At 34.8% G+C, this 1,153,433-nt stretch overlaps 20 protein-coding genes and 1 long non-coding RNA gene across 41 annotated transcripts; 11 read left to right on the forward strand and 10 right to left on the reverse strand.

Annotated features, from left to right (window-relative positions):
* Positions 1-3,318: 3,318 nt before the first annotated feature.
* On the reverse strand, positions 3,319-44,811 carry LOC124353192 (mothers against decapentaplegic homolog 4). Of its 4 annotated transcripts, none has more exons than XM_046803068.1 (13): positions 44,606-44,811; positions 37,644-38,321; positions 36,408-36,512; positions 32,402-32,576; positions 31,505-31,717; positions 30,377-30,466; positions 24,829-24,984; positions 20,113-20,262; positions 15,662-15,902; positions 14,175-14,343; positions 11,988-12,126; positions 10,192-10,322; positions 3,319-7,731 (listed from the first exon to the last, which is right to left on the reverse strand). In XM_046803068.1, exons 2-13 carry the CDS (start codon positions 38,184-38,186, stop codon positions 7,651-7,653), a joined length of 2,193 nt encoding a protein of 730 aa, XP_046659024.1. In that variant the 5' UTR covers positions 38,187-38,321; positions 44,606-44,811; the 3' UTR covers positions 3,319-7,650. The 4 variants fall into 4 exon arrangements, with proteins under 4 accessions (XP_046659024.1, XP_046659023.1, XP_046659022.1 ...); XM_046803067.1 differs by having other exon boundaries at positions 20,086-20,262; positions 31,505-31,702; positions 44,606-44,810; XM_046803066.1 differs by having other exon boundaries at positions 20,086-20,262; positions 44,606-44,810.
* A 1,906-nt stretch (positions 44,812-46,717) lies between these two features.
* Positions 46,718-87,085, forward strand: LOC124355294 (protein O-mannosyl-transferase 2-like). Its single transcript, XM_046806370.1, has 14 exons — positions 46,718-46,868; positions 49,668-49,830; positions 49,874-49,961; positions 52,020-52,126; positions 52,268-52,350; positions 60,922-61,031; positions 64,367-64,573; positions 66,335-66,486; positions 67,529-67,617; positions 68,654-68,802; positions 70,094-70,250; positions 73,880-74,020; positions 81,992-82,103; positions 82,668-87,085. Exons 1-14 carry the CDS (start codon positions 46,718-46,720, stop codon positions 82,771-82,773), a joined length of 1,815 nt encoding a protein of 604 aa, XP_046662326.1. The 3' UTR covers positions 82,774-87,085.
* Positions 87,086-88,357: 1,272 nt separating this feature from the next.
* LOC124353194 (acylphosphatase-1-like) lies at positions 88,358-97,497 on the reverse strand. Of its 3 annotated transcripts, none has more exons than XM_046803073.1 (5): positions 97,155-97,492; positions 93,108-93,124; positions 92,402-92,511; positions 90,873-90,975; positions 88,358-88,500 (listed from the first exon to the last, which is right to left on the reverse strand). In XM_046803073.1, exons 1-5 carry the CDS (start codon positions 97,207-97,209, stop codon positions 88,489-88,491), a joined length of 297 nt encoding a protein of 98 aa, XP_046659029.1. In that variant the 5' UTR covers positions 97,210-97,492; the 3' UTR covers positions 88,358-88,488. The 3 variants fall into 3 exon arrangements, with proteins under 3 accessions (XP_046659029.1, XP_046659028.1, XP_046659030.1); XM_046803072.1 differs by having other exon boundaries at positions 90,869-90,975; positions 97,155-97,483; XM_046803074.1 differs by lacking the exon at positions 93,108-93,124 and having other exon boundaries at positions 90,869-90,975; positions 97,155-97,497.
* Positions 89,305-212,219, forward strand: LOC124353193 (cell growth regulator with RING finger domain protein 1-like). 2 transcript variants are annotated; one of them, XM_046803071.1, is made up of 6 exons: positions 89,305-89,401; positions 108,648-108,799; positions 191,003-191,174; positions 201,257-201,398; positions 203,688-203,795; positions 209,888-212,219. In XM_046803071.1, exons 1-6 carry the CDS (start codon positions 89,388-89,390, stop codon positions 210,245-210,247), a joined length of 948 nt encoding a protein of 315 aa, XP_046659027.1. In that variant the 5' UTR covers positions 89,305-89,387; the 3' UTR covers positions 210,248-212,219. The 2 variants fall into 2 exon arrangements, with proteins under 2 accessions (XP_046659027.1, XP_046659026.1); XM_046803070.1 differs by lacking the exon at positions 89,305-89,401 and adding an exon at positions 103,756-104,080.
* Positions 212,220-236,144: 23,925 nt separating this feature from the next.
* On the reverse strand, positions 236,145-593,506 carry LOC124353198 (ETS-like protein pointed). 8 transcript variants are annotated; one of them, XM_046803086.1, is made up of 12 exons: positions 593,355-593,506; positions 580,259-580,344; positions 376,861-376,987; positions 309,032-309,148; positions 297,359-297,559; positions 287,577-287,759; positions 255,616-255,663; positions 247,525-247,647; positions 246,583-246,852; positions 241,929-242,159; positions 240,750-241,047; positions 236,145-239,871 (listed from the first exon to the last, which is right to left on the reverse strand). In XM_046803086.1, the coding sequence occupies exons 2-12, from the start codon at positions 580,340-580,342 to the stop codon at positions 239,808-239,810; spliced, it is 1,746 nt and encodes a 581-aa protein (XP_046659042.1). In that variant the 5' UTR covers positions 580,343-580,344; positions 593,355-593,506; the 3' UTR covers positions 236,145-239,807. The 8 variants fall into 8 exon arrangements, with proteins under 8 accessions (XP_046659042.1, XP_046659039.1, XP_046659038.1 ...); XM_046803083.1 differs by lacking the exon at positions 593,355-593,506 and adding an exon at positions 581,359-581,500 and having other exon boundaries at positions 246,592-246,852; XM_046803082.1 differs by lacking the exon at positions 593,355-593,506 and adding an exon at positions 581,359-581,500 and having other exon boundaries at positions 236,145-239,865.
* On the forward strand, positions 446,051-455,123 carry LOC124353202 (ATP synthase-coupling factor 6, mitochondrial-like). Of its 2 annotated transcripts, none has more exons than XM_046803092.1 (4): positions 446,051-446,156; positions 450,017-450,174; positions 454,417-454,547; positions 455,024-455,123. In XM_046803092.1, exons 2-4 carry the CDS (start codon positions 450,020-450,022, stop codon positions 455,044-455,046), a joined length of 309 nt encoding a protein of 102 aa, XP_046659048.1. In that variant the 5' UTR covers positions 446,051-446,156; positions 450,017-450,019; the 3' UTR covers positions 455,047-455,123. The 2 variants fall into 2 exon arrangements, with proteins under 2 accessions (XP_046659048.1, XP_046659049.1); XM_046803093.1 differs by having other exon boundaries at positions 446,068-446,192.
* On the reverse strand, positions 475,208-544,051 carry LOC124353195 (DNA polymerase epsilon catalytic subunit 1-like). The gene is given in 40 exon segments (XM_046803075.1): positions 475,208-476,400; positions 477,477-477,609; positions 480,135-480,346; positions 482,433-482,553; positions 483,193-483,248; positions 483,250-483,447; positions 485,900-486,064; positions 490,574-490,777; positions 491,139-491,223; positions 491,452-491,662; positions 492,563-492,702; positions 495,396-495,664; positions 496,919-496,986; positions 499,504-499,670; positions 499,824-500,002; positions 501,797-502,013; positions 503,078-503,310; positions 506,286-506,483; positions 511,816-512,025; positions 513,683-513,823; positions 515,793-515,976; positions 517,614-517,828; positions 520,239-520,389; positions 521,777-521,979; positions 523,650-523,887; positions 525,003-525,151; positions 525,569-525,861; positions 526,968-527,111; positions 528,116-528,311; positions 528,908-529,120; positions 530,589-530,724; positions 532,124-532,234; positions 532,328-532,494; positions 534,358-534,507; positions 534,594-534,837; positions 535,746-535,975; positions 537,620-537,838; positions 539,615-539,738; positions 541,187-541,294; positions 543,793-544,051. Coding segments are annotated over 39 exon segments (6,840 nt in total). The 5' UTR covers positions 541,258-541,294; positions 543,793-544,051; the 3' UTR covers positions 475,208-476,205.
* On the reverse strand, positions 550,440-569,009 carry LOC124353197 (zinc finger protein 431-like). Of its 3 annotated transcripts, XM_046803076.1 has the most exons (10): positions 568,878-569,009; positions 565,452-565,618; positions 563,492-563,635; positions 559,688-559,789; positions 559,252-559,466; positions 557,124-557,291; positions 555,804-555,859; positions 552,423-553,954; positions 551,047-551,154; positions 550,440-550,690 (listed from the first exon to the last, which is right to left on the reverse strand). In XM_046803076.1, exons 3-10 carry the CDS (start codon positions 563,604-563,606, stop codon positions 550,533-550,535), a joined length of 2,454 nt encoding a protein of 817 aa, XP_046659032.1. In that variant the 5' UTR covers positions 563,607-563,635; positions 565,452-565,618; positions 568,878-569,009; the 3' UTR covers positions 550,440-550,532. The 3 variants fall into 3 exon arrangements, with proteins under 3 accessions (XP_046659032.1, XP_046659033.1, XP_046659034.1); XM_046803077.1 differs by lacking the exon at positions 565,452-565,618; XM_046803078.1 differs by lacking the exon at positions 551,047-551,154.
* Positions 571,492-700,644, forward strand: LOC124353199 (thymidylate kinase). The gene is made up of 7 exons (XM_046803089.1): positions 571,492-571,567; positions 572,688-572,755; positions 674,863-675,018; positions 691,370-691,478; positions 693,291-693,381; positions 698,657-698,845; positions 700,346-700,644. The coding sequence occupies exons 3-7, from the start codon at positions 674,889-674,891 to the stop codon at positions 700,451-700,453; spliced, it is 627 nt and encodes a 208-aa protein (XP_046659045.1). The 5' UTR covers positions 571,492-571,567; positions 572,688-572,755; positions 674,863-674,888; the 3' UTR covers positions 700,454-700,644.
* LOC124353200 (ATP synthase-coupling factor 6, mitochondrial-like) lies at positions 593,757-606,632 on the forward strand. Of its 2 annotated transcripts, none has more exons than XM_046803091.1 (4): positions 593,757-593,902; positions 600,098-600,255; positions 605,807-605,937; positions 606,533-606,632. In XM_046803091.1, the coding sequence occupies exons 2-4, from the start codon at positions 600,101-600,103 to the stop codon at positions 606,553-606,555; spliced, it is 309 nt and encodes a 102-aa protein (XP_046659047.1). In that variant the 5' UTR covers positions 593,757-593,902; positions 600,098-600,100; the 3' UTR covers positions 606,556-606,632. The 2 variants fall into 2 exon arrangements, with proteins under 2 accessions (XP_046659047.1, XP_046659046.1); XM_046803090.1 differs by having other exon boundaries at positions 593,785-593,937.
* On the reverse strand, positions 612,041-673,271 carry LOC124355301 (DNA polymerase epsilon catalytic subunit A-like). Its single transcript, XM_046806383.1, is given in 35 exon segments — positions 612,041-613,329; positions 614,458-614,590; positions 616,772-616,983; positions 619,021-619,141; positions 619,820-620,073; positions 622,118-622,282; positions 623,693-623,896; positions 626,463-626,547; positions 626,778-626,988; positions 628,470-628,609; positions 631,438-631,706; positions 633,193-633,260; positions 634,429-634,595; positions 634,749-634,927; positions 635,629-635,845; positions 636,919-637,151; positions 639,797-639,994; positions 644,930-645,139; positions 646,755-646,895; positions 651,742-651,925; positions 653,482-653,696; positions 655,704-655,854; positions 657,257-657,459; positions 659,129-659,366; positions 661,216-661,364; positions 661,754-662,046; positions 664,831-664,974; positions 666,021-666,045; positions 666,047-666,217; positions 666,973-667,185; positions 668,686-668,821; positions 671,780-671,890; positions 671,984-672,024; positions 672,026-672,151; positions 673,236-673,271. Coding segments are annotated over 35 exon segments (5,838 nt in total). The 3' UTR covers positions 612,041-613,134.
* Positions 700,645-702,914: 2,270 nt separating the features above from the next.
* LOC124353203 (zinc finger C2HC domain-containing protein 1B-like) lies at positions 702,915-733,127 on the reverse strand. Of its 2 annotated transcripts, XM_046803094.1 has the most exons (8): positions 732,965-733,127; positions 720,704-720,811; positions 719,252-719,439; positions 716,438-716,663; positions 713,638-713,715; positions 708,064-708,216; positions 705,955-706,266; positions 702,915-704,798 (listed from the first exon to the last, which is right to left on the reverse strand). In XM_046803094.1, exons 4-8 carry the CDS (start codon positions 716,459-716,461, stop codon positions 704,523-704,525), a joined length of 843 nt encoding a protein of 280 aa, XP_046659050.1. In that variant the 5' UTR covers positions 716,462-716,663; positions 719,252-719,439; positions 720,704-720,811; positions 732,965-733,127; the 3' UTR covers positions 702,915-704,522. The 2 variants fall into 2 exon arrangements, with proteins under 2 accessions (XP_046659050.1, XP_046659052.1); XM_046803096.1 differs by lacking the exons at positions 713,638-713,715; positions 716,438-716,663; positions 719,252-719,439; positions 720,704-720,811; positions 732,965-733,127 and adding an exon at positions 710,880-710,992.
* A 31,606-nt stretch (positions 733,128-764,733) lies between these two features.
* LOC124356323 lies at positions 764,734-765,984 on the reverse strand. Its single transcript, XR_006921850.1, has 3 exons — positions 765,849-765,984; positions 765,538-765,610; positions 764,734-764,890 (listed from the first exon to the last, which is right to left on the reverse strand). It is a non-coding gene; the product is annotated as an uncharacterized LOC124356323 (long non-coding RNA).
* A 1,066-nt stretch (positions 765,985-767,050) lies between these two features.
* On the forward strand, positions 767,051-777,921 carry LOC124353204. 3 transcript variants are annotated; one of them, XM_046803098.1, is made up of 4 exons: positions 767,051-767,276; positions 771,658-771,726; positions 774,424-774,484; positions 776,827-777,921. In XM_046803098.1, the coding sequence occupies exons 1-4, from the start codon at positions 767,118-767,120 to the stop codon at positions 776,883-776,885; spliced, it is 348 nt and encodes a 115-aa protein (XP_046659054.1). In that variant the 5' UTR covers positions 767,051-767,117; the 3' UTR covers positions 776,886-777,921. The 3 variants fall into 3 exon arrangements, with proteins under 3 accessions (XP_046659054.1, XP_046659053.1, XP_046659055.1); XM_046803097.1 differs by lacking the exons at positions 767,051-767,276; positions 771,658-771,726 and adding exons at positions 771,869-772,069; positions 773,313-773,417; XM_046803099.1 differs by lacking the exons at positions 767,051-767,276; positions 771,658-771,726 and adding an exon at positions 771,869-772,069.
* A 13,444-nt stretch (positions 777,922-791,365) lies between these two features.
* LOC124356330 (molybdopterin synthase catalytic subunit 1-like) lies at positions 791,366-791,738 on the forward strand. The gene has a single exon (XM_046807515.1). It carries the CDS (start codon positions 791,451-791,453, stop codon positions 791,637-791,639), a length of 189 nt encoding a protein of 62 aa, XP_046663471.1. The 5' UTR covers positions 791,366-791,450; the 3' UTR covers positions 791,640-791,738.
* Positions 791,739-830,525: 38,787 nt separating this feature from the next.
* On the forward strand, positions 830,526-906,375 carry LOC124353205 (homeobox protein Nkx-2.1-like). Its single transcript, XM_046803100.1, has 5 exons — positions 830,526-830,994; positions 883,316-883,461; positions 888,132-888,227; positions 902,199-902,285; positions 905,299-906,375. The coding sequence occupies exons 1-5, from the start codon at positions 830,589-830,591 to the stop codon at positions 905,548-905,550; spliced, it is 987 nt and encodes a 328-aa protein (XP_046659056.1). The 5' UTR covers positions 830,526-830,588; the 3' UTR covers positions 905,551-906,375.
* Positions 906,376-979,886: 73,511 nt separating this feature from the next.
* LOC124353206 (5'-3' exoribonuclease 2 homolog) lies at positions 979,887-1,050,043 on the reverse strand. Its single transcript, XM_046803101.1, has 22 exons — positions 1,049,682-1,050,043; positions 1,048,558-1,048,685; positions 1,045,742-1,045,853; positions 1,043,454-1,043,627; positions 1,042,435-1,042,597; positions 1,040,481-1,040,639; positions 1,038,673-1,038,980; positions 1,032,385-1,032,582; positions 1,030,790-1,030,906; positions 1,026,195-1,026,410; positions 1,025,177-1,025,284; positions 1,025,007-1,025,096; positions 1,024,699-1,024,855; positions 1,020,854-1,021,028; positions 1,018,552-1,018,608; positions 1,016,228-1,016,296; positions 1,009,410-1,009,538; positions 1,007,757-1,007,854; positions 982,426-982,456; positions 980,910-980,967; positions 980,509-980,713; positions 979,887-980,303 (listed from the first exon to the last, which is right to left on the reverse strand). Exons 1-22 carry the CDS (start codon positions 1,049,754-1,049,756, stop codon positions 979,975-979,977), a joined length of 3,156 nt encoding a protein of 1,051 aa, XP_046659057.1. The 5' UTR covers positions 1,049,757-1,050,043; the 3' UTR covers positions 979,887-979,974.
* Positions 1,050,044-1,053,278: 3,235 nt separating this feature from the next.
* Positions 1,053,279-1,095,927, forward strand: LOC124353207 (histone H4 transcription factor-like). The gene is made up of 13 exons (XM_046803102.1): positions 1,053,279-1,053,488; positions 1,057,591-1,057,692; positions 1,059,507-1,059,605; positions 1,061,079-1,061,153; positions 1,072,780-1,072,947; positions 1,073,475-1,073,614; positions 1,075,227-1,075,416; positions 1,079,542-1,079,700; positions 1,080,759-1,080,954; positions 1,082,350-1,082,479; positions 1,085,939-1,086,075; positions 1,094,179-1,094,308; positions 1,095,715-1,095,927. The coding sequence occupies exons 2-13, from the start codon at positions 1,057,596-1,057,598 to the stop codon at positions 1,095,919-1,095,921; spliced, it is 1,728 nt and encodes a 575-aa protein (XP_046659058.1). The 5' UTR covers positions 1,053,279-1,053,488; positions 1,057,591-1,057,595; the 3' UTR covers positions 1,095,922-1,095,927.
* A 4,764-nt stretch (positions 1,095,928-1,100,691) lies between these two features.
* Positions 1,100,692-1,111,348, reverse strand: LOC124353208 (39S ribosomal protein L37, mitochondrial-like). The gene is made up of 6 exons (XM_046803103.1): positions 1,111,041-1,111,348; positions 1,109,211-1,109,444; positions 1,107,494-1,107,613; positions 1,105,269-1,105,555; positions 1,102,821-1,102,990; positions 1,100,692-1,100,981 (listed from the first exon to the last, which is right to left on the reverse strand). The coding sequence occupies exons 1-6, from the start codon at positions 1,111,214-1,111,216 to the stop codon at positions 1,100,736-1,100,738; spliced, it is 1,233 nt and encodes a 410-aa protein (XP_046659059.1). The 5' UTR covers positions 1,111,217-1,111,348; the 3' UTR covers positions 1,100,692-1,100,735.
* Positions 1,111,349-1,116,580: 5,232 nt separating this feature from the next.
* LOC124356338 lies at positions 1,116,581-1,119,980 on the forward strand. Its single transcript, XM_046807526.1, has 2 exons — positions 1,116,581-1,116,873; positions 1,119,461-1,119,980. The coding sequence occupies exons 1-2, from the start codon at positions 1,116,652-1,116,654 to the stop codon at positions 1,119,941-1,119,943; spliced, it is 705 nt and encodes a 234-aa protein (XP_046663482.1). The 5' UTR covers positions 1,116,581-1,116,651; the 3' UTR covers positions 1,119,944-1,119,980.
* A 2,471-nt stretch (positions 1,119,981-1,122,451) lies between these two features.
* On the forward strand, positions 1,122,452-1,149,443 carry LOC124356347 (adenylate kinase 7-like). Its single transcript, XM_046807534.1, has 15 exons — positions 1,122,452-1,122,486; positions 1,123,525-1,123,643; positions 1,127,213-1,127,323; positions 1,130,509-1,130,675; positions 1,131,552-1,131,648; positions 1,133,189-1,133,266; positions 1,134,581-1,134,733; positions 1,136,230-1,136,358; positions 1,136,918-1,137,147; positions 1,138,761-1,138,918; positions 1,139,087-1,139,300; positions 1,141,431-1,141,585; positions 1,141,818-1,141,984; positions 1,144,163-1,144,321; positions 1,149,265-1,149,443. The coding sequence occupies exons 2-15, from the start codon at positions 1,123,539-1,123,541 to the stop codon at positions 1,149,391-1,149,393; spliced, it is 2,052 nt and encodes a 683-aa protein (XP_046663490.1). The 5' UTR covers positions 1,122,452-1,122,486; positions 1,123,525-1,123,538; the 3' UTR covers positions 1,149,394-1,149,443.
* Positions 1,149,444-1,153,433: the final 3,990 nt, after the last annotated feature.

A 1,153,433-nucleotide genomic window follows, 5' to 3' on the forward strand; every position in this document is an offset into this window, starting at 1 on the left:
ATATTTTGCATAAGATTTCTGGAATAAACCCCGGGCAATACGTTTTGTTTGGGGTTCCAAATCCCCTGGGATGTTGGCCCGCCTGGCCATAAAGGGTTTACAATGTGACCCTTGGGTAAAAACGGTTGGGCACCTCTGGACTACACTATCACGATTGGTGGTGATATTAATATAAACTTTGATGTAACAACAAATAAACAGTTAAAGATTTTCTTAATCGTTTAAGACAGCATAATTCTTATTGCCTACATTTTAAAATCTACTAGCGGTGAAAATTGCCTTGATAATGTTTTCACCCACAATCAACTGAATCCAGTCATCAAGTCAGGTAGCATATTTCAGTTTCCTTACTCAGATCATCATAACCTAATTGTAGACATAAATATAAGCCTAAAAGCCAATGAAATCATTACGAAAAGTTTTCTTTAGTAAACATATTATAGTAAATATTAGTTCCTTATTTACTGTTGTTAAATTAATGAAGGCTAATGGGAAAAAGGCCAAGCTTTCATTTTATACTGATGACTTAGCTATTTAAGTACTTTAATAACGATTATTCCTTCCAACAACTGTCTTACCTCAAAAAAGAGTACAAAAAAGATATTGTTTAGGCTAAACTATCTCACAATATGAATATAACTGAAAGTAGTCGCAGCCATTATAGAATGTGAACGTGAGAGTCTGCGTTATAGGGGTAACACAATCAATATTTTCACGGATAGTCAGGCAGCACTGATGGCGCTGGACTCTTGTGTGTTCAAATCCAAACTTGTCTGGGATTGCTATCAAGTCGTTTTTTCCCTTGTCAAAATCAACAATGTGACTGTTTGACTTTCAGTGGACAGTACCTTAATTATAATTCAAGTCATCCTCAACATGTAAAAATTGGATTAGTACAAAGTTTGTTCCAGAAGATTAATAATTTGGTAACTGATAACAAAGATAAAATTTTTAAAGGAAAATTATACAACAGAACTTTTGATTAAAAACAAATGTTGCAAGCAAATTAACAAAAAAGACAATCCTAATTATATCACTACTAGAACTATTCCTTATGTAAAAGGAACATCAGAAAAAAATCGTTGGGTTCTTGGTCATAAGGGGGTCCCTGGGAATGAAAAAGCTGATGCCCTGGCCAACCGGGGCTCAGTGTCGACTATGACAGGCCCTCAACCGTTCTGCGGTATTCCAAGGTGTGAATCCTTTGGGGCTGTCTCGAAATGGGTTCACGCTGAACATGAGAGAAGGTGGAGGTTGCATCCAGGTATGAGAATGAGCAGAATGGTACTACAGTCACCTTTTCCAGTGACCTTCTCTCACTAAGTAGTTTGATGTCTTCTTGGGTTATAGGTCTGATCATGGGACATAGTCACTTGAGGAACCATCTTCACACAATCGCCATCCTTCGGGAGGATCCGCTCTGTAGAATGTGTGATGAGCAGGATGAAACTGCTGAACACCTGCTCTTTGGCTGACCTGCAATAGTAAGGGAGCGGTATGCCATCTTTGGTAGTTTGGACAAGGGTGGTGAATTTCAGCAGGAGGACCTGATAGGTTGTTTTTGGCGGTTTGTGGAACTACTGAAATCATAAGCCTTATGGTGTGCTTCCGGGGTGCGCAAAAGGCCTTTAAGGCTTAAGTGCATGGCACACAATAGGCCACCCCATAGAAGAGGAACAAGTCAAAAGTTAAAGCAGCTTAGAACATTATTAAAAGTAATAAGTTATCAGATGATTACAAGAACAGTTTGATATCTCCTGAGATATACAATCAATACTCTAAAAGATCAATTGGTAGTCCTAGTGTAACCTCTTTTGATCTAATTAAGAAAACTAGACTCAACCCAGTGACTTCTCTTTTAGTTTTGTTACACCTGAGATTCTCAATGCAGCTCAGACTGAACATCTTATAGCTATGACATAAATTATTTATCAAATAACACTATAACACAAATTATACCTAGTTTTATAAATACTCTAAAAATTTGTATAAACATGCTTGCAGGAGGTACATTTCCAAGACAACTCAAAATATCACGAGTATGTCCCACTTATAAAAAAAGACCTAAAAATAAGCTGGATAGTTATCAACCTATTTCATTGATCCTGGTTCGGTCAAAATTACTTGAAGTTCTTGTCTACAACAAAATCTCCCAATTTCTTGAAAGAAATTAATTTCTCAATCTATCACAATTTGGGTTTAGGAAAGAGAAATGTACCACTGATGCTATGGACAGATGCTATTGTTCGTTTAATTCTTACATTTGAAAATAAGGCTCAGGCCACCCTCTGTGATTTGAGAAAAGCCTTTTACTATGTGGACTTTAATGACATCCTCTTTAAAGTTAAGACTTTTATGGCTTTCATGGAATTTCTCTTCTCTTTTTAAAATCTTACCCCACTGGTCTGTCAGAGGTTCTGTATTAATGGTCACAAGAAATTAAAACCACATGTGGAGTCCCTCAAGGGTCTGTACTTGGAACTTTGCTTTCCTTGATGTGTATTAATGATCTTCCTAGCTCAGTTACTTCCGCTAGTATTCTATATGCAGATGACACTACCGTTTTTAAAATTAGCGAGAACTTAGATGATCTTAAACTGAAGTCCAAGAATACATTACAATGAAAGAAGCTTCTCTTTGGTTTAAATTTAATGGTTTTTTTCCTTAATGAGTCAAAAACTCAAAAAATAGTTTTTAGCTTAAAATTATATTACAATAATTACCTCGACAATGACTTATCGCACTCTGTAAAAATCGTAGGAATTTATATATTCAGCATCATCTAACACGCATCATGTAACATATTGATTACATTTCGACAAAATTATCCAGATTTGTTTATTTGTTACAGCGTCTCACTTTCTGTCTTCCCAAAATGTATGCTTGAACTGCCTATTCCGCATACTTTCAGTCAATCATGACATATGGCCTGGTCCTATGAAGAAACTACAGTAAAATAGACAGTATTGTATTTTACTGTATACAAGTTGTTCTGTCAAGGCTGGTATACAAGACCATTGTTAATACAATGTTGCTGAAAAGCTGCTTTCTAAGTCTTACGGCAAAAAACATGATTTGATTTGCTATCATACTCAAAGTATTACTTATAGAAATTGTTTGTACTTAACTCATTTCTCCTACACATGGTTCTAATAGGTTATTTTGAGATATAATTGGATTAACCAAAAAAACTGGTTATCCAAAATGGCTGCTCCCATGTATTTCGGTTAACCGGGGTTTTGTTGTATTCTTAATAACAATAAATTAATTCTTATTTTATTATACACACAGTAAAAAAGGAAAATGATACACACGTTATTACATACTAAAACACGTGTAATACAATTTGAGTTTAAAAATCTGTACAAACGCTTTAGAATAACTGAATATATACTACAACACAAGTATAAACAGAGTGTAAATAAACAAAGATCTAAAAATAAACAATAGCATTTAACACAAAATAACATTAATTGTGATTAGAAAAAACATAACTTCAACAACAGTAAAAGTTATCCAGCTATTTACGAATCAGTTGTAAAAGTTATGTTTTTTCTAATTTTACTAACAATAATAAATAACTTTAATTTTTTTATCACAATTTGCGTTATTTATTAAAAATTTCAAACAGCATGAAAATACAATACTTTGCTTCATTTCAAAAAACTTACAAAAGGTATTCTCTAAAAAAAAGAGGTGATACCGATAAGGTACGAATTGTTCATTTTAATACTTCTACTAGCTTATACGACATACATAGCTAAATTATTTACATAGAAAACATACAATCTTATTACACAAACACTAGTACACAATATTATTAAACTTACAAAGTTAAATATCAAAAAGAAGTCTGTTAGGCATTTCGTTACGTTTATTATAATTGAAACATTTTTAAAAGTTCGGAAAAAGGAAGAATCAGGTAGGCGTCTTGTAAATATCTGCATGAAGTATGTTGCTCTTATAAATTTATAAATAGAGAATGCTTTATAACGAATAGCAGACCTCTCACAATTATTATTATTCGATTCATAATTATTGTCGGAAAAATGTGCAATGACATTTTGCCGACAATAATTGTGAATGCATTGTTTCATAAAAAATTATTCACCACTTCCAATGACGGTGCAATGACATTGTGGCGACAATAATTGTGAACGCATAGAACAAAACGGCAACAATGTTTTGTTCTACTACCTTAGAGGTCTGCTATTCGTTATAAAGCATTCTCTATTTATACGAGCAACATACTAAAATACATACAACATACTAAAGTTCGGAAAAAGAAAGAATCAGGTAGGCGTCTTGTAAATATCTGCATGAAGTATGTTGCTCTTAAAAATAGAGAATGCTTTATAACGAATAGCAGACCTCTCACAATTATTATTATTCGATTCATAATTATTGGCGGAAAAATGTCCAATGACATTTTGCCGACAATAATTGTGAATGCATTGTTTCATAAAAAATTATTCACCACTTCCAATGACGGTGCAATGACATTGTGGCGACAATAATTGTGAACGCATAGAAATGGCATAGAACAAAACGGCAACAATGTTTTGTTCTACTACCTTAGAGGTCTGCTATTCGTTATAAAGCATTCTCTATTTATACGAGCAACATACTAAAATACATACAACATACTAAAGTTCGGAAAAAGAAAGAATCAGGTAGGCGTCTTGTAAATATCTGCATGAAGTATGTTGCTCTTATAAATAGAGAATGCTTTATAACGAATAGCAGACCTCTCACAAATTATTATTATTCGATTCATAATTATTGGCGGAAAAATGTCCAATGACATTTTGCCGACAATAATTGTGAATGCATTGTTTCATAAAAAATTATTCACCACTTCCAATGACGGTGCAATGACATTGTGCCGACAATAATTGTGAACGCATAGAAATGGCATAGAACAAAACGGCAACAATGTTTTGTTCTACTACCTTAGAGGTCTGCTATTCGTTATAAAGCATTCTCTATTTATACGAGCAACATACTAAAATACATACAACATACTAAAGTTCGGAAAAAGAAAGAATCAGGTAGGCGTCTTGTAAATATCTGCATGAAGTATGTTGCTCTTATAAATAAAGAATGCTTTATAACGAATAGCAGACCTCTCACAATTATTATTATCATAATTATTGTCGGAAAAATGTGCAATGACATTTTGCCAACAATAATTGTGAATGCATTGTTTCATAAAAAATTATTCACCACTTCCAATGACGGTGCAATGACATTGTGGCGACAATAATTGTGAACGCATAGAAACGGCAACAACGTTTTGTTCTACTACCTTAGAGGTCTGCTATTCGTTATAAAGCATTCTCTATTTATACGAGCAACATACTAAAATACATACAACATATTAAAGTTCGGAAAAAGAAAGAATCAGGTAGGCGTCTTGTAAATATCTGCATGAAGTATGTTGCTCTTAAAAATAGTGAATGCTTTATAACGAATAGCAGACCTCTCACAATTATTATTATTCGATTCATAATTATTGGCGGAAAAATGTCCAATGACATTTTGCCGACAATAATTGTGAATGCATTGTTTCATAAAAAATTATTCACCACTTCCAATGACGGTGCAATGACATTGTGGCGACAACAATTGTAAACGCATAGAACAAAACGGCAACAATGTTTTGTTCTACTACCTCAGAGGTCTGCTATTCGTTATAAAGCATTCTCTATTTTTAAGAGCAACATACTTCATGCAGATATTTACAAGACGCCTACCTGATTCTTCCTTTTTCCGAACTTTTAAAAATGTTTCAATTATAATCAACGTAATGAAATGCCTAAATTTGACTTTGACAGTAAACACAGATTTTATGCTTTTAATGTAACATAATTCATGACAACAAAATAGTTTCACTGAATATTGTCACTGCTATTGTTGTGTTGAAAATAATTCGTGTGTGAATTATGTGCCAAATATATAAAATTAATATTTATTTCTTTGCTGATTACTTGAACAGATATTTTAATAGAAGCAGGCACAATTTTATTTAATTGTATGTAAACTCAATGACACATAAAAACAATCTGTGTTCAATGTCAAATTTCTTAAGACGTCTTGTTAGGTCGGTTCTCATTAAAACAATTCATTGCACGCAAATTTAACGATGAACAAAACTTTTACCCTACTCAGTGTATTCAGGACTCCATTTTGACAGCACAAACTGAGGACTTACGTTCTTAAGAAACCTATACCATTATTTATTTAAAAGACCTAAAGAGTTGGGAAGAAGATGGGCTTGGGTAAAACTTCGTGCTCAACAAAACCTTTTGCGTCCATTATTACATTTGCAAACTCTAACAGAACATTTAAATTAGAATCAAACTCAAAAATTGGCTTATGAACTTAAAAGTGAACACAGACAGCTACTTCTGTTGCTTTTGTATATTATAAAGGTGGCTTGCGATAAATTAATTAGTTTTACATTTATAAATGTACTTTTATACATACAATGGAATAAGATTAATTTTCAAAAGATAAAATGAAAATAATGTGCCTGTTCCTCTACTAAAATATTTCTTCAAGTTATATCATATAATTTGTATCAAAATAAATATAAATTTTATATTTTTGGCACGTAAAACACACACAAAGTATTTTCAACACAAGTAGTGTACGTCTAATTATGTAAAAAGCAACAAAAGTAGCTATTTGTGTTCACTTGCAAATTTATGAACCATTTTGTGACGTTCATTCAAATTTAAACATTCTTTGAATAATTTTTGTTACTTACATTAATTTGTTTGAGTCCATTTCAACATCAGGTTTCCTGCTAAGTAACCCATTACAGTCCTTGTACTCCAGATGATTTTGTCGGACACAAAATTTTGCCCAACCCCATTACCAGGAATATTCTAAAATATAAAACGTTATCCCTTTTGTATCAATTACAAAATAGTTAGGATTTTAAGGAGTAAGTGCTTTAGTTTGTGACCGTCACCAAACAATTTATGAACAAATATGTTTAAGAGTCAATAGATCAATTACCAGATAACTTGTTTCACAGCTGATATTTTGTTTTTCCAGATTAACCTTCACAGATGCCAGATTGCTTCGTAGTTTTTCTCCTTACACGGGTCACTCACAACAATATTCAGTTATTGAAGCATAATGTAATCGTAAATTATGGCTTCAGTACCAAAATAGTACCTATTACGGACAATGGTAACTGATGGGATACAGTTTTATTATCATTTGCGGTACGTTAAAACCATAAAACATCTCTTATCAAAAATGTCTTGATTCAAAAAAGCTAGATTTTCAATTCGCCCATTTCACTGTCGAATTCATAAAACCGGATGTCTACCTAAAACATATGCTTCATACACATGTTATGTACTAAACACGAGGAGGGATTTTCGTTTAAATATTTATTTCGCCACGCCCTTAAAACTAGGCAAGTGACGGAAAATGGTATGCCCGAACCTTCTTGCTTTCAAGACCGACTTAGCATGTCATAGTTGTTGCGGAAAATCTTAACCTTTATACTGTCAAGAAAATATGTATAAAATAAAATTTGTTGAAATTTTGTTGCGAGAATTGCATCTTTTATGTGGAAATATTAAGCTATCTTAATGGCCTAATCAGATGCCCACGACTGTAAGTGGAGAGTTACTCCATGGCCCTTGGTCCATCAATGGGCATGGTGTGTAGCACTTCGTCCAGCAACTGGAGAGCTCTGTGCAAGTGTACCTGTAACAACAGAGTATAAACACTTCACTTCATACTTACAGAATTTTTACAATTTTTACGATTATATCTCATTAACCCTATAAGTGGCGGTCATTTGTGGTCTCAGTGGCAGGCCGTTTTTTGGGTAAATTGCTGTGATCGTTAAACTTATTTTTAGAAAATATTATCTAAGTGATAACCTAGCAACATTATATATTTTTGTTTTCCTTATGAACTATAGAGTAAGAATAAATATAATATTTGGTGCCTTACCATTATTTTCAGATTAATATCATTGTAGATGTGTAAAAAAATGTTTTTAGAAAAAATAATTTTTAAGTTCTACTGTCCGTCACTTTGAAACTACTGGAGCTACAAAATAATGTCGAATTCACAGAATATACACAATTTTATTCTAAAAAAATTACTTCTTATACATTTTTTTCTATTTACAAGAACAAAAAAGTTAGATGGGAAAAACTAAATCTATGTATAAACTGGTTTTTTTACTCCCGAGTCACTAGAAGGGGCTTGTCTTTTCCTCCCAGTAGTGTAGGGCCTATAATAGTATAATAGTGGCTTAGTTTGTCATAGCACAGTATATTTCGTAAATATAAAACAGGAATTGTCTTATCGCAAACCCCTCCCCATCCTCAGACAGAGGTCAAAGTCGAGCGATCTAGTAGATAACGTGACTACAGAATCTCGCCGCCCGTTCAGCTGGTGCGCCGCATTCTTGTACTTTTCGTGCCGAAGTGTCTGTCGAGTGTGTGATAGATTAGTGATAGGTGACACAATGAGAATTTGGGATTTACCCAGGAGCGAAGAGGGGACCATTCGTTTTTTACAAGATTATGACTAGTTGCCTACATCTAAAATATGCGTTGCGGTCGGCAGTTGCTGCTGAAGGCGGAAATCCATTACACTCACTCATCCTTGATATTGCTGCTTTCTGGGCGTCACAGGAAACCCATTAACAATTAATAATCATTGTAAGTTTGTAATTGGAGTTGCTTTTTCGTTCTATAATTTTTTTTTCTATAAATTTATATGTTTGTGTTCCTCATACTGGTGTGCTCGGTATAATCCCAAAGTACCCCAACATTTTCCATGACGAACGAATAACCTAAACATTTACCGGTAACACAAACAACGAGATAAACAATAATATACTGACAATAACAGTACGCAAAGTCGCCAAACAAAACAGTGACGAGACGAGTAGACAGCTGTTCTCTCGTCTGCCGCCAGGTCAAACAAAAACTGTCGGAATCATTTAAGCCAGCAAACATATGAATACACACTATACTATATGATATGTATAGGAAATTTCATGGAAAATACGATAGTTCAAACTAGGCCTAAAAATAATGGGACGGTTGCGGAGCAACGGCCTTAAATGTGAAGCGATGGCTGTGACGGCGCTTACCACTTCGCGGTGGCGTGAATCATACGTCTCAGACGGCGCTTGCCACTTAGAGGGTTAAGTTATGGCTAAGGATGGAAAAAGCTGGCTTTATTTCATAATTATAATATCTGAAATTAAAAATAAAACTAATATTAAATAGGCTGACTTCTTAGTCCACAATACTAAATTTTGAAAATAGTTATTAACTGTTTTTTATTTTAAAAAATTACTAAAAATAATTTGTTTGAATATATTTCTTTATATACAAAACTTTCAATAACAAATTATAAAAAACCTTTTTATTTCTTTCTTTGTATATGTGATTAGAAAGATATATGGTGTCTATCTAAAGCTATTTATATTAATCTGTATTTATTTGTTATTCCAGAACCAAATTTGTAAGTCTACCTTCTTGGTAGTAATACAAGAAACAAATACACGTTTAATTTTTCTGGAAAAACACAGATTTGCACAATTTTGCCATATCTCTGTGACACTTTTACTGAACATGCAGCAAAATGAACTCAAGATCTGATCACAGCATTTTGCTAGGAACAATTTGATATTTCCACAATAGCCGCAACTACAAGAATAGCGTCAAAATTATATGTTGCAGTCACTCTTAAATTAAGTAAAACTTTTATGACAACGGTATACTTAGAGTTGTTTTTAATTATAAGTGCCTTAATATTGATAGAAATTATGTAGAAAAGTACATAAAAAAATGTGGGCTTTTATATAAACTCATTACAAAAACTAAATTTTGTTATATGTCAAAACAATACTTACTTAGAAAACATACCCCGTATTTGGTGCCTCAAATTATCGTTCAGTTTATATTGAATTGAATAAATTATTAGAAATAAGTAGAATCAGAGGAATCAACGTCTAAGACAGGTCTAAGGTCCAAACATGCATAACTTGAACAGTCTTATTTAATTTTGGAATGCAAGAGAATCGGTTACTCAGTCACAGCTTATGTGTCATTTTCACGTCCCTTGAACTTATTATATAAATTTATATTGATAAGTTGATCTAGTATCTGACTAGTTATTATCAGAATGAGCTCGTACCTCAATCCAACAGGGTGTTTCCTTGATAGACTGACGGGGGTAGTCGGGACCCCATCCCTTGACGAAGCTCAGCCTTAGAATACAGAGACGTCTGAGGTCGTCCACACCGATACCTGCGGCTGCACTCAAACCTGCAAATATTACATGTTTTTAGTAATCTTTTATATTAAGAGGGATTGGCCAATCAAAGAGGGTTCTTTATTTTTGTGTGTATTCATACCTCCCACAGTATCAGAAGGTGGTATCAGGTGTTCCCCAAGGCTCTGTACTTGGTCCTTTTTGGTTTTTTAGTCTTTATAACTGATTTTAATGTTAATGTTTCATCTATGTCTGTACTTTATACAGACGATACAACTCTTCTTTGTTCTAATGTGGATGTGTGGCAACTTAATGTACAATTAATTAATGCTCTTCAACAAGCTAAAGATAGGTATTCAGCCAACAACCTTATTATAAATGAAAATAAGACTCAAAACATAATTTTTTACATACAATAATAATTTAAATTTAGACGATAACTACATTAAACCTGTTAAGCTCTTGGGGATTGTTCTTGACAGTAAACTTAGCTGGAGGCCACATGTGGAAGGTATCTGTAAAAAACTTTCTAGAGCAATCTTTCTCTTACGTAAACTTAATTACTGTGTTAATTTTGAAGCATTGTTAATGACCTCCTTTGGACTGTTTCATATACACCTTTGTTATGGTACCCGTCTATGGGGCAACTCTGGTGCCTCCAAAAAAGTTTTCTTGTGGCAAAAAAAAGGCAATCAGGTTAATGGCGGATCTTTTTAATCAAGAGTCCTGCAGTCTTTTTGTAATTTTAAAATAATGACTTGCTTGTATTTATATATATATCAGAATTTAGTGTTTGTTAGAGAAAATATCAACACCTTTATCTCTCATGAGTTAGTACATGATTACAACACTAGGTTTCGATATAATCTTGTAGTTCCTCAAGTAAGACTAACTCGGACTTATAATAGTTACAATTCCAAACAAACTAGATTATTCAATAAACTACCATTAGCTATAAGAGAACTACCGATTAATAAGTTTAAATTAAGGATTTCAACTTGGCGATAAAAGCTTTTTTATTCTGTTGACGAGTACATGAAGTGCAACATGTTTGATCTGTTACAAAATACATCTGGTCAATGTAACTAAATTAGTAGTAAGTAAATTAGTTTTTATGTGAAATGGTTTTTTCATGACGAAGCCTATTGTAACTGAAAATGTTATTTAATGGCCAATAAAGATCTTGAATCTTGAATCCCCCACCTGACGAAGAGGATAGATTCCAATCCTTGAAACTTTGTATTATACCTTATATAACATATAACGATGGCAAATGTTTGAAATCCTGTTATCCATTTAAACCTTCCATCGCCAATAACAAACTTTAAACAAAGAAGTATCAGTAACAGTTTAATATCTAGTGGTCAGTTATGTGAGAATCTCGCTTGTGTGTAATTACTTACTGATACCAGCCAAATACACACTTGGGTTTGATCATCACAATGGTCGTTTATGCTTGTGCACTCGTGAATAGGTTAAGTTATACATCATAAATTTTTATATAATCTGTATATTTCAAGATTCCATTGAGATTGGAAGTGGAGATATGAAATGTTAAATTGAAAGCAGTAACTTGTGTTTAAAGGCTAACAATCAAAAGATTTAACAAAATAAAAATCAAGAAGCAGAGCAAGACTTTAACAAGAGATGTACAAAATTTCTGCTTTCATAGTATTTTTTTAATATTAACGATAAAACTACCAGATCATGTGACTCACTAATGGCCGGAGCAATGCCTCCCACGCTGTGTGGTCCAGGAATGTGCCCTGCGACTGCGGCTGCCTGCGCTGCGGCCGCAGCCTGCGCGGTGGCAGCTTGCTGCTGCATTTGACGGTGACACTGACGCAGGTCAAACACCTGTAAAATTACACTCTTGATAGGATCTCATCCACACTCACTTATGCTATAATAAAACACGATCTTTTAAGTTTATAAACCAATATTCAGTTTTCAATCAGTTTCAAAATAAACTGAATCACAGAATCTAAAAAAAACTGTAGTAACTTAAACAGTTTGCGCACTCAGAAACTTGACTCTATTATTTAATTGATTTTATTCTACATTCTTACATTTTTATTTTACATTTATTCTAAATACTTTTTTTATTTCTTTATAAAATGGACCATGACTCATGGATTGCCAGTTTTGTTTTTCTTCTTGTTAACTTTTTAAAGTAGTTCTTGATGTTTTTGACAAAACTTTTATACACATATTAATACTTATTTTATTTTACTTTTGATTATACATATCTTGTATTAAGCTTTATTCAGCTGATAATTATTTTAAATTGTAAAATATTTATACTATTTTAAATCGTTGATTCACACCTGACGATGGCATCTTAGATGTCGAAAGGCCTTGTGTGAAAATTAAAATTATTGAATAATTTGAGTTTTCTTTTATAGAAAATAGCTTTCCAATAAGAGCTTCTCCTTCAACGGTGGAGAATTATTTGTAATTGTATGTTAACAAGTTTGTTGTATTAACCCTTTGAGTGCCACAGCGTCGCTAATTTTGACGGTACGAAAAGTGCATAAAGTGCCAGCGTCGCCAGTTTTGACGTTTCGTATTTCGATAATATTTTATATAGTACAAGATTATTTTGGCCAAATAATCAGGCAGCTGTATTCAATAGGTTCCAAACTATCAATAAATACGAGTTTTATGTTGTTTCTCTACTATTTTATCTGTGAAACTTATGTTGTTTGGGTACTTATCAAGAAGCCACTATTTTTGGACGAGTTTTCCTTATCGGGGACAAAATAAATTACAGTATTAAAAACAACTGACTTTATTTAACCTATTTTGGAATTTACAAGTTATTACGACAATCAATTAAATAAAAAACTATAAGAACAACGTTTCATTATTCGAAAATGTCAGGCCATTCGTGTGTATATTTGGAGACGATTTAGAGATAGGAAGTATGACTCATCGAGTATTTTTCGATTCATTATGGAAGAAGGAACGTATAATGAAGTTTATTTTGATCTCTGATAAGGAAAACTCGTCCAAAAATAGTGGGCTGTGATAATACCGAAGTACCTGTGCGATGATTCTGTCTTCCAGTCACGCGGACGAGTACCGTGTTGTGTTGCGTAACGGCCTTTCTTGTTGTTTATGTGCCGATAACCAAGCATTTGAGTAAATACAAAATAAAATAGTAACTTATACAGTATTTTACTGTATTTCTTTACAAAAGTAATGTATGATTTGAGTTGTGTTCAAGCGAAAAACGTGAATTTTCAGTGTAAATATTATTAGGGTTATTATTTAGTATATGTAAACTTTTATGTAAATATGTTAGCAAGTATTTGTTTCTAAATTTACTAATCATATTTATTTGTGTTGTATTAATGTTTTATTAGATTTATTGGGAAAACTACATCATTACTAAGTAATTTCTAAACTCTGACAAATGAAGTACAGTTTATAAAATGTCGGTACCGGGCAGCATTTTGTTAATACATATAATGCCATGTTTTTAAAATTCTAGAATAAGATATTACACATGGATTTTATTTAGAATCATATGGCCTTTATCATGGTATAAATAAAAAAAAATCTTAAAAATACCGTATAAACACAAATTAGGTCAAAACTTAACTCTTTATACAAAAGTAAAAAACTTTTTTATAAATACTGAAAGTTTTATATTTTTATAAATCAAATTTTATTTGTAACGATATGTATCATATTCTGCATTTAATAAGAAAAAAAAACAACAACAAAATGATGGAAATCTGTTTGGTAGTTATTTTACAACAGCTTTTTTCCCAAAAGCTTACAAATATGCGAAAAACAGTGTGGCACTTTATGCATATGCCTTCGGAAAATACCCGTGGCACTCAAAGGGTTAATGGTTTACTTTGTAACATAATATTTCTCATGGATTCCGTACTAACCTTGATGTAAGCACTAGGGTATATCTTATGTACTGCATCACCAGGGGCACGCCCAGCTTCACGGTCCAAGTAGAACGACTGAACAAAAACCGAGTGGTCACTAAGACACTTGAGCCAGACATCCCCCTCACCCCTCAGGTCCATCTGCACTCCCTTCCCTATGTGTAACCTGGAAAGAGTGCCATAACAGGGTTAACAGGAGCAGTAATTATTGCGGGGAGGTTCACTACGTATCTTAGAAAAACTTTCAAAACAAATGCTGCTCAAAATTGAAGAATTGAATCTCATTACAATCAACAATTTTACTAACCCAACAAAGTAGAGAGTGGAAAGGAACGAAATGTAATCCAAAATCTGCATTTTAATGTTCAAGTAGAAGTACGAATCTAATGACATTGATTACAAACCTAAGAATATTTTTGAGCCGTGTTTGCATAAATTTATCAAGCAATTTCCAGAATAAAAAAACATGGAACTGAGATAGCATGCTACAAAGTCTAGCAAAAAAATTGGATTGTACTAAGACTTGAGTGAACAAGTTTTATTTGTAATCTGATTAATACTATAATCAAGACTAATAATTAATAATACTTAACTGCAACTTTTGTTTTCACATCAATAGTTTTAAAAATAGAAAACAAAAAACAAACATAACTTTAATGTTGACATTAAAATTACATTAAGCAGGTGATATGGTGTATTGAAAACATTAATTTGGTCCTTTTTAATAATTTTTTTATCACATGTCATTTAAAAATAATTGTAAATGTAACAACAGAATACGCATTTGAATAATTATATTAAAATCATTGTAATTTTAGTTACGGCTGTTGTAATTCATTTTAATACTCACCTTCTTCTTTAGAACTAAATTATCTATAAATAGAGAACCAATCTTTTTATACTTATACACATTTCTTGCAAACTAAAAAACGCACATATAAGTATATAAAAAAAGGTTTCTTCAAACTACTTGGTTGTAGAAACCTTGTGAAAAAAATAATTATGCAGGAATTAGGTATTTTAATTTCTTACTAAAATTATAGACGATATTTAAGAATTATACAAATAAAGTGCATTTTTTTATGAATAAACCCTTTGAATTCCGTGGGGGAGTTTTATACAGATAACAACCTACTTTTCAAATAAATATAGTAATTTGTCTACTACAAGTTTTTTTTTTAATGTAGAATTTCTTATCGAAATTTTTTTCAAGTTTTGATGCCATTTTCTACTTATGTACTTGTCTAATAAAAATCAAGTGAATGATTGAACGGTGGGAAAAAATCTATTGTGCTTCAAACAGTCTTTGTGATGATGAAGTAATATAAATTCTTACGGTTTTTCGTTTACAAGTAATATTTATCAAAGGAAGGGGAAATAATAGCGACTGATTACTAATGATTTGAACTGCTTGACTGAAGTATGTCTTGTTAATAAATGAATATTAATAATAAAATACTTATAATAATTATGAGACTCCTCACCTAGCCCGCTCGCTTTGCTCAGTTCGGTGGACATTGCTGAGGGCGCCCAGACAGAACCTGTTTCCACCCGACGGGTCCACGTAGCCGTCGATAGTGACATTGGGACACGTCGACGACACCTTGAATGTCTCGCCCACCTGCGTGTCCAGCTCAAAATACGCCACGGAACACCAGTACTCAGGCGCAGGCTGAGTGGACAATAGCCCACTTAACGTGGCCTCGGAACTAACGCCGTGACCCCCTGCAATCCAACAATAATTGTTACTGACAGTTCAAATTTCAATACAATTTTAAATGCTCTAATGAAAAATCTATACTGATTAAAGAAAATCAATTGGCACACCTGATTAAAATATTTTTAAAGGAGTTCCAAACAAATTTGTAAATGCTAGAGCTTATTAGAAACGTAACACAAATGACAAGTCATAAGTCAGACTATTGAAGTAATTTTGTATAAACATTAACTATTCACATTTGAAAACAGTAAAGTTATTAATATTTATTGAGTATTAAGAGTCATCAATCACATGATAATTAAGTAATTAAAGCACATGAGGCAGAAACATCCAAATACAAAATAACTGATTCACAAAGAGTGAGCTAGTGATTCTGTATTGTAGAGGTATCAACACAACTTATGTATTACATTTTTGTACACCTTCCAGTAGTGAATTTTCAAATCCGATTTTGAATCTTAAAAAATATATATTTCCGATTCTTGAGTTTCGAATCCTAAATGCTTATATTAGCTAAGTTTGATTTCAAAAAAATCATTACTAAACCAATTCCTACCATTCTTAATCATTTGCAGACCACCCAATAACACAAAAAGAAATCTAAGATTACTACTATTTCAAAGGGATTTGCAGCTATAATGAAATATAGATATTTTTTTTGAAATGGGTATATTTATATTAACTATGTCATATTTTATACCCTCTACTTTCATTTGAATTTTGAAAATGGACTTCAAGAAAATATGCAATTTATCTACAATAATGATGGGCATATATGACATTAAATGGATTTAAAACTGAATGTTTCAAACCATCTCATAGCGATGATTACGAATATTAAGATGCATACAAAAGATTGTTTTAAAAGATCATTGTTTGTTTAACTCCGAGCAGCATGGCAATGTACAAACATGGACATAAAGAAATACAAACTGCTAGCTAAAGATAATTTACAAAACTACAACAGTTTGTTAATTTTATTTTCTACATACGGTTTTTCTTACACAAAGTACAACAAAACTATGTTTTAGTGATTGGTAATTTGCAAACAACCATTCTATCGTCATTTGTGAATAGACACAACAGATTCCCGGCGTTGCACAGACATACATAAATATAGAAAATACCAACTGCTATCTTCATATGACCTAAAACAACTACGTAAACTGTTAATTAGGTTATTTAGCTTTACTTTTTCATGTACAAAATAAGTAAAAAATATGTTTTAGCGATCAGAAATTTACATACTGCTGTGGGGAGTAGACGTATTCCAATGCTACTTCTTCTATGGAGCGGGCCTATTGCCATGCACTGAAGCCTCAAGGGCCTTTTGCGCACCCCATGAGGCCTACCAGTCTATGATTTCAACAGTTCTACAAATCGCTGAAAACAACCGATCATTTCCTCCTGGGGAAATTCACTACCCTTGTCCAAACTACCAAAGATGGCATACCGCTCCCTTGCTATTGCAGGACAATCAAAGAGCAAGTGTTCAGCAGTTTCCTCCTGCTCATCACACATTCTACAGAGCGGATCCTTAAGTTGAGAAAGATACAGAATCTGTGACGATGCTTCCTCAAGTGACCATGTCCCGTAATCAGATCCATAACCCGAGAAGACAATGAATGATCTACTTAGTGAGAGAAGGTCAGACCCTAGGGGAAGGCAACTGTAGAACCATTCTGCTCATTCTCATACCCAGATGCAGCTTCCATCTTCTCTCATGTTCAGCACAAACCCATTTCGAGACAGCCCCAAAGGATTCACACCTAGAAATGCCACAGAACGGTTGAAGTCCCATCATATTGGACGCTGAGCCCAAGTTGGCCAGGGCTTCTTTCGTTCCCAGTGATCCCCTCATACCCAGGAACCCAAAAAAGTCACATTGTTGATTCTGGCAAGGGAAGAAACGACTTGACAGCAATCCTAGACAAGTTTGGAGTTGAACACTCAGGAGTCCAGACGCCTTCAATGTTGCCTGACTATCTATGGCAATGCTAATTGTTTCACTCCTATACTGCAGACGAAGGTTCTCACGAGTGCACTCCATAATGGCTGTGACTTCTGCCTCAAAGACTGTGGGATAAGGACTTCGATGCTTGAACATAAACATAGATATACGAGAATTTCAAGTCAAATATTGTACATCAAATAATGATATTTCATTACTTTCGTTGACCGCGACTAGCCAAACGGAAACAATGAACACTTCTATTTCTGTCACGGCCATTATCTGTCGACGTCACAACAGACATAAGACTACTTTCCAATAATTAGTGCATTAGTGACACAGTAAATCTCAGCAGATTCAAGATTTGGCTTGGCTTTGACACATCACTACTCTCCAGTGACTAAACAAAGACTTTAAAATACCTAAAATAGTGATTTGAAGGACAAAACACAACGAAAAACCAGAGTGTGCCTATGAAGTTTTCCACTTACAACGTCCATACCAACAGGAAAATGTTATAACAGGTTTCACTGTAGTTACTTTTCAGTTACAAATTGAACATTTGCATGTTAATCTTCATTGATATCTTAATTCTATCCTTATTTTAGCTGAAAGGTCACTTTAAAAGAAGAATGCATTAATGCTAATTGAATAAATTTTGTTTCCCTATTCAAGATACTTCTGATAATCATCTTGTACTTCCACCATTCTACTTTGCACGAGCACTCGAGAATTTGTATCATCATGTATGAGAAAACCCAACCAATATTATGTGTTTATACTATTCTTAGGCAAGATAAACAGGATTATCAACTGAAGGTGACCATAATTGGGATCTCAGAAAGTATTTATTTTACAACAGACTTTAAATTATGAACTTTACCTTATTTTATATTCTCATGTACTTTTTTGACAGATTTGGTTTCAACCAGCAATTCTAAGACTGTTTCACCAGTTACCCGTTAGAGGCACTCTTTAACAGTTATTAAAGAGGTATTACCATTTGCAATGACAAAAATTAACTTAGACTCCACCCTTTTTTATTTTTTACAAGTGGAATTTATAATTTTGACTTATAAAAATTTTAATATTTATTTTATGATTCGTATTATATATCACATTGTTCTCTAGTTCATTGTGGACAAAATGATACCAAATTAATACTTTCTGAGATCATAATGTGACAACCTCAAGTTGATTTGCCTGTGTAGACTATATATTGAAAATATACTACCAAATTTTGTAATAAAGAATACAAAAGAATGGATAAAAGTATTGCATGCACGAAATGCTTTGATTATTACTTCATACAATTCTAGTTTTTACCCAAAAATGTCAAATACTTTACTAGACCTAGAACTTAAAACAGCAAATATAGACTGTTAATAGAAATAGAAAGTTTGAGTTAGACGAGGACCAGATTTTATGCCATTAGGCTGATATATCCGTTAGCTCAAGAGAGAACAGATTTCATGCCGAAGAGGCTAGGATGAAATCTGCCATCTGAAGAGAGAACAGATTTCATGCCAAAGAGGCTAGGATGAAATCTGCCATCTCAAGAGAGAACAGGTTTCATGCCAAAGAGGCTAGGATGATATCTGCCATCTCAAGAGAAAACAGATTTCATGCCAAAGAGGCTAGGATGATATCAGCCATCTCAAGAGAAAACAAATTTCATGCCAAATAGGCTAGGATGATATCAGCCATCTCAAGAGAAAACAGATTTCATGCCAAACGAGGCTAGGATGAAATCTGCCATCTCAAGAGAGAACAGATTTCATGCCAAAGAAACTGGTATGAAATCTGCTATCAAGAGAGAACAGATTTCATGCCAAAGAGGCTAGGATGATATCAGCCATCTCAAGAGAAAACAGATTTCATGCCAAAGAGGCTAGGATGAAATCTGCCATCTCAAGAGAGAACAGATTTCATGCCAAAGAAACTGGTATGAAATCTGCTATCAAGAGAGAACAGATTTCATGCCAAATAGGCTAGGATGATATCTGCCATCTCAAGAGAAAACAGATTTCATGCCAAAGAGGCTGGTATGAAATCTGCTATCAAGAGAGAACAGATTTCATGCCAAAGAGGCTAGGATGATATCAGCCATCTCAAGAGAAAACAGATTTCATGCCAAAGATGCTGGTATGAAATCTGCTATCAAGAGAGAACAGATTTCATGCCGTGAGACTGGAGAGAGAAGAGAGAAAGAGAAAGTGAGCGGTGGAGATGCTCACAGTAGGTGTTGTGTGGGGGCTGCATACTCTGAGTGTAGGTGAGGGTGTTGGAGCCTGTCCATGTAGCTTGAGCAGTGAACTGCGTGGGCTGGCCGCTGCTGCTCGGCTGTGTCACTGCCACCGCTGCACTGAACCCGTTCTGGCTGTGGCTGTGTAGACTGGACTCAGTGGAGTTCACTAGACAGTAGACACATCAACTCATAACTAACAGCCTACGATATTTAGATTTTAAACAGTGTTAGTATTAAGGATTGGTTCTAGATTCTACTAAAACGATTCTATAAAAATTACACTAGCTACCTGCGGGTTTTCGTACACATAGTGCAATAAAAACACGTTTTAGTGATCGGTAATTTTTGCCGATAAATTGTCTTCTATGAATAAATACAGTATACTCGCATTGATATAGGAATGTAAGTATAAAAAAAACTAATTGAAGAATTATTCACAAAAATCACAAGATCACGACTGGTAATTTGTATAATGCCAATAAAGTGTCATCCACGAATAAACAAAACCTTGCGGTGATGCAGGAACGTAAATACAGAAAATACTAACGGCAAGCAAAATATTATTTACAAAAGTTTGATAATTTGTCAATTAGGCTATCTATTTGTGGTTTTTTTAAACACAAAGTACAACAAAATGATGTTTTGGAGATCAGTAATTTGTTTACTGCTGATCAGCTCATGATTAATTACATGACAGATATCCACAGATTCAACTGTTGAGTCATGTCAATACATCTCAATCTGAGTTCTGGTTTAAGATTTGGTTTTAAACAATTATCTGGTGTTTCATAGTCTAATAATTTCTTTCATAAGGAAATGTGAAATTATTGTATAATTAATTTTGGTGTTACAATCAGCTGTTTGTGCAAAGGACTGTCAAAACAAAATAAAGGAATCCCACTGGAATTTCAATCGTTTATACAGGGAAAGAATTGTTTACGTACGGAAAAGTAATGTTTGTGACAAGTAAAATCAGCTGACGGCTACCAGACAGACAATGAGTTTCACAGATCTCAGCTGTATTAGATAGTAGCTCATTTACCAAACTTGATTTATTCTGACAATGTCCTGAATTATATCTGCATATTACCAAGAAACTTTGTACAATGATCTCAAATGGTTACAAATGAAGGAAAATCATTGATTCCGATAAGCCATAATAAGATTTTGTTTAAGTACGTACCCTTTACTTTTTTAACCCAATGCGGATCAACGACATGAGAGTGACGCGGAGCGAGGCGTGGACCGAAAGCAACAATGACGTGACCCTCACGCGGATGACGTGGTACGGATGACTCATTTGTTTTGAAACGCTTATCGCTGTTATAAGCCTCGGAGATATTTATAGTCTGTTTTCCTGGACTGGCTTCCTATCTTATCTCTGGTACTCGTCCACAAATACTCCCCTCGTTATCGGTCAATAACGTTATTATTTGCGACAAATTGTTTGTCTGAGACGTACAGTCGTGGCTTTCGATTTTCCTTTGCCTCGTGTGCGTGTACATAAATAAAATGGGTGACAATTTACGATCATCTGAATTAGATAGACTATTATTAGAAAGTGGAAGTGATGAAAGTGATATCGATAGTGTTATTGAGGATGGAGACGGGTTCTATCACGCGTATTAAGTTTTCATAATTATGCAGATACTAATGTTGACAGTGACGAGCGGGCTAGCTTATTGTGTAAAACATTTGATCCGTCCTATACATCAGCAGCTAAAACACGCAAAAAAACGTAAGTAAAAATGTTATTGTACAGTAGAACCTCGATAGTTAGTTTGTGGACTAACGGGGTGTCGAACTATCAAGATGTTCGAACTATAGGGAGTATATAGATTTTAACACAAGGAATATTAAAAAAGGCGAGTTTATGTTAAGATGGACTGTAATTTAATTAACAATGTACAACTAAACAAATATTAAACTGATGAAACAAAATGTATCAACTTACATTGTTTTTACAGTGCTGTACTTCTTCCTCTTAAAATAGTTAATGATTAAATGAATAAATGTAAAAATAAACAAACTCAATTCATAATATAGGCTAGATAAAAAACAAAATGTATATACAAAAATAAATTAATATGGGACAACTATAACTTGTTAACATGGTTACATCATGTTTTACTTTTTACAACGCAAAATAGTTGTGATTTTTAATTTGTTTTTTCACTTTGGTTTCTTCGCCGAGCCGCCTCGTCACGTAATCGTCGAAGAAACAAAATGTCCATTCCAGTCGTCCCTTGTTCCTGTAAATACTGGATCGCTCCCTCGAAGAATTTTAACACCTTCGCTGTGTGTCAGTTTTGATTTTTGAGTGGTATCTTCGTCGTCTTCTGACTCTTCTTTCACTATCCTCTCTTGATTTTAAAGCATCAACTATTTCTTCCTCTGAAGTTGGTCCGCTTTCTTCATCTTGTTCCATCCACTCGAAAACATCTGTAGGTGAAGCTTCTTCACAACCTGGGATTTTTTCCATTAAAGTGGCTAGCTCGTCATCTTTAATTTCTTCGTTGAACTCATTTCCCTGGTGGTCCAAGAGCTTCCTCCAAGAACGCACGAGCGTTAGGGGATTGAGTTCATCCCATGCCTGGGAAATCCAGCCAACAACATCCAGCATATCAATTTTTTTTAACTTATCCACTAATTCGACTCCTTCATCTAGGGCTTGAAATGAGACATGAAAGGAGTTTCTTCCTATACAACTTCTTAAAGCGTTACCAAAAAACTCCTTGGTCCCATAGGCTGGCAAAAGGGAGGTTACGTTAGGGGGCAAGAACATAGCTTTAATTTCTCCGTCTTGAATGACATCTACAGCCGGGTGCGTTGTTGCGTTGTCGAGGATCAAGAGTGCTTTCATTGGAAGGTTTCTGGGACTTTAGATGCTTCTTAATTTCGGGCACAAACTGTTTGTGAAACCATTCGTTAAAAATGCTCTCTGACATCCAAGCATTTGATTGGTGTCTGTAAAAAACGGGGAGGTCAAAATGGTCACCATTCATTTAATATTTTTGAAGGCTCTAGGTTTTCCTGGCCTTTCCTATCAGAGCCAATTTTAATTTATGAGTTCCTGTTGCGTTACTGCAAGCCAACACAGTAACTCTGTCCTTACTTTTTTTATATCCTGCTGCAGCTTTCTCTTGTTTGAGAGCCAAACTTTTTGTTGGGAGCATTCTAAAATTCAGACCAGTTTCATCACAGTTATAGATTTGCTCTCCACTAAGGCCTAATTCTTCAATCAAAGCTTGAAATTTCATTTTAAAATCATGTGAACTATCGAGATTTGCTGACAGTTTTTTCTCCACAAATGCTCAATTGTTTAATACCATACCTCTCTTTCCATCTGTCCAGCCATCCAGAGCTTGCTGTGAATTCAGGCTCTCCCTCTTCTTTAAAGTTTTGATAAAATTTCAAGGCCTTTTCCTGTAAAATCGGTCCTGAGATCGGTGTCCCTTTCTCCCTCTGAATCCTAAACCACTGGAAAAGAGCTTCACTTACTTGTTCATACTCAGACCTCTTCATACTCCTCCTCTTGTCTAACGATTCTGAACACACTCTTTTCACACACCAAGACTCAATTTCATTTCTAGACTTCCTCCATCCAATCACTGTTGACCGACCAACGTTCAAATCACTCGCCACTTTCTGTACACTTTCACCTTTGTCAATCCTTTTTTAGAGCATCTAATTTCATTTCCATCGTAACAAAGCACCTTTTACGTTTTTTATCTGACATTTTAAAAAACAAACAAATTACAAAGCAGTTCAGTAACACCAACTACGTATGTCTAACGATCGTAAAACAGTAACGTATCACGAAAGGAACAAACTCCCGCAGCGTCACGAGCGAACTGAGGTTGACGACTAAGAATAGCGGGTGAGTGAGTCAGAGGGGGAGGGGAGGAGGATGCGCTATACAAAGGGCAGTGGCGCGCGTTCACGGCAACAATGGCGGGCCCGTCAAGGACACCACTTGTCCCTGCTGTCACGTTATGTTGGTCACGGGCTGGTGTCGAATGATACGGACTGTCGAACTATCGAGTGTCGAATTAACGAGGTTCTACTGTACCTGTATTTTTACATTTTTTTTTTTGTATAATATACTTGTCTAATAGATCTGTATAATGTTTTATATAACATAAATAACAACATAAAGAAACAAAACATGTATAATTAGCAAGCGCGCTAAGTAGGCAGGTAGGGCGTGCAAACATTGCGGGTGCTGCGTTGTAATACGGATTAATTCGTACTCTAAGGCCCGTGCGCGCCCCGTTTTCACGATCCGTAATGGGTTAAACTTATGAATGACTAGAACTTTATTTCCAATGAAACTACATCAGAAAATAAACCATAAGGTTTAAAATATAATAAGAGAAACATATACAATGCAATGTTTACATATTAAAAGAACTAGAAACAGAACAATCTTTTAAAAAAAAAATCAATTCCTGATCTATAGATATTGTTACATTTAAGCCGAGAGATTTTATCGGGTTCCTAGATGCGTGAGAAGGGAACCACTGCTGGCAAGGAGGGGGAGCAGCGGCGGAGGGGAAACCGGCTCACAGACTGAGCTCGCGATTTCCCCCTCCACTCCACATGACCAGTAGGCTACTGTGCATCGTTGCCGAGGACCACATAGTGTCTCTCGGCCTCTAACACAAGGTACATTCCTTCCATCGTTAAAAACAAACTTTCAACAAAACAACAGCCGATAGGTAATACTTACACAAAGTGGTCTCCGGCTGTGACAGTGAGTCCTGAGGGGGGCTGAAGAACGGGGCGGAGGAAGAAGCGGTTGACGACTGGGTGGGTGAGACCAGGGGAGTGGCAGGGTTGGTCTGTGATGAGCTCACACTCCCGGGCGAACCCAGCGTGGATAACCCTGCAACATCGCAGAACACGTTAATCTGAGTTTTACACGAGAATATTGTTTAAACGTATTAAACACGTTCAGAGAATTGTCAAATGATGAGAATTGATCTATTGAGTGCCTAACAGTGTGTAAACTGTGGAGTATTTGTGTTTTTTATCTTCTGAAATAAAATGCAAACTTCGTGGTTAGAATAACATTCAGTCAACAGACAGTTTAACAAAATTAAGTTTCTTAAAATTGTGAAATGATGAAAAAATATTTCTTGTTATTAAAATATTTACGTTGTACACTAGCGCTGTTTGAATCGTGCCTGTCCTCTCAAATAATTTTTATTTTGGTAAGTTTTTAACTAAAAAGTTTTGTATTTCAAAATTATATGGTAGAAGAACCACAGTTTGTGATTGGGTCATATAAATTTAATATATGATAAATTCTCTAATGATGCTAACTTCACTATTACTTTGTATACTTTTCCCATTACTAAATTCATCATTATTTAAATTGTCCTGTAAATGCGACTATAATTCTGGAACTGAAGGAAAAAAGTAACCAGTACAGATATACTCTGTCATTAAGAAAACATAAATATGAGAAAAAAATCAAACAACAGTTGAAGTACAGCTATCAACTACCAAGTTCTAAGATTGCATTATGATCACAACACATACCGGAACATTGGAATATGTATAGAAATAAGTTATAACTTACTTCATTACCATAACTGATGTTGTCGAACATACAAATACAATTTGAATGGAAGTTGATTAATAAATCCATATTTTTTTAAAGCGTACATTTTTGTTTAACTGTTTTATAATATTCCATAGAGAAAATTCACTCCCTTTTGATTTCTTTCTTTTAAACAATTAACAAGAAAGGAGATACACATTACCCGAAATACTTGTATGTACTACACTGACAATATTTTTGTATCTAAGAAAACCAAAATATTATTCATACATTTATTATTCAGTTTTAAGATGATCAGATAATTTAAAGAAATTTATACGAACCCCTTCTTTTTAAAGATGGAAACGGGGATTTTTACAATGATGGCTGCAAGTGTAAAATACTAAGTAATTCCGATTTCTAGAATTAAATAAGTTTAGTTAAAAATTATAAAACATGTTATAAATAAGTAGTAAGTGTTTGCTCAAACAAGCATTCATTAAAAAACGTATAATCAGTAAATTATTACTACTTACTTAATTAATCATCAGAAGTACATGATTGGTCAAGTACATAAAGAGAAATTTGAAATTGTAAAATTCACTAAAAGGGACATTTTAGTAAGAATGTAACATTTCCACCACATACAAATAACATGTAATAAATATAAGGCAAATATTTAAAATATAAATACTTTAACAGTTGATATAACTAAACTATTTCTTAACTAAAATTTAAACGAGTGACTAACTGCAGGAACAACCTGGCATGTTTCTCCAGCTTGCACGTTCCTGCACATTCACATCCACAATTAATTGTCCAGTGGATCAGCTGTTATCTTATCAATCCCAGTACAGACACTGCTTTTGTATCCTGATATAATATGATCACTCTGATAGGCAAAAACCAGTGCCACTGACTGGCTAGGTCAGGTTTAAATTTATAATGTTAATAACCATTCAGGGAACATATGTATTGTGAAGATAAATCTAATGGACTTTGCATCAAAGCAGAAAAGACTTTTATGGATTTATATAATATTTCACTTTAGCATCTGTTTGCCTATTTGTGTTTTTTATAAATTATATTTTTATTTTGTTAAAAATTCATAAATCATAAAGTTACAGTAAATTTATTTTTAATTGCCTAAATGAACATAAGACAAATGTTTTCCAAAATGGGGATAACAAAAGATGTTTTATAAATAAATTTAACCAAAACTGTATAAAATAAAAATGTCTCTAGTACAACATTTTTGGGATCTTATTTTTAAATAACAAGTAATAATACGCTTAAGCATGTGTTTTTACTGTTCTTATACAAGTCATTTTAAAGGAATTTACAGAGGTTCTGTGTTTATTCCTGCATTATAGGTAAAATTTGGTTTTTTGGGAGGAAACTTTTACCTTATGAAATTTTATGTGTACCATTGAATTTGGTATTTTTTGGAGATGGTCGAATAGATTTAAATTCCTATATTGTTTGTAACTACAAATATAACATGCTAGATGGTTTTGTTTTGTTTCATTAAAGCAAATCTGGCAAATAGAAGTGACCAGCAAAAAATTTCAAACCACTCTTAACCATGATAAAACATGTCTTACCCCAGATATGAGTATACACATATTCTTATTCGTGAACACATTTATACAACAACTACACATATATAAACAGAAATTATCGAACACCTGTTTGTTTAAAGCCGAGCAGCCCACATCCACACATAGACTCAACAGATGAACGAATAGATAGATATAGAAAATTGTAACTGAAAGCTAAATATTGTTTACAAGACTATGATAACTTTGTTGTTTGTATCCATCTACATGTTTCGATACACAAAGTAAAAGAAAATTAAAGCCTCTAAATGAACATTACATTTAGAAAGGAATTTTATACCTTTATTCTGTAACAAATAAAGTACTTAGTACAACACACGGAATACCCTGACAATGAAGAACAATTGTTAAATGAATCCATTTTCCAACCAAGTACTATATTATATTACCAATCGTATGACATAGTTGTTTTTACACTCAGTTCCATTCAGGTCTCCAACACAACCAAAAAGAATGACCAATGATGGTGTGAGGTGACCGTGCCAATAACTATCCACAAGCTATCTGAGTTTGATGGAAAAATGTTCCGAGTTTTAATATCGTCATTGGGCTGACCTTGAAATTGCAACTCTTCATGATGCTCGCATTCCCTCCTTGATGGATTGGTAGAGGTAATCCTGTTGCATGGCTACCACAGAACTCTGACTTAACTCCTTTTCAGGTTATATAAAAAACATGGTCTATGCTACAAAGACCATGGACCTGCGACACTTGAGGGAACGAACCACAACACTGCGATTGCAACTGTGATCCTGACGTGATTGTGCAGACCTGGACGGAGGTCAATTATCACTTAGATGTCTGTCATGGTCACATAGGCGGATCTCACATAGAAACCTCTTGAAGTATGTAAAACACTTTAAGATTCCTATATCTTTTGGTAAAAAATATAAATATTTTTATTACAGCCTTATTTATTGGTGTTTTAAAATTGGGTCCACCTTTTTTGATGACCCTGTATATTACAATGCTACAGTATGAAATGAATGCAAACTCTAAATCAAACACATTTGCCAATGTCAAGGATATTGCTACTAATGTAACCAAATAGGATACAATTTTTCATACCTGGGATTGAGCTACACATAACAAAAATTGAAAAAGTAGAGTGCTTTCTGGTCATAAATACCAGTTAATTTCAGTTTCAACTGGTGATATATGACCTTTACAATGATTGGACTGATCACAAAAATAATTTTAAGGTTTCGAATGAAGGGTTTATCCTGACAATTCAAATAAGGGCAATGTACTCAAATGGTACTTCCTACATATTAAAAACTGTAGCAATATTAAGTACTATAGCAGTATTACTATCTTTATAAAAATGTTGTATACCATCAGCGATCACAAATTTGTCTGTAGGCTCAAAGAAAATCTGTACGTCATAAGCTCTGAAGGCGGAGACTATTGACGAAACTTTAATTGCCATGACAATAAACATCGAGTAAACTAAAATAATTATGAACCCTTCGCATGTCACTAATAAATCAATTAACTTTCATATAACGTGAAGACAAGTAAAAAATGTTTGTTTCTTTCAGTTCATATACATCTTTGTTATGGTACCCGTCTATGGGGCAACTCTGGTGCCTCCAAAAAGTTTTCTTATGGTAAAAAAAGGCAATCAGGTTAATGGCGGATCTTTTTAATCAAGAGTCCTGCAGACAGTCTTTTTGTACTTTTAAAATAATCACTCTTGCTTGTATTTATATATATCAGAATTTAGTGTTTGTTAGAGAAAATATCAACACCTTTATCTCTCATGAGTTAGTACATGATTACAACACTAGGTTTCGATATAATCTTGTAGTTCCTCAAGTAAGACTAACTCGGACTTATAATAGTTACAATTCCCAACAAACTAGATTATTCAATAAACTACCATTAGCTATAAGAGAACTACCGATTAATAAGTTTAAATTAAGGATTTCAACTTGGCTTAAGACAAAAGCTTTTTATTCTGTTGACGAGTACATGAACTGCAACATGTTTGATCTGTTACAAAATACATCTGGTTAATGTAACTAAATTAGTAGTAAGTAAATTAGTTTTTATGTGAAATATTTTTTCATGACGAAGCCTATTGTAACTGAAAATGTTATTTAATGGCCAATAAAGATTTTGAATCTTGAATTCAAAGCTAATTTTTGTTACAGCCAAATTATAAAAGGTAAAAGCAAAAATGTATAAAACATTTTATTTAAAATTATTGATAAAAATAAAAAAAGAACTATTTACAAAACTGTTTATTTAAAATAAATTTGAATTTCATTGTAAAATGTAATTGAACTGAAAAGTGTGATTACATTTTACTATAAATCAAGATAAATATTTCAAAGTAATCACAACACTAACTACCACACGAAGAATAATAACAAGATACACAGTAGAAGAGCACTCGTGACAACCGAGAAAGCAGTAATACACACCACGGATATGTTTCGTTATGGCTCTGTAGTAGACACAGAACTGACGAGCAGGTGATCGGAGTTAGAAAAAGGGCGCTTCCCTCCCCCTGCCTCAGAGTGAAGGTCATTTATAAACACTTCCTTGGCAACCGCGATAAGCACGGAGTGTGCACCAGGCATTTCGAAGGCTTTTTGTGAACTAAAAAAATTCTCCATGAAATTTTTGTTCTTAATTTTTTTAGGAGAGGCTGATCTCATTCTAAGCCTTATTTGGTCCGTCCTAATGGGCCACTGGCCTGTGCGAGGATCTTATCAAACAGAATAAGGGGTAGAGTCGATACAGTACAAGGTCGATGGTACTGATAAAAAGTACTTCGGTCACAGACAGGATTCGAACCTGTGCTATCTCTAACTCAGACTCAAAGTCCAGCGACTTAGACCGCTCGGCCATCGGCACTCCCATGGCCGATCCAATTTATAATATTGGATATAACTCTATTTGGCATTTTGGTCAAAGTGTGACATTCTAATATATCCGTCCACGGCGCGGGAAGGATTAATAATGATTAGTATTCACACAAAATAACTGTATTCATCTCACTGACAAAATAAATAAATCGTATTAGAGTGTTTAAAAAATATGTTCTTAAGTTGAAATTCATTTAAGTCAATCTTTAAAGACTGAAACCCTTGCGCTGTACTTACTGTGATGTGGAGGTACATGAGAGGACATCCAGAGGGGGAGGTGCCTCTCGCTGGGGGTTGGGGGTGTAGGTTGTGGGTGACTCTCTCCAGCTGTAAGCCATGCCACATCAACACAACATCCACACAGAGTAAACGTGCAAAATAATAACCATAACCAAATAAATATAACTAACATACAGAAATTAAAATCTGCCATGTTTATTTTTTAAAGAAAATTAAAAATAAATTATAAGAAGCCAATAAAATAAATGTCATGCAATCAAATAAAAAGAATTAAATTCTCCATGGCAGCAAACGAAACAAACAGAGACAGTTTTGTTGCGTCAAAAATCCGAAAGTAATAAATATTTGTAAGCAAATATTGTTTCAGACTGAAAGTACCAGAAAGTTTACAACAAAAATGTATGGTTTACATTAATACTCTGACTAATAATTATTATTAAGCACAAGGAAATATTTATGCAAGAATTTTAATATTTAGGTAAACAAATTATGATTTGTTTGACAAACAAAACAATATAAACATTATTATAGTTATTGCCAAAGACTTACGTTTTAGGTGAACAAACAGGACAAATCGTGAAAAAATAAACTAAATATTTTTTATTAGATACCAAAAATGTAGGCCTACTGAAGAAAAATTGAGTTATCAATAAGTATCACTGTACATAGTAAGTTTTGTAATACTGTCCTGTACCAATTACTCCAAAGAGAACATTAATACTATTTAACTTTTATGTATACTTTCCGACTATTCTCGAAACATGGGACGAGTCGGATTAAAAAATTTAGTTTACTTTTTTATTTTTTAAAATTTTCCTGTACAATATTTTCTGGCAAACCTAGCATTGATAAGGGTGCTTTGTTATACAAGGTAATAATGCCATTGCAAAGTTCGTGTGAGAGTAGTTTCAATCTATGGTGGTATTTGCACAACCAGAAAACATATTTATACCGCTATCTATAAGCAACCGTGAATCTGTATTACCCAGGTGCACTGGCAGCATGTGGTAGCCAATGATGGGAATATAGCATTTACTCTAAATACAATTAAATGATAACCCTTTTCACAAATGAAGTGACAACAAAAATGTTGTGTACACATATTGTCATAAACACAGTGCATACCTGGTTGTGGGGAGAACACATATTGATGTGTAGAAGGGGGTGGGGGTGGTGGGTGATGTTGCACTGTGCCCGCCTCAGTGTCCACGTCCATGTCGGCAGCAGGAGGGGGAGGCGGAGGTACGACCCCGGCACTGTACTCATCCTTGATCAGCCGACTGGGCTGCAGGCTGAGGCCCGACAGATCAGCACAGGGCAGGGCTTCAACACACATCCCTAATCAACTGTATTGTCTCTTCTGCTCAAATGTGATCGCAGTATACAAGCCTACTGGCATTAGTTTATATACCGGATATTCATGTACCTACTAGTTTAAAAAGTTAATTTTTTCATACAAATTTTAAAAACTGATTTAGGTTAGAAATATGTTAAATGATAACTCTGTTAGCCGTGGACAACTAGTAGTAAAACCTATTGTACCATCTGTTAACAGTGGTTTTGCACACTGGGACTATTAGCCGTGGAAGATCGGTTGCTGAACTAAAAATAATTGTACAACTAGTAGACAACGGTGTGTCCGGACCCTGCAAAAGCTCCATCACTTTTTTGTCTCAGCTGGGTCGGGGAGCATCGCTGTATATGCAGCCTATTAACCAAACACGCACCACTAGTGGTGGAACTGCTGTACAACAATGTTGGTACGCACATGTGCTGTAGTGTAGGCTAGAGCACTCAAATTAAACATTTTTCAGCTCAGCTATTTTTGTTCTAACTGAGATGATTTCAAGCTATGCTGTTATATAACTGGCTGACTGGGCTAAAGTTTGCAGGTTAACTAGTTTCAACACTGGTGCAACAAGTTGTCCAAGGGTAACAGCAGCCTAAGTCAAACCATTCAGTTTTAAACCTAATTTACAATCTGGACTATTCCAAATGTACGTAATACCTAATAGTACTCACCTATCCCAGGAGAGACAACCCTTTCGTAATGATAAGGGTTGACACACACAGAGTCGCACTTGAGATCAAAGGCAAACTGACAGTATTTAACATGTTTCAGCTCATTCTTATGCAGATCTGGCCAACGCCAGATGCGAGCGTAGATCACATGAGGGAAACCTTTCCGGCCAGCCACCTACACAAGCCAATTCTTTATGAAAAGTTGAACAATACTATCACATCTATATATATATATATATATATATATATATATATATATATATATATATATATATATATATATATATATATATATATATATATATATATATATATATATATATATATATATATATATCTATATTCTTATATCTATATATATAAAAATGAATGTTTGTATGTTTGTCCTTTATGGAATCGTGAACTATTGGACCGATCATGATGAAAAATTGTACGTATATGTATTTTTCCACGGAGAAGGTTTATAAGCTATGCCCATCCCTTTCCCGATTCAGGATTCCGCCCCACTGGTTACAGAAATACCCATAAGAAATGCATTGCAGCAAACATATGTTAACGTCTTTTCAAATTTTTAATCAGCTGTTCTTTGTAAACATATATTACACTTATAGTTTTAAAGCATAGAGTAAGCTTAAGAGAAACGACAAATTTTGTTTAAACTGTTTTTGCAATCACTGTTAAACATAGACTTTACTATCCAGATAATACAATTCAAATTTGACGTAAAAATTCACCTTTAACTGCAATATTTATTTAATATAAACCATGCTCATGCTTGATCAGAAGAGTAATGCAGATATCATAATTACTATCTTACGTTGGCTACAAATATAAAGAATGTTATAAAATCAACCTTAGTTGTTTTTTTTGACAGAAGTATGGTTCTCAAAACTCCGTGTGTACATATTCTCTCGATCGAGACAACAAAGCAAGCTCAATCGTGGCATCGGAGATATAACTAATTTAATCTAAAATTTATTATAGTAAAAAAAAAAAATTTACTAAGTAATATAAGGACTTCGGTTCTTAAGATTTGTGTGCGAAGCCGTGGGTAACAGCTAGATAGAGGCAGGAATATGGTACATACCTTCATAATACGCCCAAGAGGCTCACGATGGAACGACTATCAATTATCTCAGCAATGTTTAGAATGTGATAGAAAAAGAATAAGTGAATATAGTGTACTGTTTTTCAACGGGAAATTGCGTGCGAAGCCGCGGGCAACTTTTGCAAAAAAATTATTGAAATGCGCAGCATAGCGCGCCGGGCCCGCTAGTATATATATATAAATGAATGTTTGTGTTTTTGTCCTTTATGGAATCGTGAACTATGTGGCCGATCATTATGAAAATTTGTATGTATATGTATTTTTCCGCTGAGAAGGTTTATATGCTACGCCCATTGATGTAACTCGCCACCAGACGGCGCTGCAAAAGATAAAAGTTTTCAAATCGCCTGCACATTATTAACTGCAATTGCAAGGCAGTTACGTATATTTAACTGCCAAATACTATTTGAAGGCGCTAAGATATGATGTATATTTGTCTTTAAAATAAGTTTCTAGTTGAACTTAAAGGTTGAGTGTTAGACCACTTTATAATAAAGGACATGAACGTGTACAATTCACTTTTGATAGATTTTCATGATCGTGACATCAAGGCAAACTCTACATTGGCGATGGAAATATAATTTACTTGAACCAGAAGTGCTCTTACACGGGTAAAGATTACGAAAAGCATGCGAAGCCCGCGGGAAACAGCTGGTATTCTATAATTGTTATCTATACATTTTTACACTTTTTATATTAAGAAAACCTAATAAATATAAAAAGTGCTTATTATCATTTGAGTACAAAAATAAAACATTAAGTTCATACTATACTTAAATTCATATTTTATGGTTTACAAATGTGGAGAGAAAATCGTTATCATTGGAGCTATGGTCTCAGAGTATCCGTAATACTCCTACCAATCAAAGTGTATATTATCTTTTTTCAAAACTTACCAGTATGATTCTAGGATTCAGCTTAGTTGAGCGAGCTCTAATTACTTAAATGTGAACTAGGTATGATATGTATATGTTTTCTAAATGTAGTGTGTTCAAAAATCAGTACCGGTATTTTAGAAGTAATATCTGCTTGTGTTAGTTATAATTCACTGGAATGAATATTCTAACACATTCATGATGACGTGTACCCCATCGGTACACACGATCATTCACAACTGTCGTCATCTATCCGATCGGGTACACACCGGGCTTTTGTAAAGTGCGTTGTGCGCCCCAATGGCATACACATTGATATTAATTTCATTATTGCATTTTTATTGTTTGCATAACTTGGTGGTTTGTTAAATTTGTTTCCACACTTAAATAAATGTCTCAGGCTATCGTGTACCCTGTCAGGTGCACGATTACTTAATTTTTTTATGTACCCCTTTGGGTACATGGAGAAAAATTTAAAAAATATAATGAAATAATTTTTTTGTGCAAAATTGCAAAGCCTACATACATTTTTCATTATACTTAGTTTGGCATAAAAAACCGATTGCTGTTTTTTGAATTATCATTTAAAAATTCAACAAGAAATAAAAAATTCCGGAAAAATGCTTACATTGTGGACGTGTTAAAAGAATGAGACTTCCAGAACCCAAAATACCAAACATTTTAATTGATGGTTGAGATACATAATGTATGCTCTAGAAGAATAAACATGATTGTTCAATGACCCATAACTTATATTGAAGGAGGGGCTTGCTGAAGGTAAAACTCTCCCTTCAATTGGCAGCACTGCTAGAGAAAGTACTGACTGAGTTGTCCTCTTTACTATTGTCTCAAAGCTACAAGTGGTGTCTGACTGAGGTCTACTAGGATTACCACTCTAAAAAAATATCTCAGATGAAAATATCTCAACCGGATCCCCAAGTCTATTTTAAACCATACATAAGCAACTGGAATCCTACAGAGAGGAAATTCTGTCACCAGCTATATATGCAGGGAATGGCACTCATGTATGGAGACTGCCTACTTCCAACCTCAGTTGAGCAGCCAAATTGCAGTGTACAAAAAAAATATGAGATTTAAACTTTTTGTATTCAGGTCTTTTCCACTAACAAAAATCGCTTCATCAAATAAACAATACATTTCTCAAAGTAGGAGTCTTATGTTTTGTTGTAGTTAAGAACAATTTTGTTACTAATGATTCAATTAAAATGAAAAGCAAAATAAGCTTTATACAATACTTATCATTATGCCAATATACTATGTACACAAGTATATTTTACAATTTTTACAATTAATTTTAACTATGTTTTACAGTAGTACTAATAGAATGTGAATTCAAATTGAGCATGAGTTTTAGACATTGGTTCAACAAAATCATCAATAAGAGGGCGTGGTTCAGTTTCAGCTTCTGTACTAGCCGTTTTATGAGAATGCCGTTTCTTTGGTCTGTGTTCTGCATGCATCATGTTTGTCTCCACACGGCTAAAAAATTGCTATAAACTAAGAAAGAGAGGCAACAGTAAAAACATCCAGGGACAAAACTGACATGATTGAGATAGAAAACATCTTAAGAAAAAGTTGAGACAGTGATGAGACACAATGCTTTCTTTTGATCCTCAGTTAATTTGAATCATAGAAAAAACACAACTGGCACAATGTCTCACACTGTGATCTTATGGCCAAGCCTAGTACTACCATTGACAGAACCAACCGCAAAACCAACTAATTTTGCTGATAGGTCTTAGTTATCAACCTTAGTGAGATGTCATGTTTGGATCGTCTATGATCTGACAACATTCAATCAAACAGAATCCAAACAAGGAACAAAATTTCTGATGAATAAATTACAGACCTTCATCAGAATAACTCGCAGCTTTCAATGGCAGTAACGGAAAGAATGTCAGTCAGCTTAGTGCTTTCACCAGCAGTGCTACCAACTACAGGTAGAGAAATCCTAACTGACTTTTACTTGTATATGAGGAACTCAATGAGAGGTGTAGCCTACCTGTAATCTACCATCTAGGGTTCGCTGGATGGTGACACACTTGCTGGGATGAGATCCATTAGTAGTTATAGCAGTGATCAAGCTGTCCAACTCATCACGTTTCTCCTGAAAAATGTACACAATGCTGAAAATATATTCAAAAGAACGGAGCAAGTTTTTCAACCATTTATATCTTTACACAGTAATATCAATCGTGTCATGTGTTAACCCACTAACTGATAACTGACACATACGAGGCAGAAAGCAGATCTTCGGATAATTTTTTTTTTCTGCATATTTTCTGTGATTGGGTTTAAGAAAAAAACTTTATCTACAGGACGAGTTTTTGTTTCACTTGAAACTTTGTACCGATTTATATGACTATAAGGAACATCTCTGAGCAAACAAATGTGACCATTTAATTAGTAGACTAGACCTATCATTCTACACTTGAACCCCAGAATCTCGACATTTGTGGTTAATGATAACAGGACATAAGGTTGCCCAGATTTAAGTGACACATCGGTTTTTACTGTGCCCAGTGGTAGATTCAACTGGAAGGTATAAACCAGTCAGAAGTGATCCTGCTGGGTATTGTTGCATTGCTTACATATGATTAAAATCTTAAAAAAGGTAAGACTTTATCTCAATTTATTCGCAATGTCTCGGTTTTTTTTGCAGCATTTGTGAGTCAACCGGGCGTGGTCGGTGTGACTTTCGGTATTACTGTAAAGCTTGCTAGACAAATTATTATTTAGGAGTGTTACAAATGAGGGTAAGGCGTTCTAGATATGAAACCAAATCACTAACAATTATACAGATAACTTAGCCTAAAGGTCCTGAAGAAGAGATCAGATTGCTGATCTCGAAACGTAGTGTTACTGATTTTTTGTTTCACTGAACGATGGCAAATGTCCGGAAAAATCCTGTTTCCTTAATCAACTTGATAATAACTTGAACTGAATATATGAAGTCAAAGACTTTCTATGACTTGATTTTTATAAAATACTAGAAACATGACAAACAGCTACAAAACTGTTTTAAATTACTGTACAGCAAAATTTTGTCCAGTATGTGGGTTTACAACATATATGGTTATATGTTCAATTACTGATTTACATTTCATTTTTATTAATTAACGTAACTGACAAACTACCATCATTCTACAATGTCAATCTAAATCAAAGTTCAATTAACATAGTAGTAAAATTTGTTCTAGCTTAAGTTTTAGAACATTTTTGTTACGCAAAAACTAACCTTCAATTTCTTGACAAGGCTTTCTATGGCTCTCTTGGCGAAACCCTCTGACTCACCGCCCTGCCTGTGGCACATGAGGCTGTGAACAATACTGAGGCATGCATCAGCCGAAGTTGGAGCATTTGTGTTGATTGTGGTGGTTGTGTTGGAGTTTGCCGTGCTTGTTGGCATATAGCTTGTCGTCCGGTTGACGATGCCACCGAGGCAGGCATCGGCCGTAGCTGCAGCTCCAGTGTTCATTGTCGACGTAGAAGAACTTGCCGGCATGTAACTGGTATTTCTGTTGATGATGCCAGTGAGACAGGCATCGGTTGATGTCGACGATTCACCGTCCATCGTGGAGGTCGCAGTACTTGTTGCCATGTACGTCGTACTTCTGTTGATCCCCAGACAAGCGTCTGCTGAGGTCGCAGCAGTGTTCATTGTGGAGGCCGGTGAGCTTGTCGGCATGTAATTGCTACTCCTGTTGACCATCCCACTGAGACAAGAGTCAGCTGAAGTCACGGCTCCACTATTCATCGTTGATGTTGAACTTGTCGGCATGTAATTAGTACTCCTGTTGACGATACCAGGTAGACAAGCTTCAAACCGAAGCTGGGGTTCCACTCATTGTAGAGGCCGCAGTAGTGGTTGATGTTCCAGTGCTTGATGACATGTAAGTCGTGCTCATTTCTCGTGCTGCAACCAACCGAAAGAGTGGTTCAAATATTAATTAAATGTAAATAACACTGAAATAATAGCGAGACTTCCATTAACCATGAGAATGAATTTTTATTTGAAACTATAAAACTCATCATCAACAGTTCAAATAGTTTTTTATAAAATCTATATTGTTCTTATTAAACACAAAATATATACAAACACTATCAAAAATTTAAATAGTACCAAATTTAAAATTTAATTTAATCAACTTAATAATAACTTGAATTGAAGGATCAATCTATATATATAAAAATGAATGTTTCTGTGTTTGTCCTTTATAGACTCAGAAACTATTTGACCGATCATTATGAAAATTTGTATGTATATATATTTTTCCACGTAGAAGGTTTATATGCTATGCCCATTGATGTAACTAGCCACCAGGTGGCACTGCAAAATATACAAGTTATCAAAGCGCCTGCACATTGTAAACTACAATTACGAGATAGTTGTGTATAATAACCACACACTATGTGAAGGCACTAAGTTTTTATGGATATTTGTCTTTTAAATAAATTTCTGTTTGGCCTTATAGCTTGAATGTTAGACCACTTCATAATTGAGTACATGTACGTGTACAATGGCTATAAACATACACTTTTGGCAGATTTTCTTGATAGTGTCAACAAGGTAAACTCTACATCGGCGTTGACAATATAATTCACTTGAACCAGAAATGCTCATACACGAGCAAAGCTTACGAAAAGCGTGCGAAGCCGCGGGGAACAGCTAGTTAAATCATAAAGATATATTATGACTTGACTTTTACAAAATGCTGGAAATATGAGAAACAGTTTGAAGATCTTAAATAACAACAGGCCTGAGTTAAGTATTTCAAAAGCGATTAAAAGTATCTAAATTTATTATTAAATTATTAACTATAATATGTTGCAGGATCATAGAATATGCATTAAGAAATTCATACTCCAGCGAGTGATATAGAGCATAAGTTATTTCATGTGATTAAACAGATTTATCTTTCAGATATAATGATTTAGATCTTAGTGGATATAAGAGATTCGAGACTATATTTCAATATGTTTTATGTCTCTACAGATAAAATTACAGGAAAAAAAAAAAAAAATTTTTGCGTAATCAAATTTTATTAGTGCAAAATGGTGGTGGCACAATTACATCAGAGACACAACTATTTAGAGAAACAATTATTCAGTGCTCCCACTGAATTTTAATTATCAAATTCACACCTCTTTCAAGGTTTTTACAGTAAAACAAATGGTAATTTCAAGGTCAAATGTTTTAATAAACAACATTACGAATAACAATACAAAAAATATGGTGTTGGGAGTACAAATTTAAGACATCGACATGGCTCCAACATGGCGGAATGGTAAAATTACTTAAACTTTTCCATATTTCACTAATGATGTCAACAATTAATGCAGGAATGAATGTATGCCTCTAAAAAATACAAATTCATTTTAGGCCACAGCTACAACACAAGCACAGGTTGGTATGCGTCCAACGGTGTGGTTTGCTACACATGGGCTTCAAAACTCTGACGGATCGGCTCAAACACTACTGTTTTAACCCTTGATCTAGCATTCAACATTATAATGTTGATCTGAATCAATTCATGAGTCACAATCGACATTATGTCGATCATACATGCACTTGTTTTGACAGTTCGTATAGTACTTATATCAACACAACTACCACTATTTTTATATACCATTTCAAACAGAAAAAAATTGCTGATTTCAATGGTGAAATTTGTTTTGCTTTTTTGGTAACACTGATGTCACAGTGACTTCATAAACTTTCCAGAATGATTGTCTTTCATCTAACCATTTCAAAGCAGGTGTCTGTATGATTTGGTTTTTAGATTTCGTCACAAAAGAGATAATGTTAATTACTTAAAAACAAATTTTTATTAGTAATTTTATGGTTTTTTTGTGTGATATTGTAATTTTAAGCCTAGGTATTCTAGACTACTGTGTGCAGTGCAGTGAGTGTTTTGGAGATACGATATTAGTGATATATCATGGGTACAGTTTGTTATGTTAGTTATAGCTTGGTTAAAGGCTCTTACTTCAATAATGTTCCAAACTTTTACTGATTTTTTTACGTTAGAGAACTTGTTGATCTGTCAGACTCAGAAAATCTAGGCCTTGACACCTAGGTTTCCTTTGATGCTTTCTGGAACCCCAAACTAAGCCAATATTTGAGCAAAAGTTCAAAATTAATATTTATAAATTTAAAAATTAATATAATCAGCTAATATTTCCATATCAAAATTTACTTTTTTAACTTTAATTTTTGAAAATAATTGTACCCATAGTAACAAATTTGTGTGTCCCCCTTTTTTTCCACTACTTTTCAAAAATAAAAAATTTTAGAAATTGGTTAATTATTTTATTTATTGGTTTTTAGTGCATATCATTCTCTAAATTTCTGTATATTTTGGTTAAGATTTAGTGTAAGAATTATATTTTTGTACATTTTTGAAAATAATCGTACCCATAGTAACAACTTTAGCTTTTTGTGTACCATTTGTTGTTTTTACAATATATTTAATTTTTCTCTAAGAAAACCTGGTACCATTATATATTTTCTGAAACTAGATAAAAATAAGAATAAATTGGCTACATCAGATTCTAATATTTATTATACTATCAAACTTTGGTGCAGTCCCCACTTTAAAACAAATTTTGTTTAGTGTAGTCACATTGTTTTAATAGTTTATGCAAAATGTTTTTATACCATAATTATCCCCACATTCTCCTAAAAAAAAAAAAACACACACACAGATTTACAGTAAAACTGTATGTTTTACCAAATTTTTAAAGTACGGGTACAAAATACCCAAAAATGGCAGCCATATGAGACAAGTGACTGCCAGTTTGATGTTTAAACTACTGTGCCAAAGGGTATTTTTGTTCGTCAGAATGACATTTACATGAGTCTACTGGAAAAAAAATCAGTTCCTTCTGGATACACTGTTCTTTTATCATAAGTTTAGAAACTTATTTTACTGGTAGAAAAATTGTTTGCCTAGCAACTGCATATAGATGTTTCTTTCAGACTCATAGCATGGTTTGTTCTTTTCGGCAGGTACAAACCATGTCCTTGGTATTCTTTCAAAGCTAATATATTTTTAAAGTAGAAGAGATGACATAGATTTAGCAAGCTGTGCATGTTTGATAAGTTGTGTAACTGAAGACAATTTTCAAATGCGAGTATTTCTCCTAGTTACTATGATCAACAGCCATATTTGCACCTGATAAATTCATTGAATAAAGACTGGCCAAAATTGCGCAATGACTTAATTTTAATGGCACAAATTTTATTATACTATTATAAACATTTTACATAATTATGTGTTGTCCACATTTCACACAAGTACTGCTTAACCCTTTCAGGGCCAGGACCAAATATGAGATGTTGCAAAATTTTTTCACACATATATCCCCTTGTGACTAGTCAAAAGTGCCAGGCTAAAATTGGCGATTTTGCAGTCTGAGATTAAAATTTATAACTTTTCATAAAAATTAGAGAATGACCCAAAAGTTGCACCAAATTACTCGTATAGATATATACTATCAAAAAAAATATATATATAGATGTAGTTTTAAGTAATTTAAAATTTAAAAAAAATAATGTTTTAATGGATTACATAAAAAAAAATTTATTTTTTTATTTTTTTTGTAAATAACTAAAAAAGGAAAAATAATTTTACAGTGGGAAGCTATGTTATTATATTGTACATTTAGAAAGGAACAACCATACAAAATTTTGTGTTATTTCTCTCATAAATAAATTTTTTATGACACATTTTGTATAAATACGCATAATTGTACTTCGCAACAAGTGATAAAGCAACTGACTCTTACACTGCAAGAAACTTAAAATAAATATTCACATTATGGATGTACCGGTAAACAGATGATTGTAGGATCCATAAACAGTTTCAATACAGTTAAAAACACTATTTACCAAGAAATATTTACACAATTGTATTTGAAATTTATTTCCACTTTTTCTATTTACAAATATGCTACTTACAATTTCACTCCCGTGAGATCGCAAATTGTCAGTCATTGTAACTACTACACACAATAGCTAAGCACGTAACTACTAACACTACTAATATTTACAACCACAAAATAAAATAATGAAGAAGAATCCAGCATACAATAGTACGATTACACTAAAGCATAAAGAATTAACAACAATAGATCGAGTCAGCTGATAATGTCACGTGACAATTACGAAATAAAAATGCATAGACCTCCAAAATAAAAATGATATTCATATTAATTATCTACAAATATACCAGGGAATAAAAAAACATAAAACTTTAATCATTTGACGTCGTATTTATTTAAGAAAACGGTGAATATCAAGGCGGCAATATATTGCCGCCTGGCGCTTTTCGTGTATATCACCGACGACAATATATTGCCGCCTGGCACTTTTCAGACGCGATCTATGGCGGCAATATATTGCCGCCTGGCCCGGAAAGGGTTAACCAAGTTATTTTATGTAGAGGGATATATTTTGGGTTTTATATTCCCATTCTACATTTCTTTGGTGGAAATAAGTATGTATAAGTTTAGGTTTAACATGTTGAAATTACGACAGACACCTTACGACGCAGAATAAGATAAAGAGTTGCCAGACTCAGTGAATGTATTAAATAAAGAATGAGTAGGCCCTACTTTAGAATTTTTTTTTTAATCCATACAGATCGGCCAAAATGCGCTTAGCAGTGTAGAAGTTGCTATATGGACACGATATCAGAAGAGACACTAACTACCAATTTACAGCCACTTTGTGAAATAAAACAAAGAAATAAATTTAACCTTGCTTACTTTAATTTTGAATATTTGTAAACAAAAAGTCCAGAATACACAATTTTACTCTGTTGAAAAATATAAAACAAGTGAATCAAAATAAAATTTTATATTATATATATGTTATATATTATATATATGTTTGTTATTTAGAAGCAGTTACAATTATATTTTATTGCCTCATTGAAGATTTCAAACACTACATTTATTTTTTATAATTTTTTACACGATTATGTATAACTTGCATAACGATATATAACACTCTCTAGTATTTTAAAACTACATGTCATACTAAGAAGATTGATATGCAACTATATATAATTATTATATTATACAGTTTTAATATTTTTTACACATTATTATGGTAATAAAGAACTTGCAACGTACAAGAAAATTGGACCACTGGATTAATACATTTTTGAAAGCCTAGCTTCTTAAACTGTCACTGGATAGCATTATTCAAATTAAGACTTAAGTTCAAAAAATTACATTGGTTGAATTTTTAACACTATACATGATATTTCATACAAAATTTAAATGTAAATAGTGTAGAAGACATTTTTATATAGTCAAAAATAACACTAGAAAGTGAAACATTTGTGAGATTGTACATTATTTATTTGTATAATTTTTGTTACACTTTACACATCTTGATATCACTCCCCTTTGGACTGTTTCTTCAAACAGTGAAATTGAATTACAACTCCTTATCAGCAATCCCCAAACAATCACAATGTTTACTCTGACCATGAATAATGACCAGCCTTGATATTATCATTTGGCTCTGGGCTAAAATAATCGTCAACTTTATTTTACTAAAAACTATAACAAGTAACAAATCAATTTACCAGATAAATTGTGTTGTACACAGTCTCAAAAATAAAACAAATTACAACTCCTTATCAGCAATCCCCAAACAATCACAATGTTTACTCTGACCATGAATAATGACCAGCCTTGATATTATCATTTGGCTCTGGGCTAAAATAATCGTCAACTTTATTTTACTAAAACTATAACAAGTAACAAAATAAATTTACCAGATAAATTGTGTTGTACACAGTCTCAAAAATAAAACAAATTACAACTCCTTATCAGCAATCCCCAAACAATCACAATGTTTACTCTGACCATGAATAATGACCAGCCTTGATATTATCATTTGGCTCTGGGCTAAAATAATCGTCAACTTTATTTTACTAAAACTATAACACGTAACAAATAAATTTACCAGATAAATTGTGTTGTACACAGTCTCAAAAATAAAACAGTAAAATAACCTTATTATGTTATCATAACACAAAATACTGTTTAGTAGCAAAGAATGAAGTCACAGCAGTTAATTATATGACGATATACAGAAGACAGTATAAATTCATTACATACGGTGACTAAATAGTGGTCAATCTTGGAATGAAATGGTATATAAAATAAAAGATTACTTACACTTTCCTACAGGGTGGGCCATAAGGAGTTCACTACTACAAGGAACATAAATTTAGATACTGGTAATGTGGAAATGTTTATATATCCTCACCAACAGCATGACTCATTGCAAACACGACTAAAACTGATTACATTACACTACAAAATATAACCTTAATCTCAATATTGAGAACATTCAGTTTTAAAGAAACCCATTACAAAGACATTATTTCAGACCTGTAGCTACTCAACTGCTTATCACATGTGTACAGACTTGTTGGCTGGCTGGTCAAGGTCATTGACTGATACATCCTGACTAATAGTGAAACAGAAGACCCTGTCCAAACAACAATATGGAGGTTAGGTAACTAAAACTGAAAGAAGATTTTCTTAATAAGATCTTTATATATTTTAATTTTGATAGTTATATATTAATTGTAGGAATATCTACTTTATTCAACAAATAAACAATAAAACAATTATACAACTATAATTACAAGAAAAGTAGTCTAGTAACTTAAATAAAAATAATCATATCTTTAATTGGTTCAACAATATTTGCAAGAGTTGGAGGCTATCAAAATTGGTCACTTTTATTCTTCATGTTTTCTTTTTCTACAGAAGAAACTGCTGTTTGTGAGAAGAGATCATACAATTTGGTAAATCCCACAAAATAAGGGAATTTCTGTCCCTTCTACATAAATTTCATTCAAATAAACATACTATTATAAGTAAAAGTGAACAGGTTTTATTTATTAACGTAGTCAAAGAGCATAGTTATAATATATTGAGCAATCACATTTTGAGACAAACCAAAAATTTATTTATCTGTGTTGAATTTTTTCTGTATATGGAGACAAAAATTGTTAGGTTGACTTAAACAATAATTCACTTACAAAAAAGAACAATCCAAACTTACTAACTTAGTAAATTATCTGATTTGTAGAAGGTCTGGGAGTATTTGTTATTAGAATGTTTACTACTGATAATTATTATATACTATTTCAACTCTGCATATTAATTGTACCACTCACAATTGTCCGCATTGATTATATGATTTAATTGTGCATATTGATTACACGATTCAATGATGCATATCAATTATATGATTCAATTGTGCATATTGTTTATGTTATGTTTATTGATTATACAATTAAAATGTCCATAGGAATGTAAAATGCCCAGGTATTTATAAATCAGGGTAAATACCCAATATTCAAAAATACCTAGGCATTTTGAATTTTAATTCAAATTCCGTTCTCTAAGTAAATTGAGCCTTGGAAAAAAATGAAAACATACTTTTTAAGTTATTAAATTATAAAAAATATATATATATATATATATATATATATATTAATTAGAACAAGGACTTAGCACTTATGTTAAAAGATTAGGAAATAGAATTAAATAGGAATAATTCCCTATAACCTGGAGTTCAGAAAAATGCTTTAGAAAAGAAACAATGCTCTTTTATTATTTAAAAGAAGATTCATAAACTTCATCTACTCTGTAATAAAATGCAAAAACTGAAACATTTCCCATTAATTTAAATAATTATTATTAGTTTTATTCTTTCTATGAAATTTGCAAGCAACCTCTGTTCCCATACATTAGTTCCTATTTTCCACTATTAATAAACTTTTGTTCAAGTATTTGAAATGTTTTGTTATAAACAAAAGCAAACTGTAGTAACCTATTTGACAGAGCGTTAGCAAAGCCTCTCACTCGAGGGGTTGGAAAATTTCATTTTTGTCCATTTGTCCACCTATATGTCCCTTTGATGGAAGCTCTTGCTCCCTTTGACATGATTCGACTAGATCTCCCACCTACCAGAATTACTCTTCAACTACACCTCTTCAACTTCTATTGACATGGTTTGTACAAAATTCGATTTTAACTCTATTTCTGTTGATGTTGTGCACACAGGACTTTCAGACCATACAGGGCAATTTACGTTTGTGGACATACCTTCGAAACAGCTGAAAGGAACATCATTGACAAAAAGGTTTTTTAATAATATATAACCTTACATGCCTCAAGGGATTACTATCTATCCAGAGCTGGGAAAAGGTATATGAGTCCAGCAGTGCAGAAGAAGCCTATTGCAACTTCCTTTCCATTTTAATATCGGCTATGGACATTGCCTGTCCTGTGACCAAAACAAGAGTCAAGCCTAGTCGACAGAATAATCTTGAACTACTAAATCCTGATATTGACCTGCTAAGGAAACAATTCCTGAAAGCTCAGGATCGTTATTTGTCAACCAACAGCCAAGAAGGACAAAGTAAGGGCCTCAGCAAAGAAGAAGACATATGACCTTAAGTTGAAAGAAGTAAAAAAACAAACAAATGAAGCACATATTAACCAAGCCTCTAATAAAAGCAAAGCAATCTGGGAAACAATAAATAAAGTAAGACCTTCGAAAGAATCACCTCAAGAGGAGGAATGGCAGATTAACACTGGCTTGGAAACAGTCTCCGTACATTGGTGAGGTGGCAAATATTTTCAATGAATATTTCGCTACCAATAGCAGAGAAAACTTTAAAGAAAAATAACAGTTACCAACAAAGGACAACACTTAATAGCCTACCTGACCTTACAGCTAACACTATTTCATCCTTTCAACCTGCAAATGTTGACGAAGTACTTAACACAATTAACAAATTGAAATCTTCTACGTCTTCCGGAATAGATGAAGTTTCAGCTAAATCTCCTAAAATCTTGCAGACTGGAACTCTGCCATCCTCTTTCCGATGTTATCAATAAATCAATGAGCCAAGGGGTATTTCCTTCTAAATTGAGACTCTCAAAGGTGTTTCCTCTACACAAACAAGGAAGCAAATATGAGATTCAAAACTACAGGCCAATTTCTTTAGTTCCAACAGTTTCAAAGGTTTTGGAGAAAATAGTTTTGAGCAGATTAATGGATCATCTTAACACAAACCACTTAATTCCTGATCAGACAACACGGCTTTCTAGTGGGGAAATCAACCATTACAGCATTGACAGACCTAATCGAACACATAATTGACAATATTGGACGCAGGCAACACAGTCACAAGCACCTTTCTTGATCTCAGTAAAGCTTTTGATTGTTCTAGATCACGGCCTACTTTTAAGCAAGTGAGCTCATTGGGCATAAAGCACTCTGTTTTGAATTGGTTTGGCAGCTACTTAACAGGACGAAAACAAATAGTATCCATCAAGCATACTCTAAATGGAAAAACAGAAACTGGAATATCTTCCCCTCTACCCATAACCAGAGGAGTGCCCCAAGGATCTGTAATGGGCCCAGTACTGTTTCTTTTATTTATATCAGATCTTTCCATCCCATATAAACCACTTTAGTTATCCTGTCATATATGGCTGATGACACAGTTCTTGTATCTAGCAACAAATTAATAGAGCACTTGAAATAAGCACCTTCATATCTGTTAATATGGCTCAACAGTACTGTCTGAACAATGATCTAGTTTTCAAACGAGTGCAAAACAAAACAGTTAATTCTAGGAAGACATGACGATGCAGTTTGCGAAAACTCAGGGTTGGAACGTGTCTTATCAACTAAACACCTTGGTGTCACTCTAGATGAAAAAACTGTCTTGGAGCCACCACATTGACGAGATTGTGCCACCAACTTAGCTCGGCTATTTTTGCCATAAAAAGAGTGAAAGCTACAAGTACATTTGAGGCAACAAGGATCACTTATTTTGCACTCTTTGAATCAAAGATCAGATATGGCATAATCTTATGGGGAAACAGTTTCATGCAGTAATTTAAATAGGATTTTGGTCCTTCAAAAAAGAGCCCTATAGAACAATGGCTAGCCTTCAACCCCTTGACAGCTGTCGTGAAGTCTTTAAGAACTTTAATATTTTAACTGTGACATCCCTGTATATTTTAGAAGTTGTTTTATTTGCCTGCAGACTCAAGTTACCAAAAAACAAAGACATACATGGGCGACAAACTCGCCATGCCGACGATTTCATCTTCAATCCCACCGGACTGCCTTGTTTGAAAAAAAGCCTTCATATGCAGGGGCAAAACTATTTAATATTCTACCTGTCGAGTTGAAGACTCAAGATTCAGCTACCAATGAGAAGACAAACTTCGAGAATGGCTAATCAATAAATCAATTACACAATGGACGAGTTCATGACACCATGCTTCAGGGACTCCTCAGCATTGACTACAAAATACTGGAAGAAGAAACACTTTGTAAACCATCTTATTCTGGTTTTTCTATTCTACCTGTCTTTCTTACTGTAACTTGACCGCTTATATCTGTTCTTTATGATTATGATTAAAGTATTATTGATTGATTGATTGATTAACGAATTGATCTATAGACTTGAAACTGTGCACAAAGCATTCATCTCTATACTGGATGTCCCACCCCCTATTGACTTTCTTATGACTAGAGATGGAGTGATTTACTTTTGGGGATGTTTATATGTCCAACCGAGTTTTCTGATGGTACGAAATATTTATAACCCCCTCCCCTCCACAAATGGGGCATTTTGGGGGCAATTCAAAATACTTAAATAGGAACCCCTAGCAAGTGAAACCACATTTTAAAGATACTATAAAAAGAAGAAGAATGGTTGCAAATTAGAGGGTGTCTAATGTTACTCTATCAAATTTAGTGGTCAATTAAAGTTTGAATTGTTTTATAAAACCCCCACAGTTTATGTTAAATTTAAAGTTATTGTAAGGCAGATTAAAACATTCACTCACTAGTTATTTTGAGAACTTACAACACCAAATCATAGATCAAGGTTTTACAAGAATCAACAAATATCAACAACGATTAGAATAGCATTTAATAGGTTTTGTTTGTCTGACCTAAGCCCATTAGGAAGTCCTGGGAATACCGGTTTTGCCATGTTATTTTCTTATTGTCCCCCACCCCCCCCCCCCCCCACCCCCCCCCCCCCCCACCCCCCCCCCCCCCCACCCCCCCCCCCCCCCACCCCCCCCCCCCCCCACCCCCCCCCCCCCATTGTGATTATTTTAAGTGAATAAACTTTTTTTGGAGGACCTAGAACAAAGATTTATTTCTAATTTCTTGTAATTTTTCCAGACCTTTTTCTGTCCAGTGGTGGATATGGCTCGTATTTCACTGGAGTCATGATCGCCTGTGCCTTCAGTGTGAAGTTTGTGGGATTATTTTGTGGTGTTGCTGGTTGGGCTTTGTACACTTGCAGAGCTCTGGGATATTTTGGGCGACATCTCTCGGGCCTGTTGTAAGTCTGTTAATATCAAATTGCCTGTGCCTTCAGTGTGAAGTTTGTGGGATTATTTGTGGTGTTTGCTGGTTGGGCTTTGTACTCTTGCAGAGCTCTGGGATATTTTGGGCGACATCTCTCGGCCTGTTGTAAGTCTGTTAATATTCAAATTGCCTGTGCCTCCAGTGTGAAGTTTGTGGGATTATTTGTGGTGTTGCTGGTTGGGCTTTGTACACTTGCAGAGCTCTGGGATATTTTTGGGCGACATCTCTCGGCCTGTTGTAAGTCTGTTAATATCTAATTGCCTGTGCCTTCAGTGTGAAGTTTTGTGGGATTATTTGTGGTATTGCTGGTTGGGCTTTGTACTCTTGCAGAGCTCTGGGATATTTTGGGCGACATCTCTCGGCCTGTTGTAAGTCTGTTTAATATCAAATTGCCTGTGCCTTCAGTGTGAAGTTTGTGAGATTATTTTGTGGTGTTGCTGGTTGGGCTTTGTACACTTGCAGAGCTCTGGGATATTTTTGGGCGACATCTCTCGGCCTGTTGTAAGTCTGTTAATATCAAATTGCCTGTGCCTTCAGTGTGAAGTTTGTGGGATTATTTGTGGTGTTGCTGGTTGGGCTTTGTACTCTTGCAGAGCTCTGGGATATTTTGGGTGACATCTCTCGGCCTGTTGTAAGTCTAAATACTTATCTGTTAATATCAAATAGCCTGTGCCTTCAGTGTAAAATTTGTGGGATTATTTGTGGTGTTGCTGGTTGGGCTTTGTACACTTACAGAGCTCTGGGATATTTTGGGTGACATCTCTCGGCCTGTTGTAAGTCTTAATACGTATCTGTTAATATCAAATAGCCTGTGCCTTCAGTGTAAAATTTGTGGGATTATTTGTGGTGTTGCTGGTTGGGCTTTGAGTACTTGTAGAGCTCTGGGATATTTTGGGTGACATCTCTCGGCCTGTTGTAAGTCTAAATACTTATCTGTTAATATCAAATAGCCTGTGCCTTCAGTGTAAAATTTGTGGGATTATTTGTGGTGTTGCTGGTTGGGCTTTGAGTACTTGTAGAGCTCTGGGATATTTTGGGTGACATCTCTCGGCCTGTTGTAAGTCTAAATACTTATCTGTTAATATCAAATAGCCTGTGCCTTCAGTGTAAAATTTGTGGAATTATTTGTGGTGTTGCTGGTAGGGCTTTGAGTACTTGTAGAGCTCTGGGATATTTTGGGTGACATCTCTCGGCCTGTTGTAAGTCTAAATACTTATCTGTTAATATCAAATAGCCTGTGCCTTCAGTGTAAAATTTGTGGGATTATTTGTGGTGTTGCTGGTTGGGCTTTGAGTACTTGTAGAGCTCTGGGATATTTTGGGTGACATCTCTCGGCCTGTTGTAAGTCTAAATACTTATCTGTTAATATCAAATAGCCTGTGCCTTCAGTGTAAAATTTGTGGGATTATTTGTGGTGTTGCTGATTGGGCTTTGTACACTTACAGAGCTCTGGGATATTTTGGGTGACCTCTCTCGGGCCGTAGTAAATCTGTTTATATCAAATTGCCTGTGCCTTCCAATATATTCTTTTATAATATAATTTTCCTGCAATTCCCCTTTGTGTAGTACTTTCTTAGTCAATTTTGGGCTAAGTAGGTAACTAAATAATCAAAATAGTTAGCGCAATCTTTGTCTTTACAAAATCTAACTTTTGTGAATGTAATTTTAAAAATTAACGTTAAAAAATAAAAACTATTTATGCAGTGTTATCACATGATTGATTCAATCAAAGTTGGCTCATTTGATTTTTTATTGCATTACAACAAATTGATAATTAAGTATTGAAATATTGAAAAAATCACTGATTTTACTTCTTAAGTGTGTTTAAATTCGTTTAGTGTTTTCCTCAAACGTAGACTCTAAGCACGGGTATGTTTATTAAACGTCCTTGTACTTTATATTTAGTATATCAATAAATGGATGTTTTTTCAAGAATTTCTTTTTAATTTCTATCTTCTACTATTAATTTCTTCTTTCTTTCAGTTTTAAAAATCAGAGATTTGATAATTTTTTTAATTATAAAAAATATTCTCAACTTTGTTTGGAGTATGCGGATTTTTGGAATAGCGGGTCTCTAATGTTTATATATATTTCTAAAGTAGCTTAGTAATAAGTTATAAACAATATCCTGAATAATACATTTATATAATGTATTGTTTTCAGACTTATACCATAAAACACTTCATAGCAAGAGTATTCTGTCTCATCATTCTTCCAGTTTGCCTCTACGTCTCATTTTTTTACATTCACTTGACAGTACTCAACAAAAGGTAACTTGATTGGTTTATTTCTTAAAAATAATGTAATTAGTTGTAGGCAGTGTTTTAAATTGAAATTGTAATGTTTTACAATTAAATGTTGCTTAATTATTTCAGTATGATCTGACATCAACAATTTAAATGTTGTTCTAGTGGCAACGGAGATGGTTTCTACAGTTCAGCATTCCAGTCACAGCTACAAGGCAACACTCTGCACAATGCCAGCATGCCAAGAGGTAAAATTCCAACATACTTTATTTAGACTGTTGATTTTTCAAATTCTGAAATATAGAATTGTGTTGTGTCCATAAATTCTGAAATATAGAATTGTGTTGTGTCCGTAAATTCTGAAATATAGAATTGTGTTGTGTCCGTAAATTCTGAAATATAGAATTGTGTTGTGTCCATAAATTCTGAAATATAGAATTGTGTTGTGTCCATAAATTCTGAAATATAGAATTGTGTTGTGCCCATAAATTCTGAAATATAGAATTGTGTTGTGTCCATAAATTCTGAAATATAGAATTGTGTTGTGCCCATAAATTCTGAAATATAGAATTGTGTTGTGTCCATAAATTCTGAAATATAGAATTGTGTTGTGTCCATAAATTCTGAAATATAGAATTGTGTTGTGTCCATAAATTCTGAAATATAGAATTGTGTTGTGTCCAAGATGTTGTTCTGCAATATAGCTTTGTATTCACTTTTAGTGGAAACATAAACAATTTTTAGTGTAGTAAATATAATACAAAATGTTTGAGCTCTGGATTGGTCATATTAACCCTTCCCACGCTATAGATGGATATATTAGAATGGTAGACTTTGACCAAAACACCAAATACAATTATATCCGGTATTATAGATTATGTCTCTTGGAGAGTTTTTTATTCACAAAAGTGTTTACCTTCGAAATGTCCAGTGCACGCTCCATGCTTATCGCGGTTGCCAAGGAAGTATTTATAAACGACCTTCACTCTGCGGCAGGGGGAGGGGAGCGCCCTTTGTCTAACTCCGAACACTTGCTCGTCAGTTCTGCATCTCCCACAGAGCCATAACCAAACATATCCATAGAGAGAGAGAATTTTCTTTATTCCAAAACATACATTGAGCTACATTAAATGTAAACATCAACTGTACATGAATAGCAAGCGTCAATAACTGTAAAAATCTAAAACTAATAGTAAAACTTATTTAAAAACTATCACTAATATTTACAATTATTTTTTAAGCAGTTTTCTGCTAATTGTTTGATAATAATTCTACAATTGAGTATAAAGCTTTATTTGTGAAATATTTCTTTACTTCACTATCAAACTTTTTGCCATTCATAATTACATTTATCAAACTCTCTACATACTGTTTTAGTGTTATTTCTATGACTACTGTGAATGTCCATTATCTTAAGATATTGACCATCGTGATCCGCAATTTCGGTTAATAAACCACCTGCTAATAACTTATTAATTTTAATATTTGTAACAAAATTATCTATGGCTGACTTTGAATTGTGAGTTACTCTAGTTGGAAAATCTATTTTGTAATCCATATTGTACATTTTAAGAATATTGCAAAACTTATGGTAAATATTATCTTTTTTTTAACACATTTATGTTTAGATCTCCGGTAATTATGACATTGATGTATTTATTGCGAAGAGTATCAATGAGGGTTTCCAATTTGTTCAGAAAAGAGTTTACATAACAATAGTCAGGGGACCGATATATACAAGCCAAAACAAAAAAATAATTCCCAATTTTAAATTCTGTTACACAACATTCAAACTCTTTTTCTGTTACCATTTCCTGCACCTCAGAGGATCAAGACAATAATTTTGCTAGTAATATTTTTTGAGCCAAAATTATAACCCCACCACCAAGAGCACCTTTACGAGAAAAAAAACGACCTCACTGTGTAATTTTCTATGTTGAGATATACTAAGTCTGCTTCGGTCATTTTATGTTCTGATAATGCCAATATGTCAGGTTTAATTTCCTCTAAATTGATTTGTAACTGATCTAGGCGAGATGGTAAGTGTTGAATATTATGGTGTAAAATTAAAATATTTTATAATTTTTAAATTTGTTCTTACTATTTATGTAATAATACTGTATTTTGTTGCCCACTTTTGTTTTTACATGTGATCTCTGATCTTGTGATCCTGCAGTGCAAGAAATAATATCAGGTCTTTTAACAATAGTTTTTTTTACATCTAATCCTCCCTAGGAATTCTTTACTCTGCTGAGCTAATTGGCTAAAAAAGATTATTAGACTTATGGCTATTACAATCTTTCTTAACAGACACAGGACAAGAGTGAGGTAGTGAGATCATATCCAAACCGTTCACTTTTTGACACTTCACTTGACACCCACGCATGGTAGGATCTGTGTAGAACTGGTGTCCTTGGCTGTTGTAATCAGATGATGAAGTGTCTGAGATGTAAGACTCTAGATCAGCTTGTTTCACCTCTTCCACAGTTTGGAGTATGACAGAATTTGGGATGGTGGTGTCATCAGAAGTTGAAGGTAATGGTGGGAACTCTTTAAGAGATAATAGTTCAAGTGGAAAATCTGTTGATTTTACAATGTTGGTTTTTGTCAGGTCCTTGGTTTCATCAGTTTGATAATGTTTCTGGTTAATCTGTCCACTGTAAGAAGACTTCAATTCGTTGTACTGATTAAGCACCTCCACTTGTGCAGTTTGGGAAGAAAAATTATGCTTGTTTACAACGTTAGGATAAATTTTGTCACACAAGGAAGCAAACATGTGCTAGCACCCTATCCAACATTTTTGTGCCCCTTCGATTAAGGTAGACACCATCTCTTGCAATATATCAATTTGTAATATACTTGTCCAGGTCAAGAAATACCACTCCTGAGGTTTTACAAAGCCACCGGATATTTTGGTTTGTACGATACAGGATTGTAGATCAAATATCTCTTCTTGGAGTAATGCTACTTATAATAATTTTGGATTTTGGGAACTTATTTTTTGTACATTTTATTAAGTTACTCATGGCTCCCATAACCTCGTCCGGACATTTGCTGTTACTCAAATCATTCGTTCCAGCATGTATAAATACAGTTTTTGGAGCTTTAATCATATTCTTAATTATATCACAGAGTTCATTGGCTGTTGATCCTCGATAAACACAGTACATTGGCATTTGTTACAGAAACATATCTTATAATAGAATCGCCTATTATTAGAATAGGCTTATTTTGTTGTATATGTTTTTCCTGTGCTCTTTTAATAATTTCTGTTTCTTTACCGTGATATTTTTTGTTAGAGCAAGATGTTACATGTTTGTTTTGTTGACTTCTCAGTTGTACCTCACCATTTCCAATTTTGTCTGTTTGATTCTCATTTTTCAGGGTGTTGTTTTCAGATGTTATAGTGTCCAAATCAATAGTCAGAATGTGTACAACTGTTTCATATTCCATCATATCTTTGTAGTATTTTTCTTCAAGATTGGTAAGTTTTTTTCCAAATATTTTATTTCATTTAACAATTCTCCATCTGGAAGTGGATAGGGTTGAATTGTTTCCACAAGATGGAGATTTTCTTTTTTTAGAGTATTTATTTTATGCTCTAGTTTTGTAATTTTGTTCCCACTTTGTTACATTTCTTACAGATTACAGGAAACTCTACATTATTTTTCAACAATAATTGTACACTGTTTTCTTAGACTACTGATTTCTTCATTATTCTTCTTTATTGATTTATTTATTGATTTATTGATAGAACTTAATACAAGATCATCAAGATCTGAATTGGTGTCAAACAGTATAAGCATTTTACAATTTGTCAATAATAGTTTCCAGGTTAGGCAGTTGTGGTTAATGTTCTCTCCAATTCAGGAACTCCTCCAGGCTGTAGAATGATTGGTCCAGCAACCAGGTTGTCAGTCTCTTCTTAAGCAGATTGCGGCTGATACTCTTCAGTGCTTCTGGGAGGTTGTTAAAAAATTTTGCTCCAGCGTATGTAGGCTTTGATTCATAGAGTGCTGACCTGTGTAGAGGTAATGTATAGTTTGTGGCATTTCTAGTTTGGTAAGCATGCCTATCATAGTGTCTTGGAAGGTTTCGAGAAGAGGCATGAAGTATTGTCTCTAGGATATAAAGGGAGGGTGCTGTGAGGGTGCTTTTATTTCCCTCTTTAACCCTTTGTCCGCCGTGAGCCACTATAGTGGCTCGAGATGTACGGTACCTTGACCGCCATGGGCCAGTATAGTGGCTCGCCGTATGCGGTACCTTGAGCGCCGCGGGCCACTATAGTGGCTCTGTTAACTTTATGCCTTTGTCCTTATAGTTCAAACATAATATATATATAAAATATATTTATATCAACTTTGAATTGTATTGCTCTGCTTCATTTCAAATATAAAATATTGATAGTTACTTGTTTCTATAGTAACAAGTGTATCTTCATCCTACAGCGGAATTTTTGAATTTTACTTAAATTACATTATTTTATGCAATTTCTGTGGAATATATTTGTAACTTTTAATATATGCTCAAAACAATACGTACTTTTAAGTTAAAAAACGTTATTTGAGCCCAAGTTACTTATTCAGTGTGTTTTTGGACCTCAAACTTATTATTTTTTTTTTTTTTAATTACGACAGGCATACATACTACTAAACAAATGTAAAAAAAAAAAAAAACTGTAATTTATTACATCAACTAAAAGTACATCTCTTCCCCTCAAAAACAAAACCAAAACTAAAAAGCTAGCTCAAAATTTACGAAAGTTATGTAATTTAATATGTGACCATGCAAAAACGGGTGATTTTGCCGTGGCGGTATTGGATCCGTGCGGTGCTCAAACGTTTGGCGGTCTAGCGAACGACGGCATGCGGGAGCGGCGCACTAAGGGTTAAGACCAAATTCTCTGCCTTCAGTAGTTCTATTTCCCTCTCATATTCCATGACTGATTCATGTGCTTCCTTTTCAAGATTTTGAAGAGAAGTTTCGACTCTTTTCTTATCATATTTAATCTGACGAAGATATTCCGAAAATTCTTGTAGATTTTGGCTTTCTTCAAAGTCAAACGAGGTTTCAGTAGGTTCTGAGATGAACACTTCTCCATTAGAAATAGATGAATGTTTTATGGAATTATCACAGAGTTTTGTAGTTTAGTCTAATATTGGGTTTTCACCTGAGCACGGAACAGAACTATTTATTGTTTCTATAGAGTTATTTTTCCGTTGATGGCTGTCTATTAGCTCTAAAGCTGAAATCATCAATGTTGTACGGTAGCTCATTTTCCTCAAAATATTTCAAGAGATCCTTCCTTGATCTAAAAATTCTTCCTTTTGGATAATAAATATAAACATCCACTTTCCCTGCGCTTCTACCTTTTTTCCTAATTATTTCCTTTCTTTTCCACACTTCAGGAAGTAATTTTACAGTTTTCGATGACATTTTATTTACAAGACGTTTAAAAATATTTACAGAATATTATTTAAATTTATTCACAGAGATCATTTAAAGTTATTTACAGAATAATTCAATACAAAAAATAAATAAATACATCTCTACAGTCAGGCTTAACCCTTTTAGTGCTATAGCGTCTACATCGTAGACGCTGCATTTATGTCAAAAAGTGCTATCGTCTACGTCATAGACGCAGCGTATTTTTTATATATATTGGTTCAGATTATGCAAGTTACTGGCTGCAAACGATGACAGTTCATCCAAAAGCCATAGAGTAACGATATTTGTATATTTATTTGCCGACAACCCGCTGTTTTTCGTCATTATAGTGAAATAAAAAGGTCAGTTCGGATGTTTACGTTGCGAGCGAGCGAACTGACACTGTGCTTTGTTTACTCTGTTTTATCTTATTTTATCCATTAAATTGTGTTATAATTGTGAAATACTACTTCATTAGTATTCCAAATCATTGCATTACTTCATTTTTCATTTGTGTTTTCCGTGTGTATTATATTTTACTAAGTTACAAACTATGTCTAATAAGAACATTGCAGGTTATGATGAGTTACTTCACCTTTTTTTATAGTTTTATTACTGAATAAAACAATTATTTAGGTAAAAAAAGTGTTAACTGTGCTTGAATTTCTTCTTTTATAAATAATAATAAAGTTAGTAAAGCATTTAAGCTAATAATAGTAAGTGTATTACTTTTTCTCTTGAGCGTTTCAAACATTAGGCCTATTATATGTAGGGAAAAATTTGGCGCGGACAACATACTATATTATTTTTTCATCCACACTTCTTATTTTTTGTGTAAAAATAAAATCAAATATATGGAATTTGTTTAGTTTTAGTTGCTCTTTCCGATGGTAGCATCAGAAAAATAATATAAAATTGTTTGCATACTAAAATTGTATGCCAAAGTGAAAAAAAATTATAAAAAAATTTACATTATAAAGAAAAGTTTTTTTATAACATTCCAAATATGTACAAATGTATGTTTTTTGTATTTTTTTCTGTTTATTGATTATTTATCTTCAATACAAAAAAATATTAATAAGATATGACCTCAAATAAGGAAATAGTAAGGAATTTACTTAAAACTCTGCATTTATGCACTAAAATGCTTAGCACTCTTGGGTATGGCAATGCGCCAGACCCCTTAGCACTAAAAGGGTTAAATATGTGAAATAAGGAGTTAATATTGTCTGCAATGTTTACAAGCACTAGCAGGCTATGACCAGTCAACTGGCGTGATGTCAGCAATCATCTGTAGTCCACTATATGAATGGCCAGATTGTATTCAGATGATTCAATTATTGGTGATAAGAGCTGTTCCAATTCCTCGTACAGTATTTTTCATGATTAATCAGGTTCACCAGTATTTTTCATGACGAATCAGGCTCACTTATACTACATCTGATATTGTATCAGGAAGGCACTAAATAGTCAATGTCAGACCTTTCACTTCCTGTCATACATTAGTTTTATCGAAAATTTGAAATAAAATATTTTTCATTCTTACATTGAGATTTAAATTACAACTGTATATATAGTGAAAATAATACTTTATAATTGTTCCTTTACTGTTAAAAGTTTGTGTTTATTGAGTATTTACTAAATATTATAACCATGTAATACCATGTGATTTTGGTCTCCAAATAAGTAAGTAGACTTTTTTATAAATAATACATTGGTTAAAAATAGTAATTAAGAACTTACATATATTTTGAAAATTGATACTCATCTGAAATGTTTTAACACTGTTTCCACTTTTAGGTTTGGAACTTGTAAAAACTAAGAAATTAAGCACTAGTCACATTAGTCACTAGTGTATTAAGCTATGATAGGAACATGCCTTTCCGTGACGTGACGTGTATTACTGTTTTCTCAGTTGTCACGAGTGTGCGTCTACTACGTATCTCATTATTATTCCTCATCGTGTGGTAGTGTTGTGATTAGTTTGAAGTATTTATCTTGTTTTGTAGTAAAATTTAATTAAACCTTTCAGTTTAGTTACATTTTACAATGAAATTGAAATTTATTTAAAATAAACAGTTTTTTAAATAGTTTTCTTTTTATTTGTATCAATAAATACACTAATTTTAAGAAAAATTCCTTATTTTATACTTTTATGCTTTTACCTTTTATAATTTAACTGTAATAAAAATTAGCTTTGAACTTAAAGAAACGTAATTTTTTACTTGTCTTGGTGTTATAGGAAAGTGAATACATTTATTAGTTATGTGCAAAGGGTTAACACAACTGATGATGAACACTCTTAATGATGACTTTGAATGAAGAACAAAGGTTATAAAGAATATAAGGAAACTGGATTTTTCCGGAAATTTACCAGTGTTCAGTAATTGAAGAAATGTACCATATATATATATATATATATGTAATTTCAATAAACATTGAATCGCAAAAAGTACTTGCTCTGCCAGGAGTCGAACCCGGATCTCTCACTTGCCGGGTGAATGTGCTACCATTACAATTACACCACAGAGCGCTTACTTTTTCCGATTCAATTATTTTGTATTTGGCCGTATCTGTCACATATGTGTTTAAATAAGCAAACTAACATATGATCGGAAGACCAAATACCTGTCAAACAACTTTTATTTACATCAAATTGTATAAATGGCAATAGCCTTATTTAATTTCAATAAACATTGAATCGCAAAAAGTACTTGCTCCGCCGGGAGTCGAACCCGGATCTCTCCCGAGTGTATATATATACATTTTGGATCTTCAATCTCTTTGTTTAAAATTTGTTATTGAAGATGGTTGATTTGATAGTATAGTAGGGTTTCAGACATTTGCCACCATTATTTGAGGATTGAAATTTATCCTATTCTTGGGCACAGCAAACACCGATGTGTCACTTAAATCTGAGCAACCTTGTGGATGTCCAGGAGCGGCACATCACTAACCGCAAATGTCGAGATTCTGAGGTACAAGGGTAGTTCAGTTGGTCTAGTCTACTGTGGGAGATGACTGTTGGAGTTGGTGGGGTTCGTTCCCTAAGAGTCAAAGGTTTCAGCTAGTTAAGGCATAAAGCATGCCATTCCCTGCCTGCTTTGACTGGAGAGGTTGGTTCAGAACTGGCCTCTCCTTCTTCCGAAGGGACATGACTGAGATTAGTGCCCTAAATGTTTCCTCATGGATCTCGACAGAAGGCGGTCCCTACCCCTAACCTTACCCATCCAGAATATTCTGTCACTCCATAAGCAGCGCAAAGGTCCTTTTAAAACTAGGTGCACTTTGTAAGAAAGAAAATGGCTAACCATAACCAAACAGCAATATAGGTAGTTTTAAGGTTAAAATACCATTGACTGTTGATGTTACCATGGATCGTTGTGATGCAGATGTGGCGTACGGAGCAGTGGTAACACTCAAAATACACAGGACAGGTGGTGGTTACTTACACTCGCACTGGCATCTGTACCCTGAGGGTGTGGGAGCTAGACAACAGCAGGTTAGTTCATCACTCACTGTAGGCATGTCACTCATTCGGGTGAGGACCGCAAAATAACCGTAATGCTTTATCAATAAACTGAAAATTGTGTTTGACAAGCGTGTTTGGATTTTAGTGAAAAGACTTTGAGTTTTACTCCTTAAGAATAAAGTCAAACCCATAACATTTTTACACACCGTTTTTTATTACAAAATTATTGAAGTACAGTAGAACCCCTCATATCCGGCCACCACGGGACCGAGCCCCTGGCCGGATAACGATTCGGCCGGATAAACCAACCTACAGTACACAGCACTTGACGAAACAAAACAATTGTACTGTACTGTACTAACCGCACTGGAAATAATCAACGAACTGTTTACAGGTTAAACCTATTAGCTCAACTGAGGACAACACAGGAAAATGTAAACAAATAGATACACCAAAATAACGCAAGAGTCGTGGGAGACTAGTGCGTGCAACTGCACGTCTGCAAGCCGTGGTAAATAAATTTCGATATTGGCTTCCGGGAAGTGGCCGGATAAACCGAGGTGCGGTAAAACCGAGGCCGGATATGAGGGGTTCTACTGTATCTCCTTTTTTTATACATGGTTATTTATTGTTTTTATATACATTTTTATAGTTTTGAGTGTTCTTATAACACATTCACTAAGTTCACGCGTATTACTAAAATAAAAGTAAAAGTATGTACTTTTTCAATTATATATAAATGATGAAATAAAGAAAGTTTACAGGATTTCAAAAAATTCTGAAGTTATTATTTTCCTGTGGAGCAAAAACAAAATAATAAAATAAAACAGCTTTTAATTATAAACATGATAAATTAAGTGGAAAACAAAATGTATATTGTAATGTAAAAATCTCAAAATGACTCTAAATTATATACTGTAGCTAAATAAAAACTGTATGATTATCCATGAAACATTGCAAGATAATCAGTGTATATCTTCTTTCAACACTGCATTAGCAACAAAATTGTAAAACTGAACATTCAGAAGTTAAAATCAGTTCAAACCATAAGGAATTGTAGTATTACATTTGAAATGCTAATTCATAGCTATATCATGAAAACGTGTGTAATCAAGTTGTTTCTACTACGTTTAGTTTCAGGAGCTGCAATTAATAAAAATTTGAAAGTTAACATAAAAAGACAAAGTTTACATAAATGCGTTAATAAAGACTATGCATTTATAAAATTGCATTCACAAGAAATATCAAATAGTTTGTGTGCAAATATTATATATATATATATATATATATATACAGGGTGCGGCAGCATAACTTCCTTTTTTAAAATGCGCGCCATTCAGTTAGTTGATGTCATAGCGGAGCACTAGTGGTCTCATTCAAGAGGGGGTACTGTAAAGTTTTGTCCCGACACGGTTCAGTCGCCATCATGCGTTGGAATAGTGAGGAGCGTGCCTTTGCCGTTGAGGCCTACTTTTCAAGCGGATGTTCGGTTATTGCAACACAGCGTGCATTTCGGAATCGCTTTAATTTAGCCCCGTTGGCTCCCGTCCCAGACCGCAAATCAATTGTTACATGGGTCACTACATTCAGACAAACTGCAAGTGCGACAAAATGAAGAACTGGAGTCCCTCGGCCCATTAGATCACCTGAGAACATTGAAGCAGTGAGAGCGTCAATGTTGCGATCACCACGGCGTTCTGCGCGCAAAACACGCATCTGCCCTTGGGACTATCCGATCGTTCTGTGAGAAGAATTCTTCGTGATGATCTTCATTTTCATCCCTATAAGATGGCGATAGTGCAGGAAACTTTCAGAACGTGACTTCAATTCTCGGATGAACGCGTGTGTGAGCTTCTTCTTGATGTTGTTCCCGAGGGTGCTATTGTTTTTTTTTAGCGATGAAGCCCATTTTCATTTGTGTGGGTCGGTAAACAAACAAAACATGCGCTGCTGGGCTGACACCAACCCTCGAGAATTGCATCAAAGGCCTTTGCATTCACCGAAAGTCACAGTTTGGTGTTCAATTTCCTCAGGTGGAATTATTGGTCCCTGGTTTTTTGAGGAAAATGAGGTTACAGTGACAGTGACTTCGGACCGGTATGTAAACATGCTACAGAATTTTTTTTTCCCACGGCTAGAAGATTTGGATTTGGGGGACACTTGGTTCCAACAAGACGGTGCAACAGCACACACTTCGAGAGCATCGATGGCTGTTTTTAAGGGAAAACTTTCCAGAGCGCCTTATCTCAATTAGAGGCGATTTGGAATGGCCTCACAATTGACACGCTCTCCCGATCTGTCACCTTGTGATTTTTTTCTATGGGGTTTTTTGAAATCCTGTGTTTATGTGAACCGTCTAAGAACCCTACAAGATTTGAAGACCAACATCCGAGAAGAAATTGCCAACATAACACCTGCTACGCTAACAAACAGTCATGAAAAACACCAGAAATCGGCTTACGCAATGTATGGAGAATGGGGGGACGTCACCTAACCTAACAGATTTGATCTTCAAAACAATGTAAATAAAAAACTTTAGACATGTACCTACATTATAAAAAGTAAATAAATATTTTCTGATGCATACAATAGTTTTTATTGAGTTTTGAAAAAAAAAGGAAGTTATGCTGCCGCACCCTGTATATATATATATAAGTTTTTAAATTATAATAAACACAAAAACATCAATAATAAGTCAAACTTATTACTATTTGGAGTAGGTCTTAAAGTCGCAATGTGTGCTAGCCACTGATTTTAGCACCTCATCAATTAATAAAAATAATAACTCCTGCTCACAAAGATTAACAGGTAACAAACCAAAACTCTTGATCTTTCTCCTGGTATAAACAAAATGAAACCAGAAATATAATAATATATCATTTATAGTTAAAATTTTAACCCAATGTTTTCTCTTGGCTAAAAACGTTCTGAATAAAAAGCTAACTTTTAAAATTTAAAAAACTTGAAAACCTTAATTTATAAAAAAAAATAATCAGTTGGCTATTTCACGTAAAAAGGCTATAATTGTGTTTGCCACTATTGAGGTTTAAAGTGAAATTATTTTGAGTTTTATGAGAAATTAAATTATTTTTAATTGTTGTACTTGATTTACTAATGCTAAATATATTTCAGTTGGAAAATAGTTATTATAGTTTTGCATTATAAATACATGAAATATTCATTTCAAATAGTTTTTTATGTGATTTGAAACAAGTGCTGAAACCTCTAAAAGCAAGTAACCTCTAATACAGTCAAGTTTTGTCATTTGGACTGTTTATTGATGTATACCTATCACACCTTTGAATATTATCCTTGACTTTCAGAACACTCTGTTTACTTATTTAAACAATGATTTGATTTCAAAGGTTACAACGTACACACACAAGGATGACAATAACCGCTGGGTGGTGAAGAAGTACAACAAGGAGGTGGACAAGGAAGATGAGGTGGAGCTGGTCCGGCACGGGGACTTGATCAGGCTCGAACACGTTGTGACACGTCGAAACCTGCACTCTCACCGGGAACCTGCTCCTGTCACCAAGAAACACTACCAGGTCACTGGATACGGTGAGGTGAGCGTAACTCTTGACTAACATTATTTGTTTTTATTTTATAATTTTTTTAGGAAAATATATAATTTGATATCAGATTTAAAACTTGTATCGAATGGAAGAAACACATGGGGTGGAAATATCTGAGGTTGTAGTTATAAATACTTAGGATTGTAAAGTTTAACTGTGGCAAGGAAACTTACAAGCACCACTTCTAGGTCAGACTGCCACCTTGCTTCCAAAAATAGAATAAGTAAGAATAAACGTAAACGTTATCAAGGAGTTGGCCTAGTGGTTCCAATGTTGTTTAGAATATTACCTACGAAGAATAATAATTAATATAACATAACAATTTACTTCCCTTAAATGTGGACATCGACTTATAGCCTACCAAGTATGCATAGTTGGTTCAAAATTTTAGTTGTAATCTCAAGAAGTAAGAAGAAAGAGAACTTAAAGTAGAATTCTCTGAGAGAAAGAAGAATTCTGGGACATGCTTGAAACAAAATTGCGACGGAATTAGCCATTTATCGAGACAACTATATAATTATGACAACATGGTCTCGTTAGAAAAATATCACCACAACTTATGTCCATTCCAATCTGACAAATAAAACATCACCACAGGTAATTTACTTTACTATGTACAAATTTAGTTTATAATATATTTAAAGTATATGTCTTGCATGAAAGGGCTAATTTATAATACGAGAAATGTTAATTTTACTTACGGACAAATTGTGCGAGTTGCATGGCAGCAAGATCTTCAACTACAATACCTGTCAATTAGGTTATCAATCTGCCAAGAATTTTGTTCCAAAGACATCGGAAAAATAATAATAATAACCAGTAACAAGTATTTTTATCCCGATGCTTGTTTTGTATCACCCACCGTAATTACTGCAATGTTTTACAATTCCTTTCTGCAATGATTGTTGAGCTTCGTTCAAGGAAATCAATGAGAATAAACATCCTTATTGTCCCAGAAACAGTTACCATAACCTTTCTGGCGGTCTGAGTTTGGAAACTTTTTTTATTTAGTCTGAGAATGAATGTGCCCATGTTCCATAGACAACCTTTTCATCTCACAATTACCACACTTCAACACCAGATATGATACGATTGAGAATATCGTCAATGTTTACTGTTAGTCTTCAAGGAAATTCAGCAATGCAGCAAGCATTTGTTCTTTTGTAGTGTTAAGTACGAATTTTTGGAACTCACAAGTGCCGGGGTTTCCAGTCAAAGTGAGAAAAGTGGCAGAGATAAAACCTAAACCGCCCGATATTACTTCATGATTTGTTGTGAGTGTAGAAATCATTTTACTCCAAGAGGACAGCTCTAGTTCCTCCAGGCTTATGCCAAGCTAGTTGCTAACATCTGTTACTTTCTGGACAACCCGTGTATAATACCAGAAATAAAGATAACCGTCATAAATATTCTTTGTTTAAAGTTTGTTACTGACGATGGAAGGTTTTAAAGGATAACAGGATTTTCGGATGTTTGCCATCGTTATAGGTTATAAAAGGTATAACACGTTTCGAGGATTGGAATTCCAATAACAATGACAAATGTCCGAAATCCTGTCATAAATAACTGTATTAACCCTTTGAGTGCCAAGTATATTTGAGTGGGTGTACTGAAAAGTCCTTTTGAAGGTATTTTGCAAGGTTTCATAGAAATATATTAATTTTTTACTATATTTATATTTTTAACTTACTAAGTTTAGATGCCTTTCTGTACTAGACGTACCTATTTAACTCTGTTCCTTGTTTGCGACAGAACGGGACAGGAGACGCAAACGACGTGTGGATGGTGCAAGTCGTAGGGGGAGTGGAGGGGGACATTGTTTCCACGGTAACAAGCAAGCTGAGACTTGTACACTTTCTGCAACATTGCATTCTCACATCCAGTGGCAAACAACTGCCTAAATGGTAATGGCAGAAATTGTTTTCTATTAACAGTGTGAATAATAATCCTTTTATTTTACAGCTGCATTTACAATACAAGTTACTATTTCATAACTTTTTTATCAAACTTAGTTTAAAAGTTTTCAGCCTTATTTGGCGTAACTCTTAATGCCAGTGTCTAGATAACCAGATGTTTTAAGGACACACATAAATTGCCGATTAAAGTAACTGGAGGTCTTAAAAACGTACATAAAATCCAACATGTGGCTTCCCAAATATTACAAAAATATACTAAATATATGCATTTCACATAAATTCAAATACAAAATATACGTTCTTTCTGTTAATCAAGTTATATGCTGCACAATCACAGCTGATCAATCAATAACAGTAATGATAATCAGCAATCTACATGGACAGTCGTTAACTTTAAAAAACTGTATTTTTATTTTAAGAGATAAATTGATAAAAATTGGTAGATGTGTTGAAAATAAAGTCTAATTTTAACAATTTTAGTAAGTGTGAGATTTTGTTTAACATTGTTGTATAAAATACATCATTTTATAATACTTCTTCTGTGTGCTTTTATTATTTAAATATTATTATAATGGCATGAGACTCAATTTAATGAACAAAAATGTAAATGTGTCATGTGGCAAAATATTTGAGAAAGATTTCATGTGATGTTTGATTTAAAAGATTATTATTACAAAATATACTGTACGAAATTGTATTATGTTGTAATTGTACTAAATTGCAACATAATGCTCGTTTGGAAAACAGAATCGATACCTTCCACCAGGTGGGTTATCTAAAAGAAGTTTACTTGTACAATTTAATTAAATTTTCTGTTTCTTAACATTAAAAAATTTTTTCAAAATATATCAATATCAAATCATCTTTATTCAAGAATTTTCATTATGTACAGAATGGCAAAAAATATATATATATATATATTTATTTATTTATTATATAAGAACAACATTATTAAAATGGTTTTTTAACTAATAAAATTCATATATAAGTTTGTAATCTAGTTTTTACAGATAATTTTGATTATTTACAGGGCTTATGAACAACAAGAAGTTTCTTGCAATCCAAACCTGAGAGACAAGAACGCTATCTGGAACGTTGAGGATAATATATTTGCTAAATGTAAGCTATTGCTAGTTTTAAGTTGTTTAAATAACTTTTTAATCAACCATCAAAATTCATTTTCAAATACAGTGGGCATTGCAACATTTATTGTTTTATATAAAAACAACAAACAATAAAACTTGTATTTAATCCTTAGGCGTGATTTCATGTGATTGTCTTGGTCAGTATTCTCTTCGCGCTGCAGCAGTTTCACACGAACGCCACATTTTAATGTAGATGGGCTTCTTATGCGATCTATCGCTGGTATTTAAAACTAGTTCAAGCGGTTATTTGCCTCACTAGATAAAGGACAATCCATTGTTTCTAAAATAGTTTTTCCAGTTATAAATTCCAACTGTATTTAATTTATACTTGTTTTAACTGATTATATGTGTCTAAGTATCAAAATAGTTAGAAATTTAGTCATGATTATCATTTGATGTTCATCATATCCACTCGATCTTTTATTTATGAGTGAATCTATTATTTTTCCACCTCTCTTTGTTGATCTATTGGTCTTAAATTAAATTTTGACTTTATAAACATTACATTACCAAAATTACAATCCATATCAGGATTTACAGGCAGTCATTGAATACATACATCCGGATCTTTCACTCTGTTCACAAAATAATCGTTAAAAATATTTGCAATGAACTTTGGATCTGAGACTGTGTTATCTCTATCCACCTAAGAAATGTTACTGACTGCTTCCGTGTCCTTTACTCCCACATAGGAATTTATCAATTTCCATAGTTCTTTTTATATTAGTTGATTTGATAATTTTCGTTTTAGAACGTTCAAATTCATGTTTATAATCTGTCTTTGCTTGATTTAGTTTGAATTTTAACTTCAAGATTTTACAATATTATTTATTTTAATGAATTATATTTACTCGCATAAATTTTAATTCTTTTGAAAATGATTTCTTGAAAAATTCAATCAATCATTCATAATTTACTTCTCTTTAACTTGAAATCAAACCTATGAATTTCAACAGTGAATGTTTGATAAATACAAGGCATATAAAGATAATTTCTTGAATACGTTTCAGTGCCAAATGTGAGTTTTGAGGTCTATGCTCCGGGGTTCCTAGAGAGGCTGATAGAGTCTCATGCTGTCATGCTGCAGGGTAATGCTGGTCTCAAGCCTAAGGAAGGGGAAGTCACGTCCAGACCGTGGCAGTGGCCTATAAACTACAGGGTATGGTCACATAGTACTATAGTATTTTGTGCTATTTTATATTTCTTAATTAGACTTGATAGATTACATTTGGTTTAGATTAGATAATTTTGATGAAATGTGTGTTTATTTACATTGCAGAAATTTGCATTCTGTTTTACATTCTGTTCTGAATTATATAGTTTTTTAAGTAAAAATTGCTGTTGTTCTCATATTTACAGTAAATTTAAGAGGTTCTTTTCTTCTTAATAAGGCACTTCTTAATTTTCTCAGATTAATAAAAAAACATAGATTAGGCGTTTTAATTTAATTTGATATATTATCTGATTGCTGTTTTATTTTTTGTAAGAAATTTATGTAATTTGGAACCTCTTATCAGTTGTTGCCTTAGAGGCCCTAAATCTTTCTTCTCAGAGTCTAAATCATTAGTTTTTGAGATGCACTAACTAAAACTAAAAATTGTTTATCTTTTGTTAAAATTTTATGTGATTTTGTGTAATCTTCTATTGTCATAAATTTATTAGAGAAATCGTGCAATTAAGTTGTAGTTTAGTTACCTTAAGCTATTTCTAGGTTAGTTTGTCAGCCTAAAAATGAAAATAAACATGATTTTGTTATAATTTTTTGTAATATTTTGATAAATAGTACACCTAATTTTTGTTTGTAACAAAGGAGAAAAATAAATATTTCTTTATTTTCTTTACAACAAAATATTTAATTGTTAAAACATATGACACACACACACACACACCACAACACTTGTATCATACTATTTTGCACTCATTGAACATTAATGTAATCAATAATGGTTTGATTTATAGATCCAAGATCCTAAAATTGTTTTGATCTGGTCAACATCAGATGTTACCAATACTAGAGTATAGAATTATTTATTTTTAATATTCTTTAAAACATAGCATTGACGAATAAAATCTATACATTAAAAAATTATCCTTTGCAGTTTTGTGAGTTCAAAATGTACTGAAATATTAATGTAAATTGTCACGTACATAACATTTTTCCATAAATATAAATTAATACATGTGAAGAAAAACATTTATTTAGGTTGGATCTGACGCATAAGTTCAAATGTTACAATTAACAAATTGCCTTCAAACATGGTTTTTTTTTACTGGGGCTAAAAATTAATTTTTTTAAGGAAACCAAAAATTGGGTTATCCCAATTAGAAATTTGAATTTTATCAAGTAGATAACCATTGGAATTATAGATATTGTCACAATTTCGGGCATTCTCTCTGCAGGAATATTGAATTGTAGGAAACTGACTGACTAAATTGAATTGGTGTTCTAGGGTCAATTCTTCTCCGGCAGCTCGCACCGCATCTACCTCCTGGGCAACCCAGTCATCTGGTGGTCTAACCTGGTCTTCCTAGTGTTGTTCCTGTTTGTGTTCCTCTGTAACGTGATCAAGCACCAGCGAGGTTACCCTAGTCCTCCACACATTGCAGGTCAGTCATCTGGTGGTCTAACCTGGTCTTCCTAGTGTTGTTCCTGTTTGTGTTCCTCTGTAACGTGATCAAGCACCAGCGAGGTTACCCTAGTCCTCCACACATTGCAGGTCAGTCATCTGGTGGTCTAACCTGGTCTTCCTAGTGTTGTTCCTGTTTGTGTTCCTCTGTAACGTGATCAAGCACCAGCGAGGTTACCCTAGTCCTCCACACATTGCAGGTCAGTCATCTGGTGGTCTAACCTGGTCTTCCTAGTGTTGTTCCTGTTTGTGTTCCTCTGTAACGTGATCAAGCACCAGCGAGGTTACCCTAGTCCTCCACACATTGCAGGTCAGTCATCTGGTGGTCTAACCTGGTCTTCCTAGTGTTGTTCCTGTTTGTGTTCCTCTGTAACGTGATCAAGCACCAGCGAGGTTACCCTAGTCCTCCACACATTGCAGGTCAGTCATCTGGTGGTCTAACCTGGTCTTCCTAGTGTTGTTCCTGTTTGTGTTCCTCTGTAACGTGATCAAGCACCAGCGAGGTTACCCTAGTCCTCCACACATTGCAGGTCAGTCATCTGGTGGTCTAACCTGGTCTTCCTAGTGTTGTTCCTGTTTGTGTTCCTCTGTAACGTGATCAAGCACCAGCGAGGTTACCCTAGTCCACCCCACATTGCAGGTCAGTCATCTGGTGGTCTAACCTGGTCTTCCTAGTGTTGTTCCTGTTTGTGTTCCTCTGTAACGTGATCAAGCACCAGCGAGGTTACCCTAGTCCACCACACATTGCAGGTCAGTCATCTGGTGGTCTAACCTGGTCTTCCTAGTGTTGTTCCTGTTTGTGTTCCTCTGTAACGTGATCAAGCACCAGCGAGGTTACCCTAGTCCACCACACATTGCAGGTCAGTCATCTAGTGGTCTAACCTGGTCTTCCTAGTGTTTGTTCCTGTTTGTGTTCCTCTGTAACGTGATCAAGCACCAGCGAGGTTACCCTAGTCCTCCACACATTGCAGGTCAGTCATCTGGTGGTCTAACCTGGTCTTCCTAGTGTTGTTCCTGTTTGTGTTCCTCTGTAACGTGATCAAGCACCAGCGAGGTTACCCTAGTCCACCCCACATTGCAGGTCAGTCATCTGGTGGTCTAACCTGGTCTTCCTAGTGTTGTTCCTGTTTGTGTTCCTCTGTAACGTGATCAAGCACCAGCGAGGTTACCCTAGTCCACCCCACATTGCAGGTCAGTCATCTGGTGGTCTAACCTTGGTCTTCCTAGTGTTGTTCCTGTTTGTGTTCCTCTGTAACGTGATCAAGCACCAGCGAGGTTACCCTAGTCCACCCCACATTGCAGGTCAGCCTGTATAGTATCTCGTATATATGAAAAATCTCAATAACTTAAGTACCCAAAAAATAAAAGTTACTTTCATTTAAGCTAGTTTTTGTTTTGGTTGTAATTTTTAATTGTTTTATATTCTAAATTTGTACACTTACATAATACAATTTAGAACTTGTCAAGTTAATGGTGCTAAAATGTTTCCCCATGTACTCAACAAACTACTTAAGATGCTCTTATTACATTTAGGTACACTTATATTTTAAACTCTTAGACAAATTTCATGTTTCAGAAGCCATGTAATAATTCAATTCTGAATCCTAAAAATTACAGAAATGAATATTGTATTTTACTGAATATTTTTTCCAATGCATTGAGATACGAAAAAATAGTGTTTTCAACCCAAAATAATTCAAGAGTGTTTTCAACTCAAAATAATTCAAGAGTGTTTTTAACTCAAAATAATTCAAGAGTGTTTTCAACTCAAAATAATTCAAGTGTTTTTAACTCAAAATAATTCAAGAGTGTTTTCAACTCAAAATAATTCAAGTGTTTTTAACTCAAAATAATTCAAGAGTGTTTTCTACTCAAAATAATTCAAGAGTGTTTTCAACTCAAAATAATTCAAGTGTTTTCAACCCAAAATAATTCAAGAGTGTTTTCAACTCAAAATAATTTAAGTGTTTTTAACTCAAAATAATTCAAGAGTGTTTTCAACTCAAAATAATTCAAGTGTTTTTAACTCAAAATAATTCAAGAGTGTTTTCAACCCAAAATAATTCAAGAGTGTTTTCAGTTTTCAACTCAAAATAATTCAAGAGTGTTTTCAACTCAAAATAATTCAAGAGTGTTTTTAACTCAAAATAATAAATTGTGTCACATAAACAAATTTATTTTTAAATCGTTAAACTTAAATCCAATATTCAAGATTAATTAAACTGAAAATGACTTATTTTATGGACACATACTAAAATTAATTAATAATGTTGTTACTTTATTCAAAACTTTTAAATTCTATTCTATACTTTAAGAGCACACTGTATAATAAGTTATACTGAAACGACCTTGCCTGGGTTACTGTGTATAACTGCTTGTTTCTCATTATTTGTCCATGCACCACTTCCATTGTTTGTTCATGTCCATATTTGGTTTATTTTACCAAAAGTTGTTCAAATTCACATTGAGACTCATTGTGTGGACTCATTGAAAACAAATGTTACGAATTACTAATTAAAAAAACATCTGGAGGATGATTAGCATTTGTGAATTTCTGGAAAACTAGGAATTAGATGGGAATTTGTTTGATTGGCAATCGGACTATGATTTAAAAAAGGGTGAATTAAAATAATCTTCTGAAAGAATTTTAATTTTTTTTTCGGTAGTGCAGCTAGCTGGTCACTAAAACCTGACAGGCATTATTCAACATCAATAAATTAATCTTTTCAACAGTATGTTATGTTATGTTACGAGTAAACTCTTCTTTCGATTGCTTTCAAAATTAATTCTTTTTCCACTTGGTAAATTGAGGTTACCATACATTTTGTACAAGATGGGTACCGAAAATCTTAAAAATACAATAAAAATCAGCGTATTACTGCTTCATTGACATTTTTAGGTACTTACGAAAAAGATGGTGACTCGCAGCTCGATCGAATCGTTACAGGAGACGAGACTTGGGTAAAAAACGTGAATTGCGAAACCAAATTACAGTCTACGGAGTGGGGGCACACACATTCCTCCAAAAAAAACAAGGAAATAAATGCATGCAAACATTTTCAGCACAGAAGATTATGGCAACTGGTTTTTGGGACGGGAAAGGAGTTCTTCTTGTTGATTCTTAGATCATGGTACAACCATAAATTCTGTGAAGTATTGTAAAACCTTGTATTTTTGAGGGTAAACAAATTATATAAGCAAAATAAATTTACATTGTAATCGGAAAAAAATACATCAGTGTTTGCTAGAAGCAAGTTACGCTAATCTTAGCAAATATAATTGTAAAGAAAACCGAGTGCTTGTTGAATATGAACATACTTACGATGGTCTGTTGAATATTATGGAAGTTTTATAGTGTAAAGTTAATAATTGATTTATACATATACTATGTTATTTAATAAATATGCTCTCACATTTTACCAGATAGTATTACGACTATTTTTAGGTAAATTTAAAAACTAATCTACTTCAAGCCGACCAATGTCAGAGTCCCTCAGTATGTTAATAACAACAATTTAATTTATATTGGTTTTTGTATGAGCATAAAATATATATCTGTTCTATTTCTAATTTTTTAAGTAATTAATAAACTATTTATTGCTGTCATAGCTATTGAAGACAAAATGGTCTCGAGCTGTGGTTGGCTATTCCTAGGCTGGTGTCTACATTACGTTCCGTTCTGGGCCATGGGTCGTGTTTTGTACTTCCATCACTACTTTCCTGCTTTGCTCTACAGCTCCATGCTTTCAGGTAATGTAAGCATATTCAATAACAAAGAATTATTCTGACTAAATTATTGGTATTTTTATTTTGTCTATATTAGAATTATTTTGTTTTTTTTTATCATAATCTATTAGACTGGGTTCAGCCAATTTTTTGTTGCTAGGTTTTTAAAAGCTGTACAAGTGATGCAATAGAACAAATATTTTCAAATGAATTCAATTCCAAAAATATTTTATTTGTTAAATATATAACTGTATAGATGAATGGTGTCAATTTTTACTTAAAACTACAAAGAAAACAAGAAAGTATACAAAATTATGATTTATTTTTAACCAGTATTCATTAAAATTGTACAAAGGCAACCTCAACAAGAAATGCTTTTAAAAATTTTTTGAACTTTTTTATATTTATTGAATTTTTTATCAATATTGGGAGGTAGTTAAATAACTGTATTCCTATATAAGTTGGATCTTCTCTTAAAAATCTCTTTATTATGTTTCATTATTTAAATAATAATAATTTTTTCTGTTTGTCAAAATTTTTAGGTAATGTGCCAGTAATATTTTTCTCATACAAAACCGTTTTTATATGTAAACCGTCACTATTCCCATTTCAGTGAAGTGATTTTTACAGTGTGCATCATGATTAAGATTTAGCATAATTCTTATGGCGTTTTTTTAAGAGATACAATTCTGTTCATATAACAGAGAGATTGCTGGCTCATACACTTCCACTCTGTATGAGATGTGTGAGTGGATCAAAGCAAAATAAATAGATTTAACTCTCATCTTTTGTGTTCTTAACCAAATACATTGTTTTTATTTTCTGTTTGTAAAACTCAATAGTATAACTAAAAAATAATTAACATAGATACATTTTGAACAAAGGAAGATATCTGTGTTAAAGGAATAGATATGTCTGAAAAACAAATCAAGATTTGGGAAAACTAAAGTTAAATATATAGACTTCATTAACGCTTTCAAAGAAGTAGCTGAAACATCACCTCCTTCTAAAAACAGTGTCATTACCTTATTGAACAAATCTGAGATTTAAATAACACAAATAACTTGTTTGTTATTTATCAATTTAACTGGTGTCTTTGGGAACTGGAAATTACCAATGCTTCCAGCAGTACGCAGGAGAAAGAAATGGACATTTCACTTTTGTCCAATAAGACTTGATAAATAAATGTTTGAGGAATAATCACCATTAAAAGGAGAAAATATTCCATTGTCATTACTGGAATTTTAATGGATTACAGATGAAACAGTTTGAATTTTATTTGATAGTTATAACACTAATATTGAACCTAATATGTTTTTTCTCGACCCAGTTGTAACATTGGCCATTAATGATTTTAACCCATTGAAGAAGCAATTAACATAGCCTGTCTAGAACTGAATGTTTGAATTGATTTTGAAAAAAATGAATGCATGTGTTAAAATATTAATAAAATGAGTTTGGTTACAGATAAATTAATCAATTTTTCTGGACATTTTAGTCTATTTGGTTGCTCTACAATAGTGCTTGCTGCTTTCTTCAAATATTTTTTATTAAATTTTTGTTGTATAAATTTACAAATTCTTTTAGTAAAAAACAAAAAATCAAAAGCAACTGTTAGTATTTTATTACTTTTTTGTTTACCTGTTTCAATAATAAAAAAATATTAAAACAGCACTATGATTTTTACTCGTACATGGAAACCCAGTTTTTATTGGATTACTTAATTATAAAGCATAATAACAAAACAATCAAAATTCACTTATATTTTTTCACTTTTTGATGATTTTATGACAAGCTCCTGAATTAGCTGAATTAGTTGTCTGGGAGATGAGATAAAACTGTTACAGTCGATTGTTATTATTAAAATGATAATTAAAATAAACTACATTACATACAATGACCATTCAATTATATTTTATAATTCACTTTTGTGTCAGTCTTTGAGTATTTTTGATATCTCAATATCTCTGTCCAAGTATCTGTCTACCTCTGAAGTACACAAATTGTCTTGTTCCATGAGGTAGGGGAATAACTATAAACTCATTCAAAAACTTTAACCCTCCAGGTGCTGACATCGCGTAGCGCGATGTTAGCGTACCTGTTTCCAGTGCTGACCTCGCGGAGCGCGATGTCAGAAACGCGATCTCTTTAAACCACGCTAGTGGCTATATATTACGGAATATCACGAACTATTTTATATAGTATTAAACTAGAAGAAATGCGGAACTCGTTATACTCTATGGAGCACGTCTTTGCTCAAAGACCGGCGCTATACGACAGCTGTTTCTAAGCGTATGTTTATTTCCAAGTCATACGGTTCGGTCGTTCTGTTTATTGCTGTTCCGTCGTTGTTTGCATCATACCTTTGGTGTTGTAGTTGACTATTACTGTTTTATATTGTGTTTTATTGTAAAAATGAGTGAATTAAGTAGGTCTAGTGCAATAAGGAATGTGAAAGGTGTTACAATGTAGTACACAATGTTTCAAATATCACTGATTTTTTACGTGTTACAATTTATCGTTTTTTGCTCTGAGTGAATTCTGTCAATATGTAAACCCATAAGATGTATATACTTTTGGGTTCATTATTAAATTACCTACAACTTGTATATCTTGGATTTTTATTTTCATAACTTTGGTGAAATGATATCTAAGCTCAAAGTGAAAAAAAATAAAAACTTTTTTTTTTTTTTTGTCAAGATTTACATTCAGCAATATTTTACCATGTAAAGGTAAGTCATATAAGTATTATTATCATATTCTGTGATCTTTCCTGAAAATAATGATATATAATATGTAGTATTTACATTAAGGTAACAGTATATAAAAAAAAACTTTCTAAACGCTTGCAAACATACTGAAAAAATGCCCAGCACTTAAGGCAGTTCTAACCAGCACTTGGAGGGTTAAACATTGAGAACACAATACATTGATTGTAAGCAGAATATTGAAGTGACAAAAATTGAGCATATGGAAAAATGTAAACAATAACAAAACATTAGTTGTGTTTCCAGTGTGCAAACATAACACTAATCAGAATGGAATGATTGCTTATAAGGATGCAGGAGGGCACAAAACTGTGATATAGTGGAAAAACAAACAAATTCGTGATTGTTAGCATCTAGATAGAGCACAACGAGTACTGCTCGGGCAAGATTATTTAGTCCCGCTCGGCTGCAAAAGTGACGCTCAAGCAAGTTTCCAAATGGGTTGATAATACTATCCAGCCTCTTCAACCTAAAAATACCAAATATTTTTACCAGTGAACGACTCTTCAAGTATAGAAGGAATTGGTAGCTCTGGTGTTCACTGGAGTTTACTTTGGGACAGGATGTCAAACATATTTTATCATTTAGACTCTCAGGATACCTATAACTACCACCATGCGGAGCTAATCTCCCGAAAGCTAAATAATTTCACTGCCCCCAGTAAACTTGCGTTTCCATGGTACTTTATTTTCTTTTTTGCCTTCAAAAATTATATCTTTATTGCTATGGTTACATATATTGTTATTTTCTAATAGGGTATTATTTTCATAATATACCAATAATTTCTTTGGATTATTCCTATAATAATTTTACGATTATTCTTAGGCATACAAAAAATACTTCCTCTTACTTTTGTAATTTTTGTAACTTATGTGTTGTTTTACCAAACGTATTACAAAAATTTCAATTTTAATTCTACTGAAACCAGCACAGATTCTTTTTCTTCATATTTCTTAACCCTAGAAGTGTGTCCATGTTACCAAAGATAAAACGTCAGTCCATTTTTGACGTGTTGCAAGGGTTTTTTAAAAAATTTGTAAAAAATACTTAATAAAAAGAAAACATATATTGTTATATATCGTTTTTCTTCTCAGAAGTTGTACTATTTGAAATAGGAATAAAAGTTTTGATATTGTTTGGTTTAGTATATATTTTCATGAAAATAATGAGAAATTGCAAAGTTTTATATGAAAATTTCAAGTTTGGACCTCTGTAAGGTATTGAAATATTACAGTAAGGTCAAAATGTTAAATGTATAAAATGTAGAGAATTTTATGCCAAATTAGAAAATATATTAAAAATTTCTATTAAACAAAAATTGTAATTTTGCCATTTTTTTTACAAAAGCGAAAATGTACAAAAATGTACAAGGGTTTGGGTTTTTAATTTTTTTTACCTCCAAATGTGACTATATATTTATATGAAAAACAGTTTTCTATTGTAAATTATACATGCTATTTGAAAACACTAAAAGTAAACAACAACAAAATAAACTGTTATATTATTACAAGCTTACAAAAAAAAATCTTTTGAAAAATGAAAATATTTTGTAACAAAATTCATAAACAAGCTACAAATTTTCACTTATACTTTATGTTTGTGTAATTTTTGAATATACCATTAGTAAGTATGTTTGTTTGGCTAAAATAAAATATAAGATATGTTCAAATACTTTGAGAAGGAACTGAGTTATGACATTTTTTGTTAACAGTCCCACGTTGAAGAATTTACTCATAAAAAATAATCTGGTTTGCAATCTAAGAAAAATATGAAAATATTTTTTTAATTTTTTTACTTGTTATATGATATTAGCACATAATGTTTGAAAGAAATACACTCAATAATTATTTAAATTGAGTAAAAAATAAATGTTGTGCGTCAAATATTGTAAAACCTTGCATTGTAAAATTTTTGACAATATATAAACAATAGATATTATAGTTCAAAATAACAATGTTTTTTGTCATTTCATATGCAGTAGAGTATTTGAACCTGAAAAAATAGAGACCTAAATTATGAAAATCGGTAAAAAAATAAGTTCGTGGTGAAATAAAATGGTCAACAATGGCCAACAGGGATGGGTTGGGTTGGTCTTGATGCGACGCCGTGATTCATCTCTTTTGTTTCGCACTGCCGGAAACCTACTGAACTAAATTTACCGCTGAAAGATTGTAGCGGTAGATCGTTTCTTTCACTTTACACTGTTTTTTTTATTTTCTTTATTGACAATAAATAACTGTGTGAATGTTATTATACTAACCAGCATAAAATATGCTGGTTTACAACTTTAGAATTGTCCCTTTTTAGAATATTCATAGTAAATCAACTATTGATTCTAATGACTTTCTGTTTGCACTAGAAGAAAGAATATTTAATTCCGCGTCTATTGACATATGACAGCACTGTTTGCAGGCAATACGTAACTTGCTGTGATTGGTTGAAAATGACGTATTTCTTTGACCCGGCCACCCGTGAAATTCAACTCAAATGATGACTTCTTCAGAAAACATTTCACCACGACCGTAATATTGATGTTAGAAAAAAAAACGTTTATATGAAAATTGTAGAGTGGAATCTCACAATTTTAATGATACCAAAAACATGGTGATTGTTTAAAGATAAATAATTATTTTTAATGAAAAACTGAACCGACATACAATATGCTGGTTCCGCACAACACACATAAATTGCAACCGACATAAAATATGCTGGTTCCACACTTCTAGGGTTAATACAAACTTTGACTTCTTGGAATTTTGGTACAAAACTTTTTTCCCAGTTCTCATTCTCTTCATGATAACATATACTAAAATATAACATTTATAAATTATAGCAACCATTTTTACAACTGCATTTCATGAGAAAAAAATAATGTTACAATGTATTTATTAAAACGTTTATTTTTTTACGGATTATTTAACTCTAGAAGTGTGTCCATGTTACCAAAGATAAAACGTCAGTCCATTTTTGACGTGTTGCAAGGGTTTTGTAAAAAATACTTAATATCAAGAAAACATATATTGTTATACATCGTTTTTCTTATCAGAAGTTGTACTATTTGAAATAGGAATAAATGTTTTGATATTCTTTGGTTTAGTATATATTTTCATGAAAATAATGAGAAATTGTAAAAAGTTTTATATGAAAATTTCAAGTTTGCACCTCTGTAGGGTATTGAAATATTACAGTAAGGTCAAAATGTTAAATGTATAAAATGTAGAGAATTTTTGCCAAATTAGAAAACATATTAAAAATTTCTATTAAACAAAAATTGTAATTTTGCCATTTTTTTTTACAAAATAGCGAAAATGTACAAAAATGTACAAGGGTTTGGTTTTTTCATTTTTTTACCTCCAAATGTGACTATATATTTATATAAAAAATAGTTTTTCTATTGTAAATTATACATGTTATTTGAAAACACTAAAAGTAAACAACAACAAAATAAACTGTTATTTTATTATAAGCTTACAAAAAAAAATCTTTTGAAAAATGAAAATATTTTGTAACAAAGTTCAGAAACAAGCTAAAAATTTTCACTTATACTTTATGTTTATGTAATTTTTTAATATACCCTTAGTAAGTATGTTTATTTGGCTAAAATAAAATATAAGATATGTTCAAATACTTTGAGAAGGAACTGAGTTGTGACATTTTTTGTTAACAGTCGCACGTTGAAGAATTTACTCATAAAAAATAATCTGGTTTGCAATGTAAAAAAAAATTATGAAAACTTTTTAAATTTTTTACTTGTTATATTATGTTAGCACATAATATTTAAAAGAAATACACTCAATAGTTTTTTAAATTGAGTAAAAAATAAATGTTGTGCATCAAATATTGTAAAACCTTGCATTGTAAAATTTTTGACAATATATATAAAAAATAGATATTATAGTTCAAAATAACATTGCTTTATAATGTTTTTGTCATTTCATATGCATTTATGCAGTAGAGTATTTCAAACTAAATAAATGGAACGCAATGGAACGAACACAAGCGTAATGTAGGCCTACTGTGGTGCAACAAGTTACAAGACAATGGCTGACAGGGATGGGTTGGGTTGGTCTTGATGCGACGCCGTGATTCATCTCTTTCGTTTCGCACTGCCCGAAACCTACTGAACTAAATTTATCGCTGAAAGATCGTACCGGTAGATCGTTTCTTTCACTTTACACTGTTTTTTTATATTTTCTTTATTGACAATAAATAACTGTGTGAATGTTATTATACTAACCAGCATAAAATATGCTGGTTTACAACTTTAGAATTGTCCCTTTTTAGAATATTCATAGTAAATCAACTATTCATTCTAATGACTTTCTGTTTGCACTGGAAGAAATAATATTTCATTCCGCGTCTATTGACATATGGCAGCACTGTTTGCAGGTAATACGTAACTTGCTGTGATTGGTTGAAAATGACGTATTTCTTTGACCCGGCCACCCGCGAAATTCAACTCAAATGATGACTTCTTCAGAAAACATTTCACCACGACCGTAATATTGAAGTTAGAATAAAAAAGGTTATATGAAAATTGTAGAGTGGTAACTCACAATTTCAATGATACCAAAAACATGGTGATTGTTTGATGATAAATAATTATTTTTAATGAAAACCTGAACCGACATACAATATGCTGGTTCCGCACAACACACATAAATTACAACCGACATAAAATATGCTGGTTCCACACTTCTAGGGTTAAAAAAGGCTTACAACATGCAAAACCAGCACCCATCTAAGAGATTTATCATGGTTGCATTATTATGGTTAAAAAATAGTCCTTCCAGTCCCAGCTTCGCTTGAATACCATCAATCACCACATTTTCTCAAACAAAACGTTTTTTTTACAATCGCTGTTTGTCCAATATTGAAAACGTTTTGATTGATAATCTAGGGGGTAAGAAAAGTTAAAAGAAGTTAAATTGGAAGTCCAAGTTTAAAACTCTATTTACAGTTAGAAATTTTAAAAATTAGAGTTGAATAGTATAAAAAATATAACGATATATTAATAAATATGTTTTAAAAAATTTAATGTACATTATTATGACTTTTAAGACTAGTGAAATATTCTTTTATTAAAGTTCTAAAAGATTATAGTCTAATAGTTGTTAAAATACCACTGTATTTTAAAAGACAATACTTTGTAAAAAATGTTTCGTAACGTAGTTGACTAACAGTTATAATTTCAACAACAAAAAATAAAGTCAGTGTCTTTTTTCAGGTGTACTGATAGGATATGTTTTAGAAGTTTTACCACTCCTTCTTCCCGAACGTGTTGCAATATCAGTTTATCATTGGCTAATAGGTGTGATCATTTCTGCAGTAGGCTACAGGTACGTTTTGTCAAATTTTCATTTATATCTAATTTCATATCCTTGTATTGTGTAGTATTAGTATGTTAATTGTCTACTGAATCTTCAAGCTCATATACAATTGTTTTTAAACAGCCTTACATACTATTGTTCACGATTTTTAACTCATTATTTAAAATTTTAAAAGATATTTTTATTTTTATCCTTTGAGTGCTACGGCCATTACAGTCATTTGCATAGTGTCAGGCCACACCCTGTAAATTCATATGCATTTGAAAAAATGTACTGTAAATCTGTTCAACAGATTTTTTTATATTTTTACAATTAAATGAAGATTATTATTGTAGAAACAAGAGAGCTCTAAATGGTTTTAATTTCATCTCTTTATTTCGTGAACATATAAAAAAAATTATTGAAACCCTTGATGTAGTTATTATCTTTTTAATGATTTTTAACTATATGTTTCTGTAAATATCATTTATTAATGAATGAATGTGCATTTAATTGTTTCTTGCCTTCTTAATTTCAATGTTAATCCAAATTATTTAGTATATTTTATGACTTAGTCTATCTTGTGTTCCTCAGCTTCTATCTGTTTGCTCCCTTGGCTTATGGGATGTCAGGACCATCAGCTTCTGACCCAAACAGCACAATGTACGGTCTGCGATGGATGGAGTCGTGGGAATTCTAATGAAGGAGAATAGTTGTTTTTGTTTGTAAAAGATTTATAGAATTGTTAAATAGTTCTATGTTCAGTAAGTAATTTTATAAGAAAGAAATAGCGCATAGCAAATTGGAGATTGGTAGACAGTGAAACTGCACATTGATGATTCAAATATCCTCCATCACCTTACGTACATTTTGTGATACCTCTTCATGCTCAGTTCAGTTGTGAGGGATGTTTCTTTTAAACTTCCTTGATTTTCTTCATCGCCAACTGTGTCCTCTTAATTCTTGTTTGTTGGAACATTTCCTGTTTTCTCACTATCCTAGCACTTTGAACACGATTGTAAGAATTTGACGCTGTCTATTGCACCATTGTTGCCCAATTACAATAACAAATCTCAATCTGCTTGCATTTGAAGCCACATTTTTTTGCTGCTGTTGTATCTCCTGGGTGGCTCTAAAGGCTGCATCATTGACACCTTCTGTTTCTCATTCTACACGCTCTCTATATCCTTTTATAGTTCCTCTAAGATCTTGTCCTGTTGTGGTAATTTTGACGTATGAACACATCGCTGATCAGTTTTGGAAGGTGATTCTTCAAAACTTTCATCATTACCTTAATTATTGTCCCATAACCCCCTATTTGAAATGGAGGGTAATTGTGACCTAAGTCTGGTGGCAGAATTAGTAAAACAGGACAAGATCTATGAAAGGCGATGTAGAAGGAGAAACATCAGACGTTAATGATGTAAGTCAGACTTTGTCTAAATATGAAATTTTACTTTGAAAGGTTTTCATCCAGTGTATATGTAATATTTCTGTAGCCAATTTAATAACTGTAGCCAATATCTTAAGAGTTAAGAGAATAAACATTAGAATAAGTCCATCCTTTGTCCTGTTTCACATTAAGGGTTTAACTGATTAACATTAACGAGGATTACACTAGAATGAGAGCTACACATTTAAAATGAAGATCTCATTAACAAATAAATAAAAGTAACAACTCAACAACAAAGAAAGAGAAAACATATTGATTATGAATGCACTTTGCATAAAAATATAATGAGGTATTATGTTTCTTTTCGTGTACTTTTTAAAGAGAAATAATTATCTTGACCCAGAGTAGCCTGGGACAAGCAGAAGTAGAACATCTTGACTCTGTAGAGCCACCCAGGAGATACTCACAACAGCGGTCAAAAATGCGGATTTCACATGCAAGAAGTGCTAGGATAGTACAATAACCGGAAATGTGCCACCAAACACAAGTCAGAACCAGGTACCTCAATCTACTGTGCATGAACCGCTTGAGAACAACATAGAAATCAGAGATTCTTTATTGATAATCTTTAAGATTACAAGTAGGGTCGATGAAAATAAGATGTACATAGTTGATGACGAGGAAATTCAAGGAAGTTTAGAAAACCATCTCTCACCCTCTTAAAAAGATCTTACACGTCACATAACAGTCCTTTATCAGAATGTAAAATGAATCACCAATAAAAGTGGCCATTTAAACAATTTTCTTCAAAAGATCACATGAGTGGCACTCATCTCGAAGATTTCTGTTCAGGAACAAATCGAACAAATGAAACAGGAGAATATAGTCGGCAAAATAACCTAAAGGTAGACGATGCATTGTAAAGATTCTATAAAAGGTCAAGTAGAATCGGTAAAAATGCAGAATCTAAGCATAGAAGATTTTATCACAATTCTAATGACACCAAAATTATTTAAATCAAATAATAAATAACTGATTTAGAGCAGATTTACTGTGACAAGGCATGGCCCACATTGAGAGCTGCCATTTATTCAGTTTTTGTATTGTTTTTGTAATGGTTTTGCATAAAAATATAATGAGGTATTATGTTTCTTTTCGTGTACTTTTTAAAGAGAAATAATTATCTTGATCCAGAGTAGCCTGGGAAAAGCAGAAGTAGAACATCTTGACTCTGTAGAGCCAGTAGTTCTCCACATTCGCGAGAACCTCAATGTGGACCATGTCTTGTCACAGTAAATATGCTCTAAATCAGTTATTTATTATTCGATTTAAATAATTTTGGTGTCATTAGATTTTTAATAATATTCTCTAAAAACTGTTAATTCTCGTAAAAAAACTGCTGGTTTTAAGATATCCAAAGCTGAAAAGTTTTATTAGCCGCCATTTTGAAAATATTAAAAATAAATTCATGATTTTTTTCAGTAACTGGCCTTGTTATCATAAACATTTGAACCAAATTTTGTATAATTTAACTATTAGTTTTTAAGATATTAATTTTTTATAAAAAAAATACAGACAGACAGATGGGAAACTAAGCATTGGACACACATGTCCATACGGCGAAATATGTTTATCTTGACTTGAGCAATAACGTGGTATACCTTTGTCCAGAGAGTTACAGGACACCCTGTATACTGGGCATCTATTGATCCTCCTCAGATATCATCAACTGAGACCATAAATATGTTTACAATTAGATCGTTATGAGTGTTAAATCCTAATGGGCTCATTATAATACAAGTAGGTGGCTGGTACTAAAAAAATTATGGCTTAAAGATAAAAGAACTAAAATTTCAATCAATATTTTTGTTTCAAAATAGCTTACAGAGTTCTTATGCAACAAACCTTAATAAACATAAATTTATATTGATGGTTCGGAACCTATCAAATATGACAATGCAGTTAAATGACAGGAATAACGTAGTACAATATTAAGTATTGAAATAGGAATCATCAATGTGCATCATTAACACTTTTTATGTCAGTGGCATAGCCAACGCTATTGCACTCAAAGGGTTAAAAAAACCGTGCTTGGTAGAGTCGACATGAAAATTTCTTATGGACATTCTGCAGATTTGTCATTTCTGCCAAATAAATCGTAATATGCTCTGAGACTTTTCACGATTTTTACAATATTTTATGTATTTATACCAGGGTTGAAGAGTTTAGCCTGTTCGAATTTCAGAATCATATATGCTTATAAAATTAAAATTAAATAGATTCTATTGCAGTCTGAGCAAATAATTTGTTTTATATGTTTTAAAATTAATCAATGTTATCATTGTTAAGCATTTGCACTCAAGATTTTTATTATAAAATTACTGTCATGAAAAATAAAATCACTCTTGTATTTAAATTTTATTTGTACTTAAACTGTACTCAATATGGATCTTACTTTTTTAGATAGAATTTTACTAATTAGGGTACTTGTTAGGATGGTTGTAATTAAGTGTTAATCAATTTTACAAAATATAAATTTTATTAATTAAAAGAGAAATTGTTTTGTCTTTTAAATTTTAAAATTTATTATTGAATCATAATTTTTGTGACCACCTTCATGTGTATAGTTATAATGTATTGTACTGACTCTAGTTCCATTGCAATATTTGTGTATTTTGTATAAAATGTACAAGGTTGTTCGGAAAGTACGTTGCCGAGACACGTAATGCTACGTTCAGTGTGGCAGTGTCATTATGAAGGTCATTATGCCATTCTCTAAATAAGTCTTCAAAAATGGCCACCGCAACCAAATCTTCAGCTAACTGACTGTGAAATACATAGCGTTATTAGATTTCTTTTCGTGAAAAAAATGCAATTGGTGGAAATTCATTGTGAATTTTGTTTTGTGTATGGAGAAGACATTATAAGCTATACTAAAGTTAAAATGGTGCTAATTGTTCATGACAAAAAGCGAAATAGCTGACTGCCTTTTGTTACCATTCATCATCGTCAGACAAAGTAATCATTAGGTTTGTGAAATCGGAAGGTTCACGATCACAGACAGACCTTTCAGATATTTTCCTTGTCTATAAAAACAATCTAGAGTATGGAATTGTGTCTAAGAAAATTGATAAGGTTAAATTTTGTGCCAGATGGGTACCTAAACTCTTGACAGCAGAAACTGCTGTGTACGGTTACGTGAATAAGTGGCATAATTTTATTAAATGTTAATTAAAAAGCTTGTATCGAGACACAATAGTTTACAAGTTGCTCTTTCAATATAACACAAAAGCTGTAAAAGTTATGTGTATGTTTTGTAACTTTTGTTTTTTAAGTTTATTATTGACGAAGGAAGGTTAGAAAGGAAGACGGTAGGACCTGACGAAGAGGATAGAATCCAATCCTCGAAACTTTGTGTTGTGCGTTTTATAACCCATAACGATGTCAAATGTCGAAAATCCAGTTAAATGTAATTATGTATTTACCAAAACAACTTACTTTCCGAACGATCCTCATATATTTAGATGTTATCTTATTTAGTATTTATTCAGAGAGTTATATTATAATTATTATGTTTGCTTATATTTTTATACTTTTATAATAAAATTGTTTCAAAAGCTTCTGACCAATCTTTTTTAACCTAGATACAACTTTGTCTTATGTTTTGAATTGAGAAAAATATCTATATTGATGTAAATTTGTTTGTCTTGGTTTTTATTAAAATGTGATTTTCTAAAAACACCATCAAAAACTATTAAAGTAAAAATTTTAGAAAAATTACAGTGTAATCCTACATTGAATAAAGTTCTGTAATTTAAGACGTTATAAGAGATTTTTTTTTTGTATTAAATTATTAATGCTCGACCTGGTTGTGGCTCTCCTGCAAGGGCACATCTTTTTCCAGCCATAGTAAGGTTTACATAAAACTGTTATATACAGCACTGAAAATATTTTAAGACCAATAATATTTTATACATTTATTAATCATTTTTATCACGAAAACTTAGAGGATAATATTTGTTTATTATGATTAAACCTAGAAGTGTCTATAAAATATTCTAAAGTGTGCACTGTTTTAATATAGTTTACAGGCTCTAAAATTCATAAAAATATTAAAATGTACATATGTATAAACAGTAATTTATATATATATATATTTATTTTTTTTAATCCTGGGGGGCCATATGGAGATTTTGGGGGTAAAAATATATTGATAGTCGAGTCGAATCTTCTCTTTTTAAATCTTTTTTTACAAAATTGCATTATGTATCAGAAATTTAGGGTTGAAATCATATTTGAGAATAATATAGCATACTACCACGTGTTCATAACTTTATTTCATGGCGTAATTGTTTAAAGCTAAATCCACTCTCCCTTTAAACAAAAGTCTGTGTCAGGTGGCAGATGACGTGTTGTGGTCTGTTCATAACTGCACGCTTTTGTGGATACACCCTGACGAATACTACTTTCGATATTTTATAGAATATTTATAATAAAAATTAGCTTGGAACTGAAAGGAAAATATATTTTTTAGATGACTTGGCATTATAGGAAAAAATCAATGGTTTCATTAGCGGCGTGCAAAGGGTTAAAAAGTATTTTTCAATGATTAGTTTTCAAAATATTTCTTGTGACAAATGGTACTATTTTTTAAACCAAAACATCTTAAAAAATACGCACAAAACAGCCAATTTCCCAAACGTCTGCTTTCCGCAATAATATTGGCAGTTGCCACTATAGGTTTAATATAAAAATATGAACAGTAGGACGTAAATTTGTTACTCTACAAGTTGACACTAATTACATTATTAAATTGTGTAAATAATCAACATTTATACATTGTTTCGTTTTTTAACCACATAATGAGCAATTGAATAAATAAGCAAACAAATTATGTTTCTAGAAAAATGTATTTACAATTTATAATCTAAAATAAATAAATAAATATTTATTACATTAATAAATAATACAACATGGAAGTATTTTGGAAATTGGCTTGACTTTATGGTGTAGTTGTGTACTTCACTCAACGACCTGAAACAAAACAGCTTTATTATCTTTCAAGCATTACATTAATAATTTAAAGTGATAATGGATAATATTCTATTTTACAAAGAATTATTTGAATAATTGAGGAAAAAGAACCAATTTTAATTGTAAATACATTTGATTTTGGTTGTCTTCTACACTTTAACATTATGAATGCATTATCAATATAAGTTCATCTCTAAGGTAAGTTTCAGAACTCAGGTTATGATCATCTTTTAAATTCAATTTCATAAAATATTTCAGAATCCACAAAAAAAAGAAAAAAAAAACAGAATACCATATAGAATATCAGTATAAATGTTTAAGTTTTCAATGGTACACTTGGTTTTTTTTTTAGTAAGTTAGAACTCCATGTTGTTTTTGGGTAAGAAGAAACCAACACACATTAAAAAGAACACTCAAATTGTCACAGATGTAATGAAAACTTATATCTTAGAATTATTAATAATTTAACCAAACTGGGCGAGGGAAAACTTATTTGGAAGTTATAAATAAAAATCAATCCTTTTCATAAAAATAAATGAATAAAGTAATTTTATTTTATTATAATTATTTTCCTTCAAATATAGCTAACTATTCACTAAACAAAATTTAAATTAAATGTAGATTTGCCATTAAACAAACATGGAATTCCTACAGCAATACCATTGTTACATAATATTGTTATAGTACTATCACTTCTTTAGGTCAGGACAGAATGATAATAATTATTGTTCATAACTTATCAGATAACTGTAAAATACAGAGACTGTTACTGATAAAAACAATCTGTGTGTTGTGATGACAATTGTTTGGTTTTTTAACTTCTTCTGTGTTCTATAATCAAAAACTACTTAAATTCTTGACTCCTCAAATACAAAACCGTGTACCTAATGGATACACAAAGGTAAGTGAATAATTAGAATTACATAATTTTTCCACGTAAATTCAATTCATGAAAAGAATCACTTATTTTTGTTGTTGTTTCTCATAGAGCATACCACAGCTAATGTACACCGAGGTCAATATGATAAAGAATAGTAAGGTATTAACATATGCAATAACATGAAAACAAGTAAAATTACCATAAGTGTTACACTAATAAAATTGTCAACACTTTCAGGACAAAGAAATACACTGACATTGCATGGTAGCTGTCAATTGTCATGTGGAGGGGGTATGTGTTCTTTTATTGACACTGAATTATTATTATAATTTCAAGTATATGGGTGTGCATGTGCTGACATGCATTAACGTGTTTGTTTGATCTCAGCAACTACAAAAATACATTACAAAACTCTTGTTTTTTCACATTTGCACTGCTTTAAAATAAATGCAGATCAATTTTACACAGTGCATAAAAGAATTGTTAGAACAAAATTTGTTGTAAATTACCTCAGAACTTTAAAACCATTTTCTATTTTGCTCTGTGATGCCTAATGAGATAATATAATTCTTTTTCAAAACATGTGGTCACCATCCTGAAATCTTAAGAAATAAAAAAATATACAAGTATAAATATTATTTGAAATACCTGAGATTTCTTTCAAAAATACTGTGTGTTTGTATAAAACTTTTGCTGAACAGCCACCATGTTAAAACATTTCATTGAAACAGACTCACTAGCTTAAGTTGAATCAATTAAAAATTACGACAGTCGTTTTCACAAGTTCGTTTTATATCACCCATATAAATTTTAACAAAAATGCAAAATAAATCAGAAATTCAATCAAGAGGGTGACTACAATAAAATTAAATCTACCAAACACCAGGTTAACATCTAATTATTAACCATTTTCTCATTATTTTTGCACAAACTGCTATGAATACTTCATTGAAAGGATGATAGGATTTCACATATTTTCTATTCCTATAAAAAAATAAAATACTGCATTTCAAGTATTGAAATATATCCCATTCATCAGGAGTCAAAAAAATCTTTAAGCATAATGCAAAGCATGCACAAAAATCTAGTACAGTGTTATATGATGATGAACTCATCGAAATTATGGATAACTACTGAAACCACTGTACATAAAAAAATAATTCAAAACATAAACCTGAGGATTCAAGATGACTGAAGCAAGCACCAACATTTCACTACAAAGAATATCATATATGTAAAATAAAACTTACCACAGTAAAAGACATGTCTATTTTGATGTTATATATTGGATTATTTTTGTAACATATAACAATGGCAATTGTTAAAAATCCTATTATCCTTTCAAATCATCCACCATCAATAACAAACAACACTTATTCCATCTGACAGACAGAAAAATAATTTCAATCTTTGTTTTATACACTCATATTCCAACTTTTTTAATTAGATATAAATAATAATGAAATGAATAATACAATAATAACTTACGAACACTAAAATCTTTGTAGGTGTAGTTGTCTAATTTCTTCTCGTTCTTAAACACAGCCTTATCAATTTTACTCATCGGACTGCCTGTTTCTTGGAGCCACTTTTTCCTGCAATTCAACAAAATTATTTCTAAATACGTCACTTTTTACAAATTAAGTTGTTTACACAATATGCTACATTTGCTTTTGGTACCAATTGACAAAATGTTGGCTTACCATTGCAATCTCAAACCCTTACCTATATGGTATGAGACATATCAATGCAAACCTGGGTTGTGGCACATTGTTTTCAGCTGTAACGGAAGAATAACTAGTGATTGGATAATCAAATGAATTCAACAATCGAGTCCCAGAAATCATTAAAGATGTGATTGAATGGTGTAAGGGAAGAGTCTGTGTAAGGTGGACTATAACCACATGAGAAAAAAAATTAACTACAGGCCAGTGACTCATTTTTGAGTTCCTCTAGTAGGTTCACCCTGCACTGGCAAGCGACTCATTTACTGTGTCATTGGCATATATTTAGGTTGTGGCAATTTCTTCCAGATACTTAGGGACATTGTTAGTAAAAAATGTGAAAAGAACAGGCCCTAGGACAGATCCCTGTGGAACAACCCCTAGAACTGATAAAGGGCACAATCTAATTTGCTGGAATTTATTATGTTGAGTATGTTTAATTTCAACTACCTGCTTAATGAAAAGAAACATAAATGTTGTAATAGCTAAGGATATTATGATCAAAGTTTAACAACGTAATGTTTTTAATCAGCTGATTAGAACAGCTAAAATTAAAACAGCTGACTGTTGTCACAAACAGTGCTGTCACATAATGACAGTGAATCTTGTTTAGTACTCAGTTAAACACAAACGCAATATCTCCTTTATTTATCAACCAATTTTATTTAACTTGAAATTTTTGGATTTTTAATTGAATTTTCTGATTAAAATGTAATACATGTGACTTTTTATCATGTTATTTTTTAAATATTTAAGAAGCCGCCATTTTGAAAATAAAGCTTCTAAAACTTTTTTCTCTAATTAGATCTTTAAGTTATAAAGGTATATACTGAATTTCAACTCATTAAAACAACCTATTCTCAAATTAAAAATTGTTAAGTGAAAAAACAAAATGGTGGTTATTTGACTAAAATTATTGAGTTTTCTAAAGTTTTAATATAATATTTTGGTTTTTATTTTCTCCAGGAATAATAGCTGAAAATATTGGTAGAAAGTTCCGAGACACCCTTTATTTTGTATAGCATATAATACATATACCTTTCTATATGGCGTGAACATTTTATGAGAAAAATCCTTGAAAATTGGCCAAACTGGGGTTGCCAGTATAAAAGTTACTCTTTAACCATTGGAGGATTAAACGAAAGAAACAACTTGGTTAATAGGGAAATTTCAAAGGACAAAAATTACTAAAACTAATGAAATTGTAAATTCAAGTTATAAAAAATACACAGTATATACAAAATGAGAAGCTCTATTGTACAATGTAGATGAGTAAACTAAGACTAAAAACACTCACATGGCTTCAACCTGTCTCTGTTCACCCTCCATAACTCCAGTGACAGTTCCAGCCTCAGTGTTCATGCACCAACCTTTTAGTCCTAATTTCTTGCCCTGTTCCTGGGTGAACTGCAATGCATACAACTTGTTAGTCATAAATTACTCACCTTCCATCACATTATAGCATTTGTAAAAACAGAATTAGATTTGTTTTGGAAACAATAATTTCTGTTTTGGACCTTAAATTTCTAAATCACTGCCTTTGTTTTCAGCTGCACAATTAATACTTACATTTTTTACTTAGCTGTACAGGAGATTCTGTACAAATCAATTTCTGCAATGTATGCTATCATTCATATTGAGACAAATGGTGCAACATTTTCACAGTGAAACAGCTGTTGATGAAGAATAATAATTACTTAAGAACTTGCACAAAAAGATATTTACTGATATTGAAGAAAATTTATTATCAGCATATGATTCTATTACTGTACAGAAGAGAAGAAAATTTCATTATGAACACTTGGTACCATAAACGTTCACAGGACAAATTATCATATTAACACTATTAAATAAAAAGAGAATTCAATCAAATTTGTTCAAATAGATAGAATTGTTCAAATCTATCTATCTTAGGTTTTAAATTGTAGATTATAGCTATGCGTTTTATTTAACAAGGCGTAATATTTTTAAAATAATGTACGGTATCTATTTAACTTACTCACCTTTCTGAAGAAAACACCTGTAACAGTAAAATAAATCAGATTTCCATATCTACTAAATCAGCAAAGAAATTTGGTAACACAAACTAGCATTGCTATATTATTCAAATATAACAACAGTTCAACCCACATTATCCTACAGGTAAACAGGACACCTCAGTATGGTATGTAAACTGTCTTTAGTCATAATTGTAACGATATTCTACAGGCAGGCATGAGTTAATTATTAGTAGATCATTTCCAAAGAAGTAAACGAATATAGATCGCTATAGTAGACACAAAATCTGTTTTCATTACTTTTTCTGGGATTTGCCAGTTAAGTTGCTGGTTAAGAAAATTTACAATAGTTGAAAAAAGTGGACAATCCTTGAAATTAAGTTTGTTTAACATTTCAAAATAATCGTTTATAATAAGTTTTGGGTGATAGAAGGCTTGCTGTTTTTTTATATCTGAAGACTGGGAAAATGGCTCCTTGAGGCATGTTTATGTCCATCTTCGTTTTTCCTTAAATCACATTAACAATTGTGATACACAATCTCAAGGGAACCAACCCGTTTTGGGTACCTTATGTACAAACATTCACAGCTTTGTTCATTTAAGGTGTGTTTTATAACAGAATTTAAATAGTATTTCCTAATGCACTAGATGGTTTTAAAATGATCACATGTGCAATCTGTAATAAAAATAGCAGACTATAGTAATTTCCAACTTTACAATCTGTATTACACAACTGATCGAGCTCTAGCCTATATTAATAGCCTATTTTCTAAAATTTAGGTGTAAACAAATGTTTTTGCCTTTGTGACGAACTTCAGCGCTAAAAATATCAACAGCTGTTTACTATCAGTTACATTTGGTTTATGTTATGTTAAATATTAGCCTATCATTATTTTTCCTAATTCTAAAATATTTCAAGAAACTTTTCCAACTTTACTTATTATAAACATCTTCCTCTGTCTTTAACGAATATTTTTTTAAAAGATTTAGGCGAATCGGTCCAGCTATTCACGAGATTAGCACTTAACAACAGATTTAGCGCATTTATTTTTATTTATGAGATTTTAAATACATTGTTATGGATTGATAGTTATATAATTTGATATATGAAGTATTATTGTACTAAGAATTATAAAAACCGAATCCTGTTATGGTACTCTACCCTTCACTTTGTCCATTATTCTGACGTTGAACAGTCAAAAACATAGAACCTGCAACATGCTATTTTATAATATACTGGTAAATTTTTTGTTTGTAACAGGAATTTTTTCCAATTTAGTTTTGAATCATAGGCTATGTAAGAAATATACCTTAATTATAATTACAAAACTATTAACAACAGAATTTTATGTACCACAGGAAAGCTACATGTACCGCAGATTGATTGAATTATTGTCTATAGGGATAAGGTACGATAAGCGTGACCTGGTTTTTATATATCGAAATATGAAGTATCGATAATTACTAGTAAGCATTATAAAAACCAAATCTGGTTATGGTAAGTCTAGCCTTCACTTTGCCCATTATTCTGGTGTTTAACAATTCAGACCTACAGAACCTATATCAACAGCTGTTTTCATTCTAAAATAATGGTAGATTTCTTGTTTATATTAATAACTGGATTCTTCCAATTTAGTTTTGAATCATACTCTATGTAAGAAATATACCTCAACATTTATTACAAAATTATTATGAACTAGCCACGATATCAACTACAGAATTTTATGTACCTCCAACAGGAAAGCTACATGTACCGCAGATTGAGAATTATTGCTCTATAGGCTACCATTACTATCAGATCAATAATTGTGGGAAAGAAACATGTATCTTGGATTGATTATTATAGTTTGGATTTTATAACCTAGTATTATATTTGTTCTTTCAAGATTAACTTGGATCTAGTCACTTTGATACTACCTGTGATGAGAAGAGCATGATCATCGGACTTTTTTTATATCAAGATTATCAAACGATATTTAATTATATATATTCATTTAAATTAATTAATTTAAACAATAACTAAATCAACTGTCCACACCTTTGAGATGCGAATATTAGCGTATGCTTACTATATCGAAGAATGTAATCATCGATACCTAATATACGCATCTCAAATCCTAGACTATCAATCGATATAAAAGCTATATACTAGTCCTCAATAGCAATCATATGTTTTAAATTAGAATATGAATTTAATATTTACAGTGATCGAACAAATTATTATAACCAAAGTTTGGAAAACTGAAGACGACCATATTTGCTCCTCTCACAGTTACAGTTGTTTCTTTCCCACAAATTTCACATAATGGGATCAGTACGAGTCACATGTTGATACTACCTCTTATCTTTCAAAGCAACTTCGTGTATAATTGACTGTCATTTTTAATAATCAAAAATGTCACTTATCTAAAATTGATTTAATATTACTTTACGTATTATTGGAAAGTGTTTACAGCTGTTGATATAGATTATTTAAGTTAATTGTTCAAAATAACTGAATCAGTATCGATTGATTATATCGATGGTTATGATTAAGTAATATCTAATATCGGTTGTCAATTTAGATATAAAAAACCAGATCCGCTTATCGTACCCTACCCACACCTTTTTATATCCAAAACACAATTTGATCAATAAGTAACTTCTTTTAAATAAAATAAGATAGTTAAATTTAGAACATTATACAAAATAACACTAAAAGATGATTTACTGTGTCTTTCTCAGTTTCAAGATGTATGTTTTGTAGTTACATTTTCTTTATTATTTAAATAACATTTTCTTTATTATTTAAATAACATTTTCCAGATCAGCCGTCTTAATTTTTTTGTTTGGTTAATGGTTATGGGTGTTTTTGATTATTCATGACATTACGTAATTGTTTAAACTATTTCCATTAATTTGAACAATGTGAGTTTAATTTACTTTTTATAGACGTTGATATCGATTGATAGTTCTATTATTCAATATATAAAGTATTGATGATATACTTAAATATAAAAACCAGGTCCACTTATCGTCTCTGCACCCTCTGACTAATAAAATTCCTTGTCCATTACAAATAGATTTAAACATCCTACAGCAAATGCTACATGGCATGTTAGAAACCAACTTGCCCCATCAAAATGGAACTAAAAGTGAGCCATTGATAATTCCTATCCTGTAGATTGACCTACGGGTAGGGTACGATAAGCGGACCCGGTTTTTTATATCGAAATTGGCAAACGATATTACTTAATCATAACCATCGATATTATCAATTGATACTGATTAATTATTTTTAACGATTAATTAAATAATCTATATCAATAGCTGTAAACACTCTCAAATAATACTCTTAATTTAATATTTCAATTTTATATAAGTAACATTTGATTTTTTTAAATGACAGTCAATTTTAGAAAACAACGCGACATTGCTTTGGAAGATGATAAGACGTGTTTTTCATGACTTCAACATGTTGGACTTGTACGGAAAACCCCATTATGTGAAATTTGTGGGAAAGAAACAACTGTAACTGTGAGAGGAGCAAATATGGTTGTCTTCAGTTTTCCTAATTTTGGTTATAATAATTTGTTTGATCACAGTGAATATTAGATTCATATTTTAATTTAAAACATATGATTGTTATTGAGAACTATACATACTTTATATCGATTGATTGTCTAGGATTTGAGATGCGTATATTAGGTATCGATGATTACATTCTTCGATATAAAAAACCGAGTCCGCTTATCGTACCCTACCCTGACCTACTGTAAATATTAGTTTAAGACAAAACCACTTGCCTAGGCCTACTGAGTTATAAGAACAATCAAAAGTAGAGCCAAGAAAAAATTAACAACCCCCTCCAGTATGTTTATAGTAAAAACTATGTAAAATGATATTATCTAAGAAATAATAAAATCACAGACCTAATGGAAGCTCATGGACTGGTTACTCTTTAAGTTTTTGAAACCTCAATGTCTGTTATATCTAGTTTTAAAATTATACCTCATTTTAATCTATACTACAAAATTGGTACCTGAAAAGGACAAAAAATATGGTGAATCTTACCTTGCACTCTTCCATAAACTTCAAAATCAACACTGATAATAACTTTCGTTGACATTGCTATTTGAAGTAAAATCAAATGTATACAAAGGAGTAAATATTTATTAGGAGCCAGGCTATGCTCTGCCTTATCAAAGAAGATTCTTTTATCTAAACGTATTTTCACAAAGCAATGATGATAATTAAATAAGAATTAAATTTATCACGTATACTACAATGTTTATAGGTTAATATGTTCAACCTTGGATCCCAATAAATTCAATTCCCAGCTCCATGAAAAGAAACAAATTGTTTACGTTTCTATAGCAACAGATATTTGTAATCAAATTGCACAAATAACAGCTGTGTTTTTTTTATTAACATTTAGTTCACACATTGATACTTAATTTATAAACAAACGCTCCAATAATTGAACCGTTTATTTCAGAAACCCGTCAACAGACATTTTTAACAAAAGCCATTTTATTACAGATTCTCATTTCCATTCTGTAAACACACATTTTAGTGCAGAAACACGTCAAGCGATATGCCCCTTACTGTGTTTGATTTCAAAATTAATATTGCGTTTAGTGCAGAAACCCGTCAAGCGTGGTCACTTGACAGGTTTCTGCAGTAAATTTCATTTTCATGGTGTGGCAGCACTGGGACACGTCACTCCTCTCACCCTCTGTTATTGTTTACTTCTACAAACAGTGGCATTCAGTCTTCAGTGGTTGTTCAACTTGATGTTTTGTTAGAGTTAATGTTTTGTTTTATTAGTTTTTAAAAGATTTTGTGAGTTTTATTTCGTACTGTGTTTTGTAGGCTATTAATAGGGTCTTATTAAATAGTGGGACTTTAAAAATGCAAAGTGAAAGTTCTGATGATGAACCTGTGGTTTAAAAGGAAACGTGGTGTTGTCAATGAAGACAAGTATAAACGTAATGTTATACGGAAAGCAAGAACAAAAAGGCGATTGTTACACAAATTACAAAGGTAACGTTGTACCAGACAAATCTATTCCTGTAGAACTTATTTGCAAATGCCCACGAAAGTGTATTTCTTTTATTGATGCTGAAATAAAAAGTCAGGTTTGGGAATGTTTTTATTCTCTGAGTACTAAAAATGAACAAGACGTGTACTTACAAACACTAATAGAAGCTAAGGAAGTAAAGCGTAGAGTAAAAAAAACAAACTAATCCAAATTGTTCCAATGCTGATTTAGAAGGAACTCCAGACTCACACACTAAAAATAAATCTTTTGTATATAATATCAAAATCAATGGTATTATAACACCAGTTTGTAAAAATATTTTTTTACAAATACACGGAGTTTCTCGTGATCGAGTAGCAAGGCTAACTAACCTGTTAGTTAAAAATGAAATACCAATCGATTTGAGAGGCAAAAATCGTAGTGGAAACGCAATCGATGGCAAATTGTGTGTTGCTATCCATGAACACATTTCTCTATTTGAGGTCAGGGAAACTCACTATGGAACCAAGAAAAAGCAATATTTGGATGCAACGTTAAATGTGTCTAAAATGTATGAAATGTTTCAGACCACTCATCCAGATCTTAAGGATTCAGTTAAATATAGTTTTTATTACAAATATTTTAAAGAAAACTTTAACTTGTCATTTGGGCGGCCACAGGTCGATGTCTGTAGCCAGTGTGAAAACTACAAAGCAAAACTTCGAGATCAAGAGCTGAGCGACAATGTCAAGCGCAGCGTGATTGCAGAACAAATTGTTCATAAGCGCAGGGCAAAAAAGTTTTTCTTAAAACAACAGGAAATGTCGCAAAATAAGGACGATGATTACAGTTGTCATTTGCATAGATTACATGCAGAACCTTCCTCTCCCTCATTTACCAGTTTCAAGAGGTTTTCTATATGCGACAGCTGTGGGTTAATGTTTTCTGCGTTCACGACATGAAAACAAATAGAGCAAAAATGTATATGTACCATGAGGGGGAGGCTAATAAGTCGCCTGATGAGGTGTGTTCAATGTTACTCACACTACCTTCAAATGGAAGTATTTCCACTTGGAAAGAAAAAATATTGTCCTTTTTAGCGATGGCCCCTCAGGTCAAAATAAAAACCACTGTGTGGTGCGGTTTTTAATGAACCTGTGTGATCAGGGACTGGTTGAGACGATTTCACACTATTTTCCTGTGAGAGGCCACTCATTTTTAGCCTGTGATCGGGACTTTGGTAACATAAAACGGGTTTGTGCGTAGAGCTGACCGAGTATACCACGCCCGACCAATATGCTGAGATGATCCTTAAAGCAAGCAAAACTGGCCGTTTTGATGTTATCCAAGTAAGAAGTGACATGATCTTTTCTTTTAGCAGTTGGTGGCCAAAACATTACAAAAAGACTGTTAGCTCTGACGAAACAAGTGGAAGAGGTGTTCCAAGAAATGAAAAAATACCTTTTTAAGGTGTCTACATACAAAGAATTCAACTACAACAAGGCGGAACGAGAAAGGTTGTGGTCAAGGAGTTCATTGATGGCTTTACCTCCTCAACATTTACCTTCAAGAAGTACAACACTGTTCCCGAACTCCCAAACGGAGCAAGCATATCCATTTGGAAAGGTACCCATTAACATAAAAAAAAATCAATGACATTGTTAAACTGAGAAAGTACACATCTGGGTACGAAGCCTTTTTACAACAGTATCGTACAGTGGCCTACATCAGAAGCTGAATGCAACGTAGATAGAGAGTATGACGATTAGATTAAATACATGTACTTTACACTAAGTAAATAAATGTAGTTGATTGATGTGATTTATCTTCTTTCTATTACCATTCTGACCTAAAAACCCCTTTTTAAAATAAAAAAAACAAAACTTTATTGCAGAAACCCGTCAAGTGAAAAAATTTTATAATTTTTTAAAAATGTTATTACAAAATTTAAAACTTTACTAAAAACTGTATTTGTTTTAGAAAGGTATGAAGTATTATTTAAAAAATGTGAAGCATATATCTATGATATTAGGCGAGATAAAAAGTTTTTTCTTCGTTTACCCGAAAATCCTGAAAACTGCACTTGACGGGTTTCTGAAATAAACGGTTCAATTATGAAATTTCATAATTTTATTATTGGAGCATTTGTTTATAAATTAAGTATTTGATTCCAATAAGAAGAAGCCGGTAGAAGCTGTAGAATGAATACAGTAATTAGTTTTCCATTGCCTACTAAAAGTGATCTGAAAACCAGCTGAAGCACAATTCAAGTTTTTTCAGTGCTCAACCTTAAGTTCACACCATACGAACCTTAAAGTTTGTAATGGTTTTAGTAGAAATAAATGCACAATACATAACTTTTTTATATGTAAACTTGACAGTGTAGCTATGTTGATATATTAAGAAATAAAAATTAAATAAAACGTGTAGGTTTTAATTCTGCTTTCCTGTATGATAAAAATAAAACCCGTTGTTCAAGACACGGAGTAAAATTGTCTTTACTCATTAGGCACTTAATCGTATCTCCGATCTGTCCCCAGATTTGCATAGCTGGTTGATCGTAGACGAACAATCCACGACGACTGTTCACACGACCTTGGTCACATTCCGTAAGACTTCTTTTGGTAGGGTGTTATGAATCTGAATTAAGGTACAGTAGCCATATTAATTCCAAGGGCATGTGGCAATTCAAAACAACAGTCATATAATGTGAAACAATTTACAACAAAAATTAGGAGTGATCAGTATTTAATAAAGGAGGGTCAGCATATGACTCCTGAAGGGGCTTCTTTTTTCATGGAAGAGTCCTCGTAGATAGCGTTCGCCCACTCCTGCATTCTTAGCAGAGGACTGTTCTTAGCGTTGTTTGTTGAGGTGATTGGTGTTGCAGAGACATCACATGTTCCGGCAGGCAATCTGAATGTGACTTTCTGGAGAAGGTTAGGACAACCCATCTCGTAGTTGACTTAAGAACAAGATGGCCTGAACAGTGCACATTTCTTCGAGAGATAACAGATTGAGGAGACTAGCAGTATCAAGCAAGGATGTGCCGGCGTGTATGAACCCAAGATGGGTACCCACCAGGCGGAGAAAACTATTTTGAACCTTTCGAGAACAATTGTTGGTAGGCCTTATGAGGAGCGCAGACGGACACTACAGTACTGCAGATGAGGTCTGACGAACGAACAGAAGAGCAGCTTAAGAGAACTAATGCCGTTGCTGAAGTTATAACTATGGAGTGGTATTTCTTCATGTCATTAACTGGATCAATTTTTTGAATAGTAACAATAAAACTTTTTTAAGTACATTATGAAATATACCACCTGATAATGGCTTGTTGGATAGCTTATTGAGAGTATCTTATCCACTAAATTGTGTGCATGGTGTAATTCATCAAACCCACTGATGACTGTACAGTTTGTGGCCGGTGATGTCCATTGAAAGGGAAAACATTTAATCTTGAAATTCGTCAACAATACCGTTACAAAATGAAATGAAACAATGATTTATTGTATACTTTATTACAACATTATTAAGGATCAAATGCATGGAATGTCACTATCCACCATCTTCCGGTACCAATGGCTAGGTAATACTTTACTTATAAACTAAGTCAGTCTACCTTATATTTATTTGTTTCAATTGAATACTTCGGACATGTGGCAATACACAAAATTAAAATAAAAAGCATGAGAGATTAACGATATGAATTACCAGCAATTAATATTAATAATAAGTCATTGCACCAATAACAATTTTTAAATAGAAATAAACAAAAAACAAAATAAAAACACTAACAACAATTAAAGTATTCATATAAGAAAATGGCCCATTTTTGCCATGCTTATCTTAATCTAGTCACTCACTTTTGCTCTAATTATTAAATAAACCTCAGGAGTGTAGTTCCTTAAAGAGGCTATCAATGTCCTGTCACTGTCCTTGCTCAGCGTATGTGGGTATGTAATGCAGTTCAGAGTAGTAACCGTGCAATGTGTATGGTTTCTAATATCTTGGACACGTTTGAGGTAAATGGTTAAATGGTCGTAATACTAGCTTATATCAATAAGGCCTTTTGTTGTGTTCTAAACGACATTGTTATTTTGTTTAACTTGAAAATGAAATAAAATGCAAGTTCTAGAGCAATTTTCCGTTGCCACTTTTATAATAGAAAGCAGGTTATGTAAATTACCTTATGGGTTACCCTTTTGAGATTCATTCTGGACAAGAAACTTACCTGTAAGTCGTATCAGCAACTTCAGCTGAAGAATAGAAAATGTAAAATTCCTGCTACATAGGCTTAAGTTGATGCTGTATGGGCAGTAGTTATACACTTTTCCGCAGCTATATCATGTAGGCGTGTAACTCTGATAAGTCTTGATTCTTCACAAAATGTCCCTGCTCGTTATTAAATCAGCAGGACCACTGGACCATGGTAGGTCTTTATTTGTGGAACTAGGGATCCTGACAATATACAGCCAGCACATCCTTATCAGCTTACTTTGTGTTAAAGGGAACCTGGACTCATTTTCCATAAGACGAGAGAAATACTCCTATAATATTCGCGAGTGTCTGAGACTCAATATACTCTCATTTAATTTCGAAAAGCTTGATAGAAAAGAAACGTTGCAGAGTGATTGTGCAGTTCAGTTTAGTTCTCAGTGAATAATTATTAAGAATATGAATTTTATTCCAGATTGTAATTATATGAGTATACTAAGTTAATGATCAATTGAGGAAGAGATCAAATTAAAGTTTTTTCTCGAAACAAGTGTTACTGATTTCTTCCATCGTTAAATGATAGCAAGAGATCGTTATTTAAAGCTCTTAGTATAAAATTGAGTAATCTGAGAGGTTTGCTATAGATTTTGGTACAGGACGATTTTGACCTTTGTGAGTACTAGGACTGAGGACAACTTCAAGATCGTGGACTGTTACAATTCAAGTAAGATTAATCCTATTGAACACATAGTCAAATTTCAATTTATATTGAGAAGAGCATGTAAATCTGACCAAAGAGCATTTCGTGGAATTTATGAATATACATTGTCAAGGCAGGCGTATACATAATGACCTACAATCAGTTTAGTCAATTATTGCATGAAACTCCTTGACGGCATTAGCAAATATCAAACAGTTAACATTTACAGAGTCAGCCAAATCAGTTAGAATACTGTAAGTGTAAGAGAAGTGGATCAAAGTCGTGATCTTAGAGGAATCTTGATGTGTCAGTAAACGCCTTGGATCTACTCCTAGCGAATTAAAATACGTTATACTAACATTCAAACCAATTACAAACTAATCGGTTTAATATCAGTTTAACACAAATTTTTGGTTTAACATTTGTTAACTGAATACCCCTCTCAAAAGAGAGGTTGAAATGTTTCAAGTATTTAATTTTTGTATTAAGTGAACAGGAAAACCCCTATACATTTGTTTCCAATTATCTCAAAATCACTAACCAATACATTTTTGAAGTGTATAGTCTATGGACTAATAGGTTTATGTAATAAATACTGAACATGAGTTCTCATTATATTTCAATTTGATATAGTATTGTATTCTTCATGAGGGCATTGAAATCAAACATTCTGTTTGTCGTCAATAAAAACGAGCCTTTTTTACGTACTTACGTCAGCTGGTTACAGACGACGGAAAGGAAGATAAAACAAAATGGCAAAAACAGTGTTAGATCAGTGCTGTGGTAATGGTAGGTTGGTGTCGGTAGTATAATAAGAATTTATATCGAGTTCTTCCCTTCAGTTGTCGGGATGGCTTGAAATCGCTAGTGATTGTGCGGATTCTTAGTTTAATACGAGTTCTGTGAATTAAATCAATTATATGTCATATACTGTTGACTGTTTTCCAGAATGCTAGTAGCGATGACAGCTATGTTAGTGTCTGTTGCTGAATTATCTAACATTTTATCGGTGTTGGCAGTTCTTATCTGCTTTTGTGGAATGGTTCTCTTTATAATGAGGTAATTGTTTTTGTTTTAACTTTTAATTTCTGTATTTTTATATTGGGAACATTGGTGTATACAATGGGTTTAGGCATTGGATATTTTACAGATATAAACTGTATTTGGTATTTGAATATCTGAAACTGTCAGGCCTATTTTTAATTTTACATATTCAACTATTTAAAAAAGTTATAAATTAGAGAATGCCATTTGCCAGCAAAGCTTTTCTTCTTTATGGCATTGTCAATTCATTTTTGTGGTGACTTAGGCCCATTTGAAAAGCTTTAATTATTTACATTACTAGGCCTAGGTTTATCATTACTTGTGGGCTATTATTTTTTATAATTTATCACTTTCAATATAAAATTATCCTAATGATAAAAACCCCATTGCAGCAATTAAGGCTAGTGTAATTAGTAGCATCCCAATCTTCATATTAAAATATGATAAGCTACTTGATACTCTGTCATTCAGTATGCTAAGTCGGTCATGATATATCAAGTATACTATTTTCATGTATAGTTCTTATGAGTACTGATAATTGAATGGGCATTATGTAATGTCACAAACCATTTAGTGTAAATTATTCTAAAAGTTTAAAAAGTTTGACACAGTCTATATGACTTTACAGTTATTGACATTTATTAACATTTACTTGATTATAATTGTAGGTACTATGCCTATGGTATAATATGCCTGTCCCTAATAGTCTATCAATATAGGGAATTGTCAAAAGCATCAGACCTTACAGAAACTGTTATAGCTATTTTAGTGTTAGGTACTATCTTATGGTTAGGTGTAAGAGAGGACTTAATAGTCTTAACCTCGCCAATTGAATATGTTTTTCTTTGTGTTCAATAAACGTTTCATTTATCATGGGTGCTGCCATATCCTACGCTGATGGCTGGAGGCATTAGTCCCTGCTTGTTCAACTACTACGTTCCCTTTTCAAAGAATGTTTAATTTTTCAGGGTACCACACCTTAGATCAATTGTTATGTGTTTTTTAATATTCATTTTATAAGCATTTTCATGTTGAACAAAATACAACAAAAACTAATGTGAAGTAGGTAAGAGTAAATGTGTACCAACAATTAAAATACGGACTATTAGACTATCAACAAATAAATTGTGAAAAAGCATTAAAGGTTCAAAGAAATTAAATTGGAGCAAAAATCAATATTAATAATAACTTACGTACTTTAAATCTATTTTTCCCTATCTTTCACAACCATATTGACTTTCAAGTAAACTTATAATTTATTTCACATAAAAACTTTTAGGCTTATATTTTTATGAACTCCCCAGATATTAAAATTAAAAGTCTTAGTTAAAGCACTTATTAGGTTGTTAAGAAGGAGAATATTATAAATTAACTTGGCTATTAATGAACAAGAATGGTAACCATGCAAACTAATCAGAAATAAATTTTATTGTAAATTTTACTGAGATAAAATATAAATAAAGCAGCCAAGGCCTATTTACATTTATGGTTAACTTGCTGTAATTATAATACAAATTACAGTACTACTGTTTATTCATGCTCAGTTCATCTGTTTTGCATATTTTACATGTTGTATTCAAGTATGAAAGTGAATCCATGCACAAAGAATATTAAATATAAAATAAATAAACTGAATAATTTAAATATTCAATCTTGAAAAATAGCTTTCAAACAAAAATGATTTAGTAAGCTTTCTGTAAATATTGCAAATCGTAAAAGTGACTAGAAACAATATAAAATAAACAAAAATACTGTACTGTTTGGTGCAGTATTGTTTAATTTTGTTGTACATATTATTTTCTCCAGAAATATTTGAGACGACCAAAAGTGCAGTGATGTTATGCACATAATCACCCGTTGGAGTGAGCCGTGTAGACTTTGTAACAAAAAAATAAAACCTACAGTTTCTGTAAAGTAATTTGGTTTGAAATTTTCTAACTGAAATCCAAGGGTAATTATATGCCCTGATCAGGAGCTTTAGATCGAATAACTATTTACACCATAATAAAATCCTAAATTCTAGTGGTAAATTAAATATCATAAAGACAGATAAGCAGGTTCAATTTAACCCCAGTTAGGGAGTAGGTTACAGGAGGGTAAATAAACAGAACCGTGGACAGTACATCTGGCCCTCAGTCGAAACATAATTTGTCACACTTGCCAAAAGCAAATTTTCCGGTGATTTTTTTTCTTAAACATTCTGTAAGTCTTTTCATCAACTTCACGGCATTTAAGTTTGAACCAATACCTTACTGTAGAGTAAAAGGATATGCTGATTGTATCTGTTTTAATGTGTAAACAGATACAAATAAGAACATTCGCCCGTGAGACGAAATAAGAACATTTTTGGCAAAACAAAATTGCAGAAAGTTTTCCCAGGATTGGCATATTGGTTCATTGTATTTTAAAGCATTTTCTCCAGTGTATAGTTTGGATTATGATGTGTAATGATTGCATTTAAACAGAATATTCGTGAACTATTAGGGTTTTATCAAAGGTAGAGGTACCATATACTTGGCTAAACCAGCAGGTCTTATATGCCCATGCCATATACCACTTAGCCAACAGTAAGTTTAGATGTTATTAATGTTTGCCAGCTCTAGTAAACAAGTCAGGGCTACAGTGAAGTAGAATAGGTCTTGAGATAGTAAACAAGAGAAGTATTGATCAAAGCCACCCTTTTCTAATTTTTGTGATAGACAGTTCTCGGTAAACATCCCACGCTGCTATAGTGTGACACAAATCATTGCAAGCCAAGGTTGTGGTGTGGTGTTGCCAGCTGTAACTGAAGAATAACTAGTGATTAGATAATCGATCGAATTCAACAATTGAGTGATCATTACTACTCATCTTTACTTCTATCTATCTACCTTAAGCCTTTACTTTCATGATTTAAATTAACACATGTTTACACTATGAAACAGAATGTGAGCAAAGTAATAATAAAATTAAAATATTCAGTATAATCCAACACAAAACAGATGTAAACAACCAGGACAAATCGGGACTTCATGTTGCCTCATACTAAGAATCAGCTGATATGACAATGTGGCACTGCCGCTAGGTGAGGAAGAAAGTGGGATGCGGTAACTGCCTATACGGCTAGGCATGCAATGATATGTCTCTTACTATAGAGCTTGGTAAGACAAAGCTTTCAGTAAAACCGGTACACAATCATCTGCGTACTAAATGGGTTAGACCACATTCTGTCATAGGTAATGCGAAAAACCAATTTAAAAATGTGTGGTCTTAGATGTAGTTTTCTTTACGATATTTTTTTATTAATAAATAAATACCAACAAATTACTGGCTTTAATGATTAAAATTATATTTAAACAAAGTTGGTGTATTTAAAGTAGTGGTATTTAGAACTTTGTGTTTACTTTTATTATAACTAGGACCAGCCAAAGAAAACAGGCCATAAATAAGAAAAGAAATGACTACACTGTCAATTACAATGCAAAACAAAAAGTGCAGCTTGATTTAGAAAATGTGCCAAGTATTTGTGCACAACAAGAGGACATTGGCTTAAATTTTACATTTTGAAACAGTGCCAGCGTTATTAACTGGTTCTCTAGATATTTGACTACATTCACAACCTCCAAACCACTCTTGTCCATCATCAGTACTACACAACCGCTCCTGTGTTATTGTTTAACATTTTATTGCATACAGCATCATTGATGTGACCATAATGAGTTTTACAGCATTTACGGAATATGTGAGTCAGCATATTTGCTGACTCAGAGCAAATTGGCACTGGACATCAAGTTTCATGTTAATTCTTGTTAGAAGGTTGTTGATTTAAAGATTTTAATGCATCTGAGGTACCCATGCCGTGGTATTTAGACTTTTCTTACTTCAAAATTGTTCTTCGAACTGTGACAAGCTCTAGCCCATCTTTTTTTCAGTAGTAACTTTGAAAATGTTCATGTAGTTCAGGGTCAAAATCATATATTTTGTTGCCATGATACATAAATACATATGTTTGTTTACGTCAAATTAACCATTCAAACATAATATTTAATTTATTACATAGTCTTTTACAGAATAAAAACATTTATCGAGTAAAAACACCTAAAACTTCTTTTTAACACTATCTAGATCCTAACTGTATGTTTATATAGTAAGTAGAGCGTTGAATAATACTACGGCAGTATAATAAGTGTGATTTAAAAAAGAAGATTTAGTGTGGAAAAAGATATGTAATATCTTTTTTTTCTAAGGCTTTATTTAGATTGTAGCATAAGAGACAAAAAATACTATGGTTCTGTTAAAAAAATTAATGTATAAAATATATAAATGCAAGAAGGGAATGGTAGGATTTTAGGTCAGAAGTTTTTATTTTAGATCAGATAAGGAGATTCCACAAATCAAGATGAGTGTCATTCCTATTTCATAATACTTCCAAGTCTTACTTTTCTGACCCAGATACTTGCTGATTATATCGTAGAACACAACAATTTTTTAATAGGATTTCCATAGATAAAGATGATGAACTTCACTTCTCCTTCATATTGTTTTAAGACTTTCAAATCCTAACTGATCATCATTGATCACTTACAGGTTATGTCTGTTACAGAAATATGACAGTTTTCTGGTTACATGGGGAGGAACTCATGTTTGGAAGTTCAGTCCACCACGTTCAGCCTAGGATCCCACAGATGAAGATGATGAAAGTTCACATCCCATTCACATTCAAGCTACAGGAAACTTCCAAGTCCACATATAAAGGTAGTGTACATTTCACAGTATGGTTAATTATGTGGTGTCGGTTTCATATATTCATGTATTCATGTATGTAATTAATTTCTGTTGTGAGCTTTTAAAATCCTTTCATATTATCAATATTATTAAAAGAATTTCTTAATTTTTGTATGGTGATTCTGTATCCAAAACTGTTATTTTATATACATATTTTGTGTTGATTGAAACCTCAAGATAGACTGCGTTTGTGGATTTAAAATACATTATCCTATAGGACTCCGTCCTACAGGCTTTCAGTTCCAATTTTGATCCTGAGTGTATATTTGTTTAATTGAAAACAACTGATTACTAAATCACGTACATGTTGCTGAGGCAGTTATGCTCTATCCACCAATGAATTAACAAATTAAAGTACTGGGAATTTGATGCATTCGTTGATAGTTTCGTTAAATTTGAAAAGTTTTTTCTTTCCAGTTGTTTTGCTCTGATGAGAAACATATTACAAAGTAGATCTTCTCTTTGTCTAAAAATGTCACAAAGCTATTGTATGAGAGTTTGTGTTCATTCACCCTTTTAAAAATATCCTTCGCTGTTTCTGAGGTTAATTTCAAGGAGCATTTTGTTTTTTCTACGTCAAAGAACCCAATCTCACACAATTTAGGTCAATTACTGGGTATAATAATTTAAATACCATGAAAAATTCTATTAATAGTGAGTGGTTAATTGGTGAGAATTGTTTGTGATTGACTTTTTATTATGTCAGACCGTTCTTTTGGTTTAGTTTATTCTGAGTATTATTTAACCAAACAATGTTGTAAAATTCAATGTAATGTATGAAACTGTGTAAGTGTACACGTAAAGTACTCCAAAATTAGCTTTCTTTGACATTGTACAGGATATTTAAATTAGCTAACGGAATAATTGTGATTGGTACCAATATGACTCAGTGAACTATTTGTTTTGTGTACAATTTGGGATAACAAATGCAGCAAGCCTATGGACATTCCAAATGGAAACACAAATCAATGCACAAGGCAAAAAATTTAATTTTTTTAATGTTGAGAAAACTGTCAGTGAGCAGTATTAAGTTTTGTGACAGCACTGACTGTAATTTATTTATTTATTTACCGTATTGTACCTGTCACCATACGCAAGATATGTGCAAGAGTTTTATGAAATAGGGTTAGGAGGAGAGTCGATACAAATTGCCTTTGCTCGTACTATGTAACCACTTGCTCTCCCAAGGTCATCTTGTACCGGCCGGCTTGTTATAGTAGCCATCTTGATTTTTTTCCTGTAAGATTAATGTTCAACTTTAAACCGTTTATCTCCGTAATTTTTTTTTAAATTTTTGAGAAATTTACAATTTTTAATGTATACTTTACAAGCATGAATATGCCTTTGTTTCCTCTTTATTAACAATTTTCATCTTTTTAAAAACCCCTTTTAATTTTGTCATTGTTACAAAGTGCAGTGTAGGCTATAGGTGGACAATAATACAATAGTAGTATTGTTTGTAAACAAGCACTGAATAGATGTACAAATAAACAATGCTATAGACGTAAACAAGAAAACAAATCTTCTGTCCAATCATCTGTCTTGACTGTCAAAGCCTCTAAGCAAGCTGCCAACTTATGCAAACAAAATATTTACTTACTATAGTGTGTACTACAATGAATTTTCCCAGACTGGCCTCAGAGCCAATATTGTGCTTTTTTGTATGACATTATATTTGAAAAAAAAACATTAAAATACTTCCGATGACATTTTAGCATAAACATTATATAAAATTAAAGCTAAGAATAATTTCCAATACAAAAATTACAATTTGATTTTTTAAATATTTTTGCCGACCAACCTCCCTTAACTAGTTTTATTGAAATATTGTGTGTATGTGAATATTTTGAATTTATGAGAATGTGCATTGGTATTTACTCTAAAATAATTCTGATTAGAAGGCAAAATAGAGAAAAATAGTGTTTTACATTTTTTAAATTGCCATTTGAAAAAGCATTTAGATTTATGTGGTCCTAATATAAAGTTGCGTACCGCGTCTCAACTTCCAGTCATATATAAGTCTCTCACATTTTGTAAGCAAGTCATATTGCAGATATAAAAATTATCAATTACAGTAAATAATAATTTTTATTACTAATTGTTTAACACATTTTGAAATTAAATTTTGTACTATTAAAGTGACTCCTGAACACAGATTTAGCAAAATGCTGAAGTACTACAACGATATCTTGTTGGTTTGCTCGATAATATGTATTCGTAAGGCGAGATGAGTTTGACGTTATATAAGTGTCATTGACTGATACCACCCATAGTTTACATCATGCTGTACTTGTATACGTACACGTATGTAACCTGACACATCACATACTAGACCGAAGGCTATCTAGTAGTTAGTTCATCCATGCTACTAGGAAGTTACTTTCCAGCAAGAAACTATTAAAAAAATGCTCTAGGCGCATAGAAATAATTTTTTTTTTTATCCTTCTGTATTAAGTGAAATATTTTGTTTCAAGTACTCAAATGCAAGTGTAGTATACAAGTGTAGTAAAATGCTTCTTTCTCTTCTGATTATTTTAAGTACATATTTTAGTACTCTTTTTTATCCTTCTTTTAAAGATGAGTATCTATTGTAAATTAAATAAATCAAATTTTCTATAAATTTTTTTGAGTTCTATAAATAATCAATATTGTAATAATCAATCTTCCATTGTGTCAGTATGATATCGACCCGTGATATTAATTAATTTCTTATCACTTCAATATGTGAGATAGCGCGAATACTTTAAAATTTACAACGTTAAACTTTTCATTTAGTACTATGACTCACTCATTGCTCAATACGCAAGAATTCAGGTCCATACAACACAACAGTCTTGGATGTAATAGTAATAAATACCTACCAGTTATACATTTCCAAGAAACGCAATCGTTTTATTACAAGTACAGTAAATTGCCAGTGACTCAGAGAGAGAGTACACAATGAAATGACTAATTCAGCTTACTTGATGACTCAAGGCACTGTTTACCTCCAATAAGAACCAAATGAGTAAGAGGAACAGTGAGTCTTATCATCACAGATGACTGCCAGATTGTCTTAATGTGTTGGGAGTTGTTTGTTAGACAACAATGGACGCTTGCCTTTATGGCCACCAACACTGCTAACCAATTGGAAACCAAAATGTTTATTTCGAAAATACGAATGGTTGTTGGAATGAATCAGTTGAAAGCATATTAAAATCAAAAGTACTAGTTGTGAATTCATGAAACAAGTTATATAACTATTTAAAGTGACAAGTGACTTATAATTCTTAAATAATTCTGTTTGTAAACGTTTTAAACATAATACCAGATAGGTGGTCTGAATTCTGCCATCAAAAAAGTATCATTACCAACACGTATTTAAATTAGTAAATAGGTAGTATGCTTTGTGTTTCTAACATGTGGATCGAAACTTTGGAAGTGATAAGGAGCTAAAGTATGTTTTAAGTGTCACTGATATAAAATCCTTTAATGCTTCATTTGGCGTCAAGATTCTGTCTATTGTACCAAAAATTGTATTGTCAATACCGAGTATGTACCAGTATATTTTAATGTATATTACGTTTTGTAACATACTTGCTAAAATTTATTGAACATTTTTGTTTTTGTCTTCCTGTGTTTCTTGTTGTTAGACGTTTTTATGCTCTTCAATTGATTTTCAGTCAATTTGACATTTAAAAAATTATTGTTTCAAAACACATTGTTTTATGAGCAAGATTCTAATAAAATAAGCACTCAGACTAACAATGTAACTTAAAACCGTTTTCGTTTTTGTAATAAAAATATAAACATTAAACTTATTATGAAAAATGTATAATCTTTAATAACCCTGAATTAACTTTTGTTGAAATTTAGATTTGAAGTAGTAGGGCTGAAAGCTAGGGATTGTTACTTGTTGATAGAAAAATCAGCAGACTTACCTCGAAAACCATCTTCTAGTGTTTACTTATTGAAAGAACACATAAAAGTACACACATTTTACACATAATTAGACATTTTCAATTAATTGTGCTATAATCTTTATCAACCTGTAGAAATCATTTCTAGTTCCAAAATTTAGAATTAATTTCAAATTATTAAATTTACAATTTTTATCCAAAATTCTGTCTCAAGTTTATTATACGACAAAGTAAAATCTTTATAACACAAGTTAAAGGAGCTTGAAAATGTTGTGTTCATGTTGAGATGACAGAAAGTTTAGTATCAAAGTCATGTGTATTACAATTGTGCAGATCTGTATTGTAGTTATTCGTTAGCTAAATTCAGCTTGTTTAGATTATTATGTCATTAAATGTACTTCATAGATGTAAAGTTAGTTTAATTGCACAGAGATGATAAAACATTTAATTTATTTAAATAACACATTATGTCACAAAGAAACATACGTACTAAATTCAGTTTTACAAGAATTGGATGAAATAGTTTTTTATTATTTTACAGTAAATAGTAACTTGACATGAATTTTTTTACCTGAATACATTAAGTACGTAGACTGAATTCTCTACACACCCAAGAATTGGTTAAAGAGCCTTTGCTATTTCTACGCATGAATAATGCTACTTTTCATGTACCTATGGTGAAAGAAGGTTATTTATTTATCGATAATACTTCTCTAACACGTACATCTGATACTTGACCAAAACTAGAGTTCATTATAAATCAAAAGTTTTGCGTCAATATTTTACACAAAATTATTAACAATAAAAAGTAATTCAGTAGAGTTTCATGTTGGCAATACAAATACGGAATATTTTTGTTTGTTTCTCATGAAGGCTTTTGGAACCCACATCAACATATACCTATGGTTTACCGATCATATTGAATTAATTTATAAAAGGTTAAGATATATTGATTTTGATCGAAAAATATCTTTCTTCACCTATGTGATTATGGATTTATGGAACCCTATCCTATCAAATTGAAATCTGGGTTTCATGGTCTCGGAATATTTCTGGTTTTGACTCCAGAAAGGAAAACACCCATTCTGAGTCCTCACATTATTAACAACAAATACAATCTCCGCATCAGTAACAACATTAAAAAACAATCAATAGAACCAGTTTCTAGTAGACTATTGGTGTGCAGTGGTTCTAGATTCGTTAAACCACAGCAGTATTCATGAAAGAATTAGCTTGGTCTGCTAGGTATGAAAAGTTGCAAAATTGCTGTTACAAGTTTTTCACTGCAGTGTCAAAGAATTTTCATTGTAGATTATTTTCTATTTTGTTTCATTATTCAAATTTCAATTAATACTAGATTAACTGACAATGCACATGATCTTTTAAAATACATGATTGACAAACATTTGCTGAATCCTCTACTGTACCTTTATACATGGTCTACAAAAATTCTGGGAACGTTATTTTATTTTTTGAACTATTGCAGATAAAGCAACAAAATATTATGCGTAAGTACTTTAGCTAAAAATCAACTTTTTAAGCAAATATGAATTTTTACCATCACACTGTGGATAGTCCACAAGAGTCAGAAGAAAATCTTAAATAAGTTGATATGGTAGAGTACAATGCCATAAATTTGACCTAAAACGGACAACCTAGCCAGAAATGGCAGCCATTTAAAGATGGCTTTAATTAAAAATAATACTGGTATATAAGTCCCTGGGCAGTTAAATATTTTTTAAAAGATTTATGATAGAGCCAAAAACCTTGGTACAAAGTAACTGGACATAAAAATCTAACTAAGCACATATTCATGACCCGCTACTTTCCTTGGGGAGGGGGGGTGGCAGCCCACAAGGAGTCAGAAGGTAATCTTAAATGTAAACATAGGGTGATATGCACATCAAGTTAAAGGTTTTTGTTAGTAGATGATCGCAAAAAAAATAACACAAACTCGTTCTAAAACAGACAATTTACTTAATAATTGTAAATTCAAACCATCTTTGAATGGCTACCATTTCCAGTTCAATGACATTTGTTTAAAAGAATAGATTGTTAGGTATAGTACTTATGTGTAAAGTTTCGTTGCTTTATCTTCAATTCTGAAAAAATAAAATTCTGTTCCTGGACATTTTTTAGACTATGTATAAAAGGGTTCTCCAAGGATCTGTGGATGAGCATCTGGTGTATCTATCGATTAATGATCCTTTTATTCATACAGCTGATGAAAGAAGTAAGGTATAATTATTGTTTGATGATGCCTTAATAGCCCACCAGATTGCTAAATACAGTATTTGCAAGTAACGATGATAGATTAAATAAATTGATCAAGAACAATTGCTTATTTATGTAACGTTGTTCCAATTGCCACCATGCTTAATGGCCTATGGAAGATTGACAAAGAGTTTGACCTCAATTGAGCTTATAATGGATGCCAAATAGTTGTGGAATGAAAGGCAAGCTACAATTATCGTGTTTTGTTGAGGTCATCATCATCAACATCTATCCAGCACTACCTCGTGTGGGAAATTCAGCTCTTTTTCACCTAAGTGGAAACGAGGTGGTGACATAATATTCTATGTACACGATTACCATTATTGCCTAGATCGTCACAGTTCCACCTTTTTAAAAACATTAATCTGTACATCACGTTATTAAAATATCACTCTTTCGTTTTGAAATCAGTAAACTGTTATGAAGTTAATAGTGATGCAAGAAATTGAGCATATACCCTAATAAAAAAAAAACAAAAACAAAAAAACAGATATAGAGATTTTTACATGAACAATACATTGTTTTATTGCTAGTCCAGGTTCCCTAATTCTCATTGAGTTTGTACAGTTAATACCTCTGTGGGTTTATAACATAAAAAAAAATTCGTAATATCATACAAACAAAAGCTCTATTAATGGGACATTAAAATGCTTTCTTATGAAGAGCTCTTAACAAACAAGAGCTAATTTAAATTGTAAAATTTAAAAATGATTACCCTTTCATTTACTTAACTAAAAAATCTAATACAATTCAAAACAAGCTAAGTAAAAAGGAAATTAATGTGTTAATGTTTGAGATTAGAGTTTTGCACCATCTTGTGTCTGAAGTAATTGTGTTGATTTTAGAAGTGTAAGCTTGTATTTATACATGATAAACATATTACTATTGTTATAAAAATTAAATTGTCTATTTATTGTTAACTCAGTTGTGGATAGTTTTGTTGTTTTTTCTCTTTTTTTGCATATTTATTGTTGTAGACACTACATTTGTTGTAAATACTTTTTGATTGTTTTTTTTTTTTGTTGGATTTTCTGTCTTACTTCTGTTATTAAATTTTTTATATTGTTAGCATGTTGTTCTAAATATTAGTTCTTGATATTATTACTTTATTCAATGTTTGCTCTATTATTCTTTGATTATTATTTGGTAACATTGCAGATGGTTATTGTTGTTGCTATTTTCATTTTACTTTTGTTGTAATAACTAAATTATCTATTTATTGTTAAATCAGCTGTTGATAGTTCTCTTGCATATTGTTGTCATAGATGTCACTCTTTGATCTTTTTGTTTAATTTTCCTGTTCACTTCTGTTATTGAATTATAGTTTACTGGTTATTAATATTGTTAGCATGTTGTTCTAAACATTGTTTCATGACGTTATTACTTTATTTACTTGTTACACATAATATATAATGTCCTTAAAATGTATTAAATTATTGTTGTGGTCACAATTTTGCTGTCTACTTAAATATGACATTGTAAAATGGATTTACCGTTGAGAATAGCTAAATAAATGGGTTATAAACTATCATCAAAAGCGACTTCAGGTTTAACACAATTTACTACTTTGAAGAATGAATTGATATTGTCCATTCATTGATTGCGTGTAGAGTAGATTTAGTAGTGAGAGGATGGACTGTCAGTCAGCTGTTGCAAGAGTTAGCCGTGTATGGAGCTAGGGAGGTGGGGGCCTGACATTTACACATCTGGGTCACTCCCACCTCTTTCTCTTTCTTTTCAGGAGCCCGCTTAGCTTTGTCCACATAAATATCCTTTTATTCTGTAGCTGTAAACAATGTTTAAATATCCTTTGAAGTTTTATAGTAACACAAAGTGGCCTCAAGTAATACTTTAAATTCGCTAGCATTATTGTTGTAAAGTGGTCAGTTAGAATTATAAATATGTTGTTCATCTAGTTTCATAATGTATCTAATTGCTTGTCCTTTGTTTAAAGTTTGTTATTGATGATGGAAAGGTTGAAAGGAGAACAGGATTTCGAACATTGCCATCGTTATAGGTTATAAAAGGTATAACACAACAACGTTTCGAGGATTGGAATCTATCCTCTTCGTCAGGTTGGGGAAGTATTAGTACATACAAAGATAACGAACAGAAAGAAGGGAAAGAAAAGGGTTCAAACATACCCAAAAGGTGCTTGGAGTCCAGTCCAGGCGTTGTCACTGCACAGGATGCAAGTCCCGAGCACAAGTCACAATTAATTATGAGGGTAACAACACACATCACACAAGCACTGGCTATAAATTCCAATCCTCGAAACGTTTTATTATACCTTTTATAACCTATAACGATGGCAATGTCCGAAATCCTGTTATCCTAATTGCTTGTCTTGCATGAAAACAATCAATTAAACGATTTATATCAAATCTTTCTGTATAGTTTTATGATCCATCGTCACTGTTAATTTTGGATTCATCACAATTTATGTTAATTTCACCGTGATTAGTCGTTCTGTATTTCCACACCAGAACTGCTTGTACTGGAAGAAACAAATTAAGAATCCTTTTGTGGATTTAATGAATTCTTTGATTCAAAAATTTTTATAGTAATGTCTTGTGGTAAACTAGCCTAAGTGGCCTATCGGCAATGTAGAATGTTGAAATGTACAAGCAAGTAAATAATAATAATACAGTATATGCATTATGGTTTTAATTACATAATAACGCATTGCGATAGTTGTACTCAATTTACGTAGCTTGTTTATTTCTACAGGTTTTTTAGTAAAATAACCTGTAATATACGGAATGTTTGGAGAGAAGCCAATCAAGTAAGGGGTGTTGGCTGGGAGCAGGAAGTAAACTCTCCTGGGAGCCGGGGCGAAAGTGGATGGGAGGTACCGATCCTGTAATTGGCGGACAGGAGAAGAAAACGGATGAAAGTGAATTTGAGCTGGTTTTAGAAAGCAGGCGCGGTCACTCGTTGTCAAGGGCAACTTTCTTGGAAAGAAACAAAAAACAAAAGTAGGACCTTTCATCGCTCGCAGTCGAATCAATGTATCCCTCGTACATCTTAAAGTATTATTTGACTTCAGATGCCTTAATTGTTTCGTGTAAAGAGGAGGTGTAATGACTCCTTAATGTACACATTCACTGAATGTAACAAAATAAGATCAGTGGAGCTGAGAAACATCGATCTCATGTTGAACAAATATAGTATTTAACCTCAGAGTATACTCTTTGTTTGAAGTTTATTTTAGACGATGGAAGGATTGTGAAGGAAACAGGATTTTTTTCGGACATTTGCCATCGTTCATTGATACAAAAAATCGTAACACACTACGTTTCGAGGTCTGAAATTTACCTGAAGAAGAGATCAGATTGCAGATTTTTTGTATCACTGAACGGTGGCAAATGTCCGAAAAAATCTCAAGAGTGTACATAGTTTGTTATCCTTCTATAGCAACTGGGGCTGTCAAATTTTATCTAGAAGTAAAAGGCAAGAATTGGCGTCTGACGAAATCCCAGAATTGTGTAAAGGAAATCCGATGGTTTGGGACTAAATTAATGTCAAGGAAAATTCGCGTACGAGCATCTTGCCATTTTAGGTTTTAATGGGTTTTTATACTAATTTGTAATGAACACTAAGATGCACTAGTGTTGACACAGGGTCTATTCGCAGCCAGCGTAAATATCAAGGACAGCCGTGTCCCGGGTGATGCAATGCTGAGACAGAGAGAGGTATGATACCTCTATGGAATCGATGGTGCAATCCGTAAATCGGGTCGGCTCTGGCGAATCAAAAATGGCTGAATATATCACACTGACCAGTTTCAACGCGCATATATCGGTTTCCCCGCTTTTCTTCCAAAATCTTGGAAATTTCGCTTGAATTTGTTTTGGAGCTACTTCAGGAATTTCGTAACTATGCAAGCTTTGACAAGCTGAGAAGGTGGCTGAGTTTGGACTCATCTATGTACACATTTAGCTTTTATGGGCTAGCTTTGTGAACTTTTTGAAAGAGTAGTCTACAAAAAAGAAAAAGTAATTTATTGAAATATTACATCTCACAACACTAGTACAGGAATTACGAGAGGCTATTCTATAATTACGATAGAGTAAGAAGCTAAACTATAAATTCGATAAAAATAATGCAAGTATCTTTCATTTTATAATAATAGCACAACGTTAAGAACAAATTATTACAAATGTTTTGACAAATATAGGAATCTAGACACCCATTCAAGAAGCTAGGATTGCTATCTAAATCTTACACAGAACAATATTACTTTTACAAGTTATTGAACACAAGAATGAGGGGGTTGTTAAGATTGAAATTTTAAACGAATTTGTTGACTCAGGGTAATTTGCAGTGATCGTTTTCTCTACAGATGGTAACACTGAGCAGATGTTGAGTATCGAGTTACGGCACACCCTTTGTTGTAAAACTACATGCGGATAGTTTGTATTTTTTGAAACCTTTCAAACACTGGAAGACAAGTAAAAATGCTGTCACAAACTTCTGTGGCCGATAGTACTCAAAAGTTTAAAACAAAAAATGCCATATACACCTAGCTCTAGAAATGTCTCTTTTAGCCGCTAACCGCCATTCTGTATATTTTTAAAAACTAGTTCTGCTAAAGAAACCAAATTTGGCAAATAGAAATTGGTTTAAATAGACAAAAGAAAAATTACCAAAAAAATAATTGTGTTATTTTCTTTGATATTAACAAAATGGCGTCTCTTGAAAATGTTTTAAAACTAGTATTGTTCTAAAATACTTACTAGACACCAAATATTTGAACAATTTTATTACAATTCCAACAGTATACTTGTTTCAACGAAATCCGTCAATGCATAAGCGAGGACGGCCACTTTAAATGAAGGCTTGCACAAGCCGGGAGCAGCAAACGTTTTGTCTCTTGATAGGCATCAGCTGTTTTACATAATTTATGCAAATCTTTCAAAATACTAACTATTTTGCAATATTGTAATTCCAACGCTCCAAAGAAATTATATCTTGAATAAATCTAAGCAAAAACAAAATTTAAAAACAATTGCCTTTTGATTTGGTACGTAACAGATCTAATTATACTACCTTTAATAATATTGCCTTAATTCTTCACATTTAAAGGAGAAATAATAAAAATGTATCGTTCTCGAAACCCTAGTTTTGATTTATCATTGACCAGTTTATAAGCATTGTTGTGTTAATCACGGTTTCAATCTGTTTTATTTCTCCTATATTTTGATTAGAAGTGATCAGGCTTTCGGAAATTTGCCGTCGCTATAGGCAAGAAAAGGTATAAAACATCGTTTCAAGGAATGGAATCTATCCCCTTCGTCAGTTGGGGGAGTAATAATATAGATTGATATGTCAATACAAACTCGGTTGATTATAATGAAGGACGATTGCCTGTCTTAGTGGATCGCTAACCTGATAATCTAACGTGTTTACTCATTTAGTCATGTTTCTGCAGCAAGGCTATCACAGGCACGATGGATGGATGATTGGCACTGTTATGGATGATGATATACTCGTGTTATCTAAGGCTGGATGATGTTTAGAGACTCCGCACGTTCGCGGTCGGTCTACGTGACTCCTGGACGTGTCATTGCCGTCGTCCTTCAGAGGTTTCCGCTCGCCTACCGTGTCCCCAGTCCGTCCCGGCGACAGGCGACGGACGTGAAGGACGGTGAAGGGGGATCAGCTGTTTACTCGACGCGTGAGAACTTTCGTGTTCTCTTAGATCCAGAGATTGGGCTCGTACATAGCCTTGTAAACGGTCACAATAACGATAACATCGTAACATGGTTCAGCCTACAATCAATTGTGACAAATTGTTTATGCCTCAAGAATTGAAGAAGTGAAGGGTTGCACAATTTGGCGTGTTCGAAAACATCACTAAATGATCCAATTCTGGAGGAATTAGCAACCGATTATAAACTAATTATTGTGTGAAATCTGCAATGCCAATCAATCAGAATTACAATTACTGCTAAGAAATACGACGTCTAGGTGTCTCACGTGGAAACAACGTAAAGGGTTCATTTTGAGCTTCTTCGTCGCTGACCTTTTTGGACCTCTTCAGACGAAAATGAAATCAGATTCCAGAAGTCAAGTCTGTAACAGAGTCAGATTCTAGACACTGCACTAAGAGGAAAGTGAACTGGAACTAAATTCGACATTGACATTGAATAATCAACCCCTCCCATCATACACATACTTGTAAGATGTTAATTATGGTTCTATGGACAATTCTTTTTAACCGAGGGTTGCGCCTCTTGGCGGCTCCAAAAGCACCATACAAAATAGTCCTTGATGCATTAAAAATTCATGCATATAATAAATGCATATGTGTGGGAACAATGCTTGATCTCCGCCCTCTTTGGCTCAAAAGGGACTAGATCGTTCGTTATTCTGGGTTACCAATAAGTAGAAGAATGCACATGCCAACGGTTAAAATCCACGGGTCCGTAGGAAATTGCGGTTGTTATGAAAAGGTGTAGACATTGGAGCTTTGTCGCCCCTTAGCTCTATAGGGGCTGACGAGCAAGCAAACTATCTAGGTTAACTATTGTTCAACAAAACTTTCAAGTTTAGTTTAAATCATTGCATCAATATTTATGTAGGGTAGTTACTAAATGGGCGCTGAAGAAGTAACCCCAGTAATGCCATGCAAAGTTTTTTTTAAGGTCCATCGATAATTTACATAACATCAATATTGTTGAGTATAAAATAGTTTTTGTGCTAGGATTTGCTCGAAAACTATTTACAAATGAAACACCCCAGTCAACGTTTGTTCCAGAGAATGTTCACTCAAATTTCTGCTAAAACCCATCCTCCAACAAGGCGTTGTAGACGCCTGTATTGTCTCGGTCTGATATGCTCCAGCACCCAACATGAACTTGACTTTAACTTGTAGAATACTGCTTAATTTATGGACAAACACTCCAATAATTGAAGAAATTTTATTTTTGTGAGGCCTTTCGTGTTCAAGGAACACATCATCAGACTCACATAACTGAAATAAAAGTAAAGTAATAATACAAACAATTTAGACTTTAATAAAAACACATGTCATAATAAATACAAAGAGATGAAATTTTAAAGACCAAGAAGTATACCAACTGTATATGTAAAAATTGATATTCAATTAAATTAAAGGCAGTAACGGTGAATTTTGGAAAGGTCCAGGCCCATTATTTACTAAATCATTTTGGTTCTTCTGCATAAAAATTGTTTCGTAAGAATCGAGGAATTTTTTATTTCTTTTAATAATTTGACTTGTGAAAAGCAGTGTCTAGTATGACGTGCATGTTTTGCCTTGGCCGATCCTTTCCTCTTGTTGATATTTCAAAAATGCCTTTATGTTCCTTGACTCTCTTTGTTTCTTCCTTTTTGTTTGGCCAATTGTAGAATACTAATTAATTGTTACTAGTTAATTGATTACGTATAATCGCGATGATGATGTGTAGAGATTTGTCTACTCAAACGTATCATGACAGGTAGCTAAGTTATTCGAATATACCCGGTTGTTACTCAGGCGGATGGCTACTCCGTAACGCTATGGAAGGACCAAGTCCAAGCCCAAGGCCGTAGGGGTGATAATGACCTCCTGGTTTAACTTGTTTCATAAATAGACCTCGAAATCATTGTAAACCCCACCTATGCGGAGGAAGCCGTGGCAGTCGTCGAATCGGAGATTGATGAAGATTATCGACCCGTGTTTTTCTCGCGGGTCCGGTTCCAGCAGCAGCGTGTGCGTAATCCGAGCGTAATCACCGCCTTACGCACCTTCAGCACTAATTGGTCCGCTCTACGCAGTCCCCGCGTTCACATTAACTTACCCCTATAATAACGGCTAGATCTGCTAAACAACATGCAAATGCGCGGTTTTTTGGCCGCAAACGACACTTTTTTGCAGGATGTTTTCGTGCAAAAACGTGTCGGCCTTGGTTCTTTGTCCGGCGTACCGTCAGGGCCACCCGAGTGGCTTCCGTGGCCGCCGCCTGCCCGTGCTGCTGCTGCGGCCACTGGTGGTCCGGCGCTCGCCACTCGGCAGCCACTCACTCACACACTGTCACAGTGGCCGTACCCGTCATTGCAATAATCATCGACACTTTGTATCTGTATGCAATGAAACATATGTAATACTGACTAACGTTCCCTGATGTTGGTGTTTTTCGAGAAGACCCCGTTCCTAGATATGAACCCGAGGGCTATAGCAAAATACAGACTTGCCCAAAAACGGAATTAAAGTCCGTGAGCCACTGCACAAGTGGGTTTAAGCGTTTTAAACTTTCACGAAGAGATGAAATCGATCCCCAATCCGAAAACATTTACATTGTATGGTACAAACCTATGTAATATCAAAGGCATTGTATTCTTTTGGTGAGGTGTTGAATCGTACATGTTGATTCTGAGATCATTATTTTTTTATGTATACACTACAAACCTTTCTATTTTATTTTATGTATGGCCATGGTTTACAACTTTATATTGGTATGATTGTACAGAAAATTCGACCTCGATTTTGCACTATTGTTCAATAATCTAAGCTCTCAGTGATTCGAATCTCGGAGACTATTCAGGCACACACCCAATATTCGCTACATGTTGTGACCATGGCTTTTATATTTTCTCGTTTTGTCTCGATAAAGGGCAATTTCTTATCAAATCAACACGAAGTATAAACATGGCCACCTCAGAATTTGATGAAATTAGGTGTGAAGATAGTCCTCATATAGATGAGGAAAATTGCCGATTTCCCCCTCCAAATTTTTCAAACGGTTTCAACGCTACGGCTATATAAAGTTTCTCAAAATCCACGAAAAAACTCTGAAGTAATATATTTTGAAACCACCATTGCTTTTCTCCTAATCGAGCTAGATACATAGGAGTGGTGTCATTTTTCTCAGTTTTACCTGTAAATGCTTTTTCTTTTGATGTACAACACAACATACTTTGTCATTCAAAGTTTTTTTTTTTTTTTTTTTTTTTTTTTTTTTTTTGAAAATTTTGATACCTCTCCCAGATGTGCCAAGGTCGATTAGGACAAAAGTGATTTTAAAATATGTTGGTTCCGAGTTTTTTTATGGATTTGAGAAACTTCATATAGCCGTAACTTTGAACCGTTTGAAATTTTGTTGTGGGGGGGGGAATTGATACTTTTCCTAATCTATATGAGGACTAACTTCATACCAAATTCCTAGGTGGTATAGGAAATGTTTTTACTTTAAAGTGTTGATTTCATACGGAGTGACCCTAAAGTCCTATTGCGTATTCTGTGATGCAGACAAACACACCACTCCACGAGTTATTCTTACACAGGTGATTATGACTCTTGCGTCACGATTTGCTTACTACTTACAACATTCAAACACAGCATTCTGTAATAATTGTACCTGTCCAGGTTATTTATACGTACGGGTTGTACCAACAATCGCATGTTATGTGGTGTAATTGCTAGGCATGTACGTACATAGGTAATTGTTAGGCCTGCACCATGGGTAATAGTCTGGACTGGGATTGCTATGTGGATTGCGTTTGTAGAAGACAGCAGTCGATACTGCACTATCTGCATGTCTGCATCTTGGATATGCCTGGAACCTCACGCAGAATTTACTTGTAGCGATGGTGTAATCTTGTGAAGATTCTCATCGAAGGCGAATTTGTAGTCTTTAAATTTTGAAAAAAGTACGCTAGTAGACGCGGCTAACTCGTATCGGGATTGAGTAAAAACTGACTTATTTTACCAGGCTAAAAAGTCCTCTCTAACGCTTAACCTGGAGACCAACGGCTTAAGGTGACTTCTGAACTGCCCAACGGCCGGGCAGGAGGGCTGCTTGCAAGGACAGGATCGCTCAGCGGTCACCCATCCAAGCAGCAGCCACGATCGACATTGCTATCGTGATTACCGCCGTACCAACTAAACTGCTATTGGCAAGAAATTGTACCTAAAGGCTATTCCGTAATGATTTACTTTTATGTAAATATATAAATGTATATTCATCCTTACATTAGATAAGTTTTCGCTTGTTCTCATGAGAGATCCTGTTCGCGTGTTCCTGTTGGACAGGTTCTCTTTATCACCTCCTAAATCCTAAATCACGTGCCCGTGGCTATTATTTCTGTCCTGTCCTCATGACGGGAGTTCATTTAAAGTAATGAACCACACCCAACTTCAAATTTGCAATCAAATTTGGCTCAGTTTCCTTCTACGGGAGGGGAGGACCCCCCTGTCGCTGTGGCAGCCTTCAGAGTCGACCCCTCTGTACACAGTGGACAATTAATGACTAGGAAATGAATTTTGTTCACCGTTAAGTGCCTTTCCATTAGTCCGCTTAGTCATAATCACTCCCGAATCAGTAGGAGTGACCAAGTCATGCATAGTTTGAAAATTACATTTTAGATCTGTATCGGTTGAAATGTTTTAAGAGAATTCACAGTTTAAGATCGATTATGTCGGTGTTTGCTGTCATTGATGGTAAAAAAACTGATTTAAGCCATAAATTTGAATATTTATCGTTTCGACTGCCACAACCGGGGACCGAGAGATGACGCAAGGTAATGACGGGAAAGGCGCGGCCTTGGGTAAAAGCCAGCATCTCTCATTGTCAGTGTCAAGGGAAAGTATTGACCGACCACTTTCGTTTTTTACAATTCCCGTAAAGCAGGTTTGTCCTCCGGGGCCGCCGCTTGTTATTCCGGTGGCGTCAGCGGCAGCGGTTCTTGCGTCTCTTGACTGCCGCTCCGGTCTGATTTCACCCGCTCTCCGGTTTGTTGGCTTGCGGTCTGTTTTGCGACAAACAAGACCTTTTAATCCAATAGGATTTCAGGACGATTTCCTCCCGACGACCACGAGTAAACCACAGTTTCGTCTCTTCTAAGAATTATGAATCAAGAATTTTACTGACCAAAGGCAAATACAATCTGCATTAGTCTCCTCAGGCAAAAAATAATATATCAACGATTACATCAATAAATTAGCAGACATTAGATTAAAATATATTTAAATAATATTACAGTTTAACCTACAACTGTAGGTAAACCGCTTACAAAAAGACATTGAGTGATTTTAGTTAAGTTTTAAAGTTTTAGTTAGTTTAGCGTGGGGTAAATACCCCTCGGCCGCTGTGATGCAGCCCTTCTCCCAGTATCCCCACCACTGCTCGGCACTCGCCCGCTTGCTCTATCCCCTGACCTGACCACTGCCACTTAGCGGCTAACTTCAAACTAAAAACGCAAGCTCCCTGGATACGTTATGGCTACATTAGTCTGTTTAGTTAATATTTTACGCTTGTATAGGCCTACAAACAAAAATACAATACATTTTATAGAATAGGTAAGTAGCTGCAGTGTAAACAAAATGACGCGAGCGAGACACGGTCCACCCAGCTGATAACACAGACAAGATGCTTGTCCCACTCCTCACCACTTGAGGGGAGCCCTCCTGCGCGTGGCTGCTCAGATATTTGCTTCTGCGCAGGTTTCTTTGCGAGTGGTTTATGTATAACATCAAGCTAGCAACTAACATAAATGTCCATACAGAGCTCCAGAGTACCCTATTGATAATACTTGCAAAATCTAATTCAAATAATTCAGTTGTTTCATGCAACGGATTATTTACCAGGAAATATTTTCTTTTTCTATTGAAAATCTCAATGGGAAGAATTCTAAAGCTAACATGCAAAACATTTTAAGGCTAATAACTATAAAGCTTTTCATGGTTCTGGAGTATTTGTGATGACGCGTGTAGAGGTTACTTTTTTACCTTGTCTCATAACTGTGTGCAGTTTTACACGCAACAAAGTTATTTATATAGTATAATAAACAATCTAGAACAAACAATGCATGCAGGGTTAAGGTTCCTAGAAAAGCTAAGAGAGGTTTACAATGAGACCTAGGAGAAGCACCGCAGATAAGTCGCACAGCTTTTTCTGCAGCAAGAGCAGTTGTATGGCCGAGGAATGATTCTCTCATAGCACAGTTCCATAGGCCAGGTTGCTGTTCACGTGGGCAAAATACACAGCCAACAAAGCTTGTTGAGAGACCAGTTTTCGTATGTGGACGTGAGTATTGAATTTTGAGTTTAGCTCCAGTTCACCTTCATTTTATTGCAGCGTCTGGTATCTGACGCTGTCTCATACTTGACTCCTACAATCTGGAGTCATGTTCGTCTGAAGAGATCCAAAGAAATTCGATGACGAAGAAGCTCAAAAGGAAGCATTTACATAGTTTCAACACCAGAGACACCTATAAACAGGTGAAGTGATAGTCTCATTGTCTCATCAGGTACACAATTGCATGCACTCGATGTGTTGGACACGATCTGTAAGCACGGTGGAGCAACCGAGTTTTCTACACATAATGTAACTATGGTAGGAAAGGTTGGTTCGATTCAATTTTGAGTTTTTATAGTTCAATTCAATTTTTCACTGTTCTGGGTATAGTATAAAACAAATTGTAATTCTGGTTTCCAAGTGGTGCCATGTTTATCGTTGGTACGAGCAGCTCACTGAACTCGATTAAGTCTGAGTCTGTCAGATACCGGACGCTGCAATAAAATGAAGGTGAACTGGAGCTAAACTGTAAATCCAATTGAAGCAATCCGTCCTACCATAGCTGCGTTATGTGTACTTGAGTATGTATACATTAGTATGTATTGAATGATGTCATGATATATAATTGGTGGTGAATAATTAAATTATATCGCGGTGTAAGGAAAGAAATCATAATTATTCAAATTAATTCATTCCTAGAGAAGAAGTGGTGCACTTATTATAACATTTCTCAATGTCACCAGGCGGTTTTTTATGTGAGAAAATTGTTGTATCTGTAAAATAAGAAACGAAACTGTACTTAAAGGGTTTTAAAGACATTTTTATTTTGAGTGAGGGATATTTTAGTTACAAATTCGAGAAGTCTTATTTATATTTCAAAGCTTTTAAAAAGGATTTACCCCCCCCCCTTTCCAAGGACGTAGCCAGGAAGGAGATTCAAGGGGTCCGGACTCCCCCCAATTTTTTCTATTACTTTTTTAGTTAACGATTATTATTATTTACATAATTCAGTATTGCTAACAGGTATAGCTGAAATATCGTTCTAAAAAAAAAAAAAAAATGTTGTCTGGGCTCCCCTCCCCCAATTTTTCTATAGCAACGTTCTTGCCCCTTTCTTGCTAATTTTACTGCGTTGTGTTACCTGACGTCGAACTCGAGATACGGGTTGAAATGTTACGCCTCCTGCGACGAAATACCCAGCGGTGGCGGTCTTTGGTGCAAGAAGACAGCCTTCCCGGCTTGACTTTGAAATACCCCCCCCCCCTCCGCTACCGCTCATTCGGATGAAGTGGGTAGATTTTGTGACAACTTAATTGTTGTTAATTTATGCTCATGAATTTTGCATGTACTTAATACATCTTGGAATACTTAATGTATCTTGGAAACTGTTCGATATAAAAAAGTGTAGGAAATGTTATTTATTAAGCATGACAGACCTGTTTTAATCTTTCTCTAGGTTCATAGATGACAGAGATTTGAGTTTTGTTTAGTTTAAACAGCCGCTATAATTGAAAGAATTGCGTACCAAGCTGGCCAACGAACTTAGTCGAGGTATTCCAAAGATCGATGTTTGTACCAGTTTAAACTTGTTTCACCATCACTCCTGTTACCAGTTCTCGGTGATCTCGAAGACCGAAATGTCGCATATTACATTATTGTATTAAATCTTGTAAGTATTCAAGACCACTTTTGATTTTTGTATGCGGTCATAAACAAAGGAGTTGTGACTTTTTCAAGTTTAAACGGCCGCCATATTGAACCAGAAGTGCTTATACACTTGCAAAGCCTAAGAATTGCGAGCGGAGCCGCGGGTAACAGCTAGTTGTCAATGAAAATGACAACCGGCACTGTCACGGGCGTGTATTAAATGACCAGTTAGCTCTATTTCTAAATGTCCCAATCGGCGCACGATAAAGTGTACAACATTCCAGAGAACTTGTTTGGAACTGTAATCACTTGTACAAACACAATTTCTGTGATCTGTTTGGAAATCGTGATTACTCTAGAAACGATAAGCCGGCTCGAGTAATCTTGTTACTTACCTCCGAGGCGTGGGGTTTAACAGGACAAACCTTGTATTCCCGAGTGAGTGAGTGTAAAAAACAACAGGAGCGACCTTGTAGGTAGGACACAAACAATAATAACTATGACTCCTCAACTCATTGGTCGCCTTGACTCGGTGTGATGGCTGTCAGTTCGCTTTCAGTAAGCCCGGACTCCCGTCTGTCTACGTGGTTGTCGTTACACGGTACCCTAAAAATTCATTGTGTCATGGTTCACGTTACGTAATTGGCACCACTTCCTGTTTTCTTTCCTTCCTTCTGAATTTTTTGTTTCAATATGGGCTCCGGGTAAAGCTACGCTGGCAACGTTACAAAGGTTATTGCTGAAGAAGAGTGTTTGGATGTTGAGGTTAGCTCCAGTTCACCTTCATTTTATCGCAGCGTCTCCTGGAATCTCTGGAGTCATGTTCGTCTGAAGAGATCCAAAGAAGGTCGGCAACCAATTGTGCGCCCGATGAGACAATGAGACTGCCACTTCACCTACTTATAGGTGTCTCTGATGTCGAAACGGTGTAAATGTTTCTTCGTCGCCGGCTTTCCGTGGATCTCTTCAGACGAACATGACTCCAGATTTATATTGGATCAACCCTTCCTACCACAGCTACGTTATGTGAAGAGAGTGTTGTTATCAACCCTGTTGAGGAACGCTACATCCCGAGTAGGATAAAATTTAGGTTTATATTTATCCAGAATTGTAGTACTGGAAGAAATAGACACCCACAGCCAGATTTCTATTTAACTTTAACTTTAGGCTTTAACTTTAACATTGAATTTAGAAGATTTCCTTCCCGTGGTTATGGGAGAATCCGGGTATCCTCCACCCAAAAAAAGTTTAAAATTTAAAAATTATTTAACTGGTCGTTTAAGAAATAAAAAGCTATTTCGTTAAGAATTTCAATATTATGTTTTGATAATAACAACTCTGATACTGTGATTAATCCACAAGATTGGAAGCAAAGGGATGAAAGAAGAAAGTCATTGAGCATATATTGCGATGGTGAGTGACATTATAGTCACTCTAAACATAGTGTTCTACACATTTTTTATTTTGTTGTTTAGCGTTTAGTTTTTTCTAACAGGGGTTCATATTTAGGCAACAAATAAGCTTTTAATGGAAAAGACATTTTTTATACTTCCACATTAAATTTATTAAACATTTTTTTTTAATAAATTTAATGTGGAAGTATGAAAAAATGTCTTTTCCATTCAAACCTACTCACTTCCACCAAGAATACAAAGCAGAAAACAAATAAGCCACCAAACTCCTAGGCTCCTCAACGCAAGAACGTTCTCAGTTGCCAAATAAGTGTGCCATGTCTGGGCTGCCTTCCACTTTTATTCATATTTAATGAAACATTTGCCGAACGTATATACTTTGTAAGATTGCCGCAATGGCACCTTAAAATAAGTTTACGTAAAACAGTGAAGCCAATAATAAAGATTTTTACGTTGTTAATCGCGATGCCCGAAGTTGTGGAACAGTTTCTCGCCTGATACCCTCTTGGGAGGTTCTTGAGTGCCAAGTCATACCCTCTTGGGAGGTTCTTGAGTGCCAAGTCATGCCCTCTTGGGAGGTTCTTGAGTGCCAAGTCATACCTTCTTAGGAGGTTCTTGAATGTCAAGTCATACCCTCTTGGGAGGTTCTTGAGTGCCAAATCATACCCTGTTGGGAGGTTCTTGAATGTCAAGTAATACCCTGTTGGGAGGTTCTTGAATGTCAAGTAATACCCTCTTGGGATGTTCTTGAATTCCATGTCATACCTCTTGGGAGGTTCTTGAGTGCCAAGTCCTTCAATCAGTTCTCAATGTTTAGAAAGCGATAACTTAGAAACAATCCCTCAGAGGAACTATTTCGATCAGTTGTTTACGCACCTTTCACTCTGACATTCACTCCAGTTCCCTGTGCTATGCCTCTCTCCGAGAATTGTTTGGTATATTTAGTTGAAGTACACTGATAGAAGAATTAAAAAAAAATGTTGTAATTTAAAACATCACCTGAAATAGTAATTCCAACCGCCTAAGAATTGGATAGCAATAACACTAAAGAGGTTATTTTGAGTGAAATTTACCACCGAATATCCCTTCCCATCTAAATAAATTTTGGCCGGAGATAAATGAAAATAGAAACAAGGAAATTTCAAATTTAATTTTATGTTTTATTCCTGGATTTTTATCAGCCTTGAATGTGTTGTGGCGGAATTAGTGAGAAATGGAATGTACATGTGGACAATGTATGTAAAAAGGTCTCATCAGGCATTTATGCTCTGAGATACCTGTCAAAATTTTGTTCAAGGCAGATCATGAGAACGGCTTACTATATGGTTGTATTTCCTTATCTGTCCTATGGCATTGCATTATGGGGCAGTTGTGGGAATGCAGCTTTTCTGAGACTTTTCAGACTACAAAAGAGAGCGCTCAGAGCGATTCTGAAATTGAAAATTAGGGATTCGTGCAGGAATAAATTTAGGGAACTTGAGTTTTTGTCACTGCCCTGCTTATACATATTTGAGACAATAATATATTGCCGTTCGAAGTGTGTGCTGACGCAGGGTAGGGACGTTCATAATTACAATACTAGAGGCCGGGAAAATTTCAGAGTTGCCCAACATAGACTAAAATCTTACGAGAGCCTACCATCTGAAGTTGGTGTAAAATTTTTGAACAAACTTCCTGATAATATAAAGAACCAGACGAACCCTTTGCATTTTAAACGATTACTTAAGCGTTATTTGATATTAAATGAGTTTTATAGCGTGAGCGAGTTTGTGGAACATACAACTTGATCGGACATCTCTCACTGGGTGTTGATATGTATATTCTTATGTTGACATTGTTAATTTTAGGAGTAGATCTTGTTTTTTATTAGGTAAAATTGTTTAAATAAAATAATTTTAAACATTAACATAATTTATTGATAAATCTATAGAATTACACGATAGTTATAGAGTTATGACGATTGCTATACAAATTTTGTATTTGTCTTCTGGCAATAAAGAATTGTGATTGTGATTGTGATGAATGTGAATTCTCTTTCACTCTTATAAGTACCCCATATGTTATTCAGCTTTTAGTAATTTTGATTCTTGTCCAGTCTTTCAAATAATTCCACATCGAATAGGCCTGTATTCACTAGTCTCGTCAGGAATACAAAACTGTAAGGTTTCATTCAGCACCGAACAGAAATAATTACAAACATTGGATCACATGAAGGAAACGGGATTTTCCGGACATTTGCCACCGTTTAGTGATACAAACAATCACTACGTTTCGAGAACTGCAATATGATCTCTTCTTCAGGTAAAAAATAATCTAACACATAATTACAAACTAGGTTTAAATAAATAAATCTTACCAGAGCGTTGTGACACGCGTAAGTCAGGAATCACAACCACCATGTTGTGTGTCAACTTCACTAACTCTAAAACTCTGATGATAAGTCGTAGGTGGTTGGTCGACGAATGCAGACCTATTGTGAACTGTATTCTGTAGTTTAGTTTTAATAATTAGTGTTGTGTTTCGTATTTTATTAAGTGCATGTTTTAGAGTCCGGATATTTCCTGTTTCCTTCACAATTCTTCCATCGTCAAAAACAAACTTCAAACAAAGGATTGGATCATGTGTGTAGAGAGATATTAGAATTGTTCATAAGTGAGAGCAGGAAAAGGCAAGGGAAGTAAAATATAGGGAGAATATAACAAGGAAGAGAAATTAAACGGTTCTCTTTGTAGTATACAAGGACAATGCGTGGGAGAAGATGGTTGGTCTATGATTATTTCACTCAGACCATATTAACGTAGTAGATCTCAATCTAGTGATGGGTCTATTAACTACTTTTTAACCGACTAGTGACTAGTCGACTACATTCAAACACCGACTAGACTAATCGTGAGAACTAGTCGACTAGTTTTTCTTGTCTTGACGTGAAAAGAAGTCTAATTATAGTCGTCAGCCTTAATTGCTCTTATAGTTAAACACTATTTAGCACTACCTTTAGCTATTAGATTTAAAAAATCCACTACCTTACTGTGAAAAATAAAAAATATGTAATTTCAGATACTTATTACTTGCAAAAAGGTATGTGTTTCCTAGAAACGTCAGTCCTTTCTAATCGACTTTGTCAATTTCCGAGCAAGTAGGAAATGACAGGGGGAGTATAATTGTCCCAAGAAATGTTAATTAAATATTGTCTTTATATTCTAATACGAAATAAAAATAATCGTACATTGGTATAGCCCACTATAAAGTGAGTACAAAGGAATTCTGTAATTTAATATTGACAAATACAAGTGCCTTGTTACAAAACTGAAGCACTTTCTTTAAAATACCTAATATATACTTTTAATTGTGAGGGTTTTAATCTTTGGTAGGTAGAAAAACTAACGACTAAATGTATACTGAATTAAACTGGTCGATTGATTTACGGTCTACTGTTGTGATATCTGAAGGGTATCATTACTAGCAAATGGACAAGTTTACATCTTTACTTTAATGTATAAATAACTAGTCGTCAGTTGACTAAATTTACTAGTCGTCAATGTTTCAAGTATAAGCTCTAGCAAACCGTTACAGTAAATTGAAAACGCAATGTGACTCATATTTAGTGGTTCTAATACGATTGTTAAACCAACCGACTAGTCGACTACTTTGGGAACTAGTCGAATAAAAAGGTAATCGACTAGTCGTTTAACCCAACACTACCTCAATCTTAATAACTAATCGTCAGTCGACTAAATTTACCAGTCGTCGATGTTTCAAGTATAAGGCCTAGTAAACCGCTACAGTACATTGAAAACGCAATGTAACTCATATTTAGTGTTTCAACTACGACTAGTCAAATCAATCGAATAGTCGACTACTTTGTGCACTAATGGAATAAATAGGTAGTCGACTAGTCGTTTATCCCAACACTACCTCAATCTTCGTTTCATATATATATATGTTTAAGTATTCTGTACTCAAGCTGAGAAAGGTGTCAGTTGAAGTCCTGTACGTGTCCAGCTCCAGCTCCAGTGGACTGGGTCTGCCCAGAGCGACGAGAGGTCACCGATTACACAATCCGATAACCGGCCGCTTTTCGCAACCGTTTCACACATAACGGGCTCCGTAGTCGCGGCCAGTCCTGTTCCAGAAGTCTGCCTTGTTTGGAAACCGTACACGGGACTTGCTGTTTAGTCTCCGTAACGATTACTGCACTCTAGGCCTACAAGTATGTGGGATAAAATAATAACTAAAATTATAGTCAATATGCAAAAAGAACGCTACCTCGCGATTGGGTTGCAGTATAATAAGAGGCCACCACCACAATAGAATCATATTTATGATTATATAAACTATTAAAAAAATGTTGACACGAATTACGTTATATAAAAACTATCTACTGTATGTTGTGCATCTATAAAATGTAACAAACAAAATAGTTTAACATTTAGTTACTTTTTACTGTTTTTAAAGATATACCATGAGTCTATTGTGATGGTGGCCTCTTATTATACTGCGGCCCGAGATTGTACAATGGAACTGCAGGACCATTGATTCGGTACATCCCTTTCTTGGCTATCTATGTTAGTATGATACACCGGGTGTCCCACGAAGAGGTTTAAACGTTTGATTTTATATTACTTGCCCCATTTTGGCACCGAACATGTTCAAACTCTACCCAATTGTATTAAATAGATTTTAAAAATATTCTGTAAAAATGTCAGCTCTGTAGCAATTGTTGAAACAAAATGGAGGCATTTTGAAAAAAATATACACTAAAAAAATAAAACACTGTATTTTTGTTTTGTAAAATTATTTATTGTCACATTCTATAGAAATGAAACATTTCAGTTAGAAAATTAGAACATAGTCTATTAAAAAAGCCTACAATTACAGTCCACAATTATTCGAACTGTAATCCATCCACAGCGACACACTGATAACAGCGCTTAACAAATAAATCGTAAGGTCTTACAAAGAAATTCTGCGGTATCCGGAGAAGTTCCTCTTCAATTGATTGTTTTAATTCCTCATCATTATTGAAGCTACGAGTATAAACTTGCTCCTTTAAGTAACCCCACAGAAAGAAACCACACACTGTTAAACCTGGGGATCGAAGTGGCCAATCTAAAAAATCACTTCCACGACCAATCCAACGGCCATGAATTCCATTAAGGATTCATTGTTAAGCGCTGTTATCAGTGTGTCGCTGTGGATGGATTACAGTTAGAATAAAAGTGGACAGTAATTGTAGGTTTTTCAATAGGCTATGTTCTAATGTTTTGATTGAAATGCTTTATTTCTGTAGAATATGAGAATAAATAATTTTACAAAAACAAAAATACTGTTTTTAATGTGTAGTTTTTCAAAATGCCACCATTTTGTTTTAAAAATTCCTTGAGAGCTGGAATTTTCACAGAATATTTTAAAAACTATTTAATGAATTGTATAGAGTTTGAACATGTTCAGTACATAAATGGGCAAGTAATATAAAATCAAACGTTTAAACCTCTTCGTGGGACACCCTGTATAAATAGTGCTAGACAAGACCAATCGTGGAGTCAAAGTTCTGTGATCTTATTCTTCCTGCAAACAAAAACAGAGGTTGTCTAATATAATCAGGGTTAGGCCTATAGTTCGTTACGCTATACAAGCATTTCATCTGGAATACATCCAGGAGCAAACTTAAGTTAAACTAATGTGAATACATCGTCCTGTAGTGATTCAATTTTAATGTTGAATGTGGTAGTTCACCTTCCTTTTATTGCAGCGTCTGGTATCTGACGCTGTTTCAGACTTGATTCCTGGAATCTCATGTTGGGGAAAAAACTGTACGCTAAACAAGAAAATAAAAATGCGTAGAACACTATTTTTAGACTGACTATAATGTCAATCATTGTGGTAAAAGATGCCCAATGGCTTTCTTCCTTCATCCTTTTGCTTCCAATCCTCTGGAATCACCACAGTATCAGAGTTATTATTATCAATCCATAATATTTAAATTCTTAACCGAATAGCTTTTCATTTCTAAAATAACCAGTTAAATAATCTTTTAATTTAAAAGTTTTTTGAGGGAGGATACCAGAATTTTCCCATAACAACGGGAAGGAAATCTTCTAAATTCTAAGTTAAACTTCCCCTCAATAAGAATCTAGTTATGGGTTTCTATTTCTTCCGGTACTACAATCCTGGATAAATATAAACCTAAATCTTTTCATACTCGGATTGTAGCACTGCTCAACAGGGTTTGTAAAAACACTCTCTTCACATAACGTAGCTATGGTAGGAAGCGTTGATTCAATACGAGTGTAGCTTCACTTCGCCTTCCTTTTATTGTAGCGTCTGGTATCTGAAGCTGTCTCAGATTTGACTCCTGGAATCTGGAGTCATGTTTGTCTGAAGATCCAATGAAAGTCGGCAACGAAGATGCTTAAAACGAACCTTTACATCGTTTCGAAATCAGAAACACCTATAAAAAAGTGAAGTGACAGTCTCGTTGTCTCATCAGGATTTCAGGAGTCGAGTCTGAAACAGCGCAAATTGTCCTGCAGTTCAGATACTCGGAAGATTTGTCGCTGGGATGTATAACCAATAAGTTTAAGAATGAAAATAGATTTATGGAAAAAAATAATTATAAGGTAAACCATGAGGTTCTCAGCGGATAACCAACAATACAAATACCGATTAAACGTCAGCTCTGAATGTGGGATGATCGAGGATTTTGAGTATAATATGAATCCTTTATAATATAATTACTAATCACCAGTCGCAAAGGCACCAGCCATGATATAAACACGCTGTAATTATCCGTGTCCGTTCCAACAAATATTTGCTGGTACAAATAACGGCAAGAATAATAATAATAATAATACTTTATTTCCACCATTTACAAGACAAAACAATTTACATTCTTTGGAAATACACTGACCAAAAACCAGTAGCTGGTCAGCGTAACAAAAACAAAACAATTTAGAAAATAAAATAAAAAGATTGCTTTCCTAGTACAAAACAATATTCCAGCCAACGAGCTGCTCTCCATGACGTCTGCATCTGGCTAAAACGTCCAGAGGCATATAATGATAAACAGTACATATATATACATGCATACATATAGTATACATAAATATACAATACAATAGACAAAGTTACCATTCACTAACCTATAATCACAATAAATCTGATATATTGATTATAAGTTTGGCTAATACTAATTACAAGGAAATAACAAAAAGTTGTAATAGTGGTAAAATAAAATAAATTAAGAATCCTGTGTACTATTTGAAAAAATTAAAAATCGAAGCCCATTTCAAAATCAAAGTACTTAAGGATGCAACGAAGAAATCGCACCTTTATTAACCTGGATCATTGAATGTATCCACTTTTTTGCTAAAGTATAAAAAAATAATGTTATTGTAAATTTCATTACTCGTTAGGTAATTTTTGAATAAATCTACAGTTCTGTCAAATTATTCAAAATAGGTTTTTGATGCTATTAAGAGTTTATACACGCCTGTGAAATGTCATGGTAATAAAATAATGTTATACAATATTTGACAGTGCTGCGTATTTTATTTTAATTTCCTAAGGCTTACGTATGCGCAACCAATTAACGCACGGACAACCAATTAAAATTCATCCACATTTGCATAATTTATGCTACACAAATATGTAAGCCGAAACACGTTTGGACACCAATTTATAACAATATTTATTTAATACAAGGAAGCATTTTAAATTATAACTTTTGTATGAAGTTATGGAAATAAGCACTGTTATTTTTTTAATACGTTTTTGTTTATTAATTTTAGAATACCGTATCAGAACAGATAAATGTTTGTAAAATAATGTGAAGTGTCTGTTCAGATAAAACGTCCAACTTGAAAAAAACGGAGATAAGCATGAAACTCACGTTGAATATTGAAGAAACGATAATGCAGTATTAAATGAGTGTGTGGCAAGGATTTGGTAGGGTCAATCTCGTTATGGGATGTATGCTTTAGGTAATGGACGTAAGGAAAATCAAACCTATGTCGAGTAGATTCATTAATTTTCAATGTTTCTGCCAAGAAAACTGGGGGTTTTGCCTCACGGCGGTATGAGGATCGACCTAGGGCATGAATTGAGTTTGAAAACTGGAAGTCAGTATTCCTCTATGTTTTATCACCTACTACTGTATGTCACTGGTCAATGGGGTTTATACTTCAATTTCTCTATGTTTTATCCCCTACTACTGTTCGTCACTGGTCAATGGGGTTTATACTTCAATTACTCTGTATTATCCCCTACTACTGTTCGTCACTGGCCAATGGGGTTTATACTTCAATTACTCTGTTTTATCCCCTACTACTGTTCGTCACTGGCCAATGGGGTTTATACTTCAATTACTCTGTTTTATCCCCTACTACTGTTCGTCAGTGGTCAATGGGGTTTTTACTTCAATTACTCTATGTTTTATCACCTACTACTGTTCGTCACTGGTCAATGGGGTTTTTACTTCAATTACTCTATGTTTTATCACCTACTACTGTTCGTCACTGGTCAATGGGGTTTATACTTCAATTACTCTATGTTTTATCCCCTACTACTGTTCGTCACTGGCCAATGGGGTTTATACTTGAATTACTCTGTTTTATCCCCTACTACTGTCTGTCACTGGTCAATGGGGTTTATACTTCAATTACTCTGTATTATCCCCTACTACTGTTCGTCACTGGCCAATGGGGTTTATACTTCAATTACTCTGTTTTATCCCCTACTACTGTTCGTCACTGGCCAATGGGGTTTATACTTCAATTACTCTGTTTTATCCCCTACTACTGTTCGTCAGTGGTCAATGGGGTTTTTACTTCAATTACTCTATGTTTTATCACCTACTACTGTTCGTCACTGGTCAATGGGGTTTTTACTTCAATTACTCTATGTTTTATCACCTACTACTGTTCGTCACTGGTCAATGGGGTTTATACTTCAATTACTCTATGTTTTATCCCCTACTACTGTTCGTCACTGGCCAATGGGGTTTATACTTGAATTACTCTGTTTTATCCCCTACTACTGTCTGTCACTGGTCAATGGGGTTTATACTTCAATTACTCTGTATTATCCCCTACTACTGTTCGTCACTGGCCAATGGGGTTTATACTTCAATTACTCTGTTTTATCCCCTACTACTGTTCGTCACTGGCCAATGGGGTTTATACTTCAATTACTCTGTATTATCCCCTACTACTGTTCGTCACTGGCCAATGGGGTTTATACTTCAATTACTCTGTTTTATCCCCTACTACTGTTCGTCACTGGCCAATGGGGTTTATACTTCAATTACTCTGTTTTTATCCCCTACTACTGTTCGTCAGTGGTCAATGGGGTTTTTACTTCAATTACTCTATGTTTTATCACCTACTACTGTTCGTCACTGGTCAATGGGGTTTTTACTTCAATTACTCTATGTTTTATCACCTACTACTGTTCGTCACTGGTCAATGGGGTTTATACTTCAATTACTCTATGTTTTATCCCCTACTACTGTTCGTCACTGGCCAATGGGGTTTATACTTGAATTACTCTCTGTTTTATCCCCTACTACTGTCTGTCACTGGTCAATGGGGTTTATACTTCAATTACTCTGTATTATCCCCTACTACTGTTCGTCACTGGCCAATGGGGTTTATACTTCAATTACTCTGTTTTATCCCCTACTACTGTTCGTCACTGGTCAATGGGGTTTATACTTCAATTACTCTATGTTTTATCCCCTACTACTGTTCGTCACTGGTCAATGGGGTTTATACTTCAATTACTCTATGTTTTATCCCCTACTACTGTTCGTCACTTGTCAATGGGTTTTATACTTCAATTACTCTATGTTTTATCCCCTACTACTGTTCGTCACTGGTCAATGGGGTTTATACTTCAATTACTCTATGTTTTATCCCCTACTACTGTTCGTCACTGGCCAATGGGGTTTATACTTGAATTACTCTGTTTTATCCCCTACTACTGTCTGTCACTGGTCAATGGGGTTTATACTTCAATTACTCTGTATTATCCCCTACTACTGTTCGTCACTGGCCAATGGGGTTTATACTTCAATTACTCTGTTTTATCCCCTACTACTGTTCGTCACTGGCCAATGGGGTTTATACTTCAATTACTCTGTTTTATCCCCTACTACTGTTCGTCAGTGGTCAATGGGGTTTTTACTTCAATTACTCTATGTTTTATCCCCTACTACTGTTCGTCACTGGTCAATGGGGTTTATACTTCAATTACTCTATGTTTTATCCCCTACTACTGTTCGTCACTTGTCAATGGGTTTTATACTTCAATTACTCTATGTTTTATCCCCTACTACTGTTCGTCACTGGTCAATGGGGTTTATACTTCAATTACTCTATGTTTTATCCCCTACTACTGTTCGTCACTTGTCAATGGGTTTTATACTTCAATTACTCTGTTTTATCCCCTACTACTGTTCGTCACTGGTCAATGGTGTTTATACTTCAATCCCTTAATACGGTGATAAAACAAAATCCAACCAAAATCCGTGAACAGCCTTGTTTGCAGATTAGATGACCCTAACCGGAAGACAAGAAAATTATTCTTACAAAAAACCAGCAAGTGAAAAGGCTCTAAGTCATTCATCTGTTGTGTGAGTGATAAGAATATTGTGGTCATAACAGAAATCGCCTTGAAGGTGTTCTTATAGCCGATACTTTAACCATATAAACCCTTACTTGAATTTTGATCAGCTGTAGGTACAGGATTGCAAAAATGCGGGTGGATGAGCACTTATGTAAGGTGACGAAGGACATAATATGTAATACTCGTATTCCCCACGACGACCTGTCCGGTTTGAAATTCCTGCCACCCACCGCCGACTTTAATGAGGCACTTAAATGTGTCTGTGTTATGTATTTATTTTGTACACTAGCTACAGGAATATTGTCCTAAAACAGCTATATTTGACAATACAAATTAATAATATTAATTAACAACATAATATATAAGTACGTAAACAAAAATACTTAATTACAAAATCAATATTAGGCTGAGTAAAATTAACTTTTTCTATTACAGCACGAGAAAAAATACAAATATACAATACATTACAATAACTAAAAATATTTAACAAAACTCGGTTACTATCTTAAGTAAAAAAATATTTAGCTTATTTACGAATTAGTTAAAATTATTATTGAATATATCCTGTTAATTTTTATACATGTTTCACAACCTAATACCTTTAAAAAATGAAAAGTTATAAGACTGCAATGTATGACAACGTGGTGTAAAAAAACCAAGGAGGGTCTCAGATTACTTCTTGGAACATTCAGAAAAACCTTTCCAACTAAACAAAAGAACTATCAACTAAGTTATGTAACATTTAAAAAAAGTATAAAATAATAGATCGGTCTCTTCTTGTTTACAAAGTTTCAAAAGAAAAAATACTTCTTAAGACAGTTTTCGTTCACAAGAAACATTAAATCTTTTAAAATATAAATACCTTAAAAACTTGTTTTGAATCCAGAGAAGCAATGTTATGTGGTTCCAAAGTATTGCACAATATTCCAGCCTACTTCTTACATATGCATTATATAGTGTAATGATAGAATTAATTGAATGGAAACACTTTGTGTTTCTAATTACAAAACCCAACATCCTACGGCATCCATTTGTGATAAAATTAAGGTGATTGTCAAACGTGAAAGACGAGTTAAATGTTACGCCATCATCTTTAATATGAGTCACTAATTGTAGTTTGGTGCCATTGATAGAGTATTCTGGTAGAGTTAACATTTTTTCCTAGTATGTCCTACCATCACAAAACACTTCTTTACATTTAAAAATAAGTTAGTTACAAAGGATATATATATATATATATATATATATATATATATATATATATATCAATGTGTATGTCACTGAACTCCTCCTAAATGACAGGACCGATTTTGGCGAAATTTTGTTTGTATATTGAATGGGATTCGAGTATGGTTTAGGTTTACAACTCTGTCCAATTTAAATTGTTTTTTTTTTTTAATATTTAATTAATATTTTATTTATAAACTGTTATTGATTTTGGGAATGTTTTCCCTTCGATCCGGTAGACTGCGCTACGACACGAAATACAGAGTGAACTGATACTATTAACAGCTGTTAATACTTTCAGCTGAAATTCATCAAAGAGGCAGAAACATTTGTGTACATTTAAAATTTTAATTATTATTGTAAAGTATCAGTAGTGTAATGCAGATTGCATAGAAGAAATTATTGCCTAATTTTAAATTTAGATTGCAATAATGATCAATAAAGTATCTAATACAATGAAAATACTATTAAACGCTGTTATAAAATCCACCTCATTGTACAAAGCCGTGAATGTTTGCACATAAGATATTCGAATCTGGTTAGGTCGAAGGTAAATGAAAAGAGCCGAAAGAAGTCGCTTTATGATCGAAATTGGTTTTTGTTGATACATTTTCTTGATCGGAGCAAAAGGTAAACTCCACAATAATACTGGAAATCTCTAAGGCAGAAAATTAATTTTTACAGGCCGAATTTGATTCGTTAAAACATAATTAGTTTATTGAGATTCATCCATATAAATTAATTGTACTGAATAACTTATCAACACCTAGCAACAACCACGAAAGGTAGAGGCAGGGTATATGGTACATACACCTTCATAATGCGCCCAAGAGGCTCACGAAGGAACGAATATCAATTATCTCAGGAATGTTTAGAACGTGATAGAAAAATAATACGTGAATATAGTGTACTGTTTTTCAACAGGAAATTTGCGTGCGAAGGCGCGGGCAACTGCTAGTTTCTCTATATAGTTTAAAATCACACCTCTTGTTAGATGTACTATGGTAGGAGCTATGAACTTTGGCGAAGGACAATATACGTCAGTTTATTTTGAAACTCGTGTAATTCAACACATTTACCTCAACAAGAGAAAGCCCTGGGGTTTTTGCCGGGAGTTTCCTGGTCCAACTGGACATGATTCACCGACTCGGCGATGACATTGCCCCAGGTCGACTGGACTAGTGAAACTGATGACTTGTTAATTGTGTCAGATTATATGAGGTGGACATAATTATACGATCAACTTCAACCGGTTTTGTTAAATAAAAAGACTACTAAACGTCGAGCTATAATTGCGTTACGTGTGAACTCAATCTCGCAAAACTACTGCTGCAAGCATCTTCCGTCATATGTTGATGTCAATTATTCAATAAACTCCCCGAGTGCTTTGAAGAATTGGCAAGTATGAATCATTTAAGGCTCGATTAAGAGATCTACTAGTGACCTTTATTCTGTTGATGAGTTCTTGGAAAACGGATGGGATCAATAAATTGAATTCTAACTCCGTTGCTTAGGAGTTTTGATATGGGTTGAGTTCAATAAACTCCACGAGTGCATTAAAGAGTAGGCGGGAATGAATAATTGGAAGGCTCGATTAAGAGATCTACTAGTATCGAGTGCCTTTTATTCTGTTGTTGAGGTTTTAGCAATCGGCTAGGATCAGTAAATTTAATTCTAACTCTGTTGCTGAGGAATTGTGATATTATTTTGAGTACGTCGTAGTTGTATGGCCAAATCCCTATTGAATGGTTTATAGTTCGGAATTTATTTTATTATTAATTGTATTTATCTTGACGCCTGCAATATGATAGTGAAAATTTTCAAACAGCAATAAAGAACTATAATTTGCTGTAAAGTCTTTGAGCACTCTTCCCTCCTGTAGCAATCCTACGTATTTGTATAATTAACGTTAGTTCCGCCACTTCGAATATAGAGCTTGATAACATTATCACCCACTGAACTTAACTACTGAAAGTCGGGATAATTGAAGTGGTTGATGGTTAGTGATAGAAATGCGTCCTCGTGGTTACTGATTTTTCCGTAAGATGAGTCATCCTATTCTACCCATGACTAATGCTTAATGCTTGTAATGAGGTCGCAGTGATAACCGACAGAACTATAACGATAATATCGCCTACGAGACTCGAGTGTGACCCAGTGCCCAGTGTCCCCGTAGCGCTACAGCTGCGACTGAATCACGTAAGGCCCTGCGTCGGGCGTCACTCCCATGTTGGGCAACCTCTCTGGCTCTGCAGACTTTCACATCATAACGGCTCCGTCTTCCTTCTCCGGGTACGCTGTGCTTCCGATGCCGAGGTGTGCAGACAGTTGTGTACACAGCGGAATGGAAGTAAAAAAAAATACTCATTCAATGACAAAAGTCCATTTCCCCCAATACCTAACCGGCGGTGGTAAGATATAAATCAAGAAGACGCATCGCACCTGTGTTTTAAGAATAATCGTTCCAATTAGAATGTTCATAGTTGGTGCTACTATGTGATTTTTCATCAAATTCTATATGAATGATTTTTTTGGTTGGTGTGGTCAGGTCTGACCATATCTTTAGTGATCTTTTTTGCAACATGGCATATGAATGAATGAATTCTTTTTATTCGCCACAATACTTACTATGCAAAATATGAGAATTCTCAAATAAAACAATGGTACATGTTCACTGATAAGATTGCAAAAAACATTGTAAGATTGTTTACCTTTTACAAAAAAAAACAATAAATGCACTTACGAGTTGCTGTGGGAATAATACTAGATGCTAAAAAGCATATGCTTCCTATGTGCATGAGGAGTTAGCATTTGTCCCTACACTACATTATAAATACTTCCATTTATTTGAAAATGTAGTGTGTTTGTTGGTATTGTTGACAACTAATAATTCCGGTCTTAATCTTTTTCCCAGATATGTACATCCTGCATTTCAGTCCGGTGTTTCTAGCACAGTAAAAAAGCATTTAATGAGCAAACAGGAGGGCAGACACACTAATTACGCGAGGTAAATTGCAGGAAACAAATGCACGCTTCGAGGTCGTATCGCTCATAAACTATTAAGTATAAATGAATTAACCTCACTATAAAACACAGGAGCAGGGTGACCAGACGTCCGGCTCTAGGAGGACATGTCCTCCTGTCCTCCCGGGTTTTGAAAATTGTGTAAAATGTCCGGCTTTTTGGCAAACACTTAAATTTTCTAAAATAGCGTCACGTAAAAAATTCTTCCGATTTCCGAAGATATGCCATGACAAGTTATAGCAGCGCACACGTAATGACATGGCATGTGAACTGCTGTTAGATTCAGTTGCATGTTGAGTGTTGTCTATAGTGACACTGACTCACTGTTGTTTCTATCCGCTCAGCTGCACTGGCGCTACAACCCCTTGATTTTCTATTTATGTATTGTGAATGATTGGTTAATTTTGTTATAATAAGTACGTTATATATTTTTCTGTTATAGTCATAATATCTGTCTGTTAGTACAGCTTACTAATAATGTAATAAATAACGCAATGAATTCCTATTATTTCACAATTTCTTTTAAATATCTTTCTAAAAATGTGGGTTCAAATCAGTTTACAAGAGGAAAATTGTAACAATAGTTAATTAAACCTTATGCCACGTACAAAATAATAGCCTCAAATAATACTTTTATCCGTCAGTATATTCTTTAATAATATTTAATTTTTCGATTTACTGTATATGTAAAAACAAATCCAGTACTAATTTTTATTTTGCTTTTATTAAAACTAATATACGAGAAATAAATGTTTTTTTGCTATAAATAAAGTTTATAAGAATATTTATAACTGTCTTTGCTTGAATGTCCTTTTCGACCTCAAAGTCCTCTTTTTAGGAATTTGCGTCTGGTCACTCTGGACGGGAGAGCCTCACCAAAATTTTGTAACAAAAAAATTAAATCAAATAGTAAAACTTTCAAAGTCAAATACAACTTCCATAATGGACTAAATTAAATGAGTGAAGAACAGGATCTTACAGCTTATCTACACTTTTAACGCTTGTTGTAAATTGCATGAGGTGAAGATGAAATTGATCTTCATAGTTGAAGCTTTCCTAGAACAGTCACTGGTAAAATTCCATTTATATTGAATTTTACATCGATCAGGCATGGTATTGGCTATACAAGCATTCATCCTCAAGATGGACGATAAGAAGCTTGATTTTGATCGCCACCACTGTCAGGTCTAGTATTTCTTCCCACCCGGATTTTTGCATTTACGAAAATGTTGGACACACTCGAAGCCGTGATGATAAAACTACCTCTTTACCCATTAGGATAGTTCTAACTATAGCAGTAAGAACTAACTAATATCTAACTATAGATTGTACCTACTAGTTTGTTCTCTTAGGACAAGTAGCATATAAATTGCACTTAGTCGTGTAAGAACCTTAGCGCTGCTTCCAGAATATTCAGGATGGGTAAGGTTAGTGGGTAGGGGTCACCTCCTATCGAGGTCCATGAGGAAGAATTTATGACACTAATCTCAAAGTCATGTCCCCCCGGAAGAGGGGGAGGCCAGCTCTGAACCAGCCTCTTCAGTCAAAGCAGGCTGGGGGTGGCACACCCTTGTTGAGGCTAGCAAGAACCTCTTATATTTAGGGCACGAATCCCACCAACTCCAACAGTCATCTCCCGCAGTAGACTAGACCTACCGAATTACCCTTGCCCCTAAGAATCTCGACATTTGCGGTTAGCGATGTGCCGCTCCTTGACATCCATAAGGTTGTTCAGATTTAAGTGACACATCGGGTTTTGCTGTGCCCAGTGTTCCAGGTTCAACTGGAAACCATATGTGGTCCCTGCTGGGTTGGTTGGTCATGAGTTTGTAACATTCTTGTGGGTTCTAAAATAGTTCAATTTTTTCGGTTTCGAGTGTGTGCAACGTATACATCTGTATGAGTTGTAGGAACTTCAAATAGCGAATAGAACAAAGACGATAATTCTCAACTGCATCCATACTGTAGTAGCCTTCGCCTTGCTCCTTTGTTCTCTCTTATGAGATCCTGGTAGACAAATTAGACCCGGTCTTCCCCCCAAAATATGGCCTTCACGGCTCCGCACGCCGGTTTCCCCCACGATGCTCCAATGCTCCAGTACAGAGACACACCCGGTGCTCCAGTGCTGTGTTTGACACAACACACCGCCGCGCGGCGAAGGTCGGCACGGCCCGGCTCCGGCGTGTCGGAGCGGTTCGTCACGGCGCGGCGGCGGTTGCTGGCACGCGGTGCGGTACCCGCGGTTCGACAATGGGCTGGATCGACCTTGCCGCGAACACGTTGTAAGCTATTGATTGACTACGCTACTTACCGCTCTATTGTCGTGGAACCGTGTTGTGGAAATTTGGCAACTCGGCAACTCGCCACGACACCCAATTTAGAGTGACCAGACGGGAATATCTTAAAGGAGGACTTTTGGGGTTGAAAAGGAGGATATTAAAACAAAAATGGAGAATAGTATTATAGAGTTGTATATCCTTATAAACTGTGCGAAAAACATTCATTTGTAGATTATTTAAAAAAGTACATATTAATAAATTAGTACTATATTTCAGAATATGTTTTGCGGACAGTATATTTTCACGTTGAATCAATTTTGAGGTACGGGTTGATGTTTTGGGGACCATCCAGCGTGGCAAAATTCAATAGAGTATTTGCCCTCCAGAAGTGGTGTCTGCGAATCATCTCAGGACGTAGGAGGTTCGAGGTTTGTAAACCTCTTTTCGGTGAATTAAAAATTCTTACTCTGTAGGGCCTGGTGAGGTACGAGCTATGCTCTTTCGTTAAGGTTAATCCAAAGCTTTGTGTAAGCAATGGATACTACCATCAGTATCCGACCAGATCAAGAGAGCTGATATCTGTGGCTGCACATAGTACGAGCGCATTTGAGAGGGGTCCATACCACTTGGGTGCAAAAGCTTTCAATACATTACCATTAGACATTAAAAATGAGCACAATTTACGTTTATTTAAACAAAAACTAAAAACACATTCTTGATAAACGCTATTACTTTTTAAAGATATTTGTTAGGTTAGATTTGGTTCTTAGTATTTGACGTGTAATATAAATATGTATGTTGCATTTTGAATAAAGATCTTGACCCTTGAATCTTGAATATTACAATGCAAATAAAATCTGAAACTGGATTTGTTTTGATATATAAATAAAAAAATAAATACTATTAAAGAATATATATTTATGGATAAGAGTATTATTTGAGACTATTATTTTCATGTGTCATAAGATTGAATTACTTTTCGTTGGAATTTTTCTCTTTAATTTTTAGAACTATATTAGCTATAAGTGTTGTGAAATATTTGGAATTAGTTCATTGAATTCATTAATTATATTTTTAGTAAGCTACACTAACAGATATTTATAAGAAATTATCACTGTAACAGACAAATATATAACGTATTATATCAAAATTAACTCATAATACATAATTAGGAAATCAGCGTACATAAAAAGGGGTAGTAGCGCCAGTGCAGCTGAGCGGACAGAAACAACAGTGAGTCAGTGACACTATAGACAACACTCAACATACAACTGAATCTAACAGCAGTTCACATGTCATGGCATTACTAGTGCGCTGCTATAACTTGTCATGGCCTATCTTCGGGAATCTGAACAATTTTGATTGCGATGCTACTTTTTTAGAACAAAAAAGCGTCCGCCAAAAAGCCGGACATTTTATATTAATATTCAAAAGCCAGGAGGTTAGGAGGATAAACGTTAAAAAAGAAGGACATGTTCTCCTAAAGCCGGACGTCTGGTTACCCTGAGCACATTTAGCTAATTTATCTGTAAATCTACAATATGCATTGCTAACTTTCTTAATTAAATTCGCATTATTGTTTTGAACGATTGATAAAGTTAAGGTTTTAGTGATACTAAATAACGAGTGCTTTATATTTATACTTTGATAGAGTTTCGTGGTCTTTATATATATTGTATATTGCTTCTTATCATTGTTATTGGTGTTTATTGATATGTATTACTATTGATTGTTAATTATATTTGTGTATGTATTTGTGGTGTATACTTTATTTGTTTTGTGTATTTGTTTATTGTATATAATTTATTTTCTGAATTGTAATATTGCATAAATATTTTTAGTAGATACCCAAATGGCGGCTCAAAGTAATCTAAGATGCTAGACTCTCCTAAATGTGTATTTATTGTTTTGTTTTCAATTTAATAACTGCCAACACTACTTGTAAAAGTGGTCTGTCAATTTCGAAAAAATGATATTGTTTACAATTGTATTTATATTGATTGGAAATAAATTCATTTATTAATTTACTTTATAGACAATATGATAAAAATATATTTTTTACTGAGTACTTACGGATTCCTGTGTATTACAACGTTACAATATTGTATTGCATAAATTATAGGCTAATATGAATCTATAAATCAGATAAAATTGAAAATGTAATAAGATAATGGTTTTAGATTCGGAAGATTGGTCGTTTAAAAACCGGTTTCTGGTTTGGGGAAAAATTACAAATTGCTTGTACATAAATCCATTCAGAAATATGAATTAACATTTAAATAGCCGCCAATTGCTGGTAACTGACAACTCATCAAGCAGCGATAAGAATGTTGCCAAACCCCGGGTAACGTAACGTAACGTTGCGTCGTCGAGTACGCTGGTCAAGGCGAGCGGGGCGTGCGGTGCGGGTATGGTGCGGGTACGGTCCGGGTGCGGTACGGGTGCGGTCCGGTGCGGAGATGGACGTTGAACAATTGTAATTTGCAGCTAAACTGCGGCACGGCCGGCCGGTGCTGCAAGAGACATGATTGACACAGACTATAATTCCCGCCGTTTCACAATCGCCGTTCCAAAAATAGCCGCACTAGACGAGTTATGCTAATCGAGTGACCACTGCCAGTCTGTCGCGGGTTTTGTTTTGTTTTGTTTTGTACCCACACCTGGCATTCCGTTACACCTGTCATTGCTGAATAAATCCACCGTTTTTAGCGGTCAGGTGCGAAATAATCATTAATTATTAGTATGCAGCACTTGAATGTCTTTTCTTAAACCCATGTATGTCTGTTCCAGGTTGGTGGGGTTCAGTCAAACTGAGAGCCGTAAGTTACAGATTTAATGTTACTAGCAGTTACCCGCTGCTCCGCACGCAGTTTAGTAGGCTCTTTCATGTGTATGTCCACTGCTGATGCTAGTGAATTGTATTTCTGACGCCAATGTTTAATTTGCCTTGTTGAAACGATCAAGAATGTTTGTTAGAAAGTAAATATTTTTGATAAATTTGATATACTCCAGTTTTAGTATTCTTTGTTCCAAAGCTGATTTTGCCTCTCTCCGGACCAAGAAAATATATATACATACGTAGCTTTGAGAAGTCTATTTTTGTCAAAAGACAAGTTAGATGGGTTTAATAACAGTCTTTAATGTATTGTAAAAGTTAGACTACATTGTCTCTTATATCTGCACTGCTAGCAGTTACCCGCTGATTTGCATGCATGCAATTTAGTAGGTACTTGGCACGTGTATCACCTTTGCTCATTCCAGTGAATTATATTTCCGAAGCCAATGTTGACTTTGCCTTGTTGCTAAGCTCAAGAAAATTCGCTAAAGTTGTACATTTATGGCCATTGTAATTTACTCATGTCGTGATATATTTTGTGCCATCTGTGATTTTGCCTTGTTTCCCGATCAAGAAATCACAGATCAGGGGACTTAGATGGGTCATAATTTTCGATTTTAACTTTGTCTTTTAGATCTAATATTTAATATTTCCTAAAAGTGGACAGTTAAAAATACATTAACAATGACACTATTTACGTGTTTGTTTCTTTATAAACTGAAAAATATCTTAGAACATTTACAGCTGGAATTTGTACGTTTCTTAAAGCACAGTCCAGTGAACTTTCATCTAGCAGAGTTCTTGCCGACCGCTTCACAGGCAGTCTTCGGAGTCATTCTGACCATCTTATGTTTTAGTGCATTTTATATGATAGATGAGTACTTACCTAATCGCTGAAATCTAAAAACGGCGAGAAAACAAACGGTTACTACTTAGAGAATTTACACACTATAAATGTGAACAAATTTATAATAGTGGTTAAATTAGTTAATCATACGGTTGTGTTGTCATAATCAATATTTAAACAGAGTAGTTGATTACATTTGATAGGCTCTTTTATATTTCGCAACTTTAGAAACAAATATAAAAATCAGGATTTTCGAAATAAAATAAGAAATAAAATTTCAGCGCAATCGGTCGAATGAAAACAATACAAAGGCGCTTTCGTATTTATAATATTATTAGGATTTGGATTGGGATAGTAGCTTATTGTGTCACGTTAAGCGTAATATACCCTCCCGTGTGATTTTAATTTTCCGTGATGTTACGAATAGACGTCACGGGCTTTCGTACAGTACATGCCCTGCTGTGGGAGCTTACTTTTTATTTATATTTGACTATAGAATGACGCTTGTATTGCTGCAAAATTTGATATTTTAAATTTGTGCATAATAATTTATTATCGCCTTCAATATGCAATTCACTATCCCTACAACACTCGTAACGAATGTTTCATTATTTGAAAAGTGCTCTTAGTCTTCTTCTGTGAGCTACTTTATGACCTGTGCCAATTTTTCTTTCAAAGTTTCAGTGGAGGGGAAATCTTGTTCCTTTTACTGCTGATTCGACCTTGGGCAGTAGATTAGTCGGTGCAAGGTCAGGCTAGTACGGTAGCTGGAAACCTCTGGAAGCAGAATGACAGACGACATGACATGTTCTTCCGCAATGTTCGGATCGGTTTCTCTTACTCTTCCACAGAATTGGAGAGGAATTTCAGGGTAGAATGATCAATAGTTTGGCCTACCTCGGATCTATTGGATGTACACAATTCTGAGAACAACGAAAACCAGTAGAAACCGACCAAATAATCGAATCTTTTGGATGTACACAATTCTAAGAACAACGAAAAACAGTCGAAACCAACGAAATAATCGAATCTAGTGGATGTACACAATTCCAAGAACAACAAAAAACAGTCGAAACCAACGAAATAATCGAATCTATTGGATGTACACAATTCTAAGAACAACGAAAAACAGTCGAAACCAACCAAATAATCGAATCTAGTGGATGTACACAATTCTAAGAACAACGAAAAACAATCGAAAGCAACCAAATCATCTTCAACGTCTTCTCGGCTTTCTCGGAAATGCGTAACCCCTCCCCCCCCCCCCAAAAAAAATGACACACTTGATATAAAGTTCGTTGAAATAAAGTTCTTTAAATAAAATTAAGTATTACAAAAGAGTTTTCCAAGTTTCATTAGAAACTTCGCAACAGGTTTTTGCTTTTGTACTTTCTGTTTTCTGGCAAAACATAAAACATAAAAGCCACGGCGAGGCCGATATTGTTCGTTTGTCTTTGGCGTATGTGTAATATTGGAAGGACATCAATTTCGTTATTTTATAGCCGTCCATCGCAGCGTCTCTCATTTTTAGTCCACACCAAAACCTGTCAAATTGTTAGTCCCGGTGGATGCTCAAAAGGAGATTTTTACTGAAATTAAAATTAGTTTCTTTAAAACGTTCTCTTGTTTGCTAAAATATCTGTATCGTCTGCTAGATCTTTCCACTGCAAGCCGAAGAACAATAATGTTTAACATAAGACATGATTTAAAAGTTAAATTGGCCACGCCCAATGAGTTAACTGTCTTTAATTTTGTTTTGTTGAAGATTACGACCCACTCGTTAGACTCGTTACATGATAATAATAATTCACACAGAAGATCCCTTACTCTTCCGTCGCCTTGCACCTTCTATCAGTTGTTGATTTTCGGACAGGTCTGTTGAACAGAACTTCGGACATTTGCCATCGTTATAGGTTATAAAACAACGTTTCGGGGGTTAGAATCTACCCTCTTCGTCAGGTGGGGGAGGTATTAATATAAACAAAATAAACAACAGAAACAAGTAAAAAAAAGAAAACAATAAGAACAGAACGTTTCGAGGATTGGGATCTATCCTCTTCGTCAGGTGGGGGAGGTATTAATAAATACAAAAGTAAAAAACAGAAATAAGTAAAAATAAGAAAACAATAAGCATATCATTGTATATTGATGAAGCTTCATTTAGTTTTTTAACAAATTAGTATTATTAGTGATTCTGACAAAACGTAAAAATGGAAGCATTTTTTAATTGAGTCATCTAGAAAGTAATAGCTTGTTTGGTTTAAAATATATTTTAATCTTTATATTGCACAGTTGTTGTTCATAGCTCACCACGACTTTGCAGCTTTTTATATTTATTCGGTGGTACAGGAATGGTTTGGTTTTTCGTTATAAATCCTGGATATTTTTCAGATCGTTTTGAAAGTAACACAGTACCCTAACTGACTTTTATGTTGTAAAATCAATACTTGTTCCTTAAATTTTGACGAATCTTGAAAAAAAAAACGCTACATAATCTTAAACCTTTAATGGTCCTCTATCCCATTTATCTCGTGCACGTCATTTTTACGAGATCTTCTACCATATGAAGTAGTGCTTATGATTGTGGTTTCTGAATGAACGAAAACTATATTCAACTCTCACAATCCATAATTATGGACTCCCATAATAAAGAGCGAAATGTACTCTATTGTCAGCATATAAAATTAACGTCCCCAAATGTTTGTTCCACTTTCATCAGTATCAATTTAGTGGTTCTTAAATGTTTTATATTTAAGCGCTCAATAAAATATACGTTGCACAAGCAATGCTATTTCAAAAGCACAACGACATGCGTCGTTCAACTAAGTTATCGACCGTAACGATACACTGTAATTGGTTTGAAACCAGCTCTTATCTTGTTCTCAAAATAATAAATCATTTAGAGGTCTGTTTCTGCGAAATTTTCAGTTAAGGTCGGTACCCTAGCTTATCGCTGCACCCATGTAAAATTAATGCATGAACGTTACTATTTTTAGGGTTCGTGTAACCCAGAATTCCACTGCACAGTTGTTAACGATGAAATACAACCTTATTTGTCTCGAGAAAGAGACCGCTATGCAAACAACAGTGTTATCGTTAAGTCAAAGTAAAAACTGACAGCTCAACAACAACTGTCTGGCGATGTTTTATGAGCAGATAACACCTTTGGCTACAATCAGCCTTCTTCATAAACAACATTATTTCTACAAGGTGTTGCCTTTTGGATCACAGAGCTGGTAGCGTCAATTCATTTACTTTCCAGAAAACAATAATTTGTAAAAATATTGTAAAATTTATATAAATCGATACTTTTTTGCCTTGTGTGTATATAACAATAGTGACGTAAAGTCAATCAAGGACGTGGCCAGGAAAAATTGGGGGGGGATTGTACAGACGAAATTAGGGGGCCTGCCCCGGTAATTTACGTTTAAGAAACTTTCAAATTTAAGAAGCAAAATGTTGTATTTGCACCAAGCTTTTACGCCTTTGAATAGGTTGTATTGACGATTGATATTCATAATGGTGGAGGCGGCAGTGCTTTAGTAGGCTGTGGAAGATTAATAATTGATTAGACTTATCTAGTAATGTAATTATAAAACAAAATGCTTTTTATGTCTGCAAAACACAATATATATAGTATACAAATCCACATTGAAAAATGATACTATGCAAAAAAAATTTACGACTTCTGAGTCACTGTATCTAGTACTTGCTCTGGGGAAACTGGTATTTTCTTGTATTCGACAGAAAGTAAGGCAAGTGCAGTTAACCACTTATTCCCCATTTTGTCCCTTGAAAAGTTCTTGGCTCGTTTCAATGTTGAGATCAATCTTTCAGCAGTACATGTCAAAGACTGAATTAATTTAAATAATAATAATAGTTTTGGTAACAAAAATTAATTGAACATTGGGGGGAGGGGTTCGGACCCCTTGGACCCCCTCGCTAGCTACGCCCTTGAAGCGAAGTAGGAAAAGTTCTCTCTGAGTGCACTGAGGGGCGTTTTTTTTTTTGGCTTATCAAAGGAATTTAGAAATTAAGAACACATATCGAATAATATGATAATATCTGTGAAGGATATTAATCATTTCAAGGACAACAGTGTGCAATTCATTAGATTTATATCGAAAATCCAATTGACCGTATTAGATTTGAGGTCTGATATACCCGGTTTTGTAAACAGATTTCATAGCAATCCAAGTTCAACAAATAACAACAATACATTTCCTCGAATCTTCTTGGAATTGAATTTATTTGTAAATATTTATCTATGTAGTTTTTATATGTAAATGTCTATTTTCGGAATAATTTATATGATAAGAACTGTGATTTCCGATTACTAAAAGCTTGTATCTTACAAGACCAATTTACTGTTACGGTTGCTACTTCATTGGCCCGAACAAGATGATATGCTCGTAGAGATTCAAATAGAACCCAGATTAGATAGTGGTCTACTGTAATCTCTATTACACCAATTTATTTGGTTGTAACAGAGTAGAAGCCAGATTTCACTCTGTCATCATATTTGTTATTAGATCTGTTACATAATTGATTTTTATTCGACTGTCACGCTCTTTCTCCAAGTAACACATTATTGGGGAGGAACGTACAAATCGGTATCTGTCAAGCACGAATATATATATATATATATATATATATATATATATATATATATATATATATATATACTAGCAGTTTCCCGCGGCTTCGCACGCAATTTCCCGTTGAAAACAGTACACTATATTCACTTATTCTTTTTCTACTACATTCTAAACATTGCTGAGATAATTGACAGTCGTTCCTTCGTGAGCCTCTTGGGCGCATTATGAAGGTATGTACCACATTCCTGCCTCTATCTTTCGTGGTTTTTGCTAGGTGTTGATAAGTTATTCAGAACAGTTACTGTATACGGATGAATCTCGGTAAACTAATTAGGTTATAAAGAATCACAATCGGTCTGTTAAAATTAATTTTCTGTCTAAGATATTTCCAGTATTATTTTAGGAGTGTGCCTTCAAGAAAATGTATCAAAAAAACCAAGTATCGATCATAAAGTGTCTTCTTTCGGCTCTTTTCATTTACCTTCGATGTAACCAAATTCGATTACCTTATGTGCAAACATTCACGGATTTGTATAATGAGGTTGTTTTCATAATAGCGTTTAATAGTATTTTCTTTGAATTAAATAGTTTATTGATCATTGATGCAATCTGAATTTAAAAACACTACTGATCAAGCACTTTACAATAAAAATGTTATAAATTATAAATATAAACAAATGTTTCTGCCTCTTTGATGAACTTCAGCTGAAAGTATTATCAGCTGTTAAGTATCAGTTCGCTTTGTATTACGTGTCGTAGCGCAGTCTGTTGGATCCAATATAAAACACACCAACATCAACAACAATTTATAATTAAAAAATTAATGAAATAAACGATTAAAATTGGACCAAATACCTCTCTAAAAGTATGCCTATGTTACTTCCAGGAACGTGTAGAATCACTGTACAAAATTTCACGATGTTTCGTGCATTGGTTCCAGAGTTATAACGGAACATACAAACAAACATTCGCATATATATATATATATATATATATATAATATATATATATATAGAATATATATATATATATATATATATATATATATATATATATATATTCTACTCTTGAACGAATAAAACTCTTGAATATTTATTTGAATACTATTAGTTTTAACAATTGAATACTGTAGGTTTGAATTCGATTCCTCCAGAGAAATTGTATTCATTTCAAAAGTATTCGAATGAACTTTGAGGTATTCGAATATTATTCGATTGTGTATTCGATTCTCCCATCACTACATCTAACTCGTACAAGATCCTGGGTGATTTTTTGACGTTTTATGGACATTTCAAAATGTATTATAGTGGTAAACATTTAGGCCTACACCGAACGAAAACTGATTAAATACAGAAAAGGCATAAATATTTGAAACATATACGATTGTGCTGACAGTGTATTTAGGAGTTAAAAGAATTACTTACTAGTTAGACAGTTGATCGATATATATATAAAATGTGAAAATTCTAATTTGTAACCATGAACTATTCCACGGTTAGATAACATCTTTATGTCTGTAGACTAGTTACAACTTAAAATGTTGCTCTTATTGGTAGTATTATATGAAGTGTTGCATTATTTATTTTATTGTTTACGTGTTGTACCGGCTCTGACCCTATAGCCATTATTATTTTTGATATACAGTGTGACCACAAAGTCATCCTCACACCTTTAAATAACTTTATTTATAAATTATAAACAGCACATGAATGAGATTAACATAGGATTAAAGAGTCCTTTAAACAGTTTTACACTAGTGTATCTTAGCTCGACATAAGCACCATGAATCGTTATTTATAAATTATAAACAGCACATGAATGAGATTAACATAGGATTAAAGAGTCCTTTAAATAGTTTTACACTAGTGTATATGAGGTCGACATAAGCACCATGAATCGTCATTTATAAATTATAAACAGCACATGAATGAGATTAACATAGGATTAAAGAGTCCTTTAAATAGTTTTACACTAGTGTATATGAGCTCGACATAAGCACCATGAATCGTCATTTATAAATTATAAACAGCACATGAATGAGATTAACATAGGATTAAAGAGTCCTTTAAATAGTTTTACACTAGTGTATATGAGGTCGACATAAGCACCATGAATCGTCATTTATAAATTATAAACAGCACATGAATGAGATTAACATAGGATTAAAGAGTCCTTTAAATAGTTTTACACTAGTGTATATGAGCTCGACATAAGCACCATGAATCGTCATTTATAAATTATAAACAGCACATGAATGAGATTAACATAGGATTAAAGAGTCCTTTAAATAGTTTTACACTAGTGTATCTGAGCTCGACATAAGCACCATGAATCGTCATTTATAAATTATAAACAGCACATGAATGAGATTAACATAGGATTAAAGAGTCCTTTAAACAGTTTTACACTAGTGTATCTTAGCTCGACATAAGCACCATGAATCGTCATTTATAAATTATAAACAGCACATGAATGAGATTAACATAGGATTAAAGAGTCCTTTAATCAGTTTTACACTAGTGTATCTGAGCTCGACATAAGCACCATGAATCGTCATTTATAAATTATAAACAGCACATGAATGAGATTAACATAGGATTAAAGAGTCCTTTAAATAGTTTTACACTAGTGTATCTGAGCTCGACATAAGCACCATGAATCGTCATTTATAAATTATAAACAGCACATGAATGAGATTAACATAGGATTAAAGAGTCCTTTAAACAGTTTTACACTAGTGTATCTGAGCTCGACATAAGCACCATGAATCGTCATTTATAAATTATAAACAGCACATGAATGAGATTAACATAGGATTAAAGAGTCCTTTAAACAGTTTTACACTAGTGTATCTGAGCTCGACATAAGCACCATGAATCGTCATTTATAAATTATAAACAGCACATGAATGAGATTAACATAGGATTTTAGTCCTTTAAATAGTTTTACACTAGTGTATCTGAGCTCGACATGAGCACCATGAATCGTCATTTATAAATTTTAAACAGCACATGAATGAGATTAACATAGGATTAAAGAGTCCTTTAAATAGTTTTACACTATTGTATCTGAGCTCCACATGAGCACCATGAATCGTCATATATAAATTATAAACAGCACATGAATGAGATTAACATAGGATTAAAGAGTCCTTTAAACAGTTTTACACTAGTGTATCTGAGCTCGACATAAGCACCATGAATCGTCATTTATAAATTATAAACAGCACATGAATGAGATTAACATAGGATTAAAGAGTCCTTTAAATAGTTTTACACTAGTGTATCTGAGCTCGACATGAGCACCATGAATCGTCCTGTAGACGTCCCAGGAAAATTTGATCCTCCCATATTTTTATCAGGACTTACTGATTACTGAGGAGTAACTGATTCAATTGCAGCTCTCATCCGTTGCCTTAAGTGTTCCGTATACAAACATGACAATGCACATTTCCTCCAGAAAAAAAATTGAAAGTCAGGCTCAAAACTAGAAACGGTTAATCAACACTTCAGTTTATAAATTATTGATCCAGACAGAAAGTTATACCTCCAACAGAAAAGTTATACCTCTTTAATCTGTCATCCGGTTTCAAAGCTTGCAGTAGTTGAGGCTTGTAACTATTAAATTTAAGTGTTTTCTTAACGATCTTGTGAACTTTGTACTTAGGGACGGACATTAAAGTCACGTATATGTTGCCGTTCAGACTTTTCTGACTTCTTACAACACGACGTTTTGAATGTTTAATCTCCTGTTTCTATCCCATCTGTCAGCGTTTTATCCAATAAGCTGTCTGTTTCTGGAATCGTCTTATCCCATCAATAAATGCTGCGCCTGTCGGAGGGATTTTCATGAAACATTCGACAATACTCGCGCTGCACTGAAATCACAATTTAAAACTTTGCTGGCCACAAAATATACTGAATTCTGATCTGTTTCATAGACCTGCTATCAACAATAGAGTAGCTATACGCATGACGTGACTTTGTAGACAAACTGTATTTTACCGAACTAATTGTCCAATGTAATATGAGTATATTATGTCTTACGTTTGGAAATTCTGAATGTCAAAGACATTCCTCAAGACTTGGAGGTGCACGATCTTCAAGATCCTGCAGTACACGTGCTGTAACACGTGGTTTGATATTGATCTCATATATCGTTCTTAATAATCGTAACATAAACAAACTGCTCAATTTGCAGTAAACTTTTTTGCTCAGTGACGCGCTGGAGTTATGGTGATTCGCCCCTACGTACTTCCTGACCCGGCAGGACGTAATATTATTAATTCAGATTCAAATTGCATACGTGAGAACCAGTTGCCCAATTACTATCGACGCGCGGGTAATCGATAACGATTTCTGGACGGATATTCACCACAGGCGTATGACCTTGACAAGTGCGCGCTTTGAAACTTCCAGGAAGAACCTTTCGGTTACATATTTTTTCTGTTACGTAATGAGTGCTATACGCTGTCAGGCCTAATTGTACGGTAATGCTGCTACCGCGATGTGCTTGTTGTACGTCAATTGTTCTAGGGCAATAACTTCGAACGCGGATGTCTGAACTCCTGATTTAGGCCTTGTAACGTTCATTGTGTTGTGGTCCTTGCAATGTTGATCGTGAGTGGTCCTTGCAATATTAATGTGATGTAGTCCTTGCAATGTTGATTGTGACATGGTCCTTGCAATATTAATGTGATGTAGTCCTTGCAATGTTGATTTTGATGTGTTTCTTGCAATGTTGATTGTGATGTGGTGCTCGCAATGTTGATCGTGATGTGGTCCTTGTAATATTGATTGTGATGTGGTCCTTGTAATATTGATTGTGATGTGGTCCTTGCAATGTTGATTGTGACGTGGTCCTTGCAATATTAATGTGATGTAGTCCTTGCAATGTTGATTTTTATGTGTTTCTTGCAATGTTGATTGTGATGTGGTCCTTGCAATGTTGATCGTGATGTGGTCTTTGCAATGTTGATTGTGGTGTGATCCTATCAATGTTGATTGTGATGTGGTCCTTGCCTTCTTGATTGTGTTTTAGTCCTCGCAATGTTGATCGTGATGTGGTCCTTGCAATATTAATGTGATGTAGTCCTTGCAATATTTATTGTGATGTAGTCCTTTCGATGTTGATTGTCATGTGGTTCTTGCAATGTTAATTATGATATGGCCCGCGAAATTTTGATCGTGATGTGGTCCTTACAATGTTGATTGTGATGTGGTCCTCGCAATGTTCATTGTGGTGTGATCCTATGAATGTTGATTGTGATGTGGTCCTTGCAATTTTGAATATGATGTGGCTACTTGTTCGTGACTTCAATCAACATTAGTGTAATTACTGTGTAATTACTTGTATACTTATATAATTCCCGGAGTATTCGATCTTCTCTTGTTATTTTGGGGGTTTCTACTGTTATAGTTATCAGACATTCTCTGTCGTTATTTTAGGACATGAAATCCCATCTATTTAAATATTCATGGCGAGTAATTGAACATCTTGTATAGTAGTAATGTTATACATGTAATTATTGTAATAACAGGCACGTGTATATTACTATTTTGTATAAGTTCAGTGTGTATGACCCATGGTTCAGTTTTCTATGTTCAGTACTCATGTAAGTCAAATCTCTGTTAGAGCCGCACGTCTGTTAGAGATAAGTAAATACTTGGAAATTAGGAGAATAGTGTACAAGGTCAACGAAACCCACTTATACGGGTGTGTTGTACCTGGCCAATCGTACATCCAGGACGATAGTATGTACTTTGTCAGCACTTACGTCATCCTAAACTTCTTAGCGTTAACGCAGTTTTTTATGCAAATCAAAACGATAAATTATTAATATTATGGTGGTTTTAACTACACGTCTCAACCTTGGCAGCGATAGTTTTAACTTGTCTTTTTTTACAGCTTTGAATTAGTTCCACATGTTGACAGTTTTGTTTTCTTGGTAACAACGTAAATTTGTTTATCAGTCATAAAGAAAATTTTCTTGATTGTAACACAATTTTTATGTGATAAATGTACGTGATTAGTGTGCGGAGTTGCCACCATCATTCCCGTTCCGAGATAATGACCGTTAACATTTTCACAATACTTCATATTATTTTCAATTTTGAAGTAACAGCTCTGCTTATTTGTATCTATTTCATAATACAGATTCAGTGCCGTTCATATAGATATCGAATGAAGAAGGTTCAAGGTTTGGTAGTAGAATGACTCATTGTCTCATCAGGTACACAATTGACTGAACTACGATTTTTTAGGCACGATCCAAAGTACGGCGGAGCCACCGAAGTTTCTTCACATAACGTCAGAGCGTCGTCTGAAACCTGTCACTGTCACAGGACACCTCTTCACGGAACTCAGACATACTTCTTGTCTAGTCTAGGAGTCTCTGATGTCTAAACTATGCAAAGAGTCGGTTTCGAACGTCATCGTCGCCAACTTTTTATAAGGACCTCTTCAGGCGGACGTGGACTCCAGATTCCAGAAGTCAAGTCCGTGACAGTGTCAGATTTCAGACGCTGCACTGAGCGGAATGTGAAATGGAGCTAAACTTAACATTCACACTCACAATAGTTACGTCACAGTCAGACAACTAGACAAGGAGATTCCACTCTAAGGATCTGTATATGATTAGCTGACGTTGATTGTAACATGTATTTACTTGGCTGACGGTTGAATTTGAGTTTATTTTTCAAATTTTAACCAATTGTATACACTCTCCCATTTCACCTCTCCCAAAACTAACCCAGCTGACGATCGATTTTTTTCTTAGAGAAAATTCGGGGAGGCTTTAATAAGCGGCCTACACTCGTTATTCGATTGCTATCATCGAACAATTCGATATATTATCGATGTATGTATAATCGTTTACAATAAGAGTTGTAATAAACTACCGTAACAAGAAGAATCTCGTACAATACATTTTTCTTTACGATAACATTACAAGACAATAAAACCAACTATGGCCTACACTTAGATATCAAAGACACCTTACAATATTTATAACTTGCCCAGCGGTTTATATCAATAAGTAACCGCTTTTGAGAATGGATGAAAGAATTCTCCCCATGTGTTATAAGCAGCAAAACCTACATGTTGAAGCAACTTAGACAAATCTCGTCACTTGTGAGAAATATTTCACATATTTTCCTCATACTCAAGCCATTTTTAAAGTCTCAAAATATTATTTACTTCTTGTTGTTTATTGTTTACATAAAAAATACTATAACTAATAAGTTAAAATCATATGCTAAGTGAAATAAATTGTAATATCAAATTATCCTGGGGATAAAAACAATCGAACCATTCGATAACACCAATCGAATAACAAGTGTAGGCCGCTTATTAAAGCCTACCAGGAAATTCCACCATCGATTTCAAGAAGAATCAGGCTACGTGATTAGACAATGAAAATTTACCCTGGGCTCCAAGAATATAATGTTGAATACATATGTCATCAGCGAGTAATTCGTACTTTTTGTCGGTAAGAATCCATCCACCGTGTGGTAAAACATCGGTTAAAGGTCAGTCAGAACATACAACTTTTTTTATTATATTATATTTAGTTTGTATCTAAATATTAAACACTTCCCTTTCGTAATAGACCCGTTTCTAAAATATGCTCAATTTGTTCTGGTATTTCGTTTCTGATTGCAATTGAGGTATGTCTGTAATAACTTTAATATATAAGGCTGTGTTTGACACGAATAACAGTCACAAAATGGACCCTGAAATAGCCAGACAAACTCAATAATACGGTGACAAAACGTCTACCAGTCCTACCAGTTCCTACCAGTCTCTGTGTCAACATCTTCAATGTCGGTGACAGTAGATGGTTACTTACATAATTCAAGTATTAAAACTAATAACAGCAAAAAAAGTCAGCGTTATTGTGACAGCATTAGATAAAAATAAAAAAAAAAAAACAATTAAGTGAAGCCAATCAACATAACTATGATTACTTTAAGGTAGATAGGTTTAATAAGGTAATGGAGTTTAATAACTTATACTCGGGTTTTTCAAGGTATGTGATGGAGTCCTTGCGAATTATATTTACACATATAACTACGTATACATGTTCAAACATTTCAGCGAAACAACAATTCTCATAGCAGTCAAGTACTGTAGAGTACACAATATAAATGTACACAGTGGAGATGCGTGTCCAGCGCCGCTGATTAGATATAGGCCGCTAACTCACCTTACTCGCTCATTATGATGCAGTTAAGGCCGAGAGATTCCTCGTACATCAACTATCATCACTTGTGCCTTGTAGAACATTTCCGCGAATACGGTCATTCTCATAGCAGTCAAGTACTGTAGAGTACACAATGTAAATGTACACAGTGGAGATGAGTGTCCAGTGCCGCTGATTAGATATAGGCCGCTAACTCACCTTACTCGCTCATTATGATGCAGTTAAGGCCGAGAGATTCCTCGTACATCAACTATCATCACTTGTGCCTTGTAGAACATTTCCGCGAATACGGTCATTCTCATAGCAGTCAAGTACTGTAGAGTACACAATGTAAATGTACACAGTGGAGATGCGTGTCCAGCGCCGCTGATTAGATATAGGCCGCTAACTCACCTTACTCGCTCATTATGATGCAGTTTAAGGCCGAGAGATTCCTCGTACATCAACTATCATCACTTGTGCCTTGTAGAACATTTCCGCGAATACGGTCATTCTCATAGCAGTCAAGTACTGTAGAGTACACTATGTAAATGTACACAGTGGAGATGAGTGTCCAGTGCCGCTGATTAGATATAGGCCGCTAACTCACCTTACTCGCTCATTATGATGCAGTTAAGGCCGAGAGATTCCTCGTACATCAACTATCATCATTTGTGCCTTGTAGAACATTTCCGCGAATACGGTCATTCTCATAGCAGTCAAGTACTGTAGAGTACACAATGTAAATGTACACAGTGGAGATGAGTGTCCAATGCCGCTGATTAGATATAGACCGCTAACTCACCTTACTCGCTCATTATGATGCAGTTAAGGCCGAGAGATTCCTCGTACATCAACTATCATCACTTGTGCCTTGTAGAAACATTTCCGCGAATACGGTCATTCTCATAGCAGTCAAGTACTGTAGAGTACACAATGTAAATGTACACAGTGGAGATGAGTGTCCAGTGCCGCTGATTAGATATAGACCGCTAACTCACCTTACTCGCTCATTATGATGCAGTTAAGGCCGAGAGATTCCTCGTACATCAACTATCATCACTTGTGCCTTGTAGAACATTTTCGCGAATACGGTCATTCTCATAGCAGTCTAGTACTGTAGAGTACACAATGTAAATGTACACAGTGGAGATGAGTGTCCAGTGCCGCTGAATAGATATAGACCGCTAACTCACCTTACTCGCTCATTAAGATGCAGTTAAGGCCGAGAGATTCCTCGTATGTCCACATTTATCGTAGCCTCAGTCATTTTGGTTGTGTGTACTAGGAACTTTACTTATTTTAAGAGTAATATTTTTAGGGTTCAAAGTACTACATTACTCTTTAAGAGGTCTTATTTATATTTTATCTTTCACTAATGACGTTCTCGTTGAGATGCAGGGTTGATGCAAAGCACCTATTAAAAACACATTAACTAACTGTTGGCGATTGGTCAATGTCACTTCAATTATTGCGGAAGGATCTTCAGTGTAAACTGTTCACCTCCTCCCACTGTTCGGATTGTACTTGCAAATATTCTCACGTAGGCCTCGGGGAAGGGTAGAATACTACTAAACACTAGTTAGTGACTCTTCACATCCAATGGAGAATGGTCTACAAGGAGTTCGGCAAAAAATTTAACGAAAGCATAGCTCAAGATGTACATTGTTTTAAAGATAAAACGTACATCAAGTGAAGTCCAAAGCCCAAGCTAAAATAAGAATTTGGATTATAATAACTGATACCAGGGTTTTCCCTTTAGCATTCTTCTCTGCTAAACAACCCCTTTATAATGATGTACATCTTGAGCTAAGCTTAAGGTAAAAACTCCTTGTAGACCATCCTCATTTGGATGTCTACTTCAAAAACTGTTTCTTAAGTCCAGTATTCATCTACTAAGTTTAACTTTCACAACTTGAGCAAAGACAGAAATATTAAACCACCTAGAAAAGGACCTATATTGGAAGTGTTTCAAACTTTAAACCAGTTTAATTTTTATAGAGTGAACCCTTTGAGGTCGTATTTGCGGCATTGTATTCCATCAATGAAGAAAGACCTTTAATTTGATGTACTAATTGACCTATGCTCTCATTTAAGATTTTCTTCTGACTCCTTGCGGGCCGTCCCCTTGACATGACAAAAATATGGTAGTTACTTCAAAAAGTAGATATTTAGGTGCGGTAATGATGGACTAAGTTTTATTGCTTTACCTGTAATTGTTCGGGAGTTACCAAGCTAGTGCGTGACTTTTTTACACCCAGTATAATGTACGAGTACAACTTGTATTGTTTAGTAAAACATAGGTTTTAAACTTTTTTTAAGGGATAATCTTTCTAAGGCAAACTGAAATTCCTTTCCGAACACAAATCTTTATCTATCTGCAGTATTCAAATTAATTTAAGACAGGTAAAAAACAAAAATGTTTTAATACCAGAGCTTTTAACGTTATAAGATAGTGACTTATCAATTGGTTAGCTTCATGTGGAACCTAAAAATCATGGTGCCATCCACTCTAAAATCACCCCGAAATAAAATTAACTTTGAAACTTCCGACATTTTACTTTGGTGGCTGTTGCGTTGACGTCGTGGGTAGCTAAGATCGTAGAAGAAAAGCGTAGCACTATTTAATGCCACATAATCCACCACGAAAAAATTTGTATTCGTCTGTAAACGTGTTGTATAATGCAACGTCACTCCACTTTACACACTGTTTAATAACTTTGGACAGATGTATTGATAATTTAAATAATTTAATCAAACGTAATTTCGCTCCAAGCGAAAGTGAGACTGTATTTACAGTGGAAAAACAAGTTTTGTAGGATTTGTATGAATTAATTCAACGTACCAGACAGGTCATGAGTACCGTATTAGGAACAGACTATACACTGGTACTTTTCACTTGGGTTATGCATACTTTGGCTCTACGCAGCGAGCTCGTTGTATTATCCCGCCAGCCACACGTATTTGGTCTAATCATGACCTAAAAGTTGGGAGTGCCGATGGCCGAGCGGTCTAAGACGTTGGAATTTGAGTCTGAGTTAGAGATAGCGCAGGTTCGAATCCTGTCTGTGGCCGTTGCACTTTTTATCAGTACCATCGACCTTGTACTGTATCGATCCTTCAACATTAGATTTAATTAACATATAAAAGCACTGAAGACAAAAGGTTAACGCAATGTTTCAAGGGTTGGAATCTATCCTCTTCGTCCAGTAGGAGGGGGGGGGGTTATTAATATATACAAAATAAAGAACAAAAAGAAGTAAAGAAGGGAAAGAAGAGGGTTCAAACATACCCAAAAGCTGCCTGGAGTCCTGTCCAGGCGTTGTCACTACACAGGATGCAAGTCCCGAGCAAAAATCACAAGTACGAAGATCACAATCACAGATCTCTCTCCTTTTTCTGTTTGATATGATCCTCACACAGGCCAGTGGCCCATGAGGACGGGCAGAATAAGGTATAAAATGGGATCGGCTAGGGTGTTAATAAAAAATTTACGTTTTCTTCAAAAAACAATTAAAATTGAGGTAAAAATATAAAGATTAAAGAGGATATTCTCATGATTATGAGTTTAAAAGATACTTTTGATGGGACTAGTAACGTGAAAAATGTAGCTTTTTTGTTACAGTTGAAGTTAGCAAAACAGTGCTTAAAATGGCCCAAATCAAATTATTATTACGTATTTAGTATAGATTAAGCAAGCTGTGTTAATTATGATATGTTTAATAAGCATACAAAATTTTCGCAAAAGTAAAATTAAACTTGTGATTTAAAGAAGGCGTGGATCTGCGAATCCATGACAAAGCGGAAGGAATCGCGCAACTGCACTAGTGTTCACAACTGAGTTGCCAACTTAGGAGAAAGACAGAATGACCCGTTCTGTAAATCACGTGATATCGTCACGTGAGTGAAATACTACAGTTGTGAGCTGTTAATGGCAATATTGGGGACACCCTGGAGGACCGGTACAGAGTTTAATGTATTCAAGAGGTAACTGGATACAAGATTTTTTTTATCGTGTCACTTTTTGTGTAAACTCTGACAATTAGACCTGTAAACAAAAACTTCCACTTTTGGCATTGATTTTGGTTAAACTGCTTTTTCATACCGAGTGCAATGTCCTCGCTGGAATGTTGATGTTCTTCTGCAGAATTAGTATAATTACAGGTGTTTTTTTAATCTATTTTTTGTCTCGCTTTCTTGCAACTTTTCTCTTTAGTATAAATAATCTGTTGACAACGCCTGTGTTACCTATAAAGGTTTTTATGGAATGAATAGTATCAAGAAACATCCAATCTAAAATTGCACCTACTGGATATTCTTTGTTTAGAGTTTGTTACTATCCCGTTCATTCTTCTTAGTATACCACTGTAACCTGTGCTGGTGTGGTGTGTGATTGTGATTCTCGTACTTGTGATTTTTGCTTGGGACTTGCATCCTGTGCAATGACAACGCCCGGACTGGACTCCAAGCAGCTTTTGGGTGTGTTTGAACCCTTTTCTTTCCCTTCTTTACTTCTTTTTGTTCTTTATTTTTTTGTTTGGATTAATACCTCCCCCACCCACCTGACGAAGAGGGTAGTTTATAATCCTCGAAACGTTGTGTTATACCTTTTGTCTTCAATGCTTTTATATGGTACTTAAATCTAATGTTGAAGAATCGGCCGGTTTTCCCCATATAGTGGTTTTGAATATAGTTGCGTTTTAATTTGTGTACTCCACTATTGTTAAATTTTGAACTTCGGTTTTGGTTTTTTTCAATTACTAAAAGTGGTTACGTCACACGATACGTGTGATATTTTACACACGTTATTTCTGCATACGTTATAACACACGTTAATTTCATTGCTAAAGTTTATTCCTCTGATCAGGCCCATTCACTGTATCGCCAACACGTATGAAAATCACAGAACCACAAGATTTTATGAAGATCGGGTTACGTTTAGCTTCGACCTTACTCCATTGGAATCCTAATCCGTAAATATTTACGGACGGCCCTGTGCCAATAGGACGGGTTACGCAAAAAAGGGAGCACTAAGGCTGCAATGGTGATTACAGACAGGACCAGTTTCTTTTATTGCCGGTCCACAACGCCGGATTTAAACTGGTCTAAAGCAGGTGATTACGGGTTTAGCAGTTTCTTTGGTCGCGATGACACGTCACAACGATGACGGGTTTTGTACATCAGGAACGATGTCGTGAATGTGGAGTATTCTCACATAGCGTAGTAATTTGCAGTCGAGGTAATACACGATAATAACAACAGCGAGTGACTATGGCATGCAAAGAATGTTCTTAACGTATGCTGTCTACGTGGAAACATGCGGTACAAGTGAGATAAACTGTTTTTTTTTTGTTTTTTTTTATTTTATGCCGCATTTCCATTATATTACAAGGTAGTGTACAAAAACAATTTTGAATTTGTTTTGAATTACTGTGTATAATGACAGATAACAGTTCAATTAAATTCAATAATTCTTTATCGTCATTATTTGACAATTATACAAAATTGTGTGACATGCGCCACTAATACTATTTTTCAGTCGATAAGCTTCGTCATGTATAAAATATTTCGAATTAAAATTTTCAAAAAATTAAACAAAAATTAAAAATGAAATGTTAGAAATTTTTATAAATTTCACAACTATATATATACGGTATCAACTGAGTCTCACACCCTTCAGCTCCCCCACGTCTTTCAGCTCTGACAACGTTGGTTGCTTAGTTCCAGGAACTCGCCCACGGAATAAAATGGGCTATTGAATATTCTTTCAACGCCTTTTTGAATTTTGATTGATTTATGATAGATTTGATTTTTTTTCTGGTAAACAATTAATAAATCTGACACCCATCTGAGCTGGGAGTTGGCTATGAAGCTGTAGCCTGTGTTTAGCAACTCTGTAGTTTTCTACAGTTCTTGTATTTCCTGCCTTGCACCAACGTTCACCTGAAGCGAAAGGACAGTTATTTATTTTGCGAACAAATTTGTTCTGTGTTATAAATAATCTTTAAAAAAATACGAATTTGGACAAGTACTCCACAGTATGATTCCATAAGATATGTGTGGAAAAATAAGTCCATAGTAGGCAATTCTCAATAAGGGCTTAGGAAAATTATTTGATAAATTTCGTAGCAAATATATATATATAGCTACTGGAGGAAATTCTTTTATAAATACTTTCAATATGCATACTCCAGGACAGACAACAATCTATGTTGATACCAATGAATTTAGTGGTTTCGATCAATGATTTTTCATCAATCATCACCGATGATGAGGATGTATTTAAAATTTTCTGGCAATTAAATACCATGTAGGTTGATTTGGATTCGTTGGATTCAAGCAAACCTCTTTTTTCAAAATTAAACATACTACCGCTCCCATGCATCTATATCTATCAAACACCGCAATTTGTAAAACAGAACCATCTCAGTTTCCCCCAAAGATTTTACACTCAATCATCCTACCTTACAAGACATAGAAATAATATGATCCTTCCACTTCATAACACATCTTTCGAAATAACACCTGGCTATATGGGAAGAAAAATTTACAATGGACTCCCAATACACCTGAAAAACAAACCATCAATAACAATCTTCAGGGAGAGGCTCCTTGAGCTCCTCATGGATGGCATGTTCTACTCAGTAGACGAATTTCTTCGATGAATGACGCTGATGGGGCTTTCCGGTCCATCAAATGTCGTGTCTGAAGTTTGACAAAATCCGGAAAATATGTATAATTTGTTAAGTTTATTGTTAAATTAGTTATTATTGTTAAGTTTATCTGAATTTTATATTTATTATTTAATACCATAGTATTCCATTATTCTTATTTGTTGCATATTTATTCAGTATCACTAATAATAACCTAATTTTTATACTAGCAATTAAATTGAATAATGTTATATCGGCGAATACTACTTGTATACAGTAGTTTACAATAGTGAACAATATCACCTGTTACTATAGAACTACCGTAATATGTAACGTTTTGTGACAAATAGAGATTTGAATTTGGTCACCAAATTTATTTCTTGAAGGCACTGAATACAATTGTTTTATTTAGATGTAGTTTTAGTCCATTAAATTGAACCGTTAGTTCATATAAGTGCTGTCGTTGGCACAACGTTATGGCCCTAGTTGTGGCCAACTGTGTGTTAAGTCCCGTCGATGGAATGTTTTTTCTCTTTGTTTGCTACACATAGTGCAGTCATTGAAGCATTGTTGGTCCGAATTTTTTTACTGTGTACCGAATTGCATAAAATTTTGGAATTAGGTTCATCTTACCCTTAACTTCAAAAGTGAAAATGATTTGAACTCCGCAATCACCCTGGGGGTGGTTGCCACCCCTTCTCGGGAGTGAATTTATTTTTTTTCAAAATAACCTCGGATATCGATAGAAGGCCTAATTTTAAGCAAAAAATAATCTATAACGTTTTTTTCGAAAAATCAAATACTTTTCAAGTTATTGGCAATTGAAAATTCGCAATTGTTTCACGTTTTTCATCGGTTTTTTGCAAATATCTCCAAAAATATACGTTTTATCGAAAATATTATAAAGAACACAATTGTAGCAGGTAAAACAATGAACAATTGTATTTTTTATAAAGTATTCTAAGTGCAATATTAAGCTAGATATTAAAAATCAAAGCCGTTTTTTATTTTTTCTGAAATTTAATCGATGTTGTCAATGCCATCTAGCGGCGAGCAGATGCATTTTAGGCATTCTAATAAAAAAGAGTTTTATAGTGCTTGAAATAAGCTTTAAAATGAGCACTATTAAAAGTCTTTTGCACGTAAAATAAGTGAGCTGTATTGCAAATAAGAGGAGCATCTAATGTTTTTTCTTTTAAATCAATGGGTTTCATAAGTGCCATTTCCACCAAAATTAAAATTAATCGTATTCCGCCTAGAATCAACTTTATTATGAAGAGTTTAATAGATTGTATCAGTTTGGCTGCTTCAGGACACATATTTTTCAAAAAATTCACGATTAAAAAAAATTTCAAATTTTTAAAAAACCACCATTTTTCATGATATCTCAAAAATGACGACATATACGAATAAAAGTGTAGGTATGAAAAATGTAGATATATTTCTGACAAACAATTTGGATTTTTTTATTTTTCTGTAAAACAAAAATTGACGGAAATATGATTGTTTAAAGAGCGCGTGGCAGCGCAATCACAGCCTCTCTTAAGCCCTTTAACCCTTCACCGTTTGAGAAAAAGGTTTTTTTACTATATATTGCAATGAAGGATGTTGTAGCTCTCTTAATTACCTTTACAATGGTTTTTTATAAATTGTGATAGCATGAAAATTGAAGGAGTTATGGTCAAAAAACTTATCATATTTTTTTCTACTTAATAACTGAAAATTTCGGAGTGTGAATATTTGGAGCAATGTGAAAGTACGCAGTATAATAGAGACCCAAAACTATTGTAATGTGTATATATATATACATAATATGGCTCATATATTTTGGAAACGTAGGCATGAATACATACCAACTTTCTTATATGTATATATATAACACATGTGAATGAATTTTGTATGATTCGTAAATATTTTATCCAATAAATGGCAATTTTTTACTCTAAATTAAATTATTTTTAAATAATATGTAATCATATATATTTACTGTTTTAATTTAGGGGTAGTTTTAAGGGTAGAAAAGCTTAAGAATATGATAATCATTTTCGAGAGTGTGGAATAATATTTAAATCCTTTTCATTTTATCAAAAAAAATATTTAACAATTTTTTTATCAAGGGGTAGTTTTCAAGGGTTGAAAGGGGGTTAAAAATTTGATAATTATTATAGAAAATATAAAATATTACTAACTCTATACTTACATCTTTTTATATCATACCAAAGTATTTTTTTGCGATTTTTTCAATTTAGGGGTTGTTTGCAAGGGTTGTAAGATGTTCAAGGGGTTGAAAATGATTATAATATGAGGTAATTGTGTTATAAAACACTTTAAAATTTCACCACTTACTATTAAACATGTTTTCTAGCGATAAAATGGCTCAATATCGATTTTTCCATTAAGGGGTTGTTTACACCCCTTAAAAATAATAGGCGGAGTTCAGATCATTTTCACTTTTGAAGTTAAGGGTAAGATGAGCCTAATTCCAAAATTTCATGCAAATCGGTTCACAGTAAAAAAATTCGGAGGTAAGACCGTATTTTTCGCTTCAATGACTGCACTAACAGTATGTGTTGAGGTACTTTCCAGATGGTACAGCCGCCAGGCACTTAGCGCTAACTTAGTCGTTCTGTTGGAAGTTATCCCAATCGAGGCAGGAGTCGAGCCAGTGGTAAGGATAAGGATTAAACCTGAACAGGATAATTTTACGCCAGTCGCCTCGAGTATCGGCAGTTGCGCAAGGTCGACACCGAGGTTATCCTACTCAGGAGTCGCACACCGCACACCACTAATCTGCGATTATCCCGGTGTTTCGTCACGTTTGCGTTGCACATCCCAGCCAAGATTAGACAAACCCAGAGTCGTGAGCGCGGCCTCGTTGGGCGAATAATTAGATCCCAGTTACTGCAGGGTTGGGTAACTCTTGAGGACCTGCGGGTCCTGTAGGCTGCTACTCACTCACTACTGGCAGACAACTTCCTTTCAGTATTCTAGCGCAAACGCAGTGGTAACGGTCCGATCGGGCTCGGTTTCGTGATGCGTCTAGTTTTGTTTCACATCATATCAATTTATTTCAATGGGCACATCTATGATATGTCCAAAAAGTAAGTAACGTTTCGTTCCACTGCAATCTGTGTTCCGCGCATGCGCACTAGTCGTCCTTGTTCACTGGCTATCGACTCGCTCCATTTTAACTGTTCTACGTTATGTTTTCAGTTTTCTCTGGAAGTTAAAACTGTGTTTAATTGATCCCGCCCATTCAACGAATCTCACAAAATTCGTTCTGTAATAAGTTTTTTTTAACGCAAGGAATGTCGTGATGAGTGAAGGAATGGTGAGAAAGTGGGTTAGAATGTTCATTGATGAGAATCGGAGCGGTCGGCCTTCTCCGGTAAGGGCAGTTGATGAAAAACCCAAGACAACATACGTTTCAATGTTACAGCGCTATCTGACGATTTCCAACTAATTTCACGAACTCTTTTGTACGAAATTGTTACGGACCGCTTAGGTTATAGCAAGCTGTGTTCCCGATGGGTTCCAAAAATGCTCACTGACTTGCACAAAACCAAAAGACTCGGAAGTGCATTGACTTTTCAGACACATTATAGTGATGATGGTGAGGATTTTTTAAACAAAATTTTGACAGGTGAAACTTGGGTCTGTCATGTCACACCGGAATCCAAACTCGTATTCCAAACTCTTTTCGGCTACATTTTGTATGGTGTTTACACAATTGAACATCCACATCCAGTTATGTGTTGTCTGTCTTTAGCTCATTGCGGTGTGCAATTTCTGCAAGTACAGTTATGACATTGCAATTGTATCACTGTATCTGTTTATTTTTTACTCTTTACCACTAGATGCGACGTGACCAGACAGGTCAGGCCGCACTGGTCCTCACATGCACGCAACCTGTGGCACGCCCATAGCGGCGCAACCGAGGCAATTGTGGGCTATAATTAATTAATTACACGGTTGCCTCGATTTCTGCGCTCGCCTGTGATTACCGTTATACAAATTACTTCCTACGGCGAAACTAATTACCATTACATTACATTTACACGGGCGTTTTTCTCTTGTTTATAACAGGATCCACTTTTACCGTATTGTAGATAGTGACGGTTGGAGTTGGAGAATCCTCGTGTACCGTATCGTAGATAGTGACGGTTGGAGTTGGAGAATCCTCGTGTACCGTGTCGTAGATAATGACTGTTGGAGTTGGAGGGTCCTCGTGTACCGTGTGGTAGATAGTGACTGTTGTGGAGGTTGGAGAATCCTCGTTTACCGTGTCGTAGATAATGATTGTTGGAGTTGGAGGGTCCTCGTGTACCGTGTGGTAGATAGTGGTTGTGGAGGTTGGAGAATCCTCGTGTACCGTGTGGTAGATAATGATTGTTGGAGTTGGAGGGTCCTCGTGTACAGTGTGGTAGATAGTGACTGTTGGGGTTGGAGAATCCTCGTGTACCGTGTGGTAGATAGTGATTGTTGGAGTTGGAGGGTCCTCGTGTACCGTGTGGTAGATAGTGACTGTTGGAGTTGGAGGGTCCTCGTGTACCGTGTGGTAGATAGTGACTGTTGGAGTTGGAGGGTCCTTGTGTACCGTGTGGTAGATAGTGGTTGTGGAGTTGGAGGAATCCTCGTGTACCGTGTGGTAGATAATGATTGTTGGAGTTGGAGGGTCCTCGTGTACCGTGTGGTAGATAGTGACTGTTGGAGTTGGAGAATCCTCGTGTACCGTGTGGTAGATAATGACTGTTGGAGTTGGAGGGTCCTCGTGTACCGTGTGGTAGATAGTGACTGTTGGAGTTGGAGAATCCTCGTGTACCGTGTGGTAGATAGTGACTGTGTGGAGGTGAAGAATCCTCGTGTACCGTGTGGTAAATAATGACTGTTGGAGTTGGAGGGTCCTCGTGTACTGAGTTGTAGTTAGTGACTGCTTTAATTCCTTTGCACAACTTCAGCCGATAAAATGTTTTCCCACATTTACTGATAAATTCATTAGATTTTTCAATTCCTGTTTTCCATTGTAAAAAAACAACCAACAAGTCTCGTCGTCCTAAGTGGTTAACAAATGAAGTCACTGCAAACCGTAGACAGTTGCAAGATGCTTAACGACTCGCAACTAAAGACCCCTCATTACCACAAATGTTTGAGAGGACGTCGTCGGATACGAAGACCACGCATGTAAAACAACGCAGTCGTCTGTGCTTTTGGGAAGTCTTTAACAACTTTAGGCCTGCAAATAAGTATTCTAGTAATGTAATAAGTCAACTTGTGTTTGTTTGGCGAATGCAATTTCTTCTCTGAAATCAAGCATATTTAGGGATTTCTATCATCTACAGTAAGTACATAAAGTACAGTTCATTAAAGAATGTTCTACCATGATTGACTGTCAATCATGGTAGAAAATTCATGGTTATTCTGCGAGATAACCAGATCAAGCAACGTCGAGCGTGGCTGCTGCTTGGATGGGTGACCGCTGAGCGATCCTGTCCTTGCAAGCAGCCCGCCTGCCCGCCAATGGTGGTGGTTCGGAAGTCACCTTTAAGCCGTTGGTCCGCAGGTTAAGTGTTAGAGAGGGCTTCTTAGCCCTAACTTCGCCTGGTGAAATAAAACATTCTTTACTTTTTACTGTCCTTTTTAATGCTTGCATTTCTGACGCTTTTGGAAGTAAATCAAACCTTCACCTAAAACACCTACTATGAATTCAGATTTAAACTATCAGACCTACTTATATTGCATCAGTTTACTCTAAAGTGCTTGAAATTATAACTTCCAATAGGCTTGTTCGGTTTTTGTACGAAAAATGTACTGTCTCCATTTCAATTTGGTTTTCAATCGGATGCTAATGTGTTTGCTTTCAGGAGAAACATTACATCTCTTGACGCCTGAACTCACACAGTTGATCTTTTTGCGATTTCAGCAAAGCTTTCGACGTTGCTGACATAGACAAAATTTAGTTATCAAAATTTTTACGCCGGACATTTTTATAAATTCAATTTCCTACTGATCCAAACTGTTTAATAGCCTTCGTGCAAACGTGGAAATAATTCAAAATGTTAAATCTTTAATGTAAAATTAAAATGACACTTGATCGAAGGGGCTTTTTACCCTCTTCAAGAGACACAGTGAAGCCTCTCTGTGACCAATTTTAATTTGTTATTTCTGTATTTTTAATATATTTTTATTGCATGTATTTTTTTAATTTATCTGCATTTTAATGTGTTTTTGAGCAATTAAGCTTATTACAAATATTGTATTATATGTATTGTATGTTGTTATGTGATTGGACAGAAACATGTATAATTTTCCATTATATGCAATAAAACCTTGTTATTATGATACTTTTGTTAAAATAATAGTTGTGTGAGTTTTTACGAGAACATTTTTCATTATAATTCCCGTATACCAAAACCACATTGGGGCATATACAAAGATATGTATGTATATATATATATATACAACGTCATTATGAAGCGAATTATATACCGTACATTAAATCTACTAAGTAGAGAATCCAATTAAACACTAATTGGGGGAGTGAAGTCATTTTGTTCAAGCCGGACCAGTATGGGAACCGTTATAGGTAATTCTTTAACATTTCCGTGTGTTATGTATGATATGTTCGTACAACTAGTTTAACCGATACTGGTGAGAACTTGGCGGTTTTTAAATGAAAAGTATTTTTTAGATTTTCATAAATATACAATTGTGCGCAATTTGTTGTGTAGTTAAATTAGAACTATGTAAAAGAACAATACTCTGATTTTTCTATAATTACTGGATATGTTTAAGGTCTTACGTAGTGATGATGGCCGGGAATATTCCCAGTGGGGGGAACTTATGCAATGGGAATATCTTTTCGGCCTGGGAAGATTCCCGGTAAAATTGGGACTTGTTTGGACTTTTTGGGACATTTCTAGATTTTGAATGTTTTAACACTTAACTAACAGTTAAAGTACCGTAAAACTATGTTAACTAAGTAAATTCAAATATTTATATCCAAGAATTACCATTCCATGCAATAATTTCTTGTATAAACAATGTTCTGGGAATTGGGTAAATAAAAAATATTATTATTATTGAGATTTCAGATACTGAACTATTATTAAAAACTCTACCATTTAAAAACCAAGTATTTTTTATCAATTAATTTTTCATTATAACTAATGTTGAACCATTCTAGGTCTAAAATATTCCAAAATTACCTATTTTCATAAATTCACCGTTACTTTGTTTTTCAGCTGTACAATTTGTAATTGTTTAACCAATAATTGGCATTACTTGTTGCATTAATGGTTTAATAAACAATAGGGGAGTTAAAACTTACTATAATATTTACTTAATTGTTTGATTATTGAAACATTTATAACAAAAAAATTATTTTTTATTTTTAAAAATAGAAAGTAAGAGTGATCAAATAAAAATAGTATTCATATTTAATTAAGTTAATTAAGTTGATCATCCAAGATTTAGCTCTTAAATGTAATTGAACTACAATGAGCTTAAGTAAGGAAATTATAAATTCCCATGACTTTTATAATTTAATTATAATTTTATTTTTAAATATATTTCAGTTTTGAGTTTGATTTAACTTTATTAATTTACATTTTTTGAGGTATTTTGCTAATGAATCATAAATTCCCAGGAATTTATGAATTTTGAAAATATTGCTGGCAACATTCCGTGGGAACATTTCCTCGATTTTAAATTCTCGGGAATTTTACGTCACTAGTCTTACGTAAAGTAATACAAGTAAACTTGGGCTTAACACCCAGTATTTAGGAAGGTTGCAGTGCAAAATAACAAATACACGTTTACATTCACATAATATCAGGATGCATAACTATTTAGTTGTACACAACGAGGCAGTAATGTTGCTGTAACAGACCCAATTTGCCGTGTCAGTTAATTCTTCCCATGGAAATTCAAATATATCTCTGGAGAGATAACAGATTAACCCTTGTCTGTGCCAACAACGTAGACTAAAACACGTCCTGCTATTATAGGAATAAGGAAATATGACAAACACAATCAATAGTTTACAGGGTGCGGTCATAGACGCATTGTCATTGTCTGGCTGGACACCGAAGGCCGGACGAGAAGGTGGTAATAGATAATGTCTCACTTGAGACGAAGGTAAAATAAAAAGAAGTTAACGCCTGGCCTCAACGCGGGTTCCTGTTTATTAATGAACTATCTGTGCGGTGGCCGGGTGCAGTCGGGTTAGATGTGTTGACGCAACTGTTGACAAAGCCTCTCCACCTCCTCCTCCGCGCCTTCTCGGGCACCGGGCGCTCTGGCAGCGTGCTTTCTCCATCCTGCAGAGGCTTTCTCTTGCGTAACAACACTGCACCGCAAGTCACCGCGGCCGTACCTCGAGCTCTGGGTCATTGTGTTAGTGATCGGAGTCGGTGATTGTCTGCACTCTCTGGGTCACTAGAGATCAAGATGAACGAACTCACGTCGCCAAGAGTCAGAAAAACAGAATGGTGGTAGATTTGCGTTTATGTCAATCCCGTATGTGCCGGGATTATCGGAGAAAATTAGAAGATTAGGTAGAAAGTACAGCGTTAGGACCGCGTTTTTTTATCAAGTGCATGTTTTAGAGTTAGTGAAGTTGACAGGTTGTGATTCCTGACTTAGGCGTGTTACAACGCTCTGGTATGATTGGCTTATTTTAACCTAGTTTGTAATTATGTGTTTGGTTAGTTATTTACCTGAAGAAGAGATCATATTGCAGATCTCGAAACGTAAATGGGCAAATGTCCGGAAAAATCCTGTTTCCTTCACAATCCTTCCATCGTCAAAAATAAACTTCAAACAAAGAACTCACATGTTTGAATAGATGATTTCCTGTGACGGAGAAGACGTATAAGGTCCAGGAAATCACAGAAACGGAGACGGTGTTGACTTAAAGAAACCCTCTCATTCAGGGGTAGCATTAGAGGACAGGAAGACCAAACGTCCGGCTTTAGGAGGACATGTCCTCCTTTTTAATGTTTGTCCTCCTGTCCTCCCGGCTTTTGAAAATGGTGGTAAAATTTTTAGCGACAATTAAAATGTTCAAAAATAGTTGCATTACGTTAAGGTATTCTCCGATTTCCGAAGTCCCGAAGATAGGCCATGACAAGTTATAGCAGCGCACTAGTAATGCCATGACATGTGAACTGCTGTTAGATTCAGTTGTATGTTGAGTGTTGTCTATAGTGTCACTGACTCACCGTTGTTTCTTTACGCTCAGCTGCACTGGCACTACTGCTCCTTGATTTTCTATTTATGTATTATGAATGATAGGTTAATTTTGTAATAATTCACTATATATTTTTTTGTTATAATGATAATTTCTTATATATGTCTGGGAGTATTGCTTTCTAATAATGTAATGAATCAATGAAATGAATTAATTTGAATTATTTTACAAATATTATTCTTAATATAATTGTTAACATTTTGGTTCAAATCAGTTATATTATTAAAGAGAAAAATTCTAATAATAATTCATTTTATACCACATACAATATAATAGCCTAAACATATACTTTTATCCATCAATATACACTTTAATAACACTAACTCCTGTTATTTTTCAATCTATAAGTAAAAACAAATCTAATTTAGGTTTTTTATTCGCATTACAAGCAATATAGTACTAATTTATAATGTGCGTTTTTATAATAGTGTATAACAACTCAATGTTTTTCGTAAAGTTTATAAGATAATTTAATACTGTCCTCCTTTTTGCTTTAATGTCCTCCTTTTCACCCCCATAAGTCCTCCTTTTAGGCATTTGCGTCTGGTCACCCTGCCAGTGGAGGTTGCCAGTTAGGTTGGATGCGAAAATGAATTGATGAGATGGGGCATTTTTAAGAATCCAGAAAATGGTTATGAAGATTTTCGACCTTGGTAAAAGGACACTCGTGTCTGCATTTAAGCCATTAAAGATTATTGACGATTTTGAATCTTAATAAATTGGCGTGAAACAGTGGAGATTGCGTCTTAGCTGTAGTTATAAACTTGACAATATCTCGGCGATCATCAAATGATTATCTAAGGCCTTGATGCGTATGAGGTCGGTTTATATAACGTATTCTGAGTGATGGCGAGGTCCTGTAACCATTGAAGGCCGGATTTCCAGGATGTTGTGAGGGTAGGCTCTTGTTTACTTCTGAATCGCTTCTATGGCGTGGATGTTGACGTCACCAGAGGTGTGATGAAGGGATGGAATCAGGAATAAGTGTTTCTGTAGCCCACCAGTGTCTATAGCCAAGACCGGTGTTCGCTTGGTTCAGACTCTGCGTAAAACTAAAGGATTCCTCAGTTACCAAGGGTTATTATTACCCAGCATGGATCACTTCTGGCTGGTTTATACCTTCCAGTTGAACCTACCACTGGGCACAGCAAAAACCGATGTGTCAGTTCAATCTGGGTAACCTTATGGATGTCCAGGAGCGGCACATCACTAACCGCAAATTTCGAGATTCTGGAGTGCAAGGGCAGTTCGATAGGTCTAGTCTACTGCGGGAGATGACTGTTGGAGTTTGTTCCCTAATTATCAGAGGTTCTTGTTAGCCTCAACAAGGGTGTGCCATCCCCTGCCTGCTTTGACTGGAGAGGTGGTTCAGAGCTGGCCTCCCCTTCTTCCGGAAGGAGTGACTTTGAGATTAGTGCCCTAATTCTTCCTCATGGATCTCGATAGGAGGCGGTCCCTACCCCCAACCTTACCCATCCTGAGTATCCTGTCACCCCGGAAACAGCGCTAAGGCTCTTGTAGGACTAAGTACAATTTAAAGGTTCTTGTCCTAAGAGAACAAAACAAGGGTTACTAGGCTTTTTATCAATACAACACGCCAAAGAACCGGTCGATCTTAGGTAGGAACTCTTCATTCACATATCACACTCGCCATCTATCAAATTTATCTCAATATTAGTAGGAATGTCGGTATCAAAATTTTAATGTGGTGTACACTACAAGTGTAGACAAGTTGGAGACATAGGAACCAACTTTGAGTCTTTCACTAACCAGTTAATTTAAATTCCTACCAAGTCATTCAATCAAACATCATGCGTGGACACTGTTGCACCGCCGATACTTACAATCGTGACGTCAGATCGAATTTAATTATACCTCGAGCGTCAACTTTGTCTGCGAAACCAGGGCGTACTCTGAGAGCCGGCGTCAGCATGATTTTTGCACAATTGTTTTGATTATGCTCAAGCACAATTGAATTCATCTGATACTCCGGATAGATGTAGCGTTACTATTCATGGTCTGTTCGTTGCGCATCTAGGAACTTAAGAGACAGTCTGTTACAGAACAACGATCAGACGAGGTACAGAATGGGCGGCATCTGAGTGGGCTGTGACCTCGAATTGTACAATACTCGCAATAAACTGCAGATATCCATATGTCACAGGTATCCAGGAGAGCAACCCAACCGAGAATATTGCAGACGAGTGTCCAAGGAACGAGTTGAGTCATGCAGACTTGTTACCAACTAAGGCCATTAGAAAGGGATGTTTATTACTGTAATAAAATAATGTAGTTAAAGTCGGTTTCACGCCCAATATGCTAGAAACCTGCATGGGACTGGTCTGTATCGGACCAGGAATTTAGATTATTATTTTAAAGTCTAATTTTTGTCGATGTTTTCTCTCACTCGTACCGGAGGAAGTAGATCCTTCCACATTTCTCCAAGACATGTACAGGGTGTTAAGTAAAAGTGTTCCAACACGTTGGGGTTTTGTTCTACACATAAAATATAAGCAAAATAGTTTATATGAAGGTATGTCCTAAAACCTTTACTTTTGCGTGTATCTGTCTGTGTGTATTCTTTATAAAAAATTATATCTCTTGAACTAGTTAAGGTAAAGTTATGAAACTTGAGGATCGTGTTAACCTTTGATACACCTCTTTGAGAATAAAATATCAACAAAATCCTTTTACCCATTTAAAAATGGCGTCTGTTTAAAGTTTTTCAGTCAAATTAGCACGATTTATTTATAGGTATGCTTGCACAAACCGGGAGCAACTAAGATTTTGTCTTTTGATAGGAATCGAGTGTTTTAAATTGGTTATACAAATTTTACGATACCAAATATTTTAAAATTTTTATGACAATTCCAGCGGTACCTTTTTTGAAGAACTCCGTCAACGCTTAAGCGAGCACGATCACTTTAAAGATACGCACAAACTCGGGAGCTTCAAACATGTCACAGTTGAGAGGTATCAGTTGTTTGTTGCTCCTGGCTTCTACAAGAGTATCTTTAAAGTTTGTTCAAAAGATATAATTTTTATAAAAAACACATTCAGACAGAGATAGATGAAAAACTAAAGATTTTAGGATATACCTTCATATGAACTTTTTGCCAATTTTTGAAGAACAAAATTCTAAAATATACACTTACACTTTTACTGAACACCCTGTAATTGAAGATTCTTAAACGCTACTATTGCGAATACAAGTTTATGGCACATCATGTTCTCATTAAAGCAAAAACAGTCAGCTCAACTTTAAAATTACTTTAAGTAAAACTTTAATTGGCATTCAGTCATCTAGGGTTCATGCTAAATTGAAAATGTTTTCTACATGGAAAGTTGGAGTAAATCTATATCTTTTGAGGTTCAATTTTAGTATCAGGCAAAACAGTAGCTTTTTCAGTTGTAAAATGGACAATTTGTAATTGTTTTATACAAACTCATAATACAACAGTTTTAATGAGATATTTAAATTTATTGATTCACCACGACAACCCCTTCTAATTTACTCTGAGAAAGATTTTAATCGAACCATGAAGTTGATACGTGTATCAAAATCATTCATAAACGACCAACGAATGAAGGTCTTCTTTTGAACAAGTGATTTCTGGTAACAACAATAGGTAGGTAAACGATCAGTTTTTTTTTAGGAGAGACCAATGCCTTTTTGAGCCTTATTCTGCCCGTCCTCATGGGCCACTGGCCTGTGCGAGGATCTTATCAAACAGAATAAGGGGGAGAGTCGACACAGTACAAGGTCGACGGTACTGATAAAAAGTGCAACAGTCACGGACAGGATTTGAACCTTTGGTATCTCTAACTCAGACTCAAACGTCTTAGACCACTCGGCCATCGGCACTCCCAAATGTGAATGCAGTTCTCCAGGTGTCTGTGCCACTTACCGAGATTCCCAGTAGAAGTGGACACAAAGGGTCTGAAGTAACTCTGCTGTGGGTGCGGGTGGGCCAGCTCTCCCGCAGCAACAATTGAGTAACAATGGCTCTCGATAACATCTGCATGCTAACTCTGATGTAATCCCCGGCAGCCCGGCACTGTGCTGATTGCATCCTTGAACATCACAGGTCCGGGTGATACAATTCGGCCACATGCTCATTGAAGTATGTGGGACCTTTACGATGATGAATGTGTTTGTTTTGCGCCCGGACATCGAGAGAGTTATGCCCTTATTTTTTATTCGGCCGTTGCCGTTTTTGTTCTGGACCACAACGGCGCGTCACCTTGGCATTTGGACCAGTTAAGGCCGGGTCACTTTTGTAGAGATGAATCAGCTTGAATTGTGACGTCACCTTGACAATTGTGTTCTTTTTTTGTCTCGAGTGTTGCTATAATTAAAGCTATGTATAATGCAGGAAAACGTTGAGAATAATCATTAGATGTACTTCCTGGTTTTATGCGGTAATTTGGTACAGTCAAAGTTGAACCTTTTGTTGCCGTGGGTAGTGTAACAATTTGTGTGGCGAAAGCCACACCGGATGAGTCTATGATTTTTACATTCATTCACAATACTACACTCAGACATACAATATTTCCATCGTGGAAAATTCATTCGCCAAATCTCTCCAACGCCAACGCCAGTTAAAACAATATATATGTCAGAAGTTTTTATTTTTAAGGGAGTTTATTGATGCTAAATTAATAAGAACACTTTATTTTGCACTATAATTCATTCTAAATTGAATTATGGTATAGAAAATTGGGGAGCTGCTGACAATATAATAACCATGCAACCTTTGAACGTAACACAAAACCACTTCATAAGAATAATTGCAAACAGGAAAAGATATGAATCTGCATTGCCCATTTATAAGTATCTAAGAATATTACCACTAAAATATTTATTTTTATTTAAAGTATTAACAATTTTCTATGAGAAAAGTGGAAACAGGAACAACACAGTTTACCAAAGAAGAAGAGGTGACATACTGGGGCTGTTCATGAGACAGAAGATGAATAAATCAATTTTCAAATTCTTTTCTTTTCTTGTTTGGGTCCAATACTTTTTTATCTTTTACCCTTTCAAATAAAAAATTGTAATAATAGACAAAAATTGAGAACAAATTGAAAAATTGGCTTTTCAATTTTGTTAATAATGATAACTTTTTTTAAAATTTTAGTATAGGAATTTATACAGTTTTCTATGAACAGTTTTTAATTTGTAAATTTATAACTAAAAAATGTTATGTTTTAAATAACTATTAATTGTGGGGTGTGCACACTGCGGATTAACCGCACGATTTACTTGTTAAGATTCCACTGAACACTATACAATTAAGTTCAACTTTCAGTTGAGCTAGCCGTGCGCTTACTGGATACTGTGGCTAGTAATTCCTATTACTTGTAGTACTGATATCACTTTTTGTTACTCTATACTTTCTGAAATACAGTATTTTCTATTCTGTTCCATTCAGTGTCGGTCCTGTTGATTGGAGGTCTCCCAACTGTTCGACACTATGACATGGTTTAGACGCTAAAATGCGTTTCAGGCGATTTTTTAACGCCTTATGCATTTGTTCATTTTCAGTGGAATTGGGCAGTCCGTTGAAACTTGAAACATTCGCCTGCAAGCAAGAGTAGGTGTTCATAAACCACCGTTCTTTGTCGCCTAGTACAGTAGTTGTCTCTGCCTCTCGTTTCATTTATCTATGTACGTCTCGACCCCTAGTTAGGGCACATTTTGACTGCGTCCAAGATGTAGAAACATGGCAGATTCAACGGCTGCATTTTTTTAAGTCTTAAATTTCAATTTCAGGTTTATTTGAAGTCCTGAGAGGGCCTGGTGCAGGATTTGATTCTTGGGACAGTATCGCGTATGGACGGTGTAGCACTAATGTTAATTGGCTGTACGCGTAGCACTAATTGTAAATGGTATAGCACAATAATAGTAAAGCTGTAAATCCGCTTGTGCCCGGAAGAATCGTTGGGTAACAAACAGTTCCTTATTGTACAAGGAATCGATGAAACTATTTTATCGAGTTACAGCAATCGTGTACAGTTTATTGCGTACACTTCTCTCGTTAGTAGATACAGATTATACAGCGTATTCGTAAATAGCTGGAAATCGAATGGTGTCGTGTAACAATAAATTGTTACTGGTCGTGTCATAAAATGTTGGCGAAAATTTTATTTTAGTAGGCTCAAAAAATCTACAATAATAAAATGTATTTATGTTTTAAGGTACTAGCCGAATACTGCCCTAATGAAGTACTAATGACGGCGTATCATGGCCTGATTTACGGTTTGGTTTTGTGGGAGACGTGCACAAACAATCAATTTGAGGAGCGTTCAAATTGCAAAAGACAGCGATTCGAATAATTGCAAAAGTGAAATTCGGAGAATCCTGTAAACAAGCTTTCAAACAATCGCAACTGTTGACTCTACTGAGTCTCTACAATTTGCAAACAATTCTGTTCTGTAAGTCAAGATGTGCCCTTATAAGGGACCGAGACATACATGAGTATGAGACAAGAGGCAGAGACAGCTACCGAATTGAAAGACACAGAACGGTAGCTTATGAGCATTTGCCTTCACAGGTATTCATTTAATTAAAAGATTGCCAAATTCCATCAAAGCGTTAAAAATTCTTCTCAAACTCTTTATAGCGTCAAAGGCGTTTTATGATGTCGGCGGATTTATGGCACACAACTGGGAGACCGATCATTTACAAGACTGACCCCGACGGTGGAAGTTGATAGAATTTGGCGTACGAATAAGACTGAATGAATGCATATACTGTATGTAAGAATGGATATTGTGGGATAGATGACGAAATTATATTAATTTCAATTCCTAGACGTTTGATGTATATGTCAACATGTTTTCGTAATATAGGGCTTTAACTTTGATAAAATGCCGTCTTGGTTCGAAATGTGAGTATGGTTATGAAGAACTGATAAAACAGTACAAAATACAGGATATTGATAGTGACTTGTGATAACACCTGTATGACAGTCCAATAAATTATTTATTGCGTAAAACATAAAACAATGTTATAGCAATCGTCAAGTTGTTTAGTAAAATTTTCAATTCATTCTAACACAGAAGTCCCTTGCAAACGTACGATTTTTGCGTTCACTCTCTCTCACTCATTCGAATTTGTCTACCACTTCCCCGCTCAGTCAACCAATCGAGAGGTCTCCCAATTGTGTGCAATAAACTCGTCTATACTGTAGAACGCGTGTGTATTAAATGTTGTTTTTGGTCGGGTTTTGAATGCCTTCAGCATGGGGACACTTTTGATCGAGTTCGGCAAGTTGTTGACAATTCGAACTCCTGTCTGAGAACGCAAAATCTCGTGAGGTACCCTCCTGTATCTCCCAGTTCGGTAGTCGTCCCTGCCTCTAGTCGTAAAGAGTGTAAATCACTACCTGTTATGTGTTCGCATTTGGATTTGAAAAATACACGTTTCCAAGATGTAGAGGCAAGGTAATGTCAAGAGTTTCAGATTTTTGAAATCTGGCCTGCACGACTCTCTCCATTGCAGTTTTGCAATTGCTCGAACTGCTCTTTTTTAAGGATGAAAATTCTGGAAAAATTTGCGCTTGTGCGACCTCCCCACAGTGCCAATCCGTAAGAAAGGTGTGGGTAGACCAGTCCATAATATGCCGTCATCAGTACCTGCGTTGGGCAGTATTCGGACAGCTTCCTCAAGACATAAACGCCTGAGGATAACTTTGAACAAACATGGTCCTCATGACAATCCCAAGTCAAACCGCGACCTAGGTGTATTCCAAGGAATTTCGTTGAGTAGACTTCAGAGATTTCAGTTTAGTCTAACATGACTGTTGGATTACAATCTGACAGTAGTCAGATAATAGTAATAATAGGAACCATCGACTGCGCAGTGGCATATGCAGGGTAGGATATTTACGTGGTAGGTTGAAAGTGAGTAAATGTAGTGAGATTGTTAGCCACAGGAAGGTAACGTTGCGAGACAAGCGCAGGTGAGTGTCCGGGGTCAGTGAGCTGCGCACGAGGCTGGAGAAAGTTGTTAGAATGCTGGAGAACAGAGGAGCTGGAGTGGAGACCTGGACAGACTCCTCAGCACTCCTTGTAGTCGATTTTGTCTGTCGTGCACTCTCAATTTCTCGTCAACGCAGAGCGATATGGTGTACGGAACTAATTTTTTGTGGATAATATTAACAGAACACAATTGAGATCTGATAATAGCCCCAGAAAATACAAAGGAGAAAGAACTTTTCTGAACCTCCAAGGAATTTACTCTATAAAAATGTAAATAAATCTCGTGAACTACACAAATTGAGTTAAAAAATAAAAAATATGAACACTTTTCTTCAAATCCAATACTTGAATTACAACATTGCAGTAAAATTACATGTGGAAGAAATTATGGATGTAGAGACACCGTGTTCTCAGTTTTTGTTAAACTTGATATTACTCTATGCGTGGCCTAGTGTAATTTTACACCTACATAGATTCGTTTCCTTTTACTGTTGTTAGACGTCAGCATTGTGTAACAGAAACAGTCACACAAGCTGTAAGTTTATATGTGGAAGAAGTTATGTCTGTACAGGCATCGTATTGTCAGTTTTTGTTCAATGTGATATTACTCTATGCGTGGCCTAGTGTAATGTTACACCTACATAGATTCGTTTCCTTTTACTGTTGTTAGACGTCAGCATTGTGTAACAGAAACAGTCACACAAGATGTAAGTTTATATGTGGAAGAAGTTATGTCTGTACAGACATCGTATTGTCAGTTTTTGTTCAATGTGATATTACTCTATGCGTGGCCTAGTGTAATGTTACACCTACATAGATTCGTTTCCTTTTACTGTTGTTAGACGTCAGCATTGTGTAACAGAAACAGTCACACAAGATGTAAGATTATATGTGGAAGAAGTTATGTCTGTACAGACATCGTATTGTCAGTTTTTGTTCAATGTGATATTACTCTATGCGTGGCCTAGTGTAATTTTACACCTACATAGATTCGTTTCCTTTTACTGTTGTTAGACGTCAGCATTGTGTAACAGAAACAGTCACACAAGCTGTAAGTTTATATGTGGAAGAAGTTATGTCTGTACAGACATCGTATTGTCAGTTTTTGTTCAATGTGATATTACTCTATGCGTGGCCTAGTGTAATGTTACACCTACATAGATTCGGTTCCTTTTACTGTAGTTAGACGTCAGCATTGTGTAACAAAAACAGTCACACAAGCTGTAAGTTTATATGTGGAAGAAGTTATATCTGTACAGACATCGTATTGTCAGTTTTTGTTCAATGTGATATTACTCTATGCGTGGCCTAGTGTAATGTTACACCTACATAGATTCGGTTCCTTTTACTGTTGTTAGACGTCAGCATTGTGTAACAGAAACAGTCACACAAGCTGTAAGTTTATATGTGGAAGAAGTTATATCTGTACAGACATCGTATTGTCAGTTTTTGTTCAATGTGATATTACTCTATGCGTGGCCTAGTGTAATATTACACCTACATAGATTCGTTTCCTTTTACTGTTGTTAGACGTCAGCATTGTGTGACTGTTTCTGTTCTGTAAGTTTATATGTGGAAGAAGTTATATCTGTACAGACATCGTATTGTCAGTTTTTGTTCAATGTGATATTACTCTATGCGTGGCCTAGTGTAATATTACACCTACATAGATTCGGTTCCTTTTACTGTTGTTACTGTTTACTGTTTTTCGTCAGCATTGTGTAACAGAAACAGTCACACAAGATGTAAGAACAACACCTTGAAACTGTCTTATACCTTGGAGTCAGTTGTATACTAAATAGTAACGAGTTTTAAAATTTATTTTGTTGATTGTTCTATGGATCGTATTTTTTCGATTATTATGTTATAACGGTAAACAAGTAACTATAACTAGATGAGGTTCTCTGATCACGTAATGCTCTCGCTTCGCAAGACTGCCCACATGCCCACCAACGGTCGCTCTCCCTATTGTTTGCTAGAGGCAGACCTCTCAGTTGGTCTCACCTATTGCTCATGGTTCTCTACTCTTCTGTGAAGAACATACTGCTGCCATCTTAACTGTCGTGTTCAAGGGTAGACCGACAAAATTTCGTAATTTTGAAAAAAAAAATAATAATAAATATTTTAGGCAGGATATATTGTATTTACTACTAGCTGTTTCCCGCGGCTTCGCACGCTTTGCCCGTGCATGAGCACTTCTGGTTCAAGTGAATTATATTTCCAATGCCGATGTAGAGTTTGCTTTGTTGCCACGATCAAGAAAATCTGTCAAAAGTGTACGTTTATAGACATTGTGCACGTACATGTACTTTATTATAAAATGATCAACACTCAAGCTTTAAGTTCAACCAGAAATTTAGTTTAAAGACAAATATACATCATAACTTAACGCCTTCAAATAGTGCTTGGCTATGCAATATATGTAACTGTCTTGTAATTGCAGTTTATAATATGCAGGCGCTTTGAAAACTTTTATTTTTTTCAGCACCACCTTGTGGCTAGTTACATTAATGGGCTTAGGTATATAAACCTTCTCTGTAAAAAAATACATGTATCTACAAATTTGCATCATGATCGGTCAAATAGTTTGATTCTATAATGGACATGCAGACAAACATTCATTTATATATATATATATATATATATATATAATTTTTTTACATGTGAAAAAATATATTATAAACATTATATATATTCAAAATAGTCAGATTTTAGGACATTAAATTGTAACACACAAAAATATATAGTGTTATATAGTTCAGAAAATAACGGTAATTGAGAGCTGCTGTTTATTTAATTTTTGTATTGTTGGCTATTTGCTGAAAACCTCATTGTGGGCCATGTCTTGTCACAGTAAATCTGCTCTAAACCAATGATTTATTTATTATTCAATAAAAATAATTTTTGTGTCATTAGATTTGTGATAATATCCTCTAAACACTTGTAGTTCTTGTAGTCCATTCTTGGAGTTCTTGAGAAAAAAATGCTGGTTTTTAAGATATTCAAACTTTAAAAGTTTTAATGACCACAATTTTGAAAATACTAAAGATAATTTCATGAGATATTTTCAATAACTGGCCTCGTTATCATAAACATTTGAGCCAAATTGGGTTGTAATTTAATTTTTTGGTTTTTGAGGTATTAATTTTTTTATAAAAACACATACAGACAGACAGATGGAAAACTATGCATCGGAGGCCCGTGTTCATATGGTGAAATGTGTTTGTCTTGACCTGAACAATAATGTGGTATACCTTTGTCCAGAGAGTTATGGGACACCCTGTATACAGTGGTTAAGTAGCAAGCAGATGGTTACAACTGTACAAATTACAGTCCAGATTTTTGTAGTGCTGTAACTTATTAGAAGATTATTGTATTGACACGTTGTCTGTAATGTGACCAATCTGTTACAGATGTCCAGTACACAGTAAGCAGCCAAGTGCCGTACACCCTGCAGGCATTTTGGGGCGTCAGTATACGGGAGCTGCATCTGTTCCTGTGGCGTCCCTGGAGCGTCATAGACTCTGCTGCCCGACAGAACCGTCTCCTGCACGGACACTACCAGCGGATTGGCCCTTGCATTCGGTATCCACATACAGTCAGTTCATACAATCTGTCGTAGTCTGTGCCCGCTGTCTTTATATCAACTTTTATTTCGTAAATAAAGTCGCTGGGGAACATTTTTCAAAACGATTTTGAGATCGGTGTTTAGTTCTATAGGTTTGAGTAGATTCTGTTCCACAAATTGATTCATAATTCAAGAACCTGATTGCTCTAGATCAAATGTGAGATTTTGTTAGTGATTTCTGTATAGTATAAATTTATGTAGAACAATCATGAAAGTATGTGGAACTAAATAATTGGAGTTTGTGGATGAAACTTATAGGTCTGTAGAATATATAATTTAATTCGCTTTATCTTGTTTTATGAGGATTTTTAGTACAGCCTCTCTTTGGTAGAATTGCAATCTTCAGGATCTGTTTATGGAAATGTAAGCATAAACTACAAAGCAAGAAATTCTTAAACATTGTTAGTTATTGTAACTGACACACTTCTCATCTCGATGAATAAAGATGTTTGTATTGCTGATAATACAGGAAGATAAATTAACAGGTGAATCCAAAGGGTTCAATAAAGGTTACATGTAATTTTATACAGAGACCACCCACTTTATTTCGGTAGAGTTTTCTTGTTTTTGTTGAATGGCTTAGGAACGCAGTGCTTCGGTTCCAAACTTAGAAGCCAGTGATTTCCAAATACATGTTGAGCCTGTACTTTCCAAATATAAGCATTGAATTTTACAATAAAAATAAATATCATAAAAGTACCATACATTTTTCACAATATTTAATTAAAAACCTTTCAGTAGATGTCGGTATGGTTACTTAAAAATAAACAAAGTAGACAAGAAGACTAATAAATATTTGGTAGCATTGATAATATTTGCACATTATGAATAGATTTTTAAGGGCTACTAGTCAATATTCATTAAGAACAGAAATAGCATCTGTACATTATAATAAGTAACAGTTAAAACATTCATAGAAACTTCTATTGACAAATGTATTTGCTATGGTGTTAAATTCATCAAGTGTTGATTTAGGTATTGAACTCTTTAAAGATGAAAACGGTTTTACCAACAGTCATTTTATTTTAATTTTTAAAACCTCTTCAGGTAGCATGCTGTTAAGCCTGGCACCTGCACAAGATGTCTTGTTTGACATTCTTGGATGTCACTGTTTCTCAAAAGATTTCCTTAAAAGACTTCTTGTATTAAATCAGTGATGTAAATAGACACCAGTGAGAATAACCAAGCTCTTTAAGCCTCTCTGCCTTGATGGCAAGAAGTAGCCAGTAAAAAGATTTTTTTTTTTTGGGGGGGGGGGAGGGTTTTAGACAACTGATATTTTCCCAAAGTGGACAGAAAGTAAGGCCTCATTTTGTTCCTTAAAAAGTTCTTGACCCCTATCTATGTTGAGAACGTTCTTTCAGCAGTACATGTCAGTATTACTGAATTTATTTCAATAATAAAAAAGTAATTGAAACAATTGAAAACTTTGGGGGGGTCCGGACCCCTTCGCCCTGCTCACTGGCTACGTCCTTACTTGAGAGCTTAAGTAAGCCATGATTCCCACTGCACGCTTTTGAATTTGCAAAATTAGCAATCGTTGGAGATTGGTGGTGGAATACTCCACCTCCCACACCAAATGGACTATTCCATAGAGAACATGAGTCTCAAATTGCAGAAAGTAAACTATCCTGCCAGTACCTAGGGTGGTAATTAGCTTAAACTTTCTTTGAAAAAAATTACAGTATTGCGTTTTGAACACAAAACATCTAAACATTGATTACATGAGAGACAGTTATCAATTGTAACACAAAAATGTTTCATAAAGTATACTCATTCCAGATCTAATGGCAAAATATACGTCATCTTTATTTCTTTCCCACATGATTAATTTCGCTTTGGACGCATTGAAAACCAAATTGTTGTTCAGGCAATATTGCTGAGCTCTAGTTATTGATGTGTTTGTGTTTCTAATCCTTGAACTGATTTATTGTTTATTATAAGTACAGCCTCATCAGCATATAATACTGGATAGTAACTCTCCTCCATGTTCTCTTGGAGGTCTCCAATAAATTAATACTGGCCCCAACACATATCGTTGAGGAACACCTCGTTTTAATCACCTCGGCTTAGATCTTCCAACTTTAATACCTCTTTCAAAAACTTACTTGATCTCTACTGGTTTTTGCCCCTTGCATGTATCTTTCAAACCACTTAAGTGCTGTGACCTTGATGCTCAAAGAGCTAAAACTTCACAACATTAATCAAGGCAATCAAAGGCTTTGATCAGATCAAGGAAAACATTACAAACAGTTGTTCCTTCCTCAAGATTGTTTATGAGGTGTTTGACCAAAAGGGTACTAATATTGATTTTTCATATATGAAACCGTGTTGTTTTCCTGTGAGATTGTGATTTATTTCCAGATTATTTGTGAGATAAGGCATTCTAACTTTTTTCTACCATTTTTGACACTAGGAATCAAAGACATAGACCTGAATTTCTGTATTTTCTTATGGTTACCTTGTTCTTGCAGTGTGTAAACTGTACAGGTTTTTAGTTCTTCAGGAAAAATATCTTAAGGTAGTAATAATACTAACAATTGGTTTACTACGTTCATGTCTGAAGAACTTTAATATGTAAAAATTTGTTCTGTCCACTCCAATTGATATTTTGGGTTCCATTAAGAAATTAGTTTCAATATCTCTTCTGATTTTACTAATTGGAACTCATTGAGTGCTGTGTCATAACAATCTCTTGCTCCTCAATCACTGAAGTTCTATGAGAATTCAGAGTATCTTCCCCTGTAAATGTTGAGTTTAGCTCAAGTTCTCTTTCCTCTTTGTTTCCTCACAGTTTTTGGTATCTGGCACTGTCACAAACTTGAACATGACTTCAGATTCCAGGAGTCAAGTCTGTGACAGGATCAAATTTCAGACGCTGCACTAAGAATAATGTGGACTGGAGCTAAACTCACATTCATATTGAATCAACTCTTCCCACCCACCTTCCGCTATTGTCACAAAGAAATATTCTGTAGTAACTTTGATTTCCTCTCATTCTTAATAGTCTTCCAGACAGCCTTACTTTTTCGTTACCTGTCATACATATACTTTGTTCATGCTTTGTCTTCTTCTTTTTATGCTGAGAATATATTTAACATCAGCTTTTACGAAGCCCGTTCACAATTTATCTACAAGTGCTGAGTAGCTTTTGATTTTTCTGTTATTGCTTCATTTTTTAAGAGGAATGTGATGTATAGTGCTGTTGTAAGTGTATTGATAAAAATTGAGTATATCTCTTCAACTGTACGTGCTAAGTGAAATCTTTCTTGGGAATTCACGACAAGCAAGGTTAATAGGTTCTAGATAAGCTCAAGGTTAAAATGTCTTTTAGTCATGTAAGTAGGATTTTTCACTTTAAATTTTATTTTAACCTTGCAGAGTTGTCCTAGAAGCTTTGTGATATACATTTTTTTAGGGTAAATTTGAACTAAAATATTAACAACTGTTACATTTTGAGTTAGATTCCATGTTTAAAAAAAACAAACACATATTTAATGTAGAATGTTTGAAAGTTTGACTAAAATCTTAATTGATATACTAATCTTAAATGGTCTTTTACCAAACGTTTATACATCAGGTAAATAAGATCAAATCATCGCAAGTCAATCATTTTCTTCTATCGTGTTCTTAAAAGAATAAATATATGATACATCACTTAGATAAGGCCTCAATATTTATTTTGATAATGTTTTAGCAGTACTTGCTGTAAATTTTCAGAATGTTACAAAGATCCGAGAAGTGGATATAAGTTTCCTTTGAAGAACAATAACTAATCATCGTTATCAAGTGTTAGGCCTGTGCAAGATAAGTGGGTGGGTAATGTGATGCTGCCTTATGTCGTCGTTTACAAAACATGGAATCAGTTTATGATATTCAGACTTCCAAAGCTCAGTTCCATTAAGGTTACCACCATCGTAAACCGCACAATGTACTTGCATAGTTTAATCCAAGACGAAATATGACCCTGACTGCCAAGGTCAAGGTTCACAATCACCAAAGGTGTTCAAGTTGAATTATTCAAATGATATCCGTCCACATCGACACCACACCTTGCCTCGTGGTACAATGATAGTTTACATTGTCACATCGCTAATTGAGTGTCACTTGTGATTAGGTGTGATTGATGGTTCTGTGATCAATTACATTATGGTATCACATTGTGTGACATTGTCCTGATTTAACAATATTAATACGTACGAGTATACTATAAGTATTGTACGCGTTAGGTCTTTTTTAAATAATTTATTTTAATACTTGTGTAATAAAAAGGTATTGAATGAAAGCCATTAAGTAATTTTTTTTACATAAGTAAAGAACAAATTCAGAAGTTGTATATTCGTACACATTGTAAAGGTATCTGTTTGGTAAATACAGGGTGGCCCATAAGTCAGTTGTCAGAAATGAAAATACAAAGTTACCAGAAAAGTACAAATACTTTATTTGTACAAAGTATTGTATTATTAATGTAATTATTATTATTTATTTTTAATTATTAATTTAAAGAGTATCTAACCTACAATAGGTGCTCAAAGTGGCTTCCACGTTGTTCTATACAAACATTGTCTTAAAAAATTGCAAGTGACAACTGACTTATGGGCCACCCTGTATCTCAAACAGTAATTAACGGATTAAAAAATTGTTTAAAGCTTTTTCTATTCTTTTAGGGATTTTATTAAAAAATCTATTACACCGTGTATTTATAATTTGCTATAATGGGTAAAAAATATGTAAGCCCTGTTCTAATTTTTTTCAGTAGCAAAGCTTTAGGGGATGTCCATTTGACTAATTAAAGTTTGTTTAAATTTTTTCTTAAAACTCTTTGTACTAAAATTTATTTTCTTTATATAAAAATTGGGGGAGACTAATTCTAAATATTTAAATGCCATCCCTATCTGTTGATCCAACAAAATGTAACAGCATTCTTTCAAATTCTTTTTATCATTCCTGTACCAAATGGTGATTGTTTAACGTTTGGAATTTCTTTTTTATTTCAAATAATAAATAGCACACTTCGAAATACTGTAGCAGTTCTTTGAATTACTACTGGTAATTATGTCTTAACGGCTAATAAATCTCATACTTCTCAAAATGATTACTTTTTATTACTTGAATACAAAATATGCTTGTAATATTTTTAATTGGAACAATATAAACCATTTTTGTAAATGGCTTTTAATTTTTAATACACGAGTTGTGGTTTTCTTAATTTGGGATAGGGATTACTAAGACAATTTTTGAAGTATGCTTCCTATTCTTCCTTTATTTTAGGGAGAGAGGCAAATTCAAAAAGTACTTTCAAGCATTAATATTTTCAAGCCATAAAATGGAGTTATCCCTAGTTTTTTTTCTAACATCAAAAGTTAGTACAAATAAACACACACACACACACACACACATATAATTATTTATTTATTTTTATTTACAAATTGCTAAAAATATTTCATTTCATTTAGCCAACATTTTGTATGATCGAAATAAAAACTATGTAAACAGCTCTAACTTTAGATTTTTTTTTAACCAAACTTAAACGTTGGTCCCCAGTATTTTATTGGGAGTATCGATGATGCTCTAGTATTATTCCCATTGAAAATAAATTTGGTATCATTTACACAATGTGTCCAAATTTACATTTCACAAAATTGTTGATAGTATAAAAGCTTTAAGTCTTAATGTATATCCTTGGGGTACAACTTGGCTAATATTTCTGCATGTGATAATTCTTGAAAAAATTCTTAAAAGTAATTAGAAAAGAATACGTAAATATTTTTGTAAGATTTGATACATTTGTTTGGCTTAGCACATAAAGCATTACAATTTTTTGGGAGCTTTACATAGTCTGATTGGAGCATATCTTATTATTTTCTTGTTTTCTTTCCAACAAACAAAGATGTAATTATCAGTTTTAGTCTCTGGTATTATGTAAGCAGAAAACTTAGAAAACTGTGGGAACAGAACTGATAAAAAGTAGTAAGTAGCAAATTATTAGCTAAGTATATCTTTATTTCGATTTGCATTATGCTCTCTCAGTCCTCTAGATTACTGGTTTTGTGCTTGTTTAGTATTTCTAGGAGCTGTTAATCATTTCTATTTCTGATCTAAAGGCGCTCCAGTGCTATAAAATGTATTTAATTATCCCACTACGTGCAATTCCCTTATTTTAAGTTCTAGGTTCATTTCACAATAAAACAGATCAAATTTTAGACCACAGAACATTATTTTTTCAGCCATTTGTTACAGAAAATGTCTTTAATGGTCAGGTATCAATCAAAATCTATAAACAATTGTCAACAATGAACAAAACGAAAGGAAACGGAAGTTATCCTAAATAAATGTCTGCAACTAACAGCTGACCGCCAAACAGCAGTCAAAGCTGCTTCAGCCGTGGGTGCTGTGTGTACAGCCCAGGGATTATTGGAGTGAGAATGAATGAGTGTAAAGTGGCCTTGCCGATACCAGAAGGTCAGTGTACAGCACGAGACTCCTGGCTCTGTTTGCCAAACAACCAGTGGGCAAACAGACAATTAGAGTCTCGGACAGCTCACCTAGAGCACAAGGCAACATCAACATCACCCACCCACTAACTCCAGTTGAGGCTGCTTCAGCCGTGGGTGCTGCGTCAGAGTCTGGCATAGCTACAACACATGGAAAGTCATAGAGATGCTTTCATTAATGTAAAAATTATGACAGTTGTTTCCCTGAACATTTTAGAAGTCAAAGGAAACTGAAAACTATTATCTTTTTTTTGTACTAAAGTATTGATTTTGAGATGAAAATCATTCAGAAGTCACTGGTACAAATAGAAGTAAGACGTATCCAGAAGAGTTTTCGCATTCTCTCCTCGTTAAGTTGGAAGTTGATAATCTCCTTTCTGAAGCTTTGTATTTTGTTGTAACTAAATTTCTAATATTTTTAAGGTTTAGTCTAAAATATTGGAAGGACTACTTAAAAAAACGTTATAGAAATTTTGCTAATTAATATGTCTACCATGAAGTTATTTTAGCTGCAACATTTTAGCTTATTCTAATAATATCTTTTGCAATCAATGGCAATTAAGTTTTGAGTTATATCATGAAAAACAAAAGACATTAGCTAATGGCTTCGCCAGAATCATCACATCATTCAGATGGTTCTTAATTGCCTCTAAATCTGAGTAATTCTACTCTTGATTTCCTGTCTTGATACATCTGTTTAGTTTTTAATTTTCCATTAAAATTCCCTTAAGTTTACACTGCCAGTAGAGAAACTGGTTTCCTAGGTCACTTCGGACATTACATTAAACGATGTAATGTTCTTATGCTTTTATCGTCCAGTACGGTATCATTAGTTACATTGCTCATGACAAGGAATTTTTACTTTGTTAACCCTTGGCCGTTACATTCAATATAATATTGATGATATAATACATTTATATCAAGCAGTTGTTAATTTTGATTAATTCTATTGTAAATATGTTAAAATGCTTGTAAAGAGTGTCATCCACAAAAGCCAGTATGTAAACCTGTAATATTTGTGCACTATCTCTTTTGAAATTAAATCATGTAATTCAAACTGATACAAATGTAATTTATATTTTCTCTATTGTGATCAATTTCTGCAGCTCTTTGAAAAATTAAAATAACAATACATCTGTTACATGTAAGCTTTGTTGACATTAAATATGTATAATATTTTCATTATTCAATTTGCTTTTCAGTGGAAATAGAAAAACACAATTGAGCTTAAGTAAGTAATGTCAAGTTATGTAATAAAAATTAATTATTTTACACTTATTAGCCTATGTACGTTGATTAAAACTAGTAGACCTTCCTAACAATGAAAAAGTTATTTTTATAGTCTATTAATTGTTAACAACTTTACTGATTGTTAAATTATTATTAATTGAACAATCTCAATTAAAACTTTAACTAAACTGAGAGGTTTAGGGGAAAACATATTACTGTAATTAATTGTTACAAAATGGGCTCTTGTTTTTAGAGAGCTATTTTTACTCTACTTACGGTATTTAACTAACGATTGATCTCAGAACCAAGTATGTAAAGCGTAGTATTGCCCGTGTATTTTCTCTGAAACTTCAAATTAACAATTGAAATGCTGTTAACTGAGATGGTTAGGACCTTTGTACATTGTGTCTGTGTTAGTCAAAGCACAGGTTCAATTCCACTGTTCTGATTCATTTATTCAGTTCAGTATGATCGTTGCTTAAACCACTGTCTAATACAAATAAGTATTAACAGTAAGTATTAACATAAGTATAAACACTGTCTAATTGAAATAAGTAGATCTTCATAGAAAGCTATCTTTAGCACCTTCAATGTCATCTCTATTGCTTAGCTTTAAGAAGGAATGGATTGGCAAAGTGTTTTATCACTGGTCAGGACAAATATTCAGAAAGTGAACACTCTAATAAAATAGATCTACCTAATACACGACACTGAGTTGTTTAGATTCCTAACACTAATGCAGTGTGTCATAGTGGGTATATTGGTTCTTGTTTAAATTCCACTACTCTGTTTCTTTCCAATTCAAATTGTTAGATTTAATCAGATTAACCATTAATGATGAACCATAGCTTGACAAGATGAACCACAAATACTCTTAATTAACATGATTATCCGTAAGCTGATTGGTCTGTCGAGTGATGACTTAGATGAGCTTGGAATCACATTGAACGGAACTTAATGTTGACCAGGATCATAGCACATTCATATTCTTCTCTTTCTGACTAGAAACGACGGAAAGTACTGAAATACTGACGAGGAAGTAGTGGTAGTATACTGATTAGTTATTATTAATTTCTTGATAAAAACCCATCTTAACTTTCCTTTATTCATGATTGCCATGATCTCAACAGTTATGAGTTGGCAGTAGTGAAGCATCCTTGAGTTTTACCTTATAAGAGAAGTGTTCATAAACTTGTACACTCTTATTTTTGGTTGTAGAATTATGTGAGATATCTCATTTTTTTATATCTTATTAAAATGCATCCAAACATTTTTTTTTTATTTCTTTACATTTTATACTTTTTAAATAATTAAGTAAAGTAGTAAAGATGTCCTATTTTACCAGGCGAAGTTAGGGCTAAGAAAAACCCTCTTACACTTAATGGCTTAAAGGTGACTTCTGAACCATCACCAACGGCCGGGCAGGCGGGCTGCTTGCAAGCACAGGATCGCTCAGTAGTCACCCATCCAAGCAGCAGCGTTCGACAGTGCTTGATCCGGTTATCTTACGATAATCGTTGTACCCACTACACTATGGCATTGGCAATAAATACTCAATTCTATATACTCAAAAAATAAAAAAGTTTGAGATTTCTCCTGAATTAACAATAAAAATATCATAAAACTGTATTTTTTGCTTAAAATCTTGTCAGTACGAGGTATTATATGATTAAATAAGCGTGTAAACGTTTTAGAGTCTTAACATTGTTCTTATGGGGTTAATCTCAAGATGTTCCCTAGTACAGCTGGCTATTAACTCAAACATATAAAAGAATACAGTCCAATCCCTTTATCTCCCATCATAACTACACAACACGTAATAGTTATTCTCTACCTGTTCCTATACACAGAACAACCCATTTTAAAACATCTTTCTCTTACAATAGTCAGCATTTTTTTAACAAATTACCTTTAGCATGGAGAGAGATTCCTACATTAAAGGCTTTCAAAAAAACTATTAAAGAATACATGCTTCAAACTGAAATTTATACTTTTGACGATTTTCGTCCGAATTCACCAGAAAATAATTAAGATGTGAAATATCATACCACCTAGTATTAGCTATATGTTACTTGTGTTGTAGTTAGTATTTTTTTAAATTGTTATTTAGTATTTAGTGTTATTATTTCTTGACGAGCCTTATAACATTGTAATGTTCTATTGGGCTAATAAATCATTTCAATCATTTCAATCATATTAAGTATTGAATTCACAGTATAGTACTTAAATAAACTACTGTTAAATCTAATTTGTACAAGCCAATCCTCGAACAACCACAAATTGTGACATATTGTGATGAAGGTTTTGTGATTCAGGGATGGAGCCCACAGTGAATGGCAACAGACGATGACTCTGCCCACCCCCTCACTGGATCTCGGAACCCCCCCTCGGCTCTGCTATCCTCTCGTCATCTTCCTTATCCGAGACAATCCTGGAACTCTCCACCCTGATGAGACTGTAAGTATCGCATGCTTTGAAGGTGCTGTGTCAGTTATTCCAATACTCTAAGCAATTTCACTTCTTTTCCAAAAGCTGTAGAATCTGAGACTCTGTTTTACTGTCTTTTTCAATCAACGAGTGACAAAATTACACACACACACACACACACACACACATATATATATATATATATATATATATATAGGAAAAGTGTCTCAATATACCAAATAAAGAATTGAAAGTGTAAAATTAATAGAAACAAAGTTATATAAACCTTGTAATTAACATTTGATGCAAATGAAACAGTTCGATTGAAATTTAATTTGTAAATGTTTTGAACATAATGATTAGTAATAGTAATATTTAATAGTACTTTTAGTTACACTTTGTGGAGAATGTTAAAATTGTTAATATAGATTAGTTAAATAATATTTGTATAACAATATGATATCTTAACGTGAGGTCTTTGTATAAGAACTTGACAAGGATAGTATTTTTGGTAGGGAGTGGTTGTATGAGGGGGTACCCAAAAGAAACCGGAATTATTTTTTTTTAACTATATATTTTTTATAAAAAAAAAATCTTACTCCCTTCAAAATACTCTCCATTACAACTAATAAATTTGCCTCACCGGTGTTTCCGCTGTTCATTTTTTTTTTGCTCATCTTTAGAAATGGCTGACAGCTCCTCTCTTGTTTTTTTTTTCTTGACCTCTTTGATGTTGTCAGATCGATGTCCTTTCACACTCCCTTTCATGCGTGGAAATAAGAAAAAGTTGCACAGTGCCAGATCAGGTGAGTAAAGTAGGTGGGGCAGCGGAACCATGCCAATTTTAGCCAAAACTGTCCAATAGAGATGGCCGTGTGTTGTTGTGGTGGAAGAACCAGTCTCCTGTCTGCCACAAATCAGGTCTTTTTTGACAAACACTGTTGCGCAGTCTTTTTAAAACTTCAAAATAAAAGGTTTAAGTGACGGTCTGATGTGGGAGAACAACCTCTGAATGTTTTCCCTTGGTATCAAAAAAGCAAATCAGCATTATTTTGATGTTAGATTTGACAAAAATTTTTTGTATGGGGTGACGATGACGTCTTCCATTGATTTGACTGATGCTTTGTTTCTGGGTCATAACAATAGCACCATGACTGATCACCAGTAATGAGATTTGACTGATAATGTGGATCAGTTTCAAGCTGTTGTTTCAAAACACAACATGTTTCAACTCGATGTTCCATTTGATTGCCAGTTAGAATCCGAGGAACAGTATTTTAGTCGATTCGTGCAGTTGATGGACGTCCAGAACAAGCTTTGTCATCAATCGACATGTCACCATTTTTAAATCCAAGCAAACCACTTGTACAACCATCAGGGATCACTTCTGGCTGGTTTATACCTACCAGTTGAACCCACCACTGGGCACAGCAAAAACCGATGTGCCACTTCAATCTGGGCAACCTTATGGATGTCCAGGAGCGGCACATCACTAACCGCAAGTGTTGAGATTCTGGGGTTCATGGGCAATTCGATAGGTCTAGTCTACTGTGGAAGATGACTGTTAGAGTTGGTGGGGTTTGTTCCCTTACCTCAGAGGTTCTTGTTAACCTCAACAAGAGTGTGCCACCCCCTGCCTACTTTGACTGGAGATGCTGGTTCAGAGCTGGCCTCCCCTTCTTCCAGGATGACTTTGAGATGTAGGGCCCTAATTCTTCCTCATGGATCTCGATAGGAGGCGGCCCCTACTCCCTAACCTTACCCATCCTGAATATCCTATCACTCCGGAAGCAGAGCAAAGGTTCTTACAGGACTAAGTGCAATTTATAAGCTTCTTGTCCTAAGAGAACAAAAAAATAAATAAATAAAAAAACCTCTCGTACACTTGTGTTTTTCCCATAGGGTCATCTTGGTTAGTTGTTTTTAACATTAAAACAGTTTCAGTAGCATTTTTACAAAGTAGAAAATAAAATGCAGGCTGTCACTTGAACTTGCCATTATAAAAAACGAAACATGAACAAAACAGCTCTAGCAAAAACAATCACTGCAGAAGAACAGAACAAGCTAGATTGACAATACAGGCAGCACTGAACTGGCTATGAGTTGCGCTATACACGTCTAGCGGCAGAAATGCGTACTACAATAAGCTCCATCCACGGGAATGCTATTCTGGTTTTGTTTTGGGTACCCCCTCGTATAGTATTTGTAACACATGCATTACAATTTTACATACGTTTATATTGAATAAGTAAGGTTGAAAAGAAATGTTTCCCGTAATAGATAAAATATAGTTTGTAACCATAGACTGATGGTGTGCAGGTTGCTCTGATCAATGTAGTGCACATCAAGGACTCAGTGTGCACCCTTCCAACCTCAATTCTTGCCCAGTATCTAAAGCAAGCCAATGGTCAACTCTCCTGTCTCAAGGTAATGCATCTCCTTCAGTCAGCGATATGTACATGTTTTAATCCGATGGTCTTTAACGCTTTCTTAACCTTTTCAGGGCCTAGGAGCAAATATGAGATGTTGCAAAATTTTTCACATCTCATATCCCCTTGTGACTATTCAAAAGTGCCAGGCTAAAATTGGAGATTTTGCTGTCTCTTCGATTAAAATTTATGTTTTCATAAAAATTAGAGAATAACCTAAAAGTTGCACCAAATTACTCGTACAGATATATATTATCAACAAAAAAATATAGATGTAGTTTTAAGTAATTTAAAATCAAAAATGTTTTAATAGATTACATAAAAAAAATTATTGTTTAATTTTTTTGCATATAACTAAAAAAGGAAAAATAATTTACTGTGGGAAGCTATTTTATTATATTATACATTTAGAAAGGAACGACCATACAAAAATTTTGTGTTATTTCTCTCATAAATAAAATTTTTATGACACATTTTGTATAAATACGCATAATTGTACTTTGCAACATTTTATAAGTGTTAAAGCAACTGACTCTTACATTGCAAGAAACTTAAAATAAATATTCACATTATGGATGGTACCGGTAAACAGATGATTGTAGGATCCATAAACAGTTTCAACTACAGTTAAAAAACACTATTTACCAAGAAATATTTACACAATTTTTATTTGAACTTTATTTACACTTTTTCTATTTACAAATGTGCTATTTACAATTTCACTCCCGTGAGATCGCAAATTGTCAGTCATTGTAACTACTACACACAATAGCTAAGCAGGTAACTACTAACACTACTAATATTTACAGCCACTAAATAAAATAATGAAGAAGAATCCAGCATACAATAATACGATTACACTAAAGCATAAAGAATTAACAACGAAAGATCGAGACAATTACGAAATAAAAATGCATAGACCTCCAAAATAAAAATGATATTCATATTAATTATTTACAAATACATATACCAGGGAATAAAAAAACATAAAACTTTAATCATTTGACGTTGTATTTATTTAAAAAAACGACGAATACCAAGGAGACTATATATGCCACCTGGCGCTTTTCGCATATGTCACCGACGGCAATATTTTGCCGCCTGGCACTTTTCAGACATGATCTATGGCGGCGATATATATTGCCTCCTGGCCCGGAAAGGGTTAAAGTAGAGAAAATCAATCAATTACTAAAGAATAAGTACAGTACAGGATGTGGTATTACACTGTACAAACATAGACTGCAGTTTTATGAGAAAAACACTAATTACATGAGAAAAAATTGTTAACTAAAATTCCATTCACAATAACTGCAGAGTAAAGTAATACAATATTTACAAAAAAATTGAAGTCATACTTAATTTCTTTATCTCTATATTCATTTGGTGAGTTTTATAATTCTGGGTTTTTTATACAACAGCAATATAATATCAATTTGTGTTTTTGTGTTTAAGCATTTATTTGGATTGTTTTGTTTATTTATTTAAATTATTGTTGCTTACTTATTGTTGATTACTGAAATATATTGTTATTGTTGTAGTTCCATACTTTTAAAATGTTTCTTTTTAATTATTTATAAATATTTATAAATTTTTAGGAATCTACATTGATAATAAGTTGGCAGGCTCATATAGATTATATATCCTCAAAATTATCAAGAGTTATATATCTTTTAAAACAATTAACAAGTTGTGTACCAAGTCACTATCTGAAAACAGCTTATTATGCTTATTTTCAATCAGTTTTTCGATATGGTTTAATTTTATTTGGCAACTGTTCTAGGATCGATGAAATTTTAATTCTTCAAAAAAAAAAGCAATTAGAGTAATAACAAAATCAGATACAAAAGCTCACTGTAGACCTTTGTTCACTAAATTAGAAGTGCAAACAATCATAAACTTATATATATTTGATTTGATTACTTTCATTTTGAAGAATCATGACTTGTTAAAATTTACAAATGAAATTCATGACCACAATACTCGTAACAAGAATAAGGCAGTAATTGAGTATCACAGACTAAGCAAATCTTTATCTAGTCATATTGTATTGTCTATTAAAGTGTACAATAAGGTTATTCACCTTATAAATGAAAATTCAGTGAAGATATTTAAACACAAATTTTATAAGTGGTTACTCAACAATCCCTTTTATTCTTTAAATGAATTTTTTTTACTGTCCGTGATCAATTTTTAAACTAAGAATTTATTTTTATACTGTGCAACTGTACTTAATTATTTATTAACGTTTTATAATAAGTGTTTGTCTAATTTTATTAATAAATAAATTTATGTTTTGTTTATGTATGTATAACTTATATTGTTTCTATTGTTATTTTGATCTCTAGTTTTCATAGAGATTAAGTTGTTAAGATTTTATTAAGTAATACATTTTTAACTGTTTTTTATTTATTGACTTATTTGTTGTAACTTTAAATATCCTTATATTATTTATTTAAGTAGGTTAGTGACGTGGCAATACTGCTCAATATAAATAACTTTGTCAATGCTTTTGTAAGCCTGAACGACAATAAAACATATTCATATTCATATTCATATAATATTGTTAACTATTTCTGTATTTAAAAAAAAATTAATCTGTGTTATGGCTAAAGCTGCAATTATTGGGGCATTTGTGATTAGATTGACTATAGGATTAGAGTATTTTAACACACTATAACCTCTTAGTTTATAAGTATAGTAGTTAAGTAATTTGTTGATGCTATTTGATGTATACAAAATGTGTATTCAATGAATAAAGAGATTTTCAATTCAATTCAATTCAAGAGTAACTGCGCAAGGCATATATCTAAAGGAGTGTTGTTGACATATACAATGATTGTCCGGAAAGTAACAGATGGTTGGGACTAGCTAAACAGGGGGCGGACCTTGAGCCACCATCTTCGGGTAAAGATTCCTACGCTCGTACAGATCTAGCTGGTAGCAGGCAATTTGTATCTCTCCTACTTTTTAATGGTGCCACTTAATAAGAGTGTTCAGTAATACTTTTTTGTCGGCAAAGAACTGCAAACCACTTGAATTCCATCACCAACTTTGTGAAGTTTATGGAAATAGATTAATGAGTGAGTCAGCGGTTAGTTTAGCTTGGTTTCTGAAGACTTGTGGATGAAAAGCTATGAAAATATTTGTGAAAATCTCTTTTCTATGGTCATTAAACTTTCAGAACATTTGCCACAAATTTCACAACGTTTTTAGTTCATCACATTTTTGTGAAGAAACCGGCTACAACAAATTTGTATTCACATTGATTGTTTGAACAGCTGGTAATGTCAATGTCAGAGATATACGACAAATCAAAGCAGATACAACTGTTCAAATGAGTCACAGATCAATTGAATAGTCAAATTCTAGTTAGTACAAAAAATTTGTATGTAATTGTGTTACATGCATCGAGTGTTTTGGCCAAAATGGCTGATGTCTGTATAGAAGATATGTTGATGTGCAAAGAGTTCTGAGGTATATGTGAGCTATGGGTTATAAAAACAAAAGAATTCAAGGTTACGAACTTTCGGTTTAGAGACAATTTTGGACTTAGGTACAAAGTATTATTGCTTCCTTGGATATCTGTGTCAAGGCTAGTTAATACCCAGAAACAACCAACATCATGATTTGTAGATTTCTTTTTTCTTTTTGTTCCAATTTATCTATAAATCCAAATCATTCATTACAATTAGTACTTGAAAAAATGACAAATGTGGCAATGAAATGTCCACTATCAAGGAGAGTTGTCCAGATACAGTCATGTGCATCAAGGCTAGTATTTATAATGATTCAGATCAAATCATTTAATGCCAAACAACTTTTCAGTACAGATATCCATCACATTTTCATTTCACTTCATTTTTTTTAATTTCATTTCATTTTATATTACATCTAGTTGCAATTTTTATATAAAACTATTCTCTACATACTAAGTCTCAATAAAATTTACTTCAGTTTTAATATTAAAATCGTATGTTCTATAATATGCATTATAACAATACCATATTACAGTAACATTATTTATAGAAAAAACAAACAATAACTAAAAATGAAAAAGTTTCCTATAGAGTATAAATAAATTTCCCTTACTTTATTTTTCATGTATCTTTTAAATTTTTGAAAATAGATTTTAATATACTCTTTACTGTCTACTCTATGTGCAATAAATCAGATTTTTATCATCACACAAATATTTTTTTAAATGTAATTATGCTACTATTAATTTCCCTAAATTTTGGATTCAATTCCAAAACAAAATTAATTTTTACTCACATTACACCTGAAATTGAATTAGAACTCAAAGTTTCATTGAATTATACTCAAGTAGGAGAAATGAAAGTAAACAGAATTATAAAATTTTCTGTAAGATAAGGGCAAAATATTGCCAAAACAAATTAAAAATGTATGTATGTAAAAGATTTATATTTATATCACAATAATTAATTTTAAAATATTCCTCTTAAAAGTATAGTTTAAAATTTTGGTTTTGTGTAAAGTGTTTACAGCATCTAATGGTTTTACGTAAATAGTGACTCTTTTTAATTTTTTTAGTAAGTTAAAAAAAAAACTAATAATCGTTGTCTCCACTCAGCTCTTCATTCATGCTATATCAAACTAAAACATCATTAATATACATGATTAAAATGTATCTAATCAACATGTATGTGATGTTCTATGTAGTTTCTATAACTTTGTAAACCCATGCATTACAATTGTTCTGATAGTATAATCTTATCTGTATTTGAACAAAATATTTTATGAACATCTTAAAAATAGAATGTTGGGATCATAACACAGTCAAAGTCAAAGTCGTCTTTTATTGCCGTTGATAATAATACAATTATGTGGCAAAAGTCATACCGAATAAATCTATAATTTTTACATTCGTTCACAATACCACATTTAGACATACAATCGTTACATTCATCCATACCACTCACTCGCCAATTCTCTCCACCGCCAACGCCAGTGTCAGTCTTCTAGATTGGAGGTCTCCCAACTATAATTCAAAAACTTGTCGCCGCTATAGAATGCTTTAGATGCTAAAAAGCGCTTCAGACAAATTTTTAACGACTTGGACGTTTGTACGTTTTTCATGGAATTGGGCAAACTGATGAAACGGACACCTGCCTGCGAGGGCAGGTGTTCATAAACCACTGTTCTGTGTCGCCCAGTACGTTAGTTGTCTCTGCTTCTCGTTTCATATTCATGCACGTCACGGCCCCTAGTCAGGGCACATTTTGACTTACAGAATAAAACTGCCTCCAAGATATAGAGACATGGCAGAGTCAACAGCTGCAATTTTTTGAAAGCTGGTCTGCACGACTCTCTGAAGTTCATGTTGGCGATTGTTCTGATCGCTTTCTTTTGAAGCCTGAAAACTCTCAAAATTTGATTGTTTGAACAATGGGGATGGTATGAACAGTGATGGTATACTAAATAATATTACGAACCCGCTTAAAATAACTAATACCATTTAATATTGTACTTGCACTTTACTTCATACAGTTAACAGTTGAAAAGTTTTTGACGATTAAGAGCTTATAAAACTCCTTAGGTGGTATAAAACCCAAGGCAGATTGATGTGACATTTTCACTGTTTCCCGGAATGATCCAATTGCCATTCAAGGAAATAAAATAATGTTTTTGTTATCAATCAATTATTAAAATAATCCTGATAAGGGGAACCGGCTTCGATTAATTAAGCTCTACAAACCAATAGATTGTTTTCCATTTTAATAGGCTGATCCTGTGTACAAATTCTACCTAAAATGGACACAGTATTGAACAGTTGTATGCAAGAACGTAGCCAGGAAAAATTTTTGGGGGGAAAAGACAACCTGATTTTTTACCAAATAACTGAACGTATTGAATTAAACATCGGGGCTCAAGTATAGGTCGGGTTCCGTATACAACGGTGTGCGTGCCAGTCCGATCTATACTCAAGCTCTGTATTCAATGTGTTAATGTTTTTAAGAGACAATTTTAAGTAGAATTTGTTGCGAATCTCCGGAGAATTAATTCTATAAATCAAGTTTTGTGTGTGTTTTGTAACGTTGCCTGAAATAATCAAAAGGCACGATGTTACAGCAACTATACCTGGCGACAGGCAATCCGTTGTCTTACGAAGAGGACGATCGTCCAGTGCCAGTGGACGACCCGTGCTCGGCGTCTATGTGGAGCTCGGCCGGCCAGCAGCTCTGCGTGGTCTGTCAGTACTTCCCTCTGTCACGCGCACTGCTTCCCTGCCGTCACACCTGTGTCTGCGCGAGCTGCTTCGCCAAACTAGAATCCTGTCCTATGTGTCGGTCGCCCATCACGTCTTACTTCTGCATCCGGTCGGAGGAGTACCTCCCCGAGACCGATCTTCACGCCAGCCCCAGCAAGCCCGAGCCCATCACCCAGTGGATACAGGATCGGCTCACTGACTTCCTCGGCTTCCACCGATAATCCATCCTCATCTTCCGCACTTGAAATATCTCGTTAATTTATTGATTACATTGATTTAAATTTAATCAGATAGTAAAATAAATGTCGACTTTATTTTTTTACAGTGTTGTACTTATTTTAAAAGAATATGACTATATTACAAATTTCGGTAGAATCATAAAAACCTGGAAGTTTAAGGGTAAAATATTCTCTCCTATAAGTAGTAATGACACCAATATTGTTTAGAATAATTGTCCTCCTCTCAATAAATAATTTATAACATCTACATGTATTCGTATTTATATAGGAATTGATTTTGTTAAGGTTCATAAACGTTCCCGTAGTGTTTTAACACCTCAGTGATGTTTTCCTAGAATTAATGTACCTTAGATGATAAAGTTATAGAAAAGGGCACTCATTTATTCATTATACATATCATTCATTTCATGTTTGAGCGTAATGAAGTTATGAAATTAGAGTCAAAATATAACATTAATTTTCGCTTTTGAAATTGTGAAGGCACATAGGCGTGAACTCTTAACTCGATTTTCCTTTTTCTTTTCTCTCACAGATCTCAAAAACATTAAATTTTCCTCAATTTTGCTTCTCTATTATGTTTGTTATTGCCGTGAACAGTTTTGTGTATAATTTTGGATCTAAAACATGGAATCCAAATGAAAACTACTACATTATGTATTTAATACTTAAATAAGGTAAAGTGTGTATTCCCTTTTGAACCCTTTGAGCTTCTATTGTAGTAATCCTTTGTTTTCACATGGTCAGGTTTAATTTAAACCCTGAAAAGTAATGTTGCAACTTTACAATAAACATAACTAGCACATAGATTGTTATTATAGTTATTTTCAATGATTAGGTTATGTATTATTTAGTATGAGTGTAAATTACTTTTCATTTATACTTGACAAGATTAAATTTGGGTTGACCCAAATTAATACAGGTTATAACAATCTAACTATAACAAACCTTCAAATGTTATCTAGTAGGGAGTAATTGTCATGCCCAACTTTATGAAAATAAACTTTTTCTCTATTAAAAAAAAACTCTTATTGAGGAGGCATTGTCGCAAAAAATAAGTTACATTTCTGCTTGTTAATTTTTTGTTGTGTTTTACATACTTGAATATTTTTATACTTAAATGATGAAACATAAAAAATTACATTAGTAATCTGTTCCCAATTTTTTTACTGGTCAGTAAGTCTTCCAAATTGCTACATTCAGATTTTCTTAATACAGCAAAATTTTGCAGAATTTTTTATTTGTAAGGTCTGGTGTAAAAAATTCTAATTCATAGTTAAGAATATAACGTTAATAAGTAAATTAATTTCTTTAGATAAAAAAGAAGAAATAAATTCATAAAGCATCGTGTATTTTTATAGTTTAAATTAATTCGGAATGGTGATAGTCAGAAATAAAAAAATATTGTTCAATAACAATATGATAATACAAACTTAACATATTGGTCAAGTAACAATTATTTATAAAATATGTTTTTACGATAAGAAAGTAAAATATTGTTTACTGTTTGTACAAACATGGTATAATAATTAGTTACTCAAAATTTTAGTCTAAGAATGAAAGTGCTATTTATTAGAGGTCAAACTTTTCAGACAATTATACTTAATGAAAAAATTTAAAATGCTTAAATTTGTTTGTTATTTATCTAGTAATGAAAGTGTAAGGTAAACCAAAGAAACGCAAAGTAACAGATCTGAACGACTTTCTAAGGTTAAATATTTTTAATTCACTCTTTAAATATGGCTTGTTTAGAAGCCTGTACTATAAATGAAATGTATTATGTAGATTTGTATAGACGTTGTTTGATTGTAAATATTGTAAATTTAAAGAACCCTTTTTATTGAATGTAAATATTATAAATATTAAGTGTGACTATTTTGTTTTTAAACTAGTTCTCTTTGTCCACAGTGTTTAATTCTTTGTTCGCAATAAAGAAATAGATATGGTTAGAAAAGTGGCTAATTTGATCAATTAATCCCTTGACAGAAGTTATATTTAAGCGAGTATAAATAGATTTGGCTTTAAATTCACACAATAAAATAAGTGTAACAGTACACTTAAAATTGAATTAAATATTTACAACATGTAACAATTATTCATAATATTTTTGCTATGGAACATAATTGCTGTAGTGTGTATATAATATTTCTGTACAGGATTGAGGAATTATTTTTGTTCGATTGTAATAAGTAAGTATTAATGTAGGCATTAAAAGGTGTTTTTATTTGTGATATAGAATTGTTTTGAATTGTTTAGCTTTATTTTACATGTTTTTCAGCAATACAAATGAAGAATGAACGTAATTGACTCAATGCCATTACAATTAAGGTTTATTTTAGTGTAAAAAATGCAAAACTAATATAATTATAGTAAATCTTAAGGGACTCATTTTGGTTTGAAATAAAAGAAAAAAAGAGTTTAAAAAGAACAATAAAATATTTTATATAATAAATAATTCAGTAGTTTTCATTCTCCTCAAACAAATAAATGAACTCTAGTTTGTATGTAAACACTTATTTTTATTCTGAGTAAATTTCGGTGTCGTTAAGTGTGCCCAGATTGTTGCCTGTCCCAAGCGTTTTAGCCTCGCATCAAAAAGTACCTGAGTTTTAGAGTTTTAGCATTTCCCACAAACTTACAAGTATAGCTACAATAACAGGAGTTACATCAAAATACAGATTGTTGAATATGGAGCTTGTATTGGCTACTATTAACTTAAACACTACATTTAGAACATACAAACCAATAATGAAAACTTTGACTTCATTTCAAATATTTTCATGAGTCACTTCGAAATTTTAGTTAAAGAATCTCTACCATACTTTCCTAGGATTTGGATTCATTATGTTGACAATATAAATTGCTGTGTTCACGAAAAATGAAAAAACTTTATAAATCAACTAAATTTATTTTACTCCAGCATTAAATTTACTCATGAAATTGAATCCAACCACTCACTTCCCTTTTTAGATGTATTACTTACTTACTCTTACTCCTGTGGCCACTCGAAACCCAGATGATTTTTGACCTCGCCAACAATGTCTCTCCAACTTCCTCTATCTTGAGCCACTTCCAGTGTAGCGCCAATCGTTCTTAAATCCTTCTCCACCTGATCTCTCCATCGCATCCTAGGTCTGCCCAATGGCCTCACTCCCTCTGGTTCCCCTCGCCACACCTTCTTTATCATTTTATCTTCTCCCCTACGGGCAACATGGCCCATCCATCTCATTCTTTTACTCCTGATCAGTGCAATCACATCAGGATCTTGGTATATTTCTCTTAATTCTCTGTTCTTCCTGATCCGCCATATGTCTCCTTCTTGAACTGGTCCAAAAATTCTTCTTAGTATTTTGTTTTCAAAGGTTATTAACTTTTTTGGGGATTTCTTTGTGAGTGCCCATACTTCCGACCCGTACATCAAAACTGGCAAGATCATGGTTTTGTAAATTCTTAATTTAACTTCCCTCATTAATAGTTTGCTTTTGAGAAATTTTGCAAGGCTCCAGTATGTTCTATCTGCTGCTGCTAATCTACATTGGACTTTAACTTCTTCTCTATTGTCATGTGTTATCGTCACTCCTAAATACTTAAATTCCTTTGTAGCCTTGAAATCATGGTTGAGTACTTCTAGCTTTTCTCCTTCCTGTTCCATTCTTCTGCTTATTTTCATGTAGTGCGTCTTGTCTTTCGTTTACTTGTAATCCTACTTTTGCAGCCTCAACTAAAAAGGCTTCTACTAGTCTGTTTAAGTCCCTCTTTCTCTCAGCTAGAATACAATTTAGATGTATTAGTAATCAAAAACACAATTTCAAAGCGATTGGAATTCAATATATATTGCAAACCAAACCACACTGATCTTTTTAAAACAAATGAATCAAATCATCCACCAGCACAAAAACGAGCAGTCTTCCATTCCTCGATTTATAGATTATTAAACACTCCTCAATCACAAGAGGTTTAAAAAATAACTTCATTATATAAAAATGTTGCTTTTTAATGGATATAAAATGGATTTAGTTTGAATATATATTTAAAAAAGCTAAAAAAAACGACAAAAAGTCAAAGACAACACTCGTCTATTAAAGACACAAACACAAATTGGATTAGCACTACATGGACAAATCTATCAAAAGATGCACAAAAATCGTTCAAAAAACATACAAACAAAAACGTCACTTATAAAACAACAAGTAACTTGAAGAATAAATTGAAAAATCCAAAATATGATGAAGAAATTACTAATGAATCAGGTATATATCAAATAAAATGTGATGACTGCAACAAAAAATACATTGGACAGACAAGAAGAAAAGTTCATACAAGATAAAGAGAACATTGCCTCCACATTAAATTCAACAGAGAAGAAAATTCGGCCATCGCACATCACTGTATCAATACTGGACACACTGTATCAAAAGATAACCTTAAACTATTCAAACACGTTAACACACCTATATATTTAAATGCATGGGATTCCTATTACATAAATCAAGCAAATACAAAAGATTTATTAAATCAAGAAGAAGGACCAGTACAAAAATCAATATTACTTTCACGAAGCTTACAAAAATAACATTCAAAATTTATATAGTGTAATTCCAGTAATGATTTAATTTTATTGTACACACTACGCCACACAGAACAAATTAATATTAAAATAACATATGTCTAATTATTATTAAAAACAAATTTACTTTTGTGATGTGTCTGACGAAGATAGCCTTGCTATCGAAAGGCCTCACAAAAATAAGAGTTTTAAGTATTAGTTGTATGTTCTAAATGTCGTGATTAAGTTAAAAATACAGATTGTTTATTTCTTTATTAAGCCATTTAACGAATTTAATTTATAAACAATAATTTCCATTGTCTGTGAAAACAAAGAAAGGTAACGATTTTGGCGTTTTTCAACCGAACTGCAATTTTGGAAATTCATACTTGGAAACTTGTGATTTGATTGAATCCACATTTTTTTACGAGATTGGTACCAGTTTACTGTATTGGAATATGTAATTTTAAATTATATAAATATCCACTTTAACACTTTCGCTATGGGCCAACTGTCCGGATAGTGGCGCTACAAACAATGCAGCAATCTTTCGTTTCGCGTGTCACATTCTGCAAGCTTGTGGGAAATGTCTGAAACTTTAGAAGCTTGTTTTATATAAAGTACACTTAGAATAATAAATCGTAAACTAAAACCCTTTTAAAATTCTTTTATTTTAGACACGTGTTTCGGTATAAACCATCTTCAGTGTGAACATACCGAAACACGTGTCTGAAATTTTAAAAGGGTTTTAGTTTACGATTTATTATTTTAATGTAAAGATAACCCTATTATGTGGAGTTCATAACATAAAAGTACACTTACTTTATGACATGTCAGTTTTTCATGGATATGCAGCATTCTTTGGCTTCACCAGTCATGTGCTGCGGTCTTGTGGAAAATGTCTGAAACTTTAAAAGCTTTATCTAGATGAAGTACACTTACAGAATACAGAACACAGAATGCTTTTATTCGTGATCATTGAGAACAGAATGGTGTCAAAAAAATACATTTTGTTATTTTACAATAAAGTCAATTTCATTCTTCTCTAAGAACGCGAGCTCGTTCAAGAAATCCTCCATACTGTAGACTGGATCTTCCAGCAACCAATTCCGCAGCCATTTCTTAAAGGTTCTTGCTGGAACATCCGTGGTACTTGCCGGAAGAAGATTGAGAAGCTTGGCGCCGGCGTAGGATGGTTTCTTAGTGTAAAGTACAGTGCGGTGGGCAGGGATATTGAAGTTCCTGGCAGATCTTGTTTTTAACTTTATGATGTCAGTTTGTCAGGGAAATGTGGACCTACTGTCCCGACAGTGCCAGTGAAAAAGACGAATTTTCACACGTTTATTTCTGCAACCAACAGGAAAATCCTAATTTCTCATTCTTTGTGTTATTGTTGTCATGAGTAGACAAATTAGAAGGTAGGTTTTGTTCGCGAGCGTATTAGTTATTACTAATAAATTAAAAGTACAGCAATCTTTTGCCAGTTTGTGATTTTATTTTTCTGCATGTGTGGTATTATTACTTTGTACAATATGAGATCATCCAGGATCAAGTGGTTTAGGAGAAACATTGAATGACAATGAGTCGGAGGTCACGTTCGCTACAGATGATTAGGAGTTTGAATCATCCAGCGACTTTGATGAAGTCTGGCCTGAGTGGTCTTCCACCATCAGTAGACCAAGGTCAATTGATAACAGAAGAGAGAAATGCCTATTCGTTAATGTCCCTGGTAAGGATAAGCAAATAGATTTTTCGATTTACTTTTGGATTTTTTTAACATTGTAAGTAACGTTCACAAACCAAAATACATTTCTGCACTTTTTCATCTGTCCTCAGCCGGATTTACAAAATGGAAAGACTTGGCAATAAATGAACTACTGGAAACACACTGGCTGTTTTGAGTTTAATATTTCTCTCAGTACATGAATCGAGACAGGTTTTAGGTTTCTTACACTGTATATATTTCTATTCCGCTAACCAATTCAATGAACGAGATCTCCTACTAAAGTCTTGACTACTTATTGAATACATCAATAAAAAATGAAAGACATGTACTATTTGCAAAAGGAATTGTCATTAGGTGAATGTTTGGTGTTGTGGGAAAGAATACCTACTGATATGAAAAATGCACAATTGAACAAAGGTGAAACAACCAAAATGTACTCAAACAAAATCAGGTTAGGGAAGTGGAAGGATAAACGGCAGGTCTTGTATATTTCAAACTGAGTTTAAAAACAACATGAGAACTTACTTACATAAATGCCAAAGGTGAAGAGAGACAGAACCCACTCCCAATCATAAAATATAATGGTTTGATAAAAGGTGTTGACTGCTCCGACTAAATGATTTTTGTTTTATTCTCTTAGGACAAGAAGCTTATACATTGCACCTAGTTCTATAAAGACCTATGCACTGCTTCCGGAGTGACAGGATATTCAGGATGGGTAAGGTTGGGAGTAGGGGTCACCTCCTATCGAGATCCACGAGGAAGAATTAGGGCACTAATCTCAAAGTCATGTCCCCCCAGAAGAAGGGGAAGGCCAACCTCTGAACCAGCCTTCTGTCAAAGCAGGCAGGGGGTGGCACATCCTTGTTGAGGCTAGCAAGAACCTCTGATACTTAGGGAACGAACCCACCAACTCCAACAGTCATCTCCCGCAGTAGACTAGACCTATCGAATTACCCTTGCACCCCAGAATCTCGAAATTTGCGGTTAGTGATGTGCCTCTCCTGAACATCCATAAGGTTACCTAGATTTAAGTGACACATCGGTTTTTGCTGCGCCCAGTGGTAGGTTCAACTGGAAGCTATAAACCAGCCAGAAGTGATTCCCACTGGGTAAAGTGATTGCTTACTACCCAGTCAGGGCATAAAAACCTACGCTGGTACAAAACATTTTGTGTACTTTCTATAAACGCTCACCAGTTACACAATATTTACATGCCAAACTTACAAAACCAAAAAATTTAGATGTATGATTTGCGGCTTCAAATTCTGGAAGCATTCCTGCCCAAGGAAGGAGAAATAGATGCAGTACTACTACAGACTGCACACATGTACAAAACTGTAGCTTTGAATTAACAATAATAGAACCAAAATGAAAACACAAGTGGTGGTTGGTGTTTTAATCTTTATATGTGACAGTAGTGTTGCTTAGCTGTGAAACCTGGTGCAAATCAAGTTTGAACGAAATTTTCCTGGTTCTTTTGGAGATCACACAACACATTTGGTAAGTTATAATTAAATTTTATATAGTTTTAAAAATTATGCCAAGCTAAAAATGCGGGTTTACTGTCCAGACAGTACTATTGATTACACACATGTAAGAATATGATATGATTATTTTATAGACAATTGTACCAAAATCAAAATACCGACCAAAAGTTTGTAAGTTTATGTTATTCCGCATATTGGGTACATCATTGGCTGCTTTTTCTGCAACATATGTGTTATCTTTTATTTTTGAGCTGGTCAAAAAATCCTAGTCTCATTAAGTCATTATCTTGTAGGAAATCATTATCAATTTTTGTAAACCACTATATTTAAACGTTGAATTCTCAACTTAGATTTAAGTGAACAAGTAGTTCATTTATACAGCCCGCACCTGCTGGTTTGAACATGCAAACTGCCCAGGCGGTGTTGCATCGGAAATTACGGAGTTGCCTAAAATTCTAAAATTACATACCCACAATAGTACACTTGTACATCTTGGTCTAAATCGGATCACAAGTTTTTCGATTTAATGACTTTTTAAGTTTGGAATTTGAACAAAAAACACAAAAATTGGTCATTGTTAATGACATAACAATGGGAAATTATTGTTCTAAAATATTTACTTACTAGAAGTTACCCGTGGCTTCGCACCGCATTTTCCTGTTTGAAAAACTCGGACAATATATTCATGTATTCTTTATCTATGACATAATAAACACTCCTGAGATAAATCGATAGTCACTCAAAGCTATTCCAATCTCCTGATCCATGTTAGATTTAAGTTTAAAGAACAGTGTATTTTGGGGTCCTGAAGTCGTAAAGGTGAAACAGTATTTTATAAGATTTGTATTCTCTCCAAGATTCCATGATAATTTAATTGAAGTGCTCCGACGATTTCAGTAACAATAAGAGCCTTTTTATCCCATTGACGTGTAATCGTTCAACTAAAAAGTTGCTGCAGTCAATATGAGTCTGTTCTGGTTGTTTTACAAATTCACCCCCGTGTTTAAATCTATTTACAGTTCCACAGTTTGATTTTATGCTATTGCATTTATGCTATTGCACTAACCAAAAAAATGGTCTCATATGTTGGTTTCGGAGCGTATAAATAGCATTGCCATGGGATTAGATGGATTATTGATCATTGGTGCAATCAAAATTTAAAATTAGATAATAACTTCGTCTCTGCAATCTGCATTACAGTAATTCAGTAGTTACTAAAATTTCAATGTAAACAAATGTTTATGCCTCTTTGATGAACTTTAGCTGAAAGTGTTAACCGCTGAAAGTATCAGTTCACTTTGTATTAATACAACACTTAAGTGTTGTAGCGCAATCTGCCGATCCAATTTAAAAACACTCTAACATCAGCAACAATTTATAAATAAAAAATTAATTAATTACATGAATCTAAACCATTCTCGAATCCCCTTCAACACACACACAAAATTTCATCAAAAATCGGTCCAGTCGTTTAGGAGGAGTTCAGTCACATAACACACGAACACAATAAATATATATATATAAAGATGTCTAAATACAAAAAATTAACAAGCTAAAGTTTAATGTAACTCATTTTATTGTAGTTCTACTAGTTACTTTTTTGTTAACTTTTCAGAATGGTATCTATACTTTTTGATTTGCTGTATTGTCAGAATTTTGCTCTCACAACCTTCATAGAGTTCACAAAGTATAGTGATAAAACATGAAGAATAAATGGAGAAAGCATGCATGGCTAGCATTATACAAAAGATAAACAACTCAAACAGTTTAATTTAGTGTTGAATGTAAAAAACGTAGTGTGTTCCACATACACTACATCAAAGATAAACAAGGCAGTTTTTTGGGATTTTGGGAGCAAAAGCACACAGCCATTAGTGGTCTGTTGTCAGGCCCATCGTAAATCTAGAGATATCAGTTGCAATGATGGATATGGACGTTAAACATTCTGGTGATAGGGTTGCTTTATATTTAAGAAACAAGAGGATAAGAAATAAATGGTCTTGAACTCGCACAATGGTGGCTGAAATGTGAAAGAAAAAAATTTTTACACCTGGTCACAGCTGAAAGATATGATGAAAATGTCTAAAAAATTTTATTTGTTCCGTAAAATATTTTGTTTAGAGTTGACCAAAAGAAATGCCATGGTCCTTTTTTGTGTTTGGAGTATACTTTACTAACTTTTATGGCGAACCTGAATTTTCCTTCTTTAAATGATTTATTTATGACTAACTACAGGTCAGATAAGTTCTTGATAGCTGCTTATCATCTAAAGAAAACTCATGTACTTTACTTAATGTTTTAGTTTTGAGGGAGTTTATTGTTGTTTTTAATGTCTTTTAAGAATGTTGAAGTTAAGGTGAAAGATGTTAGACAGAAGGGTTCCTCTCTGCTCAGCGTCGTACCTGGGGTTTATTGCGATCAAGGGTATTTTCGGCTATCTTTGAGAAGATTGTGTTGAAATGCTCAGACATTTCTTTTGTGTTATTACTTAGTTTAAAATTTATTTTTAGTTCCCGTGAGGGAGTTATTCTTCTCATTTTCCCTTCCTTTCTTTGTTTATGACGTGCCAAAGCGCCTTTGAATTTCTTATCAGCTTGTTCTATGAAATTTTGCTGTGGAGGACAAATTGTTAAGTATCATGTCATTCAGAGAGAGGAGAAACTAAAGATTATAAATAAATAGATTATAACACTAATTTGTAGTTTATAGTTTCAATTAAGTAAGAAAACATATGAGTAAATTATATAGCGTTTGTTGGAAAAAATAAACTAAATGTCAAACTAAAGGTGCTGGAATTGTGGGGGTGAGACCTTGCAGGGAGCTGGTGGTCCCTATGGGTCCTTATCCTACAGTTTTCAGGAGGAGGTTGTAGCCATTATGGAATGTGCTCTTAGAATCTTTGTCTGCGATATAGGAGTAAGATGATCAATATTTTCACGGGACAGTCAGGCAGCACTGATGGCGTCCAGACTCTTGTGAGTTCCAAACTGTCTGGGATTGCTATCAAGTCATTTCTTCCCTTGCCAGAATCAACAATGTGACTGTCTGTTGGGTTCCTGGTTATAAAGGGGATCCCTGGGAATGAAAGAGCCGATGCCCTGGCCAACCGGGGCTCACAGTGTCAATTATGACAGGTCCTCAACCGTTCTGTTGTGCAGTATTTCAAGGTGTGAATCCTTTGGGGCTGTCTTGAAATTGGTTTGTACTGAACATGAGAGAAGGTGGAGGTTTACATCCAGCATGAGAATGAGCAGAATGGTACTACAGTCACCTTCCTCCAGAGTGATGTCTGATCTTTTCTCACTAAGTAGATCAATGTCTTCTCGTGTTGTAGGTCTGATCACGGGACACATGGTCCACTTGAGGAAGAATCTTCACAGAGTCGGCATCCTTCAGGAGGATCTGTTCTGTAGAATGTGTGATGAGCAGGATGAAACTGCCGAATACTTGCTCTTTGATTGTCCTACAATAGCAAAGGAGCGGTATACCATCTTGGGGTATTTTTGGACAAGGGTGGTGAATTTTCACCAAGAGGACCTGATAGGTTTTTTTTTCAGCGGTAGGCCTCATGGTGTGCTTCTGAGGGTGTGCAAAAGGCCCTTGAGGCTTAAGCGCATGGCAATAGGCCGCCCATAGAAGAAGAAGACACCATTGGGTTGTCCAGATGTGGCATATCTGTTTTTTTTGGGCCGTAGCCAGTCTAGGTTCAGTAGGGGTAGGTTGCTGTATCTGGCAGGAACAGATTGAGATTCTGATTCCTTTATTTATAACACATTATAACTTTTAACTCAAGTGTAAAGCACTAACAGGTATAAACAATCATTGACTGGAAGTCGGTTTTCTTAAAAACTTGTAAACACAAACAATTAAATTTAGCAGCATTAACTTAATTCTATTTTCTTGAGGAGTAAGGTAGTCTGTTGATAATTTTTATACCCTGATTAGAAAAACGATTTTTTGTAAGAATTAAGTCACCCCTTTCTCTTACTACATTTAATTTGTATCTAATTTTATGTTCATGTATGATCCTACAAAGTAGATCAATTCTTTTTTATATGCGAAGTATAACCAACCAGAAGTAAACCATACTTGTGAATATGCTTTAGGTTTAAATAGAAATAAATAACTAGTTTTTTGACATCTAGAGGTCATAAGTGAAATTATTGTTAAATTTTTGAATCTTATTTTGCTTCTTTACATCAACATGTGCAATTTGGGGAAATCCTTCTTTACTTTCTTGAAAATGAATACATTTCTTCTAATTTGAGTACAAAATAGTTGACGTAGGTCTTTTAATTATATATATATAAATGTATCAATTTAAATGAAAATAAATTGGCTATTTTTGTAAAATATTTTTTGAAGTGTAGAAGGGATTTTTATGGAGAGAAAAATCTGAAAAGATTCCCCAAATATTTCACAGTTCAAAAAAAATAGTGATAATATTTACGAAACATAATCCAAATTTAACTGAAATTAAACAGATGTTAACACTTTCAACTGAAGTTCTTCAAAGGGACAGAAATATTTCTCTACATTTAAATTTTTGTTAATACATACAGGGTGTAACAAAAAGGTTGGACTGGCTGTGTAATTTCAAATTATGCGTGGGATTCTAAGCTAAAAATGAAGAATAACTTTTTTCCAATTTCCACTTTGTTTAGCCGCTTGCCGCCATTTTGTATTTTTTTTATTAACAAATTATTATCTCTTAAACTAGTAAAGCTAAAGAAACCAAATTTAGCACAAAGGTTTGAATAGGTAAGAGAAAATATTAAAAATGGTGTTATTTTCTTTAATATTAACAAAATGGTGTCCATTGAAAATTGTTAAAGTCAAATAAAAAAAAACAATATAGTTATCGAAATATGCTCGATACAAACTATTTGGATAATTTTATCGAAGTTCTGACGGTATCTGTTTTAACAAAATCCGTCAAGGAATAAGTGAGCACGACCACTCTAAAAGTACGCTTGCACAAGCCGGGAGCAGCAACCATTTTGTCTTCTGACAGGCATAAGCTATATTACATCAGTTATAAAAAATTTACAACGTACGAACTACTTGGAGAATGAAATGTTATTATAATTCCAACGGTACTTATTTCAATAAAATCTGTCAATGCATAAGCGAGTTTGACCATTTTAAAGATACTCTTGTAGAAGCCAGGAGCAACAAACTGTAATGGGCCGGACCAAATTTCACTAGTCTACATCGATAGATTATTGACACAACACGTCTAAACACGTGGCAAAACCAGTCCCAGTGTGTGTACCCAGAGGTGGAACTTGGTGAGGGAACAGCCAGCCATTTTTGATGCACTACATTAATTAAAGACACTTAAACCAACTACCAAAGAAATACAAACTTATCCCCCACGAACCCTAGCATTGCCAAACAGTCAAACACTACATTTTTAGAAATTTACCCCCTAGCGTAGCCCCTCATACACCTTCCCCTGACCTACCCGACCAGCTCATCATTATTACTTGCTCATACCCACAATAATTATAACTAACACTAAACACAATACCAACAACTTATAATAAAAATATACTCATCCCTGGCGACAACCCCACAGGTAGCTGTCACGGTCACCGAACACTGCCCTGCTCTGCTCTCCTCCTGATGTCTTCCTGACGACTGTCCCTGCAAGACAGACCTTATCATTCTGCTGCCCTTTGCCAGACTCCTTTCTCTCTCTCTCTCTTTCTGTCTCATGGAACAACTAATCACCTACCCCCTGTTCACTGAGTTACCCCGCCATTAGAAATGACATGGGGTGAAAATCACCACAAAACAACTGATAACTCTCTGACATGTATGACCGACATTGACCAACACTGCTTCCTGTCACTGAGGCTCTATACAGCTGAAATAGCAGCGTACACAGCTACTACTTCAAAGTACTTGGGCGTAATAATTGATAACTGTCTTGCTGGGACTAGCCGCATAGATTCCCTTTGTAACAAGCTCAGCCTTTGTATGTAATCTGCAGAATAAAAAGTATTAGTGACACAGCAACCGCAAAGATAGCTTACTAGTAAGCCCTCTATGAATCTAACCTCTGGTTTGGGGGGGAACTACAGTAGGAACTTACAGCAGCTCCTCATCCACCAAAAAAAAGGGCCATCAGGGTTCTAAGGAGCAGCCTAGAGAATCCTGACATCAACCCTTTACGGAGTTGAAAATACTCACTGCCATGAATCTTTACATCCTGGAAGTCACCCAAAGCAGCAAGAACCGGTGCCCAAAATCACAGCTACAACACCAGCCATGCCTCTAGCTACCAACTCCCTGTATACAGACTGACAGCCACAGAAAGGAAACTGACCTACGCAGGGGCTAAATTATGGAATGCTCTTCCAGAGGTCCTGAAGAAGACCAACAAGCTGGAGTTTGGACGACGTCTGAAGTGCTGACTACAAGAACATCTTTTTACCAATTTAATGAATTTTATCAATGGGCTGACAATCCTAGATACTGAATTTTAACAATGTATTTCTATAGCCTTTGTTACTATCTCTATGATAATATACAAAAGAATGTCACTAAACAATAATACAGTAAATAAATACAAATTTTCCAATATTTATTTCTTTATCGCAAGGCCTTTCGAAATCAATGAATCCATCATCAGGCAATTTCAAAAATGAATAAATATTTACATTTTTCTAAATAATAATATATATTAAAATAACATATGGTAAAGGATTTGGAAATATGATTAGCCAGTATAAAATATCTTAACAGAATTTTCTTATAAATTGAGATGAGAGTAGAATTGAATTTTGAACAGGTCCGTCTTCATTATTAACAAGCATTTAAGTGTATTGTGTTAGTAACTTCTTTCAATAATCGCAAATTTGTGTAAGAGATGGTGTTTACAAATTCAATACAGTGATTCACAATGGCAGATTCTTCAGTTCTTCCATATTTTATATGTGCAAAGTGTTCTTTGAATTGTGTCTTGATGTTCCTTTTAGTTTGGCCAATGTACAATTTATCACAGTCGTTGCATTTAATTTCATAAATTCCAGATTTGTTTTCGAATGAGGTTTGCCCTTGGAATTCCCTAATATTTGTAATAATTTGTTGTTTGTTTTGTAAGTGATAAGACTTTTGAATACACCACTCTCTATCGACAACTACAACAAAAAATTAAACTACATAAAAGTTATTGCAATTTTTAACGGTTACACCACACAACTTATTGACGATACACTTCACAAATCAATCAAAAGCAAAGCAAGAATAACATTACTACCCCCTCAAGATAACAAACAAGAATATTCATTTGTGCAACATACAGTACCATACATTCTTGAAGCTCTTTTCTTATTGGAAATTATATATTAATTTAAAACAAACTCTCCAATAATATATGTTTTTTATTTTTGTGTGCCTTTTGTACTCAATGAGAACATCTTCGGACCCACAAAATTGTTTAAGTCAAATAACAAAAAACCAGTATAGTTATAAAAAATGCAATTATATTATTTGAATTTAAAAATGTTTAAACACACACCAAAACAGGTAAAAGGGTTTTGTTAATATTTTCTGTTTAAAAAGGTCTACCAAAGGTTAATACAATTCTCAAGTTCCATAACTTTATCTTAAATTGTTTAAAAGATATAATTTTTTAAACACATACAAACAGATAGATGGAAAACTTAAGGTTTTAGGACATACTTTCATATGAACTTTTTAGCTCATTTTTATAAAAAGTAAAAGTAAAAGTAAAGAATGTCTTATTTTACCAGGCGAAGTTAGGGCTAAGAAGCCCTCTCTAACACTTAACCTGGGGACCAACGGCTTAAAGGTGACTTCCGAACCACCACCAATGGCCGGGCAGGCGGGACTGCTTGCAAGGACAGGATCGCTCAGCGGTCACCTATCCAAGCAGCAGCCACGCTCGATGTTGCCTGATCTGGTTATCTTGCGATAACCGCCGTACCCGCTACACTGCGCCATTGGCACACTGCCAATGTAGAACAAAATCCCAAAGTATTGGAACACTTTTACTGAACACCCTGTATATCCATCTACAAATCTGTATTTCACATGTTTTGTATATACTTAAAACAGCTGTCAACTTTTCCCTTACATCTGCAGTGTTGACAATCCGAAAACTGATCAAAGTTTAAACTGCGTGCTATTTATTACCTGATGTGAAATTGAAATTGAAATTGAAATGAAATTGAAAATGAAATGATTTTATTAGCCCAATAGAAACATTACAATGTTTATATAGACTCGTCAAGGAAATACTAACACTAAATACTAAATAACAATAAAAAAACAGTAGCAGGTCGTGGGAACTCGCCGATAGAATGAAAACGGAACCTATATAATATTTGAGAGTAATTAACAATACGTTATAGTTAGCAGTACAATCTGTAATTGTAAACGTGACGCGTTTTAAATTTTCCAATTTTAAATCCACGAAAAAATAAATAATCAACTCAACTAAAATCTATTTTACCACGCTAGTAAGATAAATCTTAATACCGTAATAACTCATTTCATGATGAAAGGATAAATATTTAAAAACATAATAAAATGAATAATGCTAAATTTTAAATACAAATATTCGTACAAATATTAATAAATACAAATATTCGTACAAATATAAAAATGTTATAAAAAATATATTCGTTGTTTTCATTATCATTTAACATATACAAATAAGGTTTGTAATTGCTCAATTATTAATAGTTAGTTATAACATAGAATAGAATACAAGTGAGTATACAACAACCGAGTGAACAACATTGATTTGAACACCGTTGTAAAATAATACAGTTATTGCTACGGATAAAGTATATAATTGCAATAAAACATAAACCCACAATATTTTTTAAAACTAATAAATTAGTTAAATTAACTTGTTCTTTCGTAAAGGTATTTTTATTGCACAATAAACTTAATTTATAGAGTTTAATAACGGTATCAGTGAGCCAAATGCGCGCAACTAAAGTTCCGGCAGAAACGTTCACCTCATCCACTTCATACGCTAACTACAGTCTATACTAAAACATCCAATAAAAGAATTAGTTAATTAACAAAAATAGTATTCCATCATTTTCACACACATGTTTCCTCGCTGACAAATTTGTCTGACCAAAAATTAAAAAAAAATCCTCGCTTTACCTACTTTTTTCTTTGTCATTGTAAACGCTCTATGTAAAATGTAAACAATAATCTAAATTATTTTCGAATTATTTTAATACTTAAAAATGTAACCAAATTAGATTGCCAATATTAAGAGCCTTTAATTTGGACGCTTCTCCAGAATTGTACGACATTGGCTATCACTTTTAAAGTCTGCGAGAGAGGAAGCCGAAAGGTCAACTGGAATTTTTCGCAGTCTGTTTTTCATACTCCGCCGGGACAGTTTTAACCACAGCGAGACTGAACTTTTTCATGCAGGTTAGTAGTACCGCAGGCCAATCTAAAAAAAACGGTTTAAAAAACACAGCTAGACTGACTTATAACATGCATGTTAGTATCATTACCATGTCGGTGACGCGAAACTGAGATATTTTACCCTCTACCAAAACGCGTCAACGCGCCTAAAGAAGTTTTCACATCAAAAAAATAACAAACTACAACACAAGTAACATATAGCTAATACTAGGTGTTATTGATATTTCACATCTTAATTATTTTATTCTGTGAATTCGTAACGAAAATCGTCAAAAGTATAAATTTCAGTTGAAGCGATGTATTCTTTAATAGTTTTTTGAAAGCCTTTTAATTGTAGGAATCTCGCTCCATGCTAAAAAGGTAATTTAGTTTAAAAAAAAGTTTTGCTGATAACTATGTAAGAGAAAAGAAATGTTTTAAAATGGTTTTGTCTGTGTATAGGAACAGGTTAGAGAATAACAATTATTGTATGTGTAGTTTAAGATGGAAGATAAAGGGAATGACTGTAATCTTTTATTATGTTTGAGTTAAAACTTCAAAAATGTAAATACTTCTTACTGTTGTAGAATTTGAAGATTTAAAAAAATTCCATCTACATGATAGATTAAATTGTCAAATTTCCTATAATTCGGATTGCTCATCTTTTGAGTTTGAAAACCTGTTCAATAAATGTGTGAAACTTCCCCAGGAAAACAATTCCATATCTCAACACAGATTTCCGAAATAGCCAAAATAAATAGTTTTTGCTGTTCTTAAAGTCCAGTCCAAGTCTCTAATTTACGAATAGCATAACATGCTGAATTTAGTTTCCCATTTAACCTGACTGATGTGATTTTCCCATCTAAGATTGTCACTAAAGTAACACCAAGAATTTTACAATTTATAGTAGAAGTAAGTTGTACTTTGGTAAAATAGTTATTTCAAGTGTTCTCTACAGTTTTTAAATACAGTAAACATTTAAGTACTGGAATGTTCTTTGGAAATATTTAAGGATATTTAGTTAGCTTTAAGCCAGTTAAAAAATCAAACTAAATGTTATCATATAATTTTTGAGATAGGTTGCAGTTTTATTGTATCAGATTAATCAAACATTGTGTCAATGCCAGCAAATAGAAATAATTGTGTCACATAAATTGAACTGGCGTGCTCGTCCAAATAGCGGGCAGGAGATACAGATATTTTATTGACAGAACCATGCACTGTATTGAGAACTATCTGCTACTGACCTATGCCTGCGATCCCCTCAGAAAAGCTACTAAACCAATTGAGAGCAACACCTCATGATGCCATAATAACTCCAATTTGATTTAACAGAAATTTCATGGTCTACCACAATCAAAAGCTTCTGGAGGGTCACAGAACAGGCCCACAGGTCGACTGTCCCTGGTCCAAGGCAGTTAGCACATAATCAGTTAAACTTATTGATAGCATCCTGAAGTTGACAAATTAGAGTGAAAAACAAAATGATTTTTATTTATTATTGAGATGATTTTTAAACAAATTTTCAAGCCGTAATTTTTTACAATAGTTTCATAAAAAATTTTGAAAAAACTGAAAAGAACTGAAATAAGGTCTGTAATTTTCTGCCAAGATTTGAATATTGTTTTAAATATTGGAGTTACTCTGGCTACCTTGAACTCATACAGGAAGACTCCGTGGAGTCAGGGAGCTATTCACCAAAGAGCAAAGAGGTTTTGACACGGATGTGGGAAATAAAGAGTGTTCCTGTCATATCCTTGGAGGTATTCCCATCCAGGCCTGTTGACTACTTGATTTAAATTTACTGATAACTTCAATTATCTCTATTTCACACGAACAGGATAGAGATAAAATGAGAAACATTAACAAATGGATTTGGCAAAAAATTTTTGATGGATTCGTAATGCCTTGAATTCAGCAAGTCATGTTGGTTTGAGATAATATGAGGGAACACTTGTGAAGTGCCTGTTAAATCTAGTTGCACATCCATTGGCTCAGTAATAACTTGTCCATTAACACTTAGATTAATGTGTATTTATACAGTAAGCGAATGATTTTAGGAGTCTCTGAATTAATGGATAATCCAGGTTGTTCTTTTGGAATATTTTTAGAGGATTGTATTTTATTTACTATGGTTTCTCTTTTTGCATAAAGGACTATTTCTTATGAGTTTAAGGTAATTTTATATTCTTTTCAGCTTATTATCGTTTTATTGACCTTGGCTCTGGCAACCCAAGCACCCTTTGACAAGACAGCACCTTTTTGCCAAACCACATCAGTTACCCAGGAATATTGACTTGACTAATTTTGTTATTGTTTTTAATGGGAATGCTATTCATATATAATACTCACTAAACAACAAATTTTTGAGAAATATGCATCAACCTATTCACCAGAAATCACATCAAACCAGTTCCTCCCTTATTGCAGAAAGTCATGAAAACATTCCTATGACCCTCCTGCACAAAATATCCAATGTGTAATTATATTTTTACTATTTTCATTTTTAGTAATAAATTATTGACATTATTTTCAAAATTTGAGAAAAAGTATGATCTAAAAGCCAGAGTGAAGTTAAGACTTGATACAAATTCTAGTAATTTACGAACAATATTATCTAAACAAAGAATCAACATTTTTGGTAACTCTAGTAGGTTCATTTATAAAATATCTAAAAATATAACATTTTAAAATATTCCTTAAAAGCTAAAGATCCTTACATGTTATACGGATCACCCAGGTATCATGTTAAAAAATCGATACCATTCTAAGACAACAAAGACTTTTTCTCTTTCAAAGCTAATTCAAATAACAATTTGCAACTTGGAAATGAATAAAGAATAGTCGGAGTCTAGTAATTCTTTAACAACAACAGTAACAAATAATTTAAATTTATTAGAATTAGTTGAAATTAACTCTATAGAGGAACATTCAAAAACAAAGTCTTCACTAAATTTAACAAATACATTACGTTTCAATAATTGTATACGATTTTTTACAAGAAGACAAGAACCTCCCCGTGTCAAAACTAATACTGACAATAAATTGAGGCTACAAAAGTATTTTTAATCTGAAAATAATTTAAGTGTTTTGCTGAACACCATTTCACTTATATGCAATTATATCTACATTTTCAACATGCGTCCAGATTACCTCCAGCTTTTATAACTTTATTTAGGATACTTTGGAGCATTGGTGTAATAAGTTAAGGTTTTTTATATTATTATATTGTTTTTTGTGAAACTAATACGTTTTCTTACAGGTTTAAAGAAGTATTGTTTTTGTGATGTGATATACCAGGCTAGGTTACGTCATATTTCTGCCTGGATGTTTTTTGGTTTTATTTATAGCATTTTGCAGAGTACTCATTAGGTGTTGATGCATGGATGTTATGTTGAAAATGTCAGCAGAGGGATCGTTAGATGCCACATGAAGTGTGAGGGTTTATTGATTAAAAAAGTGGAGTTGTTTTTCCCCGGTGAAGGAGCTTTGCTTTTACTACATGTATGTCCTGGGTGTAATGAGATATCTTTTTGTACAATCTGTGGTTTTTTCACGCTTTAAAGACTGATTGAATTAGTTCGGCTAAGAAATGTTTACCTGATTTGTTTTAAGTGTAGTCCAAATGTTAGTAATAATGTTGTAAAGATGTAGTGAACTCGTGTCAATAAAATTACATGAATTTTACAATTACCTACGAAAACAGCCGCCTCCCAATCTTACATTTACTTTGACTTTACTCCATTGAGAGCAGGCCTGATCTAATCTATGAGGGATACTGATTATTGACATGATAGTGTTGAGAGTTATATTAAAAAAAGTATTAAAATTAAAATTAACTACACTAGCACTGAGTGGAGTCCAGTGGATGTCCCGTTTGTCCAGCCTAGTAAGATAGCATAGTCATTAAAGGTAAAAACTCCTAGTCAAGTCCTGCAGGGTTGTTGGCTATACGTAGTTAAAAGGGGCTCCGAACTGCAGACTAACTACCGTTACCAACCTCGTAACCGCTGCCTAGTTTGGCTTCGAGAATCGGGCGTGCAAGTCCCGCCATGACTGTCCCCGCAGCAAGCAAAATTTCCTCTATGTTATTTTTTTCTTGGCTGGATACTCTTCTGTGTTTTATCTAGAGTCGGTGTGATCTTTTTTTTTGTTTAGATCTACTGGAGTTTAAAGGTAAATTTCCCGATCACACTACAAACATCCCTTGAACATCAGAATGCTACCCTCAACACCTTGAAAAGAGTTTTTCTCAATGGCAGTGTAAATGTTTTAAGTTTTTTTGTCTTTATCAAAGTTTTCCTTTTTCATTTTTTCAGCAAACATGTTGGAGCTTGGTGATTAGAGAAACTGCTGGTATTTTATTTAATAAATTTCATTATTTCTTCTTCTTTTGAAGAACTAACATTTTTCAAGGGTTATTGTTATGAATCTTGAGTTGTTTTAATTTCTCATTGGCTGCTAACCCAAGTCTTTATTTAAGGTGTCTAACAACAAAGTTAAGAGTTCAAGTGTTTCGCTCCTAGTAGTTTTTATATTAAAATTCACTATCTACGCATCATTACAAAAAAAAAAAATAAAATTAACTTAAAAAACATAAAAAAAAAACTCATCCAGATAAAACAAAAAAAGAGAAAAAGATAAAAAAAATAAAATAAATTCAATTAAGAGAAAAATAAAAAAAATCTATAAAATAAAAATTTTACCAAAAAAAAAGAATAAAATAAATTAAAAAAAACATTAAAAAAAAAAACAAAAACAAAAAAAAAGAAAAAAAAATAAATATTAAAAAAAATATAAATAATAAAAAATTTAATTAAACATAATAATAAACAAATCAACAAAAATATAAGAAAAAACAAAAAAATAAATATAAAAATAGCAAAAAATAAATGATAAAAAAAAAAAAAATAATTTAGATAAAAAAATGTAAAATAAAAAATCATAAAAAAAAAAAAAAAAAAACCCCTCCTACCCTAGCTCCCCCCGCCAACACCACCCCCCCATCCCCCCCACCCACCAACCCCCCCACCCACCCTCTCCCCCCCCCCCCCCCACCCCCCCATCCCCCTCCTCACACAGTCCCCCCCCCTCGACCCTCCCACCCACTACACCCCCCCCCCCAACCCGCCCCCCCCCCCACCTCTGGAGGGAGGGCCCCCCCCCCCCCCCCCCACCAAAACCCTCCCCCGCCCCCGCCCTAACCCACCCCCCGCCCCCCCACATCCCCCCAACCCACACACGCCCCCCACCCCTCACTCCGACCCCCCCCTCCCCCCCCCAACCCACCCCATCACCTTCCACTACCGCACCCCCCCAAACCGCCCCACCACACCCCCCCCTCAAGCCCCCACACCCCTAACACCGGCCCCCCCACTCCACCCATCCCGCACCCCCCCGCACCACCACCCACTCCCACCCCACACTTTTACCCCCACCACCCCGCCCACCCCATATCGGACTGCCCCAACCCCCCCACCCCCCCCACCCCCCCCCCCGCCCTCCCCCCCACCGACCCACACTTTGAACTAATCCCCCCACGCCGCAACCCCCCCCTCCCCGTACCCCCTCCCCCACCCCTCCCACCCACCACCCACTCGCACAAGACTGCCCCCCCCCCCCCCCCCCTAACCCTACCAACTTGCCCCCCCCCCCCACCCATCACCCCCCCACGCCCCACCACTCCGACCACCCCCCCTCCCGCCCTCCCCACCCCCCACCCACCAGCCCCCCCCCCCCCCCCAACCCCGCCGCCGCGCACGCCACCCCACCCCCCCCCCCCCCCCCACTCCCCGCCACCCCTATAACCGCCACCAACCTCCCTATCCCCAACCACACCCCCCCCCGCCCCCCACCGCTATAGAACACCACCAACCCCCCCAACCTAAACATAACCACCCACACCACCCCGTCCGCCCAACCCGACTTCCTACCCCCACCCCCCCGCCCCCCACCCCCCCCCCACCCCAACCCACCCCCCACCCCACTCACCCCCACAACCCTACCCCACCCTCCTACTCCCTTCACTGCATCCCAAACCCCCCCCCCAGCAAACCCCACCCACCCCCCTCCCCCCCCCTCCCCTCCCCCACCGCTCCCCCACACCCCCCCCCCAACCCACACCCCCCCCCCCCCCCCCCAAGACACCCCACAACTACCGCGCCCCCCCTCCTCCCTACAGCCCCCCACTCCCCACCCCCACCCCCCCCCCCCACCCCCCTCACCCACACCCTCCCGCACCCTCTCCATACCCCACCCCAGCTCCCACCCAGCCCCCCCCCCCCACCTCCCACCCGACTCCCCGCCACCCCCCACCCGCCCATCCGCCCCCCACCCACCCACCTCACGCCCCACCCCCCCCCCACCAACCCCCCACCTACTCCCACAAACCCCTTCCGACCCTCCCACCCACCCCCACCCCCTCACCGCACGCGCAAACCCACCCCCCCCCCTACCCCTACCTAGCCGCCCCCACCCCCGCCCCCCCCACCCCCCCCCCCCCCCCCCCCCCGCCCCCTCACACACCCACCCCCCCCACACCCCCCGCACACCCTCTACGCCAGACCCCAAGCCCCCCTAACCCCCATTACAACCAAACCAAAACACCAAAAAAATAACTTAAAAAAAAAAAAATCATAAATAATACCAACAAAAACCCAACACCACTAACACACACCACAATAAAGTAAAAAAACTGCCAAAACCACAAATAAATAATAACAGAACACAACAAAACACCACCCCTACCAAATACCCCCACCTATCCGCACTCACCAGGCCCCCACCCCTCCCACAACGCCCCCCCCACCACCCCCCCTCCCCCCAACCACAACCACCCCCCTCCACACTAACACCCGCCCACCCCCCCCCTCCCCCACCTACCAACTCCGACCCCCCCCCCGCCCCCCCAACCCCCCGAATCCCCCCCCCTCCCCCAATCCACAACAACCCCCCCAACCCCCCACCCCCCCCCCCCCCTCTCAACACAACCCCCACCAACCTCACCCCCACCCCTCCCCCATACCCCCACCCAACCCCCCCCCCCAACTCACCTCATACCCTACCCAATTACACCAACACACCCACAACCCCCCAACCCCCCTCCCCTCCCCTCCACCCCTCCGCGCACCCCCGGCCCCCACCCCACCCCCCACCCATCCCCGTCCACAAACCCTCCACCACCCCCCCCCCACACCCCCCCCCCCCACCCACGACCCCCCAAAACCTCCACCCCCCTCCACAACCTTCTGCCACACCTACACACCCACACTATCCCCCCCCTCCCCCCACCACCGCCATCTACCCCTCCCCCCCCACCCACCACCCCCCCGATCACCCCACCCCCCACACCGCCCCCCACCGCCTCCACCCCCGTCCACACCCCCCTCCCCCCCTCCCCCCCCACCCCACCCACCACCCGCCCACTCCCCCCCCTCCAACACCACCTAACCACCAACCCCCAAACCATCCCCCTCCCACCCCCCCCCCACCCCCCCACCCACCCGATCACACCGACTCCACCATACCCGCCCTCCCACCCCTCCCCCCCGTAAATTAACCCACCCTCAAAACCATCCCCACCCCTCACCTCACCCCCCTCACCCCCTCCCCCTCTAACGCCCCCACCCCCACACTCGCACCTCCCCACCCCCCCCCCCCAACCCCCCCCCATCAACCCCCCCCCCCCCCGCAACCCACTCTCCCCACCCCGCACCCCAACCCGCCCAAGACAATATCATTAATTTTGCCAAATCATTCCTACAGAAAAAGTTATCCCAAAACAAAGTGCTCAACCACAGATATCAGCTAGAATGAAATATTATAATATCTATAATTGTGGTGCCCATATACACAGCTCCAGTATGAATTGGATACTGCAATAATTATAAAATTGAGCAGTAATTTCTTTCTGTACAATGCAAGTGTAAACCACTGTAGCCACTGACCAGAACATTGAATAGAAGTGTTTAGAAAAAATACATAGTTATATTTTTGAACACAATTATAATTATAAGACTTCTGCTTACCTTTACATTTTTTTAATTATTTTTATTTTTTATTTATAAAAACAGGCCTAAGAATGAAAAAATAGTATAGAATATGGAAGGAATTTGTAAAAGAGAATGAAAATATATTAATATTTTACCATTAAAGAGAGGAAAATATAACAAAAATTGATGACATAAAAAGTATAAAGTTACATTTAGTTTTGAACCGGGAACCTTCAGATTCAAAAACTGTCACAGCAACCCATTGAGCCATCCAACAGATATGAAAATATAAGTCCAAACTTAGACAATGATAGTTTTATGTAGATGAAGGTAGATTAGGTTGTCATAGATAAGTCAAGTTCACCGTCCAAAGGACAGCTTATCCTTGATAAGAAGAAGACCTCCTTAACTAAGCATAATTTAATTAGGCCGAGATCCAACAAAGTTATTAAAATTTTTGGAAATTTGCAACAACTAATAATAAAATAGAGGATAGAACTTACTACGCATTTATCTATAGCACTTAAAAAACTACACATTTATATAAAAATTTTTTTAAAAATCACTTTGAAACCACTTAAATAGAGAAACTTTGTGGAGCTAAATAACTGGTGTCCTGCCTCCATCTCAATATCCTCATCTCAATCAATAGAAAAGGTGACAAGATCTCATCACAGAGTCGTAAAGCTAGCGGGTGAAAACGGCTAATAAAATGACACAATTTTTAAAAATTAATATTTTATTGACACAGTTGTAAGTTATAAGAAAATTGTTGTACAAAGAACTGATTGCTATTCACTATACAAATATCACTTGATGGGCGACGTCTCGTCGCAACCATCAATCATTATATTAATTAAAATTACTCCAACAATTTTATACTTTGGTCTAAATAGTCACAATTAACTCGGCAATCAGCCTTCACAAATAAATATACATGGATCAAAAGGTAAAAGACTGAAAAGAATTTAAAAAATCTACAAAAAAAAAAGGCAAACTTGTGCCGAGGAAAGCATTATAAAACACATTTTTATCTGTCCATTAAAATGGAAATAAAGTTGTATGATTATGATTTTATAGGAAGACATCGGTCATAGGCTACTTAAACTTTAAAACTCAAAATCTGTACAGAAACAAAATATCCAACTAATCAACTGTATATTATGCTGGATAAAGCTTTATTTTTAACACATAAACTAAGTTTTTATAAACTTAAACAAATAAATAATAGTCACAGGTAAAATTGAAACACAATAGAAGTTGTACAAATTGTGTTGAAACGATGTAAAATACAATAAAATATGCTAACATTTTGTAAAAGTAAGAGTCATACAAGGAGTCTTAAGACAATTTTGAAAATGTACTTTTTTTACGTCTTGGCTAAATAGTTTTAGAGACAAATTCAAGATAAAATATTCTACCATACAGAAAAAAACCACAAACAGCAAGTTCTAATAATAAAAAAAAATGCAAATAAAAATTGTAACAGATTGCAGAAAGACACTTTCATATGACCCAAACTTCATAATAGAAACAAATGCTTGAAATGTTGAACCAGCAAAATATAATAAATAAAGTTGTTGCAGAAATATAGAATTTAACAATGAAATCTTCGTTACACATAACAATTTGTAGAAAATCCTTTGGGATTTAAGTCCTTGTCATACTTTAACGTAAAAACTTCTAAATATTAAAACTTTGACATAAATGCAAAACATCTCCATCACAACACACATTTAGTCTTAACAATGTGCGTTTTTTGTAACTCCCTCCAAATATACAGTGGAAATAACATATGTTTGTCTTATTATTATAATAATATATCACACTTTGTAATTTGCACCCAGTTTCAGATTAACTTGTGAATATTATCACAACCATTTAAAAATAATTCTTAACAAAAAGAAATTTATATGTACGCGTACGTTTTATACACACGTGGGCTGAACAATTAATTAATCTGTTTCATAGATTGGTGTATTTAACCCTTTGAATGCTGCGCATTGCTATTTTTTATGGGAACAAAATTTGATTTTTTAGTTATAACTATCGATATATACAAGGTTTTTTTGTATTTTCTACCTCTTTGGTCAGTGAATCACCTTTTTTCCGACACCTAAAGTAGGTTTTACAGTTGCATAAATAGTTGTGTACTTGAGAGAAAACAAGTAAAAGAACTTTTAAAATGGTTAATTTTACAGTTTTCCGAATGGTTTAACCCCTTTACAGTTTTTGATGTAATATTACGTTCATAGCGATTGCGTAAAAGTGTCCTACTGATGTAATAATACACTGTAATATATTTCCTGTTTTACTCTGTTGTAATATTGTGCAAAAGATATTCCTATGACAACTGCACACCGCGCAGTAGTTCTGGCGTTTTCTACTAGATGTCAGCACTTCCTTGATCATGTATCGTGAGTATTTACGCCTTAGTGAGTCGCACATTGCAGCTACCCTGTGTTATTGTTGTATGTCGCACGTCCTTGAGTATTTTATGGCTTTATTTGTAATGTTGGAAATACCGTGGAACCATCCGATGCACAAAAAGCCAAAACGACAATGGACAATATAATATAAAAATACAAAAATTTGAAAAAAGACATTAAAAACAACATAATTGTAAGCGACAAAAATAAAAACGGTTGGGGTTAATCTAAGAATTTAAAATATGTTAAATATAAACTTGATTAAATTAACAAAAAGACTAAAATTTATTATATTCCTCATTTTTTTTTTATTTAACATATATCATATTCTTGTCCCTTTATTGCAGAAAAAGAATTTTGAAAATCTTATTGATAGTAATTGTACAAAAGCTTTATCCATAAACTAAAAAACAGCATAGAAAATTCTGCAGCACTCAAAGGGTTAATTTATGAGTAGTTTGTATTCATTTAAGAAAACAATCTAAAACGCAAAGTAATCAATTGTTGAGACATGTAATGTAAACTATTTGACTTACTAACTGTAGGATACTATAATGAAGGATACCTGGGGCTTATCAGGATTAAAATTATATTTAAAAAAGTATAAATATTTGATTTTAGTCATATATTTTCACATCGTCTTTGAAATCATGGGTGAGATATTTAGTAAAGGAAAGAAATGTAATTTGTTTAATTTACTAATTATTGTTGCTGGGAGTTCTCCATTACTTTTTTTTATCTTTCATGCTTTGGCCTGGAGACCGTTGTGGTCACTACATTTCTAGAGCAAGTTAAAAGTAAAATCAAAGTAAGTTATTTATACTGTAAACTTGGAGGACTGATTTCACATAACCATTCAAATAATTATGTTTTACATAAAATTCAACGGACATTAATAAAAAAATTCATGTATAAAATACAACAAGTGGATTCCTCATATAGTCTAAGAAATATTGTCGGTTTAACTTCACATTTCGGTCTCTAATCGTAATGTTAGGGGTAAGTTACCACAAGCACTTTTACTATATAGACTTAAGGAACATCTTAAAATTCAAACGAATAAGGATTTTAAAATAAAGCTCTACAGTAATGATTCACGATATTGCATGACTTATTGTATAATTAATACAATTGCTTCATCGTAATTGACTGAAAAATACGTAAAAAATGAGTAAAATGTTTCGTCTCTCACTCATCACGAACGGAGAGTGTGAAAATCAACACTTCCACAGTCTTAAAATACTAGACAACTGCACCAAAACTAGTTTAAACGAAGCAAAAATCTTTGTTATATAAGGCTTAGTGGACTACAATATATTTTTCCGATGGAGGACCCTGTATCGTAAATATTTTCTTAAAAAGTTTGAAAATATCATCAACACGAAGTTATAGCCAACGTGAGAACGTGGATCCAGTTCTGGAATATTATCACAGATATATTTAAGCTCTTTAGATAGAGAAACAGGGAAAATGATAATGAGCTATGATATAAAATTCCATAACTGCATCGATGCAGCGACTGTGACAAAACCTGGTCAAACAGTACAAGACTAACTGATGGAGAGGCTAAAAATAATTATCTATTATGTATACGCCATTCCTTCTGAAATAATTTACAGGATTGTTGAACAATTAACGAGTCCTAACGATAAAACTTAATCACTGATAACTATGTAAATTACATAATATAGCAATATAAAATCACAAAATATCTGTCGTTTCGCTTTTTTAAGTTACAAGTCTCTATATTGTATTTACAAGGCACTGGAGGAGTCAATGTACACTATTTGGTAGTAGAGTGACGCTAACACAAACACAAATGCATCTCATCGGCGGTTAGGCTGTCCGGACCCACGGCGGAGCAGTTTTATACACAAGAGAGCGGCAACAATATGTACAGAGATCGTAACAAGGCGTGCACAGGGCGGCGCGGTGCGCGGCGTGTTTTGATTTGCTCAGTCGTCATCCTTCTTCTCGGGCTTCAGTTCCACGATGTCGTGAAGTTGCTCCGGGCTGCACCTGTGCAATACAAGCCTCTGTCATTGAGACAACAACAGCTCACACCTCGCATCGTTAAGTGTGAAAAACTCTCGCCAACATTTTAATTCCACTAGCACTTATCTATACAGGGTGTAAACCGTACGGGCTTGATAATTCCCGAACAATTACAGGTAAAGCAATAAAACTTGGTCCATCATTACTGCACCTATAAATCTACTTTTTGAAGTAACTACCATATTTTTGTCATTTCAGTGGGATGGCCCGCAAGGAGTCAGAAGGAAATCTTAAATAAGAGCATAGGTCGAGTAGTACAGCAAATTAAAGGTCTTTACTAGTAGAGTACAGTGCTGCAAATCTGACCTCAAAGGGTTCACTCTGTAAAAAGTTATGCTGGTTTAAAGTTTGAAACATATACAATGTAGGCCTTGTTTTAGGTGGGTTAATATGTTTATCTTAGCTCAAGTTGTGAAAGTTAAATTTAGTAAATGAATACTGGACTTATGAAATAGTTTTTAAGGTAGTAGACATCCAATGGAGAATGGTCTACAAGGAGTTCGGCAAAAAGTAGTCCTAGCGGCTACACAGTGAAATATAATCTACTTTCTGGATAATCCTTGTATTATCAGGTCAATTTATACTTAGAAGAGATAAATTATTAATAAACTATGGACCGAGGAATCTACTGTACTTTAATACTAGGTTATTTAGTATCCTCAACTTTAGTTATAGGTAGAGGCCAAAGTTATTATCAACACATCCTAGTTGTAATTGTTCTAGACTCATATACACTGTTAGTATATATTTCCTTCCTTCTAGCTTTTTCAAAATTAGATTTAACTGTTGCATTATTCCATTTATGGTTTCTAGCAATATAACAGAATTGATAGAGAACTTACCCCAGCATGCCTTGCAGGTCGCAGACGAAACGGTAGACGTACCGCTTGCCGGCCGTCTTGTGGATAATATTCTTGTCGTAGTAGTAGCGCAGACCACGGCTCAGTTTCTCGTAGTTCATCTTGGGCTTGTTCTTGCGCACGCCCCAGCGCCGCGCCACTTCGTCCGGGTCGGTCAGCTTGAACTCCCATCCGTCTCCTGTCCACGAGATGAAAGCCTGACAAGTCTTGTCCGTGAGCAGCTCCAGGAGGAACTGCCACAACTGTATCGGTCCCGAGCCCGTGAAGCAGGGTCCTCCACCTGCAACAGCACCAACAGATGAAATACTTAACACTTCCGGGCTTATGAATGCTAGAACCCTAACCTCTTCACTGCCATCGCTTGTACAATGAGAGAGGCAAGACCACACAGATCTCCATCACAAAGTATGAAAAAGGACCTTATCGTGAAACTTTATAATGTATTGTCCACAAGATGCAAATTCAGACCTTTTCTGAAGATCAGTTATTTCTAGAATATGAAAAATACATCACAGACCAAATTTCATTTTTGTGACATCTATCTTAAATATTTTTAAAATAAATTCTTCAGGGAATAAATTAATATATTTTAGAAAGTTTACTCCAAAAATTAATTATTACATACAGATTAGTACTGATTTTAAGTGGAATATTAAAACTAAAGGTAAAAGATCAAACTGACTGTTTTCCAATATCTCCAAATGATTGAACAATTTTAATCTTAAAAGTTTAAAAAAGAACATATTCTATTTCATAACATAAAAGACCTTTGTTTAAATTTTGTTATTGACGATGGAAGGTTTGACAGTATAACAGGATTGCGGACATTTGCCATTCTCGTTAGTATCCCACTTTCATCCGTGCTTGTGTGACGTGTGATTGTGTTTCTCGTACTCGTGACTTGTGCTCGGGACTCTGCAGTGACAATGCCTGGACTAGACTCCAAGCAGCTTTTTTGTACGCTTTGAACCCTTTTCTTTCCATTCTTTTCTTCTCCCTGTTCCTTATTTTTGTATGTACTAATACCTCCCCCACCTGACGAAGAGGATAGATTCCAATCCTCGAAACGTTGTGTTATACCTTTTATTACCTACGACAATGGCAAATGTCCGAGATTCTGTTATCCTGTCATAGAAGACCTCGTACGTGAATGACACTTACCTAGTGGGTCCTGCCCCGAGTAGCCCGCAGCCTGCAGGAGAGCCTTGCTGTCAGACGATGGTGGGGGCAGTGGCTCGCGCGAGTGGGGATGCAGGAAGGGATGATGCAGAGAGCCACCGCCACCCATCTCGCCCCACGCTCCTTCTCCCATGCTGCCAGGCACGGTCTGAAACGGTGAGCCGTCGTATGGCGTGTAGTTGTCCCCATAGCTGTCGAACGGAGGGTACCTCCCTGCAACACGGAGCAGTGAATCAGTTGAAATACACTACTAGGTGTCTGTGATTGTAAAAATAATAATTACAACACATACGAATGAAAGAGTAAATATGAAGATAATTATTGTAAACTTGGATCATTGATCAAATGGAAATTTTACAAAATACTCCATAATCAGCATTTAGTATTACTAATTAGTTCATTTCCAAACAATTTATAAAAACTAAAATTAACTTGATTGCAAGGATGTAGCCAGCGAGGGAGTTAAAGGGGTCCGACACTCCCCAAATTTTAATTACTTTTTTAGTAAACGATTATCATTATTTAAATAACTCAGTATTACTGACACATACTGCTGAAAGATCGTTCTCAACAAAGAAACAGGTCAAGAAATTTTGAAGGAACAAAATGCGACCGTACTCTCTGTCCATTATGGGAAAATATTTGTTGTCTGGACCCCCCAAAATTTGTTCCTGGCTATGTTCTTGCTTGATTACATATAACTGTTCAACTTGTTTGTTCAGATCTTTAAGAAAAGAAATTCAATTTTATTAAATTATTTTCTAAACATAAATCAAAGTGGTTCATTTTTAAAAGATATTTAAACTGTTACTCATCCACATAAATAAAGATATCTACAATAAAAACTAATGCTGGCATAAAAAAATCATTAAAAATTTCAGTTATAACCACAAAGCTTAAAATATTATAATCAGTATTTAGACATATATTTATTGTATACAAACATCCGATTGCTGTATTATATCAGATTGCAGGAAAATCAGATTTAAAGTTAGGTTTGTAAAAATTAAATTATAACTGAGAACTCTAGTTATAATTTTTTTATAAATAAAACTGAGCATGGTGTAATAAATACAGTGACGTAACAACAATTATATAAAATTAAACATACTTTAAGTAGCTAATTACAATACATATAAACATAATTACATATAAGGGTGAATACAATTACACAAGGACTGATAAATTAATTATTAGAAACAAATACAAAACCATAAATGAATAAAGAGATACAAGAGTTGAGTCAAATAGAAGGCGAAAAGAAACGACCTGAATACATTTGAACAAAAGTTATGCAGCTGCTGATGAATATGTATCAAGGCATTGTTTGACAACCATTGTGGATATAGTACAACAATCCGACATCGACTGTGGCCTCACGATAAAGTCTTGACTCAAGGCGACCATGAGCCTCAGAGGAGAAATGCTTTACCGTCACTACATCTACCACACACCTCTACAACTGGTTCTGGTTCTTCCTAAGTCTTGACTCAAGGCGACCATGAGCCTCAGAGGAGAAATGCTTTACCGTCACTACATCTACCACACACCTCTACAACTGGTTCTGGTTCTTCCTAAGTCTTGACTCAAGGCGACCATGAGCTCTTAGAGGAGAAATGCTTTACCCTCACTACATCTACCACACACCTCTACAACTGGTTCTGGTTCTTCCTAAGTCTTGACTCAAGGCGATCATGAGCCTCAGAGGAGAAATGCTTTACCCTCACTACATCTACCACACACCTCTACAACTGGTTCTGGTTCTTCCTAAGTCTTGACTCAAGGCGACCATGAGGCTCAGAGGAGAAATGCTTTACCCTCACTACATCTACCACACACCTCTACAACTGGTTCTGGTTCTTCCTAAGTCTTGACTGAAGGCGACCATGAGCCTTAGAGGAGAAATGCTTTACCGTCACTACATCTACCACACACCTCTACAACTGGTTCTGGTTCTTCCTAACCCTTGACTCAAGGCGACCATGAGCCTCAGAGGAGAAATGCTTTACCGTCACTACATCTACCACACACCTCTACAACTGGTTCTGGTTCTTCCTAAGTCTTGACTCAAGGCGACCATGAGCCTCAGAGGAGAAATGCTTTACCCTCACTACATCTACCACACACCTCTACAACTGGTTCTGGTTCTTCCTAACCCTTGATCAAGGCGACCATGAGCCTCAGAAGAGAAATGCTTTACCCGTCACTACATCTACCACACACCTCTACAACTGGTTCTGGTTCTTCCTAACCCTTGATCAAGGCGACCATGAGCCTCAGAAGGAGAAATGCTTTACCGTTACTACATCTACCACACACCTCTACAACTGGTTCTGGTTCTTCCTAACCCTTGATCAAGGCGACCATGAGCCTCAGAGAGAAATGCTTTAGTCACTACATCTACCACACACCTCTACAACTGGTTCTGGTTCTTCCTAACCCTTGATCAAGGCGACCATGAGCCTATGCACCGTTACTACATCTACCACACATACAATAGTATAGCACTCAGTTAGAAATAAATATACAAAAGTAGTATAATGAAATTCATCTAAGATAAATTTTCCCAATATATGCAATAAATGTTAGCGTTTGTAAACATTGAATTTGGAAGAAGTACTGGGGGGCCCTAAAATAAATAAACTAAGAGGTATGTGGACATTTTGGAAGGCAAGGAAATTATACTGAAAAACCACATATGCAGAGAAAAAATCGAACTGGAAGTTATAAACAATGAGTAGTCTATTACTACCTGCTGTGGAAACACTACCAGTAATCTATTACCACCTGCAGTTGAAACACTACCAGTAATCTATTACCACCTGCAGTGGAAACACTACCAGTAATCTATTGCCACCTGCAGTTGAAACACTACCAGTAATCTATTGCCACCTGCAGTTGAAACACTACCAGTAATCTATTACCACCTGCAGTGAAACACTACCAGTAATCTATTGCCACCTGCAGTTGAAACACTACCAGTAATCTATTACCACCTGCAGTGGAAACACTACCAGTAATCTATTGCCACCTGCAGTTGAAACACTACCAGTAATCTATTACCACCTGCAGTTGAAACACTACCAGTAATCTATTACTACCTGCAGTTGAAACGCTAGAATCTATGCTTCACTGATTGTCACTATCCATAAAGCTTCCGAAGCAAGACGTTTCTATACACTTTGAGTAAAAGACTATTTCTTTAAAATTAATACTTTTGTCTTAATCATTGAGTATAAGAAATCATCATTAATGGAAATGAATAAAAATTTACTTCAAATTGATTTTTTTCATAGCCATTCATAGAACTAAATGTGTATTACTCTCACACTCTATGCATATTAGATATTACCTGTGATAACTATTTGGATTTTATTCAATATTGGACATGGATAGGAACTTTTTCCCAATATCTAACCTAAAATTAAAAATTAGGTTAGATTTATTTTACGTAGTTTTTTAATTAAAATTTAAAATTCAATACATTCAATGAAAAGTGTAAATGAGTGAATTTACTTTTTCCACTATCAAAATGATATAATCAGTATTGTATCGCAGAGCTACTTTCAATACTGCATTTGCTACTTGTATTAGAACAGAAAGGGTATCACACCAGGTTATAAAAATGCACTTTAAACTCTTTGTAATAGATACAATTGATGGTGGTGCTATAAACAAGATGACAAGAGTGAAGTGGGGGAAGACAACATAACACACTCCCGCTAGATTGTGTGAAGTGTACTGTGGTGTCCTGATAGTGGTGTAGGCTACTGCAGTAGCCTACTTTAATTTGCATGTATCCACTCTAGACATGGGTTGCTACTTCTACACTGCACTGGGCTCTACATTGTCCACTCAAGGATTGTTTAAGCTTATGTTTGGTTTCAATACTTCTTACGAGTGTACATCATTTTTATTTTTACTGCATTCGTACCCACCTGTCAATGTATATTACTGAGACCTCATCACATTCACACATAGCTTTATTATTTTGAAAACTACACTTTTGCAGGGATGGATGTAAAAATAAACAACTTTAAGTAATCTCACAGACCAGTAACTCCAGATTGGAAAAGTTGTAATTTTGTCCTATACAGTATACATCATTGTAAGTTGTATATCCATTTTGTGTTCAACCAAATTCAGAACAATTATTATATAGTGATAATGAAGGAAACAGAATTTTTTCTAGACATTTGCCATTGTTCAGTGATAAAAAAAAATCAGTAACACTACGTTTTGAGATCTGCAATCTAATCTCAACTTCAGGTAAGAAACTAACCTAACACATACCGGTAGTTACAAACTAAGTAAAATTAGGTGTTAGGATTGCAGATCTCGAAACGTAGTGTTACTAATTATTGTATCACTGAACGATGGCAAATGTCTGAAAAAATCTTGTTTCCTTCACAATCCTTACACCGTCAAAAGAAAACTTCAAAGATAGTGATAATGTTTTATACAGTTTAAAGGTATATATAACTTGAAATAATGATGAGGTAAGGGAATGCGTTCCTTTTATTGTATAAAATTATTGCATACATTTCTGACAAATGTATAATGCACAACTTTTACAGCTGAACTACCAAATACTCTACAGTTAAAAAGAAAGAGAGATATGAGTGCTTGTACTGACTTGTGTTACCTGGGCGGGCGTGAGCGTGCGGGTGAGGATAGGTCTTGGCGTACTGGCCCAGGTGGTACTTGTGTTCGAACAGCGGGGGTGGCGGGGGGTGTCCACTGTACAGCTCGGGGCTGTTGTCCATGTAGGGACTCTGGTGGTCTAACGTGTGGTATTCGGAACTGTCGGCCTCATACTGTGGCGGGGCGACACTGTAGGGCGGGGCCTCATCGCTTGGACCGCCATCGTTCCCGTCTCGTGCCAGGAACGGCTGTGAGTAGCCACCTGCGCACACATCGTCATAAGTAGAGAGGGGCTGAATTTGAGCGTAAAGAAACTGAAGCAGTTTGAAATAATATGTAAAATACGATAACAGTTAACCACAATATGTCACAAATTATAACACTATAGAAGGCGACTTAAAAATAGTGACAAAATTTATCTTTTCACACAGTTTAAAGATTGGTAAGTGGGAAACAGGGATGTAGAAAGAGAGGGACTCTAAGGGGTCAGTACCCTCCCCCAAATTTTCGATTACTTTTTAAGTTAACGATTATTATGTAAATAATCCAGTGTTACTGACATGTACTGTTGAATAATCGTTCTCAATAAAGAAACGAGTCAAGAACTTTTAAGGAACAAAATGGGGCCTTACTCTCTGTCCACTACGTAAAAATATCAGTTGTCTGGACCCCCTCTCATTCTTAGACCCGGATGCAGCCTCCACCTTCTCTCATGTTCAGTGTGAACCCATTCTGAGACAGCCCCAAAGGATTCACACATAGAAATCCCACAGAATGGTTGAGGACCCCATCATATTGGACGCTGAGCTCAAGTTAGCCAGGACATCAGCTCTTTCATTCCCAGAGATCCCCTTATGACCAGGAACCCAACTTACTTAAGTAACTTAACTTATATACAGTCACATGATGTGGATATGAATTGTTGCATACTCACTCTCTTTGTGTTGGTAGGGGTTGCGCAGGTAGAGAGGAGGTGGGACAGTGTGCGTACTGTGGGGGGGTGGCGAGCCGTCATCTCTGTCGTCACACGTCGGACTCCGCAACTGGTTGTAGTTTCCTGCAACAAAAAGACAGAAGATGTTATGGCAGTAGCAACAGTGAAGTGACTTTCTCCCTTATAGTGACTATGTTACTACGATGTTACCAGAGAAGCAACTTTCTCTCTTATAGTGACTATATTACTCCGATGTTACGAATTACACGATGATAGAATTTTCATTTATCATTTCATCTTAGTTTGTTTTACACTTCCAACTATGTAAAGTAAAGAGTTTGAAGATAACAGAAAGGATTTTTTTTGCAGTTCACTAAAGATGGACATAGTCTGATTCTACATTGTCAATTCCTTTGAATTATACTGATTTCGATTTCAATTATAAAAGGAAATTGCTTAACACAAGCAGCACTTATAGCTCTGGAGGTAATGACATTTTTTGACCACTAATAACTTCTAAGTGGTTAACTTATAGTATCCTACACCTACTACCTAACCACCTAATAAAAATCATTTTTATCAGTGATGATATTAATACCACACCATACGATTGTGCACAGAAAATGGCATTTTTATTGTATTTTATTGAGTTGCTTTTATGATCTCCGATGTAAACAATTGAAACACAAACACTTAAGCCATGTCCCTGTTTACAGCTAACATTTGTTATTAGTTCATTGATTGCATACAAAATACTTTAGATTACCAGGAGTTTGTGTGGTGATTTAAATTGCTTTAAGGGCACCATCCAACATTTAGACCCTATTTGAGTGATGAGTATCTCCAAGAGCAGTTGTGGACTGATAGAGCTTCAATGCAAAGCTTCAATATTTGTGAAGCTTCACCCTAGATGCTGAAATGTGATAATTCCAGATCAGCTTAAGGTCCAAAATGAAGCCCACAAGTTTGACACTGGTGTCCGAAGATGGTGAAGAATGACTAATAAGTTAGTGGGATATCTCAATCCTTTATAACATTATGATTCTAGAGGACGAGGTGAGGACCTATTGCTTTAAGGAGAAGACTGGAAAGAATATGTTCCCTCTAATAGAAATAAGAGAGTGACAAAGGATACTGACTTCAAGATTTACAACTTGGAGTTAGCTCAAAAAAATGTGGTCTATCTGAGATCTAGCAATACAACCTGAAAGGTCAGCTTTTACAACTACAGATGATGACTAATACGAAATATGATGGTAGCAGCCATTCTAGTGTGGAAACAGTCTATCTTCAATGTTACAGCCATCTACGCTGAAGGATCAAATTATCTACTCATCCTCAAAGATAGTTCTATAAAAGCACAAAGAATGAACACTAGAAGAAAATAAAGCTCTAGTTTTATAAAAATTAAATTGCAGGACAAAGGTTCAAAAGATATATCATTAATCCAATCAAAACACAATAAAGAATTCTTGAATAACATCTTCAGTCCTAGTCCATCTTCAAAACCAACACAAAACCGAAAACGATTTCTACATACAAAAGGCCCATTTCTCAGGGTGTAGGTATGAGGTTTGACCATATTAATGAAGATCCTAATAGTTACACAACATGGGATTAAACCACTTCCCCAATTCAAAAGTAAATGCTGATGTTAATGGGTAGCTCTGTACTAAATACAATATGTGGGTGCCTAATATGCATTGTTACAGATAACCAAGAACATGGCTACGAAAAAAATGTTGGGAGGGAGGTCAAGATGATTGAAATGTTTAGTAGCAAGGCAAGTGCAGTCAACCACTCAATTCCCCATTTAGTTCCTTAAAAAGTTCTTGACCTATTCCAATGTTGAGAACGACCTTTCAGCAGTACATGTCAGTAATACTGAAGTATTTGAAGAATAATAATGGTTTGCTAAAAAAAGCAATTGAAAAATTCAAAACTGAGGGGGCCCGGACCCCTTTAGACCCCCCTCATTGGCTACGTCCCTGCAGAAAACCACAGGTAATAGGGACAAGTAATAAAACTATGTGGGAATTGCAGTAATATAGATATCTGTTTCAGTAATACCAACATAAGAGTGATTAATCCATACAAGAATCCTTGAAAACATGATGTTATAAATCCATAACTTAAGTACAACTGTTTCCGATTTATTGTAATCAATAGTCCAAATTTTGACAGTATATCCAGTATTTTAAATTTCAGATACTGTGTAAAATTGTCAAAAGTTGGTAAATCAGAAAAGCGTTTGTAAGTAATAGTTTGCAAAACTTTATTGCTGAACTGTATCAGAGAAAAATGTGAACCCTCTTGTCAATTTTTATAACAGTAGTCTCTTTTCATCGTAATAAGTACAGAATTTAAAACAATGAGATGGAGTAACTGCTAAGACAAAACTAAGACGATAATCAGTATGGTTCACTTACTTGAGGTAAAAAACGATAAGTTAAAAAAAATACACCGAATTGTGATTTTTGCAAGTACTTTTCTTGAAATATTTCAATTTAACTGTGAAGACTGTTTGATTTTGAAGAGAAACACTCACCATTGGGCAGCATTTCAGAAACATCGTTGACAGAAACCCGTTATTGGAACGTCTAGTAATTCACGAAAACGTTATAACTACTTGCACAAAACCGTTACGCAATGATTTGGACACCGCCAAACACTTCAGAAATAGTACTTCAGTATGTACTTTTAGTAACAAATTAACATTCCCCTTAGATCATCATTTACATTATTAACTCTACGTCGATTGGTGCGATATCCCATGTTGGGAACCAGCTAGTCACTAGCACATAGAGTAAAGAACATAGCGGACATAACCTAAAACTAGTAACGTCAGGTTCTTAGAATAGTCGGCGCGGCGCGGCGGTCCCAGATGCTGGTGACCGTACCGCTGTTATCAGCGCGATATCGCTTCGCGGTTTCCGGCGATAAGGTCGTAGCCCGCAGCCTTGGTCTACATGCGGCCTGAGAGGATTGTCCAGCATCGATGCTTCCATAAACTGACAAGGTGCTACTGGTATAAAAAAAAATTTGCGGCCTCAGCCTATTTTAGAGAGTGCTTTCTTATCACTTTTTTTTGTTACACAATTTATAGACCTACATGTTAACAGTGGAACGCTTTGATTCTATACAATAAGAAATATTGAAAACGCTAGTGGACTATTAATTGCAGTAAATACTATGAACACATTTGTTTGTTTTTGACGATGGAAGGATTGTGAAGGGTAAAGGATTTGCCATAGTTCAGTGATACAAACCATCAATAAAACTACGTTTCGAGATCTGCAATCTGATCTCTTCTTCAGGTAAATAACTAGCCTAACGCACACTAGGTTAAAATGACCAAATCATACCAGAGCGTATAAATATAAATAAATAAAAAAAATCATTTATTTTAAAGTTTTCCAGAGGCAGTTCTTGTACGGTAATGTAAATTATTCAAACTCTTTAAATTGGTGACTTCATTTTCATCATGCTATTATTGGAGAAGCTACGGAAGCTAATACAACTAATGGATTGTGTTAAGACTATTGAAAGTTGTTTATGTATTAAAATCTTTGCAAAATCTGTGTTAAAGGTGGACTGTTGAATATGGCAACCCTTTATTTCAGAACGTTTAAGAGAATCCACGCAATGTGTTGACTACTCAAATTTGGTGGGACCCATGTTGCCATCTAAATTTTTATTTTGGCCAACACGTTTTTTTTCAATTTTTTTTTTAATGAGCACATATTTAGAATATAAAATAACACACCACGAAAATTGGTAAACATTGTCAAGTAATGAAGAGACAAGATGGGTTATGTAATTAATTACAAACTCTTACATAAGTGGAGTACGTAAGGTACATTTCGGAATTGACAAGAGCCTTAAAGATTTTGGGCGCTACCTTATCACACAAATCAGAATGCATCTCACAGTCAACTAACTTATTACAAAAGTCAAGCACTCTACATTTATTGTACAGCGGCGGTCATAAACGATTGCGACTTATCGATTGTAGAACACGAGAACACCGATTTAACTGTGTTCTAGTAAAACGATAAACGTGTAATAGTGAAGATTACTGCGGAATCTGAAGCACCGTTGAGAGATGTCCAAGTTTTGCAATCCAAGTGTGAGCCAAATGGGTTTTCCTAGTTTCCATCGTCGAAACTGGAACTGAAGGCGCGTTGCTGACTCAGACCGACATTGGCACGGCACAGAAAAGTAAACAACTTTAGCGATAACGGACTTGGCCAAGCCGCGGCACGAGATGGAAGTTATCTGGGAGGTGTTGTCGACATGGCCCACCCGCTAGGCGCGTCCATCGGTACATCATCACAGCAACAACATTATGTGTGGATCATTACTATTGCTACATCATTGCGGCAACAAAATACTATGTAGACCATTACTATTGCTACATCATCACAGCAACAAAATACTATGTAGACCATTACTATTGCTACATCATCACAGCAACAACATTCTGTGTGGATCATTACTATTGCTACATCATTGCGGCAACAAAATACTATGTAGACCATTACTATTGCTACATCATTGCGGCAACAAAATACTATGTAGACCATTACTATTGCTACATCATCACAGCAACAACATTCTGTGTGGATCATTACTATTGCTACATCATTGCGGCAACAAAATACCATGTAGACCATTACTATTGCTACATCATCACAGCAACAACATTCTGTGTGGATCATTACTATTGCTACATCATCGCGGCAACAACATTTTATGTCGACCATAGCTATCGTGCGGTAAACTAATACATGATCAAAAAGCACTTTCAACAGTTTTATATGGGCTTGAACAAGAAATAGTCCTCAAGAACGTAGCCATAAAAAATTTTGCGGGAGGTCCAGACAACTGATATTTTCCCGTAGTGGACAGAGACTAAGGTCACATTTTGTTCCTTAAAAGTTCTTGGCCCGTTTCTTTGTTGAGAACGATCTTTCAGCAGTACATGTCAGTAATACTGAATTATTAAAATAGTGATAATGGTTTACTACAAAAGTAATTGAAAATTTGGGAGTCCGGACCCTTGGATCCCCTTGCTGGCTACGTCCTTGATGTCCTGCGGAATTCCAAGCGAACTTTTGGATCTCCTCCATACTTTTATCAGGATTTCTGGAGTCACTCATTTAAATCGCTGTTTGGAATACTTGCTTTAGGCGTCAATATTTCGAATAAGTTACTACTATATATATATATATAAACGTTACTTTTAAGGCAGCTCCATGAATTGAAATCTAAAAAACTACCTATTTTACCATAGTGGGAAGGTGTTCCACCGCGTTAAAAATCTAATTTCCACTTGATGAGGAGATAGTGCTCTAGCATACAAAAATAGATACGTCTATTAATAGTGTTTTCAGCAAAGAAAATAGACCGATAACATGGTCTAGGGACAAAGGACACAAAACGTTTATTGTAGGTGAATCGCGCTGATGGTACAAAAACATTAACCAGGCATTACTAGATAACAACTGTTGACTAAGTCAGTAAAAACAAAACTTAAAAAATGTCAGTTGAAATTGACACCTCTTTCAAGGACCTGCGATAAATATTAAAGTAGTTATAAACAATTATAAGTGTGACACGACTTTATGGACGTAAAAATGTATTTTAAAAACATTAAACGAGGGTAAGAGGATTGTAAGTGTACTGTACACGCTAATAAATGAGAAAATACGGAATTCTTTTATAAATATGAATTTAAAATACTAGAGCGTATACAACATTTTAATTACATATAAATATACAAATTCAATATTTTTGGCGGTGCCACTTGCCTATAGGCTATAGCCTAAAAGACAATTAAGCGATTATAATTCGCAAGTATATCACAATAATACACCATCTACGTGTATTCTACAAGAATAAAATTGTAACTAATAATATAATTTATAAAATCTAAATCGATCATAGTTCAATTCAATACGTAATTCGTCATTTGAATAGCCAACTTGTACCTATAATAAAATTTCTTTTAAATTTTTACTGGTAGAATTTAATTTGAAAACACAGTTTAAAGTTTTCTAAACATGACTGAATCAGAGCGCACTGACCAAACTTTATGTGTTTAGCGATGTCATTTTGAACGAAGGCTCGTTAGTTTATTTACCTATCTGTTGTAAAAAGACATCAATGAGAAATCACATAAAACAAATAAGATAGATGAATATGTTACCAAAAATGATATTGGATATAAAACTTGCATTTTCGTGAAACCGTAGTTTTTCTAGATTGATAAATATGATCTCACAAAAAGTCCTTTTTTACGACAAAGATATATTTTTATAAAACGTAATGATAAAGTATCGTTACCAACTAAACGATAAGAAAAGCTTAATCTTTTCCGAGTATTAACAGCGACGATTAGAATATTTCTAGGAAGACCGCGTTGGCCACAGACAGGAGTGCGCGACAATCGAAAGAGTTTCCCAGCCCTTGCGGCCATTGTAGCGGGGCCGGGCTGTGATTGGGTTGTGCAGTGGACCAATGGCGACACGCCCTGCCGCCTCTCCACCAATCACAGCCAGGGTCAACCGCGAGAGCCGCACCGAGCTTCGCCGAGCTGCGTTCCCACATCTGGGCATCCTAGCTAGCTAACTCTTTAGGAATTTTACTTAGTTTAAATTGACGCCTAATCCTATTATTTCCTATTACCTAACACCGAAATAATAAAAATTTAATATAACTTAGGAAACTACAAACAAATGCTAACTTAATATTTCGAAATTTCTATGAACACGAGTAATGCAAAGGAACGAGTTTAATATCTCACAATGTGTTTGGGGAAGACTTTAATAAGAGGCCTACACTCGTTATTCGGTTGTTTTTATTGAACAATTCGATATACTATGCAACTTAAGGGATATAAAAATCTAATAAAATAAGAGTTTTAATAAATTACCGTAAAAGAAGAAGGGTAGGGTACGATAAGCGGTTTTTATATCGAAATTGGCAAACAATATTACTTTATCATAACCATCGATATAATCAATCGATACTGATTTAATTATTTTTAACGATTAATTAAATAATCTATATCAAATAGCTGTAAACAATTTCAAATAATACTCTTAGCCTAATGTAATATTTCAGTTTTATATAAGTAACATTTAATTATTAAAAATGACAGTCAATTTTAGAAAACTACACACACGACATTGCTTTGAAAGATGATAAGACATAAATAAAATATATTGTTTTTGTGGCTTAAACATGTTGGACTCGTACCGAAAACCCCATTACGTGAAATTTGTGGGAAAGAAACAACTGTAACTGTGAGAGGAGCAAATATGGTCGTCTTCAGTTTTCCTAATTTTTGTTATAATACCTAACTTGTTTGATCACTGTAAATATTAAATTCTTATTTTAATTTAAAACATGATTGTTATTGAGGACTATAGATACTTTTATATCGATTGATAGTCTAGGATTTGAGAAGCGAATATTAGATATCGAAGACTACATTCTTCGATATAAAAAACCGGGTCCGCTTATCGTACCCTACCCAAGTTGAATCATAGGATGCTAATTGTAATATCGAATTATTCCTTCGGATAAAAACATCGAACCGTTCGATAAAAACAACCGAATAACTCGTTATAAAACAACCTAAATCGCTCCAAACGTGTCTTAATCCTCAAAGTGTTAAAGTAAGCCGTCATATAGCTTAGTAAAGCACATAATGTGTTGTAATGGCAACGGCGTTGAAACTAAAAACGGCCTGTAATTAAGTATGAAAATAATTAGAGCGGTGTCGTAATGAGGTTTTATGGAAAGCAATGAGCCTTTAAAGGTGAGCAACACCGTCGACCGCCTCCTGGTGGTTAACGTTCCACTGAGAGATTCCTTGAAAAGTGAAACGTATGGTGGAGTGGTTGTTGCATGCAAGTAATAGACGTGGACACGCGCACGCGCGCGCGCACACACACCAGCAAGGCACAGGACCTTGGGATCCTTACACCTGGCTCTGCGGCGGCCGGAGTTTAACGTGTACAAAAGTAACCAACGTTATTCCATGCAACTGTCTACACACTCAACAACAGAAATGCCACTCACTGATGCTGATTCTATTTTTTTCATCGTTGCTGCACGCTAACGGGTCATCTGGAAAAGCAAAAGGCAAGCGTTAAGGGGGTGGAAACACAGGCAGTACTCTCATACACAGCACAAATACACCATATTGTTTTACACATAGGCTACAAGCAATAAAACAGAAAAAGAAGTGCCTCGCCAAACCCTATTGATGATAGAATGAGTTTGAAAGTGGTAGTTTATTGTCAACAGGAAAGAACTAATTGTGATAGGCTACAAGCCTTATCCTAACCTTTTTATTGTAATGCCTGAAGGCGATTTACCCTATTTGGCGGATGGAGTAAAAAAGTTTTTAGATTCTCAAAGGATGATACCGCATTTATCGGCCGTTAGGTTTATTTTTAATATAAAATACATTTTCATTTCTTCCACAATGTAATTCATTATTAAAAGCGCTTTCGCCATTTTAAGGCATCATCAGTTATTGCGAACAGAAAACGTGTAAAATTGGAAAAAAATATATGATAAAATAGTTGGAATAAAATTGAAAACTAACTGTAAAGACCTAAAACTAAAATAGTTTTTAAAGAACTTTCCTGGTATAAAAGAAAGAAAATTGCAAGTGCATGTATGACGGTTTTGAAAGATAAATTTCTTCCCCAACATTCTGTACATTTCAGTGACATTTGTCTACCATTAGTAAAAGAAGAAATCCATTCAAAAACTATGAATTGCAAACCATATTTTTCTACATAATACTTTTATAATTTATTAGTTTTTGGTCTTTACAATTAGTTTTAAATTTCATTCCAACTATTTTATCAATTTTTGTTCTATTTTATACAAATGTTTTTTTCTGTTAACAATAATTGATGATGCCTTAACCGGCGAAAACGCTTTTAATATTAGTTTAAATTGTGGAAGAAATGAAAATGTCTTTTATATTGAACCCTGGTGACTTCCATCAAGCATACAAAGCAGGTTCAATTTTGCCTGAATCGGCAGAAACACGTATCTGTCCTTTAGAGAGAAAGTCGGTTTGGCCTCAATGGAAGACGTATGCAGGGTCCTGACAAACTGCATGACTCACAAAGTCCTATATAGATAGTCCCATAAGATATCACTTGAGGGAGCATTCCGTTTATACCTCAAAACCTCATTTTCCTCAAGTGCGGCTTGAGGTCGGGAGGAGAACCTTCAGCTACTTTGGCCCAACCTTGTATAATGACCTCCCTGACTCCATACTGACTAATGCTGTTAGCATGTTGAAAAGAAAATGAAAATTTCTACAACAGCAACAAAGATATAACTAAGGGAGTTGTATATTAAGTAGGGGTAGGTTTTAGAACCTTTATACATTTTACTTACAAAATTTTTATTTCTGTTTCTATACTTGAACTGCCTTAAAATGTTTAAGTCACATCGTTTTAGCTGTTTTTGTAATCTGTTTTATAGTTTGTGTTTGTTGTTGTTGTTATTTAGTTGTGAAGTAGTTATTAGCCACATACCGTATGACGCAAGTTATTCTGAAAAAAAAAAGTTAATATTTATTTATTATAAATCGTGAAGAATTAGCTGTACCTTACACGTTAATATTGATTTAGGACAAGCCAAAAGAGTGTAAGGAATTTCGTCACCGTAATGTATGCTCACGATATTATTACTCAACAATCACTTATTATTATTACTATTGGCTTGCACTCGTATTGCATATGAAAATGAAAAATGTGCTTAATAGAGGTAATGGGGATAATTTTGAAATTGAGGCAATATAGGTGAGAAAGAAATTGAGGCTCAATTCGTGATTAAACCCCCTTTAAACCTATATTAATCATATTATCAGGCTGGAAGGAATTCAGAGAAGATTGTGTGTTGGAACCAAGATGGGTTTTCGGTACCTAGACGTCCCTGTCAGCGATATAATGAAGTTAATCTTGGGCCTTTGGAACAATGGTTTGATCTGGCTGATGAGCTATTTTTACATCGACTTGTTAACGGATTCTTTGACTGTCGAGCTCTACTAGCCAACACTTCCATTCCATAGTCCACCACCAGATCCACTGAATTAATTGCTCACAACCACCACAGGACAAATTACCAGAAGGCTGGACCCACCGCTGGATTACATACGCTCGGCAATTGTGTTCTAGGTGAAGCGGACTTCTTCCAGGATTAATTGCAAATATTTAAGATGAATGACATGGCTTGCCTCTCTTATATAACAGTGACGCAGTTTAGCGGGTACAACGGTTATCGCAACATAACCAGAATCAAGCAACGTCGAGCGTGGCTGCTGCTTGGATGGGTGACCGCTGAGCGATCCTGTCCTTGCAAGCAGCCCGCCTGCCCGGCCATTGGTGGTGGTTCGGAAGTCACCTTTAATAAGCATTGGTCCCCAGGTTAAGTGTTAGAGAGGGCTTCTTAGCCCTAACTTCACCTGGTTAAAAAAGACATCTTTATTTTACTTTACGTCTTTTGCGTGCTTGTATAGGCCTTGCTATCTGTATCCATTTAAATTAAATGTCTATGTAATTATCGATTGTATATTACTGTTATCATATTTGTATTTGTTAGCGTTATAAGTCAAATTATTATTTTTGTCTTAATTAATTATGATCGTTATACCTGTTGAACTACTAATATAAAATAAGATCTGCAGCTTGAATGTCACTATACCACAAGGATTACGCGTAAGGGTTTATACTCAGCTCGTAGCTTTTACGTTGTAATAATACAGCTCTTACGAACTCGGGCGATAAACGCTCACTTTAAGAATTCCCAGCGGCCGCGATAAGCCCTGATGACGTGTCCTGATCCTTCACCACATCCTGTCGCTATCCTGCGTGTGGCTTGGGCACGAGATAATGGGGCACGGACAGTCTACAACATCGCAATGGTGGCAAACCGAGGCAACTACAATAATAGAACCCCAGGAGTGGTTAAAACGCTGTCTTAGACTTCCTTACAGATCGGAAAACTAACTGAGTTTTTAGAACGCCAACCAACGATTAGTTTAGCGATATTTCAATTATACTGGTCGTATTACTTCGCATGTCCTCTAATTCCAATACTAACTCAATAGGTTTTTGGAAGTATTGCAGAAAAGGAAAGGGAGGAATATACACATTCCCGGTTAAAATTACACTCTAGCCGTATTACTTTTTATGTAGTCTAACTTGTATACTGATTCAATTGACAAATCTTTAAAAAAAACATTTGGCTAACTTGTATACTGATTCAATTGACAAATCTTTAAAAAAACATTTGTATGTTTTAAAACGCTTTAATATAAACCCTAATTACATTTTTTTTTCAAAGCGTTTTGAGCACTTTAATTGAATCTCTAGAACCTGAAATATAACCCATAATTTAGGAACTATATGCATCTGGCTTTAATTGTAACAATACGTACAGTTAAGTAGTTCGACTTACTCAAAAATAACTAAAAATTTAGAATATTACTACACTAGGAATGATGTATATTACAGCCACGTTCGTAAGAGTTACAAGTTGGCAATTTATCGCAATTAAAATTAAGGGCACGTTACCATTAAGTGTGATTAATGGCCTTAAATTAAATTAAACGCGGACTGATATGACTAAAAATGGAGAAACAGCCTTTATCGATAACGTGACAGTGTAGTTTAGCACCTGCAGATCGTACACGGTACACTGATAAACGTACGTAATGCCGTCGTACGACAACAACAACCATCTCGTACATAGCCACCACCCTTGGTATGTGAGCCAGACGAGAGCTACCCTGAGATTGCTGCTCACCACTTCGAGGGTGTCTGGGAGACGGTTGGCGGGCGGCTGCTGCTAGCAGCCCTACACCTGCTGCTGCTGCTGGGCAGACCACCTGTTACCTCCGCCTGTGCCGTGTCGCGTGCTACTGTCCACTGATACTCTACACCGCCTACATTATTGTGCCTGGCAACACGGCAACGACACCAGGATACTAGCCGGAACATAGAGTCGCTCTTCTAAATCGTCATAAAAACGCCCTACAGTACAACCGATTACGTGTTGTTGTCGTATTTAACTTTCGTATTTTTTTATTCCTTAAAAATTTCACGAACATACCGATTAGTTAGATCGGATTCGACGTGAACGTTCATCAGTGCAATAATGTACCATTCCATTTTCACTTGTGAACATTACACTCTAATGGGAAAACCACAGAATATGCCTTGTACTCAAACCACCTTGAATTTTTTCTTTCAGGGTTTCTCGCGTTTGCTCTTAAGAGCATTAAACATTTTTACTAAGTGTTGTACGTACAACTAAACATATCTGACCTTGAAGGTTTGACAAACAGCGTATCTTTTTTAACACCAGAGGTAAGAAGAGTACCCAAGGAATTTCCTAGGTTCTCAACAACAGTCTACATTTGATCGACTTATTCGGGTTTTTGAACTGATCTGAAATCTTTACATTGTTTTAATTATCGCGTAGAACACGGCAACAGCCTGCAATAATCCATGGATAATTTACAAATTATACCAGAACCTGGCATTCAAGTGAAATCATTTTGAAATTCACGTGAAATAATTAGTTTTTGAATTCACATGAAATCATCAATTTTGGAATTCACGTGAAATCGTCAATTTTGATATCGCCAGGGCTATGTGCAGGTTGCTTGGCACACCTTAAGGTCAGATCAATTTCTCTCTCATCATCACATTCACCTACAACTAAAACCAGCCCCGTTGCAAGAGCGGTAAACAATACTGAAGAAGCGAGCGGAAGACTCGACCAACGCCGCATGTACCTACCAGAAGCACCTGCCCAACTACCACCTGTTGGGCCGGGTGTCCGGACTGGGCTGGTAGGTGACTTACCGCTTTTTGCATAACGGAGAAAGCCCTGTGTGTCGGACCGGAGCATACACACATACAACAGGGGTTATGTAAACAGTTTGTGCAACAGTAACATCGTGTATCACGCACATCTCTCTCTGTTACACGCGGCGCCCATCTGGGTCGTCACAGATAACACTACGGTGGTGGAGTTGCGTGCCCGCCGACCTCAGGATATATAGCCTTGGGTCGATCGTAAGTCGAGAATAGAAATTATATGTTGAGGACAAATTTTCTTGGGAGACCGAATTTGATCCGAAAATTCAGAGGAATACCAACCCATAGGCCTATTGCATTGTTTTTCAGAAGGGGAAATTGTGTGCACATACCGATTATTAATCTAGGTAAAAACAAATTAATCATGACAATCCAAGATAAGAAATCAATGATTGCGCGGATATCTACTGCATGTACGTAAATAATTCCAACCACTCCAATGGAAGTTACACATCCTTGGATAAGCACATTGTTGCGTGCACGCGTTATAATAATAATAATAATAATAATAAACCTTTATTGCATTAACAATTTAAGAAAAATTGTCATACAACCGTCAATATAACACACGTTATTTTACTTATTCAGCTATGCTGATTACCATTTAGAACAGAACTAAAGGATTGAACTAATTAATTTCAAATTTAATCCCAGCGGCTCATCATAAACTCTTCTACAGAGTAGTTAGTAGTGTACCATCGACACCAATAGGTTTTTCAATCGAGCTTTGAATTTTTTTGGATCATTTAAATTTTTCATCTCCTCAAGGAGCTTATTTATCAACTTAACTCCAACCTCGAATGGTAAACGTTCGGACGTGGCAGTTCTGAGCTGTTGAATACGGAAGTTGTCCCGGCCTCTAGTCCGATATTGGTAACCGTCCCTGGCTTGGACCAACTCACACTTGAATCGGCAGTACAGAGCAACCTCAGGGATATAGAGAAGGGCAAAGTTGACAATTCAAGCTTCCTGAAGGAATTTTTACACGAATCTCTGAATTTCAATTTAGAAATTATTCGGATTGCTGTCTATAGAAACCGAAATACTCTTTCAAATTTGTATTTACAACAGCTGCCCCACAGTCTCAGCCCGTATGTTACATGAGGATATACAAGGCCAAAATAGGTCTTTCTTAGGAGCAAATCCAAGGAGCAAAACTTTGAGAGGTTTCGTAAAGCATAAATGCCCGAAGAAACCGTTTGAACAGGTGCCTTCTATGTGGTCGTCCCATGTCAGGCCTCGATCAAGGCACATTCCTAGGAACTTGGCAGAAACATTTTCCTCCAGGAGGACTTCATCCACCATCACAGCAGCGCAATAAATACACCGTGTTTAGTACATCCAAGGAGCAAAACTTTAGACAGGTTTCGTAAAGCATAAATGTCCAAACAAACCTTTGAACAGATGCCTTCTAAGTGATCGTCCCATGCCAGACTTTGACGAAGACACATCCTACGGAACTTGGTAGAGTCATTTTCCTCTAGGAGGAAATCATCCACCATCAAAATCCTCGTGCGAGAAAAAAACAAATTGATTTAACATTAAATATAATTAAAAACCTATTTAATGAAATGTGTGGATAATAATCTTGAATTCTAATTTTAATAAAAATTTAGGTAAAAATTGGCATAATCGATATTGGCCGATAGTTACTGACAATGATTTTGACTTTGATGTACAACAATCTCACCTAATTTTGGAATGACTAGACCAGACGCTCCAGTGCGAGGCCATACTCCAAGTGTTGTAACACTGTAGAGACGGTAGATACGCTATACTGGACGTGTTATATGAAGGGTAAAGAGAGAGAAGAGACGCAGGGCAGGTGGAGACGCTAGTGACCGTTGCAACAACAGGTGTCCGCGACAGACGAGCTGCGCACGTGCCGACAGCTGCTTGTGCTCAGACTGTCTGCCAGCCCAGACCGGCACGAATTTACTGGATCAAGCACACTAAATTGTGCTTTTATGAATTGTATAGAGCATTCCCTCAGGCCAACCACTCTTTTACATTTAATACAGTAACAAGATATATACAAGTACATTCTTGAATAAAAAGTTTTTTACTGCAAAACTACTCTTCGCAACTATTGCAGTTCCTCCGTAAAATAAACCGATGTAAATAAATTTATACGAGATCTAATTGTGATGTTGTTTACACCCAAGATACAAAATGTTCTCATCTACGAACAATTTTTCCTGAACTTTTAGTTGTCTAACTCTATAGTTAATACAAAAGTTTGTTTTCCTTTCAACAATGTCACCTACTTTTGTATATAATATCTCACCTAACACCTATATAATATTCCTTAGCTTGTTAAAACTTATTTTTTTAATGATACATTTAAATTGATAAAAATCAAATTTATTTAAAATTAAATAATAAAACCCCTATATATATATATATATATATATATATATATATATGTGTGTGTGTGTGTGTGTGTGGTCAATATCTTTGAACTCGTTTTTTTTTTTTATTTAGGTAAAATTTAGCATAATCGATATTGGCATATAGTTACTGACAATGATTTTGACTTTGTTGTTCGACATTAAGTACAACAATCTCACTTACTTATGTACATAATACGTCACTTACCATACCTATATAATATTCCTTTAGTTAAAACTTATTTTTTTTAATTATACATTTAAAATTGAAAAAATTAAATTTATTTAAAATTAAATAATAAAACCCCTATTTATATAGATATATGTGGACAATATCTTTGAACTCTAGTTTTTTTTTTTTTTTTTTTTTTTTATTTTTTTTTTTAACTTTGGGTAAAATTCGGCATAATCGATATTGGCCGATAGTTACTGACAATGATTTTGACTTTGTTGTTCAACATTGAGTACAATAACCCCACCTAATTGTGTATATATCTTTCACCTAACAGAGCTATATAATATTTCTTAGCTTATTAAACTTTTTTTACTATATAGTTAAAATTTATAAAAAAAACTAATTGATTTAAAATTAAATAATAAAATTCCTATTTAATGAAATATGTGGATTATAATCTTGAATTCTAATTTTACTAAAAATTGGCATAATTGATATTTTCCGATAGTTAACTGACAATGATTTTGAATTTTGTTCGACATTAAGTACAACAATGTCACCTACTTGTGTATATAATAACTGTGTATATAATAACAGAGCTTTATAATATCCCTTAGCTAGTTAAAACTTAAATTTCTTATTATATATTAACATTGATAAAAAAATAATCACATCGATTTAAAATTAAATAATTAAAAACCTATTTAATGAAATATTTGAATAATAAATCTTTAATTCTATTTGTATTACAATTTTTGTAAAAATTGGCATAATCGATATTGGCCGACAGTTACTGACAATGATTTTGACTTTGTTGTTCGACATTAAGTACAACAATCTCACGTAATTTTGGAATTACTTATTAGACCAGATCTTGGCCAGAGTTTCGGCTCCACAGAGAGTGTACTACGCTCTACAGTTTCGGCCAGCCGATGCTAACTCAAGTCAGAGTCGGGCAACTACAGCAGAAGTGTCGACATCTCGACCTTGCGACGTCCCCGTTTTCTCTCAGTCAGTCACATAATTGTTTCTGTCACCCCGCCTTCCTCAATTGGGCCGCTTCTCCGACCATTCATCAAGTTTAGTGGCTCTGATCCACAACCAAACTGGGTTTTGATTCACAGAATTAAAAATTCTCAAATGAACTAGCGCACCGATATTGAATGTTTATTCGACAATAATTTCAGGTGGCAAGCCGACCGTTATTCTGTCGGACCGTGATCCTGGGGGGCGAAGGAGGCCAGGGCCGCACGAACACATGACGGGCGGTCGACGGCAGATGTGGCCATCTCGCACCTGTCTCGCGCTTTGCGCCTCACACCTCCACAGTACACCGAGGTGGGCTGGAGGGAACAAGTTCACAACACCCCAATATTGAACCTTTCCTCCAACTTCCGAGTAGAAGACAAACGCGTAGAGTCCAAGATCTTACAAGGCTGCATACATGAGCGAGAACATTCCCAGAGGAACAGTGCCGAACTGATCTGATTCTTCAGTAAAGTTCATGTAAGAGATAACGATACTACCAATAGGATGAATTGGATTTAATATGTCTAACAATACAATAAACGACATAATTTATCTCCATACGAAAGTTGGAGAGAAACACCCAATAATACATCTTATCTTTAAAAAAAAAAAAAAAAAAAAAAAAAAACAACACGCAAATTATAGCAATTCAGGATCGTCTCTGGATTGCCTTCCTGCCTTTATTCTCCAGCCCACACCGTATCCCTAACGTTCTCTGAACCGTACAGCGGTATCGTTCACTTAGATCTTCTCAGCCTTGTTGCCGAGAGCCTTTTACTTCAGAATTACTTCTACTCAAGTTTATTTGTGACGATAGAAGTACGGTGAAGGAAACAGGATTTTCCGGACATTCGCATCGTTCAGTGATACAAAAAAAAATCAGTAACACCCCTGAAGAATCCTGTTTACCTGAAGAAGAGATCAGATTGCAGATCTCGAAACGTAGTGTTACCGATTTTTTTGTTTCACTGAACGATGGAAAATTTCCGGAAATATCCTGTTTGTATACCATCGGTTTAATGGTTACAAGCTATTTTCAGAAACTAACTGAAGAAGAGACTCTTTAAAGAGAAGCAAGCAAAAGACCTGATAGTGGTTCATGCGGCTTCAAGGAACAAATGAACACATTGAACAAGATAGGCAATGGATGAGCCACCGGTGGTATTTAAATGAGCGAAAAGCCCGCGGGGAAAGGCGGCGAGCAGGTGAGCGAGTGCGGGCTGTATTAGCGAGGCCCGCGGCGGATATCCTGAGGAAACAATCACGGCGACAGCGAGCGGCGAGCGAGTTTATCGATGATAATTGAGACTATCGGAGTAGCGCGTGGCGGACCGTGCATCCGACACACGACCTACCGCCAGGTACTGTTACTTTACAGGGTTTACTACCGCGACAGGACAACAATCGTACTCATGGGAGAACCAAATACAGTATTAGACTAGTCTCAATGTCTTACTTCCTTCCCGTAACCCGCTGTTTCTTGGGTATTTGCAATTGCCCTGCCAAAAAGGTGGGAAAACCCTTCGTCTTTTTGTGCCTCCTACAAAAATGTCATACCCATGATTTTTGAACTCCAGAAAAAAATACATTTATTGACCTGCTACTTCGATCCCTCCTGAAAGATTCTTTTCTACTGCAGGTCTTGTCAACAGTTATCGTAGAAATTGATTGAAGCCAAAAACTTAAATCATATTTTGTTTTTACCCAAAATAACATTCATTTTTGTCTTAATTGTTTAAAAATGTTTTTTTTTTTATTGAATATTCGTACAACTATACATATTGTCATTTTTGTAAATTTTAATACCTTGTTCCAAATTATAAATCTTCCCTTAATTACTCTTTTCATAGTCCAGATATATATTCATCTAAAACTTTCCAGTGAATACATGTATATGAATACGAATACAGCTCTTGAATACTTTATTTGAATACTGTTAGTCCTAACGAATGAATACTGTAGGTTTGAATTCGATTATTCCAAAGAAATTGTATTCATTTTAAAAGAATTCGAATTCATTTGGAGGTATTGGAATATGTGAATACCCGGGCTGTATTCGAATTCTATTCGATTCTCCCATTACTAGGACAGTGTTGGAACATATCGGTTACAAACATCTCCAGTCCATGAATGGGAGTTTTAACTTCCTTAGTCGTGTCGTACAGGTATGTCTTGTTAGAATTCAGTGGGGTACTAGGGGTAGAGCTAAAATATTGGTACAGGCTTAATCAAAGTTCTTGAAATGACTATACTTGAACACAGGTAATATTGTCGTTCCATAAACGGTTATTTTATATGATAGCGTAATAAATAATAAAACAACAGTTTTCCATTATAGTTTAGTTTTTGGACGAGGCCTTTTGAAGCCAATGGTTACATCGTCAGGCAACGACACATATAATTTTTTTTGTGGAGTCGCCTGAGGATGAAACCATTTATTTCGAAACCTCGTCCAAAAATAAACTACAATGGAAAAGTGTTGTTTTAATAATATTTACTACAATTTAAAAATTTGTCCTACTGTTCCCAGAGTCTTCAAACAAAGCGTTCTTGCATTATTCGTTTTTAACATAAAATCACACTATTATGACTCCTTACAATCCATTTTACTACTGATCACTTCGCGGTTTCCCTGCGACAGCGGATAACATGAGTTCGAAGGATTTTGAAATTGCGATGTCACCCCCCTGACCATAAAGCGAATGTAAACACACACAAAATTATGCCCGTGATTAATTTTCCACGTTTTACAATTAGAAAAATTGAAATCCTTCCGTTTCCTACCCAATTTACTAATGATCATGGTTCTAACATTCTAACATCTAGCTACTCTATACTACAAATTGGACGTTGGTCTATAACAAGTATTGCTAATCTTGTTATTGCTTTAGGAAAATACAAATCCACTGGAATACACGATTGCTTGGAACTGGAATGATTTGAAAATACTTGGCTGAACGTTATCAGAGCAATCCAGTCGGGAAACGGTCCGATGTACGATTCCCACGAACCATCTCCCAGTTTCCCAGCAGAGCACACGTCAGTTTTAAATCCGGAGACCAAAGCCACACTTCCTGTTTACACTATCAAGTACGCACTTGTAAACATCCTGTCCATTACATTCTTATTATCTCATTTTTATATTGATGCACCTTCAAAAACAATGTATGACATAATGTGTAAACCGTATTAGATAACAGAAAATTATAATCTATATTATAGGCCTGTATTATTTACAACAACCTACCTAAATAATACACACAGCCTGTGTGTGGCCTGTGTTGTTATTATTATTATATACAGCTGTACAATTGAGTACAAAATATTATCACTATTATTAATATGGCACGTTCTGTAGTTGAACATTTAAATTTACAACCTTTAAAAATTGATTTTTAAATCAAACAATTAATCAATCCTACGTAAAGTTCTATAGTTATGAATGTCTACATGTGCCAAAAGGTATGACATATTATAAATTACAAATTTACTTTATAACTACAAAGTTAAATTATTCGAATTGTTTTGTATTCCAATATTATTTACCAAATACATATTTCTTTAATCTCTTACTTTATATCGATAATGGATAAAAATCACAATTTTATTTTTTTAATGCGAAAATGATATTTTCTTTAAGAAACATTGTTGACAATCCTATATACCTGTATCGGAAGACTTAAATGAAGTGATTTTATATTGATATTTTCGTTACTACTATAGAATGCGAAATGAGAGTATTTTTACATTGTGAATAAAACAAGGAATGTGGCTAAGTTTATTTAAAAGTTTTGGTAAATTCATGTTATTTATCAAAAATATTGTAATTTTGTATTAATACATAGGTTGTATACCTGTACTCTAGGTAACAACAACCTATCCAGAATATAAAAAAGTTATCATTTTATTTCAGTGAACTAACCTGCCAGTAAAAAACCGTGAATTATGCTTATAACTCGCACATTACATATATGTGTTCAACACTGAAAAATACACATTCTTGTAAGACGATCTCAAACCTACATATTTGTTTTATTTGTAATTATAAAAAATACAGCTGATTTCATAAAGAAAAGCACACAATAGACGAATTTATATCTATTTGAGGAGTTAACAAGAAATTACTCTTTCCAGGTAAGAGAACGGGTGACGACTTCAGTATCACCGACCGTTCAAGTCTCCAGAGTACATATTGCTTATGGACAAACTTCACGGCGGTATTCCCACGAATCTTTAGGACAATCATATTCGCGATGGATAAGTCAATTTTCCAGTGTGTATTATTAAAAAAGATAATCTACACTTTATTAATCGACGAGCCTTCTAGTTAATACCATTCTCCTTTAACGAACTATAAAAAACCAGAGATTTACTGAATGTTTTAAAACTACCCCAGTTTATCTTCAGTGTTTGATCTTCGCGTACTGCGTATTAATGTTAATTGAATTTTTTCCGCGTTCTACCATTGTGCACAGTTCTATTAGCAGACACACCAGCGGTATCATTGTACAGAGGAAACTGTAATACTACAATTACGAACTAGCACTTGATTTGATTTCGACTTTTCTACTATACTGTCAAGTTTACAATTAGTGGTAAAGTCGTAGCCGATAAATCTCGATTTGTAATCATCGCCTCAATTGTCCGTAAAACCAAAATCTGGACAAAAATGTCAACACTTTTACAAACCGTTTAATTAACCTATTTCAATTTCTTACGTAATCAACAAATAAAACGTAGAGAATCATATCGACACACACTGTATACACATAAATGAGTCACAAAAACACATATGTGTCCGATATCTATCTATAAGTGTTCGGCGTGTACCTGGAACGTATGTGGTGGCGTTGTCATGGTCCGGCAGTAAGAACGAGGTGGGGCTATCTGCGTAGAACGCCTCATGTGCAGAGTTGACCAGGTCTACTCCTTGCAGCACCATAGCGATACGGTCCTGCTTACACGATCACTAACACTCGACTGTCGGGTCTGGCGGCAGGCTAGTGGGGGGGAGGGGGGACCGCCCAACACTCCCCCCCCTCCACGAGCGTACAGGCCGCGGACAAAGGTGTGCGACCAACACGGTATCGTTTTCGACTTAAATAGTATTCAGAGTAACTGTCATAAAACGTCCCTTCCGCAGCGTTGGGAGCGAAGCTGGTGAATTGTTCAATTCTTGTAAAAGTGAAAAAATGTCAATGGCAGTCAAAATGTGACAGAACCAAGAAACGTATTCAGTTCAACAAAATACTGGCTGTTTATGCATATATGCATTCTTATGGAACCCACCTTAAAAAATTGTTATAAGAGCGAAATATATCTTCCCTCTTTCTAAATGGTCTTGACTTGGCTTAAACGAACACAGTCAAAGTAAGTAATTAATTACTTTGCAATTAAGTGTTAATTAAGTATTGCCTCCGTAATACCATAATTGTCTCTTGAAAGAGGTAATTTGTGTATGCTTCAGAAGTACCATACTAAAACCTCCATTTTCTATTTTTATACAAAGTAGAAGTAAAACAACATTACTCTCTTAACTTAATTTTAATTACAATTAAAAGGCATTTGCAGTTTGGGATCACTACACGACTAATTGAAAATTAAGACATATCTTCTCCCGTGCCAAAATGATTGTAGCGTATTATTAAACAAAAAATGAAAACCTTTTATTTTTAGCCATCAAATCTTTTCGAAAAATGGTTTATATAATTTGAATTTGGTTTTATAGTTCTTGCATTTTAAGCGTCACAGGGTGGGCGAGGGTTACTATTTCCAAAATTCAATTTAATAATTTAGTCTATTTTTTAATGGGACCAATTAAAGCGTACTAGGGAGAACTTCCAAAGGAGTAGACTTAATAAAACTTCAGTTTCCAATCAATTCACATGTAATGCAAAACAACATGGCACATTTTTGCATGTTATTTTTTGGATCACGATGGAGTTGTTACATTCCAATTTTGGATGAAGAGGGGAAGAATACTTAAAGACAACCTTCCGAGTACTTCAAGGAACAATCTCATTATATTTTAATTTTAATATCATTATTATTAAGGAGGATGGAGTTATCCTTTACTTATACGTGTTGTACAAAATTGTTAGTAGAAATCTTTAACACCTTCTCTGCTGAAGATAAGATAAGAAAAATTGCTCAAAACCCATTTTCAGTTGAGACTTTTTTGCACTACCTGTTTATTGTGTCCCTCGCTCCAGAGTGGGTTTAAACAAGCACTCAAAAAGCCCTTTCATACGAGTACGGAATGGCGGGGGTGGGGAATCATAAAACACAAAATTGTGGGAATATTCGTGGACAAACGCCCAGTTCATCGTAAGAACAAATGAATTCCCAAGGTATTGAGCCTTCTTCATCAGAACTGTTGACAATGAATGAATGAATGAATGAGCGAGCGGCACTCGGGCCCGTGCGGAGATGTGAGCTGAATGAATGAGAGGAGAGAGGAGCGCGCGGCGACGCGACAGGAAACAAGACAAAGGGCCGAGCCACACTCCCGGCGGCTTCCGGTCAAAACGGAAACCAGATCGCAGCTCCGCGTCTAGCGAAGAGTGGAGTGGAGGGCTCCCTCATTATGGCTGTCAATGAATTAGCGGAGATTGTTTCGGCACACGACCGATCGTCTCAGCTGTTCTGCATCCTTCCCCGCCCATTCACGCCTTCCCTTCCAGCCACAGACTCGACTGCTGGAGGAGGTCATCCACATACCGGCTGTTTGTGAATTACAGGATATCATCTAGGCATACACTCGCTGAACTGATCCTCTTCCGCCGAGCCGCACCTTATCTTCCCTAGATCCTCGGCGATCTCATACGTTATCTTCCTTGGGTCCTCGGAGATTTCACATCTTATTTTCCATGTGTCGTCAGGGATCTCACACCTTATCCTCCCTGGGTCTTCAGGGATCTCACACGTTATATTCCTTGTGTCGTCAGGGATCTCACACCTTATCCTCCCTGGGTCTTCAGGGATCTCACACGTTATATTCCCTTGTGTCGTCAGGGATCTCACACCTTATCCTCCCTGGGTCTTCAGGGACCTCACACGTTATATTCCTTGTGTCGTCAGGGATCTCACACGTTATATTCCCTGTGTCGTCAGGGATCTCACACCTTATCCTCCCTGGGTCTTCAGGGATCTCACACGTTATATTCCTTGTGTCTTCAGGGATCTCACACCGTTATATTCCTTGTGTCGTCAGGGATCTCACACCTTATCCTCCCTGGGTCTTCAGGGATCTCACACCTTATCCTCCCTGGGTCTTCAGGGATCTCACACGTTATATTCCTTGTGTCGTCAGGGATCTCACACCTTATCCTCCCTGGGTCTTCAGGGATCTCACACCACGTCTTCAGGGATCTCACACCTTATCCTCCCTGGGTCTTCAGGGATCTCACACGTCGTCAGGGATCTCACACCTTATCCTCCCTGGGTCTTCAGGGATCTCACACGTTATATTCCTTGTGTTGTCAGGGATGCCACATGTTATTTTCCCTGGGTCGTCAGGGATCTCACACCTTATCCTCCCTGGGTCTTCAGGGATCTCACACGTTATATTCCTTGTGTTGTCAGGGATGCCACACGTTATTTTCCCTGGGTCGGCAGTGATCTCACACATTATCCTCCTTGGGTCCTAGGGTCCTATACACACTACTAATCTCACAAACCAGCAGTTTATGAATTACTAGATATCATCTAGGCACACAATCATTGAACTGCTCATCTTCCGTCTTGGTAGAGACAGAAAGTTTCTAAGAAGAGTGGAAGAAAACCTTGTTTACGAAATCTACAACATTTGTAGCTTAACTCTTGTAACTTGTTCATACTCTTTTCACGTGGATGTAATAAGTTCCGACTTTCGAAACCGACGAACATGACAGACTGTAAGTTGAATTGGTTGAAAGACTCAAGGGTTAGCGAAAATATTATACATTTTAATTTTGGATGTACATAAGTGATGTATGAGGTGCGGGCGTGGCAGTGTTATTCCGTGAGAAATACATCACACATAATGAGACCTTCAAAGACATGAAAACGCGCCTAGGGACATACAACAACAATACAAAGAGGACACTCTTCCAAGCCGTACTGAGAAAATAAAACAATTAGAATCCGTCCCGGCCGAACCGATTACTTAAAGGAGGGGGAGCAATAAAATTATTTATTCTAGCCACTGCATCGGCCGAGCCGACCGTAAACCATAAAACAATAAGTCAAAACAAGGAAACAAAGGAGGCGAGCAGCAGAACCCCATTCGTCACGGACGCTGATGCGGGCAGTAAAGATATCAGCGAGGATAACACGGGTAGTAGACGTGCGGAGATTATCAGCTAGAGGCCCCGCTAGGGTGGTAGCCACCAGGGCTTCCCGCCAGGACCTGTCGAACACGCCGATATCTGCCGGGTAACTGACCTATGCTCTGATCTGCACAACACACAGCACCACGGACTGTGACGTATTTTAAAGCCTCAATGTTGTTGTGGTCCTAATAGCGGTCGTGAAGTACAAGAAATGTATTGGATTTCAAACGTCTGAACCGACAAACCAACAAAGGCCGGTTCAGGAATAGGTTGCAAGAACGTGATTGACAGTTACGACGATAATAATTATAACCAAACATTTATTGGCATCACAATCAAAAATATTTGGGCATAGTTTCGTAATAGGTAATAGTAAACACAACATAGAAATATTTTTTAATGTCCGATAAAATTCTCTTTTCTGCTATTATTGCAGTAAAAGTCAATTATTACTACTAGCCGTGTAGGGCTACTATGATAAATTGACTAAGAAAATAAGCAACATAGTCCCCTCGTATTAATTTTTTATTCCACGATCAATAACATGATAACCTAAAAAAAAACTATAAACAAATTAAATAAAAACACTTACTTTCTTAATTTGGATATGTCTTCGAATATTGGATTTTGTGTGTTGATATGCATTGTATTTGACAAGTTGATTGAATCTTTTTTATTATTTAAATAAATGTGTGATTATTCTTTGAAAAATGACTTTTCTCCCTTTTTTGAAACTCAATAATTTCCATGTCTTCTTCAATACTTTTGTAATTGTGTTGTCTACGTTGATTATTTTCTTTATTATATACTCGTATACTTTAAAAAATCGCAGGTTTTGAGTTTTTATTCTTTATGCCGGTACGGCTTAGGCTAAATAACGTTCCGCAAAATTTAGGAAACGCTCGCAGGACCGGGGAAACCAAATAGCGATCGTCCGCCAGATCTGCTGAGACGGAGGACGTAAAGTGGCGCGCGATGACGTGGGTTGTGTCAGCAGCGCCGCGGGGGTCTCCCCTAACTCATGCGCTGAGGTAAGGAGAAGATGCGGTCCAGAGATGGGACCGTCTCCAGACCCTCGTAACGACCCGTCAACAAACAAACAATATTAGCACGTGGGACGAGTGAGCTGCCGCTACAGGCTACACCTGAAAGGGGGCATTCCGATAAATTGAATTTGGATTTGTTTTCCCACTCGTCAGAGAGAAGGGACTACTTGCCGATGGCGAGTTACTTATGGGTAGTTACCCCGTTGTTACTACTACTTGTGATTGTCGTTTGTTATCTTAAACCCACAGCATGGATTGCTGTAGATGATGAAGATTTTTTTAGTTAGACAATTCCAATTTTAGGAGAACAGGAGCGTTATTGGCCTGCAATCTACCAAAAAATCCACAATCACGAACTTGAATAAAACTTTAAGAGATGGACAAACAAAAACTAGTGAGGTAAGAAGATACACTCCTTTTGTTATATTTCTTATCGTATCGATGTAAATGTCGATGAGAAAAACGAGCCTTGCTGTGTTGCAATGACACCAAATTCTTACAGGTTGAATGTGCCCCGAATACGATCTTTAGAAATCACTTAGAACGCCGCGTCGTTACGAAATTGTACACAAAATGAGCGAGAGAAACCCTTACGATGCTTACTTTCAACGGAACTTCTTCAAGCTCAGGAAATCTTTTACTTTATTTGCCAATGGCGTAGTGTAGCGGGTACAACGGTTATCGCAAGATAACCAGATCAAGCAACGTAATGCGTGGCTGCTGCTTGGATGGGTGACCGCTGAGAGATCCTGTCCTTGCAAGCAGTCCGCCTGCCCGGTCATTGGTGGTGGTTCGGAAGTCACCTTTAAGCCGTTGGTTCCCAGGTTAAGTGTTACAGAGGGCTTCTTAATCCTAACTTACTCTGGTAAAATAAGACATCTTTACTTTCCTTTAGGATGAGACGGAACTGGCCACAGATAGGAAGTGGTTTTCGCTGAGTTCTTTACAAGATGATCAGTTTCCAATTTCTGAACTGGTGTGGGGGGTTCGCAGTAAGAACGACCCTGGCCGCTTTGAAGGAGCAGAGCGGTACAGATGTACCCGAGGGGCTAAGGAACAGGAGGGCACAAGCGTACAAGGCGTGGGGCGGGGCGTAGGGCCTGCTTAGAAAACCCAATCAAACCCTAAAAATTGTAGAGTGGAGTGTCGCACAAGAAAACAGGAAGCCGGAACAAAAGCAGTGCCACGTGTGCGATTGAGGGGGCACTTTGCAGATGCTCCCCGACCAGAGACGACCGGAAACTGGCGGTACGGGGTCGCGTTTCACCCCCCCCCCCCACCCTCCGGCGGCGCGGTGGTGGAGGTATGCAGAACTGTGCCGAGATGCTTCCTGGAGTCGCGACATTTTAAGTGCAATTGAATTTCGACACATATACATAATTATCTACTGGAATATGGAAAAACTTATAAAGAATAGTTCACACGTTCCCTTACGGTGACAACCAAGAGTACAAAAGAAGATATTGACGTGGTTGAGGAAATCTATTTAAATCATCGTTTTACACGAAACTGCATTTAATGGTTCTCATATGTAAATGACATAACGAGTCGATAAGGAAGTATGTATACCGAGACACGAACAAAAATGCTTAGAATTTTTTGCTGTAGCCTACAAACACTAACTGTGTCAACTTAATATAGACGATCGTTGCATTAAAAATATTTATCTGAGAATTAAATGTGGCTGATTTCAAGAGTGGGTAATATCTGTATCTATCTCTTTTGGTTGTTTGTCCGTAAAAAATGCGGTTGCGAGCATTGAATCGCCCAGGCTAATCCTGCAGGAATAGTGCCATCGAGTAGATGAAGTTAACGCATTTTAGAAGCTTAATTAGTAGAAAATTATGTTTAAATTTTAGACGCAATCTAATAAAAGTGCAGGCGGTCTTTTAATTTTAATAATGATATGCTGATGATCATATACAAAATGTTCAGTAAGTGTTTTGATATTTTAGGATTTTTTCTGCATATAAATATGAGCAAAAAAGTTCATATGAATATATGTCCTAAACCCTTTAGTTTTCTTTCTCTGTGACTTTATGTTTTTTTTATAAAAGAAATTATTGATAATTGTAATAAACTTTGGTAGATCTTTTTGAAAATAAAATGTTATCAAAATTCTTTTACCCGTTTTAAAATGGCGGACGTTAATCAGTTTTAAGTTTTTTTTAATGGAATACTTTAATCGTCCATTTTGAAACGGGTTGAAGGTTTGTACAAATTCTCAAGTTTCATAACTTTATCATTACTGGTTCAAAAGATATAATTTTTTACCACATACAGACAGTTAGACGGAAAACTAAAGGTTTTAGGACATACCTTCATACGAACTTTTTTGTTCATTTTTATGAGTAGAACAAATTCCCAAAATATTGGAACACTTTTACTGAACACCCTGTATTTACGTGAAGATTATTTAGTTACTCAACACCATCGAAATAAAATTAAAATCTGCATCAATACAGCCAATGAAAAGCTACGTAGTTTATTAAAGAAGCATAGTATACGGAAGGAGTAGCTGCAGAACTATGCTTCACGATAGAGCTATCAGTGCAGTCAGGAAATAAATATGGACATGTTCAGGATAATAAAGAGAAAAGGAAGCGTCCTAAAATGTGCCAATCAGCTGAAGTACACTCTATTACTTAGATCAAAACAAATTTTTATTTAAGGGAATTCGCTTACAAAGTACGACAAGCTTGTGCTTCTCACTAAGTTTTAAGGGAATTCAAAAGGGTAGTTAAAAGGCATCATTTGCTATCGTATTACAAATTCTAATATGTATAGGCGGTATATATTGAGTGTTTTCTCTACTGATGCTGACGTCATTCTTCGCGTCATCTTCAGACTACTTGTTGGACCTATCCATTTCTTCTGCTAAAAAGATCAACACTAATGATGAAGACCTAGCGATGGAAGTATCCCTTTTGAACAATTTAGTAGAATCAAGCGACTACTGCAGCAGCATCAGTGGTGCCCAATGGGAGCCGCAGAGACAGAGACAAGCGGCAGGCGTGTCCAGAGAACTCCTCTCTGACAATGGCTATGTCACGGTACAAGATGGCGGCGGCTCTGCATTAGCATACCTGGTGGTATAACGGCGCGACAACACATCTGCCTGCCCAGCACCAACTGTTGAGCGCTCACCACCCCTCATCATCATCTCACCCCAATCGTGCAGTAGAGACGATCACTCAATAAACCCAGTAGCTTCACACTAGCCGACATTAACACCTTCAGATTAGGCGTCATCTCATATTTCATCATCACGATCTCCAAACACCATTCTGACCATGAGAATGTGTACCGCCTTACATTCCTAAATGACCATTCAAAACCAAGTAATTGTGTTCACCGTAGATTGCAACTCTCAGACCGAGAAGTAGCGGTTTCGATTTCCATGGATTTAGACGCTTTTCTACCTTGAAAACGTTTATAAAATAACAATGACGTCATCCCTAACAGTGTCTAAAATAACAATGACGTTATCCCTAACGGTGTCACAATTAATTCACAACTATGTAAAAATGCAGATGATGCGTACAATATTCCGTCAACTTTGGTTTAAAATGAAATTTCTTCTGCGCCAAACACATCACTAAACGTAAACAAGTAACTAAAGTTATTATGTTACTGTTATTATGTTGCGCATCTTTTATTATGTTAGTTTAATCTGATGTGCGTTCTTCATCGGGCTTTTGCTAATTGGATGTTCCATTTTAATTTCACAATTACTGAGTTTTGTTTTTATTGTAAGTTCTTTTTTATTATTGAGTTTACATTTAGTTTGTTTGAAGATTATATTATTATTTTTTAAGTTTGTAAATATTTCATGATCGATGGTTTTATATTGTTTGATGTTTTTGTTTTGTATTAACCTCTTGTAAATTTTGTTAATACGGTGAAATAAAATCTGTTTGAAATGAAATTAACTAAAGGTGATGAGAACTTTGTGTACGGTTACCTTCCTGTGCAAATCACTCTTAATTTTACAACAAACACAATTGAACTACAAAGATGTGTACAGATTGTGTTCGTCGTATCACTGCATTGCCGAACCACGAGTACACCAATACCCTGAATGCCAATTTGTTTTGTTTAAAAACGATGTCTTTGCGTCATTATGAATTGGATAAAAGTTTTTGTGATTTGTATACATGAAACACGAAGGAAGATAGGACACAAAGTCCAGACACCCAGTCCGGAGCTTGCCACCGCGCTGTCCGCGGCTGGCAGCCCAGGCCGCGGCCATTGTAATCGCCCGTTCCGCAGACTGACTCTGCCGCTTTGTATTGTAATCATGCGAAACTTGGTACCATCCACAGTCCCGTTCCCTCCCCCCCCCCTCTTCTACTGCCTGTACATTCTACAACACTCTATGGTCTTTGTCCGGAGCGACCTATGGCAGATCTCTTTCACCGAGGTCATCTGCAGATCACTTCATAACTTTAGTAGCGCGGAGACCGAGTCTGTCACCTTAAATTCTGGAAGAATTCACCACTTGACGAAAAGATTTTCACTAGAAGACGCAACTAGAGCTGCCAAGACAAAAATGTTTTTGTCCCTTCAGATTATGGTGGCACCACTGGCACCTTCTTGTTCAAGAAAGTTTTCAAAAAGTTTTCGTAGCTAGAAGACCTTTTAAGTTTATTGAAACCTAAATGAGATTATAGATCTGTACGCCCTTGAAGATCTGTACGTGATTATTCGTGGACGAATTTCCTTTGACCTGGAGTGCTTCCTCATAAAAACCTCTTGCGCCGGTTATCCAAAACAAAGGTATTATTAAAAACATCCGGAGACATAATATTGCGCTTAGCACTAAGGTCTGGTCCACGACGCGAAATCTCACGGAAGGAAATCTTATAATTTCACACCTTGATGGCAAACGAGACGGCAGGAACCTATTATTGAGGTTTTCACCGGATACACGTCATGTTCCGATCGATTCCCTTTCTAAGCGCCACCGCTTGTACAGACGGGTAGGCCTAGCTCGAAATACTTGGACGACACTGAGATCTCTCCGTGTATACAACTGGTGACGTCAGACATGGAATGATGACGTGTCGCGCGCCCAGCTGACCGCGGCAAGGGTGAACCGGAAGTCAACCCCCTGAGTGGGACAGCGCGCCGGAAGGACAGGTTGGGCCGGATGTTAGCTCACAACTGGTCCGGTATCCGGTCTCGCGACGCACACACCTCTCCGTGTATTAGTAGAGGCTCGCGGGCCTGTACATGTAGCTGAGATTGTAGCTGATATCGTTGGTCCTCTCCCGCAGTGAATTACTTGAGTCTTGAAGCAAATACTTGCGATTAATTTACTTCAGGACGACGTTTGTTGCGAAAAGACATATTCATTTCAATTATATGATGGTTTGAAATCTGGTATGGTCATTTTATAATTTTCAAGAGAAATCTGCCACATTTTTCAAAAGAACACAGGGGCAGTAATAAAATTACGAAAACGGAATACGTCATAATGTACAAAATAGACTACTTTCAACAGACTTTTGGTTGTGCAGATTAAAATTGTTACAAAGAACAAACAATCCAAGCACTCGTACACACAGTAATGAACCCTAGCAATGACGCTAGTACATTACAAGCTAACAGATGATAGATCATCCAATCCCAAAGTTTATTACCACTTAAAATGTTCTAGTAATGCGCTATTTAGCAGAAATTTAAAGAAAAAATAAATTTTTAATTTTATGAGTAACCTCTGGTATTGACAAAAATATTGAAAATTAATATTTAATTCATCACAATGAATATATCACTATACGATTTAAATACATTATAAGCCTAAGAAATGCCTGCCATTGAATCCTCAAATAATTATTCTCTCGTAAAACAAAAACAAAAATTGTGAGTGGAGAAAGCGAATTAAATTTGGCAGATTACGAAATTATCAAAGAAATAAATTGAAAGCCGATGGACGATTCCTGTATAAACGGTCGAGGGGTGGAGAGGGTTGGTGAAGTGGGGTGTCAGTGATGATTATTGGACCCCTGCGGCCCTTTCAGTGGACCCTTCTTGAGGTGACGGCAGAAGAATAACTAAAACGCTTGTAATGCGATGGGTTCAGATCATGTAGGCTCTACCACATATCACAACTTCCCCCCCTCTCCCCTTCACCACCAACAACCTCCCATTGTGATATTGAGCACGTGCTTGCAGAAAAACATCTGAGCCATTCAATAACCATAGAGTGAACATCAACTATTCTTGTCCTGTTGCACTCAAATTCACATGCAGTGGCACTCACTACTACCTACATTCCTTTTATCGCTAACAAATTTAGCCAATGCACAGAGTATCTTATCGATGGAATTTAATTGACTTGAGATAGGAACATGGAGAGCCGAGATATCCCAATGCACAGAGTATCTTATCGATGGAAATTTAATTGACTTGAGATAAGAACATGGAGAGCCGAGATATCCCAATGCACAGAGTATCTTATCGATGGAAATTTAATTGACTTGAGATAGGAACATGGAGAGCCGAGATATCCCAATGCACAGAGTATCTTATCGATGGAAATTTAATTGAATTGAGATAGGAACATGGAGAGCCGAGACATCCCAATGCAGAGTATCTTATCGATGGAAATTTAATTGACTTGAGATAGGAACATGGAGAGCCGAGATACCCCAATGCACAGAGTATCTTATCTATGGAAATTTAATTGAAGGAGATAGAAACATGGGGAGCCGAGACATCCAAACATTTCACCGTCACGTATAGGTTGGATAAAAGCGTAAAATGTCTCCTATACATAACTGATTTGGTAGGAAGGGTTGTGTAATTCACTGCGATTAATTACCCCCATGGGTTAGGCGTTCCTTCTTGCAGCCAACAAAATAAATATATACGTACAGTACTGACATAAGTTGATTATTTTGAGAGCTGGCCTTTTTCCACAATTTTGACATATTTTATTTAATTTTCATTGTAGCACAATTATGCCAATTGGGCATTGCAAAATTTATTACTTGAAATTTAGCATCAACCCATGCATTAGTTAGAAACTGGAACATTAATCGGGACACAGTCTGAAAGGCCGAGGCTATCCTTATTTTATAGGGATGTAAGGTTCCCGCAGCACTAGGATCACATCTAAGGATGGAACCGTTATTAGCTCTATAAACTAAACAACTGATAGAGAAGAAAGTTAAAAAGCAAAAGCAAACTCACTTACTGGGGTGGGTGGATTAAATATTATACAACGCCACACCGAGCGTATCGGAAGGATAACGAGAACTGTCCAGTCTAAGAACAGGTTTGTGTGTATGTATATATAGCGCCGATATCGCTGAGTGCTCCGCTAATTAACTGATAATTATGCACTCGCTGATGAGGCCTCCGAGGCTTATTACTACTTGTGTAACCGAAATAAGCTTAATTACTCGAGCGGACTTGTGTTCCAACAGTCACGGCGTAATCACTGTAATTTACTTGATGAAGATTTTTATGTATTGCTATCATCCCCTGAATCGATTTTAGTTTTCACAATAATGCGTGCTTTTATTACAGTGTTGACGGTGTCAGACCAAGTGTGTGTTGTTGAGGTCAAGCGACACAACATCGCTCTGCGGTCACAATGTCACTGACAAGACCGATAACTTATCAGCTGATAACAGCATCTGGACCAGACCGGTCGCCTCTGCCATACCCTTGTCACTGACTTGACGTCGAAACAAAAGAAACGCCAGGGTTTGTCATAGACGAACATGACTTATCGGGATGGCCATATCAATGAACTTAACTTGTCGTCGGAAAAAATCGTTCAGTCTCTACAAGATATCACCGCTCAAACCTCTCAAGAGAGTGCTAGTTGGGAAACTTAAATTTAAATTTAATTTAAACCTAATGTTACTGACAGGATAACATGATTTCGGACATTTGCCATCGCTATACGTTACAAAAGGTATAACACAACGTTTCGAGGATTGGAATCCATCCTCTTCGTCAGGTTAACTAATATCTCCCCCACCTGACGAAGAGGATAGATTCCAATCCTCGAAACGTTGTGTTATACCTTTTGTAACGTATAACTATGGCAAATGTCCGAAATCCTGGTTTCCTGTCAAACTTTCCACCGCCAATAACACACTTTAAACAAAGAACTAGTGTCACTATTTAGGAATGTTTTAAATCTTTGGAGGAGTCCGAAGGAACACGTGAAACGTGAACAAAAGTCAAACAAGCCACACGTGTGTAATTTTAAACTTGTTGCTGACAAAAAGTTGATAGAAACAAAACAACTTAAATTTAGAAGAACCCAGTAAACATTGTATCCGCACTTTTGAACGATGTATCTGTTCAAGAAAAGGTGCAACATAAATATGACAAGCAGTATATTCTTTATAAATGCACACCCTTGAATAAGGTAAACATATTTTGAATGATTATTCAAAATAATCATGTGCATGTGATGGTACTACAAACACAGACATCATTTGTCGTCTGTGTTCATTTTATACCTATAAGAAGTCGTGAAAGGAAATTCAATTAACAACTATTATAATATAATAGACTATATTGCACAGAATTGTATTCACTTCGAGTATCCAATGAAAAATACTATACAAATGCGTAATTCTCGAATTCCCGTAATTTTTGGGAGGAAATGAGTGCAAGTACACATGTTTATACTGAAAAATAAAATAAGAAGTTCACTACATATTTATGATGAAAACAATAATTGTACTATAAATCGATATTTACAATCTTAATATTTATTATGAATCCGCCAGACACTCTTACTTCATTTTGGCCTAAATTCTCCCAACACCATTTGTTTCAGCGCTTACCAGTCGCGAGTGTCCTCCAAAACGTAATCACAAAATTAACAACGTGAATTATTGAAGATAATTCAGGAGATTAACACAATATATGTTATATACCACCTGATTCCTGCGGAACACTCATATTGTAGAACTTCGACCCATGATGGAATTCTGACAATCCGAACCGTAAAGTCACTTGCAGAATGAACGAACGTTTACGTACCTTTCCAGATCATCTCGGCAGGGCGAGGGTGGGCAAACACATCGGCGGAGAAGACGCGGGGGCGGGCATGTATCGGAGGTAATGCCGAGGGTGTCTCGGGCAGTAAGACGCGGCGAGTCCGTAGGAAACACTCCGCAACACAGTTAGGAGAAAACAACACCTAACACAAATTATGGTAAGGTGTCGGCAGGGGGGGTGAGGAGGGGGGCCAAATGCACCAACAGGGGCCGCCTACTTTCTAGTGGTTAGTTCTGGTAGAGTGGTCGCCGCCGGCCGCCATCTTGTCTCCAGTTCGGTTTCTTCACTCCGCGTTTCCTCTTCGATTCGATCGGATCAATGACTTGTTGATTTTTTAATTGCGCTGGCAAAAAAATGTGAAATCGGCTCGTTTCGTTCGCGTCGATTCGCCGCATCCGCGGTCGGGGCACGCGCGAGCGCGCGCGGCGGTAATCCGGCACCGATCGCGAGGGCGAGGGCGCAGGAAGCACCGTGCACGCCTTGAGCTGAGGCGGAGCGATCGGTGGAGTCGAAACTGAACCTAGAGAAACACTCGGGCCTTGGAGCGTACTCGTGGAGGATGAAGCAATCCTGAGATGGTGACAAGAACAACGAAACAGATTTAACGTCTGCAAAGCGGTGTTTTCTAGACTTAGGAAACCTTCTAAAATTTGCAACTGTTGACGCTGCCCGGTCTCTACATCTTGGAAACAAGTCTGTCTTGTATATCTAAATGTGCCATGACGAATGGCCGAGACATACATTCGTATGAGTCTAGAGGCAGAGATAACTACCGAACTGGTAGACACAGAACTGTGGTTCATGAACGCTTGCTTGCCTTCACAGGCAGGTGTTCATTTCGTCAATAAATTACCGGATTCAATTAAAAACACTCCAACGCTCAAGGTGTTAAAAACTCGTTTGCAACGCTTTTTAGTGTCACAAACATTTTATAATGTTGTCGAGTTTTTGGCATATGATTGGGAGACCACCAATTAAAAAGACTGACGGGATTCGTCGCCGAAAGTGGGGATAATTGGTGAATGAATGGATTTAGGCAAGTTTGTAAATTGTATGTTTGAATGAGATTTCTTGTGGTGTGTATGACAAAAGTGTTAGCAAATAAAAAGCAAAAATTTGACTTTTGCCATGCGTTATATGATGTTCCGGCAATAAAAATCTGATTTGATTAGGCTGCGTCAAGACATTTGCAATAGCTATACTATGGAAGCTGAGGAAAAATTAAGCCCAAAAGCATATTTATGAAAAAAATGCATTACTATTGCACTGAATGAGTATGAATGTGAATAATTTAAAAAAATTGCACCTGTTGACTCTGCCATGTCTCTATATCTTGGAAGCAGTTCCATTCTGTGAGTCAAAATGTGCCCTGACTAGAGGGGCCGAGACAAATATGGATATGAAACGAGAGGCAGAGAGAACTACCGTACTGGGCGACACAGAACGGTGGTTAATGAACACCTACCCTCGCAGGCTGGTGTCCGTTTCCATGAACAATGAACAAACGCCCAAGGCGTTAAAAACTCGTCTGAAGCGTCTAAAGCATTCTAGTGTCGCCGAGTTTTTGGATTACAGTTGGTAGACCTCCAATCTAGAAGACTGACACTGGCGTTGACGAAAGAGAGAATTGTATCCGGTATGACTTTTGCCACACAACTGTTACATTGTCCACGGCAATACAAGGGTTGACTTTGACTGCACCGGCACCTGAAGGAAGACATCATACGGTCGCAGAGTGCTGCAGAGTTGCGCAAGACACGGTCGCGCCGCACGATACCGATCTGCTCATCTGCTCCTTGCACAATCCGGCGCCACTTTCCCTCTCGCAACAGCCGCGGTACAACAATTGTTCATTAATTCTGTTTCAGCGCGTCCATAACCAGAGCGCGCGCCAAAACCGTGCCAGTAAGAGTGAGATGGCGTCCAGATAGCGCCGGCACATCCCGACGTGTTGGCGTAATACCGCGGACAATTATCGCTGGTGGGCAGAGCCATAGCGCACGCTGGCCTTGCGTAATGCGGCAGCGGCGGCCATCACAGATACTGTGGCGCTCATTGCTACATCTCCCTCTCTCTGGTGTAATGTTCATGATCAAGGGTTGAAACACCATTAACAACAGGGTCTTATATGCATCGACTTTTTCCACCTAGGGCGAACTCCTCCATGGATTTTGCACCCCCTCTTCTTCTTGTTGGAAAAGAAGACTTATATATTTCCTACTTAGAGCATGCAAGAACATCACCTATCGATTTAGGAAATTCCACTTGGATCATCCACCAGAAAAAAAAGAGATTCTTTGCATTCTTTGTTTGAAGATTGTTTTTGACAATGGGAGGATTGTGAAGGAAACAGGATTATTCCGCGGACATTTGCATCGTTCGGTGATACAAAAGTTCAGTAACACTACGTTTCGAGATCTGTATTCCGATTTCTTCTTCAGGTAAATAACTAAGCTGACACATAATTACAAACTAGGTTAAAATAAAGATCTCAAAACGTTACTGTTTTTTTTTTTTATCATTGAATGATTGCAAATGTCCGGAAAAATCCTGTTTCCTTAATTCTCGGCATCTAGGCTCGTTTCAGTTGAAAAGCGGGGAGTTAAGAACTATTTACAAGCTATTTTATATTTGCAGTATTTAAATGATCGTCAGTATTCATAACATTCGGAGGCTCCTTCTGGTTAGATACAAGAAAATTCCCTCTTTCTGCAAATACACAATTGTCCTTATCGTATTCATCTCCAAGAAGTCATAATTTACACCAAAGTCGTCGAGAATCATCAGATTTCCACCGAGTGCAACATATTTACTTGACAACAGCGGTAAAAGAAAGACCCTGGAAACAGTTTTCAATATAGTTTACAGGTTTTCTTCCAAGACTCGAAATATTCACCCAAAACCGTCGTAATGAAACTGTCCCGACATTGATGTTACGTTGAGAGGATTATTATCCTGAAACACGTCTTAATCGCGTTTTTATAAATTGCGTAGATTAAAGTTTACGTAATCTATTTTCCACAACCATAGTCGACGATTGTGGAGTAGACGGAAGAACTTTTCGGGTTCATGACTTCATCACAGTGCTTGCACTTAAGGTGGAGTTAATTGTTGGTCAATATGATCTGTTCAAGGGATCATCAAGAACTACTTAAACAATTTCATCTGACCATTCAGCGTCCTTTTCAACCTAGGATAATCGCCAATTTATTATCCTAAATACGTTCACATTCCATATTTTCTCCAAGAACGCCGGAACTCACAGGTGTCGCCACGATAAAGAATGTTGCAAAATCAAAAACACTTTGTCACGTAATAATGAGTGAGCTTGGTACATTGTTACTTTCCTTATAGTTCCTTGAAGATAAGTGCAAATCTGTCTGTGTGGGTAGTTCTTATCAGAGAACCTCTGTTATCCATTCCTTAGAGAAAAAGATTCAACTTCTAACTAAATCAAACATTTGTGAACACATTCAAACCGTACACTACCTATACAAGGTAGCTTCCTCACCCATAATCACGTCAAGACCGGTCTTAGTGGTCCTTCCAAGATTTTGCCAAGGAAACGGAAATCCGAAAGCGGAAGTGAAGACATTAACGGAAGCCGACTAAAGGGCAACGGTCAGTAACATTAGTCAGGTAGGGCAAAAAACAATGAGTCCAAACGGAAGCGGGCAATAAAACTCAACAAACATTCCCGATCATCGAGAACTGGGAAAAACCATGAAGATGATTTCTTCTATGTTGTGAGCCAAGTGTACGTACATCTCAAATTCCTCTACAGTGATAAAGCCATTACAGTTACGTTACAAACTAAAAAGATAAATTAACATCTAACATAGAAATAGTGTTTAAATGCATTGCAATAAACTACTCTAGTTTATATCTACGTAAAATTACTTTTTGTTAAATAGATATTTCAGTAAATTTTGTAATTATACGTAAACATGTAATTTGCGTTACACATTAAACGAGACGACTATGTTATAAAACGAAAACATATATTACATAAAAACACAATATTATATGAATGGTCTTTGTTTTGACGACTCTGTGACTACTAAAACAAATCTTTAAAACAACTGTATAACACTTAATTTATAAACAAACACTCCAATAATTATAAAATTTTATGTGAGTGCCAAATCAAATCCTAGTGTATTAATAAATGACAAAGATTTTCTAACAAAAAATGTATTATTCGATAGACTTTTAGACGATATAACTTGATCACATATAAAATTAAATACAAAAATTTAACCACCAAGGTAGTTGTTAAAAACATATGAAAATTTGGTTTCAATTACTTATTTACATCATTGACCATAACCTACAAGTACCTGACGATGAATTCATTGAATTCGAAATGTACATTGTACAAAAATAAAATCCATCGAGTGTTTAAAGGTGTGAAATGAAATGAAAATAGTTTATTTTCCCCAAAAATATTACAATAAAATACATATACATATACCTAAACACGTATTGCAACAAAAGTATGCACATACATACAATATCTGAAACCATGTATCAGAGCACAACAATACGGTAGCCTACTTATACATAGTTATTTATTATTATATTAACCATGTAGTAATTATATTTAATTCTACCAAAATTTGAAAAAAGAATAGTGATAAAATTGGGAAAAGCCTACATGGGCCTAGGGCCTGTGCGTAGGCTCTGGTCTGGTCGAGAATATTGGAACTCAAAATTTATGATAGGACAAATGTTGTTATAAGTAAAAGAAAAAAAAGTAGTTTTGTAATTTTTGAGATTATTAAAGGTTTTATTAATCCGACTGGATGACAATGGCGACGGCACCTTACAGGTAATTGACGAGTACACAACCGAGTATAAATCCAGTTCTTCTCCACAGTGTATCAAGTATTAATAATTATGGTAATTATACAGAAGAAGCAGACCGAACAACAATAAAAGTTAGGAAGGGTTAGACGTTCAGCGATAACAAGGGACAATAAGTCTATCAACCTCTTCGCCATCTAAAGATAGTAACCAATCCTTCACGCGTTTTTTTAAACCAGGTAAGATTAGGATTAGGCTACATCTCTAATATCTCCAAAATCACTTGACACCGAGTGTTGTGTGGCAAAGTGTAACTGTATCCAAGGACTCACCCTCGTGTAAGTAGGTAGCGGCGGGGGCGGGGGTGCCGGGGGCGGGCGAGGGCTTCAGGTCCTGGGAGGCGGCGTTCTGGCTGTTGTAGTTCCCCAGGAAGTCGCTGAGGTCCGGCACACACACGGAGTCGTACAGAGTGGACGGGGTGTTCTCCAGCGACATCGACCTCTCCTTCTCCACCTCTGCAACATCCAAGGAGAACGGAACTTGAGGTGCAGTTCGGGCCCAGAAGGATTATGCAGATAAAGGGATGAATTCGGAATACAATAGAGGGCTTTGGTCCATCAATGGAAAATGATAACAGGATATATTGGAAAGTTCAGGTTAGGAGAAGGAGCCGCTTCCTGTCGAGAATCATGAGGAGGAATTTATGCACTAAGTCATGCCCCCCCGGAAGAAGGGGAGGCCATCTCTAAACCAACCTCTCCAGTCAAAGCAGGCAGGGGGTGGCACACCCTTAACAAGAACCTCTTCGGTTAGGGAACGACCCCCACCAACTCCAACAGTCATCTCCCGTAGTAGACTAAACCTATCGAATTATCCTTGCACCCCAGAATCTCGACATTTGCAGTTAGTGATGTGCCGCTCCTGGACATCCATAAGGTTGCCCGGATTTAATTGACACATCGGTTTTTGCTGTGCCAAGTTGTAGGTTCAACTGGAAGGTATAAACTAGCCAGAAGTGATTCTTGCTCGGTAAAACAAGATTGTTTAGGAAATTACTCTTGCATAATTTGTCAATATAATCTTGAAAAAGTACAATTAGTAAATTTGTGAAACTAAACATATACATTATATGTGTGGTTGGATTTTTAAGACGGGTTAAGATTTTCATGTGATTATGGATATGAAAAAATCAAGTAACTTAATATAATATTGTTCCAAAGAATGCCTTCGGTTCGACAGGACATTTGTAAGGTCTAAAACCAGTTTTAGAATACAATTGTAAATTTTAGACAACAAAATATTTAACAAAGCTTTCATTCGTGTTCGCCCCCTGGTAAGGACATAGCTGACGAAGGGGTCAAAGGGGTCCGAACCCCCCCCCCCACTAAATTTTCATTTGTTTCAATTACTTTTTTAAGTAAACGATTATTATTATTATTATTTAAATAAAATTAATTTAGTATTACTAACATGTACTGCTAAAAGATCGTTCTTAACATGGATACTCTCTGTCCACTTTGGGAAATTATCAGTTGTCTTGACCCCCTCCCCACAAATTTGTTCCTGGCTACGCTCTTTCTTGCTCCCTGAAGGATCTTTGTGGTGAAAACATTTTATTGAACTCCTCATAAAAAATAGTTCGGTTAAATATTTCACATTTTCTTATCTTGCAGAGTTTGAAAAGCGACAAATTCAGCTGGGGAAGGACTTTTGAATTCGAGTTCGAAAAAGCACTTATAAACTTGTCAGAAGGCGAATCGATTTCGAGAACCGCCAAAACGTATTACAAGACTCCCGAGGTGGACGCGACAACGGCCGCACAATCCTTGGATGAACCGTTGCACAATTCCAGCCAAGGTTGACATACAGTCATGCCATGTGAACAGCAATCACACAGCAACACCGTACCTGCTTGTGTGACTCAGAGGCAGTGTTCGCGGTGGCATCGTTCCGAAACACATTGGTCCTAATTACGTTTCCAGTTTGTTTGGAAAATACCACATCGATAGTGTGTCCGAAAACAACATAACTTCGATAGGGTATCGTTCTCTCTGTTGGGCCAGTAAGACGATAACAATGTCACGGTTACGCAACAAAGGATGTCAGATTCCCAGTCCGACAATCTGCACTAGAATGGCGTGCAGTCTGTCATAATTAATGCGCCAGAAGTAGGCCTTGGGCAAATTCCTCCGAGGCTATGTCTTCCAGTTGAGAGGAATCTTTCAATTGTCCACAACCAAACAAGGAAGGATAAAATATAAACTCTCAGGTAACAAATAAAAATGTACATGAGAAATTTTTATCCTACTGCGAGTTCTATAAAATTCTGTATTTATTATAGGGATATATTCACATCAAGAAAATAAGCATTATCGTTCCTTGATTAAGGGATATTGATTTTTACTTTATAAACAATGTTTAGTCATTTCCCTTAAAGAAAGTTAATTATATATTAGGTGACGATTGTTATTTATTAGGTGACCTTTGTAAATTATTTAATCCTACCAAACTGACACGCAAAGAACGCTTTCGCCACATAATTTATTTTACAAAAAATCGAGAAACTTGTACATGTACCCCATGTGTAAGTAGTGTGTAGTACCCCATTATAAATTTGTCATACATTGACTGCAAAGATGAAATATAAATGAATCGATATTGAAAGGAATATACAACAGAAACTAGTTAAAACTTCACTAAATCATCGGGTTACTTAATTTTGTAAGTTCTTCATTAAGTTGGATTTCTTACAAATAATTAAAAAATATACCGGAAACACCTATTGCGACTGCACGAACTCTGTGATTATTAGCCAATTATAAGCGTTGCAAATGGTAACCGTACAATTGAGATCTTTTACGATAAACAATATTTAGGTCCCGGTTTGGTTGCCGCTCGCCTTGAAATGCAACGAAGTAAGTATCAACCTGACTACTCAATAAACGTACCATGGCATATAAAACCTGCTTAATCTTTCAAGTGATCATATAAATGTGCAAAGACTCATATGGATCCAGAAAAAGTGAGTTTTTTTATAGTAAACAGAAGTTACAGGCTTGCCTGTATTGAAATAATAACAGTATTTCGGACATTTGACATCGTCATAGGTTATAAAACATCGTACTGTAGCCTGTGCTGGTGTGATGTGTGATTGTTATCCTCGAACTTGTGATTTGTGCTCGGGATTTGCATCCTGTGCAGTGACAACACATGGACTGGACTCCAGACAGCTTTTGGGTATGTTTGAACACTTTTCTTTCCCTTCTTTACTTTTTCTGTTCGTTATTTTTGTACGTATTAATACCTCCCTCACTTGACGAAGAGGATAGATTCCAATCCTCGAAACGTTGTATTGTACCTTTTATAACCTTATTGGAATCTATCCCCTTCGTCAGATGGGGGAGGTATTAATACATACAAAAAAGAGCAGAAAAAAGGAAAGAAGGGAATGAAAAGGGTTCAAACATACCCAAAAGCTGCTTGGAGTCCAGTCCAGGCGTTGTCACTGCACAGGATGCAAGTCCCGAACACAAATCACAAGTACAAGGATAAAAACTACACATCACACTAGCACAGGCTACAGTGGTATATTAAGTCCTTCTTTAATTCCTTATTTTATAACCTTTAACGATGGCAAATGTCCGAAATCCTGTCAACCTTTCAAACCTTCCATCGTTTACAACAAACTGTTAACAAAGAATTGCCAGTGTTGTTCTTAGCTGAGGAAAATACAGTGTAGATCCTCTGCAGCTCCTTGTGGACTTGTTAGTACAGGTGTGAAGTAAGATAAATTGTAACTTGTACTGTTAGTTGTTTTTACCGTTAGGAGTAAAACCTAACCACATTTCCATTCTGTTAGTCAAGGGTTGGGTGACTAGATTATTTGATCATTGGAGAACCGCACACTTAACTTTTCATTGTGAATTAGTATTTTCGCACCTCAGTAACAAGAAACGACGCTTAAGTATGGCTTAGGTATTAGGATCGCTATTGAGAAAATCTAAGTAGAGCATAATTAAAGTATCGAGTACTACAGGTTGACAAATACAGCAAATCACAGTTTCCACATTTTGCGCAGAAACCCTGCCATTGTGCGGTACGCTGTTGCATGTAAACAGAAAGGCGACACAACGGTGTATTGTGGTGTTGTTGTAAAGGGAGGATATCCTGGTGAAGCGGACGTCCAGCGGTACTCACAGTCTGGCTGTGGCAGTAGCCGGTGTCCAGGGGTGCGGACTCCAGCACCCTACAGCCTCCAGGATCACTGGAACCCTCGTCTCCAGCGCGCGCCCCTTACGGACCTACGCACCGGCGCCTTTCCCAACCACGCAGTAAGTACAAGTGTTAGTGTTATTTTGGGCGTAATAGAATTCATTCATAGTTGTTTTTATCAACGGCAAAACCCATCTTTATGATAAAGTCTTCTAATGCAATATGGACACATATGTACCTAATTTTGGGTGTAATAGAATTCATTCATAGTTGTTTTTATCAACGGCAAAACTCATCTTTATGATAAAGTCTTCTAATGCAATATGGACACATATGTACCTAATTTTGGGTGTAATAAAATTCATTCATAGTTGTTTTTATCAACGGAAAAACTCGTACTTATGATAAAGTCGTCAAATGCAATATGTACACATATGTACCTAATTTTGGGTGTAATAAAATTCATTCATAGTTGTTTTTATCAACGGTAAAACTCATATTTATGATAAAGTCGTCAAATGCAATATGGACACATATGTACCTAATTTTGGGTGTAATAAAATTCATTCATAGTTGTTTTTATCAACGGTAAAACTCATATTTATGATAAAGTCGTCAAATGCAATATGTACACATATGTACCTAATTTTGGGTGTAATAAAATTCATTCATAGTTGTTTTTATCAACGGTAAAACTCATATTTATGATAAAGTCTTCTTATGCAATATGGACACATATGTACCTAATTTTGGGTGTAATAAAATTCATTCATAGTTGTTTTTATCAACGGTAAAACTCATCTTTATGATAAAGTCGTCAAATGCAATATGTACACATATGTACCTAATTTTGGGTGTAATAAAATTCATTCATAGTTGTTTTTATCAACGGTAAAACTCATATTTATGATAAAGTCGTCAAATGCAATATGTACACATAAGTGCAATTGTCTATGCATGTATCAAAGTTTCTAATTTTAATTTTTTAATTAATTTTTATTATGTATTACTGTGAGTATTTATCTTACTTTTTTATTTCTGCAGTCGATACAATGAACCTTTCGTTGCTACTTGTAGCCTTATTAGTGAATAAACAGATGTACGTTTCATTTGTGAGAAACTATTAACGATGGCAAACGTGCAAAACAATCACACCATCTGTTAAACTGTCACCGTCAAACTCAACTACATTCAAACAACACGTGAAGAGACCGTGCCCATACTTTCGTATTTCTTTAATATATAAAGCAACTGCAATCTTTGCAGTATGGAACGATCGTACAAGTGGAATAAAACAAGTACACAAATAACTAATTAATTAGAATCGTTCCTTAATTTCACTGTTATTTCCCTTTGACAAGTTTGCACTTTAATACACATGAAAAAAGTAAACGCTTCCCTCAGTGATACACATAGCTCAGGTTATTAAACCGCTCGGCCATCGACTCTCCCAACCCCCGGAGTTATGTAACATTGCGACTCGCACTCGTACCATTGCTACATATCGAGTAAAACACGTGTGAAAATTGATCTCCGTTCTATTAAAGGTATTATTACAGCAACATTATTTGTGCTGAGGGAACGTTTATAAGAGCACCTGTGGCAGGTCGTGACGTAAGAGCTAGCAGTGTAAAACCGCGAGCGCACCAATTAAGTCCACACAATACATGTACGATTATGTCGAGCCGGGGAACAATGGCTTGTACAGGCCTCGGCGACGTAGACAAAAGCTTGTCGTAGTGTTGGAGCCTCACCAGTGTCCATACCGCTCTGTCAGCACTCGTATTATATCCCGGTACTGGCCAAACATTTATAATTTTGAAATTGTTACATTACAAATTATTCAAAATGTTGTTTAAGTCAGTTACTTGAATCAAAATAGAGCCATAGTCACCCAAAAATTACAATTTTATTACTGTAGTGTGAAGGAATAGTGACAAAATCGTCATACATGCGAAAGAAAAATACGGCAATTTCAACCGCAAATTCCAAAATAAATTTCAAAAGCTCAAACAATTACAAAAACAATCACAGATAGAGATCAGCCAATATTTATTCATCCCCCACATTTAGAACTATTGTTAAGTGTTTTCTAAATTGACTAAAAATTAATACTATGGAAAATATTACCGCAGTGCGTTGCATTTTTAATATCGAAATTTTCCAACCATATCACAAAGGTGATGAGAATTTAGATGACACGGGGTATTTTCAACAATGTACGAATCGAACCTAGAGGATACTGAGTGTATACTTCACAAGCGTGAGCTTTTTATTTTTTCATTTCTTTTGCTTTTTACGAAATTTAGAAACATTTTGAAAAAAGAAATTAAAATTCGAATCCTATTGGTCTATAATTGGACATTAGGCGTTGCTAATTATTTAACTCGGACACTAATATTGGCTCTTAAGTTATGTAGCCTTGTGGTTGAGACAAATTAAAATTCGACTCCTATTGGTCTATAATTGTACATTAGGCGTTACTAATTATTTAACTCGGACGCTAATACAGACTCCAGGTTATCTAGCCGCCGCATCATTACAGTACCGGAGTGAATGATTTAGGCCGTGACCGGGTCCTCACGCTATGTACGTCATTACCAATGTAAATAGCCTTCGACAATGGAGAGCGGCGCAGCATCAGCAGATCAAATCAATGGCAACAATAGCACTTCCGGTCTGACCGGATATGGGCACAGAGCACCGGAAACTACAGGATTGGCACCCATGTAGGTGACGCCGCTCAGCCAGGTGTTTTTCCACTGTATATGTTAAAATTTACAGTCGGTGGGTATTGACTTGAAAATAGCGTATTTAAGGACTGGGTGAAGCTATAGCTAGTTTCAATTTACCTAATTAGGTATCTCTAAGATCATTAATAACAAAATTTGCTACTCAAACGCGAGTATTAATTAATTACACAAAATGAAATTGAATTGAATTAAAACTATTCAAAGAATATTAACTTTTTATAGTATATTAAATATATAAACGCCCACCAACTACTAAATAATATTAAACCTAAAATTCTGTAGGTACATTTTTTTAAATATCTGATTTTAACACAACATTGTGACTGATAGGAAATCGTATACCGTCGTTTTAATAGATTACATTAAAAAAGACTCTAATTAAATAATCAGCTGAATTATTAAGTTTTGAGCCATGAGAAATTTTTTAATACAAACGCTGACCTGCTAAACGGTAAAATGCGTAAGTAATGTAAATAAATGTATTCAAAAATAACTACTACAAGTCAAAAAATATATAATTATGAATAAAAAAGTACAGAGATAACACACGCAATATACAACATGAGTTTATTAAGCAAATAAAGTGTTTAGATGGATGAAAAATATTAAAAATGAAATTATCCCATTAGTAAATTGACTTTTACGGTAAAGCACTACGTTTACCAAATTTCCTAGCCACAGACCGAGCAACTATGGCAGAATCAGTCGGCAGGCGCTGAACGCAATACACGCAGTACACCTATGTAGCTGTATTGCGGTTTGCGCCTGAACAACTTCCCCTGAATACGGGAATTATTTAATAAAAATACTGCATTATTGATTTAGTATCTTTAACATTTTAAGTACATGTTTAAATTTGTAAAACAATTAGTTTAGTGCTTTTAATTCTCTCATTGAAACGTTTACACAATGAACTGTTGAATACCAAAGTCAAATTTACTAAAACTTTAGTAAAGGGGCGAAGTTGAATTAATATGTGATTCTAATTGGTATACCTTTATTGCTATTTTTATATATTTAGAATCACGGTCTATTTTAGAAATGATATAAAATTTCCATATTTGTATCGCATTATTGGTGAACAAATTAAGTCGTTTCATTGATAAGATATACGAAAACATTAACAGCCCATCTAAAATTACAAAATACTCTCTAAAACCAAAAACATCAATTTTACCGAAAAAAGTCTTATATATTACGGAAATTGTATATTACCAATAGTATACTCGTAGAATATAGTTATGTGAAAATGTGCGCTTTGTCGTACACAAAGAAGCCCCGTTAATTATGATACATAACTTATATTAATATACAATGTATTGTACAAACTCTGTTAACGTTCAGTCCTTACAATTATCAATCAATTAAATGATCCTTTAACGTTCATGAAAACATTAAGGACAAAGTGATATTGATAGATTTCTAAGATAAACGATAAAACATCGCTTTTTAACATGTACTTTATCGCAAACTAACAACTTAAATGTAAGAAATTGTCACGGTCATTCTTTTGTTGTGAATTATGTATTACAGGTCGTTTATCAGCACTTTAATGTTTTGATAATTCCCAAATTATCACAAACGGGTCTTTTTGGAGACAAATAACAATTTAGAGATTTACTTGAGTAGATTATTAGTACGGCACCTACATTATTTTTGTAGAAAATTAAATTCATTTGTTCAACAATTTTGCCTCTCTCCCATCGCTTCAACCATGTAAAAAGCCATGTCAAACCATGGTTATATAGCTGAATATAAGTCTATTTTTGATATTACCTTTACAGATAAAGACAGCGCTACCAAGAATAGTTTTTCTTAGGATTTTAAATCCTGTTTTAATTTCCAAAGATTTTGTAATTTATATTAATTTGTTTGAAAAATTATGAAATTTTACTTCTCATCACTGCAAGAACTTGAACATTACACAGTATTGTGTTTTGCTACTGTCCAATGTACTAACAGTTGCTGTTGGCCGCTAATTTTTCAGAGCGTCTACGGATTTTACCATCGGATGACACATTTCCTCACAGAACCTTACATGAGCAAACATGTCCGCATTCAGTTACCGAAATGTTATCCCCGCACCGACGGACCGCGACGCGAGGTGAGAACACAATCGACTTGAGACAGAAAAAGGCAAATGCGACAAGTGGCGGCAGATTATTGACAACTCAGTTAACAGTGTTTCTTGCCGGTAGAAAGTGAGTGACGGGCCTCGTTGTTCAAGCCGCCACAAAACCAGCGCCGGACTATTATCGGTAATCGGGCGATTGCTGCCCGGTCCACCGCCGCCGAGACGCGGGTGAAACCTTCCCCGATAACACGGAAACGAGTGAACCATTGCGGGCCATTAGAGAGTTCAATGGTTTCCCCGCGACCGCGCGAACATCGGCCGCGAGTTTGTTTTGGATAATGCATTTACGTAACATAGGATTATATGGTTTAATCGAGCTTCCCAATCGTTCACCGTGCAGTTTAAGTTTGTAAGTTACATTGTGTATTACAGTAGGTTACATTGTGTATTACAGTAGGTTATATCGTGTATTACAGTAGGTTGCATTGTATATATGTACGTTACATAGTCTATTACATAACTGATACATTATGGATGACACAGTAACAACATGTTGAATTCATTAACAGACAGACTGACAAATTTACCTAAAAATTAATTTATTACTGACAAAAATCCCTAACGCCCACGGAGTTCGAAACGCGCCTTAATCGACTTATCACGTCAAAGCATTTTGTAATTCAGGCGAGTTTTGGCATTTAACTGGGAGGCCGCCTAATCAGACGACTGATTCCGCCGTTTAAAGTGGGTTACATTGGCGAAGAATTAATTAAGAATTTTGTGGTATGAAGTAAGAAAGTTTATATAAAAATCATTTACGTTTGCTACACAATGTACAATTGTCGCTGCGATAAAACTGATTTGAACCTAATGATTGGTTATAAACACAAGTTTATTGCTAGACAGATTGCCAGTATCCAGACAACGTCGGACATCTGACAATCATCGATTTAACTATTTTGACACGTAAACCCAAGAAAACGTACACAACTATTTAACCAGTACAATGTGTAATATTAAAAAAAAACTTTAAAAGTATATTTAGACTATTTAGAATTAATCGAGTGAAACTGACCTTTTTGCAGCATCTCCAAGTGTTCCCACAGAATGTCTCCGGTGAAGGCGGGTGCTTTAGCAAGAAACACGTCTTTGCCCATTGCCAAGATGTCCTTCCCCCGCATGAAAAACTGGTGCAGTTGGACTCCTTCCAGAGAGAACTCTCTAATGGCCCAGCTGAGCCAATGGGCCACGTGGTTCTCCGTCCACTGTCTAGGATCTGCAACACAGACGGTAGCATCAGTTGGTTTTCTTAACGAGGACACGTCACCAGGGGTACTTTCCCCGCATTTACAATCTATGTTCTATTTACTTTAGAGAAAACTGTCTGAGGTTCTAAATTTACAGTGAAACGTGTCAATAATTTGATTGGTGAAGAATTGTTCTTCTTCAGGACGCTGTTTCAATCAGTTGATCAATCGTGAGGTTAACTTCAAACATGTTTTTAATTACTACGTTGTAATTGGTTGATCATTGAATTTTGAGTTTAGCTCCAGTTTACCTTCCTTTTATTGCAGCGCCTGGCATCTGTCTCAGACTTGACTCCAGGAATCTGGAATCATGTTCGGTCTGAAGAGACCCAAAGAAATTTGACGACGAAGAAGCTCAAAACGAAACATTTACATAGTTTTGACATATCAGAGTCACCTATAAATAGGTGAAGTGGTAGTCTCATTGTCTTCATCAGGTACACAATTGAGTGCACTACGATGTGATAGACACGATCTCTAAGCACGCTGGAGCAACAGAGTTTTCTACGCTTAACGTAGCTACGGTAGGAAGGGTTTATCAATTGAATTTTGAGTTTTATGTGCCTATTTTAGGTGTATAAATCTTCCGTTTTGAGCGTTTTCGTCGTCGGCATTCTTTGGGTCTCTGAACATGACTCCAGATTCCAGGAGTCAAAGTCTGAGACATCGTCAGGTGACAGACGCTGCAATAAAAAGCAGGTAAATTGGAGCTAAACTCACAATCCAACTGATCAATCCTTATTACCATTACGTTATGGGGTTGATCAAGAAAGGCGACAATTTAGTTTACAGTAATGGAAATTGTGAATTACAAAACCACCATAAAACAGTGTCATAATATCCACTAATATCAAAACAATATACAAGCACCTCAGGCTATGAAGTAATCTAAGTGTTCTTTTCCTCAACCCAATCTGTGCATTTTAATTATACAATAAGTTTGATGTAAAATCTTTGAACGCGTTTAAGATGGCCGTAAAAGAGTTTCAGTAATGTCTTCCGAGAATGCGCGCACAGAACGGCACAACCACCGCCCGGATTTTCCGTGCGCGAGTGGTATATGGAGGAAGCGTTGATGGCTTCCTGCCGTAATTGAAAACTAATCAGCCGAAGAACACATGTGCTGCTAATATACCACCGGTGCTTACACCAACATACAGGAATTCCTGGATTAACGGCAGGTTCCGCCGGAACATCGTACACTGGGTGCCGCGGCCCCAGTCGTGTGCCACGGCACGTTGTTTCCTGCACTCACTAACGGCACACTGAGTGGATATCCTGGTGTAGTTCTCATCCGGCTAAACTCCAAAACTATGCTAAACTCAATTGTATGAATCTAATGCCGTCCTCATAACTAAGAATGGGTGAATACCTTAGTCCATCCTGGACCAAACGCTCTTGAAGGCACAAACGGTTGGTTAGGCTGCACTGTATTTATCGGTTTCATACCTTCTTATTACATACCATCTAAATTTCTAAAAATAGATAAAATCATCATTTTAACACCATGGTGGTGGTGCTTTTGAGGTAAGAGTGAATAATCCTTCAGGAACCACGGTTCCCAAAACCGTGGTCAATAAACTATTGAAATTGCGACAAAAAAAAATAATTTGTAGGTTTTTTTTAGAGCAGAAAGAAAATTTGATGTCTACTTGAACACTTAAACAGAAAAGAAATGTACGATTTACAACCACTATAAAGATGCAACTCGTACAGTATTAACGCATGATTAATATTATAACATACAGGACACAATGTTATATGTGCAATCATCCTAGCCATCTCGCTCAACATTATTTTTGTTTTTTTCTTGTTTTTTTTTAAGGAGAAGCCGGACCCCCTTTAAGCCTTACTCTGCTCGTCCTCTGCCACTGGCCTGTGCGAGGATCTTATCAAACAGAATAAGGGGGAGAGTCGATACAGTACAAGGTCGATGGTACTGATAAAAAGTGCAACGGTCACAGACAGGATTCGAACCTGCGCTATCTCTAACTTAGACCCAAAGTCCAACGTCTTAGACCGCTCGGACATCGGTACTTCTTTCAAAGCTACTTTAATTGTACCTTTGAACCAATTAAAATCAAATCCACTTGAAAATTATCAAAATCTATTAGATCCTTTGTATTTCTAATAACCGTAGTTCCTTCTAATTCTGAAATACAATTATAAATCACAGAATTAAGAATTTCAGGCCTAACGTTTGGAACCTACTAACAAATAACTGTATACCACTCGGCATCAGAAACTCCCAAAAGACTCAACGAGCATAACTAGCCACCTAGCTAACAGCCTTTCTCAAAGCTATTTATATTGCACCTTTGAACCAATTAAAATCAAATTTCGCTTGAAAATAATATAAGTCTATTACATCTGTCGCCTTTCTAATATCCGTAGCTCCTTCTAATTTTGAAATACATTTATAAATCAAAGAAGTAAGAATTTCAGCCCAACGTTTGGAACCTGACGAATAACAGTAAACCACTCGGCATCAGAAACTCCCAAAAGAGTCAATGAGCATAACTGTAACTGTAACGCCACCAAGGGTGTCGGTGTCACCGGTCTACCAATTGACCGCTTCCTCTTCGGAACACCCGAGCCTTAAGAGTGACAGACAGCCGTGATAACAGCGGTATTGTCGTTGTTCACCCAGTCATCCCGGTCACCTGTCATAACTGAAGGCGCACAACACCGTCTCGCACTGGATACCGTGGTTTCGCTATTTTTCACACCCGATCTCAATTACTTGTCCAACACTTTCAACATAATGACAGCATCGTTATTAATTATGAACCCCGTTTAATTTATACAATGTTAATGATTTCATCGCAGACCAACCGTATATTAATGATACATTATGTAGAAGTGATTATTAATGTCTTATTAAACCGTAATCACGCCTTCCTGTATGTCTTGTATCTCCTGTATGTATATCGGGAGTTTCTAAACCGATAAAGAGTCTCTCTCCGAAGGATATTCCAAGGTTTGACTTTTACTTTTGATGAACACCAAATGGGTCGCAAGCAAATGTTTCTTATCTACGGAACAAAGTCACTCTACAAAAATATTTACTTTACCGTTACTACTAAATTAATTATACAACTAAACAAACTTAGTCATACTCAGCATTCCGCCAAGAAAGCAAATGTTTTATTTTATTCAACTATTTTTATAATTAAGTTAGAACACACATTCATATTTCCAGTTGTAGCATACATTTTATCACAAAATAATTTATAAAATTAATAATAATAAAATTAAACAAAAACAATTAAAGTAAAATAAATTAAAATAAAATTAATAAAATTTATTAATTATTATTTAATTTAATTATTTTTTTATTTTTTTTTGTTTTTTTAATAGTTTTTTGTTTTTTTAATTTTTTTTCCCCCCAGGAAAACCTTAAACCACCCTCTACAGGTGATCCACCCATTGTTTTTGAGCAAATTCTGGTTTTGAACACAGAGAAACCGCAGGTACCAAACTCGGTTACTTTATACCGCAACCAAATACTGCTTTTTAAGGATATTTAGTTGTAGCCTCTTTGTCTCATTTTAAGGAGATGAAAAACATTATTTCAAACCTACAATACATTCCCGAGAGGTTTTATATTGGTTTTAAAACATCTAGTGCAATATAAATCATCAGGAATCATGTACGCGTTTTTATAAGCGTTGGGGAAACATTCATTAATGATTTACGCAATTTACATCAGCTGAAATGTAGTAAACTCCACATTAACGCTGAATTTACTAAACATCAAATCGTGTTTTATAACATACTGTTGGTTAATGCATTAAACTAATAGCAGTGAGCAATTTGTAAAATGTTGACACGTTGAGATTTGAAACATATGTTTAATTTTACTGCAATATAACCGCCATAAATGTAAATAAAACAAATAACTCTTCCTTTTATTAATTCCTAAAAACTGATGTCCAACAAATAGAAACTAATTCGCAAACGTTTTACATCCATACACGTGGATAACCATCAGTTAAAAAAAATCAAAAGAACGGGTGGACTAAGTAAGGACTAGACAGAAATTTTTGTCAGTGAAAACCGTTATATAAATTATATCCACTCACACTGAAAATATATTCAAGGGGTATTCCAAAGGGTTATAGATTAATTTATTGGTTGATAACAGAAGATATATAAATTGACAATTGATTTCCACACACCACAACTACATACACATGAGTATATGCATATGCATGTGTATGTGTACATATGTATAGCTGTTATTTATTTGTTTTGGTTCCTCAAACGGATGTTATAGCATTGTTATTTTATGAATAAATCTGTTTGTTGCTTGTTATGTAATGTTGTAGAATTTTATTGTTGTTATATATTTAATTTATTTGTTAGCTGTTGGTATTTGTTGAGTATTGGCTTGTTTCTTAAATTATGTATATAAATATCTATTAAATGTTATGTAGTTGAATTTATTCTTAATGAAATTGAAGTTTATATGAAAATATTTAGCATCTTGAAGTCCATACTTATTATGCATGAAGTATAAAATGATAATAGTAATGATTATTATATTACTTATATCTGCATTGACAATCGGAATGTAAAATCTTAGCCAACACTCAGACAAAGAGAGAAAGATAGACTAAAAAAATAAAATAAGATAAATGCTTTTCTCATTTTTCACGTGCTTTGTGAAGCACATAAATTGTATATATGCATGTAATACACATATTGAATGAAGACTTTTGTACTTGAACAACATATTCGCTGACGATGGACCTGGTCCAGATTGTCTAGTTGACACAAGTGCAATCAATACTGTTGGGTTATCGGTGTGAATATATTCGCTGACGATGGACCTGGTCCAGATTGTCTAGTTGACACAAGTGCAATCAATACTGTTGGGTTATCGGTGTGAATGGAGATATCGCTTGTACACAATCAGACGTCGAGTGTGACGACAATCTCGGGCTGGGGGAGGGTGTCGGCGGCCGCATAGGTGAGGTGTGGACACTGTTGACTCGGGACAAATAGCAAACAATCAAACATCAAATACCAAACAAACAAGGCACAAAGAGGCCGATCCTATACCTGGCATTGGCAATACCCTGCCATCGGCATCGCTCTGATCGTTCATTCATTCATTCTGACGTCACCCCGGCCAGGCGTCACTCCCAAAACTGACATTTACGTGTCAAATTGTTACAGACAGGGAGTAGATTTTATATTATGTAAAAATTGTTACAAACAGGAAAAACGATTGTATATCGTGTCAAATTGTTACAGACAGGAAATAGATGTTATATCGTGTCAAATTGTTACAGACAGGGAATCGATTTTATATCGTGTCAAATTGATACAGACAGTAAATCGCTTTTACATTGTGTCAAATTGTGACAAACATGGAATCGCTTTTATGTTTTGTCATATTGTTACACGCAGGAAATCGATTGTATATTCTGTCAAATTGTTACAAACAGGGAATCGCTTTTATATTTTGTCATATTGATACACGCAGGAAATCGATTGTATATTGTGTCAAATTGTTACAAACAGGGAATCGCTTTTATATTTTGTCATATTGATACACGCAGGAAATCGATTGTATATTGTGTCAAATTGTTACAAACAGGGAATCGCTTTTATGTTTTGTCATATTGTTACACGCAGGAAATCGATTGTATATTCTGTCAAATTGTTACAAACAGGGAATCGCTTTTATATTTTGTCATATTGATACACGCAGGAAATCGATTGTATATTGCGTCAAATTGTTACAAACAGGGAATCGCTTTTATATTTTGTCATATTGATACACGCAGGAAATCGATTGTATATTGTGTCAAATTGTTACAAACAGGGAATCGCTTTTATATTTTGTCATATTGTTACACGCAGGAAATCGATTGTATATTGTGTCAAATTGTTACAAACAGGGAATCGCTTTTATGTTTTGTCATATTGTTACACGCAGGAAATCGATTGTATATTGTGTCAAATTGTTACAAACAGGGAATCGCTTTTATGTTTTGTCATATTGTTACACGCAGGAAATCGATTGTATATTGTGTCAAATTGTTACAAACATGGAATCAATTTTATATTGTGCCAAATTGTATCACACAGGAAATCGATTCCATTTTATATTGTGAAATTGTCTCACGCAGGAAAACGATTCGATTTTATACCGTGTCAAATTGTTGCAGAGAGGGAACGATTTTATATAAAACTGATTCCATTGAGACACTTCAATTTGTTACTGTTTCGTAAGTTATTTACCTTTCGAAAGTAAACATGTTTTGAACTCGATAATCGATTATTTCCTACTCCACTTATTACGTATCCCTAACACTGTAAACACGGTACTTTAGCCGGTAAATACACAAAAGTATAACTATAGCTAGTACTAACACATCGGTAACTTGCAGAACTGATACTGACAACAATATATAACATACAGTGAATACATCACACCATGTTAAATCTTCAAACTCGACCCATTCGATATGGTTTTTAAATACGCCGCGGACATCCTGATGCCTCTGCTTTAGGGCAACCCGTAATTTGTAGTACAAAAAGACGAATACAATTACTAGAATGGATCCCATCTGGTATTTGACTACAGTAAAGGGCATCTTCACATATTAGATTGTTTTGCGTCACTCGAAAACACGAGAACTTCGGGGAAGGCAGCTGGCCGGTGGGCGGTGGACGGAGGGAAGGGACACATTCACACATTAGCCTCGCAAATGAGAAGTCAAGTCAGAGGTCTCACTCATTAGCACCCGTGACGAGGCTACTTTTCACTCCCCGGGCGATCGCGATAAACAATCAAATACCAGGTCCGAATAACAGTGCCCACCGATGGCTGTGTATTGTCCACACTGACTGACACAGCTGGACTCGGTGATGTATTGCGTACTCTTGCGGCTATACAATACTGTGTGTATAACACGAATAACAGTGCCCACCGATGGCTGTGTATTGTCCACACTGACTGACACAGCTGGACTCGGTGATGTATTGCGTACTCTTGCGGCTATACAATACTGTGTGTATAACACGAATAACAGTGCCCACCGATGGCTGTGTATTGTCCACACTGACTGACACAGCTGGACTCGGTGATGTATTGCGTACTCTTGCGGCTATACAATACTGTGTGTATAACACGAATAACAGTGCCCACCGATGGCTGTGTATTGTCCACACTGACTGACACAGCTGGACTCGGTGATGTATTGCGTACTCTTGCGGCTATACAATACTGTGTGTATAACACGAATAACAGTGCCCACCGATGGCTGTGTATTGTCCACACTGACTGACACAGCTGGACTCGGTGATGTATTGCGTACTCTTGCGGCTATACAATACTGTGTGTATAACACGAATAACAGTGCACACCGATGGCTGTGTATTGTCCACACTGACACAGCTGGACTCGGTGGTGTATTGCGTACTCTTGCGGCTATACAGTAATGTGTGTATAACACGAATGACCAGTGCCCACCGATGGCTGTGTATTGTCCACACTGACACAGCTGGACTCGGTGATGTATTGCGTACTCTTGCGGCTATACAGTAATGTGTGTATAACACGAATAACAGTGCCCACCGATGGCTGTGTATTGTCCACACTGGACACAGCTGGACTCGGTGATGTATTGCGTAACTCTTGCGGCTATACAGTAATGTGTGTATAAACACGAATAACAGTGCCCACCGATGGCTGTGTATTGTCCACACGGACACAGCTGGACTCGGTGGTGTATTGCGTACTCTTGCGGCTATACAGTAATGTGTGTATAACACGAATAACAGTGCCCACCGATGGCTGTGTATTGTCCACACTGACACAGCTGGACTCGGTGATGTATTGCGTACTCTTGCGGCTATACAGTAATGTGTGTATAACACGAATAACAGTGCCCACCGATGGGCTGTGTATTGTCCACACTGACACAGTTGGACTCGGTGGTGTATTGCGTACTCTTGCGGCTATACAGTAATGTGTGTATAACACGAATAACAGTGCCCCACCGATGGCTGTGTATTTAACCACACTGACACAGCTGGACTCGGTGATGTATTGCGTACTCTTGCGGCTATACAGTAATGTGTGTATAACACGAATAACAGTGCCCACCGATGGCTGGGTATTGTCCACACTGACACAGCTGGACTCGGTGGGTGTATTGCGTACTCTTGCGGCTATACAGTAATGTGTGTATAACACGAATAACAGTGCCCACGATGGCTGTGTATTGTCCACACGGACACAGCTGGACTCGGTGATGTATTGCGTACTCTTGCGGCTATACAGTAATGTGTGTATAACACGAATAACAGTGCCCACCGATGGTCTGTGTATTGTCCACACTGACACAGCTGGGACGCGGTGGTGTATTGGCGTACTCTTGCGGGCTATACAGTAATGTGTGTATAACACGAATAAACAGTGCCCACCGATGGCTGTGTATTGTCCACACTGACACAGCTGGACGCGGTGGTGTATTGCGTACTCTTGCGGCTATACAGTAATGTGTGTATAACACGAATAACAGTGCCCACCGATGGCTGTGTATTGTCCACACTGACACAGCTGGACGCGGTGGTGTATTGCGTACTCTTGCGGCTATACAGTAATGTGTGTATAACACGAATAACAGTGCCCACCGATGGCTGTGTATTGTCCACACTGACACAGCTGGACTCGGTGATGTATTGCGTACTCTTGCGGCTATACAATACTGTGTGTATAACACGAATAACAGTGCCCACCGATGGCTGTGTACTGTCCACACTGACTAGCTGGACTCGGTGGTGTATTGCGTACTCTTGCGGCTATACAATACTGTGTGTATAACACGAATGACAGTGCCCACCGATGGCTGTGTATTGTGTAACCTTGCGGCTATACAATACTGTGTGTATAACACGAATGACAGTGCCACCGATGGCTGTGTATTGCGTAACCTTGTGGCTATACAATACTGTGTGTTTAACAACAATAACAGTGCCCACCGATGGCTGTGTATTGTCCACACTGACACAGCTGGACTCGGTGGTGTATTGCGTACTCTTGCGGCTATACAATATTGTGTGTATAACACGAATGACAGTGCCCACCGATGGCTGTGTATTGCGTAACCTTGTGGCTATACAATTACTGTGGGTTTAACACCAATAACAGTGCCCAACGATGGCTGTGCATTGCGTAGCCTTGTGGCTATACAATACTGTGTGTATAACACAAATGACAGTGCCCACGATGGCTGTTTATTGTGTAACCTTGTGGCTATACAATACTGTGTGTATAACACGAATGACAGTGCCCACCGATGGCTGTGTATTGTGTAACCTTGTGGCTATACAATACTGTGTGTATAACACGAATGACAGTGCCCACCGATGGCTGTGTATTGTGTAACCTTGTGGCTATACAATACTGTGTGTATAAACACGAATAACAGTGCCCACCGATGGCTTTGTATTGTCCACAATGACACAGCGGTAATCGGTGGTGTATTGCGTACCCTTGCGGCTATACAGTACTGTATACCTTCCTGTGTGTATAAAACGAATAACAGCGTCCGAAAAAAAAAACAATTTTAAGAACGTGCCGTTTTTTTTTCTACTGTAGTCCTGTGCTTCACGGATTGTGCGAGGTTCTAATCAAACAGTATAATGGGGAGGAGGAGGGGACACAGTACAGTATCAACAGTACTGCTAAAAGATGCGTTCACGGAAAGGAATTGAACTAACATCACATTTACACATATTGAAAGTCCGACGCCTTAGACGTGCGGTCACCGCTTCTTTCATATAAACAATTTTGTTTCTCACTTGCAAAACATCAGTATGTACGTGAATAAGACATAGATCTGATCGTTTATTACCAGCCACAGAGTATCTGTGACAGTTCTGTTGGCGGATGACTGGCCTTGACGATCTGGAACGATATAAATCGCTGGACAAGGAGAACTCAACAGTTGTAATCTATACACTTCAGATGCCTGTGCACATTGGCGCATCACCTTCTCTCAGATTGACCTTAGAGTGACAATATGGGTCGGCGAACCAGATCGAAGCCGAAGACCAAAACGCTCGTGTGCGAGTCTGTGAGTGACGCGGGGGAGGCGCTAGCTGTCTCGGGCGTATCCCAGATCCGCGGCCACCGAAGCGAGCGAACACCTAATTAATGTACGGTTACGTCACAGCTCGTATTGTTGTGCCATCGCGCCATTTACATCTGCGCAAGCGCTTCGGTCCGGTCAGTGTGAGCGACGACCGGCTCCGAGCACCGTGTACTGGTCTCCAGGAGGCGTCAACTCTACCATCAAAGTGACATTTAGGCCAAAAATTATTTTAAATCGTCCAGGGAAAGATACACCCTGTTAACTAGACAACACAAGAAGAGATGAATTGCTGTTATGTTTTCCCTTAAGTCAGTTCTTGTGAACCAACTTTGGTAAATCGGTCTTTAATGATGAAAACACTCTAGAATCCTGTTGGCATGAAGAAATCACTTCCACTATATACTTCCAAGCGTACCGCAGTACCACTTCCATTATGTACTTGCCAACATACTTTAGTACCACTTCCACTATATACTTGCTAGCCTACTGCAGGACCACTTCCACTATATAAGTTACTTGCCAACATACTTCAGTACCACTTCCATTATATACTTCCAAGCGTACCGCAGTACCACTTCCATTATATATTTGCCAACATACTTTAGTACCACTTCCACTATATACTTCCAAGCGTACCGCAGTACCACTTCCATTATGTACTTGCCAACATACTTTAGTACCACTTCCACTATATACTTCCAAGCGTACCGCAGTACCACTTCCATTATGTACTTGAAACATACTTTAGTACCACTTCCACTATATACTTCCTAGCCTACTGCAGAACCACTTCCACTATATAAGTTACTTCATAGCCTACTTCAGTACCACTTGCATTATATACTTCCTAGCCTATATGAGTACCACTTCCACTATATAAGTTACTTCATAGCCTACTTCAGTACCACTTCCACTATATAGTTGCTAGCCTACTTCAGTACCACTTCCACTATATAGTTGCTAGCCTACTTCAGTACCACTTCCACTATGTTTAGGCGCCAAGGTCCAAACAATTCACCAATTAATTGCAAGGATAATGGTGGAAGATGTTAGACATCACCTACAATTAGGACGAAAGGTTATCTACTATTTTCAAATGAAAAATAATTTAACATACAAGTTCGAAGCAATAGCATGATACAAATTTTAATCCTGTACGTGTGTGGAGTTGTTATTCTGATTTAGTTTGTGTTTACTCCACGTGACCACAGTTCTCAAGATGATGAGTTTCTGGAGTTTAACAGAATCATGGGGGATTATCTTGTGTCCAACAATCAACACTAACCCACTAATACTAGTCAGGAAAGTCGGTGACCTACTCACCTTTGACGATGTTGAGTTTGATCTGTTCTTTCTCCCAAGAGGCGAAGGAGGCCTTCAGGGCCTCGGTCATCTTCTTGTTGGTGCCGGGGGTGAGTGGCGGCACCTGGGTCGGGATATCTGCAACAGAAACACAGTTGTAGCGACTGACTCAGGGCAGACAGAGAGTATCCAGGGTTTCAGATGATCAATACAGGAATATAATAAGATATAGGTTCCGGGGGAAGGTGTACAGTAAAGTTATGGTATACACTAAGGTATGGATGCCGAAATAGTTCCAGAATTTTTGTTACATGATTAAAATCCCGAGAAGGGTACGGACACAGCTTCGGAGGTTGGTATTACACCATGAGTCTTAGAAGAATTTTTCATTTGATACACTTACATCCAGAAGGAACAACTCCGGTACTACGTTTATTTACAAAATTATTCATGACGCAATAGACAGTTACGTTGTTTTCAATAAGATCCAGTTGTTTGTTCCTAGAAGCAACTTGCGTCCATCAATAGTTTTTTTTGTCCCCAGATTTAACACAGTCCAACACTATAATTTTTAATGTTTTCAAGCCTTAAAACTTTTTAATTTATTTAAGCAGGAGGTAGATGTGTTCAATAACATAGTTGGTGAGTTCAAATCCCCAAATTGACAAAGTTTGTTGAGTTATTATAAAGCAAACCATTCAATTTTGTATTGTTATAAAAATTATTCTTTTGTTTAGTTAGGTATACCAAGTGTCTGATACTTGTACAGAGCATTTTGTATATTTATTAATTTTTGTTTAGCCTAATATTCTTGTTTAAAGCTTTTTAACTTTGTACTTAAATTTATTGTATTTTGTTTAGTTTTATAAAATTTCAAAATAGCTATAAGGATATTGCATATGTGGCTATAATTGAAATGAATAAATAAATGAGATGCGTGAGTAGTTTTGAAAGGAGTGTAGAGAATACAACCATGATACAGAGGATCCCAGACGTCTACATAAACTCCGTAAAATTGTTACAAAAAACCTATTTTGTAGCACGACTAGTCTATCATACCTATAGCAAAAACCAAGTATTTAAAAAGGCAAAATTGAGGTCTAAGTCCAATTAAACCTATTCATTTTTAAAGAAACCAACAACGTGGAGAGAAGTGTACAATCATATACAATCTCAAATAATCTCACTGAAAAGTCCTGATATAGTTATATCACTTACGTGATCTTACACCCAACTAGTAGTGAGTGATCTAAGAGCAAATGGTATAAAAGCTCAATTTACTTATGGACAAGTAAACTATAATTTAAGAACTGTTTATAATGTTCAATTTAATGCTGGTACGAAGACTGCAGAATTCATATTTCCAGGTTTTAAGAAATAGACTAAGCTAAGCAACGTTGGCATCTGACATATAGTTTCAATTCTAAATTTAGGGTCTTAACGCAATCAAGGCAGACAAACCGAACCCTCAGACCATTTCAAGGGGGTGGGGGGAGGGGGATCACAACCAGCGTAGAAATTAACTAAACCAGAACACGGGGGTACGCGGAGGACCGCGTGCGTACATACCGTTACGCTCGCCTAAGGAGAGCCTAGGGTCACGCATCGGGTCACATCGATTGTATTGTAATGGGGCTACCAGACCGTGGAACACTGGTTACATTCTAAGGAACCCTTTCGACTGAATCGGTACTGATGTTATCTGAGCGAACTCAAAATGTTCTTCAGTACAGACCAAAATTAAGACGAAGAACTGATGGTAACTTTCAGTTGTGAACAATAATCCTTGATAGCCCGACGGTACTTCAACTATCGTTCTTCAGTACAAATCAAAATTAAGACGAAGAACTCATTGGTAACTTTCAGTTGTGAACAATAATCCTTGATAACCCGATGGTAGTTCACTATCGTTCTTCAGTACAAATCAAAATTAAGACGAAGAACAATAATCCTTGATAACCCGATGGTAGTCCACTATCGTTCTTCAGTGCAAATCAAAATTAAGACGAAGAACAATAATCCTTGATAACCCGATGGTAGTTCACTATCGTTCTTCAGTAAAAATCAAAATTAAGTTAAGAACAATAAACCTTGAAAACCCGATGGTAGTCCACTATCGTTCTTCAGTGCAAATCAAAATTAAGACGAAGAACAATAATCCTTGATAACCCGATGGTAGTCCACTATCGTTCTTCAGTGCAAATCAAAATTAAGACGAAGAACAATAATCCTTGATAACCCGATGGTAGTCCACTATCGATCGTTCTTCAGTACAAATCAAAATTAAGACGAAGAACAAAACAAGAATCCTCGATAACCCGATGGTAGTCCACTATCGTTCTTCAGTGCAAATCAAAATTAAGACGAAGAACAATAATCCTTGATAACCCGATGGTAGTCCACTATCGTTCTTCAGTGCAAATCAAAATTAAGACGAAGAACAAGAATCCTTGATAACCCGATGGTAGTCCACTATCGTTCCTTATGACTCTCGCTCCACTTCAAGATAAGGATCTTGCCTGAGAGCTAGGTAATTCCGAGATCTCCATCAGTGTGTGCCACCTGGAAGGTACGACTATCAAGGAGGACAGTAGCGCTGGCCTTTGCCCTTTGTTCCAGCGGTTATCAGGCCACCGCTCGGCCCGGCTACCACATTATCCAATGAAGGGACGGCCGGGAGGGGGCCTCCACTCTGATTGGTTACTTCCGCCGAGCTGCAGTGTCGTGTGTTGGTGTGGAGTGGGTTCTGTCTCGGTGTCAATCTTGTACGCGAGCAAACCTACAGAAGTTCACCTGAAGAAAATGTCTTTTCAAAAGACACCACCGCTTTTATCGACTTTGATCCTGATCAATGCTCATGAGTTTTGATCTTCGAGTAAATACACCGAAGAGCCTCCACAAAACCTGCAGTCCCGAGATGTGTAACCTGAGTGATCATACACCATAAGAAGTCATTGACCTTCAAAACAATTCTCTTGCAAAAAATGATTGATCTATATTGCGCACGCACGCACGCACGCACGCACGCACGCACGCACGCACGCACGCACGCACGCACGCACACACACACACACACACACACACACACACACACACACACACACACACACACACACACACACACACACACACTTCCTCTTAAATCTTGGGAAGAAACCCAACCGTCCCCAAACAGAACCCAATAAATGGCCTGCTTTTGTACTGACTAGCTGTAAAAGACGGATCTTGTAAAAAAGGATGATCTAGAAGACATTCTAAATCTCAACCATGGAAGAGTACACAATCCTTAAGGTTTGAGACAATCAATTTCTTAGTTAGGAATTAGAAAAACTAATTCACCGAGTTTTGTATATTGTACGGGGTTGTTTTAAGTGCAGGAGATGTTTGAATAGGTCTGACACTGTAAGAACACCACAAAAAGAATCTATTAGCCAATTCCCAACAATATGGAACTCTTGGATCAGCATCTTTAAGAGCTGAAACAAGTGCTCAAGTTAATAATTATAACGCCAAATTCTTATTCTTATACTAGATATGCTCAATTAGCATTGGTTTCTAATCCTATGAGCACCAAAACGAAGACATTAAATTGCCTTTGGATTCAAACACCCATTAACAAAGAACCTAGTTAGAAATCTAAAACATACTTTGGTGGAGGAATAAAAATTGACTGTTTCATTACCTGTATTAAGCTATAGTATGTCAATTGACACAATAAACTTCAACAACATCCTAATCACCTTTATATCAGATTGTCTTTCTCCAAGTGTAGAAAGTGATCGAGATGGAAACTGCTCGTCAAGTCACGATTGTTTGTATCGTTAATCGTGCACCATCGACGACGTTACACCGAGTGCGTTTTCAATCAAAACCGTTATTGGTCTATAAACACAAAGATCGAGTGACGGCTAATATCGATATTACGAGTGAAAGCCTCCGCTACTGTTGGATGTGTTAACGAGATTAACAACCCTGACGAGTGATATTTGTACACCGGTGGCTGACAACTCAACAGCTGTCACTTTCGCCGTTTCTGCTCGAAAGTGTATCCGTCGCACGCTTCGTAAGCATTATATCGTTAGTCGTATACTGTTTTATAGGGCAAGCATCGATTAAAAATTATTCCATACGGAGGAGAAATTTCTTGCCTCCATTTTTGAGGAGGTAGGTTGGTAGAATTGGCAGGCCCTGCAGAAGTGTTAATCATCCCTGCCTTGTTGGGCATGTATAAGAGTTTTTGTTTCTTTTTTAAGTTGGAGCCGGTCCCCTTTTAAGCCTTATTCTGCCCGTCCTCATGAGCCACTGGCCTGTGCGAGGATCTTATCAAACAGAATAAGGGAGAGAGTCGATCGATACAGTACAAGGTCGGTGGTACTGATAGAAAGTGCTAGGGTCACAGACAGGATTTGAACCTGGGCTATCTCTAACTCAGACTCCAAGTCCAACGTCTTAGACCGCTCGGCCATCGGCACTCCCAAAATCTGGAAGGGGGAGTTTTGGGTAAAGCTGAACCAACTACACAGGTAGGCTATTGCACTAACAAGGAACAACTAACATCACAACTAGAAGAGGTTATGACCCTATCTATCAATGTACATGAAATTCTATCTTCATATGATCCAACAAGTAAAACAATTAAGTGTTTACAATTAAAGCGGCAATTCGCATGTTTTTCGCTATACCCCAGGTATTATTTACCCTAGAGAATTTCGTCTAAGATTGTATTGTGGCTTTTAATATAATAATTAGACTTGTCAAAGAACTGTTTATATAAAAATCCAACAAGTTTTTGATTAAATTTGTAAACTAAGTGACCATACTATCCATATGTTAGGCAGTTCCAGATGTTATATGTCAGTTTGATCGAGTTCCCTCTATACCTCTACAAACCCAACGTTTCTGAATGGTATATTCAAATAAATGTATGTATATCCTATGAACATGTTCTTCAAGATCCTCACTTGATTGGCCCAGTCATACTGGAAGAGTTTAAGACGGAAAGGGTGTTACAATTATTGATGTTTTGATTCTGGACTGACAAGCTCTGTTATGACAACGTTTTACTGTAGCCTATGTGTTTGTCATTCTTTAAAAAAGATGGAACTTTAAAAGAGATGCACATTTGGGGGTATAGCAGACCGTAGTAGATACTCCAAGAAAAAATATCAAGCGTAAACAAACACAATGAGTTCTTATATAAGTGTCGTTCACAAATGAAACTGTGTGATTATTAATAGTGCAAAAGATTTTCAACGCTCAAAATCGTTAATAAATGTTTGTAGATATATTTTGGAAATTTCAACAGCGTACGATTTTATATGAAATTAGATGGCGGACGTTCGTTCAATTAGAATTGTTCTGTGAATTAATTAATACAATTAACTTAATTTGTCGTAACAGGTTTGGTCAAAAATCAAGTGTTTAAAAGTACAAAACAAATTGGATATATGTGAGATGTTTTACTATTACACTAAACATGCCTTTAGTTCAATTAATTTGCCTTTATTGAGGTGTAATATACTCTGTACATACAATAGCCACAGATGCAATATCCTTATAGCTATTTTGACATTTTATAAAACTAAACAAAATACAATAAATTTCAGTACAAAGGAAAAAAACTTTAGACAAGAACATTAGGCTAAGCAAAAATTAATAAATTAAAGTAATGCTCTGTACAAGTTCAGACACTTGGTATACCTAACTAAACGAAAGAATAACTTTTATAACAATACAAAATTGAATGGTTTGTTTTATAATAACCCAACAAACTTTGTCAATTTGGGATTTGAACTCACACACTATGTAATTGAACACATCTACCTCCTGCTTGAATAAATTTAAAAGTCTCAAAGGTTTGAACAAATTAAAAATCATAGTGTTGGACTGTGTTACATTTGGTGACAAAAACAAAACTATTGACGGACGCAAGTTGCTCCTAGGAACAAACAACTGGAGCTTATTTAAAAGAACGTAACTGTCTATTGCGTCATGAATAATTTTGTAAATAAACGTAAGACCAGATTTGTTCCTTCTAGATGTAAGTGTATCAAATGAAAAAAATGTCTAAGAATCGCCATCGGAAGTGTTTCGGTCGCAAGGAAAGTTAAATTGTTTGTAATATAAATATCGAAGGACTTGTCAGAGGTACGCTACACTTATTTTGTCGCCTAATCGACTCCACGAAGAGGTCACGGATTGGCGGTGCTGGCGTCAGGAAGAACACGGACGGCTTGTGCTGCACGAGAAGAGAGAAAACTGGAGGGAAATCTGTGTTGTCCCGGGGTCGGGTCGGACAGGGGTCAGAGGCGATGACGTCACTGTCACCGTACAAAGATTCAATCAGGACAATTAGGTCACAATGAGGGCAACAAAGGGCCCATCTGAGTCATGTGGGTGGCCGTAGCCCTTCGCCCTGCCATAGCCTTCTTCTCCTAGACACCGAGAAATCGCCAGATCGGTCGTATAGAGTTTACTGCAGTCTTCCGCCAATCTCACCGCAAACCGTGACGTCATTGATATCCATTGAGTGTCACAATTATTACAAACCTACATAAACACCTTACGATATAATTTCAGTTTATATCATAGATTTAATGTAAACTACTTTATGAATTCATTTTCTTTTACCATCTTACGTATATTACAGTTTCTGAATACTCATAAACAACTTAAAGTAAAAACAGACGGAAACAATAATTAAGAGGTGCTTTTACGAGCAGAGGCCCACGTTAAGTCATTGTCCAAACAGAATATATTCTATTAACATTGCGTTGAATTAATTACAAAATACGATACTTCATTTTACAATTTGTTGCTATTTTGGTAATACTAGTTTGGAGATACTTATTAAAATTGTTTTAGTCTCACTATTGCAACATAGTTGTATTAATTGTAAATTATGTACACCGAAAAAGAAAGCGTGGGATATTATTGATAAACCATGGAAATAGTCAACCTATTTTGAACCATTTTTTAAAATTAAATTAACAGTTTCTAAAATGTTAATAGCAATCAGAATAAATATGCTGTCATAACATATATACGAAACTAAGAGGGAGAACTAGTCAAGCCAGTGAGGGAGTCCAAAATTCCGGGCCCCCCAAATTTTCAACATTTTTCCAATTACTTCTTTTTAAGGAACAAAATGGAACCTTACTCTCTGTCCACTACGAAAAATATCAGTTGTCTGTGTCCCCCCAAATTTTTTTCCTCGCAAAGTTCGTTGAACTAGTCGTATTCAATACCGTAAAGACCGTGAGAACAACTTAGAAATCAAATATCAAACAAAACAGAAAATATTCAATTATAGTGTCTTGCGCGACACGAAAATGGGTAAGTAACTGGGAAAACATTATAGAGTCAGTCTCTGTTATATAAGTACGGAATTACATAACAATTAAATTCTGTTGACTACGACAATTGGCAGGAAACTGAGCCGCTTAGAAGTTCTTGGCATGAAGTCTTGACAGTTAAGAGAAATAAATCACCAAAAGAATTCTCCGATACAGACACAGCTGTTACGAACTTTTTACTGATACGATGTGACCACCAGAGCTGCATGTGCTGCAGAGGTGTCAGGCAATTCGTCTACCAATCCCACGTCTCTAAGTGGACTACTCGTTTGTTTCCATTATGCGTTGTAGACAGCATCAATCATAAATTTACAATCCAGAAAATAATCTGGTTCACGGATTAACGAAATAATCCGGATTAACAAATATTAGGGTATTTACTATCTCTTGCTATCTGATTACTACGAATTGCTGCTGCTTTAAAAAGAAGGAAGGAAGTATTTCAGAGATAAATCAGAGCAACATTATTGTATACATTACTAGCGGTTTTGCTTCCTTCCTCTGAATCCTGATGGGAGCCTCATCTGCGTCTATATGTTCCTTATCGCTAGGCTTATACAAGATTTCCTGGAACACTTCAATGGCTTATCCATCTATCATACCACAACAACATTGGAGATCTAAGACAAATTTGAAGGCTTGAGCCACTTTCAACCATTTGTGGAGAACAGTTCGAGTCCTCTCTATAGTATTCATTATTGTTTAGTAATACCCTGTGTTATGAAATTCAGTCACATTCTTTGTTTGAAGTTTGTTTTTGACAATGGAATGAGTGTGAAGGAAACAGGATGTTTTCTGGACATTTGCCATCGTTCAGTGATACGAAAAAAAATCAGTAACACTACGTTTCAAACACTGCAATCTGATCTCTTCTTCAGGTGATAACTGAACATAATTATGTGTTAGGTTAGTTATTAACCTGAAGAAGGGATCAGATTGCAGATCTCGAAACGTCACTGAATGATGGAAAATGTTCCGAAAAATCATATTTCATTCTCGGTGATATTTTGACATTTTTAACAGCAGTCACAACTTGAGCAAGTTACATCGAATGTGGAAACTTCGAAGCCAGTCGACGAACCCGTGGGTCTGAAATCGGTGAGTCAAATTGTACAGCGTTGGTTCTTCGGGCGATAAAAAAGTAATGGGAGTTTGTACAGCGCACGCTTACCGAACGGCACGAGCTGCCAAGATGGCGGCGTCTGCGCGTAGCTCTGACATTGTCATGCGCCGGGCGCGCGCATGCGTGACACCAATACAAACTACATTGTCAAGTTCACCAAACGACACTGGTAGCTGACTATCTGGAGAGCGACAAATACGGTGTTGTCGTGCGGTTCTATAACGTGGATGTGCAGACGACACAATACTTTGTTTGAAGTTTGTTTTTGACGCTGGAAGGATTGTGGAGGAAACAGGATTGTTTTGGACATTTGCAATCGTTCAGTGATGCAAGAACACTAAAAAAACAGGGGGTACCCACCCTGCATAATTTAAAGGGGTCATTTACCTGAAGAAGAAATCAGATTGCAGATCTCTCAACGTAGTGTTACTGATTTTTTGTATCACTGAACGATGGAAAATGCCCGGAAAAATTCTGTTTTCTTTATGACACAATAGGCACACAACACATGTTGTCGAGAATTACGATAGAGACAGGAACAGTGCATTATAGCAAGTGGAAAATTTACAAAATACACGTTTTGGAAAGAAACAGCAATTTACAAGTTATTTTTGTTCAATTTTTTTTTAAAGCCACATAATTTAGAACCTATTAGTGTGTACCTTGCTCCCCATAACTCGTTAGCGATAGCAACTATATCGCCCTTCTTTGTTTGAAGTTTCATTTTGACGATGGAAGAATTGTGAAGGAAGCCGGATTTTTCTGGATATTGTCCATCGTTCTGCGATGTAAAAAGTTAGTAACACTACGTTTCGAGATCTGCAATCTGATCTCTTCTGCAGGTAAATAACTAACACATACTTACAAACTAAATTAAATAAACAAATCGTACCAGAGCGTTGTGACACATTGTGATATCATGTTGTTTGTCAACTCTAAAACATGCACTTAATAAAAAAAACACTAAACACGACATTAATTATTAAAACTGAACTACAGAATACAGGCCACAATAGATCTGCATTCGTAGACCAACCGCCTAGACCGAAAATAAGGAAACATCCTCACATGGGCAAACGTAGTTTTGATTGTGAACGAGTCATTTCATTCTTCTCCATATTTGGCACATTCTAGTATGACGTATATTTTACTGTATGTTGCTGAACAGTGGGACACACAATACCGTTGTGACAATATTCCAAGGCATGTCGTGGCCAAGAAGAATGTGAAACCGGGGACTCGGGGGACACGCGACTACTCAGTACTGCACGATCGCTGGACAGTCGACACTCTTCACTGCCAGACCTACTTCACACAGCTTGGATCTTCTGCAAGAATGTTGTGTACTGATCTACACGGCGTTGGCCATGCACAGTAGAAGGCGTTAGGGACAACAGATAAGTGGAATCGAAGAACATTTGAATGATTCAACATCATTTATTGCGTTATTTTCAGCCGTGCCCTGGTGCTTTTATTTATTAAAAAAATGTTTTAGAGCCTGAATTAGTTGGGTACATTCAACAACGGAATTAATAATGAAGGCAAAAACAAGTAAACTGTGCAGTTCCCCTGCACAGCGGAGGGAGGTAATATAAATTGGCCTATGTATTTGAACGACTGTACCCCTTAAACCATTTAATACCCACAAAGTAATTTTAATTTGATATTATCTATTACTTTTTCTTATAATTAAATTGTGTTAGTTATTAGATTAGTACTGTTATTGTTATATGACGCTTGCAATAGAATTATTGTTAATTGTTTCCTGCAATTAAGAATATTATTATTATTATACACTACCACTAAAACTCACTCAGTGCTTGTTTGATTTTGTAAAATTTTATTATTTTTTAAAATTGTTTATAGTCGACAATGGTTAAGCAACAAAAAACCTACTGTGCTGACAAAATAATTTTAAAAAATTTAAGAAGGCCATTGCGAGAATCATATGGCCAGTTATTGAAAATAAAAAAATGCACATTGCAAAATAATTTCCCCCTCTCAAGGTTTTTCAAATCAGTTTATTTGTAAACTTAAGGAGGTTTTGTTTACAAACAATGGCAAATGTCCGGAAAAAATTCCTATTTCTTTCACAATCCTTCCATCGTCAAAAATAAACTTCAAACAAAGAATCATTGTTATACAAAATAAAGAATTCTTTATGTATATTTATATTATTGCTTTTTCACGCATTGAAGACGTTATATTTACTATCCCTTACAACATGGTACGATACTGTATTGAATTATGACGACTGCGGAGCGGGTTTGGCACGAAGACCGTTGGTCAGGAAAGATGGCGACCCGCTGGTGATGGGTGCGAAGGGTAAGTAAGTGAGCAACGGTTCGGTAGGCGTAGCCCTGAGCCCATCTGCCGGCTAGAGTTACATGTCATTAGCTCTAACGTGGCAGACCATCACACTTGTAGGGTAACGTCCCTGCATGTTAAGTCGGTACACCAGCGGTACAATCCATATCCTTAAATGTTTTTCTTCATTTTATAGCGGTGATTTTAGCTATCTAAAACTAATAGTTCCCGTGCATATTTGATATGAGACAAAAGTTCTCATGCTCTCCTGATGTGCCTTTTGTTGATTTAAAATACATCCTACAACAGCGCTTTCAAAGCTCTCATGTTAATCTTGAGGTGCTCAGAAAACAGCTATTTTCATTCCACTAACGAACTTAATCTCAGATGATTGGTTACCACGTAACAATTTTCATAACATTGAAAAGCTTGGCAAGTGACCTGGACCTGCCCCCAATGGGGCCTGCTCTTGTATTCTTCGCAAGTACGGTTAAATTGTTGACGGTTATCAATGCTAAAGTAAGCAATACGATGGAATAATGTACAAATGGTTTAAAATGAAAAATACAAAATACAAACATAATAAATTTAACAATTTATCATCTAATATTAAGAAACCATAACAAGAAAGAGTTTAGTGATTTTGACATGATTTTGGCAGACTCAAACTTTGAAACCTAGCAAGTACATCCAAAACTATAAATAGAATACCACACACACAAACACTGCAGAATACATTACCGTTGTGAAAATACTTAAAGGTGCCGTAAAACTTGGAATAATTATGTTTTCACTTCTTTTAGTAATGACTCTATTAATCAAAACACGAAATTTCAGTATTACATCGCGTTTATTCACACGAGTATTAAACGAAAGACATAAACAACTTTGTCGTAAAAGAAGGAATAATTGTAATGCCTAGAACCACCTTCTCCTCGTAAAATACTTCAGAAAATCTTTCAACTTAGTAATTTATCCCTGAAATGGGTTGCAAGGGGAGCAAGAAGAACCTTTTAACAATTTGGAAGTTTTTTTTCTACGATGTACCTTAACCTACCGTACCTGAAGATGGATTCTTTGAATCCGAAATATACAGCGTAAAAATAAAAACGTCAAAAGTGTTGAAAAGTGGATTCTTCTTACTTCTCTTACTACCTTTATATGATACGTTTTGCAGAGCGTGTGTGAAGGAAGAGACGAGCTGGGGATGTAACGTGCAGCTCACGAGGGTGTCTGCTAGTTTAATCGCAATACGAGCAACCCACCATCGACAAGTTGGTCAGACCCGTGCACTTGTCGCAGACAGACAGACAGACAAGATCACACATTCTTAGCCTCGCCCTAATCGCCCGAATATATGTATTCCGTGTGTACAACTGCTTCATATTTCTGGACCGTGGCCAGCTTATTGGTCATGTTTCATTGTCTTCACCACTGTCGAATTCCTGTCTGACTCGCTCATTATTACCATACAATCCTCAATAGGTGTTACCTTTCAAAATTCCGTTTTAGGCCGTAACAGAACTATTGACCACTTGAATTTGATTTGTTCCTAAAATAGCTCTGTTTATTTCAGATAACGCATCACAACAAACCATGCTAAATGCTAAACCAAGTGTAGGTCTTCTTCACGGGATTGCTTATTTACCAGACTTTGTGCAGTGTGTGTACACACCAAAAAAGGGGGTAAAAGTCACTTCTGGTGCCCAACTTGTAATTTTAGGGTTCATAGGGAGTGTTTCCCTTACCTGGAACATTATTGGAGGCCTCTCAAACCAGGAAGAATGATGAGGAATGAGGTTGGCTCTGATACTGACTAAAATGCAGTAAAAAACGTGTACATAAAAGTTTCGATCAGCAAATAGTGCGTTGTTTTTAGGAATAATACATATAACAGATAAATATTTTTGTTCAGAATTAAATTTAAAACAAAATGGCTATTTTGGATTTGTGTTAAAAAATTAAGTTTAGGTACATTTACTCAGCCTAATATAAAACAAAAAAGATTTGAATTTTTATTTTTGGAATTCAACCCATTGGTTTTTTACACCAATCCAAGGTAAGTGTTTCATATTATTACCATTCTACTCTGTGTGTTATGAAGTTTAAATCGATGTATGATATGTCATACTTATATAATATACAGGATTTTATATAAATTTTCTTTTGCGAACATACACAAAATCAGTAAAAATGTCCCGCCACTTGGAGAAAAAAGTACCGCCACTCGGAGGGTTAAGGAAATGTAAACGAATGCCTCTGATAAAGTTTACGCAATAGCGTTGGACTTTTCCATCAGTAAATAATATAATTATGGTCTATTAAGAAAAAAAAAGAATTTGGATAATGGGATTAGTAACGATGACGGATTTTAAGTCCTTGTGTATTTTTGCAACTTTAAACATAACTTATCCAAACAATCACTAATCATAACGTCTTAAACGAAGACACTTTTGCATCAACCTTTAAGTATGAATATAACGTGACACTCGCAAAACAAAACGAAAATATCGATTTTACACATTATCACGTGATCGGTTTAACCGTAACAATATGTGTGCTCACTTCGCGGTTGTTACAATATGTGTGACACAACACATCCGTGTGTATTGTTGGACACGAGTCTAGACCTAGTCACATTTTCTAGTGTTTCACAATGAATATACTGACTTAAATTACCTCCTCAAACCTATTTTAAACTTAAGTAAACATTACGCATCGATCAATACGTCTTGAAAAGTGCGTTACGGTTCAGACAGATTATTTTTATCGTTAGTTGTCCAATCATTGTAACATGCACAATGTCAAAATACTAAATTTGACGATACAGATTTTTAAAGTAAGAACCATCCAAGATGGTGCGGTAAGTAACAAGTGGCCAATATGTCTTGTTATTTTCAAAATGTCACGAGTAGGGAGGGGGTAATGTTATGTTATTGAATAGCCTACTTTTAAAATGTACATGTACAAAAACTGTTATATAACAGTTGCTTGAAAGTTGGTGGCAAAACTGACCATAAAGGGTTAGAATTTCCACTATAAAGAGTTTAGAAAATATGTACTTTCTATTCATTAGTTGAGAAACAAAACAATAATGGAAGGTAACGATAAAGCAAAACAATAGTCCAACACATTCAATGCTGTCTAGAGAGTAGATTCGATTAAAGTACTTTTTTTTTAAATAAGAAACATCCAAGATGGTAAGCTCTATTTATTCATTTTCAAGGTGGTAATATTACGTTATTGAATAGCCTACTTTTAAAATGTCGGGCACAAAAACGGTTACAAAAGTTGCTTGAAAGTTGGTGGTAGAACTGACCATAAAGGGTTAGGATTTCCACTTCAAAGTGTTTAGAAAATATGCAGTTTCTTTGAAACCCTTTAACCAAACAATATAGGCTATCAAATACAGGCTTCCTTAACCCGGTATGCATTAATTAAGAAACAGATCAACGATGAAATGTAGCTAGAAAGCACATAAGTCCAGCACATTATACACACGGTTCTAATGTAAGTATATTACTGAGCGGTGCCACCTGTATGTAGACTTACCAGATCTGAGTCTACCAAATGCCTTCATGGCTTTAATTCCCATAACTGCGGAGTCTGCGGCGGGCGAGTCCAGGCACATGGTCACAACCACAACCACATCACTGGCACTGTCACTGTCACAGCTTCACACATAGTAACACATAGGTGCACACACATACATGCACTGTGCGGGTGCGGGTACGCGGAGGGTGGACGTCTAGCGGCGAGTGAGACCGCGGCGGGACAGAGAGGGAAGACTCCCCCCACCACCGCCGTCCACCGCTCGCAGTTATGAATGAGTAGTCTCGAGCGGGGCCCCACTAGCTCCATTCACAAACTCGTTCCGGGACCGGTCAGCCCGGCCGGCGCTGAGCCAGTTCACTTCGCATCATTTCATCTTCGACAGGGTGCCGTTACATCCGGGCACCGCTTCCTCTGCTAATCGCGCGGACAGGATGAGTCCACTTTCTGGGTCAGTGACTTCGCGGCGGCGGCGCCTCGGCCGGCAGCATCCTTCCAGGCGTCAGCAAGGGAGAAACCCTCAATACGAGCATCAGTATCGCAAACTCTGACCGCTTTATCACTAACCCACTCCGAGTACCGAGAATTACTTATCTGTCCCATCTGTTTATCTCTCTCTCTCCTTCAATCTTCCTGAACCATAGATTTGGCTGACGCTGTCTGAAAATAATCGTTACTAAAACTGCCAGATATATGGTTCAGGAAGATTGAAGGAGAGAGAGATAAACAGATGGGACAGATAAGTAATTCCCAGTACTTGGAGTGGGCCAGCAGGCTGCTTATCGTAGATAACGATATTGGTCGTGCGATAAAGCGGTCAGAGTTTGCGATACTGATGCTCGGTGAGGGTTTCTTCCTTGCTGACGCCTGGAAGGATGCTGCTTTGTTAGTCCTCGCAGGTCCGGTGGCCGAGGAGCAGTAAATTGTGAAATATCTTCGCCAACCAAGGAAGGTAATTGCTAAAAACCAATGGAAGCAATGACACCAAGATGGGAAGGAGGTCTCCCCATTTTTACAAATCCCCAAGCAATCCTTTGAACCTACAATGGCAAAGTCGCTATTTCCAGAATCGCCGGCAAATTTATGAATATCTTTTAACGCTACGGTCTAAGAAACTATTGCCTACTTGTGCTGTATAGTTCCATCGATCGCCGTGGGAAGCAAACGTGTTTGCTTAACAAATGCAAAAAATTACTTTGGTTACTGGCCCATTCCATCTCCACATCAAGTACTGGGAATCAGTTATCTGTCCCATCTTTTTATCTCACTCTCCTTCAATCTTCCTGAACCATGGATGTGGCAGTTTCAGGAACGATTCTTTTTAACACGAGTTTGCTTAAAAAATGCAAAATAATACTTTGGCCTGCATACTTGGATATTGAAAAAGACTTTCTTAATGATCTGTGACAACAAATATGCAAATCAGTGTTCAGCAATTAAGAACGTAATTGCATTCTAAAGAATAAAATAGAGCTTCGTGAACAATATTATACTTTACCGTGAAATCTTTACGTCAGGCGCAACGAGTGCTTATTTGGACTCTGTCGGTGTTTGATTGGCGTCGCGACGCTGCTATAAACCCGAGAACTGCCAACAACAAACACGTAGCGTAGCCACAGTAGCGTCGCGTAGCTCGGTGGACGCGCCACGGGGAAAGTCACGTCGGTCGCGTCCCCGGTAAACGTCCGGTGGCTGCGCTTAATTTCAGTGAAAGTCGGTTTGATGCCCTTCCTGCCGCGATTGGCAAATAAAGTTATTCTAGCGAGACTGCTCTGCTCTTACTGCCGGCGCGCGACGCTCTGTCGAACACTGAACAGCCGTGTGACTTCCAATGTTCCTTGTGTTCAGGTTAGAAACACTCGGAACACACCACGGTTATCTCAAATTCCAGTCCAATTTGGCTTTGCTTAGGCGATAATAAGGTGCGATAAGGCAATGTTTGGGGGATCAGTTCATTTATCTCCACAATCGTTATCTTCATGAATAATATATTTGGCTAACCGAAGCACGATAACAATGTTTTGAGGGGTTTCAATACGTTTATCTCAACAACCGTTATCTTCATGAATACTATACATTATTAAGGCTATATATTTGGTTAACTGAGGTACAATAATAACTATGTTTGGATGTTTCAGTTCCTTTATCTAAACAATCGTTATCTTCATGAATACTGTATTTGATTAAGGATATATGTACTTGGGCTAACTGAGGTACAATAAAGGTTTTGGGGTTTCAGTTCCTTTATCTCAATAATCTTTATCTTCATACCGTATAAGATAAAGGCAACCGAAGCACAATAACCAATGTTTTGGGATTTCAGTTCCTTTATTTGAACAAACGTTATATTCAGTTTACTTTATAAAGGAAAAATTAATTAATTTTGAACCTTTTAAATCTTTTTATACACTGAAGTGTAACGCTTCGAAAATGAAAATTGTACGGAATTATCTGGAAGTAAACTAATTTTGCGCACCGTACTAAAGAAGAGCCTCCATGTGGGAGTGTGTGAACGTAATTTGATGCCCGGGGTTGGTAGGGGTGGTCCGGGTTGGGGGGGAGGTGGAGGGCGGCAGATGTAGAGCCACCTGGCGGTCGAGCGACCACACTTGACTACCTTCCTGCTTCCTTCCGGTGTCCGGGTCCGGTCGGCCTACGCGGTAACCTTCTGACCTCGTCTCGACCACAAAACAACACGGGCAGTGGACGATTATGCGGGGCAACTTTGGCGGTACAGGTGTTACACTAAGTATGCAAGAAACAGGATTTTCCGGACATTTACGATCGTCCAGTGATACAAAAAAATCAGTAAAACTACGTTTCGAGATCTGCAATCTGCTCACTTCTTCAAGTGAATAAATAGCCTAACATATAATTACAAACTAGGTTAAAATAAACAAATCGTACCAGATCGTTGTGACACACGTAAGTCAGGAATCACAACCACCATGTTGTGTGTCAAATTCACCAACTCCAAAACATACAGTTAATAAAAAACTAACACAACACTAATTATTAAAACTGAACTACAGAATACAGGTCTGCGACCAACCAGCTACGACACTCGTATGACTTTTTATTTTAACCTAGTTTGTAATTATGTGTTAGGTTAGTTAATCACCTGAAGAAGAGATCAGATTGCAGATCTCGAAACGTAGTGTGACTGATGTCATGTATGACTGAACGATGGCAAATGTCCGAAACACTCTGTTTCCTTCACAATCCTTCCATCGCCAAAAACAAACTTCAAACAAAGAACACCAAGTATGTCTGTCCTTAAAACTGGCGGTGAAGAAAAATGCTTTCTTACTAAGCAAAGCAGGTGATTCCGGATTCACATATATTTCAAATGCTTAAACCAAATCTAGACAGAATATAGGTTGGAATCCACACATCTTTAGTCACCAAATCAAAACACTAAAGATAAAATACAATTTACCGGGTTGAATAATATCAAAGTTTTTAACGCGAAATTTTAATTTTCCTAGCTGCAGTTGCAACAAACCAGTGGCTAGAAATTGTTCCAGTACTGGACGTGGAAAATTATAAGAGAAGCGAGATAGGATCAAAGGCAGTAAAGATCAAAGATAATGAAGGAAAGTCGGGACAATGTAGGCGTCCATGGAGAAGGCCAGACCTCCCCAAGGACACATAATGAAGTAAATTTGTAATGATGGCAGGAAATGGACTAACAGAGACCACACAAGGCTAACTAACGTTGAATTACTGCATCGATAAGTGATGTTCCAGCTACCGTCACGTTCTTTATCATTAATTAATGATAATTAACTGAGGTAACTATGGAGTGCTTAAGTTGTCTGTCTGTATTCGCCGTTATTTTCTGATAACAAGCATAATCATACTTTTTACTTACAAGAAATATAGGATCCGTTTAATTGATATTTTGTTAATTGTTACGTGTACTGGACTACAGTGAAATAACTACGAGCGTATCACATTCATTAATGAACTAGATATTGATGACCTAATGTACAATTAGAATTTAGTTTCATTCTTTTACTAATTTGACTTTCAGCCATTAGTAGTCATTTTGTTTATAAACTAAACCAATATTCTTAGATTTGTAACATTCGGATATTGATTAGGAAAACTTAGTTTACTTCGACTTTGTCTGGGGCAATTTAAGACAAAATCGGAGTGACTCTCTTTATGATAACTTTCCTGAAGAGAACAAAATTATAATTTTTTATCGTTCTAGGATTTTTAGGCATTTAAAGCAGAATAGGTCTGCATTCGCCAAACAAACCAAGACTGACTATTGTGACCTGTATTATGTAGTTCAGTTTTAATAATTAGTGTCGTATTTAGTTTTTTATTAAGTGCATGTTTAAGAGTTAGTGAGGTTGACACACAACATGGTGGTTGTGATTCCTGAATTAAGAGTGTCACAACGCTCTGGTATGATTTGTTTATATTGACCAGTTTGCAATTACGTGTTAGGTTAGTTATTTTATTTACCTAAAGAAGAGATCAGACTGCAGATCTCGAAACGTAGTGCAACTATTTTTTTAATCACTGAACGATGGCAAATTGCACGAAAAACCCTGTTTCCTTAATTCCTTCACAATCCTTCCATCGTCAAAAACAATTTCAAACCTTATAATATGATTTAAGTCTTCAGGGAAGTAGCAGGTAAACAAACAATTATTTGTGGCGGAAATACCATTTTAGATTAAATGTAATTGAGGACAATTCCACGTTTGTAAATAAAAATTACTCAAGTAAATCTCATCCCTAAAAAGTAATGTAAACAAGCTACTCCCTTGAGGTACTCCATACATAAAAAATGTTCCATTTTTGTATATCACTATTTTCAGCCAATATTCAGTTGAACTGATTATAGCGTATCCCAAACCGAATGGTACTTGAAAATAGCTTACAACCCCTTGTTGAATGTTATCACAAAAGGGCTGCGACTACAAATTTTGAAAAAATGGAAAAAATAAATTGACCCAACTAAAAATGTATAATCTCAAGGACAATTCCTCGACGATTCCGGCCACACCACTCTGTGGGGCAACTGACAGAAACAATCATCGCCGTGTGGGAAGCTGGGATCTCTTGACCCGTGTTTGGCGAGCGAGGGCAAGGTGTTCCAAGGGAGGGGAGCTAGCCTCGCGCGGGTTTCCGGTGAGCCGTTTCCTGTCCCGGTCTGCTCCGGTAGAGAAAGTGAAATCCCGGCCCCCGTTACTACTCTACTCGCTCAATGAAATGTTCGTAGATCCCAGGAGGTCACCGGCTACCTGCGGCCTATCACGACTCTTGCTCTGCTCTGGTTTGTTGCTGCTCCGACAGAGGTTCATTGATATTTCCTGCAACGCACGAGCGCACACTGGACACGATTATATCGTTAACAACAAACACAGAGCTGTTGGTGAGTGGTTTACACTTCACTCCAGCAAATCTCTTTTCATACCACAATCTGAATTTGCAGTATTTAGAACGGTGGATGCTCAGAATTTGGAAAGCGTATACTGGGCCCTATGATAAACTAAGTACATATGGGCGATATATAACGTATTAGTGTCGGTAACATCGTTCTTCAGTGGTAACCTATTACTAGGATAACGCGTTACTAGTAACACCCTGTTATCTCAGTAACCTGGTTACTTAGTAACAGCCGAGACTATTACCGTGCAAGCAATGAGGCTAGGAACGGAGTTTTCTGGTATTACGTTACTGAAAAACCAATAACGTAGTGGAGTGAGCTGGATGGTAGGGGGGGGAGGGCAGAGAATAAAATATCAAATTGAAATAAATAATGATAAATAAATCAAATATATTTATGAAAATAGAAACGTAGACTTGTTACTGGAATAAATTAATAGAAACCTAACTTATTTTAATTCAACTGTTCGCTCTCATTTACAATCAACTAATTATAAATATTCTATTTAAAGTAGTATACTAATCTAAATATTAAATTTAGTGAGTTAGTTAAGTTTGTGTATAGCCTACTAAACAATAATTGTTTTGTGCAGTGAACATTTGAAATAACCGGTTTATAATTAGTATTTTTTATTATACATGAATTTTACTGCTAGGCAACTTTTATTGTCACGTAACTACGAAATTTGAAAAATAAAATCGTTATCATAAGACATTTTATTAATATTCTAATGACCATAAAATTATTATTATGTGACGAATGCTATGCAATGTTAACATTGTTTCTGGCGATAAAGGTACATTGTATTGTATCAACAGTTGGATTCGCATTGAAGCCTTTAAAGACTATTCGAGTGCGGAATGGTTCAGCTGAGAACACTACATCAAGTACACTAAACTAATATAAAAACCTCACTACTCCACAGACCTGTCAACTAATGTCTTCACTACCGCGTTACAAGTTGTTATAAAGATTGATACAAAAGTTATTACACATAGAGGTGTGAATTGCATCTGGATACGGTTCGTGGAAGTATTGCGGCCTGTTTGAAGTCCAGTGCCGTACAGCACACCGGCTGCGGGGGGGGGGGGGTAAACGCAAACCAAAACGCCGCGCACGAGACCTGTGGTTACCGTCCATCGTTAAGTGCACAACAATGTCCGTGCCGCCACGACATCCACAATTGTCCGGTAACGGACGGACTGTGACACGGACGAACGTAGCCCAGTTTACGGAAGGAGCCGGACAGTAAAACGCGACAATTACACGACAATTTCCTTTTTGTACGACCGCGATCTTACTTCTTCTTCCCCACAACTGATGATTTCGCCCGCTTGTGCAGCGCGGTCCCGTCTGGGATCTCTCCGACCCCAAGACATCAACGGTACCTTCACTAGTATAGGCTGCATCACGTTAAAAACAGTTCAGATCCCTTTCAAATATTGTGATTCGAAAAGGCCTACAATTACTGGTTTCTGGAATTCAATCATCGTTTTTGCAAAATCCAAGCAAGTAATCTTCCTATATGAATAGCAGGAGAGATGTGCACCACGTTGGGAATCTTGTCTTTTTCAATTTTCCAACTAGAGGAACCAGTACGATTTTTGTGAAAGCCTGGAAGTTGTTCTAGCAAATCTTGATTCAATCATTCTTAATAAATAAAGTTTCCATGATACACACCTCCAGTGTAATTATTTGAACATTCCGAAAAATTGTTTTGTTATTCGGAAAAATTGGCTTTTGCCAACCAAAGCTTGTTTTTATTTCCAATACATTCTACCACCTCCTTCTTATTGGAATATAATACTTACTTTATTATGACAAACACTCCAATAATTATTTAATTTAATTTTTGTAACGGCTTTCGTGTTGAAGGAACATATCATTAGATCCACATGACTGAAATGAAAGTAGTTAAAGTAATGATGGAAACAATTTAGTACTTAGGCAAAACATGCACTTCATACTGAACACTACTTTCCAAAAGTAAAATTATTAAAAGAAATCTAAAATAAAAAAATTCCTTGATGCTTACGAAACGATTTTCATACAGAAGAACCAAAATGATGTGGTAAACAATGAACTTGGACCTGTCCAAAATTCACCGTTACTGCCTTTAATGTAATTTAAATATTAATTGTTACATATGGAGTAGACAGACTTCCTGGTCTTTAAAATTACATCTCCTTGTATTTGTATTTAAGTAATAAATTGTTTGTAAGTAATAAATCAGTTATGTGGGTCTGATGATGTGTTCTTGAACACGAAAGGCCTCACAAAAATAAAATTCAATAATTATTGGAGTGTTTGTTTATAAATTAAGTGTTACTTTCAATGTCTATTCTCTTGAGTGGTCCACCAAAATATACACAATATTTTTTAAAGTAGCATTGTATTACAGCTAATGATTTTTTTTATTAAACTGCTAACGAGTCACATTTCAGGATTGTTGTACGAAGTTTTGATCAGTAAGACGCTTCGCTGTCAATCACATAAGTTTAAATGTGGTATTTTAAGAAGTGAACATACTGTGCTGATTACTACAATTGTACATTCCAGCTCTGAAGGTCATCTACAACTCGAGGTGACTGTGGAGCATCAAAGCGATCAGCGAGAACAACACGAAGAGGCTTTTACTGTCTCATGTGGTGTGTCAGCATTTAATTAACAGGTTAAGTAATCTCCCAGGCTAACTTTGCCTATTGCTCACCACCAACCTTTCCAGGCAAAACACAACATGTGAAAGCCATCTGAACCAAATAAAGTAACCAATCAACTATACTTTCACACTTACCAAAAACAAAAAAAGATGCTTCGGTGACTGTGCCGTGGAGTGAAAGCAATTCAAGCTTTATTTTTAAAAATCAGTTAGAATATTTAATAAAGTGACAAAGCGCTTAGTGAAAACTACATAGGGTGTCCATATTGTATTAACAGTATTATTCAGGTTAAGAAGTTTTTAGATTAAAGTTCACTTATTTATAAGTTGCCGTCATTACAGAACACCTGCGTAGAGATCACAGTGTTGAAAGCAGGCGTAGTGAGGCATAAGAAATTCAATAACTACTCGTATGGACACAGTGAACAAGAGTGAAGAGTGTTTTAACAAACTGCAACCAGAACATAACTCTTGAAAAAGGTAAATATTCCAAGGAATATGTGAAACACTGTGAAATGGAAAATGTGTTTTTTGGCCTTGCTTTGTTTAAGGTTCATCATATGCTATGGATTATATCAAAGGAAAATTTGATTTGTGAATGTGTTGCAACAACTGAAACGGTACATTTCAAGAACTGGAATCTGTCCATTCTTCAGGTGACAAAAGTCTTGAGTTCAAGATAAATCATGCACCTAAATTAACTACTTGCTCTGCACCCCACAACAAACCAAAGTTGACCAGAGCAAAGACAAGGAGGTCAGAGGGCAACAATTGTTTGTACGCGACGGTGGCTGGCGTGATGGCGGGGGGGGGGGGAGAATGAGAGGAGATTGTTTCAAATTAAGCGGTACCGAGTAACGAGCCCGGCAATAGGCACATCCGCCCGGGACAAAGCAGCATACTCGACCTCTTCATTCATATGATCGCTGCATATGCAACAGCAACAGCATTACTACTGCACATGCTCATGCTCATGCTCGCTGTTTACCCAGAACTGTGCAAGACACGGTTCCAACACAACGTCACGTCTTCAGCAAATCCTCAAAGAACTGTTGCGGCCGCTGTTAAGAAACAATCAAGCGTGAACATATGAAGAATCCACCGATCCCAGTACCCAGAACATTCCGTGAATGCCTTTCAACCACATATAAATGAGTGAGCAACAAAATTGAACACTCTACGAATCCTCTTTGGTAAAACTCTTACCATGTAAATTATTAAGAATGGCTTCGTAAATTGACTAAATCACACTTGAGAAAGGAGGTTTGGAGATTTTTATTTACAAATACTGTATTTTTTACTGTGTTTCTATTTCAACAGATCAACGAGGATGATCGCGTTCGAAGTAGGGTTCCAAAATGTCACAATGGAGGTGATGCATCCAGGAGATCTTCAGCGACTTCAAATTGATTTGACTTCCATGGACGCTTATCTGTGGTCTAATGGGATATTTTTCTGTGGTTTTTCAGTCTGGATCAAAGTGAACCCTCACTTCTAACACTGTAGACTACTCCATTAGTTAAAGGCTTCTTTTCGTGTAGAAACTGAGTTATACGACAGTGATGATAAGTATACCTTTCCAAATCAGATTTTAAAAATGATAAAAGAAATTTCTCGGAATATATCCTCTTATAGAATCCATCAGTATCAACTACGAGTTCCTTCAAAAATGGTACTATCCCTTTCAACCTTTTTTTTATTTACCCCGTTCTATTTTTACATAATGCCAGCAACCCTTTATTTGGTTGCTGTTGACTCTATTTTCTCCAGAGTCACACACAATTACAACAACATTGATGGCAATATTACCCCAAAATATATACACTCCCTGTAATGTTACTGTAGAATGTATACTGTTACATAGGAACTTTAATTTAGAAAATTAGATAACGTCTCTTTAATGAGTTTGGATAGAAGTTTTTCAGAAGACCTGAAATTCCTTTTCACTCTAAGTGGCATATTAACTGTCGAGGAAGTAAGATAATTGTTGAATGATTGATCTATGGCACAAGGTTATGCCAATACCGTATTGTTCCATTTTAACGTATGCATGTGCCTTGTCCAATTCGGGATTCAAAATAAAACCACTACCGTGATGACCAGGAACGCTTTACCACTCATCTTGAGGAATTTTCAAACTCTCGAACATAACCATGTAGGCCTACTGTAGTGTAGAACAAATGCGGAGAGCTATGTTCCAAGCAAAGTCAAAACCAGTCCCTAACATTCAAGTCAATCTATGCTGGAATTATTTCCTCAGCCGATTCCTTTCTCTCATTTCTTTTATCCTCGAATAAAAAGTCTATTCTGCTCCTGGTCAAAAAGGAATCCGAGCGTATTTCGGCTTTCACACAATGCACTAGTACTGTACCCTTGTATCTTGTACCCTACATCCACTTCAATACAACAACAGTGATACCAACACAACATGTTTCACTCCTAAATAGGAGGGGAAGGCCGCGTGGCGCAGCACAAGTGTGGCGGAAGCCTCCTCCTGATACCATTATCTCCGAGATACTGTACACTATCACATCTCGGTTCTGGGAAGTGGAGTCTCACAATTAGACAGTGCGTGGGTCTGATAAGATACATTATCTCGTCAGCTCTGCATTGGCTCTTTGCCCATCGGCGACTTCATATACATTATCAGCAGGGGTGACCTCGAGATGGGGTCGAGTTATCGGGAGTACTTTTTGAATCGGGAATTCAGTCATCACTGATGATCCGGTGATGATAATTTATAACCTGCAATAGTGTTTTCGTGACAACTGACAGGAAGAGAATGTCCGCTAAAGGTCCGTCCACTTGGCGGAAGGTGGAATGGAGCTGAACCCGACATTCGTATTGAATCAGCCCTTCCCACCAAAGCTACGTTGTGTAGAAAACTCGGTTGCTCCACCGTGATTAGAGATCGTGTCTAACACATCGTAGTGCACTCAATTGTGTTCCTGATGAGACAATGAGACTACCACTTCACCTATTTATAGGTGTCTCTGATGTCGAAACGGTGTAAATATTTCGTTTTGAGCTATTTCCAAGAGTCAATTCTAAAACAGCGTAAGATACCAGACGCTGCAATAAAAGGAAGGTGAACTGGAGCTGAACTCAACATTCAATTGAATCAGCCTTTCCTACCATAGCTCCACCGTGATTAGGGGTTGTGTCTAAAACAACGTAATGCACCCAATTGAACACCTCATGATACAATGAGAACACCCGTTGATTTTGTACTGTAGATATCTCTGATTGCGCCCTGAACTTCTCCATCGCCGACATTTCTGGATGCTTCCGACGGACGTTGACGTTGACTCCACGTTCTAGGAGTCAAGTCAATGACACAGCAGATTTCAAGCGCTTTACTAGGCGCAAAGTGAAGTGGACTTGAACTCAACATTCACATAGCCATGTATTTATGATAAAACAAGACCAAAAGTTCACATTGAAGTATTCAGTAATTTGTTTGGAAGCGTACAGTTTACAGAGATTTATTTGTTAAAGAATTCACTGAAATTACGAATATACTCCGAAATGAGTGACCTGGTATTTCTAACTGAGCTTATATAAACAGACACTTGCTTGCGACACAATGTGCTGGATTAATTATTGTGGTGAACACACGAGAGCGGAATGAGAGTGAGAGAGAGGGAGATAGATCCCCTTCCATACGACAACACCGGTGTAGAAAGAACAGCCGCTATCACCCCCAGACCGGAAACCCCACCCCACCCCCGCAACCACCTAGCACACTTACTGCACTGTGGGAACCCTGACCCACCACATTGACACGGCACCGAAATGGTCAAATATTTCCAAATTACGTAATTGCTGCCTAGGGAGCTGTCCCTTTACAATGATGTCCACACCCACAGGCTCTTAAAAATGTTGGTTTACCGTAAAACATGACGTATACAAAATACAAAAACTGTAGCATAACAGACATATGAGTGTTTTTTATTACACACATTATATATATATATATATATATATATATATATATATATATATATATATATATAATTTCAAGCCATTTTCTGTTTGCAGACTCATACTTGTGGAAACCAAAAGAAACGGAATGACATATTTCAGTCGCTATCAGTTTTTTTTTTTTTTGCAAAATTTAAAGGTTTGTAAATTTACTCGTAAGTATTACATAAGTTATTATTTTCCCCATACTTTCTTACTAAATATTTATGATTTTAAATTATTTTATTTGATTTAAAACGGTTGTTATTATATATGTTTGTATGTATGTATGTATGTATGTAGCCTACGTATTTTTTCTTTTCTTTTATTACTGTAGCATACCTTTGACTATTATATTTTGTTTTTTTCTAATATTAATATAAATAGTGCTATTTAGAATTTAAGAATAAAGAGTCCATTAAAAAAGTACAATAATAAAACCGATATACATACAATATTCGTTTTAAATTCAAGGATGGGGACCTCATTACAAGCTCTGCGTTGGAGGCCCTGTATTTTTCTTATGTTATTAGTATGAATGCTATTATTGTTTATATTTTGTTACAGTATAACATGTTATATTTTAAATATTATTATGTTTGTTTTGTCTTAAGGTCAGACTGAGCACGAGAAAGGTTGTGTTATATTCTATTTTGTTTTTAATATCTTTGGTTTCGTACTTTGTTCAAATTTGAAGAGAATATTTCCAAGAGGATTATTTTTGGTTTGGCTGTCAAACAAGAAAAAAATCAGATTACTTTCTTTAGGGAATAAATTTCTTACTTTCTGTCCTAATCATAGCCTGATAACTTATACACTAAATACACTTAACAAAACTTAGGAAACCTTTTTCGCTCCAAAAGGAATCAAAGCTATCAAAATATGAATTCCGAATAATTTTGTATCAGGCCTAAAGTAAAACGGGCGAAGAAAAACAGTATCCATTATTTTATATTACATATATGTACAACGGCATCAGGTTAAAATGCCTTTTAATAATAGGTTGTATCGGTAATATGTTATAGATATTAATGAAATTCCAATACATTGTGGCTTATTAACACAAGAAATAATGTTTATACAGTGTTTGCGCAAACTGTTACACATAGTAACAACCGAGTTCTCAGGCGTTGTGATGATAAACCGCTTATATAACTATAACAACCGTATAACGAGCCCGCTATCTTACCGTTCGTTTAAGTCTCCGGAAACTATAACCGTTTCTTTCATCATTACAAAAATCTCTTATGTTGTTGTCCACAAGCACTCTGACTCTTTGGCATAGCGTACTTCACTATTTGCAGCATTAACTTAAGGTTTTATAAGGAAGACAATGAAGTTTCAGTTAAGTGGACACACTAGCTCGCTTCCGATTGCGCATCTGAAGCTCTGATTTTACCTATGGCTGTGTCCACAGGAGGGTTCACTTCTGGCCGGTTTATACCTTCCAGTTGAACCCACACTGGGCACAGCAAAAACCGATGTCACTTAAATCTGGGCAACCTTATGGATGTCCAGGAGCGGCACATCACTAACCGCAAATGTTGGGATTCTGGGGCGCAAGAGTAATTCGATAGGTCTAGTCTACCGCGGGAGATGACTGTTGGAGTTGGTGGATTTATCCCCTAAGAGTAAAAGGTTCTTGCCAGCCTTGACACAAGGGTGTACCACCCTCTGCCTGCTTTGACTGGAGAGACTGGTTCAGAGCTGGCTTTTCCTTCTTCCGAGGGGACATGACTTGAGAGTAATGTACTAAACATTTCCTCGTGAACCTCGACAGGAGGCTGTCCCTACTCCCATCCTAACCCATCCAGAGTACCCTGTCACTCCGGAAGTAGCGCAAAGGTCCTTACAGGACTAGATACAATTTTCTAAGCTTCTTGCCCCAAGAAAACAAAAAAAGCTGAATTTATTTTTATAAATAATTCCTATCAAAATCCAAAAATTTTCAATTTGCAAACCTAGATTTCAGTGTGTCCCGTGATAATGAACAGTAAAGAAAACGTGTGTACGTTAATAAAACTATAAGTTATTTTTATTTATTCAATACAGATTTTACCACAAACAACTATTTTGAATAAATATTACCTATTATTAATAAACAGTATTAGATAAAAACTTTAAAGCAAAAAAATGCGATATTTTAGAACATGACGAGCGTGGTTTTAAACTTTAAACTACTACCAGTACTGGAGTCGCAATACAAAGTGAACGCCAACATTCGACAACGCATAATAACTGTGTTACAGCAGATACGGCTCTCGGTCCTGCATTCTGCAGTACAGACACGATTTATTAGCTGCAGTTAAGCGCGCAAATGAGTAAGCAGAAAACACTTAGCTGCTCGAGTGGTTGACCGGAAAACCGTCTGACTCATTCACTCACTGCGCAATTTGGCAGGATTCCAGACTTCGAGGCCAAGGTAAGAAAAATTCCATTACAACAGAGGCCCTTTACTTTACTTTAACGGCACCCACCGTGGCTTACATTAATTATAGCTCCAAATTACGATCGCACTTTTTAGTGTTTCACTTAGGGCCGTTACGAGTTTATTTTTAGTTTCACTTTTATACTTCCGGGCTACAGGCGGACTGTGTTGTAAATCTAATGAATACAAATACGTTTGAATTATTGTACTACGCCTTCACTCACATTAGGCAATTTCTACTCTACGCTCAATAAAAGCAATTTCAATATTATTCTGCTCCATACATTTTCAAGGAACAAAATAAAGTGATGCCTCAATTTAATTAGTTTAGAAATACAGAATAATAAATATGTATTCCACGAGTAATCCAACCTGTCACATTAAAAACGAAATTTAAAAATTGGATACTAAGGTAATCAAAAAATTTATAAAAAGCAAATGATGTTGCTGCAAAAAATAAAAGAAATTTTGATGGTGTTCTCGTACCATAGCGTTAATAGGATGAAGATTGTTGGAAAAACAAAACATAAACAATATACTAAATTCGTCTCAAGCTACAAATTCCATCACCCATTTTCTCTGGTAGTTCTCAGATGTAATTAAAGTCTTCGTAATGTTATAGGGATATAAGACAGCCATTTAGATAAACTACAAACTAGGAATAGTTTCTTTGGCTGTTTTTGCACACCTATTGGTTCGGCCTATTTATTCCACTAGCTCTTGAAAAATTATTCAGTTTTGGGCAACACAGACAGTGGCTTTCCTATATTTGTTCAAGCGCATCCGGAAAGATCAGGAATCGACAGAACGCACCTTGTCGGGGGTGAGGGGGAGGAGAGTTCCACCAACTTTGGCTGTTTCTGCACACCTATTGGTTCGGCCTATTTCTTCCACTAGCTCTTGAAGAATTCGTTCAGTTTTGAGCAAGACACACAGTGGAATTCCTATATTTGTTGTAATGACTCCAGAACGATGAGGAATTCACTGAAAGCACCAGTTCTAGGATGGGAGGGGGGAGTTCCACTAACTTTTGGCTGTTTTTTGCACACCTATCGGTTCGGCCTTTTTCTTCTACCAGCTCTTGAAGAATTTATCCAGCTTTGGGCAACACACACAGTGGAATATCTGTACTTGTTCAAACGACTCCGGAACAGGATCAGGAATCGACTGAACGCACCATGTCGTGGAGGAGGAGGGTTGGGGAGGAGAGGAGTTCCACTAACTTTTCGCAGGACAAAGGTTCAGTGCGGTTCGGCTGAGTGGAGCGACGCAATGGTAAGTAGAGTCTTAAATAAATGTGTGTGATGACGATGAAGGGGGGGGGCACCAGAGCGCGGTTCCGGCGTGGCGGACGGGCGGGGTCCGACTTCGAAGCTTCTGGGGCTTCGGCGGCCTTGGCGTCCCGAACCCGTACATTGTATTGGCGATATCAGGGTGTACCAACGTGACGGCAAAAACACGCAGAACTGCGAAGGAAAAAGAAAGAGACTGGACGATACAAGAAAACACTACAATTTGAGTTTTTAAACAGAGAATGTCCAATGCTAGTTAGTTGTGTTACGACCACAACACATACCTTCCAAACAACTCCAAGTTTGACAATAGATTAGAAGGGGAGGTACCACAAATATATGTGTACAATATGGTAAAGGCAATATCGATAGGGATGATTAGCAAACTAGAAGAAACAGCCATTAGGCAGAACCAAATACGGGGCACAGTATTCTTTCTCTCAAGTTGTTCAGGACAGCCGATCGCCATTAGAAGACACTAATGGTAGCCTAACTGTAACATTAGTAAAGGCTTAATGTTTGACTTAAGTGATTGATTGAAGTGGTAAACGAGCCAAGTAAACAATAATTTGTAGTTAAAATATAGATCATTTAACCTCATTTCTGTATTTACAGGATGTGATCTTCAGTCTACGATTTCTAGGAAAAGGCCTTCATGGAATTCGGAAACAGACCACTGTCGAAGACTTACAAGGTTACAAATCTTTCTTGTGATCTTACTACAAGCAAGTGCTGGTGAACACCGCCAACAAAGAGGAAAGGTGCCCGGACAAAGTGACGCAAGGCCACCATGGAATTCGGAAACAGACCACTGTGAAAGACTTACAAGGTTACGAGTCCTTCTTGTGATCTTACTACAAGCAAGTGCTGGTGAACGCCACCAACAAAGAGTAAAGGTGCCCGGACAAAGTGACGCAAGGCCACCATGGAATTCGGAAACAGACCACTGTGGAAGACTTACAAGGTTACGAGTCCTTCTTGTGATCTTACTACAAGCAAGTGCTGGTGAACGCCACCAACAAAGAGTAAAGGTGGCCAGACAAAGCGACGCAAGGCCTCCATGGAATTCGGAAACAGACCACTGTGGAAGACTTACAAGGTTACAAGTCCTTCTTGTGATCTTACTACAAGCAAGTGCTTGGTGAACACCGCCAACAAAGAGGATAGGTGCCCGGACAAAGTGACGCAGAAGTGGCCGAGCAGCGCCAACCGTAATGACTATGACTGCCCTTGAACGAACAGGTTGACACAAAAAGTCAATTACAGTCCAGGCCGGGCCGGGGGAGGTGGGGGGGGGGGTAATACATGCAGAGCCGTGTGTCCGTGTGCGACTCGCAGGTGTCTATCTCACATCAACATTGCGATAGCTACAGGTGGGCAGGAAGTTCCCGGTGTTTCCCATCATCTAACACTCCCCCCCCACCCCCGCTAACCCCTACACGTCACAACCAATGGGAACACATTATCAGTATGGACATGGGAATAAGTCATTGCCACGGTCACAACGTTCGTAAACACGTGCGATTCCCCCCTCCCCTCCACTCCCCGCTTCACCTCACAGCGTCGATCCCATCGCGGGAATTAGGCTACTTTATTATATTATAACAAATACGAAACTGAATGTATAGATAGAGAAACACTGTAGAGCCAACCCCTCGCATACTTGAAGATGGTCTCGAATAGTCAGTACAAAGCCAAAAAAGTGTATATTCTTATATTTTACGTCTTTATAATTGTACTGAAAATTTAACTGGTTAACCCTTTTGGTGCCAACGATCAATATAGCGACCGTTCTTTATATTTTATCTCAAAGCTCGTTTCCATAGGCATTTTTGACATATCTAGTGCATAATATAATAGAATACTTTGTTGTTCATAGACATATTACAAAGTTTCGAACAATAGCGTATAATAAACACTATTTCTTTAACTACTGTTAAAAATTATAAGAGACTATGAACAAGAGTTAGTAAATTCAGATAAGTAGTAAAATTCACGATTTATAAGAAAGGATTCCATCATGGCTCTAAAAATACGAATGTCAGGGCAGTTCTTTATGGTGTCAGCCAAGAAATTAAATATTTTTGGCCCCAAATATAATAACGATTTTTGAAAGAGTTTCAATCCATGTTTAGGCATTATGCAACTGTATTTGTATCTTGTACACTGATGGGAATATTGAGGAAATAGGCATTTTATCATTGAAAACAAAAACATAAATAGATCTGACAAAAAAGGAAGTAAAAGTTTAAGATTCCCTCTCAACGAACATATTCCTTACAACTTCCTCTTTTTCTGAGGCTGCAGATAATCCTAAGCGCACCTTTTTGAAGCACGAAAACTCTCGCCAGATGATTCAGAAGCCGCCCCCTCCCACAACGTGACTCTCTAGCTAAGAACAGGGTACATTTGTAAACTAGATTGATGACGAAGGCAATATAGCGGCCTGGGAGGTCAAATTGAGAGTTGCACTTTAGGTCAGAATAAATTTTAATACCCAAGAACGAGACATGATCTGAAAGTACGGAATCCCCTTTGACATTAAATCTCTCGTAAACTCTATTCGCCAGACCAGGCATGGCCTGGTTTTATCCACACAAAAAAAAGCTCTGGCACTAAAAGGGTTAAATTTTTTGTAACTAATAATGCCAGGCTGTGCCTGGTCTGGCGAATAGAGTTTACGAGACAATTAATTACAAATGAATTCTACAAAAAAACTGCCTGGCGTAATTAAAAAAGCAACAAAAAAGCTCTGGCACTAACAGGATTAACTGATTAAAAATTCTTAAATTTCATCACTAACTCATAACTTTACCATGAACACTAAATGTTGAAACGGAAACAGAATATTATTTAAAACAAATTAAAAAACGCTCAGGCACTAAAAGGGTTAACTGATTAAAAATTCATAAATTTTAACACCAACGCAACTTTACGTTGAACACAACATTTTTAAATGGAAACAGTGTTACTAAAAAAAAATACTCTGGAACTAAAAGGGTTAACAGATTAAAAATTCTTAAATTTTTATCACTAACACATGACTATGCGTTGAAAAAAAATTAGTGAAAAGGAAACAGAGCATCATTTAACTTTTTTTTAAACACGCTCTGGCACTAAAAGGGTTAACTGATTAAAAATTCTTAAATTTCATCACAAACACATAAATATGCGTTGGAAATGGGAACAGGGCGATGTTAAGTCCAGATAACGCAAAATATTCACGAAATCCCTCCTCCTCTCAGGATCGTACCTGCGGCTCCGGGCTTTGTCACCTGTTGCCGGCACGGGAGACCGAGCTAATACGCTTGACGACAAAGGAGACATCGGGAGAACCGAGGTCTGAGAGCAATCAATCGCATCAGGAGAGGTTCAGGCGCGTGGCCCGGTATTGGTGTCCCGCGGCGCCTGGCTTCGGGCGTGTCTTAATGCGCACTTAATTGTGTCGATCCCGCAGTAACCCGGGGCACCGCTCTCTGCTGGCGGCGGCGATATTGAATCACCTCTTTGTCACTCTGGGGGTGGATTAGTGAGCAGACCTCTCAGAGCGAGCAATCAATTACGGTGAGATTAGCGCGATAGGATTAGAGAGCACACTGGAGACAACATTAATAACGCCGTTACAAAATGCTTTCATTTATCTCACAAGGTGTAAACAAATAATGACGATAATGCTATTACTGCACGTATGTACACCAGTACTGACACAATTGTTAAGGGAATGTTCACAAATATAGCTTATTTTATTTTTATTTCTTTGAATACGTAATAATACCAACCATTGACGTAGCTAGAGAGGAGGCTCCAGGGATCCGAACCCCCCCCTCACAACTTTTTTCAGTAAATAATTCAGTACTCATTCGTGTTCAACAAAGCAACTGTTCAAGAACATTTTAAGGAACAATATGTTGCCTTACTCTTTTCAACAAATAAAGATCAGTTCATTACTGCTAGTAGTCTACAATATTTTTTTACATTATGTAAATTTCTATAGTTAGGTCTTGCTCTGTGACCTTCAACAATTTAACAGCTTTCTCGCCATCGTGTACCCCGTACCTTAAGATTCTCTGCGCTAAGACAGGATCATTAAGGTTTCTTAGAGGTAGAGTAAATGATCGTACTTGTCGCAAAATCGTTGTTTGGGGAAACCGCTAAAGGAAATCCAAAATCCCGGAACGATTCTTGAGAATTGGCATTGTTAACTATACGCTACATTCGCTATATTCAGTGAGTATCCCACTGTAGCCTGTGTTGGTTGATGCGTGATTGTGATCCTCGTACTTGTGATTTGTGCTCGGGACTTGCACAACACTTGGACTGGATTCCAAGCAGTTTTTTTGGTATGTTTGAACCCCTTTTCTCCCTGCTTTACTTCTTTCTGTCCTTTACTTCTGTATGCATTAATAGCTCCCCCACCTGATGAAGAGCATAGATACCAATCCTCGAAACGTTGTGTTACACCTATAACGATGGTAAATGTCCGAAATCCTGTTATCATTTCAAACGTTCCATCATCAATAACAAGCCTTAAAAAAGAATACAAGGCGCGATAAATCATAACCCTTTCACAGACCCAAGTGTTTAAAGACGTGTTGATAAAGACAAGTGGCAGTGCTTGGGCAGCGAGTGGGCGGAGAGCCGTCAATTACTTGACCTGTGACCTCGAGTTGTGGCGCGAGGGCACCGCAGAGCACTCGGGAGGCCAAAGGTCCTCACACGCACCACAACAACTGGCTGACCTCTCACCTTACTCGTCACAATAACGCGACAGTATCCCCTGGTATCGCTTTATCAACGGAACTGTGAAGGGGCAGGTCGAAACCGATGTCACAGTCACACATCTTTACGGCCACTTACATCACAGTAATATTAGCCTGACAAACCGAGTTTGTATTGGAGTACAATCCCAAGAACTGGCAACTAAAACCTCCTTTGGCAGGCCACTTTTCCAAGTTTGTTGAAAGAATGTTTCATAAAAAATATAAGAAATACTAAAAATTATTTTATTACGCATTGTCATGATAATGTTTTCATTAAAATCTGTATTTTTACCATGCCTACTTTTATAAGTAAAAATTATTGTCTTTTTTGAAAATTTGAAACTTTTTTATAATTTGTTTTTGTTCTGGAGGAGTGGAACCATACCTACAGAGATGGTTTATTTGAACTAAATCAAAATTCCAAAATATAAAAATTATTTATACGTTTCTGTTGTTTTAGAAGATATATATATAGTTTGAAAGACTTATGTAATACATTTTTATTTTTATATTGACAAAACTTGCAACAGAGCACTTTTTGTGAAAATTGACATTACCATGGTAACACACTATATTACAACAATAATAGTTATTCCTTACATGACACAGTATTATATCACATGAAGAGTAAGCAATTACATACAATTTATCAAGTACAAGTACAAAATTACGTAGCATAACTCATCAAACTTATGAATCCAGAAAGCATAAGTTTTCTTAAATGTAAAACTTTATATCTTCAAAGTTACGAAGCAAAGTTTAAATTTTTTTCTCATTTGAAAAAATTAAATTTTATTCATCCACTAAACACATTTTGTGTTTTGAACAAATATCCCTATTGTTATAAAAATGTATTTTCGAAAATGTAAAATCATAAATACAGTTTCGGTTGGAGCACTGAGATCTTACACTGAGCCTAATCAGGTAAACCACCGCTGTCATGGTATACCGGTTCACGTTCTAACGTTCATACCACTTATATACCTCTTTCATGCCTCTTATACCACTAGATTTATCTAGGATTTTACATAGACTGAATGGATAATATGGTGTAATAATTAATAATTGCATTGGGTTGGAATTTTGAAATTGATTAGTTATTGATTGAAAATATTACAGCATATCTTTTACACTGTAAAAAAAGTTTTTTCTATGATGAGGTTTTTAATATTATTTTTAAGCTCTTTTGGTGATACATTTGAACAATTACATAAGCGAATTCCCATATATAGTGGACTTTTTTTTCAAATAAAGAAGTTTGATGAATTGGAAAGGCAAGAGGATTTTTAAGGACTAAGTTCAACAATTCAAAAATATATAAACCTGGCAGGGTGAGTATTTTAGATTTTTTAAATAGCGGTCGGCAGCTCTCTCTAAAGTTTGCACCAACCATTGCTCTCGGAATGCCAACTGCCATTGTCATGCCAACTATTGTGTGGATTAGAAAACTGGCTGCGAAGCCACACTAGAAATATTGACAAGGCCAAGAAGAAGAGGGTGTCCCCGAAAACACTTGCCGAACACAAGTACAGTACTCACTGAACCCGTAAACATTGTCACTTTATTAGCCCCCAAAGCGCACAACAAACAAAAAGCGAAGCCCGCGATGAATACTCAATTACGAGCCGGTGGGGGGAGGGGGAGGGGGGGTGTGCGACCGCAACAAATAATGACCAGAGGGACAATAATTGGGAGCAGAGCCGTACGCTCTGCTGGTTCGGACCCCTGTTGGCGGTTGCGACAAATTGAAATATAGCGGCGGCCTCCGCGTATTGTTAGCGTCGCGGCGCGGGGGCGGCAGTGGGGGCGGGGGTGGGAACCAAACTCACCTGGCGGGATAATGGTGGCGGATTAATTGGTACAACCCCACTCATCCCTGTCGTGCCGTGAAGCGGCGGGGGGGGGGGGCAGGCGAGGGGGGCGGAGAAATGTCGATAAAGTCACACTGGCGGGACAACTTTCACGGCTGGTAAAGGTGGAGTACGAGCGGCTACAGAAGGACATGTACGTGGTGTACGATGATAAATGGTTTCCTGATTACAAGGTTGTGCCGTACAGCAGCGCACTGCCCTTCCATTATCCGCACACTGGAACCGTGTACTCTCGCCGGAGCCTTGGGTACACACATAACCACTTGCGAGGCTTTCGTAACGTTTAGCCGCTTTCAGAGATGGGATTAAAACAAACATATCCACGACCTGTCCACTAATAGAGAGGATAGCAAGGACAGGAGCTTCCCACCGATTTATCGTAAAACAATCAGAGACGATATATCGTTTTTTATAAAACAGGGTGACCAGAAGCCCGGCTTTAGGTGGACATGACCACCCGGCTTTTGAAAATTATGTCAAATGTCCGGCTTTTAGGCGAACGCTAAATGTTCAAAAATAGTAGCGTCACGTTAAAAAACACACTTCTGATTTCCTAAGTCCCGAAGATGGACCATTGAAAATTATAGCAGCGCACAAGTAATGCCATGGCATGTGAACTGCTGTTAGATTCAGTTGTATGTTGAGTGTTGTCTACAGTGTCACTGACTCACTGTTGTTTCTATCCGCTCAACTGCACTGGCGCTACTACCCCTTGATTTTCTATTTATGTATCATGAATTTCAATTATATCGCAAATTTTATTTAAATGTCATTTTTAAAAGTCTGGTTCAAATCAGTTAAGGGAAAAAAATTTGAATAGTAAGTAATTAATCCAATCTAATGCCACATACAATATAATAGCTTCAAACTACGCTATTAACCATGTATATACACTTCAATAATATGAATTCCTTTTATTTTTGATTTACATACAAAGGAGAAATCCAATTTGATTTCTTTTTTATTTTCATTTCAAGCACTAATTTATAATGTGTTTTACTAACAAATGTTTTTCGCAAATTTTATAAGGAATACTTAATACTGTCCTCCTTTTCACCTCCAAAAGTCCTCCTTTTACGGATTCGCGTCTGGTCACCCTGTGCAGACTGAGTATAGCAGACTAGTGTGGTATGTATGCACATGAGGTGTCAAGGTCAAGAGCTCCCGGACTGAACACAAAGCCAAGTGCAAGTGGTATTACAGAGGCCCGCCAGTCCGGTGTCTGACGACTGACAATGTACAATTAGCTCGGTTCCCACCGCGTGACGTCACCGGCCGGCGTGGGAACCGAGGGCAGGTGCGAGGCGGGCAGCAGACACCCCTGGTGATAACACTATCACATACCGGCAGACCGGGTCACAGGAACCGTGCATTCGGTTGTGTTTGGCTGTGTCCACTTGCAACCTTTAACACTGGCTGTTTCCCGCGGCTTCGCAAACTTCTCGTTAAAGTGAATTATATTTACAACGCCGATGCAAGAGTTTGTTTACCTTGTTGCAACGAAGAAGAAACTCTGTCAAAAGTGTATCTTTACAGGCATGGTACTCGTACAGGTACTTTATACAAAGCGGTCCAACATTGAAAACGTAGCGCCTTCAAATAGTGTTTGGCTATGTAATACACGTAACTGTCTCGGAATTGCAGTATGTAATGTGGAGGCGCTTTGATAACTTTTATATTTTGCAGCGCCGCGCCGCCTGGTGGTGAGTTACATCAATGGGCATAGCATATAAATCTTCTACGTGAAAAAATACATATACATCCGTGAAAATAATGATCGCTCAAATTGTTTCTGAGCCTTTAAAGGAACAGTTCATAGCATAGAACCATTCATATACATATTCTTAATTTGTTATGATACCCCTTAACCTATACAACTGAACGCAATGCATGTTCTCAACTTGGAATTGTATAGGGTCGACCGAACTAAAGTGGAAAATATTGGAAAAAAGTGGAAAATACTAACTCAAAACCTTTTTGGCACAATGACTACAAGACGAAGGCAATTCGTCTAGAAATCCTCAACCTATATTGTCCACTATCCTTATCCATACATCGTTTCCGACTCACTACCTCGGCTTCGTCAAAAGGAGGTGAAGAAATGTTATCTTCTACGTGAAGTCTATAATAAACCTTGAAGCGATAAACAATTCTTGAATCTGCATTGAAGAAATCCAATAATCTTGGATATAAATTATTTCTATTTGAGCCAGATAACATAATACTGTCTCCTAATGCATTTTCTATCAAGATCGCAAAGTATAAACGATTCTTAAATAGTTGACCACTCAATAGGATACAACTACTAATTTATCGATTGGAAATGAAAAACCGCCGTAGCGAGTACAGAAAGCGACCACCAACAAACCGTTCTACGTAGTCGACACCAGGAAACGCGCTCAGACGATGACAAGACTGTAAGTGGTCGAGGTCGAGATCTGGAGGTGTCAGCTCCAACAACGAGCGAGTGACAGGTCACTCAGTCACGCCACAAACTCCACATGCAACCTTTCCTCGAGGAGCGTCACTCTTGTTAACCTTTGCCGTGTCCTTTCTTCGCCATCGCTAGCCTAGAGAGTACCAGTTCTCACCAACAGCACTGCAAGAATTTCTGAAGGAATCAGAAGTCAATTTGAAAGAAAGCACCTTTTAGGTTTTAGTAACGGTCTTTGGCTCAAAGTTTACTGCTCACCTAATTGAGGTTGTTTGACTACTGGAATTTATCAGAAAAGTCTAAAAAATCCGAACCTCGGATAAAACTCCTTGATATTCCCTCATTAGGGCAATTTCTTTTTGAAAAACATCTCCGACAATTATGGCATCCTGCCCGATTCCCACACTAGCGCACCATTAGTCCTCGAGCCAAATTCGGCAGAGATGTAGACGGAACCTGTCCGTCTGGTCACATTTCCGGTGTCCCATATATGTTCTTTATAGGACTTGCTCGGAGAAGTTCACCGGTCACTGGTTACCGGTCACCGGTTACGCAACAACTAGTGTCACGGTGAGACGAGTCGGCCAACCTCAACAAGACTGCAGTATGTCAACGGTTACAGCAAACAATATATGCAAGTTATAACGAAGTTGTTGTTGTAGAAAGGTCAGTTAACTAATAAAGAGGACACAAACAAAAAATTTCAGGAACTATCCCACAATACTCCAGAGAATAACGAACTCGTTCAACTTCACAGTTTATTGTTCATTACTAAGGGTACAAATACACTGATCGGAGTCCCCTTCTGTGTGTCTTAATCCATATATTTGATGTTTCCATGTCGAATCGCATCTCGTCGCTTTTATGTATCCATATTCCCAGACACAATATATCAATAAAGCCTAATTGTTAAATATTACCACGGATCAAGGCGTAATTAAACCAACAGTCGATTTTACAGTCAATTTTATGGATTACGCGATTCAATTTGTTCCAGCTCAATTTCTCTTCTGTAAGACACTTGAAATATAAAAGCGCGTCTTATCTATAGGGTGCAAAAATTTGCGAGTATTACTCGTCTACTTAAATTAGATATCAAACACAGCGGATACCTTGGACAAAATTTGAAATTATGTTAAAAATATGAAGGACAAGCAGATTTGGTTTTAACGCGATTTATCAATGATAACAAAATATTAATTCGTAGTATAGTTGTTTAGAGATGTAAGGGTGTCACCTTATTATGCCTCATTCAGGAATCGATAAAACCATTAAAACATCCCAAGAATTGACAAGAAAGGTAAATAGGGATAGAGGGGTTGAATGTTACATTTAGCTCCATACCTTCTTCTTATTGCAGCGTCTGGTATGTGGTCGGCTACGAAGAGAACATTTTTGGATCTCTATAGACGAACATGACTCCAGACTCTAGGAGTCAAGTCTGAGACAGCGTCAGACAACAGACGCTGCAATAAGAGGAAGTTGAACTGGAGCTAAACTCAACATTCAAATTGAATCAACCCTTCCTACCATAGCTACGTTATGTGTAGAAAACTCGGTTACTCCACCGTGCTTAGAGATCGTGTCTATCACATCGTAGTGCACTCAATTGTGTACTTGATGAGACAATGAGACTACCACTTCACCTACTCACAGTTGTCTCTGATGCCGACGTTCCGATGTTCGCCGACTTTTTTATCTCTAGACGATCTCTTGACTCCAGATTCCAGGAGTCAAGTCTGAGACAGCGTCAGACACCAGACGCTGCAATAACATCAAGATGAACTGGAGCCGAACTAAATTGAATCACCCCTTTCTATCATAGCTACGTTCTGTGGAGAGGGGTTGATTTAGTGTTACCAACGTTTCAACTAATGCATCAGTTCTTTGTCTGAAGTTCGTTTTTCACGATGGAAGGATTCTAAAGGAAACAGGATTTTTCCGGACATTTCCCATAGTTCAGTGATAAAAAAATAGTAAAAATGTGTTACCAATTTTTTGTACCACTTCATCTTGATGACACTTTGTACTTTGTAGTCTAGGTGTCTCTGATGTCAAAACGATGTATACGTTCGTTTCGAGCGTCTTCTTCGCAGACATTTTTGGACCTCTTCGGACGAACATGACTCCAGATTCCAGGAGTCAAGTCCGAGAAAGCGTCCGACACCAGACTCTGCAATAAGAGGAAGGCGAACTGGAGCATAAAAAGGAATATTCCTCAAAGGGTTCCATGATCGATGAGTTCACCTCGCGTCCACCGTATCCATCACCACCTTGGAGATCACTCACTGATCACCTCATCCTCGTCAGCTCAAGGAGAACCACTCCGAGAGCTACTCCAGAAGCCATCTCCCCGGAGCTCTGTGCTCCGTCCGGCATATTAAGACATTATTGTAAGGGGGCACTAAAAAAGCATATTCTACTTTCCGGTAGAGCGGGCCGAAGAGAAACGAAAGGGGGCCGGGGAGGGGCAGGGGGCTACTGTAATGGCCGGATACAGCTTTCGTCACACCGGCCCCGCGCAGCGCACTCTCCGCTGCCCCGTAATTAGAGCACTTAGTCGGTAAACAGCGGTGATTATCGCCGATCGGAAACGGAGAGTGATACCAATAGCCTCATTAAAGACTGCGGCCACGTCGTCATTGTTGATGGAACATGTACCCGGCCCGGCTCTGCCGTGAGAAGGCGGCAACATGCAGATGGGATTATGAGATTCTAATCGGGAACGAGATAGGCCAAACGAGCGGAAAAAGAGGCTTACTTGAATTTTACGATTGTCACATTTTGATTAAAGAGTTCATTCAATCATGGACATCTGCAGGAGAGGCACTTTGGTAGCGAGTTGCTAATTGTATTTCGGGACGATAATCTGACGTTCATGAAAGGACTTGTTGTTCATGACCAGAGATTCACACGGATATCCTTCAAGAGACAATGGGAATAGCTCTTCACCTGGATTGCAAAGGTTCTGGGTTCTTCGTCGTCGACTTGTTTTTGGATTCCTTCAGACGCACACGACTTCAGATTTCAGGAGTCAAGTCTGCAACAGCATCAGATTTCAGATGCTATAGCTCTTCACCTAGATTGCAAAGGTTCTGGGTTCTTCGTCGTCGACTGTTTTTGGGTTCCTTCAGACGAACACGACTTCAGATTTCAGTAGTCAAGTCTACAACAGCATCAGATTTCAGATGCTATAGCTCTTCACCTAGATTGCAAAGGTTCTGGGTTCTTCGTCGTCGACTGTTTTTGGATTCCATCAGACGAACACGAGTCAAGTCTGCAACAGCATCAGATTTCAGGAGTCAAGTCTGCAACAGCATCAGATTTCAGATGCTATAGCTCTTCACCTAGATTGCAAAGGTTCTGGGTTCTTCGTCGTCGACTGTTTTTGGGTTCCTTCAGACGAACACGACGAGTCAAGTCTGCAACAGCATCAGATTTCAGATGCTATAGCTCTTCACCTAGATTGCAAAGGTTCTGGGTTCTTCGTCGTCGACTGTTTTTGGGTTCCTTCAGACGAACACGACGAGTCAAGTCTGCAACAGCATCAGATTTCAGATGCTGCACGTAAGAGGAAGGTGAACTGGAGCTAAACTCAGCATTCGCAAGAGTGATGCTGTTTCAATACAGGCTTCCACTGTCTTCTCAACGTTTAAGAGCACAAAAACGATCCAGTTATATGAAGATACGGTTAAGAACATCCTTGCACTAGGTTAGCCAACTCTGTTGGTATGATTAGCAGCTCGATCATATTTTGTAATTTCCTTTATCCCCTGAAGTCAGATGTCCATGCACAGATGCACCAATGAATTCTTCTTCTTCCCATATATTTAGAACAGCAGGCCATTCAAAATCTTAAATGTCAAAATATACGAACAGCCGACAGTAAATTATATCAGAGTAAATATACCCTAAGATGTGGTTTATCTCTGACAAATTAGAGGAGAAGAGATAACTGCTCAACGCGTGCACGAATAGTAGCGGGATACTCTTTTAATAAGTGTTTCTTCTTATGGCAAACCTAGAAGAGACGGATTCATGTGGGATCAATGGGAAGGAATTCTCAGACTTTCACGATGTTGTAGTGGTCTCCAGTTTAAAAAAATCTTTAATCGAAACATTTACAACCTGTCCCACCGCCTCTGTAGGAAACATCAGCTGTTTCTAAGACTCCCGGTACGACCAGGAGACAGCTCTCCGGGAGAGGCGAGAGCGGACGGAGGGAGAGGGGAAGGAAGCAGGAGAGCCGGCAGCGACACATGAATGGGAAATTGGTCCAGCGCCAGCACAGCCACCGTCAGCGTGACTTGCACCATCAATGGAACGGGTTTCATTCATACTCCGGCTCCTCGGGGCTACTGGCGTACACTTGCCGGCGTCACTCGCTCACACGCGCTCGCGGCGATCTGGCCCGACCTGCCCACCATTGAGTATTGGGGAACTCTTACACCACAAGCAGATCTCACAGTTCCTCCACAGGTTAAGTTACCAGCTTCAAACACCATACCTGACAACTCCATAAAAAATGAGTGCGATAAACCTTTACATGTGTACTTAAGTACTTAATTCAGGCAGTTTAACAGCACATAATGCCAACTACTCGACAGAAATATAAATCGCAAGTTTGTGCGTCGTACCGAGCACACAACAGGCAGAAGAGTTTCAGAAACAGCTGATGTTTCCTCCAGAGTTGGTGCATCCGCCTACGATAGGGGAATTCTTGATATAAATTATTTCTCGAAATGTTGGACGAATTCTGCAGTTGTTTTATTTCAAATTTGGTCAAAATAATGTAAATGTGAACCACTCATTGCAAGCTTGTGATGGAGAATGCATTGCAAGTTTGTGATGGAGAATGCATTGCAAGTTTGCGATGGAGAACGCGTTGCAAATTTGTGATGGAGAATGCACTGCAAGTTTGTGATGGAGAACGCATTGCAAGTTTGTGACGGAGAACGCATTGAATGCTTGTGACGGAAAAGGCATTGCAAGTTTGTGATGGAGAACGCATTGCAAGTTTGTTATGGAGAATGTATTGCAAGTTTGTGATGGAGAACGCATTGCAAGTTTGTTATGGAGAATGTATTGCAAGTTTGTGATGGAGAACGCATTGCAAGTTTGTGATGGAGAACGCATTGCAAGTTTGTTATGGAGAATGCATTGCAAGTTTGTGATGGAGAACGCATTGCAAGTTTGTTATGGAGAATGCATTGCAAGTTTGTGATGGAGAACGCATTGCAAGTTTGTTATGGAGAATGCATTGCATGTTTGTGATAAAGAAAGCATTGCAAGCTTGTGTTAGAGAACGCATTGCAAGTTTGTGATGGAGAACGCATTGCAAGTTTGTTATGGAGAATGCATTGCAAGTTTGTGATGGAGAACGCATTGCAAGTTTGTTATGGAGAATGCATTGCAAGTTTGTGATGGAGAACGCATTGCAAGTTTGTTATGGAGAATGCATTGCAAGTTTGTGATGGAGAACGCATTGCAAGTTTGTTATGGAGAATGCATTGCAAGTTTGTGATGGAGAACGCATTGCAAGTTTGTGTTGGAGAATGCATTGCAAGTTTGTGATGGAGAACGCATTGCATGCTTGTGGCGGAGAACGAAAAGAAAGCTCTCACATTCTGAGAACTGATACACAAGAACACTTAAGATCCTAAGCGATGACAATTTTCGTGAATTTACAGGTACCAAAATTATTATGATAAATAATAACAGAATTTGTTTCACAAGCAAAAGTAAACAACATAGTTTTCTAAGATTGACAAGAACGCTCATATTATACACACAAATATTCGCGAGCACGCACGACAGAAAAGAGGTTAAATTCATTTCGTTAGTAAAGTTTTCAACGAATGAAAAGCTGTAGAGCACAAAATTTACGTAATATAAATACTCAATATTAAGAAAATTATTGTAGTAATAAAAAAAATGAATTACATTAGATGTACTCCAAATAATCAATCCATGGAATCACTATCTTCATACCAAACAACTCTTCAAAGCAACTGAAATGGTCAAGGCAATTGCCATCTACCATATTTAGGATCTTCCAGTTTCTACGTTTCACCAGGGAAATACAACTAATTAATTAAATCACAATTTTTTACACATTTAATTAAACATTTCCTTTTGGGTCAGTCCCAAAAAATGAAAAGATAACCGGAAAGAAAGGGGAAAGACATGCGGCCAGGAGAGGCGCCGCGACATCTGGGTCGCCGAGAGAGCCGCGGGCCCGGAAATACAGACAGGAAAAGCTGTAGATCTTGTCTGAGACGTGTACTCTTGTACTAGGAGCTAACAAACGGCGCTTGCCAGGAGAGGGTTTAATTACTGTACCGCACCAGCAGCGGACTGACAGTAGACTCAAATATTGTCACTGAGCAAGTGCCAACCCCAATACCACAGTGGTTGTAGACTCCGGTAGATCTTGTCTGAGACTTGTACTCTTGTACTAGCAGCTAACAAACGGCGCTTGCCAGGAGAGGGTTTAATTACTGTACCGCACCAGCAGCGGACTGACAGTAGACTCAAATATTGTCACTGAGCAAGTGCCAACCCCAATACCACAGTGGTTGTAGACTCCGGTAGATCTTGTCTGAGACTTGTACTCTTGTACTAGCAGCTAACAAACGGCGCTTGCCAGGAGAGGGTTTAATTACTGTACCGCACCAGCAGCGGACTGACAGTGGAGTCAAATATTGTTACTGAGCAAGTGCCAACCCCAATACCACAGTGGTTGTAGACTCCGGTAGATCTTGTCTGAGACTTGTACTCTTGTACTAGCAGCTAACAAACGGCGCTTGCCAGGAGAGGGTTTAATTACTGTACCGCACCAGCAGCGGACTGACAGTGGAGTCAAATATTGTCACTGAGCAAGTGCCAACCCCAATACCACAGTGGTTGTAGACTCCGGTAGATCTTGTCTGAGACTTGTACTCTTGTACTAGCAGCTAACAAACGGCGCTTGCCAGGAGAGGGTTTAATTACTGTACCGCACCAGCAGCGGACTGACAGTAGACTCAAATATTGTCACTGAGCAAGTGCCAACCCCAATACCACAGTGGTTGTAGACTCCGTAGATCTTGTCTGAGACTTGTACTCTTGTACTAGCAGCTAACAAACGGCGCTTGCCAGGAGAGGGTTTAATTACTGTACCGCACCAGCAGCGGACTGACAGTAGAGTCAAATATTGTCACTGAGCAAGTGCCAACCCCAATACCACAGTGGTTGTAGACTCCGGTAGATCTTGTCTGAGACTTGTACTCTTGTACTAGCAGCTAACAAACGGCGCTTGCCAGGAGAGGGTTTAATTACTGTACCGCACCAGCAGCGGACTGACAGTAGACTCAAATATTGTCACTGAGCAAGTGCCAACCCCAATACCACAGTGGTTGTAGACTCCGGTAGATCCTGTCTGAGACTTGTACTCTTGTACTAGCAGCTAACAAACGGCGCTTGCCAGGAGAGGGTTTAATTACTGTACCGCACCAGCAGCGGACTGACAGTGGAGTCAAATATTGTCACTGAGCAAGTGCCAACCCCAATACCACAGTGGTTGTAGACTCCGGTAGATCTTGTCTGAGACTTGTACTCTTGTACTAGCAGCTAACAAACGGCGCTTGCCAGGAGAGGGTTTAATTACTGTACCGCACCAGCAGCGGACTGACAGTAGACTCAAATATTGTCACTGAGCAAGTGCCAACCCTAATACCACAGTGGTAGACTACTATTTTATTTAAAATTTAATTTTCTCACAATAGATTTTATTAACAAATTTCTCGTTAATCATAAAACGTCATTTTCTGAAGTTATAAATCACATATCTATACACGAGAAAACAACATATATAAAACTCTACGAAGGAAGTGACCTAACAAAACACCCAAACTTCTCATCTGGTTAGCAGAAGTAGAATTGATTGTAGTTCATAAGATTGAGATCTACAACTTTAAATGGGGAAATAGAGAGATCATATTTCCCCATAGAATACATTAAAAGAAACACATTCACGAACCATAATTAAATTCTTAACCATTCACTAGCTAATCTTAAACATGTAGTTAGTTCAAGTATTCTTGAACTAGCTCCAAATTTATATGATTACTGATATAAAAAATGAAGACGTTATAATAAACACCCAATTATTTTAAATGTTTTCAAAAAGTAGTCGAAATATATGCTTCTGATCAACTATTAAACGTAAAAAGTTCTTTATTATGTCTCAAGTTTTATGAAATGTAGAAAACATACTGAACTCAGAGGTTATTACTACGATTACACTTTTACTACATCGCAAGTACGTTAAGACTAAAAAAAAGCCGTAGAATAACAACTTTATTCACAAACCATAAAGTAATTTTCGTTTGACGATGGTATATAATTTAAAATTTTGATATAATGTTGATGAATATAATTTTCATGGAAATGCGACTTCCTTCCCGACGCAGAGTCAAATGGTGGCTTCGACAATACAGTTTTACTATCCTATATTCTGGGATAAGAACAATACAAGTTATCGCATTGTTATACGCCATATTCCCACCAATTATGTTACTTTTTTGTAATCCTTCCACAGCAAACAAGATCTTAACTTAAGTGCCTTAAAATAATCAACAAAAAATATTAACCATTTATATGTTTTAAAGTTTTAAAACGAATTTAAGACGTTTACCAAACGTATAAGTTATAAAAAAATACCGACACTGAAAAGAAAAGTAATACTATTAGAAGTTTACATCTTCCGATGCCGCGGACAATTAAGGGCAGACGTTCACGTGCCTAAAAGGGCTGTTTAGGGAGGAGGTAACTCGGTTAGAAGTTACAAAGAGGCGATAAAAGTGATTCGCTCCGAGCTAACAACAACAGTGAAGAGCAAAACTCCGTGCCGCGCCGTGGCCTAACAAGGTTTGTGAGGGAAGGTGGACGATTGGGCGCATTGTTCAGATGACTCGATTGTAACATGAAAGGGCCCTGACGAGTAACACAGTTGCCGGAGCTGTAACAACATCAGCGACACGCTCACTTAGTACTAAGACACGGGGTTAAAAGCTCCCGTCGCTGAAAAACTGCTTTCAGAACAATTCAGTTAGGTGATTGCATCAGGGGTGAGGCACTTAAGCGAACACCGCAGCAAAACAAACATATTACACTCTCAAGTGATCTAACAAACAACATACGCGGAAACATATCGGAATGGTGTAAACTGCAATGTACTTGTAAAAGAGTGAACCAACCCAATTACGGTTCTTAAGTAAAAATCCGTTGACCATCGATTTGAAATTTAAATTCGTACACTTAACAGTTTCAGTGAATTACCTTAGGAAGAACGACATCGTCGCCTTGGAGAACGTAAAATCTGCAACGATCCTAGGACCTAGATCGCGGTTGGAGTAGTCTCTATGTAGATATAGAGTGTTTCAAATCGATCACAAAAGAATGGATTGTCCTACAATAGTGAGTTTACTTATAAAACCAACCCTTAAGAACAGTTACGAATATTTCAATAAATGTGTACAGTATGTGCCATCTGTTTGACTCAAGAGCTTCACCCGTGCTGGCATATGTAATGCTGCATACCATTTTAATGTCTCCGCCAGACAACTCTTGGTGAATAAGAATTCGTTTATAAAATTGTGTCTGAAAAAATACCTGTGAAATGTAGTAATATTTGTGTACACCAAGTTCATTAAGCTGTCAAAACGTTTTTGTTCGCTATTTACTTCCACAATAAACTTGGAATTATTTGGACATATAGCATTTTTTTCGAAGAAATATCCTTACGGTCTTAAGCCCGAACTTTCAAAACATTAAAATATCTTAGTTAAGATTTTCAAATGCTCAAGACACCGAACATATGTTACAAACCAAACAATCATATTGTTTGAACTCTTTCTCTAACTCCAATCATATCCATATTACAATAAAAACACGTCTTTTCACTATAATTTCAAGAAGATTTTAATTGAAAAATTATGCATTAAGACAGTAAAATTTTAGTGAATTAAAACCAAACTGATTAAATACGGGACGGTGATTTAAAATAAGTATATTTTTCTATGATTGCCACATTCCAGTATCAATGTAATAGTATGAAAATATACCATTGTGAACAAATAGAACATTAGTTTACTTCGTAGTTATACCTAGTTAGCCTACTTTGTAGTTATACCGAATTACATTAGATCGTAGTTATAACTAATTGACCTAGTTCGTAGTTATACATAATTAGTCTAGTTCGTAGCTATACATAATTGGCCTACTTCGTAGTTATAACTAATTAGCCTTTTTGTACCTAATTAGTCTAGTTCGTAGCTATACATAATTGGCCTACTTCGTAGTTATAACTAATTACCTTTTTGTACCTAATTAGTCTAGTTCGTAGCTATACATAATTGGCCTACTTCGTAGTTATAACTAATTACCTTTTTGTACCTAATTAGTCTAGTTCGTAGCTATACATAATTGGCCTACTTCGTAGTTATAACTAATTACCTTTTTGTACCTAATTAGTCTAGTTCGTAGCTATACATAATTGGCCTACTTCGTAGTTATAACTAATTAGCCTTTTTGTACCTAATTAGTCTAGTTCGTAGCTATACATAATTGGCCTACTTCGTAGTTATACCTAGTTGGCCTACTTCGTAGTTATAACTAATTAGCCTTTTTGTACCTAATTAGTCTAGTTCGTAGCTATACATAATTGGCCTACTTCGTAGTTATAACTAATTACCTTTTTGTACCTAATTAGTCTAGTTCGTAGCTATACATAATTGGCCTACTTCGTAGTTATAACTAATTAGCCTTTTTGTACCTAATTAGTCTAGTTCGTAGCTATACATAATTGGCCTACTTCGTAGTTATAACTAATTACCTTTTTGTACCTAATTAGTCTAGTTCGTAGCTATACATAATTGGCCCTACTTCGTAGTTATAACTAATTAGCCTTTTTGTACCTAATTAGTCTAGTTCGTAGCTATACATAATTGGCCTACTTCATAGTTATAACTAATTAGCCTTTTTATACCTAATTAGTCTAGTTCGTAGCTATACATAATTGGCCTACTTCGTAGTTATACCTAGTTAGCCTACTTCGTAGTTATAACTAATTAGCCTTTTTTGTACCTAATTAGTCTAGTTCGTAGCTATACATAATTGGCCTACTTCGTAGTTATACCTAGTTGGCCTACTTCGTAGTTATGTTTAATTACCCTAGTTATGTTTAATTTAATAGTGTAGGATCTAAATGTTTAAAATTGTTCATAAATACACAATAACAATAAACTAAAATAGAAGGGATTAACAATGGAACTGACAAATTTCGTTAAAATACTACAAGCGCTGACAAGTACAGTATTAAATTACTTGTAAAACAGTAATAATGAAACAAACGTAACTGCGTATAAATGTCACCGTGGGTGTAATGGTAAAAACTCTTACCAGAAATAATCCATGAGGGGAAATCAACCAGCAGTCGACCAGAGTAAATCAGAAAACATATGGCATACATAGCATTAGGTTATAATTATCTAGAGCGGAAACTGGTATCTACCACAATACTTGGGGCCTAACCGCTGGATTACACGCGGTGGTATCTGTCGTTCGCGCTTACTCTGACTTCTAGCCTTACTTACTCACAATGTGATACTAGAGTAATCGGGGGTGAGGAGGGGGTGTAAGGCAAGCACCTCAATAGCTAAAATACGAATATTCAGTCTAAGAATTTAACAGTCAAGCTATTTATGGTTTATTAGTGAACAATCTAAAGGTCTAGCTGAACTGTTCATATCATTACTGTTGGATTTAGCATAATTTTTGCGTCATTAGATTTGTGATAATATCCTCTAAACATTGTTATTCTTGTAACTCATGAAATAAATGTTAGGTTGAAACGAAGATATTAAAAGTAAAGAATTTCAATGGTTGCCATTTTGAAAATACGAAAGATAATTTATTTATTTGTCCTTAAATACGAATATTTATTTTAGTAATTGTCCTTGTTATTATAAACATTTGAGCCCAATTTAATTTAATTTATTAATTTTTAAGATATTAATTCTTTTATAAAAGACACATACAGACAGATGGGTAACTAAGCCTAGGAGACCCGTGTTCAAATGGTGAAATATGTTTGTTTTGACGTGAGCAATAACGTGGTATACCTTTGTCCAAAGAGTTACGGGACACCCTGTATAGTATTAGTGTTGAAAGTGTAAATTTGGTGAAACGAGCATGTATTGACTCATATCGGAGATTCCCGACTGTAGGGTGTAACCTGCACTGAAGTGTTCTCGCCCAACAACAGATACCGGGTTGTGCAACTTCCCGGCTTCCTGAGAAAACCAATTTGCCGATCCGAAGATCGTTTTGCCGGCTTCCCAGCGGCGTATTTACGGTGGAGTTCCGCTCCGATCAGTTTCCCACGGAGAAAATCCGAATCGTAAAGCCTAGCGTCATGTCCTCCCGGCCTTACTGTGGTCAGCCGATGTCCTTGGTCACACCTCAGGATGGCAAAGTTCCGTAGAGTTCTTCATTAAACAGTTTCTTGTTATAATAGTTGAGGTTGTGAAGGTGACATTACTTTTTAGGCACGGTTTAGTTCACATAATGTACAGTAACACCACGAGATCTCTTCAATCTAGGTAAAATGAACGAAGCATGAACATGAGCAGAAGCCACAGCGAATAATTAACAAGACTTAACACTAATTATTGCAAACAATACTAAGTACAGCGTCACAATACGTCTACGCAACAACTACCCCCGTATCACCATCCGGATCACACTTGTTTTTGTTGTCTAGTAGTACCTGATTCTTTGTTTGATGGAAGGATTGTGAAGGAAACAGGGATTTTCCGGACATCTGCCATCGTTCAGTGATAGAAAAAAAATCATCAACACTACGTGACAGGCAGACAGATGGGAAACTACACAACTGAGACGTATATTCATATGGTGAAATATGGTTGTTTTGGCGTGAGCAATAACGTGGTATACCTTTCTTTGTCCAGGTAGTTATGGGATACCCTGTATATTTTTGAGAGGTCCTTGTTCAGATCTTGTTGTCCTCTTGTCAGTCTATGCGATAACTCTTGATATACATGCCCTATAGATTTGAAACTTGGTTCATAAGTTTGTTTTGGTCGAGGGACACCAAGGATGCAAGTTACTCGGCAAAGAAACGCTGTAAAAACTTAAAATGCCTCACTCATCACGTGATGTCGGGGTTGTCAATATTTCGTTGTATCAGTTTATGTTTTATACATTTAAGTTGAGTAAGACTGTGAAAATGTTACAATCAATAATAAAAAGCCAAATGCACGTATGGTTCGGAATCCATGGTAAAATTACAGACTCTCCCGAGTTTTGTCATTGGACTGCTAATAAAGCAACGTTTTTAAGCACCCGTCTTTTTGTATTTGGGTACACCACTGTCATTATAAACGCATCTGGACTAAACTTCGCCGATTTCTTGGCGACTAACTAACGTCTTATTCACTAATCGTTATAACAATTTTTAAAAACTTCCTACTTCAACAATACGAATGTTACTCAAACGTATTCGATAAAAAAAATCGCGGAACGTATATAGAACCTTTAGTTCTTTGCGTTTTTTCAAAATTAAAAGTTCCAGTAAAACGATCTAGAAATGACCAACTCATGAAGTACCAAGACATTCACTATTGGTCTCTTGTCAGTCGTCGGTGGTTGGTCGACGAATGCAGTTCTGTTGTGACCTGTATTCTGTAGTTCAGTTTTAATGATTAGTGTTGTGTTCAGTTTTTTATTAAGTGCATGTTTTAGAGTTAGTGAAGTTGACAAACGACATGGTGGTTGTGATTCCTGACTTACGCGTGTTACAACGCTCTGGTATGATTTGTTTTTTTAGCCTAGTTTGTAATTATGTGTTAGGTTAGTTATTTACCTGAAAAAGAGATCAGATTGCAGATCTCGAAACATATTGTTACCGATTTTTTTGTATCACTGAACGATGGAAAATCTCTGGAAAAATCTTATTTCCTTCACAACAAGACTTAAAAATAATACTGACCTTTCAACGCGATTAGACAGATAAAATTTTAATATTATACTAGTATAATGAACGTTTACGGTATTACTATACATAAGCAGGTCTACCAACAACAGGCAGTAAACAGCGAAGAGACAGCTGACCGCGACGACAGGTGGGTTCTGCTGAGAACCTCACCACCACCGCCACCGCCACCGCCACCGGGTCTGGCCCAATCAACCACATGTTACCCGCCATTACGCATGATTACAGCGCCAAAAATACAACGCCTGAAATTAAACCGTCCGCAAGTAGCTAGCTGCCAATTATATCGGCGTAACCGAATAATTATTTCGGCGAATATTACATTTTAAATGGATAATTGGTGGATGTGAAGCAAACAGGTTTTACTATCGTTAGAAGAAAACGTTGTTGCACTGCAAACAAACGAAACGTTGTAAAACTGCCGAAGAAAATCCGGCCAATGGAAGTTACACACGCCGGGGGTTAAGTTACGGTATGTGAGAATGGATAATTGCGGTATGGAGTATACGAGGTTTAATTACATTTTTCTCAAACATTAACGTTGTAAATAAACATATTAACATATTACCACAGAAACAATCTTTTTCTTTTTTGATGTGCACTTCACATTTTCAGTTACTTTGTATTATTTGAGTAACATTACTACGTTATCATATAATGAATAACACATTTTGTTCCGTTAGGACTGTTAAAGTAGTGTATTAATTAATTATCAACTTTGTATAAGTAATTCCATTTTGTGCGCTGATATTTTTAACCTAATAATTAATTTGAGGTTCCTGTAAATAATTACAGGAACCTCAAATTAGGTCAGACATTAATGGCCCAAATTTCCTCATGACACTGTAAAAAATATGTGAAATATAGTGATAATATTTTGGTTTTATTATAAAGAAATATTTATGTTAATCATTTATAAACAGACGATTTGGGACATTTAGTCTAGCCAAGTAATGTAGAATATATTATTATGTGTGATATATTTAGACTTTTATCTCTGTATTGTGTTGGAGTGCCAAAATAAATTCTTTCTTCCTTTCTTGTTGTTTTATTATACCGTCAAGACTACACAATATTGAACTGATGTTACAAATGTGAGACAGCTTCGGATCCCTGATGAGACAATGAGACTACCATTTCACCTATGTATAGGTGTCTCTGATGTCGAAATGACAATGTTTCCTTCTGAGTGAACTTTCTTTGGAACTCTTCAGACAAACATGACTCCAGTTTCCAGGAGTCAATTCTGAGACAGCGTCAGTCAGATACCAGACGCTGCAATAAAAGTAAGATGAACTGGAGCTAAACTCAAAATTTAATCTTAGTTCATCGTTCTCGTTATAAACTATCCAACTTACCATATGTATTCGAGTATTGTTGAATACGAATATTGGATAGGAACCAAACCAATTTGGAAATTAACCTTTGTTTAAACCTTCCTGCTAGCAGTACAGTATAATCACGCATGTAACACAACAATATATGGCCTCTGTAACTATGTTCCACATATTGATTCAAAGAGCCCCCTCTAAGACAATTAATACGTCTACTTGTAACCTGTTGCTAGCCGTAATAGTGCCTTACGTTCCAAAATAGCATTCATGAAAATATGTACGTTTATTAAATAGCCGTAATATCCCTAGCGTGAACAGTACGCATGTCGCCATACACATATAGCATCAATTCATTGTTTCACTATGCATTCTTTATTTCCAACTGCACAAACCACTACAATTTCGAATTCATTTGCGAATCTCACAAATTCACAACTACTGCTAAATAAGTAACAACAGAAAATTGATAAGTCAGCAACACGTTAATTTTGAACACACTGTTAATTCATAAATACAGGCATAACAAATAACACATTATAATAAACCGAAATAGTAACACTACGTTCGAGATCTGCAATCTGATCTCTTCTTCAAGTATCAGATCTAGAAACGTAGGGTTACTGATTTTTTTTCTCTCACTGAACGATGGCAAATGTCGGGAAAATTCTGTTTCCTTCACAAACCTTTCATCGACAAAAACAAACTTCAAACAAAGAAGAAATAAAATACATATAATGTTGGTGTTGACTGTGAAAACGATAAATAATAAAATGCCGTAATATTAGTTATATTTGTATGTAACACTTAGGTGACAATGATGTAATGGTGGAACAGGTAAAGAAATATTTTCCATAAACAAATATACACTGTTAAGGTAGTTTAATTCTTTTTTATTACAAGAAGTAGTTCCATTGGGAAGTTCCTGGATAGGCATTACATCTGTAGGATAACTTTAGTTTATGATCCCTGGTATTGTGGGCGGGGGGAGGGGGAGAGAGAATGTGTAAGAGGAATGTGCAAGAGACTCGTATTCTTCCACTACTGCTGTATAATGTGCTGTGTCCTCAACAATATTCACTACTGTCACTGGAGAAACTCTGAGAAGCATACATAACAACGATTGGTCTGTAATTGACAACTGAGTACTGAACATACATAACAACGATTGGTCTGTAATTGACAACTGAGTACTGAACATACATAACAACGATTGGTCTGTAATTGACAACTGAGTACTGAACATACATAACAACGATTGGTCTGTAATTGACAACTGAGTACTGAACATACATAACAACGATCGGTCTGTAATTGACAACTGAGTACTGAACATACATAACAACCATCGGTCTGTAATTGACAACTGAGTACTGAACATACATAACAAAGATTGGTCTGTAATTGGCAACTGAGTACTGAACATACATAACAACGATTGGTCTGTAATTGACAACTGAGTACTGAACATACATAACAACGATTGGTCTGTAATTGACAACTGCGTACTGAACACCGGCAGTCGCACAAGCGAGAGACGCGAAGACGGGGAGAATAAACGCCGCAGTAAAGATACGGGGCGGGCGCGGTGGCGGTGGTCTGTACAACAAATACACAACTGTGGGAATGTAATGCGGCAGTGAGTTAACTGTGAGAAAAATCAGCGGAGCATCACGGTGACCAGGGGTCGGCCCACCTGCTGTACGTACGTACTGTACGTGTACGTGTTGGTATACGATCAGGGTGGTTGGGTCGGTGTGTACCGCATCGGTAACTTGGTTATCGCAGCCTTAAATATAAGCACAGTGAACACTCTCGTTTTTTGTGTGTGTGTTTTTTTTCTTCACAAAATGAATAAATATTTATATTCTTTAAAAACAATAAGTACAAAAATAACATAAGTTACCTACCATATTTGGGATTTTTAAAAATGGTTAGCCAACGACTGTGAGAAATTGTACATCGCCCAAACAGAAAAAGAACATCAAGACATGATTCAAAGAACACTTTTCGCACATAAAATATGGAAATATGGAACTGAAAAATCTGCTACGAAACACTGTACTGAATCTTGATACACCATCCCTGATAAAAATTTCGTATTATCAAAAGAAGCTACAAACACAACACACTTGAAAGCTTGGAAAATATTGTACGGAAAAAAAATTAAGATAAACTTATTAATAATGAAGGCGGACCTATTGAACATTCAATTCTACTCTCATCACAATTCATAAGACGATTAAATAGTAATTATATTTAAATATTTTGTATTGGCTAACCATGTTTCCAAATCCTTTACCATATGTTATTTTTGTGCTTATTGCTTAGGACAATGTAAATATTTATTCATTTGTGAAGTTGCCTGACGATGGAATCCTCGATTCTGAATGGCCTCGCAAAATGTAGTGACAACTTAAGTTTGTATTGTGTGCACACCCCTTCCTATACTAATCACCGTGTTTTACGCTGTCATTCATAATTTTGCCAAGATTACTGAACTAGGCTAAATGTTTTCGGACGTTTGCCATTGATCAGTGATACAAACAAAATCAGTAACACTACGTTTCGAGATTTGCAATCTGATCTTTTCTTCACGTTATTAATTATCTGAAGAAGGGATCAGATTGCAGATCTCGAAACGTAGTGTTACTGATTTTTTGTATTACTAAAAGATGGCAAATATCCGGCAAAAATTCCTGTTTAGGCTATTACACAATCCTTTCATCGTTAAAAAAAAACTTCAAACAAAGAATAGGCTACATTGTTCTAAGTTTGTATTTGAAGCTCAGTAAACAACTGTGCTCGAAAGGTGTGTTTTTATAACACGAACTGTGACAAATCATTTCTTTTAGCGTTAGTGGCGATTCATTCAATATAGACGTAGCTGCATAACATTTAACAATGATTGTACCATATATTTTACATTAAAACATGTTGATAAGTCTCAAATTCATATTTACAGAAAATAAGAAATGTTTTTTAAGCGTACGGCAATTCAAATAGATAATGTGCTGATGGAACCATCACAGCTGTTACACAATAATACTTGTAACAGGTTGAAAACTTCAAAATACACTTGATTGGCGGATCAAAATAAATACTGTACAACGAATGTTTTTCAACGAAATCCGAAGATGAACACTGGTCCTGGTCCTACCAAGGCAGGCCGTGCCGTGATAACGGATTGACTGATTAATATTCTTGATTAACTTCTGTTATTCAGCCGGAAACCGAGATCGTGAGGAGTTTGCTAATAGTTCTACACGAGGCTGCAGCAGCGCTACTGTCTGGAGTTACTGTTGCCACCACGGCTCTAGTTCCATCATTCGCCGCTAGGTCGCAGCACCTCCCGGTCTCAAACTGTGTCGCGACTTCCGCCGTTCGATGCCGCCAATTTTAAATGTATTCACTTTGGAGACCAGACTTAAATGATGACTTACGTGTATTGCATATATATGTATATTTGCCTTTATAAATATGGGTGTAATTTTATATAGCACATTAAAAAAAATTAAACAGAAAATGTATTTTAACTGCAACATAATAAATTTACATGAACTACGTTGCACATTCTACTTGACGCAAGTAAGGTTACAATTATGGAACAACTTTCATTACAGGATTATATTCATTTCACTTTCAAATTCCTTTACAGGGCTAAATGAATTACAGTTATTAAACGTTTATAGTCTTATTAAACATGATAAACTGTTACGCCAAACCGGTCATTATTATTTCAAGGTGATAAACTGTGAACGTAACATCCGCGATTATCGGTGATATACAGTAGATAATATGTTAAGGGTGTTCCTATAGTCAACCATGGACAAACAACTGCCTGCCTTGGTTTAAATTACATAATTACTGAGCATACTTCTTCGGCTTGTACATGACGAATTCTCTTTCTCCCAAAACCATACATATAAAATTCACTAACACGATGATAAAAACATTAAGTATTAACATATATTGTTGACTTGATCGGTCAGCAGAGTACTTTAATAAAATTAATTTGGAACAAAACACTGTTGTATTTAAGTACGGAAATTGCAATAGCCGTTACACCCTGAATATTGCGTACTTAAGGAACCCCATTTAAAAACCTCCTTATGCTGATTTATACAAGGTGTAAAAAAGTCCCGCACGGGCTTGATAATTCCCGGGCGATTACAGGTAAAGCAATAAAACCTGGTACATTATTACTGCACCTTTTAAATTTACTTTTTGAAGAAACTACCATATTTTTATCATGTCAGGGATATGACCCGCAAGGAGTCAGAAGAAAATCTTAATTGAGAGAATAGCTCGAGTAGTACATCAAATTAAAGGTCTCTATTAGTAGAGTACAATGCCGCAAATCCGACATGAAAAAGTTCTCTTTAAAAAATTTCGCTAGTTAAAAGTTTGAAACATTTACAATGTAGGTCCTGTTTTAGATGGTTAATATTCTTGTCTTGGCTCAATTTGTGAAAGTTGAACTTAGTAAATGGATACTGGACTTAAGAAATAGTTTTAAGGTAGTTATTGACTCTTCACATCCAATGGAGAATGGTCTAACAATTTTAAAATAATGTACATATTGAGATATGCTTACGTTAAATAAAATCGTATTTGCATTCTGCCTAATACTCCATAACCACAAAAACCATGCTATTATTTTTAATAAATAAAATAAATCGAAGTTACAAGCATGAAAAATAATTATCATTCACAACAAGTACTACATTACAAAACATATACAAGTAGAACATACCTCAAAACCATAACAAAGTTCAGCATTTCCTTCGAATACACTTACTTATACAGGGTGTTCATTTGAAAACTTCAAACTCGTATTAAAATACTTATAGCCCAAGTATCAAAATTGTGTATAGTACTAATTGGGGGGAACAAAAAGAAATTATTTTGAAAATGGGGGTGCTCACCCCATGCCCCCCCCCCGTACCCAAAGCGAAACTTTTGAAATGGCAACTAATACCTTGCGGACACCTCAAATTGAAGCTCACAAATAGGCTATATTTTCGTAAAGAAAAATTGAAATCGGCCAAGCCGTTTGGTATCAGCAGCCAATAATGTAATTTCTTACACAACAATTATTAGTCTACAAACTACTGAAGTTTTGAAATGAACACCCTGTATTTATATCTCAAAGTAAGAGTCAGCCACTTTTATATATGCCAAAAACATACAAAAGTAGACATTTTCTTAAAAATAAAAAACTTGCAGAACCCAGAAATTCTTTTGACAAACTTGAGTAGAGAATAACTTCCCCTATGTGATCCCAAAGTTGTTTCCACTGTCTCCTTCCTCTATCTCCTCCCATTCACCTTATCCTCCTTCGGCCAGCATGTTACACAAGCGGCGAAGTGGTGGGCGGCTGGGCGGCGAGGGAGAGGAAGTACCGCAGTGTAATGCGGCAGTTTGGATGGCTGGCTCTGCTCACAACCACAATTGATGACTCAGGCGACAGTACCACGTGACTCGCATGTCAAGTCCGACTGTCTACCGCCATCTCGCCATATACAGGGTGTTCAGTACAGGTAAGTACCCAGCCGATACACGTTTACGGACAACTTACGGCCAATATCACTATTGCGTGATTTCCGACGAACAACTTTCGACCAATATCATTATTGCGTGATTTCCGACGAACAACTTTCAACCAATATCATTATTGCGTGATTTCCGAAAGAAATTTCTCTGTGCGAAACGTTAAAGTAATTTATATTTTTACCCGAATGTATATAACACTGTATGATCAGAACCGTAATTTTCAGGTGTGAGCGTGGTCTGAAGAGTTTCCGACCTAACCGTGAAGATGGCAGCACTCGAAAATTAAAACCTACTGAATTTCGTTGTTCATCCTCCGTTGAAAGTTGCTCACTGAAGTTTCAGCCATTTTTGAAGCGCAGTTTTTATGTAACAGTCGTTTGAGTGAGTGATGTCCTTCTGAAATCCTATTCCACCAGCGTGAACTGGCCAGATCTAACCCCAAGCTTTTGTACCCTAATCTAAAAATTCCGCTTCCGAGCGGACGAAGACTTTCGTCAAATTTAGAGGCACTCACCTTCGTGAACAATTATTTTGCAGAGAAAAATGCCGAATGACATTTGGACGCATTACAGAGATGAAAGCATCAGAAGTGTGTATAGCCTCATATTAATGTAGATTCAGTAAAAGAGTGAATTTTACCAGGTGTTGTCAAGAACGTAGCCAGAAATGTGTTTTTTATTTTTTTTTTTTGGGGGGGGGGGAAGTCCAGATAACTGGTATTTTTCCGTAGTAAGGTCCCATTGTGTTCTTTAAAATAGTTCTTGACCCGTTTCTTCGTTGAGAACAATCTTTCAGCAGTACATATCAGTAATACTGAATTATTTAAATAATAATAATGGTTTACTAATAAGGTAGTTGAAAAAAATTGGGGAGGAGAGGTTGCGGACACCTTGGACCCTCTCGCTGGCTACGTCCTTGCAACCGAAGTGCTTAGAAACGCGCAGCCTTAAATACAACTTTCCGTCACCCTCACCACTTATTCATTTCAAAATTGCAGCACCCTTGTAAAAATAAGTGATTACCCTAAAACTGTCATAAGCCGAGGGCACAGGAAAGACGGCCAAAGACCTGCATAAAAAATAGGTCGTCCACCCAAAGCGGGAGAAATTATTTTTAGAAATTTAGCATAGATTCGTTATCAAACGAGAACGATTTCCTCTGCGGAGCTAAGAATAGCCAACCACTTCAGCACCAAGTACCCCTCGAGGCGCTGACGTCCAATTACAACTTGCGGTGGCAAGGGGGTAGGGGGGGGGACGGACGCAAACGCAATCACCTAGCCTGCGCCAATTACCGCCTCAACACAACCGGTTTCACGGTTGACTTTCCCACCGGGTCCACCGTCCCTGGGCTAGCTCTCGTAGTGACCTCCGTTCATTCATAGAGGATGACTGACCGTTCATTCAAGTCTTCATCAGTCGGGACACAACTCACCATCTACTACGTTCCGACGACATCAGGTTTGTACTACCGAGAAATCACGAAGAAACCGAAGTGAAAAAAATAGAGGGGACGAATATGAGAATGGAACTAATCCAAGACAGACAGACAGGAAGAGAGTTCTGACACACCCTGTACAGTTTTCACGTCACGTGGAACGCACTGGGCTACTAGGCATATCCAGCCAGTAAACATCACAGAGACCGTGTCCGAAGTGGAAACGTATTAAACCCAGTGCAACAGATTTCTAGGTTATCATACCCCGATGGCAAAACACGAACCGTTTGTGGTTTTCTTAATAATCGCATTACTGTTGTTATTAATAAATTGCCAAAATCGGCCACAAAATACATTTATTTTATATTTACATAGTGTTGATTGAGGCATCACCTTGTTGGTTGAAGCATCCGAAATGTCATTTTGTACTTAAGTCATAATCCTTAAAAATGTAACAATAGGATCACTACAGCGAATTGAACACTTATTTTCATTTTAATCGGTAAATTAGTAGTTTATAACTTTTAACTGTACTTTTTGGTTGAAGGGTAGTTTTTCAGTTTTCGGATGGTACCAATAGTTTGCGTTTGAAATTGGAAGTTCAAATTCAGCAACTCAAAAAAATGTATTTTATGAGGCATACCGAACTCCTTCCACACTATCAGTTATGAGTAAAGGATAAGGTCTATTACTCATTTAAGGTGCATTCATTAAACAGACTAAATCACTATTTAGGATTGTAAGCTCAGTAATAGTAGATATATTTTTTGAGGGTATTTTTAACCCTTTTCTTTCCCTTTCTTTACTTCTTTCTGTTCTTTATCTTTGTATGTATGAATACCTCCCCCACCTGACGAAGAGGATAGATTCAAATCCACGAACGCTGTGTTAAACCTTTTAAAACCCGTAACGATGGCAAATGTCCGAAATCATATTATATTTTCAACAGTATATACTTGAAAAATCTTGATATTTTATACTTATGCGGTATGTTGTATAGATTTTCCTGAATGTTCTAATACCTACATTGAATGCTAAAACTAAATTAAGGATTTTAAAATATTCAATACTTTACATGAGGTAAACCAATGCTAGCACGTTTGCAAATAGCAAAAGAAAAGAAACCATTCTTCATTAGTGTTGATAATTTCAAACAACTAACACTTGCGTGTTTTTAAAAATGCCTTGTGAAATACACAAACTAAACTAGGATAATTGAGAAATCAAAACAAACGTGATAAATGTGAAAGAAACAACATAAGTCATCATTGTTGATGAACTTTTATTTGCAGTTCACATCGGAGTGTAACAAATAAAACGTGTGCTGCCATCCTGCGGAGAGAAGTGAAAGTTCAACTACATCGATCTCGTACTGTGCTGCTCCTAGCGGAGAATGCTAGTACCGTTACTGCTTACAAGATTACAACACTGTTTGTTTTTCTGAATTATTAACTTGAATTAGTTATTAAATTATTCATATACATATTAAAATATATAATTAAATTTAATACATACGAAATTACTACATATCTCTACATCTCAACCGATATCATAACGCCTACAAACAGTAGCGCTGCAATTCAAACACATGTATGTACAGATATTGCCGTCATCCATAATTACGGGCGCTACTTGAACACAACACGCAATATACTAAACAAAGAACTATTTGAATTGCAGCCTACAAGAACTATTGATATAATTTATGACGATGAAAATTAACATTTTCTAAATTGAAATAAATATGATATTAACTAAAATAATTATAATACAAAATTACGATTTGGTTTCTCATAAAAACACAATTTCTTGCCAACTTGAAAATTTAAGAATAAGATTACATTACACGTAAACATTATTTATACTCAATTTATGTTATAACGACCAAAACAGTAGCGATACTTGGAATATGTGGATAAATATGTGGAAAATAATATTTATTAATAGGTTTATAACTATTGATATGCTATATAAGGCTTGAGATAGAATTTACTGGTTTTAACTGACAAGAAAATGCTAAATGTGTTAGCTGTCGACCTTTTCAAAAGTGGCGTGTCTCTCGTAAAGCCAAAGTGTGTTGTTATTGATGGAGGCGGCTTTGTAAAGAGCATCCTGTCAGTTACCGAAGGAATAACAACGCCTCATTTAACTTCTATGAATGACGCGCTGCAGAGAGGATACAATAACGGGCGAGCCGAAATCGTTCATGTCGTGGAGGGTAGAGAGGGGGTGTGGGGAACGGGGAGGGAGGGGGCAACTAATCAGTCTCGTCAAGTGCCGTGGAGAACACGTAAATATCCTGTTTTTTTTCTAATTAGAAGTTCGAACCAGAGGAGGAAGAAAGAATGTGGCGAAACGAACGGATTCTTTAAAACAAATCTATAAATAATATCCGGAAATGCTCGGTCGGTACAGCCGGTTGTATCTCCGGTGCATCCGCTGCGGGGCGGTGGTGTGTGGGGGGGGGGAGATCGGGGTCCGCTATATATAGAGACAATGTATCACAACAGTACCTGTGGCTGGCAAGCCGTGCCAACATCACACACTGGCTGTGATACCTCTCCTCACACACTGATATGTCTAACTAACTAACAATACTAACTAAGCGTATTGAATCTTGAATCCCCACATAATACTGAGGAAAATACTGAGTTTGCCACTCACCAAGAGAACTCTCTGGGTCTGAGAGATATGATAGGGATGGTGTTGCAATGTAAGTTCAAACTAAGCGTAGTGAATCTTGAATCTCCACACAATACTGAGTTTGCCTCTCACCAAGAGAATTCTCTGGGTCTGAGAGATATGATAGGGATGGTGTTGCAATGTAAGTTCAAACTAAGCGTAGTGAATCTTGAATCTCCACACAATACTGAGTTTGCCTCTCACCAAGAGAACTCTCTGGGTCTGAGAGATATGATAGGGATGGTGTTGCAATGTAAGTTCAAACTAAGCGTAGTGAATCTTGAATCTCCACACAATACTGAGTTTGCCTCTCACCAAGAGAATTCTCTGGGTCTGAGAGATATGATAGGGATGGTGTTGCAATGTAAGTTCAAACTAAGCGTAGTGAATCTTGAATCTCCACACAATACTGAGTTTGCCTCTCACCAAGAGAACTCTCTGGGTCTGAGAGATATGATAGGGATGGTGTTGCAATGTAAGTTCAAACTAAGCGTAGTGAATCTTGAATCTCCACACAATACTGAGTTTGCCTCTCACCAAGAGAATTCTCTGGGTCTGAGAGATATGATAGGGATGGTGTTGCAATGTAAGTTCAAACTAAGCGTACTGAATCTTGAATCTCCACACAATACTGAGTTTGCCTCTCACCAAGAGAACTCTCTGGGTCTGAGAGATATGATAGGGATGGTGTTGCAATGTAAGTTCAAACTAAGCGTACTGAATCTTGAATGCCCACACAATACTGAGTTTGCCACTCACCAAGACAACTCTCCGGGTGAGAGGTCTGCCAGAGAAAGCATTGCAATCTAAGTTCAAACTAAGCGTATTGAATCTTGAATCTCCACACAATACTGAGTTTGCCTCTCACCAAGAGAATTCTCTGGGTCTGAGAGATATGATAGGGATGGTGTTGCAATGTAAGTTCAAACTAAGTGTACTGAATCTTGAATCCCCACACAATAATGAGTTTGCCACTCACCAAGAGAACTCTCTGGGTGAGAGGTCTGACAGAGAAAGCATTGCAATCTAAGTTCAAACTAAGCGTACTGAATCTTTAATCTCCACACAATACTGAATTTGCCTCTCACCAAGAGAACTCTCTGGGTCTGAGAGATATGATAGGGATGGTGTTGCAATCTAAGTTCAAACTAAGCGTACTGAATCTTGAATCTCCACACAATACTGAGTTTGCCACTCACCAAGAGAATTCTCTGGGTCTGAGAGATATGATAGGGATGGTGTTGCAATGTAAGTTCAAACTAAGTGTACTGAATCTTGAATCCCCACACAATAATGAGTTTGCCACTCACCAAGAGAACTCCCTGGGTCTGAGAGATATGATGGGGATGGTGTTGCAATGTAATTTCAAACTAAGCGTACTGAATCTTGAATCTCCACACAATACTGAGTTTGCCTCTCACCAAGAGAACTCTCTGGGTCTGAGAGATATGATAGGGATGGTGTTGCAATGTAAGTTCAAACTAAGTGTACTGAATCTTGAATCACCACACAATACTGAGTTTGCCACTCACCAAGAGAACTCTCCGGGTGAGAGGTCTGACAGAGAAAGCATTGCAATCTAAGTTCAAACTAAGCGTACTGAATCTTTAATCCTCACACAATACTGAATTTGCCTCTCACCAAGAGAACTCTCTGGGTCTGAGAGATATGATAGGGATGGTGTTGCAATCTAAGTTCAAACTAAGCGTACTGAATCTTGAATCTCCACACAATACTGAGTTTGCCACTCACCAAGAGAACTCTCTGGGTCTGAGAGATATGATAGGGATGGTGTTGCAATGTAAGCTCAAACTAAGTGTACTGAATCTTGAATCCCCACACAATAATGAGTTTGCCACTCACCAAGAGAACTCCCTGGGTCTGAGAGATATGATAGGGATGGTGTTGCAATGTAAGTTCAAACTAAGCGTACTGAATCTTGAATCCCCACACAATAATGAGTTTGCCACTCACCAAGAGAACTCCCTGGGTCTGAGAGATATGATAGGGATGGTGTTGCAATGTAAGTTCAAACTAAGTGTACTGAATCTTGAATCACCACACAATACTGAGTTTGCCACTCACCAAGAGAACTCTCCGGGTGAGAGGTCTGACAGAGAAAGCATTGCAATCTAAGTTCAAACTAAGCGTACTGATTCTTTAATCTCCACACAATACTGAATTTGCCTCTCACCAAGAGAACTCTCTGGGTCTGAGAGATATGATAGGGATGGTGTTGCAATCTAAGTTCAAACTAAGCGTACTGAATCTTTAATCTCCACACAATACTGAATTTGCCTCTCACCAAGAGAACTCTCTGGGTCCGAGAGATATGATAGGGATGGTGTTGCAATCTAAGTTCAAACTAAGTGTACTGAATCTTGAATCCCCACACAATAATGAGTTTGCCACTCACCAAGAGAACTCCCTGGGTCTGAGAGATATGATAGGGATGGTGTTGCAATGTAAGTGCAAACTAAGCCTACTGAATCTTGAATCCCCACACAATAATGAGTTTGCCACTCACCAAGAGAACTCCCTGGGTCTGAGAGATATGATAGGGATGGTGTTGCAATGTAAGTTCAAACTAAGCGTACTGAATCTTGAATCCCCACACAATACTGAGTTTGCCACTCACCAAGACAACTCTCCGGGTGAGAGGTCTGCCAGAGAAAGCATTGCAATCTAAGTTCAAACTAAGCGTACTGAATCTTGAATCTCCACACAATACTGAGTTTGCCTCTCACCAAGAGAACTCTCTGGGTCTGAGAGATATGATAGGGATGGTGTTGCAATCTAAGTTCAAACTAAGCGTACTGAATCTTGAATCTCCACAAAATACAGAGTTTGCCTCTCACCAAGAGAACTCTCTGGGCCTGAGAGATATGATGGGGATGGTGTTGCAATGTAAGTTCAAACTAAGCGTACTGAATCTTGAATCTCCACAAAATACTGAGTTTGCCTCTCACCAAGAGAACTCTCTGGGTCTGAGAGATATGATGGGGATGATGTTGCAATGTAAGTTCAAACTAAGCGTACTGAATCTTGAATCACCACACAATACTGAGTTTGCCACTCACCAAGACAACTCTCCGGGTGAGAGGTCTGACAGAGAAAGCATTGCAATCTAAGTTCAAACTAAGCGTACTGAATCTTTAATCTCCACACAATACTGAATTTGCCTCTCACCAAGAGAACTCTCTGGGTCTGAGAGATATGATAGGGATGGTGTTGCAATCTAAGTTCAAACTAAGCGTACTGAATCTTGAATCTCCACACAATACTGAGTTTGCCACTCACCAAAGAGAACTCTCTGGGTCTGAGAGATATGATAGGGATGGTGTTGCAATGTAAGTTCAAACTAAGCGTAGTGAATCTTGAATCTCCACACAATACTGAGTTTGCCACTCACCAAGAGAACTCTCCGGGTCTGAGAAATATGATAGGGATGGTGTTGCAATCTAAGTTCAAACTAAGTGTACTGAATCTTGAATCTCCACAAAATACTGAGTTTGCCACTCACCAAGAGAACTCTCTGGGTCTGAGAGATATGTTAGGGATGGTGTTGCAATCTAAGTTCAAACTAAGTGTACTGAATCTTGAATCTCCACAAAATATTGAGTTTGCCACTCACCAAGAGAACTCTCCGGGTCCGAGAGGTCTGACAGAGAAGGCACTTTTTGCATAGAGCCGCCACAACACTCCGTGTCGTCCAGCCTCTCTTGCTTGATACATGGCATCTCATCTTCCACATAGAATTTCTGTAAAATCATACACTATGTGTTAGTAAGAAGCACATGTAATTCTAAATAAAAATTGCACATTATTCAAATAATTAACAGCGTTGTTGGTTATTGAAGTATAACCAAATTAACTAAAAACGTTAACACTGAGTTAAGGAGTACTGTGTTGGAATTAGTTACATTAACAACGCCTTAAGAATGGGACGAGATCTTAACTTTTTCAGCCATTGATTGCGCTCTCTATTGTGATATTTGAAAACTATACCACGTGTAGACGTTTGGGTATATGGAACTATTCGGTTAGACCTCTCTTTTATGCTATATAAGTTAGGAAATATTACTAATCTTTAGGAGTAAAATTATACATCAATATAAATTTGGCATAATTAAGTTTGGTTAAAAACCTTTAGCTTTATTACACCTTCCACCCAAATCGGAGGTATTCGCTGAGAGAACTTTCACTCATGTAAGACTAGGGATAATAATTATGATAGTTATTCCACATTTCCATTACATCATGTAACAAGGATAAGTTAGAAAAACAATTTGTTTCATAAACTCCCCTAGTGTTGGTTCACACTTTTAAACACTTTTTCAGTACCTTGAATACAACATTTTCATTAAAGCCGGAGTCGATCTTCCTCTTTCTCCCCATGAAATATGAATTGATGAGTTTGACCATTCATTCATAATATAGGGTCAACAGTTAGAACTGTCACTGTAGATGAGACGGACTTCAACATTTCATAAATTCAGGCGATTTTATATCGTAACAGATCATTCAGACCCTCTTAAATGCCATATCGGTGTACTTCGGCTCCTTTGCCCACGGCCTGAACATCCATAGTCCCGCAGTCTGGATGCCCTGGATGTACTAGAAGTGTGGTGATTTGGAAGAATGCGTGAGCAGAATTTCACAGCCATTTTAAAATTGACTTCCTAGAAGAACACTCTTGGACAAGCATATAAGAATAGATATAAAGGAATTTGAAAATGTTCCTGGTCAGAGCATTTTTCAAGACAACGCCCTTTTGGGTCTCGCTTAGTCGTGGAAATACCATCTTCCTCCATCATCACCACAGATGTTTTCCTAATTGGTACAATGTTCACTACCTACTCTTTCCCAATACATGAATGGACATGACTGGACTCCAGTTATGAATGAAAGTAGGTACGGCAACTGCGGTCAGCTTGAATGGTGTGGCGCGGCGGTGAGCGCGCGTGCGCGTCCGTGTGCGTGTGTGTCCAGGTAGGTGGTGTGTGGGTATCCGACCAGACGTCGCGAGGTCAGACCCACCCTGTATTTTTCTACCGGTGGACTCCCGTATCAGACCGAACGGCCTTTGCGGGTCTGCAAGGTAATATCACATTTTCCAGTTACGTTTCGTAACAGGTCTGAAATAATGGAGGAAGATAACCGTCTTACAATATTTATTGCACAAACACGTGTTATCCCTTTCGGAATGAGATACATCAGATAGCAATTTTCTGTTTGCACCAGCTGACTGTGACGAAAAACCACACCGATAATGGATTCTTATCCACCCTACATTCTCAAAGATCCAAAACAATTATTGTGTCAGATTAAAAACAATACTAAAGATGTTTTCCTTGTTTGTTATTAAATTCAGTTTTCCATTACTCTAGCGAATCAGATCTTTCTTCTTGTTTGCCGAATTCTTTTCTTTGGCACATCACGGTCATAAAAATTCAGCATTATAACGTTCTTAAATTCTTTGAAGTGATGTCTTAAAGTTGTACAAATTACTCGATTTATTTTTTTTTTCTTTGAAGGAGAGGCCGATACGCTTTAAAGCCTTATTCTGCTCGTCCTCATAGGCCACTGGCCTGTACGAGGATCTTAACCAAACACGATAAGGTGGAGAGTCGATACAGTACAAGGTCGATGGTACTGATAAAAAGTGCAACGGTTACAGACAGGATTCGAACCTGCGCTGTCTCTAACTCAGACTTAAAGTCCAACGTCTTAGACCACTCGGGCATCGGCACTCCCAGTCATGTAGGGGGCGTTCCAAGAATCAACTTTTTCAACTAATTACGATAATCGATAGTCGATATTGTCGTATAAAGATAACTTGGTGCATGCCTCTCCCCCTGGTACCCACGGAGAGGTCACAGTCCAGAGGCTGGCCGGCTGCAGAGGACAATCGTATGACAAGATATGCGAGCGAGCGACTGTTGCACAACGCCCAGTCAAGCTTCGCTAGTCCCAGTCCGCGAGCGAGTCGCCCGGCTGGAACCGAAATCCGCCAAGTATAACACCGGAACGTTCGCCGCGACAAGTCGAACGTAATCTCTCGATGTTGTTGTAACCGACAGAGGACAACGATATTAATCATGTGATGTCGATATGGACGCTTAGTTTAGTCCTTCGAATTTGCTTTTTTTCCGGAGAATCTCGTAGCTTAATAAATTAATCACAACACCCAGTGACGTAGCCAGCGAGAGGATCCGAGGGGTCCGAACCCCCCTCCAATTTTCAATTACTTTTTTAATAAACGATTAGTGTTATTTTAATTCCCGACAAAGAAACGGGTCGAGAACTTCTTAAGAAACAAAATGGGGCCTATTCTATGTCCATTGCGGGAACATATAAGTTGTCTGGACACACTCCAAAAAATGTTTTTTCCTGACTACGTTCTTGACCTGGAAAAGTCCACACTTGCCGATGCTAAATAGCATAAAAATTTTGTTTTATTGCAGTAATTATTAAATTTCAATTGTAACGAAATGATCTGATTTAACTATGGTATTAATATTTAAGAAAGTTTAAGGAATTGTATTGTTTCATTTAGTTTTACCATAGCATACATACACAATCTACAATTATTCAAATATTACATTACTGTGTAGAAATAGTTGGAATTGTGACAGGTATGTTGTTGTGTTCCATTTGACATTTCAGTAGTTGCGGTCAAATGGAACCGCAAAAACATCGACAAGTATGTTTGTGTAGGAAGGAAACTATAGGAGGAGGAATATTCCAATCTGCGACATTTCAGTAGCTGAGGTCAAATGTAACCGCAAAACCATCGACAAGAGCGTTTGTGTAGGAAGGAAACCACAGGTGGAGGAACGTTCCGATCTGCGACATTTCAGTAGCTGCGGTCAAATGGAACAGCAAAAACATCGACAAGTGCGTTTGTGTTGGAAGGAAACCATAGGAGGAGGAACGTTCCGATCTGCGACATTTCAGTAGCTGCGGTCAAAGATCACCAATACGGCGCTTACTCATTGATTAGCCGATGTGGTGCGTTATATTTATTTAATGATGGTTGTGCGGACGAGAACACACACTGAGAGGTCTAACTCTGGACTTATCTCTGCTGAAATTTCTCACTTTCTCCAAGGAAGACGTGTAGAATCGATAATAATATAATACGAGGTATATGAGAAATCAAGTTATTATGAACTATCCCGGTTTTATGAGAACCCATGCATTACCATGCATCCAATTATATCAAAATTAACTATATTCAGTCACGTTGATTATTTTTAAGAATAAGACGCAATTAAGTTTTTTAAAGTTTGCATTAGAAAGTTACCAGGAACCGTTCTATTAAAATTCGATTTAGAAATGACCGAACCCGCACAAAGTTCTACTGAAAACCAATAAATACTTCCAAAAAGGGAGCAGCGCAGCCCCTACAGACGATCCTAACGAGGGGAGAACTCATTAACGAAATGATCGTTTAACGACACTCGCCGAGCCGCGCGCCACCACCATGGGACAGGGAGGGAGAGGATATTTACACGGGCTTATTGTTGTAATGGGTTTGGGACGATGTAGTCCTGCCTGCCTGACTGTCTACTGTTGGACCTTCATACATGAATAAATGGGCCTGCACTATTTGTGTTTAGTGTATTAGTTATTCCCGGAACGATCGGTACACACTTCCTGTTCTCACGCGCACAGGTGGCGCTGACAAGTATTTGCGGGAATTCGGACTTTGAAACTGTGATGAGAATTAAAGCAAAACGTACGTTATGTTTTGATTTTTGAGGTTATTTATTCGAATAGAAGTGTAAACTAGGCACTTATTGATTATAAAATTGAAATCACAATAGTCTATGTCCTCCATATGAAATTTAGCGCACAATCTGAACTCGGGAGTAACGATAGCCAAAGCTGTACCTGAAGCACAGAAATAAAAATCTAGGTTAAACAACAAAGTAATAACGTATTCAATAGTAACGGTCAGTTCGGACATAGACGAGCACAAACATAGTTCCCACACAGCACGATGAATAAGCACAGAAATAAAACACAGTTAACAACAAAGCAGTAACATCGTACGAGTTATTATTTCCCATATCGTATACAATAGTAACGGACAGTTCGGACATAGACGAGCACGAACAAAGTTCCCACACAGCACGATGAATAAGCACAGAAATAAAACACAGGTTAACAACAAAGCAGTAACATCGTACGAGTTATTATTTCCCATATCGTATACAATAGTAACGGACAGTTCGGACATAGACGAGCAAGACTAAAGTTCCCACACAGCACGATGAATAAGCACAGAAATAAAACACAGGTTAACAACAAAGCAGTAACGTCGTACGAGTTATTATTTCCCATATCGTATACAATAGTAACGGACAGTTCGGACATAGACGAGCAAGACTAAAGTTCCCACACAGCACGATGAATAAGCACAGAAATAAAACACAGGTTAACAACAAAGCAGTAACGCCGTACGAGTTATTATTTCCCATATCGTATACAATAGTAACGGACAGTTCGGACATAGACGAGCAAGACTAAAGTTCCCACACAGCACGATGAATAAGCACAGAAATAAAACACAGGTTAACAACAAAGCAGTAACGTCGTACGAGTTCTATTTTCCCATATCGTATTCAATAGTAACGGTCAGTTCGGACATAGACGAGCACGAACAAAGTTCCCACACAGCACGATGAATAAGCACAGAAATAAAACACAGTTAACAACAAAGCAGTAACGTCGTACGAGTTATTATTTCCCATATCGTATACAATAGTAACGGACAGTTCGGACATAGACGAGCAAGACCAAAGTTCCCACACAGCACGATGAATAAGCACAGAAATAAAACACAGGTTAACAACAAAGCAGTAACGTCGTACGAGTTTATTATTTCCCATATCGTATTCAATAGTAACGGACAGTTCGGACATAGACGAGCACGAACAAGTTCCCACACAGCACGATGAATAAGCACAGAAATATGAACGGACAGTTCGACATAGACGAGCAAGACCAAAGTTCCCACACAGCACGATGAATAAGCACAGAAATAAAACACAGGTTAACAACAAAGCAGTAACGTCGTACGAGTTATTATTTCCCATATCGTATTCAATAGTAACGGTCAGTTCGGACATAGACGAGCACGAACAAAGTTCCCACACAGCACGATGAATAAGCACAGAAATAAAACACAGTTAACAACAAAGCAGTAACGCCGTACGAGTTATTATTTCCCATATCGTATTCTATATTAACGGTCAGTTCGGACATAGACGAGCACGAACAAAGTTCCCACACAGCACGATGAATAATCAAATCACGCACACTTATAATTAGTACAACGAGCTGCGACAGCCACATTGAATGATTGATCGATTCCATTGATCCTCATCTAACGTTGTGATGGACTGAAACCATTGTACTCATTTGTAGCACTTAATAGAGAGAGTGGGCCACCTACTTGTAATATCACAAAACTAAATACCCAATTATCAAAGTAGGAGTAAAGTTTTAAAATATGTCACTCCAAATAAGCAATAACTGAACTTTAAGCACATATTATCCCAATAAGCACAATCAATACCCCGGTACAGTGCCCTTTATTTCACTTTGTTATTCAATTTCAACTATAGATCACAAAAGTACCCCATACCTTCTACACTGTGTATGCGTATACAGTAACAGCCTTTGAGGCAGCCTTCACTGCTAGGGACTAAATACAGTAACCTTCCAGTTCTGATCCTTCAACAACTTTCACTGAATGATTCAGATTACAATAGTGTCCTCTGGCAGCCTTCACTGGTAGGGACTAAATACAGTAACCTTCCAGTTCTGATCTTTTGACAACGTTCACTGCTTGGTCACATTACAGTAGTGTCCTCTAGCAGCCTTCACTGGTAGGGACTAAATACAGTAACCTTCCAGTTCTGATCTTTTGACAACATTCACTGCTTGGTCACATTACAGTAGTGTCCTCTAGCAGCCTTCACTGGTAGGGACTAAATACAGTAACCTTCCAGTTCTGATCTTTTGACAACATTCACTGCTTGGTCACATTACAGTAGTGTCCTCTAGCAGCCTTCACTGGTAGGGACTAAATACAGTAACCTTCCAGTTCTGATCTTTTGACAACTTTCACTGCTTGGTCACATTACAGTAGTGTCCTCTAGCAGCCTTCACTGGTAGGGACTAAATACAGTACCTTCCAGTTGTGATCCTTCAGCAACCTTCACTGCTAGGGATATAGTCGGTGTATAGTACTTTTGCGGTCTTAATACTATAGCGATTTCCAATGGTAGATGCAGAGTGTAAATCTTGATACCATGAAGAAATTTAAATAATAGTTTAAATAAATTTTTGGGCAGATTATTTATCTTCAACTGGTCAGATGGAATATTGACAGAAAGAAGCCCACACCTTTACTGACCAGTGAAATACCTGTATGACGATTTATTAAACGCTAATGAATGTATGTAACTTGAGATTCATAGATAGATAACAAATTTAACCTCTTGTATGTTATCTAAGTTCCTTAGTTTTCTTCGGGGTCGCGACGTATTCGACTGCTTTCAAAATGAATTATTGTAGTTTTCCAGCTTTACAGCTCGACAAGCCTTCATGAAATAGAGAAATGATCACGTTGTTCGTTCTTCCTACCAAGCTAGGCTTCTTAACGGTGGACTATTAACCTTCTTCTCCATTCAGTTGCTTTACCCAATAGTTTTATGAACTTGAATAGCAACGAACGAGTATGGATCGATGACAGAGTGATGAAGCTGTGTTAATTCACGACGAAAGGTCATGGCGCGAGGGATCGAGTGCTCCACGAATCGCGAGCGACTAGAATGGCCAGCGAGTGTTGTGATATTGTGGTGCGGCTGAAGCGATGAGCCGGCGAGCGTGTTTAGAAACAATCGAAACTGTGGCGTGGGCGTCACCAGAGCGGCCGGCTCGCTTAGTCATTGTTGCTGTGGTCCACAGACGTATTGCGGGAGCTCTGAGGTTCCTTCTTGTTTCCGAGTATTGTGATTGTTGTTTGGCGTGAAATGACTGTTCCAATCAAGTTCATTCAACACATAACTTATTGTTCTAATTACTGCGGAACATATGTGAACATACAGGACGTGACAAAAGGTTGGGCTGGCTGTGTGTTTTCAGATTTTGTGTGCGATTCTAAGCATTGAAGAATAACTTTTTTCTAATTTCCACTTAGTTGAGCCGCTAGCCGTCTTTTTGTAATCTTTTCTAACAAATTTTTATCTCTAAAACTAGTAAAGCTAAAAAAAAACCAAAATTGGCACATATGTTTGAACGTGTAAGTGGAAAATAAAAAAATTGTTTGGTTATATTCTTTAATATTAACAAAAAAAAACCATTACAATGATAAAACATGTACTGGACACCAACTATTTGGAGAATTTTATTGCAAAAAAACCAGTAAAACTAAAGAAACAAAAATTTGCCAATACAGTAGGTTTGAATATTTAAGAGGAAAATAAAAAAATAACTGCAATTTTTTCTACTCAACAAAATGAAGTCTGTTGAAAATTGTGTAAAGTAAAATAACAAAACAAAAGCCAGTATAGTTAATGTACCTAAAAATGTACTAGGCACCAACTGTTGAGAATTTTTTTGCAATACCAATGGTACTAGATTCATCGGAATCCGTTAAGACATAAGTGAACACGGACACTTTAAAGGTACGCTTGCACAAGCTGGGAGCGCCAAACATGTCATAGTTGAGAGTTGTCAGTTGTTTGTTGCTCCTGGCTTCTACAAGAGTATCTTTAAATTGGTCAAGCTCGCTTATGCATTGACGGATTTCGTCGAAATAAGTAGGCCTAACTTACCGTTAGAATTGTAATAACATTGTCTAAATAGTTGGTTGGTTGTAATTTTTGTATAACTGATGCAATACAGCTGATGCCTATCAAAAGACAAAAGAGGAAATTTGGAAACAGTTATTCTTTATTTTTAGCTTAGAATCAGAAATAAAATCTGAAAACGCTTAGCCAGCCCAACCTTTTTCGTTACACCCTGCATATTCCCTCGGAAACAACTACAATACCGTTACAATAACATGCAGTATACCCACGGTAAATATGATAAATCTAAAGTTATATAGAGAAAAATTAAACACGATGTCACCGACAACTTTTAGGTTAAAATTCAGTAAAAATGCAGTCTTATCTATCTTACATGTTAACATAATAGTTTTCTCATAATGTACCCTCTTGAATTATGAATTATAGTCATGTTATGTCGTAATGTGTGTATTAATACCTCCCCCACCTGACGAAGCAGGTAGATTCCATTCCTCGAAACGTTGTGTTATACCTTTTATAATATAACGATGGCAAATGTCCAAAATACTGTTAACCTTTCAACAGTAAGTAATTACACTGTTGATTTAAAAAGTTAAAACAGTTTTCGTCAACTTTTATTTTATTTAAAGCCCAACAGAGTCTTTTTGAAAGTTCCGAGCATGTTTGAACAGTTTCCTTTCCCTCCTTCACTTCTTTCTGTTCGTTATTTTCGTACTATGTATTAAACCTCCCCCACATGACGAAGAGGATAGATTCCAATCCTCGAAACGTTCTGTTAACCTTTTAAAACGATGACAAATGTCCGAAAAGCTGTTATCCTTTCAAACCTGAATAACAAACTTTAAACACAGAAGTACGTACAAACAGCTGCAACAAATTGAACGGTAATATTATTTATGTACATCAAGACAATTCATACAATATTATTATTAAATTATAATTAACCAATTGCTCCACGACAAGGAGACTCACTAGTAGTCAGTCGACCGCTGCTTTATAAGAGACAGCCATTGGAGTGTGAATAGTGAATAGTCGAGGAGATACAAACAAAGAAGGCCACAGACAGACAGACAGAATGTGATCTGGCACCGGTTAGACATAAATCTCGCCCGGCGCGGCGCTCCAGAGTCGGCCGTAGGTTTGCTGGAGTCTGCGACTGGAGGGGTGTACCGCACTTATCCAGCGTCCCACAGAGGATGGCTATCCACTGTAGTCCTCACGTGAGATCCAACATTGCAACCTTCAAATTTACAATGGTACTGTGACATTGGCTAGAATAACTTGGATTACCGAAAGTTAAAACACGGGTGGTGGAAAATCATGATTTTCCGTATACTCCGTAATTCTCGAAACCATTTTGAGTCAGAAAGTATTATACGATATGAATATTTTGCCACAAGTATACGCGATTTTCTGTATTTTCACATTAGAAGAAGACGTGCTTTATTTCCACGATTACAAGAACGTTACAACATACCATATGAATATCATGATATTCATATGGTAATCTGTACACAACAAACAATGGTATTTACCGCCTGTTTGATTGGTCGCTACATTTAGCTATACGTATATATTTTCTATACTTATTCGGCTTATAGAACAAACATATATCTAACAGAAGAAGCAAAAGAAATTGATGCCTTATTTAAAATTAAAAAAGAAATAAAAATAACAGCAATATATTTTATTACTATAATTAATGCAATTGTTATATTTGTATTTCCTGCTGCGTATAGACTTTACCAACTAAACATTCCACCGATAAAATTAATATACATAAAAATAAAGGACAACAAATAAACTGTGTGTACAATTAATCTACCAAGTCTGTTCTACCAAGATGTAATCTATTAGATCCGAGATCAGTTTACCGGAATTTCCCCATGGTTCTTTTCCTTGGGATTTCTGCAGGAGACGGTCTGAATATCTTGAATATCTAAATCAGCGTTTAGAACCAACATTTGTTTTTTTTTTCAGTTTCCGAACTTGGGAGATTTCTTCTACTATACAAAAACCAAAACTAGTTTTATTGCAAAAAAAAAAAAAAAAAAAAAAAAAAAAAAAAAAGTAACATAACAGTCTGCCAGTACCAATTGAAGGTATATTTATATAACAGAACCAACAATATAATTTTACAGATCACACGATTTGCCATAGTGATACATGAAACAATAACTAAACGGTAAAAATGTCCACAACAAAAAACTCATTCACAATCCATCGAATTTTATTGTACGTGTACCATGGAACCACATAGGTAGTCCAATTTCACCTTAATCCGATTATTTTGGACCCAACAACGGAGAACTAGAAAATTTGCAAGTTCGGCGTTCAATCCGAGATCAAAAGCTGACGCCACGACTTCGTCAGCAGCTGATGCCGCGCTGTGTGCAGATAAGTTGGCACTACCGTAGTAACAGACTCCATTCATAATAGACCATTCATGCGTTTCGTTTTACGGCGAAGTAGTGTGTGGGAGGGGGGAGGGGGAGTGACAAGCAAATTACTGGAATCTCCTGTCTTTGTTTTAAACAACAGACGTGTTTATTCATAACATAATTTTACTTTTCCCTACGACATTGATAAACTGGAGTAGCCTATTGTTGTAATTCTAAATCATATTTGCAACTTGGATAGTTTAATTATTAAACAATAGTTTTAGAATAACCTAGTTTAAACAGAAAATATACTGTGCTGGGTCCGTGAGTTGAAATTTCAAATTAAAACTATTACTTTGCCAGACATGTTGGTTACATTTTCACCATAAGTACTGTTAAGTAACTAATGTGGAGTTTCCAAAACAAGAATCATAATTATACAACATATTTATTCTGCTTGCAATAAGTCCAAACGTATTCTTCGCTGATAGCTGACCACAATAAAGTACCACAAAGCAGTTACAATGTACAACGTTGCAGTTTTCCTCGGATATTATCAATTAGGTTCAAAGTCAATGATACAAATATAAAATGTGCTCACTGGTTTAAAATAGCAAACGTACGTTGACTCTAGCAAGCCAGATAGAAGAGATAAGTTACTACTTGAATTTTACTATTCTTTTTCGAGTGCCAAACGATCTTTTTGAATTTACCATTTACCGTTTACCATGTACATGAACTAACCAGCTGTTGAATGAAATATATTTGCCTTCCTACTGACGACTACAGGAAAGTACAGTCTGGTACCAAACAACATTCCAATTTACAGTTTACCATGTACATGAACTAACCAACTTTTGAATGAAATATATTTGCCTTCCTACTGACGACTACAGGAAAGTACAGTCTGGTACCAAACAACATTCCAATTTACCGTTTACCATGTACATGAACTAACCAGCTGTTGAATGAAATATATTTGCCTTCCTACTGACGACTACAGGAAAGTACAGTCTGCTACCAAACAACATTCCAATTTACAGTTTACCATGTACATGAACTAACCAGCTGTTGAATGAAATATATTTGCCTTCCTACTGACGACTACAGGAAAGTACAGTCTGGTACCAAACAACATTCCAATTTACAGTTTACCATGTACATGAACTAACCAGCTGTTGAATGAAATATATTTGCCTTCCTACTGACGACTACAGGAAAGTACAGTCTGGTACCAAACAACATTCCAATTTACAGTTTACCATGTACATGAACTAACCAGCTGTTGAATGAAATATATTTGCCTTCCTACTGACGACTACAGGAAAGTACAGTCTGGTACCAAACAACATTCCAATTTACCCTATTGTCATGCACTGGCACAGGTAGGGTTACCAGACGCAAAGTCCTACAAGGAGGACTGTAAGAGTTGAAAAGGAGGACATTAATGCAAAAAGGAGGACAGTATTAAATATTCTTAAAAATGTTCCGAAAACATTTATTTGTAGATTATAAAAGAACGCACATTATAAATTAGTACTATATTTGAGCATATTGTAACGCAAGTAAAAAACTGAAACTGGATTGGTTTTCACATATAAATAAAAAAAAAAAATAACATTAAAGAATATATTTGGTGGATAAAAGTATTATTTGAGGCTTTTATTTTGTAAATTTTTAGAATTATATTAGCAATAAGTGTTAATTATTAATTATTCATTGCATTGATTAATCTCATTATTAGTACGCATACTAATAAACACAAATAAGATATTATCTCTATAATAGAAAAATATGTAATGTAATATAACAAAATTAACTCATAATACATAAATAGGATATCAAGGGGTATTAGCGCCAGTGCAGCTGAGCGGATAGAAACAACAGTGAGTCAGTGACACTATAGACAACACTCAACATACAACTGAATCTAACAGCAGTTCACATGTCATGGCATTACGTGTGCGCTGCTATAACTCGTCACGGTCTATCTTTGTGACTTCGGAAGAATTTTTGAAACGTGATGCTACTATTTTAGAACATTTAAGCGTGCGACAAAAAGCCGGACATTACATAATTTTCAAAAGCTAGGAGGATAAATATTAAAAAGGAGGTCATGTCCTCGTAAAGCCGGACGTCTGCTCACCCTTTGCACAGGCACCCTGAGTTGCACACAGAAACTAAAAATCTCCACACGGTAGGATGTAATTTACCTGAAGAAGAGATCAGATTGCAGATCTCGAAACGTAGTGTTACTGACTTTGTTGTATCACTGAACAATAGCAAATATAATGAAAAAAAAACCTGCAAGATGTAATAAATAGTGGAAACGAGTATTCAGACAGACAGCTGTTCTTGTCACAACACACAATATTCTTTATTTCGTTTTTTCTCCAATAACATAATTCCGAGTCAAGGTTAGGGACAGTTATACTACAGCTTGAAAGCCAAAAGGCAATGTTTGCAGGACGGCTAATACAGAGTTGCACTTAACAGCCGTGGAATCAGTTCTGAACGTCACTAATCGGCCGCGCATGCGCACTAGCCAATCTTTACTATACGGGCACGTGTGCCAGTTGCTTCACCCATCTCACCTACATGCACCCCCTCGACTTCTCTCAGCGCAGTTCTCGCGGACCGATCGTCCGCCCGCTTGGCGGCGGCAGTAGTTGGGCGCCCTGAGTAGTACTTTCCAACGTTTACGGCCGTAAAGTTACAGTTATCGGTTATAGTTACTACTTCCTTCTCGGCCCATTCAAGACAATTCATTGACCAAGAGACCCGCTCGTCGGCGGACAAAGGCCGGCGCCCGCCCATTCACCGCTCGCGGATCGAACCACTGTGTTTAAGCGTTTCCTGCAGTTAGTAACCAGATCTCCGCGTAGAACAGTCGTCCACCTTTCCCTCTGGATCTTGGAGGTCGTTCCTCGACCTCAAAGTTTGCTCAATTTACAACGTTTACGGAAATCGGCCACGTTTGTTGGGAGTCGAATTTCACAATCGGCTCCCTAAGGGTTTTATACAGTCGGATAGTTTAAGTTTAAAGCTCTTCTGAAGTGCATACTGGTGTCGAACGCGTTTTATTCAGTCGACTAGTTCATGGATGACTGGCTGCTAGGAGAATCAGAATCAAAATTCAAATAAAAATTAATTAGTTAGATCTCCGAGTCTCATGTTGAATGAATGGGCAAGAGATGTACGTTTGAATGAGTATTGTAAGTATTAATGTGTATAGTAGGGATTTTAATTAATAAAATAACACAGAATTTTGTAATGTAATGTTTTACCGTCAAAATGCAATAAAAAAAATTATTACGTTGTAAAGCTTAGTTAAAGACACTCTGTGTCAAAGAGGGTACAGGTCCCAAATTCCAAGCGGATTTTCAAAATCACTCATACATGTACAGAACTTATCATCGCAATCACTCAACTACTAATAAAAGACAACATATATTATTAGTGTAGAGATGCCGCAGACTGTACAGTTACACAATTTCCATTACGCAACACGTCTGGGTTAGATCGTTGTCAGAGGCAACCTCCCTTTAGGCGATTAATTTTAACCGAACTTCGGCAGAAAACTAGGCAAAGCGAAAGCATGATGTCTCATGCATGTTTCATTTCAAAAGCAGGATTCATACTAACTGTCAGATCGTGGTACATTAATTGCAGAAAAGTATCAAAAATCAGACAAGCAGTGTCTGGCGCACCATGGTGGCGCCACCCCCCCCATCCACCTAAACCCCCCTACAAGAAACAACTAGCTACAGCACTGGGTTTAGTAAGACGAGAAAGCGGGCATAGGAAATTTCAGTAACCAGCTGGTTGAGGGGCGGTGGGGAAGGAACCCCCATCTTCTTGTATCAGGTTACAGGTAGATCACCGCTCCTCACGCCGCCCCCAGCCTTCTCACAACCCCCTCGGTTATACTAACAGTTAATTATGTATTATCTCCATTATCTATTATAATAAGGTACGACCTGCTGGACAATCCAGTGTGTGGAACTGGAACGTCGTCGGTGACAGTTCAGTTTGTGAAACATTTGCTTTATTCGTGATCTGCCTTTTAAACAATAAAGCAATTTTAATTAAACAATGCTTTAGGTAACCCAATGCTCTGAAATAAAAATGAATATTAAGGTTTCATAACAAGGTTAAATCTTACGATGAATAAAATATTGATTTCCAGTTTTGAATAACCCAATATAATGACATGGATTTATTAGTAGCTGACACAGTCTACAATACAATGTGTATAACGAAAGCGTTCGACGTTTATTTATTTGTCGACAAAATTATAGTTACAAAACGATACACGGAGAGGAGTGCATAATTAATTACTATAATAATTAAGAAAAACTTCCTCCCAAGTGCCTTTTATCAAATTTTTAAATCAAAATAACTTGGTGTACGTACATTCTTAACATCACAATTCGTACTATAAAAATAGAACGTCTACTTTCTGGTAACTCAAACCATTAGCATCTTCTATAGATCTCACAATAACCTATAATCTCTGAGGGAATACCATGTAACACAGGATCTTTTCTGGTACAACTAATCTTTCCTTTTCTACGAATCACTATTTTTACGAGTGTAGCCTATGCAAACATTACTTTCCTGAAAACACTCAGTAAATCAACCTACACTTAGCATCCTTCCTATGTATCCTATCCTGACCTCTTTCTATTACATTTCCCCCTGTTTGTTCTCTTCTTCTAATATCACCTTACTACTTAGTAGGTACGTTGCAAACTTGCTAGACTATTGAAAATGTTATAAACATATATAAGCAATCCGATTCGGCGCTCCCACGAGAGCAAAAGCACGCTCGCACGCGCAAGCGCGAGTTCTGATGTCGAATAATCATAAAATTCTCGACACTCTTAATCCCAATCACAGCAGCCAATACAATAGCCTACTAAATACAGCACAACGCCGTATTGGACAAATACACACTACTAAGAAACTATTTTTGATAAGCAACATTCCGACATTCTATAAAAATCAACTACTAAACAGACAAAAACTAATTATCAAAGGAAATATTACACTTTTAAATCATTATCAGCGCGAATATTCGCAAGCGTTTGTGTGTTACCATGTCACGGTTCTAAAAATAACTCTATTTATCTACTAATCATACGATTGGTAAAATAATATAATTTATGAGTAACGGAGCTTTTTCAAATTCCTCCAAGAACAATAGTTAACTTTTTGTGCTTAACCTAATATACATTAACTTCGATTTAATTACTTTGAAAAACGCAATAAAGAAAGATATTGGAAGTAGCAAAAGCGTTCTACTGACAATACTTTTATACGGTATCATTAGTTCGCTTCCTGATTTAAGTTTTATTTGAAAAGTAACGCTCCTTTTCAATACAGATGTAGTACTGTAGTAGCCCATTCCCTCGTCTTGGATCAACTCAATTACAAAAACCATTCTTCAAACACCAGGCTTGAATATATATAACTGAACTAGATGTAATATGGAAGTAAAAGACTATTGTCTACACGAAGGACATTCTATTGATACATTATAAAAAACTGGAACACATTTCTACTAGTATCGATTCCTAATCAGATCTTTGTCTAAATTTAACCTCAAATTGTCGACTTTTCTGGCATTACTTTGTGTTAAGGAAAACGTGAAATCCGTGCCAACGCTAAACGTCATGGCTGAACTAAATGTGCGAACGTTTAATTTAGCTGCAGTTCACCTTCCACTTAGTGCTGCGGCTGGAATATTACATCCATGATTCCAACGTTCGTCTGGAGAGGTCCGAAAGAGAGAGGTTGGTGACGAAGGCGCTCAAAACGAAATCTACATCGTTTCGACAACAGACACACCTAGACTATAGTACAATCTAGGTGGAGAAGTAGTCTCATTGTCTCATCAGGTGCACAATTGATTGCACTAAAAGGAAGGTGAATCGGATCCAAATTCAAGATCAACCGGTGTTTGAATCAACCGTTCCGAGATCCAAAAGAGGTTGGTGACGTAGGTGCTCAAAAAGAACTCTACATCGTTTCGACAACAGAGACGCCTAGACTATAGTACAATCTAGGTGAAGAAGCAGTTTCTATGGTCTCATCAGGTGCACAATTGAATCTACCGTTCCTTCTACAGCTACGCTGTTTGAACTAAATGTGTCGAATTTTGATAAAATCCCTCAGGACGACAACTCTGTAGACTGCAGCCTGGACGGGCAAGGTCACACTCGGGTCGGCTGCCCTCCCTACCCCTCCCACGCGCTAGCCAGGGGTCCGTAGGCCACCTGTTGCCGGATCGGCCGGCTCCAGTTTCACTCCTTGTAGCCGGTTGACCTGCTGCCTCCCCCTTACAGCTGGTCGGGCCGCGATCACAGAACTGAACTGGTTAAATAGAGCTTAAGTAGAACACTGTGACAGTACACTGAGTCTACCTAAGGTGTGGATTCCTTTGAATCACCCCAACAGTCCAATACAGGTGTTACCGCAAAACAAGGTCATAACACGCGAGTAGAATCTGGTTTTCATCGCGACTTTTAAACCAATTTCACCATATTACCGTCTACAGTTAAGGTAATACTCTCTCTAACTGACCAACACTGGTAATGCGGTAAAAATTGAAACACACCGACTGACATACTTACACTTTAAGCACTGAACATGGCTTCTTACATTAGTCAATAAAACACTACACGTGATAAGTAGGTTGTTAAATATGCGCATTGTAAATCACTAGAATTATTTTTGCTCACATCTGTAAACAATTTGAATTTAATTGGAAAAGTCAACCTGTAAAAATTGAATCTGATTTTGACAATTAACGTGTTTGCAGTATATACCATTACGTTGACAGGTAAGGAATTACATAATTCAATATAAAGTCTGAAATAAATGGAAAAAACCTAACCCCCTCCCTTACCCAATTACTTTTTGCCTGCAGACATATTTACAAATGCAGATCGAGATGAAAAAGGGTCTTCCAAATACTGTCCAATTGAAAATTAATTGCATGGTACAATTTATATATACTGTAAAATGTGCCACAATTATTTAGGTTCCAAAACAATAATGGAAAATACTGTAAAATAATCAATAAGGATATTTGAATATTATTTATGTAGTCTACATAATATAGAACATTAGAACTTACGAAGGTTTCACAAGGGTTTTAAAGGATTAAAAAAAATAATAATATACCATACTGAATCTACTGCTCATGCAAATCAAAAAATTATAAATTAAATGAGCTAATTATCTGCTAATATCGATAAAAATATTTTCTCCAGTGAGAACCGTAATCAAACACAATTCAACTTGTGTTCCCATATTCATTAAAAAAAGCTTACAATACGCACAACCCCCATGCAAACAAGCAACTTCTGGGGGAAAACTTCAAAGTTCATTGTGCTGGTCATTTATACACAGAGGGCACAATCTAGTCAGTGGTCAACTGTACATGGAGATAATGGTTTAATCTGTCCTAACCAAATAAACACAGTCGGTGACGTCTGTAACAAGAGGTGTACAGAACAAAAAGATGCTCACGACGAAAATGCCTAACAATAGAATGTTATACTATCCAAAAATGTATGGTTTTTCAATATCCTCGAAAATATGTTGTGTTTACATAATTCCTTGAATCTACATCAACAGAATGTACAGGGGAGAGCTGTAAATTCAGGTAGGTACTTTTGACGTTCAGCGCGGTCGGAGACCGAAAGAGGTCGAAGGGAGTGCGATAAGAGCGGAGATAACGCTACAGGCCTGGGATACGAGATAAAGATGCTGGAGACTGACCAGAATCTTGGCCTTCTTCTGGTGGTTTTCTCCGCGGGCGAGGAGCGCAGGCTTGAGTTGTCTTTCCATCTGAGGCCGGACCACCATCCCGTCACGGTCACCGTGGAGACACCCCGTCTGGCATGTCACACTCACTGTCACTGTATACAGCGCACACTGTCACTGGCACGATCACGATCACTGTCAATGGAGCGTCGACCACGCACCACGCACAACGCACCGCTCCAGTATGAATGAACGGAGGGGAGGGGAACACTCCCCTCCACCGCCGACATGTGGCCGGTACAGTCCGCGCCACAAGTAGACTGTTTACTCTGCTAATCCCCGCGCTGCACGACCTGCCGGGACGTCGTGGACTCCTTTCATTCATCCGCGGCTTTGTGCGACCCGGAGGGATTCCCCTTCCCGGAATTATCCGTTACAAAGATCTTGGCCCGATTTAAAAAGGCAACCTGACACCTTATCTTTGGGGTCCTACAAGGAACAGTCTTCCACCCCAGCTTATTTAATTGTATTGACGTTTTTATTGCATTTATCAATGAGAATGTGTTGCTATACATAAACATACAAATACAAATAAAACAGTCACTCACAGAACAAGCAACAAACTATGCCAAATTTAGGAAACCCTAAAGACAAAATTTCAAATGATAACATAAATCAGGAATTTATGAAATTGGATGCGATGACAAAATTCATATTGGACAAACAAAAAGAACATTAAAAACAGGATTTAAAGAGTATTTATCACACACAAAATATGGAAGAGTTAAAAATATGCTGTAGCAAAGCACTGTATTGAATCAGGACACAGAACACCAATTAAAAATCTAAAATTAATAAAAGCAGTTATAACACCAATGGACTTAAATTCTTGGGAAACGCTGCACACACACAGATATAAAGAAAAGCTCATAAATAATGAAGAGGGCCCTATTGAAAATTCCATTCTTCTTTCTTCTCAATTTATTCGAAAATCAAACTGTAGTCATATCTAATGTTTCATAGGCTACTAACTAGCTGAAATATTTCCGAAAATTTTTGTAATTTCATATTTACACCATATGGTATTTTAATATTAATTGTAACAAAACTAATGTAAATATTTATTTGTGGAGTCGCCTGATGAGGAAACCTTTGGTTTCGAAAGGCCTCGTCGAAAAAATAAACAATTTGGAAAAGTTTGTTTTTATTAACATTTATTAATATTTTGCTATACATAGTTTATTTCAAAATGTTTACTGAATTAACTTCACTTAAACTGCCATAATGTACAGTAATTATAATCCAAACAAAGTTTGCTAACTGATCACGTTTGAGAATAGGTCCTAGTAGGTACGATCGTTTTTGTTAATTTTTTTACAAAACAATTATGTTAATTTTTAAATTTCGGTTACAGCAATTTAAGGAGTTGTTTTGTTAACTCCATGAGTAAGTATTTTACTTTGGGACATCTTGAGATCGGATCTAGAGAAAAAAATCTGTGTATGAAGGTGGTACGTTTCTTTAATAAAATAATCATAAAAAACATGGCTTTGCCCTTCATTACAATTCATAAACATACAAACACAATTCACTATCCTTATCTTCTGCCGTTTTTCACCTTAAGACCAGTTAGAAATACAATCACTCTTTATGGGCTATACATTCCTCACAAGGATTTACATTCCCTGTTTCGCGTATCTCAGGGTTGCACTGCATTAACTTTTAAAAATGTTATATTACACAACTATTTCTTCACAATCCATGCACAAAGTAGGCCTACTGATAATGTAAAGGATGCGCGATCTTGTGCTGACCTGGGAGAATTTGTAATAACCGCACAATATTTCAGGACGTGATAGTAGGCGCCAAAACAAGAAAAATAAAAAACTGATGAACGTTAACAACTTGACCTCTCTCACTCAGTTTATCGGCATCTGTTTTGTTTCTCATAAACTGAGAAATTTTACACCCTTTAATTTTGAATTTGTAGTTGTTCTATCAAACGCATCAAATTAAGGCACATACGAATCTTAAAACGTATAAAAGATTAGAAACAAAGCCTATTAAAAAAAAAACTGTCATAAAACTACTCGTTAAACAGACTCACCCAGACTATAACTATTGACTTGCTATTGTCGTAAAACTTGAAATAAGCAGTCTCTTGCGTTTCCAAAATTCAACTGAGGCATTTGCAAATTATCCATACACACGCACGCCCATGCACAGCCCTAACAGCTGGGCGGCTGCCTGAACCAACAAATATGATTCCAATGTGCATTGATCAGTTTTGATAATATTCATCACCACACAGGTAAATTTGACTCTCAAGTAAAACTTTGATTAAACTTATGAATATCATATTGAGTACTGCATTTAATTCAATAAGAGAGTGTTGTTTTGAAAGGTCTGTACATCTTCCTAGTAAAAAAGCAGAAGAGCCACGCAGTTAATTTCCGGTTTAGAAGTATACACATTCGAAAATGTGAAGGCGTGGCTTGTTTACAAAAAAAGTGTACATATCTATCTATTGATAGTATAATATCCTCGTTGTTGTAACAATTTGAGATAAATATTTCAAAGTTGGAACGGTTTTGCTACTTTTAAAACGTAAACATTCGATGTTGGGACGGTTTTGTTGAATTATTGTAATGTCCTCGTTGTGGCAACATTGTGATATAAATCTTTCAAAACTGGTAACTAGTGATACGCACAAACAACATACCGCCTAGGGTTGTTGGGCAGTAAGTAGCGGCCCAAGCAGACCACAGGATTTTTTGGGAAATCTGACCGGACTATCCGTAGACTACGCTGTCTAACATTACCTACATCAGTTAGGCTAACCTTGAACTGACAGTGATACACACAAAACATGACAGCCTATGGTGGTGGCAGTTAAGGTAGCGGCAAGCTAGTCCACAGTTTGGAAGAATCGGAAACAGTGCTATCTTATCAATCGACACTCGCAAGTCCATGTGTGGGGATGTGGGGCGGACTAACGGAGACTCACGTGTCTACCATTACCCTACATCAGTTTAGGCAACCATGAACGTGACTAGTGGAAACACTACAAACATACAGTCCCTCCCCTCTAGTGTGTGGCAGTAAGTAGCGGCAAGCAGACCACAAAGTTTGAGGAAATCCTGACTAACCGTGGCTATCTTATCACTCATAGACACTGCAGTCAGTGTGGGGAGTGGGTGACTATTTGGAGACTACGTGTCTACATTATCTACATCAGTTAGGCTACCTTGAACTGACAGTTGATACACACAAACCAATAAATGCCTAGGGTGTGGGCAGTTAGAGTAGCCGGCAAGCAGACCACAGTTTGGGGAATCTGGACTAATAAACCGAATGGCTATCTTCATCACTATGACACTGCAGTCAGTTGTGGGGAAGTGGGCGTGGACTATCGGAGACTAATGTTTCTACATTACCTTACATCAGTTAGTGCTACCATTGAAAACTGACAGTGGATTACACACAAACATACAAGCCTAGGTGTGTGGGGCAGTAAGTAAGCCGGCAAGCAATCACACCGTTTGAGAATCCTAACAGTGGCTATCCTTATCAATAGACACTGCAGTCAGTGTGGGGAGTTGGGCTGACTAACGGAGACAAAGTGTACTACATTAACTACATCAGTTTAGAGCTTACTCCTTGAACTGGCACAGTGATCATCCACACAAACATAAAGCCTAGGGTGTGGCCAGTAAGTAGCGGCAAGCAGACCACAGGTTTGAGAATCTGACGTGAACGGACTATTGGAGACTACGTGTCTACATTAACCTACATCAGTTAGGCTATAGGCAACTCTTGATACAGACAGTGATACACACACAACATAACCAGCCTAGGGGTAGTGGCAGTAAGTAGTGCGGCAAGCAGACCCCACAGTTTGTTAATCTGACGGGACTATCGGAGACCATACGTGTCTTAACATATACCTACATCAGTTAGGCTAACTCTTGAACTGACAGTGATACACACAAACATAACATACGCCATAGGGTTGTGGCCCAGTGAAGTAGCGGCAAGCAGGTCCCCCACAGTTTTGAGACATCAACCAGTGCTATCTTATCAAATAGACACCTGCAGTAGTCATGTGTGGGGAGTGGGCGGACTATCGGAGACTACGTTGTCTACATTTACCTACATGCATTAGGCTACCTTGGAAACTGACAGTGGATACTCACAAACATAAAGCCTAGGGTGTGGCAGAAGTAAGAAGCGGCAAGCAGACCACATTTTGGTGAATTCTGACTAACCGTGCTATCTTATCACTAGACACTGCAGTCAGTGTTGGTGAGTGGGTGGACTATCGGAGACTAAGTGTCATACATTACCTACATCAGATTAGGGCCTACCTTGAACTGACAGTGATACACACAAACATAACAGCCTAGGGTGTGGGCAGTAAGTAGCGGCAAGCAGTCCACAGTTTGAGAAACCTAACAGTGCTATCTATATCAATAGACACGTGCAGTCAGTGTGGGGAGTGGGCGGACTATCGGAGACTAAGGTTGTCTACATTACCTACATCAGGTTAGGCTACCTTAGAATCTGACAGTGATACACATCCAAACATAAAGCCTAGGGTGTGGCAGTAAGTAGCGGCAAGCAGACCACAGTTTTGCGAATCTTGACGGACTATTGGAGACTACGTGTCTACATTACCTGAATCAATCAGTTAGGCTTTACCTTGAACTGGACCAGTGATAACACACAAGCGAACATGCAGCCTAGGGTTGTGGCCAGATAAGTAGCGGCAAGCAGTCCACAGTTTGAAATCTGAGGACTAATTGGAGACTACGCGTGATCAACATGACCGTACATCAGTTAAGGCTACCCTTGAACCTGACAGTGATTACACACAAACATATACAGCCTAGGGTGTATGGCAGTAAGTAGCGGCAAGCAGTCCACAGTTTGAAGAATTCAGATGACGGACTAATTGGAGACACTACGTGTTCTACATTATCTACATCAGTTGTAGGCTACCTTGAACTGACAGTGATACACAACAAACATACATCCTAGGGTGTGGACAGAAAGTAGCGGCAAGCAGTCCCCCAACAGTTTGAGAAGCAGACTAACCGTGGCATATCTTATCACTAGACACTGCAGCATTACCGAGTGTGTGTGAGTGGGAGTGGGCGGACCTATCGAGACCTCACATTGTTCCTAACAATTACCTACATCAGTTTAGGCTACCTTGAATTCTGATCAGTGATACACACAAACATACAGCCCTAGGGTGTGGCAGTAAGTTAGCGGCGACAGCAGTCCTCAGTTTGGAGAGAATCTGACGGACTATTGGAGACTAACGTGTTCTACATTCAACCAACATCCAGATTAGGCTATATACCTTGGATCTGACAGTGAATACACACAAACATAGAAACAGCCTAGGTTGTGGCAGTAAGTAGAGCGGCAAGCAGTCCACAGTTTAGAGAATCGGACGGACTATTGGGATACTAACGTGTCTACATTACCTACATCATGTTAGGCTAACCCTTTGAACTGACAGTGAATACACAACAAACAATACAGCCTAGGGTGGGTGGCAGTAAAGTAGCGGCAAGCAGTCCACAGTTTGAAAGAATCTGACGACTAATTGGAGACCTACGTGTCTACAACTTATCTACATCATTTAGGCTACCTTTGAACTGACAGTGATACACACAAACATACAGCCTAGGGTGAGGCAGTAAGTAGCGGCAAGCAGTCCACAGTTTTTGAGAATCTGACTAACCCGAGCTAACTTATCACTAAGAACCCTGCCATTCAGTGTTTGGGGAGTTGGGCGGACTATCGGAGACCTAAATAGTCCTACATTACCTACATCAGTTTAGGCCTACCTTGAACTGACAGTGATACACACAAACATACAAGCCTAGGGGTGTGGGCAAGTAAGTAGCGGCAAAGCAGTCCACAGTTTTGAGAATCCTGAACGGACTAGTTGGAGACATGACGTGTCCCTACATTAACCTACCTATCAGTTTAGGCAACGTACTTGGAACTGAACAGTGATACAACACAAACAAGTACAGCCTAGGGTGGGTTTGGGCAGTAAGTAGCGGCAACGCAGACCACAGATCTTGTGAGAATCTGACTAACAGTGCTATCTTATCACTAGACACTGCAGTCAGTGTGGGGAGTGGGTGGACTACCGGAGACTATATGTCTATATCACCTACATCAATGCAACAATTCACTTTCCCTTACATTACTACAATGAACTGTCATCGTTATGATTGAAGAAAACGTTACAGAGAATTTATATAGGTGAATAATGTACATGAATTTAAACATTTATTCATATTAAAGAATGAAAAAACATAGTTCCCAAACATGATTCTTGAGGGATACCTTACACCACGATAAAAACTATACGAAATCCACTAGTAACAGTATAACAATCAACTAAATTTAATTCGAATTCTACTAGATATGGCTACTAGTATTTAAAAGCCTTGTAGCGTTAGACATTGAAGACAGAAAAAAATATTTCCCAAACATGGTCCTTGAGGAATACATTAAAAAAACTCCTTACACCATTTAAAAAACTATACGGATTCCACTATTAACATTATAAAAACAACTAAATTTTCTTGAATTCTACTAAATATGGCTACTAGTATTTAAAACTCGAATTCTACTAAATATGGCTACTAGTATTAAGGCTTGTAGCCATAGACATACAGAACGGAAAGTAACAAACTGTCGAGATAAGTTGTAAAAACTTCGGGTGCAGTGGTAACGGCAGACAATAACATAAATAACCGTAACGACGCGACGACCAGTTGGTGAGTAGATAAGACAGGACGGTGGCTACTGGGCGGTAGACTGCAGGGTTTACACGGTCGAAAGTCGAGAGTAGACGGTGTAAACTGAGACAGAAAAGAACTGGTTGTGGCGTACCGTGGCGTGGTATACCACCTACCTTGGCGGCTACAGTTACACCTGGCCCGAGTGAACAGCATACACGGATGATCGGCTACTCCTTCAGGGGCATCAGCATCCCAGGAGAGTCTCAGGATTACATTCTCGTTGAAACTAAGGACCAGAATCTTGCTCACAAATCGTTTTCCGATCTGTCCGATCGCAACTTTTTAAATTGGTCGTTTATGGATTTCGATACAGACTACGCGATATCCAATTAAATACTTTGTAAACCATCTAATTCCACGCATTTTTTATTCTTAGTAATTGAGTTAAAAGATATATACCAAATTAATGTTTTTACTTACAACTTACTATTTTTACGCTCATAGATCTTCCGTTCAACATTGTTCTTTAATAATAGCTTTAGTAATGGATAGTTAAACATTATGTAATCACTTACTAATCAAAATTATTTACTATACGAAAATATAAAGTAAGTTTTCTTCAGTGGAGTTTTCATTAATATGGCACTATAATTAATAATGAGTACTTAGGTTTTCAGAACACAGTATATTAAAGATGCTATGCTGTGTGATGATGATTTGAAACTCTTTCCAAACCACGCTGAACGAAGATAACATATGAAATGGCCATATTATTGTTTATATAACAATAAAATGAAAGCGCGAAGGTTATTACTGAAATGATAGCAGCGTTATCTACGATTAGTCAACTAATCGCGCCCGCAAATAAAATATATTTATTCAAGTGATCAATCACTTGCGAAGCAAGTACAGGTATATACGGACAGATAACGATACGATTTAAAAAAGTTCTGTTGGCCTTTGAAAAAAGGATGACGAAATTTTTTAAACTGTTTAAATCAACAGTGAAATTACTTACTGTTGAAAGGATAACAGGATTTCGGACTTTTTGCCATTGTTACAGGTTATAAAAGGTAAAACACAACGTTTCGAGGATCGGAATCTATCCTCTTCGTCAGGTGTGTTCTTGTACTTGTGGTTTGTGCTCGGGACTTGCATCCTGAGCAGTGACAACGCCTGGACTGGACTCCAAACAGCCTTTGGGTATGTTTGAGCCCGTTTCTTTCACTTCTTTCTGTTCGTTATTTTTGTATGTATTAATACCTCCCCCACCTGACGAAGAGGATAGATTCCAATCCTCGAAACGTTGTGTTATACCTTTTATAACCTGTAACGATGGCAGATGTCCGAAATCCTGTTATCCTTTCAAACCTTTCATCGTCAATAACACGAAGCAGAAACAAGAGACACGGTTTTTACTATAGAAAAATAACATTAGAAAACTCTGGGACCAATGATTATTCCTATCCAATATACCGCTCCAACAAAGAATAGAATATCCTAGTGGATTGAATTCTCTAAGTCTAAAATATAACTAGATATTGATATGCAAGTTAAGTAGTGGTAACCCATTCATAAGTAGAATCTTTAAGTGATGTAACAGAGAACGTGCTGAATTCCCGCAGCCCCGAGGCGTTCTAATGTCGTCGCCTGAGATAACAGATGACCTTGAGCGTTATCGGAGTACGGGTCGCTGCCTATCCCCCCTCACCTCCCCCACTTTGCACAAGCATGGGCTTGGTTCATTCAGAGAACAGAGGACAAAGCCTTCAATACTCTGAACTGTAGAAGCCATTATCAGGTGTTATCTTCTCTCGCGGTTTTAGATTAAGGAGGCAATTTGCTGCGCTATAAATCGACTTCTCAACTAGACAATGTTGGCTGCACTGTATAGAGCTTCGTCTATTGTCATTTATACCTTTCGAAATGCTTGTTAAATATTTACGAGCATTCAACCTACTACTTTATTATCATTTAGCAGTAATATCATTGTACTATTAGTACAATTGAAGTTAAAATCGTTAGAAACGCCGCTTGTTATCAATTCACACTACTGCCTAAAATACCAGAAACATGACTCAAGTAACAAAACAAACCTTTTATAATAATAAACCAACAACTGAACGTTGTGCTAAGCCGTTCTGGCGTGATAAACAGAGTTTCAAGGAAATTGTCTGTGATGAAATAAAAGAGATTTGTTCTTCCTGATAAAATGAGTCAGGAAGTCAGACAACTACACTTATCTAAACAACTACATACCTGTACAGCTCGTATAATTTATTCTAAAATTACACTCAACAGACAATGAGACTTGTCAGATTCATTTAGAAGCTTTTTGATACTCGCATTCATTTAGAACAGGCGAGTATTTGAGGAATATACAAATATTGTATGGTACAATCCTAAACTTAACAATTATGAGATTAGAAAAAATTAAAAAACGCATTTTGCTGTTTTATTTGTTTTGAAGCGCACTTTGCTATTTTTTTATTGATTTATAAACGCTATTTTGCTGTTTTTTCCCCTTTTAGGTCGTTATATATTGCAGTGTTAGACACAGAAACACATTTACAAACGTAAAAAAATTACAATATTAATCAATGAATTTATTTTCTGTAAACGATTATATTTATAGAAATATCATAGCACGTACCATAAATAACGTAAAAACTTTTAATTGTGTTAACGAGGTTTAGACAGTTTAAACAAAACTGTTAAATGTTTTCGAAAATTAAACAAATTACATATTTGCATAGAAACGTACTAGGTATATTTAATTTTGAACAAGCCCTGGTGCTTCTTCTGTACATAACAATGACGTTTTTACAATTTGCGGATGTTTTTTACAATTTCTTTTACAATCTTTTTACAAATATGACGTGTGCACAAGACAATTTACTAACGACTTGCACACGACTCCGACTCCATTGAGCAATTATTTGTGAATGGGACAAGAGATATCTGCTGATACCGTATCAAACTATAAATCTGAAAACTGTCTATCTATAACTGTGCGATCTAAAGTGTACATACAGTCTTCTATTAGCAAAAGCTAGTCAATCATTATTTGTCAGTTTATCGCGTCTACAGCCAACAAGTCGTAAATACTTATTAACTCGTCATAACCAAGAGTTACACAACAAACGATGGAATTCTATTTTGTCACTCTGTTACATTACAGGGATCTCTTTACTATGGACATTCCACTGAACTAGGATTTTATAGAACATTATTACAATTTTATTTACTGAGAGAACTAAAGAATTGCCATTACAATGTGGTCGTTAATAATTGTTTATGGTAATAATCGTCTACAGAGAATATTTATAACTCAAAATAACAACAACAAGTTGACAAAAGAAGTTAATTATGCTTTAAAACACCAACTGTGAACGAATTTGGATACCTTATTTTATTTAAGCATCGCTTAATAATAAGTGCCAAGACAAAACATTTAATCGATTTTGGCCAGCTTCCGACCCAATATTGGGGTCTAATAGAATTTTTATAAATACAAATTCGCCCTAAAATTGTTTTACCATGCCAAAATTTTGGAACATATACGAGTTTTACAAAGTTTTACCAGAAGCAGTCCAAAGAGAACACTGATTTTACAATCCTGTCCCAAGAAAAATACGTGACACTACCTATTTCATTTTAGACTACCATAAATTGTACATAGGTTTAAATAGAAACGTAGTAAATCTCTAACTATTATAATAAGTATTTCAATAATTACAATAAGTATAGATTACCTGCTTATCTTGATATACACAATAGGGAATTTAAGGCACGGGTTGAGTTTCAATATAAAGAACGGGCGCCATCTTGATTTTAGCACCTCAAGAACAATGGTAAACCTCGAGATCTTTTTACGACTTTCTTATTAGTCGTAGAATTAGGGGAAATGTCTCATTGTAAATACGATTCATACATATCCAAAAAGGGTTTTTTAAGTTTTTTTTCAATATTATTATTGGTTATTAAGAAAAAAGTTCCAAAGTTCCGAAGATAGGCCATGACAAGTTATAGCAGCGCACACGTAATGCCATGACATGTGAACTGCTGTTAGATTCAGTTGTATGTTGAGTGTTGTCTATAGTGTCACTGACTCACTGTTGTTTCTATCCGCTCAGCTGCACTGGCGCTACTACCCCTTGATTTCCTATTTATGTATTGTGTAATGTTTAATGTAATGTATTAATTAACGAATTCCAATTATTTCAATTATTTGTAATATTATTTAAAAACATTGGGTTCAAATCAGTTATAATTTTTAAAGAGAAATATTCTAACAATAACTTATTCTCTATCTTATGCCACATACAAAATAATATTTCTATCCATCAATGTACACGTTAATAATATAAATTTATTTTATTTTTCTATTTATATGTAAAAAAGTACAATTTGAACTTTTTGAATTACAGCCTACTAATTTATAACTTGCGTTTTTAATAATATTTGAATAAATGTATTTCGCAAAATTTGAAATAATGTTTAATACTGTATTCTTTTTCACCCCCAAAGGTCCTCATTTTTTTGGAATTTGCGTCTGGTCACCCAGGTCACGGGGTTAGTGCAAAGAACAACGATATGTTAACCGTATATTTCAGCGTTACATAACAACGCGCCAGAGAAGGTGTGACAAACACACCACTATCGGAGCTGTGACACTCGTGGGGAGCCTACACTACAGGTACAGTGCGGTATCTCCCTTCACATCGCCTAGCCACTTGTCGCCCAGCCAGGCTCTTAGTATGCGTGCGATGACAGCGCCTCGCAGCCACGGTAGCCTATCTCCTACCATCGCGTCCCCACAGCCACCAGTGCAGCCCGCCCGCTACATCGTAAACCCTATAAACACTCGACACCCAGCTGAGACTTAGTCATGGGAGAATCGAATAGTATTCGAATACTTTACAAATTAATACAATTTCTCTGCAAGAATCGAATTCAAACCTACAGTATTCATTCGTTTGGACTAATAGTATCCAAATAAAATATTCAAGAGCTATATTCGTAATCATATACATGTAGCCTATTCATCAGATGGTTTTACATGATATATATATATATATATATATATGTATATGATATACGAATACAGCTTTATGATTATATATACAGCTTTTGAATATATATATATATATATATATATATATAATTCCAATCATTTCACAAAATGTATTATTAATAATCATTCGAAAAATTGGGTTCAAATCAGTTATAATTTTTAAAGGGAAAAAACTCTAACAATAATTAATTTACATCTTATGCCACACACAAAATAAAAGCCTATAGTAAAATTTTTAGCCATCAATATTAACTTTAATAACATAAATTCCTTGTATACGAGTATTTCGATTTATAAGTCAATAAATTCCAAATTGTTTTTCTTTTTACTTATACTACAGCCTACTCATTTATAACGTGCGTTTCTTAATAATATATAAATAAATGTATTTAGCAAAATGCACAAAATATAATAACAATATTTTTTTTATTTTATATATATATATTTTATATATATTTTTTTTATATTCTTTTCATAGTCCAGATATATACTGTGTGTAGGAATGAAAAGAGTAATTAAAGGAGAGATTAATAATTTGGAATAAGTAGCCTAATTAAAAATATTCTAATTTGACAAAATGGATAATTTTACAAATACTCAATCAAAAAATATTTTTGTAAACAGTAAAAACAATAATATTTATTTATGTATCTGGACTATGAAAGGAATAATTAAGGGGAGACTCATAATTTGGAATAAGTAATTAAGCAATATTAAAAAAATGTTATTTTATTGAATCATAACAAAATGGCGTCTGTTGAAAATGTGTTCAATCAAATAACAAAAGAACCAATGTTGTTTATAAAGAATGTACTAGACACCATATACTTTATGCATTGACAGATTTCGTTGAAATAACAAGTAGTTACCGTTTTAATTGTAATAAAATTCATTTTTTCAACAGACGCCATTTTTTAATATTACAAAAATAAATAACAATTATTTTTATTTTCCTCATACATATTCAAACCTATGTGCCAAAACACAAAATGGCGGCTAGCAACTAAACCAAGAGCAAATTGGAAAAACATTATTCTTCAAATTTAGCTTCGAATCACACATAGAAAATACACAGATAGCCCAACCTTTTTGTTACACCATGTATAATTGTGATGTTATGGGCATCGGTCATGATGGGGACAAAAATGTTTGGAAACCTTTTAGTCAACGCTAAAAATGCGAATTTACTACAATGATGATATCAGAATTTCATGGAGTTTTCACATCGCAACCATTTGTGACCTTCGCCATGGGTCAGAGGTCAAGATTCCGGCTGTCTATCAGAGGTTACTGGTCCGATTGGCGAGGAGATCAACTAACAGTTCAATGGGTTCGGTTCGTGTTCCCACAAAACCCTTAAACTAACTTGTGTAACAACAATTTTGCTGCTCCTTTGCTCAAAGTCAGTTATTGATGATGAAAGATTTGAAAGGATACAGGATTTCGGAATTTTGTCATAGTTACATGTTACAATAGGTACAACAGAAGGTTTCGAGGATCAGAATCTATCCTCTTCGTCAGGCGGGGGAAGTATTATTACATACAAAAATCAAGAACATATAGTGTCCCACTTTCGCCTTTGCTGTTGTGATGTGTGATTGTGATTATCGTACTCGTGACTTCTGTGTAGTGACAACGCCTGGACTGGACTCCAAGCAGCTTTTGGGTATGTTGGAACCCTATTCTTTCCCTTTTTTTCTCCACCTGACGAAGAGGACAGATTCCAATTTTCTTTTTTTAGTTCTCTTAGGACAAGAAGCTTATAAATTGCACTTAGGGAACGAACCCCACCAACTTTTAACAGTCATCTTCAGCAGTAGACTAGACCTAACGAATTGCCCTAGAACCCTAGAATCTCGACATTTGCTGTTAGTGATGTGTCACTCCTGGACATCCACAAGGTTGCCCAGATTTAAGTGACACATCGGTTTTTGCTGTGCCCTGTGGTAGGTTCAGCTGGAAGGTATAAACCAGCCAGAAGTGATCCCTGCTGGGTTCTGGAAACGTTGTGTTATACCTTTTGTAATCGGATGGCAAATGTCCTAAATCCTTAAATCTTTTCAAATTTGCTTCTGTTGATGGAAATTAGGAAGAAAAGAAAAAGGAAAAGCACACTGTTAAAATTAGACGATTTCACAGCCAATATAAAATATTTTAAAATACAGATAGTTTTGTTCGGGAGATAAAGTAAAGCCGCGTTTACACCGGAATTGGCAACCAAAAATTTCCAACTCCGATTGGCGACGCTAGTTGCCGATGGAAGTTTGCAATTTGTATCTGCAACCATGAACACAGTTTGCTTTATTTTTGCTGCAACTTGCAACCAAACAATTAGAGAGTATATGGAATGTCGAGTGCGGGAGGTTGTACTTGCTGAGGCAGCGTGAGTTGTTCTAGATAAATTGAGAAGACGGAGAAGATTCTGAGTTCGACCTTTATTGCAGACAAGAGCAAGGTATAGTGGCAGCGATCTATTGAATGACTTAAACAGAGATGATACAGATCCTTTGACGGGAGAATTGAGATGCGATGGCAGTATAAACAAATTTTTAAGAATGTCGAGCAACGATTTTGAATGTTTAATTGTTGGTATTAGACACATAATTAGCAAAAAGGATACTAACTACAGGAAAGCAATTCCGGTGTGTGAAAGGTTAGCGATAACTTTGAGATTTTTGGCAACTGGCGACTCTTATACAAACATCAGTTATTTCTTTAAAGTGCGATATCTCTCTTTGTGCCAGATGTTTATGAGGCTTTGATATGTTTCCTGAAGGATAACATACAGGTGAGTAAATAAATGTTAAACACCTATCGACCACGTGAAGCCGATAGGTGGTAGGGGTAGCGGAGTTAGTTGCAGACTCAAGTCGCCGCTCAATTTGGCACTGCAACTCGTATTGCCGTCCGAGGTTTGCAACCGCCTTTGATCTTTACCGACTTGATTCGGAAAACCAAATTTTGGTTGCCAACTCGTAAAATCGATCTGCAACTACAGTTGGCAATGCGAGTTGCAGTTGTTTTATGGCGTTCGACTAAAAATTGCCGATCAAAGTCTACAATCATTGGTTGCCAACTCCGGTGTAAACGCGGCTTTACTTTATCTCCCGAACAAAACTATCTGTATTTTAAAATATTTTATATTGGCTGTGAAATCGTCTAATTTTAACAGTGTGCTTTTCCTTTTTCTTTTCTTCCTAATTTCCATCAACAGAAGCAAATTTGAAAAGATTTAAGGATTTAGGACATTTGCCATCCGATTACAAAAGGTATAACACAACGTTTCCAGAACCCAGCAGGGATCACTTCTGGCTGGTTTATACCTTCCAACTGAACCTACCACAGGGCACAGCAAAAAACCGATGTGTCACTTAAATCTGGGCAACCTTGTGGATGTCCAGGAGTGACACATCACTAACAGCAAATGTCGAGATTCTAGGGTTCTAGGGCAATTCGTTAGGTCTAGTCTACTGCTGAAGATGACTGTTAAAGTTGGTGGGGTTCGTTCCCTAAGTGCAATTTATAAGCTTCTTGTCCTAAGAGAAGTAAAAAAAAGAAAATTGGAATCTGTCCTTTAGATACTCGTGTTCTAGTTAATCGTGTGGTACAACTACTGACACAATAATCACCACCACCAACCTCTTCCCTAGACACAAGTCTGATAACAAAGTTGGTGCGGCGGGACAGCCGTAGTGGCCACTTTTGGCGCGGACTGTACCTGCTCGCGGGAGGGGAGGGGGAGGGGAGTGGGGCCTCTGCCAAGCCGTCATTCAGTGTACTAAAATAACGCCACCGGCCGCAGCTCCGCGCTCGCTCAAGGTCACCCGAGTTTCATTCATTAAAAAACATGCTGATCGCCGATCCCTTGTCTGCGTAAACATGCAAGTAACGTACGCCCAGTGCTCATTGTCTCATAGCAACTCATGTTACAGCGCCGGTACTAAATAGCGTATGAGTTACTGAGTTACTGACTCCACAAGCTGTGATGTGGATAACACAGATCTACGTATTGACTAGCGTTGAACGATTCTTCTACATAGATAGTTATTTCTATATAAAAGTACGTGACTAACTATTTATTCAGTTGTTAAAACCGCAATTGTTCAGTAAAAATGGATCAACCCCGAAAGGAAAAGAAAATTCTTTGTTTTGTTTTTGACGTTGGAAGGACGTTTGCCATCGTGCAGTGATACTAGAAACCATAACACTACGTTTCGAGATCTGCAGTCTGATCTCTTCTTCAGGTAAATAACTGACCTGACACATAATTACAAACTGGGTTAAAATAAACAGATCATACCAGAGCGTTGTGGCACGCCTAAGTCAGGAATCACAACCACCATGGTGTGTGTCAACTTCACTAACTCTAAAACAAACACTAATTTGGGATTGTTTTTTATCAAGAGCATGTTTTAGTGTTAGTGAAGTTGACACACACACGGTGGGCGTCTGGTAGACTATGATCTGTTTGTTTTAACCTAGTCTATAATTAGGTGTTAGGTTAGTTATTTACCCGAAGATGAGATCAGATTGCAGATCTCGAAACGTAGTGTTACTGATTTGTTTTATCACTGAACGATGGAAAGGAAAAATTATGTTTCGTCAAAAATCGGGGAAATTACCAATTGCTTCTGTTTCATTTCACTGAACAAAGCAATCCACAGATGGTATGTATTATATTTATTACATAATTGTTTTTCCATATCACAGTTCCTTCTATTTGGGATTCTAAATATCTGACCATAAACCATGTGATTTATGAACGAACTGACACAAGCTATCAAGCAAATAGAGGTCAGTTGTAAATAGGATGTCCCGTAACTCTCTGGACAAAGGTATAGGTCTATCACTTAATTGCTCAGGTCAAGACAGACACATTTCACCAGATGAACATGGGTCTTTGATGCTTAGTTTCTCATCTGTCTGTCTGTATGGGGTTTTTAATAAAAATGTAGGCTAATATCTTAAAACACTAATAAGTTTAATTATACCAAATTTGGTTCAAATTTTTATGGTAACAAGGGCAAGAATGATAATGAAGTTATCTTTAGTATGTTCAAAATGGCGGCCATTAAAACTTTGAATATCTAAAAAGCAGTTTTTCTCCAGAACTACATGAATAACAGTTTTTAGAGGATATCATCACAAATATAATGACACCGACACTATTTAAATCGAATAATAAATAACAGATTTAGAGCATATTTACTGTGACAAGACATGGCCCACATTGAGGTTCTCAGCCAATAGCCAACAGTAGAAAACCTGAATAAACGCCAGGTCTCAATGTGCGATATGTCTTGTAACAGTGAAAATACGAATTTCAATACTGTTGTGATTTCGATCTTTGTATGATAAGACAAAATACGACACGAGTAAGTAAATGAGGTTGTTTGTTTACGGTAACCATCGCAGATAGGGCCATAACCACTGCAGATAAGGCCGTAAACCATCACAGATAGTGCTTAAACCATCGAAAATAAGGTCGTAAACCATCGCAGATAAGGCCGTAAATCACTGCAGATAAGGCCGTAAATCACTGCATATAAGGCCGTAAATCACAGGAGATAAGACCGTGAACCATCGCAGATAGTGCCGTAAATCATCGTAAATAAGGTCATAAACCATCGCAGATAGTGCCGTAAACCATCGCAGATAGTGCCGTAAACCATCGCAGATAGTGCCGTATACCATTGAAAATAAGGCCGTAAACCATCGCAGATAAGGCCGTAAATCACTGGAGATAAGACCGTAAACCATCGCAGATAGTGCCGTATACCATTGCAAATAAGGCCGTAAACCATCGCAGATAGGGCCGCAAACCATCGCTTGATAAGGCCATAAACCATCGCAGATAGTGCCGTAAACCATTGCAAATAAGGCCGTAAACCATCGCAGGTAGGGCTGCAAACTATCGCTTGATAGGGCTGCAAACCATCGCTTGATAAGGCCGTAAACCATCGCAGATAGTGCCGTAAACCATCGCAGATAAGGCCGTAAATCATCGCAGATAGTGCCGTAAACCATCGCAGATAAGGCCGTAAATCATCGCAGATAGTGCCGTAAACCATCGCAGATAAGGCCGTAAATCATCGCAGATAGTGCCGTAAACCATCGCTTGATAAGGCCGTAAACCATCGCAGATAAGGCCGTAAATCATCGCAGATAGTGCCGTAAACCATCGCAGATAAGGCCGTAAATCATCGCAGATAGTGCCGTAAACCATCGCAGATAAGGCCGTAAATCATCGCAGATAGTGCCGTAAACCATCGCAGATAAGGCCGTAAATCATCGCAGATAGTGCCGTAAACCATCGCAGATAAGGCCGTAAATCATCGCAGATAGTGCCGTAAACCATCGCAGATAAGGCCGTAAATCATCGCAGATAGTGCCGTAAACCATCGCTTGATAAGGCCGTAAACCATCGCAAATAAGGCCGTAAATCATCGCAGATAGTGCCGTAAACCATTGCAAATAAGACCGTAAATCATCGCAGATAACGCCGTAAATCATCGCAGATAGTGCAGTAAACCATCGCAGATAAGGCCGTAAATCATCGCAGATAGTGCCGTAAACCATCGCAGATAAGACCGTAAATCATCGCAGATAGTGCCGTAAACCATCGCATCATCGCAGATAGGGCCGTAGCTTCGTGCACTTTATTAAGTATATTATAACGATAAAAAAGGGCGTTAAATTTAGGTAGACTAATGAAGTCCTAGTCCCAATTTCTTGAAGTTTTGGTCCAAAACCTTTGTGACATCCTAAACGAATATGTATAAAACACCATGGCGCATGATACAGTTTTATAATGTACTAAAATACGTTACGGAAACTAAAAGTAATAAATGTAAATATATTGACGTTACAATTGGTTTCATTTCTATAACTTTAAAAATATATTGTTTACAGCAATTTTTTTATACATTCCCCGAGTACAGTTTACTTTATCATACTGTAGTTTTATTTAGACATGGGGAAAATGCAGAGTCGGTTCCGAAGCCGAAAATTCTCTACAACACATAATTTCTAAGAAAAATAAAATAAGTATGGTTAACTGTAACAGTACATATGAAATTACGCAAAGGAATGAGTGACATAATATTTATCCTCGTGACACCGCCGGTCTACATACAGCACGGCAACTTACTACACTACACGTTCGTTATACACCCCATACATACCTACTCCCGTTATGGGGACAATAAATCCAAGCCTACAGATATAGGTGAGAGGGGGAGAGGTGTTGAGTGTAGGCAAGGCGGGCTGCGTAGGTGACGCTCAGCCCACGCCGCACTCCACATGCTAATGTCTCCTCTCTCACTCTCTCTCTCCTGTACTCCAGTGTGTGGCTGGCTGTCTGTCAGCCTCCAGCCGGGTACAGGGGGGGGGGGGGGGGAGTAGCTCACCGAGTTGTTGACAACGTTCGGCGCACAATTGTAAATGTACGAATAGGGGAAAACTAAATGGTAAAAACTGGCTGGACTTTATTGACTACACTCGCAAAGCACAACTTATCACTAACTTCTGAAATAATATAATACTACTGTATATACCTCTCCACTTCCTCCTTTGCAAAAATTGTTCATTCCAACAATTCCATCCAACGACTGGACAATATAGAGCAAGGTAATCTACAAAAGGCAGCAATCAGTATGTGTAGCCTCATGTGAGGCCTCCTAAATTTAATCTAAAAGTAAAGATTTGACAAAATTAACCTTAGCTAAAGCCGTCAAATAATTGTCAAACTGTCAATTAAATATACATGGCAATACTTACAATCATGGGATCAAATCAAATCATTTCTTTATTGCTTTTAGACAATATATAACATTGTATAGCAGTCGTCATATATTCAAACAGAAAATACTCTACACACTCACACACAGTCAGACTTACATTTCACTCATTCACACTAATTCACACTATCTTTGGATCCAGATTTTAAATTTTGGTAATTTAAGATATTTTTAGATATCCCAGCGACTCATCATAAACTCCTCTAGCGAATAAAATGCTTTTGACACCAACAGGCATTTGAGACGAGTTTTGAATTGGTTTTGATTAGTTGCATTTTTTACACTTTCAGGGAGCTTGTTGATTAAGCTGACGCCAACCTGATGCGGTAAACGCTGAGATACCGCCAGTCTATGACTATGGACTCTAAAGTTGTCCCTGGCTCTAGTTTCATACTGATGAAAGTCCCTGCCCCGGACTAAAGTGCACTTCGATTGACAGTACAGGATCACATCAAACATATAGAGACAGGGCAATGTCAGCAAACCTAGCTCCCTAAAAGAGTCCCTACACGACTCTCTGTAATTCAACTTTGCAATAATTCTAATTGCCTTTTTTTGAAGTCTGAAAACGCGTTCCATCTTGTGTTTGGCACAGCCCCCCCACAGTCTTAAGCCATACACAAAGTGCGGATATATGAGACCAAAATATGCCGTCATTAAGACTTCAGGGGACTATGCCGTATTTCGCTAGGCTTCGCAAGGCAAATATGCCAGAAGTAATTCTAGCACATGTATTGTTAACGTGGTCGTCCCAGGTCAGACCTTGATCAATGTACATCCCCAGGAATTTCGTGGATCCAGTTTCCTCTAAAAGGACATCGTCCACAAATACAGCAGGTTGCCTTGCAAATTCCCTTGGTCTTAGGCAGAAATTGATGACATTTGATTTTGATTGGTTCGTTTTCAAATTCCTGTCAGTCTAAAAAGGGTTTTACCATTATACATATAATACAAAACTAATGGTAAAACCCGCCTCTTAGGAAATCCTTGCTATGCCAATGGGATCAAATGGGATTGCTCTGTTATTGTTGTAATTGTAATTGCCTCACTCATTAAGTGCCTGCCATAAATAACTTATTGGACAACGGTAAAAGGACATCGGAGAGGCTTTAATGGAGGCCAACTTTGGGGATTTTAGGAACCTCCCATGAGACCTCCTGGGAGGAGGTTGTACCTAACAACTCCCTCTCCATTACTACAGCAATTATTCATTGATAATGCATTGGCCTTAAAACAACACGTATGGTATCTCTTTAAATTGATAATTGGTGATGCACCTTAATCTATATCGTTCAATCGCTGGAAGGAATTATTATGATGAATCCGTGTACGGGAGGGAAAGGAGAGGTATATACAGCATCACTATATTATTTAAGAAGCTTGTGATAAGTTTTGCCAGAATCATAATCTACAGCCCGGAGACAAGAAAATCGTTAATTTCTAACCTTTTTCTTAGTAATTAAATTATTGTTTAGTGTTGCAGATATCTATATACAGAGGCCCAGAGGCTGGGCGGGGTCGCGGCGGAATCACGGCACACAGACAGACAGACAGGCAGTACGGTAGCAGGTGTGGAGATTCCCACGCCGGGATAGGTCAGGTCTATACGGCTGCGGTGCGGCCTATACTACACTACAGTACTCTACACCATTCACATGTCATTTGGGCCTCATTGTTTTCTATCATTGCTGGATCTACTGATGTAACCGCGGTAGCTTCCGACTTCTCACCAGAAACTGGCCGTTGGTGTCGACTCGAGGCCTACAGTATTCTCGGCTTTGTCTTTCATCGAGCCTTCGGCACGGCAGGCATCTAGACACTGCAGAAGAATTCTTCTCTTCAGGACGGCATCTGGAAACATCAGAAGAATTCTTCTCTTCAGGACTGCATCTGGAAACTGCAGAAGTATCTTCTCTTCAGGGCGGCATCTAGAATCTGCAGAAGACTTCTTTTCTTCAGAATGACTTCTAGAAACTGCAAAAGAATTCTTCTCTTCAGGACGACATCTCGAAACTGCAGAAGTCCTCTTCATGAAGGCATCTAGAAACTGCAGAACTAGGACAATTCTTTTTCTTCAACGGCATCTAGAAACTTCAGAAGAATTCCCTTCAGGACGGCATCTTAAAACTGCAGAAAAATTGTTCTCTTCAGTGCGGCATCTACGAAATGCAGGAGAATTCTTCTCATTTCTTGATTGTTCTATGCCTAAGTTAACTTACTTACTGTAGCTGAAAATTTGTTTAAAACCAATATAACATTCTATTTTCACTTTTTCTTGCTCTTATAGCAAAGAAGATAAATAACCATTTCTTCACAGACTAATCATATACAGATCACACTGTCCTCTACAAAATAAAAACATGATCATACAGAACACTCAGCAATAAACTAAAAAAGAATCGAAATCATGTTATTACCCAGAATTCGCTATTGTTCCGCTTGGTCCTTTCAATTGACCCATATCGGTTCGATAAACCCTGAAAATCAGATTGTGCAGTTTTGTTTTCTTGTAACATAACAACATAAAGAGAACCACCGCAGCATCGAAATTGTAAAAAAAGAAGCAAAATTGAACGATGTGACTATCGATGTTTGTACTGTTTTGGGAAATCTTGCCTCTATAATATAAAAAATACGCGTGGTTACTAACAATCGATTATGATCGATGAAAAAATTCACCCGACAAAATATACGAAATTTCTGAATCAAGCGTACAAAATAATTATTAATTGAATATAATTACCTATTAATGTAATTAATAAAGGTTATTCTCAGGAAGGAGGAGATATTTTTAGTACATTAACTATCGCATAGAATAATTTGTTCTATACGCTATATTTTTATCAAAAACAAGTAAGCAAATGAAATCGTCTTGCATTAAAACATTTTAATATACTAATATGTTACACACTCGTACAAATTTTTACTATAACCTTACTAACTTTCCTAACAAATAATCTGTTTCTTCAAGTAGAACAGTAAAATCCAAGTAAAACAGAAGCAGGTACGTTGAATGTATACAAACGGAGTTGACGTCCGTCACTATTATCTCGTACAATCGATTGTTGAATCAATCGAGTGTTTTCTATTTACTGCAGATTAATCCAGCTAACATGTTATGTGTTGCCCACTTCAAGTACAATACAGGCTGACAATGACGCTGTATCCAATCTACAAAACTAAACAACAAGTGACGTAGTAAGTAGACCATGTAGACTAACGACTGAATACTGAATGCTCCACACTCTCACAGATAAAGTGTCATAATTAAACCACGTGATCAAAGTTCTTCTACACAGACGACTGTATCTCCCGTATCGTGTATCACGTGACTTTAAGAATAACCTCTATTGATATCTACAACAGGTGGGGGACTAAAGTGGAGCGTCAACAGAGTGGTATAATATTGTGTTTCGCAAGTTATATTTAATAATACAATTTCAAGTAAAAATACATCTTAAAATGATTCATAGTAAAAATAAAAATTAAGAGCTGAAGAATAAAAACTCAACACATTTTTCATATTTTAAAAAGATAAACATATCAGAAAAAGTCCGCAGTTTCGTACTATCAAGATCATAATACACTCCTAATCACTTAAACAATACATTCCAACGTAAATTATCACAAAAACACGTCTTAACTTTGTTATTTCCAACAAGAAACTGAACACGATACTGGACTTCCTCAAAACTGATAAGATAAGGGAGGCCTGCCCTGCAGCAGGCAATAACTGTAAAAATGTCCACAGTTTCGTATTATCAGGATCATAATACACTCCTAATCACTTAAACAATACATTCCAACGTAAATTATCACAAAAACACGTCTTAACTTTGTTATTTCCAACAAGAAACTGAACACGATACTGGACTTCCTCAAAACTGATAAGATAAGGGAGGCCTGCCCTGCAGCAGGCAATAACTGTAAAAATGTCCACAGTTTCGCATTATCAGGATCATAATACACTCCTAATCACTTAAACAATACATTCCAACGTAAATTATCACAAAAACACGTCTTAACTTTGTTATTTCCAACAAGAAACTGAACACGATACTGGACTTCCTCAAACCTAATCACTTAAACAATACATTCCAACGTAAATTATCACAAAAACACGTCTTAACTTTGTTATTTCCAACAAGAAACTGAACACGATACTGGACTTCCTCAAAACCGATAAGATAAGGGAGGCCTGCCCTGCAGCAGGCAATAACTGTAAAAATGTCCACAGTTTCGTATTATCAGGATCATAATACACTCCTAATCACTTAAACAATACATTCCAACGTAAATTATCACAAAAACACGTCTTAACTTTGTTATTTCCAACAAGAAACTGAACACGATACTGGACTTCCTCAAAACTGATAAGATAAGGGAGGCCTGCCCTGCAGCAATTTCCAACAAGAAACTGAACACGATACTGGACTTCCTCAAAACCGATAAGATAAGGGAGGCCTGCCCTGCAGCAGGCAATAACTGTACAACGGGTTTGAGTTGGTAAGAAAGTGGTTGTTTACTAAAGTTATTTACCTTCTGAATGTGGATGTTCATGTTTTGCCTTAATTAATTTCTATGAGCTGCCATTTTGGACTGGGTTGAGACAGAAAGCTCTAGTTTCGATCGTTCTTTTCATGGGTCTTTACATTTAAAAAGCTTGAGCAGCCCCCTCAAAATCCCATTTCTATTTCCTAGAAGGGTGTCCCTCCATCTTTTGTACATCAAAAACTAAACAGAGTGTATCCATAATTTTAACTCATACTGCATATTAAACATTTATGTGCCTAAATTAATATGTAGTTGAAGTATAAACTGGTCGTATGTTTTACTTTTACAATATTTTTAATGCTAAAAATAAGTCACTGATATAGATAAAGAAAAGCTCAGGTATATCGAACGTTACAATTCCTGCACATTATATCAGTAACTAAGAATGCCATTGACAATGTTTTATCAGGATACCAGTCAGTTCCCACACCAGTCCTGACAATAATCAGGCTAACCGGAAAACGTTAAAATAGATATCACGCTATCTCTTCAGAAGAAAACTTCCTTCCGGCTACTCATTTCCTACATATTCACCCTCTCAACTATTATAATTTATAAATAAACTAGCTCTCTCCCACGATTTGGCAGTCTGTTCGTAAGCTTTGCCACGTATGGGCGCTTTTGGTTCAAGTAAATTATATTTCTAACGCCGATGGAGAGTTTACCTTGTTGCCACGATCAAGAAAATCTGTCAAAAGCGTACATATGTTTATAGCCATTGTACACGTACATGTACTTTATTATAAAGTGGTCTAACCACTCAATCTTTAAGTTCAACCAGAAATTTATTTTAAAAACAAATATACATCAAGACTTAGCGCCTTCAAGTAGTGTTAGGCTATTTAATATACGTAACTGTCTCGTAATTGCAGTTTATAATGTGCAGGTGCTTTGATAACTTTTATAATTTGCAGCGCCGCATGGTAGTGAGTTACATCAATGGGCATAGCATATAAACCTTCTACGTGAAAAAATACATATACTTAAAAATTTTCATAATGATCGGTCAAATAGTTTCTGAGTCTATAAAGGACATACAGCCAAAACACACAAACACAAGCGAACGTTAGCGAAGCCGACCACCAAAATTTCTTTTCTGTCTGTCCACAAGATATATTTTGCTTCACACGTTCGCTATACCGGCGGCGGTGGATACCACACTCGCAATATCAGACACTGTGCCGCTTGTTAGGCCTAACATTGTACACTAGTAGTGCTGGAATACTCGTTTAAGTTCGCAACAACAAGTGAAACATCATTAACCAATCAAACAGAATGGTTAATTATTTTGGGTTTGAAGATGGATGTGGCCAGAAGGCACGGAGTAGCTGCTTAGGGGAGACTGCGTCGCATACAGCAGTTCAAAAGACATAATTACTGGAAATAACGAAAAAAAGTATTCTGACCCAACTATTCAACAATCCATAAAAACGTCTCGCTCACAAATGACTACCTACAAATTTCCATTTTCAAATTGTAAATAAAAGTTATGTAGAATAATTTTCTTGTCAAAAGAAAATAATTTTGCTTCTATACATCCCATTCTATGATCTACTTTACAAACCAGTTATATAAATAAAAATCGGTTGAAAATTAACGGAACAAACTGAAAAATATATTAAGGAGGTGCTGCTGCGTGGCGGCGCAGTTTGGAACTAATCACGGACCGCCTTAAGGTTGACCTCCGAAATTCATGGATCGTCCGTCCATTCTGAGGGAACGAAGGATATCGAAGAAAAATAGAAAATTTACTTATTTTGCAGAATTTATCTTTAAAATTTAAGTTTTATATTTTTATGTACTCTAACCATGTAACCAATTAATAGATATAGCATCTATTCGTGTACACAATTTTTTATTGTATATTTTTTTTTCTTACTAAATACAATCAACAGCAATGCGGTCTAGTAATTTCAATTTCAGCTTTTAATTTAACAATAATTCAGCTAAATAATAATATGTAATAAAATAGTAACAACAGTTTTCAATTGATTTCCTTCGTCAACTCAATTAATGAATAAAAAATAAAAAAAAAATGTGTCAAAACACAGCATCCACAGCCCACTTAATTCAAAACCACACCATTGTTCACACTTCATTGTTTGGTTGTTGTACTTTCAAGTGATATTCGGTTACTCAAATTTAGAGATAAATTCGTCAAAACAATATATATAATACATACAATAATCATGGTAAGTGTTTAAAAATGCAAACAATGAGCTGTTAATCTCATCTGTTACACTCAACAATCAGTGTATTGTTAATCAGAAGTTAAAAACACAATACACTCCATTAGTGTAAGTGAGCATGTTAAGTGAAGAGAGCGCTCAGGAAAACCCACAGATAAAACGATGTAGCCTATAGGTTTTTGTTTCTCTGCGATAAAACCTTCACTATTCGTTATTATTTGTGAAGCGAAATAAATTTGTGTATCAAAATATTCATTTAAAAAGTAACCAATATTTTTCTACTCTTATAAAACTTTCCTGAAATCTCACATATTTGAGTTATTACAAATTAAAAACTCTGTAAGGCCGCCATTTTTGAAACCCATAAAATGATATTTTATCTAAACTATTTCAAAACGACTTTTTAATTACACTGACCATTAATTAAAGTTTGAGGTTTATATCAATTTAAAAATACAATTTTCCCCCTAAAAACACATACAAACTGTAAACTAAGCAATTTAGGACTATACTTTACATGACATTTTTGATATACTGTATTTTGACCTGAGAAATGAATTTGTAAAGCTTGATAGAGTAATTTATAGAAATCCTGTTTAGTGTTAAAATACAGCCACGACTGTATTTTGAAAATTAAATTGATTTGTGAAATAAATGACTAAAATACTGCAACCAATGTAAAAGAGCGGCAAAGGCAGCTCAAGGTTGAGGGCTATTTTGCACTGCACAAGAACATAACCTGGGTTTTCTTGAAAATCAATAGAAGGATTTCCCCTAATTTCTTAACCCAAATCGACCGGCAGCCGCATTAGTTTGGGTGCAGATCGAAATTGCACGACACCGAAAGGGTTAAAAATGAAACGATAACTTTTCTCCACATTTAATTTGTATTAGTCTATAAAATTAAAACTGCTCGTGAGAACACACATAACGATCACATCACCTCCAGACAATCAGATACAGATACAGGAAGTTTTCCACTTTAAAGATCTATATACGGTTAGCTGACTGATTTCACATTTATTTATGTGTCTTACGATTAAATTTGAGTATACCAAGCCAAAACATTATCATTTCACACATTTAACCCTTTGGATACCCCTATGTCGACTTGCACCTAAACTAATACGCCTGTGGATTATTTATTTTAAGATTAACTTCTCTATCGATAACAAAACAAGTTGTGTTCTTATACGATACAAATTAAGAAGTACGGCATACCGTGTAGCGTAACAGAGTTTCGCTGAGGTCCCAGGTTTAAATTTAACTTATGAGTAATTTAAATCAAAATTTAATAATAAAAAAAAATGAAACAAATGTCTTCATATCGTAGAACTCAATTCTTGTAATGGGTGGTGCAATAAAACCTGACACTTTTTAAACAGCTGTTGTTACGTTTATAATCTTGATTGTTGCAACAATGAAAAAAGCTGATGTCATCTCAGTAATCGTGGAGCAGTGACAGTTCAACATCGTGCTTTTGTTACCGAAGCTTTCTTTAAAAATAATGAGCCTGTGACTGTTACGCAACGGTTATTTTGTAACAACTTTCATGTTGCTCCTTACAGGAATACGATTAAAATATGGGTGAAATTTTTCAAAAAATTGTGTGCTTCTGTATTAAAAGAGAAACCACCTGGTAGGCCTAGAACCATATGTACTTCCAGCACAATGTTGAAGATGTGCGTGTATCTGTTCTGTAAAAGTCCCAAATCGATCAACCCGGAAGCAATCTGCCGCATTAGGAGTTTAAAAAAACAAGTTTACAACGAATTATACGTAGTGAGTTAAATTTTCAACCCAACAAACCAGCAGTTACACAAAAACTCAATGCAGTGTAAGGTTGCAGAGCCAATGAGGTTGCTGCAATACCAATGTCCATGGTACGACGAATGTTGGTGGATAAAATTTACGTGATTCTTTGTATTAAAGTTTGTTATTGACGATAGAAGGTTTGAAAGATAATAAGGATTTCGGACATTTTGCCATCGTTCTAGTTAAAAGGTACCATATGTTTGTGCTCGGACTTGCATCCTGTTGCAGTGACAACGCCTGGACTGGACTCCAAGCAGCTTTTGGGTATGTTTCAATCCTTCTTTCTTTCCTGTTCTTTTTTTTGTATCTAATACCTTCCCCACCTGACGAAGAGGATAGATTCCAATCCTCCGAAACGTTGTGTTATACCTTTTGTAACGTATCACGATGGCAAATGTCCGAAATCCTGTTATCCTTTCATTTATGTGATGTTATATTCCATAAATAAAAAAATGACATCAATAGCTATGTACATACTTTGACTAACTTTAATATTTTAAAAAATTATTATTTCTTAAAACGTAATTCAGTTTGAAAACTGTTAGGTTTTTTTGACCACAAAAAATGAAGATTCATGGAGTCTACATATGAAATCTTCCTTGACATATCTTGCCACACAATACATTCAGAGTTTTTTTTTCATTAATTTAAATTTTAATATCAGTGTTTAAATAATAATAAGTCTACACACCACGTCAATATGAATTCATGTAGTAAATTTGAGATTAGTTTAGGCCTAAACGTGTTAATGTCACAAGTTAGTTTACAAATTTATTTATTCTGATACTTTCTCGTTGCCACCACGGATTACTCGAAGACCCATGAAAACCAAATTCACTAGAGCTTAGTCTAAACCCATAGAGTGTGACATGCACCATCATCTAACTGTGTTACCCATATTAAAAATAAAACCTCATACACGATTTCAAGTCACGATTCAACACAACGAATGACAGGCTTATACAATACAATACAACAATTTTGTCTCAGCGCCTGAACTAATATTACTTTCATGAGGTAGGTGTTTATAAACTCCCGCATATTGATCAAGACATATTTTTAACAATGTTATATAACATGTTAAGTACACAACACTGTCATAATTACATTTAGACCCAATACGATATTCCATACCGCTTTAAGTGGATAAGTTGGTAATCTAATTTAAACGTGCGTTCGATGATGAAATTTTCAATGAAAACAGCATCATCACGTGGCGTGATTAGATAGTATGTATACTGTACATACATATGCCAGTGACAATATTCTTGATCTCGTGGTGATGTGTCGCAGATATATGACTAGGAGTCCGAAACTGGTCCGAGGGACCACACTGTCCTGGTAAAGTGATGGTGATGAGACGCATCCTCCATTAACTGGTGCAGAGGTCACTCGTACACAGACCAGAGACAATACTCTAGATCTCGTGGTGATGTGTCGCAGATATATGACTAGGAGCCGAAACTGGTCCGAGGGACCACACTGTCCTGGTAAAAGTGCTGGTGATGAGACGCATCCTCATTAACTGGTGCAGAAGGTCACTCGTACACAGACCAGAGACAATACTCTAGATCTCGTGGTGATGTGTCGCAGATATAATGACAAGGAGCCGAAACTGGTCCGAGGGACCACACTGTCCAGGTAAAGTGATGGTGATGAGACGCATCCTCATTAACTGGTGGCAGAGGTCACTCGTACACAGACCAGAGACAATACTCTAGATCTCGTGGTGATGTGTCGCAGATATATGACTAGGAGCCCGAAACTGGTCCGAGGGACCACACTGTCCTGGTAAAGTGATGGTGATGAGACGCATCCTCATTAAACTGTGCAGAGGTCACTCGTACACAGACCAGAGACAATACTCTAGATCTCGTGGTGATGTGTCGCAGATATATGACTAGGAGCCGAAACTGGTCCCGAGTGACCACACTGTCCTGGTAAAGTGATGGTGATGAGACGCATCCTCAATTAACTGGTGCAGAGGTCACTCGTACACAGACCTGAGACAATACTCTAGATCTCGATTGGTGATGTGTCGCAGATATATGACTAGGAGCCGAAACTGGTCCGAGGCACCACACTGTCCTGGTAAAGTGATGGTGATGAGACGCATCCTCATTAACTGGTGCAGAGGTCACTCGTACACAGACCGAGACAATACTCTAGATCTCGTGGGTGATGTGTCGCAGATATATGACTAGGAGCCCGAAACTGGTCCGAGGGACCACACTGTCCTGTAAAGTGATGGTGATGAGACGTCATCCTCATTAACTGGTGCAGAGGTCACTCGTACACAGACCAGAGACAATACTCTAGATCTCGTGGTGATGTGTCGCAGATATATGACTAGGAGCCGAAACTGTGTCCGAGGACCACACTGTCCTGGTAAAGTGATGGTGATGAGACGCATCCTCATTAACTGGTGCAGAGGTCACTCGTACACAGACCAGAAGACAATACTCTAGATCTCGTGGTGATGTGTCGCAGATATATGACTAGGAGCCGAAACTGGTCCGAGGGACCACACTGTCCTGGTAAAAGTGATGGTGATGAGACGCATCCTCATTAAACTGGTGCAGAGGTCACTCGTACACAGACCTGAGACAATACTCTAGATCTCGTGGTGATGTGTCGCAGATATATGACTAGGAGCCGAAACTGGTCCGAGGGACCACACTGTCCTGGTAAAGTGATGGTGATGAGACGCATCCTCATTAACTGGTGCAGAGGTCACTCGTACACAGACCTGAGACAATACTCTAGATCTCGTGGTGATGTGTCGCAGATATATGACTAGGAGCCGAAACTGGTCCGAGGGACCACACTGTCCTGGTAAAGTGATGGTGATGAGTACGCATCCTCATTAACTGGTGCAGAGGTCACATCGTACATTCATTCAGAGACAAATACTCTAGATCGCGTGGTGATGTGTCTCAGATATATGAACTAGGAGCCGAAACTGGGTCCGAGGGACCACACTGTCCTGGTAAAGTGATGGTGATGAGACGCATCCTCATTAACTGGTGCAGAGGTCACTCGTACAGTGTCTGCACACAGTCTGATCTACCGTGTTAGCCTAAATCACTAATCCTCCAGCTTTTACCCTAATATATCGTTATCATTCGATAGTTGTTTTTATTGTTTGTTCTTCAACACTATATAGCATACGATGTTATCGTTCTGTCAATCTAGTAGCGCAGTGACTCACTTGCCGAGCTACAAATTGTATTCTCGTAGCGAACCATAATTCGAAATTTGGGGGGGGGGGGGGGTGAGCCTAAATACATGTCACATTTAAATGAGGGAGAAGAGTTCACCGCCTTATATATTAATGGTACACGGTGTTTACAAAATTTGAACCAAAATTTTCAAAAAAATCGTTAAACGGATATGACCAAACAAAAATTCGCAGTACCATAATAAACGTCCTCTACTATGTACTGAGTGACTTGTATAAAGTTATGTCGAAAGTTTTTATGAGATGAATAGTAGGAAGTAATTTGCATAATTATGCTCAGTAATTGTACAATAGCTGCTGTTCTACTTGGTAATACCTACGAATCGTATTTCCACTGTAATAAAAATTGTTTAAATATTATTTCTGATAATATTATTTTATTAACGATAGGACCGCTGTCTCGTCCTCTTAGCGTCGATGGTAATCAATGGAAACCTATTACTGACAATCAATATGTTTGTTTACTTGTGATACATTTCAAAAAATACAATTTCCTATTGAATCTCAAATTAATGGTGGTTATTGTTAAAACATCATTGTCCCTGACAGAAAATTTTATAATTTTCAGCGTTTCTCTAGTTTTGACGTTACTTGTATTAAAATAACCAAAATGCATAAATACAATACAACAAAAGGCATACATTTATCTACAGAAGTACAGTGTTAAAATTACTTGTCACCCTCAGTACATATATAAAAAGAATTACGATGAACTAAGTTTCATGAGGTTCTGTATTACTTGAACTTCCGTACTTTGGATGGGAGTATGGCCTATACTGTATCTTACTAGACAGAACCTGCAATACGACTCAAAAAAGTATCGCATGCCGCTTCAACGTCCAATCTACAATTTAAATTATATTAACTCGCACTGTGTTATGACGACGTGCCAGTTCTTGTCCACTTGCGCCAGCCGGACATTATAAACACATTCGGGCCAACAAACTAGAGGGCAAGTCCAGTGATGGCTTCATTATTGCGTTTATGTCTCTAATGAGCTGTCCGAGCGGAATTGTCCGTGAAAAGCTACCTGAATTTATTCAGATTGCACCACCTCTGGAAGTGGTATCAGGTCTACAGCTGGCCACGTGGTGACTTCGTTTCTGTGTGTTTTATTCTCGGGCGTGGTCGGTCTTTGGGATAGCATCCTCGCCTTATTATTCTCATCGTATATGCTAATGGAATCCAGATTATATAGCCCTAGTAGAGTGATATTTAAGAGGACAGTCGTAGGTGGTTGGTCGACGAATGCCCTGTAGACGAATTGTGACCTGTACTCTGTAGTTCAGTTTTAATGATAGTGTTGTGTATAGTATTATTATTAAGTATGTTTTAGTGTTAGTGAAGTTGACACACAACATGGTGGTTGTGATTCCGACTTAGGCGTACCACACGCTCTGGTATGATTGGTTTATTTAATCTAGTTTGTAATTGTGTATTAGGTTTATAAGTTCTTTACCTGAAGAAGAGATCAGATTGCAGATCTCGAAACGTGGTGTTACTGATTTTTTGTTTCACTGAACGATGGCAAATGTTTCGGGAAAATCCTGTTTCCTCACAATCCTTCCATCGTCAAAAATAAACTTCAAACAAAGAATTTAGGAGGATTTCCATCATTCTATGAAAAACCTTAAAGAATTGTAATTTTTAGAAATCTAAACTTGTTGCATATAGCTGAGATGTGTGTTAACTCTACAGTGCTCATGATTCTACAAAATATCACACAAATATGAGTAATGGTGGCCAGCAATTATGTCCGAACTCAACATCTACTTCAACATCGGTGAGTATATTGTGTAATACGAGGAAAATGACGATATTGCGATGTCAATTTACGTAATCACGCGACACAAAATATCACTTCAGGCATTTAATACCCTCAACACAGGCTTTCAAAATTATGCTCAACAAATATCTTAAGGATGGATATTTTGAATTCTTTTGGCATAAGCATTTATGGAACGACCTCAAAAGAAAATTTAGATAGAATATTATCATTACAAAAACGTGCATTTCAAATAATGTTAAGTACTTCCATAAAGTCACATTTCAGACAGCAAAAGATAATGACTGTACTTGCTTTATATATTTGAAAATAGAATGCGTATCAGTCAATCACTTGGATTCTCTGATGAAGTTCGGAAGATTTCATCCTTATGACATTGATCCTGATCACTGAACGATGGCAAATGTCCTGGAAAAATCCTGTTTCCTCCATAATCCTTCAATTGTCAAAAACAAACTTTAAGCGAAATAAAGTATTAGAACCCTCCCAACTGGCGGTCATTTTTCTGTAGTGGCGGCAGAAATTCGAGCCTCGTGCAAGGGTTTTTTTAGAAAATTTATTAAAAATAAAAATTAAAAGTAATATATATATAGAAGTATATATTTTTTGTGTTTCAGAATTAAACTTGATAATAGTATTAGTATCTTAAATTTGCCGCTTAAAAAATGTTTACTAAAAATTTTTTTTCCATGAAATTCAAAATTTACACCGCTTTTTTTTATTTGGGGGGAGACCATATCTAGCAAACCATAAAAGTGAGATAGCCATTTTGTTGTCAAATTTATTCTAGGTTTCAGAAACACATAAGCATTATTCAGATACAAATTTATAGAACTATAATAACACTATATAACAAAAAGCAGCGATGCGCATAAATTGTGAAAATAGGGTGGAATATGTAAGAGTTTTGGGCTAATAAAATGTTTACTAATACAGTTTTACGTTCAATACATGTTATCATTGCATATTTTGTTACTCAGAATACTGTTACTCAGTAAACTCTACAGCAGTAGTAAAATGAGGCGAATTCCATAACTTTTTTTTTTGAAGAGTCAAAAAAGGTTTCATTTTGTCATTTACCTCAACAACTTTTTGCGAAACAGGTTTCGAGAAAATTATTTATTCTAAAATATATTTATTTGCACTACTGCAATATTTTAACAATTCACCACACACAAAACACAACACTAAAACACAAATAAACACGACTCGTCACATCAACAACTCATAGTAGGCATCGAGACAACATGGTGGTCCACAATGAATTGCATCATCTTTTTTTACAAACGTTCCAAACTACGAAACATGGTACGTTGCAACTACAGATACAAAGAGGAATAAAACTATAGTATTCCTTAGGCTTTTTTTCCCGAATCCAATGGTTGCATGAATCGAATCGATACGTTTGCCGGAATATACTTTAAATAGTGATTATGCAAGGGAATGTTTTTCATCAAAATTTTTGACGAACAACAATCCACAATGGGTTGAGTTTATCAAAATTTTGATGAATACAACAGTTTGGAGAGGTTTAAGTAGTAAAACGAAATACCAAGATTCAAAAAATTTAAAGAAACCCTTTGTTTAAATGGAAGCACATGCTATCGACTTTCTGGCTCCTTGCCATGATGTCTGTACAGTGGTGTATCAAGCCAGTATTTACCAGAATGCCCTATAGCGTGTTTTTCACCCCATAAAGCGAGCAATGTATAATCTCTGATTTAGAATAGACCGAAATATCTGTGACCGGAATTAGCCGTTGTGACGGTGGCCTAGCTTCTGTTCCTGTTCTAATAAATAAAGTGACGAGTGAGACACTGACACCCGCTTCCTGCAGTGTCGGGGGCGGAGTGTCCGGGATGTGAGCAGTTGCCGGGGGTAGCGAGCGCGACAATGCGTGTCTACTCGCGACAGGTGCTTTGCGCCCTGCCGTGCGAAACCCTTCAAGGCCGTGGATGAGGTGAGGTCTCTTCAGTAAGCTGATTCGGGAATCACACCCACGGGGCAACAGTCCCTCAGTGCCCGTAATCTATTCGTGGGGGGACGAATATCGGGGCCTGTCCTTGTTCCTGCCGTGAACCCCCTCAAGCCGCTGTTGCATGAGGTGAGTCGTACAGTAACTGATTCCGGGAATCACACCTATGCAACAGACCCCTCAACGTCTGTAACTGTAGTAGGGTGGACGAACAAGGGGGGCGTCCTGACTAAACATAAAATAGTTTGAACTTTTGCGCTATCTACGAACTGTTATGGCTTCAGGAGCAAGAACACACTATACCACTTCAGGAGCCATCCACCACATAAAGGTATAAAAACAGTTTGATTCAGCAAGGAAGTCTCACTTTTTGGCCATACCAGTATTTACATAATTCTCTAGAGTTGGTTAAACGATTCTCTTCATGCCATCAAAACAAACACGACAATCGAATAAAATATTTTATATTGCGTAAATAGATCTTCACTCGTGTTAAACACGCCTTATAAAAATACATTCACTGTTTTACTTTAAAAAGTAGTTGACTTAGTTTACAATTTAATTATGTCGTATAATCACAACCAACATGTACACGTCTAAATGAAGTACTCATCGAAGGTACCGACGATTTTCAGCAAGAAATGAAATTTAACGATGGTTAAAATATTAGTAATCTTAAATCGATAATGTAAAATTCTGGAAATTTTTTTATAAAAAACTAAAACATTGATTTAAATATTTCCGAGTTTAGTTTACTCCACAGCTGAGAGACGATTTCCCCTCGATAAACGTCTTGTGTAACAGAGCACATCGCTTAGTGACGCGTACATCGCGAACCTAACTGACGGCCAAGACAATAAAATAGCCGGCCCAGTCGAAACAATGTATGTAACAATTGAGTGCTTTGCCGGGCCGGTGCGAAATCCCAAATTTCACAACAGGATGCCTGCCAATTAAGATAATATCGTCACACGATACTCGGGCGTTTTAATTCTGGCAGATTCTTAATCTAGATTATCGGGGCACAGATCTCACCTTGAATCTCAAAGTCGGGGAGCCGTAGAAGTCTTCCTCCTCCTCCTCACAGCCGCTGTACGTGTCCGTACAACTCGGTCTCCCATCCCTGCAACAACATGTCACTTGTAGCAGGGTGTGCACCAGCCACAGCTACAGTTACTACATTGTGTTACAACTCACGAAACACAACAACTTCAAAGGTTATACACATAAGGTACGCGATTTTTCAGCGCAAGTCCAAATTTCCTGCTGGCCATAAGTAATCTACTTTTCAATGCTGGAAATTCTTAATCTAAACAAAACTAAAACAGGTTAAAACTTCAAAGTGCAGATCTTCATACCTGTAACAACACGAGTAGACAATCGCTGTAGTAGGGGTGCACCAACACAGCTAACACTATTACTGAAGAGTCGTGTTACAAGCTCAAGGGACACAAGAACGCCAAAGATTAACTCATAAGGTACCGATTTTTCAGCAAGAAAGCCTTTTTTAAAATTTCCTGCTGACTATAATTAACTTCTCAATCGCTTTAATTCCTGGAAATTCTTAATCTGAATAAAAACAAAAACAGATTGCGGGCCGCAAAATTCAACAGTGCAGATCTTCATCACTGCAACAGATCTCAAGAGAGACGATCACGGTAGTAGAGTGCACCAACAACAGCTACAATACAAAAATTTTGTTACATACAACTCACGGGGCGAGCAATAAGAGCGTACTCATAAGCTACGTAATTTTTTTCGGTAGAAAATCCCAAATTTCCTGTTGGGCCATAAGTAATCTCTTCTTCTCGTTAATCTGGAAATTCTTAATCTAAATAACACTAACACAGATTCAAAATTCAGTAAAGTACAGATTTTCATCCCTGGCAACAACACGAGAGACGTGTCACTGTAGTGAAGCGATGGGTGTACCAACAACAGCTACAGTACTCACATTGTGTTACACTTTTCTGACAATTAAGCACGTTCACAGATTATGCTCACAAGCTAGGCATTTTTTCGGCAAGCCCCAAATTTTTCGTCCTGCTGAACCAAAATATAAGTAATTTTCTACTCTTTTCAATGCAATCTGGAAATTCTCTAATCTAAACAAAAACTACAACAGATTCAAAATTAAAACTGCAGAATCTTCAAACAAAGCACGAGTAAAATGTGTAACACTGACACTCTACCACGAGTACACCAAATACCTGAGAGTGTAGAAGCTGGTGATAAGAAGAGAGGCGCCAAATCTAAACGGTCTACCTGGTATCAGAAGCGCGACGACTTGCGATCCAGCCTGAGTCTTTTTATTACTGCTCTATGAATAGCTGATGGGCATTCAACGTCTCGCCTTATCGTGTAGTTTGATAATGGGCTTATCTGACACGCTCCTACCCTGCAACAGCTCGAGCTTGCGGCCGCACTGGTACGCTAGTACGCGAGTACGCGTGCGTTTACGCCCTGCGAGGTGGACTGACAGGTCCTCACGGTTTTCCGGCGTCCCCTGCGCGTAGGTCCACTTCACAACTTTTTTTCATGAGGGTGTCTCCGTGAGATCGAGATGGAGTGATGAACTTAATGATTAGTGTCGGTAACACGTTATTCATTGTAACCTAATACCAGGTAACGGTATTACCAAAAACACCCTGTTAATTCAGTAAAGAGATGGCCTGAAACGTTAGTTGGCGTTTTGGAAAAAATGAAAAAAACCGTCTTTCTGGTATTAGTTGCTCTGAGTAGCAGCCGAGTCTATTATCCTGTTATAGCAATGATGTTAGTAACGGACCAAGTTTTTGGCAACACTTTTCTTAAAATTACGTTACTGAGAAGGAAAGGATTTATATTGTCCGGACATGTTGCCATCGTTTAAATAACAACAAAATATCACTAACACTACGTTTCGAGATCTGCAATCTGATCTCTTCTTCAGGTAAATAACTAACCTAACACATAATTACAAACTAGGTTAAAATAAACAAATCATAGTAACCAGAGCGTTGTGACACTCAGTCGTAGGTGGTTGGTACATGACGAATGCAGAACGTATTGTTTACAGCCAAGGTAGTTTCAGTTTTAGATTAGTGTGGTTAGTTTTGTTATTAAGTGCATGTTTTAGAGGTAGTGAAGTTGATCACACAACCCTCTGGTACGATTTGTTTATTTTAACCCTAGTATTGTCTCTATTATTGTTAGGTTAGTTATTTACCTGAAGAAGAGACCAGACTGCAGTTCTCGAAACGTAGTGTTTACTGATTATTTGTTTCACTAAACAAGGTAAATGTCCGGAAGTATCCTTTTGCTTTTCGTGCCTTCTACAATCCTTTCATCGTCAAAAATAAACCCCAGAACAAAGAATTACGTTACCTGCTACCTACGTAGTGGAGTAATGAACTGGAAGGTGCTGCTGGAAGGACATGGGAATAAAATATTATATTGAAATAAATAAATAAAATATAATTTTTTATCATATATTTTTTTTTTTTTTTTTTTTTTTTTTTTTTTTTTATCGAATAGAAACGTAGAAATAACTTTTTTCTGGAAAAATAAAAAAACCCAACTTATTCGTGATTTAGTTGCTGTTCTCAGTTCTCATTAATTATACGTAGTTTCATTTTCAATTAGCCTACTAATCTAAATATTACAATGTAGTGCAGTTAGTTACGTTTTTTGTATCTAAACTATTACACAAAACACTGCAATTATATTGTGCAGTGAAATTTAGAATTGGGCAGTTCTTTATAATTAGTATGAATAGGTTTCAAATTTTCTTTTTCTCGGCGCATTCATGACTAGCCCCACACATGTATGTGATCTAGTCTGACTCAATTTACTTGCAACTTAACAACGTCAGTTTCGAATAACTGCGATTTGATTCGATAATACTGAGCGTTGGGTCATCTGGTAACATATTCGGACCACGGTAATATGTTTACGGGAACGAAGATACTAAACAGACCATCGTTATTTTTGGTAACATGTTTATTGACAAATAACAGTATTTCCAATACTAACGTCTACTCTGGGGTAGCGATGGGAAAATCAAATACTTAAAACAGTCGAATACGGTGTATTCAAAAGCACCCTTGTATTCGAATAACTTTTTCTAACAGACAAGTTTAGACTTATCTTACTTTCTTTCCCGTAATCCATTGTTTCTTAGGATAATCAAATTGGAATTGTCCTGCCAAAAAAGTGTGAACATCCTTTGCCTTAAAATACAAGGAGATAGTGATTATATAACAAAACATGTCATACACCCATGATTTAAGTACCCCAGAAAAAATACATTATTCTTTACCTGCTACTTCAGTCCCGTCTGATTGATTCTTCTCTACGGCATGGTTTGGTCACCAATGATCGTAATATTTAATTGAAGGCAAAAAGCTCAATCATATTTTGGTTTTTACTAAAACAACATGAAATAAACATTAATTTCTGTTTTTTTATTTTTTACAAATGCATTTATTAACATTTGATTGAGATCTAATCTACCGAATTATATACTATTGTTCAAATTTGTAAATTTTTTAATTACTTATTCCAAATTGTGAACCTCTCCTTCTTAATTCTTTTCGCCATAGTGACCCACAAAGGTGTAAGTACATGACTTCATCTAAATCCTCCAACGAATACATGTATAATAAATACGAATACAGCTCTTGAATACTTTATTTGAATACTATTAGCAGTCCTACAACGAATTTCTGACAGGAATACTGTAAGGTTTGAATTCGATTCTTCCAAAGAAATTCTGTATTCATTTCAAAAGTATGTGGGAATTCATTTTGAGGTAATCGATTATGTTTCGGCAACCCAAAACCCGAGGCTGTATTTCGAATATCATTCGATTCTGTATTCGATTATTTGTGACTTGGGTAGGTAACGATAAATTCGGACACCATAACGTAATTCCGTTCCGATGTCAATGGTGTTTTTATTGTCTAAAACGTAGTGAGATCATCGTAAATGGACTAGAACCTATCAATCAGGAGGCGCAAAAAACGCTGTTCGTTCGTTCAATAAACTAGGTTCAGGAGAAATTGAATACACTGTTATTTATTGACCATATGCTCGTACTAATTGGCATCACACCCAATTTTTTTGGACAGATTAATTCACAGCGGACCTGTTTCTGTTCATAATTTAGAAACTACGGGTATTAAAAAAAAAACCATTATTACTTCAAGAAAACTATTCAAAAGGCAATGGGCGTTATATGAGTTACAATGTTTAATCTTGAAAACAATTTTTGCACTTAAAGTAAAACATCGTCATTAAAATACAAGGAGAATAGTATTATATAACTAAGGAAAGTGTGTCTATGTATATATGAAAAAATAAATCTAATATTTAATACTAGATCAAACGCCTTAAAGTAACGTTGGAATTTGAAAAAGGCCTCACACAAATAAAACGTGCTATTAATTGGAGTGTTTGTTTTCAAATTTTACTCAGGAAATTTATCTGTAAGAAAAGAGCTTCTAGCTACATGAATCCCATTCCTTTCTTCTACTATATTGAACTGCATTTTAACTTTAGCCTGTACGTTTGTAATTACTACGCCGCGTATTATAAATCTGTACCGGGAATGACAATAACACAGCACCGAATTTACAGACGTATGGACAAAATATGGTATCGTATAGTGTTCAAGTAGTTTGACACATTTGAAATGTATTTGAATCATCGCAGCTACACTTTTGCTTGCTCAAAGATGTGGTGTATTCTATTTTTCGCCGATCGGAAATTATATAAACAGGGTGTAAAGTAAAATGACTCCGTGGACGTCCTCAAAGGAGGGCCGATGTGTATTTTTAAGTCCAGAATGCGGCCTGTGATCAATTCAGGACGTGATTAATCCTTTGACGTTGCCTTGAACGTTAGCAGTGGCGAAATGAATCTCAAATCTTCTGGACACAGACGCATGACAGGCACGTGCCGCTGTGATATCCCCGCGAACAGATCATATCTGCCCACTTGTGTGTGGGGATCTTGGACTTGCTTGTGGGAAGATGACAGGTGGGGGATGTCAGTTGGTTAAACGGGGGAAGACAAGTTCGGCAACTCACAAAAAAATTCCTCTCTGAGATATCTATGTTCCAAGTTTGTATTAATTTACAATTCTATCTTATTTGTGACTTGGAATAGACACCGATAAAAATACCACAGGTCGTGATCTCTGAAAGGGAAAAACACACTACGAACAGTCTTCGTTTTTAGAATAATGTCTAAAACGTAAGCTGAGCAAAAAACAAATTCCACAAATTGTGAACTAAAATTTATGGAAAATCGAAATGGGATGAAACGGCGACGCATGCCCAAAAACGCTGTCGAAAATTGACTGTGTGCAGTACTAGACACTGCTGCACCTGGCCGTCGGAACGCGCTTGGAACCGTTCTACCAGTACGATGTGCTTTTTTTTCTTTTCTCGTCTAATTGGCAGCACACAAATTCCAGTGACAGAATAATCCACAACGACCTGATTCTGTTCATAAGATTGAAAACTACGGGTAAAAACATGGGAAACCAGTTCATTACTGTACAAGATACTCTATGTTTTCAACGGAACTGGAAATCACAACGTTATGTTGAGTGAATTCACTTGATGTTTATCTTGAAAAAGCTACTCACTATTTATTGTTTTTTTAAATACAAAACTCATGGGCCACAAGATTTTTTCTTAAATATCATACTAATGTTTAGAGGAAACTACTTACTGTGTGATAGTTTCCTTGACAGAGGGCTCGTCGGTACGAACAAAAATAAATATAAACAATACGAATGTGTAAACGCTTAAATGACGTAACTATTATGAAAGCAGCGCCTACTATGGCCTATTAATTAGTAGAGTATGCAGTTTACGGGAACGTCGATCACCAGGAACGAGATTTATGGACCTATGTGACTGTAACTGACCTCATCGTGCATCACTCCAGATAACAATCGCTTACAGTCGAGCAATTCATATTGACCCAAGATACTTTTTTGAGGTGTTTTACGTACTGCAGATACTGTACTTGACGCCGCGATTCACCAAATACTGCAACCGATGACAGGGAATAACTATCAGCACTCAGATCACAGAAACGTACTGGAATTTTACTTCACAGAATACTCAAGTATAGAATAAATTCAAAACTATCTTTAATATAAGAATTAATCCGTAAAATCAATTAAACTTCCCAATAACATCGCACTGGTGTCTACACTTTTCACTCTGTACGACTCCGAATTCAGATGAGCCCGCTGGATTTTTAGGAAGTTTCGATAAGGAAATATATAAACACTGTGTTTTAAAGTAACTGTTTTAAACATTAACGCAGTTAAACGTTTTGTAAAGAAGGGTTTTTTGCGATGCAATGTTGAATGTGTATTTCAATAAAGGTATATTTCTAAATCAAATTGAAGTAATATTTAAACAACGGAACACGAATATTAAATTCATATAATTTATACATTTATCATAATGAACTGCTGAATTGGTTTGTAAAAAGAAAAATCGTCCTTAACCAGTTTTATTTGTAGTATATAAACACAAAATCGAAACGTGTGACAGGGCAAGGACAATATGCCTGCAACGTTGCAACGTTTTGGACATCCAAAAATCGTATGTGTACGATGTGTTAGCACTGGTGCAATGTGTGTAAAAAGACCAAAACAATGTGTCACCAAATATTATAAGATCGTAATGATCCTGTAGATGCGCATGAATGAGCCGCGCGGAAACACAACGCAATCTGCGCAATGAGCGCGCGCGACGAGCGGCGAGAGGGAGGGGAAGGGAGGGGTAACCGGTTTCCCGCCTGCTACCGTCCCATCCACTCTGGGTAATTAGAACATCCACTTGGCCGGCCCGGCTCGGCCGAGGACTACTTTTAATTTGGCGATCAAATCCGGTCACACGACTGCCACTAAGGCTGCAGCAACCGGTTCAGTTCTAGTTTTGCTGTTCGACGCTGTTTTCTCATCGGGCCAACGTCCTTTTTAACACTTTAAACGGCCGGCTCGTTGATTCGCAACGATCGTCCTTATCTGATTACAGTAGCAGGTTCCACGGATAAACTTTTATGCTGATCGTCGTGGAACACGATTTTAAACACCTGCTCGATCAGAGGAGGTGTACAAAAAAAAGCAACGACCTCACGAGAAATTAGAAGTCGCTTATGTTTTAAAATATTTTTCAAATAAAAAAAAAATTAAAAAAGATATTCAAACGAAGAAACGCGAAAAGCAACGTTCACCATATACAGTACATGTTTACTCTGAAAACATTTTAGAACGGCGAGGCTTGAAGTTCATTCATTACAAAACACAATCTTAGATATACAGTATTGGCAGAGGACAAACAAACTAACATATTTACAATCCACGCCGCTACGGACGTAAAAGGGTAGTATCTTATAACAGAACCCTAATGACATCACCCATTTCACTCTTGCTCTTGTAAATAAAAAATATACGTATTTTTTTCGTTCCATAATCCTTGGGAAAACAATTATTGCAAATAATAATGGAATATCAAACTTCATCCGCTGTCCGAAACCAAACGGAAGTGCGCATCGTGTTCGTTACTACATTTACATCGTGTCCATTGGTAAGCACTCCATAGAAAGATCTGTTATTGTTACTGGAATACCAAACTTCGTCTGCTCTCTGGAACCAAACAAAAGTGCACATCGTGTGTGTTGGTACATTTACATCGTGTCCATTGGTAAGCACTCCACGGAACATTTGTTACGGTTACTGAGATTCCAAACTTCATCCGCTCTCCCTGAACCAAGCGAAAGTATTCATCGTGTTGTTGCTACATTAACATCGCGTGTATTGGTAATCATTCCACAGAAACATTTGTTACTCTTCGAAATAATACTGGTATATCAAATTTCATCCGCTCTCCGGAACCAAACAAAAGTGAGCATCTTGTTTTTACTACTACAGTAACATCGTGACCATCGGTAAGTATTTTGCGGAAACATTTCTTAGTTTTGATCAAATAAAGATAAACATTGTGTACCAATTAGAGCCAAAAACGACTACGGGATACCCTTCAATGGTTTTTCCGCACTAGAAAGGAAAGCTTGTCTTACGTTTCCCAAAATTAAGGGACACGCTTTCGGAGACAACATGAACTACCACCAATGGGTAACTCTGTCAGGCGGCAGGGTGTACTAGGGTGCGGGATGGCGGGTGGCGGAGGTGTCATGTTACTCGCGTGAGTGTCGTAGACTCGTGGGACAGGATGTGTGTTGACCGCACGCACCCCATACCTCGCCCGTATGCCGGTATCATACCGATACAACCGCACCATTTCCTTGGAGAAAGACAGTAGCCGCAATGTACGATCGGGGAACTTAAGAGACCAATCCATCCCAGAAGGTTCATGAAGGAAAACTTCCAATGGCCCTGGTCCACTTCCCGCTCGAAGACGTTCTTGCAGATTTGGCACGATAATGTCTTTAGGTGCAAAGGCAGGTTCAGGACAAGGGTGTCACCTAGGGGGGGGGGGAGCACCTGCCCCCCATAAAGATTGTAAAACAAGTTACCGAATGTACAAGCAACCGAAGTCCTAAGTCTTTGACTTGACTGGTAACCCTCGAAAATTATGTTTTAATTAACGGAATCAAAAAAGAATCTGTCGACCACTATCATACTTTTATCATTCTGCAAATCAGCTTCCCCCCCCCCGGATCCATCGGCTGGCGACGCCCCTGACTCAGGAATGGAACAACACGTCTTGTGGACAACATTGATCACATTGTCGGCGTCTGTCAAATCTATGAGAATATGAAAAGTGTCAGATTAGGGTGTAGTAAAAAATAGAAGAAACAGGCAAAGAACGATGAGTAGGAAGGTTAGAGAGAATTCCACTACATTTAATTGTTTCATAATCCAACTGTGACGTGTGGGATGAGAAGACAGAACATTAATCCGTGTCGAGGCACTTCTTACACAAAATTGTGAAGTTAAGTCCTAATACTGTTACTAAAATATCTACCACTTTGTTGCATGATGCTGAATGCTCTAGGATAGATAATAATAATATGGCCTTGGGGAGATAATTGATCAGTATGACACCTGAGGGTAAGCGGTAGTTCTATGATTTTGATTTTCTGAAGGTGTCCCTCCCTCTAGTCTCGTAATGATGAACATCCTTGCCTTGAATCAAAACACACTTCGACTTACAGTAGAGGATTATCTTGAAGAGGTAGAGGCAGGATAAGATCAGCAACCCTAATTCCCTGAAGGGATTTTACATGGCTCTCTAATTTTCAATTTTGAGATGATTCGAAGTGCTCGTTTTTGTAGTCTAAATATTCTCTCAGGATTGTATTTAGCACAGCTGCTCCAAAGTCTTATCTCATAAGCCAGATGTGGGTAGATCAAGCCAAAATATACCATTCTCAAAGACTTGTAGAGAACAAAACTTTTGCAAGTTACATAAGGGATAGATGACTGAAGCAATTTTGGAACAAACACTGTTTCTATGGGTTTTTCTAGGTCAAACCATTATCTAGGTATATCCCCAGGAACTTTGTGGGGTCTACATCCTACAGGAGAATTTCATCTACCATGACAGTAGAGAAGTTTTTATTCAACTGCTGCCGAAGACAGAAATAAATAACATTAGACTTGGAATAATTTTTTGCAAATTGATCTCAGAAAAATTTTTAAATCCATGGATTAAGAGCAATGAATGATTTGACTTCTAAGTCTTCTTTTGAGAAAGATTTGATGCAGATAGTCATATCATCCATGTACAAAACCACCTTTTCCATCTTGGATTGACGAGTTCAACTGATTTACGAATAGAAGAAAGTGTACTTGACTTAAAATCGACCTCTGTGGGACTCCAAGGGCCATTTTGACTTTATTCGACACAACATGCAATATCAGACTCCTCTCTATATCTGAGATAAGACAAAATCCATGCATGTGGTAGAGCTCGAATACCACAAGCTTCTAACTGATGTAGCAGTGTCTTATGCAACACACAGTCAAAAGCTTTGGAAAGATCTAGAAATATACTAAGCACATCTTTTCTTCTTTCCACGCTACCGACAACTGTTTCCAAGAGGTTTGAGACCGCATTAATTGTGGATTTATTTTTTTTAAATACGAAATTGACTTGAGCACAGTACTTAAAATTGTTCCAAGAAATTTTGATCTTTCTGAGCACACTTTTTTTGAAAAAAAACTTGCTGTTAAATGGTATAATTGAAGTGTGCCGGAAGTTGACGACTTGGCAAGTATTGTTCTTTAAGAAGACTGGTGTTATTTTGGCCATATTCAATAGTGATCGAAAAATGCCATGTTCAAAGGAGAGATTGATGAGATATGTGATAAGAGTCAAAATAGACTTCAGGTTTAACCGATGCTGGTTGGAGTAATTTGGAGTGACCGACAAGAGCAATTTGTTATTTGATAATGATAATGAAAGCTCGTAATCGACAAAATGTACAAAAAGGTGGAAGAAACAAGTGTCTCAAAGCCTTAATTAGTACATAGAATACACAAATGGAATCTTTTATGCATATGAACTAAGAACCTGTTGCACTGTCTGAAAACTCTTAAGTTATTGATTAGTCTGAGGCTTAATTTTGACCATGCAACTATATTCTTCGAGGTATATATCCTACTTGAAATTTATATTTTATAATGTTATGTTTTATCATAGAGTATGAGACGGTGCATTAATAAAAACACTTTTTAAATAATTACTTTTTCTTGTTATAATCTTGATTTACTTTGTGACGTTCATGTCGTCAATAATGTTAAAAATGAACTTTAGCAAGACCGCAATAATATTATTACTTTATCCTCTTCCGATGTTTATTATATTAAATCTCTCTCTTGAAGAGTTCTTTACTAGAAAGATAACTCATCATATCACTCTACAAACAATGTCAGTGTTTTGTGTTTAATGTGATGCTGGAACCTGCAAGAATAGTGGTTTAACATGGATGAGTAATTTAGTAAACATGATATTATCTGCATAAGGGTACATAGACACTCGGATAGTGTGTAGAGTGCCTACTGTGAGTGGTTTGTGTGCCTTTCTAGTATCAAATAATCAATTGTTAGGTTGTCTCTGCTGCAAAGTACTTGTTGAGCTAGTAACATTGACCTGCAAGAAGAGTTGTTTAACATGGATGAGTAATTTAGTAAACATGATATTATCTGCATAAGGGTACATAGACACTCGGAGAGTGTGTAGAGTGCCTGCTGTGAGTGATTTTGTGTGCCTTTCAAGTATCAAATATTGTAGGTTGTCTCTGCTTCAAAGCATTTGTTGAGCTAGTAACAGTTGTTGCTGGATGTCTCAGATCCTGTAGATGATCTGGTTGGATGGTGTTCAAAGGTATGGTTTGAACTTTCACATCAGCCTGTTAAATAGAATCATTACAAGGATTCCATTACAATTAGATGAGTTAAAAGAAAGCTACTGCATTGATGCCACCTACTTAAAGTAATGTAGTCATCTAAGAACACCATTTAAACGCAGAAAAAAAAGTATGCTAACATAGGCAAACAACTTAATTACATTAAAACATAAAACCAATATTTAATACTTTTATTTTGTGAGGCCTTGCTATCAAAAGGCCTCACAAAATAAAAGTATTAAATATTGGTTTTATGTTTTAATGTAATTAAGTTAACAGTAACCAATATAAGCTCCATCTACAACATAGGCAAACAAATTTATTCGAATTCTAAAGCGCATATTTTTGGGGGTATTATACGATTCAACAATAAGAAACAAAATTGATGACAATAAATCACCAGCTATTGAAACTGTTGAACTCCTTTCATGTGAAATATTCATCGCATATCCTCTAAACCCATTTGGCACTCCTAACTCAGCAATCATATTAGTGATGGAAAAGTAGATGTTGTACAACGCCTATAATAAGTTTTTAGGACTAAATGGTATGAACACAATTTAAATGTTACATTGATGTAAAAAATTTTACAGATTGAGAAAAAAATCGCTATATGTACACATAAAATTCTTCTAGACATGGAAAAAATTATAAGAAATGTTTAAATTGGTTGACTGTTTCACAAAACGTGTCAATTTTGATTTACTTATGTTGTGAAATACATAAAATAAGAAGATTGAATAATGGTAATAGGTGCCATTTTGAAACCTTTATTGTTTCAGGCTAGCTAACACTCATTCAAGGAATGTATAACTCCTGTCTTAGAACCAAACATAGTTTCAATTTGCTAGAAATCACATTGGCTAGAGAACTACAGCGTTCTCTATTATTTGTCTGTCATTATATGAAAACCTTACAAAATATTAAAATCCACATAAGAAAATAGATTACTGTGATGACTTAAGAACTCAAAAACATTTTTTTTATTTTGATCTACACTGCATAATAACTTCTTATAGGCTAATAATTTCTTTTTGAAAATTTTAACGGCTACCATCTTGAAAAGTTTAGAGATATTATAAAGTGTGTGAATAGGAATAGGACTAATTTTAAATCACTTATTATTTAAAAATATGGTATCAATTTACAAAATCGTGACCATGGGAAAGGTATGTTAATTTTTTTTTCCTGAAAACTACAATTTTTCCTGAAAACAATAGTGAAGAAAAAATTCGTCGGCAAAGAAAATCAAAGGAGTTACGATTTTTTGAAATCCTCTGAAAACTCTGTTTTTGACAGTACCTCTGGCAATTTTACTGAAATGATGACGTTAATCCTGTCAACGATGCCTGCCCGCTGCGCAGTGCTGCGCACTGCTTGCTCTTTTAGAAAAAAAATTAACTCGAGCTTGCAAAAGTCGAATCCCAGATCACGTGATGCCCCTGATCCTTAACCCTCCAAGTGTTGTTCGACAAAATTTTGTCGGTTATTTTCCATTCTTAATGCAATAATGGCCGAAAGGCATCAATATAATACAATGATATACTTTCCCCCCAGTTTATATGCACCTGTGATAATAATACTTGGCTATAAATGCCCAACCCATGAAAAAAGGTCCATTTTTCATGGTCACGGTATTGTAAATAAATACCAAAAATATTTGTAATTTTTTGGTCAATACAGAGAAATATTCAAGTTAAAAGTTTTGCACAAGTGCGAACCATCTCCACAGTCCTTGTTTGTTATAAACTAACGAACTCACTAAAGCTATGCTCAAATACTGTCTATGTACCAAGGCTAGTCTATGTCTATTAAAACATTGGCGCATTGGTATTATTGCGTTCACAAGTATCTCCATGAAGTTGTTAAAAATTGGTCTATCCAATGCTTAGTAGGCCCTATAGCCGCTATATAAATATCTTATAAAATTATAAAAACGTGTAAGAACAAACTTTATTGTAGGTGACGTGATAATTCTATAAACATTTTTTGGTATTTATTTACAATAGGCTAGCGTGACCATGAAAAATGGACTTTTTTTCATGGGTTGGGCATTTATAGCCAAGTATCATTATCACAGGTGCACATAAACTGGGGGAAAGTATATTATTGTATTATATTGATGCCTTTCGGGCATTATTGCGTTAAGGATGGAAAATAACCGACAAAATTTTGTTGAACAACACTTGGAGGGTTAAGGATCAGGGGCATCACGTGATCTGGGATTCAACTTTTGCAAGCTCGAGTTATTTTTTTTTTTAAAAGAGCAAGCAGTGCGCAGCGGGCAGGCATCGTTGACAGGATTAACGTACTAGTCAGCATCATTTCAGTAAAATTGCCAGAGGTACTGTCAAAAACAGAGTTTTCAGAGGATTTCAAAAAAATCGTAACTCCTTTGATTTTCATTGCCGACAAAATTTTTTCTTCACTATTGTTTTCAGGAAAAATTGTAGTTAGCCTATCAGGAAAAAAAAATGAACATACCTTTCCATGGTCACGTTATTGTAAATTGATACCCATTTTTTTCATTTTGCTCTGTGATATATAATAACTAAAATATAATAATTAGGTTTATAACATCATTTTTTTTATATATTTAAGTTATCAGGTCTATTATTAAGCACATCCTTTTCCTTGTAAAAAGGATAATAATAACTATAGAGTATATTCATAACTTACTGTAATACTAAATGAACATTACAGTTTTAAAATATGCCTTACACTATCTGAAAACTTAGGTTATGTAGGCGTATTCGAGGTTATGTTGTAAACACAAGATATCAAAAATAAATCCACTTACTTTTTAGCGTAAAGTAGGTAGATAGCTAACCGTTTAACGCAATTTATTTATGCACTGAAAACTAATTATAAACAAAACTTATAAAATAAACAAAACACAAAACAGAGGGGAGAAGATACACTCAACAACGTTTGAACTTGTGCCTGAACAAAATTGAATTGATAGGCTTATTCATAACCAAGCTAAACAATACAATTGCTTCTTTTTCACTTTGGAAAGTTGGTATACTGTAAGCAGCTCTGGGGATAAAAAAGTACTTTGAAAAGGCCTGCGATTGGTTGAGAAAACTACTACAAGCAACAACTAAAAAACTAACTCACAATACTGTTTTGTTGTCTATTTAGTCTCACTAAAATGTTAGCCAAAATGTTTCAATACATTTAAAACATGAATTAATATTTAATTTACAGCGAGTTATTAAAGTGTATCAAAACCTATATTATAACTTTTAATCCATCGTTCTCTTGACTATTCAGCTGTTCAGACGTTTTCCTCTAAAAATCTCATCTTTTTTTGTTCTTGCTTTCTGCACCGAAATTTTCTGCTGGTGTAAAGTAGATTTTCATTTCTACATCTTTAGAAACCGTAAGTACTGAGTGGTTCTTGAAACAATCTGTTAATGGTATCAATAAAATTATATACTCGGTTCAATATTTTAGAAAAAGATATATTTTTGCAGTAAGGTACACATATGATATTCACCCTTTTGCCCTTGTAGGAAATACTGTACATTCTAGGATTAGGAATTATTAGGATATAAGCCTATTAATATGCCCCATTAATAAAATAAAAATATGTATAACATTCCTAGGTATACTTTAAGTTATATATTTATAGTCTTGTAAACTTAAAAGCTCAGTCTAGGATTAATATTTTTACTTTTACACCAATGCCACTTTTGAAGCCTTGGCCCAAACATTGAAATGAATGAGGGAAAATATTGTACATTAAAACCACTGATAATGATCAAATGAATTTAAAGGGCACCATGAATTGAAAGTATTGAAAAGTACCAGCATATTAAAAGTAAGAAGCCTATTTTAACATACCTATATTCACCTAACTTCATCTATCTTGGGGACTAGGAGACCAATAACAATCTAAAGTCACTGAATATTATAAAGTTCTTATTGAAGTGTTCTTATTAAGACCATGAATTTCATCTTGAAGGATATTTAAAAGTACTAAGGAACCTATAACAATTTTTGAAGGGTCTGATTGTAAATTAGCCTACTTGCCTATGGCCTGCAGTAAGTTAGGTGTTTTCCCGCACTGCTGGTGATGGAGAAAAAACATCCCTCAAGATACCTTTCAGGTAACATATACAAATTCCATAGGATTTCATTGTGAATGATTACAAGACGATGAGAATAGTAACATGAATACATGGAAAGGATCATTAGCCTATTCCCATAGGGGAGACTTTAATAAACGGACAATTCTGTAATTTCTGAAATTATTTGATATATTATTGCAACTTCGATATTTAAAAATTGTACACAATAAGAGTTATAATAAACTGCTGTAACAATAAGAATCTCATATATTACAATTTGAGTAGGGTACGATAAGCGGACCCGGTGTTTTATATCGAAGAATGTAACCATCGATACCTAATATTCGCATCTCATATCCTAGACTATAAATCGATATAAAAGTATCTATAGTCCACAATAACAATCATATATTTTAAATTAAAATATGAATTTAATATTAATTACCTACAGTGGTTAAACAAAAATTATTATAACCAAAATTAGGAAAACTGAAGACGGCCGTATTTGCTTCTCTCATGTCTTTCATAGCAATGTCGTGTAGACTGCCATTTTAATAATCATATATTACTTATGTAAAATTGAAATATTACCTTACGTGTATTATTTGAAAGTGTTTACGGCTGTTGATATAGATTATTTAAGTTAATTGTTCAAAATAATCACTATTGATTGATTATATCGATGGTTATGATCAAGTACTATCGTTTGCCAATTTCGATATAAAAACCGGGTCCGCTTATCGTACCCTACCCTACAATTTTAAAAACATAAATTTAACTCTAAAATTACAAAACAACTAAACCAACTATGGCCTAAACTTAGATATCAAAGAAACCTTACAATATTTATAACTTGTCCATGGTAGGGTATGATAAGCGGACCCGGTTTTTTATATCGAAGAATGTAGTCATCGATACCTAATATTCGCATCTTACATCCTAGATTATCAATCGATGTAAAAGTATCTATAGCCGTCAATAACAATCATATGTTTTACATTAAAATATCAATTTAATATTTACAGTGATTAAACAAATTATTATAACAAAAATTAGGAAAACTGAAGACTACCATATTTGCTCCTCTCACAGTTACAGACGTTTCTTTCCCACAAATTTCACATAATGGGTTTTTCGGTACGAGTCCAACATGTTGAAGCCACAAAAACAATATATTTTATTTATGTCTTATCATCTTTCAAAGCAATGTCATGTAGTTTTCTAAAATTGACTGCCATTTTTAATAATCAAAGTTACTTATGTAAAAATTGAATAATATTACCCTACGTGTATTATTTGAAAGTGTTTACAGCTGTTGATATATACTATTTAAGTTAATAGTTCAAAATAATTAATCAGTATCAATTGATTATATCGATGGTTATGATTAAGTAATATTGTTTGCCAATTTCGATATAAAAAAACCGGGTCCGCTTATCGTACCCTACCCCTTGTCCAACTTGATATCAAGGAGTAACCGCACTTTATGAAATGGAGAAAAGTTTTTTCCTCATAGGTTACCGGAAGCCAAACCCACATGTAGAAGCCACTTAAACAAATCCCGTCACTTGTGAGAAAATATCTCACATATTTTCCTCATATTCATTGCCATTTTCAGTCTCAAAATATTAGTTACTTCTTGCACTGTTTATTGTTTACATTAAAATTACTGTAACTAATAAGTTGAAATTATATACTAAGTTAAATAAATTGGAATATTGAATTATTCCTTTGGATAGAACCATCAAACCATTTGAAAAAAAAAAATACAACCGAATAACGAGTGTAGGCTGCTTATTAGAGTCTACCCTTCCTGTACTTCAACATTTATTTCTCCTATATATAATTACTTTTAGTCTAATAAGGTTAGTTTCCTGTTAAAAATTTATAGTGCTAAAGACAGTTTAAATTTTAAAAGCAGTTTTAGATTTTTATCAGTTATGTAAGCACGATAATCTAATAACTACTCTATACTGGAATGGGTGTGCATGATTATTTTTAGCTTATATCTAATAGTCTATGTGAAATCAATTTAAGTATTCATAAAATAAAACAACACAAATTAATATTACTTCCACCAGACATGTCTGTTAAAAATAGACGTACCATATAACTTAGTCAGGTGGTGAACTAGAAATTGGCTGTGAAAGGATCGCTATAGGCTACTATTGGTAGTGAGGTATTTTATACGCGTCACTGCAGTGTTCCGTATGATTAGGCTAGATTTAGTAGATGGAGGACTGGATGTTGGTAGTAAAAAGATTAACCATAGCATCAACAAATTGTTTTTCAGTCCACATGGTCTCTTCTTAAGTACAATCTGCTGTTATATGGTTGATTGGAATTAGCAATTATGATCAGTAGCCTATATCATTGTAAATAACAGGTGCAGACCTTTAAATGATATACAAAATGAAAGCCGGTAAGTTCTACTGTATTTTTAGTGATTTTGGCTTATTTTTAGCTTGTAATTGGTTACCAATCGACATTGTTTTTCAACCGTTATATTGTTTGTATCATATGAGAAACTGAAACAGTAATTTGTAAAAAAGAACAGGGTACTTTGGTATTATCCAGAGACCACTATTTTTGGAATAGTTTTTCTTACTACAGACCTAAAATAGAGTGCCCTCCTTCTCACCGATATCGCTTCCTTTCAGGATGCAGAAAACAAGAATCAATTGTCATAATGACATGTAATTTTCACAGTAGTAATTCAAATAAAGTCTGTTCTTTTATGATAATGTAGTTTTTTAGGTCTCCGGTGAGAAAAAACTACTCCATAATAGTAGCCTTCGGATAATACCAAAGTACCTAAACCAGTTTGTTTATAATTTATTTTTTGTGTGTATTTTACTGTGAATTATGACAAAATTGTTTTCATACAATAGAAATTCTCCTGTAACGATCTTTTTGAAGTAAAAGACTTAAGGTAGCTCTCAGATTGTTTACCAAAATTATTAGCGAATGAGGAGAGCTATGTAATAGTGTAGCTTAAAGTCAACAATAATTTTGGACAGGAGGGGAGGAACTGTTACTAGGAAGTTGGCGTAAAACTGTCCTCTAGTCTATCAAATTAATAAAATCTGTTTTTCTCGTATATAATTGTTTTATGAAGATTTTTGTTTTTCAGACAATGCAAGCCACCACAATTTTAACCAGAGCTAGGGTTGCGCTCCCTAGGATCACAAAACGTAACATCGGAATCACAGCCCCGGCTCTTCAAAAAGCCTCTGATCCTATCCAGCAATTGTTCTTGGACAAGATCCGAGAGTACAAGCAGAAAAGCAGGTCTGGTCTTACTTACGTGGTTATGAAACATGGTGTGTGTGTAACATCCAGAAGGTAGGATGACCTGATCGGGGTAGTCAATAGCTTGGTCTGGGATACTGGAGGTAGAAAGGTTTTAGGAATCATATCCGCATCTTGCATCACATTCGTAAAATAAGCTTTGGGACATTTTAGAATGTTATCACGCTGGTGTCATCAATAGTAAAAATAATATTAGCAAATCTGTAGTTCAGTGGTATAAACCTAGTCGGAAATCAAATTTGGGCATCCTTGAAATGATTCAAATCTCATTAAAACTGTAACAGTTACACAAATCAGTTAGATTAATGCAATTCTTTGGTCTTAGTAATATTTTCTGTAAAAGGCTTAAATGAAATTTGACTTAATTTTGGCTCAATAGACTAGAAATATAAATGGAAAATCTTTTCTCAGTTCAGTAAGACAATAATGAGAAACACGTCTCTTAAAAATAAAACACTCATAAAATTATAGTCACATATGATTATATATATTGTTTACCATTTCAATATGAAATATTAAATGGATCTGTGAGGTAAAGTAAAAATGTCTCAGAATCAGTGAATTACAATCTATTTAAAATATCTAGACAGTGATTTTACCTTTCTCCTTCAAATTATACTTCTTCTGCATTCACACACTTGTTCTACCTTTCGTACAGCTGTTAAAAACACTTGTGGTTAATCCATTTTTTGAAAGCTCCTTCAATTGGTTCATCACATTTAATATTACCAAATGAACTAATGTCATCTTCTCAATATCATTCACGAGTAAAAATCTGCTGCTGGTGTCAGGTCAAGAGAATACCGTGTTCCAAAGTTGACATATTAACAAGGTATAGTCCCACAAGCAAGACTTGATTTTGCAAAGCTTTGTTGCAAAAAAACCAGTTGTTGGTTATTAATTTTCTGGAAGTTTCCTTTCAAAGCACATTTTAGTTAATTGAAAATCTGCACATAGAATTCTTTATTAACAGTTTGGGCTTCAAGAATAATCATGTAAGTGATCCAGAGTCTCATAATAAAAAAACACCTGTTACATTCCACATTACATTCTTACGGCTTTTATTAAAGTGGTATTTTTCCATCTTTGAATCAGTTATTTGCATGTTTAATTATACTTAATATGGGGGTATACCAAATTAGTTATTTTGGAGTAAATATAATTAAGTTTTGCTATATTTAACAATAATATATTGTGTGTTGATATGTATATTTATCTTAAATGTTAATAATTCAAAGCTTTAAGTAATGAAAATATATTTGCTCTCTCCTGGTCATACTATAAACATATTAATCTGCTATAAGGACAAGCAATGCAAAGCACACGCAGTTAAAACAAATTCTGTAATTAGGTTTTTATGACCAAAGAGCATAAAGCCATGTATTGGGTTGGAAGGACATTCCTCCTTGTCTTAACATACAAAGGCTCTCCAGAAAGTAGACTATGTTTGGCTCTGTAGCCACTAGAGGCAGGACTATCACAGCCTTTTTTATATCACGTTTCTCCATCAGTGGCTATCCAGCCATGCTAGTGAGAGGTTACTGTTGTGTCTTGTTGTTACAGAGCAGTTTAAAAGCAATTGGAAAATCCTACGAGTTGTGAAGTGTGGTCGGTAATACGGTTTTTGTTGGTTAAGCATGATAAACCAACTGAGATTTATCGCCAAGTCTGTTAAGTTTATGGAAACGTGATTACTGAAGGTGGAGTGCGTCAGTGGTGCATTAGGTTTAAAAAATGGCCGAACTAATGTGTGTGATAATTAACGAAGTGGACGACCAAGCATTGTGACTGATGACATTATCTCTAAACTCGATGAGAAGATTAAAGAAGACCGCCGATTCACAATACAGAATTCCCACTTAGTTTTCCTCAAATTACAAGGAGTCTGTTACACGAAATTGTTATGCAGAAGTTAGATTACAATAAATGTTGTGCAAGATGGTTACTGAAAATCATAACAGAAAGCCATAAAAATCAGCGTATGTATGGCTGCTTCATTGACATTTTTGGACACTTGCGAAAAAATATGGTGACTCGCTGCTCAATCGAATTATTACAGAAGACGTGACTTGGGTAAAAACACGTGAATTGCAAAATGAAATTACAGTCAATGAAGTTACATGGAGTGGGGACTTCCATGACGATGTGAAACTGCAGGAGGGTGACTACTTGGTTGAAATCTCAGGAGGCAGAATTTTATAAAAAATGGAATTTCAAAACTAGTTCACCACTATAACAAGTGCCTAAATCTGTGTGATGACTATGTTGAAAAATACCATTTTAATATCACTTTCAAATGTATATAATACAATTATTTTCTTGTACTTTGTTTTCTTGTTTATATCAAAAATTTAATCTACTTTCTGGATAGCCTTCGTAGAAACACTGAAAAAAACACACACAAATAGGCTATTTTATGTAAATAGACACTTATCATCCACAAAGATTCAGTTTGAAATATTGTTAAATTTGAAGGTATACTTTATTAAAGATATAGAAAGTTAGAGACAATAGACCGTGGCAATGATTGCAGATTAATTTTGAGAAATGTTCTGTATGAAACTGTGTATCACAAACTGTGTTTAATCTGGGTATAATGAGAAAGGGGAGAAATTTTTTAACCATGACTGATGAGAAAACTTCCCACATTTCTCTAGAATTGAAACGAGTGCGAACTCATAAGACCCCATAAAAGACTGAAATTCAAAACACTGATTTAGCTCAAAACATGTTCTGAGACGGACAAGAGCTTTTGCATGTTGAATTTCTTACCAGAGACGCAAACCATAAATGCACCAAGTTACAGTGAAAAAACAAGAAAACTTTGTTGCACAGTTAAAAACAACTTAGAGAAATTCTTATTAAGGGAATTGCATTGCTGCATGATCTCATTGATAATTGAACAATTCAATTAAGCATCCACAGACCTGACTGTGCATGTCACGTGAAGGGTGTTATGATGATAAAACTGAGTAGAGTTATGCCAGTCTTAACTGACATAATGTTTCCTTCAAGGAGGTTTAGAGGAACTGGTTGTCCACTGTGACGTCTAAACAATGATGGAACCTGTCTTAAAATAAAATAATCATGTTACTAAGATTTTGCCTTATGGTTCGTTAAATATATTGAGGATCCAAAACAATGTCATTTCTTAATAGATGGTTTCTTAATACGAGGGCTGTTCAGAAAGTAAGTACCGTTTCATTCAACTGCCACCATAGCGCTACAATCGGTGTTCTGCGCATGCGCACTAGTCATCCTTGTTCACTGGCTATCGACTCATGTCATTTTAGTTGTTGTGCTTTGTGTTTTCAGTTTTCTCTGAACGTTTAAAATGTTTTAAAACAATTAATGATCCCGCCGATTGTGAGATTCGTTCTGTAATAAGATTTTTGAACGCAAGGAATGTGAAACCGGCTGAAATTTTCGTCAACTTTGAGATGTTTACGGAGAAGACGTGATGAGTGAAATGATGGTGAGAAAGTAGGTTAGAATGTTCAATGGCGGTCGAACAAATGTGCGCTTAGGTTATCACAAGCTATGTTCCCGATGGGTTTCAAAAAATGCTTACTGATGAGCACAAAACCAAGAAACTCAAAGTGCTTTAACTTTCCTCACATGGTACAGTAATGATGGTGAGAATTTTTTAAACAAAATTGTGACAGGTGATGAAACTTGGATCCGTCATGTCACACCGGAATCCAAACAGCAGTCAATGGAGTGGTAGCATACGCAATCCCCGAAGAAACAAAAATTCAAGACGACAATGTCCGCACAAAAAAATCATTTGCACTGTCTTTTGGGATCAGATAGGTGTTTTGCTGATTGATTTTCTCCCAAGAGGGAGAAAAAAATTGTTTTACTTGTTTTTCTTTTAAACTGTACTTACTTTCTGAGCACGCCTCGTAGTTTTATGGTGTATAGATGGTCTTAAACATAAGTTTATGTTACAATGTAATTTTTACTTGTGTTGTGTATTTAGGGTAAGCTGGTGGACACAGTCGTAGAGATCCAGAAGAAGCAGTCAGATTGGTGTAGGTGACTGCACTGAAGGCCGAGTTTATTTTCCAACGTAATGTTTTGTTATTTGGTAGCTGATAAAGTCAACACCAAAGACCGAAATTGTGAACCTGGAGTGGTGGGAATTTTTAGTGGAAGGGTAAACAGAAATAATCACGTTTCCTGATATTATGTTCTAAGGCTTTGTGTTACGTTTTATAGTGGGGGAAAGTTGGTAGACCCGACCCCCGAGATCCAGAAGGAGAAGCAGTCGGAGCTGGATAGAGTGGCAAGGCAGTTTGGTGGTGGTTCTGGCGTAGACATGACCAAGTTCCCTGAATTTAAATTCCCAGGTAATTGTTCTGTTGATTCATCGAGAGTAACATAAATTATGTAATAAAATTATTTTCATAACAAAATTTTAGATAATTTTGCTAAATTAAATTAAATCTTTTATTAAAGCACGCGAGTTTTTCAAATGTGTAAAATAAATACTGGTAACTTTTATTGGAGTACGTAGTCAACAAGTTAATATTTAAATATTACTAAATGTTATTGAAATCAATACTTTTCCGAATTGTTTTTATTAACATTTAAAGAATTTTCCAATTGCTCCAAGAGTCTTCAAGTTAATATTTGTTGGCTATTAATTTGATCAATAATCTAAAATTGTGTTTAAATCTTGAATTGTCACTGTATCTAGCCATCATTTTATAAAAATCTTTCTCACTATTTTTTAATACTCTATTTTAATATCATTATAGATGTATATTGATTAGTTTGATAAAAATATAACAGCATCTAATTTTGTTTTTATTTTTTGTTTCAGAGGCAAAACTGTCTCCTTCATAAGTTTGGCTTGTAAAATCTACCTCTAGAATCAGTTTTCACTTGTTATATTGTGTTAAATAAAATAATTCTTAAGTAGAGTAATCTTGTTTCTTCCTCTAATCACTTTGACAGTCAATAAATGTCAAGTGTTATAATAATAACACAGCCTTATAAAATACAAATAGCGAAGTTATGTACATAATTAAATACCTAAAAGGAACAAAATGTAAATTAGTAGTATGCGTAAATTGTTTTATAATGGATCTGAATCATCTGGAAATTATTCCTTACAACTCGATGTTGGACCTCATTTGACATTGTAATTTCACCACCCACTTTTCGGACAGCATCTGAAATTGCTGTGGCGCGTTTTTCTTCCAATTGCCATCTGTGATGCCTTCGGTTGGGGCTGTAATCGCACGGCAGTCTTAGGAACTAATACTAACAACTTAAGACATCAGTTTTTTTTATTACTCGATGTGTTAACATAATTTATTTGGTGCTCTTGTCAACTGAATATGTCGTTAGCAGGCACTTTGTTTCTGATTCCGAGATCATTGCAGAGTAAGAGAACAATTACGAATTGAGTATTGAAGAAAGTGAACGTAGTGATGGTGAAATCATTCTGCCAACATTTGTTAGTAAAGTGATGAAGGTCTAGGTCTAACCTCAAACAATGGTGGTGGCGAGATAGATTTGACATCCGTTTATGATAGACCTGATTTTCCACGTGTAATGCGTAATGGTTACCTGATTGCAACAAGGTACTTTGTTCGGTAAACTTGTTTCGTGCTATAGGATCAGTTACAAAGAATAAATAAATCAACTGGTCATCCTTGTATGACACGAACTCTGCAAAATGTTAACAGTGTCAAAGCCTGTGTTCTTTGGATTCCTTATCGCTCGACTAGGGGACGTGCTTCAACCTTTGGGATATCACATTGATAGCATCCTGACATGTGAGATGGAATTCCATCCTTACAAGATTATGAATGTGATTTTGATCAACCTTTTTTTGAGAGAGTACGCTTTACGCGAATGACAGTGCTGTTGTAATGATGAGTGAAGCCTACTTCCATTTGAATGTATCTGTAAACAAGCAGACAGAACTGTTGCTATTGGGTAACTAACAACCGACAAGAAATCCATATAAAACCACTGTACAGTGTGATGTGTGGCCTTGAAAATTAATATCATTGGACTTAATTTTTTCTGAGGATGGTGGTTCAGCTGTCAAAGTTAGTTCTCAATGTTATGTGGAAAACGCTATGCACATTTTTGCAGTCAAAACTTGAAGCATTCAAAAGGATAGAGCCACAAACAATGCATCTGAAGTTGTAGAGAAATGTTTCGTGATTTCACGTTTCGGTGATCTCCATTGGCCTGCACGCTCACCAGATCTGTTGCTGTGTGATGTTTTCTTATTGGGTCACTTAAAAATAAAAGTTTTACTGTCTTAAACCTTGAGATTAGAAGGCTGCACTGGACACTGGTGAAAGTTATGGAGAATTCTTGAGACTTTTGATGTGTATTAACACAGGGGGACACATCTTTCTGATGGTTTTTAAAAATAATTAAGAGCTTTGGAATTCTTCATGACTTATTCATAAATTGAGTTGTTTGATTGGATATCTCATCATGTTGTTTGGATATCTCATCATGTTAATCTCCTTCGCAGTTTAGAGTTTTTTAGCACTATAAGAACTTTTTTATTATTTAGTGAACATTTTAGTAAAACAGTGCTGAAGTTGTGGGAAAATCTGTGGTAAAGTATCCTTAACTTTTGAAACAGTTAAAAGTTAACATTTATTCTAGTTTCAAACAAATAATTAATTATAAATATTACCTGTAACAGAATTTCTAAAAAGCACATGTTTCTATCACTGCACATTTTCATTTGTTTCTTTGCAAAACACATTTTAAATTCCAAGATAAGCACTCTTTTTCAATAAGTATTTGTGACTGTGACCTAAGAAGACGTTTTGTGATCAAAAATTATTTTATTTCACAAAAATAAACTCAGAAATTTGACTACAGTGGTTGTTTCCTGCAATACTTCAGCAATTGGATTTTCAAGCATACACAGGCAGTGAAGGGATAACCTGTACAGCTTGCCATCAGCTGTTAATGACTCAACTGGTGTACTTTGAACCTCATTGTTGTGCAGCAGATAACATTAAGACTTTCTCAGCCACTAATAGTGTTTCCATATTTATTTAATAAATGCTGACACCGTATTTTATTTACAATAATACCTGCATTTTTTTTCTTCATAATAAAATACTCTTATTTATTGTCACTTGGACATTAAAATAATTTTATGGATACTTCCATGGAATTGTTCTGTTCTTGTAACTGACAGTATTATTTATTATTATACTTTGGGCACTCAATTCACGATGAACATTAATCCTGTTGTCTCCTTTACCACCGGAGAAATTGTTTTCGTCAAGATCAAGGGTTATCCCCATTGGCCCGCTAGAGTTGCTGACTGTGTTGCGACATACAGAGGAAATTCACGATATGAGGTTGAATTCTTTGGAACGGGAGAAGTTGCAACCTGCAGCTCACGCTGTATGTTTTCTTTCGATGGAACTAGGCATCTTTATGGCATTCCGAAAGCTAGAAATAAGCCATTTAATGCCGCTCTAACGGAGGCTGAAAACTATTGTAATGGTGTCTCTACCAAACCAACTGGAGATGAGCCTGAACAATCGAATATAACACCTCCGGAGATACCAGATTTTGTTTGCTCTTCTTCTGACAGTCTTTATTTATTTATTCATATACGGTTAACACCATTTTACAATATACAGTAATTTTACTTGCAGCCAACATCAAGATGAACAACAATATATTCAGTATAAAAGAATAATTTATGATATTAAATACGGTAACCTGTAACATAACATGCAAAGTATGAATCAATATTATAACAAATTCAAAAAGATAAATATATATATATGTATGTATGTATGAGAACTTAACATATTATGTTTCAACTTCCAACGGTCGAGGACCAATATACAACAATATTACAAATATAATTCTACAAAGACGGCTAAATCCAAACTCAGTTACAAAGGGTCAAGCCAAACATGCAACATCACTCAAACCAAACTACTACTTACAAGCTATGGGTCAAGCCAAACATGCAACTGGACTTTATATATATAATCTTACACATAAATAGCAAAAAATGAACCAATATAATTTATAATAATGACTTTAGCAAAGCCATAGCAATAGATAAATATACATGGCTTGTAACAAATATTGACAATGATCATAACAAGAGGTAAAAGTATGTAATTACAACGAATAATTAACACACAAAAGCTACAACATACACCAAATGCATATCAGCTTCAACAAAAAACTTAATTCATTTATAGTGAGGACAGAAAAGTAAACAGATACATGCTATCAGATAATAATTACAAGATATACAAAATTTAGATGAGCTAAAATATGTACAAAAAAAATTCAACAAACCAACAATTACTACATAAATAAATACAACATGCATAAGTTACTGCAGCAGGACATGCCAGCTCACAAAGCACTGAGTTTCCTGAGTTTTCTCCTAAAAGCATCATCAGACAGCGAAAAAATCAAAGCCAACAGGAAGGCTGTTCCCCAGACGGTGGAGACGTGGTATGGTACTGAAGAAAGAATATTGGGTTGGACAGAATCTTCTTTCAAAAAGTTGTCTGGTTCTAAGAGACTGGTGGGCACGAATGTCGATTCTCCCAAGCAGATCAGTTGAGTCCACAGTGGCTGAGATGATCCCCTTTAGGAGCATTAGATCAAGGACTTTACGTCTGAAATCCAAGGATTGAAGTCCAAGATGGTGGCTTAGGTCATCCAAAGGAACATCCGCATAACGAAATCCAAGTTGTACACCAATGACCCGAAGAAATTTTCTCTGAACACCCTCAAGAAGATCAATGTGGCCTAGTTGATATGGTGACCAGACAGGAGAACAGTACTCCAGGATGGGGCGAACTAGATGAATATAAAGTGTCCTTAACGCTCCAGGAGAAAAACCATCCTTGGACACTCTGATAATAAATCCAAGGGCCGAACTTGCCTTCCTACTAATACAGTCTAAATGAATGTCGGGACTCAATGTAGATGTCATTGTAACTCCAAGGTCCTTGACCACAGAAGATCTTGTAAGTGGCTCTTCTCCAAGAGAAAAATTGAAGATCAGAGTGTCAGTTCTTCGAGAGAAGGATAGTACTGCACATTTAGATACATTCAATTCCATTTCATTCTCAGAACACCACAATAGTACGTTATTCAAATCATCCTGGAGCAATCTGCAATCAAGTTCTGAGGCTACTTCATTATATATTTTAGCATCATATGCAATAAGTAATATTTTTGAGTGTTTGATAATATAAGTCAAATCGTTTATAAATATGGTAAACAATACAGGGCCCAACAGAGAGCCCTGACGGACTCCAGAAAGCACAGGGAAGGCCCGAGAGGTTGCCCCATTATATCTGACCTTCTGGTGACGACCACTAACATAGCTTTCAAACCACCGCAGCATGGGTCCAGCGACACCCATATTGCTAAGCTTAGCCAAGAGATGTACATGGCTCATCCTGTCAAAAGCCTTAGCGAAGTCGATATATATACTGTCAACTTGATGACCTCTTGCAAAGGCTGATATAATATCATCCTGATAAATTACCAGATTTGTTAAAGCTGATCTACCACTACAAAAGCCATGCTGGGCCCTAGATATGTGACTCTTAAAGAAAAAAGATAGTCTAGCAAGAACCAGAGATTCAAACACCTTTGCCAATGTTGATTGTATAGAAATTGGCCTGAAATTTTTTATATCGGAGACAGCTCCACTCTTGAAAATGGGTGTAATAAAGCTTGTCTTCAGACATTGAGGAAAGATACCCAAGTGCAAAAATCGGTTGAAGTATAAAGTCAAGTGGGGAGCAAGAATGCAACTGCAGTACTTCAATATCGAGGGTGGTATGTCATCAGGCCCCGGCCCCTTATTAACATCTAGAGAAGAGAGGATCTTTTCAACTTCGTCACAAGAGGCAGAGAACTCAGTGAAAGAACCGATAGTCAAGCAGTCCCCATAGGAAGGTCTCCTAGTGGATGGCCTGAACACTGAAGAAAAGTGATCGGCAAAGAGTTCACAGATGTCCTGAGATCCTTCAAAACACATCCAAGCATTAAACCTAGCAGAGTCCTTAGTATGATTTATGTGAGCCCAGAAAGCCTTAACATTGGTCTCCATAGCTCCTTCCACCCGCTCAATATACAGCTGATAGCAGAGTGACGAAAGTTCCTTACACTGCCCTCTCACGCGACTAAATTCCGTGTAAATATTCATATCAGAAGTAGCCTTATACTGACTATGAAGCTTCCTCTTCAACAGAACCAGTCTCCTCAATTCCGGGGAGAACCAACAGGGAAAGGAAGATTTCCCTAAACCTTTCATTGGAGTCTGAGATTTAATTAGGGAACTCAGGCTAGTACAAAAGTGTGTAAAGGAATACTCAATATCTTCACAATCATCCAAAATAGGGTACTGCCAGAGCTGCAAGTCTTGAAAGACCGCTTCCATGTTGCATCTTTTGAAATCATACTTATTAACTGTATTTCTTGTTTTCATATTGCCATTGCACACAACTTCAATGTCCAAAGGAGGATGATGGGACTCGACAGGCATCAACGGATCCAAAGCCAGCTCAACCGATACATTCTTCAATGAGGAGAATACAAGATCCAGCACAACTTCCCGGTCATTCTTAACCCCATTAAACTGTTGCAAGTGAAAGAGGTTAACAAAACCCAATACAGACCGAAAGGAAGAATCCCGCTCAGCATCCATGGAACATGTCCAGTCCCTGTTAGGCAAATTGAAATCTCCAACTATAAGAATAGGCCCCTTTGTGCCTGCAGAAAGTAATGCCTCCTCACAGGCAACACAGAAGTCCACATACTGGCTGGCTGGCATGCTGGGTGGAAGATAAACAGCACTTAGAAACGTAGAAAAACCAGTAAATCTAACCGATGCAAAAACACACTCAACAGGGCAAGCACGATGCACTATCTCTTGGGAGACCAATATGTCATGAATACCCACAATAACACCGCCACCGCTCATCTTGTTTGAGGTTTCATCTGAACGATCGCAACGATATATCTGATAATGTGTAAGGCCAAGTTCAGCATCATCTATATCGGGTACAAGGTTTGTCTCTACGAGGATAATAATATCATAATTACTTTCAGCAACGGCGAGCTTCAAAATATTTAACTTACTTCTAAGACCATTGACATTCTGAAAGTAAACATGCAGATCGGTCTGGTCTTTAAAGTTTATTCGTTTTTTGATATGCCTTTAACGATAGCAGGGATTCCATGGGTGTATTTGATGGTCAAGGAAGTTTCACCTTTCTTCTTACGTTCTTCAAGTTCCTTTCTAACTTCCTGCAAATACTGACGTTCTTTAGGAGTGCGATCTCTACCAATCGAGACACTTGCATAATCACCATTTGCTGATGAAACCAACTCCTGAGAAAATTTAGAAGTGAATACTCTGGCATCATTTGACGACTGGAATATCACTTTAAGAGGCCTATTCTTACCACGAATTAGCTTACCCAGTCTAATAGTCCTTACACGTTCAAGGGGCAAATTTATTTTCAGAGCAGTGTTTAAGTTAGACACGTGGTTGAGGTCGTGGTCTTGCCTATTTTTTACGGTAGAAACTAGTGGACTCCCCTAGATTATAAATTATGACATTTGCGGCACGCTGTGACCTATCATTTAGTTCGCCAATAATTGCTTCTGTATCAGAGCCAACAACAGTATCTTTCAAACTTTCAAAGTCCTGTTCAAGAGTGGTTATTTTTGATTCCGTATTCAGAAGTCGAGGTTCCAAAGAGCAAATCTTAGAGTTTAAAGCTTTAATGTCCTCCTTTATGGGGGCTATATCCTCAGATTTCAAGCAATCAACCTTCGAAATAAGATGATCCATTTTCCCAGCAAGGTCAGAAATCTGAACAATCAAATGATTAATGGGGTTTCCGACATCTTTTAAACAATCAACCCGATTGCAGTTCCATGACAATTTCTTATTGCCTGCAAACTTTGCATATTCCGCCGCTGACATTTTAATACAATCAATATGAAACCATCGGTCACAAGGTCCATCGCAACCAATGGCCTTCTCCTGATCAAGTACTTTTTTCATACATATAACACAAGCAGGTATCGTAGAAGCCATCATTATCAGTTCCCCAAATCCGCAGCTGTACAATCCACCACAAATAAATGTATAAGATAATCAGTCCCAACAGCAAAGAATTTTATATAGTGTTGTATATCATATCTAGAAGGCTGTGGATTTCAGCCGGCGTGTTTCTGATGCTATCTTTAGATGCTGTTAGTGACTTGACAGAGATGTGATGTGGATTGCGGAATGAAGGAACGGACTGCTGTTACTGTTACAAGAAGCAGACAGCAATGTCCTCCTCCGTAGACTAATGGATATAGTCTCGGCTCTCTAACTGAGAGATCACGGGTTCAAATCCCGGGGAGGTCCAATCAGGCATAGACACGATTACTGTAGACCTCTGACTTGTTTGCGTGCGAGGGGACACAGGGGTGAGGGGGAAGTTCCGCTCCGCGATTGGGCCAAATAGGTCGTTGCCTAGCAACCGCACGTACTATTCATGATGTTTGTGTACGGCGCCACGGAAAGTCACTGCGCTAGCGCTGTTACACGCTCAGTAGCTACTAGTTAGTTGTGAGAATGGCGTCGGTGCGTAAAAGAGGACAGACTGTGCATAGTGAAGCAAGAGAAGTGATAAGGAGAGTGATAATTAAGTGTGACGAAGAAGCGAGAACTGGTAATTTGCAGCACTTAATGAAACAGAGCAATTTGCGAGTCAAGAATTACACTGGTGTTTCGGTGAGGACAATTTCTAGCATTAGAAAGGAAGGAGATGCAGCTGGAGAGACACCTTTAAACTACGCCTGGTAAGAAAAGGCCGTACTCGGAGGAGAAGAAATTTTATATGGATGATTTTGATAGAAGAGTCGTTCGAGATGTGGTGAGTGACTTTTATTTAGTGAGGAAGAAAGTGCCCACTGTTCCTAAACTGTTAATTGCTATAAAAGACAAACTTGACTTCCCTTGGAAAGAAGAAACCCTACGAAGACTCCTGCACCAAATGGGATTTAAGTGGAAACGGTTTGTGTAACAAACTAAGAAAAATTCTTATTGAGCGGCCAGACATAGTTAATTGGCGTGCTCGTTATTTGAGAGATATCCAACGGTTTCGACATGAAAAAAGACCAATATTTTACATTGATGAGACATGGGTGGACAACAATTTGACATTCGGGAAGTGCTGGAGTAGTGATGAAGTGCCTGGTGTGTTGACGAACACAAGTTCATCCAACAGACTGATTGTTGTAAACACGGGTTCTACAGATGGATTTCTTAAAGGGGATGCTTTAATTTTTAGGGCGGGTAAAGCGACGGGGGATTACCACGAACAAATGAATGGTAATAATTTTGAGAAATGGGCTGAAGAAAAACTCCTGCCTAACCTTCCAGAAAAAAGTGTTATTGTAATGGACAATGCACCCTATCATTGCCATCAAGAAAATAAGGCGCCAACAAAGTACGCTGTGAAAAAGGAAATGATAGACTGGCTGCAGAGTAACAACATACAATGCTCAGCAGATATGAAAAAGTTTCAGTTGTACGAGCTGATAGAAAAGCACAAACCTAAAGAAAAGGTGTATCGCATCGACGTGGCGTTAAAGAGGCGAGGCCATGCGGTTCTCAGATTACCACCCTACATGTGTGAATTAAACCCAATTGAGCTGGCCTGGGCTAAAATCAAGAGAGTGGTGAAAGGAAACAACATAAGAGGAGACCTGTCACTAACGAAACTGGAAGAGGCAACACGAGAAGCGCAAAGTTCTGTTAGCAAGATCGACTGGGAAGGCTTCACAAACCACACCTTGAAGCTAGAACAACACTACTGGGAACAGGACGGCTTGATGGAAGATGCCATCGACAAATTCGTGATTGAGTTGGGCGGAATGGACAGCAGTGACAGTGAAGTGTCAGATGACAGTGAGGAAGAAATATCTGACAGTGAACTGGCTCAACCTCTTCCAAGTACAAGTGATGATTAAATTGTAAGTCGTAAAATACCATATATATATATATATATATATATATATATATATATATAGTAGCAAAATTTCCTGCTGTTTTCCCTTTTTTATGTTAGAAATCAAATAGAATCAACTTCCTCAAATATCAACTTGTAACTTTTAACTTAAACAATGTATTATGTATTGGGCAAATACCGTACTGTAAATTACCACTTCTCACTTCAGTGTTTATAAAATATTTAACAAAAATACTCTGTTTATTATATTTTTTTAATTATACACCAACTATTATAATATATTATCAACATATTTATTATAATGTATTATCAATATATTTCATGTATTTCACAACTTATTCTGGTTTATGTTTACATAATAATAAAAGTTCAATTTGAAATTGTGTTTTCTATTGCCAATTACCAAGTATCAAGTGTTCATCATGAAGTTTACTCCAGAAATAAAACTATTTATTAAAAAAATAAATGTGTTGAATAGGCTACAAATAGTGTAATAGTGATATTATGATATGAAGAGGTATATTCAGAGGGTTGGGCTGTCAATGTTGACAGAACCGATGTTTTCGGTTGGGGTCGTAGACGGTGACGGAGAAGCGCCCCAGCAATGGCTGCCGCATTCCTCTCGCGCGCAATCAAGTCAGAGGTCTACAGTAGAGTACTTTGCAAATAAATACCAGTGTAATAAATCAGAGTACTTTGCTAATAAATATCAGTGTAATAATAAACCAGTGTACATCGAAGCCAGCATAGCTTAAAGCTGAGGCTTAAAAGAGAAAAAAAAAAAAAAAAAAAAAAAAAGCAGACAGCAAACAGTCCTGGTTTTCGTAGGACTAGGGCAGTATTAATGTGCGAGTTCTTCCAGTGAGTGATTAGTTACAATTAACATCTATCACATACAACAACTCACGGACCAAAGTTGTTCAAATTATTGTATTGATAAAGCTTATAAGTAGACAGAAGATTAAATACGGTATCAATTCAACAGCACTACGAAAACCACTACAACACAACAGCCATCTTGTCAACAATAATTGGCAAGTCTTCCTTGTGTCGTGGTCTCTGAGGGGAACTCTTTGATTGTCAGCCCTAATGACTCAATGCCTGAACTGCTTAATGTCACTGCAGAAAATGAGAGCTTGAAGCAGGAACTGCATGTTCTTAGAAACAGCTATTCTCTGATGGAGGAATCTATCGAAGACAAGTACACTGAGAAGATAGCCTCGCTCAATCTTCTGGTGAGCGAGTTGAGGGCTGGTAACGAAACCCTTTTAAAATTGGTGGACGATCTTAAGCTCTCAAGAACTACTTCTGACTTCCAACGGCTTGAACTCGAGGATGAGCTTAGGGTCCTGAACGATCAGGTTGCCTGCCTAAAATCGGATGCCACTAAACTTTTGAAGGAAAAACAAGTTTTGAGAAGTCAACTTGATGATTTCCTCTCTTCAAGAGTCGGCTCTTCTGTCTCAACCCAGACCATTGACAACGAGATTCAGCAGGTCAGCCCTAATTCGAGGAACCATACCCCCTCAACCAAGGACTTATGGATTGGTGATTCGATCATTGATGGGTACCTCAACTCCTTTGGAAATGATCCTGCTCTCCAGAACTTGGTGCTTTTTCTCGGACCAGCCATAACTCAATTCATCAAGCAGGGAGTCCAGAAAGATGTGGACCATGAACTTGAATTTATTAAGTTCTCTAGTTTTAGATTTGCTTTCTGTTGTATTAGCGATAGCCTGGATGCTAGCAAGGAGGACTCCGGATCGCATTGGAGCCTTTTAGTTCTTGATAAGCTCGGCCAATGTGCTCTCCATTTTGATTCTGTTACTGGTATGAATTTGAGAAGTGCAGAAATATTTTTGTCAAGAGCTAAAATTGGGTACAATCTGATTGAAATGCCATGCTTTAAGCAACTGAATAGCTTTGAGTGTGGTATTAATGTCCTAACAAACGTTAAACTCATTGTTGAGGGCTATTGTAAAACCCGTTTGTATGATGGCTTGTCACTCAGAGATTGGTTTGTTGGCTTGCTATCTCCTAAGTCCATCAGTGACCCACCCTCTATTTGTAAAACCATCCAGCAACCCAAAAAATCCAGTGCTGAGTCTCAAACATGTAGAACTGTTTCAAGCCAGACGGACCTGACTGAGGTGGACCATAATATGGTGCCGTTGTGGACTGTGGTGCAGGGTAAAGGGAAACGTCATAAGACATCTAGTAATGCACTCTCTGTAACTAAGCCTACTGTAAACATTAGTAATGGATTTGATGTATTGGCTGAGCTTAAGGACTCTGATCTGAACTCTGCACATGCTTTCAAAAACCCTTCTGGTAAATGGATTAAACACTCGAACCAAAGTCAGAAAAGCATGTCTAAGGCTGGTACTAGTAACCACAAAAGTGTTAACAGCCACAGGTATTCTCGACCCAGTCCAAGGGTGAAGTCTTTTTCCTTACAGACTGATGCTGGGGGCTAAGCCTCTTCTTACTAAAACTAAACCTAAGTCATCCACTGAAAGGCCTATCTCTAATAAATCTTTTCTCTCTGTACCAGCTGGCCTGAAGTTGACATCTAATCTTAATGTGAGACGAAAAATCAGGGTCCTCTCAGACAGCCATGGTCGCTCTTTGAGTGGCTTGTTACACGACAGATTGTATGATGTTGTTGATTTGTTATGCTATGTTAAGCCCAGTGGTAGGATGTGATATGTTATTGAGGAGATAGACAGGGTGTCTGATGGTATGGATTTTAATGACTTCCTGATATTATTTGCAGGAACAAATGATGTAGAGACAAATATCGTTGGGCTCCTTGACTGTGTCAAATCTATGTTAAAGGTGGCTGAAAAGACTAACATTGTCTTAGTGGGTTTACCATATAGACATGATAAGCCTTCTTTGAATGATCTAATTTCATCTCTAAACACCCAGATTCAGAACCTTGTCTCCTCCCTGAAAACTATAACTTTCTTATCCCTCACTCCTATCAGAGGACCATCCTATTACTCTAGAATGGGCCTACACTTCAATTTGACTGGTAAAAGAGTGTTCGTCCAGCTTCTTTTCAAATCTATCCAAGAGGTCCTTGAGCTGGGCTTCTCCACTTCCTCTGTTGCCACACATGTGGGTACTCAAGATGCTTTACATTCAACTCAATGTCAGGTTGTATCCCAGCCCTCTCCCTACTCCGGTATCAATTAGTGGCCAGAACTCTTGTCTCCCCTCGGCCAACTCCCCCAGCTGGCTTCCCATAACTCGGATACCTTGCCTCTCCCTCGCATCCCATCCAGAACCGACAAGCCTTTTTTAGAGAAGAGTGCTGCAAACGAAATGGTGACCTAAGTAATCCTTCTATATGCTTCAGAATCATTCACCAGAACGTTCAGGGATTGAAGAGCAAGCTGTGCCAGATTGAAGTATTGCTGGAACTCTACTCTCCGGAGATTCTATGCTTATCTGAGCACTTCCTAAAAAAATCGGAACTTGATTCATTTTGTCTCCCTGGATATAGTGTCTCTGGTGGATTTTGTAGAGCCAATATGGAGAGGGGAGGTGTTTGTATCTTAACACGTGATTCGTGCAAGGTATCACCGCTTGATGTGTCGGGTTTTGCTGTTGAGGGTGTGTGCGAGTTGTCTGCAGTGAGGATTGGGATCGGTCGTCATGCCTCGGTGGTGATCTGTCTGTACAGACCTCCCGGTGGAGGCTCTGCTGATTATGATTCTTTCTGCTGTCATTGCAGCGTTGTTTGGAGCATGTAAATCGGCGCGGTGAGTGGATGGTTCTGACCGGAGATTTCAATGTGGATTTTTCAGTTGTCGGCGGGAGTGCTGGAAGGGTTGTGGAACTTGTCTCATCTTTTGGCCTTTATAGTGAAATTACTTCGTTCACTAGAGAATACGGCGGTTCATGCTCTCTTATCGACAACATATTTACAAATATCCCTAGACAGCAGGCTTCATCCACTGTCCTTGTCACTGGGATTTCTGATCATCATGCACAATTGGAGAGCATCTCTTTATCGGTTTCACCTCAGCTCACTAATTTAAAGTTTAAAACCTGTAGATTCTTTTCCAGTAATAACATCAGCATCTTCACAAATCTTCTTCGAAGAGAATCCTGGAAAGAAATGGTGGCTGGAAGGGATGTGAGCGAGAAGTTTGATGGTGTCCCATCTGCTGTGGAGTTCAGCTTCAGCATTGCCTTCCCAGAAAAAACATCCAAAGTTAGGACAAGGAAATATTGTGGCAGGATAAAACTTGATGAGGATCTTAAGAACCTCCGTGATAGAATGTTATTCCTCTACTCATTGTCTAGGGATTTAGACTCAACTCATCCCCTCAAGAGATCTTTCATTGATCTTAGAAAGGAATTTAGAAGACGTGTCCACTCTGCCAAGGCTGCTGCAATTACTAGCCATTTACAAAAAGCCACCAACAAACAAAAAGCATCTTGGAATATTGTTAATGACATGATTCCTGGAAAAAGAGTAAAGGCTTTCAAAAGAACTTTTTGTTAAAGACGAGCAGGGTAAACTGTTGAGGGACCCAGTGGCTGTGTCAGACAGATTCAACACGTTCTTCGTTGAGGTGGGCAAAAGAGTTAAAAGTCATGCTGACTCATCTGGGTCTATGTCTTATCGTTATTCCCCAGCTGAAAGAGTGTGTTCGTCGATGGTTCTTTTTCCTGCAAATCAAGGAGAAGTCCTTAAAGTAATCAAATCGCTGAAGCCTGGTAGCTCTGCGGGATTTGATGGAATATCATCTAATCTCTTGAAGAATTGTGCTGATCTTCTTGTTGGGCCACTGACATATTTGATTAATTGCTCTTTTGAGGGGGAATATTCCCTACAGCTCTTAAATTATCTATCGTAAAACCCCCCTATAAAAAGAATGGCAGTGATCATGACATAAATAACTTTCGTCCTATAGTTATTTTATCCACGTTTTCAAAGGTATTCGAGAAGCTCTTTCTTGCAAGGTTATCTTCTTTTCTGATTTCAAACAATATTCTTTATGCACATCAGTATGGCTTTAGAGAGGGTCTGTCTACAACAAACGCAATGTTTAGTCTTATATCAGACGTAACAAAGGCTCTAGATAACAAGGAACATGTGCATGGGCTCTTTTTAGACCTATCTAAAGCCTTCGATGTGGTAGATCATACTTTGCTTTTGTGGAAACTGGAGTATCTTGGGCTGAGAGGCAATGTGTTTGAATGGATACATTCTTATGTGACTGGTCGAGAACAGATGGTTGAGATTCCCTATATGGATGCTGACGGACTGCTAAAAAAAAAAACTTTCTCAAGAACTAATTGTCAGAACCGGGGTGCCCCAGGGATCGGTCCTTGGTCCTGTATTTTTTCTCCTCTTTGTAAATGACATAGCCGGGTGTATTTCGGACTCTCACTTGTACTTATTTGCTGATGACACATCCCTCGTAGTCTCCAGTAAGAGTAAACCACAGCTGGAGAATCAAATTTTCATAGACGGGAGCTCATTATTTCAGTGGCTGGAGGAAAACTCTTTATGTATTAATACAGCAAAGACCAAGCTAGTTGATTTTGCAATCAGAAACCAGTTGGATAATGAATGTTTGAATATTATCATAGGGGATACCGAGTTTAGTCCGTCAGCCACTGTTAATTATCTTGGTGTTGTTTTTGACCGTAATCTGAACTTCTCAAACCATATTGAGAAAGTTACAGGTAAGCTAAGTAGCAGTATTTTTTTATTGTCTCGACTTGCCTGTTTCAAAAGTGCTGACATCCTCTTGTTGGCTTATCATGGTTGTTTTTACCCTTATTTATCTTATGCAGTACCAATTTGGGGCCATGAAAGCACCAAGACGCAGTATGTTTTCAGGTTGCAGAAGAGAGCTGTTCGGATAGTTTTTCACTTGGCCGGAAATCAGTCATGCAGATCGCTATTTCGAGAGAAAGGCATACTCACTTTTCCATCAATATACATCCTCAACAGCCTGACATTTCTAATAAAGAATTTTGGTTTATTTACTTCTCATATTACACATACTCATAGATACCAACTCCGTCACAACAATAACATAACCCTACCTCGCCACAGCACCACTTTTTTCAGAAATAAAACATATTCCTCCTGCATATCATTGTTTAATTATCTACCACAGTATCTAAAGAATGTTAAGGAGCCCAACAAATTTAAAAGCCAATTGAAAGAATTTTTAATTCAAAAGGAATATTACAGTGTCCAGGATTACTTACTTGGGAAGAAAGACTAGTTTTAGTATGTTATGTTTTGGTTCTGTATGTAATGTTAAATTTAGTATTTAGATAATTTTACTTTAATTTGACCTCTGCCTGTGCAATCCTTGTATTGTTTGTGGCAATAAATGATTTGACTTTGACTTTGATGATTATTCATTAAATTGATGAACATAAAAAACAATGAAATAGTGATTTTGAACTACAGCAGACAGGATGATGGAATAGTTTGTAATGAATATGATCTACTTTTTGGTGTATTCAAATTTTTAGGAAATGCCTTATGAAGGAGAGACACTTTCTTATTTAAAACTATGTGATAACTCTCCCTTACAACCCCCAATTTATGATATAGCAGTTGAAAGAGAATCAAAAACAACAATTTTCTAACCAACTTCTCTGGAGGCTTCTTTTTTTATCTTAGATGGTTTTCTAGATATTAATTATAGATAGCAACACCATTAAATTTATAATTTGCAGTGTTCATTGTCACTTATTGAACAATACAGGAAGTTTTCAATCTGGAAGTAACGGAATTTTCAAAATTATTATTGTACATTTTAACCTCAACATAAGAAGTCGACGAGTGACAACAAGACTACACAATCAATAATATTTTGTATTATTGATCTACATCTCATGGCAACACCAACCCGACGACTATGTTATCCAAGTTTTTTGACTAAACATTCAATTCAGAATGATTTAATACTATACAAAGGTGATCTACTACGTACAATTAGCCACAATAAGGATCACATTGTTTTAAAATAGTTTTATTAACAAAACTATTAACAAATATACAATTAAAATAAACATATTTACTTTGGTGAGATAACAAGAACAAGTAGGGCACTAGTTTAATTCACAATGCTTAATAATAAATGTTGCTTTATTGTACAAAAATATAAATAGAGAACATACAAATTTACATGGTGAAAAGGCTATGAATTGTGCCATTTGAATTCCTATGACTATTTACATATAAAGTAGGCTTATATGGTATCGTACATTGTAAAAGTTCTAAAATTGTTTGTTAATGTAGATATCACTACAAGTATCTTATTTTCAGGTGTTAAATAACATGGGTAAACAAAAATTAAAATATGGAACAAAAGCATGTATAAAAATTCAATTAACAAAATATGAAATATATACATATATTTTGTATGTTCCATGTTTTTCTATCTATTTACTCCCATTTTTAACACTTGATGACTCAACTCTTGCCTAAAAAAATAATAAAAATCAAATAAAATGAATAAATATTGATTGTTATTAATTTAACAAACAATTTTAGACCAGGTACAATATATTTTTATCTGTTTTATCACACAGTTTAATGGCTATTTATTACTAACATGAATTTTACTTGAGATTATTTGTTAAAACACACTTGTTTCCTAATTGTGCTGCAATTTTATTGTCTTTTAAACTATTTATTAAGGTTAATATTGTCTCAGATTGATTGAACGAACTAATAAGAAATCCACTCCTTTAACCCTAGAAGTGGCAATGGCTATACAGGGTGTATATTATGTCTGGAAACACCCAAATATATCCTTTAATAATTTAAATATAAATTTGAAACCTCTTACAATCGTGATAGAGATTGGGCATCTACTTTTTGGAACAATGTTTTGTTATGTCACACCAACGGGGGACGTCCTGCCGAGGGTATCGTGAATATTCTTAATGGAAGCCTATACCTTGTGATACATAATTTTAAAGGTAATAGCTTACTGAATTGAATGCCACAAACCGCATCTCAAAGGAATTATTCTATCAGAAAATAGAGCATTTTTAGTATTGAAAATTTACTGATGTTCAACAATGTAATTTTAACATGGTTCTTGCCACAAAATGTGTTACACTAATTTTTTAGCATTTTTTAAATGTTCAATTAAAATAAAATAAACAATTTATTTTTAAGCTGGTTTCATTAGTACAAATTTACCAGTTTTTATTACAATGAATAAAACTTATGAGTCACTTTCTCTGATTACTTATGAATCTGTACTTGGTGTTTTCCAGTCAGCAGGAAGGTTTAAAGAGACAAAGGTCACTAGCCTATGAGAAACATTATTGTGTTATTAATCATCTGGTCTACAGGTTTCAGTTTGTTGAGCATGGAGCTTTCACTAGACAGGTCTAAGCTTGGGAATTACAAATGGACAAAGGTCATATCATTCCTGTCGAGTTAATCAGTGTCTCTGAAGCATTGCTGTCAACAAGTTATCTAATTACAGTAGTTCAGTTTTTATTTGGCATTTTAATGGAATTGTCTGAAAGAGAACGAATTACTCTGTTGATGATGCGAGGATATGGCGATCGTCAAAGATCTTATCGGGAAGTTTGTAATTTGTTTAATGACACTTTCCCAGAAAGGAATCCCATAAGTGTTTCAACAATATCAAAAACTATTGAGCGTTTTGAAATGACAGGGAGTGTACGTAATCGGCCAAAGTCGGGTAGGATACAATCTGCAACAGATGAAGAACATGCACTAGATGTTTTGCAAACATTTATTGAAGACCCACATACATCGCTCAGAAAAGCTGCACAGCAACATGATATGCACCCTATGTCTGTGAGTAAGATTTTGAAAATTAATAAATACAAACCATTTAAAGTTCATTTAGTCCAACAGTTAAGTGAGGATGATTACGACAGAAGAGTTGAGTTTTGTGAACTTGTGATGCGCAAATGTGATGACAATAGAGATTTTCTGACCAACATACTATTTTCTGATGAGGCAACTTTTTTCCTAAATGGCAATGTTAACAGGCACAATTGCCGTTACTGGGCTAGTGAAAACCCACATTGGATTACTGAGTCCCATTCACAGCAACCACAAAAACTGAACGTATGGTGTGGAATTTTAGGTAACAAAATTGTTGGACCCTTTTTCATCAATGGAAATTTAAATGCCGAACTTTACTACAATATGCTCCAAAATGAAATAATCCCAGCTATTCAAATTGCATCAGGAGAATACTTTGATAATGTATGGTTTCAGCAGGATGGTGCTCCACCCCATTATGGGAGACAGGTAAGAGAGTATTTGGATTTAAGGTTTCCTCATAAATGGATTGGCCGAAGAGGAGAAATCGAATGGCCTCCAAGATCTCCGGATTTGTCACCAATCGATTATTTCCTATGGGGTCATTTAAAATCCAATGTTTATAGAAGAAAGCCTCATAATTTGGAAGACCTAAGAAACAGGATTATAGAGGAGATTGCTTTGATAACTGAAGAAATGTTAGGCAACTCTGTCGAATCATTTTACACAAGATTGGCTCATTGTCAAACCGTAGAAGGAACACAGTTCGAACAATTGCTTTGACACCAAATGCAGGTAAAACGTTTGTTGTAAGACTTTTCTAACAGCATACATTATTTTTAATGTGTAATAAGAAATCAATAACATAAGTATTTCCATAATTGTACTGTAATAAAAAACTGGCAAATTTGTGCTAATAGAACCAGCTTAAAATGAAATTTTTGTTTTATTTAATTGAACATTTAAAAAAATGCTAAAAAATTAGTGTAACACATTTTGTGGCAAGAACTATGTTAAAATTACATTGTTGAACATCAGTAAATTTTCAATACTAAAAATGCTCTATTTTCTGATAGAATAATTCCCTTGAGATGCAGTTTGTGGCATTCAATTCAGTAAGCTATTACCTTTAAAATTATGTATCACAAGGTATAGGCTTCCATTAAGAATATTCACGATACCCTCGGCAGGACGTCCCCCGTTGGTGTGACATAACAAAACATTGTTCCAAAAAGTAGATGCCCAATCTCTATCACGATTGTAAGAGGTTTCAAATTTATATTTAAATTATTAAAGGATATATTTGGGTGTTTCCAGACATAATATACACCCTGTATATCCGGTGCAAAAGGTCAATGGCCGTGTTGGATATCCAGACTGATTCTTCATGTTTGTTTACATGACTTTCAAAAGCATTAATATTATCAGATCATACTTTCAAAAACCTTATGGCTGCAACGAAAAAGAAGATATCTGTACACCGATATCGGTTTTTTTTTTTTGGGGGGGGGGTTTATCTTAATTTGTCTTTTCTATGATTGATGGTAAACTATTGCCGGTGAAGTCTTTAGGCGGACAGCTGATGAATGAGAACTGTAATGTTTACAACATCTGTGTAGTTCATATTCTATTCGATTTATAGCTTTTTTCTCACCAGTTATTTTATCTTCATTAATTGATTTACATGGAACAATGAATGAAAATTTAGATATAGATCTATTGACTCCCAATGCAGTCCCACTTCTTCACTTGTTTATACAGCATACATTGTAAATAAAAAGATTGTTTATATAAATTCATATTAGTGCATTATTTAATCCTTTTAGTGCCAGGCCAAAAATTAAGTAATTTCCAAGAATGCCGGGAGATTTTCACTCAGTACAAATAAAGGATGCCAGGCCTATTTCAGCCGTTTTCAGTGTTTTACTAAAAATTTGTTTAAAATTACAAATATTAAGATATCTTCCTAATTTTGTTTACCCGTTAGCTGAAAAATAAATTTCCTTCTCTAAAACTAAAAACAAATCTTATTTTAAAATGGAATGTATTTTTAACAGTTAAAAAAAGAAAAATATTTACTTACAGTTTCACATGAGAAATACCACTTTGAAAAAATATTTTATTACAAAACATATATTACTTGAAAGAAAAAATAAAACTGAGCAAAAAGATAAAAAAGTGTATTAATATTTCAAAACTGTAAAAATATTGGTAATTTTTTCCAAAAACTACATTTGAACTTTTTTGTTGTTATACACAGAATTTAAAACTAAACAGCTGATTAATCTTACAATATTGCTATAAATATATTTTCTTGTAACTTAGTTCATTCTGATTGTTTATGTACCAACAAATTTACATTAAAAACGATTGTGGTAGAACTTTTTCCATGAACGTCCATATATTAAGACACTGTCATTTCTCGAAATTTACTCAAACGTCCGTATATACGGCACTAAAAGGGTTAAATTTTAGTTTAGTTCTGATCAGAATTAATAACACGTGAATTGTTAGAGTCCTGCTTACAGGTATTTCTATTAGTTTATTGGAGGGTTTCCTAAAAATAAGAAGAAATAAGTGTGCATATTCATTCACATATATGAATATAATGTGTATTATATTTAGAATAAAATGCTACATGCTATATATTTTTAAAATTATCATATTATTTTGAACAGAATGTATATTTTGGATTTGTAGTTATATGTAACTGAAGTTACTATGAGAGGGAATTAACAAATAATACATCAATTTTTTAGTTAATTATTAGGTTTTCATAAATTTGTACATAAAATAGCAAAAATTATAAGGTTTCTCTATTTTTATAACTTTAAAAAAAATATGCATAACATGTTACATTTAGAAACTTTATACAGGTTTAAATAAATATACAAAAAAATACTGCCTATAGGCCTAAAATACTGCGCTACTACACTTCTAGGGTTAAACGTAATGAACCAAAAGTTCTCCATTTCTTCAATCTTTGACAATTTTTGTATGAAAAAATGTCCATGACTTGATTTTTATTACTGAATTAACATTTTTTTAAATTACAGTTCCTCAGTACAGTCTGATATTTGATACCAGACGTTGAGAAAAAACTAGTGGTTTAAGAAAACTTTACGGAATTGCTAGAATGTGTTTCCAATTGTTTTGCTATAAGAAAGAGAAACGCTAGTGTGATTGCTCTATCCTGAGCGAAGGTGCCTGCCCCAACACCCAGTCTATTGTCTGCTCCAGTGCTGCCATGTTGAAATGTTGCGCGATGCTGTGGAACGTGCGCAAGTGCAGACCGATGTCTTGCTTGTTCATCAGAGTTTGGAACTGTCCTGCACATGAGCAGAACTCTGCTAGATTCTCCATTTTGATCTGCAAACGTATAAATAATAAAATACCACAATTAAAGTGAACAAACTATTTTTAAAAAGGTGTCTGGTTTTAAAATTAAAATCTTATAAATATTCCATAAAATAATCAAAAATACTTGGACACATTTGAAAGTGTTTTATTAATTTATCGTAATTTTATAATGCATAAAACAATTAAAAAAACTTTTTTGCTCATCTCTAAATTGTTTTAAATTTAATTCCACTAGTGAAAAAATTAACTTTTAAGAAAGCCTGTCATATTAACAAATTTAATTTGCCACAACTGCAATAAGCTAGAAATTTGGCAAGGATTCTTCAATACAGATCATATTTTTTAATTAATATAAATCAAAGACACAAACATAAAACACAAGGTTTTACAATTGAAACATAACTAAGTGTTGAAAACATTACTATTTAAAGAATTTTTACAGTTTCATAGAGATATATAAAAATTTAATAAATAATTAGAAATATTATTAAAAAATTATAATAACATTATTTTTATTTCTTGATTAAAATGTAACTTTGGATACAATTTTGAGTGTTGTTTTGAAACTCAATCCTTTATTGGTTTTGGTTTAGTACCTAAAATAATGTTTTGGTGAATTTTTCTTTTTGGTTTTTTACAGAGACAGTTCTGTAGAGTTTAGATAATATTCTTTTTTGGTGTCTTATTTCAAATAGTATCTACTTGTGTGTCTGGATATTTCCGTGGTACAATAAACACTAGAAATCAAACCATAAAATACTCCTGGTTGCACATGCAACAAGACATGGTAGCTGTCTGCACTGTGCGACTGCAGCGAACTCACCAAGGTGCAAACACTCATGACAAAGGAAGTGCTGACATCTAGTAGAAAACATCAGAACTACTTGTGAGGTTGTCATAGAAATGCTTCTTGCACAATATTACAGCAGACACCAGAATAAAACAGGAACAATATAACAATGTGTAATATTACGCCAGTAGCACACTTTACGGAATCGCTACGAACGTAATATTACTTTAAGAAATGTGCATTGTAAAACAGATACTGTACAGATGTGTTGAGACTACTACAACGTGCTACACACCTGAAGGCACTTGTTACACTGCAGGTCCTGCAGCATGTAGGCCATTGTCTTCCGGTTGATCACGTCAATGAGCAGATGTTCTATCTCCTGGTTATCATAGCTGGTGTTACACAGCGGACATTGCCAGGCAGGGCTGTAACAACAGTCAAACATCCAAGGTCAGCTACTGAAGTTATCATGTCACTATTCCTCCCATCCTGTTTAAGCAGGGTGTTCAAGGGGGTATGACGCAACATTACGCACCATTACAGTGGCTTATGAAGCGGCATTGCACACCATTACAAGGGAGAGTACGACACAGCATTAAAGAGTAATATAACACAGTATTACAGGGGAGGGTATAACACAGTATTACAGGGGAGGGTATAACACAGTATTACAGGGGAGGGTATAACACAGTATTACAGGAAAGGGTATGACACAGTATTACAGGGGAGGGTATAACACAGTATTACAGGAAAGGGTATGACACAGTATTACAGGAGAGGGTATGACACAGCATTACAGGGGAGGGTATAACACAGTATTACAAGGGAGGGTATAACACAGTATTACAGGAGAGGGTATAACACAGTATTACAGGAGAGGGTATAACACAGTATTACAGGAGAGGGTATGACACAGCATTACAGGGGAGGGTATAACACAGTATTACAGGAGAGGGTATGACACAACATTACTGGGGAGGGTATAACACAGTATTACAGGGGAGGGTATGACACAACATTACTGGGGAGGGTATGACACAGTATTACAGGGGAGGGTATAACACAGTATTACAGGAGAGGGTATGACACAACATTACTGGGGAGGGTATAACACAGTATTACATGAAAGGGTATGACACAGCATTACAGGAGAGGGTATGACACAGCATTACAGGGGAGGGTATAACACAGTATTACAGGGGAGGGTATGACACAACATTACTGGGGAGGGTATGACACAGCATTACAGGGGAGGGTATAACACAGTATTACAGGAGAGGGTATGACACAACATTACTGGGGAGGGTATAACACAGTATTACATGAAAGGGTATGACACAGCATTACAGGGGAGGGTATAACACAGTATTACAGGAGAGGGTATGACACAACATTACTGGGGAGGGTATGACACAGCATTACAGGAGAGGGTATAACACAGTATTACAGGAGAGGGTATGACACAACATTACAGGGGAGGGTATGACACAGCATTACAGGGGAGGGTATAACACAGTATTACAGGAGGTTATAATGCAGCATTATATGGGAGAGTATGACACAGCATTACACATCTTTACAGCAGGGTATGATGCAGCATTACGTAACTATTAAACCTCAACAATTAATTCCTTGAGTACATTAACAAAATTTGCCTGGTTCTCCAAAGATTTAAAAGTTAGTACTATACTAACATCATAAAAGCTAACGGAAAGAAGTGTGAATCCTTTGAAGAAGAAAACTTTGTGAAACGTTGCAGGTAAACAGTCTATCATAAATTAAAATACGAAAGTTGGTAAAAATGAATGACTCAGAGGTTGGTCTGGCAAGACAAGCAAGTAGATGCCAAATCATCTGTCAATGCATGCACACTACAGTCAATGTAATATTGCAGTGAGCGCCATGCCGAGAAATGGTATAGTGATTGTCTTGCTATGTTACGGTTGCATTTGGATTTGAGTTAAAATGTCTAAAAATTTTACCAGGGAGAACCTTTTTCAGTTGTTGATTTTAAATTACAAAAATATGCATACCAAGAAGAAACGGTAAATAGTTCAAAACATTCTACAGTTATGGAATGTTAGTTTTTATTAATAAATCACGGTTTACTTTGAGTTTAAAATAGTTTTTATTATATTACTATTTTTAGAATAACAATTGGGAGTGGGGGATTGTTACAAAGGGGAGGGGGGCTTGTTTAATCCGCTTTTAGTGTTACGTATTTAAAGGACAGCCCCTTTAGTGCTCCATCAGGAGACAGGCAAGTTCATCCTCTAACAAATGGTTTCTTGAAGAGTGCCGAAACCTATGTCAATATTATTGGCATGTTTCAGATATGATTTACTACCACTAAAATCTACAGATGCAAGTGCCTTCCCAGTTTTCAAATCTTCAATCACACCTTTCTTGATAAATCTTGTTCCAACAGCCAGAAGGATTTTGCAGAGGTTGTCGTAAAAAAACGGTAACTGTGGATCATTAGAATGAAAATGAGCCAGAAACTTTTCAAATTCAATGGAGACAGTGTATAAGAAAATTAGTTTGGCAAGAAGGAAAGGATCTCCCAAAAATTTAACCAGTCTTGTAAAACCTTTATTGCTGTCAAATACACCTGAATTCTCCAACGATAGGTTTAACTTGACAGAATTTCTTTGGGAAAGTGCTAAATTAAGCGCTAACTTTGGAAAGCAACTTTCCAAGAGTTTACTCTTTTACATTATGCTTTTACTACGTCATACATATTTTATTGCAAAGACAGTTATAAAACGTCTAAATGGCAAAATACTAAAAGGTCTGCCATTTGTCTACTTGGTTACATCAACACTATCATTTTTTATCACACGATTTTCCCATCAGCTCCAGACGCAGACAATTTTTACGTATTCCCAAACATTTTTTGAAATACATGCTTGAAGCATGTGAAAAGAAAATAGAAAGGTGTGTAAATTACCTGCCGTTTACGGTGACCTTGTTTGTGTCCTTGCAGAGGTCGATGTCACGACAATGGTTGCAGGCTCGACAGATCACTTCCGGAAGTACGAAGGAAAAACAAGGGTCTGTCCAGACTGCTGCCGCGCTGAACTCTCCTTCACCGATCAAACGTAACATGTTCCTGCGCAGTTTGACTACCTCATCTGCCGTACTCGGGTCTAGTGACAGTACCTAGAGAACCATAGCACTTTCATTATGATAGAAATTCAGTAGATATCAAATTGAAAATTTGCTGTTTCTAAAATTCGAAGCATTGATGAGAAGTGAAACAGCTGCTGTTTCAGTATAAACACAATATTAAACTAAGGCGTTGATTAACCTTGTTGTGGATTAATAATGGTGGTACAATAAATATTTAAAAGTAATAACAATTTTGAAAATTATATGCGATACACAAGAGATTCAAGATCTTATTGGTCTTTAAAAACATTCAACATTGCAATAGACTTTGTCAAGTTACTAAAATGTTCCAAACTAAAACTAAAACAAAAAATCAGATTCTATCCAGCCTACCGGTAAATATATAGATCTATATAATTAATAACTAAATACCAAAAGATCTATATAAATTAACAATAATAACTAAATAACTATTAACATATTTAACATGGATACAGTTTTAAAACTCAACAATATCAAAACTGAATAAATAAATACACTGAGAGACAACATTAAAAAAATAATGTTGTGGTATCACAATTTAAGAATTCATCCACACAATAAAATATTTAAAGTTTATAAATAAAATATTTATTTATAAACTTTAAAACTTTTTTTACTTTAAAACGGTTTTAAATTTGACTAAAGATACAGATCTAGAATGTAATGGTAACTTATTAAACAGTTTTCATTTTCATAAAAAGATGACTGCATTTTGTTTTGGTTAATTTAACTGATAAGAGTTGTAACAAATGCTTTGTTCTAGTAGGATAAATCATGAATATCCTGTCTAGTTGTAAATTTTTCAAGTTGTTCTATAAACTGAAAACAGTGAAATAAGATTAGGTAATGAAAGATTCTAATCGTTATTGCCAGTCATGCCATTACTGGAACAAAAACTGGCAATTCTGGTTCTACTCCTATTTCAAGTAACCTATTTGATAGCACCAGATTTTGGCAACATGAAATGAGTGAAAAATATTTCAAATATTAATAATTAGGATGTATTTAAAAATAAATGTCTTAAAATCAATATTAACATCATGTATAATAATGAAGAGCTAATGAATTTATTCCTTTTGATAAATATACTCTGGGTTACCATGCTGCTTTGCACAATGCGTCTCGTGTCTGACAACCCGAAATAAATGCAACAATTACTGTTTATCAATACATTGCTCATGTGCAGTGTTTTTCATAACCGTAATTAAAAACACGTTACTGCAAGCATTAGGCCAGGGTGTAATGTATAATGCACCATTAGATGTTCCTATAATAATTAGCATAATTTAGTTTGGCCAACTCATCTTCATGTTCCTATATTAAAACAAATATGTAGATTACAACAATAGAGTTGTATAAAAATAATTGAAAGAGAAATTAATGAAACCAGAAATGCATAAAATCCAAGGAAGAGCCTAAGGTCTAATGGGATATGCATCTGGTAAAGATTGAGACATTGCTATTTATCTTAAAATCTTGAATATCAATATGCCTTTACATATTAATAAAAAAATATGTTCAAACAATAGTTTTGTTTATGTTTAGAAGAACTACAGTGCTGTTTTACAGCTCATTTTAATAATGCTATTTGAAGTATAAGCAATATTTTTAAAAGTAAAAGAGCATTAATGAGTGAATATTTTAATCGATAAAGTATACATTTTCTAAACTGTTTTAATAATATAAATATTGAGAACTTACTGATTAACTAAAAAGAGAAAATTGTGTGTTTTTTTTTTTAATTCATAGTGCGTATGTTACTAAGTTTATCTGCTTATACAATATTCATATTTATTGAAATTTTACGTGGTGGTTTATATACTCAAACAGAGCAGATTAACAATTTATAAACACAGAAGTAACTAATTAAATATATTTAGAAGGTTATACATAACTAATTATGTTTTGATATATTTGCATAGCAGAAAAATAAGAGAACTTAACTTGTTCAACACAAAAAAATTACACCAAAATTAATGTTTAAACATACAAATGTTCATAATAACAAATTAAATTAACTGTGAACCCTCATATGTACTCAAAATAAGTTAATAATTTACTGTCCTTTGGGAAATCCTTCCACCCAAACACTTACCTTAGTGACAGCTTTGACAAATTCCAGAGCAGGTTTCAGAGTAACTGGCAGAACACCAGGAAACTGGGAAGTGCTCTCTATGGTTTGACTGGGCAACTTCTTGTGGATCCGCTGAGTTATTCTACAACATATAATATTTACGTTCTGTATTATTTAGGAAAAATAAACCTAGCACACAAAAAATGATTATTTTTATCCTTATTAATACAAATTCTTTGGAAAAATTATGGTCATCATAATTTACTTCAATGTTAGTATTTTTGTCCCATTCTACTTTGCTGATCAAGAAAATACTGAAATAATGAATAATGAAAATGACTTAATTATACTCATTACTGCTCATATTTATGAGGTGTTTTGTGAACCACAAGAAAATGATAAGACACATGCTATACGTACGTGGTCTGACACTCAAGTTTTAGTTCAACCAGAAATGTATTTTAAAGAGAAATATACACCATAACTTAGTGCCTTCAAATAGTGTTAGGCAATTTAATATACGTAACTCTCTCGTAATTGCAGTTTATAATGTGAAGGCACTTTGAATACTTTTAATTTTTTGCAGCACCACCTGGTGGCGAGTTACATCAATGCGCATAGCATACAAACCTTCTCCATGGAAAAAATACATATACTTACAAATTTTCATGATCGGTCAAATAGTTTCTGAGCCTATTAATGTCATGTATACAAACATCTTTGATATACATAGATTATCAAAACTGTTAAATCTTATCCAGTGAAATATCGTGTGACTCACAGGAAGAGTTTCTGTGCCATTTCGCCCTGTACGAGATCTCTGGCGTACTCAGCGGTTTGACTGGAGTGCACCCACACCCAGTCGTAGACTCGGTGTACCGAGTTGACTAGCCCGGATACGTGGTGTGAGACTCGGCTCCTGAGACACCAGGTGCTGGTAGATGGCACTCATGTACCCGGCCACCACCGCAGAGAAGTGCATCCTGACGCTCTCTGGCAGGTATTCCACCATGTTCCAGTTCATTATTATCTCCGGCTGCCATAACACAAGCAACTTTAAATGAGCAGAAAAGAACATGTTACCAAGTAAAACACAAATCTTAATTGCACATTTCCAAAGACGTAACCGTAATCAGACAAAAAAAAGACGTATTTAATACAGAATTATTTTCTATATTAATCCATTGGCCTAGACTCACGTATATACCACGTGCAGTGATGCACGGACCGAACCTGGACTCACGTGCGCAGCACGATCTAGTGACGTTGCAATGTACTATTTAGTATTTATAGTTTTTCCCGTTAGATGGTATGCCAATACGCTTTCTGCAGACCTTTTGAGTTGTTGGTGAGTTCAGGTGTGCCAACTATGGCAGAAAAATATTACTTTTTTTAATAATTGTAATCTATTACCAGTGCTTATTTTGTGTTGATACTAGGATTATGTTACGTCTAAAATTACGACTAGCACTTCTGACAATATTATTGAAAGTTTATTAGAGTAGTTTTATAAAATCCATTTAAATATTTATTTGTGATATTCAGTAAAATTTTGTTTTGTTGCAAGGCTAAAGGCTAGTCTGCAAAATAGATACAACGTCGTTTGTTATTTGTTTGTGAAGTTTAATTTTTGTATTTATTATTTTTATTTTATTTATTTCATTTTTACAGTGTATTTTTTTAGTGTAGCTCTGTGTTTTTATATGCAAACTAGCCTAAACCCGCGGCTCCGCTCGCGTTTATCAAAAATTTGACATTTGTGACACGTTGTAAATGTCAAAAAATGTTTGTTTACATAGAAACGTCAAAAATATTTATGTTTACTTAGTTACTGTCAAAAATAACAACAATTTTTTGTCGCATTATATATGTTTACAAAGAACAGCTGATTAAAAATTTGAAAAGACTCTTTCACTTAATAACATATGTTTGCTGCAATGCATTTCTTACGGGTATTTCTGTAACCAGTGGGGCGGAATCCTGAATCGGGAAAGGGATAAAAAGTATCCTATAACCTTCTACAGATCAAGACGAACAAATTTAAAAAAAAATTAGGCGAATCCGTCCAGCCGTTTGTGAGTGATGCTGTTACACACGAACAGTTTCATTTTTATATATATAGATTGTGTGTGAATGCTACAAAATCTGCGACCCGTGCAAACTGATGGAAAAACTGCACTTGATGAGTAATCAAATATAATTTTTTTAAATAATAAATGTTCAAATAAAAATTTTAATATAATTTATTTTTCATGACAAAGAGTTACTGAACAATAATATGTATTCAGTTTTTAGATAATAAATAATTTTAATAGTGAAAAAAATTAAAACTACAGTTTTTTTACATGAAAAACCCAACATTTTTGTTATAATTAACATTATTAGTAAATTTAAAACTAAATAAAAATTAATTTTATAGTTGTAAAATGTAGCCTAGTTTCTTAGAAACATGATAGTAAAATAACCACGGTAATAACTTAATTAGTTAGGTTTCTATAAAAATTATACGAAACCTTTACACTTTCAGCAAAATTAATTGCTAGTTCAGGTCCATGCAGCACCAGAAGAACTACTAGGCCAATGGGTTAATAATTGAGGGAATCTGGTCACTCTAAACTGTAAAACATTAACTAAAATTTGAAAGATATGAGGCATAAGGCTTAGGCATGTGTATAACCCCAGAGCTGCTCCTAAGTTAATCGTTTTTTATATCACTGTAAAGAGAAGATTATAAGCTACTTCTACGGCACTAAGGTTTTCAGATATACTGCTTTAAGGCATTATACTCTATACGATGATGGTGTGCTATCAGCTGTTTACTACTGCGAGATGTCATTGAGCCTGGGCTTTTCTCGTGTTGTGGTTTTAGTTTTTCATTTAGTAGTGATATAAAATATTTCTTTTCGTGTAGGTATAACATATTTTGAACAAACACTATATTTTTAATTGTTGCTAAGTGATAAGCGAGAAGACCAAACCGATTTACAATTTTTTTACGTACCAAACATCTCAGCCTGAAAAGTCCTATGTATTTAAAATTTTATTTTCTTGTGACTAATATATTACTTAATAGAAATATATAAGACTATACTTTACAAGCCATCTATAGAGTAACTAAATTTATAAGTTGGTTACCTACAATTTCTCTAAAATTGTAGAAATAAAACTCTCTCCCGTAATGTTTTTCCCTTTATAACCAATTTCATAGTGAACAAACAAATATATAAATTGTCATATTTTGTCCTATTTTTATTACTTTTATGATATAAACTTTGAAAATGTCAAAAATGCTTGGTATTCTCTTCAGGGAGATCAGGTGCAAACATGTTCAGGTTGCTAACAGTTTAATTGTTCTTCCTGGGTTAAACGAATTCATTGTTTCGTGATACAAAAGCAATTTAGAACAAAACGTATTTGAAACCACGATCAACAGGTCAAAAGATGTGAGGCAGCTTAAGAATCTAAAGAAACCACCCTCAAAAGCTCACCCCATCATCCTCATCCTCATCGTCTTTGTTCAGCTGAACTCCCTCCTCTTCGTCCTCATCTTCTTCCCCCTCCTCTTCCTCATTTGTCCTCCTGGTCATCAACTCTCCCTCGCCCACTCCTGCCAGACCTTTGGGTAGATTCCCTTTAACACCCCCGTGATTTGACTGCAACAAACATTAAACTAATACTGTAAGTATTATTTTTAATTACCTAAGCAAAATAAATACATTTATGCATAATTTTATTATCTATGCATCAATTTGCAGTACTCAGATATGTTTAATCTTTAGCATTAGTTAATTAATTATATAGTTACTGTAGGTGAGTAAAGAGATAACTATTTGCGTAGATGTTGTAGATTACGTAGCAGATGGCTAAGGATATGTAGTCCAGCTACACCTACTTTGGTAAGGGAAAAGGAAGGAGGATCTAAATCAAATATTGGTTGTCTATTTAGAATCCTATATCAGTTTGAGTCCAATGACTATCACAGTCTTAATTCCTAACAGTCATTATCAGTGTTTTGATTTGATAAATATGAAATAAATACTTTTGGCTCGTAAATATTCAATGGACTTCGTCATGTCAAAACATCGTTTACACATTTTTTTTTTTCATCACAAGAAAACTGAAATATAATTTTTATTTAGATTTATGTGATGTGATGTGATGTGTTTAATAAAAACTTGTAATCTCCAAATTAAGAACTTGGAAATATAATATGAATTTTAATTAATTCTAGAAAAGTAAACAACCTGCTGGTGATTTTCACCAGTACATAATTTTTATTTTAAAAATCGAATAAAAAAGCACACTTCAAAACTAGCATAGATGTACAACAAATGTAATAAGGACTCGACGCGTTATCAGTTTTTGCTTTAAAAATAATCGTCATAATTGCTGTTTGTGCTAGTATCTTAAAAACTTAAATATCAGTGGGTTGACATGAGTTCTGTTCTTTAAGATCATAAAACAAAATGTAAAAAATGCAATATTATAGAACTATATTCAAACCATTGCAACTTAATCCAATAATAAAAGTAATCAACAAAGAACATTAAAAAGATATAATTATTTACCAGAAATCACACACCAAAATAAAAATATTATTTTCACACATTTTTACTAATAAATGTAATATTATTTATGGAAAGTACTTTTAGTCTCAAAAGATGTAAGCATACAATAAAACAATATTTTAATAATATTTAAAGCCAAGATAAAATTGTTTTTGTAATATTTATTAATAATGTTATTACTTTTAACGATTAAATTATTCAACAGATACTCGACTGTTTCTATTAACTATTAAGAGTTATAAACTATTCACTATTTTATTTTGAAGGAAAGTATTATTCTATAAACTGAACCAAAACACTGCTGGGGATGTCCCCCCAACCTTGACTGGAAAACTCAATGACAATCTGAAACTGGTCTAACAATCTGACCAACCCATGAAATCACCACTCCCTAGACAAATTTCTCCAGAAACTCAACATGTTTTAGAGATGACTCAGCGGAAGAGGAAAAGGTTCAGAATTTTTCTGAACTCAAACCTAATAAAAAAAGCAAGCCATCTCAGCAAAATATAATAAAAATTGCCCACCAAAACATAAATTGGCTCGCTGGTAAAACAAACAGACTGTCACATTTCCTCGCCAATCACAGACCTGACCTTTTAATACTAACAGAACATGGGCTCACACAAGACAACTTAGAAAATACACGGATTGATGGCTATACTCTGATAGGAGGCTTCTGCAGGCAGTTACATAAGAAAGGAGGGGTCGCAGGATATATAAATTAGAAAAGACCATCAAACTAATAAGAACTAGTAATGAAGAGTCAGAGCTAGTGTGTGAAACAGCTTTGTTCGAGATAAAAATCAACAAAGAAGTAATCCAAGTACTTGGCACTTATAGGCCCCCGACATCAAACATTGAGCAATCAATTGACATTCTAACGGACTAGCTGGAAAGCGCCATGCAAACAACCAAACCAATGGTCATTGTCGGGGATATAAATGTTGACAATCTGGGGAACCGAGCAAACGACAGTAACAACATGAAGCTTAACGAATTTTTAACATCATTTGACCTCAAAAGACTTAGCCTGCCCCCCACCAGACTCACTAAAGACACAGAGACCTCTATTGACTGGATATGCACGAATATCGACCCCAAGCCATTCAAGCTTCAGTCGTTCTCTCTGGCCTTTCAGACCATACATCCCAACTGGCCACACTACATCTGACAGCAGGAAAATATAGCAAAACTGTAACTGAGAGAAAACACATTTTTAACAAGAAAACCATGACTCTCATGAAGGACACGCTCAAAACACACGAGTGGAATAGCATATACAATACGGAAGATGCAAATCAAGCATATACAAATTTCCACTTCATCATACAAACCGTCCTAAACAGCAGCTGCCCAGTCAAAAGTGTAGCAATCAGTCGCCGAAAGAAAACAACTTGCTGGGACGATGAATACACCACCTTAAAAAATTTGTATATAGAAGCCTTAAACAAGGAACTTTGTACTGGAAAACCTGAAGACAAAGCTGAATCAGCACGAAGAAAAAAGGAATATGACATGGAGCTCAAGACGCTAAAAAAACAACAAACATCAGACCACATCTCTCAGGCCGACAATAAATCAAAAGCACTGTGGCAAATAATAAACAACGAAAGAAAAAAACAACAGGCCAAATCTCACTAAATGGCAAATTGTCACAGACGGGGAAGTACTGCAAGATCCCAAAAAAGTAGCAAACACCTTCAACTCCTTCTTTGCCACAGTCGCAGAAAGGACGCTAAAACCAAACAACCTAAACAATGGGCTACTTAATATCTACAATCCACCCAACATGACAAATAGCAACCTAAATCTACGACCAGCAACAGAGACTGACATTATAACAGCCATAAACTCCCTAAAACCCAAAACATCCTCGGGTATACACGAGATCTCGGCTAAACTCATCAAAACCTGCAAACATGAACTCACTAAACTCTTGACTGCTCTAATAAATAAATCGCTTCAACAAGGAATATTCCCCACTATGCTAAAAATAGCCAAGGTCTACCCGAAACATAAAAGTGGATCCAACGAATGACTTAATGAACTACAGACCGATCTCCCTGATATCAACCTTTTCAAAAATCTACGAGAAAATTGTCTTAGGCAGGCTATTATCCTACCTAGAACAAAACAATCTAATGACCAACCAGCAACATGGATTCCTAAAGGGACGGTCAACAACTACTGCTCTAATACAATTAACGGAGTACATCATTGACCAACTCAACAACGTACATGCAGTCACTAGCCTGTTTCTTGACTTCAGTAAGGCATTCGACTGCCTTAACCATGACCAACTCCTTAACAAAATGAAATCCCTAGGGATAAATGGGAAGACGGGAGAATGGTTCCATAGTTACCTAAGTGACAGAAAGCAAATAGTTGAAATTGAGCATGAAGAACAAAACAAGCGAAAAAAAATTCTATTTGGACATGACAAGCATTTCTAGAGGAGTACCACAAGGGTCAGTACTAGGGCCGGTACTGTTTCTCCTCCTAACAAACGATCTCCCAGACTACCTAAAGGAATACTGTGAATCAACAATGTATGCAGATGACACAGTCCTCACCATAGCAAATAAATCCATTCAAACCCTGAAAAGAACTACTGACACTGCTTTTAGTTACACAAAACAATATGGCCTAAGAAATGACCTTGCCCTTAATGAGAAAAAAACAATACAGCTAATTTTCACCACAAAAAACAAAGAATTACCTCTACCAATCCCTGGAACTGCAGCTCAGGATACAGTCAAATACCTGGGCATTACAATGGATTCAAAGCTCACATGGAAAGCACACATAGAATTACTTTGTAAAAAACTCTCTTCAAGCACTTATGTAATAAGAAGGGTAAAACACACAAGCAATCTGGAAACTGCAAAGATAGCCTATTACGCACTATTTGAATCTCATCTCAGGTACGGAATTGTGACCTGGGGCGTAACATCTGCTACTAACCTGCAAAGAATCCTAAAACTTCAAAAAAGGGCAATAAGATGTCTAGCAGGCCTAAACTACCTCGAAAGCTGTTGTGATGCCTTCAAGGAACTCAAGATCCTGACGGTCCCAGTGCTCTACATGCAATGCCTCTTGCATGCTGTTCTCACCAATCAAACCCAACAAGGAGACATACACAACCAAAATACACGCCATGCTTCAGATTTTGCTCTGTCGCCTCACCATCTAACACTCTTTACAAGCAAGCCTTCCTATAAAGGAGCCTTGCTCTACAATCAACTACCAGTCCACCTCAGAGAAAAAACCAGAATGCCACCTCAAGAAACATCTCACAGTCTGGCTCCAGGAGCGACCTTTCTACTCTATTCAAGAATTTTTAAATCCTGTAACTCTCAACTATTAACATTTTTTAAATATCTCATGTATTGACGCATTGTACTGTTCTCTATGAATATGTGAAATAAAGAAAATTGTCTATTGTCTATTATCTATACCTATTTAATTTTATTTTTTGTCACTATTTTACCATTGTAAACAAGATGAGACAGAGCAAAAAGGTATTTCAAGTAAAATAAACAAACAATGACTTGATGCAGACCAACACGTGTCAGCCGACACGGTACGTACCAGATCGAGCCAAACCAGGTATTCCCAGCACTGGTGGTAGGAGATCTGGATACCGTGGAATAGCTCCTTGTTGCGAATCGAAGTCACAACAAATTCAACGTAGCCGATAGCGTCCCCCACAGTTCGCTTCTTGGTGCACAGCAAAAGCTTGCTAAAGTTGGCGTACACGATCGTGGCTCCCAGTCGCTTGAACTCCGACACCAGCTGGTGGCAAAAATTAGGTTCAGTATTACTTCATAATTAAGTCTCTAATAAAAATCTAGCTTATTAGACCTGCTTATGCCTAAATTTTAATTTGTAAAAAGGAAAATAAGTTGTATCAGATGCAACAACAAAAGCTGACAATTATTTTGCAAGACAAGAGCACTGCAAAATACACAGTTGTAATAATTGAATTAACTAAACTTTTAATTTCTGAAAGTAATATAGTATTAGTATAGTTCAGATTAAACTAACTAAAAGTTCAAAGTGAAAAATATAATATAAAGAAGATGTTGCTTAAAAACTTACGATGGTATGATAAATAATAAAATGATAGTCCAGCTGCACTAAATTTAATTCATACCTGCATAAACAGTTTTTTCATCAGATTGTGCAAAGTTCGCCTTAAAGCCGGGTCGTACAGCAAGGCATTAGGTGAGCGCAGCCACCTAAAATAATACAGTTTTTTACTAAAATTAGGTAAATACACAATAATTACCTAATACAAAAAATTCTGATCTCTTTCATGTCATTTCTGATTGTCAATAACGGACTGTTAATTACTTAGTGGTATACATAATTTTTTAAAATTTTATTATACTTAACAACGGTGGGAAACATTATTTACAACTAAATTAGATAATGATAAAGAAAAAAAAATATGCTCTACGCCTTACCTGTAAAAGTGAACAATCTGGAAGTCGGCAAAGACATTCCTGTGTAAAGACACATCTCGTATCCAAGCGTTCACCATTGAACGCAGAACTCTGAACGCTCCACTGCAGAGAGCCGTCTCATCGTATGTTGGTAGCACTGCGGTCTGACCTCCCACCATCTCGTCTATGGATACTTGTGGCATCAGGTCGAACGACACACTTGAACTGGTCCCTTCACGAAAAATGTTTACGTTAGGGTTTGGTATTTTCTAGTTGAGATAAATTTGTTACTCCACACAGCTCTAAAACAATAAACTTATAAAGATGTGAGTATAATAAAGTAGTGAGAGAAATGCAAATTAAGATTTTCCCCCTTCACTTTAACCGTAGACATGCCAATTGGACCTTTGAGGCCGACCGTGCCTTACTAGTGGATTAAGCCACTACTTATTTGTCCAACAATAGTTGAGAAATAAGTCAAATTAACAAGTTTGTGTCTCAGATACCTTCGTGATGAGACAGTAATGGAGATGACTACTGAATAGTACTAAAATAATTACTCATTTTGTACGATGATGGTTGCCAATTGCTAGAAGCTCCAACACGACACTTCCCAAGCAACACATCCATTGTGATTGCTTATTTGGACCGGATAGCAGTTGCATCCATTCTGTAGCCAATGTGAGTATGTTAGACATTTTCATGTTCCCACTGCTTAGTTATAGCATGCAAGATTACAGTTTTTAAGATTTTCCCTCCATTCAGTGGGGTCCAGTGGAGATCATATCGGCTGACTTCCAGGGTACATTTTGAATGTAGGAATTGCATTGGCAGTGGGGTGTGTGAAGTTCAGTTATTGTTCTTAACGAATCAATAAATTCTTTTTATTAAACATAGTCTTATTACTTTATGGACAAATCCTGTATATGAAACGTTAAAATCTCTTCTATAACAGGGTGTCAGTGTTCTTTATTGATTCTTAAAATGAGATATTTGAATGATCAATTTCATGTTACTGATTCACGATAAGAATTAAACGGGCCAATTCCTCAAAGGAGGTTTCAGTTACTCAAACTTTGTTGACACACATGCAAACTTAACTCTATAGACAAAACGTTAGTAGGTGTGTTACCCTCCATATCGTTGACATGATGCGACTGGAGCAGAGTGTTCACGGCCAGACTGTCCAGGTCTAGCTCGACACAGACTGTAGAGTAACAACCAGCGTTGTTGGTCACCACACTCGTACTTTCTTCCAGCTCTGTCAGCAACCTGCAAACATTATCAGGTAATTATTCGTTCTTTTGTTAACCCTTTCAATCCCAACATCCGTATATATGGACGTCAAAAATATCAGCATAAAATCCCGGCATCCGTATACACGAACATTAATAAAAGATTTCTTATACAATATCAAACACAATTAAATTATCACTTATGTTATACCAAAAATGATCATGAAGAATCGTGTTTTCTAATAAAATTATGTTCTTTACTATATATAGTATATTACCGGTGATTGTGGAATGTATAATCAATAAGGCGTAGTAGCTTGATTTGTTTCTCTGTGCTAGTCAGCTGTGAACGACCTTCACTGTGCGGTTTGTTACCAACTGGTTATTGCGCTGTTTTTTGGTTGTGTAACTATGATTGTTGTAACTTTCTCATACATTTACTTGTTAGTAATTTTGTGCCATGTTTTTTTTCTCCCTCCATATTTTGATGTCTTTTGAATATTTCTGTGGAAAAGTGAACTTTTTAAAAATACAGCGGCATAAAAATTTAGGTATTTTAATTATTTTTTGTAATGAACCGATGAAAATTGGTGATGTTGTTTACTATTAAATGTATTTTTATGCACATTGGTCAGATAGTGATATATATATTTATTTTTTTTTTTCTAAACCTTTTAAAAAGTCAGAATAAAAAACATTTTTTAGGTAATTAATTCCTATTATTATAAAAATGTATTACATGTATACATACTTTTTACATTTATTGTAGTAGAGTACATTTCATGCCAAATAAAAAAATATTAAATTTGGTTTGAAAATAAAAATCATTTCCACAAAACTCTCTCAAAATTTCAATTCAGTGCTGGGATTTTTGCAGAGCCATTATGAAAAATACTGAGATTTTTGCCAGACATTTTTAAAAAACATTTCAGGGATTGAAAGGGTTAACCCAGATTTATTTAGACTAGATTTAAAAAATAGCTAATAAATTGTCTTTTTGTTCTTGAACATAATAATAAACAAAGTTACGCTGTTTTGAAGCCCCTCTTTTTCTACTAGCTCAAATACAGGAACCAGAGTAAATTGAAGTACAGAATTATTATTACATGGTTTTTAGGCAATAAAAATCTGATGTAGCATTTTCCTTAACAATTAAATATTATATTGCAAGCAAATACAGTTTAATTAGTACTTTATAAGGTGCAGTGAAGAAAAGGGGAGATTACGAGAAGTGCATGAGCACTGACGAGACAGTGTTGCTAGAAGGTGGTGCAACCGTACCGAACCAGTAGTTCTCCAGGAGCATCTCCGAGAATAGAGTTTAAGTCGAGGAGTCCTGCAGAGTGCAGTGTAATGGTGGTGTAAACATTCAGTTGTCTTCACAAGACATTTTTAGTAAGGGTACACATGAATTGTAAGGGTGGGCATGGTAGAATTAGTATCCTGATTCAAGGGGATGCTCTGCACATGATCTCTGATAAGATGCCACAAAAGTTTTCCTTTGACAAACTCTTTAGGATTGTGATACTTCCTAGGGATGATTGGTCGAAGGGAAGGAAACCTCTTCCAACAGCACCGCTTGAATGCTTTACAGACGGCTCTAAAACAAAAATCGGCACAGGTACTGGAATTGTGGGGGTGAGACCATGCAGGGAGCTGGTGGTCCCTATGGGTCCTACAGTTGTTCAGGCAGAGGTCACAGTCATTATGGAATGTGCTTGTGAGAAACTTTGCAATATAGGAGTAAGACGATCAATATTTTCACGGATAGTCAGACAGCACTGATGGCGCTGGAGTCTTGTGTGTTCAAATCCAAACTTGTCTGGGATTGCTATCAAGTCGTTTCTTCCCTTGCCAGAATCAACAATGTGACCGTTTGTTGGGTTCCTGGTCATGAGGGGATCTCTGGGAATGAAAGAGCTAATGCCCTGGCCAACCGGAGCTCAGCGTCAATTATGACAGGCCCTCAACCGTTCTGCGGTATTCCAAGGTATGAATTCTTTGGGGCTGTCTCGAAATGGGTTTGTACTGAACATGAGAGAAGGTGGAGGTTGCATCTGGGAATTAGAATGAGCAGAATGGTTCTACAGTCGCCTTCCTCCAGAGTGACATCTGACCTTCTCTCACTTAATAGATCAATGTCTTCTCGGGTTATAGGTCTGATCACGGGGCATGGTCACCTGAGGAAGCATCTTCACAGAGTCGGCATCCTTCAGGAGGATCCGCTCTGTAGAATGTGTGATGAGCAGGAGGAAACTGCTGAACACCTGCTCTTTGTCTTACAATAGCAAGGGAGTGGTATGCCATCTTTGGTAGTTTGGACAAGGGTGGTGAATTTCCCCAGGAGGACCTAATAGGTTGTTTTCGGTGGTTTGTGGAACTGCTGAATCATAGACTGGTAGGCCTCATGGTGTGCTTCTGGGGTGCACAAAAGGCCCTTGAGGCTTAAGTGCATAGCAATAGGCCGCCCCATAAAAGATGAAGAAGAATACTCCATCTGAAGTGTGCAGTTCATTTAATCGCCCAAGACTTGTGATAAATAAAACAGAGAGGATTGAATGGCTCCAGTTAATCACTCGGGAACTTCATTAATTTTCAATTTTAAAGACATCACAGTTATGTAAGGAGTACAAGATCAGCTGTATAGCATCCTTGAATCATGGTCCTACCTGTTCGCTGAAAAGAAAAGAGTCACTTCAGATAACAAATTCTAAATTTTACTGATATAACCTGTTATCATCGGCCTCGCGGCCGCCCAGGTCAGGTTTGTCTGTCTGGGAGCACCAGAGTATGCAGTTGTGCCGCTGTAGATGCCGTCCGTAGAAGAGGTCTGCCCCAAACAACGTAGGGTCGGCCGGCAGGTTGCCCAAGGGCACGTGGAAGTAGCGGCACTGCTCTGTTGTCAGCTGTAGACCCGTCTCCATGTTGAGGTAGTGGCGCAGCATTGCCTTCGCACCGACACGCTGCCAGTCCAGCGTAGCGTAGAGTGAGTCCATGTCCTGCACAGTGATAAGAAACTACAGGTGAAATTCCACTTTCAATGGGAATTCAGGAGGTCCACTCCTTAAGAAAGAAGCTTCACTCTTCTTAAGGGCTGACTGAATAGTACTGCTTTGGTGTCTCATTCTTTGTCTATTTCTCACAAATCACAAACTATTACTCTTAAAGAAAGATGTAGCAGAGAGCATACATGGTGTCTCTTAACTCTCTGGACAAAGGTATACCACGTTATTGCTCAGGTCAAGACAGACATATCACCATATGAACATGGGTCTCTGATGCTTAGTTTCCCATCTGTCCGTCTGTATGTGTTTTTATTACAAAATTACTATCTCAAAAACCAATAAATTGAATTATACCAAATTTGGCTCAAATTTTTACGATAACGATGTTAGTTACTGCAAAATGTTACCTTTAGTATTTCAAAATGGCGGCCATTAAAACCTTTTAACATTAAATGTATTAAAAACCAGCAGTTTTTCTCAAGAACTATAAGAATAACAGTTTTTAGAGCATATTATCAGAAATCTAATGGCACAACATTATTTAAATTGAATGATAAATAACTGATTTAGAGCAAATTTACTGTGACAAGACATTGCCCACATTGAGAGCTGCTGTTTATTTACTTTTTGTATTGTTCGCTATTTGCTCAATGAGGGCCATGTCTCGTCACAGTAAATTTCGTTTAAATCAGTTATTTATTTTTCAATTTAAATAATGTTCGTGTCATTAGATCTGTAATAATATCCTGTAAACACTGTTATTCATATAATTCTTGAGAAAAACTGCTGGTTTTAAGATATTCAAAATTAAAAAAGTTTTTATGACTGCCATTTCAAAAATACTAAAGATAATTTAATGATATTTTTTTCAGTAACTGGCTTTGTTATCATAAACATTTGAGTCAAATTTTGTATAATTGAGCTTATTAGTTTTTAAGATATTAATTTTTTGCATAACAAACACATACAGACAGACAGATGGGAAACTAAGCATAAGAGACCTGTGTTCACATGGTGAAATATGTTTGTCTTGACCTGAGCAATAACGTGGTATACCTTTGTCCAGAGAGTTACGAGACACCCTATATAATATATATTTTCAGAATTTTCATAAAAACAGAAGTTTTTCTAAAAAAATTATTTCCAAATTCAGAATCACAAATATTATCACACATAACTGGAAATTCTATTCAAATAATGTTAGGATAAAATGCAGTGATTTAATTTTTAGGTGATTGTAACAATTACCTGAATGTATATAGGTACCACGGGGAAGTCATTGAGACCAGGCATGCTGGAGACAAGGGCTGGGATATCTGTAATAAACAAGAGAATCTATCACACGTACACTTTGCTTTGATCTTATACTAATACTAGTCTTATATTAGTGCAAAACTTTAGATTTAAATCTAGAACTAACGTATATTCAGAACTTGTGCAAAGTTTAAATGTTCATACATGTGTCGTTTGGGTGAGTACATTAAGATTGCATTTAAGAAATTTTTAAAAAGCACCAGAAAGTTTTTCTCTCGATATGAATAAAATAAAATGTATACAAAAATATTAAAAGAGCAATTAAATTGTACTACAAAAACTGCTTTACTATCCAGTACATAAAATAAACTTCTTTCGCTTCACGTTGTGCAAACACAATGATGGAAGAATTAAGTGAACAGATTTAGTTATTATGTAACAATATAAATTGACAAACAAAGATAAAATACTCTCAAAAGTGGTGGACACTAGTAGAATAAACTGGTAAATATTGAACAAAACAAAAATTCAAAAGTGCACGAATAGTTCTAGCCAGCCACAAACACTATTCCAGGGAACAATCCGATTTTATTTTATTTGAACTTAAGCTTTAATCAATTTTGAATGTAGGGTGAGTCTAAAAGGACTATACAACTTTTAAATTATATGATATTTATTGACTTTACTTACAGACTTGATATATATGTCATTTTGTAGCAAATTACTTCAAGTTTGACTCCCGTAGTGCTGTAGTACCAAGTTCCGCCACTGCGAGTGCCAGCTTCGTCTGTACTAAAATGGCTAATTTCACTGGTGCGGAGCGTGCTCACTGTGTGTTATTGTTTCATGAAACAAACTCTGCTACAAGTATTCAGCGTTAGATTTCGCACAGAATACGGAAGAGACCCTCCAAGCAGGCCTTCTATTTACTGGCACAAGAATTTTGTCGAGACAGGTAGTGTTCGTCATGAGAAATCGCCAGGTCGCCCACAGGTTAGTGATGCTACTGTCGAACAGGTCAGGGAATCCTTTGCCCGTAGTCCTAAAAAATGAACCCGGCGTGCAGCTGTGGAGACTGGAATTCCACAAAAGACAGTTTGGCGAGTGCTACGGAACGTTTGCACTTAAAACCATACAGAGATGGTACAAGATATCACTGATTTAGATAAAGCTGCTCGTGGAGAATTCTGTGCTGTAATGTTGGATCGAATGGGGGAAGATGAGACATTCCTGAACTCAATAATCTTCAGTGATGAGAGTACCTTTCATATCAGTGGTAAAGTGAACACCCATAACTGCAGAATATGGGGGAACAAAAAACCAAGAGAATCCCTTGAGCAAGTTCGGGACAGTCCAAAAGTGAATGTGTTTTGTGCGATGTGAAGTGTACGGGCCATTTTTCTTCCTGGAGAAAACTGTCACTGGTATCATTTACCTTGATATGTTGCAGAATTTTTTGATTCCTCAAATTGATGAAGATGAACAACAGGATGCTCCTTTCTACTACCAGCAAGACGGAGCACCACCTCACTACCCAACATATGTTAGGGATTTCCTAAACGGTCGTTTTCCAGGTCGCTGGATTGGGCGTTCAGGACCAATTGCATGGCCACCTCGTTCCCCCGATTTGACTCCTATGGAATTTTTTTCTGTGGGGTTTCATTAAAGATAAAGTGTATGTTCCACCTCTACCAGCCAGTCTTGCAGATATAAGAAAAAGAATCACAGCGGTTGCTGAAGTTACACCAGATTTGCTAGAACGGGTGTGGCGAGAAATAGATTACCGGTGGGATGTTTGCCGTATCACTAATGGAAGTCACATCGAACCGAAATAAGAATATGACAATAAACTTGAAATAATTTGCTACAAAATGACACATATATCAAGTCTGTAAGTAAAGTCAATAAATATTTATATAATTTCAAAGTTGTAAAGTCCTTTTAGGCTCACCCTGTATTATTTTTGAGGTCACCAATGCATGTTAACAACTAAAATATAATTTCAACCAATCAAGAATTTAATTTGCAAATAAATTAACTTCCTCTAAAACATACAAATTTCTTGGTGTTATTTTAGATGACGATTTGAGATGGGAAACTCACATCAATTAATTAATTGGAAAACTAAATTCAGCAAGCTATGCAATTAGAAAAATTAGAGATCTTACTGATGTAAGAATGGCAAAAACTGTTTATTTTGAGTCTTAATTCCAGTGTTGTATTGTTTGCTAGGGCATGTCACCGTTTATAGAAAAAGTTTTCCAAGCTTAGAAAAACGCAATTAGGATATTAAGCAATTTAGACTTTAACCAATCATACAGGAACCATTTTAAAGATTTTCAAATTTTTACAGTGAGGGGCGAATATCAAATGGAACATGGGGCGATCCTTATAAGATTGTAAAATGTTCTTTTGGGCTAATAAAGAATTTAATTTAATTTCAGATTGTAAGTTACTTATCCCAACTAATAACATTAATTCAGAGACTAAACCGTAGTCTGGAACTGAATTTGATAAATAAGAATGGACGTTTTTATAATCAGTCCACCTTTAGGAGAAAAAGACAAAACTCTAGTTACCCATTTGACTCTGGATGGCCACAAGTGTTGGGCCTTTCTTCTCGTCACGGTAGGCCTGCAGGGCGCGCTGTATCTGTCGACAGGCTTGACGGAATTCCGTCTCCACCCGTACCTCGAAACTAAGCTCAGTTTCCGGAAGCTCATCTGCGTCTTTGCCTTTGTTCAATCTGTGAAACCCTTGTTTATTAATAATAAGATTAAATTCAAGTGAAAATCATTAAAAATATTACACAAGCCCAGAACTGAATTAAATTTATAACTAAGATTTATATAATTACGTATTTTTCATAATTGTGCAACATTATTTAAAATTTGCTCACTTTGCAGTTTTCTCGGCTGCGATGAGCGAGTTGAGGTTTGGCATCTGGTTGGTTCGCACACTGTCCAAAATGACAACCAGAGCTCGCTTGGTTGCCGGCATGAACAGTCCCATTAATGCTCTTGGGCCTGTAGAAGCTTTGTGGTGGTACAAGAATATATGGCGCACCTTGGCCACACCCTGGAACATTGTCAAACCCACTTTAAAATACTCTTAAGCGATTTTCTTTTTATAAAAGTTTTTCTGTTCTTAACGCAAGTTTATATTTGCTCAACACTCTGTAACTATTTTTAATAAGTTGTACAATTTAAAACTTAAAACTGAATAATAGACAATAGATTTTTATTTCTAAGTCAATACATAGAGAATTGTTATAGATTTCAATATAAAGTCATAAGGTCATCACTAAACGTTTGTTTAAATTACACAAAGTTAATCAGTTCTTAATATAAAGATTCAATAAGAAGTTTGAAACATTGTTGTCTATAAACTATCATAACCTAAAACTACTATTACAATTTAAAATAATAAAAAAGACCCATTTTACATGAAAGGGTCATAAAAAATTCATTTACCGAATAGTATGCTTTCATTAACAAAGTAATTTTTTATTTCCTTTAAAAACCTTATGAAAAAAATTAAAATTAGAGGGAATGGTTAAATTAAGGTTATAATTCAAGACGACCTGGGTTGTCTAGATTTCAGGGTTAAGTCACAATAGACCATCAGGACCACGGTTTAGCTTTTGCTACATAGGCAATTTATTAATTAAATATTTATGGGAGAAAATGTATGCGAAAATATTTGAGAATTTAATTATTTATGTCAAAGTATAGGTATATTAAATTACGTAATTTCTCAAGAAAGGGTCTGCGGATGTAGGATGATACAGTGAGATAGCAGATTTTTCTGGAAGCCTAATTTGTAAACGTCATTACAATATGGGTAGTTCAGGGATTTTGCGTAAGTAGTTCTTTTGTAGTCTAATTACGATTTTCAGATGGGAGTTTTTCTGTTTACTAATGGTAGCTTTCTTTTACAGGGATCGTAAACATTTTTATACAAACGGGAAATAAGATTTGAATTCATTTGATAATTAACTCAAGTTTTCAAGAGAGCACATGTTGCAAGTATAGTTCAGAGTAAATTCTTCAATTTTAATATTATTTCAAAGTTAATGGTAATAACCATTTAGTTTTTAACAATGAGAATAATTTTTATACATCAAGATATAAAGCGTTTAACAAATAATTTTGGGGTGATGAAACTTAGTTAAATTAAAGTTTGAACTTTGAGAAGTTTGAACTTTGAGACTGTACCAACAGCAACAGGTTTGTGACACAAGTGGTACAAAAAAGTTTTCAAGAAGTTTGTAGTTAAGTTTTATTTTGCCTTGTTTATAATAGAGAAGAGTATATTTTATTTGAGTTTTACAAGAAAGTTAAATTTTTAGTTCGATTTTCTTTTTGAAGCAAGAAGTTAACTTTAATTTAGGTTTTTTATTTCAAAAAAAAAAAAAAAAAAAGTTTTTGAGACTTTTATAACAAAAGTGGTAGTTTTTAAGAAGCATTTGGGAATTAAATTTAAATATCTGACAAGTACAAGGAACGTTATTTGAAGTCCAAATTAATGAACTGCTAATTAATAAAACAGATTTTGCAGTGATTACAGAAAGTATTCTCCTGTCTATCTACCCAAACGAATATAATTAATTCATTTTAAAATTAGATTGTTAAGTGCTGTTAAACTAATAAAAACAATTATGTAAAGGGATTTTGTGAAACTTGCAGAGCTCTCTACACACGGGATATTATTTTTGCCCTTTCAACTCTCTAGTATCGAATCATATATACAAAAAAAAAACTATTAGTGGATCATCAAAAATAATTGTGAGCACAGCACAGCACAGCACATGTAACAATATGTGAAGGGCATAGAAACCATTTATATTGTTCTACACAGAGAATGGCGTACCTCCTTAAGATAGGGTTGCTGAGCTAGACTGAGCATCTTGAGCTGATGGAGGCTGAAGGTGTTGATATCCCGAGATGAGGAGGCCGCCAGTCTCCGAGCCTCCTCTCGCTCCACAGTGCACACACAGCCCAACTTCAGCAGCGTTCGGAACTCCAAGGTCACCTGTGTCTCGTAGATCCCTTCGATGTCTGGCATGGACAGATCAGCCATCAACTCCCTGCCATCAGAGAACAATCATCAGACCTCATCGTGTAATATAACCGTTTTCTAAGTTGTAACTTAAGTTTGAAATCCAATTTTTCAACACAAAAAAAGTGTAAATACTAAAAATTTCAAAAATATCAACCATATCATTTTCATACTATCGGTGACAGCTTTGATTTTTGAAAGTGACAATTCCTTCATCTCTGTCAACTTATTTCAACACTAACAAATCTTTGTTCTAACTAACAAGAGAAGAGTGATACAATCTTATTGAAAGGATGAAAGGATTTCAAACAATTTACATCATTATAGGTTATAAAAGGTTTATATAATGTATAATGATGGTAAATGTCCGAAATCTTGTTATCCTTTTAAACCTGCCATCGTCAATAGCAAACTTTAAACAATCATATATTTTCTCTCTCTAATAATATCTATAATAAATAATACTGTAAACACAAATAGTAATCTTTTTTATTTTTAAAATAATTTTGACAGTGTAGAACTGCCAAAGATATACAGGGAACTAAGCGTGTATATAGAGAATTAAACACAGAAGTAATAAAATAAAATTAAACGTGTACAACTCCTGTAAGAAACCAAGATGTCGCGTTTGTAAGATGTTAATCAATTCTGAATCTTTTAAAAACAGCACAGCGGAAAAAGAATATCCCGTTAAAGGTAACATTGATTGCACCACAAAAAGAACTTAATTGATCAATTAACGTAAAATGTAATTACTTACAAACAATAACAATGTAATAAGTTTTAAGACATATGTATACATTTATTTCTGTTATTTTTTAATTTACTTTAAAAAGTAACATCAAATAAATGTTGAATAAAAATTACCAGGGCCACAATCTCAGTGATGGTAGGCTGAATAACTTGCGCGAACTGGCAAGAGATGGGCTTGCGGAAACTCTGTTCCGCATTGGAGGGTTAAATAACAAAACGATTCGAAAGGTATACTCATAAACGATCTTGTTAGTAAAATCATGAAATCGACTATCCACAAAACTATTACTAAAATTTATTCTTTTGCTTTCTTTCTAAAAATGATTAAAATAAACGTACTGGCTGTGCTCTCGATAGAGTTGCTCTGGTACGGAGAACTCGTAGAGATAGTAGGAGGGCCGGGAGCGGGGCAGTATACGGCTGCACTTGCGCCACAATGCGTCCTCTGTCTCGGTTCGTGGTGAACGCTGGTTCACGTAGAATATTCGTGGCACTATCAGTCGTAACTGGTGCAACTCTGCGCCCACCAGCACCCACAGCCGCAACACCCCCGGCTCGTTTGTCTCTCCCAGCTGAAAGACAATATTATCAGTAAAAATCATCATCAACAAGAAGCAAGTATTCTTTCTTTATTGAATTCACTTAGTAACTACAAAATCTCTAGTTTCACCTCTTTAGACATTTAGATTCTCGTAAAACTTCAAATTATTTTCGTGGTAAGAGAAATGTGTTCTTGCAGCTGATGTTTAGTCACAAATACTGTCGTAGTGAGTGCCACCATTGTTTGTACAGAACAAACTCAAGTTGTCAACAATGGGGAGGGGTAAACTGTTTATAAATTGATGTCAATGGATTACAATACAAAGAAGATACAATTAAAATATTACAGCTGTAGATATTTGACAAGTAAATAGCAAAGCTTTGATAAGTTCTGCTGAATACTGTTACAAAGATCTGAATGATCCATTGTAAGTGCACACGTGCCCATAAGGCAAATAAATAAATGTTATATCATTTTTTCACTTGTTAACAGAAAATTAGAAACCAATAATTATCAACCGATACACCAGTAGAGTGAATATCTTCTAATGAATAATTATTTGAATTGTAATAACAGTGCCTTCCAAGTACATTGAGAGTAATAATTGTCTCAGGTCATTTAAACTATAGGATTTAACAGAGTCTGTTTTTTCTATATAATGATATTTATTCATAATTTAACAAGGTACAAGAATGGTGTCATTCAATATTATAAATAAATTACATAAATATTATATATATATATATATGGACATGAGTTAATAGTTCTCATTCATTTAGAGTTTATTACAGTTATAATCAGATTTTAAATAGCTAATTGAATTGTTATACGAGGGCTGTTTTTTTTTTCAAGTTCCGATAGGCCATAAATAATAAACACATTGAGATAAAAAGATGATTTTATTACCAAAAGATTCGTAATTTCTTACTTATTTTTCTACGTAGTCACCAAAAATGTTGAGGCACTTGTCGTAGCGAGAGACAAGCTTTCCTATACCCTCCTCGAAGAAGTCTGCCGCCAGTGAGCTCAGGTAGACCCTTACAGTTGCTTGAAGCTCTTCGTTGTCAGCGAAGCGTCGTCCACCTAACCACGCCTTCATTTCTCGAAAGAGGTGATAGTCACTGGGCGCCAAGTCAGGACTATACGGCGGATGGTCGAAAACTTCCCATTTGAACTTTTGCAGAAGTTGTTTTGTGACATTGGCACTATGCGGTCGTGCATTATCGTGGATCAGGACCACGCCGGATGACAGCATTCCTCTCCGTTTGTTTTGTATTGCTCTCCGGAGGCGATGTAGAGTCTCACAGTATGATTCCTTTGTTATCGTTGTTCCCTGTTGCATGAACTCAACCAGAAGCACACCTTTTTGGTCCCAAAACACTGTAGCCATTGTTTTCCTTTTGGTCAAAGTCTGCTTGAATTTTTTGGGCTTGCTAGGGGAGTGAGTGTGCATCCATTGCTTTGATTGTTCCTTGGTTTCTGGATTTTCATACAGGACCCAAGTTTCATCCCCAGTAACAATAGACTTTAAAAAACTGTCTTTCTCGTTGTCATATCGCGTCAGAAAAGTTAGGGCTGACGCCATTCGCTTCGTTTTGTGATCCTTACTCAACATTTTGGGTACCCAACGGGCACACAATTTTCGGTACCCTAGCTCGGTGGTCACAATCTTGTACAAGGAAGACCTTGAAATGGCTGGAAATTCGGTAGAAAGTTCATCAATTGTAAACCTCCGTTTCTCCCGGATCGCTTGGTCAACTCGTTCAACCAAACTTGCAGTAGCGACCGACTTGCGTCCTTGACCGCCTTCGTCATGGACGTCTGTTCGACCTTCAGCAAATAGCCTACACCATTTTCTTATCGCGCTATCACTCATACAGTGTTCACCATACACAACACTCATTCTGCGATGGATTTCAGCAGCACTACATCCTTAAGCTTGAAGGAAACGAATCACACTTCGCAACTCACAACTGGCGGGAGAATTGATCGTAGCGGCCATCTTTACTCGCCCGTAGCTCGGCTACGACTGATGGATTGGAGCCGGCAACGGCGTTGGTTGTAGTGGGGGAGCGGCGCAATTGCACAACACGCAGCCCCGCCTCCCGCCACTACGCTGGTTATTTGGAGAAACAAACGGAACTTGAAAAAAAAACAGCCCTCGTAGAATATATGGTGGGAGTTGCTAATAAATATTCTTTTGTTTTTCCCAACAACTTTAATGTTTGAAAGCTTTTTTAAATTTCTAACAGCAAACTCATGATAAATTTGATTCTCATATATAAGACCATTTTAAAAAATATTTCTAATCCGATATGAAGATACGGAAAATTCATACCTAGGTCTAGTGTTATAAGAAGGATTTATTCTTGGAAAATTGTTTTTTAAATCATCCAAACTAACACTTAAGGAAGAAGAAATTACCAGAAGGCGTCATGACTGGAGAGTATAGAATTGGTGGTCTGGACTTGGAACTCTTAAAATAATTTCCATATGTAACCTCAGTATGGAGCATATCACTGACATGGAGCTACAAAACTTGTTGACATGATTTGAATTGCAAACAGTTTCGCACCATTTTATGTTGTTGCAAGGTTAACATCACTGACAATGAGTTTTGGCTTACTTAACCATGTTGCTTGAGAACAAATCTTACAATCTGCAGGTCCGTCAATTGTTTTAAAAATTGCAAACAATGAGAGGAAACAGAAAACATACAAAAGATAAATTTTTACAGCATAGTGAAAAGGCAGACATGAAAAGTGAAAAGAGTGCTGCAGTATCATCAGGAGAGAACCATTTCTTGACATGTACTGTGTAGTTTTTTGGTTAAAATCCAAAAATAGTCTATCTACTCGTTAATGCTGCATATTAAAATATTAACATCTTTCTATAAAACTGAATAGAACTAAGGACACGCAAAAACTGTACAAAATTTAATGACTGTAACACAGTTAAGTTGTGAACAAACTTTTAATAGGAGCAGAATGTATAGTGACAACTTACTTGTATGATTTGCCATGGAGTGTTGAGCAATGTTTGTTGAGTTTTCTTGATAAAGCTGCTGAGGGTGCCTGAGGGTCGACTACTAGTTTTATCCGGTTCTGACCTCATTTTCTTTCCCAATGAAGCTCGAAATGTCTTCTGCTCTAACTGCCATGCCCACTTCTTCTTCTGGTACACCAACCACACTTTCAGCTGTTCCTGTGTGACAGAACATCCTAAGTTATGGCTAGTAAGACCGAAGTAAGAAAAGATAGTTCCCACGCTATTAGAAATTTAGTAAAAATGTGTACACGGTTTTGTTTTTCATAAAAATTGCATATATTAAAAATACTAGTCCAACAAAAAGCTTTATTCGCAACATACTTTATGCAGGTTCCACCTCACTACAAATGGTGTTTATGATTTTCCATAAACTCAGCAATTCCATGAATTCAGTGTTCATGGGTCTATAGATTACATTATGTGTTATGAGTAAAGGCCCCGCAGGCGAGGACAGCCATTTGTAGCCGATCATTGTACTCAGACAATACCCATTAACATGGGGGATAATGGAGACAATTACAACCATAAATGGCTAGGCCTGCCTGCCGCAACAATTCTCTGCTTCTCAAGGGCCTTAAGAATCATACCATTGAGTGTTAAGGATTACGTTAAAGTTTTGGAAATATTGATGCATCGTTCAAAACACATCACTGTTTTTCCACTATTATTCAATACATTACAAAATTTAATGTTATTGTAAACAATAGATAACAATATAACCAATTCTTTGTTTGAAGTTTGTTTTTGACGGAAGGATTGTGAAGGAAACAGGATTTTTTTTCGGATATTTGCTATCGTTCAGTGATACAAAAAAAATCAGTAACATTACGAAACGAGATCTGCAATCTTATCTCCACCTCAGGTGAATAACTAACCTAACACATAACTACAAACTAGGTTAAAGAAAACAAAATTATCAACTACAGCATGGCCTTGCTCCTCTTGAGGCTCGTAGAAAGATACATGATCTTATCTTTCTCCACAAGATCATCATCGGAAGCATTGATTGCCCGCAACTACTCAACAAAATCTACTTCCATGTTCCTGGGCATACGAGACTGCGAGACACCTTTGCAAGACTGTACTACTCCACGACCTACCAACAACAGAGTACGATACCTCGACTTCTACGCAGCGGAAATGAGATGGGACATCTTGTTGACTTCTTCTCCACCAGCCCTGCTAGATTTCGAGAAGAAATCATCAAATTAGTATATAGCACTCTATAATTCTGTTTCAACTATACCTTTTTTTCTGTTTTTACTCGCCTTTTTTAGTAGTACTTTGTTATATATTATAGTCTTTGCATTGAAATTGTTCGATATTGTTGTTGTATTTTATAGTTTATTGATTATTTCATGTACATGTATGTAATGGTATTGTAAAAGTGGCGATTGCCGTGGAAATAAATAAAAAAAAAAAAAAAAAAAAAAAATAAAAAAAAAAAAAAAAAAAAAAAAAAAAAAAAAAAAAAAAAAACATGTGTTTGGTCCGCGTAAGTCAAACAGGTGTCAAACGCCCTGGTATGTGGTTGGTGTATTATCTATATGCAGGATGAAGAAATTTTACAATTAATCAAAACAAAAAAAGTAATTAGAAAAAATAGCTTTATTTAGGTCATAACTACTTCGAAATTATAATTTGTTGAAACTTCAAACGATAACTAATTAAAAAAAAAAAAAACAAATAGTGTTATTCATACTTTTATAGTTTTTGGCATATTGCCAACATCAGTATTATAAGTGGAACAAATTAAATAGGAACTAAAATTAGAATTGATAATATGTATAAATTGGTACAAAAATAATTGTTCAGTTAGCCTCAGATCAATACAAGCAGAGCTGTTTGAACTGAGAGGTGTTTACAGAGCAACCAAAAACAACAAACATTTCAGTTTGTAAGATTTATTCAGAAACGGATACGTGTTCCAATTGCTATGAAATGATCAAAAGATGTGAAGCACAAGACCAAAACTAATGACCAACGAAATAACTACATTTGTCTAAATACTGAAATGGCGAAATTTAGGATAGCCCGACATCGGAGCTTGTGCAAATTTGTAATATGGCACAGCTGCTTAAAAATTAAATGGAATTTTGAAAACTTTCGGTTATTAATTAATTTGATAACAAAATGATAGAGAATTTTTCTAACCATAATCAATATACAGTTTACAATTTCTATAAATTGGTCACGCACCACTCCAACACTTCACTTGTTTTAGAACGAAATCTTAGGGCTGTAAGCAGCTTGTCTTTACCACTTCTGACCATCGCCTTCCTATCCCATTGTTTCAGACGACATAACGCAGTGCCAAAGAAAGAGCCGACATCAATTCTCGTGTTACTATCCCACTTTCATCCGTGCTGGTGTGATGTGGCATTGTATTTCTCATACTCGTGACTTGTGCTCGGGACTTGCATCCTGTGCAGTGACAACGCCTGGACTGGATTCTAAGCAGCTTTTGGGTATGTTTGAACCCTTTTCTTTCCCTTCTTTTCTTTTTTCTGTTCTTAATTTTTGTATGTATTATCCCTTCCCACGCCGTAGATGGATATATAAGAATTCTAGACTTTGACCAAAACACTACAGTTATATCCGATATTAAAAATTATGACTCTTGGAGAGTTTTTTAGTACACAAAAGACCTTCACAATGCCTGATGCATGATCCGTGCTTATCACGGTTGCTAAGGAAGTTTAAAGAACCTTCACTCTGCGACAGGGAGTAGGGAGCGCCCTTTGTATAACTCTGACCACCTGCTCATCAGTTCTGCGTCTCCCACAGAGCCATAACCAAACATATCTGTGACATGTATTACTTACTGCTTTCTCCGGTGTCATGAGCGCGTCTAATACATATCTCAGTATTATTCTTCATCGTGTGGTAGTGTTGTGGTTGGTTGGAAATATTTATCTTGTTTTATAGTAAAATATAATTAAACTTTTCAGTTTAGATAAATTTTAAAAAGAAATTGATATTTATTTGAAACAAACGGTTTTGTAAATAGTAATTTTTATTTTTATCAATAAATACGCTGATTTTAAGTAAAATGCCGTTTTATACTTTTTTTGCTTTTATCTTTTATAATTTAGTTATAATCAAAATTAGCTTTAAAGAAACAAAATGTTATACTTGCCTTAGCGTTATAGGAAAGTTAATGGATTTAATAGTGGCTTGAGAAGGGTTAATACCCCAGCACATGACAAAGAGATAGATTCAAATCCATGAAATGTTGTGTTATACCTTTTGTAACGTATAACGATGGCAAATGTCCGAAATCCTGTTGTCCTTTCAAACCTTCCATCGTCAATAGCAAACTTTAAACAGAGGATAGGTCAGCTGTTTGTTTTCCTGTCTCTACATGTCTGTGAGAACATTGTATCGCTGTAATTACTGTTAGGTCAGCCACATTGAACCTGTACATCGATACCATAGTTGTGTAGTGTATGCTCATTCTGATGTTTAACAAATTTAACAAAATTACCCAGAGTTGTTTATTTGTAACAACACCTCACTTTCCTTATCCCTGGAAAAGTATGTTCATGCTGCATATTTTGCATACTTAGACAATCATGAGATATGGCCTGGTCCTATGGGGAAACTGTAGTAAAATAAACATAATTTTATTGTTGCAAAAAAATCTGTTAGAGTAACAATCAAGGCTGGTGTACAAGGCCATTGTAAACCTCTGTTTGTGAAGATGGAAATTCAAATTTTAATAAACCTTTATATATTTAATCTTACTTTATATATAACTAGCGGGCCCGGCGCGCTTTGCTGCGCATTTCAATAATTTTTTGCAAAAGTTGCCCGCGGCTTCGCACGCAATTTCCCGTTGAAAACAGTACACTATATTCACTTATTCTTTTTCTATCACATTCTAAACATTGCTGAGATAATTGATAGTCGTTCCATCGTGAGCCTCTTGGGCGTATTATGAAGGTATGTACCATATTCCTGCCTCTATCTAGCTGTTACCCACGGCTTCGCACGCAAATCTTAAGAACCGAAGTCCTTATATTACTTAGTAAATTTTTTTTTTTACTATAATAAATTTTAGATTAAATTAGTTATATCTCCGATGCCACGATTGAGCTTGCTTTGTTGTCTCGATCGAGAGAATATGTACACACGGAGTTTTGAGAACCATACTTCTGTCAAAAAAAACAACTAAGGTTGATTTTATAACATTCTTTATATTTGTAGCCAACGTAAGATAGTAATTATGATATCTGCATTACTCTTCTGATCAAGCATGAGCATGGTTTATATTAAATAAATATTGCAGTTAAAGGTGAATTTTTACGTCAAATTTGAATTGTATTATCTGGATAGTAAAGTCTATGTTTAACAGTGATTGCAAAAACAGTTTAAACAAAATTTGTCGTTTCTCTTAAGCTTATCCTATGCTTTAAAGCTATAAGTGTAATATATGTTTACAAAGAACAGCTGATTAAAAATTTGAAAAGACGTTAACATATGTTTGCTGCAATGCATTTCTTATGGGTATTTCTGTAACCAGTGGGGCGGAATCCTGAATCGGGAAAGGGATGGGCATAGCTTATAAACCTTCTCCGTGGAAAAATACATATACGTACAAATTTTCATCATGATCGGTCCAATAGTTCACGATTCCATAAAGGACAAACATACAAACATTCATTTTTATATATATAGATGAGAAAACCACAGTTAATAACACTTGCCAGTGATGTAAAACACCTGTAAATAAAATTAAAAGAATAATTAACTTTCACAGATTGGGTAAGTCAACCAATAGTCACTCGGTCCTTTCACTTAAGGTTTACAATCAATTGGAGCATCTCATTCTTAAATGCCCTGTAAAACATTTTAACACAAATTGTACCATTGTTTGTTAACATCTCCATTCTATTCAGTTGAGGAATTTCTCACTACAAATCATTTATGTTTCTAATTTGTTGTAGGTTTTTGTATGTTATTGTATTCGTATAATTTTATATATTAATTGTTAAATTTTATATATTGATTGTTAAATTTTATACATTAACTATTATATTTTATAATAATTTTTTAAATTTTATACTTGTTAAATTTTATATTTATTGTAGAATTTTATACTTATTGTTGTTTTTTTTATATTTGTTGGGGATTTTTGTAAAATTGCACACATTTTGTTACAATCTTGTTGCTTTTTACAATTCTTAATGCCTTGTTCTGGCTAGTTTTAATGTAGGCTGCTTAAAAAAAGTACTAGAAAAACTGTCTCAAACCACTAAGCTTGTATAATGTTGCTGTAAATAATACTATTGGATTTTTTTGTATGATTTTAATTTTATTTAGTTTGTAGAATAGTACTTAGTTTGATACGTTACATGTACTTCTGACTTTGCCATTTGGCAGCAAATAGACATTGCCGATACTTATAGAAGTCTTACGACAATAAACATGATTTGATTTGATTTAGTGTGGTGTGATATCTACGGAGATCTACGAAGTGTGTTACCTCGGTGTCACCCTTGGGTGGAGGAGGACCAAGAGCATCTCTCCAGGAGGTGGCTATCAATGCCTGGGAGGGGGCAGTCGGGGAGTTGCCTCTTTTGCGCTTTTTGGTGCGTACCACGGGTCGCGTTGGTTTCTTTAATTTGGGGCCTCGGCTGCCGATGTCTTCTATGTCCTCCACACTCGACGTAGTGGATTCTTCACTCTCCACATCCTGTGTCAAACGTGGAATATTAATTAAAGACTCCTTTGAGAAGAGCAATAAACAGTTAAAAGTTCACCTGCGTCGAAAACTGTAAGTTATCACTATATATATTCAGTCACTGTATTTGATACTGTCTCTAAACTGGAGATTATATAAATTTCAATAGATCATCACAACTTTTTGGTATGTGTAATATAATTTTATTTATTTGGCTCTATTTAACTATTTATAATTAATATGCATAGTACAAAACTTATTATAATGATGGAATTAACATATAGGGGAGTAATTCAAAAGGAAATGGTATACAATGCGTTGTAAATTATTCATAATGGTTGCTTAAGCCATTAAAAATGTTTTTAAGGGCATGTGTTTTGTGTAAAACCTTGATCAACTGTGGTGTGTATTGTGGTGATTAACCTTTTAAAAGTTACAATAGCTTAGTTTCAGCTAGTTCTTGTTTGATATCTAGATAAACGTACTTGATACATTAATTCTAATGACATGTATCAGTAACTGCTTTATAAAACATAAAGCATTATTTTAGGTTAAAATCAAATAAGTTTTAATTATTACTATTTATTAGAAACTAAAACTGTCAGAATGAAAAAAATATGATGTACAGACATCAGGAAAAGAGATTTAATGTTTCAGGACAGGTGAGTAAAATATGATTTAATAAAAATTTTTGGAAATTATTATTTTGTAACTCTTGCTGCAATTAAATACTGTTATTATTGTGAATAGCTGCTTAAGATCATTGATTTTAGTAAACTTTTGCACAAATAACATACAGGATTCTATCCTCTGTGTATAATAAATGGGACAAAACGCTGAATTGTATAACTTTGAAATATTTAAAAGAAACTAATCACTATGATACTGAACAGTATTAGTATTGAGTTACCTCAAAACAAACTAGCTAACGTGGCTAAACGTAATTTTTTCCCTAAAAATTAAAAATGTAATTTTATGAAGGCTATATATATATATATATATATATATATATATATATATATATATATATATATATATACACAGTTGTCTATATATATATATATATATATGAATAAATGAATGTTTGTCTGTGTGTCCTTTATAGAATCGTAAACTATTTGATCGATCATTATGAAAATTTGTATGTGTATGTATTTTTCCACGTAGAAGGTTTATATGCTATGCCCATTGATGTAACTCGCCACCAGGCGGTGCTGCAAAAGATATGTTTTCAAAGTGCCTGCACATTATAAACTGCAATTACGAGACAGTTAAGTATATTACGTAGCCATTATTATTTGAAGGCGCTAAGTTATGATGTATATTTGTCTTTATGATAAATTTCTGGTTGAACCTAAAGCTTGAGTGTTAGACCACTTTACAATAAAATGCATGTACGTGTACAATGGCTATAAATAAATATACACAGATTTTCTTGATCTTGGCAACAAGGCAAACTACATCAGCGTTGAAAATATAATTCACTTAAACCAGAAGTGCTCATACACGGGCAAAGCTTATGAAAAGCGTGCAAAGCTGTGGGAAACAGCTAGTATTACGTAAAAAGAAAATTAACATCTGCATACACAGTTTTCATTTTGGATGTATGTTATTATTTTCAGTCCATGCAATAATGTTTATTGAAATTACAGAGAGCTAATATCATTACCATCGATGACTCGGTAGGTTTGGGTTTCGGTGCGGCAGAGAAGAGCTCATTGATGCGCCTTTGTTTCAGGGTGTCATTCTTCTCGAGCATCTTCTTGTGGAGCCAGTCTGGGTGATGCACTCTTGGCACTGGGTTGGACAGCTGGGACAAACAGGAGAGAATAGACTAGCGATCATAGATTTCAGCACATTCACTGATTGGGCAGAGCTTAGGATACCTCCTTAGCTTAGTAAAATGAATTTGTTACGTTATTGGGAATAGATGTAGATAGTAAATTAAGCTTGGACCCTCGTATTAGTTACCAATGCACAACAATTATCTACAGTAAGGGCCACGAAAGAATGCAGTTATCACACCACGTCAATAGGCTCAACAGATCAAATAGGCTCCTCCCTCAACTGCAGTCTCTGGTAGTCCCTACTGTAGAGTTGTTTATCTCTTAAGTAAACTAGAAAACCTTGTTGTCAGTCAAGAAATTTTTATAACAGCATATTATGCATTTTTCCATTCTCATTTACTCCTGTTCTTACTCTTTAGGGAAATAGTGCACGTTCCATAAAAATTTTATTTGGCAGGAAGAAGGCTTTGAGAGTCATGTAGAATGCGTTTAAGCCTGAATCTTGCATATCAATATTTATAGAATTACAAATTATGACGGTCTAGTATATATATTTATTGTCTATTCCAAACTAAAGAAAATTTAGACAGTTTTACGAATAGATAAAACATCCACTTACACTATACAAGAAAGAACTATTTGCTAAATCTACCACCGATTAGATTTAATAAAAGTAAAACCAGTCATATGTTTCAAAGAATAAAACTTTTCAATAAATTGTCAGAAAAAGCAGTGATGCTAGATTTTAAAAATCAAAAGTTACACTGGAGAAGTGGCTGAAAATCCATTCTTTTTATTCAATAAAGGATTATATCGCCTGAGAAATTAGTACTTCGAGTTTTTAACCCTGTTTTAATTTCATTATTATATAATTGAATGTATATATTTTATTGTTTTGTAAACATTTTCCTACTAATGTTTTTTTCGATAATATTTTATCTTCTTCCATTAAAGGAATGGCTACTATAAAAATAATATGCTATATGGTTTGTTAAGTTAGTCTATTTCATAAACTAATTGTGCTTAACAATAAAAATATCTTGTATCTTCCATTGCATCTAGTCCTAAAAGGACTTTGTACTGGTTCTGGAGTGATACGTTATTCAGGATGAGTAAGGTTGGGAGAAAACCCAGCAGGAATCACTTCTGGCTGGTTTATACCTTCCACTGGGCACTGCAAAAACTGATGTGTCACTTAAATCTGGGCATGTCCAGGAGCGGCATATCACTAACTGCAAATGTCAAGATTCTGGGGCAAGGGCAATTCGATTGGTCTAGTCTCTAGATTAGGTCTAGGGGTTCATACCCCAACTATCAGAGGTTCTTGCCAGCCTAGACATAAGGGTGTGCCAACCCCTGCCCGCTTTGACTGGAGAGGTTGGTTCAGAGCTGGCCTCCCCTTCTTCCGGGGGGACATGACTTTGAGATTAGTGCCCTAATTCCTAATTCTTCCTCATGGATCTCGGTAGGAGGCGGCTCCTACCCCCAACCTTACCCATCCTGAATATCCTATCACTCCGGAAGCAGCACTAAGGTCCTTATAGGACTAAGTGAAATTTATAAGCTTCTTGTCTAAAGAGAAAAAAAGTGAAAAATAATAATGATACAAAAGTGATTTAGTAGGTTTGTTTTAGTGAACGTTGTAGACCAAGGTATGTCTGTGAAAGTTACTTTCACATAATGTGAACAACTTTGGATAAGTGTTGAGTTATTTCTGACTTTTACACATTTCTGCACCATTTATAATCAATTTAATTACAACTAAAACATGTCATTATCCGCTCATTAGCAGGAAAAACTCCCTCAGCAGGCTAGAAGTGATTCTTAGAAATCCCCATTTTGAAAGATTAAAGACTGTCTACAGTAGAAATTAAACCACATTAATTACAGTCTGTGAGATTTTTAACTACACATATTCATTTGCACTATCCTTTACAAAGTACACTCTTTTGAACCTAAAGGCTAAGACCAAATACTCAACACTCAACTTACCCCTTGCATGGCAGCAGGGATGGTAATGATCTTCTGTATGGCTCCTCCGAGACGCTCGATGTAGTAGTTCCAGTCTAACACTTGTCTAATATCTACATCATTGATGGAGTTGTCCTTGAGCCACTTGCGCAGGTAGTGCTTCTTTACACTCGGTTCCGCTTGGAATATCGCCAATGGTATCGCTCTGCAATATATGAATCAAGTAATTAAGAATATTTATAAAAAAACACATTACAAATTATTTTTTGTGATCACTGTGTCCAGATCAAGGTATATTGTCAGTACACGATTAAAAAAAAGTAATAATTCACGAGAAGCTGATTTATATCAATTGCACAGTTGGTACTTGTCCCATGTTTTTAAACCTTTTAACTCCAGTTATTATATAAAATGATGGGCCAAAAATCCCAAGCCATTTTAAACATAATGTATGAGTTTTGTAAAATCACTCATAATTAGACTATTTTTTTTTAAGTTATCAAACTTAAAATGAAATGAAAATATAATGCAAATGATGTTTTGTTACTATTTATAAATACATAGAATAAATAAAAATGTTAAAATTTAAGTTTGTTTATGGAAACCAAATAACTAAACATATTTTACACACAAATATATATATATATATATATATAAATATATATATATATATATATATATATATATATATATTCATTTTATGTAAAATATAATTCTTAATCAAATGAAAAAACTATAGACCTAATTTATTTACAAGTTGATTAACATCAATTTTTGTAGGGACGTGTCAATTTTCCTACTCGCTATTTCTGTGGAAATAAATGTAACACGAGCTTTGAAATTCATAGTACTTAACATAAAGCTAAAGTTATTTCTGATAAAATAATTTAAACTTTTTATAGCCAACATTGAAGAAATTTAAAAACCGTTTCAATACAATATTTACATCATTAGAAAATGTTTTCAGAAATGTCAAGAAGCTATCACTCAAAATATTGTCATTGCCCACATCTACGCCATTTGCAACTAAGTTACTAATTTGTGTATTTTTTACTCATTTTCAAATCAAATAAACAACAAACTAGATTTAAACTGTCAAATCATTCAGATAACACAATTGCAGTCCAATTCAAAAAATTGTTTATTCGACAAATATACAACTGTATACATGAATGGTGTCAATTTTTTACTTAAAACTACAAAGAAAAAAGAAAGTACAGTGAGTTTGTTTTTGACCAGTATTCATTAAAATGGTACAAGGCAGCCTCAACAAGAAATACTTTTCAAGATTTTTTGAACTTTGTCAAATTTATTTAATTTTTTATCGATATAGGGAGGTGATTAAAAACTGTATTCCTATAAAGAAGGTTTCTTAAAAAAAATTCTTTATTATGTTTAATTATTTATACATTGTTTTTATTCCTTGTGTTATAGCTATGTTTGTCAACATTTTTAGGTAATGTGCCAGTAATATTTTTCTCATACAAAACCGTTTTATATACGTAAAGACTGTAAACCGTCACTATTCCTATTTCAGTGAAGTGATTTTTACAGTTGCATCATTATTAAGATTCAGCATAATTCTTATGGCTTATGGCTTTTTATGAAGGGATAAAATTCTGTTCATATTACAGAGAGATGTTGACCAATACACTTCCATTCCATATGAGATGTGTGAGTGGATCGAAGCAAAATGAATAGATTAAGCATTATTAAATTATAAGATAGAGATAACCTTTTAATTTCAAAAATACCAGAACTTAATTTAGAACATAGTTTATCAATGTGAAAGGACCAATTGAGCTTGTTACCTACTACCAATAGTCCAGTCTTGGACCTTACCTCTCAGTGACGGGTGCGCCGTCTGGTTTGCGGGAGATGATGAACTTGCACGCGAGTCCGGCGTCCTTCACCATTTGGTCGCCCAGGAACTCTGCCAGCCGACGCGCCGTGCTGATCGACGTCGACTTCTGACTGCCATAGTCCTCCAACTTCCGCGACATTGAGCGATTCTCCGAGATCAACTCAAACAGCTCCGAGTCCGGCATGTTACAAGCCTGTAATTATATTGATTATTACTGACATTGAATGGCTTAAAGAAAAGGCATTTTACTCTGTGAATGAATATTCGGCCTGTGATATTAGTTCCTTAAGTTTGAATGTTATGTAGTCAAGTTTTAAGTTTTAACCACCTGATTTACATATTTTAAATATTTATATTGTTACATTTTTCATTGGTTTTCAATTGTATATGTTCTTTATTTTTCTTGTTCAATTTGTGTTTTTGATATTTTTACCATACAATGCTTTCATTATTTCTTAAATAATTTCCTACGACCACTCTCTATTTATACCAGTTAGTAGTTTTATAAGTTCTTATGTCTTTTGCAACGTTCCTGTAAATTTAAAAATATGTCTCTAGTTCTAAAATTATTACTTTTTAATTATTACTGCCCAATAGTTTGACGAAGTCTATTGCAACTTGTTATGTTGCTTAATGACTAATAAAGACATCTTGAATTATTTGAAATACAATGATGCAAACCATTCGAATTCTAAAGTTCTACAACAAAACTGAAACAACATTCTAGGAACTGGTCTTCTCTCTTCCTCAGTTGGCTAATCTTTAAACAATATATTATATATGCTTAACGTAAACAAATAAATAAATATTCAACCGAATTGGATAAGGTTTCTTTACTTTTCATAGTTTGATTGGGTTTCTTAACAAATCTCTTTATAATAATGACCTTATATAAAATTTACATTATGTTTGATTACAATAATATTAAATTGTATTATTTAAAATAGATTGTTGCATTTATATTCTCTAAAATAATCAATAAACTGGTCTGACTTGTACTTAGACTCTTATTAACCTCTTCTAGTAATTTATCTGTTTTGTTCTATAATCTATCAATTACTTGTTGCTCCATTAAGTTGGGATGTAAATCTTTTTAATTTTTTTGGTTAGATTGTTAGTATTACAAAAATCAGGCCTAATTCCAACAAAGGTACATAATATATCAGTTTGCCACCTATTGTTATGTATGAAACCTCAGCTCAAAATGTTTATTATGATGGCTTCATCGCAATCTGTGTTACGCAGACAATCAGACCAATTTTGGTATTTTTTAGTATTATATTTGTATGCTCCATTACAAAAATATTGTATATTTCAAACCATTTCTACAACAGATTTTTCGCACTCATTTCAACCTTGGACACCATGGTACGGTTCCTACCCGCAATACTATTCTCAGGTGGGTTCAAAATCTGAGAACGACAGGAGTTATTTTAAAGAAAAAATCTCCTGGCCCAAGGAAGACCGTAAGGACGCCGGAAAACGTCGAGAGGGTGAGACTAGCCCTCATTCGGAGCCCAAGTCGTTCAGCAAGAAGACATGCAAGTGAACAAAGGTTAAAGCGTGAATCAGTGTGGAAAATTTTGCAAAGTGATTTAAAATTTCATCCCTATAAAATGTGTGTTGTTCAGAAGCTATAGGAAAGAGATTACGCTCAGCGAGAGGACTTCGCCATTCATATGCAAGTGTTGCTCGAAGATAATGACAGCACAATAATCATTATGAGTGATGAGGCACATTTTAATTTAAATGGAGAAGTTAACAAGCAAAATCCTGTCTAGAGGTCTAGACAGAAATGAACACGTTTATTTTCAACAAGATGGTGCCACACCGCATACTGCTCGCTTGTCAATGGCTGTGGTCCGTCGGATGTTTCCAGGAAGGCTCATTTCCCGTTTCGGCGACATCCAGTGGCCCCCAAGGTCACCAGACTTGACGACGTGACTTTTTTTGTGGGGGTACCTCAAATCACAAGTCTGCAACAACAAACCTCGCACCTTGGCAGAGCTAAAGGATGCAATCAAGACCAAAGTGGCAGCAATTGATCAAGAGCTTCTCGAACGTGTACATGCGGATTTTCTTAAAAGGTTAGAAACCTGCATTCAAGAAAATGGACACCATCTATTTGACGTTATATTCCATAAGTAACATTGTTCTTAAATGGCATGTAATTACAAACATTTCTATGTAATAAAATAAGTTTTATGTTAAAAAATAAGTGGTTTATGTTTATTTAAAAAACGTCCGGTTCCCGGTGGTCACCCTGTAGTTTATTTATTATTACACAATGCCACAATTATTTTAAAAACACAGTTAGTTATGTTAATCATGTCTCTAGGAACATGTTTATGTTTACTCCTACTTATTTTTTCATAGTCACATAAATGAATCCACACAGTTTGGCACTTCCACCAGCAGTGCTACCAACTGCAGAGATAAACTTCTTCAGCGAACCACTGCTTGAATTCAGGTACCAATTCCAGAAATGACTTATATTGTTTTACTGGACGTGTAAATAAGTAAAGAATCCCAATTAATTTTTATTAGATCCCCTATTTAATATACTTAGATTACAATCTTTTCTTAGTTCCTAGGAATCTTACCTTGCTGTAGAGTACATCCAGCCAATAGTCTGCGACCTTGGCCACAGACTCGTAGCACTTCTCCAGAGAGTCACCCTTGAGGAAAGCCTCGAACACGGATGACTGAAAGATCTTGATCAGCTGTAACTCTCCTCGACGCTTCACTTCGAATCTTTAACAATAAATAGATATTTAGTGGATGTTTCATGCAACATATAGATTTGTATAATGTTTTTGTTCAAATTTAAAATTTAATATACATTTACTCTTTTTACAAGTAGGATTGTTGTAACACTCGGTTGGGTACTGGGTCATGAAGGTATTCATGGGAATGAAAAAGCGAACGTCCTCACCAAAAAGGGAGCAGAATCCACATTGGTGGGGCCTGAGCCAGGTTGTGGGATAGCCTTCTCCAACATTAAAGCTCTGGTCAAAGATTGGGAAAAGAGGACAAGACACAAGAATTGGAGTAGAGCCTCGGGTTTAAGAATATCCAAAATGTTTATCTCTCCTTACGCAAAAGGGTGGATAGCTCTCCTAGACCAGAATAAGGAGGATATAAGACTGATATTAGGAATGTTGACAGGACATGGCCCTCTGAGGAAGCACCTTCTGAAGGTAGGCCTTAGTCAGAGCAGCGAATGTAGACTCTGTGGTGAAGAGGAGGAGTCAGCGGAGCACATTTGGTTGGATTGTCCTGCCATCGTAGAGACTAGGAAAAGATACTTGGGAGCATATCTCCTCAGCCCCAAGGACATTAGAGAACAGGAGCCCTTAAATCTGATTGGTTTTTGCAAAAGCCTCGGTCTTTGAGGGCACAAATTAAAGTAAGGGAGGCACAAAGGTCCTTTTAAGACTAAGTGCAGGGACAAACTGTCCTCTTCCCTCAGCAAGAAAAAAAAGTAGGATTGTTGATACAGTTCTTGAGTATTAAAGATAGTTTGTTGGTAGGTAAATAGGAATCTGTTAACCAATCTTAACTAACCTAACACATAATTACAAACTAGGTTAAAATAAACAAATCATACCAGAGCGTTGTGACACAGTCGTAAGTGGTTGGTCGGCGAATGCAGACTTATTGTGACCTGTATTCTGTAGTTCAGTTTTAATAATTTGTGTTGAGTTTTGTGTTTTATTAAGTGCATGTTTTAGAGTTAGTGAAGTTGACACACAACACGGTGGTTGTGATTCCAGACTTACGTGTGTCACAACGCTCTGGTATGATTTGTTTATTTAACCTAGTTTGTAATTATGTATTAGGTTAGTTGTTTACCTGAAGAGATCAGATTGCAGATGTGTTACTGATTTTTTGTATCAGTGAACGATGGCAAATATCTGGAAAAATCCTGTTTCCTTCACAATACTTCCATCGTCAAAAACAAACTTCAAACAAACAATTACAAGACTTGGTTAAAATTTTGTATTACCAAAGTCTCAATAAGGTGTTTAGACACACACTGTTAAGGTATTGAAAGGATGGAATTTGAGATTGGGAAATCTACATTATTCTTAGATACATTCGTAACGAATGCCTCAAAATACAAATATACAAAACTGACCCTTTCAACTCGGCGAGAGACCCGTCGAAGTTGAAAACGGCATATCTCTTCTTCAACCTCTTCCCTTCCTCCTTAGACGCTGGCAGAACCATCGCCAGATAAGGTCCATCCACCTCAAAGAAGATAGAGTTCTCACTCCGCTGGACATACTGCAGCGTTCCAGGCTCAACCAGGTCATGGTACTGGTCATTGGTGTAATAGTCCTGAGAATTTAATACAGCACTTGTTATAGTATTTCATGTAATTCTACGTTTCCAAACTTTAGACAACGATACAAATATTTGATTAATTAAGGAGTTCCTTATTTAAAAGATTATCACATTTGGTTGGCCATTTTATCTGGCAAATTTCAGTTCAAATTGAACAAAAAAAACTCTCAATATATCATAATTCAGGACTTTGTACAATTAACATCAATTTGAGCTGACATCTTTAGTTAACGTCACATCAGCCTCCATTTTGATATGCATCAACTCCGTTGTCTTTGATTAACTTGAATTGCATCTTTAATTTTTTTATATCTGGTTGTGTTTTAGCATTAAGTTGCTGTCCACATCTTAACCCTTCATATGCCACTAATAAATCCATTTACTTTTCTATAATGCCAAGACAAGTGAAACATTTTGTTTCTTTAAGTTCAAAGCAAATTTTATTATAACTAAATTATAAAAGGCAAAAGCAAAAAAAGGATAAAACAACGAATTTTACTTAAAATTAGCGTATTTATTGATACAAATTAAAAAAGAACTATTTACAAAACTGTTTATTTCAGATAAATTTTAATTTCATTGTAAAATGTAATTAAATTGAAAAGTTTGATTGCATTTTACTATAAAACAAGATAAGTATTTCAAACTAATCACAACACTACCACACAATGAACAATAATAACGAGATACGTAGTAGATGTGCACTCATGACAACTGAGAAAGCAGTAATACACGCCACAGATATGTTTGGTTATGGCTCTGTAGGAGACGCAGAACTGACGAGCAGGTGGTCAGAGTTAGACAAAGGGCGATCCTGTCTTTCTGTCGCAGAGTGAAGGTCATTTATAAATACTTCCTTGATAAGCACGTGCACCGGCTACTTTGTAAGCTTTTTGTGAACTAAAAAACTCTCCAAGAGACATAATCTATAATATCGGATATAACCGTATTTGGCATTTTGGTCAAAGTCTACCATTCCGTCTACGGCGTGGGAAGGATTAATTTCATGTCATGTCAAGTTGTGTGTATAGACCATGCAGTTTTACAATATAACACAAAAATTCAAATAATTAAATGCATAAAATGAAGATAAAAACACAATAATTTTAAACAGAATCTAAAAAATCTGTTTAATTAACTTCAAATCATTACAATTTTGAAAGCTGATTAATATGATAGGGGATTAAAATGATTCAGAGAACAAAATCTAATTCTTGTAACTGTTAATTCACAGATTTATTACACACACAATAAATCATCAATCCACAAATCCACAATTTGAGGACACAATATCCTCAGCAGTCAGTGGGTCAAACAAGGTCATGAACCCGGGGGTAGTTAATTGTCAACAAAGAGAGACGTGTAACATACAAATTTCATGTGACTGGATATTGTTAAATCCTGAATATTAATTGAGCAGAAGATATGTAAAGTCTAGTGGCACTGGATCAAAATGATTGATTTGGATCTAACGGATTGGATTTCGTGTTATTTGAAATCAACTAATATGGAAAACCCCGAGTCACAATAATAAAAATTTAGCATAAATACAGATTTTACTTTGGATATTACAATTATTGTCGTTGCGGTTTCCAAGTCAATCAGCTCTCCAATTGCAAATCAATTATTGACAAAAATAAGTTCTCAAGAGATGTAAGCCTCACCTTCACCATGGAGTTGAGGATAGCGTTGGGGTAGGAGATGGTGACCTTGGCCTTCCCCGGATGTGTGGACTCCACCACATAGTTCTCCGGGAAGGACGCCGGCAGGACGCACCAGATACCGTCAGTGTCGAGCTCCAGTGGTCGGCCCACTTGCTCTATGATCTCCCTGGCCCTGGTGATTATGGAGGCGCCTGTGTAGCAGACGATACCGGCCATCTCCATGCTGTGCCATCGGGCTCTGGAGGAAACAGACATTACGATCTATCTTTAGACTGAACAAACTCTAAATTGTAAACTGTACCTTTCAGGAATGGACCTTCCAAATCCTGACTAATATCACATATGGGAACAATGCATTTTCAAGAGCAGAAATGTTACAAACCACAAATCTTGTGATAATCAAGAATCAAGAAATCTTTATTGTCTTTAAGCACTTATGGCAATGCAATGGACAACGTCACTTTTTCTTCTAACTAAATGGCCTACTCCTATCACACCTTTAAAATCCCATAAGACAAGTGTAATGATTACAAAAATACAAAATAAGTAAACGTAAATTTTTATATATACATGGTAAATGTGAATAACGCCACAATTTGCTCGTTAAAAAGAAAATAAAAGTAAATATGGTGTTAGCAGCATCTCGTTAAATATAACCATTGATTTTTAAACATTGTAGAAGATTATGGTTGGAGTGAGTGATGCTCCCTTGTGTCAAAAGGCTGTTTTGTAAGCCTAAACGTGGGGATTTATGGACTAGAAAATTACTAACCTTCACTTGTTCAAAGATTGTAATGGCTGAAGCCAATATTATCCCAAGACCCAACCCTCCATGGCTTCTGTATAGCCTCATGGCTCTCACTAATGGGACACATCCCATGGATGGATACACACCATCATCAAACTTTATGTTGCCTATGTAGAAATGAAAGTTCATGCAAAAATTTCAACTATAGAACACAGTTCGTTCTCAAGATATTCTGCAGAAAACAGATCAACAGAAGAAGAATTTCACCAGACCACTAAGTAATAGAAAAATTCAAAGTTCTAAGTCTATATAGCTCAATCACTTTTCAAAATATACTGTGAAAAATTAAGCTTTACTAATGCTCAGCCAAATTCCATTGAAGAAAATTCATCACCATCGAATTTGATGTTGCCTATATAGACTTAAGCTTCATACAAAATTTCTAGTGTACTAGTCAATTTTTTCTCAAAATATCATGCAAAAGTTAAATTTTTCCACCCCCAAGTGATAGCTTTGCTGTCGCTCAGCCAATAAAAAGCATTGAACAGCAACTTCATAAACACTGATTAAAATCTAAAACAAACAATCTGACAACAAAATCTTACCCTTTTCTCATGACATATCCGTAAAACGAGTTGAGAATACACTTATGTGCCAGTTGTAGAGAGTCATAGAGGACTTCTCTGTTCTTGGCTGATTTGATTTCCCCTGCATCTCCCTTCTTTATAGCTTCAGCCACTTGCTTCTTGGCTACCTGTGGACAGTAAACACTCTTTTACACAGCATCCTCATCTCCTCAATCTGGTATGATGAAATTCTAGAAGGCCTGAGAACACGAGGATTAGCTAGAAGTAGAGAGAGAAACTGACTTGAAAATTACATGAAACTTGAAATTTAAAATGGCATTTCTTTCCAAATAATTTGACTGATACAAGATTGTTCAAGCCATTGCTGAAGGCTTTTTTCATTATCTGCGAGTTATGCTTAAAAAAAAAAACCAAAACAAAAAACCCTAGTATAATAGTTGTGAAGAAAACAGAATATTTCCGGATATATGCCATCGTTCAGTAATACAACAAATCTTTGAATGATGGCAAATGACTGGAAAAATCCTTTTTCCTTCACAATCCTTCCATCCTCAAAAACAAACTTCAAACAAAGAATATAATACCTTATTCAAGCCCTTATATTCGTATCGCCTGTCTCTGAACGCCCTGACGGTGTCAACGTAGAAGGAGTTCTCTTTCTGGCAGATTGTGGTGGTTCGCTCTTCTACTCGAGTAACGTGAGTTTTCTTGTACGCCTTGCGGCAGTACTCGCTGAGCCGCTTCTTCTCCACTGCTGCTTGCTCCTCCCTGCCCAGCTGGTGGAACGCCCGTGCTGGTCCTCCCGGGAACAGAGAAGGGAACTTCTCTGTCTCCAACTGCTGCTTGATTCGCTCAAACTCGTTCCTTGTTGCTGGCACTGAAAAATAACATTGATCAAAAACAATTGTAGAATCCGATTTCATGAAAAACATGTTATGATTTTAAAACTGCTACCATTTTGGTATTTAAAGACAACCTTCTGAATTGAAATGTTATGTTAATGGTTATATACAACTACAGAACATGTTAACCAGTACCAAATGAAAATAAATTGTACAGAATACTTATAGGTTATAAAAAGTTATAATTTAGTTCATTATTAATATTCAAACATAATAACTTAACCAAATTACAACACAGAAGTTCACAAACAAATTTTCAACTAAAGCAACTTACATTATCTGTTTTACAATTAAATGACAGCATTCTTGCAGCACTTTAGGAACATGAAATCATCAGAGAGGATGCTATGTCAGATTCACCAAACGTTAGATCAGTTTGTATAATTTTAAACAAAACTAAAAATTTAATATTGATACTCAAAGAGGAGAATGTTTCATAAAGAGGAGAATGTTATGTTAGTTTGAACTTTAAACATAAATTACTAAACGGCTGTCAAGAATTTACAGTGAGAAACCATAGACTCAAAACGTCAAAAATTCAAATGTGTGAAACAAATAAGTCATCATCTTATTTAAAGGAAAGTAATCAAATTGTTGAAAAATGATGTGCTGGGATATTAATAATTTTCAATCATATTTTGAGTGAAAAAATGTTTAAATAAAATATTTCGTAGGTAACAATGAAATTGTTTTATTAAAACTCTTGTTTTACCTTATTTAACTATTTAAAAAATATTAAGACTAATTATGACAGTCAGTCATTGAGGTATAAATGTTCCATTGTACTATTTAAGGGACTTATTTTCCAAATTTTGTTTCAGTAAGAACCTTTTAATTTTGTTGACACTGAGCCATTATTCTGTTTCATTTCTATGACAGTTTAATACATTCTGGCTAGTATATTTTACTCTAAAATCAGTTAATAAACTCAAATATTGAAACTGTGAGGTATGAAATATAAATTATTACGTAGAATTGAACAAATAAACCACAAAAAATTAAAGGTATTTATTTATTTTTTTTAATAACGAATTTTATCAATAAAAATAAAATGCACTTTAAATGACATGAAAGTACTCACTGAACTCTCCTCTCCACATCCAAGCCATATGGCGTTGGCACGCGGCACCGGGACGGTTGAAATCACAGGCAGCACATGTGGTCTCGTCCACCATCGCCGACGGCTGCAGGCGGTTTGTCAGGATAATGTTGGGGTACATGGCACCTGGAGAAATATGTACAAGTCATTACAGAGCATCGGAAGATTCCAAGATGTGGATGTTGCATTGAAAACCTACCATCCAAACGGTTAAAAAATACGCAAAGATTTATCTGAACAATCATCTTTGTACATACTAGTTGAAAAAAAAAGGGCAACTTAATATTTGGGACAGTCAAGATTTCAGCGGAGTTAGTTAGCTAAGCTTTTTGTTACTAACTAATACATTAAAAACGTATAATTAAAATTGTCTGAAATTAAATTTGCTAAAACTAATTTTTTTCAAATTCAAAATTTATTAATTTTCAAAAAAGCATTGATTACACTGCAGTATATGTATAACTATATCTAACCCTGTAGCATTGCTAATCGAGGGAGAAAATCTGATTAAGAAAAACGGTTTTTGATTATATTAAACGTACTTTACACGCATATTGTTTTACATAAAAACATCTACATTAATGTTATTTACATTAATTCAGCAATAAATAATTCTCATAATAATGAACAGGTTAAAATAATTTATAGATATTAAACATATCCCTTACAATAAAATTCTTTGTTTGAAAATGAAGTTGTAGATTGATATAAAAAAGCTATAAAATTATTAGAAATATGATTGAACATTTTATATTTAATAGAGTGGAAATTCATTCTCAAAACCATTTTGAGTGACCTTTGCCTGCCTGTACTTTGAAAGAGAAAGTTGCCTATGGGGTTATCAGTGCTGGGTTGTTTAACTGTTATTGTAATTAAGAGAAAGGGTTGAGGCTTGAAAAAAACACATCCACTTTTCAACGTTTAACAGAAAGAAAATGTAAAATTGGTTTATCCCTTTATTTCTTGTGCCAGTTTAGTCTTTCAGGTTTATTGGTGTGACCACATTTATTACCCTTCAAACAATCGTATAGGTTGCAGAATGGTTCATTGTATCGGTTATCATAATTTCCCTTCATATTACACTTTATACGTAATCCAACCACATAAAATAATTACACTGATGTACTAACCGACATCCAAATGATAAATGATCGGATTCTCCATACGACAAGGGGTCTCCCGCAGGTCAGCCAACTTGGACTTGATGTCGGCAGTAATCTCAGCAAAGTTGGTAACACTGGACAACGGGATCTTCTCCTCCTCTTCTATGGCATGACTCAATGCTCTTTCCACAGTCGCTATCAACTTGTCAAATGCCTCAGGCACCTGCACAATGTAACGTGATTGGCTATATATACAGGGTGTAACTGAAATACACTGACAAACTTCAGGAGGTTGTTCCTGGGGTCAAAACAAACCATTGGAACCAACAATTCCTGGGGTCCTAAAATGCATTGTTTTCTGCATGTTCGTCTGTTTGTGTTTTTTACATTATAAATTTTTTTCTAAACAACAAAGAAAGGTAGAAAGTTAAAAATCATCAACATACGTGCTAAACTACTAAAGATCATCAATTTTTTTTAATTTAAAATTTTTTAGTCAACAAAATTCAAAACCGCGGCTTGTTAAAATCTTTGATGTTGAATTTCTTAAAAACTACTTCCTGGATAAAAAATGTACTAGAATTAAAAATATTTATAAATTGTATTCTAAAACAAATCCATTGCAATTGTTGAAGAGATAAAAAAGTTGTGGCATTTTTGTCTCTAAAAGTGGAGACTATTATGACAAGGCTAACACAATAGCAACATCAGTCTGTGTGGTGGACTAAATGGAATAAAAGACGGAAATTGGATAAAACTTGTGCTTTTGCTGTTGAGAGTAAACTCTACCCAGAGAAGAGAAGACCAAAAATTCCTCACCATCCGGAAGCGGCAAGGCAGATCCGCTCGGAAAACCCCAGACTCCAAAGCCTCCACGTGGCCGCCCACGTATGTCTCCTGGTCCAATACGTGTCCGTCGTCTGTCAACTTGTTCAGCTCTGATTCCTGTTTGTTGGGAAACACGATGTTCGCGTGGAATGCCTCCACCATCAACAACGCTTCGCAAAGAGTCCCTGACCCTTTCCTGAGTACCTGCAGGCAGTCAAATAAATATATACTATTGGTGTTTTTTAAATAAATACTATTTAAAAAAGGTATCAATTTTTTTTTAAACAAGCCAAGTAAATACAGTGTATTAGATTTGTTCTCTAAATTGAACACCATTTCCTTAGTGAATATTACTGACTAAAAAAATAATAAAATTATAAAAACAGAATTGATAGTAGTTTATACTACTAAGGTAATTTCTCAGAAAAAAGAGGATCGTTCAGAAAGTAAGCTAATTCAACAAATTAAAAATTGCATATGACTTTTACAGCTATTTTAAATTATTATGTGTTAGAATAAGCAGCTCTATACAACTATTTTTTTTAAACATATTATAACATTTTTGTAACACTTATCTCGATAAATTCTACCCGCTTCTTCTTGTTGGAATATAATAATATATATACAGCAGACATAGTTCCTGGTCTTTAAATTTTCTCTCTTTGTATTTTTAATGACATGTTTTTATTTAGGTCTAAATTGTTGTATTATTACTTTAACCACTTTTATTTCAGTTATTATTGGTCTGATGATGTGTTCCTTGAACACGAAAGGTCTCAAGAAAATATAATTTAATAATTATTGCAGTGTTTGTTTATGAATTAAGTACTTATCTAGCAAACTTTTCAGTAACTATTAAATAAAATTCTCCTACCTGTGGACGTAACCGATCGCAGTGGTTTTTCAACCTGATTGTCTTATTTGTTTGACCTTGACATGAGACATCCATGTTTTATTATCAGTTACTATGTGCTTGGAAAAAACATCACCTTCTTTAAGGTACTAGAGAAGTAAATTTAGAGCTGCTAACATTCTCTTTGTTTTGGGTTGATCAGTCTAAGAGTTTGGGTAGCCATCGGGCAAAGAATTTATGATATGCATGTTCCTCAGTTACAGTTTTATACACTGGATCTGTGATTGTAAACCTTTAATTTTCCCTTAACGTTATGATTTATTTGTTCGGCGAGGTCATGGGTAAACACAGGTTGGCCACTTCGCTTTCCATCGTAAACATTGGGTTGTTCTTTCCGAAATATCTGGCATTATTTTTAAGAGCATTACAGCTTTGAATGTCTTCTCCATACACAGAACAAAATTTAAAATTAAATACAAAATATTATTTAGTTTGGAAAGTACTTAAATAATGAACTTTATTTATTTTTACTCCTATATAATTATACAAAATCAATATTAATTTGTAAAATAATGACATTTCATCATGCAGTCAAGAGTGTTACTTTTTATAAGTTTTCGTTTATTAATAACACCAGTAAATTAATTTTAAATTCAAATTCAAATTACCTATTTTTTGGTCTGAAGTACCTAAAATAGTTCGCTTCAGAGATATACATCTTATACGTATTATGGATTAATAGGTTCCTACACAAAACTATATTTAACATTCTATAGTTCGAAACTATAGCTTCCGTGTATACTGTATCAAGAATGTTACCTCGTCTGGTTCCATGGGAATGATGGTACACAAAGCGAAGATGAATGGATGGACATACTTCATGTACAGGTAATATGTGGCTACAGCATCGGACACTGAATAGTTGGAGAGTACTTGAGGTTCCTCTGAGGCCAATCTGGAAAACATCAGCATTCAGGTGATTACAAGTTTGTGTGTTCTCCTGCTTTCAATACATTAACTAACTGAGGACATTCATGGAAATGAAAAAGCAGACATCCTCGCCAAAAAGGGAGCGGTGTCCATAATGGTGGGACCTGAGCCAGGTTGCGGGATAGCCTTCTCCAACAGCAAAGCTCTTGTTAAAGATTGGGAAAAGAGGATAAGAAACATTAATTAGAGTAGAGCCTCAGGATTAAGACTATCTAAAATGTTTATCTCTCCTTACGCTAAAGGGTGGGCAGCTCTCTTAGATCAGAGTAAGGAGGATAATTAGACTGATACTAGGGATGTTGAAAGGACATGGCCCCTAAGGAAACATCTTATGAGGGTGGGCCTTAGCCAGACTGACGAATGTAGACTCTGTGGAGAAGAGGAGGAATCAGCAGAGCATATTAGGTTAGATTTTCCTGCCATCTTAGAAATTCGGAAAATATCCCTGGGAGCAAATCTCCTCAGCCCCAAGGATATCAGAGAACAGGAGCCCTGAAATCTGATAGGCTTCTGCAAAAGCCTCAGACTTTGAGGACACAAATTTAAGTAAGGGAGGTGCAAAGGTCCTTTTAGGACTAAGTGCAGGGACAAACCGTCCTCCCTCAGGACAAAAAAAAAATTTAAAAAATTAAACTAAGCTGTTGCATACAGTATTTCTGATCAATATTGGCATTACCAAGAGAGCTAGTTTGTCAAAGTAGATAAATACTTAAGATAGAATATGTGTCATAGAATTCACAGGCGGCTGAAATCTATGACACAGGAATTACAAAGCTTGTCCACCGCTATGATAAGTGCCTGAATTTAAATGGTGATTTTGGAGAAAAATAGTAGTATATAATACAATTTAATTCTTGTACTCTCGGTTTTTTATAATTTCGAAACGTTCCTTACTTTCTAAATAGCCCTAATAAATTACACTCTCTATAGAATCAAAGAAGAGTTAATTAATTAATTAAAGAGAGTTTAATTAATTAGAGTTAGTTAAATTTTGCTAATTCGCATTGAATTAGTTTATTCAACGCCATTAGCATTTGTGTCAGATCTTACCAGCACACCTTTTTGTTCACAATTTTGTGTTGAAAATACAAATGCCAGGTAAACCTATCAAATTTAGTTTCTGTTATGCGTATTTTGTCTACTGAGATTGGGATTTCGTAACGCACCTCACCTACTAATAATATATATATATAAATCAAGTTCAGACTATTTATTTAGCGTAAAATAAATGGACAAGAATTGTTTTATGTAAAGGTAAAAACACATATGGTTCATAGTTCCACAGAACGGCCTCAGTAATTTAAGGAAATTAATAAATTACTTAAAAAAATATATATAATAGTCAATTTGATTACGGTATCTACCTGCACATATCCTCAGGGTCCAACTCCACCGGGTCGTACCTCAGCTTGGCCTTCGCCACAGCTTTTAGGTTCTGTGAGCCCACGGGTAGGTAAGAGTCTCGTTTCACCCAACTACAATACAACAGACAATATAACATGGGTATATTTTAATAGTTACGATACTTGTAACACTTCCACTAAACCAGTGACAAAAGACGCTCTCACCATAGACAATCCATGTGCATGGCCGGTCTACAAGCGTACACTCCCTCCTTGTTACGCGAGAAGCCAATCTCCTGCTTCATGTTCAGGTTGTAGACTGCAGCTCGAGTCTCGACAAACGGCCAGTCGAAGAAGTCTCCGTTGTAAGTCACAAAAATGTGAGGCCGTACCTAAAACATGCATACTCCTAAAGTTGCATGTAACAAAACTTATTTGCAAATCTGCACAGCAATAAGAAGAGTGGTAATAGATAAATTCACATGTAACAAAAAGACGTACATCGTAATTGTTCGTTAAATTTTATATAGAATGTGCATTTTACTTTAACCCTTTAAGTGCCAAGTATTTATTGAGTGGGTGTACTGAAAAGTGCCAGCCCTTTTGAAGGCATTTTGCAAGGTTTCAGTAAAAAAATCACGGTTTGTTTATTTAATAAGCTATCAAAATATTTTTTTATATTCTCTGAAACTCTGCCTAATTAACATAAAATAACAAAGTTAGGATACAATTAAATTTAGGAAAACCGAAAATGGACTTGCCTAAAACAATTCCAGAAATATATAAATTTAATTTTTCAACCAAATTATCATTACCAAAAAAATCATATCCTTTTCTTTGTCCCTATCACTGTAAAGGGTATTCAATTGTCTATAAATCTTGAAAAATGTATAGCATTATCTTCAATAATGAGTGAGTTATACAGGTTATACAGCTTTTAATAAACTAATGTCATATTGTTTCCGGTAGCTCATGTCAACTAAAAATGTTTATATGTGAGTTTCGGTAAAGTCAATCGATCGGATGTGTACTATAACAATTTATTTTGGAAAGAACAGTTCTTCACAATTTAAAAATATATGATATTAGTTTTGAAATAATTATACAGTTTTTCGATTTTTAGCGATTTTTTCCCCAAACGTTTATTTTTTGGCCAACATCCGATAAAATCGGATGTTGGCACTTTTCAGGCAACTTTTGACGTCCCTGGTAGAATCAGACATTGGCACTTTTCAGAAAACTTTTGATGTCCCGTAAAATCGGACGTTGGCATTCAAAGGGTTAATTTTCCATCTTAATTTTTTATTTGTTTACATTATTTGTTATTTGTGGACTGTTAACTAGATTTTATTGAAAATGGCTTTAGATTTTACCAGTTTGGTAACTCAAAATCCATTACGATCCAAGATCAACAGAAGGGTAAATTACATAAATTTTCTGAAACAAACTTTTTTTTTTTGGTTAAACCTAGAGTAAACACAGTAAAAACATTCTGTCGTCTCTTTGTTCAGACAATATCAAACAGGATTATGTGGAATATTGAAATTCACGAAATACGTAAAGTCCTTGAATAGTAATGCAGTATTCTAGCACTTCATGTCAAACACCAAAATGAGTCCATGAAAGGACTTTTAAGGATATCAATTAAACTTTAAAAAAAGTAGCAATAACCTAATTTTATATTTATACAAATTGAAAAGAAATCACATTTTCCACTAAAACTTAAACCCATATCTTAAAAAACTTCAACTTAAGCAAAGATTAACTTTGCATTCATTTCAAAATCTTAATAAGTACCAATATACTGCGTTATATGAAAACTCCAGCTTTTCATTTTAAATGTTTGAAAAGATTTTAGGTGTACAAGGGAAAATTTAATGAAAACACAAATTGTGTTGTTTGTCATTTTGAAGGTTTTTATGAGGAGTCATAAATTGTTATAAGGTATGAACAAGTTCATTTTGGGACAACAGTAACTAAATTTTTAATATTTAAGGTTTAAAAGTAAACCCCTACCACTTTTCAAATAGCTTTGGAAATTCAAAGAAAAGAAATTTTCTTTAGGTTGCTGTAGTTTTATATATAACGTTAATCTTTTCCATAATATATCATTATGAGGTAAATATCAATATTTTGGAGTATTCTTATTTTTATAAATTTATCTATAGGCTAAAGGCACAAATAAAGAATATTTTACTTCAAATTATACAGAGACACAAGTAAAATACTTGTAGTATCATTCAAAAACAACTTACCTCCATTATGTGATCAAAGAATCTTTGTATTAAAGCGTTTTCATCAGGCTCATTGAATATTGTAAAAAACCCTTCAAACTCCGGCTTAGGTGTATACTCGAAGTCTTCAACATCTTCAGATATAATTTCGCGATTTGTGATCAAATAGCCCTGAAACATTTGTTTCGTTAGCCAACAAAATATTTAAAAAAATTCAAATGTTACCACATAAAAACTGTAAAACGGTAGTTTTGTACCTGCCCATCTATCATGTACGATATCATCATGATCTGATCGGAAGCGGCGTCAGGGAACTTGAGCGGTAGCTTGGTAGTCTCGATGTCAAAAGCCAATACTATCGGGTCAGGTCGCTCGATGAGATCCTCCCGTTTGGTGATGGAGGGAGCGTCAAACGGACCTTTACTGTGTACAGAGTACCAAGAGCCCACGAAGATCTTAAGGTCGATGGAGACTCGCACATGGTAAAGCACATCGTACTCCCTAGAGAACACGTAAAATTCTTTCTTATTCTGAATTGTATTATTATTTAATTGTAACACATGTTAAGATATGAAACAATAACAATTATTTAAGTGCTTTTATAGTCTTTTGACATATATCAACATAAATTAGTTACGATGAAAAATTAGTCTCAATCATCTTAAATGATCTTAATAACTGGAACCTTAAGAGTTAAAAAACCCGAAAAAATTTATCAAATGCACAAGTTTTATATCCATTGGCTACTTTTTTATCAACACAACACTTTTATTTTTGAAATATATGGTTACAGACTGCTAAATACTAAATGATAGATGCAAAAAGATTAATAATTTTGTTCTCGAAACTATCTAATGTTATTGTGCCAAATTTAAAAATTGTGCTGAGTTACGAAATCAGCATGACAATGAATCACTAGCAAGAAATCCGAGATGTAGCATAAATGTTGATGCCCATACAGTACGGACACTAGTTGCTTGGATACAAAATCGTAAACCAACAAGGTTAATAGTAAAATATGCTCTGGCAAGCTTTAAATTATGAAATAATAATAATTATTGAAATTTCAGCATCCGGTATGGACATCAGCGATAAAAGATTTAAGCAATATTTTACTAACTACAATAAAGTATAAGTAGCTAGGCATATCCTCACAAGGGCTGCAACTTGGATATCAAAACTATAATTGATTAAAGGCCTTATGAAAACACGTACAGATATAGCACAAAAAAACTATAGAATATGTTACTTTGGTACTATCTGCTCCGTTATCTGGTTACTGCAACTCAAACAAATAAACAGAAACAATTTCATTTAAATTTATTTAATTGGGCAATTGTCATTTCTTTTACTGCAGTAATCTGTAACACCGTAAGTTATCAACAATATCTGAATTAATTCAATCTAACCTGATGTCCAAAATATTCTCCATGTGGTCTGATGACTTCCGTGTGGCACCTGCATCTCCTTTGCTCATTAGTGCTGAAGTCAACATCTCCGTGTAGTACGTGTTGCTCTTGTCGCGCTTGCGGTTCTTGCGCACCGCTGCTGCTATGGTCTGCTTCACCTTGGTCAGCTCGTGGACTGATGGAAACGTCAGCTTCAGATACTGCTGCTTCAGTCCAATCAGGTGATTTGGCTAAACACAGGGAGATAAGTTAGGATTTAGATTTATAGTTTAATCCAAATTCAGAACTGGTATAATATTTACATCTAAAGGAATAATACTTAAATCTCTGCAATCTTATGGATGTCCAGGAGCGGCACATCACTAACCGCAAATGTTGAGATTCTGGGGTGCAAGGGTAATTTGATAGGTCTAGTCTACTACGGGAGATGACTGTTAGAGTTGCTGGGGTTTGTATCAAAGGTTCTTGCCAGCCTCAACATGGGCATCTCAGGAATAGCAACAAATTAAATATTCCCCCCCATGCAACCTCTTTTTTCAAACATCACTGTTTTTATAATGCCGTAATTTTTTATAATTCTCTTCCTGTGGACCTAAAGAATGTAAATGATGTAATGGTCTTTAAGAAAACACTGAAGGCTTTTTTAATAGAAAAATGTTTCTACACCCTCAGTGAATTTATTGGAAATAAATAGTCCGTATGATATAAAATTAATTAGTTTTAATAATTGATTAATTATAATATATTAATATTAATAATTGTATAGATATAAAAACTGTGCATGTTTTTTTTTTTAATATTTATGACGCAATCCAATGCATGTTACATGTCTGATGGAAATAAAGGATATTTGATTTGATTTGGGTGTGCCCCCCTTGCCTGCTTTGACTGGACAGGCTGGTTCAGAGTTGGCCTCCCCTTCTTCCGAGCGGACATCACTTGAGATTAGTGCCCTAATTCTTCCTCATGGATCTCAATAGGAGGCGGCCCCTACCCCCTAACCTTACCCATCCTGAATATACTGTCACTCCAGAAGCAGTGCTAAGGTCATTATAGGACTTAAAGTACAATTTATAAGCTTTTTATCCTAAGAGAACAAAGAAAAAAAGAATAACACACACTAAAGTTTATTTAAATTATTAAAGTCGAGTATTTTGATACCACTCCTGTTTATTTCGTTACAACTTCTGAGTATATTTTAGACTTATTAACATTACGCTTCTATCAGTTCTTACATTCGATATAAAACAAAAGTTGAACTTTTATTCACAAGACTGATGACTTATAATATATTATTTAACCTGTAGTTTGTATTTAAGGGCATTTAATAAATCTTTATTTGAACACTATGCTGTAAAGATTTAAACAATAACGATATTTATCACTTAAAATAATTGGTTTTACTACATTAAAAAGAATAAAAATATATATTCTAATCATATAATATCTGCACCACATTAAATGTTTGTCCTCCAAAGAATCATATTATTCTGAATGAAATGTTTGTACAAATCTTGAAGTTTTACTTATTTTCCACAAATATAAATTATTTTATTAATTATATAATATAGAACATTCTCCTAGGACAATTGATCTGTAAACTAACAGAGAATATAACAAGCACAGTAAATGGGGGGGGGGGGAGTCGGTTTTGTACAAGGTGGACAGTATTTAAAAAAGTAACCCAGGTTTAGTCAGAATTAAAACATGCACTATCTCAAACTTGGATTAAAAATCCAACACCTTATACTTTGCAGATATTGGCTCCTAACCCAGTCTATTCCCTCTCTCATAATTTATACATTGTATTTTAGACTCATCTTCAAATACTATTGAATTTACTAAACAAGCATCAATAAAAGATATTGAAATACCAAATCAAGATCCTCTTTTGTGACGTTTTCCACAGACAGTACAGAGCCACTGAATTTTTTGCTTATGAATGCGGAGACTTCTTGGGTTAGTTCCTTCTTTGTGAGGATGTAGAAGTACGGAGAATATGGCAACGAGACTTTGAATCTGTTGCCATCTTCTTGAATGAAGTAGTAGTCCACAGCACTGACCAATCTCTTATCTTCGTCCAGGATCTCTGTCTGTAAAGATTTCACAAAATGTAAAAAATTAAATAATTGTGGAGTCGCCTGATGATGAAACCTTTGGTTTTGAAAGGTCTCGTCAAAAAATAAACAAGACCATATCGGGAAACTATTCTTTTATTAACACTTAGTACTATTAAAAAAATGTTTTTCTAATTGCTCCAAGAGTCTTCAATATATATATATATGTGTGTGTGTGTGTGTGTGTGTGTGTACTATTTGAAGACCACATATAAACACAGAATAAAACAGGATTTTCAGGTAGCAATCAGGTGTTACTGATTGTTTTGTATCACTGAACCATGAGCAAATGTCCGGAAAAATCCTGTTTCCTTCACAATCCTTCCATCATCAAAAACAAACTTCAAACAAAAACACAAAACACTTTTGACCTCAAGTAATGATGCTTTCATATATTATGAATACACAGATAATTATACTAAAAATAGCCTATAGCCTACTTCAACTAGTAAGGTATTATAATACAAGCTTCTGGGCCAAGGAGACAATGCTCTTCTGAAGTAGGAACACAGAGACAACAGTACCAAATTGCCCGTTTCAGCTAGTCAAGTATGAGGCATATCCAGAAAGTAAGTGCATTGAGGCTCTCACCGCCGGAAGGATTTTTTTCTCGACATGTTGGCTACACTGCCGTTTATCCTGATTTCCCCTCTCCGCAACGAGACCAGTTTGAGGTCAGTACGTTGAGAACTGTTATGTGAGAATATATTTAATGAAAATTTCAATCCAATGTTCCGCCAAGTGCAAAATATATGGTGTCATCTGTTATCTCGTTTGGAAGGGTAAAACTCAGGTTGACATTTACAATGAGGTAAAAACTACATATGGTGGTAATAAAGCTATGAGTCGTACGAGTGTGTTCAAGTGATGTTGCGAGTTTAAAAAGGGTTGTACGTCTGTGCATGATAATCAGAGGAGCGGAAGACCCTCAGTTGTGACTGAAATCCTGGAAAAAAATTGAAAATGCGCTCTGTAACGATCATAGATTGACTGAGAATAAACTTTCGGAGATATTTCCACAAATCTCCATATCTCTGCTACACGAAACCATCATAGAAACCCTCGAATATCGTAAAATATCCGCGCGAGGTGGGGTCAAAAACAACTTTTCCAGAATACACTTAAATTTACCTACGACTTGCTACCATAAGGTGGCTTTTTGTTACAAAACAAATTTAGAAAAGGAGTATTTTTTAGTTATTGACAACTACCTAATTTATTCATTTCATCCATTGCCTGGCTTAGCTAGACAGTTATTAAGAGCCTGAGAGGGCTTTCTTAAAATCATGTCATTATCCATCCATCTGTAAGTTTTGATAGAAATGTCCTAGAGATTTGAAACTTGGTGCATGGGCTCCTCTTGGCAGAATCAAAACCACTATTGACTTTACGGTAAAAAAGACAAAAGGCGGTCCAATCTTGTCAACTTATGAGATAACTCTTGATAGAAAGGTCTTAAAGCCTTGAACATCGGTATATAGGTTTCTCTACGTCCAAGGAAGAGGTCTTGTGATTTTCATAAGGTAAAAGGTCTGTCTGTGTGATAGACCTTTTCATCACATCCTGTCAGGTTCTTCAATACTTCTATCGGTTTCAATTAATTATCATATAACCTTCTGGGCCCTAGTTGACAAAGACATTCTATGGAATGACTGTAAATGGCTAGTTATATTAAATTATACTGTGTCAGTATTAGGTATTTTTATATTCTAATTGATTTATTATATGAAAGAGTGAAAATGAACAACTTACACTGTGCATATTGATGAGAAATCCTGTCCTTTCCTGATAATCTTTAACTCGGTCAAACCCGTATTTTGAATCAATGGAATCATTTTCTAGCGACTGCTTTATGCGAACTTCAGATGAGTCTTCTCTAAAATCAAACACACATTCTCAAAAAAGGTACACATTAATTAAATGTTCAAACATATTTTTGACAGCTTAGCTTGAATCAGTTTCTTAATGTCCTGAAACAACATCTCTTTCACACGTTAGATAACAAAAAAAGCCCCTCAGCTTCCATATTAATTTCAAGTTTAATGGCTGACTGACTGAATTTATTATAAAAAACTAAATTTAAAAACTAAATGATTATCTGATAGGGTTTTTGTACACAGTTTTTGGATCTTGGACACAGATATAATATATATTCCATTATCACACTGGTCCACAATTTATTGAATTTACCTTTCTTACAGAAATTCAGGGACTTAATTAAGTATCCAGTAGAGTTCACACAGTACTATAACCTTGTCAATAAACAATTAAAATTTTGAACTCAATGCAGAAAACCAAATTCAGTCACAGAAGTCAAAACAATTTTATTGCTACTGATAAGTAACGAGAGTTGCATCAGCTAGCTTTTATTTTCAATGTGATAACAGCAACAGATGAAATACCCGATGAAAAGTTTTGAAAAGCTGGATTTTTTTCTTTAAGGAAAGTTTCAATTTTTAATTGGGCAACAACAACACACAAATGCCAAAGTTTAAAAAAGAAATGGGTTTTTTTAAGAAATCTTTTCCACTGTTAATATTTACCTATAATATTAATGTCATACATTTTTCTAAATCTGTTAGGTTGCTGCTCCTTACTTTTAATTTTACCTGGATATCTGGAAACCTCTTATTGATTGTTGAGACAGACGAGAACTCGGTTCACAACTTTAACCATAACTTTGTAAAACTCTACAGTGCCATTAATGATACTATTAGTCCCTGAAGAAACTTTTGGTGCAATAATTTGATATCTGGTACTGTCTCTGTAAAGGCTTTGAAAAAAGTTAGAAAACGACTGAGTTGTAGAAATGTAATAGCTAGATAAAGTTTGACCGTCTCTTTATACCTTGGGCCCAGGTCTAAAACTCGTAATATCTATTCCACTACCACACTGGTCCACAATGTAATAAATGTACCTTTCTTATAGAAATTCAGTGACTTAAGTATTACTTCCCACGGTGATCTCATCGACAGCCTGTGGAAGTACTTTCGCAACATTGCTGATTAGATATTGTTTTTATGCTTTAGATTGTATCTCATTATGCCTATGGTTTGGATGTCCAAAAACAGATGTGTAAACGCTAAATTCTAAAGCATTTATGTTCACCTTTGATAAAACCTAATATTTAGGTTCGCTATTCATGAATTTTAATTACTTTAATGTATAAAGTTATAAATAAAGATGGGAACTTTGTTGGCCAGTCATTTCAATTAAAATGTTTTTTAATTTAGCCTTAGCATAGCTCTCAATCTGCTTATGTTAATACAAAAGACTAAATTATACATTGATATCAATACAAACTATACAAAATATATACTTTACCTGATGAACGAAGAAGCATTTGATCCCTCCCCTTTGTCTACTTTGAAACGACCACTATTTTGGAGAACCATTGTTACTCGAATATACACTGAATTCTAGGCTGAAAATCTGGAAAACAAAATTAAATCAGTGAACACATTGTTTGTACTGTGTCTAATGATACTGGCACCAACATGAATAGGGGTGATCTTCATTAAATCAAATTTCATTACTTAGCATATACGTTATGTCAGCTGTGGTAAAATGATCTTGATTTTTTATAAATTAAAAAAAAATATAATAGCTATACATTTTGAGGATTTTCTTCTTCAGGTGTTAAAAGGTTAAGCATACACAAAAATTAAAAACCAATCAATATGAGGTGAATTAATCATTTTGTGTTGTGTGTGTCATCATCTGTTAAATCCTTCTACGTATATAAATAAAAATAAATTTCTTAGTACGATCTTGTCAAGCAGATGCAGGCAATTTATTAATACACTCACTGATAGTATATGTACTGAGTGATATTTATTTTGTTCAAAAGCCTGACACAGTAACGTATTTGCTGCAGTCAATATTTGTTAATAAACTTCATCTAATCCATGTTACTTATTTATTGACAGTGTTGATACATTAAATTTCCTTTATCAGCTATTTTATAGGTAAGCAACATAGAAATAAAACTTGAAATACGTTTTGGTGGACTTCAAAGAAATATATGAAGTTACATTGATAATATTAATTTTCTTTTAGGCTGGAGTATAAAAAACGGCCACCATCACAATCAGATCACTGATATTCATGATTATTTTAGGTACCGAAATCAAGATGTTGAACCGAATTAAGTTATAGCTACCTATTTCAAATTACAGTAGAGTTCAGCTGTTTCATGTCTAAAAAATAATAATTTAATAATGAATAAAAAGATATCTCAGAGCCGATGTGGGTGAGACTGTAATAAGCGGCCCACACTTGTTATTCGATCGTCATTATCGAACGAATCAGTATATTACCCAACTTCGATATTATATGATAATCGTACAACAAGAATTATTATACATTAACAACACCAATAACACATTACAACAAAAAATAGGTAACTTAACAGTAGCATTAAAAATAACAAAACCAACTTTAACTTGGATCATATTTTAGAGATAGGCTACTTTACAATACTTACAGCTTGTAGACAACCTGTGAGCTGGATAGCTGTGAGCAACCACTTTTATGAAATGGAGGAAAGGATTCTTACCTGACAGGTGCACTTCTCTGCGGTACAAACAGTTGGAAAGACAGTCTGCAGGTATTTCACTCCTCAATTTCTATGACCGCTCACCAAGAATTTTCATTCTCATATTTATCGCCATTTTTGAAATCTCCAAAAAATGAATATTACTTGTTGTTTATTGTTTACGTTAGAATTATAATAATTTATCAATACGCTGAAGTCATATGTTGAGTCAAATAAATTGTAATATCAAATTATTAATTTTATAGAAACGATCGATACATTCGAAAAAAATGGCCGAATAATACCGAATTATACCTGTGGCTATTACAGGTAGGGTACAATAAGCAGACCCGGTTTTTTATATCGAAGAATGTAATCATCGATACCTAATATTCGCATCTCAAATCCTAGACTATCAATCGATATAAAAGTATCTATAGTCCTCAGTAGCAATCTCATATTTTAATTAAAATATGAATTTAATATTTACAGTGATGAAACAAATTATTACTTTCCCACAAATTTCACATACGTTTTTCGGTAAGAGTCCAACATGTTGAAGTCACGAAAAACATGTCTTATCATCTTTCAAAGCATTGTCATGTAGTTTTCTAAAATGTACTGCCATTTTTAATAATCAAATATTAGGCTACTTATATAAAATTGAAATATTACATTACAAGTATTATTTGAAAGTGTTTACAGCTGTTGATATAGATTATTTAAGTTAATTGTTCAAAATAATTAATCAGTATCGATTGGTTATATCGATGGTTATGATTAAGTAATATCGTTTGCCAATTTCGATATAAAAAACCGGGTCCGCTTATCGTACCCTACCCGCCATTACTCAAGTACCATACAAATCATTTAACTTTTAATTCATTTGGAGCAATGTTTTTATTTAATATATTGAAAAAAGGGCTGGCAATAATTAATTGTAAACATTATATTATATTACATTATAGTAATACATTATAATTTTTTGTGTTCAATAGTTTAGGTAACCTATTTCTAACTGATAATTTGGTAGCCTGATACGATTGTGGTGGTGGCCGCATTCCAACCCTTCTTCATTGCAACCCTGTATTTAGGTTAAATGATCAAAATGTCATCTAGACTAAAAATGAGATTAATCTAAAATTTGTTTGCTGCACTTTTTGCAAGAAACTGAAAACCCCAATTAGAAAATAATCAAACACAAAATAGCCTACCTTGATCCATCACTACGGAACAGGCTTAAAAGAAATATTGCTTTGTAGGTCTAGAATAAAAGCAACTAATTAAGTTAAGTAATATAGACCTAATTTGTATAAAACTAATCCATTTGAATAACGTGTTAACTGTTACTATGCCACTAAAGTTTATTAATTATTATTTCTATATTAGATACCTGGTTCGAGAGAAAAAAGCAATCAAACACTAGTTCTGAACAGCCATTTGTAGTCTAATCATTACTAATCATCTAATGTTGCTTCATTACACATAATTAATAAAAGTTGCTACGTTATAACCAATGCCAGGTTACAAATCTCTCACACCAACACATTAAAACAATTCACACAGATATCAACTTAAAAGAATAAATCTATAAATAATTAACCACACCAAAAGTAACTGTTAGAAATGTTATGGGTTTATTCTAAATTTTGTGTTGTGTTCCTCTCTTTTCCCGCGAAAAGTGGGTTAGTCAGCTGTGTCTGTTTTTAGTACCAGCTGTTTTGTAACATACACAGATTATACAGTTTATTTTTAGTAATTAATTATTAATAACTATTTTATAAATTATAAAATTACATATAAATTATTAACTAAATTTATATGTCATTAATTTCATTTTTAATTCATGCAGCCAATAACTTTATTTAGTTAGTTCATGTAATAGCACGGCTGCATTCATCAAGTATATTTGCTAGATAAGAATCTAAGAATTCAAGTTGAATGCAATGATTTAGTGAATGTTATGTCTATATTATTGTGTAGATTTTAATATGAGTTGAGGTACCAATTTCTTAGATTCAAAGCATTTCACGACCTATTATCACAATGTTTAATTTTGCTTTGAGTTCATAGCAATCCTCAAAGCTTTTGTTATGGTGAATAGCGTGTAAGGCTACTGTCCTTTTTTTCTTTGTGATTTGTAGAAAAAACTGTAACCGGTAATTCTTACTTACAGATAATTTGAGGGTTTCATAGTGTAGTCCTTTGGACAAAACCTACAGGTTAGCTGTTAAATTGCATTGTTGGAAGTACAGTCCAATTTACCAGCTACTTTTGAGTAGATCGGTCTTTACTAACTTAAAGGGCCGTTATTTGTAAGTGTAAAAGTAAGGAAATTTAATTCAAGTGCGAATAACATTGTGTTGGCGTTTTAATGCCAATAATAGCAAAATAGCATCATGAAAGGATTTCTGCCTTGCGCCTTTTCTTAGTTTTAGAACAACATTGTTCAAAATATTTTTGAGACTTTCCTCGAGGTTGACTAGAGGCTTTTTTCATAGCTGCTGCAAGTGTTCCTGGGAATGGTACTTCCTGCTACAACCATAAGTTAAAGGAGAACTTTAATTCTAAACGGTGCCGCTTCTACCCACACTTTTCCACCAGTTGTCCATGTTAAAAAAGACTAGTAAATCTTCGGGAAGTTTGCTTGATCATTCTTATACCTTTAAAACTGTATGTATTGCGTGGTAAATGGATTTTCCGGTGTTCTATTGAACAAATTCCACAAGGTATATTGGAATTCTTGATTAATGGTTCAGAATCAGAAACAATAGGTGTCTAATTAGTAAAGACGCAAACAGAAGCAGATAAATTCCATGTCGAACTGTAGAGGAATGAGAGTAAAAATATGTAATAAAACCATTACAAAATTATATTTTATGTTTAAAAAAGCATACTCAAAGTTTAATTGCCTCTAAGCAACGTGTGTTGGTAAAATGTTTGGTCTATATAATGAAACTCGTTTTATCTATTGTTCACGATAGATTTATTCTATATATTTGTAACTATTATTACTTACCTTTGTCTTCAACATTCATTGTTGTAATTTGAATAATCCTGTTTCATTTACTTATGAAAACGTATTATTCTGAGACAGCGTCTTCAGTAGTGATGAGGATAGCGAACTGTTACGTATACTGTTTTACGTTTAAAGGATTTCGTTATCTCATACCCTGAACTTCGAACAGTTGACTGAGGCCAGCCGATCACAAGCAAGGAAAAGTAATAAATATCTTACGTTTAGTGTTTTATTACCTTTTATTTACATATATAATATCCTAGATTACAATATATAGACATTTCAACTTTTTTCCATTGTTCCCTGTGCGTTTTTTACAATTTTAACTTTATTATTTGTTTTAGTGCTTGAACAAATATTTACTGGCACATGCTTTGTATATAACCATACACTAACAGTGGGATAAAACATTTCTGAACGATGTTTAATATTGTATGTGCTGCAAATAGAGAAATATTAATTTAGTTACTTATTTGGCCCGAGAGATTTTCCAACCACAACTGGATAAAGATTGAATTTTATAACTGCGCAACACTGTAAGCCACACTTAGTGGGCTGGCAAACTAAACAGCAAAACAGCGAGGGCCACTAGGTTTGGCCCGCTGACCTGACGGACAGGACATGGTCATAAATCAACAACCTGACCGACCTGAGACAGAGAACAGCCATGACCAACGTTGTGGCCAGGCGCTGTGAGAGGAAAATCGTATGGATTTGATGCAGATCCAAGTTATACCCCGTAATTAACATCTACATTAAAACTCTACCTTTTACACTTACGTCTTCTAATTTCTTGAGATTTGTTTAGCAAACAGAAAATAACAGCCCGGGTTAAACTATGTGAATACTTCTTGTCATCTAAATGTCACATATATTAAACAAGATTTCGTTCCTAATACCATATGTTGCTTAGGTTATGTTCACGTTTAAAGCGTTCGAATAACAAACTGATGATGAATTTTGTGTTCATTTTTTGATTCTAGAAACCAATGAATCCCTTTAATAAATAAATGTTTGTTTAGTTTGAGGGTTTACATTAAACGAAAGTAGTCCTTTCATACATATGAGGATTGTTTAGCAGAAATGTTTTATGCGTAAGGCTAGTGCTGAGTAGCCGGTTCATAAAGAGCGCTATAGTGCTAAATCATTGGTCTAGAGTTGCATCCATTTGCACCTTCTGGAAGTGTACTCAATTATGACGAATTAATTCTAAAATGAGGTTTTTCAAAATTTGAAAAGTTTACTCATCTTGTTTAGTACAGTTTTGTAATATATTTATAATAACTGTTTCTTTTGTTTGCTGCTAGATAGTATGTAACCACAATGTTACGGAAATTCGGTTTCACGAAACAACAAAAGTATGTATTGGATAAAACGTCTTTTCATAAGCCATTCAATAAGCAAATAAATCAGTACTGATATATACAGTAGAACAATTTATCAATACACCATCTTTAATTATGTAACTGTAACAGCTATAAGAAGATATTGCACCTTAAGCTAAAATTTTTTCCACTCGAAACGTTATAATTTGCACTACGAAACAATAATTATAAAATATAATACCTATAATAATTATAACAGATAAAATATTAACTTACATTAAAAACAAAACCAATATTTAATACTTTTATTTTTTTGTACTTTTGTGATGTGTCTGAAGAAGATAGCCTCGCTATTGAAAGGCCTCACAAAAAATAAAAGTATTAAATATTGGTTTTATGTTTTTAATGTAAGTCAACAGTAACCAATACAAGCTCCATCTACAGAAAAAATTTGTCTAAAAATTACTAGATCAAAAATAAATATTATGATCTAAGGGTTTTTTTAATTAAAAGATTTTGTCTTGTACAAGGAGAATCCTTCTAAACTTTTAGTACTCTCCCAGGGGCTCACATTTTTATGAGTAGGTGGACAGCGAACAGGAGGTTAGCCGAGCCAAAGTATGTCATTACTACTACTTACTTGTGACATGCTCCTTCAATGGCATCTTATTTTGTTTCCTTTCCAAATGAGATCCCACACCTTTGTACTTTACTGACCACACTTGGCTAATCTTTTGTGTTTCCGACACTGAACATTCAGTGGTCTTCTCACTTCCTGTTTTCCTTATCTCTCTCTTCTATCTACCAGCCCCTCTTTATCTCTTCACTTATCCTCTTTAGTTTTTTCTATATCTTTTTCTTACTAGAGGAGGTTGAAGATTGATCGGCACCGTAGAGAATAGAATTGGGAATCTCCAACGTCCGGGGAAAAGCCTTGGACGTCTTCTGGCGGTGGGTTGTGTAATTCGTTCTGAGCTGTGTAATGGGTCGCTTCACCAGAGGTCAGAAGTCAGCCACTTCGGTCCTTGATCAGGTAGTGCGACATGGACGCAGAGGGCGGACTCTGCGTTGCCACAGGTGAGCCCCTGTCCGTCCGTGTATTCCGGGACGGGAAAAACTGAGACTGGGCTTCAGGGAACTGGGGTAGGACTTGTGTCCGAAGGTACACCCGTTCCTGGTTACTCCGTCATGCCTCTTGTTCCACGAAGCGCTGGTAAAATATTATGGACACTACAAAAATAGTTTTAACAGGCTAATACAAGGCTAAACGCTTCAAGAAGAGTGGCTTGATTGCTCGTTCCCCTGAGGGTGGAATCCACTGGGAGTCAAACCAAAAGTACAAGAGCGGAATAATAATGTCGCCCCTAAGAAGATAGTACCTATGTGACACTGGGTTACTATAGCTGCTAAAGGGGAGAAAGCTGAATTGAGCTATTATCTGCTAATCTGCCATGCCGCCCAAGATTACACCACCAAGAAAGAGAGCCCACTAACAACAGGACTTATGCGGACCTGCTATGGATATTCAGGGGACAGTTAAAGCTCATTACTTGGGCACTAAGATTAGGGGCATCAGGCAGATGAGAACCGGAAGTCTTGTTAGAACTAGGCGATGGAACCACAAACCGTGACCTCTTCAGTTTTGCACTAACTGAAGGATGCGATTGGGGCGAGCGGAACCGTTCGAAGGTTCGAGCCGTTGGTATCCTTAGAAATCCGAAAGTCTCTCCACGATCAAGATCAAGGGCGCAATTACCCAAGATCTAGGAATAGTCGCGGGGGGCGTGAATGTCTCCGTGACCCAGTTTAGTAGGCGGGAGCAGAGACTGGCTTTAGTGCACCTAACAAAGCGTGCAGCCAGCAGGCTTTTGGTAACGGCCCGGATGAAAGTCGGCAGGATCCGTCTGATGATGGAAGTGCTTCCGGTGTTTTGATTTCGGCCATTCTCGGCGGAGGGCCCGACAGAAGATATGAAGACCTCTGTTTTAAGTGTGAGGAGGTGAGTAACAGGTGAAGTGAATGTATGGAGAGATCCCAGTGTTGTCTCTGCCTGAGGCTGAAAGTTTACAAAAAAAACTGAAACACCTTTGTGACACGAGGGTCTGTTCTGTCCTCTGACATGCACTGGACAAGGCCAGTATACATTTAAGAGGATAAAAATCCTCCAAGGAAATCTAGTAGTTGATGGCTTAGTACCTTTATTTCAATTCGTGGTTTAATAATTAAAAATAAGTCTGAGCCTTTGAATAATTTTCATACATCTATGCTGTAAAATATATTAAAGTAAATAAGTTGAAACTATATTTCAAATAAATTACATTATTATGTCAATAACCCATATAAATTTACTTAATTTTTTTTAATGTTTCAGTATGGTTTGATTTCAAATATTTTTGAAATGATTTAAGAACATGAATGATTTTATGAATTAGATTTTATTTACAAGAGATTACAACAGTGTAGACAGCCTATCTTGGCTTACTAAAATGTTGTATTCTGGGTAGAAACTCGATCAGAGTTTATGTGTGGTCAGACCTGAGAGAATGTGTTTATTATTTATTGTCACCTTGTTATATTGACAAGAAATGAACATTGGAGATGCAATGTGATTGAGAAGCCAGATTTCCATCAGTTTCAGAACACAATATTGTCTTTTGCTTCCATCTCCTCTATGTAATTTCAATATTTACAGCACTTTTTGTGCATTATGGCTAGTAATGGAATCTTTGCTAGTTAAAGCAACCTTATGTTATTTTTGAACTTGGACTATGATATTGACAAGATAAAAATTACTGTAAAATTCTTGCAAGCAAGCATGTTGACCCAAACAGAAATTCAAGAATCTGAAAGCAAATCAATCCACTTATGTAGTATTGATTAAAAATATAATTTAATATATACAAGAATTACCAATAAAAATAAAATGCTCAGAATCAGAATAAACTTTGTTGCTATTTTCGTTACAGAATATACAAAGTCAGACATAAAACAATAAATATTACAACACATTACAATAAAGTATAAAATATAATGTACACTTACTAATCGCTGTAATTTACCTTTATATTCAAAAATTCATTTACTGAGTAAAAGGCTAGAGAGGTGAGCCATGTGGAAATTTTCGTTTAAAAAATTTGCAAATCTAATACTCTATATGCTTCAGGGAGTTTATTAAAGAGCTTGATTTATAAATATTGATGAGTCTTAATGCATTTAGTCAATCTAGTTGTAGGCAGAACTAAGTCATTGGCATGTCTTGTGTAATAATTATGTATGTCATTAAAGTTTGTAAAATAATATAAATTCTCTCATACATAGATTGAATTTTGAAGAATAAAAATGTGTGTAAAAGCAATATTATTATTATTATTAATAAAATATGATTTACAACTATCCTTGCAACCCAAAAAATACATAATTCTTATAACTCTCTTCTGCCATATGAACATTTTTTCTGCACATATACTGTTAGCCCATAAAATATTTGCATACAAAAAATGAGAATGAAAAAAGCTAAAGTAAAAGCAATTTTAATTAAGTTAATACTAACACAGTTCTTAAGTTTGTCTAATAGAAAACAAACTCTTGACAACTTTGAAATTAAATTATTTCTATGTTCATACCATGTAAGCTTAGGAGAGATTCATCAAACCATTTGAAATTACCAGTTTTCTTTTTATTTTACAAATTAATAAAATGTTTACATGTATATTCTACAATAGGAGAAACTATGAAAACAGTCTTGTACTTCATAACCAATAGTTATTGATTTATTCATCTAGAAGGAGTTTATAACACTTTTCCAGATTCATCTTCCACCACTTGCATTTTAGCTTCACTTTGTTTTTCTTCAAAAACTTCATGTTTCTTCTGTAGGTGTTTTTGTACGCTTTCTTTCTTTACAAATATTTTATCACACATGGTGCAGGCATAGGATTGATTTTCATCTGAAAAACGTGTTTTACAATACAATACAATAATGTGTCACATAGAATCCACTACAGTAAAATCTTGATTATCCACATGCCTTTTATTCGCTTTGTGTATTTGGCTTTGAGATTTTAGTGTTTTCTATTTAAACTTGAAAAACCAGTGGGATGAGAAGTTGTAGAGTTTGTATTACAAAATTATGGAATTTTTGAATTTGTCATCTTTTGTGACAATAGTAAGTAAATCAGTAGGCCAAGTATATGCTTTATGGCATATATAAGTATAATGTTTTACATCTGTCAGTGAATTTGAGAATGTTCGTCTATATAATGCAGAAAGTGATAGTCTAATAATTAAAACTCTATTACTCCACCTTGTTGTCCACTTTTATGAATCAACTCAACATGCTGCTTTAAATTTCCCTCAGTCATAAATCCTCTGTTACACTGTGTGCATTGATGAGGCCTGATTGAAGCAGCATCTAAAAACATGAAATTTCAGTACAACAATTGAACAAAAAGAAACTCTAAAATACTTATAACAATAAATAAAGTATTTCATTTCAATATTAACACGTTACAGCCTTATTTTTGTTCTCTTAGGACAAGAAGCTTAGTAATTGCTCTTTAAAAGGACCTTTGCACTGCTTCCGGAGTGACAGGATATTCTGGATGAGTAAGATTAGGGGTACGGGTCGCCTCCTGTCGAGATCCGCAAAGAAGAATTTAGGTCATTAATCTCAGTCTTGTCCTCTCGGATGAAGGGGAAGCCAGCTCTGAACCAGCCTCTCCAGTCAAAACAGGCAGGGGGTGTCACACCTTTATGTCTAGGCTGGCAAGAACCTTTGACTCTTAGGGAACCCCACCAACTCCAACAGTCATCTCCTGCAGTAGACTAGACCTATCGAATGACACTTGAACTTCAGAATCTCGACATTTGCGGTTAGTGATGTGCCGCTCCTTGCCATCCATAACGGTGCCCAGATTGAAGTGAAACATCGGTTTTTGCTGTGCCCAGTGGTGGGTTCAACTGGAAGGTACAAGGCAGCCAGAAGTGAACCCTCCTGGGTTCAAAAGTCTTATTGGTCTTACTGAGAATTCTGTGATGAAGACTTCAATCTAGACTGTGAAATTTAATCTGTTACTTCACCTACCATAGTGGTTTTCATCAAGAATTAGAAGATTACGATAAATTCTGCATAATTAAAGCAAGGCAACATTGTAAATAATCACATTGGACATAACAAGAGAACAATTACAATTTAAAATTGATTAAACATATTCTGAGTTTAGAATTTTACTAATAGTGGTTTATCTAATCCATTTAAACAAGGCTGATTTATAAAAAAAATTTCAACAACTGAAGCATAAATTTAATTTGTATGTTTATAAGATTGATATTTATGCTAAATTTAAGTACTCTATTGTTTATCAATCAGGATACTCTAATACTTCCTATATAATTCATTTTACATTTTTTGCAATAAACAATCTTGTTTTATATAATTATAGAGAGGAAAACACCATATAACAATATAAGATACAAGGAGTGGTTATATTTCTTTTGATTTTTAAAGGCTTGCAAAGTGGTGAATACAGGCTGACCATGTTTAAACTCGATTACTAAATAAATATTAATTATTGTTCGGAGTCTGATGATCAGCCAGATGACGTTTCAGTACTTAGTTTTGGTCTACCTTAAAAATACAGTTGCACAGTTAAAAATGTATAACTTAAAAGTGTTAGTTACCTTTATGTATACGTGTGTGGGTGGTGAGATATTTCCGAGCTTTAAATGTTTTGTGGCAGATTTCGCACTCGTGGGGCTTCTCATTGGTGTGCTCCATTTCGTGAACCTCCAGCTTAAGCCTTGATCCGAAACCTCGATCACAATGCCGGCACAGAAATGGTGTTTCCCCCGTGTGACTCCTCTCGTGGTTGTAGAGCATGCTGTAGTTGCAGAAAAACTTCTTGCAAAACTCGCACTGGAAGGGCTTTGTAGAGCCTGTATGTTTACTCTTGTGGTTCTGTAACGCCACTCTCGAAAACAATTTCATTCCGCAAACATCGCACTTGTGAATCTCCGGTTCATTCAACAACTTGTCAATAATTTCTGGATCACCTTTCGGACAGAAATGGTACCTTCTATGCCTCTTAACATTCGCCACTTTAATAAATTTCCTTTGGCATACATCACATTCCAGATCTTCTTTCTTGGGGACAGTTCTTTTTGTAGCTACCTTTTTGGATACACCAGAATTACCATCTTTTTTTTTCTTTTGACGCGGACAGCGGATCCCGCCTAACTCTTCACGTCTCCGCATGTGCTGTACGAAATTCCGCTTGTGGTTGAATCCGACCCCACAGAACTCGCAGTAAAACTGTCTTTCTTTAGAATGAACGAAAAGGTGCTTCTCTAACGTATTTTTCTGCATAAATATTTTTGGGCAGTACTGACACAAAAAGGTTTTTTCCTTACACTCTGGCTTGTGAAATCTCTTATGTCTCCAGAAAGCATTGAGAGTGTTCAGCGTTTTACCACAGATATCACAGTGATAGGTTTTATTTTCATGTTTTTCCATATGCTTCTTGAAACTTACGTTGTTCTTAAGAACAGCACCACACACATAACAGATTTCTTGGTCACAGGAAGAGTCTTGATTCATTTCGTGAATTTTCCCACTGTACAAAGCTTCGATACCTTTTTCATAAGTAATGCGTTCAATAATAGTGGTATTATTCTTGTAACCAAAGTGACTACTTGGGTTTTGTTCATCGTAAAAGGCTTCATTGCACTGAATAATATGCTTGAGCCTATGGTTTGTTTCATGATGACTGTTGAGATCATGTTCTGTGTCAAATATCCCATCACAAATAGAACAAACAATTTTGAAGAACGCATGCTCTTCTTTATGGTGCTCTGAAACCAATTTTGAACTATTAAACCGCTTTGAACAAACTATGCAAGAAAACTTCTTGAATTTTCTATGGCTTGTTTTAATGTGTTTAGCCAAGATTGAGCAACTATTAAACATTCTTGAACATTCTCGACATTTATATAAACTCTTTACTTCTTCTGGAAGTGGCACCTGGTTTGAAAGTATGCTTTTTTCTGAACCTTTATCAAATTGGTTTAAGGTTATATTGACTTCTCCCTTTGTATCTAAATGGTTCAATGTTGGTGTACAATTAACAAACTCATATTGTTGTACATCTTCTACTTTCATTCCTTCATTGAATTTTAATGCATGTCCAATTAGATTTTCACACGTCAGTAACTGCCTAAAACAAAAGATATAATTGAATTTTACCCTGAATCTATTCTCAACTTAATTTGAAACTCAGCTAGAATTTATATTTATATGTATTTACATATTATATATTTATATGTACAGTTCATTTCATAAAATATTTTATTTTGATCAAGTATCGTTAATAATAGTTAAGTAAGTTTTAACAAACTATGTTGAAGTTATATTTTAAATTAAACAGAAGTTTCTGACTTTTACAATACACTGACTCCAAGCTAAAGGTGCTTAAAATTTGCCAAGACAGATAAATGTTTAGCTACTGAACACTAAAATTAATACAAAACCAAATTAATTAATCAGGGAACCAAAAGTTTATGGATTGATTTAATATTATTATAAGTATTCATAAAAATAATCAAGGAGAAAATAATATTCTAAAATCATTATTTAATTTTAATAAACTAAACAAAACTGTGAATAATTTAAAGTCTGAATTATATATAAACTATATAATATGTCTGTCATTGACTGAATATGTCAAAGTTGCCCAGCTTTAAGAGACACATTGGTTTTTTGCTGTACCCACCGTGGGTTCAACTGGAAGGTATAAACCAGCCAGAAGTGAACCCTCCTGTGAAAAATTTTGGCAGTTAGAAAGTGAAAAAAAAGGGTTTTGAGAATACATGGCAGAAGCTTGGTGGTGTTTAAAGTGGTAGGTGAAAGGTTCCAGTATATCGTGTGGGCCTTCGTCTAGAGTGTTCCATTGTTTTAGGTCCTTATCTGCCTTAGGACCGTGGCATGAAATGTGAGTGTTAAGGTTTATTAGGAATAGAGAGTCAGTTCTTAGGCTTTTTTGACGACCTTCGTTTGTTCGGGGAATCTAAGTGAGGTATTCAGACGATTCTGGATGAGACAGAGCAAGCAAGTTGTGACGGATTGGAACTTGCCTTTAATCTTGCTAAACACAGTGTTTAGTTTCTTGTAAAAGTCAGCAAAGGTAAGAAGACCAATGGATCAGGTACTTACACGTTCACCTTGAGGGAACCTGCGTTTATTCTCCAGATGTATTCATCTTAACCCTTCCCACACCATAGACAGATATATTAGAATAGTAGACTTTGACCAAAATGTCAAATACAGTTATATCCGATATTATAGATTATGTCTCTTGAAGAGTTTTATAGTTCACAAAAGGCCTTTAAAATGCCCGGTGCACGCTCCGTGCTTATCACGGTTGCCAAGGAAGTATTTATAAACGACCTTCACTTTGCGGCAGGGGGAGGGGAGCGCCCTTTGTCTAACTCTGACCACCTGCTCGTCAGTTTTGCGTCTCCTACAGAGCCATAACCAAACATATCCGTGGCGTGTATTACTGCTTTCTCGGTTGTCACAAGCGCACCTACCTCTACAACATATCTCTTTATTATTCTTCATCTTGTGGTAGTGTTGTGATTAGATTGAAATATTTAACTAGTTTTATAGTGAAATGTAATTTAATTTTTCAGTTTAATTACATTTTAGAATGAAATTAGTTCTTTTTTTTAAATTTTTATCAATAAATACGGTAATTTTAAGTAAAATGCCCTGTTTTATACTTTTTTGCTTTTATAATTTAGCTATAATAAAAATTAGCTTTGAACTTAAAGAAAACAATTTTTTACTTGTCTTGGCGTTATAGGAAAATTAATGGATTTATTAGTGGCATGCGAAGGGTTAAGATTGGCACTAACTTGGTGTAGACTACCAGGTTCGTTCATTTACCATTTTTATAAGTCATAAAATAATCTATCCTGTTCGATAGTAACTAGCCACTACGGCTGGTGGCTAAGACTGCAACGTAAAAAAATGTATGGTTGAAACATAAACATGATATAACTTACTTCTGCTCGTCTGGCTGAATTATCCCCTCATCATTGCAGGGTAATTCTACTGGATCCTAGAAAATTGTTAATTTAATTAGTTAAATAATGAATTAATCAATATATTGTCATACTCAAATAAGTGATGTATAAAAGGCAAATACAATAATTGATCAATATACCAGTTGAACCATAAGGCCTGGTTAATTTAACTTATTATAAATTGTTCTTACCATCAAGTTCTAGATACACAATGATGATAAATAAATTACACATGAATACTAATCATATCTTATTGGGCATAAATTACAGTATGTGATCATATACTATATTGAAAATATATTTATTCAAATAATAAATAAATAAAACATAGGATTACACAGTACAGTACATTAGGATTAATTTTGGCACTTTTGTAAATTTCAAAATGTTCTAAAGTTAACAATAGGTGACTTTTTTGCATACGTTTAAAGTTTAAAGATTGTTTTTGATGTTTGTGTACGTATGGCCGGTGTCATTTAAATGGTCAGCATATTTTGAATTTGATGATGTCTTCAATGCTTTTATATGTTCATTAAATCTAATTTGAGGGATCGGCTGGTTTGTCCAATATACAGTAGTGGTTTTGACAATCATTGCCATTTAATTTGTATACTCAACTATTGTTAATTTTGATTATGGTTTGTTGAATTACTTTTGTTGTTGATTATAAGGCCGAGGTTGTTGGAAGTTTTGAAAGCCAATTGATATCGTTGTTTATAAAATGATTTTTTAATTTTACACACATGTAAAAAAAGTCACCTATTGTCAACTTTAGAACATTTTGAAATTTACAAAAGTGCCAAAATTAATCCTAATGTACTATTCAATGACAAAGATTTCCTAACAAAAATGTATTATTCAATAGACTTTTAGACAATATAAATTGATCACATATAAAAATAAATACAAAAATTTAGCCACCAAGGTAGTTAAAAACATGACAACTTGCTTTCAATTATTTATTTACTTCTTTTACCATAACCTACAAGTACCTGATGATGAATTCATTGAATTCGAAATGTACATTGTACAATAAAAATCTACAAAAGTGTTTTGAAAGGTTTATTATTGTATATTATATCAAACACTTTTCGAGGCTACATTTCTAATACTGTTAATACACTCGTCTCAAGGCTAACTGCAGGTGCTGGGGAGGATGGGTTGAAGAGTGTTCTATTAGTAAGTGGAGGAGAAGTGAAATGACAAGACAAAGTTGGGACTCGGGTGAAAAAATGTTGACTGAGTTATAAAATAATATGATTATAGAATTACAAGGAAGTAAGTAATACGTTGACTTACACTATTGGCATCGGTGACATCATCATTTTCAACAAATAAAGAATATTTGGCAACATGTTGAAGGCAACGATAGGCTTTCTTGAATTTCTCCATCAACGTATGGCATGTCTTAAGATCCTGTATACATGTTCTACATATCTTATGAGGAAATTCATCACAGATATTTACCTGCAACAAATTACAAAACATAATTACCTTCAAGATCTAATAGATCGCCTCATATTTCATTTCGTACTGGTGCTAGTGTTGTACATTTCTGAATTGTAATGTAAAGTTGTTCCGTCCAATTAAATTCATTGTCAACTTAAAAGTACTGGAACAATGAAAATACAGGTTGAGTACAGAATACAACCTTCATGATAAAACAGATTTGAGTTTTGAACTGCGACAAAATATTTCCCTATGTTCACAATCTTCAAGGTTGCTGTCAAAAAATTCAGCCAATTTCCCTCTTTTTCATTCAGATAGTAAATAACGTTGAAAAAAAAATAATTAAAAAAATGTTTGAAGCCAACTTATTCTGTAGCAAATGACCAGCTTTTCTAAACCTTCGTCATAGAAATTTCCCACCAATGATGATACCCACAACTCCACTGCATTTTTCACCACATCATCAGATTTAAAGTTCTTGCTACCTAGCTCACACTTCATGTGCAAGAACAAGAGGTAGTCAGGCCGTGCCATGACAGATTATAGAACTGTTCCAACGAAACTGTTAAATCACTGTTTCAGTGTTGCCAGCAGTACAAGGCTAAATATTGGTCATGCAACAACACAAATTCTTTACTGAGCATTCTCACCATTTCTTTTGAATTTAAAGTTTACTTAAAGTCTCTCAATATTGTGTGCATTAATGCTTTTAAATCTGGGATGAAATTTATCATTAAAACAAGAAAACAGAAGACCGAACACTCTGAGCCTCACCATGGACATTTTTCAATTTTCATTAACACATTGAATACAAATACCCGAGTACAGGTCGGGCTCCGGTATTTAATTCAAATTTGCATTGTATAATTTTAGGTTACATGCACTAACATGAATTCTTTCTTTCTTTTATGTTAATTTTATATCAAAAACACATTTATAGAACATTACGTGATTGAAAAATTAAACGTTTCTGTAACGTTACAATTTTTCAAATTTTATTTTTTCCATAATTTTGTTTACTTCATCATTTTTTTAGATAATTTTTGTTCATCAACAGGCATATTTTCTAAAAGTGCATTTTCTCCTCTCTAATTTTATATATAATATGTTAGATTTAAACAATGTCTTCATAATTTTCAAAATTATTACAAAATCACAAAAAAACTGCCAGTATACTGAGTAAATCCATTGTTATAGGCCTAGGGTTCAATGTGTTAAATACGCTGACTTTCTCACCAGTCCATCACAAATCATGTTCTTCACCATGAACATCATAAAAATTAAAGATAAATTTCAGTCGGTTTCACATTACTTGCCAGTGGCATAGATAAAAAAATTATGTTCGGGGGGTTCACCGGGGGGGTCTGGGGAGTTTGAATATCCACCAGCATAAAGGGGATTCGGAGGTACTCTCCAGGGAAAAGTTTTAAAATGTTACACTAAAAATAGCCATTTCAGATACTTACAAATCTGAAATAGTGTTATAGAAACAGCTATTTTTACAACTAAACTTTTTATGATCTGAAAACTTATATGTGATATTTTAAAAGATTTGTTTTTTGTTCAGCAAACTAAATTATTTTTTCAGTATGGAAAGTTTTTATACCTATGTCTTTTTGTTGATATTTAATCAACAATGTCTTTGATTAATGTCGATGAATGTCTTTTTGACACATCGATCATCCTTTTTATCTGTGAATCTGATTCAAATTTATAAGAACATTATAAATTTTCAATACTGTCTGGGGAAGCACGGAAATAATATAAACCCCCATTATTGAATTCTGATTATCCAAACATTTTACTGTTCTTCCTCATTTATTTTCATGTTATCTAGGCTACATACATAACAGCCAAACTACCATTCATCACGAAATTTTCCAAAAATACAGAATGGGTTTATAAGGAACTTTGTACATATAACTGTCTTACTTCTTAGGTGCTCATTAAAAAACAGGGTTGAAAATTTACTACTTACTGTAAAAGGCATAAGTTCTTCATATATTCTTCTAAGCTCGGCTGCTTCATCAGAATTTCCAAAAATCTCAACACAGTCTTCAGATATTGTGTCCATACAAAATCTGCACATATTGTTCGTTTTATAAAGTTCGGTGTTAGATCGTAGATTGATAAGAATTGCCGTTATGCTCTCGGCATCACCTTCTTTTTTGTTTCTAATCAGCTGTGGACTGTCTAAAAATAAAATAATTTAAAAAATAACAATTAATCGTGCCATACTGAAAAAGGGATGATTATTTTACACAATTTATTATATATATAACAAATTTTCTAATTATTAACAGACGCAGTATTATCTGACATATAAAATTGTATTTAACATAAAATATCATACGGTTTTGCCATAATATATTATAAGTACACATATTGTCTAAAGAGAGTATATGTTCTCTTACGGTAACATATTGGTTGATGGTCTATGTCCAATGTTAGCTCATAGGGACTCAGTACACACTCGTACATCCTGGCCAGACCATTAGCGTTAGTGGGTAGATCAACTGCAAGAAGAGTTAAGAATTAACTTAAGAAGCTTCAGAATTCAGAAATATGAATATTTATTTAAACATCTCTTGACTGCTGCACAACAAAGTTGTACAAATCCAACTGTTAATCCTTTTAGGACGTCTCAAATTTTTGTAAATGTTTTCATGTACATACTTTTGAAGAGACAACTTTATTCTGAAGATTGTGCTGAAAATATAAAGGTAAAAATAGGAAAATTTCAAACGTTTAAAATACATTAAAAGTTCAGTATTAAAAAAAGATATACATACTAGCAGTTAACCGCAGCTTCACACACAATTTCTTAGGTTTTGCATCTGTATGAGACATTCTGGTTCGGGTGAATTACATTTCTGACGTCAATGTTGAGGTTTCATTGTTGCCACAATCAAGAAAATATGTCAAAAATTGTATATTTATGCCCATTCTAATTTACTTCATTCTTAGTATTTTTTGTTTCATAGTTGATTTTGCCTTGTTTTCTGATCCAGAAAATATATATCACAGATCAGAGAAGCCTACTTGTAAAATTAAACTAAGATGGGTTTTATAACAAACAGTCTTTAAATTTATAGTAAAAGTTTATAGACTGTAACTTTGTCTTTTATACCATATATACGGTATGCATATGGAGATATATATATATATATATATATATATATAATATTTGATAAAAATGTAGAGTTTAAAGTACATTAACAGTAAGAATATTTATGGGTTTGATTTTTTTATAAATGAAAAATATTTTAGAACATTTAGAGCTGGAATTGGTACATTAGTTCAAAAGCACAGTCCAGTGAACTTTAATCTAGCATAGACTGCTTCAAAGGGAGTCTTTGGAGTCAAATTATAACAATCTTATGTTTTAGGACATTTTCTAAGATAGATGAGTGTACTTACTTACCAAATCGCTGATACAAAACAATGGCACAATGGCGTGAAAACTAATGGTTTCTCCTTCGAAAATTTACGCACTATAAAGAAATTAAAAATAGTGGTTAAATTAATTAAACATGTGGTTGTGCTACCATAAAACAAAGTTTACACATATGACAGGTTATTTCAATTAATATTTCACAACTTCAGAGACCAAGATGGGATTTTTCACTACTTTTAAAGACAAGTAGGGTGTAGCCTGGATGAATTTTCTAAATGAGAATAGGCCTATATTCACACCAGGGACCATAAAAATGTCCATGTAAAATTTCAGTATAATCGATTGAATAGTTTACGTTTGAAAGCAAAACAAACAAAGGCACTTTCGCATTTATAATATTATTAGGATATTTTTTCCATTCTATTACTCAAAATAAAATTGTCGACAATATAACACTATTTAATAATGTTTATATTAGGTAAAAAAACAACTTTTTTGTGTCTATTTTTGTAATAATATTTTTGTTTACCGTTAGTTTACTATACGAACAATATTAATTTTGCTGTAGGAAACCACATTTTTCAGTTCTTTACTCTATTTTTTATAAGAGTATACATTTTTTAAAGGAGATGTTGATCTCCTTTTAAGTCTTATTCTGTCTGTCCTCATGGGCCACTGGCCTGTGCAAGAATCATATCAGACAGAACAAAAGAGAAAGTCGATGGTACTGATAAATAAATAGTGCTATGGCCACAGACAGGATTTGAACCTGTGCTAGTCTTAGACCGCTCAGCCATCGGCACTCCTAAAGAAAACTTTGATGTTGATTGGTTGGAAAATAAGGATAAAAAACACAAATACACAATCGCCTGACTGACAACACGGCTAGAATGACATGATGTGTCAGTTATAATGTGACAAAAAAGATGCAGACGATTATGTTACCATGACTGCATAAAATATTTGTAGAAAGGTCATAGGACATATGCTAGCACAGAGAATTATGATTTTACGATGTTTCTTGACTCATAAACAATAAAACAAAGTGGGCTACAGACAGCCTGCTCATCTTTTTCTGCAAAACCAGTGTCAACTAGATATAGACCGCATTGTCTTCTGGGGCAACTTACTTTGCGGGGTATAAATAACCTGCTCGTCCTAAAGTGGCAATTAATTTAAACAAATTTTATTGAACTTCCATAAACCTATTGTTAAAGAATTAGGATACAAAAAGAAATAAATTCAGTACAGCAGAGCCTAACAGTTCTAACCAAACGCACTGTTACCTGAGTCTGTTCAGTATACATGGCAACTATTTGGTCTCGTTTTACAATGTTGGAGAGATGAGGTCAGTTCCCATCATTTCTGTAAATTTACATTCACTTTATGTTATTCTTCTTCTTCTATGGGGCGGCCTATTGCCATGCACTTAAGCCTCAAGGGCCTTTTGCGCACCCATGAGGCCTACCAGTCTATGATTTCAGCAATTCCACAAACCGCCGAAAACGACCTATCAGGACCTCCTGGGGAAATTCACCACCCTTGTCCAAAACTACAAAAGATGGCATACCGCTCCCTTGCTATTGTAGGACAATCAAAGAGCAGGTGTTCAGCAGTTTCCTCCTGCTCATCACACATTCTACAGAGCGGATCCTCCTGAAGGATGCAGACTCTGTGAAGATGCTTTCTCAGGTGACCATGTCTTGTGATCAGACCTATCACCTGAGAAGACATCGATCTACTTAGTGAGAGAAGGTCAGACACCACTCTGGAGGGAGGTGACTGTAATACCATTCTGCTCATTCTCATACCCGGAGGCAACCTCCACCTTCTCTCAAGTTCAGCGAGATCTCATTTTGACACAGCCCCAAAGGATTCACATCTTGAAATACTGCACTGCAGAACGGTTGAGGACCTGTCATAATTGATGCTGAGTCCCAGTTGTCCAGGGAACCAGCTCTTTCATTCCCAGGGATTCCCTCATGACCAGGAACCCAACAAACAGTCACATTGTTGATTCTGGCAAGGGAAGAAATGACTTTATAGCAATCACAGACAAGTTTAGATTTGAACACACAAGAGTCCAGCGCCATCAGTGCTACCTGACTATCTGTGACAATATTGATCGTCTTGCTCCTATATCGCAGACAAAGATTCTCACAAGCACATTCCATAATGGCTGCGACCACCGCCCGAAAAAACTGTAGGATAAGGACCCATAGGGACCACCAGCTCCTGCATTGTCTCACCCCCACAATTCCAGCACCTGTGCCGCTTTTTGTTTTAAAGCCGTCTGTAAACCATTCAAGCACCGCTGGTGGAAGAGGGTCCCTTCCCTCCGACCAATCATCTTTTAACAACACTTTATGTTACATAGTTGTTATAACATAGTTGTCTGTATAGTGTTATGCTTGCAACCATTATGTTAAGAGTAGATTTTGGTTGATTTACTTACTGTTCTAGTATTGCTATTGATGTGGTATACAAAGATGTAGCGTATACATAATGTTCATGTACACACAGTATACTACCACATGGACTGTTTTGCCCACACATACGCTTAGAGCATTCCTGACTCTATCCCTTTAGCAATGAAGACCTAAGGATAAGGACTTACACATTTTTGCAATTAAAACTACATAGATTCTAAAGCACCATACTTATTGTTATGCAAAATACTACGTCCACTGCTGTTAATATTTCTATGTGACTTCACTCCATATTGAATTTAATTAATCTTGAGACAAAAACACTGAATCAAAACTAATTAATTCAGTTACCATTTAATTCCAAGAAAAAATTACTATTGATTGACTCTTACTCTCTTCAGCAGATCCTTCCGGTGATACACAAGAGGGAGGATCATCTGTGGTTGTGGTAGTAAATATGGTTGGCGTGGGTGAGCAGTCCACACACCTGCTCACATCTAGATCCATTCTTTCAGTTTCTCAGCCTGGTTTTGCACCTATAACATGTTATTGAGAAATTCAATTATTTTCAGCATATGAATAATACAATGTGTTTCACCAAGTCAGAAGTTTCTGTTCTGTTGTTAAATTTGGGACAATAGAGGATAGAAATAAGGAGAAGAATGGTTGTTTTACTGAATGGTTACAAGAAAAACACGAGAAAATTGTGAAATGTTCCTTTGATTATGGTATATATATATATATATATATATATATATTTGCAAAACAGTATTTGCTAAAGTAAACAGTATTGACATTGAAGAATGTAAATTTTCATTTAATAATTTACTGAAAAATAAAATAATTAAAAAGCATATTTTTACAATTTCTTCATTTCTGTTTTATTTCAGTATTAAATTTATGTTAGGATATGAAAAGTAGAAATAACTAAGTATGTTTTAAATTTAGTATTAATTACAAGAAAGTATAATAATTTAATAGCATGACAATATTTCTGTTAGTACTAGTTGTATGATAATAAAAGTGTTGCAGAATTCAAAGAGTATTCACAGCCTGTTTCTATTGACAACGTTTTAAGTGAGAAAGAGTTGTTAAAAAAAAGTTATATGAAAATTTTATATCACTATGACCGATCATTATGAAAATTTGTATGTATACATATTTTTCACGGAGAAGGTTATGCTATGCTATTAGCTCATTGATGTAACTTGCCACCAGGCAGCGCTGCAAAAGATTACACTTTTAAAAGCGCCTGTACATTATAAAGTGCAATTACAAGAGAGTTATGTATATTAAATATCCAAACACTATTTGAAGGTGCTGTTATGATGAGTATTTGTCTTTAAAATAAATTTCTGGTTAAACTTAAAGTTTGAGTGTTAGACCACTTTATAATAAAGTACATGTACATGTACAATGGCTATAAACATACACTTTTGACATATTTCTTGATCGTGGCATAAACATATAACGATCTGGATTAGCTTCATATATGGTGTTGACACCTCAAATTTTAATACTTTACCTGCAATGGTTAAAAAAATATAAAACCATCCCCACACAACACGACTTGGTTGTCAACAATGGTGACATTTTTTCATACTTACTACTAAAATTGTATACTTATGTTGGCAGTTTATTAATTACACTCGTTATATTACTGAATGTATAAAAGACTATGGTCCACTTAAAAATAACCTCATCCGCTTTTTTATTACTTATCATATGAAATTACTCAAACAGCAGTTCTTAAACATGTAATTTTCAAAAATGTCAGCGGCCTGTAGCTCGTAAATGAGTGTGTTAAAAATAAATTACTATGAATAAAAACGTTTTAAAATGTTATTTTATATCAAAAATTGCAATAAAATATAATAAGGGTTTCCGTATGAAAATTTAGTTGGAAAATGGCGGCCAAGTTTTAAAATTCTAATACCATTTTATTAATTGTCATTAAAAAGTAGATGAAGTCCTCCATTTAAACTTTATTGTAAATTCAGTCATTTATGAAATAAATGGTGGCCATTATCCATAAAATGGTAGTGTTGGTAATTCGAGTGGTGGCACAGATATAATGGACAACCTGAATACTAATAACGAGAAACGTATAACTGGCTTCAGGAGTTTCTTGCATTCATTAGCTTGAAACAAGGTCAATCAAAGTCTTGAAGGTCAGGATGAGCTCTGTGGCACTGGAAAGGTTAAAATATTGAATTGTAGATAAAGAATTTTTAATAGCCTATATAACTACCATAGTATTAATAGCCTATACATCCATGATATTCATGAAACTTAACCCAAAGGACACTTGAATCAGGTCAAAAATTTCTTTATATTAGGTGCAGTACTTACAATGTTAAATCATTTGGGACACAGAAATATTCTTCGTAAGAGTGACTTAACTCCGAGTTGTAGCAATTTTTTAGCAACACCTGTGTATAGCAATACTATAGGCTCGAATCATTGCAGAAAACAGAAAATATCTTCATAATCATATAAGAGTGTTTTAAAATTTTATTCTGAAAAATATAAAAACAAAACAGTTTAAAACATGATCTGTAAGTTAAATTTAGACTATAGACTACGCTGTTAATTAATTAGTATTCCCTATATTTATTTTTAAAGAATCGTAATCTAGTTATTTATTGATAAATGTATAATACTATTGAGGTGAACAGACCTTCTATTTTGAACAGAATGTCCTGTTTTTGAAAGCCTCGCTCGGGACACACTTTTGTTTGGAATCACGTGCATTTGGTAAATTACTTTACAGCTCACAAGTTGTTGTTAATCCCACCAACCTACCACCAATCAGCCTATAATTCAAAATTGAGGTAAATATTTAGTTTAGGGAAACCCAATACGGTCTAAATCCATCTTATAAATATACACTGTAGTTTGGATCGAGTGAGTGCCTGTCAATCATGGGTCAACCATCCACTAGTTCGACGAATCATAGTGAATTCTGTCTGAGTGTTTTATTTAACATGGAATTTTTAATAATGAGTGTATTTGTTCGTTGTGTGGTCGCATATTGATTTAAACCGGAAGACTTTGATGTTTCGTTGCAACAGAAAGGTTCGTTACAGTAGTAAAAAAAAGTTTTAAATGTTGTAATTGTAAAAAATCTGCCCGGGCAGGTTCCTTTTTTGAAAAAAACACGATTAGACATAGAGACATGGTTACCATGTTGTTGCATTTGAAGCCAACGAGACAACACTGTGTTTTGTTGGAGTTTGACGTTTCTGCACATTCTGTGGTGGACTGGTATTCTTTCTGCCGTGAAATGTATTTCTATCGCATTTCAACGACGTCAAAGAAAATTGGTGATCCTCTGACAGTTGTTCAAACTGATGAGGCTAAATTTGGAAGGAGAAAATACAATCGCGGCAGAAGAATTCAGGGACAGTGGGTTTTTGAGGGAATCGAAAGGCAGAGCAGAGAATTCTTCCTTGTTCCTGTTGAACAACATGCCCAGGACACCCTCCTTGCCGTAATCAAAGAATGGGTTCTGTCAGGTACGACAATCGTTAGCGACTGTTGGAAGGCCTACAACTGTCTCGATGACGAGGGATTCAAGTACTTCTACGTCAATCATTCTATTAATTTTCTTGACCCTGATACCGGTGCACATACAAACACCATTGAAAGACACTGGCGAGAAGTCAGAGCGAACATCCCTCGTTATGGTGTCCGGGGTGACCATTTTGTCAGGTACCTGGCAGAACTCCTTTTCAAGGCCAAATACCCACACCCACATACCAGGATCCACCACTTTTGTTGCTGCCGCTCAGCTCTACCCACCAACACACTAATGGTAAGTATTCTCAATTATTGACCATTTATATATTAATATTAGGGTGATTTATTATGTTTTTTACACTTTACATAAAACTCTTTGCATTACATTTCAATTTATATTTCTGATCAGCCCCTCCAGAATTTAATCTTTAACTGATAGGTTCTATCTCGAGGGATGTTTTTCTTTTGTTGACATCAGCGCGGGCTACAGCAGCGCCTTCGGTGGCCGGAGGCACTCGTCTCAACCCGATAACAACTAATTAATTTGTAGCTGGAAATTAAGATAGCCTAAACATCAACAATTTTGGGTCAAAATTCTGCTCATTTCAATATTATTTTTCCATTTACATATTTCCAAAGATGACGCCACATCTGATGATATCATCACGAGGTTGAATCTCGGTTACAAAAGGTCACGTGTCGCCCGACACAGATGTACAACATGGAAATAATGCTCCGTGTGTGAACAGTTGTTTCATTTTTTATGTTCTACAATTTCGTTATTTCTTATTTCCACTCTGTCAAACCTTATATTGTTTTGTTCAGTGGGATGATTCCCATAAGTTAATAATGTGAAACTCGTACTTTGCCGCTCCGGCCGTTACTTTCACAATTACCAAATATGTTTTAATCTCATATGTCATTTATCATAGTATTTGCCTTTTGATCAATAAAATTCATGATTCTAACTCAAATAATATCAAAGGCAGTTATTGTATAGACAAACTAAATTAATATTCAATAAATATTAAAAATACAATACAATCATAAAAATGTCTAGATTTATTAACATTTTGGTATCAATTTACAATAACGTGACCATGGAAAGGTATGTTCATTTTTTTTTCCTGAAAACTACAATTTTTCCTGAAAACAATAGTGAAGAAAAAATTCGTCGGCAACGAAAATAAAAAAAATTACGATTTTTTTGAAATCCTCTGAAAACTCTGTTTTTTGACAGTACCTCTGGCAATTTTACTGAAATGATGCTGACTAGTACGTTAATCCTGTCAACGATGCCTGCCCGCTGCGCATGCTGCGCAGTGCTGTGCACTGCTTGCTCTCTTAGAAAAAAAATTAACTCGAGCTTGCAAAAGTCGAATCCCAGATCACGTGATGCCCCTGATCCTTAACCCTCCAAGTGTTGTTCGACAAAATTTTTGTCAGTTATTTTCCATCTTTAACGCAATAATGCCCGAAAGGCATCAATATAATACAATAATATACTTTCCCCCCAGTTTATATGCACCTGTGATAATAATACTTGGCTATAAATGCCCAAACCCATGAAAAAAGTCCATTTTTCATGGTCACGGTATTGTAAATAAATACCAACATTTTTCAATGATTTATTTTTTTTATATTTTGAGGTGGAGGATAAGTAATAATTTGATGTAGACTAATAAGAAACTCACCTAGCCTTACTACCTAGTAGTCACGTAGTCAAGGACTAATCACCCCACTCAAGAGCATTGTTTATAATCTAACTTGGGATAAACTGATAGAAACTCACATAAATAAATAGCTTACATGACATTCACGCATATCAACGGACAACCCTCCTGCCCGTCAGACTACATGAAGGCCAAATCCATACCCGAGCCGACTGCCATAACTTCCTTATTTGATGCTTCCTCACCCATAATGTTTCCTTTCTGGATTAGTACACCCTGTATCACGAGATTCTGAACAGTTTTTAGAGCAAAAATTGGGTTTCCTAACCCAAATAGCCTAACTAGATCTAACAGAAGTAATTCCGGCTATGGTGTTTCAAAACTGCATCTACTTGAACTATTACAAAAAATAAGGTTGAACAAATTTATATATTACCCTGGCTTATGGAACCTTCTGAATGTTATCTATAATCCAGGATATCGCTAATAAAACTTGTTATATATACTAACTTTAAGTGTGAGAATATTTGAGCTTTATCAAAATTCACTAAAATAATATAAGGGTTTAACAATATGCACTTACATAATATAAGGACCAAATAAAATTTAAACTTCAGGACCAATACGACTAATACTACTACATTAACAATAGTTTGTTTACATTACAATAGATAGTTTATAGTTAGGTTAATCACTTGTTTATTTTTCAAATGTTGTCGTGAGACAGCTGACCAAATCATATGTTTGCATGGAAGTTCATCTGTACAACTGATTTTTGTAATAGACAGGTTGAAAGGCACTTGTCGATTTTTGAGGTGGTGAGAGTCAAAGTGATATATCTCACTTGACTACAACTTTCCAGGGCAGAGCGTTTTATCCCATCAGGTGCAAAAAACCCTAGGTTTCATGTGAGAACTTTTTTTATCAGAAATCAGAACTTTATCTTCACGTAACATTACATAATTGTAGTAGATAAGATCTACAATGAACAGGTGACTCGTCAATATATTTTAAAATATACTTATCATAAAAAAATTATAAACATAATTCAGATAGTAGATATTAATATGATTTTTGCACACTCAGGTACCTTATCAATACTCTGACGGAATTGGTGAGTTTGTCCTAGCTCTTCTCACCTCTTTATTGTACTCTGTTACGGCAGCAGAGTACCAATCCCAGTTCCCTGCACGTCTACATATATTAAATGCTCTGCAAAGGTTTTTCCTCAAGGTTTCCAGCCCCTGGTTCCACCAACATGCTTTTTTCCTTTAATTCTTTTCTGTTATGGGGCAGGCTTTATGGTACGATTCTTATTATGGCGTCTTGCAGAGAGTTAGCCATATCATCGACACCTTGATACCCATTTTCCCTTACTAGATTGCTTCTTAGCTCCGCATTAAACGCTACCCAATCTGTTTTCTTTGGATTTCTGCAGGTCTCATTTATTTTGTTCGACCTCACGTTAAAAGAGATATAACTGTGATCTGAAGCAGATGCTTCATCTAGCACACTCCAGTTTAAAACTTCAGTTACAATATAGTTGCTAGACAGAGTTATATGTAAGACCTCTTCTCTTAACCCTGTACCTCTCCTTTGTACAAAAGTTGGTTTACGGCCTCGATTCATAATAACTAAGTTAGATTCTACTAGAAAATCCAAAAGGCACTCATCCCGATTGTTGATGTTGCTGCTGCTTCTCCAAGCAGTTTGGGCATCACAAACGGCAAATCAGGTGCCTCCTCGTAAAGGTTCCGGACTCACAATCTGCCTCATCTCCGCAGTTAGTGGTTGTTATGGAGAATTGTATAGGTGATAAATCGCTGCAAACAGGATTCTGATGTTTCCAACACCTATCTGCAACTTAACATCTGTCACGGCTGTGTCTCTGGAACACATTTGTGCCATTTTTAGTGTTTTGATTTTGTTACTGACATATGTACATACATATTACTGACATACATGCCCTTATATACCTATAATAAACTAAGAGGATTAAAAAAGAAACTTGTGAGTAAATATTCAACCGAAAACATAATTATAGAAATATGACAAAATCAATAACAACTACCTGGCAAATACCTAATATAGCACATGACATAATTAATAAATTAATATAAAAGTTTCCTAATTATATTATAGTAATGTAACTGACAAATTCAGTTTAAGATCATATATTAGTATATGTTTGGTTTACAATTTTGAACACTTATATTTATGTAAGAAATATTACACTTATATTACAGCAATATTTATGTAATTCATATGATGAAAATAATTTAGTCGTACTGATCTCTAATGCTACGAATATACAGATTTATGATACAATTACAATTACACTAATTTATATAATTTATTGAAGTCTGCCATTGTCACTCAGAAGGCTTAAGTCTAGATAAATTTATAACTTTTTCTCCTCTGTGAGGCCTCTATGCGAGGGTTTTTTGTTCTGTTTGGTGGAAAGAAAACGTCTCTTTTTAGTAACATTGGTATTGCCTGGTTGCCTTCTGTTTACACTCTTCTTCCTAAAACATAAAGTCGATAAATTTGACAGAATTTTCCGTGGCATAGTTTTGAGCTGCTATTACTTGTTTTAAATTTAATTCAATTTAAGTTTTACAATTAAACAATAAATAGTGGTTTAGTTTAAACTGCTCATTAAGTGATTGGACTTACCTTAACTGGTATCTGCTCAGTGGTGGCCATTGCATCTAATGCAGTTAACATTTGTGTGAAATGTTTATCAATATAATCTTTTTGGTCTGAAGTAGTTGTTTTTCTTAACATGTACTCATATTCCATGAGGATGTGATTTTTTTTTCTTAAATTCTCTTTGTGCGAGCCTCGTCATTAGGAGTGTTGTTTTTGTTAAATGAAATTTGTTTTAGTACTTGCTCTTTTAAGTTCTTATCATCAATGTCAATTTTCAAAACCCCAGTCTTATACATTTCCAAAGGTGATTCATCAGTATATGTATGCTGTACTAAATTACGGAAAGGGGTTTGAAAATACAGTGATACATTTTAATAGGTTTGCCAGGTACTGAACTAAATTAAACTCACAGGAGTACGGAGCGAGAACGCGCGGACTGCTCATTCCACTATTCCAATACACGGGCTATCTGTAGTTGGCAGGAGGGGCCTCTCTATTCCCACTCTTTCTCTCCGCCGGTTGCGATCACCTCATTTTGCTGCTGCATGAGGAGCTCGTCTAGTCCAGCCAGCCAGTCAGTTCAGTTATTTGCAGGTTAACGATAACAATGCAATATTTAATGTTTCGCTGTGGCTATATGGCCGGCTACCGTCTGTAGATTAGACAGACGGGCGATGAGTGGTGACGTCAACCGTGACGTAACGAAAGGGCAGCCATAACTGTCACCTTTACACCACTGCCTTAGAAATATAAAAAACACAATTTGTAGACTATTTTATTAATTGCATATTATGCATTGGTAATATATTGAACGGTAATGTAATAAAAGTGTACGCTTAAATAAATTAAAAAGAAGAAATATACAACTAAAAATTAACCATGTACCAGAATCTACACTTCGTAGTTTAGATATAGTTTTGTTTCTCTCAATTTTACTGGAATGTTTCAATTAATAGTCATTAAGAGAAATCATAATTAATTATAAATAATTTTTTTCATATTAAATATGTATGTCATTTAATAGCATAAAATAACTGGAACATTTGTTTTATTTACTAATAACACTCAAATGGTTATGATTTCATTGTATATTGTATGTAAGTGGTAAGAGGGAAATTAGTCTCTCGTCTTGAGATATTTGAAAATAAATTCTTCCATTATTTACCGATTAAAAATAGTTTTATTATTAATCACTTATGTATTATCGGACTTTAGCAGGACTATAAGTTCTTATAGAAGGGATATTGGTACAGTTTAAAGTATATAGCATATCTCGAATCACTTATTCTTAATTGAATATGGTCCGTATTTTCTTTATTATTGATAAAAATTTTCAACTGGTCAAAAGAACTAAACTTTCTACAACCCGCCATTTTAATAACAATGCACAGTGCTAGAGCTACTGATGGCGAGAGAAAAGAAGAGACCTGGCCCGTGCCGGCGCACAGCTGTGTACTAGTGTGTTGCCGCGCGGTAATTTCAGGCGCTTCGCCCCACAGCCAACTCTGCGTATTGTTTATCCTAGCAATGGAACAGTGAAACAATAATGGAATTACGAAACAAGGTGCGGCAACATACTAGTAGTAGCGCCTGCAAATTTCAGATAGGCCAGAATCCAGGTCTCTTCTTTTCTCTCGCCATCAGTACTTCAAAACCTTTGGCGTCACAGTCTGTGACGTCATAGTCTTTCCCGTTCTTTGAAACCAAGACCGGTGACCGGGCATATAGCCACTCCGTTAATGTTTATAGTGCCAGATTTGACAATATAGGTTATGCAACTGAAATTAGCCAAATAAAAATATTATAAAAGTAAGTTCTTTGTAAAAATCTTTCATAGCACATGTATGTAAGCATATCTATTGTATTTTACCTTAGAACTGACAGCTAAAATTAATTTTTGGCGGGCTAATATTTTGCATTTTTAACATTGGGATTGTAGGCCTACTACTCTTAACCTTTTGTGGTTTTGGAAACATTTTTAAGAAGTCTAAAACTAAAAACCAAAGGCTATGTAAAAAACCATTCAGGATTAATAAATACTAAAAGCAAGCACTCCATGCATTATAAGAAAGGGTTAAAGTCACTCTGAGGTAGGGCAAGAAACTCACTTTAATCGTAGAATGGGTTTGGCAATAAGAGAGCTGTCAGTTTCTTTTTCAAATTTTTAATGTCTTCAAGGTCCGAGGTGAATCTGGAAGTTTATGAAAAAAATATAATACTTTGGTGATGTAGATTAGAATTAGATTTAGTGATCCTTTTGTATGGAATATCAATGACTTCTATTCCTAGTATTATATTTATGGACATTATTAAGCTCTCATAATTTTCCTTAAAAGTTATAATGACATTCAAAATATTCGGGTAGGGTACAATAAGCGGACCCTGTTTTTTATATCGAAATTAGCAAACGATATTACTTAATCATAACCATCGATATAATCAATCGATACTGATTAATTATTTTGAACTATTAACTTAAATAATCTATATCAACAGCTGTAAACAGTTAAAAATAATACACGTAGATTGATATTTCAATTTTACATGAGTAATTTTGATTATTAAAAGTGGCAGTCAATTTTATAAAACTACACGACATTGTTTTGAAAGACGATAAGACATGTTTTTCGTGGCTTCAACATGTTAGACTGGTACCGATAAACCCGTTATGTGAAATTTGTGGGAAAGAAACAACTGTAACTGTGAGAGGAGCAAATATGGTCGTCTTCAGTTTTCATAATTTTGGTTATAATAATTTGTTTGATCACTGTAAATATTAAATTCATTTTTTAATTTAAAACATATGATTGTTATTGAGGACTATAGGTACTTTTATATCGATTGATAGTCTAGAATTTGATATGCGAATATTAGGTATCGGTGACTACATTCTTCGATATAAAAAACCGGGTCTGCTTATCGTATCCTGCCCAAATATTCATCCTAGATAATGAAAAATAGAGTAACAGAGATACTAATACAGTATATTTGAACCAATTAATAAATGACGGCGAAGGAACCGAGTCTTCTTTACATAAAGCAGCAATGGTGGGAAGGGCTGATTCAATGTGAAGGGTAGGGTACGAGAAGCGGATTCGGTTTTTTATATTGAAATTGGCAAACAATATTACTTAATCATAACCATCGATATAATCAATCTGTACTAATCAATATTTTGAACAACTTAAATAATCTACAATATGTCAACAGCTGTAAACACTTTCAAATAATACACGTAAGGTAATATTTCAATTTTACATAAGTAACATTATTTGATTATTAAAAATGACAGTCAGTTTTAGACAACTACACAACATTGCTTTGAAAGATGATAAGACATGTTTTTCGTGGCTTCAACATGTAGGACTCGTACCGAAAAACCCATTATGTGAAATTTGTGGGAAAGAAACAAATGTAACTTATGGTCGGTCTTCTTTCCTAATTTTGGTTATAATAATTTGTTTGATCACTGTTAATATTAAATTCACATTTTAATTTAAAACATATGTTTGTTATTGGGGACTATAGATACTATATCGATTGATAAGCTAGGATTTGAGATGCGAATATTAGGTATCTATGATTACATTCTTCGATATAAAAAAAAACCGGGTCCACTTATTGTATCCTACCCAATGTGAATGTTGAGTTTAGCTCCAATTCACCTTCTTCTTACGTGCAGTATCTGAAAAAAAGCTTTATGTGTAGAAGACTCGGTTGCTCCATCATGCTTTGGGATCGTGTCAGGCAACATCGTAGCCTCTATGTAATTAATTAAGTTTAAACAAAATATAACTTATTATTTTAATTAGGTCTTTTAAGCATAATCACATATTACGATTATCAGAATTAAAATTACTGAGACATAGTTTAAAATATTCTTAAAATTCAAAATTTAATCGGGGTCAGAGTTATGGTAAACTTTGACCCTGTCCTAAAATTTACATTAAAATATTGTTTTCTGTGTACTACAGGCATATTGAATTTTACATAAGTAACATTGATTATTAAAATCCCCCCCACCCCCCCCCCCCCCCACCCCCCCCCCCCCCCACCCCCCCCCCCCCCCACCCCCCCCCCCCCCCACCCCCCCCCCCCCCCACCCCCCCCCCCACGAGGACCACACTGTCCTGGTAAAGTGATGGTGATGAGACGCATCCTCATTAACTGGTGCAGAGGTCACTCGTACACAGACCTGAGACAATACTCTAGATCTCGTGGTGATGTGTCGCAGATATATGACTAGGAGCCGAAACTGGTCCGAGGGCCACACTGTCCTGGTAAAGTGATGGTGATGAGACGCATCCTCATTAACTGGTGCAGAGGTCACTCGTACATTCATCAGAGACAATACTCTAGATCGCGTGGTGATGTGTCGCAGATATATGACTAGGAGCCGAAACTGGTCCGAGGGACCACACTGTCCTGGTAAAGTGATGGTGATGAGACGCATCCTCATTAACTGGTGCAGAGGTCACTCGTACAGTGTCTGCACACAGTCTACTGCTACCGTGTTAGCCTAAATACACTAATCCTCCAGCTTTTACCCTAATATATCGTTATCATTCGATAGTTGTTTATTATTGTTTGTTCTTCAACACTATATAGCATACGATGTTATCGTTCTGTCAATCTAGTAGCGCAGTGACTCACTTGCCGAGCTACAATAGTATTCTCGGTAGCGAACCATAATTCGAAATTGGGGGGGGGGGGTGAGCCTAAATACATGTCACATTTAATGAGGGAGAAGAGTTCACCGCCTTATATATTAATGGTACACGGTGTTTACAAAATTTGAACCAAAATTTCAAAAAAATCGTTAAACGGATATGACCAAACAAAAATTCAGTACCATAATAAACGTCCTCTACTATGTACTGAGTGACTTGTATAAAGTTATGTCGAAAGTTTTTATGAGATGAATAGTAGGAAGTAATTTGCATAATTATGCTCAGTAATTGTACAATAGCTGCTGTTCTACTTGGTAATACCTACGAATCGTATTTCCACTGTAATACAAATTGTTTAAATATTATTCTGATAATATTATTTTATTACGATAGGACCGCTGTCTCGTCCTCTTAGCGTCGATGGTAATCAATGGAAACCTATTACTGACAATCAATATTTTTGTTACTTTGATACATTTCAAAACATACAATTTCCTATTGAATCTCAAATTAATGGTGGTTATTTGTTAAAACATCATTTCCCTGACAGAAAATTTTATAATTTTCAGCGTTTCTCTAGTTTTGACGTTACTGTATTAAAATAACCAAAATGCATAAATACAATACAAAAAGGCATACATTTATCTACAGAAGTACAGTGTTAAAATTACTTGTCACCTCAGTACATATATAAAAAGAATTACGATGAACTAAGTTTCATGAGGTGACTACATATTACTTGAACTTCCGTACTTTGGATGGGAGTAGGCCTATACTGTATCTTACTAGACAGAACCTGCAATACGACTCAAAAAGTATCGCATGCCGCTTCAACGTCCAATCTACAATTTAAATTATATTAACTCGCACTGTGTTATGACGACGTGCCAGTTCTTGTCCACTTGCGCCAGCCGGACATTATAAACACATTCGGGCCAACAAACTGAGGGCAAGTCCAGTGATGGCTTCATTATTGCGTTTATGTCTCTAATGAGCTGTCCGAGCGGAATTGTCCGTGAAAAGCTACCTGAATTTATTCAGATTGCACCACCTCTGGAAGTGGTATCAGGTCTACAGCTGGGCCACGTGGTGACTTCGTTTCTGTGTGTTTTATTCTCGGGCGTGGTCGGTCTTTTGGGATACTCCTCGCCTTATTATTTTCCATCGTATATGCTAATGGAATCCAGATTATAGCCCTAGTAGAGTGATATTTAAGAGGACAGTCGTAGGTGGTTGGTCGACGAATGCCCTGTACGACGAATTGTGACCTGTACTCTTAGTTCAGTTTTAATGATAGTGTTGTGTATAGTATTTTATTAAGCATGTTTTAGTGTTAGTGAAGTTGACACACAACATGGTGGTTGTGATTCCTGACTTAGGCGTGCCACACGCTCTGGTATGATTGGTTTATTTTAATCTAGTTTGTAATTGTGTATTAGGTTAGTTCTTTACCTGAAGAAGAGATCAGATTGCAGATCTCGAAACGTAATGTTACTGATTTCTTGTTTCACTGAACGATGGCAAATGTTCGGAAAAATCCTGTTTCCTTCACAATCCTTCCATCGTCAAAAATAAACTTCAAACAAAGAATTTAGGAGGATTTCCATCATTCTATGAAAACCGAATTGTAATTTTTAGAAATCTAAACTGTTGCATATAGCTGAGATGTGTGTAACTCTACAGTGCTCATGATTCTACAAATATGACCTTAGCGACACATAATGAGTAATGGTGGCCAGCAATTATGTCCGAACTCAACATCTACTTCAACATCGGTGAGTATATTGTGTAATACGAGGGGAAAATGACGATATTGCGATGTCAATTTACGTAATCACGCGACACAAAATATCACTTCAGGCATTTATACCCTCAACAGGCTTTCAAAATTATGCTCAACAAATATCTTAAGGATGGTATATTTTGAATTCTTTTGGCATAAGCATTTATGGAACGACCTCAAAAGAAAATTTAGATAGAATATTATCATTACAAAAACGTGCATTTCAAATAATGTTAAGTACTTCCATAAAGTCACATTTCAGACAGCAAAAGATAATGACTGTACTTGCTTTATATATTTGAAAATAGAATGCGTATCAGTCAATCACTTGATTCTCTGATGAAGTTCGGAAGATTTCATCCTTATGACATTGATCCTGATCACTGAACGATGGCAAATGTCCGGAAAAATCCTGTTTCCTCCATAATCCTTCAATTGTCAAAAACAAACTTTAAGCGAAATAAAGTATTAACCCTCCAACTGGCGGTCATTTTTCCTGTAGTGGCGGCATGATTTCGAGCCTCGTGCAAGGGTTTTTTAGAAAATTTATTAAAAATATAAATTAAAAGTAATATATATATAGAAGTATATATTTTTGTGTTCAGAATTAAACATATAATAGTATTAGTATTTAAATTTGGCCTTAAAAAATGTTTACTAAAAATTTTTTTCCATGAAATTCAAAATTTACATTTTTTTTTTTTATTTGGGGGGGACCATATCTAGCAAACCATAAAAGTGAGATAGCCATTTTGTGTCAAATTTATTCTAGTTTCAGAAACACATAAGCATTATACAAATTTATGAAACTATAATAACACTATATAACAAAAAGCAGCGATGCGCATAAATTGTGAAAATAGGGTGAATATGTAAGAGTTTGCTAATAAAAGTTTACTAATACAGTTTTACTTCAATACATGTTATATTGCATATTTTGTTACTCAGAATACTGTTACTCAGTAAACTATACAGCAGTAGTAAAATAAATTCCATAACTTTTTTTTTGAAGAGTCGAAAAAGGTTTCATTTTGTCATTACTCAAAACTTTTGCGAAACATTTTCGAGAAATTTATTTATTCTAAAATATATTTATTTGCACTACTGCAATATTTAACAATTCACCACACACTAAACACAACACTAAAACACAAATAAACACGACTCGTCACATCAACAACTCAGACGGCATCGACAACATGGTGGTCACAATGAATTGCATCATCTTTTTTTACGTTCCAAACTACGAACATGGTACGTTGCAACTACAATACAAAGAGGAATAAAACTATAGTATTCCTTAGGCTTTTTTCCCGAATCCAATGGTGCATGAATCGAATCGATACGTTGCCGGAATATACTGTAATGAGTGATTATGCAAGGGAATGTTTTTCATCAAAATTTTGACGAACAACAATCCACAATGGGTTGAGTTTATCAAAATTTTGATGAACAACAGTTGGAGGGTTAAAGTAGTAAAACGAAATACACAGATTCTAAAATTTAAAGAACCCTTTTAAATGGAAGACATGCTATCGACTTTCTGGCTCTTGCCAGTGATGTCTGTACAGTGGTGTATCAAGCCAGTTACCAGAAGCCGCTATAGCGTGTTCACCCCGCGGAGCAAGTATTCTCTGATTTAGAATAGACCGAAATATCTGTGACCGGAATTAGCCGTTGTGACGGTGGCTAGCTTCTGTTCCTGTTCTAATCTAATAAAGTGACGAGTGAGACACTGACACCCGCTTCCTGCAGTGTCGGGGGCGGCGTGTCCGGGATGTGAGCAGTTGCCGGGGTAGCGGAGCGCGACATGCGTGTCTACTCGCGACAGGTGCGCGCCCTGCCGTGCAACCCTTCAAGGCCGGTGGATGAGGTGAGGTCTTCAGTAACTGATTCGGGAATCACACCCACGCAACAGTCCCTCAGTGCCGTAACTATTAGGGGGACGAATATCGGGGCCTGCTTGTTCTGCCGTGAACCCCCTCAAGGACGGTGCATGAGGTGAGATCTCCAGTAACTGATTCGGGAATCACACCTATGCAACAGACCCTCAACGCTGTAACTAGTAGGGGGACGAAAAGGGGGGCGTCTGACTAAACATAAAATAGTTGAACTTTTTGCGCTATCTAGTCTCCGAACTGTTATGGCTTCAGGAGCAGGGAACACACTATACCACGTTCAGGAGCCATCCACCACATAAAGTATAAAACAGTTGATTCGAATCTCACTTTTTGGTACCGATTTACATAATTCTCTAGTAGTTGGTTAAACGATTCTCTTCATGCCATCAAAACAGAGACACGACAATCGAATAAATATATTTTATATTGCGTAAATAGTTTAACTCGTGTTAAACAGCCTTATAAAAATACTTCACTGTTTTACTTTAAAAAGTAGTTGACTTAGTTTACAATTTATATTAGGCTATAATAACCAACATGTACACGTCTAAATGAAGTTATTTCGAAATACCGACGGATCATTGAAAATGAAATATAACGGATGGTTAAAATATTAAACTTAAATCGATAATGTAAAATTTAAAATTTTTTATAACAAATTTGTTTAAATATTTCCGAGTTTAGTTTACTCACAGCTGATGGATTTCCCCTCGATAAAACCGTCTTGGTAACAGAGCACATCGCGTAGTGACGCGTACATCGCGGAACCTAAGTGACGGCCCAGACAATAAAATAGCCGGCCCAGTCGAAACAATGTATGTAACAATTGGAGTGCTTTGCCGGGCCGGTGCGAATCCAATTCACAACAGGATGCCTGCCAATTAAGATAAGGGGTGTCGTCACTCGATACTCGGGCGTTTATCAGGGCAGATAGCTAGATATCGGGGCACAGTCTCACCTTGAATCTCTTCGTCGGGGAGCCGTAGAAGTCTTCCTCCTCCTCCTCACAGCCGCTGTACGTGTCGTACAACTCGGTCTCCATCCCTGCAACAACATGTCACTGTAGCAGGGTGCACCAGCCACAGCTACAATACTACATTGCGTTACAACTCACGAAACACAACAACTTCAAAGGTTATACTCATAAGGTACGCGATTTTTCAGCGACAAAGTCCAAATTTCCTGCTGGCCATAACCAGTCTTCTACTTTTCAATGCTGGAAATTCTTAATCTAAACAAAACTAAAACAGGTTAAAACTTCAAAGTGGAGATCTTCATCCTGTAACAACACGAGAGACGATCGCTGTAGTAGGGTGCACCAACAACAGCTACACTATTATATCGTGTTACAACTCAAGGGACACAAGAACGTCAAAGATTATACTCATAAGGTACGCGATTTTTCAGCAAGAAAGCCTAAATTTCCTGCTGACTATAAGTAATCTTCTCATCTTTAATTCTGGAAATTCTTAATCTAATAAAAACTAAAACAGATTCAAAATTCAAAGTGCAGATCTTCATCACTGCAACAACAAGAGAGACGATCACTGTAGTAGAGTGCACCAACAACAGCTACAATACTAAATTTTGTTACATACAACTCACGGGACAATAAGAGCGTACTCATAAGCTACGTAATTTTTTCGGTAAGAAATCCCAAATTTCCTGTTGGCCATAAGTAATCTTCTTCTCTTTAATTCTGGAAATTCTTAATCTAAATAACACTAACACAGATTCAAAATTCAAAGTACAGATTTTCATCCCTGCAACAACACGAGAGACGGTCACTGTAGTAGGGTGTACCAACAACAGCTACAGTACTACATTGTGTTACAACTCACGGAACAATAAGCACGTCACAGATTATGCTCACAAGCTACGCAATTTTTCGGCAAGCCCAAATTTCCTGCTGACCATAAGTAATTTTCTACTTTTCAATGCTGGAAATTCTTAATCTAAACAAAACTACAACAGATTCAAAATTAAAACTGCAGATCTTCAAACAAAGCACGAGTAAAATGTGTAACACTGACACTCTACCACGAGTACAACAAATACCTGAGAGTGTAGAAGCTGGTGAAGAGAGAGGCGCCAAATCTAACGGTCTGCTGGTATCAAGAAGCGCGACGACTTGCGATCCAGCCTGAGTCTTTTTTATTACTGCTCTATGAATAGCTGATGGCATTCAACGTCTCGCCTTATCGGTGAGGTGATAATGGCTTATCTGACACGCTCCTACCCGGGCAACAGCTCGAGCTTGCGGGCCGCACTGGTACGCTAGTACGCGAGTACGCGTGCGTTACGCCCTGCGAGGTGGACTGACAGGTCCTCAACGGTTTCCGGCGTCCCCTGCGCGTAGGTCCACTCACAACTTTTTTCATGAGGGTGTCTCCGGGGTCGAGATGGGCGGTATATAACGTATTAGTGTCGGTAACATCGTTATTCATTGGTAACCTAATACCAGGTAACGTATTACCAGTAACACCCTGTTAATTCAGTAAGAGATGGCCTGAATGAGTTGGCGTTTCATAACGTCTTTCTGGTATTAGGTTGGTACTGAGTAGCAGCCGAGTCTATTATCCTGCAAGCAATGATGTTAGTAACGGACCAGTTCTGGCAACACTTTTCTGAAATTACGTTACTGAGAAGGAAGCAGGATTTTTTCCGGACATTTGCCATCGTTCAGTGAAACAAAATATCACTAACACTACGTTTCGAGATCTGCAATCTGATCTCTTCTTCAGGTAAATAACTAACCTAACACATAATTACAAACTAGGTTAAAATAAACAAATCATACCAGAGCGTTGTGACACGTCAGTCGTAGGTGGTTGGTAGACGAATGCAGACGTATTGTTACCTGTAGTTCAGTTTTAATGATTAGTGTTGTGTTTAGTTTTGTATTAAGGCGACTTGAACACTTGTATTCCGCCAATGTTAAATTGTCAATATTGGTAACCCGTTTTCTCAAGAAGTTCTTGGAATAGGAAAATGAAATTTTCAGACCTTTTTTAATTGTTATATAAGGAATGCGCTGTAGTAAAATAATTTAAATTTGTTAAAAAAGTTCAATTTTTTGACTTTTTTTTAAATTTACCAAAAAACCCATGTTTTCATATACAATACATTTTTTTGTTAATTTATTTATAATTAAATTGATACTAGGTTACTACCACATTTTTACAATTACATGTGTGACATTGAGTAAAAATTTCAAGTCTGTAGCCTTAGTAGTTCCTGAGAGATATCGGGTCATTTGTTTAAAAAATACAGTTTTTTGGAAAACGTAGAAAAAGTAAATAAATTACATTTTTAATAACAAACAAGGCACTATTTTTTTACTTACTTAAGTGCATGTTTTAGAGGTAGTGAAGTTGACACACAACATGGTGGTTGTGATTCCTGATGTAGGCGTGTCACAACGCTCTGGTACGATTTGTTTATTTTAACCTAGTTTGTAATTATGTGTTAGGTTAGTTATTTACCTGAAGAAGAGACCAGACTGCAGATCTCGAAACGTAGTGTTACTGATTATTTGTTTCACTAAACAATGGTAAATGTCCGGAAGTATCCTGCTTCCTTCACAATCCTTTCATCGTCAAAAATAAACTTCAAACAAAGAATTACGTTACTGAGAAACTAATAACGTAGTGGAGTAATGAACTGGAAGGTGCTGCTGGAAGGACAGGGAATAAAATATTAGATTGAAATAAATAAATAAAATATATTTATCGAATAGAAACGTAGACTTTTTTCTGGAAAAATAAAAAAACCCAACTTATTCGTGATTTAGTTGCTGGTTCTCAGTTCTCATTAATTATACGTAGTTTATTTTCAATTAGCCTACTAATCTAAATATTACAATGTAGTGAGTTAGTTACGTTTTTGTATCTAAACTATTACACAAAACACTGCATTATATTGTGCAGTGAAAATTTAGAATGGGCAGTTTATAATTAGTATATTTCAAATTTTCGCGCATTATGACTAGCCCCACACATGTAGATCTAGTCTGACTCAATTTACTTGCAACTTAACAACGTCAGTTCAATAACAGCAAGACGATAATACTGAGCGTGGGTCAGCTGGTAACATGTTACCACGGTAATATGTTACGGGAACGTAATACTAAACAACCACGTTATTTTGGTAACATGTTATTGACAAATAACAGTATTTCCAATATCTACTCTGGGGTAGCGATGGGAAAATCAAATACTTAAAACAGTCGAATACGGTGTATTCAAAAGCACCCTTGTATTCGAATACTTTTTCTAACAGACAAGTTTAGACTTGTCTTACTTTCTTTCCCGTAATCCATTGTTTCTTGGATATTTGGAATTGTCCTGCCAAAAAAGTGTGAACATCCTTTGCCTTTTCGTGCCTTCTACAAACATGTCATACCCATGATTTAAGTACCCCAGAAAAAATACATTATTCTTTACCTGCTACTTCAGTCCCGTCTGATGATTCTTCTCTACTGCATGGTTTGGTCACCAATGATCGTAATATTAATTGAAGGCAAAAAGCTCAATCATATTTTGTTTTTACAAAACAACATGAAATAAACATTAATTTCTGTTTTTATTTTTTACAAATGCATTTATTAATTGATTATCTAATCTACAATTATACGTATTGTCAAATTTGTAAATTTTTAATTACTTATTCCAAATTGTGAACCTCTCCTTCTTAATTCTTTTCATAGTCCAGATATGTATGTACATTCATCTAAATCCTCCAACGAATACATGTATATAAATACGAATACAGCTCTTGAATACTTTATTTGAATACTATTAGTCCTAACGAATGAATACTGTAGGTTTGAATTCGATTCTTCCAAAGAAATTGTATTCATTTCAAAAGTATGTGAATTCATTTTGAGGTAATCGATTATGTGATTACCCGGGCTGTATTCGAATATCATTCGATTCTGTATTCGATTACTACTCGGGTAGGTAACGATATTCGGACACCAATAACGTATTCCGTTCCGATGTCAATGGTGTTTGTAAACGTAGATCATCGTTCTGAACAGAACCTATCAACAGAGCGCAAAAAGGTTCGTTCGTTCAATAAACAATCAGGAGAATTAATACACGTTATTTATTGACCATATGACTGTACTTCATCCACCCAACTTTTTGGGATTAATTCAAAACCCCATTTTAGCAACTTATATTAATAAAAAATACTTAAAACTATTGTTTATAGTTACAATGATAATCTAAACAATTTTGCACTTAAAGTAAAACACGTCATTAAAATACAAGGAGATAGTATTATATAACAGGAAAGTGTGTCTATGTATATATGAAAAAATAAATCTAATATTTAATTAGATCAAATAAAGTAACGTTGAATTTTGAAAGGCCTCACACAAATAAAACGTGTATTATTGGAGTGTTTGTTTTCAAATTTACTCAGAATTTCTGTAAGAAAAGAGCTTCTAGCATGAATCCATTCCTTTCTTCTACTATATACGTTTTTAGTGTATTGTTTGTAATTACTAAAGTATTATAATGTGAATGAGAATACAACACCGAATTTAAGACTGGGACAAAATATGGTATCGTATAGTGTTCAAGTAGTTTGACATTTGAAATTATTTGAACAGGTTTGCTGCTCAAAGATGTGGTGTTCTATTTTTCGCCGATCGGTGACACAAAAGGTGTAGAGTAAAATGACTCCGTGGACGTCCTCAAAGGGAGGGCCGAGTGACTTAAGCCAGAATGCGGCCTGTGATCATTCAGGACGTGGATTAATCCTTTACGTTCCTTGAACGTTAGCAGTCGATCAATCTCAAATTTCTGGACACAGACGCATGACAGGCACGTGCCGCTGTGATATCCCCGGCGAACAGATCAGATCTGACCCACTTGGCGGGGATCTTGGACTTGGCTTGTGGGAAGATGACTGTGGGGGAGGGGTGGGGGAAGACAAGTTCGGCAACCAAACCTCTCTGAGATATCTATGTTCCAATTTGTATTAATTTACAATTCTATCTTATTTGTGACTTGGAATAGACACCGATAAAAATACCACAGGTCGATCTCTGAAAGGGAAACACACTACGACAGTCTTGTTTTATAATGTCTAAAACGTAAGCTGAGCAAAAAACGAGTAAATTTACTAAAATTTATGGAAATCAAATATGAAACGGCGACGCATCCCAAAAACGCTGTCGAAAATGGCTGGTAGTACTAGGTCTGGCCGTCGGAACGCGCTTGGAACCGTTCTACCAGTACTGTTTTTTTTTCTTTTCTCGTCTAATTGGCAGCACACAAATTCCAGGACAGAATAATCCACAACGACCTGTTCTGTTCATAATTAGAAACTACGGGTAAAAAAAAAACCATTCATTACTGTACAAGAAAACATTTTTCAACGGAATGGGCGTTATATGAGTAATACGTATGTTTATCTTGAAAAGCTACTCACTATTTATTGTTTTTTTAAATATAACTCACAAGATTTTTCTTAAATATCATACTAATGTTGAACTACTGTGTGATAGTTTACTTCCTCGTCGGTAAACAAAAATAAATATAAACAATACGAATGTGTAAACGCCTTAAATGACGTAACTATTATGAAAGCAGCGCCTCTATTAATTAGTAGATTGCAGTTTACGGGAACGTCGATCACCAGGAAGGATTTATGGACCTATGTGAGTAACTGACCTCATCGTGCATCACTCCAGATAACAATCGCTTACAGTCGAGCAATTCATATTTGACCCAAGATATTGGAAGTGCATTTGAACTTCTAGCCTGTACATGTACTACGCCGCGATTCTAATACTGCACCGATGACAATAACACAGCACTACGATACAGAAACGTACTGGAATTTTACTTCACAGAATACCAGTATAGAATAAATTCAAAACTATCTTTAATATAGGTATCCGTAAAATGCATTAAACTTCCCAAAACATCGCAGCTACACTTTTCACCCTTACACTCCGAAAGGGCGTATTTTTTAAAGTTTCGATAAGGAAATATATAAACACTGTTTTAAAGTAACTTTTAAACATTAACGCAGTTAACGTTTTGTAAAAAGGTTTTTCCTCATTGATGTGTATTTCAATAGGTATATTTCTAAATCAAATTGAAGTAATATTTAAACAACGGAACACGAATATTAAATTCATATAATTTATACATTTACATAATGAACTGCTGAATTGGTTTGTAAAAAGAAAAATCGTCCTTAACCAGTTTTATTTGTAGTATATAAACACAAATCGAAACGTGTGACAGGGCAAGGACAATATGCCTGCAACGTTTTGGCACATCCAAAATCGTATGTGTACGATGTGTTAGCACTGGTGCAATGTGTGTAAAAAGACCAAAACAATGTGTCACCAAATATTATAAGATCGTAATGATCCTGTAGATTGCGCATGAATGAGCCGCGCGGAACACAACGCATGCGCAATGAGCGCCGCGACGAGCGGCGAGAGGAGGGGAAGGGAGGGGGTAACCGGTTTCCCGCCTGCTACCGTCCATCCACTCTGGGTAATTAGAACATCCACTTGGCCGGCCCGGCTCGGCCGAGGACTACTTTAATTTGGCGATCAAATCCGGTCACACGACTGCCACTAAGGCTGCAGCAACCGGTTCAGTTCTAGTTTTGCTGTTCGACGCCGTTTTCTCATCGGGCCAACGTCCTTTTAACACTTTAACGGCCGGGCTCGTTGATTCGCAACGATCGTCCTTATCTGATTACAGTAGCAGGTTCCACGGATAAACTTTTATGCTGATCGTCGTGGAACACGATTTTAAACACCTGCTCGATCAGAGGAGGTGTACAAAAAAAAGCAACGACCTCACGAGAAATTAGAGTCGCTTATGTTATAAAATATTTTTCACATAAAAAAATTTAAAACAGATATTCAAACTAAGAAACGAGAAAAACAGCGTTCACCATATACAGTACAAGTTTACTCTGAAAACCTCGTAGAAAGACAAGGCTTGAAGTACATTCATCACAAAACACAATCTTAGAATATATTGGCAGAGGACAAACAAACTAACATATTTACAATCCGCGCCGCTATGAACCTACGAAGTTGATTGATATAAACTTACAATGACAGAACCATAATGACATCACCCATTTCACTCTTGCTCTTGTAAATAAAAAATATACGTATTTTTTCGTTCCATAATCCTAGGAACACAATTATTGCAAATAATACTGGTTTACCATACCTCGTCCGCTCTCCACAACCAAACGGAAGTACGAATCGTGTTGTTGCTACATTAACATTGTGTTTATTGGTAAGCATTCTACGGAAACATTTGTTACTGTTTAGAAATAATACTGAATACTGAAATATCAAACTTCATCCGCTGTCCGAAACCAAACGGAAGTACGAATCGTATTGTTGCTACATTAACATTGTGTCTATTGGTAAGCACTCCACGGAAACATCTGTTACTAGAGATAATACAGAAATACCAAACTTCTTCCGCTCTCCGGAACCAAACGAAAGTACGGTACGTATTGTGTTCGTTACTACATTAACATCGTGTCTATTGGTAAGCATTCCATGGAAAGATCTGTTATACCAATCTGGAATACCAAACTTCATCTGCTCTCCGGAACCAAACAAAAGTGCACGTCGTGTGTGTTGGTACATTTACATCGTGTCCATTGGTAAGCACTCCACGAAACATTTGTTACGGTTACTGAGATTCCAAACTTCATCCGCTCTCCTGAACCAAGCGTAAGTATTCATTGTGTTGTTGCTACATTAACATCGCGTGTATTGGTAATCATTCCACAGAAACATTTGTTACTCTTCGAAATAATACTGGTATATCAAATTTCATCCGCTCTCCGGAACCAAACAAAAGTGAGCATCTTGTTTTTACTACAGTAACATCGTGACCATCGGTAAGCATTTTGCGGAAACATTTCTTAGTTTGGATCAAATAAATATAAAAATCGGGTACCAATTAGAGCCAAAAACGACTACGGGATACCCTTCAATGGTTTTCGCACTAGAAAGGAAAGCTTATCTTAAAAGCTCCCCCAAAATAAAGGGACACGCTTTCGGAGACAACATGAACTACCACCACTGGGTAACTCTGTCAGGCGGCAGGGTGTACTAGGGTGCGGGATGGCGGGTGGCGGAGGTGTCATGTTACTCGCGTGAGTGTCGTAGACTCGTGGGACAGGATGTGTGTTGACCGCACGCACCCCATACCTCGCCCGTATGCCGGTATCATACCGATACAACCGCACCATTTCCTTGGAGAAAGACAGTAGCCGCAATGTACGATCGGGGAACTTAAGAGACCAATCCATCCCAGAAGGTTCATGAAGGGAAACTTCCAATGGCCCTGGTCCACTTCCCGCTCTAAGACGTTCTTGCAGATTTGGCAAATGTCTTTAGGTGCAAAGGCAGGTTCAGGACAAGGGAATCGCCTAGGGGGGGGGGGCACGTGCCCCCCCATAAAGATTATAAAAAGTTACTAAATGTAAAGCAACCAAAGTCCTAAGTCTTCGACTTGACTGGTAACCCTCGAAAATTGTTTTAATTAACCGAATCAAAAAAGAATCTGTCGACCACTATCATACTTTTATCATTCTGCAAATCAACTTCCCCCCCGGATCCATCGGCTGGCGACGCCCCTGACTCAGGAATGGAACAACACGTCTTGTGGACAACACTGATCACATTGTCGGCGTCTGTCAAATCTATGAGAATATGAAAAGTGTCAGATTAGGCTGTAGTAAAAAATAGAAGAAACAGGCAAAGAGCGATGAGTAGGAAGGTTAGAGAGAATTCCACTACATTTAATTGTTTCATAATCCAACTGTGACGTGTGGATTGAGAAGACAGAACATTAATCCGTGTCGAGGCACTTCTTACACAAAATTTTGAAGTTAAGTCCTAATACTGTTACTAAAATATCTACCACTTTGTTGCATGATGCTGAATGCTCTAGGATAGATAATAATAATATGGCCTCGGGGAGATAATTGATCAGTATGACACCTGAGGGTAAGCAGTAGTTCTATGATTTTGATTTTCTGACGGTGTCCCTCCCTCTAGTCTCGTAATGATGAACGTCCTTGCCTTGAATCAAAACACACTTCGACTTACAGTAGAGGATTATCTTGAAGAGGTAGAGGCAGGATAAGATCAGCAACCCTAATTCCCTGAAGGGATTTTACATGGCTCTCTAATTTTCAATTTTGAGATGATTCGAAGTGCTCGTTTTAGTAATCTAAATACTCTCTCAGGATTGTATTTAGCACAGCTGCTCCAAAGTCTTATCTCATAAGCCAGATTTGGGTAGATCAAGCCAAAATATACCATTCTCAAAGACTTGTAGAGAACAAAACTTTTGCAAGTTACATAAGGAATAGATGACTGAAGCAATTTTGGAACAAACGCTGTTTCTATGGTTTTTCTAGGTCAAACCATGATCTAGGTATATCCCCATGAACTTTATGGGGTCTACATCCTACAGGAGAATTTCATCTACCATGACAGTAGAGAAATTTTTATTCAACTGCTGCCAAAGACAGAAATAAATAACATTAGACTTGGAATTATTTGTTTGCAAATTGATCTCAGAAAAATTTTAAATCTATGGATTAAGAGCAATGAATGATTTGACTTCTAAGTCTTCTTTTGAGAAAGATTTGATGCAGATAGTCATATCATCCATGTACAAAACCACCTTTCCATCTTGGATTGACGAGTTCAACTGATTTACGAATAGAAGAAAGTGTACTTGACTTAAAATCGACCTCTGTGGGACTCCAAGGGCCATTTTGACTTTATTCGACACAACATGCAATATCAGAACATCTGCTCTCTATATCTGAGATAAGACAAAATCCATGCATGTGGTAGAGCTCGAATACCACAAGCTTCTAACTGATGTAGCAGTGTCTTATGCAACACACAGTCAGAAGCTTTGGAAAGATCTAGAAATATACTAAGCACATCTTTTCTTCTTTCCACGGCACCGACAACTGTTTCCAAGAGGTTTGAGACCGCATTAATTGTGGATTTATTTTTTAAAAATACGAAATTGACTTGAGCACAGTACTTCAAATTGTTCCAAGAAATTTTGGTCTTTCTGAGCACACTTTTTTAAAAAGAAAACTTGCTGTTAAATGGTATAATTGAAGTGTGCCGGAAGTTGACGACTTGGCAAGTATTGTTCTTTAAGAAGACTGGTGTTATTTTGGCCATATTCAATAGTGATCAAAAAATGCCATGTTCAAAGGAGAGATTGATGAGATATGTGATAAGAGTCAAAATAGACTTCAGGTTTAACCGATGCTGGTTGGAGTGATTTGGAGTGACCAAATAAGAGCAATTTGTTATTTGATAATGATAATGAAAGCTCGTAATCGACAAAATGTACAAAAAGGTGGAAGAAACAAGTGTCTCAAAGCCTTAATTAGTAGGCTACATAGAATACACAAATGGAAACTTTTATGCCTCAAATATGAACTAAGAACCTGTTGCACTGTCTGAAAACTCTTTAAGTTGTCCATTGGTCTGAGGCTTAATTTTGACCATGCAACTATATTCTTCGAGGTATATATATCCTACTTGAAATTTATATTTTATAATATTATGTTTTATCATAGAGTATGAGACGGTGCATTAATAATAACACTTTTTAAATAATTACTTTTCTTGTTATAATCTTGATTTACTTTGTGATGTTCATGTCGTCAATAATGTTAAAAATGAACTTTAGCAAGTCCGCAATAGTATTATACTTTATCCTCTTCCGATGTCTATTACATTAAATCTTTCTCTGGAAGAGTTTCCTTACTAGAAAGATAACTTCATCATATCACTCTACAAACAATGTCATTGTATTATGTTTAATGTGATGCTGGAACCTGCAAGATGAGTTGTTTAACATGGATGAGTAATTTAGTAAACATGATATTATCTGCATAAGGGTACATATACAGTACACTCGTAGAGTGTGTACAGTGCCTACTGTGAGTGATTTGTGTGTCTTTCAATTAACAAATAAACAATTGTTAGGTTGTCTCTGCTGCAAAGTACTTGTTGAACTAGTAACATTGACCTGCAAGAATAGTGGTTTAACATGGATGACTGATTTAGTAAACATGATATTATCTGCATAAGGGTACATAGACACTCGTAGAGTGTGTACAGTGCCTACTGTGAGTGATTTGTGTGTCTTTCAAGTAACAAATAAACAATTGTTAGGTTGTCTCTGCTGCAAAGTACTTGTTGAACTAGTAACATTGACCTGCAAGAATAGTGGTTTAACATGGATGACTGATTTAGTAAACATGATATTATCTGCATAAGAGTACATAGACACTCGGATAGTGTGTAGAGTGCCTACTGTGAGTTGTTTGTGTGCCTTTCAAGTATCAAATAATCAATTGTTAGGTTGCCCTGTAGATGATCTGGTTGAATGGTGTTCAAAGGTATGGTTTGAACTTTCACATCAGCCTGTTAAATAGAATCAAGGATTCCAATACAATTAGATGAGTTAAAAGAAAGCTACTGAATTGATGCCACCTACTTAAATTAATCTAGTCATCTAAGAACACCATTTAAACCCAGAAAAAAAAGTATGCTAACATATACGCAAACAAATGTATTCGAATTCTAAAGCGCATATTTTTGGGTATTATACAATTCAACAATGAGAAACAAAATTGATGACAATAAATCGCCAGCTATTTAAACTGCTGAACTCCTTTCATGTGAAATATTCATCGCATATCCTCTAAACCAATTTGGTACTCCTAACTCAGCAATCATATTAGTGATGGAAAAGTAGATGTTGTACAACGCCTATAATAAGTTTTTAGGACTAAATGATATGAACACAATTTAAATGTTACATTGATGTAAAAATTTTACAGATTGAGAAAAAAATCGCTATATACACATAAAATTCTTCTAGACATGGAAAAATTATAAGAAATGTTTAAATTGGTTGACTGTTTCACAAAACGTGTCAATTTTGATTTACTTATGTTGTGAAATACATAAAATAAGAAGATTGAATAATGGTAATAGGTGCCATTTTGAAACCTTTATTGCTTCAGGCTAGCTAACACTCATTCAAGGAATGTGTAACTCCTGTCTTAGAACCAAATATAGTTTCAATTTGCTAGAAATCACGTTGGCTAGAGAACTATAGTGATTCTCTATTATTTGTCTGTCATTATATGAAAATTGTACAAAATATTAAAAATCCAAAATCCACGTACTGTAAGAAAATATATTACTTGATGACTTAAGAACTCAAAAACATTTTTTTTATTTTGATCTACACTGCATAATAACTTCTTATAGGCTAATAATTTCTTTTTGAAATTTTTAATGGCTACCATCTTGAAACGTTTAGAGATATTATAAAGTGTGTGAATAGGAATAATTTTAAATCACTTATTATTTAAAAATATTTGTAATTTTTTGGTCTATACAAAGAAATATTCAAGTTAAAAGTTTTGCACAAGTGCGAACCATCTCCACAGTCCTTGTTTGTTATAACAAACTAACGAACTCACTAAAGCTATGCTCAAATACTGTCTATATACCAAGTCTCGTCTACGTCTATTAAACATTGGCGCATTGGTATTATTGCGTTCACAAGTATCTCTGCAAAGTTGTTAAAAATTAGTCTATCCAATACTTAGTATAGCCGCTATATAAATATCTTATAAAATTATAAAAACCATGTAAGAACAAACTTCATTGTAAGTGACCTGATAATTCTATAAAATTTGTTTCATTTTGCTCTGTGATATATAATAAATAAAATATAATCATTAGATTTATAACATCAATTTATATTTTTACTTATCAGGTATATTAATTACTGTAAAGCACATCCTTTTCCTTGTAAAACACTAATAATAACTGTAGAGTATATTCATAACTTACTGTAAAACTAAATGAACATTACAGTTTTAAAATATGCCTTACACTATCTGAAAACTTAGGTTATGTAGGCGTATTCGAGGTTATGTTGTAAACACAAGATATCAAAAATAAATCCACTTACTTTTGGCGTAAAGTAGGTAGTTAGCTAACCGTAAACGCAATTTATTTATGCACTGAAAACTAATTATAAACAAAACTTATAAAATAAACAAAACACAAAACAGAAGGGAGAAGATACACTCAACAACGTTTGAACTTTTGCCTGAACAAAATTGAATTGATAGGCTTATTCATAACCAAGCTAAACAATACAATTGCTTCTTTTTCACTTTGGAAAGTTGGTACACTGTAAGCGGCTCTGGGGATAAAAAAGTACTTTGAAAATGCCTGCGATTGGTTGAGAAAACCACTACAAACAACAACTAAAAAACTAACTCAGAATACTGTTTTGTTGTCTATTCAGTCTCACTAAAATATTAGCCAAAAAGTTTAAATGCATTTAAAACATTAATTAATATTTAATTTACAGCGAGTTATTAAAGTGTATTAAAACCTATATTAAAACTTTTAATCCATCGTTCTCTTGACTATTCAGCTGTTCAGACGTTATTCCTCTAAAATCTCATCTTTTTTTTGTTCTTGCTTTCTGCACCGAAATTTTCTGCTGGTGCAAATAGATTTTCATCTCTACACCTTTAGAAACCGTAAGTACTGAGTGGTTCTTGAAACAATCTATTAATTGTATCAATAAAGTTATAAACTCGGTTCAATGTTCTAGAAAAAGATATATTTTTGCAGTAAGGTACACATATGATATTCACCCTTTTGCCCTTGTAGGAAATACTGTGCATTCTAGGATTAGGAATTATTAGGATATAAGCCTATATGCCCCATTAATAAAATAAAAATATGTATAACATTCCTAGTTATACTTTAAGTTATATATTTGTAGTCTTGTAAACATAAAGCTCAGTCTAGGATTAATATTTTTACTTTTACACCAATGCCACTTTTGAAGCCTTGGCCCAAACATTGAAATGAATGGGGAATATATCGTAGGTACATCAAAACCACTGATAATGATCAAATGAGTTTAAAGGGCACCATGAATTGAAAGTATTGAAAAGTACCAGCATATTAAAAGTAAGAAGCTTATTTTAACGTACCTAGCCTATTCACCTAACTTCAACTAGGGTAGGGTACGATAAGCGGACTCGGTTTTTTATATCGAAATGGGCAAACGTTATTAATTTATCACAACCATCGATATAATCAATCGATACAGATTAATTATTTTGAACTATTAACTTAAAATAACCTATATCAACAGCTGTAAGTTAAACACTCTAAAATAATACAAGTAGGATAATATTTCAATTTTACATATGTAATTCTGATTATTAAAAATGGCAGTCAATTTTAGAAAAGTGCACGACGACATTGCTTTGAAAGATGATAAGACATGTATTACGTAGCTTCAACATGTTGGACTCGTACCGAAAACCACATTATGTGAAATTTGTGGGAAAGAAACAACTGTAACTGTGAGAGGAATAAATATGGTTGTCTTCAGTTTTCCTAACTTTGGTTATAATAATTTGTTTGATCACTGTAAATATTAAATTCATATTTTAATTTAAAACACGTGATTGTTATTGAGGACTATAAATACTTTTATATCGATTGATAGTCTAGGATTTGAGATCCGAATATTAGGTATCGATGGGGGTACGGTCCAATAAGCGGACCCGGTTTTTTATATCGAAGAATATAATCATCGATACCTAATATTCGCATATCGAATCATAGACTATCAATCGATATAAAAGTAATAACAATCATATGTTTAAATTAAAATGTGAATTTAATGATAACAAATAATAAATGAACATAACCAAAATCAGAGAAACTCATAACTTTAACTAAATGAAACAGAACGAAAACGTTTTTTACTAAAGTTGTGTCCACCATTACCTTCTTTTTTTTGCATCTGAAGACGACCATGTTAGCTCCTCTGACAGTTACATTTGTTACCTTTCCACAAATATCACATAATGGATTCTTAGGTACTAACCCAACATCCTGAAGCCATAAAAAACATATTTTATCGTCTTTTAAAGCAATTTCGTGAAGCTTCCTAAGATTGACGGCCATTTTAATACACAATGTTACGTGAAATTTAAAATATTACCTTAATTGTATTATTTGAAAGTGTTTACAGCTGTTCATATAGATTATTTAAGTTGTTAAAAATAATTCATCAGTATCGATAGATTATATCGATGGTTATGATTAAGTAATATCGTTTGCCAATTTCGATATATAAAAAATCGGGTCCGCTTATTGGACCCTACCCATCGATGGTTACATTCTTCGATATAAAAAACATTTATATCAAAGAATGTAACCATCGATACCTAATATTCGGATCTCAAATCCTAGACTATTAATCGATATAAAAGTATTTATAGTCCTCAATAACAATCACGTGTTTTAAATTAAAATATGAATTTAATATTTACAGTGATGAAACAAATTATTATAGGCCTAACCAAAATTAGGAAAACTGAAATCGACCATATTTGCTCCTCTCACAGTTACAGTTGTTTCTTTCCCACAAATTTCACATAATGGGTTTTTTCGGTCCGAGTCCAACATGTTGGAGCTACGTAAAACATGTCTTATCATCTTTCAAAGCAATGTCGTGTAGTTTTCTAAAATTGACTGCCATTTTTAATAATCAAATGTAACTTATGTAAAATTGAAATATTACCTTACGCATTATTTGAAAATGTTTATATCTGTTGATATACATTATTTGAGTTCATTGTTCAAAATAATTAATGAGTATCGATTGATTATATCGATGGTTATGATTGTGTAATATCGTTTCCCAATTTCGATGTAAAAAACCGGGTCCGCTTATCGTACCCTACCCAAAAGTACTAAGGAACCTATAACAATTTTGAAGGGTCTGATCGTAAATTAGCCTACTTGCCTATGGACTGCAGTAGGTGTTTTCCCGCATTGCTGGTGATGGTTAAAAAACATCCCTCAGGATACCTTTCAGGTAACATACAAATTCCATGGATTTCATTGTGAATGATTACAAGACGATGAGAATATTTACATGAATACTTGGAAAGGATCATTATTTCCGTAGGGGAGACTTTAATAAACAGACTACTCTGTAATTTCTATTTTTTTTAAATTTTATCTGTAAAATTGTTCGATATATTATCCAACTATGATATTTAAAAATCGTACACAATAAGAGTTAGCTTATAATAAATTACTGTAACAATAAGAATCTCATATAAGCTATTACAATTTAAAAAACGTAAATTCAACTCTAACATTACAAAACAACTAAACCCACTATGGCCTAAACTTAGATATCAAAGAAACTTTACAATATTTATAACTTGTTCAACTTGATATCAAGGAGTAACTGCACTTTATGAAATGGAGGAAAGTTTTCTCCTCATAGGTTACCAGGAGCCAAACCCACATGTAGAAGCCACTTAAACAAATCTCGTCACTTCTCTCATATTTTCTTCATATTCATTGCCATTTTCTCTCAAAATTACAAGTTACTTCTTGTGCCGTTTATTGTTTACATTAAAATTACTGTAACTAATAAGTTGAAATGATATACTAAATTAAATAAATTGTAATATCAAATTATTTCTTTAAATAAAAGCATCAAACCATTCGAGAAAAACAACCGAATAATGAGTGTAGGCCGCTTATTAAAGTCTTCCCTTCCTGTACTTCAACATTTATTTCTTCTATATATAATTACTTTTAGTCTAATGAGGTTAGTTTCCTGTTAAAATTCATAGTGCTAAAGACAGTTTACATTTTAAAATCAGTTTTAGATCATTATCAGTGATGTAAGCACGATAATCTAATAACAACTCTTTACTGGAATGGGTGTGGATGATTATTTTTAGCTTATATCCAATAGCCTATGTGAAATCAATTGAAGTATTCATAAAAATAAAACAACACAAATTAAATATTACTTTCACCAGCCATGTCTGTTAAAAATAGACATTACAACATATAACTTAGTCAGATCGTGAACTAGAAATTGGCTATGAAAGGATTGCTATAGCCTACTATAGGTTGTGAGGTATTTTATACGCGTCACTGCAGTGTTCCGTATGATTAGGCTAGGATAATATTTAGTAAGATGGAGGACATGATGTTGGTAGTAAAAAGGATTAACCATAGCAGCAAAAAATTGTTTTTCAGTCCACATGGTTTCTTCTTAAGTACAATCTGCTGTTATATGATTGATTGGAATTCACCAATTATAATCAATAGCATATATTATTGTAAATAACGGGTACAGACCTTTACATGATATACAAAATGAAAGCCGGTAAATTCTATTGTATGTTTAGTGATTTTGGCTTATTTTTAGCTAGTAATTGGTTACCAATCAACATTGTTTTTCAACCGTTATATTGTTTGTATCATATGAGAAACTGAAACAGTAATTTGTAAAAGAACCAGAGTACTTTGCTATTATCCAGAGACCACTATTTTTGGAATAGTTTTTCTCAGTGCGGACTTAAAACAGAGTGGCGATCTCGGTGATATCGCTTCCTTTCAGGATGCAGAAAACAAGAATCGATTGTCATAATGACATGTAATTTTCACAGTAATTCAAATAAAGTCTGTTCTTTCTGGTAATGTAGTTTTCTTTAGGTCTCTGGTGAGAAAAAACTACTCAAAAAATAGTGGCCTTCGGATAATACTGAAGTACCCTACATTACCATAAAGAACAGACTTTATTTGAATTACTGTGAAAATTACATGTCATTATGACAATCGATTCTTGTTTTCTGCATCCTGAAAGGAAGCGATATCACCGAGATCGCCACTCTGTTTTAAGTCCGCACTGAGAAAAACTATTCCAAAAAATAGTGGTCTCCGGATAATAGCAAAGTACTCTGGTTCTTTTACAAATTACTGTTTCAGTTTCTCATGTGATATATACTAGTATACGACCCTTTCTCTATTCAAAATTACCGCCCAATCTCAATGCTGCCGGTTTTCAGCAAAATCTTTGAGAAGCTTTTTCTTTCCCGATGTCTAAATTTTCTGGATAAGCACCACCTGCTATCTGCAAACCAATTCGGATTCCGAAGCGGTAAATCGACAGTAGACGCAGTCGCCCGTTTAGTCGATGCAGTGGTAGAGGGAATTGAAGGTCGAGGGAATACTTTGAGTATATTCCTTGATTTATCAAAAGCTTTTGACTGTGTCGACCACCAAATCCTCACTCACAAACTGGAGTATTACGGGATACGAGGAAGGTCACTCAAGTGGCTTGAATCGTATCTTAGTAATCGAACACAATTCGTAGGCATTTCAGGCGTTAGATCGGAGGAGCTGGGGCTGAAATATGGAGTTCCTCAAGGCTCAATACTCAGCCCTTTTCTCTTTTTGATCTACGTCAATGATGTTGGCTCATCTGTGCAACAAGGGCGGCTCGTCCAATACGCAGATGACACGACTCTCTATCTCAACTCAGAATCACAAGAGGCGCTCGAAAAAATGTCTTTCATTGAGCTAAACAATTTAGTTCAACACTTCAACAAGCTCAATCTGAAAACAAACCCATCGAAATCATCTTTCATCAAATTCAGTTTGCGACAAACAGATTCAGATTATAGTCCAACAGTCATGTTGGATGAAACTGAAATCACTGAAGTCTACGCTATGAAATTCCTAGGAATACACCTAGATCGAGGTTTGACTTGGGATTCTCATGTAGATCATGTTTGTTCAAAGCTATCCTCAGGCATTTATGTCTTGCGGAAACTGTCCAAATACTGCCCAACCCAGGTACTGATGACGGCATATTACGGACTAATCTACCCGCACCTCTCCTACGGAGTGGCTTTGTGGGGAGGTTGCACAAACGCAAACTTTTCCAGAATTTTCATCCTTCAAAAAAAAGCAATCCGAACAATTGCAAAACTGAAACGGAGAGAGTCGTGCAGACCAGCTTTCAAAAACCTGAAACTGTTGACATTTCCTTGCCTCTACATATTGGAAACCTGCATTTTTTTCAAGTCCAAATGCGAGACCATAAGAGGTAGTGACATACACCCTTATGCAACGAGAGGCAGGGACGACTACCGATCTGTGAGACATAGAACGGTAGCTCATGAACGACTGCCTTCTCAGGCAGGAGTTCGATTGGTCAACAAATTGCCAAGCTCGATTAAAAGTGCCCCAATGCTGAAGGCATTTAAGACTCGTCTAAAAACAACACTGACCACTTACGCATTTTACAGTACGGACGAGTTCATGGCACACAACTGGGAAACATAACAATTGGCTTACTGACTGGGGAAAGGGTGGAACAATTCGAATGACTGGGAGAGAGTGAATGTCAAAACTGTATGTTAGAAAGGGATTTTGATGCAAGTATGAGTGAAAAATTTTAGCTTAATTCAGTTATTTGACGATTGCATAACATGTAATATGTTCACGCAATAAAACATCATTATTATTACCCAAACCAGTTTGTTTATAATTTATGTTTTGTGTGTATTTTACTGTGATTTATAACAAAGTTGTTTTTATACCAAAGAAATTATCCTGTATATGGTTCTTTATGAAGTAAAAAACTTTAGGTAGCTCTTAGATTGTTTACCAAAATTATTAGCGAATGAGGAGAGCTATGTAATAGTGTAGCTTAAAGTCGACATTAAGTTTGGAGAGGAGGGGAGGAACTGTTACTAGGAAGTTGGCGTAGACGTAAAACTGTCACTAGCCTATCGAATTAATAAAATCATTTTTTCTCTTGTATAATTGTTTTATCAAGATTTTTGTTTTCAGACAATGCAAGCCACCACAATTTTAACCAGAGCTAGGGTTGCGCTCCCAAGGATCACAAAACGTAACATCGGAATCACAGCCCCGGCTCTTCAAAAAGCCTCTGATCCTATCCAGCAATTGTTCTTGGACAAGATCCGAGAGTACAAGCAGAAAAGCAGGTCTGGTCTTACTTACGTGGTTATGAAACATGGTGTGTGTGTAACATCCAGAAGGTAGGATGACCTGATCGGGGTAGTCACTAGCTTGGTCTGGGATACTGGAGGTAGAAAGGTTTTAGGAATCATATCCGCATCTTGCATCACATTCGTAAAGTAAGCTTTGGGACATTTTAGAATGTTATCACGCTGGTATCATCAATAGTAAAATAAAATTAGCAAATCTGTAGTTCAGTGGTATAAACCTAGTCGGGAATCAAATTTGGGCATCCTTAAAATGATTCAAATCTCGGTACTTTGGGATTATACCGACCACACCCAGACATGAATCGTTATTTGACATTTTGCTTCTACTGATTACTAGATTAGCGTAGAACAATATTTCGTCAATATAAAACAGAAATTGTCTTATCGCAAACCCCTCCCCATCCTCAGACAGAGGTCAAAGTCGAGCGGTCTAGTAGATAACGTGATTGCAGAGTCTCGCCGCCCGTTCAGCTGGTTCGTCGCTTTGTTGTACTTCCGTGTTTTACCTCTACATTTGTCCAAACACAAAAATTCAACAAAAACAAACATTACCAAACTAAAACTAAACTCTTTATTGAAAAAACACTCAAAACTTGTTTTTATTCTTGATCACATTCCGCCACCCAAAATGCGAGTGCCTCCGGCCATCAGCGCGGGGCAGCACCTAAGGAAAGAAAAACATCCCTCGAGATAGTACCTATCAGTAAAATATCAAATTCTAGAGGGGCTGATCAGAAATATAAATTGGATTGTAATGGAAAGGCAATTATGTACAGTGCAAATCATGTGATGCCGCGCGGCCTGCCGTAATCGGGATTCTCGAGAAAGATAAGATAACAGCGACAAAAATACCGATCACAATACCTGGAAATGCTTGTAAGTTTGTAATTTTGCAATTAAAGAGTTGTTTTTTCGTTCTATCATGTCTATTTCTATAAATTTATATTTTTGTGTTCTTCATACTGGTGTGGTCGGTATAATCCCAAAGTACCCAAATCTCATCAAAAATGTAACAGTTACATTAATGCAATTCTTTGGTCTTAGTAATATTTTCTGTAAAAGGCTTAAATGAAATTTGCCTTGAAAAACTCCACATAGAATTCCTTATTAACAGTCTGGGCTTCAAGAATAATCGTTTAAGTGATCCGGAGCCTCACAATATAAAAACACCTATAACATTACATTCCCACGGCTTTTTTCAAAGTGAAATTTTTCTATTTTTGGATCAGTTTTTTCTTTCACTCCTAAAATTAACGCACAAAATGACTTACATGTCAAAAAATCATACAGTTATTTGCATGATTAATTATATTTAATACTAGCGGGCCCGGCGCGCTTTGCTGCGCATTTCAATAATTTTTTGCAAAAGTTGCCCGCGGCTTCGCACGCAATTTCCCGTTGAAAACAGTACACTATATTCACTTATTCTTTTTCTATCACATTCTAAACATTGCTGAGATAATTGATAGTCGTTCCATCGTGAGCCTCTTGGGCGTATTATGAAGGTATGTACCATATTCCTGCCTCTATCTAGCTGTTACCCACGGCTTCGCACGCAAATCTTAAGAACCGAAGTCCTTATATTACTTAGTAAATTTTTTTTTTTACTATAATAAATTTTAGATTAAATTAGTTATATCTCCGATGCCACGATTGAGCTTGCTTTGTTGTCTCGATCGAGAGAATATGTACACACGGAGTTTTGAGAACCATACTTCTGTCAAAAAAAACAACTAAGGTTGATTTTATAACATTCTTTATATTTGTAGCCAACGTAAGATAGTAATTATGATATCTGCATTACTCTTCTGATCAAGCATGAGCATGGTTTATATTAAATAAATATTGCAGTTAAAGGTGAATTTTTACGTCAAATTTGAATTGTATTATCTGGATAGTAAAGTCTATGTTTAACAGTGATTGCAAAAACAGTTTAAACAAAATTTGTCGTTTCTCTTAAGCTTACTCTATGCTTTAAAACTATAAGTGTAATATATGTTTACAAAGAACAGCTGATTAAAAATTTGAAAAGACGTTAACATATGTTTGCTGCAATGCATTTCTTATGGGTATTTCTGTAACCAGTGGGGCGGAATCCTGAATCGGGAAAGGGATAGGCATAGCTTATAAACCTTCTCCGTGGAAAAATACATATACGTACAAATTTTCATCATGATCGGTCCAATAGTTCACGATTCCATAAAGGACAAACATACAAACATTCATTTTTATATATATAGATGGGGGCATACCAAATTAGTTATTTTGGAGTAAATATAATTAAGTTTAGCTACACTTGATAATAATATATTATGTGTTGATGTATATTTATGTTAAATTTTAATAGTTCAAAGTTTTAAGTAATGAAAATATATTTAGCTCTCTCCTGGTCATACTTATAAACATATTAATCTGCTATAAGGACAAGCAATGCAAAGCACACACAGTTAAAACAAATTCTGTAATTAGGTTTTTATGACCAAAGAGCATAAAGCCATGTATTGGGTTGGAAGGACATTCCTCCTTGTCTTAACATACAAAGGCTATCCAGAAAGTAGATTATGTTTGGCTCTGTAGCCACTAGAGGCAGGACTATCACAGCCTTTTTTATATCACGTTTCTCCATCAGTGGCTATCCAGCCATGCTAGTGAGAGGTTACTGTTGTGTCTTGTTGTTACATAGCAGTTTAAAAGCAATTGAAAATCCTACGAGTTGTGAAGTGTGGTCGGTAATACGGTTTTTGTTGGTTAAGCATGATAAACCAACTGAGATTTATCGCAAAGTCTGTTAAGTTTATGGAAACTTGATTACTGAAGGTGGAGTGCGTCAGTGGTGCATTAGGTTTAAAAAATGGCCGAACTAATGTGTGTGATAATTAACGAAGTGGACGACCAAGCATTGTGACCTATGGAATGGTCTCTAAACTCGATGAGAAGATTAAAGAAGACCGCCGATTCACAATAACAGAATTATTCTCATTTAGTTTTCCTCAAATTACAATGAGTTTGTTACACGAAATTGTTATGCAGGAGTTAGGTTACCATAAATGCTGTGCAAGATGGGTACTGAAAATCTTAACTGAAACTCATAAAAATCAGAGTATAGCTGCTTCATTGACATTTATGGAAAAGATGGTGATCGAATCATGACAGGAGACAAAAATGGGTAAAACACGTGAATTGCGAAACTAAATTACAGTCTATGGAGTGGGGGCACACATTACAATGTGAAACTGCGAGAGGGTGTGACTACCTGTTTCAAATCTCAAACGGCAGAAGTATAAACGGAATTTCAAAACTATTTCACCAGTATTTCAAGTGCCTAGATTTGTATGGTGACTATGTTGAAAAAGTAGTATTTTAGTGTCACTCTTAAATGTATATAATAAAATTTTTTGCTTGTGCTTTGTTTATATCAAAACGTAATCTACTTTCTGGATAGCCCTTTGTAGAAACATGGAAAAAGAACACACCAATAGGCTATTTTGTGCATACCAGACACTTGTTACCCACGGAGATTCAGTTTGAAATATTTTTGAATTTGAAGGTATACTTTATTAAAGATATAGAAAGTTAAAGAGAATAAACAGTGGCTATGATTTCAAATTTTTTAGAAATGTTCTGTATGAAATTGTAACCAATTATTTATTACAAACTGTGTTTCTACTGGGTATAGTGAGGAAGGAGAGAAATCTTCTAACCATGACCGAGAGAAAACTTAAGCTTGTTGCGTTTTTGTAGAATTTAAGTAACAAGTGAGATCTCATAAAACACCATAAAAGGCTAAAATTCAAAATGCTGATGTTAGCTCAAAACATGTGCATTATGTTCTGGGAGAGGAAAGAGCTTTTGCAAGTTGAATTTCTTACCAGAGACGAAACCATAAATGCAGCAAGTTGCCATGAAAAAGAAGAAAACTTTGATACACAGTTTAGAACAATGTAGAGAAATTCTTATTAAGGGAATTGCATTGCTGTATGATCTCATTGGTAATTGAACAATTCAATTAAGCATCCACAGACCTGACTGTGCATGTCACGTGAAGGATGTTATGATGATAAAAAAACTGAGTAGAGTTATGCCAGTCTTAACTGACATAATGTTTCCTTCAAGGAGGTTTAGAGGAACTGGTTGTCCACTGTGACGTCTAAACAATGGTGGAACCTGTCTTAAAATAAAATAATCATGTTACTAAGATTTTGCCTTATGGTTCGTTAAATATATTGAGGATCCAAAACAATGTCATTTCTTAATAGATGGTTTCTTAATACGAGGGCTGTTCAGAAAGTAAGTACCGTTTCATTCAACTGCCACCATAGCGCTACAATCGGTGTTCCGCGCATGCGCACTAGTCATCCTTGTTCACTGGCTATTGACTCATGTCATTTTAGTTGTTCTGCTTTGTGTTTTCAGTTTTCTCTGAACGTTTAAAATGTTTTAAGACAATTAGTTATCACGCCGATTGTGGGATTCGTTCTGTAATAAGATTTTTGAACGCAAGGAATGTGAAACCGGCTGAAATTTTCGTCAACTTTGAGATGTTTACGGAGAAGACGTGATGAGTGAAATGATGGTGAGAAAGTAGGTTAGAATGTTCAGTGGCGGTCGAACAAATGTGCATGATGATAATTGGAGTGGTCGGCCTTCTCTCGTCACCAACGATCTGGTAAGGGCAGTTGACAAAAAATCCAAGAGAACAGATGTTTCACTATTGACAATGCTATCTGACGATTTCCAGCGAATTTCACACAATCATATATACAAAATTCTTATGAACCGCTTAGGTTATCACAAGCTATGTTCTCAATGGGTTCCAAAAATGCTTACTGATGTGCACAAAACCAAGAGATTCGAAATGCTTTGACTTTTCACATATGGTACAGTAATGATGGTGAGAATTTTTTAAACAAAATTGTGACAGATGATGAAACTTGGATCCGTCATGTCACACCGGAATCCAAACAGCGGTCAATGGCGTGGCAGCATATGCAATCCCCGAAGAAACAAAAATTCAAGACGACAATGTCCGCACAAAAAAATCATTTGCACTGTCTTTTGGGATCAGATACGTGTTTTAATGATTGATTTTCTCCCAAGAGGGAGAAAAAAATTGTAGAAAAATGTTGAGAAAAATATTGTTTTACTTGTTTTTCTTTTAAACTGTACTTACTTTCTGAGCACGCCTCGTAGTTTTATGGTGTATAAATGGTCTTAAACACCACAAAACGTCCTAAACGCTGCATGATGTAGGTTTTGTTTATGTTGTGATGTGTATTTAGGGTAAGCTGGTACAAAATCGTAGAGATCAAGAAGAAGCAGTCAGATTGGTGTAGGTGACTGCACTGAAGGCAGAGTTTATTTTCCAATGTAATGTTTTGTTTGTGATTTGTTATTTGGTAGCTGATAAATTCAACACCAGAGACCGAAATTGTGAACCTGGAGTGGTGGGAATTTTCAGTGAAGGGGTAAACGGAAATAATCATGTTTCCTGATTTTATGTTCTAAGGCTTTGTTTTACGTTTTATAGTGGGGGAAAGTTGGTAGACCCGACCCCCGAGATCCAGAAGGAGAAGCAGTCAGAGCTGGATAGAGTGGCAAGGCAGTTTGGTGGTGGTTCTGGCGTAGACATGACCAAGTTCCCTGAATTTAAATTCCCAGGTAATTGTTCTGTTGATTCATCGAGAATAACATAAATTATGTAATAAAATTATTTTCATAACAAAATTTTAGATAATTTTGCTAAATTAAATTCAATCTTTTATTTAAGCATGTGAGTTTTTCAAATGTGTAAAATAAATACTGGTAACTTTTATTGGAATACGTAGTCAACAAGTTAATATTTAAATATCACTAAATGTTATTGAAATCAATACTTTTCCGAATTGTTTTCATTAACATTTAGTAAGATTTAAAGAATTTTCCAATTGCTCCAAGAGTCTTCAAGTTAATATTTGTTGGCTTATTAAAATTAATTTGATCAATAATCTAAAATTGTGTTTAAATCTTGAATTGTCACTGTATCCAGCCATCATTGTATAAAAATCTTTCTCACTAATTTTTAATATCATTATAGATGTATATTGATTATGCTGTAGATGGAGCTTATATTGGTTACTGTTAACTTACATTAAAAACATAAAACCAATATTTAATTGGTTAATTAAATATTGGTTTTATGTTTTTAATGTAAGTATATTGATTAGTTTGATAAAAATATAACAGCATCTAATTTTGTTTTTATTTTTTGTTTCAGAGGCGAAACTGTCTCCTTCATAAGTTTGGCTTGTAAAATCTACCTCTAGAATCAGTTTTCACTTGTTATATTGTGTTAAATAAAATAATTCTTAAGTAGAGTAATCTTGTTTCTTCCTCTAATCACTTTGACAGTCAATAAATTTCAAGTGTTATAATAATAACACAGCCTTATAAAATACACATAGTGAAGTTATGTACACAATTAAAATACAGTAGAACCTCGTTAATTCGACACTCGATAGTTCGACAGTCCGTATCATTCGACACCAGCCGTGACCAACATAACGTGACAGCAGGGACAAGTGGTGTCCTTGACGGGCCCGCCATTGTTGCCGTGAACGCGCGCCACTGCCCTTTGTTGTAGCGCATCCTCCTCCCCCTCCCCCTCTGACTCACCCGCTATTTCTTAGTCGTCAACTCAGTTCGCTCGTGACGCTGCGGGAGTTAAGACGCGTTTTTGTTCCTTTCGTGATACGTTACTGTTTTTACGATCGTTAGACATACGTAGTTGGTGTTACTGAACTGCTTTGTAATTTGTTTGTTTTTAAAATGTCAGATAAAAAACGTAAAAGGTGCTTTGTTACGATGGAAAATGAAATTAGATGCTCTAAAAAAAGGATTGACAAAGGTGAAAGTGTACAGAAAGTGGCGAGTGATTTGAACGTTGGTCGGTCAACAGTGATTGGATGGAGGAAGTCTAGAAATGAAATTGAGTCTTGGTGTGTGAAAAGAGTGTGTTCAGAATCGTTAGACAAGAGGAGGGAGTATGAAGAGGTCTGAGTATGAACAAGTAAGTGAAGCTCTTTTCCAGTGGTTTAGGATTCAGAGGGAGAAAGGGACACCGATCTCAGGACCGATTTTACAGGAAAAGGCCTTGAAATTTTATCAAAACTTTAAAGAAGAGGGAGAGCCTGAATTCACAGCAAGCTCTGGATGCTGGACAGATGGAAAGAGAGGTATGGTATTAAACAATTGAGCATTTTGTGGAGAAAAAACTATCAGCAAATCTCGATAGTTCACATGATTTTAAAATGAAATTTCAAGCTTTGATTGAAGAATTAGGCCTTAGTGGGAGAGGCAAATCTATAACTGTGATGAAACTGGTCTGAATTTTAGAATGCTCCCAACAAAAAAGTTTGGCTCTCAAACAAGAGAAAGCTGCAAGCAGGATATAAAAAAGTAAGGACAGAGTTACTGTGTTGGCTTGCAGTCACGCAACAGGAACTCATAAATTAAAATTGGCTCTGATAGGGAAAGGCCAGGAAACCTAGAGCCTTCAAAAAATATTAAAATGAATGGTGACCATTTTGACCTCCCCGTTTTTTACAGACACCAATCAAATGCTTGGATGTCAGAGAGCATTTTTAACGAATGGTTTTCACAAACAGTTTGTGCCCGAAATTAAGAAGCATCTAAAGTCCCAGAACCTTCCAATGAAAGCACTCTTGATCCTCGACAACGCAACAACGCACCCGGCTGTAGATGTCATTCAAGACGGAGAAATTAAAGCTATGTTCTTGCCCCCTAACGTAACCTCCCTTTGCCAGCCTATGGACCAAGGAGTTTTGGTAAACGCTTAAGAAGTTGTATAGGAAGAAACTCCTTTCATGTCTCATTCAAGCCCTAGATGAAGGAGTCGAATTAGTGGATAAGTTAAAAAAAATTGATATGCTGGATGTTGTTGGCTGGATTTTCCCAGACATGGGATGAACTCAATCCCCTAACGCTCGTGCGTTCTTGGAGGAAGCTCTTGGACCACCAGGGAAAATGAGTTCAACGAAGAAATTAAAGATGACGAGCTAGCCACTTTAATGGAAAAAATCCCAGGTTGTGAAGAAGCTTCACCTACAGATGTTTTCGAGTGGATGGAACAAGATGAAGAAAGCGGACCAACTTCAGAGGAAGAAATAGTTTGATGCTTTATAAAATCAAGAGAGAGGATAGTGAAAGAAGAGTCAGAAGACGACGAAGATACCACTCAAAAATCAAAACTGACACACAGCGAAGGTGTAAAATTCTTCGAGGGAGCGATCCAGTATTTACAGGAACAAGGGGACGACTGGAATGGACATTTTGTTTCTTCGACGATTACGTGACGAGGCGGCTCGGCGAAGAAACCAAAGTGAAAAACAATTAAAAATCACAAACTATTTTTGCGTTGTAAAAAGTAAAACATGATGTAACCATGTTACAAGTTATAGTTGTCCCATATTAATTTATTTTTGTATATACATTTTGTTTTTTATCTAGCCTATATTATGAATTGAGTTTGTTTATTTTTACATTTATTCATTTTAATCATTAACTATTTTTAAGAGGAAGAAGTACAGCACTGTAAAACAATGTAAGTTGATACATTTTGTTTCATCAGTTTAATATTTGTTTTAGTTGTACATTGTTAATTAAATTACAGTCCATCTTAACATAAACTCGCCTTTTTAATATTCCTTGTGTTAAAATCTATATACTCCCTATAGTTTCGACATCTTGATAGTTCGACACCCCGTTAGTCCACAAAGTGTCGAACTATCGAGGTTCTACTGTACCTAAAAGAAACAAAATGTAAACTAGTAGTATGCGTGAATTGTTTTATAATTGATCTGAATCATCTGGAAATTAATCCTTACAACTCGTATGTTGGACCTCATTTGACATTGTAATTTCACCGCTTTTCGGACAGCATCTGAAATCGCCGTGGCGCGTTTTCTTCCATTTGCAGCTCATCTGTGATGCCTTTGGTTGGGGCTGCAATCGCACGGCAGTCTTTGGAACTAATACTAACAACTTAAGAAGACAATAATCATGTTTTTATTATTTTTTTATTACTCGATGTGGTAACATAATTTATTTGGTGCTCTCGTCAACTGAATATGTCGTTAGCAGGCACTTTGTTTCTGATTCTGAGATTATTGCTGAGTAAGAGAACGATTATGAATATAGTATTGAGTATTGAAGAAAGTGAACGTAGTGATGGTGAAATCATCCTGCCAACATTTGTCAGTTAGTAAAGTGATGAAGGTCTAGGCTTAACCTCAAATAATGGTGGTGGCGAGATAGATTTGGCATCCGTTTATGATAGACCTGATTTTCCACGTTTAATGCGTAATGGTTACCTGATTGCAACACGGTACTTTGTTCCGTAAACTTGATTCGTGTTACAGGATCAGTTACAAAGAATAAATAAATCAACTGGTCATCCTTGTATGACACGAACTCTGCAAAATATTAACAGTGTCAAAGCCTGTGTTCTTCGGATTCCTTATCGCTCGACTAGGGGACGTGCTTCAACCTTTGGGATATCACATTGATAGCATCCTGACATGTGAGATGGAATTCCATCCTTACAAGATTATGATTGTTCATGAATGTGATTTTGATCAACGTTTTTTGAGAGAGTACGCTTTACGCGAATGACAGTGCTGTTTTAATGGCGAGTGAAGCCTACTTCCATTTGAATGTATTTGTAAACAAACAGAACTGTTGCTATTTGGTAACTAACAACAGACAAGAAATCCATATAAAACCACTGTACAGTCCTAAAGGTACAGTGTGATGTGTGGTCTCGAAAATTAATATCATTGGACTTAATTTTTTTGAGGATGGTGGTGCAGCTGTCAACGTTAATTCTCAATGTTATGTGGAAATGCTATGCACATTTTTACAGCCAATAAAAGCTTTGGAAAATAGACAAAATTGGACCAACACTATTAAATTTATAATTTGCATTGTTCACTGTCACTTATTGAACAATACAGGAAGTTTTCAATCTGGAAGTAACGGAATTTTCAAAATTATTATTGTACATTTTAACCTCAACATAAGAACTCAAGAGACGAGTGACAACAAGACTACACAATCATTAATAATATTTTATATTATTGATCTACATCTCATGGCGATACCAACCCGAGGACTAATGTTATCCAAGATTTTTGATTAAACATTCAATTCAGAATTATTTAATACTATACAAAGGTGATCTACTACGTACAATTAGCCACAATAAGGATCACATTGTTTTAAAATAGTTTTATTAACAAATATTAACAAATATACAATTAAAATAAACATATTTACTTTGGTGAGATAACAAGAACAAGTAGGGCACTAGTTTAATTCACAATGCTTAATAATAAATGTTGCTTTATTGTACAAAAATATAAATAGAGAACATACAAATTTACATGGTGAAAAGACTACGAATTGTGCCATTTAAATTCCTATGACTATTTACATATAAAGTAGGCTTATATGGTATTGTACATTGTAAAAGTTCTAAAATTGTTTGTTAATGTAGATATCACTACAAGTATCTTATTTTCAAGTGTTAAATAATGTGGGTAAACAAAAATTAAAATATGGAACAAAAAATGTATAAAAATTCAATTAACAAAATATGAAATATATACATATATTTTGTATGTTCCATGTTTTTCTATCTATTTACTCCCATTTTTTAACACTTAATGACTAAACTCTTGCCTAAAAAAATAATAAAAATCAAATAAAATGAATAAATATTGATTGTTATTAATTTAACAAACAATTTTAGACCAGGTACAATATATTTTTATCTGTTTTATCACACAGTTTAATGGCTATTTATTACTAACATGAATTTTACTTGAGATTATTTGTTAAAACACACTTGTTTCCTAATTGTGCTGCAGTTTTATTGTCTTTTAAACTATTCATTAAGGTTAATATTGTCTCAGATTGATTGAACGAACTAATAAGAAATCCACTTCTTTAACCCTAGAAGTGGCAATGGCTATATATCCGGTGCAAAAGGTCATCATGTAAATGGCCGTGTTGGATATCCAGACTGATTCTTCATGTTTGTTTACACGACTTTCAAAAGCATTAATATTATCAGATCATACATTCAAAAACCTTAGGGCTGTAACGAAAAAGAAGATATCTGTATACCGATATCGGTTTTTGTGGAAGGGTTTTATCTTAATTTCTCTTTTCTATGATTGTTGGTAAACTATTGCCGGTGAAGTCTTTAGGCGGCCAGCTGATGGATGAGAACTGTTATGTTTACAACATCTGTTTAATTCATATTCTATTCGATTTATACGTTTTTCTCACCAGTTATTTTATCTCTGTTAATTGATTTACATGGAACAATTCTATTGACTCCCAATGTAGTCCCACTTCTTTATACTGCATCCTATATTGTAAAAAAAGATTGTTTATATAAATTCATTAATTAATCCCTTTAGTGCCAGGCCAAAAATTAAGTAATTTCCAAGAATGCCGGGAGATTTTCACTCAGTACAAATAAAGGATGCCAGGCCTATTTCAGCCGTTTTGCAGTGTTTTACTAAAAATTTGTTAAAATTACAAATATTAAGATATCTTCCTAATTTTGTTTACCCGTTAGCTGAAAAATAAATTTCCTTCTCTAAAACTAAAAACAAATCTTATTTTAAAATGGAATGTATTTTTAACAGTTAAAAAAAGAAAAATATGTACTTACAGTATATATTTTTTTCTGTTTCACATGAGAAATACCACTTTGAAAAAATATTTTATTACAAAACATATAATATTACTCGAAAGAAAAAATAAAACTGAGCAAAAAGATAAAAAAGTGTATTAATATTTTAAAACTGTAAAATTATTGGTAATTTGTTCCGAAAAGTACATTTTAACTTTTTTGTTGTTATACACAGAATTTAAAACTAAACAGCTGATTAATCTTACAATATTGCTATAGATATTTTTTCTTGTAATTTAGTTCATTCCGATTGTTTATGTACCAACAGATTTACATTAAAAACGATTGTGGTAGAACTTTTTCCATGAACGTCCATATATTAAGACACTGTCATTTCTCGAAATTTACTCAAACATCTGTACATACGGCACTAAAAGGGTTAAATTTTAGTTTAGTTCTGATCAGAATTAATAACACGTGAATTGTTAGAGTCTTGCTTCCAGGTATTTCTATTTGTTTATTGGAGGGTTTCCTAAAAATAAGAAGAAATAAGTGTGCATATTCATTCACATACATGAATATAATGTGTAAGTATATATATTTAGAATAAAATGATACATGCTATATATTTTTAAAATTATCATATTATTTTGAACAGAATGTATATTTTGGATTTGTAGTTATATGTAACTGAAGCTACTATGAGAGGGAATTAACAAATAATACATCAATTTTTTAGATACTTATTAGGTTTTCATAAATTTGTACATAAAATAGCAAAAATTATAAGGTTTCTCTATTTTTATAACTTTAAAAAAAATATGCATAACATGTTACATTTAGAAACTTTATACAGGTTTAAATAAATATACAAAAAAATACTGCCTATAGGCCTAAAATATTGCGCAACTACACTTCTAGGGTTAAACGTAATGAACCAAAAGTTCTCCATTTCTTCAATCTTTGACAATTTTTGTATGAAAAAATGTCCATGACTTGATTTTTATTACTGAATTAACATTTTTTTTAATTACAGTTCCTCAGTACAGTCTGATATTTGATACCAGACGTTGAGAAAAAACTAGTGGTTTAAGAAAACTTTACGGAATTGCTAGAATGTGTTTCCAATTGTTTTGCTATAAGAAAGAGAAGCGCTAGTGTGATTGCTCTATCCTGAGCGAAGGTGCCTGCCCCAACACCCAGTCTATTGTCTGCTCCAGTGCTGCCATGTTGAAATGTTGCGCGATGCTGTGGAACGTGCGCAAGTGCAGACCGATGTCTTGCTTGTTCATCAGAGTTTGAAACTGTCCTGCACATGAGCAGAACTCTGCTAGATTCTCCATTTTGATCTGCAAACATATAAATAATAAAATACCATAATTAAAGTGAACAAATTATTTTTAAAAAGGTGTTTGGTTTTAAAATTAAAATCTTATAAATATTCCACAAAATAATCAAAAAAACTTGGACACATTTGAAAGTGTTTTATTAATTTATCGTAATTTTATAATGCATAATATAATTAAAAAAAAACTTTCTTGCTCATCTCTAAATTGTTTTAAATTTAATTCCACTAGTGAAAAAATTAACTTTTAAGGAAGCCAGTCATATTAACAAATTTAATTTGCCACAACTGCAATAAGCTAGAAATTTGGCAAGGATTCTTCAATACAGATCATATTTTTTAATTAATATAAATCAAAGACACACAAACATAAAACACAAGGTTCTACAATTGAAACATAACTAAGTGTTGAAAACATTACTATTTAAAGAATGTTTACAGTTTCATAGAGATATATAAAAATTGAATAAATAATTAGAAATATAATTAAAAAATTATAATAACATTATTTTTTCTTGATTAAAATGTAACTTTGGATACAAATTTGAGTGTTGTTTTGAAACTCAATCCCTTATTGGTTTTGGTTTAGTACCTAAAATCATGTAGTTTTTCTGAATTTATCTTTTTGGTTTTTAACAGAGACAGTTCTGTAGAGTTTAGATAATATACTTGTTTTAGTGTCTTATTTCAAAGAGTATGTAATATAATGTACTTTGGAAATAAAGATTCTTGAGTATCTACTTGTGTGTCTGGATACTTCCATGGTACAATAAACACTAGAAATAAAACAATAAAATACTCCTGGTTGCACATGCAACAACACACTGTAGCTGTCTGCACTGTGCGACTTCAGCGAACTCACCAAGGTGCAAACAAATGACAGAGAACCAAGGAAGTGCTGACATCTAGTAGAAAACACCAGAACTACTTGTGAGGGTGTCATAGAAATGCTTCTTGCACAACATTACAGCAGACACCAGAATAAAACAGGAACAATATAACAATGTGTAATATTACGCCAGTAGCACACTTTTACGGAATCGCTACGAACGTAATATTACTTTAAGAAATGTGCATTGTAAAACAAATACTGTACAGATAAGTGTTGAGACTACTACTAACTGCTACACACCTGAAGGCACTTGTTACACTGCAGGTCCTGCAGCATGTAGGCCATTGTCTTCCGGTTGATCACGTCAATGAGCAGATGTTCTATCTCCTGGTTATCATAGCTGGTGTTACACAACGGACATTGCCAAGCAGGGCTGTAAAAACAGTCAAACATCCAAGGTCAGCTAGTGATATAACCACGATACTGCTTATAATTTAAGTTATCATGTCACTATTCCTCCCATCCTGTTCAAACAGGGTGTCTACCCTGCATTAGACTACATTAATAAGAAAGCAGGACTTGTACAGGACATTTATAAAGATTTACAGGATCTAAATATTAGTCATAATTTAGAAGTTACATTATTTACAATATAGGGGAGCGTATGACGCATCATTATAGGGGAGAGTATGATGCACCATTACAGGGGAGAGTATGACACATCATTATAGGGGAGAGTATGATGCACCATTACAGGGGAGTGTATGACGCACCATTACAGGGGAGAGTATGACGCATCATTATAGGGGAGAGTATGATGCACCATTATAGGGGAGAGTATGACGCATCATTATAGGGGAGAGTATGATGCACCATTACAGGGGAGCGTATGACACATCATTATAGGGGAGAGTATGATGCACCATTACAGGGGAGTGTATGACGCACCATTATTAGGGGAGAGTATGACGCATCATTATAGGGGAGAGTATGATGCACCATTACAGGGGAGCGTATGACACATCATTATAGGGGAGAGTATGATGCACCATTACAGGGGAGTGTATGACGCACCATTATTAGGGGAGAGTATGACGCATCATTATAGGGGAGAGTATGATGCACCATTACAGGGGAGCGTATGACACATCATTATAGGGGAGAGTATGATACACCATTACAGGGGAGCGTATGACGCATCATTATAGGGGAGAGTATGACGCACCATTATAGGGGAGAGTATGATGCACCATTACAGGGGAGTGTATGACGCACCATTACGCATCGTTATAAGGGAGCTTATGATGTAGCATTGCGCACCGTTAAAGGGGAGGGTATAATGCAACATTACGTAACTATTAAACCTCAACCAATAATTCCTTGAATACATTAACCAAATTTGCCTGGTTCCCCAAGGATTTAAAAGTTAATCCCCATCATAAAAGCAAACAGAAAGAAGTGTGAATCCAAATCATCTATCACTGCATGCACACTACAGTTGATGTAACAATGCAGTGAGCGCCATGCAGAGAGATGGAGTAATGATTGTCTTGCAAAATTATGGTTGCATTTAGATTTGAGTTAAAATGTCCAAAAATTTAGGCAGGGAAGAACTGTTCAATCGTTGATTTCAAATTTCAAAAATATTTGTACCAAGAAGAAACGTCAGTTCAAAACGTTCTACAGTTATGGAATGTCAATTTTTATTAATAAATCACGGTTTACTTTAGAGTTTAAAATAGTTATTACTATACTACAATTTTTAGAACAATATAAATTAGGAGTGGGAGATTGTTGGTAGTGTTACCTAATTATTGGTGAGTTAGTGTTACTGCTACAAGGGGGGAGGGAGAGGTTTGATTAATCCGATTTTAGTGTTACTTAATTAAGGTACAGCCCCTTAGTGCTCCATCAGGAGACAGGCAAGTTCATCCTTTCACAAATGGTTTCTTGAAGAGTGCCGAAACCTATGTCAATATTATTGGTGTGTTTTAGATTTGATTTAATACCACTAAAATTTACAGATGCAAGTGCCTTCCCAGTTTTCAAATCTTCAATCACACCTTTCTTGATAAATCTTGTTCCATCAGCCAGAAGGATTTTGCGGAGGCTGTCATACAAAAATGGTAACTGTGGATCATTAGACTGAAAATGAGTCAGAAACTTTTCAAATTCAATGGAGACAGTGTATAAGAAAATCAGTTTGGCAAGAAGGAAAGGATCTCCCAAAAATTTAACCACAGTCTTGTAAAACCTTTATTGCTGTCAAATACGCCTGAATTCTCCAACGATTGGTTTAACTTGACAGAATTTCTTTGGAAAAGTGCTAAATTAAGCGCTAACTTTGGAAAGCAACTTTCCAAGAGTTTACTCTTTCATATTATGCTTTTACTACGTCATACATATTTTATTGCAAAGACAGTTATAGAACGTCTAAATGGCAAAATACTAAAAGGTCTGCCATTTGTCTACTTGGTTACATCAACACTACCATTTTTTATCACACGATTTTCCCATTAGCTCTAGACGTAGACAATTTCTACGTATCCCCAAACATTTTTTGAAATACATGCTTGAAGCATGTGAAAAGAAAATAGAAAGGTGTGTAAATTACCTGCCGTTTACGGTGACCTTGTTTGTGTCCTTGCAGAGGTCGATGTCACGACAATGGTTGCAGGCTCGACAGATCACTTCCGGAAGTACGAAGGAAAAACAAGGGTCTGTCCAGACTGCTGCCGCGCTGAACTCTCCCTCACCGATCAAACGTAACATGTTCCTGCGCAGTTTTACTACCTCATCTGCCGTACTCGGGTCTAGTGACAGTACCTAGAGAACCATAGCACTTTCATTATGATAGAAATTCAGTAGATATCAAATTGAAAATTTACGCTTTTTAAAATTCAAAGCTTTGTTTCAGTATGAACACAATATTAATTAAGGGGTTGATTAATTTTGTTGTGGATTAAGAATGGTGGTTCAATAAATATTGAAAAGTAATAACAATTTGAGAATTATATGCGATACATAAGAGATTCAAGATCTTTATTGGTCTTTAACGCATTCAACAGTGCAATAGACTTTGTCAAGTTACTAAAATGTTCTAAACTAAAACAAAAAAATTTCAGATTCTACCTACTCACTCAATCCAGCCTACTAGTAAATATATAGATCTATATAATTAATAACAACAATAACCAACAGATCTATATAAATTAACAATAATAACTAAATAACTACAGCATTAAAATGGATAACATTTTAAAACTCAACAATATCAAAACTGAATACATAAATACAATGAGACAAAATTAAAAAAAATAATGTTGTGGTATCACAATTTAAGAATCAATCCACACAATAAAATATAATAACTTTTAACCAGTACTTTTAAACTGTTTTAAATTTGACTAAATATACAGATCTAGCATGTAATGGTCTTATTAAACAATTTTAATTTTCATAAAAAATTGACTGCATTTTGTTTAGGTTAATTTAATTGATAAGAGTTATAACAAATGCTTTGTTCTAGTAGGATAAATCATGAATATCCTGTCTAGTTGTAAATTTTTCAACCTGTTCCTTTACACTTAAAACAGTGAAATAAGATTAGATCTTGAAAGATTCTAATCGGTATTGCCTGTCATGCCGGCACTGGAATAAAAGCTGGCAATTCTGATTCTACTCCTGTTTCAAGAAACCGATTTGAGAGCGCCATATATTTATTGTGGCCACTTGAAATGAGTGAAACATATTTCAAATATTAATAATTAGGATATATTTAAAAATAAATGTGTTAAAATCAATACTAACACCATCTATAATAATGATGAGCTAATGAATTTATTCAGTTTGATAAATTTACTTTGGGTACCATGCCGCATTGCAAGATGAGTCTCGTGTCTGACAACCCGAAATAAATGCAACAATTATTGTTTATCAATACATTGCTCATGTGCAGTGTTTTTCATAAACGTAATTAAAAACTCGTTACTGCAAGCATTAGGCCAGGGTGTAATGTATAATGCACCATTAGATGTTCCTATAATAATTAGCATAATTTAGTATGCCCAACTCATCTTCATGTTGCTATATTAAACAAATATGTAGATTACAACAATAGAGTTGTATAAAAATATTTGAAAGAGAAATTAATGAAACCAGAAATGCATAAAATCCAAGTAAGAGCCTAAGCTCTAATGGGATATGCATCTGGTAAAGATTGAGACATTGCTATTTATCTTAAAATCTTGAATATCAATATGCCTTTACATATTAATAAAAAAATATGTTCAAACAATAGTTTTGTTTATGTTTAGAAGAGCTACAGTGCTGTTTTACAGCTCATTTAAATAATGCTATTTGAAGTATAAGCAATATTTTTAAAAGTAAAAGAGCATTAATGAGTGAATATTTTAATCGATAAAGTATACATTTCCTAAACTGTTTTAATAATATAAATATTGAGAACTTACTGATTAACTAAAAAGAGAAATTTGTTATTTTTTTCAATTCATAGTGCATATGCTAGTAAGTTTATATGCTTATACAATATTCATATTTATTGAAATTTTACGTGGTGGTTTATATACTCAAACAGAGCAGACTAACAATTTATAAACACAGAAGTAACTAATTAAATATATTTAGAAGGTTTTACATAACTAATTATGTTTTGATATATTTGCATAGCAGAAAAATAAGAGAACTTAACTTGTTCAACACAAAAAAATTACACCAAAATTAATGTTTAAATGTACAAATGTTCATAATAACAAATTAAATTAACTGTGAACCCTCATATGTACTCAAAATAAGCTAATAATTTACTGTCCTTCAGGAAATCCTTCCGCCCCAAACACTTACCTTAGTGACAGCTTTGACAAATTCCAGAGCAGGTTTCAGAATAACTGGCAGAACACCAGGGAACTGGGAAGTGCTCTCTATGGTTTGACTGGGCAACTTCTTGTGGATCCGCTGAGTTATTCTACAACATATAATATTTACGTTCTGTATTATTTAGGAAAAATAAACCTAGCACACAAAAAATGATTATTTTTATCCTTATTAATAAAAATTCTTTGGAAAAATTATGGTCATCATAATTTACTTCAATGTTAGTATTTTTGTCCCATTCCACTTTGCTGATCAAGAAAATACTGAAATAATGAATAATGAAAATGACTTAATGATAGTCATTACTGCTCATATTTATAAATTGAATTATGGAAGATTAAGCATTTTTTATAGGCTGAGGTGTTTTGTGAACCACAAGAAAATGATAAGACACATGCTATACGTACGTGGTCTGACACTCAAGTTTTAGTTCAACCAGAAATGTATTTTAAAGAGAAATATACACTATAACTTAGTGCCTTCAAATAGTGTTAGGCAATTTAATATACGTAACTGTCTCGTAATTGCAGTTTATAATGTGAAGGCACTTTGAAAACTTTTATCATTTGCAGCGCCCCCTGGTGGTGAGTTACATAAATGGGAATTGCATATAAACGTTCTACGTGGAAAAATACATATACTTACAAATTTTCATAATGATCGGTCAAATAGTTTCTGAGCCTATTAATGTCATGTATACAAACATCTTTGATATACATAGATTATCAAAACTGTTAAATCTTATCCAGTGAAATATCATGTGACTCACAGGAAGAGTTTCTGTGCCATTTCGCCCTGTACGAGATCTCTGGCGTACTCGGCGGTTGACTGGAGTGCACCCACACCCAGTCGTAGACTCGGTGTACCGAGTTGACTAGCCCGGATGCGTGGTGTGAGACTTGGCTCCTGAGACACCAGGTGCTGGTAGATGGCACTCATGTACCCGGCCACCACCGCAGAGAAGTGCATCCTGACACTCTCTGGCAGGTATTCCACCATGTTCCAGTTCATTATTATCTCCGGCTGCCATAACACAAGCAACTTTAAATAAGCAGAAAAGAACATGTTACCAAGTAAAACACAAATCTTAATTGCACATTTCCAAAGACGTAACCGTAATCAGACAAAAAAAAGACGTATTTAATATAGAATTATTTTCTATATTAACCCATTAGCCTAGACTCACGTATATACCACGTGCAGTGTTGCACGGACCGAACCTGGACTCACGTGCGCAGCACGATCTAGTGACGTTGCGATGTACTATTTAGTATTTATAGTTTTTTCCCGTTAGATGGTATGCCAATACGCTTTCTGCAGACCTTTTGAGTTGTTGGTGAGTTCAGGTGTGCCAACTATGGCAGAAAAATATTACTTTTTTTAATAATTGTAATCTATTACCAGTGCTTATTTTGTGTTGATACTAGGATTATGTTACATCTAAAATTACGGCTAGCACTTCTGACAATATTATTGAAAGTTTATTAGAGTAGTTTTATAAAATCCATTTAAATATTTATTTGTGATATTCTGTAAAATTTTGTTTTGTTGCAAGGCTAAAGGCTAGTCTGCAAAATAGATACAACGTCGTTTGTCATTTGTTTGTGAAGTTTAATTTTTGTATTTATTATTTTTATTTTATTTATTTCATTTTTACAGTGTATTTTTTTAGTGTAGCTCTGTGTTTTTATATGCAAATTGTGTGTGAATGCTACAAAATCTGCGACCTGTGCAAACTGATGTAAAAACTGCACTTGATGAGTAATCAAATATAATTTTTTTAAATAATAAATGTTAAAATAAAAATTTTAATTTAATTTATTTTTCATGACAAAGAGTTACTGAACAATAATATATATTCAGTTTTTAGATAATAAATAATTTTAATAGTGAAAAAAATTAAAACTACAGTTTTTTTACATGAAAAACCCAACATTTTTGTTATAATTAACATTATTAGTAAATTTAAAACTGAATAAAAATTAATTTTATAGTTGTAAAATGTAGCCTAGTTTCTTAGAAACATGATAGTAAAATAACCACGGTAATAACTTAATTAGTTAGGTTTCTATAAAAATTATACGAAACCTTTACACTTTCAGCAAAATTAATTGCTAGTTCAGGTCCATGCAGCACCAGAAGAACTACTAGGCCAATGGGTTAATAATTGAGGGAATCTGGTCACTCTAAACTGTAAAACATTAACTAAAATTTGAAAGATATGAGGCATAAGGCTTAGGCATGTGTATAACCCCAGAGCTGCTCCTAAGTTAATCGTTTTTTATATCACTGTAAAGAGAAGATTATAAGCTACTTCTACGACACTAAGGTTTTCAGATATACTGCTTTAAGGCATTATACTCTATACGATGATGGTGTGCTATCAGCTGTTTACTACTGTGAGATGTCATTGAGCCTGGGCTTTTCTCATGTTGTGGTTTTAGTTTTTCATTTAGTAGTGATATAAAATATTTCTTTTCGTGTAGGTATAACATATTTTGAACAAACATTACTATATTTTTAATTGTTGCTAAGTGATAAGCGAGAAGACCAAACCGATTTACAATTTTTTTACGTACCAAACATCTTGGCCTAAAAAGTCCTATGTATTTAAAATTTTATTTTCTTGTGACTAACATATTACTTAATAGAAATATATAAGACTATACTTTACAAGCCATCTATAGAGTAACTAAATTTATAAGTTGGTTACCTACAATATCTCCAAAATCGTAGAGATAAAACTTTCTCCCGTAGTGTTTTTCCCTTTATAACCAATTTCATAGTGAACAAGCAAATATATAAATTGTCATATTTTGTCCTCTTTTTTATTACTTTTATGATATAAACTTTTAAAATGTCAAAAATGCTTGGTATTCTCTTCAGGGAGGTCAGGTGCAAACAAGTTCAGGATGCTAACAGTTTAATTGTTCTTCCTGGATTAAACGAATTCTTTGTTTCATGGTACAAAAGCAATTTAGAACAAAACGTATTTGAAACCACAATCAACACATCAAAAGATGTGAGTCAGCTTAAGAATCTAAAGAAACCACCCTCAAAAGCTCACCCCATCATCCTCATCCTCATCGTCTTTGTTCAGCTGAACTCCCTCCTCTTCGTCCTCATCTTCTTCCCCCTCCTCTTCCTCATTTGTCCTCCTGGTCATCAACTCTCCCTCGCCCACTCCTGCCAGACCTTTGGGTAGATTCCCTTTAACACCACCGTGATTTGACTGCAACAAACATTAAACTAATACTGTAAGTATTATTTTTAATTACCTAAGCAAAATAAATACATTTCTGCATAATTTTATTATCTTTGCATAAAAATAGATCAATTTGCAGTACTCAGATATGTTTAATCTTTAGCATTAGTTAATTAATTATATAGTTACTGTAGGTGAGTAAAGAGATAACTATTTGCGTAGATGTTGTAGATTACGTTGCAGATGGCTAAGGATATAGTCCAGCTACACCTACTTTGGTAAGGGAAAAGGAAGGAGGATCTAAATCAAATATTGGTTGTTTATTTAGAATCCTATATCAGTTTGAGTCCAATGACTATCACAGTCTTAATTCCTAACAGTCATTCATTATCAGTGTTTTGATTTGATAAATATGAAATAAATACTTTTGGCTCTTAAATACTCAATTGACTTCGTCATGTCTAAACAATGTCAAAACATCGTTTACACAGTGTTTTTTTTTTTCATCAGAAGAAAACTGAAATATAATTTTTATTTAGATTTATGTGATGTGATGTGTTGTTTAATAAAAACTTGTAATCTCCAAATTAAGAACTTGGAAATATAATATGAATTTTAATTAATTCTAGAAAAGTAAACAATCTGCTGATGATTTTCACCAGTACATACTTTTTTTATTTTAAAACTCGAATAAAAAAGCACACTTCAAAACTAGCAAATTCATTAACATAGAGACAAACAAAGCAGTACAATCAACACTAGCATAGATGTACAACAAATGTAATAAGGACTCGACGCGATATCAGTTTTTGCTTTAAAAATAATCGTCATAATTGCTGTTTGTGCTAGTATCTCAAAGATTTAAATATCAGTGGGTTGACATGAGTTCTGTTCTTTAACATCATAAAACAAAATGTAAAAAAATGCAATATTATAGAACTATATTCAAATTATTGTAACTTAATCAAATAATAAAAGTAATAAACAAAGAACATTAAAAAGATATAATTATTTTCCAGGAATCACACACCAAAATAAAAATATTATTTTCACACATTTTTACTAATAAACGTAATATTATTTATGGAAAGTACTTTTAGTCTTAAAAGATGTAAGCATACAATAAAACAATATTTTAAAAATATTTAAAGCCAAAATAAAATTGTTTTTGTAATATTTATTAATAATGTTATTACTTTTAACGATTAAATTATTCAACAGATACTCGACTAAGTTTCTATTGACTATTAAGAGTTATAAACTATTCACTATTTTATTTTGAAGGAAGTTATTATTCTATACCTATTTAATTTTATTTTATATGTCACTATTTTACCGTTGTAAACAAGATAAGACAGAGCAAAAAGGTGTTTCAAGTAAAATAAACAAACAATGACTTGATGCAGACCAACACGTGTACGCCGACACGGTACGTACCAGATCGAGCCAAACCAGGTATTCCCAGCACTGGTGGTAGGAGATCTGGATACCGTGGAATAGCTCCTTGTTGCGAATCGAAGTCACAACAAATTCAACGTAACCGATAGCGTCCTCCACAGTTCGCTTCTTGGTGCACAACAAAAGCTTGCTAAAGTTGGCGTACACGATCGTGGCTCCCAGTCGCTTGAACTCCGACACCAGCTGGTGGCAAAAATTAGGTCCACTATTACTTTGTAATTTGAAAATCTTGCTTATTAGACTTGTTTATGCCTAAATTTTGATTTATAAAAAGAAAATAAGTTTTATCAGATGCAACAACAAAAACTGATACTATTTAGTTATTTTGCGAGACAAAACACTACAAAAACATAGTTCAAATAATTTGTTAACTAAACTTTTAATTTCTGAAAATAATTAATAGTTCAGATTAAACAAACTAAAAGTTGTAATATACTACTACTATACACTAAATAAATGGTTAAACTTAATTTGTATTCTGATGATTATAGCTAGAAATAATAAATAACTCAGTATGATACAAATGTGAACTTTAATGATGATAAATTAATTGACATACAGGTTTGAATTTTTAAACAAAATGGAGGATACAATAATGGTTAATTTTTAAATACAGTTCTTAAATTTTAGGGCAGGGTGGTCGTGCTGGCTTAATGAAATAGAAATATTAGGTATTGTTTTTAATAAAAGATATTGTAATTTTGAAAAATAATTTTGTTAAATTTTACTTATATTTATTTTGAATTGTTAGCCAAATTGAATGTTCCTGGGTTTTATGTTCTTCCAATGGATCACTGTCAAAAATTAAAAGAAATTTTCTCACCCAATGTCTGTCTTCTGCTTCTCTGCACTTCAATGATAATATGAATTTAATAAATTAACCTTTCTTTTGAACCAAATACTGCTGAATAAAATGTAACCAGTTTCTTTATTTAAAAAAATAATCTTGCTTCACTTCTTCCATATCCCTCTCTCCTCTAAACTTTTAAACCTCTGCTCTCTTCACTCAACAATCATCCCTGCACACTGTATCACTGACTTTAGTTTATAACTTTTGAGTTTTACATGTAATAAGGTGAATTTTGATTAATTTTGATATATTTAATTTTGTATTTATTATGGTTTGTATTAAAATTTGAGACAATTTATAGTTAATTATTATTACTAATAAATTTCTAAATTAAATTAAATATTGAAATGAATATGAGATGAGTGTATGAAATGAGTCATTACAAAGTTCAAAGTGACATACAAAAATCAAACACTGTGAAAGCAATAGGAAAAATTGTGGAAAACATTTTAAATAATTATGAGAAAAAGATTATATCATATGCAACATTGATAGATTTAAGTAAAGCGTTTGACTGTATTAATCATGAGTTGTTGTTAAAAAAGTTGTTTAGTTATGGCATAAAACATAAAGCATTACAATTATTGTCATCTTATTTATCTGACAGGAAACAGATGGTTGTCCGGGGGGAGAACAAGTCCAATTTCAGAACAGTGAAATTGGGAGTTCCGCAAGGCTCTGTTTTGGGACCTTTTCTGTTTATTGTTGCAATCAATGATTTTTCATCTAGCCTACCTTGTAATTCTGTTTTGTACGCGGATGATACTACTCTTTTAAACTGTAATAAAGACTCACAAATCTTAAAATCTGATCAAGAACGTTCATTTAAATTAGCTCTAGAATGGTTTAAAGCAAATGGGTTGGCAGTGAATCATAATAAAACTGAATATTTAACACTAACTCTACACAATAATACTAAATACAGTAATGATTCTGTTAAGTTATTGGGTGTTATCCTAGATAGTAAATTAAGCTGGCAACATCATGTTAATTATTTATGTACTAAACTATCTAGAGTTATATACCTATTATGTAAACTAAGGAATACTGTTACTCAGGAGATGTTGATAACTGCTTATTATGCATTTTTCCACTCACACTTGAGGTATGGTGTGACTCTTTGGGGAAATAGTTCCAGTGCCAAAAAAATATTTTTATGGCAAAAAAAAAGCTATTAGGATTTTAAAAAAATGTTTCTAAACAAGAATCTTGTTCACCTTTTTTCAAAGAACTTCAAATTATGACCTTGCCAAGTTTATACATCTACTGCTCATTACTTGATGTAAAAGAAAATTTGAATAGTTTCATAAATAGACAAGATGTTCATACACACTGCACAAGAAAAAAGTATTTACTCGATCTACCCCCAGTCAGACTCGAAAAGACCAAAAACAGCCAGATATTTTTCAGTATAAAATTATTTAATAAATTACCAGAGAAAGCATGGAATGTTACACTTAATAATTTTAAAGTTACCATTGCAAAGTGGCTGAAAAATAAAGCTTTTTACACTGTTGAAGATTACCTAGCCTGTGATATTAGCTCATTAAGTTTTTAATCCATTGTTAATTTAAGATTAGGATTGTTAGCACATATTGTATAGATTTTTAAATTATTTAATTGTAATTTTATTGTTTTTATTCCCATTTATATTATTGTTATTTAGTTCTAGCTGGCAATACTGTATTTTGTCCTATAACTGTGCCTAGACTAAAGATTAGATTAAAGTAGGCTATATAATATGTTGACTTTGTCTATTGCATAATATGTATTGTGCTTAATGACAATAAAATATCTTGAATCTTGAATATGTAGTAAAAAGAAATAATTGCTAAAAAAACTTAAGGTGGAATGATAAATAATACAATGATGGTCAGCTGCACTAAATTTAGTTCATACCTGCATAAACAGTTTTTTCATCAGATTGTGCAAAGTTCGCCTTAAAGCCGGGTCGTACAGCAAGGCATTAGGAGAGCGCAGCCACCTAAAATAATACAGTTTTTTTACTAAAATTAGGTAAATACACAATAATTACCTAATACAAAAATTCTGATCTCTTTCATGTCGTTTCTGATTGTCAATAACGGGACTGTTAATTACTTAGTGGTATACATAATTTTTTTAAATTTTATTATACTTAACAACGGTGGGAAACATTATTTACAACTAAATTAAATAATGATAAAGAAAAAACAAATATGCTCTATGCCTTACCTGTAAAAGTGAACAATCTGGAAGTCGGCAAAGACATTCCTATGTAAAGACACATCTCGTATCCAAGCGTTCACCATTGAACGCAGAACTCTGAACGCTCCACTGCAGAGAGCCGTCTCATCGTATGTTGGTAGCACTGCGGTCTGACCTCCCACCATCTCGTCTATGGATACTTGTGGCATCAGGTCGAACGACACACTTGAACTGGTCCCTTCACGAAAAATGTTTACGTTAGGCTTTGGTAATTTCTAGTCGAGATAAATTGGTTATTCCACACAGCTCTAAAATAATAAACTTATAAAGATGCGAGTATAATAAAGTAGTGAAAGAAATGCAAATTAATATTTTCCCCCTTCACTTTATTTTATATTTTATTTTATTTTTATTTACATTCTGTTGTACATTATCATAGATATAAGAACAAGGGTCATGGAAGTCTAGTATGGAATATTTTGTCAAGTTAATATAAAAGAGTTAGACTTTCATTGTTATTAGTCTATTCATAAAATTCTTTCAGTTGGTAAAACGGATGCTCCAGTAACCAGTTCTTCAGTCTTCGTAAAAACTGCTGTTTTTCAGACTTTCTAAGGTGTTTTGGGAGGGCGTTCCATAACTTTGCTCCTGCGTAGGTAGGTTGCTTCTCTGTCATAGTGAGTCGGTGTACTGGGAGTTGTTAGTTGGTGGCATGCCTAGTATTGTAAATTGTGATATTGTGCACCCGTTCTTGCTGCTTCAGGTGACTTAATCACCTATGAGAAAGGTGATAGTTTCCAAGATGTAGAGATTGACAACAGTGAGAATTCTTAGATCTTTAAATGGATATCTGCAGGATTCTTTTTGCTGGAGGTTGCTAAGAATTCTGATTGCTCCCTTCTGATGAACTAGGAGACGTTGCATGTTATTCGCTGAGGTGCCGCCCCAGGCAGCAATCCCATATCGAAGGTTTAACCGTAGACATGCCAATTGGATCTTTGAGGCCGACCATGCCTCATTGGATTAAGCCACTAATTATTATTTATCCAACAATAGCTGAGAAATAAGTCAAATTAACACGTTTGTGCCTCAGATACCTTCACGATGAGACAGTAATGGAGATGACTACTGAATAGTGACTAAAATAATTACTCATTTTGTACGATGATGGTTGCCAATTGCTAGAAGCTCCAACACGACACTTCCCAAGCAACACATCCATTGTGATTGCCTATTTGGACCGGATAGCAGTTGCATCCATTCTGTAGCCAATGTGAGTATGTCAGACATTTTCATGTTCCCACTGCTTGGTTATAGCATGCAAGATTACAGTTTTTAAGATTTTCCCCCCATCCAGTGCGGTCTGATGGAGATTATGGTGACTTCAAGAGAACATTTTGAGTGTAGGAAATTACATTGGCAGTGGGGTGGATTTCAGTTATTGTACTTAACGAATCAATAAATTCTTTTTATTAAACACAGTCTTATTGCTTTATGGAAAAATCCTGTATATGAAACGTTAAAATCTCTTCTATAACAGGGTGTCAGTGTTCTTTATTGATTCTTAAAATGAGATATTTAAATGATCAATTTCATGTTACTGATTCACGATAAGAATTAAACGGGCCAATTCCTCAAAGAAGGTTTCAGTTACTCAAACTATGCAACAACACAGATGCAAACTTAACTCTATCGACAAAACGTTAGTAGGTGTGTTACCCTCCATATCGTTGACATGATGCGACTGGAGCAGAGTGTTCACGGCCAGACTGTCCAGATCTAGCTCGACACAGACTGTAGAGTAACAACCAGCATTGTTGGTCACCACACTCGTACTTTCTTCCAGCTCTGTCAGCAACCTGCAAACATTATCAGGTAATTATTCGTTCTTTTGTTAACCCTTTCAATCCCAACATCCGTATATACGGACGTCAAAAATATCTGCATAAAATCCCGGCATCCGTATACACGAACATTAATAAAAGATTTCTTATACAATATCAAACACAATTAAATTATCACTTATGTTATACCAAAAATGATCATAAAGAATCGTGTTTTCTAATACAATTATGTTCTTTACTATATATAGTATATTACCGGTGATTGTGGAACGTATAATCAATAAGGCGTAGTAGCTTGATTTGTTTCTCTGTGCTAGTCAGCTGTGAACGACCTTCACTGTGCGGTTTGTTACCAATTGGTTCTTGTGCTGTTTTTTAGTTGTGTAACTATGATTATTGTAACTTTCTCATACATTTACTTGTTAGTAATTTTGTGCCATGTTTTTTTTTCTCCCTCCATATTTTGATGTCTTTTGAATATTTCGGTGGAAAAGTGAACTTTTTAAAAATACAATGGCATAAAAAAAGTTAGGTATTATTATTATTTTTTGTAATGAACTGATGAAAATTGGTGAAGATATTTACTAATAAATTTATTTTCGTGCACAGTGGTCAGATTAGTGAGATATATATATATATATATATATTATATATATATATATATTTTCTAAACCTTTCAAAAAGTCAAATCAGAATAAACAAAATTTTTTATGTAATTAATTTCTATTATTATAAAAAATGTATTACATGTATACATAATTTTTACATTTATTGTAGTAGAGTACATTTCATGCAAAAAAAAAAAAAAAAATTAAATTTGGTTGGAAAATAAAAAATAAAAATTATTTTAACAAAACTTTCCCAAAATTTCAATTTAGTACAGGAATTTTTAGCAGAGCCATTACGAAAAATACTGAGATTTTTGCTAGACACCTTTGAAAAAAAAAATTTCAGGGATTGAAAGGGGTTAACTCAGATTTATTTAGACTAGATTTAAAAACATAACTAATAAATTGTCTTTTGGTTCTTGAACATAATAACATATAAAGTTACGCTGTTTTGAAGCATATATCTTTGTCTACTAGCTCAAATACAGGAACCAGAGTAAATTGAACTACAGAAATTATTATTTAATGATTTTTAGGCAATAAAATACTGATGTACTATTTTCCATAAGAATACTTAAAAATCATGGTACTGAAATATTTTACTGCAAGCAAATACAGTTTAATTAGTACTTTATAAGGTGCAGTGAGAAAAGGGGAGTTTACGAGAAACGCTTGCACACTGTTGAGGCAGGGTTGTTAGACGGTGGTGCAACCGTACTAGGCCGGTATTACTTCAGGAGCATCTCCGAGAGTAGAGTTAACAGAATTTAATTTGTGAAGTATTGCCGAGTGCAGTGTAATGGTGGTGTAAACATTCAGTTGTCTTCATAAGATATTTTTAGTAAGGGTACACATGAATTGTAAGGGTGGGAACGGTAGAATTAGCATCCTGATTCAGGGGGATGCTCTGCACATGATCTCTGATCAGATGCCACAAAAGTTTTCCTTAGACAAATTCTTTAGGATTGTGATACTTCCTAGGGACGATTGGTCGGAGGGAAGGAAACCTCTTCCAACAGCACCGCTTGAATGCTTTACAGACGGGTCTAAAACGAAAATCGGCAAAGGTGCGGGAATTGTGGGGCTGAGATCATGCAGGGAGCTGGTGGTCCCTATGGGTCCTACAGTTTTTCAGGCAGAGGTCACAGTCATTATGGAATGTGCTCGTGAGAAACTTTGCGATATAAGAATAAGACGACGATCAATATTTTCACGGATAGTCAGACAGCACTGATGGCGCTGTATCTCTTTTGTGTTCAATTCCAAACTTATCTGGGATTGCTATCAAGTCGTTTCTTCCCTTGCCAGAATCAACAATGTGACCGTTTGTTGGGTTCCTGGTCATGAGGGGATCCCTGGGAATGAAATAGCTAATGCCCTGGCCAACCGGGGCTCAGCGTCAATTATGACAGGCCCTCAACCGTTCTGCGGTATTCCAAGGTGTGAATCCTTTGGGGCTGTCTCGAAATGGGTTTGCGCTGAACATGAGAGAAGGTGGGGTTGCATCTGGGTATTAGAATGAGCAGAATGGTTCTACAGTCGCCTTCCTCCAGAGTGGCATCTGACCTTCTCTCACTAAATAGATCAATGTCTTCTCGGGTTATAGGTCTGATCACAGGGCATGGTCACCTGAGGAAGCATCTTCACAGAGTTGGCATCCTTCAGGAAGATCCGCTCTGTAGAATGTGTGATGAGCAGGAGGAAACTGCTGAGCACCTGCTCTTTGTCTTACAATAGCAAGGGAGTGGTATGCCATCCTTTGGTAGTTTGGACAAGGATGGTGAATTTCCCCAGGAGGACCTAATAAGGTTGTTTTCGGTGGTTTGTGGAACTGCTGAAATCATAGACTGGTAGGCCTCATGGTGTGCTTCCGGGGTGCACAAAAGGCCCTTGATGCTTAAGTGCATGGCAACAGGCCACCCCATAGAAGAAGAAGAAGGGTACAAGTTCGAGGAAAAGCATTATTGAATACATTATTAATAGAGTAGTATACTGCAGCTGAGGTGTGTAGTTCATTTTAATCGCCCAGGACTTCTGTGATAAATAAAACGGAGAGGATTGAATAGCTCCAGTTAATCACTCTGGAGACTTCATTAATTTTCAATTTTAAAGACACCACAGTTATGTAAGGAGTATAAGATCAACTGCTTAGCATCTTTGAGTCATGGTTCAACCTGTTCGCTGAAAAGAAAAGAGTCACTTCAGACAACAAATTCTAAATTTTACTTAAATAACCTGTTATCATCAGCCTCACGGCCGCCCAGGTCAGGTTTGTCCGTCTGGGAGCACCAGAGTACGCAGTTGTGCCGCTGTAGGTGCCGTCCGTAGAAGAGGTCTGCCCCAAACAACGTAGGGTCGGCCGGCAGGTTGCCCAAGGGCACATGGAAGTAGCGGCACTGCTCTGTTGTCAACTGAAGACCCGTCTCCATGTTGAGGTAGTGGCGCAGCATTGCCTTCGCACCGACACGCTGCCAGTCCAGCGTAGCGTAGAGTGAGTCCATGTCCTGCACAGTGTTAAAAAATTACAGGTGAAATTCCAATTCCATCAGGAATTCAGGAGATCTACTCCTGGAAAAAGGGATTCACTCTTCTTACGGGTTGACAGAACAGTACTGCTATGGTTACTCATTCTTTGTCTATTTCTCACAGATCACAAACTATTACAGAAAGAGATAGCAGAGAACATATCATGTATACATACAGGGTGTCCCGTAACTATCTGGACAAAGGTATACCACGTTATTACTCAGGTCAAGACAAACATATTATACCATGTCTCCGATGCTTAGTTTCCCATATGTCTGTCTGTGTGTGTTTTTTTATTTCAAAATTAATATCTCAAAAACCAATAAATTGAATTATACCAAATTTGGCTCAAATGTTTTGGATAACAAGACTAGTTACTGAAAAAAATATCATGAAGTTATCTTTAGTATTTTCAAAATGGCGGCCATTAAAACTTTAAATATCTTAAAGACCAGCAGTTTTTCTCCAGAACTACAAGAATAACAATTTTAGGGGATATTATTAAAAATCTAATGACACCAACATTATTTAAATTGAATATTAAATAACTGATTTAGAGCAAATTTACTGTGACAAGGCATGGCCCACATTGAGAGCTGCCATTTATTCAGTTTTTGTATTGTTGGCTATTCGCTGAGAACCTCAATGTGGGCCATGTCTTGTCACACTAAATCTGCTCTAAATCAGTTATTTATTGCTGTAGATGGAGCTTATATTGGTCACTGTTAAATTACATTAAAATACAAAACCAATATTTAATACATATTATTGTGAGGCCTTTCGATATCCAAGATACCTTCATCAGACACATCACAAAAAATGTGATGTGTCTGATGAAGGTATCTTGGATATCGAAAGGCCTCACAATAATATGTATTAAATATTGGTTTTGTATTTTAATGTAATTTAATAATTTCAGTTATTTATTGTTCAATTTAAATAATGTTGGTGTCATTAGATTTGTCATAATATCCTCTAAAAACTGTTATTCAAAAAACTGCTGGTTTTTAACATATTCAAAGTTCATCAAAGTTTTTATGGTCGCCATTTGAAAATGCTAAAGATAATTTCACGTAATCTTTTTCGTAATTGGTTTTGTTATCATAAACATTTGAACCAAATTTGGTATAATTGAACTTATTAGTTTTTAAGATAAAAATTTCTTTTGTAAAAAACACATACAGACAGACAGATGGGAAACTAAGCATCAGAGACCCAAGTTCACATGGTGAAATATGTTTGTCTTGACCTGAGCAATAGAGTGGCATACCTTTGTCCAGAGAGTTACAGGACACCCTGTAATAATGTATATTTTTCAGAATTTGCATAAATACAGAAGTTTTTCTAAAAAAAAATTATTTCCAACTTCAGAATCACAAATATCACACATAACTGGGAATTCTATTCAAATAATTTTAGGATAAAAAGGCAGTGATTTAATTTTTAGGTGATTGTAATAATTACCTGAATATATATAGGCACCACGGGGAAGTCATTGAGACCAGGCATGCTGGAGACAAGGGCTGGGATATCTGTAATAAACAAGAGTATCTATCACACTTACTTCGTTTTGATCTTATACTAATACTAGTCTTATATTAGTGCAAAACTTTAGAATAAAATCTAGAACTAATGTGTATTTAGAACATGTGCTAAGTTTAAATGTTCATACATGTGTCGTTTGGGTGAGTACGTTGAGACTGCATTTAAGGCATTTTTAAAAAACATCAGAAAGTTTTTCTCTCGATATGAATAAAATAAAATGTATACAAAAATATTAAGAGCAATTAAATTGTACTACAAAAATTGCTTTACTATCCAGTACGTAAAATAAACTTCTTTCGTTCATAAACGTTGTGCAAACACAATTATGGAATTAAGTGAACAGATTTGGTTATTATGTAACAATATAAATTGACAAACAAAGATAAAATACTCTCAAAACTGGTAGGCACTAGTAGAATAAACTGGTAAATATTGAACAAAACAAAAATTCAAAAGTGCACGAATAGTTCTAGCCAGCCACAAACACTATTCCAGGGAACAATCCGATTTTATTTAATTTGATCTTAAGCTTTAATCAATTTTGAATATTATTTTTGAGGTCACCAATGCATGTTAACAACTAAAATATAATTGCAACCAATCAAGGAAAATAAATTAACTTCCTCTAAAACTTACAAATTTCTTGGTGTATTTTAGATGACAATTTGAGATGGGAAAATCTTATCAATTAATTAACTGGAAAACTAAATTCAGCATGTTATGCAATTAGAAAAATTAGAGATCTCACTGATGTAAGAATGGCAAAAACTCTTTATTTTGGTTATTTTGAGTCTTTATTGCAGTGTTATATTGTTTGCTGGGGCATGTCACCGTTTATAGAAAAAGTTTTCCGAGCTCAGAAAAACACAATTAGGATATTAAGCAATTTAGAGTTTAACCAATCATGCACAAACCATTTTAAAGATCTTCGAATTTTGACAGTGAGGGGAACATGGGGTAATCCTTATAAGATTGTAACATGTTCTCTTGGGCTAATAAAGAATTTAATTTAATTTCAGATTGTAAGTTACTTATCCCAACTAATAACATTAAATTCAGAGACTAAACCGTAGTCTGGAACTGAATTTGAAAAATAAGAATGGACGTTTTTATAATCAGTCCACCTTTAGGAGAAAAAGACAAAACTCTAGTTACCCATTTGACTCTGGATGGCCACAAGTGTTGGGCCTTTCTTCTCGTCACGGTAGGCCTGCAGGGCGCGCTGTATCTGTCGACAGGCTTGACGGAATTCCGTCTCCACCCGTACCTCGAAACTAAGCTCAGTTTCTGGTAGCTCATCTGCGTCTTTGCCTTTGTTCAATCTGTGAAACCCTCGTTTATTAATAATAAGGTTAAATTCAAGAGAAAATCATTAAAAATATTACACAAGCCCAGAACAGAATTAAATTTATAACTAAGATTTATATAATTACATATTTTTAATAATTGTGCGACATTATTTAAAATTTGCTCACTTTGCAGTTTTCTCGGCTGCGATGAGCGAGTTGAGGTTTGGCATCTGGTTGGTTCGCACACTGTCCAAAATGACAACCAGAGCTCGCTTGGTTGCCGGCATGAACAGTCCCATTAATGCTCTCGGGCCTGTAGAAGCTTTGTGGTGGTACAAGAATATATGGCGCACCTTGGCTACACCCTGAAACATTGTCAAACCCACTTTAAATTACTCCTGCAACATTGTGAAAACCCACTTTAAAATACTCCTGAAACATTGTGAAAACCCACTTTAAAATACTCCTGCAACATTGTGAAAACCCACTTTAAAATACTCCTGCAACATTGTGAAAACCCACTTTAAAATACTCCTAAAACATTATGGAAACCTACTTTAAAATACTCCTGCAACATTGTGAAAACCCACTTTAAAATACTCCTGAAACATTGTGAAAACCCACTTTAAAATACTCCTGAAACATTGTGAAAACCCACTTTAAAATACTCCTGCAACATTGTGAAAACCCACTTTAAAATACTCCTGCAACATTGTGAAAACCCACTTTAAAATGCTCTTAAGCGATTTTCTTTTTATAAAAATTTGTTTAACATTAAAATTTTGAGTTTTTCTGTTTTTAACTCAGGTTTACATTTGCTCAACACTCAGTAACTTAATAAAAAAAATATGTAAAGGGATTTTGTGAAGCTTGCAGAGCTCTCTACACATGGGATATTATTTTTGCCCTTTCAACTCTTAGTATCGTATCGTAAACACTTGTTTCATATACAAAAAAAAACTATTAGGGGATCATAAAAGAAAATTGTGAGCACAGCACAGCACATGTAACAATATGTGAAGGGCATAGAAACCGTTTATCTTGTTCTACACAAAGAATGGCGTACCTCCTTAAGATAGGGTTGCTGAGCTAGACTGAGCATCTTGAGCTGGTGGAGGCTGAAGGTGTTGATATCCCGAGATGAGGAGGCCGCCAGCCTCCGAGCCTCCTCTCGCTCCACAGTGCACACACAGCCCAACTTCAGCAGCGTTCGGAACTCCAAGGTCACCTGTGTCTCGTAGATCCCTTCGATGTCTGGCATGGACAAGTCAGCCATCAACTCCCTGCCATCAGAGAACAATCATCAGACCTCATCGTGTAATATAACCGTTTTCTAAGTTGTAATTCAATTTGAAATCCAGTTTTTCAACACAAAAAAAGTGTAAATACTAAAAATTTCAAAAATATCAACCATATCATTTTCATACTATCGGTGAAAGCTTTGATTTTTTTAAAGCGACAATTCCTTCATCTCTGTCAACTTATTTCAACACTAACAAATCTTTGTTCTAACTAACAAGAGAAGAGTGATACAATCTTATTGAAAGGATGACAGGATTTCAAACAATTTACATCATTATAGGTTATAAAAGGTTTATATAATCTATAATGATGGTAAATGTCCGAAATCTTGTTATCCTTTTAAACCTGCCATCGTCAATAGCAAACTTTAAACAATCATATATTTTCTCTCTCTAATAATATCTATAATAAATAATACTGTAAACACAAATAGTAATCTTTTTTATTTTTAAAATAATTTTGACAGTGTAGAACTGCCAAAGATATACAGGGAACTAAGCGTGTATATAGAGAATTAAACACAGAAGTAATAAAATAAAATTAAACGTGTACAACTCCTGTAAGAAACCAAGATGTCGCGTTTGTAAGATGTTAATCAATTCTGAATCTTTTAAAAACAGCACAGCGGAAAAAGAATATCCCGTTAAAGGTAACATTGATTGCACCACAAAAAGAACTTAATTGATCAATTAACGTAAAATGTAATTACTTACAAACAATAACAATGTAATAAGTTTTAAGACATATGTATACATTTATTTCTGTTATTTTTTAATTTACTTTAAAACGTAACATCAAATAAATGTTGAATAAAAATTACCAGGACCACAATCTCAGTGATGGTAGGCTGAATAACTTGCGCGAACTGGCAAGAGATGGGCTTGCGGAAACTCTGTTCCGCATTGGAGGGTTAAATAACAAAACGATTCGAAGATATTTAAAGGTATACTCATAAACGATCTTGTTAGTAAAATCATGAAATCGACTATCCACAAAACTATTACTAAAATTTATTCTTTTGCTTTCTTTCTAAAAATGATTAAAATAAACGTACTGGCTGTGCTCTCGATAGAGTTGCTCTGGTACGGAGAACTCGTAGAGATAGTAGGAGGGCCGGGAGCGGGGCAGTATACGACTGCACTTGCGCCATAACGCATCCTCTGTCTCGGTTCGTGGTGAACGCTGGTTCACGTAGAATATTCGTGGCACTATCAGTCGTAACTGGTGCAACTCTGCGCCCACCAGCACCCACAGCCGCAACACCCCCGGCTCGTTTGTCTCTCCCAGCTGAAAGACGATATTATCAGTAAAATCATCATCAACAAGAAGCAAGTATTCTTTCTATATTGAATTCACTTAGTAACTGCAAAATCACTAGTTTTATCTCTTTAGACATTTAGATCCTCATAAAACTTCAAATTATTTTCGTGGTAAGAGAAATGTGTTCTTGTAGCTGATGTTTAGTCACAAATATTATCGTAGTGAGCGCCACCATTGTTTGCACAGAACAAACTTAAGTTGTCAACAATGGGAAAGGGTAAACTGTTTATAAATTGATGTCAATGGATTACAATACAAAGAAGATACAATTAAAATATTTCAGCTGTAGATATTTGACAAGTAAATAGCAAAGCTTTGATAAGTTCTGCTGCATACTGTTACAATGAACCGAATGATCAATGTGCGTTGTAAGTGCACAGGTGCCCATAAGGCAAATAAATAAATGTTATATCATTTTTTTACTTGTTAACAGAAAATTAGAAACCAATAATAATCAACCGATATTATGACACCAATAGAGTGAATATCTTGTAATCAATAATTATTTGAATTGTAATAACAGTGCCTTCCAAGTATATTGAGAGTAATTGTCTCAGATCATATAAACTATAGGATTTAACAGATTCTGTTATATATATATATATATATATATATATATATATATATATATATAAAGATGTTTATTCATAATTTTACAAGGTACAAGAATGGTGTCATTCAATATTATAAATAAATTACATAAATACCATATACATGGACATGAGATAATAGTTCTCATTCATTTAGAGTTTATTACAGTTATAATCAGATTATAAATAGCCGATTGAATTTTTTATAGAATATACGGTGGGAGTTGCTAACAATTCTTTTGGTTTTTCCCAACAACTTTAATGTTTGAAAGTTTTTTTAAATTTCTAACGGCAAAATGATGATTAATTTGATTCTCAAATATAAGACCATTTTTTAAATATTTCTAATCCGATGTGAAGATACGGAAAATTCATACCTAGGTCTAGTGTTATAAGAACGATTTATTCTTGGAAAATTGTTTTTTAAATCATCCAAACTAACACTTCATAAGGAAGAAGAAATTACCAGAAGGCATCATGTCTGGAGAGTATAGAATTGGTGGTCTGGACTTGAAACTCTTAAAATAATTTCCACACGTAACCAGCAGTATGGGGCATATCACTGACATGGAGGTACAAAATTTGTTGTCATGATTTGAATTGCAAACAGTCTCGCACCATTTTATGTTGCTGCAAGGTTCACATCACTGACAATGAGTTTTGGCCTACTTAACCTTGTTGCTTGAGATCTTGAATCGGAGAACATAACAAATCTTACACTCTGCAGGTCTGTCAATTGTTTTAAACATTGCAAACAATGAGAGGAAACAGAAAACATACAAAAGATAAATTTTTACAGCATAGTGAAAAGGCAGACATGAAAAGTGAAAAGAGTGCTGCAGTATCATCAGGAGAGAACTATTTCTTGACATGTACTGTGTAGTGTTTTTGGTTAAAATCCCAAAATAATGAGTCAATCTAAATGTTAACTCTTTAACTAGTAATCCCGCAACAAACTCGGTGCCGCCTGCGGTAATCCCGATAGCCATGCGGGAAGCACTATGGTGCTAAACAGTTTTCACAATAATGTTTCGTGATGAATAATCTCTCGCTTGAATATGAATGCGTTGTAGCGGAATAAATAAGAAACAGTTTCAAGCAGTTTTCGTCATTCCGACTAGATCGCAGTTGTTTTGTTATTTATTTCTTTCAGACCCAATCGATGTTATTCAGACCATATGACGATATTCAATCAGTTGTTTATAGTAATCAGCTGATTCTATTTGTGTTTGTGTAGTGAATACAGGTTGTAACCTCACTTTTGCCCCTGATTATAAAACGTTTTGTTGTGTTTACCGTGAGTAAATAAACGTGGCTGTTTGTGTGATTACTGATGATTACGTAAAATGGTGTAAGAAAGACTTACAGACAAATTTTTGGCTAAGATGCTCCCCTGAGACTTACTGCTCTGCATTTTTTGACCACAATACCTGCTACAGATAAGTAGAACAAGCTGAAGAGAGCATGCCACATGTGCAGATAGCCCAGTGGCGCCGGGACACAATGTGCCGGGATTGTGACGTTCCTCTTTGTGTGTACGACTGTTTTCACTACTTTCATACCATCAAAGGTTTCTCAGGAGATTTATGTAATGTTACAAAGTTATAACTATCATGTGCCTTAGTATGGTTATGAGAAAATACTGAATATTTCATCTTCTTCTCATATTTTTTTAATATAATAACTTTTGTGCATAGTTAAATTAATTTCTGTATAAATACAAAACCTTCAAAAACGTTTTCAAGTGTTTTTTTATAACATATATACTGCAGTAAACCCAAATCACTTAAAAGAACAAAATAAAAAATTCTAAAAACTCACTATTTAGGACACTCTTACTAAGAAAAATCCCATCAGTCAAAGGATTAATGCTGCATATTAAAATATTAATGTAACATCTTTCTTATAAAATTGAATAGAGCTAAAAACAAGCAAAAAATGGTAAGAAACGAAATGACTCTCTAACACAGAAAAGTTGTGAACTAACTTTTAATAGGAGCAAAATGTATAGTGACAACTTACTTGTATAATCTGCCAAGGGGTGTTGAGCAAAGTTTGTTGAGTTTTCTTTATAAAGCTGCCGAGGGTGCCTGAGGGTCGACTACTAGTTTTATCCGGTTCTGACCTCATTCTCTTTCCCAATGAAGCTCGAAATGTCTTCTGCTCTAACTGCCACGCCCACTTCTTCTTCTGGTACACCAACCACACTTTCAGCTGTTCCTGTGTGACAGAACATCCTAAGTTATGGCTAGTAAGACCGAAGTAAGAAAAGATAGTTTCCACGCTATTAGAAACTTAGTAAAAATGTGTACATGGTTTTTTTTTCAAACAAATTGCATATATTAAAAATACTAGTCCAAGAAAAAGCCTTATTCGCAACATACTTTATGCAGGTTCCACCTCACTACAAATGGTGTTTATGAAAGCAATTCCATGAATTCAGTGTTCATGGGTCTATAGATTACATTATGAATTATTATGTGTTATGAGTAAAGGCCCCGCAGGCGAGGACAGCCATTTGTAGCCGATCATTGTACTAAGACATTACCCATTAACATGGGAGATAATGGAGACAATTACAACCATAAATGGCTAGGCCTGCCTGCCGCAACAATTCTCTGCTCCTGCAAGGGCCTTAAGAATCATACCATTGAGTGTTAAGGTTTACGTTAAAGTTTTGGAAATATTGATGCATCGTTCAAAACACATCACTGTTTTCCCACTATTATTCAATACATTACAACATTTAATGTTACTGTAAACAATAGATCAATGGGAATTTGATAGAGCATTGTATGGATTATTCATAGACTTTCAAAAAGCTTATGACAGTATCAATAGAAATAAACTATGGGAAAAAATGGAGCAGTATGGAATACCTACAAAACTAACGAAAATGGCAAAACTTAGCTTGGAAAATTCCAAATGCAAAGTTAAAGTGGAAAATGAATATTCACCCGAGTTTGAAGTAAAAACAGGGGTGAGACAGGGAGACAGCCTCTGTCCATTACTGTTCAATTTAGCCCTGGAAGAAGCGTTGAACGAAATAAGAAATAGGAAACTAGGTATAAGCATTGGAACTAAGATAGGAGCACTGGCATTTGCGGGTGACGTGGTGTTAGTTTCCAATGACAGAGATGAACTGATGGAGATGACAGGAATATTAATAGACAAAACCCGGTCAATAGGACTAGAAATTAACGACGCTAAGACAAAGTTGATTTATTTTAGGCGAGAAAATAATGGTAGAGAAGATTTGGAAATACTGAACCATAAATTCGAACAGGTTGAAAGATTCAAATACCTCGGAGTAGTAGTTAATTCAAAGAGTAATGAACTAATAGAAATCCAAAATAGAATAAATTTGGCAAATAGAAGCATGTACGCATTAAATAATATTTTAAAATCAAAATTACTGTCTTACAAAACAAAATTAAGAATATATAAGACTGTTATAAGACCAGTTCTTCTTTATGGAGCAGAGACATGGATTATAGATAAACAGGCAGAAAAGAAATTGGTTACATTCGAGAATAAAATTTTGAGGAAAATTTTCGGACCTATTAGAGATGGAGATGGATGGAGAATCAGGCATAACCAAGAAATCAGAGAGATGTTTCAATCTCCAGACGTTGTAGGAGAAGCAAAGAGCAGGAGACTTCGGTGGGCAGGCCATGTGATAAGGAGGGAGGATGATAAATTGATTAAAGAGGTTTGGAAACACAATCCAGTTGGAAGAAGACCTCGAGGTAGACCCAAAAATCGCTGAAAGGACCAGGTGGAGAAGGACTTGCGGAAATTGAGAGCGGATCAGGAGGATTGTGAGGACAGGGAGAGATGGAGGCAGCTGGTTGGTGAGGCCAAATACCACCTAGGGTATCCATGGCCATGGGAGTAAGTAAGTAAGTAAACAATAGATAACACTATAACCAATTCTTTGTTTGAAGTTTGTTTTTGACGATGGAAGGATTGTGAAGGAACCAGGATTTATCCGGACATTTGCCTCAGTAACACAACGTTTCGAGATCTGCAATCTGATCTCTTCTTCAGGTGAATAACTAACCTAAGACACAAAACTAGGTTAAAGAAAACAAAACGTGTTTGATACGCGTAAGTCAAACAGGTGTCAAACGCCCTGGTATGTGGTTGGTGTTTTATCTATATGCAGGATGAAGAAATTTTACAATAAATCAAAACAAAAAAGTAATTGGAAAAAATAGCTTTATTTAGGTCATAACTGCTTGGAAATTATAATTTGTTGAAACTTCAAACGATAACAAATTAAAAAACAAAATACAAAAAGTGTTATTCATACTTTTATAGTTTTTTGGCATATTGCCAACATCACTATTATAAGTGGAACAAAGTAAATAGGAACTAAAATTAGAATTAATAATATGTATAAATTGGTACAAAAATAATTGTTCAGTTAGCAGAGCTGTTTCAACTGAGAGGTGTTCAAATAGTAACCAAACACAACAAACATTTTAGTTTGTAAGATTTATTCAGAAACGGATACGTGTTCCAATTGCTATGAAATTATCAAAAGGTGTAAAGCCCAAGACCAAAACTAATGATCAACAAAATAACTACATTTGTCTAAATACTGAAATGGCGAAATTTAGGATAGCCCGACATCGGAGCTTGTGCACGTTTGTAATATGGCACAGCTGCTTAAAAATTAAATGGAATTTTGAAAACTTTCGGTTATTAATTAATTTGATAACAAATGATAGAGAATTTTTCTAACCATAATCAATATACAGTTTACAATTTCTATAAATTGGTCATGCACCACTCCAACACTTCACTTGTTTTAGAACGAAATCTTAGGGCCGTAAGCAGCTTGTCTTTACCACTTCTGACCATCGCCATCCTGTCCCATTGTTTCAGACGACATAACGCAGTGCCAAAGAAAGAGCCGACATCAATTCTCGTGTTACTATCCCACTTTCATCTGTACTGGTGTGATGTGGCATTGTATTTCTCATACTCGTGACTTGTGCTTGGGACTTGCATCCTGTGCAGTGACAACGCCTGGGCTGGATTCTAAGCAGCTTTTGGGTATGTTTTAACACTTTTCTTTCCCTTCTTTTCTTCTTTCTGTTCTTAATTTTTGTATGTATTATCCCTTCCTACGCCGTAGATGGATATATAAGAATTGTAGACTTTGACCAAAACACTACAGTTATATCCGATATTATAAATTATGACTCTTGGAGAGTTTTTTAGTACACAAAAGACCTTCAAAATGCCTGGTGCATGCTCCGTGCTTATCACGGTTGCCAAGGAAGTATTTATAAACAACCTTCACTCTGCGGCAGGGGGAGGGGAGCGCCCTTTGTCTAACTCTGACCACCTGCTCGTCAGTTCTGAGTCTCCTACAGAGCCATAACCAAACATATCTGTGACGTGTATTACTACTTTCTCCATTGTCATGAGTGCGTCCACTAAGTATCTCAGTATTATTCTTCATCGTGTGGTAGTGTTGTGGTTGGTTAGAAATATTTATCTTGTTTTATAGTAAAATATAGTTAAACTTTTCAGTTTAGATAAATTTAAAAAAGAAATTGATATTTATTTGAAACAAACAGTTTTGTAAATAGTAATTTTTATTTTTATCAATAAATACGCTGATTTTAAGTAAAATGCCGTTTTATACTTTTTTTGCTTTTATCTATTATAATTTAGTTATAATCAAAATTAGCTTTAAAGAAACAAAATGTTATACTTGTCTTAGCGTTATAGGAAAGTTAATGGATTTAATAGGGGCTTGAGAAGGGTTAATATAACCCCCCCCCCACCTGACAAACAGGATAGATTCAAATCCATGAAATGTTGTGTTATACCTTTTGTAACGTATAACGATGGCAAATGTCCGAAATACTGTTATCCTTTCAAACCTTCCATCGTCAATAGTAAACTTTAAACAGAGAGTAGATTAGCTATTTGTTTTCCTGTCTCTACATGTCTGTGAGAACATTGTATCGCTGCAATTACTGTTAGGTCAGCCACATTGAACCTGTACATCGATACCATAGTTGTGTAGTATATGCTTATTCTGATGTTTAACAAATTTAACAAAATTACCCAGAGTTGTTTATTTGTAACAACGCCTCACTTTCCTTATCCCTGAAAAGTATGTTCATGCTGCATATTTTGCATACTTAGACAATCATGAGATATGGCCTAGTCTTATGGGGAAACTGTAGTAAAATAAACAGAATTTTATTGTTGCAAAAAAAGCTGATAGAGTAATAGTCAAGGCTGGTGTACAAGAACATTGCAAACCTCTGTTTGTGAAGATGGAAATTCAAACTGTAATAAACCTTTATATATTGGATCTTACTTTATATATAATGAGAAACCCACAGTTAATAAAACTTGCCAGTGATGTAAAACACCCGTAATAAAAATAAAGCAATAATTAACTTTCACAGATTGGGTAAGTCAACCAATAGTCACTCAGTCCTTTCACTTATGATTTACAATAAATTGGAGCATCTCATTCTTAAATGCTCTGTAAAAACATTTAAACACAAAATTGTACCATTGGCTGTTAATGTCTCCTTTTTATTCAGTTGAGGAATTTCTCACTACAAATCATTTATGTTTCTAATTTGTTGTAGGTTTTTGTATGTAATTGTATTCGTATAATTTTATATATCAAGTGTTAAATTTTATACATTAATTGTTAAATTTTATAATAATTTTTTAAATTTTATACTTGTTAAATTTTTATTTGTTGTTGAATTTTATACCTATTGTTTTTTTTTTATATTTGTTGGGGACTTTTGTAAAATTGTATACATTTTGTTACAATCTTGTTGCTTTTTACAATTGTTAATGCCTTGTTCTGACTAGTTTTAATGCAGGCTGCTTAAAAAAAAAAAACAAAAGTACTAGAAAAACTGTCTCAAACCACTAAGCTTATATAATGTTGCTGTAAATAATACTGTTGGATTTTTTTGTATGATTTTTATTTTATTTAGTTTGTAGAATAGTACTTAGTTTGATACGTTACATGTACTTCTGACTTTGCCATTTGGCGGCAAATAGACATTGCCGATACTTGTAGAAGTCTTACGACAATAAACATGATCTGATTTGATTTAGTGTGGTGTGATATCTATGGAGATCTACAAAGTGTGTTACCTCGGTGTCACCCTTGGGTGGAGGAGGACCAAGAGCATCTCTCCAGGAGGTGGCTATCAATGCCTGGGAAGGGGCAGTCGGGGAGTTGCCTCTTTTGCGCTTTTTGGTGCGTACCACGGGTCGCGTTGGTTTCTTTAATTTGGGGACTCGGCTGCCGATGTCTTCTATGTCCTCCACACTCGACGTAGTGGATTCTTCACTCTCCACATCCTGTGTCAAACGTGGAATATTAATTAAAGACTTCTTTGAGAAGAGCAATAAACAGTTAAAAGTTCAACTGCGTCGAAAACTGTAAGTTATCACTATATATATTCAGACACTGTATTTGATACTGTCTCTAAACTGGAGATTATATAAATTTCAATAGATCATCACAACTTTTTGGTAGTGTAATATAATTTTATTTATTTGGCTCTATTTAACTATTTATAATTAATATGCATAGTACAAAACTTATTATAATGATGGAATTAACATATAGGGGAGTAATTCAAAAGGAAATGGTATACAATACGTTGTAAATTATTCATAATGGTTGCTTAAGCCATTAAAAATGTTTTTAAGGGCACGTGTTTTGTGTACAACCTTGATCAACTGTGGTGTGTATTGTGGTGATTAACCTTTTAAAAGTTACAATAGCTTAGTTTCAGCTAGTTCTTGTTTGATATCTAGATAAACGTACTTGATACATTAATTCTAATGACATGTATCAGTAACTGCTTTATAAAACATAAAGCATTATTTTAGGTTAAAATCAAATAAGTTTTAATTATTACTATTTATTAGAAACTAAAACTGTCAGAATGAAAAAAATATGATGTACAGACATTAGGAAAAGAGATTTAATGTTTCAGGACAGGTGAGTAAAATATGATTAAATTAAAAATTTTTGGAAATTATTATTTTGAAACTCTTGCTGCAATTAAATACTGTTATTATTGTGAATAGCTGCTTAAGATCATTGATTTTAGTAAACTTTTGCACAAATAACATACAGGATTCTATCCTCTGTGTATAATAAATGGGACAAAATGCTGAATTGTATAACTTTGAAATATTTAAAAGAAACTAATCACTATGATACTGAACAGTATTAGTATTGAGTTACCTCAAAACAAACTAGCTAACGTAGATGTAAACGTAATTTTTTCTCTAAAAATTAAAAATGTAATTTTTTTGAAGGCTATATATATATATATATATATATATATATATATATATATGAATAAATGAATGTTTGTCTGTATGTCCTTTATAGAATCGTAAACTATTTCACCGATCATTATGAAAATTTGTATGTTTATGTAGTTTTTCCCATAGAAGGTTTATATGCTATGCGCATTGATGTAACTCGCCACAAGGCGGTGCTGCAAAAGATAAAAGTTTTCAAAGTGCCTGCACATTATAAACTGCAATTATGAGACAGTTAAGTATATTACATAGCCAAACATTATTTGAAGGCGCTAACTTATGATGTATATTTGTCTTTAAGATAAATTTCTGGTTGAACCTAAAGCTTGAGTGTTAGACCACTTTACAATAAAATGCATGTACGTGTACAATGGCTATAAATAAATATACACAGATTTTCTTGATCTTGGCAAAAAGGCAAACTACATCAGCGTTGAAAATATAATTCACTTAAACCAGAAGTGCTCATACACGGGCAAAGCTTACGAAAAGCGTGCAAAGCTGTGGGAAACGGCTAGTATTACGTAAAAAGAAAATTAACATCTGCATACACAGTTTTCATTTTGGATGTATGTTATTATTTTCAGTCCATGCAATAATGTTTATTGAAACTACAGAGAGCTAATATCATTACCATCGATGACTCGGTAGGTTTGGGTTTCGGTGCGGCAGAGAAGAGCTCATTGATGCGCCTTTGTTTCAGGGTGTCATTCTTCTCGAGCATCTTCTTGTGGAGCCAGTCTGGGTGATGCACTCTTGGCACTGGGTTGGACAGCTGGGACAAACAGGAGAGAATAGACTAGCGACCATAGATTTCAGCACATTCACTGATGTGGGCAGTGCTTAGGATACCTTCTTAGCTTAGTAAAATGAATTTGTTAGGTTATTGGGAATAGATGTAGATAGTAAATTAAGCTTGGACCCTCGTATTAGTTACCAATGCACAACAATTATCTACAGTAAGGGCCACGAAAGAATGCAGTTATCACGCCAACTTCCGCCTAGCATGGTGCGCTGTGGCCAACGCAGACCTTTGTCACAGTGTTGTACTGTACAAACTTCAAACTAATGTAGTTAATTAGTTAACTAAGTCCCGGTTGGTTACTCCAAGGTCAAGTGCAATATAGGCTCCTCCCTCAACTGCAGTCTCTGGTAGTCCCTACTGTAGAGTTGTTTATCTCTTAAGTAAACTAGAAAACCTTGTTGTCAGTCAAGAAATTTTTATAACAGCATATTATGCATTTTTCCATTCTCATTTACTCCTGTTCTTACTCTTTGGGGAAATAGTGCACGTTCCATAAAAATTTTATTTGGCAGGAAGAAGGCTTTGAGAGTCATGTAGAATGCGTTTAAGCCTGAATCTTGCATATCAATATTTATAGAATTACAAATTATGACGGTCTAGTATATATATATATATATATATATACTATTGTCTATTCCAAACTAAAGAAAATTTAGACAGTTTTACGAATAGATAAAACATCCACTTACACTATACAAGAAAGAACTATTTGCTAAATCTACCACCGATTAGATTTAATAAAAGTAAAAACAGTCATATGTTTCAAAGAATAAAACTTTTCAATAAATTGTCAGAAAAAGCAGTGATGCTAGATTTTTAAAATCAAAAGTTACACTGGAGAAGTGGCTGAAAATCCACTCTTTTTATTCAATAAAGGATTATATCGCCTGAGAAATTAGTACTTCGAGTTTTTAACCCTGTTTTAATTTTATTAATATAATATATAATTTCAAATATATATTTTATTGTTTTGTAAACATTTTCCTACTAATGTTTTTTTCCGATAATATTTTATCTTCTTCCATTAAAGGAATGGCTAGTATAAAAATAATATGCTATATGGTTTGATAAGTTAGTCTATTTCATAAACTGTAATTGTGCTTAACAATAAAAATATCTTGTATCTTCCATTGCATCTAGTCCTAAAAGGACTTTGTACTGGTTCTGAAGTGATACGTTATTCAGGATGAGTAAGGTTGGGAGAAAACCCAGCAGGAATCACTTCTGGCTGGTTTATACCTTCCAGTTGAACCTACCACTGAGCATAGCAAAAACCGAAGTGTCACTTAAATCTGGGCATGTCCAGGAGCGGCACAACACTAACCGCAAATGTCAAGATTCTGGGGCAAGGGCAATTCGATTGGTCTAGTCTACTGCGGGAGATGACTGTTGGAGTTGGTGGGGTTCATACTCTATCAGAGGTTCTTGCCAGCCTAGACATAAGGGTGTGCCAACCCCTGCCCGCTTTAACTGGAGAGGTTGGTTCAGAGCTGGCCTCCCCTTCTTCCGGGGGGGCATGACTTTGAGATTAGTGCCCTAATTCCTAATTCTTCCTCATGGATCTCGGTAGGAGGCGGCTCCTACCCCCAACTTTACCCATCCTGAATATCCTATCACTCCGGAAGCAGCACTAAGGTCCTTATAGGACTAAGTGAAATTTATAAGCTTCTTGTCTAAAGAGAAAAAAAGTGAAAAATAATAATGATACAAAAGTGATTTAGTAGGTTTGTTTTAGTGAACGTTGTAGACCAAGGTATGTCTGTGAAAGTTACTTTCACATTAATGTGAACAACTTTGGGTAAGTGTTGAGTTATTTCTGACTTTTACACATTTCTGCACCATTTATAATCAATTTAATTACAACTAAAACATGTCATTATCCACTCATTAGCAGGAAAAACTCCCTCATCAGGCTAGAAGTGATTCTTAGAAATCCCCATTTTGAAAGATTAAAGACTGTCTACAGTAGAAATTAAACCACATTAATTACAGTCTGTGAGATTTTTAACTACACATATTCATTTGCACTATCCTTTACAAAGTACACTCTTTTGAACCTAAAGGCTAAGACAGGGTTCCCACTCAATCTAAATACTAAAAATCACGGCTAATTCACGGTTTTCACGGTTAAAAAAATTAAAATTCAAGGTCGGAAAGTTTTAATAAACAACGTTACCGGTACAAACAAAATCGTGTTGGAGAGGGGCGAAGTTGAGACGTAAACACTACAGACGCGACAGAGCGGTAAAATACAATATAAAACTTCTTCCCATTTGACTAACGATGTCATTGGTCGTGCAGGAATTGACGGAAACGTTTAAAAGAACGAAATAACAATAGGCTTCGGTTACGACGCAAGCAATGAGCGGCGAGCGCCCGATTTTATGTGCGATTTGCTACATAATGAATATAACAAGGCATATTATTTTTACAAAACATCATCATAACAGTCATCAAAGCAATGACAAAGACAAATTTTAATATAATTAGCATGCACATAGCTCATAATTTTCTTTAACTTACAAGTTTGTTGAAATCTGAAGAGAACTTTGTTGACACAGGTTAGACAAGATGCAGGGTGACAGGATTCGTACGTTGGCTAAGGCTAACTCGTTTGAGTCCATGAAGTACACTTGCGTGATTATTAAATTATTTTCTTGTTTAACACATTATTATTATTATTTCGATCAATTTCTTCCACAGGAAAATTTTCACATAATCACAGGTTCACATTTTAATTAGTACATAAGAAAAGGCAATTTTATTGAAATTAAAATAACATATAAACGTTAAATGTATAAAAATTATATACAACGTGTTATAAGAAAAGTTATTTGGTACCAGTTTATACAAAAAAAATTATATTTGTACACATAAATAAAGAAATTGATAAAAATGTCTAGAATAAAAGTGAATTACGATTTGCACTTTTTGCTAAGTTCCTGTATCTTATCGTCTAACTCAGCTGCCCTTTTCCTGGCGTCGGACAAAACCTGGAATTTTTGTGCTTCCAATTCTTTTTTTTCTATTGCAGCTTGCTTCCTCTCTTTCACAGAATTAATTTTGTCTTTCATTTCTTCTCGTTGTTTTGCCAAGTGCTCCGAGTAGTGGGCGTGGGAATTTTTGGCAGCATGAACTAATTCATTAGTGATTTCCATTGCCTCCAATCCTCCTGCTGCTGATACGCCGTCACAAACTTTTCTCAACGCGACTAAACTCTCCTCCTTCAAGTTTTCAACTATACACTGTTTGTTGACAGAGAAGCCTCTTTCAACAGAAGAATTTCCATGAGAAAGTGTCAGAATGAGTTGAATGAAAAAGCTTTAAATCTTTATATCAATTCTCACAATAAGAATAAGATTGGAGTGCCGAGCTGGGGAAACAAATCTTTCATGTTGAGACATGAAACCAGCTGTTGTCCGAGGATGGGGGAGTGGAGTACACGATATACCCCTCCCCTTCCACTCTCATTGACAGTAGACAACAAAGGTTATTTTTACCATAACATCGCTGCACCACATTACAATAAATGAACCTTGTACGATATATTTTTCATCTGCATGAAATGATTAATAGCGTTAACGTAGTCGTATGGAACCCGACAAAATTATACTTGGACGACTTCCTCGATTTGTAGTTTTGTAGTAATAAAGCTTAACACTACAAAGTTACTTGACGTTTGTTGTTTCCTGGTTAGAAAAAATGCAATGGTTTTTTTTCTAACGTTTTTATAACATGACGTTTCATTTGTAATATTTTACTAATACATTATACAATTTAAACACACATTCACCATAAAAGATTTAAACCGTGTACACTCGTAATATCCATGCAGCTTAGGAATCATAAAAAATATTATTGATAAGGAAAACGCATATCACTACCGTTTAATATCTAAAGAGATGAAAAATAAAATTGTTTTCTCAAACAACCTTACTGGTAATTAAAACAGTTATATAGGCCTATAAAGTTATGGTCTCGCTGCGTTAATTGATATGTGTCGTGTAGGTTCTGCTCCGTCACATTATTATACTATTTATTTACGCAAGACCCTAAATTAATTCAATTTATTGTCCACCATAAATTAAAATTTTTTATAATTATTACATTGTGTTAACAGTCATTACACACAACGATATAGATATCGTACTGAATAGCATTTTTCTCATTAATATTTAAATAAAATAAGGGATTTAATAGAATGAAATTAAGTTAAAATGTAATTTAAATTCCTTACATTAGATTAAGGATTTGTATACTTTTTTTATTTTATGAAAACAATAATAGACTATATCTGATACAATAAAACTCCAATACGAAAAGTGTTTACATTAAACGACAATCTAGCAAGTAATTAAATTGTGTTATTAATCTCGCGTTCAATCAGAGAATGCCTTGTTTACAGCCGCGTAGCGTAGCCAAGGCCCGGAACCTGGCGACAGACAAAGACAGGCCTCACGTGATTTGAGCCGGAAGCGTCATCTCCCACCGGCCCATCCTTTTCCTCATTTGTTTATAAACCATATTATCAGTACAATCGCTCAGATAGCAGCACCTGTCAAACTTCGTGGTCTATCCCCTACATTGCGTGCTACTTTTTACTTTGCAATAGCGAAGGTCAACTTTCCCATATGATCGTCTGACGACGACCCGTGTTGATTTTATTTATTCAAAAGTTGTAGAGATTTTCACGGTATGTAAACAAAATTCACGGCTTATTTAAGGTTTTTTCACGGTGAACGAAATTCACGGCTTATACCCGGTTTCACGGTCGGGTGGGGACCCTGTAAGACCAAATACTCAACACTCAACTTACCCCTTGCATGGCAGCAGGGATGGTAATGATCTTCTGTATGGCTCCTCCGAGACGCTCAATGTAGTAGTTCCAGTCTAACACTTGTCTAATATCTACATCATTGATGGAGTTGTCCTTGAGCCACTTGCGCAGGTAGTGCTTCTTTACACTCGGTTCCGCTTGGAATATCGCCAATGGTATCGCTCTGCAATGTATGAATCAAGTAATTAAGAATATTTATAAAAAAAACACATTAAAAATTATTTTTTGTGATCACTGTGTCCAGATCAAGGTATATTGCCAGTACACGATTAAAAAAAGCAATAATTCACGAGAATCTGATTTATATCAATTGCACAGTTGGTACTTGTCCCATGTTTTTAAACCTTTTAACTCCAGTTATTATATAAAATGATGGGCCAAAAATCCCAAGCCATTTTAAACATAATGTATGAGTTTTGTAAAATCACTAATAATTAGACTATTTTTTAAGTTATCAAACTTAAAATGAAATGAAAATGATGTTTTTTTACTATTTATAAATACATAGAATAAATAAAAATGTTTAAATTTCAAGTTTGTTTATGGAAACCATATAGCTAATAATATTTTACACACAAATATATATATATATATATTCATTTTATGTAAAATTTCATTCTTAATCAAATGAAAAAAACTATAGACCTAATTTATTTACAAGTTGATTAACATCAATTTTTGTAGGGACGTGTCAATTTTCCTACTCGCTATGTCTGTGGAAATAAATGTAACACAAGCTTTGAAATTCATAGTACTTAACATAAAGCTAAAGTTATTTCTGATAAAATAATTTAAACTTTTTATAGCCTACATTGAAAAAATTTAAAAACCGTTTCAATACAATATTTACATCATTAGAAAATGTTTTCAGAAATGTCAAGATAGCTATCACTCAAAATATTGTCATTGCCCACATCCACGCCATTTGCAACTAAGTTACTAATTTGTGTATTTTTTACTCATTTTCAAATCAAATAAACAACAAACTAGATTTAAACGGTCAAATCATTCAGATAACACAATTGCAGTCCAATTCAAAAAATTGTTTATTCGTCAAATATGCAGCTGTATACATGAATGGTGTCAATTTTTTACTTAAAACTACAAGGAAAAAAGAAAGTACAAAATTATGAGTTTGTTTTTGACCAGTATTGACCAGTATGGTACAAGGCAGCCTCAACAAGAAATACTTTTAAAGATTTCTTTAACTTTGTCAAATGTATTGAATTTTTTATTGATATTGGGAGGTGGTTAAAAAACTGTATTCCTATATAAGATGGATTCTTTAAAAAAATATTTATTATGTTTAATTATTTGTAAATTATTTTTATTTCTTGTGTTATAGCTATGGTAATGTGCCAATATTTTTCACAAACATAACGGTTTTATGTATGTAAAGACTGTAAACCATCATTATTCCTATTTCAGTGAAGTGATTTTTACAATGTCCATTATTATTAAGATTTAACATAATTCTTTGGCTTTTTTTGAAGGGATAGAAATTTTGTTCATATTACAGAGAGATGTTAACTCATACACTTCCACTCCGTATGAGTGGATCAAAGACAAATAAATAGATTTAAGCATTATTAAATTACAAGATAGAGATAACCTTTTAATTTCAAAAATACCAGAACTTAATTTAGAACATAGTTTATCACAGTGAAAAGACCAATAGAGTTTGTTATCTACTACGAATAGTCCAGTCTTGGACCTTACCTCTCAGTGACGGGTGCGCCGTCTGGTTTACGGGAGATGATGAACTTGCACGCGAGTCCGGCGTCCTTCACCATCTGGTCGCCCAGGAACTCTGCCAGCCGCCGCGCCGTGCTGATCGACGTCGACTTCTGACTGCCATAGTCCTCCAACTTCCGCGACATTGAGCGATTCTCCGAAATCAACTCAAACAGCTCCGAGTCCGGCATGTTACAAGCCTGTAATTATATTGATCATTACTGACACTAAATGGCTTAAAGAAAAGGCATTTTACTCTGTGAATGAATATTCGGCCTGTGATATTAGTTCCTTGTTTTAATGTTACGTAGTCAAGTTTTAAGTTTTAACCACCTGATTTACATATTTTAAATATTTATATTGTTACATTTTTCATTGGTTTTCAATTGTATATGTTCTTTAAATTTATGTTCCTTAAATTATGTTTCTTGTTAAATTTGTGTTTTTGATATTTTTACCCCACAATGCTTTCATTATTTCTTAAATAATTTCCTACGACCACTCTCTATTTATACCAGTTAGTAGTTTTATAAGTTCTTATGTCTTTTGCAACGTTCCTGTAAATTTAAAAATATGTCTCTAGTTCTAAAATTATTACTTTTTAATTATTACTGCCTAATAGTTTTACGAAGTCTATTGTAACTTGTTATGTTGCTTAATGACTAATAAAGACATCTTGAATTATTTGAAATACTGATGCAAACCATTCGAATTCTAAAGTTCTACAACAAAACTGAAACAACATTCTAGGAACTGGTCTTCTCTCTTCCTCAGTTGGCTAATCTTTAAATAATATATTATATATGCTTAATGTAAACAAATAAATAAATATTCAACCAAATTGGATAAGGTTTCTTTACTTTTCAAAGTTTGATTGGGTTTCTTAACAAATCTCTTTATAATAATGACCTTATATAAAATTTACATTATGTTTGATTAGAATAATATTAAATTGTATTATTTAAAATAGATTGTTGCATTTATATTCTCTAAAATAATCAATAAACTGGTCTGACTTGGACTTAGACTCTTGTTAACCTCTTCTAGTAATTTATCTGTTTTGTTCTATAATGTATCAATTACTTGTTGCTCCATTAAGTTGGGATGTAAATCTTTTTAATTTTTTTTGGTTAGATTGTTAGTATTACAAAAATCAGGCCTGATTCCAACAAAGGTACATAATATATCAGTTTGCCACCTATTGTTATGTATGAAACCTCAATCAGTTTGTGTTTGAAAATGTTTATTATGATGGCTTCATCACAACCTGTGTTACGCAGACAATCAGACCAATTTTGGATTTTTATATCAACCCTTTTCTATGGTCGCTTCTGTTTTCTTCTATTCTTGCATGTAATAGTATTTTTTGTGTATTATATTTGTGTGCCTCCATTACAAAAATATTGTATATATTTCAAACCATTTCTTGTAGCTATTTGTATGCTTTGTTTTGTTCTTTTATTCTCATAGGACAAGAAGCTAATGAAACCCATTATTGTACTTAGTCCTAAAAGGACCTTTGCACTTGCTTCCGGAGTGACAGGATATTCAGGATGTTTAAGACTGGGGCTAAGGGCTGCCTTCTGTTGAGATCCATGAGGAAGGATTTTGAGCATTAATCTCAGCCATCGCCCCTAGGAAGAAGGGAATGCCAGCTCTGTACCAGCCTATCCAGTTAAAATGGGCAGGCACATCCTTATGTCTAGGCTGGCAACAGTCTTTAACACTTAGGGAACCACACCAACTCCAACAGTCATCCCCCGCAATAGACTAGACCTATCGATCTACCCTTGCAACCTAATATTTTAACATTTGCGGTTAATAATGTGCTGCTCCTTCACATCCAAGGGTTGCCCAGATTTAAGTAACACATACTTTATTTATTATTACACAATGCCACAGTTATTTTCAAAACACAGTTAGTTATGTTAATCATGTCTCTGAACATGTTTATGTTTACTCCTACTTATTTTTTCATAGTAGCACAAATGAATCCACACAGTTCGACACTTCCACCAGCAGTGCTACCAACTGCAGAGATAAACTTCTTCAGCGAACCACTGCTTGAATTCAGGTACCAATTCCAGGAATGACTTATATTGTTTTACTGGACGTGTAAATAAGTAAAGAATCCCAATTAATTTTTATTAGATCCCCTATTTAATATACTTAGATTACAATTTTTCTTAGTTCCTAGGAATCTGTACCTTGCTGTAGAGTACATCCAGCCAATAGTCTGCGACCTTGGCCACAGACTCGTAGCACTTCTCCAGAGAGTCACCCTTGAGGAACGCCTCGAACACGGACGACTGAAAGATCTTGATCAGCTGTAACTCTCCTCGACGCTTCACTTCAAATCTTTAACAATAAATAGATATTTAGTGGATGTTTCATGCAACATATAGATTTTTATAATGTTTTTGTTCAAATTTAAAATTTAATATACATTTACTCTTTTTACAAGTAGGATTGTTGTAACACTCGGTTGGGTACTGGGTCATGAAGATATTCATGGGAATGAAAAAGCGAACATCCTCGCCAAAAAGGGAGCAGAATCCACATTGGTGGGGCCTGAGCCAGGTTGTGGGATAGCCTTCTCCAACATTAAAGCTCTGGTCAAAGATTGGGAAAAGAGGACAAGACACAAGAATTGGAGTAGAGCCTCAGGTTTAAGAATATCCAAAATGTTTATCTCTCCTTACGCAAAAGGGTGGACAGCTCTCATAGACCAGAATAAGGAGGATATAAGACTGATATTAGGAATGTTGACAGGACATGGCCCTCTGAGGAAGCACCTTCTGAAGGTAGGCCTTAGTCAGAACAGCGAATGTAGACTCTGTGGAGAAGAGGAGGAGTCAGCGGAGCACATTTGGTTGGATTGTCCTGCCATCGTAGAGACTCGGAAAAGATACTTGGGAGCATATCTCCTCAGCCCCAAGGACATTAGAGAACAGGAGCCCTTAAATCTGATTGGTTTTTGCAAAAGCCTCGGTCTTTGAGGGCACAAATTAAAGTAAGGGAGGCACAAAGGTCCTTTATAGGACTAAGTGCAGGGACAAACTGTCCTCTTCCCTCAGCAAGAAAAAAAAGTAGGATTGTTGATACAGTTCTTGAGTATTAAAGATAGTTTGTTGGTAGGTAAATAGGAATCTGTTAACCATCTTAACCTAACACATAATTACAAACTAGGTTAAAATAAACAAATCATACCAGAGCGTTGTGGCACAGTCGTAAGTGGTTGGTCGGCGAATGCAGACCCATTGTGATCTGTATTCTGTAGTTCAGTTTTAATAATTAGTGTTGTGTTTAGTTTTTCATTAAGTGCATGTTTTATGGTTAGTGAAGTTGACACAGAACATGGTGGTTGTGATTCCTGACTTATGTGTGTCACAATGATCTGGTATGATTGGTTTATTTTAATCTAGTTTGTAATAATTATGTCTTAGGTTAGTTATTTACCTGAAGAAGAGATCAGATTGCAGATCTCGAAACGTAGTGTTACAGATTTTTTGTATCACTGAACGATGGCAAATGTCCGGAAACAATTCTGTTTCCTTCACAATACTTCCATCGTCAAAAACAAACTTCAAACAAACAATTACAAGACTTGGTTAAAATTTTGTATTACCAAAGTCTCAATAAGGTGTTTAGGCACACACTGTTAAGGTATTGAAAGGATGGAATTTGGGATTGGAAAATCTACATTATTCTTAGATACATTCGTAACGAATGCCTCAAAATACAAATATACAAAACTGACCCTTTCAACTCGGCGAGAGACCCGTCGAAGTTGAAAACGGCATATCTCTTCTTCAACCTCTTCCCTTCCTCCTTAGACGCTGGCAGAACCATCGCCAGATAAGGTCCATCCACCTCAAAGAAGATAGAGTTCTCACTCCTCTGGACATACTGCAGCGTTCCAGGCTCAACCAGGTCATGGTACTGGTCATTGGTGTAATAGTCCTGAGAATTTAATACAGCACTTGTTATAGTATTTCATATAATTCTACGTTTCCAAACTTTAGACAATGATACAAATATTTGATTAATTAAGGAGTTCCTTATTTAAAAGATTATCACATTTGGTTGGACATTTTTATCTGACAAATTTCAGTTCAAATTGAACAAAAAAAAACTCTCAATATCTCATAATTCAAGACTTTGTACAATTAACATCAATTTTAGCTGACATCTTTAGTTAACGTCACATCAGCCTCCATTTTGATGTGTGTCAACTCGGTTGTCTTTGATTAACTTGAATTGCATCTTTAATGTTTTTATATCTGGTTGTGTTTTAGCATTAAGTTGCTGTCCACATCTTAACCCTTTGCACGCCACTAATAAATCCATTTACTTTCCTATAATGCCAAGGCAAGTGAAACATTTTTGTTTCTTTAAGTTCAAAGCAAATTTTATTATAACTAAATTATAAAAGGTAAAAGCAAAAAAAGTATAAAACAACGAATTTTACTTAAAATTAGCGTATTTATTGATACAAAATTAAAAAAAGAACTATTTACAAAACTGTTTATTTCAGATAAATTTTAATTTCATTGTAAAATGTAATTAAATTGAAAAGTTTGATTGCATTTTACTATAAAACAAGATAAGTATTTCAAACTAATCATAACACTACCACACAATGAACAATAATAACGAGATACGTAGTAGATGTGCACTCATGACAACCGAGAAAGCAGTAATACACGCCACAGATATGTTTGGTTATGGCTCTGTAGGAGACGCAGAACTGACGAGCAGGTGGTCAGAGTTAGACAAAGGGCGCTCCTGTCTCTCTGTCGCAGAGTGAAGGTCATTTATAAATACTTCCTTGATAAGCACGTGCACCGGCTACTTTGTAAGCTTTTTGTGAACTAAAAAACTCTCCAAGAGACATAATCTATAATATCAGTTATAACCGTATTTGGCATTTTGGTCAAAGTCTACCATTCCGTCTACGGCGTGGGAAGGATTAATTTCATGTCATGTCAAGTTGTGTGTATAGACCATGCAGTTTTACAATATAACACAAAAATTCAAATAATTAAATGCATAAATGAAGATAAAAACACAATAATTTTAAACAGAACCTAAAAAATCTGTTTAATTAACTTTAAATCATTACAATTTTGAAAGCTGATTAATATGATAGGGGAATAAAATGATTCAGAGAACAAAATCTAATTCTTGTAACTGTTAATTCACAGATTTATTACACACACAATAAATCCTCAATCCACAAATCCACAATTTGAGGACACAATACCCTCAGCAGTCAGTCAAACAAGGTCATGAACCCGGGGGTAGTTAATTGTCAACAAAGAGAGACGTGTAACATACAAATTTCATGTGACTGGATATTGTTAAATCCCGAAAATTAAATGAGCAGAAGATATGTAAAGTCTAGTGGCACTGGATCAAAATGATTGGTTTGGATCTAACGGATTGGATTTCGTGTTATTTGAAATCAACTAATACGGAAAACCCTGAGTCACAATAATAACAATTTAGCATAAATACAGATTTTACTTTGGATATTACAATTATTGTTGTTGCGGTTTCCAAGTCAATCAGCTCTCCAATTGCAAATCAATTATTGACAAAAATAAGTTCTCAGAGATGTAAGCCTCACCTTCACCATGGAGTTAAGGATAGCGTTGGGGTAGGAGATGGTGACCTTGGCCTTCCCCGGATGTGTGGACTCCACAACATAGTTCTCCGGGAAGGACGCCGGCAGGACGCACCAGATACCGTCAGTGTCGAGCTCCAGTGGTCGGCCCACTTGCTCTATGATCTCCCTGGCCCTGGTGATTATGGAGGCGCCTGTGTAGCAGACGATACCGGCCATCTCCATGCTGTGCCATCGGGCTCTGGAGGAAACAGGCATTACGATCTATCTTCAGACTGAAGAAACTCTAAATTGTAAACTGTACCTTTCAGGAATGGACCTTCCAAATCCTGACTAATATCACATATAGGGACAATGCATTTCCAAAAGTAGAAATGTCACAAACCGCAAATCTTGTGATAATCAAGAATCAACAAATCTTCATTGTCTTTAAGCACTTATGGCAATGCAATGGACAGCATCACTTTTTCTTCCAAATAAATGGCCGACTCCTATCACACCTTTAAAATCCCATAAGACAAGTGTAATGATTAAAAAATACAAAATAAGTCAAAGTAAATTTTTATATATACATGGTAAATGTGAATAACGCCACAATTTGCTCATTAAAAAGAAAATAAAAGCAAATATGATGTTAGCAGCATCTCGCTAAATACATATAACATAACTAAAGCATTATATACAGTATAAATTAAATAACAATAAATAAGTAACAATAAAACAAATAAAAAGTAACAATAAAATAAATTTAACAACAATAAATAAATAACAAAAAATATGGTGAAGAAGATTGTGTGGAGTAGGAACATTGGGAAAGAATCAAAAGTATTGATGTATAAATCTTATTTCCAACCAATTTTATTATATGGAGCAGAGACATGGACGTGGACTAAAAATGATTTAAGCAGATTGTAAGCTGCAGAAATGAGATTTTTAAGAGGGATAGAGAAGACTACAAGAAGAGATAGAATAAGGAACGAAATAACTAGAGAGAGATTGAAGGTAGTTTCACTGCAAGAGACAATGGAAAGAAGAAGAATACAATGGATGGGGCATGTGAAGAGGATGGGAGATAACAGAATGCCTAGAATGGCACTGGAGAAGGAGGAAAGAGGAAGAAGAAGACCAAGAGGAAGATGGGAGGACCAAGTGTGGAAAGACATAGAGAGAAGGGGACTACAGAAAAAGCAGGTGGAGGAAGAGGAGACCTGGAATGACAGACAAAGTGGAGGAGGCTGTGTACGACGACCCGTGATAACGGAAACGTCAGATGATGATGATGAAATAAATAACAGGAGATATAACTATTAACGAAATCTTAATTATTAAAAAACTAAAGTACTAATATCACAGGTTAAGTAGTCATTTAAAGAATAGTGTTACCATGATGGGGGGGAGGTAGTGGTTTTTGGGCCGAGTTTAGATCATTGTAGAAGATCATGGTTGGAGCGAGTGATGCTCCCTTAGTGTCAAAAGGCTGTTTTGTATGCCTAAACGTGGGTGATTTATGGACTGGAAAATTACTAGCCTTCACTTGTTCAAAGATTGTAATGGCTGAAGCTAATATTATCCCTACAGCCAACCCTCCATGTCTTCTGTATAGCTTATGGCTCTCACTAATGTTCGGACACATCCCATGGATGGATCAACCATCATCAAACTTTATGTTGTCTACGTAGAAATGAAAGTGCATGCAAAAATTTCAAGTATATAACACATTTCGTTCTTAATAGTAATTCTGCAGACAAACCACCAGAAGAAGAATTTCATCAGCCCCTAAAGTAATAGCAAAATATGCAAAATTCAAAGTCTTTAGCTCAGTCCATTTTCAAAATATACAGAAAAAAATTAAGCTCAGCCAAATTCCAATGAAGAAGATTCACCACGATCGAATTTGATGTTGCCTATATAGGCCTAAGCTTCATACAAAATGTCTAGTGTATTGGTCAATTTTTTCTCAAAATATCATGCAAAAGTTAAATTTTTTCACCCCCAAGTGATAGCTTTGCTATCGCTCAGCCAATAAAAAGCATTGAACAGCAACTTCATAAACACTGATTAAAATCTAAAACATGACAACAAAATCTTACCCTTTTCTCATGACATATCCGTAAAACGAGTTGAGAATACACTTATGTGCCAGTTGTAGAGAGTCATAGAGGACTTCTCTGTTCTTGGCTGATTTGATTTCCCCTGCATCTCCCTTCTTTATAGCTTCAGCCACTTGCTTCTTGGCTACCTGTGGACAGTAAACACTCTTTTACACAGCATCCTCATCCCCTCAATCTGGTATGATGAAATTCTAGAAGGCCTGAAAACACGAGGATTAGCTAGAAGTAAAGAGAGAAACTGCTTGAAAATTACATACTTGAAATTTAAAATGGCATTTCTTTCCAAATAATTTGACTGATACAAGATAGTTCAAGCCATTGCTGAAGGTTTTTTCATTATCTGCGAATTAAAAAAAACCTAGTATAATACTTGTGAAGGAAACAGAATCTTTCTGGATATATGCCATCGTTCAGTAATACAACAAATCTTTGAATGATGGCAAATGACTGGAAAAATCATGTTTCCTTCACAATCCTTCCATCCTCAAAAACAAACTTCAAACAAAGAATATAATACCTTATTCAAGCCCTTATATTCGTATCGCCTGTCTCTGAACGCCCTGACGGTGTCAACGTAGAAGGAGTTCTCTTTCTGGCAGATTGTGGTGGTTCGCTCTTCTACTCGAGTAACGTGAGTTTTCTTGTACGCCTTGCGGCAGTACTCGCTGAGCCGCTTTTTCTCCACTGCCGCTTGCTCCTCCCTGCCAAGCTGATGGAACGCCCGCGCTGGCCCTCCAGGGAACAGAGATGGGAACTTCTCTGTCTCTAACTGCTGTTTGATTCGCTCAAACTCGTTCCTTGTTGCTGGCACTGAAAAGTAACATTGATAAAAAACTATTGTAGAATCGATTTCATGAAAATCGTGTTACGATTCCTTCCTTCAAATTCGTTCCTTGTTGCTGGCATTGAGAAATAATATTGATCAAAACATTGTAGAATCAATTTCATGAAAAACATGTTACGATTTTAAAACTGCTACCATTTTGGTATTTAAAGACAACCTTCTGAATTTAATGTGATGTTAATAGTTATGTACATCTACAGAACATGTTAGCCTGTACCAAATGAAAATAAATTGTATAAAATACTCATAGGTTATAAAAAGTTATAGTTTAGTTCATTATTCATATTCAAATTTAATAACAACCAAATTACAACACAGAAGTTAAAAAAAGTTGCAATTAAACCAACTAAAATTATCTGTTTTACAATTCAACGACAGAATATGTTCAGCATTTAGGAACATGAAATCATGTGCCAGATATACCACTTTATAAGTTTTTGATTGAAAATTAAATATACATTTAAACAAAACTAGAAATTGAATTTTGATACTCAAAGAGGACAATGTTTCATAAAGAATAGTTTGATCTTTAAATAAAAATAATTAAACAACCGTCAAGAATTTAAAATGACAAACCAGAGAAACAAAAGGTCACAAATTCAATTATATTTTAAATAAGAGTCATCATCTTATTTAAAGGAAAGTAATTAAATTGTTGAAAAATGATGTGCTGTAAGGATACAAGGGGTATCCAAAAAGTAAGTTTCCATTAATTATGAAAAAGTTAAAAAGACTCAAAAAATAACTGAAACACATTTATTCAACTTTTTACATCATATCTTATTTTTCTACATAGTAGTTACCATCCCTTTCTAAGCACTCTTGGTATCTAGGAAGTAGTTTTTTTTTATTCCAGCATCACAAAATTCACCCCGCCAAATTTTTAAGCCAAGTATCCACTTCATTTCGAAGGTCATCGCTGTTGGCAAATCGCCGACCGCCAAGGTGTCTTTTCAGCTCCGGAAACAGATGATGAAAATCGCTAGGCGCAAGATCTGGTGAGTATGGAGGATGACCAAAAACATCCCACTTAAATTTCCTCAAAAGTTCCATTGTTGCACGAGCAGCGTGTGGTCGGGCGTTATCTTGAATAAGCAGAACCGTGCGCGACAAAAGTCCGTGCCGTATATTCTGTATTGCCCGCCGAAGTCAACTTCACAATACCTTTCTGCATTTATGGTTTCGCCACGAGGAAGATAGTCAATCAATAACACTCCACGGCAGTCCCAAAAAACTGTAGCCATCGTGGCGGGCGGCGGGGCTACTCTTTGAATCGTGACTGTGTGAATGGAAGAGTGAATGGAATACTGTAAGTGTAAGCTATAGTTAATTAGCCTTAATTTACATTATTAAGATTAATTTTTTAAGAGGTTAAATGTAAGAAAGGACCATGTGGTCCTAATTTCGCCTCAATAAAGAAGTGTTTCTTTCTTTCTCTCTTTCTTTCTTAGCCATTACCTTTCCTGCCGACTCAAAAACTTTGGCTTTTTGAGGAGCTGCCTCTCCTTTTTTTTGCCACACCATACTCTGGCGTTTGGTCTCTGGAGTTGAGTGGTGAATCCATGTTTCATCACCAGTGACTATTCTACTGAAAAGGTTTTCATCTTCATCGTCAAACAATCTCAAGAAAGACTGGGCAGCAGCCATTCGTTGTTGTTTATGGGCATTGCTCAATAAGCGAGGCACCCATCTTGCACACACACTTGCAAGCTGAAGATCTTCTGTCATGATATTGTGCACAGATAAGCGGCTAACTTCAACACTTGACGGCAGTTTATCCATAATTTCATCGAGAGTCACTCGCTTATCATTGTCAGTAACTGCTCGTACACCATTAATGACGTCAGGTTGCCGAGAATTGGCCGGTCGGGCCACTACGCTCATCGTCATGAACATTTTCTCTTCCTTCCAAAAACATTGCACGCCAACGACGGACCATCTGAACGGACATAACATGTTCACCATACACTTGACAAAACTGACGATGAATTTTAAACGGCAGTTTCGTTTTTGGCGGTCAAGAAACGAATAACACTACGGACTTCGCAACTGGCGGCAGAACGCAGTGGAGTCTCCATGATGTTTGGGCAGCAACTGACTGAGAAGCGTGACAATGGGCCAGTGACCGGCGCACCTGTTGCCAACCGAACCGCGCTACATATCCCCGCCCACAGCTGCACGCTGTGTTACGTACGCGTCTTTTTACAGAACAGGGAAACTTACTTTTTGGATACCCCTCGTATTAATAATTTTTAATTACATGTTCAGTGAAAAAATGTTCAAAAACGTACTTTATACGCATATTGTTTTACATAAAACATTGACATTAATGTTAGTTACATTAATTCAGCAATAAATAATTCTCATAATAATGAACAGGTTAATTAATTCTTGTTTTGCCTTATTTAATTATTAAGACAAATTACGACAGTCAGTCATTGAGGTATAAATATTCTCTAGTACTATTTAAGGGATTTATTTTACAGTGTTGTTTCAGTAAGAACCTTTTAATTTTGTTGACACTGAGCCATTATTCTGTTTTATTATATGTTTAATATGTTCTGGGTTGTATATGCTTCTTTAAAATCAGTTATTAAACTCTGATATTGAAGCTTTGGCATATGAAATATAAATTATTACGTAGAATTGAACAAATAAACCACAAAAAATTAAAGGTATTTATTTATTTTTTTTTATAACAAATTTTATTTTAAAAAAATGCACTTTAAATTACATCATTAAGTACTCACTGAACTCTCCCCTCCACATCCAAGCCATATGGCGTTGGCACGCGGCACCGGGACGGTTGAAATCACAGGCAGCACACGTGGTCTCGTCCACCATCGCCGACGGCTGCAGGCGGTTTGTCAGGATAATGTTGGGGTACATGGCACCTGGAGAAATATGTACAAGTCATTACAGAGCATCGGAAGATTCCAAGATGTGGATGTTGCATTGAAAACCTACCATCCAAACGGTTAAAAAATATGCAAAGATTTATCTGAACAACATCATCTTTGTACATACTAGTTGAAAGAAGGGCAACTAGTACGTACAAGCTGTTGACTAGTTTCGCTCGTTGTTGATATTTGGGACAGTCAAAGCGGAGCTAGTTAGCTAAGCTTTTTGTTACTAACTAATACATTAAAAACGTATAATTAAAATTGTCTGAAATTAAATTTGCTAAAACTAATTTTTTTTCAAATTCAAAATTTATTAATTTTCAAAAAAGCATTGATTACACTGCAGTATATGTATAACTATATCTAACCCTGTAGCATTGCTAATCGAGGGAGAAAATCTGATTAAGAAAAAAAAACGGTTTTTGATTATATTAAACGTACTTTACACGCATATTGTTTTACATAAAAACATCTACATTAATGTTATTTACATTAATTCAGCAATAAATAATTCTCATAATAATGAACAGGTTAAAATAATTTATAGATATTAAACATATCCCTTACAATAAAATTCTTTGTTTGAAAATGAAGTTGTAGATTGATATAAAAAAGCTATAAAATTATTAGAAATATGATTGAACATTTTATATTTAATAGAGTGGAAATTCATTCTCAAAACCATTCTGAGTGACCTTTGCCTGCCTGTACTTTGAAAGAGAAAGTTGCCTATGGGGTTAGTTTATCAGTGCTGAGTTGTTTAACTGTTATTGTAATTAAGAGAAAGGGTTGAGGCTTGAAAAAAAAGCAAATCCACTTTTCAACGTTTAACAGAAAGAAAATGTAAAATTGGTTTATCCCTTTTATTTCTTGTGCCAGTTTAGTCTTTCAGGTTTATTGGTGTGACCACATTTATTACCCTTCAAACAATCGTATAGGTTGCAGAATGGTTCATTGTATCGGTTATCATAATTTCCCTTCATATTACACTTTATACGTAATCCAACCACATAAAACAATTACACTGATGTACTAACCGACATCCAAATGATAAATGATCGGATTTCTCCATACGACAAGGGGTCTCCCGCAGGTCAGCCAACTTGGACTTGATGTCGGCAGTAATCTCAGCAAAGTTGGTAACACTGGACAACGGGATCTTCTCCTCCTCTTCTATGGCATGACTCAGAGCTCTTTCCACAGTCGCTATCAACTTGTCAAATGCCTCAGGCACCTGCACAATGTAACATGATTGGTTATATATACAGGGTGTAACTGAAATACACCGTCAAACTTCAGGAAATTGTTCCTGGGGTAAAAAGAAATCAAAATGTTTCTATAAATGTATGTTCTAAAATGCATGGTTTTCCATATGTATGCCTGTTTGTGTTTTTTACATTATAATTTTTTCCTAAACAACCATTAAAGGTAGAAAGTTACAATTTTCAACATACGCTACTAAACTAGTGAAGATCGTCAATTTTAAAAAAATTAAAAATGTTTAATTAACAAAATTCAAAACCGCGGCTTGTAAAAATCTTTGATGTTGAATTTTTTAAAAACTACTTCCTAGATTAAAAATGTACTAGAATTAAAAATATTCATAAATTTTATTCTAAAACAAATGGTTTCTCATCCACTGTAATCGTTGAAAAGATAAAAAAGTTGTGGCATTTTTCTTAACCTATTAACATATCATATTTGCAAGTTTTCTTATTGTTCTGTAACAATCTAATCACACTATAATATAATTCTATTTGTTTTTGATAAAAACATAAATAGCATTATGAATTGTACATGAGCTTAATTCCTAAAAAGACAAGCCACAGACAAGTAAAAAGTGGAGACTATTATGTTAAGGGTAACACAATAGCAACATCAGTCTGTGTGTGGACTAAATGGAATAAAAGACGGAAATTGGATAAAACTTGTGCTTTTGCTGTTGAGAGTTAAATCTACCCAGAGAAGAGAAGAGCAAAAATTCCTCACCATCCGGAAGCGGCAAGGGAGATCCGCTCGGAAAACCCCAGACTCCAAAGCCTCCACGTGGCCGCCCACGTATGTCTCCTGGTCCAATACGTGTCCGTCGTCTGTCAACTTGTTCAGCTCTGATTCCTGTTTGTTGGGAAACACGATGTTCGCGTGGAATGCCTCCACCATCAACAACGCTTCGCAAAGAGTCCCTGACCCTTTCCTGAGTACCTGCAGGCAGTCAAATAAATATACTATTGGTGTTTTTGAAATAAATACTATTTAAAAAAGGTATCAATTTTTTTTTAAACAAGCCAAGTAAATACAGTGTATTAGATTTGTTCTCTAAATTGAACAACATTTCCTTAGTGAATATTACTGACTACAAAAATAATAAAATTATAAACACAGAATTGATAGTAGTTTATACTACTAAGGTAATTTCTCAGAAAAAAGAGGATCGTTCAGAAAGTAAGCTAATTCAAACAAATTAAAAATTGCATATGATTTTTACAGCTTTTTAAAATTATTATGTGTTAGAATAAGCAGCTCTATACAACTATTTTTTTTTTTTTAACATATTATAACATTTATGTAACACTTATCTCGATATATTCTACCCGCTTCTTCTTGTTGGAATATAATAATATATATGGAATACAGCAGACATAGTTCCTGGTCATTAAAATTTTCTCTCTTTGTATTTTTAATGACGTGTTTTTTTTTAGGCCTAAAATGTTTGTATTATTACTTTAACCACTTTTATTTCAGTTATTATTGGTCTGATGATGTGTTCCTTGAACACGAAAGGCCTCAAATAAAATAAAATTTAATAATTATTGCAGTGTTTGTTTATAAATTAAGTACTTATCTAGCAAACTTTTCAGTAACTATTAAATAAAAATTCTCCCATCTGTGCACATAACCGATCGCAGTGGTTTTTCAACCTGATTGTCTTATTTGTTTGACCTTGACATGAGACATCCATGTTTTATTATCAGTCACTATGTGCTTGGAAAAAAACATCACCTTCTTTAAGGTACCGGAGAAGTAAATTTAGGGCTGCTAACATTCTCTTTGTTTTGGGTTGATCAGTCTAAGAGTTTGGGTACCCATCGGGCAAAGAATTTATGATATGCATGTTCCTCAGTTACAGTTTTATACACTGGATCTGTGATTGTAAACCTTTAATTTTCCCTTAACGTTATGATTTATTTGTTTCGGCGCGAGGTCATGGGTAAAACACAGGTTGGCCACTTCGCTTTCCAATCGTAAACATTGGGTTGTTCTTCACAAAATATCTGGCATTATTTTTAAGAGCATTACAGCTTTGAATGTCTTCTCCATACACAGAACAAAATTTAAAATTAAATACAAAATATTATTTAGTTTGGAAAGTACTTAAATAATGAACTTTATTTATTTTTACTCCTATATAATTATCCAAATCAATATTAATTTTTAAAATAATGACATTTCATCATGCAGTCAAGAGTGTTACTTTTTATAAGTTTTCGTTTATTAATAACACCAGTAAATTAATTTTAAATTCAAATTCAAATTACCTATTTTTTGGTCTGAAGTACCTAAAATAGTTTGCTTTGGGGATATACATCTTATACGTATTATGGATTAATAGGTTCCTACACAAAACTATATTTAACATTCTACAGAATAAGATTGTATAGTTCGAAACTATAGCTTCCGTGAATACTGTATTAAGAACGTTACCTCGTCTGGTTCCATGGGAATGATGGTACACAAAGCGAAGATGAATGGATGGACATACTTCATGTACAGGTAGTATGTGGCTACGGCATCGGACACTGAATAATTGGAGAGTACTTGTGGTTCCTCTGAGGCCAATCTGGAAAACATCAGCATTCGGCGGGTGATTACAAAGTTTGTGTGTTCTCCTGCTTTCAATACATTAACTAACTGAGGACATTCATGGAAATGAATAAGCAGACATCCTCGCCAAAAAGGGAGCGGTTGTCCATAATGGTGGGACCTGAGCCAGGTTGCGGGATAGCCTTCTCCAACAGCAAAGCTCTTGTTAAAGATTGGGAAAAGAGGATAAGACACATTAATTGGAGTAGAGCCTCAGGATTAAGACTATCCAAAATGTTTATCTCTCCTTACGGTTAAAGGGTGGGCAGCTCTCTTAAATCAGAGTACACAGGAATTACAAAGCTTGTCCACCGCTATGATAAATTCTTGAATTTCTATGGTAATTATCTACAAAAGTAGTAGCATATAATACAATTTAATTCTTGTACTTTTGGTTTTTTAATTCTGAAACGTTCCTTACTTTTCTAAATAGCCCACATAAATTACAACTGTCTATAGAATCAAAGAGTTAATTAATTAATTAGACTTAGTTAAATTTTGCTAAATTGCACTGAATTAGTTTATTTAACGCCATTAGGATTTGATCAGATCTTTCTTACCAGCACACCTTTTTGTTCACAATTTTGTGTTGAAAATACAAATACCAGGTAAACCTATCAAATTTAGTTTCTCTTATGCGTGTTTTGTCTACTGAGATTGGCATTTAACGCACCTCACCTACTAATAATATACAAAATAAATTTGACTATTTATTTAGCGTCAAATAAATGGACAAGAATTGTTTTGTGTAAAGGTAAAAACACATATGGTTCATAGTTCCCACAGAACGGCCTCAGTAATTTAAGGAAATTAATAAATTATTTTAAAAAATATGATAGTCAATCAGAATCAGAATCAGAAATTAATTGTCACATAACGTTACATAAATGTAGTAGATAAAATCTACAATGAACAGGTGACTCGTCAATATAGTTTAAAATATACTAAACCTAATTAAAAAAAAAGTTATAAACATAATTAACAATTCATTGATAAATAATCAATATTAATCGCACAAACAGTGATCCAGTATATAAAACAGTAAACTCTAATGATACAGGTACAGATTATAATTCATATTAAAATTAAATAAAGATAGATGTAGCTATTATTACACTAAAATAAAATAATTTACAAAACATAAAACACATTTAAAAATAATTAGTGATAAAATAAATACAGTGGAATTAATATATATACATCAAAAATGTTTTGATACGGTTGGGGGTAATTTAATTAATGAAGGTTGCATCATTTAGAAAATCAGCTTCTGAATAATATTCTTTCTCTATTAAAATATGTTTTAATTTTACAGAGAACTTTTCTGGAGGCAAAGAGGATAGAGATATTGGAATTTTATTATAAAACTTTAGTCCTTTGTAAATAAGGGGACATTTCAAATAATTTAGTTCTATGGATTGGGTATGTAAGTCTGTCTCTCTGTCTTGTATTATAATCATGATCTTTTGTGGTGATATTATTAAGTAAGTTTTTATGGGTATACATTAAGACCTCATATATATAAAGTGATGGAATGGTCAATAAATTTAACTGTTTTAAATATAGACCTACAAGATGATCTAAAATTTAATTTTGTTATGATTCTCAAAGCTCTTTTTTGCAATATAAAAATAGAAATTGCTTTGGGGGAAGAACCCCATGCCAATATACCGTATTTCATGTGAGGAAAAAAATAACCATAATACACTGTCATCATCACTTGAAAACTCACAATATTTTGTAAAACTTTTAAGGCAAAACACGCAGAGCTCAGCTTATTTTCCAATTTTTCAATATGATGTTTCCAATTAATGTTTTTGTCAATGTATAATCCTAAAAACTTTACTGTATTAGAAACACCTACCGATTCATCATTGAAATTCACGGTCTGAAGAATAGATTTATTTTGGTGTGTTTTAAAATGAACAATTTCTGATTTTTTTGCTGTTTAAAAATAAACCATTTAGATTGAAACCAATTATTTAATTTTAAGATAAGTGATGAGATTTTACAATGCAAACTTACAGTGTTTAGGTCTTTTACTATTGCTGTTGTATTGTCAGCATACAATATTAAACCTTCATCTGTTACTTCCTGTAGGTCATTTATATAAATTAAAAATAATGTTGGGCCTAAAATGGATTCCCTGAGGCACCCCCCTTACTTACAGACTTCCATTCAGATTCATATTTTATGCTTCCAATTTTAATCAAAGTTTTCTGTTTCCTAGATTGGAAATAAGACCTAAACCAGTTTAATTCTCTCACACCATAAAATTCCAATTTTTTAATAAGATTGTTATGTATAACGCAATCAAAAGCGCTAGATAAATCGCAGAACACACCAGCAGTGGCCCGCGACTCATCCAAGGCTTGAGAAACCTCATTTACCAAATGAGCAAGGGCCTCTTCAGTGCCCATGACCTCTCCTAAAGCCAAATTGATTTTTATGAAATAAGTCATATTGTTCCAAATATCCAGTCAACTGAGAATTTACAAACACTTTCAAAAATTTTTGAAAAAACTATGGGAACTGAAATTGGGCGATAGTTTTCAATGTGAGCTCTGTTTTCCTTTTTTAAATATAGGTGTTATCACCGAATATTTCAGTCTGTCAGGAAATTCGCTCTTCATAAAAGAGAAATTAATTAATGTACATAGTTGGGTGCAGATGTAGGGATTAACTTTTTTTATAAGGAAGGTAGGAACATCATCCCATCCTGTGGAATTTGTATTTTTTAATTTCATTATGGCTTTTTGATACATCTTTGTTTTTTACAGTTAAAAATTTGAATTCATGAGGCGTTTGTTTCATATTATGAAAAATCATATCCTTGTTATAGGGTATACTTTTGGAAGTTTGTTTAAGTTTCTCTGCAGCTAAAGCAAAATGTTCATTGAATTCTTGAACAATTCAATTTGATTACGATATCTACCTGCACATATCCTCAGGGTCCAACTCCACCGGATCGTACCTCAGCTTGGCCTTCGCCACGGCCTTTAGGTTCTGTGAGCCCACGGGTAGGTAAGAGTCTCGCTTTACCCAACTACAATACAACAGACAATATAACATGGGTATATTTCAATAGTTACGATACTTGTAACACTTCCACTAAACCAGTAACAAAAGACGCTCTCACCATAGACAATCCATGTGCATGGCCGGTCTACAAGCGTACACTCACCTCCTTGTTACGCGAGAAGCCAATCTCCTGCTTCATGTTCAGGTTGTAGACTGCAGCTCGAGTCTCAACAAACGGCCAGTCGAAGAAGTCTCCGTTGTAAGTCACAAAAATGTGAGGCCTTACCTAAAACATGCATACTCCCTAAAGTTGTAAGTAACATAACGTGTTTGTATATTTTGCACAGCAATAGGAAGAGTGCTAATAAATAAATTCACATGTAACAAAAATGTACTTTGTAATTGTTAGTTAAATTATATATAGAATGTTGCAATTTCCCCCCCCCCCCACCCCCCCCCCCCCCCACCCCCCCCCCCCCCCACCCCCCCCCCCCCCCACCCCCCCCCCCCCCCACCCCCCCCCCCCCCCACCCCCCAATCATAACCATCGATATAATCAATCTGTACTAATCAATTATTTTGAACAACTAAATAATCTACAGTATGTCAACAGCTGTAAACACTTTCAAATAATACACGTAAGGCAATATTTAAATTTTACATAAGTAACATTATTTGATTATTAAAAATGACAGTGAATTTTAGAAAACTACACAACATTGCTTTGAAAGATGATAAGACATGTTTTTCGTGGCTTCAACATGTAGGACTCGTACAGAAAAACCCATTATGTGAAATTTGTGGGAAAGAAACAAATGTAACTTATGGTCGGTCTTCTTTCCTAATTTCGGTTATAATAATTTGTTTGATCACTGTTAATATTAAATTCACATTTTAATTTAAAACATATGTTTGTTATTGGGGACTATAGATGCTATATCGATTGATAAGCTAGGATTTGAGATGCGAATATTAGGTATCGATGATTACATTCTTCGATATAAAAAAAAAACCGGGTCCACTTATTGTATCCTACCCAATGTGAATGTTGTTTAGCTCCAATTCACCTTCTTCTTACGTGCAGTATCTGAAAAAAAAGCTTTATGTGTAGAAGACTCGGTTGCTCCATCATGCTTTGGGATCGTGTCAGGCAACATCGTAGCCTCTATGTAATTAATTAAGTTTAAACAAAATATAACTTATTATTTTAATTAGGTCTTTTAAGCATAATCACATATTACGATTATCAGAATTAAAATTACTGGACATAGTTAAAATATTCCTAAAATTCAAAATTTAATGGTGGTCAGAGTTATGGTAAACTTTGACCCTCTCCTAAAATTTATATTAAAATATTGTTTTCTGTGTACTACAGGGCTATTGACAACTTTGGCCTCTTTCTTCATATTCTATTATACTAAAAGTTTTCATGGTATGATAAAAAATTCCCTGAAAGTTGAATATAAATGTATGTTCCCTACAACTCTATCCAAAAACATAATAATCTGAAATAAAACCTCAAATAATTATGAATACTATTGTTATTATAGAAACTTCCACAGTTAAAAAGCATGTGTTATGATTCAGTCATATTTTATTCTTTGTTAATTCCCCACTTTTCGTTTAAAAATCTGTTCGTCTATTTTTAATCTCCTGTGGTTGTCACTGGAAATATTGCTGATGGTTCAATTTTCTTCACAATATCCTTTTCACCTTAGTATATTTCATCCCTGTGCTCAGGCCATCTCAGGTACATAACAAAATTAATTTACTTTAAAAATTAAGCAATCGTGTGCCCAATGAGTTACAAGATAGTCAGAGGTATTTATTTAAGCACGGGATCATATTTAAAAAACCACCAAGATATGCAATCAACAAAAACAAAAAAAAGGAAATGCATAGCAACGTGTACCCCCTTGGGCGAACAACGTGCTTTATGAAAGCCCGGTGTGTACCCTGTTGGGTACACAACAGCAGTTGTGAAAGATTGGGGTTACACGTTGTCGTGAACGTGTTAAAGATGTGTCCACACTAGACAAAGATTGTTCTTGTGTCTTTGTCTGAACATTTTATTGCTCGCCAGTGAGTGTTTGGTATTCGGTGAGTGTGGACTCCTTTACAAACAATCTTCAGAGTAGCGTGCTGCCATTTTTGTTAGGCAAAAATGTTTTCCCTATAAGCGAACAGCTGCAGTATAATAAGTGGTCACTACGACAATCGAATTCTCAATATTACTGATTATCTAGACTACCAAAACAATGAAAAACTAGAATGTCAGACTGAATTTCGTTATTGGTTTTTAAAATTATTGTATGATTTAGCTATGTTTTTATTATTTAAATATTAACAGTTTATTGATGAATTAAACACTGTTTATAAGTGTTTATTAAATGGAAAAAACAAAGTAGTGTATAACTTTATTCTTTTTAAACTTTATTCAAACTGCTTTATTCTTTTATTTAAAAATAATTTTTCATTCCTGCTTGTTAAAGAAACAGTTGATTTCATTTTCCGTTGCACCTTTTATCCGGTACGTAATGGGAGCAATGTTCAAAATGTTTTGTGTTAATAATTCATTGTTCCGATTCTGACTGTACTTGTGTGGGAAAACAGATCGCTGATCTTGAATCGTCTGTCTATTAGATGGACAATCAATTTATTGATCAACTGTCAGATGATCGGCTGTGAACTTTTTGGTGCCATCAGTAGGCGTTGTGCGTATCGTACCTGTACGATGATTTCAAATAATTTGGCTAAACATGAAAATTGTTTGCAGATCACCAATGCCGAGGGAACCTTTTGATAACGCTGATTCAATTGATACACTAAGAAATGGCAATGGCAGTTCTCTCCTCTGAAACAACTATAATTAACATAATTCGAAAATCCGCTTATCGGTTGTCACTTTTGTCTAGAAATGTTGAGATAGCAACATGAAAACTTGGAATTTGTGATAGATTTCCTAAAATATGACTAATAAATATGGATTTTTTTTAGGATAACACAGTACAAACAGAATTAAAATGAAAAACCTAAGAGGAGCACTTATTGTGATTGAAGGCTGTGATCGATCTGGCAAAACAACGCAGTGCAAGAAAATTGTGGCCTCTTTAGAGAAAAATGGCACTAAAGCAAAGTATATGAACTTTCCTGGTAAGTAATTTTCAGGTCTATCAAAGAACTTATAAGAAAACATGATATTTAAACAAGTGCATGTCATCTGTTTATGGAAATAAAATCAAATTGAAAATTTGACTATAATGACAGCCAAATTATTACAAAGTAATCTAGTTGAACATTGAATTTATCGACTACCATAATTAATTCAAAAACTCTTTTTTTTATGCTTCTGTAGTCTGTTTTAAGTTTCTGAAAAAACAATTTTTTCAATGTTGTCTGATTACGGAAAGAATGATTGTCCTAGTATAGGAAGAATAATTTCAATGTTTATCTTTAAATCATAATTCTCATTACCTTAATCATTTGATTATATTTGGCTGGATATCAATTGTGCCTTCCCGTGTTGGCCATGAGCGAAAAATATATGTCTGATCACAAATGATTGAGGCATTTGAGAATAGCAATTTAAAGATTGAATAATCAATGGTAATTCATCTAATATTTGGAAGACAAAAAGTTGGAAAAATATGTTCTTGTTCAAATAATAAAAACTTGTACTATTAAAATTGTTCGTAGAATCCATTGAAAATTAATTTTGGAAATCATTGTTGTAGTGGATAATTGTCATTTTCATAGTAATTATGATAGTATTTTAATGTGCTTTAGTTGTGGCTGTATACTGAGTGATCTTGACTACTTCTAATGAATGATGCATTAACACGTCTGTTACAGTCAACCAGCGACCAAAGAATACCATAGACTGGCAATCCCTATTCATAACACATTGTAAGAGTTGAAGCCGATCCCCGCCCCCTCATAGGTCCCTTCAGCGGAACCTATGTCCGCTGCCGGCACAAAATTTAATTCGCTGTGTTTCATTAACACCGTTAGTATATATAGTTAGAGTTGAGATAAAATTCTGAAATTTTGTACTATTAAACATTACAATGTAACCAAGACCATGGTACAAAACAAAAGTGGATAGTTTTTTATTGGTTTGATAGAAAAATATAAAGACAAGTAAAATAAGTTGACATTAAAATTTTGTACATGAAAAAGTTAGTCGGCTACTACTTTTTTTATTTATTGGTCAGGTGAGTTTTGTCAGCGGGAAAGTTTGAGATAATAAACAAAATTTTATGAAAATAATTTTTATAATTTTTTGAGATGATCCGTTTGTTCAGAATCGAGGTGGGAATGAACCGTAATTTATGGCGCAGCGCCCGCTGCACAATATGGAGTTACATTAAGAGTTACATCCAATGAACTAGAACCTTGGTATTAAATTTGTATTAAAACGTCCCGTAGTTAAATTTTAAGATTTATCCACTCTCCAAAATAGTACCTAATATTAATAATACGGATTTATAATTAAATAATAATAACCATGGTAAGTTAATAATAATAACGATGTAGTCAAATCATTTAAAAACAAAGTGCCGTAAAGTACTAATGTTTCATTTTCGTGTACAACTACTAAACATAAGCTGAAGAAAGTAAAGAGTTTGACTTCAATTACATAACATAGAAACATTACGTGTATTATACAATTGGTTTCTATATCTATAATGTAAATTTACTTACCTATGAAAGGTTATGCCTTCAACTTTCTTTTTAGTTGTGTTGTTGCAACCATATGCTACGCAATAAGGCATCGTAACAAGGCTAGCGACCTTAGGGTCGCTTGGGGTTGGCGGCGGGTAGTTGAGTTATACAGAGTTTTAATAATTGAGTTTTAATAATTTTTTTGTTGAAGCAGTTGATAGCTTAATACTTCCGAGCATTTCCTCCACCAACCATGAAAGCAATATTGAATTTCAGCACTCAAACCAAATTTCAACTACCTTTAAATTTAAACCAGTAAATGAAGTTGACTTAAAAAGCATAATTTTATCATTTGAAAACAAATATTCGTCAGGATTTGATTGAAATTTCAATTATTGTTCTAAAGCAGTCCTGTCCACTAATATTAAAACCCTTAATACATTTGGTTAATTCTGTGACGTCGGGGCCCATGTTCCCGCCGTCTGGAAGTACTGGAGGGGGAGGTCAGCAAGGTGAGCGCCCGAGGCGGTGTGTACGTGAGAGAACTCCGGCGCGAGCGGACGTCCGAGCTCCCTGAGGGCCGATCTAGTGTAGGGCTTAGCCTAGTGGATGGTCGTGACGCGTGGTGTCCGTGGGTTCGGAAGTGTTTGTCGTTTTTAAGTTAAATAAAGTTGCTGTAATCTGAGCTGCGTTTGGTTCCTGAGTACACCCCCTTCGCCCCAGCTGAGCAGGAGGCGTGACAATTCTTCTTTGATATCAGGAATTTTTCCAGATAAGCTAAAAATAGCTAAAGTAATTCCTATTTTTTAAAAAGGGAGATCCAAATGATCCTGCCTGTTATAGGCCAGTGTCTCTCCTCCCAGTTTTATCAAAAATATATGAAAAAGTTGTTTATAACCAATTTTTAAATTATCTGGAAATCTAACAATTTCTTTAAACAGTCAACAACACGGTTTTCGATCTGGACGATCTACAATTACCGCCGGTATCGAGTTTATTGATTCAATAATCAATTCAGTGGATAAGGGAGAACACGTGATTGGAGTATTTCTGGACTTGACCAGAGCATTTGACAGTGTGTCACATTGTAAAATTAATAAGTACTCTTAAAATGTTGGGTGTTATGGGAAAGGAACTTGCATGGTTTAGTTCTTACCTTCAAAATAGGATGCAATATGTTGAAATAGAGCATGTTTCAAACAGTACTCGATATTGTTTTAAAAACAAATTCAATTCAAAACTAAGAACAGTAAAGCATGGAGTCCCACAAGGATCAATATTAGGTCCACTTCTTTTTCTTTGTTATATAAATCAGTTGCCTTTATTGGTTGGAGAAAGCTCTGCTGTCTGTTTATATGCTGATGACACAAATGTGGGTTATCTCAGGAAAAAGTGTTTGAAAGTGTTGAAGATGTCCGCTTTTATAGGTCTATCAATGATAAAAGACTTCTTGATAAGTAAAAACCGTTTTATTAAACTCAAACAAATCAAATTTTATCTCTTTTTCCACAAAACAAGCTCTAAACAGGGTTCAACCCAACATTTTCATTGAGGAAGAACAATTGCTAAATTCCTATAGCACAAAATTTTTTAGGATTGATTATAGATAAAAACTTAAGTTGGAATGAACATGTGGACTATGTTTTAAATAAAAAATTTCCAGTGGTCCTATATGCACTGAGACGATTGGCTAAGGTTTGCAGTGTAGAATCTCTAAAATCAATTTATTATGCTCTCATTTAATTCCCACATTGCTTACGGTATAGCTATCTATGGAGCTACCACATCACATAATTTATACAAAATTCTAGTTAAACAAAAGCAACGCTATTAGAATTATAAAGAGATTAAAGAGGAGAGAGATTCAGTTAAGCATATTTTTAGGGAACTCCAAATATTTACTGTCTACAATCTATACATATTTGAAACTATAAAATTACGTTGTGCGTTTCTGCAATCTTGCTTTAACAGAAAGAAAACATCAATATAATACACGGTTCAATATATCTAATGATTCTCATCACTTGGAATTTTATAAAAAGAAAACCTCGTACATGGGGAAAAAGTTTCTAAATCATTTACCAATTGAGTTGAAAACTAACAACACAAATAATTTCAAAACTAAACTTAAAGAATATCTACTAAAATAGACCTATATATTTCATTCCAAGAATTTTTTGAAAGGGCTAATTGACTGGTTTAGCTCAACATGTCTATATGTATTTACGTGTATATGTGTCTGTGTATATGTATTTATGTATGTATGTGTCTGTTTATATGTATAAGATAAACTATTTATTACCATAACTTATAATGAATGAATGTTTTATTCTAGCAACTGTGCATGAAATACACTTAAAAAATTATAATAGTAATCCTAGTACTAATGCTTATGTTGGTTAATATTTTATAAGTTGATGTTAGATAATTTTTTTATTAACTATGATTGACGCTTATTCATTGTACAATCTGTGCATTTGTTTTATGAATAAAGAATTTCTGAATCTGAATCTGAATCTGAATCAGATGCACGTGGCTGACGGTGCTAACGGCAACAAAGTATCACTACAACAAACAAAAACAGCACTGACAGGGTGAGCGCGGTGGCGCGACGACGCTCGGCAGTAGTGTTGATACGTGATATTACCCCCACCACACATCGGTCCTACTGGCTTCAAATCCAGTGCGCGGTTGCCAGTCTATGGTATTCTTTGGTCGCTGCAGTCAACATAGTGGATCAGTTTGTTTGGCTGCGCAAATCCCAGTGGGAACGGACAGGATTTTATATTACACTCACTAACTTTCTTTAATAAATACCATCTAATTCGGATGATAGTAATTATCCATTTTTAACAGCACATAATAATACAGCATAATATTTTTAATATGTAACCTATGGCGTGAAATGTAAAAGTAGAAGTAGTTGCTACTGTAAAAACAGCTTAGCAATACAATAGATAAGTAGCATTAGATAGAGAAGAGTAAATTGGGTATTTTGGTATTATTCGGAGACCATTAATACCACTAAAATAAATATGTACTAGAAATAGAAAAAATGTTAGAATTAAAAATTTACGAGTGCTCATGTGATCTAAACTTGAATTTAGGTACTATCTCGAGGGATGTATTTTTTTCACAGTGGGTTTAAACAATTTTGTTACTATTTAATCAAAATAATACTTTTAAAATAAAAAACCACATGTTGCTTTTACTCGTAATCAATCTGTAGTATATAATGGGTGATTAATCATTAATAATTATTCACTAACAGTAATTCTGTTACAAGAAATACAGTATACACAAATGTAATAATACAATGGCGAGGGAACTGGTTTCCCTGTTTATATTCAACAACTCTATAGAATGTTATGTCAACAAAAATAAACAAACAGTTGCTATCCTAAGAACAATTATTAACAGGTGTTAAACTGCTACATTGCTCCCCTTGGTAGTGAATATGGTTATAGGTTTAAAATGTCTCTGAATATAACTTTTCTTCTGGGACAAGTTTGCGAAAGGAACACGCTAGAATCTTTTCTTTACTCAAGGTTTCAGATCTAGATTAAGTTTACAGATTGATTAGATATAGAAACTTCATTATCTTGAAGAATGGAAGTTAGTATAACATGATCTCTGGAGACTTCTGAAGGTTCACCATTAACCTTGAGAGTGAACATTTTCTCATCCCATTAAATAATTTCAAATAGTCCTTCATAAGGTTCTTGTAAAGCTTTTAAAATCGGTTTAGTTTAAAAAAATGACTACAATTTGATAATTTTTAAAATATGAAAACTCAAAAAATGCTTTGAAACTGATACTAGGTGTAAAATATTTTCATGTAGGCCTACATCAAAAATTTCAGGATTATCTAAATCCTTGATTTCAGTTTTTGAAGAGCAATAATTGCTGCTTTCAATTAATGATGAAAACATTCAATTAAACCATTGGAAACAGGATGCCAGCTTGTAGCAAAATTATGCTGCATTGTGTTAGTGAATATTTTTTTAAAGATATGAAGTAAATTGAATTCCTTAAGTCAGAAATATTAGTTTCAGGGATGCTGAAACTATAAATCCTACAGTATAAAAATAGATGTCACCAATTGTGCAGTTATGCATTGTAGAGGATATGAAGTAAATTGAATTCCTTAATCAGAAATATTAGTTTCAGGGATGCTGAAACTATAAATCCTACAGTATAAAAATAGATGTCACCAATTGTGCAGTTATGCATTGTAGAGGATATGAAGTAAATTGAATTCCTTAGTCAGAAGTATTAGTTTCAGGGATGCTGAAACTATAAATCCTACAGTATAAAAATAGATGTCACCAATTGTGCAGTTATGCATTGTAGAGGATATGAAGTAAATTGAATTCCTTAGTCAGAAGTATTAGTTTCAGGGATGCTGAAACTATAAATCCTACAGTATAAAAATAGATGTCACCAATTGTGCAGTTATGCATTGTAGAGGATATGAAGTAAATTGAATTCCTTAGTCAGAAGTATTAGTTTCAGGGATGCTGAAACTATAAATCCTACAGTATAAAAATAGATGTCACCAATTGTGCAGTTATGCATTGTAGAGGATATGAAGTAAATTGAATTCCTTAGTCAGAAGTATTAGTTTCAGGGATGCTGAAACTATAAATCCTACAGTATAAAAATAGATGTCACCAATTGTGCAGTTATGCATTGTAGAGGATATGAAGTAAATTGAATTCCTTAGTCAGAAGTATTAGTTTCAGGGATGCTGAAACTATAAATCCTACAGTATAAAAATAGATGTCACCAATTGTGCAGTTATGCATTGTAGAGGATATGAAGTAAATTGAATTCCTTAGTCAGAAGTATTAGTTTCAGGGATGCTGAAACTATAAATCCTACAGTATAAAAATAGATGTCACCAATTGTGCAGTTATGCATTGTAGAGGATATGAAGTAAATTGAATTCCTTAGTCAGAAGTATTAGTTTCAGGGATGCTGAAACTATAAATCCTACAGTATAAAAATAGATGTCACCAATTGTGCAGTTATGCATTGTAGAGGATATGAAGTAAATTGAATTCCTTAGTCAGAAGTATTAGTTTCAGGGATGCTGAAACTATAAATCCTACAGTATAAAAATAGATGTCACCAATTGTGCAGTTATGCATTGTAGAGGATATGAAGTAAATTGAATTCCTTAGTCAGAAGTATTAGTTTCAGGGATCCTGAAACTATAAATCCTACAGTATAAAAATAGATGTCACCAATTGTGCAGTTATGCATTGTAGAGGATATGAAGTAAATTGAATTCCTTAATCAGAAATATTAGTTTCAGGGATGCTGAAACTATAAATCCTACAGTATAAAAATAGATGTCACCAATTGTGCAGTTATGCATTGTAGAGGATATGAAGTAAATTGAATTCCTTAGTCAGAAGTATTAGTTTCAGGGATCCTGAAACTATAAATCCTACAGTATAAAAATAGATGTCACCAATTGTGCAGTTATGCATTGTAGAGGATATGAAGTAAATTGAATTCCTTAATCAGAAATATTAGTTTCAGGGATGCTGAAACTATAAATCCTACAGTATAAAAATAGATGTCACCAATTGTGCAGTTATGCATTGTAGAGGATATGAAGTAAATTGAATTCCTTAATCAGAAATATTAGTTTCAGGGATGCTGAAACTATAAATCCTACAGTATAAAAATAGATGTCACCAATTGTGCAGTTATGCATTGTAGAGGATATGAAGTAAATTGAATTCCTTAGTCAGAAGTATTAGTTTCAGGGATCCTGAAACTATAAATCCTACAGTATAAAAATAGATGTCACCAATTGTGCAGTTATGCATTGTAGAGGATATGAAGTAAATTGAATTCCTTAATCAGAAATATTAGTTTCAGGGATGCTGAAACTATAAATCCTACAGTATAAAAATAGATGTCACCAATTGTGCAGTTATGCATTGTAGAGGATATGAAGTAAATTGAATTCCTTAATCAGAAATATTAGTTTTCAGGGATGCTGAAACTATAAATCCTACAGTATAAAAATAGATGTCACCAATTGTGCAGTTATGCATTGTAGAGGATATGAAGTAAATTGAATTCCTTAATCAGAAATATTAGTTTCAGGGATGCTGAAACTATAAATCCTACAGTATAAAAATAGATGTCACCAATTGTGCAGTTATGCATTGTAGAGGATATGAAGTAAATTGAATTCCTTAATCAGAAATATTAGTTTCAGGGATGCAGAAACTATAAATCCTACTATAAAAATAGATGTCACCAATTGTGCAGTTATGCATTGTAGAGGATATGAAGTAAATTGAATTCCTTAGTCAGAAATATTAGTTTCAGGGATGCTGAAACTATAAATCCTACAGTATAAAAATAGATGTCACCAATTGTGCAGTTTTGCATTGTAGAGGATGAACCTCAAAATATCAAGTAAAATAGTCAATAACAGGTGAACAGTATGAATGAGAATGTGCAAGAGGAAGTTGTTTAATATCAACAAATATGTGAAAATCTTTGTGTTGGAGTTTTGAAAAACACAAGAAGAGCATGGACATGGTGAAAAAATTTTGATTGTTGACAATCAATGCAAATTCCAGCCCAGTTACGACAATATTTGTTCATGAAAGGCCAAACAAAACAATTCAGTGTCAATTGATTTGAGAGAAGTGGTATTATCTGGTTGACTCAAATTGTGAAGTTGTTGAAAACACTTTGATAAAATGGTTGCGTGATAAAAGTTTGTGATTTTTCTGCAGCCGTAGCACAGTAAATTACTATTGGAGTTCTTGGATTAGAGCCTGCTTAATACAAGGGGAAGAACCTCCAGAAATAGCCTTCTTGAGTTCGTGATCCTTTGCTTGGGACTTTTAGTAGAATCGATGCAGATCTTAAGCTGTTTAAGGCAAAGTAAAGTTTTGAATCACTTCTACAAGTTCAACAGAAACTTAGAGAACCAAGGAATAAAGTTTTGGAAAGTCCAAAATAAGCATTTGATCATTCTCCATGTTGAGAGCCATTCAAATACAATACAGAAGTGATCCTTTGTTCTTCTGAATGAGAAAAAAAAACAAGATTTGTCTATATAAACATAAAAAAGCCAATCCACATAAAACTTCATCCATACATTTTTGAAAAGTTTGTCATGCGTTACGATGTCACAACATTAAGCAGGGAAATTCTAAAAGGGCAATTTATTGCAAAGGTAAGTTTATTGTCACATTTATACAAATACCTTCTTCATCCACTGGTATTTGTTGATAAACTTTTGCTTTTACCTACTCAAGTTACAAACTAAATGATGTACAACCATCAAGGTTATGACTAATGTTACCATGGGTGGACAGGGTAATTGTCTGGAGTTTGAGCTTTTAAAAAATGATAATCTCTTCATGGACACCAACTAGATAGTCTTTTAGATACTAAACATAAAAGAGTTGATCAAGAATTTTCAGGGGTGGCAAATACCAAATTGTAACATATATTTAAAGCTTTTCACAGCAGTTTTTGGATGTCCAGGTATACTGCAAATAATGTGATATACAATTTTATACTTTACGAGGTAATGTAGAAGGAAGCCAGTGCTTATTATTATCTTAAAATTTGAATATTAGCTAATTTAAATAAATCTCTATAGTCCTAAGGTAAGATTTAAGGTTAGGACACCACTAACCTTGATTTTGGTTCTGTTTTCAGCACAAAGATGGTGAAGAAAACGATACAATTTAGAATTGATATCAACAAGAATTCCATGTTTTAAAGTTTTTTTCATTACCAGATGGCTTCCGAAGCCAAGCAAGCTCTACAAACTGCTTTGGTCGTTTCCCTAAACATTGCGTTGCGGAATGTACTTTACTGTGTTTTGCTGAAGTTCGTGTTCTGAAGTTATTGGTTTACATTTTCGTTGATGTGATACTTGACTTTGTTGCCGTTCTTGCTGAATAGGAGGAACAGTTCTTCAAGTTGTTGTGTTTTCTTCTTCTTCCTTGGGGCGGCCTACTGCCATGCACTTAAGCCTCAAGGGCCTTTTGCGCACCCCGAAAACACCATGAGGACTACCAGTCTACAACTTCAGCAGTTCAACAAAACCGCCGAAAACAACCTATCAAGTCCTCCTGGGATAAACTCGCCACCCCTGTTCAAGCTACCAAAGATGGCATACCGCTCTCTTGCTTATTGCTGGGCAATCAAAGAGCAGGTGCTCAGCAGTCTCCTCCTGCTCATTACACCTTCCACAGAGCGGATCCTCCTGAAGGATACCAACTCTGTGTAGATGCTTCTTCAGGTGACCATGCCCCGTAATGAGACCAATGACCTTGGAAGACATTGATCTGTTTAATGAGAGAAGGTCCGAGGCCACCTTGGAGGAAGGTGACTGTAATACCATTCTACTCACTCTCAAACCCGGATGCAACCTCCACCTTCTCCCATGCTCCGCGCGAATCCATTTCGAGACAACCCTAGAGGATTCACACCTTGGAACACCGCAGAATGGTTGAGGGCCCGTCATAATTTGTTGCTGAGCCCTGGTTGGCCAGGGCATCAGCTCTTTCGTTCCAAGAAATACCCCTCATGACCAGGAACCCAACAAACGGTTACATTGTTGATTTGGCAAGGGAGGAGGAAACGGTCTGATAGCAATCCCAAACCAGTTTGGATTTGATTGCGCAAGAATCCAGCGCCATCAGCGCTGCCTGACTGTCCGTGAAAATGTTAATCGTCTTGCCCCTATATCGCAGACGAAGATTCTCACGAGCACATTCCATAATGGCTGCGACCTCCGCTTGAAAGACTGTCGGATACGGACCCATAGGAACCACCAGCTCCCTACATGGTCTCACTCCCAGAATTCCAGCACCTGTGCCGCTTTTTGTTTTAGAGCCGTCTGTGTACCATTCGAGCTCCGCTGGTGGAAGAGGTTGCTTCCCCTCTGACCAATCATCCCTTGAGGGCAAAATAATCCTAAAGGGTTTGTCAAAGGAAAACTTTTGTGGCATCTGATCAGAGATCATATGCAAAACATCCTCCTGTATCAGAGTGCCTACCGCTGCAGCCCGACCAGAATCCCGTCTGCTGAAGACAGTAGGCACTCTTCCTGGCCATAGCTCGAATGACAATGTCCAGGGGGGCGAGATTAAGACAAACAGTCCAGAGCCGCGCCTGGCGCACTAGGAAAGGCCCCTGTGATAGCGAGGCAGGCCATCCTTTGGATACCTGCCAGACGTGCTACCACCGTTTTGGCTTCCATTTTTGGCCACCATACGACAGCTCCGTACATTAGTGCAGGTCTGACCACGGAAACATAAAGCCAGTACAAGAGCTCGGCTTCAGTCCCCAGGGCCCCACCTATCACACGTCTGCATTGCATTAGAGACCACTTACCCCTGGCAATGACCCTTTCTAGATGAGGTCCCCAGTTTAGAACCCTATCTAGGATCACGCCCAGGTACTTGACCTCAGGCTTCTGCTCAACGGGTGAGCCTTTAAATAGAAAAAGGGACCAATGCCCTCCATCTGTCGCCTCCTGGTAAAGGCAACCACGGCAGCCTTGGTGGGGTTGACGGTGAGGCCAACCTTATCACACCAGTTTCCCACCATGTTCAGAGCAGCATTGGTCAATTCCGTGATTGTTGTGTTGAACTTGCCACTCACAAGAATCACAATATCATCTGCGTACCCTTGTGCAAAGACACCGCTGCTATTCAAAGAATTCAGCAGGTTCATCCACAACCAGGTTCCACAGAAGAGGAGAGAGAACGCCGCCCTGCGGACAGCCCCTCGTAGCCTTTGCACTAACACTTGCTCCCATGAGGGTTGAAACAACAACCCTGTCCGTGAGCAAGGCCCCTATCCAGTCACACACCTGACCATCAACGCCACGTCCCGAGACCGCATTGATAATCGCCTGAGTGGCTGTATTATTAAAGGCACCTTCAATGTCTAAAAAGACTCCTATGGCTACCTCTTTTGCCGCCAGCGTCTTCTCAATCCTGCATTTACCAAATTGATGCAGGGGCCGAGTCGCATGACTTTCCTGGAGTGTAAGGCATGCTGGTTAGGATGCAAAGGTCGCTCCAGAAGAGCTCCCTCCCAAACAAAACCTGGCAACCATTTCCTCCATGGTTTTGAGAAGGAAGGAGGACAGGCAATCGGCCTGAAAGACTTCGGCCGATCCATGCCCGCCCTCCCCTGCTTCGGTATGAACACCACTCTGGACACTCTCCAGGGTAGTGGGATGTACCTGAGAGCCACGGAGGCTCTGAACAGTCTGCACAGCTGTGGAAGGAGAATGTCCAATCCCCGCTGCAAGCAAACCGGTCTCACCCCGTCGCCCCCAGGAGCCTTGTAAGGGACTGAATGAGTTAATAGCCCACTCAATCCTACTGAAGGTAACAATACGGTGCGTCAGACTCCACTGCGAATGAGTGGCGCGACCCGCATGTCTCCCCTCACTTTCGGGTGGTTGTTCACCCTCATGGAAACAATACAGTCCGGGAAGTGTGTTCCCATCATGACTTTCAGAACTCCTTCCGGCTCAGTAATGTAAACACCTTGATCGTCCTTGAGACTACCAAGCGGCGAGATGGGATTCTTTGCCAATAGCTTTTGCAGCCTTGCACTGCCCTGCACACTGTCAATATCGGTGCAGAGCTTCTTCCAGGCTAACCTCTTAGCCGTACGAACCTTGCGGTTGTACAGTGCAAGAGCCTCGTGGTAGGTGTCCCAAGTACCCCGTTTTGGCTCTCCTGAATAGAGCCCTGACCCTCTTCCTCAAAGAGGCCAATTCAGAGCTCCACCAGGCTACCTTAGATCTGTTTTTGTTTATAATCGGGCAGCTGAGATCGAAGGAGCCGACAATCGCAGAAGTTAGACCGTCAGCAGATTCGTCAAGCTGCGCCGCGCTGTGAATCCGTTTCCCATTAGTGGAATCAGAATCCAGCCGTGCCCTGAGGTTTTCCTTGTATGATACCCAGTTTGTGTTCCTCGGATTCCTATACTGAACTTTTTCCAGCATCTGTTCACCGATCTTAAAAACAGATGTGAGCATGATCAGAGAGAGGAAGGCTCGTCAGACACATGCCAGCCATGCATCCGACCAGCCATACCCTCCGACATCATGGTCACATCTAGCACCTCCCTTCTTGTCCTCGTGCGAAACGTGGGCACATTTCCCACATTTGCGATCATTAGACTACGGGACATTATGTATTCTAGAAGTAACTTACCTCTGTTATTAGTGTTGGTGCTGCCCCACGCCTCGTTGTGCGAGTTGGCGTCGCATCCCACCACCAGTTCCGCTCCACTCCTCCCAACATGGTCCACCAAGGCAGCCAGTTCCCTGGAGGGCGTGGACTCCGCATCATCATACGGTAGATATGATGATGCAACTAGCTGGGCTCGTCCAGTACCAGCCACCATCAACCTGACTGTGGCGAGTCCCTGCAACAAAATTCCCAGAACAGGAATGCTGTCCACCTTGTTGCTTACAACAATACATGTCCTGGCATTTTCAACCTGGGCACTAAATATTTTCACCCCTGTCATTGAAAGCCCTGATATTTTTCCCTTGCTGATCCAAGGTTCCTGTATCAGAGCCACGTGAAAATCTTCCGACAGGAAGCGTCTGCAGAATACAGCCGAGGCAGCCTTATTGTGCTGCAGGTTGATCTGAAGAACCTCTCGATCCCCATGATCAACCGCCCCACCCCGCGCCCTCAGCTGGACCTGCTCCACACCAATGAACACCCTCCAGCCCCTCCCCTTAAGAGTGGTTGAAGACTGTTCATCTATTAAAAATTTACAAGAGTTCTGGAATCTCCCGTGTGGACATCTCCAACAACCCTCCAGTCCGACCACAGCGATCCAGCATTTTGTTTGTTAATGGCCTTGAGAATGGTCGCAGAGTCCTTCCCGGCCATGGGACCATCGACCCTTAGGAAGACCTTGGTAGATCTTATGAGGTCTTTGTAGTCCCCACAGATCACCCCTATTCCCCCAGGGCCACCGATCCCCAGCCCCGGAGCCAGACCCCGCAGCCAATCCCTAGTCTCGTTATTGCCACAGAGCATGACGAGAGCCCCCCTTTCGGGGAAACACCTTTTGAACTGCAGGCACACACCCTCTGCTGAGAGTACCTCGTCGAGAATGCGCCCCCCGAAGTTCCATAGCCTCCTCCTGAGAGGCGCCTCTCAGGAAAGTTAGCAGGGACCAAGACTAGCTTATGTCCCGTCAGAACTTCCCTGAATGTTTCTCCCAACCCCTCCTCCGTTGAGGGATTGGTACTCGTCGCATGCGCTGCTTGCTCAGGAGGTGCGGTCGGGCGCCTCTTCGGCAGGGGTTTTTTCCGCCGAAGAACCGCCCGAGCGCCCTCTCTTCCCAATAGGTGTAGAGACCGCACCTGCAGTTGCCTCCGGTGCTGCCTCCCTCTGTCTTTTCATCTTTCTTCTTTCATTGGCCGACCTCTTGCCCGTTTGCCTCTTCATTGACTGTCCGGAAGCCAGGTGCCGTCGGCCTTTTTCTGCTCCATCGCCCAACGCTTGCGCAGTTTAAAGGGGAGCTTAAGGTTGTAGTCCATTACACATGCTCCAGTGTCTGTGTCCATGGACTCAACCCTTCCGCTAGCATCATCGAGTACTACATCGTCGTCGATGGTGGTAGCGCTAGAAGAACAGGCAGATACATCCAAGGCCTGGGTGCCGGATGCAACTGCCCGTTGCAGTTCTTCCAGATCTAAATCTGTTGGTGTTTTTTGGTTTTTATTAAAAAGACTCCATAAAAGGTCCCACGAGTTACCGAGGAAATAACGGGCCACCCAGCCAGAGCCCCCGCATGACCAGGTAAGGCTATTTACGCTTGGGGGGGCGCCCAAACCCCCAAGGGCTCCGTTTACGACGCACAACCCCTGCGCCATGCATCCCTTAGGCACGGGTCGCTTCACACCGTGGGATTGGGGTGCCCTCAGTCAAAAACAAGTTTTTGTGTGTGGTGCGATTCCAGGCGGACCCGGACTGGCACCACTACTGCGCGGCGCCGAGGGCCCGTCACCGCGCAGAGTGCACACTCGAGACACTACCCTAGATCCTGGGGTTTTGTTGACAGCAGGGCCACCTCAAGCAGGACGCTAAGTAGCGTTTATCCGAGCCCAACCATTGGTTAGATGGTTGGATTCGGATCCCCCTTCGGTCTTGAGCGACACCTTGGCGGTGCCACGCCACCCTGGAGAGGTACTTTCCCAGTTCATTTGGGAATTCACCCGAACTAAGGTCAGCCCGTCTCCTAGACCCCCTAGAAGTTGTTGTGTTTGTCTACATTTGATTCGTGTAACCTTGAAAGTCGATCATCATCACATTGTAGTGTAGAGCCATTTTGATTTAGGTTATAATGTTGTTTATTGAAAACAAATTCAAAACATTTTTGTTATACGTCAAATTTGATCATGTAGGGGTCTACAATGTAGTAACTAAAGGATGATTAATCATTGATAAATATTTACTAACAATAATTCTGTTTATTTAAATATAAGAAAGAGCGAATTTCACTTCTATAAGCTCACATAATCCGATTTTTTTTGACATTGATAGATAAAATGCAGCTGATAAACTCAATCATTAGCCATGCTAGTTTTGGAGGAGTCTGAAATGGGGAGGATCTAAAGAGGATTAAAAATATGAAATGATAATTTTTTCTCGTAGATCATATTTTTCTATATTAAGTATTAAATCAGTGTGAGCTAATCATATAAAGACCTTAAAGTAAAGATTTGGAGTATCTTAATGTAATGTCTGACAATTATATCATTATTATTCATGTTTCTGATCGTTGATTTTAACCCTTCGGATGCCGCTAATAAATTCCATAATTTTCCTTTAACACCAAGACATTTATATAATATATTTTCTTTAGTGCAAAGCTAGTTTTTACTATAAAATATACTATAAGAGCTAAATACAAAAATAAGAGAGTATTTAGTTTAAATTAGAATATTTATTGATAAAAATTTACTATTTACTATACTGTTAATTTGCTCTAAATTCAAATTCATTGTACAATCAACAAAACTGAAAAATTATATAAATGACTAATTATTACAGCTTTTCCTATCTAAGGTTTCTTAGATAAGGTTTATCATCTTATCTTATCATCTGAGTAGGCAATTGATATATTTGGGTATGTCTAGGTCGTCTAAAAATACTTCACAGTCAACTGCTAAGCAGGGAGTATGTGCCTGCCATTTCAAAGGCTTTTTGTGAAATAAGAAACTTCCCAAGAAACATAATGTATAATTTAGGATATAATTGTGTTTGGCATTTCGGTCAAAGTCTATAATTCGAATACATCCGTCTACGGCGTGGGATGGGTTAAGTGAATCAAGGAAAAATGTAATCTGAGAAAATATTATCATTTAATATTTTCTACCCTTTTTATATCCTCCAATTATGACCTATTTCACTCATACACATATTGTTAAAGTTGTTCTTTACCGTTGCATATAAGGGCATTCTGAGCCAAAATAATTCACTTATCAACCCATCCTTGCCAAACATCAAATCAGGGATTGTGAAAACCATAGAGGCAACAATTAGTCCACCCTTGTACTGCGTACTGTACCGCGCAACAGCCATAGACGATCACAAATACTACTGGAACGATGCCACAATCTCAACTACACTAGCATTAATTTACTAAGCAAAAAACGGCAATAGAAATAAATAAAGAGGAAACAGTTTAACATTTATTTCAGATAATTTACTCAAATAGTGGATTGTAATTTTTAAACAGGTTTATTTTTTAAAAATGTTCCGTTAATATAAAGCTAATTTTTGTACAGATAGAAGCACTGCAATTGGACAAATCATCAATGGATATCTCACCAAAAAAGAAGACCTCTCTGACGAAGCAATGCACTTGTTATTCTCTGCAAACCGATGGGAACTTGTGTAAGATATTTGAAGTAATTCTTAAATGTTTTTCTAAACTTCTCGTAGTTGTAGTAGTTGGTAGTTGTTTGTTTTGTTGTAGGATATTTGGCTAACTGGCAGAAATTTTAATAAGAGGTTTTAAAAAACATATACAAGCTTTAAAAACAAATAATATGTTTACAATGAAATAAAATTTTGCTGAACATGTATAATTAGAAACGGACCATAATTACACCAATATTAGAAAGAACATGGAAATTTTAGATATCAAAAGGAAAGGAGAGAAATTAAACACCAAAAAAGAATTAAATATATATTTAAATTATAATAAAGGTCTTTATAATATTCTAAATAGCAAGATGTTAGAAATCAGTTTCACAAAACTGTCAAGAAATACTAAAAGGCAACTGATAATAGAATATTTATTGAGTTGACTATATATATATATATATATATATATATATATATATATATATATATAAAACATTGTATTGAAAAATTCCTGCCTTATCAAAGTATTATCTTTCTCCAAGCCCGGTTGGAGTTTTTCTAGGGCTTTCTTTACAAGAAAAGTAAAATATCTTTTATCAAAAAGATTAACCCCTCTTTCTTTAAATTTGGCTTCTTCCATAACTTGACGCCAATATTCCTTCTAAGGACCAAATTGCGCGACATCTAATGGTTGTGTCAGGTGTGATGAATTTGCCGAGAGGAAAACAAACTGAATGTTGTTTTGCTCACATAGTCTGACAACCTCAAGTGACTAGTGTCAACTTAAGGAATCACCTACAATAATAACATTCTTACTATATAAACTGCGAAAATATGGAATCACAACTCTCTGAAACCAATCCAAGAAAGTATTTCCGTCAGTCCATTCCGATTTAGTGCGGTTGTAAAACATCCAGGAGGTCCACCTTGGCACCATAAATCGTATAGATTAGTGGCCTTATAAACGATGTAAGGCTCCAACATTGTGCCAGATGCAGTAACAGCAAACATCACAGAAACGTTGCTTTTGCTTTGGTTCATTACCTTCTCTGGTACCTTACATCCCCTTTTCAAAATTAGCTTCCATCGGCAAATGCTGTCTCATCATAGTTGATAATCATATGGGGAGGAACATCTTTGATAGTTTCTCCCAACTCATCAAAATAATCATTAATGACTTTAGTAGATATTTGTGCCCTACTTCTTTTAATGTTTTGACACATTCTTTGAGACAGTTTAGCTTTATATCTGGTTAGAAAACCAACTGCACAGTCAGGACCAGGAAAGTTATTTTTAAATTTAGGAATGCTCTTACCCTCTCTGTCTAAATGAAACTTATAATATAATATTTGCTTAATTCTTTGATCTTTAAAAACATTGATAACAAGAAATGTGTTATTTATTATTTATAACAAGGAGTTTAGGTCCAGATACAAAATCCTAAACCTATATTCAAATATTTTATTTAGAATTTAAAATGAAAAGTAGCAATGCTCAAATAAAAAGCTAATTAAGTTGATCACAAACCATGGTTTAGCTCTTAAGGGTAATTTAAATACAATAAGCTTTATTAGTGGGGAAATTTGTTCTTACAAGACAAAAGAGGAAATTCCTTTGATGTTTTTATATAATCAACAATAATATTTTTTAAACATATAAGAGCGTTTGTGTTTTATTTTATCGCACAGTTACCACATTGACCTATTAATTTGATAGTGACTCATTAACTAAAATCTTCTCTTTTTCCATTATTACCATATGGCAAACCTACACGTAGGCAACCCTGGGAACATTCAACTCTGTCAGTACTGCTGGTGTACTAATGGTGCTTTGATACAGGCCCAAAATGAAGAAGCTGTTACAGCAGGGAACAACTTTGATTGTGGATCGATATTCTTACTCTGGAGTGGCATATTCTGCGATAAAGAATGTGAGTACGATCTTGGTCTACTGTAGTGAGTCTCATGTTTTGTGAACAGTTCTTACTCTGGAGTGGCATATTCTGCGATAAAGAATGTGAGTACGATCTTGGTATACCGTAGTCAGTCTCATGTTTCGTGAACAATTCTTACTCTGGAGTGGCATATTCTGCGATAAAGAATGTGAGTACGATCTTGGTATACCGTAGTCAGTCTCATGTTTTCGTGAACAATTCTTACTCTGGAGTGGCATATTATGCGATAAAGAATGTGAGTACGATCTTGGTATACCGTAGTGAGTCTCATGTTTTGTGAACAATTCTTACTCTGGAGTGGCATATTCTGCGATAAAGAATGTGAGTACGATCTTGGTATACCGTAGTCAGTCTCATGTTTCGTGAAACATTCTTACTCTGGAGTGGCATATTCTGCGATAAAGAATGTGAGTATGATCTTGGTATACCGTAGTCAATCTCATGTTTCGTGAACAATTCTGAGCAGAATTCCAGAGCAGAATAAGCTCTGGAGTGGCATATTCTGCGATAAAGAATGTGAGTATGATCTTGGTATACCGTAGTCAGTCTCATGTTTCGTGAACAATTCTTACTCTGGAGTGGCATATTCTGCGATAAAGAATGTGAGTACGATCTTGGTTTACCGTAGCCAATCTCATGTTTCGTGAACAATAGGGAAGAGTGTTCATAGCCTGCATGCTGGAGCATAATACTGACTTCAAGCTCTGGGAAAATTATATTTAAATTCCTTCTACTTTTACTTATGTTCACTCTTAATCTAGTCGTGTGAATTTATTTAACAGCAGATTTAGACGAAGAATCACAGGATAGACCTGCCTATGAATATTGTCAAAGGTTTAAATTCGTTATGTTTTATCATACTTTTTTAGGTACTTTGGTATAATCCGGAAACCACTGTATTTTTAAATACGTAGTTTTTTCTTACTAGGGACCGGAATAAAATACATTATTTGAAAGAACAGACTTTATTTGGCTTACTGTCAAAATTGCATGTCTTTTTGACGATCAGTTGTTGTTTTCTGTCTCTCAAAAGGGAAGCGAAGTTGCCAAGATGGAGGCCACTCCGTCCCTATCTACTACTTGTTATTATGCTATATAAATAGGTTTAGATTAGGTTATCATAAATGTGTTATTAGTAATACCAAAGTTAAAGATAACATTTATTCAAGCTTGAATTTGGGTACTGTCTTGAGGGGTATTTTTCTTTAATAACAATTATTAGCTAAATTAATACAATCAGCTGTTTCATTTATGTTAAGAAGTCTTAACTTTTTATCGTGTTTTTATGTGTAATCAATGTTTTCTGTTTCATCATGAAATAGTTTAGAGCTTGTGTTGTGTCATGACTGTAAATATTACATTAAGTAGGATTTTCTATTTATTATTGTAATGACTCATTTCATACACCCATCTCACATTCATTTCAATACTTAGGCCTAATTTAATTTAGAAATTTATTAGTAATAATAATTAAGGAATAATTATTTATAAATTGTCTCAAATTTAACTACAAACAATAATAAATACGAAATCAAAATGAATCAAAATCCACCTTATTACATATAAAACTCAAAAGTTATAAAGTGAACTAAAGTCAGTGATACAGTGTGCAGGGATGATTGTTGAAGAGTGAAGAGAGCAGAGATTTGAAAGGTGAAGAGGAGAGAGGGATCTGGAAGAAGTGAAGCAAGATTATTATTATAAAGAAACTGGTTACATTTATTCAGCAGTATTTGAAAGGTTACTTTATTAAATTCTTATTATCACTGAAGTACAAAGAAGCAGAAGACAGACATTGGGTGAGAAAATTCCTTTTAAGTTTAATAGTGATTCATTGGAAGAACATAAAACCCAGGAACATTCAATTTGGCTAATAATTCAAAATTAATATAATTAAAATTTAACAAAAATATTTTTCAAAATTACAATATCTTTTATAAAAAAAAAATACCCAATATTTCTATTTCATTAAGCCAGCACGACCACCCTGCCCTAAAATTTAAGAACTGTATTTAAAAATTTACCATTATTATTGTATCCTCCATCTTGTTTCAAAATTTAAACTTGTATGTCAATTAATTTATCATCATTAAAGTTCACATTTATATCATACTGAGTTATTTGTTATTTCTAGCTATAATCATCAGAATACAAATTAAGTTTAACCATTTATTTAAAGTGTATAATAGTAATAGTATATTACATTGTTATATGTACTAAAGTAAAAAACGTAAATAATATAGTCATAACATATTCATTAGCGATATCATAAGTTAACCTATTGTGCATGACTCTGGCGTCTGTAGTTATTTCCAGTGGTAGATGGTGCGATGACAACAGACGGTCTGTGGCATGTGCATAGTTTATGTACAGCAGTTCTTTATTGATCTAATTGCTAGTCTAAAACGTATTTTTATTTATTGTTTATAAATTTCGTAGATAAATAAACCTAAACTATAACAGTAAATCAAATTATTTTATTCTCATTTATTGATGACAAAACCGACACAACCTTGATGTTTAGTGAAACCTCAACTGAAAATATGGCAATCACGTCCTACCTATCCCTCAACATGGCCTATCAGTACTGTCATAACAATGGCTTAGCAGTAAACACTACCAAAACTGCCCAAATAGCTTTTGGAAGGAGATCTGAATGTGTGCCATGTATACCAGATGTTGCAATGAATGACGAAGTCAAGTTTTTGGGCATAACTCTGGATAAAAACTTATCCTGGACTTCTCATGTAGACAAACTCTGTGGGAAGTTAAGTTCCAGCCTCTATGCAATTAAAAACATCAAAGCTTCTACTGATGAAACAACTACAAGAGCTGCTTATTTCGCTTTGTTTGAGGCTCACATAAGATATGGTTTAGTAGCATGGGGAGGAACATCAGCTGGTCAGATTCAAAGGGTTCTCAAAAAACAAAAAAAAACAGTCAGAACACTTGCAGGACTGCAACCACCAAACAGCTGTAGAGAAGCCTTTAGAACCCATAAGATCCTCACTATCGTATCACTATACATTCAAGAAACTGTGATGCACGCAGTAAGAGAGGGCCTACCAAAGCGGGGTGAAGTTCATCAGTACAACCTCAGAGACACTACTTTGTATGACCTTCCAGCCCACCGACTGTCACAGTTCGAAACGAAGCCTACATACATCGGGAGGAAGCTTCACAACCACCTGCCATCAGAGCTGAGAGACAAAGGAGAGAATGAACTCAAACCAGCACTACACAAATGGCTTGCTGACCGCCCCTTCTACTGCATAGAAGAATTCTTTCAAAGAGTATTTGACATTTAAATTTTACAATGTAACCTTTTATAGCATTACAAAACTTTATATTTTGTAAAAAAAACACTTGTAGTGTTTACTATGACGCTAATACTGTTCTCAATGAGCATGTTAATAAAGAATTTTTGTCTATTGCCTATTGTCTATTGACAATAGACAATAGACAAATTCTTTATTTACAAATCATCAAGAAATGCAGTGGTGTCAAATATTACAAGGTTAGTTTTTATTGAGAGCATTGCTCTTCTCTTTTCCAGTTCAGAAACTCATCCATGGTGTAGAATGGACGTCTAGAGAGCCATTTGGTCAGTGCTGTCTTCAGTCTCTGTCCTTGTAGCATTTTTGTATCTTCAGGAAGATGGTTGAAGATTTTTCTGCCCATGTAGGAAGGTTTCCTTTCAAGTAGTGCAGTGTGATGTAATGGTAGGTGAAAATTTGAAGCATGGCGTGTGTTTTAGGTATGGAAGTCTGGCCTCGTTCCAATTGCTCTTTGTCAACATGGACTATGACTTCTCTGATGTATAGGCAGATAATCGTTATGATTCCCTGGTAAGGGAAGGCATCTCTGCAGCTTTCCCTTGGGCCAAGGCCAGACATGATCCTGACTGCTCTTTACTGTAGTAGCAGTATTCTATTTAAGTTTCTTGCAGTTGTGCCTCCCTAGGCTGCAAGGTCGTATCCCAAGTGTGACTTGAATAACGAACAATAGACAATTTTTGTAGTTGCTTCATCATTGGTATGCTTTATTTTTTTAAAAACATTTAGGCATGAATTCACCTTTTTGGAGAGTATGTCAATGTGATTGTTCCATGATAAATTGCTGTCAATAATCATTCTGAGGAATTTTGTCTCACTTTCCATTGATACGTCAGGCAGTCCTGGAACTTCTTCTTGTCTCCTTCCAAAAGCTAATTGTTTGGTTTTTCAGTGTTGACTACTAAATCGTTTTCGTGACAGTATTGATAGGCTATGTTTAATGCAGTGTAGGAGTTAATGACTAAGTTATTGAAGCTCAGAAGTGAACAAAACAACCAACCAAATGCCATTTACAAACAAAACTAATGTAATAGATAGAACATCTGAGCTTGTTTTATCAGAGATTTGTTGTATTACTGTGAATTTAAAATAACACATCAAAACTAGATGAGCGCATCCAAAAGCATTGTAGTGGAAATATCAAGGAATGCAATGATTATTTTTTAAACACAACACAGAGGACACAGCATTTGAGCATTTAGGCATCCAGCCAGCTATGCTGTTGCACACACATGCTGTTTTTAGTCTGCAATGGGTCAAAACAATTTTTTAAATGTATTAAATTTATAATTATATGATCCTGCACCCAACAGTAAAAGATTATAGAATTTAACCCTGGACCTGGTAGTTGAAATTCCTATATCGGCAGGCACTATTTTGTTAGTTTTGCACACCTTTATTCAAACCTATGTAGAATGTTTATTATTTAAGTAAAGTATACACTATTGTATATTTTATTTTTCAGTGCAAAACAAGGAACATTTATGTGCAGTTGGATTGCTACAATATTTATCCTACTTAAGTTTTATTTTCGATAGCAAAAGTTTGATTGAATATATGGCTGAAAATCGACTAGTGGTTCAATATTGGAGAAACATTTTTAGCGACTAGTCACTAGTCGTCTAACAGATGGGGAGGGTTAAGGTAATATTTATGTCACATGAGATCTGTTCCTTAAAGCATGTAAACCGGGACATCTTGTTCTTGTTGAATGTACTCATTATTGTGTTTGTAACTCTTTAATGTAATTAAATAAATAATGTCTTTGAAGTAGAACAGTCAGACAGACTCTTTAAGTTTAAAAAGAGATGGCCTGTTAAAAAAAATTACACGTTTTATTATTTTAAAATTTTTGTTGTGTTTGGAAATGAATGTACGTGTATACATATCGGTGAGAACTTCTGATCGGTTTACAGGGGATGAACTTGGATTGGTGCAAGTGGTCGGACGCAGGATTGCCCAAGCCAGACCTCGTGTTGTTGCTGACACTGTCTACGGAGGCTATGAACTCCCGCGGAGGGTTTGGTGAGGAGAGGTACGAGAAGAACGAGATCCAGCAGGAGGTGGTCAAAGTTTTCAGGGAATTAAAGGATTCTACATGGAAGGTTTGTCATTACACTCAACTTGTACCTGTTACTCTCTGATCTTCTCTTTTTGAATATCCTCTTGTTTTCTTTATGTTTCTACCAGGTCTGTATACACTAAATACTGCTTAATCTTCTTAGTAAAACTGAATGGCATTTACAAGAAGAAAAGTATGGATAGGATAAAGTTCAATCAAACATAAATTCTGTAAAGATTTAACGTTTTCACTAATGTAAATGTAAACATTATAATATGGAATAGATGATAATACTCTCAGCTAATATAATCACAGTGTAAGGGCTGTTTCATTGTCACAATTAAAGGGTCTAGTCTGAGAGTAGGTGATTTTGTTTCTCTGCAGATTCCGTAAAGCAGAAAGTTAATAAAATTCTTTAACTCTGGAAGTGTGTGAATCGGATCTCAGGTGCTCTTCAAGGTTTTTTTGATAAGAGTATTATTTATTGGAAAGATATCTGGTTGATATTTATACCAATGTATTAAATAAGTTCTAAAATATAGATTTTTATTCTGTAACTCTCTGGACAAAGGTATATCACGTTATTGCTCAGGTCAAAACAAACATACAGGTATATCACCATATGAACATGGGTCTCCTATGCTTGGTTTCCCATCTGTCTGTCTGTATGTGTTTTTTATAAAAAAATTAATATCCTAAAAACTAATAACTTAAATTGTACCAAATTTGGCTAAAATGTTTATTATAACAAGGCCAGTTACTGAAAAATATATAATGAAATTATCTTTAGAATTTTCAAGATTGATGGTGGCCATTAAAACATTTAAACTTTGAATTCTTAACGTTTTCACTGCCGACGTCATTGACGTCGTGCATGGAATTCTATAAACTGCTGACAATGTCTTTTGATGGTGCATTGATAGTCATTCACCATGTCCATGTTTTTATTTCTTACTCTATGGATTATGATCTAAGAAATGTTGTTGGGAGTCATCTCGAAAATCCGGTAAAAGTGGTTTGTTTACGAACTCGTCATCGCTCCGTGTCTTCCATTGGTTGTCGTTCTGCTAATTCGTCATCTGCATTGTTATTTTTTTGCTTGCCATTGTTTTAGTTTACGATTGTTTTGTGAGTAAATACAGTGTAAAAAAAATCGTGACAGTATTGAATACAATCAAGTGCTAGAAGAGTTACTCAGATTTTCAAGTGACAGTGAAAGTGATGATTTATTCCAAGATGACACAGATAATGATCCTGATTTTACTACCGATGGACTTGTTGACATTGTTTTTTTACTTAAAAAACAAATATAAGCAAAACTGTAATACAAATTGTTTATTACATTGAATTTATTAGTTTTTAAGATATTAATTTTTTTATAAAAAAACCCATACAGACAGACAGATGGGAAACTAAGCACCAGAGACCCATGTTCATATGGTGAAATATGTTTGTCCTTGAGCAATAAGGGTAGTACCTTTATCCAGAGAGTTACGGATAGGCTGTATAATGGTTTGATTAATAAAATAAGTTATGTTGGCAGGAAATAGATGCAGACAAGTCTATAGAAGAATTACAAGAAGAACTTTTATTACATGTTAAAGAAGCCGTGGAGACAAGTCAAACATCACCATTAAAGAAATTGTGGTGATTCAAATAATTCCATTTAATATAAATTAATATTGTAATTGTACTTTATTGTAAGATTTATGACAGGTGTAAAAAGTTTTAATCCTATATTGACCAAGTTGTTTCAATACAACTCAAGTAATGTAAAATAACATAAGTAATAATTTTAAAATGAGAAAAATTAAATTAAGAGTAATAAACATTTTACCTATCTTCTGTGTAATATACTTCTTTAAACATTTTTCCTTTAAATAGTCTACCTGTCTAATGTTTCTATGTCATTTAAGATCTCATGATCTTCATTGTGAATGTTGACTGGCTAAAAAGTGTCCCATATTCTTTGGTTTGCTTATGGTCTCTAAATGCCTTCCAATAACTGATAACATGAAATGTACGTCACCATGATGACTAAAGAATATTGTCCACTAACATCCTGGCCTCCCTGAATCTGAAAAACAGGCAAATAACCCAGTGGCATAGCTACCCGGTGCGGAAGTTGGTGGTATCACCCCATCGAAAGTAAAAAGCAATAAATTTTACATGATAAAGGTCATGGATATAATATATTTTTTCTTTTTATTATCTATCACTACAGAATAATACATGTTTAACAATTCACACCAACCAAACATAATACACTTCACGAAACAAATGAGAAATGTTGCAACTGAAACGTCAAAGATCGCGAGTATTTGACGGAGAATCCCCCACGACAGCATCAGGCTCTTTTGCGGGAATCCTTGAATTATACGATACTGAGCTAGTGCTAGTGGAGGAATCCCCGAAAAAGAAATTTTTGTGATTTATTATTTTGTTTGTTTGTACATTGTTCTTAAAATTGAGAGACTGGGTGGGTGTCACCCCAAAAAAGGTGACACCCGCTGTAGTCCACCCCCGCTGCCCCCCCCTTTGCTACGCCACTGAAGTAACCACTGAGTGGACAGATTTCAGATAAATCTGCTAACTATGGCCTCCAAAATTCACAACCAACTTAATTGTACAATAAATTTATGTATGTAAGGCTGTATGCAATATAATGGGGGTTTGTTAAGATGATAGCTCCAGTAATTTCTGATTGATTCAAACTAAACTAGGCATGAATAATACTTTGGAGCCACAGGAGGGTTTCATTTCTAGATCTTTTGGTGTCTAGTGCCTTTTACACGATTGAGGAGTTTTTTTCAATACCGCTGGGACAAGTAGTAACCCCCCTACCCGATATTCTGGTGTTGAGAGTGTGATTGTTTGCATGATTGTTGAGAGATGTATGTATGTTTGAGTGAGCTTCAATGTGTATGAATGGCGAGGAAGAATATGACGCTTGCAACACAATTGTAAAATTGTAACAAATGCAATAAAGAATTTATTATCATTATCAGTGTGCGATAACGTTGATGCAATACAAGTAAGTACAATTGCAAATGTTATTTCTATCAATCAATCAAAGAATTCTTTATTGTTAATTTCTTCAAGAAATAACATGGTGGTCAAGCTTAAAATGCAATACATTACAAAAGTGCCAAGTTCAAAAGTTCTAAGTAACTGTAGCCAAACAATTTGTTGCCTTGTTGCCATCATGGTTACCCATAAGACAGGCAAAAGCAGCTATATTTCTGGCCAAAATGATCAGCCAATAATTTTTCCAGCACTTAATCAAACCTGTCTCCTCCAAGTGGCGAAAATTGCTGCAACCTCAAAAATTGTACAACCAAATCTACAAACTAACACAAATGTAACAGGGGAAGATAGTAGACATCTGCCACTTTGTTCCCACCTAACCAGGCAAAATCTGCCCAACCAGACTAGTTCATTACAATCAGTAAATTGCCAAATATCTCCGATAAAGTCAAAACAATTTCTCAGCGAGGATCAAGGATATAATTAGGTTGTAGTGATGGCTGAAGTGGCATAGGCCCCCTGACAATGAAATAAACACTGCAAGAAATCTCATGAAAAGTCCTAAAAAGCTTTATACCTTTCCAGTCTGTCTACGGCGGACAATTGTCCTCATCACAGATTGACGCCTGCATGGACCAGAAGGGTTTGTTTTATTGATGAGTCGGAAGAAGACAAAAGCCAAATGGAAAACAGGTCAACCGAAACATGTTTCCAGAGTGTTCATAAACTCAGCAAAAAAAAAAAAAATCTTTCACCAAAATGTTGACTGCCACAATAACACGAGAGAGACTATTGTAGAAAGTTGTTACCCGATTTATTTTGAAGATATGTTGGGTGCTGTTAGTAGGATGGCTGATTACACTATCTGTTGGATTATAGAATATGAGCTGTAAAGACTAACTAAAAAACAGCATTATAAATGTAACACACTTGCCCAGCTGAAGTAATACTGTAAAGCTTGCGGCTTAGGGTCTTGAAGGATGGTGGGAAAGTAAATGTGTAAGTTATCTTTGTAACGTAGCCAACTGCACATACACACGGAGTGATGAGGATTGGACCCACTCGGGTCAATAATGGAAAGAGTATGTTTTCATTAATAATATAATTCAACTGGGGTTAAATCTTCAATAGTCAAAATACTGCATAGCCTTTTTACAATTGTATATACAATTTTTACGCACAAACAAGCAATATTATTCTTAGACAAATTAATATTCACAATTGGTTTTTTACTTAGCTAAGCATAAATATCAATTTATTATTAGTTTCCAACCATTTAAATGTTTTTTAAACTTAAAAATTACTTATATTAACTCACTATTTGAAAAATTTAATTTTTCTACAATAAATAACAGTAAGTAAAATAGGGAACAATGTAATGTAAGCACAATAAGGACAATTTATTTTTAATAATTAATTATTGACCTACTACTAACAATAGCTACACAATACAGTCTATAACTTATAAAAGTATTTAATATACCTAAAGCTACATAAATTGACCAAGTTATTTGCATTTGGGTGATTAAATATATTAAAGCATAAATCATTATCACATAGAGAACGATGCTGGGCAAACAATAAGGTGTTTACATATTGATTATAAACAATTCCATTTTTTTCACCAGTTAGATAAAAAAGGTCATACAATTACTAGTTATTTCTTGTAAACTAAGTAGAAATACGAAGTCATTCAAAATAGATTTCAGTACTAAACTTTAATTGGCACTTGCTTTGTAAAAATTTGATGTAACATAAAATGATTAAATCGGAGGACATTAAACTTTTAGTTGTAAAATGTTGCTTAGTAATTGTGGTAATAAAGTTGATTCCATGGTCACTTTGTTTTATAAATTAAATGCAAAGCTGTATAAGAAGTCAACTAAATCAATATTTAGAACAAAAAATATTATTTTATTATTCAATCTTAAAATAATTTAAAAAATTCTAAAATAACTACTAATATTAATAATGGGGTTTAAACTTTTGAACTAATCTTTCATGAAAGGATTTCAAAAATAACTTTTTATAATAGATCAAATTTAACTATCCCTTCTGTTCTTTTGTTGATATTTGCTTGAGATCCTTGAAGCCTTTAAAATATAAACATTTTTAATTAATTTAAAAACATTTAAAAGTAATCTAAACAATATTTTTGATGGAAAATACGATTATAGTATTAATGAATATTTGATGGATCCTGAATTTTAAAATTGTATTTTAGCATAATATGCTATATTATATTATTTATTTATATTTATTATAATATGTAATATATTATATTAAATCAAGTTTGTTATAACCCTTTTTTTGTATATTATTACATTAAATTCTGACAATGTTACCGGTTTCTATAGCAATACTATGTATAAACTTTTATGTAACAATAAAGACTTATTCTGATTCTGCCTAATGCCATTTAACGTACATTTCTATAATTCTTTCCATTAATGCCACAATTCATTCCCAGAATCATTAAATGTTACTTTTATAAGTATTGTTCATACAATAAGTGACCTAACCTGGATTTTTACATAACTGATACAAAAATATTGTCCTAAATAGACAACATACATGTAATAGTTACAAAACTATGTATTCAAGAACAGAACGAAGTACGTAATCCACTTTAATCTAACAGAAATTAGTGTATTGGATAATCACAGTACGCAACTACGCAGTTGTCAGAGCCTCTATTTTCTCGAGACCCTGCCTTTGGCAGGAGGCCCAGGTTTGGGTTTGTTGTGAAGCATGTTGGCACACTTGGGTATGTGCCGTTCTGCAGCCGCCTCATTGAACTTGCGTTTGCAATGTGGGCAAGGAATGAGGTCCGAAGTGTCCATGGGGGGTGGAGGGGGGAGGTCGGAAAGTTTCCCCCCCTTGGCGACGTGTGCTTGTGCCTGCTTGGCGGCCCGGATGTTCGAGATGAACTCCTCGTGTTTTTTGCGCCAGTTGGACTTCGCCAGACTCTGAATAAAAATGGGTTTTTAATTAGATATTGATAGTTTGTGTACACTGGTTGCATAAAATCTTTTTTGGGTAGAAAGAGTTGAAACATAATGTCAACAATTTTATAATCTTTTCTGCTGTATTCCAAATCTTAAAAATTATATTGTGATATTAACTAAGATTAGTTTTTAAGTTCACATGGTCGATGTCTTGACTATCATCTAAGATTTCTAGCTCGTACCATGTCAAAACATTTCCAGTAATACAAAAATCTTGAATTTCGCTCCATTTCACCTTTTGCTTATTGCAGTGTCTGAAATCTGACTCACAGACTTGACTCCTTTAGTCTGGCATCTATGTCTGAAGAGATATAAAAAGGAAAATTCGGCGACAAAGAAGTTCCAAAAATTAGGTACAATGTTTTGCATCATAGACATCAAGACTACAAAAAAGTCTGTTTCACCCTGCAGCCATCCAGAGTAATCTAGATGAAGAGATGTTCTTATTGTCTCATCAGGTGCACAACATACTTTGATTTGGATCTCTTCAGACGACATGGACTCTTGATTTCAAGAGTAAATTCAGTGACAGTGTCGGATATCAGATGTTGCTCTAGTGAAAGATGAATTGGAGCCAAACTCAAAATTCGATTTGATTCAACCCTTCCCACCATAGCTACATTATGTGTATTACATTTTTTAGAATTTCTTCTTAATTATGGAGAATCTCTCGTCAACAGATTTTATTTAACGTTTATTGACTGGACATGGCACTTCACAAAAAATATCTTTGGATTTTATTAGTATTTGTTTTGTGATTTGACATGGTATGAACCGAAAAACTTCTGAACAATATTATTTATCATTGTTGGATATTTATAATTCATTTGAAATATTGAGGTTAATGCTGGATGAAGATACGTGGAACTTAACAGTCATATTTGGGAAAATAGCAAGCATTAGTAAATTTTTGTACTAACTAAAGCACCTGTAAGAAACAATCCCTAGTAAGTCAGTCAACCTATCAAAGTGCAATTTTGTTTTGATTATAAAAAAATGTAGTGGATTGGTTGAAACATCTGTTGGAAAACTAATGTACACTTCTATTATACTCTTCCAGCAATATAATGCATGCTTCAACATCCACTTTATATGTGTAACATGTTTTTACACTCACCGGGGGTGGCTGGGATGGCCGTTTTCGAACTGAATATTGCTCCAGCTCTGTTCCTTTAATTCTTTGTTTGGACGGATCAAAAGGTTTCCTTTTCTTGCGGCTGGTCTTGGCGCAGATTTCGGTGTGCGCTTGGATGCGGTCGGGTGCAAAACTACGGTCACAGGTTTTGCAAGCCACGAGGTCTGACCGGGCTCCGGCCGGAGGCTCTCTGACGCCTGATCTCACCCCACCTGATGCTGCCCCAGACCTGACACCTGCGCTGGGTGCCCGAGGCCCTGGCTTAGGCACTGCACCCCTGTTCATCTTGAGTTCCTGCCACAAATTTCGATCATGAGAAATTTACGCTTTTAAATCATTCCAAAAGTATGCACCTGCCTTGAAGTTACCAGGTAGAATAAAAAATCAAGAAAACTTATTTGTCAAACACGTAAGCATTCAGAAATAATATTATGTGAACTTTAAATATTTTGAGTTGACCTAAATAACAAGTCAAGTATTCAACGACTATAAAATAAACCTTTTCATTCAGTCTGTTAAATATAACTACAGTATGTTGAATATTTTGAATGGTAACTGTTTTACGGATTGTGCTTATGTGATAAACCTCTTTTAATTTTGATAATACTTATCAGTCTGTTGCAAGGTTTGGTTAGATTTCCTTTTCGGCTAGTATTGTGCTTTTATTTATTTAAAATCCGTTACTTAAATATTCTCCACTGATCTCAAACCATCCAAGTTTACTTTTTATCAAAAGCAAAAGTCTAATCTAATAAAATTCAGCAATTATGACAGTAAGCAGGTGTAGGCGTTACATCAACAAAATTATTTTTGTACATGATAATGTCTAATTTGAATGTCCATTATGTTCCATAAAAAAAAACACTGAACATCTTCAAAACTACAAATAAAATCACAACTATAAAAACAACGTGCAACAGTATTTTTTTATGCAAGTACCATTATAATATTTAAAAAATTCACAATTAATATGAAATTCCACATTTATCTACTTTTTACATTATTAATATCAATATTAACCCTTTCGGATCTGCAATAACTTTATATGATTGATCTCAGTTCTCCTAGCCACATTGGTGACCATGGCTGTTCTCTGCATCAGATCACTGATTTATGACCACGTCCCATCCCTCAGGTCGGTGGGCCACACTTTGTGGCCCTCGCTATTTTACCATCCAGCTCGTCAGGCCAATACATGTGGCCCAATATATTGCACAGTTATAAAATTCCATTCTTATCTAGTTGTGGCTGGAAAGTGCTGCAATCTCTTGGCCAAATAAGTAATTAAAATAATATTTCTCTATTTGCAGCGAATACTGTAGTAATCATAGTGTTCAGAGTGCCATAATATTTCAAGAATAACACAGTACAGGTATTAGCACTTGGTTACAAAGTAGCGCAGTGTCTGATTTAAGATACTTATATTTTAGTACATAAAATACATAATTTGCTCCACTTTTATGGACAATTTGACAACTTATAATGGTACGTTAAAATCCTTAAAATTGCTATTCATGAATTTATTTTGCTGTTATATCTTGAACGTTATTGAGAAACTTGAAATATCCCAAGAACCTTGGTGAGTATATTGGAAGCAAGGGTCTATTGGGTTAAGAAGAAAAGGTTGATGGCCGTTGTCATGGTGGCTGTAATAAGTTGTTCATTTTTAAAGGTAAGTTGTTTGCGCAGTTAAGCACTTCATTTGAGAGCAATTGAACACTCTTCATTTGAAGCGCGGTTGAGCACTTCATTTGAAGCGTAATTGAGCACTTCATTTGAAGCGCAATTGAGCACTTCATTTGAAGCACAATTTATCACTTCATTTGAAGCACAGTTGAGCACTTCATTTGAAGCACAATTTATCACTTCATTTGAAGCGCAGTTGAGCACTTCATTTGAAGCACAGTTGAGCACTTCATTTGAAGCGCAATTGATCACTTCATTTGAAGCGCAATTGATCACTTCATTTGAAGCGCAGTTGAGCACTTCATTGCTTGTCTGTTTGATGTTTTTGCCTAGAAATGTTTTCAAGACTGATAAACAATGAGAAAGTTCCCTTACTCCCAAACTCCTAGTCAATCATGTACTCACAGAAGTGTTTGACTCTGTTGATTTAGGAGGTGCTCGTACGCCTGCGGTTGGTGTGGGTGTGGGTATAGTGGAGTTGCGCTGTTTTACTGTTGTGGTTGGTGGAGTAATACTACTCCTCAACTTTGTGTTCGGTGTCGCTACCACAGGCCTCACCTGCAAACAATACCGTACATCAATAATCGTAATAAACCATTTACATTCTTAATAATAATTATTATTTACTGTTATTGTGAAAATGCATAGGTTTTGGTTATAAGACAAAATGTGAATAAACATGAAAAACAGCTGCAAAAAGAACACAAAACATACCTATAACTATTATTTAATGTACATGCAAGACACTTCTTACTTTATAAATCGCGGACAGGTCTGACTGTTCGTGATGTGTAGGGGCTGAACTGAAACCTACCTTCTTTGTTTTAACATAAACCGCCATATTTCGGCCCCAAAGAGTTCGGGAAAATAATTTTTAACACACAAAATGGCACTTTGGGAGGAGGGGGAGCAAGGTCCATTTTTGAAAAATTTTTGAATGTAAAGGTACTTTTAGCTGTAATTCATTATAAAGGTCTCGTATACCGGGTGATCAAAAATGTCACATTTATATAATTTCAAAATTTTTGTTTCTGTTAATTCGTTAAATTTTTAGCAAATCAAAATTTTTACCAAAGAAGTACTCTTTCTAAAAATATGTTACAGTGGTCACTTTTCAGCACATTTCCAATTTTTTCAAATAGTTCAAATGTTGGACATTTCAAACTCATAAAACCTAAAAAATTCCAATAGTAAGGTATGACTTTCATAACTATTGTCAATAGCTCACTTAAAAACTAAAATGTTTTGTATTTCCGGTTGGTTTATCTAAACAATACAAAACATCATGTTTCATATAAATTGTATTTGTGGAATATTTATGTGCCTAACACATTTCTGACTATATATTTCTGATATATATATATATATTTGTGTTGCAGATATGTACTCTTATCTTGTTTGATCTTGGTTGTCACATTAAAATTGAGTAATGCAGAAGTTTTATTTAAATGTTGCTATAAAAAGTAGAATGATATAGGCCTGTATATCACTGAGCTACAGATGTGTAGGTCATATTTATATGATGATTATAAATTAATTATACAAATTCGTTATAAGTTATGACAACAATATCATAATATGAAAGTATTTCGGTCAAAACTTAATGAAATTATTATATTTACTCGTTGAATAGAGAATTTCAAAACAAACAACAGAGGAAAGCTCCTTATCTGAACAAAACTGGGATATCTTAAAATGAATATTGTTATTTTCTACTATGAATGCCAGATTGAAATGCCACAGATGACAATAATCTGAATTGTTAGGAGTGTAATCATAAAGTCAAACAATGAAATTGTGTTTTGAATAATCGTGTTTATTTTGGATTTAATTATATGTCGTAATTGTGTTCAGCGCCATCTAAATTAATTAAAATTCCGCTTAATTAAGTTGCAGCTCGGAGTCAGAAAGAGTAACTTTGATTAAACAACCAGTTATAATTAAATTTCATCAGCTTGACAAACTTTGAACTTCTGTGATTTGGTATGAAACGAGAGAACCTAGGAAAAGGAATGATTTTATAAACTTTGTTTATTAACAAGTACCGAAGGGTCTTAATAATTTATACCTGAGAGGAAATGAAGTAAAAAGTAATTATTACTTTTGTGGTTTCACAGCCGCATCTGATTTATGCTTTAAATGTAAAAGTTACATATCTCTTTAGATAAACATTCATTCCTTGATGTTTCCTAATAGAATCTCCCATTTTCCATTTGCACTTATTTCACTATTTGAGTTAAAAGAAAAGTTTTTAAAAGTCCTTGTAGATTAAAACTTTGTTGAAGAATTATGAAAATTTACTAAATAGCGATTTATGGTAAATAGTGTTTATTAAATGTTTTATGATTTTTAAGAAATTAAATTAGCTGTAATCTGTTAGGTTAATGGTTCACAACTTGGATTTTATTGAATTCATTGTCAATTAAAGATTTGTCTACACTTGTCACTTAGTGTCCTGATACAAAATTACAATTTTTTATATTGTTTATTTGAAATAGCCATGCCCTAAATATTTGAGTTTAAAATTAAGTATTTAATGTTTTTATTGATTTTGAAATCTTTTCCTTTTGGGATAGATATGTAAGGAAAATATATATTAAGTTGATTTCTTTTATTTACCTTCTCTAAAAAAAAATATCTACAACTACTTATTTATAATTATTAAGTACAGTATTAAAAAAAATGTACTTTATGATGGCTTCAGCAGTTTTTGTGTATATAGTCAGGAATTCAGGATGTTACTTTAGCAATATGACATTTGACACGGCAGTATGACATGGATAAAGGAAATAAAAACTATAGATACAAAAATTGTACTATAGATCTTTGTACATAAAATATTGTATCTCGTTAAGATAAATAAATCATTGTATCTCGTTTTTAACGGTTTTTGTAATATTTCAACCATTGATTAAATTATTATTTTTACAAGCAAACAGAGATACTGGGAGTTATAAAACATTGTTATTGATTAGTAATTTATTTCAAAACATTACTGAAGTAATTAAAACAAAAAAACTATACTATACATGGTATTTAGTTTTCATTCTGCATTCCCTTCAAAATAATATGGAAAACTGGTAATTTCTTTTGTGATTAAATAAACCTCTCTCTAATTAGCAAAGTTAGACAACTTAAAACTTGATTTTTGAAACGTAAAAGTATGTTATTAAAAAAACAAACAATATAGTACAAATGAAAAACTAGAAATGATACTTTACATGGTATTTAGTTGTCATTCTTCATTCACCCCAAAATAATCTTGGAAACTGGTAATTTTCTTGTAATTAATAAATACAGGACTTGATAACTTGAAACTTGATTTTGATTCAGAATGTATCTATAGCAACAATTTCAGTACAGGATGATAATCAGTATAAATCATAAAGTGTAAGGGTTTTGTAAATAATATTTTTAGGTATGAGAATGCCTTTGTTATAATTTATTTGACATCTCTCTATAGTGGTAATTGTATGTAGATCTTCGCCAGTGAAATGATGTAGGACAGTGCAGACATAAACTAGTGCATCACTACCGCCACAAACATTATACGGATTTAGAAAAAATCATAGTACTTATACTGCCCTAGTAAATCTGTTCAGTGACTTAATTTATGTGAAAGATAAAGGTGTAGTTCACTGGTGATGCTGAACTACTCTAAAGCATTTTATACCCTCAACCATGAACTGTTATGTGCTAAGATTCAGTTTTATGGCTTTGGTGACAGTTCAATCAAGTGGGTAAAATCATACCTTGGAGACAGAACTCAAGTTACAAAGATGGGAAGCCAGACATCAACTTCACTTGTAAAACGGCGAGGTGTGCCTCAGGGAAGTTGACTTGGACCTATACCGTTCAATTTATACACGTCTGACTTCCCCAATTGTGTTCAAAGCTGTACAGCTCACCTGTACGCAGATGATTGTCAGTTACTCTTGTCATATGAGCCTGGCTCCATTGAAAAGGCTTGTCAGTTGGACTTGTAATATGAGCCTGGCTCCATTGAAGAGGCTTGTCAGTTGGACTTGTCATATGAGCCTGATCCATTGATGAGGCTTGTCAATTGCACTTGTCATATGAGCCTGGGTCCATCGATGAGGCTTGTCAATTGCACTTGTCAAATGAGCCTGCTCCATTGATGAGGCTTGTCAATTGCACTTGTCAAATGAGCCTGCCTCCAATGATGAGGCTATTGATAAAATAAATTCCGATCTAGTGAATATCAACACATAGTCTGTTAACAATTGTATGTTATTGTATTAAGCTTGAAACTCAATACAGGTAAGTGCTCTGTCCTTCATCTTGCCCTACACAATCTGGTACAGGCCTTTAGTCAGAGAGGGGTGGGAGTTAGGCTCAGTGGGGAGAGCCTGTCTGTTTCTGGATCAGTCAAAAATTTTGAGTTGTGCTGGATGGTAAGCTCACCTTCTTTGATCCTGTTACTCATGCTATCCAGCATGCCCTTGGTAGCCTGAAGGGTTTGTGCAGATTTAGAAGCCTGCTGGCAGAATGTGCTAAGCTCCAGCTCATGCGTTCACTTGTTTTATCTGTATTTTTTTACTGCTATCCTACCTATGGAAACTGTACGGTATCTTTAGGGGAGGTATGGATGGAATTCAAAAGCTGCTAAAGTGTGCAGTTCGATTCATTTTCAATGTGAGACACTTCGATCATGTGTCTCCCTTCTGAAATGCTGTTTGCCCACAATTGGAAATGTATGCAAGATCCTGACATGCGGAATGATCCACAAGGTGAGGCGCGGTACCTGAGCGAGAGACTCCGTTTCCGGGAGGAGGTCTCAACGCAATACCCACCATGGGTCCTGCTTCACTTTCCTAAAGTCAAGAATGCGTTTAGGAAGAGAAACTTCTACTTTGGCCCTCAGTTCTTTTTTTAAGAAATTTGTGTGACAGTAATGTATTGAGTACTTTATATTTTTCATTAGTGCATATTAGGTTGGAATACGGTATTATATGTTGGGGGGAACGTATTATTCAAATTTGAAAACTTGTCACAACTCAGAAGAGGTATTTGCGACTTATAGCCAAAAAGCCTAGGTATGAACCATCTTTTCCTCTTTTCGATTGCTATAAGATTCTTCCACTCACACTTGTACGTTTACAAGGTATTTAAAGTTTTTTCTTAAGAAGTCAGAGCTGCAATTACAGTAATGAATATAAATCGAAACTAAGAAATGTCGAAAACGTCAATGTACCTGAACCAATAAGTACTGCTTTTAAAGGGTCTTATAATTACTTAGCACCTTATATATTCAATAAAATTCCTTTGAAAATCAGATACACATGTAACAATATACACATTTTTTGTAAACTAATTAGAAGTTTCTTATTTTCTAAGGCAGCGTATAAGATTTCTTGAATGAATAATTAGTAAACAATTATGTTATGAAATTTTTAAGCGTTTCTTGCAATGTATTCTTACTTGTATTTTCTTTGTTTTTAAATTCTGATTGTATTTATTGTTTTATGACACTTTTATATGTAAGCCTAGTGGGTTGAGTAATGAAATATAAATTTCAATATACTTCTTTAATGTTTGGGAGCTTTTTTTTTTGTTTTCATAATACAATTGTTTTATTAGTGTGTTACTGTTTAAGCCTATTTCAATTTTTTTTTAACATTTGACTGTACAGTAATTATTTGTTTGTTGAATTGGTTGATAAGTTTTTGTTTAGGCTATAGTTTTGAACTTTTATGTATATTTTGTCTGTGATGTAAATAGTGTAAGATGACATATGGGTTGTTCTGGAAAGTAGTTTTACACTTGAAATAAAAGGCTTTTTTAGTTATTTATGTGTGACTGTACAGTTTTTTATAATTTATGTCACACACGCAGCTACAAGCTACCCAATATGCACAAGGTTTCATCATAATATTTGTTTTCTGCAGACTTGCAAATATAGCTGAAAAAGTTTGAACTGTAAAATTTCACATTTTTGACAAAAAAATGAAAATTTACCTCAGGTTTCTTTGAAGGGGGAGACATTCTGGACATGGCCTTTGTTATGGAACTGACTTCTGGTATCCTGCTTTGAACCTGGAACAGTAATTGTGGAATGAGAGGTCAGCACAATGAGAATTATAGCAATACTAAATTAGTAATTAATTGTCCAATTATAATTAGCAATTAAATTGTGTTAATTGCTCAGAACTTCTGATTTGACAAGAGTGAATTCCCAAATAGATGTCTTACTAACTTTGATTCATTGCTTCACACACCTTTTCCCACAGAATATTTATGCTTTATAGACAACCCTTTCTAAAGTTAGATATTGCTGTAGTAAGTGATGGTGGTTGGGAGATGTTCATATCTCTGGAAATCCTTTTGATTCCTTACTTGTATAAGTTTAATAGAAAGTCAGTCCTGAAGTTAGAAAACAATTTCTAATAAGGTAGCTTTTTTGGTAGGATTTCAGTATTACTACTGAAATATTTTAAAGCTAGAGAGCCTGAGCTTTGAATTTATGACCCATATCAGTCTCTTGGTGGACATTGCTGTGTACAAGACCAGCAAAGGGGTCCAGACACCCCCCAAATTTTTAATTTTTAAATTACTTTTTAGCAAACAATTATTATTATTCAAATATTTCAGTATTACTGACATGTACTGCTGAAAGATTGTTCTCAAACATTGAAATGGATCATAAACCTTTCAAGGAACAAATTGAGGAATAAGCTGTTAACTGCACTCGCTTTACTTCCTTGCTTTACAATGGACAAATATCAATTGTCTTGACCTCCCACAATTTTTTCATTGGCTGTGTATAAAAATGACTATAAAACCTAATGAATTTATTGCAATGACCCAAAACTTAACAATTTTGCCCAGTTATCTATTGACCCAAGTAATTTTCAGAAAATTATTACAACTTTTCCAAACTGTTAAAAAGGTTGCACCTTCCATTTCATTAACACTAACTTTAATTATATTTGAAAAGTTAAATTAGGTTACTGCATTTCCACTGAAACAAATTTCATAACTAGTTAGTTATTTGACATAAATTTGGCTGTTTATTTTGAACAGACCTATCTTCAATAATTTGATTTATATTTGATAAATACTGTTTAAAGATTAAACAATTAAACACTCATTTGCATTTTATGTGTCCAGTTTATTGATAAATAAACAAACAAATAAAAATAGGTATTAATTGGAGATTAATAGATAGGTTTTGATAACTTTAAGAAGAGAATGGGAGAAAAGAAGAAGAAATAATGTGTTTTTAGGAAATATCATTATAACACATTTTTAACACAGTCTTTTATTTACTCTTTTATATCCACTTTTATTTGAAACATGCCAAAATGTAAATAATAGTAATAGATTCCTATAATGATTACAATGAAGATCATTGTTTTTTTTATATAGTTTTTCTCATTTCTTTTAAAATATGGTATACAACGTTATATCCCCCATTTGAAAATTTGAGTTTCCATGTCTTTCACTTTATCTGTGAATGGGTTCTCTAATGGGTTTATAGAGTAATCTTTATCCATATATGTATATATATGTTTTCCATTAGTTGGATTTCAGATTCTCAAACGACAAAAGGTGGAGAAAATTTAGCTTTTTTCAATCAACATTTATACAGGGTGTCCTGTAACTCTGGACAAAGGTATACCATGTCATTACTTGTGTCAAGACAAACATATTTCACCATATGAACATGGGTCTCCGATGCTCCGATGGTTTCTCATCTGTCTGTCTGTATGTGTTTTTTATTAAAGGCCAGTCACTGGAAAAAATTATGAAATTATTTTTAAGATATTCAGAGTTAAAAAGTTTTAATGGCCGCCATTTTGAAAATACTAAAGATAATTTCATGATAATCTTTTCGGTAATTATCCTTATTATCATAAACATTTGAACCAAATTTGGTAAAATTAAACTTACTATTTTTTTAGATATTAATTTTTTTTTAAAAAACATATAGGCTACAGACAGACAGATGGGAAACTAAGCATCAGAGGTCCATAAACATGGTGAAATATATTTTTTTCTTGACCTTAGCAATAACGTGGTATACCTTTGTCCAGAGATTTACGGGACACCCTATATTATAGTATGTATGTATATACTATTTTCATCAGTCCCTTCTTTCCCAAAGCTAATTTAAAAGTTTAAAGTTATACCATCTAGGATTGAGAGTTATTTAATCAACGCAAACGGATTCAGTGATTTCCTATCCTTAATATTAATAAGATTCAAGATTCTTTATTTGTCTTTAAACATACATAAATGCATCGTCAGAAAATTCATAATATTAGTATAACTAGCCAATACCAAATTCCTTAATTTTGTATATACAAAACTGTTCAATAAGCCTATAGTAAAATAAATAAATGGTTAAAACTAATGTACAACAACTATAATAACATAACAACATAAACAACAAATAAAATATATAAGAAGTAATAATAGAGAATAAAACAAATAACAACTCAATAAATTTTTAACAGCCTCAAAAAGTTATTAACACAGGACAATGCTCATCAAAAGACTTTGTCCAATGAGAAATAATAAATACATTTTAAAAGAAACAACAAATATATAAACAGTAGACTAATAATTTTATTTCACTAGTGTCACAGGACAAATACTCGTCAATTGAATAAAAGGCTTTGTCTTTCAACAAAGTACTAATAGAGCTTTTAAACTTTTGTCTCTTTAAATTGTTTACAATTGGTCTAAATCAAGAATTCAAAATAATATTTTGATAGTGGACATGATGGAGTAGTTGATATTTTGTAACAAACACCTTTTGCTCCTTGGCGGGCGCCATGGTGACAGGGGGCTGCTTGGTGGCGATATACGTTTTAAAACGATCCGTGGAGTCCGAGAGGGTAGCACCTCCTATGTTTGGCAGCTTCCGGAATATCCTGGAGGATTCCAGGTCATTTACTCTGGACAGGTAGTCGTTCTCGTCCCCAAAAGAGGGAGTGTTGTACTTAAACACTAGTTGATCCAGGGGTGCAGTGTCATTTCTGCAAAAATAACATTGCTTCAAGAGAGAAGTAAAAGGTGAGTATATTATATGAGATTAAATATGTATAGAATGATTGAGGAGATCCTAAATCATGATGTATATGTTAAATTGATCCTCAGCTATAAATAAACCACTCTCAAAGAAGCCTGCGCAGAAGCAAATATCTAAGCAGCCACGCGCAGGAGTGGTGGGGAGTGGGACAAGCATATAATCGTCTCTGTTTTATCAGCTGTGTGTGGGTCGTGTTTCGCTCGCGCCATTTTGTTTACACTGCAGCTACTTATTCCATAAGTATATTTTATTTTCGTGTGTAGACCTATAAAAGCGTAAAATATTAATTAAACAGACTAATTTAGCCACATACGTTACCCAGGGAGCTTGCGTTTTGGTGTGAGGTTAGCCGTTAAGTGGCAGTGGCCTGGTCAGGGGATAGAGCAAGCGGGCGAGTGCCGAGCAGTTTATTTATTTTCTTTCAACGGTCAAAAACCAATTTATATTTATTAACTTATGATAGATGATTAAATCATACTTAAAGAAAAGGGCCAAACCAAACATGCAACTGGACTCTAAATCAGATCTAGGTATAATTAACGTATAATTAATGTAATAAGAAAGTATAAATTATTAAAAATGAGTGATAGTGTATAATAAATTAGTGATAGTATTAACTTAAATACACTACTGTAAAAGATATGATACCATTTGGAGAAACAAACAGATAAACAATAACAGTGCAAATAAACTATAAAATTATTAATAACAATGAAAGATAAACTTTAAATGAATAACAAGAGTAAAAAAATATTAACATTAATGACTGATAGTGGTAAATAAAAAACTGAAAAAATAAAAAAAAAAATATTTAACTTAAATGCATGCACATTACTGTCTAAAACGTGACATATGAATAAATAAAGAGATAAATAATAACAGTGCAAATAAACTATATAAAGAAACAACAATGGGGAAGATACTATAAATGAATAACAAGAGTAAAAATATATATAGGCACCAACAGAGAAAAAAAAACTATAAAAAACGACAAATGCAAGCAATAAATGTAAATATATAACCAAGAGGCACAGTCGTAATTATAAATGTGTAACAAAAGACAAGCAGAAACAATAACAGAGCAACAACAACAGTTAACAACACAACAAGAATAATGGGGGAAAAGTTATCAGACGATATGTAAGTCATGACAGGCTAGTCTCAACTCTCTCTTGAAGGCATCACAGCTCATATTAAAGAAGTCCAGATGTCTGGGGGGGTTGTTTGCCAGGCGTTGAAGACGTGGAAAAGCACTGTGAAACATGTACTGTGTGGTGGGGATACTGGTAGAGGGTGGTAATACAGCGGCGGAAGGGTATTTAAACTATTTATCCCTCCCTGCGTTAACTAAAATTGCCCAGTGTCTTTTTGTAAGTGGTTTACCCATAGGCCAGTAAACTTACATATGGTGAACGGCCATGATTAATTTCTTCTTTTTGAAGTATGTACACTGAAAGAAGCACTAATCAAAGTAGCCTATATTGATTTTGAAGGAATGACTGGAGGTATTTCATTATGAATTTCAACTTGTCAGCTGAGATAAATAAACTACTATTTATCATTATTTACATTCTTTACAATTTTCAACTGTCGTTAACGTTATTTTATTGACACTGTCAAAAAGAATTATTCAAATTTTTTTAGTTTATTATAAACACCAAATATTTAGGCTACACAATTTTTCAGCCTCAGTTCCCTTTTTTATTGACACTGTATTGTATGGCAATGGATGAAAGTCCAATTGAAACAAATGACCATTTAGCAGAAGTTACATTTTTTTAACAGAACAATATTTTATACATAAATTCGAATTGGTGCAGTTCCATGTTTTAGATGATGGAAACTAGTATTGTGTGTTTTCTGGTGAGCTAAGGAGGGTACCAAATGCCTAGAGCGCATGATCAAATTTTGAAAGCAACTTTCAACTTGGACTTTTCACTCCATAGTATATTTGTCACTCTACTTTATGATCCTCAGGAGAGGTTATTAATTAATACTAAAAGATTAACATCTTGACTGCGGCAGGCACCTTATGGCTTAGTACTATGTTTTGATATCACTAGGTATAGACCAGCAGTGAAGGTTATGAAAGGCAGTTGCAGGTGATAACCAAAAGCCTTGTTAAGTTACGTTTTAGTTAGTTATGGGCTCTAAATCATGTTGGTGTTATTGTTATTGATAGAGATGGCCCTCAGTTATCATTCTTGCTGAAGAACTGAAGAACGTATAAATCCCTTGCTCCCAGATACGTCAGAGTTGGCTGGCCATGTTGTTTCGACGACCCACAAGTAGCTAACATTAGAATATTGGTCTTTATTGCCCAAAAACTTCCAATGGCAATGACCGTTGGAAGCTAGACTGAGAATTACCTGTCAGTAGATGGATTATGGAATCCATACCTCAATTGGCAGCCATATTATTATCAGAAGTACTATTAGAAGAGATTAACGTCATCACATAACTGTGACGACTTGCATAAATCGGAATAGTAGCTGAGTGATGTATTAGCACACACAGTCAATGCATTAGCTCTACCTGGAAGACTGGAGGTCATCGTAAAGTTCCTTGCGAGCCTGACTTCTGGCACGTCTCAGAGGCTGCTTCCAGACAGTGTTGAGACCTCGGTCAAGGCTAGTCCCTCTTTCTCTGCGATTGTCTGGGATGGGCTCTAATGGATGACTGCGGTCCCAACCCCCTCGTCTCTCCTGGAACAGCTGCCGAACCTGCAACATCCACTACACAGTGTAGTATCCTTTCTAACTTTCAAACTTTCAGTCTAAATCATAAGGTAGCAGATTCATCCTTGCTAGTATGGACAAATAAGCCTAGAATAGTGATGGTGCTGGGAAACGTTAGAACAAGTTTTCAGCAAAGATTTTTCTGACAAAAATATCTAATCTTCAAGGTTTGCTATGATTGAGGAGTATTTATAGCTTGAACATGCGATGATCGTAATTTATGAGATATGGTATAAGCTGTATGGCTGACTGTATGTGCTGATATGTGCTGATGCAAAGCTACAATCATAGTCAACATTACATCGAGTTAAGAAGTAAAAAACACGAAATCAATCCAAATATCCTTTTCTTGTTCTCTTTTTTTGATTTTTAAAATCTTTGTACTATCCAGTTCATTTTCTGTTAAATATTATTGACCAAATAACCTAACTTCAACAGTTGTTTTGACTTAGTGTTGCTAATTATTTTAGTTAAGCCTTAATAAGTTTGCGATTGAAAAACTTCTCCTAACGATTTATTATGTAGGCCTCATCCTATTTCAGGTAAATTTTAAAACCAGCGTTGAGCAATTCAAAACTTTTTCTCGAGCCATTTTTGTATTTTGTTTGTTTTTTTCTCTCTTAGAACAAGAAGCTTATAAATTGCACTTAGCCCTATAAGAACCTTAGCGCTGATTCCGGAGTGACAGGATATTCAGGATGGGTAAGGTTAGGGGGTAGGGGCCGCCTCCTATCGAGATCCATGAGGAAGAATTAGGTCACTAATTTCAGTCATGTCTCCCCGGAAGAAGGGGAGGCCAGTTCTGAACCAGCCTTTGCAGTCAAAGCAGGCAGGGGTGGCACGCCCTTGTTGAGGCTAGAAAGAACTTCTGATAGTTAAAGGACAACCCCACCAACTTCAACAGTCATCTCCTGCAGTAGACTAGACCTATCAACCACCCTTGCCCTTGCACCCCAGAATCTCGATATTTGCGGTCAGTGATGTGCCGCTCCTGGACATCCATAAGGTTGCCCTGATTCAAGTGACACATAGGTTTTTCTGTGCCCAGTGGTAGGTTCAACTGGAAGGTATAAAGCAGCCAGAAGTGATCCCTGCTGGGTATCTAAATATCCTACTCTATAGTCTAGTTTAGTAATTATGCTTAATCAATTGATAATTTTATCATTAGGAGTTTTTATCTAGTGTTTCTTATGAGTTGGAATTATCCACTAGGATTGTTTTGGCCTGAAGAAAACATGAAATTTTGTACCTTCCCACCTCCAGGACCAATCCTCTGATATCCTTGGCGTGCTTGCTCCTCGTATAAAGCCAAAAGTTTCTGCTCCTTCTCCTGGAGCTGCTTTTGTTGGAATCGAGCCTGCAACAATACACATTGATAAGCAGATCAATAGGTAGAATATATGGACATTACGTTAAAATGTGGGTTGAGTCTGAATACTGTTTGGAACAGAGCTCTGGTAAGGATCAATCTAGCATAGGAATTAGAGGAACGGTTCTCTTTTTATAATAATGAAACATAATAATAAAACAGTACTGACTAAGATATCCACCAAAGAGTGGTATTATATTTTAAATTATACATTTGTCTATTGTTTAAATTATGTCATAAACGTTTTTAACTTAGGCAGACATTTACTGTTACAGCAAGCATTCCAGCATTTTTCATTCCTTCTTTCAGTTTAAGAAAACCCATTACTAAAAATTTTCATTTAAAAGATCGAATATATTTTCAATAAATATAATTAAATATTTTGTTGAAAATTTATTTTTTATTTTTATGATTCTTTAAGTTTTACTAGTAGGCTACGGCCAAACTAGGTGATCTGGACGCCGCACTTTGAAATTTCAATGTATCACGTTTCCCCATGCCAACGGCAAATGTCTGGAAAAATCCTGTTTCCTTGACACTAAAATAGGTTATATTATATTTTAACATTCGATTTTAAAGTGACATAAATATGTCGTAAACCTGTTAATGTAACAAAAGTATTTGCGTCAGACAACTAATAACAGATGATTCATCCGCTTATAATCAATCAGCTGTGATAAATACGTGAGGAGTATACGGCAGGCCGGATGTGACGTAGCAACAAATATCGTTGGGGGGGGGGGGGGTAGCACTGCGCCCTGTATTATAGTCTGACCTGGCTCATGTAAGTTAAAGAGGACGATTAGGTAGCTGGTAGGGCATATCATTTCTTCAATAAAATGTTAATCAGGTCTGTGTGGCATTTAAAAGTATAAATAACAACACAAAACCAACACTATTGTCAATAATAAAATAGTTTTCCTTCAACAGTAGCCTAGTATTGCATGTATTTTACAGATATTTGTAACATGGGTCAGGGAAAAGGAAGCCAAGAAGGGACAGAGATGAGTAGAAAGTCAGAGTTGAGAGATGGGTGAGAAGGGGGGGGGGGGAGACCTTGCTGTGATTTATCTTTGCGAATTCAGAATTGTATAACTGTTATCAGTAACATCGCTTCGTCAAACTCTCTGCCACTATTACGGTACTTTTTTACCGATGTCGACATAACCTTCAGATAAAGTGTAATATTTTTCACTTGTGCAATTCATTAAGAATGAGTACGGTAGACTATTGATATTGGTCATTATGCATTTATACTAACACTGATAATATTCATGCAGATTGTAATAGTAGCTATAGTTCGGGAAGGGGGGGAGGTTTATACTATGTTTTAAATAATATTTGTGCAACTGAATCTGGTATTAATAGTATGAACTCCTTAATATTGAAAATTGATAAACATCATTTTAAACTATGCTGCGCTTATAGATGACAGTAATTTTCTGAAAAAGATTTTATATATGAGTTAAACTATTTAAACTATTTATCTAATGATGTAATTATTGTAGGAGATATTAAATTAGAAATTGTATCAAACAACAGCTATTCAGATAATTTTATTATTTAAGCTCAATGAGAAGTTATGGGTTTCTTTCTTTAATAAATTAGCCGACAAGATCAGCCTTAAATTCTCAATCCTGAACAGACCATATTTTTTATCAGAAATAACAAAAATCTAGTGCAATCTTTGACATAGATCTTAGAGATCATTGTGTATTAGGCCTGAAACTAGAAACTGTTAATTTAAGTGTTTAAGGAAATTCTCTAGAAGTTTTAGTAAGAAACTCCATTATTGATTATTGTCACATTTCTAAAAATTTAAGTTCAGTTGGAGTGAAATATTTTTGATTAATAACGTTAATTTTGGTTTCAATCGATTACACCAAATTTTAAGTAATATTTTAAATATTAGTAAAATAGAATTGAATAAAAATAAAAACATTTAAAAGCCAAGATAAATTATTAGTCCGTGGATCTCAGAATAAATCGTTAAATAAAGTTAAAAATAAGTTTTATAATAAGTTGAAGAAAAACCTTACGCTAAATATTTTTAAAATTGTTACAAGTTGTCTTTTAATTTAAAACAAGAAATCGACTTTGCACAAAAGTGTTATTATAGTAATAACTTTAAAGATGTCAACGGTGATCCAGCTAGCCAATCAATAGTTAATAGTAATCAATAGTTTAACAGGAACAGGAGTAATATCAGTTTCCGATAAGATTTAATTAGAAGACGGGTCGATTATTAGTGAGCGACAATCTGTAGCAGATAAAATAAATAGTTATCTGGTCAATTTGGGCCAAACTGATAAAGATGTAGCTGACTTTCCGAGTGCGGCAGCAGAGCTGGGTCTTCACTTCAGACCCATATTTTTTCATATTACCCGTGGACGAAGCAGAAACAATTACGTTTATAAAAAAATCTAAAATATAATAAATCAACGATTTACGATTGTATTAACGTTAATTTTGTTACAATTGATGAAAACGTAGTCCCGCAGGTTCAGGACTTCTGCCTAACTTTTTCTTGTTTTTATAAATGTCCTTTTATTTAAACAATTTCACGGACACATTCAAGCTTTCGCTGATGATACAACCTTACTCTATTCACACTCTAGCGTAAATTTTCTTTGGAATGCAATTAATACTGATCTTCTAACTCTGAGTGAATGGTGTAATTTAAATAGAATGCAAGTCAACGTTAGTTAGACCAAATACATTAATTTTGCTTTTTTGACTTTTAAGTTCAATTGCCCTATAGGTTTTCAAAATTTTAATTGCTTACATAATAATTGTTGTGCGAACAAATAGAAAAAGTTGATAGTTTTAAATATTCATGTTAGTATTAAGGAGTGACTCTGGATGAAAAACTCACTTGGGTAAATAAAGCACATTTAAACTGTACAAAACCAAGTGAGACAGCCCATAAGAAAATTTTACTATTTGCGAAATTAATGTGATGAAAATTTACTCTGAACATTATATTTGGCAGTAATCCATTCACGTTTGCAATAAACTATAGTGTGTTTGGGGAGGGGGACTTTTAAAGTTCTCATTAATAAACTAAGAACAACACAAAATTTTTATATGAGAATTATATTAAAAAAAAGAATATTAAATGAGAGCTATTTTCCTCTGTTTAGATTGTTGAAAATATTACCAATACAGAATTTGCTTGTATTTAAAGTCTTCTTTTACATTTCCAGTGGTAATACTGGTGCTCAAAATTTATTTTACAACACAAGAAAGGCAAGTAATATTTTTTTACAACACCAAAAGGTACTAAAGGCGTATTAAAAAGATCATATCGTTTTTTGGAACCACACTTTTAACAACTTAAACTTAACAAGTGATATAAAGATTTGTGCTAAACAATTTTTTTAGATAATTAAAAACTTGGTTATTAAACTGCGAAGCTGTCTTAGATTGTTTATATAGGGTATTAAGTTAATTTATATTATACTAATTTAGTTTATTATAATTTATTTTATAATAGGGGGAGGTATTTTTATGTATCACCCTTTGTATTCATTTTAGTTTTTTCGTAAGCCATCTTATTAATTATTTTTGTTAATTGTAAAAGAAGTAATTCAGTTTGATTTATCACCACAACGTTGGCTGAGAACAATGTTTGTTTTTGTTGAAATAGGCTCAATCTTTAGTTGTTTACTTTTTGTTTATTTTGTATCCCTTGATAACAATTACTTGGAAAAGTGATAAGGTAATTTAAAGTAAAGTAAAGTAAAGATGTCTTATTTTACCAGGCGAAGTTAGGGCTAAGAAGCCCTCTCTAACACTTAACCTGGGGATCAACGGCTTAAAGGTGACTTCCGAACCAATGGTCGGGCAGGCGGCTGCTTGCAAAGACAGGATCGCTCAGCGGTCACCCATCCAAGCAGCAGCCACGCTCGACGTTGCTTGATCCGGTTATCTTGCGATAACCGTTGTGCCCGCTACACAGCGCCATTGGCAAATTCCTATTTTATTTATTTTTTTTGTAATTTTTTACTTTTAATATTATTTCGTATTACGTCTTTAACTGTGGAAATAAATTTGTTATTCATCATCATAAATAGAATTTATAGTATACCATATAATATCGAAAATAGAAACTTAGCGATGTATTAACAAATCAGTAGTCTACTGATATTGGACGTTTATAGTCATAAAATATAGTTTATAGTGTACCTTATCAGGAATTGAAGTTATTATAATATATTCAGAAGTGAATAGTCTAATAATACATCCATAGAGAATTTGTAGAGTAGTTTCACGGGAATTCAGTAGTGTGTAATAGGGTGGACCGGTATGGAACAATTCCCTGGGGTGCAGTTCTCGCCAACCACCCGCGGCCCAGTCTACATTATATCTGGGAGCGTTCCTCTAGTAATGTCATGTTCTACAGCATGTATACTGGTACCAAACTAGAGACTACATTACACAGTGGTAGAGAATATTGTTATGTCCAGAGCGTTCCTCTAGTAATGTCATGTTCTACAGCATGTATACTGGTACCAAACTAGAGACTACATTACACAGTGGTAGAGAATATTGTTATGTCCAGAGCGTTCCTCTAGTAATGTCATGTTCTACAACATGTATACTGGTACCAAACTAGAGACTACATTACACAGTGGTAGAGAATATTGTTATGTCCAGAGCGTTCCTCTAGTAATGTCATGTTCTACAGCATGTATACTGGTACCAAACTAGAGACTACATTACACAGTGGTAGAGAATATTGTTATGTCCAGAGCGTTCCTCTAGTAATGTCATGTTCTACAACATGTATACTGGTACCAAACTAGAGACTACATTACACAGTGGTAGAGAATATTGTTATGTCCAGAGCGTTCCTCTAGTAATGTCATGTTCTACAGCATGTATACTGGTACCAAACTAGAGACTACATTACACAGTGGTAGAGAATATTGTTATGTCCAGAGCGTTCCTCTAGTAATGTCATGTTCTACAACATGTATACTGGTACCAAACTAGAGACTACATTACACAGTGGTAGAGAATATTGTTATGTCCAGAGCGTTCCTCTAGTAATGTCATGTTCTACAACATGTATACTGGTACCAAACTAGAGACTACATTACACAGTGGTAGAGAATATTGTTATGTCCAGAGCGTTCCTCTAGTAATGTCATGTTCTACAACATGTATACTGGTACCAAACTAGAGACTACATTACACAGTGGTAGAGAATATTGTTATGTCCAGAGCGTTCCTCTAGTAATGTCATGTTCTACAACATGTATACTGGTACCAAACTAGAGACTACATTACACAGTGGTAGAGAATATTGTAATGTCTAGAGCGTTCCTTTAGTAATGTCATGTTCTACAGCACGTATACATGTATACTGGTACCAAACTAGAGACTACATTACACAGTGGTAGAGAATACTGTTATGTCCAGAGCGTTCCTCTAGTAATGTCATGTTCTACAGCATGTATTCATGTATACTGGTACCAAACTTACACAGTGGTTGAGAATATTGTTATGTCCAGAGTGTTCCTCTAGTAATGTCATGTTCTACAACATGTATACTGGTACCAAACTAGAGACTACATTACACAGTGGTAGAGAATATTGTTATGTCCAGAGCGTTCCTCTAGTAATGTCATGTTCTACAGCATGTATACTGGTACCAAACTAGAGACTATATTACACAGTGGTAGAGAATATTGTTATGTCCAGAGCGTTCCTCTAGTAATGTCATGTTCTACAGCATGTATACTGGTACCAAACTAGAGACTATATTACACAGTGGTAGAGAATATTGTTATGTCCAGAGCGTTCCTCTAGTAATGTCATGTTCTACAACATGTATACTGGTACCAAACTAGAGACTACATTACACAGTGGTAGAGAATATTGTTATGTCCAGAGCGTTCCTCTAGTAATGTCATGTTCTACAGCATGTATACTGGTACCAAACTAGAGACTATATTACATAGTGGTAGAGAATATTGTAATGTCCAGAGCGTTCCTCTAGTAATGTCATGTTCTACAGCATGTATACTGGTACCAAACTAGAGACTACATTACACAGTGGTAGAGAATATTGTAATGTCCAGAGCGTTCCTCTAGTAATGTCATGTTCTACAGCATGTATACTGGTACCAAACTAGAGACTACATTACTCAGTGGTAGAGAATATTGTTATGTCCAGAGCGTTCCTCTAGTAATGTCATGTTCTACAACATGTATACTGGTACCAAACTAGAGACTACATTACACAGTGGTAGAGAATATTGTTATGTCCAGAGCGTTCCTCTAGTAATGTCATGTTCTACAACATGTATACTGGTACCAAACTAGAGACTACATTACACAGTGGTAGAGAATATTGTTATGTCCAGAGCGTTCCTCTAGTAATGTCATGTTCTACAACATGTATACTGGTACCAAACTAGAGACTACATTACACAGTGGTAGAGAATATTGTTATGTCCAGAGCGTTCCTCTAGTAATGTCATGTTCTACAACATGTATACTGGTACCAAACTAGAGACTACATTACACAGTGGTAGAGAATATTGTTATGTCCAGAGCGTTCCTCTAGTAATGTCATGTTCTACAACATGTATAATGGTACCAAACTAGAGACTACATTACACAATGGTAGAGAATATTGTTATGTCCAGAGCGTTCCTCTAGTAATGTCATGTTCTACAACATGTATACTGATACCAAACTAGAGACTACATTACACAGTGGTAGAGAATATTGTAATGTCCAGAACGTTCCTCTAGTAATGTCATGTTCTACAACATGTATACTGGTACCAAACTAGAGACTACATTACACAGTGGTAGAGAATATTGTAATGTCCAGAGCGTTCCTCTAGTAATGTCATGTTCTACAACATGTATACTGGTACCAAACTAGAGACTACATTACACAATGGTAGAGAATATTGTTAATGTCCAGAGCGTTCCTCTAGTAATGTCATGTTCTACAACATGTATACTGGTACCAAACTAGAGACTACATTACACAGTGGTAGAGAATATTGTAATGTCCAGAGCGTTCCTCTAGTAATGTCATGTTCTACAACATGTATACTGGTACCAAACTAGAGACTACATTACACACAGATAGTAATGTCATGTTCTACAACATGTATACTGGTACCAAACTAGAGACTACATTACACTGTTATGTCCAGAGCGTTCCTCTAGTAATGTCATGTTCTCATGTATACTGGTTGACATTCATGTTCCTCTAGTAACATGCATGTATACTGTCATACACATTTTACCAGTAGTAGAAATTGATAGTCCAGAGTGTTCCTCTAGTAATCTGTCATACTAAACATGTTGGTACCACTGGTACCAAACTAGAGACTACATTACACAGTGGTAGAGAATATTGTTATGTCCAGAGCGTTCCTCTAGTAATGTCATGTTCTACAGCATGTATACTGGTACCAAACTAGAGACTATATTACACAGTGGTAGAGAATATTGTTATGTCCAGAGCGTTCCTCTAGTAATGTCATGTTCTACAGCATGGATACTGGTACCAAACTAGAGACTATATTACACAGTGGTAGAGAATATTGTTATGTCCAGAGTGTTCCTCTAGTAATGTCATGTTCTACAACATGTATACTGGTACCAAACTAGAGACTACATTACACAGTGGTAGAGAATATTGTTATGTCCAGAGCGTTCCTCTAGTAATGTCATGTTCTACAGCATGTATACTGGTACCAAACTAGAGACTATATTACATAGTGGTAGAGAATATTGTAATGTCCAGAGCGTTCCTCTAGTAATGTCATGTTCTACAGCATGTATACTGGTACCAAACTAGAGACTACATTACACAGTGGTAGAGAAAATTGTAATGTCCAGAGCGTTCCTCTAGTAATGTCATGTTCTACAGCATGTATACATGTATACTGGTACCAAACTAGAGACTACATTACACAGTGGTAGAGAATATTGTAATGTCCAGAGCGTTCCTCTAGTAATGTCATGTTCTACAACATGTATACTGGTACCAAACTAGAGACTACATTACACAGTGGTAGAGAATATTGTAATGTCCAAAACGATCATCTCGTAAGGAGAGTCGGCACCTTTTATAAATGCAATTTAATAAAATAGGGCGTCTCCATTACTATATGAGCTATCTGCCCCAAATTTTTACCACTTCCCAATTACACTATTCTTGACCTAAATGTACCAAAAATGCACCAAAGAAATTTAAACTTACTTATAAAATAGAATTTTATTTTCATAACGTGTACGAATACCCAGTGTAACAGCCCATTAGACTCTATTCAAAAAAGCAGAGGTTTAATTTATCGTACAATTTATTAATTAGATATAAAAAGTATATACTTTTAAATAATAATAAATTACGTTTATACATTTTTTATATAATTGCGTTGTACTTTTGAATACTATTAATTATATCAAAGCATTTACAAAACTGTGTGTTTATTAGAGGAAATATTCAGTATTTTAAGCGTTACAAATACTGAAACACCGATTTTAAGTATCAAGTATTTAAAGCCTTACAAATACTAATACTGATTTACAGTATCTAGTATTTTAAACGTTACCTGTAAGAAAATAATGATTTCAAGTATCCAGTATCTAAAGCAGTTACAAATATTGAAATATTGATTTACAGTATCTAGTATTTTAAACGTTACCAGTACGGAAATACTGATTTCAAGTATCCAGTATCTAAAGCGTTACAAATATTGAAATATTGATTTAGAGTATCTAGTATTTTAAACGTTACCAGTACGGAAATACCAATTTCAAGTATCTAGTATTTAAAGCGTTACAAATATTGAAATATTGATGTAGAGTATCTAGTATTTTAAACGTTACCAGTACGGAAATACCAATTTCAAGTATCCAGTATTTAAAGCGTTACAAATATTGAAATATTGATTTAGAGTATCTAGTATTTTAAACGTTACCAGTACGGAAATACCAATTTCAAGTATCCAGTATCTAAAGCGTTACAAATAGGCTACTGAAATACTGATTTAGAGTATCTAGTATTTTAAACGTTACCAGTACGGAAATACCAATTTCAAGTATCCAGTATTTAAAACGTTACAAATATTGAAATATTGATTTAGAGTATCCAGTATTTTAAACGTTACCAGTACCGAAATACCAATTTCAAGTATTCAGTATTTAAAGCGTTACAAATATTGAAATATTGATTTAGAGTATCCAGTATTTTAAACGTTACCAGTACCGAAATACCAATTTCAAGTATCCAGTATTTAAAGCGTTACAAATATTGAAATGTTGATTTAGAGTATCCAGTATTTTAAACGTTGCCAGTACGGAAATACCAATTTCAAGTATCCAGTATTTAAACGTTACCAGTACGGAAATACCGATTTGAAGCATCCAGTATTTAAAGCCTTACGAATACTGATTTAGAGTATCCAGTATTTAAAGCGTTACAAATACTGAAAAACTGTTTTAGAGTATCTAGTATTTAAAGCGCTACCAGTGTGGAAATACTGATTTCAAGTATCCAGTATTTGTACTCAGTATCGCCGAGTAACGGTATAAGAAGTAACGGTTACAGGTATGTACTGATTTAGCCCATCTGTAGACTAACTGAGATAACGGTAGGCTAGACGAGACCTACTAGTTTAGCTCAGAAGGTTCTCGTTGATTCTACAAGAGCGGATGTTTGAAGTCGCCGCGCTAAATTTAATTGCACGCAAAATCAACAGCGCTTGACATTGTTGTCAATGCAGTATATTTACATTTAGGTTAGTAAACGTTTGGAAATAGCTTTATTTGAAACATAATGTGATGGCGCCTGCTTATAGCTATCCAGATATAGTTTACAAACCATATTTTGAACTAACGAGCTCTTAGAGTCGCTATTGACTTGTCATGAAAAGTGTAACAACTTGTGGTTTACCGATGTTTTTGGCAAATTTAAGTACTAATTAAGTTAATTACACGACTATATTAATTGGCTGAGCGCTAGCGAAGCCCAAAAGTCGTGGGACTGGATAAATTTTATTTTTGTCTGTCTATCCTCTGTCTATCCGCATGACATCTTGATAAGGAACTGACTTATAGATTTGAAATTTTGCATGAAGATTTTTACATAGATGTCTGATGATGCATGTCAATGCAAGAGATTTGGCTGAGCGGTAGCGAATGCCTTTACATGGGTAATCGTGAGGGTAACGAGAAAATAGTAGAATGAATATACTTGTAAACAGAGTACATTCATTTTAACACATGTAGCGGTACTAACCCACATACAAAATATATCTTTTGGCAAATTGGTGTAGGTTTGTAGACTTTTGTTATCATTTAAACACTGCTATGATATTTTATCCATCCACTTTATATTTGTCATGAAACTTGATTTATACATAGACAAGTCTATGTCCGACCATGGAATTTGGCTGAGCGTAATTGAAGCATATTACCATAGATTAAAGCATACTAACAGGGTCTATGCTATTATTCAGAAGGCTGGCACAATTTTTTTGTCTGCCGGGGAATGCAAACATTTTTTTCGGTACGATTGTCTGTCTGTCTATCTGTCTGAAGGACGTCTCGAGATGAAATGAGCTACAGACTTGAACATTTTCATGCTACCCCAGCAAAAAGTATTGTATACCTTGTAATGTACAAGAGCTGTCAAGTCTCTAAGAAATTTCTCGGCCGTGACTGAAAATATATACTCTTTCAGCGAGACATGTTCACAATTTGTAAATAGTTACGATACTAAAAACACTTCCTAAGCTAATTACATAGGTTCCATCATATAATCACAGTAAAAATCTTCGCAACACGGAAAGAGATATAAAATAAAACACACGGAAACTTTTCAAATTAAGAATTTTTATTTCAATTTGATAACTTTTCATTTGCTTTTAAAACTTGGACAGTGGTTAAGTTGAATCGTATAACTTGTGTTGGACGAACTTAGCTTTCACTGAAGCAACGAAAATAACATAAAAGAGACCCACTTCAAATACTTCTGAAGTGGCCGACTAACTTTCCCCACTTCTGGCTTGGTGGTAATTGAAAATACATAAACTAACCACGCTTTGATGCTAAATGTAATATGGGGAAGAAATTACACAAACACGTTTTATGTTAGAATTCAAACGTCATATTTTATTTTATTACTTATAAAATTGCTTTTTAAAAGAGAATTGCACAATGTGATTAAATGTCTTTGTGGAGAATGTTTTACAATTATGTCTGAAATGCTATTTGAGAGGCAATAAAAACAAATTGTTATTTGAATTCAAGTACTCAAAGTAAAGGTAAATGACAAATAAAGATTCACAAGCTTTGACTGTGTAAACCTTTTTAATTAAATTTTAATTATAGTTAGTTCCACTATTCGCATTATTAGTTATTATTATTTGTTTTGCTGACTGTAAGCTCAACTGATAACACTGAATAGAATTTATCAATCTGCTCAACCAAGTTTCCTAGTATAGCCTCCTAGTTTCCGCCTTGATCATGGTGTGGTGTCTATGTTATGTATTACTAATTAAATACAAATGTTTTGGTTAAATTATGTTAATTTAATTTCAATACTAGATTAACTTAGATGCATACAGGCGAGATACACGTATTTGTTTACTATAGTTATTATATTGCGAAATTGAGTTTAATTAAAAATTATAGATCAAAGATGTAGTAATTATGATATTTATGAACTCATTAAAATTAATCTAAACATATCCACATTCAAGGTTTTTGAAGAAGGTGGGATTTTGAATGAAAGGTGATTACATAATTTTACAACATTTTAAATTAACTTATTGTATTAAATTTTTTGTTTAAAGTTAGTAATTGAAAGTGGAAGGCTTGAAAGGATAACAGGATTTCGGACATTTGCCATCGTTACAGGTTACAAAAAGGTATGACACAACGTTTCGAGGATTAGGATCTATCCTCTTCGTCAGGTTGGGAAGGTGTTCTGTTCGTTATTTTTGTATGTACTAATACCTCTCCAACTGACGAAGATGATAGATTTCCAATCCTCGAAACGTTGTGGTATACCTTATATAACCTGTAGCAATGGCAAATGTTCGAAATCCTGTTATCAATGTATTAGTTTTAAAAAGGTCAATAACGTTTTTGGTCTTACCTAAGGATGTTTTCAAACAATGTAAACGAGCGTGGAATTGAAGACAACACCGTTTACGGTAGAAACTCAAAGGGTATTGAATAACACTTTTGTACTGACACTACAATCGAGGAGACGGTGCGCGCGATGAGTCAGCCTGCGAACACGGACGGACACTAGACTAGGAGCGGACTGGGTCTCCGCCTACGGACCCAACGCCCAACGCCCAACCGCCTCTCCGCGGACCTGCGGTGAATCAGCGGGACGTGGGCTCCTGTAATGGATCTGCCGTCTGGTACGGCGGCGCTGCAGAAGCCAACTCCACACAATACTCTCACAGTCTTGAAATAAATTTGGTACTTTGGTACTTTGCCGAAGGGCAATGTTTTTGAGAAAGTTTTTCTTACCCAGTTCCTAAAAACTGTATTATTAGAAATAACAGACTGTATTGTTAACTGTGTTATTAACTGTGAAAATTACACGTCATTATGATGATCGCTTCTTGTTTCTTGACACCAAAAGGAAGCGATATAGGCGAGAAGGAGGCCACTCTGTCCTTATCTTTTACTTGTTTCGATGCGATAAAGTAGGTTTAGATGAGGTTATCATTAATAACTTATTGTACTGAAGTTACAGATAACCATTACGAGGACTCAAGTGATCTGAGATTGAATGTGGGTACTATCTGGACTGTAGGGATGATTTTTTCTTCTCACGCCAGAAGTTCAAGATATAATCATTATATATATTATACAAGTTAATTTAATTTTTAAATCAAACTAACATAATTTAACAAAACAATATAGTGTTTAATTAGTAATACAGAACATAAAAGCCACACAATGATCAATCAGATGTTCTGTTCGTTATATTTGTATGTACAGTGCAATCTCGCTAATCCGGCAGTATATCGGGATTGGTAGTGTCGGATTACCGAAATTTCCGAATTAATACAGTTTCTCATGGTGTTCGCAGTCAAAAACTTTGGAAAGGTCGAGAAATACGCTAAGCACGTACTCTCGTCTCTCCAAACCATCGACAACATTTCCTACAAAATTATTTATTGCATCAATTGTGGATTTATTTTTTCTAAATCCAAATTGTTATGGATGTATGGGTAAAAACGTACGAATACAAATGTAAATTGAAATTTATTAGAAACAAGTTAAAGTATAGTTTAACATAAGTAGAACGCAAAAGTACGATTGGAAAATAACTAAATACACAATAAAACGTAATAAACAAACAGTACAGTATGCCTAATCTGGCTGTGAAATAAACAACGGAAGGGCATTGACCCGACCCGTCATCGCTCGCACAGTGCCGGATTACTGGACGTGCCGTATTAGCGCACGGCCGGATTATAGAGACTGCACTGTATTAATATCTCTCCCACCTGACGAAGAGGATGGATTCCAATCTTCGAAACGTTACTTTTAATAACCTGTAACGATGGCAAATGTCCGAAACCCTGTTATCCTTTCAAGCCTTCCATCGTGAATTACTAACTTTAAACAAAAGATTAATACAATAAGTTAATTTAAAGTGTTGTAGAATTATGTAATCGCCTTTCACTGAAAATCCTAATTTCTTCAAAAACTTGAATGTGTAGATGATTAGATAATTTTAATTAGTTCACAAATATCATAATTACTATTTCTTTGATCGAGAATTTTTTTAATTGAACTCAATTTCACAGTATGATAATTATAGCAAACAAATGCGTGTATCACGCTGGTATAAATCTAATTTAACTTGGAAGTTAATTTAGTTTTGAAATTAAACTAACATAATTAAAAAAAACTAAATAGTATTTAATTAGTAATACAGAACATAGAAACCACACCACGATAAATAGTTCATAAATATCATAATTAATATTTATTTGATCGATAATTTTAAAATTTAACTCAGTTTCTCAGTATAATAACTATAGCAAATAAATACGTGTATCTCGATGGTATAAATCTAATTTAACTTGGAAATTAATTAAAAAAAAAAAATTAAACTTACATAATTTAACAAAACAAAATGGTATTTGATTAGTAACACAGAACATAGAAACCACACCATGATCAAAGCGGAAACTAGTAGGCTTTACTAGGAAACTTGGTTAAGCAGATTGATAAATTCTATTCAGTGTTATCAGTTTAGAATACAGTCAGCAAAACAAATAATAATAACTAATAATGCGAATAATGTTAGTGGAACTAACTGTAATTAAAGTTCAGTTAAAAATTTTACACAATCGATGGCAAATGTCCGAAATCCTGTTATCCTATCAAGCCTTCCACTTTCAATTACTAACTTTAAACAAAAAATTAATACAATGAGTAAATTTAAATTTTTGTAATATTATGTAATCGCCTTTCATTCAAAATCCCACCTTCTTAAAGAACCTTGAATGTGGATATGATTAGATTAATTTTAATGAGTTAATAAATATCATAATTACTACATCTTTGATCTATCACTTTTAATTAAACTCAATTTTCGCAATATAATAACTATAGTAAAACAAATACGTGTATCTCGCCTGTATACATCTAAGTTAATCTAGTATTTAAATTAAACTAACATAATTTAACCAAAACATTAGTATTTAATTAGTAATACATAACATAGAAACCACACCATGATCAAAGCGGAAATTAGGAGGCTATACTAGGAAACTTGGTTGAGCAGATTGATAAATTCTATTCATTGTTATCAGTTGAGAATACAGTCAGCAAAACAAATAATAATAACTAATAATGCGAATAGTGGAACTAACTATAATTAAAATTGAATTAAAAAGGTTTACACAGTCAAAGCTTGTGAATCTTTATTTGTCATTTACCTTTACTTTGAATACTTGAATTCAAATAACAATTTGTTTTTATTGCCTCTCAAATAGCATTTCAGACATAATTGTAAAACATTCTCCACAAAGACATTTAATCACATTGTGCAATTCTCTTTTAAAAAGCAATTTTATAAGTAATTCAATAAAATATAACGTTTGAATTCTAACATAAAACGTGTTTGTGTAATTTCTTCCCCATATTACATTTAGCATCAAAGCGTGGTTAGTTTATGTATTTTCAATTACCACCAAGCCAGAAGTGGGGAAAGTTAGTCGGCCACTTCAGAAGTATTTGAAGTGGGTCTCTTTTATGTTATTTTCGTTGCTTCAGTGAAAGCTAAGTTCGTCCAACACAAGTTATACAATTCAACTTAACCACTGTCCAAGTTTTAAAAGCAAATGAAAAGTTATCAAATTGAAATAAAAATCTTAATTTGAAAAGTTTCCGCGTGTTTTATTTTATATCTCTTTCCGTGTTGTGAAGATTTTTATTGTGATTATATGATGAACCCTATGTAATTGGCTTAATAATGGTTTTTCGTATCGTAACTAGTTACAAATCGTAAATATGTATATATAGATCCGGGTTCGACTCCCGGCGGAGGAAGTACTTTTAGTGATTCAATGTTTATTGAAATTATATATATATATATATATATATATATATATATATATATATATATATATATATATATACACGTTTGGCACTCAAAGCTTGTGAAAGTGTATCTTTAAAGTGGTCTTGCTTGCTGATGTGTTAACAGATTTCGTTGAAACAAGTACTGTTGGAATTGTAATGAAACTGCTCAAATAGTTGGTGTCTAGTAAATTGTTTATAACTATATTGATTTTTTTTTATTTGACATTAAAAATTTTCAACAGACGCCATTTTGTTAATATTACAGAGAATAACACAATTATTTTTAAAAATTTTCCTCTTATCTATTGAAACCAAAGTGCCAAATTTGGTTTCTTTAGCTTAATTAGTTGTAGAGATAATAATCCTTTCTAAAAAATACAACATGGTGGCTAGCAGCTAAACGACACATTTCTCTATCTATGTTTTTGTGACATTTTGTAGCTTGAAATGATGAATAATATCACCCACAACAGTTTGTCAAACCCTTTTGTGAACACCCTGTATATATATATATATATATATATATATATATATATATATATCTCAAACCCTGTATATATATATATATCAAACCCTGTATATATATATAAAATCGCAGTCTCTTTCAAACATCTATAGGTATTATAATAAATCATGTGACTACGTATATAAGTCAATAATTAAAAGGTTAGTGTACGGTTTATTAACAAAAATTAAATTATTAAGTTGTTTAAAATATAGAAAACCACAAAGCTAGGTTGTATAACTCCCCTTTTTAGGGTTCTAAAAGTACAAGAATGATTTACAAAAAATCCCACACAGAAAAAAGTGTTATGGTACCGTACATAAGAGAGATCATCGAAATTGACGAAACGGTTGATGCCTTATTAATACAAATGAAAGATAATTGAGCAATTATAGGTCCCAATTAATGCAATTTTTCTGTAACTTTCAGTGAAACGTTTTGGAAATGTGGATAATATTTAATTTATATTCGTATTTGTCACCCGATTCTAGAAAAAAACAACAACATTTTAAGTATTATTTTATACGGTATGCCATACAACGTTTCTTAATGTTTCAGTTAAATGGCTTAAACGACGATAATTTTGAAATAAGCTACTTGTAGATGGACTGGAAGAATGGTGAAGCACGATGAACGCTCCCTGTAGGGTGCTTGGAGTGGCTCTCTCACGAGTTCACCGTCTCGGAGAGTTTCCTCTGGGGGCTGCTTTCCACCTTTCTTCAACAGGCTGACTACAAAGTCTACAGAGAATTCCCACTGCGATTTATATATTCGAGAAAAACGTTTCGAGAAGATAGACAACCTAAATTGAACAATAAAACTATTAAGACAACATTAAGTAGATAGTTTAAATGTTTAAATGATACGCTCACGCAAACGTTCATGTAGTACGTTTCCAACTAATCACACCAGGGGCGTCACTAACGGATGACCCGGGAGGGGCAAGCCGATAAGAGAATGAGAAAAGTATGATATTGGTCGACAGATTCTGTTTTTATTTTTTGACCACTTCAATGACCAGGCATGTCAAAGACTTAGGACCAAGTCTTTACGTTAGGTAACTTTTTAGAATCTCTAGGGTGGGGGGGCAGTAGTACCCCCCTTGGCTACGCCCTTAATTCGCACAGATATTTCCCATATTAAAGGAATTATTGATACAATTGGTTGTTTATTACGGAGGGGCAATGTCAAAACAGTATTCTAGCAGGCTCAAAGATTGAAGAACCGTTTGAGACCAGTGAAAGACAAGATCTCACTGTGACTATGCCTGTAGTCTTCAAAATGTAGTTTAACTAAATCTACATTGGAGAAACAAAGCTGTGATATCTACCCTACTTAGTTACAAAAACGGTAAAATCGATCACAGTGGAACACACAATTGAATTTGACAAAACAAAATGATTGTGGCAATTTCCAAGTATTATTCAAGGACGATAAGATAAACGTTATAATCAAGAAAGAAAATAGCGTTAACGAAGAAGATAGCGTCACATTGTCTAAATGCTGTTGACAGTGATGCAGAGGCCATGTTGATAAAAGTTGGTCTTATTGGTTATGCTTCAGCCAATCACGGAATAGTTCTGCCCCCTTCAAATCATCTGTACAGGTGTATGTGCATTATTGGAAGTAGTAAGTTTTATATCCACAGCGAACTCGAGATATGTCAGGAATTTAAATGTGTTAGCAGTGTGAAAACTTAGATGTTTAATGTTTAAGCACCGGCTTCTTAGTCTTAAAAAGTACAAAGTACGTCGCCTTAATATTAGTTCATAAATTATCATAATTAAATTTTCCAATTTATTTCAAAAAGTCAAAACAAACCCAACTATAAAATGTAACTGTATTTATTAAACGGATTAGGTAGTACAGTAGTTCAGCACTAGTACAGTAAGAGCGTGCGTGCGCGCGTGTGTGTGGTGGTACAAACATAAAATTCAAAATAAACAAACAAACGTAAACACTTTGAACTATGATAACACAATAAATTGTCATCTCCACAAGGAATGATCGGAACGATATGCAAAGGATTAATTACTTTGAAAATTGTGATCAAAGCAGAAGCGAAAAAGTTTTAACATCCTTTAGGCTTATTATGAGTCGGAAAAGATCAAAGTAGCGGTTGAATTCAGTATTTCCAATCATTAGTTAGAGGGAAAAGTTCCTGCGTTCAAGTCAAAGCTCTTTGAGAGAGAAAGAGAAAGAGAGTTTCAATTGTAATGTTTCAAGAACCGTTGGAAATAAATAAAAAACAGGAGGTTCAACTATTTGTGTGTCTTAAACAGTTTAGATAAATGGACATATTTTTTTTTGTTTTCCATTTAGTTAATTTAGAATATGGCATGGAATAAATTGCAGATACGAAGATATGATGTATTAAAACATTTTTAAGAAGTGCTCAATGAGAAATTTAGTGTAGGCAATGAGTATCCTTTGGGCCTTCAAATTTTCTACACAAAACATTCTTATTTGATGATGATGATGTGTAAATGCAATACAGATTTAACTTTCACGGATTACCATCTCGAGATACAAAGAACATCCATCAATACATCACCGTTTCCTGACCCATATTCTGAAAGGAACTATAGAGAGAGGTTTTCACGTCATGCAAGCATGTTCCAGTTTTGCCCACTCCATCGGCCTTGCTGTCATTCATCAACCTCGCCTGCCCACGCCATCTCTCCGGCGGCACTGCCTCACGTCCGGTCTGCAAATTATTACCATTTCCCTTTCTTCCGTTCTCCCAAGGATATATAACCCTTTTAAATACAAACTAATCAGATCATTTAAAGTTTTATTAGGTTTACAATCGATCAACTTTTGTATTAAAAACCATAATAGGCACTAAACTGTACTTAGGTTTATTCAGTCAAGAGGTTGTTTACAAATTCTTACCATCATTTATGTTTTTCATTTCACACCCTGACGAAAAATCGTTAACCCAATTCACAGTAATGCACTTCCACAGATGAGTGGAGGGGAGCAGAGCCTTATCGTGATTGGACGAAACTCAACTAATCTCTGACCTATCAACAACCAATACAGGCTGCCAGGTTTTCGATAACCTAATGTTGTCTTCTTCGTTGAAGTTATTTTCATTCTTGGATACTTCTAAGGCCTTTCAGCAATTTTTTGACGAAAATCCTAAACAATAAACATAACAGCAGTCACATGAACTTAAGAATTAAGATTTATCCAAAGTGAATAAATTACCAAAATACATTTAAACGATTAGTAACAATGAGCTATCATAAAAAGTTCTAAAAACGTCACGATTTATTTATGGAAGCACCGAAACTTTTGTACAGAATCAATAGGTCACCCTACCACTTGACTCTCATCTGGAAACTCGAGGCTGTCCAGAGGAGGTTCTTAAGGCTGGTGGGAACGAGGCAGGGACATCAATTCAGGGAAGTTCCTCTCGCGGATCTGCAGAACGAGCTACTCCTACCAGATCTCCTAGCCAGACGAAAGGCTGCAGATGTCCTGTTCCTTGCCAAATTGCTGAATGGTCTGCTTGATTGTCCTTCTCTCCTCGCATAAGTGGATATCCGCATTCCTTCAGCTACTCGGTCGCGTGATCTGTTCGGCAGGCGTTACTCTCGGCGTGATTATGACTTTCATGGTCCCCTCGCCCGAATGATGAGACTGGGAAATAACTTCTGCCACCTTGTCGATCTTTTTCACGACAGTGTTTCGACCATCCGGGGAAGAGTGCTGGCATCCCTCCGCGGTCCTGTGTAGATACACAATTTCTAATCTTCACATGTTGTATGGTAATTTATTTCATTGTTATGCTTGTTACCCCTCATATTGATTGTTGTGTTCCTGAATAGTTTACTGCTTTGTTGTTATGTATTATGCCGTTTGTTGTTACTATTTACTTGTATTATTAATTGTTATATTTAATAATTTATGTTGTTGTTTTTGTTAGATTGTTATCACTGTCAACTTTATTGTTATTTAACTCATTGTTTCTTTCTTTCAGTTGACATTTAAATATTTATATATGTATACTACCCGCTTGTACTTTGGCTTGTTTGCCGTTGGAATGTAATAAAAAATGATAAAAATGATGAGGTGTTCTAGAAGGCTGTCAATAGTCGTAGGTGGTTGGTAGACGAATGCAGACATATTGTGACATGTAGTCTTTAGTTCAGTTTTAATGATTAGTGTTGGGTATAGTTCTTTATTAAGTGCATGTTTTAAAGTTAGCGAAGTTAACACACCAATATGGTGGTTGTGGTTCCTGATTTCGGCGTGTCACAACGCTTTGGTACGATTTGTTTATTTTAACCTAGTTTGTAATTATGTATTAGGTTAGTTATTTACCTGAAGAAGAGATCAGATTGCAGATCTTGAAACGTAGTGTTACTGATTTTTTTCACTGAACGATGGCAAAAAACAAACAAAATCCTGTTTCCTTCACAATCCTTCCATCGTCAAAAATAAAGAATTGTCAATAGTGCTATGCAAAAACAAAATTTCTTCTTCAAATGGGATAACAAAATAAAATACTGTCCCGATTCTGTATTACATATCAGATACTCTTCATTGTTATTTGAAGCCGACAAAAGTAAGATAACAATACCAGAGGGAGAGACCCATGTTCTAGCCATTTGCCGCGGCTCCGCGGTCTGTTAGGGGTGAATTGCGCCCCGGGGAACTGTTCCGAGGCCGGCCCGCTCCATTACACTATCGAACCGCGCAGAACAAGAACTACAAGGCCTGTATGGATTATTAATGCGAATGTGTACTATTACTTTTATAATGCACATAGGAAATCTAAGAACTTGACACTGTGGTTCGTGTATTGGTAAACGCGATGATTTAAAATATCTTCTTTTTAAAGGAACTTGTTCTAGAAATTTCACTTCCCGGCACTCTATGTTAATTTTTGCCGATTATAACACGTATGGTGACAAAGCGTTTTTTACAACGAAGAATGTATAACCTTTCAAAGAATCCAAAACCACAATAATCTATATACAGGGTGTAAATGAAGTCCTGATACGCCTGGATATATTCCAAACGGATTGAAATATCGATGTACAATCTTCACCACACCCATTAAAAAACTGTTTTGAACTTTTTTGGAGGATAAAACTACGCCCCCCTCCTTTTTCAAGGGAGGGGTAGAGGGGTATCACTATAAATTATCAACTCGCAACCCCTATCTTGTTACACATCACTTGAAAGGTAAATTCAAAAGAAACAAAATGACATGAACAAAACAGCTGTACGACGACCCTAGCAAACGTTAAAGTAAAAAAAACCCCTTACATCCAAGTCCTGATACCCCTGAATATTTTCCAAACGGATTGATATATCAATATACAACATTCACCATACTTATTAAATAACTTTTTTTGATTTGGTTAGTGTAAAAATTCCACCCCCCTCCCTTTTCAAAGGAAATTTAAAACTCTTAACGATTGCACTATTGGATTTGAGCTACGATTTTTGGAAACACTTTTATCTTGGTATTTCGGAAAACAAATCAAAATTGACAATTTTCACAAAAACGTTAAATGAATTCCAAGCAACATTTTCGCCTACTTATTTTTCGATACTCTTGAGGTTTCAAGATGGTGGCCATTTAAAGTTATGTAGGTATACAATTGAAACGTATTAAGTGGAAATGTTTACAAACATAATTTCGGATTAATTAACTAAATCTTAATATTTCTTCCGACTGAACTGGAAGGGATATTTTTATTAATCAAGACATAAGAGCAATTTTAACTGTAGTATATACTTCTAAATCTTTGATAAATGAGTTGTCTCTTTATTCTTATTGGCGAATAACACTTACAATTAATCTGCTATTTTAATTTTATGGTGAAAAATTAATTTTAAACTTTTATTAATGATATACTATAGCAGAATCCATTGTCCAACCTTCTTCAAGAAATCGTGAAGATATTGAAGCAGCTAAAAGAAGATATTGTAACAGTTATACGATTTTGGTTTTGAAGATCGGAAGCGTCCAAAAACGATATATTTGACAATATCACCCTTTTACGGTACAGGTGGTTTTCGGGGGATATACAGTGGGTATATTGGTGCGGGGGGCACAGGGTAGGCATTTCTAAAAATATCAGAACCTACCTTGAAGATGTTTATAGATGTCCTTCACGCAACTTCCGGTTTCCGTATATTTGCGAACCCCCCCTCCCGCACAAAATAAACTGAAATCACCACCACGTACCCACGAGCTCCGGATATGTATAACCTAATAAAACGTGGCTATATTGTATAAGGTACGTTAATTTTATAAATTTACTTCATAAATGATAAATAATAAATAAAAAAGTACAACATAACTAATTAAACTCATACTACTATAAACCACGTGATTTAGTGTATTATCCTTTCAGCTATACTTTGACGTCAACCTAGATTTTTAATTAGGTTCATTATGGTGGTCTGATCAGTAGTAGCCACGGGCATTTACAAACTGTAATAGTGTTGATGTTTAGCTGTTGTTCGATATAACTGAATTACGTGGAAAGTCCAGTTAATTTATTATGTTACTATTCAAACGAATTAGTACAGCTTTGAGAACTATTTTGACTAAAATGTGCAAATCTCTGTAAAATCCGTTTGAAATTTCACCACTCGATACATAATTTATTTAATTATGTTGTTAATTAAGTTTGAATCTATAAACACTAAAATAAAAATTAGTGCAGGCCTAGATTAATTAAAATAATTCTTATTTCTGAGCGGACACGAGTTTTATTAAACTCACTTTGAAAAGGAAAAAATAATTTAATTTTCACATATTGAGTTAGCATATCTGCTATTCCATAGTTCTAAACAAGTAGTTTTATATGGTATTATCTTTGATTATGTACCCGTTTATGAGATACACCCAATGTTAAAAATCTGTTGCCAGTTAAAACGTTCTGGTTGAATTCTCTGTAGCAGAAAGCGAAGGAAAGTAAATACATACAGAAACACATTAATAAAACACATGTTATATTGAGTAAACTCTGATAACAATTAATTTAAAAATTGCTAACATTTTATGTTATTAATTCCACATTACAGGGTTATCTTGATATTAGAATGATGAATGGTCAACTAAAACTCTTTTTTTAAATTATTTTATTTTCAGACGTGTTTCGGTATAAATCATCATCAGTGTGAACATTAACTTCTACATAAGTGATAAACAATAAACATCTAAATATGCACATGTAGACCATTTAAACAGATTTTAAACTTATATGACAGGTCTTATAATTTTTGTAAAGATAGTTTAAAATTATATTTTATAATTTATATTAAATTGTATTCTGTATTTAATAATCTAATTTTTTCAAAGATTGGGTTATATTGTTTCTTAGATTGCTATTTGAATTGTTGTGATGATATTTGTTATAATTTAGATAGATACGTAATCAAACAAGAAAGAAGAATTACATATCTATCTAAATTATAACAAAGACCCTCACAACATTTTAAATAGCAATCTAAGAAATAACATAAACCTAATCTTTGAAAAAATTAAACTATATTTACAAAAATTATAAGACCTGTCATATAAATTTAACACCTGTTTAAATGGTCCACATGTGTATATTTAGTTGTTTATTATTTATAATTTATTTAGAGGTTAATGTACACACTAATGATAGTTTAATACCAAAACACGTGTCTGGAAATAAAATAATTAAAAAAGGGTTTTAGTTGACCATTCATTATTCTAATTCTAACATTTTGTATTTAATTCATAAATATTAGGTCATTACTGTAAGTTTCGCATGAATTAAAAGACTGCACATAATATTTATTATAGTAGCGCTATCAATGATCTATCGAACACAGTTTTTGTGACACAACGCTCTTATGGGTGCTAGATCTTTTCCCTGGAAAGTCAAAGGTATTATTTTGCACTACAAATGTGGGCGAAAACGCCTTTAAGCTAGCAGAGAAACGGATCTGGTCACCTACTGTTAAGGTTAAGGTAAAAAAAAGAAAGAATGGAGGATATACCGTACAATTGAAGTAAGGAAAAGGGAAAACTATATACAATGGATGGCAAAGCTAGCCAATTGGAGTTACAAGTTATATAAAATCTTTAAAAGTATTATTTAGAAACGCCATAAAGAGTAAGGAAAATCAGTAATAAGGCTGTTTTTCATAGAGTAAAAATTTTAAATAATAAACGGGATCACGTAAATGATCTTCTTGGGTGTGCACAAAAGTAGCATCTAATTGTATCATACAAATCCTTCATTTGGTGAAGAGAATAATGACGTACACAGTATAAGCTACGAATATTCAGAACAAATTACTATACATTACCCCGCAATGAAACTGCTACTGAAGTATTGTAAATAACTACTCATTTATACAATTCTGTATATCACTCAATAAATAATTACCGCACTTAAAAAAGTTTATTAGTGTCTTGGTCCTCAAAATAGTTTCAGTATAAAGTATATAAAGAGAAAAAATAAACAATTTTGTAAAACAGTTCTTAAATTATTAGCGTGTGGATATTACAGAAAGTAGGCCTCTTACAAGAGAAAAATGCGACTCTTCCCGAACTCACTAATTTTACTTTGTTTAGGTAAAGTGCACCAACGGTTTAATGAACCACCCACCATCACAACATACATAAGTTGAATGGATTTTCAGACTCCAAAAAAAGAGCCGTGAAATTGATTTTGGGTTTGAGTGCCAAAGAGTCGTACTAGATGCTTTTAGCGAGCTGGGATTACTGATTTTGCCCTGTCTCTACATTGTCGAGGTGACCCTTTACTCCAAATCAAAGTGTGCTTTGGTTCAAGGCAGGGATGTTCACCATCATGGGAAGAAAGGCAGGGACAACTTTCAAGTCCAAAAACACAGAAAAAATGCTTTCAGCAATTTGCTTTCTCAAGTTGGTATCAGACTAATCAACAGTCTCACTGAAGGTATTAAACAACAAAATGAAAAAATGTCAAAAGTTCAGTTCAAAACATTTTGCCGTCAAAGGCATTTTAGTCTGTAGACGAGTTTATGATGAATCTTTGGGATAATTCAGGTTGTGTTTGCGTCAGTATCGCGAACTCTGACCGCTAGATCGCATGAGCAACATTGTTTTCTGCGATAAGCAGACTGCTGGTCCATTTTATCTCTACTCCAAGTACCTGGAATTAGTTATTTGTCCCATATCTGATCATCTTTCTCTCTCAATTCCTCCTCAACACTGGAACTGGCCGTTTCTACAGTAGCAGGTACTATTTCATGTTTTGCATGCGTTCTTTTAGAAATTCATAACACATATCTTTATACTCAATACATGAAGTAATTGGTATTGCTGTCTTCATAAAATTCTGAAGTTTACTTAGTACAAATAAATATACACTTGTCTTGATATAAATAATTTAATGAGGTTGAACATACAAATGTAACGTTTGTAAACAAACACTTCAAGTTTGGCATAACAGTGTGAGATAGCAAAATTTGGTTTTTATAACGTTAAAACATAAAACACGAAAAAAACTTAGGTATAACCATTCTTTTTCCAAATTGTGAATGGCTGTCAGCTTTAAAGCGTAAGAGTTGTTGAAAAGTGTAAGTGTAATAAAACTTGTCAATTATTACATAATATTAATGTGTATTAAAAAACTGTAATATTGTGTCTGAATTGGTAATAATTAAATCAAAATGGTGCAGTTTAGAATAATATACAGTAATATAGCGGAAATAGCGGTGAAATGTCATAATTTATAGCAATTTCAAACTAAAATTTGTACTAAGGCAATACACACGAATAAGTTACAGTATATTACTTGGATAAGTTCTCTACCAATAACTCTTAACCAATAGAAAGTTTCAAAATGCTTACTATCCACATTGTAGAAAATAACGACATAATGCAATTTTATGAACATGCATTTAATAAAACATTAGGTTTAAATTAGCGTCTAGACAAATAACTAGTTAAAATCGTCAAAATCCTGTTATCCTTTCAAATATTCCATCAACCATAGTCAATAATCAATTTTAAACAAACAATTTATATGCTTATTTTAATCTTTGTATGTTTCAAGATGATAAGCTAATACCTATGAATTATTTTACCAGTTTAATCCAATATATTGAGAATTGTTATAACTACAGCTATGATACCATTTTTGAAACTACTTCAGGAGGTCAAATTTTCTTTCTGGCTTAGTCGAAAGTAAGGTAGACTTCACAGGTGCTGTTATCTCGAATTATTATAAGATCGAATTTTTTTTCTGTGCTTCTAAAACTTTTGAAAGGCCGCTTTTATGGAAAAAATATTGAGAATAATAGTAGCTTTAAATTGCTCAAAAATGTTATCTCAATTGTAATTTATGTTGTAAAAGATCCCGGACCGTAATTTTGTACAATTGTGAATGGCCGCCGCCATCCTGAAACTTTCTATTGGTTGAGACTAGCCAAAGAACCCTAACATTGTATAACTTCAGTATGAATTGGCTATAAATTATGCTAAACATGTGTTCACTATTATTCCCCTTAATATATTGTATATTATTCAAAGGTTTGTACCGCCGTTATACGAAAAACTTTACGACAGAATAAACACGTAACAAACGTTATGAATAAGCTGAGAATTTACTGAGAAGTCTTTTTTGTGTTTTTTTTCAATGAAAAATACTGAAATATAACCATTCCTTTGGAAATATACAAAGTAACTAAATCAGTTTTACATTTTTACAAACCAATATATGTGTTTAAGATTATTATTTCCTTATTAAGGTTTCAAGTCGATAGAGTTTTTTAATATTTGGAAGTGTTGCGAGTATCATGTCAACCTTCATAGCCATCATATCACAAGATTTTTACAAATTAACCGACTATAGTAAAAATGCATATTTAGTTTGACGTTTCAAGATGGTAGATCCATCCCCTCAGTGACATCTACCTTATTTGATTAAACCGGCAGGAATATTTAATCCTAAGCCGTATATATTTGAAGTAGATCGTACTCGTAATAAAGATATGTCAACCTGTAGGATGTCTCTCTTTTTTATGCAGTATGGATAAAATCCAAATAATTATAGCACAGGAGGTCCTGGTTCCGATTATACATTATAACAGTAGTAGATAGGACAATAATTTGCCTAGAGATGTAACTATTCCAATAGACAGGATACAACTTTTTTATTGATATATAGTAACATTTTCAAAACTTTTTAACGACTAGACCTGGTGTGTTAGGAGATCAAATAAGCTGGGAAGTCCGTTATTACTGATAAATAATCCATATTACTTTGTTACTTTCCGTCCGTGTTAATAATTTTGTTAGATAAGGTTTGTGGGTTTACCCCCTCGCGGATAGTTTTGTAAATGGTAATCACAAGATACCATCATATTTGAGGTGTTAGATTTGTTTTTGTCGGGTAGGGTACGATAAGCGGACCCGGTTTTTTATATCGAAATTGGCAAACGATATTACTTAATCATAACCATCGATATAATCAATCGATACTGATGAATTATTTTGAACTATTAACTTAAATAATCTACATCAACAGCTGTAAACACTCTAAAATAATACACGTAGGAAAATATTTCAATTTTACATAAGTTTCTGATTATTAAAAATGGCAGTCAATTTTAGAAAACTACACGACGTTGCTTTTTCGTGGCTTCAACATGTTGGACTCGTACTGAAATCCTCATTATGTGAAATTTGTGGGAAAGAAACAACTGTAACTGTGAGAGGAGCAAATATGGTCGTCTTCAGTTTTCTTAATTTTGGTTATAATAATTTGTTTAATCTCTGTAAATATTAAATTCATATTTTAATTTAAAACACATGATTGTTATTGAGGACTATAGGTACTTTTATATCGATTGATAGTCTAGGATTTGAGATGCGAATATTAGGTATCGATTACTATACGAGTATTCTTCGATATTAAAAAAACCGGGTCCGCTTATCGTACCCTACCCCTTTTTGTCTTCACTGAACAAACTATTATAAGAAATTGAAAATATAGTCTACACGGAGTTTAACAGACATAGTTATTATGCGTCATTTTTAACATTGTTTATCGTAAGCCAAGGGGTTAAATACATTATAACTACCCGATTGCGTTAAAATAATCTTATAAATATATGTGGGTTCGTAAAACTTGCACATCATTTAAAGAAGGATAATATCGATTTAGCTACTGAACTGAAAGCCATATGTTGGATTGTATCAGCAAGATAGTATATCGGGATTAAAGATAGTGTATAGGACAACACGATAGCCTTTTATAAAAAAAAAACTATTCCAGTAGACAGGGACAACTATTTTTTTATTACGCACCGTGTAAGACACATGGTTTACCCGTTTTCAAAAATGAGAAAGGCGAGATGACTCTGATAATACTTAAAAATTTACTAACATTTTGTATTCAATTCATAAATATTAGGTAATTACTGTAAGATTCGCATGGAGTCTGCACATAATATTTATTATAGTAGTTTCTGTGATACAAAGCTCTTATCGGTGCTAGATCTATGCCCTTGAAAGTCAAAGGTATTATTCAGCAGTACAAATGCGAGCGAAATCGCCTTTAAGCTAGCAAAGAAACTGATAAGGATTGATCTGATCATCTACTTTTAAGGTTAAGATAAAAAAAAAATGGAGAGATGTACCGTACAATTTAAGTAAGGAAAATGGAAGACTTTGATTGGAGTTATAAGTCGTACAAACACTTAAGAAGAATTATTTAGCAACGCTATAAAGAGTAAGGAAAATCAATACAATAAGGCCGTTTTCTTAAACTAAGAGAGTTAAATAATAAACGGGAATATGTACTTTTGTTCTTGGATGTACACAAAAGTAGCATCTAGTTTTATCATACAAATCCTTCATTTGGTGAAGAGAATAATTTCGCATATAAGCTACGAATATTCAGAATAAATTACTATACATTACAAAGCATTGAATCTACTACTGAACCATTGTAAACAACTAACTAGTCATTTTTTAAATTTTTTATTTCACTCAACAAATTACCGCCCTTAGAGTATAAAATTACTGTCCTTTAAAAAAGTTAATAGTGTCTTGGTCCTCAACATAGTTTCAGCATAAAGTATATACAGAGAAGCAAATAAACGATTTTGTATTAAAAAAAAAAAAAAAAAAAATAGGCTTAAACTTTAAGTAAAGTTGACATTATGCTCATAATTTCTGTATCGTCCAAGTTGCCACGTTTGCAACTTGGGTAATGTTTGATTTTGAGAATCTCATGTTGAAACCATCATCGAACTGTGTCTTGTCTATATACAAACAAGGTAGTATTACGTCACAACACTGTCTCATAATACGATTCTCTGAGTTTGCAGTCAAAATTGTAAGTCTGTAGCTCTGGGTAGGGTACGATAAGCGGACCCCGTTTTTTATATCGAAGAATGTAACCATCGATACCTAATATTCGGATCTCAAATCCTAGACTATCAATCGATATAAAAGTATTTATAGTCCTTAATAACAATCACGCGTTTTAAATTAAAATATGAATTTAATATTTACAGTGATGAAACAAATTATTATAACCAAAATTAGGAAACACTGAAGACGACCATATTTGCTCCTCTCACAGTTACAGTTGTTTCTTTCCCACAAATTTCACATAATGGGTTTTTCGGTACGAGTCCAACATGTTGAAGCTACGTAAAACATGTCTTATCATCTCTCAAAGCAATGTCGTGTATTTTTCTAAAATTGACTGCCGTTTATAATAATCAAATGTTATTTATGTAAAATAGAAATATTACCTTACGCATTATTTGAAAGTATTTTACAGCTGTTAATATAGATTATTTAAGTTAATTTTTCAAAATAATTAATCAGTATCGATTGATTATATCGATGGTTATGATTAAGTAATATCGTTTCCAAATTTCGATATAAAAACCGGGTCCGCTTATCGTACCCTACCCCTCATTTCGTTATTCATATGCCTTGCGGCCAGGAAGACAGTAATACAGAAAATAAACTTTTCTTCCCCTCGATAGGCAAACAAGAAATTGTGCCAGGCCTTAATTACGGTCAGTAAAATTCCATGATTGGCCATGCACCACTATCGAACTCGATGTCACTTGTATAAAAACGAAGTTTATGCAAACTTTCATGTGTATAAGTCAGTTTCTTTGATGGCGTTCGGACAGGCAGGCAAAAAAAAAATAATGACAGACTTCAAGGATAGGCCGTTAAAGCTCAGGTCAACTTTTCAATGAATAACTCCCTTTGAGAAGTGATCTACTAAAACATGTTTTCGATCACTTTACAGTAGTAATGATCCTTTAAATTAGAGGATTTAGGCAATTGTGTAACCAGACTCAAATAAAAACGGCTAAAAATATTTTCTTTTCAGTATGAATGTGTGTTAAACCTTTGGGTGTATTAGTTGTGTAACTAGTACAATCAACTTTATACCTTCAGAAAATGACACTTTTAAAAATATTATTTGAATGGAGGAAATCTATATTTTTATAATAATAATTTTAGAAAACGACGTGTTTGTTATTCTTTAAGGAATTAGTTATTTTAAAATAAAAAACACGTAATTCCTCAACTATCTCGTATGTATATTTCGCATACAACTCGTAAATCTTATCCTTATCTTCAACAGGTTTACTTTGAGCCAAATGATAAGATAACACTACTTTCTGAGTAAAATGCATAGCCTCGTCGAGTGATCAATTTATTTTCACTAATTTTCGTGCATCTATATTTATAGATAGATAATTTATTAATTATACTATTTATTCTAATCTGACTGATTCTAATTAGGGTAGTGTATTCTTTCTTTTTCTTTTATGTTATCAGAGAAAACGATAATTTTCATTATTATTTTACGTTATTGAAAAAAGAATGCAAATTTTAACGCCCTGGTTGTCAGTGTTGAAGTCCATTGAATCCACTGTACTTTTCACATATAACGATGTTTTGAATGGTTTAATTAAAGACCCAAAGACACGCTGAAATTCCTTGTCATGATTTTGGAACAATCTATACAGCACAGGAAAAGGTATTATGATAGTAAAAAACTGAATGAAAAGTACTTCTTCCGAATTTCTCACGTCATTAAAACCTATACGATACGTTACACTCGTTTTTGTCATATTTTTTAAACGGAAACGAGAGTTCTAAATTGTATACCAGTTACCAGAAATGACAAACAAGCAGTCCTGTATTAAGGTCAAGTTAACATGTAGACACACCTCGAACACTGCCAGGGGGACTGAGCTAGTTAGGCGTATTGTAGCTATTTGCCGCAGTGACGCGGTCTGTTAGGGGAGAATTACGCCCCGGGGAACAGTTCGTGGTTGGCCCACCCCATTACGCTATCGAACCGGGGAGAAAAATTAGGGCTGCCGATCTTACTGTGAAACGTGCCCAGCGTTTTATTTATGTGTACTTACATGAGATATATCTGTTTATGGGTATTCTTACGTGGGCATTTCTCTTAGAATTGATCGACAAATTGGTCAAAGATACTACGACCTATAACCCTCGAAGATTTAAGCATGAAGAAATGCTGTGGTAGTAAGCATTCGTCACAGGGAGATCTTAAAGGGGTGAAATCGATTATATAATTCCAAAAACTTAAAATATTCAATCCTATTTCTTCAAGATAAGTTCCCTAAAAATATAGGTAAACCTAACTCTTTTATCACTCCAGTGAGAGTTACAGGTATTTTAAGAATGAAATTTGAGAATCTTTGAAAGAATACTAGTCTTTTAGTCGATTCTTAGTGGGATTGTTTTTACTGGCCTTATCACCTGAGGTAATTTAAGGATGATGAGGTCCAACTGATTAAGGATACTGCGACCTATAACCCTCGAAGATTAAAGCATGAAAAAAGCACTGTGGCCTTAAGCATTCGTCACACGAAATTCTTAAGGGGGTGTAATCGATTTTATAATTCCAAAAACGTTAAAATATTCAATCATATTTCTTCAAGTTAAGTTCACTAAGCAAATATAGGTAAATAACTCTTATACCACTCCAAAGAGAGGCTTACAGGTATTATTAGAATGAAAATTGAGAAATTTTCGAAACAATACTCGTCTTTTAGCAGTTTCTCAGTGAGATTGTTGTCACTGATCAAATTGCCTGAGGTACTTTAATGATGCTGTGATACTAATACTGTGATTAAAATACTCAAATTGCAGTTTTAAACAAACATAACAGTGCGAATATTGAGTTTAGGTCCAGTTCACCTTCCTCTTACGTGCAGCATCTGAGATCTGATGCTGTTGCAGACTTGACTCCTGAAATCTGAAGTCATGATCGTCTGACTGTGTGTAGAAGACTCGGTTGCTCCACCGTGCTTTGGGATCGTCATCGTAGTGCTCTCAATTGTGCACCTGGTGAGACTATGAGAATACCTCTTCACCTAGATTATACTACGTTTTATAGTCTGGGTGTCTCTGATGTCGAAACGATGCTGCGGGATTCGTTTTGAGCTTCTTCATCGACGACTGTTTTTGAATCCCTCCAGACGAAGATGATTTCATATTTCAGGAGTCAAGTCTATAACAGCATCAGATCTTAGATGCTGCACGTAAGAGGAAGGTGAACTGGAGCTAAACTCAACATCTGCATTGAATCAACACTTCCCACCATAGCTGCGATACAGCTTTAATACCTGTGTCAAAAAACTACCGAGAAAAGACATAACCGATTACAACTCTTAAACGACGGTACGCGACCTAAGCTTCTTGAGTAGGCATGTATGGTGGTTTAACGATGTTGGAATCGAATAATACGTCTAGCTACACTACTATCTTGACCACCGATAGTTAATATAGTGGTGCCTATAACTTGATGCCTAAAATTTGTTAAACCAGCTAGATGGGTAAATAAAGGCATTTCGTTCAAACTACTTTATATACCTACTTCCTTATGAAAATTGGTACGGCTATTAAATAAATAAATAAATATAAATATATATATATATATATATATATATAAATATATAAATAATAAAATCAAAATTATATTAATAAATATAATTAAATTCAAAAGCAATATTAAATTTTCCGTCAGGCACTTGAAATCTAAGTGCCAGCTTTGTTATGTTCATAACCTTACTGAGAGATACAACATTTTTTTTATAAAATTATCAATTGTTGATAAAAACTAGAGAAATGCTTTGCTTGTAATGAAATTTTTTTGAATTAAAAATACAAATTAAAAACAATACCTCCGCAGAATTGTACTAGTCCATTCCACTACATACAAGAGTGCCCCACGAAGAGGTGTATACGTTTGATTTTATATTAGTTGCCCATTTATGCACCGAGCATTTTCAAACTCTACACAATTAATAAAGTAATAAAGTAGAGTTTAAAACTATTCTGTGAAAATTAAAGCTCCCTAACGATTGTAGAAACATAATGGTTACATATTGAAAATTTTACCGTTTTGCTTCCTATAAAAATTCATTTCTTGAATTACCTGATTTGATTACTGCGTTGCAGTTTTAAAGAACAGCTGTTTAATAACACTCATTGTTGAAAACAGCTGTTTGATTCAATAATATTGCTTGTGCTATATAAACATAACCTAACCTCCTCCATTACAGTTTTACTGATATTGAAGTTCGAGAAATAGGTTTTAATGTTGAACATTAAGTGGTGTTGTGACCTTCATGGCCGTTGGATTGGTCGTGAAAGTGATTTTTTAGATTGGCCACCCTGATCCCCAGATTTAACTGTGTGTGATTTCTTTCTTTAAAAGGAACAAGTTTATACTCGTATTTTCAATAATAATTAGGAATTAAAACAATCAATTAAAGAGGAACTTGTCCGGATACCACAGAATTTCTTTGTACGATTCATTTGTTAAGCGGTGTTATCAGTATGTCGCTGTGGATGGATTACAATTCGAATAATTGTGGACTGTAATTGTAAGTTTTTTAATAGGCTATGTTACAATTTTATGATTGAAATGCTTTATTTCTATAGAATATGACTACAAAATCAAAAATACTGTTTTTTTTACTGTTTTTTAAAGTATAGTTTTTCAAAATGCTACCATTTTGTTTTACCTATTACTAGATAGCTGAAATTTTCACAGAACATTTCTAAAAACCTATTTAATGAATTGTGTAAAGTTTGAAAATGTTCGGTGCGTAAATAAGCAAGTAATATAAAATCAAACGTTTAAAACTCTTCGTGGGTTCCCGGGACATTAAAAAAATTAACTAAAAATATGAACATAGATTAAGAAGAGTATGAAAATACCAACTGAATTCTTAAATACTGTAAATTTGTCTTATGTTTGCAATAATTAACATGTTCTACATAAGAAATAGATCATTACTTTAGCTGTTAACGATATACGAAAGTACTTCGCAATTCAATATCGACCGTGGGGTTGTACTCGTATATTGACTGGCCGTGGGAGGTGATGCCACTGTAGATAATGTCTACTGACACGACACTGTGTTGATTGTGTGATAAGACATTTGGGTCATCGCGTCACTCACTCCCTACCTACAATCTCTCACACACAGCTGGTCTGACATGCAGGCCTGCCAACATTCGCCCAGTATAAGCTGGTTATCTGTGTTTTTGATCAGAGACGTGCATGCATAAGTAAATATTCCCACCAAAGATTGGAAAACACGACATAATGTAGAGTAAACAGGGTTTTCCGACACAAAGACTCACTGAACGATGGCAAATGTCCGAAAACACAGTTTTCTTTACATTTTTTTTCTGAACAGGAATGAAATTATCTTAATTATTCAAAATGTTTTCGTTTATGTAGGATGCAATAAAAAATGCTACGAAGCATTCATTTACAAATTCAATTTTTAGTTTCCGTTTTATACAAAGGACAAAGTGTTTACTATCTAATATTGTGAAATCGTATGTCTTAAAGAATTAATTAAGAAAACCCAAAATTAAATAAACTATCACTTTATATAGCAGTATTCTATAAAATATACATTCATATTTACCCTTTCTGTCTATAGAAATGCAATGAACATGATATATTGTGTTTAAGTTAAACGTTTAAAGACAGCGTTAAAACAAGATTTTATAAATATTGTTAAATGAAAACTTCGCTTTTGTGGTTAAAGTTTACCTAAAACCAAATACAGATGAAATAAAAAATGTAAAGAAGTGTAATATAATAAGGAAATAACACTAGATAAGTGTTGTTCAAGTTGAAAATAGTGATTTTTTCCACTGCCTTGTAGATTGTGAACAGAAAGTATGTCTAGCAATTTTTGTTAGGACTTTAGAAATTTAAAAATTTTAGCCAGCCCTTGAAAGAACAAAATGTAATATCTTTGTATCACAACAGCCAAATATCATATAGTAGTGATATAGATAGTGTCGTCATAATAATGTAAGAGTAATTTATTGTAATTTTACTTAACTCTCTAGTAAAATAATGATGCACTCGAAAAACGCGTTTCACATAAATTAGAGGTAGAGTATTCATTAAATCCATATCAGCAGAGAATTCTAACATAGCAATACATTGAGACCAGGATCAGGAGTTTGTGTTGCTCTAGTGAGCTCAATGTAGTAGTAGTCCTCATTCAAGGACTAAGAGCTTTTGTTGCTCTAGTGAGCTCAATATAGTAGTATTCCTGAATCAAGGACCAGGATCTTGTGTTGCTCTAGCGCGCTCAATATATTAGTAGTCCTGAGTCAAGGACTAAGAGCTTTTGTTGCTCTAGTGAGCTCAATATATTAGTAGTTCTGAATCAAGGACTAAGAGCTTTTGTTGCTCTAGTGAGCTCAATATATTAGTAGTTCTGAATCAAGGACTAAGAGCTTTTATTGCTCTAGTGAGCTCAATATAGTAGTAGTCCTGAATCAAGGGCTAAGAGCTTTTGTTGCTCTAGTGAGCTCAATATATTAATAGTTCTGAATCAAGGACTAAGTGCTTTTATTGTTCTAGCGCGCTCAATATATTAGTAGTCCTGAGTCAAGGACTAAGAGCTTTTGTTGCTCTAGTGAGCTCAATATATTAGTAGTTCTGAATCAAGGACTAAGAGCTTGTGTTGCTCTAGTGAGCACAATATATTATTAGTCCTGAGACCAGGACCAGGATCTTGTGTTGCTCTAGCGCGCTCAATATATTAGTAGTCCTGAGTCAAGGACTAGGAGCTTTTGTTGCTCTAGTGAGCTCAATATATTAGTAGTCCTGAGTCAAGGACTAAGAGCTTTTGTTGCTCTAGTGAGCTCAATATATTAGTAGTTCTGAATTAAGGACTAAGAGCTTTTATTGCTCTAGCGCGCTCAATATATTAGTAGTTCCTGAGTCAAGGACTAAGAGCTTTTGTTGCTCTAGTGACCTCAATATATTAGTAGTTCTGAATCAAGGACTAAGAGCTTTTTATTGCTCTAGTGAGCTCAATATAGTAGTAGTCCTGAATCAAGGACTAAGAGCTTGTGTTGCTCTAGTGAGCACAATATATTATTAGTCCTGAGACCAGGACCAGGATCTTGTGTTGCTCTAGTGAGCTCAATATAGTAGTAGTCCTGATTCAAGGACTGAGTGCTTGTGTTGCTCTAGTGAGCTCAATACAGCTCACTTTTAGAACTGTTGCTTTTGTGAGCATGTTGTCATTTACGTTTTATATCTTCTGTACTTATGCACAGAACCGTTATTGGTTTGGAGATATTATATAACCTGTTTATGTAAAACTTTTCTGCATTTAGTACACTTATTTGTTTTGAATAGAATGAATTATCACAACTTTGGCCATTCCATTTCAGTCAAACTTAAACTGGCATAAAATGTTTTATTGACCTGCAACATATTTCATACATTCTACCCTGTATAATGCTAACCGAGCATTAGGACAAATCCATACTTAAAGCGTAGGAGATGTTTAATGTTCTATAAGTTGTATAAGTCGTGAGCAGCAGACCTGCAGGCTTCGCAGACTTATATAAAGTGATACAATCGGATTTTGTTAATTTATTTTTAGTCACTGTTACAACTTTTCCTTTTTACCCAAAATGGGATTTTGCGCCTTCAATATAAAGACCCATTACGGGACTCATTTGAAATGTCTTGATAAAAGAAGAAGAACAGTGGAAATAGAGCTTTCTATCTCAACCCAGTACGATATGGCAGCATGTTAAAGGCATGGGTGGACACTGCTTATTCTTCGTGGGAAAATTATAGAACAATTAAAACCCAGAACATCCCTCTAGGAAACAAAAGCGATCCATTTCCACAAAATGGGATTTTTTGGGGCAGTTAAAATTTTTTTCTATGTAAAGTTACAGTAGCACTAGTAATTACAATTACGATAAGCAATAAAACGGCTAAAACATACTAACCTGTTTTTATTTCAGATATTCAAAATGCTGTCCCAAGATTGTTAGACAATGTCGAAGCCTGTTATAGAAACTTTAAACGGCATGATGTATTGGATTCATGCGGAGTTTTAGAATTTCCGCTACTATTCTGGCCCTAAGTTCATTGTGGTTTTTAATTAGACCCCATACACAGTAGACAAGTGGAGATAGATCTGGCGATCTTGGTGGCCACTCGATACTTCTTCTTCTGCCTATCCAGCGATTTAGAAAAAAGTATTCGCGGACATGCAGGTCATAGTGTGGAGGTGCTCCATCCTGCTGGAACCAAACTTCAATGTAGTTGTTGGTTACTACTTGGATAGCTGGATAAACCTTATTTTGTGAAATTTACTGGTATACCTTGGAATTAAGGCTTCCGTCAATAAAAAGGGCCCAACAAACTAATCCCTCACAATGCCAAGCCAGACGATTAATTTTTCAGGATGGTATGTTGCTCCCTCATCCAATGAGGGTTTACATCAGCCCAATAACGAACATTGTGTTTATTAACGTTAACGTTGAACATAAAAGTTGCTTAATCTGAGACAAAAAATGTTGTTTTTCAAATCGTATTATTATAAATTTTCCGTATAATTTATTTCCACAAAATTCTACTTAACGATCAAAATCGTCCTCATTTAGCTCATGAACTAAACGAATTTTATTTAGAACTATTTTTTAGAACTTTACAAACTGATGTTTGAGATACACCCTATACTGGAGAAACGTTTCTTTTTGAGGCATGAGGATCTTCTACAGCAGACTGTAAAACGTTAACCGACAATGCTTTGTTTGTAGCCGATTTTGGTCGTCTAGGTTTGGGGCGGTCTTTAACGCTGCCGGTTTCCTGGAAAACCGATAAGATAAAAGAGGTCTGCCTTGCAACAGTTAATAAAATAATGTAAAACAGGTTTGAATTTGTAAGGAAAGTGGTTGTGTATCGAAGTTATGTACCTTTTAAATGTCGATGTTCATATTTGCCTGAATTAATTTTAAATTAATTTCTATGAGCTGCCATTTTGTACTGGGTTCAGATAGAAATATCCCTAGTTTCCGCTGTTCTTCTTTTATCAAGACCTTTAAAATGAGGTGTCACTTAATGGATCTTTATATTTAAAAATTTTGAGCCGCCCCCCCCCATATCCCATTTTGGGTAACTGGACAAAGTTGTAACAATGACTAAAAACTCACTTCACTTCTATTTCCTAGAAAAATGTGTTCCAAGTTCCATCCCTCTATCTTTATCCATTAAAAAATAAACAGAGTGTATAGTACTTTTAACTCAAACTATATTTTGTGTCTGTTAGTGAATGCCCTTATATTTCGTACTGCTCTAAAGAGTTGCGTACGTTCCCCTTCTCACAGATGAGCTTTTGGACATTGGTTTATGTCTAAATTATTTTTTTGAAAGAGTACAATGCTTAAAACATATATCCTAAAGGCCTGTGTCTAAAACATTATTTAATTTAAGAAGTCATTTAACCAAGACCAATTTATTGCACCACATCAACTTTTGTCAGATTGTAATGTTATACAAAAGTGCAAGTCCCCCCACCCCCCCCCCCCCCCACCCCCCCCCCCCCCCACCCCCCCCCCCCCCCACCCCCCCCCCCCCCCACCCCCCCCCCCCCCCACCCCCCCCCCCCCAGACTTATGTGTTGGAATTTAAAGTTGTTTTTAATTTTTTTTGTCGTTTCTGTATACTATTCCTTACCTTAGATCAAGTTTTCGAATTTTAAAATTAAATATGAAACTTAAACACGCACTTAAACACTCGTTATACTTAGAAGTAAAAAAAAAACCCATTACGGTTTTTTTTCAATTATTATTGAAAAAACTTCAATGGCAACTAAAAAATGTCTAGAAATAAGCAGTTGTTGTAATCGTGGTAAGGAAAGTGATATATTTATTGATGGATGATAATTGAACTAATTTTGAGTATACAGGTTGTCTAAAAGGTTGTCATAACATATCATGAATGTTTTAAATGGTTACAGATACAAACATTTCTTTCTATTTTACTTAAATAAAAGTTTCCAAATAATGATGCCACTATCTTGTTGTAAAAATTAAAAAAATTTTTGGATTTTTTTTTCAGTTCAGAGTGTTGTTTTAGATGTTGTATTGTGTAGGGGTAGAGGCAGCTGGAAAGTCTATGGAAGGAGGGATTAGTGTTAATGAGAGAGCCAATAGACTATTAATTACAAGAGTTAATGCCATAATGCCCGACTTAACTTGAAAGGCTAATCTAAAGCTACCCTGTCACTCATTTAAAACACTAAAGCAAACATCTAGAGTATGGTAGCAAATCTTGAAAGCGTTGTAAAAAACAAAGGGTGAGAATTTATGTCATTAACTCTGGACTAGTGACCCAGTCCTGGTCTAACACCATATTTTTGAATGCAACCAGTTACATGCATAGTGGATTGGAAAGTTTTTATCTATGTTAATTTGTCTCATGGTATCAGAGTATTTTCACAAATGAACATGGAGGCTTAAAAGTGAATACTTCAAAATCTTAAGTTGCAAACCAAACTCTTTCCTAAAATGTCCTAAAAACAATTAATTTCTTTTAAATTCATCTCTGAAATTGCCAACTTATGAGGTGATTTGCATAACATTCTCACACTTGTGAAGTGTTCCGATTTACTCATCTCACTTACAGACAAGCCAAAAATCTACCACACTCAACAGATTCTTAAAATGTCATGTGGTCCTTTCGCTGTGTCTTGTCAGTTTTTGGTGAAATCCTCTTCAGGGTATTTATGTAAATACACATCATCTATCGGGAAGTCGTATACTCTCCAACCCTAACCGTACCTTTTTTAATTTCATGAGTCCTTTAACTCCTTTATTTCTTCTCTGTTGGTTTTTTTTCCGTTTGATGTAACTTGTTTTGTATAGTCTTTATAAAAACACTTCTTAATGTTACTGAGCCAAATCTTATACTAAGTAAGTTTAACAGAACACTAGCGTTTTTTGTATTGTCAAAAGAATACATTTCCTCATATGCAGTTTGTTTTTATTTTTGGGACTTCTTTTTGTATATAAACGCTTTTTTACTTTTCCGCTGACTTTTGATATTCTGAAGAGCTTAACTACTTTTGTTACAGAGTCCTTATTTTGTATCTTCTTCTGGTGAGGCATAAGAAATATTAATATATGAAATAGTGATCTATAATATAACCATATAAAAATCCCTCTTATATGTTAATTGATGTTTCTCAAAACACAAAATTGAATATTTAGTTAAAAATGAGTTACAATTAAATTATGTATAGAAATAATGTGTTTTAGCACATTTAGCAGTGCTATTGAACTAATGCTATTATAAATATTGTACTTTTCTGGATTAGAGATGGACTTATGCCAGTTCTTGTTTATTAAATACCTTAGATTCTTAACTCGATCAGGGAGTTATAGGCGTACAAGACACCACAGCAGATGTCTTGTAGTGTCTGGTGGTATTGCTGTAATTTAAATAGTCAACATTATTTTTTGAAACAGAATTACACCATAATGGTCTACTTTGGACTATAGTTTTCTACACACTTTTAGAGTTAAACTTAGATTATTTTACAGGCTTAAACCAAAGTCACCGTAACCCAAAAACGCCTAATAGTTGTGCTGAGAATATAATGATTTGTACCTAATGTATTACTATTTAAGCAAATATTTACTTTGTCTAAATATGAAATTTTACTTTGAAAGGTTTTCATCCAGTGTATATGTAATATTTCTTATTTAATAACTGTAGCCAATATCTTAAAAGAGTTAAGAGAATAAACATTAGAATAAGTCTATCCTTTGTCCTGTTTCACATTGAGGGTTTAACTGGTTAACATTAACGAGGATTACACTAGAATGAGAGCTACACATTTAAAATGAAGATCTCATTAACAAATAAATAAAAGTAACAACTCAACAACAAAGAAAGAGAAAACATATTAATTATGAATGCACTTTGCATAAAAATATAATGAGGTATTATGTTTTCTTTTCATGTACTTTTTAAAGAGAAATAATATTTATATTATTTATAATTAATATTTGAACTGTTTATCTGCACCCATTTTGTTTTTGCTTTTTTGTTTTTTGTTTGTTGTTTGCTGTATTCCTGTACTTTTTTGCACCCTGTTTATAAACTTTTATATGTAACATTGAAACCAGCTATGAAGTGCTTGGGTAAGACTTTGGTTGTTGTAATCAAAGATTATGAACAAAGGTTGAAATATTTTCCTAGTATATTTACATTTATAGAAAGTGAATTGAATTTAAATTTTCTAGCATGATCTGTTTAGTTAGCGATTGTTAATTCATTCATATTTGGTTCATTATAAATGATGTGTCAATTAAATTGATTTTATATTTTTACTATTTAAAATGTTTGTAAAAAATATATTGTATGAATAAAATCATCTCTTATTTACATAGTTTTAATGTAAGGCTATTCTTGAGTGTAAGAAGTATGTTAAAATTTGTTAAGAGTATAGTTGTAAATTTTTGTTGGTTATTTTCAAATTATAAATTATTTGTTATAGATTTAAAAAAAATATTGATCTACTTATATTTTGAATTGACATATTATGTTGTGTTTTTTATAGATAAATTATTTTTAACAAGAATTATATGCTCCTATAATTTTAATTTTATAAATTTATCTATTTATTTTAAGGTTCCGAAAGAACAAATGATACCTGCACAACCTACCATTAGTAATGTATGAACAAAATTGTTGTTTTGATTAAGTCGGTAATGGGTTGTGTGTAGTTTTATAAAGTTGTTGAATAAATTGTTTCATAGTTTGAAGTATGATTAGTGTTTTTCTTCCAAATCCCCATATAATCTCCCTAATACTTGAATACCAAACAGAGTAAAACTCATTGTTTCCTTGATTTTCAATTTGAATTCTCCTTGAAAAGGTTTGACCATGATTTACCCAAAGATCGTGGGAGTTGTGTTTATTCAATCCTGTGTGTTAAGGAGAAAGATGGGGATTAAAGTAAAGTAAAGATGTCTTATTTTACCAGGCAATGTTAGAGGGCTAAGAAGCCCTCTTTAACATTTAACCTGGTAAAACCAACGGTTTAAAGGTGACTTCCGAACCATCACCAACGGTGGGGCAGGCGAACTGCTTGCAAGGACAGGATCGCTCATCAGTCACCCATCCAAGCAGCAGCCATGCTCGACGTTGCTTGATTCGGGAATCTTGCGTTGTACGAGCTAATTGGCAGCATAATTGAATTAATTCTGGTAGATTAAGTAACTAAAGGTGCTCTATCTCTGTAAAGAAATTTCCAGGTTCTACATATTTTTGTTTTGAGAATAATACTCAAGACATCATCAGTAAATATAATGACGTATGAGTCTTCTAATTTATTTTCTTGATCATGTATACATTGAGTTAGTATGTTCACAGAAATTTTTAAGCATTATTGTGTAGACTAGGTAGTTAAGTTTTGCATATAAATACTTGTTGTTTTACGTTATTTTCTTTGAATAACGTGTTTGGGTTGATCAATTAATGATTATAATCCTACTTTTGACATCCAATACTGTTAATATAATAAATTTCCTATAATATATAATGTTTTATATTTTGTACATTTAAAATGTATTTTCCAATAAAATTAGTTTGTGATAAAAGTAGCGATTTACATTTTCTTCATATAATATTAGTCTGTTATTAGCTTTGACTATAATACATTTAATGATTGAGATATTATAAATCTTTCAAAATGTTGACTAGGAGTCACCTAGAAATATTGGAGATACATGATTTTTTAATAATAAAGTTGTTTAAAATTGTTAAAAACCCCTGAAACAAGTTTTGCTTTTTAAAACTTTACAGCTCGTTAAAGAGTGACAGAATCATGTTTATTTGGAACTTTGAAATGCCACAATCATAAAAGTATCCAAAAACTTATCCAAAAACAAAATTGTTTAAGTACCGTAGTTTGAGGTTTCTAAAACATATTATTGTTGCTGTGCATATAATAAAAATATTATCCAGTCATAGTAAAACAAAAAAATGTATGTCCAGGAGATGGCTATGGAAAATTTCCATCTGAAAGGGCATGCGATGCTTGTTCAAATTAATTATTGGTTTTGTAACTAAGAAATATTGAGGTTAAATTTTACAAAGATTTTCCACCAGGGAGGATGGTTATCCTTAGCCCAAATTTAAAATTTGACGTCATAACTTTACAACGATTGTGTAACCAATTCTCAATGTTGCCAAAGATCTAACAGAGCTGCATCAAATTCCCAGTTCCTCCAGGGTTTTAGAAAAGAAAACCCACCTAGCAATTTGACAATTTTACAGTACATTCTAGTCAAATCTCTCAAATCCTTTAATCTTCTGAGGAACATGCTCAAATATCAATTATATACAAATATAACACAAACAGGGGTTTTGTAATAAGACATTAAGAATGAGCCAATGTTTCATACTAAGTAGGTTATGTTATTTGTTTCTCTTTTAATTCACTAGAGTTTCAGAAAAAATTAAAATATTGACTGAATGTCGTGTTTTCCTCACTGCCTGCTTGATACTTCTGTTGGAGGAAATCATCAAGGGGAAGTAGATCTAAGTCAACTGGACTGGTCAGATTGTCTACATTCTGAAACAGATGAACACACATTTTACTACAAAAGAATGTTTTTAATTGTTTTTATGTACTATAATCAAAGTACTGTACTTTTAAAGGCAAACCTCTCATTCAGAGCCGTTAATAATCCTTCAAATATTCTCATTGTCTCATTGTGCACCTGATGAGACAATGACACCACCTCTTCACCTAGATTGCACTACTTTTTGTAGTCTGGATGTCTCTGATGTCTAAACGATGTAGCGGGTTCGTTTTCTGCTTCTTCGTCGTCAACTATCTATAGATTTCTTCAGACGAGAACATGACTCCAGATTTCAGGAGTCAAGTCTTCAACAGCATCAGATTTCAGATGTTGGAGGAGGAAGGTGTACTGGAGTTAAACTCAACATTGGCATCGAATCTACCCTTCCCACTATAGCTCCATTCATATGGTTATAGGTTGGTAATGTTTTATATTTTCTGCATGAGTTTAATCAGTTAGTGATATGATTAAAGTTGAGGTTGAGTGCTAGAGAAGGCTAACATCGCCTGCTAACTTTTAATACAACTCCCGTAATTCTGGATTAATCTTAGAACTTAAAATTAAAAATGACAAATTGTGTTTTTTTAATAATCAAAGTTTAGGCTAGAGCCAATTAGAAAACAAGATGGTGACTCACTCTTCCACGAGAACATCCAGGATCATTAAGGTCATTGAGCCGAAGACATTTAATTCGACTCCACATTCATTACCTGAAAGCAATTTTGTCAAACCTTTAAAAACTATGATGGTTTTAACATCATAATACTTTTTAATGCAACAAATAAATTTATTGGTTACATTGTCAACAAAGTGTTTATAAAAAATATACTAAGAATATGAGTAATGATTTTACTGTAGTAAATATTCAATTTTTTATGGGGTCAATACACAAAACAGTTATAAAAAACCAGTTTCTGGTTTAAAGTTATTAATTGAATGAGAGAATACCTGTTCTGAAATATTTGATATTCCATGCACAGATGTCAATATGATTAACATAATAAACAGAAACATAACTAGTAATTAGTGATTATGTAAATGTTTGTAACGGGTGAGTCACACACTATAATACTGTCAGTCTCTAATTACATCAACTGTTATTCAGTGAAAGCTAATTGAGTCAAATCAAAACAATGTTATGATTAGAACTAATAAATAATAAATTTTGAAAAACAGAAATAAATATTAACTAAAATAGGTGAATGTGGTGGTACACTTTGTTCCTTGTAGCCATATTAAAATTTAATCTAAAATTTATAAAATTGTTTTATGTTTAGATTTATTTAATTTCCTTGAAATTCTTTAGTTGAACTTGTACCACATAACCTTTAGTTGTTTGCAGAAAGCTCTTTATAATACCACATATCTCATTCCTAGCACTTAAAAACCATAACCATAATAAAAATTGTCTCCAATAATGAGATAATTTGAGACTACCACTTCATCACCTGTTTATATATCTCTCTGATGTCGAAACGATGTAAATGTTTCGTTTTGAGCTTCTTTGTCATTGACTTTCATTGGATCTGTTCAGACAAACATGACTCTAGATTTCCAGGGGTCAAGTCTGAGTCAGCATCAGATACCAGGTGCTGCAATAAAAGGAAGGTGAACTGGAGTTAAACTCAAAATTCAATTGAATCAACCTTCTTCCTACCTTAACTGCGTTTATGTGTCTTCAATTGTTATTATATCCAGCTGTAAATTGATAGATTAGGATTTGTATTTCAGCAGAGAGAGTAATTTTATTCCATTTTGAAATTCAATTAAATTTACATGTGACTGTCATAACAATACTCAATATGTAACATTCAGTAGAACATAAAAATTATATGAAACAAATATGCAGTAATTAATTACATAAAATCAAGAACGTAGCCAGGAACAATTTTTGGGGGAGGTCCAGACAACTGATATTTTCCTGTAGTGGACAGAGAGTAAAGCCCCATTTTGTTCCTTAAAAGTTCTTGACCTGTTTCTTTGTTGAGAACGATCTTTCAGCAGTACGTCAGTAATACTGTATTATTTAAATAATAATAGTTTACTAAAATTTGGGAGGGGGGGGTCCAAACCCCTTGGATCCCTCGCTGACTAGGTCCCTTGCATAAAATAGAGACAGCACCAGTGGTATGAACATTACAAGCCAGTATAGTAGTTGGAAGAGAGGCAGCTGTAATCTCATCTCACTGATATCAAGATGAGAGGAAGAGATAAGAGATGGGATCAGGTGTAGTGCTGGTGTGTGTGGTTGTGAGTGCGTGTGCCGCTCTGGATTACAGTCTAGGTCCTGTAATCCCTGAATCCCAATATGGGGATGAAGACGCCCTGCAGAAGCAGAGTGATCAGGATACCATGGAGTACATGGACGACTTGAAGGTGATTATTATAAAAAATGTCTGATGTATCATAGTTTTTATAAAGTAATTTTGATGTACAGGGTGTAAATTAAGCCCTGATACGCCTGGATATATTCCAAATGGATTGTGATATTGGTGTAACTATTTATTAAAATACTTTTAGTAAACAAACTAAGCTCTTTTATGCTTTGCAATGAAAATATTTAACAGATTTCAGTATCTATTTCTCCTTGTAAAATTGTATACTATGCCTATGTACAATCGATTCTGAAATACGGTATTGTACTCTGGAGTTCTTCTCCTGATTTTGAAAAAGTATTCATAGCCCAAAAAGCTGTTCTGAAAGCAATGGGCTGGTACACCTTTAGAGAGAGCTGCCGACTGCTATTTAAAAAATCTAAAATACTCACACTACCAGGTTTATATATTATTTGAATTGTTTCAACTTAGACCGTAAAAATCCAAACACATTTGACAATACAAAAATCCAGCATAATTATAATACTAGACACAAAACTCTTCTTCACCTTTCTAATTCATAATACTTCTTTTTTTGAAAAATGTTCCACTATATATGAGAATTCACTTATATAATTGGTTATATTTATCACTAAAATGAGGTTTATAAATAATAATTTTCAAAATAGTATTAAAAACCTCCTCATAGAAAAAGCTTATTACAGTGTCAATTTAAATGCAGAAATATTTTTTCAAATAATATAACTTTTTTGATCCCAAACCCACGTAAGTATTCATTATTACACCATATATCACTTCAGTCTATGTAAAATAATGATGATTTGTTATTCTTCATATACATAATAGACAATACATGTAGTACATATACTGCAACGCTTGTATTTTAGTTGTAGTTAGTTGTACTTTTTAAAAACTCGACCTGTTGGTATAACTTATATAATTATTGGAATGTGTCAATGTGCAATAAAATAATTTGAATTTGAATTTTAACTCGATTTTTATGAACTTTTTGAAGGATACAAATATTTTCCCCCTTTTTCAAAGGCGGGTAGAAGGGGAGAGTGGTCACTTTAAATTTGAAAATTGCACCGCAAACCCTTATCTTGTGAGATATCATTTAAAAGGTAAATTCAAAAGAAACACAATGACATAAACAAAACATCTCTTTGACAATTCTAGCAAAAGTTATGGGCAAACAACCCCTTACATCTCAGGAAGTAAATTAAGCCCTGATACGCCTACGCCTAGATATATTCCAAACGAATTGATATATCAAAATACAACCTTCACCATACTTATTTATTAAATAACTTTTTTGGATTTGTTGAGGGTAACAAAAATGTCACTCCCCCTTTTCAAAGGGAGGTAACTTTAAATTTTAAAATGGCAACCCCTATCTTGTGACATGTGATATTAAAGGTATGGTGAAGATTGTACATCGATATCTCAATCCGTTTGGAATATATCCAGGCGTATCAGGACGTAATTTAAACCCTGTATATACAAAATTGTGTAACACAATATTCTAAGTATCATATATTATTTTTTCAGTAAAGTAAAAGGAACAGTAAAACTTACCAAAATATTGTATAAGTGTCATTTAGTCCTGAAATTTAGGTTTCTACTCTTGAACACAATGTCATTTTTAAAACACTCATAATACTTTTAATGTTATGTTAGTTTAGAATATTCACACATATATTGTAGGAAAAACTAATAATAACCAAATAATAAATTAAAATAAGTCTTGTATTCAAACTAGCAGTTATCTGTAGCTTTGTACTTGATTTTCTATTGAATAATAGGTACCTAGACAAGGGCGTCACCAAAGGAGGGGGGGGCAAGGAGAGGCAGCTGCTCCCCCCCAGAGATTCTAAAAAACTTATCAAATGTAAAGCAAAGTCCTAAATCTTTGACTGACTGGTCTTTGAAGTGGTCTAGAAGTTCTTCATATCAGCTTGCCCCCCCCCCCTCTGAGCTATCAGCTGGTGACGCCCCTGTACCTACGTCATAGGCATATCCTTTTATAAATGGCATAATAAACTCTGCTGAAAATAAGTTATGGCCACTGGAAGATATTCCAACCTCCTGAACCACTTCAGAATAATTGGAGTCAGAGAGTAAAATACGTTTATAAGTATCAATGAAATACACAAATTTCTTTGTAACATTCGAATGAATAGCTTCTGGATAAAACCAATTACATTTTACATTGCATATTAGAGTTTGCCTTGTTGCCATGATCAAGAAATATTGTATAGAAAGTCTGTTTCAATAAAAAAAGTCCACTTTTGGACATTGTAATCTTCTTTAAGTCTAAGTTAATTCTGGTGCCAAAGTAGGGTTTCCCTTGTTGCCATAATCAAAAAATGTATATGTACCTATGCTGGTTGGAAAAATCTTTTTTTGGTCAACAAATGTTTACTTCTGGCCATTGTAATATACTTCCGGTCTGACGCATTTCCAATGTTGGTAGTGTGTTGAAAGCATAATAAGCATATCTGTCAAATTATACTGAAATTTTATCCATCTATGATAGAGAAAGTTTTAAAATAAAAAATATAGTTCTTCTAGAGGTTGCAACCTTATTACATCTCCTATGACTTGTTGATCTGCATGAAAAATCTTTTCTTTCTATTTTGAAAAGCACCAGGCACACGTGTGTCATATTTAATCTTTGCATGACATCGGGTAGTTGAAAAACCAAAAGCTAGTTCTTTTAGGATTGCAACCCTATTTCAACTCCTATAGGTGGTTGATTTTCATGAAATTGATTTTGTTTTCCTATTTAAGCCATGAGGTACGATGTGATAATTTTCATCTTTATAAGTGACTAGCAGTTTCCCGCGGCTTCGCACGCAATTTCCCGTTGAAAACAGTACACTATATTCACTTATTGACAGTCGTTCCTTCGTGAGCCTCTTGGGCACATTATGAAGGTATGTATCATATTCCTGCCTCTATCTTTCGTGGTTTTTGCTAGGTGTTGATAAGTTATTCAGAACAGTTACTGTATACGGATGAATCTCGGTAAACTAATTAGGTTATAAAGAATCACATTCGGTCTGTTAAAATTAATTTTCTGTCTAAGATATTTTCAGTATTATTTTAGGAGTGTGCCTTCAAGAAAATGTATCAAAGAAACCAAGTTTCGATCATAAAGTGTTCTTCTTTCGGCTCTTTTCATTTACCTTCGATGTAACCAAATTCGATTACCTTATGTGCAAACATTCACGGATTTGTATAATGAGGTTATTTTCATAATAGCGTTTAATAGTATTTTCTTTGAATTAAATAGTTTATTGATCATTGATGCAATCTGAATTAAAAACACTACTGATCAAGCACTTTACAATAAAAATGTTTTAATTTTAAATGTAAACAAATGTTTCTGCCTCTTTGATGAACTTCAGCTGAAAGTATTAACAGCTGTTAAGTATCAGTTCGCTTTGTATTACGTGTCGTAGCGCAGTCTGTCGGATCCAATATAAAACACACCAACATCAACAACAATTTATAATTAAAAAATTAATGAAATAAACTATTAAAATCTCTAAAAGTATGCCTGTGTTACTTCCAGGAACGTGTAGAATCACTGTACAAAATTTCACGATGTTTCGTGCATTGGTTCCAGAGTTATAACGGAACATACAAACAAACATTCGCATTTATATATATAGATTGAGCAGTTGAAAAACAAAATAAAGTTCTTCTATAGTCCTATTTCCTACCCCTGGATGTTTGATCTTAACGGAAATTCTTTAGTTTTTTTTACAAGGAATTCAACACCCTTTTCAACTCCTAGGGTAGTTGATCTTCATGAACATGTTTTACTTATCTTTTGAGGGCATAAGAATTATACGCGCCAAATTTAATCTCCCTAGAACATTAAGAATTTAAATACAAAATATACTTTCTTTCTCACCATTTCAATCCTTATAATTGTTAAATCATCATGAAAATGCTATAGTTTTTCTATTAAGTCATGAGGCATATATTTGCAGAACTTTAACCAACTTTCTAGGATATCGGGAAGGTGAGACAATAATTAGTGATGAGTGAGTAAGGGCTTTGCCTTTTATATATAGAAATGAATCTTCTATAATGTTTTGACAGTGTTGCCAACATACATTTTTTGTGGCAATAAAATAGTATATCTATCTACCAACACGTGCAATACTCCAATACTGTCCACGGTTGTTGAATTATTCAACAGAAATAAAATTGAATGATTATTGAGTGTTTGTTTTTAAAGTAAGTTATTTTAAGTATTTAAAACAATTTTATAATGACATAATGCATCATTAACTTATGTTACAGTTGAGTGCTGCATACATAAATTTCAATATGACACTTAGCTCTATTAAAAAACATTTTTTAATAAACATTGCCGTATAAATTTAAATTTTTCTTGTTTTCAGGAAGAGCTAGATACTTCTATAACACCTCTATCAGAGATGAATTCAGATGTATCTGTAGACATTACAAAGGTATGTTAACTCCTTGACTATCCATTTGAAATTCCTTATAATTAAGGGTTAAAAAGATACAAGTCTGAGACACAGTGAACTTTTAACAGTATATAAATAAAGCTATTGCTCACTGGTCATATTGAAAAATCAGTACAGAGATGGCAGTTAAGATTATATTCTGCAGCAGTCGTGTACAATGCTTCGTACAGTCTGGGTCTGGTGCTTGGTTTTCTTACAAATGAGACATGTCATTAATGAGACCATAGAGATGAACTACATTGAGGACAACTACATAGAGGACACTATAGTCACTCCTTGCTACATCGACATGGGATATGTGGACATGAACAAGTATGGGGTGGTAAGGAACTTTAAGCTTTGTAGTTAAGAGGGTCCATTCAGGAAATCTTAAGAAAATCATATAAAAATAAGATTTTACAACATAAATGTTATTGGGTTTAGATCAGTTAAGACTGAAACCAAATTTATCTCAAGGATGTATTTTTAGTATCATGTATATGATAAGTAGAGTTTTAGAAAAACTCAAAATTATTGGAAAAAATAAAATATTTTAACAGGATTTATTACAAAAATGACTATTTAAAAACATTTCTGATTCTGTAATATATAAGGTCTAAGACAATTTATTCTTTACAAGGTGAAATGTTACATAATTTCTATATTATAGTCTAACAATGTCTTAAAGTATGGCAGTTTACTTGAAGAAATGAACAACTCATTTAAAATATGGTAACTGCATAAAAAGTCACAACTTCTTTTATTTTTAGTGGAATTTTAATCAAAAAACACTAAAGTTTTTTGATTAAAAAATAAAAAATACAATTTTTTATTGAAAAATTATACAATTTCAAAAATTTATCTATGTTGTAAAGAATAAAATTTTTGACTTTTTAAATATACCTTTTTTGTTTTTCATACAGGCCTACCAATTTGTTTGATAATAGTTATTCATGACATAAGTATAAAATGTTCAACATTTAAGTTTTGTAACAGTTACTGAGAAAAACGCAACTAGAAAACTAAACAATTTAGAACATTTGTAGGATTCTTTTTTATTTTAAAGAGTTTAACCATTTTTCAGAGTTTTTAGGTGCCCACAATTCGTTGTCCCAAACACAAAGTGGTGTAAGTGCCGAAATGCAATGTTTGATGAGAGTAAAACACAAATTATATCTCGATAACGGTCTTGTATTCTTGGATATTTTTTCATGGACATGCTTCTATTCATAGTCATTACATCATATTTTAACTATATGATATAATGACATATGGTATGATATATGATACAAGCTATGAAAAAATTACTGTTCAAATATTACAGTTGTGTTACTTTGTGTTTAGGGCTATATTAGATAATCAGATAAATAAGCAATTTTTCTGTGTTATAGTCTTTTAAATAGTACCTAAACATTTCAACTGAATGGATAATTTTTGTAAATATTACAAGTGTGTCTTTCGTCATTTAACACAAACATTGTCACTTTGAACTGGATATTCAGGATTAATAGGATTACCTACTTCGACTAGCACTGTTTAATGGCTAGTTCTAGTACCGTGCTGACCTGAGCAGAGCAGTGTTGTAGGAGGACCACACCAGGACAACAGAGATGGATCCTCACGACTACATCAGGATGAGGACATCAGCACAACCATCAGTCTCTAGCACTGGCAGGACACTCACTTCTCAGGTTCAGATCCTTCTTGAGTTGTATTCTCTGATACAGAGTTTACCTGAAGAAGTGTTTTATGTCATTATAATTTTATTTATATCAAGACTAGATTAAGCGTTCATTTAACGAGGGGTCTATTTTAAAATTTAGAATAAAACGTGTCTGGTTAATGCATTGTTGGCTTGCATATGACGTTTTATAACGATAAAGTTCTTGTTCATATCTTATGGAACGAGCGTTATAGAAATATTACTGAAAAATAACATGTAATGTTACATTAATTTAATACTTCAAATGTTGAGTTTAGCTCCAGTTCACCTTCCTCTTACATCTGCATCAAAAATCTGATGCTGTTGCATACTTGACTTCTGGAACCTGGAGTCAAGTTCGTCTGAAGGAGATTTCAGGAGTCAATTTTGCAACAGCATCAGATTTCAGAAGCTGCATGTAAGATGAAGGTGAAGTGGAGTTAAACTCAACATTCCCATTGAATAAAACCCTTTCCACCACAGCTGCGTTATGGGTAATTTAATATTATTGCAGTGTAAAGTCCACTTGTGCCCCAATTGTAACAATGTTCCAGAGCAAAATATCAAGATAACTCTAAAATAATATAAAGTACTAAACCATTTAAAACTAGAAATAATTTTCATTTAATGATAAAATGGAATACTAAAGTAGGCAGCTATTTTTAACTTTTTTGAACATTCTTTAGTTTTCTTAACCATGGTTTGAGACAATGATCTTTACAAAATTAGAACTAACAAAAAAGTATTCCAAAAAGGCCGTGCCGACAGATATTTAAAAAGAGTTTGTTGTTGGTTTTTTGCTTTTATCATAATAGCTTTTCAAATTGTCCACTAAATAAAGGTAAGGAAAACCAAGCACCAAGGCAAATAAATATTGTAAATGTACATTACTATTTTGAGTACGTTTTTGAAGTGTTTGTTCATAAAAACCTATTGTACTTTTATATATTGTAACCTATTGTCATTTTATGACAACACAAAATTATATTTTTCAGAGACCCTCAAAAACCAAGGGCAAGAATTGGAAGACCAAGAAAAACCACTTTATTTCCTGTGGTATGCATGTTTTGATACAATTTTGTAAGGTTTAATTAATAATAATTTTTTAAGGGGAGCTTCTACTTATACTTACACATTGCCCATCTTTCATCTGGTCATTGACAATTGACCAACAGAACTAAAAAACATCACAAACACAAATTTATAAACATCTAAAGCATGCTACATTTAGAAAAAATTGCTCTTCAAGCAAGCTGTTTGTGGGTGAATCATTTACATAGTTATACGTAATACGTTTTAGTTAAGGAAATACTTTAACACTTTTAAAATACCATAATTTTTTAGTAAATTTATTTATTTTTCTTGACTTGACATAAAAAATAACAAAGATTGAATCACTATTACTTTGCCAATACGGTACCATAATAAACAAAATCTACTCAAATGTATAAAACGATTAAAAAAAAATAAAACGTTTACAATTTATTCAAAACCATGCTAGTTGTAAGAGCATTTTGTTATGAATTTTATTTCATAAACATGTTGAATTGAAATTTTGCATGGTACTTCATTTAAACAAGAATGAGTTCTATGATATGTAATTTCATGTCACCTTTTTTATGAGATTGACTTTTTATCTATCTATCTGCAGGACGTCTTGAAAATGAAATGAGCTAGATTTTAAATTTTGCATGAATCAGAATCAGAGTATACTTTATTCAATAGCTTCAAGCTTAGACTAGAGTCACATTACAATGATAAGTTAATATCAGGTAAAAGACGTGGCTCGTACCATGTATACCTCCAGACTATAGTCTGGATCCCTCAGCAAAGCTGGAGGCCCTCTCTTCACTTCTAGTGGGAGAATGTTAAAGAGCTTTGTTCCAGCATAGGTTGGTTTCCTGGAGGAGAATTTGGAGTTGTGGTGGGCTAGGTTCAAGTTGTTCGCACCCCTCATATTGTGAGTATGGAAGTCGCTATGCCTTTCATGCAGCTCTGCATCACGAACTCCCTTTGTATATTGCTTTGAGATGAGTCACCTCAGAATATGATGCCACAACTGACGTGGGACTAAAAGGTGCATGACAGCAAATTCTGGCCTCATTTGTGCTAAAAGATCGGATACGCTTTATTGCAAAGACCGAACTACTACTAAGTTTCAGACAAAGCGAGTCGATATGATTGGTCAGTCCAAGCTAGATTGGTCATTGAATACAATTCCCAAATTCATAATCCAAGACAGTGCTTGTATGTTTGGTGGTCCAGTCACTTTCCCTTTTAGTTTCCCTTTTTATGAGCTGGGTTGTTTTCGCCTGATTAAAGACTAATTTGTTGTTGAAGCAGTACGTCTGGGGTAGGTTGGTTGAGATGTAGTTGGCCAGTTCGAGGTGATCTGCCGAGTTGTTGCTGGCGAAAATAGCAGTGTTGTTCACAAATATGATTGCTCAACTGAAGCTATTGAAGTGATTAGGAAAGTCTGCCATGAACAGTGCGAAGAGAACGGGTCCCAAGACCGAGCCCTGATGTACGCCTATCTTCAGAGATCTGGACATGACTGGCATTGAGAAGTCAGCCACAGTTTCTCTCTGTTCAATCAGCTGCATTCGATCATTTACATAGCTCTAGAACCAAGTGGGTGCTGTTTCTTTTTTAGCAAGGTATCTGAGTTTATTCAATAACATACTGTGGTTGAGGTTGTTCAACGCTTTGCTTAGGTCCAACAACTTGCTAATGATGGTGCAACCAGCGTCTAGACTGTTTGTCAAATGTTCTATCACCTCGTTCAAGGCTGTGATGGTTGATTGACCTGGAATGAATCCTTGTTAACATTTGAGGCTGGCAGTTCAGATGGAGGTGGATTCTCAGCCTGCTAAAGACAATCAATTCATTCAAGGATCTTGGGAAAATAGTGTAACCAAGAAATTGGCCTGTAGTTTTGTATGTCACTTGCTGTGCCCTTTTTGTGAAGTGGAGAAACTTTGAAGGTTTTAATTTTTGCTGGGAACACTCCTTGTGCAAGCAACTTGTTGATTATATCAGTCAAGGGAGGAGAAACCAATTCGTCCACGCAAAATTCCTGCAACCTTAGCGAAACCTGTTACGGCATGGGGTGTGTGGCGTATTTCTTCCTTGTAGTAGTAAAAGTAACTTTATTTTATATTGTACCAGATAAAAAATGTCAAAACGACATAATTGATATTATTCCTCAAAAACTTTGTTTCTGCTGTCTACAATTTATGACCAAGCCAACCCTTATAGGAACAAACCTCTTGATATTACTTAGATGCACTGTTCAATATAGCCTGTCCGGTCACGAATTCAAGTAGTAATGTACTATGAAATATTCAAGTACTGTAGAATAATTAACTTACAAGTATGTCTATCTCTATTGTTCTCAGATCAAAGAGGTCTACAACGGCACAAAAAGACGGATGAGATGGGACAACAATGTGAATAAGTTCATAATGTTCAACTATTACTACGTGACCAGAATGGAAACTGACAAGAACCAGTACAGGAGGAAACTGCGGGAGAAGTTTCTGGAAGCCTACCCGAACTTCCAGGGAGTGACAGATCAGAGGGTTGCTGACCAAAAACGGTCGATAAAGCAGAACCGGTTGCTTGACATTCAAACTCTGAGAGAGATCAAACGGGCGGCTAGGCAGCAGTTGGAGAAGGAGGGGATTGTCGTTGAAAATGAGGAAGACAGCAAGGATAGTAGTTTCTATGATTAATGAAATCCGGTCAGGGTTGAACTTCTACAGAGAGCATTTTACAGATTATCTGAGACAGCTCTTAATGAGCACTGCTCAGATTAAGTGTGAAAGAGGATTTTAACATCCTAATTCCACCTGACTAAGTAAAACCTTATTCATTAATCCAATCTAGTTTTAAAAACAAAAACGAAATCACACACAAAAACATTTTTTTAGAGTTGTTATACATTTATTTTTGTATCAAATTGTGAAATGTCTGAAAAGTGTCAGTTGTTTTACATACTGGTTAAAAAATTCCAAAAGATACCAAATGTTTTGCAATTTTTATAAAAATGCCAACAGTACTTTATTCATCGGAATCCGTCAATGCATAAGCGAGCACGACCACTTTAAAGATACTCTTGTAGAAGCCAAGAGCAACAATCAACTGATAACTCTCAGTAATGACATGTTTGGCTCTCCTGGCTTGTGCAAGCGTATCTTTAAAGTGGTCGTGATCGCTTATGCATTGACGGATTCCGATGAATAAAGTACTGTTGACATTTTTATAAAAATTGCTAAATAGTTGGTATCTTTAAAAATTTTTAAAGCCAATGTAAAACTGCTAATACCTATTAAAAGACCAAATGATTGCTGCTCACAGCTTTTGGGAGCATACCTTTAAAGTGGTTGTGCTTACTTATGCCTTGACGGATTTCGTTGAAACTAATACCGTTGGAATTACAATAAAATTTTACAAATAGTTGGTGTCTGGTTCATTTTTTATAACTATACTGGTTATTTTGTTATTTGATTTAAAAATTTTCAACAGACACCATTTTTGTTCATGTTAAAGAAAATAACTCAATTATTTTTTATTCTTACCTATTCAAACCTATGTGCCAAATTTGGTTTCTTCAGCTTTACTAGTTTTTGAGTTAATAATTTGTTAATAAAATACAAAATGGCGGCTAGCGGCTAAACAAAGTGGAAATTGGAAAAAAAGTTATTCTTCACTTTTAGCTTAGAATCACATATAGAATTTGAAAATACATAGCCAGTCTAACCTTTTTGTTACACCCTGTATATATAATGTAAGTAAATAAAACATATATTACATTAATAAAAATAATAACTGGAGATCAGAAAATTACTGCATGAATACAATATGAATGCTACTAGTGTAGTAATGTAACATTTTATAGTTTGAGTGTGCTGAAAAATCTACATGGTTGCCGCACTAATGTAAAGTGAACCTGAAAGATATAAAAGGCATGATGCATATAGTTTTTATTTCTCTATTGTATCCAATCCTTCCAAATGTGTAAAAAAGGTTTTGTGGGAGTATTACATGTATACAGTTTTCAAGAATAAAAATTGTTACAAATTAAAAAAATGTTTGAAAAGACATCCTAAGTTTTAGTCAATCCTTCTATTTTCAGATTTACTAAATAACTGGGTAAAATTAATAAACTGTGTTGTTAACAAAGATAACTGGTTATTTGTAACAAAGTAAACATATCTTATATACTGTGTGTCAAGAACTGCAATTTGATTTCTTCTTCTGGAGGATTACTAACCATATAACTAAAAAAAAAGAGAAAAAATAATATCAAATGCATTGTAACACACATGAATTTGAAATCACAAGTATTCTGCAATATTTTATCTATTTTCTCTGTCTTTAGATGTTTATTTAAAAGTATTTAACTATGAAATAAAAAGAATAAACTAACAAAAATCGTTTCAAACCATGTTATTAATGGTCTGGGTTCCAAATGTATACATTTTACAACAAACTTACTGTACATGAACATGGATTAAGCAATGAAGGAGGAGGAGCTCTTCTTATTGGAATATCATTTTCTATTATTTTACAAAAGAAAACTCACAATTCTCCAATAATTTGTGGAGAATTGTGAGTTTTCTTTTGTAAAATAATAGAAAAAATGGATTAAGCAGTTTTTGTAAAAAATATAGTTATATCGATGAAATAAATTGACATACCAACATACAGTTAAGTCCTCTTGCAGAAAGCTATTTAATTACTAAATACAGTTATTTTGCTTAAAAGTAGCCTAACATTCAAATTAAGTGTAAATTAAGTCCTGATACGAGGTGTGATCAAAAAGTTCCAGGACTTTTTATATACTATGGGAATGCAATGTCTCACAGCGATGCGGTTGGCAAAATTTTATTTCCTGACTCAACAGTAACACAGCTGTGTTTGCAGATCAATCATAACATCACTGAAAGTATCATTAGCACAGTTTGTTTGAGATTAGTTTTATAGAGTTTGGCTATTTTTTCCTTTAATGAAAAATAAATGTGAAAGAAGAGCAACTTGTTTGTGTGAAGTTTTGTGTGAAACTGAACAAAACGTTTTCTGAAACCTTTTTGATGTTACAAGAGGCTTTTGGTGAAGAATGTCTAAGCCGATCATGCTGCCATCAGTGGTTCAAGAGGTTTAAAGATGGCAGAACATCCACAGACGACGATGCTCGTTCTGGACGCTCTTCAACGTCAATCAATGATGACAATGTTGCTAAAGTGAACACTCTTGTACGATCAGACCGTCGACTAACAATCCGTGAAATGGCAGAAGAGTGTAACATTTCATTTGGGTCATGTCAGGAAATTTTTAACTGAAAAACTTCAAATGCGTCGTGTTGCAGCAAAGATTGTGCCAAAACTGTTTACTGAAGACCAAAAACAACACCGAATTCATGTTTCTGAGGAACTTCTTCAAAAGGCAAATGACGACGAAAGCTTGTTGGATCTTGTCATTACGGGAGACCAGACATGGGGTTTTGGTTACGATGTGGAAACAAAAGCCCAATCATCACAATGAACATCAAAAGGCTCTCCAAGACCCAAGAAAGCACGTCAAGTCGAATCAAATGTGAAGGTCATGCTTACGGTTTTCTTTGACTGTAAAGGTGTCGTCTACTATGAATTCCTTCCACAAGGTCAAACAATTAATCGTTTTATTTATCTTGAAGCCCTCAGAAAATTGTGTAATGTTGTGAGAAAGAAAGAGACCTGAGCTGTGGCAAAGTGGTGATTGGGTCCTTCACGATGACAATGCTCCTGTTCACTCTGCATTAGTTATCCGTGACATTTGTGTAAAAACACGAAATGACTGTCATTCCTCAGCCCCCCTACTCACCTGACCTGGCTCCAGCAGAATTTTTTCTCTTCCCGAAGCTCAAGAGACCCCTGAAAAGACGAAGATTTCAAACAGTTGACGAAATTAAAGAAAAAAACGACGGAGCTGCTAAACACCTTTACAAAAGAAGAGTTTTCTGGGCCTTTTGATCAGTGGAAACATCGGTGGGAAAAGTGTGTAGCTTCCCAAGGGAAGTACTTTGAAGGAGACAAATTCGAATAACCTGTATGTTGTATGAATAAATGTATAAAAATTCAGTCCTGGAACTTTTTGATCACACCTCGTACACCTGGATCTATTCCAAACGAATTGAGATTATTGATGTATAACCTTTACCATACTTATTAAAGTACTTTTTTAAATAATAAAATCATTTTCCTCTTCTTTTCAAAGGAGTTATGGGGGTCAACTTTAAATTTTCAAATTACAACCTCTTTCTTGTGACATGTAATTTTAAAGGTCTATTCAACCGAAACACAATGACATGAGCAAAACATCTCCATGACGATCCTAGCAAAAGTTATGGGCAAAACAACCCCTTACATTACTTTTTTATTTACATTATAATGCCACCTAGAAAAAGACACAAAAACCAAACCATGTAAGAACCAATGAAACCAAAACCATGCACACCAGAAACATTAGTTCTAAGTAAAGGGATAAGCTGGGCACCTCAAAGTCTTACTAAAAGATATTACGCATGAATTGTGTTGAAATGCGCAAGACATTGGCATTATCCCTACAGATTTTAATATTTTTGCGTTTTTGCCCATAACTTTTACTACAAAAGGCATAGAGGTGTTTTCTTAGAGTCATTGTGTTTCTATTAAATAAACCTTTAAAACAACACCATGTCACAAAAAAGGGGTTGCAATTTAAAAATTTTAAAGTTACCCACCCCCTGTACCCCCCTGAGAAATTTTTTTTATTATTCAAAATTAAAAAAAAAGTATTTTAATAAGTATGCTGAAGGCTGTACATCGATAACTCAATCTGTTTCGAATAATATATCCAGACGTATAACTTAATTTACACATTGAGAAGTACTGTATTTAGTGTCAAGTATAGAGCAGTTCAAGCTTTAGCCAACAGGTAGCGTGAGTGCTGTCATTACTCCACCAAGAGGTGGAGCATTGGCTTTGCGCTGGATCACTGTATTTGAACACTCATATTACTAAGTGACTGAAAGTCCACTGTATTTGAACACTCATATTACTAAGTGACTGAAAGTCCACTGTATTTGAACACTCATATTACTAAGTGACTGAAAGTCCACTGTATTTGAACACTCATATTACTAAGTGACTGAAAGTCCACTGTATTTGAACACTCATATTACTAAGTGACTGAAAGTCCACTGTATTTGAACACTCATATTACTAAGTGACTGAAAGTCCACTGTATTTGAACACTCATATTACTAAGTGACTGAAAGTCCACTGTATTTGAACACTCATATTACTAAGTGACTGAAAGTTCACTGTATTTGAACATTCATATTACTAAGTGACTGAAAGTCCACTGTATTTGAACACTCATATTACTAAGTGACTGATAACGTTCTTCTACGATTTCCTGATGTAAGCATGGGGATCCCAGGAACTTAACAAATTCATTACTATCCGTTTTACATTTAGGCCTACGTTGTTTTTTCCTCTACAGGATTTGAAACGATATAATAATGAGTATTAAGTAAATTATTTCGACATTTCTGGTTTGAACTGATAGAACTTATGATAACTAGAAATGAAGTAAATATAATATTAACATTTATCATGTGACAAAAATTGTCACGAACCTGCTACTAACCATTGCTGTAGCCTAAGTATATTTAGGTTACAGGTGCATAAAGTGTGTGTGTGTGTGTGTGTGTGTGTGTAACAGAATACATATCTTTTTGTTGGGTAGAATAAGAAGTTTTATAATTTGCTCATTTGTGATTTCTGGTAATTAGGCTACTGTATTTTAAATTTCTTGTTACGTTTGTAAATATTTTTTTAACTAGCCAAGTAACTTGTTTTTACGTTGAGATCGTGCAGAAAAATATTGAATTCGACCTAGTTTTTTCTGGAGAAAAATGTACTCAAACTAGTAAACAAATATGGAAAAAAAAACAACGTAAAAATCTTGAATCTATTTTGCAGAATACAATCCTGCAAAATATTCAATGATTACAAAAATAATAATAGAAATCGTTTGTATTTGGTATCATTTTATTCAGTTAAAATTAGAAAAAAACGCTAGTAAATAGAAAAAAAATTATATCCCGGTCTTCTTTATGGTAGGTTTGTTTAAACTTCTTGATGCCGACTTCACGAATTCAAATCCATCTGATGCATAAACTGTTTTACCTAGTAACCATCATTGAAGTTGCGGTTTTTGTCCAAATCTGATCGTTTGAAACACTAGGAAAAATAAAGTAAAGATGCATTATTTTACCAGGCAAAATTAGGGCTAACATTCAACTTGGGAACCAACGGCTTCAAGATGACTTACGAACCAGCACCCACGGCCGGGCAGGCGGGCTGCTTGCAAGGACAGGATCGCTCAGCGGTCACCCATCCAAGCAGCAGCCACGCTCGACGTTGCTTGATCTGGTTATCTTGCAATAACCGCCGTATCCACTGCACCATTGGCATTGATAAGGAGAGACATACATGCCATAGACGGTCACAATTGATTGGTGGTTGAGAAAGAAGATTTTATTTCAAAGTTGAGTCAATAAGTTATGTTTAGCCATCTGACTTGTTTATATAAATGAAGTACTTTCGTGCAATTGTTAAATTAAGCATAACTGATAAGTTACCAGCACACACTCTCAAAATACTATTTAATATTAATTCATTAAAGCACTATAATAAATAATCTCAATGTAAAAAAATGAAATGACGTTTGTTAGTCTCACTAAAACTTGAGAGTGGCTGAACCGATATGGCTAAGTTTTGTTTGAAAATATTTGTACAAGTCCTAGGAAGGTTCTGAAAAATAATTATAATATTTACGAAATGTAATCCAAAGTTAACTACCCTAAACAACTGTTAAGTGTCAGAAACATTTGTTTAAATTTAAATTTACGTATTTGTTACAAAACAGTGGTTTTACAAGTAAAAAAAATCACAAATAAACTAATTAAAATGTAAAAAATGTACTTTGTAGTTTTAGTCTGAAATGATTCCTATTTTGGGATTACTTACTCGTTTAGTTAAACGAGAGCGCACGCTTGCACCCCCCCCCCCCCCAGTAAGTGTGTCCTAGACGAGCCCCTTGCCCTTTTCTACTGGAGACGCTACTGATTTGAAAATATTTTTTCTCATTTATGGGTTAAGGATATAGTATATTTTCAAATTAAATAAATTCAAATTTTTAAATTAAATCTGTAATTTCAAGCGGATTGATAAAGAATGTTCCCTCTTTTCTGTAAGATTGTAAAAACTACGAGTCGTAATTCAAATAGATGAGAATGTAGGCCTAACTATAACTAAACGATGTAGTGTGGTAAGCGCTATGTACACATTACCACATATCTGCTTTACCGCACATTTCTACCACACAATACTCAGTAGAACTATTCTCTCAATGAATGCGTCACAGGTTAATGGCACACAAGACAGACATTCTGGCTCAAATGCAGCGGTAGTTCAGTCGGGTATTTTCGAAGGGATAGATTTACAGGAAAACCAGACGAGCTGAAAACTATCGTCATATGCAACAGTTCTTAGATGTAGGAACAAACAAATTTCGCAGAAATTTTAACAATTTTGTTCAAGAATGTAACCAGGAACAAATTTGTGGGGGAGGGGGTCTAGACAACTGATATTTCCCCGTAGTGGACAGAGAGTAAGGCCCCATTTTATTCCTTAAAAAGTTCTTGAACCGTTTCTTTGTTGAGGACAATCTTTCAGCAGTAGGCTACATGTCAGTAATAATCGTTTACTGAAAAAGTAATTGAAAATTGGGGGGGGGGGGGGGTGTCGAGCCTCTTGGGCCCCCTCGCTGGCTACGTCCTTGGTTTTGTTTCATTTTACTCATTTATTGTATGTGAGGCCACCCCATATTATTGCTGACAGCTGGTATAAATATATTGACTTTGCTAGCGGCAATTTTGATTTTAGTCAAGTAAGAATAATTTTAAACTTTTAACACTTATTTTTAGTCGATGAGAGAAATAAAGAGATGCCTCATTTAAAAGGTCTTAAATTATACGCATTTCAAACGGCTTTTGATTCTGTCTACATTTTTATTGGTATTCTGAAATTTATTCAGTATATTACGATTTAAATATTAAAAAAACATGCGCTTTACATAAAAGAATAAAAAGCAATTCTTATTCAACTGTCTCCTATGATTCTAGGACCAAAAATAAGAGGGTAAAAATGTACGATGTTTCACTTTTTCCTTATGGAGGGAAATTCAAGGTCGTTCAATACGGTGGGCTCTTACAAAATCAGCCTGATTCTTAAATGGCATTACATCCTAATCAACGATGGAAGTAAACTCCATTCACCCTAACCTCAAAATCTGAGTCTTGGTTGAGAGGCAAAATTACAAGAGCACTCCATCAGAAGGGTCGCAAATCGATGAGAAACAAAACATTTGTTATATAGAACACTAGATAGTAGGGCCTATGTACTTTTCTCAAATGACATTTACACATAACGCAGCTATGGTGGGAAGGGCTGAATTCAATGCGAATCTCGAGTTTTAGCTCCAGTTCACCTTCCTCTTATTTGCAGCATCTGAAATCTGATGCTGTTGCAGACTTGACTCCTGAAATCTGGAGTCATGTTCGTCTGAAGCGATCCATAAACAATCGACGTCGAAGGAACGAAGAAGCGCAAAATGAACCCTGCCCTTCATCTAACATGACTCCAGATTTCAGGAGTCAAGTCTGCAACAGCATCAGATTTCAGATGCTGCACGTAAGAGGAAGGTGAACTGGAGCTAAACTCAAACATTCGAAATGGTATTTGTTTATTTGATTATTATTTATTAGCTTTAACGGCAATACTTAATTTTACATAAACATTATCTGAAGAAGCCTTCCTGTGCTCTATAGTAATCAAGAAAGTTCTAGCATGACAACAATAGAGTGATAAGCATAACAAAACAGCAACATCAGATAACATATTAAGTTACGACTAATGCGCCAACAAATGTAATAAATAAAAAAAACCAATCATATCGTAACAAATTTACAGAACTAACCAACCACAACTAAACAAAAATCAGCCGGTAATTCTAACACTGATGAAAGGCGTATTAAACATTGTGCAAAAATATATCCAACAGTAAAATAAATAAAAATAAATTAATATTAACAAAACCAACAAATAACTCTATAATAAATGGACTAGACAGTGCCTCAGCAATTATAAAAAGAACAAAAAAAGTAAGAGCCTGCTAACATACGATGCAATTATGAATTCGATTCAGTACAGTGTTTCTACTCTACAGAATATATTCTGCCAAATTTTGTGTTTTATTTTCCGTAAAACTGTAAAATGCCGGAAACCTGAAAAATAATCAACACGTTTCTTAGAAAACTTTTTTTTATTTACTTCATTTACATACGATGCAATTATCAATTAGATTGAGTACAGTGCTTGTACTAATATACAGAATATAGCCTACTATGCTATATCTTGTGTTGTTTTTTTCAGTAAATTGTAAAATGACGAAAACCTGAAAAATAATCTAGACGTTTCTTAGAAAACTTTGTTTATTCAGTAAAGTCTATTACTATCGTCGTAACATTGTAAAGTTTAATTAATCTATAACAAATTTGCAAAACACGTGAAAAACAATTTGCTCTCCAGATTACACCAGAACTGCCCCAGGTATGCCAAAGAGACCTGTAGGCCTACAGATCGGTATTAAAGGAGTCTTCAAAGGCCTAACTTGTCTCCCAATTTGTTGAACAAAGAGGGACAAATTGGGTTTTCGCGCGTGTCCGAACTGAAGGAGGGCGTTGGAATTGAATTAAATGTGGGACCGAGGGGTACAAAACGGCTAATGGCCAGGATAATGTGCAGTTAGGCGGTGTTTGGACGTGTGTATCGAGGCGAGCTGATCTGTCGGCTTTGTCCTGACGGTTCGGCGCTCCAACTTTCCTGTCTTCAGCCTTCAGGGACTCAAGTGCATGGATCGCTTGTTGACATTTTCAAATGGAACAACAGAACTGAAGGAGTGAAGTGTTTTCGTGAATTGCAAATGCGTGAATACTTATGATTCACTTGATCCGTGTCAAATTAAAGGTCCTTAATAGAAAGATTATGTAGATAATGCTCGAAAATCCAGATTTGTAAACGCTGCAATCACTATTTCGAAAAAAATTGTATTAATGTTTTCCCCTAAACATATTATACGGATACGGATACTAGTTGTTATACGCGGCTTCACTAACGTTTACTCTAGAGTGTGTGTGCCAGTGAACTCTAGAGAAATACTTATAAGCTAGGATACATCTTCATAGCCTCCCCGAATCTGCTCTTTGTGTTGTTCTGTGCATTTGTTCGTCAAGTACACGTCTGATGGAGTAAGGAATGTTGCTGATCTGCATAAGCTTGCTTCTTTGCATGCAATATAAAAGGCACTGCACCTGATAACAACCTTTTTCCGGTAATCTTGAAATGCTACATTGCTGATATTATTGTCTCATCAGTTTACAGTTTCTGTAATTATAAGAAAGTTTTCGCTGTAAGATGTTACAATTCTGATGGCTTTACTCACAAATCTTCTGATCCTTCTATCGTTTGCAATTATAGACCAATTAAAGACTGTTTGAAACACTTGCAAACTCAATTAACTCATCCCATTGAAATGATCAGACCTCAACACCACGGATTTTGAGACCCTACTTACTTGATTCTTCATAGTTGTCTTTTGTAATACTCGTAGATACCAAGTGGAAAATGTTTGAATAATCTTAATGTGTGGGCCTACACAAGGTAGTGTCATATTTTCCAAGTTTTTCTGTTCAAACCACGTAAAAAACCATTTTTAATGAACTGACATATTGAGATATTGGGGCATAATTGGAGGAATTCATCTTTAGTCAAGAGATATCAAACTAAAATATCAGTAAACAAATACTATAAAAAATTGCGGTGAGAGCATCAGATTAAAGAAAGGTTGGCAGCCTATGCTAGATAACGTCACATCGGTTAAGCTCTTTCATTGACTATTTTAAGGTGTTTATTGGCGAGGTTTCTTCCTTAATTTGGAAGCATGACTTTAATGAGATAATATTTGATATTATATCAGTTAGTGAGAATATTGGTAGCACATTCACCTCCCCCATATGTATCTTTTATACATCTGGAGTTCCTTAAAATGTTTAGGAACTTTTCTTTCTTCTTCATTGCCATTGACATATTCTTGGTTTTAGTTTAGGTTCAGAAATTTGTTACAGTGAGATAGTAGTCAGAGGAGCAGGGAATAATGATATGGGTGTTATGATGAGCCAAACGTTGCATCTTAGAAAAACTACGAATAATACAATACCAATTACACTTTAGGGGTTGGATATTCCCTCATCTGGTTCCTTATATAGGACTTATACACTACCTCTTGCGAGAGGTGTATGTTATCAGCTCCGTGTTTTAAATCTAATACTATAAAGGTCAAAAGTTAGCTGATAAGGCCGAGCTATCGATATCTGACCTTTGATAAACCGACTCTAGCGACCGTCGAGACGTCTAAAAGCATTGATATTACAGTTATCGAGGGAGTGCGCCCATAAGATGTTGTTATTGAAGGACGATGTGTTCGGTAAACTTATTGATAAGCTGACCGACCACATTAAAATATCGGTTTAGAACGGCGATTGCGGACACTTTGAAGGCGTTACACCGACGAAAACCCGCCTAAAGAACAAGTGGCATTGTTGACCGAGCAGCCTAAATCACAAGAAGATGGACCTTGAACAATACAAGCTTCGGTCCTGCCTTCGGATGTGTTTGGGGTGCCTGAGACGTCCTGGAAGAGGAGACAGATCAGGCAGGTCATCGATATCTGCCAGAAGAAGCTCGGTGGTCACCTGCATGAGGCTGAATATCTGCCGCTCACAGCGGGTTGGCACGAGGACCAAACCGCAACCTATGTATGATACCGTGATAGCACCGACCGATTATATTACGTGTTCATAAGCTATCGGGATCGTCGGAAGGTATTCGGCGAAAAGAAGGATCCCCTTATAGTCCAACAAACAGAATTTCTCCTCCTACTAAAGCAAACGATTTCAGGCCAATCAGCATTCTCCCCGTTCTTTCAAAAAACTTTAAAAGAATAGTGCATTGTCAAAATTCAATATTCATCAAAGAAATTAACATTTTGAATAAGTTTCAGTCTGGATTTTCGACCAAATCATAGCACTGAAATCGGACCTTCTCAGCGTTTACTGATGACATTTCGCCAAGCGATGGATAGAAGAAGTGCAGGTGCACTATTGATGGATTGTTTGTTGATATTCTCCAAGGCATTTGACTGTGTTATATCTTGCGTTTTGTTATTAAGGAAAGCTGGATCGTGCTTTAGGATTTTTCCGAGGTTATAATACTACCTGGATTAAATCTTTATCTCTTCGAATCGGCGGCAGTGCTGTGTGTAAGTGTGAGCTGACAAAGTATACTGACTACCAGAATGCTTACTTGTGGGTCTTTCGTTGGCCGGCAAGGTTCACATACTGGGTTACCTCTTTTTATTTTTACTTAACGTAGTTGACATTTCGTACAGTACCTTGCATTCATCCATAGAATATCACATTGTACACTGACGGACTCTACAGATTTACGCTCACTGTTGGGTTCCGTGATCATTACACACGACAATACGCAAATACGTAAAATTTGACATTAAAAAACTTGTGGGAATTGGACAACCGAAAATCGGACTGAAGTTTAACAAAAAATAAAACGCAAACAGAGTATCAAACTTTTCACTCCCCAACTTCAGTATAACTCATACTAGGCACAGATAACGTGGGCCAAAATGAATGTGTGTAATTTAAATTTATTTATTTCATATTATAATTATTAGATACGTTTATTTACAATAATCTTTACATAATAAGAAGTTTTATTGCCCTAAGGTTAGTTTTAAAAACAGAGGCTTATGGCCACTAAGTTGAGCCCTTTTGTACAGCATAGTACAAATAAAGTCATTTGTTTCCTTGTCTTGATGTTCTTGCCTAAAAGTCAGTGCTAAAACGGACGGCAAATATTTGGGACTCTAAATAACGTAAGATAGGGTTTTCAAAAAACCTTTATGGGTTTTTGTGTACTTTTAATTTAGATTATATAGATTTAATGCTGTGAAACATTTATTTTTTTTCAGTTTACATCTCAACTTGGTCTTGATAGTTGGCTATAACACGAGTTCGTGGACTAATAATTGATAACCCAAGGAATACATTGCAAAACAAAAATCTCATGGTGGGAAAACAGCACCCCCCCCCACCCCCCCCCCCCCCCACCCCCCCCCCCCCCCACCCCCCCCCCCCCCCACCCCCCCCCCCCCCCACCCCCCCCCCCCCCCACCCCCCCCCCAAAGCTTCATCAACACTCAACTGTAACCTTTGGCTAAAAAAACAATGTAATACAATAAACGTAAAAAATTAACACCACTCGCTATCAGAAAACTAAATATAAATATTCGTTTTCTTTTTGAAAAGTCATTTTGTACTTTTTTTTAAATATTTATTTTGCCACCCCTATAAGATGGTTAATTAAAAATTTACAAGCAATTTTCATAAAGTTTTGTTTGAATTTTTATTATCTCTGATAACATTTTCTATATTAACTAATATTTCTCATATTACAGCTATATATATAGTTCCTGGCAAAAAAACAATGTTATTTATAACATAAGTCATACATAATTTGGGTAAAGCATATATTTTTAGTGATTTGAATAAAAAAAGCTTGCAAGTGCTGAAAACATGTTGATGATGTTGAACTTTTGCTACGGCACGAGATCTGGGGTTAATACACACTGTTGTTAAATAGTGTTTCGTTTCTAATATAAAGGGTGTAAAAAAAGTTCAGCACTGACTTGGTAACTCCTTTGAACGATTACAGGTAAAACAATAAAACTTGGTACATAATTACTGCACCTATAAATTTACTTTTTTAAGTAACTAGCATTTTTTTGTCATGTAAGGAGATCTGTAAGGAGTCAGAAGAAAATCTGAAATGAGAGCATAGGTCGGTAGTACATCAAATTAAACGTCTTTATTAGTAGAGTACAATGCTCCAAATCCGACCTCAAAGGATTCACTCTTTAAAAAAATTAGCTGGTTTAAAGTTTGAAACATTTACAATATAGGTCCTGTTCTAGATGGTTTAATATTCTTTTCTTGGCTCAATTTGTGAGAGTTATACTTAGTAAATGAATACTGGACGTATAAAGTAGTTTTCAAGGTAGTAGACACCCAATGGAGAATGGTCTACAAGGAGTTTTTATCATAAGCTTAGCTCAAGATGTATATCATTGTAATGGGGTGTTTAGAAGAGATGAATGATAAAGGGAAAAAACCTGGTATCAGTTATTATAATGAAAATTGTTATTTTAGATTGGGCTTTGGACACTTGTTGTACGTTACACTTTAAAACAATGTACATCTTGAGCTATGCTTAAGTTAAATCTTTTGCGAACTCCTTGTAGACCATCCTTCATTGGTTGTGAAGTCACTCACGACCTTCAAAATGGTAGTCAAAAAGTACATTTATAGTGCAGTAATGATGTACCAAGTTTTATTGCTGTTACTGTAATCGTTCGGGAATTATCAAGCCCGTGCGGGACTTTTATTACACTCTGTTTTATTGCAAAGCTATTATGTTGCCAGATGTAATAGTGATGGTTGATAACAGCGTTCAGCACTTATCAGGTGCTCGTAACTTGAATTGTTCTTTTGATGCAATACCAAAAGTTATAGCATAGTTGATTTTCAATTGTAACAGCGATGTTCGTTTTTTATTGAGAAATGGTTATGGTTAGGTTTAGAATTATTCTATTCAATAGAATTTTTATGTTAAGGTTTTTCATGCCACCACAACAATTTTATCAAGCTGTTTATTAAAAACAAAGACTCGATTTTAGTGCTTTAAATTCAAAAATCGTTACTCAATGATATGACTTTAGGCTAGGTGATGTGGCAATCATGGAGGCAAGTGTGGTGATTGCGGTGTCCTCGCCACATCGGCAAGCGAGTCTTCAAGCCGTCCAATTTGCCATAGAGACTCTGAAGGCGTCAATTCCCGTTTGGAAAAAGGAGGAATACGAGGATTCTGAGGCCGGATCATCATGGAAGGAGAACAAGGAATGTTCCTGGAGCAACCAATCATCGTGATATATGTTGTTGAGTAGCTTTAAGCTGTTGTTAGAATTTATACTATGTTAGCGCTAAGGTGCATGCACTAAATGAATATAGAATTTAAAGTTTTGTGATATTTTCTCTTATATGTTAATTTTATTTTTCAAAACCCAAAAATTTTTTGGGGAAATTTTTAAATTAAAAGGGAGTAAAAATTAATTATGTTAGAAATATGTTTTTTAGCTTTAATTTTCTTTGGGGAATAAACCCCTATTTAAAATTGTTTTTCGATTAGGGAGAGGGAATATGGGTTTGGTTAAAATACCTTTTAAAGATTTTTTTTTTATGATCCAAAAAGTTTAATAGGTTTTTCAAGAACAAGGATTTTCTTTTTTTTTGGGGGTTATGGTTTTTTAATTTATTTTTTCAACATTTTTATTTTTTTTTGAAAACAAAATTTTAACAAAAAAAAAGTTATTTGGTTTTAAAAAAAGTTTCTAAACTTTTAGGGTTAAACTTGGGGGATTTTTTCGGCCTGAAAACCAAAGCCCCAAACCTTTCCAAAAGCCTAATTTGTGGAAAAAAAAAAGGGGATTGGGGCCCTAAAAAAACAAAATTTTTAAAGCAAAAATATTTAATTTTTTAGTTTAACTTTGAGAATTTTTCTTTTCCAAAGTGATGTAATAATTTTTAAATTTTTGGGAACTGTAAAATTTTAAAGTTAAAAAGAATTTTAAAACTAGATAAGTATTTGTCGAAAAAACAAATAACGGGTAAAATAAAAAAAAATTTGGGTTTAAACTAAAAAACCCATTTTAAAAAATTAAGATTTCTTAAAAAAAATTATAAAAGAAAATTTTTAACAAAAAAGGGGAAACCATTTTTTTTTAATTAAAAAAATAAAGGGGGGCCTTTTCTAAAAAAATAATGAGATTATGTTTTTTTTTGGGGGTTTTTTTTATTTTTTTAAAGAGGAAAAAAATATTAATTATTTAAAATAATTTTTTTTTTGATTTTGTTTACGACACCCTTTTTTTTGGGGGTTTTCCCCCTTTTTGTTTTTTGTTTTTGTTTTCTTTTTTTCCCCGGTATTTTTGAAAACCTTTGTTTTTAAAAAAAAATTTTAATTATTGTGCTAAAAAGTTTTTGTTTTGGGAAAAGATTTGGCAACAAAAATTTAAAAAAATTTGTTAAATTTTTTTGTTTCCTTTTATAGAAGATGTTGAATTTAAATTTTTTTTTCAAAAATTTTTTTTTTTTGGTTTTTTATTCTTATTTTTGTCATTATTTTATGTTCAATAATTTTAATTTTTAAAATATTAAAATTTTTTTTTTAAAAAAAATGTGAAAAAAAAATATTATTATAAAAAAATTTTTTTTTGTTTAAGTTTTAAAGGTTTGTTTCATTTTTAAAGTTGTTTAATTTTTTTTTTTTTTGATATATTTTATTAGTAATTTTTTTTAAAAATTTAAATATAAAATTTCCCCCTTAAATTTTATTGAAAAAAAAAATTAGGTTTTTTTTTTTTTTAGAAAATTAATAAACAAAAATTTAAAAAATGGTTTTTAAAATTTTAAAAAATTTATTATTTTATTAAAAATTTTTTAGTTTGGGAAAAAGGTTTCAAACTACTTATTTTTTTGGTTGAAAAAAATTTTTTTTTTTATTAAAAATGTTTAATTGTTGGTTTAGTTTTAAAAAAAAATTTTTTTATTTTTTTTAGTTGAGTGTTTTTAGTGTTTTTTTCCTAAATCCCTTAATAAACCCTAATAATTAAAAAAATTTACCAAACCCGATTTAAAACTAATTGTTTCCGATTTTAAAAAATGAAAATTTTTGTAAAATTTTGGGAAGATTTAAAAAAAGGGGAGTTTTTGTATTCAATCCGTTGGTTAAAAAAAAAGAAAGAATGGGGATTGGAAAGTTTTTTTATTTTTTTTAAGGTTGGTTTTTAAAAAAGGGGGTTTAAAATTTTAAAAACTTTTAAAACCCCCCCAAAAAAAAAAATTTTTTTAAATTCTCTTAAAAATTAAATTTTTGAGGGGGCTCTTTCCAAGGAAGGGTTTTTTCTTCCCCATAAAAAAGTTTACCCATCAACAGAAAAAAGGGGGGTTTTTTCGCGTTTTTGTCGTTTTGGGTTTGAAACCTTTGGGTTTTTATGAAATAAATTTTGGGAAGTTAAGTAACTTAAAGTTTAAAAATTTTTTTCTGAAAGGTTTTTTTTTTCTTTTGTTAAGTTTGTTTTAAAAAATTTTTTGAAATTTTTCTGGTGAAAGGTTTTAAAAAAAATTTTTTAATTTTTTATTTTTTTGAAAAATTTTTGGGTTTTGATCAAATTAATTTTTTTAACCTTTTTTTAATTTTAAAAAAAATTTTTTTTAAAAAATTTTTTAATTTTTTAAAATGTTTTCCCAAAAATTATTTTGTTGATAAAAAAAAGTTTAATTTTTTTTAATTAAAAGGGGCTTTTTTAAAACTTGATTTAAAAAATTTTATTTTTTGGTTGGTTTTCTTATGGTTTTTTAAAAATATTAAATTTCAAATTCTTAAAAAAAAACCCTTGAACGGTTTTGGTTTTTAAAAAAACCTTATTTTTAAAAAAGTTTCCCCTAAGGGTTATTTGGACTTGTTTCAAAATTTTTATAAAAGTTTTTTTCCCAAAAATATAAAAACCCCAAATTGTTTGGAATAATTTGTTTTAAATTTAGTTTTTCTTTGTTTAATAAAAATTTTTCCTTTAAAAAACAAAAATGTACGAAATTTTTCCTTTTTAAATTCCATTTTTAAAGGGGAAAATTTGTAATAATTTTGTTTTTTTTAACTTGGGGAAAGGGAAAAATTAAAATTAACAAAGACTTTAACATTTTTTAAAATAAATCTCTTTAACTTTAAAAAAAAACAATTGGGAAAACTATTTTATGTGCATTTGCATTAAAAAAGGGGGTTTTATTTTTTTCAGTTTTTGGGTTTTAAAAAAAAAAAACTGTTTAGCATTTTTTTTTTGGTTTTTTCTGTTTCATTTTTCACCTTTTAAATTTTTTTAAGGGAACATTAAAACCAATATTTTAATTTTTTTAAAAAAAATTATAAAAAAAGGGTTTTTTGTAATTTTTAATTTTAAAAAAAGGAAATTTTGCCAGTGTTTTTTTTAGATTTTTTTATTATTTTTTTGTTTCTTTAAAAATTTTCATTAAAATTTTTTTTAAAAAAATTTTTAAAAAAAATTGAGAATTCATTTTTTTACTGTTTTTTGGCTATTTTGAGGTAAAGGAAAAGTTAAGATGGACTTTTTTGGATTTTCAAAATTTAAATTTTGAAATTTAAAAAAGAAATTTTTTTTAATTGTTATTTTGGTTTATAATATTTTTTAAAAGAAATTTTTACCCTTTAATTTTAATTTTTATTTTCATTTTTTGGGTTCCGAAGAAAAATGAACCCCAACCTAATTAAAATTTAAAACTTTTTTTTGTTAAAAGGGGAATGGGGGTTTGTTTTTTGTTTTGTTTTTTAAATTTTTAATTATTAGTGCTTAAAACCCCGAAACTTTTAGATTAAAAGCAAAAAAAGCTTTTCCGTTTTTCAATTTGGAAAAAGGTTTTTCTAGTTTAAAAATCAAATTTGTTTTTCAATTCCTTTTTAAAAGTATTTTTTATATGGTTTTAAAAATTTTTTAATTTTTTATAAATTTTTGCATAAATTTTAAATAGGGTTAAAGGGTTTAAAAAATTAAATTAAAATTGATTTTAAAGTCTAAAGGGCTCTTTTTTGAAAAAATTTTATTTACAATTTTTTTTGGTAATCAAGAACTTAAATTAAAAATGACAAATTTTTTTTTAAAATATTTAATTTGGTTAGACCAAAATTTTTTAAAATTTTTGTGGCGGATAATTTTCAAAAAACGGGTTTTTTTATTTTTTTTTTTAAGGTTTGGGTTAAAATTTAATTTTTTAATCCCAACACCCAATTACTGAAAAAAATTTTTTTTAAATTTTTTAATTTTTTGTAAAAATTTTAATTAATTATTTTTGGAAAAAGTATGATTTAACTTAATAATATTCATTAACCAACTTTTTTTGGGAAAATTTTAAAATTTTTAAAAGTATAAAACCCCAGTTTGGGGTAAGTTTTTAATTAAAAGGAAAAATTTTTTCCCTAAAAAAATTTGTTTTTCCATTTTTAAAGGGTGCAAATATGTTTTTAACAAAATAAACAGAAACAAAAAAAGTACAAAATAAAAATTGTTTATGTTTTTTGGGGTTTCAAAAACATATTTTGTTCTATTAAAAAATAATCAGTAAGTAAAAAAAAAAGATGAGGAAAACAAAAATTTATTAAGGGGGCTGTTAAAATTTAATTTATTTTTTGAAAAAAAAAATTTTGATTAAAAAAAATTTTTGGAAAAGGGGTTTACCGTTTTTTTGAGCAAAATTTAAAATTTTAAAATTTTTTTAAAGATTGTTTTATTTTCCCCCGATTTTTAAAAAAAAATTTTTTGAAATTTTTAAGTAATTTACCCCAAATCCTTTATTTCTGAAACAATGCCAAATATCAATTTAAAAAATTAAAAAATTTTGTTAAAATTTGGAAATTTTATTTGGTTTATTTATTTTTTTTTTTTTTATTCATAGGTTTCAGAAAAATTAAAATGTTTCTTTTTTTACTCCTTTGTTTTTCTTTGGTTCTCAAAATGATCAACCCGGGGGGAACGGTCGAGCCCTTTTAAAAAGAAAAACCATTTCTCAAAAAAAAGAAAATGACTGTTTTTTTAAACAAATCCCATTTCACCTTTTAACCTTAAATTTTTTATTTCTCAATTTTTAATAACAATAAATTTATGATTAATTTTTTATCCCAGCAAAAAAGTTTTTTTTTCCTTTTTGAAATTCAATAATTTTTAAGGGGGAAACTGCCCCAATTTAAACAATTACCTAAATTTTAATTTTGGGGGAAAGGGGTGACATAAAAAAATGGAAACCCCCCAAATATAAAAGGTTAAATTTTTTTTTTAATTTTTTCCAAAGAGAAATTATGAAATTAAGGGGGTTTTTTAGTGTGGAAAAGGGGCAAAACCCCCTGTAAAAATTTAAACCCCCAACGGGTTTAATCAGATTAAAAAATTAAAAAAAAAAGGATAAAAGTTTAGGCTGGTTGGTGGTGTATCCCCCCGGGTCCGGTCTTGGTTAGGGCAAAAGTTTTAAATTTCGATCCCACATTATGAAAAAAATTTTGCCTTTTAAAAACAGATTTTTTAAATCAAATACAATGCAAAAAAAATTTTTTGGAACTTAAAAATGTTTTTATAAAAATTCTGATATATAGTTTTTATATAGAAATTTTATTTTTAGGGGTAATAACCCGAAAAACCTTTTTTTTTAAATTATTAAAAGGGAAAAATTGCAAATATTTGTAAAAAATTCAAAAATTTAAAATTGAAAAAAAACTGTTTATGAATTTTTTTGAATGGAAAAATAATTTCCCCTTTTCAAAACTGTTAAGAAAGAATTGGTAAAATTTAAAAAAATTTTTAAACTTTTAAATAATTTTTTAAAAAAAGAAAAAAATTTCAAATGGGGAAACCCCCAATGTCCTTTTAAAAAAAAAATTTTTTTGAAATTTTTTTAAACAAAACAGTTAATGAACAACCTTTATTTTTGGAAAAAGTTTTTTTAACCCATTATTTTAGCCTAAAAACCAAAAAAAATTGTTATAAAAAATAAAACCTTCCCTTTTTTACTTTTTATTAAAAAACTTTTGTTTGGGATTTTTTGGGGCCCAAAAAGTTTTTAAAAAAAGGGAAGGAACCTTTAAATTTTTAAAATGAAAAAAAAGGAAGTGTAAAATTTATTGGTAAATTTTACACGTTTTCCTGTTAAATTAATCCGGGTTCGGATTTTTCCCGGGTATTTTATAAAAAAATTTGACCAAATTTCAATATTAAATTTTAAAATTAATAAAAAAGGGAAAAACAAAAAAATTTTAAACCAAAAATTTTAAAAATGTTTTTTTAGTTTGAAAAAAAAGGGTTTTTATTTTGGAAAAGGTTTTTTTTCATTTTAATATTTTAATGTTTTATTTAAAATACCAAATTTGAGGAAAAAATTAATCCCTAATTTAAATTAAAATAACGGAAAAATAGCATTAAACGAAAGTTTGGGAAAAACCTGAATTTTCTTTTTGATAAAAAAAGGAAAGGGGACAGGGATGGGGGGGGAAGGGGGGGGCCCGGAAAGCTGGTCCGTAACCCCTAAAAAATTACCCCTTTAAAGCAAGTTAAATCCTTTGGGACTAAAGGGTTTTTTAAAAAAAATGTTAAATTTTTTATAAGTTTTGATTACCGGGTAAAAAGCCCTGATACGCCTGGTATTTTTTTTAAAATTTTGGAAAAAAAAATTTTTTTTTAAAAAAAGTTTGTTTTTGGAAGGGATACAAAACCTTTTTTCCCCGGGGAAAAACACTTTAAATTTTAAAATTTTGGAGTTTTTTTTAAAAATATATTTAAAAGCAAGTTTTTACAATTTTCCTTTTGTTTTTTTAAAAAATTTTAAAAACCAATGTAAATAATTTTAAGCCTTTAGATTTTCCCTTGTTTATATAAAAAGAAAAAAAAAATCTTTTTAAAAATTTTTTTATAAAAAAAAGTCCATTTTTTAAAAGGGGGTAATTTTTAATTTTAAAAATTAATTCTTTTGCAAAAAGGTATTTTTTTTTTCCAGAATCAATTTTAAATTACCTGGGGTTTGGGAAAAAAACCTTTTACAAATGTTACTTTCTGGTTTTTTATTTTTTGGTTTTAAAAACTTTCCCTTTGGGTTATTTTTTTGAAAAAAAAAAATTTTTTGAAAAATTTTTATTTTAAATTTTTTTCCTTTTTAAAAAATTTTAAAAAAAAATATTTTTTTTAAAAGGGTTGATTTAAAAAATTTCAACTTTAAATTGAGGAAAAAAACTTTTTCCCTTTTAAAAAATTTTTAAAAAAACAAACTTGCTTTTAAATTTTATTGAAAAGGGGGAAAAAAAAAAAAGTAAAGGGTTCTTTTTGAAATTGGCAACCCTATTTACTCCTTTTTAGGTGGTTGATTTTCAAAAAATTAAATTTGTTTTTTTTTAAAACCAATAAAAAATTTGTAAAATTTAAAATTTTTATTTATTTTTCCCCCGGTTGGGAACGCCCCTTTAAAAATATTTTAAAAATTCATTTTATTAAAAATGTTTTCTTGGATTTTTAAAAAAAAATTTAATTTTTTTCCCGGGTTTTTGAGTTTAAACAAATTATGAAAAACATAATTTTCCAAATTAATTTTAATGTTTTTAAAAATACATTTCTTTAAATTTTATTTTTCTTTTTGGGATACGGGGAAAAAATTTTGGGGAAAGGGGGTTAAAAAATTAAAAAAAAACCAAAATTTGGATTTTTTAATTGTTTTTGGCCCTTTTTGGGTCCCCTTTTTAAAAAACAAAAATGTTTAAAATTTGGGGGAAAAAAACTTTTTTTAAAAAGGTTTTTTTTATAAATAATTTTTATTTTTTGAAATTAAAATTTTTTTTCATTGAAAGGCTTCTAAATAAAAAAAAAATTTAATTTTTATTTAAAGCCTTTTTAAAATAAAAATATTTTAAAATTTTTAAAAAAAACCAAATTTTTTCGGGGCTTTGGGAACTTCCCTAAAAAAAAACAGTGTTAAATTTCTTTTTCGTTTTTTTTTGGGCCGAAACCTTCGGTCGGGTTTTTTCCAATTTTTTTTAAAAACACCAAACTTAAAAACAAAATTTTTATATTATAAAATTTTAAAAAAAAAAATTTTTTTAATTAAAAAACCTTTTTAATTTATGTTTGTGTTTAAAAAAATTTTTTTTTTTTCCCCAGGAACGTTTTGAATTTTTAATTTTTTGTAAATTTCAGTTTTTCCCGTTGAAATTTTTAATTAAGGTTTTTTTAAGAAAATTTTTTTCCAACCAAACTTGCATTTATTTTTTAAAAATTGAGCATTTTAAAAAAATTTTAAATTTTTCTTGGGGCTATTTTCCCCTTGGGGTTTTTATCTTAAAAAAAACCTTTAGTTTTTTTACAAGGATTAACACCTTTTCAACCCCTTAGGGTAGTTGTCTTCATGAACATTTTTACTTATTTTTTTTTGAGGGATAAGAATTATACGCCAAATTTATCTCCCTAGAACATTAAGAATTTAAATACAAAAATTTTTCTTTTTCCCATTTAAAACCTTTAAAATTTTTTTAAATTCATGAAAATGTTGTTTTTTTTAAGTTTTGGGCATTTTTTTGCAGAACTTAACCAAATTTTCTAGGATGGGGGGTAAATATTTGAGAGTTAAGGGTTTGCTTTTTATTTTAGAAATGAAATCTTTTTAAAAATTTTTTGCGTGTTCCCAACTTACTTTTTTGTGGAATAAATAGTATACCCTCCCCCTATAAAACAGGTTTTAATTTTCACGAAAAAATTGAAATTTTTGAGTTTTGTTTTTAAATTAAGTTTTTTTTTAAATTTTTAAAAACAATTAATAATGAATTGACTTTAATGGTTATTTAAATAAATTTAAATTGACACTTAGCTTTTAAAAAACATTTTTTAATAAACATTCCCTAAAAATTTTAAAATTTTTTTTTTCGGGAAGACTGATACTTCTATAACCTCTATCAGAGATGAATTCGATGTTTGTAGACTTTACAAAGGTATGTTATCCTTGGGCTACCATTTGAAATTTCTTATAATTAAGGGGAAAAAAAGTTAAAGTCGAGAACAGTAAAATTTTAACAGTATAAAATAAATTTTATTGCTCATGGTCATATTGAAAAATCATTTCAGAGAGGCAGTTAGTATTTTCTGCGCAGTCGTGTACAATGTTCTTTTAAAGTTTGGGTCGGTGTTGGTTTTTTCAAATGGACATGTTTTAATGAGACCATAGAATGAACTAATTGAGGACAACTACATAGAGGACACTATAGTCACCCCTTGCTACATGCAGGGTATGTGGAATGAACAAGTAGGGGTTTTGGTAAGGAACTTTAAGTTTTTGTATTAAAGGGGGGCCATCAAAAAATTCTTGGGGAAAATCATTAAAAAAAGATTTTACAATAAAGGTTATTGGGTTTAGATATTAAGACAAAAACCCAAAAATTTTACTAAGATGTTTTTTTGAATCATGTTTGAAAAAGTAATTTTTAAAAAAAATCAAAATTTTGGGAAAAAATAAAATTTTTTAACGGGTTTATTACAAAAAATGACTTTTTAAAAACATTTCTGATTCGAAATTTTTAAAGGTCTAAGAAAATTTATTCTTTACAAGGTGAATTGTTACATAATTTTATATTATATTTCTAACAATGTCTTAAAGTTGGAGTTTTTAAAAAAATGAAAACTATTTAAAATATGGTAATGCATAAAAAGTACAACTTTTTTTTTTTTTAGTGGAATTTTAATAAAAAAACACTAAAGTTTTTTGTTTAAAAAAAAAAAAACCTTTTTTTTAAAAATTTCAAAAAAATTTATTATGTTGTAAAAAAAAAATTTTTGCTTTTAAATTTATTTTTTTTGTTTTTATACCCTCCCAAAGTTTATAATGTTATTCATGACATAATATAAAAGTTCAACATTTAAGTTTTGTAACGTTATGAAAAAAACCAAAGCTAAAAATTTAAACATTTGTGGGATTTTTTTTTATTTTAAAGGTTAACCATTTTTCAAGTTTTTGGGGTCCCAAAATTCTTGTCCCAAAAAAAAATGGGGAAGTCCCAAAAATGCTGTTTGTGGATTTAAACACAAATTTTTCTCGATAAGGTCTTGTATTCTTGGATTTTTTTTCATGGACAGCTTTTTTTCATAGTCTTACTCATATTTTAACTATATGATTATAAATTGGTTGATATATGATACAAGCTATAAAAAAATTATGTTCAAAATTTCATTTGGGGTTTTACTTTGTTTGGGGCTAATTAATAATCAGATAAATAAGAAATTTTTTCTGTTTATAGTTTTTTTTTTTTTGGGTAAATTTTTTAAATTTACAATGTGTCTTTTCTTTTAACACAAACATTGTCATTTTGAACTGGTATTAGGATTGGGGGGGGGGTTTCCCTACTTCGATAGACTGTTTAATGGCTAGTTCTAGTACCGTGCTGACCTGAGCGAGAAAGTGTTGTGGAGGCCCAAACCCCAGGACAACAGAGAGGGGACCCTCACGTACATCAGGATGAGGACATCGCCAAAAACCATCAGCCTAGCACTGGCAGGACCTCATTCTCGGGTTTCAGATCCTTTTTGGTTGTATTTTGTTTCAGAGTTTCCCTAAGAAGGTTTTATGTCTTATAATTTTATTTATTAAAGACTAGTTTAAAAGGTTCATTTAAAAGGGGGTTTTTTTTTAAAATTTAGAAAAAAAGGTTGGTTAATCATTGTTGGTTCATATGAGTTTTATAAGATAAAGTTTTGTTTTTTTGGAAACGAGGTTATAGAAAAATTACTGAAAAAAAATGTAAGTTAATTTAATTTAATATTCAAATGTTTTTTAGCTTGTTCACTTCTCTTACATCGAAAAATCTATCTGTTGCAATTTGATTCCCGGATTGGAGTAAAGTTGTTAAAGGAGATTTCGGGTTTCAATTTTGCAACAGATCAGATTTCAAAAGCTGATGTAAGATGAAGGGAATGGAGAAAACTCAACACCCCTTTGAATAAAAACCCTTTTCCCACCAAGCTCGTTATGGGTAATTTAATATTATTGCGGTTTAAAGTCCATTTTGCCCCAATTGTAACAATGTTCCAGAGAAAAAATATCAGATAATTTAAAAAAATATAAATTTTATAAACCATTTAAAACTAGAAATAATTTTATTTAATGATAAAAGGGGGAATCAAATAGGCGCTTTTTTTAACTTTTTTGAACATTTTTAGTTTTTTTAAACCTGGTTTGAGAAATGATTTTTAAAAAATTAGAAAAACAAAAAAAATATTCCAAAAAGGCCGTGCCGACAAAATTTTTAAAAAAGAGTTTGTTTTGGGTTTTTTGCTTTTTTAAAATCCTTTTAAAAATTGCCCACAAAAATAAAGGTAAGGAAAACCAAGCACCAAGGAAAATAAATTTTGTAATGTACATATATTTGATGTTTTAATGTTTGTTCATAAAAAACCTATTTACTTTTTATATTGTAACCTATTGTCTTTTATGACAACAAAAAAATTATTTTTTCAGAGACCCTAAAAAACAAGGGCAAGAATTGGAAGGCCAAGAAAAACCCTTTTTTTCCCTGTGGTAGCAGTTTTGATAAATTTTGTGGGTTTAAATTAAAAATAATTTTTTAAGGGGAGCTTTCTTATACTTACACTTTGCCCTCTTTCATTGGTCATTGACAATTGCCCAAACGAACAAAAAAACACACAAACAAAAATTTAAAAAACATCTAAAGCATGAAATTTTGAAAAAATTGCTCTTCAAAAAGTGTTTGGGGTAATCATTTACATAGTTATACGTAAATTTTAGTTAAGGAAATATTTTAACATTTTTTAAAATCCATTTTTTTTTTGTAAATTTTTTATTTTTTGATTGACATAAAAAAAAAAAAGATTGAATCATATACTTTGCAATACGGGTACCATAATAACAAAATTACTAAAAATGTATAAAACGATTAAAAAAAAAAAAAGTTTCTTTTTATTAAAACCATGTATTTGTAAGAGCTTTTGTTATGATTTTATTTCAAAAAAATGTTGAATTAATTTTTGTGGCTTTTTTTAAAAAAAAAAGAATGAGTTCTATGTATTAAATTTTCATGTCACCTTTTTTTGAGATTACTTTTTATCTTCTATTGCGGATCTTAAAAATGAAATAGTAGATTTTAATTTTTCATGAATCAGAACGGGTTTAACTTTTATTCAAAGCTTAAAGCTTAGACAGGTAATTACAATGAAAAGTTTATCGGGAAAAAGGGCGTGGCTCTACCTGTATCCTCCAGACTAAGTCTGGATCCCTCGAAAAAGCTGGAGGCCCTTTCTTTACTTCTGTGGGAGAATGTTAAAGAGCTTTGTTCCAGAATGGTTTGGGTTTTCCCTGGAGGAGAATTTGGAGTTGTGGGGGGTGGCGGGGATTTTAAAAGCCATGTTTTAAACCTTTTCCCCCCCCTTTTGATAGCAAGGCAAATTTGTGCCCCGGTTTGGGTGTAAGAAAAGGTTTTTGGGACATCCCTTTATTGCAAAAACAATCTAATTTGGGAAAAAGCGAGTCGATATGATTGGTCCCCAAGCTAGTTGGTATTAAATAAAATTTCCCCAAAATTTTTCAAAATCCAAGACAGTGCTTGTTTTTTGGTGGTCCATCATTTCCCTTTTTTTTCCTTTTTTATGGCGGGGTTTTTTTCGCTTTTAAAAGGACTAATTTGTTGTTAAAGCATACTCGGGGGTGGGGTTGAGTGTTTGGCCTTTTTGAGGTGACTCCCGAGTTGGTTTGGCAAAAAGCAGTTTTGTTCAAATATGATTGCTAAACGAAGCTTTTTAAAGTGTTTGAAATCTGTCATGGAAAGTGGGGACGATGATTCCTTTTCGAGAAAGTTTGGGGGGCCCAGTTTCCTCGTTCAACAGCGCTTTTGATCTTTTACTTAGCAAGTGTGTTTCTTTTAGCAAGGTATCTTTTTATTAAATAACATATGGTTGAGGTTTTTAAAACGCTTTGTTTGGGGTCCAAAAACTTGCAATGGGGTGCAACCAGCGTCTAGACTTTTTGTCTTTTTCCACCCCAATTTGATGGTTGATTGACCCGGAATGAATCCTTTTTTTCTTTTGGGGCGGATTTTCAGAAAAAATTTTAAAATTGCTACCCCCCCAATAATTTCATTAAGGGAAAATTTTAAAATATCTTTAAAACCCAAGAAATTGGCCTGTAGTTTTGTTGTCACTTGCTGTCCTTTTTGTGAAGTGGGGGAAATTTAAAGGGTTTTTAAATTTTTTGCTGGGAACACTCCTTGTGAAGAAAACTTGTTGTTTATATAGTAAAGGGAGAAAAAATTCGTCCACGAAAAAATTCCTGAAACCTTTAGCGAAACCTGTTACGGATGGGGTTTGTGGCGTATTTCTTCCTTGTAGTAGTAAAAGAACTTTTTTAAAATTTGTCCCAGATAAAAAAATGTAAAACGACAAAATTTGATATTTTCCTCAAAACTTTGTTTTGTGTCTACAATTTATGCCCAAAGAAACCCTTTATAGGAAAAAACCTCTTGATTTATTAGATGCACTGTTCAATTAGCCTGTCCGGTCACGAATTAAAAGTGTAATGTACTATGAAAATTTTAAAGTATGTAGAAAAATTAAAACTTACAAGTATTCTATCTTATTGTTCCAGATCAAAGAGGTCTACAAGGCACAAAAAGACGGATGAGATGGGACAACAATTAATAAGTTCAAAATGTTCAATTTTTACTACGTGCCCAAAAATGGAAACGACAAAAACCAGTAAGGGGAAACTGCGGGGAGAAGTTTCTGGAAGCCTACCCGAACTTCCAGGGAGTGACAGATCGAGGGTTGGCCAAAATCGGTCGATAAAGCAGAACCGGTTGCTTGACTTTTCAAACTTGGAGAGATCAAACGGGCGGCTAGGAGCTTTGGGGAAAGGGGGGGATTGTCGTTGAAAATGGGAAAGAAGAAAAGGTTGTATTTCTTGATTAATGAAATCCGGTCAGGGTTGATTTCTACAGAGAGTTTTTCGTTTATCTGGACAGTTTTAATGACAGTGTTAATTTGTAAAAAAAGGTTTTTAACATCTATTCCACCAAAGAAAAAACCTTATTTTTAACCCAATTATTTTTTAAAACAAAAAAAAAATAAACACAAAAACATTTTTTTAGGTTGTTATTTTTTTTTTTTTTAAATTTAAATTTTAAAAGTGTCAGTTGTTTTCATAGGTTAAAAAAATTTCCCAAAAAACCAAATGTTTTGCAATTTTTTAAAAAAAAACCAAAATTTTTTATTTAAAAACCCTTCAAAGGAACACCTTTAAAATTTTGAAAAAAAAAACAAAATAATTTTTATAATTTTTCTTTTTGAAGCGTATCTTTAAAGTGGTCGTTGGGTTTTGCATTGGGATTCCTGAAAAAGTACTGTTGCATTTTTTAAAAATTGTAAAATTGGTTTTTTAATTTTTAAACCCAAGTAAAATGCTAAACCTATTAAAAAACCAAATGATTTTGCTCACAGCTTTTGGGGCCTTTTTTAAATGGTTTTGTTTCTTTGCCTTGGGATTTCGTTGAACTAATCCCTTGGATTACAAAAAAATTTTACAAAAATTGGGGTTTGGTTTTTTTTTAAAATTTTGGTTATTTTTTTTATTTAAAATTTTCAACAGACCCATTTTTGTTCAGTTAAAGAAAAAAATAAAATTTTTTTTTTTTACTATTCAAACTTGGCCAAATTTGGTTTCTTCGCTTTATAGTTTTTGAGTTAATAATTTGTTAATAAAAAAAAAAAAATGGCGGCTAGGGCCTAAAAAAAGGGAATTTAAAAATTTTTTTTTTTTTACAAAAATTTGAATTTTAAAAAAAATTTCCTTTTTTTTAATATTAATAAATAAAAATAAAATTTTTAAAAAAAAAATAATAAAAGAAAAAAATTTTTAAAAATAAAAAAACTGTGTAGTATGTAAATTTTTGTTTTAGGTGGTTAAAAAACTAAAGGGCCGCCCTAAGTAAAGTGAACCCGAAGATTAAAAGGCATGATGCATATTTTTTTATTTTTCCCATTGTTTCCAATTTAAAAAGGGGGGGTTTTTTTTTTTAATTTTAAATTTTAAAAATTTTAAAAAAAAAAAAAAAAAATTTTTAAAAAATCTTTTTCCTTTTATTTTCTTTAAAAAATTTTAATAAAAGGGTTTTTAAAAAAAAACTTTATTTTAAAAAAAAATTAAATATTTTTTATTTTAAAAAATTTAAAATTTTTTTAAAAAAAAAATAATTTAAAAAAAATAAAAAATTTAAAACCCAAAAAAGTTTTAAAAATTTTTTTCTATTTTTGTTTTAATTTTTAAAAAAATTAACATGAAAAAAAAAAAAATTAAAAAAAAATTTTTTTAAAAATTTTTAATGCTTTTAAAAATTTTTTTTTAAAAAAATTTTTTAAAAAAGAAAAGGGGAAAAACCCTTTTTTTGGGGGAAAAAATTTTAAAAAAACCCCTTTTTCCCAAAAATAAATTTTTTTGAAAAATTTATTTTTTTGATTTTTTAAAAAAAAAATTTTTAACTTTTTTAAAAAAAAAATTTTCAATAAATTTGCAAAATTTTAATTTTTTAAAATAAATTTTTTAAAAAAACATTTTTGTTTAAATTTTTAACAAATTTAATTTTAAAAAAAATAAAATAAAAAATTTTTAAAATTTTTTTTAAATTTTAAAAAATTTTTTTTAAAATTTTATTTTAAAAAAATAACAATTTTGTAATTAATTAAAAATTTTCAAAAGGAAAAAAAATTTTATTTTCCCTTTAAAAAAAAAAAAAAAAATTTTTTTAATTTTTTAATTTTTTAAAAAAATTTTTAAAACCCCTTTTTTGAAAATAAAAAACCCAAAGGGCAAATTTTTAAGGGGGGAAAAATTTTAAAAATTTGTTTTAATTTTAAAAAATTATTTTTATTTTAATTTTTTTTGCCCCAACAAAAATGGGTGGGTTTTTTTCCCTTTGGGGGTTTTTTAAAAAATTAAAAAAACAAAGGCTTCCAAAAAAATTTTTAAAAAAAAAAACCCCAAAAAAAATTTTTTTTTAAAAAAAAAAAAGGGTTTTTTTTTTTTTTTAATTCCCATTCGGGGTTTTCTTATTTTTGCCCTTTTTAAAAAAACCCCAAATTTAAATTTTTTTAAAAAATTTTAAAAAAAATTTTTTAAAAAATTTTTAAATAAAAAAAAATTTTTAAGGGGGGAATTTTAAAAATTTAAAATTTTTCAAAATTTTTTTATTTTTTTAAACCCAAAAATTTTTAAATTTTTTTAAAAGGGGAAAAATTTTAAAAAAGGGAAAATTTTTTTCCCTTTTTAAAAGTAAAAAACAAATTTTTTAAAACATTTTTGTTTTTAAAAAATATTTCTTACCCAAATTTTTTTAAAAAAGACCCTTAAAATTTTTTAAAATTTGGGGAAAAAAAGAAAAAAAAAATTTTAAATTTAAAAAGTAGGCTTGTAAAAACACTTAAAAAAAATTTTTCCCCAAGAATTTTTTTAAAAAAAAAATTTTAAAAAATTTTTTTTTTAATAAAGTTAAAAAAAAATTTAATTTTAAAACCGTAACCCCAAAAAAATTTTTATTAATTTAAATTTTAAAATTTTTTTAAAAAATTTTTAAAAAAATTTTTTTTTTTTTTCCAAAAAGGGGGGGAAAAAAAAAAAATTTTAAAAAAATTTAAAAATTTTAAAAAAATTTTTTGGGGGAAAAAAAAATTTTTTTAAAAAAACATAGTTTTTTGGGGGAAATTTAAAAACCCAATATAAAAAATTTTTTAAACCCGGCCCAACAAAAATTAAAAAAAAAAATAAAACAGATTTTAATAAAAAAATTTGGGGTAAAAATTTTTTAAAAAATTTTTTTAATTTAAACAAAATTTCTAAAATTTAAAATTTTTTTTTTGAAATTTTCCAAAATTTTTTCCCCCCCAAATGGGGTTCCCTTTTTCCCCTTTAAACCCAAAATTTTTTAAAAAATTTTTTTTTTTAAAAATTATCAAACCTTTTTAAAATTTTTTTTTTAAAAAAAAAATTTTAAAATTTTTAAATTTCTTTAAACTCTTTTTTTAAAATTTACCTAATTTTAAAAAAATTTTTTTTTAAATTTTTAAAATTTAAAATTTTGGGTAATTTAAAAATAAAAATTTCTTTTCTTTTTTAAAAAATTTTCCCCTTTTTTTAAATTTTGAAATTTAATAAAGTGGTTTAAATTTTTTACTTTTTTGTTTTGGGGTTTTAAAATTTTTTTTTTAAAATTTTAAAAAATTTTAAAAATGCGGCCCTTTTTTTTTTGTTGGTTTTTTTTTTTTGGTAAATTTTTTTTTTTTTTTTAATAGAAAAAAAATTTTATTTTAAAATTTTTTTAAAATTTGAAAAAATTTTGGGGAAAATTAAAATTTTTTAAAATAATTTTTTTTTTTGTTAAAGGGTTTTTTTTAAAAACTTTCCCCTTTTTTTTTTTTTTTTAAAAAATTTAAATTTTTTTGGGGGGGGAAATTTTTTTGGGAAAGTTTTTTAAATTTTTTAAAAAAATTAAAAAAATTTTTTTACAAATGAAATTTTTTTTCCTTTTTTTAAATTTTTTTAAAAAAAATAAAAAAATTTTTTTTTTTTGGGGTTTTAAAAAAAATTTTTTAGGGAAAAAAATTTATAAAACTTTTATTTTTAAATTTTTTGGTTTTTTTTTTTTTATTTTTTTTTTTTAAAAAAAGGGAAAAAAAATTTAAAAAATTTTTAAAAAAAGGGTTAAAAAAAAGGGAAAATTTTTTGGGAAAAAAACCCAAGGGGAATTTTTTTAAAAAAAAATTCCCCTTAATTTTTTCCAACAACCCGGGAAAAAAAATTTTTAAAACTTTTTTTGGATTTTTTAAATTAAAAAGTAAAAAATTTTTCCCCGGTTTTTTTTTTTAACCCATTTCCCCTTTTCCCAAAAACCCGGATACGTTTTTAAAAAGGGGGTTTTTTTTTTCCCTTAAAGTTTACTTTTAAAATTTTTTAAAAAACCGGAAAGGGGAAATTATTTGGGGGGTTTTAGAAAATTTCCCCCAAAGGGCCGGGAGGGGTTTTTTCGTTCAAAAGGATGTTGTTTAAAACCAAAAACCCCCCCGGGGAGGATTTAAAAGCCCTATTCCCTTCAGTTTGGGCTTTCCCCCCGCCCTTTTTGGGGGGGAAAAATTTTAAAATTAATTTTTTTTATTGGTTTTTTTTGGTTTTTTTAAAAAAATTTTCCATTTAATTTAAAAATTTTAAAAAATTTTTTTTTTTTTATTCAAAAATTTTTTAAAAAAACTTGAAAATAAAAAAAAAATTTGTTAAAAATTTAGTTTCGGAAATTGCTAAAAAAATTTTTTTTAAAAAATTTAAAATTCAAAAAAAATTTAAAAAAGGGGAAAAAAAAAGGGAAAACTTTAAAAAAAAAATTTTTTTAAAATAATTATTTTTCCCCAAAAAAAAAATTTTAATAAATCCCAAAAAAAATTTAAAAAAAAAAAAAATTTTCCCAAAATTTTAAAAAAATTTTAATTTTTTTGTTTTTATTTTATTTTAAAAAAATTTTTTAAAAATAAATTTTTGGGAAAAACCCCGTTTTGAAGTTTTTGGAAAATTTTTTTTAATTTAAAGGTTTTTTTAAAAATTTAAAATTTTAAAAAAAATTTTAAAATTTAATTTTTTACCGTAAAAAAAATTTTTTTTTTTAAAAAAAATGTTTTTTTAAAAAATTTTTTGTAATAAAAAAAAATTTTTTAATTTAAAAATTAAATTTTTTGAATTTTTTTTTTTTAAAATATTTTTTAAAAAAAAATAAGGAAAACCCCCCAAAAAGTTTTCGGACTTTTATTAAGAAGTTTAAAAAATTTTTTTTTTTTTAAAAATTTTTTAAAAAAAAAATTTTTCCCAAAAAAAAATTTTTAGGTTTTTGGAAGCAAGGAAAAAACAAAAGGGGGGTGGCCCTTTTTAAACTAAAAATTTTTTTGGGGGGAAAATTTTTTCCCTTTTAAGCAATTTCCGGGGGTTTTTAAAAAAAAATTTTTGGGGGGGTTGGGGGCCCGCCCCCCCTTTTCGGAGGGGTTTTTATTTCCTTTTTTTTTGGCCCCAAATTTCCCCCCTTTTTTGGGGTTTTTTAGGGAAAAATTTTTTTTTAAAAAAAAAAACCCTAAATGTGGGAAAAAAATTTCCCTTTTTTTAAAAAAGGTTAAAGGTTTGGGGGTTTTTTTTTTTTTTTTGAAAAATTTTTTTAACTTTTAAAATTTAAAAAAAAAAGTTTAATTAAAAAAAATTTTTTAAAAAAGGGGGGGTTCAAACCCCCGGGGGGGGTTTTTTTTTTTATTTTTTATGGGAAATTTAAGGCCCAACGGGTTTTTTTTTTAAAAAAAATTATTAAAAATTTAAATTAAACTTTTTTCCCAATAAAAATGGGGTAAAAAAAAATCTCAAATTTTAAAATTTTTTAAACTTTTTTAAAAGATTTGGTAAATTTTTTTTTTCCCTTTAAAAAAAAAGGAATTTTTTTTTAATGTTTTTACTTACCTTTTTGCCCCAAATTTTTTTTTTTTCAAGGGTTGCTTTTTTTAAGGTCTTTAAAAAAACTTTAATAAAAACCCCAAAGGAAAAATTAAAAGTTCCAAAATTTTCCGATTTCAATTTTTTCAAAATAAAATTTTTTTTAAAAAAGGTTTAAAAAAAATATTAATTTTTTAAAAAAAATTTTTTTTAAGGGAATTTAATTTTCCAATTTTAAAGGGGTTTTGGGAAAAAAATTTTTTTGAAAATAGTTAAAATTTAAAAAATGGAAAAATAAGACATTTAAGTATAAAAAACCCTTATTTTAATTTTTTAGATTAAAAAAAAAAAAGGGGGGTTTTTTAAAAGGAAAAATTTCTTTTGGAAAATTTTTAAAAAAAATATTTTTTAAAAAAACCAAATTTTAAAAAAAAATAAAAAAAATTAATTTTGGGGTTTAAAAGAAAAAAAGGGGTTTTTTAAAAAATCTTTTAAAAATTTTTTTTAGGGGTTTTTTAAAAATTTTTTTGGAAATTTGAAAAAGGGAAAAAAAAATTTTTTTTGGAATTAAAAAATTTTTGGGTTTTTAAAAAATCCCGGGGGGAAATTTATTTTGAATTTTTTAAAAGGGTTTTTCAAAAAATTTCAACCAGGTTTTTTAAAAAAAAAAGAAAACCCGAAAAAAAACTTTTAAAAACGGGGGATCAGAAAATTTTTTAAATTTTGGAAAGGGTTTTTTTGGGGTTTTTAAAAAATTTTGAAAAAAATTTTTTCCAGAAAATTTCTTTCTTTTGGGGTTTTTTCCCCAAGGTTTTTGTTAAAAAGGGGGGTGGGGGTTTTTTTTGGTTTTTTTTAAAAAAATTTGGAAAGGGTTAAAAAAAAAAAGGGGGGGGGAAAAAGGGGGGGTTCCTTTTTTCCCCAAAGGGTTTTTCCCGGGGGAAAATTTTTAAAAATCTAAAGGGGGGTTTTCTTTTGGGGAAAAAAAAACCTTTTTTTTTAAAGGGGGGGAAAAAGGGGAAAAAATGGGCGGGGAAATTTTAAATTTTTAAAAATTTAAAAAAAAAAAAAATTTTTAAAAGACTTTTGTTTTTTAAATTTTTTTAAAAATTTTTAAAACATTTTAAAGGGGTTTAAATTTAAAAGGGGGTTTAAAAAATAAGGTTGGGAATTTTTTTTTGCCTTTGGGGAAAAAAAAAAAGGGGTTTTTTTTCTGTCCCCTTTTTCTCAAAATCTTAAAATTGCCCAAAGAAAAAACCCTTTTGATTTTTAAAAACAATTTTAAAAAAATTTTTTTTTATGTAAATTTTTTTTTTTTGTTTAAAAAAATTTTTTAAATTTTTTAAAAAGTTTTTTTTGTCTTTTATTTCTTTATTCGTTTGATTTGGGAAAATTTTGGGTTTTTTCCTTTTTTCCAATAAATTCAAATTTATTTTCTTTAAAAAAATTTGATTATTTTTTAATTTCTTTTGAATTTTTTGAAAAAAAAGTTTTTTTTTAAGGTTTTTTCCCCCCTTTTTTTTAAATTTTTTTTAAAAATTTTTTAAAACCCTTTTTAAAAATTTAAAAATTTTAAAATTTTAAAATTTTTTTAAAAAAAATTTTTAAAAAAATTTAAAAAAAAAATTTTTAAAAACCCAAATAAAAAAGGGTTTAAGTTTTTTTGGGGACGGTTTCCCTTTTTTTAAAATTTTGGGGGGAAAATTTTTTTTTAAAAGAAATTTTAAAAAAAAAAAAATGTTTAGTATTTTAAAAAACCCTTTTAAAAATTTTTTTAAATTTTTTCTTTTTTTTTTTATTTTTTTTTTAATTTTTGTTGAAAAAATTTAAAATTTAATTTGGGGTTTTTTTGGGGGTTTTTTTTTTCCAAAATTTATTTAAAAAAAATTTTTTTTTAATTTTTAAAATTTTTTTGGGGGGGGTTTTTTTTTTAAATTTTTTTAATGATTATAATACTTCCCAAAAAATTTTTTTTAAGCTTTTTAAAAAATTTTAAAAAAGGAAAAAATTAAGGGAAAATTTTTTTTTTTAAAATTTGGGTTTTGGGGAATTTACGGGTTTTTAAAAAAAATATTTTTGGGGTTTTTTTCGGTTTTTTAAATTTATAAATCAAAATTAAAAAAAAAAGGGGGCGCCTTTAATTTCAGGGGAAAAAATTTAAAAAGAAAGATTTTAAAAAAGCCAAAAATAAAAAAGGGGGTTTTAAAATTTTTGGGGGTTCCTAGGCGTCCTGGGGACCCTTTTGGGGAAAGGTTTGGGTTTTTCGGGTTTTTCCTTTTTTGGGGGTTTTTTTTTTTGGGGTTTCCCTTTTTTGTTTTATTCCCCCCGGGGGTTTTTTTTTAAAAAGGTTTTTTTTTTTTTTTTTTTTTTTTTTTTGGGGGCCCCCCTTTTTTTTTTTTTGGGGTTTTTTTTTTATTTTAAAAATTTTTTTTTTCCCCCCCCGGTTTTGTTTTTTTTTTTGGGGGTTTTTTTTTTTGGGGGAATTTAAAAGGGGTTTTTCCCAGGGGGGAATTTTTTTTTAAAATTTTTTGGGGGGGTTTTTTTTTAAAAAAACCCCCGGAAAAATTTTTCCCCAACCCAAAGGGGGTTTTTTCACAAATAAATTTTTTTTTTTGGGGGCCCTTTAAAGGGTTTTTTTTTTAAAGGGGGTTTCCCCAAAAATTTTTTTACCCACTTTTTAATTTAAATTTTAAATTTTTTCTTTGGGGGGGTTTTTAAAAAAATTTTGGAAACGTAAATTTAAATTAAAAAATTTTGAGGAAAAAACCTTTTTTGTTTTTAAAAAAATTTTTTTTTTTAAATTTTAAAAATTTTTTTAAAAAAGGGGCCCCTAAGGGTTTTAAATAAATTTTTATTTTTTAAAACCATTCAAAATTTTTGTTTATTAAAAAAATTTTTAAAAAAATTTTTTTTAAAAGGACCCTTTTTAAAATTTTTTTTAAAATTTTTTTTTTTTTCCCAAGAGGCTTTTAACCCCAAATTTTTAAAAATTTTTTAAAAAATTTTTTGGATTTTTTTTTTAAAAATTTTTTGAAAATTTTTTAAAAAAAAAGGGGGGTAAGAAAACCCCAATGAAAACCGGTTTTTGGGTTTTTTTTTTGGGCCCAAACCTTTTTTTTAAAATTTTTAAAAGGGAAACATTTTTTTTTAAAAAAAAAAAAATTTGGGTTTTAAAATTTTTAAAATTTTTAAAAAAAATAAAAAATTCAATTTAAAAAAGTTTTTTTTTGAAAATTTTTAAAAAAAAGATTCTATTTATTTCAAAAATTTTATTAAAAAAAATTAAAAAATTTTGAAATTTTTTTATTTTTATTTTTTTTTTAAAAAAAAAAAAAGGAAAAAACTTTAAAAAGAAAGGAAATTTTTTTGGCCCAAAACATTTTTCGGGGAAAAAAAGGGAAAATTTTTAAAAAAAAAAATTTTTTTGGAAATTTTTTTCCCCCCCCCCTTGAATTTTTTTAAAAAAAATTTTTACAAAAAATTTTTTTAAAAAAAAAAAAATTTTAAAAAAATTTTTTTAAAATTAAAATTTTTAAAAATTTTAAAATTTTTTTATTTTCTTTTAAAAATTTTTTTTTTAAAACCAATTTTTTTTTTAAGGTTTTTTAAAATTTTAAAAAACCCGGAAAAAAAATTTTTTTTTAAAATTAAAATTTTTTAAACAAATTTTTTTTAATAAAATTTTAAAAAAATTTTTTTAAAAATTTTAATGGAATTTGAATGAGTTTTAAAAATTTTTCCCAAAAAAAAAGTTTTTTTAAAACTTAATTTTTTGGTTTAAAAAAGTTTTAAAAAAAATTTTGTTTTAAAGTTTGGAATTTTTAAAAAACCCCTAAAATTTTAAAAGGGTTTTTCCAAAACTGGTATTAAAAATTTTGTTTTCAAAAAAACTTTTTCGTTTTGGGTTAGGGGGTTTTTAAAAAATTTTTTTTGGAAAAAAGTTTAAAATTTCCCCCTTTTTAAAAAAACCCCCAAAAACTTCATTTCCTGTTTAAAAATTTTTTGGGCATCAATTATATTTAAAATTTTTTAAAAAATTAAAAATTTTTTAAAAAATTTAACCCCCCCTTTTGGGGGCCCCATTTATTTTATTGTTTTGGAAAAAAATTTTTTTTATAAAAATTTTTTTCCCTCTTTAAATTTTTTAAATAAACCCGTTTTTTTAAAAAACCCGGGGAAAAAATTTAAGGGTTTCCCCCTTTTTTAAATTTAAATTTTAATTATTTTAAAAAAAAATTTTTTAAAAGAAATTTTTGGGGATTTTTAAATTTTTAATTTTTTAAAAAAGAAATTTTTTGTTTAAAAAAAATTTTTTAAATTTAAAAAATTTTTAAAAAAAAAAAAGGGTTTTAAAAATTTTTTTAAAAAAAAAATTTTTTTATTTTAAAGCGTTTCTTTTTTTTTTTTAAAAAGGGTAAAATTTCCCTGGGGGTTTTTAAAAATTTAATGGGGATGTAAAAATAAAGGGGTTTTTTTTTAATTGACCCCCCAATTTTTGGGGAAAAAAAAAAATTTTTTTTAAAAGGAGTTTTAGGATTTTTGTCCAAACCCCAAAAAAAAGGGAAAGGGGGAAAACCCCCCCCGCTTTATTTTTTTTTTTTTTTTTTTTTTTTTTTATCAAATTTGGGGGGGGGTTTTGATAAAGGTTAAAAACCCGAAAAAAAAGTCGAAAATGTGTTTTTAAAAGGGGTTTTTAACTTTTTTAATAATTTTTAAAAAAAAAATTTTTTTCTAAATTTTTTTTTAAAAAAAACTATGATTTTAAAAAGGGTTTTGAAAAATTTTCAAATAATAATTGATAGTGGTATACGCTACTTTTTATTTCATACTAGCAGTTAGTTTCCCGTGACTCAAAACATTCCTTGAACAGGAACTTCATGGGCATATTTCTTTTGAATTACATTCTTAACCACCCTGATATATGTGATAGTCACTAAAAGATATTTTAACTTCCTCTTCCATTTAGAATTTAAATTTAAAAGTAGTTTTTGGGTGAAATTTGAAATCGGGAAGTGAAATAATTTTTAAAATGTACCTGTCAAATAACTCGAATTCTCTTCAATATTCTACGACTTTTCAATGAATAGCTCCAACAATTTACAGTAACAGTTGAAATATTTTAGCCCAATGTGGTGGAATACTAAGGTAAATGAATTGGAACACTAATTTACAACTATTTCAAGGAATTGAATACAATACCAAACACTTTGAATATACAGCAGGAAAGTGGGATCACTGAAAGATATTCAAACCTCCTCATCCATTTAGGATTTAAATTTAAAGAGCACTTTTTGGGACTCTGAAGTAGGAGAGTCAGTTTTTAAAAGTACCTGTCAAATAAACACGAATTCTCTTAAATATTCTACGACTTTTCAATGAATAGCTCCAACAATTTACAGTAACAGTTGAAAATATTTTAGCCCAATTGTGGTGGAATACTAAGGTAAATGAATTGGAACACTAATTTACGAAACTATTTCAAGGAATTGAATACAATACCAACACTTTGAATATACAGCAGGAAAGTGGGATCACTGAAAGATATTCAAACCTCCTCATCCATTTAGGATTTAAATTTAAAGAGCACTTTTTGGGACTCTGAAGTAGGAGAGTCAGTTTTTAAAAGTACCTGTCAAATAACACGAATTCTCTTCAATATTCTACGACTTTTCAATGAATAGCTCCAACAATTTACAGTAACAGTTGAAATATTTTAGCCCAATGTGGTGGAATACTAAGGTAAATGAATTGGAACACTAATTTTACAACTATTTCAAGGAATTGAATACAATACCAACACTTTGAATATACAGCAGGAAAGTGGGATCACTGAAAGATATTCAAACCTCCTCATCCATTTAGGATTTAAATTTAAAGAGCACTTTTTGGGACTCTGAAGTAGGAGAGTCAGTTTTTTAAAAGTACCTGTCAAATAACACGAATTCTCTTCAATATTCTAAGACTTTTCAATGAATAGCTCCAACAATTTACAGTAACAGTTGAAATATTTTAGCCCAATGTGGTGGAATACTAAGGTAAATGAATTGGAACACTAATTTACAACTATTTCAAGGAATTGAATACAATACTAAAAACTTGAAATATACTGCAAAACGAAAACTATAAAAAAACATGAAATTTCCGGACTTTGGTTTAAAATTTTAAAATATGCTAACGAGAAACACTGAAAGTTGTACAGGTTGTTTACTACCACTCATCGACATCAGTGCCTGTTGAAAACACTGTTTATCCCCGAACGGTGTGAACCTGTAAGAACGAATAGCCAGTTCGAGTCGTACAGAAGGAGAGAGAGGGTGGCATAATTTGAATTGTCCGGGTCGAATATCAAACGGATTAGGGAGATGATGAGAGAGCGCAGCGAACGAGCCGGGGGGGGAGTAATTCCTCCGCAAATTGTATTGTTAACAAGGGCAATATTGGCAATAGTACAATGCGACCGGTGGGCCTGCCAGGTAACGGGGATTAAAGCAATAAGTCTCAGTTTCAAATTAGAGAGGGGTGGCAATAAGCCGAGATCAGCCGGTGCCTTACGGTCGATTGTGTACTGATTGCCCCCCTCCCCCTCCCCCCTCACTGCTCCCACCACTGATGGTAATCGCAGGTGATTGCTGCTTTGTACCCGCCGACTGCTGCCCTTTGGTCCTCCGCGGCCCTACGTCGTGTAGGGTACAAGGGCTGGGTCCTACTTCTGTCAGCTCTATACCTTTCTTCTCCCACCCTAAGCAATGTTGTGTATCTTGAAGATTGTCGTCTTAATTCCACTGTGAACATTAAACCTCACTATTTTCATAGTAGGATTTATAAGCATCAACCTAATGCCTTTTCGATAATGCCATAGATTACGAAAACAAGATGAATTACCGTTCTTTGTTTGAAAGTTTATTTTTGACGATGGAAGGATTGTGAAGGAAACATAATTTTCCGGACATTTGCCATCGTTAAGTGAAACAAAAAGTCAGTAACACTACGTTTCGAAACCGGCAATCTGATCTCTTCTTCAGGTAAATAACTAACCTAACACATAATTACAAACTAGCTTATGATAACAAAATCATACCAGAGCGTTGTGACACGCCTATGTCAGGAATCACAACCACCATGTTGTGTGTAAACTTCACTAACTCTAAAACGTGCACTTAATAGAAATACTAAACACAACACTAATCATTAAAACTGAACTACAGAATACAGGTTACAATACGTCTGCATTCGTTGACCAACCACCTATGTCATCAGGTGTCACAACGCTCTTGTATAATTTTTTAATCTTAACCTAGTTTGTAATTATGTGTTAGGTTACTTATTTACCTGAAGAAGAGATCAGATTTCCGATCTCGAAACGTAGTGTTACTGAATTTTTGTTTCACTTAACGATGGCAAATTGTCCGGCAAAAATCCTTGTTTCCTTCACGAATTGCCGTATATTTAATAAGAAAAAACATTATTATGTGGTTATCTTTCCATCCTGATGTGTATGTTTACTTTTAAAAACCTTTCATTCTTTCCAGTACATATATATCCTTATTCCAAAACCTACACAAAACCTTTGGTTCCAAAGCATCACCATTGAATTCTTAAAAAAAAAAAACAACCACATATCTTGGTCCAAAGTATTTTAATGCTCTACCAGACTATATAAAAAACTGGTAAAACCCTGTCAATATTTAAAAAAGACTAAAGAGTTATCTCATGAACAGAGTATGTTGTACCTTGGAGGAACTTTGGGAGACTTGTCTCTGACTGTGAAAGTTTATATATTGTATTAATCAATAGACATGTTAAGTGATTTTTTTGGGGATCTCATTAAATTTGAAACGGCATGTATAAATAATACTATATGTTTTATAGATTAAATAAATAGTATACGTATATGATTATAACAATCATCCATGCACTTTATATTGTTAATGAAACAATAAAACATTTAATTTGATTGATTTAATTTTATAAAATTATTGTAAGACTCACGTACTATCCAATATTTAAAAAGATGGAATGATACAATCAAGATGAATTATCTCACAATATTCTGTAAAGGAATATAAAGAGGTATTTGGTTTAATTATTCCTAAAAATATCACTGCTAAGAGTAAAGACAAACCTCATAAGAAACGTCTCACTAGTTATAATTAGTAAAGTATTGTCAGTTGTTATTTCAATGATACTTCTATGTGTTATGTCTCTGTGGTTATAACAGCTTTCTGACTATATGAAATGTGTAATCGTACAACAGATTCAAGTTTTACCACTAATACAGGTAACCTGTCTCTGTGGTTATAACAGCTTTCTAACTATATGAAATGTGTAATCGTACAACAGATTCAAGTTTACCACTAATACAGGTAACCTGTCTCTGTGGTTATAACAGCTTTCTAACTATATGAAATGTGTAATCGTACAACAGATTCAAGTTTACCACTAATACAGGTAACCTGTCTCTGTGGTTATAACAGCTTTCTGACTATATGAAGTGTGTTATCGTACAACAGATTCAAGTTTACCACTAATACAGGTAACCTGTCTCTGTGGTTATAACAGCTTTCTGACTATATGAAGTGTGTTATCGTACAACAGATTCAAGTTTACCACTAATACAGGTAACCTGTCTCTGTGGTTATAACAGCTTTCTGACTATATGAAGTGTGTTATCGTACAACAGATTCAAGTTTACCACTAATACAGGTAACCTGTCTCTGTGGTTATAACAGCCTTCTGACTATATGAAGTGTGTTATCGTACAACAGATTCAAGTTTACCACTAATACAGGTAACCTGTCTCTGTGGTTATAACAGCTTTCTGACTATATAAAGTGTGTTATCGTACAACAGATTCAAGTTTACCACTAATACAGGTAACCTGTCTCTGTGGTTATAACAGCTTTCTGACTATTATAAAGTGTGTTATCGCACAACAGATTCAACTTTACCACTAATACAGGTAACGTGTCTCTGTGGTTATAACAGCTTTCTGACTATATGAAGTGTGTTATAAGAATGCATTCAGACTAGTACAGAATGACTCCTGGAATCTGTATTCCTCGTCTGCCTGAGAAATTTCATACAAATTCAGCGACGAAGACGTTTAAAATGAACTTCTTGTATTGTTTCAACATTAAAGTTGCCTATGCTATAAAGGAGCTCAATCTGGTAACTTATTAGCTATCCAATGTGGTCTAGATAAAGTATTCTCAACTCCTAGCAATAGTTTATAAGTGGATAGTATACTATTCAACTATTTATGATAGGACTCGCGGGGTGGCGGAGGGGAGGGTGTTTGCCCTAATGATGAAACGGGTTGTTGCAGCTACCAAAAGGCTGTTGCTGAAGGAAAAACTTATACTCACAAGAATATTCTTAATTTTAAAGAGCTAAAGACTAAAGAGCCAAAAAAAAAAATAAATATACCGTTAAAACGAGTCTTATATTTATTTTTGTGTATTTATTTCTTTCATAGTCGTTTCCCGAAAACTATGTTTTTATAATTTTGTGCGCAGTTTTCTCAAGAACTACTGCGTATAATTGAACCAAACTTTTACTACATATTTCACACACCCTAATGCACACTTCAACACAGGGAAATGATACAAAATTGTTCATTTTTCAATTTAGAAAAGTAATAAGTCTATTTTTTGTAGATAAGTTTGTATAAAATTTAAAAAAATGTATGCATACTTTTTGAAATCTACTTGTTAAAGTGTACTACTATATTTAAAGGATATATGGTAAAGATTTTGTTGAAATATACCTAATGGTTTTTGAGAAAACTGCACAAAATACACAAAATTAACATGGAGAAGATACAATCCTCGTGGTCCACTTAATACATTCAAGTTCAAAAATAAGACTATTTTTGTTTCGTTTAAAACAGCTGATTACTAATGCACTCGTTTTGCTCAGGTAGTTGGTTATTCTCAATCCACTATCCAACTTACAATCAGCTGATTCGTTCAACATATTTTATATATTTACGTATAAAACATTACCATTGCAAATTTGTTTTTATAATGCATTTTGAAATATTACAGTTCTGGTTCTATTCTTGTTTTTCGAGTTGCCAAAGCACAATGTACAATTAATAATAATAATAATAATCTTTATTGCGTCAACAATTATTACATTGCATGCATGCGTCAAGTACATTCATAATAATATACAGTTCCATTGCAGTTATTGCTATTTAATTGTATAACAGAACTGGGGATTTAATTTTATTCTTGTATCAATAGTTTTCAATAATTTTCATCCCAGCAACTCAACATGAGCTCTTTAAACGGAGTAAAACGCCTTTGACACCAGGAGGTGTTTTAATCGAGATTTGAATAGTTTAGAATCACTGAGATGTTTTATTCCCTCAGGCAGCTTGTTTATCAGTTTCAAACCAACTTGGGACGGCAAGTGTTCAAATGCACTCGTTCTATGTTGAACAATCCGAAAGTTGTCCCTGCCTCTTGTCTCGTATTGGTGGACGTCACTGCCTTGGACCAACTTGCATTTAAGTCGACAGTATAGAACGACGTCGAGAATATAGAGACAGGGTAAAGTTAACAATCCAAGCTCTCTGAAGGCATCTTTGCACGACTCTCTGAAATTCAATTTTTTAAATAATTCTGATAGCTTTCTTTTGAGTTCTAAATACTCTTTCGAATTTGTATTTAGAAGAGCTGCCCCACAATCTCAAACCGTAAGACAAATATGGATGTATCAGGCCAAAGTAGGCAGTTTTTAATACATCAATTAATTCAATAAAGTCGACCAATGGGAAATACGTGTTCTTACTTCAGTAGTTTTACATTAAATAAGCAGCTAATTTATACGTGTGATAGATTAACCTGTCAATTCATAGGAAGAGGAGATTCCAGGACATCACCAAGGAGGAAGATAATTGGAAATATGTACTCGTATTTGGAAAGCACAACACTATAGGATGATTGCACGTTTTTGATAATCCTCAAAATTCCTTTCGCCCTGACCGAAATCCCATTCCCCGTTTGTCCCGACATGCTCCACGGTCAGCGCTATTCTGCCAGATCTGTCAACATATCAGGACTCATCACGACTGTCCCCTACATAAACAGTAGGACGGGTGTCCGAGGAATGTCCTCTGTTGGTTTAGTCGTGTTTGTCTAGGGCTCTGCCACCCTGGGCCCAGGTCGGACAATTCCTGACGTTTCGGCGGCCTTGCACAGCACGTCATCAAGTGTCCCGCGCGGTGAGGTGAGTCCTTCATACACCTGCGGTAACGTGAATATGCCATTCTGTTACCTTTTGAGCCACATTCTAAGATATATTTTCCTATCCAGCGACAACATAAAAAATGGAAAGGCAGTAGCGGAACTGACCGACAAAAGTGAATATAAATCTTTGGAATATAAATTAAATGTTACAATCCTATAACATGCAATATTTTACATATCTCAAGAGTTTGACCTAGAGAAATCCATAAAAAATTACATTTTCAATATTATAACAAATTACTTTAAACAATTTCAAACCAATTATGATGTAAAATTTGAGTACCTAAATTATTTACTTATGGTTATTTATTTACACGTACCACCTTTTGATTGGTACGCGATTTAGAATATTTGAGATTATCGGAAGAATATCATATTCTGCAACTCTATTTCAATAAATATACATTTTTTTCCAAAAAACACTAAAATACAAATACTGTCATCCTAACGTTCAAAATTTTAAATAAATTTAATTTTTTAACCTACTGAAATCAATCAAATGCCATAAATTTAATAATATAATACATTTTGTAAAACCCAATAAGCAAAACAACTTTTTTTCAGTTGTTTACTTTATTATCAAATAATTACACTTTTCTTTGGTAAATACATGTAACTTATAAGCTATCGACAGTATGTCTCCGCATTTAATTTATGAAGAATACTTCTACCTCAGTTAATATGCATAAACAAAATCCCAAGAACAATTTCTATTTAAAATTACATGTATTGCCAAGAAAAATATTCTAGTCCTACAATTTGCAACCTTTTACTTACCTCAGTAGTTTGACCATTAACAATACCATTATTCACACATACCACCATAACCTTTTCATTAGTACGCGATTTACAATATTTGAGGTTATCCGATGAATATAGTATTCTGCAACCCTGTATCACAATAAATATAGGTAGGTACATTTTTTCAAAAATACTAAAGAACATGTTGTGTTTCAAATAGTGAGTTTTGTCTAAATAACCTCTCTCTAGCACGCCTGGATAGCCACTGAAATCGAACAAGCGTGACGTGACGTTCCGTGACGTGACGTTCCGTGACGTGACGTTCCGTGACGTGACGTTCCATGACGTGAATCGAAAGTTTTCCCCCGTGCAAAACATACATCCATAGGCCGCCAAAAGAAGTAGTCACTTCAACGAGGAGTGACAATAACCTCTCCCTATCACGCCTGGATAGCTACTGAACGGAGAAAACGCACTGTTATGAAAACCTTCGCGATACTGCGGCACCCAGCGGCTACAGAGGAAACAAGCGTGACGATTCGTTCAAAATTTCTTCCGATGAATTTACCTTTCACTTTGATGATTGTCTTACAAAACGCCGGAATAATTGAGAGCTGAGTACAATTTGAGAACATTACCTCAAGGTTCAAAATGCTCTTTTGGTAAAAAGAAATTAAAATAACATTTAATTAGAGTTGTCCGATCAAGTTTTGACGTGACAACGTCTTAAATTAGGTTGCGGCTCGGAGTCACTCATGAAAAAGTGTAACGCCCGGTAACGTTACGATGCCCGTCCAGTGGGTCCGCCGCACGGGATCCGCACGGGATAAAGCAGATAACTGTGGGTCCGCCGCACGGGATAAAGCAGATAGCTATGTTTATTCGTGAAAATGTGGAGTGCTTAGATTCGTCATTTACAACAACTACAACAATAAAGGTAAATAATTGTACACTGATATTTCATTATCGTAAACTATGATTGATTGATTAATTGTTAGATTGACACAAAAGTTGAGAAACTGAGTTTATAGGTTATGTAATACTATTGACAAATGTTGATAGTGTTAAGTAAATTATTAGTTTAAATCACTCTGCAATCAATCGTAATTCAGTCGATTGAGAAGAAACAGCGCGTATTGCTAGTCAAACATTTAAAATAACAAATTATAACCTCTAACCTGTCATAAAAGTGCGACCAAACAAACGAACTAAACCGACCAATCACCACGCGCGGAGTTAGAATTTAACTGTGTTTAGCAAGAATTTCAAATTCCAATTTTTAGTAAATGTTTTATTCAACTTTACCATTTACAATAACAAATTTTAATTAATTACAAATTATGTACAATGTTTTAGTAAACAAAATATATTTCTATAGTTAAAATTTGTGCAATTCTTATTTTCATTCAATTCCTTGTTCCTATTGTGCAATTTAATAATATTCATATCAATAAATATTCTACCGAGAAAAAGACGTTGTCACGTAAAATCTTCGCCCGTAAAACCGACTTTACAGGCAACCATAATTTTTTTTTTATTTCATGTTTTTAACTCTCTTTTGTTTACATGTAGTAAGTAGGTATAAGCAATTTTGTTTATTTGGTATAATTTCTCAGTGTAAAATTACTCTAACGTACAGCTGCTACTACAGTGTAAAATTAATATTTACAACGTACCACACAGATTGTTTAATAATAGCTCCAGTGATTGTATGCAGCTATTAAAATATAAAATTTAATTTTAAATATTCCATAATTAAGGGTATAGAGATCACACATAGATTTTCCATAAAGTTCAATGATTTTTTAATTTGTCCACTCACAACTTCAGGCTAAACCCTATTCAACGACACTACGTTATTAATAAGAAAAAAATTACAGCATTCCTAAAAATTCTACAGGTATAAGCTCCGATACAATTAACAATTCTGAAAAACAATAAGCGCTAAATGTCAAACCCTTGATGGATACTTTTTGTAAGTAGCCTATAAAACATCCCAAAATGATGTGAGTTTATCAAAGCACAATCTTGAAATGATTGATGAATTAGCAGTTTAAAACAACGGCGTCAACAACGATGGACAGGATCGGGGAACAAAAAACGATGAATAAATGCATGTGGATGCGGGGGGTGTACTTAGGTTTGCCACGCAGAGGGTTTTAAAAGGGGGGCGGGACACTTGGTTCTCCCCCTCCCCCCTCGAGTAATTGGGGGGACTTACACGTCTAATAACTCTGTACAGTGCAGTACTCCCCCCTCACCCTCTCTCACTCACTCTCTCCCTCTCTCTCACTCATTCCTCTTTGTCTGCGGGCCACCGTGGACCGTGAATCCACTTCCACATTTTGTCCCGCTGCAATATCTTGGAAACTCGCAGTCACAGTGAAACATTTTGCTCTGCGATGGAACATTTCATGGTTTATTCACTTCGCCTATTGTAAAAGTAAATTCAGTGATAGATGAAAATATAGATATTGAGATAATTGTAATGTGTATTCCTGACGGAATAGAGATCACTAATTAGTTGATAACCAATTAACAAGTTAGCTGTAATTGTAAAACTATGTGTTGGTGTTAGGAAACTGCAAGAAGCATATCATACCCCCATGTCAAAATACTCGTATAGACCTACGTATTTACTTCGTTGTTTAAAAAGCAATTCGTGTTTTCCTGGTCTTTCTTAAACGTAGTAGGGAAGATGTCCAACTTACAAACATATGAGAGATTTGATAGGATAACAGCATTTCGGACATTTGCCATCGATATTTGTTGCAAATTTCCGAAATCCTTTCAAACCTCCCATCAACAATAACAAACTTTAAACAAAGGAAATAAATTTTATAATTTAATCTCATTGCGAAATGAGAATTCCATCTGCCTCAAGTCCAACTAATTTGTTCAATTTTCGTCAATAATGTATCTGCTTTGTAATAAAACATATCAAATCAAATCGTTTATTTGTCATTGACAATAAAATTGCATAACAAACGTCAGAATTAACATAACAAAATTAATATACTAAAGTCTAAACTAACTTAATTATACTACATTCCCGACAGATAAGAAAGCATTAATAGAATAGTATTCTTTGTTTAAAAGAAACCTTTTCACATTTTTCCGGAACTCAGGCATACTCTGTTCAGATCTTAGGTATACCGGCAAGTGATTACATAGTTTAACTGCTGAGCCCAAAATTTGTTTTTCAAAAAATGTTGTCCGATGCTGAGGATTTGACAAGCGGTAGAGATCCCGCAGGGAGTAACCGGTTTGTGTGTAGGAACTAAAGAGTTCAGCGTTTCGTTTCATGTAGGACGTGGTTTCTAAAATGAACATACTTGGAAATGTCAGAAGGTTGTTTGCTCAAAATAGACCTTTGCACGATTGCGATGTTTTGAGGCCAAGAATTACCCTCACTGCCTTTTTTTGTAAGCGGAATACGTATTGAATCCTAGTAGATTCAGTCCCCCAAATTGGCAGACCGTAGGTTAGTTAGATGAGGGTCCGACTTGATATACATAAATTAAGATAGATACATCATAATTTTAAAAACTATCATGATGATGAAATCTCTTGTAACATCAGATGTAGCCTATATTACCTAGCTAAATTGTGTTTTATTACGTGTCTTAAAATAGCTTACTGTGGTTTATATGCCTAGAGTTTACGTCAAAAGTGAGACTTTAGTGAAGACGTTCAACAGACAATTTAGAAAAAAGAAGAATTTTCTGTAAGACTCATTGAATGGGTAACCTGCAATAGAGTTATGTATAATCTTCCATGGGTTGAAGGTGCTTATGCTGCAAATCAAGGTGAAATTTGGTTTGCGGCGGGGATGTTCACTATTTTGAAACCAAAGTAGAAACTTTCGAAATCTTGTCAAATACTAACATTCACAAGATTTGATGTCAGGCTGATCAACAAGATCCCTGAAATTAAAATCCATCTAATTCATTGATCTTAAACTCATTATGGTTTCTTCGAGAGTTTTATTATTCTGGTGACTTGGTAATGAGAGGATGAACGAGTTGATGTCTGAAAGAGAATTTATAGCCTACCACTGCGTCGACGTTCAGATCTGTTTTCGGTCAATTTATGGCCATCCTGACCCTTAAGGCCTATGATCAGTTTCTACTATTGTTGACGCTACAAAACCACTTCTCAGTTCTAACCCGGCCAGTGCGGGGTGGTGCGGGGTCCTACAGAGATATTGTTGTTTACCCAGCTCCAAGCATATACGAAGCTGCTTGAATTACATATCAAAACTGTTTTCAGTGTTTTACAAATAAATTAAACACAAGCGTACTATGCTTGTAGTAAATCCTTTAACTCCAAAAAGAGAACTTCAAAATATGAGTGATACTGAAATTAAATGAAATTTTGATTTATATTTACAATAGGCTATTAATAAACAAAATATGCCAATTTATGTTATACCTATTTAATACACAATTGCTTTTCATAATACGGTATCAGAACAAATTTAGATAATTGTTATTAAATGGTGTTTAGAATGTCTAAAATCCTTTTTATTTCACGCATTTTATACCGTGTGTCTTAAAAGTACCACCCCTCCCTCCTATTAAATTTCTTATGAATAAAGACGGAATAATTTACTTTGGGGGATGTTTATATGACCAATTGATGGGTTTTTTAAGTTTTAAAATTTTTTACTCTGCTTCCCAAATAGGGTATTTTGGGGGTAAGTTAAAAAGCAGGGGTAAGTCCCCGTATGTGGACAGTATTGTCCATTAGTAGCCTAATCCAATCCACAAAAGTTGCATACTCTGTTTTGTTTTGTTTTGTTTTTGTTCATTTCCATATTCCACATGTAACTTTGTTTAAGAATAGGGAATCCAAATAAAATTACAGGTTTAAATACTGTATCGAAGTTTTGTAATAAAGATCCAATAGGTGGAACCGTACTACATATCTATATCATTTAACAACTTACAGTTAACTAACACGTAATTTGGTTCCTTAACGGATGATTTGATCCATGTTATTGTACAGGTTCGGATGCAGTTTTAATAACCAGGAGCAGTTTTAGAGCAAATTAGAACAGGATAGACGAACTTACCAGGGTACAACCAAATATAGGCCTAAGGCATCACTAATACAATAATGCTTTCCAGATTCCTTTTAGACTGTTAATTGTGCCTGTTATTAAATAACTTATTAAACCTAACTAATTATATATTTGTACTTTACTATTGCTCAACCTATTATAAAGAATGCTTCTTCAAACTAAAATGCTTCCGAAATTATAAAAAAATGGAAAATCTTGTACTAACAATATGATTAGTATTCATGACGTTAGGTTCTATGATCTGTGAAAAAGCACACTTCGTATTTCACAGTATATGTGAGTATTTTGCCGTGCGTATGTTGGTATAAAACCAGTAGCACTAAGGTTTGGTATAAAACATTTTATTATATCCTATCCTAATAATGTTATAAATGGGAAAGTGTCTTTGTTTGTTTTGCTTTCTTGTATAAAAGATTCAACCGATTGTACTGCAATTTATGTATTATTATTTATTTTACATGAACATTCTTACGGTCCCAGGGATGAATATAAGCATATTCTTACATAGTCCATCCGGGCTACGACCCACTAATATTAAAGTACCGAAAAAATTCTATTTTGGTTTCTAGAGAGATCATGGGTTCAAATCTCGGGGGGCCAATAATGTATAGACACGAAAAAGTGTATGTGCTTTGAAAATATACAATTGCACATCGAAGCCTACATAGCTGTAGCTGAGGCTTAAAAGAGAAAAAAAACTAAATGTATAAATTAACCATTGTTTTCGTAACCATTGTAAACATTTGTTTACATTTATAGTTTGTAAATTATCTAAGGAGTATACCATTATATTAGTTTTCATACTGTTATTAGATTTCAGCGATTAGGTAGGCTAAATACTCTACCTTAGAAAATGTCCTAAAACATAAAATGGTCAGAATTCGAGACCGAAGACTCACTTTGTAGCAGTCGGCAAGAACTAAGCTAGATGAAAATTCGCTGGACTGTGTTTTTGAACTAATGAACTAATTCCAACCCTAAATGTTCTTAAATATTAAAGATATTTTTCAGTTTATAAAGAAACAAACACGTAAATAATGTCATTGTTAATGTATTTTTAACTGTTCATTACTTTACCGAATCTTAGGAATTAGATATAAAAGACAACGTTACTATCTACCTTTCATTATAAATTTAAAGACAAATTTGTTATAAAACCCATTTTAGATGTCCTTTAACAGAAATATGCTATTCAAATCTGTGTATGTAACCTATATGTATTTTTTGATAGGGAAACAAGGCAAAATCAAATATGGAATAAAAATGCGAAGACCACAGTAAATAAAAATAGCCATAAATATACATTTTTGCGGTGTATTTCTTGATTGTGGCAACAAAGAAACTAAACATTGGCGTCGGAAATTTAATTAACTCGAACTAGCAGGTAACTGCTGGTGGTCCAATACGATAAAAATTATAATTAAACCTCCACTAAATATTGCACTCACAGAAAAATAAAGATTGGGTTGAAAAATAACGGCTGTGGGATACAGAAAGTAAGGTAAGTGCAGTCAACTCCTCAATCCCCAGTTTGTTTCTCAAAAAGTTCTTGACCCGTGTCAATGTTGAGAGCGATCTTCCAACAGCGCATGTCAGTAATACTGAATTATTTAAATAAAAATAAAAGTTTTCTAAAATAGTAATTGACAAAATGTTTTTATTCGGGGGGGTTCTGAACCCCTTAAATGCCCTCGCTAGCTACGTCCCTGTCTTCTTCTTCAAGCCCAATATTGAAGTAGGGACCATGCACGTCTTTGTGAAGGCAGTATCAGTATTACAAAATATATTTGAGGAAAAATCTGTTACATTTTTAAAAACACTAACAGGTTGGAACGAGTTGTGTTTGAGGCGAGTTGATATCCCAGGCGGCTGCAGTATAATAAGAGACCACCACTGCAATCGTGTCAGGGTACCAAATTATCAATAAGAAATACTTAAACTATCAAGTACATAAAGAAAAAAAATACAGTTATTTGCAAATTAATGTTTAATAGCTTTTTTTAATGTATTAAAAAACAATATTGTTCCAAATCAATTAAAAAAAGTATAATCGTTGTTTCTATAGTTTAGATGGGATAAATCGATTCTATTGTGACGGTGGATTCTTATTATACTGCAGCCTCCTAGGGTATGTGGAGTTGATACATAAAAGCGGTATTTCCGAGCTCCAGGTGTAAAAGTGTAATATCGGTCAGCGGCACAGTTTTCAGTCAGCTGATCGCGGTGACGGGGTATCTATCGATGTTCACTTGGGTAAACAGATTGTCTGAGAGTGAGAGGCCCTCGACGTGGAAGTGGAAGTGGAAGGAAGAATCAGAGTCGGGAGGCACGTTGGCGAGCGGCCTGACCGGGCACTGGAGAGTCCTACACCGGCGTTAGAGGGCCCTCCCGTCGAGTACAATTAGCCTGCTATCACGTCCTTATCACATAATATTTTCCTAGTCGATGTTTATCACTGAAATATAAACCTTTCAATTGCCGCCGCCGCCGGTACAGACGCACGGGTCAGGTTAGGGGGTGGTGGGGAGGGGGTGCCGCGCGGGAGGGGGGAGGGAGAGCCGATTGGTCGAGCGGGAGGCCCCTCCCCTCCCCCTACCCCTCAGTCGGGGCGATCCATTACCCACAATTCCCGGTAGAAAGCGAAGGGCGCTTGACAGCACTCGACGGGAAGGTCGGTCGAAGGAGCGAGGTCCTAGTGAGCGCATGTCTACCACAGTACATCCGGGCACCTCGTCGTCCGGGTTTACGTCCGGCGGTGTCCTGCAGGATGCGGACATCCTGCCCGAGCTGAATGGCGCCGACCTGGCCATGTCCTTGAGCCCCAAACACCAGCCGCACACCACACCCTTCTCGGTCACCGACATCCTCAGCCCTATAGAAGAGTCTTATCGCAAGCTGGAGCTGTGCGCGCCCCCCAGTCCGTACCGCAGTAGCGGTGGTAGCAGCGGCGGTTCTACCGGACCCGCCGCGTCCAGTCCCAACACCATGGCCAACCCGTACATGCACGTACACCAGTTCCCCAGCCAGTACTGCAACGGCTCGGATATCACGTACGGCAACTCTGCCGCAGGATGGTACGGCGCTACGGCCAACGATCCGAGATTCGCAAGTGAGTGCCAGTGTAGAGAGTGTAGTATAGTAGTGTGCCGGCAGAGGTGAGTACACTCTAGACTCTAGAGATTCCTCTGTAACTACCCCTCCTCTGGAACCCTGACATCAATACTTCAAACTAGTGTAGAGTCCAACCAAATCAGAATGTTATGATAAATGATTTATCAAAATATGTAAATAAATGACCTGCTCCGCTTGTAGGATTTGTGGGAGGGGGGGGGTTAGGGTAGAAAGGGTGGGGAGGGGGCGTACATTGTTTTGAATCTAACGGCTTATTACTAGATTACCATACAATCGAAGCAAGGGTTTCTTTGGATTTATAATTTATCCATTAGTCGTTTTTGATTGATTTCCTCATATAAATTTTGATTCCGTAATCATATACTCTACAGATCATAATCATAATCATTGACAGATTCTAAGATTTGCATCAATAAATTAATTAAACTGTGAATTTACCCATTGAAAATAATTAAGTCGAAGTTCTGATTGACTCTTGAATGTTTACATTTGCACTATGATGTCAAAATTAACCGTCTCACAATAGCCTAAACATGCGATGTCAACAGAACTGCAATTAAAAATAGTATAGGAATGACTAATAATAATAGGCCTAATAATGCACAAATAATTAAAACTACTCGTAAAATTGAACAAACAGTTTGTTGCCTTCATTAATACTATATGGGTTTCACCAAGTTATCCTGTAGGCTGGATTTGAAAACATGCACTTATTAAATCGTTGAAAGTTGAAATCTAGTTAAATAAATCAAAGACCTTCATGTTCTGTATGATAATAAGGCTCATTTTCAATAATAAAATCGATAAATTTTGGTTCTTTGTTACATTTAATTTAGTAAAATACATGACTGAATACAAATGAAGCATATTTTATATTTTGACGTGACAAATATTTATTTGTTTATTAAATCGTTGAAAGTTGAAATCTAGTTAAATAAATCAAAGACCTTCATGTTCTGTATGATAATAAGGCTCATTTTTAATAATCAAATCGATAAATTTTGTCCTTTGTTACATTTAATTTGTAAAATACATGACTGAATACAAATTAAACATATTTTATATTTTGACGTGACAAATATTTATTTATTCCAATTGTAACTGTAATTCCTGACAGACCAATTAAAGTACCACTAAGCAATGTAGGCCACATTACCATTACTTTACATCAGAAACTAGATAATGTTAATAGACTATTAATCACACTAGTATTTATAAATATACTTTACATTGAAAAATAATTCATCGGGTTTGTAATAGATTTATGTTGATTATTTTAATTTTTACTAAAACCTATATAGCCGTATTTACCTATAACACACATAAAGGTAATTCGAATATTTAGTGTTGTAATATGACTGTATTTTAAATGTTGGAATATAAGGATTTAATTAGATAGCTTTGTAAAGCTAGTTAACGCTGCAGATCAGAAAACTAATTTATTTAGCAGTAAATTTGTACAAAATTACATATTTAAATATACATTACAACTGTCCGGACATATTCCAAAAATTTACATGAATTTATATACTTCCTATATGACAGTGTAAAACAAATTTATTTATATTCCAGTTTGAGAAACGTTCTAGGCTTACGTTGGCTTTAAATTGTAACATATTAAGCGGCATTAAAGCTATTAAAATGATTTCTATGCGCAATATTTTTTAATTTGTATATTATCAAAGTTTAGTTTGAAGTGGTTTAGTTTAGAAAATGTGTATAAACATACATTAATTATGTAATTTGCATACGACGAAAACTATACACGCTTAACGCTGCATCATTTTAATTTATTTGTTTACATTTTAATTGTTACTAAACAGCTTGAGTTTTGCCTTAATAATAGCGCATACACCATTTTATAACATGTTTATTTATTAATAAAAAAAGTTATTTTGCACGTTATTTTACAGAATCATGGCCCCGCCAAGCCAATATGACTTATCGGTGAGGTCTATAATGAAACTTAAAAACAGCAAAATACAAAATTACATTACAGTTTTATAAATGGTTTGATTTGCTTAGTTTAGTTTAAATTTTTACAAAGAATTTCATGTTGTTCTTTGTGTAGCTTTGGTGCTTCTGTAAGTCTTGACTTTTAAATGGGCTATTGGCATTTTATATAACATTATGGGGATAATACATGCATTAATCAGAGTATAAAAAGATAAATTATACAAATGAATGACAAGAATAAAATATCGCCAAACAATATACAGCATTCTAAATATAGCTAAATTATGCGATAGATCTCTGAACATTCTTCAACAATAACAACAATATTAATAAATAACAATGAACTATTAAACAACAACAGTAATAAAAATGTAACATTAGACTATATACAGCCTAGCTTTTAACAAACTCTGGTTGGTCACTGAAATAACTAAGCTCAACCATTCACTTTGTTTTACCAACATGTTACTTATAAAAATACTTAATTATAAATAGAAAATCTATATATACCTACAAAGTTTGGAAATATAGTCTGAAATTACACCTACATGTTTGAGGTTATATTTGTTGCGTTGGTCATCTGCTAGTCACAAAACGTTAAACGCTAATTATACTCTTTAATTTTATCTAATGTGGCACCATAATACATGTCCTATGACGTGTAACGTAATGTCAATAAACAATAAAAAATATAAATACTCATTTTAATCACTTACTTTACTCTTAATTTGCCGTCATTTAACGAACTATTAGTATTTAGGGTAAGCTATATATAAATAATATGGAATAAACCATTATTATCACGTTAAAAGTCGGTGTAAACATTTGATATCAGCGCACTCTTGTGTTGTAGGTAGTACCCTCCCTAGCTCACCGGAACTTATTATTTCAACACTCCTATGAACCCTAACAAAAATGTGTGTGTATCTTGTGGCAAGCTATCTCGAACAATGTTTTATTTGTAGAATTCGCATGAAACTTTATACATAGCCAAGAACGAAATGTATAGCGATGCTTGTACTACTACGGAATTTGGATATCTGTATTTGCAGTTTATCACTAAATAGGCTGACTCAATTTATCTTTTATCTGCAAAAATGTAGCCTATTTTCTGTATGTTTCACTTAAATCTAAAGAATGAAATGAGCTAAAAAATGTTTCAAGTATCCTCGGCGAAGCTTGTCACGTAAATGGTCTGACGGGCAGTCCTACTTTGTTTTATAGTACAACAAGCATTAAACCACTTAATATATCAACTATGCTGTATGTAGGCTACAAAAAAATCGTATGTTCTATTATTACGCGCCCTATACTATGATTGAGTGTTTATCTGATAAATATATTAACAATGCGAACAAACATTAGACAGGACACCCAACCAACTGTGTAAAATTAGCGTTACCCATTTTTTTTTTTTTTTTTTTTTTTTTTTTTTTTTTTTTTTTTTTTTTTTTTTTTTAATTCTGTGTCTATGTACGCATTAAATAGTATTGAAAGCTCATTATGGATGCCCACGACAATTATTATTTAGTTACTTTCGTTGTTCTAACGACACATAGATACAGTACAATAATTGAAATAAGCAGCTTGTACGTACGGTCAGTAGCCGACGCGCGAGGCTATTGGTCAGAGCTAGTCACTAGTTCTACCCAACGTTGAGTTCTCTTTCAAGAGGGGCGTCCGTTCCTATTTTTCACTTGTCCTGGTATTACCTGGTAAACCAATTTGAGATATTTACTGCAACACAAATAAACTTTTTAACAACTTTATTTTATATCTAACAACCATACACTTGGTACGTATCCAATGCAATTTGAGACACTAGTACATTTTAGTACCTCAACATCTCAATAATTGTGAATTTGAAAACTCATAGCCATGTTTCTCGTGATAACGTATTGAAGAACGTTTTTTTTAATGTTGTACATCACATTAATATATAACTACTTAAAGGGAATAAAATGGAATTCTATTTTTTAAATAAAACTGTTATCAGAATAAACGATGTTTTTTTAGTTATGAAATTTATTCGATACTCTGTTGTAATTATAGATTTATTTATTTTTTTTATCAACGGTAAGGAATAAAACTAGTCAAACATACATTAAACATTTCACTTCCTTCCTGTTCGAATTAATTAAAGTTGGTAGATATATAAAGCTATAATGTAATGAACCTCGGTTAAAAAAAATAAGAAATAGCATAATACATTACATATGAACTCAAAAATTATATATATATATATATAAATATATATATATATATAAGCGATTAAGTTATACAAGGTAGAGTTAATGCGAGGCTGTATGTAAACTCACTTTTTGACACATGGCTGTCATGTAGGTGCTAAAAACAAACAATAACATATGATCGAAATTATGATTCGTTGAAATCTACAATATTATTTCATTTATTGTAACCATGTTTGTAGCAGCGCTATCAAAAAACATTCAGTACTAGAAGTAATAAATAATTATATTGAATTTTACTGGTTATACTGTAGGTTGTTGAAATGTCTTTACATCATAAATACTGTTTAATGTTTTTAATCTCTTTTCGCTACACCTTAACACTGAAATGGAGAACATTATATAAACATATGCTTGAAAACAGGAGTTATGAAGTTATCGTAATACTTTATGCAGCTTCAAGTAATTCAGTTATATTGTAGAAGTAATTTCACTGATCACTTACTTAAATTACTTATTCAACAGTAATACCGTGTACAAAGTTTAAATTGCTAAATTACTTATAGGTGTCAGACCAATCCTACACGGTGTACGCCACATTACGAGTCACATTGGTTTAGCGGAGGTTCCAACTAAAATTTCAAGTCTATAGGTCAATTTATTTGGCTACATGTTTTTCTATGTAAGATTTTGTAATTTAAATTTCTTTGTTTGAAGTTTTTTTGACGATGGAAGTATTTTGTCCGGACATTTGTCATCGTTCAGTGACAAAAAAAAATCAATAACACTACGTTTCGAGATCTGAAATCTGACCTCTTCTTCAGGTAAATAACTAACCTAACACATATTACACACTAGGTTAAAATAAAAAAATCATACCAGAGCGTTGTGACACGCCTAAGTCTGGAATCACAACCACCATGTTGTGAGTCAACTTCACCGACTCTAGAACATGCACTTAATAAAAAACTAAACACAACACTAATTATTAAAACTTAAGTACAGAATACATTTCACAATAGGTCTGCATTCGCCGACCAACCACCTACGATTGACCAGAGGCCAATAGCAGTTTTACTTTATTGTTCTCAGTTTGTGTTACAAGTTTATTTACTCTGCGATTTATCCTTGCCGTCACGGTTATAAATTAGACCAACATAAGAATGTTAAAACAACCAAATCCGTGAAGTGACACTCACCATGAAAGAACTAGTTTTGCCTTTATATAAATTAGGTTTCATGCAACATTAAGATATATAACAAAAGTTCATTCTTGAGATACTGTGCGGTCAGATACACAAATAGACATAGACACGCATACAGAATAAATTCCACCCCCTCGATCGATAAGCTTCGCTAGCGCTCATTCAATTAATAGCATATCGTGTCATACAAATTACTAATAATTATGTTTTTATAATTTTTGATACTAATTAAATTTATTTTACATTTTTATATTCAGTAACAGTGAGCTGCTAATGTGTGAATTCTGATATCAGGCAACAGATTAACCAAAATTACATAAAATGTTCAATTTACCTTATTTGGTACCTAGTTAACATTCAATAGGAGAAATTCTTTCTGAATACTGCTTAATAAATAGATAAATTAGTAATTCATAACTTCAGAACTTGGATGCATTATTTTTTGTGAAATCGGCATTACGTTGCGTTAGGATTTGAAAAATTGTGTAGTCTTATCCTTTAAAATAAAAAGTTAAAATTTAAAGTAGAACCAACGTATTTTATATAATTTTGCAAGGAATTGTAGACAATATAAGTAAGCCATCTTGAAGAGAAAAATAATCCCTTTTTACAGAATGCATATGAAATTCTGCTAAAGTGAGAGGTATGGTTTTTATTATAAAAATTGTAATTTTATTCGCTTATATTTAATTAAAAAAATGTTATTTCCTTTAATCATAATAAACCTTTTTCATTGAGACATGTCATTCTCTTAAGTCATAAGTAATATAAATACCGTATAGCCTTATATAAGCCATTTTCCTTTGCGCTCTATTACAACATTGTCTAAACTAACTTTTCTTAACGCCTAAATAAAACGTACAACAATGTTTTGCACGTTTTCATGGAAAATATCTTAAAAGACTACGGTAACGAAACTAAAAAACAAACAAATAACGTACTGCCTTGACTAGCACTCTCAATAAACCTATGATTTCGAATATTTGAAAAAGAGATTCATTTTGGTTTGCGATCTTCACGTTTAGTTCTTCATAAAAATAAATAGTATCATTGTCAGTATTTTCTCCTAAAATATGACAGTTTTACGTAGACTGTGGAAATTTCGCTTTGAATAAGTGTAAGATGGGTTTTTGAAGTTGTTAGCGTATTTATATAGGTATTAAAATGTTCTTAAAATGATAATATACACTTTTAATGGCTGTTTAAGGTAAATGTAATAAAAGTAATGTATGTAATGTGTTGTGATAATTAAATATATGTACTATATATATATATATATATATAATAAAACGTTACGCACATAATCTTTAATCTACTTCGTCATTGTCGACTACCTATATTGAACACATGGGTTACAAATCTTCCTAAATATTACTTAAATATTTTGTACGCAAATAATCTGGTTTTAAGTTTTGCTCGGGCACTCTAAGGTACTTTAAATAAATAACAAAAAAAAGAAGTATTCTTTTCCATTAGTTTCCTTCACATACTCGTAGAAGTCTTTGCACTGTCATTAACCATTTATTGTTAATTGTTCCATATCTTCAAACACAATTACCTCTCCCATTAATTTATACTTCCGATGTATTTGTTTTGTCAATTTAAGAAATGTCAAACTTCTAACTGTTTAATATTTTTTTCAATCTCTTGGTAAAGTCGTTTTGATCAAATATTAATTGGGTTTTACAGGCGTTCGGGGGAAAACATAAATAATGAAATAATCGTAAAGAGTATAATTTTGTGCTTCTGATAGGCTACGTGTTTGAGGAATTGCGTGTATATGAAACTAGCTGTTCCCCGCGGCTTCGCACGCTTTTTGTAAGCTTTGCTCGTGTATGAGCACCTTGTTGACACTATCAAGAAAATCTGCCAAAAGTGTATGTCTATAGCCATTGTACACGTACATGTACTTAATAATAAAGTGGTCTAACATTCAAGCTATAAGGCCAAACAGAAATTCATTTGAAAGACAAATATCCATAAAAACTTAGCGCCTGTGTGGTTATTATACACAACTATCTCGTAATTGTAGTTTACAATGTGCAGGCACTATGATAACTTATATATTTTGCAGCGCCTCCTGGTGGTGAGTTACATCAATGGGCTAAGCATATAAACCTTCTACGTGGAAAAATACATATACATACAAATTTTCATAATGATCGGTCAAATAGTTTCTGAGTCTATAAAGGACAAACACAAACATTCATTTTTACTCGTGTATATATATAGATTTAGAAACAGACGACGGTTGATTAGGTTGAATAAGTAGACTAAGATTAGCAAAGCATGTAACTTTGTAGTATCAGTTATAACCTATATTTATAGTAAGTCCCCATGAAAGGGATATTTAGACAAAAAAAATTTCGATAATTATTGGGTTTACTTAAGATAGGCCTATACACGGTGTTTACTAAAGGCGTTCCAATATTGTAGTATTTTGTTCTAGACATGAAAATGAGCAAAAAACTTCATATGGAGGTATGTCCTAAAACCTTTAGTTTTCCGTCTACCTGTCTGTGTGATTTTTACCAAAAAAGTTATATCTTTTATACCAGTAAAGAAAAAGTTATGAAACTTTGCAGTTGTATTGACCTGTTGTATACCCATTTGAGAAAAAAATATGAACAAATTATCTTTACCCGTTTCAAAATGGCGGCCAATCATAAATTTTGATGTTAAAATTCCGCCAAATAGATACCCTGTATGAAAATTTTATATAAGAATATTAAAATGTTATAAACTTTATTCTACATCTAAAAGTGGTTGTTTAATTAAAATCGAATAAAAACAACTGATTAGTACTACCAAACACAATACCATGTTTTACAACATTACATACTCAGGGAATATGAAAGTCAAATTTAAAAAAACAAACATTTATTAATGATAAATTTATACCTTTAGTACACACCCTGTATAAAACGTTCTGAGTAGAATGTAGTCTGGCCTTTGCGGTAGGAAGTAAAGCACGTTACGTCTTCGCCTTACTTTTCGACCCATCTCACTTTTAGTAGCACCACCTCCTCAAGGACCTACGATTAAAAAGTTTATCCTAATACTAAAGGGAATGACAATTAAAGACATGATCTTAATTTTCATATTTCAAGGTGACTGGAAAAGGACTTAAAGTTCGTATAATAGGCCTAATAGAATTTCATAAAATTAGATAAACGAATTTGCGTAAGTTTTGTGTAAGTAATGGACAGCATACACAAAGACCTGCAACTTAGCAAAGTAAACAGCAAATATCAATTAAACATTGATTAAACTGTGAGATAACAGATTGACATATCGTTTATGTAATCTGTGACTCTTGTGGGCAGAAGCAAGCATAGTTCGACACCGCAGCAGAATCTAGCTAGAGCAGTGCGACCCTGGACACACAAGCACACCTGAAATAACAGGTCAAACGAACCACAACACAGACTGTCGCTTCATCCCGCAGTCACACGCACACACACACGCGCGCGCGCGCACACACACACACACACACACACACACACACACACACACACACACACACACACACACACACACACAACTTCCAAAAACCGTCCACACACGATATCCCCCTTCTCGCTCCTCTCCAACGAGGAAACGCTCAATGTCATCGTTCCAAGTCACGGTGTGTTGTCGTTTCGTAAACGATCATTTTGTAGACGTTTCTCAACCAGATCCATAAACGGTTCTGGAAAATATTTAATCAAATCTGTCTGAAAGTTTATTAGACATTACCGTATTATAATTGATTTTTAATCATTGTTAGCTACAGAATTAGAGAAACCTCTCATTGAACGAGTCTGAAAAAAACTTCCGATTGATTTAATTGTTGATTTGCTTGATTTTTTGTTCTATATAAGAAAAATTATGGTGTTTGTAACCTTGTGGGATAACGCTGCGCGAATTAGCGAAGCGTAACTGCAAGCACGATACGTCAGGAACGAATAAGTTTAATAATATAAACTTCAAATTTTGTATATTGTATATTTTTAAACTATAATCTACATAACTACTTATTTCAGCGTTTTACATAAGTGAAGCGTAATTCTCCTGCCGTATTATAGAAAGAATGGTGAATAAAAAACTGTTTTGTTGAAATCAATGACCAACATTAATTCCATTCAATAGGTGAGCTGAAACTGAAACTTTGACAGCTCTCAAATGTAAGTATAAAATAAAACAATCTAGGCCTACTAAAACGTAAATGTTTTAATTTGACTAACAGTTTTGTCTTTGCTATTAAACCTCATTAATAATGGGCTGAGCGTTAGTGAAGCCTATCATTCAGAGGTTGGAATAATTTCACTTCTGTCTATCTGTCTGTCTGTCCGCATGGTATCTGGAAAAAGAACTGACCTATAGAATTGAAAGTTTGCGTGAAGCTTTATTTTTATACGAGAAATATTGAGTTCAATCATTGTGCATGGGAACTCCGTGGGTTTTGGCAGAGCGTTAGTAAATGATTTTACATTTGCGTTATGGGTAACTGTGAAGGCAACGAGAATATTGCAGAATTAAATTTGTAAAAAAATTTAAAATAATATGAGGTTTCAAAATTTGAAATGTTTATTCATAGAGATAGAAGAACAAATTTTAGAGAGGAGAATCAATATTATAAGATAGAAGACAAGATTTGATTTCTGCGAACCCCTGTGTTGTAGTAACCTCCCTAATTCACCGAAACTCATATTACTTGAACACTGCTATGAAACCTATCTTAATGAACAAAAATGTGAATGTATCATATGGCAAGATATCTCCAGAAATATTTCATATGTTACCTTTTAACTTTGCATGAAAATTCATTTCTATACAGACAAGAATAATTTCTGTGATCTAACCATGGAATATTATAGGCTATCACTCTGGAGGCTGACACAAGTTTTATTGCTTTACCTGTTATCATTCGGGAATTATCAAGCCCAGTGCGGGACTTTTTCACACCCTGTATCTTTGAAAGGTGCCTGAAGGAAGTAACATTTATATTTATGAAGATTTGCAATTCCTTAAGTAGTAGCCTATTTGAATAAATATAGTTTAATTGTTTTAAATAAAACACATTAATTTTTTGTTATTTTCTGTTAAATAACATTTCTTTAGAAAAACAATTATAAAAAATATAGCCTACAGAGTGTCCCGTAACTCTCTGGACAAAGGTATACCACGTTATTGCTCAGGTCAAGACAAACATATTTCACCATATGAACATGGGTCTCCGATGCTTAGTTTCCCATCTGTCTGTCTGTATGTGTTTTTTAATAAAAAAATTAATATTTTAAAAACTGATAAATTAAATTATAGAAAATTGGGCTAAAATGTTTATTACAACAAGGCCAGTTACTGAAAAATATATCATGACATTATCTGTAGTATTTTCAAAATGGCGGCCAATTAAAACTTTCAAACTTTGAATATCTTAAAAACCTGCGGTTGTTCTCAAGAATTACAGGAATGACAATATTATTTAAATCGAATAATAAATAACTGATTTAGAGCATACTTACTGTGACAAGACATAGTCCACATTGAGGTTCTCAGTGAGTACCTAGCGAACAGTACAAAAAGTAATAAGTAAATGGCAGTTGGACACTTACAGTATATAACATTGTGTATTCTCGTCCTTATATGTTAACATTTCTCGCTATCGTATTATGATGCAGTTTTTTTATCGCAGACACTTAATTCCAAGCTTAACACTTATAATTGATTTACTATTTGATAAAACATTCACAAATCTAATGCCATTTTTCTTGAGATACCAGAGGAGTTTTTCACAAGTTATTTAAATCGAATAATAAATCACTTATTTAGAACAGATTTACTGTAACAAGACATAGTCTACATTGAGGTTCTGTCAACAATAAAAAAAAAAGTAAATAAACGGCAACTGCACAACCTTTTGTACTATGGCAGTTGTACACATATATATTATTGTATACCTTATTATTTTATATTCCCGATTATTTATGTTAACATTTCTCATGTAGCTACTATGGGAATTGACTTCGATGGCGTTTTTTTTATCGGAGAAATGTCCTTTTTTAATTCCCAAGCTTAAAACTTATAATTGATTATGGATATAAAATATCCATAATCATATCTTTTAATATCTTAAAAACCTGCAATTTTTCTCAAGGATAAAATTTTTTTAGAGGATTTTATCACAAATCCAATGACACCAAAATTATTTAAATCGAATAATAAATAACTGATTCAGAGCATATTTACTGTGACAAGACATGGCCCACATTGACGTTCTCAGCGAATAGCCAACAATACAAAAACTAAATAAACGGCAGCTGCACAACATTATGTACATTGTTGGACACATACAGTATATATTTACCATATTATTTTATATTCCCGTTCTTGTGTGTAAACATTTCTCACGCAGCTACCACGGAAATTGACTTTGATACGGTTTTTTTATCGGAGAAACGTCTTCTTTTTTTAATTCCTAAGCCCAACACTTATAATTGATTATAATCTTTAGTATTTTCAAAATGGCGGCCATAAAACATTCAAACTTTGAATATCTTAAAAACCTGCCATTTTTCTTAAGAATAACAGTTTTTAGAGGATTTTATCGCAAATCTAATGACACAATAATTAATAAAATCGAATAATAAATAAATGAATCAGAGCAGATTATCTGTGACAAGACATAGTCCACATTGAGGTTCTCAGTCAACAATAAAAAAAGTAAATAAACGGCATCTGCACAACCTTTTGTACTATGGCAGTTGCACACATACATTGTATTTACCTTATTATTTTATATTCCCGATTATTTATTACACTTCTCATGTAGCTACGGTACTACGGAAATTGAACTTGATGCGGTTTTTTTTATCGGGGAAACGTCTTCCTTTTTAATTGCCAAGCCCAACACTGATAATTGATGAGCGTGACCGTGTACTGTATTAGTTATCGGTAGCCAGGGGCCTAGACGTCATGCCCGGGTTATCGACGGCGGGTCGCAGGGCGGAGAGCAAACATGTGAAGTGTTTGGAACTGTGGAGCGTCGCGACGTCAAGCATCCTTCTGCCTCCTTCACCGCCATCCACCCCCAGCCCGGCTTATCAGCAGCCTTCAAGCCTTATCTGTGTGTCCGCTCTTGGAGAGCGATCACTTGTGAACGTTAGACTCGTTCAAACCCCCTCCAGTCCTCAGGAGGGGGCCGCCTGAGTTTTAGTTTGCCATTATCATTGCTGTAACAGGCAGTTTTGCGCTTCGAGAAAAAGTTCGAAAAAAATTTACTCATCTCAAACTTTAGTTCAAAAAGTTCGAGATAATTTTACTTCACTCAGGTGGTTGTGATTCCTGACTTAAGCGTGTCACAACGCTCTGGCATGATTTGTTTATTTTAACCTAGTTTGTAATTATGTATTAGGTTAGTTATTTACCTGAAGAAGACATCAGATTGCAGATCTCGAAACGTAGTGTTACTGATTTTTTGTTCCACTGAACGATGGCAAATGTCCCGAAAAATCTTGTTTCCTTCATAATCCTTCCTTCGTAAAAAATAAACTTCAAACAAAGAACTTCTTTATGGTTACATAACAAGAGTAATTCAGTCTTTTCTCACAGAACTGAATAATTTGGCTCATTTAGTGATTACACTTACACTCTTAATTGTTAATTGGGTTCAGGGAAAACACGTGGAAATGAAAATGAATCGATATTTCGTATATGATTCTCCCCAGCTAAAGCTATGATCCGATATCTATGTAGATAGAAATACTAGCAATAAAGAATTGGCCATTAGTGTACAAATATTTATTGCTCGTGTATAGGTAATATTTTCAATCCTCTATACTATCCACAACAGCATTGAATAGGCAGTACATCATATGTTGCTGTTGGTCGAAACCAAATCTTTCTTCGGATTCTTTTCGTTTATTGGAGTTTGGAGTTTTCGTGCTATGTTAGTACTTAACAAGTCATCGGAAACATAAAAGGAAACTATTTCATAAGTCCAGTATTCATTTACTAAATTTAACTTTTAGTACAACTTGGGCCAAGTCAAGAATAGTAAACCATCTAGAACAGAGTCTACATTGTGCTTTAAACAAGCGTAGTTATTTAAAGAGTGAACCCTTTGAAATCGGATTTGCGGCATTGTATTCTACTAATAAAGACCTTTAATTTGATGTACTACTCGACCTAAGCTCTCTTTTAAGATTTTCTTCTGACTCCTTGCGGGCCACCCCCTGACATGACAACAAATTGGTGGTTACTTTAAAAAGTAGATTTATAGGTGCAGTAATGATTTACCAAGTTTTATTGCTTTACCTGTAATCGTTCGGGAGTTACCAAGCCAGTGCGGGACTTTTTTACACCCTGTATATGTATATAAAACTGCATTATAGAAAATAACATAACTTGTTCTATGCAACTACCCTAATTTCCTAGAAGCGAAAAGGTTACAAGACATTCCTTTTAGGCTTCAGTACTTTATAAATAATATAAAAATCATAAAGCTTACCATTTTGATTATTATAGAATATTTAAAAATACTTTATACTCTTCAATCGTACATAAACCGTCTACTTTTAAACATATGGATAAATACATAAAATATTGACTTATAGTTTGACAGTCGCAAAGAATTGTTTATTTAACCTTACAGACCAAAGAGTTATCTAATAGACCTTATTATATTGATATCTATTTTAATATCCTGGTTTCATTTCTTTTTAGTGGTTATTTACCTATGAGTCATATAGTTTTTATTTTATAACTTGATTTTATAGCTGTTTGTTATCGCTCATATATCTAGGCTATATCTTATTGTGGGAGAATCCTGTTGAGAAATTTCTGTTGAAATGGACTTGAAATGGGTTGAAAAAACAATATAAACAGAGAAAATACACGTGCTATTAGTTTGTTTATCTACAAAAATTTGGTTAAGAATTTAAATTGATTCACACAATAATAATGCTATTAATTATAAATATCTTTGATTTTTTATTGTATTTTCTGTAATCCTTGCAGTATTTCAACTTTATAAAAATTGATTTTCCGTCTGAATAAATAAATACGTAGCATGATATAATAAGCGTATAAATGTATATGTCTGAGCTCGTCTATGTATTTCCAATGAAATCCCAACCCAATAATTTTGGCCTCGTAGTGTATTGACGGTAGGCCTAAACAGCACATATGTATATTGGATTCATGTTACGTAAAACGTATTAAATGTCTGAGTAAAGTTTATCACGACGAATAGGCCAAAGACAATGTTCATCGAGGTCTCCACAAGTACCAGTCAAGTAGCTATTGTTTTAGCCTACGAATGGTAGCGCGGTGTAGCGTTGTTATACCGATACATAGAATGTAGGCTATGTGTTTCAGCCTTACTCAGTAGGCTACAGTATAACAGCCTACACTCATTAATTCTCTCTATAAATAATAATACCTCATATTCCACGGTGAATAACAGGATTTTATTTAACTGATTAATACTATCCTATAATTCAGAATGTTGTAAATAAAACATAACTAAAATATTTTACAGGGTGTTCAAAAAAGGGTGTCACAAACTTCTGTTGGTGATATTATTCATAATTTCAAACAGAAAATGTCGCGTAAAAATGGGTTAAGAAAGGTCTTATTTAGCCGATAGCCGCCGTGTTGTATTTTTTATAAACGAATTTGTGTCGCCAAACAGGTCATAGCTTGTTGTTTGTTGCTCCTGGATTCTGTAAGAATATATTTAAAGTGGTCGTGCTCGCTTATGCGTTGACGGATTTCGTTGAAAAAAGTACCGTTGGAATTGTTTAAAAATATTACAAAATATTCAGTATCTTGTAAAACTTTTATAACCTATGTAAAACAGCTGATGCCTATCAAAAGATAAAATGTTTTCTGCTCCCGGCTTGTGCAAGCGTATCTTGAAAGTGGTCGTGCTCCCTTATGCGTTGACGGATTTCGTTGGAGTTATAATACAATTGTTCAAATAGTTGGTATCTAGTAAAAGTTTTATAACTATACTGGGTTTTTGTTATTTGACTTTACAAATTTTTAACAGAAACAATTTAGTTAAAATTAAAGAAAATAACACAATTATTATTTTTAAATTTTCTTTCTATCTATTAAAACGTATGTATCAAACTTTTTTCTTTAGCTTAACTAATGTTAATAATCTTTGTATACAAAGTTCAAAAATGGCGGCTAGCGGCTAAACGAGGCATTTCTCGACGTATATATATATATATGACATTTGTTGTAGAAAATAATGAATAATAACACCCACATAAGTTTGTGACACGTTTTTGAAAACACTGTGTACACACACACACGCACGCACACACACGCACGCACACACACACACACACACACACACACACACACACACACACACATATCTATATATATATAAATAAATAAATATATAAATATATATATATATATATATATATATATATATATATATATATATAATGTACGGAAACATAATGTAAAAGATGTTTTTGAGTCTACGTAGCGTTGGATATGGTTTTTGTATATATTACCATTTTAATTCTTGAGATTAATATATTGTGCTGCCTAAAGGAGTACACAAAACTCAAATAAATAAAAATGGAATTGCATATATTTCCGAAATCTATTCAAATAAATAGTGTTATGCTAAATGTATTGCTGTTGCATTACGGGTAGCACACAAACTTGGGTACCCAAGCGCCCAGAACCGTTCATTGTCCTAGACCCCCGGCTGATAAATCCAAAATGGCTACAGTGACAGACAGGCCAGCAGATAGCGCTTGTGTAATCACAATGTAAGCGGCTCCGGGGGTGTTGCGCCCTCAGGGCTCGACAGCTGCTGTCAAATGTTCCTCCCTGAGCCACAATTGAGACCCGCCCCACACTACACCGCAAGCATGCAAATCAGCCCACACGCCCTACGCCCTACTGGTTGGTTAATAGCCCGGCACATCTTCCCTAATCCTGCCCTTCCTGCTGCGTGAAAATTTCATCAATTTGATCACTTGATTTGGCTCTTTGTAAACTGTTTTTGGAACGTAATCGCCCTCTGGGTCTTAAACATTCGAGAGAGACCTCCTTGCTCGGTATTACGAATCTAAGCCTGCACTTCAAACTTTTATATTCACGTACTTGAACTTTACACCTCTTGTGCAGGTAATTACATTAAAAATATATAATAATTTGTACTGTACACATTTGTATTATCGTTTGTAGCCTGAAAGGCAATGCAAACGAAATACCATCTGGTCTGACCACAATAATTTGTTCCTCAGGTGGCTATTACAAGCTATAAGTACTCTTACAATCAGCAGAGCTTTTAAAAATTATCCAAAGAAGAAAACTGAATGTTGAGACAAGGAAAGGCGGAATCGATTAATCGAAAGACTTTCATTGTATCTAGTGTTATATGTATGACCGTTAGGTGGGGAGGGTGTAAGAATATTGATTTGTTTTTAAATACAAAAACTATTGCGTAGTAAATGAGGATTCCCAGAGCGAGAGCACCTCTTGATCGAGAGAACTCTCTGCAGCGTCCCACTGGCAACCTGTAGAGATTAATGCCCTATTTTGGATTCAGAAGATTCTACCAAAACTACAGAAACATCAGAATATTATGCCGTAGCCAACTTCATATTCGAATAAGCCACTGTAACCCAACCTCAGAGTTTTCCTGAAGACAAATTTTGATAGGGACCTCGGCCAAAAATTAAAAATTAAGATATTAAACTAGTAAGTTAATGTGGGAGTCTCACTTTAGATTAAAATCCAAAGGAACCCCTAGAGAGTTTGTAGAATGTACATTGTTGGGAACATGAATGTTTAAGAACGATTATTTCGATATATTGACAGATTTCGGGAAACAAATCTCAACTTTAGAAATATCTAGGAAAAGCTAGTTAGCTGTAAATCACTCTGGGAGTCAAAAAGAAGTTAAATGACAGAATAGGATATGATAATCGCTATGGTGAAAAATTCAACCCATGTGTCTGCAAAGAGGGTTGTTCACAATAGATTCCAATATTAAGTATTTATGATAAACTTTGAGAGACCATTGGGGAGCAGAAACATGTGTTAGGTTAGTTATTTACCTGAAGAAGAGATCAGATTGTGGATCTCGAAACGTAGTGTTACTGATGTATTGTACCACTGAACGATGGGGAATGTTCGGAAAAATCCTGTTTTTATTAAGGATAGAAAATAACTCAGTCATATGAAGCTATTTGATATGTATACGTTATTTTCTCCAATTTTCGATAACAATCGCAACGGTATAATATTATAAATCTTATAGTTGAATATTATAAATTACAGATTTATTCAATTAAAATAGTCTAAAAAGTCGTGTTGTGCAATTAGGAAAGGAATATGTATATACTTTTTGTGATTCAATGTTTGCCATTTATACACATTTAGTGCATGTAAATAAAAGTCGTTTGATAGGTACGTGGTCTTCCGATCACATGTTAGCTTGGTTATTTAAACGCATATGTGACAGAAACGGCCAAGTACATTATAACTGAATTGAAAAAGTGAGAGCTCTTTGGTGTAGTGGTAGCGCACTCACCCGGCAAGTGAGAGATCCGGGTTCGAGTCCCGGCGGAGCAAGTACTTTTTGTGATTCAATGTTTATTGAATATATATAGTATTTCACTTATTTAAATAAAAAACAAAGATATAGCCTAAAGCTTCTATATTCCATGGGATTTGATACCCACATATTCAGGAAGCAAAATAAAAATATCAAAAGAACAAGAAACACAACAATAAGAAGAAAATAACCCAAAAATGTAAATACGCAACTAAAACATTCAAAGACCCAGCTGTTATATGGTTAATGGAGCAGAAGGAAATTTTGAAAAGTTAATTTTATTTTCAATGTAAACCATTTGGGTATTTAGATTTTAGAAGTAACTGATGGGCTTGTTCGAGATTTTTTAATTTCAACCTATTTACATTTTCTTCAGGACAAGGGAAGACCTTATTAATTCCTTTAAGATCATAAAACTCTTCAATTTTTTTTTTTTTTTTTTTTTTTTTTTTTTTTTTTTTGCTCAGCAGCATGTTTGGCCAATCTCTCCTTCTCCATGTCTCCTTCTCATTATGAAAAATATCAAATCTATGTCATGTTATTTTGATTCTAAGGTGGTTAGATGTTTGCCCAAAGTACTGATTGTAAAAAAAAATTTAAATTAATTTGATAAATTACATTCTTAGAGTCACAGTTTACTTTGCCCATTATATAGATATACTGTATATACAGTCACTATCAAATTTGATAAAAATTATGATTACGTTAGGATCCTTACTAAATACATGATAACTCTACGAGGAATTAAACGCAGCCCAAGAGTATAAATCCGGCGGGACTCACTGACGTGAGTGACTCGTTGTTTCCTCTCGTATTTCCGCGAGACTGTGAACTTGACTGGAAGGATGAAGGGGGAGTTGGGGTACAAGGTGAAGCTGAGCGTGTACTGTACGAGCAGAGAGCTACAAGCTCGGAGCTCGGAGCTAGGGGCCTGCGAGTCAGCATGGCTCTGCCAGGGCTCAGCTCGGCTGATGATATAAGCCAATCACGTAATTCGGCCGACCCCTCTCCCTCAGCATCCGGCCATTACACGTCTACACCTTCACCTATCTCCAGCCAGGCTACACTTCATACAACTTTGTCACCGAAGTTACACTAATTAATTACACCTCATTGTGGCGAAATTCCTGTTTAGACCACATACTGAAAGACGTTCTTTGCCTTTTTTTTAAAGTCAATCATAGGTTACATTTCCGAGAACCTTCTTGAGACATAAATTTCCCGTAGCTATTCAATTTCTTTGACCGTGAACAATTGAATACCCCTACGTGCATGGTTCTTAGTTAGCATCCTGCTATGTTTGGAATATCTCTCCTTGAAAATCCTCTTCCAGAAATCTCTAGTTGTCCTTCAATGCTATTGATATATTCCTGACAATTCACGGTGGCTCAGGCATTTTTTGGGAATTTCCAGGAAGTTTATGGATTTAGAATTATTTCTGGCTCGTCTGAATCATCAAAAATTTAGATCATAATCGAGAGTTCCATAGAATCGGCCCATACTGAGGTTGTGCAGTGTGAGCTGGGTCAGGAATCTTTTACGATGAGCAAGAAAATATCTTAAAATTCACCTTCGAAAATTATATTAACACTTAACCACACTCCTAATGTTACCCATATTACGTGACAGTTTATGGCAATAACAGCGTATAAATGCGAATAAGTACTATATTAAAGTACAACCCGAAGAAAACAGTCGTGTATCTAAATAATATGTGAAGGAAACAGGATTTTTCCGGACATTTGCCGTCGTTCAATGATACAAAACATTAGTAACACTACGTTTCGAGATCTGCAATCTGATCTCTTCCTCAGGTGAATGACTAACCTAACACATAGTTACAAACTAGGTTAGTTATTTACCTGAAGAAGAGATCAGATTGCAGATCTCGAAACGTAGTGTTACTAATGTTTTGTATCACTGAACTATGGCAAATGTCCAGAAAAATCCTTTTTACTTTCACAATCCTTCCATCGTCAAAAACAAACTTCAACCAAATAATTAAATAATATGATTTTCTAATGTAGCCTACTGTGTTACGAATTTAGACATTTTTATCTACAGCGCTCAAAGAAAACAGCCAGTCTGTACGATAGTTATTGAATGTGCTTAAATTATGTACATAAGAAGCTTTAAAAAATTCAAATTTCAATTTTGTATTCACTTAAACATGTGTTACACAGTATGTTGTTTTTACGTAACTAAAATCCAATCTTAACGTTTTTGAGGTAAAATATGTAAGTTGTAATCATCCTACACGTTCGTTCTGAGAATACGACATTTCTCTACCTTATTAACGCGAAGGTGAACGATCCTCTCAAAGCCTGAGCGAGGGTGTTTCTGTAAAGAGCCCTTGATTGATTTTCATGCAGGCACTGACAAGATGTAGGATTCAATTAAAAACGAGGCAGTTAAATCTGTTTCTCGTGATTGTGTATTGTAAAATATACTAAAATTATTAAGTTTATAAAGCATATATTACATTTACTTAAACTACGTAAAAGTATTTTTCTATTATTTGACAATAGATAAGTCACAATTATCCAATAATTTTATTTTTCACACGAGGCCTTTAGACATAAAGATGCAATCGTCGGGTGTGAATCAACAATTCGAAATAGTATAAATATTTTAAAAACTTAAAACAATTATCACCTGAATAAAAGTTAGTAGGCCTACAAGATTTGTTTGATTAAAAGTGAAATTAAATAAATATTAAAATATAGCCTACGTATAAAAGTTTGGGTCAAAACAATTTAGTAACATTTTAAAGGAAGGGTAAATTTTGAATCGGTCCAAAATCATTGTTTAATATTTTATCTTTATGTTTTTTTATGTGTAATGTTTCATAAGCGTCGAGTTCTTCTCGTTTATTGACTTGTTTTAATAATGTGAAGTTTTTAAAGGCGTGATTTGTTTCTAACGCATAATTTGGCAACAGTCTTTTAGTTTGACCTTATTTATAATATCTTTCGTGTTCTTTAAATCTGTTATTAGTTCTTTCTGACTGGCCAATGTAAATCTTATCACAATCTTCACAGTTAATTTTGTAAATTCCACTTTTATTTTCATCTAAAATATTATCTTTTTGATTTCCAATTAGATTATTTATCTTATTCGTTGTGCAAAATGTTATGTTCATGTCAACATTTTTTCTAAATACTTTTTTATTTCTTTATAAAATGGACCATAAACTCATGGATTGCCAGTTTCATTTTTCTTCTTGTTCCCTTTTTAAAGTACTGATCTTTTTAATTAATTATTCTTAATTAATTATTAATTCTTATTTTGTTTTTTTAATAAACTGTCAATTAATTTAGTTGAATATCCATTGAAAACTGCTATGCTTTTTATATTTCTTAGTTCCTTCATGTACTCATCGTTTTTTAAAGATGTTCTAAGTAATCTATTAATCATGGTGTGGAAAGCTCTTTATTGGGAGGGTGGATGGTTCGAATCGTGTGGTATGTAGCCTATCTGTTGTTGCAAGTGGGTTTTCTGTAAATGTCATATTCTATGTCGCCATTATTCCTTTTCACTAATATATCTAAAAGTGGCAATGATGAATTTGTTTCAAGTTCATAAGTAAATTTAATAGTCGGATAAAATGGATTTAATTGGTTAATACAATTTTGAACAACTTTATTAATCTAAATTTATCTTTATGAAGGTTTTATTAAATATGGCGAAAATATCATCAACATAACGTAGACTAACCATTGAAAAAGAATGTAAAATTGTATTTTTTGCGACATTTTACAACTTATTGGCGTGTTTTATATTTACAAATTAGGACCTCAATCCCAGTGAATCAACATAAACCCAGTTTGAGGGTGTGCGACTATAGCAACGTCGAGATTTGATCGAAGCCTACCCATCGATCCGAGCCGGCCGCGGAAAGAAAACAGGCTTAAAGGAACTGTAAGGAATCTCCAGTGGAGGAGGTTTAATATTTCCTTGAGTGCGAATAAATCCGGAAAGCAAACGTCGGGAAGTGGTGGATTTCGCACGTCCTGGCGAGTTTTAAATAAACAAGACTGCGGCATGGACGGGGTGGCCGGCCAGGCCGGGCGCGGCGCGGCGATGTCGCCATGGACACAACCACTCGAGTCGACCAATCGATACTGCTTGGCCCGTTCACACCAGCTAACTCGAGAAATACACTCGCTCGTGTACTGTACACTGTACATGTACACTACACTGTTCGTGTTTCGTGTACAGCATATGCATCTTGTACTACCCTCCTGTACCTCGACGTTAGTTTAATCTATCGTGCACTAGTACCGGATGCATTAAAATTGTAAACAATCAATACCGGAATATTCTATAAAGTTGGTAATATTTACCTATTACTTAAAATCGATTATTACTAATCGATTAATTCAGTTGTATGGCAAAAATACTATGGCATCGGTACGCATTTCTAAAATAGTAGCTTGTATTGAAATCGATAGAGGAAATGTCACTAAGAAAGAAAGCCATTTTAGCCGCACACGTTTTTGTGAAAGTTAAAATGAGTAGGTAGCCTAAGTATTAAAAGGGTTAAAATATGAAATAATAATTTTCGTCAGATCGCGTGTTTCATTTCTTGATATACTAAAACCAACTGGCGCGTAAATTAATGTTAAGTCAACGTCAGCTAAACATATAGACTACAGTCCCCCCCTCTCCATCTGGTCTCTCTATCTAGTTGTCTGACTATGATATAAATATTGTGGAGGTATTTAATCTTCAAAAGGCACATATATATATATATATATATATATATATATATATATATATATATTTCTGTCCTGCAACAGGCACCCAGGGGTCTACTGGACCCCATTTTAAAAACACGCTTAAAAATAAAAATAAATTACATTTATACAAGTTTTGTTTGTTTCCTTACACTATTAGTGTGCGAGCTGTAATATATTGGTAAAAACGATAAATATGACAATTAACATTTTTTTCCTCGCAAAATACTGTAATTAGAAGAAAAAATGTCAAAGGTGCTAAACTATATTGTAGCTAACACTTATATATTATATGTAGAAACAATGCAAGAATGTATTTATTCCATCGTAATTATTGTACAAATCACAAACATAGCTAGGCAAAATTTTATCATCAAAACATATGCAATATAAAATTCACAACACTGGTTTTATAATATTTTATAATTTTTTTTATCGGCTATTGAGTAAAAATTGTCATTGGTCAATGAAAAATGATGTAAATTAATTTACAAATAACCTAACCTAAAATATAAACAATGAGAAAAACATAACCTCAAACGGCATACAGTGGTCCACTGGACCCCAAGACAACTAAAGTTTTTTATTACTCAGCTGGCAACTAAGGAGGTCAGTGGTGGGGCTTGAAGCCTAGTAATGCCAACTAAAATTCGGAGGTCCCAAAAATTTCCGCTGATAACTGAAGCTGAGAAATATGAAAAAGAAATTTATGTGTGTTTCTTGTTGACCCCAGTGTACTCTTTGAAGGTTAAACAATATGTTTGCCAATATAAACAAATTTAAACCCTTACACAATACCGGTAACTTTGAAAATAACGGTTAAGTTATGTTTGGTAGATTTTATGGTTACAACGAACGTAACCCTATTGCATTCCAATAACTTATTATTATTTTAGTACACAAGACAGATTGCGTTATTTATTAAATAGTTTTGGCACTCAAAAATAGTTTAAATAAAATATAATCCGGTAACAGTTGACATCTCTATGAAGTGCCGCAAACAACAAAGAGAACTGCCAGGAGAGGCTGGAATTTCAGAGTAGATTACGCAGAGCTCTGGAGTATCTTTTACTGGAGTGTGCATGTCTACATCGCCCACGCTCTAGTCCTGGGGATCTTGAAATATTGTTTACTGAAGTCTAAAAGAAAGGCGAGTGCTCCTAAAAATCTCGCTCCTCTTAACTTTAGAGAGAATGTTTTAACGGAAAACAAGGGAATTAAAAACTATATATACGAGTATATATATATATATATTATATATATTTTAAGTTAAATTAATTTTTAGGGGTACATGGAGAAAAATTGAAAAATAACATATTAAAATAATTTGTTTTGAGCAAAATTGCGAAGACTGCATACTTTTCTCGTATACTTAGACGTTTAACGTAAAAAAAACCCGATTGCGGTTTTTGCCGTTATTACTTGAAAAATTCGATGACAAATAAAAAAAGTCCGGAAAAAAGCCGTCGACATGAGTGTGTTAACGAATATCTAAAAGTCTGTGAATAATTATAGCAATTATATTCATCACCCAGAATCTAGTTTCTCAGTTTTATGTCGAACCAAGCAAGAGGCGTGTATAAGCAAAAGAAAATAAGTTATATCCACTTTCTGAGGAAAACTAGTTAAACGTTGCTTATACATTAGAAGCTTAAATAAAAGCTTCTGAAAGCAGTTAGTTTCAAATAAACTTAAATCCTATTTATTGGAGCATTACAAATTGATGTTAAAATCAAACTTATATTGCAAATCCATGAACAGTTGGAAACAGCAACATGTGTCTCTCTGACACCCACTCAAAAACCAGTATTTCTGCTAGCCATATGCTTGTGTTATCTGTTGTTTATTGTTTATTTGAGGATATAATTCCAAAGACAATACCATGCTTATGTGCACATTGACATTGTGGTCTGTCTTGTTTCAAAAACAGTTTATATTTCCAAAACAAGGTACCGTATCTCTATTTAAAAAATTATGTATCTCAAAATCTGAGATGGAAAAACCGAACTTAATTTGACCAACTTAAAACGTTATTTTTTCATTTTTATAAAGTTTACTGTTTGTTTATTCTCCACTGTATATGTAAAGTTTTTGCTTCTCTTGGAAATGTCTCTGTTTTTGGTTTTACACATCCCACACAATGGCTTAAAGACGAGTAGCTGGTATAGCAAAGTCACAAAGTATCTTAAATCCTGGTTAAAAAGCAAAAACCAATAATGAAAATTACTCATCTAACGAATGGTGGTTAAGTAACTTATTAATTGCAGTGGGTCTGTACGATCAACCCACCTAACTACTGATTGTTAATTAGGTAATTGAAATACTGATTTTTAAGGAACTTGTCGACCTAACTACTGATAGTTAAGTAACTAATGGTAATCACTGTACTGAAATGATAAAAAAATTCGGACATTTTATATCGTTGTGTCACAAAAAGAGCTATATATTAGGGAATGTACGAAATTCTGATAGTATCATAATTGCATCGTTCATACACATACGATGTTTCATATTAATAATATGAATTCCATGGGTCAGTGTTAAAATCATTGTCTTAGATAAATTGAAGACTCCAATTTAAAAAAAAATATTTTTGCTCGCATTTATTTCTTCCATGTTGGGCATGGAAGTAATTAACCTCTATCCTTGGGAGAATGAAAGGACAGGATGATGTATTTAAATGGATAAATGCTGATTAAAGGGTTAATAACATAAAAGTCAACCCCTACACGGTTTTTTCCCATCCAGAGTTGGAAAGTACTAAGTAATGCACGATACAATTGGTTTTAACGCTCGCACAATCGGTAACGTACCTTATTACTGTAACAATACTCACTCGCCTTACGCACTCCTAGGCTCTCGAGGCGGCCGTGTGCGGCTCCTAGGCGGTCTCGAGCGCTGACGCAACATTGACGGAGTAGCACGGGAGTCGGAGAAACCATTTCACCGGTGTTTGTTTATTTCACTGCCGGGTTTGAATAATTTACCCGGCGGCGCGGCGCGGCGAGGCTGTGAGCATTTGTCGCTACGCTGCGGCTCTTGTTTATTCATCAGCTGCTGAACTCGCTGAGTCAGCCTCTCGAGCCGTGCTGACGTAGTGGGGGGCCACCCCTGCGAGCCACGCGTGCCAATCACGTCGACGCTTCGAGAGGTCCCTCGGTCAACACCGGATTCCACGTAATCTATTGTGTTGTTGTCGGTAGTTTAGCGTAATGAGCTCACCGTGGAAGAACAAGGTTCGTAGTATTTGTGGTTCTCGGAGAAAAGCTTTTAATTGTTTCCAAACATGGGAAGTTAACCAGTTCTGTAATTATTGTCGTGAGCTACCATCCTTAGAAACCAAATTTTGCCAACAAATTTTCTTCTGACAAAACTTTCAAAAATACTAATCATTCCAAAAACATACTTTTTCTAAATGTGGCACTTGGGAAATTACAGACAAAAATGGTTGTGGTGGACATCGCAACTAGGGACGAACAGCCAGGGACAGACAATATCCGAGAAAGTAGAAAGAAAGAAACGTTCATAAATACAAGGATGAACGTGGTTGATAATGTTTGTGGTCGTGGAGTTCGTCTACTATAAGTAAAGCTTTTAATTGTTTACAAACTTGTAAAGTTAACCAGTTCTGTAATTATTGTCGTGGGCCACCATCCTCCGAAATCAAATCTTGTCAACGAGTTTTCTTCTAACACAAGTTTCAAAAATACTAATCATTCCAAAAACATACTTTTCTAAATGTGACACTTTGTAAATTACAGGCGGACAACTACAATGCTGGACGTGGTGAACACTGTAGACTAGAAACGAACAGCCATGGACAGACAATATCCGAGAAAACGCAGAAAGAAAGAAACCTTAATAATTACGGGGATGCAGAGTTGCCACCGAAGGATGGTCCCATCAAGCATCATTTGACTCAGTGGCTGCATCATCACCTCAAGCTGACACTGATGCAGGAGCAAAATTGTTCGATGCTAAAGTTGGACTTAATAAGCCAATAACGTTTTCTGTAAAGGTGGCCACTAGGATGTGTATTGAGACAAAAGATGGTAAAAGGGGGTTCCTGTACTGAGTGTCCCACAAGGTGCAAAAGTGGCCAAGTTAGCTATGGGAGAATCGAATACTTAAAAAATCGTAATACGGTCTATCAAAAAATACCCCTGTAGTCGAATACTTAATCTGCGTTGAGAACTTCTAGAAGTTTAGGCTTCTATTGCTTCCTTCCCGCAAACTATTGTTTCTTGGTTATTTTTTTGAACTGCCCTTGCCAAAAAGGTGGAAAATCCTTTGCTTTTTTGTGCCTCCTGCAAATATGTCATACCTATGATTTATGAACTTAAAAAAAATGTTTACCTGCTATTTCAGTCCCGCCTGAAAAATTCTTTCCTACTGCAGGTTTTGTCACCAATGGTCGTATAAATAAATTAAAGCCAAAAACCTCAATTATATTTTGATTTTACACAAAATGAAAGAAACATTCTGTTTTTACTTTATTCTTTACATAATATGTATTTATTAATTGAATAGTTTTACAATCATACATTTTGTATACAGTGTTAAAATTTCTAATTATTTATTTCAAATTATGAATCTTACCTTAATTATTATTTTCATAGTCCAGATGTATGTATATATATATATATATATATATATATATATATATATATATATATATTCATCTAAAACCCTTCAATGAATACCTGTATATGAATACGAATACAGCTCTTGAATAGTTTATTTGAATAGCCTACTATTAGTGCAAACTAAATAAAGAATACTGTAGGTTTGAATTCTGATTCTTCCAGAAAAATCGTTTAAATTATTTAAAAAGTATTCGAATTCATTTTGAGGTATTCGAATAAGTGAATAACCGGGATGTATTCGAATACTATTCGATTCTGTATTCGATACTCCCATCACGAGTGTGGCTATGTCCACGAAGCACAATGACGAGATCATTAACATTGCCCTGTCGTGCACGGTCTTCTATATTATAAAGTTTTTGGATGGGTTTGGGTCTAACATACTACCTGCTTAGTGGGATACGGCTAGGGTTCTTCAATGTATCGATATGAAAATCCACAACTTTGTTTATTAAAATGGCTTTCATACCAGTGTTTAAATAATAAAAGCCTACTACACGCCAAGTCACTATACAATTATGTATGTGTTGGGATGGTTAGTCTGCACGTGTTAAAATGTTACATAGAGGTGTATTGAGTTTGTTTGAAAATGTATGTATTCTTCTATTTTCTTGTTGTTATCATGGTTACCCATAAGGCCAATGCAAAAATATTATATGGAGTGACATGCATCATCATCTAACTCAGTGTTTCTCTTATGTAAATGAACCTTCATGCACAATCTGAAGTCTATCGGTCAGTTTGTTTGAAATGTAATGTCTCCACATCCATTAGTAGTAGGCTTCGCTACGCTCAGCCAATAAAACCATACAGCTAAAATTGTAGAAGAGATTAATTTCCCATGCTATTAACCGCATCAACGTGGACTCATGCCCGAAGCCAATGCCAGGATAGAGATTTAGCACCGGTCGGAAGTTTTGAATATTCACGGAGGCGGTGCTGACGCTCATGTTTATTCATCAGCACCGCTGCCTCAGCTGCTGAGTCAGCCCCTTAGCCAGTGCCTCTCGCCACAGAGCTTGCTGCCGCTGCCGCCTCTTGCTGCAATATGAACACTGCGGTTGTATTCTCTATCGATTCCGATTCTCTACATCGTCACGTATTCCTGAATAATTCAACCGTTATACAGAAAATAATTAATTAATTAGTATCCGTGCTCTGTTTTAGTCTCTAATTTAATGAAGGAAACGGGATTTTCCGGACATGTGCCATAGTTAAGTGAAACAAAAAATCAGTAACTCTACGTTTCGAGATCTGCAATCTGATCTCTTCTTCAGGTAAATAACTAACCTAACAAATACAAACTAGGTTAAAATAAACAAATCATACCAGAGCGTATGAATTTTGTCATTAAGTGTATGTTTTAGAGTTAATGAGGTTGACACACAACACGGTGGTTGTGATTCCTGACATAGGCATGTCACAACGCTCTGGTATGATTTGCTTATTTTAGCCTAGTTTGTAATTATGTGTTAGGTTAGTTATTTACCTGAAGAAGAAGAGTGCAGATCTCGAAACGTAGTGTTACTGATTTTTTGTTTCATTTAACGATGGAAAATGTCCGGAAAAATCCTGTTTCCTTCACAATCCTTCCATTGTCAAAAATAAACTTCAAACAAAGAATCTAATTTAATATTTTTTTTCGTCTTATTGGGTAGGTCACTGCGACTGAAATACTGGCCTACAGGAAAAGGAAACACATTTTTAGGGTCAAGTGCTTGTAATAGGTACATTAATTACTATACAGTGCCGTGCTCGTTAAAATACTCTCTAAAGTATCAATTAAAGCAATTTGTAAAGCACTAAAGGGTCCGCTGGCTGCCGAGGAAATTTCGCAGAATTCGTTGCCGTTTTCCAGTTCAAGAAATTTTCAGTGTTGTTTGGAAACGGTGTAACTGTTGTCCATAGAAGACATTATCCAAACAAACTGATGACGGGTTTTCTGATTTTGACCTGTTTTTATAAGTATCATACTTGTTTTTGAGGTACCCAATGTTGAGTTTTACGGTTATCAACCTTTTTAATTAAGTTTACGTTGTTGCAATGGAACTCAGGATACTCTTTTTGTATGTAAGGAGAGTAATTTTTCAATTCCGCCAGAGTAAAGTGTTATTGTAGCATTTTTAGAATAGTTTTAGTTCGTGTGAATGTACCACTGCCAAAATTAATCTATAACTTACATTAAAATAGCCGTGGTTTATAACATTTTGAGAACATCTGGGGATATATTAAAAAGTAATTTAATACGTTTTGCAATTTGATATTAACACAAAATTAATGATATATTAATTACAAATTTGGCGATTCAATTGATAATATTGTTTATTTTACTTTTTACTTTTTTAGTGGGATATATTGGTGAAGGATGAAAGGTGCATAAGTGTAAAATTGTATGTGTGAATGAGAATTTTGTGGTATGAATGTAAGAAATTTTAAATTAAAATTTGCGACGTTTGCTATACAATGTACTTTTGTCGCTGCAATAAAACTGATTTGATTTGATTTTACAATGGCTACAAATCCTGTAATCCTGTAACAATTGCGCATCTATTTTTACTAGCGGACTTTTATAATAGAGAATATTGGTTTTTATAAAACGTAAAAGACTGCCTTTTAAATTATGAGTTTTACTAACGATAAGTTTAGAATCATTACTGTTTAGGTTTATTATAATGACTAAGCTTGAAGTTTTTTTATAGCTACCAGTTTTAAGATGGCCATTGGAAAGTCTATTTAGATCGTTATTGAAAAGTTGCTAAGTTCTTCCCTCGATTAATAGACATTATTTAGGGACTGATTTCTCAACGAGAACTGAAATATGTAAATATAACGTGTTGTTGAAGTCCTTTTGTTTGACTTATAAATTACTGTTTTTAGTTAATAAATCAACACAGTTGTACACCAGTACCTGTTTATGTTTAGCTCCTAATTGTGATATTGAAAAGATTAAATATAAACACACAATACATATACAATAATAATTCAAAACTAAACCATAGAAACCTTATAATAAAAAGATTTTTTTTATATTTAACGAAATGAAGTGCACTAAACAGATAAAAAAATAAATAAGGCATAATGTCAAATATTATTGTGCCTCTACATAATTACGTATACACAACATACATCAAAAACCAAGTCCTATAACATACACAACAGTAAATCCTACACAAAATAGAAAAGATATTTAAAACGTAGATTTACGTAATAATTCTGAGATATTCATCTATGTTTTCTTGTGTAAAAAGCCAAGTTTTTAGATTGATTAAAACATTTTTTTATACTGTAATATTCTCCAATGATTCCGCTAATTATATTAAAAAATGTTGGTGCCGTACAACTGAAAAAATGTTGATGAATAGTGACATCGGATTTTGGAAATAAAATATTAATAACAGTGTCGAAATCGATTAAAAAGATTCCGGATTAAAGAGGTTGTTTATTGTTATTTGAGGATTTAGCAGTGCCAGTACTGAGAATAAAGGCGAAATTGTGTGCAGCCTTATTAGCCGTGGTGATTAATTAATTTCAAAAACACAATCGGGACTAATCCAATCCGGATCGGGACCCTCCCCTAAGCGTAACGCGTTGAAGCGAGCGTGCTGCGGGGGTGGGGGCGGGGGTTTATTAAATGTAGATCAGGCTGGTTATGAAAGGTTATCAAGTACGAACGGAATGTATGATAATATGGTTTATAGCGCGTGAAACGCGTGACAGGCGACAGGGCCGAGCAAACATCGACGCCTGGGGGCGACAGGGGGATCCTACCACCCTTTGTCCATTACACGGTTCTGTGGGCGACAGTTTATCAGCGAGGGAGGCTGTGGGAAACCGGCGAAACTGACGCCTTTTCTTCGACGCGTAAATGCTTTTTTGATATCAGTTTTGAATTAAGATTTTAAAATCCAAAGTCTCGCGGAGAAAGAGGATATATAGTTAAATGAGGTTTGGAAGAACGTTTCGAGAACAGGTATCTGATCCCTTCTTCAGGTGTCCAAACGGAACGCAATTACCTACATGTTTATGATTTTTTTGTCACATAATTCTTTATGTTGTGAAGATTGACTTTATGCGTTGTTGACTTTTATGCATACTTCGCCTTATCTCATAGGATTCGACAGCTGAAAAAGAAGACAGATTCTAGTTGTCGAAACTTAATGTTCTACTTTTGTAACATATAACGACGGATAATGCCCGAAAACAGTTTGTTCCTTAAAAGGCCCATCGTAATATATGAACGTTCATAGACTCAACATACATCGTAATTATATAATTTACATCGTAATATTATTATTACTGTCGTATAGAGTTACATGTTTTATACAGATTTCAAAAACTTGTACATTTGTAGGTGCCATCGAATAAACAATTTATCTTACGATAAGGTCGACTAATTGAGAGCTCGAGAAATGAAATGGGGAAACAAAGTCGTTTCTTACGAATTCCATTTGTCTCAAAAACGTGGTATTTTCTCCTTGCTATAAAGTCTGTTTTCAAATTTTATTGAAGACCTAACGAAATTAATTTTATGACCCCACCGTGACCAGATAAATTATAAAGCAGTGGCAAAAAAGGGGATCGATTCTTTAATGCAGTATAAAATTAATCGTTAATCATTTTTGAAATGTTGTGTTCTGTGAAATTCGTGTTATGTAACTTAGATTGTTAAAGATACAATTTTTAACACAAAATAGTTTTAAAGAAATATATGCAAGGTTTGTTATTGTATAAATCGTATGTTTCATTATAGGTCTAATAAACCTGAAATGATATGTCTTTGATGTTTATTCAACCTTATAAATACTACATGGATAGGCACTCTTAGGCAGTCAAAAATTAAGAAAGAAACAAAATACTTTGTAAACAAACTTTTCGTGTATGTAATAAAACTCTTAATACTATTGGGGTTTTTAATGTAAAGCTTAAGAAAAGTCGTACAAAATAATTTCTTGGAGCAATCAGACAAAATATAAAAACCAGCCCTCTTTCTTTTCCTTATCCGTGAATCAACAAAAGTGCAGCCCCTGTACAACATCCCCACGCTGTTAGCCGAGTTTTAAAAATCCATTTGTCGACGATTCCGTTTGTTACGAAGGGAGGGGAGGGGGATAATCGCTGCTCTCAATGGGTAAGACAAAGCCACAGAAAATATAACCATGTTATACTTTATTAGAATAAAAAATTGACGTAATGGCTAATTTGATTTGTGGATTACGCTTTATGATAATTTTCTGTTTGATTTGCTGAACATTCATGGAATAGAGTAACATATATGTCTTTTTATACATGTGAGATCAGTGGATGCCACTTTGTAATTAAAAATATTCGTGCCACTGAATCAGTAGTAGGGTAGGCCTAACTGGCTGAACTGTCCTGCTGATTCTAAAACCAGAAGAAAGCTCCTAGAGACTTAGGCTATATCTTGAGCCCAAAGACCATTAGAGAACAGCAGCCCACAAATCTAATTCGTTTTCGAGAAGCCTCATATTTGAGGGTTAAAAGGGGATAAAGGGAAGAGCAAAGGTCCTTTAAGGACTAAAAGCACGATCCTAGATGCTTCCTCACAAAAAGTAAGTCTCTCACTTAAAAGGGTGGATGGGTGTTGGGTTTCTTTGAAATAACAACGGGTAATCACTTGAAATCATTTTAAATAATTTATTAACTGTTCGAATTTGTTAACCTAAGATACTCTTTGAGTAAGAAGCCAAACGCAAAGATGTATCAAAGCCTACTGAATCCTTAAAATATCAAATAACTCCGATCGTTCTAAGCATCGCATTCCGGAACGTTTGGAACATTTCTGTTCCACATTACGTCCAAGATAAAGTACGTTCGGTTTCGATTCACATTGAAGCTGTATTGATTGAGCAATGGAACTGCAACATGTGCGTTAATTTAAATAGTTAGCAAAATATAGCGCAAAGGATAGCAGGGTTTCTGATATTAGCCATCGTTATAGGTTATAAAAGGTATAACACAACGTTTCGAGGATTGGAATCTATCCCCTTCGTCAGGTGGGGGAGGTATTAAAGACAGACAGAAATAAAGAACAGATAGAAGTAAATACCGGAAAGAAAAAGGTTCAAACATACCCAAAAGCTGCTTGGAATCCAGTCCAGGTGTTGTGCAAGTCCCGAGCACAAATCACAAGTACGAGGATCACACATCACACCAGCACAGGCTACAACTTGAGTTCACTTTTGACACAGACCCATAAATGGAAGTCTAAAGGGAAACGCCAAGTGAACGTGATGTGCAAACCTTCTACCCACCTTGACCTATCCAACTTCCAGGCAATTTCTTGTTCAAAAAGTCACGAACAATTTTGCAATAGCGGGGAGGTTCCAACGTTTGTTGTTGAAAAATCACATTTCGATTTTTAACTTGTGCGGGGGGAGCACAGTGTTCAAACATATAAAAATAGATCAATCTGTTAATAGTGTTACCAGCAAAGAGAAATGGACCAATAACAGTCTTGAGAAAGAGACACTATAGATAAATCACGATGATGCTACAAAATACGTTAACACCACATTACCATATGATGACAATTGCTAACTAAATTGACGGAAACAAAACTTTATCAAGAACTGTTTTGATTTATATCTGTTTCATCGACCTGTCATCAATAATTTAGTAGTTGTAAACAATTAAAAGTGTGACATTACTTTGTGAACACAGTGTGTAAACAATAAAAAAATAATAGTAGTTGTAAAGAAAACAGGATATTTTCCGGACGTTTGCCATCGTTCAGTGAAACAAAATACAGTAACACTACGTTTCGAGATCTGCAATCTGACCTCTTCTTCAGGCAAAAAACTAACCTAATACTTAATTACAAACTAGATTAAAATAAAATGTCGTAGGTGGTTGGTCGGCGAATGCAGACCTATTGTGACCTGTATTGTGTATTTCAGTTTTAATAATTAGTGCTTACAGTGCATGTTTTAGAGTTAGTGAATTTGACACACAACATGGTGGTTGTGATTCCTGACTTACGCGTGTCCCAATGCTCTGGTATGATTTGTTTATTTTAACCTACTTTGTAATAATTATTATGTGTTAGGTTAGTTATTTACCTGAAGAAGAGATCGGTTTGCAAATCTCGCAACGTAGTGTTACTAATTTTTTGTATCACTGAACGATGGCAAGTGTCCGGAAGAAATCCTGTCCTTCACAATCCTTCAATCGTCAAAAACAAACTTCAAAGAAAGAAGTAATTGTAAGCTATAAGGTCAGCTATTCCAGTCAATAAGAGCTGTTATTGCAGTGGTGTTGTTGACTGACATAATTGCCAGTGAAGAGAGACAGGAAGCGCTAGATATCCCTCAGGCGGTCCCCGATGTATAATATAATTGAGAACGTTTCCGCTGGTAATGATCGAGACGCTGTCACCGCGTCGCTTAGCTTGAGTACAACTGTAACCATCACAATCTGCTACAGATGTTGTTCTCGACCTTAGACTAGCACACATGAAAGCTTTCAGCGCATACGGGGATCTTGACCTTTCAAACCACCGAGAGTGTTCGGCTGAAATTAAAACTCGAGTGGGGAGGCAATTAAACATGCAGTTATACACAGACGTCACCTGCTCAGTTGGTACCCCTGTGTGGTCTTTTAACTCGGTTACGATAAGTTGCTTAAGCGCCATTAGAGTGGTAACTGCTATAATTACAACTGGAGTACCGTGCAGAGAAGGCTGCATGAACACGTAGATGCTCTACACTGTAGCCTAAAGGCCCTTGTAGCCTATATCTTTAACAATAAGTAAAGATCTGTACGCAATGTCTACTGCAGTTACTGGGTAAATCCAGGCACATCGACGTCGTGAAACGTTTGATTGATGTGTTATAAAAAGCTATTGTTCTATAACTAAAACTCGTACATTGTAGCTGGTCAAGCACAGGTGCCACATGCTTTAGATCTTTATGAGGGTGCTTATCATAATTAGGCCTACAATTACGGTGGAATGGAGATCCATGATGCTCTCTAAGTACTTGCGTCAGTACAGCCACATCCGTACTGTGTACGGCAACATAGTTAAGTGGTCTCTTACAACAGTATAGGCTACTGAAGCTTTTGTTTGAAGGTTATTTTTGACGATGGAAGGATTGTGAAGGAAACAGGATTTTTCCGGACATTTGCCATCGTTAAGTGAAACAAGAAAACAGTAACACTACGTTTCGAGATCTGCAATCTGATCTCTTCTTCAGGTAAAGAACTAACCTAATACATAATTACAAACTAGGTTAAAATAAACAAATCTTACTAAAGCGTTGTGGCACGCCTGAGTCAGGAATCACAACCTACATGTTGTATGTCAACTTCACTAACACTAAAGACATGCACTTAATAAAAAAACTATAAAAAACACCAATCATTAAACAATCTGGTCAGTCGTAAATGGTTAGTAGACGAGTGAAGACATATTGTGACCTGTATTCCGTAGTTTAGTTTAATGATTGGTGTTTTTTATAGTTTTTTTATTAAGTGCATGTCTTTAGTGTTAGTGAAGTTGACATACAACATGTAGGTTGTGATTCCTGACTCAGGCGTGCCACAACGCTTTAGTAAGATTTGTTTATTTTAACCTAGTTTGTAACTTATGTATTAGGTTAGTTCTTTACCTGAAGAAGAGATCAGATTGCAGATCTCGAAACGTAGTGTTACTGTTTTCTGGCTACTGAAGCTATTGTTCTATATCTAAAACTCGTACATTGTAGCTGGTCAAGCACAGGTGCCACATGCTTTAGATCTTTACGAGGGTGCTTATCATAATTAGGCCTACAAGTACGGTGGAATGGAAATCCATGATGCTCTCTCAATCCTTGCGTCAACTCAAATGCATCCATACCTGTACGGCAACATAGTTAAGTGGTCTCTTACAACAGTATAGGCTACTGAAGCTATTGTTCTATATCTTAAACTCGTACATTGTAGCTGGTCAAGCACAGGTGCCACATATGCTTTAGATCTTTATAAGGGTGCTTATCATAATTAGGCCTACAAGTACGGTGGAATGGAAATCCATGATGCTCTTTCAATCCTTGCGTCAACTCAAATGCATCCATACCTGTACGGCAACATAGTTAAGTGGTCTCTTACAACAGTATAGGCTACTGAAGCTATTGTTCTATATCTTAAACTCGTACATTGTAGCTGGTCAAGCACAGGTGCCATATGCTTTAGATCTTTATAAGGGTGCTTATCATAATTAGGCCTACAATTACGGTGGAATGGAAATCCATGATGCTCTTTCAATCCTTGCGTCAACTCAAATGCATCCATACCTGTACGGCAACATAGTTAAGTGGTCTCTTACAACAGTATATGTGGTCTCTAAGCTTTACGATGCTACTGAAGCTCAATCCTTTTCTATATCTCTAGGCTACTACTCGTACATTGTAGCTGGTCAAGCACAGGTGCCACATGCTTTAGATCTTTATGAGGGTGCTTATCATAATTACGCCTACAAGTACGGTGGAATGGAAATCCATGATGCTCTCTCAATCCTTGCGTCAACTCAAATGCATCCATACCTGTACGGCAACATAGTTAAGTGGTCTCTTACAACAGTATAGGCTACTGAAGCTATTGTTCTATATCTTAAACTCGTACATTGTAGCTGGTCAAGCACAGGTGCCACATGCTTTAGATCTTTATGAGGGTGCTTATCATAATTACGCCTACAAGTACGGTGGAATGGAAATCCATGATGCTCTCTCAATCCTTGCGTCAGTACTCAAATGCATCCATACCTGTACGGCAACATAGTTAAGTGGTCTCTTACAACAGTATAGGCTACTGAAGCTATTGTTCTATATCTCAAACTCGTACATTGTAGCTGGTCAAGCACAGGTGCCACATGCTTTAGATCTTTATGAGGGTGCTTATCATAATTACGCCTACAATTACGGTGGAATGGAAATCCATGATGCTCTCTAATCCTTGCGTCAACTCAAATGCATCCATACCTGTACGGCAACATAGTTAAGTGGTCTCTTACAACAGTATAGGCTACTGAAGCTATTGTTCTATATCTTAAACTCGTACATTGTAGCTGGTCAAGCACAGGTGCCATATGCTTTAGATCTTTATAAGGGTGCTTATCATAATTAGGCCTACAATTACGGTGGAATGGAAATCCATGATGCTCTTTCAATCCTTGCGTCAACTCAAATGCATCCATACCTGTACGGCAACATAGTTAAGTGGTCTCTTACAACAGTATAGGCTACTGAAGCTATTGTTCTATATCTTAAACTCGTACATTGTAGCTGGTCAAGCACAGGTGCCATATGCTTTAGATCTTTATAAGGGTGCTTATCATAATTAGGCCTACAATTACGGTGGAATGGAAATCCATGATGCTCTTTCAATCCTTGCGTCAACTCAAATGCATCCATACCTGTACGGCAACATAGTTAAGTGGTCTCTTACAACAGTATATGCTACTGAAGCTATTGTTCTATATCTTAAACTCGTACATTGTAGCTGGTCAAGCACAGGTGCCATATGCTTTAGATCTTTATAAGGGTGCTTATCATAATTAGGCCTACAATTACGGTGGAATGGAAATCCATGATGCTCTCTCAATCCTTGCGTCAACTCAAATGCATCCATACCTGTACGGCAACATAGTTAAGTGGTCTCTTACAACAGTATAGGCTACTGAAGCTATTGTTCTATATCTAAAACTCGTAGGCTACATTTTAGCTGGTCAAACGCAGGTGCACATGCTTGAGAACTTTGGAATGGAGATCCATGATCCAGTCTGAGCACTTTGGCGTCCCTTACGATTTAGCTTCGCTTCTAGTGTTATTATTGATATAAATATATCTAGTAACTGTTACTAAAGTCTACAGCAGTTACTGTTCTATATTGATAACCGGTACAATTTAGCTGGGCAAACAAATGTAGACCTAGGCGTGCCACATGCCACAAAAACTAATTCTCAATGTTGATTATTCTCTTGATTTGATTCAACCTGCAATTGAAACATTTCTACATTATTTTATTATAATCTATCTTGCTGTTAATTATTGTCACCTAACTTATGAAATCAGGCCATCATTAGGCTATAAAATGCTATTTGCATATTACACTTATATTGCTGGTTATATAAGTGTGGTAATTTACTATTTTTGAGTTAATCTAATCTAATAATAGTCTAGATTCAAATCTTGTTTTACAAACGCAATTGTCTAAGAGGATAATATAATGAAAACAATACATCTATTATGCACAGTGCCACTACTAGGACTAACTTGTAGTAAAATAAGTAGCCTATGGACTGCATTTAGATATAACTTATGTAGCCTACCTTTACTAACTTATCTGACTTTGGAATGGAAAGGCTAACAATGGGCTAAACGTATTGTGAGTACATTTTTTCCGACATATCTGTCTCTCTGATTAAACATTGAGGTTCATGAGATCTAATAGTCCCTAAACCTTGACTACATTAGTCTACTGATCAGTCATTATTCCCTGTCAACAAGCCAGTCCTTAGGGGGGGAGGGGTCAAGACGACTAATATTTTCCCGTAGTGGACAGAAAGTAGGAAAAATACAGTCAACCGCTCATTCCCCATTTTGTCCCTTAAAAGTTCTTGAACTGTTTCATGTTGAGAACGATCTTTCAGCAACTGAGTTATTTAAATAGTAATAATTTTTTTTCGAAATTGAAAATTTGGGGGGTCCGGGCCCCTTGAACCCTCCCTACCCCCCGATGGCTACGCCCCTGTCGTGAACTATAACTATATTTTAAGGCATGGTGACCTAGAAATCACAGAGTAGCCTACCACAGAAATCATACAAATTAAATTGTAAGATCAGACCTAAACTGGTTTGCAGTTTTAATTCCAACATCGTTAATGGTAGAGCTACATATTTTAATACTCCGATTCCGATCATATCAGTGATATTGGTCTATAAAACACCAGTTCCGTTCTTGACATTGAGCCTGTTCCTGCTCCGAACCCTCGACCCACTGGGACCCTACCGATCCGCCCAAGTGGCATTATGAAAGGCCGAATAAAGCGATTAGGAATAACGAATTTGTATACAATGAGGCGATCGATCGTCAGAGCAGATCGGCGCGGACGTGGTCTATTGTGTCAGGGCTTTGTTTCTATTTACCGGGTCAGCCAGTAAATCAATGACGCCATGTGCAACTGTGGCAGGGCGGCCTGTGATTGGTGGACAGTCCTCGCTTCTCATTGGCTGCTGCTTCAGCCGCACTAATTGCCTTCTGTCACCGTCCCCCCCACTTACTCCCTTCCACCCCTCCGGGTAAAAGCTTCTGCTACCAACAAAACCCGCTGTTCTCCGTTTTTATATGGAACATCCCGATCTCGGCCAGCGGCAGCGTTGGTCTTTTTTAACGGATTTCAAATCGACGGATTACGAATGTAACAACAGTCGATAAAGCCGGTTCTATCGTGTTTTGTACGGATCCCTTGTAAATTTGTTATATTCTCTTTAATCTTAACTAATTGTTTAATAAATCGGTTGTCGTTCATAGGAAAAACATAGCCTACAGCCAAAATTCAATAATTTAAAATGCAAATCTATAAAGTGATATAATCAAACTACAAACATTATTAGGCTAGTAATACAATTTCATTCTTTTAAGTATTAATATATATTTTAAAGAGACTGGCATCATTTTTGTTTTGTTATTATAACTCTAAAAAGTAAAAAAATAATTTTTTCGATGCAGTCAGGCAACAATGTTAGACCATGTTTTGATGAGTAGGCTATAGGCTATTTAATGCACTTTTGTTACAATTAATATATTAATAACTATTTTATAATAGACTACGGACAATGATAGCTTAGTGTTAGAATAGACAGCCGTATGTAACATTGGATACAATGGGACTATGATGTTTTGCAAAAACTGAAAAAGCTCAATATTATTAGAAATTTTATCAAAATACAGTACATTATAAATAAAATAGACTATGTCTGGAATCGATAAAGTAGGGATGGTGCAGTAAATTTTGGACTTGAAAAATATCTTTTATATTAAATTTTTTTAGAAAATGCTACTTTTCCTCAACAAGTTACGCCAGCAGTGAAGGCGTTAAAATAAGAAATTTAGAAATCGCCTGAATATCAAAATGTTTGTTTTACAGTACATTCCTAATACCGCTTTAGGGAGTGACATCTTTTATTTATGTTTAGGGAAATTACTATAGCTTTGTAACAACACATATTTTAAGAAAATAAGACTTATTAAATACGGGGTTTCTTAACGAAATTAATGTTTTTTGTAAATAGTTAATGAGTGGAATCAGTTCGGTTGTTTTCTTCATCTGAATGTCTATATAATTTATGTCGCCTAGCCAATATCACACTCTTTGTAAGGCAAAAATAAGACAGTGCTTGGAAGTAAAAAAGTATTAAATCAAATCAAATATCCTTTATTTCCAAACAGACATATAACATGCATTGGATTGCGTCATAAATGTTACAAAAATACAAGTAACTTACAGTTTATATCTATGGGCCAACATACAGACTATTTATTTCCAATACATTCACTGAGGATATACAAACATTTTTCTATTAAAAAAGCCTTCAGTGTTCTCTTAAAGACCATTACATCATTTACATTCTTTAGGTCCACAGGAAGAGAATTATAATAAATTACGGCATTATAAAAACAATGATGTTTGAAAAAAGAGGTTGCATGGGGGGGAATATTTAATTTGTTGCTATTTCTGAGGTAGTGTCTGGACTGTGGAATTAGTGACTCGAAAATGCCCTGGTTTTACTTAAAAAATACCAATGTGTGGTAAATATAGATACTTGGAAAAGTAAGCAGATTGAACTTCTAAAAATGTGATTTGCAGGATTCTGGTTGACGGATGCCAGCAATAGCTCTCACCGCTTTCTTCTGCAAAAGAAAGACATGTTTTGTTCTGCAATTTTCAAAACCCCAAATCTCAACAGCGTATGAAAGGTAGGGATAAACCAATGCAAAGTATGACGTCAGAAGCACATCGGTTCCCGTGAAAGATGAAAGTCTACGAAGAACAAAAATACCACTAGACGTAAGCTTACTTCCAAAAGGATAAAAATTGCTCAAAAAATATTCCACAATTTCGTACCTTATTCTACGGTGTATAGGCCGAAATATATCGCATGTATATACCGTATATTATATAATGTATATTACTGTATATATCGTAATTAGAACTATACAATACATATTATATCAAATTAACATTCTCGCCCGGCAATTGAGACTCGGGTTCGAGTTCCGGCGAAGCAAGTCCTTTTTCATTTTTGTATATAGGCTATTTCGAGTATAGATTATTTAAAACGAATATTGCAGTATTTATATTTCAGTATCTCAACTTTGTTTTTATGGCGTTAACCGTCTAGTCGCAAGACACAAAACGGCAATTTGTCCAGGGTTCACATCTAGAGTCCGATAAAACAACCACTCTAGGGGGGATGTCAGGAAATACGATCTGTGAATGCACACTTAGATAGTGGCTTTACTCACACCCACCATTTAATGGAGGGGAGTCAATAACAAATAAATCTTAAAAATGTTAACAATAAACTATATTATCCTTATTTTACTATTTATTTACGTATTATATGTAACTTAGGCTTATATTATAGTATTAACATATTCTTCTTATTACATAATTTTTTCAAATCGTTTATATATCTATTTGTGTTTGAAGATTCAAAAAACTAGTTAATAGGCTATTCATAAAGTACGGAGAGTATAAAAAGGTCTAGTAAAACTTGTGCACGGTATATTTTTTTATTTTTATTAATACTGTTTAAACTGTTAAAAAGTTAAACATTACAAAGACTAATAATGGTACATAATGTTTCCATAACACACATAAATTCAATTTAGACCTATTATTTCAAATTCGGTATTCATATTTTTTTTACTAAGGTCTCAAAACTTATGCCTATAATTTACTAGGCTATTACTTACCTAATTCAGCCATGTTTTAGAACGTTTCCTTCAACCTTTGCTGTAAATTCAGCTATGGTAACTTATCTAAGCACATAATATATATGTACTGTGTAGGCTACTTTACTACGTGAACGTCTCATTGAACTTAGTAAGTACAGATTTACTTCCTTTATAATCTTGTAAGTTTTAATTACAAAAAAATACATTGCATTACCAGTATATGCTATATACGAGGGAAGGAAGACTTTTATATCGGACTACACTTGTTATATTATCCAAATTCGATATTAGAACCTATATAGCTTATTAATCGTACGAAATAAGAATTATAATACAATAAAATTTAAATAACATAAATTTAACAATAACATTACAAAATAACAAATCCAGCTACGGCCTAGACATACACGTTATGGTAATACATTACAATATTTATAGATTGCACGGATAACAGTGAGTAACCGCTTTTGTGAAGGCAGTAGCCAAACCTACATTATTTAGAAATTTAACACACTGTCCTCATAGGCTAACCTACTTATCGTTATTTTCAAATTCTCAACAAATTAGTTACTTCTTGCTGTTTATTTTTTACATGACAAATGACTGTAACTAGTACGTAGCCTAGGAATCATATGTTTTGTTAAATAAATTGTAATATCGAATTATTCATTCGGATATAAACAACCGAATAAATAGTGGTGGCGGCTTATTAGTTTACTCAAATTGATTATTAAGTTTCTCTTACATCGTTCGTTTCATCTAAGAGTGTATTCGACGTAAAATAAGTTTTAAAACCAATTAGTCGATTTAAAGAGATCACGTGGAATGAGCCCGGTCGGAATGAGGCCATAAACATTATATAGAGCCCGCGCCGCGAGTGGAAGAGACAGCTCAAGTAGCTAGCGTGCTGCCGCCTGCGCTCTGACCGCGGGCAGCACGGACTAATTGCACCCTTGTCTCCCCCACAGCCCGCGGGCCACCCTTGAATTTATAGCTGACAGACACCACGGTTCCGAGATTTGGCTACGCTTTCGTTTTGTTTCATTCAGTCCGTAATTGGTCACCAAAGATCCAACAGACCCGGTTGTTGGAGGCAATCGAGTTATTGGCTGCAGTATAATAAGCGGCCACCACGACAATCGAATCATCGATATTCATGTAGGTACCAACCATGCACTCCCAACTTAATGTGCTAATTTTGAAAATGAGTTCTGGACATGACAAGAAGCTTTCCAAAACTAATTTTTTTTGTCTACAGTTTCCAATCTTTTAAATAGGTTACCTTGTGTCGCCCAGCTCTTAATTTTGGTCCTGAGTTCACCTAAATAATATATGTATATATATATATATATATATATATATAAATTCTTTATATAATTACTTTGACTATTGGTATGTGCTATTTTATTTTATCTACGCTAAATAGTACCGAACCGTAAAAACATATTTTAATTTTATGTATCATAATTAATTCAGAAATAAACCTATTTAAATTATATTATACAGTGTTTTGCTCCATTGATGTGTAAAGAGTGTTTCAAAGCTGGTATAGTTATGCGTGGAGGGGAGGGGGAGTAAATTATACCTATTCATCAATCAACGTAATAGATTTCTTTGACAAATCAGTTCAATTACCTATTTTATGATTTATTTAAAGAAAATATGTTTTATTAAGACAGTGACACCATACGATTTGTATTAATGAAATACGTATTTGATGAAAGTAAGTTTGAAAGAAGTAAAACTGAACACCCGATTCCTACTCTTAAGAGACTTAGGCTACCTTTCGAAAAGATTCTCGCCTTCTTGCCGTAGGTATAGATAGTCTCGTACACTTCAGATAGATTCTTACTCATTACATAGACTCCTACTCTTCAGATAGACTCGCGCTCTTCAGATAGACTCCTTTACTTTGAAAAGATTAATTTCAACTCTTCAACTAGACTCTTACTTCTTACATAATCTCCTCTTTGCATGGACTCCTACTCGTCGGTTATGACAAGTGGGTGATGTATCTGAAATTCTAGTAATAATGTTATGCTACCTAAAATTAAATTTACTTTTCAGGCACAGAGATTAGTTCACCGATCGCGATTAGCCTGAACAGCTGAGACGTGAGGTCTAACAATGAGACAGGTGCGCTATGATCTTTGACAACTACCTCATGTTGATCTTGTAGAGGTCGTGGTGCCCCTAGATCGTGTAGACGATGATCGTGCACTTTCAGACAAAGTCAGGTTCATTGACTGGTTTGTAAATATTGGTCACTTTATCACCTAAGACGAATTTTGTTCGCCCAGATTACAAATCATCCCATCGTTGAAAACATTGTCGTATAAAAGCATACACAAAATTGTTAAATCGCGAACACAATCGGTCTGGTCAGGTTATGTCTGGTCATGCAATAGCAGTAATGTTGAGAATGTTGGGGTTACCTCCATTTCATCTTCCGCTTAGAGTAGCGTCTGAAATCTGACACGTCACTGATTACTGGAATATGGAATCCACGTCCAGCTCATGAGATTAAAAAAAGTCGGTGACAAAGAGGTTCAAACTAACCTTATCAGTTCGTTTCGAGATTGGAGAAACCTAAAAATAAGGTTTGTCTGGTTTACCCAACAGCCTTCCAGTGGAATCTAGATGAAGAGATGTCCTTGTTGTCTCATCAAGTGCACATTATTGTTATCGTACCCGAAATAAAAACCTTTCTCGGAATGCTCTTTAATATTTAACCGGGCAATTTTACAAATCTTGTGTAGTAAGTTTTCATAATGACCGAAAATTTAGTTTTGCTCCAGTTCACATTATTCTTCTACTGCAGCGTCTGCTGGTATCTGACGCTGTCTCAGACTGGAATCTGGAGTCATGTTCGCCTGAAGAGATACAAAGAAAGTCGAAAGAAGCTCAAAAAGAAACATTTAGTTTCAACATCAAAGACACCTATAAACAGGTGAAGTGCTAGTCTCATTGTCTCATCAGGTACACAATTGAGTGTACTACGCTGTGATAGACACGATCTCTAAACACGATCTGGAGCTAAACTCAAAATTCAATGGCATCAACCCTTTCTACCATAGCTACGTTATTTACAGTAAGTTCAATTCGTATGAATTAAGCATTACCAGAATAGGCTGAAAGAGATACAACTAGAACTTGCAATGCAATTACGTATACATCCCACACTTTTTTTTACTTCAGAACCACCTTTAAGAGGTACAGTCAGATAACATGGCAGCTCCAGCGGGAACAAGCGAGTTAACCCTTTCACTGATAACGTATGGAGCCTGTCACACAGTCTTCTAATTCGGAACGAAGCAGTGAAAGGGTTAATGCTTTTCCAACCCGCAGAGAAAAGACGTTCGCGCTGAGAAGACGGAAGAGCCCGTATCGATTAGACAGGAAGTAGGCCCATGTTGTCGCATTCGCCCCTACCACCAATACATTATTCAGATAGCCCTCTTAAGCAATCATACCGCATTGTCTTGGCGCATTCGTATGAATTTAATAGCGAGACGGAGCGCAGTCATGAATACGCGGTAAAAACCTCGAGCGCGCCCCGCCCGCTCCATCTCTCGTCTTCACCATCGATTGGATAATGTACGTGGCCCCGCATTCATCACCTGACGTGATAACACGTTTGCTTCCTTGACAAATCCCACATGTAGGCCAAGGGGTGACGGATATTAACGTCTCGTTATTTCTACCTCGGTTTCCTTCCAGTTGCTGTCGCAATTACGGTCTCGTTATACACCCTCAGTAATAATAATCTCTCTATCGCATTATTTTAGAAATTTTTACATCGTGTCGCAATCGTCAATAATTTTACAGGGTTTCATCTACACATTCACACACCTTCATACTCCCAATATTCATACAATCATTCAAGACACAATCGCATTGACCTCAGATCCAGCGCTCTCAAATATCCCTGCGGCTTATCATGAAACTCATTGCATTATTTTTAAAATTGTTACATCGTATAGCAATCGTCAATAATTTTTAGTCAATTTACAGGGTTTCATATATACATTCATATACCTTCATATTCCTCATTTATACAATCATTCATGACACAATCGCATTGACCTCAGATCCAGCACTCTCAAATATCCCAGCGGCTAATCATGAATTCATCAACAGAGCAGAAAGCCGTGGACACCAAGGAGTGTGAGACGCATTTTAAATTGATTTTGATTATTGAAATTTTGATTTCTTCAGGGAGCCTGTTGATTAATCTGACAACGACTTCTTGCGTTAGATGTTGCGTTGATGAATTCGAAAGTTGTCCCTGTCTCTAGTTTCATATTGATGAACGTTCCTGCCACGAATCAAGGCGCACCTTGATCTGCAGTACATGATCACCTCAAAAATATAGCTACCTACAGGAACGGCAAAGTCATTAATCTCAACTCCCTGAAAGATTCCCTTCACGACTCTCTGTAAATCAAATTTCCAGTGATTCTGACTGACAGCCTTTTTTGGAGTATAAAGACGCGCTCGATTTTTTTGGCACAACTTCACCAAAGTCTTATTCCATATGCAAAATGAGGAGGGATTAGGCCATAGTAGGCCATTCTTAAAACTGTTAGGGAAACAAAATTTTGCTAGATTGCGCTGAGCATAGACATTTGAGGTGCCAGTAATTGTTACGCTCGTATATTATTGCTGACAAAAATATGTAAATGCTGCTAAACACTTAGAGTTTTACACTTGAAAATGGAAACGATTTTCACTTAAACACGCTTAACGATCCAATTCGTTTAACACATGTTTTCCGCAAGGTATTTTAGTCACAGAGCTTAAATTTTGTAGCATCAGCAATATATGTGTCCATAGAAATATTCACAAGAGTGGAACAAATGTGTAGATTCAGTAAACCAGAAAATTCAAATTCGAGAAAACAAATTAAGATATTCAGGTACCAGCAGTTAAACTTCACTGAACAGCTGGTATATGTAAAAGCTACTGAACACTTTTAGAGTGTTACACTTGAGAATATAAACAGTTTCCACTTAAACACGCTTAACGGTCGTGTTTTCGCTAAACACTTGTCTTCCGCAAGGTATTTTAGTCACCGAGCTTAAATTTAATACCATTAACAATATATGTGTACATGGAAGTATTCACGTAACTGGAACAAAATGCGCAGATTCGGCGAACAAGAAAATTCTAATTCGTGAAAATAGATCGTGAAAATTTAAGACACTAAGGTACAGGCAGTCCAACCTCAAAGAACAGCAGAAACATACCTTCCGCCCTTTTACGTAATAAACGTTTACTTCCATTGATAAAATAATAATATTTCCACATAGATAACCCAATCAGATCAAAAGTCAAATTATGCAACCCTTAATATGCATGTAAGAACGTTTATATTTATTCTGAATTGGTGAATTTTTTTAAGATTCCTTTTGATTATTCGCACAAATCCAAGCTTTAACTAAGCTTGCAAAACCAGCCAACAAAAGAAATATAAACATGTGCTGGAAGCACAAGAACTGGCGCAGGAGCAAAGGGAGGAGAAACAATAATAACAGGTAATAACCAATAACAGGTTTGGGAGATAATTGTGTGAGGTGTGAGGATTAGACCACCCCTAGCGGTGACTCGGCAGGACGTGGATGTGAGATGACAGACAGACAGACAGACAGGTAGCGGACCTAAGACAACAACCTGAGTACACAATCTCCGGCTCCTGGGTACTCGCCTTGGCTTCTGGACTAGAGAGTTGGGCGTCTTTGGCCGATACCTTGGAGTATACGCGTAAACTACAGTTTTTCTATGCGGGGCTGTAAAATCTTAATTAATTTGTGACATATATTTAACGGCCTTTGCATGCGAATGTATGATCTGACCATTTAGGATTGCTAAGAGGGTTCCTAGGCACGGATAATAGGTTAGTTTTCAAGTTGGCAATGCGATTTAGACTCTGAAAGGAAATGAAGTTTGCTCCGTAAATATTTCCTATAGTAAGACTTAGGATCAACCTCCAAATTCAGAAATCCAGTGCCAAAAATGAATAAGTTTTGGTAAAATAAGTTTTTTCAAGTTTCGGAACAAATACATTATCAGCATTTCTCAATTTTAATCTATATCCCCCACCTCGCTCAAAATTCCCACTTCTATCATAAAATATATTTAGCACTGTGTACACATATAAATATATCAATGGGAGTATTTTTAATTGATTAAATAAAGGACGTGATAAGGTCAAATAAGTGACATTTGATCATCCTTTATTTCCATTGTCTGCGACACTGACGAAGCATAACACCTTTATCCCTTAGCCAACTGTAACCAAACATTTAAGCGAAGATTGAAGCCAAATCTACTCAGAGGAGCGATAAATAGCTCAAACGCTGCTCGACAGTAGCTAACAGAGTAGCGCAGGCGGGTAGCGGGTAGCGGGTAGAAGCGGAGGTCTGACGCAGCTGCACCAGCAGTTCCCGGCTCCCACCATCGCATCTCCTCGCTTTGTGATCCCTATTTTACAACTGACTGGCTTAGAATTGAGCGTCTGTCAGAGGCAAATCTCTCCACCTTCCCTCATCAAATTGTGGTTAGCGGTAACAGCCAATCGGGTCCCCAACAGCTTTGATGACGTTCCGGTTAATTGTGCCTCGCCGGCCGGCCTCGTTCAATTCAATTATCGATGTTGCAACAAATAAGGGTGGATTGTTGTTTAGGTCACTGTTCACCATCTGGTTGGGGTTAATATAATTTTAACAACACATCGTGCTCAAACAGTGTTGTTCTTTAAGATGTACAAAATGTAACACGATCTTTTGGCAAGTTGTATTCCTGGATAATACTGCTAACTTAGGCTATAATCGTAATCAAATGTAAATGAATTGACAATATTTAATGAGTTCTTTAATATATGCGATTTACTCGAGATTAAAGTGTTAAAAAATAACGAATGCTTTTTACGCGTTATGTCTTCAGTGTTCTAGTATTCTTTATTCTTTATTTACGGACAAACCATTTTTTAACAATTAAAACAATTAAATTTGTTATTTGGCTCCAGGATTAATAAGATAACTAACAATAATTATTCTTTTAAGAATCACTACTTGAGTTTTTTAATACACGATCTTTTGGCAGTTGTAACACTGCTAACTTATAATCATAATCAAATATGAATGATTGACAATTATTTAATGAGTTTTTAAATATACGATATTTTCCCAAGTTGTAAAACTGCTAACTTTGAATGGTAATGAAGTATAAATTGGTTGACAATTATCTAATTATTTTTGATATATGCGATTTACTCTAGATTGGTATTAATAAAAATAATAAATTCTTTGCCACGTGTTATAATGTATGCCTTCAGTATTCTAGTATTCGTTTAGCAATTTAATATGATTAAATGTGTTGCTTGGCTCAAGGTTAATAAGATAACTAAAATAATTAATCTAATAATAATCACTACTTAAACAAAACAGACCACGTAAAGAAGCTACTTTATGAAACAAATTGCACAACAAATATTACTACCAATGTGTAACCTAATAAGTAAACAAACCCAAATAATAGGCTAATAACAATAAATTAGTAACAAAACAAAATTATAACAGTAGGCAATCAAATGAATAGTGACCAAAACATTCTAAAACTCAATATATATGACATCAAATAAAGGTAGAAACATTAAACAATAACAAATATTAAGGCATACAAAGCAATGAAACAATACTATAAATATATCCTGTATCAAAGCGATGTTTAAACAACAACAAATCAACCTAAATAAATAAAAACTACTGAATTGATTGAAATTTGAAATAGATAAATCAATACCTTAGAAACAACCCGTATAATGAATGGTCCAATACAACGAAAACAATCAATATCGTATTAGAATGAACCATATTAGCAATCAATAAAATTATATTACCATATCCTCCACTCACACACACACACTCACAAATTATTCCCATACTTAGGAAAAAGAGTAGAATTAATGAAATGAGTATTCAGGAATACCAACCTTCCGTTACTGATCACTAATTGGTTTTCAAATCAGTGACTTTTAGTTGCAAATGGCATTTCCCAAAACACAGTTTTGCGTGTTTAATTTATTTACAATATTCCGCACTATCGTTAAAATTGACAAGTTTCGACATTACATCAAAGGCGGCGATGATGCTGTATCTGTTTTAAGAACCGTAAAGTAACCGCAATCGGGAACAGTGAAAGCCGACTGTATGATGCAATGTGCATCATCGCTGCTGTTGACACAGTCATTATAAAAGTTACTAACTTCTTAATGATGCCATGGATCGAGAAAGATCACTGAGTACATGCTTTACCCAAACGTCGGCTGAAAGTAAAAGTGATTTTTGGGTCGAGGAATTTGGAAGATTAAACAATTTACCAGTCTTATATGATACTTCAAACGGAATGATTAACAAAATAAACACCCGTCTGTTTCTGGGATTTATTATGTTTTAATTCTTAGCCATTGTTGGTGAGCTATAAATCAGTTTCAAGCCACCATTCCATATTGGAACTCCTTCATCAATTCTTTGTTGAAAGTTTGTTATTGACGATGGGAAGATTGAAAGGATAACATGGTTTCGGACATTTGCCATCGTTACAGGTAAGTTAACGATGGCAGATGTCCGAAATCCTGTTATCCTTTAATTTTTATCAATGTCATAAGTACAAATTAACTATTTTTTAAACATTTAGTTTTCTGAACGTGTTCTTCTTCTGTTTTGATCTGAACCTTTTCAGTTCGTAATATAACTATACTCAGATTTATTTACCTAATCTATATCTATTTACAGATCAAACTACGTTTTACATCCTTCTTAATATTGCCCTTTCAATTCGGTTGATTTCCCACCCATTCTATTATTTTTCAACTTTAAATACTCTTCCACTTTTTTCTTTCTTCGCGGAACTACACTATGTTAAGCTTTTTACTTGAAAACACTTCCAATTCTTACCTTTTCAACATCCGTACCTTTTAATTGACATTGCATGAACACAATTACTATTCGAGTTCTTTATTGTGGTTGCACGTTCTATGAAACGGTTATCCTAGAAAGAAGGACTCCCCCAAGTTGTTCTCAATAATTTTGCTTCTGATAATAAAAAAAAATCAAAATGCCAAAGACATTTTGACGCACAATTTACCTGCAAGACTTACCCTTGAAATGAGCCACCGCTTAAAAAAAATCTGTAGTAATAGAGAAAAATGGGGGAGGGGGTTGGAGGTCGTTTCAGTTAAGGTGGATATTTACTATCAGAAATGAACTTGCGTGGTCTAGGCATAGGCCGTGTGGACTAGTCATTGCTCAGTGTTAGTCAGTTCCATTCATATATATATTTGATATTATTCATCTTATTTTGTTATTATTGTTGCCATTTTGCAATTTCTATCGATGTTCTTTCCCAATATTATTATTGTGTCTCTTAAAATCTATTTAGCTCTGTTAAATTTTCATAGCATATTGTTGTTATTCATATAAAGTTTTAACTGTTGTTACTTTAGATTGTATTTAGTTGTACTTAATACCATAAATTATTTACTTTATTTTGTTTATATTATTTTTATTTTTTAGGGTTTTCTTGCTAAATTCATTTATTATTTATTAAAGGAACAATCTGTAGTGAATTTGCTTTATTGTCTTTCAGTAATATCTGTTTTTTGTCTTTATTTTTAGTATTATCTTTTATAATAACCTTATTTTTATTGTTGCGATGTATACCTTTGGTTGTAATCTTCCTTGTTTCTTTTTTTCTGCTATTGTATATTTGCACTTTTTAGCTCCACTATTTTACAGTGTTTGTTTTTTTAAATACTGTATTTTTAAATAAAAAAAAAAAAATTGGTGTATGCCGTTGGAATAAATTGTATACATCGTGTGACAATATACGGTCTGTTGTGCAAAATGCCCGTACCCCCGTCTATTTAGTACACCTACTGTAACTTCTCTAATCGTACATATTGCTTCCCAAAGTAAGTTCTGTGGAACTGTCACGAGCTCTGTTAATCGTCATCTCTTCTGTTCCAGTTTCGAGGCTGATGGGTTCCAGCTCCGCCGGTATGAACATGGGCAACATGTCGGCCTTGTCGGCCTGCAGTGTCGCGGAAGCCAAACCCATGCAATTCCCCCTCACACAGAGAAGAAAGCGGAGAGTACTCTTCACCCAAGCTCAGGTAAGTTTGTCGTAGGGTAACATTTTTCATCAAGTTGCGATAAGTTTTTTGGGGAGGAATTTAAAAATTAAAAGTAAAAGAAATATAAATCGTATCAATATTGCGCTCAAAAAGTGGGTAATCAAGTTGTTAAGCATATTCAAATACTCGTAAGCATAAGTTTGATTATAAGTAAAATCGTTTAAAATATATTCAGCTCAAGAAGTAATGCAAATGTTGAGTTTAGCTCCAGTTCACCTTCCTCTTACGTGCAGCATCTGAAATCTGATGCTGTTGCAGACTTGACTCCTGAAATTTGAAGTCTTTTTCGTCTGAAGGGATCCAAAAACAGAAGAAGAACGAATGGGGATCGAAGGTGACTTCGACGCCGACTGTTTTTGGATCCCTTCAGAAGAACATGACTTCAGATTTCAGGAGTCAAGTCTGCAACAGCAACAGATTTCAGATGTTGGGGATTTCAAAATTTCTGCAAAAGCTGAAAACCTTTCAGTTGCAAACTTCTTTACCGACTACTAGTGGAAACACGACTTCCGTTTGCAACTCGAGGATTCTGTTTGAAATTGAAAATGTTTGCAAGAAATTTCAACTCGTATATTGGGAGATTTCAACATTTCTTCAAAAGGTAAAAACTTTCCAGTTGCAAAGTACTGTGTAAACGTGACTTAAACGTTTATAAGTTATTACGCTAACATAAACTAAAATGTACGCGCCATCTCAATGAAAACCAAAATCAGGTAACGCGACGAGTGATTTTGCTGCAGGAATTTTAAACCTGGATGAAAAACAAGCTAAGAATGCAATTTTTAAGGAAATATACGATCATGAAGGAATTGCAATGAACACTGATGGATTTACTGTCTAAGATCAACATTTTCTGAGAAGGTGTCTCAAGTCCAGTGGTAGGATTAACAAAAGGAATAAATGCATTTTTAGAGTGACCGAACCATGAAAAATTGTGCCTGGGTTGAATCGGCAAACCGACTGTTTCTTTCGTTGGATTTCCTTGCCGGTGATCCAAACAGTCCAAATCCAAGAAGATTTCATGAAGGCTTGAAGAATTATCTCGAAGGCTTTCATTGCTTGTAGATCCGGAGAACAAAGTAACGGTTCTTCTACCGGACCGCGAGTTGCTGACAATGCCGCACCGCATCTGCAGCAGCATTCAGCAGTTCAGAGGAGAATAAGAAGAAGAAAGTAGAGTTGCGGCCAGTTATTCGACCCGGTGGCCGCGATTCGCTGACATCGTGTCACACGATGACTGCGCGCTCAGAAATCGTCGGTCCGCACGTTTGTGTGATTCTAGTTATACCTGGGTCTTGGCCTTCAAAGTGACTGGCGGTTTTCATTGTGCCATTAAATTAGATGCAGTTGAATTCGTCAAGTCAATTTGGTCCTTGAGGCAACAATTATGTCTATTGCAGTTGTATTCTGATTGCAGTACTACTAGTTAGTTTATTTTTAACTTTGCGTGATTCCAAGTAATGTTGAATTGCAATGTTTTAAACCATATCTTCTGGAATAATTAATTACATTTTCTTTAAATGGAACATATTTAGAACGGTGTACAGAGAAAAATTTAAGGGATCTTCTTTAAAGGAATAGAAAGATTTACTAATTTGGTCTGTCACTAAATTCAGAGGACAAGAGCACCAATTCGTTGTAATAAGCATAATTCTTTCCACCTTTTATGTTTTTCCGTACAAAACGTGTAGTTTCCTTCAAAAACGCCTCTTCCGACTTGGGACATTTAGGCATCTTTTTAACAGCATAATTTTGCTTTGTTCAAGGTCAGATCTTGAGAAATGCTATCACAAAAGGGAAATTCAATGAGTTACTGACACAGCAATGACTAACTTGTAGCAATGACAAAAAGGTGATTAATTTACCTATACTATATCTTTACCATCGTTCAGTGCTAAAAAATAAGTATTACTACGTTTCGAGATCTGCAATCTGATCTCTTCTTCAGGTAAATAACTAACCAAACACTAATGTAGGTTAAAATAAACAATCATATCAGAGCGTTGTGACATGCATATTTTAACCTAGATTTTAATTTTGTGATAGGTTAGTTAATTACCTGAAGAAGAGATCAGATTGCAGGTCTTGAAACGTAATGTAACTGATGTTTTTAAATCACTGCTGAACGATGGCAAATGTCCGAAAATATTCTGCTGAACAATCCTTCCCTCGTCAAAGATACAATTAACATCTAAGTTAAAATACAAAAATACTACTAGAGCGTTTTGACAAGCATATTTTGAACCTAGATTTTAATTAGGATATGTGATAAAATATGGTTACCTAATAAGGATCAAATTGCAGATCTCGAAACTTAGTGATACTTATTTTGTATCACTGAACGATGGTAAAGATGCAATATGAGTAAATTACACCAATCATTGCTTCTTATGAAGCCATTGCAGTGTCAGTGAATCATTTAAATTCCGCTTTGTTGAACCAATTCTGAAAATTCTTTGAACTAAAGACATAATCAACCTGATACTACTGTGCGTTTGTCACACATATTTCAACCTAGATTTTAATTATGTTAAAATATGGTTTAAAAGGAAATTTATGTCATATATATTGGTTTGAACCATCAGTCGTTAGCCAATTCTGAAAATTGAACTACAGTAAAAAGAAAACCTGATTTGTCTGTGTCACAACGCTCTGTATGAGTTTATTTTAACCTCTCAGTTATTTACCTGAAGGAGAGATCAGATTGCAGATCTCGAAACGTAGTGGTACTGATCTTTTTAAATCACTGAACGATGGCAAATATCCGGAAATATCCTTTTGGACAATCCTTCCCTCTTCAAAAGCAAACTTAAAAAAGTATACGAGTACTGTATCAATAACAGTCTCCAATAAAGGAATCGAACACCCTATAAAGTTGTTGTGTTTGTGTAAGCGGTGTTGTCCAGGCTCGGTGCTCAGTGACCCACTGATGCTCTGCCTCCCTAAACGCAGCAAGATGATCCCGACACCCGCATAAGCACTCGGAAGCGGGCCAAGGGGGAGTAATCCACAATATAGCTGCAGGCTCCCATTACACGCGTTTGTCATTGTTGAGGTCGCAAATTGTCTGCCAGTCAATCTCCCCCGCCCTGCTCCCACACTGTCATTAACATTTGTTTAGTCATTCTCTGTGCTAATAGCGCATTGTCCCCCCTGACACCTATACGAGCAATTTCGAAATCTCATTGTTGAATATGATTTCAATGCGGTTTAACCTGCATTATGGGGTGGCCTCCTTGGAGCATTACCCAACCAGTACCCTTTTTTGGGTATCTGTAGTGTTTGACCGTTCTCTAGGAATTTTCTTAAGAGTTCCAAATTTGTTGCATGTTCCATGTAGATTTCGCTTCATCAGTCAATTACTTTTTTCGTCTATAAGAATAACTAATGGGCTGGCCTTAACAACTAGTATCCCTTTTTTGGATACTGACTTTTGGATAGTATCTGTAATATTTTGAAAGTTCTCTAGGAATTTCCCTGAGGGTTCAAAATTTGTTGCATGTTCCATGTAGATTTCGCTTCATCAGTCAATGACTTTTTTCATCCATAAGAATAACTGATGGGCTGGTCTCAACAACTAGTATCCCTTTTTTGGATACTGGCTTTTGGATATCTGTAATATTTTGAAAGTTCTCTAGGAATTTCCCTGAGGGTTCAAAATTTGTTGCATGTTCACGTAGATTTCGCTTCATCAGTCAATTACTTTTTTCATGTATAAGAATAACTGATGGGCTGGTCTCAACAAATAGTATCCCTTTTTTGGATACTGGCTTTTGGATATCTGTAATATTTTGAAAGTTCTCTAGGAATTTCCTTAGAAGTTCCAAATTTCTTGAATGTTCCATTTAGATTTCGCTTCATCAGGCAATTACTTTTTTCACCTATAAGAATAACTAATGGGACATTCTAAAGTTAGTACATTCTGTATTAGTTAAGTACATACAAAATATATCCTTCCTCAAAATCAACCCGAAGTGTCAATCCCCAATTTCAGGGAAATTCCGTTGTCGATAAGACTTAGGCGTCGATTTTCAGCCAGTTGTAAGATTTTTGGTGGCTGAAATACTACCTCCTCATCAGTAATGTTTCTTTGCCCGTTTATACCCAATTGGATGTTCTGAATCGTCTATACCATTCTTGATAGTGTTCTTTGAGCCAATCTAAAGATCTTAGAATACATATAGCTAAAATTCTTAAAAAAGAAAATGCAATTAAAATTATAGGCTATAATTAACGCTACAGTTTTAGTTAGCCTACATTCTACCTACATACCTATTGATGAAATAGCAGCAAAATCACTGCGATTATAAAGGGACAAAATAATTGTGTGGAAAGTGTAAGATAATGTCAATTCCTATTCTTTTTTTGAAGTTTGTTCTTGACGATGGAAGGATTGTGAAAGAAACAGGATTTTCAAGACATTTGCCATTGTTCAGTGATACAAAACTCACTGCGTTTCAAGATCTGCAATCTGATCTCTTCTTCAGGTAAATAACTAACCTAAGGATAGATTAGATAAGATTTACTGAAGTGTTGTTAACGAAGTCCGGTCTTACCCGTATCCTGTAGCAGCTTTCCTTAGTCACCCGACCTTGAATGTAGATGGGCGGTGAAGTAGTTAGCTGTTAAATAATACTTGTACTGTCCAGGTATACGAGCTGGAGAGGAGATTCAAGCAACAAAAGTACCTGTCGGCGCCAGAGAGAGAACATCTGGCTAGTCTCATACACCTCACGCCCACGCAGGTACGCCACGTCAACATCGCTTTCACTTTATCGTTTATTTGTTGTAGGACACTGTGATTTTTTGTAAATAATGATATGATGTATTTATCATCTCTTTTAACTGGACTTATTAATAAATTATATAAAAGTCTAATTTAAACAAAGACGTTTTGATTTGTAATTAGGTCCTTATCGGACCGGATATAATCTAAAACTAGTATTGTGTTTATATTTTTGAAAATTATATTCGAAAATATTAAAAAATAGTGTATTAGATAGGTTTAAATTAATTTTTCCTTAAGAAGTCGGTTATTTAAAAAAAGAAATGTCAGATTTGTAACTGGGTCCTTATCGGGCCGGATATAATCTTAAACTAAGTATTATTGTATTTATTTACTTGAAAATTATATTAAAAAATGTAAAATAATACTATATTAGATAGGTTTAAATTAATATTTCCTTAAGAAGTCGGTTATTGTGGCGGGCATCTTGATTTTAGCCGAATAAAAATAATGTTTAAACTACAAACAACTTTACGACCTTTCCTTAGTGTTGTTGGAATATGGGAAATGTTGAATTTTAAGATAATTTAAGTGGTAACGAAATATAATGAAGAATTTAAATACTAAAAAGTGTTTGGATACGCATTAATAATTATTAAAATGAGTTATCTCAATTTGAGTTCTACGATAAAAATAAGAGTTTAAAAGAGTTTGAAGTTCAAAATTTATCATATGAGGTAAAGCCATAGATTACAATAAGACCATTGTAATCTATGGGTAAAGCTCAACTCAAAGGCTGTGCGCTGACTGCAAAATAATAGTAAATCATGCAGAATGAAGAGGGTCAACTAGGGCAGTGTTGGAGAACATCTCTGTTGTTGAATAATCCCTATTTGAAAACATCTACCGATACTATCGTATGCTTGAAAGGTATTACCAATATTAAAGAGGTAAAAAATACGCATCAGCTTACTCTTTATTTTTGAATATTCAAATTTCATATTTAAAAATAGGGTACTAACATATCGTTAGCTAATAAAAAAACTAATATGATAACCAAGAACCTTAACTATATAGGTAGGGGCTACATAAATTAGGCCTAAGTGTTTAAAAAATAAAACGACAAGCATGTCAGTAAAATCCTTTAACGTCAATTATACAGATTTCCACCACATATTATTTCTCTCAGACCATTCAACGCTTTGTTGTATTTGCATACAAACATAAAAAAAACTCCTTTTTAAAGTCAAATAAACTGTGATATTTCGGTGAATGAATTACGAAAATTGGAAGAATCCGATTGATCAAATAGCTTCGCTCATGATTCACTATTTGACCGTTTCTCCCTTATTTGAGTAACAATTTAATCACCTGATGCAATATGTAATGTTTGGAACGGATCAGAAACGTCGAGTTTAAATCATACTTTTCTGTTTATTTACATAGCGAAACTCGCTACGGATGTGTTCCAGGAATACACACAAGTAACTGCCAGTAAACAAAAACACAAACCAAATTTTACCTAAAGTATAATGTTAATAAAAGTCGTCTGTTATTTTTCTGCAAAGGAAAATACATAAAAACGAATTACCGTACTAGCTAAGTTCTCGTGTTTTAATTTTACCAATGCAAATCCAAAGAATGTTAGGCCTAATCAATATCTATTTATTATTAGTTAGTTCTAACAACTTAAATACATCGCAGGACGATTGTAAAAAACAGCAGAGTTACGTTTTAAAAAACGGTTTTATTTGTTTTGCATTCTTCAAATCGATAAATTTATTAACTTAACTTTTCGTTATTTTAAACTGACACTGGAATTTACAGCATTGCTTTAAACTAAACTCGAAAAATGTTAATCCAAATTTGGCCAAAGATGTAACGTGTGTTAACTTCGATCAAATGGACACGAGTTTGACTATTAATTATACAATATTTTAGTGTCTACGAAGCCTAAAATCGTAAAATAATATGTAAGTTTCGTATTTACCTGTTATAGGGTATATGAAAATGCTTTTAGTTTTCCATTGAACCAACACTTTTTTGCCCATAAAGGATCAAACATATAAATTTACGCTTAATAAATATGTTATATTTCAATAATATCGTGATAAATTTGTATTTACCCTAGTTGAAATAGTCTAAACCTTAACTGAATTATGTATAAATTATAATGGGTATTTGTAATTAAATGTGAAAATGCACTACGGTCTTGTAATATAAACGTTACGGCTGTCCGGTCCCTTAATATAACAAAAAAATTATGGTTGCCTGTAAAGTCGGTTTTACGGGCGAAGATTTTACGTGACAACGTCTTTTTCTCGGTAGAATATTTATTGATATGAATATTATTAAATTGCACAATAGGAACAAGGAATTGAATGAAAATAAGAATTGCACAAATTTTAACTATAGAAATATATTTTGTTTATTAAAACATTGTACATAATTTGAAATTAATTAAAATTTGTTATTGTAAATGGTAAAGTTGAATAAAATATTTACTAAAATTGGAATTTGAAATTCTTGCTAAACACAGTTTAAATTCTAACTCCGCGCGTGGTGATTGGTCGGTTTAGTTCGTTTGTTTGGTCGCACTGTTATGACAGGTTAGAGGTTATAATTTGTTATTTTAAATGTTTGACTAGCAATACGCGCTGTTTCTTCTCAATCGACTGAATTACGATTGATTGCAGAGTGATTTAAACTAATAATTTACTTAACACTATCAACATTTGTCAATAGTATGACATAACCTATAAACTCAGTTTCTCAACTTTTGTGTCAATCTAACAATTGTATCGTAATCAATCAATCATAGTTTACGATAATGAAATATCAGTGTACAATTATTTACCTTTATTGTTGTAGTTGTTGTAAATGACGAATCTAAGCACTCCACATTTTCACGAAATAAACATAGTTATCTGCTTTATCCCGTGCGGCGGACCCACAATTATCTGCTTTATCCCGTGCGGATCCCGTGCGGCGGACCCACTGGACGGGCATCGTAACGTTACCGGGCGTTACACTTTTTCATGAGTGACTCCGAGGCCCCAACCTAATTTAAGACGTTGTCACGTCAATAAATATTAAAAATATAATCGGTTAAACAAAAAAATACTAAGTTTAAAAAAAATACTCAATTGATGTATCCAATTAAGGTAATTTCATGTTTTGGAAATTATTTCATTCCTTTAAATGTTAACATTTTTTGTTATATCAGTCTGAAACAAATATACACCAAGTAGTTTTCTAAAAGGTTTGTAGATTTAAACAAATGACGATTAGTAGGAGCCAAATATAAAATGTATGCACAATGTTTATAAACTGTGCCATTCGTTTTCAACACTGTGGCAAAATCGTAAACCATTGTCTTTTTACGCAGTAGAGGTAGAGTTTCACATAATATCAGAATCACCATTTTTTGTTTTGCTAGAACCAATTTGTGTTAAGAAAGTATGTGGAGAAAGATTTGAGGTATTGGAATGACAAATGAAATACCGTAGTTAAAATAGCTAGTTCGATTTCAAAATAGCTTTTCTTGTAACACGTTAAAATGATGTAGGATCTTCAGAGATGATCTAAAGAGTTTTGACACTTTTACAATGAAGTCTTTCTTTTGTTGTCACATTATTGTTGTCCAGTAAATCGAAGTAAAACGGGCTACACAAAGTATAACATTATGTGGGTGGAAACGAAGTAGAAGCGTTTTCCTTACTGGAAAGAATTTTAAAATTTTAAAGTTCAGGCATGGGGAATAAAATCAAGCAAAGCGATAAATGCTTTTCACCACATCATTTTTATATCTTTTTCTTCAGATCTCCATTAATCCAGAAGCATTTGTACTTTGTTTTAATACATTCACTGTAGGCTATGACTGTATTAATTCTTTGCTGGGAATATTCTGAACCTCCATTCCCCGACCTAAGCCGACTTACACCGCGGACATGTACACAGTACACCACACCGCCTCGACAACCGCGGAGACGCCACACAATGGTCCACCGTCGGCAACAATCGACCCGGAGGGCTACAAGCTAAAAAGCGCTGAAAGCTTCTTAAGCAATTGTGGTGAGTGGTACGGGCCTCCACAATGGCTACACCATGTTCAGGGGGAGGGGGAGGCAGAGGGGTGACAATACACTGAATATTGGAAACAAATGGCGGTGATTGAAGTGCTGGTGTTTAAAGCCCTCATTGTCCCACCGCTCGCAGATGGCGCCGTTCTCTGGGTGCTTAGTTTAACTTTTGGCTCGGCGCGACTCTTTGTGTGGAACTCGAGTGCTCGGTTTAAGTTCTTAGGTTGCGTCAACGAGTAGGTAGAGGGTGAGAGAGCGTGATCCAAAAGGCAAAACCTTGAAGACCAGGCCTTTTTAGTGCCCATTTACATTTAGAAAATGTTTCAAAAAATTTAAAAAGCACTTATAGGTCGGTAATTATTAAATTGTAGAACTCGAGCGCTGGGTTTAAGTTCTTAGGTTTCGTCTTTTTTCATAAATTTTCAAAGCACTTATAGGTCGGTAATTACAAATTGTAGAACTCGAGTGCTCGTTTTAAGTTCTTAGGTTGCGTCAACGAGTAGGTAAAGGGTGAGAGAGCACGATCCACAAGGCTAGGCCTCTATAGTGTCCATTTACATTTAGAAATTTTTTCAAAAATTTGGAAACACTTATAGGTCGGTAATTATTAAATTTGCATCGCTCACGTATTTGGCAAAGGTATACTCTGTTGCTCTTAGAATACCTACTTAGTAGGTCAAATTTGGCATAAACAAATACGTAGTACAACGTTTCACGACACAGTGATCTTCTAAACCATGTGGTGTTTCAATAGAAAATTCGGATATAAAAATTCTAAATTCTGTATACGTAAATAAGTTAGGTAATAACGCACTAATTAATGTGAGCAGGTTTTGACAGTTATTTATCGGTATCTATGCATAATGAAATAAAAGAGGATAAAGTCACACTGCAAGTTTACGAAATAGTTTACAAAAAGTTAACCGTGTTTTAACTACAGTTGACTGTTTTTAAGTTGAATGCTAGGCCTAACACCGCTGCACCTTAATTTAACTAAAAGTTCACTTTATAAAAGACAGCAAGGAACATAGATTTTCGTTGATAGACCCTATTTTGTTTTTTGAATTTATAATTAACAATAAAATGTCTTTCAGATAATACATTTCAATTTCATTCGGTTTCAATACATCACTGATTCAGCCGGTATTTTATTCTAGATTATTTTCAACTGTTGGATTTTAATTTGTGGTTTTTACTTGTTAGGTTCTATGAGCGTACTTTTTTACCTCCCACGGTACACCTCACCAGATTGCAAACTCGAAGGTAGCCCGAGACAAATCACGAAAGTGTCGAAGACGCTCAGTCCGTCAACCCATGAATAATTCCACGGACTAATCACAGGAGAGCGAGGCGAGGGTACACAGGGGAAATTGCTGGTCCGACAGATGACAGCCGTAGCAGAGCAAACACTGCTTGTGTACATTGCACAGTGGGCCTAGCGAAGAATGTCGAAATGTGTGGGTAGGCCGCCAATGCCAACAGACGGCTCAGCCATTAGTTGGCGAGGCAGAGGCTCTCCTCACGATAACCCAATATTGACCCAACCATGCGGACATGCACCAATTACATCAATTGGCCGCTGAGTAACTCGCTCCTGGCTTCTCCCTTCTCACACACTTACACCGCCCAAGTGTCTACGCAGGTCGTCATTTCGTAACAGGGTTGCAGTATAATAAGCGGTCACCACGACAATTCGAGGTTGTAGTATAATAAGCGGCCACCACGACAATCGAGGTTGCAGTATAACAAGCGGTCACCACGACAATCGAGGTTGCAGTATAATAAGCAGTCACCACGACAAATCAATCAAATATTGATTAGAAATATCGAATATAAAGACATTTGACCAATAAATATTTATGATTATTCAGGAGCAAATAAAAACAAAGTTTTACATGTTAACATTTTTTAGAGTTGTGTGACAATACATAGTTTGAATTATCACAGGATATTAACATGCTTTTTTTACATTTTTAAAGTGATAATGTTTGGTGTATCGATAGTAGTCTTTGAATATAAAGATGTGGAACATAACTTCTAAATACGAACATCTCCATTTCTAAAATTCTGGGTGATATTCAACATACAACTTACTTTTTATTGCATTGAAAAATAATAGATCAAATCAAAACTCATTCCCGTTTTGATCGTAAATTATATTTACACTTGTTTTCTACGACGTGCACAGATATCGTAGAAGCTCCTTGGTAACAAGGTCAGTGGAGTTGTCAAGTTTTGTGATATCCTCAAAGTGAGAAGCTTTTGTATGGCTGATAGGAAACAGTGTGAAATCTATCGATATAGAACATGGACAGTCTGTGTTATATCCTTGTCAAGTGATTAAGCAAAGGAGCAAATCTGGCCAGCTTCCACTACAATAACCGTTGAGCATTCTTAATACAAAATAAATCTTTGACAGAAAATTTGCCGAGCATCGTTAATATTCCTGGGTCGTGAACGTGACGCTGACCTGCACTAAAGTGCAAGAGCTCACATAAACCACTCGTTTGATAAATTGATTAGAATTTTCTCTGTTTACAAACATCCGCTTTTATCAACAAAGTTCCTTACAATCGACACTAAATCAGTTTCGGCCCGTTTCGACACTAAATACAACCGATCTGAAGTTTGTTAGTGGCGATTACGCGATATTTTTATGTATATGTATAAAAGTGTATAGGTACTTTATAAATACACTTATTTTCAAATTAAAGGTTCATTACTCCAGAAAACTTCACATATATTTAGAAACCTCCGCATATACAAAGACGTTATTAATGCTAAAATTAATTCAAGACCAATATGAGCGTCCACTGCTTTAAAACACCAAAATTCCAACTTTAACACTGATTGTTTATAAAAATACGTATCCCAGTGGGACGTCCGTACGTATCTCTGGATTTGCCTCTCTAGGTGACAAATATTGATACAGTTAAAAGATGTAGAACTATGATTTGTCTTTGTAGCTACCTAGTCAAAGTCAACACATTCTTGACCTATGTCCCTCTTCAATCTTCTTGAATGGTTTATATGGTATAAGAATACGTATCCCAGTGGGATTCTGTCTGGATTTGTCTTTCTAGGTGACAAATATTGGTACGTAGGCTACAGTTAAAAGGTGTAGACTGTGATTTCTCTTTGTAGCTACCTAGTCCAAGTGAATACATTCCTGATATTTCCAATATATTCCTCTTCAATCTTCTTGAATGGTTTAGTATGCTTTGTAGGGTTGCTTAATTCTCTTGGCTGAGTAGGAGTACCCAGAGGTTACGGTACTTGAATGGAGTACAGCTCTTTACAAGTAACAGGACAGATTTTGACTATTTGATGCGATTTTGGCGGCAATTAAGATGCTATTAAAACTCCTTACTCTGTTAAGACCTGCCCAACTGGATGTGTAGTGCATCATTGCATTGAAAAGGAACTCTTAGATTTTGCAAGGTGATTTTGCAGCCACAACTGTGCTGCGGGAACTGATCGTAGATAATCTATTGGCTCTCCGACGTCATCAATTCCACTATCTCATTTCTCTTTCACTTAAACTGGTGCCAGTAGTGGATAATGGTTTACAAATTGGAATTTAATTTACAATCCGGTGGTTGTTTTTGTAGGTTATATTCAAATAATCCTAAAAAGACCAATGTCTAAGAAAAACCTCAAATTAAGAGGACTATCAAAATATTGATAGTTATATGTATGTCCCTGTTAATTGCGATAAAAAAGACTGTATGAATGGTTCAGATGCTTTAAGTTTCTTCAGATGGAAATCTGTAGTGAGCTTCATTACAGCTTCTATATTCTGTACATCTGCTTCACCAGCAAATGTAAGTTGCTAGACGGTGTAGTTGCGTGACGCGGTGCGGATAGTTTGCATCTCTGTATCCATTGATATATCTAAAGATACTTAAGTTCGAATTATTGTACTATTTAAAGCTTCATAGATGAAATATTCTGTTTATAACATTTTGTATTCACTATAAAGTCATTATAATGTAAATAAGTGTTTTTACCTTTGTTTTGGATGGTTTTGAAGTGCTATAATTTTCATAATTTATTCTTTAAACAAAATAATTAGGCTCTTCGTGTACTTTTATTGCCTTTGTTACATTGAAATTCCAAATTTTAGGTTATAATTCTTCTCTCCGACAAAAATGTTTGCTGAGAATACAAATTGTAAAATTTCTTCATAGTAGCATTTGGTTTTTAAGCAGTGAAAATCATAAAATCCTTTGGACTCCTTATTTTTGTTTGTATGTACATACTCTATTTGATGTAACAGTTTACCAAATTTGAAATGTATTTAAAAAACCAAATATTTGTGAATTATATATAGCCATAAAGCGGAGGTTGGTACTTTTAAACGTAATAAAAATGGTCTCGTATATGTTTTAATTTCCGTGTTTTGAAAAAGTTATGCCCAAAAAGAGGTTGAAATGAAGAAAAATACAGTTTTAACAATTAAATAATGAAATGTATCTTGGATAAAAAAATATATTACAAGAAGGTATGCATTTAATCGATTTAAATTTAATTTAATGTAAGTTACATATAAAATTAATTAAAACCACTATGTAAACAATGCCTGTAACGGAGATTTTCTTCTTAATTTTACTTTTTTTGTGAAATGGTGTATGTCATTGAGAGAAAAATAAATAAATAAGAAACATTTCTACCATTCAATAGATCATAATTATTAATATTTTTATAATTCTCTCTTCTTTTTTTATATTTGTCTTGTGAACTTGTGTTTTTATTATGGCACCGGAATGTTTTCAGTAAGGCTAGTACATACTAGGCTGAACCGTATTGTCAATGAAGACAGTCGAAGTTACCGTCCATGGGCACGAAAGCGCGTCACCGCCCATCCAAAACAAAATGGAAGTTTGTAGTTAAAACATGATGATCATGCTTTTGACAATTCCCTGTGTAAAGAGCGCTTGAAGCACTTTCCCTCTCGAGGTTTTATTACATGTTCTGCGGTGCAAACGCTCTTCACTTTACAAGAGAACGCCAAAGCCTCAATGGTAGCGGTCGAGTGGTTAGCCGACTTCAAAGCGTCTCTTCACCATCGGCCTCTATGTCATCTTCCGCCTAAATTCCTTAGCTTCTACATCAAGAGAATCTCTTCATCTCAATCAGTTCGGTCTTCCTTGCTCAAAACCCTAAGTAGCCTTCAAGGTCCGAGGGATACTCATGCGGCATTCTTGATATTCGAGGCTTCGACCTTAGTTGGTCATTTGTTCTTGGTATTCCCTACATCTTGACCTTGAAAGTCGGTCTGAGAGCCTATTAAGGTCGGAAAGTTGGAGTTTTAAATCAGTATAATAATACATACTGATTAATATGTGAATAACTCAACGTCTTACATCTTTTATATGTATTTATTTAGAGGTTCAAATTTAATTTTAGTTTTAACATTCGTATTGAATCTTATTATTCAAATCATTGTCCTTGATCTTCATTGTGGTGTAGGGGTAAAGCTTCGGTTCTCTAACCAAGGATGTCACGGGTTCGATTCCCCCACAGGGCAATAAAAATTTGAAAAAGGGTCTGGAGTGGTTTCCCTTTAAAAACTTTAGAATAATATATTAAAGATTATCTGGGGTAGAAAATGTCCCTTAAAATGTACGTACAATAAACAAAAAAATCCATTTATTGAAAAAATTATTATTATTACTGAAAAGATTATGAACATTCTTGACATGCCTGATGATTTAGTGATCAATTTAGTGATTAATTTTGAACTGTGTGCAATCTTCGTTATCACTTGTTTTCTTTCCAATAACTCAAAAACTTTCAATAGCACAATTGTGGCTCATTGTAATATACAATATACTTAAACATATCCGGTACTCCAGGATGTACGTAAGTCATATAATTGGATTTATCGATTTTCAGAAATTTGTACAATGTTGAAAGCTCCACGATACTTATCATGAATCTAGCACTATTTGCATAACAATGACAACGACTTGTAATATAAACTTTTTGAATTTTCTGAATAATAATGTTTAAATTTAAATTCTTATGATCCTAGGACAATCTATTTCACTTTGAGACGACCCACGAAATATTACTCAATTTAATCCTACACCTGTACACAACCGGTTGATACTGACTATTCGAATTGCCTAAGTCTTTTCTAGAACGTGTTATTTTAATTTTTTTAATTTGAAAAAAAACTGACTTTTTTGTATTGAACATAAATTACTATTCTTTCTTTACGATTTAATTCACAACCTAATGATATTCATACATATCGTACCCTGGTTTCAGTCGTCGTAATCGAATACCATAATCGAATAGAACAATCGATAGATTCGGCTCGGTTGTTAAAGTTGGAGCATTGTCATCTGTGAATTTTTATCCGAACCCTGTAGAGTAACCAAAATTTTCAAAATGGAGGCGAGGCTTTGTAAAATCAGCAAAACCCATGATTATGTCAAGTATAAGTCCTGGTTAGCATTTTTTCTTTGACTTTATTTGGGGATGGTGAAGGGAGGGGGGATGTTGTAACCCTTATAACCCTGTTTCGACTACGTCCTTGAACAAACCGTCTATACGGCCGGTGGATTTAGTTAATAAACAACTTCGAAAGTGTTGATCCCAAAGTTATTGTGTCAAATTAGCTTCGTAAAATATAGCTATTGCGAAATGAATATGCTTTATTTCAACATGTTTTAAATCGTGCTTTGGTTCCCAACTCCAACCAGGGTGTCCAGACGCAAATTCCTAAAAGGAGGACTTTTGGGGTTGAAAAGGAGAACATTAAAGCAAAAAGGAGGACAGTTATAAATATTCCTATCAATGTTATGAAAACATTTATTAATATTTAAAATGTTTTTACTTATAAACCTAAAAACAAATAATATTAAAGAGTATATTGATGGATAAAAGATTATTTAAGGCTATTTCTTTGCATGTGGATTAAGATTGAATTAATTACTGGTACAATTTTCTTTTTTTTTATTATCACTGATATGAACCCAAATTTTGAGAATGATACTAAAAATAAATGTAGTGTAATAATTTAAATTAATTCATTACATTATTAGTAAGCTGTACTAAGAGACATATATAAGAAATTATCACTATAACAGAAAAATATATAACGTATTAGAACAAAATTATAATACATAAATAGACAATCAAGGGGTAGTAGCGCCAGTGCAGCTGAGCGGACAGAAACAACAGTGAGTCAGTGACACTATAGACAACACTCAACATACAACTGAATCTAACAGCAGTTCACATGTCATGGCATTACGTGTGCGCTGCTATAACTTGTCATGGCTTATCTTCGGGACTTTGGAAATCGGAAGAATTTTTAAATGTGATGCTAATATTTTAGAACATGTAAGTGTCCGCCAAAAAGCCGGACGTTTTACATAACTTTCAAAAGCCGAGAGAACATTGCCTCCTAAAGCCGGACGTCTGGTCACCCTGACTCCAACTGAATTTAAGGACGATCAAGTCGGACTTAACCCGTTCTTTCACAGTCCTGAAGAGATACTTGCTCAGAGATTCTGTCCTCTACAAGTCGTCACAGTATCCGGACAGACCCCGCGTACTTTATCCCGATCGCGGCACTTCATTAAATACACATAGCGGCGGACGACCGGGCGGTCCCTGCCAGGGCTCACCCTCGGAAATTACAGGGTCGGTAATTCGGGGGCGTCGGCTATCAAAACAGGGGAGGGCCACTGGTGAATAGCCGGCCTCCGTGCCACATCTGCCCCGCTATTGTCACCCACTTGAGGCCGGAGATGTAGCGATACGCTGTGCGCGGGACTACGCTGTTTGCGCTACGCACAATTACGCCTCCCGCCGCCGTGTAAGACAATACGCCTTTGATTGACGGCTTTCAAAGCGATCACTTTATCCATTTTTAACGTGTCACAATGTTAACAATGAGCCTCTGTAACGAGTTGGAAGCCGCCCCCCGCCCCCCTCCCCCCTCACCACTTCTCCTGGGGATTGTCAGAGTTAAACGCTTTTTGTTCCCGTATTTTGCGCTCACTGGTGGAAGACTTCGGAAGTGTCTTTTGGATGTTTTAGATTGAAAGCAAAAGAGAGGCATTATGTTCTGAAAGGGTCTGTTGTTACGATGAGAATTTCCATCCCATTGTTTCTAGCCCGTGTTTCGCATGTTTCCGCATTCCGGCATGGAATCTTTATTTATTTCACGGTGAATTAAATATGGGGTTTCGTGATCGTTATTGTCAATCATGCTGACAACACATTTTGTAAATAATTACAATATTTTTTAATGTATTTGTATAATAAAAACGGAATTTGGCAAAATAAGTAGGCAGCGCTAATGAATTATAGCATTATTTCACTGACTTGGCCATTATGAAATATCGTGGTAAAATTTTCGCATTAGTTAGTACATAATTTATACCAAAATATTCTTTCCAATTAGCATGCAGGACGAGCATAATATATGCTATCGACATACTAAATACTAAAGTAAGTAGCTAATGTACATAAATAGCATCAATGTACTTTAATACCGAAGTATTAAAATTTTCACCCTTCAGAAACAGGAGTTATAGTATATTCAATTACGTTGTTCCAGTAATTAGCTAATTAGGCCTACATACCTGGCCTGCACAAGTAGAATTTGAAATTGAAACATTTCCCTAACATGAATATCTGACAGACCACATGGTCCACATTATTTGTCCAATATTCAATACGTTGAACCCACACTGAGTCAGTCACATATTTATCACATCACAAAATTAATCACAAAAACATCAAGTACATAACTGTGATCAGCTACGTTTAGGATTTACTATTTTAGATCTCTCAATTGTGGAAATGAATGTTCTGTCTAAGATCCTTCAGATTTTGGGGTTTTCTGTCTCAAGATCCTTGAGCCACTCGATTATCCGTAATGGATCATCCAGACCATCGAGGTGTCTTCAAGCTCCGGCAGTCTTCTTAGTCTTAGGATCCCTGAGGAATTCTTCTGTCTTCACAGAGTCTGGATAAGGACTTCTCCTGCATGCCAATCCCCACAATCGGCCTCCAGTCTCATGGTTTTCCTACCACTAGTTTCAACCGCTTAGCAAATATCCAACCTCAGGGTCTATCTTCATGTCACTGTTTCCTAGGCGTTATACAGTCTCGAGCTTAAATGGAACCTAATGCATTCTAAGGTATCTTAACTCTCCTTTTGTCTTCATCTGGGTAATCCAGTTTTATGATCCATTGATGTTTACCTGATTTGTGTGACCAAAAAGATCTTTTACAAATACCACACAACTAATAACTCCTGTCTGCATAAAAGGTATCCTTAGCCCTTGATCTCTTGCCCTTTCAAATTAGGATGCCTTGCGATTCATCGTCACCAAGATCTAGCATTTATATTACACTGCACCAGAATCTTTCCCATTTTAGCTCAAAATACTTTGGCCTCTGAAACCGTCTAATCTCTTAGTCGCCCAAGTTCACAGATAATCCCAATCTTAGTCTTCATGAATCCCAAGTTCTTCGCGTTACATTCTATAGGTCATTGTAGTATTTTTTCCATACAAATACGAGAATGGATGTTGCTGTTCTCTTGCAGTTTAGAAACCTATAAGTAGCAATGCTTTGCTGAAAATTAACTATCTGGCAAATGAAACTCTTAAATCCTTTGATAATCCCTTATACTCTTCTTGTGTTTCTTATCATTCCAGTTCGGATTCCTAGACTACTAGTCCTACACGTTGGAGTATATGAAATGATGACATGATTCACAATATTTATAGAGAATAAAAATCTCAAGATGTGATATGAAACAATCCCTCTGAATACTACTGTAAACATAGTTTCACTAATATAAATAGGAGCAGGTGTTAGCATGTTAAAAGCATTTTATTAATAATTATGTATTAATTATTTTTATTTGGTTCCAGGTGAAGATATGGTTCCAAAATCACAGGTACAAATGTAAAAGGCAAGCGAAAGAAAAAGCCATGGCGGAACAGAATGCACAGAATCAGGTGAGTCAGAATTCTACAATCGAAATATATTTAACTATCAGCTAGTTTTAGGATGAAGTACACTTGAACATTTCTAAGTCATTCGGCTATTTTTGCTCATAATTATATAAACTTTAAACTGTACGTAATTAATGTCATTTATTTAAGGAACATTATCTATAACACCTGTAACAAATACTCATGTAAAATTAAGAGTAGTACTGAACAATGATTGCAGATTATTTGAACGAAAAATTCACTGAGCTACTATTTATAGACGTTTAAATACTCTTCTTTAATTCTTGGCCACAAATTTTCAAATAAGCCTTAAAGAGAGAAATTTCCTAATGAACCAATAATTTCAATAACAGAACCAAACTTGTAACAAATCATGTTTTTTCATCTTCAGTTTTTGATCCACTTACCAAAGTGCTCCCTAAGCCCCCTTTAAAATCTCTATACATTCGGATAATACTTTCTGTGGCGACTGTGAGTAATAAATGTATGAATCGTCTGAAACCCCAGAAACAACGGTGTTACTTAAGACTACATGAGTAAAGTCTGTCCATGAGAGTAGTAATACCACTTGTAAAAGTTCATCAAAACCATTCTGCTTGAACTACAATTATTTGTAGGCCTAGTCTAAAAATTTTAGAAACCGGATATAGCTGATCCAACAGGAAATACAGATCGATTTCCTGAATATTTTTCATTTGGAAAATTAGTTCATGTGGGAGAGCCAGTAACCGAAAAGTCTAAGGTGTTGGCTCTGAATCTGAGTTAGAGAATGTACAATCCGTATGTTTATGTATCATATATTATCAGTACGGTGAATCTTGTACAGTACTAGCAGACTCTCCCATATTCTGATCTATAAGATTCTAAAAACATGATAGGGTCCGAAGGGAACAAGTAAAATAAAGCTAAAGGTAACTGACGTCTGAATACATATTTCTTCACATAACGTAGCTATAGTAGGAAGCGTTGATTCAATTGAATTTTAAGTTTAGCTCCAGTTAAGTCGTTGGACTTTGGGTCTGAGTTAGAGATAGCGCAGGTTCGAATCCTGTCTGTGACCCTTGCACTTTTTATCAGTACCATCGACCTCGTACTGTATCGACTCTCCCTCTTATTCTGTTTGATAAGATCCTCGCACAGGCAGTCAGTGGCCCATGAGGACGGACAGAATAAGGCTTAAAAGGGGATCGGCCTCTCCTTAAAAAGTTCACCTTCCTTTCATTGCAGCGTCTGGTATCTGACACTGTATCATCGCTGTATGACAACAGACTTGACTCCTGGAATCTGAAGTCATGTTCGTCTGAAGAGATCCAAAGAAAGTCGACGACGAAGAAGCTCAAAATGAAACATGAAGATGACATGAGACCTATAAAATTTACGTTCTGAGCTTCTTCGTCGTCGACTTTCTTTGGATCTCTTCAGACGAACATGACTTCAGATTCCAGGAGTCAAGTCTGATACAGTGTCAGATACCAGACGCTGCAATGAAAGGAAGGTGAACTGGAGCTAAACTTAAAACCTATTTCTTATTTTTAGGATAACAGGAAATTACTGTAATCAAGAATCATTTGTAACAGAATATTTTATCCGGTGGGGCAGAAAATTTGCAACTGTAGGAGTAGGGTTATAGCAATATTATCAATTGATCAAATCATAATGTTAAATAGTGCTACACTAGAAGTGTCTTCTTTTGAATTCTCCACGTTACCACTGGCGAAATAGTAGTTATGAGAATTTTGTACTTATTCTGGACTATTTGGCCAATGACAGACAAGTCCAGCTGTAGCCCACACAACATGCTACCCTCTGTGATCAGAATCATCCGGGACAATTAGTCTATGGAGTCAGCTCTCTAAACTAGTAAGCCATCCGGACATTGGTGTAGAGAGGGTCTCCTTGTCGTGTTGATGTGAGCAGACAGGTCGACCTCGGGACGGTCACGAACACTTATGCTCCCATCTAGGCACCTGATTGACGTTAATATTAGCTTTACAAACAAAGATCCTCTTGACTACCAGCATCTGGGATACTTCCGGTTGTGAAAACCCTGTATGCGTGAGCTACAGAGAAGCGATAAATGCGAATAATGACCTGTCTGAAGCAAATTGTATGATAGGTCATTCCACAAAGAAAACTTTACTTGAACGTTCACGACGAAAATTAAAATGCCAATGTTCCTCTTGAGGATTTAGAGTACAATGTATGAGGAGTTGCTGTAGTTGAATGAACATTATGTAATTGAGTATATTGTTCTTTTATTCAATTTGTTAATAATTTGGAAGTCAGCTATGTTGAGCTTAATGATTTCCCAAAAATTGATTATATAAGTCGAGAGAAACACGATGCAGTCTACTCAGTAGAGAGTGTATTCCATTTACAAAAAATTTTTAGCAACCTGTTTTCAATCACGGTTACATTAGTTTGGTTCTGTTGTTCTCTTTGCTAACTTTCAGATTTGTCTGAACGACTCTCCAAAAATGTTATTTAGTTACAAGTTATTACACCATAATGATTACGCATATCCAAATTTCAAGAATATACTTTAGCAGGCACCCAAAACTTTACAATGATGCCATTTTCCAACTTCCTGTTGCTGTGTTCCTTGAACATTCAAATTCTCAAAACGATTTTGAAATTCAAACAAATCATTAAATCGTCCAATGATCCCATAATTATTCTATTTTCAACACCCTAACATCATGAAGGAAACAGGATTTTTCCGGACATTTGCCATCGTTCAGTGATATACAAAAAAATCAGCAACATTACATTTCGAGATCTGCAATCTGATCTCTTTTTCAGGTAAATAACGAACCTACAAACATAATTACAAACTAGGTTAAAATAAACAAATCGTAACAGAGCGTTGTGACACGTGTTTACACCAACTCTAGAACAGCACTTAATAAAAAAATCCTGTTTCCTTAAAAATCCTTCCATCTTTAAAAATAAAACCCTAACGTCATGCAACTGTTGTCTCCGATGGAATATTTAGATCTGCTGGGATCTGTTCTAGGCGCAGAGTTCTCCGCGGAGGGTGGCTGTGCCAGTTTTGGTGAAGGACGGCAAGCCGTGCTCCGGAGGTTCTGAGCCTTCCATGTCCCGCACCCAACAATCCCACTGCGGCACCAGCCACCACTCGCCCCACCAGCCCGCCCAGCACCAGCAGCCGCTCATGTACCAGCGGCAGACGCTGCAGCACCACTCGCAACCGCAACAGGCCAACATGTGCTCCTCGTACCTGCCCATCCAGGGCCGCGCCTGGTAGTGCGACGCCCTGCCCTCGGACGCCGAGTACCTCGGGTTGTTCCGGAGTCCGGCGACCGACGGGTCCGACGATCTCTCGACCACCGGTGACCTCCTGTAGGCGTAGCCGTCCCGACGTCTCGCGGAGCAAACAGCAGCGCGGCTAAGCTGGAGCCTTGCGGTACTCCAGACTGGTGAAGGTCGCAACCCGACCACAGAAGCTCCTCTTGGTGCAGGAAAACGAGTGACAGTATTAAATCAGGACTCCGCAAAGGGTTACAGTGTTTAAAACTACTAAATTATCCATATCAAAATATCAATTGGAAGACCTATTTTTGTTGAATGTTGATGTCATTAAGTTCGCTTGCAGACAATTTAAAATTGAAAGTGCAATTTATTTGATTACCACGAATATTTGGACACAACAGAAACGTAAATATTACGATATTTCCGAGAAGTGGCTGTAACCTTTTGACCTTTGTGAGACGCGAGTGCGGCACAAGCTCCCTCTATTCCCCAAGAACTAGACTGACCGTACACGGAGATGAGTTGTACCGGTAGAACCTCCCCCGTGGGCCAACCCCAACCGCCATTTCGACGCTAGTCAGGCACGTACTTACCCCTGTACATAGCCAAGCCACAACTGCAATAATTCCAGCGTGGACTCGACTGAAGCGACCAGTTTTGTAAATGTGTCGATGTGTTGTTTATAGCGTAAGTGTGCTCTGTTTGTATATGTCTTCATGTTGTACATACTAAGTTATAGCCACCGTTCTATACATAGATTGTACGGTATATAAATAGGTACCCATTTTCTGTTGTAAATACACTAATTATAGAGTTATAATCTGGTGTTGTCTGTTTCCCTCATTTCTGAACTTCAAAAATTATACGAATACACACAGTGTATAGAATGAATTTAAATCTGGATATAAAATATTGACTGTGTTTTAAATTCAGTGCATTATTGACAATTTATGTTTCAAAGAATCAAAGGCTTTCGAGCATTGTAACTTAGGAACGTAAAGATTTGTATAACATATAACGAAAAAAAATGGTTGTAACAATGGGAGAGCCGTTTGCCGAGCGGTTCCTAGACGTTGGACTTTGAGCCTGAATTAGAGATTCGAAGGTTCGAATCCTGCCTGTAACCCTTGCACTTTTTATCAGTACCATCGAGCTCGTACTGTATCGACCCATCCCCATATTCTGTTTGATATGATCCTCGCACAGGCCAGTGGCCCATGAGGACGGGCAGAATAAGGGGTCTGCTTTCTCCTAAAAAAAAAACAAAAAAAATTCAATCATCATTCAGGGAAATAAATGTACACTGTTTTGTAGCTTCTAAATTCCGCATTTTTTCTATGATAGGCTACAGTACCCTTGCAATTAAATTTATTGCAAGAGCCTTATCAAATTTGATGAGTTTGTATAATTTTGGTTTCTGATATTCCTGTTCAATGTTTGACATAGAGTTTTTTCAACGTTTAAAATGTTCCTTTCAAATCAACGTGAAAATCCCCCCCCCCTGGCCACCCAAAACATATCATCCAATCACACCGTATTAGTTTGGCGAATAAAAACTGTTAAACCCGAACCTCAATTATAAACCCTAGTTCAGAGGTAGCTGAAATATTATTTTACATTAATTATGTTGGCAGCCGACGAAAAAAACGGGGCACAAACGAGAATAAAATCTCAAGCTAAACCCTGGCGAAAAGTTGTTATAATGATCTATTACCGTATTATTCGAGCTGTACCGGTTTATTTTTGTTCTCCAGCGAGTCGTTATTCCCTAGTAATTAATTCTGCTCATTAGGAGAGTTTGGGCGTTGTCAAACTATACAAGTCGTTAATTAGAGAAACGCGCCCAGGCGTGCTGACGGCGGCGGCAACGGCGCTTCGCTCACTCCCGCTGCTACAGTCATTAGAGGAACTCGGTAATGACGTAGACGTGGCGGCGCGGTGACGTCATAGGAGACGTGTCGTGACGTCATCTGGCTATTTTAGAATTAGTTCTTGTTCAATTGTTAAGACAATCTCTAAGAAAGGGCTTCCTAAAAGGAAAAAGAATAAGTTAAAAAATTTTACCTGCAGCGAAAACTGGTAGAGGATACAATATACCTGTATTCTTCGACGGATTAAAATGTTTTTTTTTTAAATTTCTAGGTGTTGAAAGCAATACAATTGTTTTAAACTTATTTTATATTAAGTAATTAAACAAGCTTGTTCGATTGTTTTAAAGAAAAGGATTCCTAAAAGGAAAAAGAATAAGTTAAAAATTGTAACTTTAGTAAAAACTGGTTCATTACAATATTCTCATCTTCGACGGATTAAAACGTCTTTGTAGACATTTCTAACGATTTTAAAGCAACATAATTTTTTTAACTCATTTTCTATTGATTAATCAAACAAGCTTGTATGATTGTCTTAAAGAAAAGGCTTCCTAAAACGAAAACAAATAAGTTAAAAAAATTCAACTGCAGAAGTAACTGGTAGAGGTTTAAATATTCTCATCTTCGACGAATTAAAACGCTTTAAGCCATTTCTACGTTTTGAAAGCAATGTAAGTTTTTAACTCATTTTATATTAGCTAATCAAACAAGATTGTCTCAAAGAAAAAGCTTCCTATAAGGAAAAAGAATAAAGTTAAAACAAATTTCAACTGCAGCAAAATGGGTTCATTCCAATATATTCTCGTCTTCAACGGATTAAAACGTTTTTAGTGATTTAACGTTTTGAAAGCAATACAATTTTTGGAACTCTTTTTCTATTAATTAATCAAAGAAGCTTGTGCGATTGTCTTATAGAAAAGGCTCCCTAAAAGGAAAAAGAATAAATTAACAAATTTTAACTGTAGCAATATATTCTCATCTTCGACGGATTAAAATGTTTTGTTTTTTTTTTAGAAATTTCTACGTTTAGAAAGCATTATATTTGTTTCACTTATTTAATATTAGTTAACCAAACAAGCCTAAATGAATAGTTTAATATTTTAAACAAAACTAATTTTTATCAAACCGTGCAATATACCTGAACTATATGTATTTGATTTTTGTGAAGTTGCCCAAGATATAGTAGTCTATGTATGTTAGCATTTAACTCTAATTTGGTCACAAATGTAAATTAATCCACGTTCACATTAAGTTTTGTGTGTAACCTAGCTTATTAAATAACTCGCGTTCTTACTAAATTTGTGAACTGTAAAACCTGAGATTTTAACATACACTTTATAAGTAAATACTACAGTATTTAAGTTATTGTAGGCATATAGAAATAAATTGCTTAAAGAACTTAGATCGTATACTTTCTCTTACATACACATGATGTACCTTACAAGGCCACGACGTGACGTGAGGGCATTAATTTACTTACTTTTAGATTAATTATGCCGATAATGAAGTAATACTTGTATAATAGACGTAGCTAGTGGGGGGGGGGGCAAGGGGTCCGGATCCTCCCCAAATTTCCATTTTTTCAATTTTCTTTCTTAGCAAACGATTATTATTATATACATAATTCAGTAGGCCTATTACTGAAATGTACTGCTGAAAGATTGTTCTTGAACATTGAAACAGGTCAAGAACATTTTAAGGAATAAAATGGGGAATGAGCGATTCACTGCACTTGCCTTACTTCTGTCCACTACGGGAAAAGGGGGAAATATCAGTCGTCTTGACCCCCTTCCCAAATTTTTCCTGGCTACTTTCCTGACTTGTAGACGATTAAAAAAATATTACTTAGAATATAACCATTTACTAAAATGTCCAGACCATAACTTACTAGACTGTTATTAATTTCCATTAAATATATGTTATAAAATACAATGAGTGTTGAGAAATGGTAGAACATTTACAATTTTCGCTTTGCGGGCCCAATAAAATCGTTTGAATTGAAATGAAAAATCGATAAAGTTAGAACCAAATAGATACAATAGTTTACATGCCAAACTGCTTCTACTTAAATATTAAAAATATTTTCAAATCTTGTAATTAATTTCAATATTTCTTGGTTCATAATAGTAGGCCTCGAGTAGAAGATAACAATTTGAAAATTACTATGGGCGAACTATCCGATTTTTCTTTACTAAGATGTTTCTATAAATCATCAAAAATGGAATAAAATATGTGTTAGGATGCAAACGTATTTATAAGCATTAAAGATCTGACAATGCCCTGTTGACAACAGTAGGCGACATGAAAGGTAATGAATCGCGACAATGACGCGTGGGAGTTAGACGATACAGGCCCGATCCCACAATCAATAGTCCTCTCAGGAAGTCGTGACTTAAGCTTTTCCGAGGGCAGAGAGGGTGGTGGGGGTAGTATTCAAACAAGGGGAGTCGAGCGGATCGCTAATCTTTTTTGGGCCATATTTGCCACATTATTAGTCGAGGCTTAACCCGGCTTAGATTTTCCGCCCTTGAATCCTGTTGGGGCTTGAATCGACTACGAGTTATTAGGCAAATTATCAGAAACAATTTGTTTGGTTTTGAAATTTTACTTGCCAAACTGTATTTAAATACATTTTAAAATACGTAATGCTGGGTTTATTATTTTAGAACCCGTTGCTCAAAAATATTACAATGGATGTGTGAATATGAAACTTAAAAACCAATTCCACCAAGTAACCCTTCTCTTTAGATTGTTTACTAAATTGAAAAATATTTTAAGAGAAGCAACATCCAATTTTCTGAATTTATACGGTAGATATTAAAGTACCTCTCGAACATAGTATTATTATTTTACAAAACCGTTACTCAAAAACTTTGCACGGATGTGTGAATATAACTGTTTTCAATTCAATTCAATTCCACAAAGTAAGCCCTTACTTTAAATTGTTTACTAAACTGGAAGAAACTATTTTAAGAGAAGCAAATTGACTTACACAAATTTAGACGGTATAAATTTAAAGTAACTCTAAAAAATTATTATTATTTTACATAGCCGTTACTAAAAAATATCGCATGAATGTGTGAATATTACTGTTTGCAAATCAAGTCTACCAATTAATACCTCACTTCGAATTAATTGTTTACTAAACAGAAAAAAAATATTTTAAAAGAAGCAAATCCATATACCCTGAATTTAGTCAGTGGAATGTTACTAATGATGTATATTATTAACCATGTTTCACGTTTTATATATATGTAAAGTTTTAAATGTATATTCATATAAATTATTATTTTGAATTTATATAAGTCTCCTCCATTGTCTCAAATTACATACTTCACTCAAAAAAAGGAAGTCACAAATTAAAATTTTGATATGCGTTTGTCTGACATTGCAGTGTTAAGTAAACAGGCCTACAATAACTCACATTTTGAATACATATGAAATTATTTGAACTTTGTCTACTCAGCACTACCTAGATATATAAACCAACTGGTACTTTTATAGGAATTTAATTAGTAGCTACAACTTAACGTAGGTAATATAGAATAACTGTCAATCCACATTTACATAGCATATAGTAGCCTATAACTATTATTACTCTCTCTTAGTATACATTTATTGAAGTGGTAAGCCTTACGTGGAATTGTGACTTTCTTTTATACTTAATACTTGATATTTGCAACAAATGTACAGTTAAAAGTATATCGTTACTAAAACTTTTCATTTTCTTACTCTTTGCTCAACAGCGGTTGCAGAAAAGGTCGAAATAAGAAGTTTTGTTACTATCAAGCTTATTTCATGCTTGCACACGTATAAAACGTATTATACGTTTATTATTATAGTATTATATTATAAACGTAAACCAATTGAAAATAGTGGTTAAATTCATTAAACATACTGTTACGATGCCATAAAACAGTGTTTACGCAGAACAGTTGATTACATTTAACAGACCAAAATGGAATTATTTCGTTACTTTAAAGTCCAGTGGGGCGTAGCCCGAAAGTATTTACGAAATAAGAATAGGCCTATATTCATCCTAGGGACCTTAGGAATGTCCATGTAAAAGTTCAGTACAATCGGTTGAATTAACATGCGTGAAAGCAAAATAAACAAACACAGGCACTTTCGCATTTATAATATTATTAGAATGTAGGTTACATGTTTTACCAAATCAGCCTATTTCAAATAGTGTTCGGAATTGACAAACAAATGCTTAAAATTGTTTTTATTACTTCGGTATTATCTTATACAATAGTATTTAGTTTACATTACAACAAACTAATCCTAAAATATATTTTATACTAAAATTAAGAGTCAAGTAAAATCTTGTAATGAGTATCACAAATTAATGATCACCACTCGGCAGAAGATGTAGGCCTACGTACAAGGCTGCAATCACGATCTTGGAATACTTTCAAATGTGTGGTGTGGTGGATCGAGTTAATGCTTTCTGTGATGCTTTGCTGAAGATATCCGTCTCTTGGCCAAGGACGTAGCCAGCGAGGGGGTTCAAGGGGTTCGGACCCCCCAAATTTTCAATTTTTTTACTTTCTAGTAAAAGATTATTATTATACAAATAATTCAGTATTACTGACATTTACTGATGAAAAATCATTCTCAAAAAAGAACCTTTTAAGGAACATAATGAAGGCCTTATTCTCTGTCCATTAACTTACGGTAAAATATCAGTTGTCTGGACCCTCATCCCCCCCCCCCCCCAAAAAAAAGTTTTTCCTGGCTACGTTCTTGCTCTTGGCAAGCGATCTTTTAGTTCAATCATAATAGTCTAGCGGTATTTTGTAATTGCTTCACCCAATAGAAGTAGGACATTCGGACTATCCTTTTCTAATTTCAGGAAGAAATTAGATTAACGTAGCGTTAACTAGATAACTACCACTGTTACGGTTTGTTTAATTAAGTAACAAATCCGTGCACTTTGATGCAAATGATAGCGCTAATTGCATAACATCAGAGAACCGTGCACATGCTCGTTGTATTCCTATCCTGTGTTCACTGTACCACTTTACCTCATTGTAGTGTTAACTAGATAACTACTACAGTTACGGTTTGTTTAATTAAGTAAAAAATCCGTGCACTTTGATGCAAATGATAGCGCTAATTGCATTACATCAGAGAACCGTGCACATGCTCGTTGTATTCCTATCCTGTGTTCACTGTACCACTTTACCTCATTGTAGTGTTAACTAGATAACTACTACAGTTACGGTTGTTTAATTAAGTAAAAAATCCGTGCACTTTGATGCAAATGATAGCGCTAATTGCATTACATCAGAGAACCGTGCACATGCTCGTTGTATTCCTATCCTGTGTTCACTGTACCACTTTACCTCATTGTAGTGTTAACTAGATAACTACTACAGTTACGGTTTGTTTAATTAAGTAAAAATCCGTGCACTTTGATGCAAATGATAGCGCTAATTGCATTACATCAGAGAACCGTGCACATGCTCGTTGTATTCCTATCCTGTGTTCACTGTACCACTTTACCTCATTGTAGTGTTAACTAGATAACTACTACAGTTACGGTTTGTTTAATTAAGTAAAGATTCCGTGCATTTTGATGCAAATGATAGCGCTAATTGTATAACATCAGAGAACCGTGCACATCCTCGTTGTATTCCTATCCTGTGTTCACTGTACCACTTTACCTCATTGTAGCGTTAACTAGATAACTACTACAGTTACGGTTGTTTAATTAAGTAATAAATCCGTGCACTTTGATGCAAATGATAGCGCTAATTGCATTACATCAGAGAACCGTGCACATGCTCGTTGTATTCCTATCCTGTGTTCACTGTACCACTTTACCTCATTGTAGCGTTAACTAGATAACTACTACAGTTACGGTTGTTTAATTAAGTAAAAATTCCGTGCACTTTGATGCAAATGATAGCGCTAATTGCATAACATCAGAGAACCGTGCACATGCTCGTTGTATTCCTATCCTGTGTTCACTGTACCACTTTACCTCATTGTAGTGTTAACTAGATAACTACTACAGTTACGGTTTGTTTAATTAAGTAAAAATTCCGTGCACTTTGATGCAAATGATAGCGCTAATTGCATTACATCAGAGAACCGTGCACATGCTCGTTGTATTCCTATCCTGTGTTCACTGTACCACTTTACCTCATTGTAGTGTTAACTAGATAACTACTACAGTTACGGTTGTTTAATTAAGTAAAAATTCCGTGCACTTTGATGCAAATGATAGCGCTAATTGCATTACATCAGAGAACCGTGCACATGCTCGTTGTATTCCTATCCTGTGTTCACTGTACCACTTTACCTCATTGTAGCGTTAACTAGATAACTACTACAGTTACGGTTTGTTTAATTAAGTAAAAAATCCGTGCACTTTGATGCAAATGATAGCGCTAATTGCATTACATCAGAGAACCGTGCACATGCTCGTTGTATTCCTATCCTGTGTTCACTGTACCACTTTACCTCATTGTAGCGTTAACTAGATAACTACTACAGTTACGGTTGTTTAATTAAGTAAAATTCCGTGCACTTTGATGCAAATGATAGCGCTAATTGCATTACATCAGAGAACCGTGCACATGCTCGTTGTATTCCTATCCTGTGTTCACTGTACCACTTTACCTCATTGTAGTGTTAACTAGATAACTACTACAGTTACGGTTGTTTAATTAAGTAAAAAATCCGTGCACTTTGATGCAAATGATAGCGCTAATTGCATTACATCAGAGAACCATGCACATGCTCGTTGTATTCCTATCCTGTGTTCACTGTACCACTTTACCTCATTGTAGTGTTAACTAGATAACTACTACAGGTTACGGTTTGTTTAATTAAGTAAAATCCGTGCACTTTGATGCAAATGATAGCGCTAATTGCATTACATCAGAGAACCATGCACATGCTCGTTGTATTCCTATCCTGTGTTCACTGTACCACTTTACCTCATTGTAGTGTTAACTAGATAACTACTACAGTTACGGTTTGTTTAATTAAGTAATAAATCCGTGCACTTTGATGCAAATGATAGCGCTAATTGCATAACATCAGAGAACCATGCACATGCTCGTTGTATTCCTATCCTGTGTTCACTGTACCACTTTACCTCATTGTAGCGTTAACTAGATAACTACTACAGTTACGGTTGTTTAATTAAGTAATAAATCCGTGCACTTTGATGCAAATGATAGCGCTAATTGCATAACATCAGGAGAACCATGCACATGCTCGTTGTATTCCTATCCTGTGTTCACTGTACCACTTTACCTCATTGTAGTGTTAACTAGATAACTACTACAGTTACGGTTTGTTTAATTAAGTAAAAAATCCGTGCACTTTGATGCAAATGATAGCGCTAATTGCATAACATCAGAGAACCGTGCACATGCTCGTTGTATTCCTATCCTGTGTTCACTGTACCACTTTACCTCATTGTAGTGTTAACTAGATAACTACTACAGGTACGGTTGTTTAATTAAGTAAAAATTCCGTGCACTTTGATGCAAATGATAGCGCTAATTGCATTACATCAGAGAACCGTGCACATGCTCGTTGTATTCCTATCCTGTGTTCACTGTACCACTTTACCTCATTGTAGTGTTAACTAGATAACTACTACAGTTACGGTTGTTTAATTAAGTAAAAATTCCGTGCACTTTGATGCAAATGATAGCGCTAATTGCATAACATCAGAGAACCATGCACATGCTCGTTGTATTCCTATCCTGTGTTCACTGTACCACTTTACCTCATTGTAGCGTTAACTAGATAACTACTACAGTTACGGTTGTTTAATTAAGTAAAAAATCCGTGCACTTTGATGCAAATGATAGCGCTAATTGCATAACATCAGGGAACCATGCACATGCTCGTTGTATTCCTATCCTGTGTTCACTGTACCACTTTACCTCATTGTAGCGTTAACTAGATAACTACTACAGTTACGGTTTGTTTAATTAAGTAAAAATTCCGTGCACTTTGATGCAAATGATAGCGCTAATTGCATTACATCAGAGAACCGTGCACATGCTCGTTGTATTCCTATCCTGTGTTCACTGTACCACTTTACCTCATTGTACTGTTAACTAGATAACTACTACAGTTACGGTTGTTTAATTAAGTAAAAGTTTCCGTGCACTTTGATGCAAACGATAGTGCTAATTGCATTACATCAGAGAACCGTGCACGTGCAACGCTTTACCTCATACAGTGGAATTCGCCTGCGTAATCAAAAATTTACAATGTACAAAGGTTTTTTGTAATTTTTGCTTAAATTTTTTCCTTAACAAGAAATCCATGAAGAATGTTAAATTTGGAGAATAGAATTGTAGTAAAATGTTTTCTGTGAAATTAAACACCCTGAAAGTAGATTTTTTAATGTGCGATAAACCCTAGTTTTTCTTTCTGTGTACGTCATTGCTTTCGAACGACATAAGTTCATGTCTTCTTACTCGAGCAACAAAACATTTCTCTTAAAACTAAGTACATCTTGTGAATAGAGCTATTTTTTATGTTCTAGAATGACACTGCGCACTGTGAATTATTGGTGAATTTAAAACACTGGCTTGATTTGAAATTCCTCTTTAGATTAATTACATTGCTGGATTTATTGAAAAGCTGACTGGTAAATGCAACATTGCAAAGAACATTTTTAGATTTTCACAAGTTTTAGTTCGTTATCACAGTTCACACTAAACGTTAACATTGTAACTTCATATCAACACCAAAATCACAAATAATTTAGGCCTGTGCCAATAACGACACAAAAACAAGGGGGGGAAATAGTTTTAATTGGAAAAATCGTAATGAAAATTCGTTCACTTTGACAAAACCCAAATTAGAACAGCTGATTCGACGTCATACGTGCAGAGAGATGAGGCGCCCCCGCCCCCGCCCCACCCCGCGTCGCAAGTCATATTATATTAATTACTTGTGCAAACAATACAGGTCTAATTAATTTTCAAAAAGTGCTTTTTAACAAACGTCGTGCCGTGTCGGGAGAGACCCCTGCCCCGGCCACTTGAGGCCCCTTCCCCTAACTCAAATATCGCCCCATCGATCCCACCCCCGCAGAGACCCCGCCACCCGCTACCCGCTACCCGCTACCCGCTACCCGTAATATTAAATTGGAATTACTACCGTACGCCCGCCACTGTTGACGGCGGGTCCGGGGCTCCGACAGCCGCGTTATGACAAATAATGATAATGCTTGTTTGTCAGATCTATTGGGGGCTAAACTGTTCCAATCTGCCGATATGAGTTTGGACAAGGCCATATTAAATAACGGTTATTGCTTTTAAAACGGCTTAATAAGTGATGCGATCCTAATGGGATTTGAGGGAGTAAGATAAGTTATTAATTGTTTTTCTGATGTAAATAATTTTTTTTTAATTTTAATAAAACGAAGCAATATTTGCGCTAAGAGTATCATATTGAGTATTTCGCACCAATAAAAAAACGTTTGTAGAACCGGCCGTGCCAAAAATTTGAACTTTTTGGACAGGTTGTGTTTTTTACAACTCCACAAAACTTCGGGTCTAATGAAAATTTCTATTACAGATTTTTTACGATTTTTATTATATTTTCACTAAGTGGCCGGACAGTTCAAAAAATTGAAATTTGGTTTGAGCCTGTTAGCGCAGGTTCCAGTTCTGTCCTGTCTATGGAAGCAGTGTTATTTGTCAATACTACGAATTTGTACTGCACTGATTCCCTTTATTGGCTGAGCGTTAGCGAAGCCTAAGACACGTGTGCGGGAAATTTCATTTTTGTCTATCTACTCGTATGTGTCCAACAGACTTTTGCATGAAGCGTCATTTCTATAGGCAATACTGAGTTCGATGATGGTGCATGCCATCCTATGGGATTTCGCTAAGCGTTAGAGGACATTTGTAATGGTCTCATGGGTAACCACGATGGAAAAATAATTAGCGGAATACATAAATTTGAAACCAAAGTGAGTACAATAAACGTACATAACATGTCTGTGATATGACATTTTAACATCTGACACTGTAACCCATATAGCAACACATACAGGGTGAGTGGCTCTTGGTGTGACAAAATTATTTGGGTTATAATGCAATGTAAATTTGATACAATGGTGGTTATAAAAAATCTAACTCCAAAAATTAGGTCTGAAATGAATTATTTTCAGTTTTTCTAAAAAACCCGTGTTTTTGTAAGTAAATCTGATATTTCTCAGCAACGTATAGATAGATATGTGAGCAAACTACATCATTTTTAGATTCTCCGTTAAATTTTCAATTTGAAAAGGTTAATAGAGAGCCGAATACTTAACTATGGTCATATGGCATACCATTCTAAAGCCTATTACATGGCAAAGTTTTTAATATCACTTGACACATTCTTGTGTACAGGGTGTGGTAAAAAGATGGGGTTCAATGATATTTCAGTTTTTCTGAAACTTAGCAACTTTGCCATTTGAATCGACCTGAAGCTTAATTTTCTTTTCTTACCGTTTGAACCGATAACTTTTTCAGTTTGCTCACATACTTTGCTGAGAAATATCAGAATTACGTACAAAAATGCGGGGTTTTTTTAGAAAAACTGAAAATAATTCATTTCAGACCTAATTTTTGTAGTTCAATTTTTTATAACAACCATTGTATCACACTTACATTTGCATTATAACCAAAAAAATTTTGTCACACCAAGAGCCACTCACCCTGTACAAATCATTCTCTAGCGACTTCGTGTGTAGACGAACTATTTCAACACCACTATTAAACTGAACTTAATAAAACAAGTGAATGTTGCATAAACCTTTATTTCTACAAAGACAAGAATTATTTCTATGATGGAGCATGTTCAATAATAGAATTAGGCTGAGCGTCATTGTAGCCAAATAATAAACTCTGTAGGCAGACAAATTTCCATTCTGGAAATGTAAAATTTCCTTTCTGCATTTTCAGTTTGTCTGTATTTCTGCAGGACATATCGCTATATATTTGAAATAATGCACACATCCCAGCAGAGCCTGTAATGCACTAAAAAAAGGAAATAGCCTCTTGTGTTTCTAAATAAAGTTATACCTGATGTTGCTACTATGTTAGGGCCTATAGTTCTATTACCATTTGGCTGCATAAAATTGTTAAAATTATTCTTACGAAACACTGAAAAAATAGCTGTAAAACATTGCCTGTAATTTGCAATGTACTATAGGCCTATAACAAGTAGAAGAAGTTCATGGTAACAAAAATGCTGTGTGTTTTTCATAATCTTTATCCCTTTACGGCAAAACTTTTACAAGTAGGCTATGGCAATATTTCCATAGCCTACAGGAGCAACTGTATTTGCTAGAACTGTATTGTGTGTTTGCTAGAATTTGCCTGAAATAAAAAAAAATGGTAAAAATTGTAGGCCATTTTTTGCTTTATAAGTCCATGCCAATGATAGGCTACAAAGTTGTGTTATAAATAGTAAATACCCTTGCTAGTTCTCATCAAACGGAACATATATTTTGTCCGGCACCTTGGTGTCAATTGGAAATTCACTGTACTAGCCTATATCTACCAAAAATCAGTGATAATAATTATGCTGATTAGCTTTTTTCTCTGCATCAGTTCCAACTGTTTTCGATTACGATTTCATATGCAATATAAGGTGTTCATGCAACATTGATAAGGTTAATAAGATAAGAGGACCAAAACTATTTACGAGACACAAATACGTTATTCACACTTTTTTTTAAATAAATGTATTAGGCCTAAACACATTTGGCCATGTTTATAAAATAGCAAACTAGCCTATTTCGTAGAAAAAGCTGTATGAACGGATTTATGCCTACTTGTAACATTAAGAAAAGGAAATTAGAACTGCATTACCTTCAAATAATCGAAGAAACGTACTTTCCTAACAATCCTCTCTGTGTAGCATCAATGATCAAGAGAGAAGAAGAAGGAAAACGCCTTGATGGCCACCATAATGTGAGAAGTAAAAGGGTATTTTAGGTATACTTGAAATAAAACTAAAATTTCTACTACCGTAGGCTATATTATTTTCCTTACGCACAGTAGCAACATGTCATCAAATTAAAAGAAATGTTACAGAAATTCGTAAATTAGAAATATGTTTTTTTAATGATAAATGAGTGAAATTAAATTACTAATTGGCGTGTTTACAAACTTCGATTCGGAGATTTATGAGTACAATTTGTCATTGTTTATAACAATGGTTGATAAGTCCAAGTGTTCACGAATAAATGGGGAAATAGGCCTATAAGGTAGTCTAGACAGCTTGGTATCACTAGTTATAGGCCTAATGATTTCAAAATATAAATCTGTTTTAAGGAAAGGTCGGTATTTTTTTAGAAAACCAATAACAGACCGTCCTATGATTCACAATTGACCAATTTACTTCTGTTTTACAACATTCCCGTCAAACCCGATAAGAATAACTTGCCCTAATTTTGGCTGTTATTTTGTAACAGGAAACAGTTCGCTTCTATATAAGGTTCTGTGTGGTGAGGGACATAAAGAAAACATAAAGGAGGTAAATCTTGATGACAGCAAGGACACAAAAGAGCAGAGGGGTTAGCTAGCGACCAAGGGGAGTTCCTTGGGTATGAGAGCAGGGGAAGAAAAAAGACAAAACATTCGTACAGAATCTGTTACTACTACAAAATAGCAACTCATTTTTACACATTTATATTAACCAAAATAATTTTCTTTATTTAAAAGCGTATATTACAAAAATACATAGTTATTAATATGCAAGGTGTATTTATACCCCAGTATATTTGTCTAGGGGAGTTGAATGTTTGTGTTATAGTTTTCGTTTGTGACTTTATATTGTACAATTTATTTTTAATTTAAAGCGTAAACTTTAAGAACTTTTATTGTTGGACGTTGGGCGAAATATTCAAAGCATCCAAAGGAACATGTATTTCAGAGTTGGAACACTTAGGCAGTTGAAGGTTTGTGTTCTGTTTTTCATTTGTGCCTTTATACTGTACATTTTTTTATTTAAAGCGTAAACTTAAAGAACTGTTACTGCCGGCAATATATTAAAAGCATCCAATGGAACGTGTATATCACAGATTTGGAACACTTAGGCAGTTGAAGGTTTGTGTTATGTTTTTCGTTTTTGCCTTTATATTGTACAATTTATTTTTAATTTAAAGCGTAAACTTTAAGAACTTTTACTGCCAGCGAAATATTCAAAGCATCCAATTGAACATGAATATCAGAGTTGGAACACTTAGTTAGCATCCGTGCAAACCAGAATAGGCATATCTCCGCACACAGCCCATTCCACACAATAATCTATCGGTGTCAACAAACAGAACAGAAACAATGTTTAAATCAAGAGGGCACATCCTGTTCCTGGAAGAAGAAGAAGAAGCCCACGAGAGATCACCGGTGACTAGTAGTTCTCAAGTAGGCGATGACGTCACGGCCGACAATTATCTCTAACTGACATGGGAACCCTGGCCTACTGTTATGATAATTACGGCCGTGTGGTGTGCTGTAATTGTTTATAGTTAAACGCTGCCGGAACCCCGAGGCTGAGCACAGCGTGGCGCGGAGCTGGTTGTGGCGCGGCGGGAATCAATGGGGCAGCGGCCCTTCTGCGCATGCGCGACTATGGCGGAGAGGCGGGGCTTAGGCATCGTCTGGACACAGGACTCGGATACAGTCACACTTATACATATTACATACCTAGCCACCACTGGCTTTACCGCTGTACAAGACAATAAGAACAATTAATCAGTGGGTTTTGAAATTTGACTCAACCGTAAAAATTATAAGCTAATTAATAGTCGAGGGCGTGCACCCTTAAGTATGGTCTACTTAACTTTTCTATACAAGCCATTTAAGTTAATACTATTTATGCTGTAAATTTCTGAGACAAATTGTCGATTAACGTGATCTCTGATGTTATTTTGACACTTACGATGCCGCGATTTGAAATTAATACCAATGTGTCGGAAAGGAAGAATAGGTCTACTATGTTTAGAACATCTTAATTTTGTTAAAATCTGACTTTGTAGAAAGTTCTATGGGAATAAATTGTCAAAAAAGAATTTCTTGATTTTTTACCATAATTGTAGGTATTTAAAATTATCACTCTATAAATCTTTGGTAGTCTATTAACTGAGAGCTCTGACGATCTAGATGTTCTTTAAACTACAATATTCTGTGACTAATTGTCCATGGACGTGGTCTCAGGTGGATATTGTTTTGGCACTCACGATGAAATCTATGAAGCCACAATTTGAAATCCATACTAATTTGTCGGAAAGGAAGAAAACTGGGCTTAAAACATCTTAATTCTCTAGGCTACCTTCTGTGTAAAAATGTGGCGTTGCAAAAATATGGGAATAAAATTATTAAAATTATTTCTTGATTTTATATGACAATTTTAGGTATCTAACATTATTATTCTCTATACATATTTGGTACTAATTGAGATCTCTTACGATCTACATGTTCTTTTTGGAATTTGAAATAGCCTATATGTCACAATAGAGCGTGACGGAGGATGTCCCATGACCATTTAAAGATCGATTATTAACCTTAGAAGAACATTTTTTTCTCTTTAAAACAGCTGATTACTGTTAAAAAAAACGAGTCGCTTAATCACTTACTCTCAATTCACTAACCGGACTAAACAACTTAATATTATCTGATTTTTATTTATGATCGTTATCGCATAATATATAAATAAATAATAATTATACAAAGCGTATTCTCACATAGCACTAATTGCACATATGTTGTAAATTGCAAACATTAGTTACATAATGAATATAAAATCTGTAACACAACGCAACACAATGGATGAATGAACCAGTAACGCGTCCAAGTGATTCATTCAATAGATACAAGTATGTAACTTGTTGACCTAATTCAATGTAGTAGTTTATATAGACACTGTATAACATTGTTTTTTTTAATTGGCTGCTAGGGTGTAACATGTATGTAATGAATTTAGTTGACATGTTTTAGGCTTCACATTATAGCTAGCTCTCGTGGTTTATAACTTTGTTCCGCCATTTGAGACAATCTGATTGCACCCAACGAAAGCTTTTAGTCTGTTACAATGCCATAGGCTACTTAATTTTCCACCTCTGTGGTACAAGTATTTCAAACCAAATGTCGTGCAACAGTCTTCATAACAGATACAAGGAGAGATGTCCCCCCAGAAACATGTACCGTCATTGAACTCTACGTCTATGTAAAAATAAATTTCCTTGCAAAAATTGAAGTTTGTAGCTCAACGTTCTTCTTAAAATAGGCTATAATGTGTACATACAGACAGAAAGGACTTTTGCCAACCCACTAATTATAAAATATGACAAAATTTCAAGTCTGTAGCTCAATTCGTTCACGATTCACTAACGCTCAGCCAAATCCCATTTTCAGACGAACTTGCTCTTGCCTCTGTGGATATGAAGGTTCATACAAAATTTCGAGTTTCCATCTCTATTCGTTCTTGAGGTGCCCTGCAGAAGACGTCTATCCAGTCCATACAAAGTAAGAAAAAAATGAAAATTTCAACTCTGTAGTTCAATCTATTCTCGAAAATCCTCCGCTAATGCTCAGCCAAATCCTATGGAAAGGATCATTTTCTTAAAATATAATGTGTACATAAAGACAGAAAGGACTTTTGCCAGCCCTTTAAGTATAAAATATGAAAAACTTCAAGTCTGTAGCTCAATTCGTTCTCGATTCACTAACGCTCAGCCAAATCCCATTTTCAGACGAACTTGCTCTTGCCTCTGTGGATATGAAGGTTCATATAAAATTTCGAGTTTCCATCTCTTTTCGTTCTCGAGGTACCCTGCAGAAGTCAGTCAGTCCACAGAAGGTAGGAAAAAAAATGAAAATCTCAACTCTATGTTTCAATCTATTCTCGAAATATCCTGCGCACACTTAAGCTTCGTTAATGCTCAGCCAAACCCCATGGAGAGAACACATCATCACCAAACTTGATAGTAACTTTAGAGAACTTAAGCTCTGTGCAAATCTTCCAATGATTGGCTCAATTCGTTCTCTGCGGATAGACAGACAAAGAGACAAAATAGAAATATTAACAGCACCCTTTGTTAAAGCCCATACCATGGGAAATGCGTCCAAATATGGGTTTGAAACACTCTGGAGAACAAATAACTAGGCTCAGTAGAACTTCAATAAATTCAAGTTCCCTTTGTTGATCTAAAAAGTTCCCCTCAAATCAAATATTCAGGCTCTAAAGCTGCTGTATCTCAGTCATGAATAATATTTGCATGGCTTACAAACGATCGAGTGAATGATGAATGGAACGAGTATAAAATATTAAGAGACAAACGTAAAAACCTTAACTTCTACGTCTTAAACAAAGTTAAAAATTGTGTTTTAATATACACTAAATTGCAATGTTTAGCTTACGGAAACCTAGATGTTGTATGCACATGCAGTAAAATTATTCATTACAACTTACAAGACATGAAGAATAAGTATAGGCTAACTGATTCTCTAACTTCTATTTAATTGTGTCCTCTCAGCGAAACTACTCAGAGCTATTATCAAATATTTGGACATTAAAATGTGAAAATGAAACTTTGATTAATCCACATATCTTGTACAATATACATGTCATTATAAAAGCTCATGGTTTATTCAGCGAGGGGGTCTGGACCCCCCTCTCAACTTTTGCGAATTACTTTCTTTGCAAACTGCTATTATTATTATTTAAATAATTCATTATTACCGACATGTACTGCTGAAAGATCGTTTTCAACATTGAAATCAGTCAAGAACCATGTTAAGGAATAAAATGGGGAATGAGCGGTTGACTGCACAAGTCTTGCCTTACTTTCTGTCCACTACGGGAAAATATCAGACGTCTTGACACCCCCCCCCCCCAATCGTTTTCCTGGCTACGTTCTTGCTTTACACCAAAAACTACTATGTTTAAATATAATTCTGATTAGTACATAGGCGACATTTTTTAAAATATTTGGCAATCAATACAGCCTAGTTAAAAGAATTTCATGATCTTTGTACAATGATTTTACATATCTAAATTACAATTAGACCTACTATTACTTTACTTTATAAACTGTAGTTTTTCCACCAATTTATTTTGTTATTTGGAGTGAATAAAAAGCTCTTTCATTCTTCGTATGGTTTGTTTGGATTCGAAATATATATCAGCCTCAGGGCTTCTAAAGTTCCAATGTTAATATTTTGAAGGTATTTTTGTTTAGATAAAACCAGCTAAAAATTACTAAAAAAATTAACACTCGTGTTGCTCTGGCAGTTATTTCTCAATTAACTAAGTTAATATAAATTTATTTCTGTATGATGGTTTACAATCGTATTTATTAGTCTAGTTGTTATGAGGTTGAATAAAGGAAAACGGAAACTTTAAGAAAATTATATGCGTTTGTAGGAAATTATTAAAGATTTATTGATACAAAATAATTAGTACGGTAGAAGACGAATTTCATTTTACATTGAATTAAAAAAAAACTTTCTGCCATAATGAGAGGGATGGGATTGTTCATCTTTTATCAGTTCATGAGATCTTGTAATTTTTGACAGAGGACAAGAATTTATTTTTTTCTCATTAATTTAGATTGATTTAAAAGCAACTGCAGAATAACAACATGTACAAATAAATTGACAATCAGTAGGAACCTCGAACAGCCTTCTTAATTGTAACCACATCCTTATCTTCGATCCTGAACAGACTTACTGTGAAAACTAGATTTTAATGATGAGACTGTAGAAATGTCAATGAGCTGTTCTGCTTCCTAGTTTGTGAACCTTCCCAGATGTCTCTGCATTAATATCATACTCATCCATTTGAATGTTCCGGAAGGTAGCCCATTCTACAAAATAAAATCCAATTTAGATAAGTGGTTGGTGAGCAAACTTTTCAATGAATCTTTTAATATCAATCCGTTCTTATGTAGTATTCCATTCCTATTTTTAAATAATGAAATACATCACCTTGCCAATATGTACTTTCAAAGCGAGCGTAAAGTTTTCTTGTTTCTTTTAACAGCCATATGCTCTCTTTAGTGATTGCTGACAAACAATTACTTACTCAAAAAATCCAACCCAAAGTAACGGTTATATGGCGTTAATAGTAGTATGATATTATACTCAAATTCGCCGAATAAGGGAAGAGGAGTTCAATTTGTCAAACAATTGTCTACTTCAAACAAAAATGCTGTGATGCCCAAGACATTTAAAGATTGTCTATAAACCGCGTTAATTTCAAAAGTATTCTACAGCATAGACGAGTTTATGACTCACGTGTAGAAGACCACGTGTTTGGCTGACTGACATTGGGGCTAGAGTGGGAAAAAATTCGAAATGAATGACAATTGGTGTGAGTGTAAAAATCGAACGTAAATGTGAGGTTCAATTTAGTGAATTAATGCAAAATTTTTGTATGTAATTAACTTTGACGATTGCAATAACAAGTCTAGGAAATAGAACATATTATTCGTTTTAAACGGGCCATAAGAGAGTTCCTTGGTAACATTCTTTGGGATTCCAAACTGCATCTTTTATATTCCTAAGGTCAAAAATAAATACTGAAATGTGTATTCTGTCTTAATGAGCTAGTTAAAAAAAATAAAACTTGATGAGCAGGGATGACGATGTGGTGGCTTCTTATGTACTGAGCAGAAAATCGAGATCAGTGCTTTGGAAATTCCAGTATGCAGTTCCTTTTTCATTCCCATGTGGAAGAAAATACTTTTGATGTAAGAATCCCCTACCTCCCGCAGTTTGAAATTATACCCAATTTAATTATTAATTATTTCCCAAAAAATTCTCAGCAATTACCTTGACTAACCGACGGAAAACTCACATAAACACTTTTATCGTTTCTGTCAGACTGAAATTTTGGCCTCTTTCCATAAAAAAAGATGTCCTTCAAGACCAGTAAAAGGCAGAGTCTATATGTGCCCAATGGTTTCAGCCTAAATATTAAACTTAAAAGTTGTTCCAGAGAAGTCAATAAAACTCTCTTCACTCGAAAAAACTAGGTTAACAGAATTTTTAAAGGGATTATTTTATGTAACCAACGAAGACCAAATTATTGCCAAAATTTAATTTATAAGCTCTTATCTGGAAGGTCCTACTTATTCCCAATCATCCCTAAAGACAGTTATGACCTAAAAAACTGATCACGATCAAAATATGTTCCATTCTTCTAGAAATAACACAGGAGGTTGAGGTCCGCCTTTAATATGAAATCTTATTTGGGCGGATAGTCTTTACGTCTATCTGTAAGGTCTTGTAATTTGTAGTAAACCAAGATCTTCAACGTCCCGTTCAAGTCCTCCAAAAAATTTCCTTTGGTAACTCTTGCCTTAGAACTCTTCTTGGACAAAGAAAAGTTCTTAGGCGTTATAAAAATAATAAATACAAATAGGAAGATGTTCTTATCTTCAGACGTAATTTTCGCCATTTCCAAGGCTTTTTCCATATGTTTACAACTGTAATTCAATAAGAGTAGGATATTATATTTATATTCACACTAGAATGTAAATATTTTATGCAGTTCTATCAATAATTTTAGTTCCCAAAACAGTATAAAATTCATTTGCGTTAGTTTTACAACGAAATAAAACATTGTAGTTGGCAAGCCACCTTTTCAGTAGTGATTTTCAATGCTTTAGCTATTTTTATTTTGACTATAAAATACCATACTTATGTTAAATTTTCGCTTTCTATGATGTCGAGAAAAAGATTATTAGTATCACTAGAGAGAATCAGGGCTTTGCATAGTATAAGTATAGATTATACTGATACTCATAGTATCACTCATAACATCCCACAGAGCGATTCACATTCAGTGGCCTCATCGAAGTAATGAATGAGGCACATTAATATTATTAATTAATTAAAGGTCGAGCCATTCAATTGGAGCCCTGCTGTGAACTCTGACCTGGTCGCCTAGAAGTAATTGAACTGCCCTGAGGTCACTAAGAGGTTCCAGTATCCCAGCCAGCATCCCAGCGTTGCAGCACCAGCACTGCAAGCTGTAGATCTGAATGGCGAATTGTCGGAAATCATGCTGAGGAACAATTATTTTATCTGCACTATCTTGCTTAATGTTAAGTCTGCTATCAAGCTAGGCCTGTAGAAAGAACAATCCAGTGGATAAATACATTCCAGTTGATTAGTACTGTTTCCTACCACCAGGTTAAGGAAAGATTGAGTAATTTTAAATTATTACGAGACAGTAGCAGTAAGTCTCTTGAGTAGTGAAAGCCCAGGCAATAGAGAACCGTCTAGAAATCGCGTCTTCTGACTAGAGAGTCTGGTTCATAGTAAAACTCGAGTAGTTCCAATAGTGACGACGTAGTAACAATTACGTCTCCTGACATAGAGCCCGTGTATGAAAAACCCGAGTACTATCAATAGTAGCGAGGCAGTAGGAGTATCGTCTCCTGACTAGAGGGAGCCCGAGCAAGAATAAGACCGAGTAGTATCGATTGTGGCGAGGCAGTAGCAGTAGCGTCTCCTGACTAGAGAGAGCCCGAGCAAGAAGACCGAGTAGTATCGATTGTGGTGAGGCAGTAGGAGTAGCGTCTCCTGACTAGAGAGCGCCCGAGCAAGAAGACCGAGTATTATCGATTGTGGCGAAGGCAGTAAGGAGTAGCGTCTCCTGACTAGAGAGAGCCCGAGCAAAGAAGACCGAGTAGTAGTATCGATTGTGGCGAAGCAGTAGGAGTAGCGTCTCCTGACTAGAGAGAGCGCCGAGCAAGAAGACCGAGTAGTATCGATTGTGGCGAGGCAGTAGCAGTAGCGTCTCCTGACTAGAGAGAGCCCGAGCAAGAAGACCGAGTATTATCGATTGTGGCAAGGCAGTAGGAGTAGCGTCTCCTGACTAGAGAGAGCCCGAGCAAGAAGACCGAGTAGTATCGATTGTGGCGAGGCAGTAGGAGTAGCGTCTCCTGACTAGAGAGAGCCCGAGCAAGAAGACCGAGTAGTATCGATTGTGGCGAAGCAGTAGGAGTAGCGTCTCCTGACTAGAGAGAGCCCGAGCAAGAGAAGACCGAGTAGTATCGATTGTGGTGCGAGGCAGTAGGAGTAGCGTCTCCTGACTAGAGAGAGCCCGAGCAAGAAGACCGAGTAGTATCGATTGTGGCGAAGGCAGTAGGAGTAGCGTCTCCTGACTAGAGAGAGCCCGAGCAAGAAGACCGAGTAGTATCGATTGTGGCGAGGCAGTAGGAGTAGCGTCTCCTGACTAGAGAGAGCCCGAGCAAGAAGACCGAGTAGTATCGATTGTGGCGAGGCAGTAGGAGTAGCGTCTCCTGACTAGAGAGAGCCCGAGCAAGGAGAAGACCGAGTAGTATCGATTGTGGCGAGGCAGTAGGAGTAGCGTCTCCTGACTAGAGAGAGCCCGAGCAGGAGAAGACCGAGTAGTATCGATTGTGGCAAGGCAGTAGGAGTAGCGTCTCCTGACTAGAGAGAGCCCGAGCAAGGAGAAGACCGAGTAGTATCGATTGTGGCAAGGCAGTAGTAGGAGTAGCGTCTCCTGACTAGAGAGAGCCCGAGCAAGAAGACCGAGTAGTATCGATTGTGGCGAGGCAGTAGCAGTAGCGTCTCCTGACTACAGAGAGCCCGAGCAAGAAGACCGAGTAGTATCGATTGTGGCGAAGCAGTAGGAGTAGCGTCTCCTGACTAGAGAGAGCCCGAGCAAGAAGACCGAGTAGTATCGATTGTGGCGAAGCAGTAGGAGTAGCGTCTCCTGACTAGAGAGAGCCCGAGCAAGAAGACCGAGTAGTATCGATTAGTGACCTGGCAGTAGGAGTAGCGTCTCCTGACTAGAGAGCGCCCGAGCAAGAAGACCGAGTAGTATCGATTGTGGCAAGGCAGTAGGAGTAGCGTCTCCTGACTAGAGAGAGCCCGAGCAAGAAGACCGAGTAGTATCGATTGTGGCAAGGCAGTAGGAGTAGCGTCTCCTGACTAGAGAGAGCCCGAGCAAGGAGAAGACCGAGTAGTATCGATTGTGGCAAGGCAGTAGCAGTAGCGTCTCCTGACTAGAGAGAGCCCGAGCAAGGAGAAGACCGAGTAGTATCGATTGTGGCGAAGGCAGTAGGAGTAGCGTCTCCTGACTAGAGAGAGCCCGAGCAAGGAGAAGACCGAGTAGTATCGATTGTGGCAAGGCAGTAGGAGTAGCGTCTCCTGACTAGAGAGAGCCCGAGCAAGGAGAAGACCGAGTAGTATCGATTGTGGCAAGGCAGTAGCAGTAGCGTCTCCTGACTAGAGAGAGCCCGAGCAAGGAGAAGACCGAGTAGTATCGATTGTGGCAAGGCAGTAGGAGTAGCGTCTCCTGACTAGAGAGAGCCCGAGCAAAGAAGACCGAGTAGTATCGATTGTGGCGAAGGCAGTAGCAGTAGCGTCTCCTGACTAGAGAGAGCCCGAGCAAGGAGAAGACCGAGTAGTATCGATTGTGGCGAGGCAGTAGGAGTAGCGTCTCCTGACTAGAGAGAGCCCGAGCAAGGAGAAGACCGAGTAGTATCGATTGTGGCAAGGCAGTAGGAGTAGCGTCTCCTGACTAGAGAGAGCCCGAGCAAGGAGAAGACCGAGTAGTATCGATTGTGGCAAGGCAGTAGGAGTAGCGTCTCCTGACTAGAGAGAGCCCGAGCAAGAGAAGACCGAGTAGTATCGATTGTGGCGAGGCAGTAGGAGTAGCGTCTCCTGACTAGAGAGAGCCCGAGCAAGAAGACCGAGTAGTATCGATTGTGGCGAAGGCAGTAGGAGTAGCGTCTCCTGACTAGAGAGAGCCCGAGCAAGAAGACCGAGTAGTATCGATTGTGGCAGTAGGAGTAGCGTCTCCTGACTAGAGAGAGAGCCCGAGCAAGAAGACCGAGTAGTATCGATTGTGCAACCTGGCAGTAGGAGTAGCGTCTCCTGACTAGAGAGAGCGCCCGAGCAAAGAAGACCGAGTAGTATCGATTGTGGCAAGGCAGTAGGAGTAGCGTCTCCTGACTAGAGAGAGCCCGAGCAAGAAGACCGAGTAGTATCGATTGTGGCAAGGCAGTAGGAGTAGCGTCTCCTGACTAGAGAGAGCCCGAGCAAGGAGAAGACCGAGTAGTATCGATTGTGGCAAGGCAGTAGCAGTAGCAGTAGCGTCTCCCGACTAGAGAGAGCCCGAGCAAGAAGACCGAGTAGTATCGATTGTGGTGAGGCAGTAGCAGTAGCGTCTCCTGACTAGAGAGCCCGACGAGAGCGCCCGAGCAAGAAGACCGAGTATATCGATTGTGGTGAGGCAGTAGGAGTAGCGTCTCCTGACTAGAGAGCGCCCGAGCAAGAAGACCGAGTATATATGATTGTGGCAGTAGGAGTAGCGTCTCCTGACTAGAGAGCCCGAGCAAGAAGACCGAGTAGTATCGATTGTGGTGAGGCAGTAGGAGTAGCGTCTCCTGACTAGAGAGAGCCCGAGCAAGAAGACCGAGTAGTATCGATTGTGGCGAGGCAGTAGGAGTAGCGTCTCCTGACTAGAGAGAGCCCGAGCAAGAAGACCGAGTAGTATCGATTGTGGCGAGGCAGTAGGAGTAGCGTCTCCTGACTAGAGAGAGCCCGAGCAAGAAGACCGAGTAGTATCGATTGTGGCGAGGCAGTAGGAGTAGCGTCTCCTGACTAGAGAGAGCCCGAGCAAGAAGACCGAGTAGTATCGATTGTGGCGAGGCAGTAGGAGTAGCGTCTCCTGACTAGAGAGAGCCCGGGCAAGAAGACCGAGTAGTATCGATTGTGGCGAGGCAGTAGGAGTAGCGTCTCCTGACTAGAGAGAGCCCGAGCAAGAAGACCGAGTAGTATCGATTGTGGCGAGGCAGTAGGAGTAGCGTTATTCCCTCCATTTAGAGGACAAACAAAGCTGTAATGAAACGCTCGAGCTGAGCTGCTGTGTTGACTCTGGCTTACCCCGTCATCAAAACATCGGCAACCCTTGCAGTCTTGACAATGCGCCCCTTCCCCGTCAGATGACAGATGTAATGAGAAAACAAGTGATCGGAGGCTCCGTTTGGCAGAAGGATTTCATACCAACTTTGCTCTGAAGTTGTAAGTTCACTTAGATCTGCTTATTCCTGGTGGTCATCGACACCTTGTCGACAGTAGTCTTAGCGTTGATGTTTATAGATATAGATGGATATTGTGCTTAGTTAAATTATGTTTCTAAGAACGTTTCAGAGACGTCTCCTTTATATTTTTATTGAAATAAACTTTTATCATTTTATTGAAAATGAATCCAACTTTTATTCATTTTAGTTTTAAGCTTTTCTCAATAAAAGTAATAATAATAAGACAAGTTTTAATAAATAAAATGTACTCCTTGCTTTTTTCTAGTCCTTCAATTCCAGTCATGTATCTGGTCGATAAGCAAAATTCGATACTTTTAGATTATTTAATTGGATACTAAGGAAATATTACACGTGTTAATTAAAAATTAAATGGTATTTAAACTGTTCGAAACTATGATTCGATGTAGAAAAATTTATTTGTGAACAATATAAATAAAGAGACGCACCAAAGCGAATTCATTCTTTATCTAAGGTCGTGTTATTTCTTTAGGGCTACCACATTTACACTTTACTCCTGATATTTGAGGTTATTTGATGTAATAGTTGTACTTCATGTATGCCCAAATAAATTGACTTACATCTACCTCTATAGCATTACAACCCAGAAGACTAATGACCGAGGTGTATTGTATTATTATCGTTCCGAGGTACTAGAATGATGTGGGTAGTCCACGAGCTTCCTTTGAAAAAGAAGAAGCAAACAGATACTTTACGTCTGTTAATTTCCAATCAGATAATCATCAATCATTGTCACTTAGTGTCTATTTAGGCTGGAAAATTTAAACTTTGTTCGTTTGTCTACCTTAAAAGTTAGTCTTCGATTCTATGCAAGTAACATTGAGTTCGGTGATGATAATAATGGCATTCCCATCGATGTTAAAACACTCTGGATAAGGTGCTGAATGGTGATCGATGGTCACTCTATGCGATTTGGCTGAGCGTTAGTGAATAATGTAACTTGGGTGTTATTGGTAACCATGACCGCAACAAGAACGTAGCAGAACACATGGGTTTGTAAACACACCGTGTAGAAAGGATGAAAGGATTTCGGACATTTACCATCGTTAAAAAAAAAAAAAAAAAAAAACAAAAAAAAAAAAACACAAAAGGTATAACACAACGTTTCGAGGATTGGAATCTATCCTCTTCGTCAGATGAGGGAGTATTAATGCATACAAAAATAAAGAACTTCTGTTCTTTATTTTTGTATGCATTATATGTATTTTATATTGTATGTATTTTTCTATTTTTTAATTCTTTCTAGAAGTAAAGAATAGAAAGAAATGGGTTCAAACATACTTCTTTCTGTTCTTTATTTTTTATGTACTGATACCTACCTCACCTGACGAAGAGGATAGATTCCAATCCTCGAAACTTTGTATTGTACGTTTTTAACCTATAACGATGACAAATATCCAAAATCCTGTTATCCTTTCAAATCTTCCATCGTCAATAATACATTTTAATGAATAAAAAAAACTGTGTAGAATAATATGAGATTTGAACATGTGGTATTTTTTCAGATAGTGAAAAAAAACAATATAGAGGAAGCTCATGTTAAGAGTTGGTGACAAGATTTGTTTTCAACGCACCCTTGCGTTGTAGCACCCTCTCTAGCTAACCGGAACTTTTATTACGTATTTGAACACAGCTACGAGAAACCTAATTTAATTTGAATGTATCATGTGGCAGATATCCCCATAAATGTTTATCATCAGTAGACTTTAAACTTTGCAAGAAACTTCATTTTGACATAGATAAGAATGTGTTCTATAATGGTGCATGTCCAACCAAGGAATTTGGCTGAGCGAAATTTTAGTATCAATTTCTTTTGTAATAGATTTTCTGTCTGTATATCTGATCATAAGACATCTTGAGCATGTAATGAGCTGTAGATTTCAGTTGTTGCTTGCAAGCATTTTACGTGACACGTGATTTTGCGTACTTCTCCCTTCAAATGTTCATGAAAATTTGAAAGAAAATAGCCTATCTATATAAAGTTTACGTTTTTACCGTCAGCCATGTTTCATATACAAACTGTAAAAGATGAATATACTTACTTACTTATATTCCGCAATTTTCCCGTTGACTGAAGGTCTTACTTACTCAGATACCTACAATTCATTGTGGAATGATGAAACTTTTCTTCTATTTTTCCTGCCTTTAAAGAACGTTTCTTAAAAGGATTAACTATAATATAGAAAAAACCGATTGCACTATTGATTATCCCGCAGGTCAAAAAGGCACATCCTTTGTCACCAATCCATTCATGGGAGAACGTAATTTTTAAGTGCTCCTTAACAATTCTATTGTTATGATGTGGGGCTCTATTCTATCGGAATTATATTGCGTCCTGAAGGGCAATTGGAATGTTTTCTTTAATGTTCTTGACCTATTATGAATACATTGCTGGTCCATCTAATATGCCATCGTACTAATATTAAGCAGGCCACCATTCAAGTTTCTACCCGAGATACTCGTAAAAAAAGAATCATCCTTGTATGTGAAGAATCTCAGTATACCAGGCGTGCGTCTGTTTGAAACTGAGCTTAATCTTTCCAAATAACTATAACACGAAATTTTCATAATCTCTAATTTTGTTGGTTAATCCCCGGGATAAAACATCTTTTTGGCCATCGTGACAAAATTAAATTTAACCTAGTTTGTAATTATGTGTAAGGTTAGTTATTTACCTTAAGGAGAGATCAGAACTCGAAAGGTAGTGTTACTGATTTTTTTTTGTATCACTGTACGATGGCAAATGTCCGGAAAATCCTGTTTCCTTCACATCGTCAAAAACAAACTTCAAACTATCACACAGTTATCTACTGGAAAGGCTTAGAAGTAATCAGTTAAAAAAATTCTGTAGTTGTATGTCTAAATTTTATAAAACGAGTATGTTAGTGAAAGCTATGCCACTTTTCTTTAAGTAGCTTAGTGTATTGCGTGAGATAATACTTAATTTTAAATCATGATTTGATTCAAATCAAATAAAATTTTGAATTGTTCATTAACAATACAACACTGCATGGAATGTCGTCATGATAATATTTAAACAAACTTATATTACATATAATCTTATTTATATCTTATTTATACATCCCGTTTCAAATTTAATCAGATCCCTAAAAAAAATCACTTAACACGTCTATTGAAAAATACAATTTATAAACTTACACCGTCAGAGACAAGCCTTCCAAGAATTCCTCCAAGGTATGACATACTCTGTTCATGAGATAATTATTTAGTCATTTTTTTATATATTTAAAGGGTTTCACTAGTTTTACATAGTCTGGTAGAGGATTAAAATATCTTGGCCCAATATATGTGGTTGTTTTTTTTTTTTTTAAGAATTCATGGTGATGCTTAGGAACCATAGGACAATTTTTGATTCGTGTGGAATAAGGATTTGTATGTGTTGGAAAGGATGTGTTGGAATGGTTTTTTAAAAGTAAACAAACACATTGAATGAATATATGAACAAGGATGGAGTATTATAGTTTCCATTATTATAAATGGAGTGTATTATAATGTAAGCCCAAGACATTAATTTATGAAATTAATTACTTCCAGCGTACAAAATCTGTGTCGCCGAGGTTGAAGACTGTAAACGCGGAAGAGACGGCCGAGGGGCGAGGGTGCAGGGTGCAGGGGCGGTAGCGGGGGTGGGTTCTCTATTAGCCCGACAATAGCGTGACCCCGCCGTCACCAGCAGATCTCTGCAGTAGACACCTCGGGCTATGTGTTATCCCGAGCCTGGTCACATTAACGGTCACCGTCACAACAACACATTATCACATTACACACGTCACGCCTCCCCCACGCCTAGTGCGGTGGCGGGGGCGGTGAGGGTTGGCACCCAAAATATGATCATCTAGCAGCGGCGGATCTGCTCAGGCAGACAATTGGATAATTCTTTTAATTTAATTCTCATAATTCATATAGACTTATACGCTCCAATTATTCTTAACGATCAGATTACGAACGGAATGAATCGTCGTACAAAGTATGAGCAAATATGAATGAATCGTCGTACAACGTACGAGTACATTATGGTCGAACTTAATGAATAATCGTACACCGTACGGGTAGACTATGAACGAACATAATGAATCGTCGTACTACTTACGAGTACATTATGAATGGACTGAATGATTCGTCGTACAACGTACGAGTAGATTATGAACGAAAGGAATGAACCGTCGTACAACTTATGGGTAGATTATTAACGAACGGAATTAATCGTCGTACAACTTATGGGTAGATTATGAACGAACGGAATGAATCGTCATATAGCGTACGAGTAGACTCTGGACTCCCAAAAGCACTATGAGTTAACTCGCACGTTTTATTGCTCACTGCCCAATAATATAAACTCTGATAGGTCATGGAAAAACTAAGGAGCTTAATTAAAGCGAGCACAACATATTAATACTTGAAGATTTGGCGACCCTCCTGTAAATCCTTATTCTGCCCATCCCCATAAACCACAGGTCTGTGTCATTATCTTGTCAAATATAATTAGGGGGACAGTTAGTACAGTACAAGAACGATCGTACTGAAAAAGTACTACAGTCTCAGACAGTATTTGAACTTTCTCTATCTCTAACTAAGGCCGTGCGGCCACCGGCTCTCCTAAACTGTCTTGAATTATAGTTTTTCTTTTGAACATATGCTCCTTTTGGATGGTCGCCACAGAACAAATTAAAACAATAGACGTCCCACTGGAACATCAGGTAACAGCGAGATCCGACAACCAGACCCAGTACCACCATTTGCGGAACACTAATAAATTATGTTGACAAATCTTAATAAGTAGACTTTTAGGTTTCAAATTTGCTTTGGCCACACAAATTTTAGCTCTGAGAACCTTCCAAAGCCAATCAAAAACATACAAACTGAACTGGAGGACTGTAGCTTAAATAAGCTTTAGGTGTTCTGCGGACAAAAAAACACGAAAACTCAACTTGTGCTTTCACTCAGGTATACACAGAGTTATGAAATTTTTCAGTATCGTGTTATTAAAGTTTATATTATTAATTTAATAAAAAAATAATAGACATTAATTATGGTAACTACGAATAATATATCGTATTGATTATCAATCAACGATGGAAATTTAATCACTTTCACTTATAATTATTATATCACTTATTATTATTTATAATGGCCAAAAACGCTCCCCAGTCATACAACACTTCAGATTTCAGTGAAGTTAATTAGCCATGTCATGCTCGACAGATTAGAAGAGGTGAAAAGAAAATAGTAATAAAGTAGTATAAAATACCATGACGTGACTGACATATAAATTCAAACATAAATAAATACGATTTTTTAATTTGTTTACTAATTAATTATGGTTTAATTATCTATCCGATAAAAAAATAGTCTCTACATCTGTCCGCTGGTTCACCCTCCCCCCTCCACCAGATGATCCTGAGTGCCCTCTTTGCGAGAGCAAACACTAAAGATGTCCTGCAGGCAAAAACTCCCGTGTACCAAACCGGGGCTCGGCTGCAACACGAATACAACAATGTAGCTAAAAATAGGAACTATGAGAATAGGGTGTAAATTAAGACATCGCATGTGTATATAACTAAAATATGTTGCGTAGCCTCCTCACATAGAAACTCAAGTAACATCAAGCGACTTTTCAATTTCATTAGCAATCAAATTTCAATTTTATGATGTTAATTTTTTTTTTACTTTAATTTATTTACAATCTGTTTATATACAACAAAACAATAAGTAAATTTGATGATAAATCTTAAGGAAGTAAATTTGATGATAAATCTTAAGGACATGATGTTAATTGACATTTTGTTGTTTGAAACAGCTGATGAAAAGCTTCATGTTTACTCAAACAAAATTAAATACTCCTCTTGAAACTACATGGAATTCGTTAAATTCTGATTTCCACAAATCCGCAATATAACAAAAAAAAAGAATTCAAGTTAAGACATTAACTAGAATTACAATATAGTACCACAATACCTGAAAAAACATACAATAGTATAACCAATTTATAACTCTAGAAAGACAATGTTATGTAGAACTACTAGTTCTGAGACATCATCACATTTAAAGGAGCTGGATATTGACCTTTCCCAACTTATGGAAGTAGTATTTACATCTCAAAAATAAAAAAATACTAATACTAAACAAAGACAAAGGAGTGCACATTTTTTGTATATACAAATTATTTACATGCATATTAATTATCAATAACGTTTATTTGACATGAAATATTTTTATTAACTAACATGAAACAATCGTGTAACTAACTGAGTGATAGGTACTGTATTGAGAGTAAGTTATGTGTAAGAAAGTAGTTAATTTTAGTATTTTATAACTTTTATAAATCCAACTTTGTCATACTATAACTCAAATTTTACTTACAAATACGTTATGAAAAAAGGTATGGGAAATTCCTCTTATCATATTCCAAGCATACTGATACCGGAAAGATGAAGTTCAATAGTATTTATATAAATATAAAAAGAACATTATCATCCTAAATTTCTATATGGTGAGAAATTTTGCTTTAGTGTACCGATATACAGTTAAATAAATTTTCGTAGATCCAATTACGTTTAACATACAATAGTTACTAGTTTTAAGGTTGTGAATGGTACAGTCAAAGCTAAACATTAAATTTAATTTGCGAATACCTTGTCGAGATGGAGGCTGGATATTTGGAAAACGTTCCACAAACAAATCACAAACATCACTATAATTACGATCATGTTTCCACCATGTTTGCAAAACAAACACACGCTGTTCTGTTGTTAATACTTTCATACTTTCTCAGATATCGACAATAAACAAACATAACCTCAAACTGCTAGTGTTTGACTTAGTCAAGTTCACAACTACTACGCTAGGAAAAACAAAGTCTAAGGATTGCTAGTGACAACTGACTTATGGCCCACCCCGTATATATACTAATAATTTCATTTATAAAAAGAAGATTCTTCTTTTTGTGAATGTCCCTTTAGTATGTTTAACAGTTTTATGGGTTTTCAAACTAATAAGAATTGTATAAATTTAATATGGACGAAAGATCTTCCCAACACAATTTGAATCGGTGCGATAATACTTCGTAAATCTCAAATGGCATCAGAGTCTTCAGTAAAGATAATAAATATTCTTCTGTTTTTGTGCTAAGAACAATGGCATCAGAGTCTTCAGTGAAGATAATAAATATTCTTGTTCTGTTTTTGTGCTAAGAACAATGGCATCAGAGTCTTCAGTGAAGATAATAAATATTCTTCTGTTTTTGTGCTAAGAACAATGGCATCAGAGTCTTCAGTGAAGATAATAAAATATTCTTTTGTTTTTGTGCTAAGAACAATGGCATCAGAGTCTTCAGTGAAGATAATAAATATTCTTCTGTTTTTGTGCTAAGAACAATGGCATCAGAGTCTTCAGTGAAGATAATAAATATTCTTCTGTTTTTGTGCTAAGAACAATGGCATCAGAGTCTTCAGTGAAAATAATAAATATTCTTCTGTTTTTGTGCTAAGAACAATCAGGTTATTCACACAATTACGGACATTTAAAACGTTATTTTATTGATTTTGTTATGAATGACTTGATTGGTGTTTATTTCTTTTTAATTTATTCATTACAGGAATCGACGTTGCTAAGTAATGCAAACAATTCCTCAAGTGTTTTATTTTATGAACTGTGTTTAGCGTAAACTGAACAAATTCTAAGGACAGGTTTGATACTGCAAAACTGGCATGTTTCCCATGGCATCTTTGTATGGTATTGTCATAGCGATCAAACAATCTTTCATGGAGACATTCCAGCACTGAGACTGATCGGGTGCATCCATACAAACACACAGTTTTTCAAATATTTTGGCACAACACAATCAAAACTTATTGGTCTGTAATTTTATATCCAGGCATTGTTAATGTTGCAGTTTGTCGGTAATCTCTCAGTGGACAGAAATGTTAGAGTCGGTGTTATTCTCCAATACCAGGTAGTAAAGGTAAATATACTGTACCATGGACTCTGGAGGATGAGCACATATTTAATGTTCCTGCAAGACCATACTGTAGACCAGTGAGTAACGATAGTAAAGAAATGCTTCGAATGGAGTGAGTACTCAGATGGACCTTCAACGTATTCCATGTTCTGTCTGCAGTTGCTCATAGTCGAAATATCTCCAGACAAAAACAAGTTATGAGTATTCCACAATCCTCAAAGTTAACTTCAAATAGGCTAATGTGCAACATAGTATGTAAGTTCTTTGCGTCTTCAAAACTTAAAGAAAGTCTTTGCACAACTAGACTTTTTTCCGCATTAGTAAAAATTAATGAACGATAGCTCAAAATTTCCTTTTTCATAGTAGTAACTGTGGAAGTTGTCGTTCTGTGATCCAAGGACGTAGCCAGCGAGGGGTCCAAGGGGTCCGGTCCTCCCCGAAAATTTTCAATTTTTTTCAATTACTCTTTTAGTAAACGATTATTATTATTTAAATAATTACAGTATACTAACATGTACTTGCTGAAAGATCGTTCTCAACAAAGAAAACGGGTCAAGAACTTTTTAAGGAACAACATCGACCTTACTCTCTTGCCCACTACGGGAAATCAGTTGTCTGGATTCCCCAAATTCTTTCTTGGCTTCGTTCTTGCTGTAAATCATGAAGGGAACACACAATGTTACGAGAATAACTAGCAATGGTGGTTGCATGTCCATAATTAACATATACTTCCGACAAAACTGGTTGCAAGTATTTTACTTTTAGATTTTTACCATTCTTATCTTCCTTGAACCAAGAAGAAGTTACGAAGTTACCAAGTTACGAGTCTCTGTAATATCAAAAGCTATTGCACAAACGAACGGGCATACCGAAATCTTAAAAAATATCATTGAGATTTTAAGAAATGTACGGCGATTAATAATAATTTCATATAAACCTATATATTATTCTTATACAAATGGAGAAAGAAATCTGACGATAGGTTGCCAGACAAATTTATTTTGCAAAATATTTATACTTTTTTGTTATAATAAAAATGCACTTTTTGTCCAATCTATTCTGTTTTTACTGATAAAGCATATTATCTAAACTGTGATTTACCATCAGTATAATAAAAAAACAAAACAAAAAAAAACAGTTGCATAAAACACAGATTACAGTAATTCCAAAAATCATTACTATATTTGGAAGCAAAAATATTAAATTTCTTATCTGAACCATAAACGGGAATATTGAAAATCATCCCTTATGAATCCACTTTGAGATTCTTTCCTGCAAATGGTTGAATGTTATAACAAAGAATTTGTGACCTGTTGTCCATAGTCTAACATAATAGGTGTATTGATGATATGGTTCATGGTGACAGTGTTAAGAAACATTATTTACATACGTTTTGATTATGTTCAAAAGATTGTAATATGTCAATTGTACAATAAAGTATTCTATTCTATTAAAACAAAACGTTAAATGTTTATATTTAAAAGAATCTCTTTGAAATTTCTTTTTGGACGATAGGATTGTGAAGGAAACATGGTTTATTTTTTTTTTAATGAAGTGCATTGTTTTAGAGCTAGTGAAAATTGACACACAACATGGTGGTTGTGATTCCTGACTTTACGCGTGTCACAACGCTCTTGAGTATGATTAGTTTTATTTTAACCTAGTTTGTAATTATGTGTTAGTTTTAGTTATTTACCTGAGAAGACATCGGATTGCGATCTCGAAACGTCGTGTTTACTGATTTTGTGTCACTGAACTAAGGCGATATGTTTTTTTCATAAAGGAAACTCTTTACTATGAATATTACATTGAATAATTAGAATATTGTCAAACGTATCTAGTTGGCCCTTAGAGGATTCGAACCCGCGACCTCCCGGGTGAAGTGTCGAGGGGGGAGGGCCACGGACAAAGTGCGTGTGAGCACTAACATACGCTCGAGTTCAGGCGAGAGCTCTACAGTATAAATCGTAAGCAGAAACGTATACGCAATGTTGACAAAGGCTACAAGTCAAATAGTGTATTGATAAAGCTTATAAGCGCTCTTAAACTCTCTTACAGTGAGCCCCACTTTGGATAAAAGTGCGCTATACTCGAGTAACTCTCAGCATTCTTAAACAAACATAACCAAGATTTCCCGACTTTTCTGTCTAGTTATTTTCGCTGCCGCCCAACTTGATTCTGTCAATTCAACACATAACCGCTTTCTTTGCGCACCTCTCTGTGTTTGGAGTACACCGTCGTCAACGTCTGTGCATTTCTATAATTTTATTTATTTCAGGATACGTCCATGTGTACCAGCAGTCCGCGGAGTTACTAGCGTTTGGCACTTAGGACGAATGCTGGAACTGATAAAAGTACATGATTCGGTTTGGAAAAAAAGATCACAAAAGATAACTAACATAAACTGAAAATTTGAAAATTACAGCAAATACTAAAATGACACAGTTGAACTTAGACCTAGACGATTTTATAAGCTCTGAGCAACTTTCTGAAGTTCCCTGAACTGAATTATTTTCATTTATTCCTTCATTTACTCAATAAAAGTTTCACATTGTCTTTACATTCCTTAGCACTGAGCTAAAATAAACATGTGAATTGTCACAGTCAAAACGCAACAAATAAAAAGAATGATAAATCAAAATTACAAATTACACTTTGGCTCAAAAAAATTATTTAAGGCAAATAAGAAATATATATATATTTATATATATATATATGTAAATATATATATATATATATATATATATATATATATACATAAATTAAAGTATTTAAGTATCTTCAATAGAGTAATGTTACCGGTTTATGATATTGCATTTTAACGAAATTCTTAAATGTTTGATTGAATATTTATTTTTTTAAAGATTCTGGCCAATTATTGTAAAGTTTTAATGCAGAATAACACACCCCCTGCTCATAGAGTTTTAAGCACGATGAACAGGATGTGGTAGTAGCCTATCTGATTCCTTGTATTGTAAGGGAAATAACTTGATTTTTATGTTCCACTATTAGATTTTGTAAAAACTTCAAAAATGTACAGAGATGGGAGGGTCAAAAATGTTCTTATTTATGAAAAAATGGTTTACATGACCGTAGGTGTTCGGAGCTTAACATAATTTCTTATAATTTGTTTTTGTAATTTTGATCACATGTTTTGAGTTTTAATGAATTTCCCCAACCATATTTGAACCATGAGCACATGCGGGTTAATTTATTCGAACAAAGTTGAATGTTTAAAATGTATAATTCATTTCGTCCTCATATATTATTCTGAAGGTGTAATGGATTTGTAAAGCTACTTGTTGATTAAACTCTTGAGAGATCAATTTATTATTCATGAGAAGAGAGGTAGGGGTGACAAGAATGGAATATGGCTGAGGGCTTGGCCTTGGAATAGAAACATATTAAAGTGAATAACTTGTCGCTCATGTTTTATACCATTGTGCAGGAGTGATGGATCCACGCTAAATATTTATTACAAAACAGAAAGTTCAAAAACCTCATTAAATCAAATGAAAGAGTTGCGGATTATGTAAGAAAACTATTATATTTTTTATATTAGCACGTTTTTGGAATGTGAATAAACTGTTGAAATGGTTTTAAGACCACTGGTATGTTTACACATCACTGTAGAGATAGTGCGGCATAACACTCTCAACAATTAAACTGTCTTTTACAATAACTGATTAACCCTTTACTTGACAGTCACTACTCTCCTTATCACACACTCCACTATCTACGCGCCAAGGCAAAGAGTTAAATTGGTACTAACTATATTTGCAACATAAAAGTATTACAAAAGATTCAACGTAGATCTATTGAAGTTGTTATACAACATTTTTTGTGTGATTTTGGTACACAACGTAATAAGTATTACAATTTTTAAGAAGTTGACAAAGTTACACAATTAGGTCTATTTAGGTAACTTTTAAGGTTAGACTCTACTGCAGTCCGTTCAGCCATTCAAAACCATTTAGGCCGTAAATTTATTCAGATATTTGTTACAAGTGAATATATTGTTATATATAACAAATAATCATGCCTGGTTGAAGTGGGGTGTACTTACGTTTTGACTTGTAGTTATAATACTATTATAACATCGACTTCTGTATATAATTACGTAATAATTACCAGACAATACGTAGGGGGCCCAAACTCCAGACATCCATGGAGAAGGAAAGGCGATTTTTGCAAGATATAATCACACAAAAAACTTTGTTTTTCTTAAAATTGATAGAGGAATTTTCCTAGGGTAAGAACTCAATCGTCAGCCATGCTGGTGTTAGTGGAGGTCAGAATAGGAGGGCATCTAAAGGGTTATAAATATAAAAGGTTATTTTATATAGATTACATTTTGTCTACCTTGATATGTATTTAAACTTAGGTCTTCATACACATAACTAATATAAATAAAAAGTTATATAACCGTCGTGCAACGGTATAAAAAACATAGTTGAAATTTTAAATTGTTTACCATTTATTTTTATGTCTTACGCTAGGTTTTATGTGTGTCAAAACTATACAAAATGTGATGAAACAAAATTATTGTTTTTGTTGAATTTAACTCCTTTGATACTCGGGTGAAGTTTATTTCGAGGGGGCTTTCACCAAAACCATCTTTGTTGAAATCGATTTCTTTCAGAGGAAAGATCTCTATCGATTTCCAGAATGCCGATTATCTCTAGCTGCAAGACCATGGTAATTAGGGTTGGTATTGTTAAACCCTTGTTACGAACTTGCGGACATTGTTACATGTGAGCCCCACTTTGGTAAGAAAGTAGTATTTTACTTTTAGAACTCCGTACTGTTTATTTATAGCACCATATGAATTGAAAACATTGAGAAGTAGTTAGTCGCTTACCCAAACTTGATTTTCAACACACGCTATCGAGTAGTACATAAAAATCTTATTTACGTTTTAAGCAACATTATGTATCAAGTAAGATTAGACAGATTTTATGGTAGTATTTGAACTTCAGCCAGTCCGTTTTACTTCTTACATTTCAAGTCTCGTTTAGATCGTGTAATAAATTAGTACATGACTCAAATTTCTAGTTTCAAACACAAAAAGTCGAGTAGTAACCAAAGTCTTATTACACAGTTTTAACACATACAAACTATATTTTTACATTGTGAAACTTTTTGAAGTATGGTAGAATTCATTATATAATACCTACTAACACTCAATAAAATTTCACAGTTTTACATATTTTCTAGAGCTCCAAAATAAACATTATTATGAATTTTGGTATTTCTGAAATAAAAAAATACCGTTATCCATGGCTCCAAATAAAAAACAATAATTTATTGAAAAATAAACTTCCTTCTTAAGAATCATTAAATTGCAAATTTGTGAACTATATATTTTACATATTAATTGTTGCAAAACTGTAACAATATTTGTGGAATACCTCTAGCATGGTCTTACTGTTATACCGTAGACTTTCACACGACAATTTTCCCAAACAAACCCTTTGACAAGATTGTCCACCCCAGCACGGTATGAAAGGCACGAGCGAGGCAAGGTGAAGGGGGGAGGGTGGAGGGTAATACAAGGAAGCGTCCCGCATATTCATACCCTGCCCGAAAAATTGGATCGAAGGAGGACAAAAGGGCTGCATCTCCTCTTTGTTTCGGGTCACGTAGATCGTTCACCGGAAGCGGAACAATGGTGGTGGTTCCGGAAAACAACACGTTTCCCGGCGAGGCGCTGTCGGATCATGCAGTTCCGGTAATTGGGGTGTGTCAGCTGATTGCACACAATTAAAGCGCCGCACCACAGTGCTAATTAGTGCCTGATTTGTTTCCCATTGTTTCTTGGCTTTCCACACGCGCGGTTAATTTACAACAACCCCATTGTTCGCTTGTGACGAAGCAACGCGTCCTCAATAATGAAGGGATGACAGTTGGCTTGCTCGTTCCGATTGTTTGCTATTCACTCCTGGGCAAATCTTAATGAGCGTAGGGGTGAACACACGAACTTTTAATGATTTGCAATAACACTTTAACCTTGTGACTTACTTGGTTTATTCTATTCCATTGATACAGGACAATTAAATTTGTTGCTACTACATTATAGTCTGGGATCTTTTTCAGAAGAGGACCGCAATTTTCAAAATATACGGGACAGTAAAAACTAACAATATTTGGTACTAGTATATATATATATATATATACATATATATATATATATACATATATATATATTATATATATATATATATATATATAATATATATATATTCACTTCGGGTGTATAAAAGCAGAATTTCTTCTATTATATCAATTATTAGGTTCTTGATATAAAGTTCCTTTAATATTTCGGCCTTTGCCGTTTTCAAAAAGGTATTAATTAAAGGTATAATAAAAAAATAATAACAACACAGCAACAAAATTTACAAAAGTAAATAAATAAAATTTTACATAAATAAATGAACAGGAATTTTTGAAACATGTTGGATTAACACCAAATAGAATAAATAATATCATGAACAGAGAAAGAATTTAGAAAAAATTTAGACAAAGATATATATATATACAGGGTGATTCATGAAGTTCTCCCCCCACTTCTACAGCACATTTTGTACTAGTAAAAATAATGAAAAAATGTTATATAAACATAGGTCGGAAAAACGCTTCGTTTAGCGAGTTACAGCTAGCGAAAGATTTCGCCTGAATTCCTGGGTAAAGAGTAAAAATAAAGCCATACTGAACTTTTGGAAAGGTTTAATTAAAAGTAAGAAATATAGTGGATTCTTATGTATTTTTTTTTACCTGATAAAGCTAATAAAATAGGTTTCAGAAACTGTAACCTGTAGTAGATTTTGAGGGATTCAGGGTTAAATGCAAAAAATTGGCACGAAACAATGTTTTTTTAAGTTTGATGTACAATAACTTTGTTAAATTGGGTACTGTATAAATACTGAATGTAAAATCGATTTTTTGGTAACTTATTTTGTTTTGTTTGTAGACTTTGATTATATCAATTTTTCTCAGAATTAAATTCTCTTACAATTAATGTTTGTTTATTTTATGTATTTATTACCATTTAACCAAGTTATTGTACATCAAACTTTAAAAAAAAAAACATTGTTTAGTGCCCAATTTTTTGCATTTAACCCTGAATCCCTCAAAAACTACTACAGGTACAGTTCTGAAACCTATTTTATTAGCTTTATCAGGTATTTAAAAATACATAAGAAACCACGATATTTCTTACTTAATTAACCTTTCAAAAGTTTCAGTATGGCTTTATTTTACTCTTTACCCAGGAATTCAGGCGAAATCTTTCGCTACTGTAACTCGCTAACGAAGCGTTTTCGGACCTATGTTTATATAACATTTTTTCATTATTTTTACTAGTACAGATGTGCTGTATGAAGTGGGGGGAGAACTTCATGAATCACCCTGTATATATATATATATATATATATATATATATACTATATATATATATATATATATATTCATATTACATTAGACAAGTTTTTAAACTTATGGAGGCCAATAGAAAGGTTAGGTTAGGTATTTGACTTAGGTAGGTTTGGTTAGTTAGGTTAGGTTAGGTTTGGTTGGTTAGTTAGGTTAGGTTAGGTTAGGCTAGGTTTAGTTTGGTTAGTTAGGTTAGGTTAGGTTTGGTTTGGTTAGTTAGGTTAGGTTAGACACATAAGTGTCTAATAGTTACTTTTTCTAATTTAATTATTTAGAATGTAATTTCACTTAGCCACGTACCTTTTCTTAATCCAATAGTACTTCTGCATTGAGTTTACATTACACCGCATCTGTCTTATGGTGTCGGAAAGGTAGAGTTTCATGTCCATGACCTTGTGCACAACTACGTTCACTATGATGAATACGCTTTTCTTGTAGAAAACGCACGGAACTTTCTTTTGCAATCTATTTCACGAGCTAACAGTAAAAAACGACATGTTCAGTCTGTACTTAATTCTGCACTGGCCAAAGCAGCGTACGCCCTGATAGCGGCTGACATACCGCAGCAGTAGCGGCTCGCGTCAGCTGATAAGGAAAGATAACGATTACCTAGATAAGGTCTCCAAAATTCATTTTTCTGCTTCGTTAAGATTTAGTAACTGTCCAATAACCGTTCAATACACTTAAAAAATAAACTGTCCTGTTAGATCCTATAGGAAATATATTATGATTAAATTGCAGTCCTCTTCTAAAAAAGACCCAAAAGTCTGTCCCAAAAATGTGTTTTTGCGTTTAGACGACTCGGTGAGCTCAGGACCAACTCATTTATTACTCAGAGGAAGAAAAATCGTTCGTTAGTTATGATCCGAAACTACGCAAATTTAATGTTTTCGTAACTGCATGACGTGGTATTTTCGGGACACTTGCACAATCCTTAACGTACAATTTGGAGGTTAAGTTTAATACGAGGCATAACTAAAATTTGCACGAAGCAATTCCAATGATAATCTAGACAACACATTTGTACGTGGCATTCGTGAAGTAGTTGTTTGAGTATGACAGAAACCAATTCTTGTCTGAAGTTAGTTTTTGGGCGATGGAAGGATTGTGAAGGAAAACAGGATTTTTCAGGACATTTGGCATTGTTCAGCGATAGAAAAAAATTAGTAACACTACGTTTTGAAATCTGCAATCTGGTCTCTTTTTCAGGTTGAGGATGAAGTTGTATGGACTAAAGATTGCTTTCGGTTTCAGGAACTTACTCATAACAATGTCTTTGATCTGAAGATTCGTTTTGAAGGTATATTTGCTTGAATTGGATACAAAGACCTGAAGAAGAGATCAGATTGCAGATCTCGAAAAGTAGTTGTTACTGAATTTGTATCACCGAAAGATGGCAAATGTCCGGAAAAGTCCAATTTTCTCACACAGAAAGAAGCGTTTTTACCCAAGTTTCCATCATCGTTGGAACCCAAATCCACACTACGTTTCGAGATCTGCAATCTGATATCTCTTCATCAGGTTGAGATGAAGATGTATGGACGAAAGGTGGCTTTCGGTTTCAGAAACTTACTCATAGCAAGGTCTTGGATCTGAAGAGTTGACACCATTTGTTTAGAAATATATTTTTTGAATTTGGACACAAAGACCTGAAGAAAGAGAACATATTGCACATCTTCGAAACCTAGTGGTTACTCATATTTTTGTAAGGATGGCAAAATGTCGGTTTCTTATCATAGAAGAAGTGCTTTTACCCAAGTTTCCATCATCGTTGGAACCACATCCTCTTGAAACTTTCTCCAACTATGGAGAGCAACAAAGAGAAACCCCCCCCCCCTCCTCTAGGCGCGAGGACGACTACCGTAGCCGCTAATGCCCTGCCTCGACCTTGGAACGAGAAAGCCATGACGGTGGTCCTAGATGGCGGCCAATTCTGCCTGTCAAACCGTGCAAGTCACTCTCCTGGGTGGCCCTTCCCACCACCCAGATACATAAATTAACCTTAACTTCTTATTTCTCCTGGATGGGGCGTGCTGCTGCATCATCGTGATGAGCGGTCCCACGCCGCGGCGCCAAGTCTGTCTGTCTGTCTGCATCGTTCTATAATACAGACATCACCAACACCTGCAGAACAAAAGAGGGGTCACAAGAAAGATTCGCCTCAGTTTGAATGCATGCTATGAAGGTGTATCAACGGAAGATGGACTTTGGGCTCTCAGTTTCAGGAACTTACTCGTAACAATGTCTTTGATCTGAAGAGTTGATCCAATTGTTTTGAAATTTGTACATGACATTCATGAAGTAGATGCAAACAGTTGTGTGAGTATCATTGAAGGCAATTTTTAGTTTGATTTTTTTGGCGATGGAAGGATTGTGAAGGAAACAGGATCTTTCCGGACATTTTGGCCATCGTTCAGCGTTACAAAAATCAGTAAACACTACGTTTAGAGGTCTGAAATCTCATTTCTTTCTTCAGGTTAAGATGAAGACGTATGGGCGAAAGATGGACTTTGGCTCTCAATTTCAGGAAACTTACTCGTAACAATATCTTGAAGAGTTGATCCAATTGTTTTGAAATTTGTGCATGGATTTCGTAAGTTGATGAAAAAAGTTGTGTGAGTATTCCAGAAACCAATTCTTAGTTTGAAAGTTTATTTTTGGCGATGGATGGATTGTGAAGGAAACCAGGATTTTCCCGGACACTTACCATCGTTACAAAAAAAAAAATCAGTAACACTAAGTTTCCAGATCTGCAACCTGATCTTTTCTTCCGGTTGAGATAAAGATGTATGGACGAAAGATAGACCTTGGCTTTCAGTTTCAGGAACTTACTCATAGCATATGTCTTTGATCTGAAGAGTTGCTAAATTTGATACATGAAATGAAGGGCCAAAGATGAACTTGCATATATAATTTTGTTACGCAAGTTCCTGCTTAGGAATAAAAATGTACCAATGATTTAAGAAACGTAAATTATGCTAAATAAAGTTTTCAAACTGTTGAAAAAAATCCAAGAACTAACTTCGAAATCCCACGCCACAGTCGAGCAGCTCTCGGGCTGTTGTGTCTAAAGCATTAAAAGGCCCACGGTTTATTAAAAAGATGATCAAGATAATCTGCAGACCGCGGCCTCGGCTGGCCCTTAGAGCGTACATAAATGTCCTCAGCACTTCTTATTGGGTCACAGTGCTGCGCGCTATACCTACTGAGGGGTGCCTCAGGGCTGCCAACTCAAGCGTGTAACACAGATTCTAGAGATTACCGACCTGGAGAACCTGTGCAGTGGAGAAAATAAACATTAAAACCTGTGTTGAATGCATTTTAACTTACAAATGATGGTATTGGTGTTTTTTTATTTTTTTAATCTCTAAAAGATGTACTCGCAATGCAAAATGCGTTTAAAAAAAAGTTCCCTAGACAGTCTTTACGAGTATGTCAAGAAAGTATGAACATCTTTGGAAAGATCAGAGACGTGCTTCAATGGCGAAGGCCATAAAAATTTGATTTTCGGGTATAAGACAAAATTAGTCTAATATAACTAGTAAACAGGAATTTTATAATTGCAGCATATCGGTTTGTTTAAAATTAACAGCTAGCTAGTTAGGCCTACATACCAAAGTAGCTCAAACAGCTATTTCAGAGGAATTTTACGTTGCAAGTTAATTCAAAGCATGTTACATACGAAACTGATTGATCGATTTTGATTAGTTAAATCGAATGAAGTCTAACTTTTGTAACTTTTAAATGCACTTTGAATCGTTTGGATTGGTATATCCTCATTATTTTTAAATTATGACTTTATCTAAAACTCACATTTCATTATAAAAAAAGTAACTAATTTACAATTAAGTCTAATTAACCCATGTTAATTAAATCTGAATTAAGTCTAACTTGTGGAAACTTATAAATACAGTTTAATAATCTAGATTGTATATTTCCATACTTTTTATATAAAATTATGATTTTAATTTAGAACTCACATTTATTATAAAAAAGATGAACATGTTTAAAACATTAATTCTAACGATTTAGAATTCAAATTTTAACACTTCCATTTCATTAAATACAAAAAAATAAGACACACACATACACAACACACACACACACACACACGCGCGCGCGCGCGTGTGTGTTCAAAGTTTAAATGTCCAAAGGTTAGAGAAGGATTAATGCAAGATTGCATTGATTGACCACACTTCATTAGCTACACATCACAAATTGTTAATTGCCATCAACCCAATAACCTGTGGAACACCTCGTTAACACGTCTTTAACAATGTAGAACCTTAAGTAAAAAATTTAGTATTCTTCTATCACAAGTAGGTTCTGAATGGAAAGTTTAAAAATTTGTAATATTCTAATAACTACCTTTTGTATTACAAACCACCTATAGAATAAAAGAGAAATATCCTTAAGTGTGGATTAAGTGTGTAAAGGCGTCTTTTTTCAAGCACCAATAGTAATTTGGAATCGTAATTATAAACAAGGCACATTTATTCGGGTGATTAGCCAAAATCTCCTTACCGTAAAACCATGTAATATTAATTTAATATACGATTCTTTTGTTAGACATTGTAGAGACTCACTTTTAATAATTATTAAACACAATCTTTTTCGTTAAGAAACGATCCAACTCAACTTGATTTCTAAACTTCTGTTCGATATTACTAGTATTCAATTAGTTAACTTGTGAATATATTAATTCAAATCAAAACTCTGCAATAAAAATAAAGTTTTTTTATTTTTGTGAGGCCTTTCGTACTCAATGAGTACATCTTTCGGACTCACACAACTGAATGAAAGTAATAATAACAATAGTAACATAAACAATTTTTTACTAAATAAAAACATATGTCATTAAAAATACATAAGAGGTAATATTCTATGACAGCACAGTATGTTATATGTATATAAAAATAAAGTTTATATTTAGTTAAATCATGTTTAAAATACAACAGGAAGAAGATTTTAGCCATGGCAAAACATGCACTTCAAACTGGACACTCTTTCTCAAATTAAATTATTAAAAGAAGTACAAAATAAAAAATTCCTAGATGCATATGAAACAATTTTTATAAAAAAGAACCAAAATAATTGGTAAACAACGAACCTGGACCTTTTTCAAAAATTCACCGTTACTTTTATTTGATTTAAACTAAATCATAAACTTTATTTTTAAATATACATATAACATACTGTGCTGTCATAGAATATTACCTTTTTGTATTTTTAATGACATATGTTTTTATTTAGTAACAAATTGTTTATGTTACTATTGTTATTATTACTTTAATCAGTTGTGTGAGTCCGAAGATGTACTCATTGAGTACGAAAGGCCTCACAAAAATAAAAAACTTTATGTTATTGGAGAGTTTTTTTTTGAATTAAAATCATTTCCATAAGGCAAGAGCTTCAAGAATGTAACCTGTGAATGTTTTGGTTAGGAAATTGACTCTTATCATAACTGATTATTAACTCTTTAATTTGATTTGCATAGAAGTTGTAAATTAAGCTATTTAAGTTTCATCAAATAGGTAGCTAAAAAACAATAAACATAAAGAATAAGTTAAATAATACTTGTTGAATAGAAATTATGCACTAAAAGTTATATTAAAACACACACACACGTGTGTTTGTGTGTATGTGTAATCGTATTATAAAAACAGTTATTAAACTTTTATAAATTTACCGTAATAAAACGATTAAATAACAGAATTAAACCCTGTGATAACTTTAAACTCTGTAGACGTACTGTATACAGTTATTGAAACTTGCACATAATATCAGTATTATAACTTTCGAGACACCGCTATTTTGTTTAGGATTGTCCTTTTGAGATATAATTTACGGCATGGTTTTCTACTAATCAAGACCTTTAAAAATGGTATTCACATTCACCTATACTTACATTTAGAATTTTCCACCAACTCCTTAAAGGCAATCCCCTGAGGTGGTAAAGAGCGGACTAATTCCAATAATAAACATTTATCCCCTACGTCACTTGTACAAGGTTTTTTATTTTTGTACACGTTTACGTGTACAGAAGATATTAGACCACTTCAAGACTTTTCAGCACCCCTGTATGTGTTATATGTTTTTTAATGCGAAGATTGTGGCGCGAATAATGTGCAAACTGAATGTGATTTGGGAATTAATTTAAAGCTGATAACAAAATTAACACTACCATCTGAAAAATTATGAGAATGTTAGATTTTCTAATATTATTTTTAAATATAATTAAGTACTAGTGAAATCCAGTATTGGATTATAACATAGATTACTTTAGTAATGTTTAACAATAATGCCATACAGTACTCGTACATTGATTAGTAGTGTAGTCTGCTAAATTGTTTAATTCATCAAGCCACCTATAAAATTTTATATGTTTTGTTATTTTTACTATGTACATTTTTAAATTCAGAGAACTCATCTTCAGATACGCGCGCGCGCGCGTGTGTGTGTGTGTTTAATATAACTTAAAACTAATTTCCATTCAACCAGTATTATTTAACTTACTCTTAAAAGTTTTATTGTTTTTACCTATCTATTTGATGAGCTTATATTAGCTTAATTACAAGTTCTATGCACAAAGTCAAATTAAAGAGTTAATAATCAGTTATAATAGGGGTCAATTTCCTAACCAAAACATTCACAGGTTAACTAATTGAATGCTACATCGAATAATACTAGTAGGCCTAATATCGAACACGTCAGAAATCAATTTGAGTTGGATCGTTCTTAGCGAAAAAGATTTTGTTAAATTAAAAGTGAGACTGTACATTTTCGCACAAAAGAATAATATATTAAATTTAAGATTACACGATTTTCCAGTATGGCGATTTTAGCTAATCAGAATAAACGCCCCCATGGGTTTATACTTACGAGTCCAAATTACTATTGTGCATAAAAAAACCCAGTGGTTCACTTGATCCACAATCACATTTTTCTTGTACTCTATAAGTTTTTGTAACATAAAAAGATAGTTATTAGAATATTATAAATTTTAACTATTTCCATTCAAAACCTACTTGGTGATAGAAGAATACTCAATCTTCACTTAAGTTCGACATTGTTAAGTGTTATCGAGGAGTTCAATAGTTATTAGGTTGATGACAGTTAAAAATGTGATATGTAACTAATGTATCGTTAATTAATGCAATCTTGCAACGACTTTTATCTCCTTTGAACATTTAATTTTGTTTACAAAACGTTTCTAATGAAACCGGTTAAAAGCTTGTTTTAAAAATTACGAAAAAATTCAAAATGTTCTGCCTTAATCCGGGAACTTCTGTTTCTAAATACCTACTGCCCTCTGTGTAACCCCGACCATTTGAACAACTCAATGTTTGTTCCGTTATAAAAACTTTATTGATACGTGTCATGCCTATGGAGTAATGGTCACTTGTATGCACGATCGGTCTTTATTCAACACAGATTATACGATAAGTGTTACCAGCACACATAGCCATCAACACCAAATAAAATTACATATACAGGGTGAGTCAGAAATATGGTCAAATATTTTAAGACGTGATTATAGAGCTAAAAATAAGAAAAAAATGTTATATAAAGGTAGGTCCGGAAACGCTCCGTAACTGAGTAATGGCTGGCGAAAGATTTTGCTTTGTTTTCAGTTCACCTGGTGAAATTAAGTGATTCTGAGAGGTTTTGTTCTTACTTTTTAACTCACATAAGAATGGATATATAAGGAAAATCACCTGAAAAATCAAAATAAACCACTCTAGAGGTTGTAGTGTGAACAGTTTTTTTTAGAAAAAGTATGAAATTTGCTAAAAATCTAAGAACAAAAATACCGTCTTAAATTTTTGAAGTCGAATAACATTGTTAAATGACCAGTAAACAAATTGTTTTTCCTAATACAGATTGTAGGGAATTTAATTCTGAAAACAACCATAATAAACAATGTTAACTAAATGTGTAAAAAAGTTATGAAATTGACTCCTTACGTATTACACTACACATCAATGTTTTGCTCTTTTATAATAAGGAATGAATATCAGATTGGTAACACCTGGTAATAATTAATTATTTAAACAACACTGTTTAAACATTTTTAAATAATAAATAATCAGCTTGGCATTTATTATTAGATGACATAATTATGTCACCTCATTGTTGGACAAAACAGCAAACTGTAAAGATACTATGTGCTTGTGTTAAGTATTTTAAAAAGTTATTTCCATCCATTTTATTAGTGCTTTTGTCTTGTGTGTTTAATTTATTACAAATGGAAGGTAATATTCATCTATATTCAAACTCTGATTTAGAAGACATGCATTTTAATGTATGGTTTGAGACGCTGCAATAGTAGGCTACTTCAGCAAGACGTCTGTCTAACAAGAAAACTTTCCTAACCACAGGTGTCCAAGCGCAAGATTTTTGCCACTGTTCATCAACGTCTATCTGAAACAGGTTCTTTGAAGTCTTCGGAGCATAGTGATGCAGGCATCGCCGATCATGTAGGACTGTTGAATTAGAAGAGTTGGTCCTTAATAAAATTTATGATTATCCTGAAAAGAGCACTAGAGAATTGTCACTACAGTTCAATGTCAGCCAATCTAGTATTCGGAGAATACTACACGAGTACCAGTTACACCCATACCACTTCCAGCATGTCCAAGCAACTCCATGTTCCAGCAACTCTTTTGCCACAAGACTAATCTCCCCATGTTGTTTTTGTCGATGGCTTCTGTTAAAATGTGCTGATCCAAACTTTTTGAATACAATTTTGTTTACCAATGAGGCACACTTTACAAGAACAGCTATCATTAACTTCCATAACAACCACATTTGGGCAGACAGAAATCCTCATGCTATAAAACCTAATAGCCCACAACATCGGTTTCCAGTTAATGTTTGGGTTGGAATCTTAGCAGATCATTTTGTCGTATTCGTACTTCCTCCCAGGCATAATGGCGTGGTGTACTTGAACTTTTTAAGAGACGAGATACCTAACCTGCTTGATGATGTACCTCTGAATTTGCGCCAAAACATGTGGTTTATGCATGACGGGGTACCTGCGCACTACTCTCTGGCAGATCGTGGACACCTAAATGAGAGTTTCACAAATCAATCGATAGGCCGAGGTGGACCAGTTTCCTGGCCAGCAAGATCACCGGACTTAAATCCTTTGGACTTTGGGGACAATTAAAAACATTAGTTTACTCTTCCCCAATAGATACCATTGAAGAACTCCGATTAAACATTTCTAATGGAATAGAAACCATTAAGCAGACACCTGGAGTTTTTGAACGGGTCCGAAACTTGATGAGAAGACGCCTGAACGCGTGCATTTTGAACAACGGAGGTCATTTAGAGCATCCTTTTTAATCTTCCGGTGAGACTAAACGCGATTGTAGATGTATATTGTATTTAAAAATAACATTTTGAACTAAAAATGTTTATTTTTCACCAGCTGTTACTAATCAGATACTCATTCCTTATTACAAAACAGCAAAAGTTTGCTGTGTAGTGTGATACGTGAGGAGTCAATATCATAACTTTATTACACATTTAGTTAATTTTGTTTATTATGGTTGTTTTCAGAATTAAATTCTTTACAATCTGTATTAGGAAAAACAATTTGTTTATTGGTCATTTAACAATGTTATTCAACATCAAACATTTAAGACGGTATTTTTGTTATTCGATTTTTTGCAAATTTCATACTTTTTCTCAAAAACTGTTCACACTACAACCTCTAGAGTGGTTTATTTTGATTTTTCAGGTGATTTTCCTTATATATCCATCTTATGTGAGTTAAAAAGTAAGAACAAAACCTCTCAGAATCACTTAATTTCACCAGGTGAACTGAAAACAAAGCAAAATCTTTCGCCAGCCATTACTCAGTTACGGAGCGTTTCCGGACCTACCTTTATATAACATTTTTTTCTTATTTTTAGATCTAAAATCACGTTTTAAAATATTTGACCATATTTATGACTCACCCTGTATATTTAAGTATACATAACAATATATTTAACAATATCAACGGACCTGTTTTGTAAATTAAAATGTGTAAAGATCGGGGCAGAAACAATCACCCTTATGGGACGAGGGGGAGACAGCTTCAGAATATAATAATGACAATTACATTTGAGTAATTTCATCACAAGTTGGTGTTGATGTATACTTCCTAAGGGTGTAAATGTTTGAATAATTTCTAGAAATTCAAACATCGTCTCAAACCCCTATAGGGGTAGGAAATTGTTTATTCAATCGACTAATTCATAATATATCTCTATTGTGATGTCTCATGGAAATAGCAATCAGAAAGTAGTTGTAGGTTTGTACGAGTCAAATCAACATGGTTTTAATTTACGTTTAAATTTTGCAATGCAATGTCTACAGTTAAAGAGATGGCATTATTAATATTAAAACTGTTACAAGTTTAAGTGTTTTTATTATGAATAAAAATTAGAGTCAAGGATTTCTAAATTAATTAACTTATTAACAAGATATATTTTGTTCTGGATGTTCTTAAATAATCATTCATTTATTTGCGCATTTTGTAAAAGAAAAACTCTGCATGAGTAAGTACCGAGGGGATGATCCCAAAGTCAAAATTTAAATAGGGTTCAATCAACGCGTAGGTATTTAGAAATTGATCAATAGAGGCAATAGGTAAGTCAATAAATATAAAAGGCAAAGATGAATCACATGAATCGACGTTAAACAGGTTAAATATTAAACCCTACTTGCAGTCCAAGTTATATCATAAGTTTTTGTTTTTTAGCATTCTGGTCAGTAGCGGTAACGAATTACTATGATTTTAAATTAAAATGTTTGTTTATATTATTTTAAATTATTATGCTAAGGAAACCCTTTATTTTTTTAAATTCTGTTGTGTTTTCATTAGAACCCAACGACAATAGTTGCATGATTTAAGGATGCCATCAAGTTATAAATATAGCAAATATTAAATAAAATTATTTCCAACACTGATCCTTGGAGTACTCCATCTTTGTCGGGCCCGTATTTAGGCATGTTCCGTTCTGTGCTTACGCACACGGCGGCAGGGGTCAGGGGGGTAAACAAACAATTGAAATTTAGTTTTTCATATTTATAATAAAATATTTAGCAAGCATTACAATAATTATAATACTTTATTTTAGAGATGTAGCCTCGAAAAGGGTTTGATAAATATATATACATCCAATAATAAACCTTTTTAAAACTTTTTTGATCTTTCAGGAATTCAGGAACCTAATAATTTAGGAACCTAATAGTACCTGAAGATGAATTCTTAGAATTTGAAATGTACATTGTACGGAAATAAAAAAGATCAAAAAGTGTTAAAAAGGTTTATTATTGTATATATACTTTATGTTATATGTATTACTCATAAGTCATGTCCTTATAAGGTAGTCTGAGTGAGGTCGCCCCCCCCCTCCATCATAACGTTTTTAAGTTTCTGTGTACTGTACTGTATATCAACAGATATTGTTCTAGAAAAAATCTGCAGGTAATCGTCTACCATTCTACTACTCTCGGATAAAAAAAGTAGATAACCGGGGTGTAAACATTAACCACGAACTAATTAGTAAATATGCAATAACTGAAATTACATAACAATTTAGCTTATTTATTTTTTGTGTTAGTCATGCAAAGTAAATCTTTTCAACCAATACCTTCTACTCTTTACTTAAAATCTGTTGTATTGTTCTGGTCTTATTATATCTGTGGTCCAATCGGAAAAACATTGTTTTTATACAAAATATTATTTTTATATGTATGATATTTCAACCAAAGAGGTAACAGAAAAAATTTATTTCTTCGTCCAGATTCAGGGAGAATATCTAGAATATTCCACTGAAAAACAGGTGAGGAAAATAAATTAGTATAGTTCTGGAATGAGAAGTATTATTAACTAAATGTGTGTCATTTATAAGGAGTTAATTTAATACAGTGCATGAGTTAAGTTAGTAACATAGTGAGCAGTAGACTAGAGTTCGTTTGTGAGGTAAACGAGTTTCTAGGAGTTCTTGTTTTTTCATTAAAGTACATATAATAACAATACATGTACTTTGTCCTATGACTTACTGAATGCAACATGCGTTGTGTTAAGTGAAAGTGCAATACATAGACTACGTATTTATAAAGTAGTTGTAATTGTAATATTCATGAATGTGCAGCATTAAGTCAAATAGTCAAGTAAAAACTAACAAATTACAAAACATTGAAGACTCTTTGTTTAATTAATTAATAACTCTCTCAAGTTTAGATTTGAATGACAGACATTGTAGTATGTACATGATACATATTAAAAATATATCTGAGAGTACCCTATATTTTCTGGATTTTACAAGTTATTACAAAAATAGCATTTCATGTGAAAGTACTTAGATTGACTTTTATACTCAATATTAATTTTTCAACCATTAAAAAAACCAATTAAAATATTCTGTCTTTCACAGTTTGGAAATAAATAGACTTTATATGTATAAAGACGTATAAGATGTATAAAGTATCAAATTAAACATGCATTAGGTCTCATAGCTCTAGGTGGTTGATTTGTACAGCAAAACTTGGAAGCTCCAGTACCTTGAAACCTTAAAATTCAAAGAGTAGTAGTTGATCATAAGTGATTTATAAAAATTTGATTTTTAAACACTTTATTTTTGCTCTTAGTGTAAAACTATTACTTTTTATATTAATATAAAACTATTACTTTTTATATTAATATAAAAATTTTACTTTTTATATTAATATAAAAACCACGATATAAATTTTAAAACTAGGTATGAAAGCAAAGGCTTAAATTAATATTTCATATTGCTGCGTAACGAATTCAAACATTTTAAAAATTGATAAAAAATGGACGACACATTTAAAAATTTAATATAATGGCTTATAAATGTCTGTTGAGCCCAAATTAAATACAATGGTGCCAGGGCTGTCAGCAAAGTGTTAACATATCACGTAGGCCTAGTCTCGCACTGCTGCGATGTTGCACGTCTCAAACATTGTAAAGCCTCCATCCTCAAACATAATGACAAATGTTTCATGTTTCATACTCCGCACGAAGTAAAAAGTTGTGAGTGATCTAATAATTTTAAAAACATTTTTAGTTTTACTCTGCGATGCTTAAAAGCTGCCACATTGAATACTTATATAGATCCGAAATATGTGTAATTATTTATTATGCAAGAAATTTAATATAAATGTTTCAATTTACATAAATGTTCGGAAACACGATTCATCCTTTGCCTATGTCAAGTAATAGCCGAGATAAACATTTTCTAGAGATCCAAAAATGTAAATTAGTATTGAATAAGGCTGGCTGACAAACTTGTACAACGCAAATAAATGTAAGTAATAATTTAATATCTGTTTTGATTTACGCCAGTTAAACATCACAGTAATTATCGTTCGTATTATTAAAACAAGTATCGTACTATAGGATACAATCTTTATATCTACGAAAAGCAAATCTTATAATTCGCTTCGTTTTAAATTCGTTATAGTTTCTACAAATAGCCTATATTTTATTTCTTCTATAATATGGAATAACTGAAATACAAATAGAAAAGTGTAGGTTTGCATTTTTTTTTATAAAGAAATACTTTATTATAGCTTACATTTCTTCTTTATTACCTAGTGCGTGAATCCAACGGTTATCTGCACGTCCCATAGAGCACAGATGGCACGTCCTCACATGAAACCTTGTACAAAGCAAATAAACTTACGTAGTAATAATTTAGTATCTATCGTGATTTATGTTAGAAATTACAGTTATATAGTTCGTATTATTTTAAACTAAACATCCTAATTTAGGATAAAAAAAATATTCTTGTAATTTGCTTTGTTTTTAAATTTGTTACAGTACAAATATAATTTATCTCTTCTATAATATAGAATAACTGAAATACAAATAGCAAAAATGTAGGTTTGATTTTTTTTATAAAGAAATACTTTATACATTTCTTCTTTATTACCTAGTGCGTGAATCCAACTGTTATCTTCACGTCCTCACATGAAAACTTGTACAAAGCAAATAAACGTACCTAATAATTTAGTATCTATCTTGATTTATGTAAGAAATTACAGTAATTATCGTTCGTATTATTTTATACTAAACTTATCCTAATTTTGGATACAAAAAACAAATCTTGTACATTGCTTCTTTTTTAATTTGTTACAGTTTCCACAAATATATTTGATTTCTTCTATAATATGAAATAACTGAAATATAAATAGCGAAAATTTAGGTTTGAATCTTTAATAAACAAATACTTCGTAAATTTTCATTACCTAGTGCGTAAACCACTAATCTTGCGTGGAACGTGTACAAAGCAAGTAAACGTAAGTAATAATTTAGTATCTATTTTGATTTATGTCTGTCAGAAATTACAGTAATTATCGTGTTATTCATTAATTATCGTTCGTATTATGTTAATCTAAATTTTTCATAAATTTGGATACAATCTTTATATGTACGAAAAACAAATCTTGTAATTCGCTTGGTTTTAAATTCGTTATAGTTTCCAAAAACATATTTGAGTTTTTCTATTATATGGAATAACTGAAATACAAATAGCAAAAGTGTAGGTTTGAGTTTTTAATTCCCAAATACTTTATAAATTTTCATTTTAATGCAAATAAACTTAAGTAGCCTAATAATTTAGTATCTATTTTTATTTAGTATGTCTGTCAGAAATTACAGTAATTGTCGTGTTATTTATTAATTATCGTTCGTGTTATTTTAAATTTAATTTATCCTAATTTCGGATACACTGTTTATATCTACGAAAAAACAAATATTTATGTTTTATTTCTTCTATAATTTGAAATAACTGAAATACAAATAGAAAAGTGTAGGTTTGAATTTTTTATGAAGAAATACTTATTTTTCTTAAAGAAATTTCTTTTTTATTACCGAGTGCGTGAGTCCAACGGTTATCTTCACGTCCACCCCACCCCCTTATGACCTCCTCACTCGACAATCAAACTTCCCCGATGACTTCTCACACCTCACCCCCCCCCCCCATCCGTTGCCGTCTCAAATCGGTCGTTAACTTAAAAACGCGAACATCACACCTGAACGGTCCCGGATTTCATACTCGGGCGGTCATTCCCACCATGGGTGTGCGCCGAGAAGTCACCGAGGAGTCCGTCTCTCGGCTAACCCGGGGGTCTGGCCCTCCCGGGGACAACAAAGGCCCCACAGTCCGCTCTCCCACGTTACACTGCCAGCGCAATTATCCCTATCTACTCATGTGTACTTTCTTGTAGTTTGCACCTTTTTGATCCCACAAGTGGCCATTGTGGCCCGGTGTCCCACGCAATGTCGCGGGGGGTGGTACTACTAACTAACTGGAAAATAATTCATTCCGCCGAACCGGGACCGACCAAGTTGAGTGTGAAGAGTCAAGTGATTCCGATCAAGTCGTTCTCAGTGTATTGGGTGAGGAATGAGGAAATCCGTTATTTTACTTAGTAAAACGGCCGTTACCACGATAAATCGTTAAATGCTAGGTTAGGTTTATAGAAAGATGTAAACTACTATGTGCCCAGACTACCGATTTAATTAATTCTAAAAATGTAACCAAATGTAGGTCCAGCCCTTGCACTCCCGCCATATTGATTTTATAAATATTTGTAACAAAACGTATGCCTGTGTGTTCGTTTCAAAACAAATTGAATAAAGTTAAAATTAGGTTTTACCCGGTAAATTTTTAAAATATGTCCAAAAAGTATCCAATTAATATAAATACTGTCGTATTGTACAATAACTCAAGATAGTTTGTAGCTAGAGTAAACAAAACCGAAAACTATCTCTAAAGGATAAAAAAATCAATTCAGTGGGCAAATCAACAGGCAGCAATTTTATAATAGTTTCATTTATTTTATCTATTATAATCAATAATTATTTCTTAATCGTCGTGTTTCAAGGCATACCACTTCGGCGCCAAATTGTGTGAAAAGAAACGTTTCCGACACCTCGTATTTACACCAATAAAGAAACGACACTTTCAGATCACTTTAATTGTTATATTTCAGTATATATACATTAATTAAATTTCTATAAATACAGGCAAGTGTGATATCCGCGTTAGAGTCCCATCAGAGCAAGTACGTTTTGTGATTAAATGTTTATTGAAATTATACAATTTATTATACACACATATACAGGGTGTTCACAAAAGGGTGTCACAAACTTCTGTGGGAGATAGTAGGCCTATTCATCATTTCGAAGATCGAGAAATGTGTCGTTTAGCCTCTAGCCGCCATTTTGTAATTTTTATAAAAAAATTAATGTCTCTAGAAATTTTCAAGTTGAGGAATCCAAATTTGGCACATAGGTTTAAGTAGAGAAGAGAAAAATAATTTTAATATTTACTTTAATATTAACAAAATGGCGTTTGTTGATAATATTTAGTCAAGTTACGAAAAAAATGTACTAGACACCAAATATTTGACCAATTTTATTACAATTCCAACGGTACTTGTTTGAACGAAATCCGTCAGTGCACAAGCGAACAAGACTATTTTAAAGGTACGCTTGCACAAGCCGTAACTTATAAGTGGAGAAGTAGTAGCCTACATCTCAAAATCTTATTCCTTTCTCTCTAATAGCAGTCCTGTTACAAAGTCCAAATATTACGGTTAAATTAAAACTCAATATTAAACATACTTCACAATAAATGAGGTCAATGATTCGATGCCATAGTTGGCCATTCTTTATATGAAAATGCACCATCTTACAATAATGCGTGTCATGTTTGTTGGTAATAACATTTATTTTTGTATGCCATGACAGTAATGGGATAATAAGAGTATTACTAGTCTATACTATAAGTTACATAGGTAACTCAAGCTAGCTAGTATGGCCTAGCTTCTTCTATTAACAACCATAATTCCTCAGTTTTAATAAAATATTATTAGTCTTTCTTTACATATTTTTCATATATTTAACATGAAAGTCCTCCCTCCAGTCTGAATGATTTGGATAGCTCTTGCTAGCTATTAATGGAATAGAATAGAATATATTTATTTTTCGAAAGTAGCCTAATTACAATCCTTCACAACTGAAATAATCTGGTGCAAAATTATCAAAAAAGATGGTAATAATATTAATTCACATTTAGTCTTAAATTAATTACTGCAATTAAACTTAAATTAATGGCTTAGCTTCTTCTACTAATCTCTCGGTTTCTCCACTGTGCTTAGAGATCGTGTCTATCACATCGTAGTGCACTCAATTGTGTATCTGATGAGACAATGAGACTACCCTTCACATATTTATAGGTGTCTCTGATGTCGAAACGATGTAACGAGTTCATTTTGAGCTTCTTCGTCACTAGCTATTAGATCTCTTCAGACGAACGTGACTCCAGATTCCAGGAGTCAAGTCTGTAGCAGCGTCAGACCTCAGACGCTGCACTAAGAGGAAGGTGAATTGGAGCTGAACTCAACATTTACAAATAAATTATGTATAAAATATTGTAAAACCCCAGAAAATAAGGCAGAACGAATTGAAATACACGAACTCATTCAAGTTCAATTCACATCAGTAAGTGTAATATAAATAGAATAGAGTTATGAAACATGAAAAAAGTTATTGTGCTGCATTTTGCGCAGTCTTAACACAAAAATTCCCTAAATTGTATCACTGACTTTTCTTAATATCCAGGTAATTTTGTACAAGCACATAATTTAAAATTCCATTTATTGCAAGTGTTGTGTCAATCAGAAGAAGCAAAAATATATTAGTGGCGATCTTTATTATTGAGCTCCTTACGAATAATGTTAAATTCCAACACATTTGGGCCCTTTTTTTGGTTGTAGAAGTATCGGGGAATGTACAAATTAAAGATATGTTCAATAAGCATCAAAACGCTTTTGTAGGTATTTGTATTAGTTATTTAGAAAAATCAGTTTTTATTTTAACGTTTTAGTATCTTAATAATATACACTTTATTTAAAAGCCAATTCTCACCTTTGGTTTTTAACATTTTAAAACACTAAAAAAGCACAAAAAGTAACCTTCAACACAATAAAAAACCCCAATAGTATTCTTGTATTTTAAATTCAAATCTAAAGAACAGACAAACCTAATTTTTGAGAAACTTTAAACATTTAATTATTTGAATTTACATTTTATAATAACTACTAGCTGTTACCCGTGGCTTCGCACATATTTCAGGCTGAATGTCAGGAACAAAGGCATATGTTTGAGATGAGTAATAGCCATTGGAAGAAATCGCCATTCGAATTTCGGTGCAAAATTGCATGATTTTTTAATTATTGAATAGCTCAAAAGATTACCTAAAGTCAAGGGGAGGAATCATAAATTTGGAGTATGTTAGCTCTTTAGTGATAATAAAAAAGGATGTAATAAATAAATCCTAGGATAATTTAAAAACGGAAGCAGGTATATTTTAGGATTATATTAGTTCAGCATTTATGGAAAAACGGTAATTTATATTTTTCCTTATATCCAGACCAGTTTGTAAATTTAAACCGTTTCAAACTGAACAGTTTGAGTTCAGATTTTCGGCATTGTGTTCTCGTAATAGAGACCTTTAAGGTACTACTTGACATATGCTCCCGTTTGAGATTTTATTTTGATTACTTGGTGGGCTGTCCCCTGATGAGAAAGGAAACATTCATATACCGTATTGATGTGCAGGTTTAATGCTTTATCTCCAATTGTGTAACACAAGACGTACAGGCTTACCCATACAGTCTGACTTGGTTATTGACTATAGTAGTCAATAGTTTCGTAGAGTATTACATTGTTATACTCATGTTAGCAAATTATTCATTACACTACAGTTTTATTGGCTGAGCGTTAGCGAAGCCTATCACTCGTGGTGCTTTAAAATGTAATTTATTTATATTTTTCTGTCTGTCCAAACGATATTTTGGAAGCGAAACGTGATTTTAACGTGTGACATTTTATTCATAGAGTAAAAATAATGAGATAATAGGGTTGAGAGTCAGTTTTAAAAATCTGAGAACAGATTTGATTGCAGCGTACTCTTGCAGTATGGTACCTTCGTTAACATGTACATTATTCATAGAGTAAAAAGAATGAGATAATAGGGTTGAGAGTCAGTTTTAAAAATCTGAGAACAGATTTGATTGCAGCGTACTCTTGCAGTGTAGTACCTTCGTTAACATCTACATTATTCAAAGAGTAAAAAGAATGAGATAATAGGGTTGAGAGTCAGTTTTAAAAATCTGAGAACAGATTTGATTGCAGCGTACTCTTGCAGTGTAGTACCTTCGTTAACATCTACATTATTCAAAGAGTAAAAAGAATGAGATAATAGGGTTGAGAGTCAGTTTTAAAAATCTGAGGACAGATTTGATTGCAGCGTACTCTTGCAGTGTAGTACCTTCGTTAACATCTACATTATTCAAAGAGTAAAAAGAATGAGATAATAGGGTTGAGAGTCAGTTTTAAAAATCTGAGAACAGATTTGATTGCAGCGTACTCTTGCAGTGTAGTACCTTCGTTAACATCTACATTATTCAAAGAGTAAAAAGAATGAGATAATAGGGTTGAGAGTCAGTTTTAAAAATCTGAGAACAGATTTGATTGCAGCGTACTCTTGCAGTGTAGTACCTTCGTTAACATCTACATTATTCAAAGAGTAAAAAGAATGAGATAATAGGGTTGAGAGTCAGTTTTAAAAATCTGGGAACAGATTTGATTGCAGCGTACTCTTGCAGTGTAGTACCTTCGTTAACATGTACATTGTTCATAGAGTAAAAAGAATGTGATAATAGCGTTGAGAGTCAGTTTTAAAAATCTGAGAACAGATTTGATTTCAGCGTACTCTTGCAGTGTAGTAGTACCATCGTTAACATGTACATTATTCATAGAGTAAAAAGAATGTGATAATAGCGTTGAGAGTCAGTTTTAAAAATCTGGGAACAGATTTGATTTCAGCGTACTCTTGCAGTGTAGTACCATCGTTAACATGTACATTGTTCATAGAGTAAAAAGAATGAGATAATAGGGTTGAGAGTCAGTTTTAAAAATCTGGGAACAGATTTGATTTCAGCGTACTCTTGCAGTGTAGTACCATCGTTAACATGTACATTGTTCATAGAGTAAAAAGAATGAGATAATAGGGTTGAGAGTCAGTTTTAAAAATCTGGGAACAGATTTGATTTCAGCGTACTCTTGCAGTGTAGTACCATCGTTAACATGTACATTGTTCATAGAGTAAAAAGAATGAGATAATAGGGTTGAGAGTCAGTTTTAAAAATCTGGGAACAGATTTGATTTCAGCGTACTCTTGCAGTATAGTATCTTCGTTAACATGTACATTATTCATAGAGTAAAAAGAATGAGATAATAGGGTTGAGAGTCAGTTTTAAAAATCTGAGAACAGATTTGATTTCAGCGTACTCTTGCAGTGTAGTATCTTCGTTAACATGTACATTATTCATAGAGTAAAAAGAATGAGATAATAGGGTTGAGAGTCAGTTTTAAAAATCTGGGAACAGATTTGATTGCAGCGTACTCTTGCAGTGTAGTATCATCGTTAACATGTACATTATTCATAGAGTAAAAAGAATGAGATAATAGGGTTGAGAGTCAGTTTTAAAAATCTGGGAACAGATTTGATTTCAGCGTACTCTTGCAGTATAGTACCATCGTTAACATGTACATTATTCATAGAGTAAAAAGAATGAGATAATAGGGTTGAGAGTCAGTTTTAAAAATCTGGGAACAGATTTGATTTCAGCGTACTCTTGCAGTGTAGTACCATCGTTAACATGTACATTATTCATAGAGTAAAAAGAATGAGATAATAGGGTTGAGAGTCAGTTTTAAAAATCTGGGAACAGATTTGATTTCAGCGTACTCTTGCAGTGTAGTACCTTCGTTAACATGTACATTGTTCATAGAGTAAAAAGAATGTGATAATAGGGTTGAGAGTCAGTTTTAAAAATCTGGGAACAGATTTGATTGCAGCGTACTCTTGCAGTGTAGTACCATCGTTAACATGTACATTATTCATAGAGTAAAAAGAATGAGATAATAGGGTTGAGAGTCAGTTTTAAAAATCTGGGAACAGATTTGATTGCAGCGTACTCTTGCAGTGTAGTACCATCGTTAACATGTACATTATTCATAGAGTAAAAAGAATGAGATAATAGGGTTGAGAGTCAGTTTTAAAAATCTGGGAACAGATTTGATTGCAGCGTACTCTTGCAGTGTAGTACCATCGTTAACATGTACATTATTCATAGAGTAAAAAGAATGAGATAATAGGGTTGAGAGTCAGTTTTAAAAATCTGGGAACAGATTTGATTGCAGCGTACTCTTGCAGTGTAGTACCATCGTTAACATGTACATTATTCATAGAGTAAAAAGAATGAGATAATAGGGTTGAGAGTCAGTTTTAAAAATCTGGGAACAGATTTGATTGCAGCGTACTCTTGCAGTGTAGTACCATCGTTAACATGTACATTATTCATAGAGTAAAAAGAATGAGATAATAGGGTTGAGAGTCAGTTTTAAAAATCTGGGAACAGATTTGATTTCAGCGTACTCTTGCAGTGTAGTACCTTTGTTAACATGTACATTGTTCATAGAGTAAAAAGAATGAGATAATAGGGTTGAGAGTCAGTTTTAAAAATCTGGGAACAGATTTGATTTCAGCGTACTCTTGCAGTGTAGTACCATCGTTAACATGTACATTATTCATAGAGTAAAAAGAATGAGATAATAGGGTTGAGAGTCAGTTTTAAAAATCTGGGAACAGATTTGATTGCAGCGTACTCTTGCAGTGTAGTACCATCGTTAACATGTACATTATTCATAGAGTAAAAAGAATGAGATAATAGGGTTGAGAGTCAGTTTTAAAAATCTGGGAACAGATTTGATTGCAGCGTACTCTTGCAGTATAGTATCTTCGTTAACATGTACATTATTCATAGAGTAAAAAGAATGAGATAATAGGGTTGAGAGTCAGTTTTAAAAATCTGAGAACAGATTTGATTGCAGCGTACTCTTGCAGTATAGTACCTTCGTTAACATGTACATTATTCATAGAGTAAAAAGAAAAATGACAGAGTGAATGTCAATGTTAAAACACTACGTTCGGTTAACAGCAAGGAAAGTAAAGAACAAAACAAAAAAATTGGAGACGTTAGTAACAATTTTTGCATAACTTTTAGCAAGAACTTAGCCAAGAAAATATTTTTTCGGGTGGTCCAGACAACTGATATTTTCCCGTAGTGGACAGAGAGTAAGACCCCATTTTGTTCCTTCAAGAGTTCTTGATCTGTTTCTTTGTTGAGAACAATCTTTCAGCTGTACATGTCAGTAAAACTGAATTATTTAAGTAATAATAATAGTTTAATACAAAATTAATTAAAAAATTGAAAATTTGGAGGGGTCCGAACCCCTTGAAACCTCTCGTTGACTAAGTCCCTTAATTTTAGGTAGATTTCATAGAAATCTGTCTATTTCAACCACCCTCATGACGGTATTTTTTGAAGATTCTTTGCACATTCTCCGGTAATTATGCACCCACCCGAAACCATGATAATCCAATTATATATATATATATATATATATATATATATATATATATATATATATATATGCATGGGGCTATGCAATTTTATAGTTGTTTATTTTCGATATCTCTTAAGGTTTGAATATGACAGCCGTTCAAAATTTGGAACGAAATTATTAATATCAGTTATGCAACGTAGAACTAACCCACAGGTTTTAGAATTCCAAGGTCATTTGCAATAATGTTTGTTTTTACGTGGATTGTGATATTTTAGAGTTTCCAGGTTGTTGCCTTAGAAATGTTTTCAGTAATATTTTGGAGATGGTGAATAGCATAATTTCTAACTAATATAACCTCCTAAGGCCTGGCGTACTTTTAAAAGGACATTAATTTGTACTTAAGTAAAACCCAAGTTCAATGTACACCTTTAAGTCACTAAGACCCAATGTCCTGCAAGAAGGACAACATTTTGTACTCAAGTAAAACCCAGGGAAATTTTGAACTTTGGAATAAGTTTTTTTTTAATAATTTCTTATTCAATAACCTACTTAGACACTATAAAAACAATATGTAACAGTATATTTGATATATTTATACAATTTTGTATAGTCCTTTTAAAAGTACACCGGGTTTTCATTGGGTAAAATACAGGTAGTGAAATCAAGAGACATTATTTTTTTTAAACTTACCTTTATTTCATTTTAGTTTTAATCAAACAGTTAATACTCAATTTAGTTAAAAAAGGCTTAATATTTTTTTAAAATTAAAATATGGTTCCTGTTTCTTTGTGCTATTAAAAATAATGGACCTTACACTTGTACACGTCTCTGATGTTTTCTTTAAACACATAGTTACACTAGTTGTTTATAAGTTAAAAAGGGCTTAACATTGTTGAAAGTTAAAAAAAAACAATTCCTTTGTGCTACTAAACATAAAATGGACCTTACATTTGGTACACATTACCGATGTTTTCTTTGAACATTTGGAGTTTTTGCATCTCTGCTGTACTCCTGGCGTAATTTCAGGTAAGTGGTTCCCATGTGTCCTAAATCTCACACTTGGAAGTTCCTTGGGATTTCTTCCAGGTGTAACCTCTTCATCTGTGAGGTACTCTGAATCTTCACTGTCACTAAGAATAGAGTTTTGGATTCAATTAAATACTCTCCGTAATCCATCTTGTACTTTCTTAGTTGTGCCACTTTTTTAATGGTATGTTTGACTTGATCTTGTCTTCTCGGTAGCAAAGCCAGGAATTGGATATGGCTAAATCAAACAGGTGCATTATTATTCTAGTGGTCCACTTTCCTTGTCCGTTGTCTGGAAGAACAATATGATAGCATACGGTCTGACATATCAACACCTCCCATATGTGTATTGTACGCCTTTATCACTTGAGGCTGAGGCACTGTAATTTACTTTTTTCTGTCTTTGACCACCTACGAACCATCCAATAGATCTATTACTGGTTGGTTTTGGATGTCCCTCCCCAAATTAGTAATCTTGGTCATCATCCTCCGAAACATCCATGTCGGAGTCATCAAGCTGGTTGATGGTGTTCATAATTTCTGCATTGTTTACTGGAACAATTAAAATTATGTTATCCATGGCTGTAAAACAGTTTTTTGTAACTTTAAATAAGAGCGAAAACTTCATAGGGCCTAAATGTTCATCCTTTTTTGAAATTAAATTAACTAAATAAATGTGTAAAACAGGTAAATTTATTCAAAATTGTCTATTTTCCTAAAAAGTGTCAACAATTACAGGAAACACATCTATATGAAATGTGTAGTCCACTTAAGCCTGGTGTCCTTAAATTAGGACAATCCACTTTTAGATAAAAACAGTTTAAAACCCAATGTACTTTTATAAGGACACATCTTTTTAATGATAAAAACCAGTCTTTTTTCCAGTAGATTTTCAATGAGTTTTCAATTTTTATATACTAGCTATATATATTAATACTGCATGTTTTCTAATGAGAAAATATTAACAATCAATATTTTTTAATACTTACAATGATGTTGAAAATAAAGCCTCCGCTTCCTTGGTGAAGCCATCTTTCTGGAGGTTATGTTTAATGGCTAAACTAGCCAGCTAACTGAACACACATGTGATGACTGACAACCTAAAAAAAACAACAAGTCAGCAGAGTTGCCAACATCTAACATACAAATATTTCCTTCTTGGTAAAAAAATTCCCTAAAACTCTGTCCTTCTAAACGGACATTAGGTTTTAACTTGAAAAATGTGGAAAAATCCCTGGGTCTTACCGAAGTAGAAATATTTGTACTTTTAAAAGAACATCAGGTTTTTGCTTAAACATTTTAATTTTTCCCTTGGGTCTTAGGAGGATAAACTAAGACAGCACTCATACATCGCTTGGATAAGTTCGTTTGTTGGTCTCAAGCAATAAAGGTTTCAAGATGGCAGTCAGTTGTATTACGTTGTGTAAAACCTTTATTTATGTTTGGTTGAGTCTTAGAATAGCCAATCATCACCTGAGGGATGGAAACATTTCATTTCTATATAGCTGTCAGTAGACTACGGTGTCTCGAAAACAAAATGACCTTGTTTGCATGAAGCTTGTTTCTATATAGATATACCAAGTTCGATGATGGTGCATGCCACTCCACTACATTTGGCTGAGCGTTAGCTAATATTTTTAAGTTGGTTTTACGGGTAACCATGATGGCAACGAGAAAATATAAAATAACTAATTTTGTAAAAAAGCTGATTGCCGTCATATGAGATTTTAACATGTGAGAATTTACGTAACACGTTAGCTTATTTATACAATAAAAGGGAAAAATTATTGTTCAAACGTTGGTAACTGGACTGCATTTCAGCTTACGTTGTAGCCAACCTACCTGAGTGGAAAATGTGAATACAGGGGCGGATTAAGGGTGCCTATTGGGGGGAGGCTTAGCATACCGGGGGATCTGGGTTGGAACACCCCTGATATTTTAAAATTTAGACACCAATATAAAAGATTTATATGATTTCGAAATATAATTAGTTTTTTTGCTACTGTAATATACGTACGCTACATCTCGTATTAATGAAATTATTTCCTTATTAAATTATAAATTTTCCGAAAAAACCCCTTGTAAATATTATATTAGATAAATTAATCTAAACATTCAGAGACATTTTTTAAATAGTGTAATAACAACATGAGTCGACGTTTCACCAGCGCAAAGTTTTAAGAGGGTAGAAAGGTTTATAAACTATTAGAAGCAGAACTACTTCCCCTTTCGAACATGTCTTGTGGATGTTAAAAAGTCACCTTAAAAAGTCTTATAAAGTAGATATGAGAGTTCAAAATAGTATAAATGAATTGAACGTGACGGGTTTTTCTATCAAGGTACAACTGTACCATTCAAAAATAAACAAATAAATACTATAGGGCCTATTTACAAATAAGATAAGAAAGGTACGGCAGAAAATTTTTAGACAGAGAAAATCGACAAATATATATTATGTTAAAGTAACGGTAGAAATAATATAGTGTTAATGGTATTAAGTCATTAGGGTCACTAATGAAATGTCATTGTAAAACTTTTTTTCGTAGGTCAAGGCTTACTACCCTTCAACCACAGCACAACCAGCGCTGCTGTGGTACAGAATGCAACCACGCCTGACAGCTGCGGTGCACCGACTCAAGATCGAGAAAGTTTTTACCGGTACACAGATCAGGTCGGTGCAACCACAACATAAGCCAAGGAAACTTTCATTTCATCTAAATTCTTCTTTAAAATTTGTTGATCCGTTACAGTATATTGTTATTACTTATAATAACAACATTTGGAAAAATTCAAACCAATTATATTACACTATATTTTATAAATAACATATTTATAGGTACCGGGTGTCTTAAAAGTCCCCTCCCCCCATATTAACTTTCTTATGAATAGAGATGGAGTGATTTACTTTGGGGGATGTTTATATGACCAACTGAGGAGGTTTCGACGTAAGAAAATTTTTTACTCCCCTCCCCCCAAATGGGGTATTTCGGGGATAAGTCAAAATGTTTAGTACAGTCATTTTCAGTCCAGTTACTGTGTCAAAGTTATCTGAATATGTCTCACATACTAACTGGTAAACAATAAGAGATGACATGGCAAAACCAACTATTGGTATACCTAGGACTTCCTAATGGGCTTCGTTCAGACAAAACCAAACCTAATACATGGTATGTTAATCATGGTTGTTGATTCTTGTAATGACTTGTTTTATGATTTTAAATTTTCGAAATATTTACTGAGTGAATGTGTTATCTGCCTTACAATAATTTTGAATGTAATTTAAACTGGTGGTTTTATAAAAAATTCATACTTTAATTGGCCACCAAATTTGATATAGTAGGCTAACATTAAGAGACCACTAGATTGCGCCATCCTTCTTCTTTTTATAATATCTTTAAAAGATGGGGTCACTTGCTGGGGGGTTCCTATTTAAACATTTTGACACCCGGTACTGGACTACAAACAGCCTACGTTAAATGAAATTTAGCGATTGCAATTTACCGCTCCTAGCAGATAACCAGTAACGTTGGCATTGCACGAACATCGGTATAAAATACCAACTTTAAATCAAATGTTATTTCCAAACCATCATATTTTCATGATTTGATATCCACCTGCAATTTTTACGGAGTTACAAAATAAATGTTAATCAGTCATTCATTGCTTACTACCTACTCCAGACTTTGGCCTTTCTGCTACAATTAGGCCTTACCCTAATTGGCGGCAAAGGTTCTAACATAGAACCTTTGCCGCAAAAGGGTTTAACAAATAAACAAACACACACACATTTTGGTAAGTAGCATTAAGACGTGTGGGGAAATGAATCTATTAAAGGTAACATGGACTATTTTTACCCTCTATTACGTCACCATAAATACTCCTCCAAAGATTCCATTTTATAAATCCAAATAAGGAAGTCATCCGGAATTGCTTATTTTTGTACAAGAATTTATACGAGTTTAATTTTTTATTTTCAATCCGGCTGTATGATTAAATAAAATTGGTACTTATGTCTGATAATTCAATTTGTTTTATAAAATTGTTTTGAATGACTGCTTTTTTGTGGTCGATTTTTAATCGCCAGTTTAAACAAGTAAAGAACTGAACGCTGAAACACTAGTTGTTCATTAAATATTTAATTTAAAACACGATAATATAATTAAGTTATATTAATTAATTGATTGCATTTCATTTGTTATCGCCTTCGCAACACAATGTGATTCATTAACTTCGTTTCTAGCAATAAATGTTTTTCGTAACTAATCTAAGTTTCATTAATTTATTATAAAAGGCCGCTATTTTAATATTCTTTACACATATTTTGCTTGGTTTGCAAAATACAATCAGACCATCAACACAATAACCGGTATTTTAGTTATGTTACCGAAGAAGTACCGTGGACCCAAATGTTAAAGTGGCTTGCTGACTGATACATGACAAATGCGTTAGAAAGCTGTCTGCATCGGAAATTAAGGCCGGCCGCATATAGATGTCAATGTTTTGACACAAAAACAGTTTCAAAACAAAGGTTTCGGCCGGTTTACCATCTATACACAAGTCGAAACGTTTTAGTTCGAAACTTACCTACAATATTTCGATACACATTATCCGTTGCACTGTGGTCACCGGCAGGGACGTAGCCAACGAGGGGGTTCAAGGGATCCGGACCCCCCACAATTTTTAAATTTTTTAAGCAAACGAGTATTAGTATTAAAATAATTCAGTATTACTGGCATGTACTGCTGAAAGATCGTCCTCAACATATAACGGCTCAAGAACTTTTAAGAAACAAAATGGGGAACAGGCGGTTGAATCAAGGCCGCACTATACACCAGGCCGGAGCCATCCAGCTGTGACGTCACAGTAGCAGCCGTACAGTACGCGCGCTGAAGGTTCGGCCCTGTCGTTGCCCTACTAACCAAATAAAAACATTGACTCTCCAATGATCCGTCACGGACGGCAATGTTTAATTCTCGCTCGACAATCAACTTACGGTTAGACCAACTTCCTGTACAAATAAAATTCTGAAATTTCGCAGATCTATTTTCCTGTTTATGCCAATGCTAATGGATGTATTAAGTTTCAATGTTTTATTACTTTTCTTCAATAAAATATATATTTTAAAATTAACTGAGCCAAAATTGTGGTACAAAAAAGTTTGTATGTGAGGATTTTTTTTATTATTTGGTCAGGAAACTTTCACCAGCGGGAAAGTTTTTCTGAATGAACTGATGTTAATTTTAGATTTAACTTTTTTCAGATACATAGTTTAGGTTAGCGGTAACTTAGTCTGAAGTGGAATGTATCACCGACACCGCTGCCCTACAGTTTATGGCCTATTCACGTAAATGCAACACGGCAATACCATTTGAAAGTTTAACATTGAATCACTTTGCAATAGTTTATTTCTGAAAAAAAAAAAAAAAAAAAAAAAAAAAAAAAAAAAAAAAAAAAAAAACACTTTAGGCCATAGTGGTGATCTGTGATAAACTAAAAGTTTAAACTTTAATGAAATTATGTTGAATTTCATTGTATTATATTCGAATAGAAAATGTTTTGGGGTGTATTGTTTATACACTAATTTTATGACAGATGAATGAATACGAAACACTGATGTATAAAGAATCCTGAGAACAGGGACAATAAATATTCAGACTGCAGCGGGCCAAACATTGGCGGATGTCTGCAGAACAGTTGTTATATCGGGTAATCCACCCGTCCCCCGCCAAAGTCCGCTCGGTTGACTCGGAGCCGAACCTTCAGCGCGCGCGTACTGTACCGGCTTGGAGCGGCCGTTACACTCAATGCAAAATACGCAACTTACAACCTGTCATTTGATAGCTTAAGACCTGGAGTAAAATTATGTATGGTATATCAAATTAAAGCTTACATCATCCTCTTTACATCTGTGGCAATATTGTCTTATTTCGGCATGTATAAAAATAATAAAATTGATTTGAAGGACGTGTACTCAAATTAGAACATTTCACTTCACGCTGATTATAAAGCTACTTGATGGCTTAAACTATCAAAAGACTTATTAATTTGTTTCAATATTTGGAAGTTGGGGTATAAATGAAGATTAAAAGTGAGTTCAAAAACTTATTTTAATTTATAAAAGTATGCTTATTTTGAGTAGGTAGTCACAATATTAGTTGCAAAGGTAAAAATGACATATTAGTAAAACGGTGTATGTAGGTATCATCAGATATTACAAAGAATTATAAATACCAAATAAACATAAACAATACTTATTGCTTGCTAAAATAAAATTTTACAAATTCAATTTTGTTTAGTGTTTTATACATTTTAGTTTGAACTTAACTTACAATCTTTTCTCTTTTTGTTAGATTTTGTTATTACACTAGAATTCGTTTCAGACTGTTTTCTTTTCATTGAATCAGTTGCTGATCTGGAATAATTATTCAAAAGAATATTAAAAAATTAATTTTACTGTAAGTCTACTTTTTTCTACATTACAACCGTTACACTTTTCATTCTTATTTAACGCCACAAATTCTAAGATAGTCTGTTTTAATACTGCTCTCTGATTATTTCTCAGAAGAAATTTACTTTCATATCTATCAGATAAACAAACTTTAAAAGATATAACAATAACCTGCATAATGAAATCAGAGGGGTATTTCAAGGCACCCCTATCAATTAAGTTAAAGTAAACATTATCCTTCCGTAAAGGACCGATAGAACAATTTGAGTCAGAACCCGGGGTTAACAATTCCTTACACGATTTACATGGTATATTCTTTAAAATAATGTGGCTTATATAACCACCAATATATACTAAACATAACATATCATTCTCTGTAACTTAACTTATCATTCAGATCTACTTGAAACTCGTCAAAAACTGGATTAACGATTTCTTTTTCACATTTCTCTAAATTATCGTTCTGAGAGAGTATATCTGATATACATATTTCAGAATGTTGTGCAGAGTATAATTTAATGAGACAATATTTTCAACTTTTTTTCAGATTGAATTACCTGATTTACTGAAATGTTATAGCAGGCCCCACTCATTTGCCAAAATTGGCCAAAACGTGCTTCCAAACTATCTGTTTGAAATTTTCCTAGTAAGATGTAGGACAGTTTTAGGTTCTTAGTTAAGAATTCGACTATTTCTAACAGAGTTTTTGTCGTAGGCTATGTGCGGCTTGTCTTAGCTGATGCGGCCGGCCACTGCGATGACGTGGCGCGCTAAGTGGAGGGGGTGACTCCGGCCTGGTGTATAGTGCGGCCTTGGTTGAATGCACTTGCCTTGCTTTCTATCCACTTCGGCAAAATATCAGTCGCCTTGACTCCTCCCTCTAAAATTTTTTCTTGACTGTTTTTGGCCATAATCGTCCGGCTTGTGGCTACAGTTTCGAATTCTTTCGTCTTGATGCGTAATACAGACAGCTGACACCTATTGTCGCAAACCTTGCTTCAACACCCATGTTTTGACCAGTGTGTGGATACCCCGCGTGGTTTCAGTGTTCACTGTTCACGCAACGACAGAGCGACACGATGCGAGTCAAACTGTTCGATCTGTGAGCTGCCGGCCTACGAAGAGAGGGTAACTAGAGATATTATAAAATAAGGAGGCTCCATTTACGAGTACCCTTCACAGTTACCTACAGAACGCCACCGTAATTAACGTAATCAATTATTGGCTCTTAACCCTGTAACCGCTACGCCCGAGATATGCCGTGCCCGAGTTTACTAGCTTTCACATTATTAGCGGTTGAAAAGACTATGTCCAAATATTACAAAAAAGAGTAGGCCCTAGTACAAATTTGTCTAAACGTTTATGGTGGTGACACAATAGTCATTCTTTTACTATGTGGAGATATTTGCTAAATTGATGTTGCGGTGATTTCGTCAACCAATCCAGGTGCTAACCTCAAACCGTTATCATTCTCTGCAAATACTAATTGCATTGTTGTTTATATGTTTTGGAATAGATTGCAACTGAGCTTGTTATGTACTTACTTATATATGTGTCTTTCCATCTGATATAAATTCAGAAGGGAACCTTTTCCGACCGGTTTCAATGCAGGTATCTTTGGCTGCACTCTTGTTCCTCATGCCGACTCTGATACAAAAACTGTTTAAGGAAACTTACAGTTTCCAACTCTTGTTTTGATATTGTCACTTCAAGTGGTTAAATTGTGCACATCCCAAATTCAATTCTAAAAATGTTCTTTTCCTTCAATCAATTCGAAACTCATAGAGCTCTTCTTTAGTGAATACGCCATGTTTGTCTCTTCCTTTACCAAGTATAATCTTCAATCATACCAAATTCTAAAAGCACCAAGATCTCCCGCATTTACAGTAAATAAATTCGAATCCTTTCTGACAACTGTTTTCCATCTAATGGCTGTTTCCATATGTTGTTCATTTGACATCGTTATATTTTACAAAAGGTATGTTATATGGTGCCTTTTGTAACATATACTGATTGGAAAACATATTACTCGTACAACAATGTAATTCTAACATCAAAGTCCCTGGTTCACAACAAATATTTCAAACTCACTGTGGAGAGCCAACTGCAGTCAGAAAGAATTAAATCGGAAATACTAATAATACATATCTGCTTGAACAGGGGAATTGAAGGGGGAGGGGATATATCCTTATTGGATGTAGCTTATTCAATCAATGAAGATTGATAGCGTTCAATATGCCTTCTTTATGGCAAGTTATTATATTTGTGACAATTTGACATTTTTCATTTGTTAGTACACAAATATATATATATATATATATATATATATATATATATATATATATATATAGTAAACAAGTAGAAGAGGATGTATATTATGGACAGTTTTGGTTTATTCTGACAAGTGAATCTCTGTTACGATGTCATCGTCACGTCTTTATAGTTCTTTCATGCTCTAACTATTCTTACACTCGCTTTGATTGTTATAAATTCTACCTAACTCAAGACCTTATCTACTTTCTTCTTCATATGTTGTGAATTTGATTTGATGAACTGTTTTAACCATATCTAGTAATGAGTCAGTTGTCAATTGCATTTCACAAACTAGAGCAAGCTCTGATCTGAACTTCATCTCATTTAATCTGTTGACTGGACACAAGTGGGTTGAAAAAATATCCCTAATAAATGTATCATGATCCAACATGTTTTCTATGCTAATAAAACTTTATTTCCAGACACTTCCAGTCTTGGGGCTGTTTTCACAGGTCTACATTATATAACTATTAATATTGTAGTTTTTATTACTTCAGGATAGGATAGGACAAAATAATTACAAGGAGCAAGTATAAATCAAAGAACAACGTTGCAACTGGCTGTACAACTCCATTTGTCAGGACTTAAACTACATGGAAAAAGAAGGTCAATTTCAGTGGATAAAATCATTTAATACCGTAATTCATAAATTTCATTTCTTCATTCCTCTTCAAATACAATAACCATATTTCAGTTATTTTAGGGTATTTTGTACTAGAAAATTATAAAAAAATAATGAAGCTGTTAGTAGTAATAATTATCTCCGGCCATAACTGCTGGTACTGTAGCCGGGGGCTGGAGGGTACAGATTCTGTTGTCCGTACCCCTTACTACGTTGACCACTTGGATTGCCTTGACTACTAGAGTAACTGCTTTGACCACTAGAGTAGCTGCCTTGATTATTTGAGTAACCACCTTGACCACTTGAGTAGCCACCGCGACTACTCGAGTAGCCACCCTGACCACTAGAGTAGCCACCGCGACTACTCGAGTAGCCTCCAGATCCACCTCCTCGATTGCTACTGGTGTAGGTCACAGCACCTCCGTACTTGCTACTGCCGCGACCACTACTATAACTGCTCTGACCTGAAAAATTTGTCAATGTATATTAAAAATTGTACTACAACAAATACTTTTAAAACTACTGTAGTGTAATTAGACCTTTAACTTTTAGTTCCGAGATGAGGAAAACAGTCCAAGAAGTTGTTACTAAATGTTTAATTTAGTAGTAGAAAGCTCTATTATTAATCACCCAATTAATTAGATACAGACTGGTGTTGAATTGACTTACTTCTGTTATCACCACCTCTGCCACCCCTACTACTCTGACTGGTAGACCAGGAGCCCCCTTCATTTGTTTGACCCCCACCACTGCTCCTATCACTGCCATCACTAAACCGGATATGGGTACCACTCCCTCCACTGCTCCAACTGTCTCTGCCCGACGACGGAGAGTTGTAACTTCCTCTGGACGAGTTGGAACTGTTAAACCCACCCTACGAAAAAGATCGTTCATTAGAAATACTACACACGTAATAAATAAAATTAGCAATATAAAAGTGTTTGGTGCACTTTTACCTTAATTGCTGTATAATATGTAGAACAATAACAATAGAACAGTTTACACCGTTAAAGAGAACATCATTAATTATAGTAAAGATGGTTATATATATATTTAAGTGGAACACTTACCGAATTCCTCTGGAAAGGCTGGTATCGCCCATCTCTGTTGCCACGGTTACGGCTGGGGCTGGAACAAGTACATTTTGTTAACAAAAAATTAAATGTTAAATGTCTTTATTGTACTACCTAAAACTGTACAATTGGCAAAGGTTACAATTACTTCCTCTGTTACACCCAACCATAACCACCTAACCATATAAAAGTTGAAGTTAAAATTACATAATCAAAAACAATACAAGATGAATAATACAATATGGGAATATATAAAATTTGCTTTATTACAATTTAATAAATTTAGTGTCCACCCACCCATCTCACACAAATTATTGCCATCAGCACACAAACCATCAACCCTTATGGGACCCGAAACATATACAAGGTGTAACAAAAAGATTGGGCTGACTATGCATTTTGATTTGTGTGTGATTCTAAGCTAAACATAAAGAATACCTTTTTTCCAATTTTCACTTTGTTAAGCCGCTAGCTGCTATTTTGTATTTTTATTAACAAATTATTATCTCTAAAACTAGTAAAACTAAAGAAACCAAATTTGGCACATAGGTTTTGGGAGAAAAAAATAGTTGTTATTTTTTTAATATTAAAAAAATGGAGTCTGTTGAAAATTTTAAAAGATATTCTTCATTTTTAGCTTATAATCACACCCAGAATCTGAAAATACATAGCCAACCCAACCTTTTTGCTGCACCCTGTATAACTTAACAGCTCGGAACCAGATTGCAGCCTGAAACCAGAGTGCATCCCGAAACCAGAGTGCATCCCGAAACCAGAGTGCATCCCGAAACCAGAGTGCATCCCGAAACCAGAGTGCATCCCGAAACCAGAGTGCATCCCGAAACCAGAGTGCATCCCGAAACCAGAGTGCATCCACCAAGAGTCCTGATATCATCAGGAAAATTATTCCAAAGTCAGCAAGCAGACAGAATGAAGGAATTGTTAAAAATGGAGGTTTTATTAATGGGATTTGATAGTAAAGAAGGCACCCCGAGTATTACAAGAGGTTATAGAAGATATGAAAGATAAACATTCTGATAGATATAATGGTAGACCATTATGCAAAATCGAATGCAGCATCGTGAGTGTGTGAAATTGATGAAGCTTATCAAACTTCACCAGCGATAGTTATTCAAAGAAAAGTTTAATATGCTCTCAGTATCTTAGATTGAATATAAAGTGAATACAATAATTTTATGCACACTGTAATCTACATGAGAGCTCTCCTGTCATATCTTTTACAACAAAGCTGCAGTGAGAAAAAACTAGTTTCAACTAGCACCATCTTCATGTTCAATGGCTGAAAATGAGGAAATGTTTGGGACTGTGAATGCTAACAAACACTGAATTACAAGTTTTAATTAAATTATCAGCCAATGTGAGGAATAGCCTATTAATTTTGTCACTATATGGTATGGATCATCCATTCAATAGCTTGGAATAAGTCGATTTATTCTAAGCTCCCAGAAACACTTCACTGTTTTGGGAAGCAGATACAATATTGCATACTGACCCTTGGTAATCATCCTGCCTGTAAGGTTGTCCTGTAACAAACAAAACATACATGATTAAAAAATAATGAAATTACATATAGTGTAACAACATTTGTTGTACAATAATGAGCCATTATTTCATATAATTTTTGAAATGCTAAACTATTAAAAATAAAAAAAAAATATATGACATATTAGAGCATAAAAATATAAATGATACTTTCTTCTCATTACTGACCCTAATTCATATATAACTGATTAAACATATGTACTAATGTACTGTTTACTGTTTAATCACCTACCACCAGAAATTAAATATGTACCTCAATTAACACGTTTTACATCAAAATTAAAGAATTTAAAAATTGAAATAGTTTCTAATGATTTTTCTGATTTTTTTATGTTCACGAACTGTTGTTGGTTTTAATGTGTTTGTTATAACCTAATAAATAAGCTAAACAAAAAAAATTGACTCTTATATCTTTAATTTTAAGTTAGACTAGTGACGCCATTCTTTTGTATATCCTGTACAAAAAAGATTTAATTTGCTATACTATAATTAAGCTCCACTTTTACAAAACATTAACAATTTTCCGTAGGACGATTATATGAATGATTCTAGAATGTCGAGTGTTACAGATTGTAACACGATATAGCACGTATGTTAGTAGTGGAAGTTCCTGGAACATTCCTAACATAACTTGATAATTTTGCAACAACAGTGGCTAAAACCTAAAGTCACGTGACGCAAAAACAAAGAGAGTGCCACGCTGCTGTGAGAGAGCCGGATTGGCGGCAAATCTGTTATTGTGGCGATATCAACGCAATTAGAGAGGCGGTGGCCGGCGTCGTTGCCTGGCAACACGTCCCGTTGCCACGGCAACAACGGCAACCACTCGAGCCGGCCCTCGCCATCTGCCCCTGGTAAACAGTTTTGTCTCTGACTGCGGACCTCGTTGTTACCTATCGTCTCTTCAGAACATATGACTAACAGATCAATAGAATTGTATTATTTTATCGTATATGTGTGTCAACGTAGGTAGATGGAACACAAAACACAAGAGAGAAACCTTACCCCAAGTATAAAAAAACTTGTTTTAATGCAATTATATGAAAAAGTGAGCATTGTTTTATGGCAACCAAACGCCCTTTCTTATTAAGTCGTAAATATAATAATACATATATGAAAGACCTCTATTCAGACCGGGGTTTTCGGACAATTTTAGCGGGGCCCGAGAAGGGCCCCGTAACACATCTATTTGCAATGACCTCGTCGACGGACAAGATATCTTAATAAATGTAACGCTATTATAGCCTCAATTTGTAATATCTTTCGTCACAATTTCGAATAAACTGTGACCTTACTTTTGATTTAACAATCTCGATCGTGTTTATTTACGTTGTGCGTTCAAGCGGAAATGTCAATATTAGTTCTTGCGATGAAACAACAAATACAGGTACCTCAACACTTGCGTCCGGTCTGACCCGATAAACCATAACTGCAATGTCGACAGAAAAGACGAATTGTCTTCAATTGAGAACAAGAATAAAATTAAAAAAGCACGTATTTGAAAGATTTCTTTTATAACAATTAATATCGGTTAACTAATAAAATAATTACTGTACATGTTTAGAATTCACCAAATTAATTTAAAACAATGCTTAAAATGGTACGACCAATCAGATTTTGTCAGTACTAATTGTTATCCACATATATCGAATCTCGCCATCATTAGTAAAACAATAAGATGTTGTCGATGGGATAACTGTGGGGGGAGGGGTGACGACATGACGGGGCCCGCCAACGCCTGAGTACGGTCCTGTATATAGGCCACATTTTGATGTTGTATTCGTATTAAAACAAAATGATGCCATAACTGCTAAATATGTGCACACATATCAACGCACTCCTCTATAAGCTATGACTGCCATAACAGAACTAGTTTACAAAGCGTGTATTCGGGAAACATCCCTCCTAAAACAAACGTTATTTAAATGAGGTTTAGAAAATGTGTTTATATTTGCGACACTGATTTTTTACAACCCAGTTCTAGTTATTGTTTGGGTAGAATCTAGATGATTCGGTAATTTGTAAAACAACTGATTGTAGGTATTTACATCTAACAGTTTTGATGTTCGCATTTCGTCGATATGGTAGGATAAAGTACGTAGATTCTCTATATTAGACATGTTTTTTACTGCATTATTTTACCGGCCACTAGGTTAAAGATTGATGTGAATAAGCGTCATTCTATTTGCATTTTTAATTATATTTTACAATATATTTCCCTCGACATTGTCTATCATTATAAAATAATAAAACAACAAAGACGAAACTAATAAAAAAATAAAAAGGTTTTGTAAAAATATTATTAGCTAAAAATGTTTTGACAAATTTAAAATATTTCAGTAATCACAGTGTTTATACTCTCAGCATTTTATTGGTTAATTAATAGGCAATTTGGACGATAATCCCTTACATACTTTTCAAAAACATGATAGATTTATTGGGGGTTTATTTTTACTAAAAAAAACACATTTGCAAAAAACAAAACATGTTTATCCAATGGTTTAATTTTAAATTAACAAGGTTTTTGTAAGATATGGCGATATCTAACGTCCAAAACCCTGTTAGTCTTTAGAAGAACCTCTTAAAAAAAAGAAAATATATATATATATATAATTATTTGAGGATTAACATTTTATGAGGATTAAAAAATACAACAATTAATTAATGCTTAACCCTAGAACTGTTAATCGACAAAATTTTGTCGGTCAATGCCGCTTCTGTGGTGTTAAACGTCAAAATTTTATCGGTCAAACATTCCCTCGTATAATTACTTTTTACAATATACTCCGGTAACGTATCGATATAATTCATGCACCATTGGATTCGGGAAGAAAAATGCTAGGGAACAGATGAGTTTTATTCCTCTTTGTATTATGGTTATGACGTAGCAAGCTTGTCATTTTGAACGTAAAAGAAAACGACGCAGTTTGTTGTGACTGCCATATTGCCGCTGCCGTTCTGTATCACTTTCGTGCCGAGCTGTGGATATTTGTAAGTTTTAATAGTTTTACGCGTGTTTTAGTGTCGTATTTAATGTGTAGTGTGTTGTTTGATGTTGTAGTAGTGTAAACATATATATTTTAGAATAAATCAATTTCTATTTACTGAAATATGTTTAAGAAATTACCGGCTTTGTGTAGGCTATGGCAAAATGACTTGGCTAAAATTCATTTCACATAGTTTGTTATTGTTTTCACTTACTAAACGTTATTTATAGCACTCTTTTAGCTCCGAAGTAACTATTTATTTTTTGTAAATAGATATTTTTCACAATAAAATATATATTTCCTGTAATTTCTTTGGTTATATATATTAACTGTTTGGGTTATTCTATAATTTTTTCCATATATTTAGTTATATTTATAGTTTTCTAACTACAAAATATTTCCTAGTACAAGCTTTAGAAACGATTTTATATTTTACTGAATGAAAATTTTTTGCAAAATTTTTGAATAATGGCAAAATGCAACTTTTTTTTACTTTTCAAAAAACAATTTATGGTAATTATTTCATTAGTACTGTATATTCTATTTTATTCCAAGTAAGAAAATATGCAATATAACATGTATTCATAGATAAATGTATTAGCAAAACTTGTTTTACCCAAGTCTTACGTGTACACCTGATTTTCAGAATTTATGCGCATCGCTGCTTTTTGTTCTATAGCTTTATGATGCTTTCATAAATGTGTATAATGTTTATGTTTTTCTGAAACTAGATAAAATTTGACACAGAATGGCTATCTCACTTTTAAATATATCTCACTATAACTTCATTTGCTAGGTATGGTCCCCCAAATTTAAGAAATATTTTTCTTAAATTTTATATTTGATTAAAAAAAAGTGTTTATTAAAAAATTTTGTATGGTTAATTTTACAATATAGTATAATTATACGTTTAATCCTGAACACAAAAATATATACTTTTATTTATATTGCTTTTATTTTATATTTTTAATAATTTTTAAAAAAAAACCTTGCACGAAGCTCCAAAACAGCCCGACACTACAGGATGAAATGACCGCCAGTTCTAGGGTTAATGACAACGGGGGGGGGGGGGAATTTAAATGCATTTTATAAAGTGTAGAAAATATGCAACTACACCGTGTATTTTAACCGCATACGTATTTAAAAATGACTTTATACATTCTATTTTGCGTTAACAACTTTTATTACCCATTTAATGTTTCGTTTTAAAGTTAGGCTGTGACTTAATTTAGTATTTTATTGTATATATAACTTATTGCAATTTGGATAAAAAAACTGAAACCTAAATTGAATTTGCTTTCGAGGTACTTCTGGGACTGCACTTTAGTTTAGCACTACAATAACTACTTTTTCCACACGAATACCTTTGGAGAACACGTAGATATCCTAACAGGAGGGACAGTCTGTCGACGTCACAAACTGTAACGAATAAAATAATTATCGGCTGAAAAACTATCAACGACCTGACCTGATGTATAGGTTTGTACATTACAGCACAAGACCAGGACTGAAATACATTGTGTCTATTACAACACCTTTAGTTATATTTACAAGTCCCCGATAGAAACCGAAAGATTCCGCAATCAAAAGAAAAATAGAGTGTAACACAGGCATTAATGACATGAGGTTGATATTACACAATTGCAAATGTGACTGCAGATACTCCTCAGCATTCCTCCTAATCTTGAAAGATTTTTTAAAATAAGGAAATCAAAATCTACCGCATGTTTCTTATGTCCGATTTCCAAAATCTCTCTCCGACGGTGAATTCTCGAGCGGTGGAAGTAGCGAATATTCCCCGGCAGGCGAGACGCCGCTGCGCCGCTGCCGTACAGTAATTAGTCAGTCCTGTCGGAGGGCGGCGATGAGTGGACGGCCAGGCACGTTCTGCCCCCGCCGCGCCGCCCCCGACCCACCCCCGGCATCCAGGCCACTCGACAACTTCATTAAACTGGGATACTAATTAAGTCCCGACCGGTCTGCGCGACATCGCGGTGCTGCCGGGACCGAACGTCCCATTATACCGGCCCGCTACCTTCACTCCTGGCTGCACTCGGCTAATGGTAGTGTAATTGAATAAAATACACGACGATTAGAACAATAATTAGACGAGCATTACCCACAGTGAGTATGCTACAGCTACATAATACACTTGGCAACAGATCAAACTGGAGCTGAACGTCCCATTATACCGGCCCGCTACCTTCACTCCTGGCTGCACTCGGCTAATGGTAGTGTAATTGAATAAAATACACGACGATTAGAACAATAATTAGACGAGCATTACCCACAGTGAGTATGCTACAGCTACATAATACACTTGGCAACAGATCAAACTGGAGCTGAACGTCCCATTATACCGGTCCGCTACCTTCACTCCTGGCTGCACTCGGCTAATGGTAGTGTAATTGGATAAAATACACGACGATTAGAACAATAATCAGACGAGCACTACCCACAGTGAGTCTGCTCCATAATACACTTGGCAACAGATCAAACTGGAGCTGAACGTCCCATTATACCGGCTCGCTACCTTCACTCCTAGCTGCACTCGGCTAATGGTAGTGTAATTGGATAAAATACACGACGATTAGAACAATAATCAGACGAGCAGTACCACAGTGAGCCTGCTCCATAATACACTTGGCAACAGATCAAACTGGAGCTGAACGTCCCATTATACCGGCCCGCTACCTTCACTCCTGGCTGGATTTTGTCGTTACGATCTTTGTCATTAGTATCGATTATCGCAACTGCAATGAACACATGACAATGATCAGTTAGCCACGCTGCTCGCACGGACAAGATTGCTCAGCGGCCACCCACCACAGGAGCAGGCTCGATCTTTGTCATTAGTATCGATTATCGCAACTGCAATGAACACATGACAATGATCAGTTAGCCACGCTGCTTGCACGGACAAGATTGCTCAGCGGCCACCCACCACAGGAGCAGGCTCGATCTTTGTCATTAGTATCGATTATCGCAACTGCAATGAACACATGACAATGATCAGTTAGCCACGCTGCTCGCACGGACAAGATCGCTCAGCGGCCACCCACCACAGGAGCAGGCTCGATCTTTGTCATTAGTATCGATTATCGCAACTGCAATGAACACCTGACAATAATCAGTCAGCCACGCTGCTCGCACGGACAAGATCGTTCAGCGGCCACCCACCAGAGGAGCAGGCTCAATCTTTGTCATTAGTATTCGATTAACGAATCTGCAATGAACACATGACAATAATCAGTCAGCCACGCTGCTCGCACGGACAAGATCGTTCAGCGGCCACCCACCAGAGGACCGGCTCGATCTTTGTCGTTAGTATTGATTATCGCAACTGCAATGAACACATGACAATGATCAGTTAGCCACGCTGCTTCGCACGGACAAGATCGTTCAGCGGCCACCCACCAGAGGAACAGGCTCAATCTTTGTCATTAGTATCGATTATCGCAACTGCAATGAACACATGACAATGATCAGTTAGCCACGCTGCTTGCACGGACAAGATCGCTCAGCGGCCACCCACCAGAGGAGCAGGCTCGATCTTTGTCGTTAGTATCGATTATCGCAACTGCAATGAACACATGACAATGATCAGTTAGCCACGCTGCTTGCACGGACAAGATCGTTCAGCGGCCACCCACCAGAGGAGCAGGCTCAATCTTTGTCATTAGTATCGATTATCGCAACTGCAATGAACACATGACAATGATCAGTTAGCCACGCTGCTTGCACGGACAAGATCGTTCAGCGGCCACCCACCAGAGGAGCAGGCTCAATCTTTGTCGTTAGTATCGATTATCGCAACTGCAATGAACACCATGACAATGATCAGTTAGCCACGCTGCTTGCACGGACAAGATCGTTCAGCGGCCACCCACCAGAGGAGCAGGCTCAATCTTTGTCATTAGTATCGATTATCGCAACTGCAATGAACACATGACAATGATCAGTTAGCCACGCTGCTTGCACGGACAAGATCGTTCAGCGGCCACCCACCAGAGGAGCAGGCTCAATCTTTGTCATTAGTATCGATTATCGCAACTGCAATGAACACATGACAATGATCAGTTAGCCACGCTGCTTGCACGGACAAGATCGTTCAGCGGCCACCCACCAGAGGAGCAGGCTCGATCTTTGTCGTTAGTATCGATTATCGCAACTGCAATGAACACCTGACAATGATCAGTCAGCCACGCTGCTCGCACGGACAAGATCGCTCAGCGGCCACCCACCAGAGGAGCAGGCTCGATCTTTGTCGTTAGTATCGGTTAACGAATCTGCAATGAACACCTGACAATGATCAGTCAGCCACGCTGCTCGCACGGACAAGATCGCTCAGCGTTATCGATTCACGACTTCCACAAGCTTCATCGTGCCGTCGAGAGCGCCGATGACAAATTAAACTTTAAACACACTCCAGCCGTGCACCAAGTGTCTGTGCAAACTGGAAATCCTAACGTTGACAAGTGTAGGGGACAAACAATGAGGAGATAACACAAAAGACAAAATAAACAGACCACACGTAACTAACAGAGTGAGAGACAAAGGGGTCGGAGAAGTCGTTACCGGAGTTGTCGGGGGCCAATTAACCCTGGCAGTCGTACTTTACCGGGCCGAGTCGTTAAATATTGACAGGACAACGTGCACGGCGCGGCGCGCACAGCCTCCGAGTTTACATCTCTACGGCGAGTCTAACCTGATCTGACAAGTCCGGGGACTGTTTCAACATAATCAATCGTTACAGCAATTAACTTTGGTCATATTTGTCATATAATTTGGTCACATTTTTATCAATATCTTCAAACCAGCAATTCTTGTCTATATATTATATAATCTGAATCTCGGAAACGGTTCCAACAATTTTCATGAAATTTTGTATGCAGGGGTTTTCGGGGGCAATAGATCGATGTAGCTAGGTTTCACTTTTAGAAAACGTTGTTTTATTCGTGTCTTCAAGAAAATAAAAATTGCCACAAAGTCAATATTTATTTATGTATTATTTCTTTGTTTACATTGTACAGTAAATGACATCTGACGTATCATAACAAGAGTAGTAAGCCAATCCTCACAGCTGATGTTTCATCGGAAATTCCAAAGAGTAAAAATAAACATTTGTATAAATTAACGACGGTTCAAACCGAAAGGAAATATTGATTTTAATATAAGTTGATGAATAATTTCACACCTTTTAAAATTAAATATATTTATTTCGTTCCACACGAACTGCTAAAGTCAAATGTCTGCAAATCTTAACTAACATTATACGAGCAGAAAGGTCTCATGAGTTTTGACGTCTACAAGATTTGCGGCAGCGTGCGGCACAAGGTGTAGCTACTGAAAATAACGAGCAACGAGAATACCGATTAGAAGAACAAAGACGTCGAAACGGAAGACGTCGTAGGGCTTTAGAACTTAATAATTATTTACCGACATATAAATGTGCCGTTACTGCAGCTGTGCAATATCACGCCTAAGGACCATTTGCAATTTTCCACTGCGGTGTATTGCATTTCCCTGAGGAACGGGTTTCTAATCGCATAAATAGAAGTTCTTTTTGTGACTGTTGTTTGCATGGACGAATTTTAATGGAGCAACAAACATTTTCAAATTAATTAGTACGTCTTTTTTTAAACCGTCACCCATATTCGAAAGAGTTTCATAAAAAAAATAAAACATAAACGCATCTTTTGCTCTAGCATCCTTTAATGCAGAAGATGACAGATGAATAAATAGCGATGGCATTTATAGTATTATCGTTTGCGAACAAGTATTATACCATAAAATGAATCCCAGAACATGATTTACCAGAAACAATTCCGAGCAAAGCTCGGTATCATGAGAGATCTATTTTTGGTCACTGCTATTGTATAAAAGAAATAAACACTATGTCAATACTACATGAGTAAATTAGCCAAACACAGGTTTTAAGCGTTTTTTATCACCTTTAAATTTGTCATAAAATCTTCAAAAACATATTATTTGTGAGTTAACTTAATAGTGTAATGAATGGGTACAGAGAAGCACTATAACACGTAGTGTAAGACTAGTTTTATAAATATTTACATACGAATTCCTTGTATCCTCTTTATAAACTCTTTTGAGTCTTAAAATTGCCATGTACATTCAAGTTAGTCAACACTGACATGATATTTGATGTATGTATGATCACAACAGATCAATAATAGTGATTATTATGATCAATAAGATCAAAAGAGAGTAACTTTTGTTTCGATATTAAATTGATGTCTCCGATATACTTGTCAACTTGATAAATTGTTGAAGGAGTCGTTAATATAACACAAAGAAGGAAACATTGAGAACAAAGATAAATCATAGCATTGGTCATCCCTTCCCACCATTGCTACGCTATGTGTTGAAAATTAAGCTCCGTTCGTTCAAGATCATCTCCAAAGATCGCAGTGCACGTAAATGTAAACCTGATGATGAGACAATGATTTGTTCATCTAGATTGGATTTGGATTTTGTAGTCTAGGTGTCACTTGCTGTTCTAGCAAAGGGTTCGTTTTAAGCTTCTTCGTCGCTGACTTTTTCGGATCTCTTCAGGCCGACATGGACTCCAGAGTCCAGGAGTCAAGTCCGTGACAGTGTCAGATTTCAGACGTTGCACTAAGCGGTAGGTGAAATGGAGCTCAACTCAACATTCGCAACAAAACTAATTTGTTTGCAGTTCACAAATTTTAAAAATCACTCCTGCATTTCTGATTTATTACAATTTTATAAAGGACGTCATCAGAATTTGATTATTTTTCTTTAGAAACAAACCAATTAAACCCTCCAAACATATCCCAACTTCTAGAATAAATTCACCTCCCCAATTACGACGTCAGGCAAACAAGGCATTTCTATTATATACTAGTGCATGATATTTATTTTTCTAAATTTATTACTTAAATTAAACATTTTTTGTAACTCGAAGTTACTATTTTTACCTTGGTATGTCTACTGAGTTCACTTGTAAAACTCGTATAACACAGAAATTCGAAAAATGTTCGACTCCTCCACCAACGAGTCAACGAAAAATCTACTGAACCAGCAGAGAATCTGCTGCCATGTTCACTTCACTCCTTGTGTCAGTGGCTCAAACATAAGGTGATCATTGTACCATATCTCAGAATTGTGTTATTTGGTTTGTTCATAAGAGGCTTAACTACAAATAACGCAGCTGTGGTGGGAAGGGTTGATTCAACGCGAATGTATTAGAGTTTAGCTCCACTCCACCTTCCTCTTACTTGCAGCGTTCGAAATCTGATGCTGTTGCAGACTTGACTCCTAAAATTTGGAGTCATGTTTGTCTGAAGGGATCCAAAATAAGTCGGCAACGAAAAACGAAGAAACTCATAACGAAACCCCCCGCATCGTTTCGACATCAGAGACACCTAGACTATAAAGAGTAGTGCAATCTAGGTAAAGAGGTATTCTCATTGTCTCATCAGGTGCACAATTTGAGTGCACTACATCGTGATAGACACGATCTCTAAGCACAGTGGAGCAACCGAGTCTTCTACACATAACGCAGCTATGGTGGGAAGGGTTGATTCAATGCGAATGTTAAGTTTAGCTCCAGTTCACCTTCCTCTTACGTGCAGCATATGATGCTGTTGCAGACTTGACTCCTAAAATCAGTTGCTGTTGCAGACTTGACTCCTAAAATTTGGGGTCATGCTCGTCTGAAGGTATAAAAAAGCACTGAATCTTCTACACATAACGCAGCTTTTTGGTGGGAAGCCAATATGACCAGATTTCAGGAGTCAAGTCTGCAAAAGCATCAGATTTCAGGAGTCAAGTCTGCACTAGCATCAGACGCTGCACGTAAGAGGAAGGTGAACTGGAGCTAAACTCAGGCTTAGCCAATTGATATTTTAGTCAATGAAAATGCTATTTTACGATACACTCTTCTACGATTACACCAGTTAGGGCGAGGAGGCTGGAGAACATCGCGGCCGACCCGCCCCAGACCCCAGTGCCCCGGGGCGCCCCGTTCCTCCGACAATGGCCACTCGAGACCCAAGGGGGTGTTGACAGCCGGAATAACATTTGACGGAAAACTTAATTCTCCATTAATTCATAACGGAATGGCTGGCAGGCAGGCGGGGGGGAGGGAGTTTGTACGCGTGGGTGCGTGCATTGTCACCGGCTCGCTGCTGCTCTGGATGTCTCAACCGCTTCCTTACACTTCACACTCCATGTACCTTACACTGTACCGTGTTTGCCTTGTCATTGTACAGGGTGTCCCGTAACTCTATCTGGCCAAAGGTGTAACGTGTTATTGCTCAGGTCAAGACAGACATATTACACCGTAAGGACATGGGTCTCTGATGCTTAGTTTCTCATCTGCCTGTCTGTATGTGTTTTGATAAAAACATTAATACCTAAAAATACACCAAATATTGCTCAAATGTTAATAATATCAAGGCCAGTTACTGAAAAGAATATCATGAAATTATCTTTAGTATTTTAAAAATGCAACCATAAAAACTTGAATATCTTAAAAACTACGGTATCAATTTTTCACAATAATTGCAAGAATGACAGTTTTTAGATGGGGTTTCACAAATATAATGACACCAAAATGATTTAAATAAAATAATAAGTAACTGATTTAGAACAGATTTACTGTGACAAGACATGGTCCACATTGAGGTTCTCAGCTAACAATACAAACACTGAATAAACGACAGCTGCACAATGTGGGCCATGTATTGTCACAGTAAATCTGCTCTAAATCAGTTACTTATTATTAGATTTTTTCATTTTAGTGTCATTAAATTTGTCAAAAACCCATTTAAAAACTGTTATTCTTGCAATTCTAGCGAAAAATGCTTCTTTTAAAGATATTAAAAGTTTCGATGGCCGCCATTTTGAAAATACTAAAGATAATTTCATAATATTTTTAGTAACTGGGCTTGTTATCATAAGCATTTGCCTCAAATTTGGTATAATTTAATTTTTTACTTTTAATTTTTAAGCACATATAGACAGACAGATGGGAAACTGAACATCAGAGACCCATGTTCATGTGGTGAAATATGTTTGTCTTGACCTGAGCAATAACGTGGCACACCTTTGTCCAGAGAGTTACGGGACACCCTGTATATAACTAAAAAAAGGATTATAATCACAAACACTGATCTGGTTTTTTTTCACAAGTTAATTTTTAATTATACGTTTCAATTACGTTTACTGTGAATATAAAATGTGTGATCGAGCTTTGGTTAATAGACGATATATCTGTTGTAACATGCAAGTATCATGTAAATGCTACAGCATTCGCATTCTTAACGACCGTAAATATACAATGAAGAACAAGCGCAACTGGCAGCTAAATCAGAATGGTGAGAACCGATTAGGTCCGAGAGGGGTGTCGTATATTGTCAACTCTCAAATTGACTAAACGATGTAGTTGTTGTAATTAATGAATGTAATTTTCAGGAAGTTTTGTTTCGGCATTTGAAATTTTTATTCGATTATCTGGTTGTGTACCTTTGACCAATATTATGACTTTTGCACAACCGATTGAAAAATTCGGTTTTTTGGTTCACAATTGCATTCGATCATCGATATCCGGTTTTCATTGATCCGACCTGACCGATGTCACCTGCAGTGCATAATAAAGTTATTACCTGCATTTTAGGCCTACCATCACACCGAGCGTTCATCCATCCACTGGACGGATTTTATGACTTGGACATCCACGGGGTACTACCTCACCGCAAACATCCTTCCAGCGGATGAACGGACAAATTTGTTCCCATCTTTTTTTCCAGTTGAATTACGACCTTCGTCAAGGAAACATTGAGATGGCATTTAGTGTACCTTGGTGTAACAATGAGTTTGTCAGTATCATGGATTGCTGCTGACAGTTCAAGCAATGATGACGAAAATACAATCTTACTGTATTCAGTTACTGAACGAAAACATTGGGTGCACCCGTTTATTAAAAAAAGAAGAGTTTGGTGAATTCCACCATTTGACAGCAGATTTCGAAGGGTCGGTATTTTAGACTAAGTAGAGGTTTTGACATTTATGGAGAGTAATATAAATAGGGAAGACCAGAATAACAGCTAGCTGTATGCTTGTGGTAGGCTTTTTTTAAACTATTAAGAATCATCCAAATCTCAAAGGTATTTTTTAGTTAAAATTGGCAAAAACATAATTGTGTACTCCCATAAAAACTTAAAATGTATATTTTTCCAAAATAAATGGCAAGAAATGTATTATTATATATTTTTTAAATTTATTTCTTAAATATTTTTTAACTTGTACTAATTTCAATAAACATTGAATCGCAAAAAGTACTTGCTCCGATCCCGGTGGAGCAAGTACTTTTTGCGATTCAATGTTTATTGAAATTAAATAAGGCTATTGCCATTTATACAATTTAACTTGTACTAAGAAATAAAACATTGAAAATATTTAAAAAAATGTTTCAAAATATTGTTACCAACGACAAAAAAGCTACTATATAACAAGAAGTCAACAATCCCGCAAGGAGCATTAAAATAAAAGTAAAGTAAAGATGTCTTATTTTACCAGGCGAAGTTAGGGCAAAGAAGCCATAACTAAAATATAGAGTTAATTAGAAAAAAATTGCCGACATTATAAAATGCAATTGACGCTAAAAAACGTCTAAGACGGGGTTTTAACGCCTTAGGCGTTGGTGCATTTTTAATCGAAGCTGGCAATCTGTTAATAAGATGGGCACCTGCTTGTGAATGCGAGTATTCATAAACCACCGTTCTGTGTTTTCCAGAACGGTAGTTGTCTCTGCCTCTTGTCTCATATCCACGTCACGGCCCCTCATCAGGGTACATTTGGACATACAGAATGAAACTGTTTCCAAGATGTACAGACAGGGCAGAGTCAACAGTTGCAAGGTTCTGAAGGATGGTCGGCACGACTCTCTAAAACTCATGATTACAATTATTCGAATCGCTTTCCTTTGAAGTTTGAAGGCTCCCAAAAATTGATTGTTTGCACTAGAGCCCCACAACACCAATCTGAAGGTAAGATTTGGGTAAATCAGGCCATAATATGCCGTCATTAGTACCTTACTCGGGCAGTATTTGGCTAAAGACCTCATAACATAAATGCCTGAGGCTAATTTGGTACAAACTGAGTCGACGTGAGCACTCTATGTCAACCTTGATCAAGGTGTATTCCAAGAAATTTAGTGTATTTTGTTTCTTCTAGAACGGAGTCTTCCAAGAGTCAAGTCTGAGACAGTTTCAGATACCAGACGCTGCAATAAAAGGAAGATGAACTGGAGCTGAACTCAAAATTCAAGTTGAGCAATTGTGTAAGTGATAAGACAATGAGACTACCACTTGACCTATTTATAGGCGTCTCTGATGTCGAAACGATGTGAATGTTTCGTTTTGGGCTTCTTCGTCGACTTTCTTTGGATCTCTTCAGACGAACCTGACTGCAGAATCCAGGAGTCAAGTCTGAGACAGTGTCAGATACCAGACGCTGCACAATAATCAGTTAATAGTAAACTTGTCACCTCTCGCGGACGGATGCCTTACTCCCCAGAGTCACGAGCTGCAGGTGGAACCCCGTCTACCACCGAGCCAATTACCGCCTGAGCTGTCATAACAGCTATATCGCCCCGGCTTCTCAGCTGTAAATCCGTCCGTCCCGGCCAAACCACAGAACACTGCCCGGTTTTTGTGCACCGCGGCTGTACGAGACAATAGCGTCTTTCTTCACCGGTCCGTCGTGTCGCGGAAGAGCTGCGCGGGGGCGGGATGCCGGGCCCTCATTCAGACGCAACCCGCCTGGCCACTGAGCTCTGGAGTGGCCCTATCCATTGTTCGGCTAAACACGGTTTTATCGGTAAAAACTTGGGTCCGTACATGTTTCGCCCAGACCGCACTACATTTGGCGGTTGAAACAAATTCTGCACAAAAAACACAAAATTGTACCTACAGAACAAGGTTTGCTCTTGAACGTTACAGCTTTTACATTTAATGCCACATAACAAAGTGTTCACTTATGTGAGACACAACTAAGGCACATTCGTGCTTGTAAAACTCTTTACATGCAGAACAGTCCAGACAATTATAAATAAATAGATACAACGAAGTATCGAAGGACTGTATATAACGAAACGAAAGAGTTAACACAGATGGGCGGACAGTCTTTTCACAGTAAAATAAATACAGGTTTTCTCTGGGCCAAGAGAAACCTAAATCTTTGCCTTCGGCAATATGAGCCCGAGAATTGCGCTGCTGTGATGGTGGATGATGTCCTCCTAGAGGAAAATGATTCTACCAAGTTCCTAGGGATGTGCCTTGATCGAGGCCTGACATGGGACGATCACATAGTAGGCACCTGTTCGAACGTTTCTTCGGGCATTTATGCTTTACGAAACCTCTCAAAGTTTTGCTCCTTGGATTTGCTCCTAAGAACGGCCTATTTTGGTCTTGTAATATCCTCATATAACATACGGGCTGAGACTGTGGGGCAGCTGTTCCAATACAAATTTGAAAGAGTATTTAGAATTTAAAAGTAAGCGGTCCGAATAATTTCAAAACTGAAATTCAGACATGCATGTAAAAATTCCTTCAAGGAGCTTGAATTGTTGTCTTTGCCCTTCTCTACATCCTTGAGGTTGCTGTGTACTGCCGATTCAAGTGTGAGTTGGTCCAAGGTAGGGACGTTCACCAATACGGGACTAGAGGCCGGGTCAACTTCCGTATTCAACAGCTCCGAACTGCCACGTTCGAACGTTTACCATTCGAGGTTGGCGTTACGTTGATAAATAAGATCCCTGATAAGATAAAAAATTTAAATGATCCAAAAAAATTCAAAACCTGATTGAGGAATCTATTGGGTGTCGAGGGTGTTCTACTCTGTTGAAGAGTTCATGATGAGCCGCTGGGATAAAATTTGAAATTAGTTAAAATTTGAAATTAATTGGTCCAATCCTTTAGTTCTGTTCTAAATTGTAATCAGCATAGCTGAAAACTTTTTAATAAGTGGAATGACTGTATTTAAATTAATTTATACAGTTCTATTTTATCGTACTCCTTGTTTACTGCAGTCATACTGCACGCTGTAAAGTCAATTAATAAAAACGTTTCAAGCTAACAAGAAAGCTACAGATAAAGTCGTGCTTACGATCAATCCGATAGTGTTCTCCACCCGAGGGGGTACTAGTGATTACAGGCCAATCACAACAAGCACAGACAGACACGTATACATGTACGGCCGCCGCGTCGTTATGCAGTTATTGCAGCTTCCGTGCCACGTGACCCGACTTAATGAACCCCGTCCTCCCCTGCCACACCCTCGCCAACCCTCGGCACAAATTGACTTATTTCACTCCATACAAAACACGTTAAGCTTTGTTTCCCCTGATCTGCGACTTGTTATCTCGATTCTCGACCCGCTGTGTGCTGATCGTGAACCGAGGCGCTGCTCTAGCGTTACACCATTTAACTCCTCCAATGCTACAGGTTGAGGCTCTAGCATTACACCATTTAACTCTTCCAATGCTACAGGTCGAGGCTCTAGCATTACACCATTTAACTCTCCAATTCTACAGGTCGAGGCTCTAGCATTGCACCATTTAACTCTCCAATGCTACAGGTCGAGGCTCTAGCATTACACCATTTAACTCTTCCAATGCTACAGGTCGAGGCTCTAGCATTGCACCATTTAACTCTTCCAATGCTACAGGTCGAGGCTCTAGCATTGCACCATTTAACTCTTCCAATGCTACAGGTTGAGGCTCTAGCGTTACACCATTTAACTCCTCCGATTCTACAGGTTCGAGGCTCTAGCATTACACCATTTAACTCCTCCAATTCTACAGGACGAGGCTCTAGCATTGCACCATTTAACTCCTCCAATTCTACAGGTCGAGGCTCTAGCATTACACCATTTAACTCCTCCAATTCTACAGGTCGAGGCTCTAGCATTGCACCATTTAACTCCTCCAATTCTACAGGTCGAAGGCTCTAGCATTGCACCATTTAACTCTCCAATTCTAGAGGTCGAGGCTCTAGCATTACACCATTTAACTCCTCCAATTCTACAGGACGAGGCTCTAGCATTGCACCATTTAACTCCTCCAATTCTACAGGACGAGGCTCTAGCATTGTACCATTTAACTCCTCCAATTCTACAGGTCGAGGCTCTAGCATTGCACCATTTAACTCCTCCAATTCTACAGGACGAGGCTCTAGCATTGCACCATTTAACTCCTCCAATTCTACAGGTCGAGGCTCTAGCATTGCACCATTTAACTCCTCCAATTCTACAGGACGAGGCTCTAGCATTGCACCATTTAACTCCTCCAATTCTAGAGGTCGAGGCTCTAGCATTACACCATTTAACTCCTCCAATTCTACAGGACGAGGCTCTAGCATTACACCATTTAACTCCTCCAATTCTACAGGACGAGGCTCTAGCATTACACCATTTAACTCCTCCAATTCTACAGGTCGAGGCTCTAGCATTGCACCATTTAACTCCTCCAATTCTACAGGTCGAGGCTCTAGCATTACACCATTTAACTCCTCCAATTCTAGAGGTCGAGGCTCTAGCATTGCACCATTTAACTCCTCCAATTCTACAGGACGAGGCTCTAGCATTACACCATTTAACTCCTCCAATTCTACAGGTCGAGGCTCTAGCATTACACCATTTAACTCCTCCAATTCTAGAGGTCGAGGCTATAGCATTACATCCATTTAAATCCTCCAATTCTACCAACAATGCTGCTGAAATGCAGTAAAAGTGAAAGATTTTATGCTGTTTTTAGTTCCAATCCCTCAGAAAGTTACAATGTTTCCTTATCCTCTAGCTCAAGATCTCTTAGGAGGAACGTCTCGAAAGTAGGAAAATGTACCTGAAGCAGGAATAGTACATGGGAACCCACTGGACTTTACATTGCTCTCACACTCAGTCCTGATTCTGGGAATTCACGACCCAATTCTTTTCAACAATCATAAAATTCAACAATAACTTATATTAGTGGCTTATTAGAAAACTACATTACTCCTGTATAGAAAATCATCTGAAACATGAAAAATTCATGGAATTTAACTATTAAATAGTTATTTTTCAGTATTATTGTTGACGCTGTGTTTTTCTGTCTGTCAATAAAGAATTTCTGATTTATTTATTTACTTTTTTTGCATAAGGTAAAAATTAATTGTACTATTTAACTAACAGATTAATTAATTTTTGTTGTGTTGAGGAATACTATTTAATTATAATCCGTAAACACAATTAATTGTATGATATTATGAAGAAAAACTAAAAAAAAAACAAGTATTTATTATACCAGGTATCTTAAAAGTCCCACCTTCCCCCCCCCTCCTACAGAAATGGAATGATTTACTTTGCGGGATGTTTATATGGAGTTTTTTATGTATAAAAATGGTTGACCCCCTCCCAAAAATTGTTAAATAAGAACCCCTAGCAAGTGACACCTCATTTTAAAGGTATTATAAACAAAAATTAAGAATAGCACAAACTAGAGGTCTCCAATGTTACTGCATCAATTTTGGTGGCCAATTAAAGTTTGAATTGTTTTATAAAACCCCCACAGTTTAAGTTACATTTAAAGTCAATTGTAAGGAGGATAAAGCATTCGCTCACTAGTTATTTTGAGAACTTCAACACCAAACCATAAATCGAGTTATTACAAAAATTAACAACTATAAAAAACATAGAATTTGTTAGGTTTTGTTTTGTCTGACCGAAGATCAATAGGAAGTCCTGGGAATACTATAATTTGTTAATTAAAAACAAAATGTATATTATCATTGTCTGAGTGATAGCGAAGCCTCCTATCACTCGAGAGATTAAAATATTTCTTTTCTGTCAGTCTGTCTGCACAATATATCGAAAATTAACTGACCTAAAGACATGAAAATTTGCAAGAACCTTCATTTTTATACGAGCATCACCTGCATATCACACCATTGGATTTGGCTGAGCATTAGTGAATATTTCTACATTGGTCTTAAGGGTAAACATGGTGGCAACGAGAAAATAGCAGAATAAATAAACTTGTAAACAAAATGAGTACAATCATATGAGGTTTCAACATGTAACAATTTTACTCATGAGGTACGAATAAAAATAATTGAGTGAATATTAAAAGTTGGCGACAAGATTTGATTACGCTCAACTTTATTAGCTTTTATTATTTGAACACTGCATTTAAACCTAACTCAATGAAAAAAATGGGAATGTATCTTGTGTTAAGATATCTCAAGAACTGTATCGTCTGTAAAATTTTAATTTTGCATGAACCTTCATTTCTACATAGACAAATATTAATTATATGATGGTACATGTCTAAACATGGATCTAAAATTGGAATATTGAATTTGAAACTTTGCAAGCAACCTTAGCAAAAACCGGAATACTTCTTAAATTTTTAATTTAAAACTTATTTAATAAAATTCTAAATTATTACATAATGCAAAGTTATTCAAAATTGAATGCTGAATTATTTGTTATCAGTTATTGTAGAAAATTTGTATGATAAACCATTTAGTGACTTAATTTATATATATATATATATATATATATATATTAAATTCTTACTAGAAAATACCCATTTGAGAATATTGCCAGAAATGGTTGTACAGTCCAAATATTTTGATTAAAGTTGAAAAATTTTCTTTTAACTCAGGTGATGGTTATGAGCTGAATGTGTTTTAATTTATTAAACTTGTTTCTTTGTATTAGGAAACCAATTAACTATAATAACCATTATAATATAAAGTAAAATAAAATTAGATGTTACAAAATCTTTTCCGGTCATGAAAAATATTAAGACAAAAACCATTTGTAATTGAACTGTAGTTATTCTGTATTAGGTTTTAAATATTTTATCTTATTTTAGGCTGAGCTTCAGCGAAGCCTATCACTTGAGAGACTGGACTTAATCTTTTCAACTTAGTAATAAGTCCCAATTCTGATTTCTGTAAATTTTTATTAACTTACTAGTATTGAAACAACTCTGAAAAATGGATTTGCGTACATTTGCTATGGTTTTTACACTGAGAAGGGATTTAAAATTAAAATTCTGAAACGTACAGGTATTTATGAACCGGATATTTACCTTGGGTGGGTATTTACCTTGGGTGGGTATTTACCTTGGGTGGGTATTTACCTTAATTCAAAGTCTGTACCACTGATAGTAAATTTGTAAGTAAAAAGTTACAACGCAAGGACAATTTAAGTAACAGAAGGCTTTACCTTAGTGCTGCATAGATGTTATAAATGTTACAAAAAATCCTTTAGATAGTGCAATAATAATATTACATTAAGCAATTATTATAGACTTTGGTGTTCTGTGTAAATTTAACACAATACATACACATACACAATTATTTAGAATTAATATTCAATACATTAACTCTCAGTTGTGAGTACCACAGTGAACAACTCTAATCACTAAATATTTCTGAAGTTATTAACCCTTTCAGGGCCAGGAGCAAATATGAGATGTTGCAAATTTTTTTCATATCTCATATCCCCAGGCTAAAATTGGTGATTTTGCAGTCTCTTAGATTAAAATTTCATAAAAAAAAGTTTTCATAAAAATTAGACAATGACCTAAAAGTTGCACCAAATTACTTGTATAGATATATACTATCAACACAAAAATATATAGATGTAGTTTTAAGTAATTTAAAATAAAAAAATATTTTAATAGATTACATTATTTTTTAAATTTTTTTTAAAATAACTAAAAACGTAAAAATAATTTTACTGTGAGAAGCTATTTTATTATATTATACATTTAGAAAGGAACATCCATACAAAATTTTGTGTTATTTCTCTCATAAATAAATTGTTTACGAGACATTTTGTAGAAATAGGCATAATTGTACTTTGCAACATTTTATAATAATGTCACGTGACAATTACAAAATAAAAATCCATAGACCTCCAAAATAAAAATATATTCATATTAATTATCTACAAATATACCAGGGAATCAAAAAACATAAAACTTTATTAATAATTTGACGTCGTATTTATTTAAGATAACGACGAATATCAAGGAGATAATATATTGCCTCCTGGCCCTGAAAGGGTTAAGTTCAGTACGGGTTTTTTTTTTGTTTTATGCCATCTACGGTTTGTACAACATTCATTATCTGATATTGATTTTATACTCTATGACTATTGAAATCAACTTTGACCGTGAAAATAAATGGCTGTTTTGCTTCTTTGTTTTCTATGTCTTGGTTCCTGATATTTTTGACCATAATTTCTGTGAATTTCTGCTATAAATAAGTAGGAAGTTAGGATTAGTGACTTGTACACAATTTTATAATACGGAGCAAGAAAATATTTGTTCTAGCCAAGTCGTCGGTCAAATTCAAGCAGTTTTCAATAACCTGTGGGTTTTCACCTTGAACATAAAGTTTTTGAAGTATTTTTGCCCAAAAGTTTTTTTGTGCTTATACATTATATAAATTCATAGAAACAGAATTTGTGGTAAAAATGTTTTTGTTTAATTGGGAAAAATGTGAATCAAAACTAAATTTAATTTTTGTTCGTTATACTATTCCTATTTTAACATTTTTTTACAAACAGGATTGTAGCAAAAGAAGAAACTGAACATTTTGAAACAGTCCCCATAAATCGCCATGGCAGGCAGTGACGTAGTCAGCGAAAGAGTCCAAAGGGTCTGGACCCCCCCAAATTTTCAATTACTTTTTTTAGTAAACGATTATTAGGATTATTTAAATAATTCAGTATTACTGACATGTACTGCTGAAAGATCATTCTCAACAAAGAAACGGATCAAGAATTTTTTAAGGAACAAAATGGGGCCTTACTCTCTGTCCACTACGGGAAAAATCAATTGTCTGGACCTCCCCCAACGTTTTTTTCTTGGCTATGTTCTTGATGGCAGGGAGTCTGGTGCTAACGTCCAACCACTGCTTTCTGCTTTGCCCTAGTTCACATTTTTTACCTTGTGATGCTAATGAAACATTTTATCGATCTCTTCATTCACAGTGATTTAGCAGTTTTTCATGAAAAGTCCTTGCAACTTCCTTTGCTATCTTATAGAATTATCAGACCTATTTATAACTTCCTGCAGTTACTGTTTTACTGACATATTGTTTTGTTGTTTTTAAAGATCCTTGTACAAGACATGTTGTTTTAAAATAACAATACAAACAAATATTTCTTGTACAAATGAGTATTCATTTACATTTAGTTTATTTTGTAGGCTTAATGGTTTTTTTCAAATACCACCATATTATAGAGAACATTTACAATGATGTATAATACATAACAGTTTTGTTCAAATAGAGTTGTTAAAATAATAAAAACACAACTGTGTTGTCATACAACAAGGGGGGGGGGGGGTAATAAATTCATCACGGAAACGCCTGAAGCGCAGTGATTCAACCAGGAGAGGGTTAAGCAACCATAAGTGTAACTACATGCATAGATTTTTTTTAATGAAGTACAGAAAACTACTCTGCCATTTAAGGGGCTGGACAAATATACTTGAATTTAAAATAATTAGGCGGCAGAAAATATTTTTGCATGACACATTCATTTCATATTTGGAACTATACGATGCTATACAACAACCTAATTAATTAATGAACAAAGTTGGTAACAATAACATAAATAATTTAAACAGGAATAGTTCCCAATGAAATGGTCTCATGGATCAAGAATCCATGATTCCCAGATTAACAGTTCATTCCTGGGAGGTCTCTGCTCCATCTTCTCCTTGGCCAAAGCTTTCATCTTGATAGACAGAGAACTAGAGTGTTTGGATAGTCATGTGTCTTTGAACGGTTGGTAATGTTTCTTCACTATTACCAACCATAGAAATGAAATGTTTAGGTCTTTTTGTAGGGTTTGGTTGCTAACATAAGAAGAAGCACCTGTTATGAGTCTTAATGCCTTTGACTAGAAGGCTTATAATTTTTAATTTCCATTTTTTTCCGATCCAAATATCTGAATTCCGTAAGTCCAGATTGGTCTTAGTGGGCTGTTACAAATAATCAGTTTCTGCTTCAGTACAGAGATTTTGTTTTCAGCAGGTGCAAGAGAAGTTTGAGGCGAACGTTTATACGGGAGGACGTGTTTCAAATCAAATCATTTGTTTGTTTCTGTAATGTGAAAGTAATCTGAATAGACTGTCCATTTCGTTTCCCACCAAAGACTTCCACCAGTAACAGATAAATGATTTAAATGAGTTTAAAGTCTTTTCCTTTTAAATAAGCATGTATCTAACTTCAAGCGATTAGAAAGATGATTAAAGATACGTTTGTCAATTCGCCATCATCTCCTGGCTCTACGCTTCTCTTGGATTAATTTCCGTATAAACTAGGAGTCTTACCATCTAGCACTCTTCAATTGATCGGACTTATGTGGTTCTGGAGTTGAAAACCTTACAGCTAAATGTACACAAAAAAGTGACAAAAATGTTCGAATGCGTCTTCCCAGTCCGTTCCTGTTTTGAAAGACACATTTACTTTAATTTAGTCGGAAAAGTCACTGGCATCACCATCATAGGGTTGGAATGAATAGTTAACAATAATGGAGAGTGGTTTGAGGATAAGTCATCGGAAATGGTTGAACTTTTAAAAATTTGATTAACGTCTTTGCAAGAAAAAAATTTATCAAGTCAAGTAATTTGGAAGCAGCAGCAATGGCATTCTACTTGTAATAATTTCATAGTTGTTGTCTTGTATGCTCTTGAATATTCTCCAACCTTGAGGATTAACAATTCTAGAACACCACTGTAAATGTTATAATCTCCACCAGCAAAGCAAAAGCAAGTGCAGAGTAAAATGTTATTAAATTTAGCCTTTGTAACATTAAATCTTGGAAGAAATTAAACTGAGACTAAAGTGAAGTTAATATTTTCCATACTGAAATAGCTTAAATAGAGTTCATTTGCGAAGGAAGATGGTGTTGTATTGTTGATCTAATTAATATTGTAGACTAACCCTCACATATTTTTAAAAGGCTGATCCGATCTATAAACATTATATCCATTGTATAAAAGGTAGAAGTATGTTTCAGGCGTTCCCCAGGAGGGTTCACTTCTGACTGGTTTATACCTTCCAGTTGAACCTACCACTGGGCACAGCAAAAACCGATGTGTCACTTAAATCTGGGCAACCTTATGGATGTCCAGGAGCGGCACATCACTAACCCCAAATGTGATTCTGGAGTGCAAGGGTAATTCGATAGGTCTAGTCTACTGCGGGAGATGACAGTTGGAGTTTGGTGAGACTTTCAACTATCAGAGGTTCTTGCTAGCCTCAACAAGGGTGTGCCACCCCCTGCCTGCTTTGACTGGAGAGGCTGGTTCAGAGCTGGCCTCCCCTTCTTCCGGGGGGGACATGACTGAGATTAGTGCCCTAAATTCTTCCTCATGGATTTCGACAGGAGGCGGTCCTTGCCCCTAACCTTACCCAATCTGAATATCCTGAAGCAGTGAAAAGGTCCTTTTAGGGCTATGTGCAATTTCTAAGCTTCCTGTCCTAAGAGAACAACAAAATGTTTCAGATGTGTTTCTGTAATGATAGCAATATCTATTCATTTTGAGTGTAAAATATATTCAAGTTCAGAGTAATGTCCTTTTTGAGAAAGCTCGTATGTTATGATCGACCGAGTGGTGTAGGCGACGAATTACCACATGAAATGGTTTGCCATCAGATTATTGGTAAGAGTATAAGATAACATCTTCTTCCTTCTATGCATGTCGCAGCTGTGGAGCATGTTTTTGGGAGCACACTTGAAATCGTCTCCAATAGTATTTTTTCTTAACAGAACACATATTTACTTAAGAAGATTGGAAGAGGGTAAATATTTTTTTATACTTCAGGACGGTCACAAACCATAGCTTGATTAGGTAAAAACATGTCTTTCGTAAGCACTTTGAACTTATTCGGAGTGAAGACATTTTGCAGATTAGACCTACTGGGAATATGAGTAGGTCTAAGTTTTTATTCTTTGTATAGTCTGTTATATTTTCATTAACTTTTGCCTTGTTGATAACCTGATTCCATTTTGGAAGTTGTTTACGTCAGCTCTTGAATGAGAAATTATTGAAACTAACCTAAAATATGAACGCACAATCAATGAAGAGAAATTTAAGCAAACTGATTGCAGATAATAAAACCAATGTTCACAACAAAAATATGGAGTTTCAATCAAATTCAAATTCTGCTTTAGGTCAAATAAACTATTATAGATAGATACACAACGATGTAATAAAATAATCCAATAATTTACTTACCACGAAAGCCATTGGGAGGGGGAGGTACTGAAGAATACACCCCTGGTGAGGAGTCCTGGGATCCACCCCTGCCTCCACCAAAACGTCCACTGTATCTCCTGCAACCCCAGAAAAAGTTTGTTTATCTGCTCTGTACCTAATAAAACCTAATTAAAATTCCAATACTTTAAGGTTGTCACAGATAAAATTATCTGCTCTCTTCTGCAAAAAACGTTGTCTATTATTAAAACTGTGAAAAGTATTATATCCTCTACTATAGTTTTTAAAATAAGGAGTAAATCCTCTAAATCCTCAAGCAGAAAAGCTTATGATCTCATGCTCCAACAGACACAATTGAAAAATTAAATTACTCTGGATTGGAAGTGAGCTGTCTCTGTTTAATTCAATTATCTTTCAGATTAGGTAGATGTAGTTTGTTACTGTTGGTGATCAATATATCTTAGAAAAATGTTGCACGTGGGATTCGACTGGGTTCTGTCCTGGACCCCTTCTTGTTTATATTTTCAGTTTTCATCAATTACCCTCCTAATTTTGTGCCTAATAAGTGTTCCTTTATGCTGACAACACCAAACTATATGTTTGAAAATGTTATCTCAAGTTAATTATGTGAGGAAAACTCCTAATTCCGGTTTGATGTTAATTGCTTATGAGTGAGTTCTTTTTAATTACTATTAGAATTTGATTTAGATTTTTTTTATTATAACTAGGAATAGCATTTGAGAAATGTTCAAATTTAAAAAGATTTGATTTAGATTCCCACTGGTAAATGGAGATATAGCGCTACAGTATTAAAAATGTTCAATTCTGATTTCAGATTTGTTTAAATTTAAGATATTGGATCTTCTTAGAATATTTTGTTGCTTGTAATATAACTTGTTATTAACTTCTTTTTTTTTAATAAAAGGAGAAGCTGATCCCCTTTTAAGCTTTTCAATTCTGTCCGTCCTCATGGGCCACTGGCCTGTGCGAGGATCTTATAAAACAGAATAAGGGGAGAGTCGATACAGTACAAGGTCGATGGTACTGATAAAAAGTGCAACGGTCACAGACAGGATTCGAACCTGCGCTATCTCTAACTCAGACCCAAAGTCCAACTGCTCGGCCATCGGCACTCCCAAAAAAGAAGGTAAGTTCAAAAGGTACTTATGCCTTATAACAAGCACACTTACATTTTGTAACTTTTCAGTAAGAAAAAGAAAAACATATACTGAAGAAGAATAAACATTTTCTTGTTCTTGTACTGTATTAGTTTTTACATCAACAGTCAAAGGTCAGTCGGTAGACCCATCAGCGTGCCAGGGCAATTTGCTCTCGGGTAAGGTGTTTGGAGCATGTGCATTATTGTCAGGTAAGTTTTTGTTCTTTTTTTCTCAAAAACATTACCCTGAGTGAGATCATTTTTAAATATGGTTCGTTCAGACAGTGTGTACGCTAGGTTATTTATTTTTAGTAGTTTTGTATTTGTAGGGTACACTTTGTTATTTTTACCCAAAAAATACTAAAAATGTGGTCAGCATAATGCATTAGTATCTAACCTATTCATCAATCCAAGAAACATTAATGCTTGTCAATGTCTGTACAAATAATTAGTTAAAAACATAATAAATTAACATAATTATGATGCACATAATCTACAAGAGTGTTAAGACTCACCCTAGCATCCTGTGGCCGGCAGCGTTCAGAGACCCTCGCTGGTTCGACCTCACAAACCCAGTCTGAGGTCTCCAGTTGTTGCTGTCTTCCCGGCTCAGGTTCCCAGGCTTCAGCACTCGTGGAGGCTCTCTGAAAAAACAAAACTGTGTCACAATTTATGCAAATGTTTTGTTCATACAGTAGAATCCCGCTTATCCGAGGTAAATGGGACGGAGACTACCTCGGATGACGAGAAACTCGGATAATCCAGAGACAATGTTAAATAGGTTATAAATAACAACAAACATGTTGGTTTTGGAGACAGTATTATATATGTGCCAAATTCGTATTTACAGTATAAAGCTGTCTAATACCGTGCCGCTTTATCCACCTCTTTAACCATCCATAACTGTCATCACCATTCTTAACCCTTTAAGCGTCATGAAAAATTGGACCTGATCTTTGATTACGTTACAATTTTTTTTTTATTTCCAATGTGTAAAGTCAAATTTTTTTTTGTTTTTTTATGTCAAAATAGAGATTTTTAACGGTAAATAAAATTTGTTTAGCCCTTTTTGGCTCTGCTAGGCTAATTTTTAACTTTTGAGAATATCGTAGAATAGCAGTATATTTGTCACTAATTTTTTATCATTTATTCAAGATGTACTGGAATGAAACACAGTTTTACAGATAAAAACATATACTAGCCTTTATTACAAACTAATAAAATTAGAAAAAAATACAAATTAGACAAAGAGTGTTTATTTTTTACTAAAAGTTTTGTTTAGTATGATAATGTTCAAAACACTCATCTGGGTGGAGAGCAGGTTCATTAGGACAGGTCTTGCAGACGTAGGTTGTTTTCTCGACGTAGACCCTTCTTCTTACAAACAATACACCTGTTTTCCATTTCTTGTCCCTTTGTTTGAGAAAATGCCTTCCGGTTAGCCGTTCCTCTTCCGGTCTTTTTGCAGGGCGCCCGGACCGCCTTTTGTTTGGTCTGTGAGCCATTCGCTCGGATACAAGGTCACGCATAAGGCTGCGTCTAAACTCCACATGTGACATCGGCTTCAAGTCTTCTTTTTTTTGAACTTCTGTGTACATTATGTACGAATTCACAACTGATACCTCCAATAGCCAGAAAAAATACTTTTCTGTACCATTTCCTAGTACGCCTCATGAATTGGTACGAGGAAATAAAATGGTCACTTCGATCGACCCCTCCCATATGTTTTATGTAGTCTAAACACTACATCTGGTTTCTTTGTCGGGGGTTTGTTAGGCCACTTGCTTGGCACTTCAGTCAGTCATTTCATTTACGCTTCCTTTTCCTTTAGTGCTCAACATGTTCACTACTCTTTTGTCTCGCCAAGATAAGATAAGTAAATTGTCTTTCCTTTCCGATAAAATTTGTCCTTTTTCTAGGTGCTTTCCTTTTTCTTTCGTGTTGTTTGGCAGTCCTAGACGATTTGTCATAACCGTTCCAGTTGTGTAGCACTTCATAGCTAAACAGCTCACTTGCTAACTCAGGACTGGTGTAATAACGATCTGTATATACGTGAAGGCCTGTAATTGGTTGTGCTGGATCCTTCATAATAACAGATTGAGTTAGGAGTTTTACTATTTGTGTGGTTTTGAGCAGTGGACTGTTGGAAATCAAGTCTTCTTTTCCAAAGTATGGAATGAAAATCATATATGTTACCCATTATTTGAATCCGACAAAACAAAACAATTTGATTCCAAACTTAACAGGTTTTTGGGGATTATAGACCCTGAAACTGATTTTACCTTTGAAGGATATTGTAGATTCATCCACGGCGACAAAATCCCCAGGCGTGTAAAACAACAACTTGCAGACATCTTTCATATGACTTACTATTGGTTGTATAAGGTAACTTTTGGGTCTATTTCGCTCTTGACTGTGGTTGAAGTGAAGCATCCAAAATTATATTCAAAAACCTCACGTTGCGAAAAGACATCACCGAAGAACGGAATCATTGCCTCCCAGCTTTTGGAGAAATAGGATTCAATGTTTGGAAGGGAAATAATGCCCATGTTCAAGATTGTACCTAAAATGCTTTTAATTCAGTGTCGGTAATTGGGGTCCAATGTTTCCATCGAGATAAAGGTGTCAAAGGTCCATTTATTCGCTTGGTAGCAAAATGGTTTGTTTCGTCGCAAATGTACTGCCTGATCTCTACGTTAAAAAAACAAAGAAAAATAATCAATTGGAGATGTATCAGAGTTGAAAAGATTTCGGGTAAATTTATACCTTTATTCATGTTGAAAATCGGTATAGATGTCTTTGGACCTGGGTCGTTGTGAGTGACATCCTTGTAGCCATCATCTTCTGGTTTCTTCTTCCCTTTTTTCTTATATTGACGTGTGCGTTTAGGTGCAGGTCCAGGTCTTGGTTGTATAGGTTGGGTATGTCTACGCCGTTTACATGGTGTGGATGTGGTAGGTGCAGGTCTAGCTAGTACATGTCTAGGCGGCGTGAGCGGGTACAGGTGTGGGTGGAGTGTGTGTCGACAGTGCGGGTCACGAGTGTGTGAGTGTAGACGGTGAAGGCGGCGGGGGGGTGGTTGGAGTGAGTGTGAGCATTGCAGATGTGGTTGGCTCAGGCGCCAACTCTTGCTCGCGGCAGCTGAATAGGACTAAGAGCGAGATCCTCCGCCTCCTCCATACCACTTGATAGATGTTCATCATTATCACTTTGTTCACTATCAGTTTATATTATGAAGCAAAATGTCTTCATTGTCACTTTCCATCCGGTCTCCGTATTCACTTACCAATGTCTTGTCCATAACACTGGTAACAAAATCTTCAAACTCCGAATCGTCTGGATTCACCATTGTACACGAGTAATGGTAAAAAACCTAAATAAATAAACACTGGACACTGATGTATATATAATACTAATAATTTACTTTAAAAAGATTAGGACACAACAGAAAATTAGCGATAACCGAAATACATGTGCGAGTACCAGACGCTTCTCGCTAACTAACTGGCTAGATGCCTTGACGGGAGCTCCCGTCAATGACTTTGTGGATGCCGCGGGGGCCACGCCCACTAGACAGTGTTTGGCCAATTAGAAGCCACTGCCACTCCCATTGTAATAGAATTCGAGGCGGGGCAAAACCGTCTGTATGTCGCATGAATACTAGAAACATCTAGCAGCAAAATATTCAACTAACATAGCAGTAAGAAAATAAAAGAATGCAAAAACGCGGATCCACGGCAATAACGTTTCGAGCTTGTAGTGGCCCTCCGCGGATCCGCGTCAATAACGCTGGAAAGGTTAAACTTTTAATGAAATTCTATTGCCTTCGCTTGCAGTATTACGCCGGTTATAGGGCTGCCCAAACTCAGCATTTGAGTAAACCATACAAACAAGGCTTCTGATGTCAGCTCATATTCGCCTTTCTTCATTGTTTTCCGCAATAAACCACTCACATATTTATTAACAAATTTCTCAATGTTTTGACGGTTCCGTCTCCAATCACCAACAGTCACTTCCACCATTTTAACTGTCTCGCCATTTTGTTTTAAACGTGTGCTCTCATTTTTTCTTCCAGAGAAATCACATGCCTTTTTCGTTCTCCATTCATGCCGTAACACTAATACTGTAAAATTTCCACAACTAAAAACACGTGTAGACCACAGTAACAAAAATAACAAACGAAACGGACACGTCCAAATAACTTGGGCAACTGACTAGTAGACACCTGTGTGGCATTCCAGAAATATGGCAACGTTGCAGTGTCACTCAGTGAAAGTTCATTCATAAAGGCTATGCTCAGACGAGCCTCCTTCAAACAAACGTTGGGCGACCTATCATAAATCAATAACTGTTACGTCACAAAGAGGATGGTAAAAATTTACCACTCAACCTAGCAACAGCCAGAGTATACGCATCACAAATTGATATAGCCGCCAGTCACACACGCATTATATTATTATTGTACTGCAACTGCTTGGTCTATAAAAAAAAATTTTTTATCTTCAAAGGCCTCGGTTAACCCAGAGCCTCAGTTAATTGGGACTCGGATAAGCCACCTCTCTGACAAACTTGAAGCCTACAGCCACCCCGTCATGTACGCAGATTATACTGCACTAGTCACCTGCGATAAATCAGTACAATCCCTGGAAATAAACACTTTCATGTCAGTTAACGTCACACAACAGTATTGTTTAAATAATGGCCTGGTGTTTAATTCATCTAAATCCAAACTCCTTGCAATGGGAAGGCTTAAAGGTCACATAACAGGACCACCTGAATTTGAGAGAGTGGAGGAACTAAAACATCTAGGTGTGTCTCTTGACCAAAGTCTGTCATGGAGATGCCATATAGATAGTCTCTGCTCAAAACTAAGCTGTGCCTTCTTTGCCCTTAGAAGAATCAATCATCCGCCTTAAGGATTGCCAATTTTGCCTTTTTTGACTCTCATCTGCGATATGGAATAACTCTATGGGGTGGCCCCTCGATTGGCAACCTCCAGAGGATATTAATTATTCAAAAGCGAGCAATTAGAGTTATGACCGACCTGTCTTATTTAGACAGCTGTAGAGAAGTTTTTAAGGACCTAGACATCCTTACAGTCACCTCAATCTACGTAATAGAGGTCATTATTTATGCTTCAAAACAAAACCTGTTGAGAAATGAGGAGGTGCAAACTCATGAAACTAGAAGAACTCAGGAATATCACCTACCAGCTCACAAAACCACTCTCTACTCCAAAAAGCCATCGTTTCCTTGAGCCACGCTTTTAAAAAAAAAAAACCTCCTGAAGACCTTAAAAGTTGTAACCTGAAGACACTGAAAAGACAATTACATAACTTTTCCTGCTAACTAAACAAACATTTTCTGCCCGTTGGGAGTGATAAGTCCAGTCTGAAGTCATTGATGATTTCCATGTTCAAATTCCAAACCTTCGGACAGTTCAATTTGCAATAAAAATTGGGTTTTTTCAGAACCTAAACTCAATTAATAGTAACTTCATGTGCTAAACCTGTTTCAGCTATTAGGCTATATTTAAAAGTGTATGATCAATTCTGCTAGTTTTTATCAAGATTTTGAAAAATAGTTAGTGAACTTTATATTACTTATTCAAGAATTTAAATATAGGAGTATCTATATACTTGTGATTGAATTTATTGTTCTTTTCGTCTTAATTTTGTCTGCTTCAATTAGTGTAAAGATGGGCTGCCAATACTAAAAAACTTAGATTTCAAAACCTATACCCGAATTGTGGTCTCAACTTAGTATTCAATATGGAATCCTTTTATTTATAACTAAGAATGTAGACTGATTCTAAACAATTTTATCACCAAGTAGATCCAGACAATAGATAACTGGTAACTATGTGTTATATAAAGTGTATCATCATTATAATTGAACCATAGAACTAAATAGTAAATACAATAATGAAACACACATGTTTAATTGTAAAAACAGTGGGACGAGTCCTATTACAACAAAATATATTTGGTGGTTGTAAAATAAATGTTCACATAATTCACCCTTACTCCAAACCACCCTGTGTGGAGGTGGCTTATTTCATTTTAAGAAGGGTTACAGGAACCTCCATGTTTAAGGTACTATATGAGACAGTGCTATTAATTAGGTATTAATTTTTTTAAGTGCATGCCCTAAGCTACAAAATTTAGCATTAACCCATTGCGGATCGTATTGTTTTGTGCGCGCGGGCACAAATTAATTTACGTTCAGCGGCCGCACGAACAGCAATGGTGCGCCACATCGTATCGCTCACTATTGTATACTAGTATTCGTTCAGATGGAACATGGGCCTGCTGGGGTATCCATGATGTAGGAACGATAACACGCGAGCAAGGTTACGGGGTGGCACAGATGATGTCTGAATTATAGTCTAAATAAAGCGGCTCGAGCGAACCGATTACAACATCTGGGCCATTGTCTAGACTAAACCCACCAACATCTAAATCTGCGTCGTTTAGTTCTGCGTCACTAACCTCAAAAGTATTACAATAAATACTGAGAAAAAACACCCAATCAGAAGCGCTAAAAAGCAGAGAGTAAACTCATAAATGAATGATTTTTCAACTTCGACATACAACTGGGATCTGTAGGATATTTATCAAATTTTTGAAAACTCTAAACGTAGACCGTTGTTAAACACTCTTAGTTGACAAGTGAAGACGATCGCCCGATCTATCAGACATTTATAGAACTATTTGGAGGGAAACTAAATGCAGGCAGCTTTTGCGACCTGAGCTCGTCATCCGTTAGGCCCGGCCGCTGCGTGACGAGCCCAGCTCGTCAGTGATCCGCAATGGGTTAACTGTATACAATATTTGCATTAAAAAATACGTGGATTTGTAAAAATAATTGAATATTTGTATAGTATTTTCAAATTATATTGAAAATAACTATAGGGCTTGTAAAACTCATGTTCAGAATTTGCTCTTAAGAAAAAATCTAGTGTCTTGTCTGTACCACAATTTGGGCTGTGTTTGTTCCTGTGTTTCAAAACAGATAATAACTCAACTTTCATAAAAAGAAAAAATAAACACCACTCAAGTTACTTCCAAACACTTTTCATTTTTTAAACCCATTTTTTTAGCTTTGGCATTAAAAAAATTGTAATATTTATGCAACGGATGGTATAATCGATTAAATACTAAATCATAATATTCTGCAGTTTACTGAGAAAAAATTATACCAAATATAAGTAGATTTACTAACAGTAAATATTTTTTTACACACTTATAAAAATAGTCTGCAAACTGCACAAAAAACAACCTGTCAGTTCAAGGGTTCAAAGGTTAAACTCTCATTGCGAGTAAATACTTACATTGCTCCAGATAGCCTCTTGGCCGGAAAGATGAAGGAATCCGGGTACTTGGGATCCCTGAACCGCACACTGTAACAGACAAGCACAAGTTAGCTGTACAATGTTCTATAGTAGTAGATATGACTCTACAATGATTGCCTAGTGGTGTCGTAATAGCTTCACTGCAGCTCTTTACTGCGTGATCATGGTCACTGTAATGTGCCACTATGCTCAAAGGTGTCTGCTGCAACGTCTATAACTAGAGGAGAAGAGGAGGAGTCAGCGGAGCACATTTGGTTGGATTGTCCTGCCATCGTAGAGACTCGGAAAAGATACTTGGGAGCATATCTCCTCAGCCCCAAGGACATTAGAGAACAGGAGCCCTTAAATCTGATTGGTTTTTGCAAAAGCCTCGGTCTTTGAGGGCACAAATTAAAGTAAGGGAGGCGCAAAGGTCCTTTATAGGACTAAGTGCGGGGACAAACAGTCCTCTTCCCTCAGGAAGGAGAAAAAACAAAAGAAAACGTCTATAACTATTGTACACAAAATTCTAAAATGCAGGACTTAATTTCGGCAGCTGAATCAAGATTATTTAACCCTTCCAGACGGATTTATTAGAATGGCAGACTAACCAAAACAAAAATTACAATTTTATCCTATATTATAGATAATGTCTCTTGGAAAGTTTTTTAGCTCACAAAAGCCCTTCGTAATGCCCGGTCCACGCTCCGTGCTTATCTCAGTTGCCAAGGAAATATTTATAAATGACATTCACTCTGCGGCAGGGGGAGAGGAGCGCCCTTTGTCTAACTCTGACCACCTGCTTGTCAGTTCTGCGTCTCCTACAGAGCCATTACCAAACATATCCAAGGTGTGTATTAATGCTTTCTTGGTGGATACAAATGATACTACGTATCTCGTTATTATTCTTCATCGTGTGGTAGTGTTGTGATTAGTTCAAAATATTTATCTTGTTTTATTGTAAAATGTAACTTTTAAGTTTGGATACATTTTAGAATGAAATTGAAATTTATTTAAAATAAACAGTTTTGTAAATAGTTCTTTTTTATTTTTATCAATAAATACACTAATTTTAAGTAAAGTGCCCTATTTATAAATTGTTTGCTTTTAACTTTTATAATTTAGTTATAATAAAAATTAGCTTTGAAAACAAAAGAAAACAAAATATTTTTACTTGTTTTGGCGTTTAAGGAAAGTTAATCGAATTATTAATGGCGTGCGAAGGGTTAACACTCTCAACTTGTCATGCGTTGGCTGCCAAACGCTAACTCAGCTGACTTACGATCCAATCTCAAGTTTTCCGATCCAATAAATTGTGCTATGACTGATGAACACTTCGGTAAAATTCACTAATTAGCTGACATTTTTCATAAATCTACTTAAAAAATAGGGATAGCTTATACAGTTTATTTATTTTATAAGTGTAAACAAAAACTAAATTTAATCTTTTTCTATAAAATTTTTATGTTAAATTTAAAAAGTGAATATATACTTCTTTAATGTTAATTATATATTTTTGCAAAATTACTATTGAAAATACAGCATGAATTTTAAGATGAAATATTCGTAAATAAAGAAATATAACTATAAGAAACAAAATGTGTATTTTTGACCAAAATTACTCTGTATAGGTAATTTTGTATTGTTGGGTCACAATAATACAATTAAAGTTCTTATAATGTATATGATAGTATTAAAAATAAAATTCAATATAAAAAAAACATAGTTTATGAAATGTTACTTTTCATTTAACATTTTAAAACTATAGCATAGATGCAGATACATTTGTCAAATTTTTATGTTTTTACTTTTTTTAACTCATTCTGATGAAAGTTATGTATAACATGTGGCAGAGCATCGGTAAAGGTTCTAATAATCATTCACAAAAATATAGCTAGTAGAACTAAAATAATCCGCACTACCAAGTATTTACATATGCCACTGGATCAACACTTGCTAAATTATAAAAACACATTTTTTGTACATTTCCAACCAAAAACAAATTTTATCTTCAGTTAAAATGATGAAAAAAAGTGTTTTGGACTTTTTCCTTTAAAGTATAAAAATATTGAAATTATGGAACAAGTTAACCACTTGAGTGCGTTGTCTTCACAGTTGAGGACACAGAACAGAATCCTGGTGTTCCTTATGTGGTATTAAGATTCACGGGGTGCAAGGGGGGGGGAGGATTTATGAGTTGAAAGGGTTGAATAGGATGACCATCTTATAGTTCAGTGTTGACTATCTAAAGATCTACAAGCAGCTCAAAATTAACTGTCACTCAAAAGTTGGTAATACTGAATTTGTAATAAGATTGTACCTACCACATGACAGCATTCATCCGAATCACTGACAGACCTTCCACTGGAGATGGTAGTGACCTATAACAAAATTAATTTTTATACTAATGTGACTAAAATATTTTATTCAGCTTTAAACATTCCAAAATAATTTCTTTATACGTAAACCCCATAAAGATATTCTAAGAAGGAATAGAAAGCTATTTTGTTTCAAATCATTTAAGTTATCCTGCCCAATCAGCACCAAAATGTATAATAGGTTGCCTTGAGATATCTCACTAACTAACAAATGCCCCAAAAATAATACGAGGCCAAATAAAAAAAGTTCCATTGTTTTTTTTTTATACCAATTCTACCCTTTAAACAAATTTTGAATGTTTTTCAAATTGTTTTAACCCTTTTAACCGCGGCCATTAAATCAAGTGATGTGCCAGAAATCCCAAGCCATTTTCAGACAAAATGTAAGGGTTTTGTAAAAAATTCATCCGAGTTATTTTTTAAGATATTTAGGTAATTCTTTTTTGTTTTACTTCTTTATACATGTAGCTTACAGAAATATACAAATAAAATTATTATTTTGAAAGTATTTTTTTTTACATACATATACATATATAAAAAATAAATAAAAATGAAAAAAATTTCAAGTTTGATCATGGAAACCATATAGATAAAAAAATATTTGACACAAAAATACCCATTTACTTTATGATATATTTAATCCTTAATAAAAGGAAACAAAAATTATAGGCCTACCTTATTTACATGTGGAGTAACATCAATTTTTGTAAAGCCGTGTAAATTTTTCTTTTTGCCATTTCTGGGCAAGGCAATGTAACAAGATCTTTGAAATTCACAGTACTTAAAATAAACATAAAACCAAAGTTATTTCTGACAAAATAACTAAAACTGTTCTAACTAAACTTTAACTGCCGTACTTTACACTGCTTTAACCTAAAACTGTGAAGAAAACAGAATATTCACAACCACGTGATATACAGCTGTCTGCAACAAGCGTGAGCAGTCAGTCGAGACGAACTGCAATTGCTCAGTCACAGACTGACAAAATACGAAGTCAAACGATTACAAACTAATATATTTCGATGCAAAATATCTTTGTGCACAAGTCTGTGAAATTTCAAAGCATTTGGTGAAATAGGTGGCCAGTAAAGTAATAAAAAGTGCACGTCCGCACTATATGGACATCGGGAGTTGATGCCATTTTTACGACGTCCGTGTAGTACGGACGTCGGGGTTATAAGGGTTAAGTGTAAATAAAGACTGGACAGACTGCATATAGAAACATTTTTCTTAATTTTTGACACAAAGTATGTTTTCTGAATTAACTTGAATTAATAAACAGGGAAAATGTGATCAAGGTAATTGGGAAGAACATTACTTATGATTATTTTAAAAGAAAAATTACAATTAACTTGGTAAAATTTGAAGTTTTTGTAGGTCTTTTTAGAAAAATGGCCTTTGAAGAAATTTAAACTGATGTTAAAACTATTAAAAGCCAAAGCATATTAAAGATTTTTCACACTTTATTTAGAAATAACATGATTTTATCTCTATGCAACTTTGCGTTAAGGAAAATATTGTAACATTTTCGGAAAGTAGCATAAAAGTTCAAATAATATATTTAATACAATTGTCAACTGTATTATATAATTCTGTAATTATTATTCAATATTTTCTGTAAATCAATAGATGGGTTTACACATTAATTTATTAATTTTCGAGTACAGTAAAACCAAATTCAAAACATTTATTTCACACTTTTATTTTATGATTTAATGTCTCAGTTAATTTGGAATTACTGTTTAGCGAAATAGGTAACACTAAAAAAATGAAGTAGATATTACCGGAAGTGCAAATTATTAATTTACTCCTCATTTATGTAAGAGAAAAATATCAAAACCAATTTAGATGTTTATATTGCTCTGTAGAGAACAAATACTATCAGTTCTTTGTTTGAAGTTTGTTTTTGACGCTGGAAGGGTTGTGAAGGAAACAGGATTTTTCCAGACATTTGCTATCGTCCATTTTGTATAACTTTTGTTGATATTTTTGTATCACTGAACGATAGTAAACGTCCGGAAAAATCTTGTTTCCTTCACAAATACTATCATCTCATAATAAATAACATAGTTTGGTTACAGTTAATATCTTCCGATAATGATGATCCAAAATTATTTTAAACTATTAGTTTATAAAAAAGCAAGAAACTGCTTTCTCAATGCAATGTTGAAATGAATAAAAAACGATAAATTATTGAAAATCAAATATAAAAACTTATTTTCCATCACTATTGCAGAACAATACTGACCCTCCCTCCTTGACCTTGTCCTCAGAGATAAGGATAGAGCCTCTCATGCCGTCGGCAGCCAGCGACGTCTCATTGCTGAAGTTGGCCTCATTCATGGTGATGTCCATCAGGAACGAGTAGCAGGTGTGGGCCTGGTTCATGTACAAGCGGTCATCTCCTCGCACGTTACGCCTGACTGGAGCGCACATAACAGAACTTAATCACTATATACTCATTTTACTCATCGATAAAGAAAGTAGATATTGACTGATTAATCAAATTGACCCTTTGACTAATAATCCCACAATGGTGCTTAACAGATTTTACAATAATGTTTCGTGATGAATAATCTCTCGTTTGAATACGAATACGATCTAGCGGAATAAATAAGGAACAGCTTCAAGTAGTTTTTTTGGTTCCCATTAGATCACAGATGTTTTTTTATTTATTTCTTTCAGACCCCATTGACACTACATGACGGTATTCAATCAGTTGTTCCAAGTAATGAGCTGATTCTATTTCTGTGTGTGGTAAAAAAAGGTTTTAACCTCACTTTTACGTTACCGGGATTGCAAAGTTCCGCTTTGTGTGTTCGACTGTTTTCGCGCTTTTCAGACCATAAATTATTTCTGAGGGGACTTGTGTACTGTTACCAACTTGTACCTAACCTGTACTTTAGTATGTTTTTGAGAAAATGCTGAATATTTTATCTCATACTCATATTTTGTAAATATAATCACTTTTGTGTATAATTAGATTAATTTCTGTATCGATATTAAAAAAATTTAAAAACATTTAATTTAGTGTTTTCTTTTAAAGACATCTATTGCAGTACACCCAAACCATCTAAAGAAAAAAATCAAAAATTAAAAAACTCACTTTTTAGGGCACTATTGCTAAAATTCCACCAGTCAAAAGGTTAATGAAATTGAGCAATTAAAATGATTAACGTACAATTTAAAAAGATCCATTATATTCATAAGGGACATATTATTCCTTATTTTAAGACAGGAATTTGTATATTGTTTGCCTAGTTCTGTAACAACAAAATACTTTTCAAAATTAATACCGTGAGGAAATAGGAAACTGAATACGTTTGTGGGAGGAAGGGTTAATTGTGAAGGAGGAGGAATTTCTATCTCTCACATTCTCTCTAACTCTAAATTGCAAGTAGATTCACATGATCCCTCTGCCACCTTCCAATGTTTTCTACTACTTTGCTCTCCCCAATCTACCTGCTCACTAATATTCTTTACATTTGGTTCTATTTGTACACATAATTTCTAGTTAAAAAAAACTAGTGACAGACGGAGTGGTTGTTAAAATCAGGAAAGAAGCATAGGTATATATATATATATATATAAGTCCCTTGACATTATTTATAATGTATCATTAAAGAATCTATACTCTTGGAAACTTGCAATATTTTATGCCATGCACATGTAGAATCAATATTTAGGTAAAAAAATTATTTTGTAGGGATCTCATAAAAAGGTAGAAGAGGTCTTCTAAACAAAATCTAACTGAGTTGAAAGGACATAAAGTAGTATATAGAGTGCATTATTTCTCCTGATACCATACTGTTTTTTTTTTTATGGAGGGAAAGAGCTTAAGTCTGCACAAAATCCTGAAAGGACCTTTGTGCCTCCCTTACTTAAGTTTTATACCCTCAGAATCTGAGGCTTTTACAGAAACCTACGAGATCTGAGGGCTCTTGCTCTCTGATGTCTTTTGAAGTAAGGAGATAAGCTTCTAGGAATTTTTTCTGGTTTTGCAAATGGCAGGACAGTTGAAATGCATCATTTTTATTTTCTTATACAAACCATATTCAATAAAATAGTGCAAAATATAAGGTATTTTCAAAAAGTAACATGAATTTTTATTTATGAAAAATATATTTATTTATTCGTCTACATTAATGTTGTCACTTTCAAAATAGTCCCCATTAGATATTATGCACTTGTAGCAGAGCTTCTTCCAATCCTTGAACTCGATCTTTGGGATAGTCTTTAGCTTTTTCAGCAATGCAGTTTTATGTCATCTATGCTTGTAAAATGACGGAGAATACGATGGGGCTGGGGCATTGTTACCATAAGCTTACTGTTTTTGGTAAAAAATTCAAAGCAATAAAGTGTGTGTAGGAGCATTTTCATGGTGATAAAGCCATGAATTGTTTTTACACAAATCCAGGTGTTTTTATTTATTGTTTCACACAAATGGCATTGAACTTGCAGGTAGTACATCTTTATTGACCGCTTGACCTTGTGGCAAGAATTCATAATGCACCATGCCATTAAAATCGAAGAAAACAGTGAGCATAACCTTCACATTTGACTGCACTTGTCGAGCCTTTATCGGTCTTGATGATCCAGAATGCCTCCAATGGGATGATTAAGTGTTAGTTTCAACATTATATCCGTATGTTTCGTCACCTGTTGTAACACATTTCAGTAATTCTGCATCGTCTTTCAATTCATTTATTGTTCACTCCTGTTTTTGTTCAAAATTTAACATTTTGGAACAAATTTTGCTATTATACGTTTCATTCTAAAACATTTGAACAAATTTCATGGTATGAGCCAACTGATATGCCAACATTATCAGCAACTTTTCTGATCGTAATACAGTGTTCGTTTATAACCATTTCTTCCACTTTTTTTACATTTTCATCACTTGTTGATGTGCTAAGGTGTCCAGAGTGTTCGTCATCTTCAATGTCTTCACAGCCATCTTTGAAACCTTTATAAACACTTGTTAACCCTTGTTTTACTCATAGCGGGCTTACCATAGGCCTTTGTAAACATTTGCCTCACTTTTCTACACTGTACTTAATTTTTAACGCTAAACTTGATATTAGTTCTTTGATCCATTTAAAAAAATAAAAATTGCTGAGTCCATAAAACAAAACTAACCTTAGCAGCTGCCCCCTGAAAAAGTAAACAATGAATACAGCTGGAAATGTTATTATACTTCATAAGCATGAGTACCAACATAATAAAAAAAATCTTGACAATCCGACTCTGCAAAACTTAAAAATTCTTGTTACTTTATTATCAAACTTCGTGTATAAAAAAATTAAGAAAATAATTATGGAGTTTATTGCCTTTAAAGTTTTACTTTTCAGTCGCATTATTATATTACATTATTTTTATCTAGAAAAATTTATAAATATGAAATCTGGTAAGTTTTTAATGCCTTTTCATATGGTATTATCAAAGAAACCTTAAAAATACTAAATGCCCTACAATTGGTTCAAATTTATAAAAAAAGTTTTTTTAGTAAAAAAGATTTAGAATATTTTTTAAATTTTTGGTACAACAATAATAGAATAAGATGTTTTATATTATTGCTATTATTGTTATTGCTAAAACAATGTCATAATCTACTGGATAGGTGTATAATAGTTTATTTTATAACTTATATTAAAAAACTGTAAAATTAAAGAATGCGGCCAGGCACTTCATGCATATGACTTTAGGAAATGGCCAGGGCACTTAAAGAGTTAATTAAATAATATGTGCATTGTGAAATAAGTTTGTAGCGCTTTACTAGCATCTCTCCACTTCCTTCACTACTATTACTCACTATGAATTAACACTGCCTGTTATGGAGCCTATTTTCTTCCACAAAACCGATGAATACTTGATTGATAAAACAATATACTTCATATTGATATTGTAAACTATCATTAGCTTTCTATATTAACTATTTATTTCTCTTACTCATGAGGTATATAAAATTATTGAACACACTTCAATTATTTTGATACAGAACTCTTATAACCATTAATAAAAGTTATTGTTGAGAGCTAATAATACGTATTGCGGAGAAAAAAGGGATTTATAATTATTGGTCTAGACACTCACTTTCTGCAGGTGTGAGATCCCTATAGAAGGGTTCCAAAGCCTTGAACAGTCTTTCTTCTTCCACAAATGGCAGCAACGCTACACCTTGCCAGGCGAACTTCTTTCCGTTCAGGTCAATTTTGAAATCTTCAGGATAAAAATCAATTATGGGCGAGTCCTGGGAAAGAAACCAGAGCACGGATTACTAATAAAAAAGAAACATAAGTTGGACGTAATAAAAAGACATTTTGAAGATAAAATAACACACTATCATACGTGTGATACTAAATCAATAAACGCAAATACAATTAGCTGCGCAGATAACTCACCGGGTCGCTCATCAGGTGGGCCCATGGCGCAGGCACGTGGGCGGAGCTCGCTGCCGGAAACACACCCATCAGCTGTTCCAGAGGCTTAAACTGTGCGGGCAGAAACATACATGTGAACTCATTGCTGAAACAAGCTGTGAAAGTCTGAATAAAGTTCTAGTAATACTAACAGGTTGAGTTCCCATTTCAAAGTCGGTGTCGAGACTGCCGATGTTGATAAAGTCCGAGGCGAAGGGAGCGTAGTGGTAGGGGAAGTACCACTTCCATGAGGGACAGCCCTGTAACATAAAACATACTTCAGTCAAGCTTCACAATTATTAGTTATTTTAAAAGTGATTTGCTACAGTATTCAAAATAATTAAAGAATTTGTAAACTCTTTGTTATGTTCTCGAATAAATCCAGAAGGAATCACTTCTGGCTGGTTTATACCTTCCAGTTGAACCTACCACTGGCCACAGCAAAAACCGACGCCACTTAAATCTGGGCAACCTTATGGATGTCCAGGAGCGGAACATCACTGACCGCAAATGTTGGGATTCTGGGGCGCAAGGGTAATTCGATAGGTCAAGTCTAATGCGGGAGATGACTGTTGAAGTTTGGTGAGACTTCAACTGATCAGGGGTTCTTGCTAGCCTCAACAAGGGTGTGCCACCCCCTGCCTGCTTTGACTGGAGAGGCTGGTTCAGAGCTGGCCTCCCCTTCTTCTGGGGAGACATTACTGAGATTAGTGCCCTAATTCTTCCTCATGAATCTCGATAGGAGGCGGTCCCTACCCTCTAACCTTACCCATCCTGAATATCCTGTCACTCCAGAAGCAGCGCTAAGGTCCTTATAGGACTAAGTGCAATTTATAAGCTTCTTGACCTAAGAGAACAACAAAAAAGTTCTCAAATTCACTCCTTCACATTATTTTTACATATTAATCATACAAGCAGTCCAACAAACATTACAGTCCTTTCTTTTCATTCTGACTTTCACACAACCTTTTACCATAATTTATTTCACACCTTGATGCCTCCCACTGTGTTTCTATGTTCACTATTACATTTCTTTATAATTTTCAAAACCATCATTTCAGATATGTAATAAATCAATTTTACTGTGCTCTCAAATACATATTCTAACCAGAAATAACCTGTAAAATTTTAACGGTTTCTTAAGCAAAGCAATTCTAACTAGGAGCACACCTGATAGTAATATTTGAGGACCCAGCAAAGGCCCTTGACGTACTCCAACGCCACCTTGTACCGGAAAGCCAGGTTGTCGGATCCCACGTCGAACTTGGACTCGTAGTATCGGTCCTTGAAACCGCTCTCCCACAGTCTCACCTCATCATTCACCCCCTCCTCCTCCTCGCTCCCCTCATCCACATCATCATGAGTTCTCTTCTGTCCCCGATTGCTCTGTAATAGGTTTTACAAACATCCGTGTTAAAAATAATCTTTTGCACTCTGAATCGTTAATACTGTAGTCAATGCCATCAGTAACAGCTAGCTGTTGCTTTGATGGAAGTCGTTAGAGAGTTACAAATGATGGTTTGTTATTAAAGTTAATGTACATGTGTGTCATTCGCTTGCAAAAACATTCACAGTATTTTTAATTTCATCTTGATATCTCCACAGCAATCTTTAAACCAAAGATGGCTTTTCACAACAAGGCTGAAATATCTCAATATCTATAAATATAAGAATTAACCCTGCAACTGGCTTTAAGCGATTATCGACGCATTAAATACAGTTTCAAAATGACACTAAGCTATTTTCGACGCTTTAACTATGTCGTAATATGATCTCTCACAGCAAGTCTATTTTTACTTTGTTTGAAGTAAAACATACGTAAATCTAAAGATAAAGATTCAAGGTTTCATATTATACCATAAAACGCTCTATAGTTAAGTTAAATCTTTCATTATAAAATTCTAAACTTGGATGTTCACATTTCCGATTGCCATTTGTTTGCGTAATTTCCGAACACGCTAAAATTACCGTATGTTTGTAAAAATTCCCTATCGTGAGTTTACGTTCTACACAATCGTAAGTGTCGTCATTGAAAACAGTGTATTCTTGGCTTTCAGAAACATCTTTTCAATAGCCAGTAGGAAAATTAATGTTTATAAAATAAGCGTTTGAAAAGCTCGTGTTTTGTAAAATCCCAAAATGCCTAATGCGTCGAAAATAGCTTCATTAAATTTTGTTATTTTTGTTACTTTATCGTTGTCTGGAAATAGTGAAAATCATATCAAAACAAAGAAGAAGAATTGCTCTAAGCAACAGTATAATAGACAACGAAGACTATGAACTAGTATTTTATTTTTGTTCTGTTGCGCAATCACCGACTCAACCAGTAGAGAAGAACAACGCATCGCATGGTTGCCATGTTGATTTCTTTGTTGTTATTACGCCATTGCCGGTATTAGTGTATTGCTTGCTATTTATTAGGATATTTTAGACATTTCGTTATTTAGCGTGTATAAATAAAAGTTTGTTTATTGTTTTTTTTTTTAATTAGTGAAGTGAAAAATGTAGAGGTTAGGTTAAGTTTTAGGGAATAGGTTGGATTTTTGTGAAACTGAAAATAAGCCTATGTTCACGTAGGTTCAGTGTTTTATAATTTTGTAGACAATTTAATTTTAATTAAAATTAAATTTTGATTTAAATTTATGCAAAGGTATTTATTATAAAAGTGAAAAAGTTTTTTTTTACTTTTTCTGAAGGTATTAGCGTTTTATTTCTATTACCATCGCTTGTTTTATTTTTTTAACAAAAAAATAATATAAATAAAAATACATTGTTGTACATTTTTGTAAACTTCAATAAACATACTATCTTTATAAATAATATTTGGATGAAAAGAAAATTGTTAGCTAAAAAAGTTAGGCATTTATTTCACAATTTTGACTTTTGTAAAAATAAAAAAAAAGTTTGTTGCCATATAAAAATATCTTATATAATGTAAACTTCTATAAATGTCATATTTTTCTCTTCTAAATATATTTATCTCTTAGAAAAAAATATTTGTTCATCCAATAGATTCCAAAATGTCAAAATGGTATACATAATAGTGCTATACAAACTTTTTTCAGATTTTGTAGTTTTTATAGATATATTGTTCAAAAGTACAAATAAACTTCTTTTACCTAAATATTTTTGTTGTAATTTGTAATTGAGGTATATAAGCAAACTTTTGTATATTTTAGAATTATTCTAAAAACTTTCATATTACCTGAGAGGGTGCTATACATTTTGAGAAAAATTTATTCTTTACTAATATTTTTACGTTAATCTGTAAAAAAATAAAAATACATTAAATGATTCAACCTTTAATATTTTTTTGGGAAACTGCATTTATTTCTAAAGACATTGATGTTTTTAAAATGTTTTTATCTTAAAAAATAGATGAGCAGTGATTAAAATACAAAATCCTTACAAAATCACCAAAAAGTGCCTGCCATTTTGGGAAAAATGATGGCCAGTTCCAGGGTTAAGTCAATACTTTGAACGTGTATTATTAGTCTCAATATATATACTTCACATATAAAAATTCAAAGGCTAATTTAAATATTGCATCACATAATTTAATAGACAACTGTAATTACACACACACAGCTACCATAATATGACAGACAGAACTGTTCAGATAATGAGCACTGTAATTACCACTCAATTCTGATGGATTAAGCCAATTTTTTGCCATTCATTAAATTATAATTTGCAGAAAATGTAAACAGTAAAACAATTACTGACTATTAGGTTATTATGTGGATATTTGCTACATTGGAATGTACATTCGGTCATAGAACTCTAAAGAGCTACGACATATACCATTCAAAGTAAAAGATGGTGCAATTATTTTCAATCAATTTTTATTTTTGGTTTTAACCTATTTGTGGAGACCACACATTCAATTAAATGGTATATGTATATTCATTTTTAACAGACCCTTTTATTTGGTGTTAAGCAATTTTCCATTAATAGGATGAATTGATATATAATCTCAATTAACCCTCCATCGGGCGCTAAACGGAGTTTTCCTCCGTGTATTTTTTATTATTAAAAATAGTACTACTTTTCTGATGTTGGCAGTCGTGTCCCGCAGTGTACTTCACGAGCATCTTTCGGGGAAGCGAAACAATAGCCTCCCGCTTATCTTTGTCAAAATCTGTCAGTATGAGGTCTACTTCCGTGCGAGACTGGACGCTTCCTCCGTGAGCGCCCGATGTCGTGTTTGTAGTCCTTGGACGAAATCTCCGTGAGCGCCTTATAGTGTTTAGTTTTTATGGAGTAATAATCCGTGTGCGCCTAAATGTCTAACGTGTGATGGTTTCTTTTTAAGTTTTACAATATATTTTATTTGAATTTTGTGAAATGGAGAATGAAGACGAGAGACTTGTCAGTACAGTACTCGTGTGCTATGGAACATTTCAGTACTATTTATGGAGTGAACATTGTCGTTATAAGAACCAGAAGGAAAATGTTTTGAAACTTTGTGTAGTGTTAAAAAATTTTTAGTAAAGAATAAATTTTGATTTTAGAATAATAATTGACATTACAATAATATCTCAAGAATTGAAGTAAGTTGTTTTTGTAAGAAGTTAAAAACTAAGTTAATTTCCATATATTATTACAGAAGGTTGAAAATGTTTACAATTAATTGCACTATTCCTTAAAATATATCATGTTGTTACTATACAATAACATTTTTTTATATTTCAAAATTCTTATTTGGAAAATTCATTACATAAGAGAGTAATTTTTATTTAAATTCTAAAAATGAATATATTACATTGCAATTAAATCAGTATGAATATTTAAACAAATAAAAACAGTTTAAACGACTATAATATCCATTATTCACTAATCTGGAGGAAACCTCCGTGAGCGCCTGATGGTGTTTCTAATTTTAAGCGCCCGATGGAGGGTTAACAAATTATTCATGATGAATTCAAATTCAAAACAACTTTATTGATATAATTTGTACAATTACATTTAAAATTATACAAATAAAGAATGGCATCAGTCATTTTATTTCAAATATTTTTATATGTGACCCATAAATTCTTCAAATGAATATAAAACTTTATTGGTTAAAAATATTTTAAGGTGTTTTTTAACAATAAATTATTTTCTATACTGAGTAAGTCTTTTGGAATTTTATTTATAAACTTAATTCCTGCCGAACTTGGTTTCTTATAATGAAATTCCAACGAGTGTTTATGTACTGCCAATTGGTTTCTATTTCGAGTAAAGTAGTCGTGACTTAACCCTAATCGAGGTAATTTGTAAACATTTGATCTGACTATCATTACTGTTTCAATTATATACATTCCATAAACGGTTAAAATTCCCAATTCAGAAAAATAATCTTTCACAGAATCCCGGTCCTTTAAATTTAGTATTATTCTAATAGCTTTTTTTTTGAAGTTGCAGAATGCTTTGCAGATTTTTATTACTAGTGGCCACATACAAAGCAACACCAAAGGTTATATGAGAATGTGTATGGGCATAGTAAATGGTTTTTTGCATTTTTATTGAGAAATATTTGGACAAGGATTTAAGACCAAATAATCCGAAAGAGATCTTTTTTTGCAAAACCAAAATGTGCTCATCCCAGGTAAGGTTCCCATCTAAAAGTAATCTTAGAAATTTGGTTTTTGATAACTAAGAAATTTTTACATTGCTATTGTTATATTTGGCATGGGTTTATTCCTATTTTGTGCAGAAAGAAATTAAATTGAACATAATAACTAATTGAGAAACATTAGAATATGCACTGTCACACTGACCTGGTTCGGTGGAGAGTTGTAACTACCTGCGGCCGACTGGGAGTGCATGTGCTGCACTCTCTGGTGATATGCCTCCTGCCTCGGCTGGTACATCGGGCCGACGTTCTGTCCTACCGGCTGCAACAACAACACCCTACTGTATACACCACAGTTTTAGCTTACGTAAAGAGACGGTGACGGTTACCACAAAGTAATTAAAATCAGAGTGAAAGATTTCGTAGGATTAGGTTAATTAACTTGATCTTTCAAGAAACCTAAGCAAGAATAAACAGTGATTACAAAATTACGAAAAAGTGTATTGAAGGTTAGTTCTAATAAGTAAAGAAAGAAGACAAGGTAAGGAACGGTACTCACTAACATGAGTCTAACGCAGCAGGGATCACTTCTGGCTGGTTTATACCTTCCAGTTGAACCTACCACTGGGCACAGCAAAAACCGATGTGTCAGTTCAATACGGGCAACCTCGTGGAAGTCCAGAAGCGGCACATCACTAACCGCAAATATTCAGATTCTGGGGTTCAAGGGCAATTTAATTTTGTACAGCTTAGTTTTTTTTTTTCAATTTACCGATAGTATTGATATTGTCTTTAATTGAAAACAAAACGTACTTAAACTGATAACATCTGGATTAGAGGTGTTTGGTATTGAGTTCTACAGCTTACAAAAGGAACTGATTGAAGATTCCTGAAAAATAAAAATTTAGGGAGACTATGTATTCAGGCTTGTCGGGAGGACATACAAGATAAATATTGAGGTCAGAATATATTCAATTAAATTTTAAGACTATTTTAGCAACCATTCAAGTCTTTTATACGATTTATTGTAACAAATCTTATAAAATGTTAACTGTTCCAAGGGTTTACTCAATTTATTAGCAGTAGTTATAAACAGTACAAATACAAACAAAAAGCTTTTCATTCAATTTCTGATATAAATGAGCAGTTTTTTTGCTATGAAATTTGAGTCTGATAGCCACATTAAGATTACACATCTATATTTATTAAACATTATATTGATATTAAAAAAATTTTAATCATTAAGATAAGACGACATAAGACGAGATTCTAAAATTAAAATAAATAAACAAAAGATGTTGAAATTCAAAATTCTGTTTACTATAGACTAAAGCGTTTTAATGATAAAAATGTCACCTGTGTCAAACCACACCAAACACATCCCCTTTGGTTGTGGGGTTTTTTTTGGGTTTTTTTCAATAATGTTGAGTAAAGTATTTTATTCTGGCAATATCAAGGAGTGAATAAATTTTAAAAAACAAAGCTGAGGCAAAAAAATTTGTTGGCTATTCATACAAACGCTAAAGCCTACCTTCATTAATGGACCAAATTAAAGTGTCCACTGTCGCTTTGAATTCCTTATGATGATAGGTTTTAAACTTTCGAGTATATACCACAACAAGTTTTTGCTTTACTATACAATAAAATATGTATTATTATTAAAGTGTCAAAGATTCAGTTTTGTATTGTATAATAATCAATCAAAAAGACATGTTAGTTGTTAGAACGACATAAAGTTCATTTAAATTATCAAGAGCGGTTTTCAATTGAACTGAAACGTAGAATTGAACAACCACTCACCTGTGGTGCCCATGGACCTTGGAAGTTGTGTCTCATGTTTTGCTGTTTCTCTCGACGCTTCCTCATCTTGTCCCGCTGCTTGAACATAAGCTCCGTCTGTTGTCGATTCTTGAAGATCTCATCCTCCACGTCACCCAGATCTGTCATAATCAGCTGTACACGGTCCAGCGTAACGTTGCCGCTGTCAGTGATAAACCCCTAGACAAACCAAACCTCTATGAAACTGCTGCTCTTTATTTGAAGTTTGTTTTTGACGATGGAAGGATTGTGAAGGAAACAGGATTTTTCCGGACATTTGCCATCGTTCAGTGATACAAAAATAAAATCAGTAACAGTAAGTTTCTAGATCTGCAATCTGATCTCTTCTTCAGGTAAATAACTGACCTAACACATAATTACGAACTAGGTTAAAATAAACAGATCATACCAGAGCGTTGTGACATGCATAAGTCAGGAATCACAGCCACCATGTTGTGTGTCAACTTCACTAACTCTAGAACATGCACTTGATAAAAAACTAAACACAAGACTAATTATTAAAACTGAACACAGAATACAGGTCACAATACGTCTGCATTCGTCGTGGGTCGGAAAAATCATGTTTCCTTCACAAACTGCTGTTGATATTGATCTGTATACAGTAAAACTTATTCCGAGTGATACAGTGGAAGTGAATAATTTTAAAATCAAATATGTAATAAAGTCAACTACTTTACTCTATCCTATGAGATTTGACAAAACTATCATCAATGTGCTATTGAGAAAGTTTAAATTGTGTGTGTTCATTCCCATGTGCGTACAATGTGTATAGTTTTATAAGGTTATAATGAGTTCAATGTTCTAGAGCTTTGCAGATGAACTTCTAAAAAATAATGTTGTCCAAGAGTTTCATACCGACACTTACGCTATAAAATAAACATTTTTAAACTATTCAATCTATCTACTAACAATCTATGACAAATCATCGAAGTAATATATTGGAACATCTTAAATTACATAAATACAAAAACTACACCAACCAAATGTTTACAAATATTTGACAGATTATGAGCCAAAAGCACTTAATGTAATCTATGCTAAAAATACCTCAATAGGCAAATAAATAGTTTCTATATGACGTGGAAGCATTTCTCTATCCTTATCTAAACCAATAAATAAATCCTTCTGGTGGGTTTACTGTTACGTAAACAGTAACATTATTAAACAAACACAAAAAAAGACAAAGATTTAACATGTCACACACCATAAACATTATAACGTTAACATGAAATCAACAAAGTCAAAAGCAGCAGAAACATTGTATGATATCGTACGGTCTCAAGAGTTATAATAATGTGCTGCTATTAATTTTGAAAGGCATTCAGCAGAAACCTTTAATTTAATTTTTGTATTTGATTCCATCCGTGAATTGGTCCCAAGGAATTTTCTTGAATTGTGAAAAAAATTATAGGTTTATGAGATTCATATGATTGAGGACCAAGGACGGTAGGCAGTAGTAGACATGTCAAAAATTACAAGAGCATCTAAAATTGAAGAAATTTCCATAAGAAATCTATTGATGGATAAACAGACTGAATTTAATGAAGAATCTTGGAGCATTGGAAAAAGGTTTAATTTACTATCACTGGTAAATAAATACCAGAAGGCCATCCGAAAGGCCTAGCAATAAAAAATAAATATTGCACAATTTGTATTTATTTAGCAGTAATAGTAAATTAGACAGAATTTAAGTCACATGTTCAAGTAAATTCTACATCACCATCAGCTGTTTTAAATATACCACCTGGTGTGAACAACAGCTGATGTTAAACATTGAATATACTATTATTTATTGATTTTACTGTTTTGTTTAGTTAAAATGTATAGACCACAAATTCATGTAATGGTATTTTTATATTTTCATCACACATAAAAATATGATTTTAAAAGAGATGTCAAATTATATCAATAAACATTGAGACTAATAATCATGCACATCTTGCAACTTAAATTTTAACAAAGCGTTAATAGAAAAAGAGATTATTTCATTTTTATAAGAGTAAGGAGATATGTAAAAACTATATATTAGTATTCACATTCATAAATAACTTTCAAATACTACAAGTGCTAGTTTATTTTTATCTATGAAATTTGGGTCTATTGCTTATGTAAGTGAAATAAAAATTACTTTTTACCAATTTTAGATTTTATTTTTATATTTTACAAATTATTACCTATAACCATAAACAAAACATTTTAAAAGAATGTTTAAGATCTTTTGGAATGATTAACTTTCCTTTGTAAACACAAAAAATATAAAAATATTACAGAAAACATTATATCCAACAGAGAGTTGCAGAAAATCTTTCAAAACTTTGGGAATCCTAACAGTGGTCTGTCTATACACACACGTACCAACAGGATTATTTTATTTTTTTTTTTTTTTTATTTAATATCTTTATTTATATTTTGCACATGAGTACAATAAATAGCGTCACTAAAAATAAGTTACTATAATAGTTATGAGTAAAATCATAATATTGTATAAAATTCTTCAAATGAATAAAAATGCCTTTTGAATTAAATACTTTTTTAACATTGATTTGAACTTCTTTATGTCTCGAACACTTGATATTATTTTTGGAATTGATTTTAAAAATTTTATTCCAGCATAAGAAGTTTTTTTTTTATAATACTCCAAATTATGCTTAGGTAATACTAATTCCTTCTTATTTCTAGTGTTATATGTATGATTTTCACAGTGACTCTTGAAAACTGGACTGATGAGTCTTAACATACATCACACATTCTAAAATGTAAAGGCTATGCACTGTTTAAAACATTTAGTTCAGTGAAATGATTTTTAACTGATTCTTCCTTATCAATTTTTAACATTATTCGCAGCACTTTTTTTTGCAAGATAAGAATTTTATTAAAAATTTTGATTTGTGGTTCCTCCATACACACCTATTTCCATATGCAATATGGATTGAATGTGGGCATGAAAGACCATCTTTAAAGCTGATAAGCTGCATAAATAAGACAGTCTTTTTAATTAGCATATATTCCAGAATTGATACGATTTATCACCTGTTCAATATGCAAATCCCAGCTAAGGTTGTTGTCTATGATTAGTCCTAGAAATTTTGTATTGCGAACTTGACCCAAACAGGAATCATTTAATAAGATATTGGGACTTGAGTGTTTTCTACTTTGTTTGGTACTGAAAGAAATAAAAGTTAGTTTTCTCCATATTTTAGAACTAATTTGTTTGTCAATGAAAATGTTTGTAATTTTGAAAGTTCCAAATACACCGTTATTTCTAATTCACTTCTGTTTTGGCAGAAATGATTAAGTTTTGAGTCATCTGCAAATAAACAGAGCTGGTTTTTTGTTATTTTCAAGAATACTAAGGCACTTTGGCATTTCCCTTATGTAACAAATAAATAATAAAGGACCCAAAATAGACCCTTGAGGTACTCCATTTCTTACTATTTTGGATGTTAGATTGAAATTTTTTGTAATTTGTTATTTTCTATGTGAGATATCTCAACATACTGTTTTCTATTGGAAAAGATATGTTTCAAACCATCTTAGATGGATGTTATTGATTCCTAAATTTTTCAATTTCTCGAGTAAAATGTCATGAGATATGCTATCAAAAGCTTTTTGACAGATCCATGAATATTCCTGTTTACATTTTCGTTTTTGTCAACTGATTCTATTATAGATTCAGTGAACTCTACCAATGCTGTTATAGTAGATTTATTTTTTCGAAATCCATGTTGTGCCTTGTCATAAAGATCATTTACCTCTAGATGTTTGACTAACCTATGATACATGGTTCTTTCAAAAATTTTTGAGATTGATGGTAAAATTGAAATTGGACGATAAATTTTTGAATATCTGTATTTGCTGAGCCTTTTTTGAAGACTGGGATAACCTTTGAAATTTTTAATTTGTCAGGAAATATGCCTGTAATGAGAGAAGAATTTATTAAATGCAATAATGGTTTACTTAAGGAATGTTTGACAAAATTTTATCAATTTCACTGGAACTCCATCATATCCACATAGACGATTTATTTTTGAGAGAGTCAAAAATTTGTATCAATTCTGTTTCAGTCAAGGGCGGGCATTGAAATTTTAATAAAGTGTTACCAGGTTTGTGATTGTCACATTTGTCATATTTTGGCTGTACTGAAGGAAGATCCTTCAACAGTGCATCTGTCACATTTATAAAATAATCATTAAAGGAGATTGCAATAAGAGATGGATCACTAATAGATGATTCTTTAGTGTTTTTAGTACAAAGATTGCCTTCACATTTACTTTTATTCTTTTTTGTTTCTTTATTTATAATTTGCCATGTTGTTTTACTAATATTTTTCTGTGTTTTTGATTTTGGTATCAAAATAATTTTTCTTACATTTAGTTAGTTTTGAATTGTATTGTTTAACTTTATTCTTAACTTCATTTTTTAAATTATCAGATTTTGTAAGCCTTGACAATTTACTAAGACAAATTATTTCATTTTTTTCATCCTTTAAATCTTGTGTAATCCAAGTGTGCTTTTTATTTTCTTTTTTAATTTGTGTAAGCGGAAAACAAAGATTAAAATAGTATCTGAAGATACTGTCAAAACAATCATATTTTTCATTGACTGTTGAGTAAAAGACTGGGAGCCAATCTTCTTTTTCCAATAAAGATTAAAAAGTACCATATTATTTAATGAAAATTGTCTTCCAACAAAAGTTAATGTTTTCCCAGTTTTTATTTGGGTTTGCAGAAGTTCGAGCAATTTGTGCATCATGGTCAGATAAGGCTGTTATAATTCCTGAAACTTTAACTTCATTTTTATTAATATTTGTCAAAAAATTATCTATACAGGATTTACATGTTGGTGTCACTCTAGTAGGAAAATCAATTAAGAAACTCATTCCATGGCGATTTAAAATGTTCTTAAGTTCCTTTGTCCTCTTTAGATTCATTTAACATGTTTTAATTTTAAAATCTCCTGTAATGATTAAATATTTGTCTTTTGCTACAAGAAATTCTATAAGAGAGTTTAATCTATCTAAAAATTCGTTATTGTTAAATTGAGGTGTTCTATAAACTACTGCTAATATAAAACTATACTTTTCTATCTTAAATTTAGCTAAACAACATTCAAATAATTTGTTCCTGACAAAGTTCAACAACAGTTGGAAAAACCAGCTGCCTCCCCCTTAAACCCTCCTTTGAGAGAATTGCTACACCTCCCTCCCGAAGTTGTAGTACGAGAATATTCTGATATTAAAATATAATTTTCTATGTTAAAGCGTTCAAGTTTGATTTTTTTGACATATTGTGTTCTGTTAACACAATTTATTTGAGGGTCTAATTCGGATAGTGTTATTTCTAAAGATTCAACACAAATCTGTAAATCCCTAATATTTTGGTGAAAAATTGTTATGCTTTTATTTTTGTATTTTTTGTTTAATTTATTTAAGTGGGGCTTTGGATCCGAGTTATTGGGGAGTTTAAAGGCAGGATTACAACCGAGGAGAAAATGTTCACAGTTATACTACAAGACGAGCCAAAGCCTACATCCTTCCAATTCACCACTCCACACAATACAGCGAGAAGCCATCATACATGGGACGCAAACTATACATACATACATACACTACCTGAGTCCATAAAGAACCTCAGCTCTACCAAACTCAAGAAACAACTGCGTGACTGGCTGATGGAACGACCACTTTACACACTGGAAGAATTCTTCACTACAACGAAAAACTCATAAGCAATGTAAAGCAAGACAAGAAAAATTCCTACTATGCAATTTTGACACAATCTTAACAAAATTGTAAATAAAGAATTTTTTACCTTGACTATTTAAAACATTTGGTTTGTACAATATAAAAAAAGCTGTAACTTACCAGAAAATATATACGACCTTTGGAACAGTTGGTGCGATTTTTAATAAGACCCCAAAAGGTTAAGTAGTGATTTGCTCATATATCTTAAATACATATTATGTTTATAAAATTTGATTTCATACACATGCGGACATGCATACATGCATGGAATGATATTTTAAGGATAACAGGATTTTGGACATTTACTATTATTATACAGTACAAAAATTGAAACAACAAAATGCAATGTTTCAAATTAGTGTTGTTTTAGTTTTTGTAATACATAACGATGGTACGTGTCCGAAATCCTCTTATCAATACAAATCATCCACCGTCAGTAAGGTTCTACAAAGATTACGGAGATTTGCTTAAATGAACACAGCGTAAGAGATGAGTAAGGATGTTACCCCAGTTTTCGTGACGGTCTTCTTGTACAGGTTAACGAGCCGGTCAATGGCACCTTCCCGGATTTCCAACGACGGCAGGTGAGGCAGAAAATCATTGCCAACAAAGAAGCACATAAAGACCCAGTCGTCAACGGCTCGCTCAAAGTCATATTCAAACGGCAGTCCTGGCATCTCTAGCTCCCTCTCCAGATATTCTCTGAGCACGTTGAGTCTCACGAAGATAAACTGTTGCTCCTCACCCATCGTGATCGGTTTTCCTGGGTCACTCACCTCGTTTGTCAGGCCGATGCAGTCCTTCATTTCATGGCCTGAACAGTGTAATAAATTACTAATTAAACATAGCATTCAACATTCAAAATAAACATTTCCAAACTTCAATCTAATTTTTAACATCATATGGACTTCTGCATATCCCATTAGTTCATAATATACAAATTTTGTTTACATCAAAAAATTGTTTTAGTTACTCTTATTGTACAAGTATGCCTACAACAAAGCAACTATATAATCAATAATCTATATTATAGCATGATACGAGTTGCCTCTAAAACTACAAGACATATTCTGATAACATATATCCTAGTTTACAATTCTATCTACAAAAAAAGGGGCAATCACATGATCTTCCATCAAACCTCACCAAACATCAATTTTGAGACAGTCACATTCATACTGAACTGAATAACATCATATGGTGACTCTGTCCCTCAAACTTTGCAGTTATTCCAGTTATCTGCTTTGAATATATCAAACACAGATCTGTTCAACAGTAGCTTCAAAAATGTTTGATCTACTTTGCAATTTTTTTTAACACTGCCGGTTTCTTTAACCCTCCCACGCCATAGACGGATATATTAGAATGATAGACTCTGACTGAAACGCCAAATACAGTTATATCTGATATTATAGATAATGTCTCTTGGAGAGGTTTTTAGTTCACAAAAGGCCTTCGAAATGCTCGGTGCATGCTCTTGCTTATCATGGTAACCAAGGAAGTATTTGTAAACGACCTTCACTCTGCGGCAAAGGGGCGAGAGCGCCCTTTGTCTAACTTCGACCACCTGCTTATCAGTTCTGCATCTCCTACAGAGCCATAACCAAACATATCCGTGGCATGTATTACTGCTTTGTGTTGTTATGAGTGTGTGTCTACTACGTATCTCGTTATTATTCTTCATCGCTTGGTAGTGTTGTGATTAGATTGAAATATTTAACTAGTTTTATAGTAAAATGTAATTTAATGTTGAAACTTAGTTAAAATAAACAGTTCAATTTAATTATTTAAAAATAACATGTAAAGAAGCAATTCAAGTATAACAGAGCGTCAGAGGTTTTTAAATATTTTTACAAATTTTTAAAGTAATTGAAGTTAGGGACATATCACGTAATAAGATGTGGTTGTTGTAGTGTGTTTGCCACAAATTTGAATATAAGCAGGGTCTTAAGTTATTCATTAGAACAAGTCTTTAAAAAAATAGAAACCACAAGTTTAATTATGGAAAATGATTAATCCTTCCCACCCGTAGCCAAGGCAGTATTTACAAACTACCTTCACTTGGTAGTGACGCCACCTGCTAGTCAGTTCTGCGTCTTCCTTGCATCTATCCTTGCATATGCATATACATAATTACAAACTAGGTTAAAATAAAAAAATCATACTGAAAATGATTCAATGCGTGTCCAAAGAGCTTATTTTTCTGAAAATGTTGTCTCCAATATTTAAAAAACACACAAATCGCTGAACAATTTAATGGTTTGGTTAAAATGTGAGACATTTTTTAAAAAGATGGGGTATCTGATTAGCCTACCTTCTTGACCACAGATGTCACATGTCTTCGGCTTGTTGGGCTTGAACTCCTCCCTGATGATGGTAAAGTTGGGCTCATGGGTAGCCAGGCCCAACATGATCAGGTCAGCATCAGCCCCACACAAACAGTGCTGAGTGTTGGGGTCGTGATCGGGTTGGGCTGCAAGGAAAACAACAATTAGAATTTTAAACCCAGTTTTTCAAATTTTAATTTTATTCACAGATCTGAAAATAAACCTACCAATATGGCATCACGTATTATAAAATTGTTTGAAAATAAACCTACTCGCTTTAAGCATGATAAAGACTTTCTTGCACTAAGAAGTTGATTTTTCATCATTACTCTAAAAGAAATATAAATAATATCATCACATGATTGCAGCAGTGCTTAAATGAAAATTATTCTAAATAAACAACAGTAACAAAATTCCATTTACATTATTAAAACATTGACCAATTCTAACAAGGGTTTTTTTAGATGTACAAGATTTGTCCAAAAAGTATCTGAACTCCCTTTGATGGCAGATTATAACGCAACCGACTATCTCAGATCAATTATGGGTTTCCTACCGAAACCACCACCAGGCATTCTCTGAGCTCCGCCCAGTCCATAGTCACAGTGTACTGTTTACATGTGCCAGCATTGCATTCCAATGTGACTCAAGTCTTAAAAAGTAGTTTGCAGGAACTTGGCCGTTCTGCTTCAGAGATTATCTCTATGATAAAAAACCCGTTTGATAACGAGTTTATAGATGATCTTCAGATAAAAAAATAATGTTTTAGCAATTCAAGATGGCCATGTTTCAGTGGAGAGTGACCCGCGATCCTGCAATTTCCTGAAATTTAGAAGCAATTTTTCATTTCCAAATCTTAATATAACATTTTATGAACTGCAGATTTTGAGATGTCAAGATCTTTCTCCAACTCCCATACAGTTAATTGACAGTTTTTGTTTACAGTATTGCAGAACTAACCTGCTCTCAATGTATACAAGACTTCTGGACATTGTACTTCAGCCAGGTCACAGGTCAATCTAACTCAAATGAGGCTATTTTTGTATTGTCTAAACCACTCTTTTATCTGAGTATCATCCATACAAAAGGTTATCAACAAAAGGTTATTGTATCAAAGGGATTATCTATGAAACAGAAAGGCCAAGTATATGGCAAAACTTCATGCTAAATCTTAGCTCAATAATAGTGAATGTGACACGAGGACATGTAATAACATAAAAAAAACAGAGCACTGTGACTTCTGGTGGCAGTCTCAGATGGATCCCCATTCTACCATCATAAACATAACTGATCCGAGACAGTCTGATGTGTAATGACATACAAAACAGAGTGCTGTGACTCCTGGTGGAAGTCTCCGATGGATCTCCCTTATACCACCATAAACATAACCAATCTGAGACACTCACATAATAAAAACAAAATGGAGCGCTGTGACTCCTGACATCAGTCTCAGATGAATCTCTCTCCTACCACCATAAACATAACCAATCTGAGACACTCACGTAATAAAAACAAAATGGAGCGCTGTGACTCCTGACATCAGTCTCAGATGAATCTCTCTCCTACCACCATAAACATAACCACTCTGAAACACTCACGTAATAAAAACAAAATGGAGCGCTGTGACTCCTGATGGCAGTCTCAGATGGGTCCCCCTTTTAGCATCATAACTGACCTGAGTCAGTTGTTGCTTAATAATCGGCCAGCAAAAGGAGACTGGTTACTTTTCAGGCAAGCCTCAAATAAAATTTGAGTATAAAGAAGACAAGCCTCAAAGAAAAATGTGTTATGCTATATAATCAATGTTAAAAGTTTTTTATATTTTTTCTAAATTGAAAGGAATTCAAAAACCTCCACCAGCTAAAACAAACAAGATAGTTGTGTACTGGAAGAAAATAATGAAATCTGTTACCACAATTACTTAATATTTATAACAATCACCTCGTTGTCTCCGAATGTAGTCCATAATCTTGTGTTCACCTTCCCCTGGCACGTTAGCGTCTGAGAGGATGACTTTGATGTTTCTCCAGCCTGGGTCATTGTTCAGTCTGTCATGAATGTAGTAGTGGAGGCAATTAGACAACCGTGCCATAAATGGTGTGCCCTACAACGCAATCAATCAGTTTACAGCAGAGCCCATCTTCTTTCTGAGTAAATCAATTAATTCAATAAGTAAATAAGCTTAGTGTTCTAATGTGCCTTATATTCATGTACAAAACAATTCTATATGAATACTTTATAAATGTAGAATTATTATTTGTTTCTAATACGATAAATTTTATCAAAACTTATTAAATTATAATATAAACTCTCTAATTTCTTCAACTTGCATTTAGCATAGTTCTTGCTGACTGCTTCAAAAGGAGTCTTCAGAGTCAAATTTTTATCAGCTTATCGTTTTAGAATATTTTTTAAGGTAGATGAGTACTCACATAATAGTTGAAAACTAAAAACAGTGTGAAAATTATTGGTTACTCCTTAGAGGATTTACACACTAAATGTAAACAAATTGAAAATAGTGATTAAATTAATTGAACATGTAGTTGTGCTATCATAGAACAATTTTTTAAATGAGCAGTTAGTTACGTATTTGACAGGCTCTTTCAATTAATATTTCACAACTTTAGAGACCAAGTTTGAACTTTTCGCTACTTTAAAGACCAATGGGGCATAGCCCGGAGGGATTTTCGACATACGAATAGGCCTATATTCATACCAGGGACAGTAAGAATGTATATGTACAATCGGTTGAACGGTTTACGTGTGAAAGCAAAACAAACAAACCAAAGCACTTTCGCATTTATAATATTGTTACGATAAAATTTAGATGGAATTATAGTTTAATTCTTTGATGTAAATGTTGGAATTTCTATAACCAACTACAAAACTTATCTATTAATTATTTTCTAAAATTAATGGATTAATTATAATCACACAGGAACCATATCATAAACACTTACTGGTGTAATACAGTTGCTATCAAAATGAGCTTCCTTTGCTTTTTCAGGGGGCAGAATCAGCCCTCTGGCTGACATCTCCTTCCTCACACGAGCTATCTCTTGAATCTTCTCAACTGTTTCTTTTGAAGCTCGAAAACGTCTTGATCGCTGTTGGTTCATTTTAGCCCTTGGAGCCTGAAATATATTTGTGCATTGAAAATACAGAAAACTTTACCACTCATGAAAGAAATGTAAACAATAAACAACTTTATAACTCTCCATTTCTTTCTGTTTTATGATAAGTAATATTATCCGGAGTTGGAGAAGAGTCACATGAAAATCACTCATCACACACAAAAAATAATCCTAAATCTGGTGATTGTAGCTGCAAGAAGAACCCTCAGCTAGTCAATGTTATCAAGCCTTTAGATAAAAACTTTGTGTACAGTTGAGTGTGAGATGAGACAGGTTGTGTTTGATGATACTAATCTATGGTTCTTGTATGGACGTCAACTTGGTGTTTCAGATCTTACATGCTGGAGAAACGCATCAACCTTCTGATCATTCGCACTACCAAAACAAGAACGATTCAAAGTGATTTCTGAACTCCAAATCCAAGAGGAGCTGAAATGCATGGCATTAGGAAAGGATTCGTGTTGGTCAGGTTTGCAGATGTAAATTTGTCTTCCAAGGTCATTGGTCTCATTACGGGGCATGGTCACCTGAGGAAGCATCTTCAAAGAGTCGGCATCCTTCAAGAGGATCCGCTCTGTGGAAGGTGTAATGAGAAGGAGGAGACTGCTGAGCAACTGCTCTTTGATTGCCCTGCAATAGCAAGAGAGCGGTATGCCATCTTTGGTAGTTTGGACAGGGGTGGTGAATTTTGCCAGGAGGACTTGATAGGTTGTTTTCGGCGGTTTGTTGAACTGCTGAAGTTGTAGACTGGTGGGCCTCATGGTGTGTTTCCGGGGTGTGCAAAAAGCCCTTGAGGCTTAAGTGCATGGCAGTAGGCCGCCCCAAGGGGGGGGGGGAAAAAAAAAAAACTTTGCGAGATGCTTCTTCATTTTTAACTGAAATGTTCAAAACTTCCACACAGAGATTGATAATTTTGAGGACACCTTAAGAAGTATGTTTGATGATAACGTTGTGGTTGCCAGTGACTTTAATGTGAAAGCTTTAGAGTAAGGCTTGACTCACTCACTCACACGCATGTGTGTGCACTCATGCACGCGCACACACAAACACACACACCAGAGGTTGATACATTCTTGAGATGGCAGCAAGTATAGATTTTCTGTGATGAACAATGTGAATGTTTCCACTTTTCAAGAAGCTGTATCACCAGAAATCCCAGATAAGTGACACTATTCTGGTCATGAACAGTCGTATTACTTTCAGCTTGTAGTTCAATCGGTGCATATTGAACATTCAGGCTTTTACAGGTTCATTTTCTGCTGATTGGAAACTTTTAAAAAAAATGAATGCTCTTGTAGCTACTTGAGTCAGGTAAGATTGCGGTACTGGACAGAGCAGGTACAACTGAAGATGAAGGAGACAACCATAGGTTTTATATGATGTGCTTGCGATGCCTCCAATGTTAAGAAGTCAAAACCACAAGTAATAAAAGCAGTGATACTGGGGATTGATAAGAGTGTCAGCCTGCACTGAAGATGTCTGCGCCAGTGTAGGATCCTGACCAGGAGAAAAAAATTCTAGTAAATAATAAATAAAGAGAGCAAAGACCAGACAAGCAAGACAATAGGAGGAGCTCCAACACAATTTTGATGTGGATGGTGAGGTCTGGGATACAAGATCATGATATGAAGTCTTGGAACTCGGTCATCCAGACTCAACATGAATGCTAAGAGGATGGAGCATGTTGTAAGTATTATTACGTGGATGAAATTTCTAATCTTTTTTTCTGTTTGTCAGCAACTAGGAGTACAGTGTCATCCGTTTATATCATTCCTTGCCCACATTTTTGAAGATATATTGGCAGATCGTTGGTCAGTAGGATGAAAAGTGTTGGTCCTAATCCTGAGCCTTGTGGTACACCTTTATTGATTGGGAGTAAAGGTGACCTTGGCTGGGAGACGGAGGGAGGGAGTAGGAGTGGGATATAGAGGGAGAGAGGAGGGAGGGAGGGAGAGGGAGAGAGAGGTTGTAATTTAATTTAATATATTATTATATTTTTTTCAATGTAAAATAGCTCTAACTAATGTATTTTCTAGTTATTGCTGAAAAAGAGAAAGAGTTGCATTGCATATTTTTGCATGCTCTATGCTTAGCTAAATAGATATAATACTTACCACCCCATCAATTGCCATGTACAGTAATTTTCTGGGCCGAACAATACGGAAAAGTCGGTCAATACACTCAAAAATAGCGACCATCATTTCATCTTCATTTTTTGGAGCTGGTCTGAAAAATAATATTTGTTAGAAACTGTCCAAGTCATTATTCAAATTATATTGCACAAAGTGACTATTTTTTGTAGCAGATCATACAATTTTATACTTGAAAGCCAAAAAACTAAAAAAGCAAAGAGGAAAATGGACAGCACAATAGAAAACAGGAACTCTTGAGACAACAAACAAAAAAAGCAATGAATGGATTGAATCTGAGAACAAGTAGCTCTTTTCTTAAAAGGGAGAGAAAATTTCAAAACATTACGTTTCCTAGTAAAATATTACTTAAGGAAATTACATTTTTTTATAAAAAAGTCACTCTCTTTAATAATCTCTTTAAATATACAAAGTACATCCCTACTTCCAGTCATTTCCCTGCCAGTCATGATTAAACGATATCCACAAATAAAATGAGTTTTTATTCCTTACATTCTGCCTAAAACTATATGTGTAAGTACTATAACGTAAAACGAGACAATCCAACAATACTCTTAATACATCAATGAAATGCAATGTTATTTACATGTAATAACAAAGTTAAGGTTATAATATCCCCTACAATAACAGCCACACAAAGCTTGAACATCTGAAACCATAGAATATTTTGAAAAAGAAACTAGTATAACTTAACCTTTCAGATTGTTTTATACCTGGCTGAGTTAAACACCTCACTTAGTGTGAGTTTGACAAATTGGCCTGTCCCACCCACAAAGCTACATTCCTGTAGCTGTGTCCATAAGTATTAATTTTGCATATGGTAATTGTATTAGGCATATTAACTTCTTGTAAAAATCAATATTAACCTATTGTATAGTAAATGATAGAAATAACTCAGTTATTACCTCTTAGTCTTTGAAATAGGAGCTAAAAAACAAATGCAGACACTGATGTATATTTAAAGTATAACTTTATTAGTGGAAAGATCAAAGATCGAGTTAACACGAGTAAATAGCTATGTATTTACAAGGCAAACTGATGGATAGGAAGGTTTAGAGAAGTCAACGACTGAAGACTATGACATAATATTTATGCATCCACAAGGACCACCTGGATCCTCTTTTTGGATTCAAAGAGGTAACATGTATTCTATTGATGCCACTATTGATGCCATTGACAAGCTAATACGAAATATACTGTCAACTTTTGAAAATAAGGCCTTTGCTCAGGCCACTTTATGTGACCTGAGTAAGGCCTTTGATTGTGTAGAACACAGTACTCTTTTAGCCAAATTAAAGCATTATGGAATTCATGGAAGTGCCCTTGATTTTATAAAATCATACCTCATCAATAGAACACAAAAAGTATACATCAAAGGAAGTTGGTCACAGGAAGTTAAAATAGAGTACGGTGTGTCCCTCAGGGATCTGTACTTGGACCCTTACTTTTTATCATATATATAAATGATATAACATTGGCTGTTGATGCTAATACGCTTCTCTACGCTGATGACACAACTTTTTTCAATAGTAGTAATAACCTGAATGAACTAAAGAAATTAACCGACACCACAATAAACAAGGCATCAATATGGTTTAAAGAAAATGGTTTTTTTAATGAATGAAACTAAAACTCAAAACATTTTGTTTACTTTAAAATCAATTCCTGAAAATAGTTTTAATTTTGAATCAAGTAGTGTAATCAAAATTTTAGGAATTCATATTGATAATAATCTTTCATGGGGACCTCATATTGATAATAATAATCTTTCATGGGGATCTCACATTGATTTTCTGTCTACTAAATTATCTAGAATTATTTTTTTATTGAGACGTCTATCTTGCTGCATAAGTGAAAATTATGTTCGGACTGCATATTTTGGATACATTCAGTCAATTTTGAGATACGGATTAATACTGTGGGGAAATAGTGCTAGAGTTCAGGAAATACTGGTGCTTCAAAAGAAAGCTGTTAGAATTGTTGGTAAAGCTGAATATCTTGATCATTGTAAACCTGTTTTTCATTAACCAAGGAATACTTACGATAGTTAATTTATATTTGTTTGACTTAAAATCTGTTTACATTTTAAATAATAAGGACTTAATAAACCATACACAAACACATAATTATAACACACGAAACAAAAATAACATTTTAATTGAATATTGTAGACTAAGCAAATCTTTGAATAGTCATGTTATAATTGGCTTGAAGGTGTATAACAAATTGAAACATTTGATAGAAAAATACTCTCTTAAAATTTATAAAAATAAACTTTATGAATGGCTATTAAAAACCCTTTATATAATATTGATGAGTTTTTTTTTCTATTAACAAACTTTTAATGGACTTTTAATGATTGTTTTAAGATAAACTCATAATATAACTAGTATAATTATCAACTAGACAATTAATGTCTTATATTGTTATATATATATATAATATTTATGTATTATACTTATTAAATATTATTTAGAGACAATGCTACTTAGTCTGTAGCTGAATTAGACTTTGTCAATGCATGTAACATGTTTTACGATAAATAAAAGAATTTATTATTATTATTATTATTCCTCTTGGATACACTCTTTGCCTGGTTTAAAGCTCCACAGACAATAACACAGCTGGGGCATGAGTCCTTGACCATTGGGGCATTGACCAAGAGTCCATAGAAACAATTCAAACAAATTGGTAATACCCAATTAAAAATATATAAAATCCTCCTGTCAAAGTAAATAGCTTTACAACTTGATAATGCTACAAAGTAATGGTCCACTTACTTATCTTCCGGATGAGTGCAAGGATGGATTATTCCATTCATGTCCAAATATAGATTGTCAAATTCCACTCCATTTGGATTCGGTTGAGAAGAGTCAACTGGTATGAAAGTTCCATCGAGTTGTGTGTTCTATAAAATAGAAATAAAACAAAGATGATTTGATAACATTATGTGTTCACAAATAATTATAAATGATAAAGTTTTTGTTATAAATAGCTATTATATAGTAGTTCAATTTAACATTTAAATAACAAAATTTGCAAATATAACATACTCGATTGTTATGAATATAATATAATTAAATCCATGATTTTCTAGTTTTTATGGCACTCTAAATGTCTATAGATTTGTTTTGATTCAATAGCCAACAGCATTGATTGTTTTGGTAAACTGTATAATATTGATGACTATCTAAACTACCGAAACCAAAATGTCAAACCGAATTCCATTGTAGGTATTTCAAACAACAGTATAGTTTAGCTGTTTTTATGTCTAAAAATGTAAAGGTCCCCTACTTCAAAAATGTAGGTGGCATGTTATGACACAAACAAAACAGTACAACATTTAGTTACTTTTACTATTTTGAAGGATAAATGTGTCTAACAGCTTGTGACAAATTTCATGTACATTGAAATTGTACTTGTGGCCACACATACAAATGAAAGTAAAATCATTCAATTTGTTTCAATTAATTTAGAGCAATATTGTTATTCAATGCATTAAAAGAGCAGACATGAATTAATTGTAAATAACTAGGCCTATAATTTGAAAGTTTTTGTATTCAATAGTTTTGGTACTTCTAATTGATAATACAGTACCCTGATTCAATCATGGTAGTGGTCGCTTATTACACTGCAGCCTTTTGGTGGCTTAACATACAACTGCGATCAAAAGAAACATCCACTTGTGGGCAAGAATCTTATTCCAGCTTGCAGAAGGCTAATGTTGAAGGAGAGGAATCCCCTTCCCTAACCTACATAGGCTTAACTCTCTCCTTATGTATATCCCAGCATGTAATGCAGAAACTAGCCTAGCCTAACCTCATTTATTCTGATCATACACAAAATCTACTTAGTGTCAAATATGATATTTCAGATATTAAATTTATATCAAGTCACTCATTACCTTCTCCTCAATGCAGTTGACTATAACTGATGGGTATTTTCTGCTTAGCCACCTGAAAAAGGCTGGAACACCCATTGTTGAACCGGTTAAAAATCGGCAATGAAATAGCCTATAAGCCTACGATTGAATCAAATTGAAAATAAGTTGATCACTTCTGTTCCGGCATCATTTTAAATGTTGATTGTCTATCTTACTTAATTCGTCCCGAAATTCTTAACGCTAAGACACATCAGTTTCTTATAGTATTTAACACAACAATCCGATTTCCACAATTTCACTTCACTCTATTCAACCCAATCCCAAACAAACCAACCAACAGGAACTGGATTGAAAACAATACAACCAACAGGCCGACGACATGAACAACGTCGACGTGAAAAGAAGATGTATCGCCAAAGACAGCCCTAAGGACAGACACTAGGGCCGGCAATAACGTTTTAGGTTTATTACTCTATGACTAGTCCTTAGATGGTAACCATCAGAAATTTGATTTTTAACTCTAGTTTTTTCTAAAATTTTAGTATTGTAGTAGTGTTTTGCCATGAAACACGCCACTTTGCCATGAAAAATGTTATTGTGGAAGAGCACCTTGGTTTATGCCGGGCCGGTCGGACCTCTACAAATCTCCCAGTTTTTCACAACTACATCACAGCATCATTTTCCAATCATCTACAGGTTTATTTTGTAATTGTTTTGTTAAATTATTCCATTGTGTATATATTTTATTCACAATCTGTGGTGGTTCTTGTTATTATTGTCGTTACGCTATGTTTTGTGTTATCTAATCTGTTGATTTTGATCAATGTAAAATGGCTTTGACCGTTGGAAGAAATAAAAGAATAAATACTTGTATGTTAGGCAAATAATTAGCATTTAAAATAAAAGTAAAACAACGTACCAGTCAGGTTTCTATTGTTCATGTATGGGTTTGGAGTCCAACCATGTTACTTTTATATAGTAACCCATTCTAATAATTATCTATTATATTTTTTATAATACTATATTGTACTAATAAAGCTTATATTTATAAACCTCACATTAATGGAGGCATAGAAAAAGTATAACCAAGTCCATACACAACACTGCAATGAATATCTAAATATTGTAATTTGGATTAAAACGTTAAAGAACAAATTTTTGTTAATTTAATCATGCCGAAAGTAAATGTATAAGATTTCATAGCAACACACACCTTGAAGGATTCAAGTTGTTATAAAATGTTTTGAATGAGGTGGTAGAAATTGTGTTAAAAGACTACAGTGAATTAGAACTTTGAATTATACGGAGGCCGCTTTTCTTAGAGGAGTTATCTTATCGGAAACCTAAAACGCAACATTATTAGAAATAACAAATTTTATTTGATTGGCTGGGAAAATTACATGTCATTGTGACGATCGGTGCTTGTTTACAGCCCAATAAGAAACAATGTGGGCAAGAAGGAGGCAACTCTGTCCCTATCTACCAGTTGCTATTACTGTGTAAGTAAGTAAATACAAAGGTACATCCGTATTATAAGCATACAAAGTTAACGAGTGCTCGAGTGATCTGAGCTTGAATTTAGGTACTATCTCGAGGGATGTTCTCTTCTTTCCTTCGCCAGAAGTGCGGGGTGACGCCGAAGGATTTTCAGGCGAAGGAAAAACAACCTCAGATCACGTGAGCGCAGGTAAAGGTAGCAAATTTTAAACTTAATCTTTAAAATTAAACTGTGTTTAACTTTTGTACTACTGGTAACATATTTATGATAACCTAATCTAAACCTACTTAAATGTCGCGCAGTAACAAGTAAAAGATAAACACAGAGTGGCTTCTTCTTGCAGATATTGCTTCCTTTTGTGAGGTTGAAACAAGAACAGATCGTCATAATGACATGTAGTTTTCTTAATAAGTGAAATAAAGTCTGTTCTTTCTAATAATTTAATTTTTTATGTTCCCGATAAGAAAAACTCATCCAAAAATAGTGGTCTACGGTATTACAAAAGTACTAGTAAATTAATAAAAAGTGGATTTTAGGGGTTAAATATGCCAATAAAGTGCAAAATAACCTAAAGATGAAAGAAAACGTGTCGTATATAAAAATAATGAAATAAATCAAGCACATTAATCTACTGTGAGCATGAGACGGTTAAATCTTAAGATTCGGCATAGTTGAGATTTATAACCCTCCATGTATGTTCACCACATCACGTCGCAAAGCAAAATATTGAAGATTTGGTTCTTCTATGGGGACATCCAGATGGTTTTTAGCAAATCTTAACACCAATCAAATGACGAATGAAGTGCCGCTTCAAGCCAAGAAATTTTCAAGGAGAAACTAAATCATCCCTTCAGATTTCAGCATGAATCGACATGGATCTCGCTTACCCTGCTTTCCAACATCTACTGTCACGGTCGTGACCTGGTTGGACTTCTCCCGCACCTAGTGAGTGCTTATACTGGTGTTGGTGGCGTTAGTAGAACTGGAGTAGGTCAGCTGGCTGTCACTGCTAATACTCGGATACACAATTTCGGCTGCAGTATCATAAACGTCATACAATACTCCGCGGTAGTCAGAAAACAGAAGACCATCTGGAACAACTCATTGCCAACCGGCTCGCCGCCCCGTGGTATCTAAAGTGGTCGTCGCCACGCGACCACGCCGACACGATTTTCCCACCGAGCACCCGGTTATTCAACAAATGTCATTCATTACTTATTATATTGAATAACTCTGTGTGAGGCACTCTGGTGTGTCCCTACTGAGTTTGAACAAAATTCGCACTTTTTAGACCTATAGCACGCACTTCAAAGCATTTCAAATAAATGATTATTTTGAAATCTCGAAGAACAACCTTAATAGGATTTATAAATTAGATGGAGTTTAGACATTAAATAATGAGAAGAAAATCGCTAGATCCATGGCCAGAAGGTTTGTAAACAGCAAAGATTAGAATAAAATTCTCATATTAAAACTCAATGCATCCTGTTGACACATGTTTTCATAAGAAAAGTAAAAAAAAAATAATAATAATTACATCTATATCAAGTCGGATTTTGAGAGTATGACGAAACCATCTATCCCACTGGCACGACAGCAGAAAACTGAGATATATTTGAACCAGGAAGACAACGTTACTCCTACTGTATTTAAGATAAATTATGCTTAGTTCGAAAGTTGTATCTTTTAAGTACTTGTTCATGTACTTAATGTCTTCTCCCATGAAGAAGAGGATAGATCTTAATCCTTGAAACGCAGTGTTATACATTTTTTAACGTATAACGATGGAAAATGTCTGAAATTCTTTAATTTTTCAAACTATTTTGTTTTAAACTCGATGTCATGTCTGTTAAGTTCATCCTAAATGTTGTCTTCCCAAAAACACAATTAAAAACTATTTCTGCATATATTTTCATTAATACTGCATAATTTGAATACTATGGAATATATTTTGTTTTGACATTGAAGACAAGGATAACATTGTAAATTAGAATCATACCTGTCGCAGTAACAAACTTTTTTTGAAAAAGCGCGGTTGTTAAAATCCGCTTGGTGTTAGTAGTAGACCGTTGGACGTTGATGTCTAACAGTTACAGTTCAGTTCAGTTTAGTAAACAACCTCCAAACTCCAAACAGTTTGATACTGTGGAGTGTGGAAGTGGTTGTGATTAGGTTGTAGTGTATAATATTATTTATTTAAGAGTTCTTACGTTACTTGTAATTAAGTATTTATTTAGCAAATATAAGTGATTGATATTATGATGATTTCAATTTAAAAGAGTTGGACGTTTGGAAAATTGCATTCTAATTTTATGCTGATCGTTTGAAAGGTAGGTTTCGGTTTCGTCCAGTCATCAGTCACTATAGTTGTATAATGTGTATTTCATGTTAATTGTATGTTAATTTATTAGTCCAGCCAACTGTGATAAAAATTCTAACTAAAATTAATTGTATATTTTGATTTTAATCATGGTCTTTACTATGTGTTCTTTTTGATAAATAGGCTATGGAATTATTGGCCATAGTTTTAAAGTAGGAGTTTTGATTTTATTAACATTTGCATTTGTTCTGAACAAAACAAGTAAGGGCTGGGGTAGGGTACGATAAGCGGACCCGGTTTTTTTATATTGAATAATATAGTCATCGATACCTAATATTCGCATCTCAAATCTTAGACGACTATCAATCGATATAAAAGTACCTATAATAGTCCTCAATAACAATCATGTGTTTTAAATCAAAATATGAATTTAATATATTCACAGTGATCAAACAAATAATTATAACCAAAATTAGGAAAACTGAAAACGACCGTATTTACTCCTCTCACAGTTACAGTTGTTTCTTTCCCACAAATTTTACATAATGGGTTTTTCTGTACGAGTCCAACATGGTGAAGCCACAAAAAAGCAAAGTCGTATAGTTTTCTAAAATTGACTTCCATTTTTAATAATCAGAATTACTTAAGTAAAATTGAAATATTATCCTACGTGTACCGTATTAGTTTAGAGTGTTTACAGCTGTTGATATAGATTATTTAAGTTAATAGTTCAAAATAATTAATCAGTATCGATTGATTATATCAATGGTTATGATTAAGTAATATCATTTGCCAATTTCGATATAAAAACCGGGTCCGCTTATCGTACCCTACCCAAGGGCTGCAGTATATTAAGTGGCTACCACCACAATCTAATCGTAATCACCACAAGCCTACTTATAATCTGCTTAGAAACCTGATAACATAGGATTGCATTGAAATATAAATTTCCTGTTTTAAATATTAGTCTTAAGACTGAATCACACAACAATCTGAAAAACAAGATGATTAATTTAAACATAAATGAATAAATTTCATAGTATTCTAAGTAACTTATGAAATCCATACAGGAACACACATCATTTACCAAACTAAATGACAGTTTAGAGTTAGGCTAACACACAGTAGGCTAGTTGAATACTAGACACCATGTTTTTCCAAAAGGCACTATTAAACGTGGTAGTTGATGGTGCTGCAATAGGCTGAAAACCTATTTTTTTCAACAAGAAGCACAATACACAAATAAAAGCCTAAAAATGACATTTCCATTTCCAGTAGTAAAACGCATTTTTATTTGTGATTTCCACTCCTAAAAACAATACATATTTTTGTTCAATTGGACTTCATGACATTGTAATTATGATAGGCAACTCCGGCCTAAATTTAAAATTTAGATATCCTATATTTTAATTTCATAGATATTGAGTACATATTTTGGTCATTTCATCTAACGCAGTTACAGATCAGCTTGATAAATACAAATTATATTATTTATGGAAAGTCTCGCAAGATGACTCTTGCACTTAAAGAATAATTCAGGGCGAGAGACATAGTATCAAGAGAGCGACTGCATTTTCTAGACAAATAGACAAATCGCATTGTGCAACCCGTAGTTTATGGGAACGATATGATTACTGAAGGTAGAATGTGTCAGGGGTGCATTAGGATTAAAATGGCCAAACTAATGTGCATGATGACAAACGACGTCGACGTTGTGACCAATGAAATTGTGTAAGGTCGATGGGAAGATTTAAGAAGACTGCTGATTCCCAATAACAGAACTCTCACTTAGTCCTCCCCAAATTTCAAGGATTTTATTACGGGCTACACGAAATTATAAATCCTAGTTGCTTACGTTGATGATGTTAAGTGAAATTAACATTATTTAGCTAGTGAATATTTAATTGAAGATTCGGGTCACCTCTTGGATGAGAAGCCACGGATTCGAGCTGGCAGTCGTCAGGGCCAAGATCGTCATGCTCACCAGACGGAGAATACCCACTGTGATTCCCATGACTGTGGGTGCCGTCGAGGTTCAGACAAGGACTGCAGCGAGGTATCTGGGTGTGATGCTCGATTAATGCTTGCAGTACTGAGAACGCATCCAGATGGTGTGATGAGGCAGCAAGGGTTATAGCGTCACTCAGCATGTTGATGGTAATGTAGGCAGCCCTCGAACAAGCAATATACTGAAAACGCCACACTTCTGTATGGAGCAGAAGTGTAGGCAGGTGTCATGAGGACCAATAGGTATAAGGTCGCCTGTGCATACCACCTGGTGTCGGGTGCGGCAGTCATAGTTGTGGCCGAAGTCATTTTCCTCAACCTGTTCGCCATTGAGAGACAGACGTTCTTTCACCTTGTCTCCGAGCAGGGGCGAAAAGAAATGTCATGTATAGCGAGGAGAGAAACATTCAAGTTTGGCAGCATAGGTGAGATGAGGGTATCGATGGTCGTTGGACCTTTCACATCATCTGAAACCTGTATGGCTGAATGAATTGCGCCCATGGAGTAATAACTTCTACCTGCGTCAGTCCTTTAGGAAGTACCTTCACCGGATGGAGTTTAGGTCGAGTCCGTACTACCCGGAGAACAATGATGACGCTCATCATGCGTTCTTTGATGCGGGCATTTCACAGAGCACAAGAAAACGCTTGTTTTCACTATCGGTGATGTGTCTGCAGAAACTGTAGTGGGGATAATTCTGCGAAGCGAGGACACGTCGAATGCCGCTTCTGTGTTCGTCCACGTTGTCGTTCTCTTGAAACGAGAAGAGGTTTGTCTGACTGACCATTAAGCTCACGGATGGGTAGCACAGTTCTGTTAGGGTCCAAGACACGCGTCCAGGCATGAAGTAATCCTGATAAATGTTCCCGGCAAGGATCCCTGCGGATTAGTGGGTATTCCTTGTGTTGAACGGGGCGAGTCCCACACTCTTGTGCGAAAAATCCCCCTAGGTAAAACAAAAATTGTTTAAACCTACATAGTAAGTCATAGTATAAACTTACAAATTATTTGTAAGTTTATACTATGACAAGGCACTTATTTTTAGTATAATTTGTATTAGTGTTAAACATACTAATACATGACTTATGACGGTACTTTGGGATTATACCGACCACACCCAGACATGAATCGTTATTTCACATTTCGTTTCTACTGATTACTAGATTAGCGTAGAACAATATTTCGTCAGTATAAAACAGGAATTGTCTTATCGCAAACCCCTCCCCATCCTCAGACAGAGGTCAAAGTCGAGCGTCTAGTAGATAACGTGATTGCAGAGCCTCGCCGCCCGTTCAGCTGGTGCATCGCTTTGTTGTACTTTCGTGTTTTACCTCTACATTTCTCCAAACACAAAAATTTAACAAAAACAAACATTTACCAAACTAAACTCTTTATTAAAAAAACACTCAAAACTTGTTTTTATTCTTGATCACATTCCGCCACCCAAAATGCGAGTGCCTCCGGCCATCAGCGCGGGCTTCGACAGCACCGAAGGTGCTGCCCCGCGCTGATGTCGACGAAAGAAAAACAATCCCTCGAGATAGTACCTATCAGTAAAATATCAAATTCTAGAGGGGCTAATCAGAAATATAAATTGAATTGTAATGGAAAGGCAATTATGTACCGTGCAAATCACGTGGTGCCGCGCGGCCTGCCGTAATCAGGATTCTCGAGAAAGATAAGATAACAGCGACAATAATACCGATCACAATACCTGGAAATGCTTGTAAGTTTGTAATTTTGTAATTGAAGAGTTGTTTTTTCGTTCTATCATGTTTGTTTCTATAAATTTCTATTTTTGTGTTCTTCATACTAGTGTGGTCGGTATAATCCCAAAGTACCCTTATGACTTATTTAAGCTTGTGCTATGTTATGTGGTAAAAAATGCAATTTAACTTGTTGTAGTTAGTAGTAATTTGAAAACTACAGAAACGCAATTCATAAGAGAATTTAAAATTTTCAACTCCAAAATGTCTGTTGAAATAATTTAGCCTACTTGCAGGAAAGTTACTAACTCTATCTGCTCTGTCATGTATCAGTAATAACAAATATTTAAAACTAATACAAGAAGGTAAACATATACTGTATTTAAATATTTCTTTCAGGAAAGATGTTGAGCAAGAGTCAAAAACTTGTTCTTGGCAACTGTTCACCAGACCTAAGCGGAGATGAAGACACAAAGTTGTCTAGTTACAGCTCAAACTCTGGTAAGTGTTTATTTAAGCACCTGTATCTGCGCAAATATGCTCTCCCACCCTTCTCCAATATGAGTTGAGTTCTGAAGTGTTATCGTGTCGAGTACGGGAAAAGAGTTTAAATACCAATCAATATCCGTTCTTATCCACACCATTTTTAAGCTGTATTGGTGTTATACTTTGCTAAACATTCTGTTATAATAGCCTCAAACTACATGCTACAAAACTAAGTCGGCTTGAAGTAATTTGATTCTAGAACTGTTACTAAATTGCAACTTCTGGATAAGTGTGGTAGTATTACATTATATATTTATTTTACTATGGTTCCACATGAAGTCTTCGTAAATATTTATAATAATAATATTTACATTAATTAAATTTGTATAAACGGCAATAGCCGAATTTAATTTCAATAAACATTAATTCACAAAAAGTACTTGCTCCCCCCGGGACTCGAACCCGGATCTCTCACTTGCCGGGTCAATGTGATACCATTACACCACAGAGCCCTTAATTTTTTCGATTAAATTATTTTGTATTTGGCCGTTTCTGTCACATATTGTGTTTACATAACCAAACTAACATATGATCATATTTATAATACTGTTATTGAATTATTTTTCAACCCACATTAGTGGTACTATACCAATAATCTTAGCAATCTATTACAATGTCAAAAGACTAGCCTAGATACTCTATTTATACCGTAACCCAGTACGAATAATAAAAAAACAAAACTATCTTATTACTTTTTCAAATTTATTATTTTTACAAACATCAAGTAAATTTAACTTTTTGATACGATTATTGTGTATTGGATGGGTACTTTGGGATTATATACCGACCACACCCAGACATGAATCGTTATTTGACATTTTGCTTCTACTGATTACTAGATTAGTGTAGAACAATATTTCGTCAATATACAACAGGAATTGTCTTATCGCAAACTCAGACCCTCCCCATCCTCAGATACAGGTCCAAGTCGAGCGGTCTAGTAGATAACGTGATTGCAGAGTCTCGCCGCCCGTTCAGCTGGTGCGTCGCTTTGTTGTACTTGCGTGTTTAACCCCTACATTTCTCCAAACATAAAAATTCAACAAAAACAAACATTACCAAACAAAAACTAAACTCTTTATTGAAAAAAAAACACACAAAACTTGTTTTTTATTCTTGATCACACTCCGCCGCCCAAAATGCGAGTGCCTCCGGCCGAAGGTGCTGCCGAAACCCGCGCTGATGTCAATGAAAGAAAAACATCCCTCGAGATAGTACCTATCAGTAAAATATCAAATTCTAGAGGGGCTGATCAGAAATATAAATTGAATTGTAATGGAAAGGTAATTATGTACCGTGTAAAAACTTAAATAATCATGTGATGCCGTGCGGCCTGCCGTAATCGGGATTCTCGAGAAAGATAAGATAACAGCGACAACAATACCGATCACAATACCTGGAAATGCTTGTTGATTGATGGAATGTTTGTTCTGTTACTCAACTACATCGTTTTATAACGTTCTAAGTTCATTGAAAACGGTTTAAGCGTTGGGGGCATATAACAGAATCTGACCCCATTGATAATCGTTGTAAGTTTGTAATTTTGTAATTAAAGAGTTGTTTTTTTCTTTCTATCATGTTTGTTTCTATAAATTTATATTTTTGTGTTCTTCATACTGGGTGTGGTCGGTATGTACCATTGTACCATTGGATGTATCTATGATTTAAATTCAACACATACCAAAACTATGGGCCTTTCCATAGTTACAAGTATTACATTTTTACAACTTAACCCTCCAGATGTTGTATGTACTTAATTTTGATTTCAGAAAAGACATCACCTGCCTTAGAAGTTAAAGAAGACTATGAACAATGTGCTGTTGATAATGAAAGTAAGGAATTAGAGATCAGTGATATCCACCGGACAGGTGAGACAGTTATTTAATATGACCGATAGAGGTAGTTTAGTTTATGATTTTAGTATACTTATTAGCTAAGCGTACAGCGAAGCCTCTACCACCAGTTTCTGATGAACTGAATCCGATATTTGTGTGTTTGTAGACACGATAACTGTTGAACAAAGTCATCTAGAAACGTTACTCATTGCCAGTAGGTTTTCAAAGGCTACAGTTGAAATTTGTAGTGAAACTATTTCCATTACTTCTTTCTACATTGGTGTTGTTAAACATCATATATTGGTCTATTGGGTATTTCAGTTTATGTTGGTCAAAAAGGGACTCTGGGTACATAAGTGCAAAGAAAAAACAAAATAAATTAGTAAGCAGAGTATATTATGAACATTAATCAGATGATATTTTACAATAACTTATAAATACATGTGATATTACTTTGTTTCATACAATGCTTTAATATTTTAGATTAAAACCTGCAATGTAGTGTTCATATACAGACTAAACGGTAAATGATAAAGGGCTTGCAGGAACATTATAGACGACCTTTTTTTATACAGATCAGGATTCTTACAGTTAGTTAATTTGTACATGTATTTCAAATTTTACTTACACTAATATGAATAGTCTATGTACTAAATTTTAATCAGTCAGGTACTCTACATATATTCACACAAAGTCAAAGACAAAATATTTTGTTTATATTATTAACTATAACTAAATTAATTTTAATAATATTAAAGTAATGTAGGTTTTATAATATTGTCATTGTGTAAAATTCTTGAAATGGATAAAACACATTTTTAATTAAATACTCTTTTAATTTCAGTTTAAATTTCTTGATATCTTCAATTCGTGCTATTATTTTTTGAACTGATTTTAGAAATTTTATTCCAGCATAAGACATTTTTTTGTATAAATATAAAAAATAAATATGAGGTTTGTTTAAATTTTAGTTTGTATATTCTCCATATATACCTGTTCCATATGAAACACGGGCATGGAAAATCATCTTTGAGCAAGCAGTGATTTGCTTTGCATGCATTATTAACCAGTGAGCCTTTGTATACAATTCCTGGTTTTGGGATATGTTAACTTTTACTGGAATTGCACTGTCAAGATTTTATATTAGACAATTTTGAACATTAAAACATTGTCTTTTGTACATACATACGAAATAGATATAATAAAAGAATGAAATTGTTCTTAATTATCCACAGCGTGTGTTACCATTTCTACCCTGTTGTCTGTTGAGAGCTTATACTGAATGATGTGAATGTGAATGTCTACTATATTCATTATAAATTATGGAGTCCTGCCAAATTGTTTCTTTACTCTCAGCTTCCAATACACTACAAGTGGTTTTTTGTTGTTTGTGGTATATGTGGAAGTGACATAATACTGAAAGTATGATAGTCATCAGTCAATAAATGATTACAATGTAAGCAATGTAAATGAAACATTTGTCATAATTTTGTATGATATTTTTAGATGACCATGTTGATGAAAAAGACAACGGTGTCGATAGTGACTCGGATGATTCAATTTTATCAAGGTTGAACAAAGGTATGTTTATTTGTGAACTTTTGGTTTGTACCTTAGTTACTAGACCTACAATAATAATAAAGTTGTTCAGGACAGCTAAGAAATTCGTTGACCATTGAAGATAAGATTGTGTATATAAACTTATCTAAAATGACAAGGGTGTAGACAGTGACTCAGATGATTCAATTTTATCAAGGTTGAACAAAGGTATGTTTATTCGTAAACTTTTGGTTTGTACCTTAGTTACTAGACCTACAATAATAATAAAGTTGTTTTAAAACAGTTAAGAAATTTGTTGACCATAGGTAAGATAGTGTATACAAACTATTAAAGGATTGACAGCAATAAACTTCTTTTAAAATTGTTAAAATCGTAAAAATAATTGTTAAAATAATATAGTTAACATACTTGAAATGTACTAAAACATAAAACTATATATCTATCCAACAGTACGCTTATTTATTAAACCGCCAATAACTATCAATTGATCATTGAATAAATTGTCTTAAAGTATTAGGTATTACATAGAGTAAATAACATTTAATTATTTTAGAATAGTATGTGATTAAACCAAACTCTTTTTGTATGATCAAAATAACAAGATTGAAAAACATTTATCATCGAATGCATTGTCAATAAACATTAAACAATGTCTCTTGTTTAAGAATTTATTGATAAACCTTAACTCAATAATATTACTTTATCGTCCATATATAAGTGAACTTTAATGTACTTCAATAATTATTACAGAGCAAGCATGGTATTTTTCACCCTTCAAAGATCAGTTGAATGTAATATTAGCAATTCACAGGATTTTCATGATCTGTTACTTCTAAAGGCATTATTAGAAGTAACCATTTTATTTTTCATATTAAGAAAATGTGTAATTTAGAGTTTTATCTCATAATAATGTTAAATTTCAATATAAATTTACGTCTTTACTTTTTGATGTAGAATCATAGAGAAATTTAAATTTAAAGATTTGGTTGGTACGCATCCAAATATTTACTACTTTTTCTTCTGTTTACTATATTTGAAAGGTGTATACTTTTTGAAAATTCAAACAGTAAAGTACAAAAACAGTATATTTTTTCTGATTTAAAAATACAAATGTAGAAAAAAACTAAAATTCAACAACATTGATTTCATGATTAATCATAGGTTCATAAATGTGTTTAAAGTTTAATATTACAGCTGCCTCTTAAGAATATTATTAATCACAGACAGAAAGTGTTAGATAGCAATACTAAAAATAATTTTTATTTTTGAAATTAAACTTAATACTTATGACTATTTTAATTAATTCATTAATCAGTAAATTTAATGTAATTATTAATTATTTGTAGTCAGAGACAATGTTTTGTTACTGATTCTAATTTTAATTGCCCAATCGAATTTAGAATCACCGCTGACCAGATCAAAACATTAAATGTGTAAAATAATAATTTGCATCATCACACTTACATAATACCAGAAAGAAGGAGTATTTTCAATACTCTTACCACATACTATTTTTCTTTAAAAATCAAGTTAATTCAAATATTAAAGTTCATAATAAATTTTCCTAATTATTTAAAGGTAGCTAGGTCCCAGGCCACTACTTCAAAAACCAGAACAACTCCCATCACCATCTTCCACCAGAATGTTCAAGGCTTAAGAAAAAAGATAGAAAGAATAAATCACTTAATGAGTGACCTCGAACCTACTTTTCTGGTACTTACTGAGCATGGACTGAGCACAGAGGAGTTATTACTTACTAAAATCAGTGGGTATAATCTAATAACACACTTCAGTCGAAAAGAACACAGATCGGGGGGAGTTGCAATATACATCCAAGAATTTGCTAATACAGAGGTAGAAGAAGTAAATATCTCAAACCAAAGCATAGAGTTGATCATGGAAACGGCATTAGTAAAAATAAAAATAAAAAATAAAACACTTTACTTACTGGGTATTTACCGCTCTCCAGGAGGACAGGCCAGACTGGCTGTTGATGTTTTATTTGAAATACTTGCCTCTTTTCAAGCAGAAGGCAAAGTCCTTGTTTTTTAACCCTCCGGCTGGCAACGTCGTAAATTACGACTCATTTTTTCCCGCCGTGAACTGGCAGAGTCGTAATATACGACTCATTAAACATCGTCTACTAATTACGTCATAGTTCCGATAATTACCGCTTGAATCGCATAAAAGTTATATCACTTTAATCACAAGATCCAAAACCTTCTAATAATGTATTCACTTATATATATATATATGAATATTTGTTCTTTTACTGACCGCTAAATGCTCCCGACTACTTCCGCGTGACGCGACTCGGCAACTGTTAGTACTTGTATATCGTCTTGTTTTTTTCAATTGTAATTTTATTTGTAAATAAAAGTGTTTATAACTATGTATTTTCTTTTTGTGCATAAGTAAGTGAACATTATGCATATTTTAGATTTTTAAATAAAATTAATTTTGAGTTTTTTTTTAATGGCCTAATATAAAAAAGTGTTTTTTGAAAAAAAAGTTTTGAGTTCTGACCATCTAACATCCACCATTATTCAGATAAGTCAAATTATAATTATGTTTATATTGTACAACATATTCTGCAGAGTAATTTGATGTATAACAATTTTGAGTTTTCTCCAATAATTAATTGTACAGGATAAAAAATTAAAAACTCTGCACGAAGCTTCAAAACAGGGTGCCAGTCAAGGCTCAAATGCGCGCCAGCCGGAGGGTTAATGGGTGACATTAATGTAGATAGGCTGACTGAAAATGCAGACAACATATACCTCGAAAATGAACTGCAGACCTTTGGAGCAAGACGACTACCACTTCCAGCGACAAGAATCACCAACTACTCACAAACATCTATAGACTGTATTTGTACCAATATACAGGAGGATTTCATTGAATTTACAGTAGTTGAAGCTGGAATAGCAGATCACACAGGCCAAACATGCACTGTCACAATAGAAAAAGATGTACCTTTTATAAAAGAAACTACACAAAAAAGAATTTTTCCAGAAAAAACCTAGACAGCCTAAAAGATGAACTCTCCAATGAAAACTGGGACAGAGTTCATAGTGCTCCCGATGCTGAAGAAGCATACAGTGCCTTTCTTACAACTGTAAGACTAAAACTGGATCATACATGCCCCTGTAAAAAGGTAAGAGCAAAGCGGAAAGGACAGAAAACCATTTAATATGATGAAGAAGCCAAAACACTAAAACAAGATTTTCTCGCCGCTCTACACAGATACCAGATCACTGGAAGTGAAAACGACAAAAAATCAATGGTAGACAGAAAGAAAAACTATGATCTGAAGCTAAGAAATCTAAAGCGAAACACTGTAGCAGAGTACATTACAAGTGCTGATAATAAGTCTAAGGCTATCTGGGAAGTAATTAACACAGAAAAACAATGTAAACAGAGGGAGGAACCAAATCTGCAACTAGAGATAGACGGAAACCTCGTAGTTCAGAGCCCTGCGGACATCATTGAACAATTGAACAAATACTTTGTTGAAATAGCAGATGCAACTTTAGAAAGAAATAGAAACCAATTTAAAACTAAAACAATAACACATCCAATGATCCTACCACCTAGCAATATCCAGCCATTAATTCTAATACCTACAACAACTGAAGAAGTTTTAAAAACAATAGCCTCATTAAAATCCAAGTTCTCAAGTTGAGTGGATGAGATTCCATCAAAAGCTGTAAAGCACTGTGCCAAACAACTAGCAGCTCCTCTTGTCAGTATAATAAACAAATCTTTCAATGTAGGTCAGTTTCCTTCTGCTCTAAAGATAGCTAAAATATACCCAAAACACAAAAAAGGCTCATACACTAAACAGGAAAACTACCGACCTATTTCATTAATCTCAACCTTTTCAAAAATAAAAGAGAAGATCACACTTTCAAGAATGATGGCCCACCTGGAAAGATATGATCTAATTGCGAAAAACCAGCATGGATTTCTCAAAGGCAGGTCTACGAACACAGCTCTATCCACCTTAATTGAGCACACTATTGACCATCTGGAGGCTCGCAGGTACGTTTCAGCAGTACTGCTAGATTATAGCAAAGCTTTTGACTGCCTAGGTCATGACCTTATTCTGAAAAAACTGTCAACGCTGGGAGTAGAGGGAGTGGCTAGGGAGTGGGTGGTCAGTTACTTGAAGGGCCGCAGTCAATTAGTTGAAATTCAACAAAACATAAATGGAAAAAGATGTACATATCGATCCAAACAGCTCCCAGTCACCAGAGGAGTGCCCCAAGGCTCAGTGCTGGGACCCTTCTTATTCATTCTCTTTACAAATGACTTTTCCAGCTTCATCAGTAAGGAAAATGTGAAACCTATAATGTATGCAGATGATACAACTCTTCTGTTTACACATAATACTCCACAAGGATTACACTCAGATATCCTATCATCAACAGATAAAGCACTTCAATACTGTCTTCAAAATGATTTGGCCATCAACCCCTTAAAAACAACACAGATAAATTTTAGCAGAAAACAGGAGCAACTCCCAGAAATTCCAGAAATTTACAGTGGAAAAAAACTATAAACTTCTAGGTCTAACAATTGATGCGGAACTTTCTTGGAACGATCACATACACAACTTGTCTAAAAAGCTTTCGTCTGGAATTTATGTGGTGAAGAGAATGATGTGGATAGGAGGTCTAGAAACAGCTAAAAAAACATATTATGCTGTGATTGAGTCACATATAAGGTATGGATTGATCTCATGGGGAGGAACATCTGAAGGAAATCTTAACAAAATCCTAGTTCTCCAGAAAAAGGCTGTCAGGGCACTTGCAGGACTAAACTACAATGATAGCTGCAGGGAAGCTTTTAAATCCCTAAAGCTTCTAACTGCTCCAGCACTCTACATCCATGCTGTAGTCATGTATGCAAAGGAACTAGACCTTCCTAGGAATGGGGATTTTCACTCCTATTATACTAGAAGAGCAAACGACTACAGTCTTCCTGCCCATCACACAACCCAATACAGCAAGAAACCCTCATATATTGGTAACAAAATTATCAACTCCCTTCCATTTTACCTGAAGACTACGCCAGTGAACAAACTAAAGAAAACACTCTGGGACTTTCTAGTGGAACGACCAGTGTACTCAATCAAGGAATTTTTAGATCAACTGGGACGCAACACTACCTGAACAAAATATGAAAGTTTGTAAAGCAAGAAATTCTTTTTTTACTACTGTGACGCCATTGTATTTCTTAATGAAATTACAAATAAAGATATTTGTCTATTGTTTATTGTCTATTGTCTATAGGTAGTATCCAATAGAAAAGTATTATTACAGAAAGCTGAATATAGTATTGATGGGCGTGTCTAGCAATTTTTAGACCTTTAGTAACATAATATTATAGATTTTGTTGTATTTAGATTTGTATTAATTTAACTTGTGAGGTTTAATTTTGACTCATATACATTGTACTTGTTACTGATGCTGTACAGGATTCATGCAATGTTTTTAGGCAAATAAAACTCTTAAGAGAGATCTCTAGTTAGATTCCAGCCCCACATATGAGACTCCGCTTTTAACACGGGACTACAGTTTCAATTTATTGAAAACCATAAACCTTCATATTGATTATGAATCATAAATAATTAATGTAACACATCATCGTATTTTTTAACATACGCATTACATACGTACATTATACATTACGTACAACATACGTACATTATACATTACGTACAACATATGTACATTATACATTATGTACAACGTACGTACATTATACATTACGTACAACATACGTACATTATACATTACGTACAACATACATACATTATACATTACGTACAACATACGTACATTATACACTACATACAACATACGTAGACAGCAAGACAAACATCAATCACCCAACTCAGCAAACAACTGGCACTTCTGCAATGTCAACAAACACTGACCTCAGGTAATGCTGACAGAAACACTCATGTAAACACTCTCAGTAGGGCACTGATCTAGCATCTGACAGACTACTGAAAAACTCAGAATTTTTTTAAATACATTCTGACATTGTTGTATATCATCATTAATATACAGCCAACCCACACAAACACTCATTGAAATTTAACAAGAGGAGACTGACAAACCTCTATATAAAAAACAGTTCCCATTGCAATTTATGACTTAAAAAAATAACAAATTTTAACACAGAGGAGCCTGCCAAACCTCGTAATAAAAACAGTAAATTTCAAACCTCTGACACTAAAATACCATAACACAGAGGAGCTGCCAAACCTTGTAATAAAAAACAGTCCATAACAACACAGAGAAGTCTGCTAAATTTCGCTATAAAAAAAAGTGTTTCTTTACCCTGGGCATACAACATTTTAAAAAACAAAAAAATCCTCAGATTTACTACACAGAAACCGGAACAAACTCAACAAAATGTCAAAATATCCTTGCGGAATCTGTGATATTGGTGTTAAATACCAAGGCATTCAATGCACCAGAACCTGTGAAAAGGTGGTTTCATGCAAAGTGTCTTGCATGGAGTTCTAAAAAGTTCAAAAACCTCACAGACAATGACATAAACACCTGGTCTTGTGACAGCTGCAAACCAAATGACAATGCTGTAAATATTGAAAACCTAAAATCAAAGATCCAAGATTTGTCATCAAGGGAGAATTTCGACCCAGATGAATCTCTGACTCTAGCTGCGGAATTAGGTAATGCGTTATTATCAGAAAATAATAACCTTAAACAACAAATTCATGAAATTAAACTTGAAAAATCCCAACACGAACTTGCATTAGAAGACAAACTTAACCTGGCAGAAGAGATTATAAATGACCTCAAAGGTAAAAACCAAAATCTATACCATGAAATAAAATCTCTGCAGAACAAACTTGAAATTGAACGAGTACTGAGGGAAGAATTCATTAAACAAGTAGAGACCGAAAGTAACAGCCAAACGAGACGGATAAAAGATATGTCATCCCTGAACACTGCCTTAAAAAACAAAATAAAAAATATAGAGGCAGTAAAAACTGCAATAAAACACTGAAATTAGACGACCTCAAGCTAAAAAACACAGCCCAAAAAGAAAAAAATTGATCTCTTAAGCCACACCCTTGAAAGGGCAAAACAAGAAACCAATAACCTCAAGCATAAGCTGTTGGAATATGATGACACAATTAAACTGTACATAAAAAAAGTTCTAGAGAACTCGAACCTCATCCAGCTCCTGACTAACCTACCATCGCCTAAACCGCAATTGCCTGGACCAACACCAACATCATGCACCTCAGAGAACCTGACAGAAACAACTAAGCAACACCATACACAGGAGAGCAAAATCAACCAGCCACTTAACAATCCCCAAGTTCACAAAACACCCGCAACTTATTTCACAGGAAATTCCACAGACCTCAAAACTTCAAAAAACCTCTTGTCCAGAGGGAGGAAACCTCCAGTTAGATGGCGAAAAAACATCTTTAGTATCTCTCTCCAAGTTGCAAAGAACCAGAAGAACAAGGTTGCACATGCAGTAGGCAATGAACCACAGTCTGCCCCAGCAAAAACCACACCAATGAAAAAAACATAAATCTTGATATAAAAAAGAGCTCAACGGAATATTCAAGGTTGCGAAAAACCCCCCCCGCACACTGCCACAAAACTCGGACCATCCGAAACAATTCAAGAATTCTTTGATAAAAATGCTAGGCGCATAAACTCTACAACTTTAGAGGAAACCAAACTCATAAAAACTGCAGAACACCAAACACAAGACATTTTTTTAGAAATGAACTCAAAGGGAAGGGCCAAAGAAAAACAAACAAACTCAAGCACAGATTAACAATACTTCACCAAAACGTCCAAGAAGTCTCTAATAAAATTAACAGATTAATTCATTTTATAGAGTCTACAAACCCAAAACCAAATGTCGTAATCCTCAGTGAACATGGACTTAAACCACATCAAATTGAAAATGTTGAATTAATACCGGGATACTGCCTCAAAGCACATTATAGCAGGGAACATCACAGAAAGGGAGCGTGGCAATATTGGTGGAAGAACACCTAGTAAAGGATACAGAAAAGATAGAAACAACGTTGTATTGTCAAGAACTGCTCTGTGAAATGGCTATGATACAAATAACCCTAAAAAAAACATGCCTTAACATCATGGGCATATACAGGCCACCTGATGCAGACGTTGCCGAGGCACTAAACAAACTCTCAATTGCCAATTGAAGAAACCAAAATAGAGAACTCTCCCCTTAATCATTATGGGAGACATAAACATAGATATCCTCAACCCAGACAGGAAAACCATTAAACTAAATGAAACACTTGCTTTGCACAACATCCGCAGATTAAATCTACCAGCTACAAGGATAACTCAACATTCAAGAACATCAATCGATTGTATTTGCACCAATAATCCCTGATGATGAAACTACAAAAAGCATAGTAATAGAGAGGGAAGAATCTCTGATCACACCACACAACTCCACACACTCTACACAGAAACACCAGCTCAAAAACCAACCATGGTGTGTAGAGCCCTCAGAGAAGAAAATTTAAACCAACTGAAACTCCTTCTTTCAAATGAATCATGGGGAGAACCTGACTGAAGCCTCAACGGTCGAAGAGGCATATAACATTTTTCAATAAAACCTTAACACAGGCTCTAAACACTGCATGTCCTAAAAAGAAAATTAGACCTAAAAAAAAAGTACAAGCCAAAGCACTTTATTGATGAAGAAGCAATCAGGCTCAAAAGAGACTATTTAACATCTCAAAAGTCGATTTGAAGTGACAGGAAATCAAAATGATAAAGCAGAGGCAAACTTAAAGAAAAAGAGCTTACGATCAAAGATTGAAATTCTTGAGACAGCAAGCAACCACCAACTATATAACCAGAGCTGAAAACAAGTCAAAAGGCTTGTATGGGAGGTGATAAACAATGCTCGAAACAAAAAGAAAAGCCCATCAGAGCTCAAACTCCACATAAATGGTGAAATAATAACAAGTCCAAAAATAATAGCAAACCAATTTAACACATATTTTGTAAATGTAGCAGAGGAGACTCTGGAAAAAAATCCCAGCTTCCGAGAGGAAACCAATACATCCCGCAACCCATGAACCGACTGAAAATCTCAATATCATTACAGACACAAGCACTAAAGAGGTCAGGGCCACTATCACTGAAATGAAAACTAAGAATTCAGCCGGCATTGATGAGATATCCACAAAAATACTGAAGCACTGTGCAGATGAACTCACATCTCCCCCTTAAACCGTTATTTTCAACAGTTCATTCCGAGAAGGGAGGTTTTCCCTCAGAACTAAAGGTCTCAAAAATCTACCCAAAATTCAAAAATGGTGAAAAAACACAAATTTAGCAATTACAGGCCCATTTCCCTTATCTCAACATTTTTCAAAAGTGTGTGAAAAAATTGTCCTAAAGAGACTTCTAGACCACTGTGCTAGAAACAACTTGCTTACCGACAACCAGTATGGCTTCTCTACAGGAAATCAACCACCACAGCAATAATAAAGCTAATTGAAACCGTAGTAGACAACTTAGAAGCAGGAAAAACTAAACAACCGCTATACTACTTGACTTGAGTAAGGCCTTCGACTGCCTCAGTCACAGTCTTATCATGAATAAATTAGGACACCTGGGAGTGAGTGACACTGCAAAAAAATGGTTTAAAAGCTACTTAGAGGGACGACAACAACTCGTTGAACTGAAAACATACACACAGAGGAATCACAGAAAGAAATAAGATCAACGCCTCTTCCAGTTCAAAGAGGCGTGCCTCAAGGATCGGTTCTAGGACCAGCACTCTCATCTTGTTTGTAAATGACTTGCCTCACTATGTGGGAGAATTTTGCCTACCTCTCATGTACGCGGATGATACAACCCTGCTACTTAAAGGACAAACCGCAGACGACCTGGCAGTATCATCCTACGTTGCCCTCAACATGGCATACCAATATTGCAATGGGAATGATCTGGTAGCAAACCCGACTAAAACCAGCCAGATAGCATTTGGAAGAAGAGCGACCGAAGTTCAAATCATCCCAGATGTACGCTTGGAGACACATGTTAAGTTCTTAGGCTTGACTATAGATGAAAACATCTCTTGGACCCCACACATAGACAATCTGAGTAAAAGACTAAATACTAGCCTATACATGATAAAACAAATAATATCTCTGAGCAACTTAGAAACAGCTAAAACAGCTTATTTTTCTCTATTTGAATCACACGTAAGATATGGTCTTTCTGTATGGGGGTGGTACATCAAAACTCAACCTAAAAAGAATCCTGACACTCCAAAAGAAATGTATTAGGGCCCTTGCCGGCCTACACACCACCTGGATAGCTGCAGAGATGCATTCAGAGAGCACAGAGAAAATCATGACTGTTGTCTCACTCTACATCCAAGAGGTAGTGATGTATGTAGATGGAAAAGATCTGCCGAGGAACAAGGACACTCACCATCACAACACCAGAAACGGTGAGCTTTACATCCTGCCAGCACACCACCTAAAGCTATTTGAAACTAAACCATCCTACATCGGCAGAAAACTTCACAATTCACTGCCTCAAGAAATGCACACCAAGAGAGGGAACTCGCTGAGGTCGGCACTAAAAGCATGGCTCTTGGACCGACCATTTTTACAAACTCGAAGAATTCTACAGTGAAACTCTTATCTAAAACTGCTTGAAGACTCAAAACTCACATTATTGTAAAAGACACTATTTGTAATCTCAATGATTGTAAATAAAGATGATTCTGATTCTGATACGTACATTATACATTACGTACAACATACGTACATTATACATTACGTACAACATACATACATTAACATCATTGAGACACTAAAATATGTTTTGGAATTGAAATATTTATAGACTGAAATGATTTCCTATTTATGACACAGTTTTAATCTTTATCCTGTGTCAGAAGTGAAGGTTTGGGTTTTGTGACCAATTAACTGGTGTGTTCTCTCAAACGCCACACACTACCTCTTATAATTTGCCTATACAAATATTAAAATGACAGTAATGTTTAAGCTTAAATTTGCACTTTTCAATCTATAAACATTTAAATCAGCTGTTAATACTACAAATATATGTATACAGGGTGTCCTGTAACCCTCTGGACAAAACTATACAACTTTATTGTAAGGTCAAGACAAACACATTTCACCATATGAACATGGGTCTATGATGCTTAGTTTCCAATCTGTCTGTCTGTATGTGTTTTTATAAAAGAATTAATATCTTAATTACTAATTAATTAAAATATACACAATTCGGCTCCAATTATATGGTAACAAGGCCAGTTACTATAAAAATACTATCTATAATATTTAAAAAATGGTGGCCATTAAAAACTTTTTAACTTGGAAATTTTTAATCCAGCAAATTTTCTCAAGAATTACAAGAATAAAATATTTTTGAGGATTTTATACAGGACACCCTGTAAATTTGAAAAAAATATTAAAAAGTACATGTGTGAATTTAAAAAAATGACTGCTTTAATGATACAAATAACGTTAAAAGTACAATATTTTCGTCCTTAGTTGTAAGTTTTACGTTTGCTGACATAAAAGTTTACGTTTTGTTTTTTCCTTGCATAGGTACCATTCAGAGTTCCAAACGAAAGAAGAACCTTACACTGTTTGATTTGCACTTTAAATGTGAATGGAAGAACTGTACTTATGAAACTGAAGACGATTCCAAGTTTCACGTCCATGTTAGTTACCACATACCAGACTTGGAGATAAAGACTATGAGCAATGGAGAAGGTAGTAATTTGTATATATATATATTCTTTTAATAAATTTTAAGACACAGTGATTAGTCAGTGAATTGTATTTCATATGTTTTTTTGCTCATATGTTTTATATATAAAATCCTTCAAAATGTATCAGCGTTCCACACTATATGTAACATATTTTTCTGACAAATTGCCAAATTTCTCGTATGGTCAAATAAAAAAATCTTCACAATTTTTCTATTTCTGATAAAGTGTTGTAAGGAATCAAAATAAAATAATATTTTAATTTATATTGAAAAAAATAAAATTATTTTACCTTAAAAGAAATTGTGCAAGATTTCCTCTTTTGGTTTCAGATAATTGTTCAAAATTTGTAAAAAAATATTTTAAAAAATCAAAATGTAAGATCTTTTTTATAAGATATGTGTGTAACCTTTGTAGACTTGTGAAAAAAGTAACATACTCCTAAAACTTCATAACTTACATTTGAATATTTAATATTTGTTAATTGTTTAAAAACATTTATTTTGATGTTATTGAGTGTTTGTGTTACAGAAGTGTACGTGTGTCTGTGGGCGGAGTGTACCTATCTAACTGGAGGGGTAAATGAGATTCAACGCCATGTCACTTACCATTCTTACCATACAAAGTTGAAAATCATTGGCGAAAAAGTGCAACAACAGTGGAATCTTCCGGTAAGCTTTTAGTTAAACCCTTACCGAGCCAATGACGTTACTAGACGTCATGCCTAAACTAGCGCTAAAAGCCAACGACGTCCACTGACGCAAAATCAATTTTTTATTTTAATATTATTTAAAAGCATTTCTGGGTAACAAACTTAGTAAAAACTGTTAAACAAGGTTTATCTAAACAAGAGACAACCGTTCGTGTCTATTTTGAAGGTCACGGCTCTTGTTCGATCGACAAAATAGCGGGCGGCCGGACGTTCATAGTCTCCCGCAGAGCCAACGACGTCTACTGACGCGCGCTCAGTCCGCTTGTAGTCTTCCGTGAGGTTAGATGTTTATTCGCCCTTCCATTTTCGATCCGCGTATTTATCTTTTCAATTTTGATGTTAATCAATATTTTTGATCAATGTGCATTAAATGTGCAGAAATGCAAAACTTTGAAAGGCTATAAAAAGGGAACGGTAAGAGGTAGAGTGTTAAAATTTGGCATGGTGACTTATCTTCATGGGTAGAACAAACAAGCCAAGTTTCATCAAAATGTGAGATGGTGGGTGAGATGGCCTGGTTGAACTGACATGGAATTACCCTATGTTCTTTATATTTTCTCTAAATACAAATTACTATATGCTTATTTTTTGTAAAATATAAGAATAATTGTGTTCAACTATTGTTAATTTTATATATGAACACATAGAATGTCAAAATTATATTTTTTTCAGTGAAATTATGATTTTACCATTTTTTTGCTGCAAATTAACAATAAAGAGTGAAAAAAAATATTTTGTCATTTTTTTACCTCTTATGTTATAAGAATTATAAAAAAAAATTGGTTTTGGTATGTGGGAATTTTTTAATTTTTAAGGTGTATGGCTTTTAGGAGTAGTTTTGGTTATTTATTTGTGGCTCGCTAAGGGTTAACATTCATTTGTAAAACTAACAGAACCATTTATGGTTTATTTATTTGATTTTGTTTTTTATTACTCAATTTTATCAGTTAAATGATTGTTTTAGATAATTAAGTCATGTAATTTAACAATTTGACTAATAAAAAAATTTGTTTTAGGTATAAAAATGTTATAATTTATTTTAAATCGAGTATATTAAGATAAATGGATTGTATTTATTATTATATACTAATACAAATTCATTTCTTTCATAGAACAAAATTATAAAAAGATATTAATGTGTCATTAAGGCAAACTAGATCGTCATTAAGGTAACCATTCCCAGGTTTCGTCATTGCCTCACAGCATCACAAAAGCTCCTCTCTTGGTCAAGGACCTCTTGAACTGTAGACACCCTCTGCATCTCTGATGCCTCCTTCCAGAAGCACCTTTCTGGTACTTCTTAGAGACCAACATAGTTTTGTGCCCCATCATAACTTCATAGGTGTTTCCCACTTCTTGTTCTGTTGGGGGAACAATTTGACTACCTGTCTGCTCCTGGACTTCACTTTGCAGACGTTTTTTTTACCGAAAAATTAGAAATTGGTGCAGGAGCTCTGCAGCTTCAAACAACAGCGAGGCCAATGGACTAGTATCATGTTTTACAATATACAATAAATTTGAAGTATTTTAATATTTGGATAAATTTAATGCGTATATTGTATTACTTTCAGAAATGCAGATACGGTAAGGAGACAAGAAATATGATACCAGAAAAGATAGATCCGATGGTGTGCGAGTGGGAAGATTGTCACAAGGAATTCAATAACGTGCAGGTGTTCCTTTACCATATTCAAACACACATAAATGAGACCTGTTATGACATTTACCCCAAGAAAAAGAAAATAAAGTGTAAATGGGAAGGTAAGAGATTTTCCATTTCTTTCAGTAATTCTTTTATGTAGTTATTTATAAAATATTGTTATGATTATTACCAATAGCGCTTTGTAGTGCATAACCAAATGAAGTAACGTTTGTGTGGTTTCATTTTTCATAATTTGGTTCTGTAGTCTTTAGAAAACAGTTCAAAGTGCTATGTTCTGATTATTGCTGTCAAATATGATGTTTAAAGATTATAAATTTAAATGATCTACAGTTTTTCATTTTAAGAGACACAAATTAGTGATACTATATATTATTAAACTACAGTAAATGCTTATAATGTAGTTAATTTTCTGTGAATATCCAAAACAGTATTAATGTTTTTTTAAATAAAATAGTTTTTATTACTTTACGTGATTCAAGGATAGCATTTTATTACATCCAGGTTTATATTTTATTAATAATATATTTTTATGGAGCAATATATAACTCTTCAAAAAAATTAGATTTTATTTTAACAGTAGAAAATGGTTCTTTTCAACCACTAAACCACTGCTGATGTACAAGGGTTTTTCAATAAGTACTTCGAAAATCCAAGAGATGGTAATCTTAGTATTGAAAATAAACTTTTGCTATTAAGTAGCACTCCTAATTAATTAGCTGTTAAAGTTTCAGCTGTATCCATCGTATAGTTTAATTGTTGTTGTCGATTCAAGTAAACAACTTTAATTATTTTGTCTATAAAAACGCATAAAAGTGAATTTCGAGCAGTGATTAAACACTTTTTATTTGTAAGGGTTGATGACAAAAGAAATCACAGCTGAGTTGGACAAAGTTAATGGCACATGTGCTCCTGTGATTACAATTGCGCTAATGAGGTTAAACGTGGTTCTACATCTAGAAAAGATGAATACAGATCCAAACAGCAGGAGTGAATGTTAATATTTTGTCATTTATATAGCCATTGTCCGTTGTTGCTATGTAATTTTTTTGTTGTTGTTCACTTGATAGCTTTATGAGGTATGCACCGTCAAATCCAAATTGGTAGGATTTTCATTTATCTGTCTTGGTTAAGAAATTTTTGTATTTAGATGTATGATGTAGTATATATTCTTTGGTTTTTTTCACAGAAACTTTTGGGTCTTTTCTAGTACGTCCCCGCATTCTCTATTTTAATTTCTATAAGTTAGATTACGTTACTAGAGCTACAAATGTAATTTCTAAAGGTAATTGAGGTTAGGTTAAGCTAGGTTTTTGACAATAATTAATTTGCAAAAACAATTGAAAAAACAAGTTTATTAATTTGTACGAAAAAAAAACACAAATTAATAATGAAAGATGTTTAAAATAATATACTATTCTGGTGGCCAGAACGCTTTAATGTCCTCCAGGATTTGTTAGAACAAATCTGTGTTTTTGGTGGCGATGTTTCCACAGAAACTCACACAAGTATGAGACTAGCAAGTTGCGGACTTGTACCGCATTCGTTCCTATTACGCCGCCGTTTTTGCCGACGCCCGGAGCGATTCGATTCTCTGTGTGTGTGCTCCTGTTGTAGGATCAACAAAATTTTCAGAATGGGTTAGATCACCCGATGCATGCCCGCTGCGCAGCGCTTTGCGCTGCTTGCTCTTTTAGAAAAAAAATTAACTCGAGCTTGCAAAGTCCAAGCCCAGATCAAGCGACGCGCGTTATCACTGATAAGATAAGACAAGTGGAAAAAGCACCTTATATTAGGTAGGGGCATGTCCATGGTAACTCACGTTACATTTCAACGGTGGGTCCTAAGTTATTCGTTGAAATATTTTAATTTTTAAAGCATAATATTAAGCAAAAAATATCTTGCAGTATTAAGCAAGAATTATAATACACACTGGCCAGATTTCAACTTCCTGAGACTAATAATAATTAAGGTAAATAATAATTCTCTAGTTTTGGTAACTCATGTTTACACAAAAAGGACGTCATAATTTGAAAGCAAACTTTAACATGAAAACAACTTTTGTCCTAAATGTTTAATTTTCTTAATCTAAATACTTAAGATTGGCTCAAGAGTTTGTAGTTTAACTGTGACAACTACAACAATAAAAACTGAAAAACATAATTTTAATAATATAACAATTGACCTAATTGACAGTAAACTCACGTTACAGTAACTCATGTTACATTGTGTCTCTTTCCTAAGGACATTTGTTATTTTGTAGAAATAAATTTTGTTATGTAATTTTATATATTGAATTGTGGTTTAATAACTACTTTAGTATCAGTACACTTAATTATTTTAGTTTTGGTATGATTAAATAGTTGTTTTAATTGTAAAAATAATATAACTTTTTACAAGTGTAAAAACAAGTTTTAACTTATTATTTCTAAAAACAACATATTTTTTTAGCCCTGTTCTATAACTTCTAGTTTGTATTTTTCTAATAAACACAACTATGAAAGAATAAAAAGATAAGATCAAATAACTTTATGGTAATTACAGACTACATTTTTACATGGTTTGTATATATAAAGAATATTCACTAACGCTTAAAACAATTAGACAGTCTGTGTAGCTAACATTTTACATTTCTCTGATATTTATTTTGTTTTTAAAATAATAATAATATTTACCACCTTTCATTTTAATTTCTGGAAGAGGCATGACACTCAAAATTTTTGTCGAAGTTTGACGAAAGTAACATCATTTTCGATCGGTTTGAATGTATAACAGTTTTTTTATCACTTTTTCAAACACATTACTTGGGTCTCCAAACTTGTCAATACCACTTTGGCAAATAGCAACATAATTAAATGTAACCAAAGAACCTTTTTCACTAGTTGAAGTGGTAACTCACGTTACAACATATTGGTGTGTACTTGAAGTGGGCCTAATAAATCAAATAATAATTTCCTGAATAAAAAGATTTATATAAGCTTATAATGTAAGGTTATCTCAGTTAAATGCAAGTTTTATATTTATTAAAATCATAAGATCAAACCCAAAATATTGGAACAAATTTCGGTAACTCATGTTTACACTTATAGTTAGAAGTATGTTTGAACAATTAAAACAGGCATTATATTCTGACCAATACAAATATAAATATTACCATAACTATTTAATTGTTTTGAGGTTAACTATGTTAAGAGCTTGTTTTGTATTAGTATTAACTCCAATATATAAACAATGTTTAAAGTGCTAATGAATAAACATCTTTACAGTAACTCACGTTACAGAAAAAAAACTTATATGAAATTCCTGCAAATGAAACAAATTAAAAAATTTAAAAAAATAGTACCATACTTGTAATAGTTTTCTTCAATAAAATCTGTTTTATTATTGTTATTGGTGTGTGTATTACATGAGTTAAACTTGAAAAATCTGTAATTTTGGTAACTCACGTTACATGAAGTAAGGTTTAAAAGATAACCTAATAGAAAGAACAATTCTTAACCTAAATTTTAAAAAAAGCATAATTTTAGTTAGCTTTTGTTCCAAAGATGGCTTCTTGGTACTGGCCACCTTCTAGATTAATGTATAATCAGTTATAAAAATTGAGATGTGAGACTTAACAAACAGCCATCAATGAACTCTGCTAACAGGTGTTAACTAAACACAAAATACCAACAAAAATAAAATTTTTCCTCTAAAAAGCTAATGCTGTCAACATTGCTCAGAATAATCTTTATCTGAAAACATTCAAACCTAGGTTATTTTCATAAAAATATTTTTTTAATATTTTTGTCCTGTTTTACATGGACATACCCGTAGGAGGTGGCCAAACTCGTGATTCGTCGGTTAAAAGTGACCAACCAGAGTTTCAGGATTTCACACTTTTCAATTGACAATGAATTAACCGCTTTAATTTCGATCTTTGTGAATGCGGGGACATATTAGAAAATACCCTTGAAATTTTTAACTTAAGGGAATGATTTATATATGTGGTTTACATTGTATTCCTTCCAAATTGCACTTAGATCTTTGATCTATTTAGATCCCCACAATCCTTTCGGTTTTTGTATTGCTGCATGTGTAAATTTAATTCTGGTTGGTGTTGCCAGTCGAAATGATGTGTAAAAATTTGGTTGTGATAGTTACCCCCGTGCTGTTCTTGTACTGTGAATGGTTTCGACCAGTACTCTTAGCTGACTGACTAATAACAATGTTACGTGGTGTTTCAGGGTGCACCATGACGACAGACATGCCTTCACGCGTACGCTTGTCTGACCATGTTCGTACACACACCAAAGAGAGAGTGGTGGGTTGCCCAACCTGCGGCCACCTGTTCTCTACCAACACCAAGCTGAATGACCATTGTATGCGTCAAGTATCCAGTGACTGTGAGTAAGAATTAAGATTTTTCTTAGATTTGCAAAAATAAAATAGTTTATTCGTTAATTTAGAGGACAAAATTATAGTTTTGTTTTGTTTTGAACTTTGAAGGTGCAAAAATGATAAAAACAAGATGGTAATTATTACATTGTAGAAGCCTCTTTGTCATGGGATATTATTAATAAATTACATTTAATTATAAAAATAATTAAATTTTATTCACTTAAAGCCTTTTGTTTTGTTTGAAAACATTGTCAGACGCAAATAACTTAAATCAAACTAAAGATGAAAGGCTTCAAAGAAATAAAGCTTAACTATTATTGAAGTGTTTGTTTTTAAATAAATTAATAATTATTATGTTTTAATAAATATATATTTGATGCGTACGATTTTCAGTATGAATAATATGAAGGTAAAATATCGTGTTGGATTTCAAGAATCAAGAGTGTTTATTGTTGTCCCACATTAAGCATTTCGAATGTCACATGATTGGCATGAATTAGGCTACATCATTTGTCTTGTTTCATAATAACTAGTTTCTTATAACTAGATTAACTTTCTTTATAACTAGTTTAACATTTCCTTATGAATAGTTAAAAATTTCCTTATAACTAGTTTAAAATCTCTATAACATTAGATTGAAATTCAATATCATTGAAATCATTTAGGTACACCTCTTCGACTGAACAAAAAGCTTTTAATTTTCAGCCACTTAACCAAAACATTCTTAAGTTTCTAAGTGCACACTGTTTTAGCATTATGAGCTAACTATTGAAAAGATTTGTACCAATGTACACAAAGATATGTAGAGACTTGCTTAACCTAGTGTATCTCACATCAATTAGATTTGCAGATATGGTATGATGGGAGTGTACAGAATTTCTCAAACTAAACTAAGTTCACAGATCTTCTTTGATATAAACTAGGCGCTGTAAAATGTTTTAAAATGATTTATGAAAATATAAGTATTTATATTGTATAAACCTTGCCTATATTTAAATTGTGCATTATATTGATAGTAGTTTGAAGGTTCAACATGTTAAAGAAATGTAATGGTTTGTCCTAGTGGAGTGCCAATGTAGTCACTGTTACAAAGAGTTCCCACATTTGCGATTACTCAAGGACCACATGCGTGGACATGTAAACTTCTACCAGTGCTGTTACTGTGAAATGACCTGCACGTCGAGGCACACATTCAGCGCCCACATACGCTACAAACACCTCGACTCCAAACCCTTCAAGTGCTCTATGTGCAGTTATGAGTGAGTATCTGTCGCTTTATGTTCCGTGAATTGTAATCAATATGTACATTGTAGAAAGTGTCATCACAGCATAATGGGATGTTTGGGGAGAGGGCTATTTTTGTTTCTTTATGGTCATAGCCAAAAATTTTTATTAATGTCTTTCACTATAAAAACAGATGTTCTACTTTTGGCCACCACACAAAGGCTGTATACGTGGCCTTTGGTTTTATTATGGCTTCATAGATCCAATATAATTATCTTGTGTTGTAGTTCGTATTTATATCCAACTAGCTGTTTCCCACGGCTTCACACGCTTTTCATAAGATTCGCCCATATATGAGCACTTCTAGTTTAAGTGAATTATATTTCCAATGCCGATGTATGGTTTACCTTGTTGCCACGAACAAGAAAATCTGTCAAAAGTGTATTTTTGTAGCCATTGTACACATACATGTACTTTATTATAAAGTAGTCTAACGAGTGAGCTTTAAGTTCAACCAGAAATGTATTTTAAAGACAAATAAACATCATAACTTAGCGCCTTCAAATAGTGTTTGGCTATTTAATATACGTAACTGTCTTGAAATTGCAGTTTGTAATGTGCGGGCACTTTGAATACTTTTAGCTTTTACGGCACCGCCTGGTGGTGAGTTACATCAATGGGCATAGCATATAAACCTCTGTGGAAAAAATACATGTACATGCAAATTTTCATAATGATCAGTCAAATAGTTTACGATTTTATAAAGGACATACAGACAAACATTCATTTTTATATATAGAAGAGTCTTTTGCAAGCACCCAGAGTCTTTGTTGCTTTGGATATAGTATTTTCAATATGATGGTTCCATGTGAGTATTTTTTCTAGAACTACTCTAGGTACTTGACTACTTCAGAATATTTTATTCTAGTGCCTTCCAGAACAGATTGAGCTAGTTGAATTTTTCATTTTTTGAGTGAAGGTGAGGTTATACATGTTTTTGATGGGTTAATCCTCGATCCCTCCCCATGATACCAGTTGCTTATAAAGTTAAGGGCTTCTTGAGTGAGACATTCCAACATGCCTTTATTTCTTCTCCTGACCATAAACAATAGGTCTTCAGCATAACATTGTAGTTCTATCTCTTTTTTCTGCTTTAATCAAGAAATCATTCAACATCATCGTCCATAAAGGAGAAAACAGTATCCCTCCTTGGGGCCACCCTTTCCAGGCCGTAATTGTGGCAGATTTCTTTCTGAGCTTTACTCTTACTTGACGACTTTTAAGAGAGTTATCCACTTGAAAGAATCTGTTTGAACTTCAAACCTTTTCAGTACTACCTCTATGGATTTGTATAGGCTACTACTCTGTTGGAAGTAAGAAATCAAGATTAATAAACTGAAATAGTAATGTGGTTTTAAATAACTTTTTAGGTGCAAAACAAAATATGATCTCAAGAAGCACCTGGCTACGCATGATCCGAAGACTAAGTTTGAATGTGAAGATCCGAGTTGTAACTACAGCTGTAAGACCAAGAGTACTCTTCAGAGGCACGTGATGGAGGTATGTCACAGTCTGTAACTAGTTAATAATGGTCGAAAACAGTTTTAGTGTTTTCAAAATTGTCTTCAGCATTTTCAGACTAATTTAGAATATTTAAAAATAATTTAAAAACATTAATTTAACCCTCCATCAGGCGCTTAAAATTAGAAACACCATCAGGCACTCACGGAGGTTTCCTCCAGGTTAGTGAATAATGGATATCATAGTCGTTTTAAACTGTTTTTATTTGTTTAAATATTCATACTGATTTAATTACAATGTAATATATTCATTTTTATAAATTAAATAAAAATTACTCTCTTATGTAATGAATTTTCCAAATAAGAAATTCAAAATCTTAAAAAATGTTATTGTATAGTAAGAACATGATTAATTTTAAGGAATAATGCAATTAATTGTAAAAATTTTTAACCTACTGTAATAATATATGGAAATTAACTTAGTTTTTAACTTCTTACAAAAACAACTTACTTCAATTCTTGAGATATTATACAATTGTAATGTCAATTATTACTCTGAAATCAAAAATTTATTCTTTACTAAAGATTTTTTTACACACTACCCAAAGTTTCAAAACATTTTCCTTCTGGTTCTTATAACGACAATGTTTACTCCATAAAGAGTACTGAAATGTTCCCTAGCACACTGGTACTGTACCGACAAGTCTCTCGTCTTCATTCTCATTTCACAGAATTCAAATAAAATATATTGTAAAACTTCAAAAAAAACCATCACAGGTCACACATTTAGGCGCACACGAATTATTACTCCATAAAAACTAAACACAATAAGGCGCTCACGGAGATTTCGTCCAAGCACTACAAACACAACATCGGGAGCTCACGGAGGAATCGTCCAGTCTCGCACGGAAGTAGACCTCATACTGACAGATTATGACAAAGATAAGCGGGAGCCTATTGTTTCACTTCCCCGAAAGAAAGATGCTCGTGAAGTACACTGCAGGAAACGACTGCCAACATCAGGAAAGTAGTACTATTTTTAATAATAAAAAATACACAGAGGAAAACTCCGTTTAGCGCCCGATGTAGGGTTAATAGGTTTTTTACAGCTCTTGGCGCTAACACACAAACTATACTTAGAAACTAATCAAATCTGCATTAAGAAAAAAAAATTGAAATGGTTGCCTGTAAAGTCGGTTTTACGGGCGAAGATTTTACGTGACAACGTCTTTTTCTCGGTAGAATATTTATTGATATGAATATTATTAAATTGCACAATAGGAACAAGGAATTGAATGAAAAATAAGAATTGCACAAATTTTAACTATAGAAATATATTTTGTTTACTAAAACATTGTACATAATTTGAAATTAATTAAAATTTGTTATTGTAAATGGTAAAGTTGAATAAAACATTTACTAAAATTGGAATTTTAAATTCTTGCTAAACACAGTTAAATTCTAACTCCGCGCGTGGTGATTGGTCGGTTTAGTTCGTTTGTTTGGTCGCACTGTTATGACAGGTTAGAGGTTATAATTTGTTATTTTAAATGTTTGACTAGCAATACGCGCTGTTTCTTCTCAATCGACTGAATTACGATTGATTGCAGAGTGATTTAAACTAATAATTTACTTAACACTATCAACATTTGTCAATAGTATGACATAACCTATAAACTCAGTTTCTCAACTTTTGTGTCAATCTAACAATTAATCAATCAATCATAGTTTACGATAATGAAATATCAGTGTACAATTATTTACCTTTATTGTTTTAGTTGTTGTAAATGACGAATCTAAGCACTCCACATTTTCACGAATAAACATAGTTATCTGCTTTATCCCGTGCGGCGGACCCACTGGACGGGCATCGTAACGTTACCGGGCGTTACACTTTTTCATGAGTGACTCCGAGCCGCAACCTAATTTAAGACGTTGTCACGTCAAAAACTGTAAAATGTTAAACACTGTGCAATTAAATCACAATGACAATAAACTTAGTTTTATAGAATTGTCGACGTCTCTAATAACAGATGGTTTCCTGTTTTTACCTGTTCAGAATCATGATATCTTTTACAATATATGTACTGAGAGAGTAGCGTAGGATAAATTATATTTTTACCCATATTTGCTAGTACAAAATCTAGAATCTTTTTTCACTATTACTGCAGTAAAAATGGTCAAAAAATACACCTTTCATTTTATTTTCTATTACAATCTTGAACTAATGGTGGTTCTCATGGTGGTGTACATTTATTTTAACATTTAAAACACGTTACTAGTTGATAAGGAGATCAGCAAACTTAACATGAAAAAGTATCTTCTAGGTAAGTCTGCTGATTGAAAGAACACATAAAAATATACATATTTTACACATAGTCAGAAATTTTTGATTGCACTGCAATCTTTTTTAACCAGTAGAGAACATTTTATTTGTCTATTCACTTTGGGTTGTAGAGTTAATGTGGGAAGCAGTGTTGCCAATTCACTTTTTGTAGACACTGTCATCGCTATAACTGTTGACACTGTTTTGAGCACAACAGTTTTAGAATAAATAAGAAGTTGGATCTTCAATTTTCTTTTGGAAGTCAAACTAAAAAAATTAAGAATGTTTAAAAGTTACAATACAGAACAATTTAATACTATTTTAAAACTAAGTTGCTTAAAAAAAAAAAAAAAAACAAATTCTAGCTTTATATGGTTCGTAATAAGGATTATACAAATTTCTATGCAAAACACTGTAAAATGTCTAATATTACTCTGAAAGTTTTAAGACATTTCTTCTGGTCAAAGACTCAGCAGTTTTGGAAAAACAAACAGCCTAGTAGCAAAAGAGTTAAACATTATTAGTTACAGAGAAATTTTTAAAAGTAAATAATTAAAAAATCATTTTAGACTCCCACGAATTTAGAGTCATATTTTAGTTTTCTTACAAATTAAAGACATGGAAACTGGTATTTAAATCTTGTTTAAACTTAGTTCAAAAGGGATATTAAATTAATTTTAGATTTCTTGTACATGGCAGATTCCAGAGTTTATAGCTAAAGAGCTTCCACAGATTATTATAATATAATAATAATATTATTATTTACAATAATATATTATATTAATTATATTACATAAAATATTTAATTATATAATTTATATATTTATTATAATAAATAAATATATATATTATATATTTATTATTAATATACTTAATTATATAATATATATATAATTATAATATTATATTATTATTTTATAATAATATAATAATATTATTATAAATAAGCTTTCCACAGAGTGTTATAGGCAAATGAAAACAACAGCAGTGTTGAAACTTTTATACTATTTTATGCTACTCCTGCCAAGTTTGTGCTTTTTTTTCTTTTTACGTAGCATTTGAAACTAAGGAGACTTCCATTGGACTCGAATCAATGGTCTCGTGTGTGGTTTGTGTAGTGGTAGGATATTCAGGATTGCCGCTGCTGGAATAACAGTGGTATGTGTGTTTCAGGTGCACCAAGGGGCCAAAGCTCTCTATTGCTGCCATATAGCAGACTGCGACAGCAGGTACAAGCGAGGTTGCTACCTCACCAAACACCTCATGACAAAGCACTGTCTGCGCTGGCCCTCTGGGCACTCCCGCTTCATGTGAGTGAGATATCCAATTATCTTCACTTTTAGTCTGATTAAATTCTTTTAACTTGAACCTTCCTACCTTAAGGAAGTACTTTGATGTTGAGGTTGAATTTACTCCCAGTTTTACAAACAATTAGCTTCAGCATTTATGTTACAAATACTTCTGAAGAAGAAGAAAACAAAAATTGAGAGAAGTTTAAGAACGAGAAACATACAAAATTAAAGTTATAGAATGAAATAGTGAGTTAGCAAAGACAATAATAAATTGTGCATCAATAGTTTCAAAAAAGTGTATTTGCTTGGTAGGCAATAATTTATTCAGTAACATAATTTTTAATAATGCAATTATTGTTTTTCACCAAGTTACATCTTTGTCTGTGCCATAATTATTCATACTACATCTTATTGATGTGAAAGTTTGTTTCGGGAAGCACTGGACCAGTTCATTTAGTGAGCAACACCTTTTGTCATAGACTTTCCTAACCATTTGATGCTTGTCATTTATTGTCATATTACACAATATACCATGGAGAATAAACTAAATTCTCATGAATGTAATGACTAAGTTATATTGTTTTTTTGGCTTTATTTAAAATTTTAAATATTTCCACATTTATGATTTATTATTTTTGTCTAGACGTGTTTAACTACTGATAAGATGTTAGTAGATGCATATCCTGGGCCAAGGCAAACATAATATGGGTCAGAAATGCTTAGTCTACAATCTGTCTGTTTTTGAATTAAATTTTCTTTTCCAAGCTAACTAGCAAAATAAAAAGTTAAAATTTGGAGCAGTTATTGATTTTGCCGTTTAAAATCAAGAGTATTAATTAGTATTGGATAGTTATACTATGTTTTAAGATGGTGGAGGGTTGATAATTTTAAAAACTTAATAACACAAAAACTGATAATTTATATACTTTTTAAATAATTAAAAGTGTTAAAAAAAGTGTTGACATATAGAATATAAAAGTGAGTCAAGAAATAATGTAAAAGTAAGCTTTTATCTGTTCTAATGCTCAGCATAATTTTCATTGTCTACAGCATTATTATTCAAGTTCAAATTTAAAAACAATCTTTATTTACCATTTGCACATTACATTACAAGAATAAATATACAAATATAAACGGTGTCAATAGTATGAACTTAGATTTAAGAACTAAATACATAAGTTAATTTGCTAAAAACAGTATGTATATAAACAAAAGTATAATTAATATTTAACCAATAATCTATAGTTTATTCCACACTGTTTTCAAAAAAATCATTAAATGAGTATAATGTTTTGTCAACAAGATATTCTTTCAATTTTAATTTGAACAATTTGATATTAGGAATGCTTTTGATATTTTCGGGGATACTATTGTAAAACTTCACTCCAGCAACTAATGGGTTTTTTCTCTTAAATTCTAATTTTAATTTTGGTACTGCCAACTGGTTTCGATTTCTAGTCAAGTAGCTATGTGATGATCCCAATACAGGAAGTCTATCCCTAGCTTTCCTAACAGCCACCACAGTGTCTAATATGTACAAGCCATACACAGTAAGAATACCTAGAGTTTGAAAATGTTGCTTTGCCGATTCACGATCCTCCAGATTAATCATTATACAAATGGCTTGTTTCTGAATGTGAAGAATACTTTGTAAATTTTGATCACTTGTTGCACCATACAACACAATACCAAAAGATAAATGGGAGTGTATATGGGCAAAATAAACCAATTTTAACCCTTCCAACGCGACTAACGCCTTAAGACGTGGAACTGCCGATGCTTTAAATGCGGATTACGTCTACAAACGCAAAAGCTTTACTTATGAAATAGCGAAGAATTAGTTGTTAAAACTTCCGTAAGAGAGCAGATCGATGTTCCTTTCGACTGTCGGGACTAGACAAAACGCTTTGTCACCGTTGGTGGACTTTGTAACGGTAATCTACTCGGGTTAAAAGCAATCGCCCCCATTTTTTGTATGGCCTGTGACGCGGCATACGCCTACAGACGCGTTCGTTTCATTCAGCTGTTTAACTACGTGTGTGTTGGTCGTTTGTTGGTTATATTGTTAAACAAAGTGTTTTGAATCAGTCCGTTGTAATTCTTATACAATTCTTATAAAATTGTTTTTACTAACATTTAGTATAATTTTTTTTTATAATGGCTAATCCAGATGATCCAAGTTTTGACAAATGAGCGCATTTTTGGTATATTATGTGTAATATTTTTTTCAATTATTTGTTTTGTATTTTATACCAGTTTCACCATACAAGTCCAGTTTATTTATTCTAAATAAATAAGGTTTATAAGTACAATATTTGTTTCATTTCCCTTGTAGGCTATCATATAAATAAGTTTTGTGTTGAATTTCACATTATTACATTTCAAAATCTTATACTGAACTTATTTATTTTATGTACTAATTATACAGGAACTTACAATTTACTCATTATAAATAACCTGTATACATGTAATGTAATCTGTCAAATAGTGTTGCTATGTACATTATCCTGCAATGCAGTTTATTCACAATTTCAAATATTTTCGTGTGTATAAAATTCTCAAAAATATGTAATATTACATGTTTATTATTTTTTCTTATTAAGGTAATACCAAGGTATATGAAACAAAAATTAGCATTGGGAAATTAAAAAAAAAATATTTTTTTATGTCTTAGCGTTTGACAGTAATTTAGATTAGCGCTTTAAGGGTTAAAACATCCAACCTACAGAATTTTGAAGCCCTAGTTTTTTTCAAACAGTCAATATTTATGTCCCCTGCACACACTAATTATTTAAATTTTTTACTTAAAATAACCAAAACTACACTAAGTTTGTACAAAAATACATTATCATAAATTGAGCCAGGTGTTCTATACAAACCAACTATAACTACAGATAATCCATCTATTTTACATTGAGCCAAACAGCATTCAAATTCTTTATCAGTCACCAATTCATTAATTTCAATCTTTTTTAGATTAAAATTTGTTTGACACATAATTAAGACTCCGCCACCTCTAAATTGCTTTCTACAGTACCAAGATTTAACACAGTAGTCATTTATTTTTGTATTATTTATATCTAATGGTTGAAGGTTGTGCTCTGAAAGAATTAAAATGTCTGGTTTTATTTCATCTAATACAATTTCTAATGATGGTTTTCGAGACAAAGTTTTGAATATTTTGGTGCATTATGAAAAGACTATTTTTTTATTTAAATGAAGGTTTTATCTTGGTGGAGGAGTCATTCAGATTTTTAGATACATTCAATTTAGAGGTGGGAATATGTTCAGATTGTCTAAAAAACATTGACTGCTTCTCTGGACGTTGACAAGGTGAGGCGAGTGAGGCTGGCTCGTTAAGGATGTAAGTGCTACTGTGTGTCTGGCTGGTTCACAAGACCTCCCCTCCTGATTTCATCCCTCAGCTTGCTGATAAATGCAGAATAAGAAAGTCCAAGATGCAATGGTCTTTGAGCTCCTGGTTGTTCTTTAGCGATTACCAAAAAAAACAGCAGCACCAGTGGTCCTATGAAAAAGATTGATGTTTTTGGCAAAATGGTCGAGCTGGACATGATCCCGGACACAACCTATCGGTGAGCATACCAATGTGCTGAACTTCCTCTTCTTGAATTCCAGTGTCAGGTCAAGAAATGCCCGGTCATAGTCCTTCTTCTCAGGCTTACCGTAATAGTGATCTTTGGTTATCAGGCTGTATACTGCTGCTGCTTGAGGATCACTTCTCTGGCACGCCAGAAACTCAGTTATGCAATCCGTCCTCTGAGGCTTGCCGAACTGTTTTGCAAACGTAACTGCCACTCCAGCTGTCATCCTTCTTGGATGATCGAAGTCACCCGAGATCGAGTGGGCGAATGCAATGTAATCATTACTTTTCAAGTCCTCAATCACCTGCCACATGTCCGCATCCAGAACTTTTATTTCTTTCCCAGAACCAATAACATCACTGGGTTCACTTGGGCTGTTGACTTCCAACTCACTCCTGGACAAGGTATCAACCATATCTTCTTCAATAAGGTTGATACAATTTTTAGGATGGCTTATAAGGTTCAATAGTTGTTTGTTACAATCTTCAGGATTGGAGTTGATATTCATACTCTTATTTGTTTCCTGAAGTGACAGTAGACTGCCATTTCGAAAGAGCATTTAATATTAAATATGTCAATTTAGATTTTTCCCCTTTTGTTTAAATGGAGGCCTTGAGTAGTATAGTGAAACCTCCTGAAATCACTTAAGTCAATCAGAAAGACATTCTTTAACCTATTTGTTAACTCGGTAATGTAATTATTAACGAGTCTTAAGTCTTGATCATCAACAATCCTGAAATCTTCGTCAAATCTTTGTGGAATCGAAGTGATAAAAACAGACTTAGTCTTGCTGAGAAGCAGTAATGGGTTTTCCAGATTAGAGTAAATATCTTGAAAATCACCATTCAGATTATCATTACTTCCTCCTAGGAGAATCACTGCGCTATCATCACTCAGTGAAGCAGAGTCAATCACTTGAATCAAAGTGGTGTTAGGTCGTACAAGCCAAAGCATTTCACTCTACCATTGCTCAGCTCCTCCAATCTTGAAGATAAAAGTGAACCCTGACTATCTGAACAAAGGTTCACTTCCATTCCAAACTGAAGTTTAATTTTCCTATCTTTCACACACCATTTTTAGTTTTAACCAGAATAGATTTGTCTGTACTTATTTTCTTGGTAAGGTTGTTAGCAGAAAGATTGTTTATAGGCAATCTATTTTCCTTTTCATAAATTTCTGAGTGTCCGTCAAAAAACATCATACCTATTTGCTGTATCAACCCCCGAGAGGGCCTTACACTCCTTCCTGGAATGCTGGTGGTTAAAATATTTCAGTCTATGTTTCCCTTTCACCAATGACCACTCTTGGTTGTTAGAAGTGGCACTGCATGTTTCTTCATTATCATATTGTAATGTTGTGTTTTCAATAGCTGGTGCCCGTTCTTTGGCAATCACATGGGGCTCATAAATATTTACCTGGGATTGATTTGTTTTGAGGTCTCCTTTTCCATTCAAAATACAAAAAATCAATTCCTTTGCAATATTTTCCCTCAATTTCTTGTATTGTAGATTGTATGTTAAGTAGGTCACAATAGAACGTTTCTGGATTATATCACTCATTTATCTCAAAAGAATCAAAACATCCTTTAAAAGTCAAAAGTCCCACTATCCTCCTGAGCCCATATTATTTTTATCACCCAATCCACAAAGAAAAGCATGTAGACGCCGCACTCAATGCCATCTTTTTGTTGTGGGCACTTTACTTCAATGAAACAACATGGCCCTGATGAAACACATGTGAGACTCCATCTTTGTGAATATATCTTTGGCATGGTTAAGATTGTAATTTTTCATTGAATCAAAGTAATAAAATGTTTTTTCTGTTTTGGCATACAACATTAAGCTCCAATGAGAACCACTGAATTCCATTGCTCCCCTTAGAATCATTAATTGGTATGAACACATAGGCCTTACTAATCATCTCCTGTTCCAATAAACCATCAATATTTTCTGCACACTTAATAGCTTGACTAATACATGGGTTCATAAAATAGACATCTTCCATCACAATACTTCGAAGAAGGAAATCAAAATACAATGAAATTACATCGTCCTGGATCCATTAATTTGCCAACAATGTAGTACATAAATTCAAATTATTTTCCTGAGCATTTACAATACCATCTTTACCATCTAAGTTTTTGATGTTCAGATTACTCTGGTGCTGTTCAAATTGTGCTATTTGTAGTTTTAGGGTGTTTTCAAGAGACTTAAAGTCATTTACCTGACTTGTGAACTTCAATTTTTCATTCTCTATATTTAGTTTTAGTTGACTAATTCTGCTATTAAGTAAACTATTTTCTTGATTTAGTTGGTTTAGTTCATTGTTTAAAAAAGTTGTATTAGCATTGAGCTCCTCGATTACCTTGTTTTTAATTTTAGCGTCTTCAATATAAATAGATAAGTCTTGAGTCAATGTCTTTATAGTGTCTTTGTGTTTTTGTACATCCATTTCCACATCCGCTTCCATACATACAGACAACTCAAGCTCCTCCAACCGAAGTGATTTTTCTTTTTTTAAAGCTTTCTCAATGTGAGTACATTTACTTTCTAACTCCTCAATCTGGGCTTTCAGTAAATTATTTGTTATTACTGTTTCATTATATTCATCAAGAATATTTGTAGTTACTTGCAGAATTTCAATCATCAGATCCATGCTTGTAAATCAACTGCCCAAATATATTGTGTAACTCACAAGCATGCTCAGCCACTCTCCTCTCCAACCTGTTGTTGACCGAAACACTTTCATTTACTGCACACACTCATTTTCTATATTTATGGAAATTTCATTGGAATATTCAGATATAGATTGTTCAATTTCTTGCAGTGCTTTGTTAAATTTTGGATTTCTTGTTTTGGGTTTACCAAGCTCCGCTTTATTGTCATTGTATAAATACAAATCTGAGAATTTTAGTTTTGCCCATTCATGAGTACCATAAAAATTCAACATTGTAGTTACGTATTATTATCTTGATGTATAATATTTTTTATTTTTAGCCGGCCATGGTGGAAAACCCTTCACCTTTGCAAACATATTGTCTTCAGCAGCAAATCCCATTTCAACATTGTTTTTAATTTTTCAAAGTTATTTCACTTATCGTGTTAGCTTCTTTTTCCTAATCTCTTTTTTATAATTTTTTTAAATTTATTTATTACATCCACTAATTAAATTAAACTGAGGAATTTTTGAGTATAGTTTATATATTTTTACTTAAAATATATTTTATCATTGTTTTTAATACTATAATATAGTTAGATTCTTTTTATTGTCTATTTTTAAAAATAAAAATTACGGATATAGGCTCAATAATTAATTTCTATAAAATTATTCTTGGCAAAAATAAATGTCATGAGCAGGATTTGAACTCAGGATCTCCAGCCGATATGAACCCCAGTGCAGTCAATTAGCCAAGTGAGCTATAACTAGCTGGTAAAAAAGTAGTGTCAGAATGTCATTTGCCTGTCAGTTCAAGTTCTCAAGCAATGTACTCATACACACAGCACATTTCTTATTTTGCTAATGTGTTCTCTTGTAGACAACAGTTAATTGTTAAGTATTTAATTGAGCGTAATTTGTACTATACTTTATAAAGTTTGAAGAATTAAGTGGAGTAATTATATCAGTGTAGTTTCAATATATAATTCTATGATTTCATGGTATGCCTAGGACTATTATATGTTAGAAAGTATAGTTTATGATGTCCTATTGGTTTTAACACCTGTCTATTAGTGTTTTATTGCTTGATTTGAGCTCTATAATAAGTACTTGAGGTAGAAAATTGAGCTCTAAATTCAATCAAAAAATCTTCAAATAATTAAATCTCCTATACTTAGGATATGCTTTTAAATAATCTGAATACTTATAAATCAAAGTTTAACAAATTAAGCTTGAGTATTGAGTCCCTTCAATTGGACTTTATTTACAATATATTTAAGAAATCAATAGTCACCAATTAGTTTGTTCTCACTAACAGTCACTTTTATTACACAGCACTACCATAAGAGATAAACACTATTTTCCCTATATCCTTAAGCGAATATTAATGTGTGTTACAATGGTTAAGATCGTATATATACATTATTTACCAGTCGATTGTAACGGTGTAGGTGCAAAAATTGTTGTATTAAACTGTAAACATGTGTTATTGTTAAAAACTTTTGTAATCTTATTAGTAATGTTATTAAGCATTTCAAACTTTCCCTAAAACATTTCTGACCCAAGGTTATGATTGCCTAGACACATGGAACAATCCTCCAAAAGATCTCTGGAGAGTTTAACAATTTTAAATAATATTAAGTAAAAATTTGATAAATTTAACTGCTTATAGCATACTTCATTTTTATGGTAATAGTATGATCTCATTCCTTCTGATGTCTATGGATTTCCATATTAACATAAGCTACTATTAACAGACTTGACGAGGAACAAACATCGTCTCCCTTTTAAAAATATTTATCAAGAACAACATATTTTATTATTCATTTAAAAGGTAGTAAGCTGATTGTAATTGAATTGTCAGATACCACCGACAAGAAGATGGCACCTACAGGCTACAGACCGTGCGCTACGAGAGTGTCAAGTTGTACGGTGAGAACAAGACTTCCGATCTGTCTGTGTCAAAGAACAACTTCAAGCTCACTCCCTTGCAGGTAAACTCCCATAGTTATTGTTCATTTGCTTTCTTACCAGCAATATTATCGGAGTCAAAAGTATCTGTCAAAACAATAAAATTATCACATTAAAATGGTAATGAATAAATTGCTACTACGTTAGTTATAGATGTTTTTGTTCTGTATTATTTTATGTAATTTTTGTATGTTTCATTTTTCATTTAAAGTGCATTATGATCCAATATTTACTACTCGTATCACGTTTTATCTTAATGTTAGTATTTTTAATTGCAATAGGAAAGCAAAATTTGCATTTTGTATGATATAAAATATATGATAGAACATATTTGATTGAGAGACTATACTATTAAATTAAATTGTTAAAAATTATAAACATGAAAGCCATTTTATGTTGAATTTCATCTAGTTTGAAAACATAAACTTTATTGCACATTAGTAACGGGCGAATCCAGAATTTTCACATCTTAAATCCAATTCTGAATCTTAAAAATTCGATTCCTGATTCTGAATTTTGAGTAGCTTTTTTAGTCTAAATACGATTTGAAACAGAATCATCACAAATCCAGATTTTTCCATTCTTAAACATTTGAAAACTGTCCAATAATATAAAAAGTAATAAATATAGAGAATAAAAGGCATGTTTTTTAAAGTAAGTTCTGTGATATTTTTATATGAAATCCCGCACTTTTATCTATTTTTCTACATAATTGCCATCAGTACTAAAAAATCATAGTAAAAAACAACCTGTGTTTAAAGTTTGTTATTGATGATGGAAGGTTTGAAAGGATAACAGGATTTTGGACATTTGCCATCATTATAGGTTATAAAAGATATAGCACAACGTTTCGAGGATTGGAATCTATCCTCTTCGTCAGTTGGGGGAGGTACTAGCGCCTATCTTTCTATTAGTAAAATAACTACGTTTCTTGTTTACACAATTATAAATATTTTAAAAAAAAAAAAACAGGAAAATTTCTTAATTTAAGATATTCGATTCACAGTTTAGAATATTCAAATATCCATAAGTAATCTTAAAACTCATAATATCTCCATTATTAAGGAAAGTATTTTAAAAAATCCAAAAGTAATAGTCTTATAATAACTTTTTCTGTAATAATTATATACAGGGTGTTCCATTGGAAAAAAAATAAAGTTGACCATCGTATTGGAACATGGTTGTGGTTGTTAAGTTTGAAATACATAATTTTAATGCTTCCAAAAACAAAGGAAGGGTTTTCAATTTAAGGTTTGCTGTCAGTTTTATAGTTTCCAAGATCACACTGGGGACTCATTTACAAAAGGACACCCTGTACATTACAAACCGATTTAGAAGTCACTACATCTATTTTTATTCAAGCGTGACAATTTAGTGTTGATAACGTCTTGTGTCGGTTGCAAATTTAAGACATTCTATTGTCCTGTAGGCGGATGGTTCCAGATCGTTCAAAGTGTCGAAGATAGAGTCGGACACAAGCAGTGGCATGTCACAAGTACTTATCTCTATAGAGGACGAGAGCGGGAACACCATCAACAGCTGCACAGCGCCAGAAGTGGTCGGGGACAAAATCCCGAAGAATGCGATGGTCATAGCGAGCGCAGACAGTATGGATGTCGAGGAAGAGTCGTCGTAAACACAACACGCACAACAAGTGTGAAAACTGACAAGTCTCATAAAAATGCATAAAATGGAACAATACATAGAAGTTTTAATAAATGTATTGTATAGTATTGTTAACTAGTATATTTTTATATAGTGTGTATGTTTTTTAAAATAAAATGTACTTGTATACCTCAGTATTGTTAAACAAATTCATGTGATATTTATTCTGTAGCAAAGTCTTTGTTGAAACTATTTTAATGTGATTTCGTTGACTACATTTATATGTTTCGGTCACTTGTTATTTCCTATGCATTTTGCGCTTGACATATTTAATTTACAATATACTTTAGAGATAGTCACATTCTGAAAACTGAAACTATTTTTCCAAATAATTACTTAAGGTAATTATATAAATAAACTTTTCGTGGCATAAATTCTTTATATGTTTAGTTTTTTTGTGTTCACCCTAAATGTATGTACAGGATATGGAGATGGCACTTTAGTTTTATACCGTTGCAGATAAAGCAGGGAAACTACATACTTGTACTATACATAAAAATACTTTAATATGATCTTCTACTCGATCTATGCTCTTTAAGATTTTCTTTAGCGTCCTTGTGGTCCATCTCTGATTTGATGAAAAATAAGATTTTTGCTTCAAAAAGTGTTTAGATACAAGTATCAATGTGTAAAGTTTTATTACTTTATCTGCAATGGTTGAAGTACTTTAACACCATTTCCATGTGTTTTGTGCACCCAAGGTCATATTGCATTGCAAAAGGTTTCAATAACTGTTACCTAGTTAATTCTGCTTTATTTGCGTTTTACTACTCTTCAATACATTAAGTTCATTTGAATTACACACAGCCTTTTTATTTTAACAAAAATCCAGGTGTCAGTTTTTTGCAATACTATATATATATATATATCCTTAGTGCACCTTCCTTTATATACATTGTGCTTTATAGTACTTGCTCCGCCGGGACTCGAACCTGGCAAGTACTTTTTGTGATTCAATGCTTATTGAAATTAAATAAGGCTATTGCCATTTATATAAATTTAATGTATATATATACAAATATCCAAAGTGTTGGATTGACAACCAATCCATTGCACATAAGAATGAATAATCATCGTTGTTCGTCTAAAAAACAGGATGATGAAAAATTGGTTTCACAACACGCATTAGGCCACAAACATAATTTTGAACAATGTTATTCATTGAAAGGTATTTGCAAAGTACCAGAAGATGGAAACAAAATTTACTTAGAAAATTTAGAACAGGCACATCAGTTAATATTAAAATCAAAAGTACCCTTTAGTCTGAATAAAAGATGAAATGATCAATTGTTTTTGTTATTATAATTTTTTTTTAAATTATTTTTCTAAATTCTTTCTCTGTTCATGATATTTCTCTTTGGTGTTAATCACATGTTCAAAAATTCCTGTTTATTTATTTATGCAAATGTTTATTTATTTACTTGTGTAAATTTTGTTGCTGTGTTATTTTTATTTTATACTTATTATTATACCTTTTTGAAAACGGCAAAGCCGAAATATTAAAGGAAATTTAAACTAAGAAGTCTAATTTGTTATATATATATATAGGTGTATTTGGGAGGAGGGGGGATGTAAAACCGTAGTAAACCACAAGACTAATGCTTTGTAAGTTTCAGGGGCGATAAGTCAATCTAGATAGGTTTCATTTTTAGAAAACTTTTTGTCCGTGTTTTCAAGCAATAAAAAACTACAAAGTCAATATTTATCTATTTTTTATTTCTTTGTTTACACTGTACAGTAAATGACATCTGATGCATCATAACAAGAGTAGTAATCTAATCCTCACAGCTGATGTTTCATCAGAAACGCCAAAGAATAAAAATGGTTGTATAATTAACAATGGTTCAAACCAAAAGGAAATTTTGATTGTAAGTTAATGAATAATTTAATTTAACTCCTTTTAAAATTAAATCTGTTTCATATACTTTGTCCCACACATACTGCTAAAGTCAAATACCTGTAAGCCTTAAGTAACATTATACAAGCAGAAAGGTCTCAAGATTTAGATGTTTCGATGTCTACAAGATTTGTGGCAGTGTGTGGAGCAACGTGTAGCTATCGAAAATGACGAGCAACGAGAATACCAATTAAAAGAGCAAAGACGCTGAATCGGAAGACTTCGTTTTATAACTTAATACAGTGGAGTCCCGCTAATCCGAACACGTTGTAATCCGAACGTCTCGGTTTAATCCGAACAGGGCCAGGAAGGAATTATTTTATAACGATAATGAACAGTTTATAGGAACTAATTACATAAAAAATGAAAATGGGTGCATCATTTCGTACATAAACAAAGAAAACTTTAATTAAATAGACATCATCATCATCATCGTCAGACGTTTCCGTTCTCACGGTCTCGTACACAGCCTCCTCCACTTTAGTCTATCCTTCCAGGTCTCTCTTCATCCACCTGTATTTTCGGTAGTCCCCTTCTCTCTATGTCTTTCCACACTTGGTCCTCCCATCTTCCTCTCGGTCTTCCTCTTGGTCTTCTTCCTCCTTCTCCAGTGCTATTCTAGGCATTCTATTATCTCCCATCCTCTTCAATGCCCCATCCACTGTATTCTTCTTCCTTCCATTGTCTCTTGCAGTGAAACTACCTTCAATCTTTCTCTGGTTATTTCGTTCCTTATTCTATCGCTTCTTGTAGTCTTCTCTATCCCTCTTAAAAATCTCATTTCTGCAGCTTGCAATCTGCTTAAATCATTTTTAGTCCACGTCCACGTCTCTGCTCCATATAATAAAATTGGTTGGAAATAAGATTTATACATCAATACTTTGATTCTTTCCCAATGTTCCAACTCCACACAATCTTCTTCACCATATTGAAAAACTTCCACTCTTTCCATATTCTGTTTCCTATCTCTTCTCTTATTGTGCCCCTATCTGTTATGATACTTCCTAATATAACAGAATTCCTTCACCTTTTCAAGTCTTTTTCCTTCAACTAACACGTCTTTGTTATTTCCATCCCTTCTCTCTACTTTCATTACTTTACATTTTTGTATGTTCATCCTCTAAACCATATTTCTTCGCCACTTTTGCCCATTTGTTTAACTCTCGTTCTAACTCTTCTTCCCTATTTTCCCATATCATTATGTCCATCTGCATATGCTATTGTCTTAAGTTCTTCTGCTCCTCTGTTTCCTTGTACTTCTAGAATAATTTCATCCATTATAATGAAAAGGAAAGGTGACAATATGCTTCCCTGCCTTACTCCTCTCTCTGTTTTAAAAGTTTCTGTATATTTTTCTTCAATTCTCACCCTGTTTTTACATATGCCGTACAGGTTCTTTATTCTTTCTACTATTCCCTCACGCAATCCTCTCTTTCTCATACTCTCCCATATCCTTTCTCTCAGTACCTTATCATATGCCTTCTGTAGGTCTATAAACGCTACCATTGTATCTTTTCCGTATTCCCACCTCTTTTCTAACACTTGTCTCATCACAAAAATAGCATCCACCGTTGACCTACCTTTCCTAAAACCACATTGCTCCTCTCTTCCTGTTTTCTTCCAGTACTGGTCTAATTTTCTGCAACAATATTTTTTCATAAATTTTTTGTGTATGGCACAACAAAGTTATTCCCCCTGTAATTCTCGCATTTTTGCTTATTGCCTTTCTTAAAAATAGATGAGAAGAGAGAGTTTGAAGAGGATCTGGAAGGACAAGTAAAAGAAGAGAGAACAATAATAATTAAATAGACATACAGTATATTATTAAGACAAATTGTGTACGGTACAGTACATAAATAATGAAGTTACATACAGTACCAAATTGAAACTTATAGGTTAAGTATGAGTTAAATTACTGTATTAAGAAGTGAAATCTCAAACAGAAATTGGACGTACAGTACTGATATTATTATTGAGTACAATATTAATTGTTAAAAGACATAAATTCAGTTATTGTCTTCTGTCGCATTGAAGAGAGTCTATTGGATGACGCGTAGTTTCGTACAACTATTGGAACGCGTGGACCCGTACAATATCCAGTACGCTCACATTGCTTAACAATAGAACTCTCACACTAAATACGGTAAATGTGCTTTAGTATTCGCAAACACGTATATTTGTCAAGAAATACAATGCAACAGTCAGAAAACATGTTTTAATAAACAATGTTGATAATTCTATAACAAAATAGACCCATTCTCAAGTTTAAAACCGTATTTTTCTGTAATTCTGGCTAAATCCGAACAATCACATAAATCCGAATAGGGCTCGGTCCCAATTAGGTCGGATTAACGGGACTCTACTGTACTTATTTACCGACATATAAATGTGCCGTTACTGCAGCTGTGCAATATCACGCCTAAGGACCATTTGCAATTTTGTGTATCCATTGTGGTGCATTGCATTTCCCTGAAGAACAGGTTTCTAATCGAATAAATATAAATTTTTTTGGTGACTGTTGTTTGGGAACAAATTTTAATTGAGCAACCAAAATTTTCAAATGAATTAGTACATCTTTTTTTAAACCGTCACCCATATTCGGAAGAGTTTCATAAAAAAAAAAGAAACAAACACATCTTATGCTCTAGCATCCTTTAATGCAGAACATTACAGAACAACAAATAGCCATGGCATTTATAGTTATATTGTTTGCGGACAAGTTTATCATAAAATAAATCCCAAAACATTATTTGCCAGAAAGAAATACCGAGCAAAGCTCGGTTTCCTTATATTGGAACTGTTAGTTATGACAGGGTACAAGGGATTGTGCAATGAAAGTAAACATGTTATTTACAATTTATTATGGTAAAACTACAGCTTTGAGTCATTTAATTGTTGATGTAGAATGCCAGCAACTGTTTGAAGACCTGGGCGTTGTAGCCCTGCAAGAGTGGCACAGCCTGGACGTATGAGCAATCGTCATAGAGTGGTAGTGGCGGCAGACTCCAGTACACGTTTCTGCGGTGACAGTCCACCTCTGTAGAGTGGAGCTGAAGTACGCTGAAGTGGAAGTTCTGGCCGTCGGTCTGCACACATTGTACCACTAATGGCTGGGGCAACTCCTTCACTTGGGGCTGTCAGAGGGATAACAGCAATGGTTAGGAATTATCTATGTAACTTTAGTTTGGATTCAATTATATTATAATTAATTAGTTATCTTATTAATAAAAATGAATCACTAAAATCGCTAAGCGCTATCTTCAAGAACAGCTGGACCAATTTGGCTATTTCTTTTTTTTTCAATATTCGTTGAAATCAAGGAAGGTTTTGACGAAGAGGAAAATAGGAAAAGTTTCCTGGAATATTGTAGGATTTGGCAAAATAGTTTTGAAAACTTCAGCTGAAGTTTATCAAAGAGGCAAAAACATTTGGTTACACTTAAATTATAAAAAAATACGAAATACACAGTACTTAATCAGTTGTGTAATGCATATTTCCAAGACAAAATTAATATCTAATTTTTACTATTGATTGCACAAGTGCCAAATTTTAACCATCTAATGCATTAGAAATACTATTTTATAAAACCCACCTTAATGAACAAAGCTGTGAATGTTTGCACATACGGTACATGAAAGTGGCTCCATTGACATTGTGTATGACATTTTTACTGTAGCTTAAGGAAAAACAATGACATGGCTTATTCTTCCTCTGATACCGGAAGGAAAAGACAAGCAACAGAAGTAATATTTTTGACTGAATTTTTTTAAGCGTATGTATGCATATATTTTCTTGGCCAGAATAATAAAACCAAAGTCAGTTATAGCACTAGAAATATAGATTGAAAGTAGATTAAAAGGGCTGCATCAATTTTTACTGTAAATAAATTAGACCTGAAGTGTACGTAAAGAGTCAGACCTGAATCTTTATTATTGCAGTAGCTTTTCAGTTGCACATAAGAAAATATATTTTCTTCATCGGGACTAAAAGGCAAACTATAACTAGCAATTGAGCTTGAAATATTTTAGACAGGAAGTTAATTGAAAGAGCTGAAAATAGACGCTTATTGATCAGAGTTGGTTTTATCGGTATATTATTTCTTGATCGGGCACAAGGAAAACTCAACTATGGCACTGGAAATGCCTTAGACAGAAAATTATTTCAAACAGATGGGCTTTATGGCTTTTTGGCTGAATTAGGTGTTTGATACTCATACTATATTTTTTTTTGAGCACAACAAAACCTAAAATAGAACAAATTCAAAGTCAAATTTGTATTTAACTTTTTAATCTCTTAACCATGGACACTGAAATAATACATACTTCTTGTTTGAAAGATATCATAGGGCTCCAGGATATTGTATCATAAATACTCTCATTAAGTAGAATACGCCCTTTGATTTTGATAATTGTGTGTGAAGCCACGGGTAACTGCTAGTGTATATACAGGGTGTTCACAAAAGGGTGTCACAAACTTCTGTGGGTGATAGTTTTTCATAATTTCAAGCAAAACATTTCTTATAAATATAGGTTGAGAAATGTATTGTTTAACTGCCAGCCACCATTTTGTATTTTTATACAAAAATTTATATCTCTAGAACTATTTAAACTAAGGAAACTAAATTTGGCACATAGGTTTGAACGGATAATAGAAAAAAAATAATGTTATTTTCTTCAATATTAACAAAATGGCATCTGATAAAAATATTAAAAGTCAAATAACAAAAAACCCATATAGTTATAAAAAATGTACTAGACACCAACTATTTGAGCTATTTCATTACAATTCCAATGGTACTTGTTTTAACGGAATCCGACAATGTATAAGCGAACACAGCCACTTTAAAGATATGCTTGCACAAAGTGGGAGCACCAAACATGTCACAGTTGACAGGTATCAGTTATTTGTGGACATCCTGTATATGTATGTAGTATAAAATATATTACACTTCAGTACGAAAAAACATGACTCACCCCATAGTTATATCTGGCTTGGGTGACAGCCATAGTGTAAGCTTTCATAAGAGAGCGACCCAGCAACTGGCTTTCTTGCACGGGAGCATCAAATAGGTTCTTGACCTCCGTGAGATTGTGGTGTACAATGACTGTCTGCACTTGGCTGAACTTGCTGTCTGGCTGTAGTGCTAAAGCAAAAAAAAAAACAAAAAATAAATCTACATTAGGATTTAGGACATTTTCCATCACTGAGTTGTGACAAAAGACATGCTATGTTTTAAGAATTGGTATCTTCCCTCTTCTTCAGTTTCAAATCGTGAAACATAAAATTAATATACAAGATATAAAAAAAATTTCGTAGGGGCTTGATAATTCCTGAACGATTACAGGTAAAGCAATAAAACTTGGTACACCATTACTGCACCTATAAATTTACTTTTTGTAGTAACAACCATTTTTTTTTATCATGTCAGGGGATGGCCCGTCAGGAGTCTTTAGAAACACATATATAGAATTTATATCACAAAGTGTTACAATTAAAATTATTCATTGGAGGATTAATTTTGTTATAATAATCAATATAACAAATTATAGATGCTTATATTGTCTGTAAGCCGTATCTAATGTGGGTGGATACACAGTTTATTTTATCTAACAGTAAGCAATAGTAAAAGTAAAAAATTCGATATAGTTAGTGTTGTTCATAAATTTCGTATCGATCCAAAGGGAGGATGGGGTGGTTTCAGCAGCATTATGCAATGTTATGGGGGAGGGTGGTTGAGTTGGTTGCATCGTTACGTAACTATTAAACCTCAACAATTAATTGTTTGAAATTGTTCCCAAAATTTGCCTGATTCCCCACAAAGATTTCAAATTTCGTATATTCCCCCCCCCAAAAAAAAGCAAATAGAAAGAAGTTTGAATTCTTCGAATAAGATAAAACCGTAGGTAAACATTGACTTCATCACAAATTTAAATATGCAAGTTGGCAAAAATAAAAATGACTCAGTGGTCAGGTCATGTTAAGGGACAAGAAGTGACATGTACACACAGGCATGTGGTGACCTGCACGACAATCAAGAAGGCGCTGAAAGACCTGTCAGTGCATGCGCGTTACAGTCGATCTAACAGTGCAGTGAGTGACACATCGAGCGATGGTGTACTGATTGTCTTGCTATGTTATGGTTGCATTTTGATTTGAGTTAAAATGTCTAAAAAGTAGGCATCTAAAAAATTGTTTTAATCATTGATTTTAATTTATAAAAGTGCACATACCGAGCAGAAACAGCAAAGAATTTACAACGTTGTACTACAGTTATCGAATTCTAGTTTCACATTAACCCATTGCAGATCGTATTGTTTTGGCGCGCAGGCACCAGCGGGCACGAATTAATTTACAGTCGGCGGCCGAACAAACAGCAATGGTGCGCCACATCGTATCTCTCGCTGTTGTATACTCACTTCATATCTACGTTGAACTAGATTCCGTTTTATAAAAATATCTCCATCTATATTCTTAAAAACAAAATAATTAAATACATTATATTGTTTATGAACTATTGTAATAAATATCGATCAAGTTCAGACGATCATAAGTTTTCCATTTCGATCAGCTCATATTATGACACGCAAATTATACCATAAAATGTGATACTAGTTACTATTATAATAACAGCTGAGGAAAACAACCAATCAGAAGCACTAAAAAGCAGAGAGTAAACTCAAATGAATGATTTTTCAACTTCGACATACAACTGCGATCTGTAGGATATTAATAAAACTTTTGAAAACTCTGAACGTAGACCTTTGTTAAACACTCTTAGTTGACAAGTGAAGATGATCGCCCAATCTATCAGACATTAATAGAACTATTTGGAGAGAAACTTAGAAGCAGAGCGCTTTTGCAACCTGAGCTCGTCATTGTGCCGTTAGGCCCGGCCGCTGCGTGACGAGCACAGCTCGTCAGTGATCCGCAATGGGTTAATAAATAATGTTTTAGTGTAAAGTTCAAAATTGTCTCTACTATATTACACTTTTTAGAATAATATAAACTAGAGGGGTAGGGGATGTTGGTGGCAGTGTAACGTAACTTACAATAATGTTACTGTTACAAGAAGTGGAGGGGTGTCTGAAAAGTTTGATTTTACCGTAACATAGTTAATAGACTGCCTCTAATGTATTATTATAGAGTAATCTAATAAATCATTAAGTAATAGTTATAATATTGTATAATAATTTTGGGGAGTTATTAAATATTACTTGTAAAATGAGTTTATCCAATGTTTAAAAATTAATATACTATAAATTTTACTTTACTCAATTGTATTAAATATCTTGTAATTAACTGAGAATAAATATCACCATTGTAATTACTCATTACTATTCAGAATAATATGATATTAACAGTTACAACAAGAAATGTTACTGCCAGATATTAAGATTGAGTGGCAACTCTCATCAACTTACGGAACACATCTTTCAACTCGTAGAAGTTGTCCTCCTCCAGAGAGATGAGAGGGTGCGACACTGTCAATTCCGGTACCTCCAGCCCCTCGGCTTCCGCAGGCTCCACCAAAGGGTTCAGGGGCTTGTCCGCGACGAGGCACATGTCCGCTCGCACTTCCAGCATGACCGGATCACTGTCCCACATCAGGGATGCACACAGTGGTGCGTCGTGAAGAACATGACGCTGACGACTAATCTCTGGGCTTGCCAGCGAACACAGATGAACCAGTCGACTGCACAGCATACGACTGTAACCGACCTCTCAGTATTTTAATAAGGCGCTCTTTCTCTACTCGTAAAACACATAGAGAGCCTATGTATCTATCCGAAGTGTTATTCATATTTCAATGACGTTTTTAAAGGGTAAAATATTTTGTAGAGCTTGTAACTTAATGGATGTTATAATGCAATAGGACAATATTTTTACAAATAAACTGACGGTGGCTTCAACCCTTCTTCTTCTTATTCGATGGGGCGGCCTATTGCCATGCACTTAAGCCTCAAGGGCCTTTTGCGCACACACACCATGAGGCCTACCAGTCTATGATTTCAGCCGCTCCACAAACCGCCGAAAACAACCTATCAAGTCCTCCTGGGGAAATTCACCACCCTTGTCCAAACTACCAAAGATGGCATACCGCTCCCTTGCTATTGCAGGACAATCAAAGAGCAAGTGTTCAGCAGTTTCCTCCTGCTCATCACACATTCTACAGAGCGGATCCTCCTGAAGGATGCCGACTCTGTGAAGATGCTTCCTCAGCTGACCATGGCCCATTGTAAAATTATACTTTTGTGTTTGGAACAAATTTAAAAGTAGTGGAAGTATTACGTTAACAATCATTAATTATACCACAACAAATATTCACCAAATGCTTAGACCACATATGGCAGAAATAAAGTGACTTGCAAAATTACAAAATTTGGTGTGTTTGTGTTATTCTAGATACCAGTTGTCGAACTCTATGATATCTGTATATGTTGTAAACTCATAATGTTTAAAAAAAGTTACACTGACAATTCTGTGATTTGTGCTCAAGTAAAACTAGCATAAAGATTAGTTTTAATTAACTTAGTAAATTATTCATTTTAAAATACATACTATGATAATTAAAAAACGTGAAGATAAAATTAAGATCAAAAAGGTGGTGCTAACTAAAACAGGTCTATCCTTTTCAAACTTTGAAACATTACTATGTTTGCTGCAGGTGGCAACAAATAATGCCGCAACGCTATTATTGCACAAAGCTCAACCTACTTACAGCATTCAAGCTATTTGGTTTTTGTTATGCGCACTTATGAGAACATATTTTTCCTGCATTTTTGTAATGCTTAATTTTAGTTCGTAGTTATATACTTATATATACATAAATACATATACATAGACAAGCAGTCACCGGCCACCAATATATCAACAAAACCTGCTCAATGAAATCTGTGTTAAGAATTAAACATTTTAAATAGTGGCCTATAACAAACACTATACACACAAGATAATAACTAATCCAATACAAAATTATTTTGGATCGATTTAAACCACCTAGTCAAGAATAAAAGATGGCAATTTTATAACAATTTTTTCATATAATTCTTAATTTCAGACTCAAAAACTAACATTTGCATCTTGTATAAAAATCTCGTCTTAATTGGATAACAAGTTCCTTTCTGAGTTATAAATGTTCAAAGTTGTAGTTTGGCTGAAAAATGCCAAAAATCTTCATTATTATCAGCATAAAAACTGGAAGTAGTTGTTTTTTAAGTCATTTGCTTTATGTGTCTAATTGTAGAAATAAACTAGATCAATTTTAATACAACTCCTGTTATTGTAGCTCTACCGGTTAGTTTATGGTTAACATTCTAGTTCAGGTATCTAATCTTTTTGGTTTGAGAGTAAGGAAACATGTTTGTACATATATTCCGTGTTACAGACCACAAGAGAAATAGCAGTTATTGTTATGAGACCGTCTTTAGTTTATTACAAGCATCAACAATGATTAAAAAACTCTTTGTTCAATTCAGATTGCTGAAATAAACATCGACCTACACTCTGTGTCTATTTCGGTAACTAATATTCTTGTTATTTCAAGTTTAGAGTACAGTGTGTTCATAAACGCTATGTCCATTAGCATCAACCATGTCCAAATGACTTATTAAAGGTATATATTTATAGTGTAGTTTAAAATTCTTACTTCTTTCTTGATTCTGTTATGCCAAAATCTCTTGGAAAGTTCCAGGCTGGCCGTTCAGGGTCTTTTCTGACTGGTAGTTTCTTCTGCTCTGCATCGTACAAGCATGTTGTCTTTATGCACCTAAAAACAAGCACTAATATAAAAATACACATTTTTTGCACTACAATTAATTTGCAAAGTAAAATTATCATGGTGTATTTCTGTAACGACAAGAACTGCTATGCTATATTTGAAAAAATAGCATTAGAACTGTTCACTAATGGAACAGTAAATGAGAAACTGTAAAATAGCTACGAGTATTTCATATTGTTTTCACTAATTTAAATTCAAATATGTTGTCAGTTTGGAGTATCTTTAAGCAAAAGAAACAAAATTGTAAACTTGAATAAGCTTCTAATTGTAAGTTCTGAACCTTGAATCTGTGAGTACATAATCAATAAAATATTAATGTCCTTAAGATAAAGGACGGTTTTGAGTTGGGTAAACGTGATGGATAAAAGACCTGAACACATTTTCTGAAAAAAAGCCAAGATAACAAATACTGCAACAGGCAGATTTTAGTGGCATCCACCTCAAATATAATCTACCAGCAATATTAACAAGTATGCTGAACTAAAAGTTGCTCAAAGCCCAGGACTTAAAGGATTGATGAATTTAAAAAATGTATTTGTACTTAATAATTATAGGCTAGCATGGATTGTTGTTATCCTTTGACTGATGACGTTGTTATACACTTTGTGTTCTGACAATAGATGATTGATTGCTAATGGAGGTAAATGACAGCTGGCTCGACTAGTCTAACTTACTGGATAACCAGTAGCCTACAAGGTACAAATGTCATTTTTCAATAATCCAAGAATTAATAATCTAATGTCATATTTTTGATTCCAATAAAAAACCTGAAGAAACCACATTTTGACCACTTCTACATTGACAATTAAAGACCATACTCATTATGGATTTCTTTGGTAACTAAATATTTTTGTATACAGAGTTCTGAATAGCAGTTTAGAATAGTTTGCATTTAATGTCTTCTAATTTTGGAATGATATTTTTGTATCTGATTATAAGAAAGCTGACAGCAACAAATACTGTGTATTTATAACGAGGATTTAACTAGACCAGCAATAAACCTATTTCTATTTTCGAGTAGTTTGTACAATTTATCTCATGTAATGAAATACAGTCATTTTAAACATGTTTCTACTAAAAAAGAAATTATGATTTAATTGTTACTGTATTGGAGAAATTTGTTAAAAATGTTAGGAATAAAAGTTCAAACTATTGTAATAAAAATAAGGCTTCAATAAGTTGGATGTTTTTAAACTTTTCACAGCTTCATATTAGAAAACTTTGGATAAAAACCAGTCCTGCAAATTGACAATACCCAGTTAAAAAAGCTCTTCCAAATACAGTGGCCTTTGAATAATACTAAAGTACTGAAACTTGCTTTAAATACATTTCAAATTCCCATGAATAAACAAAGAAAATACCTGCAGATTTCAACGCCAGTACAGAAAATAAGCTGCAAAAGAATTGGTGCCTTAAGCAGCTGTGTTGCCAACTACAAATAGAAAAATTTACCACGTGTTAATGCTTGATTAGCCCCTGTTTAGAAATCCCAGGAAAACTTTGACTGTACTTTATATATTTTGAAATATTACTGAATGGACAAACTTTCTGCAAAGCAAAGTATGGACATATTCTATACCCTTACCTTTGCACTAGTTCATCCTGATTGGGGAGTTGTACTTGGTCAACCAATTTCTGTATCCGAGGTGGCAGCGTGTCGGCTTCCAGCTGCACCGTGTTTGTGAGAGCCAACGCTTGAGGCAGCCCTTCCAGCAGCACAGAATGGTCTCGGTAGAAGAAGCATGGCTGCTCTTTGTAGAGAGGGTGGTTCTCGTCCTTGGGTACAGGACGTGGTGCCAGACCCACAATGGACGAGAAACTAACAACATACATTCATCTCAACAAATATATGAAAGGCACTTATACATTACCTATGCATTATGAATGATCTTGGAGTGATTGGAAAAGTCCAAAATCCAATGTAACTAATAATAATTATACATTCTGCAGTATAAATATATTCTGTGTGAGGCCTTTCGGACTCAAACACGTTTGTCGTAATGAGGTAACGTTCATCCATTCAGTACCATAGTAAAAATTGTTCATGTAGCCCTATATATATTGTTCTTTTTCAAAATTAAACAAGAAAAAGCATTTAAATTTGAAGTTGGTCATACTAATTTTTTTTATAACAGGCTTATACAACTTTACAAAATTTCTACCATTTGGGGATAACATTCTGATTATAAAATGAAGTTATTGTGAGAAAGTTACGATATAGCCACATTACATCAAATTTCATAAAATAAACTTTATTATACATAGAGTACATGGAATTTTACTAATTTAAGCTACAAAATAAGAAGCGGTCTGACTATGGGCATAAATTATGATAAAAGGTTGTATAAGTACTTGAGTTTGGTAATTAATTAGGCATCAATATATGTTGTAGCCTATTACTTATGTTCTTTAAAGTCAGAATGAAATATAAAATGTGGTGGGAATATATTTCAAAATTAATTTTTGAAAAATGGTTAAAAAAATAATGTTTGGAAATATATATATATTTTAACTTTATCAATGTACAAAAAAATAAAGTTTATTTTTCTATTTTGTAAGATTTTCTGACTGATGCTTGTTTGGGGGAAGCTGTGTAATTTTTAACCAATTAGCCAACCTGCTGGGGATCCCTGAGAATGAAAGAGCTGATGCCCTGGCCAACAGGGGCTCAGCGTCAATTATGACAGGCCCTGAACTGTTCTGCGTTATTCTAATTAAGGTGTGAATTCTTTGCGGCTGTCTCGAAATGGCAATTGCTATTAGCGAATAATTCAATATATTATCCAACTTCGATGTATGTAAAAATCGTAAACAATAAGAGTTATAATAAATTACTGTAACAAGAAGAATCTCGTACATTACAATTTTAAATTCACAAATTTTACCATGACATTACAAAATAACAAAACCAACTATAGCCTAGACTTGGATACCAAAGAAACCTTACAATATTTATAACTTGCCCAGGTTGATATCAATAAGTAACCCCTTTGGTGAAATGTAGGAAAGAATTCTCCCCACGTGTTTGTTACCAGGAGCCAAACCCATATGTTGAAGCTACTTAAACAAATCTCGTCACTTGTGAGAAATATCTCACATATTTTCCTCATATTCATAGCCATTATCAAAGTCTTAAAATATTAGTTAGTCCTACTCCTTGTCGTTTATTGTTTACTTTAAAATAACTAATAAGCTGAAATCATATGATAGCCTAAGTTAAATAAATTGTAATATCGTATTATCCTTCGGATAAAAACAATCTAACCATTCGATAATAGCAATCAAATGAGTGTAGGCTACACTCCGCTTATTAAAGTCTACTCTCCTAACCTAACACAAATTGATTTAAATGATCTATCATGTGGTTTAAAAATTCAAATACAAAGAGTCGATAATACAATAAAACATAACTTACTCAAACGTTTTCTTAGGAGATGCTACGAATTCATTTGCATCAACCAGTTCCAAATTATTGGCTTGTAACACTTTCTCAGCATTCGTTTTCAACACCGGTCGTTTTCGAGCCACTTTCCATTGATTTCTCATCATTCTATATAAATTGTGTTTTCCTAGAGGTATTGTGAACTTCATGTTTTACGCAGTGACGAACTGTGAATACTTTTAGTATACTAAGATTATAATAGAGTAAATTAATTAACCTAACAATGACTTAAAACTTAAAAACAGACATAACCTACAAAACCACAACAAACCGTGTTGATGTCGACTGAAAAAATTGCCCAGGGCGACCACATGTAACAGTAAAATTACCCGTATTTATCTATGTTATACATAATGCCATCCATAATTTAAAAATTATACCAAATTATCGATTAGAAATACCTAAACTGTCGATTCCAAAAACATTCTAATTACAGTTAATTACAATTCATTATTGGCAGTTATTTTGAATGTGTGATCTAAATAACAATATAGATCAAAATTAGTTAAAGCAAAGTAAAATCATTCATATCGTATTTGAGTAATGGCCACAAGCACAATGGCGATGTACATGTGTTATTTATGTAATAAGTTGTCAGACACGTTTATTCTTTAAAATAGTAAATTGTAACTAAATGTAAAATGTTTTTTTTTGTTACGTTTTATAAATACACGCAATTAAGATAGTTTTTTTTTTTATTAATAATTGAATTACTACTGTTTTAGTTTAAAAAATCCTTTAATTTGAAACACCTATTACGTGATTTAGTTTCATAAATATCGATAATTCGATTAAGGTGGAGGCCGCTTATTATAATACAGCATGGTGGAAAACTAAAAGTCTACAGTGTTATATAAACTAAAAGTGTTATAAACCAAACAGTTTGGAATTAGTTTTAAGTATTGGTAGGTTTTGATACTTTTCATAGAAAATAAACCAGATACTCTCAGGTTCATACTCAAGGATACTTTGGGTCATTTTGAGAGAGTTCAATCCTCTTTTAAGCCTTATTCTGCCTGTCCTCATGGGCCATTTGGCCTGTACGAGGATCTCATTTAACAGAATAAAGAGGAGAGTCCATACAGTAAACGTTGACGGTACTTATAAAAAGTACAACGGTCACATGCAAGATTCGAACCTGCGCTATCTTTAATTCAGATCCAAAATCGACGTCTTAGACCGCTCGGGCATCGGCACTCCTGAGTTATTTGAATAACTAGTGTAAACTAGACCAAGGTTACAAATTTGGCCATGTTGACTTAGATGTGTCTTTATCATTATTTAGAAAGAACAATGAGAAATCATTACTAATTATGTAAAAATGACGTTTTAATTTAATATTTTTCAAATAATTCCTAGGAGAGGACCTTATTATAGGAAGGAATTTTATAACCTCAGTCCATAATAAGTACCTTAACGAAATCAGGGAACACTTTAATAGTAGCTATAAAACAACATTTAAAAATAAAAATGTGAAATTGTAGTCTTTTTCTAAATTTTAAATGGTTTGACTCTGTTTTGAGGTGCATAGAGAGTTTGTTAAACAGATTTATTGCATTGTAACGGAGATTTTTTGGAAGAAATCTGTGAAATGTGCAGGAACCTGTAGGTTGTTTGAAATTCCTAAATTATACTGATGGTTACGAGGAATTTTGAAAATTTCAATGTATTGAGTTAGAAAAGATAAAGTTTCGTAAATATAAAGACATGAAAAAGTAAAAATATTGGAAGATTTAAAATTCGGTTTACAAGATTGACGCCTGTTAATTGAAAAAAACTCTGATTGCTCTTTTTTGTAGGCGGAATAGAAACAGTGTCCTTTTATTCCCACACCCCCATACGGGCAGATCATAGACGAGATGCGGGTAAATGAGTCCGTAATATGCAGAAAGAAGAACATCAGAGTTAGATGATTTTGCTAAGGTGCGAGTGGCAAATATTCCTGAGCTCACTTTTTTGGATACATTTTCAATATTATGGTTGTGAGATTTTAGCTTGTCGTCCAAGGTCAGTCCAAGAAATGTCGTATTGTTAATCGGGGTGGATAGGAATTTCATATAGATTATTCTATAGTAAAGCATTATTCTTAGCAATATACATGAACACCTGAATGAGACATATTTAAAAGTGTTGTATCATAAAAAGGAAATTAAATAAAATTATTGTGTAAGCAAATAATAATTTGGAATTAAAATTTTGTTGATCATCAAATAATATCTTATCTAGATAATTATATATCTCTTCAAAATTACAAAACACTTTCATAACTTAATTTTATAAATATGAATTATCAGTAGTTTAAATGAAGTCTCAATGAATTTGACACCAACCATAACAAATTATGCATAAGAAATGAAAGTTAATTTCATGAAAACAGTCTAAATTGCAGTAGGTGGCCAAATTAAAAGACTAAACATTTAAATTTCTTAAGTTTTAGAGTAACTGTTGTTTGTTCTTCTGCGCCATCATGGTATAATTGCATAATTATTTTCACATTATATCAGCACATTTTATTAATATTTTAAGCATTGCTGCACTTGAATCAGCTGATGTATTTTAGAGAATGTTTTATCTGAACATAACCTCAACGTATGTCTCATGATATTGGTTATTCCTGTTTGTGACAGCTTTCCTTATCACGTAAGCTTTCAGTACTGTTCCTAGTGGCTTCAGGAGTTTAAATCCATCGAAATATGCGTGTTTTTGTGACAATAACATTGTAAAAGTAAGTGTGTGGGGACTTTTGCCTAATCATGGGGAAAACAGTGATTTGTTCCCAAGGAAGACTGTTATAGAAAAACCTATTTTGTAAGAAAAGTGTTATTCACAAACCAAAAATAGCCAACAGGTAGGGCTTTTTTCAAAAGTCAGTGAGTAGGATCAAGTTAGCCGCAAGATCGGAACATAAATTATGGGCCTCATCTAGCTGGCAAATGTGACCGCAAGCCTAAAATGAACAAAATATGGGTCAGAAAACTATAGAATATTGCAAAAATAAACAGAATACATAAAAAAAAACAATTGACTGACCAAATAAACGAGCATGGAACTAAAATTTCGTTAAAGTAAATAAAAAAATAAAAAACAAAGGAATTGCTTTCCGCATGTTCAAGAACGATGTCCACGTATTGAAGACGTTATGCTTGGGGAATGATCTAACCGGAAATATAGATCAAACTAGGAATAGTTTCGTCATCTCGGCAGGCAGCAACTCCACTTACTTGTTGTACTATAGATGGAAAATTGAAAAAAAAACAGTGTTCTGTAAATGAAAGACTTTCTTTTTACTAAAAAGTTACCATTTCATACATTCAATATTTATTTGCAGATAAAATTTGGTATTGGGTTGTAATACAGTTTAAGAACAAAGAGGCTTGTATCGAAAAGCAGGCACAAAGGCAAGCTATTGATCGAGGAAAAATGTTTATGATTGATTACGGTATACATTTTAAAGTACTTATAGTCTTTCCCAAATTTATTTATGCATTTTGAGCACTACATTACGTTACATCTAGCACATGACTGTTCTTTAGTTAATCATGTATTCCATGATTACGTTCTAGTGTACAAATCAATATCGTTGGAATAATTCTATCACTAATGAATTATAAAGAATAAGAGACGCCGTTCTTAATCACTCGCATAATGTAAAGTACGTTGGATGTATAGAATAATAATTTGATTTCTTTTAAAGTTACTTCTGTCAATAAAATATTAAAATTGTTAATTTTCTCCAATGCACTGCAATGAATTTATGAATCATTCATTTAGCACTTTGTAATATCAGCCAATTTCCTTGATGTGAAATCTGTATTAATCTGTAATTTAAATGTGGCTTCCCAGTTTGCATAAGATTAACTTAATACTTTCCTCATTTTATTGATTTAATTATATAAATTCTGATCATTAAATAATTTTTTATGCACATAATTATGCTAATATTCAGAATGACGTAATATTTTAATTACTTAATTAATATTATTAATTTAAATTAAATCTCACTTAATAGTCTTACATCAACCACTATAATAAATTATAACCAATATTGGTTATAATTTATTAATTAAAGTATTTTCATGCAGATGATATAAATTAACTCCTGAAGTGTACCGTACTCATATACTACCGTTACCGTGCAATGTTCTATGAGTGGTTACTGAAGACAAATGAACCAGAAGAGAAGACAGGATACTTTCAGGTATTTTGTTTGTTAATGAGGACTGAAACTAACTTTTTGTTTGCTTTTGTTTTAGAAACGCTGTAGAAGCCCACATTTTTCTTCTATTTGATCATCAATACACCGTAACGTTAACATATACATTTTGCAATTGGTTCTACTTTCATATAATTATTCCCATTAAAAATGTTTGGGCATTATTGGACACACTTAAAAATAGTTTTATTCACAGAGTAAGCAGCTATCTTCACCTTAGGATAAATATAGTTCGATGGTGAAGAGATTCAGAATGTTTAGTTTCATGCGTTATCATACAGCTGCTTATCATAATTGATCTTACATTTTAAAGAATATTAAATCACAGATATATTGAACTAGAACTTTATTGTGGTGCTTGAAATATCAATATCTAATTCAAAATCCAATCTGTTATCAAACTTTTATATACTGTACGTTCATTCTTATTCATTTAAATAATTTGCAAAGTGTAGTTAGAAGTTTAAAAGCCATACACATCCTTTAAAGGTTGTAAGCTTATTTATACCTTAGATAGTAACAAAGAATTTAAGATATTTGTTTGAGGGGACGTAGATAGGGTTAAATTTAAAGCATTACCATAAATGTGAAATTTTAAAGCTTGAACAGTCGCCATATTGAAACGAAATGGCCAATGTACCTAGTTGAGATATTTATAAGATGAATGATGGTTCCAAATTTGAACTAGTTTCACATTCCTATCGCAAGTTCTTAGCGTCAAAAAATCATGGGATTTACAAGTAATCGATATCTCGAAAGCATTTCGAGATAAACAAATCGTAATCGTAATTATATTTTAATATTTTGGAAGTGTGGTACTTTAGTACTATCCAGAGGCCAGTATTTTTGGAAGTTTTTCTTACCTGGGACCTAAAGAGACTACATTATGCGAAAGAACAGACTTTATTTGACTTAATGGGAAAATTACACATCATTATGACGATCGGTCCTTGTTGTCTGTCGGTGTTGGACAGAATGATATATGTCCCTATCTACTATTTATTATTTGTTCGTCTTTGCACAAATTTTTCCATTTAATCTTTGCTGTATCTCTTATGGTTTCCTAGATCCCTTCATTGTGCATACAATTTGGTACACACGGTTTATAGGCATGAATTCCATTTTCTGTTTTAAATTACATGAAACGAGTCATCTATTTTTTATCACTTTGCTACGTATTATTAAACCTCATGATGTTTAGGAATGTTGTAACTTGAAAATCACATGTATATTTATGACAGCTGTTTAAAATTTAGAGTATGTACATATAATAATGTCATACTTCAACTTTCGAATAAAATGTAACTGTGTATGATCAAAAAAAGTTTAGTATTATTAATGTCAATATTTAATTAATATCATAGGATTAAAATGGAAGCTATATCTGATGTGTCCAGGGCATCTCAAATAAAAAGTTCTGTTCCAATTCGAAGCCCTTTACCAGACCCCTTCGATGTGGACAAACTGTTTGGGTTTAAAGACGAATCACAAGGAAATAATCTGGAAGAAGGTGTCATAGACCTACGATATTTCGACCGAAATAAGATTTTTATCAACCAAATCGATTCATTCATCGGAAAATATCTTGTTTCGGTAAGTTCATGAAGTTAATTTCATTGTAGCTGACTACACTGTATTCTAAACGACAAAATAATTGGCCTGAAATCAATTAAAACACCCCTCACCACTGCTTCAAATGTACTCAAGTTTGTGGCAAACATTTCACCAAAACGTTGCCCTTCATTGTTTGTTCCAAACTGCCACTAAGGTCTGTACCCAATTTAACGATTTCTGTCCATGCATGTTTTTCTGAAATGTGTATATACCGCCTTCATCCTTCAATTATATTTTATCACTTATCTTGCAACGTTTTGCAAAGTTTTCGTAGAATAGATATTAATGCGAACATCTTTCCTAAGCAGCATTATTAGGAATTACAGAAATAGAGAAGATTTGTATCAATTCAGTTAAATTTACCTGAACAACAATACTTTAAGATTTTATTGGAGTTTTTTGAAATTCTACACTGTGATAAAGGTACTTTGGGATTATACCGGCCACACCCAGACATGAATCGTTATTTGACATTTTGCTTCTACTGATTACTAGATTAGCGTAGAACAATATTTCGTCAATATAAAACAGGAATTGTCTTATCGCAAACTCAGACCCTCCCCATCCTCAGACAGAGGTCAAAGTCGAGCGGTCTAGTAGATAACGTGATTGCAGAGTCTCGCTGCCCGTTCAGCTGTGGTCGCTTTGTTGTACTTCCGTGTTTTACTCCAACATTTCTCCAAACACAAAAATTCAAAAAAAACCAACATTACCAAACAACTAAACTCTTTATTGAAAAAAAAAACAAAAACTTATTTTTATTCTTGATCACACTCCGCCACCCAAAATGCGAGTGCCTCCGGCCGTCAGCGCGGAGCCTTAGGTGCTGCCGAAGCCCGCGCTGATGTCGACGAAAGAAAAACATCCCTCGAGATAAGTACCTATCAGTAAAATATCAAATTCTAGAGGGGCTGATCAGAAATATAAATTGAATTGTAAGGGAAAAGCAATTATGTACCCTGCAAAAAACTTAAATAATCATGTGATGCCGCGAGGCCTGCCGTAATCGGGATTCTCGATAAAGATAAGATAACAGCGAGAAAGATAAGATAACAGCGACAAAAATACCGATCACAATACCTGGAAATGCTTGTTGATTGATGGAATGTAAGTTCTGTTACTCAACTACATCGTTTTATAACGTTCTAAGTTCATTGAAAAAAGTTTAAGCGTTGGGGGCATATAACGGAATGTGACCCCTATTAACAATTGATAATCGTTGTAAGTTCGTAATTTTGTAATTAAAGAGTTGTTTTTTCGTTCTATCATGTTTGTTTCTATAAATTTTATATTTTTGTGTTCTTCATACTGGTGTGGTCGGTATAATCCCAAAGTACCGTGATAAAAACTGCCCTATCTGTTATAAACTTTATGATGAGCTTGCACAGACTTATGTACTTTGGTATAATCCAGAGGCTACTCTATCCCTATCTACTACTAGTCATTACGCGATATAAGTAGGTTATCGTAACATGTTACTAGTAGTACCAAAGATAAAGTTAACCTTCTCGAGTGCTTACGTATCTGAGATTGAATTTGGGTACTATCTCAAAGGGTATTTTAATTATCAGTGTGATCTGAAGTCGAGAAAGTACCGATCAAAAATGTCCCTAACCATCAGTGAGGGATTCGCTGGTGCCTTCTGCGCCATCTTGCACTTTTGGTGAAAAAAGAAAAATATCGCTCGAGATAATACCTAAATTCAATCTCAGATCACGAAAGCGCTCATGAATGTTGTCTTTAACTTTTTATATCCAGAAAGCTAAAGCTAAAGTTGTATATCTAATAACAAATAGTAGATAGGGACAGAGTGCTCCATTTCTCGAAAACTTCGCCTCCTTTCGAGGGGCAGAAACAAAAACCGATAGTTATAATTACACGTACTTTTCACAGTAAGCCAGATAAAGTCTGTTATTTCTAATAATCCAGGTTTTTAGGTCACCGGCAAGAAAAATTGGTAAAAAACAACCGTGCTTTCCGGATAATACCAAAGTACCAAATTTAATTTTATTTGCCACAACAATACTTTTAGAATTTATTTCAGTCTTTATTGCGATACAATAATACCCCATCCGTTAAAAACTGTATGATCATCCCGTACAGATTTCATAGTCACAAACCTTTTTTGTGTAAACATTTTATCTTAAAAAATATTTATTTTTGTAATTGTATTAAGAGTGTAGGTAATTTGGTGGTCATACGAGTGTTACATTTATTATAGTAATATTTCATTAGATCCTAAAATCCTTAAAAGTTTTATATCTGGACACAAACAGGATAGTAGCCTATCCATTGCACTAAGTTAATTCCATATTGGAAAAATGTTATGAGAACCTTTGTTATAAAATGTTATTACGTACCATTTTACTAGAATATAGAACAAAGTTGGCTATATTGTACTCAACAGCTAACAGTGCATGTTGGCAAATTCATTAAGCAAATACCAGGTTTAAAGAAAATATTTTATTTATTTACAGTTTGATTAAAATATTTAAGTTGTAAAATGATGATTAGTTTATTAGTACGTTTCAAAATTCGCCAAAGTATGTTTATTGTTGTGTACCAGGTTCTATCTCGTAAACAGTTGGAAATCAATGAAGATGACAAACAATTTGGACAGGAAAATGTTATTGCCGACGAACCGAAAGATGCCCCAACTTATGAGAATATAAAACCTAATAAAAAAGAAAAGACTGCCAGTGCAATTGATTCGAAGACAAAGGGTAAACAGGGGTCTCCTGCAAAATCCAAAGAGGCCGGTGGAAAAATGAAATCTGACAAAAAGAAGTCTGTAAGCCCTCCAAAAGAATCAATCCTTCCTCTGTCAGAAAACTCTGTGGATTTGCGGTACAGTGTTTTTGATGAAAAGATCGCTTATGACACAAGCAAGCTTACGATAGCAGAATACTTCGAAATGATGGACCTAGAAGATGGTGAACCCAGAGATGAATATTTGAAAGAGAAACTAGATGAGTTTAAAGTGATCATTCCTCCATTAAATCAGCATCGGAAAAAAATACTCAAGACCAAAGTCTATAAAAGAACTTAAAATTGGCGATTTTGAGTTTATTGGGACGCTACAAAATGAAGAGGTAATACGTTTTTTAATCTGACATTCTTCTTATACGTGAACTATAATGTATACTGTATACAGACCCATTTTGAGGTATGCATACAATTATCAAAAAAACTATTAATTTATTAATGATATATTGTGTAAATGAAAACATTTTTTAACTATGCACTGAAAAAATGGATGATGAGTATAATAATTTTATCTTAATGTGATTGCTTATACAGATGTAAAAAATACTTGTAAAATTTGTAGTAATTATTGAGCTAATTAACGCCTCAGTCAACTGAAATATTTTTTATTATAACTTGATCGTCAATCATAAAGCACCAACTTTAAAGAGTCCGATCTGTAATTAATTGTCAAAAAACGTCATATAGAACAACTAAATCTGTCTTCTACTCATGACAGACGAGATCATTCTGTGTGAGAACATACTTTAACAGATCCTTAGAATCCCTCCGAATCAGAAGGTCTCTCGATCTCGAAGACGTCAGTAGATTGAATGAGGTCTCAGTCGTACTCATAATCACACCTTTCTTTTTGGAGCCAGGTTCCACTACCAATTCCTGTGATCTTGTCATTGCCACATAGTAGGACGATTACTTGCCTCTGTCTCCTCAATTCTAATTTCGGAAGCTAGCAGTAATCATCCCATCTTCTTCTCCCTCATTTTCGGAAGCTAGCAGTAATCATCCAATCTTCTTCTCCCTCATTTTCGGAAGCTAGCAGTAATTACCCCATTTTCTTCTTCCTCATTTCCGGAAACTGGCAGTAATTGCCCTATCTTCTTCTCCCTCATTTTCGGAAGCTTGCAGTAATTACCCCATCTCCTTCTCCCTCATTTTCGGAAGTTAGCAGTAATTACCCCATCTTCCTTCTCCCTCATTTTCCGGAAGCTGGCAGTAATTACCCCATCTTTTTCTTCCCTCATTTCCGGAAGCTGGCAGTAATTGCCCTATCTTCTTCTCCCTCATTTTCGGAAGCTAGCAGTAATTACCCCATCTCCTTCTCCCTCATTTTCGGAAGCTGGAAGTAATTGCCCTATCTTATTCTCCCTCATTTTCGGAAGCTAGCAGTAATCATCCCATCTTCTTCTGTCTAATTTTCGGAAGCTAGCAGTAATTACCCCATCTTCTTCTTCCTCATTTCCGGAAGCTGGCAGTAATTACCCCATCTTCTTCCCCCTCATTTTCGGAAGCTGGCAGTAATTACCCCATCTCCTTCTCCCTCATTTTCGGAAGCTGGAAGTAATTGCCCTATCTTCTTCTCCCTCATTTTCAGAAGCTGGAAGTAATCACCCCATCTTCTTCTCCCTCATTTTCAGAAGCTGGAAATAATTACCCATCTTCTTCTCCCTCATTTTCAGAAGCTGAAAGTAATTACCCATCTTCTTCTCCCTCAATTTCGGAAGTTGGCAGTACTATTCCATCTTTTTCTTCTCCCTCATTTTCAGAAGCTGGAAGTAATCATCCCATCTTCTTCTCCCTCATTTTCAGAAGCTGGAAGTAATTACCCATCTTCTTCTCCCTTATTTTCGGAAGCTGGCATTAATCATTCCATCTTCTTCTCCCTCACCATTTGCTAACGCAATTTAAAGGAGAGCTTAAGGTTGCATTTCAGATCAACTACTCCCAGCTAGATGTCAATGGCCTCATCTATCACAAAGCAATGAATTCCCATTTCCTCATCGGTAATTGTCGATAGTTTTTGAGTAGTCACAAATGAACATTGAGTTCCGAGTTGCCGGACGCTACAACCTTCTGTAAATATTCCAAACCATAATTTGTAAGATTTGATTTTTGTATTTTTGACTCGCTATAGATAGGCTACACAGTATACGAGTTCTGGGAAATAATTGGTGAGAGCTTCACATAATCAGGTAAGACTCATATGCATACCTTCATATGAGTTCACCCTCACCCCTAAGGCTCCATTAGCGAGGCACATCTACTACTCCATGCATTCCTTAACACCTTCACTCTATACTGAGTAGTACAGTACCACAGCAGTATGGCCGCAGGTGTTGTTAAGCTTCTCACAAGGTTAGTGTACAACACTGTGGGAATACGTGCCTTTTAACTGTACTCCATACATACGAGTACATACATATATCTTTATATATAGTATTCGTATTTAAATAAATATTAAACATCACCTACTTTTCATTTTATAAAAGGATATTGGTTGTTGATGTGAAACGTTTTTTGAGAAACGAGTTTTTGCTTTATGTTTCTATCTTCAGTTTTCAGATGACTTTGTACAAGAAGGAGTTACAGAAATAATTAATGCATCACGTGAAAATCTTTCTTTCATTAAAGATGTAGCCAAATGTGGAGTGATTATTTACAACATTCTTGATGATTCAGAACAAGCGGTTGAAGCTTCTTGGGTACTTAATTGTGAGTAATCAGGTAAAACCTCTCTTTCACAAAACATACAGCGAAAATGTGGAGTAATTAGTTTCAACATTTTTTATGATTCAGAACAAGCGGTTGAAGCTTCTTGGGTACTTAATTGTGAGTAATCAGGTATACCTCTCTTTCATAAAACGTATAGCCAAATGTGGAGTAATTATTTACAACATTCTTGATGATTCAGAACAAGTGGTTGAGTCTTCTTGGGTACTTAATTGTGAGTAATCAGGTATACCTCTCTTTCATAAAACGTATAGCCAAATGTGGAGTAATTATTTACAACATTCTTGATGATTCAGAACAAGTGGTTGAGTCTTCTTGGGTACTTAATTGTGAATAATCAGGTATACCTCTCTTTCATAAAACGTATAGCCAAATGTGGAGTAATTATTTACAACATTCTTGATGATTCAGATCAAGCGGTTGATGCTTCTTGGTTACTTAATTGTGAGTAATCAGGTTAAAATTTCCCTTTCATAAAACTTATAGTCAAATGTAGAGTGATTATTTACAACATTCTTGATGATTCAGAACAAGCGGTTGAAGCTTCTTGGGCACTTAATTTTGAGTAATCATTTATCTGGACTTATAGAGTCTACTATTTGTGTGCACTCAAAGAACTGTGAGTTCAATTAATTTTTTACACATTTAAAATATCGGTCGAAGACACAAGACCTACATATACCAAGACATACAAGATTATAATCATATGAAAACATTAGTTTACAACAAAGAGTTGGCAGGCGTACAACTCGTACATGCAGTTCTAATCCTGAAACAGCCCCGTGTAGAAGTAGGCTCGATCACATTGTACTCTACAGGTAAATGTACTGAAAAGATCTTTCCTCTCAAATCTCTTTAAGATGATTATGTATGTATCTTTCCGAAGATGCCTATTCAACTATCTCCTCTTAAAGCTCATCAGGTTACCTTGAAATTAATTCCTAATGGTTCTAATGGATCAAGAATGGTCTGGGTGTATTAGCAGATTACACATAAATACACACGCGCACACACACATAAATCCAAAATTGAGAATTTTGACTAAGTATTCACCATTAAATTATCAATTCAATTACTATAACTATAATGTAATTCCCTTTTTGAGATTAATCTTACTATTATTTGTTTTATTGACAGCTCTTTCATACTTCATGCAAGAATTAAAAGAAGATGGAGAAATAAGTAAATTTACTCCCCCTCTTTTTATTCTACTATCCACGTTTATGACTTGGTCTTTGAGCAAATCTTTACACCCAGTAAGTATAAAACATTTTTGAATAGGACATTTGTCATCTGTATAAAAAAAAATGAATGATTATATGTCCTTTATAGAATCGTAATCTATTTGACCGGTAATTATGACAACTTGTATATGTATGTTTCCACGAAGAAGTTTTATTATACGCTATGCCCATTGATGTAATTCGCCACCAGCCAGCGCTGCAAAAAATGTTTTAAAGTGCCTGCACACTATAAACTGCAATTACGAGACAGTTACGTGTATTAAATAGCCAAGCCCTACTTGTAGGCGCTAAGTTACGATGCATACTAAAATAAATTTCTCGTTGTACTTAAAGCTTGAGTGTTAGACCACTTTATAATAATGTACATGTAGGCTACATTTACAATGGCTATACACATACACAAATTTTCTTGATCGTGGCAACTCTACTTCGGTGTTGGAAATATAATTCACTTGAATCAGAAGTGCACACACACGGACAAAGCTTACAAAAAGCGTGCGAAGCCGCGGGAAGCAGCTAGTTGTAAATAATCAATTAGAATTTATTTCGAATATTTGAAAAATTACTCTGGTGACATTTACTTTTTACTGTAAGACAATTATTGTAAAAATGTATTCATATTCTCACTTTTTTCCTCCATACGTTTTTAATTTAGCAACACACACACACACACACACACACACACACACACACACACACACACACACACACACACACACACACACACACACACGCGCGCGCGCGCGCGCGCGCACACACACACACACACACACACACACACACACACACACACACACACACACAAAATATCGTAAATTATGATGCTACTATACTTTATTACTCGTAGAAAATAGAAGTACAGTAGATGAGCAAATGACCATTCCTCACAGATTTTCTTTTTATACTCGTGAAAAACGTTATAAGAATTCCAAGTAAAATAAACAAGAAAATTGTGCAACCACATTACATTGCTAATCATAGACTATTTTGTTTCTGTTGAAGAAATATCTGATTACTCGTGGAAATGAATTTAGTTCATATAAGAGTTCATTTAGAACTTTGTACTGTGATATACGAGGTAAAAACCATATAAATATCAAATCACCTTTCAAGATAACAAATATTACTACCACACTATATTTCTTTTAAATTGGCCACGGTAATAACATTTTACTATGGAAATAAATCTGCGTAGTCTTAAATGGCATCTTAAATTTTGTTTTTGAAATAATAAAGACTCCGACAAGGTTGTTGCATGTCACCAATACTGTTCAACATATACGTCGATGCTGCATTAGCAAAATGGAGACGGAAATGCAGTGGAATGGGAATTTCTGTGGGTGATCGAACGCTATATACACTGCATTATGCCGACGACCAGGTGGTACTCGCTCAAGACCCTGAAGATTTAGAGTATATGACGAGGAAGTTGCTGGAGGAATATAAAAAGTGGGGACTAGCAGTAAATATAAAGAAAACCAAATACTTATGTATAGGAGGACAAATACAAGACCTACAACTGAACTCTGGAGAAAAAATTAGTGGGTGTGAAGAGTACATATACTTGGGCACAAGAATCACTCAAGATGGCAAGTGTGAAAAAATGATCAATGACAGGATAGTCGGAGCACGAAGAATTACGGGAACACTTAACTCCATCCTATGGCAGAAAGATGTAAGAAACAGAACGAAAATGCATATTTACGACACGATTGTCAAAAGCACTTTGACCTACGGTAGTGAAAACATGGCAAATCTCCAGAAAAATGGAAAATAAACTATTGTCCACCGAAATGGATTTCCTGAGAAGAGCTGCGCGGAAATCGAAATTAGACAGAGTGCGAAATGAGGAGATAAGAAGAAGGATGAAACGAGAAGAAACTATTGTTGAAACAATTAGACAGAAACAGTTAGTATGGTTCGTCCACGTAAACCGAATGGATGAGGAACGTCTGCCAAAAATTCTTATGGAATGGCTACCAACAGAACGACGAAAGAGGGGGCGCCCTAGAGAAACATGGAAGCAGGGGATATCGAAGGCAATGTAGGAACGGAACTTAGGACCTGGTGATTGGAATGATAGGAAAGAGTGGAAGTTGGGAATCGGAAGGCGACCACATACGCTGTGAAACCGATTGTAAAAAAAAAAAATAAAAAAAAATAATAAAGCAAGAAATATTATCCATTATCCATGATAAAAGTTTGTAAAATTGTATACACACTTATAAAATTGTCAAGGTAAACCAACATAATCCCACTACAACCAATAAATAAAACATAAAGGAAACAAAGTGATACGAATAATATAGTGTTTGAATAAACTTAAGAAAATAAGCATGATTAAATAACCTTTATGGTTAAGAGACATGAGAATATTACGTTAGTAATAAGACATATAGATTATAGTAAATACAAACTTAATAAAAGAATAACAATTATTGGCTACGAATTGAGGGAGATTAACACTCGAGGGTTTGGAAAAGTTCAATTTCTATTTGTCTGTCTGTCCGCACGATATTTAGAATCGAACTGTTCTATAGATTTTAAATTTTTTACAAAGCTTTATTTCTAAATGGGCAACACTTAGTTCGATGATAGTTCGTGTCACTCTATGACCATGTCAGATGATGATGGCAACGAGAAAATAACATAAGAAATAAGTTTGTAATAAAGCTAAGCACAATCATATGACATGTGAAGTTTTATTCAGAGAGTACAAAGAAAAATACAATAGAGTTAACAATCAATGTAAACTTTGGTGATGAGAATTAATATCAGCGCACTCTTGTGTTGTAATACCTCCCTTGCTGACCGTAGCTTTTTTATTTTTTTGAACACTTCTGTGAAACCTAACTTAATGAACAAAAATGCGAATGTGTCATGTGACAAGGTATAACGAGAAAGATTTCATCTATTGACTTTAAATTTTTGATTTTTTATTTCTGCATAGACAAGAATGAGTTACATCATGATGCATGTCCAACCATGGAATCTGCATGCAACCTGAGCGTAGTCTGTTACGCAACACGCGGTGTGGCGTACTCCTACGCTGTAATAATTAGTCTAGCAGTCAGATACTTTGGCTTTGCCATAATTCTAATGTCAATGAAAGGTAAGGGGCATACCTGATAGATACAGATATGTTGAAAAAATCGAAAGTTACTGGCCGAAAACATTAGGTTTTAGTGAATTTGTACACTGTGAGAAAATTTGACCTAACTTTAGAGGGCTGTACCTTGGCACCTACTAGGGTAAAAAATATTTTTAACCATTGGATTTTAAAGGAAATTTGATATTCTTAAACTCTTTACTGGATACATTTTTACGTAGGATGTTTAGTTTTCGAGTTATAGGCAACAAACTGAAAAAGTCCAAAATGTGTGGGGGTTTTGGCCCATATCTCCAAAAAATACCCTAAAAATTTAATTAATTAACTTTGGAATTGTGTTCAGGTACCTCGAAAAGTTTTAACCAGACTGCTCGACTAAATAGTAAACAATATTGTAACTGATGAAAAAGTAATCTCAAAAATACAATAAAACATATAAAAAAATAATATTATTAGCTAATTGTGGTTTCAGAAAATTCCAGATCTTCCTTTCTCAGAAAAGGATTACCGCAAGAGAACACCTCACCCAAATTACCAAATGCATTATGAATTAGAAGAAGAAGTCATTAGAGTAAAATCAAGTGTAAGTAGTTTTGGAAACACAGTTTCATTAAAGTACATTGTTTCTTTATAGTATTCAAGCATCTAAACTTTATTTTGAGTAATAATTTTAGCAAGTGGTAAAATATGTGCTCAAAGACAGAAAATGTACAACTAAAGACATTTCAATTTTGTTCAACAGCATTTATATATTGTTATATTAGCAGCTTTATTTGTATTTGATGAAGAAAAAAGGGTTTAATTTTTCTAACAATAATGTTAACTATAATACAAAATGTTGAGTTTACACCATATGGGAAACCTTTAAATTTTAAACTTTAATGACTATGGTCACGATGAACTGTCACCTTATATTTTTTGACGATTGATTTAAAATATAAAACACATGTTAATTTGAACTCAATTTGATTAATTACTAACAATAATTTAAATAGTGAGCTATCAAGGTACATTCACAGACCTGATTGGTTGAAATTGAAGTGGAAACTTCATCTGTACTCAATAACTAACAATGATTGTTATTATAGAATGAGACATATTATTGCAAGCCAGGTCGTGGGAAATAAACTATTGTTTAATGCACTCAGACATATTGTTTAAACTTTAATGAGTACAGAAGATTAGTTACTTGCGATAACACTAAAATATTAGTTGAGAACATTTTACATTGTTAATAAATAATATATCGAAACCTCCAGGCTTGCAATGAAATGTCTCGTACTATGTCAGAATTTTACATCATATGTTCAATTATAGTAAGGATTATTCTAGAAATTATCTTAAAATTTTATCAGAGGATCATCAAGAACCATTTATGGTATCCTCTATAGGAAAGTTGTTGTAGTTATTAGCCTAGTTATTTTCAGTTCCATAAGTGTAGACAGTTTTATACATGAACTACCAAAGTTTAGCTCATTTGTTTAAAACTCAATCCTAAAGTATAACAAAAATACATATAATTACTAGCACTTTACGGTGTGCAATTTCCAGCCGAATAAAAAAGATATCGAAGGAGGGAAACGGGATTTTCCGGTCATTTGCCATCGTTCAGCGGATATCCGGAAAAAATCCTGTTTCCTCCACAGTCCGTCTATTTTCAAAAACAAACTTCAAACAAAGGACACCATAGGGATACAATTTATAAATGAATACAAAACACTCAAGAACTGCATTTAGTACATTAATGGTTACTGAACATGTTTATATTTCGAATGTAAACAAAATCCATTTAGAACATTACAATAAAATCAAATACAACTAAAAAAAACAGATTAGTTAACCAAAAGTAATAATATACGACAAAATATTTTAAACAACAAATCTTCTAACAGCTGCCAAGAAGTTTTTTTTATGTTTGGACTAAGAAATGAATATTTAAAAAAAATTATGGTTGCCTGTAAAGTCGGTTTTACGGGCGAAGATTTTACGTGACAACGTCTTTTTCTCGGTAGAATATTTATTGATATGAATATTATTAAATTGCACAATAGGAACAAGGAATTGAATGAAAATAAGAATTGCACAAATTCTAACTATAGAAATATATTTTGTTTACTAAAACATTGTACATAATTTGAAATTAATTAAAATTTGTTATTGTAAATGGTAAAGTTGAATAAAACATTTACTAAAATTGGAATTTGAAATTCTTGCTAAACACAGTTAAATTCTAACTCCGCGCGTGGTGATTGGTCGGTTTAGTTTGTTTGTTTGGTCGCACTGTTTATGACAGGTTAGAGGTTATAATTTGTTATTTTAAATGTTTGACTAGCAATACGCGCTGTTTCTTCTCAATCGACTGAATTACGATTGATTGCAGAGTGATTTAAACTAATAATTTACTTAACACTATCAACATTTGTCAATAGTATGACATAACCTATAAACTCAGTTTCTCAACTTTTGTGTCAATCTAACAATTAATCAATCAATCATAGTTTACGATAATGAAATATCAGTGTACAATTATTTACCTTTATTGTTGTAGTTGTTGTAAATGACGAATCTAAGCACTCCACATTTTCACGAATAAACATAGTTATCTGCTTTATCCCGTGCGGCGGCCTCACAGTTATCTGCTTTATCCCGTGCGGATCCCGTGCGGCGGACCCACTGGACGGGCATCGTAACGTTACCGGGCGTTACACTTTTTCATGAGTGACTCCGAGCCGCAACCTAATTTAAGACGTTGTCACGTCAAAAGGGAATAGAGATTCATACTATATTTTGACCGTCTGGTTACCTAGATAAAGTTTGTTAGATTTAAATTAGGTTCAAAATTTGCTTTTAAATGATAAATTCCTTTTAGGTTAGAGCAATCATCGAAATGATTTTGTTTGTATTGAGTCGCATGTACAGATAATGGCCTCTAAACATCCATATCCATACATGTTTTGTTGTACAGTACTTTGAAGTAGACATACATTGTGCTAAATCTCTTCACTGCACGTCAAACGGTTTCGATATTATGTGTGAAAAAATCTATGTTGATAACACACGAAAATCTTCACAAACTTTCGCATTAGTATTAATAGGGTAATTAAAATTGAGGACTTTACAATCTGTAAAACACAATTAATTAATGGTAATTTCTCATCCCTCCTCATCATAGTTTCTGATATTTTTACATACTAAGCAAATCTCTCCAAGATTTTGCTGCTGATATTATACTGCTGATAGTTTTTCAAAACAAACTGTTTTGATAATTTGTATTTTTATTATACAGGGTGTTCAGTAAAAGTGTACCAATACTTTGGAATGTTTTTCTACATATAAAAATGAGCAAAAAAGTTCATATGGAGGTATGTCCTAAAACCTTTAGTTTTCCGTCTATCTGTCTGTGTGTGTGTGTTTTTTTAACTTGAGAATTGTATTAACCTTTGGTAGACCTTTTTGAAAATAAAATATTAACAAAATCTTTAACCCGTTTCAAAATGGCGAACGTTAGTCGATTTTAGTTATTTTGATGGAATAATTTAAGCGTTCACCATTTTGAAACAGGTAAAAGAATTTTGTTAATATATATGATACATAGTTACATATGTTACATATATTACATATGTTACATATATGATACATATGTTTATAGTTAATAGATATTAATTTTGTCACTCAAAAGTTACAAGTATTTCTCACAAGGTTACTTTGAGTGAAATATTATTGACCGTAATATCTTTGTTTGTCATCCCTGTAACGCCTATGTTTTAGGGTGAGATTGATGCTATAATTTTAACCTGTGGGATCCCATATGGCCATGAAGAAAGCGTATTTAGCTACTTCTTTGAAACAGCAGTCAACTGTAACGTAGATGTACCAGTTTACTACGGCTCTGGCCAAAATTTCTTTCCCGTCATCCATGTGGAAAACATTGGAGAGTGAGTATTAATTTATAAAATTATTTAATAGATATTTTTAATACTGTCATTTTGTATACTAATAATGCACTGAAGGCTCATAATGTCGTCAATGCTAGGAATTTGTTACAAATATTTTCACTACTGAGTAATTATGAAAATATTTTTGGGTATGCTAAATATTTTTCAATTTTTACTTTTTATATTGAATAGTTAATAGAATTTGGTTTGTCTTTTCAACCGAATTTATCGTCCTAAATTTATGGGACATGGGTCACCCATTAGCATTGTTGGCAATTCTCCATACTGTCTGGTGGCAAGAACGTAGCCAGGAAATAATTTGGGGGGGGGGGGGTCCACACCACCGATATTTTCTCGTAATGGACAGAGAGTAAGGTCCCATTTTGTTCCTTAAAAAGTTCTTGATCCGTTTCTTTGTTGAGGGCGATCTTTCAGCAGTACATGTCAGTAATACTGAATTATTTAAATAATAATAATCGTTTACTGAAAAGGTACTTAAAAAAGTTACAAATTGGGGGAGAGGCGGTCCCCTTGGACCCCTTCACTGACTACGTCCTTGTCTGGCGACAGTACACACGTGCTGGTGAATAATTTAGTTCTGAGTCCCAACATGTTTTGGGTTCCTTACAATACCATAGATGATTCAGTGCTACCAATTCCAGAAGCACCAACATAACAACCTAAAACACTTCAAAAGATATTTCAAAAGTGTTAAAAATCTGGATTATATCCAAAATATGGAATTTTAAGTTTGAGTTTTATTTTAAGTAGGGCAGTTTGAAATTTTAAATTTTTTAGATAGAAATATAAAACGTGTAGTCTAATAATTTAGCCAGTTTTTGTATTGTATAACTGTCGGCTTTAATTGTGTTCCAGGATTGTAAGAGAAGTTATCAAGAAGTCTGAAAAAATAACATTACCATTTTTATTTGCCAAAGATCCAATATCGTTTTATAAAAAAGATGTGATCAAGGTAACTTGTTCCACTTTAAATAAAAATAAAAATAATGAAGTAAAAGCCGTCATTTTTAAAGAGCGATTATTAAGAATGGAAACAGCAGATGTAAAATTATTATAAAGGGAGTATATAAAGACAGATAATAAAGATTTGATGTAATAATGGAGAAGTGTGCTGAAGAATTGAGAAGGTAAAAATGCAAATTTAAGTGCCAAACCAAATGAAGTGGCATTTATTTAATTAACATCTAAATATCCTCGTCTTCTCTCTTTTATTTTCGTTAAAAGATTGAATAAAAAGCTTCAGAATCATATAAATATGTAAACTTTGATACTTTCAGCAATTAAACAAATTTACATCGTACTATCAGGCTCACTAGAACCAGATAACAAATATATTTTTAATTTATAATATCCTTTCTTTTATGTAATGAATGTAAGAATGTGTCTTTGCTCAAAATTAATTTCTGACGATAGAAGTATTTTGAAGGTAACAGGATTGTTTTGATCATTTGGGATAGTTCAGTTGATACAAGGCAATACTTTGTTTAAAGATTGTTATTGATGATGGAAGGTTTGACAGTATAACAGGATGTCGGACATTTACCATCGTTATGGTTACAAATGTATAACACATACAAACAGTATCTCACTTTCATCCGTGCCGGTGTGATGTGTGATTGTGTTTCTCGTACTCGTGACTTGTGCTCGGGACTTGCATTCTCTGCAGTGACAACACCTGGACTAGACTCCAAGCAGCTTTTAGGTATGTTTGAATCCTTTCTATTTCCTTTCTTTTTTACTTTATCTTCTATTTTGTTGTATGTACTAATACCTCCTCCCACCTGACGAAGAGGATTGTTTCCAATCCTCGAAACGTTGTGTTAAACCTTTTGTAACAAATAAAGATGGAAAATATCCGACATCCTGTTATCCTCACAAGACAATAGTTACACCACTTTTTGGGATTTTTAGTATGAACTGTTCTTTATGTAGATATCGTCTTGGATAAATAACCTAACACATAACCACTAGAATATTAAGGTTGAATCAAACAAATCATATCAAAACTCTGTCACGCGTATAATTTTAATTGTAGAATCACAAACATCTTTTGTATCAACTTTATGCACACTATCTCCAAGAGGTGGACTGAATACATAAAACATTACAGTAATTATTAAGATCAGAAATACGTTTACAGGACACATTGGTTCGTTAAAATGGACCTAAAATTACACTTTCAATTCATAATACGTTGTGAATAACGCATAACGCTCACAACGCTCTGGTATGATTTGTTTATTTTAACCTAGTTTGTAATAATTATGTGTTAGGTTAGTTATTTAACTGAAGAATAGATCAGATTGCAGATCTCGAAACGTTGTGTTACTGATTTTCTTGTATCACTAAATAATGGCAAATGTCCGGAAAAAAATCCTGTCTCCTTCACAACCCATCCATCGTAAAAAGAAACTTCAAACGAAGTGTATCATATTATTATATTGAAGGATAAGAAAGGTCCTACTGATGGTAACCCTTACAATTTGTCATAGGCAATAACACGTGGCTTTGGAGCTGAATGCTATAAAATCATGCCTGAAGAATTCTCATTTTTGGAAGATGCTATCACTGTAAGTTCTACTGATAATCTAGGGCTAGCTCTATCAATAATAAGAGAACGTGAATTTTGTTTCAATTTAAGCTATTTATTGTAATATATTTGTAATAGAGCTGAATCAGTTTACAGGCTCGCACTCACAAATACGACTGTGTAATTACTTCTCATCGAGCAAGAAATCTAAAATTCCGAACAGCTTAAGCTGAAATCACAAGAAAAATTCTAACATTGCCTATCTTATAACCTTAAGTAAGCAATGTTTCAAACCTCTCATGTGTTGTAAGGGCATGGGACAGTAATTTATATCTCGATTTTTGTAAAGAGTTGAGTGCGTGAATCTTAGAAATGTGTTGCCACAGATCACAGTTATCTCAACCACAGATTACAGTTATCTCAGCCACAGATCGCAGTTATCTCAGCCACAGATCACAGTTATCTCATCCACATACCACAGTAATCTCAGACACAGACCGCAGTTATCTCAGCCACAGATAGCAGTTATCTCAGCCACAGACCACAGTTATCTCATCCACATACCACAGTAATCTCAGACACAGACCGCAGTTATCTCAGCCACAGATCGCAGTTATCTCAGCCACAGACCACAGTTATCTCATCCACATACCACAGTAATCTCAGACACAGACCGCAGTTATCTCAGCCACATATCGCAGTTATCTCAGCCACAGATTACAGTTATCTCAGCCACAGATCGCAGTTATCTCAGCCACAGACCACAGTTATCTCATCCACATACCACAGTAATCTCAGACACAGACCGCAGTTATCTCAGCCACAGATCGCAGTTATCTCAGCCACAGACCACAGTTATCTCAGCCACAGATCGCAGTTATCTCAGCCACAGACCACAGTTATCTCATCCACATACCACAGTAATCTCAGACACAGACCGCAGTTATCTCAGCCACAGATCGCAGTTATCTCAGCCACAGACCACAGTTATCTCATATGGCTTACCTGAAAAGGTCCTACCTTGTCAACCGAATCAAAGTTTGATCGAGAGAGAAGTATATGTACATGGGTACATGAATGATTAGCATATATGATTACATTATAGGATAAATTGTATATTGTTCAGAGCTGTGGTCTGATTTCTAGGCAGAATTTTCGTGGTTTATGGAGGTTTAAAAAAAGCACATATTTTTAATATGTAATCACTAACGCTGATAGGTACTAAATGCGTTTTACAAGGCTTAATCCATAGGAAAAAATGGTATCAGAGACTAATGTCTCTCATAACTAGTACTGGAGATTGACCTATTACTCGATAGTGTTGTATTATTTGTAATCTGTGTGTAATGTTTAGCAAGATATCTATGATCAAACAATGGCCAATATTTACATGGAGTCTTGCTGTCCACTTTTCCCAGAGGAAGATATAAAATGGAAATATACAAATGGATTTGTCGAAGATATGGAATACATTGTGAAAGAATTTACTGACGCTAAAAACATAAAGGTTTGTTCATAGTATTTTGTACAGTATATTTCCTGTGTTATTGATCTTTGGATACTTGATAGTTACTTGTAGCGTTTTTTTAAATCACACTAGCTGTAGAAAACCTTACCAAAATAGTACCTGTTTTTCACTAAACATTTAGGCAATTAGTGTCTTAGATTTTCAACGTATTTATTTTTACTTTTATGAAGAAGATATCTATTAATGAAACATAATTTATCTCCTTACGGTGTTCTATTACTAAACATTATGAATGAACAAATTATGTTCTATGTGAATTATGTTACGTTACATTATGTTCTATTATTACATAGTTGATTTTTGACAGAAGTAGGCTCCTTAGACCTGTGTATATAAAAATATTTTCCTGATCAGGGAAACAAGGCAAACTCAACCATGAAACCTGGTTTTAAAACCTATGTAATTTACAATGACCACATATTTTTGACATATTATCTTGATCGTAGCTACAAGGCCAACTTGACGTTGGCGTTGGAAATATTATGTCACTTGAACCAAAAGTGCTCAATCACGGGCAAAGCCTACGAAATTGCGCGTGGAGCTGTGAGTAACAGATAATACTTACTAAAAGAGAATATGTAGTAAACAAAATAGTATAGGGGTAAAATAATTCTAAAATTTGTCTTTAATATCCTATCTTAAATTTTAATTTAATGTAGTATTCGTTGGTAAAATGTTGTGTATTTAATTTGTTTAATTTATCTTAGTACGTATCCTATTTTAATAATGGCTATTTCTCTATATAGGGTGTTTTAGGTGAGACTATTTTTATAAACATTGAATCGAGTTGAATTGAATTTAATAATTCATACCATATTGGAACTCTATGGATTTAAAAGTATGTTAAGCTATATAAATAGATTTCTGGCATACAAATAAAAAAATATTATAGGCTACCTACAAGCAGAAGACTGATTGGTAACCAACCAGCATTGCTCATTAATAAGTTTACTTCAAGTTTTAAATTGAAAAGTAATCACGAGTCTTTTTGAAATTGAATTGCTTTTGGTTGTTTAATAACTAAACGTTAAGAGGCAGCTATGCTGTAACTTTAGTGATTCCAATCTTTATGATCTCTGTCATATCCATCTTTATTTTTGGCTACAGAGTTTTGCAATATGTTTAACTTTAAAGATACATTGTATACATCAACAAAGCATGTGGAAGAGTTGAAAACCATTTATAGCATTTTTCTAAAAAACGTAAAAAACAAACTATTGAAAAAACTTATGTTCAGTTACTAGTGATAATATCTGAAAAATTTAAACAAAGGCATAGATGCATATTAATCTTACCCTTCTAAGACATCTTGTAAATATTAGCAAGCTCAAAAATTTCTAGATTCATCATTGTTCTTAGGGAATAGGAATGAAACAGGCTGCCCCTTCAGCCTTTGAGAGCAGGTTTAGAATTAGTTTGACAGCAAATAAGATACTATGTTCAGTTAATTAGTAACAAAACTGTTTCTATTACAGCCATTGAATATTGTAGTTTTTGGCAGTTCACTTCAGGACATGGAGAATCTACCCCAAAGACTGAGTCAGTATTACAACAGCCTCTACCTAAATCCTGATGTTGCTGTACAAGATTATGTTTCCAAAATGGTAAATATATTTTAAGTTTAAGTTTTGAATATAAAATATATACTTAGCTAATACACCGTTTAACAATATATAGGAAAATAATTAATTACTAATTTTAATATAATTAATTACTTATATATTAATAATAAATATTTTTTTCTATACATTTTAGTCAGTTTTAGAGACATGGGTATTTATTAAAAACGCTGTTGTTATTGTTTGCTCTCATGAAGCTTTATTATTAAAATGTTTTAACACACACACACACACACACACACACACACACACACACACACATATATATATATATATATATTGTATTCTAAGAACATTTTAAGTGGTCAAATTTAATGCCAAATACAATAAAATTATTGTGTTGCCTACATTTTAACATAAAATTACGTGAATGTTAACTTTCATTTCCAAATTATCAATACTACATCATCAGTTGACTAATCCTCAATAAGGTAAATAAAGAACAATGTTGAAGTTGCATTGAATAGGTTAGGAATTGCTAGTGTAAACACATTGATTATGGTGGACCAACTAACTCTTCGTAATATCTAAAATTACTTTTCAGCTAGATAAAATAACCAAATTCGAAGAACAAAAAAATACCGAAGATGCAACTCAACAAAGAATAGGTTTGGAGTTGGAGGGAGACCCCGTGAAAGTTCCAGACCTGAAAATAGAAGTAACGGAAGAACATTGTGAGGATTATAACTTGGAGAATTCTTTGGAGTTTTTTAGAAAGCTAAATGTAAAACACATTGATGACATTTCAAAACTTACAAAAACGCAGAATGTTAGGTTAGTAGTTGTAATATAGACTCAGTTTTGAAGTGTTAAAGTTAATTAACTCTTCAAAAGAACGCAGAAGTATATAAAGGAACATTTGCTTAAACGTTTCAATGTCATTTTGGGGTAAAAATTCATAAATTGCAGGAGTACAAGATACTGCATGCTAAGCAAGTGAATTATCTTTATTTTATCATAGAATGCTACACTTTTATTGTATATTGCATGTCTAACAATTAAATTTTACAAAAATACTATTACATAACAACAGTTTTAGATCACGTTTTTGTTATAACTATAATTTTCTTTTCAAAAAAAATAATGCTTCCAGCGAATGATGCGTAGCATTCTTTAGAATTTTCCTTACAAAATACGGATTTGGTGAAACATAAATGTAATATTAAGAACAATGCCGAATTTTAAACTATTTGACGTCTTAAAAATTAACGAATTCACCTAAATCCATCTATAATTTCAGGGTGAAAATTATTCATACTGGAGATACAAATACATTTAACTGGTTATTGATATTTGTAATAAATTACTAATACCAAACATTAAACGCAAATATTCAAAACAGTTAAACTTAACCGGTAACTTGTGTGTGGACTTGATACCGTAAATCCATATGGATAAAGTAACACTCATACGTAAAACATATGTATAAAACATAAGCATTTTTTATTATTTTGAACACTCTAATGGCAATCAAATGTCTAAAAAATCTCTAAAAAAATATAAGGTTTTTATACATATCGATCATGCATATTAATAAATTTGCTTAAAAAATACGAAGATCTTTATTCTGATTATTTAAGATTACAACAAAACTCTTTAATTTGCTCATAAATGAGCTGTAAAAGCCTTAGGCTTATCATAATTTTCTGAAGGTGGTTTGAACTCAACCGTGTATTATCACATACCTACGTCCAGCAAATGCTAGTTTAGGTTTGAAGGTTATTTTTGACGATGGAAGGATTGTGAAGGAAACAGGATTTTTCCGGACATTTGCCATCGTTCAGTGAAACAAGAAATCAGTAACACTACGTTTCGAGATCTGCAATCTGATCTCTTCTTCAGGTAAAGAACTAACCTAATACATAATTACAAACTAGGTTAAAATAAACAAATCTTACCAAAGCGTTGTGGCACGCCTAAGTCAGGACTCACAACCGTGCCGACTTAGGCGTGCCACAACGCTTTGGTAAGATTTGTTTATTTTAACCAAGGTTGTAATTATGTATTAGGTTAGTTCTTTACCTGAAGAAGAAATCAGATTGCAGATCTCGAAACGTAGTGTTACTGATTTCTTGTTTCACTGAACGATGGCAAATGTCCGGAAAAATCCTGTTTCCTTCGCTAGTTTAGGGATCAATCTGAATTTATAAAATAAATGTTCGGTTTACAGTTTAGCTCTATGAATGACAAATATATTGAATATACGAAGACAATGTTTATAATGCAACTATTCAATGTAACTATCAAAAAAACTTAAAAAATACAATATAACTATTTATCTTTAATGCTTCTACGCCAATTTCTTTTTATATGTTATAGATATAAATTAATTATAAAGATATACTGGCTTAATTAAGTTGAGATTGTTATTTTTTGCTGTTTTATAGCATTCTGTACGAACGAATGAAAAGTAGGGTGTGTCTTATCCATGGGTATGTATTAGATGATTTTCCAAAAACCTTGGAGGAAGCTCAGAGTCTATTTTCAACAGATGACAGATACACATTTCAGAGCAACGATTCCAGTGGACACCCTAATTTACCAGGTATCAGTTTTGTTTACTGACAATTTAATTACTCATTATGTATGCTACTAAAAACGTTAATCTTTTTTACACTATTAAATGTTGATCTTTACAAAGTGCTATAATTGCATTTAATTCTGTTCATTGTAATTTGTAGTATTAAAGTTTTCTATTGTTTTGTACCAACAGACTATGTGGTATATTTGAACCAAGTAGAAGACGCCATTCCAGAATCAGCTGTAACAGGCGATAATGCTTATCGCTATTCAAAAGAAGGGCCCTCATTTACGCCAGATAACACAGTGAAAGTTTTATCTCAAGACGATATCCAGCCGGTCAACATAGAGAGCAAGACGGACACAAAAATTGAAAATACCGTGGAGGGCATGATAGAAGGACAAAAGTAATAATATTTTAATAATTCTATAAATACACTTATTTTTATAGACCTTTTCACCTTTTAATACTGAAGGAATGTACAATACAAGGTGTTCAAAAGGTTCCGGGACGGTTAAATATTTTCGAAACTATTTAAGTTAGAGCTACAAAACTTAGTACAGACTTGCTGGACAAAAATATCTACTTTGACATATATCCAATGACCCACTTCTTCCTCAGGGGTACGGCCTACAAGGAGTAGAAGAAAATCTTAAATATAAGCATGGGTTGGTATGGACATCGAATTAAAGGTCTTTATTAGTAGAGTACAATGCCGCAAACCCCCAGGGCGAACACCTGTCCCTGAAGGTGCATAATGCATTTTCCTATCGTAAAAAAAAAAAACTCAAACAGACAACCGAACCGGAAATGGCAGCCGTTCAAAGATGGCTTAACCTTTCAGTTAAGCAATTTAAATAAATAAACTACTGATGCCTTGAATTATTAACATGTCATCCCAAGATTATGCCATTATAATGGGATCCAGCAATTATCAACTGCTCTAGTTTTGCATACGAATAGATAAATCACTACTATGACCTAGGTTACGTTTACATAATAATTGTAAATCCAAGCCATCATTAATTCATTTACTGAGGATTAATGTATTAATGATCTACTGAATAACAACATTAAAATTAATAGTATCTATTGAAGCATCGCGACTATAGTTTGACACATGACCTAATTAGTTTCTTTAGCATGAAATTTGAGTGATATGAAGTGTATTACGTCAGATAAATTGGTTATTCTCAGACAAGATTCTATCAATATAAATATCTTCGAAGGTTCATGTCCATAAAACCATAATAAATATATTAATCTCCGACTTATATTTTAGACTTAAGTTATATCAGACTTTTGTCTTTATCCTTTACAAAAATGTATTAATTTATTCTGTTATAATGTAACTACAAGTATATTGTGGTAAAGATTTTAATGATAAATATTTTATATCTATTTAAGGGATGAAAGGAAAAGTTGCTGTCCTTGGTGGTTCTAAGAAATAAATTATGAGGAATAGGTACTGTGTACTTACAAACATTTCAAAAGTTTATAGTGGCAAAATAAGTTTTAATGACAGTCTATGCAGTTAAAATGTTTGAAATTAATTTGATTCGTACTCACTTGTGAAACACAATCTCACAATAGCTTTATCTGTCAAGGTTGTGAACAAAGATGGAGAAGTATTCGTTTCTTATGGACGGGTGAATTATTTTTTGTATGTATTAAAAGTTATGTACCTAAGTCATAAAAGAATTCAGAATGCATAAAATAATAGCATAAAGGTAAATTTAACTATAAAAATAAAATTTGAACCAATCTTTGACTTATGAAAAACACTTGGATCGTACTACTTACCCAGGTTGTTTAAAATATCTTATTTACGGAATTAAAGGACAAAGAATAATATTCCTATTAATAATCCTGATGTGGATTAGGAATTTAAGCAAAGGATAACAAAAGCAAAGTATAAATGTTTTTGAAATGTAGAGCAGAACTTTGAGCTATTTAAAAATGATTGTTTTTATGTAATCAGGTCTTTAGGCTATAAAGCTATATATTAAATTTCAACTTATTATAACAAGCCGTTTTCAAATAAAAATTAATTAAAATAGGAAAATGGCGGCTGTTGGAGTAATTATTGAGTTTTCTTAAGTTTGAGTGTGATAATTAGGGTTTTCTTTGATTCAGGAACAATAGCCGATAAGATTGGTAGAGAGTTATGGAACACCCTGTATATCAGATAATGATTGTTGGAGAGAACATCACTAGAACATTAGTTGACCAACAAAGATCAAGAAAAATTAATTAGAGCGTAGATTATACGCTCTATGCCGTATATACACTCTTGCATCTCATATTTATCATCCTTTTTATCTGGACTGCGAGGTTTTATCGACAGTTTTATCTGGATTGGGAAAATGTTATCGCGTTTGTTTAGGTTTTAATAAGTGTTTTATTTTATATGGCTTTAGAAATCACGTAGCTATATTGTCATAGTTGCATTAGATTTTAAGACATATAAAGATCATGTAATGCACTTTTATATGACGGCAAGTACATTCTAATTTAGTACATTGTTATGTTGCAGCAATGAAGCAAATTCTCCAGAGATGGCAGTAATAGATTTTTTCTTAGAGAAAAATAAGAACTGCAAACTGATTAAATTGGATATAAATGAATCCAATAACTCTGACAGAGCTTTCAATGAAGTTATAGAATCGATAATTCAAACGGAAGCAGTTGGTAAGGATTTAATCAGACATTTCTTCATTATATTAAAGCAATTTCCTACTAGCATTCTGGTCTCCTAGATGTTCTAGAGGTATAGCTTACTGTATTGGTAACAATAATAACAATACACTATGTTCATGTTATTTAAAAAAAAAAAAAACAGTTGTGATGATGATTGTTGTTTCTATGAAAATCTACGACTCGCATTTTTAATAACATTAATGTATAATGTACTTCTTTGAAGGCATAAGGTCACAAGAAATGTCCTTGAAAAAGTCTCAGGACATTGGAAGACATTTTCAAGAGACGAATATACTTCAGGTTGATGAACGAAAATCAATCGGAACTGCGGAATGCCAGTCAGAAAAAGTGATGGACGAAGTGGAAACAGAAACAATAACAAAAAGTCAGGTAAAATATATCTTTAAATTAAGATTTTAGACGATAATTCAGGAATATATTGATCTGATTATGAAGCTCAAAAAAGATCTTAATGTGATTTTGTATGGGAAATTACACAATAGGAAAATCAATCCTAACTGTTAAAGCTTGGCCGATACATAAACGTTGTTAAACAACGGGATTGAATCAAAATTAAATATGTTCGAATAGATTTTCTGAACAAAAACTAACCAAAACACCTTTACCTCACCCCACTTCCCCCCTCACCTAGCGGCATGGCCACATTGTCACAGCTAATTTTAAGTATAAGGCAAAGTGACGATGTCTCGTTTCGTTTCGGTTGTTTATATCGGTTTTGTTTTCGGTGTTTTATTACTCTGTATATTTTTATATTGTTATTTTTTACTCCATTTTCTGTGTCATAGTGTAAACACACGTTAATATAAATCTTGAATGTAAGGATCGATGAAGATAGATGAGCAGTATCGATTGTTCGATTTTTGAATTCAATCGATTATCTGATCGCTTGCGATACAGCTGGCAACACCGCGCCACAACCCAGGACAGCATTAATATGTTCAAGTCAAGTTCAAAAACTCTTTATTCAATAAATTACAGATAAACAATTTTCTCCCAATGCGCAACATGCGCGTGCGGGAGTACAGTTGGTTTTAGAGTTTTTCTTATGTCTCGTACTATAACGAAAACAATTTTTTTTTTTGACTTTAATTTATTTACAATCTGTTTATATACAACAAACAATAAGTAAATTTGATGATAAATCTTAAGGACGACATGGTTAATCAAAGTTCATTAACCTTAATTAACATAAACATTTAAGAGATTGTTCATCTTTAAAATCGATCAGCTAAGTTTAAGAAATCATGTCTTTTTAGCCGAAATTGATGGTCACTGTTGTCCAGCAGATTAATAGCCAAGTAGTTAGGATGAGAGTTTAATTTGTTTTGATACTTGATGCAGAACTTTGGAATTTCTTCAGTAACAAAAGGGATATACGTGTCTCTGTGAATGACTTCATTACGAACACACCATGGGGCCTGTAATATCTTTCGAAGAACTTTAGATTGGAAACGCTGTATAATTTCAATATTTGATGTAGAAGCAACTCCCCACAGTTGAATTCCGTACGTCCAGATGGGCTTTAGAACAGTCTTGTACAACAACAGTTTGCTTTCTATTGATAAATGGGATTTGTTCCCAAAAAGCCAATTTAGTTTTGAGAATTTTGAATTTAATTGGAGCCTTTTGTTCCATATGTGTGGTTTCCAAGTCAGCTTCCTATCGAGATGTACACCCAGATACTTAGCTTCATTTCTTTGAGGAATTTGAATGTTGTTTAAAAACACTGGTGGACAGGTGTCATGTTTCAACGTAAATGTGACGTGAACAGATTACGAAAACAATGAATAATATTGTATTAGTATTTGTTAACAAACACATGTTCAATCGGCTGATAGATGTCACCTGACTTAATATACTCTGTAACTGTGTAATATCAAGCTGGTGGGATAGTAGCTGTATATTACAGTAAAGACTAATGATGAATGACACCTAAATCACTAATTAGGTCTGCCAAATCCCACCATCTACTCAGTTAATAATGAGGTTGACTATGCTTTTGAAGACACTTTTAACTACTAAAGATGACTTCCGAACCACCAGGCGGGCTGCTTGCAATGGCATGATCGCTATTTAAAAATTAGATTACCCGCTACACTTCGCCATTGGCCAAGTGTTTTGAGTGTTAGTTTTAGGTCCTAATGTTCTTATTTCCACATGCATAATTAAAGCGCCAATTCATTCATAACTTTGCTAAAACTAATATTCTATATAGAACATATCCAACCTTTTCAGCATTTGTTGTTTCAAGGCCTATTACAGTCTAGGTGAGAGGTAATACATAAAAGTACATATTGTTGCAGAAAATAAAAAAAAGTAATAAAAAACTATACTATATTAGCACATTATGTTCAATGGATACTTTGAATATACATAGTTCTTAAAATTTCTTGGGCTTAGTCATAATGTAATTTTTAACGGAAAAATTATAAAATTGTATAGCAATACTGTAGTTCAGGCAATATTTACTTTGTAGAAGCCAGCAAACAATACGTAATAGTACATAGATTCCTCTAATTTTTAAATGCATTTTATGATTGTCCAAAGGAAGGCAAATCCAGCAAGCTGAAAAATTTAGAGGAGATGAAAATCGCCATCAACAGCTGCCCTTACATCAGCTACCTGATTTCCTACATGTACCCAACTTTAACCAACGCTCTCTTGGCAGTCACAGAACAAAGACCTGAAGATCCGTTGGATTTCTTGGTAAACGTTATTTATCTTTATCTAATTTAAGATTGAGGATCATGTACTTTTTAGATGGATGATGGATTTTAAGATGTTTGAGGTTATGTTAATGGAATTAGTTTGCTTATGCTACTTCAAGACAACACTAACTCATAGATACGGTGCAGTCTTGGAATTGGTTGAATTTGCATGTGAAAACTCTACTTCTGCAACCTGCTGATAAAGCCTAGATCGGAATCCCGGTCTCATTCTACACCACTCTCAGTAAAAGGCTTCACCAATTCAACCATTAAGATCATCCCTCTCTTATAGTGATCTTTAAAAGTAGATATATCTGTTGAAAAATGTAATAGTTTCAACTATTCTAGTTATTAAAACAAATAATGTTATATTAGATTGCAAAAAGGGGAACATCTTGTTTGTTTAGTGCATAGTAAACTTCTGGATGCGATACCTTTGTTGCTGGACACCCTGTAATTATATTCTATTACTAACTAGATATTTAGTTATATAGCGGATGTAGTATATTGACTCACTAATGTAATTAGATGTATGATAACGGGAAACTCTGTGTCTTTCACAACGTTTAAAGAATTTCCTCTAAGATTAGTTTTAAGATGAGATTTATATCCTGGCATTGTAGTGGTCTATAGGATCCTGTTCTGCCTATACCCCCTCCCCGAAAAGCGACTGTCCAAATGCGCAATTTTAAAAACAAAGACCTAGACTTATTCACCCCAATATGTTCCACTGGGAGAAAGACACTGTTCCAAAATTCCATAGTATAAGTCGCCATTTATTGCTCTATAATTAAATGTATTTGATTTTGCAACAAAAAGTGCTGTTGGCAGTTTTAACGTTACTTTTGGAGGGTCTTGTTGAAACTATAAAACTTCATCTGGTATCTCTATTTCCAAACGGTACAATCATAGTTATTAAGTTTTCAGATTACATGAAAAGTGCTTCACTACGTTAAACAAATATTATGAAGATGCAACAATTACAATGAGGGAAACACGTAATAGATAGATAAGGCAAGATTTACAGAACTACAACTGCAAAAAATGTAATTTGAAAAATTTTGCATCGAAAAAACTAAAATAAATCTTTTATTTTTTGGCAGCAGATAATTTATTTTAAGAAAGAGTTGTAATATTTAGATCTTCAAATGAAGCCGACAATAAACTTTCTCTTTCAACTTTGTCATCAGGCTTGATTTCATGTAAGAATTGTAATGTTTAAACGTTCAAATGAAGCCAACATTAAACTTTCTCTTTTGTCTTTGTCATCAGGCTTGATTTTATGTAAGAATTTAAATGTTTAAACTTTCAAATGAAGCCAAAAGTAAACGGTCCCTTTTGTCTTTGTCATCAGGCTTGATTTTGTATAAGAGTTGTAATGTTTAGACGTTAAAATGAAGCCAACATTAAACTTTCTACTTTGTCCTTGTCATCAAGGCTTGATTTCATGTAATAAGTTGTAATGTTTAAGACGTTAAAATAAAGCCAACATTAAACTTTCTACTTTTGTCTTGTCATCAGGCTTGATTTCAATGTATGAGTTGTAATGTTTAGACGTTCAAATGAAGCCAACATTAAACTTTCACTTTTGTCCTGTGTCATCAGGCTTGATTTCAAGTATAAGTTGTAATGTTTAGAACGTTCAAATGAAGCCAACATTAAACTTTCTACTTTGCCCTTGTCATCAGGCTTGATTTCATGTATAAGTTGTAATTTTTAGACGTTCAAATAAAGCCAACATTAAACTCTTTACTACTTTGCCCTTGTAATAAGGCTTGATTTCATGTATAAGTTGTAATTTTTAGACGTTCAAATGAAGCCAACATTAAACTTTATACCTTTGCCCTTGTCATGAAGCTTTGATTTATGTAAAGTTGTAATGTTTAGACGTTAAAATGAAGCCAACGGTAAACTTTCTACTTTTGTCCTTGTCATCAGGTGACATGTATAAGTTTGTAATGTTTAAGACAAATAAAGCCAACATTAAACTTTCTACTTTGCCCTTGTTCATGAGTTGTAATTTATTTAGACGTTAAAATGAATCCTCATTAAACTCTCCTTTGCCCTGTCGCTTGAGCTTTGATTGTCATCATGAATGAGTTGTAATGTTTAGACGTTAAAATGAAGCCAACATTAAACTTTCTACTTTGTCCTTGTCATCAAGCTTGATTTCATGTATGGGTTGTAATGTTTAGACGTTAAAATGAAGCCAACCGTAAACTTTCTACTTTGTCCTTGCCATGAGGTGTGATGTCGGCTTTGCCGACTGCGTTTTATTAACTATTTTTTGAGCTAGGAGTACAAGAAACGTGGATTAGTTTAAAAACTACTTTCTGGTGTTCGTCTTTTTAAAGCAAGATTGGCCTCTTTAGAACAATCCAGCAAGTTACGTAATGGTATTGTTATTGCCTTCATAATGATGAAATGTTTACTGTTGGAACATCTGACCATGCTAATATGTACCAGCAAAATATGTTAGCGTGTGTGTTTTGTTCATTTAGTGAGATATGGTTTGTATACTAACATTGACAAGTGATGACTAAGTTAGTGTCTACTTAGTTTGTATACTAACATTGACAAAGTGATGACTAAGTTAGTGTCTACTTAGTTTGTATACTAACATTGACAAGTGATGACTAAGTTAGTGTCTACTTAGTTTGTATACTAACATTGACAAGTGATGACTAAGTTAGTGTCTACTTAGTTTGTATACTAACATTGACAAGTGATGACTAAGTTAGTGTCTACTTAGTTTGTATACTAACATTGACAAGTGATGACTAAGTTAGTGTCTACTTAGTTTGTATACTAACATTGACAAGTGATGACTAAGTTAGTGTCTACTTAGTTTGTATACTAACATTGACAAGTGATGACTAAGTTAGTGTCTACTTAGTTTGTATACTAACATTGACAATTAGTGATGACTAAGTTAGTGTCTACTTAGTTTGTATACTAACATTGACAATTAGTGATGACTAAGTTAGTGTCTACTTAGTTTGTATACTAACATTGACAAGTGAATGACTAAGTAGTGTCTACTTAGTTTGTATACTAACATTGACAGTGATGACTAAGTTAGTGTCTACTTAGTTTGTATACTAACATTGACTGATGGACTAAGTTAGTGTCTACTTATGTATACTAGACTTAGTATGACTAAGTTAGTGACTTAGTTTGTATACTAACATTGACATTAGTGATGACTAAGTTAGTGTCTACTTAGTTTGTATACTAACATTGACAAGTGATGACTAAGTTAGTGTCTACTTAGTTTGTATACTAACATTGACAAGTGATGACTAAGTTAGTGTCTACTTAGTTTGTATACTAACATTGACAATTAGTGATGACTAAGTTAGTGTCTACTTAGTTTGTATACAAGTGTGTATTATTGCTGACTTTGTACAATGGGGTTACCTGCCTATAATTAATATTTTTAACGATGCCTCTATTATAAATAAAGGTTTGCAATCCTTTTTGAGTATATGCAGTTACCATTCTTAAGCATTTAATCTGTGAGAATTAATATGTTTGCCAACAAGTTTGACAGTAAGTGTTACAAATCTCGTAAGGCTTTTCAATGATAACCCAAAATATAATGAAAACATCGATTTCACACCCCTTATGTCTCCCCTGAATGATAAGGGTTATTGATTCATTATATATATGTTATATTATATATTATATGTTATATTATATATAAGTGGCAATAGGCTAATTTAATTTAATTTCAATAAACATAGAATCACAAAAAGTACTTGCTCCGCCGGGACTCGAACCCGCATCTCTCACTTGCCGGGTGAATTACACCACATTACATTACCATTACACCACAGAGCCCTTAATTATATTGTATTTGGCTTTTTCTTTCACATATGTGTTTAAATAACTAAACTAAAATATGATCGGAATACCAAATACCTGTCAAAAGACTTTTTATTTATACTCATTAAATTCGTATAAGTGGCTATAGCCTAATTTAATTTAATTTCATAAAATTTTGAATCACAAAAAGTACTTGCTAATCTTAAGTGATTTATGCTATCAAAGCATAATCGGTACGATTGTAGTGCTCTTGCTACATTTCCAACAATAATTTCGTGTTTCTAAAAGTTTTGATTTCATTCACCCACCCCTTCCAAACATCCTCTCCCCATCCCCCCCCCGAATGAGAGGTGAATAATTAGGTACTTTACTGGAAAAGCTTCAATTTATTCTTAAAACACAGTTAAGATCCTTATAGTTTCCGGTTTTGTTTACTACGAAAAATGAATCATTTATTTTGACACAAAAGCGACACGTTAGCAGCAAGTAATATGTATAACTAAAAAAAGTAAAGATGTCTTATTTTACCAGGCGAAGATAAGGCTAAGAAGCCCTCTCTGACACTTAACCTGGGCATAACTCTATTTTGTTAACAAGAAAGATTATAAACTTAAAATATTTTCGAGCAAGATCAGAAAAACATTTACGCCATGTTCCGATCGTCATAGGCAGTATTTTATTGAAATTAAATACCAGAACGGTATATACCATTTTGCACATTTTCTGGAGTTGTTTTTGGAACACGCTATAATCTACTGTACTATGTCATTGTATAAATCTAAAATGGAAAAACTTAAAATCTAAATGGTATCTCAAATCGAATGAATGTGTTGAAGTAAATATTTAATAGCAAATTATTTTATTTGTTAATTTGCAGTAGAAGCAAGTGCATTATGACTTCTATGTTGATGGAGACTCAGAACAATAATGCCACCAATTTCTTAAATCTCTCAAAATATAAATATAGCCTACCCTACACTTAAGAACATTCAATCTCGTTTTGACATAATTTAGATTTACTGAATTATCGTTACTGGAAATAAACAATGTATTGTATTTGAACTGTATTGATAAGATGTGGCAAACGGAAAAATAATAAATGTAATTTTTTAGGCAGAATATCTGTTCAAGAACAATCCGGACGGGAAAATGATGGATCCCACAAGGGCTAAGATAGAGGAGGAAATGAGAAACAGAGATCTCGGATTTCCCAATATTGATTCTAAAGCTTGTTTGTCATGAGGGTGTTTATTGTACTGGGGATTGATTGATTAAAACAACATTAAATTTCATTTGAGTTTGATTTACTGCGTTGAAATACCTAAGCGTAGTGTTGTCAAGAGATTTCGCTCTCTCCCTCTCTCCTCGTCTCTCATCCCCCTCTCCCCCCTCTCTATTTTTTTATGATTTATTCTACGGTACGCAGCAGTGAATAAACCCTTAATATGCAACCTTTAATACGTTTCTTAGGAAGTACGTTTTAGTTTTAAAATATGAAGTATAAATGAACGTTTTAAGCCAATTTATTAGACAAAACTTCCAGCGGGACTCTAGATCTCGCACTTACAGGCTGAGTACATTATACGATATATATATATATATAATGTGTGTTATATATATATATATATATATATATATAAATATATATATATATATATATATAACATACATGAAAGTTGAAAAGAACTTATGTAAGTTGGCATGCCTTTTGAATGTTATTAAGATTTGTTATGTAAGTACGTTTACAGCTAGGCATAATACAACGTTATAGAGCAACGTGTAGTTTAATATTGATTCAAAATGTGGAGAGATTCCCTCAGGGAGTAAAGATACGCGGTTGTGGGCCAGGTTTGTGTACAGCTGCGATAACAATCTCCCCTCTGCTCTGCCGTGTAGTCTACTGTCAAAATATGGAGGACCCTCAGGGAGTAAAGATATGCGGTTGTGGGCCAGGTTTGTGTACAGCTGCGATAACAATCTCCCGTCTGTTCTGCCGTGTAGTCTACTGTCAAAATATGGAGGACCCTCAGGGAGTAAAGATACGCGGTTATGTTCCAGGTTTGTGTTCAATTGCGATAGCAAAATGCCTTCCCGTCTGTTCTGCCGTGTAGTCTACTGTCAAAGTGTGGAGGACCCTCAGGAGTAAAGATACGCGGTTATGTGGGCCAGGTTTGTGTACAACTGCGATAGCAATCTCCCGTCTGCTCTGCCGTGTAGTCTACTGTCAAACTATGCAGGACCCTCAGGGAGTAAAGATATGCGGTTGTGGGCCAGGTTTGTGTACAGCTGCGATAACAATTTCCCCTCTGCTCTGCCGTGTAGTCTACTGTCAAACTGTGGAGGACCCTCAGGGAGTAAAGATACGCGGTTATGTCTCAGGTTTGTGTTCAACTGCGATAACAAAATTTTTTCTGCTCTGCCGTGTAGTCTACTGTCAAACTATGGAGGACCCTCAGGAAGTAAAGATACGCGGTTGTGGGCCAGGTTTGTGTACAACTGCGATAACAATCTCACCGTCTGCTCTGCCGTGTAGTCTACTGTCAAAATATGGAGGACCCTCAGGGAGTAAAGATATGCGGTTGTGGGCCAGGTTTGTGTACAGCTGCGATAACAATCTCCCGTCTGCTCTGCCGTGTAGTCTACTGTCAAAATATGGAGGACCCTCAGGGAGTAAAGATATGCGGTTGTGGGCCAGGTTTGTGTACAGCTGCGATAACAATCTCCCGTCTGCTCTGCCGTGTAGTCTACTGTCAAAATATGGAGGACCCTCAGAGAGTAAAGATATGCGGTTGTGGGCCAGGTTTGTGTACAGCTGCGATAACAATCTCCCGTCTGTTCTGCCGTGTAGTCTACTGTCAAAATATGGAGGACCCTCAGAGAGTAAAGATATGCGGTTGTGGGCCAGGTTTGTGTACAGCTGCTGCGATAACAATCTCCCCTCTGCTCTGCCGTGTAGTCTACTGTCAAACTGTGGAGGACCCTCAGGGAGTAAAGATATGCGGTTGTGGGCCAGGTTTGTGTACAGCTTCGATAACAATCTCCCGTCTGCTCTGCCGTGTAGTCTACTGTCAAAATATGGAGGACCCTCAGGGAGTAAAGATATGCGGTTGTGGGCCAGGTTTGTGTACAGCTGCGATAACAATTTCCCCTCTGCTCTGCCGTGTAGTCTACTGTCAAACTATGGAAAACCCTCAGGGAGTAAGATACGCGGTTATGTTCCAGGTTTGTGTTCAATTGCGATAGCAAAATTTGCTGTTTAGACTACTGTCAAACTGTGGAAGACCCTCAGGGAGTAAAGATACGCGGTTATGTTCCAGGTTTGTGTTCAATTGCGATAGCAAAATGCCTTCTCCTTTGCTGTTTAGACTACTGTCAAACTGTGGAAGACCCTCAGGGAGTAAAGATACGCGGTTATGTTCCAGGTTTGTGTTCAATTGCGATAGCAAAATGCCTTCTCCTTTGCTGTTTAGACTACTGTCAAACTGTGGAGGACCCTCAGAGAGTAAAGATATGCGGTTGTGGGCCAGGTTTGTGTACAGCTTCGATAACAAGTGTAGTCTACTGTCAAAATATGGAGGACCCTCAGGGAGTAAAGATACGCGGTTGTGGGCCAGGTTTGTGTACAGCTGCGATAACAATCTCCCCTCTGCTCTGCCGTGTAGTCTACTGTCAAACTGTGGAAAACCCTCAGGGAGTAAGATACGCGGTTATGTTCCAGGTTTGTGTTCAATTGCGATAGCAAAATGCCTTCTCCTTTGCTGTTTAGACTACTGTCAAACTGTGGAAGACCCTCAGGGAGTAAAGATACGCGGTTATGTTCCAGGTTTGTGTTCAATTGCGATAGCAAAATGCCTTCTCCTTTGCTGTTTAGACTACTGTCAAACTGTGGAAGACCCTCAGGGAGTAAAGATACGCGGTTATGTTCCAGGTTTGTGTTCAATTGCGATAGCAAAATGCCTACTCCTTTGATGTTTAGACTACTGTCAAAGTGTGGAGGACCCTCAGGGAGTAAAGATACGCGGTTATGTTCCAGGTTTGTGTTCAATTGCGATAGCAAAATGCCTTCTCCTTTGCTGTTTAGACTACTGTCAAACTGTGGAAGACCCTTAGGGAGTAAAGATACGCGGTTGTGGGCCAGTTTTGTGTACAGCTGCGAAAACAATCTCACCTCTGCTCTGCCCTGTAGACTACTGTCAAACTGGGGAAGACCCTCAGGGAGTAAAGATACGCGGTTGTGGGCCAGGTTTGTGTACAGCTGCGATAATAATCTCCCCTCTGTTCTGCCGTGTAGTCTATTGTTGAACTGTGGAAGACCCTCAGGGAGTAAAGATACGCGGTTATGGGCCAGGTTAGTTAATCCAGGATGGGAAAAATGAATGTCTGAAATATCACTATCCTTTAACTCATCGAACGAATCTAATGGTCAGGTAGTATATTTAAATTCAGTATGGTGGAAACAAAAACTGTAATATATCATCTCTTTATTGAAGTACAAGAAGAAAAGCTGAAAGACTTAAAAAGGATTTTCTGTGTGCTCTTATAGGCAAATTAGAAACAATACGATATAATATTTATTAATTACAAATTGCCCTTGGAATTGGGACGCACGTTATAAATTTAATTTGCCCGCCTGGAACAAAGGTTGAATTCGGTGAACCAGCTATGGAGACAATAGGAGATAAATAGAATACTCGTAATTACCAGGAACTGAAAGAGGAACAATCGGTGGGTCGGGTCAATTGGAAGGGAGACAATACGGCAGGACCTGGAGAATTGATGACTGTCATTACTCCGTAAATTGTCACATAACAAAAACAGCTATTGTGTTTCGTGATATTATTGCTCCATTTGTTACATACTCGGTGAAAACTACAGCTGCCAGAGTCATCAGTAGCTGAGAGGGCCAATCACAATAGCTAGATTAATGGCAGACTGAAACTCATAGGGGTTCTGTAAGACTGATGATTGTAATTACTGCAATGACTAACAGAATAGGAAATGCCTTTGAAATTGATGTATGGATATTCACATCGTCTTTTCGCTTCATCAGTGAATTCTAGCTGTTGTTGCAGCTAGTCGGTTATTACCAAATTGAAACCATGCAGGATATGAAAGATGAAAGAATGCAGTGTTATAATTGTACAGTCAAAATAGCATTTTTGTTTTTCAGTATTAGATTAACACTCATATAAAACTAAGGGTATTATGGATCTAAGCGATAGAAATCACTCGATTGTACTTGTAACGGTGCCGTGTACTGTACTAGAGTTTACTCGATTGTA

The sequence above is a fragment of the Homalodisca vitripennis genome, chromosome 1 (assembly GCF_021130785.1).
Source record: "Homalodisca vitripennis isolate AUS2020 chromosome 1, UT_GWSS_2.1, whole genome shotgun sequence".
Lineage (NCBI taxonomy): Eukaryota > Metazoa > Arthropoda > Insecta > Hemiptera > Cicadellidae > Homalodisca > Homalodisca vitripennis.

Excerpts from the sequence above, each read along its gene's own strand:
- LOC124353205 (XM_046803100.1), top strand. The coding sequence starts at position 830,589 with ATGTCTACCACAGTACATCCGGGCACCTCGTCGTCCGGGTTTACGTCC. Across the intron at positions 830,995-883,315 it reads CAACGATCCGAGATTCGCAA|TTTCGAGGCTGATGGGTTCC; the intron begins GTGAGTGCCAGT and ends CTTCTGTTCCAG. Across the intron at positions 888,228-902,198 it reads TACACCTCACGCCCACGCAG|GTGAAGATATGGTTCCAAAA; the intron begins GTACGCCACGTC and ends ATTTGGTTCCAG.
- LOC124353193 (XM_046803070.1), top strand. The coding sequence starts at position 103,971 with ATGCTAGTAGCGATGACAGCTATGTTAGTGTCTGTTGCTGAATTATCT. Across the intron at positions 108,800-191,002 it reads TTCCAAGTCCACATATAAAG|ATGTCCAGTACACAGTAAGC; the intron begins GTAGTGTACATT and ends AATCTGTTACAG. Across the intron at positions 191,175-201,256 it reads CGGATTGGCCCTTGCATTCG|GGATGGAGCCCACAGTGAAT; the intron begins GTATCCACATAC and ends TTTGTGATTCAG.
- LOC124356338 (XM_046807526.1), top strand. The coding sequence starts at position 1,116,652 with ATGGAAGCTATATCTGATGTGTCCAGGGCATCTCAAATAAAAAGTTCT. Across the intron at positions 1,116,874-1,119,460 it reads TCGGAAAATATCTTGTTTCG|GTTCTATCTCGTAAACAGTT; the intron begins GTAAGTTCATGA and ends GTTGTGTACCAG.
- LOC124355294 (XM_046806370.1), top strand. The coding sequence starts at position 46,718 with ATGGACATTGCCTGTCCTGTGACCAAAACAAGAGTCAAGCCTAGTCGA. Across the intron at positions 49,962-52,019 it reads GCGACATCTCTCGGCCTGTT|ACTTATACCATAAAACACTT; the intron begins GTAAGTCTGTTA and ends TATTGTTTTCAG. Across the intron at positions 52,127-52,267 it reads TTGACAGTACTCAACAAAAG|TGGCAACGGAGATGGTTTCT; the intron begins GTAACTTGATTG and ends ATGTTGTTCTAG.
- LOC124353199 (XM_046803089.1), top strand. The coding sequence starts at position 674,889 with ATGAAAAACCTAAGAGGAGCACTTATTGTGATTGAAGGCTGTGATCGA. Across the intron at positions 675,019-691,369 it reads AAAGTATATGAACTTTCCTG|ATAGAAGCACTGCAATTGGA; the intron begins GTAAGTAATTTT and ends ATTTTTGTACAG. Across the intron at positions 698,846-700,345 it reads TAAAGGATTCTACATGGAAG|GAAATAGATGCAGACAAGTC; the intron begins GTTTGTCATTAC and ends TTATGTTGGCAG.
- LOC124356330 (XM_046807515.1), top strand. The coding sequence starts at position 791,451 with ATGGAGGCAAGTGTGGTGATTGCGGTGTCCTCGCCACATCGGCAAGCG.
- LOC124353202 (XM_046803092.1), top strand. The coding sequence starts at position 450,020 with ATGCAAGCCACCACAATTTTAACCAGAGCTAGGGTTGCGCTCCCTAGG. Across the intron at positions 450,175-454,416 it reads GAGTACAAGCAGAAAAGCAG|TGGGGGAAAGTTGGTAGACC; the intron begins GTCTGGTCTTAC and ends TACGTTTTATAG. Across the intron at positions 454,548-455,023 it reads CCCTGAATTTAAATTCCCAG|AGGCAAAACTGTCTCCTTCA; the intron begins GTAATTGTTCTG and ends TTTTTGTTTCAG.
- LOC124353194 (XM_046803073.1), bottom strand. The coding sequence starts at position 97,209 with ATGTCAACGAAAGTTATTATCAGTGTTGATTTTGAAGTTTATGGAAGA. Across the intron at positions 90,976-92,401 it reads CAGAGACAGGTTGAAGCCAT|GAAAAAGTGGCTCCAAGAAA; the intron begins GTGAGTGTTTTT and ends GTTGAATTGCAG.
- LOC124353192 (XM_046803066.1), bottom strand. The coding sequence starts at position 38,186 with ATGCCGACAAGTTCAACATCAACGATGAATAGTGGAGCCGTGACTTCA. Across the intron at positions 32,577-36,407 it reads CCCTAGATGGTAGATTACAG|GTGGCTGGCCGGAAAGGTTT; the intron begins GTAGGCTACACC and ends TGGCTTGTGTAG. Across the intron at positions 31,718-32,401 it reads GGTTGTCTCTCCTGGGATAG|GGATGTGTGTTGAAGCCCTG; the intron begins GTGAGTACTATT and ends ACAGTTGATTAG.
- LOC124353208 (XM_046803103.1), bottom strand. The coding sequence starts at position 1,111,216 with ATGAAGTTCACAATACCTCTAGGAAAACACAATTTATATAGAATGATG. Across the intron at positions 1,109,445-1,111,040 it reads TCTCCTAAGAAAACGTTTGA|TTTCTCGTCCATTGTGGGTC; the intron begins GTAAGTTATGTT and ends GTATGTTGTTAG. Across the intron at positions 1,105,556-1,107,493 it reads ATAACAGAATCAAGAAAGAA|TCGTATGCTGTGCAGTCGAC; the intron begins GTAAGAATTTTA and ends GGTCGGTTACAG.
- LOC124353198 (XM_046803079.1), bottom strand. The coding sequence starts at position 581,485 with ATGCCATCAGCTATTCATAGAGCAGTAATAAAAAAGACTCAGGCTGGA. Across the intron at positions 309,149-376,860 it reads GGACCCGGAGAGTTCTCTTG|ATATCCCGACCCAGGTGCCG; the intron begins GTGAGTGGCAAA and ends TTTCTGTTGCAG. Across the intron at positions 255,664-287,576 it reads CGCTACCTACTTACACGAGG|ATGACCCGTTAGCGTGCAGC; the intron begins GTGAGTCCTTGG and ends TTGCTTTTCCAG.
- LOC124353207 (XM_046803102.1), top strand. The coding sequence starts at position 1,057,596 with ATGTTGAGCAAGAGTCAAAAACTTGTTCTTGGCAACTGTTCACCAGAC. Across the intron at positions 1,057,693-1,059,506 it reads TAGTTACAGCTCAAACTCTG|AAAAGACATCACCTGCCTTA; the intron begins GTAAGTGTTTAT and ends TTTTGATTTCAG. Across the intron at positions 1,079,701-1,080,758 it reads GCGTCAAGTATCCAGTGACT|TGGAGTGCCAATGTAGTCAC; the intron begins GTGAGTAAGAAT and ends GGTTTGTCCTAG.
- LOC124353200 (XM_046803091.1), top strand. The coding sequence starts at position 600,101 with ATGCAAGCCACCACAATTTTAACCAGAGCTAGGGTTGCGCTCCCAAGG. Across the intron at positions 600,256-605,806 it reads GAGTACAAGCAGAAAAGCAG|TGGGGGAAAGTTGGTAGACC; the intron begins GTCTGGTCTTAC and ends TACGTTTTATAG. Across the intron at positions 605,938-606,532 it reads CCCTGAATTTAAATTCCCAG|AGGCGAAACTGTCTCCTTCA; the intron begins GTAATTGTTCTG and ends TTTTTGTTTCAG.
- LOC124353203 (XM_046803094.1), bottom strand. The coding sequence starts at position 716,461 with ATGGCGCCCGCCAAGGAGCAAAAG. Across the intron at positions 708,217-713,637 it reads CCCCTTCAAAGAAACCTGAG|GTGAGGCCTGTGGTAGCGAC; the intron begins GTAAATTTTCAT and ends TATTGTTTGCAG. Across the intron at positions 704,799-705,954 it reads GGCCATCCCAGCCACCCCCG|AGTCTGGCGAAGTCCAACTG; the intron begins GTGAGTGTAAAA and ends ATTTTTATTCAG.
- LOC124353197 (XM_046803077.1), bottom strand. The coding sequence starts at position 563,606 with ATGGATCTAGATGTGAGCAGGTGTGTGGACTGCTCACCCACGCCAACC. Across the intron at positions 559,467-559,687 it reads CCATCAACCAATATGTTACC|ACAGTCCACAGCTGATTAGA; the intron begins GTAAGAGAACAT and ends TTTTATTTTTAG. Across the intron at positions 553,955-555,803 it reads ATTCAGCCAGACGAGCAGAA|GCAGTTACTGACGTGTGAAA; the intron begins GTAAGTTATATC and ends CTTTTGTTTTAG.
- LOC124353206 (XM_046803101.1), bottom strand. The coding sequence starts at position 1,049,756 with ATGGGTGTTCCAGCCTTTTTCAGGTGGCTAAGCAGAAAATACCCATCA. Across the intron at positions 1,038,981-1,040,480 it reads TGACATCTGTGGTCAAGAAG|GCCATGAAATGAAGGACTGC; the intron begins GTAGGCTAATCA and ends TACACTGTTCAG. Across the intron at positions 982,457-1,007,756 it reads CCCTCCCAATGGCTTTCGTG|GACAACCTTACAGGCAGGAT; the intron begins GTAAGTAAATTA and ends TGTTTGTTACAG.
- LOC124353204 (XM_046803097.1), top strand. The coding sequence starts at position 771,905 with ATGCTTCGTACAGTCTGGGTCTGGTGCTTGGTTTTCTTACAAATGAGA. Across the intron at positions 772,070-773,312 it reads ACATGAACAAGTATGGGGTG|GAGGACCACACCAGGACAAC; the intron begins GTAAGGAACTTT and ends GCAGTGTTGTAG. Across the intron at positions 773,418-774,423 it reads GCAGGACACTCACTTCTCAG|AGACCCTCAAAAACCAAGGG; the intron begins GTTCAGATCCTT and ends TATATTTTTCAG.
- LOC124356347 (XM_046807534.1), top strand. The coding sequence starts at position 1,123,539 with ATGCAAGAATTAAAAGAAGATGGAGAAATAAGTAAATTTACTCCCCCT. Across the intron at positions 1,131,649-1,133,188 it reads ATAAAAAAGATGTGATCAAG|GCAATAACACGTGGCTTTGG; the intron begins GTAACTTGTTCC and ends AATTTGTCATAG. Across the intron at positions 1,133,267-1,134,580 it reads TTTTGGAAGATGCTATCACT|CAAGATATCTATGATCAAAC; the intron begins GTAAGTTCTACT and ends TGTAATGTTTAG.